This window comes from Tursiops truncatus, chromosome 17 (assembly GCF_011762595.2).
Source record: "Tursiops truncatus isolate mTurTru1 chromosome 17, mTurTru1.mat.Y, whole genome shotgun sequence".
NCBI lineage: Eukaryota > Metazoa > Chordata > Mammalia > Artiodactyla > Delphinidae > Tursiops > Tursiops truncatus.
In genome coordinates this window covers 57,324,828-58,189,388 of record NC_047050.1, presented here as the reverse complement: position 1 = coordinate 58,189,388, position 864,561 = coordinate 57,324,828, and the positions used below count along the sequence as shown (strand labels likewise).

The 864,561-nt window shown below is 41.2% G+C and overlaps 2 protein-coding genes, 3 long non-coding RNA genes, 1 other non-coding gene and 1 pseudogene across 10 annotated transcripts; 2 read left to right on the top strand and 5 right to left on the bottom strand.

Moving 5' to 3' along the window:
- Positions 1–54,683: 54,683 nt before the first annotated feature.
- LOC109549437 (uncharacterized) lies at positions 54,684–59,541 on the bottom strand. The gene is made up of 3 exons (XR_002175717.3): positions 58,278–59,541; positions 57,718–57,793; positions 54,684–57,194 (listed from the first exon to the last, which is right to left on the bottom strand). It is a non-coding gene; the product is annotated as an uncharacterized lncRNA (long non-coding RNA).
- Positions 59,542–66,580: 7,039 nt separating this feature from the next.
- EXT1 (exostosin glycosyltransferase 1) lies at positions 66,581–356,291 on the top strand. The gene is made up of 11 exons (XM_019932095.3): positions 66,581–68,309; positions 312,397–312,490; positions 313,995–314,102; positions 319,779–319,898; positions 333,728–333,860; positions 336,267–336,385; positions 337,647–337,742; positions 343,780–343,869; positions 348,975–349,135; positions 351,774–351,945; positions 355,729–356,291. The coding sequence occupies exons 1-11, from the start codon at positions 67,348–67,350 to the stop codon at positions 355,912–355,914; spliced, it is 2,241 nt and encodes a 746-aa protein (XP_019787654.2). The 5' UTR covers positions 66,581–67,347; the 3' UTR covers positions 355,915–356,291.
- On the bottom strand, positions 215,049–220,827 carry LOC109549471 (uncharacterized). Of its 2 annotated transcripts, none has more exons than XR_002175779.3 (2): positions 220,688–220,827; positions 215,049–217,251 (listed from the first exon to the last, which is right to left on the bottom strand). It is a non-coding gene; the product is annotated as an uncharacterized lncRNA (long non-coding RNA). The 2 variants fall into 2 exon arrangements; XR_012327324.1 differs by having other exon boundaries at positions 220,692–220,827.
- Positions 288,964–289,318, bottom strand: LOC117308628 (mitochondrial import inner membrane translocase subunit TIM14 pseudogene; annotated as a pseudogene).
- A 20,245-nt stretch (positions 356,292–376,536) lies between the features above and the next one.
- Positions 376,537–601,925, top strand: LOC141276932 (uncharacterized). Of its 2 annotated transcripts, XR_012327323.1 has the most exons (5): positions 376,537–376,657; positions 383,463–383,627; positions 386,906–387,083; positions 472,688–472,769; positions 590,521–601,925. It is a non-coding gene; the product is annotated as an uncharacterized lncRNA (long non-coding RNA). The 2 variants fall into 2 exon arrangements; XR_012327322.1 differs by lacking the exon at positions 376,537–376,657 and having other exon boundaries at positions 377,296–383,627.
- Positions 601,926–603,726: 1,801 nt separating this feature from the next.
- On the bottom strand, positions 603,727–622,578 carry MED30 (mediator complex subunit 30). 3 transcript variants are annotated; one of them, XM_019932097.3, is made up of 5 exons: positions 622,261–622,577; positions 615,212–615,370; positions 613,142–613,246; positions 609,464–609,484; positions 603,727–603,910 (listed from the first exon to the last, which is right to left on the bottom strand). In XM_019932097.3, the coding sequence occupies exons 1-5, from the start codon at positions 622,435–622,437 to the stop codon at positions 603,815–603,817; spliced, it is 558 nt and encodes a 185-aa protein (XP_019787656.1). In that variant the 5' UTR covers positions 622,438–622,577; the 3' UTR covers positions 603,727–603,814. The 3 variants fall into 3 exon arrangements, with proteins under 3 accessions (XP_019787656.1, XP_004323354.1, XP_019787657.1); XM_019932098.3 differs by lacking the exon at positions 603,727–603,910 and adding an exon at positions 608,578–609,294 and having other exon boundaries at positions 622,261–622,578; XM_004323306.4 differs by lacking the exon at positions 609,464–609,484 and having other exon boundaries at positions 622,261–622,573.
- Positions 622,579–793,421: 170,843 nt separating this feature from the next.
- Positions 793,422–793,550, bottom strand: LOC117308790 (small nucleolar RNA SNORA31). Its single transcript, XR_004522967.1, has one exon. It is a non-coding gene; the product is annotated as a small nucleolar RNA SNORA31 (small nucleolar RNA).
- Positions 793,551–864,561: the final 71,011 nt, after the last annotated feature.

Genomic DNA, 864,561 nt, shown 5'->3' with positions numbered 1-864,561 from the left:
CATCCCATTTTAAGAACTCTTCCCTTAAGTAATGATACAGAATTTAATTGGTGAAGAAGAGATGATAGCAGAAGAAATGGAGCCAGCAATGGCTTGGCCTTCAGTACACAAATTTCCTCTCACAGGAAGAGGGGAGATAGTCATGACTCATTCCACAAGTAGTTACTGGGTGTCTCCTGTGGGAAGTGCCATTGTAGGCCCTGGGAATCCTCCAGGAAATTGTGCAGACAAGGTCCAGTCCTCATGGAGACTGTTGTTCAGGAGGGGAGACAGGGAAATTAATAGGCGTTAGATCTGTAGCCCTCATGCTGCATTTTTGAGCTCTCAGTTCTTCTAAGGGTGTCTACAAGACTGGCTAACTTAGTTTTGGATCTATGTCCTAAAGATATGGCTATCGCACAGTTTCTGTCCCAGTGTGTGAAGTTGAAAATACAATGAGCACTTCTGTTAAAAATATTTTTCTTTATTGCCTTTGGTAAAAAGAGGAAGCAAATAGACACGCTCTTTCAAATGCTGATTCCAACATCTGTCCACCAAAATCGGTATTAATGTATTCTCTTCAAATTAGGACTTTTGATTTTCTGTGGATAACAAGAATATTAGCTATGCTGGGTTTTGTGCTGTTTCTGTTAAAATTTTAAACACCTTCTTTTTGTTCAGTGTATTGTTCAGTTCAGCTGAGATTGGGGGTAAGATGTCTATTTGTAGGAAACCAAGTATACATCCTGTGTCCTCATATGGTATCATTTCAAGCTTGTCGGGTCTTTTTTTATGTTTATATTAATGCTTTTACTTATTCATAACCCATTTATATCCACAAAGTAGTTGAGGCAATTCACAAGAAAATATACCATAAAATAGAAGGCTATAAATAAACTAAAATCAGAACCAGAGAAATGGTACAGCAGTTAGAAGATTAAGACAAGGATATAGGTTGTAGCCTATCTACTTTGGCCATCATTATTAGAGAGGAGCCATAAATTTCATGTCAACATTGGAGGCAATCACAGTAACCTGCTACAAGATTTACAACTACCATAAAGATAAACATGGATGTCTAGTGGAGAAGAATACAAAAGTCACATGAATTTTTAACATATAACAAAAGAAATTGTGCTCACTTTGCTTAGGGTTATGTCTCCAACCCCTGGGAGTATGAGTTCAGTCTTCTCTGATGATAAGAGTGAAAAAACTGGAGAAGGACAACCTTGGGGGATGTCAAGTTTTCCTTCCCACATGAGTCTGAGAAAAATTTCTTACGGCATCTTTTTAGGTAGGACCCTGAGTGAAGCCATAGAAAATGTCCCTATAACATATGCAATAAAGGTTTTCACATAGCAGCTTATCGTGTCCCTCAAAGGCAGCAAAGGGCACAGCAACTATGAGTGACCAGGTGGAAACAATTTTATGGGGCCCAAATTCATATGATCTCAGTTCATGAGTTCATCAGTTCTGCAGGCTGCCTAGAGGACCGAGAATAAGGAATAAGCAAGATAGTGTGCTCGTGACTGGAGCCCCCTAGCAACCAACCTCAGTCATGACAGCAATCATGTTTGGAGCGCTTATAATATGGCAGGCTCTTTAAGGTACTGTATATTTAATCCTTGTGATAACTCTCCAAGGTAGGGACATTGATCAGGACTCTTTCAGTTGCAAGTGACTAAAGCTCAACTCAAACTACCTTAAGGGAAAAGAGGAGAGAAAGAGATTGATTGATTGATTGATTGATTGATTGATTGACTGACTGGATGACGTATTGAAAAGTTCAGGGCTAGATGGAACTTTCTCAGTATCCACTTTCTACTCAGTATCTGCTTTCTTCTCTGAGTGGGAAAAATGGCATCTCACAGCTCCAGGCTCACACAGAAAGAGACCCTGTCTTATCCAAGCCTGTCCTCAAAGTAGACTCATTTTGGGGTCACTTGCCTACCCCTTGGCCCAGTCTGTGTATCCAAGAGAATGTAGCCCTCTAATTGGCTGGCCTGAATTGACAGTTCCACAAGACTCTCACAGAGTGGGAGGAACATTGCCCAGATGGAATGGCTGCAGGGCAGACACGTATACCAGACGGTCTCTGCAGTAGGTAATATTATCCCCACTCTACAGAGGAGAAAATGGAGGCCAAAAATAACAAATGGCAGAGCCAAGATGAGGTTGTAAGCCCTGCATTAGTCGTAAAATCTGAAATGCTAACAGCTTAGTGCACCAAAACAGTAATTTTTACTTACCCTACGTGCCTAACTCAGGTTGCTTCCTGCAGTAATCGTCACAGTCCCCAGGGACCCAGGCTCATGGTGAGGTTTCTAGTATCTGAAAGACCTGGATTCCAGGCCTATAGAGAAGAGGAAGAGGAATGCTCACAGCCATCGCTCACTAACCAGGATGAGTCCCCTGGCTCTGCCCATGGATAGGGACTGACCCGGGGGGATGGGACATGCACGTGGGTGTTTGTGAGTATTAACTATCTCTGCCGGTTAGGTCTGTGTGACTCAAAACCTTTGTCTCTCACCTTGTGTAGCTCAAGTGCCACAAAAACAAATGCAAGTAGTAAGCATTTCCAGCCAGCCTCTCCCTGCCAGCAGCCATGAGTAAGAAGGGGAGGGGTATTCCCGTTCCTCAATTGATCCTAAGAGAAAGAGCAATAGATTCAGAGCACAGCAGGCTGACGGAGCTGTCTGACACCCTGTCCAAAGGGCCATTTCAGCGCCCAGCCTCCCCACAGGAGCCACAGAGAAGGGGGCTGACATAGAGGCGGATTGCTACTGCCCAGGCTGTAAGGCTGCTCAGAGCTGAGTCCAGCTGAGGGTGGCTCCTTCAGGCTGCCACTCACCGGCCTCAACCTCCAAGGCAGCTGTGCTTTGAGCCACGAATTGTGTTTCTGAATTTAGCTCTTCACGGGGTTTGTATTCTCACCTTCAAGGACGACAGCAGGCGGTGATGGGAGATGCTGGTCTGGACTCGGCAAATGCTGCCTTGTGACTTTGCGCTGTTGCAGGAATCTGAGAGCATTGGGAATCACCCACATCGATCCATACCTTCTTTGTACCCACGGTTTTGATCCCAAATTCCTCCCTGACCCCTATCTGCATGAGCCAGACTGTGAACGAAACCCTCTCCTGCCTCTTCTGGCTTAAACCAGAACTTGACTTCAGCTATCGGCAGAAGGCCTCTTTCACCTGGCGCGACTCTAGCAAGGAGTTGGTCTTCAAAAGGTAGAGGAGGAAACCTGAGGCCGAGGGGAAGGAAAAAGAGCAGCTTTCCAGAAGGGAGTGCTAAGAAAAGACCATGCTTTTGATGTCTTTTCTTCTGTTCCAAGCACTACCCCTACTGGAGTGGCCAATCATAAATGCCAAATCTTAACTGTTTGAAAAATCATGTGGTAGGCCCTATGAGATGGTACATCTTTCCAAAAGAGCGAAAAAGTAGTATGTCATTCTTAACTGCCCTTCACTTTTTCAGGAAACAGTTCTATAATTGTGTATATGATCTTAAATTTTCTTCTCTTCCTTCTCAATGGAACATGGAATTGTTTGGCTTAAAATAAGATTGACCATTTTTGACATTATTAGTATCAATTCAGGTCTTAACTACGTTATACTGATGGAGATTACAGGTCTTAACTCTAGTCTCGGAACATTGATTGCTTCATTTTCCACTTGTTTTTATAAAATAAGGAGATAAAAAAATAAGAAAAGATTCATGGAATTGCCTGAACACACCTGGATGGTCAAACCTAGACTGCAGATTGACAGGAAGTGCTTCCGTGTGATGGTTTCAAGTTTTCACATTTATAAGAGTTTGAATTCAGAGTAGGAACAGGTGGATGAGAGGTCTTGAGAAAAGTGGATGGCAGTGTGGTTACACCAGATGGCAGCATATAAACCTGTATGCATATCTGCCACCTGGGCTTCTGAAAGGGCCTCTTCTTGCCTTGCTGTTCTCCATGCCTAGAAGGCTCACCTACCAGATCATCCCATAACTATTTCTCAACCTTCTGTTTTGTTGAGAAAACAAATGAAAAGTTAGGGGGTGCCGGCGGAGAGGAACAGTGATTGAGAAAGTTTTGAACTTCACTCCGTATTAATGTTATTGTATACGATTAAAATTTTTGAGAGTCCTAATGGCATTGTGGTGGTACAGGTAGTATCCTATTCTTGGGAAATATTTGCCGGACTATTTAGAGATAGTTTCATGATGTCTGTTACTTACCCTAAGTGGTTCAACACCAAGGACCACATATATACGTACGTGTATATGCATACATACAAAGATGTGCACACGTAAAGGAGGGAGAGAGCAAGTGTGGCATAATGTTAATAGTTGTTGCATTTAGGCAAGGAGAAAATGGGTGTTAATTGAATAGTCATTTTCAACTTTTCTGTAGATTTGAAATTGTTCAAAATAAAAAGAGAATATAGTCTCCATACCTAATTTCTATCTTTTTATCTTTATTTTATCTTCATTTTTATATTTATTTTCTCAATTCTCTGAAATTATGTATTTATTTATTTAATTGATTATTGGATCTTCTTTTTCCATTAGAATGTGAGCTCCTGGGAGCAGTTTTGTCAGTCTGGTAAACCACTTTATCCCAAGCACCTAGACCAAAGTAGCATTCAGTTGAGAGCTGTTAAATGAACAACCCTTTCAGATACCCTCAACCCATGCCGTATCTCAGGCTCCTTAGGGATGAGTCAGGCACAGGTGCCTTGACCACCTCCAACCCCCCAACCATCAAAGGCCCACAAAGAGCCAAAAAATCAGCAAATCTGACTTGAGTGTCCACAGTCATCCCTGGGGAGCTACAAAAACAAGGAGATTTCAGTCTCAGTGGGGACATTAGACAGTCCACATACCACCAAGACGACTGTGAGGGCTCTTTCCAGTTCATAAAGTCACTTTGACGAACACTGCCCCATTGAAACCCTCAGGTAAATCCTACAAGACAGGCAAAATGATGAGCCTGTCAACAGAGGAGGTCCAACACTTTTAACTGGCAGAGCTAAGATTTGAACTCCATTTCCCTGACTCAAAATAATTTACCCTTTTCACTGTACATCAAACCATCTAAAAATATTACAGTTACTAACAGGCAGCATTTTTAATTGCCAAATGAGTTATATGTTCATATGTATACATATACACATATATATATGCCAATATCACATCCCAAAATAGTCTATCACAGAAAACAGATTACTTCTCTAAAAGACAGAGCCTTGTAATGCACAATGACAACTTATTTTGTCGTTGAGATGGAGGTCCTAGGGGCACTGGTTTTGAGCTAAGCCTCTGGGTCCTTTAAGGCAAGTACTTCTGTTCCTTAATCCACCAGCTTGCCCTTCTGCACCTGCACCTGCATAAAGACAGTCGACCCGTTCCAGTGGGTGGCCCAGAGCTCTAACATTGCACCCTGACAACGCCTAACACCTTGTAAGCTGCACAGAGGCCTGTTTCAGTCAATACTTGAACAGCAAGCAAAAACTGGAAGAAAAATTTCGAGCAGTGCAAGGCGTAGTGTTGTTCGCTTAAGGAGGTTGCACTTTTCACCACGAGTCAATACTATACCACTTGTCTGGTAGGAAAAGGGAGCTGGTTGAAAAGCATCATTTCTATCTTAAATAAGGAACAGAAAGCCTAACTCCTAAGAGCTGACACTTGGTATATACCCAAGAGAAATGGAAACATATATCCACCAAAAACTTGTAATCGTATACAATAACATTAATATGTAGTGAAGTTCAAACTTTAAAAATCCAACGGTACCACTAGTTAGACTAGAATGCCTTTGGATCAAGGTTCAACTCAGGTCATTACATGCCCATCCAAATTTTCAGTGGTCTCCAACTTGTTCAAAGAGGCTTGCAGACTTGGTTGTACAATATAATGCTATGCTAAACCAATGCAATGATCAAATATACATTTTATATTTTAGAAACCTATGTTGAGGAATCTGACTAGAAAGTCTACATTCAAGATCTGTTTGGGAGCTTTTTCCTTTCTTTTTTAAAAAGCCTTATTAAGATACAAATGATATACCATAATTTACCTATTTTAAGTATACAATTCAATGTCTTAAAATATATTCACAGGGCTATGCAACCATCTACCACAACCTAATTTTAGAACATTTTCGTCACCCGAAAAAGGAACTCTGCACCCATCAGTAGTCACTCCCCTTTCACTCCAAATCTCCTCTTCCCCCAGCCCCTTACAACTACTAATCTACTTTCTATCTCTGCACATTTTCCTGTCCTGGACATTTCATATGAATAAAATTATGCACTATATGATCTTTTATAACTGACTTCTTTCACATAGGATAATGTTCTCAAAGTTCATTCACGTTGTAGCAGGTATCAGTACTCCCATTTTTATTGCCAAATATTTCATTGTGTGAATATACAACATTTTATTTACCACTCATCAGCTGGTGGACATTTGGGTTGTTTCCACTTTTGATATTATGAATAACACTGTTTGAAACATTCATCTACAAGTTTTTGGGTGGATATACGTTTCTATTTCTCTTGGGTATATACCAAGGATCGAAATTGCTGGGTCATATAGTAACTATATGTTTAACTTTTTGAGGATCTGCCAGACTGTTTTCCAAAGTGGCTGAACAACTTTACCTTCCCATTAGCAACACGTGAGAGTTTCAGTCTCTCCGTGCCTTCACCAACACTTGTTATTGTTTTTCATTATGGTCGTCCTAGTGGGTACGAAGTGGTATCTCAACTAACCAGAAATGTAAGGGTTGGGTTTATTTTTGTATTAGCATGCCTTACGTACTCCTCCAAAAGTTATAATTAATTAAATTGATCTGTTTTATTGTTTGGGAAATATCTGATGTATTTCTAGAGAAGAGAATTTGCAAAGTACACATCAACCCATAGAATATGACATCCTAAAGATCACTTTAAGTCCCCTCCATGTTTTGTAAGGAATATTAGTTTTCAAATCAAAATATTAGATTAATAATACCTGCAATAATTATAAGAAAAGTAATAGTGGGATATATTGGGCCCGGAACTGTGCTAAACTCTTTCAGCATGTGTAACATTTAATCTTCACAAGAAGATTTTAAGCTCAGTGTATACTTGTTTCCCCAGATGAGAAAACTGAGGCTTGGAGGGGTTAAATAACTTGCCTTACACAGCTAGTAAGTCACTTGACCGTTTCCAAATCTCAGATGAACTGATCACACTCTGTAAAACAGGTATAACTTGTAGATATTACCTAATAGCAGATATAAAAGTCTAAATGTTTCCTCAGGGTCTGAGAGCATGGCCAAACAGCCCAGCCCATTACAAACCTGAAATTTCGTTGAAGGCCCCATGTTTAATCTTTAAATTCATGCAAAGCTTTTAATCTCTATAATATATGTGTTTATTTTAACTAGATAATATATGTGTTTATTTAAAATGCAGCTCAGTCCTGGAGGTAACACACAGAAGTAGGGAATTCCTTTTATTGTCTTCCTCATCCTTTTAAAATTACAATTAAAATGTTTCAAGAACTGTACATACTGCCTCTTCTAAAGCCATCGAGAACTATCCCTAGGTCTCCCTGAAAGAGCCCTTGGGGTCACAGGATTCTTCTGATAACGTTGCTGTGTCTGACTAATGGACTCCACATGTTCCTGAAGCACGGCTATAAAACAATTTCCTTTAAGCAAATCTTATTTTCATACTGACTTACATTATGGGAGTGAAGATGTATTCCCACAGGAGCAAAGCAGTGTAGCCCCAACATGTAATTTGGAAACAACTGCATCTGCAGGAAAGCTTTTTCAAATCACATATTTAAAAAGAAAGTGTATCATTTTTGATAAAACAATTATAAAGCCAAACTAAGTCACAAGGAGAAGAAACAGCGTGCTGAAACTCAAAATACTGTGCCAGGATCTGCATTTCCTCCTGGAGTAGCTTCCTCGAAAGGAAGTTTGTCTACTGTGTACTCTGGGCTTTATAGTCAGACTGTTACTGGTTTCAAAAAGAAAAAACAACCCAGTCCAAAAATGGGCAGAAGACCTTAACAGACATTTCTCCAAAGAAGATATACAGACTGCCAACAAACACATGAAAGGATGCTCAACATCACTAATCATTAGAGAAGCGCAAATCAAAACTACGATGAGGTATCACTTCACACCAGTCAGAATGGCCATCATCAAAAAATCTACAAGCAATAAATGCTGGAGAGGGTGTGGAGAAGAGGGAACCCTCTTGCACTGTTGGAGGGAATGTAAATTGATACAGCCACTATGGAGAACAGTATGGAGGTTCCTTAAAAAACTAAAAATAGAACTACCATACGACCCAGCAATCCCACTACTGGGCATATACCCTGAGAAACAATGTTCATTGCAGCTCTATTTACAATAGCCAGGACATGGAAGCAACCTAAGTGTCTATTGACTGTTGAATGGATAAAGAAGATGTGGCAAATATATACAATGGAATATTACTCAGCCATAAAAATAAATGAAACTGAGTTATTTGTAGTGAGGTGGATGGACCTAGAGACTGTCATACAGAGTGAAGTAAGTCAGAAAGTGAAAAACAAATACCGTATGGTAACACATATATATGGAATCTAAAAAAAAAAAATGGTTCTGAAGAACCTAGGGACAGGACAGGAATAAAGACACACACAGAGAATGGACTTAAGGACATGGGGAGGGGGAAGGATAAGCTGGGACGAAGTGAGAGAGAGGCATGGACATATATACACTACCAAATGTAAAACAGATAGCTAGTGGGAAGCAGCTGCATAGCACAGGGAGATCAACTCAGTACTTTGTGACCACCTAGAGGGGTGGGATAGGGAGGGTGGGAGGGAGACGCAAGAGGGAGGGGATATAGGGATATATGTATACGTATAGCTGATTCACTTTGTTATACAGCAGAAACTAACACAACATTGTAAAACAATTGTACTCCAATAAAGATGTTAAGGAAAAAAAAGTGTTAAAATGCTTTAACATTTTTGAATGTGTTAATTAAGGTTGATCTCTTAGGTAATCCATGGTTGGAGCCATTGATGGGTTTGCTTAATATTCTTTGTATTTCCTTCCATAGTGAAAATGGGTTTATTCTACATATGGATGTCTTCATAATCCTAAGTTTTTTCCTCTGGGACTTGATTTTCACAACTGGTGTGCAGTTTTCTGACTTAGCAGTCAGAAAAAGAAAGGAAAGACCTGCCAGTCTGCTGATCTTGAAATTTAATAATTTCTGAAGGTCCTTCCTAAACCTATTAAATGAGCATGATGGAGCAGCAAAAAGGATAACTTCTCAGAGCATGATCCTGCCCTATCTGGGATGTACCAGGCAGACTGGTGAAGCAGGCAAGCCAGAGGCCTATTTGCAAGAGAACTAAAATGTATCTCGGGAAGAACACATCCTAAGAGAAAAGGGTCAGAGTGTAAAGAGGAGAATCCGGCAAAAAATTGACAGCACTCTCAAATTGAATAGTTGAAGAGTTTTTAATACAGATGCTCTATACAAAGGTGTGGCCAGAACTTAGGGAAACCAGCAAGATCTGGTGCAATGTCTCAGGGCGAGACTGTGTGGTCACGGGAATATGGAAAGAGAGGACTCCAGGTGAAGAGGGAGGGTATTGGGGGAATAAATACCCTAACCTCATTTTCCTCTTAACTTCCATCTTCTACTGGTTCCTCCCATTGGTCAAACCCAACCAAATGCCAAAGGGCAAGGGAGCCGGTTGTGTCCACTTGGGTGTCAATGTCCTCCAGCCAAAGACCTCCAGGAACACAGCTGTAATTGATCAATTGGGTTTATTGCTCATTGGAGTGGACAAGAATGCACACCCTAGAGAACCTTGGGGAGTCATAGTAAGGGGATGTCAGAAAGGATTTATTTCTAAAATTTGGGCTGGTGGTGGGTAATTTGCGGAAGCATTGAAGAAGGGAGAGGCTCTGCTCTGTGTTGGATGCTGTCGGGAAGTGAGGCAAAACTTCTGTATCTACAGCCTCACACCTTTGCTCCCTCATTCCAGATAAGATTTATTCAGATACTCAATCATAGACTTGCCACACTTCCTCATAGCATCCCCCTCCTCTAACTAAAATGTTTCGTGGCCGTGTTTGTGGCTCGGATGACGTTCACATTTTTGTGTGTTCCCATGTGACTGTAGATTGCTCTTGCTGTCTTGATCCCTGCGGGTCACAGCCCAGCCTGTCTGATGCTGAGGTTCTACGCTAGATTCAAAGCTCTGCCTCTCCACATCCACCCAACTGTGGAGTCAGGGAGGCTGATCCGTGGGCAAGAGAAAAGCAGTTCCTATTCTCCAGGACCTGGCCTGATTCAATCAGGCCTTTGAGCTCTATGGTTGAACATAACATTTTTTTTTTTTGCGGTACGCAGGCCTCTCACTGTTGTGGCCTCTCCCGTTGTGGAGCACAGGCTCCGGATGCGCAGGCTCAGCGGCCATGGCTCACGGGCCCAGCCGCTCTGCGGCATGTGGGATCTTCCCGGACCGGGGCACGACCCCGTGTCCCCTGCATCGGCAGGCGGACTCTCAACCACCACGCCACCAGGGAAGCCCTGAACATAACATTTTTATAGAACCTCAACATGAGACAAGACCACGGAAGATGCAAGGTTCTGAGTCCAACGTGATGTTTGTCATCAGGCCACATCTCTGAGCCCAGCTCTGCATGGGGAAAAGTAAGAAGTGATACAACTGCTTCCCTTGAAAAGCAAAGCCACTTACAAAACACTAGTGCTCCCAGTGCCCTGCCTTGGGCTGCCTCCTAACAGAACATGACACAAAGGGAAGAGGGCCTTCTTTCCCATGTCACTGAAGGTCACTGGACACTGTGCAACTCAGGCACCTAGGAGGCAGAGTTAACTCTATGAAGGTTTCTGGCAGGGCAATGGGGGAGAACTGCAGTCTGGCACCTGATTGGAAAATGATGCTCAGTGAAACAGAGGAAGCCATTGGTCCATGAGCACAGAAGGGATTCCCCCTGGGGACCCCCAGGTACACACAAGGGGATTTGCAGGAAGCTGAGATCTTGAATTATATCGAAGGAAGGAAGGACCAGAGAAATTTGGGCTTACCATTATTGTAACTTTGTTAATATCCACGGTCTGTTGAGGCATAGTGGAACCTAGTATAAATATTTTAAAACACCAAATCAACTAATTTTATATGCATTTAATTAAAAGGAGCTTCTTCCTCAGTTTGGCTATGATGCACAATGCACTTTTAACAGCTTTGTGCATCATTTCCAACCTGTAAATGTAGATAATATGCTTACTTATTTATAAGGTTCTTTGAGGTTTGGGGATGAAAGGCTCTTTTAAAGTACAAAGCATTAATTTTTTGTGACAGAGTGCTATACGAGAAATGAACATGAAGCGATATAAAAATTTTTGTCTTCTTTCTTGCTTTCGGTTTTTAGTTGCTTTCTGCACAGAGACACAAAAGCCAGTCTCCAACAAGAGATCTGGGGTTTGAGATAACAGAACTAATAAAGTACTGTAAGTATAAAATCCTACATAGGCTTGAATCGGCTACTCCTTTTGAAGATGAGAGAAATAAATTGAGAGACAAAGTATTTTGTACAAATGAACTCATTTCAGTAAGTTGCACTGATAATCCTATGAGTATGTAAATGGACCTCTATTTATAGACCCGTTATATCCATTTTTGACCAGGACGAGCCAGTGAAGCAATCGCAATAGTCAATCATTACAAGTAACTAGACCACAAGAGAAAAATGTGCCAGTTGCTAGGTGATGACTTTCAATCTATCATTTTAAGCAATAAATATAAGATGAAGTTATGAGGAGAGAAGCTATTCATAGCTAAAACTCTAGCTAAAACGGCTCTTATTTATTGCACGGAACTGAAATCGGATGAAGTTGAGAAACCCAACGTATCAACCCAGAAACCAAGATGCTACACCAGCGGACATCTTTCAAGGACAAACCCAAAGGTCAATAGAGAGCAAGGATTTAGGAGGAGGATGGAGAGGATAAAGGTTCAAAAAAAAAAAAACACCTAGACTCGACTGTGTCGCTTATTATCATGCTTCAAAACATAAAAAGAAAAAGTAATTGATTCATTATTCAGAACTTTACCATTTTTGAAAAAGACAAAAAGTCCCCCAGACCCTATCAGTTAGCTAGCAGGTGGCAATAATGTACTTGGCACAATGACATATGCGAATGCTGTGTAAGACCCTGCCCTCTGAGAGCAGGGAAGTCAGTTTGGAAATACAGGTAATGCAAGTGAAACAATCAGAGAATCACAAAAGGCATTAAAATCCATTAGGTAAAACCTATGCCTGGCCTAAAGCAAGTGCTCAGTCAATGCCAGGTTAACAATTAAAAATTATATAGTGTGTATTATTGCTGGTTCTATAAGGCAGAGACCTCAGCTGTCTAAAGCACAGCTGAGAATTCCAAAGCCCAAGGACAAGCCCCACCCCTTTCATTACCCGTTTACTTTTGCAAACCCGATAATCTAGAAGAGTGGTTCTCATACTTTAGCGTATGCATCAGAATCACCTGGAGAACTTGGTTAGACACAGATCCCTGGGTCTCACCCACAGAGTTTCAGACCCAGTAGGTCTGAGTAAGGTAATTTGCCGTTCTAATGTGTTCCCAGGTGATAGTGATATTTCTGATTTGGGGAGCACATTTTGAGAATTACTGGTCTCAAAGATTTTAAGTAAATTTCAAAACACGAAAGAGGATAATAAAAACAGCTAGTATTTAATGTACCCACGATGTCACTATGCTTCAAATCCTCCATTACGGGATAGATAGATGATAGATAAAGAGATGTTAGATAGATAGATAAATAGATGATAGAAAGTCTCTAATTTTCATATATGCACAAACACAAAAATAGGCATTATTTATTTCTAATTTTATAGATAAAGATCTAGAACTAGGCTTGGAGAAATTAAAACACTTGCCCACAGCATGTAAGAGGTAGAACACGGGCTTGAACCCTAGCCTGTCTCAGTTAAAGCCCACACCCCTTCCCCATACTGTTCTGCATCTCTGCGAGGCAGCAGTCACCTGCCAACAACAAAAAGATACCAGCTTACAGTGTTGGAAGAGCTTAAAAATCAATCAAAACCGGAAAGAACAAAAAATGCACAGTAGCCGGGGGTGTTTAAGGCAAGACAAGACAGCCTGACCCTCTGCAAGCTGGAGAGAAGGGACGAGTGTGAGCCGCACAGTTTCATTGCTTGGGGTGACCCCTGACAGTGGTGGATGGCCGGGCCTCCCTGTTGGCTCTAACTTTGTTGCAGCTGAAGCAGAAACTGGCTGGCATGACCTTCAACATCCAGAGAAAGGACAAAAGGAGATGCCTTAAAATTACACTTTCTCTTTGAAGGGCTCACATTTCCCTGCATTGAACTTGACCCCCAATAATAATTATATGTGGAAGCTGAGAGGGTAAGAGCTATAGAAAGTGTCTCCTCTCCCTCCTCCTTACATGAAGAAGAGCCCTTGGTTTCCCAGGCCAAGAGTGGCCATGTAACCCTTTCCCTTCATCGTATCTCCTAGCCATACTCTTGCTGCCTGGCCTGAGATGACTCAAGCCACTTGGGTTGTGCTCCACCCAGATATTCTGATATGACTCATCGAGGCATCAGTGTGTCTTCAGAGCTCTCCCAGGTGGTTCTGATTGTAGCCAAATACGAGAAACACTGTGTAGCATCTTGTCTTTGTTTGTATCTACAATCTCTCCTTCTGCTGCTTTCTCTAAAAACATGCTAAACTTTAAAACATGCTCACTTTATCCAAACTCTAGGAAAAAAATACTTACATTGACCCTGCATCTCCACAAATTACTTGCCATCTATATTCTTAAAAATAGTGGAGGTTATACATACTTGTTTATTTAGACCCATTCAGTATTTAACCCCTCAAAAGCAGGCTTCAGTCTCTAGTATCCCACCCACGCAGGGTTTTTCTGGTTTTCTTCTGGTTTTGTTTTTTAAACTCAGATACTGATAACCTACAACTTTTTCTCAGTCCTCATCTTCCTCAATTTTAATGATGTGGTTGATACTAGAGACCATTTAACCTTTGAATCCCTCTCAGGCCTTGAATTTGTGACCTTGCTTAATACTGCGTTTCCTACTACATTTCCTACCTTACCAACCATTGCTTTCATGTCACTTTTATTCTTTTCTCATCCTCTACCCTGTATTTGTAGAAATTCCTCAAAGTTCCATGCATTTCCATTTTCCCTTAGAAATCTTATCCATTTTCAGGAATCCAATAATCACTTTTTTAAAGGGTCTCTGCCATCCTTATCTGCTGCCCAAGACTCTCAAAAAGTCTGGACCTTGGGGCTTCCCTGGTGGTGCAGTGGTTGAGAGTCCGCCTGCCGATGCAGGGGACACGGGTTCGTGCCCCAGTCCGGGAAGATCCCACATGCCGCAGAGCAGCTGGGCCCGTGAGCCATGGCCACTGAGCCTGTGCGTCCGGAGCCTGTGCTCCGCAACGGGAGAGGCCACAACAGTGAGAGGCTTGCGTACCGGTAAAAAAAAAAGAAAAGAAAAGAAAAGAAAACGTCTAGACCTAGATTCCACCTATATAGTCCACCTGTATATCCCTATCAGGATTTCAAAGTCAACATGTCCCAAATGAAATCATTATCCTCTACCAATCTGTTTCTTCCCCACCCTTCTCTTTTATGGAGTCACCCAAGTTTGAAAGCTTGACATTTTCTGGGAGTCATCTTTGTTTTCTTCCTTTCTTTTCCTGCCAATAAGAGCACATTCCCTATAATTATGCAATGCCTTCATTGAGGTACAATAAGCTACACCTAAAGTGTCTAATTTGATAAATTTTGACATATGTATATATCAATGAAACACACAAGATAGTGAACAGAACCATAACCCTTAAAGATTGCCTCATGCTCTCCTTCCCAAATGTCTCTGTCCTCCCCATGCCAGATAACTATCTGCTTCCTATCAGTAAAGGTTATTTTGCACATTTTAGAATGATATTGATCTTTTCCTGTGATTATTTGCCATTGTGTTCTTTTGTGAAGCATCTGTTTAATCTTTGGCTAAAATGTTAATTTATTTGTTAAACAAATTTATTATTATTATTACATTTTGAGGATTCTCTATGTATAGTATCATGTCATAATAATAATATTATTATTATTGCATTTTAATAATGTAATATTATTACATTATTACAATTAATTATTATTAATACATTTTAATGTATTATTACATTTATTATTATTACATTACATATTATACTATTACATTACATATTATTATTATATTTTATTATTATTACATTTAATATTATTATTTGTAATAATATTATTACATTATAAATTTGTTAAATTTATTATTATTATTGCATTTTGTAATAATGTACATTATTACATATTATTATTATTACATTATTACATATAATAATTATTATTATTACAAATTTATTATTATTATTACATTTATATATATTCTGAATACAAGCCCTTTGTGAGCTATATGATCTGCAAATATTTTCTCCCAGTCTATGACTTGTCTTTTCATTCTCATCATGGTGTCTTTTGAAGAGAAGTTCATAATTTTGATGAAATCCAATTTACTTTTTTCTTTTATGGATCATGCTTTTGGTATTGTATCTAAGAAACTGTTGCCTAATCCAAGGTGGAAAAGATGTTCTCCTGTGTTTCCTTCCTGAAGTGGTATAGTTACAGGCTTCACATTTAAGTCTATGATCTATACTCAGTCAGTTTTTGTATATAGCTTGAGATATAGATCAAAATTCCTTTTTTTCTTTTGCATATGGATGGTATATCATTCCACACCATTTGCTGGAAACTCTAACAAAACTCTTTCTCTGCTTTATTGAAATCAATTCATCATACATGTGTGGATCTCTCTTTTTTGGTTTCTAGACCCTCTATTTTGTACCATTGATCAGTCTGTCTACAAGGATGTCAATATGATACTATCTTGATTATTGTAACTTCATAAGTCTTCAGACCAGGAAGTGTAAAGTTTGTTCATTTTGAAAGAATTGGTTATTCTAGGTCTATTGAATTTCTTTTTTTGAGGCATTTACTCCTCATTATTTTTTAAAATTTTATTTTATTTATTTTTTATACAGCAGGTTCTTATTAGTCATCCTTTTTTTTTTTTTTTTTTGCGGTACGCGGGCCTCTCACCGCTATGGCCTCGCCCGTTGCAGAGCACAGGCTCCAGACGCACAGGCCCAGCTGCCATGGCTCACAGGCCCAGCCGCTCTGCGGCATATGGGATCCTCCCGGACCGGGGCATGAACCCGTGTCCCCTGCATCGGCAGGTGGCCTCTCAACCACTGCGCCACCAGGGAAGCCCTAGTCATCCATTTTATACACATCAGTGTATACATGTCAATCCCAGTCTCCCAATTCATCACACCACCAACCCCACCCCCTGCTGCTTTCCTCCCTTGGTGTCCATACGTTTGTTCTCTGCATCTGTGTCTCAATTTCTGCCCTGCAAAGCAGTTCATCTGTACCATTTTTTTAGGTTCCACGTATATGCGTTAATATACGATATTCGTTTTTCTCTTTCTGACTTAATCCACTCTGTATGACAGTCTCTAGATCCATCCACGTCTCAACAAATGACCCAATATCATTCTTTTTTATGGCTGAGTAATATCCCATTGTATATATGTACCACCAATAGTAGCTGTATCAATTTACATTCCCACCAACAGTGCAAGAGCATTCCCTTTTCTCCACACCCTCTCCAGCATTTGTTGTTTGTAGATTTTCTGATGACGCCCATTCTAACTGGTGTGAGGTGATACCTCATGTAGTTTTGATTTGCATTTCTCTAATAATTAGTGATGTTGAGCAGCTTTTCATGTGCTTCATGGCCATCTGTATGTCTTCTTTGGAGAAATGTCTATTTAGGTCTTCTGCTCATTTTTCGATTTGGTTGTTTCTTTCTTTAATATTGAGCTGCATGAGCTGTTTATATATTTTGGAGATTAATCCTTTGTCCATTGATTTGTTTGCAAATATTTTCTCCCATTCTGAGGGTTGTCTTTTTGTCTTGTTTATGGTTTCCTTTGCTGTGCAAAAGCTTTGAAGTTTCATTCGGTCCCATTTGTTTATTTTTGTTTTTATTTCCATTACTCTAGGAGGTGGATCAAAAAAGATCTTGCTGTGATTTATATCTAAGAGTGTTCTTTCTACGTTTTCCTCTAAGAGTTTTTTTTTTTTTTTTTTGCGGTACACAGGCCTCTCACTGTTGTGGCCTCTCCCCTTGCGAAGCCCAGGCTCCGGACGCGCAGGCTCAGCGGCCATGGCTCAAGGGCCCAGCCGCTCCGCGGCATGTGGAATCTTCCCAGACTGGGGCACAAACCCACGTCCGCTGCATCAGCAGGCGGACTCTCAACCAGTGCGCCACCAGGGAAGCCCCTTCTAAGAATTTTATAGTGTCCAGTCTTACATTTCGGTCTCTAATCCATTTTGAGTTTATTTTTTTGTATCGTGTTAGGGAGTGTTCTAATTTCATTCTTTTACATGTAGCTGTCCAGTTTTCTCAGCACCGCTTATTGAAGAGACTGTCTTTTCTCCATTGTATATCCTTGCCTCCTTTGTCATAGATTAATTGACAATCCAAGTTCTTCCAATTCAAGAATATGGTATATCTCTCCATCTGTTGGTATTATCTTTAATTTCTTTCATCAATGTCTTATAGTTTTCTGCATGCAGGTCTTTTGTCTCCCTAAATAGGTTTATTCCTAGGTATTTTATTCTTTTTGTTGCAGTGGTAAATGGGAGTGTGTCCTTAATTTCTCTTTCAGATTTTTCATCATTAGTGTATAGGAATGCAAGAGATTTCTGTGTATTAATTTTGTATCCTGCTACTTTACCAAATTCATTGATTAGCTCTAGTAGTTTTCTGGTGGTATCTTTAGGATTCTCTATGTATAGTATCATATCATCTGCAAACAGTGACAGTTTTACTTCTTCTTTTCCAATTTGGATTCCTTTTATTTATTTTTCTTCTCTGATTGCCGAGGCTAGGACTTCCAAAGCTATGTTGAATAACAGTGGTGAGAGTGGACATCCTTGTCTTGTTCCTGATCTTAGAGGAAATGCTTTCAGTTTTTCACCATTGAGAATGATGTTTGCTGTGGGTTTGTCACATATGGGCTTTATTATGTTGAGGTAGATTCCCTCTATGCCCACTTTCTGGAGAGTTTTTATCATAAATCGGTGTTGAATTTTGTCGAAAGATTTTTCTGCATCTATTGAGATGATCATGTGGTTTTTATTCTTCAGTTTGTTAATATGGTGTATCACATTGATTGATTTGCGTATATTGAAGAATCCTTGCATCCCTGGGATAAACCCCACTTGATCATGGTGTATGATCCTTTTAATGTGTTGTTGGATTCTGTTTGCTAGTATTTTGTTTGGGATTTTTGCATCTATATTCATCAGTGATATTGGTCTGTAATTTTCTTTTTTTGTGCTTTCTTTGTCTGGTTTTGGTATCAGGGTGATGGTGGCCTCACAGAATGAGTTTGGGAGTGTTCCTTCCTCTGCAATTTTTGGAAGAGTTTGAGAAGCATGGGTGTTAGCGCTTCTCTACATGTTTGATAGAATTCACCTGTGAAGCCATCTGGTCCTGGACTTTTGTTTGTTGGAAGATTTTTAATCACAGTTTCAATTTCATTACTTGTGATTGGTCTGTTCACTTTTTCTATTACTTCCTGGTTCAGTCTTGGAAGGTTCTACCTTTCTAAGTATTTGTCCATTTCTTCCAGGTTGTCCATTTTATTGGCATAGAGTTGCTTGTAGTAGTCTCCTAGGATGCTTTGTATTTCTGCAGTGTCTTTTGTAACTTCTCCTTTTTCATTTCTAATTTTATTGATTTGAGTCCTCTCCCTCTTTTTCTTGATGAGTCTGGCTAATGGTTTATCAATTTTGTTTATCTTCTCAGAGAACCAGCTTTTAGTTTTATTGATCTTTGCTATTGTTTTCTTTGTTTCTATTTCATTTATTTCTGCTCTGATCTTTATGATTTCTTTCCTTATGCTAACTTTGGGGGGGGGGGTTTGTTCTTCTTTCTCTAATTGTTTTAGGTGTAAGGTTAGATTGTTTATTTGAGATTTTTCTTGTTTCTTGAAGTAGGCTTGTATTGCTATAAACTTCCCTCTTAGAACTGCTTTTGCTGCATCCCGTAGGTTTTGGCTTGTCGTGTTTTCATTGTCATTTGTCTCCAGGTATTTTTTAATTTCCTCTTGATTTCTTCAGTGATCTCTTGGTTATTTAGTAACGTATTGTTTGCCTCCATGTGTTTGTGTTTTTTACGTTTTTTTCCCTGTAATTTGTTTCTAATCTCATAGTGTTGTGGTCAGAAAAGACGCTTGATATGATTTCAGTTTTCTTAAATTTACTGAGGCTTGATTTGTGACCCAAGATGTGATCTATCCTGGAGAATGTTCTGCGTGCACTTGAGAAGAAAGTGTAATCTGCTGTTTTTGGATGGAATGTCCTATAAATATCAATTAAATCTGTCTGGTCTACTGTGTCATTCAAAGCTCCTGTTTCCTTATTTATTTTCTGTTTGGATGATCTGTCCATTGGTGTAAGTGAGGTGTTAAAGTCCCCCACTATTATTGTGTTACTGTCGATTTCCTTTTTTATAGCTGTTAGCAGTTGCCTTATGTATTGAGGTGCTCCTATGTTGGGTGCATTTATATTTATAATTGTTATATCTTCTTCTTGGATTGATTCGTTGATCATTATGTAGTGTCTCTCCTTGTCTCTTGTAACATTCTTTATTTTAAAGTCCATTTTATCTGATATGAGTATTGCTACCAAAGCTTTCTTTTGATTTCCATTTGCATGGAATATCTTTATCCATCCCCTCACTTTCAGTCTGAATGTGTCCCTAGGTCTGAAGTGGGTCTCTTGTAGACAGCATATATATGGGTCTTGGTTTTATATCCATTCAGTGAGCCTGTGTCTTTTGGTTGGAGCGTTTAATCCATTCCCGTTTAAGGTAATTATTGATATGTATGTTCCTATGACCATTTTCTTAATTGTTTTGGGTTTGTTTTTGTAGGTCCTCTTCTTCTCTTGTGTTTCCCACTTAGAGAAGTTCCTTTAGCATTTGTTGTAGAGCTGGTTTGGTGGTGCTGAATTCCCTTAGCTTTTGCTTGTCTGGAAAGCTTTTGATTTCTCCATTGAGTCTGAATGAGATCCTTGCCGGTAGAGTAATCTTGGTTGTAGGTTCTTCCCTTTCATCACTTTAAGTATATCATGCCACTCCCTTCTGGCTTGTAGAGTTTCTGCTGAGAAATCATCTGTGAACCTTATGGGAGTTCCCTTGTATGTTATTTGTCATTTTTCCCTTGCTGCTTTCAATAATTTTTCTTTGTCTTTAATTTTTGCCAATTTGATTACTATGTGCCTCAGCATGTTTCTTCTTGGGTTTATCCTGTATGGGCCTCTGTGCACTTCCTGGACTTGGGTGGCTATTTCCTTTCCCATGTTAGGGAAGTTTTCGACTATAATCTCTTCAAATATTTTCTCTGATCCTTTCTCTCTCTCTTCTCCTTCTGGGACCCGTATAATACGAATGTTGTTGTGTTTAATGTTGTCCCAGAGGTCTCTTAGGCTGTCTTCATATCTTTTCATTCTTTTTTCTTTATTCTGTTATGCAGCAATGAATTCCACCATTCTGTCTTCCAGGTCACTTATCTGTCCTTCTGCCTCAGTTTTTCTGCTATTGATTCCTTCTAGTGTATTTTTCATTTCAGTTATTGTATTGTTTATCTCTGTTTGTTCTTTAATTCTTTTAGGTCTTTGTTAAACATTTCTTGCATCTTCTTGATCTTTGCCTCCATTCTTTTCCGAGGTCCTGGATCATCTTCACTATCACTATTCTGAATTCTTTTTCTGGAAGGTTGCCTATCTCCACTTCATTTAATCATTTTTCTGGGGTTTTATCTTGTTCCTTCATCTGGTACATAGACTTCTGCCTTTTCATCTTGTCTCTCTTTCTGTGAATGTGGTTTTTGTTCCACAGGCTGCAGGATTGTAGTTCTTCTTGTTTCTGCTCAGGGCATGTTTTAATTGTTCTCTCTTTTTTTTTTTTTTTTTTTTTTTGCGGTACACGGGCCTCTCACTGTTGTGGCCTCTCCCATTGCGGAGCACAGGCTCCGGACGTGCAGGCTCAGCGCTCACGGGCCCAGCTGCTCTGTGGCATGTGGGATCTTCCCGGACCGGGGCACGAACCCCTGTCCCCTGCATCAGCAGGTGGACTCTCAACCAGTGCACCACCAGGGAAGCCCTAATTGTTCTCTTTTGACCCTGCCATCCCACTTCCAGTAATCTATCCTGGAAAAAGGGCTCCAAACTCCAGAACTCCACAGTCCAGAGGCCCTCCTTTCCACATGCTGCCTCTCCCCATCTGCACAAGCCTTAATCCAGTCCATTGAATTTCCATACAAATTTTATGGATTTTGACTGGGATTGTATTGAATCTGTAAGACCACCTTGGAGAAAATAGATGTATTGTAATGCCAAGCCTTCAGATCCATGGGCAGAGTATATCTCTTCATTTATCATGTCTGCTTAAGTGAACCACAGCAGCGTTTTATCATTTTCAGTATACAGGTATTATTCATCTTTTGTTAGATTAATCTCTAAATATTGTGCGTTTTACCTTGTTGGGTTCTGTTTATTTTTATATTCCCATAAATATTTGTGAGCTTTGTTCTGGAATACAGTTAAGTTACCTGGAAATTGGAAACGGTTTGATTCTTTTGGGTCTTGCTGTAAAGCTTTGTTAGGCAGAAAAACAGAGCAGCACTTAATCCAGGATTAATTTTTCTCCATTAGAGAAGTAAAGCCCTTCTGAGTACTCTGCTTTATGCCTTGTGAATTATGACATTCTCTGCTCTTGCTGGTGTGAGCACGCAATCTTCCTGGCCCTGTGAGAGATCCTCGGGACCGTTTCCTTTGATCCTCTTGGATTGTTCTATTCTCAGCCTTGGGTACTGATCATTACTCAGCTGAATATGCAAGAGATGTCCTCTACAGACCCGCGGGGTTCTCTCTTCTCATGTATTCTCCCATGAAAACTCTAGAGCCTTGGGGGCTTGACCGCACTGTACCCTCATCTTTGTCTCCTCAACTCAGGAAGACCACTGGGATCCTCCTGAGTTCTTTTTCTTTTCCTGTTCCAAAGCCTGGAAACTCTCTCCAACCAATATACTGGAGCCATCACAGGGTTCACCTCATTTGTTTCCCATCTTTCTGAGAACACTGCCCTTCAGTGTCTGATGTCCACTGCCTTGAAAAGCTTTGTTTCGTATATTTGTCCATTTTTTCAGTTGTTTTAAGTAGGAAGACAAGTCTAGTCCCTGTTATTCCATCTTGGCTATAAGTGGAAGTCCTCCATATGCCCCATGATTTTATTCTACAGATTTTATTCTCTTCTCTTTCATTCTATACTTTCTATTCCACCGACCTCATTATAACATTGGAAAAACAACAATAAAATAGCTTTCATTTATGAAACCTTGCTCTATGCCAGGACTTGTGTCACACACTTGATGAATATTATGTCCAGCAACCATGGCTGTAAGTTGGGCTTATTTACTTATGAAGTATTTCCAGCATTTAGAACAGTTGATAGTAATGTAAATGTTCTCAACACCTAGGACTGACAGTGCTAATCTTTTGCCGTATTTTCTTCAGCAAAAGCTAAAATTCCCTTTGTATCTTCTTCAGACCAGTTCCCTTTGTATCTTCTTCAGACCAATTTCCAACCTTCCCTTGCTTAAGGTAGCTTTACTCTGGAGTTGGCGTTCTTCAGGTCCATGGATTTGTACATTCAAGGTGGACTTATTATCACCATTTTACTAATGAATGATCTGGGACTTAGGTTAAGTAACATGCACAGAATCATTCAGTTTATAACTGGTGGAACTAATATTGGAGGCCAGGTCTCTCTGGTCCAAAGCCATGTACTTCACTCCAAGAATACATTCATCTTCCCAATGTCCTGTTCAAATCACATCTTTTACCAATTTTGATTGCTATTCCTTAATTAAATATGTTTCTCATCCTGACTTTGTAGGCCTGACGAAACATGACTTCAGTGTACCTAGCCTTGCCTGCTCTATGAAACCTCTTCCAATCATACAAAACCATGTTTTTCCCCAGTATTAAAGTGAATTTTCTTGCTGCTGTGTCATCGCCTATATTTTTTCCTCCATCTGGAATGTCCTCTTCTTCCCCTTTCTGTAGATTAAAAACCATACTGATCTTGGGCTTCCCTGGTGGCGCAGTGGTTGAGAGTCCGCCTGCCAATGCAGGGGACACGGGTTCGTGCCCCGGTCCAGGAAGATCCCACATGCCGCGGAGTGGCTGGGCCCGTGAGCCATGGCCGCTGAGCCTGCGTGTCCGGAGCCTGTGCTCTGCAACGGGAGAGGCCACAACAGTGAGAGGCCTGCGTACCGCAAAAAAAAAAAAAAACCATACTGACCTCTCATAGCTCCTCTGACAAAATATATCATTGATTCATTCATTTATTCATATCAAATATTGATGCCTGTAAAGAGCAAATGACCAATGGCTATTTGAATCTTTGTTCCTTCTCTCCACTGGGTATTCTGCCACTCTACTCAGAACTCTCTAGCAAAGCATTTTTCATCTCTTCCCCCAGCATTTTGCCGTATTTTATTGTAATTTGCATATATACTCTCCCCCTTCTGTATGGTAATTTTATCTCTGTATTTCCATGAATGTCTAGCACAGTGCCTTTGTACATGATGGGTGCCCAATAAAGTCTTCTTAAATTGAATTATACACTCAAAATCTGGATATCCTGGGGAATGTAGGAACTGATAAGTATAGTAGTATTTGTTTTTAATTTACTTTCAGCTACTTAAAAAATACTGAGTACAAGAGTTTCTCTTTCTGGTACATCCCTAGAGCCTTTTCAAAACATCCAGGGCTCTGGCCCCTGTGGAGCCTTGCTAGCCAGTGTTGCTCCAACAAACCGCTGAAACACAAAAGGGAATCTCAGCTCTGTCCTTCCACCCACAGAAAATGGCATTCACATCGTAAAGCAAGTTGGCTGACTTTTGGGTCCAAGCAAGTGATATGAGGCCAAACGTTCACACTGATACAATCCGATGTTATCTTATACCACAAACGTTTTGCTTGGGCTTGGTGTAAGTGACTGTATGTTATTATTATTGCCACATAAAGTGCCACTGCCATGAACGGAGTTGCTATCAATGGGTCTTTTTATGGTTACTGAGCTGCAGAGCGACCCTGCTTGAGCTGGAGTGACTGATACAGAGGATTCCTCAGCTAATTCCATGCCAGTTTAGTCCCATTTTGTAGCTCCCCCTGCTTCCCACTAAAACAGGATAGTGACTTTGAGATTATTCATTACATAAGGCAGAAAATAAATCATGTGTTAGCGCTATATATTATGAGGAAAAAGTATGCTATATGACACAAAAAGTATTCGGCACTGTATAGAAATGCTTCGATTTACTACTATGCTTGTGACACCTAATGTCGCTCAGCTGGGTGGATTAACTAAAGAATGCGAAGGAAAAAAATATCTAAAACCAGAATAAGTATTCCAGGCTTCTTCCCTTTATTCAGCTCTGTGTGCATGGGCATTGCTGATTCGGACACGTACCATTTCCTTTTCATTATTCATCCTCCCAGAAGCTAGACAGACTAGAATTGTGCTAAGGTATGTTATGAAAAAGTAATGAATTCTCTGCCATATGCACCCTCCCCACACCGTGCTCCATTGTAGCAATATAGCAACTCCCCAAGGCTTTGGTCCAAGGAGGAGCCTAGCATCACCCTCCTTGAAGCACATCCATTTTCATTCCAGGCCAGGGAGCATCAGTGGGCATCCTTCTGGTACCAATACAATTTAGATCAGTGAGCACTGGCTGAGTACATATGGTGTGCCAGACACCGCACTGGGGTCTACAGTGGATACAGTGTGATGCCTGGTTTTGCAGCTCTCGTAACTAAGTTGAACTATAAAGAACTTTAAGATACTGTATTAGGAACTATCATTACATGTGGCCTCCCCAACAAGAAAAACGTTGTTCAGCCACCCCTGTAATGATGTATCTGGCCTGTGTGCTCTGACCATTAGGTTCTTATTTTAATTTAGAGTTGAGTCCATTCTAACTTTGGTAAAATTCAAACTCAGTTTTCTACTCAGGACTTAATAAAAATCAATGAAAAGGATTAAATAGTCAGGTTGAACCCACAACTTAAAATAGATTCGATGTAATTTACTAAATAGGTACTAATAAATATATGCATGTTGATTATACATGTATATGCAGTATTAAAGTTTAATAACTAAGCCATAACTAGTATGCACAGCTAACTAAAATTTAATTAAAGTATGAGCAGTGTTGCTAACAGTGTCGCCCAAAGGGATGTCACCATCATGGTGGGGTCTAGTTCTTTTCAGCTTATTTCCGGGTTCTATATCTGTCTGCTCAGTCCCTTCAGTGGGTCTAAAACTGGTCCCATGCTAGACCATTTGCTTAGTTTTTTATTCCAAGGCTGACATACTGTTACAGAAAATTATTCTCCTTTTCTGTCATTGCTCTCAAGGTTCAAGTCTTAAGTCTTCACTTAAGACTTGACTATATTTCATTATATTTCACTACAATCCAAGCTTTTGTTGTTCCTAATTTGCTGTTGCTCAAACATGTGCTGTGCTGGACTGTAGGATACTCACTATTCTCCACCGTCCGCTCTGCATTACTGTCTGTTCCAGCCACATAGATTCCTTGTCAGTACTGAAATTTAGTGATGTGAGGGGTTCTGTAGAACACCCCAGGTCTCAGGAAGGGAAAGAACAGCTTCCAGGCTAAGTGCTTTCTGAAAAGTTTTCTGCATTGTGCGGGAGTTATTGATGCACTTCTTTCTTCCTGGGGTTTTTGTGAGTAATCGATACATGCACGTTTATGTGAAGTCTGTAGTGGGATGACATGATGAACAAAGCACCATGGGAACACAGAGAGGAAAACGATGACTTCTGAAATGACAGTGATGTTTGATGATAATAGTTAGAAGTTTTGGTCTGGCAGAGGATGTATGGAAGGGCATTCCAAACATAGGGACTAGCAGAGACAAATACAGTGATTTGTTGAAGTGAGTGGCATGGTTAAAGAATGTGTGGTCCCCGGGTGTGACTGGAGTACAGGTAGATTGAGATGAGATAAAGCTGGAGATGGAGCAAGATTTTCGAGGTCCTTGAATGTCATGGTAGAGATTTTGGAATTTGTCCTTTAAAAAAAAAATCTGTCCTTTGACTTTTGCCTAAGCAGGTTTTGACATGATCTAATTTCCTTTTTCCAAAGGAAATTGACTGCAATAGAGTAGGTGGACCAAGATGGTGAAGAACAGTGGCAGGTGGACCAATTAGGGTCACTGCAGTAATCCAAATGAGAGACTATGAACATCTCAGTGAGGAAGGTAGCAGAGAGAGTGGGAGAGTATTTCATTTCAGATGTAGATTAAAGGGACTTAAAACAAATTGTATGAAGGATGAAGAAAAAGGAGGATCAACGCTGAAGTTTGGGTTTCTGAATTGGATGACTGGGTAGATTGTGATTTAATTAATCCACATTAAAAATATAGGAGGTGGATGAATTTCTGCTGTGGGGGGATTTGGAGGACGGGGAAAGATAGAGATACCACTCTAGCCTAGAGTAATCCTTAGCTCATGGCGTGACATCTAGTCATCCCCCTTCTAAAGCAATATCAAGGGACAAGGTCATTTCTATTGCCAGTGTGAGGAATGAAGCTTAGTTCAGCCAATGCAAGGAGGATGTAGATAGGATTATTGGCTCTGATACTTTACTCCTTGCTATATCCGTACCCTTGATCTTGTATCTTTGCAGTGCCTCCCACAAGAGACACAATGTACTTTCATTTCTCTTGGCTTTGAGTTTGACCAATGACATGTTAGTAAATGTGATGCAAGCAAGGGTTTGAAATGTGCTTGTGCGGTGGGGCTTGCTTGCCCTTTTGTACTTCACCTATCACCATCAGGAATGCTTTCCCCCGGGTCGCTATTTGCCCTTCACGCAGGTTCTACAGAGAACATTTATGAAGCAGGGCCAATGCAGCAGCCACAGCTTGAAGCCAAGCCACCCAAACCCACACGAGGAAATAAATAATTATTTTACGCCACTGGGTTTTGGTGTATTTTGTTATGCAGTGAAAACTAACTGATACAGCCAGTAAGTGAAAAATATGGTTAAGGATGGTGATCCTCTCAGCTTCTCTTCAGCCCTCCTAAGGTTGAGGGAGGCTGGCAGAGCCCCCAGCTGATCAAATGCTGGTCTGAACAGCAGATGGTGCAACCACAGATGAGGTTAAACAGATCTAGTCACATTAGTGATGGAACCCTTCATGGGTTTTCAGCCACCCTTCGAAAAGCATCCATTTATGCTCATGAATGGCAATGTGCTTGTGTTTCACAGATCACTAGGAACAGAAATTCCACTACTAGTAGTGGATTTTTGCAAACCTTAATTACTCCCGAATCAAGAAGTTCTTGCTATGTTGAATCTCAATTTCTTAAATTATTTACACAGCAGGCTGGGGGGAGTTCATTTTCTTTTCTGCAGATGTAAACTATCTGGTCAGATACCAACTTTAAATTCTTCAAGACAAGTATTAAGTAGGCCTTTGGCCTTTCTTTCTCTGGGTAAACAATCCAAACTCATTTAACCTTTCCTCAGAGGTTCAATTTGCCAATTACTGACTGTTTCTTCGCTCTTTTCAGAACCCTTTTCTACTTTGTTATATCTCTTCTAGGTTGTAAAGACCAAAATTGGAATGATCTTTACATCTGAACTGGTGCTAAGTATAATCCCTTTATTCTTGGGTCTTTGAGAAGGTGCCAGGTCAGGCAGCTTAAGGTTGGATTGCTTCCATTGCACAGTTAGAGAGGGTCTGTGCTCTCCTTGGATTTCCCAGCCACACATGGGACTCCCCATCTTGTATCTTTGGCACTGATTCTTCATACTTCAAAGTCTTAATCTGTATTTTGTCTTTGCCATGATCACTCTAGGTTGTCAATGGTTGTTCATTGTTTATTTTATTTTATTTTTTTTTGCGGTACGCGGGCCTCTCACTGTTGTGGCCTCTCCCATTGCGGAGCACAGGCTCCGGACGCGCAGGCTCAGCGGCCATGGCTCACGGGCCCAGCCGCTACGCGGCATGTGGGATCTTCCCGGACCAGGGCACGAACCCGTGTCCCCTGCATCGGCAGGCAGACTCTCAACCACTGCGCCACCAGGGAAGCCTGTTCTTTGTTTATTTTTGTAGTCCTTATGCTGAAACCATGATTTGTGTAATCTAGATTTGAGATTTCAAAAGTTAAAGACAGACACATTAGTTAGGGTAAGGGTGAGCTGTGACAAAGCGAGAGAGAAGCATGGACATATATACACTACCAAACGTAAGGTAGATAGCTAGTGAGAAGCAGCCGCATAGCATAGGGAGATCAGCTCGGTGCTTTGTGACCACCTGGAGGGTTGGGATAGGGAGGGTGGGAGGGAGGGAGACGCAAGAGGGAAGAGATATGGGAACATATGTATATGTATAACTGATTCACTTTGTTATAAAGCAGAAACTAACACACCATTGTAAAGCAATTATACCCCAATAAAGTTGTTAAAAAAAAAGAAAAGACAGACACATTAGGTAATTAGAATGAAGACACACCACTCTTGTAATACTAATCAAAGATAGTAATACTTAGTGACTTACTAAGTATAAATATTATGCAAAGACAGTTAAATAATACCATAAAGTATTATTATTAGTAATACCATTTGGTATTTCCTGCCCAAAGGAAAACTGCAAAATGGCATAATTTCCCACTTTTGTAAAAGGGTTCCCCCAAAAAAATGAGGTGAGGAAAATTAACAATACTCATAATAGCTAACGTTTATTGAGTAATAACAATGTTCTGGGTGCTGTACTGCTTTCATGTCTTAGGTTAGGCTCCCCCCAAAAGACTCAGAGATAAGGAATTTGTGTGAATGACTTATTAAGTTGTGTTCCCCGGACAAACCAGGAAGGAAGTGGAGAGAGTAGGACAGGAAAGGGAAGAAGTCAAGCAAGAAATTTCAGGTGTGCAATTTCCCCTGGAGGAGCAAGGTCACTTCCAGTTGAGAATGACTAAGGTAAGCCACCAAAACACTGTGGTATTGGTAGCAAAATGGACACATAGACCAGTGGTATGCAACAGAGTCCAGAAATATACCTATATGGTCAATTGATTTGCAATGAAGGGGGAAAGGTGATTCCATTGAGAATGCTAGTCTTTTCAACAAGTGACGCTGGAATAATTGGCAGTCAATATGTAAAAAATAAATAAAAAATGAACTTCAGTTCATACCTCACATTATACACAAAAATATATTAACTAAAAATAGATCATGGGCCTAAATGCAAAATTTAAAACTATGAGATTTCTAAAAGAAAACATAAGAGAAAATCTTTTGAACCATGAATTAGGCAGAGATTTCTTAGATATCACAAAAAATATAATCCATAGAAGGAAAAATTGTTATATTGTACTTTATCAAAATTAAGAATGTCTGCCCTTTGAAAGACTTCCTAAGGAAAAATCAAGCCACAAACTGAGAAAATATTTGCAAATCTGATAAAGGACTTGTACCCACAAGATATACAGAACAGTCAAAATTCAACTGTAAGAAAGCAAACAACCCAATAAAAATGGGAGAGTTTTGAAGATATGTACATGGCAAATACTTACGTTAAAATGTTCAACATCGTTAGTCTTTTGGTAAATGCAAATTAAAACCACAAAGAGCTATCGCTTCAAATCTACTAGAATGGCTATAATAAAAATACAGACAATTACAAGTGTTGGTGAGGATGTGGAGAAAATGGAATCCTCTTCAGCTGATGGTGGGAATGTAAAATGGAACACCCACATTGAAAACTAGTTTGTGCTTTCTTGAAAAGTTAAATATATATTTACCATATTACACAGCAATTCCATACTGAGATATCTACTTAAAAACCAAAACAAAGGGCTTCCCTGGTGGCGCAGTGGTTGAGAGTCCGCCTGCCGATGCAGGGGACACGTGTTCGTGACCCGGTCCGGGAAGATCCCACATGCCGCGGAGCGGCTGGGCCCGTGAGCCATGGCCGCTGAGCCTGTGCGTCCGGAGCCTGTGCTCCGCAACGGGAGAGGCCACAACAGTGAGAGGCCCGTGTACCACAAAACAAAAACAAAAACAAAAGAAAGAAAAGAAACAAAACGTGTCCACACAAAGACTTGTATACAAATGTTCATAGCAACATTATTCATAATTGCCCAAGAGTAGAAACAATCTAAATGTCCACCAACTGTGGAGTGGAGAAATGAAATGTGTTATAACCATACGATGGGATACTATTCAGGACATAAAAGTAAGAAATTATCATTCGTGCTACAACATGGATAAACCTCAAAATTTTTATGCTAATTAAAAGAAGCCAGACACAATGATCATGTATTATATGATTCCATCTATATGAAACCCCCCAAAAGGTAACTCTATGAAGAAAGAAAATATATTAGAGTTGACTATGACTGAGGGTAGGAATAGGGATTAACTGAAAATAGGCATAAGAGATTTTTTTTTGTGGGAGTTTGGGGAGAGTGATGGAAACATTCTAAAACTGGATTGTAGTAATGGTTGCATAACTCTGAAGATTTTCTACAAATCATTAAATTGCACACTTAAAAATGGTAAATGTTATGACGTGTAAATTATGGCTCAGTGAAGCTGTTTTTTAAAAATAAGACCATATTGTCTTAATATATTTTTTGATGTATAGTTGATTTGCAATGTTGTGTTAATTTCTGCTGTACAGCTAAATGATTCTGTTGTACATATTTATATATTCTTTTCCATTATGGTTTATTATAGGATATTGAATATAGTTCTATGTGTTATACAGTAGGATCTTGTTTAAACATTCTATATATAAAAGCTTACATCTGCTAACATCAACCTCCCACTCCATTCCTCCCCCAAACCCCTCCCCTTTGGCAACCACCAGTCTGTTCACTACGTCTGTGATTCTGTTTCTGTTTCATAGATAGGTTCATTTTTGTCATATTTTAGATTCCACATATAAGTGATATCATATGGCATTTGTCTTTCTCTTTCTGACTTACTTCACTTAGTATGATAATCTCCAGTTGCACCCAAGGTGCTGCAAATGGCATTATTTCATTCTTTTTTATGCCTGAGTAGTATTCCACTATAAAAATGTACCACATCTTCTTTATCCATTCATCTGTCAATGGACATTTAGGTTTTTCCATGTCTTGGCTATTGTGAAGGTGCTGCTATGAACATAGGGGTGCATATACCTTTTTGACTTACAGTTTTGTCTGGATATATACCCAGGACTGGGATTGCTGGATCATATGGTAATTCTAGTTTTAGCTTTCTGAGGAATGTCCATACTGTTCCCTAGTGGCTACATCAACTTTCATTCCCACCAACAGTGTAGGAAGGCTCCCTTTTCTCCACACCCTCTCCAGCATTTGTTATTTGTAGACTTTTTAATCATGGCCATTCTGATCAGTGTGAGGTGATACCTCATTGTAGTTTTGATTTGCATTTTTCCAATAATTAGTGATGTTGAGCATCTTTTCATGTGCCTATTGGTCATGTGTATTTCTTTTGGAGAAATATTTATTTAGGTCTTCTGTCCATTTTTTGACTGGGTTGTTTGTTTTTTTGTTGTTGTTGAGTTATGTGAGCTGTTTGTATATTTTGGAAATTAAGCCTTTGTCGGTCATATCATTTGCAAATACTTTCTCCCATTCTGTAGTTTGTATTTTCATTTTGGTTTTGGTTTCCTAGGAAGATCATATTGTATGTACAATTTTGCATTCCACTTTTTTCACTAAAAACCATACCATAAATATTTGTTAATGTCATTAAAGACAATTCGAAAACATCTTTCTAATAACTACTTACTATTTCTTTCTATGCCCTTGCCCAAGATTTATTGAATAGTTTCCTGTAGATTGTCTATGATTTTTGAAAATAATGTTTTGTTTAACCTCTTTGTGCGCAGTAACTGTGTGACCTCAGACATGTTAACCTCTCTGAGCTTTAATTTTCTGATAGGAAAACGGGCATAATTAACAGTTCCTATTTCTTAGGACAATATAGCTATCCCGGGCATTATATAAAATCAAGTGTGAAACACTTAGCATGGTAACGACAAAAGCCATCTAGATGTTAGCCATCATTATTGCCATCAGCAAACATTACAAAACTTTAAATTTATGATTATTCCTCAGAATAGAATAACAACAGTGAAATCTCTGGGCTCATTTTTTAAGAAAACACTGCTCTCTAAATTAGAAGTAGGAAAACCCATTCTTGGCTCTTTTCCGCCCCCCTTCATGATACTGGGAACCCAGAATGATTCTTTGGATTCTTGCTCTGATGCTATGGACAGCTCTATGGCTCTAAGTTTCTTATTTCTCCAACCACAACCCATCAGTCCTGTGATTTCTCTCCTAGTGGGGGATGGACTAGGTGGCCTTGGATAAAAATATTGAACAAAAATGACCATGGGTGACAATGAATTATATGCTTTCTCATAGGTAACATACTTGCCTTTTCATAAGGATCACTAGAGCCTAAATCTAGAGATGGAACATGGGGTCTTCAAGTTTCTCTAGTAAAGTTGATGGGGAAAATTGTTGGTCACTGAGTGCTCACATCACAAACCACTTTGCATGTGGTTGTCCTGCCCAAATTCCTTAGTGTGGTGTGCAAGGACCTTAGTTATTTACCCACTATTTATTTCTTCAGCTTCATCTCTTCCTTCACTCTCCCTCCAATGTGATACTAAAATCATAATGTAGGTCTTGCCATTCCCCCCAATGTGCCACACTTTCTCTCCCACAAGGCTTTGTACATCATGTTTCCCTGCCTTGAACCCTCTGTACCTATCCCTACTCCCTTTATTTGACTAACTCCTACTTATAATGCTGGCATCATCTTAAAAACTACATCTTCGAGAGACCTTCAAGATGGCGGAGGAGTAAGACGTGGAGATCACCTTCCTCCCCACAAATACATCAAAAATACATCGACACGTGGAACAACTCCTACTGAACACCTACTGAACGCTGGCAGAAGACCTCAGACTTCCCAAAAGCTTTGTTTTTACCATTTGTCCTAGGGTTCTGTCTATTTATTTTTTTTAGTGTAGCTTTTAGCGCTTGTTACCATTGGTGGATTTGTTTTTAGGTTTGGTTGCTCTCTTTCTTTCTTTTTTTTATTACTTTTTTATTAAAAAAATTTTTTTATTTTAACAACTTTATGTATTTTCTTTTCTTTCTTTCTTTCTTTCTTTCTTTCTTTTTCTCTCTTTTCTTCTGAGCTGTGTGGCTGAGAGGGTCCTGATGCTCCGGCCGGGTGTCAGGCCTGAGCCACTGAGATGGTCATGAACCTAGGGGCAGGAAGGCAATAAAGATACAGACCTACTAGAGAATGGACTTGAGGACACGGGGAGGGGGAAGGGTGAGCTGGGACAAAGTGAGAGAGTGACATGGACACATATACACTACCAAATGTAAAACCGATAGCTAGTGGGAAGCAGCCGCATAGCACAGGGAGATCAGCTCGGTGCTTTGTGACCACCTAGAGGGGTGGGATAGGGAGGGTGAGAGGGAGGGAGACTCAAAAGGGAGAAGATATGGGGATATATATATATGTATGGCTGATTCACTTTGTTATAAAGCAGAAACTAACACACCATTGTAAAGCAGTTATACTGCATTAAAGATGTTAAAAAAAAAAACAACCCAAACACTACATCTTCTTGGAAGTTTTTCTGTTCCCAAGTCCAACTTTCATGCTCCATCTTTAAGCTCCCATGGCACCCTGTCATTACCCTTACTGGATTTGAATTACCTGTTTATTTGCCTTCTGCCTAATCACCTTATGTGGCAGCCATGAGGTTGCGTCACTTTGATCTCCCTTCAAGAAAGAACTTGCTGTTTAACTGGGAGGAGTGCAGCTAGCTGACAGCCTCCAGCTGTTAATGCCTTCAAGATCTGCCCCAGCTTTCAAGCTGAGACCACGACCTTTTCTGGCAGCCCCAGCCAATGACTGAGCATAATAGCAGTACTAGGGCCCACTCGGAACTCCTCTAGCGGGAAATCTTTCAGTTGGCCAACTTGGTCAGATCTGCATGGTGGTCTCAGGCGCTCTCTGCCTCATCATACTTCTTCCCTCTTTCCCTTCACAGATGTCATATCTGCTTTTTGGGCTGAAGGATTTCCCTTCCCAATCCTGTTTCCTCACCCTTGAACTTTCATGGTATTTCTCTCCAGTAAACCTCTTGCACTCCTAAATTTGCACTGCATCTGCTTTCTAGAGAACCTGACTAACACAGACTATGAGCTTTTTAAAGGGAAAGACCATATTCTTTGCAAACTGTATCTCTAGCTCCCAGGGCAAGTCACAAGAGGATCTCAAAAAAATGATCATGGAATAATTGAATGAATGACTGAACGAATGATTGCTCAAGATAATGGTTAACATTGAATGATGTCTTGATCTTATATAATTCACAGATGCCAGTCAACATTCAAGAACATTCTGATTTGAAGACTCCATTTCATCCATGAAATGCATTGTAGGAATGACATAATTGTGCATTTTGAGGTGGGTATTTTCCAGTCGTTGGATTTATGCCAAATATATAATTTACCCCTTAAGAGAATCCCATGGGCTAATGTAGTTGAGTATGAGTCATAATAGATATTTGGACTTGAAGTTACACAATAGCTATAAAATTATTGTTTACTATCAAAATAGCAAATTTTAAATATTACTGCTCATGCCTAGAAACCTTGTCTAAAGGTTGCTCTATAAAATAAAATCCGAAGGCATTAAAAGTTTTTCAAAACCTGGGCCTTCTTTATTTGGCACCTGTCACACTACCATCTGCAGGAAGGACCTAGTCCCCCAGTAGATTGTGAACTGCTTCTGGGCAAGCATGCCACGCACTTCTTTGTATCCAATCCCTCCCACCCTAACCTAACCCCTAGCATCTACTAGAGCTGCTTTGTACTGGAAAACAATGGATTTCAAATACCTCAATTGAAATGCAAGCTTCATCACTTACTATTTTTGACCTTCACCTTCTAAAACTCTTCCTTGTTTTTCTCACCTTTAACTCCGTCTCATAAGAATTAGTGAGATTTGGAGATAATATTTCCTCTCTGCTCCTTTCTCTCTCTCTGCTCTCACTCTCTCCTTCCACGCCCCCCATCTTCCTTCTTTCCTCTTTCGCTTCTTTGCTCACCCCTTCCTCTTCTGATTTTTCCTTCCTCCCTCCCTCCCTCCCTCCCTCCCTCCCTCCCTTCTTTCCTTCCTTCCTTCCTTCCTTCCTTCCTTCCTTCCTTCCTTCCTTCCTTCCTTCCTTCCCTCCCTCCTTCCTTTTATTCCCCAAACACTTATTAAATATCTACTATGCCAGGTGCTGTGGAAGCAGTGGTGAATAAAGCAGAGAAGGCTTAAGGCTTATGTCCTCCTGGACCCTCACAGTGGGGGTGGAGGTTATCAAAAATAATTAACCAGGGACTTCCCTGGTGGCGCAGTGGTTAAGAATCCGCCTGCCAGTACAGGGGACACGGGTTCGAGCCCTGGTCCGGGAAGATCCCACATGCCGCAGAGCAACTAAGCCCGTGCGCCACAGCTACTGAGCCTGCAAACCACAACTATTGAGCCCGTGTGCCTACAGCCCGTGCTCCGCAATAAGAGAAGCCACCACAATGGGAAGCCCGCTCACCACAACGAGGAGTAGCCCCCGCTTGCTGCAACTAGAGAAAGCCCATGTGCAGCAACGAAGACCCAACACAGCCAAAAATAAAAAAGTAAAATAAATAAATTTATAAAAAAGAAATAATAATAATTAACCAAGCGAAGGGGTGTGGTGGTCCACAAACTGCCTCCCTCCCCAAAGACGTCCATGTCAAATCCCTGGTGTCTGTGAATGTGACTTTATTTGGAAAAAAAAGGGTCTTTGCGGATGGGATTAGGCCGAGGATCTTGAAATGAAGAGACAACACTGGGTTATCTGGGTGGGCCCTGAATGGACACTGCCAACAGTTTGGGCATCTGGCCTCCAGAACTGTGAGAACACATTTCTATTGTTTTCAGCCAGCAAGTTTGTGATAATTTTTTATATCAGTCACAGGAAACAAACACAAGGGGATATTTATTTTTTTATTTATCTATTTTGTTTTTATTTTATTTACATCTTTATTGGAGTATAATTGCTTTACAATGGTGTGTTAGTTTCTGCTTTATAACAAAGTGAATCAGTTATACATATACATATGTTCCCATAACTCTTCCCTCTTGCGTCTCCCTCCCTCCCACCCTCCCTATCCCACCCCTCTAGGTGGTCAAAGACCACCGAGCTGATCTCCCTATGCTATGCGGCTGCTTCCCACTAGCTATCTACCTTACATTTGGTAGTGTATATATGTCCATGCCTCTCTCTCGTTTTGTCCCAGCTTACCCTTCCCGCTCCCCATATCCTCAAGTCCATTCTCTAGTAGGTCTGTGTCTTTATTCCAGTCTTACCCCTAGGTTCTTCATGACCTTTTTTTTTCTTAAATTCCATATATATGTGTTAGCATACGGTATTTGTCTTTCTCTTTCTGACTTACTTCACTCTGTATGACAGACTCTAGGTCTATCCACCTCATTACAAAAAAGGGGCTCTAATCTAGACCAGGGGAACTGGGAAATGGCTGTGCGTAGACCTTGGTCCTCCCCATGTTTCCTGTCTTCTGTCTCCTATAGCACTTCAGGATAGTGTCTCGTTTTCTAGACTCTACATCCTTTCCTCTCTGTTTGGCCCACTCTCACCTTTCCCCTGTCTGGGAAGTTGGAGATGAATTCTTATAGGTCTGATTTGGACCCTCCTTGCTATAGATTCTTTGAGGTCTGTACTCCACATTTCTAGAAGTACACCACTGACCTCCATCAGCCTGGGCATTGACAGAGAGAAGGCACACTTTGCCAGCAGGCAGTACTTCCTAACATAGGACACTGTGATATGTCGTATAAAGGGCACAGGCGAGCATCACATTTTTGTTTCTATTTTTTATTCTATTTTTTGGCCGTACTGCACAGCATGCAGGATCCTAATTCCCCAACCAGGATTGAACCCGTGCTCCCTGCAGTGGAAGCGCAGTGTCCCAACCACTGGACCTCCAGGGAAGTCCAAGTTCTACATTTTTATTCAGCTTCTGATACCAATCGATTGTTTGATCTTTGGTGAGACATTTAGGTGATTTATGCTTCAGTTTCCTTATGTGTGAAATGAGGGTTTGGGATGAGTTTAACCCTAAAGTTCTCTTCTGGCTTTAAAAATAATCTTCATCCCATAGTCAAATGTTTTTTTACTTTTGTGGAAAAAAAAATTTTATGCAACTTGACTTGGGATCCTATATAACTAATTCTGTAGATAAGAAGTTCTGAAAGAACATTATCTAAAAGGAAGAGGATTTGCAACTCTTAGGTACTGTGTGTCTGTTGGTTTTGCCCAGCCCAGGTAATTCCCCATATCAGATGTACAGGTAATCACAGGTCTTCAGCATGCTCCCAAAACATACAACTCAAGTCAATCTTTGGGAATTCGTTTTTTAAAAATGCCATGAGTTTCACAGTGTCATGTCTATGGGTAAGCTTAAACAAGTAGTATAAGGTAATTTATTCAACCAGAAGAGGTTCCCCATCATACTTCCTTAATAAGACTGGCAATAATCAGGTGCTGGTTGCCTGTGATAGATTATTCATCATTCTAACAAATCTCTGGATCTGTGCTCTAGGCAGACCAAGTTGAAACACGCCTGTTCTTCCCTCACTCTCTTCTCTCTCTGTCTCTCCTCTACAAGCTATGTGACACTGGATGATATTAGTCACTTATATACATCAATAGGTATATTCATCAAGCAGCCCACTTCTTTGCCTGGCACTGTAGGAATCAGAAATGTACAAGACAGGAATGGTCCATGCCATCGAAGAACTTACCTGTGCAAAGGTAGCCAAGAATTCATGTCCGCAGTAAGGGGCAATATAGGAGTGACTGAATTTGTTGTAGAAACAGAGAGTAGGAAGCAAACACTCTGGTCTGGAATCCAGCCCATGGATGTAAGCTATCCAACTTACCATAGGGGTCCTAGCACCTAGCACAGTTTATCCAATAAAGCAAGCACTCAATAGATATGAATTGAATGGATAAATATATGGTCTTTAGTGGGCAGGGATGGTCAGGAGAAGGTTTCTAGAAGAGAAACTTGAGTTAGGATTTAAAGGATTGAGAGGCATCAGATGATATAAGGCAAGAGGAAACTTCTAGAGGAATATAAGCAAAGCTGCTGAAATAGACTCCGCATAGAGATAAAAGTAGGATTTAGATGCAAAATTAATGCTGAGGTTGATTCTTAAAAGGTTAATGTCCTTTCAGTTCATGGATTATCCGTTGTTGAATAGTCAGAGTCTGCTTCTAGCATTTGTTAATTTTGACAGTGGGAACAAGAGGTTCAAGGACCTGGAAGAGATGCATGGCCTCCCTCTGCGGCTGACCTGCAAAAGACTTTCCTAATTGGGTGCCAACATTTTCATGTGTTTCTTAAACTTTCAAATATGTAGTGGGAATCGTTAGTTGAGGGTACCAGATTAGTGTGGCTATCAGCTGCTTAGCCTAAAGAGGTATTGTTTCATGGTAAAAGGAGCTGGAGTTGTCATCCTACGACTTACGCCATTGAGAATTGTCCCAGGGAGAGGCTATTTTCCAAAATTTTCTAGAAACTTCATAAAGGATGACCAGGACCATGTTCAGGACCGTGACTATTCCTAGCCCTCCTTTATTCTGCTCCTTGGGCTTGGTTCTCTACATCTGAATGTCCAAATCTGGTCTTTCTTTCTTGCTCACATCCTTAATAGTTTTCATGGAGTCAGGTAGCTTAGCAAAGACAAATTAACTACAAAGATGCTCCATTTACGATCCGTATGGTTTCTATTACTCACTGAATGAGAACTAACGTTCTTACTCTACATCAAAACTATCACCAGACCTTGTTTTTTTTCTTAGATTCCATATATATGTGTTAGCATACAGTATTTGTTTTTCTCTTTGTGACTTACTTCACTCTGTATGACAGACTCTAGGTCCATCCACCTCACTACAAATAACTCAATTTCGTTTCTTTTTGTGGCTGAGTAATATTCCGTTGTATATATGTGCCACATCTTCTTTATCCATTCATCTGTCGATGGACACTTAGGTTGCTTCCATGTCCTGGCTATTGTAAATAGAGCTGCAATGAACATTTTGGTACATGACTCTTTTTGAATTATGGTTTAGTGGTAAGATGGGAATAAAGACACAGACCTACTAGAGAATGGACTTGAGGATATGGGGAGGGGGAAGGGTAAGCTGGGACAAAGTGAGAGAGTGGCATGGACATATATACACTACCAAACGTAAAATAGATAGCTAGTGGGAAGCAGCCGCATAGCACAGGGAGATCAGCTCGGTGGTCTGTGACCACCTAGAGGGGTGGGATAGGGAGGGTGGGAGGGAGGGAGATGCAAGAGGGAAGAGATATGGGAACATATGTATATGTATAACTGATTCACTTTGTTATAAAGCAGAAACTAACACACCACTGTAAAACAATCATACTCCAATAAAGCTGTTTAAAAAAAAAAAGAAACTATCACCAGAGTTCTTTGGACCTCATTCCTGTCCCCTTAACCTACATCTCAGTTTCTGCACTTGTATATTTGCATAATGAAAAGTTAAATATCAGAGTGTCTATAGGGATGCAGTTTGGTCTGTAGAACATTGACTTCAAAGCTGAAGACCTTTGTTTGAGACTAGATTCTGTCACAGATGAGCTATCTGGCCCTCCCTTTTCTAAGCTTCCTTTTTCACCATGGTAAAATAGAAAGAATAATACTTAACTTGCTATCCTCACAGGATTATGGAGAAGAATCTAGTGGGATCGTGCATGGGACAGCCTTTGTAAAATGTAAGGTACGTAAAGATGTAGAGAAGTTGTTTTCATTTTTGAGTCTTCTCTCAGTATATGGCGGTCTCACATTACTAAGTATTTCTATTCCATTGTACAGATAGCTACTGAAATCCTAAGACTTTCATAAAACCTGAGTCAGGTAAGTGTTGATGACGTCTCTTGAATTTCACAATCTCAGAATTTGCTTCTATAGCTTCTTATCTTTTATGCCAATCTCTAAATGTCCTCTTGCCCCTGTGACTAACACTCTGGAGCGCTCAATTATATCTGTCGAATTAACGTATGAATGACTCAATGTCTATTAGTTAAAATAGTCTAGGCCATGCTTCGATAACAGATCAGCTCTGAAACCTCAGTAAGTTAGCCCAGTAAAACTTTATTTCTCACTCATGTTAAATCTGATACAGATCAGTGAGGCAGGGGGAGGCCTCCAGTGACTCAGAGGGTCAGAGGTTTTCTGCATTGGATCAAAACATGGTTTCCAAGATTGCGGCAGGGAAGGAAAAGAAAGATGGAGAAAGCTCAGAGGGTTTAACTGGCCTGGCCTAGACATGACAGATGTCATTTCCACTCACAGCCTATTGGCCAGAACTAATCATAGAGACCAACCAAACTGCAAAAGAGGCTACGGAATTCAGGGGAGCAAATTCTAAGTGCCAAATTATTTGCTGAGCGCTAACCTCTCTGCAGAACAATGCCCTCCATCTCAACAAGAGTCTTGCCCATTACATTTCAGATACTGTTCTGGGCACAAGGAAACAGCAGTACGTAAGACAGACAAATTCCCTGATTTCGGAGGGTAGGTTGAGGTGAAAGAGTGAAAACACTCTGGCTGCACTCTCATTTTACAGTATCATGTACTGATACTATCTATTCTTCCACTTCAATTATTGTTTATTCTTCTACTTGTGCTATTTTCAAGGGTGTCTAAGTTTTTGAAAGAATAGAACCAGGGCCGTTCTGATAGCTCTGTGCTCTTCCCTAGGGAAATGAGACTTGCTTCTCTTGCTTCTGCTGGTCATGAGGTTCAAAAGCCCCTGTGGTTTCAGCTGGGTGGAGGGAAGGGGGAAGGAAAGCTTGGGAGCAGCGCCTTCCAGCTGGACTTGTTTAGATTGGCATAGTCTCTGTAAGCAGCCATGACTCCAGAGCTGCTGGAAAATGTGCTTATCGCCCTAGGGGGTTGAGCAGGAAGGGGAAGGTCCCAGCTGATAGAGCCTGAAAGAGAGCTAATGGAAACGGGCTTCAGCCTTTCTGTGGGTAAGCAGGAGAAAGATATGGGGTCCAGCTTCAGGGAATGAGCAAGCCGTGATATCATTTTCACTATCCTAGCCAGAGAGAAAGGAAAACTATTGCTAGTTTTCATTGGATGAATGGGAGAAATATGCAATTATGTTCCTTCTCTGCTAGTTTCTTGTGACGGTCCTTTCCTTCTATCACTGGAGTTCCCTTCAGCTTAAAGGAAATATTTTTTATCTACCAAAACCCTGACACCAATCTCTGGGCTGACTTCACCCAACATGATTTGTTCCTCTAACGCAGACTAGCATTTGTTGATTCTCTGCACTGCACCACTTACACTAGATATTGTTAGCATCCCTGTCTACCACCTCTATCTCCAGTTTACCTTCTGTCACATGGGCAGAAAGCTAAAAACTACATTCCCCAGTCTCTCCTTGTTGTTAAGTCTAGTTGCAATGTAGGATCCGTCAGTGAGATGTACTCTCGTGAGATTAGAAAGTGGAAGGGAGAAGTACCATCCTCTTCAGGGCTGGCACTGGCTGATGCACACACGATCATCAAATGGGAGTTCGTGCAGGGACCAGGGAAGCTGGTCTGGGAATGAGATTTGAGGCTGTGGAGCAGCTGTGATGGTGAAAGTGCTCTCCTGCAGCTTCCTGAACTGGAGGTGGCAGCTGCAAGAGAAGCCTTGAAGCCTAGGGGTGGCCCCTGTTTTCAGTTCCTGCTGTCCTTCCTGCAATTTTGTACCCACTTATTTCCCTACTTTAAGTCCTATTCTGCTTGAAATACCTAGGGTGGTTTCTATTTCCTGCGCTTATTTCCTGACCTACGAGGTACTGCTATACACCATCTCACTTGGATATTCATTGACTATAGCCGGCCTAAGTCACTCATTTGCTATTGGGTAGTCAGGAAACACCTTCTAAGACCCATGTTGTTATCACCACTCCATGCTGCCTCCTTCCTTATCATTCAAGGCTCAACTTTCACCTCCATTCTCACCCTGTCTCTGATTCCTCCATTCCAAGAAGGTGTCTGTCCCATACCTCTTCTTGTTGATTCATTTTGCCCAATGTTGATACTTAACTTTCCTCTCTAATCTTCATTCCACAAAAAGAAAAAAAAATTATCTCCAAGGGCAAGAGAAATGCTTTCTACTACTTCTGCAACTACCCCCATGTGTATTCTTTTTTTTAACTTAAAAAAAATTTATAGAAGTATAGTCGATTTATTATGTTGTGTTAATTTCTGCTGTACAGAAAAATGTTATACATATATATATATATACATTCTTTTTCATATTCTTCTCCATTATGGTTTATCACAGGATATTGAACATAGTTCCCTGTGCTATACAGTAGGACCTTGTTTATCCATTCTCTATATAGTAGTTTGCATCTGCTAATCCCAAACTCCCAATACATCCCTCCTCCACCTCTCCTCTCCCTTCGAAACAAGTCTGTTCTCTATGTCTGTGAGTCTGTTTGTTTCGTAAGTAAGTTCATTTGTGTCAAATTTTAGATTCCACGTTTAAGTGATATCATATGGTATTTGTCTTTGTCTTTCTGACTTACTTCACTCAGTATGATAATCTCTAGTTCCATCTATGTTGCTGCAAATGGCATTATTTCATTCTTTTTATGGCTGAGTAATATTCCATTGAATATATGTAGCACATCTTGACTTATCTGTCATTGGGCATTTAGGTTGTTTCCATGTCTTGGCTATTGTAAATAGTGCTGCAATGAACACTGGGGTGCACATGTCTTTTCGAATCACAGTTTTGTCCGGATATATGCTCAGGAGTGGGATTGCTGGATCATATGGCAACTCTATTTTTAGTTTTTTTGAGGAATCTCCATACTGTTCTCCATAGTGGCTGTACCTATTTACATTCCCACTAACAGTGTAGGGGGTTCCCTTTTCCTCACACTCTCTCCAGCACTTGTTATTTGTAGACTTTTTAATGATGACCACTCTGACCAGTGTGAAGTGGTACCTCATTGTAGTTTTGATTCCCTCATGTGTATTCTTAATATTTGTCAGATGGCACTATGCTAGCTTGTAGAGCATAAGGACACAGCACAGAGGGAGAACCTCTGTTCTTCAATTTAAGCTGATACTTCTCCTACCACCTGCATAACCCAATGTCTATAGGGCAATGACAAGCATTACTGGAAGTGGGAATGCACGTTCTGGTGGAGGAAGAACGCTTATTACCAAAGAAATGGAGGAGAAGAGGAGGCAGAAAGAAACTTGTCGAGGAATTTGTTCAAACCGGAAGCCCTGGGTTTTCTTCTTTGCTGACTGACCACACTTTTACTTTACATTTCACATCTCCTCAAGTCTCCTGCCATTATTTCACAGCAGGCATCAAAGTGACTCCCCCTCCCCCAATTTACATAGCTGCAGATGGGCTAGCAGAGCCAGATTCAGGAGCAAAGACATCAGCTGTGCACACCACCAGGTTTTCTCAAAGGGAAACCTCAAATTAACTTTCAAAGGTTAAAGGAAACTTGCCAGTCTGGAAGCTGCTGGAAAACTCCAACGCATACTTGATTTCTTTCCAATCTAAGGGGAGAGCCTAAAGGATGGAGAAGCTATACCTCATTGGATCGAGAACACCAGGGAAATCAGAACTCAGTGGTGAGCATCTGGATTTGCAACTGGAAAAAGTTCTCTCGGTAGTAAAGTTCGGTCTTCCCCTTAAATTTCACCTTGTGACTTTCCCATTAGATCCATTCCATAGGTTTGGTACTGGTTCCGGCCCTTCAGTTCCTGAGAACCGATGTGAGCATCAACAGAGAAGCCAGCTTCAGATTGAAAGGACTGGGCAGGTGAACAGAGTGGGGGGGGGGGAGGGTGAGGGAAAGGAAGGAGGAGGAAGGAGGGTCCCGGGTACACATGGAGGAAGAAAGCAGAGATGAAGAACCTTCTTGCAATGGAAAGAAAGATCCTTGTCCAAGCTCCTTCAAGGCCCAACCTGACAAACTCTTATAATATTCACTGTTTAGATCTCTCACTTTGTACGGACCAGCTGGCAAGTCCTTTAGGATTGTTTGTAGTTTGTTCCTGTGTATACTTGATTTCACAATTAGACTGCCCGCTCCTCCAATCACTTCGCCAGTCGTTTCTGTTTGGTCTCTGGACCAGCAGCACCGTCACTGGGGGGCTTGTTGGAAATGCAGGATCTCAGGCCCCACTCTAACCATGCTGAATCAGAATCTGCACTTTAACAAGATCTCCATATGATTCCTGTGTCCAGTAAAGATTGAGAGGCAGGGCCCTGCGACTCCGGAAGTTAACAAGGAAATGAGAGCGACAGTGAGTGAGGGACTGAGCTTGCTCTCAGGACGTTGGTATAAAGGAATGTGCTCCATACCTTGAGACACTGATGGAGGTTAAGCAATAAATAAGCTGGTGGTGGGCTGTCACAAACTAGGAAAACCTGGTTATACTCTAAGCCAGTGGGTTTCAGTTTAGTGTGTATCAGAATCACTTGGAAAGCTTGTTAAACCGTAGATTGCTGGATCCACCCCCTTCCAGAGTTTCTGATTCAATAGGTCAAGGGTGGGCCTGGGAATCTGCACATTCCTAGGTGTTGCTGGTGGTACTGATCCAGGGACAACACTTTGAGAACCACGTCCCTAAGCAATAAAGATATTCAGATAAAATAATCACCCTTCTACAAATTATTTGGGATCATTACGATCTCAAATCCCACACTGAGTTTGCCATGGGAGACCAGACCACTTTACAGTTACTTCCAGAAAGAAGCCCTCGTGGGAAAGCCCTGATGCATTTTGACCAGCTGTGTTGGGTTGCGAGCCAATTACGAGGAAAGCTAGAATGGTCCTGCTTTCCCAGCCGTGTTATCCAGCAAACCCAAAGACAGTACGTTAGTAAAGAAAATTGTACAGATGAGACCCGGAAGCTGCCGTTTCATTGGGGAAGGTTTTGTCTTTTCATTACAAGAGAAAGCTAACATTTCCCATCTCTCCCTTCTCCAGAAGTAGGCAAGCATAAAACCAAAGTCAATTTCTTACAATTTAGTAACCTCAGTACCAACCAATTATATTCTGGGACATGAGAAACAGCTGTTGTAACATTAGAGCTCCAACAGTTTCATCTCAGCTATTTAAAGGGACAAAAGAGCCAATATTTTCATTCCCTTATGATATTATCAAGACATGATAAACAGCCAGGACTGTAGTATTAATTACATTAATTTGGAGAGGAGAGAGACCACTTTAATTGCTCCAAGCTGGAGAATAATTTTTTATGGGCAGACATTCATTCCATAAATTCACATTAGAAAGGGTACTTTGTCTTTTTCTATCAGCAGCAAAATTTCTGGAGGCAAAAAACAACGACCACCCCCTTTTAAGGTGGATTTCAATAGGAAAAAACATTCTCACTGTTGCCATGTGTCATTCATTGAACCCTGACTTGTTGAGCTATTTGAAAGAAAGAAATACAGGTATTTGTCTTGAAATAATTTGTGATCTAAAAAAGGAAGTAGGTCTGTCGCAGCTAGATTTAAATACTTTCTCATATATGGAATGGATTTAGAGTGTCACCTCCCTCTCAGGGTCAAGAAGACCAAACGAATGATGTACATCAAAATGCTTTGTAAACTATAACATCTTACAAAAGCAGCAAAGGAAAGGGAAATATCCTTTACTGAGTGCTTTCTACATGGGGCACTGAGCTAGGTGCTTGACTTCTATGACCCTATTTTAATAGTCATAAGAAATCTTAGAAAGAGAAGTAAGAACATAAAAAAGAGAGAATGTAATAAATAGGTGATGGAAATGCCAATTTTGTCAAAGTGGAAATTATTCAGATAAAATTGTACAGTTCCAATTAATTAATGTAATGTGTGCTATGCATGACAGGTAATCTCTCTCACCCCAAAATACATAATAAATAATACTGACCTGATAGGTGGTCACATTATGGAATCACCCAAACGTTAACTATAGTCTTGGTAATGAAAATATGTCTAAGTAAATCTATCCACTACAACTCCTAGGATTAAAAACTACATTTGGCTCCAATGGTTGTGATAGAAGGGGAGAATTTAGGGTGGTTCCAGAAAGTAGCCCTGAAGAGCTTTTGAATGTAGCAAGTGTTGGACTAGCCATTTGTAATTTGGGGCTCAGAGGATGCCATCCAGGTTTCTAGAAGTACCTGTTCTAGAAACTCGCTATGAGCCCTGCTAACAGTATTGCATTTTTTTTTTTTTTTTTTTTTTGCTGTACGCAGGCCTCTCACTGCTGTGGCCTCTCCCGTTGCGGAGCACAGCCTCCGGACGCGCAGGCTCAGAGGCCATGGCTCACGGGCCCAGCCGCTCCGCAGCATGTGGGATCTTCCCGGACCGCGGCGCGAACCCGTGTCCCCTGCATCGGCAGGCGGACTCTCAACCACTGCGCCACCAGGGAAGCCCAACTGTATTGCATTTTGCCAGGTTCCTCTGCCATTGCCTCAAGAGTTGGTATGGAGCAGTTGTAGGGAATGGGTCTTCAATCCTGTTAATGCTCTGGAAACTTTAGTTGAGGATAGGAGCAGTTCACACACAACTAATAATGTCACACTAAGGAAGAAAGTATTCAAAGAAATCGAAAGAACGCTCTAGAATTGTGCATTCCCAGTTGCTGGAACCAGGGGCACTGCTATAAATGGGGAGCCTTCACCAGAGTATGAGAAACTCTGAATATTGCAAAGTTCTGAGCGACAGGGTCCCTTTTTATGTAGAAATATCTTCATAAGTTAAATGTCCAATAAGGGATTGCTTATGCAAAATGTGGAACAACTATATAAGCGAAAAAAGAAAAAAATCATGCAGTACAGCTGTAGAGGTCAATATGGAAGAATGTGTGAAGTACAGTGTAGGAGAGAATTTCAATTGCAAAATAGTATTTTTCAATATGTTCTCACTTTTCTTTAAAAATGTGTTAATATGAATGGAAAAATGTTGGAAGTGTACGTAAGGAAATTTTAACACTGGTGGTCACTTGATAATGGAATATCAGTTCATTTTTATCATCTTTTTGCTTATCCACACTTTCTGAATTTTCTACAATAATATATATCTTGTTTTATGATGTCCCAGAGAGTCAGTCATACGACTGTCATCCAAACTTGTTTGGGGTTTGTGGTTAACCCACTTTTTTTTTTAATTTATTTTTGAATTTTATTGTATTTATTTTTTATACAGCAGGATCTTATTAGTTATCCATTTTATACATATTAGTGTATACATGACAGTCCCAATCTCCCAGTTCATCCCACCCCCACCCCGCCACTTCCCCCCCTTGGTGTCCATTAACCCACTTTTAAAAGTTTAATTTTCATAAGCACATAAACGACTGCAAAATAAACTATCTGTGGCCTATCCAATATCCCACCTTTCTTTCTTGTTAACACAATCCAAATTTTGTTTGTCTATTGAGCAGGGACATGCTAGGAAAAGGAGGCTCAGCTCTGTTGGATTATTCTTAGTCTAAGCTGCTGTGATGGTTACTTTTGTGTCAACTTGACTGGGCCATGGGGTGCCCAGATATTTGGTTAAACTGGGTATGTCTATAAGGGTGTTTCTGAATGAGATTTAACACTTGAATCAGTTGATTTAGTAAAGTAGATTGTCCTCCTCAGTGTGGTTGGGCCTCATCCAATCCAGTGATGGCCTGCCTAGATCAAAGGGGCGGAGTAAAAGAAAATGCTCTCTCTCTGCCTATTTTAGAGCTGGGACATTGGTCTTCCGCCTTCAGACTTAGACTTGGACTCAGACTGGATCTTATGCCATTAGCTCTCCTGGGCCTCCAGCTTGCTGACTGCAGACTCGGGATTTGTCAGCTTCCATAACCACGTGAGCCAATTCCTTACGATAAATCTCTTTATATATAAAAATATATATAATTATATACACATATATATTCTTTTTCTCTATTGATTCCATTTCTCTGGAGAACCCAGACTAATACAGCCAGCCATGGTCATTGTATTCTCTTTTGCTGGTGATTGGTAGCATTGACCCACTTCTGGTCAATGAAATGTAAAGAAAATGCTGGGGAGGGGGTGTTCTGTGTAATTTTCCTCTTTAATAAGAGAGAGAGTGGCACAGACAGAAGCTGTTGTGGCTCCTCTTTCTTTCTGCTTTTGGTTGGGTTATGTGAGAACAAAATGCCTAGGGCTGGTGTAGCCATACTGTGGCATTATTGCAGACTTTACCGACACATTAAAGATGGCAAAATGGGAAGCTGGAGAAACCCTGGCTTCGTTTTTTTTAAATTGAGTTATAACTAACATACAGGATTCTATTAGTTTCAGGTGTACAACATAGTGACTTAATATTTTTATACATTATGAAATGATCACCACAATACTGACTATATTCCCTATGTGTACATTACATCCCCATGACTTATTTATTTTATTAACTGGAAGTCTGTACCTCTTAAGCCCCTTCACCTCTTTCATCTGTCCCCCAACCTCCCTCCCCTGTGGCAACTACCAGTTTGTTCTCTGTATCTGTGATTCTATTTCTGTTTTGTTTTGTTTGCTTGTTTTGTTTTTTACATTCCACATGTAAGTGAAATCATATGGTATTTACTTTTCTCTGACGTTTTTCACTCAGCATAATACCCTACAGGTCCTCGCGTGTATATATATCTCATATATATATATATCACATCTTCTTTATCCATTCATCTATCAATAGACAAGCATTTCTTCCATAACTTGGCTATTGTAAATAGTGCTGCAATTAGCATAGGGGTACATAAATCTTTCCAAATTAGTGTTTTCATTTTCTTCAAATAAATACCCAAGAAGTGAAATTCCTGGGTCATATGTTAGTTCTATTTTCAGATATTTGAGGAACCTCTATACTGTTTTCCATAGTGGCTGCACCAATTTACATTTCAACCAACAGTGCACATGTGTTCCCTTTTCTCCACATCCTCACCAACACTTGTAGTTTCTTGTCTTTTTGATGATAGCTGTTCTGACAAGCGTGAGGTGATATTTCATTGTGGTTTTGATTTGTGTTTCCCTGATGATTAGTGGTGCTGAGCACCTTTTCAAGTGCCGTTGGTCATTTGTATGTCTTCTTGGGAAAATGTCTCCAGATCTTCTGCCTATTTTTTACTCCAGTTGTTTGTTTTTGATATTGAGTTGTATGAGTTCTTAACATATTTTGGATATCAACACCTTATCAGATATATCGTTTGCAAATATTTTCTCCCATTCAGTACATTGCCTTTTCATTTTGTTGATAGTTTCCTTCACTGGGCAAAAGCTTTTTAGTTGGAAGTAGTCCTACTTATTTTTGTTGTTGTTGCTTTTGCCCTTGCTGGAGGAGACATATTCAAAAAAAATATTGTTAACACTGATGTCAAAGAGCATACTGCCTTTGTATTCTTCCAGGGGTTTTATGGTTTCACGTCTTACATTTAAGTCTTGAATCCATCTTGAAGTTATTTTTGTATATGGTGTAAGAAAGTGGCCCAATATCATTTTTTTGCATGTACCTGTCCAGTTTTCCCACCACAACTTATTGAAGGGACTATCTTTTCCCCATAGTATATTCTTGCCTCCTTTGTCATAAATTAACTGACCACAGGGGCATGGGTTTATTTCAGGGCTCTCTCTTCTGTTCCATTGAGCTATGTGTCTGTTTTTGTGTCAGTGCTAAACTGTTTTGATTACTATAGCTTTGTAGTATAGTTTCAAGTCTGTGAGCATGATACCTCCAGTTGTTTTTCTTCTTTCTCAAGATTGCATTGGCTCTCTGGGGCCTTTTGTGGTTCTATATAAATTTTAGGATTATTTGTTCTACTTTTATGAAAAAAATTCTATTGTTATTTTGATAGGAATTGCACTGAATATGTAGATGGCTTTGAGTAGTATGGATGTTTTACCAATATCAGTTCTTCCAACCCATGAGCATGATATATCTTTCCATATATTTGTGTCATCTTCAATTTCTTTCCTCAATGTCTTATAGTTTTCAGAGTACAGGTCTTTCACTGCCTTGGTTAAATTTATTCCTAGACATCTTATTCTTTTTGATAAAATTGTAGATGGGATTGTTGTCTTCATTTCTCTTTCTGATAGTTTGTAGTTAGCATACAGAAATGCAAAAGATTTCTTTATATTTATTTTGTGTCCTGCAACTTTACTGAGTTAATTTATTAGTTTGTTTTTTGATGGAGTCTTGGGTTTTGTACATACATTTTTTATGTATCCTTTGTAGGTTTTTGGTTTGTGGTTACCTTGAGGTTCATATATATCAACTGTATATATAGTCTTCAATTTTAAGTTGGTATTTGCTTAAGTTTGAAGACATTCTAAAAGCATTATATTTTTACTACCCCCTGCAATATTTCATGTTTTGGATGTCACATTTTATATTTTTTATTTTGTGTATCCCTTAATTACTTGTAGTTATAGTTGACTGTATTACTTTTGTCTTTTAACCTTCATACTAGGTTTTTAAGAAGCTGATCCACTACTTTCACTATATATTTGCCTTTACCAGTGAGATTTTTCCCTTTTGTATATTTCCTTATTTCTAGTTGTGGCCTTTTCTTTTCTACCCTTTAACATTTCTTATAAGGCCAGTTTAGTGGTGATGAACTCCTTTAGTTTTTGCTTCTCTGGGAAACTCTTGATCTCTCTTTCAATTCTGAATGATAACCTTACCTGATAGGGGATTGTAGGTTATAAGTTTTTTCCTTTTAATACTTTAAATATATGCTGCCACTCCCTCTGGCCTGTAAAGTTTCTGCTGAAAAATCAGCTGAAACTCCTATGGGGTTTCCTTTGTATGTGATTAGTTGTTTTTCTCCCCCTTCCCCCTGGATTCTTATTGATATTGCCGACCTGCTTCACCAACCAAAGCCAATTTCTAGACCACTCATTAAGTGAGAAGCTAATGATAAGACATTTTACTTAAACCACTTCGAGTTTGAGTGTGCTGTCTCTTACATCAGAAACTAGCCAAAGAAAGAAAAAGTATAATCCCTCCCCTGCTATTATCATATTTTGTTAATCTGCTTTTTAAAGGTGGCTCTTTATAATCATTTCAGCCACAAAATTAGAAACTTTAAAAGATATATCATTTACTGTTTGCCTGTAGGTCACTGAAGTAGTCCCTGCAGGGGGACAAGAAATATATAGAAATGTAGATCCCTTCTGCCAGTGAAGTTGTGTTCACATTGTTGGTGGCTAGACACATATCCATAGTTGGAAGAGAAAGGAAGAGGAGATAAAGGCTCCCTTTTCTCCCATGGGTGATATCAATGCTGCTCAATCACTCTCAGACTTCAGAGTTGTTGGAGGAAACAATCATACCAGGTTTTAAAGGGCAAAACTGGTTTTCTTTGGCGGTGTAGTTTTATAGTAAATTTCATCTTGTCATGTCTCCGACAAAAGAAACCTTTAAGAGGTTTAAAGTGGGAGATAGTTTATTGATGATATTGGCCATGAAGCCAGGAGAAGCACACATGTACCTACAGCCTGTGCCTCGGCAGGTTGCCTCCAAGCCCCACCCCTTCAGGAGACTTGGGAAAGGGCCAAAAAGATGACTGAGTTGCAGAACTTGATGTTGGCTGCTTGGTCATGGCGCTACTTCATCACTGTAGGGACACTCATTCTGGGATAGTTAATGACCTCTCCCTAGAGCCAAATAAATTGAATACTTGGGTGAAGGGTTTAGTCTTGAAAATGAGACCTCGACAGTAGCAAACCTATTGAGAATAAGGCAAATGGGCTTACAGAAATAAGATAGCAATTCTAGACGTGTGCCTCCTTTTCCTGATTATAAGCAGCACTGAAAAGTGAATGAAAATCAACTTATTGTAACGAAAATCCCATTCTCCTATTGGCCTGTACCATTTCAAAGATGATTTATCAAGCTGACTGATTTTCAAGATGTATTTGTTTCCAGACCTTTAACTTAAATTTTTTCTTTTTTCTTCCCAAACCTCTTGGTAAATGTACATTACATTGTATTAGGGATTCACTCACTCCTTCCTTCATTCATTCCACATGAATTTTATGAGCACTTAACAGTGTGTCAGGTACTGTGCTAGGTGTCCAGGAAACAGGTAAAAAATAGATCAGTCGTGTCCTTATGAAGTTAACAGTCCTTCTGAGACTTCTACTGTCTAAATCAACAGTTGAAATAAGATGAGAGCAGCATTACTACAGGGACATGGACAGGAATGTGTGATGTCAGATGAAATGATCAACTTCACATGGAGGGGATTCAATAAACAGCCTTTCGTTCAAAACAGATTCCTTCCACAGCATTAGTAAACATTGCTGAAGTGATCCATTTTTGGTCAGATTTCAGTAAATTAGTTGGTCTTAAAGCAAGGCAGCAATAAACCATATATCTACTCCATTTTATTTTAATTAGTTTTTCTTGAGAATATGGCTTTATCCAGTTAGCCATTCGTTCAACAAAAGTTTTTTGCATTCAAGTATGTGCTGGGTATGCAGGGGAATTCTGGCTTCCAATGTGAGTAAAGGAAAGCAGAGGTAAGGACTGGTTTGAAGGGAATAGTGGGAACAATTGTGGGCCTAAGTCAACTCCATATTGGCGCCTAAGGGAATATTTAGGAGCCTGGGCCTCACATATTTGAAAATCAATTTCCCACCTCAGCTTAAAAGACCGACTGGTGCAAGTCACTTTCTTTTCAATTAAGGGGAGGATCTCAGTGCTGCATTCAAATCAGTAACTGGGCTTCCTCATAGAAGCAGCTCAATCAACATAATATTAATGCTCTGGTTCAAGGCCCTACTTCTGCTCACACACATATGCTACACACAATACGTGTAGTACATACAATACATGTATAGTTTTCTGGAAATTGATTTATGATTTGGACAGAAAGGACGGACGGCACTAACACCAAGGATAACCCGCCTCCATTTTTTTTTGTTGTTTGTTTTTGTTTTGTTTTGCGGTAGGCGGGCCTCTCACTGCTGTGGCCTCTCCTGTTGCAGAGCACAGGCTCCGGACGCGCAGACTCAGCGGCCATGGCTCACGGGCCCAGCCGTTCTGCGGCATGTGGGATCTTCCCAGACCGGGGCACGACCCCGTGTCCCCTGCATCGGCAGGCGGACTCTCAACCACTGCGCCACCAGGGAAGCCCCCGCCTCCATTTTAAAGAGACTTTTTCCCTGGCAATCTCAAGCATGTTACCCTGAGTTCCACCCTGAGAAAGACTGGTGTTGGAAAGAAGCCTGGAAGGCTAAGAGACCCAGAGACCCAAGTGGTTTGTGTAGTGGGACTGGTAGAATGTACCAGAAGCTGTCAGCATGTGACAAGGGGGCACTTATTTTAAGGGTGTGGGGAGAAAAATGAATTAGGCGGCACTTGGATTCTTCAGTCAGGGGGTGGGGACAGGAGTTAAGGGGTGCACTGTGCTCTTAAGGAGTTTTTTTTTTAAAGAACACCCAAGTGGAGAACACGGAGAGAGAATTTTTCTTGACACACCAATGTACAATGAGAACATATATTTAGTAACATTCGCCTCCCTGTACCCTGAGCAGCTGTTCAGCTAGCAAACACTCCTCCTTCCAGGCGGGGAAGGGGAAGTGTGCTGCACGAAGTTTCTGGAGTTGCCAGTGAGAGCGAGAGCTGGGGCCAGCATTCTGGAGCCGCCCCTCCCCCTCCCCCCTCCCAGGCAGCAGGGGGTCCAGCACAGCCAGTGGTTGGGAAGGGGAGGCAAGGGCAGAGAAGTAGCTCCAAGGGAAGACCAACTGGAGGGTCCTGTTTAATTTCGTCTGAGCACTTGAAGTTCACTCCTCTTTACTATACCTTCTCAAAAGCAGGAAGCTGGAAAGAGAATTTCTCAACGTTACCCCTCTTTGCTCTGTGAGGCTGGAACTCACTAGGCAGGGTTGGGGGCCATCAGGGAAATATTTTGTATCTCCTGGAGGTGAGAGTTACGGGAAGTGGAAGAAAGGATTTATCCACTTTGGGCCAAGCCATCCTTTTCCAAGGAGTGACAGAGTGGACATCTGGTTTTCTGGGTTCATAGTTACCTTCTTGACAGTTTTTGACAGGCGCCTAGGGCATACAGGTGGCAGTGAGGATGGGCCAGGGTGGAAAAAGGCCCTGTGTAACTGTAATATATGATCCAGTCAAAGATAGTGTTCGCTGGTTCCTCTGTTTCCTTCTTCCTTCCTTCCTTCCTTCCTCCCTCCCTCCCCCCTCCCTCCCTTCTTCCTTCCTTCCTTCCTTCATCTTCCCTTCCTCCCTCCCTTCTTCCTTCTTTCCTTCCTCCCTCCTTCTCTCCCTCCCTTCCTTCCACTATAGTGTACGGGTGCCACTCAAAGTGTGGTCCTCTACTGGCAGCATCAACATCACTTGAGAACTTGGTAGACATATAAATTCTTGGGTCCCACCCCATACTCCCTCTGTAGGCAATCTCTAAGACTAGGCAAAAGAATGTCACTTCCTAGATGAGGTTCCAGAAAGACCTGGCTACAGTCTTGGATGAGCTCTGTCACTCACTCACTCGCTATGAGGGGAGCCAGCTGCCATATTGTGAACACCCTTTTGGAGAGACCCGTGGGGCAAGAAACTGATGTCTCTGGTCAGTAGCCAATGAAGACCTGAGGTCCACCAACAACCACATGAGTGAGCAGGGAACTGTGTCTCCCCCAGTTAAGCCTTGAAATACCAGCCCCTCACATCTTGATTGGAGCCTATGAAATACTCTGAGCCAGAGAACCTGATTGTTACTGACTCACAGAAACTGGGAGATGATGAATGTTTGCTGCTTTAAGCCTCTAATCTTGGGTTAATTTGTTACACAGCAATAGATAACTAATAGAACTACTGAATTGGAAACTCTGCTCGTGGGGTCCTGGAATGTGTACTTTAGCATGTTTTCCAGGTGATGCTCATGCAAGGTAGTTTGAGAAGCACTGCGTGTGACTAAATTAAGAGTGAAGGCTTTGGAGCCAGGCTGCCTGGGTTCCAATCCTAGCTCAACTACATCCCAGCTGTAAGAGCTTGAGCAGGTTACTTAACCTCTCTGTGCCTTGATTTCTTCTGTAAAATGTCACTAACAGTAGTACATACCTTTAGGTAGTGCAAAGAGGATTCGTTGAGTTAATATATTTAAAGCACTTAGTGTATTGCCTGACAACATCGAGTACAATACATTTAGTGACGATTCATTCATTCGACAAACACTTATAAGGCACCAGCTAAGGATGAGGCATCGTGCCAGATCCTGGAGTTACGAAGGTGCGTAAGACGTAGTTCACTTCTCCTGGGACTGTCGTCCTAGGCGATGGGCATAGAAAAGAATAAACACGATAAAAGGTTAAAATGCTGAGCTTGGCTTCTGGAGCCCGACCATGGAGGCAGTAAGGAGAGGCTTAATAAATGGGGTAGTTGGAGGGATATGGGCTTGATTGCCCTCAGTGCCTCATCTTACTTTTTCTTAGTCTCAGTATCTTCGTTTTTATGTGGAAAACTGGCAAACCTATCACCACAAACAACCTCCTAAGACAGGAGCTGGTGTCTTGTTCTCAAGCCGCTAGCCACTCGGTCCTGTTTTCTGCTCCTAGTAAGGCAGCTTGGTTCGCTGGCGTCTGCTCTTCCTCCTGCCTGCAAGCTTCCTCCCCCACGTCCTCCTTGCAGCACAGGCTCCACCCTATCCTTCATGTCTCTGCTCACATGCCTCCCCAGGGGGGGTCTTCCTGGTCACTCTATTTAAATAGCATCTCCATTTCAATGCACTTTTCATATCCTGGACAGCACTAGATTCTGGAACGTACTTAATCAGTTCATTTACTGTGTGTCTCCCTGGGTAGCCTTCACGGTCTCTCCGGGCTGACAGTTGGTCTGTTGTATTCACATGGCACACTCCCCGTGCCCTCCCTGGGACATAGTAGGCATTCAATAAATGTTTGTTATTGATGGATAAATGGACATGTCCCTTCACAGCCACTGTAACACTTCAGCATGATTTGCTGAAATGCCAATCTTAATCACAAAGGACGTTAATTCAAATTCTGGAAGACAAAACTGCTGAAAAACAGAATGTGAAACCAAGTCACTTTAATTCTAAGGGGCTGCTGGAGAACTGGGAAGGGATGGAGAGTAGGAGGCCATTATACCAGTTAACATGTACTAAGTACCTCCTCCTAGGTCCTGGGTACTCTATTAAATGTTTTATATACGTTATTTCATATACATCTGAAGTGGCTATTATCATCCGGGAGAGCAGATGGGGAAACTGAGTCTTAGAGCCCTTGATTAACTTGCCTTAAGTCACAGGCAGTGTGGTGCAGATGAATCATGACTGAACCCAGGTGGTCAGGTTCCAAAGCTCCTGGGTTTAACCACTCTACTCTCCTGTCCCCAATGGAATGCAGCTCATTAGGTGAATATTCTGCACAAATAGAAATGTACACAGCTGAACTGCTATATGACACCATGACAACACTAGACCAGACAGGGAAATATCAGAAAGGTTTCTTAAAAGAGGATGTCCATGAAATGGGAGCTGGGCGATGGACCAGCTGTAGGTCATTCATGGGGGCCCTTCCCCCTACGCATGTTGTTCGTAAGAAAGGCGGTCAGGACTGCAGTGGCGTGTCCCACCACCTGCAATGGATGTGAGTGTTCTCACCCTCAGAAACAAGATTGGTGGTCTCTTCCTAAGCCCCCAAAGTATTAGCATTCTCTTCGTCAAGGCAGCTTGTAATTTACAGCAATTGGCAGTTCCTGTTGCAAGGGATTCCAAGATCAGAAAAGCCAAGAAGTGGGTGACAGGTCAGATCGCAGCTTAGATGGAGAAGCTGTCTGTTGGGGTGGTGGTGAGGGGCTGTAACTAGGTGGGAGGGGCAGTTTTACAAAACAGCAGGGCCGGCTGCCCTGCGCCTGGAGCAATCTTTGGCTGGGGGTTCCCATCAAGAGCAAGCCTCCACAGGCCTAAAAGAACAAGAAAGGAACCAGGTTTATCCACCCTTAAACGGGACTAAAGTCAGGGTTTTTCCTGTGTGATGAGGAATTATTGGCCCAGCAGCAAGGGGAGGCTCCTTCCCAGTAGAAGAGAACAATTAGGGAAAGTGAGAATATGCTTCTGTGGGCAATTCCCTTCTCAAGGCTTAATTAAAGCCAGAATGTATATTTTTAGTCTGCTTTTGCTTTTGTGACATTTAAATATTCAGATTTTCAAAGAGACAAAGCCTATGCTGAAATTTACATATAAATATATTGAAATATATTTAAATATGAGTCTTCTTACCTTTTTTCTTAACGTTCTTGAGCTGTCTGCACTTCTACAATGGGGTCAGTCTCTGGGAAATGAAGAATTAAAGTGTCTGAAGAGACAGAAGTAGAGGTAGAATTGCTGGGAGGTTGATATACTGGGGTGGACCTAACATTATGTACAGTGTATAATTTGAGGAATGATTTTCTTTGTTTAGATGGCAAGTTTTCAGGATGATGGTTTATCTAGGTCAGGGGGCAGTCCCCAGCCATGCAGACTTTGCTAGATGTATGTATATATTTTTACCTATTTAGAAAGGCTACAGACTCCCTGAAACTGGCTTGGAGACTTCCTCTTAAGACCTCAAGAATCCAGGATTCATAGAAACAGAGGAAATTTGACCAAAGAATGACCTTGGAACATCAATCAAATAGCTAGCTTTATAGTCCATATTATGACCATGCTAATTACAAGTTACCCCATATACTATACATGGACCACCAGCTTTAAATGATTTTGACCATCATGATATGCATTTAAATCACTGAAATAGAACTGGACATAATTTAACCTCCCTCGAGTGAGTTGGCAGTTACCTTAAGATCCTCCAGGGTCTCTCTCGGTCATCACTGCAATCATCAATAATTATGCACCATGAGTAGCACAGAAGTGTCAGAGGATACAAATTTTTCAATGGTTAGATAGAAGACAAACTTGATTCTAATGGTTATCAGAAGTTGAATTTTTTGTTGCTGTTGTGAAGAGAACGTTGCCAGACTATTGCATAACAAAGAATGTTACAGTCTAATGGGGAAAATTGGCTTGAATTGTGGGTGTCGTCCTGATTTCATCACCTTCAATAGCTGACATTTCCATTTCTCATTTTCTCTCAGTTACTCATCTATAAATGGATGTACAAATGTTAATAGGGACCCACGCAAATTTAGCAACTTCCTCCTCTAGTAAATTATGCCATGGAGCCATTTTTATTGTGATTCTTCCTTTCCGTGTCTGTTTCTCCTCCTGGAGTTTGGGCTGTGCAGCACATGAATTGTTAAAGGAATGGAAGTCTTGGGAGAAAACAGAAGCTACCAAGACAAGCCAGCAAGGTAGAGCCTCTGTGTCTTCCACCAGGGGTTAGTAAAACTCTTATAAGGCTCCTAGGATGGCATCCAGACTGAGATAAGGGCAACTCCTTTGTCACCATTTGTTCCTCAGAAAACACCAGCAAGAGGATGTCCTATCACTGAAAACAGCTGTCAGTTCCAAGTTGTGAAACACACATGGACGAAACTGCTAAATATAAATATATATGACTTGGACTATATCAAGCACTAGAGTTAAGATCGCGGAGAAAATTTTCCATTTAAATGTGCAGTTTTGATAAATACTAAGGCAGGCTATCTTGCCTAATTAGCAATCCCAGGCTAATTGTCCAGCGATTAGGCTTATTGGCTTGACTCTGATTGTCATTGTTTCTGTATCATGAAAACAGGACGTAAAGTTCCCCTTCTCTCCTGGCTTGCTATCCTGGCTTACAACAGTTGTTACCGTAAGGAATAAAGACTTTCAAAAGTATGTTATAGATATATAAACTTGACTCCCTGCTTCCACTTTTGCCCTACTATCAGCTAGAGGGAGCTGTTAAAAATGGAAATCAGATCATATCACTCCCCTGCTTAAAATCCTCCAAAGCTTAGCCACCCCTCCGAAAATAAAATCCCAATACTGTGCCTGGCCTGCAGTGCCAGGACATGCTAAAGTTCCTGCAACTTCTCTGACCTCCTTCCTGCACTCAGCACACTCCAGAAACAGTAGCCTTTCCGCGGATGCACTAACTCAGCGGTTCTCAAAGCGTGGTCCCTAGGTCCGCAGCATCAGCCTCCTCTGGGAAGTGGTTAGAGATGCAAACTCTTGGGCCACACCCTAACTCTACTGAATCAGAAACTCTGGGGATGGGCCCCAACAATCTGTGTTTGAACCAACCCATCTAGTGATTCTAAAGCCTGCTGAAAATAGACTCACTTCTGCCTCAGGACTTGGGTACTGGCCAGACACTTCGCTTGGTATACTCTTCCCAGGGCTCTTTCCTCATCAACTGAAATCAGCCAAAATGTTAGCTCCTCACCTACTGTCCTATTTAAAAGCATTTTTATTTTATTGGAGTATGGTTGATTTACAATGTTGTGTTAGTTTCAGGTGTACAGCAAAGTGATGCAGTTATATAAATATTCATTTTTTTTTTTAGATTCTTTTCTCATATAGGTTATCACAGAATATTGAGTAGAGTTCCCTGGGCTATAACACAGTAGGTCCTTGTTGGTTATCTGTCTCATATATAGTAGTGTGTGTGTGTTCATCCCAAGCTCCTGATTTACCCCTCTCGACCATCCCTTTTTTTTTTTTTTTTCTTTGCGATACATGGGCCTCTCACTGTTGTGGCCTCTCCCGTTGCGGAGCACAGGCTCCGGACGCGCAGGCTCAGCGTCCATGGCTCACGGGCCTAGCCGCTCCGCGGCATGTGGGATCTTCCCGGACCGGTGCACAAACCCGCGTCCCCTGCATCGGCAGGCGGACTCTCAACCACTGCGCCACCAGGGAAGCCCTCGACCATCCCATTTAAAGTGAGCCTCTTTGCTCTTCCTCATCTTAATCTATGCTATTAAATTATCCATTATGTTCTCCTTAGAATTAGCTCAAATTATCTTGCTTATTTATCTACTTGCTATTTTATTATCTCCCCCAGTTGAATGAGAGCAGACAGCCCACCTATTTTTTATACTGCAGATTCCAAGTGCCTAGCGTAGTGCCTTGCACATATGAAGTTCTTCATGAAAGTTTCTTAAATGACTGCCTATGAGATTTTTTGATCTGCTTGTCTTGAAGAAGGTAGATCAGTTAGATTATCTAAAGGCAGCTGCAGTGTTGGGTCCAAGCCTTGGCATGGAGTCGGAAGATGAGGCTCAAATTCTAAGTTCTCCACTTGGAGATCAGCTGAACTTGGGTAAATCATTTAATTGGGATAATGGGTCACCCAACAAGGGGTGGTTTTGTCTCAGAGAGGCATTTAGCAATGTCTGGAGATATTTTAGTGTCAACTGCCGATGCAGGTGAGAGTGGGGAGTGCTGTTAGTACCTCATGGGTAGAGGCCAGGGATGTGGCTAAATATCCTACAATGCACAGGCCATGCCCCTGCAATAAAGAAGTAATGCTCATGGGCTTCCCTGGTGGCGCAGTGGTTGAGAGTCCGCCTGCCGATGCAGGGGACGCGGGTTCGTGCCCCGGTCCGGGAAGATCCCACATGCCGCGGAGCGGCTGAGCCCGTGAGCCATGGCCGCTGAGCCTGCGCGTCCGGAGCCTGTGCTCCGCAACGGGAGGGGCCACAACGGTGAGAGGCCCGCGTACAGTAAAAAAAAAAAAAAAAAAGAATTAATGCTCAGCAAAATAGTAACAGTCCTCCAGCTGAGAGAGCCCGAACTAGAGCCTTACGTTCTCACTAGCTAAATAGGGATCATACCCTCTTCCTAACTCACAGGGTTCTGATGATGCTCAAGCAAAATTCCTCTCATGAAAGCGCTTTGTAAGTGACAAAGGACTATAGACAAATACCCTCAGTGTCTGGCACCACACCTTACACAGGGTAGCTGCCTAATAAATATTTATTCAAGGAATGAATGAATGAATGAATGAATTGCAGGGAGCCCCTTCCCAGGATTGAGTTTTCATTTCCTCATGTGCAATAGGAGATAGGGATAGTACTTGTGTCCTAGGAACCTTGGGAGGGTCGCAGAGACAATGTGTACAAAGTACCTGGCTCGGGATTTGACACATCCTCACTAGAATTGCCCTTGTTTCACCCGTGGTTAGTTTTCTGGCTTGGCTGCCCTACCGGGCAGGCGGTGGGAGGCCTGAAAAAGTTTCTCACTTCCACTCCATTTTTCCTTCCCTGCTCAGTGGAGTTCCCCATTCCTCCCTCCTAAGCGACTCCCTTCTCTCTTCTACCCCCTTGGTCTACACAGGGCAGCCTTGACTGTTTCAAGTGGAAAGGTATCACCAAGTCCTGCTCTGTGTTTTTCAGATGAAACACTTAAGACCTGGCATTCAGAAACCACCTGCTCTGGGTTTCCTTGAGTTCCAGGCAGAGAAGGAACTGGAACCCGGCCTCCCGTCCTGGCTGGGAATCTCTCCACTCCTCCACGATGCCTTAATTTTCCTTGGCTTGCTTGTCTTTTCCCACCTCCTGTAACCAATCAGCACATACCCAGCAGAGTTTCCCAACCTTTCTGGGAACCTGGAATGTTTACTGTTAGAGACCCCGCCCAGCACACATCACCAAAACATTAAAATGTGCCCACGTCAAATAAAAATTATGTATAACTTTATGACAATTAGGTTGCCTTGACAGTCAACCTGAAGTTACATTTTAGAGAATTTAAGCATTTTTTAATTTCAATATTTTAGTTTGTTTTTACATTTTGGAGTCAATTGTTTTTTCCTACAGCAGATATAATTATAGACCCTTGAAAAGCATTTGTACCTCATACATTACAAAAAAAGTCTTCTTTGCTTTTTGTCCATTGGTGTTTCCCTTTCTTCCCTTTTCCTTTTTGCTTATAATAGTCAATGACCATTCCAGAGTCTATAAAGCATCTGGAAACTGCTGAGTGTTTGGTAGGTGATATTTCATGTATGTAATGCTGTTGACTTGCAAACATGATCTCATGCACCAGTGTCCATAATTGTCCAAGAGTGTGACAATCAAATCTTACGTTTGCCATATACATTGTGGACTGCAAAGGGCTTTCTCATCCATTATCCGTTTGTACTCATTTAATTCTCACAGTAACCCAGTGAACTGAGCACAACATACATTATATTACAGTTACTATTGATTTTACCAATAAGAATCCAAAACTTAGGGCGAAGTGTCTCATTCAAGGTTATAAAGTAAGTGGCAGAGCCAAGATGAGAATCCACATCTTCTGGGTTTCATGTGTGCCATGCTGCTTTCAGGTCTTTAGTCAGCCCCGGGGAAAAATTATTCCTGAAAGAGGAAATTAAGCAAGGCTTGAATCACTGGGTTAGCTTTAGCTCTGTGTGTGTGTCTGTGATACTAGAACTCTAGCCTTGAATATTCTCCATTCGCCCTACAGACAATGGGATCAAGTAATTAATTAGCTCAACAAATACTTATTTAGTGATGGGCCCTGTCATAGTGCTGGGGATATAGCAATGAACTAAAAATCCATGTCCTTGCCTCATGGAGCTCACATTCTAGATGCAACAGGTAAATGATAAATTGACAAGTCAATATATAGTATACAGGTGTCAATTAGTGTTAAGGATAAAAAATAAAGCAATTGAGGGGCTAGGAAAACTGGGGAGGACTTGCTACTTTATTTAGGAAGGTCAAAGGTGGCCTCAGCTGTAAGGTGGTATTGAGAAGAGACTTAAAAAAAGGAACAGAGTATGTAGTGTGGATACCGGGGTGCATACTAGCCGAGATGAGCATGTGCAAAGGCCCTGAGGCAGGGGCATGTTTGGCATGTATAAGAAACAGCAAGGAAACCAGCCTAGTTGGAGAAGAGTGAGTAGATTGGGATGGAGGGAGAGCGTTATTGGCAGGAAATGAGGTGAAAGGGGTCTGGTGAATAGAGGTGGAGGCAGTTAGGGAAGATCCTGTAGGACCTCACAGGGCCTCGTGAGGGCTTTGGCTCATATTCTGAGATAGGGACCCCTTGAGGCCTTTGACGAGAGGAATTACATGATCTGACATACGTTGTTAAAGGATTTACGATGGACTGATTTGCCTTATGTTAAGATATTCCTGGTTTGTAATAGTTCTACCTTGAACAAGAGACTCAGTCCTGCTTTGAGAGACTACGATGGAGGCCTTTCTCTTCAAGCATGTTCAGGTGCTGAGGTGAAGCAGAATTTTAGTAATTCATTCATCATTCAAATCAGTGACTGAGCGCCACCTAAGTGTCAGAACTACCGTAGGCTTTGGGGATTCAGGAGTGAGAAAGACAGATAGGGTTCCTGTTCTCAGGGAGCTCCTTTTACAGTGAAGAAATATAGACAGCAAGCAAACAAACAAAGGATTTCAGCTAATGAGAAGGGCTCAGGAGAAAATAAAACTGAGGGAGATGCAATATGATGCCATCATAGGGGGCTACTTCCCCCACCCCCGCCCCAACGTTTGCAATCACATTTATTGAAGCATCTACTTTGTTCCAGGCATCAGGTTAGGTGCTCGGGACAAAAATCTGAATAAGACATACAGATCATACTTCTGTTGAGTTCCTAGTCTAGATGAGGGATAGACATATAAATAATAATTCTAATGCAATAAGGGCAGTAATAGAAGAATGAATAAATGGGCAGGGTAACAGAGAAAAGGGGCATTCATTTTGTTGAGGCATGTTGGGGATTTGTGGATAAGATGATTTTTAAAAAACATTTTTATTGGAGTATAGATGATTTACAATGTTGTGTTAGTTTCAGGTGTACAGCAAAGTGAATTAGTTATCCATATACGTATACCCACTTTTTTTTTTAAAGATTCTTTTCCATAGGGGGCTACTTAAGATTCCAGTTGGCTTTTGAAATGTGGAACTTAGGCAAAAAATGTTACACATGTAGAGCAGTTTACAGTTTCCAGATTCAGAAAAATATTATTATTATGACCTTTTAAACGAGAAGCTGAAATTCAGTGAGATTAAACCCCATGCCCAAGGCACTAGTAAATGACAGATCTGGGGTCTGAATCCAGATTTTCTCTCATTTTCAGTACCAAAGTTTTTCTCACAGTATATACCACTGTGGAATGTGACAGTAGGGCTGGGTATCCCTGGGGCGTGGGATGAGGGAATCAGTAATGGTTAGGCAAGACAAGAAAAAATGTGTCAAAGCAGAAAGAGATGCAAAAGACCAAGGGCAGTAGCTGGCTCCCACTAAGATCACACAGGACAACTGTCAGGATATAGAGGGGCTGCAATCCCTACAGCCCCATTCCATAGGGCAGAGAAAATCTGTGCCCTGATCTCAACGGAAGGATCCCTGCCTTGCATGGCTGCTCTCAGCACCCCAGGCTGTGGGGGAGCCCTGGGTCACATGTGGTTTCAATCACTGCATTTATCTGCATCATTGTCATTGCATTTGGAAGATGACTGAAGTCTCATTTCTGTCCCAGGCCTGTCCAAATTGTGCAGGGGATACAAGTCAAATCTGGAAAAGCTACCTCATCTTTGGCAGGCCAGAGATAGGGAGAGACTTCAGGAATGTACAGTGATGTCCCACCCAGGCCCCTTCTCCCCTTTATTAAAAACAAATCTGACACAACAAAAGTCTAAAATTTTCCGCTTGATCATTTCACCCTGCCTTGTTATAACCATGCCCTTTGTCCACACCCACTGGAGGTTTTTGCAGCCTGGGGAGAGCCGGGAAGTGTCTGTCCCTAGCTCTCAGTCACTCCCATAATAAACAATCACTAAACAGCTTGCTGCCCTAGGCAACTGTTTGTCCAACTTGGCCAGGCCCCTGTGACTTAGGCTGGGGAAGAGGGTGGGAGGTGTTCTCTGTAGAGCAGAATTCAGGCTCTGAGGCCAGAGAGCTTGGTTTGGACCAGAAATACTGTTTGGGAGTGAGCACATCTTTGTGGTCTTGGAAGACCTTTAGAGGGACTCCAGCTCTTATCTGACTTGTCCAGTGAGGCTCCCTGGGGGGAGCTTGGGGCTGGGGTGTGGTAGGGCAGTTGAAGGGCGGACCAACCATCTTGTAGTAATGTAAAGAAGGTCTTTTCCTGCCTCAAGTTTCTCATCTACAGCTGGGACAGCTGGCAGTTCTACTAGTCATCCATCCCTAAGAGACAGCTCCTTAAAAACCACCACCCCACCACGCCCCAAAGAGAATAACATCACTAGGTGCTGGGAAAAGCTTAAATTAACAGGGTTCTCCTCAGCTATTAGAAAATCTCTTTTCTTCCGCTGTGACTGATCTCTTGGAAGCTTTCTACAGAACAGACAAGGCGCTTCGGGAGGCGAGGGCAGGATGCGCGGAAAGTTATTGAGGATTCGGGATACGTGTCTTCTCTTAGGGCACCGACAGCCATGAAGGATTGTAATGATCCCTCTTGATTGTGATATTTCCTCTTTATTCTTGGGGCTTTAGGTGTCTCCTTGGGGAAAGAGAGAGAGAAAAAAAGGACGGGCTATGTAGGGAATAGGGGACCTGTTTTGATGCTTTGTAAAAAGGAAAAATTAGGGGCCTCAGAGAGTCGAAGGAGGGCGGGGAGAGGCATCCGTAAGGTCCGCGGTCGCTTTCTATGAAGTATTTCTTTCCTCCCGCATCCCTTGGGCTCCCCCCACTGCTCCAATTTTCTAGCATCCTTCTCCAGGAACCCGAACACTCCCAGCCGCCCGCTCGGGGAGGCGTTGCCGACAGGCAGGCGAGGAGACGGGATTCTCGAGGGCGCCCGGGGCAGCGGGGCCCTGGAAGCGCCAGCCAGTCCCCAGTTTCCCGGTTCCCCGGTTCCCCAGGCGCCGCGCGCCAGCGGGCGTCTCTGGGAGGCGCTGGTTTCCGGCGCAGCAGCAGGAGGCGGTGCGGCGCAGGCCGGGGTCCCGGCCGGGACTAGCCGAGGGGCCACGGGGCTCGCACTGGGCCGCCTCCCGCTCCGCCCGCCGGGCCCCGGCAGAGGCACCCCGAGGCCCGCGCGCCGCCCGCACCCCCAGCGCCGCGCCGGCGCCTCTGCCGGTGGCCGGGGGTTATGAATGGGCGCAGCGGAAGCACCGCCCCCCCCGGACGTGACGCTCGGCCAATGGCAGCGCGGGCTGCGTGGATGGATGAGGTCAGCGCTGTCGTGTCGGGAATGGAATGTGTAAGTGTAACATTCAGAACCGGGTAACATTCGGCGACCGAACGCGGCGGTCGGCAGCAACCGCGCGGGGGCCTGGGAAGCGCCGCTCGGGGCCGGCACTGCCCGCGGGGAGGACGCGCCGCCGCAGTCACCCAGCGCCGCCGCCTTCTGCCGGGCCGCCGCGCGTCCTGGGGGCCGGCCCCGCGAGCGCAGGAGTAAACACCGCCGGAGTCTCGGAGCCGCTGCAGAAGGGAATAAAGAGAGATGCAGGGATTTGTGAGGTTACGGCGCCGCAGCTGCAAGATGCACTAGCCGGCTGAACCCGGAGATCGGCTGACTTGTTGGAACCGGAGTGCCTGCCCCGGAGTGTGGATGAGTTGAAGTTGCTTTCCCGGGGCTCGTTTTCCACGGCGCCGAGAGGAATCCGAGAGGCAAGGAAATCACTTCGTCTTGTCATTGATTGGGCATCGGGAGCTTTTTTTCCCCCCTCTCTTTCTTTTCCTCCGTCTTGTTGCATGCAAGAGAATTACAGTCCGCTGCTCGCCCGCCCTGGGTGCGAAATATTCAGCCCCGCTCTCTCCCGTCTATTGTGCAACCCAAAGATGAAAGACCGAAGGGGAGAAAGTTAAAGAAATCGCCCACATGCGCTGGATCAGTCCACGGCTTGGGGAAAGGCATCCAGAGAAGGTGGGAGCGGAGAGTTTGAAGTCTTTACAGGCGGGAAGATGGCGGACTGGAGCTGAAAGTGTTGATTGGGAAACTTGGGTGATTCTTGTGTTTATTTACAATCCTCTTGACCCAGGCAGGACACATGCAGGCCAAAAAACGCTATTTCATCCTGCTCTCAGCTGGCTCTTGTCTCGCCCTTTTGTTTTATTTCGGAGGCTTGCAGTTTAGGGCATCGAGAAGCCACAGCCGGAGAGAAGAGCACAGCCGTCGGAATGGCTTGCACCACCCGAGTCCGGATCATTTCTGGCCCCGCTTCCCGGACGCTCTGCGCCCCTTCGTTCCTTGGGATCAATTGGAAAACGAGGATTCCAGTGTGCACATTTCCCCACGGCAGAAGCGAGACGCCAACTCGAGCATCTACAAAGGCAAGAAGTGCCGCATGGAGTCCTGCTTCGATTTCACCCTTTGCAAGAAAAACGGCTTCAAAGTCTACGTATACCCGCAGCAAAAAGGGGAGAAAATCGCCGAAAGTTACCAAAACATTCTAGCGGCCATCGAGGGCTCCAGGTTCTACACCTCGGACCCCAGCCAGGCGTGCCTCTTTGTCCTGAGTCTGGATACTTTAGACAGAGACCAGTTGTCACCTCAGTATGTGCACAACTTGAGATCCAAAGTGCAGAGTCTCCACTTGTGGAACAGCGGTAGGAATCATTTAATTTTTAATTTATATTCTGGCACTTGGCCTGACTACACCGAGGATGTGGGGTTTGACATCGGCCAGGCGATGCTGGCCAAAGCCAGCATCAGTACTGAAAACTTCCGACCCAACTTTGATGTTTCTATTCCCCTCTTTTCTAAGGATCATCCCAGGACAGGAGGGGAGAGGGGGTTTTTGAAGTTTAACACTATCCCTCCTCTCAGGAAGTACATGCTAGTCTTCAAGGGGAAGAGGTACCTGACAGGGATAGGGTCAGACACCAGGAATGCCTTATATCACGTCCATAACGGGGAAGACGTCGTGCTTCTCACCACCTGCAAGCATGGCAAAGACTGGCAAAAGCACAAGGATTCTCGCTGTGACAGAGACAACACTGAGTATGAGAAGTAAGTGGCTTAGCCGATGGGCCTCAGCGGGTCAGCCCTGGGCCCTGCCCACCTGGTCCAGGTGTGAAGTTGGGAGATGGGGGTGGGGCAGGGGACCCCCCTCGGGTCCTCTTCCTTTTGCTCTGAGCCTGGGACTGAGCAGCCTGCTTCTGGTGTGTAGCTTGGAGCTGAGGACCCAGAGTTTGAGCTCCTCGGGCTAACGGAAAATCCTGGAGCACTTTCCTGGGCCAAGCAGGTGACCATGTTCCCCTCTTGCTTGGAAAACCTTCAGGGTGATGTGTGTTCTATGAAGGGTGTGGGTTTGATCCGAGTTTGGAAACTGCACTTCACCAGTGGATCCAGGAGGGTGTTTGTGAGGGTCTAGGGACTCAAGAGGCTCTGAATCCGCCCACAGTCCGGGGACGTTACCCCAAGATTGATGCTTTATTTGCTTTTCTCACGAGCAGGGGGAGCAGCTCTCCCCGGAATTTTCCCACCCTTCAATTGTCATCTTTCCGCAAACCTTAAATTTGTGTTAGCAGTGGAAGTCCTTTAGTTTCAGCTACTAAACTTTCTGTGCCTGCCTCTTCCCTGCTCCCAGATGGCATTGACTTTTATGAAGGGAGACTGTAAACCGGTTAGGGCCTGTGATCTTGCTTGCATGCATTCATTCATGTGTGTTTGTTGGCATGTATATATCCTGCCTCCCTAGGAGAAGCTGATTTTAAAAAATCTGGGCCTTAGCCCCTCTGCTGTAAACTCCAGTTGCTAATTTAGATTTCCCTTTCCCTTTTGTCTTTATCAATTTGCATGTAAATCGGAGACTGTTACTCTCTGAATGCGCTGTGAGATGCCTCTTTACCCTCTGGAGTGAAGCAAGTTTTGTCCAGTTGCTAAGTAACTGAGTTGGAGACTTTGTAGACCTTCTCACTCTTCCTTTTCCTTCCCAGTGACAGTAACTGACACTCTGGGCTTGGGGTCAAAACTAGTTTCTAGGAATCGGCTTTAATCTGAGCTTGGAGGGTCCGTTTCCTCGTCTATGGGGCAGGAGCCCCAGACTCTCTCACTTCTGTCTGGCTGTGAAAGAGTTAGTGAGCTCCTACAGTGCATTTCCACGTTACACCAGTTAAAAACCAGAGCAGCCTTGTGCTACCCAGGCAGGAAGGGGAACCTCTCAGCTGAGTACAAGAGGAACTGGCAGAGGTTGGCGGAGTTTGCAATTGATTCATGAAATGCAGAATAGGGGAAACGCTTTGCAGAACTGATTGGAACAGGAAGGGGCATGGTGGGGAAAGGACCCTGAAATGAAAGGTTTGATTGTTGTCTGTGGATTTCCTCAGACACTCGGGCCTCTGTAGGAGTGATTGGAAGGGAAATTCAAGTCCTCCTGTACTTGATCGTAGACAGTGAAGGAGAAAGTATCAAACACTGGCATTCCCCAAACCCCAACACCTCTTGCTTTTGGAGCACAAGCAGAGCCCGAGGCTGTAGGGTCAATTATGAATCTAAATTTTCCTCTGCTTTGGGGGCAGTTATGTGTGAATGTTGGGTGCAGTTGCCATGGATTAAAATTTTCTCACAAAAGAAACAAACTGTGGTTAGTAATGGGCGCTTTGTTTACACGACATTTACATTGACCTATTCCTGTGGGTGCTTGTAAGAAAAAAATGCTCCTAGCCTTTGAGGAATTTCTTTGTCTGGTTTATGGTGGAGTAACTCGAGATGAAGTCTGACCTTTCAGTGTCTTCTAAAGCAGTCTCACCGAATTCTGTAGAAGGATCATGACGGTCTTCATTCCTCTAAAGGAGCTGGAGGGGAGATCTTAAGAAATTTGAATTATACGTTTATTTGGGAAACACCCTCAATCCGATACAACAGTCATATCTGCTTTACTCTCCTAGTCCCAAAATAAATCGTCTACATTCTCTGCAGAAGGTTTTTCTAGAGATTTTTGGCAATAAGGGAAGGAGGGGTTGGTTTCCAAGAAACTTTAATTTTTGCTAATTAAATTTCACTAATTTTTGACCTCTTTGTCGTTGCATCAGGAAATCAGACACCCACGCCCTTGTTTTGGTTTATGTTTAAAGACCACAAGGGGTCAGGCCCTCAGGACTGAGTCTCATCTGAAGAGTGGCATTTAGTGAGGAAAGCAAGTTGCCTCTTTCTCCTGAGCAGGGATTTCTTTCAGAGACACTTCTGGATTTTCTTCATTCCTCTTTTGCATACTTTCCAGCTCTAACCTTGTTTCATGGGACGGGATGGTGTTGCAGAACGTTTATATTCATCGGCCTGCTTGACCTGGAGTTTTAACTTCTTCCTCTCACTGGGTTATCTGAACCCTTTATCTCTGAGAAATGGTGCTTGCAAACATGTTTGCCTTTGCCGTTGACTTTGGAAGATATGAAGAATGAATGAGCTCTGAAATGTGGTGAGAATGCTCACATAGCAGGCAACCTGTCTTGTGCTCTGAAGTAAGCACAACTGTTGTACTTTGCTACTTATACTGATGTTTCCTGTGAGTCAGCTATGCGTGTGTCAGACGCAGAACTCCTCCAATCAAATGCTAATCTCTTCCCAGGGTTTTAGAGGAGGATATTGCAGTTGGGTTAAGTCTGACTTCTCATACTGTCTCATGGTGTGACTTTTGATTCATCGCCTTGAACCTCAGTTTATCCTTTGGTGGAATGGGTTTTCGACTGCTTTAGGGTTCTCTAAGCGTTCATTTGATAATGGCTTATAAAAACAGGATCAGTTTTCATCTACTTCTTTTCTTTATTAGCAAGTGCCTATGATTTGGACTTAGGGGGTCTGATAATTAGATTGAAAATTTATGGTATCATGGCCGAGTTAGGATACTATAGAATATGTACAAGGGTATCAACTAAAAAAAAAGTTGCTTTTAGCGAAATTTAGCCTTATGTGACAATAAATGTTTTTAGTTGAGGACTTCTGTTTCCACTTCACTTTTGTGAAAATCAGACATTTACTACCAAAGGTATAGAAGAACTGCATGGAATGAAGGAAAAGACTTTTCTCTTGTAATAGAGCAATATTTTCAACCCAGACTTCCAGGATTATATTAAAACATCCATTTTTATGACACCCATAATTAATTTTCATCAGTTACATATATTAACAGATGTAGATGACACTGGCTAAACTAAGTTGCTGCAGTGATTACATGATGTGTAATGAGGCTTTAGAGAAATTCTGTTTTGCATCTCTTGAGCTTCTTACGCACCCTTACAGAATTACTGTATTTTTGCATGAACTTCATAGTGCAGATCCCTTCAAAGGGCATTATTGTGAAACTTCAAATTTGGCTTTCTGAAATAGACGAAAAAGAGGGAAATGAGAGGTGGCTTCTATCTTGGACCCCTTTGAGGAAAGCGGTGGAGAATATTTTAAGCAGCTCTTCTGGGAACAGGCAGGATTCTGTGCAGGCCTTTTGGACACCTTCTCCTGTGTTTGTTGAAGCTGTACCTCACAATCCTTGTGTTTTTAAGGGTCTTGAAGGTAAGTGATCATTACAACTTCCAAACATCCTCATTTTATAGATGTGGAAAGTGAGGGATAGACTGTTACAGGGATTTGCTTAAGGTCAGAAAACTGTTTAGTAGCAGGGGTAGCCCTAGAAAGCAGGCCTCTGACTTTTTCTTCTTGACCTACGGTATTCCATCTTTAATTAGAGACACACCTGAAAGCTCTCCGGCCACTGGAAGGTCCTTATTGATGGTGTTTCTTATGGGATTTCTCTTGGAATCATTTGGGAAGCTGATAAAGACTTTGGACCAACTTTGTGAAAAAAGAGAGCACATACATGCATAATCTGTCATCTAGTTTTAGAGGTTGACACACAGCCGCTACTAAGGGCATCGTCAGACTTAAGAACTTTTGCTCTAGGGCTTACATTGCTTTTCATTGCCAACTAAGGTGGAGGTCCCCGGTGCTGTTTAGTCTAAGTAGGAGTTTTGGGGACTTTTCAGTTTGGCTCCAGTGAATTTTGGGAATAGGCTGTGAATTCACTGAATGATAAGCTAAATTCAAATGTATTTATAGCAAAAAGAAGATGTGCACAAGTAAATGATGATGTATTGATTCCTCATTTTTCTGAACTATATTCCCAGACACGATGAGCGAGTTCGTGATCCAACAGGGAGTCTTGGAGGAATGAAAGTTGGAAATTGTGCTTCTCAGCTTTTAAATGTAAAACATTAACACCTTTTCCCCCACAGGTGTATGATAGCACAAAAGCATTTCTAAAATAAGCCACATAAGCACAATTTTCTTTTTTTTTTTAACACACATATGTGCTCTTTTTTCTTTTTCATTTATTTATTTTTGGCTGCGTTGGGTCTTCGTGGCTGTGCATGGGCTTTCTCTAGTTGTGGCGAGCGGGGGCTACTCTTCGTTGCGGTGCGCGGGCTTCTCATTGCGGTGGCTTCTCGTTGTGCAGCACAGACTCTAGGCGCACGGGCTTCAGTAGTTGTGGCGTGTGGGCTTCAGTAGTTGTGGCACGCAGGCTTCAGTAGTTGTGGCATGCAGGCTTCAGTAGTTGTGGCTCGCAGGCTCTAGAGCGCAGGCTCAATAGTTGTGGAGCACGGGCTTAGTTGCTCCACGGCATGTGGGATCTTCCCGGACCAGGGCTCGAACCCATGTCCCCTGCACTGGCAGACGGATTCTTAACCACTGCACCAACAGGGAAGCCCAAGTGCAGTTTTAAAATAAAGGTAGGCCCAGACCTAGACGAATTTTGAAGTTAGCATTGTGTCTTCTTGCACTGAGGTTCTAATTCTTTCTGTGCCCCTCCCGTCCCCAAGTTTCTCACCTTCTCTGATCTTGCTTTCTGGAGGGCTCCTGAGAGCCTCATTTACAAGGAATCCCTAAAGGTTGAGGTTTCGTGGACTACTTCTAGGCACATTTGCAAGTTGATTGAGTCTAGTTCAAAAAATGACGGTTGAAAGTGGGATCTGTGACCTGAGCTGGGAGCCTGTAGGATTTTGTCCTTCAGAGGATGGCTTGCTATGAAGGCTCGGGCAGGCCCCACCAGTGGGAAGCCACCATTGGTCCCCCTGACTGCGACAGCAGCTTTGGGTGGCACCGACTTGGCCAAAAGGGGAGCTGTCACGCCCTCAGGTGCTGCTTGTTCTCTTTGTCCAAAGGCCTGTGGATGTGCCTCCCCAGAACCCGCTGTTAGAAACAACTGCTGACAATGACCTTGAGCACACTAAGGTCACACCAAAGGTTGTGCTTGATAGGACCCGGCTGCTCTGCTCACAGCCACCTTGCCAGGTGTCTCGTCAGGCCATTTTACAGGTTTGTAAGCCGAGGCCAGCTCGGGTGAGGTGGATTGGCAAGGCTGCACAGCTTGTAAGTAGCTGAACGGAGGCCACAGTCCAGGTTTTCTGGTTCCCATTCCTCTCCTTTCTCTGAGGCCCGCTGCTCCCTCATGACCGTCACGTTTCCACACAGCCTCTTCGGAGGGAACCCGTCAGGCTCAGTGGTCACTAGACACTGCAGTCTCCTGAGAGTGTTCGTGTTTGGATGTGAACACCATGAGCTTAATGACTGACTGGTTTTCCTTCAGAGCTCTTCCGTCTGTGCCCAGGTTCCTTTAATGCACAGGGACTCCCTCAAAACTGCAAGATATTTGTCCAGTGTCTTATCTGAAGTTGCCTTTATGAGCTCATTTAAGCCTTTCGACAGCAGTGTGTAAAGTCCCCACTTTACAGATCGGAGTGCAGGCCCCGAGAGGGTTAAGTTAGGAGCCACGGTCACACCTGGTGAGGAAATGGTGGTGTTCAAACCAGGCATCTTGGATGTCGAAGACAATGCTCTTTCCTCTAAAAAATGTTACCACCTTAAAGAATCAAACAGAATTTCTACCTGTTCACAGTTCTGTATCAGTGAGTTTAGTGTGATTTGGGTGTTTGTAAGTCATATCTTTTTTTTTTTCCCCCTACTGCTTTCCTTTATAAACGTGCTTCCCAAGGAAAAAATTTGGCTAAGAGATGTGATAAAGACGGCCCTGAGTTGACACTTAAACATCGAACTCCTTCATCTCGTCCGTTCAGGGAACGTTATAACTTTGACTATGTAGATTCTGCCTTTCATGTTCCCCTAGAGCTCTTCTCAGAAAAGTGAGGAAGTGAATCATGTGTGACCTTTGCCCTCCTGATAGCACCTTGCAGGGTTTGCCCTGTACTAGATGTCAGTGAACCCATGAGGTGGTGCAGGAGTGACCGTTGCCCCAGGTATAAGGTGTGACCCGGTAGAAATGGGAGACGCACTGGAAGATTCCATTTCTGACAGAACGGGCCAGGTTTCTGGAGTGTAGCGGCTCCCTGTAGAAAAACAGTGGTTAAAAAATTATAAAAATTGTACAGAGCCTCTGCAGAAAATGCAAAAGAGATGAATATGAAAAGAAATTTCTTCTCTAGTCCCGACAATGAGAGCTAACCACTATTATTAAACTTCAGTAGTTGGCCTGTTATAACCCACATATACACCTCTGCGATTGATTATGTCATTCTGTGTCTGCATATCCAAGTACCTTGTATAGATAGGTTAATTATTATTTAATTAATAGTAAGTAATGAATTTGACACATTTTCCTTAAGTGTCTTGTTTGTGCCAGACACACAGGTGTTGGGGCTGGGGCCGCCGGGAGTGAACAAAACAAACTCCTGGCCATTCTAGTCTGTTGGTTTTATAAAGTCCGACTTTAAATGTATTTTTGCATGTTGCTTTTTTCTTAACATTATCTCAGAGCTTCTTCCTCTCCTACTAAAAAGGAGAATCCTATTAAAATACTAAAGTAAGATTTTTTTTTTTGTGGTACGTGGGCCTCTCACTGCCGTGGCCTCTCCCGTTGCGGAGCACAGGCTCCGGACGCGCAGGCTCAGCGGCCATGGCTCACGGGCCCAGCCGCTTTGCGGCACGTGGGATCTTCCCGGACTGGGGCACGAACCCGTGTCCCCTGCATCGGCAGGTGGACTCTCAACCACTGCGCCCCCAGGGAAACCCTAAAGTAGGATTTTTAATGGCTGCACGGTTCTTTTTATTTTTTTTTTTTTTTTTTTTTTTTTTTTTTTTTTTTTTGCAGTATGCGGGCCTCTCACTGTTGTGGCCTCTCCCGTTGCAGAGCACAGGCTCCGGACGCACAGGCCCAGCGGCCATGGCTCACGGGCCCAGCCGCTCTGCAGCATGTGGGATCTTCCCGGATCGGGGCACGAACCCGTGTCCCCTGCATCGGCAGGCGGACTCTCAACCACTGCGCCACCAGGGAAGCCCTGCACGGTTCTTTTTAGTAACTCATGGCTGTTCCATAGTTGATTTGCATTTTCTTAGAGATTTGTTTCCCATCTTTTCTTTTATTATACATAAGTCTGTGATGAATTTCACTGTATTGAGGATTTGTTTTCTTCTTAACTAAGGTCTCTCTCTCAGAAAACACAGCACTTCCTCCCTCTTGACCCACCCCCCCAGTCCCTTTTGGAGGAATAGCAATTTTTGAGGTGAGTCTGAGCACCCATTTAGCAAAGTAGCCGGCATGAAATGACTGCTTAGATAAACATCTGTAGGTGTTAATTGGTCCTGCGGCTGGGGCTGGGCGGGGGAGGGGGTCTTTGAAGCTCCCACAGCTCCGTTCCCTTTGAAGTTTCATTTTTGCTGGAGCCAGAAACCTTCGTGTGTCTCTTACTGAGCAGACGCTTCCTCCGTGCCTTCTACAGCCTCTCCTGGGATCTCAGAATCTGTGGGCCTGACCTGGGTGGGTGTCAGTTTTGTAAGTTAATTGTGTCAGCTGCTCAAAGCCCTGGTCTCTTTTTGGCTGTTGAGTCTGCGGTTCTTTGGAGGTGAATTGAGACACATGGCTTTACCTCTGGGCCATCCAGTTCAGGTCTGGGATTCTAAGTGCAAATGAGGCACTATTCTAAGTGATTTAAAAACCAAGACAGAGGGAATTCCCTGGCGCTTTCACTGCCAAGGGCCCGGGTTCAATCCCTGGTCTGGGAACTAAAGTCCTGCAAGCCTTGCTGAGTGGCCAAAAGAAAAAAAAACCAAATAAACAAAAAACCAAGACAGAAAACAGAGTGAGCCAACTGTTTACGCCTAGTTAGACTTTCTTTGCCATTGTAATTGCTTTGAGCAGCAGTGAGATTTGTGGAGAAATACTTCCTTGTTTTGTGTACCCTCTTGTCTTCTGTGAAGCCCTTTAGGAGAGGGGGATGACCCTGGACCAGGGAAGTCACTGACCCACACACATTCCTGGACTAGGTGCTGAACCTTTCAGCCTCATTTTCCACATCTGTAAGTGGGGATCGTAACACCTCACAGGGTTGTTGAAAGATTGAAAGGAGGTAGAGTGGGTAACTGCTTGTAATGCAAAACCTTGTAAACGCTCATGTGCTCTACCAGGTGGTGGTGGTTATTAAAAATCATCTTCCTGCCATTTTCTAATCAACCACAGAGGTTTCCTTAGTTTCATAACTTGGCTCTTTACTAAGCCACAGAAATAAGTGCTCACCTCTTTCTTGATACTTAATCCCCAGAAAATTGTGGTAGCTGCCCTGGAAGGCTAGCCATTATTTCTGTGGGCTGTGGAAAGACCTAGATGGGGCCTTGGAGCTTGCAGGTGGCCTGGGGCAAAGGTGGGAGCAGGTGGAGGGTGGGCTCAGGCACTGCGTTGACTCTGCATCCCCCAGGTTCCCTGGATGACTGCTCTAGGAATGCAGGTTATTGCTTCTGCAAGTGACTTCTGTGCTGCATCGCTTGAGGGTGATCTTTGGAAGGCTACCTCGTATGAATGGGCTGGTTTGACAGGCCCTTAGGTTGCAAAGAGCAGAGTATCACTCAGGCCACCTTAAGTCACAGGATTTATTGTGAAGGGACATGGAACAAAAACTGCACTGGAACTGTTCCAGTAAGTTCTCAGGACCCAGCACAGTCACTTGGGTCTGCTCCTTTCTTCCCGCTCTGGACCTTCACCTCTCCCCAGACTGGCACCTCTGTCGCGGGGAGTGTCTGCCAACTACTGGCCAGTCTTTCCTGAATTCTCTCCTGCAGGCCCTGGAGGAAACCAGCCTGACTGGCTTTACTGGGGATACTTACTCCTTCGGGTGACAGCCATTCCTATCAGGCCACGTCTCTGGGTCTGGTGGTGACCTCATCAGTTGAAAGACTGCCCTGTCACATTGTCATTCTTGATTGAATTGGTGGCCATCCTTTTGCAAGGAACAGCCTAAAGTTGCTTCCTGAAACGGCACTGTGGTTAGGGGAAGTTGTCTGTGGCAGGCACTGTTGAAGCCATATCCTGTTGGCACTGACATATTGGAGCCCGGTTGATGATGATGGTGATAGCAACTAATATTTCTTGAGAGTGTACTGTGTGCTGGGTAACGGGCAGTATCTTCTTTAATCTGTATGTCCACCCTAGCAGGAAGATACTCATTTGAGATGCAGAACGAAGTTTAGAGAATCTTTAAAAGTGACTTGCCTAAGAGCACACAGCTGGGACACAAACCGAGGGCCGTCTGACTTCTGAACCTGTGTTCTTCACCATGGCATCGTACTGCTTCTGCACAGCTGGAACTGATGTCATGAAGACCACACACACATAAACAACAGTGTGATTGATTTATAGGGGATCACTTGTGTTTCTCACCTAGAATTTATTTAATCTTACTGGAGAAGAGACAGTTCTAACCAGCGTGGTAATCTGGTTTCTCAGCCCACAGTAGATTCAAAGCAGTGAATTTAAAGAGAGAGGGATTCTTGCAGGCAGAGCTGGGAAGAAGGGACAGTTGGCAACCCAAAGGGAAGGAAGCAGGCCAGAAAGTGATAAAATGTAACACCCAGAAGAAGTAAAGAAGCCCTGCAATTTAAGAGCAGCTGGCCCAGAGCCCGAGTGTGTCCTACGGACTCCCCAGAAGCGTGCCTTTGAGTCCCGCCACCTAACACCATGCCCGTCACCAACCAGAGCTTCTGTAAATATTTGATAAACTGTACCATGGTGCAGCGCTGACCGTGAGCCATCTCTTGTGTACGCTGGCCTTTGTTTAAGAAAGTAGAGGAACAAATAATGAACTTTATAACTTTTTTGAACCCTATGGTTAAAATAAAAATATTTTGGTGCCCCCTAAGATAAGCTGTCCGTTTGAAAGCTTATCTACCAAGCTTAGCAAGTTCCCCGAGGGCTCCGGATACAAGGGGTAGTTGCATCCTTGGAGTCTGCATCAGAGTTCTGGTATTTGTTGCTAACTCAGACTTCTGGGGTTTTATAATACATATCAATACTTTAATGAGAAATATAAAGTTTTCTGGTATTGTCATGTGGTCCTGTGGTGCTAGTTATTCTTGACCGACTAGTGTTCCAAATGACTTGGGCCCTGGGCTCCGGGAAAGAGTGGCGGCAGGTGTGGAATATGGAGGCTGGGAATTAGAGCAGGGGAGGCGTCCCTAAGGGGAGGAGGAGCCTCTAGTCTGTTGCTTGGAGGCTGCCCTGGTAGGTGTGTTGGGGCGCATGTCCTGCTTTTTCTGCATTTCTAGGGATGCCCCGGATGGGAACTGATGGGTAGAGATCTGGAATGGATTTCGCATGTCCTATATGTATTCCAGCACCCTGACAGATTGGTGGAAGTCATCCACAGCACCACTGATAAAAATAGGACCATGCCACTAACATAGTTGAGCTCACCCTGGAGGCTTCTCCTAATTCATTCATATGCTATGAAGGTGGGGCTGGTCCGGCTCTACCTGCCTTTGCATCCCCAGCCCCTTGGCAAAGCCTCATTCCTCCTCCTCCTCCGTTTCCCCACATGCCCTCTTCTCTCTCTCTCAGAAAACTGTCCCCCAGCTTCATTTCATTTCTTCCCGTGTCACTTCCTTGATGCCCCAGACTTGGTCACATTCTCCTGTTAATGGGCTCTTATAGAACAGTTAATACTTGCCACGGCTGTGGTTGTTTATTTTTTTGTTTGTTTTTCCGGACGCGCAGGCTCAGCGGCCATGACTCACGGGCCCAGCCGCTCCGCGACATGTGGGATCTCCCCGGACCGGGGCACGAACCCGCGTCCCCTTCATCGGCAGGCGGACTCTCAACCACTGCGCCACCAGGGAAGCCCATGGCTGTGGTTTTTTTCCATTTATTTAACTCTCTGTTTTTCTCTCTCCCCAGTAATTTTACGGGCCCTGAGGGGAGAATTCATGTTGTTTTTCATTAAATTTACTCAACAGATACTTATGAACCACCTACTCTTTCCAGGCACTGGGGATTCAACAGTGAACCAAACAGACACACATCCCTGCCCCAGGATGGTCCCAGTGTAATGACTGGAGGCTTTTACCATGTCAGTTATGGCCTGTGTTAGAAGGTGCTTGATGATGGGAAGAAAAGCAGTATATGGAAAGGGGTGAAGGCAGTGGGTTTCAACCCGGGGAGCTTCTGGAAATGGGGCATGGGCTCTACTCCTGGCCAATCAGACTCTCTGGGGATGAAGTTCAGGTTTTTAAATAGCTCACCAGGTGATGTGAGAATGGGAATGGGGGGGGGTGGTTACAGTTTAAATATGGCGGGAAGGAAAGCTCTGTGGGGAAAGTGACATTGAACTCACTCACTGCTGTGTCTTCACAGCCTAGCACCATGCCTGACCCACCCATACTGGGCACTCAGTATTTGCTGGATAAATGAAAAAAAATTACGTTTATTTAACCAATCGAAATACTGTTGACCATACAAAGCATGGGTTTTGCAGATGTCACTGTCTTTGGTTTACAGCCCAGGCCTTCCCGTGTTTCCTCCAAGTTCATCTTTTGATGATTTACCCAGAGTTTCTTTTCATTTTCAAAGGGGATGTTTCTTCCAATAACCTTTTTTCTTTTCTTTTCTTCCAAGGTAGTTTCTTTTCTTTCTTTTTCTTTTTTCCCTGTTCTGTTGGATATGATATCGGTAAAACCTAATTAAAATGAACTGACGGGCTTTACTGCATAGTGTGAATCTAAAGAATTTATTGCTACAGGAGAAACCATTACGGTCTTTTTGTCATCTAATTTTAACAGTCTGTAGATATTGGGACTTTTTGTGCCCCCTTAATTGCAATTTTTCTCCCAAATGGTAGGTCAAATATAACTTTTGGCTTACATTTCCTGCTCAGGTTACATCCCAACTCTGTTAACTGATATTAATTATATATAGTAACAGAGTAACATAGCTTAATTGAGCTATCAGGCTTCTAATGAATTCATATTGAGATTTATCATTTAATTAAAAAGCAAAGGGGAAAAAAAGCAAAGGGAAGGTGTTCAGTTGTTTCTCCCATTGGCCTCCATTTCCTGCATTTAAAATCTCCTCTCTTTAGCTTGTGGAATTGTATGGATATCACATAAACGTATTCAAGGTGTATAGATTAAAAAGGAGAATGCACTGGATCCCAATTACTTGACTTCCTAGTAGGTCTTAAAAATGGATTCAGATTTGGTGGCAATCGTATGACGCTTGATTAACTATCAATTATGTTTTATGTTTTTACAAAGCTTGGTAAGGTCATTTTCCAAAATGATTTCTAGGTCTGTATATCTGAACCAATCTGAAAATCTAATCAGAGGGGATCTAATACCGAAATACTTTAGCTTTACTGAGAGGCAGAGAATAAATTTTTCTTGTAAACACCATTTCTTATATGCTATGTGCTCCTTTGAAATTCACACTGCATTACAAAAGCTGCCTTTAAGCAACACCTTTTATGATAACTGCATTTTTAAGTATGCAAGTGTTATGTTGCAAACCTGTAAATGGAGGGCAGTCAGTCTTTTACTGATTCAGAGACTGGAAATGTATAATATTTTCTGTATTTAGATTGTAGAGTTATATTACATGTTTTTAAAAAATTGAACAGTATTTTATATGAAGATAAAATTTAAGTACCTCAATGTTTACTGCAGTTCAAAGAAAGAGTAGTATTTTCCTGCACTTATTTTATTTTTTTATAAATTTATTTATTTATTTATTTTTGGCTGCGTTGGGTCTTCGTTGCTGCCCGTGGGCTTTCTCTAGTTGCGGGGAGCCAGGCTATTCTTCGTTGTGGTGCGTAGGCTTCTCATTGCGGTGGCTTCTCTTGTTGCAGAGCATGGGCTCTAGGCCTGCAGGCTAAAGTAGTTGTGGCTCGCGGGCTCTGGAGCGCAGGCTCAGTAGTTGTGGCGCATGGGCTTAGTTGCTCCGCGGCACGTGGGATCTTCCTGGACCAGGGCTCAAACCCGTGTCCCCTGCATTGGCAGGCGGATTCTTAACCACTGCGCCACCAGGGAAGCCCCTGCACTTATTTTAGACTTAGCTATGTCTAAGGAGTAACCCAAGTAGGATAAATGAGGGCAAAAAGGATTCAGTATCAAAATAATTTTTTTTAATTGAGATATAATTGATACATAACATTGTATTAGTTTTAGGTGTACATCATAATGATTTTATATATATATATCTCATATATATTGCCAAATACGTTATATATAGATATATTGTAAAATATACATATTGCAAGTGATATGTAAATATATATTAGCAATATGTATATGTTGTGAAATGATTACCACAATAAGTTTAGTTAATGTCCACACATTTTTACAAATATTTTTCTTGTGATGAGAATTTTGAAAACTTACTCTCTTGTTAATTATAGACACCATTACATTTCTAGGACTATTAATCTCATAACTGGAAGTTTGTACCTTTTGACCACTTTCACCTGTTGACTCCCCCGACACACACACCCCCAGCCCACTTCTGGCAACCACCAATCTCTTCTCTGTGTCTTTGGGGGTTCTTTTTTGGATTCGTAAGTGGTGTTCAGATGGTGTTTGTCTTGCTCTGTCTGACTTATTTCACTTAGCATAATACCCTTAAGATCTGTGTTGTCCCAAATGGCAAGATTTCCTTCTTTCTTAAGGCCGAATAATACTCCATTGCGTATATCCCATAGTTCCTTTATCTGTTCATCCATTGATGGATATTCAGGTTGTTGCCATGTCTTGGCTACTGTAAATAACGCTGTCAGAATAAATCTTAAGTTTCTATAAAAATAAGCTCAGAGATTGAGCACTCTTAAATTCCAAGTATGAAGTAGCTATTCTAGGGGGCGTTGGTGACATTTTGAGCCTCCCTGGGCCTCAGTTTCTCTTAACTGGTTTTCCTGCACAGAGTCCTGTGAGTTCTTCACCACGTGGGGCTGTCAGGTCTGTGCACACATGTATATGTCTATGCATCTGTCCTTTGTTTGTCTGGTGTTCAATCATGCTATCATGGTGTCAGTTTTATCTGGAGGGAGGAGAAATAAGGTCATGGAAGTGACCTTAAAGGTCTAGTTTAACTCTTGTATTATATAGATAAGGAAGTAGAGATCCAGGGAAGTTGGGCAGTTTGCCCAAGGTCATGTAGCTGGTTGCGACAGAACAGGGAATGGAGCACATATCTCTTGACTTCCAGCCAAGTATGGCATGGAGGTCATGCACCCAGGCTCTGGAAACTAGGGGCTTGAACGTGGATGGTGGCTCTGCCACTAGCTGGGCACCTTACTTCTTTGCTTCCATTTCTTCACTTATAAAATGGGGATAATAATAACTCCTATTTCGTAGGGTTGTTACTGTGAAGATTAAGTGAATGATATTACGTGTAAGATGCTTAGAATGGTGCTTGGTCCATAGTAAGTACTCAGTCAATAACCATTGTTACTGTCATTAACCTTCCTGTTCCATTAAACCACGTTAGTCTTGTCCAATTTCAGATTTACCATTTGTGTCTGTTTATCATTGTTTTCATTTCATTTCTTCCATTGGACCTATCTGTTTACAGCTCATTATAACTCTAGTGTGCACTGTGATACATTAGCTTGCTAGTCACATAAAAGTTCAAGGTGGTTTGGCAAGTGCCCAGAATTCCAACCACCTGTTGTAACTGTTGCCAAAATACGATAGATTTTCATTTCCCAGAAGTTGTTCCACCGAGGGTGCAAATTATTAATATGACTTTATGTCTTTAAAACATTTTTTTTTTACCAAAGCACATACCATGTTTCCCACCTGTTCCGAGAAGCTGAGCAGTCACGTGGGTCTTCTTGTTCCTGCCTCTTGAAAAAACATTAAAACAGTGGCAGATGTGCCAGTGGCATCACCTGAGATGACTTTCTGAGCTAAACCTGCATGAGACAGAGAAGATAATACGATTTTTTTCTTCTCTCGCAATGCAAGGAGGCGAAAGAGCGATCCTATCACGATGGGGTACTTAGCAAATCGGGAAGCCGTAACAGTGAATAACTTTCTACTTTCCACAATTTGCATGGCTGTTAACGATTGATGGCTTGTTTTAGGACGGGCATTATCAGCTGCAGCGGGACCCAGACCTCTGGACCCTTTCTGCATGCTAAGTTGAAGCAGTGTGTTACCTACCCTTGAGGATAAACTTCTAACAGCAGTCTGGGTTAACGTTAGGGAGGAGATGTTAGCCTGTGTTCTGAAGATCTGGGAGGTTTCAGACACATTGTAATTTATATTTTCATTCTTGCTCTTGGGAGACACAGCTGCAGTTAGGAACAAACACCTTGTAAGAGCTGTTCTGTAATAACCGTTTCTGCCACCAAATCCAGATGTGATCTGATTCCTACTGGATTCCACACTGGAGCAAGCCTTGCTGTGATGGAGATGCACTGCAGGTCGCATCCTGTCCCTTGGCACGTTACCACATTCCCCCGACCCAAAAGCCTGTTAGAACAGGATTATATCCTTGTCGTAAATCACAGAATCATATAGAGTGTTCCCTAACAGCTTTTGCAGAAGAGACTCTAGGGAACAGTTCATTAAGTATAAGTCAAGTGAGACCTTCTACCATAATTTCAAACATGACTGCAGACAGCAAGCAGTTGTGTATTTTACGTACAATAGCGACACTAGGCCTGTATTTATTTGTAGGTGGAGGAAATATTCAAAATCCATTTTTTTTTTTTCTGGGAACATTACTGTGTCAGTGTTGGATATTGTTTTCTACCAAGAATCAGATGCTTTTTTTTTTGTCCCCGTCTCCTTGTTGTCTCATTTCTTCCTCACAAAATAAAAATTGCCCTTCCTTCTCCCCGTAAGCTGACTTGCAGATTCAGGTAGCAGTTGAGATAAAGGTACCGTATCGTATTTCCAATTAACTCATTTAATTAGATGAGGTGAATTAATTGGATTTTTTGACATGTCTCTTATTAAAGTCTAAAACATTTGCTTTTGGAATTCCCAGGTACCGTGACTTGGGAGCTTTCTCAGTTTGCTCCTTGATTCAGGACTGGTGTAAGACGTGTCATTTGAAGCCTGTCATTTGAATTCCCCTTGGGGGTATAAAAGTGGCCTAGTGATTTTTCAGATAGTGGAGCATAAATCAGCAGGCCCAGGGCATTCCCTGGTTATCACCAGGCTCACCAGCAGAAGCCTGGATTAAGCATTGCTCTGTCCACACACAGCAGATGAGATGGTAATCTAAGGGCTTGTTTCCATCACGTGTGGATGGACTCTCTGAAGTTTCTTTCCCCCCCTCTATTCTCTCACCCTGTATAATTTTAGGTGTCTGCAAGCTTTGAGGGCCCTCCTTATGTCCTGTCATTCAGGGCCTGGGGAAATTCTGGAATTTAGATTGGGGCAGTTTTAAATCGTAGATCATTCTAAGATCTTGCATTATAATTATTTAGTTTTTGTCTCTCTAGGTGTATTCCTGGGTATAGCTGGTTCATTCTCCTCTGTACCCCAGAGCTCACCCCCCACTGCAGTAGTTGGATTGATAGGTGTTTAGTTAAATCTTACTGCATTTGGTTAGCCCATTGTAGTTCTTTCTTTGGTTTAGAAATTCCAGAACCCAAACAGATGCAGGTAAGACTATGGCATATTCTGGAATTTTTCATCTTTTAAAAATTTTTTTTAGTTTTTAGTGTTTTAGTTTTAGTTTCCTTTAGTATCTGTGTTTTTCAAATATAGATCAAGGGGCCAGACCAAAAAATTTACTGGGATCAAAGTACATAACACCTCGTTTCATGGTGGAAAAATACCTGATAGGCTCTTTCTCTGCCATTTGAGTCCAAACACCTTTTTTTTTGTTTGTTTTTTGCGGTACACGGGCCTCTCACTGCTGTGGCCTCTCCTGTTGCGGAGCAGAGGCTCCAGACGCGCAGGCTCAGCGGCCATGGCTCACGGGCCTAGCCGCTCCACGGCATGTGGGATCCTCTCGGACCGGGGCACGAACCCATGTCCCCTGCATCGGCAGGCGGACTCTCAACCACTGCGCCACCAGGGAAGCCCAACTCCAAACATCTTTTGATCACAAAGTTATTTGGATGTTTCATACTTTATGTTCTACTTGGACCTAAATCCGTAAGTCTTATCTCAAGACTTGTGTATTTGTTTTTTTATCTGTTTCCCTGGTATTAGCACAACACTGAGCATTCAGTAGCCCCTCTAGAAATATTTGTTGAATGAGTGTCTTTTGGTCACGGTGGCCTGTAAGTGCAGAAAGAAGGACTTTTGGAACTTAATAGACTTCTTTCCTTTTGTTTGGAATAAGCAACCCACAGGGGATGTTGAATAGAAAAAATAAGTTTACAAGAATTTCCTTCCCCCGCCAACCACTTGAGGTTCAATATAATAGGAATGAAGTTAGAGATTCACCAAAATCAGGTGACGATTTGCAGCTTTGAAATAACTTGTGCCTTTGACTGTCACTTTAGCTATGAGTGGGTTCCCGGTCATAATTCTGTAATATCCCAAAAAGCCTGCTTTATGGACCTTGAACTGCACTCTATTGTCTAAGGCCTCAGTTCTTGGCCAGGTATAGTCTCTATTGCTTCAAAGCTCACTTCCTCCTGGAGTGCAGGCCAAGAGAGTGAAGTCCTTGTAGAGACTTGTGGTGGACCCTCCAGGCAACTCCACAAGAGAAGAACCCTCTGATCACTCCTTTGGTGTTTCGACTGCCCCCTCCAAGAAAGGGACCAACTGTCCTGGTCCCTGGGACCAGGACCAGAATCTCAGTCCCCATTGTCTGTTGATGAACGGGACACTGCATGCTGTGCTCAGCCAGCTGCTCATGGTGCCATCAGCTTTCCTGGAATCTAATCGCATCGCAGGGACCATACAGAGGAGGCCCAGGGGTACAGTTCTGTGGCCTCATCCACCAGAGGCGGCTTCCCACAGGTGGGCTGCAGCTTCCCACAGGTGGGCTGCAGCTTCCAGGGTTCATCCCTAGGCTACTTCGTTCTTTTTTACAGGTCTTCTGTTGCCACTTACGTCTCTGCAGAGCAGCTCCTGGCACCTCGCACTCCCACTTGACGAGGATGGATTTTACATACCTCTTTTTCCTGGGTACTCTCTAGCTGTTAACAAGGGACCATCAGAGGCCTTTCTTTGTGGCTGTCCACAAAAGCCCTCCCTACAGTCTCAGACACCCCGCCCTACTCTCTGCTGCTTCCTTTTAGTCAGTCTTTTTTCAGTAACCCTCCCTCCCTCCTGTGAAGGCTGTGTTCACATGTGTGCACACGCGTGCACACACTCTCTCTTCCTGTTCCCTGATTCCCTAACCCTACGTCACCCCTCCTACTGCCATTCACATCAAGCTGTTCTAGCTCTTAAGGGTTCTTATCTCAGAAGCTCGAGTTTACATTTAACTTTTAAGGGAGAGCCACCCAAGGGCACAGCGTAAACCATAATCCAATGAACGTTTGGGAAATTTTCTTTTTGTGATTGCAGATTGCAGAAGTAATATTTGAGCATTGTTCAAAGTGCAAACGTTATAGAAAGTGAAACTTACCTGTAACACTCATATATCATCTTGAATGGTTGGGTGTATATTTCTTTTTTTCTAGGCAGGTGACATATTATTTATTTTCTTGAAAATAGGATTATTTTATACACACACACATATCTCCTTCTTTGTATTTTTTTTTTGGTTGGTACGCGGGCCTCTCACTGCCGTGGCCTCTCCCGTTGCAGAGCACAGCACAGGCTCCGGGATGAGCAGGCTCCGCGGCCATGGCTCACAGGCCTAGCCGCTCTGCTGCATGTGGGATCTTCCCGGACCAGGGCACGAACCCATGTCCCCTGCATCGGCAGGCGGACTCTCAACCACTGCGCCACCAGGGAAGCCCTGTAATTTCTTTTTTTAATCACTGAATTATATATCCAGCATTGTGCCATGTCAGTACATATAAATATCTCCCTCATTTTAACAGCTATAAGGTATTCCGTTGTGAAAATAATTCTTTGATTAGGTTACAGTAGAGTATAAAATGTGGCATTTGACTCCTGATCACAGTCTGTCTTTCTGTATATTTACCCTCCATTCTTGGTCTGAGAAAAAGGAATATACTAAGTATACTTTTAGCATAGTGAGTTTTTTTGGGGGGGATAACTAGTTTAAATGTTCTGTTTTCTCAGTTGTCCATACCTGTTTAAAAATCTATTTTAAAGGTTAAAAAGCCTTAGGATTTTAATTGCTTTTTTAAATATAAAAATAATATACAGTTTAGTTTGTCAATTTAACTAAAGGACCAAAGTCCATTAACCGAAAAGACATAAGTCTCATGTAAAGGAGTAAAGCTTTCCCAGAATGAGGACTACTCTGTGATTCAGAATTGCAGACAGTGAAATTCGGGGTGTGACCCCTTAAATAAGTGTGATTTGGAAAAGGTTTCTAGCACTACTTCACATAGTGCTTTCAAAATGTCTGTTTATTTTCTCTCTTGGCACAAGTGAGTACAAATCATAACTGGTTAGATGATGTCAAAGTCTGGGACCAGGGTAGAGAGTGGGTCTTACTCTGATTTGATCAAAAGCAAACAAAGCAAAGCAAATGGAAAAAAAAGTTAAAATTTTCTCATTGTGGGACTAAAATGCTACATGCTGAATTTTCACTTTCTGATTAGAACTGACAGTTAAACAGATATGATTTATGTCTTAGGGGTCAGGAAGAAACTGTCAAATTTTAGTTTGACTGTCGTTTTCTCTGTCTTCCCCACTTTTTTTTTTTTCTTAAGCTTGGCTGTATTAATCAGATAGAAGCCACTGTTTGACATGTCCTTCTGTGGTGTTTGTAGATTAAGTCAGAACCGTGCCAAAAATCACTTGGCATTTTTCCGGTGGAGCAGAAATGAACCTGGTTCATTCCATCTCAACAGCTTTACCCAAATGGTTTAGAGTAGACCTGCCTGATTTCAAAAAGGAGGGCTAATGTGGGGTCTGGTTTAATACAGGTGCCATTTTCCCCCCTTCACCTCCAGGGTTTATGTTTCCGTGAACATTGGCTTTAATTTACCCCAAACAAGCCTATGAATGGCCTTGCTGTAGTATCTGTTGCTGATTTCAACTCCCAAGTAAGAAGCCAGGGAATGTTTTCTTTCTCAGCTCAGCAAAGAGGGGAAGGGGGCTCTTCTGCAGTTGCTTTTCGATGCATTTACTTTCTACCTGCTGGCTTCAAACAGTATTAATTTTTATGTGCTCCTTGTGCATTGTGTTTAATTAAAAGCAGTTCTATTCGCAGAGGTACTTGTATGATTTTTTTTCCCTGAAATGAATAAAACAAATAGACATCTGGTATTTGTTTTGTATAATACAATCCCCATAAAATGAAGAGTAATGAAACATAATGATCTGTAAAGGCTTGTTTTGTAAGCCTGAGAATGGGCTTGTTTCTACCAGCTTTTTAAGTTCTACTCATACAATAAAGAATCCCTTTGTACATTAATACATAACAACAATAACAAGAAAAGCTTCCCAATTAAACGCATGAATCCAACTTATCTTTTATTAAACACATTTTTTTTTCTGTTATAGTGTGGATGACAAAAGTTTGTCATGTGTTTACCTAGTTTACCTAGTTTTCTCTGTAGGTAAACACATTGGTCTGAATATTAGGAAATATTCACTTCCTGTTTGATAGTCTGTTCAATTGGTATAGCTATATTTATTATTTTTTCCCCATCATTAAAGAAACAATGTTATATCAGGTGTTGATTTTTTTTGTGTGTGTGTTCTGGTTAACTGGGTTTTATTGGTTTGTTTTTTTGTTTGTTTGTTTGTTTTGTTTTTGATTTTTTTTTCAGGTCACAGACCACTCTGTAGATTCTAAAACCTTCCTTTCAAAAAAGTGCACGTCAAACTTTTGCATACATTTTGATAGGGTTTGCATATTTTCTGATCTTTGGGTAAAGGCCCCTGCCAATGCCTGATAATTATTTTGAAAACTGTAGTTATAATCTGAAGCTAAGGGACTTCCCTTGGTGGTCCAGTGTTTAAGACTTTGCCTTCCGATGCAGGGGGTGCAGGTTCGGTCCCTGGTTGGGAGCTAAGATCCCACATACCTGGTGGCCAAAAATAAAAGAAACCCAAACATAAAACAGAAGCAATATTGTAACAAATTAAATAAAGACTTTAAAAATGGTGCACATCAAAAAAAAATATCTGAAGCTAAAGTGTTACCTTCAGTATATGAATATCTGATGAAAGGAATTTGCTCAATGGTTTTGCAGCATTGGATTTCATTTCAGGGTTGGGCTTCTTTCTAGGAATGGAGGAGTACTCCTGTCTGAGAAAAAAACCCCTCAGATTTTGGGAAGTATAAAAATTATTAATTCAGAGGTGGATTTGCTGTCACATTGGATGGTAGTGCCTATATCCCTGGGGGCTCCTGTTCCCAAGACTGTTTTGATTGTTCCTATCCACTGCTGGGCATGAGCCTTGAAGTGGTGAATTCATCCTGTGAGGTTGTGTGTCCATTGCTGCAAGAAAAAAAGAAGCAGTAACAAAATCATGCAGCGCAGTATTTCACAGTGACAGTTTTATGTGGTTGTGTGATGCTGCGGAGTATTGTGTGTGATATCGACCCTTTTCTTTTGAGTCAAAGCCCAGGGTTTTATTGGAGAAGGGAGGCTTCAGAAATAACTGAGTCTACCACAAAATTAAGCCCCTAAATAGTTATCCCATTCTGTCTATTATTAAACTAATTGCTTACAGGAAGTAGTAAAGTACATATATCTATTATATAGTACATACACTTATATCCAGCTTGAGTAATGATTTCTAATTCTAGACTTCTAACCCTTTTTTACCTTACCTTTTGGCACTGAAATTATACTGACACATTCATATTATTGTGAGTGCAGGTGAATTAAAAAGACTTAATACTTGGTTTCTCTGTTGTCATCTACTGGAGAAAGAATAGCTTAAAATAAGAGCATCAGTTCCTCATCCAGAGGGAGGCTGAATATTCCAATTCTAGATCGGCAGTTACTTTGTGTGCTTATTTGAAATACCATTTTTGAACATACTTGGCAACTTAAAGTACCCAATTAGAAAGCTCTGTGGAAAGAGGAAGTCTGCGGGTGTGCAATTAGTCCTTAGGATTCAGAGCATTTCCTTTATGTGTGGAAGGCCATAATATGAAATCACTGGACACAGTAGCTTTATGCCAGGAGCTTAGAATAGAAGGCATTTTCAGGATGGATTATTTCTGTACTCTGGCTCTTCAAATGGTTTACCTAAAGAGGCTTCCAACTCTGTAAAACTACTGATGGTGTGAAAAAAAATTTGGTTCTGTGCTTTCACAAAATTTTAGGTAATTGATAGCCATAACTAGCCATGTAATGAACAATATACAACCATTATACAAGAGTTGCTTAAGTTCCTAGACGCTTTATCTGATTGACAGCCTCACTCCTCCCACCTTGTATTTTATATTTAAAGAGATAAGGGTTAGGTGCCAGAGAATTCGCCAGATATGGTATTGTTCCTTACAAAATAATTCAGTCTCACTGGGTAGAGCCAGATGAGCTGTACATTCTGAGATTATTTATAGTGTGTATGATAGACTCCAAACACACACTAAGCATTTGATAGCTTTCCTTATTTACAAGTCAGATTCACCTAAGGGATATTATTCTTTTATTTCTCTGGTGATTGAACTGTTCCTTTAAAATAGATCATCAGGGAAGATATAGAGTGACACAAAATTTGTTGGCGGTGAAAATGCAGGACAGATAAGCCTTTTCGTTTTAAATGCTTTGCAACGGAAAAGATTCATTTTATTTAAGTAAAAACACTGCTTTTTGCCTTAGTGAAGTCACATACACACCTGAGTAACACAGTATAGCTACGTGTATGTGAGCATGTGTCTTTTATTTGCCAATTATATAATAGATGCCTTTCATTAAAGTTTGCAGGAAAGTGAATGTCTATTAAGCAAACCCTTTTTCCCTGTAACTTCTGTTGTAGAAATGGTGTTGTCTTCCACTCAGCTGTGAATGTAATGTGTTCTCAGGTAAGAATACCAAGAAGAAAGAAAGAAAGGCGGGGGGTGGGGGGAGGGGAGAAGAGAGAAAAACCCTTTCAATACCATAAATATAAAGGAAACATGAACTTTCCGATGAAGCTTCTGACTGATGCTCAAAGTATAGACTGTCATAGTGTCATAGTTAAGCTATGGTGTATGACTTTAATAATAAAATGGTGACACACAGTAGTATCCCAATTCTGAAGGTGTTGCCCTTTTTCTTCACCCTTCCTCCCATTGTTCCCTTGGGAGAGAGAACCGTCACCAAGGATTTAAGCTAATAGGTTATTTTAACAGCCTCAGCATCCGTGTCTCTGTACTGTATAAACTTGACCTCCAAGTGTTGTTTTAACTTGAAGATGTAAGTTGGATATACTCACCTCTTTCAAAAAACATTTTCTCCTAACCCTTCACCAGTTTGTTCCAAGATCTTTGCGTGAGGAGTGCTAGTGGGTGATGCATAATGCCTAGTGGTTGAAACACCCACACTGTTGGCGATAGAATCTCATCTCAGTTCCTTTCAATTAATGTCGACTGTGGTGCAATGTGGATTGTAGAAGGCCCTCCTTTGGGCCCCCAGCCTAAATACCTGACATGGATTAAACACTAAGTGTGTATCATCGGGAGGGAACTATGCTTAACACACGCCGTCTCATCTAATCCTTGCAAAGGCTCCGCGTGGTATATATTAGGCCAGTCTCTATTTTACAGGACAGGGAGGCTTAGACTTGTTAAATGATTTGCCCAGAGTCACTCAAAGAATAAGGCAGGGTCAGCATTTGACCCCAGCTCAGATTGGGCTCTGGACCCTGGACGCGTAACTAACACCACACCCCAGGTCTCAGCCTGGGCTGTGCTTTCAGAGTCATCCAGGGACTTTGCAAAATACTGATATGCAAGGATTCAGCATCTCAAGGAGCTGGACTCTGGGCGTCTGTGTCTTGAAGGTTTCACCAGTGACCCTGATGCTCTGTCAGGCCTTGACAATGGCTGAATTCTGTTTAACATGCCCAGTTTAGTTTCTTGCTTGGTTGTTGAACTGCTGAACAAAGGTCTGATCCCCACGATCTTGGAGCCTGTAGTCAGGTCAGGGAGATGGATGCAAAGTGCTTGGAGCCTGCAATGTGCCAGGCTCGTTCAGAAGTCTTTAAATTTCAAACTTGGTTCTTAGATGCCTCAAGTTCAGAGTTTAGCTAAAGGCATTGTTTTATACCACAAGGAATTTTATCAAATGATAATCTTACTGTAAGGGGGAAAGTCTTTCTCTCCATCTGCCAAATTCCACCAGTTCTACTACTGATTGGTCTTGCCAGTCAGCTCTAGGAGGTACAAAAATTTCTTGAGCCATAAGTACTGTACTCCATTGCATATCCTGGTAACACAGATTAAAACACTGATTGGAAGAGAAGTTTAATCATTAGTGCTACCCTCACTCTTCTGAGATTTCAGGTTTCCTTCCTTCACCACCAACTTAATTCTTTGTTCTCTGCTTTCAATTTCAGAAGAACTTTGGAATGTGTGAGAGAAATTAAAATGAAGTTGGGAGAACCAGCAAACATGTCACTGGTGGTGTGGATATAGGGACAACTTGTGAGAAAGTTATTTGAAGCTGGATTTTTAAAAATGTGGTCAGCTCATTATGCAGTATTGTAATTACATTTAGCTGCAAATGGGGTCTTGCACTGCATTTTCTGTAAGTTTGGAACTTTTTGGTTGAAGAGAATATTGACACCCACATTTTAAAAAATTAGCCCATCTTTTTCTTGCTAAAAGAAGCCATAGGCATCTGACAAAAGCTCCCTGTTTTAGCATACTCAGTCTTACTATGACTTTATAATGGTTTTCTTTCTGGAGAGTTTTATTCACATTGGTATGATTGAGAAACAGCAGATAGGTCTTATTGGGAAAAAATGGAGAATGTTTCAAATAATAAAGTCAGAAGATTTCTAGTTGTAATCTTAAGACGTCTTCTCATGGTGTCTAGTTTTAGAAACAGATATTTTTCTGCCAGGTGTGAAGAACAATGCTTCTTAGGACAGTGGTGAGACGTACCACATGAGATTGTCCTTTTTTGCCTTGTATTATGGTGCATGAGGTGAAGGTTTAGAAATAAACACACCTCTGGACACAACAGGATTCCGTTAAGACATTCACTATTTTTAATGCATTTTGCTATTTTGGGCCTGTCATGTTCTTTTCGCATGAGAAAAGCCACCCACTTGCCTTAGTCTGAGGTCAGATATAGCCCTCATTTCTCTATAACGGACTTGATGATGTTATGGTTTTAAAATAACTAAAAATTAACATTTCTTGTCCCCAGGATTATGATGGCAGCCCTCTATCATTTTTATGCTACTAATCACACTCCTGTTTTCAAGAACTACCCCCCTCCCCTGGAAGTTAATGACATCACTTAATACACCTAAGTAATACCTGGCTGGAATCCTGTAATGTTTTGTTTTGTTCTCAGCTTTTGTGACAGTGTTAAGAGGAAGGCAAGTAGTGTAGAGGTTGGGCTGAAAGAGGAGAAAATGGAGCAGTTGGAATCCCCCAGGGACAGAGTAAGAGCTTGTTAATACATTAGTGGTGGGAGGGCTTGTGCAGAAGATACCACTGTACAATTAAATGGGGGCTATTAAAAGCACGCCTGCGTCAATTCATTACATGACAGTTGTGATTTCTTTGTAAGCTCCTTTCCGTTTTTCTCCTCCTGGGACTCAGGAGTGCAAAGACTGTCAGGGAAGAGCCACAGTCACTCAGATGCTCGCTCCCTCACTCCCTACCTTGGCTGATTGATGAAAACACTTCATGAGGGTAAAGCCCCCCCCCCCCCCATACCTATTTTCATCTGTAGACAATGGGGATGAAGGTAGGGCATCCTCGGGGACCATCTGTTGGTGTGCTCCAAAGTGCACTAGGCTTTATAAGCAGATACCTGTGTAGAAGAAATCTGCTTGGCGATAAAACCAAGTGAGTTTTGTGGGAAATTTTGGGTTAGAACTTTTTTACTCCAAAAGAACACTGAATTTTGTATTTGTCAATCTTACGTAAAAAATTTCAAAAATGTTTCTTTCTTAGGAAAATGATGTGTTTTAAAAATCAGTTGGAATCTGATTACCTGTATCACTTAGAACTTTAAGGCTTGAGTTTAGTGGTTAAGCGTGTTGGATATCAAACGGCGTAGTAAAGATTCTGACCTGGCATCTTTTTTTCATGTCACTTAACTATCTAAGAATATCCCACCTCCCACCGCCACCCCCCGCCCTGTTTCCTTATGGGTAAAATGGGATTCTATAATAGTATGTCTTATTATCATTGCTTTGTGAGATTAAATGAGATACAGAATGGAAAGCGTTTAGCACAGTGCCTGGCACAGGATAAGTGCCCCCTAAACATTAACTACTTTTTTTTTAAAAATCTTTATTGCAGTATAATTGCTTTACAATGGTGTGTTAGTTTCTGCTTTATAACAAAGTGAATCAGTTATACATATACATATATCCCCATATCTCTTCCCTCTTGCATCTCCCACCCTCCCTATCCCACCCCTCTAGGTGCTCACAAAGCACCGAGCTGATCTCCCTGTGCTATGCGGCTGCTTCCCACTAGCTGTCTATTTTACATTTGGTAGTGTATACATGTCCATGCCACTCTCTCACTTTGTCCCAGCTTACCTTTCCCCCTCCCCATATCTTCAAGTCCATTCTCTAGTAGGTTTGCGTCTTTATTCCCGTCTTGCCCCTGGGTTCTTCATGACCCTTTTTTTTGGTTTTTAGATTCCATATATATGTGTTAGCATACGTATTTGTTTTTCTCCTTCTGACTTACTTCACTCTGTATGACAGTCTCTAGGTCCATCCACCTCACTACAAATAACTCAATTTCGTTTCTTTTTATGGCTGAGTAATATTCCATTGTATATATGTGCCACATCTTCTTTATCCATTCATCTGTCGACGGACACTTAGGTTGCTTCCATGTCCTGGCTATTGTAAATAGAGCTGCAATGAACATTGTGGTACATGACTCTTTTTGAATTATGGTTTTCTCAGGGTATATTCCTAGTAGTGGGATTGCTGGGTCATATGGTAGTTCTATTTTTAGTTTTTTTTTTTTTTTTTTGAGAAGAAGGACTCTATTTTATTTTATTTTTTTGGGGGTACGCGGGCCTCATCACTGTTGTGGCCTCTCCCGTTGCGGAGCACAGGCTCCGGACGCGCAGGCTCAGCGGCCATGGCTCACGGGCCCAGCCGCTCCGCGGCATGTGGGATCTTCCAGGACCGGGGCACGAACCCGCGTCCCCTGCATCGGCAGCGGACTCTCAACTACTGCGCCACCAGGGAAGCCCCTATTTTTAGTTTTTTAATGAATGTCCATACTGTTCTTTATAGTGGCTGTATCAATTTACATTCCCACCAACAGTGCAAGAGGGTTCCCTTTTCTCCACAGCCTCTCTGCATATATTGTTTGTAGTTTTTTTGATGATGGCCATTCTGACTGGTGTGAGATGATATCTCATTGTAGTTTTGATTTGCATTTCTCTAATGATTAATGATGTTGAACATCCTTTCATGTGTTTGTTGGCAATCTGTATAGCTTCTTTGGAGAAATGTCTATTTACGTCTTCTGCCCATTTTTCGATTGGGTTGTTTGTTTTTTTGATGTTGAGCTGCATGAGCTGCTTGTATGTTTTGGAGATTAATCCTTTGTCAGTTGCTTCATTTGCAAATATTTTCTCCCATTCTGAGGGCTGTCTTTTCATCTTGCTTATGGTTTCCTTTGCTGTGCAAAAGCTTTTAAGTTTCATTAGGTCCCAACTGTTTATTTTTGTTTTTATTTCCATTTCATTAGGAGGTGGGTCAGAAAGGGCCTTGCTGTGATTTATGTCATGGAGTGTTCTGCCTATGTTTTCCTCTAAGAGTTTTATAGTGTCTGGCCTTACATTTAGGTCTTTAATCCATTCTGAGTTTATTTTTGTGTATGGTATTAGGAAGTGTTCTAATTTCATTCTTTTACATGTAGCTGTCCAGATTTCCCAGCACCACTTATTGAAGAGGCTGTCTTTTCTCCATTGTATATTCTTGCCTCCTTTATCAAAGATAAGGTGTCCATATGTGCGTGGGTTTATCTCTGGGCTTTCTGTCCTGTTCCATTGATCTATATTTCTGTTTTTGTGCCAGTACCATACTGTCTTGATTACTGTAGCTTTGTACTAGAGTCTGAAGTCAGGGAGCCTGATTCCTCCAGCTCTGTTTTTGTTTCTCAAGATTGCTTTGGCTTTTCAGGCTCTTTTGTGTTTCCATACAAATTGTGAAATTTTTTGTTCTAGCTCCGTGAAAAATGCCATTGGTAGTTTGATAGGGATTGCATTGAATCTGTAGATTGCTTTGGGTAGTATAGTCATTTTCACAATGTTGATTCTTCCAATCTAAGAACATGGTATATCTCTCCATCTATCTGTATCATCTTTAATTTCTTTCATCAGTGTCTTATAATTTTCTGCATACAGGTCTTTTGTCTCCTTAGGTAGGTTTATTCCTAGATATTTTATTCTTTTTGTTGTGATGGTAAATGGGAGTGTTTTCTTAATTTCACTTTCAGATTTTTCATCATTAATGTACAGGAATGCAAGCGATTTCTGTGCATTAATTTTGTTTCCTGCTACTTTACCATATTCATTGATTAGCTCTAGTAGTTTTCTGGTAGCATCTTTAGGATTCCCTATGTATAGTATCATGTGATCTGCAAACAGTGACAGCTTTACTTCTTCTTTTCCGATTTGGATTCCTTTTATTACTTTTTCTTCTCTGATTGATTGCTGTGGCTAAAAATTCCAAAACTATGTTGAATAATAGTGGTTAGAGTGGACAACCTTGTCTTGTTCCTGATCTTAGAGGAAATGGTTTCAGTTTTTCACTGTTGAGAATGATGTTGGCTGTGAGTTTGTCATATATGGCCTTTATTATGTTGAGGAAAGTTCCCTCTATGCCTACTTTCTGGAGGGTTTTTATCATAAATGGGTGTTGCATTTTGTCGACAGCTTTCTCTGCATCTATTGAGATGATCATATGGTTTTTCTCTTTCAGTTTGTTAATGTGGTGTATCACATTGATTGATTTGCCTATATTGAAGAATCCTTGCATTCCTGGGATAAACCCCACTTGATCATGGTGTATGATCCTTTTAATGTGCTGTCGGATTGTGTTTGCTAGTATTTTGTTGAGGATTTTTGCATCTATGTTCATCAGTGATATTGGCCTGTAGTTTTCTTTCTTTGTGACATCTTTGGTTTTGGTATCAGGGTGATGGTGGCCTCGTAGAATGAGTTTGGCAGTGTTCCTCCCTCTGCTATATTTTGGAAGAGTTTGAGAAGGATAGGTGTTAGGTCTTCTCTAAATGTTACATAGAATTCACCTGTGAAGCCATCTGGTCCTGGGCTTTTGTTTGTTGGAAGATTTTTAATCACAGTTTCAATTTCAGTGCTTGTGATTGGTCTGCTTATATTTTCTGTTTCTTCCTGGTTTAGTCTCAGAAGGTTGTGCATTTCTAAGAATTTGTCCATTTCTTCCAGGTTATTCATTGCTTTGGCATATCGTTGCTTGTAGTAATCTCTCATGATCCTTTGTATTTCTGCAGTGTCAGTTGTTACTTTTCCTTTTTCATTTTTAATTCTGTGGATTTGAGTCTTCTCCCTTTTTTTCTTGAGTCTGGCTAATGGTTTATCAATTTTGTTTCTCTTCTCAAAGAACCAGCTTTTAGTTTTATTGATCTTTGGTGTAGTTTCCTTCATGTCTTTTTCATCTATTTCTGATCTGATCTTTATGATTTCTTTCCTTCTGCTAACTTTGGGATATTTTTGTTTTTCTTTCTCTAATTGCTTTAGGTGTAAGGTTAGGTTGTTTATTTGAGATGTTTCTTGTTTCTCAAGGCAGGATTGTATAGCTATAAACTTCCCTCTTAGAACTGCTTTTGCTGCATCCCATAGGTTTTGGGCCATAGTGTTTCCATTGTCATTTGTTTTTAGGTATTTTTTTATTTCCTCTTTGATTTCTTCAGTGATCTCTTGGTTATTAAGTAGTGTATTGTTTAGCCTCCATGTGTTTGTATTTTTTACAGAGTTTTTCCTGTAATTGATATCTAGTCTCATAACATTGTTGTCAGAAAAGATACTTGATACGATTTAATTTTCTTAAATTTACCAAGGCTTGATTTGTGACCCAAGGTATGATCTATCCTAGAGAATGTTCCGTGAGCACTTGAGAAGAAAGTGTATTCTGTTGTTTTTGGATGGAATGTCCTATAAATATCAATTAAGTCCATCTTGTTTAATGTATCATTTAAAGCTTGTGTTTCCTTATTTATTTTCATTTTAGATGATCTCTCCATTGGTGAAAGTGGGGTGTTAAAGTTCCCTACTATGATTGTGTTACTGTCGATTTCCCCTTTTATGGCTGTTAGTATTTGCCATATGTATTGAGGTGCTCTTATGTTGGGTGCATAAATGTTTTCTACTGTTATATCTTTTTTTTGGGATTGATCCCTTCATCATTATGTAGTGTCCTTCTTTGTCTCTTGTAATAGTCTTTGTTTTAAAGTGCATTTTGTCTGATATGAGAATTGCTACTCTAGCTTTCTTTTGATTTCCATTTGCATGGAATATCTTTTTCCATCCCCTTACTTTCAGTCTGTATGTGTCCCTAGGTTTGAAGTGGGTCTCTTGTAGACAGCTTATATATGGGTCTTGTTTTTGTATCCATTCAGCCAGTCTATGTCTTTTGGTTGGATCATTTATCCATTTAAATTTAAGGTAGTTATCTATATGTATGTTCCTTTCACCATTTTCTTAATTGTTTTGGGTTTGTTATTGTAGGTCTTTTCCTTCTCTTGTGTTTCCTGCCTAGAGAAGTTCCTTTATCATTTCTTGTAAAGCTGGGTTGGTGGTGCTGAATTCTCTTAGCTTTTGCTTGTCTGTAAAGGTTTTAATTTCTCTGTCAAATCTGAATGAGATCCTTGCTGGGTAGGGTAATCTTGGTTGTAGGTGTTTTCCCTTTCATCACTTTAAGTTTGTCCTGTCAGTCCCTTCTGGCTTGCAGAGTTTCTGCTAAAAGATCAGCTGTTAACCTTATGGGGATTCCCTTGTATGTTATTTGTTGTTTTTCCCTTGCTGTTTTTAATATTTTTTCTTTGTATTTAATTTTTGATAGTTTGATTAATATGTGTCTTGACATGCTTCTCCTTGGATTTATCTTGTATGGGACTCTCTGTGCTTCCCGGATTTGATTAACTATTTCCTTTCCCATATTAGGGAAGTTTTCACCTATAAGCTGTTCAAATATTTTCTCAGTCCCTTTCTTTTTCTCTTTTTCTTCTGGGACCCCTATAATTCGAATGTTGGTGCATTTAATGTTGTCCCAGATGTCGCTGAGACTGTCCTCAATTCTTTTCATTTTTTTTTTCTTTATTCTGCTCTGTGGTAATTATTTCCACTATTTTATCTTACAGGTCAGTTACCATTCTTCTGCCTCAGTTATTCTGCTATTGATCCCTTCTAGAGTATTTTTAATTTCATTTATTGAGTTGTTCATCCTTGTTTGTTTCATCTTTAGTTCTTCTAGGTCCTTGTTAAATGTTTCTTGCATTTTGTCCATTCTCTTTCCAAGATTTTGGATCATCTTCAGTATCATTACTCTGAATTCTTTTTCAGGTAGGCTACCTATTTCCTCTTCGTTTGGTCTGATAGGTTTTCACCTTGCTCCTTCATCTGCTGAGTGTTTCTCTGTCTTCTCATTTTGCTTAACGTACTGTGTTTGGGGTCTCCTTTTCGCAGGCTGCAGGTTTGTAGTTCGCATTGTTTTTGTTGTCTGTCCCCAGTGGCTAAGGTTGGTTCAGTGGGTTGTGTAGGCTTCCTGGTGGAGGGGTCTAGTGCCTGTGTTCTGGTGGATGTGGCTGGATGTTGTCTTTCTGGTGGGCAGGTCCACGTCTGGTGGTGTGTTTTGGGGTGTTTGTGGACTTATTATGATTTTAGGCAGCCCCTCTGCTAATGGATGGGGTTGTGTTCCTGTCTTGCTCATTGTTTGGCATGGGGTGTCCAGCACCTTGCTGGTCATTGAGTGGAGCTGGGTCTTGGCGTTGAGATGGAGATCTCTAGGAGATTTTTGCTGTTTGATATTACATGGAGCTGGGAGGTCTCTTGTGGACCAATGTCCTGAACTTGGCTGTCCCACCTCAGAGGCACAGCCCTGACAGCTGGCTGGAGTACCAACAGCGTATCATCCACACGGCTCAGAATAAAAAGGAGAAAAAAAGAAAGAAAGAAAGAAAGAAGAAGAAAAAATAAAATAAAGTTATTAAAAGAAAAAATAATTAAAAAAATTTTTAAGTAATAAAAAAAAAGAGAGCAACCAAACCAAGAAACAAATCCACCAACGATAACAAGCGCTAAAAACTATAGTAAAACAAACAAACAAAAAACCGGACAGAGAGAACCGTAGGACAAATGGTAAAAGCAAAGCTATACAGACAAAATCACACACAGAAGCATACACGTTCACACTCACAAAAAAGAGAAAAAGGAAAAATATATATACATCGTTGCTCCCAAAGTCCACCTCCTCAATTTGGGATGATTGGTTGTCTATTCAGGTGTTCCACAGATGCAGGTACATCAAGTTGATTGTGGAGATTTAATCCACTGCTCCTGAGCCTGCTGGGGGAGATTTCCCTTTCTCTTCTTTGTTTGCACATCTCCTGGGGTTCAGCTTTGGATTTGGCCCCGCCTCTGCGTGTAGGTCACCTGAGGGCACCTGTTCTTTGCTCAGACAGGACGGGGTTAAAGGAGCAGCTGATCTGGGGGCTCTGGCTCACTCAGGTCGGGTGGAGGGAGGGGTACAGAGTGCGGGGCGAGCCTGCGGCGACAGCGGCCGGCTGGACGTTGCACCAGCCTGAGGCGTGCTGTGCGTTCTCCCGGGTATGTTGTCCCAGGGTCACAGGACCCTGGCAGTGGCGGGCTGCACAGGCTCCCGGGAGGGGAGGTGTGGATAGTGACCTGTGTTCGCACACAGGCTTCTTGGTGGCGACAGCAGCAGCCTTAGCATCTCATGCCCGTCTCTGGGGTCTGCGCTGATAGCCGCGGCTCGCGCCCGTCTCTGGAGCTCCTTTAAGCAGCGCTCCTAATCCCCTCTCCTCACGCACCAGGAAACAAAGAGAGAAGAAAACGTCTCTTGCCTCTTCGGCAGTTCCAGACCTTTTCCCAGACTCCTTCCCGGCTAGCCGTGGCGCACTAGCCCCTTTCAGGCTGTGTTCACGCCGCCAACCCCAGTCCTCTCCCTGCGCTCCGACCGAAGCCCGAGCCTCAACTCCCCGCCCCACCCGCCCCGGCGGGTGAGCAGACAAGCCTCTCAGGCTGGTGAGTGCCGGTCGGCCCTGATCCTCTGTGCGGGAATCTCTCTGCTTTGTCCTCTGCACCCCTGTGGCTGCGCTCTCCTTCATGGCTCCGAAGCTTTCCGCCTGCGCCACTTGCAGTCTCCGCCCGCAAAGGGGCTTCTAGTGTGTGGAAACCTTTCCTCCTTCACAGCTCCCTCCCACTGGTGCAGGTCCCATACCTATCCTTTTGTCTCTGTTTTTTCTTTTTCCCTACCCGGGTAAGTGGGGAGTTTCTGGCCTTTTGGGAAGTCTGAGGTCTTCTGCCAGCGTTCAGTAGGTGTTCTGTAGGAGTTGTTCCACGTGTAGATATATTTCTGATGTATCTGTGGGGAGGAAGGTGATCATGTCTTACTCTTCCGCCATCTTGAGGCTCCTCTCCTCCCATGCACTCACTGTCATGGGCTCTTGCTCCAACTCAACTACTATTATTATCAATTTAATTTTAGGACCCCACACCCCCGAAAAAAAGACAAGTGGTCTCATCTACCTATTGAAGGGTAAGACTGTGAGGAAGCTGAGACCTAGAGATGATGTATTAGTTAGTAGAAGAGCCAGAATTAGAATCCAAATCTATGGACTTCCCTGGTGGCGCAGTGGTTAAGAATCCGCCTGCCAATGCAGGGGACATGGGTTTGATCCCTGGTCTGGAAAGATCCCACATGCTGTGGAGCAGCTAAGCCTGTGTGCCACAACTACTGAACCCGTGTGCCACAACTACTGAAGTCCGTGCACTTAGAGCCCTGGCTCCTCAGTAAGAAAAGCCACCACAATGAGAAGCCCGTGCACCGCAAAGAAGAGTTGCCCGTGCTCATGGCAACTGGAGAAAGCCCGCGTGCAGCAACGAAGACCCAATGTAGCCAAAAATAAATAAAATAAAATAAATTAAAAAGAAAAATGAATCCAAATCTATGGCTTCCCATTGGACTATAGTAGTGTCTCCCATAGTATGAGGCTGTTCTGTATTTTGTAAAGGAGGATGTATGTGCCCTATTGAATTCTGCCTCATTTTCCTGGGTATTACACAGCTCATAGGGATTGTATGAACTTCTCCATTTGGCCTCAACCCCTTTTCCAGCCCCTATTATTACATATGAGGTATGATTTTTATATATTTAAGAATATAGTTTTAAGTTTTCCATTGCTCAGGTTCTTTTGGGGGCAGAAATCCCTGCTCTTTTGAAGGTATTATCATTGAGTTTTAAAAGAAGTACCTTCAGAGAAAAACTCATCCTTTTTGATTATGCCCGAGGCCTGCAGAACACCATTTAAACAAGTGATAAAAAAAAAAAGGGCAAGTATTTGATTAAAACCAATCTCCCCTTAAAGACTAACGTTTCAGTCTCCATCAGGCCTTCCGCAAGGGAACCTCAGTGTGTTTCGCTGATGGCCAGATCCAGTTTATGGGGAGGTAAAAGAAAAGGCAATTATTTAAAAAATTCATCTGTTAACTTACAGACTTGATATATTGTATCTAAAAAGTGATGTTAGGTAATAGATGTCCCAGTGCTTAAATGGTTTTACCATACCATCTTACGGGATAACCTGAACAAACTTTTTGGCCAACCCAGTACTTCAGGGAAATAGCTATTTCATCAGGTTTCAGAATGGCGTGAAGTTCTCGTTGATAAATGGCATTGACAGGTGAGTGACATTCATCAGCTGAATAACTGAGGAAGCACAGATGATTTGAACCAGTGGTGACATCCTCCATACAGTTTTCTGCATTGCTTTGGTGACTATCTGAGGTCTCTGGCGAATAGACACTGATATTCATGTTTCCAATTCAGATCATAGCATTTGCTATTTCCTTCCACGGCCTGCTGTAGCCTCTGCCGCTCGCCTCACCCCAACCTAATTTTTTCTCACCTTTATCTCTTTCAAGACTCAGCTATAGCAGCACCCCTGAGAAAGCGCTTCTTGCCTTCCTCTGTCCATCCATACTGGGTTCGAGACCCCTCTCTTTGGGGTTCCGTAGCACCTTACTCTTGCTGCTTCTCCTGGCCCTTACCGTGCAGTATTATAATTACACTAAAATCATCTGTTTAGTCGTCTCTTTTTCCTATTAATCCTCCAGCTCTTTGGGGACAGAGACCCCTTTTATCTTTTTACGTAGTGCCTTGTGGGGTGCCTGATGGCAGTAGTGAATGTTCATTGAATAAACGAATGAATCACTGTCTGCCAAAACCTGGCTTCACTGAGTTTACGGGCCCTAGTAACCTTTTGTAAATGGAACTATTTTTATATAATTAGCCATTTCTCTTCTTCCTGTCTGCTGAAGTAATTTTTTATTTCCACGTAAATCTTGTTGTGCCCACTCCCCTCTGACTGCCCCCCAACCCCATACCCAATGTGGCTCATGCTTTATTTTACCTTTTTAATTTTTGAAAGGGTGTAAAGTACAAGAGAGAATATAATGTGGGCTAAATCCCAGGGCTATTCAACTCGACTAGACCCTTTTAGCCTTCCAGAATGTTGAGAAAGTAATTAGTGAGTGTGTGGGGGGGGAAGTGTTAGAAGAAATGGCTACGATTCTTTGTATCCGAAAGAATGTTTCTCCTTGGTGATTGTCACCCTTCTGAATAAATCCTTAAGTAAAGTACAAAAACACCAGCGGGCCAAACAATGACCAGCGGCTCTCCCTTTGGGATTGCAATCCCTTGTATGGCTAAGTTCAGAAATGGGTTTCCTGTTCAGAGTTTTGATGAGTCATAATGTTGAGTGGCAGGGTAACCTTTGAACTTTCTGCTTTTTTGACATCAAAAGGAATTCTGCGCTTTACCAAAAAAAAGTTTTATTCAAGGAATTAATACTCTTAAGGCACAGAGGGAAATTAGCATCAGACTTGTGGACATGATGGAAAAATTAGTATCTTTCATTTGCTCAATTTCTTTGGATTATAGTTTTTTGTTTTTTAAGATGGAGAGGTCAGATTTCCCTAGGTTTTCAGTATGTTGCTTTTAATACCCATAAAATTATTTTTCCTGTGTAAAATTGGATTTGATGAAAGTGGTTTTTTTTTTGAATGACTTGAGTCCCCTGATTCTTCAATACATCTAATGGTGTTCATTCTACTCACGAAAAATCTTGACTCCGAGGGACAAGTTTTTAGTAGCATTTTTATAGCATATGACAACTTTTATAGCAAAAATAGGAATCAGTAAGTGTGTGTGCTTTTAGCATAACTAAAACTTTTCGTCATGGAATTTAAAATCTTAACTCTCGTTTTGGCAGCAAATTTTTGCACATAGTAGGTTCTTAACATTGAATTGAATACATTTGGACTATTCTTTATGTTCTCAGCGTCTAAGCCATGTTTCAGTGTGTCCTTCACTTCACTCCTGAGTTGTTTTTTTCTATGCATTGGGAAATGTATCATGCTTGGCTTTCCTATTCTTAATTTTTAAAAAAGCTAAACACATCCGTCACTCAGCATTTCCTATTTATGAGAAAGAGTGATTTAAATTTTTCCAGCATGGTTTGATGTGATGTGTATTGTAACCAGAGGTCACTATTTGTTCACTTTACATTCTTCTTTACCCTCCATTTTTAGAAAAATGACTTATTTATTATGTAAAATGCCTTCCATAATGACCTTTGGGACTGATATTTTTTTTTTCTAAAATGGTCTTGACCTAGGAAGGCTTATTATGAAAATTTAAAAATTTAATCAAATGCCTCTCATCCTTCAACAGATAAATAGTAAGATCAGAAAGGGTTTGAAGGGAAACTTGTAGAGTCAACAGGACTTAAAAGATTGACAAATTTTGTTTTTAAAAATGGGCAAGACAAAATCTTCATGTCTTGGGTGATTTGGGAAGCATCCTTGGGTGATAAAACTATAAAGAAATGCAAAATATGATGACTTAAAAGTAATCTATAAATATGTTGCCAGTAGTGCATAGAATGAACACTCATGTTATGACAGAAACATTTTGGTATTCGTTCGTATTCTAATTTTTAAAGAAAACACAAGTGAAATCAGATTATAGGCTATAGGTACAGATTTTAATTGTTGCTAATGTGACAGTGCTGAGTTCTTAACAAAAATATATGGAATATTTTCTGAGGTATGGACCTAACAGAGATACTAGCTAGAAAAGTGACCCTATTATTTTTTTAAATTGTGAAGTAAATTTACTATTGCTTTGTTTGCTATTTATTACTAGAGTCTCTGTGTTAATTCTGATTTTATTGCTTTTCAGCATAACTAAGACCTAAGTCTTCTGCTGAATCCTGCTTGATTTTGTGATTTCTTTTGCTTTGGTCATTAGTTGTGTGTTATTGAGCATCTTCACAGTGCCATGCCTTGCACTAGGGCTACAGTGGTTAAATACAACAAGGTAACCCTGCTTCTAAGGCTCTCCCAGGACAGAGTCTGGAATAGTAAGTAAAAACAATGAGTAAGGATTCATTATTTTTGCTCTAAAAGTTTATAGAGCTCCATCTACAACGGCATTACTGGGGTCTATGGCTTTATGCATTTTGTCCCCATTTGGTGGGATTTTGCCCAGCGTGGGCTCAGCTGAATCTTCAACAGGGAAACCTCTGAGCTGGGCCCTAGGGGACTGTGCAGAGCCTGGTGGCAGTTGTGGACGACTTGTGAAAGCCTGAAGCTGGAAGCTTACTGCTCACGGGTGACCTTTTTCTTGTGTGGCACAACCCTTGGCATTCCTAACATATGACCTTGAAAGACAGTTTATTGCCTCTTAGGAATTCCGGACATCATCGGAATCCCTTGTTTATATTATTTTTCAAAATACAATCGAAAATGCAGTTTTTGGAAGAAAACTGAACCTGTTTATTTAACTGCGATGGCTCGGACTTTTCTAGGTGTTGTTTCTTTAATTGAAAATTCTGTCTGGAAACGGATTTTTCGTCTCCCTTCCCTTCTCTCTAGTTTTAAAAGGGGGAAAATTGGAACATTGCTTTCCAAACATTTTAATAGAAACAATCCCCAGAGTGAAATCTATATGAAGTCTTTAATTATTTTTATTATTATTATTCTATTTTTATTATCCTATTAATAATTTTGACTTCCTGCCTATAGGAAGTAAAAAACTACAGTATAATTTCCCTTTGGTTGCACACTTTTGTAATCTAATTGCAAGATAAAAATAATTTCAGGAAATAATTAATTTTTCTAAAAGAGAGGTGTCTCTAGCTCCTAAAAATTCTATCGGACCTTCATTCATCAAGACACTTCTTTATAATAATAGTAGCTCATGTTTTTTGAGCACTTACTCTGTGCCAGGGATTGGGCCTCCTGCAGGATCTACGAGGCATTCAAACTGCTCTTGGGCATGAGGGTGAATAACACAGCTTTCGGCCTCCAAATGCTCAAAGATGGAGAGTATGCTGTGGGGAGAGGGGTCGAGACAGACACATGCACAGGAGGAATAATTACTGAGTGATAACGGAAGTGCATACAAAGCCTTTGAAAGTAACAGAGAAAGAGAGGGACACGCTGAGAACTCTTGAATGTTTACATTTGTTGTTAAAATTCATCCAAAGCAGCCAATCATCTCTACCTTCTCTGGCATGAAAGTCCAAAGTGATTACAGTGGATGAGGTTCAAAACTCCACCATTGACACCATTTCCTTTCCCTTCTAGAAGGGGAATGTAAAGGAGAAAGTGAAATTTGTTCTTGAAAGCAGGATACCTAACATTTACATTTAAAAGCGACCAAGTTTGTGTTTCGTGGATTTAGGGATCTTACAATTCTTGTATTATCAACTGGTGACTTTTCTACGAGAATCTTTTGGAATGATTTTATGTTTTGTTTCAGAAATATGCTTCCCTTGACCCTGAATTATGATAGTGGGGATATATAAATCTACCCCCAACCTAAAGCATAATGCTAGTTGTATTTATTTTCTCTTTTCAGTGTATAAAATGTAAAAGAATACAGAATAACTGCCGCATACAGTACAAATACCAACTCCTTCTTCAAAGGAACTTTGTTTAAATAACGAGAAACTGGGGTCCTTAGTACCGTTACTTAGTATACAGCATCCCCTCATTATAAACATTTCCATGCCTCCCATGTACTCCTGAGGCTTCCTTAAGATGTATGGATTGGCTTCTTTTCCTTTCGTATGGCGGAAACCTGAGAGTAGAGACACAACACAACTGAGGTTCCTAAAAGTACAGACGCTTGGGTCCAGCCAAGTCTTGATTCAAGTTAGAATTCCCTGGCTCTTTCCTTTGTCAGATGCAAACACTGCACAGCCTGGTGTCTCAGAGCCTAAGACTTTGGGTGCTTTGTGAAAGATTCTTTTTCAGATGCCCCTGGAAAGGCGTTGCAGATAAAAGATGATTGGAGCTCCATTTTCTTGGTCAAGGTTAAAACAGTAACATTTGTCAAATGTTAACCATGCCATTATATTTGAGAGGAAAAAAAAAAAACTTTCAGGAGAAAAAAAAATGCCCTTTAAGAGTGTGGGGAAATTGAAACCGCACCATCCCAGTCGTGTTTTATTGTAGTCATTGGAAATGAATGGGACTGGTATACACACCTACTGGAATGGATCGAAATAAAACGCCTAGCCAGTTCTCCTCTCCCCGAGAAGCCCAACCTCCTGTGGTCCAGATTTTCATATTCCTCCCAATTTGCCCCAGAGCATGCTGTGGCCCTCATCCATCTTTTTTGCATTTAACAAAGTTGTAAAGGGATTTATATGCTTTCCATTAGTCTTAGCAAAGCTGCTGTCATGAATATTTAATAGAGAGTACAGTTTGTTTGTTTTTTTTTTCTTTCTTTCCCAGCCCCCCGCCCCGACTTGCCCGTCTCTCTCGCCAGCCAGGAGCAATGTAAATATCTCAGCCTCGCACCCCTGGCCCGATCCCAAAGTGGCACTGGGCTCTCTCAATTCAAAGCCTTGACTCCGTAAGGCAATGACTGGCTTTTCTCTTTTTCCTTTTCTGCACCGGTTCTCCCTTCCTTGTTCTCTTTCGGTCTCCTCTCCCCTCTCCCCGCTGGAATTGCTGTCCGTTTCTCGGTGGCTTGGGTGGCGCGGGGGACCGGCGTGCGTAGGGCTCTGCTTCCGCCAGGCCTCCAGCGTCCTCCTCTCCCGCTGCAGACCAGCCGCCCCCTAGTACCCCCGGCCGGTCTTTTCCTTTGAACTTCACTGAAGCACAATAGCTGCCCTGCAACTTCGCTGGGGCTCCCTTGGATGCATTCCTGACACTTGCACGGGTCGCTGGTCTTTTTCTCTTTGCAACAGCAAAAAGGATGAATGTCTGGGACAGAAAATGACTTTTGAAGACGCTAAAAGATTTACCGTGTCTAGAGCAACCTCTGAACTTTGTGGTTGTTATCTCAGAAAAATGCACTTTTCCTACTGGTGGCTTAGATCATTTCTCATCCTTCTACCCTCCTTCCCTTCCTCCCCTGATCCCAGCGTTTACTTAGGGAATTTCCCCATTTGGTTCTCACCCCATCCCACCCTCCTTCCCTTCCCTTTTTTCCTTTATGCTTTATCTCCTCCTGGGCCCGGGGAATGAGAGGCTCATAAAGGCAAGGATCTGTCGGAGGGAACTGAAGAATTAAATCCTTCTCTGCAGGGGAAGGTTAAGGGCACTGGAGCCCCTTCTCCCTCCCAGTGAAGTCAGGCCTGTCTGAATGCCCCATCTCCAGGTACCTGCCCTAAAGGGTTGCTTGAAAGATTGGACCAGGAAATCCATACAAAATGTTTAATGTAGTATTTGACTATAGTAGTTGCTCAATAAAAATCAGCTATATGTTATAATTAATGTCATTATACTCATTTTTCTGAAATTCCTCCTTGTGGTCTCAAAAATTTATATGGGTTCTAAATCTTTACCATTTAATTCATTTTAGTAGAATGGAATAATGTTAGAGGGACTGAGCTAGATTCTATTTATCCTTTACATGTACAAATATAGCTTTTTTTTTTTTTAGCATTGGTTAAAAAGCTAACGAGTATGAACGTAGAGTTTTCTTTATTGGCTTCAGACTTTCACTTTTTCTTTTGCACTTTTTCCATGTATCCTGGGCCTCTCCTCTCCTTCCTTCTACCTGCTGGATCAGACTTTAATCTTGGTTCTTTTTGATGTGATTTTACACACTAAGCACATTTTATAAAACCACAAAAGTAATCTTTCTTCCTGGCCCAGAGGGCAGAGTACTTCGCTGGTCATCATACCTCTCCCACTTCCTCTGTGTCTAACAGTAAAAACTCACTGTGCCTCCTCGTAATTTTAATTGCAGACGCTATTAAAAGATGTAACATCACAGCAAATACAGAGTTCCGAGTGATAGCTAATTTATCTTTTAGTTTCCCCAGTGAAACTTTTTGTAAATCTCATAGTGGAACCAGGCCTGTGTGTAAGTCAAATTTATTTTAGGATATCCAGGGGTTGTTTCTTACAGAGTGAGAAAAATTTGTTGCAGTTTAGAGAAGGTTACCAAGCAAATGCTTTAGGAGTCTGTGCTAGGCTGCCCTTAGGCTCTTATAGAATCATTCTGTTTGCCTTCCAGGGAGGAGACTCGTGGTAATTGTTACCTGATGAGTTCAGTGCATAAACCATACGGATGCACATGGAGGAACTGAATGGGAACTCTAGTAAGATTAATCTTCTGGAAGCTTATTCATCTACAAAAGCTAGGAACACATGACAGGCCTTGGATATGAGTGGCTCCCTCTCTCTTGAATGAATTATTTTTACTAGATCTTGGATCTTAAGTGCTTATCTATCTCTGATGAACGCCTACCACCTTGTGCTTAATTGATGGGAGTATTGCTTCTTTTCTCTTCGGGTAACCTAAAATTTGAATCAGTTAGCTTGCAGGTAACCTTAGCTCACTAATTCATAGTGTAGTTGTAATCAACTAAAATCTCTGAAAGATTTCTACAAGGACTACTAATTATCCTCTTCTTTCCTGTTTGGTGGACTTAACTACATACATTTCTAGATTAAATTCCTTCTAAATAGATAAGCCCCCAAATTCCATCTGATGAGATAATTTTGGATTCTGCCCCTGAAATCTATCAGTTTCCTCTTTCTCAGCATCAGGCTTCCCTCCAATTTAGTCAACATACCACTCAGGTCTTTGATGGCGATGTTGACAGAGCAATGGTAGGTAAGAGCCCTTCAGTTCATCTCTGTAGCCCTTCTTGCCTTGAGTTGACATAGGCCCATTAGTAGGTCCCTTTGGGTTAGTGTTCCATTAAGTGTTTTCCTCTCCGTTCCTTTATCATGCTATGAGGCTGACTGGAAAGATCTTTTCAAATGCCTTGCTGAAATCTTGACACGCTTGTGAACAGATGTTGGTATGATTAGGCTGGATGAACAGAAAACATGTATAGCCAGATCCGTCTCTAGAATAAACCAATTTCCACAATGCTTTAAATCTCTTCCCGTTCTGTTTTCTGTAATTAAGATTCTTCACTGCAAATAATAATTAATGTGATGTCAAGAACTGCTGAGGGTCTGGTCACCGGGGACCAGGGAGGAGGGAGAGAAACAAAAGGGGTCTCTTCCTTGGTGTAAGTGAGAGTCTTGCTGGATCAGACAATTAGGTAACAATATAAAGTAATATAGAATAAATGCTAAATTATGAAGAGCAGATTATAGGCATTATGGAATGGGGAAAAAATTATAGGATGTAATTTCTGATGTCTTGAACGAATTTTAGAACTGTTTCATGCAAGGGTCTCTCCTCTATTCTGAGGCTGTTCACTGCCATTGAAACTTTTCTGCTTTCTCAGAGCAATGATAACGGTTAACGTGTTCTAAGTACTTGCTGTTATGTCAGGAGATTGGTCTAAGAACTTAACGGGTCTCAACTAATTTGATCCTCTCCACACACCTTTGAGGTGGATATGCTTCTTGACTTCATTTTATGGCTGAGGAAACCAAGGCGGGGAGGCTCATACCTGCCCAAAGTGAGCTCTGATTAATTCCTTCCTCCTTTTTGTTAGGAGGGTAGGTGGTGACAGGTGGGGTTGCATTCTGGGCGCGGGTCTTAATTTTTATATATATATATATATATATATTTAAAGTATTTATTTATTTATTTATTTTTGGCAGCGTTGGGTCTTCGTTGCTGTGCAGGTTTTCTCTAGTTGCGGCGAGCGGGGGCTACTCTTCATTGCGGTGCGCGGGCTTCTCATTGCGGTGGCTTCTCGTTGTGGAGCACGGGCTCTAGGCTTGCAGGCTTCAGTAGTTGCAGCACTTGGGCTCAGTAGTTGTGGCTCATGGGCTGTAGAACGCAGGCTTAGTAGTTGTGGTGCACGGGCTTAGTTGCTCCGCGGCATGTGGGATCTTCCCGGACCAGGGCTCGCACCCGTGTCCCCTGCATTGGCAGGCGGATTCTTAACCACTGTGCCACCAGGGAAGCCCGAGACTCTGAATTTTTAATTAGTTACCTACTTAACTGTGTAGGTAGGACCTTGGGCAAGTTGCTTCACCTGTCAGAGCTTCTTAGTTGTAAAATGGGGCAGGATTGTTTTCCGGATTTAAATACCTTCTATTCAATAGATGCTCAAGGAATGGGAACTGTTGTTTATTAAGAGCAATGATAAGAATATCATTATCACACGCTCCACCCAAAGAGACCTGTTAGAATTGTAGAGAAAAGGAACATGTCTGTCTTGCTAAGTTTTTAATCCCCAGTACCAAGTACAATGTTAGTCCTTTGTGGAATATTTGTGGAATGGATGGATGGAAGGACAGAATAGGACAGGGATCAGAAGCGTTCCTGTAGCAGGCAGAGGCCGTTTCATTTTCCAATGGAGTTATTCTTAGTCTTTCTCATCATTTGTTCATCAAAACAGTCCTTTTCTTAGCCTTACCTTCCACCATTTGTGATGGTAATCGTCACCACCTGACTTATTTTTCTTGGGAAAACACAAGCAAACAAAGCTGTGTTTTTGAGATTTGTCTTGGAGATTTTAACAGTAAAAACTCACCTTATCATTAATTCCTGCCTTGTAATCCAGATGATAGTAAAGGACGTTGTACCATCACAGTGTGTGAACGCACACAAAGACCTATATAATTTTACCCCATATTAATACATTGTCTGAAGGAAGGTACTATCATCAGATGGCAATCTATAAACATGGCCCCTGAGACCAAGCGCTGGCACAGTTACTTATTCTTCAATTATTTATTCCATCCTAAAGATGGAAATGCTGACGGATACTGCAAAATGCACTACCTACTAATTTATAGGAATTGAGTGACGGGATCTTTGGCAGACTGAAGTAGCTTTTAATTGACACTACTTTTATGTGTTTGAATTTCGCACCTTAAGTATGTTTGCAACACCCACTTAGATGACTGACGTGAGAGGCAGTTTTGTTTATAAAAGCTACTTCAAAACAAATAAATTAGCATTTAGTCTGAAAGGGTCAGATTGCAAATGGAGGTTTTCAAACAGCCTCAGGAACATTCAAATCACATGCTTAATATTTTATATGGTTTTATATTTAGATTAGATATTTTACGTAAAGTCTTTTTTCCCTTTTTAGCACTTGGACCTCTTGAGATCCCTTTTCTAGCTGGTTTGGAGAGAACAGTTACACTTAGCCTCCATTTGCAGTAAGTAATTTCAGTTTAATTTACGTCAAGGGAGATTACCAGAAAGTTCCAGCCTTTGTGTCTTTTTCTCCACTTAACTGCATTGATAGGTACCATTCTTATGCTTCCAGTATATTATTTGTACATGATAAAATACGATTCCAATGAGTTTGCACTTAGCAGCCATAAAAGAGTTCGTCTGGACTTAAGTCCTGAAGTTTAAGAGATTATTTATATCTGTATTGATACTGGAATCCAAAAATGGAATCTTTCCCCGAAAGTATGGCTTTCTTCAGAGATCAGTTTCAATTTTTCTTAAATCAGTTATTTTCAGTTTTGATTTTTCAAACTCTTGGGTAATCCCCAGTTAATCTCACTTTCTAAGATTTCTAAAAGAAAAGTAATTTTAAAGTTACATTTGCTTTAAAATATCCTTATGCCAAGCACTGATTGATTTGAGGGGATTGATTACATAAACAAAAATCCTAAGAAGGAGAGAGAGAACTTCCAATATCTTAGTAGATATTTTTTGAAATAACCGTAATGCTTACTCTAGGTGTGTGTGTACGTGTACATACACACATGTTCATTTATGGCACACACAAACACACATATAGAAATTTATGATGTGTTTTACGAATCTTGGGACTATCAGAAAAAAGTCAAGTAAATAAAATTAAAAATTTCAGAACATTCCTGGAGTAAAAGTGCACCTTCAATGTTACGTTTCTGTATAAATCAAATTTACTGAAATTTGAAAACAATCCTAAGCTTTTATGATTACTTGAAACTTGAGGAGCAATCAGATACATCTACTTTTGACAAAAGTGACAATATGTAAATGATCATTTTTTCCTTTAAAGCCTCATTCTCATGGTATAACAGATATGTAAGGCTATCATCTAGTTCATAAGGTTCTTGTGAGAATTAAATTAGCTAATATAGTACAAACCTTTGTAGTGGGCCTGGATCGTAGCTAACCTGTAGGGAAAGATCATTGAATTATTACATTATCACCAGAGGTAGACTTTCATCCTGGGTCTTAATCATGAATCATTTCCAAGTCCTGTGCATGGTACAGAGAGGTAGATTAAAATAACCCTTTCAGAAATGCCCGTGACATCGCTACAAAGAATCTTTCAACCCTTCTGTGAAGTTTCTTCCTGACAGTGAACTTGGCCATAGGTTGTCCTTTCTTGGTGTCCATTTGATTTCTGCCATACCTCTTTTCCTGTCTGTCTCCACTAACTCCCAATCTGTAGTCCTTCCAAATTCTCACTCTACCACCTGGACTCTGCCGAAGTGTAATTTTCACTCCCCTTTCAGCTACACAGGAAAATTTTGATTTGCAAGTGGGAAAGGGTGCTAGATTTGCGAGATTGGCCTCCAGCAGGAGTTCTGAGATAGCCAGTCCAGAGAGGAGGAAATGGAATCAGAATAACAAAACAGGAACAGACTGGGAACTGGGCTGAAAATCACTTTAGCAGGCAGCTGTTAGGCACTGATGCTGTGGTCACAGGTGTGAGACCGCCCTTTGGTTCTGTTTGAAGAAACCTTAAGCTGAAAGTGATGATGGGTTGCTGCCTCACTTTGTGTAAAGTGTTACACGTGGGAAGTTCACCCCAGCTACAAAATCCTGACCAAGGCAAGTCATGGGCAAGCTCTCCCATGGGGAGATCTCCGTGGCTTACTTCCATCCCACTCGTGTGTCCTTTCTCATTCTCTCTTGTTTCATCACACTGTTTGCTTCTTCCAGCTACTCCAACCTGTGTTTCTCTGAGTAAGAGCTGCCATTTAGTGGATACTTGCTAGGAGCCAAATACAGTGCTGGCGGGGGCCATCCATGGGGCAGTCCTTCCCAGCAGGCTATTTGGCCTTGTTTACATGGTGGCAGTGTCCCAAGAGGGCAGGAGTGGAAGCTGCAAGCCTTCTTGTAGTTTTGGTTTGGACTGAACAAATAACAACAGCAAAACAATAATAGTAATAATGCAAACAACTCTTCTAGGAAATTTGAGACAAATCTCTTTCTTGTCCATGGAATATCAAAAATATTTACCATTCAAGATTATTTAAAAAATCATTTTATAAGCAGTGTCTGTTGGTTTTCAGGCAAATGCACCAGGAATAACATGTTTTTGGAACACATTCTGCCACCTATAAAAGAGGCACTATTTTTTTCACATACAGGTGTTATGCAAGTTTATCACTTCTAGTTTCTGTTTATCTTGAATGTTACTGCATTATCCAAACTATATAACATGTGGATAAAAACCAGTATGATCTTTCTCTAAGACAGGTACGATTTCAGAAGTGCATCTACCTTTTTGAGCTTTCTTTCAAGATGCCAGGAAGAGGCTGACCGCGTTGTTTAAGAACCCAGGCTTTGGAGTCAGCCAGACCTGGGGTCCAGCCCCATGCAACTTTGCTGAACCTATTTGCTTAGCTACAAAATGAAATTGATAGCTCCATGAAAGTCGCTATAAAGATGAAATAAGAGTGTGTTTCCACAGATGGGAATACATGGGGGGCCATGTCAGGTAGTCAGAAGGTTGTAGTCGCCATTGTTATGGTTACGGAAAGCGCTCTGGTGGCTGCTTCTTGTAGTTGGTGATTTACGCTCACCTTCCACACTGAGGAAAGACATGATTTACTTCCGTTTCCTAGTTGTCACTCGGTTGATCCAGCCCTGCAATGCTTACAGCATGGGGTCATGATAACACTGTGATCAACACAAATGTTAGCAAGCTAAAGAGAGTTTAGCAGAAGTAGCCCATGGCAGGATAAGGTCTCTGATTTAACGTGCAATTTCTGAAAACCAGCCAGCATGTAACTGGCCTTATCCCTGCTGAGATAAGATCTCCGGATAGTTGCTTTGCAATTTTAGTAATTGGGGGAGGATAATGCCCATAATTTCCAATTAGTATTGATCGGATTGCTGCTTTAGTCTGAGATGAAACCCCTTTGTCTCGGTCCTATTTCCTTAGCTGCGATGGGCATAGTTTAGTTTAAAACTAGGCTCAGTGATGTGCTGGGTCCACACTGGCCAGTTCACTGGGCAGGGAACAGCCAGTAAGGACCACAGAGCTTCCTTCCATCCTGCTAGTGTGGCCTGTTTCATTCTCTTTCTGTTCCTTGCTTCTTCCATCTAGTCTAAGCTACATCTTAAGTCAGAACTGCCATTTCATGAACACTTGCTGTGAACCAGACATTGTGCTGGTAGGAGTATACAGACTCCAGGAGGAAAGCCTCAGACTGGTCCATGTGGCAGGAATGTCCCAAGAACGCAACGAGTGGAAACTGCAAGCTTCTCACAGCTGATGCTTGAGAGTCTTACGATGTCATTTCCACTACATTCTTTGGGTCCAAGCAAGTCACCTGGCTAAACCCAGAGTCAGTGAAGGAGGAAATTTCTCAAGGTCACGCGCGGAGGGAGAGAATTCTCATGACTGTGTCGCAAAAAAGCTACCAGAGACTTAGAGGTGGTAGTTACTATTTCCCCACGTGGCTTCATCATTTATGAGCAGACAATTGTCCAACAAATATTAGATGGCAGAGCATCTACGGTATTAGGTTTTAGTTTTAAAACTTTTCCAGAAAGTTCAGCTCCATCTGCAAGTAGGTGATTAGCACATCCATAAAATTATCTAATTTTCAAACGGGTGTGGTGGAGAAAAACTTTGAAGACAGTTCAGGACAGTAACCTTATTAGAACTAGATGTAGACCTAGAGTGGTCTTTAGAATCTTTCAGTCCAGTTTCTTCTCACCTCCTTCTCATGAGCTTTCCTTCTCTCCCAATGTGACAGGTGGGACCTAGAGAGATTTCAGTCCCATGTCCAAGTTCAGGTGGATGTTTAGTGACAGAGCAAGGGCTTCAGCCCCTTTCTGCAGCTCCACCGTCCAGTTGGAAGAATTGGGACAAGAGAAGTATTAAAAAAAGGCCCACCCACCAAATTTTATCTTCCTAATTTTCTCTATACACCAATATGCTCGAATTCTTAAAAACTTATCTTCGGCTGTGCTTGGTTTGCAAAGTGTGTGTTTAAAACTACCCTTTTTATTTTAAGCAAATCCCCAAGGAGTAAGTTCAAATGTCAAGGTTCTTTTTTTTTCCCCCGCTGAATGCCTTAACACAGTGTGCAGTTTCTTTGTTTTTTTAATTAATATATATATTTTTTACGTCTTTATTGGTGTATAATTGCTTTACAATGGTGTATTAGTTTCTGCTTTATAACAAAGTGAATCAGTTATACATATACATATGTTCCCATGTCTCTTCCCTCTTGCGTCTCCCTCCCTCCCACCCTCCCTATCCCACCCCTCCATGCGGTCACAAAGCACCAGCTGATCTCCCTGTGCTATGCGGCTGCTTCCCACTAGCTATCTACCTTACGTTTGGTATGCAGTTTTATAACACGTACCAGATTCTCAGATTCATTTGGTGAAGACTGGGAATTCAAACTCTTAAAAATATTCTGACTTGAAGCTGGAGAAGAAATAGAGAATGGACACAACTTTGTGAAATCATGGTGGTCCTGGTCTTTCTGGTCTGTTTGTTGCTACCATTTAGCTCCTTGTGTCCACTTTACAGAGTCTCTGGAATCCTGGGGAATTGAGAGTCTTTTCAAAGACTCCGTCTGCAGGCATATTTTAAATCATATTTAAAAGCGTGTAGCTCGGTCTTTTTAAGGGTATGCTGTTTGTCTCCATGTAATAATAGTAACGTAAGAACTGAGAAGTAAATCCTTCAAGTAAAACCTGCAGCAAAACGGTCTCCTGAATCGGGCTTGTGGTCTCACAGGGGAGGCCAGTTGGAAACTGAAGGCCAGAATTTGTAGCAAATACTGCAGGGTTATCTGTAAGAGGGTTTTTAGTCTGTCTTGGTTAACAGCCTCCTCCATATTCCCCCAGAGAAGTCAAGCAATTTGTTTTCAAGACCCGGAAGAGCAAAACATCTATCTGCCTGTGGTGGGAACATCAGCAAATGTAGTGAACTTGGTGGTCATAGCAGTTGCCATGTTTCAAATCTGTCCAAACTGTGATGGGGTGATTAGCACTTCAGCTTAGGAAAATGCCTCATCCACTTTTGTGAGAGGTAGAAAAATAACTAAGTAGCTGCTTTCATTGAACATTGCAGGCCTTGTTGAGGTGTATACCTTCCATACAAAACCCTCCATGAACTGCAGTGGAAAATACCGGTTTGTGATCATTTTGAATGATGTGTGATTGCCTTCATTAGCACTATAGTTACTAAGCCGATAAGCACTTCTTTGTTTTAAAAGGGAACTTGATTTTTTTTTTTTTTTTTACTATAACTGCCAGTTGCTTAATCTCTACCATCTTTAGTCTGTTTCAGAGAAAAAAAAATCTACCTAATCTGTGCTTGTCAGTGATGGCAAGTTTTAAAAGTAACTCAAATTTAAAAAAAGCAAAAGAAAAGTTTTCCTTTAAGATAGAGATGAAACATTTTCTGCTTCTGTTTTCTAGATTTGCGTGCACGCTTGATGTTCCAGAAAGCTAGGCATCCGTATTATTTTGAGTTTATGAATTTATAATAACCTAGTAATAGCTATGGGGTGGTTAGGCCTGGAGGGGATGGGTGAGTAACAGAAAAATGGTAAGCAGCATAAATTGTACATTCTTATTTTTAACAGTCTAGCATACAGTTTCCCTGCTTTCTTCAATCCACATAGAGTAACTTCCTTCCTGAAAACACTGGTCCAGTTAGGCTAGCTTCTTATTTAAAAGCTTCCTGTGCCTGGCCCTTTCCTGTAGGAAAAAAAAATCAAACTTTGAGGAATGGTTCTTTCTAAATTGGCCCCATTCTTCCCAGGTCATCTTTTTTTTTTTTTTGCGATACGCGAGCCTCTCACCGTCGTGACCTCTCCTGTTGCGGAGCACAGGCTCCGGACGCGCAGGCTCAGCGGCCATGGCTCACGGGCCCAGCCGCTCCACGGCATGTGGGATCTTCCCAGACCGGGACACGAACCCTGTCCCCTGCATCGGCAGGCGGACTCTCAACCACTGCGCCACCAGGGAAGTCCCCGAGGTCACCTTTACTTCTCTTACTCATGAATGTCTACATCCCTGGGCTGGTAACATGCTATTCTTTCTGCTTTGAATGCCCTGAAAAATCGCCTCCTTCTACCAGCTGGTAACATTCTGATGATTCCTGTAGACTTAGGTCAAATGCCCTCACTTTGGTTGAGATCATGCCTCAGGTAAGGCTGACCTGGTCAGTTCCTCCTCTGCTTCCTGAGCTCTTGAGGGAGCGTTTTGTAAAGCGTGACTCACTGTGTTGGAAGTTTGTGTCTACAAGTCGGCCTCCCTCCTGCAAATACAGGTAATGTTGGAACTGTAGGCCTGCCACGGCTTGACCCACATTAGACCTCTGCCTAAATACTGAGCATGTCAGTGAATGACCTTCAGTGGAGTAGTTTAGCAAGTCCAAGTTTACTCTGTGTCAACGACGGAAGGATTGTGGAGATATAGAGACCATCATGACCAGGAAGCTAGAAAAACTTCAGTGAATGTGTGTAGACGTCTCTTCAGTTAACCTCTAAGAATGAATGAATGCTACCTGAGAATTGTTTTTTGTTGTTGTTTTTTTTTTTTTTTTTTTACGGTATGCGGGCCTCTCGCTGTTGTGGCCTCTCCCATTGCAGAGCACAGGCTCTGGACGCACAGGCTCAGTGGCCATGGCTCACGGGCCCAGCCGCTCCACAGCATGTGGGATCCTCCCGGACCAGGGCATGAACCCGTGTCCCCTGCATTGGCAGGCGGACTCTCAACCACTGCGCCACCAGGGAAGCCCTGTTGTTGTTGTTTTTTAAATGAAAAAAAAAAAATTTTTTTTTTTTAATAAAGCTCTACCATTACAAGTTATTTTTTCTTCTCTGTTTCCTGTGGAATTTTTTTTCTTTCATTATCAAGGTAATAACACTTGGGAGTTTTGAAATCTTAAAATCCAGTCGCAGCATTTTATCAGATGTTTGTCCTGTAAAATGGGGATAATGTCCTTGCTATTACTAATTTATCTTGAGGGAGACAGAATGGAAATATTATTTGATCTCCAAATCGTCTGTGTAGATGAACAACTCAGTTTATTGGACTTTTTGCTAGAAACCAGCCTGTGCTTTTAAAACCTTGGAATGTTATTCGGCCGATCAACTATAAACATATCAGTATTTTACTTAGCTTGCTCCCTCTTAGCTTTTCACACTACCCCAGAGACCTAGCCAATCCTACCCCTCACCCCACAGTGAGTTGAGGCAGTCCTGGAGAATTTACCTTATTTTATGTTTGAGCATTTGGGTAGAAAGCTTGGGGTGTTGAACCTCGTGGGTTATGAAATGGGCTTAGGTGTGTAATGAGCCATGATTCTACACAGATGGATAGTTTTATTAGCACATTTTCTAGGAGATGTATCTGCTGGTTACTCATGAACCAAACCAAACACAAACAATTTCCAAACTGCATCGCATACAGCCCCCAGCTTAAAGCTTCTTGATTTATAAATGTCTCTGTTTCACGGAGTGGCTGCCAAGGAATCCCCTGCTTCGGTTGAATGTGCTTTTGATTTTGGCATGAGTTGTCTTTGTTGATAATAATAAAACAATAACGGTAATCTGAGCCTCTATTGAATGTGTGTGCCAGCTCCTCTGACAGGTGCTTTGCAGGCAGGGTTTAATTCATTCTCACTACAGTGCTCTTATAATGACTGATTTTAGCTGAGGCAGCCAGGGCAGCGAGGAGGGAGGTAGATTACCCCCAGTTCGCCGGCCACAGTTTGCAGAAACGGCCTTTTTGTGGAGTTTCTGTGTGTGTCTACAGTACCACTGCTTTCTCCTTTCAGGCTCAGGCATCTTGCCTGCAAATCACTTTCACTTGAGAACATCTGTTGTGTAGCCATTTCTGCTTTTCCTTTCACCCTCTCATGACGTAAAGAAAGAGAAAATGATACTAGGCAGTATTTTTAATAATAACAAGCAGGTATACATATATCTTCCTCAAGTGGCTCTCCTCCGTGAAGAATAGCAGACATGCTTCACAGACTCTGACAGTGTGATTTTCACCTGGAACAGCTGAGCTGGGTGGTGGTACATCTTGTTCTTGGATGTGTTGATACAGCCCCTTAATTGCTCAAGGTATGTACCTCTTAATCACCTCTCCTTTGACATGAGGGCTATGCCGTACTAGGACCTGGAAACTGTAGGCCTTTCCAGCAACCCAAAATGTACATGGCCCTTTCTGCGGCGACTACTCAAAACCGTAAGTCACCAACTGAGAAACATCCTAGGGTGAAACAACTGAGAAAACTCAAACATCGTACCTCTTTGAGCTCCGCGGCCCATGAGTGCTGGCTTCGTAAGCATACAGGTCGGTGGCTGCAATCTGGAATGTTCTCAAGGCCCTAGCAGGTGCTGTGAGTGGAGTGCAGGGTGGGAGGTGAGATGGCAGCCCTGAAGGAAAGTGGGGCTGGGGCAGGAGGGGGACACGATCATCAGGTCTTTCAAGGAGAGGTTGGAAATGTGGAATTTTAGGGGGAATCTCCCAAGTTCCAAAAATTGGAACTAATTCAACCATTTGAAAAAGTCAGAGGGCCCAACCAAACGCGCCTGTGGGCCAGAATCAGCTTGCAGGAACCCACTTTGTGACCACTGGTTTAAGGCATGTTGATGAATGGACTTATTGGTACTTGACTAAATGGAACGTGAGAAAGATTTATCTTTTGGGTAGGAACATAACTCATAAGAAGGAGGTCACTTATGCATTATTACTCAAGAGTTGTTGAGGTGCAAAATATCAGAAACTTAGCGGTCTTGGGGCACTTGGTGCCTGGTAGAGAGCCATTGGGGACGATGATGTTATTTTGTGAAGATCTGCAGGGGTTCAGTGTGGTTCTAGTGTTTGGATGGGTCATATGTGTGGGGCTGTAGAAACATGTTTCTTAATGCATAGTTGTTTGGGCCCTGTGTCCCAGGTGCATGAGATTGCATGTGATTTCATAAGTGGATCAGTAGTTGGCACAGGGCCTGTGGGCTGAGGCCTCTTCTTTGTATTATCCTACTTATCAAACAAGTTTCAGACAAAGAAGCAGAACCATGTTAAGTGTTAGGGGATTAAGGAATTTTTTAATAGAAATTGGCCCTTTCTCAAATACGAGAGGAACTGGGGGGCAGTGAAGGCCTTGTGGTGGGTAGTCAGAGGGTTTAGAGAAAGTTCTACCTGGTCTCAAAAAGGGATCATAAGAGGGAAGCCCAAGAGCGTTCTCTGAAAGCCGTTGCCTCTGTGTCTGTGTAGTTGCCATCTCAGTGGTCTGCAGTCAGGTGCCTAGTGGTGGGCTGGGGCCACTGTTGCTCAGCAGGGCCATTAACTGGGAAGACAAGGGTGTGACAGCAGAAGCAAGGACAAGCCGGGCCCCACCAGGCACCTTCCATCTGTCCATCGACTTCCTGAGAGTCATGGACTGGACTTCATTTCTACTTTTCAAATCTCACACAAGCTCCTCATATGGCCAGCTGTAATTGGACCATAGGGGGAAGGGTATTCTATCAAATTGGAGCTCCCAGTCAACCAAGTTGACCGCAGTACTATCATCATCCTCTATGACTAAGAATGACTACATCCTTAGAACTGTGCTATTGAGAACTGCTGAGTTCTCTCCTCTGCCCTTAAAAGACTTGTGGCTCTGAAACATGGGACAGAAATACCAGGTTTAGGGATTCCCGCTTTGGCTAGGCCAAAGGAGGTATGTTTCTGTTTAGGATCCTTCCAGCATTTTATGAGCCACTTATTTGTACACGAAGGTTGTTTTATCTGATCTTTCTTCCTGGAAAATTTTAGTCTGGTGGGTTGGAGGAAAGAGGGGTATTTGGGGCCATGATGCAGAGAAGCAGAGGGGAGAAAGACAGAAACTTTGGAGGTTAGGTTGAGGCAGGCTGAATTCACTTTTGCCTTGGGCCAATACGCATAAATTTCCTACCTCTTAGTTTTGTCTACCTGCCTGTCAGTCAGTTAGTCAATCCATTCATCCATCCATCAATATCTATTCATATTGGCCCATATCCATATACTTATCTATATATTTATCTATCTGAATGTATATGCAGTATATTTATCTAATCTATATCCTGCTATAAACACATATATCAAAAGCTTTTCAATGGAAACTGTTATGGGTCTTTGACCATCTTATGTTGAAAGTATTCTGTATCAGGCAGCTATAGTAATCCTCTTTAGAGAGAAATTTTAGTTCTAGAAATTCTCACACAAAATAAACTCAAGAGTCATAGATGGCAGCCTCTTTTCAACCATTCAGTGAGGTAATTGGTTTCTCTCCGTATGAGGAGATGCGAGGAGAAATGAGAACTCCTGCTACCTGATTTGTCCACACTTTGACTACAGAGTTGTTGTTAGAGAATCACATCTTTGCAGTCAGGGGAAGCATGTGTGTAAGTTTATGGCTGAAGCTGGCGATTTTTGCCGAAATGTGGGCTGCTCTTAGGTGATACTTCAGCTTCTTATTGCGAAGTTGGCTACTTCTACTTCTCGACTGGTAGGTAGGATGACTGCTGAGCAAGATAAGATGAATTGCTTTCAAACCTTAGAACATTAATTTGGAAGTTACCTAGTGCACAGCAACAAGTTTTCCCTCCTTATTTCCTACAACTGCAGCTCGACTCTTCCTTTATCACCTACTTCCAATTTAGTAGATGCTTTTTTGTCAGTCTTGCTTGCGGCAAAAATGACCGAACTCCATCTTTCCTCCTGTTGTTGGATGTTTCTGGAGCGTGTTGATGACTGTATGTGTGTGTGTGTGTGTGGGGGGGGGGTTATGTGATGTAGAAGTGTAGAGAGAGAGATTATCTTCAAGGAATATTCTCCCAAAGCCACTGAACATTCTGGGCAGAGGTAGTGGTTTGCTCAGGGGCAGATCATTTTAGATTATTTCAAGAGAGCAGAGATGTAGTGAACTCCTCCGTGTCCTGGGCACTGACCTGGGTGCTTGGCCGTCCTAGGTACTCAGTGGGAAGAGTGCCTAATTGTCATGGTTCAGGTGCAAAACAAAAGAATGGAAGTTGTGGGGGCTTCCCTGGTGGCACAGTGGTTGAGAGTCCGCCTGCCGATGCAGGGGACGTGGGTTCGTGCCCCGGTCCTGGAGGATCCCACATGCCGTGGAGCGGCTGGGCCCGTGGGCCATGGCCGCTGAGCCTGCGCGTCCGGAGCCTGTGCTCCGCAACGGGAGAGGCCACAACAGTGAGAGGCCCGCGTACCGCAGAAAAAAAAAAGAATGGAAGTTGTGAATTCAGCCCATTACATTCATTAATTTACCACATTTTTATTGAGCATCTCTTATATACCTTAGGAACTGAGCTGAGTCCTAAAGGTTTAGTGGTGAGCAAAGCTTACAGTGCAGTTGGGAAACAGACAGTAATCACATGATTATACAAATAAATATTATACAAATAAATATATACACTTATTGCTATGATAAATGCTCTGAGGGGCCTTAGATGTTGTGATGGGAGCACGAACTGGGAACGTAGGCATGGTGTCGGGGGAGAGGTTTTTTAGAGAAGACAGGACTTTGGGGTGGAGATATACTGGGAGAAGAGACTGGTCTGTCTGCCGCATATGCATTAAGCGTTTCCTGTAGCCCTCTACACGCTGTAATCAGAAAGAAGAGCACCCTACAAAACAGAGAGTTACAGATGTAGAAAACAAACTTATGGTTACCAGGGGGTAAGGTGGGGGAACGGATAAATTGAAAGCTTAGGATTGACATACACACACTACTATATATAAAATGGATAACTAATAAGGACCTATTGTAGAGCACAGGGAACTCTACTCAATACGCTGTAATGGCCTATATGGGAAAAGAATCTAAAAAAGAGTGGATATATGTATACGTATAACTGATTCACTTTGCTGTACACCTGAAACTAACACAACATTGTAAATCATCTATACTCCAATAAAAATTAAAAAAAAAAAGACAAAAGAAAGAAAGAAAGAAGAGTGTCCTTGAAGATGTTCTTACTCCAAATCCCAGGGCTGGTTTGGGGGAAACTTAAGTCGCACCTCCAGGGCTGTTTGGTAACAGGGCATAATTGACTTTTGGTCTAAGGAGCTGTTCTCCTCCGGGCTGACCGAGTTGGCCTCCTGAGCTCTCCAGCTACACCTGCCAAGCCCACCAGGTGCTACGTTCCCAGCTGAGGTTGGAAACTCACACAACGTTCCCGTCCAGGCCCTCTTCTCTAGTAGAGCTCCTTGACAATCTGCCGTATCCTACCATATTTTTTCAGATGGCATCGATGTTGAATTAGGTGCCTGTCCTCTCTTTGTGGGAAGCTTACTGTCTGCCTGGGCCAGACCGCCCAGAGCAGGATCCCTTCCTGGCTTCCTGGCAGATGACGCCCAGGCTCAAATCACAGAACGTGTTTCTTCTTCACCTGGGGCCAACTGCCTCTCTTCCGAACACTCCTTTTTTAGACTTGCCTGCACACGTACTGGTACAGGGGGTGGATGGTAGGGGCTGGGTAGATCGGGGGAGGGGGGCAGGCTAAGTAAATAAGTAGCAAGGAGCGTTTATCACAGTCTTCCTAGGGGCTAGGTGGGTTTCGCTAAATGCATTCATTTCCTGCTCGCTGATGAGTGAATATCAGGTGACTCACAGAGAGCTACTAGTTTGAAGGTTGCAACATGTTCTCACTCGTTCTGTCCTACTAGACCTTGGAAAAAGGCTTCCATTGGATGTGTTTTTAGGCACAAAGTGTCAGTTCTTCTGAGATTTTTATTAAATATGTATTTTTTCCCCCAAAGGAGACATGGTTTATAAAAGGTTTGAGAAGCACTGTGTTAGATCATCTTTTTTTTTTTCTGTCTGCCTTGGAAGTGGTAGAGTGATCACTTAAGGTAAAATCAGTCTAGAGAAATTTGGCAGAAATAATAGGAATTCCTGTTTGAAGGTGTGATGAGGCTTAGTCATTTTTTGCGATAGATACTCATATTAACAGTAATCTTATCCCATATTTATCGAATACTTACCATACATTGGGTGCAGGGTTACGATTATATGTAATTATCATCATCATTTCCTATGAAGGAAATCCTTTTATCTCAATTTTATACATCAGGAAAGAGAAATAAGGTTAAATTATTACTAAGCGATGGGTCCAAATGACAAGAAAGGCCATCTACCTGTAAGAACAAGTTCCTAGCTATATCTGCAACATGCACTCAGTAAGAGAGCACAGTTTTGTTTCTCATCTCCATTTCTTTATGCTAGAAAAAGGGTTCAAAATTTAATACGATTTTATGATCTGGCCAAGTTTTTCTCTGGATGCAGATGAATTTAAAAGAGAATGGCGACTTGTACACAGATGTTTGTGGCAACTTTATTTGTTGTAGACCTAAACTAGTCACAGCACAGTGCCCCTCAACATTTGGATGGGGAGACTGTGGCAAATCCACACGAGGGAATACTGTCCAGCAACAGGAGAGAATGAATTATTGATACACGCTAACATGGATGCGTCTCAAAATATTATGCTGAATAAAAGAAGCCAGAGGAAAAAAAGAGTGTCTGTGCCATGTGATGCCATTTATATAAAATGCTGGGAAATGCAAATTAAGTTACAATGACAAAAAGTAGATCAGCAGTTGCCTGGGAGTGGCTGGGGGTGATGGTAAAGGGAGGATTGGGAAGAAACTTTCGAGGTGATGGATAGATCATTAACTTGATTTTGGAGTTGATTTCATGAGCAGATATATATGTCAAACTTTCCAAAGTGTACAATTTAAATATGTGCAGTTTATGGTATGTCAATTACACCTCCATAAAGCTGTTAAAAATACATGCAATAGGGGAAAGTAAAGAGAACGGCGAAGTAGAAGAAAGAAGAGCCCAAAGGAGCTCGAAAGAGCTCGAAAGAGCTCGAAAGAGCACGAAAGAGCACGAAAGCCTGCTTGCGCTTCCAGTAGAAGAGCCCATTCTACATCTTTAGGATGAAGCCTTTGAACTCCCTTAACTTCTCTTAGCTTCAGTTTCAGTTGTGGAGAAAACGGAGATAACAGTATCTTTATTTCAGGGTTATCTTATATGTATCTAAATATATATCAAATGTTTGTTCAGAGTCTGGGGCACATGGTAGGAGTGTAATGGCAACGCTCATTATTATCAACCTTATGAGCTGGTGGTGCATTGTAACTTGGAAACCGGAGGTGCAAAATCTAGGGGAAGGAAAGAGTTGCTGTGGGCTTGTCTTCTCAGGCAAAACTTCACTTGAAATAGCTTTCTTTTTTTTTTTTTTTTTGCGGTACGCAGGCCTCTCACTGTTGTGGCCTCTCCTGTTGTGGAGCACAGGCTCCGGACGCGCAGGCTCAGCGGTCATGGCTCACGGGCCCAGCTGCTCCGCGGCATGCGGGATCCTCCCGGACCGGGGCACGACCCCGTGTCCCCTGCATCGGCAGGCGGACTCTCAACCACTGCGCCACCAGGGAAGCCCTGAAATAGCTTTTGATGGAAATTCCCTGGTGGTCCAGTGGTTAGGACTCCGTGCGTACACTGCAGGGGGCCCCGAGTTTGATCCCTGGTCAGGGAACTAAGATCCCACAAGCTGGATGGAAAAGAAGTAGCTTTTGAAGCCTGTACAGGAGTTAGACCAGTGGAATGAGCGGAGAAAAAATGCAGAGATGGCCCTAGATGAATCAGTTTTGGGGGGCTGGGGTGGGAAGAGCACAAAAGCCTGCTTGCTAAGAGAGATGTTTTCCTAGATAGTTTTGGGCGCAAATAGCATACAGACTTGAAGGCTATGGTGAAGGAAAGGAATGGGGGGAAGAAAGATGTGTGTCCCAAGGGTTCTTATGTGACTGTTGCAATTATTGGCATTTTGGTCTGGGCAGTTCGTTGTTGTAGGAGCTGCCTTACGCACTGTAGGCTGTTTAGCAGCACCACCCGCAGTCCCTACCCAAGCTGCCAGTAGCCCTCCGGCCCCTACCCAGTCATGACAATCACAAATATCTCCAGGCTGTCAAGTATCCCCAGGGGCCACTGAGGACCGCTGTGCTCGTGGTTAGACCAGGCTTCATTGAAGATGATATTTTCTTTTTCACGTTGGAAGGGAGGAAGGATCGGTCGGAACTTGTACAATAATAGAATAAACCGTTGTAGCTGGTTTAGCAGAAGCAGAGTGGTTCAGAGCATTGATCAGGAGTCAGAACAGATTCAGATCCTGGCTCCATCACTTACAAGCTGCACGGCCTTTGGCAAAGAACCTATTTGTGCCTCGGTTCCCTTATCTGTAAAATGGGGGCAATTGTAGTACCTTCCAGTCGGATGGTTGTGAGAATAAATAACTTGTAACTGAAACCATGAATTATTTGCTTGAAGAAAACAGCTTAGCACTTCTTCTGTTTTTCAAAAGAGTGTGAAAGCCACCTATGGGAAGACAATGACGTCTTCCTGTCTCTAGCCGTCTTGAGCTGATTTTTAAAGTGTCCATCTCTTGAAAAGACTAGTTAAGAAATTAGTCTGAAAAGAAGGCATTGCAAGATAAATGTGGAAAACGGTACTTTGTCTCCACGCTGATTCTTCCTCCCCGAACCCATGGAGAGATCCTTGTGTTATTTTGTAAGAGCCGGGTGTCCTTCCGCAGAGCAGAAAATGATGTCTAGGGCATGATGGTTGTCCTTGAGGTGAGTGGCTGTGCCCTGGAAAGGAACTTCTGGGCGTGGCCTTGGCCTCAGGGAAATCTCCTTCTCGGAACTGAAGGAAGACCTTTGCAGATACAAAAGCAGATCACGAAAGGGCTCGGAAAGGGCCTCCATTCCAGCTTTTCAGTGACAGTGGAGACCCTGTGTGATGGCCAGATTGCCTCCTGGGACCATTTCCCAGCCAGAGCTTTCTGCTGCTTTTATAACTCTTGTGTTAGAGGCTGCTTAGGAAATGCTATTAGGGATGTGTCAGGCTTCAACAAATGAGAACTTCCTCCCCGCCATCCCAGCGACGCGAGAGAAGCGTAGAGCCTGGCAGAATGACGGATGCAGTGGCTTATCAAGGTCATGAGTGGCAGCTGGCCCCATTGTAGCCCACATTCAAAGAAGGCTCCCCCACTACTGCGGCAGTCCAGGGTTCTCTCCCAAATTCCTCAGATTCCAAACACAAAGGAGGTACCCTAGTCCTGGACTAATGTCCCCCCGGGGAAGGCAGATTATTTTTAAGCTCTTGTGTAGCCTTCACTACAGACAGACGGGCCTCCTCTGTCCTAAATAGAGACTATTTAATAACATTTGCTGCTTCTTATTAACTTTCTTTACTCACCTAATCTCATGAATCTAAACTGCTTTGGGACATCATTTAAAACGTTCCAAAACAAAGTGAGAATCTTTTGGCTCAGTACTTCCTTTGGAGAGGTGAATGTTAAACGGGGTTTAAAGATTTTTTTCTTTTAACCTCAAAGAGTTGAGGCTTGTTCTGGGGCCTAACACACAGCATTCTGTGAGTACAATGCTTACGTGAGCCCAGTTGTCTTAAAAGTATGCAAAATCCTCCCAAGAATTCAGGTTCATTTGACGTGCTTGTTGAGTTTATTGGGGTTAGGGCTGAATCGAAGGAGAAAAACTGTAGAAGTACAAGCAACCCCAAAAGAAAAAATCTGAATAGCAGATACTGAAATAAAAGCTAAATCTTTGTCCCTGTCTTGTTGTTCAGACCTATTGATTAAAAGTAAAAAGTGCAAAAATTAAAAAAATCAGAATCCGAGTATCAGGAGGGAATGTCCTCAGGATTTTTCTTGGACAGTCTTTCCCAATCATTTCAATCTGATAGACAAAGAATAAAAATTGACCATATTCCCTACTGGCTAACATTTTGTGGTACCTTAGTCTCTGGGTTCTGGGGAGTAGCCTTAATCATGTTCACTTGCAAATCCTTTTCTCCTTGTTTCTTTATTTTTTATTAAAAATTTTTTTTATTGAAGTCTAGTTGATTTACAGTGTTGTGTTAGATTCTGCTGTACAGCAAAGTGAATCAGTTATACATGTACGTATATCTGCTCTTTTTTAGATTCTTTTCCCTCTTTTCCCATTGTTAAAGGTTGGACGATGCTAAGGGTTAGTGGACATGATTCACATATGACCTTGTTCTAGAAAGACACTGAGAGCGCAAAGACTCCTCGCTTCAAAGTCTCATTTCCTCTATTTTCCTCACAATTGTTTCTGACACTTTGAAATTCTCCCACCCGCTAGCATGCATTTACGTTTCAGGAAGCATGCGGTATGGTAACCGCCTTTCCAAAGGCCAATGGCAAGGCCGTGTCTGACTTCAAATCGTGGTTACACTTTATGTTGGGAATGCATAGCAGAAAACAGCAGGCCAGCCACGTGGAGAAATAAAGCCGGAGGAGACAGTATATTTTCAGGAGCAATTTAGCGCATGATTGATCTTACGGATACTGCTAGGGTAGTGTTTATAGCTGACTAGGCTTATCTGCAGCAACTAGCCAGCAGAACTCTGTTTTTGCGAAAAATCATGGGAGACAATACATTGATTAGTTGGTAAGTTAACTCCACACTCTAAAATTAGGAAATCAGCCCGCCCTTGCTAACTTGCAAAGTTGTTAGACATAGTGTAATAGAGCTTGCTAATCTCTGGCCAGGGTCGCCTTTGGTTTCCTGCCCAGTCACATGAGCTTCTCTCTACTTTGTTTTCCCTGCTCAACCAAATCATCTCTTACTTTTGTGATTTTCAGCTGGTTTTATTCAGTCTTCTTTTCCCACCAGAATAACGATGGAGAGGCAGTTGTGCCCAGGAAGCAAACTGAATGTATAGGATGCTTCAGAGATTAAAAAAAAAAAGGATGAATTTCGAAATTGTACGCTAGTGTATGAACTGAGTTCATTTTAATTAAACATCACCAAATCTGCATGTATAGATTATCCTTTCTCTGCCAGTGTCAACGGCTGGGGTTTTTTTACATTCTCTCTGTGTGGTGTGGTGGAGAAGACACTTGACATGTCTTGAAGTGGGAATGAGGTTTTCAACAGTATTAAACAACACAGGACATCTTCCCCCGATTCTCTCATCTAATTCTTAGGGCAGTATAATCTCACTTTCTCTTTACCTTCTCTGAAATGAATCCAGATGTTATCTATGAATGCTGTAGAGCACAGCAGGCAAACTCTGGCCTGTGGCCTGAGAATGACTTGCACATTATTAAATGGTTAAAATAATCAAGAGAAGAAAAACGTTTTGTGACATGTGAAAGTTACCTGCAATTCCAATAGCGGTGTCCATACATAAAGGTTTACTGGAACCCAGGCGTGCACATTCCTTTACTTGTTTTCTCTGGCTGATCTCCCCTGACAGTGGTAGAGAGGAGTCCTTGCAACAGAGACTTCACAGTCAGCACAGCCTAGAATGTTTACTCTCTGTCTCTTCATGGAAGAGTGCCTGCCCCTGGTGTGGAGGCAGATTGAAAATTGAGAACCGTCAGTAAGAGAAAGAGCACAAGCTTTAGCGGCAGGCAGGATGAAGTCCATGCCTTGCTTTCCTCAAAGGTACTGGGTTGGCCAAAAAGTTCGTTCGCGTTTTCCGTAACATCTTATGGAAAAACCCGAACCAACTTTTTGGCCAACCCAATAAAACTACAGATTGTTCTACTTCAGAGGGTTTTGGTGAAGATGAAATGAGATAATGAGTGTAAAGTGTGTGTGTGTGTATATAAAATAATATATATTATATATGATATATATGATATAAAATAATACATACGTGATATATATAACTATATCATATATAATACTTTATGTAAACATACTATATATGTATAGGTGAAGTGGAATAATCTGTAATATTATCTATCTACATCTATTAGTATAATAGATATAATATTATGTATAATATATATAAACTACATATAGCTATATTACATATAATAATATATATAGTATTTTTGTGTGTATATATGTATGCCTCGCAGATACTCAGTCTGGTGCCTGTGCCTTTCCCTTTCAGTGTTACCAATTTTTCAAGCTCATTTTCTTACCCCAAGTCACCTGTTAACAGAACGGTAGCCGAAAATACCCTTTTCCGAGCCTGACAGCAGCTGGAGAGTTAGAAACAGCATTTCTCACTCTCACCCTCCTCCTTCTTTTATTCCGCAGCGTCTTTCTTTCCTCCACAAAACTGGTGGCGTTCAGCCCTTGAGGGCAGCGAAATGCATTTTACCTTGAAGTGAATAGGTATACAGAATTGGTCTTGACCTGGAATGAAAGGAACGCACGCCAGGCATCCTCCAGTCGGTGGAACTTGAGGGGAAGCACTGTTATAGGGGAACTTAGAGCATTGATTTCCAGAGGGGAGTTTCGCATGTGACGGTGGCATGCTGAGCCCGGAGCCCAGTGTCTCCCCTATGGACGCCAGGGAGCCCCCTTCGCGCTCACGTGGCCTCCTCCACCTACCAGCTCTGTTTTTTTCCAGTTAACACACTTCATGGTAAGCCGACGTGGCTGCCTTATAAACTGTATCTCCATGGGCCAAAAGGAAATACAGAGCAGCCCCATGTGAAGATGAAGGTTCTCTGGCAGTGTCTTCCTCTGTCCCTTAGCGAGCACAGCAAACAGAGAACTCCCTTCTTTCTGGCTTAAGTTACACGTATTTTCTCCCCCTTTTCTTTTACTCTCAAAGTTGGCAGCCTCATAAGAGCAGCATTCAAGTCGGCTGTGCCAGGGATGCAGGGCATCATTAATGGGGCACTTCTTGTCCTCCTGGCCTTCTTGCCCTCTGTGCTGTCTCTGTACAATCTATTATCAGCCACCTTGTGAAGTCAGAACGTTGCCAACCACTGGCTTCTGGATCCCGTGGGTCACTGTCTGAATCTTGCTGGTTGTCCAGGGAAAAGTTAGTTTTACTACTGTTTGTAGGAAAAAAAAATTGAATCAGATTGTATCAAACTCATTTAGGTGATTAGGATAGGTGGTAACTCACCTAAGTAAACTGGGTGTGAAGCTGATGCTGTGTGCTCATTACAGTTTGGCTTTTCATGTGAATTTTGTCCGGACTGGTGACTGATGTGCCCATTTGACCTTTTACTTTTCTTACTGTTAAAAAAAAAAATAACTTCTATCTTTCTCTTCTTTGAAAGTTATTTTCATGTGACCTACCATCCTAATTAGTTGGCTGTAAAGAGGTTAAGGAGGTATAATTTCAGACCTTTTGATACTTGCCATTTTTTGGGGGGTGTGGATAACAGAGCTTTTGTTCTTGTTATTGGCTTATGATGATGGTCTGAAGTTATTGTGTTTGGCTGCCAGCGTGGTGCTTGGGTGTGATTAATTTGTGCAGCTTGCCATTGGATAAATAATATTCATTCCTTGAATCCTTGTTCAGAAGGGATTAGCCAAGTGAACTGGAAACCATGCCTTTGCAGGAGAGCTTTCGCTATTTGTGATCATCAATGAGCAATCTAGTGGCTGATTTAATTCATTTCTTACAGAACTAGCTGACTCATTGGCGTTTAACGCTTCTTAGCTTCTTCTGTAGTATTTTAATCTTTAGTTTCTTCCACATCCACCAGTATTATAGTGGACACAGTTCAGAACTTAACATTTCCGCAGAGACTTTGCTCTGGGAATTCAAAATAAATACCTGTGAAATGGGTTTCAAGAATGTTGTTTTCTGATGGGTCTGTTTTTTCTGTTTTTTTTTTTTCTCATAGAAGAAACGTGCTTTGAAAAAGTAAAATAAACTTAGCTTTTTTAAAAGGGAGGGTTAAAACAAATAAAACATGAAACAAAACAGGTAACACATTAGAGGTCTGTGTTCCACAGAACTCTCAAAGTCTATAACGTGGCTTTGGGTTTTGATATTGCATCATTTACAGGCTAAATAATTTATAATTAAGCTTTTGCCCTGTGGGATGGTTGCAGCGCGTTCCACCAGGAGGCTAGGGTTTCTCTTCAAATCTGCAGTTCACTTGATTGATGGATAAGATAAGTGACTGCAAAATAGAGGGGGTCAAGGCTTCCCTGGTGGCTCAGTGGTTAAGAATCTGCAGGCCAATGCAGGGGACACGGGTTCGAGCCCTGGTCCGGGAAGCTCCCACATGCCGCAGAGCAAGTAAGCCCGTGCACCACAACTACTTGAGTCTGCGCTCTAGAGCCTGCGTGCCACAACTACTGAGCCTGTGTGCCACAACTACTGAGGCTGTGTGCCACAACTACCGAAGCCTGCGCTCCTAGAGCCTGTGCTGCGCAACGAGAAGCCACCGCAATGAGGAGCCCGCGCACCACAATGAAGAGTAGCCCCTGCTTGCTGCAACTAGAGAAAGCCTGCGCGCAGCAACGAAGACCCAATGCAGCCAAAAATAAATAAAAATAAAAAATTATTAAGAAAAAACAACAGAGGGGTCAGTTTGGGAAAGCTTTCTCCCTTGTGGCTGTCCTTTGCCTTTGAATGGTTTCCTCCTGCATTTTGTTCATCTGAACAATGCATTAACTTGCCTGATGTAGGGGAGCTAGCTTGTTGCTCATAAATTGTAGTAACGTGTCTTTTGGCTACTAGGGAGCGAAGCAGTAAAGGTTCAAGGTACTGATTTTTTTTGCATGTGTGTGTGTGTCCCCATGGACTAGACTCTGCTTCCGCACCTCAATTTTAGCCTGAATTTCAATAACAGGTGAATGTAGTATTTAATGAATGAAAATAGAGTGTAGCTAGGTAAATTTGAATTTCAGATAAACAGCGAATGATTTTTTAATTATACTGTATTTATTATATTTGATCATATTGAATATGCCCCTGTCTTTTATCTGGCAACCCTAGGTGAGTGCTGGGGAGCTAGGTTTCTCTGTACTGAGGGCCCCCGAGTTAGATCAGGTATTCAGAGATAATTGTGAGTGGAATTAAGAATGGGAAAAGAGAATGCCATTTATTAAGCATTTTTTAAATATCAAATCCTTTGTAGTTAGTCCTCAGCTTGTGAGATAGGTACAGTCATCCCTCAGTATCTGTGGGACTCCTTTGCATATCAAAATCTGCGGATGCTTGAGTCCTTTATATACAGTGGTGTCGTGTTTGCATATAACCTGTGCACGTCTTCCTGTATACTTTAAATCATCTCTAGATTACTTAAAATACTGAACACAATATAAATACTATGTAAGTAGTTACAAATACAAGGTAAATGCTATGAAAATAGTTGCCCGGTGCATGGCAAATTCAAGGTTTGCATTTTGGAACTTTCTGGAATTTTTAAATTTTCAGATATTTTCGATCCTCGGTTGAATCCACGGATGCAGAACCCGAGGTTATGGAGGGCCGACTGTATTGTAAACCCCTTATACCTTTGCTGATTAAAATAGCTAACACTTATTAAATGCCTTCCATGTTCTGGGCACTGTTCTGAGAAGTTTGATGTATCCTCATTCAGTGCCGACAATAACCGTACGAGGGTTAAGTACCAACCCTCATTTTACAAGGGGGGAATCTGAGCTGAGGTCCTATAGCTAGTTAAGGGATTGTTTGGGGTTGAAGAAGAAGGATGGGTGGGGAATGTTTTGTTCCAGGTCACATAATTTGTAATTATGGAGCCAGGATTCCCGTGAAACTCCCTTCACTCCAGCAGTTTTTACTTCAGCTGCACATTGGACCTCCCTGGAGAGCTTTAAAAACCACAGATAACCGGGGCCTACCCCCAGAGAGTTGGATTTGCATGGTCTGAGACTGGCCCAGCTCTCAGAACTTTCAAAACTTCCCCAGGCGATTCTAGTGTGCAACCAGGGTTGAGAGCAGTGGCTTTAGCCCATTTTGGAGTGAAATGAATTACTCTCCTTAGGACATCTAGTCGCTCTGTGTGCCTGTTCCTTTAGTTTTTCCTCCTCCACAGAAACTCACCATTCCAAATCTGGCAGCTAATTTTTCATGGTTTTTTGTTTCCTCAAAATTATTTTCAGGAAGTCCTGGTGAATATATGTCGGGGTATAAACAACCCACAAAGACCTCTTGAGGGTATTCTGTTGATGGATTTTCTAAGTGATCTTTTCTTTTTCATTCACCCATTAAACTTCCTAGAGGAGGGAATATCCCTTTGTTCCGCATTTAGCTCCAGCTGGGTACCAGGCTGGGTATGTGAGGAGGTCCACAGATTAATAAAACTAGACCACTACCTCCAGGAGTTTTCAATTTTGGAAGGGAAGTATATAAATGTAATTCTAGGTTTAATTTTTCTAAAAGTCACTTTGGAGGAGGACAAAGTATTAAGGAATTTAGAGGTGGCAGAGGCAGGGGGCAGTGGAGTGAGGGGTGACCTTTGTAGTGTGCTGCCTTGGGTTTTTTTTTTTTTTGGCCGTGCCATGTGGCATGTGATCTTAGTTCCCTGACCAGGGCTCGGACTGGTGCCCCTGCATTGGAAGTGTGGAGTCCTAACCACTGGACGGCCAGGGAAGTCCCTCTGTCGCCTTGGTTTGAATTCCTGCCCCATCACTTACCTGCTGCCCGCTCAGTCCCCCTGCCCTCGTTGACACAGTGGATATTCCAGTCCTTTGATGGGAGGCAAGAGTTAGTTTCTGCCTGTGGAGTGCACACAGCTGACCGGCCCAGGGTGAAAGCTCGGTCAGTGTGAGCTACCAGCTCTCTCTTACCTGGCTTGGCTAAAAAATAAAAGGATATTCAAGCCAGAAGGCAGCAGAAATAGAAAGAAGGGATGGCTTTTGGTACAAGGACTCAGATATGCATTACATGTGGTGGACGGGGAGAGAGGGACTGAGCTTCCAGTCCCAACGGTGACATTCACAGACGGACAGCACAGGATGAGAGGCTGATTGTTAAGGGGAAAAGGATGGTGAATGAGGTTCCTGGCAGAGTTACATTACAGCCTTCATCACAAGCAAAGCAGTGCCACGTTCCACGTTATTTTGTTCGTGCTGTGATTGCATGTTTGGGGATAATGTAGACTCTCTCTCTGTCTAACTTCTGCTGGTTTAAGATCTTGCATGAAGACAGGTTCATCCCACTACTAGCATCCCATCTGTCCTTTTTTTTTTTTTTTTGCGGTACGCGGGCCTCTCACTGTTGTGGCCTCTCCCGTTGCGGAGCACAGGCTCCAGACGCGCAGGCTCAGCGGCCATGGCTCACGGGCCCAGCCATTCCGCGGCATGTGGGATCTTCCCGGACAGGGGCACGAACTTGTGTCCCCTGCATCGGCAGGTGGACTCTCAACCACTGCGCCACGAGGGAAACCCCCCTATCTGTCCTTTATGTTGAACTTGTGCTTTCTTATCGTGGTTTGTGTAGGTCTAAGTATACTACTTTGCATAGGGAATGGATAAATCTTCTGTTGCTATTTGACCGACGGGGCAATTTCCTTGTTACCAGACAGTTCTGCAAGCAATAAATACTTCTGATATTCCGAGTATATTTATTTCTAAATGGGAGTTGGAGTCGTAAGGCATTTACTAATGCCAGGCTCAACTTATCATTCAGAAACAGAAGGCAGATGACTTGCAAAGACTGTTCCCACTCGAGATTTTTAAGGTCATTGGAAAGCTTCCGTTTTTATTGCAAGCTCTGTACTTTGTGAACTACGTGTTGAGACTTTCAGGAGATTGCTATGACTTAAACATTTTATCTTTGCCAATGTAGCCTGGACCAGGGGTTGGCAAACTTGTTCTGCAGAGTGCCAGATAGTAAATATTTTAGGCTTTGTGGGCCATCGAGCCTCTGTCGTAAGTGCTCAGCTCTGCTGTTGGTATATGAAAGCAGCCATAGACAGTATATAAACAAATGAGCTTTGCCATGTTCCAGTGAAACTTTGTTTACAAGTACATGTGGTAGGCTGGATGTGGTCCTCAGGCCAGAGTTTTCTGATGCCTGGCATAGTATGTGAGCTGTAGGGCCAGCAGTTCTTGGTTTGATTGGCCCGTTCTCAGCTGTGTGACTTAACCTCTCTGCGTCTCCATATTATCAACTGTAAAATGGGATCAGTAGAAGAAACCGCTTCATGGGGGTTATTTTGGTGTTAAATGAGATCACACAAGTAGTTTTGCAGAGTTGCCAGACATAGTAAGGACATAGAAAATGTTAGCTAAAGGCGGGGGGGAGAAATAAAAACAGTCCATTTCAGTCCGCATTATAGAGTAATCCTGAGGTTTGATTGCAATTATTTTAAGGTAAGAAGGAGAGACCAGCGAAGCACAATTTTTGAAGGGCCATGTAAGATCACAACTCCACGAGGAATAGATGTAAACTAGTGATATGTTGGCTTTTAACAGACTAGAAAAAGTTGATGAGATCGTGGAAAGCTCCACGTGGCCAATGTTGTTTATTCTTTGAATGGTTTTTCTTCTTGGAAATTTTGTCATTCCCTTTTTGGAAGTGAGTTAGAGACTTTTACCTATTTTGGGGGGTGTAGAGTTGGGCTTCCCCTCCCCCATGATAGCTGAGGTGTAAGGAATAATTTCTCAATATGAAATGTGACAAGCACTTATTGAGCACCTGCTGTATGTTCACATTGTGGGAGGTGTCGTGACTGCAGAGGGCGTTTCTGTAATCGTGGAGCTCCCAGTGGAGTTGCAAGAGACATACACCCATGTTTGAAAGAGCTGGGCACAATGCTGAGGCAGTATGTAAATAAGTGAAATAAGTAAATAAATAAGTGAAGGCTTGTGTGATGCAGCCCCCCTCCCTCCCCCCGTGTAAAGTCCCAAGGGAATTCACTGTGAGAAAAAAAGTCCTATCCGATGGTGTTAACCAGTGGAAGCTTTGAGAAGAAAAATCTGGATGGGGCCCTTGTGAGTGTAGTTCATCTCGTCTGGGAAGATCTCTTTGCTAGGAAGTAATTCTGCCCTGTTCCCTACAGGCATTGAGTTTGATTTTTGTTGAATAAAGTGTCCCCTCGTTTTAAAAACGGTACCAAATCACCAAGGCAGTGATGTAGAGGGTGGGACTTTATGGTGACAGCCCAGGGGAACAGTCATGGCTCTAGGCATTGGGTTTGCTTCACACTTCAAAGGACCTAACAGTGAGGGTGATTTATTTATTCATGAAAACATGCCACACACAACTGGTACTCGTGCCTGGAATTCTTGTTGTGGGTGGTCAGGGTGATGTGGTGAGAAGGGTGATGGGCAAAGAGGGGTGAGGAACAGTTTCTCCACTAGGATGGCAGTTCCATAGGCCAGGCAGGCATTTGGGGATATTACCATATACCCGGCGTACTGGAACCGAGTGTGCCACAGAGTCAGAGCTCAATAAATATTTTCTGAATAAGTGAGCAAAAGAAATATTTGAGGTGGGCCCTTTGCCCTAAGTTTGATATTGGGCATTTGAGCAGAGTAGTCTAATGACAGAATGGACATGAACCAAGTGAGAATAATGCAGTAGGTGGGGCTGTGATAAGTTATCAGATGGGAAGAGGTGAGAGAACCAACTGTCCGTCTTGTGGTTCAGGAAGTCTTCAGATGTGCTTGTATGAACTTGGTCTTCAAGGATGGGTGGAATTAAACCAGGTATATCAAGGCATGGAGAACAGGGAAGTGCATACCTCATAACAGGAAGAGCTGGGCAAAGCCATGGTGGCTTTAAAGAACACAGCAGATTTGGAGGACACTTACAAGCCCTTTGGGATTGGAGTGAAAGGCTCAAGAGAAGGGTCATTGATACAAATACCCGGAGCACCTTTGCAGATGGCTTTTGAATGTTGGTTGATGCAGGGACCACAATTTCTCAGAATTCCTTCGTGTGCCCTAAGTATCAAAGACCGTAGGGGGTGTCCCCACCCTTAATGGGGAAAGTGAGTTTTTTAACAGGGCAAACACTGGGGAAAGAGAGAGGACAGGCCTCATCCATGCAGCCGGCCAGATCTCCTCACCCAACCCTGGTTCAGCGGTGCCAGACGTGACATTTGGCCAATGTATCCATTTTTTTTGTTTTAATACATCCAGCATACTTCCTACAGCTTGTAGAAATTGACATTTCCTGCTTTAAATAACAGCTACTATTCACTGAGGGAGGTGATTCATGTGCCAGACCCCGTTCTAAGGGCTTCACCTGTAGTACTTGGTGTGGAATTCTTATAATAGTCCAATGAGATAGGTGCTATTTTAATCCCTACCCTATTGTTTTGAGGCGGGAACTTCATCTGTTTTGTTCCTTGCTGTATCTCCCATGCCTAGAAAGGTGCCTGGCACACAGTAGATGCTGGATTTTGAAAAGATTAATTGAGGGCAGACATAATTTGACCAAGTCATACTGGTTCTGTGTAGGAATTAAAGACCGTTACTGAATTACTTCAAAGTCTGGATTCTTCACCCTGCACAATACTACCTCCCTTCTGCCTAAAGGAGGAAATTGCAATGTTTTTCAGACTTGAGGTCTCCTTTTTAATGTTCTGGCTGTGGAATGCCTCACACAGATACTTCTGGTCATTCTTTAATTTGATGTGGATAAAGAAGTTAGAATAAATCAGGTACTGTTTAGAAATGGCTTTGTTTTTTATACATTTGCAACAACGTGTGTGTGCACTTTTCCTGATTTCCATCTACTGACAATGCTTGCTTTTGCACAAGAACGGGGTTCCCTGTAATAACCTGACTCCAAAGCTGACAGATTGGGAAACTTGTGGCTTGGAGCCTGAACCCTCGCCTAGAGTCTGGGTCAGGCCTGAGTCTGGACAGGCCCTACAGTTGGAAGAGAGAGTTGTTAAAAGGAGTAAAGACAAGCACAGGGTTCTGGGTGCAGCCCATGCTCAGTAAAAGGTCAGTGCTCTTATGAGTGTTAGGTGTCCTATGTATAGGTAAGTCCTCGATGAATACAACTTTGGAAGAAGGGGATGTGGCCGATCATAAATGAAAACTCAAACTACCGGGTTTAATTCAGCTGCTAGCAGGGGGAAGTCCTGGAGGCTGTGTTGAAATAAGAGAGTCAAACACAGAGAGGGCAGCTGGATGTGGTGACCTCTGAGTTCCACCCCTCCCCCAGCCTGACGTGCTGGTCCAGCCCCTTCTAGGGCATCATGCACAGGCCCTGGCACAGACGAAGCACTCCACAAATATGCAGATAACTGTTGACTTTTTATTAAACTGAATTTTTAAAATTAATTTTTATTGGATTATAGTTGATTTGCATGTTGTATTAGTTTCTGCTGTACAGCAAAGTGAATCAGTTATACATATATATATATATATATCCACTCTTTTTTAGATTCTTTTCCCATATAGGTCATTACAGAGTATTGAGTAGAGTTCCCTGTGCTATACAGTAGGTTCTTATTAGTTATCTATTTTTATATATAGTAGTGTGAATATGTCAGTCTCAGTCTCCCAATTTATACTCCCACCCTTGGTAACCGTAAGTTTGTTTCCCACATCTGTTATTTTAAACTGAATTTAGTTATATGTTTAAACTGAATTCATATTTAATCCATTAAGGGAACAAATAAGCCTCCAATGTAAGTCGTTCTTTTTGTAATTTGTCGTTATTCAGCAAGGTTTTTTTTTGTTTGTTTCTTTTTTTTACATATTATATGTTTTAAATACTGTTAGGATTTATCTATCCTTCTTCTTCATTAAAACAAAATGATTTTGGGACCCAGAACTCAAATTCTGCTTTTCCAGCTTATTTTTTTTTTTTTTTTACTTCCTTTAAAATCTCTTCTCAGTATAATGAGAGATCTGGAATTCTTTCAAAGGAGTGAAATTGAAAGACTAAATAAAAACGAACTCATCCAAGGGTATTTAGCCAGTTGGTTACAGAGAAGAGAATAGATTTTGGACCTTTCAGTTTTCGGTGGAGAACTCACGTTTGATTTTAACTAATGTGTAAAATTGGGTAGAGCACACTCAATAATGTGTGCGCAGGCTGCTTAGGAGCAGTCAAATCATTAAAGTGTGCGTGTGTAAGAGAAAATAAACACACATTTCCTTTTTCTGGTTTGTTGGAAGAGGGGACGCTTTTAAGCATCTTTTCAACTGAAAATCGTAAGGTGCTTGAGGGCAGACCTTTGGGTCTTGAGATGTGTGTGCACGTGTGTGTTCACGTGTGTGCCTGTGCAAGCTCATGGCCGCCTCTCATGCATTTACCTAACACACACTTGTACATCCTGAGGTCCGCGGGGGTTGTTCCTCACAGGCATTTAACTCAGGTAATTCTGGAGAAAATTCTGAAGAGAGCCATCTGCACTGATCATAAGGTTAGGAAATTTGACCTGTAAAGTGATGCTGAGAAAGGAATTTAAATTCCCTTTCCCAATTTCTCGTGAGCAGTTTTCGAGGCCATTTTTTCCTACTCTTGCTTGAATATAAGCATCACGTGGGGAGCAAAATTTGGATTGCGAGGTTTTTCCCCCAGAGATTCTAATTGACTTGGTCTGGCCATGATAAAGCAGATTTGGGACACACAGGAAGTTAAGAAGAGGGGAATAACATAAAAGTTCACTTGAAAGGTATTGCAGGAATAGGGAGCAGAGTCGGTAAAGTCTTGCAGGTTCAAAAGAGCCCTGGAGAAGCGGGTGTGTGCCTCAGGGGTGTGAGTGGTGGGGTGGGGAAGATGAACCCCAGTAGGTAATTGACAGATACATCGTTAAGGGCCTTGTGTTCAAGGCTCAAGAGTTGTTTTTTTTTAACATCTTTATTGGAGTATGATTGCTTTACAATGGTGTGTTAGTTTCTGCTTTATAGCAAAGTGAATCAGTTATACATATACATATGTTCCCATATCTCTTCTCTCTTGCATCTCCCTCCCTCCCACCCTCCGTATCCCACCCCTCTAGGTGGTCACAAAGCACCGAGCTGATCTCCCTGTGCTATGCGGCTGCTTCCCACTAGCTGTCTATTTTACATTTGGTAGTGTATATATGTCCATGCCACTCTCTCACTTTGTCCCAGCTTACCTTTCCCCCTCCCCATATCCTCAAGTCCATTCTCTAGTAGGTTTGCGTCTTTATTCCCGTCTTGCCCCTGGGTTCTTCATGACCATTTTTTTTTTTTTAGATTCCATATATATGTGTTAGCATACGTATTTGTTTTTCTCTTTCTGACTTACTTCACTCTGTATGACAGACTCCAGGTCCATCCACCTCACTACAAATAACTCAATTTCGTTTCTTTTTATGGCTGAGTAATATTCCATTGTATATATGTGCCACATCTTCTTTATCCATTCGTCTGTCGATGGACACTTAGGTTGCTTCCATGTCCTGGCTATTGTAAACAGAGCTGCAATGAACATTGTGGTACATGACTCTTTTTGAATTATGGTTTTCTCAGGGTATATGCCCAGTAGTGGGATTGCTGGGTCATATGGTAGTTCTATTTTTAGTTTTTTGAGGAACCTCCATACTATTCTCCATAGTGGCTGTATCAATTTACATTCCCACCAACAGTGCAAGAGGGTTCCCTTTTCTCCACACTCTCTCCAGCATTTATTGTTTGTAGATTTTTTGATGATGGCCATTCTGACTGGTGTGGGGTGGTAAGTAAGGCTCAAGAGTTTTAACTTCATTGTGGACCCACTCCCTTATTCAATGTGTACATTTTTTGTCCTTATTGATGATCACAAAAGTAATATTTGTCCATTAAAAATGGAAACATTTTATAATAAATTGATCCTCAAAGGAAATGTTCCCATAATTCTACCCTGTCCAACTCCAATGAAATTACTGTTGTAAAGTGTCTGGTGAATCAGATGAGTGATTTAGAGTTATATCTCTGGTGGTAGATAGGATGGAATGCAGTGGGGAAAGCCTCCAACTTAGAGATAAGATGTGATGCCATTTCAGTACCCCAGGCAGGAGATGAATGAGGCTCTAAACTAAGGCATGAGAGGATGCAGAAAAGGGGAGGCCACCAAGAGATATGTAGACAGTGGAATGGAAAGGCCGTGGAGGAGTGAAAAAGGTGGAGGGAATCAGAGGGGCCTTTGCGGTTTCTGGCTGGGTTAACTGGCTGGGCCGTGGTGTCATTAAGGACACTTAGGAATTTGGTGGCGGATCATATGGTTGGAGACATGTCAACTTCAAAGTGCCCAGGGGGGATGTGGGGATGAAAATGTCCATTAGCCTTCTGGAATTGTGAAAGTGGAATTTAGGAGTGAGTTGGGATTTAAGAATATGGATTTGGAAGCCACCGAGACATGAAAAAAAAAAAAGAGATACAGAGTGAGGGAGGCAAGAGAAACAATAGTAAAATGGGTCATAACTGCTTAAGTGCTTTTGTTTGTAAGGCTTTATGAGATAAGGGCCACACTCAGATTGCGGTGGTGGAGAGGGGTGGATAAGTTATCTCCCTAGGTCACAAAGAAGTTATAGGATCTGTTCTCATGAATTCATCAAATTTAACTTCTCATGCTGAAAAAGTAGAAAATTCCTAAAGGAGCTATCATGTCAACTTTCTTGTTTTTGTTTTTAAACTTGAACGAAATCCAAATACAGAATATTTACGAATTTAGAGAAATGTTCAGTTTAGATTCCAGCTATGGTCATTCCCATAGCTATGTGGTGAAAGAAATCATGTTTCTGATGAGGATACATTTTTAAATGTTGCACTGAAAAACTGTGACTATTATGAGTTTTGGATTTGCTGCTGGGTGTGTGTGTGTGTGTGTGTGTGTGTGTGTGTGTGTTTGAATTGAGTTCATAGAAGTTATATCCGAAATCATTCATTTGTCTCCTGGAGGGCATTTCCATTTGGAAATAATTTTTTTTTCTCTTTATTCCTCTAAATATTCTAGAGTAGGAAGAAATGACAAGCACTGTATCATCGTTTGCAAAGTTGGAGCTTAAAAAAAACGCAAATTTATTTTTAAAATTTACAATAGCTGTATTGTCAGTGGATTTGTGGCAGATTCTCAATAGTGTGGTTTTGGAAAATACACTGACTTTTCATGGCTTCAGACACAGTTTGCTTCCAAGTGCTGCCACTTACAGACTCTTGGAGGTGACTTAGGGCCTCTGGGCTCTAGCCTCCTGTTTGCAAGTGAGGATAGCAACACACATTGCACGGAGTGGTTTGAGGATTAAGTTACACTCTGCATGAACACCCAAGCCCAGTTCTAACCTGCCCAGCGTTGGTATTCAAAAAATGTCCCTTCCCTTTCTATTCTCTCCTTCCCCCCCCAAAATTCATTCTCTGTTTCAGTTAAGTTCCTTTTGTAACACTATTTTAACATGATACTAAATATATTGCCAGAAACCATGTTTCCCAAAGCATATGGTGTAGTTTATAATTTCTAACTTAGCTTTTTCATTAAAACTTGAAAGCTTTTTAGCTTTATAAACTCACTTTTTGCTGCTAAGGATTATGGCTGGGGGGCGAGGCTGGTTTCTATCTCTCCTTTTCTGGTGGCAGCTGGATCTCTGCTCTCTCAGCAGTGAGTTCCCTGTGTCCAAACAGAGCACGATGAGTGTCATGCTTTGGCCGTTGGTGCAATTATCTCTCCCGCCTCTGCGGCCCGTGGCAAGGATAGAATCACAGGGGTCCCTGGCATAGTCCCCTATGCGAATTGGTAGTTATCCTGAATGTCACAGCAGCCTGGAAATGTAGACCCCATCAGGAACCCAGCGAGAATTCTATCCAGTGCCACTCTGCTCCGTGAATCTGCATGTCATCAGGACTGCCGTGACTTTGGGAGTGTATGTGAAGCCGAGGCACTGTCACATTCATATCTGTGTGATCTAAATGCCCTTTTGCTTTTCCATCATTGTCAGGGCTGCTCTTGTTCTGTGCCTAAAAACGTAGCCCCAAACAGCCCACCATCTAGAACTCTGAGAGATGCTGTCGACCTTTATAACTCTTCTCTTTGAGGAGAAGATAGACTCTGCTCAGGTTCCAGAAATGTTGTCTTAAGATAGCTGGAAGGAAGTGTTTGAAATGGCACATATGCTTGTGATGCTGGTAACCAAGGAAACATGTCCCTGTTGCAAAGCTTCCTTTAAAAAAACGATAGTACCTTTGGGGGATTGTCTCAGAATCACCCACAGCAAGATTCCAAAGGGATTTGAAATTAAACTAGGTCACTTCCAGAAACTGTATCAAGAATTAACAAAGTACATGAAGAACTGCTGCTTTAAAAATGCGCTGTTTAGAAGAACAACCCAATACATTGTGGGTGTAATATTCTAGCATCGGAATAATCTGAGTCTTACATCCATTATAGCAGATATTGCATAAATCTTACTGGAGTAAACTTTCCTCTGCTCATGCCTTATTATTTGTATTCTTCTTCTTCTTCTTCGTTTGCCTCTTATTCCCAATTAATCTTTAGATTCTCTCCACCTCTTTTGTAAATGTCAGTGATTAAAATTATAGAGTGTTGGTTCAGTTCAGCACCTACCCAGCTTGCATATGGAGTTTGCTAATACATGCGTCTTGTGTAGAATCGTAGAAACTGGAGTTGATTTAGAAGATAATCAGATACAAACTTTTCTTTCAACAAATGAGAAACTGAATCAAGGAAGAGTTACTTAGAGGCAGAAGTCACGCCCTGAATCTGAATATACACATTTTGGTAATGTTCTTGACACAAAGACCTGAGCATTATTGGTACAGATCATGCAGTATGATCACCAATACCATTTTAACATTGCTTTTTGTTACAAAAGATTTCTGAGTACTGGACAACAGGAAAAAAAATACTGAATTTACAAACAGCAGAAGGATTGGGATAGTCCTGAATGCAAAAGTCTCAACCTCACATGTTACAGCAACCAGGCAGTCTTTACAAATACGTAAACTGGTCTGTTATAAAAGAACAAGAAGTGGGCAGGTATTTGGTAAATTGCAGTGGGTACAAATACCTGAAGTTACTTAACCTCTGGAAGGACTCTTGACAGCCAGATGGGTAGCAGCCCCTGCCTTAAACTTTCTTATAATAAGCTGAAAACTGAATTTGTGCTGTATTTTTCTGAAGTGATATGTTTAGTAATTAAAGACATTGAAGTGGAAAGAAGTGTACATAGAACTTTCACTTGAGAGCAACTTTTACACCTGATGCCTCGTTATTAATTAAATTATATACCTGGGAATGCAATTTCATCTTAGTTTAAAAGTTCAATTCTCATTGTCTATGAAAGACACTATGAAACTTTGATGGGATTTTAAAGATACTTATATTCTTAGAGTCACGAAAGTGAGCACAGACCCTGAAACAAATCTGTATTGTCCGAAAGCAGTGGTTCTCAAACTGCAGCAGGCCCCAGAATCACCTGGAGGGCTTCTTGCAACAGGGTGCTGGGCCTCGCCCTGAAATTTCTGAAATTTGTGATTCACTGGGTATCGGGTGGAGCCTGAGATTTTGCATTTCTAACAAGTTTGCAGGAGATGTTGCTGATGCTGCCCCAGAAGCTGTGCTTTGAGGACCACTGAATTAAAGGAAACCCAACGGTTTACTTTATTTAATATCAGTATTCCATTTAACTTGGTACTTTTATTTTATCCTCAACCTACTTGCTCAGCCAGTCACTTGAAGACTGTGGCCCTTAGGTAGAACATCGTAAGCAGTGGTGGCTGGTCTTTGTTGAAAAATTGGCTTTAAGGTTGAGGAGCAGCCCTAATTTGTACTGTTGCCAGTTTGAGTGGTGCAAATACTCCCATCTTGGTCAGTTTAAAGCTACCAATATCACAACAATCATCTTGTGTAAAATTTCTGAAAATTTAACAATCATCTTCAGCACAGCCCTGAATCATAAGGAAGTGTCAAAGGTCACGTTGAAATTTAACCTTAAGGAAAGGGAACCCTTGTGCGCTATTGGTGGGATATAAGTTCGTACTGCCATAATGGAAAACAGCCAGTATGGAGGTTTCTCAAAAATGAAAACTAGAACTATCCTATGACTCAGCAATCCCAGTTCTGGGTATATACCCAAAGGAAATGAAATCAGTTCCTGAAAGAGATGTCTACACTCGTATGTTCGTGGCAGCATTTTTCATAATAGCCATGGTATGGAGACAACCTTAGTGTCCATTAGCGGATGAATGGTAAAAATGTGCTATGTATATACAATGGAATATCATTCAGCCATGAAAAGGAAAGAAATCCTGTAATTTGCAACAACATAGATAAACCTCGAGGGTATTATGGTAAGTGAAATAATCTAGATGGAGAAAGACAAATACTGTATGGTATCCTTATACACAGACTCTAAGTCATACTCACAGAAGCAGTACATAGAATTGAGGTTATCAGGGGCTGGCTGGGGGGGAAATGAAGAGATACAGGTCGACAGGTAGAAGCTTTCAGTTATAAGATGAATAAGTTCTGGGGATCTCATGTGCAGCATGGTGACCATAGTTAATAGTAGTGTATCATATACTTGAGAGTTGTGAAGACAGTAGATCCCAATTCTTCTTACCGCCCCCAGCAAAAAAGGGTTCATACGTGAAAAAAGGAAAAGGAAGGAAGGGAGGAAGAAAATTAATTTAACCTTACGTGAGACAGACTTTTCACATCTCTTTGAGGGTCAGGTATGGAGAGGTATAAAAAATAAATTCTTATTTACACCCTGGGTGGTCCGATGAAGATGATTCTAGTTGGCGGGGGAGGGGGGGTAGGCACTATAGTTCAAAAGTCATAGACGGGCTGTCCACAGAGGAGTTTTATTGGCTCTAGAGCCTTTAATTTTGAATTATTTGCTGACTTACTGAGATTTTGCATATAAAAAAATCTAAATTTCTATCTTTTATTGGACGAAAAGTTAGCAATTGTGGCAACTCCAGGCCCAGATTCTTACTCATCAGCCATTAGCTGGAGCTGCTTAGCTGCTGCTTCCTCCTCTGCCTGTTCCCCATGTAGACTGGGCAGGACCTTTCCAGTCCATCCTTTCCCTAGGCTCTCAGCTATGCTACCCTTGGACCTTCCTCATCCATCGACATTCATACTGACTAGTGCTGGCTAGTTATGCCCTCTGCACCACTTGAAGATGCAAACCCAGGAGAATATACATCCTCCTTCATGGGTACAAATGCCAGTGGGCAGAAGGGGAGCGTTTGGTCACCTTGAAGGACCTTTACAAATTGAAGACGCAAACCCAGGAGAATATACATCCTCCTTCATGGGTACAAATGCCAGTGGGCAGAAGGGGAGCGTTTGGTCACCTTGAAGGACCTTTACAAATTGAAAAGTGAAAGTGGTCAGGTATCTCGTTTTTGCTCCTTCTTCTGTGTTTTCATCCCCCCGCTGTCCCTTTAGTTGGGGAGCGGGAGAGGAGGAAAGCGGAGTTATACTTTCTAGAAACAGAATCTAAGACCCAGAGAACCCTCTAATCTCTCTTTCTAAACTATAGACCTGGGATCTAGATGACGATATTCCTGATAAGAGAATACTTGCTCCTCCGTGGTTTAATTATTGTTTATATGGTATAAACACTTTTTTGAATCCTGCTAATTATTGGTCACTTCAGTGTTTCTTTTCCCATTTTCTCTCAGCATCTTGAATCTGCCCTGCCCAGGTTGGTTTTTCCATCCTTAGCTTCTGTGAGTATGGGAAAACACAGAGCAGAAGAAAATCCTTCTCACAAAATCTTTGACTTGCCTGAACCACACTGTAGTTATTTTATTTGAGGGTGATAGCGTGAGGAAGATGTTCTAAGGGTCTCAGACAGAAAAGCCCGGATTTAAATCTGATCATTATCAGATTGAGAGCTAAATACTTTGGCAACTTTCGTGAGGAAATATCCCTGGGAATTTTCTGGATAAACATCATTCTTAAGTTTTGACAGTGTGCAGAATTTAGGCCACCCACATTGTGCGGAGTCCAAAATTGTTCAGTGAAATTTAAATGATATGTTTCAAGAGTTTGGTTGAACTTGTAATTTAACCTGGGAGGGGGGAGTAAACAAATACTGGTGGGAAAATATTTGTGCTCAAAATCAATAAGGAACAGGCAGTAGGTTGCCCTGCACTCTGAGAGCCCTACTTTTCAGCTAAAGGTAGTACCGGGTGGCATTTATCAAGGGCAGGGAGAGATGTTGGGCACGTTGACTTGCTAAGGATCACTGCTACTGGCTCCTTGTCTTAGGATGTTCAAGTCAAGTTTATCCACAGATGAATAATCAGTGGGATTTATTCAGCATTCACTTTGTGCCACATGGTATAATACAGGAATTTAGCACTGTCAGGAGTCTCACTTGTGAGATGGAAAACCTGACCCTTAGAGGAATCAGTTACTCTGTGGTGGTCTCGCAACTCATGTGTGAAGGGGTGCCAGGCCTTGAATGCAGCTTTACCTGAGCCCACCTTTGCCATCACAAATTATCTGTATACGTCATTGCCCTTGGAAGAGGATTTCTTGTAGGTTGTATTTTTTATACTCATGCGTGTTGAATCTACAAATGCATCTCTATAAAAGTTTACTATTTTAAACTGGCTTCATAAAGCTTTTTAGATATTGCTTAGCACACACAGTCTATCTGACATGGCCTGAACGTATTTTGATTTTTAATGAATATTGATGTATATATTATGGTGAGTTCCTCTTACTTTATAACACATAGCTTTATGCCTTCACTTTCTTTTTCTTTTTTCCTTCTTGTAGTCGATTTATCCACCAACCAGCCATATATATAGGGAAATAAATATTTTAAGTTCTTCTCTCATTTAGGAAAATTGGAAGACCCTAGGTTTTCAGACTCCCACCTAAATAGAGTAGGCAGATTCCTATGTTCTGTAAAAAGCACAGCATCTGGTGAATGGAGCATGTTAGATTTTCCATTGAGACTTCTCTCATGCATCAGTTTTCTGGTGACTTCCTGGTACTCCCCCAGTTAACCTGGAAGTGTGCTTTTATTAAGGATTTCTTTTTCCTCGAGGCCAGATGCGACCTTGCCCTTTGTCTGAGCGGCTCTGGGCCATGAGTGGAGTATTGGTAGCTCTGGGAAGAGAGCGGCTGCTTCAGGGCCCCAGCATTGGGGCAGCCACCATCTGTCCATTTTTGTAGACTTTTCGTGCTTTAGATGTTGTCCTCGCCGCAAGGGCCTTTGAGGATTGGGGCCACAACTCTCCCTCTCATTCTCCCGTTACAGCTGTATAATTAGTTGTAAAGCTTTCACTTGTAGGTGGAAACTCACTTTGGCAACCACGAATTCCCACTATAATTCATTTAGAAAGTGCAGTGTTTCTATTAATGGAAGAGTAGGCTCCAGCATCCAACAGCCTGGCTAATGTGTGTTGTTAATTGCATATTGTTGGTAACTGTAAACTCTGAGATTGCACTAATAAAAGGTAATAATTCCCAAGACAGCCAGGAAGGGAGCTGAGGATGACTGCAGATTCGGCTCTTGCAGTTTTGCCACGTTTGGCCACGTTTAAGTGAGCGAGAACTGATCTGAGAGCTGATAATGCATTGGGAAGTCTTTTTGGACTAAGTAAGGGTGATTGGAGATTGGAGACTGTGTCAGTATGGGGACAGGGTGACTGCCGATGGGGCAGATGTTTTTTTCAGATAATTGCTAAGGGCTCAGAATGCCGTGGCAAGTGCTTCTCAGAAGGTTGCAGCCCAGCAGAAACCTTGTACGGTCAAACCTTGTATGCTTGCCTTTTGGATCCACATTTCACGTAAGCCGATACTCAAAGCAAACGCTTGTAGAAGGAGAAGAGGATGTGGATAAATCAGAAGACTTGGGCTTGAGGCTGGCTCTGTCCCTTAGCTGAATGCCCTGAACCAGAGCCATTCAATTCACTGAACTTCAGTTCTTTGACATTTGTAGAATGTAGCTCCTTTGTTAGGGCTGTTATGAGCATTCCATGAGATAATGTAGGATATGAAACACCACTTTGTAAACTCTTTAAGTGTGAGGAAACTAGATACCTGCCCTTTCTTAATTTTCTGATGAGACAAGTGGACCCAGGGGATGCATCACTGTAAATCTATTCTTTATACTCGAGGTTCTTTCAAAATACCACCCCTGAGTAGTGCTTGTAGTTTCTCTCTTTAAAAAAAATTATTAAAAAGTCAGTTTATGACCTACTGTCTGGGGCTGGAAGTGCCTTTTTTTGGTAACCCAGATTCCTGTGGCTTGCGTTGGGTCATTACTTTGGGCAATCTGATGCCTGAGAAGATCTCGTTCTCTGTGTTCCAGATAAACCCTCTTGGGCTTAGAAAAGGCACTGTCTAGAATGTGTGACTAATGGGCTGTTGAAGGTGTTAGACGTAGCCCAAGAATCCGATGAATCAATGGCTAACTGTTGTCTTTAGTAGCTCTCACCATTTTCCCCCCAAAGATAAAAGACCCTCCCCCCCCAACAATTAAGTTGACTGTAACGGCATTTATGGCAGAGCTGGAAATCAAATGAAAGTCAAGATGCTGCTACTCTTCAAGGCGTTCTTTCCTAGTGGCTTAACACGGGTTAGACCCCTCAAGATCAGGAGTAAGATGAATGTATCGTGTCCTTCAAGGAGAGATCTCAGAAGTTTATTTTACCCTTTTGAAAATTTGACAGTTTAAATGAATACTTTAAAAACCTGTAAGTAGGAGGCAGGTTTGTTATATTTAATTGCATTCAAAGAAATAAAAGTAGCAGGGTTGAAAGAGAAGAGTCTAGAAGAGATTGTTACCTTTGAAAGTCTTTATCAAGATTATACTATAGACTGAGTAAATAAAAAGTGATAGCCCAAGCTTTTCATCTTGGGGTGCTAATGAAATAAATACTGTGGATGTATTGTTTTCTCCTCCAGTCCTCATTTCAACTGAGCACTGAGGGTGTCCTGGACAGGGGAGTGGGCATCCTCTCTGAGCTGGAGGCTGAATTCTCTTAGCAGAGCCAGCGTGGATCCTGAGAAGACTGTAGGGCTTGGCTACAAGGGGTCCCTGTGCCTATTGCGCACAGGTGGAGACCTGCGTGTATTTTCATTACGGTGATGGGGACAAGTGGTAGCTCTTAGCCTCTGCATGACTGTAGCCTCTGCAGTTCACGAGACGATCCTGACCGTAACGTGTCATCCTTTCCCGTCCAGAGTGTGGCATCTCTTTTTGGCATGTGCTTTTGTCTTGCATTTTTTGTTCTCTGAAAACTTCTTCCAGCCAAAGATTGATGTGCCTGGATGATTTATGGCAGTGATTGTCAGGGACTTTTGAAGCCCGTCCAATTTCAGGATTCGGCTTCTCATTTCTTGTCCTTTATGGCACATTTGATGAATTCTCACTATCAGCTGACATGTTTCATAATTGTCAAAACTTTGATTGAAGTCATGTTTCTGCGAAAACAGCAACAATGGGAGAAAGAAAAAAACAGGGCTCCTTTATCACAGTTTTTTTTTCTGAGCCCCAAACTGCTCTGCTGGAGGTTCACAGCGCCATCATTTAGCCACTCAGTGACTTGCTGACCTTGCAAACCCATCTCCTCGCTCTCCTTTTACAGTCTTCTGCCTGCATTTACCGCGCCTCGTATTTTGCTTATTTGGGCCTTTTCTGGTCCAGAGGGTAAAAGCTGTTGAAAGTAGCACCTCAGAGAAAGTTTCTAAGCTTTTCCGTCAGACGTCTTTCAAGGCACATCTGAGTGAGGCTTGCATTGATAGTATCAAGCTCTTTCCGTTATCTTAAACCTGGTGTTGGTTTATTTTGTTTTTGTTTTTATTCCACAACATGCTTTGGCTGGAATGTCAGCTCTTCAGGTCCTTGGCTGCTTTCACAGCCTAGAAATCTGCTTCTGCACTTTGCCGTTCTTTTCATAGTTAAGGCAGCAAACATCAGTCAGTGATGGATCCGGTCCCTTCGTATATAGAGTTGATTTTGTTGGTTATTTTTTCTTTTCTTTTCTTTTCTGTTTTATTTCATTTTATTTTGTTTTATTTTTGCCCACCTCAGTCCTGTGCCTCTAATTCAGTGAAAAATATTTATAGCAACTGACTTCTTTTCCTTCCCACTCTGTCCCCAGGGTACAATGACAAAGAAGCCTTTCTTTTACCCTAGCTTATAGTTTCTGTTTCCTTCCCCAGAAGCAATCACTAATACCAGTTTCTTTTGTATCCTTTTAGAGATATTGCACTCACATACAAGGATTCATTAATACACATACATAGAAACGCACATACATATACAAACATCAAGATACAGTTTGAACTCATAAATCTGGACTTCTCATGGTACTGTTTAAAACACATTAATATCTGTCGTCTCCCTCCTGCTATTTAGATGAAAGACAGCCTCCTTATGTCCTGCAAGGACATGCCCCGTGTGACCTGGTTCCCCTCTGACTCTGCAGCTCATTAGCACCAGTCTTCCTCTTTCTCGGTTCTCCAGACACACACCCCCGTTCTTCTGTTAGTCCCTCAAACAGAAGCCTTCCCTGCTCCCTCACATTAGCCCAGTTACCCTGCTCTGTGCTGCATAGTTTCCTGGCCTGTTCATTTATAGCATGCATCAGAATTTTAAAATTCTATATTTGTATGACTATTTGAATAACATCTTTCCTCTTCTGCTAAACTCCAAGTTCCATGAAGACGGGAAGCTTTGCTTTGCTCTCCTTCCTTCCTCCCTTCCTCCCTTCCTTTTTTTCAAGTCCTTTTATCCGTGGAGACTGTGCTTTGCCTGAAACATATGTGGTAGAATCACCATAGATCACGGTTGCATGAATCCATAATGAATGACAAACAAATGGCTGGCTGGATGGACGAATGTATGAGGTGGAAGCTTCCTTTGGGTAGGAAGGAAATGCTGCCTTCCGGAAAACAGTTGCACTTTACTATCAAACACATTTTTTATCTGTAGACGCTGGGCACTTTCTTTTTTGTTTGTTTGTTTCTAACCAATTCCTAAGAAGTCAGCCATCCTAGAAAGGTTGACATAAAGCAGTCAAGAAAAACCATGGTGGTTAAATAGGGTATTTACACCCCTGTTTTTATTTGGAAAATTCTTCCACGTGGTCATTTTTTTTTTTGCGGTACGCGGGCCTCTCACTGTTGTGGCCTCTCCCGTTGCGGAGCAACAGGCTCCGGACGCGCAGGCTCAGCGGCCATGGCTCACGGGTCCAGCCGTTCCGCGGCACGTGGGATCTTCCCGGACCGGGGCACGAACCCGTGTTCCCTGCATCGGCAGGCGGACTCTCAACCACTGCGCCACCAGGGAAGCCCCTACGTGGTCATTTCTTAATGAGGCATCTAGAAAATAAGGGTAGATTAGAGAGACGAGAAGGGAAAGGAGTGACTTCCATGCTGGACCTCTGGTCCACTGAAGGTGAGACTCATGTCAGATACCTGTGTTCCTAACATCTGGCACAAGTTAAGTGCTTAGTACCTGATATGGAGCCGCAGTGGGACGATGAACAAACATGCAGGCAGAAAGGAAGAAATGGCACTGCGAACTCCGGAGCTGACATTATCATGAATGAGCCGCTCTGTTTCTTTGCTAAAGTCTTGAGTCTAATAAGCTACTGGAGATCTGTATTACTTATGCTACAGCCACTTTTTCTTTCAAATTTACCATCACTCTTTTCCTTTTTAGTGTTTTCCTCTAACTCTTGAGTTTTAAATCTTTTGTCTTGAAAATGACTGAAAATATAGGGAGTGTTTGGGGCAGAGATGGAGTGATGAATTTTTAGGTACAGCTCTGCATCTGGATTTGGTGCGCATTCATTTCTGAAGGTTGACCATCCTATTTTCCTCGTAGGCTGGGATTCAGTTTACATTTACATCAGTCCACTTCTTGCATCTCAGATGGCCAAGGGAGTCAAGGTATTCCTATCTGAAGCTCCCCTTCTGCTGACTGAACTTTCTTCTACGCCAGAGCCAGAGAAGGCTTATTTGCTGCTATCTCCCATTGTGTGGATCGTGGCAGCACCGTACTTAATCGCCAATGGTCAGGAACATTCCTTCTTAATAAGAGTTCTTGAGTTATTTATAATTTAGCCCATTGCTTGTTTGTTATCGTATTTGAAGTGCTTGAAAATCTCTCTTAAGTAAATTTCTCCTTATTTACCCTATTGCCCACAAACTTCCTTTTTCCTTAGCTAATCACAAATGCCAACCTAACCTTAACTCATCCTAAGTAGCGAAACTATTTTGCTCTTTTATGAAACATGTCGAACACTTATGTCACATTCAGTTACTTTCCAGGAAATAATGGGACCTTACCCTGAAATTTCGTGTGGCTTATGACTTGGTTTATGACACCAGATGGAAGCGACAGGCTTGAATCCCCTACCCATCTGTTCCTCTTTTCCTTCCCTTCATTCATTTGACTTTTGACTTTAGATACAATTCTCACATATCAAGATATGCCTGGGTGCCAAGCCTCATGCTATGAAAGATCCAGGGTTCAAAGTCTTTGACCCTCACTGTTTCCCACATGCGTTTACCTCCATAAATGATAGGACACTCTTTCAGCCATGAAAAGTAATTAGTTGTTTCTTTTAATCTACCCAGCTGCATTCCGGAAAGTAATAAATCTCTGAAATTATTGAAATAATGAGCAACAATTACAGACACTATTGGCTTAACCTTGGGAGCTAATCTTAAGGGAAATTAAGCATGTATCCTTTTTTCTATATTCCTCCCCCCATCCTTCTTTCTTTCTGTTTCCCCCATTGTATCAATATATTCATATATATCAGCTTCACAGATACCAAACAAGTTATTGCCCTTAGTTAACACAATCTGTACCTAATATGAAAGCCGTGACTGAGGTTTCACTGATGGTCAGTTTACCTGGAATTTTATGAGTTGGGAGACTTATGGAAATTCTTGGTTTTCAGCCAAGTGTCTATTTGATTTCAGGTGGAAAACCCAGATCTCTCTCTACATTCATTAAAATGGGTTGATCAGGGCAACTAAAGTGATCAAGAGGATGGTGTGGTTTCCAGATAAAGTAAAGAGCAAAAAGATGAGGACTTGAGAGCGGTAGGAGGAGAGTGGTAGGATAAAGGGAGATGTGTAGGGTATGGACAGGTGGAATGTGGACTTTCTTACCAAGTCCCAGGATGCTGGAACAAAAGGCCACCTCTTTAAGCTGGAAGGAGGTAGTTTTAGTTCAAATAAAGGGAAATGGAATGGCTTTGCCCACCGGGTAGCAGGCATATCGAGCTCATTACTCCCAAGTGCATGTGCTGTCTGAAATGCCAGGGCGTGTGTTCAGGGATGCTTTAGGCAAAGCCCATTGATGGCTTCTCAACATCCAGACAGCACCCCAGCCTCTGAGTCCATCATCACACGGGCAAACAATTCTGTTGTACAAGTAGGTTTTGATGCCATTGTCTGCCATTGGATGCCATACAGCCTGATAGAAACGAGACTTTTGGTCTGACCCAGGGTGACAATTTTTATGTTCTTAAAATTGGCCATCTTCCAGAAGTGTCCATTTGACTGTGCTCATATCTCAGTACCTGAACTTCTAACAGAGAAATTTTATTTGAGTCATAAATTTTTCATGTCGAAAACTTCCTGACAATTATTAGCTAAATGTTTAGTCCGAAAGAGAGATTAAATATATATATCTTATACCTTAGCTACCAAATGACTTTAACCCAATGAGGATTTTCTGATTGGAAGTACTTTCATAAGACTTCGGGGAGAGATACCTAAAGATCTCATATTTTAGTGGCCATAACAAAACCTTTGTGATACATTATTAACTGCCCGCCGTATGAAAAAGATGTTCGTAGAAGCAACCCAAAGTGTATAGTTAGGCAGTCCTTACCAATTAAAGCCTCCCTCTTTTAAAAAATTTTTTAATAAAAGTTCATATTTTCACAATAAATGATTTATAGAGAAATTTTAATGTGTAAGCTTTCCGCCGAGTCTAACTGAAATTAGAAGCTTTGAAGTGAACTCATAAATAGTGTTCTAACATACAGAAATATCCTGGAAGCTGTAAAATGTTTATCACTGAAAAGTTAGGCTACATTCAAGGGTGTAGATTTGGTTTAACTCTTTCTTCCCCACATGGCTCAGTAATAACTTTGATGCTGAACGTTTTGCAAAGTACTTTTTACATATATCGCCTTATTTGAGCTGTGGAACTACCCCCTCAAGTCAGAAGGAGGGTAGGTATTACCATCCGTGTTTTATAGGCAAGGGAGCTATGGTGCAGAGAGGCTAAGTGGCTTGGAAGGTCACCGAGACAGCAAAGTGAGGACCTAAGAACACACAGATTCTGTGACTCACGAATCCAGGTCTCTTTCCCCTCAGCCACGCTAACCCATAATATAATACTATTCGATCAGGCATGCTCCCGAAATAACCTCAGACAGTGCTTAATGCTGAAGGACATACGCTGTGTTTTAATCAAAGAAGACTGTGACAGCCAGGCTTAGCTTGCCCTCGTTCCTTTGTATGATGCTGGGTAGCTGAAAATTTGAAGATGCTCTATATTTGTATCTTTGATCAGATAATACGCCAAGCGTTGTTTTATAGAGGATTATCATAGCATCTGCAGTGTGTTTTAGATAACACAATTAAAACAGCTCTGATTTCACTCGATGCTTTTAAAACCACCTCTACCTTGGACACCTCCATCAATAACTAGGTCTGGATCAAAATGTAGCGCAAAAGTTAAAAGCAAAGGTGTATAGAGAAAAGACCTCGAGCTGTCTCTTTCTAAATCTAGCAAGGGGGGAGATTTGTAAATAGAATCTCTAATAGTGTCAGAGTAAACTCAATAGTTAGAGCGAAATGTTTCCATTTTCTGTGGCTGTAGGAACTGAGACCAGATGATTGCGTCTGTTGAATATCTCCATATAAAATTTTGTTAAGATTCTCTCCAGACAAGCGGTTTTATAAGGATTACAAATAAAGCCCCAAATAGAGATTTTAGGTTTTCTTCCTTTATAAAAACAAAATACATTTTTTTTTTTTTTCCTGAAGCTGTTGGGAGAACACTAAAATAATAAGTGCCAGTAGAGGTGGAAGAGAATCGGAGACTGTGAATAACCCCCCAAATTGATGAACTGGGTTGACTAGCTGGCGTTGCTGCAGTATCTTTTCCATGTTGGACTAGTCAGAGGTCTGAAACACGAGACTATAAAAAGCGTTCCTCAAGCATTGGATGTATGACTTTTGGTTATTTAAGCACTGTTTACTAGAAAGCAGTGTTGGTGGTGGTGAAGAGACCAGAACCTGGAACCTGGATGCGTGGGTTCCAGTCCTGGCTGTGCCGCTTACTAACCAGGGTAAGTAATTTGGGGCAGTTGTTCAACCTTTGCAAATCTAAAAAGAGGATGTTAACAATATTTCATATCCAGTACTTAAAATAGTGCCTGACACACAGAAACCTTCAGCCTGTTCAGATCACCTTGTTAAGAATGGTTGGGGATGGGGGAAAGAAAGATAAAGACTCTGGGGACCGTAAGGCCTGGGAGATGACCATTCCATCCCTATGAAGATGTAGGGAGTCCTTTTCTGGGTCGAGGGGATGCGGGATGAATAATTACGGAAATGAATCTTTCCTGCAGTAGGACCCACCATTTACTTGCGGTTCTGCTAACAATTTAATGCTGGGTTACTCGTATTAATCATTATTCCTCTTCTGACCAGCATGTCTCTGATTCACATTCTTTTTCTTCCTCTCTCTCTCTCTCTTTCTACACACACACACACACACACACACACACACACACACACACGCACACATGCTTGTTTTTTTTTGAGCATAGCAGTTCAGAGAACTCCTTGGAGTTACATGTACTCAAGACTTGGGGCCCCCTCTGTATAGACATTTGAATCTATTTCTCCCATTTCCATCTCCCTTTTTTGTTACTGCCTGACCTTACTCCTTCCTAGGTGAAAGAGAAAGGAATTAATTAAAGTTAGGGAAATCATAGGTTTCAGAAATGAAGAAACATGGATTTCTAAAGCCACTCACATTGGACTAGATTATTTTGTGTATATTTCTTTAAGTCTTTTTTTTTTCCCTCGGCCTCTGGAGCTACCAAAAGCACATTGATCACTTTTTACAGCGTTGCCATGATAGGTGCAGTACTTGCTTTTTTATTGAACCATAGATTGCAGTATTATAAAACACATTCAGAGGAGTAATGAAGGCCATTTTTAATTGCACTTGGGAAGCAGGGCACTGTTATTAAATTATACCTGCACCTGTATTGGAAAGAAGCGAGAGAATACCAGATCATGTTTGTCTTTGGGATTTGAGGTTTCCCAGAGCTGAAGTGAATTCAGGGCTGCATGACAAAATTTGGAACTTCAGCCTTTGGAAATTGTGAGTCAGAACTTCCCCAGTCCTGTGATTAACCTCATATACCCACAACTATTGCAGATCAGACAACCAAGGGGTTACTAATCTTAAGGTTATTCACTGGTGAGTAACTATATACGTGCACAGACAAATAGGACACAGGGGCACACGAAGATTTTTAGTTAAACATTTGGTAGACGTACATGGTATTAGTTTGTTAGGGCTGCCATAGCAGGATCCATAAACTTGATGGTGTGAACAACATAGACCTCACCGTTCTGGAGGCCAGATGTCCAAGATCAAGGTGTTAGCAGGGTTCCTTCTGCGGGCTGTTAGAGAGAATCAGTTTCATGTGTCTCACTTAGCTTCTGGTGGTTTGCTGGCAACCTTTGGTGTTTCTTGGCTTATTGAAGCCTTGCCCCAATCTTTGCCTTAATCTTAACATGGTGTTCTCTCTCTCTCTCTCTCTCTCTCTCTGTGTGTGTGTGTGTGTGTGTGTGTGTGTGTGTGTGTCTGTGTGTGTGTGTCTGTGTGTGTGTGTCTGTGTGTGTGTCCGTGTCCAAATTTCCTCTTCTTTATAAGGACAGTAGTCACACCGAATTAAGGGCTCACTCTGCTCCAGTATGACCTCATCCCAACCTAACTAATTACATCTACAACGACCCTATTTCCAAATAAGATCACATTCCAAGGTACTGGGGTTGAAGCGTATGTGTTTCGGGGGACATTATTCAACTGACTTGTCTTTATTGGTATATGTGTATATCATAATGTTCTGCTATAAGTTGTTGAGAATTTCCAGGAAGCGTGGGCATGAGTTGCAAGAAGGAAAAAATTCCTTGTGCAATGAACTGCACTAATTTCCTTCTTGACATTTCAGGGAAGCGTTCTGGAAGGTGAAATTGCTCTAAGCCAATGCATGGAAAATCACGTGCGAGTGATCATTCCTTCTGTTGCATTCTTCCAAAGATTCTTTTGGCAGTCCTGTGCTTAGTCCAGAGGCCTCCACCTCCGGTGGTTTAGGCATGTGTGTACACTATTGTGTGCAGGGTTGTGTGAAGCCAATTATGGTTGGAAACAGTCGCTTAGCTGGCAATTAGGTTCCTCGCGGTCTCAAATTATGTTGCTTTAAATTAAGATTGTGCAGATTTGAGTTGCTTTGGTAATTTGCAAAAGACGTTTTGGGGTTATAACTAGAAATGTAATCTTCCAATTAGGAGGTTTTCTAGCTGATACCTGTTTTGTTCGTTAAACTGCAGGCTCAGTTCAAGTATTTTTCATCTACTTTCTAAAGCAATGGTGAGGGTGTTTGCTTGCCATCCAGGTGAGCGGGGATAGAGGCAGAATCCTGAATCTTTGGCCCTGACCTCAGCTTTCTTGAGGACCCAATTTTGGCTTTATTACTGTTTACTTTAGCAACCCAGGTAAAAACAAGTATCAAATAACTCTTCCACTGCATCCAAAACCTGAGGTTTTGCAAGAGACAAAACCTTTCAAAAGTGAGATCTGTTGTTTAAATATGAAGTCATATTCTATTATTTACCCAGGCCAGCCAAGACATGCTCTTTAATTAGCCTACAAAAGAGAGGAGAATGTGTAAGGAGAGTGGAGGCCATTTTACTTAGTAATGTCTTGGAGGTTTAAAATTTATCCTAAGGTGATGAGATTTGGATTCAAGGAGACAAATGGATAGAAGTAACTTAAGTTCAAGGTGGTGGACATCTTGTCCTTATAAATAGGATCATACCAGTCCATCTGGGGGAACAGGATGCTACGTATTGCATTTTCCCTCTTTCATTGGAAATTTTATAAACATACTGTGCATACAGAGAAGTTCACAAGTCACAGGGACTCAGCTTGATGATTTTTCATGGAGTGAACTCATCTGTGGAACCAGCACGCAGATAGAGACAGAACCCTGGAAAGGCTGCTGTGTCTCTTCCAGTCACTCACTCCAGGTTTTGTGATTGTGTTGAAAGCTTGTTTTTACCAGCAGTAAATACTGATGATTTTTTTTAAATTAAAAAAATTTATTTATTTTTGGCTGCGTTGGGTCTTCATTGCTGCGCGTGGGCTTTCTCTAGTTGCGGCGAGCGGGGGCTACTCTTTGTTGAGGTGCACAGGCTTTTCATTGCGGTGGCTTCTCTTGTTGTGGAGCATGGGCTCTAGGCGTGTGGGCTTCAGTAGTTGTGGCACACGGGCTCAGTAGTTGTGGCTCATGGGCTCTAGAGCGCAGGCTCAGTAGTTGTGGCACGTGGGCTTAGTTGCTCTGCGGCATGTGGGATCTTCCCGGACCAGGGCTCGAACCCGTGTCCCCTGCACTGGCAGGCGGATTCTTAACCACTGCACCACCAGGGAAGCCCCAGTACTGATGATTTTTGAGAGCACACTTCCATCTTGGTGTTGTTTTCTAGTTGTCAGTTAATTTTTACTGGCAGCATTTTCATGCTTCTTGTACACCCTCCTGGAGGTTGGGTTTAATCCTTAGAGTGGAGCCTTCTGATTGGTGTGACACAGAGCAGAAGACGGACTTTACTGCCCCAGGCAGTGTCCTCCAGCCACTGCCTGCCTTTGCTTCCCCCCACCAAGCTGAATTCCTGTGGTGCCTTGGAACCAAGGCCATCTTCTCCTTTACCTCCATGTCTTACCTTTGTTGTTGTCCCTGCCAGGAGCCCGTCCATCCCCTTTGGCTCACTCCTATTCTATTAGTTTCCTAGGGTTGTCATAATAAAGTATCACACGCTTTAAGCAACAGACATTTGTTCTCCTATAGGTCTGGAGGCTGGAAGTCCAGAGTTACAGTGTTGGCAGGGCCATGTTCCTTCTGAAGCCTCTAGGCTTCTTTTCTTGTGTCTTTCTGGTATCTCCAGGTGTCCTTGGTTTGTATGATTTTCACATGGATATCTTCCCACTGTGTCTTGTGTCTCTTTGCCTTCACATGGCATTCTCCTCTCTGTGTCTTTTTCCTCTTCTTGAAAGGACTCCAGTCATATTGGATTAAGGGCCCAACCTACCCTAGTATGATCTCATTTTAACGAATTATATCTCTAACAGCCTTGTTTCTGAACAGATCACGTTCTGAAGTATTGGAGTTAGGACTTCAGCATCTTTCTGGGGGACTCATTTCAACCCATAACACCTACTTTTCCCTCCCTCTTGGTTTAGACGTCACCTTCCCCAGGAAATTTTCTGTGATGTTCCTTTTCTCCAGCGTCCGGCTTTGCTGTCCCTTTTGATACCACAACTCCCTCGTTTTAATACTTCTTAGCATATCTTATAATTGTTTCTTTATTTTCATTCTCTGCTCTACCCTAAGCAACCTGATGTCAGGGATAATTTAGAGTATTTTAGAACTATTTGTTTTTGAATTATTGGAAGTGTTACATTACAGTAATGTGGAAGCATTTATTCATTTTGAGATAACTTGAAATATTGGTACCTTAGTCATCTTCATCGTCTCTCTTTTGGGGGGAGGAAGCGCTAAAAGCAAAAGCTTGGGTTAAGCATCACCCCTTCTCTTGAGTTTTTGTCATTGTGGACGAACACGGTTTCTAAATCCTTTTCTTGAAAGCATACGACTGCTGAGCAGATGTGGCTTCTGATTCTCTCCAGGACCCTAAGCAGCTTACTGATCCAACAGTTTAAAGACGCTTTACTGGCCACGGTAACATTACTTCTGGTTACCTGTCTTAATTCATTTTAGATTAATCTGTCTCGTAGACCGAAGGAAAATGAATGGAGTCAGTAACTTCAAGAGTTATGTAAAATCTGTACGGTACTAAATAATTGAATAGAGTTTTATATATGGTTTTGAAATTGGAATGTCAATTTGACATAAATACTCCAAAACAGAGTGTTGGATGAGCTGATCTGTTCCTCATAAAAAAGCTTTGAAACTTCCATTCCTGTGTCATTCTAGAATGTTCCATTGCCCTCCTTCATGGAATGTTCAGGGCCTGTTAATTTTCCTTGAGCATGTAAACTTTGGGAAAGATGAATCTGCTGGTAGAGCTCCTAGGCTCAGGGTTGAGGTTTTGGGGTGATGGTGCCCAAACTTCAGTGTGTTTAACAATCACCCAAGAGGGCTGTTAGGAAGGATGCTTTTTGGGTCCATCCCAGAAACTCTGATTTGTTAGGACTGTGGTTGGGACCCAGGAAAGTCCTTCGTAACCACTGGTGGTTCTTCTACTGACGTTCTCACACCACATTTTAAAGAAATACTGGTTTAGGGGATGTGAGGGGGAGAATACAGGAACTTCTGACAAGAAACTCAAGACAATTTCCCATCAAATACATTTATCACAACCAGGTGGACCAAAAGTTACTTTTTTTGAGTGGGAAAGGGGATATTTTGTCAAGCGCCCCCAAATTAGTTATTAAGATTTCTGGAGATCTGTGGGAGGAAGGCAAAGGATCATTCTTACCAGAAAATATATATGAATTCTATTACCAATACCCTTAAGCCCATTTTATGGAGGGAAAGACTTGAGGCTCAAAGAGCAAAGAAAACTGACATTGCTTGAGCACTTAATCAGTGAAGCAGTAGCCATATTAGTAGTTATTATCATTATCTTTATTTCATGTACATTATAGAACAGCCCTGTGAGATGTTAGCATTGCCATTTACAGATATGGAATGTGAGAGTAGGGTAGTTCAAATAACTTGCCGGAATTACACATTTAGTTTGTGGTCGAGCTGGGATTCACACACAGCTCTGTTTAACTCCAAAATCCGTGACCTTTTTACTACATCAGGTAGATTCAAGATCTTTATGTGGCTAGAATTGCTAGATAAAATACAGGATGGCCAGTTAAATCTGAATTTCAGATAAACAATGAATATTTTTAGTATGGCCCATAAAGTCCTTGAGATATATTAAAAATTTAATGGGATATACTTATACTTCAAAAATTAGTGGGGGGCTTCCCCGGTGGCGCAGTGGTTGAGAGTCCACCTGCAGATGCAGGGGATGCGGGTTTGTGCCCCGGTCCGGGAGGATCCCACGTGCTGCAGAGCGGCTGGACCCGTGAGCCATGGCCGCTGAGCCTGCGCGTCCGGAGCCTGTGCTCCGCAACGGGAGAGGCCACAACAGTGAGAGGCCCACGTACGGCAAAAAAAAAAAAAAAAAAAGAATTAGTGGGTATTGTTATACTAAAAAACACGTTGTTTATCTGAGATTCACATTTAACTAGGCATCCGGTATTTTTATTTGCTAAACTGGCAACCCTGTATGTGGCTCGTGCGTTTTAGGTTGTAGGATCACACTCTCCTGACTTCTGACTCCAAGTCCATTCCCTCCTTTCTAAGTGCCATATCGTATCCTACTATCAGCTGTTCTCTGCTTTTGTCTTTGGGTCTAGCGAATGGCTTATCTACCCTAGTTCTCTCTTCCTAGGTCAGTAAGGCCTAGCTCAGGTGAGAATAGGGTCTGTCTCAAACCAGTGAACACAAAGAGATGGCTTACACTTTCTTCACCCACAGCATGGATAGCTTCATTTGCTTAATTTTAGAGACAAGAGTAAGAACCAGGGTAATTTTAGAGGCAAGAGTAAGAACCAGGGTCAGGTACCTTCTTAGCAATGATAGAAAGAATCAGGCCACCAACCTGCTACATCAGATTTAGGAAAAGCCTTTTATTTGGGGTATAATTGAAGTCAGAGCAATAAGGGTAAGTTAAAAAAAAATAGCTCCTGGGATAAAATTTTTGTGAGAAAAATAATTATTCTTTTGGTTAATGTTAGATTGAGTGCTTGTTATTTGGCAGGCAGTTTCTATACATCATTTTTACAGGCTGCCCTATGAGGTAGTAAGTATTATCTTCCCATTTTACAGATGAGGAGGCCAATAGAGAAGTGAGGTACGAAGCCCCAGGTGTAACAGTGGTGACATACAGCTGGGATTTCAGCCAGCTGTCTCTACCCTACAAGCCCTGTTCTTCATTGCCCTGTGCTGCCACTGATGCTAGAGTTTCCAGCTGGGCACAGTTCTTCCACTGCAGACTGCCTTGTCAGGTGGCCTTGCAGGAACCTGTTCTCTGGGCTCGGGAAGCCCACAGCCCTGAAGGATGCTGTGGGCCCCGCCCGATGTGCTAGCAGAGGACTCAGGACTGAACATGCAGGCACCAGCAGCTTACTCCCTCTAGCTTTAGACATAGTAGCTCCCCAGGAGCAGGGTCACTCCCGAAGTGCCTTTTGATACCTGTGGCACACTGGGAGGTCACGACTTCTTCAGGAATTAGACCTTAGCCCAGGAGAAACACTGTCATACGTCTTCTGTGTGCAGCAGAAGCTTCCAGCAAGCCTTCTTAATACGCTTGATGATTGCAGGGTTGCTTTGGAATTAAAACCAGCATCCGGCGTGCACTTCAATAATGGTTCCCTGCTTTTAGGCCAGAGTTGTTGAAAACTTACATCTATGAGTTTTCCTTTATTGGTAAATGATAACGAAGCGCTTTGAAGACAAGAAATAATGTTTGTGGGGGCAGTTGTGTGAAGGAGAAATGTGGAGACAGAGAGCGGGTCTTTGAAGCGGTCCCCTGTGCTCCTGCTTCTGCGTCCGTGAGCATCTCCCTTTGCACCAGGGCTACCAGCGGCTGATGTCCTCTTGTCCTGTCTGGTACTCTGAGGAGGACACGTGTCCTCCCTTCCAGAATCATTTATAAAAACAGACTCTTCCCATTTTCTGAAGTGATTAAAAGGGTTCCTTGAAATAGTGAGATCATAGATGCAGTTTGGAATTTATCCTTAAGTGAATATTAATTGTGTGCCTCCGGAGTATGGCAGAGGGAAACCAGATCCTTTGAAATGCAAACGAAAGCCTTCTGAGTCAGAAAAGGGGGGAAGTGGGAGGTAAGAGGTACAGGGAATTTTGGAATCACACAAGAAATGTCACCTTCCACATTTGTAATAAGTTGTCTTAGCTTCTCAGAACCTCAGTTTTCCTGATCTGCAACAGTGTTAATAATGCTTATCTCAGAGAGTCCTGGGAATTATGTGAAGTATTTCACATGAAAGGCCAGGCTGACTTGGACCCAGTATTGGCTCAGTGCTTTTTTTCCCCCTCTCCACATCATAATATGGCAGTGGGAAAATGGGTTTTGATTTATAGAAATTTCACTTTATAGGCAGCTTTATAATTTTAATTTTTAATTTTTTAAAAAACAATACAAATAGGGCTTCCCTGGTGGTGCAGTGGTTGAGAGTCCGCCTGCCGATGCAGGGGACGTGGGTTCATGCCCCGGTCCGGGAAGATCCCACATGCCGCGGAGCGGCTGGGCCCGTGAGCCATGGCCGCTGAGCCAGCGTGTCCGGAGCCTGTGCTCCGCAACGGGAGAGGCCACAGCAGTGAGAGGCCCGCATACCGCAAAAACAACAACAACAACAGCAACAAAAAAAAACAATACAAATATATTCTCTTACAGTTCTGGGGGTCAGAAATCTAATGCAAAGTGTCAGCAAGGTTGTTTCCTTCTGGAGGCTTCAGGGGAGAATCTGTTTCCTTGTATAGGTAGTTTTTTAAATGAATAAAATAGCTGTCGTCGAATTTCAGCTGTTCATTCATGAATGTTTCTGGGCGCCTCCTCTGTTCCTGGCACTCTTCAAGCCGCTGGGGATAGAGTATGAATGGGACAGGCGCGATTCATGCCCCTTTGCAGCTTCCACACTAGGCAGGGCCACGGTGAACAGGCAAGTCAGGTGGAGTGTACTTTTAATGTCAGGTAGCACGTTGAACACAAAGCAGGCGGGGAAGGGAATCCGAGGGTATTTGGCTGTGGTGGCCAGTGAGGGCCTCTCTGAGGAGGTGATACTTGAGCATCATAACACTGTCTTGTGGTGAGTGGCTGCCATGCTGAAATGACACATAGCCATGACTGGGTGGGTAAGTCTCTCCCCCACGGTGCATACACTTTCTTTCGTGCATCTTTATGGCTCTCTCTTTTCCTTACCCCTCCTCTCTCCCTTCCTCTACCTTGTCCTCCCAGCATCATATTACTGGGCAGAATTGAATTACCCCACAGAAAGCTTTCATCGACGTGGCTCTTCCATCGGGGTGTTACTGTAAGCCTTGGCACCGTGAGAGTTGGCTGTGGAAGTAACTTCTGGAAACAAGAGGAACTGAAGCCTGAGATGCGACAGGGTGAGAAAAAGTGAGATGTGAGCTGAGAGAGTTCTTAAAGCTTTCATGAGGTTCCATAGAGCCTGCAAGAACACTTGGAGGCCCCTCCGTTGTTCGTGAGGATTGATGCCTTCAGCCCAAGGCAGTGGAAGGCTCCTTGCAAGCTGACGGGCTCTGCAAATACCCTCCTGAAGGTCCTCAGTGCTACGTCAGGAGTAACTGCTCTAAAGCTCCTCCTTTTAACTAGGTGAGATGGATTTCGGGATGTCTGTGTAACACATTCAAAGCGAATTTATGTTGGTTTTCTTTGTCAGCAGCCGAAGTTGGAATTCTTCCCAGCTGGTGGTCCAAGTGCTGTTTTTCCCTTGTTATTTTGCTGAGATCTGGGGGGAGGTGAAGTAGAGGTTAGGAGCAGGGCGGGCAGGAGGTGGAGTAAAGGAAGCCAAGTCTGCAAATGTACACGGATCCTGCCCACTGGAAGCCCTGACAGCCATCTTTTTTGTTGTTGTTGCGGTAAGCGGGCCTCTCACTGTTGTGGCCTCTCCCGTTGCAGAGCACAGGTTCCGGACGCACAGGCTCAGCGGCCATGGCTCACGGGCCCAGCCGCTCCGCAGCATGTGGGATCCTCCCGGACCAGGGCACGAACCCGTGTCCCCTGCATCGGCAGGCGGACTCTCAACCACTGAGCCACCAGGGAAGCCTCTGACATCCATCTTTTGATAGGCAGATGAAAACACAATGGAGCAGAGATTGTTCTAACTTAACTCTCGTATAGCTTCTCTTGCTCAGGGGTTTGCCTTCAGTAGTTCTGAAGCCTGTTTGCAACTCCTAGAACTTGATATTCTCATCAGCCTGTCCCTCCCTTTGTTTTGGACTAAATGTGCTTTTGGTGTAGGCAGCTGTGGACCCAGTGTTGGCATAGACAGTATGCCTTGCAGTTGCTGAGCTTGCAAATGTTGGCCGGCGTCTGGCCATTACTTGCTTTGACTCTCTTTCTCCATGTCCTTTTCTCGAACTCTGTGGCCCAGAGCCACCAAACTCCTGCAGCCTCATTTTCCAGTACTGAAAATAGGGACATGTGATCTTGGCCAAGTTTTTGATGTTTCCTCTAGAATTGAGAGGTAATCTGGGGAATGTAGCTTGGCTGCCAAGGATCGGGCATTTCCAGGACACTTTGGTGGTTTATGCAAAGAATGGAGAAGAGTTTAGAATCTGAGACGTGAGGTTATTTTCCCAAAGCAGTTCAAGAGCCACTTCCCCGAGAAAGGACTTGTAGACTTCTGAAGTCCCTGTTGTAACCTCTGGCCTTTTTCTCCTCCAGCGAAGTCAGTGGACACCTCATTTCTCATGTTGATTTCCCCAATCTTCTGGGATTTTCACCATTAACATCCATTCCCCATTTCCTTTTAAATGTCCTGGTAGCTCCACTACTGGAATTTATCCTACAGATATACTTACATAGGTATGAGATGACCTATGTAATTAAGAAAAGCCACACTTGCTGAGTCCTTACCTGATTTCAGGAACGAAGGATTTTGTATATTTTCAACTCATTTCATTCTTAAAACAACTCTGTGAGGTGGGATTAATAGTGTTTCCGTTTCTAAACAAGACAGTGGAGGCAGGAAGAAATTAAGTAACTTGACTAAAACAACTTTTCTTTTAATATACTTTTGTTTTTAACAACAGAAGATTGGAAACAACCTATTCAATGTGTGTCTCAGTAAGTATATGTGCTTCATTTATACTGTGGAATACTGTGTAGTCATGGAAAAATGGTATTGAATATCATCATGTATTCATTTGTAGAAATCTCCATGATACAGTAAGTGAAAACAAGTAAGTCTGTATCTAGAGTGTAATATGCTATAATTGTCATGGGATTGGTTGGAGGGAAAATGACATATTTTTTCTAATATCCAAGAGACGATTGGTAGTGATTCCCCATGGTGGGAAGGGCCAGACTGGCAGATGAGAGACACAATTGGAAAGGAATTATTTTCCCACTAGGATAGTTTTGAACCATGTGAATACATTTTCTATTTGATTACCTAAATAAATGTAAAAATAATAATAAGAATTTCAACAGCACTATTATGGGCGAAACATAAATGAACCAGCTCAGTCTGTAGTTAAAACAACAGGAAAGTGACAACCATCACAAATGTTTTGTTTTTTTTTTTTGTTGTTGTTGGGTACGCAGGCCTCTCACTGCCGTGGCCTCTCCCATTGCGGAGCACAGGCTCCGGACGCGCAGGCTCAGCGGCCATGGCTCACGGGCCCAGCCGCTCTGCGGCACGTGGGATCTTCCCGGACCGGGGCACGAACCCGTGTCCCCTGCATCGGCAGGCGGACTCTCAACCACTGCGCCACCAGGGAAGCCCCACAAATGTTTTCTGACCCAATTACTTGCCATACATGATTTAATTCTACCAACTCTTGCATGGTAGTTATTATTAGCACCGTTCACGGGTGAGAAACTGAGGCTCATGAGAAACAGTTGTTGCCTGAAGGCCCGGCTCTGACATGCGGATTGGTTGATTCTAAAGCCCACTGAAGGTTTTTTCATTCTGTCTCTGTGGACCCTTTGCATCTATTATTAGAAAAGGAACCTGGGCAAATGAAGTTCAATTCATTGGAGCAAATTACAAAAATACACTTTACCAGGTTAATGTGAGGGCTCAGTGATGAGTTAGTGATGCTTTAAAGTGTTTAATCTTAAATTATGAGATTCTCTTGCTAGTGTTTTCTAAAATGAATGCTTCTCTGGAATTAGTCTTTAGTCCTTTGAGGCTTTATTTTTAAGAGTAAGACTAGGGAGTCCTTTAGTGTGACTTTTCTGCTCTAGATTGTTTGGGCAAGAGTCAGAACACTGGAAAAATGCTGTCCTAACCTCGGGGGATGTGGATGGGCTTTGGGGGGTTTACGCAGCTCCAGGGAACCGGGGGCAAACTTTTCTGAGTATTGATTTGCATGGGGGATGTTTTCCTTGAGTCGGGGGGGCAGTTTTAATCTAAGTTATCAAAGATGCTCAGGCTCTCCTGAGGTTGTTTGGGGCTGTTATCCTCAGAGGGTGCTGTGATTCTTCTGTAACCTGCAGACAAGTTTTCTATGTCTGTTCAATACTTTAAAAAATTGAATTAATTGCAAACTCTAATAATTGGGAGATTTCACATAAAAATCTGGATTCAGTGCTTAGGTAGAAAAATTGGAAGGCTTACCAGCACTGGGCTTGCAGTTCGCTGTGGCAGTAGTCTTCTGGGGCACCTTTACTATTTTTTTAAATTTATTTTTTATTGAAGTATAGTTGATTTACAGTGCTCTGTTAATTTCTGCTGTCTAGCAAAGTGACTCAGTTATACACATATATACATTCTTTTTCATATTCTCTTCCATATGGTTTATCCCAGGATATTGGATATAATTCCCTGTGCTCTACAGTGGGACCTTGTTTTTATCCATTCTGTATGTAATAGTTTGCATCTACTAACCCCCAAACTCCCAATCCATCCCTCCCCTCCCCAGCCCGCCCTTGGTAACCACAAGTCTGTTCTCTACATCTGTAAGTCTGTTTCTGTTTTGTAGATAAGTTCGTTTGTATGGGGCCCCTTTAATGGGGCGTGTGCTCTCTAATTTGCCTCAGACCGCAAACTTCAAGGCCAGCTGTAGTCTAAATGGCATTGGCTTGACCTGAAGAGAAGTGGGTTTTAGTCTCCTTCTTCCCAAAGCAACTCTTAAAACAATGTGCATCATTTTTTGCAGAGGATGAAACTGAGACTCGGGTTAAATGGCGTCACCGCATGTTGCACATTGATGTGGGTTAGGAGAACATGAGATTTGAACTCAGATCATCTGACTCTTTTCTAATATCTTCTTCCATTGAACCGCAATTGTCTCCCTTTTTTTTTTTTTTTTGAGACCCCTAGCACTTCTGGCAATAGGTATCGTATCCATTTTACCAACACTTGGCACAGCTCTGACAAAGGAAGGTGACATCCCACAAGGGCAGAGCTGGCATCTGGTCCCAGGTTTTCTGAATCCAGACACTACACCCTTTTAGTTGTTTTAGTTGTAGGTACTTGCAGACTACAGAGGTCTATATGAATTCTGAGGTTCTCTGCAGCCGAGATGAGATGGTAATGATTCTAACATATTTGATTCCAAACAGAAGCAGGAAAGGTGGAGGGACCCCCCTCCATTGTTGACATTGTTTCAGAACTGGTGGAAAGTTCCTGGGGTTAATCAGACCACAACTTGTAAAAGGCTCATTCCTTGCAAGACACAAACTGGTCTGGGAGTCGTAGCACATGGCTAAAAAGTAGGAGAGGTGTTAAGAGGGATAACAAATTGCTTTCCAGAGTCCTACGATCTTTAATGGGGAACCTCTCTGTACACACCTGAAAGGATTTAAAGCACCTGTACAAAGGCTACACCTCAATAAGTACCTGTTAACATTATTTTAACTGTGCTCTTACCTACAACGTAAAAGGGACGTGATGTTGTATGCTGTCAGTTAGGGATGGCTGCTTGAGGGAGATCTGTTGTAGGCCATTGTATGGTGATATCATTTGGAGAATATTCATTTGTGCTGTGTATTAGCCACGAAATCTGTAAGGTGGAGGTTCTCTGCCATGAACAAAGAAACGTAGGGTGTGCTGTTTTTCTGGATGTTTCTTTACCCATTGACGAGTTTGCACTCAGCCTACGATCTTCACCTACACGTAATATAGAAGAAAAGGTGCAGAGAGGACCAATATCTTCAAAGACAGTAGGTCTAGTGGTGAAGACCCTGGGCTCAGGACCAGCCTGCCGGATTTAAATCCTGGCTCTGTCACTTTAAGAAGATGAAAAAGGGATGTGTAGCTGTAGAGATGGTTACGTTTGCTCACAGCTTTAATCGTCTGCCAAGTGCTTGAGTATACCAGACAGTTCTCAGTTTGTCATCCCTACTCCTCGGTTTTCTCTGTGAAATAGAAGTTAGTTAACCTGGCTAAAGTTAATTAATATGAGTAGTTGGATCTATACTAGGAGCAGTAGTGACAGAGGAAGACGATTATGCAGATGCTTTTCTTTTACAAGGAAATAAGAGCAGTTTGTTTTACACCTTTGAATCTCAGGCTTCTTTGGTCTCCAGCCTTCTTTATACTTTTGGGCTTACTGGAGTCTCTGCAGAGCTTTTGTTTATGTGGGTTATAACCATCAGTGTTTACCATGTTGAAAATGTGAACCCTAAAAGTCATTAAGTACATATTTGTCAATTCCTCTAGATAGCAACGATGAACACAGTACATTTTAACAAAAATAAGGTCTGGAATATTGTGAAAATAGTTTTGACTTCACAAATTCCCTGAGGGAGAACGGCTGACCTAAAGTATTAGTTTGTCTCAGAACATGAAATAATAAAGGATAAAACTTGGACAGTGAATTTTATTTGCTTTGTTTAGAATGACTGAGTTTGTAAAAAACAAAAATAAAATACGTTAAAATCAAGAAAATTTCACTCAAAAAATATCCTGGTTCTATCATTTACCAGTTTGTGTGACCTTAGATCATTCATTTATTTGGCCACTTATTGCTTTGGTTTTCTCCTCTGTAAAACCTAGAGAATAAAAAATTCATATGCCATGGAATTACTGTGAAGTCAGGCTTATGTGTGAAAAATACTTAGGACCGAGTCTGGCCCATGCTTATTAGAGCATAGGTGCTGGCGGCTGCCGCTTTTATCATTCTTGAGATGCTTTTTCCTGCCTTGCTCTGTTGTAGCAGAAAGAGCTTGGGATCTAGAGCCAAGAAACGGGTGGGCACAGATGCTGGGACTGAGCACCCTCTGGGGCTCCCTTTCCTGAGCCTTCCTGTGAGGGCATTAGACTAATCTCCAAGAGTCTTCGGGATACCCTTCCATCACGAGAAGTATTATTCAGTGCTTGATGGTCTGTGAGGCTGGGACAGCCACTTGTACACAAACCCCTGGCTTTCAAAAGACAGCCATCCCCCCGACCTTGGGGGGGACCGTAGGCTTTGACCTTAAGCTTTGACTCCACCACTCCAGCTCTAGGATCTTATGCAAATCACATTTGTTTTAGGGCTTTGTCTCCTCCACTCTGTTTAAAAGTGGGATAATAATATCGTCTTTCAGGGTCTGTGTGGGGAGTAAACAGATAGTGTTTGGTAAAGGTCCTGCAGAGTGTGGTGGCCTAGGAGGCGCTCAGGAAGTGGCAGCAGCTCTCAGTATTGTGATGAATGAAAAATTCTGATCTCAGATCCCATAAATCAAAATACCCTAACTCCTTAGGCGAGATTGTTGCCTACAATCATCAGCATCTCTGGAGCAATAACTACTGTAGATTGCATATTACTTGGAGAATGTGGGTGAACTAATTGCATCCAGGCAAGGGGGTGACTTGCTTGAGATTAAATCAAAAGGAATTTCCTGGGTTTGTGATGTAAGGGAAGTTCACAGCCATGGTGGTGGTTAGAATAGCCAGGAACAAGGAGCCCCAGATGCAAGGACCAAGAATAGTGATTGCAAAAGTGGTGGAGGGATTGAGCAATGGGCCGAGTTTAGCTGGCTGTCTACACTGTGCTTCACATTCAGTTTCCTTCCTTTAATGGCTGAAAAATTTGGAGGTCAGCGCTCCTTCTTCCCCCAGCCAAAAACAGTTTCATTTTTTGCTTTAATTCTTCCCACCCTGTCTTTTCTTGCCTGTATTTGCCAATTCATTCAATAAATAGTTATTTCACTTCTACTGTGCACCAGGTCCTGGAGATGCAACAGTAAAACACACACGCGCACACATACATGCGTGTGCGTACACATACACACACATATGTACACACGTGCTCGCAAATCCCTCCCTTTGTGGGGTTTACATTTTAGCTGAGGAAGACAACATTTTTTTTAAAAGTGTTTAGTAAAAGATATAGTTTGTTCTTCTTGGGACTGTTGTGTGTTTCTCCACATTTTGTTTTGTTTTTGCCTCTGCTATCTGGGGGGTTGTGTGTTCTATTTCTTCTTCCTTAACCCGTCCTTTCTGATCCCCTTCTAGGATATGCTGAACTCCCAGTTTTTAGCCCGTAGACTGGGGGATTTTGCTGTGTGTGGGTCAGATCGCCTTCTTTGTGTGTATAGAATCTCAGTCAGTGTCTCCTTCTCTCCTCTCCCCGACCTTCCCCTCCTTGAAGATAATAACCTAACTCCAACATCCATGATACGATGACTTGCCAAGTGCTCTATTTCTAGTTACAGTTACTAAGGAATTGTAAGGAGGCGTTGGAAAATGGCACTTGGCCTCTGCTTAGCTTTTATTCAGATTGGCTGTTTTCCAAGGCCCCAGAAGATCAATGATGCACGTCGTGCGAAAGGCAGCTGCAGGGTCAGGGCGTATTTATTGCTTGCTGGGGCATGTTATTGACCAATCAGAAGTTAAACAGCGCCTGGCTACACCGGCTAAGACATTGCCTCTGAGCCAGGAAGACAAGAGATCACCTCGGGCCACTTCTGTTTACACAGACAGATGTGCAGACGGACGCGATGCTAGCAGCTCTAGGCATCCGTGTGTCTGCCAGAATTTCGGCTTGTTTGGTCCTGGGAGAAAGGACACGTCCATGATGATGAGCGTTTTCTGACTCAGCCATCCTCAAGGCGGACAGGAATTGTTCACTTTGAAGCCTCTGTTGGTACATCCAAATTCACTGCAAGCAAGGTTTTGCTGGGTGGGATGTAACGGTTCACGTTTCCAAAGCTGATCTACCTATTCTTTTTGTCTGTCTATCCATCTATCTATCACCTGTCTATCAGTCATCTATATATCATCTATCTATCTACATCTCTCTCTGTCACTTCTATAATATCTCTATCTCACTATCATCTATCTTTACACACACAAACCTATTTATAATTTTCTCTCTTTTGAAAATATCATTTGGCATTGAATGAGGGAAGGACAGGAGAGATTCAGATAACATTTGATGAGATACAAACACAGTTTGCATGTGCTTGGATGAGTATAGAACCGCAGAGGTGCATTATTCAGGAAAAAAATAAAACTCTGTTAAAAATATATATATATGTATATATACACGTATATATATACGTATATATGTATATATACGTATATATATACGTGTATATATACATATATATATATAAAAGAAATATGTAGTGAAAATCTCCTTTTAGCTTTACGTTGTGTTGTGAAGCTCAGCTCTGAGGTTTATGTTCTGGCTGTGAAAAATAAAAAAATTTTATGAAGTTTTTAAAGAACATTTCTTTTCCTTTTTCTTCCTAGATGTCAAAAGTACTATTTGGGTGAACTATTGACTGAGGCAGGAAGGCTGGAGCAAGGAAAACAATAGGAATGCAGATGAAAAGGCCCGAAAGCGTAAAACCTAGTGGCGCCCCCCGCCTACCGCCCCATGAAATAATCCTTTCACTTTGGTTCTTTGAATTGAAATAGCATTGAGGATTAGGCTGGTGCGAGCCTCACAACATTTGAGATGCATGTGTTTTTCTAACCACTCGCCTTAGAGTGGAAATTTTTAGCAAGTGAAGGATATGTTTTGTGTGTGGGAGGGTTGATCCGAATGGCGTTAGGCGTTCAAAAGAGGATCTAAAACGAAAGCACAGGTATAGTTTGGATTCTACTGTTTAATCACGTTTAATGAATGTGCAAGAGCGATGAATAGTGTGAGTCTGGGTTAAGAAGGCGTGCCAGGGTGGGGTTACCCAGCTCTGTGACCACCTGTACCGTCTGCAGCTCCTGTCCCTGCACAGTCCACGTGTAGGGGTTAAATTGTGGGACATCTCATATCAGTTTACCCAGCATCATCCCTCTTTAAAGTGGGAATCAAATATTGACTTGTTTGTTGGTTGGGCCTAATTTGATTACGTTTTCATCCTTTCAGGTTATGGGGACCGTTTTGTGCAGAATCTGGTTATTTTCAGCGCTAGAGTTAGGCGCTCTGTTATTTATTAATAATTCTGTGAAACGCTGAAGTAGAACAACCAACTTCATAAATGATGATACTGTTCGGTTACTGTCGGTTTTTCACATTCTCCTTCAAAATCTGTGTGGCAGTCTCTCCTTCTGGAATTTCTGAAAGGATGAGGCGGAAGCGAATGAATATTTCCCTGGGACATGCTATGTCTCGGGCATTGTTTTATTTTATTTTATATATTTTTTGAGGTACGCGGGCCTCTCACTGCCGCGGCCTCTCCCGTTGTGGAGCACAGGCTCCGGACACGCAGGCTCAGCGGCCACGGCTCACGGGCCCAGCCGCTCTGCGGCATGTGGGATCTTCCCGGACCGGGGCACGAACCCATGTCCCTGCATTGGCAGGCGGACTCTCAACCACTGCGCCACCAGGGAAGCCCTCGGGCATTGTTTTGTGCAAGACAGATGTACCCTGCTTTCTCAGAACCCTTGGGGTGTTAGTCATATTACCTTCCTTTTAACAAGTGAAGAGAGAGGTTTAGCTGATGATGGGCAAGGCCACCCTGTTAGGCAGGAGTGGAGCTGGGATCGGAATGCAGTGCTGACTTCTCTGCCTGTAATCTTTCTGCTTCGGTTTCATGAAAATGGGCTCATTCGGACTGATTTGGGGTTTCACCAGTTGGCCTTTGGTAACAAAGGCCCAGGAGCCTTCACCCATGTTCAGCTGTCTTGTATCTGTGTGAAGGGCACAGCTTTCGTGTTTATGGTTCTTATTTGCAAGATCAGCATGATTCTACCAACGGGAACAAACTCCCTCCTAAAAATGCAGAATTTACCGTCTGCATGAATGGCAGTGGGTTTCCGCTCTCAAAGAAGGTGCTTTGCAAAAACACAAGACTGCCCATCACAGAGGATGCTACAGGGAAGGGCTGCACAGGCAGGATGATATCAGTGGGGATAGGGGGTCCTGGGAGCTCCTTGGGGAGTAGAGGTGTGCCCTGGGGAAACAGAGCTTTGTATTAAACCACAGGGGGTTCAGGGCAAGGGGGTGGGAGATGGGGAGTGACAAACACCCATCCTGGCTGACAGTTGCTTATTAGCTTGTTAAGGGAATAGCTTATTATCTCTTTTTAAGAGCTATTTGTGGAATCCAAACTCAGCAGTAATGAAGAGTGGGCTTTACCAAGCCGGGCATTTCAGGCTGGCAGTGTGCGTGTGTCATTTGAACAGCCCTCTGGAATAATTCCACCTTGACAGTGTGCCAAATGGCCCGGGAAAGGCTTGGGGAGGGAAACCGAGGCGGGAGGTGAGATTCTGTGCAACCTGGGAAGACTCACTGATGCGAGTCTACATTCTGGGGAGTTCCTTGCATGGAAGGAGGAGAATCACTGCAACTGAATTTTTAAAATTTTAAGTTTGGGTCTTGAGAACAGCCATCAGTGGAGGGCATAAGCTTTACCGTGGGAAAGAGCTGGACGAGTACAGAACTATGAGCTAAACGGTGCTTCCTGTGCATTTTGTTTTGTGACTTCGGATCCTGTGTGATCACACAGGCCACTAGGATGTCCCGGAAACAGCATCAGGCTGGGATGGCTGTATTCACAGATTGGCCAGTGTGTACCTTTGGGAGAAGACCACGAGCTCAAAGTGAGGACATTGGGTTGGCCCCAGATCACTTGTCAAAGTTCTCACCTGACCCTAAGGTTTCCCTTTCTCTGGTAAAAACAGTCTGGACATTTGATTAACCTAGTAACCATCCAAACAGTTTTTCTTTTTATAGACTTGACAACCTGAGGGGAAAGGGCTTTGTAATTTTGTGGCTTCATCTGCATTGGGATATTAATGGAACAGGAATTGTGCTTATTAACTTACAAATGATAATCAGAACCATCTAATCTGAGCCAATGCTTTCAAAGGCCAGAATAGGCTGTTTACTATTCTCTGCCTCTACTGAATGATGGAAAACATGTATGTCAGTTCAGCCAGTTTGTTTGTTTTAATTTTTCTTGATCGCTTTCCCAAAGCAATTTCTGTTTGAGGGAATGGCGTTAACCCTTTGTCTTTTCGTCGGTATAAGGGGTTGGCAGACTATGGCTCAGGCCCTTAACAGGAGAAGTGTATCGACCTTGATCTATATTAATGAATATGACTTTATTGTATCTGTGCATTTATGGTAAACTGCAAATCCTTCTTGAACAAAGGTGGGCGTAGATATCTACATACAATCTATCAGTGTATCCTAGTTGGTCATGTTGGATTATCCCATCCCATGGGGCTATGCTGATTTGAAAAAAAACCCCAAAAACCGCAAATGACCACCATACACACCGGGAAGGACCAGTGCCTAAATCCAGGCTGTGGAGAGCCAGCTGAAGGCATGTCAGCATCCTAATCTCTGGGCGTGTGCAAGAGCAGGATATGACCACAGAGAAGTATGCCAGAGTGCAAGTGGTGTTCTGCAGGTCTGCAGCCAGAAGAGGTTGCAGAGGTTGCTGGAAATTTTAGCTGCTTCTCGTATAAAATGTTAACTGCTCTTCTCAGAACAGGCTGAGGGTCGGTGACAGAGACTCAGTGTTCAGTTATGTTATAATAAGTCGTTTCAACAATGACTGTTGGCTCCTTACCTGTTACTTTTCTCTTTCCCCTTTTCAGTCCTGCATTAAGAAATGCAGGAGTAATGGAGTTTTGCCAAGGGTTTCAGAAGTTCTAATAAGAAAGACTGTTTTTCCAGTAACTAGGACTGCAACACAAATTACTCCAGAATGTACTGGCATAAACAGCCGTTTATTATGTTGACGGATTCTGTGGGTCAAACATTAAGACGAGGCAGAGCAGGGATGACTTATCTCTGTTCCTTGATATATGGGGCCTCAGCTGAAGAGCTTAAATGCTGGGGCTGGAATCATCTCAAACAGTGCTGTCTCATAGAACTTTCTGCAGTGATAGAAAGATTCTATATCTGCCCTGTCCAATATGGCAGCCACTAGCCACACATGACTATTGATCACTTGAAATATGGCTAGTGCACTGTGGAACTAAAATTTTAATTTAGTTAATTTAGATGTAAATAGCCACTGGTGGCTTGTGGCTACCATATTGGACAGTACAAATCTGAAGGCTTGTTTACGTAGCTAGGTATAGATATGTACTATCCAATATGGCAGCCACTAGCCAGTAGCTGAGAATTTCGTTGGGTGGGGTTGTCTCCATTGGAATAGCTCTGTGTGATTTCTCCGTGTAGTCTCCTCTTCCTCATCACACAGTGGCTGGTTTCCAAGGCTGAGCTTCGTAAGAGGAGCCAAGGAACCTACCAGTGGAGTAGACAGTGTTGCTTCCACCATGATGTAGTCATCAAGGTGCTTACAAAGTCCCATCCAGGTTCAAGAGGAGGGGCAGTAGACTCCATTTATTGATGACAAGTGGCAAGGTTCTGGAAGAGCATTAGGACTGGAAATACTGCTATAGTTACTTCTCGTAAATGTAATCTGCCACTGGTGTTCCAGGTACCCAGTACATTCACTCATTTATTCATACAGCAGACATTGAGCACCTACTCTGTACCTGCGTTATGTTTCTTAGGGGAGACGGCAGTTGAAAGTAATGAAGCTTATAACAAAGTAGAAGGGGTGAGTGGGGCAGGCACTCACAGGTGTTTCCAAGGCAGTGTGAAATGTGCCATGATAACATGTAGGAAGTAGAGAAGATTCGCTGAGACACAGGAGTCTCCTTGAAGAAGCAACAGGGAAACTGGGTCTTAAAGTCATGCTAGACTGACTAAGGAGTTTGCCCGAGAGAGACCAGTCATTTAGGCAAAAGGACAAGCATATTGAAAATCTGAAAGGTGAAAAGCTAAGCTTTTCCTGGGGATGCCTCAACTCTACAGTGCTTGATCAAGAAAGAAGACTGTACAGTCGCCCTGCCAGCCACGTCGTTCATTTCCCTTGTGTGTGTCCCCACCCACACCATGCATATTGAGAACCAGCCACACACCCAGCAGGTCACCAGTCCAGAAAAATCCAGAAGCCCAAGGGGGTATCATTGATGAATTACCAACAAGTTGCCTGTCAGCAGGAAACATGGATTGGATTAGAGAATCCTCATACCATGCAGGCTTTTCTAAAGAAGGTCTGGCTCTGAGAGAGGAACAAAGATGCCTGAACACATGGTCAGCATTGAAAGGAAATATTGATTGGCCCCTGCTGGGGAGCCGAGCTAGAGTGGGTTAGAGTCTGATGTCAAAAAGTGCTGGGGTGTGGAAAACCATTAACTGTGCTGATTGACCAGAATAAAAGCTCCGTCTATTTTTAAGATCTCAAAAATGAGGGTGAAATATTTAAGCGGGTGGAAGGGCAAAAGGGCTGGTTAGAACCCAAGCCTGGGCTACGGCACTTTCTCCGAGCTGGCCTCTGTTACTCTGGCCACAGGTCTTAGATTGTCCTTCTCTATCTCCTGTTCTGCATAGCGCTTTTCTGGACCTGTGACTATTTCTTAACTCTGTGTGCAAAATTCACTTAATTGAATATGAATGTCCAAACAGTTGATGTTCAGTAGTGTTCAGATTTAGGATTCAGACCATTTGCTGGGTATTCTTTTTAAACTGGTAGAAAAATGCTCTGGCTGTAACTGATTGCATCTGACTGTCGACTGGGTTAGAAATATCTCCGTCACTACCAGATGTATGAAATACTGGAAAGGGAGTGTTTATCTTTAGCAAGTTAGACTAGCTAGCTCTGTGGATCTAGATTGACTAAAATAGCTTATTGCTCCAGGGATAAGGCTGGGTTGCGTTCAATCATTTCTTTTCAATGAAGTCTGATCTAGAGTCTTTTTATTGAAGATTTTTGAAACTGCTCTGTTACTTTGAAACCTGTGATTCGTTTGTCCTTCTAGAGTAGCATTCTCTGATAGAACTTTCTGCAGTGAACATGTTCTGAATGTGCATGGTAACCACTAGCTGCAGGTGGATGTGGAATACTTGAAATGTGGCTAGGGCAACCGAGGAGCTCAATTTTTAACTTGCATTTAATTTAATGTACATAGCCACATAGGGCTAGTGGCTACCCCAACGGGCAACACAGTCATAGGATCTGTTTTAAAAATGGTATTTGATGAGGTGAGCCAGAAAGCTTTCTAACTTTCTAGTTTTTGAACAGTGTCTTACCTTAGGAGTCAGGTCTTTCCTCTAGCAGCAATCCATGGAAAGAAGCAATGCTAATGGGGTGCCTTTAGCAGACTGAAGGCTTGGGATGGGAATGGAGGGATAGGGCCACCAGGCCAGTCATGACACTCATTTTCCCTATAGCTTCTCTGCAAGATAACCAGGGTATTGGTAGTAGATTCAGTAGCCAGAGAAGTTTGGGGAAAGCCAGGTTAATTGCAATTACACAGGTTCTTTCTGAAGCTTTCTCAGCCTTAAATATGCTATTATGGATTTTGAATCTCCAGATAAGGCTTCAGGGCCAAATATATTTGATCCCTGTTTCTCTTTCTAATGTATTCTGTGAAATGCTTTGGGAAATACTGCTTTAAGCCATGACACTTTCTGCCACAATAGCTGATCAATTTAAGGTCTGTTATAGGCAGTGAATCTATCCATCTTCTGGAGTTCTGCAGAGTTGAAAATCCGCTTTTGTGCTGTGAGTCTGATCGTCCAGTCTTTCCTTCTCTGTGTGTGCATTGTTCGTTAACTCTTCAAGTCCAGAAATATCTGGGCTGGCCTGGCTAGGTTGTACGCCCTACAGGCCAGAGGCACAGGGGTCTGCTTTGGACAGTCTTAGCTGCTTGAGCCCAGGGCTGTAACAGCTAGCAGGCACCTGCCCCAAAGGCCTCAATGTAGTTTTTTCTTTCCTCTCCTAGGAAAGGGTGAGACTTTATACCTCCACAGTACCGTGCCTTTGCTACTGACTTTCTGAGTGGTCAGGATTAGTTCTTGTAGTTGGAGAAATGTTGGTGTTTCCTGTATCAGTGATTATTCTCTCTTTTCTCTCTCCTTGTATAGACTTGCATGTGAGTGCATGCATACTTCTTTCTCCAAGTTTTTTTTTTTTTTTTTTTAAATAACTTAATCAGCCAGCAGGAGACAAATCGAGCAGATCACAGCACCCTGTTCATTTAATCAAGTGAGTTACTAAAGGAAGGGAAAAGCAAGAAATATGAAAATGAAAGAGAAATATTTCCTCCTCTTCCTCTTTTTCCTCCCTCTCTCTTTAAAAATTGTCCAGCGAGTTATCTGTAGAAAACATCTATCTCCCCAAGAATAAAAGTAATTCGGTTGCTGATCTTGGCATGTCCCCCTCTGGTTGGAGGGAAGAATTTTCACCACTCGTCTGAAGTGAAATCAGCAAGGTGCTGTCTGTTGTGAAGTTGAAATATTGAGCTTTATGATATGACAGTCAAGTAGCAAAAAGTGTTTTTCTGCTTGACAATGTCACCATTGTGCGATAAGAAAGAATTCCGGGAAGAAGAGACTTGCAGGCACTGGGTCTACAGTTGTCTGTCCCCACGTCCATCCAGGCTCATTGTCATGGCAGCCCCACTACCTTGGAATGAGCGCCATCTCCAATTCCTCTGCATTAGTGGTTATCTGGCTAGTACCGATTATCTTGTCAGGAGACAAAGGGTCTGCAGCGTAGGTGACGGTGAAGAGTGTCAACAGTGGCTCTGCAGGAAGCGGGATGATCCAAAGTTCTGGGGGAAAAATGCAGGGCTAGTGCATGAGTCCTGGAAGCCTCCTCTTTGTTGAAAAGATTCCTGGGTCTCTGAGGAGTGGAGTCATCAGGGCTAGGGGAAGATTTGGGGCCAAGCCTTTGTATCCTAGATCTATCTACTTAAAACAAATTTTTTGTAGTTATTCAAAAAGAGAAGGTCCCATTGAGGCTGACTTGAACAAATATTTGCTCTCCCTAATTATGTACCCAGAGCGGCTCTCCTGAATGTTTAATGCACACCTTCATATCCACAATAGCATAAGGAAAAGTCTATAATGTGTTTGGGAGGCTTCTGAAGCTGGGGCAATAATTCTTTGCACTTCTATAAGACTTTCCTTCTTGAGAGACCTCAGCCAGGTTTACCTTAGATGCTGTTGTTGGAGCGAAGTGAGGAGATGAAACTCTAGAGAAGGGAGGCGTTGCTCTGGGCAGCTGCCAACATGTATTATAGGTAAGACCCTTGTCTTTGCCAAAAGTTTTGTGCCAGCCACCATCCTTTCTTTCTGAGTAGGAATAACAGGCAAGTCAGAACTTACAACTGCTTCCTCGTAGTGGGACTTAAGTGTCACGTTGGGTGGGTGGGGGGCAGACTGGGCTGTTGACCCTGATAGTGGTCTTCTGGCTCAGTCCCTCCTCTGTGATGGGCCAAACCATGTCTTTATTAGACTCAAGATTTAGTGAGTCTTACTAAGAGAAGGCTTGAAGAACTTGTCTGTACGTTGAAGACACTGAGGTCTGGAAGAACTGAATTTGAAACCTTCATCCATCCTGTGTTTGGACCTTGGGTCAATCATTTAACTTCTTGGTGCCTCGGTTTTCCCATCTGTAAAAGAGGCATAATAAACATCACTCACACATATTTGGAGTGACATTTAGAGAAAGTGCGAGTCTAGCTCCTGACCAGGATGGACCCTTGTGTTGGAGTGGTGGTTATTAATCTGACATCACCTCTAGAGCCTTTCAACACCCGAGGGCCACCTTCACGTTGCAGGTTGGATAAAAATGGCCTCTGAAGTGATTTCCAGAATTTTTTCTCCATGCAGTTCATTGCGTCCGAACAAGTCAAATTGGGTAGTCACTCAGGAGTCACGTTATCCCATAAAATGAGAGATGAGAAAAGGGGAGGTTCCGCCTGGTGCAGGGGAGGTGATGCAGCAAATGAGAGATGAGAAAAGGGGAGGTTCCGCCTGGTGCAGGGGAGGTGATGCAGCATGTGAATGTGCCCCAGACCTCTAGGCAATCAGGCTGTGGGCAGCAAAGACACAAATGGATCCTCCATCCTCCAGGGCTGGATCTGTAGATCTAACTCAAGTTCCCCCATCTCAGTATTGCAGAACTAGCTGCTGGAATGGGTACAACAGCTACTGAGCATTTTGCTGTCAGGGGAAGCATATATTTAGGTGAATATGTATAAACACTCACTTTCTAGGAGGCTGGAATGTGTCAAGATATCTCCTCTGCTGAGGAGTCTCCTTTCCTTCTCCAGCCTTTATGGTTAAATCCGGTTCGACGGATGCTGTGTCCAGCTGTCAGGTGGTCTCAGTTCTCTGGAATTTGTTTAAAATAAAGCCAGTTGTTTCTTATCTGTTGTCTTGAAACAGAAGCGCTCTCCTCTTCTTAATTGTTACCGTCTTCAAGGGCAGGAAAATATTACTTCCTCTACAGAAAGAGAGGGAGACCCCACCTGGTTTCCAAGGGGCCCTTTGATTTTTTTGCCCATTTTTCCCTTGCGCATACGTGTTTGATTTGTAACATCATTGGTGTCACGTGAGCTGTGGAGGTGGGAAAACATCGTTCGTCTTCTGGCAGGGCCTGGCGTCTCTTGTTTTGGGCACTGCAAATGTGAGTAGGCAACTCTCATCCAGATTGATGACTCGATGCTGGTAGCTGACTTCCTGTTTGGGCTTTTCTCTTTCGAGTGGTTGAGTGGGTGACTTGGCGGTTTGTAAGTAATGCTCAACAGGGCTTCTTTAAGTGGTTCTTCCACACAAGAGGAATGGTCACCAAACAGAATGGGCTTTGGAGTTGGCCAGTTCAAAAGCACTATTGAATGATGTGTCAGGCTCTGTTCTGAGGTCTGGGGCCACACGGATGAACTGGATAGAGCCGGCTCTTTGTTCTCTGGGATTGTATAGTCTAGTGGGGGCAGATAGACAACAAACATGGAAGCCAAAATGAACCAACATAAATAAATAAGACCGGGAGAGGGGAGCGGAAGCGGGGGGACCCCTTACGAGGCTTTTGATGTTCTCCGGACCATAGTAATGCTGCTTAGAGCTAGGTGGGAGCAGGGGAGATGGGCTCTTTGTCTATAGTTTGGTGGTAGATCCAATGGAACCTGCCAGGTCTTGCTTTTGCTGTGGTTTGTTATTTAACTTCTCTTTAAAACCTTCATTTTTCTCCTCTGTAAAAGGGAGATCATGGTAAACTTACTTCACAGAGTTGTAGTGGTTAAAAATGCATGTCTTATATACTCTACCAAATGTAAAATAGATAGCCTGTGGGAAGCAGCCGCATAGCCCAGGGAGATCAGCTCGGTGCTCTGTGACCACCTAGAGGGGTGCGATAGGGAGGGAGGGAGGGAGATGCAAGAAGGAGGAGATATAGGATTATATGTATATGTATAGCTGATTCACTTTGTTACACAGCAGAAACACACACACCGTTGTAAAGCAATTATACTCCAATAAGGATGTTAAAAAAAATGCATGTCTTTTTTTCGTTGTTACTGAGGGAGTTATATGCGAGCAAGCACCTCACATTGGTTTTCACGGGGGAGCCCCTCGGATGGCCGCTTGTCCCTGCTGCCACCTCTGGAGGGACTGCTCCTGACTCTGTGGTGGGGCTGGAAGTGAGCAACAGGGAGTGGGGAGGAGGGCAGCCTCAGACCTGCACTGGTGTCCCTCTGTCTGGTCGTCCTGCCTTTTCCCAGTTCCTGGCAGCTGCCACATCTCCCTGGAGAGCAGCCGGTCTCTGTGTGGTCTGAGTATCTTTGGCGACAGAACCGCCTGGGATCCTTGTTAGACCTGCAGACTCCTGTTCCTCCGCCCCGATCTCCTGAGTCAGCACACCGGGGCTGGGCCCAGGAATCCACACTTACTGATGGCCCCTCCGCGCCTGCCTTGTATACTCTAAACTTTGAGAATCTCTCATTCAGAAAATTTGATTTTGGTTTTGGAGTCATCGTGGGAGCTACTATTTGTTGTAGGTTTATTATGTGATGCTGCTCAGTGTTTTACATGCAATAACCATGTCGGATAGATCCTAGTTATATACTTGTCTTATTGGTGAATAAACTGAGGCATAGAGGATTTAAGCAGTTTGCTCAGATACTGATGAAAGAGCCAGTATCTGATCCCAGATCCCCAGCTCTTGTCCTTCCGCTCTTTTCAGTCTCCCTTAAGTAAGTGCTATTCCAACAATGAAACTTCTTAGTTTAAAATGAGTCCTGGGGCTTCCCTCGTGGCGCAGTGGTTGAGAGTCCGCCTGCCGATGCAGGGGACACAGGTTCGTGACCCGGTCCGGGAAGATCCCACATGTCGCGGAGCGGCTGGGCCCGTGAGCCATGGCCGCTGAGCCTGCGCGTCCGGAGCCTGTGCTCTGCAATGGGAGAGGCCACGACAGTGAGAGGCCCGCGTACCGCAAAAAAACCCCACAAAAAAACAAAATAATCAATCATTCCATTCATGGTTCTTTCTTACTTCAGATTCCTATTGCTTCCAACTCCAGGGAGGAATTTGCTAAAAAAACAACCTCATACATCACTTAAGGTGGAAAGAGATTTTCAATATGTATAGACTTTAAGTTTATTAGAGACTATTATTTAGAATAGGATAGGTGGGGAGAGGTTGTGACTAACATATTATCCTTGCATCTCAGGTTCTGAAACCTTAAAAAAAGAAAGTGTTCCTTGTGCCCCAAACCCGCTCAAAATTGCATTTCTGAAAGCAGTTTTGTTGGTTTTAGCTTTACTTGAGTTGTGATCACATTGAAAATCCAAAGCCTAATCTTTATGAAAAAGTACTTTAAAAATATAGTGGTCTTGCATCCTAAACATTTGCAAGTTTGGTTTGTTTGTGGCAATTTCAAGATTTATGACTAATTGTCCCATTAACCGTTTGCCAAATGTTTCCATGTTGTTGGGATGCATTTTACCAGCTGTTGATAATAAAAATTTGTGTCCAGTTTTTCAGAAGACGAGCCTATGATCAATGTACAACTTTCTCTGAAACTAATGTCTCATCTTTCATGAGAGTTTCCTCTCCGCTGAAGTATTGGGTATCGATCGCACAACACCGGAGAGACATGGCCACGTAGAGACTATACTTCCAGTGTGGCCTGTATTCATGGACTTTGGCTTTTAGTCCTAAAGTTATTCTCCATAAAAGAAGAGGTAAAGACAGACATTTTTGAGGTGAGCCAGGGACACCAGGAAGTTTGCACTTTGTAGAAAAGTGGCACGCAGGGCACAGAGAAAGACCCATTTCTAGGCCTTGTATAAAGGGCAGAAAGAAGAGGCTTTGAGAAAAGTGTGTGTGTGTGTGTGTGTGTGTGTGTACATGTGTACATACCTACTTGTAGGGTTCGTTTTACGCATCACGGAAAGTTCTTGCTACCCTGTTATTCCTGCAGCTGGTGTGGGATATTGACTCAACTATGGATTGGTTCCTTTTTCATTTTCACTTAGAATACTTAGGGTTACGAAGAGTCCTAAAGGGTTTAGTACCACCATGAAAGGAGTAGCCTAAACTCAGGAGCCACCACTATCCTTTTTCAACAAGACAAGCCTACAGTAGTTTCTGGAAAAGAAATCCCCAGTCCAGAATCACTGAAATTAGGATATGACATCAAATTCTGTTGTTCAAGCTGAGGAAGAGTAGGCTGATTCCAATAGAACTTATTCCAACATCATAGAAAAGTGCTTTGTGAGTCGACTCGAACATTTGAGATTTGTTTCAATCATAAAAATGACAAATGTGTGTAGCCAAGGCACCAACAACTGATGTCATCTCATGTGACATAAATTTTGACTTACACAAAACAAATGTAATCAATGTGGCTACCACCCCATCGCTTCATCTTTACGTAGTTTATAAAGTTAGGAAAAGTAGCTTGTGAACAGAGTTTGTTTATTTTTTCAGCTGAAGTTCTTCTCATATTTTCCTTCAAACGATCTCAGTTTTTTCCCCATTCGCCCATTTCCCTGAAGGCCTAGGATCCCTGTGTCCTTGGAGCATTCTGAATGCATAGATGCACTTGTAATGTGTTTTCTCTTTGGACAATTTCGCCACACCAGACACACTTTCTATTCCTGGGGTCTTATTTCTAGAGATCTCCACCAATAGCGAAATCTGTGAATATTGTCCTGTGCCTGTGCTCTATGTGGGGAAGTCTCCCTAATTGAGGGACTGAATTACAGGGCATTCACAGGCAAGATCAGTGCCTGCTAGAGGCCTTCTCCCTGGTACCATGGGGCAGGCAGACAGAAAGGGCACCTGTGTGCACAGGAAAAGGGAAGCGTGGGGAGAGCACATCTAAAATAACATCTCCAGCCCCTGCTGCCACCACCCGTGCCTTTTTCCTAATTACTACTTGCTTATTGTTTTTCTTTCCCTTTAGAACATGGGCTCCATAAAAGTAGGGTAGTTCTCTCTTATGTGAATTAATCTGTCTCTACCACCGAGACCAGGGCCTGGCACATAATAGGGGCTCAGTCATTGCATGGTGACTAGTGGGTTTGTGAGTTTTCCATTTCTCAATAACATTCTCTCTGAAAATAACGGTAGGAGGGGAGCCAGAGAAGACAGACAGACACCATATATGGAATAAAGATAGATAAATTCAGAGTATGGAGAACGAGGCAGGATGTATCATCATGACTCAGAATACCTCTGCTTAAATATTATTAGCTCTGAAAAAAATAACATATCTATTTGTGTAGCCTTTTGCAGTAAACACATACATTAAATCATCAGATTCCTCTAAAAGGTCTTATTAAAATGGTGTTGATTTTTTTTAACGGCTATAATGTTGAGCTTGTTTTGTAGTAGGACTGTCTCTGGTTTTTTTGAGGGGAAGGGAGGCTGTTATAACTGCTGGGAGATGTTTAGAACATGCATGTACCATGGGGTCTGCTATTACCGAGTTTGCATGTTGACATTTGGAGTTTTCTGGTATTTTTTATTGTGATAGTTTAGGCTGATAGTCATTACTCCTTCTTCCCCATCCTGACTGGTGTTACTTATGTGGAGAAGAGAAAAGAAAGACAGGCTTTGTCAGCTGCCTTCAAAGAGACTACAAATCTTGTTTGTGGTGGGTTGATGGGTGGGAGTGGTGTCTTAAAACTATTTTATTGGCCTTGTTGAAGTGCCAAGAACATTTAAGTCAAGAGCAGGAGAATGGTGCTGACTGGGGAGCAAATTTAAGTTTGTTTTTCATCTTGTGAAAAGCATCATTACTTTTGAATAAGTGGGGTTAGGCAGAACTCTAAAATGGCCCCCAAGATTTCCACACCCTGGTATACACATATCTCATCCTAGTTATCTAATCAAACATTAATGGAGGTGCTGCTCTGAAAAGATAAGTGCAGACGCAATTAAGGTCCTAAAGAGTTGACCTTAAGACAGGGAAATTATCGGGAGTGAATCTGACCTAATCAGATGAGCTCTTAAACAGGGACTGGACATTTCTTCAAGATAGGATTCATGCCATGACAGGGATTCGACCTGAGGGAGCTCCTTCTTTGCTGGCTTTGAAGATAGGGAGTAGGTGGTGTAGGGGACAAGAAATGCCCCTCTCAGTGTGGCAAGAAATGCAGATGGCCTGGTGGCTAGTGGCTGAAAATGTCCCCTGACTGATGGCCAGCAAGGAAAGGGGGACCTCAGTCCTATAACCACAAGGAAGTGAATTCTGCCACAGCCATTTGTGCTTGGAAGCAGACCCCAGGCTCCAGATGAGAATGTAGCCCAACTGACATCTGGTGAGACCCTCAGCAGAGAAAACACAGGCCAGGGCCGAACTTCTGACCTACGGAACTACATGCTGATAGATTGGTTCTTTTAAGCCACCACATTTATGGTAATTTATTACAGTGGCAATAGAAAACTAATGCAGAGGGAACTCTCATTCAGATTAAGTCTGAAAAAAAAAAAAACGAAACGAAACTTTTAAAAATGAAATGCAGTTTGCCTTCTGAAGGAAAGTACTTCTTTTAGGTCCAAGTCACCAACATGCACAGCTGATGGGATCAAGCTCTGAGTTGATTGCCTTGCTCTGTTGGGTCCTGGCTAAATGAATAGATTGAAAGTTTTGGTAATTAGTAATCAAGTGTTTATAAATTAATGGGTAGCTCCAAAGTACAAGAGGAGGCCTAAAATAGTTTCTGCCAAGTGTTTTATTTTATTCTTGGAACAACCTTATTCATGCATTATCCTTTCTTCCTAGACAGTACAGAGATTAGTTCCAGCCCTCCTCCTGTCAGAAGACTGTAGTTTCTGAATTAGTAGAGTTGGAATTCATAGTCTTAAAAAAAATAAAGTGCTTAAAATTCCCAGTGCTGCTGGTTTCATATAAAGAGAGAGCCTTGGTTGAAGACTGTGATGTCCACAGATGTTTTTCTATAAAGGCAGATTTTAAAGTGGGTTTGCATAAATGAGGTCTCCTTCCTGAGACGTGAGTGAAGCATCTTTACGCGAGAAGCTGTATTAGTGCAGTCAATACACTCACACGAGTGACCCTTTTGAAAGGAAGCCCTGAAGGCATTCGCGGGCTGTTTGGCTTTTGCATGAATGACAGCGCAGTCATAGGAAAGTGGCCGCCTGCTCCCTCGGCCACTACCGCCACTGGTGCACACGCCGCATGGGGCTGCCCTCCCGGCAGGAGTGTGTGTTTGTCCTGCTGGCTGGGGACTGCGGTTTGGCCTTTTTGTTTACAAGAGAGAGGAGAGCAGCCTCTGTCCTCCAACTGCTGTGAAAACAGTGTTGGAAAACCAGAGCGAAGTTTCCACTCAAGAACTCACCCTGGAAAAAACCAACCTTCCTTAATGAAAGACCATCTGGGTTAAAACACAGACCAGTGGCCCAGAACCCAGATGACAGGAAAAACATAATGAGAAGAGTTGTTGTTTAGCAAAGTTTCCGAGTGGGATTTCCATGTATTAAGTTGGTAGAGGGCCCAATGGTGGAAAACAGAGGAAACAGGAAAGCAGTGTGTTCAGTTTGTAGTGAAGATTTCAGCGGTGGGATCAATGTGCGTGTTGGTTAAAGAACCCCCATCTCTGAAGGTGTTCCCCAAAGTGAAATAGGCGCTCAGTATCTGGCTTTGTATGGCCTAAAATTCGGGAAGGGCTTCACCATGTCCCAGGAACCAGGCTAGGTTCGCAGTGAAACACTGGTGGAAAATGCCACTGTCTCAGCTTCCATGGAGCTCGTGCTGTCCTGGGGGAGCTAGAAAATACCAATCATTTTAAATTGGAATTTAAACATAGTAATCGGACACTCTAACCTTCTCATTAGAAATTCAGCTGTGATACCCAAGAAACTCACCGGTGTGGTGATACGAAAAGCGCTAGCAACGGACACTGTGGGGGAAGAACAGTGACACTAAAATGTGCCTCTTAGAGGAGTGGTATTTAAGCAGAGTTGTGAATTCAGGATGAGTCGACCTATGAAGAGTTAGGGGAAGAATATTCCCAGTGGGGGAAAACATGTGCAAAGCCTGGGTTAGGAAGGAGCTTGGGGTAGTCAGAGACCTCCAGTGGAGTGGCTGGGATGGTGATCATTAGAGGGTGTCACCAGACGGGGATGGGGAGGTTAGCTGGGCTTTCTTGCATGGGATCTTCAAGGGAGTTTTACTTTAGTGTCAGGGTGCATGGGAGCCATTGAAGGTTATACAACAGGGGATGTATCCATGCTCTGTTGTGCACTAAAAAAAATCTCTCAGGGGCTTCCCTGGTGATGCAGTGGTTGAGAATCTGCCTGCCAATGCAGGGGACACGGGTTTGAGCCCTGGTCAAGGAAGATCCCACATGCCGCAGAGCAACTAGGCCCATGCACCGCAACTACTGAGCCTGCGCGTCTGGAGCCTGTGCTCCGCAACGGGAGAGGCCGTGACAGTGAGAGGCCCGCGCACCGCGATGAAGAGTGGCCCCCCCTTGCCACAACTAGAGAAAGCCCTTGCACAGAAACGAAGACCCAACACAGCAAAAATAAATAAATAAATTTATACTAAAAAAAAAAATCTCTCTGCGAACAAACGTATGGATGCCAAGGGGGGAAGGTGGCGGGAGTGGTGGTGGTGGGATGAACTGGGAGATGGGGATTGACATGTATACACTAATATGTATAAAATAGATAACTAAGAAGAACCTGCTGTATAAAAAATAAATAAAATAAAATAAAAACATTCAAAACAACCTCAATATTTAATTCAATCAAACAAAACCCTCTCTGCTTGCTTTTTTGGAGAGTGGTCGGTAGAAGGGAAGGAGCAGGTGGGAAGGCCAGTTTGACGGCTCTTTCTGCAGGACAGGAGAGCAATGACGGTGACAGGAAGTGGGAAGTGACAGCACTGGCAGATGGGGATGGATTGGAGTAGCACTTTGGAGGAAGACTCAGCAGGAGTTGTAAGTGGATTGCATCCTGAGAGTGGGGAATGGGGAGAGGTAAGGGGGAAGGACCAGGACGAACCCCAGGTCATTTCCCTCCTCCACCTTTTCTCCTTTGCCCTGCCCTTTTCCTCTTTTACCGTCGCAGGAAAAATGAGAGTAGGCTTGTGAGACAGTTGCTTTCATCAGTCAAGGCAGAATCTAGCAATCTGGAATTCTGTGAGGAGTATCTTGAGCCCTCTGGACATTGGTACGGAGTGGTGGCTCGCCATGAATTAATAACATACCCAAGCTATCTTAGATGGGAAGCCAGTCATTTACACCATGGGGGTCTCTTCCTTACAGCTTTGCTACCTTGTCCCTGGTATCTTAAAGACTTTTGTCCCAATGCACCACTGAAAACACGTGCATTAACCCATGGGGCTTTGGGGAGGGGTGGGGAGAATATTGGGACATAGACATATGTAGAATGAAACAATTTAGTTACATGGGAATTTATTTTCTGGCTTTTGTATGTCACTCACTAAAGAAAGGTACAATGGTCCAAATAAATGTTGTTTTGTATGTATGTTTCCCCATGGCACTGTTCTATTACAGAGCTTTGGAAAGGTGAAAAGAGTCCCTTTATCCATTCAAAGATAGAGATTAGGATCCAAATCTGGAACATTTTGTGGTGAAGATTATGCATTTAGTGTTCACTGTGCATTGCCTGGTCTAGTTATTAAACTGTGGAGGGGAGCTGTCTTTGTCATGTTTTTGTTATTCCTTTTTTCAGTATCTTTCTACCAGGATACTCTGGGGGCTTCCACTGGCTAGAGTACGTTTTTCTTTTTTGGCCGCGTTGGGTCTTCGTTGCTGCGCGCGGGCTTTCTCTAGTTGGGGCGAGCCGGGGGCTACTCTTCGTTGCGGTGCGCAGGCTTCTCATTGCGGTGGCTTCTCTTGTTGCGGAGCACGGGCTCTAGGTGCACGGGCTTCAGTAGTTGCAGTGCGTGGGCTCAGTAGTTGTGGCTGTAGAGGGCAGGCTCAGTAGTTGTGGCGCACAGGCTTAGTTGTTCCGGGGCATGTGGGATCTTCCTGGACCAGGGCTCGAACCCCTGCCCCCTGCATTGGCTGGCGGATTCTTAACCACTGCGCCACCCGGGAAGTCCCTGTGCTTTTTAAAATATTCTTCAAGAAGCAGACTCAGTTCTAGAACTTTTGCTACCTGCCTTACCATGACTGTTCCCCACCTCCCTCCCCCAGTTATCATAATAATATGCCATTGTTATCAATAATGAAGACAAATAAATAGTGGATGGGACTCTTGGAGACTAAATGATCCCATTTGGTTTTTAACCCAGCATAGTATAATGTCTTTCTCTTGGGCCTAAGGGCCTGGGGGACGGTTGCATGAGGGGGGGGGGGGGGAGTCATGTCTCTTGGAGTAATTAACACAGGGTTCATGCCGAGGTCTGCTGGTTACCTGCAGCAGAACTGTCAGCTCTGGTCTTCTGTTTCTTTGTGTGGAAAATGGTAATAACAACACTGATCCTGCCTCCATCACAGATTGGTGTGAAAATCAAAGGAGGGGGATAATCAGACCCGAAGTGGCTTGGTTGATTGCACAGCACGGTGTCACCATCTGTGGATGTTAGTGTTAGTTTTAGACCAGTCGTGGTTCTGTTAGGTAGATCCCAAACGAAACCGAGCCTTTCCAGAATCTCTCTTTTCTAGGGAGAATCTCTCTTTTCTAGGACGCCTACCACGTCCTCATACAGAAACCCAGTCTGGTTTACTTCCCTCATTCGTTTAGATAAATTGTGACTCTTTTTTTTAAGGAAGAAACCTCCAGATAAGAAGTACTTTTACATAGTGGAATGTGACCTCTAGATTCTTTCTTGTGTCCTAGCATTTGCATTAAAATTCCAAAGGGGTGAGGTACTGGCTGAAGGAAGCTGATAGATAGGGGATGGGAAAAAGTCATTAACTCATTACTCAGTTTTTATTTTGTAACGACTTAGAATAAGTATACATGTAAAATGCCAGCATAATGATGTGGTTTTAGTTGGAGCCAGATGTGGTCGTTCAGAAATAGGTAAGCAAGGGGTTGCCAGACATTCACACTTCACTGGGCGTCCTGTATTGTTATCAAACCTGGCAACATTCCCCTTGAAGTAAGGTACAACGTACCTACACCCTTCATCGGCAGAGAGCCTCCTAACATCTTGGGACAGAGTGGATGTTGGGTATGTGTTCTGCCTGCTTCATCCAAACAGATACTCCTTTAAAGATCCTAGATACTGAGTTTAGGCAACTTCACTATTAATTACTAATTATTGTGTCAGGAATTCTTTTCCTTGAAATGAAACCCTATCAGCTCTGCCTATGTCCTCATTAACTCTTCAGTTAAATGCCTGGGTTATATATAGCTTAAGGGGAGCTAAGTTTGCTGAAGAAAGAAAACCTAGGGACTAGCTTCACTGTTTGGGTCCTTAAATTTGTCTTCTTTGTTATGTACCTACCAGGCCTTTGGTCTTGAATGTTGAGTACAGAGGTGTTTACATAGATCTCAGACCTCTCACTTGGTCCTCCATATGACCAAGGCCAGTCAATGATTGAAAGGACCCAAAACCCAACTGAGTGTTTCATTTCAGGCAAGGACTATTCTGTCCCTTCTACCATCAATTCCTTGCCCCTTTTTTATGTGTTCTTTGTATCAGGTTTCCAGACTTAAAATGGCTTGTGGTCTACTGTGAGCCCCACATCATCTTTACCTCTCAAATTAACTAACTCATTCGAACTTCATCTCAGCGTCAAGTAATTTCTTTTCCCACTAGCACTTTCTTTTACTTCTTTGCCATACTGAAGGGGCACTTGGATATATGATCATCTGTATGAAAAATCTCAGGATGAAGGGTCCTCTGAAACCTTAATGTACCATGTAACGGTGAGTTCCATGAGTGACCAGTTCCAAAAGATTCTGCCGACGGATGCAGACACTAGAACCTCAATATCTGGGGCCACTCTTCCTTCAGAGATCAGGCCTGAGATACCAATGCCCTGACATCGCCTTTTCGGATGGCAATCCTCAGCTCATCCAAGAGGCTCGCTATCCTTCTCTCCTTACCTCCACCAGGAGCTCTTATCAACTCCCTCTTCCTGCCAGCCCTTCTCCTACTGCGTTATTTTAGGGTAAAGTTGAGTTTGTGAAACAAACTTATACTTATGTAAACCTTCACTGAAGTATAAACTTACATCAAGTGCCAAATCCTAACTTTTTACATTTCACACAGATGGAATCTTACTGTATGTATCTTCATACCTTTTCGGTCTGACTTCAGTAACTCAGCATTGTGTCTGTGGGGATTCGTCCATGAAGTTGTGTTTACCGTGGTTCATTCTTTGTACTTGTCGAGCAGTATTCCACTGTGTGAACGTCCCACAGTGTGTCTGCCCACGACTACTGTGGATGAACATTCTGGTGGTTTCCAGTTTGAGGCTGTTTATGAATAAAGTTCGTATAAGCATCCTTACACATATCTTTTGACGCAAACACTTATTTCTGTTGGCTGTACGGCCACACGAGGAATAGTAGTAGGTGATTCGCGTGAGATTCTTAATGGGAGAGATTGAATTTGATACTGAGAATTATGCTTCATAGTAAGCCTTATGGGGTATCTTTTTCCATGAGTTGAAAAATAGCTCTGATAGAGGTCTGAATATTTTTTTGCTTGATACTCTTACAGAAACTATTTCTCCAAGTTACCAATGCCATTTTGAAAATGAATTCGGGTTTGGTGTGTGTGTGTGTGTGTGTGTGTGTGTATGTGTGTGTGTGTGTGTGTGTGTGTGTGTTTTAACCCCGAGCCCACTGCTTTAAGCTCATGTTATTATTTTCTTTATTAGCCATTTTCTCTTTTCTAGCATACAGATTATTTTTGAAAAAATAGTAACATATGGGTTCAGGGGCAACACTGTCAGAGTCTTTCTTGTAAAATTACTCCTGGCTTGACATTGAACTACAGATGACAAGTTTCCCAAATTACATGAGGTGAAACTAAAACTAAAGTGAGGAGGTTAAGTTTTCAAATGGATGTATTTGGGCAGCAGGCATTTATGGGGCACCATGTGAAGCCCTCACACTGTCAGGTACCCAAAAATATAGCCATTATTTGCAAGGAGCTGACAGTTAGGTAGTGGGGGGCAGAAAAGGAAACCAGTGCTTTTAATGTCCTTTAAATATTGCTTTGCATGTTACAGGGGAGGATGGGAGGGTGGGAGGGGATGGAGGCAGAGAGGGTGGCAACATGGGAGCACGGATGTAGGGCATCTGAGTCGGACTGAGACTCGGAGAGGGCGTCCTAGAGTAGATTTTGAAGGAAGAGAAAAATTTAGATATTTTGGGGAAATAGGGTGGAGTCAAGGGCTTGTATTCCAGGCAAAGGGACCAAATAGCATGTTTAAAGGAATGGAGGCATGAAATAGTATTATCCATCTAGTAGCCAATTTAGGGGATAAAACATGTTCTATTCCATTGATGATGCTATTGCAATATACATTTCTGGAATGCCTCTTTTGGAATGACTTTCAGAGCTAATTTTCAAACCATACCAGAAAATCACTCTTGATACTTTTATAGCTTTGACCCACATGGTATTCCCCAGCTGGATACTCACCAGATTTGTCTCCTGAATGCTTTTGGCTCATTCCAAAGCAAAACAGTCTGTCTTCAGAAGGTTTAAGACTTACCACTATTGAGAACATTCAAACACTGGGTGTGCCTCAGAACTCAGAAATCAATACCAAGAGGCCAGTTGTGTGTAAAAAGCACTTATCATTGGGATACATCTATAACCTCCTACGGTTGAGGTTCACTTTCAGCTTTTAACCAAGTTTCTATTTTAGAGATTTTATGTCAAAATTGGATCACTTTGTATGATGAGAGTTAGTGGATGTGCCTTATAACAAGCCCAAGTGCTTTTGGAAGAAGAAATCTATTCTTGTAACATTATAACTAGCCCTGGATTTGGTGAAACTGGCTTGTAGACCATGGAATCAAGGGTCATCTGGGAGATAGCATCGAGAAGTGAAAGCCACATCATGGTGATGTTTGTCTGTGATGTCGGCCAAATTGGAGTAACAGAAAGGCAGATCCATGAAGCCATGGAGCAGATGGGGAAAGGTGGGGGAGGACAGCAGGACAGAGAAGAGGGTTCGGGAAGGCGGGAGGTGGCATCCAGAGAGTCAAAGTAGCTGGCCCAGCTCAGGCAACCATCAGTTAAATGTCTTGCCTCCAGCTGTATATTTTGAGTTCATTGACTCCTGTGACATGTGAGCAAAAATAAACCAAAAGCCTTCCTAGTGTCAATGTAGATCTGATCTGTTATCTCTCATGTATTTAGTTAATCAATGCCAGTTGTTTTTGAAGGTGGGAATAGTTTTGTGGCCCAATGAGTTGGGAGGGGAAAGGAAGAATGATCAGCTTTTTATCTTTAGGTAAAGACTTTATTTAATGAGGAAGTAAACAACTGGAGCTGGTCTACACTGGTCTAAAAGCTTACTTAGGGTCCTGTCGGGTGACTTATTTGTTTCCACTGTTCCAGTAGTTCATGTGAGTTATCTTTAATGTGGCTTAAATAAAACCACATATACCACGTGCCTATGGGTAATTAGGTTCCAAAATCAGTTTTTGCTTGTATCTTTTTTTCCAGATGTATTTGTAGACAGGGTGTAAAGGCCCCATATTAAACTAGCATAACCACCACTGATTTGCAGATAGCCATAAACGCATTTGGGGATGGAAATCCTGAAAGATGCCATAGTTTTCACCTATTTATCCACACACATTACATATTCTCATACAGTTTGGCTTAGAACCACGTTAGGATCAACCAGTGCCCTCCGGGCCAAGAGGGTTTCCAATATGGCAGTTGCAGTGGAAAGGGAGGGGCTTACTGGCGATTTTCACTCCCCTGTCGTTTTATCTTGTATCCTGCGTGGGCATCGGTTTCCTGAGGATGTCCACACTGACTCAAGGAGAAGTGTCCAGAGAGGTTTCACACTTCAGTACAGAAGCACCAGCACTTAATTTCTCATGGAAAGAAAATATTTTACGGTGTCCCTACAAGTTCCCCAAATGCTGCCACATAGTTTGTGTCTGAAAATACTGTTCAGGGCTTCCCTGGTGGCGCAGTGGTTGAGAGTCCAACTGCTGATGCAGCGGACACAGGTTCGTGACCCGGTACGGGAAGATCCCACAGGCCGCGGAGCGACTGAGCCCGTGAGCCACGCTTCCGGAGCCTGTGCTCCGCAGCGGGAGAGGCCACAACAGTGAGAGGCCCGCGTACAGCAAAAAAAAAAAAAAAAAAAAAAAAAAACTGTTATCGGAAAAGGTCTGTTCTTGGTTTTCAGAATCTTTCTTTGGCTTCCGGTGAAACATATGAAAACTATTGAAGAAAAGTTATCGGCATTTGATTGTACATTTGCCACTATAATATGTGTACACGTGTGTGTTGTGTGGGAGTGTGCTTCCCAGCCCAGAATGGAAAAGAGGCACTTAGACTGTAATGAGCTTGCTCTCCTGGTATGCCTTCACCTCCTCCTACCATCTGAGCGAGAGCGGTTTCATATATTCTCTTCCAGCAATTGACCTTTCCTGTGTCTACCTATTACTTACTAATTTTGTGTCCGGCACCCTTGCCACAAATTTGCTTTTCAAGTGTTAAAAAAAAAACAACAGTAAATATTCCTCTAAAATGTTTATTGCTCTGCAAAATAAACGGGCAGAGGTTATAAAACGTGCATCTGGCACAGTGGATTCTTCAGCTGCTCTCTGGAAATCCAGGAGCCTCTACCAGTGCCAAACTCGATTTCATTTTTCTGTTGTTCAAGTTGTCATAAGTTACGAATGGTCCTCTTGGTGATTCTGAACACGTTGGCACAGACCTCAAGAATGTCTTATTGGGCGAAAAAAAAATCAAGAAAGGGGGTAGCATTTGCAGAACGAGTAAACCCAGGTGATTATTAGGCATCTGTAATCTACAGGACCGCCATTCATTCAGTGGGCTTCTCTGGAGTGGAGGGCAGGGGGAGGAAGGATGCTGCACCTTCTGTAGCTCTTCATCACTGATAGTAATCGAATGGCTTCTTCACTTCCTTGCAGTTAAACCATTAATAATCATGAAAAGCTTATAAACTCTGGATTTAATCTTCATCGATACATAAAACTCAAAGAGTGATATCCTTTGAATATAAGTAGACCTTTTCTCTAATGTATCCTCAGAACTGCCTTTCTCCCTTTAGGTTTCTGTGATTCCCTTAACTCCGAGAAGGGTGAGGAGCCCTGGTATGATTTGGATCAGGAAACATGCCTCAGGAACTATTTTGTGACTTTGGACCCCTGCTATGTTTTACGGGTTGGCCAAAGTTTATCAGGTAATTTCCACTCCAGGAATGTGCCCCAGTTACTCAGGCTCTGGGGGCAGAGGAGTTGGAGTAGTGTTTGTGGGAGGGGTGGAAGAGATGCATTTCCCTTTGAATTTCTATAGTGAGTGAAGTCCTGTGGTTTGAAATAAGCGCAGGTAAGTTGCAGGCTACTCACTTTGGAAACAAGATGAATTAAGATCCTTCTGCTGTTTCTGGGAGCTGAGGGCAAGCTGGGCGAACACTTGGGGGGCTGAGACAGGCCAGGTCCCTGCAGCACAGTGCCTCTGGAGGGAGTTGGGGCAGGAGAGGACGTAACAGCATTTGAGGAGCTTCTCTTAACCCAGAACCACACTAGGTAATCCCTCAAGTTTCCTCATCCTTCCTTCCTAGAATCCTATGAGAGAAGCCTTACCACCTTTATTTTGTTTAGTTGGAAAAACTGAGATAACCCAGGATTACACTGCCTGTAAGTTACAGAGAGTGGCAGAATTGGAGCCCTTGTTCTCCAAGTATAATCCTCTGCGTGTACCCTCTCTTGTATGTGTTCTCACTTCATTTAAATCTGACTTGCAAGGAATTTTTGATCAATCTCAGCCAGGTCTGTAATTGCTAAATCATGATGTATGCACCCAGATCATGAAGAATTTCAACTAAACCAGTCCTTTTTTTTTTTTAACATCTCTATTGGAGTATAATTGCTTTACAATGGTGTGTTAGTTTCTGCTTTATAACAAAGTGAATCAGCTATACATATACATATATCCCCATGTCTCCTCCTTCTTGCATCTCCCTCCCTCCCTCCCTATCCCACCCCTCTAGGTGGTCACAGAGCACCGAGCTGATCTCCCTGTGCTATGTGGCTGCTTCCCACTAGCTATCTATTTTACATCTGGTAGTGTATATATGTCAATGCTACTCTCTCACTTCGTCCCAGCTTACCCTTCCCCCTCCCGTGTCCTCAAGTCCATTCTCTACGTCTGCGTCTTTATTCCTGTCCTGCCCCTAGGTTCTTCAGAACTATTTTTTTTTGTTTGTTTTTAGATTCCATAAATATATGTTAGCATATGGTATTTGTTTTTCTCTTTCTGACTTACTTCACTGTGTATGACAGTCTCTAGGTCCATCCACCTCACTACAAATAACTCAATTTCGTCTCTTTTAACCCACTCTTCCCCAAAGTGTGGTCCGTGGACCACACACCTTGAAATCATGTGGGGCCTTTGCTGAAATGCTGATTCCTGGGCCCTGCCTCCAACCAAGTGGATCCCAAGTTCTGAGGGTGGAGCCCAGGTATAAGCACTCTGGGAATTTCTGTTGTGCCCAAAATTTGAGAGCTCTGGGATACGACCTCTTTATAGCGCTGCAGTATAAAAAGGTCTTAGGGATAGGGATGGCTAAACCACTATGTCTGCAGGCAACTCGTATGTGAATTCTGCCTGAAGAACATCTGGCTCTATCTCCTCATTTGACACAAAAGGAAATTGTGGTTTGGGGGGTTTAAGTAATGGTTAAAATTCTCCTGGCTTGTTTGCAGTAAAGCAGAGACTAGGACCAGTTCTTCTTTCTCCACACTGTAGCTCGCTGCTTCCAGCCTTTTAAAAATCAGCTAATCAAGGAAACTTGGATCCATTTCAATCCTGTCAGTGACCCTACACTCCACATAAAAGATGAGTCCTGGGAGAACAACCGTTCTGATTCACACTCATTTGAATGTTGAAAAAAACTGTGCATTTCTTCAGAGTTCTCTGTAGGAGGTGGAAAGATTCAATAAGCTAGCTAAAAAGGTTTCCATCACACACACACACACACACACACACACACACACACCCACACCCACACACACAGAGCCGCATACAGCCTGGGTCTGTCACAACATATGAAGGGTGGGAACTGGCAAGCATGCATAATTTAGGCAAGATTTTCATGGATTTTTCAGTATTTGCAGGTGATTTCTTAAACTATATATTAAAACACTTCCATAAAGATTAAGCTGGAATTTCACCGTGGGCTCAAAAGGAAGAGAATTGGTGTTTCTGGGATTCATGTGCATATTTTAACATGAGGCATTTCACTTTTTTTTTTTTTTTGCGGTACGCAGGCCTCTCGCTATTGTGGCCTCTGCCGTTGCGGAGCACAGGCTCCGGATGCGCAGGCTCAGCGGCCACGGCTCACGGGCCCAGCCGCTCCGCGGCATGTGGGATCCTCCCGGACTGGGACACGAACCCGTGTCCCCTGCATCGGCAGGCGGACTCTCAACCACTGCGCCACCAGGGAAGCCCGCATTTCACTTTATGTCATGAGGAAGGTCTCACACGATGGCTGACATTTTGAGTTTGTAGGACTGAACACACCGATTGCCAGACAATTCTGGACGAACAAAAGGTGGAAGAGATTGCTTTGGAAAACTGTTCAATTCAGTTAAGAAACATCCCTGAGTAAAATTTACTTGTTTATTATTTATGAGTTCTCATAGAATAGTGCGAAAGATACTTCTTGGTTGGGGGTCCGTGGGGAGGAGACAAAATCCTGCTTGTTGGCAACAAAATCCTGCTTGTTTGCATTTTACTTTGGAGCCCAAATCGTGGGGCTTCTCCTAGAAGGCTTGGACCCTGCTCCAAGGCCTTCCGTAGTAAATGTGGCTGCTTTGTTTTGTTTCCTAATTGTTTCATTTGTAAGAGTCGTATCTGCTGGAGAAAGATGGTAAATATTTTTGTACCAGGTCTGCTTTTTGCATTTTGCTTCTTTCTTTATACACCATCATGGCATAGAACCTATTTTTGCTTAATAGTTTTGGGCACGAGAAGGAGTACATACTTATTCTTTCCACATAATATTATTGAGCACCTTCTGTGCTCAATATTATAATGACGCTCCATCCAGATTACTGAACACAGCTGTATACGGTAGGTAGTGTATAGTCAAATATTTATTGCTTTACATAAAGCAGAACGGGTAGTGTTTAATTAAGAGCATGTGCTTTGGGATGAGGCAGGTTGCATTTGAACCCCAGCAATGATGCTTGTTGCTCCTTGTATCATCTTGGGGAGGTTGCTTACCACCACTCTGCCTTAGTTCACTCTTCTGAGTTAATAGTAACTCTCAGTGATGTTTTGAAGATTAAATAGCAGACTGCATGAGTAGGCGCTCAGTAACTGACAAGTGCAATGGCTGTTGTTGTTATTATAATTAGCAAGAACCATAACAATAGTAGTCAGTCCGTTATTGAATTATCTAAGTGTTCATCCTACTTGACTTTTGAACTTTGGCAGGAACATCTAGGCATAATTTCTGGGTTAGGCTCCCCCCCCCCGCCGCCCCAAATTAGGTTTCTTCAGTTCCTATCTGTATTTTATGATGTTTCCATTTTGATCATATTACCCCAAGTTAACCACGTTGAAATTTTAAGCATGGAAGCCTGAAGAGGTCTCCTTTTCTGAAAGGGTCCTTTTTTGTTTGTTTGTTTTTAATTTAATAACTGATGTTTCTTAAGTTTTTGGTCTGAGGAAAGGGCAGCATTTCCTTGGCTGTTGGCCCAAAGACGTAACAATAGGAGCTGGTCCCTGAACAGAAGTGTGGAGTTTGTGAGTGAAGAGTTGGTCACTCAGACAGCCCTCCTCCCTCAGACATTCAGGTGCATTCTGGGAAAGTTAACTGAATTCAAAACACTCACCTTGGCAGTGTCACCTTTAAGTGCCAAGCACAAAACTGTAATGAGCTTCCTTTCTCATAATTCTTCTTTTCATGATTTTTCTCAGCTGGTTTCTTCAAAGGATTATTTGTAAAGACCTTTATGGTGTGTTATGATTTAATCAGATGTAGCTCGAATTTCCCAAGATGTGTTAATTATCATCGCCACACAAGTGCAGCAGAGGAAGCAAAATGTTTTTCATCTGGGCAGGTTGAGGGTTTGTTTAAAATGTACTTAGGGCCATTAGGATGAAATCAAAATGTAGTGCACGGTAATTATGCATGAAATAAAAGATTACCTGCTGTTTAAGTAGCCAGTTTCCTGATAATATTGCAATAAAGTCTTGAGAGAAAATTGGTTTCCCAATAGCAGTAGAACACCTTATTTAAGGGGACAAAGTGAACTGTATTAGGTTTAAAAATGAAAAAGAGTTAAGGAAAAGAAAAATAGATTTTATCATTAAAATTATCAGTGGATATTATCCTCAGTCTTAAAGAAAAGTTACTGTTTTAGTCTTTCCCTTGATCCAAATAGAGGATGATTTGTTTGTGTTTAAATAGCAATGGAGTTGGTATATTTCAGATTTGATTAAATACAGAAAAGAATAAATGTCTTATGTAAGAAGGGAAAGGCATATGTTAGCCTTAGTATATGAGAGTAGTCAAAAGCCTGACTTCAGAAATCAGACAGATGCCAAAGTTGAAATACAGTCCGCATACTTACTAGCTGCATGGCTTCTGCCATGTTACTTCACTTCTCTGACCCTCAGTTTCTTTATCGGCAAAATGAGGCTGTTAATATAATACACCTTGTGGTAAAGATTAAATGAGATAATGTAAGTAAAGCCCTTAGCGAGACATGTTTATTGTATAATAGTGGTAAATCAACATTAGATGTCATTATCATGTCAGTTGGGGCTATGACTGATTGAAAATAGTCTGAATAGCAAGGGGAAAATTTTTGAACTTTGGAATTCTGAACACATGTAGTATATATAAGGTAGAAATCTCATTCCATGTTGGAATTGGATGCTGCTTTGTGGAACTATGATGGTGAGGATGATATGAAGTTGACAAATGTGCTGATGTGGAGAATTCTCAGCGTCACCCACTGGATCATTACTTTTTACCTTTTGGAGAGAATTAATATGAAATAGACCTGTTCATGACGATTTGGCTAGCAAAATAGGTGATTTCTGCAAAGATTTTCCTGCCACAGACCTGTCCTTGGGGAAAAAGAAATAATTTTCTTGGTTATTCCTCCAGTAGGAAATTTGGACATTGCCCTTTTTGTTCATGGTTGAAGAAGTTTCTAGTTACTCCGTATATCTGAACTATCTGTGTGAACAGTTAACACATACTGAGGATTAAAAATTAACTAGTTACAGAAAATCCTTTTTTTTTTTTTTAATTCTAATAAAGTAACTTCTTTTGGGGTATTAGAGAAAATGTTCAAGAGATTCACTAATATTTATTGTGGTTTTTTTTTTTTTTTTTGGTTGTGTTTTTTTTGCGGTACGCGGGCCTCTCACTGTTGTGGCCTCTCCCGTTGCGGAGCACAGGCTCCGGACGCGCAGGCTCAGCGGCCATGACTCACGGGCCCAGCCGCTCAGGCTCCGGACGCGCAGGCTCAGCGGCCATGGCTCACGGGCCCAGCCGCTCCGCAGCATGTGGGATCTTCCCGGACCGGCGCACGAACCCGTGTCCCCTGCATCGGCAGGCGGACTCTCAACCACTGCGCCACCAGGGAAGCCCTGATTCAAATTTATTGATCCAGTTACATAGCTGGCAATGTGGTAGCGCTTTCACAGTTTCTATCAAACTTAAGAATAACTGGAAGGGAAGAGGAAGAAAAAGATTCTTGCTCCATATGTATTAGAAAACTATCCTTTAAGTTCCAAAGGTTGTATGTGGGCTTCTGAATTGCATGATTATCAATCTGCAAGACCTTGAGACTATTTATGTAACCAGAGGCTTCTGACCCCAAAATGCCAGCATCATTTTTGGTGGTCTTTAGAGCGAATGTCCCCTTGTTTTTCATGTATCCATTAAAGAACTGAATGGAGATATTTAGTGCTCTTCTGCCGAGGGAGTCCTCAAATTGGCCTCACCATTTGGTTCCAGGTTGTTAATTGAACAGTAGCAATCAGCCTGCATGATCTTTAATGTTCTGACGCTGCTGACTGATGCCTAGGACATCAGACATTAGGTAATGCACTACGAAATCATTCTGTACTCAAGACTGAAGAAAGCAACACATCACTTGGACCGTGTTTTTTCTTTATCCTCAAGGTCCAGAGGATGTGCCTGTTGATCTTTCCGTGGTCTAGTTAACTGTCAAACACCCCATATCTCAAGCCCGACGTGAAGGGTACTGAGAGTTAGTTAGCGTGAAATCATTTATTTTTGGTTCTTCCTTTTGCTTCATTTGTTTATCCAACAAATACTTATTAAATGTCCACTATGTGCCAGGAGACATTCTCCTAGGCACCTGGAATGTACCAGTGAGTAAAACCAAGATTTCTATTTGTGTGAAATTCACACCCTGCCTGAATGGAGGGGTTTGGGATTCTTTAAGGAGTCCTTTGCCTCCTTTCATTACATTTGGAAAGAAGGATTAAATCAGAAGGCAAAGTACAAATCCTGTTTTGGTGAACTAACATCTATTCCCTTACCCTCTACCCCCTGCCCCCCAAACTACCACACATACACACCTTTCTGGGAGGAGGAAAGGAAAGCAAGATAGAATTTGTTGTGCAGGGCAGTGTTTGTTATGATCATACTAAAGGTCTGTATAACTCAGTCTCCCAGTCTTAGTAATTGGCATTTTATAGAATCAGCTTTGACTATCTCCTTGTTGCCCCACTGGACAGTTCTTCAACTTTCTTGGCACCAAATGTTCTACCTTCTCCAAGAATGTATGATTACGGTCGTTATTTTTTTCTTTCTTTTTCACGTACAGTACTTTAGAAGCCAGTGTGATAGCTGTCCTTAGGGGATCCTTATAAAAACTTAGCAGACAAGAATTATAAGCACTTCATTGGAATTCTACTAATTCTGGATCCCTGATCAACTGGGAGGGTTGTCTAGATGGAAGCTTATCTTTGCTTTACATTGCTATCTTCAAAGATAATGTACATTAAAAGGATAGAGGGGAAATATTTAAAGTATATAAGTAAACAAATGGTAAAGAGCACTTGAATTCCCCACAGCAGGTTCTTTGAGCATGAACAGTGGTTTGTACTTAAAATTAATATTCCATGTTTAATAGCTTTCACCAGCTTTAATCAGCATAACCATTTCGTCAAAATTATTGAGACTTTCATCGAATGAACCTGACTTCGCAGGGGTGGGGAGGGGAGACGGGTTGCATATAATAAAATGAATTTATATTTGGGGGTAAACAGCCACACACCTCGTACTCTTGGGAATAAAGTAGTTAGCAGTGGCTAAATTTGATTCGCCACATTCACAGAAGCAACACAAGCAGTTTCTGCTTTTCATAGCATAGATTACTAGAAAGAAGCGTATTCCAAGTGGATAATGGCTTAGTATAGCCACTGTGTGGCCTGCAGTACCTTCTTCTACCAGGAGGTGGTAGTTCTTTCAATTCAGGAAGCTGATCCTCTGACCAAGATTACCTGGTAATTGATTGAGGGAGAAAGAAGTGACCAAAACTGACAAATAAGGACTTTGACGTGACACTATATAAATGGACAGACTCCGAGGCAACGGAAAGAAGGAAATGATTACCTTGCTAGCTTTTTTCCCCTCTGCGCTGATCATTCCTAATGAATACCTGAGATCTTGCCAAGACAGATTTTCCTAACTTCTGGATGATAGTGGGAAATTCATAGTTCACACAAAGAGTTAGGAGATTGATCGCTAAGACCCCTTTAAGGCTGAGGTAGCAGCTCAGCCTACCACATCAAGGTACTAGTCCAGGTACATCTTGCTGTAGGGAACCTGCAGCTTCTCTTGGATACACTCCTGAGAAAGTTCTAGCCATCCTTCGGGTGCAAGACTGACGCTTATTTTCTGCAACAGTATTTGTTCCCAACAGAAGATTGCTGAAGAATCTCTTTATATGGGATATTTTGCAATAAGTGCATGTAGGTTGCATGTTTGCAAGTAGCATCCAGTTTGAAAAACTCATTTTAAAAGCTTTTAGGAATTCACAGGTGTAGACTCGTAACATGTCAACTCATCTCATAATGATTCTTTTGGTACATCCAGATTTCTCTATGCTGGGTTTGCTTAAATTCACTATAAATCTTAATTGCGAAGCACATTGAAGTCAGTGATTAATATCAAAGATAACTATTTATCCTCAGGCCTGTATGCTAGGATTTTTTTTTTTTCCCCTCAACTCCATATGCTCCTTCCTTGACATCTGCTTCAAAATCAAGAAATGCTTTGGACAAGTAAACGCCCTGAAATTTGGTCAGAATTAGAGCGTCTTCAGTACCACAGAAAAGACTACTTCCCCATTAAAAAAAAAAGTTTGTGAGTGTCAGGCAGAGTCTTGCACCTTTTTTTGGTTTTTCTCACTGCTAGAATCACCAGGGCCAGGGCGGAGCATAGAACATCCCAGGCAGATTTCACCACTGTGGAATTCTTCTTCATTATTATTTGAAAAAGCAAAGAATTCGTTGCAGCCCTTTGGTGCACTAACACTTGCATAGTTTGCCCCAGGCCTCTCATAAGCAGCAGTATCTAAAATTAAATGTCTAATTTCACTGCTTCGACATCCTTTGTTGGCGCGGCATCTGGGATGCCCATTATCGCTTCTCCAAGATGGCCGCCTCGGGTAGTCCATTCAGTCGAAATCAAATTGTAATTAAACGATTTTAGTTTTACACACCCGCCTTCTCATTTTTCTCCAGTTATTATGCATGGTGAAAACTCCTCACCGCACAGATGCACATACTCATGATGGTGTACGAAAGACACAGAACCGTTTCCTAAGGTTCACTCTTTCATCTCGTTTCCTTTTCTATCTCACGTCAGCTGAGTACCTCTAAGATGAGATGGTGATGGTGGTCAGTAATTTGTGTTGGGTCTAGGTGAGTAAAAGCCGGAAGAGTCCATTAGGTTTGGAGCTTTTTGTAAGTTTTTGAAGAAAGTAAAGGCGTAGTGAGGGTAAAATGTTTGTGAGTGCGTTTAGATTACTTGTACCAAATAGCTTTAAGTTTTACCATGAAAAATGCCAGTTTTATTCAATTTGCAAATTAATCCATAAGTTACGTTTTGTATTTTATCAGGTATTTATTATGTGTACTCATTGTGCTAAATGTAGTCTTCTATCGAACGGACTGGTCCTAACAACCCTGTGAGGTCAGGTGGAAGCTTTGAGAGGTTAAGTAACCTAACCATGGTTATAGAGAAAGTAAGTAGCGAAACTGGGCTTCTGGGGCAGAGGTGGGAGAGGAACTTAGACATTCAGCCTTCTCAGTGTGGTTCCTAACCTCTAACACCAGCCTCCGGGGCCTGATGCAGGGTGGTCTGGACAACTGTATTATGAAGAAACATTGTGATTCATCCATTACGAGCTTGGGCTCTGGAATCAGACACATAGGAGTTCAACCTCATTCTTTCCCTTGCTCTCTATGACCTCTAGCATCTCACCTGTGAAATGGAGATGAAGAATCTTTGCCACGAGGGTGGTTGGAAGTTTAAGGAAGATAATGGAAGGTGTTTAAGCAGCATCGCATCCACAGGTGATGGTGATGACAGCCATGAAGATGTGAGGACGGTGTAGGTAACTGTCTCCCAAAAGCACAGAGGATGCGACATCTTTATTGGTGGGAGCCTCAAGCAGAGCGGAGTGATGGATGCTCCATGCCCAAAGCCGTGATGGGTAGAGGCGAGGCCAGGGAAGGAGGCAGGAGCCCAGGCAGGCTTGTGTACAGGCACCAGAGTTCTGTATCTCCTCCAGGAAAATGGCCTGCCCCCTGATGGCTTTCCCTAGTGAGAGCAACTTTCCCAGGCATGAGCCCCTCTTCAGCCATCATGCCCTCACTCCAGGCACAATCTGTTTCCCGGGTGCAAAGAGGTGCTAGTTGGAGGAGGTGTCAAACATTAGATGTCCTCAGCATTCGTCTGGGGCCTTGTGGCTGATAGGCCCCAGCTAATAGTATAGTTAGAACTAGACCCTTGGATAAAAGGCAGTAATGGGGGAACAGAAGACTTCAGATGAACTCATCCTGTTTCTGGTTCTTGGTGGCTTCAGAGAAGAGACTTCCACGTGGACTAAAATGAGGATGTTTAATAGAGAAGCCAGAGATAGTAAGTGCAAGACTTGTGGAGGGAAATGAATGGTGTATTTAGGAAAAAAAGTGGATCTTTGGATCTATTTTTAACTGAATAATTTAAACTCCAGTAAATTACTTATTTTTGACTGGTCAAATTTAAAAAAGGGGTTCAGTTCTACTTGCAGGGACTAAAGCTGGAGCCTGTAGGTACATAGTTAAATGCTCAGGGAATATTTGCTGACCAATGAACTCGAAGATTATTGTGTTGCTCTGATACATTATTTTTAGAGTTTATTTTTATTGTTTTAATTTGGAAAGCAGGTAAGCAGTCTGATAATTATATTAGAATTACTGATTTAAATACAAGGAAATATGAGTGTTAGTCCAGATTTGATTCAGCAACTATTTTGATGACCGAGTTTTGTTTTGGCTTATGTGGATTCGGTTTCGATGTTTCTCCACTATCTAACTCTTGGGGATGATGGGCAGTGATCTGTGTTTTTTGTTTGTTTTTTTTACTTTTTTTTCGGTACGCGGGCCTCTCACTGTTGTGGCCTCTCTCGTTGCGGAGCACAGGCTCCGGACGCGCAGGCTCAGCGGCCATGGCTCACGGGCCCAGCCGCTCCGCGGCATGTGGGATCCTCCTGGACCGGGGCACGACCCCGTGTCCCCTGCATCGGCAGGCGGACTCCCAACCACTGCACCACCAGGGAAGCCCAGTGATCTGTGTTTAATTCAAGTGTGAGACACACACTTGACACAGGTTTGGTTCCTTTTGGAAGTCAGGAGGTTGTAGGAGGTTTAGGGTCATGTAGAGAACTGTGAAGACATCTCTCTGTATTTCATTTCCTGAGCCCTATCCACACACCCCAGTACTGCTTCTCACTTTCCTCCACTCCTTCTCCTGCGTACTTGAAAATCTGGATGTGTTCCTATGAGCTTGGGCTATTGCTCACAAAGAACTTTTCACTTGAGAAAAGGCTTGAGGGATGCTTCCCCTCTGCTTTAACTTAGTCCCCATTTTAATGTCTCTAAACTTTTGAATATGAAATGCATCTATTAAGAAACTTGTTACCAGGAACTCTTGAGGTAGTGGTCGGTTTTGTTAAAGGAATTAACAAAATTCCTTCCCCTGCTCTCCAAAATCACCACTGAGCTCCACATTTACTAGTTCTTATTTTTAGAATGAGCTGACTGTAATAGTCGGTTAAGATAAGATCATTTCAGCATCTAAAGGCGTTATTCTAAGGAAGCCCATTTCAACAGAAACACAGTTAAGTATCTTGAACTGCACAGTTATGCTTTTGATGTTGAGCTGGAAATGAGTATTTTTATCTTCTTTAAAGACTGGGCAAAGGAGAAGGAAAAGAATGGACTTTTTTCACTCCCTCCACCCCATAACCTCCATTAAAAATTTTAAAAAGAAGTACAGATATTCTCACATTTGCTGAAATTCTGTAGCGCGCCATTAAAATGTCTGTGAGTATATAAGCAAAACAGGGCTTTGCTGTCTTAAAGACTTACCTGGGGGGACCTTGAGGAATCTGCATTTCTGTAACACCCTCACCCCTCATTCCTAAACACACATGCACATACCTGTCTAGGTCAAGTCCCCCATCCTTTGCAGATAAGAGTAGGACCCTGCAGGCACAATTTTACAGTAAGACACAGTCCTGATTAAGACATTGCGTGGCGGCTGTTAAGAATTGTCCCCTTTACCCTTTCAATAAAAGTCTGGATTTTTCATTCCACAACTTTGGTAATGGTCCATACCAGAGTCACAGATTGGTAAGAGTGAACCGGATCCCTCATCTCCTGGGGGAGGAAACTAAAGCCAAGTGAGTGGAAGTGACTTCCGCAGGGCAGGGCCAAGCTTGTGCCAAGGGTACTTCGTTTCCCATTTCAAGGTTCAAGGTCTGTCTACCGTGTGAGGCCCCTGCAGGGAAAGGCCTGCAGCTGAGGAAGAGCAGCCTTTCTCTTCTGGGCAGGGGGCAGGGGGCAGCGCGAACTCATTGTCATTGAAGGAGTTACTGGCTTTTTATCAGGAGGCCCTGGCGTCGATTTAATTTAGTGCCACTATGTTGTTGGTTGAAGAGTTTGTAATTTTTTCAGAAGTAATGGATTTAACCAGTTCCTCCGCTTTCATCCTGGCATCTTAGCAGTAATGAGGTGATGCAGAATACTCTTAAGACATGCACGCCTGGGATCTTCTGCTTTTCGTACTCTGTACTCTGGGTCTAAGTCTTTGTGACTGTTAACACAGTGTTGTCACCGAGACACAAAGCAGGGAGAACTGCTTTTCCAGAACTGTCAGGTGGTTGAAAGTTAAAACGCAAATTATGACTATGTTGTTACAGCCTGGGAAAAGGGAAACAGCATGCTTCAAACTTGCCACTTCCTTCGCCGGGGTGGAAATTGTGTTGGTTGTAGGGTTAAATTTGGCCAACAGTTTCCGATTCTCAGCCAATGGTGCCCACCCCAGGGAGGCAGGTATTGTGAGCCAGCTCTTCAGTGTATTTCTGCCCCCTGACCGTCTTCTTTCTCTCTTCTCTTTCTCTGTATACGTGTATATTGATGCCCATTGGTAAGGAACCCTAGCTTGGAATGCAGTTGCCTCCCACTTTAGAATCTGAAGGTGAGAAAGCAAAGGTAACCCTTTTCTCTGTCTTAAAATACTTCCTTGCAATCCCTTGTGCCCGCTCACGGGATGGTAGTTGGGGTCTTTCAGCAGTAGTAAGGAAATACTATTTTTACTCTCTGTTTTGCTATTTAAAAAAAATCCATGCTTGTCATTTTGGGACCTTTTTCTGTAGCATCATTATCTATTAATAACCACACTTAAAAGAGATGCAGGGGGGTTCAGATCATCTGTAAACAGCAGATATTCTAACATTATCATGATGTGCTTCTGAATTAGCTGCGGTATGCTATTGGTAGCACATTTGTTTTCAGTAGTTCCCAGATGCAGGGAGTGTGCAGCATGGTGATGGAGCTTTGAATTATAACCCCGATGAGCACTGTGGTGGGCTTTAAAGTAAGGCTCCAGATTCAGTCCTGCGTTTGACCCTCTGGTCTAGTCATTGTCTGTATCATTTGGCGAGGATGGATATCAATCTCCCTAACAGGAAGTCCAGTTCATTCTGTGGCTCAGGCATGTTCTAGGATTCTAGGTACTTGACATTTTTCCATGTTGCCATCTCAGCACACCTGTTTTGGTCACAAGCTGATTCTCATCAGGATGTGGCAACTTCTGGAAGTTTCCTCCTTGGTTCTCCTCTTAGGAGCAAGGAGACCATTCCTGGAGCCCCTTAAAAGACTTCCGTCACTGGAGAGCAGAAGAGCAGTGTCGTGACAGGCTAACCCAGCCGTGAGCCATCCTCTGAGGGGAATCAGAGCTGGAGCTGATTAGTCTCCCCCAAAGCAAATGGCCTGGGGATAAGAGTAGACACACAGTGGGAATTCTTCTAGAAAGGAGGATGGAGGCCCGAAATGGATGTTGGGGTGATAATGAAGATGCCAACCTCAGCCTCAGTTTCCTCAGTTGTAAAATGAGGACAACAGTGGTTCTTAATGGGATGATTATGAGACTCAAATGAGTTAATACTATAAAGCACCTAAGAGAGGTCCAGTCACAAAATAAACATACAATGAGTGGTAGTTGTTATTATTACAATAATGAAAGCATTACAGTCCATCAGTGTTGTAATACATGTTGAATTAAAAAATGGTGATAAACCAGTGCAGGGAATGACCCCCTACGTGGCTGCATAACGAGCTACAGTCTGAACTGGAAGCAAAGACATCCTTCATCTGCATCGTTTGGGGCTGGTCATTTGTCACATTGAGCCGTGAGCGTTCGGGGCTTTCAGGATCCATTGTCACCAGACGTATGGGCCACCGGATGGATTTCAGCCAGGAGGAGCTAGAGAGAGCAGGCAGCTGGGAACCCAGGGCAGTGATTAGGTTGTAAGTTTTTTGGGGGTTCACAGCACTGGAAAACACCTTTCACAGAATCATGGGAGCAGAATGACCATTTCTCCCCATAATCTGGGGACCCGGGCCCAGTTTTGCTAGTTGGACGGTTTTATATTTGTACATATATTTGTAGAGCTGGGCTAAGTGACAGCTGTAGGGCCAGCTGGGTTACAACTCAGTATAAGATCATAGTCTACAAATCCTTGGATGTCCTGGGAAACAAGAAGGAATTGTTATTTGGGACACAGTGGGAAAAGTGAGTGACAAGAAGAAAGGCAAATTAATTAAAATACACACATCCTTGCCAGAATTAAAAGCGATTACATCCTTGGTTTTCTAACTGTGTTATTCAGTCATTTACTAAATATGGCTTGTGATATGTCAGCTGAGGGATAACCTTTATATTACTGTAAAATTGATGAACCTCTTTGGTGCAGACAGATCTGTCTTTGGTGGCTTACCTCATTTCAGCCAATGCAGAATTTTTTTAAAGATTGATTTATTTTCTTTACTTTTGGCTGTGTTGGGTCTTAGTTGGAGCACGTGGGGTCTTTCGTTGTGGCGTGCAGGCTCCAGGCACGTGGGCTCTGTAGTTGTGGCCCGCGGGTTCCTAGAGCATGTGGGCTCCATCGTTTGTGGCACGTGGGCTCTAGTTGAGGCACACAAACTTAGTAGTTGTGGCGTGCAGGCTTAGTTACCCGCGGCAGGTGGGACCTTAGTTCCCTGACCAGGGATCGAACCCGCGTCCCCTGTGTTGTAAGGTGGACTCTTTACCGCTGGACCACCAAGGAAGATCTCAGCCAATGCAGAATTGAAATGAGGGAAAAGGATCCTGAGGCTTTATTGTACAGCATCTTCTCACCCACATTTTTTTTGCGTTGGCTTTGTTTTCCTGATAAATTATAAATTCCTTTAAGGAACTGTGTCAACCTCATCTTCTATCCTTACTCTTTAGCGGAGTATCTGGAATGAAGTACTTATTCTGTAAATGTTTGCTGATTAGGTGCTGCAGGTGTGAACCAACTATATTGTAAAGGTAATATGACACTAATTTTGTATTCAAATAACATTTTCGTATCTCATATTTTATAATCTATACAACTAATGCTCGTGCTACTTCACCAAGACCAAATGTGGTGATGGGTATTTTTTTTTCAAAGCGTTATTTAAGATTGACTTAGGGGGGATATTTGTTCTAGGATGGTTACCAAATACGCTCCATCGGAAGCCACTACGAGTCCCACTTTTATGAGTTCTAATAATTAAACTAATAATTTCTGATATTGATTTAATTTACTCTTATCTTAGATAAGGTCCAAACCATCCAAATCAGGGGTCAGCAAACTTTTTTCTTTAATAAACCATGTAGTAAATATGTTTGGTCTTGTGGGCCAAATGTTTTCTGTCATAACTCTTTCAATTCTGCCCTTGCTGCATGAAAATGGCCACCGAAAATACTTAAACGAAGGAGCATGGCTGTGTTCCAATAAAACTATTTCTGAACACTGAAATTTGAATTTCGTATATTCTTCTTCTTATTTTTGTTTCCCCCAACCATTTAAAAAACATGAAAATCATTCTTAGCTTGCAGGCTGTTCCAAGACAGGCCCTGGGCTGTAATTGGGAGATCTCTGATGTAGACCCTAGTCATCCACTAAGTGCACTGTCAGCAGAGGAAGTGGTCTATATAAAGAGCATAATTGAAGGAAATCAGGAGTAGGCAGAAGAATGGCTTGCGGGTTGCCATTTGCACATGTCTCTTACAGTCATCATTCCACGGGTTTTTGCTGCATGTCTTTTTTCCATAGGCAGTAGGTATCCCCCGTGAGGGCAGAGCCCTGGCCCATTCTTCTCTGTATTCCAAGGGTCTAGTGCCTATGAATGAATGAACAAAAGAATCAATCCAACGTACATGTCACAGTAGGTGCTAGGTTACTGGATCACAAAGGATGAAATTTCTTTTGAGAAAAACACAGAAACCAGAGGCCCACGGCACTGTTATCAGTTTGCCTACAGACACTAAACATTTTAAATTGGCTTTGTGTAACATATGGAAGAGTGACTGTGAGGGAGGGCTGTGTAAGGAGGGAAACATGCAAATCATTTTAGAAAGATTTCCATTCCTGTGGACTCGTGGTTGCCAAGGCATTGCGGTTCTTCCCTTAAAACGATCGGTCATTAATGATACTCTAAAATGTTACCTCTTCTGCTTTTCGCCTTTACAGAGGGACTGCTTAACCCTCAGGAAGGGTTTCCAGAGGGAAATAATTTCAAATAAGATTAGATTTTTTAAACTAGGGGTCATCTTTTTATGTGTACTGATACTATTATTTCTGATGTTGATTTAATTGACCCTTAATTAAGGTCTAAAGTTCGATTTCTCCCCCAAAATACAATTGCCCCCTTTGTTTAAAAGTTAAAAAAAACCCACATCTTTTCATCTTCCATTTTTGTTTCTCCATGGATACAGTGGAAAGAGCCAGTAAAACTCTCCTATTAAACATATGAGAAAGGCTATGCTCCTGTCTGGTTAAAAGCTCTGGGATGGTTTCTACTAAAACAGTCAAGGTGAATTTGTATGTTATCTTTGAGCACAATTCATAGGCCATCCATTTAATGTTCCAATATACTGATTTGTTGTTGTTGTTGTTGTTGTTGCCTTTTTCTGTGTCTGTCTTTTCAAACCATTTCTTAACTCCAGTGTGCTCATCCCTGGTTCTATCAGGTTAAGCTGATGTAAGCTTCAAAGGGACAATTCAGGCTTGAGACGTGCTGCTGGCACCAGCCAGTTTTGTTCCTATTGTGGCCACTTGCGTTTAGCTGTTGTGTTGTGATGTTTTGACACAGTGAAGGCTCATTGAGACAGGAGCTTAAATAAACAGGAATTGGACTCATACCCCCATTTCTGGGAAAAATGGGAACAGCAGGCATTATCTGATGTAATTAAAGTGTATTGAACCCTGAACAAAGTCCTTGGTGTAAATCCCCATTTGGCCTTTTACAACCAGTGGGCTTAGAACCAGGGATGTGAATGACCTGCTGGTTGGAAGGTCTGTGGCCTCTCCAAGGACATGTAGAGTGTATGACGAGCCTATTAGAGATATCCTTGGTAGTAATTTTAGAAGGATACTTAGGTGCCATCTGGTCTCCCTTCCCTGAACCCCAGTTACCTTGTCTACAAAATGGACATAATTTTATTTCCCATTGGGACTGTGATGTTGGTTGGACTTAAAGACGTATTTTAAGTACAGTACTTAACACAGTTTCTCAGATCAGCAGATCCTCAAGAATAAGTGACTGTTACTGCTACTTCTTCTCTTTTCTAAAATCCCCCCAAAGTCTTAATTAGTAAAGAATTCTTTCTTACCAGGTTGAAATCTTTACCATATAACCTAGCATGAATTTTATATTATTGGGCACTTTCTATGGTGTTATTACTTATGTATAAAATAGTTTAATCTCAATCCATTTATTTTGTAATTTTTTTCACAAATGACTCATAAGCAAGCCCAAGAGAATAATTTCCAAATATTCAGGTTTTTCTACCTTGATAATTCTGTCATTCATATATATATATATATATATATATATATATATATATATATATAGTGCATATATACCAAGTATATATATGTATGTATATATATATATGTATAAAATACATATACAATTTTAAAAAAACAGGTACTGACATTAGATTTACCCTCAAGTTATAAATATGTCAGCTGTCTCTTTGGGTCACTGTGATTTTTCAGGTGCTCTCAAATATTTCTAAAGCTATAAGTGTGTAGACTTATGATGGATCTGCTGACTTCAAATGGATATTTGTTATTCAACCTAAATATTGTTCAACCAGGCCCGACTAACTTCTCTTTCATCCAGATTAATTTTCTCTTTCTTCTGAGGATGGTCTTATATATAAATTGCTGACATTTAAGATAATATGAATTGGGAAATTGATTGGGAATTTGCAGAATCATCTCGTTCTGGGTGAGAATGAGAGTTTGGGATCTTTATCTCCCAAGGATACACTAACCTATCTCTTAAACACTCAACAAAGTATATTAGTGTCATTAGACAGTGTTTAAAATTCAGGCGTATCTGCTCTTCCAGTTCCAAGTTGTAGTGGTGTTGTCTTCCACTGGGGAATAATTTGTCTCTATTAATTGAGAACAAATGTGCATGGGTGTTTTAATTACACAGTAAATTAGGAGAATTTAAGATGCAGAATATGTGGGAGCCAAGAATTCAAAACCAGCAACTCAAAAACATAAGTAGATTAAACAGGAAAAACATCTCAGTATATGAGTGCAAGCAGGTCCCAAGATAGAGAAGGGGGAAAAACAAGATCAAGACCAATTATTCGGGTTTTACTAAGGCTCCTTTCAAGCAGAACGATTCTGATTTATCGTTATAAACTATTGTTGGCTAGACATGGCAGGTGGAAGAAAACATTTATCACAGGGTTACTTCAACATGTCTGGCTTCAAGGGCCCTTTTATGCATTCAGTGAAGAATAAATATTGAGCATTTCTTACGTGAATTTAAGTGTTAGAGAACTCCCATAGCAAGTATTCAGTCTATGTCCCTGGAACCCTGAGAGTATATGAAAAATCATATGATTATGAGCTTCTGTGGGGAAGGAGTCTAGAACTTTCCTTAGATTCTCACTGGAGTCCACAATCCGAAAAGGTAGGAATTCAAAGCTGCTGCTTGAGCGACGTGGACATTTGTTGACGTTGTTCTCTGTCATTTAAGGTTAACCAAAGTTGCCTCTCATAAACTGTTATAGCTTCTGTTTTTTAGGCAAGGAAGAATGGAATGATTTTTTTCCCCACCCCACTGTGGGGAAATGCTTTCAACCAAATTTGGTGCTTCCCAGAAAGACCAACGCGTTTGTCACTAGTTCAGGGCATCTTTCTCTTCTTTTTCCTCTTACCATACACATACTTAGATATCTCTTTTTATTCTTTTCTTTTTTAAAAAATGCCCTGGGCATCTGAGTTTTTGTCGTAAGCTACCTTAAATCCTTTTTGGCAGCAGGTCGGATCTGATAAAACACACGGTTCCCCAGGATCTTAGAGTGCTGGCTGATTGATTACAGGGAGGGTGTAGGTGTTCCCTCAAACATCACGGGGGACAGAGAAACAGCCTCCAATGGTTTGTTCTATTGAGGGCAGCTGGGAAAAGTCCTCTTCAAATGAGAGGCCCAGGAAGGGAGGAATGGGGACTCTGGTTACCCTCCGAAGTGAAACTAAGATAATTTCTGCCTTCCTAGCACAACTTAGGCTAATTACTCAGACGTAATTACTTGCTTTTATGGTTCCAGTAGGGGTTGTGTTCTTGCTGGTTCATCTTGTCTCTCCCAGTGGACTTTGTGCTCCTTAAGAATGGGGACGCTCACTCCTTTTCTGTTGATCATGATCTTTGGGCAGTACTTCTCACATAGAAGGCAACATGCAATTGAAGTTAATGATCAGGACACACCTACCTGGGAACCTTAACACTGCTTCGTGGAGGATCCTGAAAACATCATGTGGAGGTTTGTGGTAAACGTGTCATCACCTTCCAGAAAGTTTCAGAACTTAGTGATGATTTGTGCTTTCCTAAGACAATTGACTGTGCCAGCGCTGAAGGGAGAAGCGTTCCCTTCTAAATAGAGGTGATGGAGTTTAACTCGTAGTAGCTGATTGTTGAAAATTATAAGGCGCAGTTGTGTATTTTTCCTATAAACATTATCTCACAAGAAATCGAATGAGAGAAAAGGGTGACTCTGGAAAAATATCAAGTATAATTTATCTGTTTAAACCCTGAACTAACTGCGAGATCTTTAGGCCACTGAATGCATAACATTTTACCCCTCTATCGCTGGCATGCAAGTGTATTTACCCATTATGAGTGGCTTATTTCCTAGTTTATGTGCATTGTGTGTATAATCATGTCTGCCTTTTCCTCTCCTGCACATCCTAAGGGGAATTAATCACTTATTATGGTCCTTTTAAACAAGACAGAACAGATCTCTGCTTAAAGCTTAGGAGGTTCCTTTATAACAGTGCTTGGCTCAGGTAGCCTTGTGTGTACTTCTGAAAAATACGTCCCATAAACGTCCTGAAATTGGCTTCAGAGGCATCCACTGTGTCCTCCGTGAAAAGCAATGTGGAAGAAGGAAGCATTCTCAAGGAGGGACCAGGAGTCAATTCTTTTTTATTCCCCAATATAAGTTTCACTTTCCCCAAAGAGGAGGAGGGAAACTCCCTCAGGACCATGCCAGGTGGCCTAAGGGCCAATGGCGGAGTCCACATGGGAACACAAGACGTTAATAATTAAAAAGCCCTAGGCCTCCCATCCTCCCCTGGATCGATGCCTGTTTGCTGAGACAAGCTGCAGGCCTGCTTCTGGTCCTCGTGCCAGGGCTCGGCTGTTTTTGTTGACGAAGCTTTTCGTCTGCTTCCCTTATGATTCCAAGTTACATGCTGGCTCCTGTGGGTTCTTCGGGTTCCTGGTTGTGTCTCTGCAGGCCCTGGCCTGTCTATACCAACCTCCTGTGTGACCGGCTTCAGGCACAGGCCCCAGGGGGCAACGAGGGTGCTGGGATTGAGCACCGCACAGCACTTCTGTAAGGCATTCCTGTGTTCTTGTGTTTTGCATTCCCTTTTACTGGTTCTTGCTCAGAGCACTGATGTCAAGTAAAAAAATCATTACTTGCACTTTAATGCCAAAGGGGAAACAGAGAGAGGCGACTCAAATGTGCCTCGCTGGCTTCCCTGGTGGCGCAGTGGTTGAGAGTCCGCCTGCCGATGCAGGGGACGTGGGTTCGTGCCCCGGTCCGGGAAGATCCCACATGCCGCGGAGCGGTTGGGCCCGTGAGCCATGGCTGCTGGGCCTGCGCGTCTGGAGCCTGTGCTCCGCGGCGGGAGAGGCCACGGCAGTGAGAGGCCCGTGTACCACAAAAAAAACCATGTGCCTCGCAAACAGGTCCAGATTAAACTGGGCTCCCTCTAAACCCCAGTCACACTTTTTAATATTCGATTACAGTTTCATCAGACATGACATGGGAATCTTATACATCGACTGACACTTGCCAAATATTCTGTGATGCTGGAATCTTCTGGGGAAGTCCAACATCTAAGAGAGGAGGATGGGGTCCCCCAGATCCATTAAACGTGGCCCCCTCTGTCCAAATGGCCTCTGAGGGGAAGCCATGGAGTCCAGCTTGGGAAAATCTCCAGGGTCTCTAAGGGCTATCGGAGCTCCCAGAGGGAGGGTGATGATTTGATTGAGGAAAGGTGGAATACAGGGATTGGGACTGCTGGCATCCATGTCTCACTTTGCCAAGGTGCCTCATCGTGACCTCTCCACGCCTTGGTTTCCTTATCAATCAAGTGGGGACAATAAACGAGATAATCTGTTTTAGAGCCCTGCCCATAGGCCTGGCCCAGAGAATGGTGATATCATTGCTGGTTTTGTTATCTTTGTCATTAAAAAAATCAATAATAATTGTTGTACTTTGAATTTGGGGGAGCAGGTTTAAAAACAAAAACAGTATCAGTAATAAAAATTGCGGGTTCTTTTCATATGTGCGTTCTTCCTTGGGAGGCATTCCAACCATGATCTGAATTTTTCCAACTGAAAAGTCGTGGATCGGTTCTGTCTTAAAACCTATCCTGTGTGTCGTTTCTAAGTAGAGTCTTAGGTGCACAGTAGCTGTAGCAAGGCAAAGCTGTCATCTATTGAATTTTCACTTCTTCACCTTTATCAGGTGGGGAAGAAATACCAAATCAATAGCTCTGAAGAGTAGAAAGAGAACAGTTAAAAGTAACTCAGTGCCAGGACCACATACGGCCTTGGGGGCGTTCTATTCCCTGTACCCATTTCATTTCCTGTAGTTAAAGGTAGAATTGGGGGAAGATCAACTAATAAAAACAACGCCCCCTCCCCATCTCTCTTAGATCTATTACATCTCCCTTATACAAAAATGAAGACAGTTTCTGAGAAATGCAATTGGAACTAAAAAGCCAGTTTAATGAGACAATCAGCTAGGCAACAGACAGTGGAGGTGAGGCCATGTAGCTTGGTGAGGTTTGCTGGCTGGAGCTGCTGGAGCTTCAGCATTGGTTTCCCTGCAACCAGAGCAGGAATGACACTGGGAAAATGAGGCCTGAAGAACCAGCTGACTGTCCAAGGAGATGGGGATATCACACCCTAGCTATTCAGTTACTGGCCCATGAGAGGTTATTTCACAAGGCAAATTAGAAACCAAATGTTATTACACATGTAGTAAATATCAACAGTAAAAATAAAAATCACGTCATTTTATCACTCAGATATTCCTGTTGATTGTGACCCGTGTGCCCATATGCGGATACATACACTGTACGTGGGCTCGTGCACACGAGTACTTTCTTTTGCAAGAATCTCATCACTGCTTCCTAGCTTCTTTGACCCAACAGTCTACCATAGATATTTTTCCATTCTATTAAATATACATCTATAAGCTGTTTTTTGGTATGTGGCTATGTAGTATTCCTTGGCATAGATGAACTAGAATTTATCAGAGCACTTATTGTCAGTCATTTGGTTATTTGAGGTATGCATTGCTATAATCGATGCTGGGATTATAATAAACAGAGCCATTTTTTTATGCACCTCCTTGGCTATTTCTCCACAAATGACCTCCCGATTCACTTTCTTTCCAGCAGTTTATAAATTTCTGTTTACCCCGACCCTTGCTGGTATCAAGTAGTTTAGCTTAAGCAAAAAATTTCTTGCCTGTTCGTTAGACTGAAAAAGTTCCCTTGCTTTAATTTGTACGTCTGTGATTACTAGTGAGATTGCAAATCTTTTCCTATATTTATTGACCATATGCATTTTTTTTCTTTGGCGAAGGACCTCCTGATGTCCTTTGCCTAATTTTCTATTATTGTGGCTCTATCTTTCTTATTTTATAAGAACTCTTCTACACATTCAGTCTATTTTCCCTGTTGGTCATAAATCTTGGCAGAATTTTCTGATGACAAGGAGGTGATCTTCCAGGAAAGAGAATATTCTGGGCATAGGATGATACTCTGGAAACAGGAGAAAAAGAAAACCCAAGTACAGCAGATCCCTTGGTTCTTCAGAAATAGGAAGCCTTACTTTGGGGGCTGTTTAGGGATCGGTTGCCATAAAGAAGGTACGTTTCTAGTGAATATTTCAATGTTGTCGTTACCTGTATTCAACCAATGTAACTTGAGAGAAGACAGTTTCTACTTTAGTATTAGAACATTAAGAGCAACGGAGAATTTTCTACCTCTACCTTTAAATAAAGATGGAGTAAGAGAGCTATATCTGCAAAGCAGTTACAGTGGCATGTCGGGGTATTCGTAGTTTAAATGTGGATGGTTCAGGGCAGAATATTATGTTTGCATTAAAGGTTTAAGCAAGACCATTTTTTAAAATTGCCTGGATAAATGCTTCCTTACTCCATGAATATTTCACACATTTAAGAGAGCTGCTAGAGAATTACATATGGACTGTTTTGTTTTAACATAGATGTGTATATCGACTATAGATTGGAAAGGATCTTTGTAACTACCAGAGAGTTTCTAACCCAGTAAACTCATTTTCTAATGATCCGCGGATCTGGAGATGTTGCATATTTTCCCAGGATCACTTGACTGCTATATGCCCAGGGCTAGGAGTAGACCCCAAGCCATCTGACATTTTAGCAAATGTAAATTTTGTCACATCAGCAGAACTTGGTGGATTTTTAAGTGTAGAAGTCTTCTTATCATTTACTCATATCAGCCACCGTGCTAGGCTCTGGGGATATAAAAGACGTGGCTGGGTCTGACCCGTGCCATTACAGTCTCATAGGGAAGAGACTCAGGAGAGTTATAGTAAATGAATAAATGCCTCAAGTATACAGGTAGTACGATTATGGTCTGGACACAAGTGCACAGGGAGGATGAAGAGAAAGGTGTGATTCACTTGGGCTAAAGACTTAATAGAAGGAGTGAACCTTGAGCTGAGTTTTAAAGAGATGAGCCCTTGGGGTTTAAGGGATCAATGTGTCCTCCATGTTAAAATTAGTAAGTTGGCATAGCAGTGAGGAGGTGGAAAGTTGATGGGCTGTGGAGCAGTTTGCCCTGTGTTTGTGTCCTGACCCGCTGAACAGTCGATTTACTTTCTGTGAGCCTCAGTTGTCCCATCTGGAGCTAGGATGATAAGATGTATTGAATGTGTGGAATTGGGGTTGTAGGATCAGCACAGCACCTCGCAGAGTAAATGGCAGGCAGAGCTAGTGGGTGTGACAGGGGTGGCGTTAGCAGTGTGAGTGACAGGGCAGGGGAGGACTGAGACTCTTCAGCCGCTGTGACCTTTCTTACCTGTGTCATCCATCAGATGGCAGGAGACTTGACATTGTGATTTCTGCCCTGTGTTTTCATTATAAAATGAGGGGTCCCTTGAAGAAAGGGGACAGTGAGTTTTGTGTGTGAAGCTTTCTGAATGACCCATTCTGCAGTAAGGGAGGATTTAGTGTGAGGGTGTGAAATGGAGACAAACAGAGCCCTTCTGTGCCAGCCCTCTTAGGAGGGCTGTATGGGTTTGGGCTGAAAAAGGGTGGTTTATGATCAACCCTTTCTGCGCTGTGTGTGGTGAAGGCCTTAGCTTACTGCCACCGTAGTGACTATTTTGCAAGGCATGTTGCTGTTTCCGCAGCTGACCCTTAAGAATCCAACCTGTTTACTGGTCCCCTTGCCGCTACCCTAGATCCAGCCTTCCTGGAGTTTGCCCAGACCACCAGTTTTTTTAAATGATGAGCCCAGCCCAAGGTCTTTCTTTTCTCCCTTCCTTAGGTAATAGTGGCCAAGTCTCAGCATTCAAACTTGGCAAGTTAGACACCAATTTCCCTCTCCTTCTCTAAAACTCGACAGTGGCTTTGCATTCCGCATAATAAAAATCCAGACTTCCTACAAGGGCATTTGATATTCACCTGTATACCACCTATACAGCAGACGAGGGAGAGAGACTGTCCAGGGGTGCAGGCAGGGATGTGGACATTCATTAGCAGCCTATACTCACAGCACAGGGATGACTATACTGGCCCAACATAAAGGGGATCTGATCAGACCATCAGAAACTTCAACTGTACCTGCCAATCAAACTCCTATTGATCCTTCAAGACCCAGACAGATGCTACCTGCGTGAAGTGTTCCCCAGCCCAGAAGTCCTCATTCTGAACTAATGATGTTATCTACCATCTCTGCGTTTTCTTTATGCCTTATTAGAAGCCTTATCAAGATCCACCTTGTGTCACTGTGGGTTGGCTTAATGTGGGGCTCCCTGCTAGACTAATGGGTTTCTTCTTGAAGACACAGTATGTTTTAATTCACCTTTAAAGGGCTGCTCCCCAGACCCCGGGACTGTCCCTCCGTAGCTGTTTAGTAAAGGTCATCTGAATTGAAATGACCTGGAACATTCTTCCAGGCTGCCTTGTGCTTTGACCCCAAGGGACTATTTCTCCAGTTCTCCATTTTTTTTTTTTTTTTTTGCGGTACGCGGGCCTCTCACTGTTGTGGTTGCGGGGCACAGGCTCCGGACGCGCAGGCTGAGCAGCCATGGCTCACGGGCCCAGCCGCTCCGCGGCATATGGGATCTTCCCGGACCGGGGCACAAACCCGTGTCCCCTGCATCGGCAGGCGGACTCTCAACCACTGCGCCACCAGGGAAGCCCCTTGCTGTTCTTTTCTCCCCAAAATTCCACAGCCATTGAGGTTTTACAACCCGATCTAAGTTTTCTTTCTGGGCTCGTGTTTTCTTCCTCCTGCCCCCCCGAATGTCACCCGACTTCATCTCCCTAGTCAGCCCAGGCAGGTCGCCTGCTGTCATCTGCTCCCTGCCTGGGCCGGGCCCCCAGGGAGATGAAGTTGAAACAAGCATCATGTCTTGGGCTCGCACCCAGAATCTGGCAGTTGGTAAATCCTGGCTCGTGTCATTCATTGAACGTCATGGCTCATTGGTGCAACCGTGAAAATTGTTCAGAGGACAGCTGAGACATCTTTGGCCGACCCGAGAATCATTTCTGGCGATCGAAAAGGGATACCACTTCGTAGTTTAGAACTAGATTCTGAAAGTTGCATTCACAATCCAGTAGTCAAACGGAAACGTTCCTCCCTTCATTCACTTACTGCGCAATCTTTTCTTCCTTGTGTTCTATTTCTTGTGCGCTGGGTAGGGGAACAATGAGTAAGATGTGGTTTTTGCATTTGAGGAATTTATAATTCAGGGAAGGAGATGGGACTGAGACGGGTATGTACACAGCTTGCAATAATAAGAGGAATTTTGAGATAGGTACCACAAGGAAGGAAGCGTTTAGGGTATTGGTGAAGAATTTAGTCTCTGAAGTTCAAGTGCCCGGAGGTCATATCCCAGCTCCGTTATTATTAGCGTTGGGACTTTGGGCAAGTAGTTTAATTTTCTTGGCTTCACTTTTTTCCATCTGTCAAATGGAAATAACGATAGTACCCGCCTCACAGGGTAGTTTGTATGGATTAAATAAGATTATCCGTGTAAAGTATATAGCCTGGCAGAATTGATAAATATTATCAATATTATTATGGCTATTATTATTGATGGGCTAATTCCTGTGGAGCGGTCCATAGAATAGGTTTTGTTTTAGTGAGGCCTAGACTTTTCACAGGCAAGAGAGGCTTCCAATGGGAAGAAACAGCCTGAGAAAAGAAAAATGAGGGGATAGTTTTTTTGGGAATTAGCAAGTAGTTTGGACTTGGGTAGTACTGATGAATACCTGATGGGTTTCTCTGGGAGCTGAAGCTGTAAGATTGGCAGAGTCCAGGACTTTGCAGATGATGAGACCTCAATAAATATTTCCCAAATTTCTTTGATCTGTAGATCTTGAATTACTCTTTTGTGCTCATGCGTTAACATTCATTTAGGTTAAAGGATGCCAGTGGACAATGGGTCCAAATTTATTTTACTGTGAAATAAACATAATTCTGGGCTTCCCTGGTGGCGCAGTGGCTGAGAGTCTGCCTGCTGATGCAGGGGACACGGGTTCGTGCCCCGGTCCGGGAAGATCCCACATGCCGCGGAGCGGCTGGGCCCGTGAGCCATGGCTGCTGGGCCTGTACGTCCGGAGCCTGTGCTCTGCAATGGGAGAGGCCACAACAGTGAGAGGCCCACGTACCGCAAAAAAGAAAAAAAAAAAAAACAAATAAAAATAATTCTGAGTGTACCTCCTTGAACAGATAGAGGATTTCCAGAGACTGGCCTGCTCCCAATATCTCCAGCGCACCAGCTGTAAGTCACATGTGGCTACCCAGCACTTGATATATGGCTGGTTTGATGAAGAAACTGAGTTTTTAATTTTCTTTAATTTTAATTAATTTAATTTAAGGAGCCCCAGGTGGCCGAGGGCAACGAGACTGCACGGCACCACAGTCCAGAAATTGTTTTGGATATCCACAGAGGCAGCGTGCAAATGCCAAGCATTGGGTTTGGATTGGCATGGAGCAAGGGAGATGTTTCCTGTGGAGGTTTCTGGTACTGTCATTCCAGAAGAGAAGGACCACTAAACCAGCTGTTTATGTTGATCAGTATTGTTTCAGAGAGTCAATCTCTGAAATAGGCAGTCTCTGACTAGAGTAAGCAGTGCTGCAATAGAGAGCCTTGAAAATACGAGGCTGATTACCGAGCCCCTAGGAAGCAGTTGTCCTAATCAGGCTCTGTTAATAAACTAGACCACAAGCCATGTGTGCTTCTCTCTCTGTCTCTGTCTCTCTCTGTCTCTCTCTGCAGTGCTCAGTCTGGCACAGAGTGCATGAGAGTTATTTTTCGTCGCAGCCTCAGATTTTAAACAAATGGCAGAATGCTCTGAAGCCCGTTGAGTATGGGGGGAAACCTTACAGCCTTTCTTGTGCGGGAACAGCTAGTGAGGGAGCCGCATGACAAGAGCTGGCTTAGGGTGGGGGCTTCTGGCCTCCAGCCCATTGATTTGTGTGCTGGGACGGCTACACTCAGGCAGGCAGACTTGAGCCACGGCAAGGGGGCAGCGTGAAGAAACACAGGCTTCATAAATCAGGACGATTCAGCAAGATTGCATTTGCATTGACTCTGGGCCAGGGACCTGCACGCCACGGAGTGTCTGCCGTGGAAGTTGACATTTTAATGATTTGATTAGTTTAGGAAGAATATTTTTATGGATTGTGTCGTCGACTGTATTAAGTACTGAGTGGAGTTGTTACATTATGATGAACTTCCATTACCCTGGCTGTGTATGAGTCTGTGCAGCCCAAGACCCTAAGGGTAATCTCGTGCAATCCTCTTAAAGAGAGTGCTGTTTAATGACTAAAAGCTGTTAATCATATTAAATACACGCAGCTGCTCTAGAAAAAAAAACCGCCAAACAAGCATAAATTTTAAAAAAGCGTTTTGAATTAGCTAAACGGGGTGTTTCTGGTGGGATGTCGGGTGAGGGAGCTGCGGTGGGGGAAGGAGACACAGAAAGAGATGGAGGAAGATAGTAGTCATAACTACAGTCAAGGTGCTGTTTATTGATCTATGTGGCAGACGCTGGCTCAAGTGAGTGTATTGGAACGCTTTGGGCCACACACAAGAGAGTGTCCGACTCCAAGCAGTTTAAACAATAAAGAAAATTGACTATCTCACAGAAAAAGAATTGAGAAGGTAGACAGTTCTGAAGTGGCGTTTCTTGTTGTTGTGTCTTGTTTGCAAATCACCGTGATGTCAGGGCTCTGGGTTGCCTTTTTGGGGATGAGCTTGGTTTTCTCTAGATTTGGTCATTGTGGACCAAATGGAGGTTTGTTTCTCCATTGGAGTTTCTTCTTCATCAGTGGAGGTTTATTAGGCTAACAAGGCGGCTGGGATGTGAGGAATCCCAGGTAAATCCGTGTGGCATCTATGGCCGTGGGATTTGGAGATTCCGGATCCACTCTCCATTGGAGGCATTAGTTGAGAGGATACTCCAAGCAGAAGACAATCAGGGAAGTTCCAGTCCTGAAGGTAATCCCCTCCCCGCATCAACCAACCATCCATTTCGTTTCCTTCGCACAAGTCTCAGTGGAATTATGTTGCCGAGTCAGACTACCATTCTACTTGAACAAATATGGTGCACAGTTTTCCAAATACACGGTTTTTGTGGGGTGATGGGCTGAACTGAAGAAGGAACTAGCCCTCTCTTTCCTTAGCCCTTCTGTTGTCTGAGGCAAGAGTTGATAACAGCGGTTCATTCATTCCCCTCCGCCTGGTGTTCTGTAAACCGGAAATGGGGCTTTGAACATAGCATTGAAACGTAGAGGTTGGTTTTCATTAAATATTTAAATACCTGCCCTAAAAGTTTACAACCTCGTATTTTGACAACCCAGGTTCTCTCTGTACCTGTGATTTCCTGTGTTAAGAGACTGTTGCAGAGGTCTAAACATTAAAAAATATAAAGCTATGAGTTACCAAAATACATATTTGCATTGAGATATTCAAGAAAACAGAGTTTGGGTGCCCTGGGGTTGTAGGAGTGATAGATGACTAAACAGGATTTTGTGCAGAAAAAACACTTGGGTTTGTGTTTTTTCACAAACCCAAGGGGGGGCCTAATGGTGGCAGTGACGTGTTGGCCCCCTGCCCTTACAACTGCTGCCTTGTTTCCTGAGAGCTGCCCTGGGGGGTGGGTCTCCCTAACGCCCAGGACCATCTAATTCTCACCGCAATCCTAGGAGGTTCGCAGGTCTTCATTTTAGAGATGAAGAAACTGAGGCAGCCAGAGGTTAGTAAGCAACAAAGTGGATTTTCAAGCCCAGATCTGTTTTGATAACAAAGCTCCTAGGCTTTCACCCTAACGATGCTCTGCAGGCTGTGTTCTGCTGAATCCTCAGGAATCTCCAGGTTAGATGCATGTGTAGGATCAAGTCAGGAGGAAAGGACCGGAGTGGCTTTGCAGCTCCCAGCCTCTGCTCTTAGTCGGTTTTATATCTTGAGTTTTAACATTTTTGTGGAGGAAAAGGTTATGTGTTTTAAAAATTAATAACAAAATAAGTAAAAGCATGCAGACCACTGTCTCGTCCCTCAGTGCTTGATTCGAGTACCCTTTTACTTGCAGAGGGAGCTGTAGTGGGGAAGACCTCTGGGTTTTCTTCCTTCCTCCTTTCCTTCCCTTTCTTCCTTCCTTCCTTCCTTCCTTTCTTTCTTTCTTTCTTTCTCTCTTTTTCTTTCTTTCTTTATTTTTCTTTCTTTCAAGTACAGTTGATTTACAATGTTGTGCTAGTTTCAGGTGTACAGCAAAGTGATTCAGTTATACATATATATATATATATATTCTTTCAGATTCTTTTCCATTATAGGTTATTACAAGATATTGAATATAGTTCCCTGTGCTATACAGTAGGTCCTTGTTGTTTATCTATTTTATATGTAATAGTGTGTATATGTTAATCCCAAATTCGTTGTTTATCTCCCCCCGCACCTGCCTTGCCCCTTCGGAGCTCTGGGTTTTCTAAGCGCCCAGCTGGCTTACTCGCTGGGAATTGACTGCCTCCCAACTTTAATTCTGTAGCCAGAAGCTGAAAGGCATGAGCCCTTTGAAGAGATAGACGAAAGCAAAGAGCGTCATCAAGATGAGACGGAAGGGAAGTGGAGTGTGACATTCCTTGGAGGGAATTTCCCAAGTGAGCACTGCCTCCAGAGCTTCCCCACTGAAGCTTATGGGGCAATCGCTTCCTGGTCTCCACTGAAGCCCTGGGAACCTCTTCCTGCACCTGAGCAGCTCCCCAGGCTCTTCCATGTCTCCTTATTAGCGGCTGGGGCTTGCCTGCCTCCTTCTTCTCTTAGAAAGCCAGCTTTTTTTTTTTTTTTTTTTTTTTGCAGTACGTGGGCCTCTCACTGTTGTGGCCTCTCCCGTTGCGGAGCACAGGCTCCAGACGCGCAGGCTCAGCGGCCATGGCTCACGGGCCCAGCCGCTCAGGCTCCGGACGCGCAGGCTCAGCGGCCATGACTCACGGGCCCAGCCGCTCAGGCTCCGGACGCGCAGGCTCAGCGGCCATGACTCACGGGCCCAGCCGCTCCGCAGCATGTGGGATCTTCCCGGACCGGGGCACGAGCCCGCATCCCCTGCATTGTTCCACCCTATCCCTCTGCTTCTCTGGACCCCTTCTTCCCTGAAGGCAAGTAGAAGAGCTTTTTTTTTTTTTTTAAAAGATGTTATGCGCTTTGGGCAAACAGATGGAGGAAAACAAAACAAGGCCCCCACGATCCTGCTCTTCCTGTGTCGGGGGGCGGGCAGAGGGCTCTGAAAGGGCACAGGTGTGTCCCAGACTGAAGGGGTTGCAAGATGCTGTGCTGAAGCAATGCATGTTGGAGAAAGCACGGACTGTTCTGGATGGAAAAGATAACCTTTGTCCAGAATTCCAGTTGGGGGAGGCAGATTTGCTGGCAGGATTGTGGCAGAGGTTCTCAGAGCTGGAGCCAGGAAGGGAGGGTCCATGGCACTGGGAAGAGGGCAGCTCCAGGGGCAGCCAAGGCCAGGTGGTGGGGACCCCCCTCCCCACCGAGCCTCTGAGCGGGAGTCTGGAGTTGGTCATTTGAAAACAAAATGAGAAGTGTGATGTGACACGTTTAGCATGGGGATGTGGGCAGAGTTGAATAGAAGGTGTATGTAGGTGTATCATCTTTCTATGCCGTGTGCCATGCAGTCCTTCCTTCATTTGTTCATTTAACAAGTGTTCATTGATTACTTACAATGGGTCACACCTGGTCTAGGCACATGGGGCACAGCTGTAAATAAGACCAAGAAGGGCCCAGCTCTCATGGGGCTTATATTCTGTAGACAGAGAATAAATAAACTAGCCAATGCTTAGATTAAAATATACCTGAGTAATGACCTGCTGTATAAAATAAATAAATAAAATTCCAGAATTCAAAAAAATACCTGAGTAATGAAGGCTATACAGAAAATTAAAATAGGTTTATGATGTGCTAGAAAGTGATTAGATCTACTAAGGCCAGGAGGCCTCTCTGAGGGGGGCTTTTGATGTGGAACATGAGTGTAGAATGGTGCCACTCTTGTGAAGTTTGAGGAAGAACATACCAACTGAGGGAGGACAGCCAGTGCAAAGGCCCTGAGGCAGACAAGAGAGTAGTATAGTCAGGGAACAGCGGGAAGGCCAGTGTGGTTGGGGTTGAGTGAGCAAGGGAAGGGGAAGAGTGTTAGGAGTATTAGTTTTGTATCCCTGCAAAGTGTCCTTGAACAAACTCCTCAGCCTCTCTGTGCTGTTGCCCCAGCTCTCAGTCTCACATACTGGATTTTGGGTGTCCACATATGTGATCCCAAGTTCCTTTATTTCATTTTTTCATTTTGATCATAATCTGAGAACGGTCATAAAAGCATTTTCTGGGTCATCATGATGCTCCTAGGACTGAGCAAAGCTGTGGATTTCATAACTATTTATGTTTGTTTTGTACAGTTGAATCCAGGCAGTCAGTACCATGTATGCGTTACGAGTGGGATTCCCATTTTTACATAGCAGTTTGCCTCATTTCTTAGAAGCAGTCTTAGCTGGTGTCTGCTCTAGCTTTTTTCCCTCTGCTCCCAGACTCAGTAATTGGATTAGCTACCATTTAATGCATCTTCCAATGCCTCGAAACTAGCCTTATCTTCATCTGAACAAAACACCTCTTCAGATTTACCCAAGTTACTGCTCAGAAAAATCAGCATGATTTCTGGTCTACATTTGAGGAAGTGGACGTCTGATTATCTTGAGCCTGCCAACAAAACTTTGAAGTTCCTTTTGTTCTTTTGAAGTTTTGTCTTCAACAAAAACGTTTTGTTCAACTTGCTTATGTAAAAGGAAGTTAAAGCACCCCAAAAGCCTTAAATACAGAACCCAACCAGAGCTCTGTCTTTCTACTGTAAAACTCACCATAGACCAATCATGTTTTAGCAAAACATGATTTCAAATGAAAATAATTAAAATTTCTTTGGTTTTTAATATCTTGTATTTGTGCATAAGGAGTAACATTTCAATTAAAAGGATTTAAGGGAACGCGTTTACTTAATGCATTTTCCACGGGGGCATTGCCTTCTTCAAATGTGGTCCATATTACTTAAGTTTGAGATTCAATGCTCCGGTTTACAAACTAGCTACAGAGCATTTCAAGTGGTCAAAAATCTAGGACCCAGATGGGGTGATGTAGAGCTTTGGGATCCTGACTTCAACCCCCAAGGAAACCTTGAGGGATGAATACTATTATTCATTATTGCTGTGATGTCCCAATAAAGGAAGAGGTATGACAAAGGGATGGGATTTTGCAGCAGGTAGCCGTTCTTCACTGGTATATCCGGGGTCAGGCCCCTTTAGAAGCATATTTTTGAAAATAGATGTCTTCAGCCTCTCCATACCTTTGTTTGTTTGTTTCTGAAAGACCAGTAAACTTGGTAAAAATTCATCTTAATATCTAGCTAATAACCACTCCTGGGCGTTTGGTTTTTCTCTCTCTCCTTCCCACCCTCCCCGGCTCTTTCCCTCCCTTACACAACGCACACAACAGCCACCCCCCCACCCATGTATTTCAATGTAGCTTTAAAGATTTATCAATTCCTAATATCTCAGTCTACCCAGTTCCTAATCATGTCTCCTCTGCTGTGTGTCCAGGAAATGCATCCATATATCAGTCTGCTTGATTGTTGGAGAACACTTTGTCAACTTGTCATTTGCTTATAGAAATATATCTTTAAAACTTGATAGACTTTTTGCCATCATATTCTCGTCTCTTCTCTTCTCCCGTATCTTCTAGCCCTAATCCACTTTTGGAAGTGATTTTTGGTTGAGGGGTGGACCAGGTGTGTCTCTTCAGAGATAAGTCTACCCATTTTCCAAATGAAGATGTCTGTGTGGTCTTTGACACCTTGATTGTGTGGATAAATGTTCTACTCTTTTGAACATATGGGTAAAAGAATTAATTTGCATTCAGTTGCCCAAATCTGTCTTCGTAGCCTGGGGAGAAATGATGGTTGTCACTCCTGGTTCCCTCCTACCCCCCACCTTTCATTTGATGCTCCGTCTCTTCCTCCGGGTGTGTGAGCATCTCAAGAAAAATGTTGACTGGCCCACTGGTGGGGGTGACAATGAGTGACAGACAGTCTTGCACTTCCGGATTAAGGATAAGATCCCCCATTTGGCCAGCTTTCCACACTCCTATCAAACATGTAGCTACAGATAGGGCCCCATCTTAAAAGAAGCATACGGCTGTCCAAGCTTTGCAGTTAGGAATTGCTGGGCAGATCTTCATCTCTGGTGCACTTGCTTCAACCTCGCCCCCTCTGACCCTGATAGGAGCAGTTCTGAGGAATCTGGCATGAATCTTACCAGAAAAATCCATTAAGCCTACTTATAATTCTTTGGTCTTTTCTTTTAGTTTTGGTCATTGTTTTCCGTCAGTTCATTCATTCAGCAAATACTAAGCAAATACTCCCGCTCCATGTCTACTGACTTCTTTACTGGCTAGTCTGTGAGCATGACAGTGGGAGGACAATGTGTATGGTTTATTGCTGTGCCCCCTGGCATCTCCCACATTGCATAGCATGCAGTCGATGCTCATATTCCTATTTCGTGCATGGAGTGATCGGGGGAGATGCTCAGAGAAGGGGACGCTTCTTAGGTTTAGGTCACCTGCCTGTAGATCATCTTTTTTGAGCCTGTGTCTGATGTCTCCACTATGTGTGTGTTTCTCCACCTTCTTTGAAGCAACTCTCTCTTGAGCTCAGCATCAGAGGCACTACAATACAGAACACTACTTGGCCGGGCTTACCCCATAAACAAACAACATGTATTGAACACTTACTGTATACCCAGCACTCTTCCATGCACTGCATATGTATGAGCTCATTTCCTCCTCCCGGTGATGTACAAGGTATAGGTGTCCACGAGGACCCCAACTGATGAAGCCAAGGAACAGGAAGGATTCAGACTTTGCTCAAGTGACCTACCACGAAGGAAGCTTCTTTAATCGACCTGGGGCTCAGCTATTTCAATTTTTGAATTGGCCTTGGGCTTTTTGGGTTGTTTTAATGGGAGCGTAACTCAAAGTCCTTGGCCTTTTCACGCTCATTTTAGTCAACGTCACAAGCACTTGCTCCATAAAGAAATAGTATCACTTGTACTTTTCTCTTAAAAAAAAAATTCCTCCTCTGTAATGCATTGGTTTAATCTTTTTATTTTTGAAATATCAATCAATGTGTCAACAACACACGCTTCTCTTGTCACGTCTGGCAGACACTCAGGCCCTGGCCTGAGGTTTCACGTATTTGAGGGTTACCAGGCAAGGAGACTTACTACTAAATTCTGTTGGATGTGAGATCAGAGCCAGTTATCAGCGAGATCTCTCTGCCTCCCTCAATTGTCATGTTCTAAATAAATGTTATTACTCTTATGATCATCATTATTATTTTACAGTCCCTGTTTGGTATTCTTCCAGAGAGACATTCCTTCCTTGAAAGATTAAAAAAAAAAAAAAAGACAACAACACAAGATTTTCAAGAAAGTTTGAGTAAAGGAAACATCAGAATTTTTAGATTCTGTGCCTCCTGAGAAATAATTGATTTTCTTGCCTTTTTTGTTTGCTCCTTCCTTCATGCATGCATACATACACACATGTGTTCAACCAGATATTTACTACTTGCCAACAGTGTGCCAGGCAGTTCAACAGTTCTCATCCAGCGGCCTTGGTTTTATCCTGTCTTCCTGGAACTAGCTGCTCATTCTTTGGTGAGTCACCCCAACGTCTGGCTCTTCACCTCCAAAATGAGGCCGCTGTCCTAGAGGTTCTCTATCAACTCCAGAGGTCTACGATATTTATGATAAGGGCTAGGCCCACTCAGTTCAGACCAGCAGCATCATGCATATCAAGCCTGTTCCATAAGGAGGAAGTTGGCTTCTCCACTGGAGGCTCCACGGAACAAATAACATTTCCTCTTCTGCCCCAGACACGCCTTCTGTCATTTGACCGCGGCAGCTCCTGTGAAAGGGAGCTGTTCGTAAGAGAGAGAGACAAATGTTTGCAGGTCTCAGCCTGCAAGCGGGACCAACTACATAATGTACGGGGTCTAGCACAAAATGAAAATGCAGGCTCCTTGTTCAAAAATTCTTACGAGTTTTAAGGCACAGCAGAGCATTAAACCAAGCCCGGGACCCTTCTGAGAGCACAGGGCTTCCCGTGTCACCTCCCGGGCCACATGCTCGTGAAGCGAGCTCTCCCTGCAGATGAATCCGATGACAGAATTATCTTCCCCTTTCGTAAGCAGATTAAGAGGATACTCCACTGTTTCACAATGTATAAATTCTTTTTGTTATTATGACTATAATCATTATTTTAAATGACACTGTTCCCTCGGCCCATCTTCCCTTGTGAGAGGATAAACTCCCTGAGACAGGGATTACAGTTTACTTAATGTATGATTTCTCCCAGGTGGATACCTGGCATGATATGTTTGTTGAATGCAGTGGATGCCATGTTTACTTGTAAGAAGAAATGGTGATTTGTTTTTTCAGAGAGCACTTTTTCCAGAGAAATGGGTTTTAAAAATCCAGCTTAAAGAATTCAGAGTCACATTTAATATGGTGAACGTGGGAATTAAGATGAGCCTTTCCCTGAGCTGCTCAGAAGGAAACCCGAGCAGTAGAAGAGAGAAGACCCCTAAAACAAGAGATGGATTTGTTCTGGCTTTGTTTGAAACCTTTTGGACGCAACACACATCAGTGCTTTTGTCGCTAGTTGGGACTTCATGGAAGATGATAGCCAGGTGGGGTAGAGCTAAGAAAACCTGGGAGTGAAATTCACAGGCCTGCAGTGTTTGTAACTCTGCACTTCTTCTGTGTGATTTTATAAATGTGTCCTTATGAAGGGGATGGTGGCTATCATATCTTTATTACATCTCCCACATGGCAGAGAATCCAAAGGAGGGCTCATTGAAGGAGTTATAAATTACACATGTAAACAGCTGGAATTTTGCGTGTTGGTAGAGCCTCTGAGGTGAGATTGATGAAATACGTTATGACATTCAGGGCTTTAGTTGCTTGTGTTCTTCTAGAATTTTTGGCAGGTCTTTAACCAAGAGACATCAGCAGTGCAGTTGTTTTCAATAACCTGGACTCTGGGAAAATTTAGAAATGCATCCAAATGGAAGGTAAATAAAGATGTTTATGGGCAAAGCCTAGTCTAAGTATTTTTGTTGGGTGTAGATCTTCTAAATCTGTGGAGTTGGACTGTCCACCCCCTTGCTTTTCCTCATTCTGTTTGACCTTCTATATGGTCCCCTTGGCTTCAGTGGCCCCCCATTCTCTCCCCTGCCCCCACCCCAGTTTTTTAGAGGCCAGCTGTATGTATGAGCTGACGTATTTAGGTGTTTGAATTTACTCGGTAAGTTTGGCAATTAATGACTTTCTATGGAGTCCATGCTCAGGCACCACCACCCCATCCCTGCACCTAGCCGTGACTCTCTGCATTAGTGTTGAAGCTTGAATGATGAAATGGCATCTACAAGAAAGTAGGGGAAACTTGTCTGAAGAGCAGTCAGTTAGGTGGGCATTGAAGTGGAGGCCCTGTCTGGGGTTTTACCTGGTCCATCTTCAAAAGAACTCACCTGACTTCTCATCCCTAGGATCACAAAGCATAAAGCAGTGGTCAGTTTAGATCCATTTGGGGACCAAAAAATGTCCCTAAAATACCTTAAATAGAGAAAGAGAAGTTCTACCACGCAAGTGATCTAAAGAAAGAGATCGAAGTTTGCCCTGACAGTTGCATTGGGATTGTATCAAGATTATAAACTCTGTTCCTATGAAGAGGCTCACAGGTGCCTCTTAGAGTGAGGGCATCAACATGCTGGAGTGAAGAGAAGACGGAACCAGCAGCAGCCAGGATGGGGTCTAGTCCAGGCTCCTCTGTGAACTTGACCAAGACCTGAGGCAGATCACTTAACCTCTTGGGTCTCAGCTTCCTTAACTTTGAAATGAAGAAGCTCAAAGAAACAACGTGTGACGTGGCTATTGCAGGATACTAGGGCTGAAAGCAGCGTCTTGTTTTTAAGCTACAAAACTACCTCAGATGTATTCTCATAGACCTGGAGGAATGTTCCTTCTGTAACTGGAAAAGGCTGCAAGGTTATGGTACCGTTTGTGTTTTGGAGAAATGATACCCTTCTCTGCAAACTTCCGCTCCATCTTTGAAATACACCATCAAGTCTCCCCTTGCGATAATAAGTTGTGGGTTTGTTATGTTTTGTTTTGTTCATTGATCCATTCATTCTTTCAACACTTATGTGCCAAGCATTATATTAAATGCCGTGGAAAGAGTGACGAATAAGACAGATATAGCTCCTGTCCTCAGAACTCTTAGAGCCTTCTCCTGTCATGTGGGGAAATCTGTAGAATGTAGCTTGGGGGGAGGGGGGGAACATCGTAAAACATTTCAAAAGCATTCTCATTTCTAGTCTAAAGCTATCCACTATGGCATTGGGATGGCATTAACATAGTCCCTTCTTACCTAAAGGATTTCAAATCTATCTTCTGGGATATATTCCTCCATGGGAACATGTCTCTATATTTATAATGAAAATCATTTAAGAGTCAAAAACTAACAGAACACCTACTTGTGAGTTTATTAAGGAAATAGGTTGCTGAGATTTAGGCATCCTTTAATGAGCCCATTACATATCAAAAATTGGTTACATTTCAAGAGCCATTTACTTATATACTTTATTAATAACTCCTATCTCTGATATTAAAATCCCCTTTGAACTGGCAGACTCCAACATGCAGAATAAAGGGATGTTACTTTTGCCTAATCTTTATCAAACTTGGGTTAGGTTTTGTGTCCTTCTGAACCATACGGGACCAGATTTTTCCTTCTCCCCCTGCTTCTCTTCCCTCTAAGTCTGTTGTGTAGAAGACAGTGTATTTCTCTGGATTTCCTACTTACTCTACTGTTTTGGCCTGTAGTGATAATGATTTTTCTCTGAAGCACATGATGTGACCATGAGGCCAATGTGAGGTCAGTAGTACCCACGTGGCACCATAATTACTGACAGCTGCTGATTGTCTATGTGCTCAGAAGATTTGGAAAGGTGTTGCATGAAGGTGTAAGCAGATAATTTCCTTTTAGCTTCTGTTAATAATACAACCTAAAGGGGTTCCACTCATTTAGCATTGCTCCCATTGGTTTTTTTTGTTTTTTTGCGGTACGCGGGCCTCTCACTGTTGTGGCCTCTCCCGTTGCGGAGCACAGGCTCCGGACGCGCAGGCTCAGCAGCCATGGCTCACGGGCCTAGCCGCTCCGTGGCATGTGGGATCCTCCCGGACCGGGGCATGAACCCGTGTCTCCTGCATCAGCAGGCGGACCCCCAACCACTGCCACACCAGGGAAGCCCTCCCGTTGGTTTTTATAGCAGCCAAAAATACCTCCCACCCCTCCGCCCCAGTATAATACACTGGAGGGTAGCTGATGACATATAAAGTAAATCTCTTAATTATCTGTGAGCTATAGATCGGATCGGTCAGTTTCTTGAAGTAGCTGTAGCCCAGTGCCATGCACAGAGGGGGCATTCAATGAGTATGTCACTAATACAGTAGAAATAGAGAAAAGAATTGTGGCCAAAGCAGTCTGTATGTGAATTGCCTCGTTATTTTCTTAAAATGCACGTTGTGGTTCTGTAGATTTAAGGTAGAGTCTAAAATTCTGCATTTCTGACATGCTCCCATGGGATGTCAGTTCCTCTGATCCCAGAGCCTCCTTTGAGTACAAGTTAGGCAGTGCTGGGACCAGAATCTAGCTGTTTAAACTCCCGCTCTGGGAGTACTTTCCAGGACATCAGTGATGGCGAATGCAACTCCCAAATGTTCCTTCTTCCTCTTACATGGCCCCTACAACTGATTGACTGTCGAACTCATTCCCTCTGAACCCCCAAGATGCAACATCAGAATCTTTCTAATGGGGTGCTTCATGCCCGAACTACCAATTTAGTCAAATTTTATTTCAGATCATACTTGGGGGAGGGAGCAGAGAAGGGGTCATCCTTACACTCCCTGTTGCTTCTCTAAGTCAACTAAACATATCAATAATCCAAAGACCCATCCTCTGATATAAGTCCAGTGAAGATTCTTTGCAGCAAACCGTAGAAACTGACTGGGGCTGAATTCACCAGAAAAAGACATTATTGAGGAATACTGGACTATTCACAACATCGACAGGGTGGTGAGGACTCGGCTGGGAATACTGGTTGGAACCTTGACTGCGTCCTTCTCAGAGACACACTGGGTGCTAGGCAGTGCCATCCCTGGATCCTGAAAGCTCCATCTGATTGGCCACCTTAGGTTCTGTTTCTGGCCCTACCTGGCCAAGGAAGGCAAGGGGAGAGAGAAGCTGGCCCTCTCCTGCTTCCATAATGAAAAGCAAACCTTGCCCCCATCCCAGAGATTCTCACAGTGGAGAATTCCTTGATCATAGACAAGGGGATCCAGTTATTGGAGCAGCCAAAGAGGTAGCTGTCCACCATAACTTTCATGCTCATGGAAAGTTACTTAGCAAAAGTTTCCAAATTAAACTGAAACTTGGCGACCTACCAACTCTAGTAACAGCATCATGGCCCTCTGTTCTTTTAATTGCTATTAATTGATGTTAGAAAGGCATCTCCTTTCTTTAGGAAGGGAGACCTTGGGAATTGCAGGTAGGAGTGCTGGGCGTGGAAGTGCTAAGGGCTGTCTGGTTTAGGTCACCTGTGAGTTTCCCGAAGGCATGTCTCCTTTCCAGGAGTTGTTGCCTTTGAACCAAATGGATTATCTCCTCCAGCAGCAAATCCAATTGACAGTTGAACATTTGAAGTTCTTACAGGGATTTAAGTGAAACTCTTGAAGCTGCAATTTTTGTAACTGGGGTTAAAAAAAAAAAGAAAAGAGAAAACAGATCTGAATAAAGGGAGATAATCCTATACGGAGTTTGAGCATATAGTTCGGTTTCTTTGAACATGAATGTTTTCCAGGCAGATGAACAAACTTTTTGGAATGTTGAGTATATGCAAACATTCCAATCAAGGCTAATTGTTGTGTCTGTGTGCTCTGACTCTCATTTTGCTTTCTCTTCTTCATCTTCTGCTGTACCCTATAGGAATGTGATCACAGACTTAGAAATAGGATTTGCATTGGTATAAATAATGCCCAAGCTGTTTGGAGGAAAGGCTTCCTGTCTAGGGCACAGTGTTTGGAGATGGCATTTTCTGCCTGAAATCTAGGTTTGGTTTAGCTGATAGAAATAATGCTTTGATTTGTCCAAACATCAGGGTTCACTCGGCACCTTTACGTCTGTTCTTTCATTTGATCTTCACTCTGAGCCCATGAAGTTGGCCAAATGGGCGTTATTATTCTCATTTTACCAATGAGGGGAGTGATGCTCGGACAAAGGCATCCAGATGCGCGATTTCTAGGTAATGTTCGTAATGACATCCTCCAGTGCAATTGTTGTTACTCTGTCAAGTATATAACAACGAGTGGCTGTCCTCTCTCTTTGTGAATGGGATGCTCCTTTGTGCGTCTCATAGAGCAGCCTCGTGAGACTTAATGAGTCGTGTCTGTTAGGTGCCCCAGAATCCTCAGATAAGAGGAACAGCTCTTAGTATTTACTATGAAAGAGCAAGGCTTTTTGAGTCGCTGCTCCTGTGTAGTTAATGACACTGGCCAGAGGGGTTGCTGCTTCCTGGGCTTTGTCTTTAGTGGTCATTACCATCAGGAAATGTACCTCAACCAGGATGTTACTTCACTAGGTGTAAGTGCATTTTTTGAACAGAGAAAGGAAAATAGAAATCACCTCTGTGATGTAACACTTTAAAGGATGACCTTTACTGTTACTGTGATCCTGAGTTCCACAAATTAGAAGATACATGTTTGTTCCAAACGTTACATCTTATATGATTTAGGGATGGTGGGAGGGGGGGCCCTATAGAGCCATGCTAGAGGTGGGGGGTTGCTTAATCTTGTGGAGGGGCAAAGTGGACTCTATTCTGAACCAGCCACTTCTGGTACCCCAGGACAGCCGTGGGCAAGTCATCTTAACAGCCATAGGTCTGTTTCCTCCTCCGGCAAGTAATCCCTAAGATAATAATGCTGACCCTACTTCCTCAGGCATTTGGAAAGAGTGACTAATGTAAAGTAAAGGCGTTTGGAGTATATGAAATCATGCTGGAAACACGAACTGCAATAAGGAACAAGAAAGCAGCAGTCCCTCTTACTCCCAGGAGATTTTGTATGATGATGATTTTCCGTAGTGTTTTCTTTGTTAAGTGAAAAGCTGGCCCATGCTTGGGAGATGATGCAGGGAAAGAACACTCTAGGATTTAGGAGTGTGTTAGTAATTGGTGATTAATTCTGCTGTTAAAATCTCACTGATGCTGTTAAAAAATAGAAATTAGATTTTTCCCTCTTCTGTTTTCTCTCCCTCTCCCCTTCACCCATTCACCTCAGGGCCCCAGTGTCTTCTCCTCCCTCATCACCCCCACCATGTTAACTGTCAGCATTAGGTGGAGTGATCTTGCCTCATATTAATCTGAGAGAAATAAACCAGAATTTAAAAACACTTCTTGACACGTAGTAAATATGCAAAACCTACATTCATGGTTTATAAACGATCATATTAGCTGACCTTCTAAATAACATAGAGCGAGTCATTTTAACATGATTCAGAATTTGGATTTGAAATATATATTAAGTGGTTATTCCTCTAAAGGTCAGGTGTCATCTTAATTTTCACTTTAATGAGCATGAAAGTCAAGAGAAGTTCTCGTATTTTATTATTTTTCTATGAAGTTGAATTCTTGGTTCTCCAAGCATACGCAGGGCAAAAACAAGGGTCTTCTCCACAATAGAAGTAGCTGCACTGAATTTAGCAAACCTGCAGATTTTTTTTCCCTCAAGATTTTTAGATGGTTCACTTAAGGATGGATGTTACTCTCATATTCTGCTTCCACAGTGTACCTAAGGTATTATGTCAGTGATTATTCACATGAGTAGTAAGATGCTCCTAAAGGTAGTAGCTTGAAACAACAATTTATAACTTCCCAGAATCCTCTGCATTGGACTGGATTGTTACCTACTTCAAGGGGTGTCAGCTGGGGTCACTCATCTGTGTTTAACTGGTAGCTCAGCTGGGGCACCTTGGTTCACCTCCACGCAAGGAGCCTTTCTCTCCCGCAGGAGAACTTGGACTTCCTTACAACATGGCAGCTGAATCCCCTGAGGCAGATTCCCAGAGAGCAAAAGCAGAAGTGCCAGGCCCCCTACGGGCTACACTCAAAACAGACGGTGTCATATTTGCAGCAGTTCTGCTGGTTAGAGCAAGTCACAAGGCCACCCAGATTCAACAGGAGGGGAAATAGACTTTATTTCAGAAGGGAAAGTCAGCATATGCATTCAGGGAAGGGAGGCATTCACTGGAGACCAGCACATTCCTTATACCTGTGCAGCATGGTCGTTACTGTATACACTGGACCATATTTCTAGGTAGAGATAGATGGAGCTATTTTGGGGCAGAAACCGATAGTGTTCCTAATGTTACTTGTAGGACCTGGAACTGTGTGTGATGCAGGGCAGACGCTCACTATCGTTGAATGAAAGAACACACTGTGAAATTTTAGAAAGTTGAGTATAATATACATCCTAAGAAGTAACCTTGCTGGCAAATAGGAAATACCAACTTCACATTTAGCATAGGGAAGTCTCTTGTGTTCCACCATCTCAGGCTGTTTAAAAGCCATGTTACAGGAGGTTCTGGTGCTCAGAAAGGAAGTCGTTTGGCAGATAGCAGTGTTCACTGGTGGCTTAAGGAGCATCCTGGAAAGGGCTCAGGACTCCCACACTAACGTTCACTAGGGCAGGATCCTTGCTGCCGGACCCTCACACTGTGCTGACCAAGCTGTGGTCGTCTGTGCATGTCTGCAAGGGCTCAGAGCACGTTAGGCACTCATTGCCTGCCAAGTTAGTGAGTGACAGTGAGTGAGGAAAAGAAATGAGGGAATTTAGGTGCTGTACACCTACAGTGCCCGCGAGAGAATACCTCTGGGATGGAATGCATGATTGCTTGTCCAGGCACACCCTCATCGCCTGTTCTCTCTTTTCTGCCTACTAGAGCCCATTCTGCTGGACAGACAGAAGCGACATTGGTATTATATGCTCATGAGAATGTGCAAATATGTTAATCATGCCAGGTCCAAGGAGAGCTTTGAGTCTCTGAGGCTGTCCCATTAGCTCTGTTAAATGAGTATTAGACCATCCACCTCCAAAATTTGGGGTGAGAATTTTACGAAAGCATCTTAACAATGAAAATATTAAAGAAGCATAGGTAGGCTTTTAGATTTTTCTAGGAGTATTAGGATAAAGATAAAAAATGATGGTAGCAGTAGGAAGCTACTTATGAAAAGATGTCTTTACAGCGTGGTAGCTTATGAAAATCCTCTTTTTCTCCTTTTAGTTCCTTGCCATCAGTACAATTACTAATATTACTATTTTGGTGATGTCCAGAGAGAAAGGATTTGATTTTGATAGATGTTCTTGTATTATTTGAATACAAGTTCTTGAATACATGTTCTTGAATTATTTGTACTCCCTCTTAGCCATTATGCTCTGAAATAGTTTTCTCTTAAACAATATTGTTAATAAGACAGAAATCTGAAGTTTTGTTAAAAGTGCCGTTTCCAGTTTCCGTTCTGTCATTTTAGACTTCTCTCTACCTTGTCATGCCATTTTAACTATGTATATATCGTCATTCCAAAAGCTAAGTTGCTGGCTTCTATCCTGAGAATTATAAATCTCTTAAAGAAAAAGAAAGAAGAGGCCTAGCTGGGTTTCCTGGGTAATGGATGTACCTCTGTGTCTTTTTGTGTGTGTGTGTGTGTGTGTGTGTGTGTGTGTGTGTGTGTGCACATGTGCTGACGCTCCAGGCCCTGGAGACTGGTATCAGAATTACTCTGACCTAAAACTGCACTCTAGATTTTAACACGTCTCCAGTTGAAGAGAGGAGAAAACATTTGCAGCATGGAATTATCGGTCCCATTAGCACCCAAGTGTCAAGGAAATGAAGCTTTTCTATTACAAGATTGCCATAAATCACACAAGAGGATGACAGCCTCGTTAACTTGGGTGAAGTTACTGTAATTTATGTATAAATAAGTTTCCTGTGTCAAGATGTAGTATCATTCAGTCCATCCAGAATAACATCTTTTCCATGACAAAAGTAAAATGCCAAAAAAAGCCGTTTCTATCAAAGAAATCCACGGAAGACAGTGGTTTCTGCCTATAAAACTGGCTTTGAAACAGCCCACAGCATCTCTGCTTTAGGTTTTCCATTCAGCCAAAACGGAATATTTCAGGCCTTATCTCAAATAGTGATTTGCTATACTGTTGGCTTTGATATATCAATTGGCTGGGAACCAGTTTAGGGCCAGATTATGTAGGGATTTCTTTGGTGTCCTTCAGAAAAGGGGCTGTGTTGGGTAAAGGGTCTCCAGTATGGATTTTATACTCAACTCATGGCAACAGCCAAAAGGATCCTCCATGTGGTTTAAGAAGCGGAGATTTTGCCCAGAGTCCCTGCATGGTAGAAACATCTGAGAGAGAGATCCTGAATGTCCACCATGTGCTGAGGCCCCTGGAAGTGAGGCCAAGCTGTAGTTACCGAGGTATTCCCTCTGTTTGGTGTTAACTCCTGGTGAGGGGACAAGCAGGCAAGGGAGGCCAGGACCCTTATGTGGGCAGGCGGTCCCTTGGATGACCTGACATCTTCTAACAAATGCTGAGTTTACCAGCTTGGACTCTACCACCCACACTTATTCTTATCTGTCTTAGTTCTTTTGCTGTGGCTGTAATTATCTGGAACTTATCTCATAGTTTTCACTAGGTTATTAGCAATAGAAATACCAGCTTTGGTCTTTATATAAATTCTGGGAAGGAATTTTTCTTAAGATGGGACTTGACTTGGGACACTATATTTATATACTTTCTGGTGGCCGTGTTGTACATTAGGGGTGAGGGTCACAGGGTGCAGCATCAGCCCCTGGATTTTTCTGATTGGTTGGTAGTGAGGTAACAGGGTGATGTTTCCAGAATTTCAGTCATCAACCTTCTGATTCCAGCTGGGCTGGGGTCTCCCTGCTTGTGGTCAGTATGTGGTCACTATCCTCCACCGGCTGGGGGTCTTAGTTTCTATAGAACAACTCAAAGATATGCATGATTGGTATCTATATCCCTTCAGGAAGAACCAGGAGGCCTGTGACTCTACTGTTCTAATCAATAACTGCTTTAGTCTGTTCTTTGGAACTCCAGGGAAGGCCAAACTAGAAGCAGGGGACACAGTGGGGCTTGTACCCAGGAAGGCTCTGCAGGGTCCTACTTGGATTCAATCTGAGGGATGCTGGGTATCCTGGAACCTGACTAGATCCTGGTACTCTTTACTGAGTTCTGAAGAAGAAAGAGATGTTAAAGAGGGTGCTGTGTACAAGCTCCCCCCAAAAGTATATGAGAAATGTAAAATTTGGACCCACCATTTGCCTTCTCCCCAAGGCCAGTTTTCTCAGAAGCTTCTTTATTTGCTCTTGTCTCTTGATTGGCTTCGGGCTGTTGAGTGTTCACTGCTTTCTGTTGATGGTAGTTGTGTTACCAAGTCCAGGCTCACTCTGCTCGCCGCAGGACAGGCCAATGAATTGGAGACGAGGTGTTGAGGCAAGGAATATGACTTTATTCGGAAAGCCAGCAGACAGAGAAGATGGCAGACTAGTTCTAGGGGGAGGAGATGAGGTAGTAAAGTAAAAAGGCTGTAAGTTTTGCAAATATCCCCTGGAATGGCCAGCTTCCGGGAGGGGATGTGTTAGTTTCTTTCTTGCAGCCTTCCACAGGTGGGTGGGGTCAGATTGTCTCCCTGTGAGCTGAACAGAGACATTTAGTTTAACATTCAGGCCCAGGGGCAGGGTACCCTGAGGCAGGCCATTATGAATGATTATAATAACAGAAGCAACGGAAAAGTAAAGATTAAAGTCAAAGAAACAGATCGAACATGGAGTCCGATTTAGCTCTTCCCTCTTAGAGTTGTAGACTTGTCCTCATAAGTGCTTCATTTGTGGTCGTTAGACTCAATTACTCCTTGAATGGAGAGTCTGAACAGGCCACCCAGACTGAGCAAGTTTCATCTCTCATGTTATTGTGGGTGGATGATCATGGGTCAGAGTCTCTGCTTTCTTTGATGGTCAGTGGAACATGCTTCCTGACTGCCCCACCATATACCAGGGAATACGAAGGCTTGGCCCGCATCTAAGGCTTATTTAAGGCTTATCTATTCTCTGATCTTTTCCTGCTGTTGGTTTGATTACACAACGGGGGAAATTTAATCATGAAAGGACTTAATAATTATAAAGAACTTACCGTGTGCTACACTGTGGCCTGAGCACCCTCTTGCAACCAGAGACAAGCACTACTATGACGCCCATTGTAGAGATAAGGAAGGTGAAGTTTAGAGAGGACAAGTGACTGCCGCAGTCACTCAGCCAGTGAGTCTTGGAGTCAGAAATCAGCCTCGGGCAGTTGAACTCCAGAGTCCAAGCTCTTCCCCGGTCCCTTCCAGTACCTTCCATCCCTGTAGCCTGACTTGTCACAGATTTAGGTAAGCCTCATGAGGCTGTTGTCGTTGCATTACGTGCACCTGACAGCAAAGCTATTTCTCAAACACACACCAGAGCACTCGTGGACTGTATTGTTTCACTAGTCCAGGGTCTTGTGAATCTTGCCACGATCCTGCAGAAAGAGTTCTCAACGGAGAGTCAAAACACTTGGTCATGTAGCTAGACTTTTCTAAGCCCCAGACATCTCATCAATAAAATGAGGACAATGGCATTTGATAAGGTTGTGGTAGTGGAACTGTGTAACAGACGTGAAGCAGAGACTGGCTGGGCTCTCACGTAATTGGTTCTCCGTTCATTTTATTTCCTTTTCTTGACCTCCACCAGTTCCTCTTCCTCCCTCTCTGTATTTCCTGATTTTTCTCCCTTGCTGGCACAATCATTCAACGTTATCTATTGCCGGGCTGTAGTTCCAAGTAGCAAGAAAGCAGAAGTGGATGTGTTTATCGCCGTCTCAGGCTCTCAGAGTGAGTGTGTTGTCTTTGGAAGCTGTGGTCAGATCCCACACCAGGTGGACCGTCTTCCCTGGAGTTCTGGAGAGGAAAGAGAGCCTGTTAGTAGACAAATGGGTCACAGGAGGAGGTGGCCAACTAGTGGAATACACTCTCGTTCTGATATTTCTTTCTCCTGGGAGTGATTTTATCTTCATCAGCAGTTCATCTTGACCTCCCAAGACTTGACTTGTGAGGTCTTTCTGGGGCTTGTGAAAATGACATGAGTCTGGCAAGGCATTTAATCCACTGTGGAGACACCCTCCTTAGAGGAAATGGCATGCACATTATGCTTATCATGGGAAACCCGTATTAGGTCGTAAATAAATCCATGTTTTCACTTTCTCTAGGAGGACTTTCCAGGAAAGGGAAATGATCTCAGAAATGGTGACAATGTACGAATGATGGCAAATGAATGGAGCATACAACTGTGATATTTTTTTTCTTTCTAAATGATTAACAGACTCAAGTTATAAACATAAGAAATAAAAATAAGTTTTTGAGACGTAAGTCACCATCAAGTATAGGACTGCAGATCAGCCTTTCCTTTTTTAACTTTTTATTTTGAAATAATTTTATACTTAGAGAACAGTTCCAAAAATAGTGTATCCTTCACCCAGCATTCCCTAAAGTTAACGTATTATATAACCGTAGTGTAATTATTCAAAGAAATTAGCATTGGTACAATACTATTAATTGAGCTACAGACTATTTGGATTCCATCAGTTTTGTTGTTGTTGTTGTTGTTGTTTTGTTTTGTTTTCCTTTTTTTGGCTGCATCGGGTCTTAGCTGCGGCATGCAGGATCTTCCTTGAGGCATGCGGGCTCCTCCTTGCAGCACTTGGGCTTCTCTCTAGTTGTGGTGCCCGGGCTCCAGAGCGTGTGGGCTCTGCAGTTTGCGTCACGCGGGCTCTGTCGTTGAGGCGTGTGAGCTCAGTAGTTGTGACCACACAGGCTTAGCTGCCCTGGGGCATGTGGGATCTTAATTCCCCGACCAGGGGTCGAACCTGCATCCCCTGCACTGGAAGGTGGATTCTTTACCACTGGACCACCAGGGAAGTCCTTCCATCAGCTCCAGCCTCCTCCCCCTCCTTCTCTCTTTGTGCCTGGATCCAATCCCAGATCCCACACTGTCTTTAGTCTTAATGTATTTTTAGTCTCCGCCAATCAGTGACTGTCCTCAGTCTTTCCTTATCGCTCGTGACATTGACAGTGGTTATTCATTTTAATGCTGCTTTTCAGTCATTATCACTAACTTGTTTTATAGTCAACATTATCCAATGTAGTTAAATTTTGCATTTAGCATCCCGATATGAGACATTTTCAATGTATGGCATATTAAGTGGTTGGAATTTCTCTCTGCAGTAAACTTCAGGATTTGGCTAGTGATTCAGTTCTTAAAAGCTTAATGGTCACAGAATGAACAAGCAAAGGGACTTCTGATAGTTTTCTCTAACTACTCTTGTCTTGACCATAAAGAAACGGAGGGCAGAGGAGTAAGGGGATGTGCTAGGGACACACAGATGGTTAGGGGAGAACCCCAGTCTTACCTTGTCATGTGGTTACCTTGCTTAAAATCTCCAAAGTTTTCCCTTTGCAGTTGGAATTAAATCCAGGCACATTACTGTGTCGACAAGGCCCTCAGAGACCTGACCTCAGCCTGCCTTCCCCATCTCATCTCCACTCTTCCTGCACCACCTTCATGATTTTCTAGCCACACGGGTCCCTCTTCCTGAAACACTCCAAGCTCATTCTTCCCTCCCACATCAGGGGCCCGCTCTTGAAAATTATCGATTCCATTTTGATTTTTCCTAAAAGCTTCTCATGATAATCTGTGATTTTAATGATAAAATATTAGCTAGACAATAAGCATTGCTGTCTCTCCTAATCATAAACTGACCTTGATATGTTCAGTTTGCTTTAGTAAGTCTTCCCTGAATTGCTGTCCCCAGTAGAATGTGAGCTTCTTGGACCTCATCCTGTAAGGATACAGCTGTGTCCCTTAGGTCCAGAACTGTGCCTGGCATCTGAGAAATAGCTCAGTAAGTATCTGTGGACCGAGTGAGTACATTTTCTGAGAGCTATGGTTACAGGAAGAAGAAATCTGTCCTTCCCTTTCTTCTGGAGCCTGTGAGAAGCATCTTTCCTGGGTCACCTGGTCGACAGGAATTTATTGGAGATCTCCCTGGCCAGCACAATAGGGCTTTGTTAAATCTGCCCCCCCCCCCACCCCGTTTAACTTGAATAGTGTAAGGGACAGAGAGCAAAAAAGATGAGCATTTCAAAGACCTTTAAATCAAAGTCAGCTCTGCCACTTGGCCTTTGGTGGGTCCCGTTCAATGAGAAATCCACCGCTTCCCATAAAGGTGTTAATAAGATACCTCTTTCCCAAACATTTGGAGTAGAACTATAGAGTCTTTAAAGGATAATAAAATACCAAGGTTTAAATACATTTCTATTACTTTTCACAACTCGGTTATTACTCTATCGTCTTTGGAGGGGCCCCTGAGGGGCTGTGAAAGGGCCTTTACCAGCAGATCAAAAGAACGGAAGTGCTGACTGGTACCTCTGGGTTCACCAGCCTGAAACAAAAGGATGGCGGCTTCCTTTCTAAGACCTGTGCCGCACCCGTGGCTACGCTTTATGTTGTTAGATCTAGATGGAGACCTGTTTGATTTGAGAGCCAGGCAGGCTTTTATTAAAAATGTGTTTTGGCTTTTATGAAGTTTCCTTACCCAACTCATTTGGTACGAATTACAGAGGCTGCTGTAGATAAACCTGCTGTCGTGACTAGGAATGAACAAAACGTGTTAGCGTGACCTATCCTACACCGAGTAGGACATTAAGAAATGCCAAATCAGGCCATTCAGATGCCATTAGAAATACAAAACAAAAAGCAACAGCAACAACGGCTTCTGGCAGAGTATCCTTACAATGGTATCAATCCATTTACTGATGAGGACGCTGGAATTTAAGGAGATCAGGTAGTAGGCAATAAAAGGTGAACCGAGTCTTTAAGAAATTATAAACGTAAATGTATTTGATCCTGCTTGTGGAGCAGCAGGCACTGTACTAGTTTCATTTAGTGAAGAACTGGATGAGTGATGAATAGGTTCTAAAAAAGGCTTTTTGGCTTTTGTTCCCACTTGGTTTTATATTTATTTCAAGTTCACCAAACAACCAAATTTAGGCTGAGCAAGAGTTCCTTGAAAAGCAGGGCCAGATATGGACCCAGGAAGCCTGGGCATTGCCTGCGCCCCTTGCTGTCACCAACTAAGCTATTTGTGAATTTGGGCAGTAAATAGGTCTTTAGGCCAGTTACCTTTGCCTAACTAATTCGAAGTTATTATTCTTGTTTGACCCTATTATATAATGAATTTTTTTTTTTTTTTGCGGTACGTGGGCCTCTCACTGTTGTGGCCTCTCCCGTTGCGGAGCACAGGCTCCAGACGCACAGGCTCAGCGGCCATGGCTCACGGGCCCAGCCGCTCCGCGGCATGTGGGATCTTCCCGGACCGGGGCACGAACCCGCGTCCCTTGCATCGGCAGGCGGACTCAACCACTGCGCCACCAGGGAAGCCCTATATAATGAATTTTTTAAGAAACTGATTTGTAAGAGACGTACAGTGGCTTTAAATATCTTTTTTTTTTTTTAGTTTTGGAAAGCAGTTCTCTTAAAAGAACAAATATCATTACCCTTAATGCCATATTATTGATACCATTTATTTGCTTAAAGAGACTTTTTTGTGCACAGTATTTAGTGAATACCATATAAATGCTGCCTAAATCAGTGGAAACATTGTTTGGCTAATATTAACCAAAAAGTAATTTCTTTAAAGTTTAGACCATATTTCAGGAAAAGAAATGTAATCCATGTTGGTAAGATTGTCCTTTGATGTTACAGATGATGAGGAAGTAGGTATATACCTTCTTCCAAAATGTTTTCTAGCTAATGCTATCTTACTGTTCAAATGTAAAGAACCCATAGGCAACTGGTGTATTTTCTAGGCTTATAAATACCAGAACTTACTAACAGGTTGATCAGCAAGCTTTACAGTTTGCTTTAAAAAGTGAGAGCTTCCTAATAGTGGAGAAATACTTCCCAGTTCATGTGTTTTTAAAATGTGAATTTCATCAAGAAGACCTAGGATGGATTTTTACCAAATGAAGTGTGGTATGACAGTAAACTTCACAGCACATTTTATTAATTCATATGTAATATGGCAGAATGAGTGGCTACTGAAAACAGCAAAGCGAGAGAATATTTCTCATTCAGAGTATCTCATTTTCCATTATTAATAATTAATAGAGCTTTTCATTTTTAAGTGTCACTACTGACAGTGCCAGTGTGCTCAGCAGTAAGCAATTACAGAATGTTATTTTAAGGTAATGGTGTTCCCAGTAACAACAAAAGTCAGAGGATGGGCAGGAAACACTCTTATTATCAGATATGGGCACCATCCTGAAACAGACAGAGGCTTTGTGGATTGTTCCCCAACTATTTGCACACGACTCTAATGCAGGTACCTAGAGCAAGCATTTTATGGTGTTCAAAAGCTTGAAAAACTTGTTGACGGTGAAAATTGCTAAACCCTTACATGGACTGATTGTTTTAGCTGTTAAAATGCCAACGGTTCACTGTTACCTGCTTGTGTTGGGGCAAGAATCTGGATGTTGGTAGACTTGCCTATGGGAAAGCATTTGCTTCACTAAGCCCGCCTTGTTTGATCTGAGAATTGTTTGAGAGTGAGTGTGCGGGGTGGAGGATGTCAAGAAAGAATTCCGTGAGGAATGCTATGTCCTTTAACAGAGAATTCAGGGCTGTTATGGGGGAGTGTGCAGGGTCAGGCATGGTCTGGGTTGTCATCAGACTGAGGTATGAAGGAGATGTGCTAACACAAGCAGTCTCTCTTTCTTTCTCTGTTTCCTGCACGTGGAACTCTCCAAATTTCGGATAATAATAGTTCTGTGTTAGCCAGATAATATAGCATGGGTTTGTGGCTTCGGGTAAGACCTGTGTGACATGACCTTTGCCTTCTGATCTAATAGATCTGACACCTAACATCACCATCATTCTCCTTAAAATAGATATAAAACATATGTACACTGTTCTTTCCCAAGGAGACAAGTGTTTTCCCAGTAAAATATTTACCATTCATTAATTTTTCAGATGCTCATGTGTTTTTTTGCCTTTTCTTTTTTTTTTTTTTTTGGTTTTGAGGTATACCAGTTGTATGTATAAAATGTATTTATGAATGTTCTGGGCTCTAAAGAATTACATAGGAAATAGTGCATGTGATAGAACAGATTTTGGAAATGTGCTTTGAGGTTATAAGATCTTGGAGAGCTGTCGTTTGGGAGGATATTTATCCCTGGGGATGACTAATGGATTTCAACGGATGGCAACTCATGTTAATTGGTAGTGGCTTACTGAACGCTGTGTTGAGAAGGATTCTGAGGACTTTTGAATTCAGTGGGAAAGAAGTCTGTTTCTTATGTCCATCACAGGCATCAGTCTTGTCATTTGTTTTGCCATTCCTGGTTTATATACTCCTCTGACATGAGACTGAGCAGGGATTTAGTATAAACCACTATTTAGATGGGTTCTGAACCAACGCTTCAAAATTAAATCAAGTCCAAGAGTTAAGTCAATCAGAATTGAAACATTGTTGAGCTCTTACCATGTGCTACATGCTATGAAGAAAACAAATATGCAAAGTTAAATTGAAAGGTAAGACACTGAATGGTGGGGAAGGGTCAGATAATAATAACCGCTGCAAGAATTAGGAAGAGAGTCAGGAGCATCAGAGATAATAAAGAATGGCAAAGGGGAAGCCATCCCTGCAGGGAGAGGTGGTTTTATAAAAGCAAAGGTAGCGAGCACGGAGTGTAGCCTTTTCAGAGCAATGGAGGACTCCAGCCTATTTGGAAAGATGGTGATTTGGAGAAAATGGGAGCCACCAGCTGGTAGAGGGCCTTAGAAATGGATCGTTTTTATGGTTTTCTTCTTCTTGCTACTTTGTTCTAGACTACAGGTCCCTAGAAGATAAGCAACTGGTTACCAGTCACCTTTTCATCAGTGATTTATTAAGCGGTCCACCATATGTCAGGCACCATCTTAAGATGACAAGACTTGGTTTGGACTCTGGCCTGGAGGATTTTTCGGAGTGGAGTAGGAATAGGGAAGGAAATGTCTACCAATTCATACCTGCAGGCCTTTTTAAGGAACTCATTGTTCGCTCCATTGTACAGAAGAGAAGACAGAGGCTCAGAAATGCTAATTTGCCTAAGGTCACCCAGCAGAGCTGGATTAGCATCTAGGTCTTTTTTGCACTTGAATTCTGTTCCCCAGAGTTCTTACAAGTGCACTTTGATCAAGTGCTATATTTATGGGCCTTTTTATTTTATTTCTCCTTTGCCCAGAGCTAGGAGATAGCATGTTCTTATAGTTCTTTTTGAAAGACATTTAAAGTAAGCATTTTTAATGAAGCATAATATACATACCAAAAAAGTCCACAAATCATAAATCTTCAACCTGACTAGTTTTCACAAAGTGAACCCCTCATAACCACTACCTAGAGGAACTGAGTGCATTTCACTTATTTAAAGTGAGCGGAAACTGACCATGAGATCATTCATTTTTGCACGTTTCCTCTTTCTCCCTCCCTCCCTCCTTCTTCCTCTTCTATTCCCCATTTCTCCTAGGCCCCTCTCCTCTGCCTCTTTTTTCCCCCCATTTCCTCCAGGCTGAAATGCTCCCTTGAACTTCTTGATCACAGAACTTTGTCCCAAAGGACACCCTTGAAACCACCTGGTGGGTTGGAGGGGATGATGCCTGTCTTTTGGGAATCACATCAGCTATAGAGAAGGACCATGAGAAGTAGCAGCAGTGTCGAGTGCTGAGTTAATTCTGTTCAAGCCACTTTCTCATATACCTAGAATGTACCAGGCGCTGAGATATTTTAAAGAATATATCCATGCCAATCTTCAGAGATATGCCCATTTTGCATACAAAGACACTAAAATTCAAAGAGGTTAAGTGACTTCTGCAAAGTTACATACCACCTAGTAAATGGTAGATTTCTTTACACTCATCCATTCTTCTTTAAAATGCTTCATAGCTGCCTGCTTTTACCTTCACTCTTTGCTAAACTAAGTTCGCATGACTAAAAATAAAACTAAATTAGTGAAAAAGGGCCTAGACACACCAGGTTTGTTACAGAAACTGCTTTTTTGCCTCCCTTTCTTTTTTAGAATAAGGACTCTGATTCCAGATAATTGCAGTCCTGGAAATAGGACAGTCTCATATTTTGAGAAGCTGTTCTCACGTTTCCAGATCTCTGTAAGAGCCTGTCTCTGCAGGCTTGTTTAGTTATACTGTTGGCTTAAAGCTGATGCACCTGGTTTTCTTAGAACCAGAAGTTCCTGAAGAGATATGAACAAGATAAATCAGTTAGTTCAAAAAAACAAATTCTAAGAACCTCAGGTCAATTACTGTCCCTCGAGTAACCCATGTCCCTAGGAAGTATTTTAAATGCCCTTTGAATGACACAAATGCAGTTCAAGAGAAGGGCATTATTTAAGAATTTGTTTACAACTTCTGTGATTAGAACAACTCTTACAACTTGACTTTTTTTGAGGTGAGAGTCTCCTTTATTATTTTTAGTTCCTTCTCATGCCTTTCCAAACCCAGGAATACTTACATGTTGGGATTGAGCCTGTCTTTAGATTATTGATTAGAGGCGCCATTTAATTTGGTATTTCAACAAAGAGTGTCTTATGTCAAGTGTGTTAAGACTGACTTCTCTGTGCAAGCAAGTGTCCAACAAGGAGGAGAAGAGAGTTTCAGTACAGGTCGTTGGAGATTGAAAATAATTTTTTGCACTGTATGACTCCTTTCAAGAATGCCATTTTGATTCATGTTTAGTTGAATCCGTGATAAATCTTTGTTTCCATGTTTTCTGAGAGTCAGTTCTAACTCGGGGGTGATCTGGGAAATTTCTAAAATGCTCTAATATATTCATAATAAACACAGTTTTTAAAGTGAAAAATGAGAGTATTTGCTTTCGTCCCGTCACTCATCGGGGAGTTTGGGCTCATCAAGGGAGTGTGTTCTGTTGGTATCTGGGGAATCCTTGGAGCTAAATTAACACCGTCTCTCTTCCCCTGGTCCGTTCCTTAATCTCTTCAGGAATACTGGAGTTTTTGCCTTGACAACTTCCTGCTGCTGCTTCTCTTTAGTTTGAGCCTTCAAATATACCTGAACATAATAAAACACTCCCCAAATAGGTGAATATCGGAAGGAAAGATACATGGTTTGATGCTTTCTTTGTGCAGGGCATGGTTTCTAGACAAACACAGTGTCATGTTCATATTAAGAGCTTAAATAAATATGGATGGAATGAATGAATGACTTGTGACAGTGAAGATTGTGTATCTCAGTAGTGATGTACACTGATCCTGGATCCATCTCTCTTGTTTGTAGAGTTAAAAAATGGACTTTCCTTTATACGTTTAGAGATTTGATGGGAAAATCAAGGAACACCTAAGGGGTTAAAGAAAGAGCTCCCTTGCACCCAGATTGTGGAGTGTATCTGTAAGGTCCCTCTCCCTGTCTGGCAATAACAAGGACTCTATTTAAAGATTTGTGTGCTACATCAAGAAGCTGAGAGGCTTCTTGACCGTAATAGAGGAGAAAGGAAAACACGAGTGGGAGAAGATGCAAAATGCATTGTGTCACCCATGGGGTCTCCCCCCACCCTCTTTGCGTAGGGTGACTGGAGGCTGTAGCAGGCTATTGTAGTGTTTTCTCGATATGTTTTGCCATTTCCTTTGCTGGGGAGCTAAGTTATCACAAGAGCACATGGCCAGGTACTCTAAAAATCAACGCTCTGGTCTTGCTAAGCAGTGCCCTGGAGAATGCTGGACCCAACCCTGCTAGATCTCATTTATTGCAGATCAGAATTCTGGCTTCACTGAGACTTCTTACTGGGCCCTCTGGGCTTCCACACAGGACTGAGTCGTTGCAGAGTTTACACAGTGTCTGCCTCGGTAGGAATCAGAGGATGCTGCCAATGGCATAGGAGGCTTTGGGGTCAGACGGACTGGTGCTGGAACCGTGGATATTCTGCTCATTGGCTATATGTCCTGAATGTGCTCCTTAACCTCTGGACCTCATCAGTAAATCTGGGGAAGGTATTACCTACTTCCTAAAGCAACAATGACTTGAGGAAAAGTAACTACCAATAAATAATAGCTACTAGTTCATACTAATATAAACGTTTACTTTTCTCCTGCTTTTCCTAACCCCTTGCTCTAGGAGCCATCGAATCTGTTGCGGAAAGGAATCACACAGGGATGGTGAGAGCAGGGGGCTTGGAAACAGCAGACCGTGTCATGGAGGTTGGCGCTCCAGCTAACCTAGGCGTCTGCTGTTGAGGTCATTCACCTCGGCCGCTGCAAGTCAGCAATATATGGTGGTTTTCCCTGTTTGTCAGCAATGGGAGTGATTGCAGGGTAGAATGGATTCCTACCCCAGAATTAGACTTGCGGGGAAGACCAGCCTACAGCAATGAATTTCATGGCATCAGCCACACCGCTCAGCCCTGTATCCCGGCCATTCTGTGTCTTGAATTGGAATGAACTCAGTAAACAGCCATGCCCAGGTATTGTCTGCCAGACAATAACAACACAATGCAAGTGTTTTGAACTTGCTTTTAAAAACAAAGAGCTTCCTCATATGCTTTTTATGTGTGAGAAGTATACACCATTTATCGAATCCTGTGCCTTTGGAGAATGACAGTGCTGATGTTGCCTTAGCAAACATTGTTCTGCCTAGCTGCGTGCTTCAAAACCAGCGCCTAACTCAGGTGTCATCTCTGGCCATCTTTCTTCATCTCCAGGTGGAACTTCCTCCCCCTCATGCTCCTATAGAACACGTCTCTCAAAGCGCCCGCCACATTGTGTAGAAATGAATGGGTTTTGTGTTGGCTTATCCTGATAAGACTTGAGCCCCATGAAGGCGAGGACCTTCCTGGAGTCATCACGGTGCATCCGTCTCCTATGCCAACACCTGTCATGGAGCGGGAAACTTGATCCATTTTGCTGTGATTGACCTGAACTTCACCAGTGCATTTAAGGGCTTTCTTCTTCTTGTAGCTCCAGTTTGAATTTAGACTGTGTCTTAGGGAGTGCACCCAGAGTACAAGGTAAGATATTTTGACATAGAGTGTTCTGTGCTCAAATTGCCACGTAGAGGGGACCACTCTCCTCAGACATATGCTTTTCTGATTCTCTAACCCCAAAAGGAGGCATCAACTACAAAATCCCAACAGCTGATAAGCTTTGATTTTATGTTGGTTGCATGTATCTCGCTGCTTCTTCAAAACACGGGCCTGTGTTACCTCTGAGACATCATCTTTGGTCTCCCCAATCCGACTAGATTGGATTAATTGATTTATGTAGCTATTGAACACACGCTGCCTCAGAACACTTGTGTTTTAACCCAGTAGGAACCCCAGCTGATCCTTTCGAAAGCAACTTTTAAGAGAAACTGATGCCCTGTGAACACGTCAGCAAGCTCGTCTCAGAGCAGCTGCAGACTCATTTTGAGATTGCCTAATTATTTATGCACCCAGATCGCACTCCTTTCCAGTGATAGGCTGAGACTGAGCTGACTCTTAAATACAGGAAGATATGCTATGAATGCTTTATTATTAAAATAGGTCAATTTTCTATTACGTTTCCCCAAATCTTAAAGCAGGCATTAGAAAATTCTATTTCTGCCAGCTTCTACAGATGCAAAACTGTTCTTTCAAAAACTCGCTTTTTAGTGTTTGCAAATGTGAGCACAACATATCTCACTGTCAGTTTAAAATAAGTGTGTGTATGGGGGGTGTGTTGTGTGTTTAGACAGAGAATGTAAATTTCATCCCAGTAAGTGCTTATTCTGAAGACCATCTTCTCTCCAGTGTAAACGTGTGCTTATCAGTATGGAGTAAATGTAGTCCAAAAAAATAGGAGAGTAAATGGCCTTTTATTCAAATTGTGTGGTTTTTTTAAAATAATAGTAAAAGCTTTATTTATCAATCACTTCATTTTTCTCCACGTACAGATTTGGAGGGTAGGAAAAGAAAGCATTTGGGGGCCAGTTTCTTGAATCAAAACAAATCAGGAATTGGCAACACTGTAGTTTCCTGGCTATGTACCGACCTGATTGGTATCATTTTCTGAGCTTGGGAGAGCAGTATTCATTCATTTTTATTTTACTTCTACAGACTGAGTTTAGTAGGTAATGTGGAAACCATCTCCCATAAATAAATTGCTGCAAGATAACAAACAGAATTGGAATCCGTGCTTACATTTGCCTGGGTTTTTTTTTTTTCTTTCTTTTTCCTCCCTTCAAGCCAGCTCTGTCTGGAAAGGCCTGTAACATGTTTTTCAGGATGTTGAATGTTCTAACTTAAAAAGTTTCATGCGGCCTTCAGCCGTTCACACGTTTTACGAAACCCACAAAGCTGGCAGAGAGGGAGGGAATTCGAATTCAACTTGACATAGAGGCATAATTTAACAATAGCAGAATCAAAAAAGATGGGATTAAAATCACACCTCCCATCGTGAGGACACCAAGATTCTGCTAAACAGACTGCACTTCCGGGCCACCTCTATGGAATTCGGCATTTCCGTGGCTTTAAAGTCCCTAACCCCTTCTGTCCAACAAATTTGCAAGACTGCAACTAGAAAATAGAGCAGATGTTGAGAACATCCTCAAGATGGCTTTGTCTGGGACAGTGTGCCTGGCATCCCCTAGGGAGGCACTTCCTCCCAAGAACTGGCTCCCCACGCATTGCTTCTGAGAAGGAGATCAGAGGAGAGACTCCAGAATGGAATCACGGAAGTAGGCTTGCGTGTACTTGGCTCATCTGAAACTTTGGTTGTAAAACCTAGATACCTCCACTCTTGGTCTTTCTCCTCACGATATGGCTTCGTGGGGAGACAATAGGGTGTTGTGCTTTGGGGTCGAGACAAATTCGGGAGCCCATTCTTGGCTTAGCTCCCTGGGTAAAATGACTTTACTTTTCACCTATAAAATGGGTATATCAACAGCAATAGCCACTCAGAGACCATTTCCTTTGTGCCAAGCCCCACGCTCAATATTATTCTTACAACCACCCTAGGAGATAGCTTCTTACATTCAAAGAGTAGCGACTTGAGACTTAAAAATACCAGGCGACTGGCCAAGGTGACACTCTTGGAATGTGATGGATGTAGCACGTAAGATCACCACACCCTATTACCTGGTGACCAGCTACTTTTGAAATCAGCTGCCCTCAGGTGGGTGATGCGTGTGCCCTGTGCCCTGCTGGATACGGTTTAATCTTCTCGTTTCTCTGTTGGGGGATTTTGACAGGCTGTGGGTGACAGGCGAAAAAGCCACTTGCAGCTAGGTTTGTCTACTGTGGAGAGAACAACTAGTCCCGGCTGAACTTTTTTTAACTGGCTGCTGCTTTGGTGCCGTAGAAACACAGTCTCTTCCCCGTCGAAAAAGTATCATGTGGTAGCCCAGCAGGACTGGAAGAGCTGGCAAGTGAGGGCACTCCTGGAGCAGGGAGGAGACGGAACATCGTCCTCGAAGGTGACGGGGGCAGGAACTAGTGGGCTGAGACCAGAGGAGGGAAGAAGTAGTGCACAGAGTTCATCCTTTTCCCTTGGCATAAAAACTTTTCTTTTGGATTCCACTCTGCTGCTGTGTAAGGAGCAGCAGGCGGGGAGGGTAGAGAGGAGGGTTCCTGGAGCAGCAGAAATCCTTGTGGAAAACCTTTTTTTAATCTGGATGACGGCTTGGTAATGTAAGCGGTGAGAGTTGGCATAGGAGTGAAAACTGTAGGATTAATGGCCTTGAGCCTAATTCCCTGATACCTTTTAAAAGGCCAGCTAACCAGATGGCTTTCTCCTTTTGCTCCAGTATACTCTCTCTCATATCCCGAGGTGTTTTTGTTTGTTTGTTTTTTCTTTTCGCTTCAGCCATTTTTTAACCCCTTCTCTGAATCTGAATTTTACCATCAAATATGTGTCAAAGAGAGAGTTGTAGGTATGTGATCATACGCATCAAAGATGCTTAGATGTTAATATCCTAACGAGAAGACTGTCATAAAATATGAGATGGTTATTTGCATTACAAAGTGATCTGGGATTTTTTTGGGGGGTGCAAATTTTTAAAACTGGACTGTTACTGGCGTGGCTCTCTGTGCACGCTCACACGCACGTACATTCCTGCATATATGTGTGTGAATGTGACTTTCCATTTAAACCCTTGGAATATGCATTTTCGTATGGAAGTAAGAATAAAGCCCAACAAATGTTACCAATTCTTGTGGATGTTCCAGACACAATATAAATGCAGGACCCTCCTCATACCTTAAAATCTTACTGCTTTACCCAAGTGCCCATCTAATGTCTGGCTGAAACCCATGGGATCTGTAAGACAGGCAGCCCAGGGTAGCGTAAACAGCCGTGTCTCGGCATGTCCGTGTGAACCCCTACAGGTGTAAGTGTGGAGGCAATGAGCATTACTTCGGGTGCGAGTGGAGGCACCAGACCGGAAGCAAAAGGAGCGTGACTGACTCGAGCAAACAAGAACTTGATTAGTGTTTCCAGCATGAAACCTTTGAAGTGGGTCAGCAGGAAAAGAAGGAAAGGCAAAGCAGCCAGACGCGGGAGATTTCTTGTTGCCTCGGTTATTCCGGGGGACTCTGGAATACCAGTCCCTATTAGTGTGGTGGGTAAACATTCTCATTATTTGCTGTAATTTGCGTTATTATTGGAAGGTAGTTAACGACACTGACATTTTCATATAACACTCAGGCCTGAATGGGTCTTAAGGACATCCCTCCAGTCTTGCGTGAAGTTGTTTACTGGTTGATCGTTGAGTGCTGGAAACCACTTCTGGTTCACTCTGGCTGTGAGTGGACTCTGCTGGGCCCACTACGTTTTGTAATCTGATTGCATTGGCCATGCCGGTCAGATTGGCTTGATTCTTTCCGCCCTAGACTAATGCCTGGCCGGGGGCAGGCACTCAGTAATGATAGCGGTGATTACAATATGCGTTAACCAAAACATGGGAGCCTTTGTGTAACTCTTGTTGTCATGACTGGTTTATGTCCATAGACAACATCTGATATTTAGGGAGATTGTGGGGCGCTTTTCCCAAATCACAGATAAACCTCCACATAGGTCTCTATGAGAGCCGAGCCACGCCAGCCAGGATGTTATCAGATCGCTCCCTGTGGGACTTCCCTGGTGGTCCAGTGGTTAAGACTCCACGCTTCCACTGCAGGGGGCACGAGTTCCATCCCTGGTTGGGGAACTAAGATCCCACATGCCATGTTGCACGGCCAGAACAACACCACCACCAACAACAAATCGCTCCCTGTAACTTCACAGCCTTCCTTGGTTTACAACCATTTTGATCATGTCATCTCAGATTTCCCGTCAACAGAGGATTAGTTCACCCACCCAGAGGTTTTGCCAATTTGATACAGCAAGCCCACGAAGCTTCTAGACGTTGCGTTCACTGGTTGATGCTTGATCCAGTCTTCCTGTTTAGATTCAGTTAAACGTTCATATTTACACATTTCCATGTTTATTTTTAGCTCCCTTCTCCATCGCTTCCTGTCGTTTCCCTTGGCGTTCCCCTCCGCAGATGCAGTGCGGGGATTAAACTGGATGCCATGATAAAAGGGGCAGCATCACTTGGAGCGTTTTTCTTATAATGCATTTAATGTGCCCCAGTCAGGATCAGCCGAGGTCTCTTTAACGACAAGGGACAGAAGTGGCAGCCTTGGGGAGGAGACACATACAGTGTCCGGTCTGTGCTTTGAAACAGGGCCCTGGTCATGGCGGGAAGGATAACTAATTCAGAGTCACTTTACGTTCATTCCAGACAGGAACATATTTCTCCTGTATTACTTACAAAGGACTTGGAGGCGGGAATGAAGGCAGCAGGCAGTATTAGGAATGTAAGTACAGATAGGGCTGTCATCTTTGTGTTTGTCCCTCTGGCTGGAGGCTGTTAATTTTAACAGCATTGTGAAAAAAAGATAGAATTGGTAACCTTGTGCTGCGATCGATTGCTTTGCTCTCCTTCCTGCCAGCCTCATCCAGAACTCCAGCCCGCCCGCCATGGAGGGAGGGAGTCCGAGAGGCGTTTACTGCTCACTGTCTGCTCTCAGCAAACGTGAACCAGAAGTACAGCAACGTGGCGAGAGTTTTACGGCTTCAAAGTGTGGTTAGTTCCATGCTGAGGTGAGAGCAGAAGGCACCAGGGATTAGGGACAGGCTCAGATGTTAGGCAGCACCGTAGGGATTGATCGGCCCGCATGAGTGCCAGTCTCTTGAACTGATGTTGCTGTACCCCAGGGAGGTCAGCCTGGAAGCTTCTTGCCTCACTGCCCAAATTCCATTTGCACCCAGCAACCCTCAGAGGATCCCAGAGACCTTTTGTTTCTTCGTGCCGTTCTCCCGGTAAGCGTCCCATATGGCCCTGGCATGGAACAGGTGGACCTAACCCCGTGGTATTAACAACATGGCTTTGGTCGTTCTCAGAGACCTTTGCTTCTGTCCAAATGGCTCTTCTGTGCGGCCTCTCTCGAAAGATTAGAAAACACTAATGTTTTTCCTTTTACTTCATCATACTTCTGCTCTTACTTATTTAGCAGAAAGTTCACATAGATAAGAAAGATGGTATATCATAGACACTTTTGTTCTGAAAGAAATGACTGCCTCAACCAAAGAGGAAAGAAGAGTATGTCAACCATCCATCAATCCATGCTCATTTTTAATATAGACAGACAAATACATATACATACATATAAATATCTACACATATGTATATATGCATATGTGTGTGTGTATAAATGTGGCAATAATGTGTCAGATACTATTCCAGGAATGTCCAGAAATGAAGCAGGGAACACAGTTTCAAACATAGAAGATTATGAGACTTCCCTGGTGGCCCAGTGGTTAAGACTCGGCACTTTCACTGCCATGGGCCCGGGTTTGATCCTTAGTCAGGGAACTAAGATCCCACAAGTTGTGTGGCACAGCAAATAAAAACAACAACAACAACAGAAACAGACTCACAGACTTAGAGAACGAACTTATGCTTACCAGTAAGGAAGGGTCGGGGGTAGGGATAGATTGGGATTGACATGTACATGTACTGCTATATTTAAAATAGGTAACCAACAAGGACCTGCTGTACAGCACAGGGCACTCTGCTCAATACTCTGTAATAACCTAAATGGGAAAAGAGTTTGAAAAAGAATAGTAGCCAAATAAATAACTAACTAATAAACATAGAAGATTATATTTTGGAATAACACGGCTCCAGCCAAGCCCCTGTTCACCCTCCCAAATGTGCCACTTCTGCTGTCTTCCCATCAGTAAAAAAGCAAGTCAACTCTCTCTTAATTTGCTCAGGCCAAAAACCTTGATCTTGTTCTTGACTCCTTTCTTTCTCTCATAAACCACATCCAACTCACCAGAACATCCTGTTTGTTGTAGCTTTGGGAGACATCCAGAATCCATCCACTTCGTATCTCCACGGCTTCCTTCTGCATCTCAGCTATGGTCACCTCCCACATGACCCTTGCAGTGGCCTCTTAGCGCGTTTGGGCTGCCAGAGCAAAATACCACATACTTGGTGGCTTCTTAACAACAAACATTTATTTCTCACAGTTCCAGGGGCTGAAAGTTGGAGGTCGGGGTGCCAGCGTGGTTGGGTGAGGGCCCTCTTCTGACTCACAGGCTCCTTGCTGTGTCCTCATGTGGCAGAAGGGGCAAGGGAGCTCTTGGGCCTCTTTACAAAGGCATTCATCTCATTCATGAGGGCTCTGCCCTCTCGACCTTATTCAACTTTCAAAAACCCCACCTCCAAATACCATCACATTGAGCATTAGGATTTCAACAAAAATTCTGGGGGGACACGGACATTCAGACCACAGCAGCCGCCTACTTATCCTCCCTGCTCCTTCCACCACCTTTGGCCCACTACCAGTTCTTCTCCACCCAGCAGCCACCAGAGGAAACCTTTTAAAAGATAAGTTAGCTCTTTCCCATCCTTTGCTCACAATCCTTAATGGCTTCCCATCTCACTCACAGTAGTGTCCACATCCTCTCCCTGGCCTACAAGATGATGTCTGATGTCATCTCCTAACACTTCTTTTCCTCACTTGTCTCCCAGTTGACACGTATTCTCCGAACAGCAGTAGCAGTAGTAGAAGTGGGAGTAGTAGTAGAAGTAATTTTCTTACCGGACTTAAGCTGGCTTTTGCTGGCCAGAATCCTCCCATCAAAAGTATCCTTATAAGATCACTTACTTTGGGTTCATGGTTTTTTGACCACGAGCTACCCATACTCCTTGCTTGGCCCTGCAATAAAACTTTCTCTGCTCCACAAAAAAAAAAAACAAAAACAAAAATCACTTACTTTGGGCATTTTCCTAGGTGGGTGCATTTGAGACCTTGTTGACATGTCCTGGAGCCTCACTTAGTAGTGGGCTGTGCAGTTTTGAGGTTACTGGGATCTTCCACTGAGTGTCCAAAGCTCAGGAGATGATTAAACTGGAAACAGAAGGCACTGTCAGGGGTCAGCCTCTGCCATCAGTGACCTCGTGCCAAGAAGGCCTCCCCTGCCCCTCACTCCTGCTCAGGACAGTGCCTTCAGCCAGGGTCCCCAGGATAGGGGAAAGCCCTTCTGAATATTTTTCTATCTCTGGATTCGTGGAAAGCAAAATAGACACTGTGGCATTTGGTGCTTCTGCTACATACAAGAGTGCTCAGCGACTTCTTCTGACTTCCTATGAGAAGCATCTTTAAATATATTGAATCCAGGACCATGATGTTGATCACACCCACTCTGTCTTCCTGACTTGGATTTTTTTTTCCCTCAAGGGCATTTCCAGCAAAGGAGTATAGCTTTCAGATTTGTAAACTGCCACCTTATTATCCTATTAGTCAATTACAGCTGCTGAAGAGCAGCGTAAGTGACAGGGTGGCAGATTACAGCAATTTATTTGCCATTCTCATCATCTTGTTCAGCATATCATCAGGCTATTTAAATTTAATGATAAGACTTTTACATGTGTCTTAGAGCAGTTAAAGTTGTAATCAAAATGTTTAGGAAAACCTCTACTGACCTGCTTAAGTGCCTCCTCTTTCAGCATTGCTGGTAATGCCTTATCGTCATTTTTATTAGCAAAGCTGACTCTAATTAGGAGAACCAACCTCTTTTCAAAAGAAAGTAGGGCTTTTTGGTGTGTACAGAGCTCAAGAAAGATGGTGAGGATGGACATTTCTTTACTTCGGTTGGTGTGCAAATAAGCACCAAGTAGCTAAATCTTCCTGAGAAACTTGATGGAGTCTGGGAATAGAAGAGGTTGTGGGCGTGAGGTCAGGATGTGTGTGCAGCATGGCGCTGGGAGGAGCTTGGAGGAAGGAGAGCTGTGGGTAAGGAGGAAAAAATAACTGCCCTCTGTGATGTCTGGTTCTCTTTCAAGCTAAGGGCTATCGGTTTTCTGTAGTAGTGCCTGCAGTGAAACAAAAGGAAAATCTGTATAAAAAGAAAAAGAAGTTTAATGCTTAGATAGAATCTTTGGATCTTATGGGACAGGATAAGACAGTGGAGGACCTGTTACCTTGAACTTGTTCACACCTTCAGCTTCATTGGTGGAGGTGAGGGGCTGTTGTAATTAACTGAGTAATGGAAAGACCTAAACCTTGGGTATACCCAGCTTATTCTAAACTTCACTATACTCTCTGGTCCTCACTGATAGTTACACACTCCCTTCATTATTATGGAGCTCTCAGGATACCGTGTCAATTGTAAAGTCAACAGTACCTGGCCTCCTATGAGCTTAAGCTCAAGAGTTTAATATCCATAACCTCAGGCAAAGGTAAGGACAGGGTTTCTCAGCCTTGACACTGTTGACATATTGGGTTGGATAATTTGTTGTTATGGGGGCTGCTCTGTGCATTGTAGGATGTTTGGCAGCATCCCTGGCCTCTATCCCATGGATGCCAATAACACCCTCCCATCACCCAGTTGTGACAACCAAAAATGTGTTCAGATAGTACCAAAGGTCCTGTGGAAGGCGAAATCAGCTACTCTTGATGATTCACACTTTACGTTATCACTGGCAAATAACTCAGGCTCTTGGTGTATACTTAACAACTATGTAATGAGTCTCTACTCTGTGTAAGTCAGCACGGAAGAGACTGAAATAAGATACTTTTTGTGAATAGCATATAGTACCTGTTAGTGTGAAAGATGCATCCCAAATTTCATAGTAGATTTGGTGAGACAGTGTTTTTAATTCATATTTTAAATCATATATTCTTTGAAAGTTATTTCAAACAGTCTTCGAAGAGAAATCACTATTTTGTTATATAAAAATTGTACATCATGTGACAGAGTCTAGCTGTAGGTTTTTTCCGAGTTGGCAGAGTAATTGAAGAGTCTGGGCATTGTATGTTCTCAAGCAGCACGGTGACGTTGCTTGAACTTTCTTAGGCAGTTAGACCTAAAGATGATTTCATATTTTTGGCACATTGCATTCCTTCTATAATACAGGACCATTGAGTGCAAAGTATTCTTTGCATACATTTTTCTGGAGATGGATTGGGTCATTACTAGTGGAAAGAGGATGGGCTTAGGCAGCCTGCATTACTTAGTAGTTTAGGGAACAGAAGGTAAGCAAGTGCTAAGTGACAACAGATGGTACCAGAATTTAAGCAAAGCATGATATCAGGGTCCAAGGCAGTCAAGGAAGGCAAAGAGGAAGAGTTGGGACTTGAGCAGGCCCTGATAGAAAGACAGAGCTTGGATAAGCAGAGAAATAGGGAAACCAAACAGAGTCCACTGTAAAGAGAGACATCAGCTTCCGTCTTCCTTAGAAGCCATAGTTCAAGGGCATTTAGCTAAGACCTGAGAACAAAGAATGGCTGGGTACCTTGGGTTCCAGCAAGCATTCAGTTTTCTCTAGACCATTTACAGCACCCTTAACTAACCTATATTGCCCTTTAGAATATATAAATATGGTTGTGTGACTATACGTGGTGATGGCCTTTAGGATTTTGCAGAATGAGAAATATTATATTGGGCTGGCCAAAACGTTCGTTCGGGTTTTTCCGGAAGATGATACAGAAAAACCCAAACGAACTTTTTGGCCAACCCAATATAACCTTATTCAAACTATTTCCCAAGCTGTTAAAGCAACTAAAAACTCTGAGACTCATGCTCTCTCCATCTACAAGGATCATGAATCTATATGAATGTAATTGTGTTATTTAATCTATTATTATATCATCTATTTTTATTATCACTGTAATCTTGAGATAGTTCATTACAGCATAAAATGATAACCTCCATGAAAATGACATGTATTTCTACTAACTTAATATGTTTATCTAGGTATCACAAGTCTGCAGAATTTTTGCTTTTAGTACTCTTAAAAATAAGTATTCTGAGAAGTGGCATTATATTTGTGTAGAATAGTCTTATTGTTATCATTTTTTGACACTATCCTTCAAACTGTGGATATCTAATCAAAAAGAGAAGTCAGTTGAGCAATGAGAAAGAAATTGTTGAATGAAATGAATAAGAAAGGGATTGGAGATGTCCCTGAAAACATGTTTTGCTTGGTGGTAAGTCCTTACAATATTTCTGGAAGATTGAATGTAACATGGTCTTTCTTAGTAGAGGCAAGATAAAGAAACGTCTCTGAGTCGTATAAATATCATTCTGAATGAGCCTGTAGCTCTATCTAAAGAATTATTAGCCAATAGGTGTCTTAGAAAATTAAGGTATGCCCTGGAAAATAAACGTATCAGTATTTCTTATACATTACAAAGGTAAGACAAAGATGATCACTTTTCGTGAAAAGGAAGCTTTCTTGGTTGAACAGTTAAGCAAAGATTATATTTTTTGTGTTCTCGGTAGCGTGCTTCCAGTGATTTATTTCATTCCTATTTTATAAGTGTGTAGTGGGGGCACAGAGATTAATGAACACACTCAAAGTCACAAACTAGTAAGTTGCAAAACTGGGATTCAAACTCTGGTGAAGCAACTTCAGATCCTAAGCTTTTTTTTTTTTAACCGTCAGAGTTTTAACCTCTATCCTATATCATATGGTGTTTCTAACTAGAAATATTGAAACCCTTGAGTTAATTTTGCCCATTTAATCCAGGTGAGCATGTAAGAAGCCCACCTTCTGAAACTGGGAAGTGAGATGAACATAATTGGCTTGGTCAGCGTGAACACAGAATGAGAAGACACAGCAAAAGGCGGTGACCTAGGTGTATCTACAGGGTCTTGCCCAGTGACTGGATAAATATCTAGTTTCTGTCTCTAAGGGATAACTTTCCTTCGGAATTTGACTTTTTTGTGTGTGCTCAGCCAGTTTGCAGGTGAATCCGTCACATCCGTTGGCATGGCGCTGCCTTAGTAAATGTGCTAAGTCAGCAGCCTAGCTGCTTTGTCTCTGAGGGTAGGAATGCTTCCACTCATTCTTAGATGGAGGACACGATTGGTAGCCACCAAATATTTGTGGAATCAAATCGACTGACAAGTCACTTGGGTGGTATTTCTACTAGAGCTCACGCTGAGGTGGAAAGAAACTAACACTGAAACTCGAGTGACTGGCATTCACCAGCGAACTGAATTCAGTGCAGTATAAGGTGGTCCATTTGGTACTATAGCCAAAAGGGTTTAACTGCTGACACATCAAAGTAAGTTTATTCTGAAGCCAGCTCACTTGAAAGTTATAATTTTACATATAATGTTGCCATTTAGAAAAAAATCTCTATATTAAATGCCTAGTATTGAACAAATATAATCCTCTCATAACAACCTCATGAGGCGTATATTAGATCCATCATGTAACATAAAAACTGAGACTCAGAGGTCACAGTTGAATGTGTACGTAGTCACACAACTTTCAACTGGTATTTGAAACCAGGTCCAATGGACTCAAAATTTTAAGTTCATTCTACCATTCCCGGCACTGGATTAAGGACCAAGGGGGTCATTACATCAGCTAACTCTTCAGTCTGAAAAGTACGTTGATGCGTAGTCTATTCCTTGACACCATTTTCTGAACTTCGGGTAGCTTTCAAAATCCCCTATTTGTAGCTGTGTTTTTAGATTCATCTCTAATGTAGCACTCAAGGGAAAAAAAAACCCTCAGCAGACCCCACATTAACTGGGAAGCCCCTTCTGTGTTGCATTTCGATCTGTTTAAGCTGAAGCTGATTCGCACTTTTTTTTTTATTCTTAAATTTATTTATTTATTTATTTATTTAGGGCTGTGTTGGGTCTTCGTTTCTGTGCGGGGACTTTCTCTAGTTGTGGCGAGCAGGGGCCACTCCTCATTGCGGTGTGCGGACCTCTCACTATCGCGGCCTCTCTCGTTGTGCAGCACAGGCTCCAGACGCGCAGGCTCAGTAGTTGTGGCTCACGGGCCCAGCCGCTCCGCGGCATGTGGAATCTTCCCAGACCAGGGCCCAAACCCGTGTCCCCTGCATTAGCAGGTGGATTCTCAACCAGTGTGCTACCAGGGAAGCCCCTGATTAGCACTTTTTGAAAAGTGAATCTAAATCCTTGTGCTAATCACGGGAAATTGAGCCATGTTGTTACTGTGGAAAGCTGGAGAGAAGAATGGATGTAAGGGCAAGTTTCTTTTTTATTAATCATACAGCGTATAGCTTGGTGCCACACCTACCCCCTTCCCCAACAGACACCGCTCCTGAGTGCTTATTTAATAAAGCAACCCGGCAGGTGAATATTTAGGTGTTAGTGGAATTCAGGTCGTTTCAGTTCAGTGCAGTAGAGAGAACAGAGGAGAATTTGGGGGTGGGGCCATGTCCAGCGTGCTATTAAAGGAAAGTGTGCGGGCTGATGTACGTTAATGACACATCGTAATTTTGAAGCATGGTGTGAATTGGCTGTGTGTGTTTACTGTAATTAGCGGCTGTTCATCTTTGGGTGGTGTTTTCAGATGTAGGTTTTATTATGATTAAGGTACGGTGAGGCCCACAGGTCAGGAGATGATTGCTGTTGAAAAGATAATTTGTTATTGACAGTTCCCAAGGGGTGGGGCCATGCCTTGCCACTCAGGGCCATGTGGGGAAGCACCCGGGTCGGTTAGGAGGGAGAGGGAACAAGGGGGAAACCGGACAAGAGGTTTTTGTTGTGGTTTTGGTGGGAAGGAAAGGGTGAGTCAGAGTAAACAGGCTTAGGATTGGCTAGTTTGAATAATTTCAGCCAACTCCAGAGCATATGGGCTGTCTCTAGTTGTCTGGTACCTGGCCCTGGAGTGATTAGGGCCTGGGAATAGTGGCATAGGGTATAAGAGCCTAATAGAGGAGGGCGTTGGAGACAGATTGTTTTACTGTCTCTAGGAATTAGCTAGCTCTGGGAGGGGCAATCCCTCCAGTGTCCGCCAGGTCCCAGATGCCAAAAGTACGAGCATAAAGATGTGCTTAATACAGGTGGTACGAAGCTGACTGCGCCTTGTATCAATACATCTGGCGTTGATGACTGCATCTAAGAAGAACACTCATCTACCTCTGCCGCCTCCACGTAGGTACAAATGCCAGCAGCTGTGCAGGCTGGGGGTAGGCTTGACTTGCAGCTGATTTCATTCTTTACCAAGCAAGGACACCAGAGAGGCACTGCTGATCCCTTCCCCCCATCATTTTTCTCGGGGGGCTCTTGGGGATATGAGACTCCTCTTTGTCTTCCTGTTACCTGCTATGGAACAAGGAGTGATGCCAGGGAATGGGATGGAGAAGAGGGAGGGAGGTATATGCTAATATTTAGTTTTGTTCATTTCATGCTTAAACAGATTTAAGGAATTTTCAGAGCAGAATCTTGTGTCAAGTATATGGCCATTTTTCAATTAGAGTCACTGATTAACCTCTACTTCCATGAACAGAAGCTCCTGAGTCTCTCTGAAGACACAGAGCAAAGATTTCCTTCCTCCCTCCAACCCTCTCAAAATCCCCAATGCTACTCCTAAGCTGGCTGAGAGGCTGTAAAGCTCACAGTTGTGAAGACAGAAGCAGATATGCACCTTTATGGCATGAAAACTTTGATGTCATCTTACAGAGAAACTACCCTGTGTAATTCAAAATTTTAACATTCTAGTCTGACTGCAGTTTACCTGCTAATGCTGTGAAAGTAGCATCTGGCCCAGACTCCAGCTGGTCTGTGGTCTCTGAAAAGGCAACCACATAAAGCCCTTCACATAGCTCCCTGCCCTTCAAAAGACCTCTCCAGGGTGTGCTCCATTGAAACCATTGCTTAGGTAGGGGACTTTCCTGAGGATAGCTCTAGTTTGGGTTTGTCTAGTTGTGTACTGTCAAGGTAACAAGGGATCTCAGAAAGCTAGAAAGAGAAGTGGTATCAATAGAAATGCCTTTATTATTTTTTTAATAGATCTTTATTGGAGTATAATTGCTTCACAATACGGTGTTAGTTTCTGCTGTACAACAAAGTGAATCAGCCATAAGTATACATATATCCCCATATCCCCTCCCTCTTGAGCCTCCCTCCCCCCCCCTCCCTATCCTACCCCTTTAGGTCATCACAAGAAGAGGGACTGAATTGACTCAAGCATCAGCTCCAGCCATTCAGAATTGCCAATGGGTCTTTCATGGCTGTGATGATTTTGATGAGCTTTTATTGTTGCTTTCACCGGCAGCACCATCCAGGGGCAATGAGGATAAGCACTTGTCTGGTGAAGAGCAATTCCTGTGATTATCTGTAAGTGAGTTGTAATCTCAGGAGTTGTGGCACAAAGGCCACATAGAAGTTTATAAAGGAAGTAGAAGTTGACTACGAGCTGATGCCAAACAAATGAAACCTTGAGTTGATTTTTTTTTTTTCCAAATGCTGGGTACCCAGGACCACTTTGAAATGTTTCTAGTACTTAAAAGGAAAATTCAAAATCACATCAGTAAACACCCCTTAAAATATATATATATAGTGATTGAAGACAACATGCATGCGTTTGGAGTGGGTTAACTGGGTTAGAACCCTTCACTGAATATTCAGTGTTTTTACCTTTATTGCTTTATTTCTTGATATTTCCCAGATGGCAAAACCTCTTTAAAAATTATAATGTGTCGTGCCATATCATATTTTTATACCCAGAGCACCTAGCACACTGATAGGCACAAAGGACTGATTGAGTAACCCTGCTTTAGAGGAAATGAGTTGACTTACAGAACCTCTGAAGCTGCAGAGTAATGATCCATGTCCTTTTTTCTACTCTGGGGATTTTACTGAGGCTAATTGGGAGTTGGTGGAACTGGGTATCGATTAGGGTGGAAGGTCTTAATAGCAGTGACATTAAGACAATAGGAAATTAAAGCAGCCTGCTAGATATTGCCTTCCCCCCTGCCCCCACAGACAAACAGACAAACAAACCTGCCACTAGCCACTTAAAATAAGCTAAATAACAACAATGTAAATCCAACTCACTTGGTTTTGTCTCGTTACAGTTTCCTTTATAGGCTTAGGTCTTGAGGTAAGTGTTACCTGGCAAAAAATTCCCATTAGATTTATCAGTGTTTGATTTCTTAATAGTATATCTCATCGGAATAATGTTTGGGGAGGCTGCTTTATGCCAGGACAATACCAGGGACTCTCTGGAAGAAGACCTGTATTTTTTGCCTGCAGCAGCAACTACAGTTTGGGAGAAGCACTGGGCAGGGTTTTGTGGTTTCCCTCATTTTAGGGCTCCTCATCACTTCAACCACAAAATCACTGCCAACCTTCAGAAGGGGAAAGAAATATTGGCCAACCTACATTTTCTTTTCTTTTTTTAATGACAAGCAGTGACTTAGGTTTTTAGAGACCAGACAGCTGAGTTGTGTTTGGAGTTCCCCAATATAGTCTTTGCAGAAATGTGGGTTGGTTTCTACGTTGCTACAAACCAATCCTCTGCATTAGGGTTGGCCTCTGTCCTGGAACCACAGAAGTGGTTTGCTCTACCGGTTGACTCATCCTGCTTAACTTCCGTATCACCATTAAGAACCAGCCTCTCTTACCAGCCCATGAGGCTATGAGACAGTGAATGTTGAAATGAGTGGTAAAGACTGGCCAGCCTGCATTAAAACCCAAGTCATTCATTCATTCATTCAACTAGTATTTATGGAATTCCCCAGATTAGCCAGGCATTGCTCCAGAAGCTATGGATACAGTAATGAACTAGACCCGCAGTTGCAAACTTTTTCTTTGAAGTGCAGATAGCAAATATTTTAGGCTTTGCCTTACTATTCCTATTACAACTCTTCAACTATGCCTTTTTAAAAAAATTTATTTATTTTTGCACAGTAGTAGCCATAGCAGCATATAAATGACTATTAGCTACGTTCTAATGAAACTTGATTTATAAAAACAGGTAACATGTGACCCATAGTTCACCACCCCTAAACTAGACCATAATATTCTTGCCCTTGTTGGGTGTACGTTCTAGTAATCTGCATTTAATTTCTACTAGGTAGTTATATTTTATGCGGAAGGTGTGTTCCTAAAGGCCTCACCTAATTCAAAACAAAAAATTCAAAACTTGAAAGCTTAGGTTCATTAGGTAAAAGACTCCTAAAGAGGTTAAGATGTCAGTATAACCAGCAAACAAAAAGACTCATCATGTCTTATTTTAAAATATTTTTAAAAAATATTTTAAAAAACACATTTTTTTTACTAGTTCATTATTAATAATGGTTAGTAACTATGGAATATAATTCCTAGATATTAAACATCCACAAGAAAACTAAATCATCTGTAGCTTTTGATGAATTGACCATTCCTTTAATGCTATGAAGACAAGATGGAAATTTGTCACCGGCTTCAGAAATCTAAAGTTTGGGAGATCACCCCATCCCATCACGTCAAAACTACTGCAGGCTCCATAAATAGCTTAAAGAAACAAGTCGTTTAGAAGTCTGGTGAATGCAGAAAGTTGTTCACTGAGTATGCTGTCTTTGGTGAATTGGCCATTCACTGACTTGGTAGCTAGGCATGTTGACTTTTGGCAAAGGAACCTAGAACAGGTGAGCATGGTTCTAGGTACAAGCTGTGACTCAAAATGCTCTTTGGATGGATGGCTGCATGCATTATGAATACATGCATGGTCAGACTTGCTCGTAGAATAGTATTAATTGTTTAAGTTAGAGACTTCTCAGATTCCTGCATAGCAAGGGGATTTCATTCATGATTCTATATAGAGAATGTTGCTTTTGGAGTTCAAAAGCTGATTCAGTTCTAGGCCTACTTACAAGTTTCCCCCTAACATTTTATTTATAAATTGACATTTATAAAGTTTCAAACACATAGAAAAGTTGGAAGAATTGTCCAATGAACACCTATATGGCTTATGAATTTTTAATAAGTGATAGGCTCTCTGTTTACAAAGTAAGTAAAAGGATATCAGCTCAAATCTTATTTAGGACCACATCTTTTCAGGAGTGACCAGAGACTGAAATGAACCATTTCTAGTTCTGTTTTGTGTTTCTTAGGAAAAACCATGAAATATCCTGTAGCTCTAGGTTGTACATGCTCTTGAACTTGCTCGTTCTCACTTTCAAAGAGTTTTTTTTTTTTTAAATACAACCTTAGATTTCTTTAGTGTCATAGACTCACCATTGCCAAGCCTTACAGGAATTGAAATCAGCATCAAAAATTTTAATGCTGAGTATGAACCAGTGTGGCTGAATACCGAATACTGAAGTTTATTTCTTGTGTTGCTAAGAAACTGGAAGGCCCAGGATGCCCTTTTGAATTGCTAAGCTATGTCTTTCCAGTGTTAGAATTCCATTTAATTGCTGCAGAATGAAAATTCAAGAGGTCTGTGTTACCCCAGCCCTGTCTCCTTCCACATGTCAGTGTGAAGTATCACGTGGGTCTCAGGAAGAATTTACCAGCTGCAGAGTAAAATGCCGTCGTCCACGCTGTAATTTCTCGAGTTCCTTTTCCTTCATGTGGAAAGGAATGATTGAGGGGGAAAAGAAATTGTTTGACATCTAACCAAAGAAGGAAAAATTAGTCTCCTCTAACTTCTCCAGGGTCTGTTTTTGTTTCATTCTACAATCTGTGTGCCTCTGGTCTGGTGAGGAGTTATGATGTGAAAGGGAGTTATTTCCTCTTAGAAGATTTGGTCACCATTTAGTAGTAATCACAAGTTTGGGGAAATTGAAGGGCTGCAAATATTTTCTACGTCTTTCTGAGTCATCAGCTGCACTAATGAATGCTACAACCAACCCATCACTGATTGTTTTGTTAGCCACTCCTGCCTGTGCGATAATAATATATTCTTGCCCTGCTGACCTCTAGCTGTATTACCTGTTTTGGCCAATGAAATGTGAGCTCAAGTCACCTGTGCCACTTATGAGGAAAAGCTTTAAGAGCCATTGAATGATTCCACCGTTGTCATTGTTCCTTCTGACCTGAAGGCAGTAATGGCATCCTAGAGGCAAGCTGCCTGGGTCGCCTAGTGAAGAGCTGACGGCCCATGGCCATGTTGTTGAAAGCCATTGATCTAGGTGCTGGGGTCGTTTGTTACTGCAGCATAGCTTAGCCAAGCTGACTAGTATCCCACACTTACCACACTCTAGTGCCAGTTCATACTTCTCTGGTTCTGAAATGGATTCACTGAAAGGTTGTAAACCTTCACTTGTGTGACTGTGAGAGGAACGGAGAGCTCTGGACCAATTACCTTCAGAACGATGGATTTTTCTGTCTACAGTTATCATTGTTTTCAAAATCCTCTTTCCCCTTCCCTGATTCTCCTCAGATTTGCCCTTTGAGAGTCTTTAAACTGAATCACAAGCAGCTTGTCCATCATTAATTAGAATAAAGCCTCCTTGTGGGCCAGAGTTTGTTTTCAATGGTGTATCTCAAGTGCCTGGCACACAGTAGATGCTTACCGAATATTTGGTGAATGAATGAACAATAATGATTTCTTTCCAGTGGGTTTCTCTTTTGATTTTTTTAGTGAAGCATGTAGTCAGGATAATCACATTCCTGAACTATGTTTCTGTGCCTCTCATAGAAAATCAGATTCTGGTTAATAGGTTGAATATTTCTCTTAGTAAATTAACTGATACCACAAGATTAAATCACCAGGGGTCATGACCCCACTTTATTATAACCAAGGTGTCATCAATTACTTGAAATACTACCTTTGCCTCCTTTGGGCGGAAAAGTTAACTTGTAGTTTAAATGAAAAAGTTGGTTATGAACTAGTAGCTTCCCAAAATAGGAGATTCTGCTTGACTTCAGTATTCCGATAACTGAACTGGACCAGAAATGAAACACATCACCCTGTTGTATTCACGGCCTCTCTGAGCCCTGTCCCCATTTCAGGGTGAGGGTATTTCCGCACACTTAGCACATTCACTCATTTCCTCTGCTTTGTCGTTGTCAGGCCGGATTTAGGTAGCATTACTGTAGAATTGCCCACTGAGAAATTTCAACACGAAAAGGTTTTCTGATCTCTTTAAAATAAAACGGTTAAAAATAGACCTTGTGGGAACAGTTTTCCACTTCAAGAACAGAATCCTGCAAAAATGTTTTAATGCAGATTGGGGACCTAATTATTTTTTCTCACCTCAGCTTAGCCGTAGTTGCGCTATAGTGAGAACAAGTCTTGGTTTTATAGAATGTGGCCAGTGAGCCCTCCACATCCTGCAGACGTTCTGTGTCGACTTGGCCACGGCCTGCTTCTCCTCCCCTCCCCTCCCATCCCCCCCGTGGGGCTTTGTTTGGGACAGTGGGTCCAACTTCGCCCCTCTACATCTAGTTCCTCATTAATTCACTGACCTTCCCCTAGGAGGCCAGGAAGGTCTAGCTGGTTGAGCTACACTGGCCTCTGGTGATTGCAAACAGTGAAGTCTGCTCTGAGCAAAGGGGAAGTGACTAAAAGGAGAACAAACCACAAAAGAGGCTCTGTAATTAAGATCCAGGGTCTTCTATTCACTGGGTCATTAGGGCTGGTTAAACCCAGCCTCTGTGACGTGCCCAGGGCCTTGGTTAGTTTGTGGCACACGCAGAGCGTCTATATATAGCAAAGTAGACTACTGACTGCCGTGTAGTTTTCTTATTTCAATGTTATCCTCTTTCCCACAGCCTAGGAGCTCCCTTCTCTGTGAATGTTTGCTTGTGACATTCCTTCACAGTTTTTGTTGCTATTCTTTACTGCTATAGATCTGATACCTTAGAACAGTGCCTGGGACTTAATACATGCTCAATAAATAGTTGTTGAATGAAGAATGAATGACAGACTGATAAGAGCATCTCCAGTATACCTGGTGACCAGTAATTGTTTAATTTTGTGGCAGAGTTTAGTATTTTACTGCCTATTGGGTTCTATATCAGGGAAAAAGACCCAGAGAGAAAGTTCCAAATGTTAAAATCTTTTTGCAATTTAACATGACCCACATTCATCATTATTATTTTCATTATTATTATTTAACCCATGCCCTCACTTCTACTAGCAGATAGAAAATTCTCTTTAAGAAATTGTTACTGGACCAAACTTGAGTCTGCTCGCCTGTGCACAGTACAGGCAATCTACTGACACCGGGTTGTGGTGAAGGAAAATGCAGCCTTCATTCCAGGGCACCGAGCGAGGAGTCCAGGGCAGCTGGTGCTCAAAACACCTGAACTCCTTGATGGCTTTCAGGGAGGCATTTTTAAAGGCCAGGTGAGGGAGGGGTGGGGTCGAAGGGTGTGTGATCAGCTCGTGCACAATTCTCTGATTGGTTGATGGTGAGGTAACAGGGAGGTGTCACAGGGGTTAACATGATCAATCCTTAGGCTCCAGTAGGTCTGGGGGCTACCTGGTGGTCATCAAGCAGTTAACTTCTTCCATTTGGTGGTGAGTTTAGCATCTGTAAAACAGCTCAGTAAATGAGCATCAGATACTATTATCTAGGCCCTTCAGAGAGGAGCTAAAGCAGAGGATGGGGGGAAGGGTCTGTCCTGGGAAGGCCCCATAGGGTCCTGCTTGGTTACAAAATGGCAAACAATCTAAATTCTAGCAACAAGACAAGGAATGGAATGCATTTCTCAAAATTCCCATTGTGCCATCTGTGTAGGGCATTTTTAAAGAATCCATCCCTAGCCTAGGGGTCTAGGGTCTAGAATCTCTTAAAATGAATTTGAATGTTTCTGAGGTAAACTGCTCATTGCTTCTACCTGTTTCTGCTGCAGAGTTCTCACTTTTCTTGTGCTCTTTTTGTACTCTCCTTCCACATGCCTCCCTGCATGTGCATATTCTTCCTGCCTCTGTCCCAATAATCCTATCATTTTTTAAAGTTCAAGTGTCACTTCCGCCGGATACGGACATTCCCCCCCCCCCGGCCCCCCACCCCCGCCACTGCCATGAATTAGATGCTTCTCCTTCAAAGCACCTGATGGGCCCTGAGCACATTTCCGGCATATAGTGCTTAATCACCCTTTATTGTTACCGTCTGATTAACAGGTAGATGGTCGGACTCTTAACTCCTCTAGGACAAGGCAGGAATATCATTCCTCTCTGTTGGTGGGCCGAGACGGCACAGTGCCTGGCACCAGTAGGTGCTCAGAATATTCACTGCATGAATTTAATTGTTTTTGTTCTAAAGAAAGCTTCAGGTAGGTGCTTACAGTCTTTGACATCTTTTACACAAGCCAGTTGCCCTTCTCACTGCCTGGGAGGTTTGACTTTAAGGCTGGTTCAACCTGCTGTAGCAGAGCCCATGCCCACTGCCCACTTCTGTGTGGGAAGAAAGGCCAGAGGGCATTTGTTGAGCAGGAATCCTGGAATCCCGGGTTCTGGAATCCCGTGTTTTCTCAATGTCCTATTACATTCTTCCCTGTCCTTTTTTCTGCTCCCTTCAACTCCTCTCCCCTAAAGGCAGGACTTGGCAACTGACTGTTTTGCTCACTTAAGCATCATGGAAATGTAGCAAATAAAAGGATGACCCTGGCAAGTTACTAGAACACAGTTGGAGCATTGCCTAAAACAGTTATACATGTGGAATTAGCCATCAGGGCTCTGAAATCACAGCTGTTGCTTGAGAAGCGAGAGGCTGGAGGGGCCAGATACTGAGGCTTCTTCCTCCTCTGTTCCCTAACCCTAGCTAAACATCCGAGGCAGCTGATTCTTCCCAGCCTTAATAGCAAAGCATAGGGAAGAGTACAGCTATTCCTATTGACAGTGTCTTCAGATGTCTCATGCCTAAGAAACCTGACCAACATCTTAACAGTCTTTTTTCCACAAAGCTGCAGCTTAAAAATCTTTCCCTCTAGTAGCTTCTATATGTAGGAAAGAGAACAGCTGGCTGACCTTGCTGTCAGATCTGTACTGGACCATTGGAAAGAAGGAATTCAGGAAATAAAGCAATGTTGAAAACTGGGTAAAGTAAATTTTAATATGCAGTCACCTGAATCTGTGATGTGACACTCGGGACCGATGGAGAAGGAATGTATTGATATTTATTAGTTTCTGTGATCGTCAGTATTGGAACCCATTTGGATGAGAGACCTTTTTTTTTCTGTTCCATTATTGTTTATTTCAGGATATTGCATATAGGTCCCTCTGCTATACAATAGGACCTTGTTGTTTGCCCATTCTATATATAGTAGTTCGCATCTACTAATCCCAAACTCCCAGTCCAGCCCTCCTCCTTGGCAACCACAAGCCTGTTTTCTATGTCTGTGAGTCTGTTTCTGTTTCATAGATAGGTTCTTTTTTTTTTTTTTTTTTTTGAGGAACCCCCATACTGTTCTCCATACTGGCTGCACCAATAAACATTCCCACGAAGAGTGCACAAATTTTCCCTTTTCTCCACATCCTTGATAGATAAGTTCTTTTTAGATAAGTTCTTTAAGTCATATTTTAGATTCTACATAAAAGCGGTATCATATGATATTTGTATTTGTATTATTAATAAGTCTGTCTGACTTACTTCACTCAGTATGACAATCTCTAGGTCCATCCAAGTTGTTGCAAATGGCATTATTTCATTCTTTTTTTATGGCTGAGTCATACTCCGTTTTATACGTGTACCACATCTTCTTTATCCATTCTTCTGTCAGTGGACATTTAGGTTGTTTTCATGTCCTGGCTATTGTAAATAGTGCTGCTGTGAACATTGAGGTCCATGTATCTTTTCAAATTGTAGTTTTCTCCGGGTATATGCCCAGGAGTGGGATTGCTGGATCATATGGTAGCTCTATTTTTAGTTTTTTGAGGAACCTTCATACTGTTTTCCATAGTGGCTCCACCAATTTACATTTCCACCAACAGTGTAGGAGGGTCCCCTTTTTGGGATGAGAGACTTTTTTGAAGTTCATGTTGTCAGTGAAGAACTGCTTACATTTTTATGGACACATGAGTAAGAAAGTTAGCAGATCAGTTGGTGGGACTATATGAGAGCTCATTTAGCTAACTGCCCAGGATAATTGGGGAATAAGGATAGGGTTCTCCTTTTAAGGCTGTAGTGGAAACAGCATTGAAAAATGAAATTGTCAAACAAACTCGACAGTATATATCCATTCACATCATGCTTATTCAATAATCTATCAAAACCATTTTGTACCTCTCTGCTCATTTCTTATTTAAAAGAAGTAATTATTTAAAATTTAGGAATTTCTCACAAGCTGGACTGACTCATTATATCCAAATTTACTCACCTACTGACTTACACTTAAATTAATGCTGAGGTTGAGGTTGACAAGGGTGAAGAGGATTAAGGTGTCTCAAGCAAAGGAGATACCTGAGAAATTCTCCCAGGCCACTTGTAACCTTCTATGTGCCATGCTACCTGTCTTTCAGGGTGAAGGAAGATAGTCTAGGTGTGTTAAGTTTTGGTGGCATGCTAATAAACAAAGAAACAAACCAGATATGCAAACCAGAAATACCAAATGAATCTCTTTTGAATATTGATGAGCTGTTCTCTGTATGAGTGTCAAGAATCATTCTGATCCTATTGGCACATCTGTAAATATACCGTTAGTTTTCTCCTTACAAGTGAGAGTGAGAGAAGAGAGATCAGTATTGGTCCTAACTGTGCTTGCTATTTTTTCCAGTTCCTTAACTCCCAATTTTAGTGGAAATTATAGTTTTCCCTTCCAAAAGAGTTTTGCATTCACAGATCACTCTTGTAGGGAACTGTTTTGAACTCACCAACTGAAGTGTCTCTTCTCAGAACTCTGAAGCCCTCCCTCTAACTTCTCCCTAATTCTTGTAGAAAATTCAGAATCTATTATATAAAATTCCATCTTGGCTTCCTGATCCCTAAACTGGACATACATTTCCTTTTAGTTTTTCTCTCTTTGCCCATTATTTGATTTGCAGGTTTTTAGAGATCTTAGAAACTGCGTGCATAGAAGAATCTCTAGTATATAAATTAGATACCAGACTGCGTCGCATGATATTGCCACTTCTTTCATTTCCTTACTGCTAGTATTAAAAATAATTATCTTTTGAATCAAATCCCAATAAAAACAACAACAAACCCACCCAGCTTTTCTTTTAATGCTGCGCAATTAGCAGCTATCCAAACATCTCATGGTAAACATATTAAAATCCACATTCCATATTTTTGGGTAACAATATGTGCATCGAGATACTCTTCATTTTGTAAATTAGGTAATCCTGGTAACATTTGATAGTGTTATTCTCAGTTCTTATCTGTAGCTATACAGTCATTGAGCTGAATAAAATGTCACAAGGTAGCAATTAAGAACATCTTTTTTTTTTTTTTTTTAATCCACAAGTTCAGTAAATTACAAGTTGATTGTCTGAGTAAACCATGTTACCTGCTGTGGCTGCTTTGCTAGAGAATAGAGTTCTGCATGCAAATTACCAACAGTTAGTAATTCCCAGTATGACAGAGGGTATTTTTCTTATAACTTAAACGTCCCTTCACCCACCCCAGGAAAACAGATTAAGATAGACACGTTGTCCATATTATCCTCTTTCTCCAATTTCTCAGCCCCAGGCAACCATGCCCACCCTAGCCCTACCCCAGTGGAGACTGTGGAAGGACACCCCTCTGGCCTCACAATTGCATTTAGCAATGCTTCACCAAAGTGTCCACAAACTAATCAGGATGGAGGAAATACCAACTCATTTTCTCATTAGGGGATAGAAATTTGTGTGGACCAGACAGAGTATGCATAGTCATTCTTGCATTGGGGTAACCTGTGGTATTTCAGGGAGGTCCTGCTCTTGTGTCCTACATATGGTTCACTGTCAGATAATTTAACACCCAAGAAAATCTCCCTTGAATAAATTAGAATATATTTGCAAATTAATTGGTTAATTAGATTTTAGACATCTCTGAGGGACTGATCCAAAACAGATTTGTGCAAAAGCCCCACACAGACCTGAGGATGAGGGCTTCTTACTGAGCTTTCTGAAGGAAAGTCCTGTCCTATCCAGAGTATTCCAACATATGCATTGACACAGAAAGCAGTAGTACTACATTCCTGCCTTGGAGTTAATTGTGATAGGGGCGTACTCAGAAGTGGTCGTCTGTTCAAATAACTGTACTATAAAATAAAGCACTATTGGAATTGATGCTTTCTTGATTATGTCAGGAAACCATATGGGAATCCAGTTACAACTAAAGGAGATCAAATTAGGGAATACTTCTAAATACTTCCGTAAGACACGGGCAGTGCCTATGAAAACACCATAAAAAAGCCAGAGCTTGAGCTCAAGCCTTGGAATTCAAAAGCAGCCGATATTTGTCCTTTTCCCTTTTTTTCCCTCCGTTGCTTTACCCTTTTGTAGAATGGAAACTCAGTGGGCATTCCCGTTAATACTGCACGTAATACTAACGTGACGTTTCTAACTGGATCATTGGAGTAGATTCCATTTTGTCCCTCTGTTCATTTTTTAATGAAGCTTTTATGGTGGACCCACTGGGTCCTAAGATGGATGCTTTTTCTCTTCACAAAAGAGAATGACACTGTCCCTGCTTTCAGTGATCTATTGCTGCTTTGTGGAATGGTGAATTTGGTTTGTGTATTTCCTAGCACTTGCAGTGGGAAGAGGCAGCCCACTCTGGAGCAACTTGCAGGACAGGAGAATAAATGTCGTTAAAGGTTGGTTATGGGTGAGCCATGTGTTCATAGTTACATGAACTCATTGTCGGCAGGAGCCACTCTCTGGGAGCCGGTGTCGACCATTGGGCAATGTGTTAGAATTTGGAAACAAATAGTGTATTCAGGATGGAAATATCAGTATTAGGTCTCTCCTCCCTCTTTCTGTTTGATGCCTGCTTGTTACATCGATTGTCAGCTCCCAGAGGACACCTTTGTGTCTCCTATACCTAGAAGAGTCCCTTGCAAAGAACAGACTGACAGCAAATGTTGAATGTGAGCAGATGCGCCAATGGAGCAGTTCTCAGATGTTCAAATAAAAGAGCGACACCTGGAAAATCAGAGGGGAAGATTAGGGGTCCAAGATGGATTTTTTTTTTTTTTTTTTTTTGGCCATGCCAAGCTGCTTGTGGGATCTTAGTTCCCCAACCAGGGATCGAACCCAGACCCATGGCAGTGAAAGCACCAAGTGTTAACCACTGAACTACCAGGGAATTTCCCAAGATGGTTTTTTTTTTTTTACGGTACACGGGCCTCTCACTGTTGTGGCCTCTCCCGTTGCAGAGCACAGGCTCCGGATGCACAGGCTCAGCGGCCATGGCTCACGGGCCCAGACACTCCGCGGCATGTGGGATCTTCCCGGACCGGGGCACGAACCCGTGTCCCCTGCATCGGCAGGCGAACCCTCAGCCACTGCGCCACCAGGGAAGCCCCCAAGATGGATGTTTAATAAGACTGTGCATGCCATTTTACCCTGGAATCTGACAGATATGTTGCATTATCACAACAAATTGCTTCCCTTTTAGTTTTGCTTACATGTCAAGAAAAGTGAACCATCACAGAAATAACTTATGAATAGTTGGGTCATCTTTAAACGAAGTTTTTTCATGTCCTAAACCTGTATTTTTTTTTTTAAAAAAAGACAAAGTCTTAAAAGTACAGAAATGATAAGAAATGATATTCTCATTCGAAATTAGTACTGTTTCAAGCTTGGGGTCCATTGCTTCTTGTAATAGGGGTAGCAGTATCACTTGATAGTATTTCCTTGCTTTATATCCCATGGTAAATGGGTTTTTTCCTAAATCTTAAAAAATTAGTTCATAGTCTAAATTATTATTATATTTGATTTGATTTTCTCAGAACAACATTATTAAAAGCACTATTTGGGCTTCCCTGGTGGCGCAGTGCTTGAGAGTCTGCCTGCCGATGCAGGGGACACAGGTTCGTGCCCTGGTCTGAGAAGATCCCACATGCCGCGGAGCGGCTGGGCCCGTGAGCCATGGCCGCTGAGCCTGCGCGTCCGGAGCCTGTGCTCCGCAATGGGAGAGGCCACAACAGTGAGAGGCCCGCGTACCGCAAAAAAAAAAAAAAAAAAAAAGCACTATTCACCTACCATAACCTTATTTCAAGGAGAAAAAAAAAGAAATATATATATATGTATTTTTAGTGTGAGGGAAAATGAATCTTTATGGCAAAATAATTTAAACTCTACCTTCCTTTTCCAAACAGAATTCGTTAAAATGTAGTTTAATCAAATAGGATTATTTTTAAATCAGAAACCTATATACTGGTATTAATGTTCAACACTGAGGTCGAGATACCAGAAAGTGAAATGTTATTTTGAAAATGGACTTTGTTCTTGCTAAGCTGCCCTTCAGTAAGAGCCAATATTTCCATTACAAAAAAAAAGAAATTTACTAAGTTTGTTTTATTTTAGTTTCCAGGCATGGTTTACGAGTGGGAGGTATATGTTTTGAAGGATTTCAAAAGTTTCTGGGAATTGACTCCATCAAACATTTGACACCAGAATATCCCCATATACATCCTCTACTCCAGGACCTGAACCGCCCTTCAGCCAGCCCTGACTTGGAGGTGAGCTTATAGCTCATCCTTCCAATCCTCTGAGTTGAAGAGACAAACTGCTGTTTATGGGCAAGACCCAGCTTCTTCACCTATTCGCATTTCTATACAAACACTGTGGATTGGCAGACCGCGTTCCTTTCCTCAAGTTCTTCCCCATTCTGGGTGTGGAAGCAGGCACAGATGGGTTAACCAGGGTTCACGGAGCAGACGGAAGGATCTGGGCCTGGAGGGAAGCCTTACCCACTGGAGGGGGGTAGACGCTGGGCGGGAGCCTGCGAGTGCTGGCAAGAAGTCCAGCCCGCCAGGCAGAACTCACGCAGCAGGGAACACAGAGTTGTGCAAAAAGTGAGCTTTTCTGGCAGGTACTTGGCACTGGGGAGGTCTTGAGGGCCCCAGGGCAGGTGCAGGTGCGTGGAGCACACCTGTCGGCAGAGCTTTAATGCCGTCTGACCCCAGTATCAGGCCCTGCTTCTTGGGCTAGGATTTTGGCAGGACTCTAGAATTTGCCCTGAAACATGTTTTTATTGTAACGTACCACTTGGTAGTGAGGATGTGTGGAAGGCGATAGATAGTTTTTTTGTTGTTTTTTTTTTTTTGATAGATAGTTTTTTTTTTTTTTTTTTTTTTTTTTTTTTTTTTTTTGATAGATAGTTTTTAACTGCCTACGTCGCATAGACTATCACATTGATCAAAAGAACGTGGCCAGAGGAAGCAGCCATATTGGCTTAAGTGGTTCCCAGGCCTTAGGTAAAAAAACTGTGGCCTGGGGAATGTGCTGATGTCTTGCACTTTTTTTTTTTATCATACTGTTATAGTTTTTAATATATGGAATCTGAAACAGTTCAGATTTATCACTGACAAAGTGATAAATACATACCTAGATCAATTTCTTAGGTAAGTTGTGGCTAAATTCACTTTTAAGTTCAAGGTTCTAAGTAGCTGGGGGCATCCTCTGTACCTTGAACAGCCTTCTGTCCCAATGAGATGAGCCCCTACTATAACAGCCTGTGCTAATTCCATCATGTTTATCACACTGTATTTTAACTGTCAGTTAATGAGTCTCCCATCAGATTGGGGATTCCTTCAGGAAGAGACTATCTTGTTCACTTTGTCTTGAAATAGGTACCAAATTACTTGACAAATGAGTAATAAACAACACTGCAAGTGGCACGCATTTATCCATAATTATTGAGTATTAACCTACAAATATTCTATAATCCGATTTTAAATCCTCAAATTTATACCTAGGCTTTGATTTAGCTTATGCTAATTTTTAAAATATGTAGCTTTGAGGCATTTTATTATAAAAAGCTGATACTCATATACATCAATGAGTAAGAACTTAAAATTCATCATATATTTACTTCATTTTTTAGCTTGACCTTCTAGTAAATCTTCATTGATTTTGGCTGCTATATAAGGAGATCCTCCCTTGTCTGGGTGATTTAAAAGCATAATTCGTCGATGAGCATCTCTTATTTTTCCCTTATTGGCAGTAGGGCTTACACCTGGTATTAATGCTGCTTCCCATTTTGTCATTTTGGGTTCAAACCCACCTCTGTAATAGCCACCACTGAAGGCAGATTTTGGTAGACTTTGAAAAACTTGTTTTACTTGAGGCTTCATAATGCTTCATGGCTTGCAAAGCGTAACGACCTGCAAATCCTGCAGCAGCAATGGTCAGTCCAGCTGCTGCCGCTGTACTGGTTCCCGCTACCATGGGAACTACCGTGATTCCCGCTGGGCTCCTCTGCTTACACTTACATCACATGCTGCCTTAAGGCTGCAAGTGGGGATCAGTCCCATCCACGCCAAAGGGAGTGGGTAGCTCCCCAGAGGGGAAATGGCTGCAGGGAAGGATGCAACAATTACCCAATGTTGGAACCCAGAGATGCCACGTATGTTCGGGCTGAAATCCACCTTGGGCTCTTTTCCATGAGGCTGTTCACTGTAGTCTAGGGCCCCATTTGCCTGGAGAAGAGTGTGGGCAGAGATGCCATTGGCTAGTGATAGTCCTTGGAGCCAGGTGCCTCCGCCGGGAAGATAAAGTATGGACTTGGTGTCTGGAACAAGGGAAAAAGTCCAGTTATAAGAAGTTGAGACAAATAATTAAAAGGGCGAATGGCATCGGTCATGTGCTGAATCCCTGAATCTTGAATCCAAGCTGCTCAGGCCTTCTCTCTCAGAGGTAGACTGGTTCTAGAACCTCGGGTGGAATTAGACTTGCAAAGTGGGTGGTCATGTGTTTCACCATGGGGCTTTGAAGACCACGAGTAGAGGGGACTGACAAATTTATATAGTAGAGCATGCAAATTGCTTATTACTGGGTTGGTTGGTTAATAGGTATGTTTATGTGCAGAAGAACATACAGCCTCCCAATTAGCAAGAGGGCTTTTTAAAAAATAAAAGCTAGGAGAGGGCAAAAAAAAAAAAGAAAAACGTGTTTAGGGAAAGTGGGTAGGTTTGAAGGAATGAGTCTCTCTGAAGATTGTTACAGGTAAAACTCCAAGTCTCCAATCCAGCCAGGGTGTTAGTGGCTAGAAATCATTATCATATGACCATTTGCTGTTTGGTGGAGTGTTTGGAATGAGCTAGTTAATCCCATTCCAATTCATAATGGGCAGGTAGCCAATTCATACAAAACACCTTGACAGTCCATACTGATTGGTTTGTCTTCATGGAGCCCCAAGTTGAATTGCCCATGGAGATGGCCATTTCCCTCAACCCAGCACCCCCCCGTTTCAACTCTCCCTCCTCTCTTCTACCACCACCACCATACACACACACACACACGCACACACGCACACGCACACACGCACACACGCACACACACGCACGCACGCACGGCACTGGAATGATTTTGCTTTTAAATAACATCATTTTGTCTACCCATTTTTCTGGGCTCTAAATTTCCCCAAGCTTTCTTTTTAAAAGAAGGAGTGGATTCGAGGTAAGGAAAGTAAACTGAATGCCCTTGGGACATTTTCAGGGTCATTTGTATTTTCAGAGTAGGCTTCATTGCCAAGGGTAGTAAGAAAAAAAGTTATCTGTGGACAAAACAAAAATGCAATTCATGTTTTGGAAGGCCAGGGAAACAAATTCCCAGACAAAGATTCATACAGCCTAGAAATAGTTTTAGAAAGATCTACCGACCCACAAAAACCTACCAGCCCGCAGAATCATTTCCAAGAATGGCTAATCATGTACTATTGAGAAATACCCCCCAAAAAGGATAAAAATACGGGTGTATGCAACTTTGATTGATAGCTGGGTTTTGAATAAATAATTACCCTTTACACCTGAAAGTTGGCTTTACCAAGCAAGCACTGACCACCTCTGGGCTCAGTTGATTTTCTGGGCATTTCCAAGGGGCAGTAAGATTGATAGCAGTCCCTCCATTTGGTCAGTGTTCTGTTCCGTCAGCTAGCTGGGCAAGCAGGGGCACCTGGTAGCAGTTATGTGAACCTCACCGGCTGTGTGACCTTGAGTAATCGCTTAACGTTCCTGGGCCTCAGTTTTTTAATCAACCATCCTTACCCTAGGCTCTCTGCTTAAATGAAAAGTATATTTTATATTTAAATAACGTGTTTTTAGCTTTCAGTTTTAAATTACTTAACTTTTGGTGCATTTGGGTTTTACATAAGGAAGGGAAACTTCCATGTAATGAAATCCAGTAATACCCCTTCCTTTATTAATGTGACATTGCCCACCCCCTCATCCCCCGCCACGGAAGGTAAATTAAAGCGTATAACCCAGTGTAAACATTTGTCAGCCCAAATGCATTTATAGACATTCAGTGTGTGCAGACACCTGGTTATTTACATGATTTATACCATTAGTGCGTCATTTCTAGATAGGATGAATTTCGAATACGTGTTCCTCGTAAGCCTTGCTGTGAGTTTTGACAGTCAGAAGTAAATAATCGTACCTTTAATTAGCTCTGTCTGTAGAATGTGGTAGATAGGGAACAATGGGTATGAAATACTCATCCTCCTAGGGTGCAAGAGGGATGAAAAAAGTTTTCGTGAAGTACAAGACAGAAGGAAGTCATTTCTGAGTAAGCCCATTAGATGTTTTTCTTGCTCTCTAATCCCAAAGCCTAGACACCACTGCAAGGAAAATGATCTGATAGGCTTGTGTTTACCACTGCTTGAGGATAGAGGGAGATTTGATTTGAGCCTCTTGGCCTCCATGAAAAGTCACATAAATAGGAAGTGAAATTTACAAGGGATTCCGACAGACTCCACAAAGGTTTGCATGGGGTGGACCAGCCCATCTCAGGCACTCATGCTGGCTCTCAGATGTTCGTTTGGGCTTCCATCATGGTAATCCAGCTTCTATGCAAATGAATAATTAATGCTAGAGGCATGAAATCTGTAAAAGAAGCCCCAGCTTCTAGTCTTCTGAAAAGTCCTTGTCTCTGGAGAAGTGAGAGGAAAGTAGGGAATCTCTACAGACGGCCCTAAGAAAACCTGCAAGGCTTGGCAACCCAGCACCGTCCTCTGGGCTTTCTCATCACCCATGTGCATCAATTACTAGATAACGTCAGGGATAATTTTAATTTGGGAAGAAAGCAAAGCATGTAACCTGTTCCTTGGACTGAGAAAGAATGGAATTAAAAAAAATTTTTTCCTGGTTTTTGCGGTAGGGCTGAAACATGTTCTTAAGGATTTTTTGGGTTTTTTTAAACATTTTGGTGGAACACATTTTTCAGCATTACTCCTCTCCCTTTTGAGAGGATGGGTAGGTATGGAATCATCTTGCTATGAGGCCAGTGTAGTAAAATTCTCTGCAACTGGTTGCCTATGGAAGAGGTTGGAATAAATTGTTACAGACCCAGGCTGACTGGCCGCAGAAACTTTTTCCGCAACACCTATGACAACTTCATTCGGAAGATCGTACCCAGGTAGTAAAGGCTGGCAGTGATTTATGCTGCCTCAGGTTACGACTCCTTCTCTGCATGCATGAAATACCGCCGGGTTCTACGGGGCTTCTTAAAGAACTCCGCTAGATCCACTTCTTTCATCCTTCTTCAGCCTGCCTTACTGACATGTCTGAAGTGTGATTTGAGGGTCTGCGGGAGGAAGAAGCCAGAATCCGGAGCCATCTGGAGCCTGGGCGAGTAAGCACTGGGTGAACATCTGTTTGAAACTTTGTGGAGATATCTAGCGCCGCTGATTTACAGCCCTTTGGGGAGCCTGTGTACAGAACCCAGACTCGAGAGGAAGCTGGCATCTGGCAGGAGTCGGGGTACACAATTGTGCTGGATTATCAGGATATGATAAGTCTGTCTGGCCTTATATTCATTGCCAAATTGTAGATTTCTTATTGGGGCCATGTCAGTCCTCCCTGCCACCAAAACCAAAAAATCCCAAAAATACAAAAGGAAAAAAAAAGCCCAGTCTTGTCATACTCATAGCAAAATATATGTAGTCATACAGAAATATCACAATAAAATGATGCTTCTGAGAATCATTAGAGTTTAGAAGCTAAGAGTATGCACTTTGGAGTCAGGTGACTTGGGTTCCAATCTAGGCTCTGGCACAGAAGTAGCTGTGTGACTGTGAGCAAGTCACTTAACCTCTCTGTGCTTCTGTTTCCTCATCTCTAAAGAGGGGATGTTAGTAATAGTGCTTACTTTTTAGGGTTATTTTGAGAAGTAGATGGAGTTTATATATGTAAGGGATTTAAAATAGCACCTGGAAAATGAAGCACTATATAATTGTGTGTGTGTGTGTGTGTGTGTGTGTGTGTAGTATATGAGTATGATCACAACCGGGACCACCCGCTGCCCTGTCAGAAAAATGCCTTTGGTTGTGTCATTTACCTTCCTTCCTCTACCACCACTTGCCCCTCCACCCCACTCCACCCCACCCAGACTGGCTTGGTTTCCCTTGTTCCTTGAGTGTGTCAGGAATGTTCCACATTGGAGCTCTGCACAAATGCATCCCCCTTCCAGAACTGTTCTTCCCACACCCCCTTTTGGAAGCTGCCTTGTCTTCAGCCCTCAGGCCATGTCCATATTGCTTCTTCAGAGAGGGCTTCCCTGACCACCCAGCCTTGACTCAGTTTTGACCTCCTACCCGTAGTCACTCTAATGCTCCCTGTTCTTTAGCCCTCGTCAGGGTTTATAGCATGACCATTTGCATTTCTTCAGGGTCTGTATCCCGCTGTAGATGATGAACTCCACGGAGCACATCTCATTTCTGAGTGAGTCACCATTGTAGACCCAGCAGCCTACCCAGTGCAGGACCAGCACGATAGGCACTCAGTAAATATTGCTCCAAAATAAGTGACTGGCCGACTGATGAGCTTCTTCAGATTATATCCAAGGTGCTGTGGGCAGTGCATTTCTTCTGAGCTGGCCAACTCCAACTCCCTTCCCCTCCGCCCCCCATCTCACTAGTCACTACCCCTTTTGTTTATATTGTAATAAAAGTGAAAGAGGAGTCAGGCAAATAATCAAAGGGCTCTTTTAGAGATGAGATAGGGCCTCCTTTTCCCTCTTTGGTATCATTTTGACCATCTGGTTGGGAGCTAAGGAGGAGGAACCGGGACCTATTCTTCCTGATCAGGGGAGTTGAGTGGGGACACTTGGCATGTGGACGTGCCCCATCTACTGGTTGAATCGGGTGGCTACATCCTTAATGGGTGGTGATGCCCTGTGCAGTGAACACTTGCCTCCAGTCTCTTTAAAAGCATCTGAGACTGGGGTTTCCACCACACGTTATTATCCTGCTGGCAAGAGCATTAACGGTAAAGCATGGTTTGCTTGTGGAGCACACATTTTGCATCTCTAGTGTCTACATTTGCATCAGAATCACACACATTCTGTTGTGTGGGTTTTGCAAGTTTGAAGGGAAGGGTTTCACACTTGTGTCCAAAGGTTAAAATCTGTAGTTTAACGTCAGTGTTCACTGTTTAGTTGTTCCTTGTGAATATTATATTGACCAGATTTGCAGCATGTAGAGAATACCTCCTCTGCGAGACAACTGGAGGAGCTGTGGGCACCGCACCCATTTTTCAGTCTGCCCTTAGGGATCGTGGGTTCTTAAGATAAAAGTTTCAGGGAGAAAATAGAATCTCCTTGTGGTCCTCTCTCTTTCTCTCTCTCTCTCTCTCTCTCTCTCTCTCTCTCTCTCTCTCTCTCTCTCTCTCACACACACACACACACACACACACACACACAACTTGGGACTTACATTGCCTGTAAGGCTCAATAAGTAAATTGGGGAAGATGGAATTTGTCACTCTGCTTAAAGAAACATAATTATTTTTAAATGACAAATGGTCCCTTTGTCAATAAACGATTTATGTCTTAGCTTCCATGCCTGGATACCTTGTGTGAATTATAAATTCACTTGTAAGTAGATTTAGCAAAGGGTGCCCAGCAGGTCCCTGGGCTGAGCGCTAAATGGGTAGCACTTCTTTCATTCTGCTGCTTTTCCGCTGCTATTGTGTTGGGGATGCAGATGTCTGAACATAAATTCAGGTGGGTATAGCTGTAAGGTGCTGCTTTACAAGGATTCATCTAGCATCTCCATCCAAAAGAATCTCCCCTCACCACCCCCTCCAGATTGCAACATCAGAAGTAGCGAGAAGAAGATGAAACCATCTTAATTCGATTTAAATTTTAAGGTCAATCACTCTCAATAACAGGGTTTTTTTCTTTAAAAAAAATGAAGTAGCTGCTAATTTATTATTCCACAGAGTTTCCACTCAGCCTCCCAAGGGGAAGGTCTTGAACAGGTAGCTGGGTTTTTTTTTTTTTTTTTTTTGTGGTACGTGGGCCTCTCACCGTTGTGGCCTCTCCCATTGCGGGGCACAGGCTCCGGACGCGCAGGCTCAGCGGCCATGGCTCACGGGCCCAGCCCCTCCGCGGCATGTGGGATCCTCCCGGACCGGAGCACGAACCCGTGTCCCCTGAATTGGAAGGCGGACTCTCAACCACTGTGCCACCAGGGAAGCCCGGTAGCTGGGTTTTGTGCCTGTATGTTTGATTACTGAGTTATTTACAACTAGAGGATTTCCCAGTGACAAGTAAACTGGATGGACCTGCAGCTTAATTTGGCTTTTCTCCATTCAGGATGATTTCAGACAACTGAGCACATGTACCTAGCACCCTATCAGAACAGAAGTGAAAGGCAGACTATGAATGCATTAACTTATCTGGAATATAACAATCCGAAAAGTCTAGAAGTCAGCCATTCAAATGTCTGCATACATGTCAATTCCGTATGTTAAGGTCTAGTGGTACTTTATTTGAATTACCCATTGGAGTGAGCACCGAAAGGTCTTCAGTGCTCAATACTTTGAAAGATCTCATCTATGCCTCTTCTTAAGACATCAAGAGCTGCCACTACAAAATGCCAGTGAAGCCCGGCAGCTTCTCAGGTGCAGACAGACCATGTTTGGATTTTAATCGTCCTCCTCTGCTGGCTGTGTGGCTCTGGGCAAATTATTGGAACTCTTTCAGCTTCCGTGCTCAGTTGTGAAATGGGGATAATAGTATTAACCTCAGATTGTGACCCTGAGATGGTGAGACTGTATGTGAAGTACTTAGCACAGGGCTTAGCATACGAGTGTGCAAAAAACTGTGGCAGTTGTTATCACTATTGTTATTTCTACATGTGAAGGTACTATTTTATAAATATATTTTATGTTTTTTACTAAGAGCCTTTCCTTGGACTCTCACGTCAGCTTTCTTATTCTAGGAGAGACTATGATTTAAAGAATGGAAATGTGTTTTGTGATATTTAAATATATATACATATATAGATTTCCTCCAACTTTTTCTTCTAATTTATTTTCTGAGGAATTAGCAGCCTTCAAGATACAGGTGGCAGTGGTTTGCTCCGGTCTGGCCTCAATATACGATCTTCAGTTTGCTTTGTCGGAGGTTGTGGGCAAGCGCTGTAATCCCTAAATTAGCCTAAGAGGCAGATGGATGGAAACAGCGTCTTTGTTGGGTGAACCCAGTGGTGGCTTTTCTTTTGTTCCGGGCTCCAATCCAAACTAATGCCTTAATAACTGAAATTGCCTCGTTCGCCCCTCTCACCTTAAAAACTATTAAATTCAGCAGGAAGGACTCATCGTTGTGGCAGAGAGATGCCCTCTCAGGGTCTCTCCGGGCCAGTGGGTCCCGGGCCAGCACAGTGGTCGGCACCTGAGGACGGGCGGGAGCCAGAGCTCCTGGGTGTTCCTGAGCAGGTCGTCCCGACAGAAGCTCCAGCTTCCTTTCCTCTTGGGCCACTTCTACCGCATCCTAAGGCTGCCTCTTTCTGCAATTAAGTCATTTCATTCCTCTCTCTCAGGCTTTTCCTTCACCTTAGAGATGTTCAGTGTTAGGGCAAAACACAGGCATTCAAGCTGCTCATTGCACTTAGGGAGTTGGGGAATTTGGCTTTTAATTACTGTGAAAATATGATCATTTAGGGATTCAGCACCATCTCTACTGAGCCTGTAGGATGTTGAGACAACAGGAAAAAGGGCTCCTAAATAAGTCTAAAACAGGTGAGTTGGCAGGTCCTGGGGGTGGAGGGCAGAGCAGGTAAAATGAACTGGCATGATCCTGAGTATCTTTGCTTAGCTCTAAGCAAGGTGTCAAGCCCCTTCTGCCGCAGCTTTCCTACCTGTAACGTGGGTTAAGGTCTGCTGCAGTCAGCTACTGCTCGGCAGGTATGTGGAATCTGGGATGCTAATAATACGATCAACGTGCTCAACAGGAAGTGAGTATCTGTCCAGACATCCAGGCTTGAATACTCATTTTTTCCAGCCAGCAAGCAGCCCCAACCTGTGTTTTACACACCATCCAATGGATTTCGTCTGTGTTGCACCTGTTGGAACAGTTAGTTGTGCTGTGTGTACTTCGCTGGCTCAAAGGTATTTTCCGTTTCTTGATGGTCTTTGACAGTTTGTCATCAACACCGCTCGCGGTAATTCATCTCCACCCCGGTCCTGCTTGACGGATACTTATTCTTTAGGCCTCAGCTTAGTCCCCTTGTCCTGACTAGGTCAGATTCCTCTTTCATGTGCTCCCATAGGACAATTAGTCTCTCCCTGGAACACTCACCACAGCTGTTGATTATTATGGTTAATTATTTAATATCAGTCTCCCAAAAAAGACTGTCAATTCCATAAGGTAAAGAAACATCATCATCATCTTTATTAAAGTTATTATTCTTATTTTTGCTCACCAGTGAATTCCCCACTCCTGACAGTAGCATGCCTGGTACTTATAGGTTCACAATAAGTATTATTGTTAGATGGGTGGCTGGCTGGCTGGATGAGTACACAAGTGAATGAATGAAACGCCGGTGTCTCTGACAGGACTTCTCTCTTCCCTGTCCTATTCATGTGGCCTCAGGGACCCATACATGTAGTACAGGCTCCACTCAAGCTTCTAAGATAACTAAAAGGCATGATATAGTTCTTGGTGCCAAAGCCCCACAATGGACTGGGAAAGTGAAAATTATATAAATTCTTAGAAAGAGGGCTTAAGGTTTCTGTGTTCAAAAGTGGTCTTGTCTGGGATAAAATATAGCAAATGAACAGCAATTTTTTTTTTTTTTAATGGCATGGAGGGCTACTAATTTCATCTTTCAATCTAGTTCCCTAAGTAAATAAGTAAGTACCTTCTTGCAGACCAGATATGTGTAGCATTGTATGTTCTTGCATTTTTCAGGGTATTTGCAAATATTTTATGAACAGCAATTTGTTTCTCACCTGTTCTACCTACTCCCTAGTACCTGGGAGTAATACTTTAAATGTGGGCTGACCTTGGGGAGGTTGTCCTTTCTGATTCTGAGCTGGATAAAAGATCCGGCTCAGAGATATACCAGGCATATCTCTGGTTAGAAGATCATAAATCAGTCCAGTAGATTCCATAGTGGTTCTCATGGTGTCCCTCAAGACGGAGCTCACTGGCTAGTCCCCGGGACATCTCCGTGAAGCATTATAGAAAGGAGGCAGTGTGCATATGATAATATATAATAACTTGGGCCCTGCAGTCAGAATGCCCGAGTTCACATCCCGCCTGCCTACTAATTAAGTAAGTTTAGATAAGTTAGGTATAATCTTCAATTTCCTCTTCTATAAAGTAGGAGACATAATGTTACCTACTTCACAGGGTTGTTGGAAGAGCAAATGGCCAAACAGACGTAAAGTGCTTTGCAGAATGTCGGGCGTGCAATAAGCCCAATAAATGTTAGCTGTAATTATTATCCCCATTTTTCTTGGTTGCAGGAGTTTCCATTGCAGTCCCAAGCCAGTCCCTATGAAGGCTTTTCCATCCTATCCCTTTCACACTATTCTGGGACCCACATTTTCCCCTGCCTTTTCTGCCAGCACGCCTTTGGCTTAGGTTTTTACTAGGAGGACCGAAGTACGGTGTCCAGGAATGGAACCCGTTATACTGCATCCTGCCTTATATTGCCTTAACCTGTAAAGGCCAACTCAAATTGCCTGAAAATCCACACTGTGCAGTGAGTGATCTGGGCGGTGCACACACTCTGTACACAGGCATTAAATAAAGTAAATAATGCTGACTGTGTGTGTGCGCCCAGCCAGCTTGCCCAGCTTTCTTAAATCATTCAGGCACACTTAATCTAATGGAACGTGTTATGACTTCAACAGCTTCTGAATAAAAGTTGGAGGAAAGAAAAATCTGAAACGTGGCACCAACTAAAATCCCCATACAGTTATTTAAGGCAGCTGAAGCACTTCCACGGAAACTGGGCTCTGTTGGAGAAATAGCCACTCCTCTTACAGAATGAAACCTCACTGTTTTTTTTTTTTTTTCTTTTTTCTTTTTAAAAAATTTCCTTCTTTTATTTTTAGATTTTGGATGAGAATGGGACTCCACATCAATTTTTAGGCTATTTCTTCCTTGTTCTGCTTGCTCAGAACAGTCCTTTTTATCTTGCTTCTGCCCCTGGTGGTGTCATGTTGGGAGAGTCACTTGACTTCTCCTGGCTTTGCTTTCTTCATTTGGGTGTTTGTGCTGGCCGATCTTTGTGGTACCTTCCAGCTGTTAACATTCTTTTGATTTCATGATTTCTCTCCCTTATTATTACAGAAAGCACAAGTGTTGTGCCTTAAGCCTAAGATAGGAAAGCATTTATTGATCAAGGTGAAAATCCTCTACTTTCCACATTCCAGGGCTCTGAGTTTGGGCTCAGAGAGTTACAGTGGCTTTTAGGCAGTTTTTGTGTGAAGGGTGGTTTTGGATTTCTTTTCTGTTTTTCTGTAGACCTTATATGGATGTCTGGCCATTTGATCTTGGTAGAGAATACTGTGTCTTGACACACACCAATGCCTTAACCCTTGGCATGTTTCGGAAGCCCACAGGCAGGGTCCTGAGGTTGCCTGAGTCACCATTAATGAACCAAACTGCCTGCCATGCTCCAATGGTTGCCTTTTGGCACTTGGCAGGAAAATCCTTTTCGTGTTAGTTTCAAGGTTGTCAGATATCATTATCCCCAAGTATTAAAAATTTCAAAGAAAGGAGGCACTGTGTTTGATTTATAGAATAATTATCTAGTTTTAGGTCTAACTTGGCTTTGGCAATGGTTTTGCGAGCACTCGAAAATTAAATCCATTTTTTATGGCACTACAAGGTATTATCTCACAGCAAATGATAATTAAACACCTGTGAAATCAATTAGCCCTTTAAGCAGGGAAAAAAAGTTTTCCAATTATGTTTTCGCACGTCAAAAACTTTTATAATTCCAAAACCAGCGCTCGTGGAGAGGGGTATGGTCAATCGGCATTACTGAGTCCACTTTCCATTAAGATCATCCCTAAATTTTGCTTTGACTTAATCCTGAGGAAGGCAGTTTGTGGTACCCTCTCCCTTCCAGAGCGGATGCAGTCACCTTTGGAGCTGACTCTTAGCAGCTATCTATCTGACACACAGCTGAGCTGTCAGCTCCTCTGCAAAGGAGGTTACCACTTTGTGTTTTGATGCCAAGTTTTACTTGACAGTTTATTTAAAAGCCAAGATTCCTTAATGGAAACCAAGCAACAAGACGTTCCGTGTGACAGAATTGCTCTCTCTTTAAGGGCCCTGTAGCCAAGAGTTCTGAGCCATCTTCATTCCAAATTCATCACCTGAAAACAGAGTGGTTAATAGCTGAAAACTAACACAGTGGAAAACTGGGAATCATGGCAGGCCTTTCAGCCCCACAGGATCATGTGTGTTTCATCGCTGGCTTTGGTAACAAATTAGCTATTCCAGATGCTTCTTTTGGAAAATGATCTGCACATCTGAAGAATTGAATGGATTTGGGAGAGAGGACATAACAATTTGAGACTCAAAAAGAAGAAAAAGAAACAGGCCTTTGACATCCTCTACATTATGCCTCGTATGTACAAAGTCCATTCCAAAAATATGCTTGCTTAATCCCTATTGATACTCATATGTGCTTTAATTTGCATAATACTCTCATCTATACTGTTTCATTACATCCTCAGTAGACTTCACTATTAGGTAGGCAAGACTAGTATGTTTGTCCCATTTTATATATAAGCATGGATTCAGAACCAGAGTATAACTTGCTTAAAATCAAACAGTGACAAAGTTAAGACCAGAACCTATATTTTCTAGGTGTTACTTTATGTAGGCTTCATCCTATCACTCTACATAAACATCTCTTAAAGACATTCCATTTTTAAAAAAAAAATTTCTAAAGACATTTTTAATGGGATCTTGCTTTCATAGCAGATGGCGTTTGGAGAAGTTGATGAATCTTAATGTTAACCAGAGACATCAGGCTGATATTGCATAAAGCAGAGATGAGAGAGAACTTGTCTTATATCCTTTTAGAAACTTGTCCTACAGATTTACCCTTGTGAATGTGGCCGGCGTTTTTGGACACTTTCTGACCTCACAGGCATTATTCGCTGAGGCATAAGGAGATCTGGCATTCATTCAACAACTATTTCTTAAAAAATGACTATGGTCCAAGCACAAGTGTAGCGGCTGGGGTCACAGCAGTGAATAGGAACAGTTGGCCAGAAAGACAAATATGTGCGTGAATTCAGACAGTGGTAAATCCTAGGACAGAGACGAAATGGGGAATTGGGACAGTGAGTGCTGGGAACACAGCAGCTGCTTCTCAAGGGGAACAGTGCTGAGCAGAGCTGGCTGGAGGAGAGGCAGAGGTGACTCAGTGTCACAGACTCTTTCTCCCAGGGCACTGTTGTGCTTCTGCAAAGGAAATGGCAGAATCTAGACTTACGGGCTTTCCCAACCTCCAGTGCCCAGACCCCTCATGGAGGCTGATGTGGTCAGTAAGCCATGTGTGGCATCAGATTGTTCATCTGATGCCATGTACCTGGTACATGTCTCATGGAGGCACATATGCACCTGTACAATTATATACTCACATACCCAGGTGAGAGAGATGAAACTTTCCTTAGACAACTAGCTTCATGCAGCTTGCATATTATGTTGGCGTCCTGTAAATTTTGAGGATGGGCCATCGCTGCCCATGCAAATTTCTGAGGTCTCATTTGCTTGTTCAGTGCAGAAGCCCCAGCGGTGAGCTGGCCCTGACTGTCCAAGTCAGAAGGTGGAGCCCAGGAATGGTAAAGGTGGGAAAGGAGACGGGAAATGAGGGTAGCTGAAACCAGCATCATTTCCTTAGCTGTGTGTAATTGGATTCTCAAGGTATTTTATAATCACTTAAGTGCAAGGAGCAGATGAAGGGCTCCAGCACTGACCGAGAATGCAGGGTATGTGAGGTTCGCCACTGGACGGCCCCTACGCAGTGTCTACTCTGGTGACGAGAACAGCCCAGCAGGAATTCCAGACATCCTCCTAATCCCAGTGCTGACGGAGGCTGGCTGTGCAGGGAAGAACGTCTTGGTTCAAGAAGGGAAGGGGTCAGAACATTGGGGTGAGCCCAGTTTTCTTTGGGGAATGAGGAGTCTTCGCCTTTGCACCGATGCAGTGTTTATCATGGCAGAAGCCGGGAAGAGGTTCTCCAGTTTTATTTTCTTTGGCTCAGATGTGGAGGAAAGCCAGGAGACAGTTCAGTTTGAATAGCGCTGTGCATACATTTAACTTGATTTGCAAATAATGCTGTTTAGCAGGGCTGGTGAAACACACATTCCCCGCCCCCCCACCCTTCATCAGTGTGCAGAGAGGACAGAACTTTTAACAAGATGCCAGGCCTTTGGAAATAAAGACAGAGAAGGGATACAAAATGTACAAAAGGAAGACACTATATATAAAAGACACTCTTTTCCATTCTCTAAGTCAGTTGTGCTCAGCCTAAACACAGGAGTGAACATCATACTAGGAAGGACTGGCATAATCAAGAGTCAGACGTATTGTTATGAGCTAAGCAGAGGTGGTTGTAACGAAGGGCTCATGTCTCTTCTTTGTGTCTCTGTTGTTTCTACAGCCCCTCCCGCCCCCCTGCAAACCAGTGGATACTGAGTACTTTTCATCTATTTCATACCTATGTTTTGAGTGGCTCCTGCAGGCCAGGCCCTGGGGGTAGGTGTTGGTTCAACAGAAAGTAGGACCGTGGTCCTCCCTCCTGGAGCCCAGTGGAAGGGAAACAAGAAAATGGGCAACTGGATGCAGAGGGAGAAGTAGACAGGGAATCCTGGGTACCATGTGAGCAGCAAGAGGGCCTCTGGGTGAGACTTAGGGATCGGGGAAGGTTTCCTCCGGGGTGGAAGGGAAGAAGGGTGTGTGGGGAAGTACCCTGTCCACAGGCTGCTCCCTGGGACTCGGCCTGTCCCCGAGGAGTCACCATTGAGGCTTGACACCCCACGCTTCTGGCCCCGCAGCCTCAGTCCACACTTCCTGGCCCCGCTGCGCTTGGCTGGCTTGTCTTCGTGGCACAGAGCCTGGTGAAAGGTTAATGGTAAGATAATGACCTTGAGCTTCCCAGTTGCCCTTGGGTCTGTCCCAGACATTTAGCTCCCGCAGTCAGGACCTTGGTGTGCCTCTTGTGGACCCATTTATCGATCTGAGGTCACAGCTGCTGCTGGCTCCTTAATTGTCACTCCCTTCCCTTTCCCCCCCTGTACCCAGAGAGCCCCTTATTTAGCACTTTCAGAAATGCTTTATTTCCAACCAGAGAATTTAGACCCACACGTCCTGGAATTGCATTTATCTCCGAGCACTTTGAAATTTGGTATTGCCGAGCAGAAAAGCCGGTGCTCCAAAATCTCGCCTCCTTCCGATAGCTTCCTGAGGTTCACGGCCCCTGGCACAATATATTCAAAATCTTTCATTTTCCCCTTTTGTGGGGAAGTTACTCCTTCCTTCGAGGCAGCTCTGGGAGACAACAGAGCCCTTCTTGTACAAGCCCCACGAAGTACAACTCTGCTACTCGACTTCATCACCTGTAAAATGGGGCCATTTCATGTGTGGTTGTAGAGAGAAAGGGCAGGAGTGAACACGGATTGTTGCCCCACCCATGGGAAACATGTAATCAGTGGGGGGATGATTATTATAATTGTTATCATCAATGGCTGTCCTATTTTTGTCACTTGCTTTTACATATTAGCCATTGAGTTGCTATGTAATGGGCGGGAACCGACATGGTCTTCTCTATGGTGTACCTGGTACATGTTCAGTTCATTAATATGTGCAGGGGAAGGTTACCACCTGGTCCAGGTTTACAGTTCTTAGCTGTCAGTGGATGTTTAGGGTAGAGATGGGGTGAGGGAGTTTAGACTTGATATGGGATTATGATCCAGTGTGTTCAGATGCAGGGTTTGATTCCAAGGATTCAGCAGACTCTTTCTTCTTCCCTGTGAAAAGCAGGTATAACCATATCCACCTCCTGGGGTGGCTGTGAGGCTTAAATGAGATAATGTGTGCGAAAGAGTCAGTACCTCCCCTGGGGCCTCCCGCCCCAGCCAGAGCCCACACACTCTTCCTCCCTCCCTTCCCGATGTTGAAATGGATTTTAAATGGGCATAAAAAGAAGATGGTCTTAAGTGGAAAGCCAGGAAGTGTGAAAGGGTGGACAGCTTGGGATCGGCAGGGTCATTCAGAGGAGCACCACAAAGAAATCATTTCCTAATCCTTGGCCTGACCGGCTCCAGAGGTTCGAGCAGCCGGCGGTGCTCAGGGCAGAGTGGCCTGTGTTAGGCATCTCACCATCTCCAAATAGCGAGGGCCTTCCCGCTGGGAGCTACTGAGTCCCTGAGGCTGCAGTCACTCTGGTCACCAGCGCCACACACTAGATAATCCATCTGCATTTCCCTGACTCCGGAACATAGAGTAGCTCATTCGTGGGCACAGACGCTGTATGAGCAGGTGGCGTGAAGAAACTGAGGCTCAGTGAATCCCGTGAATTCACAGAGACCACTGGGGCCTGTACTTTTCTGTGTAGACAACAAATAGAATGGTGGCCAATGGACCCATTTTCCAGCTAAAAGATTGGCTCCCACTCATGGTTTTCTCAGTTCAAATCTGTGCCTTGGGCCAATTTCATTTTATTACATGCTATGGATTTTGGGGTTTTCTCAAAAATAATTGAACTTTTAAGCATCTAATCTGTGATAGTCCAAGAAAGGGCCTAAGGCAACATAGATATTAAATAACAGAGCACCATCTTGGACTGAGCTCCTGGTGTGACACAGGGTGGAGTTTTGAGTAGGGGAGAAAGAGTCCTTTTAAATGGTAGCCTTTTGTTGTCAATGCTTGAAAGTAGGTGAAAGGTTTAGGACTTCACCGTGTAAGAAACATAACTTTCAGACACTCCATTCGTGTGAGCTGCCGAGGAGACGGTATCGTGTAGGACAGAGCAAAGGCCCTTTAGAACCAGAAAGCCTGGAGCTGGAGCCCCGGTGGCTCCACAGCTGTGACCTACGTTGGCAAGGCTATCGGGCTGTGCAAACTTCATATCTGCCTGTGAAGTTGGCTTATATCAAGTCCTCAGCGTTCCTTTGGTGACATGTCACTCTTCTGCTTGAGCCCTTCAGGGACTCACGACCACACGCACAGGGTCATGTCTGAGGTCCAGGAGATCCTCCCAGGGGGGACCCTGCCTGTACGAGCAGCCTCATCTCTCCTCCCCGTCTGGCGCACCCCAGACTCTGGGCAGTGTGTCGCACCTTGGTGTCTCTGTTCCTGCTCTGCTACCTCTACCCCCAGAGACGCCTGTCGCCTCCTCTCAGCTCTTTGCCGGACTGATTCTTGCTCTTCCTTTAATATTAGCTCAGAATCTCCCGTCCTCCAAGAGGCATCCCTGCTTCTCACGTTCCCCACCGAAGCCAAGCTGTGCCTGCTTTTTTCTCTTCTCTACATAACTCCCAGCCCTTGCCTCCATCCTCCCATTTCCCTCAACGAATGACGATCCTTTGATAACACATCTGCCTTCTCCCTGGACCATCAGTTCCTTGAACAGTATTTGACACGTGGTACTAGGCATTACTAGGCATTAGGCATTCAACTAATGTTTGTTGAATGAATGAAAGAAAGCACAGAGGAGGTGCCAAGGAAGCTATTTTATTTCCCTTATCCCAGAGCACTTTGTGCAGCTACAACAGTCAGAAGTTGTTTTTGCGTTCTTTGTTTTTTTTTTTCAGGGATGTGATTCTAACCTGGGGGTAAGCAAAGAAGATTGAGTACTTATGAGGATGGGAGCTGAGAGGGAGCATATCAGCTGTAGATGTTCACTTTATAAATCAATACGTGAGACACACTGTAGCGGCATCAGGGGGACACTAGAATTGTGTGGCTACAGGGAGGAGGGCCTGGCTCACGTCTTCTCTATCCTCTTTGATTAGCAGAAAGCAGGCTCACGTGGAACTGAGCCTACCAGGGAATTGTGGGAAGCACAGCTGGACCTGTGGGCACACTGCACCAGCATCATTCGTGGCTATGGAGCGTTTGATAATAAGGCAAAATCTTTTCAATTAGAAACTGCTGTTGTGGTTCACAGCTTCTGTTTTCATTTTATTTTCAAGGGTCTGCTCTACACGGCTCCCTGGCTCTGTCTCGGGAATCCGTTCCTCTTCCGTTTGTTTGTTACGTTTTTGAAATGTTTGTATTCCTCTTGAACCGCTGTAGTTTATACAAAAATTTACGATCACGCAGTGCCTTGCAGTTTCTGCTGTACGCACGCGATCTGATTTAATCTTCACATCTTTGAGGCCCAGAGAAGCTAAACAGTCTGCACAGGGGCACACAGAAAGTGGTAGATCCAGAAGCCAAGTTCTTCATCCCAGGTTTTCCTACGTAAACCGGCTGTATTTTCCATTATATTCGGTCACCTCCCTTCCAATCATAGCTACCATTTATGGATTGCTTATAATGTGCCCAGGCTTAGTTAAAATGTATCATTTCATCCTCACAGTAGAAGTATTATCCCCATTTTGCCAACCAGGAAACTAAGATCTAGACAAATTAAAAACTTTGCCAAGGGCTTCCCTGGTGGCGCAGTGGTTGAGAGTCCGCCTGCCGATGCAGGGGACACGGGTTCGTGCCCCGGTCCGGGAAGATCCCACATGCCGTGGAGCGGCCGGGCCTGTGAGCCATGGCCGCTGAGCCTGCGCGTCCGGAGCCTGTGCTCCGCAGCGGGAGAGACCACAGTGGTGAGAGGCCCGCGTACTGCAAAAAAAAAAAAAAAAAACAACTTTCCCAAGAACATTCAGCTTGTGAATAGCCAAGGTGAAATTGGAACCCAGGTTTGGCTGGGTCTAAAGCTGCTTAACAACTAAGCTTTTAATCGTTAGGCTCTTAACCACCGTGCCAGTGGTTCTCAAAATTTAGGGCACATCTTAATTATCTGGAGGGCTTGTTAAAACAGAATCCTGGGCCCTTCCCGCAGGGTTTCTGATTCAGCAGGCCTTGGTGAGGCTGAGAATGTACATTTCTACCAATTTCCCAGATGATGCTACTAGTTGGAAGAGTGTACTTTGAGGACCCCAGCACTAATGCCACATCGCCCTCCACCCATATGCTGGTTGCACTGAATTGCTCCCAGCCCCCCCAAAAAAAAAGTTTCATATGAAGGGGAAGGGCTTCAATTCTGCATTATTGTATGGCCCATTTTAAATGGGGTGTATCCCAGACATTATTCACTGCAACTTTAAGGTTGTTGTAGTGAATTATTTCGGCCGTAGAACGGGTTTGGTTTCTAGGTTAAATACAGGGTCATGTTATTTTTATTGCATTTTTCATTGAAGCAGTTTATGGAAACTGTTCTGTCTTCTGTGTCATCACCTATACAGCAGGGGACTTAAGGGCCATCTGAAAAGGGCACCAAAACCGTTATTAATAAAGATGAAAGTTCTCTGAGATTAGTTGCCTCCCTCGTCTACTTACCTTCTTGCTTAGATCTCATATGTTCGTTATTTCTTGTTTTTAAGAAGTTTATGATTTTGATGTGATCTATATTTCTAAGCTTAAGTCATAGGGAAGAATTAGTCTCTAAAAAGACTGTCCCCCTCACTTGACCTGTCGTCTCCACATCTTGTTCCCCAGTCCCTATCCACTGGTTGCCACCAACCTGTTCTCCATCTCTGTAATTATGTCATTTCATGAACACTATATAAATGGACTAATTCAGAATATGTCCTTTTGGGATTGGCTTTTTCACTTAGGATAATTTTCTTGAGGTTGTTGTGTGTATCAGTAGTTCGTTTCCTTTTATTGCTAAGAAGTATTTTAAGCTATACATGCACCACAGTTGGCTGAATGATTCACCCACTGAAGGATATTTGGATGGTTTCCAGTTTGGGGCTATTAAGGAGAAAGCTGCTGTGAACATTCGTGGACAAGTTTCTGCGTGAAAACAAGTTTTCATTTCTCTGGGATAGATGCCCGAGAGTGCAATTGCTGGGTGCTAAGCCCATTTTTTAGTTCTAAAAGAAACTGCCAAAGCATTTTCCAACGCGGCCGCCCCAGTTTACCATCCCACCAGCAGCAGTACACGAGTGTTCCAGTGTCTCTGCAACCACATCTGCACCTGTTGTCATGTGTCCTCTTGATTATAGCCGTCCTACTCGCTGTAAAGTGGTATTTCCTTGTTTTGATTTGCATTTCCCTAAAGACTAATGGTTAAGTATCTTTTCATATGCTTATTGGCACTTTGTATATTTTCTTCGGAACAATGTCTATTCACATCCTTTGCCTGTTTTTATAAATTTATTTATTTATTTATTTTGACTGCATTGGGTCTTTGTTGCTGTGTGGGGACTTTTCTCTAGTCGCGGTGAGCGGGGGCTACTCTTGGTTGCAGTGCACGGGCTTCTCATTGTGGTGGCTTCTCGTTGTGGAGCATGGGCTCTAGGCACGTGGTCTCAGTAGTTGTGGCTCGTGGGCTCTAGAGCACAGGTTCAGTAATTGTGGCGCACGGGCTTAGTTGTTCCGCGGCATGTGGGATCTTCCTGGACCAGGGCTCGAACCCGTGTTCCCTGCATTGGCAGGCGGATTCTTAACCACTGTGCCACCAGGGAAGCCCCCGTTTGCCTGTTTTTAAGTTGGATTATTTGTCTTTTGATTGTTGGGTTGTAAGAGTTCTTTACCTTTTCTGGATAAAAGTCCCTTGTCAGATTTATGATTTGCAAATATTTTCTATAGGTTGTATTTTCACTTTCTCAATGGGAGCTGGGGGTAGAGGGAGACCGGTCTTCTCAGCTGTACTCACCTACGTTAGAACTTCTATTAGGCAGAGCTGATGGGGGTTGGTGATGGAGCAGATCTCGGCTCAGATGCTCCAGACGTTCTCAGTTCTTGCTGAGATTTGGTAGATTTTCTTGAATGAATGTTTTTCCATTTGTCATCATGACCTTAGGACAATTTCCAGAAACTTTCAATGATGCTCTTATAATTTGTACCAGTTAAATTGTTGTTTTGCTGGGAAGAGTGTCCTCAGAATTCCCTAGTGTGTCATTCTGGAAGGCCAGGCTTCCACAGTGTACTTGATACAAATGCCCTCAGGAGATGTTACACCTGAAGTCCTCATCAGTCTTTTCTAGTTATCCAATGAGTCTTTGGTAGATCTAGCAGCTGAAGAAGCATTTTCTCTACACAACATCTGCAAGACTAGAACAGTGCCTGGAACATAGTATTTCTTAAAAGAATGATTGAATAAATGAACAAGTTTAAGCACCTAGAAGGAGGTAGACATGGGGCATGGGAGAACATCAGAGAGCTGAGTGGGAGGGTACCAAATACATACGTGGCCCAATTAGAAAGATTGTCCCCTTTGCAGGCATCATTACTTCTTCAATTGTAGTACACAGTAATTCATAGGCTCACTGTCACTAGAGCCCAAGAATGAGGCTGGTCCATGGGTTGAGCATGATTAGAAATCCAAAAATCATTGTTTCAGGTTATGAGTGATTATGTTTCTGTACGTCTTTGTGTGTCAATATAAATACACACATTACACATTGTGTACACGAGCAGATTTCTGTAGACACATATACACACATACATACAGTGGTTATGGAAACTTTTGGAGCAGTGGGATACTCTCAAAGGGACATTCTTCTTTCTTACCTAAAAATGATAACATAAAGAATAATGGAATGTTCAAAACCATCTTTAGTCATCTTGCCCAACTGACTCATTTTGCAGATGAGGAAACTGAGGCCCAGAGAGCCCATCGTTTTGTTCTTAATCTCACAGTTTACCTAGTGGGTTCCTGATTCCAGCAGGAATGATTGTCCCTCATCTTCTGTTACCTATTATGTGAATGAACACAAGTTTCAATCATGAAGCTTTATTCACTACATCAGCAAATCTTCCTATACAACCCCTTAAAAATCAATAGCTTGAATAGCTGTCATTTGAATTTTTCCTACAAGTTTTCTGCCTTTCCTCTTGCCCACTCCTTCCCTAAAGTAAATTTTGCAACTGGCAACTTTGAAACTTGTTACAATCCAGCACATTAATAGGGTTTTACATTTTAGCAGCCTGATGATAAGGAGGTGGGGCCTTCTGTTCCAGCCCCTCAGGGGTTTCGATTCTGGGCATTTATTAAACTTTGCTGTAGCCTCAAGTATATTTGACCTTTTTATATTAAAAAAAAGTTTCAGTTTAAACTTTATACATATATATTGTGTGTATGTACATAGTTCACTCTTCTCCACTGATGAGGTAGATATTCAGACATTATCAACAGTTGAACTTGAAGATACTTGTCAATTATTTCCCTATGTTTGGTAAGGAAGAGAAGCCATTGCTATCATAATTTATTATTATTTTCATCTAGCTAGATTTGAACCCTCTTAAAAATCTTTTCTACTTGGAGGTCTATTTTGCAGTTTAATTAATGTAGCAAGGGTTTTCTTTTTTTTCTTTTTCTTTTTTTTTTTTTAAATTTTACTCTCAATGGAGATAATCCATTCACAGTGACCTTTCCTTGTGCAAATTAATTGTACACGCTTGTTTAAGTAAATGGTCCTTTGCATGACGTCTCTTCTTAATGATGGGCTTATAATCGAAAATTGGCTTATTCCCATATGCCTAGTTTGTGTGAGAATATAAAAATAGATGTGGACTTGAAAAATATAAATGTATATATCAGTATCCCCAAAAGAGGAGGGAAGAATCCAATGCCTTCAGGCTATGATTAAATTAGACTATTAGAGTCAGAAAGTGCTGGTGACATATGCTACTGTCAAAGTCACCTGTCTGCTGAGCCTGGGAGGCTCTTGAAAAAGGAGAGTGATTTCATCCTGGCTCTGAGAAACTGGGCCTTCACAGGACCTGAGCCATCTCCAGTTTCCCAAGTTTTCTTAAGCTCCAAATGAAATTTCAGCTGTGTGTTTAGGAACGTATTTGTGGAAATCATTTTTATTTTTATTTATTTATTTTTAAAAGATTTCTAGTTTAATTAATTAATTAATTTGGCCATGCTGTGTGGCCTGCGGGATCTTAGTTCCCTGACCAGGGATTGAACTCGTGTACCCTACATTGGGAGTGCAGAGTCTTAAGCACTGGACTGCCAGGGAAGTCCCTGGAAATCATTTTTAAAGTGCTAGCCCTGAATAAAATGAGAGGCTTGTTACCTTTCCTGCACTTCACCGGTATAAAGAGACAGGTGACATTCATATTACATTTTGCATTTTTTCAAGTGTAGAAACAGTGTGATACAACTAAATGGTGTTTGAGGAAGAAATCATCTCTTCTGCTGCCCAGGTTCCCACAGGCCCCACCGTTTTTTGTTTTTTTTTCCTGTTATTCCTCTTTCCCCATTTCTTGGGCTGGCTCCTTCTCTCTCACCTCCATGCCAACCATTCTTATACAGGAGTGTTTGTCTGGGGTAACAAAATGTTCTTGGTTAAAAGTAGAAACTCCAGCCTGAAGAAGAAACTAAATGTTTTGTGCTTAGAATGGAGGTTTCCTGAGTAGGTTTTAGTAGCATGGGTTTGTGCGGTAGGAAACAAGAACAGCCTTCGTTTTATTGAATGACATGGCGTTAAAAAAGAACAACTAGCGGTGAGTATTTTTTAAGCTTATGGGGGCAACCTATTTTCATCCGAGACAAAAATCTGATTTGGGAAGCAAAGGCTGGGCAAGCCAAAATTTTGCTGGGACCATCAGACTTGTCTTTTATGTACTGTTTGCAAAAGGCTGTAATTGCTTTGTCCAGTGTGATGGTTCACATTTCTTCTCCTTCATGCAACAACCCTGCCCACCTCCCGCCCTGGAAAAGTGAGGCTTGCCTGTGTATCGCCCGAGTTGCTCTGGGTAATCTCTGGTAGGTGTGCACCCACCCCAGGTGTGCTGACTCACCCCTCCCCCGACCCTCTCCCCTGCCCCATTCCTAACGCGCCTTTACTTGCTCATGGCTCTTCCTCTTTTTCTAGGTATGATTATCGGGAAATGCTGCACAATGCCACTTTCTGTCTGGTTCCTCGTGGTCGCAGGCTTGGGTCTTTCAGGTTCCTGGAGGCTCTGCAGGTAAGAGACCCTGATCCTCCCCAGAATAGGGCTGAGGACTCAACGTCAGACTGGGGCGGAGTTTAACCGTAGCACTTCTCCTGGGGTCTAAGCCGAACGTGTGGTTTGCCTTAAACACCTGAAATCTGTTTTCCCAAGAAAATCTGCAACATTTTTATGAGTTGAGGGGGGCGGGCGGAGGGAGGATTTACTCCCTGCCTTTGGACATGAGGAGATCCGATGGGACTCTCAAGGGAGGGTGGGTTCTTCAGAGACGTGTTTACAAACAGAGGGCAGATCTGCTTGCCCACCAGGCAGCCGACCTGGGCTCCACGGAGACTCAGCCCTCCTCCTGGAAGCCAGTCTCAAGAGCAATGAAAATGGCTGATGGGTGGTATTTCCCAAAAGCAAAATCGTCGGTTCTGTCCCCATCTCAGTCGTCACTCAGTTCCTCTAAATGCTGAGCGTGATACCCTGCAAGGTAGAGGCACGCACTCAGCCCAGCTCCTCCCAGGCTCTGAAGTTCAGAGGTCCTGGAGCTGCTGGGTCTCTGCTATTAATCTTCACTTTGCAGAAATGCCTTCACCTGCTGAGACAGTTCTCCACACTTCCCACCTGGAAGTTGCAACCAGCCTTGCTTGTTGGCTAGAAAGCACGCTCTCCACCTCTCTCAGCTCCTGGACGCCTTGCTACTGTGTCCTTTCTTCCTCTGTGCTCTGCCCCGGCTGAATCTGTGCTTTTGTCGCAGTGCTTCTTAATTGCCGTCATTCTGTCGTGTTCTCTGACAGGAGAGCTTCCTTCTCTTGAAAGTCTTTTCTGGCACGTTCTATGAACCATACCATTCCTGACATTCCCCTAGCCTCTTGGGATGTTGCATGGAGCAAATTGTTCTCTGCTTTGGATTCTGAGTTATTTGCAACCAGAATTTTGTCATTAGCGTGGTGTTTCTTGGCTCTTAGGTCGCTGTGTGGGTAGTAAATTGGTACGACAGTGGTTGGGATCCCTCCACACTGAAGGGAACAAAGTTCAGATGTTTACATGGCTAGGGAAAGGTGAGCACCCTGTAACAGTTTAGTCCACAAAATGCTTTATCAGGAAGGCCGAACTGTTCTTTGTTGCTCAGGACATTGGGGTGAACCACTTTGCAAGTGGGCTATGGCAGTTACACTGACAAGGCTGTTCATGTTCAAGGTGGCTTTTACGCTAGGATTTTACTGGTGAACGATTTTGTTACGTCAATAAACCTTCTTCAACGGAGGCCAGTTGCCTGCATAGAGGTAAGGTCAGCCAAACCATGTACAAGAATAGAAATGGGGTTTTCGCATTCTAGGGCAAGACTTGCAAATAGCAAAATCTCAGCTGAATACAGACAGACTTCATGTGACTTGATAATTCATAAAAGCCCACTTTTCTTCTGACCTCAGCAGTCCAGGATTCATGCAGAATTTGTACCCATTTCACCTCTGATTGGAAGGGTTCCTGCTGCCATATTCCTCACACTCATGAAGTCCCCTTCTTTGCACAGGCCGCCTGTGTCCCTGTGATGCTCAGCAATGGATGGGAGTTGCCATTCTCTGAAGTGATTAATTGGAACCAAGCTGCCGTCATAGGTGATGAGAGATTGTTACTACAGGTAAGGAAGGGGTGGTGGTGGCCTTCAACAGATCAGTGGATTATTGTTGCCCCCGTCCAGACTTTCAAAGAAGATGAATCCAAAAGATCAGCTCTGTAAAAGAAATTTTATCAGGAGAAAATTGCCTGTGTCATGGTGAATATGAAGTCATTTAACATGACATCGTTCACTTCCCAACACACAATCTGCTCAGGTCCAGGGAATATATTCAGAGAAGGAGAAGTTGCAGGTAGACCACACTGAACTCTGATACTGAGAAGAGGTGTGTATCTACCCCCCTCAATATTCAGAATGTTTAGAAATTATACCAGAGAGTTTTTGTACCATCCTGTTGCCACTTTGTACTCCTTTCCCAGTTCCGTATCTGCCTTCAGATTAATTTTCAGAAAGAGAGAGGTCTCTAGGGCTGATTCTTATACTTAGTGTTATCATTGCTCAAATGATCTAGTCTGGGTACATGAGTGAGTGTTATCTTTAAGATGTATATTTAAAAGAGCAGCCTCAAAGGAAAATGTATGTTTTTTTAAAAATGTATTTTTGGCCATTTAGATTTTTTTCCATTTAATTTTATTGTTGTAAGAACATGTAATATGAAATCTACTCGTTTAACAAATTTTGACGTGTACTCATTATGGTTGAGTGTAGGTACAGTGTGCTACAGCAGGTCTCTAAAGCTTATTCAGCTTGCTTAACTGAAGCTTTATGCCCACTTACTAGTAATTCCTCACTTCCCATCCCCCAACCCCTGGTCACCACCATTCTACTCTTTAATTCTATGAATTTAATTATTTTAGATATCTCTTATAAGTGGACTCATGAATTATTTGTCTTTCTGTGACTGGTTTATTTCACTTAGTATGATGTCCTCAAGGTTCATCCATGTTGTCTTCTATTGCAGAATTAAGACTTACTAATTATTAAAATGTCCGTATTACCCAACGTGATCCACAGATTCAAGGCAATTTCTGCCAAAATCCTAATGGCATTTGTTTTTTACAGAAATAGAAAAACAGCTCTAAAATCCATATGGAGCCAGAAAAGACCCCAAATAGCCAAATCAATCTTGAGGAAAAAGAACAAAACCAAGGAATTATAGTCCCTAATTTCAAAATATATTATAAAGCTCCGGTCATCAAAACAGTATGGTGCTGGCATAAAGACAGATATATAGACTAATGGACCAGAATACAGAGCTAAGAAATAAATCCACACATATACATCAACCAATCTTCCACAAGGATGCCTAATAAAAGTTTAAACTTCTCAAGAGCTGCCTGGGAAGGGGGATATGATACTCCTAGAAAAATCCTGGGGCAGGAATACTCAGTCACTGAGGATTTCTAAAGACCCTTTGTGCAATAATGTTTTAGCTTCAACATAAATTGCCATACTCCTTTCTCTAATACAATGGGATATTTTAATGCTTTTATTTCATGGCATTGTACTTTATCTTGAACTATCACAAATATTTGTAAAATGATATTTTTTAATGTCCTTTTTTCAATATGCAGGAAATTCAGTTTCTAACTCTCATTAATTCTACTTCTGTGCTGCTGGCCAGTCTGCTAACTGGCTGGTGAAATAACTCAGTACTCTCCCTAAAGTAACAGTGGAATATCTGTAACCAAGAGGACCATGAATTAGGCAAGCCAAGCTGAACGCAGCTCCTAAAACATGCCTTGTGTCTGGTACTCAGATCTGTGATTTCCAAGGCCCCTGGGACCTCAGAAGCAAGAGGAGGACATGTGATCTAGTATAGTTCTCCCCACACAGAGATGGTGTTGTGCCTAAAACATTCACTCACGACAGGCCAAACAAAAGTGATAGATGTGGTTCTTTTCCATGTTGCCTTTTTCCTTCCTCTTATGATTTTTTTTTTTTCTTTTTGCGGTACGCGGGCCTCTCACTGTTGTGGCCTCTCCCGTTGCGGAGCACAGGCTCCGGACATGCAGGCTCAGTGGCCATGGCTCACGGGCCTTGCCGCTCCATGGCATGTGGGATCTTCCCGGACTGGGGCACGAACCCGTGTCCCCTGCATCGGCAGGCGGACTCTCAACCACTGCACCACCAGGGAAGCCCTCTCTTATGATTTTTAAAAACTAATGCATGCTCATTAAAGGAAATTTAGGAAAGAAAGGGAATAAAAAATACCAGCCATAATTTCTCCATTTATGTACCAGTGCTCCCGTGAATTTGATGTGACTAAGTTGGGAGTCTGTCTTTGAGAACGGAGCGTGTTCCAGGATACTGAATTGTGGTTGTCTGGTCTCTACCCTTTCAGCAGAGTTGATTCCCCAGAAGCATTTCACCTTCTGAGGCAACATTTTGGCTTGATGCTGGGGATTTCGTTTTTCATTCTGCACCTACTCAAACTTGCTGGCATTTTCCTCTCTCATATGCAGTCTGTCTTTGCACAGCTGCCTCCATATTGAATGATGACTGCACTGTCATTGACAATGGTTTTAAAGAACTGGCACCCAGCCCAAATGTCTGCCCTGGGAAATGTTTTTGTTATGTTACCATTTTTCATTTCCTGTTTTAGAACAGCTCAGGTGTTTTTATTTGCATGTATTCTTGTTGTCATGTCACCAAGAGAGCTTACTGTTGCTTTCCTATATCTATCTTGGTAGATTCCATTAGTTCCGTTACCATGCATGACCTTTTATTAAGACTTCACTGAGTTCTGCAACTTTGAACAATCCGGCCAAATTGGAATTAATTTATCACTTTCCCATACCTGTCTCTCGGGACAAGCAGATTAAGAACCAGTAGCCAAATGCCATTAAAATTGGAACTCTGTCTTTTTAATCAATTGGAATTATCTTCCAGAGCACTTTGAAGAGTGCTGTCAGACACTTGTATCATATGCACAAATGGGTAGGATATATTTCACTTGATGTAGTAACATCAGGATGTGGCTAATAGAAGAGAGGGGCTGTATTGGTAGGCTCATCTGTGCTGTCCCTTTCTGCCTTCATAACCACAGCCTACTCAGTTTTCTGGAGAGCACATCGTGATGATAGCTTTTGACATTTTTCTAATGGACTGGTTCCTCATGATCATAATGAAACAGTCTACCTGTATGACTCTTAGAAAATACCACTGACATTCAGAAGAGGGCATGATTATGGAAATTGAGGAGGGTAATTTTTTTCTAGTCTTTCTTGGGCAATCTGAGTAATTTTCTCAGTAAATAAAAATAAATGTTCTTTGGCTTATGAAGCATCCATGATCTGAATGGTTTCTCTACCTCCTTCAAGGATATTTTATTTCCACTTGACCTTGAGCTCTGGTTTCAGGCTAATGTTTCTCCTTTACCTGTTGCCTCCATGCTGCTTCAGTGTTGGGAATCCAGATACACACTTTGGGGCTGCACATTGAGTATCTGCTTCTGGACATTGCCAAAGGAAGTGAACTTGTCCTCATGTAGATACTGTGAAGCAGTTCTATGGCTTCCCGTAAGTGTGGTCTTGAATCAAAACATATGCTCCAGGGCTTCCCTGGTGGCACAGTGGTTGAGAGTCTGCCTGCCGATGCAGGGGACGCGGGTTCGTGTCCCGGTCCAGGAAGATCCCACATGCCGCGGAGCGGCTGGGCCCGTCAGCCATGGCCGCTGAGCCTGCGCATCCAGAGCCTGTGCTCCGCAACGGGAGAGGCCACAGCAGTGAGAGGCCCGTGTACCGCAAAAAAATAAAATAAAAAAAACTGCTCCTACTTCCTTCGCCACCACTGGAAATTCAGATGTAGTCTTAGTCACAATGCCATGGGTAACTTTCTTACTAAAGCAGCTAGCAGAGCGTTCCTGCTTCCGTCCAGGCTCCCATGCCTGTCTGATTAATTACACATTAAGGAGGCAAGCATGCAGAAAGAGGTGAGCACAAAAGGACAGTTGCTAATCACAAGGAATCTCCCCTAAGTATAGACTCCATAAATGAAATAGCCTTTGGGCTATAGGTGAAGATAGGGAGCAAACCGAGGAGACTCACCAGATACCCAGGAAGTACATTTCAGAGCTCCAGACCCAAGCAAGTTCACATGCAGACATTAAGCAATTGGGCTGTCTTTGAATATCATCACCCTTAAGTCAATAATAATAGTAGTGGTAATAATTACTTTGTTAATAAAGCTTCCCATGTGCTAGGCATTGTGCAAAGCACTTATGTGATCTTCATAACAACCTTATGATGTTAGTACTATATCCTTATGATGTTAGTACTATATCATTTTATAAGTGAAGAAATGAAATCTTTGATAGATCATGTAACTTGTCCAGGGAAGCAGGGCTAGTAAATGGCAGAGCCAAGACTCCCACTGTGGTCTAACTCCCATGTTCCTGTGCTTAATCACTGAGTTATACTGCTAGTGAAAATGATATCCCTTTGGTGGCTTCAGATGGCCACGTTCAATTCCACTTCTATTTATTGAATAACTACAACAGGCATACCTCTCTTATGCTTCGTAGATGCTTTTTTTTTTTTTCCAACCAATTGAAGGTTTGTGTCAACCCTGTGTTGTCAGATGATGGTTAGTGGGGATGTTTTAGTAATAAGTTTTTTTTTTTTTGCGGTACGCGGGCCTCTCACCGCTGCGGCCTCACCGTCATGGAGCAACAGGCTCCAGACGCGCAGGCTCAGCGGCCATGGCTCACGGGCCCAGCCGCTCCGCGGCACGTGGGATCTTCCCGGACCAGGGCACGAACCCGCGTCCCCTGCATCGGCAGGCAGACCCTCAAACACTGCGCCACCAGGGAAGCCCCTAGTAATAAGTATTTTTAATTAAGGTAGTTACCTTGTGTTTTTAGACATTATGCTATTGCACACTTAATAGACTGTAGTGTCACGTAACTTTTATATGCACTGGGAAACCACACAAGTTTTGTGTGACTCGCTTTATTGCGATATTTGTTTTATTGTGTTGGTCTAGAGCTGAACACACAGTGTCTCTGAGGTGTACCTACACATAAAAGCCACTCTCCTAGCTATAAAAAGTGTAGCAGGATGGACAGGGCATAGATCCCCCCTTAAAAATTGTGCAGCCTGGTAGAGAGCAGTGATGGTTAAACATGTATGACAGATTGTGTTAGTTTGGTGTAAGAGCTGCAGCCACAAAGAGAAGCCTGGAGAGCAGAAAGCTCTCAGGGAGAGGCAGGAGATACATGCACATAGAAATGACTACCCCAGCTGCATATTAAATGGAGAGACTCAGAGACAGTCCCTAAAAAGCCTTTCCGTAGATCATTTGTAGTCCCTGGCGTGGTGTGCCTTAGAAGTGCTTGCGGGATGATGTCTCTCAGCCTTGCTGCAAGGCCGTAGCTCCTTCTCTGTAGTACTTGGTTGTCCATGGCAGGATCAAGGATGTGTGGGAATCTGAGAAGAGAAAACAGCAAAGACTACTGTAGGAACACCCTAAGCAACTGATAAGCTGCTACCAAATCTTAGAAGCGAGCTCTAACTCTCGTGCATTTAAGGTCCTTAAAGCTGATTCCCAGTAAGTGCTGTTTGTAGCTGACACCTCTGAAGGACCTTTCAATTTAGGGGTTGGTGATTTTTAGTAGATCTGTATGCTAGAAGCTGAAGGCTATGAAGAATAAAAGCCTAACCCAAGTGGGTTATTTTGATCAAATGGCATCTTATTGTTATCCGGTTATAGTTATTATGTGTTCACTTTGTGTTACAGATTCCTTCTACAATCAGGTCTATTCATCAGGATAAAATCCTAGCACTTAGACAGCAGACACAATTCTTGTGGGAGGCTTATTTTTCTTCAGTTGAGAAGATTGTATTAACTACACTAGAGGTAAGTGAGACCACTTGGTTCTTGGTCTTAAATAATGGTCCTTTATATGTTTCTCTCAGCCTTCTCTTTTGCTATTAGTGATGTGTAATTGGTCAAATGGGGCGAAACCGAACCTTCTGTACTTGAATGTGTCAGTTAACCCCTTTTTACCTGCTCTGCCGTGCCCAAGCAAAGACCTCCATTCTTGACAGACTCCAATGAGGAAAGCTGACATAGGAGAAATTACACTCCTTGACACAGAGATGGGCTCTGTCTTACATCATTTCAGAGACAGGTAGCTAATGACTGTCCTCCTGTCATTCACACTCAATGGCATCCTTTGAAAGCATATTTCTGGAGCCCACTTAGGAAACAGATAGTGACCAAGTAGGGGAAAATCTTCTCCCATTCTAAAAATATGAATAGTTTACTGGGTACTGTAGTCCAATGGCATTAGGATACAGCCAAATTTATTCTCAAGACATATGCAGCCCAGCTAGCATCATTGCTGCAAGGATGTGTTAAGAAGAAAATCAGGATTACACCCATCTGGTACAGAAAGTGTTAAACTTTATGAGATCAGAAACTATTCTAGACAGATGGGTGCCCATCTTCGAGTTGCCTTTTTTAAGGCAGGAGGAAAAAAGGAAAGGGAAGCATGGAGATGATTAAAACCTTTGGAAGTAGAGCAGATAGCGATGGCCTGAGGCTACACCAAAGCAGCACAAAGAGCTGAGAAAAGATTTCTGGATCTGCACACTCATGAGTTACAGGAAGGAGAGCAGAGGTCCTCAGGTGAAGCGCAGCATCAAGGTGATTCTGAGGGGTCCACCGCGAGAAGTAGGGGCATTTGTGGCCTCACTTTTGAAATATTTTCTTTGGAAAAGTTATTACTGCTCCAAAAGCTAATGTAATTGGGAGTATACACTATGCTAAGTCTGAAAAACACCAAGAAAACTGAAGTCATCCTGTTTTGTGCCATTGCTGTTGTCTTGCCATCCTGGGTACCAGAGCCAACTCTGGTCATACCCCAGGCACACTGTGGGGCTTACCTACCCTGAGCCTAGCCTGGGCCTCCTGCTTTTGCGGGGCCAGGCTCTATCCCAGTGTCCTCTTGTAAATGGGTTGTGTCGTTTTCATCCTGGAACTAAGTGAAAAGGGCTATTTAGGACCCAGGTTTCCCCATGAAAGGGGATAGGGTACAATGCCTTCCAAGGGCTTCCTTATTACAAGCAAATTTCTCTTATTCCTCCAAAAGCACTCTCCTCAATGAAAATTGATTGGGTTTTTACTTCTGTACATAGCAGCAGATTTGAATATGTAATAAATTTGAACCTTTTCTTTGATCCTGTCTTCCGTCTAAGACCCTTCCTAGGTCCTTCTTAAGGAAAGTTGAATGTCACTTGTTTTGGGTTTTGTTTGTTTGTTTGTTTGCTTTTTGGAATGAGTGCTTTTTATCAAAGAAGTGCATATTCCTTTTAGAAAATAATAGAAAATACTTATAGCACAAAAATAAAATAATCTACCCATACAAATCACTATTGACATATATACACACATATAAACATATTCATTTTTTTCTGTGCAAATGCATAAATATGTTGTCATTTTTAATTTAAAGAGGAGTTTTTCTATACTTAGTTTATAACCTGTTTTTTCTGCTTAATAATTATTCCTAGTATCTCATTAGATTTTACTACAGTTATTTTAATGGCTATATAATATTCCATTCATGATGTCACTTAATTCCGTTAATTAATCCCCAGTTTGAGGCTATTAAAATTGTTTCTGGTTTTCAATTATTATACACATCACTGAAGCTAATAGCCTCAGTGCCAAGTTGTTGTGCAGATTCAAGATTACTTCCTTAGGATAAATTCCTTGAATTCAAAGTCCTGGCTCAAACAATATGCCAAATGCTAAGATTTCGAATATGAACTGTCAATTTTCCTGCAATAGAATTCAACTAATTTATATTCCCTCCAGCTTAGATGAGAGAACCTATTTTAATTATATTTATTTTTTTCACTTTCACCATATTGGACATTATATCCTTAAAAATGATAAGTCATTATTTTCTTGAGATCTTAGTAAGAATGAATATTTCTTGTATGTTTCTTGCTCAGGCAGCTCACAAAGAAAGAAATAGAAATGGCCACAACGTTGTCCCGCTTTTCTCATTAATTTTTAAGAGCTTATTAGGTTTAAAAAGATTAACCTTTGATTCTTTTGTAGCGAATATTCCCCCCAATTTGTGGTATGCTTTCTGTTTTGTTTATCATGGGGCAATCTTTTCATCTCCAGCTTTTCCATTTGCTACTGTTTAGAAAGGACTTTTTGACCCATAATTTTATTTATGTGCAACACACGTACACATTAGTATTTTCTAGTACTTTCATGGTTAATTTTTTACATTTAACTATTTAATCCAATTTACTTTTATATATGGTCTGTGTTGAAAAAGCTAAACTTTTTTTTTTTTTTGACAAATTTTTCTGCCGTTGCTCCAATACATTTCCTTCTTTTTTTTTTTTTTTTGCCATACCACACAGCTTATGGGATCTTAGTTCCCAGACCAGGGATTGAATCCAGGCCCTCGGCAGTGAGAGCAGAGTCCTAACCACTGGACTGCCAGGGAATTCCCCTGATATATTTCTTAAGTTATTCTTTCCTCAGTGTTTTCACATGCCACTTTTATGCATTTTTGGCTATACATCCAGACCACATGTTTTCATTTTTTCACCCTATATTCCATCCCTTAGTGAACCTCTATTTATTTAACCAATCTGCTATTGCTGACTATTAATGTTATTTCTAATTATTTCTTTTTTAGAGATAGAGATATCTTTATCCAACCAATGCCCTTCTACATGTATCTTAGACTATGTCTTTATTTCTTTAGATGGAGTCCTTGAAATGAGATTACTCAACCCAAGAGTCCAGGCATGACTAAGACTCATGATAGGTATTGCCAAATTACTCTTCAAAGAGGTTGAATCAATCTAGATTCTCACAGGCCATCTGGGGGACACCCTCTCTTACTATATCCTTGTCAGCCTTCAGAATCATAATTAAAACACACACACAGCTTTGTTAATTCGCCAGATGAAAGATGGTGTCTCATTAATTACATTTCTTTTGAGTATGGTTTATTGCATAGCTCTGGTCTCTTGCCTATTAAGTTAGCAGAACTCAATTATCTTATAATAACAGTTGGATGTGTTATATTCACCAGCATAGGATCTTAAGTCAAGCTGTTTTCATCTCTGTGACTGGAAAGCCGTTTTCCCCTTCGATTTGAGCCATGCAGTTCTTTAGAGACACAGTGTTTTTGTTTTTTGTTTTTTTTCTTAATAGATCTTTATTGGAGTATAATTGCTTCACAATACTGTGTTAGTTTCTGTTGTACAACAAAGTGAATCAGCCATATGCATACGTATGTCCCCATATCCCCTCCCTCTTGAGCCTCCCTCCCACCCTCCCTATCTCACCCCTCTAGGTCATCGCAAAGCACCAAGCTGATCTCCCCGTGCTATGCGGCTGCTTGCCACTAGCTATCTATTTTACATTCGGTAGTATATATAAGTCCATGCCACTCTCTCACTTCGTCCCAGCTTACCCTTCCCCCTCCCTGTGTCCTCATGTCCATTCTCTACATCTGTGGCTTTATTCCTCTCCTGTCCCTAGATTCTTCATAACCTTTTTTTTTTTTCAGATTCCATATATACGTGTTAGCATACAGTATTTGTTTTTCTCCTTCTGACTTACTTCACTCTGTATGACAGACTCTAGGTCCATCCACCTCACTACAAATAACTCAATTTCATTTCTTTTTATGGCTGAGTAATATTCCATTGTATACATGTGCCACATCTTCTTTATCCATTCATCTGTCCACAGACACTTAGGTTGCATCCATGTCCTGGCTATTGTAAATAGTGCTGCAGTGAACATTGTGGTACATGTCTCTCTCTATTTTTTTTCTAATTTTTGAATTTTATTTTTTTTTTATACAACAGGTTCTTATTAGTTAACCACTGTATACATATTAGTGTATATATATCAATCCCACTCTCACAATTTATCCCACCACACCCCTCTGCCACTTTCCCACCTTGGTGTCCGTACGTTTGTTCTCTACATCTGTGTCTCTATTTCTGCCCTGCAAACTGGTTCATCTGTACCACTTTTCTAGGTTCCACATATATGTGTTAATATATGGTATTTGTTTTTCTCTTTCTGACTTACTTCACTCTGTATGACAGTCTCTAGATCCATCCACGTCTCTACAGATGACCCAATTTCGTTCCTTTTTATGGCCGAGTAATATTCCATTGTATATATGTACCACATCTTCTTTATCCACTCGTCTGTCAGTGGACATTTAAGTTGCTACCATGACCTGGCTGTTGTGAATAGGGCTGCAATGAACATTGGGGTGCATGTGTCTTTTTGAATTATGGTTTTCTCTGGGTATATGTCCAGGAGTGGGATTGCTGGGTCACAGGGTAATTCTATTTTTAGTTTTTTAAGGAACCTCCATACTGTTCTCCATAGTGGCTGTATCAATTTACATTCCCACCAACACTGCAGGAGGGTTCCCTTTTCTGCACACCCTCTCCAGCATTTGTTGTTTCTAGATTTTCTGATGATGCCCATTCTAACTGGTGTGAGGTGATACCTCATTGTAGTTTTGATTTGCATTTCTCTGATAATGAGTGATGTTGAGCAGCTTTTCATGTGCTTCTTGGCCATCTGCATGTCTTCTTTGGAGAAATATCTATTTAGGTCTTCAGCCCATTTATGACTGGGTTGTTTGTTTTTTTTTAATATTGAGCTGCATGAGCTGCTTATATATTTTAGAGATTAATCCTTTGTCCGTTGATTTGTTTGCAAATATTTTCTCCCATTCTGAGGGTTGTATTTTCGTCTTGTTTGTAGTTTCCTTTGCTTTGCAAAAGCTTTTAAGTTTCATTAGGTCCCATTTATTTATTTTTGTTTTTATTTCCATTATTCTAGGAGGTGGATCAAAAAAGATCTTGCTGTGATTTATGTCAAAGAGTGTTCTTCCTATATTTTCCTCTAAGAGTTTGATAGTGTCCAGTCTTACATTACGTCTCTAATCCATTTTGAGTTTATTTTTGTGTATGGTGTTAGGGAGTGTTTTAATTTCATTCTTTTACATGTAGCTGTCCAGTTTTCCCAGCAGCACTTATTGAAGAGGCTGTCTTTTTTCCATTGTATATCCTTTCCTCCTTTGTCATAGATTAGTTGACCATAGGTGTGTGGGTTTATCTCTGGGTTTCTATCCTGTTCCATTGTTCTATATTTCGGTTTTTGTTCTAGAACCATATTGTCTTGATTACTGTAGCTTTGTAGTATAGTCTGAACTCAGGGAGTCTGATTCCTCCAGCTCCATTTTTTTTCACCAACACTGCTTTGGCTATGCAGGGTCTTTTTTGTCTCCATACAAATTTTAAGATTTTTTGTTCTAATTCTGTAAAAAATTCCATTGGTAGTTTGATAGGGATTGCATTGAATCTGTAGATTGCTTTGGGTAGTATCATCATTTTCACAATACCGATTCTTCCAATCCAAGAAAATGGCATATCTCTCCATCTGTTTGTATCATCTTTAATTTCTTTCATCAGTGTCTTATAGTTTTCTGCATACAGGTCTTTCGTCTCCCTAGGTAGGTTTATTCCTAGGTATTTTATTGTTTCTGTTGCAATGGTAAATGGGAATGTTTCCTTAATTTCTTTTTCAGATTTTTTATCATTAGTGTATAGGAATGCAAGAGATTCCTGTGCATTAATTTTACATCCTGCAACTTTACCAAATTCATTGATTAGCTCTAGTATTTTTCTGGTGGCATCTTTAGGATTCTCTGTGTATAGTATCATGTCATCTGCAAACAGTGACAGTTTTACTTCTTCTTTTCTAATTTGTATTCCTTTTATTTCTTTTTCTCCTCTAATTGCCATGGCTAGGACTTCCAAAACTATGTTGAATAATAGTGGCGAGAGTGGTCATCCTTGTCTTGTTCCTGATCTTAGCAGAAATGTTTTCAGTTTTTCACCATTGGGTATGATGCTTGCTGTGGGTTTGTCATATATTGCCTTTATTATGTTGAGGTAGGTTCCCTATATGCCCGTTTTCTGGAGAGTTTTTATCATAAATGGGTGGTGAATTTTGTCAGAAGCTTTCTCTGCATCTATTGAGATGATCGTATGGTTTTTATACCTTAATTTATTAATGTGGTGTATCACATTGATTGATTTGTGTATATTGAAGAATCCTCGGGATAAATCCCACTTGATCATGGTGTATGATCCTTTTACTGTGTTGTTGGATTCTGTTTGCTGGTATTTTGTTCAGGATTTTTGCATCTATGTTAATCAGTGATATTGGTCTGTAATTTTCTTTTTTTGTTATATCTTTTTCTGGTTTTGGTATCAGGATGATGGTGGCTTCGTAGAATGAATTTGGGAGTGTTTCTCCCTCTGCAATTTTTTGGAAGAGTTTGAGAAGGATCGGTGTTAGCTCTTCTCTAAATGTTTGATAGAATTTTCCTGTGAAGCCATCTGGTCCTGGACTTTTGTTTGTTGGAAGATTTTAAATTACGGTTTCAATTTCATTACTTGTGATAGTTTTGTTTATATTTTCTGATTCTTCCTGGTTCAGTCTTGGAAAATCGTACGTTTCTAAGAATTTGTCCATTTCTTCATGGTTGTCCATTTTATTGGCATATAGTTGTTTGTAGTCTCTTATAATCCTTTGTATTTATGTGGTGTCAGTTGCAATTTCTCCTTTTTCATATCTAACTTTATTGATTTGCATCCTCTCTCGTTTTTTCTTGATGAGTCTGGCTAAGGGTTTATCAATTTTTTTTATCTTCTCAAAGAACCAGCTTTTAGTTTTATTGATCTTTGCTATTGTTTTCTTCATTGCTATTTCATTTATTTCTGCTCTGTGCTTTATAATTTCTTTCTTTATACTGACTTTGGGTTTTCTTTGTTCTTCTTTCTCTAGTTGCTTTAAGTGTAGGATTAGATTGTTTATTTGAGATTTTTTTTGTTTCTTGAGGTGAGATTGAATTGCTATAAACTTCCCTCTTAGAACTGCTTTTGCTGCATCCCATAGGTTTGGGTCGTCATATTTTCATTTGTTTCTAGGTATTTTTTAATTTCTTCTTTGATTTCTTCAGTGATCTCTTGATTATTTAGTAGTGCACTGTTTGGCCTCCATGTATTTGTGTTTTTTACAGTTTTTTTTCCTGTAATTGATTTCCAGTCTCATAGTGTTGTGGTCAGAGAAGATGCTTGATATGATTTCAATTTTCTTAAATTTTCCGAGGCTTGATGTGTGACCCAAGATGTGATGTATCCTGGAGAATGTTCCGTGTGCATTTGAGAAGAAAGTGTATTCTGCCACTCTTGGGTGGAAATTCTGTAAATATCAGTTAAATCTATCTGTTCTATTATGTCATTTAAAGTATGTGTTTCCGTATTTATTTTCTGTTTGGATGATCTGTCTATTGGTGTAAGTGGGGTGTTAAAGTCCCCTACTATTACTGTGTTACTGTTGATTTCGCCTTTCATGGTTGTTAGCATTTGCCTTATGTATTGAGGTGCTCCTATGTTGGGTGCGTAAACATTTATAATTGTTATATCTTCTTCTTGGATTGCTCCCTTGATCACTGTGTAGTGTCCCTCCTTATCTCTTGTAACAATCTTTATTTTAAAGTCTATTTTATCTGATACGAGAATTGCTACTCCAGCTTTCTTTTGGTTTCCATTTACAGGGAATATCTTTTTCCATCCCTTCACTTTCAGTCTGTATGTGTCCCTAGGTCTGAAGTGGGTCTCTTGTAGACAGCATATATATGGGTCTTGTTTTTGTATCCATTCAGTCAGTCTGTGTCTTTTGGTTAGGGCATTTAATCTATTTACATTTAAGGTTATTATCGATATGTATGTTCCTATTACCATTTTCTTAATTGTTTTGGGTTTGTTTTTGTGGGTCTTCTTCTCTTGTGTTTCCCACCTAGAGAAGTGTCTTTAGCATTTGTTGTAAAGCTGGTTTAGTGGTGCTGAATTCTCTTAGCTTTTGCTTGTCTGAAAAGCTTTTCAGTTCTCTGTCAAGTCTGAATGAGATCCTTGCTGGGTAGAGTAATCGTGGTTGTAGTTTCTTCCCTTTCATCACTTTAAGTATATCCTGCCACTCCCTTCTGGCCTGCCGAGTTTCTGCTGAAAAATCAGCTGATAACCTTATGGGGATTCCTTTGGATGTTATTGTTTGTTTTTCCCTTGCTGCTTTTAATATTTTTTCTTTAAATTTAATTTTTGTTAGTTTGATTAATATGTGTCTTGGTGTATTTTTCCTAGGGTTATCCTGTATGGGACTCTCTGTGCTTCCTGGACTTGGGTGACTATTGCCTTTCCCATGTTAGGGAAGTTTTTGACTATAATCTCTTCAAATATTTTCTCAGACCCTTTCTTTTTCTCTTCTTCTTCTGGGGCCCCTATAATTTGAATGTTGGTGCTTTTAGCATTGTCCCAGATGTCTCTGAGATTTTCTTCAATTCTTTTCATTCTTTTTTCTTTATTCTGCTCCTTGGCAGTTATTTCCACCATTTTGTCTTCCAGCTCACTTATTTGTTCTGCCTCAGTTATTCTGTTATTGTTTCCTTCTAGTGTATTTTTCATTTCAGTTATGGTGTCGTTCATCTCTGTTTGTTTGTTCTTTAGTTCTTCTATATCTTTGTTAAACATTTCTTGTATTTTCTCAATCCATGCCTCCATTCTATTTCCGAGATCCTTATCATCTTTACTATCATTACTCTGGGGTCTTTTTCAGGTAGATTGCCTATTTCCTCTTCATTTATTTGGTCTTGTAGGTTTTTACCTTGCTCCTTCATCTGTGACATAATTTTTTGCCCTCTCTCTCTCTCTCTTTATTTTTTGAGTGGGATTGTGTTCCTGTCTTATTGGTTGTTTGGCCTGTGGATTCCAACACTGGAGTTTGTAGGCTATTGGGTAGAGCTGGGTCTTGGTGCTGAGATGAGGACCTCTGTGAGACCTCAGTCCGATGAATACTCCCTGGGGTCTGAGGTTCTCTGTTAGTCCAGTGGTTCGGACTCAGAGCTCCCACCGCAGGAGTTTCGGCCCAATCCCCTTCTTGTGAACCAAGATCCCGCAAGCCATGTGGGGTGGCAAAAAAAAAAAAGAGAGAGAGAGAACATAACAAAGTAAAAAATAAAATTAGACTAGGAAACTAACAGATATGTTAGAAAGAATATGAAAATAAAAATATAGGTGAATCAACAACCGGAAGGTACAGCAGTACCATAATAGTGAAAAAGCGGAGGAGGGGGAAAAAGAGTCGGGGGAGGCCTTGGCTGTGCAGGGTGGGGCCTAAGCAAGGGTGAGGTTTGGGTGGTGGGCGGGGCCAATGCTCAGGACCCACAGGCCCTGGGGCCTGTGGGAAGTCGGGCTCAGGCTGAAGGAACAGAAGGGACCCAGCTGTGCCCCCCACCCTGGTCTCAGAGGACAGGGGACCTCACCTGGCAGCCCAGCAGGCTTCCTGGGCTTGAGTGGGCGGGGCAAATGCCCTCCTCTCCTCTCCTGCTCCTCCGGTCCCAGAGAGCCCCTCCCGCCTACCTCTCCTGATCTCCCCTGGCCTCCCCCCTATGCCCCCAGGACCAATGTGGCTGGGGGGAGGGGGGATCTTGGAGGGCAGGGGACCAGCCTGGGAGCTCAGCAGGCTCCCCAGGCCCGAGTGGGCGGGGCAAACGCCCTCCTATGCCCCCAAGGACCCATGCGGCCTGGAGCACAGTTGTTTTTAGAACGCTCTAACCATATACTTCATTCAAATTTATTGCAACTGACAAAAACTCCTCATATAGTTCCAAAATTGGATTTTAACAATTTGACCTCTCAGCTGAATTGCATGAGAGATACCATCCAGTTTCCCTTTTTAATCCAGAGCTTAGATTACCCCAGGATCCAATGTAAACAGAAAAGCAGAGAAAAATACCAGAAAATGCCATCCACATACCCAGATAAACAACCAATATGTTCATAAGAACGATTTAACTATCACAAATCAAAAATTCCTACTTGAGATAATATGTCCTTCAGTTCCTGCTGGAGTGCCTATGGTCAGGGTAATGCAGCATTACCCTTGGACAACGTACATTTGAAGATCCCTTGTTCGGGGATGCTCTACCCGGAGACTCTTTCTTCCTTACGTGCTGTATTCTGAGTCGCGGGAAGGGAATTACTTGCTCTTTGGTGATTATGAGCCTTAGAGCTGTAGGTAGTGCTTAGATACCGTTGGAAACAGGACACCTCATCTTTCTTTCCAATGCCAGGGTCAAGTTGTTAGTACGTTCAGCTGTGCTGCACTCTCTCCTGCTTGGGATTTGCCTAGTATTTCTAGTCTGCTTGAAACTTCCTAATTCTGCACCTTGGAATTAAGGAGCTATTTAATAAGAGCTAGGCTCTTCGGAGCTCATTTTTTGGTGCAAATTGAGAAGTAATGATAGAGACAATGATCAAATACTGCAAAGACAGTGTTCTTGGATTCCATTATTTGTCAGAATACTGCACAACAGTAACCTGGCACTAAGGATTGAACCTTAGGAGCTCAGTCAGAATCAGCTCAATCAGAATCATCAGCTCACAGTAGCTTGGAAACACAATTTTAAGTGCTGTTTTATGAAGGGTTGTCTGTTTCTCTCTTCACTTATCTAACCATATGCACATTCAGACCATAGTATTATTGATGCCGTTGTATAAGGAAAGTTTAAAATCAGTGAGAGAATAGAAATAGGAGATTTTGCTTTGGTTTGGAATGAGGTGGCATATGGTGGCACTGCGTGTATTAGGCAACATTGTATTGGTCAAAAGACAGAGTCAGGGCTTCCCTGGTGGGGCAGTGGTTGAGAGTCCGCCTGCCGATGCAGGGGACACGGGTTCGTGCCCCGGTCCGGGAAGATCCCACATGCCGCGGAGCGGCTGGGCCCGTGAGCCATGGCCGCTGAGCCTGCGTGTCCGGAGCCTGTGCTCCGCAAAGGGAGAGGCCACAACAGTGAGAGGCCTGCGTACTGCAAAAAAAAAAAAAAAGAGAGAGACAGAGTCAAGGCCACCTAGAATGACTGGAACCTATAATCAATTGTCCATTATTTTAAAAATAGATGGCACATAAAAATGAAAAATAAGGAGCCTGTCATTCTTCCCTTTGAATTCATGTTAATAAGAAATATCATCCTTATTGAGGGTGCCATTTGGGGCTGTAAGGAAAAAAATTCTGTGTAAACTTTTTGTGCCTGTGTTTGCGTGTATGTATGTGTTGATTTTCTTTATAGTGTCCAACGTTTCAATATGATGTCTTCATTCATAGCGTTTGAGAGTGAGTACTAAGGGCCCTAAAAGGCTCCTGGGAGCTGTCCAGTGTAGCAATAGGGAGAATTGGACATTAGGAGAGGGACAAAATAACCTTTCTATTTGGTGAAATGAGATCCATACTCTGTCAGTCTTTTGGTAAGGCAAGTTGATATCAACATTTCAGAAAGACATTTGGTAATACGTATGAACAGCCTTTAAAGTGTTCATACCCTTTGACAAAATCCTAAAGCATCAGTCCTAAATGTGGAAAGTTTTAACTCATAAATATGTTCATTGCTTTGCGTGGAAATAATTGCACTATTGTTGGACATTTAGGATAAGTAAACCATGAATGCTATGAATAATATGGAAAGATCTATAATGTATAATATCTGTGATAGTATAGCTGTGTAAAAATAGAAATGGAAAAATCCATGCCTAGAAAATGAACACAGGAATGAGATTTTTTTAAAAACTCAAGTCTTAAGTATGAAGATTTAGGCAACTTTTCCTAATAGATTCTGAAACATTGTTATAATTAATGTGATATATTACTGCTTATTACATATGAGGCTAGTTAGTCATAAAGGTGGCAAATTGCTTAACCTGAGTTAACTTCCACATTTGCTATTGCTCTTATACCTTTGCTGATATCACCCTGTTTGAAGAGAATATAAAATGCTTTTTGAAACTTCCGAGGAATACTATAACTTATATCCTTGTCTTCAAAAAGATGACAATGCTGTGATACTGAATCAAAAAGAGTCAATGACATTGAGAATCACACCACCCAGAGACCCAAAGTGAATAGGGACCCAATTTGTGACATCTCTGACTTCCATGTCACTTGTATGTAAGTCGGATTTATGACACCATCCCTTGTCAATGTTTTCTGTGTCTTGATATCCAAACTTATTTAAGCAGCCACATGCTAGAAGGGACATGAATTTGGAAAGCAAAAAAAGGGAGGATCTAAATGGAAACCTATAAAGGAAAATAAGTAGACAGTAGAATTGGAAGGTACAAATAATTAAAAACTGGAATAAATGGTGTACAAAGTGAAATTGCTAGCCATGTAAAAACCCTGCACAACCATGACAATTTTCTTACAATTAATGCGTAGACAATAGCATTTTAACACATCTCTGTTGAACCACAAAGAGCAAACATTAACGCTTGAGCAAGGTTCCTAAAATCTTCCCCAAATTAGAAACCTCTGCCAATCCATATAAAATGAGCAGTTTTGATCTGGGGAAAAGAGAAAATGCAGAAATCATTGAACTAAGATATTTGAGTTCTTCTAAATTTCCTCCTTGCTTCCTTCTCTCTCATTAAGAAATATAAACACAATCAGGTTTGCAAAGATAAATGCAGCTGATTTTATTACTTGTGTAGTCACCATGTGGGATGAGATGAGGGTGGTAATAACTTTAGCAAATAATACAACTCCGTTTAAAATGGTCTGTACTTAAAATCACATTGCATTAAATGGGGACCTGGAAAATGATGGTTTAGATCTTAAATCTCTAAAGATATATGCCAGGCTTTTTTTTTTTTTTTAAGTACAAAAAAATTGCTGAAAACATGAAATTCTGTATCAAGTTAATTATTTGCCAAATCATATCTTAATGGGTGGATGGTATAATTACAAGAGTTTGAAAGTCCACTATAAAGTGGACTAATCACATTCATCTGACAAATGATTTGGGATGGGAGAATGTTTGACTCTAAATGTAGAATTTAATGATCTGCAAGGTCTTCAAGTCCAAAGAAACTAATGAACTAGCTTGACTATCATTATTCTCCGTATGCCATGGTTCTTGTCCTGTTATGTAGGATGTTTTGAGCAATTGTTAAGTCACTACTTTTTGAGATGAAAAGTAGAAAAACTTCAGCTAACTAGTACCCCAAAGTCCTATACTTGAATTTGAAAGGACAATGAGATATGTCAAGCAAATAAATCTGCCTCCTGAATTAAAGGAACAGATCAAAACCTCAGCTGCTTCGGGATTCCATATGCTCCCAGCTCAGTCTCTATATGGACATCTCTGTGCCCTGAGAACAGATCTTCCTGATGTGGATCTGGAAGCACTGCTAGATCTCAGCCATCAGGGAAACTCTTCTACACACTCTAATTTGACATGAGCGTGGACTTATTATTATAGAAAGACAAGATAGAATTTATGGTGAAACTGCAGTTTAATTAGGAAATTGGATTAGCCATTATTCATCTCCTTCTCTCTCTCTCTCTCTCTCTCTCTCTCACTCTTTTCCATTGCTCTGTCACTCTGTGTCAGAGAATCAGTGAAGAATCAGGCTGTTTCAGTGAAGAATCAGGTTGGGGGTGGGGGAGGAGACTCACTACTTTGAGTGCCATCAGCCCTCAAATTTGGATTGACTGTGTTCCTCGTCTGATACCGTCAGTCTCCTCTCACCATGTGCCATGTTTTCATTTTCTAGATTATTCAGGACAGAATATTCAAGCACATATCCCGTAACAGTTTAATATGGAACAAACATCCTGGAGGATTGTTCGTCCTACCACAGTATTCATCTTATCTGGGAGATTTCCCTTACTACTATGCTAATTTAGGTAAGTGAGTGCCTTCCAGGGAGTTATTCTGGTTTACCTGCCAGGTGTCATTCAGAACTAAAGTCCCTTGATTTTTCGATTCCACCGCGGTGTCTTTGCAACATCCTGTGTTGGAGACTGCTTTCTAGAGCTCTGTCCTAAACGGTGTATCAAGGTCAAGAATTATAAATCCAGCAGAGCATTGCAAAGTGAGAAACTCCTTTCTTACCTGAGCTGCTGTACTTTGCATTTAGCAGGGTCATTTCTTTTTGAGAAATAGGCTTCCCAAATTACAGATCATTTTGAACATGACAAGGGGTTCACTATAATTTTAAGTCTCATCTTATATAAAATGGAGTTAGGAGAGCTCTCCCTACTTTTTGTTTTTCTCCACAATCCCAACTTCTCTGTCTCAGACCAAAGAAAAACCAAACTAATAAACGGAAAGGAAAAAGATTTAAGAATATATGATAGGGGAGAAACTTATTCACTTCATTCAACATTTATTGTGCTCATCTTCTTTGCCATGTTAATGCAGTGCTAGGTGGTAGAAATAAAAAGTCAAAGGAGATACAAGCTCTGTTCTCAAGCAGCTTTTAGTCTAGTCATAACGGGGAAAAGGGAACCGGCAGAGGGACGGAGCTTTACAAAAGGCTGTTACCGCCATAGACATATACGTATTTGGAGCCCCGTTCGCTCTAGTGTTAGTAACATCTTGGACACTTCTCCTCATTCATAGTTCCAAATTTGAGAAACCCTGGGATAATAAAGCATCTTTCAAGTCGATATGGCAAAAAGACTCCAGATTTTTGTGTGGAGTTAGCAGAGTTAGCACATTAGAAGTGTGTAATTGATGCTTCTTAAACTGTTAGAGGAGAGTCTTAGAGCACTGACTTGTCCTCACTGCTAAAAAAGGGAACCCCCTCTATCATATTTATTCTTCTTACTTGGCAAAGCCTTGAATGTGTATCTAGATAGTGGGAAAGCTAGCTTCTTTCTAACATGCAATTAAAGTACTAGTCGGATGGTATAATTTGCCCTGCAAAACGTTCGTATAATCCTTTGAGATATATATAGTCTGATTCTTGCCTTTGTCCAGTCACTACCAAAGCTTAACTTGAATGTCCCTGCACTGTCTTGTTCATATTTAAACTACTAAAATGTGAAATTAGTGTCTCTAAACTAATGAAGTTTTAGGAGCCTTTTTTTTTTTTTTTTGCGGTACGCGGGCCTCTCACTGTTGTGGCCTCTCCCGTTGCGGAGCACAGGCTCCAGACGCGCAGGCTCAGCGGCCATGGCTCACGGGCCCAGCCGCTCCACGGCAGGTGGGATCCTCCCAGACTGGGGCACGAACCCGTGTCCCCTGCATCGCAGGCGGACTCCCAACCACTGCGCCACCAGGGAAGCCCTTAAGGAGCCTTTTTAACCTGTCTCCAATTTCTTAGTGTGTTCTCATGGAAAAACTCATTTTGCGGGAGAAGCCATCTCACTGCTTTCTCTTTGGTGGAAGTTGTTATTTTGTGCATTTATCGTACCTTTCCACCTCGGGCCTTAGAGCGCACAGTTGGCAGAGGTCTGGACCACATACTTTTCCTCTCAGCTGTGTCACTGGTACGCAAAGAAGAGATTCTTGGGAGTAGAGCAGCTTCTACTCTGAAATAGTGATGATGGTGATAATGATAGCGGTAAGCTCATGCTGAGTACTTGCTGTCCGCAGGTCCTGTTCTAAGTGCTCTGTATGCATTAACTCATTTAATTTAATTCTCATAACAACTCCGTAACTTTGATACTGTGGCTATCAGCCCCATTTCACAGCTGTGGAAGCACAGAGGGTTAAGTAATTTTTCCAAGATCCCACCACCACTCAGTGGTGGAACTGAGCTTCAGACATAGACACTCATGCTCTGGACGTTGTTCTTTTAACCTTTACCACTTGCTAGTTATTATCTGAAATAGTATCAAACAGGCAAAAACCCCTTAACTACATAATTAAGAGTAAGACAGATGCACATAGCCTGGAAGAGAGAGCACTGTTTACAAAAATCCATCCTAAGACGTAAGTGACTGGAGTTAGATCCTTTCTTGGGTAGAGAGTGGTGAGTAGTGGTGTGTGTGCATCATTAGACTTTGGGTGCCTAAAAAACAGAAGGGAGATCAAAGATGCCTCCCCAAGGGAGGAAGGAAATGACTATCAAAGGAAGACTCTGGAAATGGGCATTGAACTGTAAATCATCCAGGTCCCTAGACTCAGGCGGCAGTTAACTAGCAGCTTTTCACCTTGTTTTTGTTCTGTCAGGACACAAGAGGCAGAGGAAAAATACGCTGGAAGGGAACATTAGCTCCAGGGCGAGGCAGAGCAGAGAGGACGAATTTTCTAAGTCTTGTTTTTCAGTGCTTCATTAGGCCTCTCTGCCCTTTCTGTTTCAGGTTTAAAGCCCCCCTCCAAATTCACTGCAGTCATCCACGCGGTGACCCCCCTGGTCTCTCAGTCCCAGCCAGTGTTGAAACTCCTCGTGGCTGCCGCCAAATCCCAGTACTGTGCTCAGGTGAGTGGCAGTGTTGACCACGGCGCCTGCGCCCTCCTTCTCAGTGGACCAGAGCCCCCCAGCCCTCCCTGTGCCTTCCTGGCTACACACTGTGCTCCCCACGTCGGCCCCGTTACTCCCCTTTCCTTTGTCACGCCTCGTTACGCCCTTTTCAGCAGCTTAGAGGTTCTTGGAAGTGAAATCTGGTACAGGTAAGGGGTGGGTTACAAAGAGATCTTGGCCCTGGGGTAAAGTTAAATATTGAGTTGGCCCAAAAGTTCATTCGGGTTCTTCTAACATCTTTCGGAAAGACCTGAGCGAACTTTTTGTCCAGCCTGATATATACCAATACACTCTTTAAAGAATACATAGGCACATTCTTTCATTCTTACGTGTCAGAGTGATAAAGGAACATCAGAAAGGCCACTGAGAGGACCCAGAAAACTCAGATTCCACAGCAGAAACCAATTCGTTGGTGTCAGGAGGCATCAACTTTTCTTTCACGGCCACCGTGACTAATTATAAAATTGGGAAAGGAAGATGATACCTATGGTAATCATGTTTTCCAAATTAGTATCGCTCTCGTACTCTTAACGGTGGTTTTTCTGAATTGTAAATTACACAAGAAGGTTTACACATGACAAAAGAATGGAATCACGTGGAAGTATGCATTTTGGAGCTAAACGTTCTTATTGGAAATAACAGGATCACAGGAAATCAGCAACCATCCTGGAGAATCCAGAACATGAGCTCACGCCAGTCCTATCTTGAATTCTCTTCTTTCTCCCATGTTGCCTGGTGTAGCGTGAATGCATCGCAGACGTTCAGTGTGCGTTTTTATTCAATTGGATCGGCGTTGTTATCTTACTCGTCATCATAAGACATCAGAATTCAGAAAAACACTTTGTTAAAAACCAGCAACCCTGAAATGACTTTTTTCCTCCCCAGCTTTGTCCTACCCCCTTGACACAGTTTTCCTTAGGTTACTCTTTTTGTCCCCTCTCTTTGGTTGTTAGAGTGATCGGGTTCTGAGGGTTGTGTAGGAGTGGACTCACTTTTATTTTTTTAATTTTTATCGGAGGATAGTTGATTTACAATGTTGTGTTAGTTTCGGGTGTACAGAGGGGAGTGGACTCACTTTAAATTCAGTTTTGAGGTCTGCCATCCTGCCTTGCTTATATCCCCATTTCCTCTCTCTCTGTCTGTAAGAAGAAACTTTGGGTTGGAGGCCGATGTAAATCTAGCCCTACCAAGCCATCTCACGACCCCCTGTCGCTTTCAGATCATAGTTCTATGGAATTGTGACAAGCCTCTCCCAGCCAAACACCGCTGGCCTGCCACTGCCGTGCCTGTCATCGTGATTGAAGGAGAAAGCAAGGTAGGACCAGAGGGGACTTCACTGTGGAATCAGTGTGGAATCTTCGTGTCTTCAGTGGGGCACCATGGGCGTCGGTCTTAGCCATCTTCCTCCTGGGAAGTGCTGGCCTGGACTGTTTTTCCAAAACCATACCTGTTTCTGAATGTCCTCTGCTTTGACAGCCATAGGCTTTTTTTTTTAATTTTATTGAAGTATAGTTGATTTACAGTGTTGTTTTAATTACTGCTGTACAGCAACATGACTCAACTATACATAAATATATTCTTTTTCATATTCTTTTCCATTATGGTTTATCACAGGATATTGAATATAGTTCCCTGTGCTATACAGTAGGACCTTGTTGTTTATCCATCCTATAAATAGTAGTTTGCATCTGCTAATCCCAAACTCCCATTCCTTCCCTCCTCTACGCCCCTCCCTCTTGGCAACTACAAGTCTGTTCTCTATGTCTGTGAGTCTATTTCTGTTTTGTAGATAAGTTCATTTGTGTCATTTTTTTTTAACTTTTTAAAGGATATTTATTTATTTTTGGTTGTGTTGGGTCTTCATTGCTGCGCGTGGGCTTTCTCTAGTTGTGGCGAGCGGGGGCTACACTTCGTTGCAATGTGCGGGCTTCTCACTGCGGTGGCTTCTCCCTTGTTGTGGAGCATGGGCTCTAGAGCTCAGGCTTCAGTAGTTGTGGCACACAGGCTCCGTAGTTGTGGCTCGTGGGCTCTAGAGCACAGGCTCAGTAGTTGTGGCGCATGGGCTTAGTTGCTCCGTGGCATATGGGATCTTCCGGGACCAGGGATCAAACCCGTGTCCCCTGCATTGGCAGGCGGATTCTTAACCACTGCGCCACCAGGGAAGTCCCTGTGTCATATTTTAGATCCCACTTGTAAGTGTTATCATACAGTATTTGTTTTCCTCTTTCTAACTGACTTCACTTAGTATGATAATCTCTAGGTCCATCCATATTGCTGCAAATGGCATTATTTCATTCTTTTTAATGGCTGAGTAGTATCCCATTGTGTGTGTGTGTGTGTACACACGTGTGCACACATGAATCACATCTTTATCCATTCATCTGTTGATGGACATTTAGGTGGTTTCCATGTCTTGGCTATTGTGAATAGTGCTATGAACGTAGAGATGCGTGTATCTTTTTGAATTATAGTTTCATCTGGGTATATGCCCAGGAGTGGGATTGCTGGATCATGTGGCAGCTATATTTTTAGTTTTTTAAGGAACCTCCATACTGTTTTCCATAGTGACAGCCGTAGGCTTTTGAATTGGGTCCTAATACTAACTCTTCAGGAGATGTGTGACCCTGACTATATGTTCCTTCTCTGAGCCTCAGTTTCCTCATCTACAAAATGGGAATAATAACACATACCACATGGGGTACTCTGAGGAGTAAATAAATTCAGGGCCTGGCAATGGTAACCTTTCTGGACGTGATGAAGATAATCATGAGGTTGCTGATGGTGGTGGTGGTGCATGAGGTTTGCTTAGCTGATTAATCTGAGTTAGTTGTGTCTTTGAGAGTAGTGGTTCTTCGTAACATTTATCTTAAAAAGGACATTTCCACCTTACTTTTGTTTTGAGGTGTCCATCAGAGACTCTCAGGGGTGCTGGCTGCCTAGCTGGCCCCTGCTTCCCTTCTCCAGTTCATTTTGCCTAGAACGGAATGATCTTCTTAATCATCTCATGGCCCTTAAGGGAGTCTTTTTGCTAATGCTTTCAATTAACATCAGAGGCCGTGTATAATCTGGCCTTAGCTGGCCTTCCCAATCTTCTCTCTCATTGCTTTTCCTCTACAGATTTCATCAGTCACAGTTAACAGCACTGTGTCCCTTCCTACCCCTAAGTGTTGTCTTTCCCATTTGCTGTAAGTCTTGACATCCTTCCTCAGCTGTTCGTTTCTGTTATTGAAATTCCCATATATTCTTTAAGCCCTGGTTCACATGCTCCCTCCTCTTTGAAATATCTTCCACTCTTTGCTGCCAGAGGTGAATTCTTTTTTCTCAAGCTTCTGCTGGTGGTTTTCTTATAGATCTTATCCATTGTGAGGAAATTAGTCTCTATTAAATGACACTGCAATTGTCATCTAAGAGACTTCCTCTGTCAGTCCCCAGAGAGTTAGGTCATGAGAGATTGTCTCACACTAAGTAAACCCTCTTTGAGCCAGAATAAGAACGACCAAGGTATTAGGTTGCACCGTTTGAAATCATCATTTGGGTGGCTACAAGTGGCCATTTCATATAGTTCAGCAGGATGCACTGAGAACTGTAACTGTCACGTGCGTGGACAAGGTGATCCGTGCATTATCTATTGAGTTTCGGTGTAGGCTGCCTACTGTGTGCTGGGCAACATGAGGAAACACAGTGGTGAATGTGACAGATACCGTCACAGCCTTCATAGGACTGGAGTCAAGCAGTGTGGTTATCAGAGAGCTGATTGGTAAGCACTTAATGAGAATAATCACATGCCTCTTGGCATCGGTCTTACTTACCCTTATGAATTCATCTCACCAATAGGTATGGTTTCACAAAAGGGACTGGCACAGAAAAATCTCCTGCCTATAACCCCATGTATCTGTCTCCCCAGTTCCAATGCCTGAAGCCCCGAACAGTCCTCAGATGGGTTCTCTTCACTTTGCACTTGGAAATTCTTTGTTTTTTTATGCTTCCATGGGTGACTAGATCTCCTTCTGGTAGATAAGCCTCTCTGTGAATATGTCAGGATATTCAAATAGGATCCATTCTGACTGACAGACTGGGATCCATTCTGACTCCTATGGTTAGTATTGCATTTTTATGCACAGACTCATTGAGTGATTTTATACTCTCACTCCCAGCTAGTAGTCCCAGTTTCTTTATTTCTAAGATGAAGATGATAATCATAGTACCTTTCTTGTAGGCTTTATCAGATGTGTCTTATAAGATACCTCCCATTCTCGCAGCCGTATTTATGTCTGGGCTTCTGGCCATTTGTTGAGTCCTAGACTTCACCTTGGCCACTGAATCCAGTCGGTCACGTGGTTCCTTCTCCCTCGTCGGGACCGCGCCGCCTGGTAAAGCATTTGCACTTAAGTCTTGCTTTAGACTGTATTCTAGGGCACCTGGGCTAAGACTTGGGCCCATTTTGATGATGGAATGAGATACTGCATTACAGGTGCTCAGCCCTGTACCTGGTCTACACTCAGGATTCAGTAAATGTCAGCTCCTCTTCTGGGCGGGGGGCATTGTAAAGTGATGGTTTGTATTACGGGCTTTGGGGTCAGACTTCCTCTATGTGACCTAAGACAAGTTGTTTAATTCTGTGTGCCTCCGTCCCTCCTTCAGTAAGTGGAAGAAGTCATAACACCTAACAGGTCAGCTAAAAGGATCAAAGGGTTTGCTCCTGTCCATGTAAACGTATTGCTGCTTAGGAGTGTGGACGCACATGGCAGGTGCTTGAAAAACGTCACCTCTCATGGTGCTTTGTATTATTACTTATGAACCTTTCTTATCTTCCCTACTAGACAGGGAACTTCTTGAGCCTAGGTCATTTCCTAGTTGTGTTTGTTCATTCTAGAAGGGTTTGGGCTGTTACATGGTAGCTAAGTAGCTCTTAAATGAGCTAACAAGGAAAACCCAGCTCCCTCAGGATTGACTTTGTAAGGACGTTGGCTCCTTTCATGCTAATCCACTGAACTTTTGGAACGTAGCTGAGGCAGGGTATTTGAAAGAGAGCCTCTGGTTTCTACACTAGATTTAGAAGTGGCTGACTTATGGGCTCTTAACTCTTATTGATGGAGCAAGTTCAGAAAAAGGAAATGGATCCTTTTAAACCCAGTGGTTGGGCCCATAACGGCGAAAGAAGTCATATATCCTCCTCCTCCCGCATTTTAAATTTCCATGTCTAGCCTTGAGTTTAAAATTGATGTGTTTGCTGCTTTGGTTGGAAAATTCTATTTTGAATTTATCGGCCTTGTCACTGCAGCTCTCCCCTGTAGGCTTAACAAGGGAAAGGTCAGGGCATCCCTAAGCTGGCAACTAATAACTTCTGCCTTAGTTAGTGGACATGTAAACAGTGTCAGGAGAATTGCTTCAGGCTGAGATTTCTGAGCCCTGTGTATGCGGGATTGCTGATCGCTTTTGTATTTTATTTTGGAAGACTGAGAAAGAGACAGAAACACTGGACCCAGGTGGCAGATGTGTAGGAGCAGAGCCTGGAGTGTAGGTATATCCCTTGAGCTCCCACAGATGGGTTCTAGTGGGCATTTTCCATCCTTTAATGACGTGAGCCCTCCAGTAGCTTCTGCGGCATGTAAACCAAATCTGAGATGAGGCTCGCAGATGAGCTGGCTCCCTGATGTAAATATAGCTTGGGCTTCTTTGGGGGGGTGTGGGGAGGGGTCCTTAGATTTGTGAGCCGTGGCAGCCGGGCTAAATGCCTCCCTCTTCCCTTTGTCTCTAGCATCCAACTGCTTCATTCCCTGGCCTTTGTGCCTTGAAAGTTGATGGCAAGTGTCTCCTCTCTCAGTCTCCGCGTAGGAATTGAGAGAGGATGGCACGACAGTTAACATACCTTCCAGAGGAAGTGGTGAATGTGAGATTGCCATGGGTGCCCACATTCACTTCTGAGGTCCTTTCAACCCCGAGACAGGTACAGCATAGGGCTGAGGTGCTCTATAGAAGCACACCATCTGGGATGGTACGATGGTGGGTCCGTCCTAAGCAAGACACAACCTTTCTGTACCTTAGTTTTCTCACCTATAAAACGGGTTTGTTATACAGATGAAATGAGATGATGTACATAAAGAACTTGGAACATTTCCGGGACTCCCCTGGTGGTCCAGTGGGTAGGACTCCGCGCTCCCAATACAGGGGGCCCAGGTGCGATCCCTGGTCGGGGAACTAGATCCCGCATGTCGCAAATGAAGATCCTGCGTGCTGCAACTAAGACCCGGCACAGCCTAAGTAAATAAATAAGAACTTGGAACATTCCCTGACACAGAGTAAATGTTTTACAAAATGTTAGTTATTCTTATATCATCATTCTTATTAGGTATTCTACAGAAACTTCAACACAGAAGTTCATGCTGGGACTGTCATAGGGTAGTCTCTTCGGTCTCAATTTTTCAACTGATCCCCTCACCCCCCAGACCCTCACCCCACACACACACACACACACACACACACACACACGTACACTCACCTCACCATGCCTTATCCTGGTGTTGCCCAAACTTCATACTACCTTCACAATGTTCCTAAATCCATGGACCACGTGTTCTATTGTTTAGTATTTTTCTTTAAATCAGCTTACTTTTCACTTTAATGAAACTATTTTTGAATAATTCTACTAGTACCTTTTATTGCTATAGCTACTAATATATATGTGTATATATTTTTGCTTCTCTGAGCTAAAATTAATAAAGAGTAGAATTTTTAGATGTTTGTCTCTGCACCTCCTAAAAGGACCTGGCCTTCCAGTGGTGTGTGTCGCACACTTGGAATCACTGCTCCGTCCATCCACTCTTCCCTGGCCTCAGAGTGCTGGCTCTCCCCTCTGTGCCTTTGCATCTACTGAGCCCTCTTTCTGTTGGGCCTCATTTCTGTTTATCCCTGGTGGATTCCTGGCCATCAAGGTCCTGATTCAATGTGACTCTGAGGCTTTCGTTGCTCTTCCAAGCAGCCGGTGGCTGCATCCTCTGGTCTCCCGGCATCTCTCGTATCAGGCGAGGACCAATCATTCGCGTCTTGTTCTCTTGGTCATCTTGGTCTCCCTGCAGACTATGAACTCCTCCAAGACAGAGCATGTATCTTACTCACCTCTGTACTCCCTTCGACTAGCAAGGTGTCTGTACACAGTAGGTGCCCAGTAATGGTGGGACCAAATGAATCTCCACGGATGGGAAATGGAAGCCTTCTATGTTGAGAGGTGACATGGTGGTGGAGCGTCCTTTGTGAAGTTGACGATGGGGGAAATTTTCCTGAAAACAAGACTGTCCATTCACCTCTCTTTTCCCCAATTCCTTCCCTCCTGCCTGCTCTCCCCCACCTCCCAGGTTATGAGCAGCCGTTTTCTGCCCTATGACAACATCATCACAGACGCCGTGCTCAGCCTTGACGAGGACACTGTGCTTTCAACCACGGAGGTAAGCAGCCTCACCAAGGAGGGGCGGAGTGCCTTGCGGGCAGTCGCCTCAAACCCCAAGGTGCCGGCGCCTCTTTTGCCCTTGCCTTGGCCAAGCCCAAAACGTTTTTCAAAACTTCCTGCAGAGTTGGTTTGAATCCACCCGGTTCCTGTGAGCACCTTGCCGCCACCTGGCGCCCTGATGAGGGCATTTTCCCCTTTGTTTCCTCTGCTAATCGGTTCCTCATTTGCGAGGCTGCACCTCACCTCATCCCTCCCTCCTTTTGTTTGTTTGTTTGTTTGTTTTTAAACAGTGCAGGTGCAGGCAGGTGTGCAGAGGGACCCAGGGGAGGCGGGCAGGGGCACCTGTTTAGCATTTTCTTGAAACCACGCTCCGGGAGCCCATCTTTCCTGATTCTTCTAACGCCTGTGTGGGCGTGTGTTGACTCTGTTGGGGAACACACTATTCTGGGTTCTAAAGGCAGCTTTTCCATCTGGGTTGGAAGTGTGCATTTTCTTCAACCCACACGAGAGCAAACGGTTTCACTTGAAGGCTGAGATGGAGATCCCTGCTATTTCAGATGTTCAGGTATTTGTGCCCCAAAATAAGATTGCACAGAGCAATGTGTGAGGGAGAGGGAGAGAAGAGGAAAGATAGCTATGCTGGAAAACCAATTTTTACAACTCGAATGAGTATTGATCTCTGAAACCGCACTTAAAACCGTAGAGGGGACCAAAGACAGTTACACAAAAATGTAGTAGATCGCAAATACATTATTCATGGTAGCTGCTAAAAAGCTTGGAGACTTAGCTACTTATCCTGTTCCCCTTCTTTTATTCCTTTTTATTCGTAATCATTTTCTTTTCGATTTAAATGTCGACGCTTACCAGCAGGCGTTTTCCTGGTTGGCAGTCTGATTCTAACGGCCCGCTGCCCACATAGCCAGGACTCATGGTGACTTGGGCTAGCAGTCTCTGTGTCTCTTCAAATTCCGTGGATGCTTCAAGTCTCCATCAGATGGAGTTCAGCAGACGTTCTGTGTAAGGGCAACCAAAATCACCCCAGGACAACATGTCCCGCACCTCACCTTGGTCAAAGGCTTTCTATGCAGCCAAAGCTCTATAAATACTTGGTGAATGAGTGATGTTGGAGGGATGCGTGCTGTGCAGATTAAAGTGTGAGCACACAGCCAGTTTTGTCATGTGTGAGTCGGCAGGAGAAAGCAGCGGTGGGGGGAAGGGGAGAGATGCTTAATGTTCAAAGAGAATGACTGCAATGGAATACAAGGAACGGGTCGCTCCAGCCTGCGTTTTTTCTCCTGCTTCCTGCAAGGGAGGCTGGCATCCCTGGAACAAATTCATTCAACAGGTATTTATTGAGGGATGTCTTTGTTCTGGTCTCTGCCAGGTACTTTGATTGCACAGTTCCTGCCTGTAGCCGCCAGAGTCCTGGCAGCAAACAATTCAAATCAGGTGACTCAAATGAAGGGATTTAGTACGACTTAGGGAGGTGAGTGGGGTTAAAGGACGACACAGGAGAGGGAGAGGCACCTGGGGAGTGGCACGAGCTGGAAGCAGCTCCTACTTCTAGGCCTGAAGAAGTGAAGGAAGGAAACAGTGTTTCTGGTGTCCCTGAGAGGGGGAACTAGGGAGAAGAGGCTGCCCTCCAAGAGCTATGACCATGGAGGGGTGTGGCACCTACCAGAACTCTGGGGCCAAAGCTGGGGTGGGAAGCCGGGGAGAAATACTGTCCTCTCTCTGTCCCACCTCCATTTTCCTGCCAGCAACGCGCATTGACCTAAGCCAATCAGCCACCAGCTGGCAAGGAGGACCAGGTTATGCAGTCCACAGAGTTCCGGCGTAGGGCATGGCAAGAAGAGCGGAGAGTGGATCTCGGAGAGCAAACAGAGGAAAGGCAGCACGTTGCCACGTGAGACGTATAGTCAAGACTGCAGCATAGACCTGAATCGTTACCCCATGACCTGAAGTATTGATTGATCTCTCATCTTGCGCTGGGCACAGAGCAATTGATCTCACACTCGGATTTGTTTCTCTCTGTCCCACGGTGAAATAACTTTCAGCTGCTGTGATGTAGCCACGTGCTGGTGAATTTCTTTTCAAAGAATAGCAATTCCAGCCTCTCAGTGCATGCTGGGAAGAACTTGTGCTGTATGTGGAGCAATTAGAAGTCAGCATGGGTTGAGCATGAGATGGAAATTTAAGAGGCTGGCCGTCTGGTTTGTTTACTTTTCCGGCTGAACAGTGGAGCAGTCGTGTTGCCTGACATCGTGGAGGACGAGGGTTTCTCTTTTTTTTAGGTGAATAGATGTTGGTTCATTTTATTTCCTTTCTAAGGATTCTTGGCTTGTTTAAATGCCTCTCTGTAGTATTAAGGATAGATTTTTAAACAGTGTCCTATAAAGGGTATTAGATAGAGTTGGTTTATAGTTACTTACATTTATCTGGGTTGCTTCAAATTCTCAAAAGAAAACCGATGTTAGTTTTTAACAGGCCATAAGCTGACCTTTGCCTCCTTTGATGTGTTAATGAGCTGTGTGAAAGCAGAACTATCACAAGAATCATAGTTTTATTGGAATTTACTTTTGAGTTGCTTTGAAATGACTTGAAATGGCTTTGAGATAGTAAGGAATTCATGTGATGAAAACGCCCCATCGGTGTATGCGTCTCCTTTTCAGAGGATAATGGAAAACGCCAAAGAGTGCTGACAGCCAGGCTGATTCTTTGACGCCGGGCTGCATAATGTACTATCCCATCAGTTGGCACCATTAGTATTGAACGCCAGTGATGATGTGCAGGTTATCATGACCTGCTTTCAGTTTTTTGGCAAATACTGTTCACTCCCCTGCTATCTTTTAACTTTGAGACGCCCCTTACCCCACCACGCTTCCTTAATGTGTGTCCCAACACCCTACTTTTTTTCCCCCCAGGTATTATAGCTTTGGGGAAAAACCTATATTGTTAAGGCTTTCTTATCTTGAGTCAGGGCACCAAACTAAATCTCCATAAAAATTTAAATTCATGGCTGTTTACAAAAATCATGTCTTCTAACTAAGCCCCAAGAATTCAGAGATAAAAGGACCCTTACGGATCACCCAGGCCAGTGTTTCCCAAACCTAGGATTTCACTGACATGTTTACCTAGGATGAGGCTTAAAAAAAAAAAAAAAGAGTATGCCGTTTAAAGAAAAATATTAACTAAGTTATCGAATATGTGGTGGGAATGTGGGAAAAGGAGCGATGATGGTTATGCATATGGTGAAAGCTTGGGAAATACTGATCTAGGCTTATTTGCTTTGTCTTGTAATTGAGGTAAAATTCACATAGCATAAAATGAACCATCTTCAAATGTAGGATTCAGTGGCGTTTAATACCTTCACAGTGTTGTATGCTTATTACCTCTACTTCATTCTGAAACATTTTCATTACCCTAAAAGGAAACCCTGTATCCATTCATCAGTCAGTCCCTGTCCTTTGGAACCACCAACCTGTTTTCCACGTCTGTGGATTTGTGTATTCTGCACACTTCTTGGAAGTGGAATCATACAGTATGGGGCCTTTTGTGTGTGGCTTCTTTCACTCAGCATAATGTTTTCAAGGTCTGTCCATGTCGTGGCATGCATACGCATCAGTGTTTCATTCCTTTCTATAGCTGAATAATATTCCATTGAATGGATATACCACGTTTGGTTTATTTATTGATGAGTTGATGGCGTTTGGGTTGTTTCCACCTTTGGGCTATTGTGCACAGTTATTTGCTCTGCTTTTGAACCCCTGGGAGGTCAGGAACTGGACTTGCCAACATCACTCAGCCATCCAGCCACCATCACAGTGCCAAGACTTGAAATATCTGTGGAATAAATGAAAATTCCGTATGCATTGCTTATCAAGAAGAGATAGGGCAAAGGTTGTTGGGTGCACGTGTAACCTGTATAAGATAAATTGTTTTCAACACTGTAGCCACAGAGCTAGAAGGGAAGCGCTGATAACAGTACACACCAAATCTGAAACCAGATGGCTTGGGTTCAAATCTCGGCTCTGCCACTTACTAACTCAGAAAAGTTATTTGAACCTCCATACCCTTAGCTTCCCTCTCTGTAAACTGGACACTCTAAAATTACCTACTTCACAGGGCTGCTGTGAGGATGAAATGAGTTAAAATGTGTAAGTTCTTACAACCATGCCTGTTGTATTATACGCATTACACAATTATGACCATTATATGATGGTTTGCTGTTACTGGTTTTTTTTGGGGGGGGGTTGTTTTGTTTTTACTTTCTGTATGTTGTTTTATGTGTCATTCATCAAAAAATCATAGAAGTCAAAAATGAGTTTATACATTTGAAAACAGACTATTTGTTAATTACACATGTTAGTTTGTAGCAGGTTCAGAAGTACTTGCTTTGGGTTATTTTGAGCACTAGGAGGTCATTTCACTGCCTTTCCTTTAAAAATAATCTTGGCCTGTCCCCACTTATTCCTAGTGATTCTTCAATGTGGATGTGTTTTCCGAATTTCCTCGCACTGAGCATCTTCACACCTGAGAGGCTTGAATGACTGTTCTTGATGATATCTGCTTTTTATTCCTGTTAGAACCCGTGTGCTTTTTAAACATCTTTTCTCTGGCTTTTAAGTGGATGCTTTGATGTTAGTCACTCTGGCTTTGCTGTGTGCTGGTGATGGTGTATGCTCTGTATTCATACTGTAGATGTATATAGAAAATCTGCTCCTGTTTATAAAACAGATGCGTTTCTGCCTGCCATCAATCAGTGGTCACTTATCTTTTGGAGGTTGGTGGGGGGAAGCAACTGATTTTTTGACTTTTTAGCTTGAGTAGACTGGATTTCTAAAGGACATATCCACCAATGTATTTTTTTTCCTTCTTTCATTTCCACACTAATCTGAAGTTTCTTTAACAGAAAACATTAACATGTGCATAATTACGGGGCCAAATGTCAAGCAGTCAGTTTAATTTGCTGATGAAGACATGGAATTAATGTTTCGCAACAGTCCCGGGATTTCGCATTACGAATTAGCAGGGGGAAGGGGATGTTTTGTTGACATTTGTTAACACCGTTGATTGCTTGTTTGGCTTGTGTTCTGCCTGCAGGTGGATTTCGCGTTCACCGTGTGGCAGAGCTTCCCCGAGAGGATCGTAGGGTACCCTGCACGCAGCCATTTCTGGGACAACTCGAAAGAGCGGTGGGGCTACACGTCCAAGTGGACGAACGACTACTCCATGGTGTTGACGGGAGCTGCTCTTTACCACAAGTGAGGAGTTTGGACGACTTATATTGCTTTTTATATGAGTTTCTGGCTGCTGCAGAGATGGGAACTTGGGCCAAATCTTGTTAACAACCTTAATGGAAATTAGTTTGGAAAATCCCCATTTCAATTCTGTTGATGTGGCCAACGTGTATCTTTGAAATCAGTAAAACCTCTTGGCTTATGGCATCTTTAGAAACTATGGTAGAGCAGCATCTTCAGCGACTCTGAGGTGTGGAGACGTGCTCAGGGTGTATTGAGTAACTGAATGTGTAGAAGAACAACAAAGTAAACGCTTAATTGAGCACCTCCAGCACTGTCCTAGGTGCTTAGGATTTACCGCTGAGTAAAATAGGAAAAAAATTTTCTGCCCATACAGGTTTTGTATTCTAACAAGGGGAGAGGCAATATACATAATAATTCTATAATATATTAAGAGAGAGGCTTCCCTGGTGGCGCAGTGGTTAAGAATCCGCCTGCCGGGCTTCCCTGGTGGCACAGTGGTTGAGAGTCCGCCTGCCGACACAGGGGACGCGGGTTCGTGCCCCGGCCTGGGAAGATCCCACATGCCGCGGAGCGGCTGGGCCCGTGAGCCACGGCCGCTGAGCCTGCGCATCTGGAGCCTGTGCTCCACAACGGGAGAAGCCACAACAGTGAGAGGCCCGCGTACCGAAAAAAAAAAAATCCGCCTGCCCATGCAGGGGACACGGGTTTGAGCCCTGGTCCGGGAAGATCCCACATGGAGTGGAGCAACTAAGTCCGTGCGCTGCAACTACTGAGCCTGCGCTCTAGAGCCCACGAACCACAACTACCGAAGCCCGCGTGCCACAACTACTGAAGCGTGCGTGCCTAGAGCCTGTGCTCCTCAATGAAGAGTAGCCCCCGGTCGCTGCAACTAGAGAAAGCCCGTGTGCAGCAATGAAGACGAACACAGCCAAAAATAAATAAAATAAAAATAAATAAATTAAAATATGTATCTCTTAGGAGATAAGACAAAGCAGAGCAGGGCAAAGGTGGAGAAGGGGCAGGTTGGGGGTGATCCTCACTGAACGGATGAGGAGAAAGGAAGAAGAAGTCAGCCAGGAGAACACCTGTAGGAGGAGTGCTCTGGCGTGGGGAACAGTGTGAAAGGATGCCCTGAGACAGGATGCTGGAGGAATATCCAGAAGACCTATGTGACCAGAGTGGAGTGAGGGGCAAGCAGGTGAGAGAGGTCATGGGATCCCAGATGCAGGACCCTACTTTCCATCATGAGGACTTGACAGTCTTCTAAGTTACGTGGGGAGCCGGTGCAGGGGTGTGAGCAGAGCAATCCTTCTTATATTTTAGGCATCTACTGTGAAGGCTGTGGTGAAGATAGACTATAAAGGGGCCAGGGGAGAAGCAGGGAGACTTATTAGGAGGTGACTGACATTATCTAGGCAAGAGATGATGGCGCCTGGGTCAGGAAGTGAGCAACAGACGTGGGAAGGTAGTGATCAGATTGTGGGCATATTTTGAAGATGCTCCAGCATGATGTCCTGACAGATTGGGTACAGAGTTTGATGACTCTTAGGGTTTTTGACCTGAAGAGCTAGAAGTATAGAGTAGTAAGCCATCAACAAGAGTTGGGGAAAGGCGTAGATGGAATAGGTATTAGGGAAAATACAGGAGTTCAGTCTTGGGCATGTAGGGACATTTAAAAGAGTGTGTTGAAAAAGTCAGGGATGGAGATATAAATTTGGGAGCTGTTTGCATAGATTTGGTCTTTAAAGCTAGGAGACTCAGGTAAGATGGCCAAATTCATGAGTGTAGAAGGCTGATGGTCCTGACTCAATCATTATTGAAATCCCCTCCTTAGTAAGGTGAACACACCAATCTTAACCTGGTCTTTTTTAGTAAAAAAATAGAGAATCCTGTCATCTCAAGGATGGAGTTGGAAATGCACAAGGTATAAGCATTTAGGGTGACTGAATTTTGATCTCAAGACTCCACCTCTTTCTTCCCGCCACCACCATTCAGTGAATCAAATTCATTCAAATGATTTTTCCAGTAAACATATGCTACATATTCCTCCAAAACAAATGCTAGGGTGAGAAATAATTCAGATAAATTGTGGGTTCTCCATAATGATTGACCACCAGATTGATTGGGGTTTTGCTCTAACAGTGTTGAAACACATGGCTTACAGGCCAGAAAAAATGGAACGGTTATACTGTTGAACTCAGAGTTATGGGATAGTATTGAATACAGTTCTGATTAAACCAATAATTAAAATTGTAAAGCAACTTGTAATGATATGTGGATCACATGTAAGTAACTTCTCCCGACATCTAAGTATTCAGTTTCTAACCAACCAGCCTGATGTTAAAGTTAGCCTGGGCAAGCAATAGCTCCTTCTGTGTGTTTCTCTGTACCTTGTTTCCTTATCTGTAGTAGCTACATCATAGGTTTCTTCTAAGGATTAGATGAGGCATTTCTTGTAAAGTACTTTAGAACATTACCTGGTATATAGTATATACCATATAAATGACAATTGTCATCATCATCATCAACCATGATATGTTTAGGGATTCAAAGAATGAGTATGTGGTTTCTGACAAAGAAGACCACCTGTTATTTTATAATGATGGCCCCTGCTGAAACCTGTCTTTGGTTTGTACAGATATTATCACTACCTTTACACCCATTACCTGCCAGCCAGCCTGAAGAACATGGTGGACCAGCTGGCCAACTGTGAGGACATACTCATGAATTTCCTGGTGTCTGCTGTGACAAAATTGCCTCCAATCAAAGTGACCCAGAAGAAACAGTATAAGGAGACAATGATGGGACAGGTAAGAGAAGGAGAACTCTCCCCCCTTGCTTTGCTCACTGGTGACTCAGTCTGAGGTAATGAGGACTCACTGTTCCTCTAGGAAGCATAATGAGAAGATATCAGGAAACAAACCACATGCAAAAGCTCTGAGGGAGTGTATGTTTGGGCGTGGGTAATTGGGAAGGTGTAAGTCAAGAGTATCTTTATGTCAAGAGTATAAAAGCTGTCTAAATTGGTGCAGCCACTATGGAGAAAAGTATGGAGGTTCCTTAAAAAACTAAAAATAGAGTTACCATATGATCCAGCAGTCTCATTCCTGGGCATACATCCAGAGAAAACTCTAAATCGACAATACCCATGTACCCCAATGTTCATAGCAGCACTGTTTACAAAAGCCAAGACATGCAAGCAACCTAAGTGTCCATCGACAGATGAATGGATAAAGAAGATGTGACATTTATATATATATATATATATATATATATATGCAATGTAATATTAGCCATGAAAATGAATGAAATAATGCCATTTGCAGCAACATGGATGGACCTAGGGATTATCATACTAAGTGAAGTAAGTCACACAGAGAAAGACAAATATCATATAATATTGCTTATATGTGGAATCTTAAAAAATGATACAAATGAACTTATTTACAAAACAGAAGTAGACTCACAGACATAGAAAACAAACTGTGGTTACCAAAGGGGATAGTGGGTGTGGGGAGAGATAAATCAGGAGTTTAGGATTAACAGATACACACTACTATATATAAAATAGGTAAATAACAAGGACCTACTGTCTAGCACAGTGACCAATACTCAGTATCTTGTAATAACCTATAATGGAAAAGAATCTAAAAAAGAATATATATCTGTATAACTGAATCACTTTGCTGTACACCTGAAACTAACACAACATTTTTACTTCAAAAAAGTTGAATAAAGAAATAAAAGCGCTCATGTGACCTACCAGGTGGCATAAGAAAGACGTCTGTTCTTCAGAGTTAAAGACCTAAAGAGAATTTATGCAAGTTTATTTTAGGTGTTTTATTGAGTGGCTAGTAATGCTCTCAACACAGCCTCCTAATGGCTGCTCTTGAGTCGGATGCACATTGTGGAGGCAGATGAGGAGTCATAGTACTTGGTTTTCAGTTCTAGAGCCAGCACTTCATTGCTGTAGGCAAGTCAGTTACCTTCCAAAACTCAATTGTCTCGTCTTTAAAATGGAAATGGTGAAGTCTACCTCACAGCGTTGAGGTCAGACGTATGAAAGCATTTGCCAAAGTAAAATACAGTGTTGGGTCACAAACGATTACTGCTAAAGATACTTTCAGCAAAATATAATCTTTCTCTTTTTACAAGTAAGAAAACTAGGACCCAGAGAATTTAAGCATCTTGCCAGAAGTCACCCAGGATTAGAGACAACTTGGAATTGAATCCCGGCCTCTGTTTCTTCCACTATTTATTCTTCTACACCTCAGGGTCCTTTTATTCATCTTGGACAGAGCCCAGTACTCTATGTACGAAACCAAAAACCATTAGATCATTTAGATCTACCCAAGTTAAATCATGGAGAATCCAGCAGGATTTGAGTCAGCCTAAAAGGACATACTTACGTAGTTATATCAGTTCAATCTGGGGGGTTTTCCATGTACCTTGTTCTAACAGTTATTGAAAATCACATATAAATCCAGCTTCTGCAGAGGAAAATGTAACCAGGCCTCATGTTAACACAATTGATGGTTTTTCATTCACTGAATTTAGTAAAAGCAAAAAATTTACAGGATTTTAAGTTTATAAAATTTAATAATTTAATATTTACCAAATATGTACAGGTTATCAGGCATTGGTCTAGGTACTAGGTACTGGACAAAGCAAAGAATCCAGTAGAAAATTCTATTTCCCTCTAACTACTAAAAGGACAGGCGAGAGGATTTACAAGAATTTGTCATTTTTAAGACTGAAAGACTTTGCAAATTCAAGCAAAATGTATTGAGTACCCATGCATAGTCATATTTATGATCTCATTTAAAGATACACCATTCCTTTAATGTTGTTAACTCAGAGTCCTCTGGACTCCCCTGAGGTTATACACAAATTAGGGGTGGAACTCATAGCGTATGGTTTCTTAGGGGTTGGTTTTTTACTCTTTTCATAGATTTGCCTAATTCTACCAAACCAATATTTCTAGTGACTTTACACATCTTTTGGAACAAATCTAAATTTAGGCTTAGGTCTAACTAGACGTATCTAGCTAGGTATGTGCTATATTTGCCCCCTTCTTCCCATCATATACACTAGTTTATTGAATGTTTGTGTGACTGGTGAAGTAAATGGATATCGTGCTCTAAAATTACGCCTTTATAACACAGGAAAGATATCTTCTGTAATATGTTGGTTGACCCAAAATAAATGTTAAAATCAAGAGGCAAAAAGGAGACTTGAATGATTCACTTGGACTCTTTTTTTTTTTTTTTCATTTGTAAGAGAATAAGAATGAGCTTAGGCTCTTGACAGTGTTTCCCTTTGAGGATGTGAGCACTCACCGGGATGTAGTGGGTCTAGCCCTTTGGGAATAAGCGGACCAATCAGAAATGGCCTGCAAGCTCATCCCAAATTAGGAGAAAAATGGAGGTACCTTTGGGACTTCCGGCTCTGATATGGGCTCAACTGGTCAGCTTAATTTGATGCTCTCTCTGATTTACCAAGCAGAGTTCCTCTGGTACAAAAGGTAAAGAATGAAACCTGAGTTCTGCCCCTTTCTAGCCCTGAACAAACAATTTTAACTTCCTTGAACCTGCTTCCTCATCTGTACGGCGGAGATGTTATTACCCGGGTAGATAACTCGACCAGGTTGCTGCGAAGCTCAAATGAGCTCATGAAAGCACTTTACAAAGAGTGTTTTGTTTGTTGTTCTGCTGCTCCGAGATAACTTGACATTTGTATTTACCTTCGATGCTTTCTTTCAAGCATGTTGACACTTGTGGTTTTAAAGTGACTCAGTGATTCTCACAGCAAAATGTACCTTCCTATGAAAGTATTTTCTAACAATGCATGAGGATGCAAACACATTACACACACACACACACACACACACACACACACACACACACACACACACACACACACACATACATATATATACACCATTCAACAGCGGCCTATTGACATAAATGAGTTTGTGGGTTTTTTTCGACATAATTGGGCAGCCCACCTTTTCCTTGTTTCATAAAAACACGATTTTAAAGACATTATGCTTAGTTGATCTATTTAAATTTCAGCAATCAAGTCACTTAAGGCATTCTTTTAAATCAATGTCAGTCATTTAAATGGTCTAAAAATATTTAACCAACCTTAGGGTCAACATGGAGAGCTGAAGAGACGGCAGCCATCTTTCTTCTTACCCAGAATCAACCAAATTAACAGGAGGGTTTCAGAAAATTATCTGTGAAACCATAAATACATTATTAGTCATCGCATTTGCTCCCAAGTGCGAAGAAAAGTTTTATGTTTAGTGACCACAGCAGTTTCATGGACCAGAGAATGTGTCAGTCCCTATGGATCTTTGTATGTTTGGGGCGTTGGGAAACGTGGCAGGTCTCGGGAAGATCTTCTGGCGAGGCTGAAAATCCGGACCCATGCTTGCGTCTCCACCAGGCACGTGGATGGGGCCGCGTGGTGGCCAGGCCAGACCCTGAGCCCTACTGCATGCCCGTTAAGCCTGACTTCGTTTTCGGCCGTGTGTCCATCTCACCTGGCACCTGTCTCATCGTCTTCCTTCTTTCTCTCCCTTTCCCCAGACCTCTCGGGCTTCCCGCTGGGCTGACCCTGACCACTTTGCCCAGCGACAGAGCTGCATGAATACGTTTGCCAGCTGGTTTGGCTACATGCCGCTGATCCACTCTCAGATGAGGCTCGACCCCGTCCTCTTTAAAGACCAGGTCTCTATTCTGCGGAAGAAATACCGAGACATCGAGCGACTTTGAGGAACCTGGCCGAGTCGGGGGAGGGGAGCAAGAAGGGCCAGAGGATGGGGTCAGCGGCTCTCTCTTCCCCGTGCACATCCGCTCAGCAGCGGAGCTAGATTGTGCCAAGTATCCAAATAAACTAAGATGATCAAAGTGACAAAAAAAAAAAGAATATAAAGGAAAATAAAAAGGCCAATGGAAACTCTACTCCTGACTCGTGGGACTGCACAGGACTGCCCCAGACTCACCTCACTGGCTTCTATGTCCCAAGACTAGGTTGTGTACAGTTTAATTATGGAACATTAAATAATTATTTTTGAAATGATTGCTATGCAGGTTTAAACTTTTTTAATGATCAAAACTATTAAAAACCAGAGTTCTTTCTTTAATCAAAATTGTGTTGGTTGTGGATATTTCAAAGCTGCTGCTCCTCTTTCACAGACAGCATTGCCGTCGGTCACGCGGGGTGCCCTGCAGTTTCGAAAAGCTCGGACTTCATGGAAAAAACCATAAGTCACTCTACCCCATGTCAAGAAATAGCCAAGCATAACTAAGACGAGTTCATGACTCAGCTTTGCCAGAGCAAATTGTTTTCCATTTTGAATTTGCAGATCCACTTGAACTTTTATCTCTAAAATGTTGCTGCATGAGAAGAAGTATAATGACCTCCAGGTAGACGGTTCTAACTGAAAACTTTATGTTTGAGATAAAGATGATCATCTTTTTCATTGCGGGCTTGCGGGAAGTTAGTACCAAGAAAACGCTAGTGTACTTAAGAAGTGTTCAGTTTACACAAGGAACCATGCAAACAATCTACCAGCATATTAGTGAGATGGAAGTATTGACCCATAATAGTAACCTAAGTGCTTTTCACGGGGGTGGGTTCGATTACACATTCAACCACTGACACACGTCTGCTTAGGGCTGGGGAAAGGCTTTGGTTTCAAGGCAAAGGAAGAATGAGTGTATCGTTGGCTCGGCAGGAGTCACAAGACAAGCTCTTTTCATGGTTGTGAAAACCTCGTTTCAGAAGCTTCTCTATTGAAGAAGAAGTAATAATGTTGACATTCCCACCATTGAACTTGAGGATTGCTGAGAAGTAAACGGAGGGTGTATCTCACCGTTGGGACCCTGATACCACTTTTAGCCAAACAGTGTTTTGAACGAGAATCTGGCAAACAAAATAATCAGAAACAAATGTGAATACTGTTTTCTTTCATTTTAATTTTTATATCTGTAGAATCTGTAGTTTAGTCGTGCTTCTTGTTAAAAAGAACATTTCTATCCCTGGAAATGCTGCTTTGAGCTTCTGATCATTATAAAATTGCAATTACAAACTGAAAAAAAATATATATCCCTTAACTCCGTTATAAAAGATGGAGACTTCTGAGATTAGACTGCTTCTACTTGGAAGAGGCAAGAGAGAATAAAGAAGAGAAAGACATTATTGGGTCCTCTTATGCTGAATAAACAAGAAGCACTTTAATTTTTTTTTTCTTTTTGCCCCTAAACTCTCATGCATCTCATAAATGTGTTTCCAGCATTGGGTTAGAAGAAAGTCTCATCACAGAATTATGTTCAAGTGCCTGGCTTAGGTCAGTGGAAACCGTAAATCCAGGAGACTTTAACTCATCCTTGTTTTATAGACATCTGGAAGTGAGAAAGGAACTTTCAAAGAGCATGCAAGGAGGGAGAGAGCTTTGAGCACTGGAGAGGTGACTCAATATGCTACCTAGTGACAGCAAGGACCAGAGCCCACATGTCCTGATTCTGTGTTGTGAGTGGTACACAGGCAATGAACTTCAATGAAAGACGGGCTTTTCTCTGCAGCCTGGTGACTCAGAAGAGCTCCCTAAATCTCTCTCTTATCCAATTTGACCCAGCCTTAGCCCACTCTCATACATGTGACATTTTCTGCTAAGTGGATATGACTATCTCTTAAGTATTTATTGAAAAATAATTCTTAGGTCCATGGTGCTTGCACTCGTTTCCTTCTATAAAATGCCCAAATAGGTTTCATGCTGTTTAAGTTGCAACACTCAGCAACTTAAAAGGTTAGCAGTTAATCCTTATTCATCTGGCCTTTGCAAGTTTGTATTTAATTATTTAGGTGTGCCAAATTATTCTTGTATCTTTCTCCTTTGCAAAAATGAATGTGATGTTTTTGTTAAATGACCCCCAAGCCGACTTGCGACTCATGTTGTCGTCTTGGCTTGCAGATCTGTGTCCTTCATTGTACCAGTCAGTCACATGAATGGATTCAGGGAACTGTTTTGAGATATCACAAAACTCACAGGGCATATTCTCCACAAACAATGTATGTTATGTGGAAAAAAAAAAAAAGATGGTAATTATAAATGAGAACAGGGTCTGACATACTTTTCAGCCACTTGAAATCTCCAAGGTTTTATTTTATGTCATTCTCAGAGCACATCTCTTTGGAATGCTGGCCAGTATGTTCTTTTCCCATTTTGAACCTACGTCTGGGAATAGAACAATGCTTAGCAAATCAGCAAGGCCCAACAGTAAGATGTAATTTTAATTCACTTAGGCAAGAGTTGTATTTCACTGCAGCACGTTGACAAATCATAGCCATCTCTGTAGGACGTCAGGAGTTATATCTCAGTCAACTTCAGTGATAACCAGGAGTCCCGAAGTCAGCCAACGTGAGCTGTGAAGAAGCCAAGACCAGAGAGTACAGTGCCTGCCAACCATGTAATGAATTTCATGCAGAAACTCCATAGAGGACTCGGCCACTTACGATTTCCGCACAATATCTTTTTCCAGCTCCACATTAGGATGTGTGATCTTAAAAATAATTTTTTTAAAGCTGACTTAGGTGTTCATGCAAAACGGCTTGTACAAGTCAAGTTTACATATACATGAACCATATCACCTTTGTTGAAAACAACAAAATGACCCAAAATTGAGGCTGTAGAGAAAAATCCATGAAATAATCATTGTAGTCATGTCACGAAAGATAACCTAGCTAGGTAGGCCTACCTGGACACATCATATTGGCACACTTTGCAATAGGATGCTTCAGAAGAAGTGGAATATCTGCTAGGTGGAATTTTATGTGCATTACACATTAATTTTTTCTTGTTCCAGATGGTGCTCAAAGAAGGATCAATTCAATTGCTTCCTTCAATTTTTCTTTTGGAGTGATTTTTGTTTTTCATTTGTAGTAGGCTATGTTAGCCTTTACTTTAACGATTCTGGAAACCTGGGTACTTGAAGGGATATTATGCTGGTAGCCTTTCATAAAGGTTACTGAACTTTAATTATCAGGGGTGAGCTGAATGAATGTGAATAGATCTAGATACTATTGGGGGGGAAAAAGAGCTCTTGATTTAAGAAGTAAAGAAATATTCATCAAACCTGTTTAAAGAGTGGGAGTAAGGAGAAGGCAGCCCAGCAGCTTAGAATCTGAATAAGACTTGCTGGACCAGCTGAATTATGGATGCAAAAGCCGAGGCAAACTTCCCAGACCTGAAAGTGTCTTATGTTCCCTTAGGTCTCTGAGAGCTCCAGTTTTAAAAAGGACCCGTTATTACCATGAACTCTCAAATTAAAATGTCCTGTCTTCTAATAGTTAAGGTCATTGCTGCACAGCCAGTACAGGGCTTCAGTTGCTGAATTCCTTTACCTTGTTTCCATTGGCAGTGATGATGGACAAGAACCTTTCGGGTGGCTTTGTCATTCTTGGCCAGATTTAACCAAGAAAGCTTTCACTGCTGGCCTCATTCTCTCAGGCATGATTGAGGGGCACATAGTTGTTCTGACTTGAGTTCTCAGTGAATAGGTATTAATACCAGACTGTGCCGAACTTGCCTCCTTCTGTCTTAGAACTTCAGCAAGTACACAGTCAATTACTCCTTGACTCCAATCCTACTTTAAAAGAATGGGATCGAGCATCCTAAGAACACCATCTCACCCGTCAATTCAGTAACGCTGTCCAGAAACTGTGGCTAGAAAAGCTGCTATTTACAGTATCGTCTTTTTTTTGGCCGTGCTGGGTCTTAGTTGCAGCCTGTGGGATCTGTAGTTGCAGCATGCAGGGTCTTTAGCTGTGGCATGCGAACCTTAGTTGCAGCACGTGGGATCCAGTTGCCTGACCAGGGCTCTAACCCAGGCCCCCTACATTGGGAGTGCAGAGTCTTAGCCACTGGACCACAAGGGAAGTCCCTACAATATATTCTTGATAATAAAGGTGACTCCTGAAAACCATCTCCCCTTTTCCCCCTTTCCAAAAATCAAAGGATTTTATTTCCATGATTTTTACTTAGCAGGGATTGACTGTAGTTGTCACTAATATGAAGTTCCAGGATGTTCCATATCAAGAGCTACCCAGATTTTGCCCAATTAAATAGGTGAGGGAGGCTGTAATACCCTCTGGGAAAGAAACGGGTGGGAACCATCAAGAAAGCCGGCAGATTAGCAGGGTCTCACCCTTGTTTAAAATCAAGTCAAGCTAGCCTTTCCGTCACTCTATTTTTGTAATGATTTGCCTTTTAGACCTCAAAGGCCATTTGATTTCTGCAATAGTTCGCTGTTCTCCTCTTATAGGAATACATCCCTTTCCTTTTGGTTGTAATTATTACTAAAATTAGGGCCATGCAGATGACCTGGTTACCATGTAATGAACCTTGTATATTTATTTTGAGAGAAAAATATGTATAGGATATGTTGAGGGGTGGAAGAAAGATATGGAAAACTGGAACTATTTTAGGTGGCAAGTTGTAAAGAAAAGAAAAAGTATACCTTATTTTGTATACGATGTACATTTGGGACAGTTTTCTAATATGTTGCCAATGTTTTTGTAGTATCACCACAGGTCTTTTCTGAAGTGCTTTCCCCATTTGTTACAGACAATTAATGAGTTAGTGCAATTAAGCCCTGAAGTGTGTGTGTGAGCGAGAGCCTGTGAGAAAATACAAAGCCATGGATCTTGATTTACTTCACTGACCTGTGTAACTTTATGTCTGGGTTTTACCATCCGAGATAGATTATTTTATAGAGAGTGTCACCAAAGAATTTTTCCTTCCAATTTATAGAAGAAAAAAAAAGAGAGAGACATTATTAATAAATGACATGACTTTTCATCTGCGTGGTTTTCATTTCATCTTTTCTGTTGACTACAGAAAGATGTCAGTTCTAAGGAGGATTCGATGTGCTGGGGAACACAAAGCTCGTGTGGAGATTCTGGGGGAGTTTGGAAGATGAGGTTGGACCATGTGCGCTGCGTGGAGGTCCAACTCTTGCAGCCTGGCTGCAGCCCAGCACTCAGCCTCCTGGGGAACATGGTGCTGCCAGCAGCTACCATCTCCCAGGCCACATGCAGCTGGTACTGTTGCAAGCAGGCCAGGGTGAAAAGTGGTGATATGCCCAGTTCTCAATGTTCCTCCACATGGACGCTGGGACAACGTGGCAGGGCCAGGACCCAGAGCATCTGGAGCCTGACAGCTGTGGCCATTACCCCCTTTGGTTTCAACTGCTGCATAGGGCTCATGAATTACTGGCTGGCAAAGCATTTATTAGACTGGCATTTCTCAAAAGAATTTACAAATGGCTCCAGGCGTGAATGCAGCTCCCTGATTCAGGACCGCTGTAGTAAGATTTTATGACAGTAATAAACCTCATTCCACTCTATCCTCTCTCCTTTTGGGGGCTCTCCTCCCCTTCCTTCCACCCTCTTTCTTTGGACATTTTTAGAGAAAGGATATCAGTCACCAGCTTCACGTATTTGCAGAGAAGCAAATCCCAAATTGCGCTTGGGGGTGTTGATTTGTTTTAAGACATCAATCAGGTTATATGTTCAATATTTTAGTTTGTCCATCTGAATGGTGGCTAAAATGGTGACTTCAGAATATTAATTGACAAATATTTTCTGAACAACTACTGTATATAGAACACTGTTCTATGTGCATCCGAAGGAATGACGATGAAGAAATCCTACTTCTTGTTCCCAAGCAAGAGAGAAAGAAGTCAGGCTGAGGTCAGACAAGGCATGTCTAAGGCCAGTCAGCAGAGGAGACTCAGAAAGAGGTTTGCCAAGTCCCAGGTTCCAAACTGGAACTTGGTTGTGACAGCGCTACTTTGTACAATCTGGCCTCACAACGTGACGGATGATGGTGTAAAAATCATTCCCAAGTGTGAGGACAAATGAGAAGCAGCTTTTAAATTCGGTCCAACCCAGCCTCACAGATGTTTCAACACGTGCCATAGGGTGCAAAAATACCTTGAGCAAACCTACTTGATAAATCAAAGATGGTGTTGCTTTATCATCTGAGCATTTCCACCAGGTCTACTCATGACAAGAGAAAACCAGAAGTTATTTGTGGACACCTGAGTCATTCTGCATTGGTCTCCCCTAACATTGTACTGACTCTCTGATTTGCAGGAACTCAGAACATAGGGGGAACAAATTAGGCTACGTTGCCTACTGTTTGAGGCTCAACTATGCTTTGGAGGATACAGTGAAGACACGTCCCTACTGCAGTGGATTCAAGGTTTTTATTTCCTTTTGATCTCACTTAGATGAACTGCCCAAGTGTGCTATGTAAGGTCTCAGTTTTGGAACACAGCTAACTACCTGGGTTTGAATCCTGATTCTGCCTCTTGGTAGTTCTGTGACCTTACAGAAATTACCTTTCCTCTCTGCCTTGATTTCCTCAGATTAGTACTGGTCTATACCTTATAGGGTTCTCATGAGGAGTAAGTGCGTTAATCAATAAGACGTTCTTAGAATAGCACACGGTATATAAGAAGAAGGATATAACTCTTAGCTATTATTATTAGTCAATATTTTTCCAAAATGGTTTATGTTAGGAATCTTTTCCTTAGCCTGTTAAAGAGGAAACGTTCTTAGTTTAATGTTTAGGACGTTAATACTAACAAACTTGTTTTTCTAGTGTCACAGGCACCCCTTGTTTTCGATTGCAGTCATGTTTTAATGTCTATCATCATGAAATGATCCTAGCATCCGGGAATGGGCAATCCATCAGTGCAAATTATGCAAAGTTGAGTTTTCATTTTCTGGCTGAACTTTGAGGGATCATTTTTATTCTCATTTAATGGAATATAGTTGAGGTAGCTCAGGACAAAAATGAAGTTTGGGTGCCAATTATTATCGTTTTTTTCCTGGTGGCTTCAATTATATTAAGAAAGAAAACATGCTCTTGCCAATATGTAAATTATTTGCCAAGTTTGGATTTCTGTTCCAAACTGAACTGCAAATAACCTGGTTTCCTTGGCTAAATTTACTTGTGAAACAAACTTAAAATGCATATTTAATCAGATAGGACCAGATCATTCCATCTTCGAGTAGATGAAAAAAGTTAAACTATGGAGAGGGGACTTGGAGGCTATTTTAACTGTTCCGCAAAGATCCATATATACACATTGTTTCATAACATGCTTTTAAAAATTTAATATATAGTGAACATATTTCCATGCATTAAATCATCTCAAATAATCAAATTGTAATGGATGCATAGAACGCCATTGAATGACTATTCCGTATTTTTTTTTACCTAATTCCTAACTGTTGGATATTTAGGTATTAAGTTTCTTACAATTATGTGGTAAATACTGTAAACATCATTTGATCAATGTCATCCATGCTGTGGTATATATTCTTAAAGACAAATCTTCGTTCACACCCATGACCATTATTTTAGGATAAATCATAGACATAAAATTGGCAAGTCAAATGTTATAAACATTTTAGAGATGTTTGCTGCATAGTCACAAGAAATTTCAATATATGATAATGGCTACTGAAAGCAAATTTCAATTAACCCAATAAAAACTATCTAGAAAAAAAATCATAATAATTGCAATTTGGCAGCTAAAATGTTTTTAAAAATGGGGTCCATGGAAGCAAAATAACCAAGGGTAATCTTCAGTTGTTAAAAAAAAAAATTGAATATTATTCTTCTGGAGGGACAAATTTATTGGTACTAGCCCTCTTGTTGGATGTTGGAAAAATTTGTTGTAGATGACATGTGCCTTATATCTTGTCTTTAGGTTGAAACAGGGAGTTAAAATAAAGCTTCCTTCTCAAATATTGGCTTCTTCCTTCTGGCAATATCCACATCAATTCAGTTTTAATAAAAAGCATTTTAAATATCATTCTCCCTGGCAGCTGACGAGTCTTCTCTTCCAGTATCAGCTTGCTTTTCTTTAGGGGAACGCAGCCCTCTTTCCCTCTTAGGTTCTATGATTTGTATGACGCTGATCCCACCCTTTATCCTGACTCCAGGGGAGTTATGTACCCGTCAGGTCATTGAGACCCAGTTCCAGATCGTGTATTGGCACTTTTAAGAAGGAGGTACCAGGACTTCCCCTTCAGTCCAGTGGTTAAGACTTCCTCTCCCAATGTAGGGGGTGTGGGTTCAATCCCTGGTCTGGGAGCTAAGATCCCACATGCCTCACGGCCAAAAAGCCAAAACATAAAACAGAAGCAATATTGTAACAAATTCAATAAAAAGTTTAAAATGGTCCACATCAAACAATCTTAAAAAAAAAAAAAGAAGGAGGTACCATCTTTCCTTTAGCATTATGTGCATAATATACTTCAGTAAGGATCACACTAACGATATAGCAAGGGTAGATGTGTTGGAGAGTAGTCGTTTAGCATATCTCGAGGGAGACTTCATTGAAGATGTGCATTTAAGTGAGATCTTAAGAAATAAGTAGCAATTTAACAGAAAAGAGTAGAAAGGGCACTACTTACAAAGGGACATGGACCTAAACACCTTCCATCCGAAGTATGTACAGAGGGAAAATGAGAGCCTAGATCTGTATGAAAGACATCATCGTAACACAAAGATTTGGTTGGTTCAGCTCAGGATGACTGCTTGGCTAACAGCATGTATTCCCAGCAAAAAGTAAAGTACGTAAGTAATAATAATAGTTCCCTTGAGTCGCATTTTCTTTGCTCCTAATGCAAAAGTTTCAGTGCAAAACACTGGAATTGAGGGTCATATCTGATTCTACTGCACTTACCAGAGAAAGTATGCAGAGGGTAGCGGAAAGCATGTGCTTTTCAAAATCTGTAGGAAAGATCTGGCTCTAAAGACTTTTGAAATGGAAAAATTAACTTCCATTTCTGGTTAGGACGTAGAAAGTTGCAAAAGATTGTCACACTCATCTTTGCAATGAGTACAAGTCCGATAAGTTACAATATCATGGTAATTTAAAGCCTGACAGAGAGGTGAAGATGCAAAGAAAGTTAAATGAACTAAATCTTAGGAAGAGATAATCCGTTCCTAGAAGAAGAGTATCCCATGGCTGCTTTCATTCTAGCAACACCAGAATGTTACTCCATCAGAGAGTGGGGTAAGGAGAAACCAGGTGTGCTGCTCATAAACTTTTAGTGGCCATGTGTGGGCTGGTATGAGGGGTTCAGACTCCTAGGGGACCCAGTCACGTGTTGATTTGTGCCCATCTACCAGTTCTTTACCATGAGATCCTCACCAGCTGTATGTAGCAGGAAACTGAATGCTGAATACAGAACAGAAGGATTGAGAGAAATCCCCTTAAGGTACACTGGATCTTCACTGGGTAGAAGGTAGTGGCCCACCAATACCTAAGGGAAGGGCAGGGACACCGAGAGAATCCCTTCCATCCTGAGATGTAGAGAACCGTAACAGTGCAAGGCAGTGGCCCACTGAAGGTAGGAGGGAAAAGCAGGGAGGCTGAGAGAGATCCCTCCTGAAGTACACAGAGAGCCCCCTTCAAGATCCACTGAACCTCCACCGAGTGCACGGCAGTGGCCAACCAAAGGCTAGAGGCGAGACAAGAAAGTTAAGAAAAATCTCCCTCAGGTTCATGGGACCCCCACCAAGCGCAAGGCAACTCCGCAGATCCTTGCGTAGACATAAGGTAAGTGATATTTAATATAAAATTAATATGTTAGTTTTCTTACTGCCTTATAACTTGGCTTTCAGAGAATCACCTTACTGTATAGTATGCTTCTCTCTCAAAATTGGAGAAACTACGTATCAGCCTATCATCACAGGTAAGTGTTTTTCTTTTTTTTTAAATATATATATATATATATATATATATATATACACACACACACTTCAAGTGTTGCACATATGTTCAAATGGATACTTAGGCAGTGATGATGATGACGCAGAAACACCTCATCCAGTCCTTGCCGAACATTTGTTAGATTTTCACATGAAGACATCCACACGCACACACACAAATACGTTTATTAACTGTATGGTATGATCATTATTTACCACTCGTGAAGTAGAAGTAGATCATCATAAAGGTCTTCATCCTTGTCCCTTCACCCTGGGCGGGCTGAGGAGAAGCAGGAAGAGAAGGGGTTGGTCTTGCTTTCTCAGTGGTGGCAGAGGTGGAGGAGATTCAGGAGCAGACGGGGAGAAAGGAGAGGCAGGCACACTCGGTGGAACTCTACGGAAATACGTCCTAATTTCTGTCTGACTTTTTTACTTTTTCATTTGACTAAAAATATTTCTATATGATACCAGTCCCTCTTCCACCATCTGATTTCATTTCAGTGCCGTATCATGGGAGGGTCCGTGTCATAAAAGAAGTCAGAAGCAGTCTTGAGTAACCAGAACCCTTCTGCCGGATTGTCTAAATGTCCATTTGTCTCCTCGCTTTGCTGCTTCTACATCTTCTTCCTCGTCATCTGGCACTGGTTCAGAAGTGCCCATCTCCACCAGGTTGACTTCTGTTCATTCCTCTGGTGTGGTGTCTGTTAGCTCTTGAATTTCTCCAAGATCCGTATCTTGAAAGCCTTTACACACCCCCGACCCCCCTTTGCCACATCTACAGTCTCTTTCCTGATTTCCTCCACTGGCTCTGTTGTAGATTCTGTGAAGTCATGCACAACATCTGGACACAGTTTTCTCCGGCAGGAATTTATTATTTCAGGTTTGATGGCTTTCACAGCTTTTTCTGTAGTAACTATGGTATCTTCAATGGTGTAAACCTTCCAGACCTGCATGATGTTCTCCCTATCACGGTTCTCTTTCATCATGTTGACCGTCCTTTCCATAGAGTACTGTGTGAAATGAGCCTCAAAGCTCCTTACGACCCCCGATCTAGAGGCTGAATTAGAGACCTAGTGTTTGGGGGCAAAGGAGAACTCATGTTCTGGGGTTCTGGGTGGCCAGTTGCATTGTCCAGTGTTAAAAGAACTTTAAACGTCCATCTGTGACTGGCAAGGTACTTCCTGACTTTAGGGACAACATCGATGAAACCAACCCAGAAAAAGTTTTCTCGTCCAGGCCTTGTACAACCAAAAGAGTGAAAGCTGGTGTTTACCTGTTCCCTTCAAGACTGGGGCTTTAGCAGCCTTGTAAGTAAGGGCAGTCCTGATTATAAACACAACTGCGTTTGCACAAAACAGCAGACTTCTCTTATTCCTTCCTGTCTTCAATCCTGGTGCTCACTTCTCTTCCTTACTAATCAATGTCCTTTGTGGCATTTTTTCCAGAACAGGGCACTTTCGTCTGCATTAAAAACCTGTTCAGGCAGATATCCTTTCTCCTCACTGATTTTCTTCATGGTGTCAGGGAACTGGTCTGCTACCTCTCTGTTGGCAGAAGCTGCTTCTCCTGTCTTGTTTTTTTTTTTTTTTTTAAGCCAAACCTCTTTCTAAAACCATCCTTTGCTGGCGTTAAATTCTCCAGCTTTAGATCCTTCGCCTTCCATTTTGCTTTAAGTTACCATGTAATGACTTTGTTTTTTCTCAGATTGTGTTGAGTCTATAGGTATGCCTTTCTTATAGCAATCCTGCACCTACAGAGAAGCGGCATTTTCAATACAAGATAAAAAGATATGTCATAAAAAGTGCAAGGTTTTGACACCTGCTGGCATAGCTGCAGTGATAGCTTTATGAATTTTCTTTTCTTTTTTTTACAGTGGTCCTTACACTCAATTCTTTTATCTTGAAATGGTGGGCAACTGCAGCTGCAGACCTCAATCTACAGTATAGTTCCTCAAAACATTAAAAATAGAATTACCGGGCTTCCCTGGTGGCGCAATGGTTGAGAGTCCGCCTGCCGATGCAGGGGACACGGGTTCGTGCCCCGGTCTGGGAGGATCCCACATGCCGCGGAGCAGCTGGGCCCGTGAGCCGTGGCCGCTGAGCCTGCGCCTCCGGAGCCTGTGCTCCGCAACGGGAGAGGCCACAACAGTGAGAGGCCCAAGTACCGCAAAAAAAAAAAAAAAAATAGAACTACCGTATTATCCAGCAATCTCACTTTTGAGTCTATTTCTGAAGGAAATGAAATCAACTATCATAAAGAAATATCTGCACCCCCATGTTCACTGTAGCATTAGTTACATTAGCCAAGATACGGAAACGACTGTGTCTAATAATGGATGAATGGATAAAGAAAATGAAATATATATCTACATATCTGTATCTATCTCTCTCTATATATAGATATTATATATAATGGAATATTATTCAGCCTTAGAAAAATAAGGAAATCCTGTCATTTGCAACAACATAGATGAACTTTGAGGGCATTACGTTCACTGAAATAAGTCAGAGTAAGACACATACTGTATGATCTCACTTATGTGTCGAATCTAAAGAAAAAAACAAACTCATAGAAATAGACAATAGAGAGGTGGCTGCAAGGTAGGGAAATGGGGAAAAGTAGTCAAAGGTAAAAACTTCCAGTTATAAGATAAATAGGTTCTGGAGATGTAATGTACAGCATGGGGACTATAGCTAATAATACTGTGTTTTATATTTGAAGGTTGCTAAGAAAGTAGATCTTAAAAGTTCCCATCACACACACACACACACACACACACACACACACACACACACACACACAAATTGTAACCATGTGAGGTGATGGATGTGTTAACCTTATTATGGTAATCATTTTGCAATATATTACATATATCAAATCATTATGTTGTATACCTTAAACTTACACAGTGTTATATGTCACTTATATCTCAATAAAGCTGGCGGGGGGGAAGGTCAACATATCAAAATCAACCACATTTAAGAAAAGATTGGAGAGAGAGACCTTCAAGATGGCGGAGGAGTAAGATATGGAGATCACCTTCCTCCCCACAGATACATCAGAAATACATCTACATGCGGAACAGCTCCTACAGAACACCTACTGAACGCTGGCAGAAGACCTCAGACTTCCCGAAAGGCAAGAAACTCCCCACGTACCTGGGTAGAGCAAAAGAAAAAAGAATAAACAGAGACAAGAGAATAGGGACGGGACCTGCACCAGTGGGAGGGAGCCGTGAAGGCGGAAAGGTTTCCCACACACTAGGAAGCCCCTTTGCGGGTGGAGACTGCGCGTGGTGGAGGGGGGAAGCTTTGGAGCCACAGAGGAGAGTGCAGCAACGGGGGTGCGGAGGGCAAAGCGGAGAGATCCCCGCTCAGAGGATCAGGGCTGACCGGCACTCACCAGCCCGAGAGGCTTGTCTGCTCACCCGCCGGGGCGGGTGGGGGCTGGGAGCAGACGCTTGGGCTTCGGTCGGATCCCACGGAGAGGACTGGGGTTGGCGGCGTGAACACAGCCTGAAGGGGGCTAGTGTGCCACAGCTAGCCGGGAGGGCATCTGGGGAAAAGTCTGGACCTGTTGAAGAGGCAAGAGACCATTGTTTCAGGGTGTGCGAGGGGAGGGGATTCAGAGCACCGCCTAAACAAGCTCCAGAGACGGGCACGAGCTGTGGCTATCAGCGTGGACACCAGAGACAGGCATGAAATGCTAAAGCTGCTGCTGCAGCCACCAAGAAGCCTGTGTGCGAGCACAGGTCACTATCCACACCTCCCCTCCTGGGAGCCTGTGCAGCCCGCCACTGCTGGTCCCGTGATCCAGGGACAACTTCCCCAGGATAACACACAGCCCGCATCAGGCTGTTGCAAAGTCATACTGGCCTGTGCCGCCGCAGGCTTGCCCCACATTCTGTACCCCTCCCAACCCCGGCCTGAGTGAGCCAGAGCCCCCTAATCAGCCGCTGTTTTACCCCCTTCTGTCTGTGTGGGAACAGACGCCCTCAGGTGACCTACACGCAGAGGCGGGTCCAAATCCAAAGCTGCCTGGAGCTGTGTGAGCAAAGAAGAGAAAGGGAAATCCTTCCCAGCAGTCTCAGGAGCAGTGGATTAAATCTCCACAATGAACTTGATGTACCTGCATCTGTGGAATACCTGAATACACAACGAATCATCCCAAAATTGAGGTGGTGGACTTTGGGAGCAACTGTAGACTTAGGGTTTGCTTTCTACATATAATTTGTTTCTGGTTTTATGTTTATCTTAGTTTAGTATTTAGAGTTTATTACCACTGGTAGATTTGTTTATTCATTTGGTTGCTCTCTTCCTTTTTCTCTTTTTATGAGTGTGTATGTGTATGCCCCTTTGTGTGATTTTTGTCTGTATAGCTTTGCTTTTACCATTTGTCCTAGGGTTCTCTCTGTCTGTTTTTTTTAGTATAGTTTTTAGCACTTGTTATCATTGGTGGATTTGTTTTTGGTTTGGTTGCTCTCTTCTTTTTCTTTCTTTCTTCTTTCTTTCTTTTTATTACTTTTAAATTTTTTTAATTTTAATTTTAATTTTTTTTGCGGTATGCGGGCCTCTCACTGTTGTGGCCTCTCCCGTTGTAGAGCAAAGGCTCCGGATGCGCAGGCTCGGCGGCCATGGCTCACGGGCGCAGCCGCTCTGCGGCATGTGGGATCCTCCCAGACCGGGGCATGAACCCGTATCCCCTGCATCAGCAGGCGGACTCTCAACCACTGCGCCACTAGGGAAGCCCTTGTTTTTATTTTTAATAATTCTTTTTGTTTTAATTTCTTTCTTTCTTTCTTTCTTTCTTTCTTTCTTTCTTTCTTTCTTTCTTTCTTTCTTTCTTTCTTTCTTTCTTTCTTTCTTTCCTTCCTTCCTTCCTTCCTTCCTTTCTTTCTCCCTTTCTCTCTTTTTTTCTCACTTTTTTTCTGAGCCATGTGGATGACAGGGTCTTAGTGCTGTGGCCGGTGGTCAGGCCTGTGCCTCTGAGGTAGGAGAGCCAAGTTCAGGACATTGGTCCACCAGAGACCTCCCAGCTCCACAGAATATCAAATGGTGAAAGCTCTCCCAGAGATCTCCATCTCAATGCTAAGACCCAGCTCAACTCAACGACCAGCAAGCTACAGTGCAGGACACCCTATGCCAAACAACTAGCAAGACAGGAACACAACCCCAACCGTTAGCAGAGAGGCTGCCTAAAATCATACTAAGGTCACAGACACCCCAAAACACACCACCAGACGTGGACCTGCCCACCAGAAAGACAACATCCAGCCTCATCCACCAGAGCACAGGCACCAGTCCCCTCCACCAGAAGGCCTACACAACCCACTGAACCAACCTTAGCCACTGGGGACAGACACCAAAAACAATGCGAACTACAAACCTGCAGCCTGCAAAAAGGAGACCCCAAACACAGTATGTTAAGCAAAATGAGAAGACAGAGAAACACTCAGCAGATGAAGGAGCAAGGTGAAAACCCATCAGACCAAACAAATGAAGAGGAAATAGGTAGCCTACCTGAAAAAGAATTCAGAGTAATGATACTGAAGATGATCCAAAATCTTGGAAAGAGAATGGAGAAAATACAAGAAACATTTAACAAGGACCTAGAAGAACTAAAGAGCAAACAAAAAATGATGAACAACACAATAAATGAAATTTAAAATTCTCTAGAAGGAATCAGTAGCAGAATAACTGAAGCAGAAGAACGGATAAATGACCTGGAGGATAACATGGTGGAAATAACTACCGTGGAGAAGAATAAAGAAAAAAATGAATTGAGGACAGTCTGAGAGACCTTTGGGACAACATTAAATACACCAACATTTGAATTATAGGGGTCCCAGAAGAAGAGAAAAAGAAAGGGACTGAAAAAATATTTGAAGAGATCATAGTCGAAAACTTCCCTAATATGGGAAAGGAAATAGTCAAGTACGGGAAGCACAGAGAGTCCCATACAGGATAAATCCAAGGAGAAACATGCCAAGACACATATTAATCAAACTATCAAAAATTAAATACAAAGAAAAAATATTAAAAGCAACAAAGGAAAAACAACAATTAACATACAAGGGAATCCCCATAAGGTTAACAGCTGATTTTTCTGCAGAAACTCTGCAAGCCAGAAGGGAGTGGCTGGACATATTTAAAGTGATGAAATGGAAAAACCTACAACAAAGATGACTCTACCCAGCAAGGATCTCATTCAGATTCGACAGAGAAATTAAAACCTTTACAGACAAGCAAAAGCTAAGAGAATTCAGCACTACCAAACCAGCATATAACAAATGCTAAAGGAACTTCTCTAGGCAGGAGACACAAGAGAAGGAAAAGACCTACCTACAATAACAAACCCAAAACAATTAGGAAAATGGTGATGGGAACATACATATCGATAACTACCTTAAATGTAAATGAATTAAATGCTCCAACCAAAACACATAGACTGGCTGAATGGATACAAAATCAAGATCTGTATATATGTTGTCTACAAGAGACCCACTTCAAACCTAGGGAAACATACAGACTGAAAGTGAGGGGATGGAAAAAGATATTCCATGCAAATGGAAATCAAAAGAAAGCTGGAGTACCAATTCTCATATGAGACAATAGGCTTTAAAGTAGAGACTACTACAAGAGGCAAAGAAGGACAGTACATAATGATCAAGGGATCAATCCAAGAAGAAGATATAACAATTGTCAATATTTATGCACCCAACATAGGAGCACCTCAATATATAAGGCAAATGCTAACAGCCATAAAGGGGAAATCAACAGTAACACAATCATAGTAGGGGATTTAACACCCCACTTTCACCAGTGGACAGATCATCCAAAATGAAAATAAATAAGGAAACACAAGCTTTAAATGATACATTAAACAAGATGGACTAAATTGATATATATAGGACATTCCATCCCAAAACAACAGAATGCACTTTCTTCTCAAGTGCTCATGGAACATTCTTCAGGATAGATCATATCTTGGGTCACAAATCAAGCCTCAGTAAATTTGAGAAAATTGAAATCATATCAACTGTCTTTTCCGACCACAACGCTATGAGACTAGATATCAATTACAGGGAAAAATCTGTAAAAAATATAAACACATGGAGGATAAACAATACAGTACTAAGTAACCAAGAGATCACTGAAGAAATCAAAGAGGAAATCAAGAAATACCTAGAAACAAATGACAATGAAAACATGATGACCCAAAACCTTTGGGGTGCAGCAAAAGCAGTTCTAAGAGGGAAGTTTATAGCAATACAGTCCTACCTCAAGAAATTAATTAATCTCCAAAATTTACAAGCAACTCATGCAGCTCAATGTCAAACAAACAACCCAATCGAAAAATGGGCAGAAGACCTAAATATTTCTCCAAAGAAGATATACAGATTGCCAATAAACAGATGATAAGATGCTCAACATCACTAATCATTAGAGAAATGCAAATCAAAACTACAATGAGGTGTCACCTCACACCAGTCAGAATGACCATCATCAAAAAATCTACAAACAGTAAATGCTGGAGAGGGTGTGGAGAAAAGGGAACCCTCTTGCACTGTTGGTGGGAATGTAAATTGATACAGCCACTATGGAGAATAGTATGGAGGTTCCTTAAAAAACTAAAAATAGAACTACCATACGACTCTGCAATCCCACTACTGGGCATATACCCTGTGAAAACCATAATTCAAAAAGAGTCATGTACCACAATGTTCAATGCAGCTCTGTTTACAGTAGTCAGGACATGGAAGCAACATAAGTGTCCATCGACAGATGAATGGATAAAGAAGATGTGGCAGATATATACGTTGGAATATTACTCAACCATAAAAAGAGACGAAATTGAGTTATTTGTAGTGAGGTGGATGGACCTAGAGTCTGTCATACAGAGTGAAGTAAATCAGAAAGTGAAAATCAAATACCATATGCTAACACATATATATGGAATAAAAAGAAAAGGTTTTGAAGAACCTAGGGGCAGGACAGGAATAAAGATGCAGACGGAGAGAATGGACTTGAGGACATGGGGAGTGGGACGGGTAAGCTGGGATGAAGTTAGAGAGTGGCATGGACATATATACAGTACCAAATATAAAATAGATAGCTAGTGGGAAGCAGCCACATAGTACAGTGAGATCAGCTTGGTGCTTTGTGACCACCTAGAGGGGTGGGATAGGGAGGATGGGAGGGAGACTCAAGAGGGAGGAGATATGGGGATATATGTATATGTGTAGCTGATTCACTGTGTTATAAAACAGAAACTAACACACTGTTGTAAAGCAATTATACTCCAATAAAGATGTTAAAAAAATAAAAGATTGGAGACTGTCTTTTGATCTTGGCTTTAGAATAAGCAAAAATTTCTGGGGATTAAAAAATTTACTAATTATAAAAAAAATTGGTCTTCATCAAAATTGGAAGTTTCTGTTCATGAAAAGACACCATTAGGAAAATATTTCTGTCAAGTTTGAAATAGGCAAAACTAATATATGGTGTTAAGAATAGTGGTTGCCTCTGGGTTGGGGAACAGGTGAGAAGTATCTAGAAGCATTATGAGGAAACTCCCTGGGGTAATGGAAATCTTTCTACACCTTGATTTGGGAGGTGGGTATATCAGTGTGTATACTTTTCAAAAGCCAAGGAACTATATACCTTATATTTGTTAATTTTATTGTATGTTATTTATATCTCAGTTTTAAAAAAATGTTGAGTATATGCAAATTCACTAACAATAAGAGAAACACAGTTTTGAAAATAATTTAAATAACATGCAAAGATTCCAACCCTGGCTAATGGGGACCTCAAATATTAGCCAATAAGAAGACAAAGCAGCACCTTTACAAAAAGTAGAATGAGTGCACCATAGTAAGACATTTGGGACTTAGAAATGTAGGTTTTATCCTACTATGGGATGAGAAGGCAACTGTTTTCAACTATTTTGGGTCTCAGATGCCTTTGAGATTCCATCAAAGTTATGGTCTCTGGCATATATATATATATATATATATATATATATATATATATATATACACACATACACACACATACATACACCACACATATATATATGTATATATATGTGTGTGTGTATATATATATATATATATATATATATATGCTATATGCACACAATATTTGATGTAGTATAAAAGTGTTTCATGGAGGTGGGAGTTTCATGGATTCCCTGGAGGCTATCCATGGACTCCTGGGATTCCACTGATACCAGGATGAGAAATGTTTTTCTAAGTCCTCAAAGCCATAGAAATTTAAGCACCAAGAACCTACCTTTTACTACTAAATAAGATGGTCATGTTTCTTAATAGTATTTTTCTATAACAGCTTTAGATTTATAAAAGAAAAAAGGGAGAAGGTTAGTAAGGAGAGTTCCCATACTTTCCAAATCCAGTTAACACCTTCCATTAGTATGAAACCAACATTGATACATTACCACATTACCATTAACGAAAACCCATACGTTACAGATTTCTTTATTTTTTACCTAGTGTCCCTTTCTTACCCTAGGATCACATCCAGGACACCACATTACATTTAGTTGTCCTGTTTCCTGAGGCTCTTCTTGGCTGTTCCTATTTCTGAGACTTTTCTGTTTTCGATGAATATGGTCACGTTTATTTTTTTTAATTTTTTAAAAATGTTTAATTAAGATGGTCATGTTTCTTAAGTGGTCTTTCCAAATATTGGATTACAGTTTTATAAGAACATTTCATCTTCCAGTTTATACAACATTTCCGCTACTATAGTATGTCAAATCCCACCAAACCTTCTGCTACTGTTTGCTATCCAAACTGGTGGGAGTGCCAGTGGCTGATGAAAATTATCAATTTCCTGTGGTCCTAAAACGGGGTTGAAGTCATTGGCCTGGGGAATTTAGTTGGAAAATGAACCCACCTCTGAATCCAAGCCGCTCTGTGTCAAGGGATCAGTCAGTGTGTAGACCTTACCAAGAATATGATTCATGCCATGAACCACTTGGTAGAAGTAATTGCCTGCATGTCATGGTGTGTAAAACTGCTCCTGAAGATGGGAAGAACGATCAGGGCTACAGGAGAGTAGACATTTGTATTTTTGGTAGATGTGGGGAAAAATGTGTTTTTCTTCATGATCCCAAACCATTGGCCTGGCTCTATCTTAGACTATCTATGAATGGATGTAATCTGACCTAGTTTTTCCAATAAATGAGTATGTATTCCACCCCCTGCCTTAGGTAAGGAAGAGAACATTCCAATTTTTCACTGAATATTATATCTACGACCTATGTAGATTTTTTTTTTGAAGAAAAAATCTCTTTAAGCTAAGCACATTTCAGAAGCATTACACCCTAGTTTCTTCTTTTTGCTTCCTAACTCCTTATTTATAGCTTCAAGATATTGGCAGAAACAAATTCCTTCAGCTATTTTTTGCATAACATTGTCTAAATACTTTATTTTGAGGCCCCTTTTTTTCCTCACCCATCTACTTATAGTGTCTATAAAAATACAGCCTCAAGCTGCTTCAACTAAGTGACTCTGCACTATATGCCCGAATCTTTAATTACAATAACAACTGTCCTCATGTTATTTAGGTGAACACCTTAGAAATGGATGCTTGAAACTACTTCCAGGTTGGTCACTGAAAAGCTGAGTACCCTTTGCTAATTAGCATGGGTCACAGGTCACTCAGGAGGATAACTCCATTGCATTACTCAAGGTGGGTCATGGCTCTTGCATGAAAATTATTCAATTATGTTTACTATATTGTAATCTTCAAGAGTAAGGCCACATCCTTAGGTGGAGTTAGGACCTCACTTGAGGGCTGAGGTCACTTATGATGTGACTAAGTGAAAGGAAACAGAAAATGGAAGCATGTGGTTGAGTCCTAGGTAGGTAAAAGTGAAGGTCTAGCCCTCGTAGACCTGACCAGTGGCTCTTAAACTTATCTGTCTATCAGCACTAATAAAGGAGATTTTAAAATATACATGGATTTCTAAGCCCACGTCCAGAGTCTGATTCAGAAGCATGGGGTGAGTCCTATCATCTGAATATTTTAAAATATGATCAGACATTTCTGATGCATGTTCATATTTAGTATTACTTCTTATACCAGTGTCCATAATCCTTTTGCACCATTGATGCCTTTCAGAATCTGATGAAAGCTATAGGCCAATTTCTTAGAGAAATGCATATATACCCCCCAGAAATGAATTGATATGTGGAGTGGATTATCTAAATAATATGTCTGATAACATCCCTCTGCTGCCTGCAAGCATTCAATGATTCTCGAATACTTGATTGAGGTGAGACGCCTTTACATGGCTTTCTAGGTCTCCCAAGACCCCCTTACCCCTGCAGCCTGTTGTGTCCTTTCAAGTTTCCTCTTTTTTTTTTTAAAGCAAAGTGAACTGTTTATAGCTACATTCACATGTTTTGCTGTATTTAACCTCTTTACCTTCGCTCATACTGTGCCTGTTGCCTGGGATCCTTTTCTCTTTCCTTCTCCAACCTATGTCAGGTGATTATTCATTGATGTTTGAAGATGGAACTCAGGCAATCCTTCCTCCAGAATTTCTGATCCATTCTCCCTAGTCCCATTCCCAAAGTGTATTGGGTCCTCTTCACCTGTTCTATCATAGCATCCTGTGCATATTTCTTTCGTAGCACATACCATGCTAGGCTGGACTTTTCTGTTTAGGTGCCTGTCTGGCACAAGATGGGGAGACAAGTGAGAGCAGAGAGGGTGTCTTTGTCATTTTGTCAACTAGTCATTAGATAGTGCCAACCCAGAGTTAGCATTCAATGAATGTTTGTTGACTGAATATCTGGGAAAAATTTGGAAGACTTGGGAAGATAAATTCAGGTAGGAGTGGTTAAAAATGCCCTTTATAACATGGAAGCAGAGTAGGTAGTTGGAAGCACTTTTTTGGTGAGGATCGTGTGTTAATGTTAACTTTTGAAAGCAGAGGGAACACTGTGTCTTGCCAATCAGAATACCTAATCTCATGCTTCTTTCACTTTTCTTCTGTTGTCCCCCAACTTCAGTAAAATCATTTCTAATCATACTGGCCCTTGTTTCTACTGTGCTTTGAAAAATCAAAGGCAGAATCTACAACTAGGGCAAAAGGTTCAAATGGATATTCTCCACCCTCCCACACTCCCCAACTGGACGGTCTCCTTTCCGTGCTAGTCTTGGGAGAATTGATGTTTTGTTTTGTGTTTTGATTTCCATTAAAGGGGGCATGCATAGCTCTACTAGTCATTCATTTATTCACACTCATTCATTCAAAACTTATTTGTGAGGTGTCCATTAGCACTAACCCTTGACTAACTTAAGTCTTACCCTCTTCTAGAAAAAGCCCTTAAGCTACAAAAATTAATTTAAAAATCACCAGAAAGTTCTTTCCCATCTACCAAACCACTAGTACACACACATACACACACACATGAACCAGATCTGGCTGCAGGAGGTGTCACTAAGGAAAGACTTCCTTCTCTGAGGCCCTGATGCTTTTCTGTTAATGTAGAAGAGCTCTGAGGCTGCCTCTGACATCAATCTTGGCAAACCTGGCACTCAGGGAAGAGTGCTAACAGGTGAAGCAGGAAGCTGAGGCTCCTTTGCCTCTTCTGTTTTTTACAGTTACTTTCCTTTTCATACCACCAGATGGGTAGTGGTTCATCAGTTGATATATTTAGCAACCTAGAACAAAAATGACTGTACTCTGGAGAGAGGAGGGGGTGAGTATGGATGGTATTTTTTTTAACTCAATTCGTTATTATTAGAGAGGTTAGATTTTTTTCTGTTTGGGTAGTTACGCAAAGCAGCAACCTTAAAACCATGCAGTGAATTATGAATCAGAGTATAAGAGCACAAAGCAGTCTTCTAGGTAAGTCTGGGACACGTTTCATTGTTTTCTCCCTCCATGGGTGGGACGTGAAGGACACTGACGGTGGCTTATACCCTCATCCTGCTCTCACTACCATGGTGAGCTATGAAGGAATCTCTATCTTAACTTAAGGCTGGGGACTAGATGTCTCCTAGCAAGGTATTTGTTTGGGGAGGTCAGAAGAAGCATAGACAGTGTCCGTATCATGCACAAGGGACATCATGGTCTTGGTGGACCAGAGCTATTGTGGTCCATGGCACAACTGGAGAGTGAGTGAAAGCACAAGAAGATTCCATGTTATGAAAATATGTCAGAAGGTAGGAGAATAGGATAATCAGGAACGTAACATACAGTGGTATGAGTGGTGAACCAGGACACTTCATTCAAATAAGTCTATGGACTTCCCTTCTGTCTATGGTGGTATAGCTGGTAGTGGCCCAAACCTACCGTCAAGACAACTAGAAAAGCACAAAAAATCTGTTTCAAGAAAATGGGTGAGGGGCCTAGATTGAGAGGAAAGGGGAAATTAATGAGGTAAGCACAATAATTCTGTGCCCCACTTTTCCCTGGGGAGCATTTGCCTATTCATTAAGCTTTGCAGGGTAAGGGGCTGAGAAGCTGGGTAGAGAAATGCCAGAAGAAGCAGAGATCTGGCAGAGCTCTTGGAAATCTCATGGCGTTACAGAGAAAAAAATCAGGTTTGGACCATGGAGGCAGTCATGACTTGAGACAACAAGAATCTGAAGATAAGATGCTGAAGGGAGGAGACAGTAGGTAATAAACCGAGTGAAATTCACAGGATGAAAACCAAGTTTTGGTAGCTTCCCAGTACTGAGGGGACACACATTATAATCCAGGCACAATGAAGGAAGGGGGGGGGCCTCTTAAATATCCCAGATTCTTAGTTAGGACCCCTGAAGTGCTAGACTCTAGGACTAAAGGCAAACAGAAATCGAGAAGACTATCAAAGTCTGAAATCTAGATTTGAGACTGCTAATGGGACTGAGACAATCTACTTCACCAATTTCACCACTCTTCTCTCCTTGAAACGGCTCCGTCAATTGATGCAAAGATACAAGTGACTCTCTGGGACTTTTTTTTTTAAGATTTATTTTTATTTATTTATTTATTTAGACCACGCCAGGTCTTTGTTGTAGCACATGGGATCTTCTTTGGGCCGTGTGGGATCTTTTTTTTTTTTAAGTTGAGGCATGTGGACTTCTTAGTAGCGGCATGCATGCAGGATCTAGTTCCCCTACCAGGGATCGAACCCAGGCCCTCTGCTTTGGGAGTGCAGAATCTTACCCACTGGATCACCAGGGAAGTCCCTCTCTGGGACTTCTGAGGCTAAGACAAAATAGTATTGTACCTTCCACCTGGGCCTTTTGGAATGTTCTCTACTGGCATGCCCACTCTTTGGGAAGCCAGTTGCTTCTCAAGATGTCCTACTACCTTGATACCACAATGTATGGAAAGTGATTCCAGCTACTCTCATCTGTACCAGCTATCCCAGCCCAGGGAACAAGCATGTGAGTAAAGGAGCCAGCTCCCTAGACCACATAGAGAAGAACAGAGGCCCCAGACATATGGTTCTATTTGATTATCTCAATCATTTCCAGCTATCTGAACCACCACAGCTATGACCCTAGAGAGCATGGAACAGAGGTTAAGTATCCCTGCTGGATTCTGCCTGAATTCCTGGCCCCAAGAATCATGAACATGATAAATTCTTGTTTTCTTACGCAACTTACTTTTGGAGTGGTTTTGTTTAGCAGCAATAATTAATGGAAACATGTCCTATTTGGCTACCTGCCATATGACTGGGTAACATCATCTCTGCAGGAAAATAACATCATCCAAAGTGTTTACAGTGTTTCATATGCAATATCTGGCATTCAATCAAAATTGTAAGTCCGCACTTCCCTGGTGGCGCAGTGGTTGAGAGTCCGCCTGCCGATGCAGGGGACACGGGTTCGTGCCCTGGTCCGGGAGGATCCCACATGCCGCGGAGCGGCTGGGCCCGTGAGCCATGGCCACTGGGCCTGCGCGTCTGGAGACTGTGCTCCGCAGCGGGAGAGGCCGCAGTGGTGAGAGGCCCGCGTACCGCAAAAACCAAAACAAAACAAAACAAAAAAAACAAAAATTGTAAGTCCTACCCACAATAGGACACAGAGAAAAATGAATAATAGGACAGAAATACAGGTGATCCAAAATTGGAACTAGTCAGATATAGACTTTAAAATGACTGTCATTAATGTGTTCAAGAAAATAAATGACAGTATGGAAACTTTCACCAAAATCCTGAAATCTATTTAAAAAAAAAGGATCAAATGGAAACCAAAAAACACAATAACTGAATTTAAGAATTTAAAAAATTAATTTAGCAGCTGATTGAGCATAGGTGAAGAGATTAGTAAACTGGAAAATATAAATAAATAGAAAACCTCTCATTGAGAGTGGAGAGAAACAAAAATGTAAAGTATGGGAAAGAGCATAAAAGACATGAGAGGCAATGAAAACACCAAATATATGTATAACTGCCATCTTACAAGAAAAGGAGAGGTAAAAAGTGAGCAGCACAATATCTGAAGAGAAAGTGGTTAAGGATTTCCCCAAGTAGATAATTGATATCAACCCAAAGATGCAAGAATGTATGTGAATCCCAAGCAGAACACATCTAAAGGAAAAGCACATCTAGACGCTTCAGGATAAGCTTCTGAAAGAACAAGAAAAAGAGAAAATCTGAAAAGCATCCAGAGTTGAAAGGATCAAACGTCAGCATCACTTCAATGAGGTAATCAGCTGACTTCTTCACAGAAAGTACAGAAGCCAGGATGCGATGGAAAGGAGATTTAAGTCTCTGAAAGACGATGATGGCAACATAGAATACTTAACCCTGAAAAACATATCCTTTATAAGTGACAATGAAATAGACATTTCAACACAAATAAAAAACGGAGGAAGCTGATTTCCTGTAGGCCTCCGTGAAAAGAAGTAATGAGAATTCTTAAGGAAAAAAAAAAGAGTCCATGTGTAAGTGTAAAAATGAAAAAATGAATGAAGATATTCATTAATTCAGTCAATATCATTTCATGTCTACTTTGGAGGAAGATTCTACTGTATCTCCGTCTTTTCCTTCAAACACAATCTTTGTATTCAGGGACGCTCTGTTACTCAGCCTTGATTCATTCCATTCATGTCTCATCTCTTTTCTTGGAACGTACCAGGCAAATTTCTGCTTCAAGGGCTTCGCATTTTCTGTTCCTTCTGCCTTGGGTGCTCGTCTCCCAAGATATCTGCATGGTTGGTTCCCTCACTTCTTTCAGAATTTCACTCAAGTCACCATCATAGTTGGTGCTTTCCTGACAACTATATCTAAAATGTCAAACCCTTCCTGTGAAGGGTTCTCTGCTTTATCATTCCTCTTTACCACTCACCACTATTTAATATATTACAGATTTTTCTTTTCAATATTATTATTCTCCCCTTTAATAAAATGTAACCTCTAAGCAGGGTTTTTGCCTATTCTGTGCATTCATTATTGTATCCCTAGTGTCTATAGCAACAATAATAGTCTACTCAATAAATATTTGTTGAATTAATGAATAAACAAGTTGAATACAGTGGGAAAACTACGGCTTATATTTGAAAAATAGAAGTGTGAATGCAATAAGAGAAAGGTAGCACCTTCTGGCTTTTCAGAGGATGGCAAGGTCACAACTGGTAAATGACCTCAAAGGCCATGGCATTGGAGCTGGATCTCAGAGGGTGGATGGCAGCTGGAAATGGGAATTTGAAGGGTTCCAGGTACAGGCTGATTCCTGGGTAGCGGCTGGAGACGGAAATGGGAAGCATGCTTGAGCAATCCTGACAAGCCCTGCATGAATGATTATAAACAGAGGAGGGTTCGAAGATGAAGTTGGGGATGTCAGAACACCGAGGATCTCAAATGCTAGGATAAGGGTTGAGGTTTATTTTTGTAGGAAAAGAAGACTCACTGAAGTCTTTCAAGCAGGGATATGACAGAATTGGAGCTGTGCTGTCTGAATATCAATTCAGCAATCAGGAGAGTGACTCGAATAGCAGAGAGATGGGAGGTGCATAGACCAGTTGTGAGGCCACTTCAATAATCCAAGCAAGAGTTAATGAGGGTCTGAATTAGGGTGACGGCAAATAGAATGAAGAGGAAGAGGCAGAAAGAAGAGGTGTCAGGGAGACAGAACTGACAGGTCTTGACAGCTGGTTAGGATTGGAGGACGAGAGACAGGACTCCCTCATCCTGACTGTGAGGCTTCAAGCTTGAGTGATGGGCAGATGGTGAAGCCATCCATAGAATAAAAGAACTGAGGGGAAGAAGCTGCTTTGAGGGTGGAATTTGGATTTAGGTTCTTGTCTGGATTTGGGATTGCTTGTGGCACCTTTATCTTTGGGGGGACGTTGCCCCTTCTCCTTCCTGAACCGTGTTCCTCTGCTCTACGGAAGCCCACACTTTTGAGACTAACCTGATATGATAGGTGCTCCAGTGCTGTGGGTTGTACATGGGATTCTCGCAGTGGACCCTTCTGGGCTGGGTCTCAAGGGTTGGTGAAGCCTGAGTATGGTTCTAATTTCTCCATTTGTCTCACTTGCTCTCAGCTGCTGCAAACTCTGAAGAGGATCATGATTGTCTGAGCCAAACAATCAGGCAGTTTCCTGGAGTGCTGGGCTCAGAGAAAGCAGCCTCCAGCGCCAAGACTTCTGGAGGAAGGAGCCAGAGCTTCCCCAGCACGCCCCCACCACACCCCCAGGGCTGCCCCTCAGGTCAGAGCACGAGGTTGGCAGTCATGATGGTCTCCTCCTGAGAACCCGGGCCGATAATTTACTGAGCTTTCCTTAAGTGTTCTGTATCTACTTTACTGAGCAGCAAAATACTCTTTGTAATAAAATAGTGGCTTCTCGTGTTCTAGAGTCGCCCCAATTACATTTAATGTACACAAGGTTGGGGCAAGGGAGGAGATGGTTTTTATAAGAAGAATCTTGAGTTATTCTTGAAAGCTCTAGGAGAATCAGAACTTTCTATACTGTACCCTCTTTTATTTTATTTTTTTTTTGCAGTACGAGGGCCTCTCACTGTTGTGGCCTCTCTCGTTGCGGAGCACAGGCTCCGGACGCACAGGCTCAGTGGCCATGGCTCACGGGCCCAGCCGCTCCGTGGCATGTGGGATCCTCCCGGACCGGGGCACGAACCCATGTCCCCTGCATCGGCAGGTGGACTCTCAACCACTGCGCCACCAGGGAAGCCCTGTAGCCTCTTTTAATAGTGAGAAATTCACTAAAGAAACCATGCTGCCATTCTTGTGTGAGAAAAAAGTTGTTTAACAATGGGACTAACCATTTTTTCATTTACTAGGCTAGTAAGTTTTAAAGTTTTTTCAGATAAGAAATAACATGGTAGACAGGAAAGAGCATGGCCATTGGTATGAGATAGACCTTGTTCAAACTCCAGTTGGGTCACCCTCGTGGACATTGTTGATTGCCTATCTTGCATACTTTCTACCTTCCTCCTTAAGAGAGCAGCATCTTTCTGGTTTAGGAATATGCCTGTTTGGCTTAAGACAATCCTATCCTCCTTTGCCAAGAACTGGTTGATCATGTGAACCCAAACTGGGCCACTGGGAAATGAGGTGAAGTCTGCTGGGAATTCTAAAAATGTTCTTGCGTACCCTTTAGGGACACTTTCTTAAAGTGATTCTTTTTGACTACTAAACGTGAAATAGGGAGCCACCATCTCACGACCATGAAAGGAGCTATCTTTAGGGTAACACTGAAACCATGAATGGCTGACAGAAGGAATCTGAATCCTTGAGCATACTTTGGGGCTTCTGGATAGAGTAATCCTAAATGATATATCACTCCTGGACTTGCAGTTCTGTGAACCAGTAAATTTCCTAATTGTTTACAGCTGCTTGAATCATTGCTGCTTTTATCTGCCTGTGAAAGCAGCTTAATTGATACCACCCCTAACTAATTTAGGACCTAGGCCGATTGCTTCACCGTACTAGCCTCAGGGTCCCATCCATGAAAGGGAAAATGAGAAGGAATGGAGACTTTTAGAAAAGATGGCAATCTCCCAGTTGAGCTGTGGTGCTTTTGGGAGTCATCAGAGTTGACTGCTCTCATGCTGCATTTCCATTGATGCCCATGGCTGCTTCCAAATAGTTTGAGAGGTTTCTAGTTGGACAAGACTCAGTGACATGACAATAAAATTGTCATCTTTTGCTTCCGAGATGAGAAGCAGCTGCTTCTTTTTATGTTCTTGATTCCCAAACTGCCCTGGTCCTGACGCCAGTGGATGCTAGACAAATTCTTCTGCTGGAATAATGTTGCCTTTGCCCCAGAGACTTTTTGTGCAAAGTATCTTCTGAGTCTCAGGAAGGATAGAGCTGGAAGTTGGATGAACTTCCAGACGTGCCTGTGTGGCTGTTTTCTGCTGGCTGTAAATAAATATCTAGTGTAGCTGGATGTGCTCTGGGATTAGCTTTCTTTAGAACCTGGATGTTGGCTGCCAACTGTTCCATTTATTCTTGTATTCATTTAACAAATAATTATTAAACACCTACTGTGTGCCAGACACTTTTCTAGGCCTTAGGGATTGTATTAGTCTGTTAGGGCTGTCATAACAAAAACCACAGACTGGCTAGCTTAGACAACAGATTTATTTTCACACAGTTGTGGAGGCTGGAAGTTCAAGATCAGGGGCTGGTTGGCAGAGTTGGTTTCTTCTGAGGCCTCACTCCGTGATGGCGATCTTCTTCTTCTGTCTTTATGTGGTCTTTCCTCTGTGTACGTGTCTGTGTCCAGATTTCCTCTTCTTGTAAGGACACCAGTTATATTGGGCTAGGCTCCCCCTGAAGACCTCACTTTAATTTAATTACCTCTTTAAAGACCTTATCTCCAAATATATTTACATTCTGAAATACTGGGGCTTAGGGATTCAGCATATGAATCTGGGGGGGAGGGCAGGGCTACTCAATTGAGTCCATAACAGGGGAAAAGAAAGACAAAGAGGCAGCTCCTTTTGAATGTGAGCCGTTTGCCCATGATGCTCTCTTGGTTTGTTTCCTGAGCCACCTCTCAGTGCAGTGATGGACTGAAGGTTTGCAAACAGATCAGTTTTCAGCAGCAGAAGCATTTTTCTAGATGGGGTTCTGAATCCTTCCATTTCTCTGCAAGAAACTCTGATCCTTTACAAATACATGCCATTACTCACTGACAGTACATCCTATTACTGTTTTTGCTGATTCTATGCAAAGTGATAAATTTAGCCTAACTCTTTCCGAGTTGTAGGTAACTTGCATTTAGAATTACAGAAGAAGAAATAGCAAGCTGTCTGCAAAAATGTATTCAGTGACAGGATGACTAATCCCTGGAGATTACGTTCTGCTGTAGCTATAGTACAATTGTGGATAGCCTTCATTAAGCATTTGTTCTATTACAGGTTCTGTGTTAAATGGGTTATGCACGCTACCTCATTATCCACAAAACAATGCCTTGATACCATCATTCCCATTTTTCAGATGAGAAAATTGACACTCAGAGAAGTGAGGGCACTTTGCTCAGGTTTGGGACTCTGTGTGGACCTATTAACAACCCAGCAGTACCGCTAGGAAAAGGTGGCATTGATTTTTTGTTTAGGGAGGTGTGGAGAGGGAAGTGATAGCTAGTGATGCTCTACTAATCTTTAAATTATATAACTTTAGAGCTGGAAGGGCTCCTGAGATCATCTAGTCCTTGTTCAATGACATACCTTGAGCGAGTTGAAAAGTTAGAACAGTAATTCTGGTTTTCTGATTCCAGGAGGTCCCATTGATTCTCCATTTACTGTATAATAATAATAACAACAAAACCATCATGTTGTTTTTAGAGCCTCTTTTAGTTTTGAGAATGTTTCCACATACTTGAAATTAAAACAGAACAACGGGCTTTAATTGGCTAAACAGGAAATGGCCTGGGCTCCTCCAGGTGAAGCAGCATTTAACCGTGATGAGCAGGAAATGCCTTAGCAGCCATGTTTCTCACCAACACTGGTTGTTTTTTAGCCTGGATCCCACTCGTTAAGATTGACTAGAGGAGCAGGCTGCAACGCTCTTGGTCATTGCCCTGAGGCAAAGAACAGCTTTCAGAATCAGGACACAAAGGATTCGATGTAAAAAGCGGAACTTCTGCGGGGAGAAAACACAAAGGAAGCCAGAACTTCTGCACGGAGAAAACACAAAGGTAAAGTGAGAAATTAATATATCACTGAGTATTCTGGGTAGCAGGCAACAGAATCCTATGCTGGCTAAAATCGGGAGGGGGAAAAAGAAACGCTTTGTCCTGCTATAAGGTACTTTATAGGATGGAGAAATCAGACTTAGAAGAGAGAGGAACCAGGAAACTCCAGTCCGTCATGGTTTCATTTCATTTGAGAATTAAAACTCCAGAAGAGAAAGTCCAGTTGGCCCAGCTTAGGTCATGTGCCTGCTGTAGACGGGCTGGAGTGGTTAATGAAAGCATCTGTAGAGGTAGCTTCCATGGGCAGCTTTGGCTGCCGAAGTGTGAGGGCAGGCACCTGGGTTTTCTTTCCACCCTTTCCACCAAGAATGCAAAGTGATCTCAGGACCCTCTTTTAACTCTTTCAAATTATTGAGGACCTCAAAGAGCTTTGGTTTATGTAGATATCTTATTAGAAATTACAACTGATAAATTAAAAAAATTATAAATTTATTTAAATATCACAAGAAACCTATTTCATATGAACATAAATGGTATGTTTTAAAAATGAAAATGATTGTATTCTCTGAAACCAGAAACCTTAGTGAGAAGACAGGTGTTGTTTTATATTTTTGCAAATTTCTCTTTATCTGGCTTAATTGGAGACAGCTAGATTCTCATATCTGCTTTTGCATTCACTTTGTTGTAATATGTTATTTTGGTTAAAGTAAATGAAGAAAAGATGTGAAGTAGGAAAGGGGGGAGTATTTAAAAGTCTTTCAGATAATTGTGGAAATTCTTCTTTGATATTATGCCCAAACTCAACAAGTAGTAGTTTTTTGAAATCTGAAAACTTGATCATAAATTTTCATGCTCAGATACTTTAAGATCCATTAGTATCTCTTGCACTTCGTCTCTTACCCATGCATGATTTTTGTATCGTCGTGCACTGGTCGTTTGGGAAATATTGATTTCCTGAGTGACCCAGATCTTCCAAATGTTCCCACACTTCACTGACAGTATACGAAATCAGTGATCGATATCACCACCCATCTCCAGAAAAATATTCAAGCACTGGGACACTGTTCAGCTCATGGTGGCAGACACTAAGTTTTCTATCCTAATTTTCACATGAAAACTTAAATTTTATTAGTAGCAAAAATACTGTCAGTTATTGTCTCTGAAATGACATTCTCATTTCATTCATTTTTGAGAAAGTGCCCAGTATTCAGGTCTGAATAACCACAGTTTGTCATCCTTTCAGCCAAAAGGGAATTTTGTGGGGGAAAAAACCCAGTTAATCCAGCTCACTCCAGCACTCATTGCACTCATTGCTCACTCACTTAACTGGAGTTAATCCAGCTCACTCCAGCGCTCATTGCACAAGTGCTTCTGCTCAAGACAGCTATCATGCTTCTGCACACAGCAGAAGTGCTTTATGCAGACTTCCCATTTCATCGTAGAAAATATGAAAATGACATGTACCCAGGGGCCAAGGCTTAATAAATTAATAATTTGTATTGCTTCATCAATGACATTTTAAAATGAAGCTGGCTTTTAAAAGAATTGTGAGTATGTGGTGGTGGAGAAAGTAATACAATGGCTACTAGTATCATTTGGTGGCAGTGCCTGAATTTATATCAAAGTACCAGAGATTTGACTTATTATTGCTTTTTGGGGTGGTCACTTTTTACCTGGAAGTAGTTTTAAACTTCAAAAAATTTCAAAACTGATAATCATACCAAGAACATATACTTTTTATTTTGATTCACCATTTGTTTGTCTTTTGCTCCTTTTGCCTTATCATTTGCCCTCTCCCCCACTCCTATTTGAGGGTAAGTTACATATATAATTGTCATTTATCCCTAATATTTCAGTCTGCATTTCTTAAGAAGAAGGATATTCTCTTGAATAACCACAGTACTTTTATCAACTTTATCAAGTTCCATTGATACCATATTTTTATTGCCCATATTCTGGTTTTGTCAGCTGACCTGATGAGGTCGTTTATTAAATGAGGAGTCAGATATGAAATGCAATACCTGACTCCACAAGATCCAGTGTGGAGTCAGGTATTGCATTTAATTCTCTTATCTCTTTAGCCTCATTTAATTTGGAATATACTTCCACAAATTTTTTTTTTCTTTTAAGACACTGACATTTAAAAAAAAATTTTATTGGAAGTATAGTTGATTTACAATGTTGTGCAAAGTGAATCAGTTATATATATATACATATACCATGGTGTTTTAGATTCTTTTCCTATATAGGTCCTTACGGAGTGTTGAGTAGAGTTCCCTGTGCTATACAGCAGGTTCTTATTAGTTACCTATTTTATGTATAGTAGTGTGTATATGTCAATTCCAATCTCCCAATTTATCCCTCTTCCCCTTTCCCCCGCGGTAACCATAAGTTTGTTTTCTACATCTGAAGACACAGACATTTTTTGAGAGTAAAGGCCACACTCCTCTACGCCTCCTTTAAAAAGAAAAAAAAAAAGAATGATCTTTATCTTGTGTTTGTCTAATGTTTCATTGTGATTAGATCACGGTTATGCATTCTAGGCCTGAATCCTGCATAGGTGTCCTTCTCAGGAGCCATGTCTTGGGGCTCACTGTAGCCATATGTGTTTTGCTGGTAATGTTAATTGTGATCACCAGTTAGGGTGTGGTTTCCACTGTATAATTACTGTGCTTTATTTTTCTCCTTTACCTCAATTAGTGATCTGTGGGGAGACACCTTAAGACCATGCAAATATCCTATTTCTTATCCATTGATGAGATTTTGCATCTATTGGTGATTCTTGCTTGATCTAACCTTTATTATGGTGCTTACAAAATATATATGTATATGCCTATTCTATAGATCTCCTCTATGTATCTACATTTTATTGATATAAACTCATGCATTCTTATTTTTTCCAGTTGTTTACAATACATTCCTGCACTTAATTATTTGGGTGCTAAAATTGTCCCAGCTCTTGCCAGTGGGAGCCCTCTGAGCTCCTTTCTGTGTCTTTGTGACATGTCCCAATCACTTTCTCTTTTCTTGAGCACTTTCTTACTTTCTTTTTTTTTTTTTAATTTTTAAAAGCTTATTTTATTTATTTATTTTTGGCTGTGTTGGGTCTTCATTGCTGCGCACGGGCTTTCTCTGGTTGCGGTGAGCGGGGGCTACTCTTCGTCACGGTGCGCAGGCTCCTCATTGCGGTGGCTTCTCTTGTTGTGGAGCACAGGCTCTAGGTGTACAGGCTCTAAAGCGCAGGCTCTGTAGTTGTGGCGCACAGGCTTAGTTGCTCTGCGGCATGTGGGATCTTCCTGGAGCAGGGCTCAAACCTGTGTCCCCTGCATTGGCAGGCGGATTCTTAACCACTGTGCCACCAGGGAAAACAAAAACTTTCTTACTTTCTGGCATAAGTTCTCAGCTCATCTTGTACCTACCTTGGCCCAGTCCCTGACTCAGCTATTTCTTCAAGGAAGCCTGATGCCTTTTAGATCCCATTGCTTTTGCACCATCAGTGCCAATGTCAAGTGAAAGGGGCAACTAAAGTCTTAACTTTATTATGAAAATGGTTTTGACCTCTTGGACTCCTTGAAAGTGTCTCAGGGATACCCATAAGTCTGTGGACACTTTGAGAATTGTTACTGAATATAAATTATGTTTAAGTATATGGTCAGGTGTTCATAATTTATCTCGTATAATGGTTGTTAAATTAGCTTAATTGGGGAGCTAAAGCTCCCCACTTAGCAGCTGTGAAATCCTAGTTACCTGGCCTCTCTGGGCTTCATTTTCATCATCTGGAATTAGGGATACTATTACTTCCCAGGCCTGCTGAGGATTAAATGCAATAACTCACCTAATGCTGGATGCAGGGCCTAATATAGAGTGAATGTTTACTAAACGATGTCTTTCGGGGGAAGATAACTTGTCTCTTTAGTTTACACATCATCAGATAGAGGAATGGTGCCCATAGAGGCAGCAAGGAGCTTCACTCACAGCTACACCTTTTTTAGTTGATGAGCTCCTGGAGTTGAGCAGATGCCATAATGGCATGAGACTAGGTGGTCTTAGGAGAAGGGATAAATATATTTTGTATGTGAGACAGAGGCGAAATGTGGTCAGAGAGCATATTCTGGTGGAATGTAGCTTCCAAGATGGTCACAACGAGATCTCCCATCCCACGTGCCCCTTGTACAATGTGAAAAGTGCACTCCTTTCATCGAGAAGTGAGGTCTGTATTCCCTCCCCTTGAACCTGGGCAGGCCTTTGGCTGTGGCAGAACGGATGCTCTGAGACATTGGACGCTATGTCATAGAAATCAACGCAGCCTCCACTAGGGTCTCTTGGAAGGCTCACTCTTGGAACCAGCCCCATTCTGGGGGGAAGCAAGAGTCACAGATGTTCTGGCAGACGGTCTCAGGAGAGGACTGCCCAGCTTAGCCCAGTGTGCCCTCAAAACCATGAGAGATGATAAGAAAACGTAGTTGTTGTGAGCGATTACATTTGGGGGTGTTTGCTCACACAGTGACGGATAACAGTGCCTGTACATAGGTGGGCACACTGGAAATTAACCACGAGTCATCTCCACCCCAGACATGAGCTATGGAGTAGGTCATAGGTGATGCGCAGACACTTGTCCACACTTGGCGAATGCCCCAAGAAGAGGCCTGATGAGGAAAGACTCTTAACAGACTTACGCATAATAACTCTTGCTGTTTTGGAACCAAATTGCCAAGTGTGGAGTAGGTGGTTTCTGGCATTGATGACACCCCCTGGGTTCACTTGAGGCAGATGTAGAAGTCCTTCCACTCTTTCCATCCTTCCTGTTTTCTTTTCCTTTCATCTCCTCTCCTTTCCTGAACCTCCTTCTCCTCTCCTGACTTGTCCTCACCTTCTTTCTTTCCTCTCCACCCAAAGCAGTTGGATGAAAAAAGGAAAGAACATGAATTTTGAAGGTAAGATGGCCTAGGTTAAACCCACTTATTAGTAACTTGACTTTGGGCAAGTTCTCTTTTCTCTCCTAGCCTCACTTCCTCCATCTGTAAATTATAAGTAACACTACAGAGAGTCATTGAGATGGTTAGGTGGCATTATTAAAGCATTCAGCACATTGCTAGGCACGCAGATGACCACAATCCACAATCCATGCTGATTTGCTTCTCTTTCTTTAATCACAACCGGAGTTTTCTCCTTTGCTTACTCCAAAGCTCCTTGGCCTCTTTCCCCAGATAATCCCATTTCACAGATGCTGTTTTGTTTCGGCTCTCGGTTTGCTCTGCCAGTGCGCCCAGCAGACCTACAAATTCCAGATGCTGAGAGAAAAGCCCTCGATTCAGTCTCAGTGCAGGGATGATATTCGCTAAAATGCAGATGCACGTTAGGTACCTGTGGGAAGCTTCGGTGCTGGATCGGAAACAGGCAAAAACAAAATCGCTTGGCAAAAATGGGCTCCTGGTGGAGGGTAGGCAGGAAGGCACAGAGGCAAATGGAGATTGACTGGTGGTTACTCTTCTGGGGCTGAAACGGGCAACCACAGCCCAAGTACAAGTGGAGTAGTTGCCCCCTGGGAAGAAGGGTGGTTTGTCTGAAGGATATGACAAGGAGACCTGGGATTCGGGGAGAGAATATCTTGGAGAATAGAATGGTACCCACAGGGTGTTTAATTACCCATCTTTGTTTCAAATGGTTGTGCGGGTTAAATGGACCTGATCCTGCGTTTAATGTGCAAAGTCAATGGGAATTTTGAGGGCAGATCAAATGCACCACTAGGAAAACTGTGAACTTTCCAGCCAGACACGGACAAAGGCTGAGCTGAATGATGTGACAGCGGCGTACATCTAGACATTGCTGAAGGAGAAAGAAATGGTAAAAGAGGAAACTGTGTGTATAAAGACCATTGCAGTAACCACCAGGTAGGAAATAGGACTCCAGGGTAGAGAGCAAGCGCTGTTTTGGTCCAAGGAGCCTTTCTGACAGACACTTGTATTCTTACACAAATGTTTTCCTTTTGGCACTGGTTTCTGTTTTCAAAACCCAATCCAAGGGTTCACAGATTGGACTCCCAGATTGCTAGTAATAAAGCGATCCTTAGAGATCACCTAGTTCCACCCTGTCATTTCTTGGCTAAGATTACTAAAGCCCAGAGAGATCTAATGAATTCCCCAAGAACACACAGCTAGTTTGGAGTCGGGCCAAGGCCAGAAGCTTGGCTGCATGTCTCCCAGTGCAGAGCTCTTTTCCAGTCTCTCTTTTCTCCATATCTTCTCAACAATTACAGGTTCTGCAGTTTCTTTGGTCAACCACTACTCATGAAAAATATTTATTAGATGCCACCAGCCAATTCTACATCCACATTTTTGCTCTAAGTGAAGTCACCTTCCCCTTCAGGGAGATTCCTAATAATCTGAAAGATGAATACTCTTTAAATACAGGGTATAGTTCAGTGAAGACTAGTTCAAAGTTGCTCATACATCCATTCCACAGACATTTATTAATCACCTACTGTGTGCCAGTTACTGTGTTTATGATCATGGTTATGAGCAAAACAGACAATTACAGAGAACAGAGAGACTCAACACATACATATCTGGTAGAAAAAGATCCGGCATTCAGAGTTGACCACACATTCAATACATTGTGGGGGAATAAAAGGAATATGTTCTATGAGGGCTGGGAGGTGGTTGTTTTTGCTATGAATTAGTCAGATCTTATAATGTCACATTTGGCTCATAAAAACTGTTGACGAATCAGAAAAAAAGATTATTATAGCGATTTTTTAAAATGACTCTCATATTCCTATAAGGACAAAAATAAATGGGCGTGAGGTACTCAAATTAGAATTTAGAAACTTAAGGATGACTTGAAACTAACTTGAATATGGGAAAATGTTCACTGGCCATGCTCTGTAAGAAAATGAGCTTAAGGCACAGTGGAAGAGATTGCGGCTGGACTTAAGGAACCCTTTCATAACGCTCAAGGGGGTACACCTAGACTTGAGGATCAGGGCAGAGTCTGTAAAGGAGGGGAAAGCTTTTCCTGTTGGTCAGTTCTCTCCTTCTAAGTTCTTGGTCAGAAACTGTGCCAGTTATGTTTTCATTCTTCTCCCCAAGGTTTAGGCAGGGCCGTGAAATCCTTGAGGTCCTGCAGCCCCTGAGTTCCTGCTCTGCCCATCTGGGCCTGTCCTCAGGCATCCTGTCCCATCACACTTCCTGTGGTGAGAGCTGGTCCTTCAGCTCACTGTGCCCGTGAGTCTGTGGCGGCCGCCTCCAACCACGTGCCCCTAGCACAGACATTTAAGATCTTGTTCTCCAAGTGTGGTTCTGGGCTTAGCAGAATCAGCACCACCCCAGATCAGTTGACTCAGAATCCATTTCGTACAATCCCCGGTGATCTCTATGCATATTAAAGTTTGAGAAGCTGTGTTCTAGAACACTGGCCACTGAGTCAGGCAGACTTGACTTCAAAGTTTGGTTCTGCTGTCATCCGACTCTGTGACCTCGGCTAAGTCACCTGCTCTACCGGAGATATCTGTAAAATGGGTATAAGAGTTCTTGCTTCTTAGACTCTCAGGAAGGCCCTTCCCGGCTACCTGACTTCACATGGATCTTTCCTGTGACATTCACCTCAGTTTATTATGTTTCTCCATGAGAGCAATTATTACAACTTGAAATTACTAGTGTCTATACTGTTTAAATGTAGGTTCCATGAAGGCAGGCACTGTGCCTTTCTTTGATATTTGATATTCTTGGGACTTTGCACAGTACCTGGCACCTAAAGGGTCGCTCCATATGTGTTGAATAACTGAATATGATTATGGTGAAGTTACATAACACAAGAGAAACATTAGCTCAACATCTGACTTGGGGAAAATGTTCACTAAATGGTAGCTATTGATAAAACCGGGTGCCTGATTGTGGGACCCAGTGTAAAATGCAAATGTTAGTAAAAAAATTACTAACAATTTCAAGGTGGTGACAAAAGAGTATTAAACCAAGGGCCCTTCTCAGAGCTGGACCGTTTGTGATTATACCGGTTGCATGCCTGGGAAGGCGGCCCTGGGTATTGATAGTATTACTATTATTGTGGTTATTCTGTGGTAGATGTTTTCACCACCCAGGCATGGTCGTCTCCCCCTTCTCCTTGCAGTGTGACATCAGGCCAAGAGCCCCCAGGCCACCTTGGTTTCTGAGACTCAGCTTTCTCTCCTCTATCTGCTCCGATGAAGAGACTAAGAGATACCTTGAAACTTGACAAAGTGCAAAATGGACCCTGTCAGGTGGACCAGGTCTAAAGTATTCCTCACAGCAAAGTGATGATTTACACCTGATTAGTAAACGTGGCATTCATTGAATCAGCAAAAGTTCTTCAAATGTGCGCCGAACAGAATTTCAAATGAGTTTCAGTAATGCACGCACACATGATGTATGGCTTTTAATTTACTTGATAATGTAAAAACACAGTCCGAGGTGAGGAACGAGGCGGACAGAGTCACTCAATTCTAACGTAACAACTTTTCTTTATGAGAAACTGAAAGTAGGGGCAGGGCTCAGAATATAAAACAGTCATGAGGAATTGAAGCTAAAAACGGAGAGAGATGAATCTGCTCGAAAACAGCCAGCTTGGCGCTGCTTCCAGGGTCAGTTGAATTGTGGGAGTGTGATGACCAAAAGCAAAAGCAAGGTGTTCCCAGGGCTCCCAGCCCTGCTGGGTTTAGAATGACATCCTTACTGGGCTAAGTTTTTCCTTTCAGAGCCTGGGTCCGTTTAGCTGTTAAGCAGGGAGAATCACCCACCTCCTGCCTACAACGTTGTAGGCAGAGAAAAAAGAATGTTGCTCTTGTCAAAACGCTTTGTTCAACACTATGGGATACAAAAACAAGGTGGTATGCTCCGTAGAAAGAGCACTAGCCTGGAAATCAGAAAACCCCGTTTCTGACACAAATTTTCCTATTTATTAATTACCCATCTTCAGTGCTTTGGAACCGTGCGGCTAGAGCTGGGTGAAAATTCCAAAGCTGTTACTTTCTGGCTGTGTAAACTTGGGTGGGGGGATACTTTAACCCTCTCTGAGCCTCAGTTTTCTCATCAGTAAAATGGGGTTGAACTAAATTCGAGGGAGTATTTAGCACACCCGACACATGGCAAGACCTCAGCAACTCTTTCTGAGCCATTTTCTCTACTGTTGATTGGGATATTGGAAGACTTCAGAGCACTGTCCTGCCATACAGCACTTCTGTGTGCTACATTCAAGCTGGAGACGCTTTATGGGCCCCAATTTCCCAGGAGTTTTCTGGTTCTGGTGCGGCAGGGTCTTTTTGTTCAGAGTTATTTGTCAGCGACACCTTCCAGTGGTATTAACTGGTAACTGTGGTGGCAGCCCTCTCCTAGGGGGTTGTGCTTCAATTGAAAGATTCTGAAACCAAAATGCTTTCCAGAGGCGAAAGAGCAATAGATGGATGGAGTTAATATTCAGAGACACTGGCCCTACTGGGTGTACCTTTCAAACACACAGCTTAGGCACCATACATTTGTGAGGTCCATTTGATCCAAGGTCTTAACTACATATTTGGTTAGAAAGGCAAGTATAGCTTAATATTTCTATTCAGCCTTAATGACTGTGTGATTTTGATAATGGCCTCAATGTTGCCATCTATTATTTCATTCTGCACCATTCTCAGCATTACACAGAAGTCTGCTTAGTAGCACAAATCACAGTGGCTGCACAGTTCATGATTTTCCCAGCAGCTATGTATGTGTTTCCCCAGCTTCCTCTAGCACAGACACTACCCGACTCTAGCCAGCCCTGTGCTAGGCTACCCCAACTGCCATAGCTTCCCCCACCATAGTAAATGGCTCAAGAGGTGGCCAGGTGACTCAAGGGAGGCCAATTTTGTCCTTCTTCTAGGTTTTACCAACAAACTGCTGAACACGATGAAAAAATGTGAGGCCAGAGTGTTATGCAGCCCAGTTTCCCTGTTGGCACACAGCTATGGAAGCAAGATAGATGGATAGTCATATAAATCATTGAAGATGTTCTAGCCCGTGCATTCCTGCCGTTTCCAAGGTCATGTCACTCACAAACAGAAGTCCTTACAAACCTGATACAAACATCCATACAGACGAGCAACAAGACGTCATCTGTCTCAGACTTCTGGTAACAGAGGTGATGTCACAGTGGGTAATAGAGCACAGGGTGTGATTAAGTAGAGGCTGGTGGTACAAATTACTCTTGCTAGATTGTTGGTGGGGAGAGGAAAGAAAGAGGTCAGGCAATAGCAGATGTGATGCTGTGATACGATAGGAAATACATATTTGGCTTTTTTCCCCAGTTCCTGGCGTAGAACTTCTAAAACCTTTGGAATTTCTGAGTGACAGGAGTGAGAAGAGTGTCTTTTGTTATTCTTAATAGAGTTTTAAAAATATACCTGGGTAGGGCTTCCCCGGTGGCGCAGTGGTTGAGAGTCCACCTGCCGATGCAGGGGACACAGGTTCGTGCCCCGGTCCGGGAAGATCCCACATGCCGCGGAGCGGCTGGGCCCGTGAGCCATGGCCGATGAGCCTGCGCGTCTGGAGCCTGTGCTCCGCAACAGGAGAGGCCACAACAGTGAGAGGCCCGCGTACCGCAAAAAATACATATATACCTGGGTTTGTACTAATGAGGTCACTCTTGGTGGGCTCCTCGGTAGCTTCAGGTTGGGTGCTGGTTAGCAGAGGAACCAGCCATGTGATTAAAGGGCAGGGACCTTCAGCCCCACCCTCTGACCTCTGGAGAAGAAAAAGGAGCTGGAGATTGAGTTAATCACCAATGGTCAATGATTTAATCAACCATATTTACAAAATGGAACCTCCATAAAAACTAAACAAAGGGGCTCTCAGAGCTTCTGGGATGGTGAAATGCATCCCCGTGCCAAGAGGGTGGCACACCCCAAACTCCATGGAAACAGAAGCTCCTACACTTGAGATCCTTCTGGACCTTGTACCTCTTCATCTGGCTATTTATTTGTATCATTTCTATTATCTTTTATTATAAACCACTACTAGTAAGTAAAGTGTTTCCCTGAAATCTGTGAGCTGTAGTAGCACATTACTGAGCCCAAGGAGGGTGTCATGGGAACCCCTGATTTATAGCTGGTTGGTCAGAAGTACAGGAGGCCTGGCCTTGCGATTGACATCTGAAGTGTGGGCAGTCTTGTGGCACTGGGCCCTTTAACTTGCGTGGTCTAGCTAATTCCAGGTAGTGTCAGAATTGAGTTGAATCATCGGACACCCAGTTGGTGAACTTAGAATTGGTTGTTGTTATGGAAAAAACCTACACATTTGGTGTCAGCTGTGTCCTGGTGGTGTAAAAACAGCAAATCTTATTAGTAGGGTAACAGGCTCAAAGGAAGGTAGGTTTTTCAGGCTAAAGGAGAATTTTAGCTGCCTGAGTTACCTCTCTTCTCTTTAAGACGGGGAGAGGATAACCAATGGAGTAAGGTCTCAGCAGAAATGCAGAAGAGAGCACCAGAAGGGGCAGTAGCACTGGTCAGTATGGGAGATACTTCTCCTTTGAGAGCACAGTAGAGGAAGAGAAGGTAATAATGGAGAAAATCTGAGAGATGGAGAGAAGTCATGGGAGCTCATGCTAGGGTGGCCATGATTTTCTCACTGCAAGAGAAGATTTGGGAGATTAAATTGCTGTTTGGACAGAGAGGGGTCCCTGTGGGGCTGGGGCTATGCTCCCATGCCCTCTCGAACCACCCAAGGGCCAAGGAAAGGAGAGGGTGGTGGCTGAAACAGATCTCATGGAGGACAAGGCCGCTGGGGTTGATGTCTACATTATAATTGATGGGCTGTCATTGTCTGTCATAACCCGACCTCTCCACCATGGCAAGGGCATCTGGTGAGGCTGTGGGAGCTTGCTGTGCACATGGCTGTGGAGAAAAGACAGGTTCTGTTAAATCAGTGAACCTGACAGCGCAGAGGGAATCAACGGGCTATTTGCCCATGTAATCTTTCTTTCATCTCTTAGTCAACTGCTGTAATGACATTTCCCAAGGGGAATTTTTCTGATGTCCTGGCCCCACTGGGGTTGTGGAGAGTGATTGTCCTATGTTGTCAAGACTCTTTATTCTTCTCTGGTCGCCAAGACAGCAGACTCACAGGAAGCCTTAAGAATATTCTAGGGTATACTCATTGTTTGCCAACATAGCTTTCTGTTTTTATTTTGGCTTCATATATCTAGATAAGAGAACATAAAATGTAGAGGGTAAGGGCTCTGGTCCTACAAGTAGGTGGACCTGGGTTTGAATCTCATTACCGCCTCTCATGATCTTACGTGACATTTACAGAGTTATTTAACCTCTTAATATTCCATTCTTCATCTGTAAAAAGGCATAATAAGAGTACCTACTTAATGTGCTATGAATACTAAATAGAAAAACATGTAAAATTCTTAGATTGTTGCCAGCACATAGTAGGTACTCACATAGCTGAATTCAGAGATGGGTAGAGAGAGAATCCAAGGCTCCTTATACCTTCTTATATCATGAGGTTTTTGGACTTTTGTTTGTTTGTTTGTTTTTGTTTTTTTAACCTGTCACGAGACTGCAATGTACTTTGGGCATTTCTTTATACAATTAACCAGGGAGGTCAATTTAAATCTTCTGTTATTTAGCTTTATGTTTAATTAAGTGACTTGTTGAAAGGTAGACCGCTTGGTCTCTCTGGTCAGTACGTTTTATAACATGCTAAATCTAATCCACTGGTATTGACCACCTGGGGCACGGTAGTGAGGATTTTCTAGGCCAAATGGAAAGGAGTGCTGTGATTAATTAGTGATGTCTGCCCAGGACATGGTTAGGATTGTGACTTAACCTGTTCCCCCTATGTGCTGACTCTGTATAGACCCTGAGGTCATGGGTCACAGATGCAAGTCAGAGGCCAAGGAATGTTACATAACTTGCAGAATTGCCAATGCTTATGGAGAAGGTACCTGCTAATTTGAAGAGGCTAGATGATCGAAAAAAGTGCCAATCAATCAACTGGTTGATGACGTCCGGACTTGCCTGACTTCCTGCTTCATGTCTGTTCTTCCCCAGAGCTGAAACTACTTGAGTCCCACCTGCAGCTCAGCTGGTGCCACCCCATACCTTGAGCCTATTCCTTCCTGCTGTCAGCAGAGATTTTAAGAACTCTAGTGGGCTTCTGTGTAACCTAGTACCGCCCACCATCTAAGCCAGCTCTTGTCCAAGTCTGGTCTTTTTGCCTTGAGCCTTTAAGTGCTGGGATCCACCTTACGGATGTTCTTGAATGCCCTATCGTCACCCTGTTTGTCCAGATCTCTAAAATGATTTTTCTACTGGATTTTACAAATACCTGTCAGGATGTCCTCTTACCTCTTCCTTTCACATGTCAAAAGCTTTTTTTTTTTATACAACCTGCATATCATTAATGAGGCTTTTCACTTCCACGGGGGTGGTTATGTGATGGAAACAAGGTGAGCTTTGAAATGAGCCAGACCTAGGTTCCCATTTCAGCTCAGCTTTTGCTTAACTATGTGGCATTAGACATATGGGTCAATTTTCTCATCTATAAAATGGGGATGGTAATAGCATAGCAGACTGTTACATCCTGTATTTGTCAAAATAGACAAATATGTTGGAGGACCTAGCACATAGGAGTTGCTAACACATGAACAACAACAACAAAATGACACTAACAATAGCTATGATTTATTGAGCACTTATCATGTGGGAGGCGTTGAGCCAAATACTCTCCAGGATAAATTAATACTGTGATTCGTGTTTCACAGACAAAGAGTCTGAGGTTTAGCAAGGTCAGTAACTTACCCAACATTACCCAGAGAATCAAGGGCAGAGCCTGGTTTTAGCCGAGATCTGCCTAACCAACCTAAAGCCTGACCTTCTTTCATCACACTATATGGTCAACAAATAGTGTAAGCGTCTTGCACCCATTCGGATGAATGTTCTCCTGTTCTCTGAAGCTGGGTTTGTCCCAGGCATTCACTATGCCCCTCCAGACATACATGATGACAGTTTTCCTCTTCCCACTCCCCCCAGTATGCCTCTTTCTGTCCCCATGGAACACTTTATGGCTGACCATGTCATAAGATATGACATCCTCAAGTCTATCATGCCAAACACATTTGAGTTTTAAAATATTGAACTGGTTTTAGATGCAGTCCTGGGAGTAATTTTCAAATCTGGGCTCCCAACCAACAAAGTAATTTCCATTTATTAATGGGAAAAGAAACATCTCCTGTAAATGGGTCCTTCCTTCCATGGCCCTTGTCCTCAGACATACAGGGCTGGGTGGGCATCATTCATGCCTGAGGATGTCATGTGAGACTAGGTGAGCGGGTTGTAGGCCTAGAACAGACCTTATGTAGTATGTGTCTACTTGGCCCTGCCCTGTGATAATGCTTCCTGCTCCCTCGGTTCCTAATGAATGTTGTCTTTGTCTTTTTACTAAAGGTTAGGCTGGAGTCATGGGGGGAACTCCTTTTGTAGGATGCCTGTAAGCAAGCCAGTGAATTACGAGGAAGTCTTTAAGATTTGGCCCCTGAAATACCAAATGACCTTGAGGGAGATCTGGCAGCGGAGAACAGAAAAAACTGTAATTTATTGATCCAAATATTATTCCAAGTACTTTGTGTACGTTATCTTATTTAATTATCCAATAATCCTGGATGGGAGTCATTATTATTTCCATTTTTATGACACTGTGACCCAGAAAATTAAATAACCCGTTACTAAACAGACTAAACAGTTACTAAATAGTGGTACAACCCAACACATTTTATTATGAAGACCTACCTTTTGAACCCAAGGTTCGAATAGTGAATAATGAATGTAAACTCTCAAAACTGGTGTCAGAATTTCTCACGGATTCAGTACCTATGATACCAGATGCATAATTAGAATCTACCCAAAACTGATGTGAGTTTACAGCCAGAGCCTGAAATTGAGAAATGCCATTCAGTTATTTGCATACAGATAGACTACAGTTATCATGAAGGCTAGTCCATTACAGAATTCAGTTTAGCTTGCATTTTAGCTAAAACCATAAAGTCAGCTACGAAAGAGTTAGCTTCATCAATTACATTTTTTGTAAACCCAGTTGTTGTTTTTTTTTAAGGTTTTTGAATTGATGTGCTCAAGGGAAAAAAAATACCCATGGGCTAAAATTGTATAATCAACATTGTGGGAAATGAGATTGAAGTTTTTGCAAGTTTGGGTCTCTTTCTAAGGAATGTGCCAGAAATCTCAACCATCATTTGGATATGGCTCTGATCTCAGCATTGAATGAGTGCTTGACTGTCAAGCTGTGGGACAAGCTTTAGGTCGTAGAATCTCCTGGGAGCATCAGAAGATTCCGAGATTCCAGACTCGCCACTCTGGCTGTTTCTTTTTCTTTCTGGACAGTCATGGAGACCATTCTGCCAGGAGCTACCCTAAAAGATAATGTATGGGATTTAGAGATTTAGAAAAATGTGGGTCTGAAAACTATGTCATTACTTACCTGTGTATCTGTGGAAAATTTCATTTACCTCTCTCTGTTTTATAGCCTCGTCTGAAAAATGAGAATTATAACGGCATATACCTCAAAGGGGTGCTGTAAGAATTAAGATAAGAAGATAAAGTCCTCAGTATAGTTCGAGGTACACGGTAAATCACTCTGAGTAAAAATCATTATAATTGTTAGAGGATTAACTTTTAATGCACATAACCTAATGAATTCAGTGACGCACGTGGTCTAGTCAAAGCGTTGTGTGTCATATCCAGGGTAACACAGTCCTACGTTAAAGGCAGTTAAAAGCAATAGAAATCTTCTATTTGCACTTAGTGGAGAAGATCAAAGAGTATCCCATTACTAAGCCACCTTGACATTTTGTAACAACACTTTTCCTTTTTTTCTCCCAATCGCTCACACCCTGTCGCTGCCCAAGTGTCTCTTTCTTTATAACCTCAACGCCAAAAAAACTCTTCCTGGATAACTAGGCTACAAAGTTTTTTAATCTCTCATCTCCATACCCCTCTTTCTATCACTTTATTATGTAGGTCATCTCAGCTTCTCTCTCAGTAAGCAAAAGTCCTTTCTTAGTAGGATTGGGAAGGAGTGGGAACTGAGCAGGCAATTCAGGATTATTTTTAAGGGGCTGGAGGTGGACTGGGGGTGGCTGTTAGCACTCATGGGCCAAAAACTTTAGTTACACCACACAGATATAATCTCCAGAGCAAGGAAAGTTCTGGCTTCTAAGCTGTTTACCCTATACCTGAAGCCATACTTTGGAAGAATGTTGTTACATTTAACAATGTGGAGAGGGAGAGATCCGTAAGAAAATCCTCTGTGTCAGTGTAAGGTCATTCCATATAAACTGGCAAAAGAAAAACTCAGGGATGCTATGACTTTAGATATTAAAAATATGCCTTTTTTTAAAAAAATTGTATTTATTTATGGCTGTGTTGGGTCTTCGTTTCTACTAGAGAAAGTGAGGGCTTTCTCTAGTTGCGGCGAGCGGGGGCCACTCTTCATCGCGGTGCGTGGGCCTCTCACTGTCGCAGCCTCTCTTGTTGCGGAGCACAGGCTCCAGACGCGCAGGCTCAGTAGTTGTGGCTCACGGGCTTAGTTGCTCCGCGACATGTGGGATCTTCCCAGACCAGGGCTCGAACCCATGTCCCCTGCTTTGGCAGGCAGATTCTCAACCACTGTGCCACCAGGGAAGCCCCCAAATATGCCTTTTTAATATGCCTTTAGATATTAAAAAATGGCAAAAGTAGAATCAACAGAATTGAAAGGAGTGGACTTGTAGCTCCATTGAATGAAGAATGTTCATATAGTCAAAGCTTTTGGAAGACAGAATGAGCTTCCTTAGGAGGCAACGAGTTATCCGGCACTGGAGATATTTAAAATAAGGCTGATGACTTCTAGGCAGATATATTGTAAATGATGTCAAGCATCTGAAGGGGGTTGGATGAACCATAGAGGTCTCTTTCCATGCTGAGATTCTATAATTCTATTAATCAGAACAGAGTTCAGTACATACTTCTGATATTGACAACTTGTGGCTCCTAATCTAAGGTTCATTCACTCATGGCATCTGAGAAGTAATTTATTTTTTTGGTGTGATCCTGTGCTCTAGTGCCTCCTCTGGCCCTGCCTCTTCTTTCCTTGGCTTTAGTAACGTAGTTCCCATTCTCACTCCAGTCCCAGTCTAACTCCTGTGAAATGGTTGGTGTGATTTCAAACATCATTGGTCTCTTCCTGCCAATCTAGAGGGTCAGAGGAGGCGTGAGTCCATCAGAGAAGGGTCATATAGTGTCCACATGTCCAGACCTTAGGAGCTCTGAGCTCTTGTCCAGGGTCTGACACTAATTCTGTAAGCCTCATCTCATCTCTGCGTCTCCATTTCCTTATCTTTAAATGAGGTACAACATAGCTTCTCTCTAAGGTTCCCATGGTTCTTTCAACTCATGACACTAAGGTGCTAAATGCCCCTCTGCTAGGAAGTGAAATGACTTGGGAAAATTGTGAATAAGCTGAAGCAGCATTTGGAATCTTAGTATTGTACTGTTCAACTAGTATTCATTATGCACCTACCGTATGCCGCATGCTCTGATAAGGCATAGAGGATGTAGCAGCTGACAGGGCAGATGAGGTTCCTGCCCTCACACAGCTTACATTCTGTGGGGCTATAGAACCTACAGTCAGGTAAATAAGTAGACAGCTCATTTCATATTGTGAAGAACATAAAATAGGATGTTATGTTTGAAACCGACCGTGGAAGTCAAGAATAGCTTGTCTGAGGAAGTCCATTTGAGCTGATTTTCTAATTATGACAAGGGCCAGCTATATGAAGACATGGGAGAGAGTGAAAAATAAGAACAAAGGCTTTGGTTTCTTTAAGGAGCAGAAGGAAGCCTGCTGTGTCTAGAGCATGATGGTATGGAGAAACCAAGATGCTAGAAAAAGTAGGCAACACCCAGATCATCAGAAATATGAGAAGAGTTTATATTTAATTTCATGTTTGCTGGGCTAGTGCATTTCTTGGAAACATCACAGAGAATCCCACTACTAACCACCTTGACGCTTTGTAACTGGCCAAGATGGCCGTAAGTTCAGATGAAGGGCTAGGACTGGCATGATAGTGACTGGGCTAGGTGGCAGCAGGAGAAGTAGGGAGAAGAGGGTGCATTCTGAAAACGTCACAGTGGAGCCAGTATGACTTAGGTCGGAGTAGATATGAGGTGATGAGGGGGGCGTGAGGCAAACTAGAAATCTAGAATTACTTTTTGCTTTTTCTCTCTCAGTACTTGAGAATGGATGTATCATGGGAGAGGAACAGGTATTATTAAAATTAACAGTGGCGATTATGTACTGGATATTTATTACATGAGATCTGTGGGGGAACTTTTGTCTTCTTTATGTCTCCAGCTCAATACATTTGTTGAAAGACGTTGTATGTCAGGCACAATTTTAAGAACCTTGCCTACATTATTTAATTCTTAGTCGATATTTGTTTACATAGCGACTCAGGAAGATTAAGTAACTTGCTCAAGGTAACATAGCAAATAAGCTACAAAACTAGGATTTAAACCCAAGTCAGTCTAGTTCTGAACTCTGGTGTCTTTTACATCTTTACATTTATTTCCAGGCATACCAGACACTGTAAAGGGAGCTGCTAACTAGTTCTGGGGAACTGAGTGGCCTCCCGAGAGGCCTCCTCAGATAATACCAGGACAGAAGCATGACTGCTAGGAATGACTTCAATGAAAATTGAAGAAAGATGGAAGTTAATTTGAGGATCTGAGCTAAACAAAGCTTCCATACTGTGGATCCTCCTATCCATAACAATAGCAAGACTCTAATGTTGTTTCCAAAATCTGGTTTGGAATTCACCAACATTACAGGCACACAGTGAAGCCCAAACCATCTGTAAAATAAATAATGACAAGTCTAGTCAAGGGGTATCTGGCTTTTTTAACTGACAGAAAACACTTTTTTAAAGAAGGGTGGCTGAACACTTAGTTTCAGCCATCTGATACCAAAGAAGGAGAATTGTTTTCTTATGTGCACATAATTACCGAGGTCTGTGCACACCGGGTAATGTGTTCTGATTTTCAGTAATTGTGTAGCCAGTCACATCTTCAGAGATCAAAAATAGCCTTTAAGGGGGAAACTTCCAGGCTGATTCCAGGAGCAGGAATCAATGTGAAGTTACACGTTTAGCACATTAACTCTTAATTCTAGAAAGATGTACTCTTTTCCCTCTTTTCAGATGTCTGGAATAATGACAAAAAGTGGTGAAGACATGAGAACTAAGCCAACTTCCATAGTGATAGGTTGGGTATATTGCCAGTTTCTCACTGTTTTACCGTCATTCGCTGACTGCCCTTCAAGGACTAATTAAATTTGGTGAAGCTGCCTCTCTTATGTCTTTGCCAACTCCTCCTCCTTCTGATCTGCCTTTATTTCTGGAACGTTCTTCTGCTGTACTCAACTAATAAATTGCAGTGCTATATGATTACATGTTTGTCAGTGCTAGGCTGTGAACTCTTTGAGGGTTGTTCATGTCTCATTTATCTTCAACTGTTCTATGAGTTGGAATGTGTAAGCACACAAGCAACAGAAAAAATAAAAAACCTCAACCTTAAACTTAAGGAAATGGGCTAGATTACATAACTGGAAACCCAGACATAGAGCAGAAAGCTGAGGTAATCTGGTGGTACTGACCTTGTTTCCCTATAGTTCTTTTGGCCCTCCCTTTTGTATCTTCAATCTGGTGGCGAGGTGTGAGCAGCAGTTATGAACTTCACATCCATACATGGCCATAACCAAGGGAAAAGGGAAGTGTCTTGCTGTGATGATTTCTTCAGACCAAGGAAGAGCTTTCCCAGAAGCCTCCAGACAACACTTCTTAGTCTCAATGGCCATTTAGGAATCAATCAAGATGAATGAGTTTACCATGACTGGCTTAGATGAACCAGCTCCCCTAGCCATATGGCTCTTATCCCACGGAGGACTGTAGGGAAGAAAGATCATGATGTCCTTCACCCATGTCCAAAGCCTAGTACAGAACTTGGCACTTAGATGAGGCTCAATGAGTGCTTTCTGAGTAATTAAGTGAATTACGTGACCCACTGCCTGATACGCCCTTTTCAGAACTTCTGTATTTATAATCAGCACCATTCACTTGGCTTGGAACTTAATTATATACTTGTTCTTTGATAATGTCATATGTGTTGGTCTTGTTTTAAAAATCAGATATTAACTATCTAAAGGCAGGGTCCGTGGCAAATAAATGTTAGTTGACTGAATGAGTCTTGCTTTCTTGGTGTTCTCTCAAGTGTGGAGACCAGGAATGGACATGTTAGACATACAGTGGTTTATTTGTGAGTTTAACTCTGTAGTGAGGAGCAAGGCACATGTTTCTCTGATAGGAAACCAGTTAAAAAGGAGAAAAATACCTTTTGTGTTTAATTTAACTAAGGCTCAGTGGAGCTCAGTTTAAATAAGCTGGAGCCAGCAAGAACTTAATCACTGGATTTTAGCAGTCGCTAAAATGCAGTGCTCTGCATTGGGCACAATGTGTCCACAGAACGGAAGAGCATACTCTCTTCTCTGTCTGCTGGAATGAACCCAGCGTGGGTCGTCAGATGTAAAGGTCCTGGGAGAGGAACAGCACTGAGAGGATGAACTGCACCGTTTTGACTAAAGAGTCCACATGGCCATAGAGGTGACAGAAAAATGCCTCAAAATCGCTACCGTTTAGTGAGCAATTCTACGGTGTCAGGCATTGTTCTAACTGTTTTTCATAGAAACCATTTTGTCTTCTCAACAGCTCCAGGAGGTAGGTGCCATTAGGAGCACCCCTTTGCAGTTGAGAACATTAAGGTTTAGAGAATTTAAATGGCTTGCACAGGGTCATACTCTTAGTAAATGGTGTCAGGATTTGAATTCAGGAAGGCTGACTCCAGAGCCTGTGCTCTTACCCACTGCTGAAGACGGTCTTGAGTTCAAGGCTAAATGCAAGGAGCAAGGAGAGGTCCACAACCAGGTTTAGAAGGTTAAAACCAGGAGAAATAGTTCAGGAAGAAAGACATGAGATGAGCAAGAGCAAATGGTTCAGGACTCAGTAGCGAATAATGCAAAACATTGAATGAAGGTGATCTTTTATTTGAAGCCAAATGTATGGCATATTGGAGGAAGCTGTCCTAATGGCTTAAAGTTATTACCTAGAGCTGATGGTCTTTGCCTTCATACAACTTTTGATCTAGCTGAGAAGATAAAGATTACATATATATGAAAAATATTAGTAAATTATATAAAAAAGTAGATACTCAAGGGCAATGGAATGGGCATGTGGACTGTATAGAGATTGTATGAGAGGTCTTTTCCTCTGTTGTCATCATTCTGTATTTTATACGGATTGGATTCGCAGGTAAAAGCTGGGCATTGTCTTCCCTGGAGTCAGAAGGTCCAAGTGCCAGGGTCTACCTCCCTGCAGTCTCCAATGGTGCTGCATCATGGAAGCCTTCTCAGCCCATTTAAAGTGTTACCTGACCCTGCATGTTTAATGCCCTTCATGTGGGCCTTCTGTGAGAAGGCTTATTTCCTTTACTGTATTTGGCTAAGACAGCAGTACCGTGGGTGGCTTCAGTATTAAATTTGGAACAGAGGAAGTATTGCAACACATGCCAAGAATTGAATTTTATTTTTAAAAGCTGCTTTTTACGGAATTGAATATCTTGACCCTCCCTGGTTACAGCAGACCCACACATGGGAATTGTTGTAGGGTGGGTGACTTGGGCATCCTTTAGTGACAGGTATATATTCTTTATAGGAGTAATCTCAAGGGATAATACTTCCTTTTGAGAGTCCTTATAATCTCTCAAATTCTTTCTTATGGCTCTTCTCCTTGTCCTTGTTTCTAGCACTGTGTTTTAGCATCATGACAGTCTTTGTGGCTGAGGTAGATTGCTTTGCTTCATGAAAGAGAAGGTGTATTTTGTTGTTTCACAATCAAGTGTCCTGTTCCTCTGTGTGACCACTGGGATGAAACAGTTCAGATGTAAGTCTGGGAAGTGGGGCTGGGGGAGCAAATCAAGACCACCAACAGCTTACCCTGTGGCTTCAGGAAAAGCATTCACTTATCCTCCCCTTCAGATGGTTCTTGATGACACAGGATGAGAACATCCTTGGAAGACGTGGTGAGGGAAACGATGCAGCATATAAAACACCGAAGATGTCTGCATGAAAGAGGCCTTGAAGTATCAATGGCACCATTACCCTCCTGTCCCCCTGATCCTCATTCTTAATTTCTTAGTTGCAACAATGCCCTGCTTTACAGGAGATGAGTACACTGGTGACTTAGAGGCCAGCGGGTGGGAATTCCAGATCTCAAGAATGCAAAGGCAAAGCTGACCCACTGAGTGTGAGAGGAAAAGGCATATCTGTTTTTTCAGCTGTAGCAGGGGGATCCTTATGTAGCTCTATAAAGGCTACAGGCATGATCAATGTGCTAGTGTGGGTGTGGCATTAGGGAAGTGTGACATAGTGTTTCTGCTTGTGAGTGGTCTCCCTTCCCCTTCCTCAGCTTTGTCTCCTGGACCCGGAGGCATCTCTCTACAATAAGACTGTGGACTGCCAAGCTGCCTGCTTAGAAGGACTTTGGAAGCGTTACAAAGCAGTGTCTTCACCAGACACCCGCCAGGGCAAGCTTTGCTCAGGACTGCTATCCAGTTGGCTGTGTCTTCCTTTGAAATGTGCTTTAAGAATTGATGTAGTTGATTTTTGACTTTGCTTAACGTTGGGTATTAACTCAATGCTCAGTCTTGTTGGCTCTTAGTCAGTGCTCTGGAGACAGGGCTGACGCTGCTTTGGAGAAGGGTCTTACAGTAAGGACTACTTCCCAACAATTTAAACATCAGTTTTAGACATCTGGCCTTACCCAGGTGCTTGAAATGGAGAGGGGCGTGAGGGGCAAGGAGAGGCACCTTTGCCTCTTCCCTTGAAGGCGTAAATGTTTCAAAACTTTCAAGTGATTTCAAGGATACTTTAAATTCATATAAAAAAGATCACAAAAAGGCAGAGCCCAAGAGAATAATGAGCTCTGAGTCCAAAAATCATAACTATCAACTAAAGGCAAAAGGATATGTGTAGCTTTGATGATTATTTGTATACGTGTGTATTTATTTATTGGTATCCACCCTCCAGCAAGGAAAACATGAGAAAGGAAGGTGAACATGTGAAGATTCCAGAATTCATTGGAAGAAAAGTCCAGTTTTTCCCAAGACTGGACCTAAAGAGGACACTGTATGAGGCACACACACCAAGAGTCAAGGTGAAGACTAATGGGACCAAACATGTGGTAGATAAACCAGAAATTGTAGAGCAAAAGTGCCACAGATCAAAACCAGGAAGCAGGTCTCAGGATAAGTGTAGCTTCAGAGGCACCTGGCCTCTAGGAGATGCTCACAGCACCTCTCCTACTCTAAGCCTCAAATGCTACCCTCAAGGAGAAATATTGGTAAAGGATTAAGGTCAAGATCATTTGCTGTGCCTCAAGCTAGAAGTTGAAACATCTTTTCTAACAAATAAAGGGGATGAGTCCCAGGTCCCATGTGACAGGAGTTTCTCTGGAGTCCTCTAGCATCTCCTGGAATTTTCTTTCCTCTCTTTCTTAAGACATATGCAGAAAGAAGGCCTGAATTATCTGTTCAGTGATTGCCCTGCTCTAGGAATACCCTGGAGTTGACCACTAGACCAGCTGACACGACAAATGCTGACTCTGGCTTGTGTTGGCCTTGCTGTGATTTTCTGTGGATTTGCTTTACCTCTTCATGGTTGTGGGCCCAGGGGGAGAAGAGGAGACAATCGCCTTTATCCTAGACAAGCTTCACATTGTCCAGTTTTGCTCATTGGGAACTGGAGATGGAGACTGATGTTGGAACTAAATTCTCATGTAATAAAATGTATGTGTTTTACTCTTTTTCTCTGTATATATCTTCTTGGGTTCCTTGTGGAGGGAGTTTGTAGGAGGGCAGGATTCAAGAATTTGGGATTCTGTATCTTGGCCAAATACAATTTTCTCAATGTCTTCCTGTCATGTCATGATTTATGGCCCACAGTAACTGAAGAGACAGAACAAAGAGTTTGGACACAAGGCGAGGATGCCAGCAACTAGGAGAACCATAGCAATTAAGAAAAATTGTTCATCCATTCTCACTCATTCAAAAAATATATATGTTGGCACTGAATACAATGGAGTTGCAAATTTACCTAAGATGGGATCCCTTTTGTCGAAGAGCTCACTATTTAGCAGGGCAAGTAGACTTACAAATGAATATTTACCATCAATGGGAGGAGTGCTGTATTGAAAAGGAGTATTGTAACATGTTGCAACCGTTAGGCAGAACTCCAAAGTCTCCCTCCTAAAACCCCATCCCCATTCTCCACTCCTTCCTGTCTTGCCCTCTTTTGTCTCTTTGTAGTTATAATTTTTAATATTTGTAAGTATATAACACATTTCAATGGACGTAGAAATTCGATTGCTCAAAGCATTCCCAGAGCCAACGTGGGGGTAGTAGATGATAAAGACCAGTCCCACCCTGGGCTCCATTTTCCTTTGGTCTCTTCTTCTTGGACTTCTTTTTCTTCCTTCAGAAGCACTGGTAAAACACACAGCCAGTGGTAGGTGTGGTTCTAAGGGGAAAAGAGGACACTCTAAGGGACTTTAAGGCCAACACAGGCACATTCTTGACATGTCATGTGATCTAGCCCAGCTCACCAAGAGTGAGTACTGGCACCTGAGGACCAAGCCTCAACCAGTAATAACACTGCCTTTTCCTGGCCCCGTCATCTATGAACATCAATTAGTATGGCTATGACAGGATAGGGGTGAGTGTTTCCCCCGGGGGGACACCAGCTCTCTAATGGAGCAGAAGTGGGTGGGTTGTGACTAGAGATAAACCAGGGATGAGAATGCCTATGAAATGTGATGTGTTGAAGAGAATCGGTTATTTTTCCTTTCCCTCCCAGAAAAGAGATGTTGCCTAGTACTTGGCATCTATATTTCAAAAAAAAAAAAAAGGTATGCTTGGGAGGTTGGGAAGATAATGTCTAAAGACTCTGGAAAGATTAATAGAATCCCTTTATCCCTGCTGGCAAAAAAAAAAAAAAAAAAAGTAAGGCCCAATCCATCAGCATAAAGTTTCAGTGAAGCAAGATGAATAAGCTTTAGAGAGCTGCTGTACAACATTTTACATGTAGTCAACGATAATGTTGGTACACTTAAGCATTCAGGAGGGAATATCTCATGTTAAGTGTTCTTACCACAATAAAATAAAATTTAAAATAAATAAATGCCTAAAGACAAAGGGGGAAAAAAAAAGAAATGCAAGGTCCAGTCTGTGAAGGTGGGTCAGCAATGCCTTCCTGGAGTAGAGGCAGCATGTCCTGGGTAGAAGGGATTTTAGTGGTAGAGGACTTGTCGGAAGCCTAATTCTACCACTTATTGGCTGGAACATCTTGGACAAGTGACATAACCTCTCCAAGACTCAGTTTCCTCATCTATTCTACAGAGTTATTTCTTTTCTCAAAGAGCTGTTGCATGGACAAAACGATATGCTATATACCTATGCGTGTATACCCCTGGCACAGTCTCTGGCTTAGAAAGAGCTGAATAAATGATGCTTTTGTGGTTGTGACTAAAAGATAGCCTTGTTGGGAACAGCAGGGCATGAGCCAGCCTTCTCAAACTCTCAGTGTAGAGGAAGAGGCAGGCTCTCTTCCTCTTGATATTTCAGAAAGGTGGATATTGGACTGGAAAAGCAGAGTTCACTTTGCTGGGTACTATGCCCAAACTCCTGTTTTGGTGTTCTAAAGCCACGTAACAAACTATCCCAAAACAGTGACTTAAAATGACATTTAATGATTTTCATTATTCTGCAGTTTGGACAGGATTTAGCAGAATCAGCTCATCTCTGGTCCATGTCACATTGGCTACCATGGCTCATCCCGAGAGGCTCAACTGGGGCTGGAGGATCTTCTTCCAAGGTGGTTCACTCAGCCGAGATGGCTAGTGAGTTGATGCTGGCTGTTGGTGGAGAGCTTGGCTGGGACTCTCAGTGAGGACTTCTATTTTCCTCTGTGTGGTTAATTTGGGCTTCTCAGAGCATGGTGGCTGGGTTTTGAGAATGTGTATCCCCAAAGCATGCATTCCAAGAGGATAAACCTCTCTTTACACCAAGCTTGCTGATGGCCCATTGGCCAAAGCCAGTTGCATGACCAAGGCCAGGAAAGTGAAGGGGTGGAGGAAGTAGCGAGTGACACAAGTCATGGATGCCACCATGCATGGTTTGTTAGTGGCCACCAAAGTGAGGTTCACTTAAAAAAAAAGTGAGATGTAAGAATTTACAACCCAAATTCTGTGAGTTCAGAGCAGAGTCTCTATCCACTAGCTTCTATTCTTCACTGTAACAGATTCTTATGAAGTATTCTTTGGATCAATGCACACGTGATCTTCAAATAGCCCTGGGAGGTGCCAACAGCCTTTGCTAATATGTTGCTTCCTTCACCCTTTATTTTCCAAAATATTTATAAACGTTTTAGATTAATGTACAAGGAGTCCAGAGCTGGGTGGATCAATGATTTGGGTCTAATATGTGCAGTTTTTGTGAGTCTGAGCTGAACCATCTAAAAATGTCGCTCACCTCCCCCTGTTCACCCTGCATGAACAACTTTTTTAAAAACTGTATTGAAAAGGAATGAATTCTCTGAAACCAGCAGCATTATATTTTAGTGATAGGTGCTCATTACCTGGATAAACAAATAAAAGTCTTTATGTGCAAGTGAAAAAAAATCCATTTAGTGATTGAAACAACTTGCTCTTTTATAGCTTGCAGTATTAATTAACCTCCCCCTTTCTCTCCCCTTTTAAAAAGAGCGTGTTTTAATTGTCTTTTCCCGTATCCCTTGTTTTGTGTCTGCAGTTCCCAAATTGATACAGAGACTGCTAGTAAGATCTTAAAAATAGGCTTGCATTACTTTTGAGAAAGACAATTTTCAATTAATTATAAATGATTTCATTTCAAAACTTAGAAACCTACTGTGAATCCTGAACCTAATACTTACCTTCTCGCATGAAGAGGAATGCAGAAATGTATTTGGTTGAATGTGTAATTGGCATGCTTGTATTAAGGTTACTGTTTTAGCCTATTATGCTTCCCAGGGAATGTAGTGAAGTCTCTGCTCCCACCGAAAGCTTTTGAATTTTTTGGCATCAAATGGTTTAGGAGTGGAAACATGCAGAGAGCAAGTGGGGCACCCACAGGCGGGCTGAAGGAAGGGAAGGATGGAGCAACTCTCCCTTGGGGTCCTCTCCGGATGTCTTTGTGTGGATGAAGGAGTGCTTGCAAGTGTTCCATGCCGATTTCTCCTGGAGCTAGAGGCATGAAAACAACTGTAACATTTCCACACAATCAAAATTGTGTTGCTTTCTCCTTTTTTCCTCCAGCTGAACCTCCTTCTTTGTCCTAGTCCTGCCTCAATACATGTTACTCTAAAAGATGGTATTATCGATTAAGCCTTTGTGTTACCGGAGGGGGACCCATCCCAGGACCCAAGAGTGGGCTCTTGTCTAACACTCAGAAATGAATTGTCCGAGGAGACACACTTGCTGACAAAGCAAAAGACTTCGATGGGAAGCGGCACCCTGGTGGAGAGCGGTGGGATAAGGGAACCCAGGAGAACTGCTCTGCCACATGGCTTGCAGTCTCAGGGTTTATGGTAATGGGGTTAGCTTTCCAGGTTGTCTCTGGCCAATCATCTTGCTTGTGCCCATGTTTGGTCTGATTCAAGGCCCTTCCTGGTGGTGCACGCATTTCTCAGTCAAGATGATTTCCAGCACAAGGGTTTCTGGGAGGTTGGTAGGACATATTATGGGCTGGTGTCTCCTCCTTCCTTTGGCCCCTCCTGAATTCTTTCGGCTGGTGGTGGCTTGTCAGTTCTGTGTTCCTTATTGGGACCTCCTGTTGTGAGATAACTCATGCAAGCGGTTATTATCCTGCCTGGCCAGGGTGGGCGGTTTCAGTCAGTGGGTCCCAAACACTTACGATGTGCCTGGGACTGGGCAATGCTACTTCCATGCAGTATCTCCCAATTCAAAGAAATAGATGTCATTATTTTTCTTTTACAAATGCGGAAATCAGGATGTAGAAAGGTTAATTGGTCTAAAGTCACACAGCTAGGTTCTGAGCTTAATTCTAAAGTCCATTTTTTTCAACCATTACCTTTTTGCCTTTCATGGAAGTAAGGAGAAAGTTACTGGGGCACCGAAGACTGATTTCCCTTGTGTAGGAATGTCTCCAGGGAAAGACATGCATTGCGTTGGAGGCAGTGTAGCAAGGTTTTGAGAGCAGGGTTTTGGGATCAGCAGATGCCAGATCTGTCTTTGGTTGTCTGTCTGATCTTGGACAAATTATTTCATTTCTCTAAGCCTTGGTTTTCTTGTATACAGAATAAGAATAATAATACCAGCCTCAGAGAGGAGCACAGTGTAATGGTTAAGATTGTGACCTATTTGAAAAATAAAATGAAATGAAGTAATAATACATGCTACTACGTGGGTGAACCTTGAAAACATGATCCTAAGAGAAAGAAGCCAGTCATAAAAGCCCGCCTATTATATGATCCATTTATATCAAATGCCTAGAAGGAGCAAATCTATAGAGACAGAAAGTAGATTAGTGGTTACCTAGAGCTGAGGGCAATGGGCAAGATTGGGAGGTGACAGCTAAAGGGTATGGGGTTTCTTTTTGGAGTGGTGAAAATGTTCTAAAATTGATTATGGTTATAGAACTCTGGGAATATACTATTGACCACTGAATGGTGGATTGTATGGTATATGAATTATATCTCAATAAATCTGTTATAGACAAAAGAGTGTGGTCAGGGGGCAGAAGCCTTGTTGGTTCCTATCAGACCTCTCCTAGTCAATATCCGTGCGATGGTGACGTCATTAAATAAGTCTATGCCTCAGCATCCTCACCAGCAAGATTGGGATCAAAGTGTCTACTCCATGGGGTTGTTGAGAGGATTGAATGCATTAAAGTACACAAAGAGCATGGAATAGTGCCTGGAGCCCGTAAACTCGTAATAAATGTCATAAAAGCAAGAGAGAGGCATGGACATATATACACTACCAAACGTAAGGTAGACAGCTAGTGGGAAGCAGCCGCATAGCACAGGGAGATCAGCTCGGTGCTTTGTGACCGCATGGAGGGGTGGGATAGGGAGGGTGGGAGAGAGGGAGACGCAAGAGGGAAGAGATATGAGAACATATGTATATGTATAACTGATTCACTTTGTTATAAAGCAGAAACTAACACACCATTGTAAAGCAATTATACTCCAATAAAGATGTAAAAAAAAATAATAAATGCCATAATTTCTATGATCATTATCTTACTCTTCTTATTATCATCAATTGAGTACAGCATCTGACCTATGAGACATGCTTCATAAGTGACAGCTACTGGTAATAGCAACTGGGACTATTTAAGGGAATTGTCTGAATTTTAGAAATTCTGTGATGGGACTGCTTTTGGAAATCAACCATAATGGACCTAAAGAATACACTGCTCATCGTGCCGCAAAGCCCTGAGTTTGGGGTTCTAGTCCTCCTCTCTTGGCTCCAAGCCCTCAATCACGTGATTTGGACAGACATTCGGAGGTGTTTGGCATCACCCATCATCATCAGGAAAACCCCAGGGGTGACTTCATCCTGTCACTCTCCAAGGCTTAGTGCCGGTGGACCTGCCCACTCCCAGGTTGGACGGGAGAGTCCTTTCACTGCCCGTAAAGCTCTCTCAGGAAAGAGATGCTGAAAGGCGCTTCCCAGCTTCTCAATATTTGAATTCCTCAGCACTGACTCGCACACACTTGCAATCTGTTCCTTCTTCTGGCTTAGCTTCAGGAAAACTTGAAGCCAACATTATGCCCAAGAATGATAATCAACTCAATTCAGGCTACGAATAGCACATATCCCTTCTGTTTCCTTCAGATGAACTGTCCTCTGTTTTATTCTTAAACGGTTAGCATTGTTTCTCGGATCCTATCAAGAGCAGACGGTGATAAGAACCCTAACTTAATGAAAACATAAACACTAAGAAATCCCAACATGTGGAAGTCAAGATGATGTAATGACAGTTATTTTTAAATTCCTTAACACGAAGTTCATTCAGAACCTACAGAGGACTCAAAGCCAAAGAAAGTTTAAGGAGGAGGAAAAAAGATGAGGACCCTGTTTCTCCTCTGTGTTCATGAAATTTTTGGGAGACGTGAACATCCGAGCCAAGAGAGGAAATGTACATCCTTAGCTACTTGAGAGCAGAAAGACAGAATCGCTGGAAAGCTATGCCTTTGGCGAGGCTCATCGCTTACCTTGTTATTTGCCAGGGAGAGAAGTTAAGTGCTGCACACATGATTGACAGAGCTGGGCCTTTTACTGGACTGCATTTTTTTTTTTTTTTTAATGGGGCAAAAGTTCCTGTGAAAACCTTCATTCCTCACATGGCAGCTATGCACCATCCCTGGAGCCAGATCTGTCATGGAACACCAAGAGCCTGATACAGGCTGATGTGTGCCTTGGCCAAGAAATCTGGGGAAGCAGCATTGTGATAAAGTTGCTTCTTATTTGACTGCCTTTCTTTCAAAATAGAAACTTCTGTTACTCACAGGAACGTGCCAGAGGCTGTTTGCATCTCCTTCTTCTGGGCAAAATGCTTGATTTTTAAGCAGCCTATTTTTATCATCCTTTCCCATCATTACCAGGACATCATAATGTTGTTTTGAGGACATTGGAGTAATGTCTCCTGAACTTGAATAATGTTGGTGGGCTGTGAGGCTGAGGGCAGAGGGCTGGACCATGCGGTTTGCTTGGCTTCTATCCTATTGGGAAACTGGAGAAGAAGTCACATTCGCAGTGCAAGTTAGAGTAGCTGAATGTTAAACAATTGCTGGAACCATTTCCCCTGAAACTGCATTCATTTCAAGGACTTGTATTGAGTAACTCCTAAGGGCCAGGTGCTGTACTAGGGACTTGGGAAATTCAAAATTTGATGGGGTCACTGTGCTCCAATGAGGAGCTTATGGGGAGGCTGGAAAGGACAGAGGCATGTAACTAATATGTATGTTATATTTGGTGTGCAAAGGAAAGGGTGGTCAGTTCTTCTTATAGGGTGTCAGGAAAGTCTTCATATTGGAAGTGATACTTTGGAGCTTTAAAGAGGACTAAGTGTTCTTCTCATGGACAGGCTTGGAGGGCGTTTTTGCTCCAGTGATTCATCCCAGTATGATATCAGGGAATTTCTTGTTAATGCAACAAGGATTCTCCAAAATAAACCACAAGGACAGTACTTGACGTATCATTGGCTCCCTGACATATTAGATGGGAATCAAAGATAAACACTAGGGTTTGTACATGGCAACAAGATAGGATCATGGCACTATTGACATTTGGGCTGGATAACTTCTTTGTTATGAAGGGGCTGTCCTGTGCATTGTAGGATGTTTAGCAGAAACCCTGGCCTCTACCCACTATACACCAGTGGTTCTTCACCTCCATCAGGTGTGACAACTCAAAAATGTCTCTTGACATTGCCGAATGTCCCCTAAGGAGCAAAATTACCCTCAATTAAGAAATGCTAAAAAAAAAAAAAAAAAAAGAAAGAAAGAAAAAGAAAACGAAATGCTGAGCTAGAAAGACATTTGGAACAATTCTGGAGCTGAAGAATGGTAAGGGTGGTTCGCAGAACTTTAGAAATATTAGACACGAGATGCCTACAGGGGGTTGTTTGGGAGCTATTTATATAATAGCTTGAGCTATTATATAAATAGCTCCTTGAAGCTATTCACCTGGAGAACTGCTAATCACCTGCAGAGCAATGTGGAGTATGAGAAACAGCTTGATAAGATATTAACACCTGCAATTCAGAACATCTGTCCAAATGACTCTCCATTTGGAACTCATAACTGAAACCACCTTTGGTTTCCTTAGTCTGTGGAATCTTCATACATGGAGTAGGTCTATCCCAGTTGGCAGCCAAACCCCGCTTTGCATCGCATTCCATGTGAACTTCTCTGAAATCTCCTAGCCTTTCTTTGTGAGGTGACCCCAGAGTCTCACCAAATGAATTTCACTTCTAAGTGAGACTGTCAGAAAACGTACTCACCAGAAGTGCTCCAATTCATCTGGCCATTTCTGCATGACTTGGTAAGATACAGAGAGCAGTTCCATTTTATTAAACAAAGCGCTAAGGTCGATTCAAAGCATCGAGATGGAGGCCCTTTTTTTTAGAGCCAACCCGTTATGGGGCATGCAAATATGAGGGACACACAGTCTCCATTATACAAGGGCTCTGGGAGCAAATGTTAGAAGTCTTGGTGATCTGAAAGAAGTTAATTAATCTCTCTGTGTCATTTTTTTTCCTTCGTAAAATGAGGTAATATAAATACATGTTTTCTTATGGGGTTGATGACAATTGAAAGGAAAGCGTCCGAGTAAGATATCAGCAGAGTGCATACAGTTAGCACTTTACACACGTTAACTGAAATTTATTATCACCGGTGTTTAAACGCTGTCGTAATATGCTTGGAAGCTCTGAGAGCACTGAGATGGGATCCTTAATGGAGGATGGACAGTTGGAATCAGCCAAGGCTCTCCGTAATGGGAGAGACCCCGATAGGAGTCCTGAAGGATGAAAGCTTAGAAGCTGGGCAGAGTGAGCGACACAAGGAGGACTTTCCAGCCTTGCTGTTCCCTCTGCCGGAACAACCATCCCCAAATCTCTGAGAGACTCACTGCCTTCCTCCAGTGAGATTTTGCTCAAATTTTGCTTCTCTCTCATGAAGTCCTTCCACCCATATCCTGGGTAAAATTGAACTTCTCGTTCTTTTACACCCTATCTCCTTTCTTTCTTTTTCTCCTTGGCACCCGGCACCATCTGACAATTTACTTATTGATTATGTTTACTGTCTGCTAGAAAGTAGGCTCCAGGAGAACAGAGTTTTTCTTAAGTCTGTTCACAGCTTCGTAACTACCATCTAGATTCTAGAACAGTGCCTGGCATAGGACTGGAGTTTAATAAATATCGGTAAAATAAATGAATTGCAGGCACATGGGCAGAAGCATAAGGGTGAAAGAGAACATCTATTTAGGGAAATGAAAGTAAATTGATACGGCTTACGCACAGAGTGTATGCTTTGAAGAAAGAAGAAATTAGGCTGGAGAAGTAACCAGGGACTTGATCATAGAAAGCCTTCTTTCATATTGGCCTTTAACCTGAGGAACCATTTAGAGGGTTTAAGGGGATGGTCACATTTTCATTCTATAAAGCTCACTGTAGCACCGATATGAAGAATGCAAAGAAGAGGAAGCCGACTAAGGATAAGAGGAGCAGTCACTTGACCCTTGCCTGTTAAGATGAAAATGGATGAGGGCCTGACCTGGACGTACATAATACGGATGAGGAGACATCTTTGAAACGAGGAGGTTGGTGTGGCAAGATGTTAACAGTTAATTGGATGAGGAAGGTAAATGGAGAGTGAGGAACCCAAGATTATTTCAAGATTTTAGCCTTGGGCATTTGCCCAAGCAGGCACGTGCCCAATGCTGAATCCATCTGGTACTTTATTCTGAGACTTTAAATCTGGAGTTAGGGGCACAAAGGCAATGCACCTCTGCAATGTTTCAGGACCCCTGAGTCAGCAGGAGAGGTAGCCATCCTGCTGAGATGTTTCTGATTATTATTTTTTCTGCTTTTTTGCCCTCTGGTTCTGCCTCTGTCTTGGTTTGGTTAGTCCCAGAAGCAGATGTTTAGCTTAGGATTTGAGTGCAAGTATTTTATTAGGGAGACGATGCCTGAAAACACTGGTAGGGGAATGGGAACACCTAACAGGGAAGGGAAAGAAGTCAAGAAACAGTGCACTCTTCAGCAGGTTACCATTGTGAGCATCTGGGGCTCAATTCACTGGGTACCTCTGGGAGACTGGGTAGAAGGTGGTTCTCAAAATATGGTCCTAGGAGCAGCAACATTGGCATCAGCTGCGGACAGGTTAGAAATGCAAGTTCACAGGCTCCCCTCTGACCTACCATATTAGAATCTCTGGGGAATGGAGTCCATTAAACTAGTTTAACAAATGCTCCAGGTGATTCTTACGTATATTAAATTTTTGGAACCACTGGTATAGTATATGCCTTAGAATTAGTCCCCATGGACAGCAAAAAGCTGGGTGTATTTTTCTACCAACTCTGGTTCCTTTGGGCCTTTAAAAGGAAAGAGTAAATGGGAAATGGAGGTTATACTATAACCTTGAGTGAGTTGAGTTTTAGGCACATAATAATTCTGTGCCATGAAGCGCTTTCCAGGATTACACCCAAATTTGACTTACGAGGCAATGTTTTCAAAGCACTGTGGGAAAAGTGAAATTGGTCTTATTCTGTTTCTTCCCCTGGCTGGCGCCCTACTTCACCAGCTGTCACGTATTTCTTCTCACGCTGAGACCTCTTTTCCTTCTGCTTGACCTGTGGTGAGTTGGGCATCATTTATGAGTCATAGGGGAAAAAAAAAAGAGAGAACAGGAATAAGTACATATTAAAGTTGGCATACTTGAAACAAGCTGAATGACAAAGACCCACTAGCTCTTGATGTGAAGTTTTAAGTAACCCTTGGATAGATTTCTGAAAAGTTTCTGAAAACGTCCTAGACCCAGAGGTCTTTGAAATGAAGACACCGGTTGCTGCCTAAATACCAACCTAGGGACGGGTGTGCTGTTTGGAACTTGGCTCTTCCTTTTGTGATGAACTTACTGAATTTCCATAAAGCTTCTGACTGATAGGACTTGATCGCTACTCTGGCTTCTCGCATGAAGATTTCACTTGGTTAAAGGGCTAGTGAGAGCATTAACACTACGGATTTGCAGATGGCATTCGTGGAGAGAAAAACCTAATACCCAGAAGTAAAGAACACACATCCAAGAGGGTACTTCTCTGCTCTCACTTAAGTCTTCTTATGTCCCAGTGTGCTGTGCTTTTGTGGATGAATTTTGGATTCAGGAGAGAGAGGAGATGGCAACTGCTGAGGTGGCCGGGAAAAGTCATAGGCATCCTCCCTTCTCCCACATCCTAATCCCATCATTTTAACTGAAAGAAAATCTGCCCATCATTCTTTGAGGACTCAAAGCCAAGCTCTCCCAGTGACAGTTAACAGTAGTTAATTCTGGTTGTAACCGGATCTCTCCCCTTCAATCTCTTCTCTTCTCCATTTTCACTCTCCCTACGGGATCTCCTCACTCACAGGTCTTTAAATACCACCTAAACGTTGATAAATTCCAAATTTATATCTTCATCTCAATCATCTTTTTCTCAGATATCCACCTGACTGCTGCCAGCTCCCGTAGCTGGCTCCTGAAACTCAACTTGTCAGGGGCTTCCCTGGTGGCGCAGTGGTTGAGAGTCCGCCTGCCGACGCAGGGGACACGGGTTCGCACCCCGGTCCGGGAAGATCACACATGCCGCGGAGCGGCTGGGCCCGTGAGCCATGGCCGCTGAGCCTGCGCGTCCGGAGCCTGTGCTCCGCAACGGGAGAGGCCGCAGCAGTGAGAGGCCCACGTACCGCAAAACAAACAAACAAACAAACAAACTCAACTTGTCTAGAAGAAGGCACCTGATCCTCCTCTAAGGTCCTGAATGTGCTCTTTCTGCAGAGTTTCCCATTTCTAAAAGGCACACATCCATCCACGCAATTGCTCAAGCCAGAAATTTGCGAATCATCTTTGTCAGTTTCCTTTTCCTCATTCTCTGCATCTCTTCAATTATTTAGGGCTGTTGATTCTACCTACAAATGTATCTTGAAGACGTCTGCTTTTCTCCATCTCCATTGCTCCCACACTAGGGCAAGTAGTGGCCCCACAACTAGACTCTCAGCAGCCTTTCTGCAATCCACTCATTACATGGCAGCCAAGGTGAACTTTATAAACATAGAACTTATTGCATCCCTTTCCTGCTTCAAATTCTTCAATGATTTTCCGTTGCTTTTAGGATCAAGTTCTAAAGATCTAGAAGGCCCTATGATATAAATCTCCACCCTCAACTCCTGTTTCTCTCTTACTTAAATTCTGTCCCGACTCAAGGACTTTTTCCCTACTCTCAATCTGGATAATTCATATCTCACTCTAAATGCAATTTTTCCAGAGGAAGCCTTCCCTCATTCCACTGAACGGGTTAAAATTGTCCTGCTTATGATGTCGTGCTCACTCAAATTTTCTTTCACAGAATGTATCAAAAGTGATACATTTTCCATATGATTATTTATTTACTAACAATTGCCCAGACTAGGCTATGAGTTTACAAGGACGGAGACCATATCTGTTTTGCTCCCTGCTGAATTGCTAGAACATTTTACAGAGCTAGATACTAAGTGAATACTCAGGTATCTGTTGAATGAATGGATGAATAATGTTGACAGTAGTTAAATTCCAGAATGATTAGAGGTGACAGGATAATTAAGGTGTCCAGAAAGACTCAGGAAAGAGGACTGGCCTGGTGAGCCTGTGTGAGTGGTTAGAGATGGAGAGGGAAAGACGTTTCCTTCCTCTGTTCTGTGTACTAAACTGCAGAGAAGAGATGCAAGGATCACCAGACAAATAGGACCAGAGTGTCTACTTAATGAAGCTAAGCAAGAGTCAGTCATCTCCTGTGATTCAGAGCTCCTGGTAACCCTGTTAGAGAAGCTTGCCTACCTAGAACCTTGGGCCTGATTCACACACCTGGCAACTGGCACAAGATGGGGTGGAGATGGAGAGGAAGATGGAGATGTAGGTGGAGATGGAGATAGAGAAGGGAGGGAGAGAACATAAGGAGAGTGGGAAAGAGTGATCCTATATGGTGGGGAGGCCCTTCCCACACTGAGACAAGCAGCAGAGAAGAAAGACCCTTTCTGCCTGAGAGCCCAAATGCCCAAGGGAGCAAGGGGCCTCTTTGAGGGGGCTTAATGAATGGCAACTGATTAACTAGCCTGGCTACTCCCTCTCTTTTTGGGGAATAGAATAAAGCAGCAGTTGGTGGAATAAGGGGGCTAAGTGCTCATTTTCATATACCCCCCTTATTGGAAAGAAACAGAAGCTCCTCTTCTAGAGGAAAAGAAGTGAGGTTTCTCCCCTTGAGGCCAGGAGGCTGAATGTTATCACATGCCCTATTAGCACCTGTGGAGAGGATCCTAAGAATTTCCTCCTCTGAACTATTAATATGGTGATTTCCCATTGTACCTTGTATTTACATTATTTATATCCCTTATATTACTAGACAGTTATTATCTCTTTATGACTCAGTATCCCCCAATAGTCTTTGAGCTTTTTGGAGGAAAGACCACGTTTTTTCCACTGTCATAACTTCTAGGTCTATGAAGATTTGGGGGGCACATTTTATACTCAATATTTGCTAAATAAATATGCACATAAAAGAAAAAGTGGTCAGGATCTGAAGATGATGAGATACTATTCATAATATTCCAGCTTTTAGGAGGCTCTCTGTCTTTGCTGGTACTTGTGTAGCTCCCATACTGTTCTGAATCACTAAAGTTAATCCATGATCATTACCGTTCTGTATTTCTCCAAATAATCCATGAGTATATATATATATATATATTGTTTTTTAATTTATTTATTTATTTATTTATTTTGCGGTACGCGGGTCTCTCACTGCTGTGGCCTCTCCCGCTGCGGAGCACAGGCTCTGGACGCACAGGCTCAGCGGCCATGGCTCATGGGCCCAGCCGCTCTGCAGCACGTGGGATCTTCCCAGACCGGGGCACGAACCTGCGTCCCCTGCATCGGCAGGCAGACTCTCAACCACTGTGCCACCAGGGAAGCCCCATGAGTATATATTTTAATACCTCTTTATCCCTAAATAATCCAGGAAGAGACAATAGGAAGTCATGATTCTAGATAAGCAGAGTCCACATAGGTTTGCAGAACCATCCTAAGTTTACAAAAATATCTCTGGGGGTTGTTACATTGTTTACAAATAATGAACCAAAGTGACTAACCTCTTCATGTGTATTTGAATGAGATTATCCTTTTTATTTTTTAACCCAGGTTTTGTGTGTGTGTGTGTGTGTGTTGGGAGACACTTGGAAATTAAAATAACTAGTGCCCAGCTTTTAATGAGGACCCAGAAATAATGAGATCATGGAACCAGCATGAACTTGATGCTACACAGCTAATTTAGTCCTAGAATTTCCATGCTACATAACAAGATAAAGGGCTTGAACTCCACTGAGGTCTCTCTCTTTTTCTAATGATGGATTTCCCAAAACACATGGATGTATGACACAACCGCTCATGTTTAAACTAAAAACTATGTTTTTCTCTTTGCTGTATGATCAGTGAAATGTGTCAGTCCCCAAGACATGACCAAACAGCATCAAAGCAGGAGTGAAAATGCAGACGTTGTCTGCTAACACTTCTTAAAGCCACCAGGAGACTATTAAGAGATTTGAGACAAAACACTACAGTAGTAAGAGTCCTAAGAGGGGAAGCTTAGTTGTTAAGACAGCCACATCCACATGTTTGGGGAGTAGAGAATTGCTGCATGTAGAGCAAAGAGAAAAAAAGCATATTAAGGTATTCAAAGAGGGGTTCTCAGGGATTTTTTTGAAAATTGTTTTAATTTTAGATTTTTTTAGATATTGATACATTAAAATTTTATTTATTACATACTAGATATTTTAAGATATTTAGATATTTTAGAAATTAACATAAGAAAGGATTGGGAAGACACTGGGACACTGAGTTCTATGAGCCAGGTGTCTGTACTTCCCTCTTGCGTCTCCCTCCCACCCTCCCTATCCCACCCCTCTAGGTGGTCACAGAGCACCGAGCTGATCTCCCTGTGCTATGCAGCTGCTTCCCACTAGCTATCTATTTTACATTTAGTAATGTATATATGTCTATGCCACTCTCTGACTTCATGGGGGGAAGGGTAAGCTAGACAGTTTCTTTTAAAAAGAGGTAGATGCCTCGCTCCATGGAAAGGAAGAGGATTGGGGGACATGAGGAAACATTGGAGTGTCTGAACCCAGACCCATGGATTCATATTGGTGCCCTGGGGTGGGGTGGGGTGGAGGTGGGGAGAGGGGATGCTCTGCTAGAAGTTAGAGGACCCGTTTCTACCAGTGAGACTTGAGAAGAAGGTAATCCTGTTTGGGGGAAATATGAGATAATGATATGATGGAAACTGTGAAAAAGAGGTAGCTTCCTACTTCTGAAAGACATTGCTTTGACATTTTAAAGATTTGCTTATGGATCACAAGGAATTAATCCTTGTCATGGATATCAGTGTTGATATGCCCCTGGACCACTTGTTTATGTTAGAGAAAGGAGGATCTCAGTAGAGACCAGATATTCTTAGAACACTGTGACAAATGAATGTTCTATAGTCAGAACTCCATCCTTTGGACAAGACTGTATGGACCAAGTCCACACTCAGCATGTCACCATGCTCACACTTTCTTTCATGGAAACTCTTAGGGTGTCTCATAAAACTCCAGGTTGAAAATCACCAGAATCAATACAATTTAGGATGACCATTGCTGGTGATAGTCGAGGGAAGAGGTTAGTTATCTAAGTTCAACAAGTGTTCTACACAGATTGAGAACATCACAATATCGAGAAGGACCTCAGCCTTCTTCAGCCCTGTTCTTCTTCACCATCCTCTCCAAACAGGAGGATGTTGATGTGAATAGTAAAGTGGAGGGATTGTAAGTGGGCAGTGTTGGGCACATGGTCTCTTCCTTCCTTGGGATTCTTCTCCTCTATCATGCAGTACTCCTGAGATGGGTAAACTATTTAGTCATTATTGCTGAGGACATAAGATGATAGGGAAAAAATGGGACTTAGTGGAATGGGCACTTGATGAGAAAGAAAGAATGCAGGAAGAGAAAGGATGGGACCAATCACAAATTTCACTGACATCACAAGTTGGTGTGGGGCAAGCTTTGCTCACAGTCATCCTCAGTTTTTAGTGTGTTACATCCATTTTTGGTGTTGCCATCTCAAAATGCAGTTTTGCCATCTCTGACCTTATGTATTCAGAGTAAATGTATTCCTGTGAAACTTGAAACCAGTGTATTACAACACCATGCGGATTTCCCAATATGATCAATTCTGGGGGTGTGCTGGCCATAAAGCAGGATCTTTCAACCAAGCATGACAAGGTGCTTTATACCCAGTCTGTATTTTTCTCCACCTTTTGCAATTAAAGGAGGGTAGAGAGATGGCTGGCTGGCTGGCTAGAAAACAGAGGCAGAGCCAGAAATAGAACCTAGAAGTCTAACTTCTCTTTTCTACACTCTTTCTAGAATTATGGGACCGTTTCCTTCTTCCTCCTCCTTGTCCCATGGCTCCTCCCACTTGTGACTGTTGTTCACACCAGTACATTACAGAAATGACTTCCCTGGAAGTCAAAAAGATATAATTGTGAAAGCAAAGTTCTGAATTTTCAACAGCCTATATTCTTGGAATGCCAGGATAGGATATTTCTCATCATTGAGAGAGCTGTTCAGAACTCATTATGAAAGTGTTACCAAGAGATTTATACTCATATCTGTCAGATATTATTGGACTGTGTTTCCTTATGTTAAAATTTGTTGTTATGACCCATAAAAAAGAGTAAAGTTACATCCTTGGTAGGATTTTCTGAGGATTAAGTGGGATAATTTATATTAAATGCTTAGCTACTTCTAATTTTATGGCTGTAGACGAAAGGGAAAAAAGATGCCATGTTGAAACCTTCAATTTAACACCATTCAAATAATTTGAGTTTCACAAATATTTCCTGTGTACCCACTTTGTGTGAAGCAGTGCCTTCTATTCCCGAGAAGATGAAGTGATAACTGAAATACATCACAGTTTAGTTCTATGTGGGTGGTTACGGGCGCCACTGTGGAGGAAAACAATATACCAACAATGGTATTGATACCATCTTTGTTAGACATTTCTTTAACATAATGGCTCAGAGCATGGGTTCTAGAACTAGAACTGCCTTAGATCAAATCCTGCCTCTGACTCTTTCTGGCTGTGACCTTGGCAAGTTTCTTGATCAGTGTTGCAATTTCTTCATAATAGTACTTATTTCATAAAGTTGTTGTGGAGATTTAAAAAGTTCAGTTATGTAAGACATTAAGAGTTATGCCTGGCTTGGTGGTAAGTGCATATTTACTGTTAACTCATCCTTATTCATTGCAGTGTGACCAGTCAGGGTGTACTGTCCTCTGGATGATTTGACTGGCTATCCATCACAGCTTCACTGGACGAAGCACCTTGGTGGGGCATGGTGTTCTAGAGTCTAGTCCTCCATTTACACGTTCAGACCCCCAGTTTCCTAAATGCGCTGAAACTTAAAAATCTGAAGGCTGATTTATTAATTTGCCACAAAAAAATATAACCACTGTGTAGTGTAGTGGTTAAGAGTATAAACTCCAGGGATGTGTTCTAACTTAGCTTCGGCTCAGACATAGCTGCCTGTTCTTGGGCAAGTTATTTATCCCATCTGAGCTTCATTTTCCTTTCCTGTAAGATTAGGATTCTTTCTGAGGAATGTGATGAGGATTCCATGTTATAAATCATGTAAAGCACTTAGTACATGGGGCAGAAACTAAGAAGACATGTCAATTCCTAGATTCTCCTTTCTGAGTACTCAGGAAGACATTTCTCAGCTTTCCTTGCAGTTAAATGTGATGATGTGACAGTTCCAGCCATTGGAATGTGAACACAAGTGACGTGCATCAATTCCAGACTGGCTCAACAAACCTCCATGTGCAATCTTTCCTCTTTTTCTCTATCCACCAGTTGCCTTAATAATCTCTGAAGACTTAGGGGACAAGACTGCCAATGATAGAAGAGGCCACGTTTCCTGATTAAAAGTGTAGATTGGAGCCTCCCTGTTCTTTCCAATTAAAACCCGCAATTCAGCATAAGTGAGGGAGAAATTTTAATACTTTTATTAGGTTAAGCTGTTGAGATATAGGGTTTTTGAAACAGGACTTTTAGCCTAGTGTGTGTAGTACAGTATATGGCTGATCAAAACGATCAACGAATGTCAGCTAATAACCATCGTCAGCAATCAGACCATGATGCTCATGGTCACAATTCTCTCCCCATTTGTGGCTCCACATGAGAAATTAAATAAGGCCTCTGTACATTTCTCAAAACACTTATGAGCAAAGGAATCAGAACAAAGGGACGTGGTTGTTAGACCCAAAAGCAATTGCATCTAGGCAACAGTGATACTGACAACTGACAAACAGTAATACAAACCCCACTTGTTCCTCAACAGTGAACTTGCATTGACCATCATGCTTCTACTTTCTGATCCAGTCAAGACAGGGCTAGGTAAACATTGATCCATTTGTTCCCTTTGGAGTAGCCTTTTAGAGGTGGCATGCCCATCATCCCCATGGTGCTTGCACAGCCATTCTTCAAGTGAGATCCAAAGCAGTTGATACAGTAGAAGCTCTGACCAAGTTACCAAGAATCAATTTTTTCTCTGTTACATTGATTCACCCTGATGTGCCAAATTGATGTTATGTGTATGCAGTTGGAGATATATTAGTATAAATTATGCTTCCTTGAGGCTATTCCCTAGTCACCTTGATTGGAATTTTGAGCATTTCCCCAAACTCCTTAAGAACTGATTGGTTTACATTGACAGATGGCTTGGGTCATATTTGAGGGAAAGATATTAGTAGTTAATTTTCAGAGAATAGCCTTGTTTTTAAGTTTTTTAAGTCACCTGACTTTTGCCCATACTAATTGTCTCCCTGTTTTGATTTCCAGTTATATTTTGTGCCCTTCAAACCTTTACTGAGGCCACTTGACATCATTGGACATTCTTTTACATCTCAGCATTCCCAGGTTATCTGCCAGCTCCTGGGCTTATTTGGGGTTGGTGCTTTCAGAAGCTTGACTAACTCCATGTGATAGCTGGCATGATGTATTGGCACAGCACAGTGGAAACAATGGATTTCTAGAGATTTACCATCTGGACTGCACCATCACATGAGCTTGAGTACTCCAAAAGGGAAAACACGATAAATTTATGCCCTCACATTACTGTAATTCTGTACTACTCAACAATGACATATTAAACATATACTAGGTGCCAAGAAGTAAGAGTATAATTATGAATAAGTTGCAGTTTTGTGCTGGGGGAGCCCATAAGCTTGTAGGGGAGAAATAGGCCTATTATTATTATGTGACTATTGTTTTTAACAGGTAACTTGTTTTGGTTCACTTAAAGAATGCCTGAGTAATGCACAACTTTTGTACCTTTTAACTGAGACATGATTCATATACAGTGAAGCCCACGAATCTTAGGTATAATGCTCAATAAATTTTTACATGTACACTTGTGGGACTATCACCCAGTTCAAGATATAGAACATTTCCAGCACCCCAGAAGGCTTAATCATTCCTCTTATTAGTCAATATGCACCATCATAAAGGATACCTCTGACAAGATAGATTAGTCTTGTGGTTTTGAATTTCATAGAAATGGACTTACATGAACCTGCTTGTGTTTAGCTTCTATTGCCTAATATTGTCTGTAAGATTGATGTTATTGAGTGTGGCCATAGATTCATCCATCTTACTCTTGAATGTTTTGGTTATTTCTACTTTGAGGACTTTATAATAGAGCTACAGTGAACATTCTTGTATAGGCATTTGTTGGCTATATGCACTCATTTTTGAGGGCTTATACACAGAATTGGAATCACTGGGTCATAAGGACACATATGTTTGCTTTAGTAGGTACTGGTAAATAGTTATCCAAAGTATATCAATTTGTATCCTGCCCTAGCAATGTTTGAGAATTCCAGTTTCCCGTTCTCACTAAAACTTGGTTTTGTTAGTTAGTTCTTTAGTTTTAGTCATCTTCATGTAGGTGTGATGGTGTTAATCATGGTTTTAATTTTCATTCCCTGATGACTAATAAATTTATTTGTTTATTGACATTTTTATATTCTGCGAACTGCTTTTTCAGTTCATATATTATGTGAACTGCTTTTTAAGAATTTTGCCTTTTAAAAAGTTGAATTATTATTTGTTTCTTTTATTATTTGTAGAAATTCTTTACACCTTCTGACTATGAGTATTTTACAGTATATAGTATTTATTTATACAGTATTTGATATCTATACTTATGTCTATATCTATATCTAATGTCCTTATAGTTTCTGTAGGAGCTGTAGTGATGGCTCTCTCTTTTTTCTTTTTTTTTTTTTCCTTGATCAGTATTGTTTGGAGTATATCAATTTTGTTAATCTTTTAGAAAATTTTTTTTGCTTTTGTTGATTTTTCTCAATTGCCTTTCTCTTTTCTATTTAAAGATGTCCATTTTTATCTAATTGATATCTAATTTTATTGTTATTACTTAATTGTTTCACTTACTTTGGGTTTAATTTTTCTTAATTTTTTAACTTCTTGAAAAATCAAATCTTAAAGTATTGGTTTTAAATCTTTTTCTAATACATGCATTATTTTAGCTTTATACCCCACATTTTAACATATGGTAGTCTCATTGCCATTTGGTTCAAAATAATTAATTTTCCTTATGACTTTTCTTTGACTCTTGGATATGGTTGCAGATTTACTTACTTCTCCTTTTAGTTCTGTCAATTTTGCTTTATATATTTGGATGCTGTGTTAATTGTATATAAATTTCAGAATGCTGTATCTTCCTGTTTGGTTGTCCCTTTTACTGTTATGAAATGCTCTTCTTTAATTCTTGTCTTGAAGTCTACCTTACCTAATATTAATGTAGCAACCTCAGCTTTCTTTTGATTAGGTTTGTATAGTATATATTTTAAAAATTCTTTTAATTTCAAATTTTTTGTGGACTTATATTTAAGTCTGTCTCTTATATGTAATTTTGGTTAAATTGGCTGCAAATATATGCCTTTTAATTTGACTTTTAAAAACCATTTACATTTAATGTAATTGCTGATATAGATTTTAGGCTTACCATCTTACTTATATTTTATTACATCTGTTTTTTCCTTATTTCTTTTTCCTGTCTTCTTTTAGATTAATCAAGTATGTGTTTTGTAAATACATTATATGTTATAGACTCCACAAGACATTACTATTGTTGTTAATTTAAATAGTTAATATGTATGTTTATATTAATAGTTGTTACCAGATTATTTCTGATAAAAGCTTGAGGTCTGAGTGGGGGCAGAATTACTCTGTTACTTGCAAAGTAAAGACTTCGCTTAATGCTTGATGAAGGAGGACATGAAGAAAGAGAGGGAGAGTGGGGGTGGAACAGGAGTTAGTGAGATGGCAGAAGGCCAAGAACTCTCTGATAGGATTTCTCCTTGAAACTCCTAATTGCCAGATCTTTTGTAACTACTACAGAACTATTGAAATGCTTGCTAAGTATGTATTTTTTATAGAATAATTTATTCAGCCATTTTTTCATTCATCTGTAAAACATCAACTGAGCATGTATTTAGGTACCGGGCTAATTGCTTAATATAAAATGACGAAAATAAGATAGACATAGTTCCTGGCTTCAAGGAACTCATAGTCTAGTAGGCAAAACATCTGTACAAACATATGAAGAAGTTCTCATTTTATTCAGAAAAATGTTTTGGTAGTTTGATTAGGTCACCCATGTCTCTAAAATCTCCAATAGATTTCCATTAGACTTAGAAAAAATCTAAACCTTTGACATGATCTGCCACTACCTGTCTCTCTCTTCATCTTTTATGGCCACTCTCTCACATAGCTTTGTCTCAGGACACACAAAATTCATTGCTACCTCAGAGTTTCTGCCCTCATCGTTCTTTCAGTTTACAACATTTGTCTCAAGTTCACCACAAGGCTGATTCCTTCATATCTTCAACCCTCAACTCTATGGTAATTGCATGTCCATAGACAGTCCACACCTGACCACTCTATCTTTATTCTGTCCACCCCACCAAGTAAATTTCATATTACCACAACCTGAAATCATCTCATTTATTAATTTGTTTTGTGTTCCCTCTACTAGGATGTAAATTTCATAATAGTAGAAATCTGTTTTTCTTCATTTCTATGTTCCAATTTCATTGCATATAGTGGATGTTGAATACATGAGGGGTTAGATTAGGATGTGACCGGCGGGCACCCCCCCCCCCATACTCTATTCTCATTCTCCTGTGGTCCTTTCATTCCAAGGCTTTGATAATAGTTGGTGCCAGGATTCTGGGGAAAACTGCTTTGCCATAGACTGTGTGAAGAATTCGATGCATTATTCTACTTATAAGAGAGGGGAAAAATGGTAAGGGTTGGAGTAAAGAAGATATTAGAGGCAGAGTGCTACACTACTTGACTCCTTTAGATGCCCTTCTCTCCAAATTATGAGACTCACGAGTATCAGGTATTGATTATAGAAAGCAAAGTGTTGAATTTCATCCCAGCGTGGTCTAATGCTGGACAAAAGCAATAATGGAGGAAGTTAAAGCTTGAGAGATAGAGCAGAGAAGGAGACGTTAAACTCTTGGAGTTGGGCTGCACCCCACAGGCTAGCAAGCCCTGTACTTGCCCAGCCTCAAGACTGAAGAGCCCAGAGTTAGCGACAGAGACATCAATGGTTTAAGGGATAAGGAGGATCTTACATGTCTGAAGCAAGGTCCTGGAGTGATACCCCGGCTGTGTGCGGCAGATAACAGGCAGGACATGAAGATATGGCAACAGTCTTCCCTGGGGCGGGTTGGGGAGTGGAGAGAGAGGTTACCAGTTATAGGGGAAACTGAAGTCAGGTTGGCTCATCAGTTACCAGGGAAACCAGCAGAGGAGCAAGCCTCTCACTGCCCCTTTGATAAGCTATCCTGGTGGGGGTGTTCTGATCTAAAGATTGGAAAAATCACTGGCTGGGGCTGGGGGCAAGTGTGTAGGCATTTACTGATTAGGATCTATGATTAAGAGGGAAGGTCAGTCATGTGAGTAGGGTATAGGTGAGGCAGGGACAGGTCAAGCGGGGATGTACAGAGAGCAAGAGAATAGTCATCTTTAGTGGCCTGATCATATGCTTGGGAATTAGCAGAAATATTGAGGGGGCACTTCCTGAGGCCATGCAAGTGGCAATTCAAGACAATTTTGCCTAGCTTTCACGGGGTAGGGAGATAATGATAATTAAAATCTGCGATACATAAAGGAATTGTGCCACAAAAAGATATTCTAAAATGTGGAGCAAATGACTGAGAAATGATTAAGACTGTCCACTGGATGTGGGAAGGGGACTGTTCTGTAAAGTCTTTTCATACCGTCTGTAATGACTAAAATAAGTCTTGAAGAATCAGTCGATATTTTCCAGGTAGACAGAGTAGTTGTGAGTGAAGAGTGTTTCAAAAAGAGACAAGTGCAAAAGCATAGTGGTGTGAATCAGTATTCATTAAAAAAAAAATTCATTCAGTCACCTTTAGAGAGTTCCCACTAATCGCCGGACTCTGGACCGATCGTGTAACTGCAAGGATTCAGACTGGCTGGCGTGCAGGCAGCAGAACTGGGTAGAAGTTCAGGGCATAGGTTTTGGCGTCAGACACACTTGAGTTCAAATCTCAGCTCTACTACTTTGGAGTTGTGCAGACTTGGGCAAGTTATTCAATCTCTTTGTGCCTTGGTTTCCTCATCCATCAATACTTGCTGTGATTATACAGGAGAAAATGTATGTAGAGTACTTTGCCCAGTGCCTATATGTGACCAAATGTCAGCCACTAGTACTTCTTCCATGTTGTTAATTTGGTAGAAATGAGTACAGAATACTTGCATGGGTGTACAAGATAATGAACTTTTTGTAACCACTGACAGGTCTTTTTTGTACATCATTATGGGGAAAACAAGAAGCTTTTCCAAACTCCTCTCCTGGGACCCGGGGTGGGGATTCTTGATCTCATTCCACTGGTTATGAAGAGTTTTCACACGGAGGCAAAGCATCCTTTTACTTCTCTCCTGGGGGGGTAGGGAGAGTTGCTGTGGGGGGGGGGGGATACATCTGCACCACAGCTTTTCTGGGTAAACTGATCACTCCCTACTGATTTGTTATCATGCTAAAAGCGTCTCCTCCCTTCCTTTCTGGAGCTTTTGCAGCTGTTCCTGGAGGAAGACTCAGTTGAAAGGGGTTGTTACGGACCTGGAACAGCTGGGATCTTTAATGATCTGTCAGCAGCTCACAGCAAAGTTCCAACACCCTGAGGTAATGATGAGGGTGGTGGAAGACTCAGAGGAGGAGCTGATTCTGCAGTCAGCTGAAAGCTGCTTTGAAATCTGGTGACACAGCTATTGAGAGACTAGCATGGAGAAGGCTGAGGAGAGGAGAGATTCTTCTCTATGGATGACTTGAGGGAAGACACATGAGATCCTGTGGGAGACTTCCAATATGGGCAGTGGGGGAGAACTCCTGGGGCCGAGAAATTACAGGCTCATAATTAGCTGGTCAGAGCAATCAATAGTCACATCGATTGTCATTTGCTTGCAAATTGCCCACGTGGTGTCCCTCAGAAGATCTTGGCCACAAGACTTAGATTGCTGATTCTGAAGGTTGTGAACAATAATTACTCTCTGTCCCATCACCTGTCACAGTACCAGCCCCAAGACACTTGGTCACTGGATTCCAAAACAGAGTACAAAGGACTGAGTAAGTTAGTATAGAGAGTGGTGTTTCCTCTTGCAGGCATGCATGGTCTGATGGCCCCATTTGTTTGGTTTTCAAGAAGACTAATAATAAGTTAAGAGATCCAAGGCCCTGCTATTTTTAAATTGCTTACGTACCCAGGGATTACCACCCTATGTTTTTCAGGCTTTTTTTGTTTTGTTTTGTTTTCTTTGGTTAGGGTTAATGAGAAAAGCCCAACTCAAATGAATAAATGAGAAACTGTTTGTGTCAGTGAAAATTTAAGTCAAAAGGGATTTTGTTTGTTGGTAAATTCAGAGGATGACAAGATTTGGACATGGCTCAATCCAGAGGCTCGTGATGTCTTCAGGACTTAGTATTTCTCTATCGTTATCCCTCAGTTTTACATTTTTCTATGTTATTCTTTATGCGGGAGGTTTCCCCCAGAAGGTGGCAGAGAAAGCCACTAGTGGCTCTAAGGCTTTATTCTACTAGCTTCCACAAGCCCAGCCTAAAGAGGGAACTCCTTTCTCAAAGGTTTCAGTGTAAAGGACCCTCATCAGTTAAACTGCCATGTGTACCTCTTGGAACCAATCATGGTGCCTCTTACTAGCAAAGCCTGAGTCCCAGATGAGTCTGTCCTTGAAAGGGATAATAGGGTCATTGCCATATGAGCAACATGAATGAAAGTGAATGTTGTGATGGTTCCCTAATGGCAACTTGGGGTGCAGCAAGCAGAACCTGAACGAATGTGTGCTGGGGAGGCAAAAATTCCAGATGTTCTACTCCATGCCTAAACCAGGTTTCAAGTCTGTACTGCTCTTCCAATCGTGAGTCCCCACAACAGAGGATTGAAAGTCTGGTTCAATTCAATTCCACAAACATTTACCAGGCGCTTACTACGTGCCAAGATCCATGGGAGGCCCTGGGAAAGCAAAGATGAATGAAACATAAACTCTGCTGTCAGAGATCTCACAGTTTGATGACTAAGACTAATAGTACGGATGAGGTTCTATAGTGGTGGGATGGACAAAATCCCATAAAAACACGAACATCAAACACATTGATTGATAGCTGGCTGGGGACTGAGAAGACCCCCCTCAGAGGGTCTTCAGGACTTGGAGTCTCGAAGTGTGATAGTAACTCCTCAGTACCTCCTCAGCCAGTAGCTCAGCCTGGCTGGCACCTTGATTTTGGCCTTTCAAGACCTTCAGCAGAGAGCTCAGTTGAATCTGCCCAGTTTTCTGAAATCCAGAACTGGGAGTTAATAAGTGGGTGTTGCTTTAAGCCACTAAGTTTCTGGTAATTCATTCTGCATGAATGGAAAACGAATATACATGAGAACAACGAACAATTCATCATGAGGTTGTACCTAATTGATTCTAAGACTCTCACAGAAGTGTAGGCTCCTTGGGGCTGAGATTGTGTCTTGTATTTACCACTATATAGCCAGCACCCATCACTCTGCCTGGTACACAGAAGACAAACAAGAATCAGTTGAATGAATGAATATGTGAACGATCAGTTCTAACCGCTATTAGACAAAGGGTACACTTTTCACACCCTCTAGATGCTAGTGAGCATATAGCCTATCTGTGTGTGTGCCACCCTGCCTGCAAGCCTGAATTCCCAAGATGACCCGACAGCAGCCAAATGCCCATTTCCTAAGCCAACAAATTATTTTGGAATACCAGTCCAGTGCTGTGCTAGCCTTTCTGCAGGTGCAACCCAGCAGCTGAAAGATATGCCTCCTATCTTCAGGAAGGTTGCTGACTTACTGGCAAGTGAAGATCATCAAATGGAATATAATTAGAGGCAGTGTGTTATGGGAAGAAAAGCAGTGGATTTGTTTTGTTTTGTTTGCTTATTTTACTTTATTTTTTTTCTCAATTTTATACACATCAGTGTATACATGTCAATCTGAATCTCCCAGTTCATTCCCCCCACCCCCTCCCCGCTGCTTTCCCCCCTTGGTGTCCATACGTTTGTCCTCTACATCTGTGTCTCAACTTCTGCCCTGCAAACAGGTTCATCTGTACCATTTCTCTACGTTCTGCCTACACGCGTTAATATACGATATTTGTTTTTCTCTCTCTGACCGACTTCACTCTGTATGACAGTCTCTAGATCCATCCACGTCTCAACAAATGACGCAATTTCATTCCTTTTTATGGCTGAGTAATACTCCATTGTATATATGTACCACATCCTCTTTATCCATTCGTCTGTCAATGGACATTTAGGTTGCTTCCATGACCTGGCTATTGTAAATAGTGCTACAATGAACATTGGGGTGCATGTGTCTTTTTGAATTATGGTTTTCTCTGGGTATATGCCCAGGAGTGGGATTGCTGGGTCATATGGTAATTCTATTTTTCATTTTTTAAGGAACCTGCATACTGCTCTCCATAGTGGCTGTATCAATTTACATTCCCACCAACACTGCAGGAGGGTTCCCTTTTCTGCACACCCTCTCCAGCATTTGTTGTTTGTAGATTTTCTGATGATGCCCATTCTAACTGGTGTGAGGTGATACCTCATTGTAGTTTTGATTTGCATTTCTCTAATAATGAGTGATGTTGAGCAGCTTTTCATGTGCTTCTTGGCCATCTGTATGTCTTTTTTGGACAAATGTCTATTTAGATCTTCTGCCCATTTTTCAATTGAGTTGTTTGTTTTTTCAATATTGAGCTGCATGAGCTGTTCATATATTTTAGAGATTAATCCTTTTTCCATTGATTCGTTTGCAAATATTTTTTCCCATTCTGAGGGTTGTCTTTTTGTCTTGTTTATGGTTTCCTTTGCTGTGCAAAAGCTTTGAAGTTTCACTCGGTCCCATTTGTTTATTTTTGTTTTTATTTCCATTACTCTAGGAGGTGGATCAAAAAAGATCTTGCTGTGATTTATGTCAGAGAGTGTTCTTCCTATGTTTTCCTCTAAGAGTTTTATAGTGTCCAGTCTTACATTTCGGTCTCTAATCCATTTTGAGTTTATTTTTGTGTATGGTGTTAGGGAGTGTTCTAATTTCATTCTTTTACATGTAGCTGTCCAGTTTTCCCAGCACCACTTATTGAAGAGACTGTCTTTTCTCCATTGTATATCCTTGCCCCCTTTGTCATAGGTTAGTTGACCATAGGTGCATGGGTTTATCTCTGGGATTTCTATCCTGTTCCATTGATCTGTGTTTCTGTTTTTGTGCCAGTACCATATTGTCTTGATTACTGTAGCTTTGTAGTATAGTCTGAAGTCAGGGAGCCTGATTCCTCCAGCTCCATTGTTCTTTCTCAAGATTGCTTTGGCTTTTCAGGCTCTTTTGTGTTTCCATACAAATTGTGAAATTTTTTGTTCTAGTTCTGTGAAAAATACCAGTGGTAGTTTGATAGGGATTGCATTGAATCTGTAGATTGCTTTGGGTAGTAGAGTCATTTTCACAATGTTGATTCTTCCAATCCAAGAACATGGTATATCTCTCCATCTATTTGTATCATCTTTAATTTCTTTCATCAGTGTCTTATAATTTTCTGCATACAGGTCTTTTGTCTCCTTAGGTAGGTTTATTCCTAGATATTTTACTCTTTTTGTTGCAATGGTAAATGGGAGTGTTTTCTTAATTTCACTTTCAGATTTCTCATCATTAGTGTATAGGAATGTAAGAGATTTCTGTGCATTAATTTTGTATCCTGCTACTTTACCAAATTCATTGATTCGCTCTAGTAGTTTTCTGGTAGCATCTTTAGGATTCTCTATGTATAGTATCATGTCATCTGCAAACAGTGACAGTTTTACTTCTTTTCCAATCTGGATTCCTTTTATTTCTTTTTCTCCTCTGATTGCCATGGCTAGGACTTTGAAAACTATGTTGTATAATCGTGGTGAGAGTGGATATCCTTTCAGTTTTTCACCATTGAGAATGATGTTTGCTGTGGGTTTGTCATATACGGCCTTTATTATGTTGAGGAAGGTTCTGTCTATGCCCACTTTCTGGAGGGTTTTTATCATAAATGGGTGTTGAATTTTGTCAAAAGCTTTTTCTGCATCTATTGAGATGATCATATGGTTTTTATTCTTCAGTTTGTTAATACGGTGTATCACGTTGATTGATTTGTGTATATTGAAGAATCCCTGCATCCCTGGGATAAATCCCCCTTGATCACGGTGTATGATCCTTTTAATGTGTTGTTGATTCTGTGTGCTAGTAATTTGTTGAGGATTTTTGCATCTATATTCATCAGTGATATTGGTCTGTAATTTTCTTTTTTTGTAGTGTCTTTGTCTGGTTTGGTATCAGGATGATGGTGGCCGCGTAGAATGAGTTTGGGAGTGTTCCTTCCTCTGCAATTTTTTGGAAGAGTCTGAGAAGGATTGGTGTTAGCGCTTCTCTAAATGTTTGATAGAATTCACCTGTGAAGCCACTGATAGAATTCACCTGTGAAGCCATCTGGTGCTGGACTTTTGTTCGTTGGAAGATTTTTAATAACAGTTTCAGTTTCATTACTAGTGATTCATCTGTTCATATTTTCTATTTCTTCCTGGTTCAGTGTTGGAAGGTTATACCTTTCAAAGAATTTGTCCGTTTCTTCCAGGTTGTCCATTTTATTGGCATAGAGTTGCTTGTAGTAGTCTCTTAGGATGCTTTGTATTTCTGCGGTGTCTCTTGTTCTCTTGTAACTTCTCCTTTTTCATTTCTAATTTTGTTGATTTGAGTCATCTCCCTCTTTTTCTTGATGAGTCTGTCTAATGGTTTATCAATTTTGTTAATCTTCTCAACGAACCAGCTTTTAGTTTTATTGATCTTTGCTACTGTTTTCTTCATTTCTATTTCATTTATTTCTGCTCTGATATTTATGATTTCTTTCCTTCTGCTAACTTTGGGTTTTGTTTGTTCTTCTTTCTCTAGTTCCTTTGGGTGTAAGGTTAGATTGTTTATTTGAGATTTTTCTTGTTTCTTGAGGTAGGCTTTTATAGCTATAAACTTCCCTGTTAGAACTGCTTTTGCTGAATCCCATAGGTTTTGGATTGTCGTGTTTTCATCGTCATTTGTCTCTAGGTATTTTTTGATTTTCTCTTTGATTTCTTCAGTGATCTCTTGGTTATTTAGTAATGTATTGTTTAGCCTCCATGTGTTTGTGTTTTTTACGTTTTTTTCCTGTAATTGATTTCTAATCTCATAGCGTTGTGGTCAGAAAAGATGCTTGATATGATTTCAATTTTGTTAAATTTACTGAGGCTTGATTTGTGACCCAAGATGTGATCTATTCTAGAGAATGTTCCATGTGCACTTGAGAAGAAAGTGTAATCTGCTGTTTTGGGATGGAATGTCCTATAAATATCAATTAAATCTATCTGGTCTATTGTGTCATTTAAAGCTTCTGTTTCCTTATTTATTTTCATTTTGGATGATCTGTCCATTGGTGTAAGTGAGGTGTTAAAGTCCCCCACTATTACTGTGTTACTGTCGATTTCCTCTTTTATAGCTGTTAGCTGTTAGCAGTTGCCTTGTGTATTGAGGTGCTCCTATGAAGATATAATTGTTATATCTTCTTCTTGGATTGATCCCTTGATCATTATGTAGTGTCCTTCTTTGTCTCTTGTAACATTCTTTATTTTAAAGTCTATTTTATCTGATATGAGTATTGCTACTCCAGCTTTCTTTTGATTTCCATTTGCGTGGAATATCTTTTTCCATCTCCTCACTTTCAGTCTGTATGTGTCCCTAGGTCTGAAGTGGGTCTCTTATAGACAGCATATATATGGGTCTTGGTTTTGTATCCATTCAGCAAGCCTGTGTCTTTTGGTTGGAGCATTTAATCCATTGACATTTAAGGTAATTATCGATATGTATGTTCCTGTGACCATTCTCTTAATTATTTTAGGTTTGTTTTTGTAGATCCTTTTCTTCTCTTGTGTTTCTGACTTAGAGAAGTTCCTTTATCATTTGTTGTAGAGCTGGTTTGGTGGTGCTGAATTCTCTTAGCTTTTGTTTGTCTGTAAAGCTTTTGATTTCTCCATCAAATCTGAATGAGATCCTTGCCGGGTAGAGTAATCTTGGTTGTAGGTTCTTCCCTTTCATCACTTTAAGTATATCATGCCACTCCCTTCTGACTTGTAGAGTTTCTGCTGAGAAATCAGCTGTTAACCTTATGGGAGTTCCCTTGTATTTTGTCTGTCATTTTTCCCTTGCTGCTTTCAATACTTTTTCTTTGTCTTTAATTTTTGCCAATTTGATTACTATGTGTCTCGGCATGTTTCTCCTTGGGTTTTTCCTGTATGGGACTCTCTGCACTTCCTGGACTTGGGTGGCTATTTCCTTTCCCATGTTAGGGAAATTTTCGACTATAATCTCTTCAAATATTTTCTCAGGTCCTTTCTCTCTCTCTTCTCCTTCTGGGACCCCTGTAATGCGAATATTGTTGCGTTTAATGTTGTCCCAGAGGTCTCTTAGGCTGTCTTCATTTCTTTTCATTTTTTTTCTTTATTCTGTTCCACAGCAGTGAATTCCACCATTCTGTCTTCCAGGGCACTTATCCATTCTTCTGCCTCAGTTATTCCGCTATTGATTCCTTCTAGTCTAGTTTTCATTTCAGTTATTGTATTGTTCATGTCTGTTTGTTTGTTCTTTAATTCTTCTAGGTCTTTGTTAAACATTTCTTGCATCTTCTCGATCTTTGCCTCCATTCTTTTTCCGAGGCCCTAGATCATCTTCACTATCATTATTCTGAATTCTTAAAGCAATGGATTTGTAATGAAAGGATCTGGGTTTCAGACCTGGCTCTGCCACTTACTAGCCATATGACTTTAAGCTATTAGATAATCATTTTTGAGCCTCAGTCTGCTCATCTCTTGGGGCATAATGGTAGTGTTTATCTCTCATTGCTATTATGACACTCATACAAAATGTTTGAGAAAAGCAATTTGCAAACTAAAGTTATAAGTCCATATTAGTAACAAAAGGGTTAGTTAAAGATAACCCTAGACATTGCTAGAGAGTCTGGCTTGGGTTGCGATTTCAAAGAAGCCATGGGTGTGATTTGATAAAAGGCAGCAAGGGCATGGAAAGGGGTGGGGTGGCTTTGGGGCAGAATTATATCCAGAATTCATTGTTTTTGAACAATTTAGTGCACAACCTTAAATGGCTTTTCTCCTCCTGGGAATCACCTGTGTTCAACAAGTGCTGGAAAATTTGGCAAACTAAGAACAAAGAGACCTTACTATTCTTGTATTATTCAAGGTTTCCATCTTTTCACCGTGGCTGGAGCAATCCAGTGCTTCTGAAGATTTTAGAGAATAACTGATCTCAATAAAAATGCAAATTGCTTGCTTAGGGTAATTACCAAATTTTTATTGACAGCCTGATGGGGTCAGTCATTAAGGTCAAACTAAATTTCTTTCCTGCCAGAAAGAAATGACTAGAAGCAGAGTCCCCTTGTATGGCTTTTCCAGGGACTTGCTCCAATTAGTCTAGACCCTAGGTTTGAGGCAGTCAGGAGGCAAAGCAAATTCCAAAGTCTTAGGATCCCTACTCCTTTTCTGTTTGGTAAACTCCTAACCACACTTTGATGGTGCGGGGTGGGGCTGGGGCAGGGGGAGACGCTGAGGAAATGTTTTAAGGTCACTGCAAGATAATAACAATGATAAGAAGGCATACAGAATGGTGTGAATCTCAGTCAAAAGCCTCGAGCAGGCTGAATTGAGGTTGAGGTACCAGCTGTAGGATGGTGATGGACATCTGTTGGTTTGTCTGCATTATATCCTTTCTGTCTTCTTCTGGTAATATAACTCTTCTTTTCTCTGGAGCCTGAGTAGGGCTAACCCATCTGGCCCTCTGCTCTAGCCACAGTGGTGGGCATGTGACCTAGATACATCCAGTAAAGTACCCAAACCTTTTGGCCATAGTGATTCAAGAATGGATACATGGCCCAGGCTGAACCAATCAATCAAAACATTCCCTGATCCCCTTTTGACCTAGTTAACAGGGAACATGTCTTTTTAGGCTGCTGGGGTTGCTAGGCTAGATCCTGGGCTCTTGGAAACCATCATTGAAGAGACACCATAGAAGACATACCTAAAACATGGAGAGGGAGAGACCGAGCCCTGATGCCTTATTTTGAACCTCTGGGTCCAGTAACATCTGAAGTCACTCATTTGATTTCCCTGTTATAGACACTAAAATTCTTTTTTTGCAAGTTAGTTTGTCAAACCTCTATTTGTTGCAATTGAAAGTGTTTTAACTCATATAAATACCAAGTCCAAAGATCAAAAAGCTTCCCACTTGGCAATACACACATTAACTCAGTCTAGAGCCATCTAGGCATTAAGTACAGGGCATTATTCTAGATGTTAGCAGCTACTAAGATTCATTTAACTATCCGTCAATAAGCATGACTGGGGTACATGCATCAATCAGATGCTGTGGAGGCAGAAGTTATTATGTCACATTCTTTTTTGCCCTTGAGGACGTTACAATTTAGGAAGACATATAAACAAATCACTAAAGTAAAGTCTCAAAATGTTTTGAGAGTTCAGAGCATAATGCTTCATGGTTAAAGATTACTTCCAAAATCGGATAGTGATACAAAAATCTAAAACATGGTTCTTGCTGTTACTGAGTTTGCTGTTAAGATAAGAAGGAAAGGCATTCAACAAAAATGAAAACTCATATGCTAGAAAACAGTGTGGGATTGGAACCCAGTGGATGGTGGTATAGTCAGTGGCTATGGAGCTTAGACAAGGGAGAGATCCCAGAGAACTACCATTCATCCGGGAGGACTTCGTGGAAAAGGTTAGCCTTGGAAGGGGCTTTCAGGACCAGGCTGGATTCTTACTTGTTGCATGTGATGCAGCTGGGGACTTTAAATCTGGATAGGCAAATCAGGAAGAGGGTGTACTGGTGGCCTCAACCAAGAAGATCAGTCTTTTCTGGTGGCTGGAAGCCCTTCAGGGGAGGCTGGAGATCCTAAGGTGAGGATTTGTCATTAACAAAGCCTGGATATTCAGAGATCTCCGAACACCTCCATATTAGATCAAGTTTACTTTCATCTACAAGGATGAAAAAAACAAAGACCTAAAATATCAGTGGTTTAAACAAGAGAGATGTTTATTTCTCACTCAGATGACTGCACATAAGCTTTTGGGGGCTGACGTGGTTTCTCCAGGGCTCAGGAAATTAAGCTTCTAATATTTTGTCGTCTGCTTTCTCGAGGGTAGTGCCCTTGTCCACGTTGTTCAAGATGGCTCACTACTATGTTTGAATCTCATACAGGGAGTGAGAAAGAAGAGAAAGTCCCTCTCCTATAAAGGCAGGACTTAGGAGTGCATTCATCGTTACTGCTCATATTCCACTGGCTAGAACTCAAGTCACATGGACACAGCTAGCTGCAAGAGGGGCTGGGAAATGTAGTTTTATTCTGAGCACCTGTGTGTTAAAACCCAGGGATTCTAGATTTGAGGAAAAGTGAAGCATAAATATTAGGACACAACCAGTCTCTGTTACAGCTTCCTTTTCCAGGAGGCTGTTGAGGGGTTAAAGACTAAGAAACACATGCACTGAAACCCTTAACAAGGGCTAATCCATTTTCTTCCTTTTTCCAGCCCCACCCATTAGCCTCCTTATGAAACTGGGAAAATGTAAGGAGAAGAGAGAGAATATTTGTTGAACACTGTTCCAGGAACTTTCTGCAGCAATTTAATCTCCACACCACCATTATGAAATAGGCATGCTTATCCCCACTTTAAAAACAATAATCTGAGATTCAGAAACAAGATATAGAGGTGGGGAACTAGCATTATTGACCCATTAGAAAGAATCAGACACTTTATATTCATTAAATATGCCCAACATTTAATGTTTGTTAACTCATTAAGTCCTCACAATTCAGACAGATAAATATTATTTCCTTTTGCATATGGGGAAACCAAAATTGGGAAAATAAGCCTGGAATTTGAATTTACTTCTAACACCAAAAGCCAAAGTATTTCTATGGTACAAACACGCTACATCCCACCATTGTCAGCTACAACTTTTTCGGTGTGAGTTGATTCCTTTATTTGCTTACTAATTAATTAATCGATCCATCACTTCAACAAAAGTTTTTTAAGCACCCAGGATGTGTCAGGCTCAAGTCTCTGACCTCTTATTGCTCACATTCTCGGTGGGGAAATTGAATCCCCATTGAATCCATTGAAACAAACCCTTATTGTATGCCTATTATGACTAAGACTGGTTTTATAAAGACAAGTACAATGCTTGGCATATAGCAGCACTCAATAAATATTGAATTAATTAAAGACATAACCCTCAGGGAGGGACTTCATGGTCTATTAGTTCAGATTCAGAACAATGTGAATGTGGGAAGGGATGCTACTTGCTACAGCTGTGAACTGAAAGGCTGTCTTTAGATGTGCTGGGTGTGAAGAGCTGCCAGAGTCAGGACCGTCTTCTCAACGTCTCCCATGTACACTCTGCTTCTCTGAGCTCCCTGTGAGTAGCAACTGCTCTAAAAACCAAGCACATGCAGAACCCACGCAAGAAACAGGACAGGAGCGTAGAGCCAGTGACTAGCAGTTGAGTTCATTCCTTGGCCTGTCGGGGTTGCCTTTTTGTACTAAATATCTGGCCATGATTTCAGGGTGACTAAGGGCAACTCGAGAAAGAAAAAAGAAATAAAAGAACAAGAACCCCTTAAACACATCTCTATCAAATCATCCATAGATTTGGTAATGAACACAAGACATTCCTGAATCCAACGGGCCCAACATCGGGGGAATGTTGCTGAATACATTGTTTCTTGCCTTTTCAGTTCTTCCCTCCACCTCCTACCTCCCTCCAGGGTGTACTTCTGAACCACCTATCTAAGAGTTATCCATGCTACAGCCAAGGGAGAGGATGGCTTCCTCATGGAGATTTCTTGAAAGAAGATATGAATTTTAATGTCTTGTTGGATGCCCAGGTGGAAAAAAGTATGAAAAGGAAGAGAGAGCCCTGAAATAGAACGTTTCTAGAATGGAAAATGAAGTGAGAGGGTGCAGGAATTCTCATTATTCTAGGCACCTCTATGGACCTGCTGGCTTTTTAGTGGAATGATCACTGTCTCTATTCCTATTTGATGGTTGGGCTGTTGACAGTTGACAAGAGAATCTCTGATTCTGAAAGAGGAAAAATGGAGGGTAATAGTAATTCTTGTTGAACTTCGGGGTCTTCTTTTAACCCATCTCAATGCGACTGTGTTTTGAGTTGGGGAAAGAACTAACAATGATTTCTTTAGGGATAGAAACTTTTAGTTACACTGCGAGTGCACACCTCCAGAGTGCTATCCAGTTCGGAAGATCTGTAGGGGGAGAGGAAAAAAATAAAATCCACCAAGCAAAGCAGTCAATCCAAATGTTTATATCTAAAATCAGTGGTACCAGTAACTTAGACACCTCAGAAATTTACACACCAATTCCTATGTAGCTACCACTGAAACAGGATTTTTGGAATCTTTCTTATTTTCTTCAAAATGCCTTTACAGCCATGATTTGTGCTCCTCAGTAAAATAATTCTAGTTCTTCTTTGTTTGAAAATACATTTGCATATTAGGAAGGGTGGTAAGGAAATAGAAAAAAAAGAAATACAGTTGATATCTTAGCATGACAAAATAAATTGCATTCTTTTAAATGATCAAACAACCTATGTTCATCGTAGGAAATGTCAAAAATTACAAAGAAGAAAAAAGAATTTTCCTGTAATCCCAGCCACAATGAAAAACACTTGTAACATCTTTCAGGCTTTTTAATACCTACATATGTGGCAGGTTAGATGACTCATTATCACAGCTGAGGTGGGAGAGAATAAAAAGGTAATTAATTTCCCCATCTTTCCCATTCCACCCCTTCCATTTCTATCCTCTTCTCTCAAGACGCTCATATTCTTCTGAGGAAAAAAAAAATCAAAAAACACTCTCGCCTTTGTCTTCCAAGGTTTAAGCTCATTTGTGTTTGGGTTTGTGTATGTCTTGAGTGTGCATGTGTATGTGAATTGGGTTGGAAGGATGAAGATTGAGAGTTTATTTGGTCTTAGGGGTCTTCAAAGAAATAACCAACCAAGGCTTTAATTTGGAAGATTAGGCTTGTCATGGAATTAAGACAGAAATGTGCTCCATGGGGAGGAGAGAGAGCAACTGGAGCTTAAGTATAAAGGGTAGAGTAGCCCTAGAAGAGAGCTGATGTGTCCAAAGGAGGTTGAAAGGAGAGACTGGAGGTTGAAAGGGTCAGAGATCTGCACCCCTCCCATCCACACCCTGGAGTGGCAAAACCTCTGGTGATGTGTCCCTGGGGAGAGAACACTGAACATCACTGCTTTGAGATCAGGGCCAGAAACTTCCTGTAGCCAAGCCTGTGACAAGTCCAGGCCTATGAGGGACCCCCCTCTTTCCATCTCCAGAACTGCAGCCCTTGTCAATATCAAGATGTCCTATGAGGAACTGTGGCAACAGAGGCACTTGACCATGATCTAGAGATAGGCACCTCTTCCACTTCTTAGTACCACATTAGCCCTGGCTTAGTAGGAAGGTCCAAGGGCAAGTGTGTATGTGGGTGCAGGGGAAGGGGTATGAACCAACAGTCCCTGACATGGTTCTTCCTTTCAGCCAGGTAGGGTGGGACTCTAAGCCAGATTTCATCCGATTTAGAAAAATAAAGATAAGTGGTAATTCTTGCATCTGTATGGAAGGAGCAAATTCATGCCTGATATAGATGTGTTTTTCAAACCCAGTAAGGAATGGAGTCACACTGTATAATGTATCATGATCATCCCATGCTGTTACATATTCTTTTGCAACATAATTTAAAGTAGCTGCATAATAACTCATTGTGTAGCCAAGGTATAATTTGTCTACTTCCCTATGATTAGATATTTAGGTGGTTTCTACTAGTCTTATACAAATTTCTGAGATAATGCTACTGCTATATGTCTTTACTCACATCCCTTATTTCATTAAGATAATTTCCAAAAGAATTCCTGAGTCAAAGATTTTACAGAATTCTGAAGTTCTTGAACTCTTGATACATGTTAATAAATCTTCCCACAGAGGGAGTATCTTACTTTTCAGCACCAGAAATTGCCCATTTCCTGGCACTCTGTTCAAGCCTGGGAAGTAACATTTTTTAAATGTTGGAAGTTGGATCGCTGAAGAATGGTATTGCCACCTTTTAACACTCTTTTTAAAATAAAAGGGCCATCATTTCTTTTCATCACTCCCTTAGCTTCAGACTTTTGTCTGCTTTATAGACCTGATCTTTCTTAATAGATCAGGGATTGCCCGGCTGAGGACACATGACAGGATGTGTTGTGTGCCTTCTAGTAAGATGGTTCCACCTAGATGTGAAGGAGTTGGGGGCTGGGGGCAGGACAGAAGTGTTCCTGGCTTAGGAACTGCTTCCCAGCCAAGATTCTCCATTATAGAAGAGGAGGTACGTGTCTTGGGGGGCAGGTAGCCATCTTTGTAACAACTACTTGCAAACTGTATGCACCTGGATGGGTTACTTCACCTCTCTATGTGTCCATGTTCTCATCTGTCAGATGAGAAGATAATCATTTAGAGAAGATAATCATATCTACCTCACTGGCTTGTTGGAAGACCAAATGGGACAGTTCTTATAATGCTCTGTGCAGAGTGGTGGCACATAGTAAGATCTCAGGAAGTGTCAGGTGTTCTTATAAATATCTAAGTCTTTATTTGGGGAGCCTATGTTGGGATTTCACCTTTTTTAAGATTGTAGGCATTATCTGTGGTTCATTTATCTGTATATGTATGATGACTTGTTTTCCTTAATAAAATTTTAGTTTTTCAAGAAATGTACACGACAAAAATTTAGAAGTTTAAAATAGAGAAAAAGGAAGAGAAAAAGAAATCCAAAACTGCAATTCTTTTCTGTATTCTTTCTAGTCTTTCTTTATTTGCATGTGTTCACATAGCTATAATCATCACATGTATATAATTTGAACCCTAGTTTATGCAGTTATGTTAATTTTATATTGACATTTTGTCTTTATATTTGGCCTTTCTGGTGTTTCTATAGTATTCCCTTGAGTGAATGTCCAGTAGTTTCTGTGATGATTCTTTTAACATTGAACATTTGGGGATGTTTCTAATTTTTTGCTATCATAAATAGCATGATTGTAAACATTGTTTTCACATGGTGTTTTACATATTTTGACTTATTCCTTAGGGTTTGGGACCAGAAATTAATTGCCAAATTGCATTTACCAACTGACAACGCCACCAACAAGGTGAAAATACATTTTACCGCACTCTAGGTAGCAAGGCGTTCTAGCTTTCGGTTATAAATATCATGCAGACTTGCAAAACATAACCTTTTGATTTGCATGAATGAATAGTTTTGTGATGAATAGTTTTCTCTTTTACTTTCTAGAGCTAGTTATTCTTCCTCTTATGTGATTTTTTTTTTAGAACCATTATGATAGCTTCTTGAATTATCTTAAAACTAGTTTTCTCTCTACCTCAGAACACTATTACATTGTCACCAATGGTTATTTAGTACCTATCTTGTGCACAGAACTGTCTGAGCGTTTGGTCTGTGTATAATGATGGGAGAGAGCTGGATTGGACAATAATGTGCAGAGGAGTGATGGAGAGACAAGGCTTGGGCTGTACAGCAGATGCAACCCAAGAAGAGGACATAATGAGGCTGAATATCTTCTTGGAGATTTATTGGCATTTGATTTATTCTTTTTTTTTTTTTTTTTTTTTTTTTTTTTTTGCGGTATGCGGGCCTCTCACTGTTGTGGCCTCTCCCGTTGCGGAGCACAGGCTCCGGACGCACAGGCTCAGCGGCCATGGCTCACGGGCCCAGCCGCTCTGCGGCATGTGGGATCTTCCCGGACCAGGGCACGAACCCTTGTCCCCTGCATCAGCAGGCGGACTCTTAACCACTGCGCCACCAGGGAAGCCCTGATTTATTCTTTTGTGAATTGCCCATTTAAGTCATTTGTCCATTTTTTTCTATTTTTTACTTTAATACTTATTGATACTCTTTGTACATTTTGATGATGTTTTGAAATGTTTTGTTGTATGCGTATGAGAGAGACAAAGAAATCTATATAGAGATAGGATTCAACTATTTTGTTATGGTGCTGCCATAACAAAATACCACAGATTGAGTGGCTTAAACCACAGGCATTTATTTTCTTACAGTTCTGGAGGCTCAAAGTCCAAGATCAAGGTGTCTGCAGGTTTGGTTTCTCTTGAGGCCTCTCTCCTTGGCTTGCAGACGGCTGCTGTATAATAATAGAAAAAATATATTCTTGGTCTTTGTCCCCAGTTACTGGCACAACGCTCCTAAAACCCGTGTAATTTCCTAAGTGATAAGAGTACTACAAGCATCTTTTGTTCTAATATTTGGTCTTCGACCTTGGCTGCTGACACAGAGCTCCTAAGTCCTTTGGAATTTCCTGGGTGACAGGAGTGTCTTTTGTTCTAAAGAAGCAACTCTTGGTGGCCTCCTGGATGGCTTCAGGATGGGGGCTGGTCACCAGATGGACCAAACCATGATTAGAAACTCAGAGATTTCAGCTCCATCCCCCATCTTCTGGAAAGGGGAGAGAGACTGGAGACTGAGTTAATGATTGATTATGCCTACGTGATGAAGTCTCCACAAAAAATCCCCAAGGTAGGGGGTTTGGAGAGCTTCCAGGTTGAACATATCTGTGTGCAGGGAGTGACACACAGCTCCATGGGAACAGAAGCTCCTGTACTCTGGACTTCTCCAGACTTTGCCCTATGTATCTCTTCATCTGGCTGGTCATCTTTACCCTTTTCATATCTTTTATTATATAATAAATTGTTAAGTGTAAGTGTTTCCCAGAGCTCTGTGAGCTCCTTTAGCAAATAGTCAAATCTAAGGAGGAGTCATGATAACCTCCAGTTTGTAGCCAAGTCAAACCGAAGTTGTGGGTAACCTGGAGACATATTATTAGGGATCTAAAGTCGGGGGAAGTCTTGTGGGACTGAGCCCTTAACTTGTGGGGTCTAATCTAACTCAATCTAGTGTCAGAATTGAATTGATTTGTAGGATACACAGCTAGTGTCAGAGAATTGGTTGGTATGGGAAAAAAATCCCACACGTCTGGTGTCAGAAATATTGTGTTTGAGGAAAAGGAGAAACACTGGGAGTCTTCCCTAGACAGCTGCCTCCTCGCTGTGTTTTCAGATGGTCAGCCCTCTGTGCAAATGTGCCCCTGATGTCTGTCCGTGTGTCCAATTTCCTCTTATAAGGATGTCAGTCAGATTGGACTAGGGACCATGCTAACAACCTCATTTTAACCTAATCATCTCTTTTAAGGCCTTATCTCCAAATATAGTCACATTCTTAGATACTGGGGGTTAGTACTTCAATATATGAATTTTGGGGGTGGAGTGACACAATTCCACCCATAACATACATAGATATATTTTATATATACATAGATATATAAAATATACACATACATATATGCATGTATACATAAATAAAAATATTTAAAAATATATTCATGATGTCTTTCTGCATAACACTTACTTACATGCTTATTTAGTCAAATCAGTTGTCACAGTTGAGTCTCCTAGAAACAGAGGCTGAAATGGCAATTTGTATACACGTGCTTTATTAGAGAAACACTCTCAGGAGAGAACTGCAAGTGCAGTGAGGGAATTAGGATGGGGAAGGGGAAGAAGCAACGATGTGATCTGGGGTTAGGTCTAGCCTCAACTTCAAGGGGATGGGAAGAGGAGCTCATAGCAACTTTGGATTAAGTTGACAAAGGTCAGTTAAGTCAGTTAAGTCAGTTAAGTTCTCCAGAGACTCTTGTGTAGCAGTACCTGCAGAAGCTGGACTATGGCACTCCCAAGGGAGAAAAGATCCCGGGGACCCGGACCAAGTACCAAGAGCATCTACAACATTACCTTTTGCTTCATTCTGCCTGGGACTTGGCACAGAGTTAGAAAAATGGTCTCCCACATTTGCTCCTATTTTCTTCTAATATTTTTATGGCTTAAAAAAACGACTTGGAATTTATTTTCCTATCTGGTATAAGGTAGAAATATAATATGATCTTTTCCTAATGGCTAATGAGTTTTCTCAATACCGGTCACTGAAATAGACCACCAGGGCTTACAGAGGCCAGAGTAAATGGGAAATTGCTATTTGGTACCCATCTGGGTAGAGAAGTTGAGAGAACAGGCTTTTTAATTTTTTTTTAGTATAATGCAGTATTTGTTGTGTCTCAACTAACTACTATTTGAGAACACTTACAATATTTATAATATTAATGGAACTTAACGTAAGAGAAGTTCAACTTACATTTTTTTAAAAAATATATTTTAATACTGGGTATTAATCAGAGAGATAGTCAAAATAATTATGGTCAAAAGTATTGGGTCAAAAACTTATAATAAATGTTTGATGTTAGTCTACATACAATTCAATTTTTGGTGTATAGTTCTTTGGCTGCAAGAAAGAACTTTTGCTTTACTCCATTAATAGGAATATCTCAATGTTGGAATGACCTCCTCTTGATATTTCTTCTGCTATTGATTTTTAACATAATTATTTGTGATTGTATGAATGAGTTGAGTGGGGAGGCACTCACTGTGTTTATTCCAAGTAAGAGAATATAACCGATTCCTATAGTAATGAGGAGGTAGACGGTCAGTGCAACTGCCCAATATTTTTGAGGCCAATAGATTAAGCCTAAGAGGCTCTGACTAGTTATTCTTGGTATAGGACCAAGTGTTCATCCCAGCTATGCTCCCAGAATGAACAGGTAATAGAGGCAGAAGTGATGAAACCAGCAGTAAGCAGGGGGTTTATATCCAACCTTGACGTTCATGCTTGAGGTCCTGTCATCATGTCTAAGAAGGTTTGTTCTTAGAGGGGTGTCTGGCCCCTGACCTCCTGGAATTGAGACTCAGAAGATGGAAGATTAAGTCTCTCTCCATGGCCTTTGTGCCCATCACTTCTTCTCTTCCTCTTCAGGAGAGCCAGTCTCCATGGACTTCCAGACTCTCTTCTTCCTGGAGATGTTCCTGCCCCAGTGGTTGTCACTATAGCATTTCTTTCCTTAAGGAGAGCGCTTCTGCCTTGACTCACAGTGTATTTTGCTCCCGGGTGAATGCTGAAAAGACACAGTCATCCATCTTTCCTGCAACATCCAACTCCTCTGGCAAGTGACCTTCCTTCCAATCTTGGCAAAACCCTGCTGAGGCCTTAGTTCATCTCTTATTCCTTTTACAGTAAAAAAAAAAAAAAAAAAAAAAAAAAAAAAAAAGTTCTATTATTTATCTCATAAAATCTTCATTTTATTCTCTGCTTCACTTTTTTTTTTTTTAAATCATTTTCATGCACTCCCTTCACCTTCAGTAAACTTCCCCTTCCTCCCCAGGAAGGATACCTGATGTGTATATTTTTATAACTCCTGTGGCTTTTTCTTATCTCTGATTACTTCATGTTAAATTTACTCAGTCTGGCTGGGGGCACTCACACACACAATTGCTTTAGTGCTACAGCAAACAGCCTTGCTGCAAAGATCTCCTAGTATTGCTGATGAACTATCTGAAAAAAGCTGACATCAGCTTAGTGTGTGAACTGTCCAGGATGGGAGTGGGACATATCCCTAACTTCAGACCTGTAATTTGCTTGCTCAGTTTAGTCAGAAGCTAATGTAGAAGGGAATGAGGTCTCCTAGCTATAGTAAAGGAGGAAGTAGGGTTGCTTTCCATGGTAAATTATACCATGCAACCATTAAGTAGGAAAATGGTAAGAGAGGTTGGTGAATTTCCAAATTGAAGCTTGGTTCCTTTGAATCAGCCTGCAAATGGCTTTGTCAAGGTCATAGTCAATGGACAAGACAGGATCAATGACCTTTGGGTCTAGCCGTGGGTGCCGAATACCAGCCGAGCATACACTGGGCGGCAGACGTTCTTCTTGAAGCTGCTTGTTGTGCAGCTCCAGCAGGTCAGAAACGTGTGGAACATGAAATCAGTACAACCTATTTGATCCAGTCTCTAACGACTTAGATCTGTTTTACTCATTCATTCATTCATTTTTTCATCTTTATGTAACAGGTCCAGGTTAACCCCGGACCAAATTGTGAAGTAGGTAGTTAATTATTCTTGGGCCTATCACCTCCTCTTTAGTTGAAGTGCTCTGCTTCTTCCCTCCATTCTCAGGTGCTAAGGGCCATCATATCTGCTCTCTCCTTCCTTCTAACATTGCATTGCTTCTCTTGACTCTTGCTACTTCTCCAAAACATACCCCTCCCTGTTTCTGTTCCCACAGAACGCTGATGAGTGACTCGCTGTCCAGTCTGGTTAACCATTCACCTAAAGTACTGTAATATTGCAGACTTAACAGTGAGTTACCAATATGAGAATTTCTGGCATCAGGGGAGCTGTTTGGAGAAGTTTTTTTAGAGGGTGCTCATATTAGAGGCAAATTGAGGGGGTCAGTGGAGAATGTGCAAGTGGCTGCCTACTTTCGAAGCATGATTGTTAAGAAGTTTTTAAAAAGACTTTCATATAAAATACTATGGAGGGCTTCCCTGGTGGCGCAGTGGTTGAGAATCTGCATGCTAATGCAGGGGACATGGGTTCGAGCCCTGGTCTGGGAAGATCCCACATGCCGCGGAGCAACTAGGCCCATGAGCCACAACTACTGAGCCTGCGTGTCTGGAGCCTGTGCTGTGCAACAAGAGAGGCCGCGATAGTGAGAGGCCCGCATACCACGATGAAGAGTGGCCCCCGCTTGCCACAACTAGAGAAAGCCCTTGCACGGAAACGAAGACCCAACAGAGCCAAAAAGATAAAAAATAAAAAATAAAAAAAAATACTATGGATTTGGGTTAGAAATAGACTGTTAGATAAAATAAAAAACTACATAATACTCTATAGGGCAATATAACCATAACCTTAGGGGTTATCTATACTACTGGACAGAAATCATTTGCATATGTATTATATAAAAATGTACAGGTTAGGGCTTCCCTGGTGGCGCAGTGGTTGAGAGTCCGCCTGCCGATGCAGGGGACACGGGTTCGTGCCCCGGTCCGGGAAGATCCCACATGCCGCGGAGCGGCTGGGCCCGTGAGCCATGGCCGCTGAGCCTGCGCGTCCGGAGCTTGTGCTCCACAACGGGAGAGGCCACAACAGTGAGAGAGGCCTGCCTACCGCAAAAAAAAAAAAAAAAAAAAAAATGTACAGGTTAACTTGTGAAAATGCACTCTAATCAATAGCATGAACAAGTCAAATAGAGGCATGTTCTAGGTAATTAAAAAATCTTTGAGTAGGCCTGTGAAGCAGTGTTGTAGTATGACACTGACGAGGACATACTTTCTTTTTTCCAAGTGTCGAAGATACACACACACTGATGTTTTATACCTGTGCATATGTATATATGTGTATATGTATGTACTATATATATTACATACAGTGTTATATATGCTATGTATATATACACATATATAATGATATATATAGTAAAATATACATTTATACAAATGCACACATATATTTCTCTCTCTCTCTCTCTATCTCTCTATATATATATGGCCTACCTAACCTCTTTTTTTAATTGAAGTATAATTGACTTATAATATATATATTTGTTTCAGGTGTACAACATAGTGATTTGATATTTTAATACATTACAGAATAATCACCATAATAATGCTAGTGACCATCTGTCACCGTACAGTTATTACAATATTATTGACTATATTCCCTATGTTGTAAGTTACATCACTGTGACTTATTTATTTTATAACTAGAAGTTTGTACCTCTTAATCTCCTTCACCTATTACTGCCTCCCCCTCCCCCAGCCCTCCTCCCTTCTGGGAACTACTAGTTTGTACTCTGTATCTCTGTAACTATATCTCTATCTCTATGAGTCTGTTTCTGCTTTGCCATGTTTGTTCATTTGTTTTGTCTTTCAGATTCCACATATAAAGGAAATCATATGGTATTTGTCTTTCTCTGTCTTATTTCATTTAGTATAATGCCCTCTAGGTCCATACATATTGTGGCAAATGGCAAGATTTTACTCTTTCTTATGGCTAATATGTATATACACACACACATATATCACATCTTCTTTATCCATTCACCTATCGATGGACACTTAGGTTGCTTCCAAGTCTTAGCTATTTTAAATAAAGCTGTAATGAACATTGAAGTGCATATACCTTTCCAAATTAGTGTTTTGTTTTCTTCTAATAAGCACCCAGAAGTGGAATTGCTGGATAGTATGGTAGTTCTATTTTTAATTTTTTGAGGAATCTCCATACTCTTTTCCATAATGGCTGTACCAATTTACATTCCCACCAACAGTGCCCAAGGGTTCCCTTTTTCCCACATCTTTACCAACACTTATTATCTGTTGTCTTTTGAATAATAGCCATTCTGACAGGTTTGAGGTGATATCTCATTGTGGTTTTGATTTGTATGTCTCTGATGATTAGTGATGTTGAATATCTTTTCATGTGTTTGTTATTTTTCTAGTTACTTTCGGTAAAATTCTTTTTTGTTTCTCGAGGGAGGTCTGTTTCACCATGAACTTCCCTCTTTTTCTGTGTTCCATAGATTTTGGATTACTGTGTTTCCATCTTCATTTGTCTCAAAGTTTTTAAAAAGATTTCCTCTCTGATTTCTTCATTGACCCATTGATTATTTAGTAGCATATTGTGTAGTCTTCACATGTTTTTGTTTTTTACAATTTTCTTATTGTAATTGATTTCTAGTTTCATACCATTGTGGTCAGAAAAGATACTTGATGTGATTTCAATCTTCTTAAATTTGTTGAGACTTGTTTTGTGGCCTAACATGTGATCTATCCTGGAGAATGTTCCATGCGTACTTGAAAAGAAATGTATTTTGCACTTTTGGTATGGAAAGTATTATGTATATCTATTAAGCTCATCCTGTTTAAGGTGAAGTTAAGGCCAATGTTTCCTTATTGATTTTCCATCTGAATGATCTAATCACTGATGTAAGTGTGGTATTAAAGTCCCATAGTATTATTGTATTACTTTCTCCCTTTACATCTTTTAGTATTTGCTTTTTTATATTTAGGTGCTCCTATGTTAGGTGCACAAATATTTATAAATGTTATATCCTCTTGTGATTGACCCCTTTATCATTATGTAATGACCCTCTTTTTGTTTGTTCCTGTCTTTGTTTTAAAGTATATTTTGTCTAACATTAGTATTGCTACCCCAGCTTTCTTTTTTCTCCATTTACATGGAATATCTTTTTCTTTTTCTTTTCTTTTTAAAATTTATTTATTTATTTATTTTTGGCTGTGCTGGGTCTTCATGGCTACATGCGGGCTTTCTCTAGTTGTGGTGAGTGGGGGCTACTCTTTGTTGTGGTGTGCAGGCTTCTCATTGCGGTGGCTTCTATTGTTGCAGAGCATGGGCTCTAGGTGCACAGGCTTCAGTAGTTGTGGCACGTGGGCTCTAGAGCACAGGCTCAGTAGTTGTGGTGCATTGGCTTAGTTGCTCTGTGGCATTTGGGCTCTTCCCAGACCAGGGATCGAACCCGAGTCCCCTGCATTGGCAGGCAGATTCTTAACCACTGTGTCACCAGGGAAGTCCCTGGAATATCTTTTTCTATTCCATGACTTTCAGAATGTGTGTGCCTTTTAGATCTGAAGCACATTTCTCATAGGCAGCATATATACGGGTCCTGTCTTTTTTATCCCTTCAGCCACCCTATGTCCTTTGATTGGAGCATTTAGTCCATTTACATTTAAAGTGATTATTGATAGGTATATACTTATTGCTGTTTTGTGAGTTGTTTTCTGGGTGTTTTTGTAGATCTTCTCTGTTATTTTTCCTCTCTTGGTCTTCTTGTGGTTTTATAATATTCTTTAGTATTATGTTTGTGTTTCTTTCTCTTTCATGTGTGTATCTGTTGTATTGTTTTGGTTTGTGATTACCATAAGGTTCATAGATATCAACCTATAAATATAGCAGTTTATTTTAAGCTGACGTTTACCTAAGTTTGATTGCGTTCTAAAAGCACTACATGTATCATATGTGCCCTCTCAATGTTTTATGTTTTTGACATCTTTTTATTTTGTGTATCCCTTAACTATTTATTATAGTTATAGTTAATTTTACTACTTTTGTTTTTTAACCGTCATAGTAGCTTTTTAGTGGCTGATCACTGCCTTTCCTCTATATTCGCCTTTACCAGTGAGATTTTTTTCCTTTTATTTATTTTACTGTTCCTATGTTATAGTGGAAAAGTGGCCTTTTATTTTCCACTTAAAGAAGATCCTTACCAATTTTTGTAAGACCTATTTAGTGGTGATGAACTTCTTTAGTTTTTGCTTGTCTGGGAAACATTTTATCTCTCCTTTACTTCTAAATGATAACCTTGCCAGGTAGCACATTCTTGGTTGTAAGTTTTTTCCTTTCAGCACCTTAAATATATTGTGCCACTCCCTTCTGACCTACAAAGTTTCTGCTGAAAAATCTGCTGATAGTCTTATGGGGGTTCCCTTCCATGTAACTAGTTGTTTTCTCTTGCTGCCTTTAAAATTCTCTATTTTAGCTTTTGCCATTTTAATTACAGTATGTCTTGGTGTAGATCTTTTGGGGTTCGTTTTGTTTGGGACTCTCTGTGTTTCCTCAACCTGGGTATCTTTTTCTTTTCCTAGGTTAGAGAAGTTTTCAGTCATTATTTATTCAAATAAGTTTTCTGCCCCTTTCTTTCACTCGTCTCCTTCTGAGACCCCTATAATGTGAACGTTAATATGCTTGATGTTGTCCCAAAGTCCCCTTAAACTATCCTTATTTAAAAAAAATTTTTTTTAATTTAAAAGAATTTTTTTAAATTCCTTTTCTTTTTGCTGTTCTGATTGGGTGATTTCTATTCTTTCTTCCAAGTTGCTGATATGTTCATCTTATCTGCTATTAATTTCCTCTAGTTTACTTTTTACTTTCATTTATTATATTCTTCAGCTCTGATTGGTTCTGTCTTATATTTTATAAATCTTTTTTTGTTGTTGAAGTTCTCACTGTTTTCCTTCATTCTTCTCCTGAAGTCAATGAGCATCTTTATAACCATAATTTTAACTCTTTAACAGGCATATTACTTCTTTTCTCTGTTTCTTTAGGGTTTTTATTTTCCTGGGGTTTTATCTTTTTCTTTCATTTGGGACATATTCCTCTGTCTCCTTGTTTTGTTTGACTTTCTGTGTTTGGTTCTATGAAATAGGTGAAACAGTTACCTCTCCTGATCTTGAAGACATGGCCCTGTATAGGATCATCTCCTGTGTAACTGTGTGCTGGGTGGTTTTGGCATGCTAACTGGAGCTAGAGCAGGCCCAGGCTGGGAGGCCCCTGGGATGTGTCATGTTGGACTACCTTGGCAGGATGGCTGGACCTGGAGCAGGTATAGGCTGGGGGTACTCTGGTGCTACATGCCAGTGCCACTCTGGTAGGATGGCTGGAGCTGGACCAAGCATGGGACAGGGGTCCCAGGATGTGCTGCACTGGTGCTGCCCTAGTGGGGCAGCTGGTTCCCTCCTTAACTTCTAAAGCATCAGTACTGGTTGTTGGTAGTGCACTGGTACTGGTACCTGGATACTGCCCCCAGAAATTCTGCTTTAAATGGTTTGGGATGTAACCTGGGCATCCAAAATTCCAAAGTCTGCCCGGATAATGACCTTTATCATTTCTCCTAGGGGATACTTTCTGTAAAAGTGTGGAGAGGTTGTATTTTTACTTTATGGGAAAGGAATCCTGTGCTGTGTCTGGATAGTTCACGTTTCATGCACCTGGATTCTCCTTAGTCTCATTATTCTTCATTATAAGGGGAAGACATCCAAATAGCTCCTTACCTGGCTGGCTAAAATATCAGAACTCCAAACCAGCATAGAATTAGTATTTCCTGTCAGGCATCTGGTAGCCTATTAAGATGGTTAGCCAGTTTGAAAAGGGCGTGTGGCGGTACAAGCCTCCTTAACCAGGAGAAAGATCTTCATGTGCAGCTGATAGCAGAAGGGGCAGCCTGTTGAACCTTAGGTTTCCCAGGCTCTTTGTACAGATGGTTCCACTTTGGCCCCGTTTGTGTCCTTTATGAAGAGTTGCTGCTTGCTTTCTTGTTGGGAAAGAAGCTTTAAAGCCTTAAGCCTGCCTTGATCCATTTATCCTGTAATTTCTCAGCTAAGGATGTTATTTTCACCTCCCCACCACACTTCCCTCTTTCCATCCTGTTCTTCAATCCCATATTAGGTGGCTGGCTCAGTTTTCTTCAAGGTCTTTTACCCTCTGACCTGGCTTCCAGCACTCCTGTGGCTTTTCCTCTTGACCCATCCCATAGAGGTAGAATGGGAGGAGGATGTCAAAGGAGAAAATGAGACACAAGCATTGATAGTACAGTCGAAGCAGGAGACTGTTATGAGTTGAATCATGTCTCAATTCATATGCTGAAGTTCTAATTCCCAGTGCTTCAGAATTTGATCTTATTTGGAAATTGAGTCATTGTAGGTGTAATTAGTTAAGATGAGGTCATTAGTGCAGACCCTAATCCGCATTAAAAAAGGGAAATGTAGACACAGAGATAGTCTCCTCTCTCTCTCGCTCTCTCTCATACACACACACACACACACACACACAGAACTCCATGTGAAGATGAACGCAGAGATTGGGGTGATGCTTTGACAAGCCAAGGAACACCAAAGACTGTCAAAACCACCAGAAGCTCGGAGGGAGGCAGAGAACAGATTCTCCCTCGTAACTCAGGAGGAACCGACACTGCTGACACCTTGATCTCGTACTTCCGCGAGACCATAAACTTCTACTGTTTAAGCTCCTCAGTTTGTGCACTTTCTCATGGCAGCCCTGGAAACTAATACAGGGAACCTAAGAGGATGGCCCATGGCTCCTCTTCTGTTTGTTCCTCATGCACTAGAGCAGTTTTCTCCAAAGTGTGTTGCTTGGAGATGGGAGCTTCCCTGGAGCTGCCTCAGGGGCCAGAGGAGGACAAACCAATGGGTCTACAGCCTCCCTTTTCAACAGAACAGCCCTGAATTTGTGTTTTTACACCTTAGGCCTCCATGTAAAATTTCGCTTGCAAAAACAGTTCATCTGCCAAAAAAGCTAGAAACCCCTGTAGCTACCCTAGCAGAGGGGACTCCTTTTTTCAACACTTTGTGAACCTTCCAAATGTTCTCGTGCTAAGTGTTTTCTTAGTCTGTGCTGGGCTAAGATAAATTCCCTCTCGTGATCACTGTTTTCAATGATCTGAAACAATGGATTGAACAATGGACCTGCTTCTGGAAATGTGAAGTCAGGAAAGAGGAAGTGTCCAGACACTGAAATAACTGGGCTGTTTCCCCCTGCTCCAGAAGACCAGGTTTCCACCAAGCCCTCCCCAGAGAGCAGGCTCTAGGAGCAGCATGGCTGGGGCAGGGAGGTGGGGGTGATTCCAGGCTGGAAGAGGAGAATGAGAATGGCATGACTTGTCCTGACCCTATGATGGTTTTCAAAAAGCAGTCTTAGCTGGCTTGGGTTCCTACCTAGCTCCTCTGGTCCAGGGTCGTGCTTACCACCTTTGCTATCACCTGTGGATACTGTGCTCTTCTCTCCAGAAGCAAGGACTCATTTGCTCCATTGTGTGGTGGGTACTTTGGGCCACCTCCGCTGTGGGCTGCTTTGAACTTTGAGGCATATTCTACCTTTCCTGTCAGCCTCCCAGAAATCTTCACTCTTCTCCTTGCACTATGGTCCAACTACTCTGCATCACCCACTCACGGAACAGCTGATGAGGTCTTCATGTCTAAGCGTACTTTGGTAACTATGCCTGTAACCACAGGCCATAAAAAGCTGAGAAGTAGAGTAATGAGATAAAATTTAGCCCAGTGCCATGCATGGTTCTGAGAGCCCTTGCAACAATTCTATGAGGTAGGTACTACTATCCTCATGTAACTGATGATGAAATTGAGGCTCAGAGAGGTTGAGTAAGTTGCCTAATGTCACATGGTCCATAAATGAGAGAGCAGGAATCCAGCCCAGGCAGTCTGGCTCCAGAGCCCTGCTCTGAAGCACCATGTACATCACACTTAATGGAGATTCACAGTAGAAAGCCTCAAGTATAGGCCCAGGAGCATGTGTTTTGGGTGTGTTTCTGAGGTCTAAGCCAAAGCACTGAAAATAGTGGGGAAGGTGCAGGTTAATCGTAATTCACAAGTTAACAAGGATGTTGCCTGTTAATACAAAGAGCATAATAAGGACTACAGTAAGTACTGAGCTAAATTTCCATTGTGAATTTTTTTTAACCAAACACAAACAAGTGGCAGATTATTACAGCTTCCCCTTGGGCCTGAGGCCAACCTAAAGGAAATGTTAAAGTATTGAAAGGGACCCTTTGTCTCAGCCACGGTAAGGTGGCTCTGTATCACTAAAGGTGATAAATATCCAATACATTTTGTTGCCATTTCCATGTCTAATTTCCCTGAGAAGTTGAGTCTTTGCCAAGAATTTCCTAGAAATGAATTCAAGGAAAGAATTCTTTCCTATACTTAGTACATATTTTTAATAATATGCTGGTTGTATGGTCTTTCCTCTCCAGGTTGTTGGATTGAACTACTTTGCTTGGACAGTAGCCTTTGCCGCTTGTGAGGTTAGCTGTCCCAATTCTCCTCTGGGGACAGGGTTTCAGAGTGATTTCCATGGCAGGGTCCAGGCTTGACCTGCAGCTGAAAGCCCAGGTTGCACTTGATTGATGGCCACAGCTTCCTGGCTAATCGGTGTGTGGTCCTTCCTGCCTCCTTGCCATACCGGGCTCTAGCTTTGTGGAATGCCATTCTTTGTTTGTCCTTTCACTGGTGGAAGGCGCAATTTCCATCTTCAATGTGTGGGGCTATGAGCTCCGGTTCAGCCAGGCTATGTGCCCGTGAAGTAATTGAAGCCAGAGCCTCTGTTGGACTCCCACTGCCGGGCTGACCGGAAGGTTAAAAGACACAACTGCTAATAGGCACTGAAAGCAGTGATGTCTCCCTGGAGGCATGAGGCACTCGCACAGGAGGTCAATATGGCAGAGATTATCCTGCTTCTATCATTGTCCCTTTTTACCAAGACTAGATAATAGGAGGGATGTCCCCAGAGTCCACTATTAATATTACATGGAGAATTGGAGGTGAGGCCAGAGGAGACAATAGCCCCCCTTTCAAAGTGCCTTCTGCTGTGGACTTTTGATTGTAGGACTAGTAACCAGTCTGTTCTTCTAGACAGATGATCTTCTCTTGAAAAAAATCCTCCATGAAAATTCAGTTTATGAAACACAGATGAGCAAATGTAGCCGGAGCCATTGATGCCTTGTTCCATCTTGCCTTGGCCCAGCTTGAGTTCACCAGCCAGGGTGGGCAGTTTGTGTACCTCCTTCTCTGTCCAGGATTTTTCTTCTGCAGCCTCTATAGAGGCTCTTTCAGCTGGCCCACAGGGTCACAGGGAATTGAGGGGTTTGTGATGCCCTAGGGGCCACCCTCAACCAATGAGGTTCCAGACATGGAAGAAAAATACTCCAGTTTTCTATCACTCAGTGGTAAATATTTGAGGTGAGTTCTACACAAATCTTCAGAGGGTCTTCAGATTGTTTCCCTGCTGTCCTCAGAGATAATGTACTTATGAATACACCCTTCGGTGGCTTTTCTCCCTTCCCAGTTTCTCCTTCCCCACCTGTACTTCCTGGAATCATCTTTCAATATACTGCCTGTGTCTTAATCCTTTCCTCAGAGTTTGCATCTGGGGGCACCAAATCAAGACAGCAGGGTAAGGGGCCCAGAGCTAGACCACTTGGCTTTCTCCTCTCCCCTGCTCCTGGCCCCAGCCTCCTCATGCAGCTGGGGCCTGAAACTCCTATGGAGCTCCAGGCATGCTATCCAAGGGCTATCTATCCCTTTTCACTCTGAAAATCCCCAAGGCTGAATTGATATGTTCCCCCAAGTTCTGCTCTTTTCCTTGCTCTTCTTATCTTTGAAAATGGTCCCGTCATTCCTTTAGTTCACCAGGGCCAGAAACCCTAGTCTGGTCTTATACTTCTTATGGTCCCTCAGTTAAACTCCCCTTGCTCTCCATATACAATTAGTGTATGTCCTCCCAATTCTATCATCTAAATAGTTCCTGAACACATCCCATCCTAACCACCTCCACTACCATACTTCCTTCAGACCCCAAATGTCCTGGGTAGGGTGACTGTCTGACGTTCTCTGTGGTAGATGTTTTTGGTGCCATGTTCAGAGCTCCCTGATGGCTGCTCTGGGTGAGTTCAGTGAGTGCTGCAGCTAACAGCTTACACCTGTGGACTTCTGCAAAGCATTATCCTCGGCATACAATCCAGCTGATGCAGGGATGCTGGGAGGTTAGACCCTCTTAATCCCTAGAAGCATCTGAGGACTGACGTGGAGTTCAATTATGTCCAGTTCCTCATGTCAAGGTGGGACAATTATGTGATGCAACTTGGACTCCAGCACACTCTGGATCAGGCCAAGGGTAGCCTATCTGAGACCATATCTTTGCTATGTTTCTATCCTTTTTCTTTTCTCGTTGCTCTCTTATCCGTTTTTCCTGGAGAGCAGTCCCTTTAGTAAATCACATGCACTAGAATACCCATCTCAGGCTCTGCCTCTAGGTAGCCCAGCGTAAAAAACTTCATGAACTAGGCTATAAGGACCCTTTATAAGACACTCTCCATGGCAGTCAAATGTTTGGGAAATTCTTATAGGCAGTATTATTCATTATTTGCTTCAAACCTTCTTTGGAGTGAGTTTCTCACATTTCCTTTTTGCTGCTTCTTTCTTGGATTTTCTTCTTCTCTCCACCCCCTTTGGATCAATAGCTCTATGGAACCATAAAGTTTTGTTGCTAAACTGTGTTAAGAATTTTTGTATCTATTTTCAAAATATTGATATGGGTCTATAGTTTTCTTGACATGTCCTTTTCTGGTTTTGTTATCAGAATAATGCTGGCCTCGTGGAATGAGTTGATAAACAATGTAACGTTAGTTTAAATTCTTCCTTAAATACCTGATAGAATTCACCAGTGAAACCATTTGGGCCTGGAATTTCCTTTCTTTTCTTTTTTCTTCTTACTTTTTTTCTCCCTCATGGTCCATGGGCAAGTTCTGCCCACTCTCCGCTCTCTCCAACTTAGGTCTTAGGGTATAGGATTTTCTTAGCCTCTGGATTCCAGGGAGTAATGCTTGTCCCTCTCCCAGAGGGACACGGACATTCCTTTTCCACTCCCACAGTGCTCCATACGTAAGTTCCACTCAGCTGTGTGGTTGCCAGCTGTGTGGAAAGCAAGTTATGGTAAGCACGTAGAATTTTCTGCTCTGGATTCCCAAGTCCCTCTCGCTGTTTCTGCCCTGGGGCTTCCACAGCCAGGTGTGGAGAGGACAATGGTGCACTAATGCTGCCTGCACCTGAGCGGTATCCGCCAGCTCTGGGCACTCCATGTGCAGCCACAGCTGACATGGATTTGAGACCTGGGCCCAGGAAACCCAGGGCTACTAGCACCCATGTTCACTGGAGAAACTCAGCAGAGAACAAACCACTCCATCCCTCTTCTGTCTCAGGAGATACTAAAGTCAAGTTTCCAAGACGGATTTACATGTCCCTTACATTTTTACCTATTTAAAGAGGAGGATTTTCCATTTACCCTTGGTGACCGAGAGTCCTGTTATTTCCTTGATAGATAGAATAGACTCTGCAGACACACAGCAAGTATGTCAAGATCAAACAAGTGTACATTTCTAATGAATTATTTACGTTGTGTATAAGCATTAGTGTAAGTGGTTTTGTTGAAGTGGAATTACAAGTCAAAAATCAGTGCTAGATTAAGGGAGGTGAATCATTCTCATTTCCAGTTAGTTGGAGGAAAATATTTCTGGGAAAAGCGACGTTTTAAGGACTTTTGTACCAAGGCAGAGAGAAGCCCTGAAGGCATTTTGGCAAAGAGAAAAATCTTCCAGTCACAGGATGTAGAGCAAGAGAAAAATTAAGATGAGAGAGAAAGAAATGTCTATGGAGGTCTTCCACACATTTTTTGATTGGGTTGTTTGGTTTTTTGATATTGAGCTGCATGAGCTGTTTATATATTTTAGAAACCAACCTATGGTTACCGGGGAGAAAGAGAGGGAAGGGATAAATTGGGAGATTGGGATTGACATATACACTCTACTATATATAAAATAGATAACTAATAAGGACCTACTGTATAGTACAGGGAACTCTACTCAATACTCTGTAATGACCTATATGGGAAAAGAACCTTAAAAAAAGTAGGCATACATGTATGTATAACTGATTCACTTTGCTGTATACCTGAAACTAACACAACATTGTAAATCAACTCTACTCCAATAAATAAAAAATAAATAAATAAAGGAAAAAGAAAGATAAGAGAGAAAGAAATGGTGAATTTGGTGGGCTCTGTGTCCATCCTAAGCAAAGCAAAAACCAGGGGCTCCCCCACTATAGGTCATGTTGCATTTATATTGAGGCCCAGGAGTTATTACATGCTTCATAAAGAAAGTGAACGGGAAATATTGTGGCGATAGCAGTAATAATGAACATAAGTATAGCCAATATTTACTGAGTGCTTACCATATACTAGATCTTGGGCCAAGTGCTTTGCACATATGACTTTGTTTAATCACCCCAGCGTGGAGATGCAAAAGGTAATATCATGATTTCCCATTTATCCACGAAGAGACTGAAGTGTATTGTTGCTAGCAATTTTCCGAAGGCCATGCAACTATTCATTGTTGGAGCTGGAATTCAAATTAAGGTTTGTCTAACTCTAAAATACAGTACTGAAATAAAATAAAATACTGATTCTGATGCACTAACATAAATACTGAAATAGATAAATAATATATGCATATCTAGAACAAACTTAACCCTGAGGATATTAACTGAGTTCTCTGGTTGGGGTGACCTCAGTTACATAATCTTGAGATTTTTTTCCTCTTCTGAACGTGAACTATTTAAATGCTCGGACATTCTAGAGATTCAAACTATTTTCTCAGAAATCGACTGTTCCATTTCCTTGCTGAGAATTATAATTTGGGTAACTTCATCAGTGGTAGCCGCTCTGAATTACATAAATATAAAGAAATGTTGATGTGGTTTTCTTTAATATTTTCGCCTCCCCCCTCCCTCCCTCCCTCCCTCCCTCCCTCCCTCCCTCCCTCCCTTCCTCCCTTCCTTCCTCCCTCCCTTCTTTCCTGCTATGCCAATCTGAATAAAGTCTATCATTTGCCTTTCATGTTCCAAAATAAGTCTTGCCTTGCAAAAGAAATAACACCTGCAAATTCAAATTTTTACCCTGAAATGATATTAGAAGGGCAATTTTAAATAACAAAATCTGATATCATTCCTTGTGAAATCCTTATTAATAATTGAGCTTTTTTTTTGTGTCAGACATTGTGCTTAGCACATACATTGTTTCACAACATCTTTTGGAAGTAAGCACTATTATTCTCTTGAGGTTAAGTGATAGTATTCTTTCCAGTTTAAAAAAGAATGAACTGAGGTTGATGGAGGATAAATCACTTACTCAAGGTCACACAGATAGTAAAGGGTGGAAGCAGGATTGAACCTAAGCTGCCTGATTCCAAGGACTGTGCACTTAATCATAACATCATATTGTATCTCACCAGAGGAAGAGCCATTCCTGCCAAATCCATAGGAGACATGAATAATGGTTAGACATCTATCCATCGCTTTGTCCATTCTTTCATCCATGCATCCATCTATCCAAAAAGTATCCATTATGTACAGACAATGTACGGACTTTCCAAACAAGCAGGGAAATTAGCTGCTTGGAGTTTTGTATCCCCTTAGTATCCTGTGATGTTTCTAAAAGATAGAACTAGAGGAAGGATGTTCTAGAAGAGAAAAGCCTTGCTTCTCCAAATAATTAAGACAGCATGTGACTTAAATAAGCACAAGATTAAGGGGCTGGGCAGGACATTAAAGGTGGGCTCAGAATGACGCATCTCTTACCCTCTTGGCACTTTCCTTTAATGGGGACGGGAAAACTTGTGTGACTTACTCAGTTCCGCTTTCTTCCTGCTGTAGCAGGCTCGACAGATTTTTCCTCGCAAACCCTTGCTTCTATGGAATCCTTCAACCCAGAATATACTCAACAACATTTTGTACCTGCTATGTTCCAGGTACTGAATAATACAGAGTCCCTTCTTTTCAGTAGAGCTCGGTAAATGATCGTTTTCTACATGTTTCACCTTTTCTACATGTTTCACCGTGCCTTGCTTTCCAAATGCCGGTCCAGCTGGATTCATCAGAATCACCAAGGGGGCCTTGTAGCCACCATTTTCTGTTTTTGAGAATCAATAGAGCAAAGTGACTAAAGGCAGACGCTGAAGGCTGACTGCCTGCGTTCAAATCCCAGCAGTACATGGCCTTAGTCAAGTTACTTAGCCTCTCTGGGTTTTAGTTTCCTCAACGTAAAGGGGAATAGTTCCTAATTCATAGAGTTAGGATGAGGATTTAGAGAGTTAGTATTATACATAAAACACTTAGAAGGAGTGTCTGCCAAGTAGTAAGTGTTACAGATTATTAGCCGTTGTTATTATTAAAATTATAAATCATGAAACTGCTCAGATGGACTGGATGAGAATTTTTGGAGGTGGGGCTCAGGATCCTTCTTTGTTGTTGTTCTGCTTTCCAGGTGATTCTGTTTCTAGGTCTTGTTTTGGACTCACTGACATAGAGTGAAGTATTCTTAAATGTGAGTCTGGGTCCTAAGTCTCTTTATCTCTCTTTTTAATCAATGCTTTTATTCCTTTCTGTCCTACTAGAATCTCATTTTCTCCAAACATCTTTTTCTTGTCTGGATTCTATTGAGTCTCCCTCTTAAGATATGAGTTGATCAGGGACTAATACTCAGAAACTAGCAGCTGATTAAATCTTTCCCCTACATATGATTCATCTTCCCTGGTTATTATTTGCACAGTTTGGTTGCCCTGTGAGATTATAAATCCCTTGGTATAGACCCATACCTATGGGGTTGTACACAGTCAGAGCTCAATAAGTATCAAGTTCAGTAATGATCCAGACACGTAGTTTAAGAAGGTATTCTCATTATACGTGCCACGGTCATTTAGAAAGTCTCCCTTCAACTGATAGGAGTACTTTTCTTGATATTAGCCATGACGAATCAGTAACTATTCTATTTTTATAAATCTTAAAAATATAAAACCAATGTGAAGAAAAATCACATAGTGAATAAAAATATCACGTAGTTTGGTTTACCTGCCTCATATATCTCGGACTCATTGTCTATGTAATGTTGTCCACACAGCCTAAGTAAGACAAAGAAAATCGGGAAAGTTCTATGAAAAGCAAGTAAGTTGATTAAACATGCTTGCAGACTATATGCCCAATGACTCCAGGGTGAAAAACAATAACTTTAGAAGATACAGATTGGCTTCCTGGTCAACAGTGATCCCCCTAGGGCTATGGAAAAATTGTTCCTCTCTTGCTCCAACCATTCTAAGGGGCTGCCATTCTAATTTGTCCAAAGGTGTGGACACGAGACCCATGTTGGGTGTCTTAGTTCGGGCTTCTATAACGAAGTGGCATAGATTGGCTGGTTTATAAACAGCAGAAATTTACTTCTCACGGTTCTGAAGAGTGAAAGTCCAAGATCTGTGTACCAGTGTGGCTGGTTCTAGAGCCCTCTACTAGACTGCAGAATGGCTGACTTCTCCTATCTTCACATGGCAAAAAAAAAGGATGAGAGATCTCTCTGGATACTTTTATAAGGGCACTAATCTCACTTATGAGGGCTCTACCCTCGTGACCTAATTACCTCCCAAAGGCCCCACCTTCTAATACCATCACACTGGGGGTTAGAATTTCAGCATATGAATTTGGGGGAGACATATACATTCAGTCCATTGCATTGGTCAAGTAAAGACCTCTCCTGGGAGTTTCTGAATTGAAACTTCAGATGAAGATTACCCGTATCTGTTACAGCCACGACCAGCCTCATGCAGCCGGTGGCTTAGAGAATAAGTCCAGCAGGCAGAGAGATGCCTTGATGAGAGATAGTAAAGCAGAGGGATGGAGTCAGAACAGCATTTGAGTCCCTGATCTGAGTTCTTTCAACCTCACCCCAACCCCATCTTCTCTGTAGTGTAGCATGTGCAGTCACTGCTCTCTCTTTTTCGCTTATGTTACTATGAATTGGTTTCATGTGAATGTCATGGAGTTCTGACTTGGTAGAGTGGAATTAAGTTTAGAGTTGAGACCCTATAAAACTTATTCTTCTATTAATTTCGCTGTTTTAGTATACGTTTCTGGAGTCTAAACAGTGTCACTGTTAGCTCACAGCAAAGTAGGGGTTAACTAACACCCCCAGGTACTTTTTGGATAAACTGCTCTCTAGTTCTATCTCTACCTTTCTGCAAAGGGCATTTAATTCAGTTGACTAGATGCAAGATTTTATCTTTATCTTTCTTAAATTCCATCTTGGTGATTTTAATAGCCCCGAATTCTACCTTAGGTAAAGTTCAAACATTGATTTTTGTCAACTATCATATCATCTTTCCCTTCTGAGTTTGTGTCATCTGCAAGTTTGATAAATGTGTGTTTTACATCTTCAAACATGTATATCAGTAATACAGGTTTAAATGTTTAAAAAGTTGAGTGTTTTTGACCTTGCAGTTTCCCTTCTAGGTATGTGTCTTTTCACATAAGGAGACTTGTTGAAGGCTGTCCCATGCAGCGTTGTTATAGAGAAAAGTGGGAGTAACCACAATATCCAGTAATCGATAAATAAATGTGGTACATTCAAGGAACTATGTTACTACAAAAGAAATAAAAAGTTAAAAGGGCTACCTAGAGGCAGAGCCTGAGATGGGTATACTAGTGCATGAGTACTTATGAGTACTTATCCCATTCATGAGAGTTGCATCCTTATGACCTAGTCACCTTCCGAAGGCCCCACTTCCAAATACCATCACATTGGGGGTTAGGATTTAACGTATCAAAATTGGGGGGGGGGAACACAAATATTCAGTCTAGAGCAGATGCTTTGTCATCTCATCTTTTAACTGTTGTTTCTCAGACCTGTTTGACCTTTAATGTCGCTAGGTATAAAAAACAACTATTGTCTACTTCCTGCTTTTTTCTGGGGATAAGTTTTCAAAAACATTCCCCTTACTTACTTTTTACTTCTGTATAAGTCAGTAGAGGCTAAGTTGTGCTACAGTAACAAAAACGTCGACTTCTAAGTGGCTTAGTACAAGGTTTTATTTTTCACTCATGCTATACAGCAGGTGGCTGGGGCTCTGCTTCAAGTTATTCTTACACCAGGATATAAGGTGATGGGGAAGCCACCATCTGGAAGATTCCCGGTAGAGGGAGAAAGAGGTTGGCAGATTCACACACTAATTCTTAAATTTTCCTCCCAGAAGTGGTACATATGACTTCCACTCACATTTCAATGATCAAAACAACTCACACCATCCTGCCTAATGCTAAAGGAGATGGGAAGTACATGTGCCTGGGAGAACAACCAGAAACACTCAGTAAAAACAGTAATGATGCATCCAGTATTATTTCTATTTTACTAGTTACAAAATTTTTGCAAAGGCATAATAAAATAGGGATGACATAATAATACCTAACATTTACCATGTGTCAAACATTTTCGTATTTTACATATTTATCTCACTTAATTGTCACAGTCTTCATTTTCTTCATGATGATTACCCTCATTTTATAAATGAAGCATAGAAAAAGCAAGTGTCTTGTCCAAGATTGCATGGTTAGAAAGTGGTTGAGCTAGGATTCTGATTCTAGAACATGCATGCTTAAATGCTTCCTACTTTGTGTTGTTTTTTAGATTCGGAGTGGTGGTTTTCTCCTTACTCATCTTTGAAAGGGGGAAGTTCTATGCAGACCTGCTGTCCCTAAATAATGCACAGGTAAGCTTCCTTTTGTGGTTATTTGGGTGCTACCTGGTTTCTCCCCAAAGAAACAAGCAGAAGGCTGGATGAAACAACATCATACGAACAGGTAAGTCTTTTTCAATCTAAAGAGGGAGAAAGGCCCCATGAGCCAAGGACATTGGAAACCTGGGTACTTTGCATAAGTTTTCCCTGTTGAAACTACTGCAGAAGTGGTGGCTTCACAGAGCTGGGAGAGAACCTATTTCCTTGGGGAGAATTTTTCCAGTTATGTATTGAGCTCAGGCTTAGGGCAAAGGGACACTATTAGAAATAAGTTAAGAGAAAAGAATCTTTGGCCTATAGGTTTTTTGCTTGATGTGGCTACAAATATATTCTCCCAAACAGCTGCCTTTCTTTGTCATTTATAGTTGATTAATCCCCATCTCTCTCACAGTGTGCCTTTGCTTCTAGACCTTACTCCTTCAAATTGGGAGAATTTTCCCCCTCGAGCCTATAGTCATCTGACTAGTGTCACTATGAAGTTGCCAAATACGAGATAAATGGCTAGGAATGGCACAATGATTTCTCTTTCCTTAATTGCCAGTGGAGCTGTGGCCTGGCCCAGCTATAGAGAAATTGACTCCAGGTGTGGCCATCTTCCTTCCATCTGCTCATGACCTGCTCATGAGCATTATCATAATTTCCCTCTTTTCCTTCCTGCAAGTGCCTTAGCGGAAAGGTAGTTATTGCTTTTCACAGTTGGTACTGAAGCTGGCAGGCATTCATCACTTTGTGGTTCAGATGGGGTTGGCACCATTCCCTGGTTCACAGTGGGTGACTCTATGTTCCTACCCCTGCCCCATCTCCCTCCTCCATGGTCATTTCAGTGATTTTCCCTGGGGAGGAGTGGAGACTGTGTTTATGTTGTCATCCTTCCTGTAAGTCTGTTTTCTATTTTTTCAAACTTTTTTTTTAAACTTAGCAGATGTTACAAAGTTGCTTAAATTTGCATTTCTTGATTACAAGTTAGCTTGAACATTTTCCCAGACATTTGTTTTCTATTTGTATTTTCTCTTGTGTATATTTTGTTTGTTTGAGACTTGATCATTTAGCTATTGGAGTCCTACGGGTAGTTACTAAAAATATATGTATGCATTCTGAGATCATTAAGGAATCGTTCCTTTCTGTCGTTTCTGATGGAAATATTTTCTTTTCAATTATGTTTCCTTTTCATTTTATGTACATTTTATAACGGCCTTTTGATCACAACTCACCAGAATTGTTTTCTTTCCTGATACGTTTACCTGTTTAGTGCCCGGCTCTTCTCCTTAGAATTCAGGCTCCTTGAGGGCACGGGCCCTGGGTGGCCTGCCTACCACTGACTCCCTAGTACCTACAATGTAGTGCCTGGCAGTATTAAATTAATAAATGTTTATTATATAAAAATATATTTGATTGCTTCAAATCTTTTGAAGTAACCATCTCTTCTTAATGGCATAAATCTTTATAAGCTGCTTTTTCCCAGATTATTTGATTAAATGAAAACATTTAGGTTTTTTAGTTTTACTGGAAGGTATCTTTTTTTTCCTTCATACTATTATCTTAGCCCCATATATTATGCTTTTTTCTTCTTGTTTTAGAAGTATTATAGGAAGTATTTTAATATCATATATTAAATTACTATGTTCCATGGATTAACTTTTCTAATTTTGAAATATTACCATATGGGTTCCCTTATTATTGCTTAAAATAAGTTTTAAAACAAGTCTCGTAAATTTCATCTTTTGTCATGGTTCTTTTAAGAATATTCTTTAATGACAGTACTCTTGTTCTTTCTATTTAATCTTACAACCTTTGGGGGGTTATTACTGATGGCTTCTTATAATTACTACCATCTTTTCTAAATTCCGAGAAACTAGATATTTGTTAATTTGGTTGTGGGTTGGCATCAAACTTATATGTTATTTCCAGTATCCACCTTTCCCCACTTCTAAAACTCTAAATATTTCCCCATCTCTGACTTTTGAAGCCTCTTCTATTTTTCACAATTGATTGAATCTTAATAACAGCAGCTTTGAGATTGTACCTATGAGATTCTTTAGCATCCTGTAATGTAGTTCTCTTTGTATTGTTGATTCAAATGTATTAAATGAATGAGGTGCATTTTAAATTGTCTTCGTTGATATCTTAAGTTGTAATTTCCACCCCATATGCATTTCCACCCTTGTACTCTAAAAACTTGAACCATAGTTAAATCAGAAAACTAACTCATTCCTCTTTTATATAATCTATGTAGCCATCCATTCACTTTCTCCATTCATTCAATCCAAAAAGTACTTATTTTCCAGGCTTTATCCTAGGCTCTGGGGGTTATGACCAAAATGGACATTGTCCTTGATCTTATGTGAAACATTGAAACTTTTCTTTCCTCAGTCCGAAAAATAACTAGAAGAAGGAATAAAAAGGGATAAAAGAGAGAAAACCACTAGAGTTTTCTCATCTTCAGATTTCTAACCAGGACAGTAGAATTTTTAGAGACACATTTCAGTTGTCTTTTCCCCCCCAATTTTGTCACTTATCCCACAGTTAATCTTCACAAGTTAGTAGCAATTTGTGGGCTTGATGAGCCTTTTCAGCCCCTCTGCCACATCTTGGATGTATGTTCCAAGACCACAAACCTACACTTGGGTGGTCAGGTCTGAGCACCACAGAAGGAAGGGAATTGCCAACCACCTTGATTAGTCTCTTGCTTTTCTGAGGAACTAGCTGTGTTCTCCCCCAAAGGATGAACCTTTGAATTCTTCTTAGCAGTCGGTACAGGATGGTCTTCGTCAGGAGTTTTGAAATTAATCTCCAAGAGAAAACTCTATTGTATTTTCTCCACTTATCTTTCCTTCAGTCTCTCATTCTTCTACTCTCCTAATCCTTACCATTCGTTTCTCTGTTCCTTACTGGTGGGGACTGCTTTATTGCTTTCTGTTTGCATTCTTTCTACCATTCCGTTTTAAGAATCTCTCACCCTCTCCTATAAGGGTACTGTGGAAGGGCGTTCCCCAACCCTTTCATTCATTTTCTTCTCTAACAGATTATATAAATAGCAAATGCAGTTAAGTCTTCAACATGAACTTTGAAGGTCCCTAAAACAGTTTCTTTTTCATAATTTTGCTGCTCAGATTAGTGAATTCTCCCCCTGCCCACTCCACTGTACCCGTCCCCACCACAACACACAGACACACACACACACACACACACACACACACACATACACACAGACACACATATGTTGCCACGAGCTCTTTCTGTAAAAGCTACAAACAGAATTTAGAAAAATCAAGTTGTTTATCATGGAGGTTATAAAGCTGAGAGAGACAAATACAGACTGGGCTTCTGGTATACATAGGAGTTGATAATGGAAGTTAGAAGGAGGTTTAAGCTGTATAAAAATGACACCATCTAAGGGAGAGGCCAGATGAATCTGATACGCTTAAAAGGCCAAGGAGAGATTTATTTTGATCATTGCCCCAGGGATGACTAAGCCTAAAAAATATTTGTACCAACTAAGTCACTCTGGAATCTGAGGCGGACCCACAACCAGAATAATTACCACTGGCCTGATCAACACGTCTCCTTTCTGTAGTCAAACTGTGTTCATCAATTCAACACTTTTTCATTTAGCATCTATAATGTGCCAGACACTGTGCTGGGTTCTGAGGCTAGGGGAGACCAAAGAAACACCTGACCCCTCATATAGAAATCTTAAGGAGGTATCGAAATACTGAGGAGCAGATGATAATAAACTGGATAAGAAGGGCAATGATAAAGGAAGTGCAGGATACTATACAAACCTACAAGGGAGGCATCAAATCTACATTAGGTATGTTGGAGAACGCTTTCTAGGAGGAAATGACTTCTCATCTAAAACCGGAAGGTGAAAAAGTCCTTAGCTAGTCAAAAGTGAGATGGCGATAAATTGGAGTGGCGGCCCTGGTTGAGGGAGCAGGGGGCTATGGATATCATATACCATTCAGCTGTATGATATTTGGGCCTCTATTTCATCATAAGTAAGTTGAAACTGAGATCCACTTAAAATCTATTGTTTCTATCCAGCTCCGTATTGGAATTATATTACCCTACAGACTAGAATACTCTGAGTCCAATGGCCGAGACTCTGTTCTCCCCGGACAGTGTTTGTCTGGGCACTGCCAACATTGGTCTTGATGACTTCCTTTTTTGTTTGTTTTCATAATTGGCCACCTTTCCCCCTTTCTGCATCCCCAACCCCAAGACTGACATACTCTCCAAGCTATGATAGTACATTCTAGTAGGTTACCTCAAAGTTCTAGAAGCTATCCTGCCTCCATCAAAGGTCTCTACATATGTGTGTTCTGACCAAGAGTTCTTATGTTGCAATCTGACTCTCAGAAGATCTATTTTTCTGTTGCTGGGCGTCACCTTATTGTGGCTTTCCATCTTCTTGTACTCCTAACTTATTGTTTACTGTCTTTTCAGTAGACAAAAGAGAGCACAAATTTAATTTGGAATCACAGAGATCTTCTACCCAAAGGACCACTGTCCAGTGATTTATGCTGTGCACCACTGAAAATATTCGTTCATATTCAAATATTGTGATTATCTGTAAGAAATGGTACAAATGTGATTCCAGGAGTTGAGAGGAAATTGCTTCTGTTTTATTAAGATCCTGTAAACCTTAGACTCTTGCTTAAAACTAGAAGATAAGTCATCAGAAGATAAATATAAGAGCTCATATAGTTCAATAGCACGCAGTCTCTGAAATGAAGATAAAAATGTCAAGAACAAAAGATTATAAAGGCTATTGCTCTCATTGTATGGAAGGGGGAAAACGTATCTTTATGAGACTCCTGGCTCACTAATACTGCAGAAAAATCAGGTCATGCTGCACTTTAAAATCTCTTAGATGACCTTTCTGGCCTGTCAGAATTAGTGGAGAAAATTTTAATGATACTCAGATCTATTGACGTTTTATGTGCTGAACTTCCTTGGAGAAATCAGGGGACAACATGCCATTAGAAGTTTCAGTTCTACTTCTCGCTTACTGTCATAACTTTTGATCACACCTATTTTTTTCTTTGCCCCCTTTTTTTTTTTGAAATGAAATGCTTTAGAAAATGTCATCCTGGAGAGTTTTGGTTGATGTTTTCAGGGTTTGTCATTTTTGTTAGTCATCAGTTGGCTCCGTGTCATTTATGTCAAAATATATGAAAGTAACTGAGCAAGAAATTTCATTGACTGATAATGTGGATCATTATACACGAGGGTTGAGACCTATCTGCCATAACCTTTTTTAGAAGTAAGCTTTCCCTAACTTCCTATTTGCAGTCCCTGAGAATTAACTTGCTCCTTAAGAGTTACATGACTTGGGCTTCCCTGGTGGTGCACTGGTTGAGCGTCCACCTGCCGATGCAGGGGACGCGGGTTCGTGCCCCGGTCCGGGACGATCTCACATGCCGCAGAGCGGCTGGGCCCGTGAGCCATGGCCGCTGAGCCTGCACGTCCGGAGCCTGTGCTCCGCAACGGGAGAGGCCACAGCAGTGAGAGGCCTGCATACCGCAAAAAAAACAAAACAAAAAAGTTACATGACTTTTGACCTCTCTTCTAAGGGAAACAAAGAGTGTGGGTAACCACAAAATGGTCCTTTGGTTATGAACTCCTCCAGAGTTGACTGGCCAATGTTTGTGTAATAGATACACAGGGCCTCAAACACTGTGGGTATATGGAGAGGTATCTGGGAAACGTAATGTACTTTAAATTACCAAGAAGTAATTTGATCTGAATAAGACAACTCCAAAGAGAGCTCATTATGTTTCACCAAAATGCAATTGTAATTGGATTTCTTTTTAAGATGAACAGCAAACCCAGGGAAGTGGTACATTTATCATTTTTGTCAACCCCTTTCTAGAACCTGAGCACTAGGGATGATGGTACACAGTGCCACCCCCTTAGGAACAGAGAGTATTCTCTAACTCAGGTGGGGTAGGCAGACATGGCTGTTGCTCTTCCTGTACACAATAGCCATTAATGTGTTTTGAGCAGAGGAGGAATTATTCAGTGGACATTTTCAGAAGGTTAATCTGAGAGCAGTGTTTAGAGAAAATCGGGGGTAAGAAAAGAAATTTGAACGTGGTAGAATATGAGACTGTTGTATTATCCCAAACTTGTAATGTTGGGGGTCTGGACCTGGGAAGAGGTGGTGGGATTGGAATGGAAGATGCGGGTATGAGGAATAATCCAATGTGACTGCACCCAGAGCACTTAATAACTAGTTGCATATTGGAGATAGTGTGTAATGGCAATAACCCTGGTCTAAACATCAGGAAGAATAAAGAGGTTTTCAGAGCAAGGTTGAGGCTTAGTTTTCTATTTTATGAAAGAAAGGAATTGAAGTACAACAATCTCCAATTCCTTTCCAGGCCTAACATTTTAAAATAGGAAGATTTTAAGGCATTACAACTTTGCCCCTCATCTCCATCAGGAGGCTTGACATCAGGAAGAGTAAAAGGTACAGTTGCTGTTTGGTGTATCTCTGAATACTCACTGGCACTTGCACCCCTAATAGATTCCTGGCTAAGCAAAACCCTCAGTTTTACAACCATATCACACTTTCTGATTCCTCTCCAGAGTCAAAGATCATCTGTCTTAGATGTACTGTGTTGGTAGATGGCATCTCATAAACTAATTTAGCAGTAAGGAATAAATAGCCTGTAATGGCGAAAGCATTTTTTTTTTGGTTAGAGATGATCATATTTAATCTTTGTATAGTTGGCCCAATTTTCAGAAATACATTTCATGTGGACTTCTTGGAAACACTGTGAGGCACATCGACGTTGGGGGTGTCAGTATGTCTGTTTTACAGATGAGGAAACTGAGATTTGGGACAATTAAGGAGGTTGCACACCCCCCCCCCCACGGGGGTGACACTGTGTACCATCATCCCTAGTGCTCAAGTTCTAGAAAGGGATTGACAAAGACGATTGCCCAGCTACGAAGTGGCAGAGACAGACTTTCTTACTCCAAGTCCATTGCACTTTCCGTTCTGTTAGCATATTCATGGACATTTTAAGTCCCTGGGCAAGAATATAAAGAAGTATTTTTGGTCCAGGGACATTTGAAAGCATCCAATGATCACCATTTGGTCTATTTTTTCTACTTTCAAATATAATCCCTGCAACTATCTCATCTGGAATAGTTCCAATAACATTCTATTTAGTAATCCATAGCAATAACGATCATAATCACACTTTCTCCCTGACCATCCCAAAGAACCTTTAGTGTATTAATGCTGTTAATTAATCTTCATGACATCTTAGCAAATGAAGCAGATTGCAGGTAGGATGTCCCACTTGGCTGACTGGGAAGCTGAGGTAGAAAGCAAGGTTAGAGAGTTGCCTCAAGGTGAGAATAAATCAGCAGAGATGGTGAGCCAAGAATAGCCTTTTTACAGCTGAAGCTTAACAGTCTATTGGGAAGGGGCTTTGCTGTTTATTCCTCTTAGAAGATTACTGTTCAGGCACCAGAAAAAATTGCCATTTTAAAGCCAAGCTTTGCTTTGCTTAGTTATTTTTCAGTGCTTTTGAATTCGCTGTTCTCTTCCTTTGGGGTCCCCACCTTTTTGCAACTGAGGCGACTTCATCTTTCTCTCTTCTGGGATAACATGCCTAGTTGTCCTGCAGATGACAATCTCCTTTACCCCTGCAGTGTCACCTCCCCCTTACCTTCTCTGAGACCGGAGCACTCCACTTTTCAATGGTTTCCCGGGAATTTGTCCCACGGGTCTCCCTTTCTCTCTTCAGGGACCTGGGATGGAGTCTTGTCTTTGCAGCACCCACGTCTCCATTGGGAGGAAGAGTGTTTGTTTCTGATGTTGTATTTCAATATTTTATTTTCATCGGAGAGAAGATTGAGTGACTTCGTCTCTCTGTGTTAAAAATGATGATTGTGTCCATGACCACGTGCTCCATCCAAGCTCTGTGTGGTTTCTGTAGTTACGGAAGCACTGGGGATGGGCTGGGGAGCAATGACTGATTGCCCTGTGGCAAAGCTAAGGAGGAGAGTGTTGTTTCTCCGTGGCAGGGAGCCTGGTTACACTGGGGGAAAGGGAATGGGATTCCTGTAGGCTGACAGGAAGACCACAGCTATCTGTGGGAAAAGGCATGATTATGTTGCTCTGTTGTTGGGAAATGTGGTCGCCTTTAACCTTGAGCCAAACCAGGGAATCCTGCTGTGATTTACTTTAACACTGTATTTATACTCCCCACAATAATTAACCATGTTTCAAACATCATCAGGATGTGAGTTATCAAAATAATATTACTCTGATGATAAAAGTGTCTTTAAAAGCCTAAGCCACTTAGCTCAGCAAAGATAAAAAGGCCAAACAAAGCCCACGCCAAAACATTACCAAAATGTTGGCTGTACGTCTTTTCAAAATCATTGTCTGAGACGTTTTCGTGAAAGCGTCACAAGATCCAGACAGGTAGTACAGGCATGGGAAAGAGCCGCTAAGTAGGCTTGTTAACGAAGTATTTGCTCAATACTTATCTTCTGTGACTGGAGACAAATGAAATGGTAGAGGAGAAGATTAAAATGGTGGCAGAGTTCTAGCAGCTTCAAGGCTGGGAAGGGAAATAAATGCTATACATGTTGCCACCTGCCATTCTCAAGTTCATGGCAGACATCACCAATGGATCACATCACTCTTCCCTGTTGAGTCTGTTCTCAGTTAACAGTCTTTCTCATCATGGCACTGAACATAGCCACGATTAAATTTTAGCACTTGGTTCTGCAGCTGAAAACGTTTTACCTTCTCTGTTTTAGAGCAAGCTGACTTACCCTGCTTTCCTCCAGAGTAAAACCAAAGGTACAGAGAAACTGGGCACGTGTGGTGGGCGGGGTGGATTGATATTGATATAATTAAGGTATTTTCCAAGAGAGCTAGGCTAATCTGAAGTCTGCAGCTGTGGTCAAATTATCTCCAAATTTAGGACACTTAAAATACTGCATCACTAATGAAAGAAATACAACTTAAAACACCAGCGTTTTACCTTTTGAATTAAAATTTGATAATACAAAGAATTTGGGGAAGAATTGTGGAAACATGTAACCTCATTCACCTTGGAAAGTATAGATTGATACCATAATTTGGAGGGCAATTTAGAAGTATCCGCCCCAAAATTAAATGCATATACCATTTGTCCCAGTAATTCAACATCTACAGATGTTTCCACAAGTATTTAAGAATGCGTATTTAAAGGATATGCATGATTTTGTAATACACTAATTGCAAAATAATTTAAAAATTAAAAATAAAGGTTACGATCTCTATATCTCTCAGTAGAATACTATGCAGGCGTTCAGAAGAATGGGGTAGGTACAAAGTGGTAAATGGCATTGTTTCTTTGCAATAATTCAGTTCCTTCTCTTCCTAGCTGTATTTCTTTGCCCCATTGTCTCCATGCTTGGTCAGATAACATACCTTGCCCATGGGATGTGAATGGGCATGATATTTCCTACATTCTCAAATGTGATTGCCTAGCTTGGCTGGGACTCTTCAGCTCCAACGCTCTATCACATGAGCATAATGTCACATAGGGGCTATTTTATCAGCTTGGGTGCCAAAGAGAAAATTAGTTGAACAGAACTCATTAGAGCAGAGCCAGATGAACCCAAATAAGTTAAGCCGAGCCCAAGAACCACAGCCGATCTACTGCTCTCATGTAACATAAGCAATAAATAAATATTTGTTGTAAGCCACTGAGATCTTGAGGTTCTTTGTTATGTAGCATTACTGCAGCAAAACCTGCCCGATATATCTAATGTTGAAAAAAAATGTCAGGGATATGCTAACATTTTGAAAAAATGAAAAGAGTTAATTACATAACAACATAATCAATATGATTGGCATTTAAAATTATCTATCGGGCTTCCCTGGTGGCGCAGTGGTTGAGAGTCCGCCTGCCAATGCAGGGGACACGGGTTCGTGCCCCGGTCCGGGAAGATCCCATGTGCCATGGAGCGGCTGGGCCCGTGAGCCATGGCCGCTGAGCCTGCGCGTCTGGAGCCTGTGCTGCGCAACGGGAGAGGCCACAACAGTGAGAGCCCCGCATACCGCAAAAAAAAATAATAATAAATAAATAAATAAAAATTAAATTATCTATCAGTCGATCTATCCATCCATCTTTCCTTTTATATATGTAAAAAATATCTGAAAAGATATGTAGAGAACTATTAGCCATAGGTACCTCTGGCTGCGGGCAGGAGGAATAGAGAGAAGAGGAACTTAGTATTTAATTCATGTTTTAACTATTTGAATTTTTTACCAAAATGGGTTACTTTAATAATAAAAATATCGAGAAAAGTTTTCATTTTTAGTATTTTCTATTTCAGGTATTTGCTCTAATTTTGAGCATTGCTTTTATTGTGTCATTATACCTTTAAAATACTGTGAGTTCTGGTGGAAAAAGAAAATCCACAAGAAATGCCCAAGCGCTGATAAACAAAACACAAATGTGTTCTGTATCCATTCAACAATACGTAACTAACTTGTGACCTAACCTCAGAGATTAGTCCCGAAAACTAAGGAGGTCAGTGGAGAAGCGTGGGGAAAGGTGGCAGTGATGAGTTGCTACATGGGTTTGTGTTCCTTCGTGACCAAGACAAAGGCAAATACTGAGAAATCTGAAGGCAGAGTGGAAAATGCTTTCTCTCTCTCTCTCTCTCTATCTCTCTCTCTCAAGGCTAGAATTGACTTCCCCTGTGAAAAACAAGGAATCATATTCATAGCATGTTTAACATTTTTTTCTAACTTAAAAAATTATGAAAAAGGCTGATCCTTTTTCATAATTACTTCTCTGATAAATTACTTCTCTGATAAAACTGAGAAGTAATCCTTTCCCTGTTCTATCCCAGGCCAAGAAAACCAGTCTTTCCTTTGTCCTATTCCTTTGTGATTCATTTGTGGGAAAAACAAAGATCTCTTTCCCCTTGAGGCCATTGTCCCACTGTTTCCTCTTAGAATATCCCTCCAGCACCTTTACCTTTCACCTCACTAACTCCTGGTGGCCTTCATGGCTCAGATGTCACCTCATTTAGACACCTGTTGTGTCCCCCAAGGCCAGGAGTTGCCCTCCTGTGTGTCCCAGTATTACTGTGTCTGTAACAGAAGTATGGAACTATCATGTTCTGCTGTCGGTGCCCATTTATTTGTCCTTCTCACCCATTAAGCTCTTTAAGGTCAGGCACTGTGGCTTATTTATCATCATATCCCTAGTAACCCATCCTGTGCTTGGAGTGTAATAGGTGCTCAATAAATATTTGTTGACTTGATTAAAAAAAGAGTGCTGATTCAGTAAAGTAATCTGTACCCAGATGTTAATGTCTTGCCCTTTAGGAATGTTTGCCTTTTATTAGAAAAGGGCAGGCAGGAATTTTAGATTCTTCTATTAACAGGTTGGTAGAGGACCTATTTTTCCAGAGGAGTCTTCTGATTCCTAGGGTGACCAAGTGCGTCCGCATTTGGCTGGAACTGAGGAATTTCTCAGGGTGTGGGACTTTCAGTGCTAATATGGGGATAGTCTCGGGCAAATTGGGATGACTAATCACTCCACTCTTAGATCAATCACATTAGAATTACCAGGTCTTCTTATACACAGATCAAGGCAAAGTGTACCATCCTCCTCTCAGAAAGAATACCACCATTAATATGTTATTGCCAATATTTCCATTTCTCCTACCACTCAGGGATCATTGCATCTTCATTGATAAAACTCATGTGGTTTCTCAATGGACACATAAAAGATATAGATGAAAACTTTCCATCCTTTCCTGCTGTGTCCACAGAAGGTTGTCAGTCAGCGTGAGGAATTTATTAAGAGATTAAGTACTTAGAGGGCAGGGACTATGGCTGTTTTTGTAGTGACAGGAATAGTACTGAACCAATGTTCATTTCTTATCAGAGCCTTTTCTTGCCTGTAGTGGTGATGAGAGAGCAAAGGGTCTCAAGATTATTAGGCATACCTTGAGTTACCACAAGTTATTCAGTCTGGCTAAGAGTCAAGACCCTTATGCAAACACATCTCAAGTAATCCTCCAAGGAATGTCTGTATGCTGGAGCTAAACAGACAAGCTCTTGTCTTAGTCTGCAAGTTTCTACCAGAAGTCGAACTGCTTTTGCCCCAAAAGTAGAGGGTTGGCTAAGGCAGCTGGTGGGCACAGCTGTGAAATACAGGGATTTCCAAGTCTAGACTCTTGTCAAGAAATCAGCTCTCTTACTGGCAGCTGTGCTCCAGCTGTGATGAAACACAAAGGGCTCCCCCAGAAGACAGCTGAGACCGAACCAGACCCCTGCTCCCAACTGCTCGGTCTTCTTCAGAACACTGTAGAAGCATCAGTTTACACCAAGTAGGGATGTTCTTGAAACTGTGGCTTGGCCAACCTTTGACCTCTCCACAGCCTTTCTCTCTTCTCTGTGTTTTCCTCTGGAACTTGTGTTCTGGACCAGTTAGAGACCTGGGTGAAAAGGGACAGAAAGAGCACATTAGTTCAAAAAGAGCAGTGCCTTGACCATCTACTCAGTCAGCAAATATTAGTGAGCACATACTATTAATTGTGGTTCTCTGTGGCAGTGGACACATAATAGGCAGTTCGATCTATCACTTTCCTCACTTCTATCCACTGAGTGAGGCTCTTAAGCGTCCTTGGGAAGAACACCAAGGTGGTGTGTTTCTAGGTGGAAGTACATTCTACAAAAGGGATGCATTCAAAACACTGTTTTTAAAGATAACATGTTGACAGGATGATTATTAAAACTGTGATAATAAGATGTTAGAAGAAGCAGTATAAATGGAAGATAGTAAAACAGCAGGAGGCGAAGGGAAGGACATTAAGGACTGACTGCATAGCCCATCCCTTCCTCCTTTCCCTACCTTTTAACCTGGATAAGCCTCTTATTCCAGGGATGCTTATGATGCCTGCCTTTGTTTGCTTCTCCTGTAGCTCTTGGGTAGAGATGACCCCTTAGAATGGGAGTGATAACTGACCATGAATGGGGTCATGGCAAGCAACATCTGTCCCCACAGTAAGAGAAAGAGGAATATCTCCTGTGCTAGCTACTATTGCTAAGTGACAAACCACCCCAAAACTCAGTGGCATAAGACAACTTTTCTTTTAAACTTTTTATTTTATGTTGGAGAATACCCGATTAACAATGTTGTGATAATTTCAGGGTCACAGCGAAGGGACTTAGCCATACACATGCAACAACCTTTCTTTTTGCTCACAGATTCTGTAGGTCAGGAATTAGGACCAGTCAAAGCAGGGGTGGCTTGTTTCTGCTCCATTATGTCTGGTACCTCAGTTGGGGAGACCTAAAGACTGGGAGTGATATAGATGGAGGCTGGAATCATCTGGCAGCATCTTTACTTACATCTTTAGAGGTTGTTGCTGGCTGTCGATAAGACCTCAGCTGAGCTGTTGGCTGGGGCACTTACATATGATCACTTCTCCATGTGGTCTTCTTGGCATGCAGTAGTTTGGGTCTCCTTGCCACGTGGTGTCTGGTTTCCAAGACTGAGTGTTCCAAGACAGCAGGAGTGCATGACATTTTTGATCTAGCCTTGGAGGTCACTTCTGTCCTATCCTATTGCTTGAGGCAATTACAAAGTTCTATTCAAGCTCTCAAGGTGGAGGATACTTGATGAGGGAAGTTTTAAGATCACATTGTAAGATGAGCATGTTAGATGGTAGGTATTATTGTCATCTTTGGAAAATATTATCTGCCACATCCTCCTAAGTTAAAAGTTGGAGAAAAGTGGTTAGAAGTTAGACAAGGTTGGGGGACTGGAAGTCATGATTTCTTTCTTTGAAAATTCTTCTTACTTTCTGAATATGCTCTGCTGATTAAGCCTCCATATCTCCGCCCTTGAAGATCACCCCACCATGAAGGCAATTTCCCATCTTTTTTGTCAGACATACTTTGATTTAACGTTCCAGACACAATTCTATTGGTAACTCATTGGTAAAATCTTCTCTGGTGAACAAAGATATAATTAATCACACATTTCTCTGTGCTCCAAACAATAACTAATATGTAATGAGCACTTTTCTGTGCACCAGGCACAGTTCCAAGTAACTTAACATGGTTTAAATAGCTTATTCTTCACAGCAAGCCTGTAAGGTAAAGAACATTATTATTATTTTAACTTTATGGGTGAAGAAACTGAGGCACAAAGGATTAAATAACTTGGCTTAAGGGCATACAGCTTAAAAGTGGTAGAGCCGGGGGCTTCCCTGGTGGTGCAGTGGTTGAGAGTCCGCCTGCCGATGCAGGGGACACGGGTTCGTGCCCCGGTCCGGGAGGATGCCGCATGCCACGGACCGGCTGTGCCCGTGAGCCGCTGAGCCTGTGCGTCCAGAGCCTGTGCTCCATAACGGGAGAGGCCACAACAGTGAGAGGCCCGCGTACCACAAAAAAAAAGTGGTAGAGCCAAGATTGAAGGCAGAGCCAGACAGTATGCCACATCTAGAGGGACTATTGGGAGAAAGACTTCCGAATCGTGTTTATAGAAAATATCTACTAAGTAATTTGCCCAAAGAGTGTAGGGAGGAAGTGGAACAAAATTCCTGACACTTTGGTCAACTCAGTCTTTCCGGTAACCTTAGACACCCACTCCCTCTGATGAATTTTAAAAAAAACCAATTAAGATCAGACATTGAAGTACTTACGGGAAAAATTTGCCAGCAATGTAAACCAACTTTTAAAAGAGGGGCATATAGGAAGTCTGAAAACACACAGTTTAAAAATCATTATTTCATAAATGTTTCTGTGAGGCCGGGGAAGGGGTAAGGATGTGTTTGTCTCTTTTCTCCTCGTGGAAGAGAAGCAGAATTTTAAACAGCCCCTCTTCCCCAGCTTGGCGGTGCTCTGACTTCAGAGGATGCCTCTAATTGCTCAGAAGCCCAGCCTTCCCGCCTTGAGAAACTGGGGAATGATTTAGGTGCTTTGTTGTTTCTTTGCAGCCTTCCCGACCCTCCCCACCATCCTTCTACCCCACACACATCTGTGCGTTCACTAAGCATGCACGTGGGTTTGCCTGACCTCAGGCTCCAGGCACCGTTTTTTGAAGAGTTTCTAAGCGACAGGGGCAAGGGGCGTTCCAGTGTCATTGGGCCATTCTTAATTTTTCTTGAGAGAAAACACTGTTAACTGTATAGTCTGATTACATGGGTAGTTAGCATCAAATATGCATATGTCTGGTTTGTTTGGAGAGCGTTAGTCCTCAAGGTGCCAGGGAGCGCAGAAGCCCCAGGGAGGAGAAAGTTCAAACTTCTCAGATGCACACATTTCATTCAGAAGTAATCCTAGACTTTTATTTCTTGTAAGAGGCTTTCCAAAGCCTGCCTCGTCCCATTTCTTCTGCTGTCCTTACTGGTACCACTGCCACAGTCCTGGCCTTCCGCTCCGACATATAAGTGAGGCTCTGGGAAGCCATGAATTGTATCTGACTTTGGTAACCCAACACGCACTCTCTGTCTGAGGTCTGCGAAGTGATCCAGTACCCAAGAGGCAGGTAAAATGATTACCTGCTTCCGTGCTGCAGGAAGGAATCAAGAGGACGTGCGAGCCAATTGACACTGGAGCTAGACCTGGGCAAGCAACCTGAGGTTCCTCGCCCACTCCCCTGTTCTTGGAATGTCTGTTCTGCCAGCAGTTGCCACAGTGGGAGCTGTTCCGAGGATGTAACCTTGAGAGAGTAAGGTGTTGTTGAAACCATATGGACGGTATATGTGACTGAACCCAGTTAAGGCCTCTATATAAACTTTCAAGATTTTGCTGGGCGGGCACAAACATCTATGCATCTTGTGGTGCCCAAGACAAGCCTTGTATGTGAGTTCTCTTGCTTATTAAGACTGCCACCTACCAATCCGGACTGGCCTCTTTCTTTAGTCTTTCCTTGCCCTCTGTGTATGGGGCCAGTTTATGAACCTACACTCCATGTGACCAATTTACTCTCCTTCCCCGCAAGCCCAAGGTTCCCAGCATGGTGCTCATCTGAATACCACACTAGTACCCTCCAATTCATTTTTTTATAGCTCCAATTTCTACTATTTGCCTGTGATTGAACAGTGGAAGTTTGTAGAAATCAGGCTTCTACACAACTGTGGGGTTTTGAGACATAATATGTAAGACATCAAGATTTACAGAATTTTTTGTTGTTGTTGTTGCGGTACGCGGGCCTCTCACTGTTGTGGCCTCTCCCGTTGCGGAGCACAGGCTCCGGACACGCAGGCTCAGCGGCCATGGCTCACGGGCCCAGCCGCTCCACAGCATGTAGGATCTTCCTGGACCGGGGCACAAACCTGTGTCCCCTGCATCATCAGGCGGACTCTCAACCACAGCGCCACCAGGGAAGCCCCCAGAATTTGCATTAAGTATTCCCTGAAGGAACTGTTAGCCTTCAACAGTGATGTATAGAGACCAGCATTTTCTTCTTGATGAGTTTCAGTCCAACATAGCTGTGTCTTAGCCGTTTCCGTATGCTCCCTTTCTGGGTCTTTGTGAACTGATTGATTGATTGGAAATTTGTTCTTTGGTCTAAATATCATCAATGTACTTTTGTTTCCTGTCTTAATTGTTTTTGCTATTCTTTGGAACCTCAAGAATTTCAGATATGTCACATTGGCTCTGCCTGTGGCTACTTGGTGCTCAACTCAATCCAAAGATCCGGCTTTAGAAAAGGGACACATGGCAAGAAATGTAAATTGCTGTACTCTGCTCCCCAGCCATCAAACATCCTTTGTTCACATTCTAATTTTCCACTAAATGAGCTATTGTTGCTACAAGTCAGTGGTTCCACTACAGAATTTGTAGGACAATAAACAAAGTGTAAAATATATATAATGAGGACTGCCTCTAATTTCCGCTTAATTGCACATTGAATTATAGCCAGCACGACCCTGACACCGGCATTACTTCCTCAATACACAGCCTTGATGTAGAGCAAATTTTTCTTGTATGACAGGTTTATTTCTTTGCTGAAGGACCGTTTAAGGGGTGTTTCATTGTATGTTGCAAAGATGTAATTGGGCTCAGGCTGGTTTAGTCACTCAATAGGTATGATCATAATGATATGTCACTTTTTAGTATATGGGCTGCTCATTCCTTTGCAGGCTGACTGCTTTATCTAGGAGACATCAAATGGAGTCCCGACAAAATAATACCTGTGGGGAGATGAGCTGCCGATTTATCTCTCCCTTTAAGTTCAGGGCTTTGGTATGTTCGGAGAAGAATGGCAGCTTCATATCCAATAAGGCTGAAAAAAGAAAGGTAGTGAAATCTGCAAATAAAATTTTTATCACTTCATATTTAAAGTGTATTTTTCTTGAAGGGCAGGGAAAATCTGCAGAGGTATTGACTACTCACCAACTGACCATTGGACACAAAAGCTGTGAGGTGCTTTGAGATTAAGTTCCCAGAAGAACATTTATGGCGCTAGGTGATATCACCTGCAGCATATCCATTAATCCAAAATTATTTTTTATTTTATCTTTTGTACCGCCAACCATAATCCTAACTTCTAATCCATTTTGAGTACTGTTCTTCTTATCCTATTTTCTGTGTTTCCATTTGCTTTCTTAACTGTTGTGTTGAACCCAAGCCGTATTCATCATAAAATTCAGAAATATCAACATAAGTATTGAAGATGGGTAGATTCAAGAGAAGGAAAGGTGTGGCAGGTTGGAAGGGACAGGGGATTCTGGGCATGGCACAGTAGGACTCAGCGAAGAAATCCCCAGCAGTGATCTGATCTGAGGGGACACTGGCTTAGGTGATGACAAAGTGGCATTGTTTGAACAAGCGTAGCTATAGTAACATGGGTGGTGACGGGAACATGTCTGGCTGTGGTCATCAGTGGTGGCTGCTTCAGTGACCTTGTTGCTCCCTCTATATATTCAGCGGTAGCAGCAAGAGCACAGAGCCTTTGTCAGACAAAGGCAGTTGCCGTGATGTCTTCAGGGGGTACCAGTGACATGATTGGCAGTTCTAGTGTCAGGAGCTACTGAAGATGCCACCATAGCAGCTAAGGAAAGTCGGGGAGCGGGGAGAGCTGAAACACTGCAGTCTCCAATTAAACGAGTGTTCCACGGAAGACACCTGCGGTGGATTACCAGTGGCTGAGCCTCAGGTATGGAGTGAAGGGGCTATTTTTCCAGGAGAGTTGATAGGAGGAAAGTCAGAGAAGACTAGTACGTATCTTGTAAGAATTGTTGTATTAAATGCAATAGTAAGGTGTAAAGCAGCGAACACAATGCCTGGCACATATTACAGATTAGCTAATTTTATTAATATAGTACAGTAATAATATTATTATTACAGTTCCCGCTTGTTAAGCACTTATATTAGGTCTAGGGGCTGAACGTAGGTCTTTATCTGTGTGATATAGACAGCATTTTTATGCCACAACTTTAGTTTATATGCTGTTATAGACCCATAGAACTGTATTGGGGGATGGAGCTTTTAAAGGAGGTAATTGGCTGAATGAGGTCATAAGGGTGAGACCTTAATCTGAAAGGACTGGTGTCCTTACAAGAAGAAGAAGAGACACCAGAGTTCTCTCTCTGCTCACACAGAGAAAAGCCCAGTGAGAAGGCGCCGTCTACAAGCCAAGGAGAGAGGTCTCACTAGAAACCGACCCTGTTGGTACCTTGATCTTCAAGCCTCCAGAACTGTGAGAAAACCAGCTTCTGTTGTATAAGCCACCTAGTCGATGGTATTCTGTCGTGGCAGCCTGAGCAGACATAAAAACCAACCCTTCCCCCAAATCCTTTATTTTCCATAATTCAATTGATTTTCTGTGACTTTACTTGCTTGCCTACCCTAATGATGGGAAGAACACTTGATCCTGCCAATTAAAGCATCTGGGAGCAGATGGACACTTTTTTTTTTTTAAACCTGAGGGTTTTTTTTTTTTTGAAGTAGAGTTGATTTACAATGTTGTGTTAATTACTGCTGTTCAGCAAAGTGATTCAGTTATACATATATATACATTCTTTGTTTTTAAATGTTTATTTTGATGTAATCCAGTTACTAAACTGAGTCATGTGATATGTTGTCATCTTTTTTTAAAGATTTATTATTTATTTATTTTATTCATTTTTGTCTGCATCGGGTCTTTGTTGTGGCACGCGGGATTTTTGCTGAGGTATGTGGGATCTTTCGTTGCGGCGCGCGAGGGCTTCTCTCTAGTTGTGGCGGAGGGTTTTCTCTTCTCTAGTTGTGACGTGTGGGTTCCAGCGTGCTTGGGCTTTGTAGTCTGTGTCATGTAGGCTCTCTAGTTGAGGTGCAGGAGCTCAGTAGTTGTGGCATGTGGGCTTAGTTGCCCCGCGGCACGTGGGATCTTAGTTCCCTGACCAGGGATCGAACCCGTGTCCCCTGCATTGGAAGGTGGATTCTTTACCACAGGACCACCAGGGAAGTCCCTATACATTCTTTTTTTTTAATATTATTTCCCATTATGGTTTCTCATAGGATACTAAATATAATTCTCTGTGCTATACAATAGGATCTTGTTGTTTATCCATTCTATACATAAAAATTTACTTCTGCTAGCCCCAACCTCCAACTCCATCCCCCCCACCCCCTTGGTAACCACCAGTCTGTTCTCTGTTTGTGATTCTCTTTCTGTTTCATAGATAGGTTCATTTGTGTCATATTTTAGATTCCACATATAAGTGATATAATATGGTATTTGTCTTTCTCTTTCTGACTTCACTTAGTATGATAATCTCTAGTTGCATCCATGTTGCTGCAAATGGCATTATTTCATTCTTTTTTATGGCTGAGTAGTATTCCATTGTACATATGTACCACATCTTCTTTATCCATTCATCTCTCAATGAACATTTAGCTTGTTTCCATGTCTTGCTAATTGTGAATAGTGCTGCTATGAACATAGGGCTGCATGTATCTTTTTAAATTATAGTTTTGTCTGGGTATATGCCCAGGAGTGGGATTGCTGGATCATATAGTAACTCTATTTTTAGTTTTCTGAGGAACCTCCATACTGTTTTCCACATGGCTGCACTAACTTACATTCCCACCAACAGCGACTCTTACTTCTTCTTGAGGTGTTGGGGCAAGAGGTCCTTCTGGTCTTCTCCTGGGAGGGGGTTTGTGCTGTATGCACTGCTGAAGTGTCCGCAGTGGAGTAACTTGTTTGTATGTCACAGTTAGGGCCTGGTGATTCCCTCCGTGGTGGACCTGGGTCTCACCTTAGCTATCCCTGGGGCTGCTGGTCCTTAGGGGCTGGCTGAGACTCCTGTCCCATCACTAGGTCTCCTGGGAACGTCAGATCCCCCGCCAACCTTGGGAATGAGGTGGGGGCAGGGTTTTGGGCAGAGGCTGGGAGAATCGTCTCTCAAGCACTTTCACCTGGTGCTTTCCTAGGTCATTTCTACTCCAACATCTAGACGCCATGTGGGTCTTGCTGCCGTATAAACTCAGGTCATCTGTAAAACCATGAGCTCTGGGGAGGCAGGGAATAAGAATGTTGCTTTGTATCCCTTGACTCGAACTAAAGGCTTTATATTCCCCCCAACATTAACCTCAGACGGCCAGGGAAATGAGCTCACTTATATGGGTCCTCCAACTTTTCTTCTCCTGTTCTCAGGCTCTATCTGCTCATTTTCCACTTCAACTCCAGTGACAGAAACGGCCCTTCAGTCCGGCCCTCTCCCTTTCCCACCTCAAGGCTTGCGCTAAAACCCTGGGCTCTGGTCTTTCTAGCTTTGGCTCTCGATTTATAAAGCTCAGCTTTCGGAGTCCAAAGAAAACACCTCATCAAAACCCTGGATTCTGAAAAGTAAAGGCACTTGCCTTTAGCCTATTGTCCTACAGTGAAGAACAACAAGAAATCTATATTTTAAAGCTCAAAGCCAAGTAATGACTTATTTGATCTAGGAGAGTCTGCCTTCCCCCTGAAATATTGACTATCTCAAGGATGACAGGGAAATGAGCAATAATTAAGGGTTTAAAAGAAAAGACAATACATTGATTAAATATTTTCAAAATACTCTCGCTGCTGTACTCTCCTGTTAGTAAATCTTTCCACACTCAACCCCTCCCCACAAAGTATTTTTGCCTTTATCTTGCCCCTCCCTTCAAAGAAAGTGGGAGCTAAGGTCTTTCTAGGTTCTGTTTTGATCCCCCTCTTCTCCACCGAGTTCAAACAGCAATAGCAGGCAGAACTTTTGGGGGGAAGAGATAAGCCTTGAAATGACCTTGAGTTACTAGAGGGTGTTAGGCAAGTTTTTTGGTTAAAATCTAGAGAAAGTGAAGCGTGTCACTCTGACCCCCATCTCCATCACCTCCCAGCCTCAGTTGCTGTTTTGTCTCTGGTCTCAGGAAGCCAAAAGGTGGCACTGGCTGAACAGGGGCCACCAGAGAGTGAGAGAGATCAGCCTCCACGCCATAACCTGAAACTTAACCCAAATTACGGGTTGTCTTTCCAGCCTGACTTTGGAATCCGTTTCTTTCCCTAAGACACAGCCTGTCCAGATCACTGAACTAATGATATGGCTTGCAGCTGCTAGCATCACCCTTCCCTTTCCAAGAAAGGTTTTAGTTCTTTCAAAGATTTCGATTGCAAGAAATCCACTTCAAAGTTGCCTCCCCTGCTCATCCTTTTCTGTTTTCTCTTGGTTACCTCTGTACAGTGTTCCTCAATAGGTAAAGAGAGTGGTGTAGGGTTGTGATTCGTCCAGAGTCCCTGCTTCACTGCCTGGGGAGAGATTGCAGAGACTGCCATTTTCTCAGAGAAATCCCATTATTGGCAACATCCAGTGTCCAATATGGGAGAGTAAGGGTGGAGTAGCAGTGACCAAGGGATGGGCGTGGGTGGAGAGCAGCAGGTAGCCTCCCAGGGTCTTATGTGCTCTAGTATGGTATGAATGAAGTAGCTAAGAGTTCTTCAGACTCTCAAGGGGGCTACAGAATTGAAGAAAGGACTGGTGGACAGGAAAATGTCTGGAGTCAGGAGAAAGAAGCTGAAGAAGGCAAGGATATATTTTTTTAATTAATTTATTTTATTTTTGGTTGAGTTGGGTCTTCATTGCTGCGCACGGGTTTTCTCTAGCTGCATCGAGCGGGGGCTGCTCTTCGTTGCAGTGCGTGGGCTTCTCATTGTGGTGGCTTCTGTTGTTGTGGAGCACGGGCTCTAGGCACGTGGGCTTCCGTAGTTGTGGCACGTGAACTCTAGAGCGCAGGCTCAGTAGTTGTGGCGCGGGCTTAGTTGCTCCACGGCATGTGGGATCTTCCTGGACCAGGGCTCGAACCCGTGTCCTCTGCATTGGCGGGTGGATTCTTAACCACTGCGCCACCAGGGAAGCCCGGCAAGGATCTTTTGACAGAGGCATTGGCTGAGAGTGCCAGCAAGACATCACAAAGCTCAGGCAGGACCAGCTCTATTTGAATGGACGCCAGATCAGGATGCCCAGGGCTTGGTGGATCCAACTTTGCCAGAACAGATGAGCAGGGAAACAGGACAGCCACCAAAGGTCATGCATAATGAGATGCCTCAACTGCAAACCAGCAAGGGTTAGAAGCTAGGACATGATGTAATACTCCTTTCCACAGACTTATTCACCCTCATTTAGAAGGTGAGGTGCAGTAAGGGGAAGCTTAGCAAGAATTAATTCTTACCCAAAGGGTCTACGATTTGAATGGGATAAAGACTGAGAAAGTTATACTTTAATTTGGGTTTATAAAAATCACTGAATAAGAATGGAGTGTACCAGAATGTGATAAAATATATCTTTTGCTATAGACAGACTGGCAGTTTAAACATTAAGTTGGATTTGCTGATTCAAAAAAAGGTACTTTTTTTTTTTTCAAATCTGAGTTTTTATACTCATCTACTGTACTTGTTTAATACTTTCAACAATCCTGTAAGGAAATTAGGCTCAGAGAGATCCAATTATTTGATCAAGAGATTAAATAATTTGGTCATAGTTAGCAGTTAGCAGAGCCAAGACTTTAATTTATCTGGAATCAAAGTTTGTGTTTCTCACTCCTGTGCCTAAACCTCAGAGTTATATGGCTGGTATTTTTAGCCTCTGTATTGTTTTTCATCCATAGGAGGGTGTGGCCTTAAAACATAAATCCTGACATTTTTTTTTCTTCTTAAATTCCATATATATGTGTTAGCATACGGTATTTGTCTTTTTCTTTCTGACTTACTTCACTCTGTGTGACAGACTCTAGGTCTATCCACCTCATTACAAATAGCTCAATTTCGTTTCTTTTTATGGCCGAGTAATGGGTAAGACAGGAATAAAGGCACAGACGTACTGGAGAACGGACTTGAGGATATGGGGACGGGGAAGGGTGAGCTGTGACAGGGCGAGAGAGAGTCATGAACATATACACACTAACAAACTTAAGGTAGATAGCTAGTGGGAAGTAGCCGCATGGCACAGGGATATTGGCTCGGTGTAACCGCCTGGAGGGGTGGGATAGGGAGGGTGGGAGGGCGGGAGACGCAAGAGGGAAGAGATATGGGAACATGTGTATATGTATAACCGATTCACTTTGTTATAAAGCAGAAACTAACACACCATTGTAAAGCAATTATACCCCAATAAAGATGTTAAAATAAATAAATAAATCCTGTCGTAAATGTTCTTTATTTGCCTTTGTCCTTTGTTCTCCTTTTTTCCTCCCTCTACTTCTTTAATCTCTCTGATTTTGCCCCTTTTATCTTATTAGTCCTCTATTTTGTCCTTTTTTTAATCACTCCAATGAGCCCCCATGGTTGATGATCAGTTCCTCTCAAAGCCTTATTTGCCTGCACCAAGCTGTGTGGCCCTCAGGATACAGACCCTATCACGTGGAGCCACCTGGCCTGACACCTTCCCAGACCTCAGGAAGCAGGACATGAAGACAGCATTGCCTTTGGATTGGGAAGCCTACAAATTAAGAGTTCATTGCGTTTGAGAGGTCCAGGAGGATTGAGTTTCAGATGAATGGAATAATCATCTCCCAGAGAAGTAAATTTACTTGGCAGGTTTCCACTAAAATGGATTTAAAAAAATGTCAGATGGAACTAAAACATTTAAGACATATGGTGCATTAACTAAATGTTTAAACATTTACCTTTAGCTGCGTGAACATATCACTGATGAGATGAGTTCAGTGAGCTATGCTGAACATCTTTGACGGAATCACTGTCCAGTAGAGAGCTCTATTTCTTGAATTTATTTAATATAAAACATCCCCAGATGCTTACAACAGATACCAAATGCATGTTATAATTTCACTGCTGAATGCGAATGCACATAAAGATGAAAGATCCAAACGAGAAAATCTATCTGTAATCTCAGTCATTACCTTTTATTTGAAATTGGTTCTCCATGAGAAGGGTGCAAAGAAGAGTATCATTAGTTACGAAGCAGTGAAAGTCACTGGGATGCCATCAGCCCATTCTGCTGTCTTCCAGAAAATCCCTTAATACTTTTTTGCAGGGTCAGCAAACGTGTAGCAAGTGTGGGAGAGCTCCCCCTCACCCCTTGTCTGTAGCAGACATTGTTAATCATCACAACGCTTAATTCTCCCCCTGAGCCTGCACTTGGCCTGAGACTTTTTCTGCACCCAGCACTCCAGGCAACCACTGCCCATTGATCCAAGCTGGCACTTAAAATGAAACCTATTTGCAATCTCCAGACATAGAACAATGATAGAGCAGTGGGGTGTTTCTATATCTGATGTATCTAAGAGACATGATAATTGTGGTAGTAGGCCATTGGATGCTGTTAGGATTTATTCCTTTAATTAAAAGGATGGCTGTGGGGCTCCTTGGGTTCTGGAAGAATCCACTGGGACTTGGATTAGCCTCTATCTAGTTGTTTAAAGGGCTAGTATTCTGTCTTCTAGGCAGACTAATTCCACGCATACCTATATCCTTTTCTCTTTCACCCTCTGAGTTTCAGATCCTCAAACTGAGAATTCTAAACCCATTTGAAATAGAATGAGTCAGGAACTAACAGAGACCCTGAAACTAAGGTAATCACTTAAATTCTGGATACTGCAGAGAACTTCCTGGAATAAAGGTGTGTGTATGTTGATGGCGGGGGGGAGGTGTGGAACTTGTATTTAAGATCTGATCTCATACGTGTTCACATTTCCTATGTAGGCTGTAAATAGTAACAGCTACTGTTTATCTACCTGACAAGGTGTTAAGCACCAAAGGACATGCACTTTATGTTTTTAAAATCAAAATGTGTAAATACGTCAGCCCAAGTATTTTCATGAATGCTCTTTTTTGCCTCCATTCAGAATATCTTTCTTAGAAAAATATTTTAATCAAAGTTCTTCCATTAAGTTGTCTCTATGATTCTTTTGAATGTTTCTCCAAACTCAGATGCTGCAAAATCATAGGCATTGTTACTTTCACTCCATTCCAGTTCAGAATATAAATTTATCCAATAAAAGTAAGAGGTCCATCGAGAGTCTCACCACAAGTTGAAACATTCCAAACTACATTATAGAATTTCAAATTTAAATATTATACACAGCAGGAGGATTCATCCTTTTATTTGTTCACTTCTTTCTTCGATATTTTAAAGATAAGTTTAGTGATGTTTCTTTACATAATTACTTTCTGCAAAACCTACAAAAAGTAACTGTTAGCTTTTGAAATCAATGCTGACGTTTCTCCAGTAGACTAGCACTTTACAGTTTCACATGGTCACAGATATCATTATGGCTCCCAAGTTAGATGTCAAATGCCGGCAAACATTTTGTGCAAGCTATGTGTTCATCAACTTTCTTAAGAAATTCAGTACTTAAATTTTTATTAAACATGTGATTTCTTTCCCCTAGAATTCACTGCTGCTAAAGAGTTATCTTAAAATTTTTAAAAAGTTACCAAAAACTAATATAAATAAAAAGTTGTAGATTTAGAGCATGTAATAAATGATAAAACCGCTGTAGTACAAATTATTCTCTACATACTCTATAGAAGGATTCTCAGTCTCTATTTCCCATACATATTACATACACCAAACCTACAGTCTCCCAAGTTTCCCCTGCCTCTGTGCCTTGGTACTCCGGTGGCTTCATGCATCTTGCAGCCTGTTAGCACTGGCCATGGCACCATTTGCACATGTGCTCATTAGCTTGGAAGGGGCAGTGGTATTGAACACTTCTGTCACTAACGTCACCAAAGACTGAAGGAGTTTGCTTCCCAAAGCCTAGTGTACAAGATCACTCTATTTCCTTCCAAGAGAGGTATTATTATACTGCATCTAGACAGGATCAAGAGAAGAAAGAAAGGTCACCTCTGGTTGGTTCCGAACACAACCAAGTATTAAATTGAGAAGTCCTTTTATGGCATGTGCATTTCACATATAGACTAGCTGAAACCCTGGCAGAAGCTAAAAGTAAAAGTGGAAGCCTAGAAAATTCAGAATGTTTTAATACAATTATTAATAATAATACTTTTATAAAAATGAAAAACGTGAGGTACATGGTAAAGCAGATGGAGTGCCAGGATACGAGACATAAATAAAGGCCAACCTGGATATATGCTTCCCCTACGTGGCATTTAAGAGACCAATCTTCAGATCATCCTGGACCCAATTCTGGCTGTATCAATTAACAGCTGCATGACTATAAGCAGACATCTACCTTCAACCTTCTTGTTTGCAAACTGAGAGCTAAAATGCCTACCTCTCTGGGTCTTTGTAAGGAGAAAAATGTATGGAAAGTGTCCAGAGCAAGGACCAGGTACACAAAGCAACTGCTCGCTACTAGAGACAGAGATGTTGTTATTACCACCATGCTCTTCTTACCAATGACTTACTGCGTACAGAGGCCATGGGATGCTTGCTACTCAGGCTGATTTTTCCCTTGAAAAATGAAGCAGGATCAGAAAGAATCAGGGAGAACAGAAAAGGGAAGCAAGGAAGGTGGTCAAGTGGTATAACAGCCCTGCGGTATTGGTAAGATGGTTTAGATTTGTGCTGTTATCCCTTCAACACAAGAGAACTACTATTTATCAAGCCCTGGAGCAAATATTTACTCCTTTTCATAATGGGGCTCTATCATTCACACTGGTGCTTTCCTTATAACTGCCACACGGGGCACTCTTATTATTACCTCCATTTTACAGATGAGGAAACTGAGGCTTCAAGAGGTTAGAGAACAAGAGCTAACACGGAATAGTTAGATATAAAACACATGCTCCTAAATCCATGCTTCTTATCTACATTACTTCTCAGAAGTTACAAGTGTCCCTAGTGGACCCACATCTGGAGTGTCCAAAACATACAGTTCTGTTCATCAACACTAAGTAGCATTTTATGAGAAGGTGAGGTTGTCCTTTCTTATTAAGAACCTCAAAAACTTAGAAATTCTTAAAAGATGGTTCATTTCTAAATTTACCTAAACAGTTTTCAGAGCCTATTTGTAATTTTTAGCTATTGGTGGTAGCAAGTTCTACAATGTCTTATCCAATAAGTATAAAACTAGCCTATGCTGCAGTAACAACCCCCAAATCTCAGTTGTTTAAGGTAGCATAAGATTATTTCTTGGTCATGTTACCTGTCTATTGCAAATCCTCAAGGTAGGAACTCAGGAAATCAGATTGAAAAGATAGTCACCATCACCAGCCAGAGGGAAGAGCGCTCTTGAGGCTCTCACATTGCATGATCTAGCTCAGAAGTGATACACTCGCATCCCCAGAAAATCCACTGGGCAGAACTAGCTGCATGGCCTCACCCAAGTATAAGGGAGCTAAGAAGTACAATTCTGCCCTGTGTATGGGAAAGTAAAAATGAAAATATTTGGCAAACAGCAACCATCATTGATATAAAGTTACTACAAATGTTGTAAATTTTTACTTTCTTTTAGTTTTTATAAAATGCTCTATTTGCCCTATTTCAAGTTTCTGGTGGTTCCCTCTACTCAGTATATTCTATTAGGTAAAGAAATACTTGTTCACATATTTTAACAGAATTTCCACCTTGTTTCCAATGGAAGAACATTAGATTGAAGAAGAGTCTGTCTTTTCTAAAAAGTTCTTTAAAAAAAAAAATGACATCAACTCCTAGCTAAGGGAGATTCCTTAAGGAAATGTGTCACTTTCTTGTCTAGAAGTCAATGAGCTCAAAGAAAAATAAAGGTAGGGCTGAAAGGATGTGGAATAAAAGACCCAGTTAATACCTAAAAGATGCCAAATTGGAAAGTGTTACTGTTCCTTGTATCAACCATCACTGAAAATGGCTCAGCAGGAAAAAAGACTATCTCAAGCTGTCAGTCTTGCCATAGAAATAGATCATTGTAATACGGGTGGCAGAATTGCGGAGCTCAACATGGCCAGTGACATTCTATTGACTAGTTAAGAACCAAGAAAGGTAAGAACTGAGTGAATGAAAATTCAATCAAGTCCTAATCAAATTAACATTCAATAAACTGGGAAAATTCTTGTGTTGGGTTTTGGCTTTTTTTTTTTGGTCCCTAAATATTAATCAGCTGTAAGCTACTTTCAGGTTATCTATTCAGCTTTTAAAAATGGATTGGTCTTGGGGGGCTTCCCTGGTGGCGCAGTGGTTGAGAATCTGCCTGCCAGTGCAGGGGACACGAGACCTGGTCTGGGAAGATCCCACATGCCGCGGAGCAACTAGGCCCGTGTGCCACAACTACTGAGCCTGCACGACTGGAGCCTGTGCTCCGCAACAAGAGAGGCCGCGACAGTGAGAGGCCCGCGCACCGCGATGAAGAGGGGCCCCCACTCGCCGCAACTAGAGAAAGCCCACACGCAGAAACGAAGACCCAACACAGACAAAAAAAAAAAAAAAAAAAAAGGATTGGTCTTTTCATAGAAATCTGTATTCAAAAGTAAAGATGGAATTTAATGTCCTTGGCTTAGATGTACTTCATAGAAGTGAGCAGTCTTTCATGGCTGCGTTCTTAGCACACAGTAAAGAATGAGAGTGGAGGAGACGTTTCAAGTGCATGGGGCTGGAGACATGCAATGTAGAGATGGGGAACAAACTCAGCTTTCAGGGTGTTCAATGCCACCCACAGAAAATTCTTCATTGTGTCTTTATGAAACTCCTATTTGGCAATCAGGAAGAAGTAGGACAATTCAGTTCCAAAAATAATTATTGAGCGCCTGCTAATATGCCTAAAAGTGCTTTGCATACTTCAATGAACCATATGAGAGGAGGAGTATTTTTGTTGTTATGGCACCATACTTGAAATTGCACAGACAACACAGGTCAACAAGATCAGGCAAGGAAGAGAAAAGTAACAAAATAATCAACTGTTAGATTGAAGTACTGATCAAGGTTTATATTTTGCAGAGTAAGTATAAGTCCAAAGTAAGTATTGGTTAAAAATCAGTGGCTTGCGGAGCAACTACTGAAGCCCGCGTGCCTAGAGCCCATGCTCTGCAACAAGAGAAGCCACCGCAATGAGAAGCCTGCTCACCGAAAGGAAGCATAGCCCCTGCTCACTGCAACTAGAGAAAGCCCGCACGCAACAAGGAAGACCCAACACAGCCAAAAATTTAAAGAAAAATTTTTAATAAATAAATAAAATTAAAAGATTAAAAGAAAATCAGTGGCTTAATTTGATGTCTATATCAAAGCACATGTAAAATATTACAATGAAAACATTTAAACCTAGTTTTATACCTATGTAATTCTAATTTCTAAAATACTTTATCACATCAGCTGATTAGTTAAGAAGGTTCTTTTTGTGATGTTAATTAAGTCAGCATTCATTTGCAGCAACATGGATGGGCCTAGAGATTATCATACTAAGTGAAGTAAGTCAGACAAAGACAAATATCATATGATATCACTTATATGTGGAATCTAAAATATGATACAACTGAATTTATTTACAAAACGGAAATAGACTCAAATAGAAAACAGACTTATGGTTATCAAAAGGGAAAGGGGGTGGGGAAGGGATAAATTGGGAGTTGGGATTAGCAGATACAAACTCCTATGTATAAAATAGATGAACAACAAGGTCCTACTGCATAGCACAGGGAACTATATTCAATATCTTGTAATAACCTATAATGGAAAAGACTATGAAAAAGAACATATATGAACATACATAAATGAGTCATTTCGCTGTACACCTGAAATTAACAATGTTGTAAATCAACTGTACTTCAATAAAAAAAAAGGTCAGCATATTTAGACATTCAATTTAGACATTCAAGACACGAACATGATTGTGTGTTGCTTAGCAATTCATAATTATTAGAGGTTTTTAGAGACTTCTAGCAATATCAGATGCTCTTGAATAAAATATTTTAATGAAAATTAAAAAGTTTCACCTTAAAATTTTTAAATTCCCCAAATTATTATTATTGATATAACAATGGTACATCAAGTGTAAAAGAATCTTAATAAACTTACAGTGTTGGTTGAAAATATATATGATTTCACCTAGCTGATACAATTATATTAATATCTGACAAAATACATTTTAAGAAAAAAGTATTACTGGAGATAAAGACCATTAAACAATGATAAATTATTCAATTTACCAGGATGTAATAATTCTAAACTTGTACACACCCAACAGCCTCAAATATATGCAAAAAAATCAATAGGACTATAAGAAGAAAGTGGCAATTTCACAAAGTCTGAAATTCTAATATTTTTTCTCAGTTGTCAGAACAAGCACATAAAAAAAATCAGTAAGGGTGCTGAAGACTGAATGAAACCTGATAGAACAGGTATAGAACACTGTATCCAACAACTGCAGAATATGTATTATTTCCAATTAAACATAAAAGATTGATGAAATTTTCCATGGCTAAGCCACAAAATTAGTTTCAACAGATTTCCAAGGATGGGCATCTGTGGCAAAGATTAGCTAGATGTTCGCTAAGTATGCTTCCTCTTCCTGGGTCCACAGCTAAACGACGTTTTACAGTCTCCTTGTACCTAGATGGGAATATGGAATTAACTCTGGTCAAAGAAAAGTAGGTGAAAGTGATTATGCTGTTTTCAGCCCTGACCCCTGTACATATCCTATATGACCTCTACCCACTCTCTCTTTATTCATCAGCCAGCTCAGTGTAGCAGGGTGTCCAGTGAGGCCCTGGGTGGCAAAGCTACTAGATGTTGCCTGGATCCCTGAGTTGTTACTTGGAGGAGAGCCACTCAGGAGAGTCCACTGACCAGTAGCTTGATGTGAGAAACTTTGTGTGTGTGTGTCAAGCCATTGAGATTTTAAAGCTTCTCATCCTATCAAGTAGCTGACTAAAATAGTATTGTGTAAACCGCATTCTCTGACAAAATTGCAATTAGGTTAAAAATTTAGCATAAGTAGTAATAATGAGAAAAAAGCTATAAGCTCGGAAGTTTAAAAACAACACAGGTAACAAGAATAAATAATGATGAAAATTAGAATGTACTCAAAACTGCATAATAATTAAAATACTAATTATCAAGATGTGTGCTAGCAGCTTAAAACAGTATTTATAGGAAAAAATATCACCTTAAATATTAACATTAAAAACAATGAGGGATCCAGAAATAAACCCATACAGCTATTGTCAATTAATCTAGGAGAAAGGAGGCAGGAATATACAATGGAGAAAAGGCAGTCTCTTCAACAGGTGGTGCTGGGAAAGCCAACAGCTACATGTAAATCAATGAAATTAGAACACTCCCTCACACCATGTACAAAAACTCAAAATGGTTTAAAGACCTAAATATAAAACATGACACGATAAAACTCCTAGAAGAGAACATAGGCAAGACATTCTCAGACATAAATCATATCAATATTTTCTTAGATCAGTCTCCCAAGGCAAAAGAAATAAAAGCAAAAATAAACAAATGGGACCTAATCAAACTTGAAAGCTTTTGCACAGCAAAGGAAACCATCAACAAAAATAAAAGACAACTTATGGAATTGGAGAAAATATTTGCAAATGACGTGACCAACAAGGGATTGATATCCAAAATATACAAACAGTTCATACAACTCAATATAAAAAAAAAAACCCAATCAAAAAATGGGCAGAAGACCTAAATAGACATTTCTCCAAAGAAGACATATAGGTGGCCAACAGGCACATGAAAAGATGCTCAACATCACTAATTATTAGAGAAATGCAAATCAAAACCACAGTGAGGTATTATCTCACACTGGTCAGAATGGCCAGCATCAAAAAGTCTACAAATAATACATGCTGGAAAGGGTGTGGAGAAAAAGGAACCCTCCTACACTGTGGGTGGAAATGTAAATTGGTGCAGCCACTATGGAAAACAGTATAGAGGTTACTTAAAAAACTAAAATTAGAGCTACCGTATGATCTGGCAATCCCACCCCTGGGCATATATCTGGAAAAGACAGAATCTAATTCAAAAGATACATGCACCCTCATAGCAGCACTATTTATAATAGCTGGAAATGGAAACAACCCAAGTTCCCATCCACAGATGACTGGCTTAAGAACAGCCATAAAAAAGAATGAAATATTGCCATTTGCAGCAACATGGATGGACCTAGAGAACATTATACTAAGTGAAGTATTGAGAAAGAGAAATATTATGTATCACTTATATGTGGAATCTAAAAAGTAATTCAAATGAATCTATATACACAACAGAAATAGACTCACAGACACAGAAAACAAACTTACAGTTACCAAAAGAGAAAGGGAGGGGTGAGGATAAATTTGGAGTATGGGATTAACAGATACAAACTACTATACATAAAGGAGATACGCAACAAGGATTTGCTGTGTAGCACAGGGAACTATATTCGACATCTTGTAATAAACTATAATGGAAAATAACCTGAAAAATACATATATAACTGAATCACTTTGCTGTACACTTGAAACTAACACAATATTGTAAATCAACTCTAATCCAATAAAAATGTAACTATAAATCAAATCAATAAAATGCTCTGGAAGGAAAAATAATAATGAGGGCTCAGACATAACGAACTAGGTTTCGAACTTAAGGAATTAGAAAAAAAACAGCAGAATGAAGATTGGAGTGGTAATTAATGAAATAGAAAACACACACATACTAGAGAGGATCAATGAGCCAAAGGTTGATTTTTAAAATTGAAATATAATTCACATACCACAAAGTCCACCATTTTAAAGTGGACAATTCACCTAAGTTTTCTTTAGTGTAGTCACAAATATGTGCAACCGTCATCACTAATTCCAGAACATTTTCATTACCCCAGAAAGAAACCCTGCAGCTACTGGCAGTGATGCCCCACGTTTCCCTCCCCTCAGCCCCTGGCAACCACTAACCTACTTTCTCTCACTAAGGGTTCGCCTATTCGGGACGTTACATATAAATGGAATCATACAATATGTGGCCTTTTGAGACTGGTTTTTTTCGCTTTGCATAATGTTTTCAAGCTTCATCTATGCTGTAGCAAGTATCAGTCCTTAATCTTTTTCATGTTCAAATAATATTCCATGTATGGCTATACTACCTTTTGTTTTTCATTCATCAGTTGATAGACATTTGGGTTATTTCAACCTTTTGGCTACTATGAATAGTGGTTTTATGAACATTCATAAACAAGTTTTTGTATGGACATATGCTTATATCTGTATATATCCAAGGGTGTATAAGGGTGTATATGTTTAAACTTACATATACCCAACTATCTTGGGTATGTACCTAGGAGTAGACTTGCTGGGTCTTATGTAATTCCATGTTTAACTTTTTGAGGAATTGCCAAACTGTTTTTCAAAGCAGCTCTACCATTTTACATTCCCACCAGCAATTCATGAGGGTCCCAATTTCTCTATAGTCTCACCAACACCTGTTACTTCCTGTCTTTTTTATCATAGCCAGAGTGAGTGTGAAGTGGTATCTCATTGTGGTTTTGCATTTCTCCAGTGAGTATTGTGTTGAACATCTTTTCATGTGCCTATTGGCCCATTGTATATCTTGTTATGAAAATATTCAAATCCTTTGCTCATTTTTAAATTTGGTTGTCTTTTTTTTTTTTTTTTGCGGTATGCAGGCCTCTTACTGCTGTGGCCTCTCCTGCTGCGGAGCACAGGCTCCGGACACGCAGGCTCAGCGGCCATGGCTCACGGGCCCAGCCGCTCCGCGGCATGTGGGATCCTCCCGGACCAGGGCACGAACCTGTGTCCTCTGCATCGGCAGGCGGACTCTCAACCACTGCGCCACCAGGGAAGCCCCTGGTTGTCTTTTTTATTATTAAGTTGGAAGAGTTCTTTATAATATTCGGGATACAGACCTATAATAGATATATGACTTAAAAAGTAATACCTACCATTCTATAGGTTTCCCCTTTGCATTACTGATGGTATCATTTGCAACATAAAAGTAGTTTTTAATTTTGATGAAGTTCAACTTAACATTTTTTTTTTTTGGATGTGCACACTATTTAATGTGAGTTGGTGTACCCAGCACCGCCTGCTAGGCCTCTGTCCCTCCTCACAAAGCTGTGATTCTTGGCCCCAACACCCTTAACCCAGATGTGGTATAAAGACACCGGCTGGAGACCACTTTATGCAGCTAGAGAAACCAGAAGACACTGCCCGCCCCTTCCCCAGGAAAGTACACTTTAAAACGTAAAGACGCTGAAAAAAAAAAAAAATCTGAAGAGGGAAACTATTACAAAAGGGGAAATGAGCACCCCTAAAACCAAAGTGTTGTGTATGCTTAAAATAAAGCATTAAGTAAAAATATTACATCAAAAATTCCCTTAAGCCAAAGGGTACAAATTTCAGGATGCTTCCACGTCATGGGCCATGGGGTCTCCCTGCTTGGCTCTAGTGCCTTGGGGCCTGTGTGGCAGAGAGTGGGTGCACCACTGGGCCCACCCATCGTGCCAATGGGCCTCTTCTGTCCACACTCCTCAAACACGTACTCTAGACTGGAGAGCGGGTGGGCAGTCCTTCAGTCCATCCTGGGGGTGCTCAGGGAGGGGGGGCACTGGCAGAGGCATTGCATCTCCCCTACAATGTCCCCAGCTCTCTGCCCTGTGGTCTCCCCTAAAATTTAGAGCCCCCATCTCCATCCAGTGCCAATGGACAGTCTCGGGGGTGGGGTGAGGGGAGGCCTAGTCACGGTGCACCGGCTGCCCCTCCCCGCAGGCCTTGTTGGAGGAGGGGGTCACGGCGGCAGTTCCTTCCGGAACCCGTGGGCAGCATGGCTGCGGGTGCAGCTCAGTCTCACTGATGCACAGCCCCAGGAGGCCCTTGGTGGGCTGCTCGCTCATCCTGTCCTCGGGCACGCCGAGGCTCGGGAGACAGCCTGGGAGTTCCTTTCACGTCGGGTTGGGCCTCAGCGTGAGCTTGTCGCGGCCGTGCTGGCTCTGGCACCAGAGCAACCAGAGCAGACTGACGTTGGCGATGCCACAGGTCTACATCACCGCCTCCTGCGCCGTCAGGCCTTTCACCAGCAGGCTGACCGTGGAGAACTGCAGCTCAGAGGGCGTGGCCATCAGCCGGTGCCGCCGCAGACCCAGCGTGAAGGTCACGTGCCCCAGCAAGCGCGGAGCGCGAGGAGGGCGAGGCGGGCGAGGCGGGCGAGGGCGGCTCACTGTAGATGCAGGGGAGCACGCCCGGCTTGCGCGCTAGCTGGGTGCCGGATGCCCTTCCCCAGCGTGCTGCAGGAGCGGAAGGGCAGCCCCGTGGCCCCGAAGTCGAAAGGCCTCCCAGCCCTGGCGCCAGGCCGGCGGCCGCCAGGTAAGCCGCGTCATGCAGCCATTCCTCAGGGCCTGGCAGCAGGAGTTGAGAGCGTCGCTGGTCAGCTCACCCAGCGGCTCCAGTTCCCCGCAATTCAGGTACAGGGTCGGGCCCCTCCGGTCACACACCCGCGGGATCCGGGTAATCCTGAGCTCCTTAGGGTTCTGCCTGAAGCGCTGCAGTTTGGCCAGGAGCTCGGTGTATGTGTGGTAGCGGTCCCTTGCTCCATCTGGGTGGGCGCCAGCGCTCTCGCAGTCAAGGCCGCAGCCACCCCGGGCAGGGAACATCAGGGAAGCCGGGAGGCGCCCTGCCACAGGAGCAAGAGGGATGGCGGGCCCTTTGACTCCTGAGGAACCACCAGTATGGGTGGTGGGCCCCGCCTCAGCTGGAAGATATACCCAACCCTCGCTCTCTCCACGGTCCAACCTCTTTAATTTTTATTTTGTTGCCTGTGCTTTTGGTGTCATATCTAAGAACCGTTGCCTAATCCAAATCTCAAAGATTTATACCTGTTTTTATACTACGAGTTTTAGAATTTTAGCCTTTATATTTAGGTATTTAATTTTTTTAGTTAATTTTTGTATATGGTATGACATAGTGGTCCAAGTTCATTCTTTTCATCCAGTTGCCTTAGCACCATTTATTGCAGAGACTGTTTTCCCCCACTGAATTTTCTTGGTACCTTTGTTGAAAATAAATTGACCATAAATGGGTCTATTTGTCAAAATTCGATTCCATTGTTCAGTTTGTCTTATCCTTTTGCCAGCACCAGTCTTGAGAATGGGAAGTGAGAGTCCTTTAACTTTGCTCTTCTTTTTCAAGGTTATTTTGCCTTTGCTTAGTCACTTTCAATTCTATGGGATCATTAGGGTAAGTTTGTTACTTTCTGTAGAAAAGCGTGGCTGAAATTTTGATAGTCCATTGAACTGGTGGATAATTTGGGAAGAATTGCTGTCTTAAAATATTAAGTCTTTCATGAACACAGGTGTCTTCCTCTGTATTTAGGTATTCTTTAAATTCTTTTGATGAAGTTTTGTAGTTTTTAGTATACACATCTTGTACTTATTTGTTAATTTTATTTCTAAGAATGTTATTTTCATGCTACTGTAAATGAAATTGCATTCTTAATTTCACTTTTGGCTTGTTTATTGCTAGTGTGAAGAATGCAGTTGATTTTTGTATGTTGATCTTGTATCCCGCAATCTCGCTGAACTAGTTTCATTAACTCTAATAGCTTTTTTTAGTGAATTAGGATTTTCTGCATGCAAGATGATGCCATCCTTAAAAACTTTCCTGGCTACAACCTTTAGTATTATGTTGAATAGGCATCTTTGTCTTGTTCCTGATCTTAGAGTGAAAGTAATCACTGTTTCACTGTTAAATACAATGTTAGCTGTGGGTTTTTCATGGATGCCCTTTATCTTGTTGAGGAAGTTGCTTTCTGTTACTGTTGGGTGTCTTTATCCTCGATGGTAATAATATTGGATTTTGTCAAATGCTTTTTCTACATGTATGGAGATGATTTTTTTTTTTTGGTCTTTTATTCTATTAATTTGGTGTATTCCTTTGAGTGATTTTTATTTGTTGAATCAACTATGCATTCCTGGGATAAATCCTTTTTAATGTTGCTGGATTCAGTTTGCCACTATTTTGTTGATACTTTTTGCATCTATATTCATAAGGTATGTTGATTTATAGTTTTCTTTTTTAGTGATTTCTTTGTCTGGTTTTGGCATCAGGATAATACTGGCCTCAGGTAATGACTTGAGAAGTGTTCCTTTCCTCCTATTTTTTGGAAAAATTTGTGAGGGATTGTTAATAATTCAGCTGTAAACATTTGGTAGTATTCACCAGCAAAATCATCTTGGCCCTGGGCTTTTCTTTTTGGGAATTTTTTGATTACTAATTCAATCCTTTTACTTCTTTTAGCTCTATTAGACTTTTTCTTTTGAGTCAATTTTGATAGTTTGTGTCTTTCTAGGCCTTTATTTTATCTAGGTTATCTAATTTGTTGGCACACAATTATTCACAGAATTTCCTTATAATTCTTTTAATTTTGTAAGATTGGTAGTGATGTCCTTTCTTTCTTGATTTTAGTAGTTGTAGTGTTACTTTTTTCTTTAGTCAGTCTAGCTAAAATTTTGTCAGTTTTGTGGATCTTTTCAAAGATCCAACTTTTGTTTTATTGATTTTTCTCTATTCTTTTTAATTTTTGGTTTCATTTATTTCCACTTTATTCTTTATTATTATTATCATCATCATTATTATTATTTTCCTTTTACTAACTTTGGGTTAGTTGGCTTTACTGTTTTATATTTTTAAGGTGGAAGGTTAGGTTATTAATTTGAGGTCTTTCTTTTTAAATATAGGTATTTATAGTTGTAAATTTCACTTTAATCACTGCTTTATCTGCATCCCATAAATTTTAGTATGTTTTGTTCTCACTTTTACTAATCTCTTTCTAATCTCCCTTGTGATTTGTTTTTATTTGGTCCGTTGGTTATTTAGTTTTGTACTGTATAATTTCCACATATATGTGAATTTCCCAAAATTGCTTGTTATTTATTTTTACTTTTAGTCCATTGTGTTCTAAGAACATATTGTATGGTTTTAGTACTTTTAAATTTACTGAGACTTGTTTTATGGCCTAACATATGGTCTGTCCTGGAGAATGTTCAATGTGCAGTTGATAAGAACGTATTTTGCTGTTGTTGCATTGAGTGTTCTACAGACGTCTGTAAGACCACCCAGAATGGTGGTCACTTCTGGAGGGGAGGAAGGAAAATATGACTGGGGTGGGTTCACAGGGAACTGAGGGGGTTGTAATGCTGAATGTCTCAAGTCTTTGGTGAGTACATGAGCATTTTATTATTTCTCTGTAAGATGTATGTATATATGTTTATTCATGCTTCAATATACAGATTATACTGTAAAATATATCCAGCTAGCCATGAGACTATATTGTGTCAGTCCCATGTTCTGCTTACAGAGAATACGGCTTAAGGATCAGGATAGGCTTCAGTCGTTCTGGATTTTCAAGGGTGTCAGGAAGAAAAATAAATGTTTGCAATGAGCACAAAAGTGGCTTTTGCACCTGCTTTCTCACAGCTAAATGAGATGGTGTTTTAAAAAGTTAGCTTTATGGGCTTCCCTGGTGGTGCAGTGGTTGAGAGTCCGCCTGCCGATGCAGGGGACACGGGTTCGTGCCCCGGTCCGGGAAGATCCCACATGCCGCAGAGCGGCTGGGCCCGTGAGCCATGGCCGCTGAGCCTGCGTGTCCGGAGCCTGTGCTCCGCAACGGGAGAGGCCGCAGCAGTGAGAGGCCCGTGTACCACAAAAAAAAAAAAGTTAGCTTTAAGAAAACAAGGGCATGTTAAAGGAGATACTCAGTGAATTCTTGCAGTAGGATTAGAATCTGAGCAGACCTTACTGTCCCCAGGAGGATTTGGTGTCAGGTAGCATATATAAGGCTGTGTCACTCTACAAGTCCCTCTGCAGGTGCAGAATAATAACCAATGTTTGGTGTTAGAATTTTGTATTTAGATTAGTGACCCCACTTCCCAGGTGTCTCCACACAAGTGGCATGGACACATTACAGGTTTAGAGAATGATTTCAGAAGCAACTGAAACATTATAGACAGAGGCAAGACTGTTTGCAGTGTGGCCAAGAGAGTATGGACTTTTACATCCTGGGCCAAACACGACCTTGATCCTGAGAAAATTGTAATCATAAGGAAAGATGATTTCCTGAAGTGACTTTTGCAGGGTGAAAAGAATTGAAATAACATAGGACATTAAATGAGAATTTCTGAATAAATATCTAAATGGGCCAGAGATGCCTTTGCATGTTGTTTCAAGGAGCAGTCTCCGCTCACAGTTCTTTTTGCTGCCATGATCAAAGGAACGATCCTTTGACAAGCCAAGAAAAGTTTGATGCAGGTACAGCTTAAGAAATGTTAATGAGTTACTGGACATGCAGATGTGAAAATAAAGGCTACAGCTGGGCGTCAGTCCAGAGCTGGAAATTTTGCTTACAAATTACACAGACAGACAAAAATTCTCTGTGAAAAAATTGTGAATCAGGAAAAGAGAGTAACTAATATGGAGGTTGGTTTCTAATTATGGTGCCACGAATTAAACAAGAAATCTTTATTTACAGCAGTGTCTAGGGCAAGTCAGTCAACCCTATTGGAGGGAAAGTTTGGCAAAATTAATCCTAAATGACAGAAATTTTAGTATTATATTGTATTAACATTTACATATGGATTTGCACAGACAAATCACGCGAAAACGTTTTATGTCCTCAGCACTATAGTAAGTAGTGTGACAAACCAGATGAACGATGCAATATGTTTCCTGCCCTTATGGACTTTATGTAATCTAGTTAAAGAGACACCATCAGGGTGAAATAATGAGATAAAAATATGAGGCAGAATCAAGAGTACTTGCTCTCGTGGACAGTTCTCAGCAACCTCCCTCTCTGGGTCCTGGGAAAGAAGCAGGCAGTTGGAGCATCTACTTCTTGACCACCCAGGGCTCCTCATTCATTCTGACTGATTCCTCATTGTGCCCCCTTTAGCTTATATGCAGAAATTGCAGTGACTCCTAGCAGGGCTTTGTTGTCGAGCTTTCTACAAATTCAAAACAGGAATTTAAAGGAATGAAAATTGCTTGGAGCAAGAACATTGAAAATGATAAAAGGGCAACTAATAGTGAGAAGGGAAATATAAAGCCTTTCATACACATGACTTCGAAAGCAGAACCAGCTGAGAACGTTTAACAAAGGAGCAAAAGCAAGCCTTGCCCTCCCAGGCCTCCATCTGACTGTGATGTTGCGCAGTGCGATGGCTGATAGCCATGTGCTGACTTCATCATTAACAATATGTATGTATTTGGTTGAGCCAGAAATGGTGTAATACATTTGGGAAATCTTTCCATCAAAAATTAGTTCAGACACAACCTTTTGGTGTACAGAGGGAATAAGCCTCAGTTCTCAGGACAAATCACAGTGGACTACCTCATTACCCAACCATCCTGGATAAATGAGGCAGTACTCTGTATTACAGAGTCTGCCATTGTATGGTGGAGAACGTATTTTCTATATTATTATAAAATAAAATTATAATACTATTTTTGCAATATCACCACTTTTATAGTGGTTCCTAAGGCAGCACGTTAGCCAAATTTCAGACACTGTAACGGAAGGATCTTCTGGATCAAATGGCTTATTAAATAGATACACTCAAATGAAAATAAGAATATATTTCAAGTAGGGCATCTGTTTTGATATTTGCATGTGTAGCTTTTCGGTGTTCTGGGGTGGTGTGCAGCACAGTAAAAGGCAATGGTAATGAATATCACTACGCACACATATTTGTATTATAAAAGGAAAACTGTGCACCTGGATTTGTGATCAGAACAGAATCTGAGGGATGTGTATCATGATGGCAACACTGATTTTGGAAAAACAAAAAAAGGTGGAAGGAACAGTAACCCAGGCTTAAGCAACAGCAGACTTTTCTTTTTTTGATTCTTCATTTATTTTATGGGATTTCAACAGTGAAAGAGACCCGGGGAGCCATAAAATCAGTCCCTCAAATTGAAGTTGAAAAAAGTGAATCATCTCTTGCACCCACCGATCGGTAGTAATTAACTTGAGGGCATCTCAGTTACTCTATTAAGCAGTTTTAGGGAATCAAATTTATTTTAGTTTACTTATTAGATTCATCCTAAGCACTCAAGGTGCTTTTGAAGGATACGATGCAAATTGTTAGCATCATTTAACATTTATTGAATTATAGCATCACATGCCTTAGAGCAGACACTAGACTTAATGAGAAGAGCAAGACATTCCCACTTTATAGAGAGAGTAACCGAGACAGGCGGGTAGGAGAAAGACTTGCTCAAAGTCAGACAGAAAATACTGAAAGGAGATTAGGTAGGACCCAGTTAGGTAATCCTTAGTAGATTGCCGTTTTCACCTGTACATAAGCTGAATTTGCTGCGGAAATATGTATCAGGAAGAAATAAAATGTATTGAGAAAAAGAAGAGTTAATTTTTGAAGTCTGGAATGGTAGTTGTGATGCTTAAGCATAAACACCTGGAGGGGTGGTGGTTAAACTCCTGTATTTACTTAGCTACGATTCTGTTTGCATTTCTCAGTCCGTCTCTGCCAATTGGTGTCTGTCACTAGCCAACTAGAGAAGGGAGAGACAGGAAAGGGAAGTAGTAAGCCCAGATTATCTTTTATAAGTGTATAAATTAATGGATAAATTAATAATTAATTTAATAAATTAAATATACATATTATACGTTAATAAATTAATGTATAAATTAATGGATATGGATAATTAATGTGGAAACTCAAAGTTCCGTGCCTAGTTCTATATTTTGGTTGTGTCAGTAAACCCAGAGCCAATGGGTTTATTTACAATCTTCTTTTCTGATTGGAATGAATAAAAGGGAATCCTAGATCACAGAGATTTCAGTCTCCCAGTTGGGATGCCCCACACCCCTAACATACATAGACAGAGATGACTCTGAGCTCTTTCTGTGCTGTGTCCGTGGTCATGGCTGCCCACTGCTCTGTTCCAACCCAAACTCTGCTGTGATTTCAGACCTATGTCTCTGGCTGAAGCAGGCTGCTTAGAGTTCTGGGTTGAGGTTTGTGTTTGTGGAGGGGCATACTTTCTTTCTTCAGACTTGGCCCTGCCAGTAAGTCTATAAATAGGATTCTAATCCTCTGCACTTCTTCCTGTGAAATTCCAACTTTGGCTGGAATTTTGATTTTAGAATTTTCTGTCCATGGAATTAAGTCTTTCTGGCCTCCTGTTCTCTACCCCCAACATCTTGTTTTATCCCTTTATTTCCAATAAAGTCATTTCTACTGAAGGAGAAAGAAAGTGGGAATAAGGAATGATGACTACTGGAGGTTGATTAATGTATCAAAACCCAAAATGATTATTTTTGATTCATGACTTCTGAAAATATATGTGATAGTTCTTCAACATTAGGAGAAAGATGAACAAAGAGAAAGAGAAAATCTTTGTTGTTTTATTGATCTTCCTTAATTATATTCTTTTATCTCAGGAATAAGCTTGCGCAGAAGCTTCTGCTTGTACCTGCTGGATAGGTGGATGCTTCTGAATCTACGTCATTCCTATTGCTCTTGCCATTCCCCAGCCCTTGTTAAAGGCAGCCTCTTCTAATACAAACAAAATCGTACAAAAAAAAAATCTAAATTTCTCTTGGTTTCTAAATGTATAAGAATTTGTTTCTGAACTGAAAGGAGCTTTTTTTCCCTGACAAAAATCTGAATCATTTCAGGATAAAACATATGACAGGTCGGGCTTCCCTGGTGGCGCAGTGGTTGAGAGTCCGCCTGCCGATGCAGGGCACGTGGGTTCGTGCCCCGGTCCGGGAAGATCCCACATGCCTCAGAGCGGCTGGGTCCGTGAACCATGGCCGCTGAGCCTGTGCGTCCAGAGCCTGTGCTCCGCAACGGGAGGGGCTGCAACAGTGAGAGGCCCGCGTACCGCAAAAAAATAAAAAATAAAAAGATAAAGCTCTTGAGAATCAAAAAAAAAAATATATATGACAGGTCAATATTGCTTTCCTGGTGATAGCCCAGAGTGGGGTGGCCCAGCAAAAACATCCAGAGACAAACAAATTAAAGACAAGAGTAAAAACAGTTACTGTGCTCAAGCACAGGAGGGATGAGAAACATACCGGTAGTGATTCTTTATATTCCAAGTATGATTCATATCATAACAGATTGACATGTATTTGCCTTGGAGACATGATTGAAGGAGAAAATCTGAATGTTTGGTGAATCAGGGAGACTTCATGGAAGAGACAGCTTTAGAGAAGTGTGTAAAAAGTGTCTGGGAAGGAAATAGAGGTTGGTAGTTCCAAATACAGAGGTGGTCAAGGTGAGTGTGTCTGGGAAGAACAAGTTGTCGGACTGTGGGATACATGAGAGAGTGAGAGATGAGGCCAGGAACAGAGAGCCGTATTGTGGATGTCTGAAATGTTTATACTCGAATTGGTAGGCAGTGGTTTTTAAGTATGCATGTTAATAGGTTTGACGTTTAAGAAAATTAAATGGTGGACCAGAAAGACTGGAAGGGAAGTAGAATTAGCAATCAGGAGCATTTTGTAGTAGTGAAAGTGAGAAATCTTGAGAATCTAAGCTAAAGGAAATGCTCAGATTTCATTGGCTGTGTCTTCATGAAGCTAACATATCAAGTGATTGAATAAGCCATAGATCCCTTAGTAAATTTAATAAAAATCTCTGGAAATCCTCCAGAAAAATACCATATTTGCACATACTCATAAAAATGTTGCTTATAATTCCAGGGAATTGCTTATAATTTCCTGGGAACCAGAGAGCATTTAGGAACCTATGGGCTACAAGTTAAGCATCTTTGAGTCTGACTGATGTGATTGCATTTACAAAATGAACCAATCAGTTATCTAACAAATATTGTTTACCATTTTGACATAATATAGATTGGCATTTCACACTTTTTTTTATAACTTAGTACAGAGGTTGTGGTAAAACAATTTTGGCAATTACTACATACTCTTACCATCCTCTGGAAGATGATGAATATTACCTATCGTCACGTTAAATGTTCTACAGTAAAGAACACCGGCTTAACTCTGTTTACTCCAGTGCTTCCAGCCATTAATCCAGTGGTTGTCAGAACCTGTCTCTGCAGTCTTCACCTGGAGACCCCTGCTAAATTGTTTCACAATCTTCAGATATAAATGGAACTTAGGCTCCAAGGACATCTGCCTTCACCTCTCCCAGCCCTCCTTCCTGTGGACCAGGAGGTAGATGTTCTGATCTTTACTAACCAGTAGTGTGATCTTGGAAAAATTATGGCCTCAGCATTCATTTCTGGAAAAGAAGGGTGTGAATATCTATGCCCTTTATTGGTGGTTCTCAAACTCTAGCGTTCATCAGAATCATCATGAAGCCTTCTTAAAGCCCCACACCAGAGTTTCTGAGTGTGAAGGCTGGGCTGGGGCCTGAGAGTTTGCATTACTGTGGAGTTAGTTCCCAGGTGATGCTGATGCTGATAGTCAACAGACCAAACTTTGAGAACTGCTGCTCTAGCATTTTTAAGATCCTGTAAACACTTAAGACTCTTTCCCATTTAGGTCATTTCCTGTGCCGAGCTGGCGACTCACTGCCTACCTGCTCCTGTTTGGGGTCTGCAGGGCCACAAATTCTCCATGCATTATTTTGTGTGATGGTTGCTATTGGTGTATTCTGAGCAAGACTGTATCATCATCGCTGTTGCTCTCACCATTCCCCAGCCCTTGTCAAAGGCAGCTTGTCTAGTACAAACAAAGTCGTACAGAACGTATAAATGCTTTTTAAAATTTCAAATGTGTATAGAGGGCACTAATGAAATATGTCACTATGTTGCTGACATGGCTTAAAGCAAACTTTTTTGGATACTACATATTTGATGAATCAAGCCAACATGCAGTTAGACTTGGTTGTACAAAGGACTTATTTACATGGCATTTCTTTTAGGGGAACACTGCTCTGTTTACTGTGTATGTTGGTGTAGGTGCTGCTTAAACATGGAAAGGATTCCCTCTATTCACAATGCATGGGAGCAACTTTTGCAGAGCTAGTGCTGGGACAAAATGATGACATTGATAAAATTAGACTGTGGGATCCCTTCACTCTGTGTTCAGTCATTTAATAAATATTTACCGATCATTGGCATATAAGGCATTAAGCTAGATGCTTTGGGGGATACAAAAATAAATCAGATCAAATCCTTGCCCGCAATGGAATTTATAACCTAGTGTAAGACTTAAGATGTGTACATTCATGAAGACAGTGAGCAGGGCTGCTGCTTTATTGGCTGGGCTCAAATGACAGCAAATCTATCACTAGTTATGTGACCTTGGACAGTTTGTGTAACCATTTGAGCCTCAACTTCGTAATGGTAGGTAAAGTAATGCTGCATAGGATCACTTATGGCTTCATTGTAAAAACCCATATAAAATGCTTTCTACCATGTTCAGAATATATTATGTATTCAATAAACGTAGCAGTTTTAAAAACTATCCTCATAAAAGTAGAGTGATAAATATAATAGATAATTTTGAATGCTTACTATGTGTTGGATATTGAACTAAGAGTTTTTCATGTATTACTTCATTAGCCCTACACCAACCCTTAATAAACTGATAGTATAGTTTTCTTCATTTTGTAGATGAGAAGCAGAACTCAGGAACCTTAAGTCATTTCCCTAAGTACTATAGCTTGTAAATGCCTGAGCTTCTATTTAAACAACAGCATTCTGGTTCCAGGGCTTGCACCCTTAACCACTATGTGTACTGCTACTTAATAAATGCTCCAAGAGGGATAAACAAGATACTTGAGGAAGTCAGAGGTAGGAGCGAAAACTTCTGTCTAGGAGGAAGTGCTACTATGATAAAGGCTTAAAATTTGAGCTAGGGCTTGAAAGATAGGGGGATTTTGGCTTTGCACATTCTCACCTGCCCTGTTCTTATTCAGCATATTTATTTATTGCATAAATATTTACCCAACACTTCTTTTGCACCAGGCACTGTGGTGGGTGCTAGAGATGCAGCAGGAAGTAAGAAGGGCACAGCATCACTGGTTCAGTATCCATGCCTTCATCCAACTTGTGATCCGGAGCTGGAGGTGGCAACCCAACAGGCACTTAATGAGTAATTATGAGGGAGAAGTTTAGACTGCTGTTTAATTCAGGAACTATGAGCTGAGGGCTTACTCCATCCTGGGCTGTGCTGCATGCCACGGGGGACACAGAAGTGAAGACGTGGTTCTGTTCTGCTCAGTAGTTAGACTCCCTGGGAAAAACTTTGTTTTCTTCTTCATGTTTCTTGCTGCTGTATATATTCTGTCCTGCAGTGGACATCTCTGATCTGAAATCCATTCATTCATAGTTATTTGTGATCTCTTAATTTTTTTAAAAAATTAATTAATTAATTTATGGCTGTGTTGGGTCTTCATTGCTGCAAGCAGGCTTTCTCTAGTTGTGGCGAGCGGGGGCTGCTCTTCATTGTGGTGCACGGGCTTCTCATTGCGGTGGCTTCTCTTGTTGCAGAGGCATCTCTCGTTGCAGAGCATGGGCTCTAGGCACGCGGGCTTCAGTACTTGTGGCACGTGAGCTCAGTAGTTGTGGCTCGCGGGCTCTAGAGCGCAGGCTCAGTAACTGTGGTGCATGGGCTGAGTTGCTCTGCGGCATGTGGGATCTTCCCGGACCAGGGATTGAACCCGTGTCCCCTGCATTGGCAGGCAGATTCTTAACCACTGCGCCACCAGCGAAGCCCGATCTCTTAATTTAAAAAAAAATTTTATTTTAATTTAATTTTATAGTGGAGTCTAGAGGATTTACAATGTTGTGTTAGTTTCAGGTGCACAGCAAAGGGATTCAGTTATACATAAATCCTTTCTTTTTCAGATTCTTTTCCCATATAGGTTATTATAGATTATTGAGTAGCGTTACCTGTGATATACAGTAGGTCCTTGTTGATTATTTTATATATAGTAGTATGTGTATGTTAATCCCAAACTCCTAATTTATGTGATCTCTTAATTTTTAAATAAACTAATGTGATTGGATAACATTTTTAAACTATTGACCCATTTCTGCCCCTCCCTCGCTTTTATTTTTTATCCCTCTCTTCTGCCACATACCTCCGTTCATGCAGCTAAATTTTGGTCCACACATTGCCTAAGGAGAAGGATATTACAGGGCAGAAAATTGAGGGAAGGGTCAGTCTTTCTGGCTCTAGTTTCTAAAAGCCTGTGCCCTGAAAGGAAGGAATAGGACTCCTGACATAACCCACTCCAGTCGGAAGAGGCTTCCTGGGCAGGGAATGCCTTTAGCAATGTTGGGAAATGACTGTGATTAAATTTCTGCCACCTCAGCTGTGAATGAGGAATTGAAAAAAAATTCAGTTAAATTATAGAAAAATAATTGGAATCCACTGCAGTGATTCATGCTAAGATTTATAATCCTTTCCAGATAATTTTGGATTTCAGTGGGGACTTTTAATATCATATTCACTCATTCAACAAATATTTACCGAGCATCTCTCTACCATGTGCCAGGGAAGTCAGAGGCTAGTATTAGAGTGTGGAGTAAGAACAGACACAGGTCTTGCTGAATATTACCTTCAGGCAGAAAGTCATTAATCAACTAATTACACAGATAGATGCAAAATTACAAGTGTGGAAATTGCCACTGAGGAAAAAGATATAGGGAGTATTCACAAGGGGGTCTGACCTCTTCTGGGGGCATCTGAGAAGTCTCTCTGGGAAGTGACATTTTAATTGAGACCTGAAAATGAACAGGAGCTAATTAGGTAAAGAGGAGAGGAGAGAGTCAGTGTCCCTGGCAGACAGGATTTCATCCCCTTCACGTGGTGGCAGAGCCACTAGAAAAAAAATCTTTATTGAAGGGAAGAGAGAGACTGTTGATCGCAAAATGAAGGCAGCTACTGACATGAAGTGCTTTCCTGAGTGTGAAGGCATATTCTGTGCGTGGGGGCTGCTTGTGTGTGTCTCCTATTATGTTTGTGCATGCCTCCCTGAAGCCTCAAAGCTCAGTGTCGAAGGCTAAACTCTTCATCTTTCCCAAGTCTGCCCCTGCTCCTGAGCGTCCCATCTTGACAAATGATGGCTCTGTCTTTGCATTTTGTATAAGCCAGAACCCTCAACATCATCCTTTCCTCATCTTTCTTCTTCATCCCGTGTCCGATCAATCTCCAGGTTCCGTCAATTCTGTCTCATTAATTTCTCTCACAACTAATTCACCTCACTCCACTCCCCCTGCCTTGGTGGGGGTCAACACCCTTCCCGCCAGGCTCTGTGCATACCGAGCTACTTTACGTTCTTTGAGGAAGCTGCACCTTTCCCCGTCTCCAGGTTTTTATGCATATCTTTCCTCTGTCCAGAATCCTCCTTCCCCCCTCCTCCCTGTCTTCAACTAAGGAGCTCCCGGTATGCCTGTCCTTTGACAAACCCTCCCCGGCCATCAGCCACAACCGCTATGGAGATGAGGTTGGCTTTTCCTCCTTCTTGTTAGGGATAACAAGTACTAAGTACCTCATACTTATCCCTATCAACTACCTGTTTATTCATCTCTCTAGACCTGGCTATCCAACATGGTGGTCGCTAAGTACCCATGATATGAGACACTTGAAATGTAGCTAGGATGAATTGAGACACCATGAGTGTAAAATACCATATTTTAAAGACATAGTACAAAAAATGCAAAATATTTAATTACTAATTTTTAACGCTGGTTGCATGCTGAAATGATAATATTTTGGATATATCAAGTCAGATAAATACATTAGTAAAGTGAAATTCACCTGATGCTTTTTACTTTTTAAAACGTGCTTAGTAGAAAATTTAAAAGTATATATATATGACTCATATTTGTGCCTTGCATCTTTTTCCTATTGGATGGTACTGGTCTAGACGCTATAAACAGCTAGAGCAGGGGTCAGCAGACTATGGCCCATGGGCCAAATCTGGTCTGCCACCTGTTTTTGTCAATAAAGTTTTATTGGAACACAGCCAGATTCATTCACTGAGATATTTTCAATGGCTCTTTCCCACTACAGCAGCAAAGTTGAGCAGTTTTGATAGGAACTATATGGCCCACAAGCCTAAAACATTTACTCTTGGCCCTTTTCAGGAAAAGTTTGCTGACCTCTGTTCTAGAAGGCTGATATTGTGTTTTATTCATCATTGTATCTCAAATCATTGCTCAATACCTGGCACTCAGTAAATGTCTGCTGAGTAAATAAATGTCTAACCAGTAGATATTTGTTGAATGAATACAAGTTTGAGAATTATATTGGCAGGATCATCACTAGCATCATTTTATAACCCACAGCTGTGGTGACCATATGACTACAACTAAAAATTGAAATATGACCTGATAAGTAGTTATGTAACTGGACAGAAGTCATATACAACATTTAAAATTGGAACACCCTGTAAAAGCCCAGAATACATGGTCCCCACTTGCATCATCATGAAATATCTTGATTTTGGAGTAGACAGAGATATTTTAATTATGCCTGAAATAGGATAGAGTGTTGTATAAGTGAGAAAGAGAACTGTCTCGAAGGTTGGATATTTGGGATTAAGGGTTTAGGTCATAACTACCTTTACTGTTCCATGTGTGCTCTGTTGATATTGTAGAAAGGAATCTGAAAACTAGAGGGCAGAGTGATGATGGAGGCTAAAGACCAACAAAGAAGAGACTCCCGGGAAGGCAATATTTCAGTCTTTTTGCAAGAGATCCTGATCTTCCAGAAAGGATTCCTACATTCAACTTTTCTGTAGGTTCCTCCCATACAGGCTTCCTACAGGCAGTTTTTGCCTGGAAATGTAAAGCAGTAAATCACGTGGAAATTTGAATTGGTTTGCGTACGTGGGAATTAATTCTTAGATCTTAAAAATGGCGCTGAGAATGAGTGTTGGAAGAGAGTTAAGTACATCTTCACACTTTGATCCAAATATACTCCTGTCATTTACTCTCTGCTCACAAATCTACAGCTGTTAGAAGGCACAAAATCATTTTCTTCTGCTTTTCTCTGTCAAATTGTTGATGAAAATGATTTTACCAAATTGAAACATCCAGAGTTACCATAGATGAGAATCAAATTTCAGGTCTTGGTTATGCAACATAATCTCATCTCATAAGAACCAGTCATTTTTTAAAAATCATAACATTTCTCAGTGTTGAATTGAATCTTTTCTTTTTGAGTAATTAAAGTTGTAAAAGCAACTTGATATATTCTTTGGAGCAGGTAGATTCCACAGGGCTTTTCTGAAGGGAGGCAGAGAGTTTTCTTTTATTAGAGCATATTTGGGAAGCAAACAAAAGAAGAATGAGAATAATATTCATTAGTAACATATGTGATCAGTATAGAAAGAGAATATTAAATATTTGATAATTTTTACTTTAGCTGGTCCAGAGAAATGAGAGATTATAAAGTTGATAAGATCATAGAGCTGAATCTGTCCATCCATCCATCCACCCACCCACCCACTCATTTATCAATCTACCAGCAGCTGCTTATTAAATTTATTGAATTACATTTATTAAAGTACTATTTGTCCAGCTCTGTAGTAGGTGTTATGGGAGATACAAGGGAAACAAAAGACAATTCTATGTATCTAAGAAGATTCATAGAATGCTAGGTGTGAAGATGACGTTACTGTAATTCAACACTGCCTCTTTCGCATTAAGAAACAATTGTTAGGTGATTTGTGTAATGTAATACTCAAAGAATTGTATGGTGAGCCACAGAACCCTAGTTCCTAGTCTAATAATTTTTCTACTGATACCAGTTGGGTAAGTCAGATATATATATGTGTATATATATATATATATATATATATGTGTGTGTATATATATATATATATATACCTAAAAGGCTAGAGAGTAAATAATTCCAGGTCATCATGTAAGCAAGTGTGGGATCACTGGATGAGTCTGATCTATAGGGCTTTGGAGAATATCCAACATTGATCAAGGTGAAAGGAAGGTTGAAAGGTGGAGTGGGGTGTGGAGCTGGACTTAAAGGAAATACAGAGCTTGGAATCATAAACGGTAGAGAGAAGACATTCCAGAAGACAAACAAAAGAGACAAATGCAAGGGGAGAGGAACTAAGCAGAAGAGAAGGGAAAGAGAAACAACTAGGTTAGACAAGAGTCGACAAAAGTGGTGGAGGTGGCTTTGTGTGGAGCAGAGGCCACTGTGGAGAAGCTGGTGATATGAGGTTGGGTCAGTGAGGTGAGAGCATCGATGTTAGAAGGTTGAATGCCTTCTGGAGAAAATTTTTTCTATTAGCAAGAGGCTAAAGTGTAAGCCAGGTTTTGGGAAGATTTATACACTGCACTCCCACTCTAGAGAAAGACAGAGTATTCCTCAAGGGCCCAGCAAGAAACCCAAAAGGAAAGAAAATCATTCTGGCAAATTAAATAAATATGGCAGTAAGTGTATCATGTTTCCTTTCTCATATCTTTATATTGCATACCACTTCCTGGTGTTTGATCAAAATTTACTAGTTTGGTGGGAAAATCTAAAAGAGAATATTTGGAAACTAATGACATTAAGGATATGCACACATTTACTTTCAGAAATAGTCAATTTGTACTCCACTGGGGTTGGATTTTTTTAAGGTTTTGATATACTGCTCAAATTATGGTTTAGATAGGATGAAATGCATCCTTGAACATTACATTTTCACAGTAATATCTACAAATCACTCAGAACACCATAACTGGCAGATAGTAAATATTTTATATCTTATTGAAAAATAATATTTTTTCTTGTAAAGCATTGGAATCATATTCCGTTTAGGCTCTTTCCAAAAGTTTCCCTTGAGAAGCTTAAAAAATAATCATGCCTAAATCTTAATCATACAAATTTGCCGGTAAATTTTTAGGGCAGGAGTTTTTGGTTTGGATTTTAACTGCCATGGGTTCGGCATACCAGATTCTGTTCCGTGTCATCACTGTGCGTTGCCACTGCATTTACATGTGGAATTGGTATGGAAAAACAATCTATAGCTCTTTACTTCTGTTTCTTTCTTGTTTCTTATAATGTGAGTAGAAAATTTATATATACATAAATAATGCCAACCTTCAGCTATTTATCCAACTCTTTTTATGAGTTTGCAAAAGATGACCAGTGATCAGGCTCTTTCAACTGCACAACAGTTGCTGCCTTTATCTGCATAAATAACTTGCCTTTCAGTGAAGTGGAATGATAGGAACAGAAGAAAAACATGGGCATTCATTGCCTGTTGTTACTGAGAAAGTGAAGTTGGAGAGTATAAGCATGGATGTGATTTATCCTTTATCTCCTGAAGGCTTGGCTTGAGTAATTGGCTACCTTAATACTTCCTTAAACGTTGTTCCTTGTTCTTTATCAAGGACTTGATAATCTAATGAGGGAAACAGACATGAGTAGACAACTTGTACAATGGAAGGAGTGCTATAAAGTGGACTAAAGAAAGCACATGTGAGATTTGCCCCCTTTTCCAAGTTGATAAAGAAGATTGACTACTCATTTTAGTTTCTGATGCACACTCTTCTGAAAATAAGCATATTTTTAGACCATGACATGAGGTTACTATCATTCTCCTCATCTTCAAATAGGGGCAGGACATTCTGAATAGATATTATGGATGGTAATAAGATGCTTCTATGCTCATCCTCAGTGTGGCTAAGGGTGTGGGAAAGTGGGCGCTCATACTTTGTTGGCAGTAGGATGTATCAGAGGATATCAGTTGACTCTCTCTGGAAGCAGTTGGGTAATATGATCCGTGAAGGTGCTGTGTATCTTGATTACTACTCAATCCGTAGTGCCTAAAATTCAACTTGAATAAATGGATAAATTAATAAATCCTAAAATATTTAAAATTTTGCATATGCTTTGATGCCCAAATTTTAATTATAAGAATTAAAAATCATGTGAATCTACTGTTAAGATTTAGCTATAAGAATATACATTCTGTTGTTCTTTATCATACTAAAAACTCAAAACAGTTCAGTTAAGTTTAACACTATGGGATTTAATAAAAATCACATAACATCCCTACTATGGACTATTGCACACCCACAAGTGATAATGTTGCAAAGTATGTATATAAATGATACAGAAGAATGCATGAGACTTTTATAAGTAGGTCATAAAACAGTGCCTAGAGTGTTACTCCATTGTTATAAGATGATAAACTAAGAATTTTTAAAAGGATGTCAAAGAAGGGAGTTTACCGGAGGCTTAGGTATTGCCTTATAAACTCCAAAATTTTAGTGGCTTGAAACAATAACTATGTGGCCAGTTGGCTTTTGTGAATCAGCAGGGAAGCTCTGCTCATCATAGCTGCTCAGGTTCCCAGAATGCAGCAAGCATCGCAATCAGTGCTGATTACTGTGCCATATGGAAAAGACCTCTGGAAGGTTTCACGCTGGGAAATAAATGCTGTAACATGGAAGTGAAAGATGACAGTTCTGCTCACAACTCATTGGCCAGATCTAGTCACATGTCCCACCCACCCAAAAGGGAGCAAGGAATTATAATCCTCCCATGTAATTGGGGTGAGAGAATTAGAAATGTTTGGTGAGCAGCACTAAGGATACTACTTATGGTATCAATGTTCAGCTCACTTTGTCTGTCTCTGGGGAGACAATCCAAAAGTCCTATCCAATCAGGGCATCAAAGTCCAGGCTTGTGACGTCTGGGTGGTGCCTGATGGTCTGGATACGGCTCCTTTTGATCTTCAAACCAATTGAAAAAATAGATTATCTCTTCCCCGAAACTCATAGTACAGAATGGTAGAAGAGTGGCAGGGTGTCCACAGCACTCCCATTTGGAAAGGGGAAGTCGCTGGTCCGTATCAATCCTGAAATCTAACTGCAGGTCCCAATCCCCTGGAGATAAGGAACGCTTCATGATTAGGTTTTGACTGGGCTCCTGGGAAAGGGTTTTCCAATCCATTGTTCCATGTAGCCCTTGGATCTGCCCTTTAGAGGTCTTTCTTTTTCTATTATTTGCCTTTGCTCCATCTGGAAAGTGCACTACAGAATGTGCCCCCCTTCCAGGATGAGAAGCTTAGCCTGAAAATGCTCTCAGAAGCTCACAAGCCCAACTGTTGTTAAAGTTTCTGTCTTTAGACTACAAAAAACTGTCACCAGCATTTTTGGAAGGCTCTTAGTTTTCTTTGGCTGTACAACTTTCTAAAAAATTTTATCAACTTTTTTTTTTTTATAGTTGATGTTGGTTAGTTCCTCGTGCTAATAGCCACATACGCAGCTCTTTATTGAGACGTCCCTCTCTCGTTTCATCTCTATTGCAGTTATCTTAAACCAACCAGGCTTCATTGGAAGAGCCACAGCTTCAGGCTCTTTTTGTTCGGGCTCTTTTGTCCAAATGAAAGGCTAACTGCCATCGTAACTCATTCAGAACTTTAAGAGTGGGTGTGAAAACCATACCCTTGATTTATTCTTTGACACAAGGCTGTGTTTTAATCTTCCAGCCTTTCACCAACTGCTGATAAGAAACAGTTGCCTCTTCTATGTCTGCTTTCCAAATTCTCTGGACCATCTCTGTTACCTTCCATACTTGCTTGCAAATCAGTTAATTGTGTCCTTAGCTCATTCTTTTTATTGTAGTACCTTTTCAAAGGTGGCCAACAACAGTCGACATCTGCTAGAAAAGTTCTGTTTCCCAATCACTTCCTGTAAAGCTACAAGTTCACAAAGTTTATCACCTTCCTTTCAAATTACCACAGGTGACATTTTCACAAAATAGATTATCTGTGCATAAATTGTTATCTTTCTAGCTGCAAACTAAAGGCTCTGCTGCCTGTCACCTGACCACTCATCCTATGCCACGTACCTTAGTTTACTGCTATGCTGTTACTCCTGTTCTAGGCACTTATTTTGTATTGACCAGAATAAGAGAGAGTTTGTAGGTCCCTGAAATTTTATTGTCATCAAATGATTTTGTCCCATTTTGAATGGAAAACACATTCAAATTGATAAAAGATGATGGGTAAAGTTGTTGATTTGTTAATTTAAATTTGAAAGTCTATTTAAGTAGCTAAAATATCTGTGTTCTCTAACCACAACATATTATTCTGAGTCAAGAAATTCTAGAAACCATTACTTTAATTTGAATGTTTTTTGGTTACTAAGTGTTAATGGATTGCTTGCTTGATCATGAGTGGATATCATTGTGGAATAATTCATCCAGTCTCTATAGAAGCTTGACCTCCCTTGTATCACAAGAGAGCTCAGCACTTACATAGAGAGGGACACATTCAGACAGGGATCTCATCTTGTAGCTTATATTCTAGGAGGTGGAGACAAACAACAAATGGTGAACACGAAATAATACTTAGGACATAACGCAAGTGCATTTTAAATAATAAACCTGGGTGATGGGATGTAGTGTAACTTGGAGGACTGAATGGAGGAAGATATTGCAATATTTTAGCTAAAATGGCCAGTGAAAATCATTCTAAGGCGGTGACATTAGAGCCAAGACTCAAATGAGGGGAAAGGGGTCATCATAGAAGATCTGATGAAAGAACATTCTATGTAGAAGGAACAGCATGTTCAAAAGGCCAGTGGTGTGAATGGGCTCAGCGTGTTGGGAGGATAGAAAGAAGGCCTGGGAATGAGGAGAATGGTGAGGAGGGAGGTATGTGGTCATGTCTGAAAGGTTGGCCAAGGATGTATCATGTACAGCTTTGTTAGTCATGTTGAGGAGTTGGTGTTTTCCTCTAAGCCCAGTGGAACCACTGGAGACTTTTAAGCAGTAGATCAATTTGATCTGTTTTATGCTTTAAGATCACCCGGGCTGGCTGTTTGGAGAATGAACTCTGGCGAGAAACGAGTGGAAACAGCCCACTGCAGCCAAGGTGTGAGACACTGGTCACTTGGATTGGAGCTGTAGCAATGGAGATGGTGTTAAGTGGTGGGATCTTGAACATATTTTGGAGACGAGAGTTGGTGAGATTTGCAGATAGATTGTTTGAGAAACATGAGGAAAAGTAGGAAAATGAATGTTGTTTCAAGTTTTTTGGCCTAAGAAACTTGATGGTAGTGATATCATTAACTGTGATAAGGAAGACAGCTAGGGGTAAATCAAGAATTTTATTTTGGACACACTAAATTTGAGATGTCTATTAGACAGCTAGGAGGCGATGTCAAGTAGGCAGTGGGATATATAAAACTAGAGCCCAGGGGGTGTTAAGAGCTAGGGATAGAGATTTATGAGTCATCAGTACAAAAGTGTTATTTTAAGCCATAGAAGAGGATGAGTTCACCTAGAAAAGGAATTCGAAGAGAAAAGAGGGTGGACGACAGAGTTAAGGGTTAGCAGAGGAGGAGGGACCAGAAATGGAAATTAAGAAGGAGCAAAGTTGAGGTTGGAGGAAAATCAGGAGTGAGTGGTGGTGTGAAAACCAAGCAGAGGTATTTCTGCGAGAAGCAAGTCAAGTGCTGCAAGTTGATGAAATGCCCTAATCCAGCTTCCTGGTTAATATTTCTCCCAAGCACCCACAATACCATGCCCCTCTTTCTAGCATTTGATCCTACTGGAAAGGAGGCTAATTATGGAATAGTAATTGTTTGTAATATTATTCCCTTTTGGTCAATTATATTAAGAAGTGGGTGAAGTGGTATCTTGGTTAACGAGGCGCTTGGGTCTCTGCTCCAACATTGACATCACTGGTGATAACTGCTTACTCGCTGTGGAAGGGTTACTTAACTTCCCAGAGCCTTGGTTTCCACTTGTTTTCTGGGGATGACAGTACTCATATCAGAGGCTTGCTGTGGGAATTGATTAATATAATGTGTACAAGGCACTAAGCTCAGTGCCTGGCAAAAATGTAATTAGATCACAAATGGTAGCTTTTATTATTTTTTTCCCCAGATACTGATCGGCTAATTACAGAAATGGGTCACTATTGAGTAATCCTGCGAACACGAGCTGCTGGTTGTTTTTAGGATGATGCTGGAGAGGTAGTGTCTGCGCACTGTTGCAATAGGATAGGAGCCAGTCACTCCAACTATGTATTTAATGCCTCCTGCTGCTCCAGCCCGCACTCCCACGTGCTCGTCCTTTTGAGTCAGGACGTGTAAAACTCAGATAAGTGATGTCTTAAGAGATGGAATGATAGAAACGTACCTCTGTGCTTCTCTGCGAAGAATTATCCAGGCCTGGCGGCGTGTCAAGCTGCCAGTGAGCAGATAAAGTAGGGATAGGGGCCTGTGCAGAGCCGAGAGGGGGTCATGAACTTTGTTAAAATAAGCAGGCATTTCCCCACCTTCGGGCAGCTCCCAAGCCTATCTTATCCTCTGAAGCCCAAGAGAATGGGTCAGGGATATAATGAGCAAGGGTCTCGGATTCATTTTCCAGAAAATGAGGCCGTTAGCCCTGGCTGCTCTGTGAGAGGTTTTTGTCAAACGTAACAATTCCTCTGAAACGGTTACAGTTCCCCTCATGGTCCCTCTGTGCCAGCCACTTTCATCTGTGGAGGCGGTGGGGTGGCAGTGGCCACCCTGGAGTCGGATAGGCAGTCAGCGCCGGTGGAGATGGGGCAGCGCCCTTCCTCCAAACTGACACCCCCTCGCCCCTCTGAGGGCATCTCATCTCGAGTTTTGAAATAACACCTTCACCGTACCCCTCCTTCAACACAAACACCTATTTTTCAGTTCAAATTGACCTGTTAAACTAATTTTCCCTCAGGGGGAGTCATCACTTTGGCTTAATTGTCAAAAAGATAGTAAGCCAGCTGTGGAGCTGGACTACCTCCGTTTGAATCTTGATTCCGTTGCTTAAGATCTCTGTGATCTTGATGAAACTGATTAATCTCTCTAATCCTGGATCCTCATCTACAAAATGAGACTGATTACTGTTGTGTAGCCTGTTGTGTAGATTAATGAACTAATTCACACAAAGGACTTACTTAGCATTATTTACTAACTTAGTACTATTAAGTCTTTAATAAACGTTGATGGGATATTTTGTCTCTGTTATGCAAGAACACCGAGAAGCTCGTTTTAAGAGGCTTCTTCATGTTGTTATTTTCACCAGTGGTATTTTGCACATCGTTGGTGGTTTCAACATTTTATTCCACCCTCTCTGGTGCTCTGAAGAAAGAGATACCATGGTGGAAGCGTCTAGGAAACTAGCTTTATGATATAGTAGAGGATAATGACACCTCCTCTAGTTTTATATTTATGAGAACAGCTAACCCATCCAACAAAATGTCAACGTGGAGCTGGAGTCATTTAACTGAGTATGTTTATCTTTAGGGTGTTTTCAGCTGCATGTAATAGAAAACTGACAGAAACTTGTTTAAGTAATAAGAAAATGTATCTCACAAAGCTCAGATTCCAGAGGTAGGATAAACTCAGCCACGTTCTGAAGGATCCAGTGTTTCTGCATCTATGCCATGGCATCCTCAGAGGCTTGTCCTTCCTTTCAGACTTGTCCCTCTCTGGTCACAAAAGGGCTGGTAGAGTCCCAGGCATTACATGTCTAGAGAAAGAAGGGCCATTTTTCCTCGTGTCTTTTTCTCATAGGATCCTATTGATAACTGTAAGAAATCACTAGCTTGCAACCTTTGGAACAATTCCTATGCCTTCCATTCATACAACAGCCTCCTTAGGCATGTAGATGGTCTCAAGAGTTCAGTGTAAATAGCTCAACAGCTTACCAGCCCAGCATCCCAGGTCCTCTCTTCCCTCTGCCTCTGCCCTTTCCCACATGGGCAATTGCGCATTTTAAAGTCCATTACTTGTAGAACCTCATTCCTGGTTCCAAGTGTTTTTATCAATTTGGGTTATCTGTTGCAAGCAGCAGAAAACAACTCTGGCTGATTTAGGCAGGAGGTAAATTTATTTAAAATGTACTAAATAGTTCCAGAATGATCCTGAATTTTCTTCTGCTATAAAGGACATCATGGAGACACTTGGCAAATTCTGAATAAAGTCTGCAAATTAGATAGTAGTATCGTATTTGTATTCATTTGATGATTTTGAAAATTGTGCTGTGATTATGTAAGAGAATTTCTTTTTATTAAATACACAATGACATTTTAGGGAAAAGATATCATGTCTACAATTTACTATTAAACAGTTTAGGAAAAATACACACACGCAGAAGGATAAAGCCGTGTCTAATAATATTAACATAGGGAAACTGGCTGAAGGGTATTCAGGAATGTTTTGAACTACTCTTGTGACTTTTGTGTAGGTTTTCATATCCAATTAAAAAATTGTCTTTTAATGAGGCAAAAAGATACAAGGTAAGGTTGCAGTGCTGTATCAAGTCCGGCAACTTGTTTTAATAAATCGCTCAAGACAATGGGGAAGATATTTAGTGAATAGCTCGAGAGTGGCCTAGATTGCAAGAGGTTCGGGCCAGAAGGCTTCAGAGCCAGTAACAGTGCTCCAGATCCCTCCATGGAGCTCAGCCCTTGTGGACAGAACCGCCACCTCCGTGATGTGCTGCTGGACATCGTAGTTCGCGCTGCTTCTGGGGCTGGTGCTTGACGCTCTCCCCACCATCAGCACAGTTGCTCCTGCCCCCAGATAAGCTTTTTTTTTTTTACATCTTTATTGGAGTTTAATTGCTTTACAATGGTGTGTTAGTTTCTGCTTTATAACAAGTGAATCAGTTATACATATACATATGTTCCCATATCTCTTCCCTCCTGCATCTCCCTCCCACCCTCCCTATCCCACCCCTCCAGGCGGTCACAAAGCACTGAGCTGATCTCCCTGTGCTATGCGGCTGCTTCCCACTAGCTGTCTACCTTAAGTTTGGTAGTGTGTATATGTCCATGCCTCTCTCTCGCTTTGTCACAGCTTACCCTTCCCTCTCCCGGTGTCCTCAAGTCCATTCTCTAGTAGGTCTATGTCTTTATTCCCGTCTTACCCCTAGGTTCTTCATGACCTTTTTTTCCCTTAAATTCCATATATATGTGTTAGCTTACGGTATTTGTCTTTCTCTTTCTGACTTACTTCACTCTGTATGACAGACTCCAGGTCCATCCACCTCCTTACAAGTAGCTCAATTTCGTTTCTTTTTATGGCTGAGTAATATTCGATTGTATATATGTGCCACATCTTCTTTATCCATTCATAGGCAGATAGTCTTTTTACTACGGTGACCACTGCTAGGGACTTGTCTCCAGGGCCTTTGCGTTTTAGCTTCACTTTCAATTTCAAAGTCCGGGCAGCAGGAATCAGACTGAGAGAGCCCAAGTCACAGGCTTTTACGTAGACACCAGTTAGGCTTGTAAAAATGAGTATCAGGAATTTTCAGTCTCTAGAGTGACACACAAGTCCTGCTTTGCCACAGAGGGAGGGATTCTTCAAGAAGGAGTGGGTTTCAGACACCACACAACCCACAAAAATGACAGATGTCCATTGCAAGGTGGTGTTTGCAATTCTGTCTCTTAGGATGTCAAAATACATTCTGGGTGTTGTTCTGTTGAAGGGTAGGAGCAAAAGAAAATGTATTTCTTTCAACATGGAAGGAGTAAAATACTCACAGATGTTGGGTCCTAACTCACACATACACTCATAGTGTGGGTCAATATGGAAAATTATCCTCAATGAGATTTAACCTTCTGACATTACATGGAAAAGTTGGACCCTTTGTTTTCAGTTGGATTGCTTTTATTCTCAGTAGTCTTTATTCTGAACATTGATTTGTTTTTTCGTTCTCTCTCACAGGCTTTTAAAATTTTCCCTTCTTCTGTTTCTTTTTGTAAAAGTGATTGGGTTATTTTATATAAGGTTGCCATTTTTGCTTCAGAAGATATTCAGTTCCTGTCTCTCAAGAGGAAAACCCAGTCCTCAGCCCTGGTCCCGCATCTAGTGCAAAGCGGAGACTCAACATACTTTTGTTTCTCACTCAAACCTTGTTTTAGTATGTGATATAAATGTAATTATATAACATAATAGAATATTGAGGTGTTACTTCTGCCTAGTATTGTGTTAAGTGCTGTTCGTGCATTGAATAATTTTTTTGCTCCTAATATCTAATTGGAAAAGAAAGATATGCCTCGCTTAAGGAAAAAAACAGCAGTATCATATAATTCTTAAGAGCATAATATTTTATTTTTATAAATGTCCCCCATAAAAAAATGATTAGAGGAAAGTAAAAAGATATGAGAAATTGTACTCTAAAAGTATTTGACATCTGGTTGGAATTTTTATGTTATTTGATTGTCCAAAGTTTCTTCGGAGGAGTTGAGGGAATTTTAACGTTTCATTTGGCAGTCAGATCTGGAGATGAATTTAACTGGCCTTCAGTAGTGTTGGCCTGTTCCTGAGAGAGAGGGATGATTGAGAGGGAGGGGTGGAGAGGGAGAAGAAGCCTTTACTTACACTCCTTGAGGGATGACTCGGGTGTACAGTCTGAATTATGGGACTTATTGACAGCAAGCAAGTATTGCCAGAGTGGATTACTGCAAAACGCTTCAGCTGGGGATGGTTTTGAAAACCACTCATCAATTACAGATGGTACCTGGCATAGTAGCATGAGTACCCTTGAAGGCTTTTGTCCAGGAAATTTGAAGAAGCCTGTTATCTCTGACCTCCTCAAATCACCTCTTCCTTCACGGGTGACGCTTCTTACCTATAGACCTCACCTGTTTCTCACAGACCTACAACTCAAAACTGTATATCAATTATTAAACAATGTCCAGTGCAGGACAGTGACTTTCACTAGTTTTGGAAATGATCGAGACCAACATTAGTCTTTGTTAAATCACCGAGTGATTTGGTGGTCTCTAGTCACAAGTTTAGGATTTCTAGATAGCAGAATCACACTAGGGTTAAGCAAATGTCCAGATTTTCCCAGAGTTTATTGGGTTCTAGTTGTTGCTTATTTGAGACAGGAAGTAAGATGAAATGTCCTAACATGGTTAAACTTCGTGGGCAGATGAACTCATCTGGGGCAGCAGGTTATAACTGTCCCCATTTGGGTTCACGTAGTGACCCATGGTAACTTGGGTCCATGGACAGATACCTGGAAGGTCCATGGAAAGACTTCAGAATATTCCTGAGTCTATTTAAAGTATAAGCAAAATTTTATTTGTATTTCCTTATTGCATTTATTTTTTCTGAGGAATGTTCGTGCTTTCTATTGGATTCTCAAAGGGATACAGGATATGGAAAATTTTGAATATACTGCCCCATAGTGAATGGCACAAATCTCTCTCGATCCATAACGTCTCTAGCCCTAGGCAAAGCAAGGTTAAAGGGTAGAACAGAGTCAACTTCCTGGAGTGCCCTCTACAAGGAATACTAAGACATTACTGAATTAAGTTGAAAAAATGTGAATTTATCTCACTCCTAGACATTGACCTTAAGTGAAATTAAAAGCGGAAACTTTTTAATTTGTCTTTTGAGCATTTTTGCAAAGCACCCATGCAGTCATAGCCCAAATTCTGGAATTAAATGATGTTCAGAATGCTAAACATCCTGGAGACCTAAGCGGCTGTTTCTTCCAGGAGTCAGAGTTGAGAACTCCAGCTGAGTAATCACAAATAAGAAAAAAAAATGTTTTTACTCATACGTCTCATAAAAATGAAAGAATATCCATGTCATATCTTATTTCTCGTAGCTTCCAATTCCTTCATCCCACAGCTGTTCTTTCACAGGGCAGCTCTCCATATTCTCTGTCCCAGTCCAAGCTACTTGTTTTCCTCTTTGTGGCCTCCTCCCTTTAGCCTTGCTCTTTATTGTGCAGATCAGTGTAGTTGCTTTGGCTTAATCCTTCCTCCTGCCTTCTCTTTCTGGGCCCGCCCCTCTTCAGCCAAACCCCAGATTCGGCATCACAAATGTTCTAGTACCTGGGCTGGAAAAGACACCCTTTGTGAGTGGGAGAGGTGGAACAGGGGGGAAAGCAGGAAACACACACCCCTAAAGCTTCTCGTGGTTGCACATGGCAGAGTGTTGATTACAAGAAACGAGTAATGTTTCTCATTTCTTAACTTTAAAATCATTTAATATGCCTCCCAGATAGTTTTCTGATTTGGAAAACCACAAAAGAAAAAAAAAAGTTTAATGCTTTCCAGAATTCTTTTTTTTCAGAATTCTGCTTCAATTTTGGAAATAAATTTGTCAGTGAATCTGATTCTGGATGTAGTTTTCATTAATAGAAAATCTGTTTCTTCTATCTCCACTCAGAGTTGATGGGCTCATATGAGTCTTTCCACATGTGCCAGACAGCATGCTAGACACTGGTGAAATGGAGATGAAAAGGCTCATCCCAGCTTTAAGGACTGATGGACAGACAGACAGAGGAGTGATTACAGTATGTGAAGAGCAATGTACCTGTAGGGTTGTGATGGGAAGCATCTACATTTGTCTATAGGAAGTGAGCCTTAAACTAACTCCTGAAAAATGAATAAGCTTTAGGTGAAGGTGAGAGTATAATTGCAGAGGGTACACAGTGCACACAAAAGGAAGGCACGAGAGGACACAAGAGGCTTGAAGTGGTGGAGCTGGAAGAAAAAAATTGAAACCAAATGTGACTGGTCAGGTTCCCTTTAGTCTACACAGTAAGGGATCTTGGTTTTCCTCATGGGGAGTTCAGAGCTTTTGAATCACCTCTATAGCCACCATGGCAGTGGTTCTCAGTATGGCATGGTAGCTAACTGGGTAGGCTTAGAGGTCAGACTGCCTGGGTTCCCTATTCTTGCTGGTAGAGTGCCACTGGACAGTGCACCTGGCTTCCCTGGGCATCAGTTTTCTCATCTATAAACTGAGGATGTCTCTTTCCCAGGATTGTAGTGAAGATTTAATTCATCCACGTAAGATGTTGAGAATTGTATCAATATCTAGCATAGGTGTCACAGTGCAAAAAAAAAAAAAAAAAAAAAAAAACAAAACCCATGAACTGTTTTGTGCATTCCCTTTCAAACATCAGTAAATTGAATGAATGTCCTGCAGCATTCCAAAGTTTGATCTCCTAACAAGGTTGGCCTTAGGAGTAATTAGGTGAATCAGACACCTCTCTGTATGTTGCAAGAAGGATAGTGTCACCTATTCTCTGTTCTACCATATTTCCCCTACTTGGGAAAGTCTTGATACCTAGTGATTAAACATTCCTAGTATCTGAAGATAGTTGATAATTAAACTGTTTTGAAGCACGAATATCTGGACGTAATACAGTTATCAGAGATGAGAGGATGGATCACAAACCTCGTTAGTTGAAGGCCCAGAATGAAAAATAAAGGAATAAAAATTAATTTTTGTCCGTAGCATAATATATGATTTAAACTTTGTTCTCAATATAAATAGTGTTTCTTGTTTATGAAGCACTTTAACATGTTATCTCATTGGATAGTTAAAATGATCCCAAGAGATGCACGTAGAGCATCTTTTACTATTAAGAATGTATCCAAAATAAGGAAACCAAGGCACAGGTGAATACAAGTGTGGCAACTTTTGTTCTACTGCCCCTTCTCTATATGTAGCTCTACAATGCTTTTATTGAGAAGGAAGAAAAGTCTAAAATCCACTTTGGAGAGTTGTGTGATTTCTGGTGGTGCACTTGATGTATTAATCAAGAAGTTGTAGTCACTGGTAGTATCTGCTGCCTAGGGTGGAGAACTTGCTTGGGATGTCTGTATTATTCATGGTTACTAGACTAACATGGCTCAGCTGTTATAACAAAGCTTTAGGGTTGCTATTTCATATTTATAGACACATAGCAACAAAAACGAACAAAGAAATGGACTGGGAATTTATTCCATGAATATTTTTATAGCCTATATGTAGAGTCACCAGGGAGTGACTCAAGGACCTTACAGACAGGTTGAGGAGGTGTGAACTGCATATATAAAAGGTTAAATAAAAATAAACGAAGATGAAAAGAAAAAAAACAAGTGAAAATATCTTTAGGTAACATGTTTTCTATAGCTACTATCAAATAAGTGGTAATGAGTGGCTGACAGAACATCTCATAAACTCAATTCCCACTTAAAAATATGCACCTTAGGGCTTCCCTGGTGGCGCAGTGGTTCAGAGTCCGCCTGCCGATGCAGGGGACACGAGTTTGTGCCCTGGTCCGGGAAGATCCCACATGCGGCGGAGCGGCTGGGCCCGTGAGCCATGGCCGCTGAGCCTGCACGTCTGGAGCCTGTGCTCTGAAACGGGAGAGGCCACAACAGTGAGAGACCCACGTACTGCAAAAAAAAAAACCATATGTATATATGTGTATATATATATATACACATATATACATATATATATGTTTATATATATATACACACACACACATATACATATATATATTTATATATATATATGTGTGTATATATATATATATATATACACCTTAAACTCATGAGCCTACAGATCTCTTATGACTGAACAAAACGCTTATAGAATAAGCATGTAGAGAGGAAAGAGAAAATAGAGATTTTCTCTTATGCTCTGGAGCATAAGCTCCATAAGTTCAGGGACAAAGTTTGAATTATTTGCTGAATCTCTAGGGCTTAGAATAATACATGAATAGATGTTCAAAAAGTATTTGCTCATTTAATGAATGAGTGGATACATGGATAAATGCCAGAGAAAACCATAGAACTGAAAGAATATATTTAAGGTACTCCATGGTGGGTGCAGTGTATTTTCATATTTTTATACTTGGCATGTAGCACATAATAGGTGTTCAATAAATGTAGTGGAAGGAAGGAAGAAAAGGAGGGAGGATGGGAGTTAATGGCATAGGATCATAAGACTGGAAGGAAATTTGTGAAATCATTGGTCCTTCTCTTAAACTCAAGAAGAAGTCTGAGTATAGAGCAAATCTAACCAACCAATCAAACAAAAAGCCTCGCAGAAGTGACATTTAAAGGTGTTAATCAGTCTAATAGAAAGAAGCAAAGGGTTAGAGTTTGAGAAAGAGTTCTGAATTGAAGTCAGTTTGATTCCTAACTTTGCCAGTTTCTCTGTCTGTGACCTTACACAAATTGTTATACTAACTGAGTCTCAGTTTTCTCAGCTCTTCAAGGGGAACTACTGTGCTACAGAATTATTATAAAGATTAAATAAGATAGTATATTAAAATGTGTTCAGTAGCTTAGTACATGTTTATATAAAGAAAGAAATTCCTCAAATATGTTGAACTGTTAAATGTTAATAAATGCTAAGGAAAGATTTTTCTCTGGAATCTTTTAGAAGGAGAAATGCTACCTAAAATTACAAGTATCTTTTCTTAAAATTTAATTTATGGAAAATCCTAGTTCTTTTGGTTGGTGGCGTGTCTCAGAGGATTTTGTATACTAGGGAAAGTGCTTAAAAATAATGTAACGTGATAATGTAAATTATGTCATGTTATGCCACAAAAATTCTTCAATATTTAATTAAAAACTCTAACAACTTAAAATTCAAGAAGTGTCAAGAAATTAATTGAGGGTATAGACTAGTGGTCAGAGGACTTTGGCTGTCAGCTCCAAAGCCAAACTTTCTCCCCTGGTTCAGATTACTGGGAAGACTTGGAAAGAATGGATCCAGCTGCTATAATACATGCTTATGGTTACAGCAGGAAGTGTAGATATTAGTGCCTGTTTTGATGTGCTGTCCCTGAGTTCCAGGATAGGTATTTTTGGAGAGTCAGTAATGGAAGGAAATGAGAAGCCTGTCACAGCTAACAGCCAAGGAGTCTCTAGGGGTTGTATCAAGGGTTGCCTTCAATCCTGCAAGGGTTACAGCTGTGCCAGGAGATATGTAAAGTTTTAAAAATATTAAATAAATGAAACCAGTCCTTTTAGTTTCTTATACTATACACAGTGCCAGCTCTGGGCTCAGGGACAAATCCACTGACAAGTGATTAATATCAGGGGGAACCACCCAAATCCAGAGACGTGCATAATTCTGCCTCTGTGTGTTCTTAGTCGACAGTCAATTGGATAAGACACAGTCACTTGATTTTTTTTTTTTTCCTTTTTCTCGTTTCTTGAGTGTGTATGTGTATGCTTCTTTGTGTGATTTGGTCTGTTTAGGTTTGCTTTTACCATTTGTACTAGGGCTCTGTCTGTTTTTTCTTTTTTCCTTCCTTTTCTTCTGAGCTGTGTGGCTGGCAGGGTCTTGGTGCTCCGGCTGGGTGTCGAGCCTGAGACTCCAAGGTGGGAGGGCCCAGTCCAGGACACTGGACCACCAGAAACCTCCCAGCCCCATGTAATATCAATCGAAGAGAGCTCTCCCCGAGATCTTCATCTTAGCACTAAGACCCAGCCCCACCCAACAGCCAGCAAGCTCCAGTGCTGGACGCCCCCTGCCAAACAACTAGCAAGACAGGAACACAACCCCACCCATTAGTGGAGAGGCTGCCTAGAGTCATACTAAGTTCACAGACACTCCAAAACACACCACTGGACGTAGCCCTGCCCACCAAAAGGACAAGATCCAGCCCTACCCACCAGAGCAGAGGCACCAGTTCCCTCCACCAGAGAGCCTACCCAAGCCACTGAACCAACCTCACCCACTGGGGACAGATACCAAAAATAACGGGAACTATGAACCTGAAGCCTGTGAAAAGGAGACCCCAAACACAGTAAGTTAAACAAAATGAGAAGACAGACAAATATGCAGCAGATGAAGGAGCAAGGTAAAAACCTACCCGACCAAACAAATGAAGAGGAAATAAGTAGTGTACCTGAAAAATAATTCAGAGTAATGATAGTAAAGATGATCCAAAATTTTGGAAATAGAATGGAGAAAATACAAGAAACGTTTAACAAGGACTTAGAAGAACTAAAGAGCAAACAGTGATGAACAACACAATATATGGAATTAAAAATACTGTAGAAGGAATCAATAGCAGAATAACTGAGGCAGAAGAACATAAGTTCAGGAAGATAAAATAGTGGAAATAACTGCTGCAGAGCAGAATAAAGAAAAAAGAACAAAAAGAATTGAGGACAGTCTCAGAGACCTCTGGGACAACGTTAAATGCACCAACATTTGAATTATAGGGATTCCAGAAGAAGAAGAGAAAGAGAATGGGACTGAGAAAATATTGGAAGAGATTATAGTTGAAAACTTCCCTGACATGGGAAAAGAAATAATCAATCAAGTCCAGGAAGTGCAGAGAGTCCCATACAGGATAAATCCAAGGAGAAACACCCCAAGACACACATTAATCAAAGTATCAAATACAAAGAAAAAATATTATAAGCAGCAAGGGAAAAATAATAAATAACATACAAGGGAAACCCCATAAGGTTAACAGCTGATCTTTCAGCAGAAACTCTGCAAGCCAGAAGTGAGTGGAAGGACATATTTAAAGTGATGAAAGGGAAAAAACTACAAGCAAGATTACTCTACACACCAAGGATCTCATTCAGATTCAACAGAGAAATTAAAACCTTTACAGACAAGCAAAAGTTAAGAGAATTCAGCACCACCAAACCAGCTTTACAACAAATGCTGAAGGAACTTCTCTAGGCAGGAGACACAAGAGAAGGAAAAGACCTACAATAACAAACCCAAAACAATTAAGAAAATGGTAATAGGAACATACATATCAATAATTACCTTAAATGTAAGTGGATTAAATGCTCCACCCAAAAGACATAGACTGACTGAATGGATACAAAAACAAGACCCATATATATGCTGTCTACAAGAGACCCACTTCAGACCTAGGGACACATACAGACTGAAAGTGAGGGGATGGAAAAGAATATTCAATGCAAATGGAAATCAAAAGAAAGCTGATGTAGCAATACTCATATCAGACAAAATAGACTCTAAAATAAAGAATGTTACAAGAGACAAAGAAGGACACTACATAATGATCAAGGGATCGATCCAAGATGAAGATGTAACAGTTGCAAATATTTACTCACCCAACATAGGAACACCTCAATACATAAGGCAAATGCTAAGAGCCATAAAAGGGGAAATCGACAGTAACACAATCATAGTAGGGGACTTTAACGCCCCACTCTCACCAATGGAAAGATCATCCAAAATGAAAATAAATAAGGAAACACAAGCTTTAAAAGACACACTTGACCAGGTAGACGTAATTGATATTATAGGACATTCCATCCCAAAACAGCAGAATACACTTTCTTCTCTAGTATTCATGGAACATTCTCCAGGATAGATCATATCTTGGGTCACAAATCAAGCGTTGGTAAATTTAAGAAAATTGAAATCATATCAAGTGTCTTTTCTGACCACAATGCTGTGAGACTAGATATCAATTACAGGAAAGAAACTGTAAAAAATACAAACACATGGAGGCTAGGCAATACACTACTAAATAATCAAGAGACCACTGAGGAAATCAAAGAGAAATAAAAAAATACCTAGAAACAAATGACAATGAAAACACGACGACCCAAACCTTTGGAATGCAGCAAAAGCAGTTCGAAGAGGGAAATTTATAGCAATACAGTCCTACCTCAACAAACAAGAAAAAACCTTACACCTGAAGCAGTTAGAGAAAGAAGAACAAAAAACTCCCCACAAAGTTAGCAGAAGGAAAGAAATCATAAAGATCAGATCAGAAATAAATGAAATGAAGGAAACAGTAGCAAAGATCAATAAAACTACAGGCTGGTTCTTTGAGAAGATAAAATTGATAAACCATTACAGTCATCAAGAAAAAAAGGGAGAAGACTCAAATCAACAGAATTAGAAATGAAAAAGAAGTAACAACTGAAACTGAAGAAATATAAAGGATCATGAGAGACTGCTACAAGCAACTATATGCCAATAAAATGGACAATCTGTAAGAAATGGACACATTCTTAGAAAAGTACAGCCTTCCAAGACTGAACCAGAAAGAAATAGAAAATACAAACAGACCAAACACAAGCACTGAAATTGAAACTGTGATTAAAATCTTCCAACAAACAAAACCCCAGGACCAGATGGCCTCACAGGTAAATTCTATCAGACATTTAGAGAAGAGCTAACACCTATCCTTCTCAAACTCTTCCAAAATATGGCAGAGGGAAGAACACTCCCAAACTCATTCTACGAGGCCACCATCACCCTGATACCAAAACCAAAGATGTCACAAAGAAAGAAGACTACAGGCCAATATCACTGATGAACATAAATGCAAAAATCCTCAACAAAATACTAGCAAACAGAATCCAACAGCACATTAAAAGGATCATACAGCACAATCAAGTGGGATTAAGCCCAGGAATGCAAGGTTTCTTCAATACATGCAAATCAATCAATGTGATACACCATATTAACAAACTGATGGATAAAAACCATATGATCATATCACTAGATGTAGAAAAAGCTTGCAACAAAATTCAATACCCATTTATGATAAAAACTCTCCAGAAAGTGGGCAGAGAGGGAACCTACCTCAACATAATAAAGCCTGTGTATGACAAACCCACAGCCAACATCATTCTCAGTGGTGAAAAACTGAAACCATTTCCTCTAAGATCAGGAGCAAGACAAGCTTGCCCACTCTCACCACTATTATTCAACATAGTTTTGGAAGTTTTAGCCACTGCAATCAGAGAAGTAAAAGAAATAAAAGGAATCCAAATCGAAAAGAAGAAGTAAAACTGTCACTGTTTACAGATGACATGATACTATACATAGAGAATCCTAAAGATGCTACCAGAAAACTGCTGGAGCTAATCAATGAATTTGAAAAGTAACAGGATACAAAATTAATACACAGAAATCTCTTACATCCCTATACACTAATGATGAAAAATCTGAAAGAGAAATTAAGGAAACACTCCCATTTACCACTGCAACAAAAAGATTAAAATACCTAGGAATAAACCTTCCTAAGGAGACAAAAGACCTGTATGCAGAAAACTATAAGACACTGATGAAAGAAATTAAAGACAATACAAACAGATGGAGAGATATACCATGTTTTTGGATTGGAAGAATAAATATTGTGAAAATGACTATACTACCCAAAGCAATCTACAGATTCAGTGCAATCCCTATCAAGCTGCCAATGGCATTTTTCACAGAACTAGAACAAAAAAATTTACAATTTTTATGGACACACAAAAGACCCTGAATAACCAAAGCAATCTTGAGAAAGAAAAATGGAGCTGCAGGAATCAGGCTTCCTGACTTCACTATACTATACTACAAAGCTACAGTAATCAAGACAGTGTGGTACTAGCACAAAAACAGAAATATAGATCAATGGAACAGGATAGAAAGCCCAGAGGTAAACCCACGCACATATGGTCACCTTATCTTTGATAAAGGAGGCAAGAATATACAGTCGAGAAAAGACAGTCTCTTCAATAAGTGGTGCTGGGAAAACTGGACAGCTACATGTAAAAGAATGAAATTAGAACAGTCCCTAACACCATACACAAAAATAAACTCAAAATGGGTTAAAGACCTTAATGTAAGGCCAGACACTATAAAACTCTTAGGGAAAAACATAGGCAGAACACTCTATAACATAAATCACAGCAAGATCCTTTTTGACCTACCTCCTAGAGAAATGGAAATAAAAACAAAAATAAACAAATGGGACGTAATGAAACTTAAAAGCTTTTGCACAGCAAAGGAAACCATAAACAAGATGAAAAGACAACCCTCAGTATGGGAGAAAATATTTGCAAACGAAGCAACTGACAAAGGGTTAATCTCCAAAATATAGAAGCAGCTCAATATCAAAAAAACAAACAACCCAATCCAAAAATGGGCAGAAGACCTAAATAGACGTTTCTCCAAAGAAGATATACATATTGCCAACAAACACATGAAAAGATGCTCAACATCACTAATCATTAGAGAAATGCAAATCAAAACTACAATGAGGTATCACATCACATCAGTCAGAATGGCCATCATCAAAATATCTACAAGCAATAATTGCCTGAGAGGGTGTGGAGAAAAGGGAACCCTCTTGCACTGTTGGTGGGAATGCAAATTGATACAGGCACTATGGAGAACACTATGGAGGTTCTTTAAAAAATTAAAAATAGAACTGTCATATGACCCAGCAATCCCACTACTGGGCATATACCCTGAGAAAACCATAATTCAAAAAGAGTCATGTACCACAATGTTCACTGCAGTGCTATTTACAATAGCCAGGACATGGAAGCAACCTAAGTGTCCATCGACAGATGTATGGATAAAGAAGGTGTGGCACATGTATACAATGGAATATTACTCAGCCATAAAAAGAAACGAAATTGAGTTATTTGTAGTGAGGTGGATGGACCTAGAGTCTGTCATACAGAGTGAAGTAAGTCAGAAAAACAAATACTGTATACTAACACATATATATGGAATCTAAAAAAAAAAAAAGGTTCTGATGAACCTAGGGGCAGGACAGGGATAAAGATGCAGATGTAGAGAATGGACTTGAGGACATGGGGAGGGGGAAGGGTAAGCTGGGACAAAGTGAGGAAGTGGCATGGACATATATACACTACCAAATGTAAAATAGATAGCTAGTGGGTAGCAGCTGCATAGCACAGGTATATCAGCTCGCTGCTTTGTGACCACCTAGAGGGGTGGGATAGGGAGGGTGGGAGGGAGACTCAAGAGGGAGGGGATATGGGTATATAGGTATACATATAGCTGATTCACTTTGTTATACAGCAGAAACTAACACAACATTGTAAAGCAATTATTCTCCAAAAAGATGTTAAAAAAAAAAGACACAGCTGCTTGAATAGAATACGCCAACCAGGTCAAGTGTGGCCATGGCGAACGTTGAGTTCCAGTTTATCCTTGCTACCAGTTTTCTGTCATTTAAAGGATCCCAGAGGGATGGGAGATTTGTTTTCTCAGACTCTGTCTTTGTGAGCTAGGATGACAGTTTCTCTCTCTTGACCCTTTAATGCAATTTGGTCAGGTCACACATGGAAATATCCATCTACCTTGTCCCAGGTCTTCCTCCACCTTCTCTGACCTTACATAACCCCAGCACTTAACTAAACTCAGAAAAAAAAAATATTACAGCTAGCAAGTTCCATTATGATGATCCAGTTACCTATTCACACCTCATTTTACAGATGAAAAAGATAAGGACTTCGGAGGGATGTAATCACGTAGCTGGCTTATGATCAGAACCAAACTAGAGCCCCAAACTCTTGACATCCTGGCCAAAGTATTTTCTAGCATTCCTAGCTTGAGAAGCAGGATGCTCCAAAGTTGTAGAGTCAAGCAGCAGGAGTGAAGGAAACTGGGAGAAGCCTGCAAAGTTAAAGTCTGAGCAAGATATATTTTTGTAGACTGAGGGCTTCCCTGGTGGCGCAGTGGTTGAGAGTCCGCTTGCCGATGCAGGGGACACGGGTTCGTGCCCCGGTCCGGGAAGATCCCACATGCCGTGGAGCGGCTGGGCCTGTGAGCCGTGGCCGCTGAGCCTGCGCGTCCGGAGCCTGCGCTCCGCAACGGGAGAGGCCAAAACAGTGAGAGGCCCGCGTACCGCAAAAAAAAAAAAAAAAAAAAAAAAAGAATTTGATATGCATGTGCATAAAGTAAAAATTAAAGGAGTCTGTTAATGTTTTAATGATATTAAAAGGAGTGAACACTGATGGCCTTCAAAGGAGATGAATGAACGGACCAAAGATTTCTTTGTTTTGATATTTCTTGTCTTGGAAAATCTGGTACTGAGCTAGGTGAGGTATGTAAAAGAGAGGGAGGGTAGTGAGCGTCTGTGTGGTCCTCATGGGCTTAAATCCATTAGAGATCAGACACATGGACCATTATGAGGAGCATCTGAGCTGGGTCCAGAGATGTGAGTCTGCATAGGGTTTCTCTAATGTGAAGGAAAAAAAAAATCAATGGAACTGAAAAGATAATGGAAATTTCTCTTTGTGCTTATCAATAATTGCTGAAGGTTTGAGTCATATGAGAATAGCTTTGATTTCCCTGGCATAGGCTGACCAGTGGAAACATCTCAAGCCCTCTGGTTGTCCATGAAGCCTATTCAGTCAGCCGGCCAACTAGTCAACCATTCTGTTAATGGTCAGTTCAGTCCAGATGGTTAACTGGTGGGATATGATGAATATAGCCATTGTGTTTCCTCGTTTGTAGGTTCTGGGCAATGCCAGCTTCCCCTGCTAGTCCTCTTAGGTTATGATGCTGAGATGTACTGACTCGTGTGGTACATCTGCAGAGTGACTTTTCTAGATGAAGTGGTAAAATTTGGCAGTAATCTGTATTGAATAAGGAAGAGCACGGAACTAGGCAGGCTCCAGGCTAGACGAATCATGAGAAAAGGTGCTTTAGAGCAGTGCCTAAGGTTGCAGGCTTCACACGTAGACGGACTAGTTTAAATTGTGGCATCATCCTTTACTGGGTCTTTGAACTAGTTATTTAACCTTTTGTTGTGCCAGTTTCCTTCTCTGTAAAATATAGGAATAATAATTCCCCTCTCATCAGAACACTGTAAGGATAAAATTAGGAAATATTTATGAAGGGCTCAAAAGAGGGTGTAGCACAAAATAAGTGCCCTATAAATATTAACATTATTAACCAATGCTAATGACTAAGACTAATTAATATTGTGTAAATGTAGAAAACCCTGTTGACATAAGGAAATGATGGATGGACACGCTATTATGCTTCAACACATATTCCACGATACATAAATATGACATAAGATTGTTAACGGTAATAGTAATATTACTAGAGGCAGCGATTGAAGAAATACTTGCAAGAAATCTTTTGGGTTATTTAATCTCCTTAGAACACCAGGTAACAATTAGCTGGAAACTTGGCATTATCTAGCTTTTACCTTGAGGTTGGGCAGAAGGTAGTTGACTCACTGGTTCAGTGGGCACAACAGTATAGCTACAGATATCATTGAACCTCTGCTATAAGCTCAGAGATGGAAGAAATATAGATCAAATATAGTTCCTGTCATCAAGGTCCCATATAAAATAATGAAGGAAAGAACACATAAACCACTGCCTATAATCCAAAGAATAAGAACAATATTATTTTCTCAGAGAAACCCGTCTTTGGCTTTTTAACTCCCGTGTTTATCCTCCCTTCTCTTTCTCCACCTAGTTTAGGAATCTTTATTGTACATCCCCTAACCCCACGTTTTTATCTTTTGTAGCCTTTATCATCATTGTAATTTTTTTTTTTAAGATGTTGGGGGTAAGAGTTTATTAATTAATTAATTTATTTTTGCTGTGTTGGGTCTTTGTTTCTGTGCGTGGGCTTTCTCTAGTTGCGGTGAGCGGGGGCCACTCTTTATCGCGATGCGCGGGCCTCTCACTATCGCGGCTTCTCTTGTTGCGGGGCACAGGCTCCAGACGCGCAGGCTCAGCAGCTGTGGCTCACGGGCCCAGTTGCTCCACAGCATGTGGGATCCTCCCAGACCAGAGCCCGAACCCGTGTCTCCTGCATTAGCAGGCAGATTCTCAACCACTGCGCCACCAGGGAAGCCCCATCGTTGTAATTCAAAAATATATTTTTGCAATTTACAATTTAATACCTGTCCCATCCCACTTGACAGTAACCTCCTACAACTCAAGACCATGTCTTCCCTTCTTACTGCTAAGTCTTCAATGCTTAGCACAATGCCAAGCACCAAAGTACTTTGTAACTGTTTGTTTATAGCATAAAAGAGGAGGGTCCTACCTAGTAGTACTGGGGAAAGGTCCACAGGGGAGGAACTGGGTTTGAAGGTACAGGGAGATTCAATGGAGGAAACACATATATGAACCTTTAAAACCAACTGCATGCTCCCCAAAAAACTAAACTGTCTGACTTGTTGCTACCACATGAGCCCTTGTTTACCTGAATTGTGTACTCATTTTGACATTTTGGAGAAATATTTACTAGGCAAAATAAGTGGACTGCTACAACGGGGTCAGGCATCTGAGTTCAAGTTCTGTTGCCGCCAGTCAGGAGCTCTGCACATGTAACTGCACTCGTCTGAGCCTCCGCTTCCACATCTGCATAAAGTTAGCAGCATTCATCCCCACTGTGCTGTTGTGGGGACTGAGCTGGTACATGAAGGGGAAACCTTTTGTAAACCGCAAGCGGACATGAGACCTGCTTATTAGTACACTTGGCCGTAACTGTACTGGCAAAAGTAATAACCACAGTGACACAAGCAGCTGTTTTTTTTTTTTTTTAAACATCTTCATTGGAGTATAATTGCTTTAACAAACAGCTCTTAACAACTGCCTTGCATCAAAGGAGGAGGTCTCATGGAAGCCCCAGCAAGTGGCAAGTCTCTGTGTTTTACAAACCCAGGTTCTGCATGAAAGGGAAGCAGCTTATCAGCAAGACAGGAGCTTGTCAGCTTTCCCTTCCGCTGAATCTGGGCCAGGTCCGTTGCCCGAATTTCATGTACAGTAATAAAGGCATTGACGTTGAATGTGTTGCCGGGAATCAACAGCCTATTCAGGGTAAGATATTATGGCACAGCAGGTCCCCAAACAATATGTGTTTTTAAAAATATGCTTAAAACTGCAGGTGCTTTGTGTGGCCACTTTGCAAAATCACTAGAGCTTAAGTATTTGTATTTTAATGTTTATCCCTAAACTGGCCTGCTGTGTTTAAATTGCCCAGGAAACGAAATGTCGAAAATGGAAGGAAAACAGCACAAGCTACATTTAGAAAAGCAGTGTTTGGTGAAGCAACCTGCGGGGTTCTGATACCTTAACGGCACCATAAAATGCTCGTAATTAAATAACTGTTTTTCTTAACATAGCTATTGCTATTTTTCCCCCAGCCACTTATGTAAAAGCATTGAATGTTCATTCTTTCATTGCCAAACAGAGACTCTTGTAAAGAGGTAACTGGTCCCAGAAATTGTTAAAATGTTTTAATAATGTTTTACAAAGGGGAAGAATACATTAGAAAACAAAATCAGGCTGTAGGTACTTTGTGGTTGTTTTTATTGGCAGCTGGCCCACACATAATGATTTATATGGAGGAATGTCTCGCCATGCAGCTACTGCATGAACACTGGTAAAAGCAATGACAAAATGCATTCTGCGTATCAGTGTCCCAGACACAATGGCGGAGCAAGAGGCTGCCAGCAGCTGAGAAAAGAGACAGGTTTGCTGGGGAACCATAAGATGGAGCAGCTAGGCTTCCAAATATGGATGGTCCCTTACGAAACTTATGATGTTTTGACTTATGGTTTCTCAATGTTATGATGGTGTGAAAGTGATATGCATTTGGTAGAAACCATACTTCCAGTTCTGAATGTTGATCTTTTCCCGGGCTAGCAACATGCAGCACGATACCCTCTCACGATGCTGGGCAGCATCACGATCACAACCAGTACACTGGCAACCGTTCTGTACCCACACAACCATTATGTTTTTTCACCTTCAGTACAGTAGTCAGTAAATTACATGAGATATTCAACACGTTATCATAAAATGGGCTTTGTGTTAGATGATTTTGCCCAACTGGGAAACGTAGGTGTTAGGTAACGTAAGTGTTCTGAGCAGGTCTGAGGTAGGTGAGGCTAAGCTATGATGTTTGGTTGCGCTTTTGACTTATGGTACTTTCAACTAGCGATGGGTTTATCTGGATGAGACCCCATTGTAAATTGAGGAAGATCTGTAATTAAACAGAAGGAAGGAAGGGAATGGGACCAAAAACAACTAGGATTTATAGTGCTCCTACCACGTACCAGTGTAATTCATACAGTATTTTGAAAGCCTCACACCAACTGCATGAGATGAATGTGCAGCTGAGGCCGCGAAAGCTTAAGTAACCATCTCAAGGTTGCACAGGCAGGAGTGGCAGAGCTGGGATCATGTCTTACATCTGTGTGACTCGTAATCCCATTTGTTCTCTATTATTCAGTGAACACTATTGAGAGAGCAAGTTAAGCTATCAAGGCTGAAATGAAACAGGGAAGTGTTCTGAGACTGGAAAAAACAAGGGGAGGGAAAAATCCTATACCGCGGTATTTCTCCAAATATGGTCCTGGGTCACCTGCCTCAGAATCACCTCAAAAGTTTGTTAAAAATGAAAAATCCCAGGTCTTACTACTTTCAACTACAGAAATAGAAGTTCTAGATGTGGGGCTCCAGGATATTAGGGTATTCACTTCCCCCCAAGAACCTAAAGATATTCTTATGCACTTTTAGGAACCAACCATAACCACCAGTGTGTCTTAATTTGTTCTCTGTGCTTAACGTAATGGGGGTGTTCTCCAAGGAGATATCTCTCATGGCACTGTTGTTTAGTGAAACACATTTTGAGAATTGCTGGTTTACATTTATGCAGTTTCAAACTCCTCTGGCTCATCCACTGTGTGAACAGAAATAGGAGTTTGAGGTTACTGTAAATTTCTTTTCTGAGGTATGATGGACATTTGTAAGAGCCATTCAGTAAGTGTTCATGTTCCTATACCCAAATGGGAAATCTGTTTTCAGCTCGTACTCTAATCAGGATTTAATTTTTCTCACAGGAGTGATTGTATTAGTTACCTATTGCTGTGTAACAAATTACAAACTTTAATGGCTTAAAACAGAAAACGTATGGATATGAAGGACACTGTGAGGAATGAAAAATCCAACTTGAAAAGATCATATAGTATATGATTTGAATCATACAACATTCTTGAAATAACAAAATTATAGAGATGGAGAACAGATTAGTGGTTGCCAGGCGTTAGGCATGGTGTGCAGGATGGATGTGACTGTAAAGTGATGGCATGAGGTATATCTTTGTTTTGATAGAGCAGTTCTGCATCTTGACTGCTGTGGTGGTGACACCACATACACAGTGGGTAAGATGGCATAGAACTCTACATAGCATGGAACCTGGTTTTGTTTTCGGTTTTGATGTTGTGCTATAGTTATGTAAGATATAACCATTGGGGGAAACTGGGTGAAGTGTACAGGAGACCTCTCTGTACTATTCCTGCAATTTCCTATGAATATATAATTATTTCAAATTAAAAAGTTAAAAAAAAACCGTAAACAGTTGTTATCTCATAGTCCCCATTGGTCAGAAGTAGAATGGTGGGTATGTCTAGCTCGGGGTCTCTCGTGAGTGTTCAGGGCAACTGTGGGCGGGAGCTGAAGAATCACCGGAAGCCTGGGTTGGAGGATAATCTGCTTCTAAGCTCATTCGTGTGGCTCTTGGCAGATTCAGTGCCTCATTGGTTGTTGGACTGAAGACCTCGGCTTCTCACTGGTTGTTGGCTGGAATTCCCTGTCTGTTCCTTACCACTTGGGCCTCTCCATAAATCAGCTCACTACATGGCAGCCGGCTTTTCTTAAAGCAAGTGAGAGAGAGTAGATGAACACCCAGATGGTAGCCACAGTCTTTTAAGAAACTAAACTTTTTAGAATCTAAACTCATATTCTCTTCATTAGAAGTGAGTCCAAAAGCCCAGCCAACACTTAAAGGGAGGGCATTACACAAGGGCTCGAACTTCAGGGGGTGGGGCTCATTGGGACCCGCTCTAGAGGTGTCTATCACAAAGGCATCTTAAAGTATCTTTCTTTTTGACACAGTATGGAGAAATGATAGAGAGAATACACACAGTGATCGTGTTAGAGGAAGAGTGATACGGCTCTAGCCCCGAGTAGCCATCCTGAGGTTAATAACTGAGGCAGTCAACTGGGATTTTCCAGTCTATTTGAAGAAGGAAGCCTCCACAGCAATAACAATGTCAAAGGCTATACTGGGAGGGACATCAGTAAACACATACGCAAATTCATAAGCAAATGTCAAAAATTTCTTGCAAATAGTAGTGAAGGCCCTGATGTGAAGGGTAAATATTATGGATATTTATTTCAAGATATGCTTTGCAGGCTGGGGAGGCCAGTACAAGGGTGAGGATAACCAACAAGGAGTGTATCCCCATGCTTAAGTTGCTGCAGTCATTCTCATGGGGACTGGTCTCTGCCCCAGAGGGCAGGCCAGTTGTCTGCTTCAATCAGATGAGAAACTTCTAAAGCCTGACAGTCTTACAGGCAAGATTGTCCCCTCTAGGTCCCACCGAGACATAAACCACCGTTTGCTGTGATCAGAATTGAACTTGGGCTGAGAATTGGAATAGGGCTGTCCAGCCACTGGTAGGCTAGGTGGGTCCCTGGTACTTAGGTGCTATACTCATGGGCTGCTGATAGAGTATTTGGGCTTGTCCCCAAAACTTGCCCCCAGACTTTCACTGTATCAACTCCATGGGAAAGGCTTTGTCCAACTCTTTATCCCCAAGATGCTCGATCAACAACATGGCAGCCTCACCTAACTGTTAGCTAAATGAATTCTGAACAGCCTGCTCTGGAGTATTGAGCATTGAGGAGCAGCTCGTGAATTTTCTCCAGAATTTTCCCTAGCATTGCCAGAAGTATTGGATATGCTACAGTGATCTCAGTGGGGCTCTTGAGTGAGTCTTGTCTTCAGTCAGTAGGTGCTGAATGCACTGGTGGAAGGGACTTGCTGGCCAGGGGAGCCAGAGTCATGGTGGTCATGATGACAAATGGAAGTTTGAGTGTGTGTGTGTGTGTGTGTGTGTGTGAGAGTGACATGCATGCCCCGTGTCAGCCATTGTCCACCCTCCCAGGTGGTAATAGTTGGGATGTAACTAGACACTTAGTGGTTATAGGCTCCCAACTATGTCTGGAAATGCCATGTGAGAACTGGCCCCTGCTTATCCCTCCACCCACATGAAATACCCCTTTCCCCTCACCCTTGCACATTATGCTCCAACCATACTCCTCTGGGTTTAGTTCCTCAGACATATACCAAGCTTTTCCTAGCCTCTGGGCATTTCCAAATGATGTTCCATTGTGCGTTTCTCTTATAGTCTTTATCATAACTTACAGTGCTTTCACTTGTGCGCTTAACGTTTCTGAGGGAGGGGTGTTTCTTCCCTCATAGGCTGTGAATTCTGTGATGGTAGGACTATGACCGTTTTGTTTATCATTATATTTTGGCATATGTTAGACATTCAGTAAATAAGCTGAATATATTCTTGAGAGTTTCACACACAGTTTCCATTCTTTTAACACACAAAGGCTGAAGAGTCCGGGCCAGGTAGTTAATTGGTGACTGAGCTGTCCATCCTAGTGTGGGTAGGCAATGAGATGGGTAGAAGGTATAAAACCAAATTAGAGACAGACAGAGGGGATCCAGTGAAGGAGGAGGCTGGGCATACATTGTCAGGGTATTTCCTGAGCTAGATGCAGGGTGTCAGCCTTACCTTCTGGTGATGGCAGACATGGTTATGATGGGTGTATGTAAAGGCCCGGCCAGAGAAAAAGAAATGACAGTTTAGTTAAATCAGACTGTTCTCAAGCAAAAGAAACTTATTTCATATCCAGCTGTGTTGAGCCAGAGGTGTTGAGAATAGCAGAGGTATTTTCAGTGTGACAGTTGTGAATCGTGTTTATCACTATTAACAACGACAGGCGCACCTCGGAGATATTGTGGGTCTGGTTCCAGACCCCTGCAATGAAGCGAACATCACGATAAAGCGAGTTACATGAAATTTTTTGGTTTCCCAGTACGTATAAACGTTATGTTTATACTCTGCTGTACTCTATGATGAAGTGTGCAATAGCAGTATGTCTAAAAACAATATAAATACCTTAATTAAAAAGTGCTTTATTGGGCTTCCCTGGTGGCGCAGTGGTTGGGAGTCTGCCTGCCGATGCAGGGGACACGGGTTCATGCCCTGATCCGGGAAGATCCCACATGCCGCGGAGCGGCTGGGCCCGTGAGCCATGGCCGCTGAGCCTGCGCGTCTGGAGCCTGTGCTCCGCAACGGGAGAGGCCACAACAGTGAGAGACCCACGTACCGCAAAAAAAAAAAAAAAAAGTGCTTTATTACTAAAATATGCTAACCATCATCTGATAGCGCAGGGTTGCCTCACATCTTCAATTTGTAAAAAACTCTATTTGTGAAGTGCAAAAAAGTGAAGGGCAGTAAAGTGAGGTATGCCTGTATTACGATCAAAGCACCATAAAAAGTAACGTACTGCCAAAGTTTGAGAGTCTAAATAGTTAACCGGTACTATTTTGTTTCCAGAATGGTGAGTGTTAGAAACACCTATTGCTGAGACCTGTTTGTCTCCGCTGCTTAGCACTGCCACTGGTAAAGACAGTGTGTATTTTGGAGAAGAAAGGAGAGTCAGCTTCCTTGCTACAACTGTCCATGTGAATGTGCTGGAGGCACCAAGGAGCCATGATGCCTGAGTGGAAATCTCACACTGGCAGAGGCAGCGGCACTCACCAGCATCCTTGTTTCTCCCTTTCCTTCTGACCCCAGTATTAAATGACATTTCCCGACCCTTCTCATTTAGGTGTATCCACGTGCCGTAGTGTGGGCAGAAGGGAGGGATGCCGTTTCCTGCACTGGCCCATAAAAATCTTCCACACACGATCCTCCGCCTGTGATGTGAATGGGAAACAGACTGTTATGGTGATTTGGGGATATTTGTGACAGCAGTTAGCCTTCCCTGACTAATACGGCCATTGTTCCACAAGACAGGATCTAAAATCAAATATTTTTCTAACATATCTGATGGTTCCAAGGTCGTGCTTTATTGCCTTGAATACAAGAACACACTGCAGGGTGTCCTCCAGCTTCTGTTTGCAAACAGAAGACAGTTTAACATAAGAGAGTAAAATGAGTCTGTTTGCACTTGAACACTATCAAGTAACCCATGGTTTCAATTGTGTGTGTGTGTGTGTGTGTGTGTGTGTGTCTGTACTCTTGTGATGCCAAAATATTGGTTTGATTAAAATGTAGGCATTTCACAGTATTTGCTTACAGGCTGGTCAGTCATAATATTTAGTGTGAGAGATGTTGTTCTCCTCAAAATGTCCTTTCATCATTTCATACCCTTGCTTATATGAAAAATACAAAGTTGTCTTGAATCTAAGATTCAGGTGTAGTAGGAATACTGGTAATAAACAAGCCTCTCATTTCAGTGTAAAAGGACCAGCGTTAAGGTAGAGGGAGATTCAGACACTAAGGGCACTGGAGCAAAGACTTAGCTCATTTTGTACAGGAGGGCAGGGCAACTGTGCAAAAAGTCTTAGCAATGGATGTTCATGATGAGTGGTAATAAGAACTACAGGAATTGAGAGGTGAGTAGCCTAGGTCCAATTCCCTGGAGGCCAAGTCTGAACTGGGGATTCTTGTGTAAGTGCGTTATTGAGGCTATTCTCTTAAAGAAACCTGTAAGGAAGTGGGAGAAGCGAGATAAAGCAGAGGAAGAAGCTAAGGAAAGATATGGTTTCAGGGGAAGTCTAGCCCCATCTGATCTCATGGAGAGCTCTGAAGCATGAATGGTACCACAGAATTATTCCACCTTGAGGCATCAGTCAGTCATTACTGTGGACCATCGCCCAAGGTGAGGTATATAACTTTCCAGACATTCCTGTGCAAGATGGCTCCCATTGACCAATGGCAGTCCTCCAGAGAAGGATATAGCTAGGAATTATCAACAGCCATCATTCACAGTTTCTGGGAGATGAGTACACTGCTCCTATGAAGGGGATGTAAGTGGGACCCCCATCGTCTTCACCAGTCCCCTGCTTGCATTGTTCAGATCCACTTGATTCTCACGTTATGTTTATGCCACTCATGCAAAGCTGCTCTAGGTTTCTGACTGATCATAGTTTCTAGGGAAACTAATAGACTGAGAGTTAGTGAAGGTAATATCCCAAGATCATAACTGGCACACGTCATCTCTCCTCCACTGCCCTTTCTAGATTCCCCTCCCTCTCACCTAGCATCTCTGCTGGTCAAGATGGCACCTGGTAGGGTGACCTAGATCTACATGCTTGGGGGTTCTAAGCCTTGGGTTCCCAGGCCCTTATCTAGCTATGGTTGCAGTCCTTGCCTATTTACAACTAAAATTGAGCATGGTAGTACCAAGAGGTGCCCAGTTTGTCCTCTGAGTTATAAACATATTCTTACCTGCTCTTATTATGTAGCTGCAGCTCTGTCTCTTCATGATAATCAGGGTCAGCTCTCTGTCACATAGCAAATCCTTTCTGTTTCTGTTGGTCTGTTGGAACAAGGAGCCCAAAGTGGGTGGGAGCGATAGTTTTAAGTTTAGTGAGATTCTTGATGTTTCCCTGATGGAAAACATCCCCTCTCTGGGAAGTGGGACCTCTATAACCACACAAACTAAAGTTACAGGGATGAGAAGCACAAATTCCTAACTAGCTCATTGGGAGTGATGGAGAACAAGACCATTCATGCTGCATTCCTTGGTTCCTGTACCCACGTATATTCTACTGGTTGGACACAAAGCATTGTAGCTCTTTCTGCCCTTGCCCTGGGATTTGATGTTGTTTTTCAGTTGCTCTCTTGGCTGAGAGGTTTCTGCCAACTGCTCAATGCGTCTATTCTGATTATACATTTGAGAACCAGGTAAATAGCACTGTGTGGTTCCATGTTTCCAGTGGACACATTGTGAAATTGCCCTGTACCAAGAGTTCACTTATTCTTGGTTCCCTGGGAAACCCTACACTGTTATGTGGACCATGATAGTGCTCTGGATCTCCAGGTATATCAACTTGAACTCAGACCAACAACCCTCAAAAGATATGGATATTTTCCTTTCCACAGTATATTATTACTCAAGGAAATAACTCTAGATCACATTGGGGAAGGACTGTGTACTCTTGGTGTGGTGTCATAGGGTCCTTCTTCAGTTGCTGCAGTCTAGGTTTGAGAACTGGCTGTGCTCTGGAAACTGGGCAAAGGATTTTGATTTTTCTTTGAGACAGCTGACCTCAGCCTTCTGCTTATCCATCCTTGATTTAGTTTGATTATCTATATAAAGCAACATCCTTGCTGGTTGTCCAGCTATTTTGCCATTAATAACACATGTTCTTTTAGCCATATCTCTAGATCCCTGCAGTCCTGTGAACCTCCTGGCAGGAATCAACCTGAGTGCCAATTAAGGCAGTTATGCCCATCTTCCTTCTGATGGTTAAGTGCTGCCACCTGGCCTCTGTCATTCTGTACCGATATCATCCCCATTGCTTCGAGGAAGCCCAGTTCTCTAACAGCATGTCCTACTGTCAGTCCTGATCTACAGAAGACAGATACTAATGAGCTTCTCAACAATGCTGCTCTCCCCATCATCAGAGCCTTGGAAAAAAACGAATTCTTCTCTGAGCCCTCCCAATAGTCAGCTGATAGATTCCTGGTCATACAGAGTAGATACTTTCTTGCATGCGCACTTCTCTGAGCTGTTTGATCCTTTCCTTTATACTTTGCCACTGAAATTCTGGCGTCTCTTCTGCACTTAATATATACATTACGTTTCCCAAGGTTCTGAGGGCCATCCCTGCCCTATATCAGAAACAGTGCTCAGGCTGTTACCAAGATGTTAAGTCTTGTGTCATGAGAGGTGTCCCTCTATCGATAAGTTATCCCTATCCAGCTGTGTATTTCACCTCCCAGGCTTACTCTCTGTATCAGGGTCTAACATTTCGCCTGTCAGTATCCTGACTTTGGTTTAGGACACCTTGTCAAGGCTGATACTCAATCTCCTCTGAAGTTTTCCAACTCCTACAATTAGGTTCTGGGCTCAATTTCCAGCATAATTGGCCCTCCAGAGACAGGAGATGGGGGTCTTTTTAAACACCCCCCAAGAAGCTTTCTGACATTCACACCTTGCTTTCAACAGATGATTAATCCACCTAAATCTGCATTTTCTCTCTTTACAACGCAGCTACCCAATTCTATAGTCCTTATGATTACTACTTCCTCAATACCTCTAAGATGCCAAGGATATTACCCAGAAACCTGTGCATGCCCTTCTGCCCATATCACAGCCCAGTTCATTCTAGGTGAAAAATGATAGTACACAGCTGTAGATGCCAAGACTCTCAGTAATCTATCTACCTCTGAGGATGGGGCTTTTATTACCATCCAGAGCTGAAAATGGGATTCTTGTGTAATTAATTTATTAAAGAAGTGCTCCCAGGAGAAACCTATAGAGACGTGAGGATGCAGGATAGGACAAGGGACGAAGCCAAGCAAAGATGAGGGTTCTGCTAGGATTGAGTCTAATCCTGTGTCCACAGGGAGCTGTGGTGACTGACAACACAGAATTGCTCCACCTTGAGGCAAGGGGACCAGACTTTTGTATCGTTGAATCATTGTGTCATTGGCTGTCTGCCACTCCCAGGGAGGAGTTATGTAACCTCCCAGACGTCTACAGGTGAGGCAGCTCTTGTCAGCCAAGGACAATTTTCTAGAGGACGGTACAGCTATGTGCCCTTAGAGGCTGACACTTGCAGAAGCTGGAGGACGGGTGCACCAGCCTTGTAAAGAGATCTGGGCAAGGTGCCAATGAATCTGTTGTAGTGAGAGAGGTCTCTGCAGGCTGAATGGTCAAAGGAGCTGCCATAAATATGGAGAGCCTCAGACTCTGTGCCTGAGAAGAGTGAGTATTATGACCATGATCCTTGATGTGCTAGTTAGTCTGGTGTTGCATTAATTCATTCACGTATTCACGTATGCGTTTATTCAGCAAGTCCACATTGCATGCCTGTTATATGGCAGACACTGCCCCTCTCTGCACTGAATATACAGCAGTGAAATAGGAAGATGTGGTCCCTGACCTTAAGGGGCTCACAACGTAGTAGGGGAAATCACTGCCCCACCATCTCAATGGAGTTGCACTGTGTGTGCATTAAGCAACACCGGTCAAACTATATGCACTCGGAACAAAAAAGATTTCACAATTTAGATAGGATGGGCTGTTTTGCCCAACAGCAACTCAGCGAATGCATTCCCTGAGCTTAGTAGGAGGTGGGAGGTGTGACATAGCTGTTTTCTCAGTCACAACTTAGCCTAAACAGAACCTAACTGCTGCGTTGAATATTATTCTATTGAAATTAATTAAAAAATTTTTTCAGTTTAATTTTTAAGATTAGCACATTACAACTACTGTTTCTAAAAAATGAGAACACAGATTATGAGTGCAGGGGTCCCCGTTTCTGGACTCTTCTGAATAGGTCTAATGCATGTAGCTGGATGTAAAATTTAAGCTGGATCTAGGTGTCTATAATCTAGTGTACCAAATTTTCATAGGTGCCAGCCAGGCCCACTGATCTGCATTTTTCTTTAAGTGCAGCCTATGTGGAGCAATTTGAGCCCTGGAGTGGGCAGACTTTGGGTGGGGGGAATGCTAGCTTCTTTAAGAGCCCACGTACAAATAAGCCCTCTTAGCTTTGTTCAAGCCCAGACTGATCTGCTGATTCTGAGTCCTTGGCCTCTGTTTTCACTGGAGGGAGAGAGCTCCGTCTTTATATTGATTGTTAAAGGCGAGTTGGAGTCAGCTGATGTGTGGCAGCGGCAGTATTGAGTTGTTGAGTTGTATTTGTGGCTTGCCTTGCAATGAAAGCTTTTTATTGGATTATTGTGAGGATGGGTAATGAAAGCAAGTAGTCATCGAAGTTACTGATGGCTTTGTGTTTGGAATCGGTAACTAGAGCACACAGGGTTGGTTGATTTGCTACACTTAGCCATAAAGTGTGCATGAGAATTAGTTGGTGAAATGCTTCTTAATAGATCATCATCATGCATTCTTTCCTGGTCTATTGGAGAAAATTTCAGCCCTGGAAAAGGAATTTAGAAAGATCAATATTCTGTATGAAGCATGTTTTTACAAAAAAAAAAAAAAAAAAAATCTATCAGGGTCAGAGAAACTATGGAGTTACATGACATCTACTGACGGTGGGGAGTATCACAATTCAGCCTGTGCTGAGAGGTTATCTCCCCCACCCATAAATATCTGTAACAGATCTCTGCACGTGGAAATATTGTGGCTTTGGCCTATGAAACTAGAAACCTAGAGCCGAAGTTCCCTAGTCAGCTCTTACTCTTGCCGGGAATTGGCTGGGAAGTTGTCGGGCCCAGGAGCTAGTTTTCGATTTAACTTCTTTCAGGTTGATGGATGATGGCAACAACCTGCTTCTAGCCCTGCCAAAGAGCAGCCTGCAAGAGATTTGTGGGCTGTATCGTACACAGGAGCAAAACACATCACTGTCTTTCTACCAGAGGGGTGTTGCTTGCTCTCACAAGGCAAAAACCTAGTATTACTCAGATAAAGCTCTAGACTCTGTATCTAGGCAGAGAAAATTAGAGCCCCAACATAGGAAAGGGATTACTGCTCTTGCTCTATCAGTCATCTATTGCCGTAGTAATGCTGCATTGAAGACAACTACAAACCTCAGTGGCATGGATTAATAGACATTTCGTTCTGCTCACGCATCTGCGGGTCGTGAGGTGGCAGTAAGAATCCGGGTCGAGCTTGGCTGAGCTCAGCTGGGCGCACTCAGTGCTTGTGGTCAGCTGGCAAGGTGTCTGGGGCTAGATGTCTGAGGTGGCCTTGGCTTTGCTCCATGTGGCCTCTCATCCTCCCCCAGACTAATCCACGATTGTTTGCCAGGGGAGGCAAGGTCTGAGAGAGCAAAGGGAGGCGCTCACAGCTCACAGCAGAGGCGTAGGCTTGGAACTGGCAGGTGCTTATCTTTGGTGTGTGCTCTTGGCTGAAGCATATCACAAGGGCAGCGCAGATTCAAGGGGGTGGGAAGAGCTTCAAGACCACCTGTAAAGGGCACGGAATCACAAAGGGATGGAGAGTTGGAGCCATTTTTGCAATCAATGTACCATACTCAATTGTGCATAAAAGTTCCAGGTGAAAGGATAATTGTTTACCAAGTGGTCCATGATAAGCCAGTCAAAATCAGAGTAGACCTTTGTAGGAGGGATCAATACTTCTGTGTCAGTTCTTCCTGAACTGAATTTGTAGAGTGGTCACTCTCGGACATAGGCAGAGTTTCTGTACTCTGCTCATCTGTCTTTGATCTATCTGTTAGCTATTTTTCACTTTCCAGATCTGCCCTTTAGCAGTGTTTAGCAAAGAAGCTTGTAAAAATGGGGGTAAAAATGACTGCTAAAGGCAAAATGCATGGAATCTCACTATGCGTTTTCATGGCGTGAACCAAAAGGAATGGAGTGCCAGGTGTAGAGTTTTAGGCATTGGACAATGAATTGCTGCTGGGCAGGAAGTGTCCTTCTGGAATTGCCTCCCTGTGGAGGAGCAGGGGCTCTGCTGTCTGAGATATGGGTTCTGATGGAACTAAACTGCTCAGGAGATGCGTAGGCTTTGGGAATTTACTGACCTCTCTGAGCCACCTATACCTTCATCAATAAAATAGGAGTAATAATATATACTTTAAGACAACGTAGAATCCAAGAAGGTAATGTGATGGATTCTTTGCTGCTCCTGGCAAAAAGTAGATTTATAGCAAAGTTCCTTCCTGCATCACCCCATCCCGTATGACCCCTTTGGCTGCATGTAAAAGGTTGACTCTACAGTTCTGGTTGAGAATCACTGCCAGGGTAAGAGAGAGCAGCAAATCTACATTGGCCGTCTCCCTGTTGGCGTACACCGTGGTTATCGGTCATTGAGGGTATGAATATGTCTATGGTGCAGTCCCTGCCAGAGAAGAATTTATAATTTGGTGGTGTTTAGGAGTGAGTCTGAGAACCTGAGCCTCTGGCTAAAGAGTTCAATGTCCCATCTCTCCTCAGTGACTTTTCCATGACCTTCACTAAGAGTCTGATTGTCTAGAGAACAAAAGGCCTCACGCTGAGAACTGGCTGAGTCCATTCCTGAGTTCAGCAATGGGCAGGGCCATAGAGATGGAAGAGATTTGCTGGATAAACATGAGCAAATGTTTCCTGCAGTGGCCTCATCTGAGACTCAGGAACATCAACTTTAGTCCCAATATAACTAATTAAAAGTTTTAAAATGCCCAGTCATTCAGACAACTCAACTGTGGGTTCTTTGAAGGCAAAGACTTTTATTTTTCTTCTATGTGTCTTTGGAGTTGGCTTCACATATAATTTTTTTTTGAAGTTGTATTATTCTAAAGGATAGCATGAGAACGTTCTTTTGTAGTGATAGAACAATTCTGTGTCTTGATTGTGGTGGTTGTTACACAATGTGTACATGTGATAAAATTGCATAAAACTATACATACACACACATATACAAATGAAAGCATGCAAAGATTGGTGCGATCTGAATAAATTCCATGGATGGTACTAGTGTCAATGTCATCACTTTGATATTGTACCATATTCATATAGGATGCTACCATCGGAGGGAGCTGGATGAAGGGTGCACCAGGCTTCTCTTGTACTATTTTTGAAACTTACCGTGAGACTATAATTAACTCAAAATGAAAAATATTTTTTTAAATGTATTCGTATTATCTATGTGCTCTTACAGGAACTACATTACTTCTTCAGTATGACTTAACCTACTGTTTGTGTATCTTTCCCTCTTGAGGACCAGAACCCTGTCTTGCTTACTGCTGTATCTCCAGGTAGAACCTGGCATTCAGCAAAGAGCTGTCAAATTATTGAATGTGTACTTGAATGAATGAATGAATGAATGAGCGAGTGAATCTCCCTTTTCGGGGAATCTAGGGCTTGGCTTAATTAATTAAGTCCAGTTAACTAAAATACGTTAAGGCCACTTGCCTAAGTTCACATAGTTAGTGGTGGTTTGAGGGTTTCCTGGCCCTACTGCTCTATACTGTCCAGGAAATGACTGCATTAGGAAGGCAGGTCAGTTACATGGTATCTAATGACTATGTATGAGTATGCATCCTGACTGTCCTCCATGGGACAACATTTATCTGAAATTAAAGTGAAGCAAATAAACCCTTACTCATGCTGTTGTTCTCTTCCCCAAGAATGGTCTGTGTTTATCTATAGCAACAGGCAGGACTAAATGACCTGGCCTGGGGAAAACACCACAGAAGAAATGCTTGCCTTGAAGCTCCATCACCTGCCACTACTCATGCAGGGTCATTTAAATAATATTTTCCGTTTTGCTTTCCATCCGCAAAGCACTTTGCAGCCATTAACTAATTACTCTTCTCTGATCAGAGTTGATAGCTGTTCAGCGCGTTGCCTTTAAATATTTAACTGTGTTCAGAAAAGAACAACAAAATCCCCAAATTGGCAATCACGTGACATCATCAAATGCCAGACAACACTTTCCATTTTTCTCTAACCAAGATTATGATGCTTTGAAGAGCAAAAGCTTTGATAGCATAGGAGATGCTATAGGAAGCCGGGGAAGATTACCCCATGATTATCCTACTCCCAGCTTAAAACTCTTAGTGGCGTCCCTTTGTTCTTAAGGTGTAAATTTCTTGCCAAAGCTCACAAGGTCATAAATTATCTGGTCTTTGCCTCCAGCACCAGGTTTTTCCTGTGTCAAACTCCCAGTTGTTTTCCATACACTGGACACATTGTTTTTTTCGTGTTTTTTTCCTGGCTTCCCACATTCCCCTGTCCCTTCCCACATCTGAGCCCTTTCCCTGGGATGCCCTTCTGTCTTTTCCTTTCTTCCTACCACATTCTAAGACCTCACATTCCCGGCTACAACAGTATGTTTTCAGGAAAGACTTTTCTGAGCCATCTTAGGCTAGATGAGCTTATCCCATTTTACACTCTCAGAATAATTGATATTTCTTTTGTAGCCATTATCATAATAGTATTTAAACAAAATTAATTATATAATTTAGCTGTTGGTCATCTCCCTTCTCCTTTATACTACGAGTTCCATGTAGTTCTGTGGAACTAATGTGAACAATAAGTATTTACTGAAAAAATGGATCAGTGAATGAACCAATGAATTAGTATCATGGATTAATAAGAAAGAGGGTGGGAGGAAGTGGGTAATGACCTCCAAAGTGATGTTTCACTTATCCTCTTAAGCCACTGAGTCAGCTACCCATAGAGAAGTTAAAATACTTCCCCAGTGAATGCATAAATAAACATGGTACATCCAGACAGTGACGTATGACTCAGCACTAAAAAGAAATGAGTTATCAAGCCCTGAAAAGATGGAAGAAACTGAAATGGGTATTACCAATGAAAGAAGCCAATCTGAAAAGGCTGTTTACTCCATGATTCCAATTATGTGACATTCTGGAAAAGGCGAAACTATGGAGACAGTAAAAAGATCATTGGTGGCCAGGGGGTGGAGCAGGGGGAGGGATGAACAGGTAGAGCACAGGGGATTTTTAGGGCAGTGCAGGTACTCTGTATGATGCCACAGTGGTGGATCCATGTCATTATGTTTGTCCAAATCCATAGAATGTGTGACACCAAGAGTGACCTGTAAACTATGGACTCTGGGTGATGATGATGTGTCCATGTAGGTTCACCAGTTGTAACAAAGGTACCCCTCTGGTGGGGGATGTTGATAGTGGAGGAAGCTAAGCACCTGTGGGAGCAGGGGATAGATGGGAAATTGCTATACCTTTCCTGCAGTTTTGCTGTGAACCTAAAACTGCTCCAAAAAATTGTCTTAATTAAAGAAAGCTGATTGGTGTTTGCCCCAGAGGCTCGGAGGAAGGAGGATTGGGGACTACCTGACTATCTGTTGATGGGTATAGGGTCTCCTTTGAGGGTGTTGAAAAGGTTCTGGAAACAGAGGTGATGGTTGCACAACATTGTGAATATACTAAATGCCATTAGATCATACACTTTATTTTTTTATTTTTTATTTATTTTTGGCTGCGTTGGATCTTCATTGCTGCGTGTGGGCGTTCTCTAGTTGTGGCAAGCGGGGGCTGCTCTTTGTTGCGGAGCACTGGCTCTAGGTATGTGGGCTTCAGTAGTTGTGGCGCGTGGACTCAGTAGTTGTGGCTCACGGGCTCTAGAGCGCAGGCTCAGTAGTTGTGGTGCACAGGCATGTGGGATCTTCCCGGACCAGGGTTCAAACCTGTGTCCCCTGCATTGGCAGGCGGACTCTTAACCACTGTGCCATCAGGGAAGCCCTTATAATTTTTTAAAAATTTATTTATTTATCAAATCATACATTTTATTTTTTTAAACATCTTTATTGGAGTATAATTGCATTACATTTTTGTGTTAGTTGCTCCTGTATAACAAAGTGAATCAGCTATACGTATATGTATATCCCCATATCCCCTCCCTCTTGCATCTCCCTCCTTCCCACCCTCCCTATCCCACCGTTCTAGGTGGTCACAAAGCACCGAGCTGATCTTCCTGTGCTATGTGGCTGCTTCCCACTAGCTGTCTATTTTACATTTGGTAGTGTATATATGTCCATGCCACTTCCTCACTTTGTCCCAGCTTACCCTTCCCCCTCCCCGTGTCCTCAAGTCCATTCTCTACATCTGCGTCTTTATTCCTGTCCTTCCCCTGGGTTCATCAGAACCATTTTTTTTTTAAATTCCATATATATGTGTTAGCGTATGGTATTTGTTTTTCTGACTTACTTCACTCTGTATGACAGACTCTAGGTCCATCCACCTCACTACAAATAACTCAATTTCGTTTCTTTTTATGGCTGAGTAATATTCCATTGTATATATGTGCCACACCTTCTTTATCCATTCATCTGTCGATGGACACTTAGGTTGCTTCCATGTCCTGGCTATTGTAAATAGAGCTGCAATGAACATTGGGGTACATGACTCTTTTTGAGTTATGGTTTTCTCAGGATATATGCCCAGTATATTGCCCAGGGATTGCTGGGTCATATGGTAGTTCTATTTTTAGTTTTTAAGGAACCTCCATAGTGTTCTCCATAGTGGCTGTATCAATTTACATTCCCACCGACAGTGAAGGAGAGTTCCTTTTTCTCCACACCCTCTCCAGCATTTATTGTCAAATCATACACTTTAAAATGCTTAATTATATGTTACATATGTTTTACCTCAGTAAATAATAATAATGTGCCCACCAGAATCTTTCCTAGCAAAAGTGGTGCATGAAAACAATAGTTGTCTCATGCTATTGTATATGTGGAGATGAAGTTAACCTATAATTTGAGGGGAGAATTAAGAAAAGAAAAATGCAGACTACCATCATAAGAAATTTTCTGTAGTTTCAGAGCTCTTGGCCTATTTCTCAAAGAATGAGTTAAACACGCTGACCAATATTCTCACTTATAATTTTATACTCAGTAAAATAGTCTTAGATTTAGGAATATAGTTTTTTTTAACATGAGTCTCAAAACAGTTATTTTTATTTTGAATGAGAAAATATAAAGCATATCAATCTTAACTTTTCTTGAATTGGCACTGGTACAAGAGAGGTTGTTCTCTGTAGCTTTACACACAGTTTCTTCCCGCTGGCACCTGCCTTCTTTCCAGCCTCACTTTGCATCTTAGAAGTCTTACACTGAGTTCTATCCAGGGGTCACTGTGTCACTGGAGACCTTTTCTTTAAAAAAATTTTTTTTCTATGCATTTCATCTTCTCTCTCACTTCTCAAAAATCCAGTTTTGTTCCCACCGAGGATTTTTATGACAAGAGTAGTTTTCTTCTCGTGTTTTTGCCAGCTTTCATTTCTGAATGCCCTACCTCAACTGGAAAAATAGAAATGGAAGCATGGATAATGGTATTACCATACATGGATGTCTTAGCTCAGGCTGACATAAAATACCATAGACTGGGGGGCTTAAACAACGGACGTTTATTTTCTCACAGTGCCTGAGGCTGAAAGCCCAAGATCAGGGTACCAGCATGTCTGGGTTCTGATAAGGACTCTCTCCCTAGGTTACTTCTTGCTCTGCCCTCCCATGGCTTTTCCTCAATGCATGTATATATTCTCCTTCTTGTAAGAAGAGGGAGAGAAAAAGATTATTCTCTTTCTGTTTTTATAAGGCCACCAATCCCTTTGGATTAGGACCCTGCTCTTACGGCAGCATTTAACTTTATTTACCTCCTAACAGCCCCATCTCCAAACACAGTCACCTTCGGGGTTGGGCCTTCAACATATGAATTTGAGCAGGGGACACAGTTTAATCCATACAATGGATAAGAATTTAAAGTTCCCCAGCAAAGTCTCACTCCATTCTTTATGTGGTTCTGCTTCATTAGCTATTTCCAAAGCACTCACATACATTATCTCATTTGATTAATGATTGTTTATGCATTTCAGATTTCAAAACACAGAGAACTAAGAGATAAAAGTGACTTTTCGAAGCCATCTGGCTAAGAAGTGCAGAGAGGCCCCAGGTGGCCTCATTTGTGGACCATGTTCCAGCCTCCACAAGTGGGCAGAGCTCACGCTCATTTGCCCTGTTTCAGTCTCTTGAGCTGGAAATTTCCAAAAGGGACTGAAAACCTACTCTCAAATAAGAGTTCTCTCTTTGTGAATAACGGATTGTATGCTATAAATTAAACGTTACCCATCTTACTAAATAGTTAAGTCAAGCATTATGACTGGTTGCAAACTCAGGACCTGAGTGTAATCCTGATTTGGGCGGCCAGTCTCTCCTTTCGAGGTCAGGGTCTCAGCCCAGTTTCTGTGACGTCTTGATCTTGAGTGGCTTTTCTCTTTTCTCCACATTGTGGAGAAGTGTTACAGAATACTTCCCACTTCCACAGGTTTTGCTCTCATAATCTGTCCTGAGACAGATTTGCACTCTCCTTTTGCCTGTGCTGTTTCTTGCTCCTTCAGCATTGACCTCGCCGAGCCTTCCAACTCTCCAGCCACTGCACTGGCCGTGCGTTACCTTATATGACTTAGCCTTGTCTCCCTGTTTTGGATTCCATGTGCCTCCTCATTTTCTTCTGGTTCTCTTTGTGTTGCTGGGCTCGATCCCCATGACACAGCATTTATTTTCCAGCCTTCTCTGGGGTCCTCCTTGGCACAGAGGCTGTCTCTTCAGTCTCCACTTGCCCCAGGGACAAGGCTTCGCTGTCAGATCCCACCCTGGATGACCAAGCCCCTCTGGCCATGGCTGACTTCTGTTTACTGTATCCCTTTATCTTAATGGGATGGACTTTTTCTTTGGGATGGAATGAACTAGCTTTCTGGAAACGGACCCCCAAGAAAACCCTACTGAACTGAAGCAAATACTTCATGGGAGATGCTTATGAAAGTCCTTGAAATGACTCTTTGTAAAAGGTTGACAGGAATCAAAGGACCAGGAAGGCCAAATGCAGCAATAGCATGAAACTTTGATATGTATAACCCTTTCTTATCTACTTCATATGGTTTATAAATGCATTTTGGACAGAAAAGGGAATAAGCCAGCATAGTTGTTTTGTCCACAGAGAATCATTTTTGTATGAGAGATGAGTCAGATTTTATTTTATTTTATTTTTTATTGATATGCAAAAAACTTCACATTTTTAATGTATATATTTTGATGAGTTTGGCCATATTCATAAATCCATGAGAATCATATCTGTTTGTGAAGATTGTACTTGGGGGAAGAGGGAGAAGCAGAGAAGCAGAGAAAATATTTGTAAAGAAAAATCCTCCATTTGACTCTTGGCTCAGAAATAGAATTTCTGTTTTGGAGAAAGTATCAGGGGTCCTGACTTTACAGTCTTTCGAATGGGAAAAAAATATACATTCTCCACTGAGTTGTGATAATGACTAACAATGTGTTGAGAACTTACTGTGTACCTGACAGTGTCGACTGGGCTTACCTTCTTATGGAAGTTTAAGTTTTACTTGAAAGACTGCTGTCACCCTAGCTGCAAATTCAGATCCTCTCAGTTGGCCTTGGGTAGTCAGCAAGGCTCATGGGTACTAACTCTGCGGAAATCTGATGGTGTGTCAGCAGGCAGGGCCTGTCCGTGCAGCCTTGCTTGTTCACAGTTGGGGAAGGGGCTGGCTGGGCTGACTTAACGCTATTCTCATTGTGTCTTGTCATTCTTCTTGGGTGGAGTGTCCTGCCATGCGATGCTCTGATATGGGAAGCCGAACCCGAGGCTCAAGTTTCCAATGTCATGACTGCCACATGCACTATCCCCAAGATGTGAAATCAAGGGAGAGGGACTACGTAATTGGGAGAGGCTTCTCTTTGTGGTCCCCGAGACTGACACTAATCCAAAGGCGAGCTGTAGGCAGGTATTTTGGACTTGATGCAAATGTGCATCACAGTCTGTCAGGCACTCTCTCGTTGTGATTGACATATTTACTGTTGACAATACAAGGTGAACCCTGCAGTCCTCTTAGCTATGTGGCCCTTTGCCTCAAGACAACGTTCAGGGTGAGAATAGAATGTGGGATTTTGTTCCAGGTGTGCCTCTGCCTGGGCATTTTTTTTAAAACTCTCTTGAGAATTCTCCAGGCTTCTCTTGACTGACAGCACAGAAGGCTTGTCATCTAAATATGTAAGTCTTCTGGCAACTGGCACATGTATTGTTTATAGACAGGGTTTAAGATCTCGAGTGGGAGGGCTCTTCGTAGCTGTTGGTTCCCTGTACCATCAGAGTTCTTTGTAAGTTTGGGTTCTTCACTGACCAATGAATCCTCTCTGACCAGAGCTGATGAAAGGGCACTAATTCCTGAAATCATAGTAACAAAGGATGGTCTGGAGAGGTTTTTCTCTACTTTGGCAAGGTCCAATATTCTGGCTCATCTAGAAGTTTCTAACATTGCATTCCTCAGGACACGTGGTTTGCAGAATGTTAATGGGTGCCAGGAAAGAACTCTGTAGTCAAATACGTCTGGAACACAGGAGGCCCACGATGCCTCATTCTAGGAGTTTCTTGGTGCATAATAAAAGTTCTGAGATGCTCTGCAGCCGGGATGCTTGCATAACTTCAAGCACATGACCCCAAGCAATTGCCTGTGGAATTCTTTCCAGTAGCATCTATTGTGTCCTTTAACATCTGTTAACATTGTGTAGGATGCATTTTGGAAAGTACTCATATAGGAAAAAGGCTTTCATTCCCTAAACCTGGTTTCCCAAATGTGACCCAGCAACTCTAATTATGGAACGAGAGGAAAAGAAAGACGTGGGACTCGCCTGGAAAAGGCAGGCCAGGAGCCTTGCAAGCAAGTGAGAGGACAGCTGGTGATTTAGCGGCTGGGCACTTATCTGCAAGCCCCAGCTCAGATCCTCCCTGCCCATGATGGCTTCTCTGGTGACCCCATCCCAGAGCCACATCTCTTTCCTGCTCATACCACTCATTGGCTACTTGACTACACTGAATGTTATATTCATGATGAATAAGCATTTGAAACCGTCTTGAAAAACACAAAATCCAGCCCTTTTCTTTTAAGTGACGGAGAACCAGGGTAGATATTTTAGGTTACTTTTTACATGCGTAGATCACTTCACTACATTTCTGTCTGTACTTGCAATTGCTGGGGAAAGGGGTATGAATTTTGTGAAGACTTTTGATACCTATTACCCAAATTACCTTTCAGAAAAGTTTTACCAATTTACACTTCCAGTTTACACACTTGGCTGTGTATGGAAGTGACTGTCTTGGTGGACAGGACGTACCTTAAAGTTGCTATTATTATTAACTCATTATACGATCATTAGTTTCTGGGAACAGGGAGGAAAAATAGGCTTCCAGCATGTCCTAGAGGCGGCCCCCTCCCAAGCCCTAGGTAACTCTTGGGCTTTCAGCTGTTGGTGGCTGCTTGGTGATGGTTACTTGGTGATGGCAGGCTGCCATCAGCTGGCTTAGGAATAACCCAGTGCAGCATCCTAGAGCTTCTGGCACTTCTAGAAGTGTTTTCCTGGCCAATTCCCACCTACACACTTTAACTGGGTCTGCACATGGCAGCTTGACAATAGCCTGATATTTACACGTATGATCACCTCGCCCTGCAAATCCAGGGACTACCATCACCAAGGAAGGCGTGCCCAGCAGCCAGGTGTGTCGGATTCTGTTACTGATGTGGGCAACCCATTTGTCAGTCATGCCAGCCCTTCTCATAAAATAGGGCCGAGAAAAGGATTTGTCCCGTGGATCCTGGTATTCCCTAGACCCTATAACACCAGAACTAAGAAAAATAATAAGAATAAAGCTAACATTTATTGAGGCCATCCCCTATCCAAGACCTGTCTAACCACTTTATATGCATTATCCAGTAGCCAAAGGATCATTTAAATCATAAGATTGTGTCACCTGCTTATGAAACTTTTCAAAAGCTTTCCATTAGAACAAAAGAATAAAAGCCAGAGTCCTTCTTACGAACTTCAAAGGCCCTGCATGGTTCTCCCACCCAGGCTCCTACCTACCCTACTGTAACCTACATGAACTCATCCCTCACTCTGCTCTGGACATACTGGACCACCTCATTTTTCCTCAGACATCTCAGGCACACTTTTGCCTCAGGACCTTTGCATATGCTCCCTACCCCCCACACCTAGAATGTTTTGACAACAGATATCTCTGGCTACAGACCTACTTCCTTCTGGTCTGTACTCAAAAGTGACCTTCTCAATGAAGTCTTCTCTGGACATCTTACCAATCTGTTACTCAAATCTTCCTTTCTTGATTGATTGATTTTTTTCATAGCACTTAACATGATTTACATGCTTAATTTATCTGGTGTACTGTCTGTTTTCCCCCCTTAGAATGTAAGTCCCTGAGGGGCTTTGTCTCTCTTTGTCACAGTGGTATCACCAGCACTTAGAAGAGTGTCTGGCACATGGTATAGGTGCTCAGTAAGTATTTGTGCATAATGAGTAAACTCACCTAATTCTCACATCAGCCCTAGGGGCAAGGGACTATTGTTTTCCTTAGTTTTTCGGATGAAACAACTTAGACTTTGAGAGGTTAAGCAATCATCCCCGCAAGTAGTGGCACTGGGGTTTGAGCCGCCCCCCCCGCCACCCCAGCTTAGCCACTCTCCTCCATGCCCCTCAGAGAGGTGTGAGAACTTGGAATCCTCCATGGGCACCTCATGAGGTTCAGCCTCCAAAGGCAAACATCCAAGACTCCTCGAGCCGGGGCCCCAACCTAACTTTCTAAACACGGTGTCTTATGTGCCGCACGTTTCAGCCAAACAGACCACGGTGTTGCCTCTTCTCTGATTTTGCTTACACTGTTCCCTTCCTCTCACCCAGTTCAAATCCTTTGCATACATCTAGGCTCAAGTCAAATGCCACATCTCCACGAAGCCCTCTGATGATCGTTCTCTTGTTCAAGATAGTTGCGCGTCAGGATCTTCTTCTTTCTGCAGTTCTTAAGGCAGAGGCCACATCTGTTTGACCTTTGTCTTTTCCACGATGTCGTGCGGAGACTCTCAAGCCCCCAGATCTGTTTACCAAACACACAGACGCCTCTTGCCACAATGGAATAACATATTCTGAGTGGGGAATATTTTCAAACATGGACGTCCTAGTCCATGAAAATAGAGTTTGGTGCTGAACACAAAGCTACATTTAGGAAAGAGAAGGACTAGGTGGCTCGTTGATTACATAGAAACCGCCAGTCCTCTCAATCAGCACAGTCTAGAAAATCAGTCAAGCCAGGTGTTCGGTTGTTTGACATTTGTAGACAGAACAACAAGTCGTAGATTGAATTTCCTCTGCTCTGTATGAGGGTTTTTGCTGTTACATAAAATGCCCTCAGACATTGAAGGTATCGTACAGATACGAACCTGTTACTTCTTTCAGAAACACTTGATCGCTTAAGAGTGTGGGGTGGAGAATGAGAAGCAGGAGAAAGGGAGGGCGTATTGGAAACAGATACACATCAAGTACTTCACACACTCATAAGTAAGAATGCACTTTAAAGCCACATGTGTAACTTTATTTTGCATGTAATAATAGAATTTAGCATATCGGGTCAGAAGGAGGACTTGGGAGACTCACCCTTTCTGGCGGCTCCCTTTGTAACCTTGGACTGTTGACTCAGTGAGTAAGCTTTGTGATCTCAGGGACCGAATGAGGACACTAACATTCACACCCAAATGGGACAGGCGTCTTTTAGACATAAAAGATATTTTAAAATAAAATAAATTGTATATGTGTGTGTGTGTATATATATATATATATATATATATATATATATATATATATATAACATTTATGAAAAGACCTTGAGTTTTTAGCATCAAAAATACCGTAAGGAGCCAAATATAGTCCTTCCCCCTGTGAGGTATTACTTGGCATCATTAATTAATTAATTAACTGATTGTTTAATTTAATTACCTGCCACTTTAATCCCATCTACCTACTCCTGCATTGTTCTCACTTCTCCTTCAGTGCCTTCCTTTTCTTGCCCTCCCATCTTTTGCCTGTTGCCTCCTTGCTTCTCCCTCAAAACCCAAACCACAGACTGGTGACTGTGGAGGATAAGGATGGGGATACTGGTTGAACTGGAAGGTGGGGGGCACAGTTAGACTCCGTCTTCCCAAGAAGTCCACCACAGATCCTGCCGAGAGGAACTATGAAATCAATGATAAGAACTTTTATGAACTGCATTCTTATTTGTATTGCCAGCACTGTTTTCTAAAACTGTATTTTCTAGTAAATCAAAATACGCACTTACAAATGTCTTGGCCAAGGTCTTATACTTTAGGCCAGGAAACGACGAAGGCCAGTCATTTTCAATCCTGACACACCTCTGAATCAAGTCGGTCTTAATTAAACCAAAGTAGTCTGGCCTGAAGCACAAATGCTGACATACCATTAATACACTTTTAAATTGTTTTTCCTCAGCTCTGGGCATAAAGGAAGCTTTAGCATGTGTCTCTGAATCTAGATCCAACCAAACCTGGGTCTCCAGACCGTGATCTTTGTGGACTCTTAATAAAGGTCCATGAAGGAAAATATCTATTGACAAAGTTGATTTTTGAAACACGGGGTGAGACTCAGTTAAACAGGGGCTTTTTTGTTGTTGTTGTTGTTTTCTGCTAAACTTCTCTGAGTCATTGGCATGCTATGCCAAGCGTGGAGGGGAGAGAGTAGCATGTAACGTTTCCCAAAGTTACTTGACCATGGAATCCCCACTCTTTTTTTTCAGGGCATCTGTAAGACTAGTTTCTATGGAATACATTTTGGAGAATACTGGTGAGAAGTATAAATTAATGCGAACGATTTCTGCGTGAGAAATATGAACATTAAACACGACTCTTGTGTAGGGGAAGGGGGCATCCATGAAAGAAAACTCCAGGCACCCAAGAGCCTTAGGAGGCAGATTTGAAATGAGAGCCGAGACACAGCCCAGTGAAGAGATCCTGACTTTCCCAACAGTGCAAGAGAGAAGACAGGACATCGGGTTCTGTTTATTAATTGAATCATAATTAATATGGATTTAATTATAATAAGCGTGAGGTCAGAAGGATTTTCTCATGAAGAATAGAAGACTGTAATCTGTTTTTACATTAACAGGGTGGAACCAGACCTTTTAATTCTCATCTTTCTTGCAGAAATTAACTACCGCTCACTTTCCATTGAAATTCCATGTGATGGCAGCTCTAGGATCCTCAGCTTCAGCGTCTACTTAGATACATTGCTATTGAGACAGATGCCTCATGGGCGTCTTTTTGTGTCTCCAGTTGCTACTGGTCAGAGCGACTGGTCAGGGTGACTGTTCTCGGGGCTGCTGCAGCTGCGACAGCTCAGTACGGATGGCAGAGGAGCTCTGATCTGTGGCTCCTCTCCTCCATTCCTAAACTAGTGATTTCACACCTTCCAATTCCCTGTGAGTAAAACTGAACTAACTACTTAAATGGTCCTTTTGAAAATAGGTTCATTTATTGGCTTAATGGCTTAGGGTGCATTCTTTGTAAATTCAGCCCTAAGGGCCCAATCAGAAGATGAAATATGTCTGGCTTGGCCACTGCAGGAATTGATTAAAGGAGGCTCTTGCTTCCTGGTACTCTGCCAAACAGGAATTAAAATGCAAGCAAGATGTCCTCAGCTTTAGCAATTCCACTGAGGGGTTTTCCTCCCACTAAAGTGGAAGGGACTGAGGCCAGTTCAAAAGTAGCACCTCGGCTTAAGAAACAAACAGAAAGTAATAAAGGTTTTCAAAAAGGTGTTATTTAGAAACAGACCTATGTGTTTCCAAATATGGCCACCTTGCAGGGATTAGAATAAAAATTGTGTGGTGCAAAGATTGTCTGGCCAGGTAAAGTTGGGCAAGGTTACTTGGGGTCCTTCTTTCTCTGTAAAAATTGGGAGTAGGATTTGACCATCTAGAAGGCATCCCGGCCACGAGGACTCTGTGACGGAAGCTGTAGGGAGTGAGCTTCCCTCTCTTTGTGGCTCCTGTTGAGACCAGAGGAAGTAGACATTCGCGACTCCAGCTGAAGCAGGTCTCTAAAGACCTCACCTGCCTCTTCTACCACCTATCCCATCTCCACTGTGATTATGAACTCTGCTTAGCTTCTCAGTTCAATCTAATCCACAGTGTTTGAGTGGACCCAAGCACAGAGACAGTAAAAGTTAGGACTCTGAGTTTCAAGTTCAGAAACCCTACTCAAACTGATTTTAAAAGAACAGTCATAACAAGAGCAACAGAGAGAGAAAGAGGTTGATTTTATTGTCACTTGTAACTAAAAAGTACAAGAGTAATTTTCCTTCAGGCACAGCTGTATCCAGGTGCTAATATGGCTGCAACAGCGTTTTCATATGGCTCTTTTGTCCTCTGGTTTGGATTTATTTTCAAGCAGGTTCTCCCTTCATGGGAAGAAGATGGCCACCAGTAGCTCAATACTTACATTCCAGTTTAGCAACCCCAATGGAAAGGGAGTGCTTCTTTCTTCCTCAGTCCCAAGATTCATTTAACATTGCTCAAATAAGTGGTAGGAGATGCAGCAGTGGGCAGGACAGGTGGAGCCTCTGACCTTGCTGGTTGGCACCTCACTGGAGGAACTTAGATGGAGTGTGTATCCCTGAGTCCGTTGCTTTGTTCAGAGGATTGGGATATGCTCTCTAGCCAGGTTAATCTTGAATGACTCCTGCTGCCATCCAGCAAAGCTGATATTTTGGAGGCGAGCTCTCCCTTGTCCCCAGTGTCTCACTATCTAAATGACACTTTCTGTCTTCATCATAAGGCTAGAACTGCATGGGGCAACCTCATTATCTACTCCAGTTTAGGAAGTAATGATAATGATAGTAAATGTTTATTGAATGGCTTTGCATACATTAACACGGGTAATCCTCGCCACAAACCAGAAGTTACATACTCTTTATGATGTCCACTTAAGGTGGAATAAGTGGAGGTACAGAGAGGTAGAGAATGTAACTGTGGTGCCCAGGCTATAGGGAACTGTGAGCTGGTACTTACTGAGGATAACATGGCAGTTACTACTCCTTTCCTCCCATCTGATTCCTCTCCCATAGCAAAAGGAGAAGGTGACCTAGAGAGAGTTCAAGGGAAAAAGAGGGTCATCCTTTCCTAAGCAGCAACTGCATGAAGTGTATTTCACCTCATGTAATAGGTATGTTTCTAAAATGTCTTTGAAAATCTCCCTTCTGCAAATCAATTCCTCTTTTCCCTTGATAGTTTTTGATAAAACACCCGATGAGTATCATAGACTCTTCCCTTTAATGGAATTTTCTTGAATGGATGATGACTTGAAATAATTGGACACTGTTTGGAGCTTGGGAGTCTTTTTATGAGATGGTGGTTTCTGTTACAATGGGTGCTGGTTAAAAATGGGTTCTCACCTATAAGCCATCTAGCTCACCCTAACTGATAAGTTGACTCCGTCTTTTATGACTACTGTGCTTGTGTTCTTATAGAATTGGCCACCCTCTAATTTACTCAAAAGTAATAGTATTGATTTGTACCAGTTTTGTGGATTTTTAGTATCTTTTTCCTCAGCTAGGAAACATACCAGTTTCTTCCTAGCCTATCTGTAAAGGTCACTTGTATTCTTGGGATGCTTTTACTAGAATGAACTTGAACTAAAGATCAATCAATGTAATGCTATTCCTGACTAGGTTTGGTGAACCCAGGTGACAGCATCATCTTGAAATGGCCAATTACTGAGCCTCTCAACTAGTTAACGATAGAAAAATGGGGGGAAGTAGATTGTTAGATGCCCACTGGCTTTGACTTACTCTTTGAAATATTGATTCTAACAACTGATTTTTTTATGTTATTGATACAGCAGACCATTTGGATGTGCAGTAAGCCAGCCACCAGATGTGAGGTACTAACCCAGATGAGTAATCATTTTGTAATAGATGCATTAAAAAAATTTTGTACTTCCTAAGACTTTTAGAAAAGGCAGACAGAGGTTTTCAAGAAGAACTGACGTTTGTCAGTGGATTAGGAAAATGAAAGATATATCCACTCTTCCTTTAAAAGAGTTGATGTTTCTTGGAGCTTTGGAAACAGAAGACAAAATGCCTTTGACCATCAGGTCATCAATTTTAGAGGCTGTTGTTTTCTGGGTAGAGTTCAAGATTTGTTATGTTTGACAGTCATTGGTAGCTTCCTTCTGAGTAGAATAGATTTCGAAATTACAAACCACCAGGCAAGCATCAAACTGAATGTGAAAATCAATGACCCATCACAGTTACAAGCACGTAGATGGCCGTGGCATGGTGAGTAGACCGTTGCAGAGAAGGAAATGCTTGAGGAAGAACAGACAAGGGCGGCTTTATTGACCCACTTCTTATCTCTGCCTCCTGCTCCTACCACCCTGACCTGTCATTGAAATGTGTCCGTGAATTTAAGTCAAGTGATAACCTGTGACTAATCTGTACGCAGCTCCTAAGCCGTTTCCTCTATTTCAGTTAGCAGAGGCATCTGCCTTCAACAACTGCCCTCCCTTCACAGAATCCCTCCTGTCATCCTCATTTACATACGGGCTCATCCTTCCAACAGCTTCTTGTAACCCTGAAGCTCTGTTGGCAAGAAAACTGAGTGCTATTTTTTAAGATCTTCAACTGGAAGCTTGTGGCTGCACAATAGGAAAATCCAGCCTTCTTTTATTATTATTTGTAACAACGGCTACTGTTTCTGTTATGGAACCACACTTGGGTCCGCTTGCCCATGCAGTATAGCCAACCTACTGACACGGGGACGTGGTGAAGGCAAGCGCAGCATTTATTGCAGGGCTGCAAGCAAGGAGTCCGGGATGGCTAGTGCTCAAAAAGCCCCAAATCTCTGATGGGTTTCAGCAAAGCACTTATAAAGGCCAGGTGAGGGAGCGGGGTCACAGGGTACGTGTTCAGCTCGTGCGCAGTCCTGCGGTTGGTTGATGGTGAGGTAACAGGGCCATGTCGTGGGGTTAACATTATCTATCCTTAGGCGCCAGTAGGTCTGGGGGCTATTGCTCATGATCATCAAGTAGTTAATTTCTTCCGATGGTGGCGGTTTTAGCATCAGTAAACCAACCCAGGATAAGTGCATCAGATACTGTTACCTGGGTACTTCAGACAGGAGCTACAGCAGAGGATATAGGGGAGGGGTCTGTTCTGGGAAGGCCCTGTAGGGTCCTGTGACATTTCTGTGAACACTTTCTATTTGCAGGCACTGTGGTAGCATTTTTAAACCTTGTCTCATAGATTCTCTGGAGGTGTCTGTGAGGTAGACATCGTTCCTCCCATTCTACAGATAAGGAGGAAGAGCTTCAGAGCAATTAATTTCTTCAGAGTGGTTTAAGACCAGGTGTGCACTCTCAACAACAGCACAAAAATTAAATTAGAGAGTTACAGTTTTCACCTAGAGATGAGTGTCTCTCTCAGAAGGAATTGGGAAATCCCTCTTTATGAGATCTCTTTAAAAATTTGCTTTTAAATAAGTGTTTATTTTAGAATACTTTTAAAGAAAAGTTGCAAGGATAAGACAGAGAGTTCCTTTATACCCTGACCCCAGTTTCCCCTGCTGTTTACGTCTTACATTGGTTTGATACATTTACATAGTATGATACACTTTTCACAGCTAATGAACCAATATGGCCGCATTATTATTCACTAAATCTCCGTAATTAATTTGTATTTCTTGAGTTTTTGCCTGATACCCTTTTTCTTTCTCAGCATCCCATCCAGAATACCACATTTCACTTAGTTATCATGTCTCCTTAGGCTCTTCTAGACTTTGACAGCTCCTCAGACTTTGTTTTTGATGACCTTGACAGTTTTGAGGAGTAGTGAGCAGATATTTTGCAGAATATCTATTAATATGGGTTTATCTGATGATCTTCTCTGGTATCTCAAGACTGTTACACAAACACATGAGAGCTTCACCAGGAGAACTTCTTGAACTAGCTTTAAATTGTCAGAGCCTAGGTACGCAGATGAGGACAGGAATTTAGGCAAAGTATACATATGTACAGCAAGGACAACTACATTCTATTGGGTGAATGAATGGGACACATTTCATCAGAAATCCTTCACCCCAGAAAACTCTCTCTCTCTCTCTCTGTCTCTCTCTCACACACATACACACACTGTGTGCCAGGTATTTATGAGAAAGTTAGAAATTTACAGAATAATAAGGTGGGTGAAGCCATGATTTCAGTTAATGATAAAATTGTCATTGTAAATGGCATGTATAACAGTTTGGAGCCATCCAATGCATAAAGCAATTTGTAGGTAATCTGCTAAGCAGATATAGGATCAAAATGTATTCATTGTCAATTGGACATACATCCAGGCTGCATGTCTAATTGACCGGTTAATTTCCAGTGTGTCTCAGGAGCTACTAAACATGGTTTAAAATGGAGCCCTTGGTACTTCACCTAATATTGATGAACAAAGGAAGAGATTCCTCCGCATGTTCAAAGTACAGAGAGTTCAGGGTGCTGTGTTCTGTATGTAAAATCAGGTACCTCATCAAGCTGTTGTTGACTCAGTCTGAATTGGTAACGCAATGGTGAAATAATGTATCATCCCATTTAAATGGCTGGCAACTGAAACTATTGTAAAAAAAAAAAAAGACCTCTGTCACCAAGACTGGAGACAGAGAAAAAAACCTCATCGGTAAAGCATTTTATGATGGTTTTCTATAAAACACACCTGATTTTGGCCATTTGAGCAGATGACAAGGTCCCTCCCCATCTTTCTTCCCCAGCTCCTGGCTTCCAGGAGATTCTGTCTCAACTCTTGGTGTCCAGTTGAAAGTTCTTCTCAATTTCAACACTGGACCATGTCTATTCTTTGTCTCCCACTTTGATAACTGCAAATAAAAAGAATGATTCCAATTCCTTTCTGAAAGACGAAAGAATATGCATTAGAATCAATAGACAAGATTCATTGCAAGAGGAATATGATCCTCTGAAGCAGCGGTCAAGGTGATTTTTCTAAGCACCCCACTGACAGCCGTAGGCTCCTGTTTGCAGTTCTCTGCCACTGCTCCCCAGCTGCCCTTGGCTCCAGGTGTATCCATGACCCTGGAATGCAGCCAGAGAAAGAGCTGGAAGAGGTGGGAGTGCTCTGATGGTTGAGCAATGTGAGGGCTATATCCTCCCCTCAGGGCTCTAAATATGCTTCATGGCACTTGGATTTTGAAGCGCCTCATCGTCTGGAAGCCTGCACCGCATCAGAAGTTGGAAAGCAGCCTGTTATTGATTGCAGCTGCATCCTTATTTGGCGGAGGAAGAAGGGTGTAGAAAGCAAATGTGGTCCCATTTGGCAAGGACACCTTCCAGGTGAACAACAATCAGGAAAGATGTCTAGAGGCAAGGTTACGAGCCACAGAGACAGAACTGACAGGCCCAGGGTAGATAATAAGTGCCTTGTCTTTTAAAGGGAACCTCCCTCTCAGAAGTTTGGGGAACCAAAACCAGATTTCTGTGTACCTTTTACTTATTAGGTCCTAGGACAAATGTGTGCGTGTGTGTGTGTGTGTGTGTGTGTGTGTGTGTGTGTGTGTGTGTGTGTATTATAAGCCCTTAACAAGCTTGCCTCGACTCCACACACACTGGTGTTTCAGAGGCTCAGTGTATTTCACACATGTCATCAAATGCTATCTCGCTTGTTAGAGAAAACAAGTATTCTAGTGTTTGTGCTTCTCCACATCTGAACTGGGCCTATAGGATCGCATTCGGGGCTTCGCCGTGGAGGTGTTCACCACTCACAAACCCCTGAAGATTCCTGAGGTGATGATCTGCCCTTCGGCTGAAGCACACATTTACATTTTTTCCTGCAAAGTTTGAACTACCTGCTGAGTGGACTTAACTGCCGGAGCAGCAGGCACATCACGGGGAAGTTTTGTTGTAGAAGAACAGCAGCGCTTAAGGTAGAATCATGACTTGATTTCTTTGTTGGAAACAGGAAGTCCTGAAATGTATCCATTTGCTGGATTGAAAATGGCAATGGAGAGGAAGTCAAGAGGACTTCGAGTTAAATGTGGAAGATTACATACAAAGTGTGTACCTTCTTTCCTGTTGTAAATGTCACTGAAACCGAGGAAGCCGAGGAAGGGAATTTATCAAGTGGAAACTAATAAGAACCAAGAGAACAAAAGAAGAGACAATAGGAGGCAAAGGATAACAGATTTTTGAGAAATGGGAGTGGATTAAGGAGTAGTGACTGACTGAGCAAAGCAGAGGACTGTATGTGGTGTGCGCCCGCAGATGTCTCTCTGCATGAGTTAGACACCCCGTATCTTGGGAAGCAGGAGAGAGGCATAGGACTGAAAGCAGGTGGATTGATAGAAAATGTTGTACTAGGCATCTGGATTCCCAGGTTTTTTTCCCGGTCCTTACAACCAGGTGTTTTCTCCTCCACCTGCCCCAGCATACGCGTGCGCGCGCGTGCACACACACACACACACACACACACACACACACAGACACACCCCACAAACAGAAGTTTATTCCTTGGAAAAACTTAACCATAGGAACAGAACCAAGCAAAACAGAACTGAACTACAAAGTGGAACCAAGCATAGCAGAAAAAGTAGACGTAGGTGAGGCTGACTTTGGGGCAGGGGAGCTAAGTGAACGCCTGCAGAACTGAGAGACCCAGTCCTAGATCTCCACAGACAAGCATACAGCCAAGTAAGAGATGCAAGGATTTGCCAGTAAAGAAACTGAACAGCTACAGAGAAAAGTCTTACAGATATTGGTACACAAAGACCCTGAAATGTTTTCACTCAATTCACTGCTCAATCACCCTATGGTAAAGACTGCCAGTCTACAAGCCCCACCTACTTACACAAAATTGAAGTTTTAGTGCCTCCTCCAAATATTGCCTAACATTTGAGGAAAATCTTCAACATGAAAGACTGAGGCCAGTATAACAAACAGAAGAAAGGAACTGGGATGAGAGTGATGTGAGTGGAAAAAGAAATGCTGAAGAAAATACATATACACACACACATTTACCTCAGGGAGATATAAGGATATATTGCCTCCCTGCCCTGGGAACAGGAACAATCAATTAAAAAAAAAATGATTGCTAAAATTAAAAATTCAATTCAAAGTTTTGAAAATAAAGTTGAGAAAATAGTCTAGAAGACAGAATCAAAGGACAATGAGAAGAAAATTCAAGAAAAAGATATAAGAAAATTAGAAATCCAATATTACATTTAAAAAATTCAACACATAGAAATTCCAGAAGAAAAGTGAGTAAATGAAGAAGTAATACAAAAAAATTGCCCAGAACTGAGTAACATCAGTTTCCAGATTGAAATGGCTCATGGACAATGCCCAACACAGTGAATAAAAGAAAACCCACACCAAATACAGTATGATAAAATTTCAGATACCGGATATACAGAGAAGATCCTAAAATCAGAATGAAGTTGGCTCAGAAGACAACAAAAGGACATTACAAACATTCCGAGGAAGCATGTCTTCACCTTCAAATTCCAAATCCTCCCAGGTCTTTTTTTTAAAGATTTTTTTTTTTTTTTTTATGTGGACCATTTTTAAAGTCTTTATTGAATTTGTTACAGTATTGCTTCTGTTTTCTGTTTTGGTTTTTTGGCCGCGAGGCATGTGGGATCTTAGCTCCCCAACCAGGGATTGAACTCGCACCCCCTGCATTGGAAGGTAAAGTCTTAACCCCTGGACCGCCAGGGAAGTCCCATCCTCCCAGGTCTTGATCAAGTGAGAGAGTAGCATTAAAAATATTTTCAGGGCTTCCCTGGTGGCGCAGTGGTTGGGAGTCCGCCTGCCGATGCAGCAGACACGGGTTCGTGCCCCGGTCCGGGAGGATCCCGCATGCCGCGGAGCGACTGGGCCCGTGGGCCGTGGCCGCTAAGCCTGCGCGTCTGGAGCCTGTGCTCCGAGACGGGAGCGGCCACAGCGGTGAGAGGCCCGCGTACCGCAAAAAAAAAAAAAAAAAAAAAAAATTTCAGATATGCAAGGACTCAAAAAGCTTACCTCCTAGGCCCTATTACTCAGAAAAGTACTGGAAGATGTGCTCTTGCTAAACAAGGTAGTAAACAAGAAAGCTCAAGACACGAAACCAAGAAATAGGCCACTGAGTATAAAATGAGATGAAGAGAAGTCCCAGAACAGTGAGAGACCTGGCCTAGAAGGCAAAAGCTCAGATTTGGGCAGGAAGATGAGGGCTCCAGGAAAGAGTTGCAGCTGAATGATTATCAGATGCATTTGACAACGTGGAGAATTGTGTGTGTGTGTGTGTGTGTGTGTGTGTGTGTGTGTGTGTTGGGGAAGGGGTGGTAGAGTAGATCTTTCAGAGCCATAGGGAAGAGGTACTGATCAGCACATAAGAAAATTAATCAAGTAAAAAAAAAAAAAGACAATATACACTCCAGGAAAAATAAAAAGAATGGAAAATTTGCTGAGCAGAGAACAATATTCACATAGTCATAAAATATAAACACACAGTCTGACTTAACCAAAAATGTGGATAGAAATAATTTTAAAGGACAGGCTTATGAGTGAGACTTTGTGTGTTAGTGTCTGTGAGGAGGGATGCTAGCCTTTACTGCTGGAATATAAGTAGTCAGTGCCTCAAATTGATAACATGAAAAAATAAAATCAGTGCATTATGAAATTAAGCAGGTATATTCTAGAAAAAACAGCTAAGCCAGTCAAAAGTAGCTGCTGTTGGGAAAGCGAATAGATACTTTCTCTTTAAGCCCTTTTCCACTATTTGGCTTTTAACGATGTTTATGTATTGCTTTGATAAAAATCAAAGTTCATTAAAAATAAAGAGCATGGATAAAATTTTTTTAAAAGGTATTGAATAGATCTATGCCACTGATGACTGGTTCTTATCCGCGGCATAGAAGTCCAGGATCAATTAAAAAGTGGAATATGCTGCATTTTTAAACAAACAAGCATCTGAAGATGTCAGACTATTCAGTCATACTTTGCTGAATTTTATTGGGGCAGGAAGCAGAGAATATGTTATAATGACCTTTTTGCATTTGGAAATTCTTGAAGATCTCTGATTATATCCCTATGAATGTCAAAGATTTACTGAACTAAATCCAAACTAACAAAGCAAATAAATTATGAAGAGATTTTTTGGCATTAAGGAGAATTCCTTTGTTTTTTTGAAGTGTTTGTGAGAATTCCTTTAAATAGCAGCCTCCTCTGGTACACTGAAGTTTTAGTAGATATCAACCTCTAGCAAGAATCTAGGGAAGATCAAAAGAAGAGATACTTAAATCTAAAAAGCTAGGAGTTGCTGCTGTTCCTTGATTTCTCAGGAGATAAGATAAAGCAGCTCTGGCACGCAGTGTGAGTTAACAGGAGAAGACTTTCTTCGCCAAAGTTTGACATCTGTGCCGCTTGTGAGGAGCAGACCCACGGCTTTATTAAGCAGGGGGCATATTTACAGTCGTTGAGTGCAATGACCAAACATGTGAACTCTTCCCAGCTTGACTTGGAAACTGCTGAGATTAAGAAACTTCCAAACCACTGAAAACATTTTTTTAAAGAAAGAAAAATCAGTCCCCTTGAACAGAGCTAAAGGTGAAATTTACATCACTTTGGAAAAATTTCTGGCCCTTCTTGTTGCAAAAATAATGTAACTGTGAGAGTTGCCTTCACTGGCAGGAAAGTAGCAACCTGTACTGTCTTGAGGAAGTAAACACAAAGGGTAGGTCGTCTTGAAGCCTCATTAGGCAAAGCTCGCTTAAGACTAGGTCCCCAGGGCTCTGTGAGTGGCTGGCGATAGCCAGCCCCTTTTCTGTCACCTGAGCCTGAAAATTCATCCGCAAGTGATAAGATGACGGAGCTGGTTAAAGAGCGAGGCTGAGAACAGCTCCCTCTCGGTGCATTTTCTCACCTTTGTTGACTTCTAGAAAGCTACCGCCTCTGCCATCAGTACCTCCAGCACATCCTAATGTCTACTGGAGGCATCCCCGTCCCCACCCCCAGGTGGGCCGATGCATCCAGTTCCCCCAGAGTGTTTGGGGAAAAGGAGAACAAGAAAATCGAAGCAGCAGCCTTTTTTGTTGCCATTGCAGAACAGAAGGACATTTCAGAGTCTTTAAGGCATCTCACCAGGGAGAGAAGATTCCAGTGTAGCAGGAAGGAGGCCGGCAGTGTTCTGCGGCAGATTTAGATTACACAGGGCCGGTGAGAAACAGCCGCTGGCTCTGTCGGTGCCGAAAGGACGTATGAGCCCTGAGCGGCAGCTGGGCAGCCTCTTTTTGCAGGGAACCTAGGAAGAGGCCTTCCCGCCTAGTTTCCCTGTGAACCTGGGCAGCCCCTCCTTCCCCCACCCCTTCCCTTGCTAATTTCAAAGGCCCTCACAGATGCCAAGGCCAGCAGCCAAAGCTGGCTGAGAAAGTTCAGCAAGAGAAGAGCTCGAATGATTCGGGATGACGATTCCTTCTCCTTCGTCTGCTGGGTATTAATAATAGTCACTGCTTCATGGGGTTGTTGTGAGGATTAAAGGAGTTATTAATTAAGTGGAAGGTGATGAGAAGGATGTGTGACCCAAAGAGTGTTAGCCGTCTTTAGTCATAGTAGCTGTGGCAGTATTCAAAAGATCAGCAAGAACGTGAGAGATGAAATTACACTTTATCTAAGGAGGCAGTTGGGTGACCAGATGACTCGATATTATCTGATTGAAGTGAAGTGTCACAGCTTTGAATGAGGACTTCTGTGCTGGAGGAAATGGGTCAACAGAGCCCTGCAAATGAAGCCTAGAGAGGTTACAGAAACTGAACCCATCGGAAGTTGGCTGTTGATTACAGAAGCATTGAATGTAGGAGAATAAGTGTTACTGATTTATTCATTTATGAATATTTTGGAGACTTTGGTCCAAAGCCTTCTTGAATAGTTGAGAACATTGAGGGGTCAGGTTAGATCAACTTTTCCTAAGGACATGCCCCCCAAGAAAGTAGGAGACCCTCAGAAAGCCTTCGTCTTTCATTCCACAGTGTCCTCCTATGAAAAAAAGGTTGCAGGATGGAAAGCCCACTCTTCCTCAGTTTGTAGCCAGTTTTGAGCCTTGACAGTGATACAGGTGGGACACAGTCTGGCTCCTTTAAACAAAGGTAGAGCAGGTGATTTCGTTACACATGTAAAACTTGGTCAGGTATGCTACCTACCTCTTAGAATTGTGAGGATTCAAAGGTGCTTGACCCAGAACCAGGTAACTGGTCAATAAATGTTGATTTATCCCCTTCCTGAGAGGGATTCATAGTAGTTTCTGTGGAATGCACTAGTATTGTCAGAATTGAAATTTGCACACAGTACTCTCAGACTCCAACGCCTGCTCCCAAACTCAACTATAACGTAGGCAACTGTGGTGCAAAGCAGAATCGAAGCAGAGAGAGAGATGCGAAAAAGTTGTAGCTCTGTGTCCCAAGTACTGCTCAAATGCTCACGTGAGATTCCAAACTTAAGAGAGTAAATTAAATTCTTAAGTTGGCACTGTGGTTGCAATGAGACGCTAATATATATTGCTTTTGTATCCATTCTGGACTGGTCTGAATTGCCAGTATCGTGTTCAGTGCACAGGGAGCCCAAGGGAGAAGCCCCGAGTGAGGGAGATTGGCCCAGGCGTGTTGGGAGGTAGAAAGTGGGAACTGGCTCCTGACCTTCAGCTGCGATTCCCCAGGCAGTCACTTAGCTTGTGAGAACCACAGTGCATTCAGCAAAAGTCTTCTTTTGTCAAGGATGAATGGGAAGAATCCCTCTGGAAAAAGATGGCAGCTGAAGAATAGAAGGGGGAATCAGGGCTCTTAATATAAGGAGCTGCAGAACTGGTACACTGAAGAGGTGCAAAAAAAACCTCTTATGTGCCATTAAACAATTTGCATCCTTGGAACAGGGCTGGATCCAGGAACTTCTAATATACGTTTCTGGAGATCTGGTGTCTTTCCCACAAATGCATGTGCCCCTCCCCTACCATAGCTCAGCATTCATTCATGCAACAAATACTACTACATGCCAAGTGGAGTTCTAGGTGCTAAGGAAATGATAGTGTTTCGTTGTTGTTTTCTTTTGTTTTAATGTGGACAAAGCTCATGGGTCTTATATTCTAGAGAAGACAGACAACAAACAAGGAAAGAAATACATAATAAAATACCAGGCTATGGTGTGGAGAAAAGGTAAGCAGGGTAAGACATAGGAAATGTTTGGAGATAGCTGTTATAAACTGGGCTGTCAGGGAAGGGCTTTCTGATGGATGATCTTTGATCAGAGAATGATGGGAATGAGCAAGCAGGTATCTGGGGAAAGAGAATTCCAGGAGATGGGAAGGCAAGTGCAAAAGCCCTGAGGCAGACACGTGAGGGATGTGGGCTGGGGCTGGGGTAGTCAGAGCAGAGACGGCAAGAAGGAAAATGCAGGAGAGAAGATCAGACAGAGGCAGGAAGCAGAGCAGGCGGGACTTGATGGCAGGGAAGCTTGACTTGTCTTCTGCGAGAAAAAGTCTCACTTCTCATTTATGTTTTAATAGTATCATTTCATCCAAGATGAAGGCCAGAATGTTTGATTCCTAAACATTCCAAAAGGAACAGTTCATTAGTGCAGAAAAGGAGCCAGTAAAGAGGAGGGTACCTTGTAGGAGAGGTGTGTTTACATTCCTTCAGATTTTAAGTGAACATAATTCCTACACAATAGAGGTCTGCTTTCAAGCACGATAGGATAGCTGTCCATCAACCCCTCTCTGCTGTGGGGATACAAAAGGAGGAGAAATTGTACATAGAAAGTTCAAAATAAGCAGGGGTTTGTTTGACTAATGTCTGAAAAAGTCATATAAAAATTAACTAGTGTCGATGGCAGGGCAATAGATAAAGGAGGCAGGAGCCCAGTGGTTGGCCTGGGAAAGCCACACCAGTATTAAAAACTTCCTAGAAATGGCCCACAAAGTGGGTAATCCACAGGTGAGTAACAAGCGACTGAAATACAACAGATAAGAGAGCAGTTTTGATGAACAACCTCCAAAGCTTTTTAAGCGATTTTTCAAAAGAAAACAAATTGGCTTGAGCCTCCTCCTAAAATAGGCAGGTATCTAGCAAACTATTGATATAATGATCTTGGGAGGTTAACACAAGCCTTGCTCTGGCCTTTTGCTTCTTGTTGCTCTCCTTGTAAAACCGTGGTCTCTGGAGTGTTGATTAGGAATAGCTTTGCTTTTAACGGTTCAGAATCCTCCCAATACTGTGGCCTTGATGTGGAGAAACCCTTCGTATTACGACACCTTTGGACCTTTGAATCTCCGAGCCACCAACGTGTACAGTCCTGATACCTCGACTCTTCTGCTATCGTCATTCTCAGTCCTGAAACACAGGAACTGGAGTCTACAGAGCCCAGACTCTGGAATCGAGCTGCCCGTATTTAGACCTTGGCACTGAACCCTGGCTCTGTATTTACTGGTTGGGCTTGGATGTACCTAGATTTCCTCATGCATAAAATGAGGGAAAATAATAGGGTACTTGTAGGAGCTCAGTGTAAATACAGACACACACACACAGAGTGATGTGTGATAAAAAGAGTTCCTTAATGCTAGTTATTCATATAATTAATGATATCAGCTTATAGTTTGGTTATTTTTCTTTAATTCCTTCCTTCCCCTTTTTCTTTTCTTCTTCCTTCTTCTAAGATTTCTCTCTTGTTGTTTGTTTCTTCTTTTCCCGTATTACCATCATTAATCTTCATCCTGTCATTATTGTTATTGTATCCCAAGAATAGGCTGTAGACCCACTTGATTTTGGCAAATAATATGGCAGCATGATGGTGAGTGGAATGTAGGCGGAGTCAATGCTAGTACTTTACAGATGACACAGAGGCTAATAAACACACCCTCTTACAATCCCTGGCCCAGAAGGAAGGTGGGTGGAGGAAGGGGCGAGGGAGGGGAGGCGTGAAAGGGGAGGACAGAGGGGGAAGGTGGAAAGAGAATAGGGCGAAGAAGAGCCACAGAAAATCCCGAGGGGGACAATACCCACAATGTACAGAACATAAACATGAATTATTTCCTGAAGTGCTTTACCGTCTTATCATGGGGATAATTTATCCTTGATTATAAGCACTACTGCAGTTAACACTTCAACATAAATACATGCATCAGGAAAACCTGCTTTTGTACGAATGAGGCCCTTATGGGCCACCATAAAGGTTGGGAAGATGTAAAAATGGAGTGGGAGGTGGAGACCAAGAGAACATTGGAAGCTTTAGGGAAATGGCTGAGCAGGTTCATACAATATCAGCTAATGGGGTGCATCTGAGGTAGATTTAAAAAGAGCACTGACTCACAGGAGGAAAGTCAGAAAACGCTCCATCTTTGGGCAGCAGCCGTGTCATCTTGGCCATGACGAGCTACAGTATGTCTTGCTGGCAGTACATTTTACAGTGCTGGATGGCATCGGTGAGAGTGAAGAATCCTTATTTTGGTTTTTAGGTGACGCCAGGAACTGCAGAGAGAGACGTTTTCTTCTGGAACTGGGGAGATGGACCTGAAACCCAGAAAAAACTGAGCCATTACCTAGAGATAAAGGGATAGACTCCCTGGCTGGGAGAGGGGTAGGGAAATGGACAACCAGGCTGGGACTCAGACTCACACCATCCCACTGAGCGCCAGGGTGCTTCATCCGTCTCCCGACCGGAGTGTGCGTCTTCTCGCTTGCTTACATCCTGGTCCTGGAACCTGACCTGCGGCCGAAGGAGAGGTAAGGTTCTGCCCCATCTCACCATGTGAACTTGGGCAAATTGCTTACCCCTTCAACAGCTCAGCCTCCTAATCTGCAAAACAGGCGATGGAAGAGTGCCTTCAGCTCAGGTTAGTGTTATTAAATGGTGTCCTTTGGAAGCGCTTCAAGGACAAAGGTTTTGGGACAGGGAGAGTGGGAAAAGGTTGTGTTTCAGTTTTCCTTACATCCACATTCATCCCCTGCCCCGCCGCCACCGTGGAGAACAGCTTTTTCTTGCATGAACTGTTTGTTTGCACTGCAGGGCAATGTTAGGTCTGCGAAAGGCTTTTCAAGGCTAAGATTGAAAACCCACCGGCGTCGGCCATCTCTAGGATTGCTTCTGCCTCTTATTTTCTGTTTCTGTTTTTCATGAGGTGACATGAGAGTACCGTGTGCTGAACACACGGCGGGAAAAAGGCCCAGAGAGAAGTAAATTGGAAAAATGAGTGTGTGGAGGGTACCAGGGCTTTGGCTGAGGGAACCCCCAGGGCTTGCTTAGGAAGAGGCAGAGGAAGGGTCTGCGTCTCGCTGGAAGGGGTCGTTCTCCCCTACCCCCCCACACAGTGGTCTCTCTCAAATGCAAAATTAATTCCTCCTACTTTAGATTACAGGAAGAATCCGGTTTGGAGCACCTACTTCTTACTAAGAGTGTGCTATGTAGTCTATAATTTAAGGTATATTACCAAAGACAGTATGATAAAAATAGGTGCTGCTAATTGCCGTAATTGGGATACACATTGCAGGGCTGGTTCCCTGCAGGGATGGTTGCCGTAAATGCTCAGCTTTCTTTATCGCCAGTGGGCGGCAGAGCTTCAGATATTAGCATATTGTTATAATAGGTTACCATTGAGATTACTGGTGTTCAAAATATGTGGATTCTAGAAATCTCATATTATAAAAACCCCTCTTGTAATTGCATAGAGCACTGCAGTCCAGGGAACTCAGCAGTCTGTACTCTTCACAGTGGTGCCTGAAGCTTGATTCTGAAACTGCCCTTTATCTGGCGGTGGGTCCTGCGGTAGCCTGATTCATCCTCTAAAATGAACAGAATCTCCGCTTCCAGAACACCGTCACTTTGGCGTATGCAAGGGCACGGTCAGAACAACCAGGAGGGCAAAGTTTGGGGAGTTCATCCAGTTTATAGAGCAGGTTGTACGCCTCTTTTGTTCCTTTGCAGACTTTGGTTTGAGGCCTGTTTCTGATAGAACCTGGGAGCCAAGTTTTGGGGGCAGAAACTTACATGTTTGCCACTCACAGTGGTGGATGCCACCAGCAGCGTAGTTATCACCTAGGAGTTTGTTAGAAATACAGAATCGGGCCCACGCCAGACCTACTGAATCAAAGTCAGTATTTTAATGGGATCCCAGGCGACTCATGCACATTCTGTTACAGACTTCACCTACCTCTGACTCTAGTTGTTGATACCAAAAAGAATCCAATAATTGTGAAGCATGAGATTGGTTTAGGCCAGTTTGCAACAGAAAGGAGAGTTTCCAAGGATTTTATGCTGAGAGGAGCTGGGAAGGAAGAGGGAAGGAGAAGCAGGGACGGACGTAAAGCTTAGTGAAGGTTGCAAACTCACATGCTTCCATGGACAAGGCCAGTATGGGAAACAAGGAAAGTGGGCGTGATAGGAACTACTGCGACCTGGAGAATTTGTGCCGCTTTCAAACACAGCCATCACTGCTCCGCTCTGGACGGTTGCCACACAGAAATGTGGGCCCAGCATTGTCAGACCTTCTGACTTTTTCAAGAGCCTGGAACATACATTTTAATGGGAAATTCTCTCATTTTTATTCAGTGAGGCCCAGTAGACTAAATCTAATTCTATCAGCTAATAACAGCTGAGCTTACACAGTCACTAACTGCTTAAAAGGGCTGTGGCAAGTCACTTCTCTCTATTTCTATTTGTGCATTCCTTTCATGGGTTATTATTAGAGAACATGTAATTTCCCAAATCCATGAGGATAATAATGACGTGCTTGGGAGACCTGAGCCAAAGGCTCTGAGCATACATCGCTGGTTTCAGGTGGAGATGATATCCCTTGGAAAGCTGGAAACCTGCCGTTTTCTTACGGGGTCTCGATTTTCTGATGGTGAATCCAAGGGTTTGGAAAACACGCTACTTAACCATCCATTGCTATGTGAACAGGTGGCTACTATAAGCTTTGCAATTTGGTGTTATGTAACTGAGTTCAGAGTTGAGGTGTTTGATTGATAGAACTTTATTTCTCTAGGGAGACACCAGGCATTGGGAGTGAGCAGTGGTAGAGGGTGGGAGGGCTCGGAACCCCCAGGTGAATGCAGTCAGCTGCTTCCCTGGGGATGTGCCTCAGAATTGACCATTTTCAAGGCTTTGTCTAAAGATCACCTCCATTAAAATCGCTTGGAGTGTATTTTGAAATGCAGAATCCCAGGTGTGATTACAAATCTGTTAAATAAAAATCCAGGGAATGAAGCTATGAAGAAATTTTAACAGACACTCCAGATCATTTTTATAATAATAAATATAATTTATATAATTATTTATATTTATATAATTTATAAAATTGTAGGGCAATAGCATTTCAATGAGATAATGCTAGGTGGTAGCTGATTGTTCTCCATTTCTACTGAAGATAGAGTAAAAAGAAATGCACTTAATCTGCTGCAAAAAGAATGAGACCGTGTTGGACAATAGGATTGAGATCCTTGAATGACAGTATCATGCCAGTGAGAGAGCACCCCTGACTTAGACCAGGTCCATATGTTGTCCTGTAAGCCAGTTCTCTGGGAGGAAAAATACTATGACTTGTAGTGTCTCCCTATTTCTGTGGTGCAAATACTCCCATCATGGCCAATTTCTTGCTACCAACATGTCATCACTGAATGGGAAGTTGGGAAGGGACATGAAGAATTGGCTCTCATGAGCCTGTGCCAGCTGGCTCTAGCTTACCACAGGCAGCCCCTCACAAAGCAGTCCCAGAGGAAAATGTAAGTGCATGGAACAGTTAATGCTATCAGTACATACAGGAATTAGATATAAATGTAGCTATGTATCTAAATATAATTATATATATAAATGTAAAAAAGTATATATATATATGTGTGTATATATATATATATATATATATAATTAATATAGTTTAACCACATAGACATTTATACGAAATCCCACTGCAGTGTTCCAGATAGCTAGGTTGGGCTAGGTGCAAGGTTTCTTTACCTGAAGCCAGTTTACACACCTGGGGCTGTGCTTCCCAAAATGTCCATTTGAATCACCTTTGGATCTTGTTAAAATGCAGATTCTGGTTCCATAGGCTGTGGGTCGTGGCTGGAGAGTCTGTGTTTCTAACAAGCTTCCAGGTGAGGCAGTGATGATTTGAGAATGTTTTGAGAATGTCAGCCGAGAGTCAAAGCAAGTTGACTCATTTTGCCCCTTTCCCTTGAATGCAAATCAAAGCCTCAAAACTTATATTCCAAGGGGTTGAAAAGTCATACCTTAGTTAGCACCAGCGCAAACAGAGATGGAGAGCTCCAAACATGAGAAAAATTGTCCTGGTGTTTGGTTAACCAGTTCCACAATGTTCTTCCTCAGGAAGGGAGTAATTGGAATGGGTAGAAAGATTTCTTTTGCCTAGGGACCAAAATCAAAGGGCAGTTCCCTGCCTGTCTGTGTGACTGAAAATAGGGATCATAAACAAAAGCTGACTCTGAAATCTGCTTTACTAAAGATGCCTGCAGACATGATAAATCGATTGCCTATAGAGGCCACATTGGACTTGGGAGGACCAGGGACATCCACTGTAATGAGGGGTTCTGCCTGATGTCCCTCTTTTATATGTACCACTTTAGGGTTCCTAAACAATCTTTTAAGGATTAGGACTGGCTCTTGGGGCTAAGAAAACCAAGTTTGATAGTGAGACAATAAATCTCTCTTCCGTTTGAACAAGAATAGAGTGTTTTGAGTGTTTTTGGGTGTTAAGCATTGTGCTAGTGTTTCGCCTGCTTTTTTTTTTTTTTTTCCAAGTCCTCCGCCAGTTATACAGGGAAGATATTACTGTCCTAATTCTCAAGTGAGAAATTGAGGCACAGTGATATGATTCAATGTGCCTGATGTCAAAGGGCAAGTAAGTGGTGGAGCCAGAATTTGAACCCAAATCTGCTTCTGCATTTGCTGTGTATGTTTGTCCTTTTTGCGTCTTATCTGTAAACTTTTGTGAATAAGGATTATGCCTTCTCTCTTTATTTCATCATTGAATACCCAGGTAGGATTGTGTCTGTGTGCGTCTGTTGTTTATATACACAAAAAGTCTATACACAATGCTTTGTTTCTTGGAGCTCTTGGGGACTGATAACTGTGCAAATGAAAATGTGAAATCCACATTATTTATATGCTTATATGTTCACACAGTCAATGTGTTACAAATAATTCCAAACTATTCGATAATTATTGTATATAGTTTTCAATATGCAACTGATAGAATTGGCTAATAATGTACAAGAAAGTGTGTATGTGGTATGGTATGAGCACACATGCAGACCGCTCAAGGAGAAGTTAACAGACCCAATAGCAGAATGGAGCTGGAGAAGCTCTGTACGTCGCAGTGGGCACACGAGAGAAAGACATTGAAAAGCCTGGCAAGGTCAGATCAAGATGATGGAGGAGGAGAATCCTGAGCTCACCTCCTCCTGCAGACACACCAAAACTACAACCACGTATAGAACAACTGTCTCTGAGAACAACCTGAAGACTAGCAGAGCAGATTTTCTATACCTAAGGATATAAAGAAAAGGCCCCATTGAGATGGGTAGGAGGGGCAGAGATGTGGTCTAATCAGAACCCACACCCCCGGTTTGGCAACCCACAAGCAGGAGGGATATCACAACCACAGAGGTCCCCACTGAGGGGCAAGGGGTCTGAGCTCCACGTCAGGCTCCCCAGCTTGGGAAACCTGCACTGGGAAGATGAACACTCATAATATCTGGCTTTGAAAACCAGTGGGGCTTATGTCTGGGAGAGCTGGAGGGGTGTGGGAAACTGAGACTCTGTTTTTAAGGGGGCTGCACACAAACTTACTCTCCCTGAGTCCCAGTGCAGAGGCAGCAGCTTGAAAAGCACTTGGCTCGTACAAGGAGAGTCACTGACTAATTTTAGGGCATGTGCTAGAGGGACAAGGGTCTATTGGAACTTCCTCTGGGTATGGAGACACTGGCAGGTCACATTTCTTTTTGCTCTCCTTCTACCTAGCTGGCCCAGTGCTGGTGGATATCATTTCTGACTTTGGCCATCTACCTTGCTAGCACCTGTCCTGTTGCTCACCTGGAGACTTGCCCCAGCTGACACTCCTCCAAAGTGTCCCCCTGCCACATCACACCTGATGGGCAGCCTTAGACAGCACTGGTACCCCTCCAAAGCAGCTCCCACTCTAGGGGGATCAGTGCTGCTCACCAGTGCCGCCCACAGCAGCCACAGCCAGACCTCGTAGACAGCTGGGCCAGGGACCAGCCCCGCCCAGCAGAGTGTCTGCAGCTGTTGTGGCCCAACCACAATGAAAGCATTCATGCAGCCCACACAGGGGATACCCTTAGAGCCCTTGGCTCTGTTGACCAAGGGAGATTGCACTACTGGGCCCCACAGGACACCTTCTACATGAGGCCATTCCTTCAAGACTGGGTGACTTAGCTGAAATAACTAATGCATAGAAACAAACACAGAGAGTTAGGCAAAATGAGGAGACAGGAATACCCTCTAAAGAAAAAGCAAGTCAAAACCTCAGAAAAAGAACTAAACTAAATGGAGATAAGCAACACCAGATAAAGAGTTCAAAGTAATAATCATAAACATGTTCACCAAACTCGGGAGAAGAATGAATGAACTCAGTGAAAACATCAGCAAAGAGATAGAAAATATTAAAAAAAAATTGAAGAATACAATGAAAAATGCACTAGAGGGAATCAGCAGCAGATTAGGGGATGCAGAAGAATGGATCAGTGATCTGGAAGACAGAGTAGTAGAAATTACCCAATTGGGATAGCAAAAAAAAATTTAAAAAGAATAATTTAAGGGACCTCTGAGACAACATCAAGCATACTAACACTCACATTATAGGGGTTCCAGAATGAGGAGAAAGAGAGAAAAGGACAGAAAGCCTATTTGAAGAAATAATGGCTGAAAACTTCCCTAACCTGGCAAAGAAAACATATCCAAGTCCAGGAAGCATAGATTTCCAAACAAGATGAACCCAAAGAGACCCAAACCAAGGCATATTATAATTAAAATGGAAAAAATTAAAGAGAGAATCTTAAAAGCACCAAGAGGAAAACAAAAATAGGTACATAAAAGGAAACTCCCATAAGACTATCAGCTGATTTTTCTGCAAAGTTTGCAGGCTAGAAGGTAATGGTATGATATATTGAAGGTAATGAATGGAAAAAACTTACAGCCAAGAATATTCTACCCAGCAAGGATATCATTCAGAATTGAAGGAGATATAGAGTATTTCCCAGAGAAGCAAAAGCTAAATGAGTTCATCAACACTAAGTTGGCCTCACAGGAAATCTTAAAAGGACCTTTTTTAAACAGAAAAGGCCATTACTGGAAACAAGATAATTATGAATGAAAATAATCTCACTGGTAGAGGCAAACATATAATAAAGGTAGTGGATCAACCAGCTATAAAGCTAGTACGAAATTTAAAAGACAAAAGTAATAAAATGATCTATATCTAAAATAATTGATACAAAAAATAAAAATACGTAAAATATGATACCAAAACCATAACACATTGGAGAGGGATTAAAATGTAATGCTTTTAGAATGTGCTTGAGTTGAAGTGACCATCAACTTAAAATAGACTGCTATATATAGGTTCTTATATATGAATCATGGTAACACAAACCAATACCTGTAACAGATGCACAAAAAATAAGAGAGAAAGGAATACAAACAAAACACTTAAGAAAGTCATCAAATCACAAGGGAAGAGAAGAAAAGAACAGAGAAGAACCACAAAAACAACCAGAAAACAGTTAACATAATGGCAATACATACATACCTATCAATTACTTTAAATGTAAATGGATTAAATGTTTCAATGAAGAGATACAGGGTGACCGAGTGGATGCAAGACCCATCTATATACTGTCCACAGGTTACTTCAGATCTAAAGACGCACACAGACTGAAAGTGAAGGAATGGAGAAAGATAGTCCGTGCAAATGGAATCAGAAAGTTGGGGTAGCAATAACATAGCAAATAAGTAAATAAAAATTTAAAAATAATAATAAAAATAAAAGCCTGGCAAGTGCCTTGACCTAGTGAAAAGTCTGCATCAAGCCAGATATGAGATGCCCTTCTCAGATCCCCACCCATTCTCAGACCCCAGGAGTGTGGGTTCAACTCTGGCAAGGCCTTCTCAAGCAGAGGTCTGCCTGGCTCCCTACAGACCTCAAACTCAAGGGACACTCGGGAAAGGGAGTCGGATCACCCACGCTCTGGAGAAGGAATCTCAGTTCCACAGCACCATCAGTCTTCTTGGTAGCCTTCCATTTGTTCCTTTAAGAATAGAGCACTGGTATTAAAAGTTGTGGGCTGTTCCCATCTGAGGAAGGGTTTTCCTTCCTTATGCTTCTGCATACCGTGGGATAAATGGTACATGCTTCTTGAAGTGAGAGTCAGCTCTATCAACCTCTAATCTTTGTAAGTGTGCGGACACTGTGTATGTTGGCCCAATTCTTCTTCTTCTCTGCTTCCTTCCTGGGAAAGCCAGCATCCAGTGCCAATGACTAAATGCTATATACCCACTTGCCCAGTATCCCTTATGGCTACAGGTGGTCATGCCATTCATTCCTGCCAAATTAGATTTAAGGAGAAGTGTGTTAGGGAGTTCAGGGTAAAATTTTCTTCCCTGATGAAAAAGGGTGCTGTAGCCAAAGAAGTCCCAGCTCCCCTCCATCTTGCTCGTGGTCTGGTGGTGTAAACATGTGGTGTCTGGAACTACAACAGCCATCACACAACCATGAGACACGAGGCCTAAAGACTGAAGCCAACATGCCAAAGATGGAGGAGAGGAAGGATGGATAGAGCTAAGGTCCCTGATGTCGTTGTTAATTTAATGACCCAACCCTGGGACCCAGACTTCCAGACTCCTTGTTCTGGGGGATAACTTGAAGTGTTTTTGTTTAAGCCATTGCTAGGTATTCTGTTGCTTGAGGTTCAAAGCATCCTAAGTGAGACACAAGTTATGTGATCTCTCTGAACCTAAACTTTCTCATCTAAAAAGTGAGGTCAGTACCACCTAGGAGAATTGGGGGTAATTAAATAATTTGATCTACGTAAGTCACCTGACAAAATGCCATCTCAGAATAGATACTCAGCACATTTTAGTTAAATGTAAAGAAAAATTGGAAGTGTGATGCACTGCTTTGGGCTGAATATGAATATTGCTACAGCTATTTTATGAACCTTCTAATGTATAGAGTGAACAGTACAATGATTTTTTTTTGCTTTACATTGCTTTATATTATTACTTTGTAAATATCATGTATGTGTAAATATGCATACCCACACTTACATGTTTCTTTTTTCTCCTAACATCTTTTTCACTGCTTAGTTGGGAAGCGGACTATTTCTCCCTTCTCTGGGAAGGAAGGGAGATTATCACAGTAGAGTTCAAAGGCTCAGAAAACAGTCTGAGTACTTAACAATACCTCTCCATTTAAGAACTCTTTCTACAGCTGGCTAGACTGGTTTAAGCCTCATCATATCAGATTTTCCTGGTAACATTTTCCAAGTTTGTATAAGCTTCAGCAGGCTACAGACTTGACCAGAACCTTGGACAGGATGCTCATTGATCTACTATGAAATCACTGTGAAACCCGTCTTCCTCCCAGATGGAGGAAATGCATTGGCTGGTAAAGCTTCCTCTCTTTTGTTTCTCATCTCTTTGTCATTTCAGAAGTAGCTGTTCTCACAGACTCTTTGGTGGTTGCTGAAATTGGCTTTATTTGTCTGCTTCTTAGAAAGCAATCAACTTGTCTATGAGAATCATCTTCCATTGTCAGGCCAACAATGGCTCTTGCAGCCTCCTCTGTGTCTTCAAGTGGAATTCAAAAGGCATTGGTCTCTTCCACTTCCAAAGGGCCAGAAAGCGCCCAAGGCTCGGTTCTTGAACTGCCTGACTAAAGTACCCCTGTGTCTTCCTTCCTTCTCAAGGAAGTGTACAGAACGGCCCTTCCTCACTGGAAATTTTCAAGTGCTGGAGTGGACAACTTCTTATATGCTCCTCTTATCTACTTTGTTGCAGTACACTATACTGCGAGGTGCAGAGACCCATGTCTTTGGTAAAAGTGGCTGCAGGCCCATCTGGCATAGGCTGGTGCTGAATTGGACCAGCTGCCAAGGCAGCCAGCCCTGGTCCCCACACCCACATTTACCTTGCAGGCTGAGGTCATATGGTTGTGACATCTCACCAGATTCAGAACCAAAACATTGCTCAAGATGGCCCTTTCATGAGTAGTGTGAACTGGAGGCAGATGCTCAGTACAGACGGTCCCTGACTTATGACTTTTCGACTTCATGATGGAACGTGATAGGCATTCAGGAGAAACTGTACTTTGAATTTTGATCTCTTCCCCAGGCCAGGGATATGTGGTTCGATACACTCCTGTGATGCTGGGCAGGGGCAGCGAGCCCCAGCTCCTAGTCAACCACGAGGTAAACAACCGATACACTTACCACCGTTCTGTCACTTTCCGTATTCAGTAAATCACATGAGATATTCAACACTTTGCTATAAAATAGGCTTTGTATTAGATGGTTTTGTCTAACTTTAGGCTAATGGAACGGTTCTGAGCAAGTTTAAGGTAGGCTGAGCTAAGCTCTTGATGTTCGGAAGGTTAGGTATATTAAATGCCGTTTCGACTTACAATATTTTCAACTTGTGATGGGCTTATCTGGGACATAACCCCAACAGAAGTTGAGAAAGTTCTGTATTTACATTCCAGAACATTCTGGAACATAGTCAAGCAAAGCTGCTCCTTCAAGAGTGGCAATGAAGCATGATTCTTAGGAGCATATGTTGTTGTTTTAAAAAACTAATTTAGTTAATTTATTTTTGGCTGTGTTGGGTCTTCGTTGCTGCATGCAGGCTTTCTCTAGTTGCGGCGAGCAGGGGCTACTCTTCGTTGCAGTGCACAGGCTTCTCATTGTGGTGGCTTCTCTTTTTGCGGATCATGGGCTCTAGGCACGCGGGCTTCAGCAGTTGTGGCCCGCGGGCTCTAGAGCGCAGGCTCAGTAGTTGTGGCCCACGGGCTTAGTTGCTCCGCGGCATGTGGGAGTCTTCCCAGACCAGGGCTCGAACCCATGTCCCCTGCATTGGCAGGTGGATTCTTAACCACTGCGCCACCAGGGAAGTCCCAGGAGCATATGTTTCAATCTAAGATTATCTGAATGTCTCCCGGGCAAGCTATTTCACCTTAGTTTCCTCATTTGTAAGATGAGGGTTTTAATAAAACCTACCTCATAGTAGTGTCTATAAGGATTAGGTGAGGCAGTGGTTATAAACCACAGGGCACAAAAGTTAATACCTGTTGTGTATTATTTTCATAAATTCTTTATAACCTTATGAGTCATTTATTCAAGAAATATTTATTGGGTGCCTATTATGTGCCAGGAAGATTCCCTTCTTGTTGATGTTCAGAATGATGCATTCACCTTGAATGACACGTGGCCGACAAGCCCCATCACGGGTCAGTTGTTCATGTCCTCTGAGATGCTGCTGTTTCTTCAGGAGATTCCTCCAGAAAGCACTGCCCTGGCTGAAGAAGGCAATCTACCCCCCCCGCCAGGAAGTAAACCCCCCTCTTGCCCAGCTTCTGTGCTCTGTAACAACTGTGGCTTGTAAGAGCATTTCGGACTCCGCCAAGAGCCCTTGGAGCACAGGTGGTCTTGAATTTTAGCTAACAGGCCTCAGAGTGGAGCGCTGTGCTCAGCCAAAGTACTGGTCCGATTTGCTGGATGCATTTGGATTCTCCTTATGGTGAAATGCCTGGTGGCTTCGGAACAAGTATGTAACTAGAGACAAGGAAAATAGATGAAAGAAAGTGCAAAGGATATCTGGGGCAGGAAATAAAAAGGAAGACGATGTGAACTCTGTTTTTTCAAATATTACTTTCTTTTTCCTTTCCACGACCTGCCTGTTCAAATAGTCCTTTATAACACTGCAGAAGGAGAAAATAAGATAAAGGGTGCTGCATCTCCTCCTGTGAAAGCAAGCAAGATTCCAGTCTCATGTTCTAGGAAGTCATAGTCTTGAAGTCGTGCTGGTCCTTCCACTGCCCCTGAAGGGAAAACAGTGGTGGCCATGGCAGGAGTGCCTGACATTTACCAAGCGCTTGTATGGACCAGGCCCACGCTAAGGGCTGTACTAATATCATCTCATTGTGTGTGTGTGTGTGTCTGTGAGGGGTCACCTGATTGCTAAGAGGAGCTCAAGGTCTAGATCTTCCAGGGCCATTCAGATTTGAATACCACGCGCATCTGTCTATGTTTTACCCATGTTTTTGAATCTTCTAGTCCGTGTACTGGTTAAGAATGAGGACATTGGAGCCAGACTAAGATTTGAATCCAGTTCAGCTACTTTCTAGCTGCGTGGCCTGGGGCAAGTGATTTATCCCTGGGCTTCCATTTCCTGATCTGTAAAGTGGGAGAATTAATAGTTACTATTTCACGAAGTTGTGAAGGTTAAATGAGTTATTACGTGTAGAACAGGGCATGGCACACAAAATCTATCATTTTGGTTGATCCTCTATGATTAATTCTCCAAGGAAAATATATTCTTTGCTTTCGGTCCTCACCCCCTTTCTAGCACCTGTAAAAAGGGAAGGATAATATCTTATTCATATGATTGTTTTAATGACTTAGTGACTTAATGTATAGAAAGTATCACCCTCTGTACTGTCTATTCATAGATGGCACTCCATCTGTGATGGAGTTTGAACTCCTCTTGATATTGTAGTATAGAAGCTTATTCTGAGATTTTTGGTTTATCTTTAATTTTATGGGTGCCAATCATTAATAATAATGCATTCATTAATGTATAAATTTAATCATTAATATGGAAATATTTTGACCTCAAAAGTATTGTTTCTTGCATCAAGAATAGTGAAAAGAAAAGAGAAATAACTGCTTAAGGTAACGTACAAAGTAAAAAGATCATTTCCTAATCAGTAGAAATTTACGAAGTAAAATGAATTTTGATTCAAACAAGTTTGAACACTATTAACTGAATATCTGTGATGGTTATAGCATTGTGCTGGGTGGAGGAAGAGGGAAAATTCATCTGAATCCCAGGGAGCTTTCCGTCTACCTGGGCAGACAAAGCACACACATGAAGCTGGACCATAAGAGCAGAAGGTAGGGTGTGATTGACCCAGGAGTCTGCAGAGTTCAGAGATGGTGGAAATCAGTGTGGAAAGATGTGAGGGCCAGCAGTGGGTTCACAGGAGCCTTGAAGGATTGTTAAGGATTTAACCAGACAGAAGGAAGGGAGGACAGGGCATACAGGTTGAGGAAGAGGCAAAGCCAGTGCTGGATTTGCCAGAGTGTGACACGGAAAGGCTGGGAGCAGAGCCTTCTGAAGGGCAGCCATCAGCCACCCGGGTCTGTCTCAGGCAGGTTAGAGTTTAGAATAAAACATAGCCAGAGGGCTTCCCTGGTGGCGCAGTGGTTGAGAGTCCGCCTGCCAATGCAGGGGACACGGGTTCGTGCCCCGGTCCGGGAAGATCCCACATGCCGTGGAGCGGCTGGGCCCGTGAGCCATGGCCGCTGAGCCTGCGCGTCCGGAGCCTGTGCTCCGCAACGGGAGAGGCCGCAACAGTGAGAGGCCCGCGTACCGCAAAAAAAAAAAAAAAGAAAGAAACTTTCATTCTAGTGACTAGAATAAAATAATCTTCTTTAAAGGGAAAAAATACTTGAGGGGGAAAAGATGGTATAACGTGTAATGCTGGAAATTTCAATATCAGTTTAGCTCCTCATTGCTAACATGGCATTTATATCCCAGATGAGATTTCGTAATTGATCCATAATTTGCTTCAGCTGTTGATTCTTCTGTTTGAGTTTCTGTGAAAACAAAAGAATTTATCAGAAACGTTTCATGAAATATATACCATGAAGGTAGAAGACTAAAATGTCACAAGTTAGAACTCCAGTGATCCAGACCCAAATTAAGCTAATTTCCTTAAGGCAGAAGGTCTCAATCCTTTTCTGGCAGCAAACATTCGCTGCAAGGCATGAGGAAGTCTAATTCAGCCCCCAGAGGCCTACAGCTCCATCCCCCACCTCCCTTCACTCCTCCACTTCTACCACCAAAGAAAATAAGCTAAATATTTACTTGTTATAAAACCTAAGTACATAGATTTTCCAAGAGGCAGTGTAGCATAATGGTTAAGAACACAATCTCTAGAGCCAAACTCTCTGGGTTTATACTCAGCTCCTTCACTAACTAAATATATGATGTTGGCCAAATTACTTAAGCTCTCTGTCCCTCAGTTTCCACAACAGAAAAATGGGGATAATAACTGAACCTACCTCAGAAGAGTTTTTATGAGGATCAAAAGATTTGATTCATGTCAAGTGTCAGAACTGTGCCTGGCATACAAGTAAGCATTCAGCAAATGTTACTGATAGCCACAGAACAGAAACCGTCAATATAGAATAGAAAGTATAATAAAAATGCAATGCCTGATGCAATTGGTCTTTCAAACATGTGGCAGAAGTCACTGTTCGCTGTCAGCATGAAGTGCGACCTAATGCTGAAAACTGAAGACAAGATGGCACAGCCCTGATACAAGCGTCTTCGTAACTGAGATTTGCTGGATGCCCTGAATGCACGTGGCAGGTGTCCCTGTATCTCTAGATCTGGGTTTCTACTAGACCACAGTTTGTTAACTTCTTTTTAAGCATCCTTTCTTCAAATCCTGTGTAGTAAATGTCTATGTAGATAAAACAAGACAAACATAGAGAATTTCAAAGTGCTTACTAGTTATTATAATAATCATTACTATTAAGTAACCTCTTGGAAACATTACATTTGGAAGTAATATTATTTAGTTAGATAATTTTAAAGATACTATATTAAAATACCTCCAGATCAAGTAGTACATGTTCATTATAAAGAGACCTAAAAATCTTAATCTTGATTTCATTAAAGAGCAAACTAAGATTAAATAAACTGCTTATATTCTATCTAGAGTTAGAGAGGTAACAGGAGGTAAGAAGGTAAAAGGGAAGAAGAAATTCTTATTGGAAAACAGAAAAGCAATTTAAAGAGACTTCAATATTAATTAAATTTAATTCATATTTGAAAAGAGAATTAACACAGTCAGATTAAAACATATGACCGTAGAGTACACAGGGTAAGCATACAGTATTCAGTACCATAAAGCTCACTTTAACATAGTTTTGGGGAAAGAGATACTATTAGTACTTGAGGTATTCAGTCTCCTTGTTCAGTTTCACACGCCCGATCTTCTAAGTTCTGTTGTCATAAGTATGTGGTAGCTGCCTATTAAGTCTTTGTCATCCTAGAGACCAAGAAACTTCTGCCAGCAATCAAGGGTGGCAGCAAAACAGGAATATACGAATAAAGGTGTATATTGGGAGGTCGAAAACCTCAGTTCCAGTTCTGACTCTGCCTCTAACTTGCTATTTGATCTTAGACAAATTCCTTATCTCAGTTTTCTTCCGCAAGAAATTGGATTATATAATCTATTAGGCCCTTGCCAGTTCTAATTTGTTTATACCCATACATAAGATGAAAATCAGTTACACAGACACATGTAATGAAAACCAGTAAGCTTAGTTCAGGGAACTAATTCAAGGCTTCAAAATGATTCAGTCAGCTGCCCTTTTCCACCAAGCCATCATTCCCCTAAGCTGTGAGAGACTTCAGCTACCATGATTCCCTGCTCAATTCTCATTTTTCAGGAGGAAAGTAGAGAAGAGCAACTGAATAAAAGGAAGAGAAAGGATATGAGTTGATTTTTAAAAAATTATTTGAATTAGTACCTTCTAACATATCTTGAATATGGTCACTTAAAAAAAATTCAGAACTTCTCTTTGGAATGGTATTCTTAGCCTGTAACACATTTTGTTCCATAAATATTTACTGAGGGTATATTATGTGCCCAGCTCTGGGTTAGGCACTGTAAGGGAAGAAAAATGAGTTAAGAAACGGTCCGTTGCCTTGAAGAAACTCCACATGAAGTAGGAAGAAGCTACTGCCCAAACGACTAGACCATAACCTGGTTAAGGCAGATGGCAGGGGAAAAATATCAGATGCTGTGGAACCCCAACTGGTAGGGTCAGCAAACAAGGAAAATATTTTTGTTTGGGGTCTAGAAAAGTTGGTGGTGAGCAAAGAGTGGAAGGAAGGATAAATTTGGTCTTGTTAGTAGATAATGGGGATCTATTAAAATTCTTGAAGAAGAAATATGATTTAAACTGCAATGAAAAAGGTTAACTGGGCAGATGTGTGCAATGGGTTCTCCTAAATAACTTCAATAGTGACAAATCTGTATCCATGGAAAAGGAGAAAGAGGAGGTATTTAAGTTTTTGAAACAGTTGAAGACCATTCAGAGGCCAAGTCTGGTGAATGAAGCTTAGTGATCACATTTTCAGTATAAATTAAGGAGTAACTAGAAGTAATAAAATTATATTCTTGAGTGGTCAGAAACAGACTTTCAAATCAATATCCAAACAGAGGTTACAGATCGCTCCCACAATGGTTACATCACTGGAATAAATGCTACTTTCAAGAATACTCATTTGGAAATATAAATTCTGATATACTCATTTTAAAAATTTAGCGTCATTAACTCTTAAAGTAAGAGAACTAAAAAATGTGGGAGATTTTCAAGGTAATATTCAACTCTAGGGAATAGTAAAACTTTTTTTAAGTATGATATGTCATAAGGCATTTGGACAGTTTGTCTCAAAGAGGCCACAAAGTTTTAAATTAAAAGAATTAGCATACAAGTAAAATACCTAGAGCCAAAACACATCATGAAAATATCAACAGCAAAGCTGACAGTTATGCTTATTAGTGGTTAAACTGTAAATAAATTTTCATGACATGATATAGGATTTGATATATACAATCTTGCCACTGATTGATTTTAACAGAGGTTGACAGCTGCTGTTATCAAAATCCATCATCTGTGCCTAATTTGTTACATTAACAGGTGAATGTGTAAGTAGAGTAGATACTTAAAAAAATGTTTATGCTAAGTCATACCATGTAATTTACTATTCATACAATTTACTATTCATACAGAGGCTGTGACAATTGGTCAAAAATGCTTTAACTTCTAGCTTGAACTCAATTATATGTCAACTCTGTAAAAACTACCCACATATCTCTTTCAGTTTCATTTTACCATTAACAGAATACTTTTAAGCAAAATAGAACTCATTCTGATATCCTTAAAATACAGTCTCAAACAAGTGTTCATCCTTTACTTGGGTATTAAGGCTTATGGATTCAAGCACATAGGAAAAGAAAATGAAGTATTTTAAAAAGCCAAAAATTTGACTATTAAAATTAGGCCATTCTTCATCTGATGATTTATATCAAGTACTGATTACAAATTTCATGCCCCAAAGTTTCATGCCACTATGGTAGACATCAGTGATATATATGTTGTTAGAAACCGGACTGATCATCAGTATGTTCTGTACAATCTCAAGTACACAGTGATACTCAGCTGACCCTTAAACACTGTGGGGGACTGGTTCCAGGACCTGCCGCGGTACCAAAATCTGAGGATGCTCAAGTCCCACAGTCTGCCCTCTGTATCCATGGTTCTGCTTCTGCAGATTCAGTCAACTGCATATTGTGTAGTACAGGAGTATTTTATTGAAAAAAATCTGCATATGAGTGGATCTGCACAGTTCAAACCTGTGTTGTTCAGGGGTCAACTGTAGTTGAAAAATTAACTCAGTTAATTTAAACTACTTTTAATAGCATCTGTGTGACTATGTAATTAGGCCAACATTTTACCATCTGAAGGTGGTTATTTAAAATAAACATATTTTTCACAGAAACACTCAGGTATGTGTGCCATTAAGGCAGAAAAATATATATCAATTGATCATGAGTTTACTCAGTGTTTTAAAATTTTTCAATTATATTTTAATCTTGTATTCTAGAAGGGAGGTACAAAGTTGGAAGAAGTGGGGGAAAAGAAAAAATAAAATACCTTAGTACCACTAATTATACATAAGATAACTTGGTTAACAGTCAGAATATGTATTATATTCAATTCACATTTATGATGTTTTATTTAAGGAATGAGTCAAAAATCTCTTTGGGTCAAAAAATCCACTTTGGTTTTCAGCTGTTAACTTTATTCTCTTCTGCCTTTTTTAGGGGAATTTCAATTTGAGTTAACCAAATCTTAGTCCTCTCCCTCTTTTTTTTTTTCTGGTTTCTGTTTACTGCTTAATTCTCCAGTACTGTCTCAAATTACAGTAACAATTCCCAGGAAGTAAGAGAGAGCCATGAGGCCAATCAAATGAATACTTCCTCTGCCATTCAAGAGAAGATAGTTTCTCTCTAAATTCTCTTAAAAAAAAAAAATTCCCATGGAAATACAGGGCTAAGCTTTAAATCTGTTTAATTTAAAACATGTAATGGATTCTTTCCTCTTTGTAATAATCTTCAGTTCAATACTATGTTAACTAAAACAAGTTTTATGCCAAAGTTAGAAGTATGTACAACAGCAAATTCAACAGATTCAAATGGTTTATTCAAAATCAAAACGAGTTCTCAAATGCCTGAAGTATAAATGGGAACACAGAATTTAAAATATGGGCTTTTATTCCATAAATAGATGAACGTTCAGAAATACTACTTTGTTCATTGAAGTAAGCCTGTTGCAGATAAACACTGTGGACTAAACACATGTGTTTATCTTTTCTTTTTTCTCAAACCCTAATAAAATGGCAGGAGAGGAATGAAAAAGCTATATAAATCCACGTGGAGAAAAATGATCAGAAAGGAGACAACAGTAGATGTCAGGTGGCACATGTTAAGAATGGAAAGTAGAAGGGGAGCAATAAATGACATGGGAGGAAACTACTGTACAACCCTGATGGATGCAGGAAGGATGACAGTGAGAACGTGCTGATCCGCCACGGAGACCTGGAGACAGGTGCCATCGCAAAGTCAGCACGTGAGGCCCCGGGGACAGAAACTGGAGGGAAACAGCTACAGGGACGCGCGAGAGCCCAGGTGCTCTCTCCCACTCCTCACCAACGGGGGACTGAGTACCCTCTCCCGTGTCCTGTCCCACGTTTCAGGGAGCGAGAGGTTTGTTTCCTGTGAAATTGAACCAGAACAGCTGGGGATTCAGTGCCACCAGCACAGCAGACGGCAAGAAGACATGAGACTACACTCTATTTAGGGCACTGGAAGATTCTCCTCTGAAGAAATGGAATAGCCCTAAAGAAAAAAATCCTCAGTAAATGATAGTTGGGGCTCCCCCCAAAGAGAAGAGCCAACTTGCTTCCAGATCTTGCTATGATGAAGCCAACTCACAAAGCCTGCGATAGGCTTTCCAGTGCTTCCCTCCCAAATATAAATGGCTCACGATTAAGCATCAGATGCTCACCAGATCTTTTAGAGCCTCCATCTGCAAAGACAACAAAACATAACAGGGGTTGGCAAACTATGGCATGTGATCTGTTTTTGTAAGGCCCACGAGCTAAGGATGGTTTTTACATCAGAGCAAGGACCATGGGCTTCCCTGGTGGCCCAGTGGTTAAGAATCCGCCTGCCAACGCAGGGGACACGGGTTCGAGCCCTGGTCCGGGAAGATCCCATGTGCCGCGGAGCAACTAAGCCTGTGTGCCACAACTACTGAGCCTGTGCTCTAGAGCCCATGAGCCACAACTACTGAGCCCGTGCGCCCAGAGCCCATGCTCCGCAACAAGAGAAGCCACCGCAAGAGAAGCCCATGCACCGCAAGGAAGAGTAGCCCCCGCTAGCCGCAACTAGAGAAAACCCATGCACAGCAATGAAGACCCAACGCAGCCAAAAATAAATAAATAAAATAATTAAAAAAAAAAATGAACAAGGACCACATGTCTCACAAAGCCTAAAATATTTACTATCTGGTTCTTTAAAGTTTGCCAAACCCTGTATGAGAAGATTATGGAAGAATACCTTCTAATCTCTGAGGGAACTTGATTTACAACATAGAATTTTATATCTAGCCAAACGATCAACTGGACAGATACGTGAAGGCGAAAGTCCCTGCATTCCTCCTAAAGAAGCCACTGACGCATGGACCTTACCGAGGGAGAAATAAACCAAGAAAGAGAAAGATAGGAGATTGAGGAAATAGTGAAACCAACAGAAGAGATGAAGGAAAGCCCCAGGGCAATAGATGAACAGCAGGCCCAGGGAGCATTCAACCAAGACCTGAGGAGATGGGAGGACTTGGGGTGGGGGTGGGGGGGAAACCTGTAAGTCGTCTGATAATTTGATTCTGCAAAGTTGGAAAACAGTACTGAGGAGCGGCCACAGATGCATAAAGAACTAACCAAAATTTTTCAAAATTACAGAACTATTAACTTTAGGAAAACAAAATAATTATTCAAGGAAATGTAATTCTAGTTTACTATGTGGCTTAGCAATAAGCAGTATTTACGTGCCATAATAATATGAACACAGAATATTTATTGAACCCCAATTACGACAACCGCATTGAAAGGACTGGGGGAAGGAAAGTATGTAGGTGGGTCCAGGACAGAGAGAGACTGTACAGAGAGCTACATCCTCATGTGGAGAAAGAAATACTCTTATACATCACAGTCTTGATATCAATTACATCCTTTACTTAAAATTCACAAAATTCTACGTCAATAGCTAGTAAGAGTTTTTTGATTACACACTGTCAAAGTATTACTATAGTCTGATTATATGATAGGTCTTTAAAAAAATCAATAATAGGTTATGACTAAACCATCATATTAGGAAAAAAAGAGGAACTTAGAGAAATGGAAAGTGAAATGAAACTTACCTTTAGAAAAATTACATCTTTCTGAAGTTACACAAGCTTACCCCCGCCTTCCCCCGACCCCCCCCCCCCCCCCCCCCCGCAAATATCATAATATCTTCTATGGTAGAGAACAAACTATATGTATGTCACATGTGGTACTCTGAAATCAAAGATACCATCACAATTGTGTTTTATTTATATATACATTTCATTGTATTTTATAAATAATATCCTTACTATAGAGAAAAATAATAGAACACATCCATTGTGAATTAATACATAGATTATCAACAGAAACATGTAACACTTAATAAATGAATGTCTTGTATCTCTGTACTACCAAACACCACTTATTCTTCAAGATCTAAATTAAAAGTTCCCAATCCCCTCGTAATTTCCTACTGTAAATTGTTTATGTTTATTACTGTCAAATTTGCTGGAACTATTCTTCTTAATTTATATTTCACCTCTTAAAAACTGTTTTAAATGTTATTTTAGAAAGATCTATCCATCTTTTTCTTTTTTCCTGAGTTTTGATATACATTTTTCTTTTAATTTTCCAATACTTTGTTTTGGAAGTCTTATTTTCAACTCTGAAATTCATTTTGACACATGGTGTAATGTAAAAGCTAGCTTAATTTTCCCCCAAAGTGTCTCTCTTGAAAGACTAATTTTCCACACAATCCCTCTTACGTCATATTAAATTCTCATATACAATAGGAAGACTTTTTCTGGCTATTATTTTACTAATCTATTCTGGTGCCGGTATTTCACACTTAATTATTGTTTTTACAATATACTTGATATCACGTTTTAGTTTTTGAAGCAAAGAGTTCTTTATTTTATTACTCTTATAGGAATTGTTTTATATATGTATTTTAGTATGCTCTCAAGAAAATCCAATTTGCATTTTATTGGGATTTGTTTTTTGACTGGTATTGCGCTAAAATCTTACTAGTTTTGTGCAGTTTCAAGAGAATTCATATTTGGATTTGGACTGTTACTGTTTAGAATAGTTATTGCCCATATAAGAACTTAATGTGTTCTTTCAACTATTCAAAACTTCTTTTATGTATCTTAATAAGTTTAGTTACATATATCATGGAAATAATTCCTAACTACTTAATATTTGTTGCTGCAATTGTGAATAGGATCTCACATTCTAATTTCTTTATGGCATTATAGAAAAATGGTATCAATCTTGTATTAAGCTCTTCTTTCAAACACTTATTGACTCTCATCAATGAGCTTCTTTGAACTTAAGCTTGAGTTAAAATGTTATGTACAAGCTTAAGGAACTTAACAGATTTGTACATAATATTATAACCCGTTTCCTAAAGTTTATTTCAGTTTCACTGGCTATAACTTCTAAAATAGTATCAAACACAGTGGTGTAAGGCATCCTGTTTTATGCCTATATTTCATCTCAATGAAAAATGTTGGCTACTTATCTGAAATACGTTTTTTTTAAAAAAAGACTATCTTGTTAATAGTTTTAAGCATTCTTTTTTTCAATTTAATCTACTGATATTATATGTAAACTGAGTCATCCTCCTCTACCTCAGAAAACCCTCTGTGGCTGTGGTGGATTAATTAATACCCTGATGAATTCTATTAACTAGCATTAAGAATTTCAGGAGTGGGGCAGGAGGTGGGAGCATGTATTTGTAAGTGAAGGAGCGAGATTGGTAGTTTTATTTACTGTGCTATTTGTTAGGTTTTGGTAACCATGTTTCCACCACAGAATGAACTGTTTCCACCACAGAATGAACTGACAACATTCCTTATTTCCCTATGTTTCTAGAGAACTATCTGAACATTATCTTCTGAACTTCTAAAAGTACTCAGCAATAAATTCAAGTTAGGAACTTTTGTGGGGTGGAGGGTGGGATGGGGTAGTGCTTTGATAACTCAATTTCTTATTCAGCTGTTGAGACATTCACCTCTCCTACTTGTAAATTTTTATCATTTGCTCCTCCAAATACACTCTAAGCTAGAGAGCTACAATTCTGCCTAGAAAAGAAGAAAGTAAATGGGTTGTGACTGAGTGCCTATGAGGCTTTTCTAAGAGCTTTACTGCCTGAATTCTGTGGTCTCTCTTCTGACTATTCAGATGGCATTTCTGCTTACCTTTTAGTCCTGGGTTGTACTCTAAGTAGGTTAAATTTGTCACAGAAACAACTTCAGGTAATTCTATAATTCAAATTATGTTGTTGAGTTACACAGACTCCCCTGTAATTTGTATCAATAATTCGGAAATATAAAACATACAGACTAGCAACTCACTTTATTGACTTCAGCAATTTCTCGCCTCTCTTCACTAGCAAAACGAGGTGGGCCAGCCCGGTCATCATTCTTTGAGCCATCGTCTTCCACGTATGGAATAAGTTGCTGGCAGTGACAGACAAAAGTTAAAAAAGTCAAACATATGACACACAATTTCCAATTATACTGGTATAGATAATGCATCCGATTAAGATCACTTTTTATACTTTTCTCTTAATAGTACAAAAATATATTTTAATTCAAATGACAGCCTAAAATAAAAGCCTTAGAAGTCTATCATTTCAGTGCACTCTACACATTAGCTTTTCAGATTTCTTTTGCAAAATAGTCCTTTTAGCAAAATTAGTTGTCACATGTAATTAAGTAATATCCTACTCAGTCAATCAGCAAATATTTAATTGGCAGATAGTGGCTGGGGAGACACTGCAAAAATAATGACAAATAAGACAAATGACAAATAAGTCCTACCCTTACGAAATTTATAGTTCATTGAGGTGGAACAGGCTTTCCTTCATCTATACTAAAAAGAAAGGAAGTTCATGGATGCGTATTATATAAATGTCATTTACTTACTATCTAGTATCTGTGCAGATTTCTAGATGTCTTTTAGTTGGGAGAAAGTTTTTTTGTAAGAGAAGAAAATTTATATAGCAATGAAACTTCTAGCAGGATTATAATTAAATACGTATGATTTGTGATGAAGTTTATTTGATGAAGCCTCTTGTAGATGTGACAGAGACTTCAGGAATTATCTAGTCCTTCCATCTTACATTACCAATGCAGGAACAGGACAGAGGTAAATAACTGGTACAATCAGGAGTCAATCTGCCCAAACTTCTATGAATTCTTGGGACAAATATAAACTTGCCCACATTCACAGCCACTTTCTTCCTTTCCTCTCTCCTAACGCAAGCAGAGTGGTCCTTCCTCCTGAAGACACTTTGTCTCCATTCCTGTGCCCTGATTCCTCTGCCCTCCTGTCTTCATTATTTATTTTCCCCAACCTCACCCTACCATTTTCTTCCTTTTTATCTAAACATGTTCTCCCATTTGGAGGAAAAAATCCCTAACCCTCAACTCTATCCCTCCTTCCATCTACTGCTTTCTTCTCTTGCTTTTAATCTAATCTTCTTGAAAGATGGATATCCACTTTCTGGCTTCAGTTCCTTATTTCCTGTTTAATCTTCAGCTCACTGTGATCTGACTTCTTGTTGCTACCTTTTCACAGAAGCTCTGCTCAAATATACCAACAATTAATCTGGTGGACAGTTTTCATTCTTTATTTTCCTTAACTTCTCTGCAGCATCTGTCAATGTCAACCACATTTCCCATCTTCCACATCTCTGACCCCTTCTTTTCAGGCTGTATTGCAGTTTACTCTTTCTCTGTGCACTCTTTACATGCTGATCACTCAAAAAAGAAAGCACTGATCACAGGAAACTGTTCCTTATATGTAATGAGAGAACATCCAAACCTTCCCAGCTACCTTTGGTGGCAGACATATATAACTTGTCAACAGGAAAAGGGCACCTATAAAAATATCATATACCTAATTAACTAAAATATATCTATGATCCGAGATTAAATTTAAAAAATATTTAAAAACTAGAGTGATTCCACTAAGATAATTTAAATTAATAATGATAAAAATAGTTATAACCTTTTATCTGTAAAGAACTTACATGAAAACCACTTTAAAAGGATTTTACAATACTATTAATATGCCTACTAAAACATCATGCACTGATTTAATTAAAATGAGACACTGGAAGCAATAATAAAAATTGCCACAGACAACCCTCTCCTCCCAACAACAAAAATTTACTATCAGCCTGGATGTTAAAGTCTACTAGAAATTATTAACAAGAAAAGACAGTAATAATTCTATGTATATGTATATATATATATATATATATATATATATATCACAATTTCATCTTCTCTAGTCAAAAGCAAAACCAGTATGTTTCATAATCTGGAAATATGGTGAAAACAGAAGAGAGAAAGGAAAAAATTACAAATGTCCTGAGACTATCTTAGACTCATCCTCCCTCTACCACTAAAACTTGCCTCTACTGGAATGGGATCCATCCCTCCACAGTTTTCATTGCATTTATCATAGACCAATCGCAGCTTCCTGAAGAGAATAGAGAGTTGGCGAAGATGATCCTGTAGCTTTGCTAACCGGTCTTGATATGTTCCAGTATGGTAAGTGACACCGTTTGGCAGCTTCTCAATAAAGAAAAAGAAGAAGAAAAGAAAAAAATTAAGATCAAGACTTTTCAGCAGAAGAAAAAGAAGAGTATGCTGCCACTGTTGCAAAAATAATCTCAAAATACCTTAAATATGATAAGATAATTAAGATACTCAAGGTATGCATTAAAACATAAAGCTGTCACCAAAAGTTTTACTTTAAGGGCTTCCCTGGTGGCGCAGTGGTTGAGAGTCCGCCTGCCGATGCAGGGGACACGGGTTCGTGCCCGGTCCGGGAAGATCCCACATCCTGCGGAGCGGCTAGGCCCGTGAGCCATGGCCGCTGAGCCTGCGCGTCCGGAGCCTGTGCTCCGCAACGGGAGAGGCCACAACAGTGAGAGGCCCGCGTACAGAAGTTTTACTTTAAAAGGAAATCAATAGCAGGAGATAGGTGCAAATCAATCTGTACTTGAATATCATTAATAAATTATTACAAGTAACTGCTATGATCATAACTCTGTGTTGGATGCTTATATATTTTTAATTCATGAATTTTATCAAAAGAAGCCAAAAATATATACTGAAATGACAAAAATCACAGATAAATGGAAAAACTACTACCTATTTAGAACTAAATGCACCTTTTGTGCAGTGCTGAAACTCACAAACAAAATCTTCCTTTCTCTGTACATCTTTACAGTATTTTATTCCCACAATTTGATCTGTGAAATCATCCTGAAATTAGAATTAACAAAATTTGTACCATGTTTTCTAGTATACGAGGTAATTTCATTATAAGCACTCATACATACACTTACCTTGGGGAATAAAGTGACTTAAAAACCAAAACCCAAACTACTGTCTAATAGCTAGAAGATCAGTCCAGTCTTTCTAAACCTCAGTTCATCCTTTTTTTCTTTTCTAAACAGATGAGGTAGGAATGCAAAAAAAAAAAAAAAAAAAAAAGAAGAGCCTGGTAGAGTGTTCAGAGAAGAAAGAAAACAAGACACACTATTGTCACAAGTAGATAAAACCATAAACACTAAAAAAAAAAAAAAAAGACTGTAAAGGCCTATACGTAGTTGTTAAAAGGTGTAATAGTTGATAAAAGATGTAATAGGAAGGTAGGCTTAATAATTCATTTTCTTCTTTTCTCTCATTTCCAAATATCCTGTAATGTTATGTTTATAAGTTAAGGAGACAGATCTTCTGAAATTCTTTGAAATGAGTTTTATTAGGATTTTTGGAAATTCTCAAGAATTAAAACATTCTGAGGATTATATCTCAAAGAAATACGATAAAAGTACCAAGGACTGAATTAGTCAAAACAGTTTAAAGGAGAAAAGCATTATAAGAGTTCACCCCCCAATACAACATAGGATTTCTCATGACCTTTCAATTTATGAACTTTCACAAACATTATCAAATAAGAGAAAAGTTTCAAAGGGTCACTGCTTTCTTGTTTGGGTGATAATAAGTATAATGATTACATCTTGCATACAGAAGGAGGCTCTACATTTATTATGGTACTGACTACGTTGAGTACTTTGCCCATATTTTGTACTTAATAAAGACTAGAAGCAGCTGACATTTATATCCCTGTATTTAGTATAGTGTACACACATAGAAAGTCTTGAAGTACAGTCTGGATTATTTTACTTTCATGAATTATTTTTTCCATAAATGGACACTTAAAATTCACTAAGAATTCTGTGTTATGCAAAAGAACTCTTGATAAATCCTTTCATAAAGGAAAACAAAATCCTTTGAAATACAAAGAACCACCCTCCTCAAATTCACCCTCTTAGCAAGTTTGGGTATTAGTTTTCACATAGAGCATCAGCTTCTCAAAGAAGGGAGCAATTAATTCATTCAAAAAATTTACTTTTCATGTTGTCAGGCACTGTTCTAGAAGCTGAGGTAGAGCAGTGAACATGAGAGAGATAAGTTTCCTATACCATAGAGTATAAGTTATAATAGTGCCTAGGAGCTCTTGGGATATACTATATAATGTAGATGCTTAGCTAACAAGCTCATCAGTAACCATCTCACTAATGAATACTGAATATCTGTAAATAAATATGTGATCATACCGCTAGACACTAAAAAGGCATTCAACTAAATTCAACATCCATTCTTAAAACAAATATAAAACTCCTAATAAAAATTCCCCAACACAATAAAATACATTTATCTCAGTTAAAAAGTCAGCACCACGATGAATGTTGGAAATATTACAAGCATCTGCACTAAAGTCAGGAACAGAACAGGATGTGTCTACTAAGACCACTAATACTACCAGTGAACACTGTTCCGTAGGTACCGGCCGATGCAATCAGAGAAGGAAAAAAAAGTTGAAATATTAAAAAGCTGTGGCATAACCGTCACTATTTACAAATGATATAAAGTTCTATCAATAAAGGAAGTCAAGAGAGAGATGGGTACAAAAGTAATACACAGAAAACCATAGCTCTGCTTTCATATATAAAAACAAAAGAAAATGAGAAAGGAAAAAGACCCCATTTACAACAGCAACAATAAAGATAAAATATCCAGATAAAATATTTGACTTAAAAAATGTCAAGATAAATATGAAAACTTAAAATACTTCATAGAGACACAAAAAAGGATATTTTGTGTTCTCGGTTAATAAGACTCAACATCATACCAATATAAAGTCTCTCTAGGTTAAATCAATGGAATAAAAGCACTAACAGGATTTTCTCAGAACTATTAAGGTGATTCTAAAGTATATGTGGAAAGATAAGCAAGAATGGCCAAGGCGATTTTGAAAAATAAGTGTAAATACTTTATAGAGCCTCAATAAATGTAAGAAAGTTTGCCATTACTACATAAAAGAAGGCAGCTAAGTGGAACAGAGCATCCATAAATTGATTCATTTATATGAAGTAGCATCTGAAATCAATGGAGGAGGAAAACGAATTATTCAATCAACTTTTTGGAAAAAGTAAAGCTGGGGCCATGCCTTACACTTCATACTAGGATAAATTCCATACAGATCAAAGTTTTAAGTATAAAAATTGAAACAAAACTGAATATTTCCTGATTTTGGAGTGGGGAAGGACTTCCTGACTTAGACATTGAACCTAAAATGACTGATAAATTCAGCTACCTTAAACAAATATATGTATGGCAAAAGGTAAACAACAGACTGGGGGAAAAAATTCTTGCAAGTTATATCATACAGAGCAAGTTTTTCTAATATGTAAATAGCCAAATCTTATAAGTTGGGGGAGAGGGTAAAAAAGACCAAAAAAAAAAAAGATAGAAAAATGGGCAAATAATATGAACAAGCAGTTAACGGAAAAGGAAACAGAAATGATTCATAAAAATATGAAGAGATGCTGGAACTCATTAAGACTAAGAGAAATGTAAAGTAGATTTTCACCTATCAAATGATCAAAGATCCAGAAATATAATTTGCTTGTTAGTCTCAGCCTGATTGTTGGTCAGGAAATGGTAGCATAAGCTGGTACAACTCCCATGGAGCGCAATTCATCATAATTTATCTAATTACAGAAGCACAAAGCCACTTCTAAGAATTATCCTGCAGGTATACTTGAGCATTTATGTAGGAAGGTATTCACTACAGTATAACAGTGAGAGATTAAAAGCCATCTAAATGCCCTTCACTAGAGGACTGGCTAAATAAAGCACAGTATGTCCATGCAGTGGATTACTATACTATACACCTCAAAAGGAAAAGGAAGTATTTTCTGTATAGATATGAATAAACTCCAAAATGTACCAAATGAAAAAAGCAAGGTGCAAAATGTGTATAATATACCAGTATTATCTGTGCAAAAAGGGAGGAAATGAAAGAATATACATTTGCTTAAATATGCACAGACTATGTGGAAGGATATATTAGGATAGTAATAAAAATCAATAATAATCATCACCTGTGGAGAGAAGTTAGCTAGCAGATAGTGATGGGAGGGGGAATGTTCACTGTAATGTCCTTTTTTATTTCTGAATTCTGAATATGTTCAGAATATACGAATATATTCTATTATATATTCAAAACAATTTTTTTTTTAAGATTTAAAGCATAACAAATAGAACCAAAGCAATACTTTCTTATGCAGAGAATCTTAATCTGGGATCTAGCGATCTTTAGGGAGACATCTGTTAACCCCCTGAAATTTTATTCAAAATGTTTACATGTGCATTTTTCTCAGAAGAGAGTCCATGGTTTTCATTAGATTTTCAAGAGGCTAAAGGACAACTAATAAAGAACCATTTCTCTAAAACAAATGCTCAGAAATAACCTCAGCAGTTGATATTTATGGCACTTCATCCTTCTAGATTAATAATATAGAAGATAATTTTAAAAATTTAAATACTTAAAAGAATGCATTAATAAATAGCTTATATGTCGTCTTCTTTGTACCACTTCTCTCAGCTTTTTATAAATGAAGGAGCACACTGTTGCTTCATTTCCAGCCAATTATGATATGGCCCACAGGGTCTTAGAGGAGTTAAATCACCGGATTCACAATATAAGAAGCACAAAGAAATAACTATTGTAGTCCCTTACAAATTGGTTTAGAATATATGTCCACAGGTAATCTAGTTATTAATAATACTTTTTTGAAAGAGTTCAGTTCTTTCAGTGTCAGTTATGGATGTGTATTATATTTCTGTTAATAGTACAAATTGTTTGACAGCAAGTTAGTATTATAAAGAGGTTAGTAGGACGAGCTACCAGTCATGTGTGATGTTGGGTAAAGTCTTCTCTCTTTAAGCCTCAATTTCCTTAACTGTAAAATAGAGATAAAAATACTTCTTAGAACTGTTCTTATAACAGTATACCTGACCAAGGAAAGTACTTGATAGATATTAGCTATTAGCTCTACTAGTCCAATACAGCAGGTTGAAAATAAAGAAATATTTGCTAAATTCTGAGATCATTTAACCCATACTTTAATCATCTTATATATTAATCCATTAATTTTTAAAACAATTGCCAAAGATTTCATATCTTCTCTTGGATTCCCTTTGTATTTTATTTCACGCTGGCTTTATTGACATGGTCTTAAAATATTTCCATACAACTATATTACTTCTAGAATCAATAGGAAAAAAACCCCTCAACCATTAAAAAAAAGAAAGGCAATAAAACATTCTTTAGTGCACCAACTGAAATAAGAGTTCTAAAGTTCTAAGAGTCTGAGGCCCTGGATTCAAATTTACCCTATACTGACTAGATTTGGACAAGTCACTTCACCTCTCAGAATCATAGAATCCTCATCCATAAAACAAGAATGATATCCACATCCCATAGTAGTAAAGATAAGCATTAAAAATGGGTTAGCAAGGGCTTCCCTGGTGGCACAGTGGTTGAGAGTCCGCCTGCCGATGCAGGGGACACGGGTTCGTGCCCCGGTCCGGGAAGATCCCACATGCCGCGGAGTGGCTAGGCCCGTGAGCCGTGACTGCTGAGCCTGCGCGTCCGGAGTCTGTGCTCCGCAACGGGAGAGGCCACAACAGTGAGAGGCCCACGTACCGCAAAAAAAAAAAAAAAAAAAAAAAAAGGATAAGCAAAATGGTGCTGAAATAATTGGATATCCAAATGCAAAAAAAAAAATCCATATCTATCATTATATAAAAAAATTAACTCCATGCGGATCATAGACCTCAATGTAAAATCTAGAACTATAAAACTTCCAGAAGAAAACATAGGAAATCTTTGCCACCTTGGGTTAGACAAAGATTTCTTAGATATGGAACTAAAAGCAAAATCTGTAAAAGAACAAATCAATAAATTGGATTCCATCAAAATTTAAAATATCTGTTCTTCAAAAGGCAATATGAAGAGAATGAAAAGCCACAGACTGGGAGACAAAACAAAGACATACAACACAGAAAAAAAAAGAAAAGACGTACAATAACAAGTGCTGGCAAGAATGAGGAGTAACTAGAAGGCTCAAGCACTGCTGATGAAAATGTGAAATGGTGTGGCCACTTTGGAAAAGTTTCTTAAAATGTTAAACAGACATTTCCCTTATAACCCAGCAATTTCACTCCCAGGCATCTATCTTCTTAAGAGAAATGAAACACATGTTCACACAAACATTTGTAGCTGAACACTCATAGCAGTATTATTTATAAGAGCTCCAAAGTGGATACAACCCAAATGTCCATCAACAGATGAACGGATACGCTAATTGTGTTATATTCATACGGTAGAACACTGTTCAGCAATGAAGAGGAAGGAACTACTGATACATGCTGAGTGAAAGGAGCCACACCGCCCGCCTGTACCAAAAATCATAGTGTATGTTATATGAAACTCTATAAAATGCAAATTAATTTACGGTGCCAGAAAGCAAAGCAGAGATTGGCTGTGGATGGAAGGCCAGAAGTAAAGATTTAAAAGGGGCACGAGGAAACTTTGTGGGGTGATGGATGGTTTCACACGTCCACATGTGTCAAAACTTTAAATGCATTGTACTGTACGTCAGTTATACCAAAATAAAGCTGTTTAACAAAATGCTTAGCAGAATCTGAATTCAACACCTTGGACCCTCAAAAAGTATTCTGTGGAAAAAGATGAGATTAAAATAATCCCAAGAGCATGGCGGAATGAGACTCACCTCTACCTTGAAAGATACAAGAGTTCGCCTAGAAACCTGAGAACCTGGTCGAATCTAGAAAATGTGGCTTCAATCTTCCAGAAATCCGGCCTGGAAAACATCACCTCCACATCGTGGGGACAGACACATTATTGGGGAACGCTTCTGAATGTAAATGGGGGAGACCACATACTCGAGGTTTGGCCAGGGCAGCTGCGTTGACGCCCAGGGACCCCACGTAACAATTAAACCAGCAGCCCCCTCCCTCGCAGAAACATCCCGCTTTCTCCACGCACGGCCGTGACCGGAGCCCTCCTTCCTTCCCACCTGCATGTTCCTCAGGAGCTGGAAGATCTCCATGGTGCGGTACACGATGTCCTGAACCGTCTCCTGCCCGATCCGGCAGAGCGATGCGGTGTTAACCTCCCGGGCCGCCTGCTGGGCTTGGGGCCCGGCGAAGGGCCCGGGCGCCATCCCTGACGCAGCCAACGGAGGGGTGGACATGGCGTGGCAGCGGCGTCAGGTCAGCAGTGCTGCAGAGTAGGCGTCAGGGGGTCCGCCCGACCGTCGCTGGCCTCGGCGTGAGCAGAAGCTTCTAAGACCGGGCGAACTGATTTCAACACAGCTGCCGTGACTTCCGCCACGGTGACGTAACACGTCATCAAACGTCACGGGGACGCGCCCTCGGCGGGGTCCCTGGGAACCTGTGTTAGCGCAAGGTCGGCCGGGATTGGGCTGGACGGCCGGGAGGGGCGGGACGGGCGGGTTGAGTAGCCAATCACCAGCTGTACTCTAGCCAGAGGGGGCGGTGCGCGTGGTGGAAGGCCGGTGGGCTTTCCACCGCTTGGTTTCCCAGTCTCAGCCAATGGTTAGAATTCTTGATAGAACGCTTACTTCGTCTTAATTTCCTTGCTGATCATTTTTTTTTTTAATAACAAGCGTACGAAGTGTGTAGTGGTATTGTTCTTTCACAACTAGAAGGCAGGCCCAGAGGGACTACTTTGACATGTTTAGTCGCATACAGCTTGCAACTGATAACCTGCGATTTGAGTTTTTGATCTTCATGCTTCACTGTAACCTGACACCAACTCCCCATTTGTTGTTGGTCCCTGCTGAAAAGTCGGTTTATTCGGGAAGCTTTCCCGATCACCGGAAGTATAAAATTAACACTTCTCTCTCACATACACTATCCCCCCACCCCCATCCCCTTTCTGACTTTGGCACTATGTTGTATATAATTTTCAGTTTGTTTACATTCAGACTTCTCCTCGCCTTATTCACACACACTAGAATGCAAACTTTGTAAAAACAGAGACTATGTTTTATTCGCTTACTGTATTCTCAATGCTTAGTGATTGGCACATAGAAGGTGCTCGATAAATACATGGTATGACATTATAAATGTAAGAAAAATTAGAATAAAGCCATTCTCTCTCCTACCACTTCCTGTCCATTTCCAAAGGAGGAAAGTCCAGAATGTGAAAACTGGTGATAGGCACTAAATTACTGTGTTTTAAATAGTATGTGGACACTCCATTGGTAAGGACTTCACAGGAAAATGTTATTAAAAATGACATAGGAGCCATTGTGGAGATTTTAAGCATAGTGATTTACAGCTGTTTAGTGAGCAGTTGCCATTTGACAAATATTTACTGAGCACCTACTATATGATGGGTGCTAGAAGTGGCGATAGAGTAGTGGACAAGTCAGACAAAAACTCTGCACTCCTGGGACAGACTACTAAATATTGTGATGAGTGTCTAGAAGCAAAAGTTCAAGGTCCTAATATCTAGGTGCTAACAATTTAGGGGATCAGGGACAATCTGAAGGGAATAAGTTGGGCCCTGATGGTGAATGGCAGAGGGTGCAGAACACTGGAGCCTCTTCTGTGAGAGGATAATGGGGCAAGGGGACCTCCAGATGCTTCCAGGGTCAGAAGTTTAGCATCAGGGTGGGTCAGGAAATAAGGCTGAAGAGAGGCAAACCTCAGAGGACCTTCTAAGGCATGTCAAGCAGTTTGGGCTTTATTCTGAGTGAAAGAGCAAGCCATTGAAGAGTTTCGGGAGACAGGAATAATTGCCAGAAATAGTCAACTTAGAAGGTTTATTGTGGCGGCTAAATGGAGAATGGTGAGTATGTACTGTCTCCTTGTTCCCTGCCAAAGGAAGGTGATAATGATGGTGATGGTCTGTATTAGAGAAGTAGTACAGTGGGTAACTTTGAATAAGTATTTGGTAAGTAGAATCTGGAGAACTTGTTGTTGGCTGGTTTGGGAGTGTGAGGAGAAGAAGAAGATGGCACATGTTTCTGCCTTAAACAAACAGCTGATGTTTATGCCATTTACCAAGATACGGTACACTGAAGGAAAACATGTTTCAGTGAAATTATGACTTGTATCAGTTTCCTATTGCCGCTCTAACAAATCACCACAAACATAGTGACTTAAAACAACACGAGTCAATGCAATCCCTATCAAATTACCAATGACGGGCTTCCCTGGTGGTGCAGTGGTTGAGAGTCCGCCTGCCGATGCAGGGCACATGGGTTCGTGCGCTGGGCCCGTGAGCCATAGCCGCTGAGCCTGCACGTCCGGAGCCTGTGCTCCGCAATGGGAGAGGCCACAACCGTGAGAGGCCCGCGTACCGCAAAAAAAAAAAAAAAAAAAAAAAAAATTACCAATGACATTTTTTTACAGAACTAGAACAAAAAATCTTAAAATTTGTATGGAGTCACAAAAGACTCCGAATAGCCAAAGCAATCTTGAAGGAAATAAAATGTAGCTGGAGGAATCAGGCTCCCAGACTTCAGACTGTACTACAGAGCTACGGTAATCAAGACAATATGGTACTGGCACAAAAACAGAAATATACATCAATGGCACAGCATAGAAAGCCCAGAGACAAACCCATGTACCTATGAGCAACTAATCTATGACAAAGGAGGCAAGGATATACAATGGAGAAAAGACAGTCTCTTCAATAAGTGGTGCTGGGAAAACTGGACAGCAACATTAAAAGAAAGAAATTAGAACACTCCCTAACACCATACACAAAAATAAACTCAAAATGGATGAAAGACCTAAGTTAAGACTGGACACTGTAAAATTCTTAGAGGAAAACATAGCAAGAACACTCTTTGACATAAATCACAACAAGATCTTTTTTGACCCACCTGCTAGAGTAATGAAAAAAAAAAAAGAACAAACAAATGGAACCTAATGAAATTTAAAGCTTTTGCACAGCAAAGGAAACTATAAACAGGATGAAAAGACAACCCTCAGAATGGGTGAAAATATTTGCAAATGAATCAGCAGACAAAGGATTAAGTCCAAAATATATTAACAGCTCAATATTAAAAAAAGAACCCAATCTAAAAATGGGCAGAAGACCTAAATAGACATTTCTCCAAAGAAGACATAGAGATGGCCAAGAGGCACGTGAAAAACTGCTCAACATCACTAATAATTAGAGAAATGCAAATCAAAACTACAATGAGGTATCACCTGACACCAGTTAGAATGGGCATCATCAGAAAATCTACAAACAACAAATGCTGGAGAGGGTGTGGAGAAAAGGGAACCCTCCTGCAGTGTTGGTGGGACTGTAAATTGATACAGCCACTATGGAGAACAGTATGGAGGTTCCTTAAAAAACTAAAAATAGACTTACCATATGACCCAGCAATCCCACTACTGGGCATGTACCCGGAGAAAACCATAATTCAAAAAGACACATGCTACAGTTGTTCATTGTAGCACTATGTACAATAGCCAGGTCATGGAAGCAACCTAAATGCCCATCGATAGACAAATGGATAAAGAAGATGTGGTACATATATACAATGGAATATTAGCCATAAAAAAAATGGAATTGAGTTATTTGTAGTGAGGTGGATGGACCTAGAATCTGTCATACAGAGTAAGTCAGAGAGAGAAAAACAAATACTGTATGCTAACACATATATATGGAATCTAAAAATAAAAAATGGTACTGATGAACCTAGTGGCAGGACAGGAATAAAGATGCAAACATAGAGAATGGACTTAAGGACACGGGTGTGGAGGGAAGCTGGGACAAAGTGAGAGAGTAGCATTGACAAATATACACTACCAAATGAAAAATAGATAGCTAGTGGGAAGCAGCTGCATAGCACAGGGAGATCAGCTCAGTGCTTTGTGACCACCTAGAGGGGTGGGATAGGGAGGGTGGGAGGGAGGCTCAAGAGGGAGGGGGTATGGGGGGAAAAATAAAGAAATGCATGAATTAAATCACTACTTCACACCAAAGAATGGTTCCTCCCCCAGGTTTAGAGAATTTGTATGCCCTGGTCAACTGTTTTGGGAATTTAAGTGCCTAATGTCTTTTTTCCTTAAGCGTCACAGTTATTGCCAACCAAAGTCTGCTATTCAGACACACTTAGCCAGGATCAGGAGATATTTGTAAACACCGTCAATGAGAGCATGAGGCTTGAAAGAGACAAACATGTTTTGGGATGAAAAGGCTCAAACTGTGTATGAATTTGCCTATTGTTTGTGGTTGATTGTCTCACAACCACAAGTCCTGATGATGGTTGTTCCTTTTTTGGGCTAGAAGCAAATATTCTACTCCTCCTTTTCAAGTTTTATGGTCATCAAACAAACTAGTAAAAACTAACTATAAGGGCTTTGTGATCATTGATACTTCATGGTGAGTAGTAAATGAGGCAGAGTAAAGTGAATAATTCACCTGCCAGAATTTCTTGTACCCTTGTCTACTACGACTTCTCTTGAAGTTTTTTTGTTTCAAACTTTTTCATAGAGTACTGGATGGAAAGCCTTCTGCATTGCTGTTCATGGTCTAAAGCATGGTCTTCAGATTTCTTAATATATTAGAAGATTGGATACTTGTTTAAAAATACCAGTGTTGACTACATTCACCCTGCCCCAAACTGCATAACATCTACTGCTTCAGTATCTAATGGGATGCCTGGAAAACTATTTAAAATTACACCTTTTTTTTCCCTCTCTCTCTTACTCTTTCTTCCCTTAGCCTCTCACTTCCATTTGTATTTTGATATAATTTCTTTCCCCCACCTCCCACCTTACCCTATTGAGAACTTCTGATTTAAAAAAGAGAGCCCTTTGTCAATTGCTTTAGCGAGAATCATCTTACAACCAATTTAGTTAGGATGATGATGTAAAGTGAAAAATACCTACATTTAAAAATATTTACACACATTCTGAGGGGCAAAAAAATAAAGGTATGGTAAGTCAGGGCATTTCTCTTAGGGGGACATCATGTACAGCCTGAATTTTGAGCAGATTTTTGAGAGAGGAGTAACAGGTAATGGTGCAGCAGCAGAGGAGGGAGGCATCTCGTGTATTGGCAGAGGATGAAACAGACAAATCAGGGGTGAGAAATCACAAATCTTCAGGATAGAAATAATGTTGGAAGAAAGTACTTTCTTGTCACTGGCCAAATTTTCGGAAAGGACCAATTACGAGAAACAGCTCCTACTTTGATTCACTGTTTCACAAGGTCAGAGAGGTGATTGTGTGATGAGACCGGGTCTGGGATCAATCAATCAGTCTCCCCCGCCCACCCAACCCCCCCCCCCCCCGCCCACCCCCTATCTTCTTTCTCTCCCTTAGGCTAACCCTCCCACAGTGCAGTGTCCTCACCTCCTCTCCCTCAGGCACTGCCCCTACCCTGCCTGGGACTGGCAGATGTTACAAGAGAAGGGCAAAGCGAAAGCATGTTCTATTATCTAGCTTTACCAAGAATAAGGCTGATATCTTACCTTCGTCCCTTTGATTGTTCTGTATGTATTTCTCATCACATCTGATCTGTATGGTTAAAAGAAAGGCAAATTATGGTTAAAATAAAGGCAATAGAAAGGCAATATTATGGCCTTTAAATCTCAACGTATGGTCTAATTGCAAAAGAAGTAGAGAATTAAGATAAACCCCCTGTCTTCCTGAAACTACTCTTCCATCGTGTTAGTCTCTGTCTATGTCCTTCATATGATTCCAGTCATCTCCATAAAAAGTCTCAGTTTCCCTGACTTCTGAAGGCCTCCCATTTTTCACTTCTATTCTGCTTGAGCAACCTTATTTCTCACTGTCTTGAGCAGATCAGTCATGGACCTTGCCATCCTCAGGGTCCTTTCTGAAGGAAACTGCTCTTCCTACTTAGGTGGCCATTTCTGTACCATATGACTCCTCGTCCATCCTGCTACCAGGGATGTGACCCAAGGGCAACCAGTTTATAAACTGGCCAACAGTGTATCGCTGGCTTGGTACAAAAAGCTCTGCCCAAACAAGGATGAAGGTAATAAAGTGGGATGATCAGAAAGTGTTTCTCAGGACTTTGAAGGGGAAAGAAAGAGTGAATCAGGCAATAATCAAAGGGAACAGGATGGTTGAGAGCTTTAGAAGTGAACCCAAAGATAAGTAGAGACTGAGAGAGGCTGGCGGTGTTGGGAGGGGTGATTGGAGGAAGCTTATGCTTCAGGACCATATAACCTCATGTACCATCTTTCTACTGTAATTTATTTGACCTCAGAGGGCATGCTTGTTTTACACAACTTGCTCACAAATTTGCGCATGAAATCTGGACTCCTGGACATGCCTGGTGGGGTCCTGCATATCCTGTCCATGTTCTACCTTTTCTCAGCTCTTGCCTCTCTTGCACCCATGCACCGTGCATTGTCACATTGTCCTTGAAGCTTTTCAAAGGTACCAAGTACTTTCTGTCCTCTGAGTTTTCATACAAGTTCTTCTCTCTCTGTGGATCGCTTTACCCCATCCCACTCACTCCCAACCCTTTTATTTCCCTGCTGGCTTCCCTTCATTTAAAGCCCAGGTGAAATGTCACTTTCTTGGACCCTCCCAACTGAAATATGATCCCTCTTTTATTCATAGTACTTCCCATTCCATCCTTTCATAGCACTAACCATATTTTGCAATTATATATATATATATATATATATATATATATATAAACATCTGTATTGGAGTATAATTGCTTTACAATGATGTGTTAGTTTCTGCTGTATAACAGAGTGAATCAGTTATACATATACATATATCCCCATATCCCCTCCCTCTTGTGTCTCCCTCCCTCCCACCCTCCCTATCCCATCCCTCTAGGTGGTCACAAAGCACTGAGCTGATCTCCCTGTGCATGGGGCTGCTTCCACTACTATCTGTTCCTACATTTAGTAGTGTATATATGTTCATGCCACTCTCGCACTTCATCCCAGCTTACCCTTCCCCCTCCCCATGTCTTCAAGTCCATTGTCTACGTCTTTATGCAATTATTTTTTTAATTTGCACGTTTATTTATTTGATGACTGCTCCTTCCAGTAGTCTGTAAGCAGCATATGGGGTAAGGAGTATATGCATAGCATTTAGCTCAGTGCCTAGGACATTGTAGATTTTTAATAGCCAATGCATGAAGTAAGGAAGGAAGGAAGGAATTACATTAAATGGTTCCCTTACTTCTCATTCCCATCTATCTTTCTCAAGTCCAGACATAAGATCCTTCACTCCTTTCTCTATCTCAGTGCTGCTTTTTTCTCCTATCTTTTAATTACATTTATAGTTTAACCACTACAAGCACATTTGACATTTATTATTATATCATCTGTTATTCCTTAATTGTTTTATGCATGCTTGGTTAATTTATCCACTGATGAAAGCAGGGACAGTGTCTCGTGCCATGTATCACCTCCTTCCACAAAGTGCCTAGCACAGTACCAGACACGTTATGAAATTTAATAAATAGTTGGCAACCTAAAACAAGTCCCTTTCAGTGAATGCACCATAAGATGGAGATGTGGGGTGCTCTGAAGTTCCAGAGACTTACTTTTAAGTCTCACACATTAGGAAAAGCTCTTCAGGAGAGGAACTGTACTTTCCATCGTCATTGTCCTCATGACTGAGAATTAAAGGCCCACAGATGCAGAGCTCTAGAGTAAGCACAGGGGAAGTTTTAAAGTCCATTTACAAACATAGTCCTAATATGTTTTTTAATTAAAACTTAAACAGACAACTGAGACCTGCTTTATGCTTGCGGTACACGGGCCTCTCACTGTTGTGGCCTCTCCTGTTGTGGAGCACAGGCTCCGGACGCGCAGGCTCAGCGGCCATGGCTTACGGGCCCAGCCGCTCCGCAGCATGTGGGATCTTCCCGGACCGGGGCACGAACCCGTGTCCCCTGCATCGGCAGGCGGACTCTCAACCACTGCGCCACCAGGGAAGCCCATATGCTTTGAATATTAATAATCAGATTCATTGGTTACCTTTGCATGAACAAAGTCATAGATGGTGAGAAAGCCCCGCTGATTCATCTAAAAATTAGAGTTTAACATTTACTAGCATAAAATTATTTTTTTATGTATAATGAAATTTTATTTCATTTGCACAAAGCATGTAGGAAATGTAAATGAAACAGTATGGTAAAAATAGCAGAGAACCAAAAAAATCTAAAAAAGGAAGTACACCTAAAGCATGAGAATTCAACATTCATTAAGTATTGCTTTTCGTTCTACTTTTTGGACCCAGCTACCTTAATTAGTAAAAATTTTACTGTTTCGTCTTTATCTCATCTCCATATCTAGCTTACAAAAGTCTTCGAGAGCAGGCACCATATCCTCTTTTTTTCAAGCAAGTAGTGTTTATTTAGTTTCACTTATTATTAAAATAAAACTTATATACAATAAACTGCACATATTTCAAGTGTACAATTTGATGACTTTTGACATATGTTTACACCCCAAAACTACCCCAATCAAGGTACTGAACATTTCTAACACCTCCGAAATTTCTATGTGCCCTTGTACCTCATGTCTCACTTTATTCCTTATGTTATGCAATCACTGATCTATTTCTATCGTTATAGGTAACATTTCATTTTATAGGCTTTTATAAAAATGTAAACATACAGTACATGTACTTTTTGTTGCCTGGATTCTTTTATTCAATATAATAATTTTGAAAGTCATTCCGTGTGGCTGCGAATTTTAGTAGGTGGTGCCTTTTGGCTGTTGAATACTATTCCGTTGTATAGTCATACCATATTTTGGTTATCTGTTCACGGCTGATGGCTATTTGCATTATTTCCACTTTTAGAATATTACAGATGAAGCTGCTACGATCATTTGTAAACATGTTTTCATATGGAATTGGGTAATAGTGTAATCACTGGGTTATACATGGTGTATGTTTAAATTTTTAAAAATCTGCTAAAATGTTTTCCAAAGCATCTGTACAATTTTACATTCCTACCAGCAGTTTATGAGGACGTATCACCCCCGACAGTTGGCATTACCTGTGTCTTTAATCCTAGCTCTTTTGAAAAGTGCTTAATTTAGGTATATCATTGTTTAATTTTTTTCTCTTGATGACAAATGATGAACATTTTTTTCCACGTGCTATTATGCATCTGTGTATCTTCTTTTGTGAAATGTCTGTCAAATCTTTTGCCCATTTGTAAACTGGCAAGTTGGTAGAGTTCTTTATATATTCCGGATTCAAGTCCTTTGCTTGATGTAATTTTCAGATTTTAGCTTCTTGCGGTGGGCTTTTAGGTCATTGAGAATGTGTTGTATTTTTCTGGTTCTTTGTATTTTGAGACATTTTGGATTCTATCATGGGCATTCTGAAAGTTTTGTTGTATAGACTCTGGGTTCTATTATAGTCCTCTGAGAAATTTTGTTGATGTTTCCTTTTTCACCATCAATTAACCTGGTAAGACATAAGCTATAACTCTTTTATTACTTTCTGTGGACAGTCATCTAAATTTTAGTTCAATTCTTTAAGCCATTGCTGTAGTGCTTTAAATCTGTCCTACATATGCATGGTAACAGGGTCATCCTTAACCTTTTTAAAAAGTTCTCATGCATAGAATTAGGGGATTTACTCCTCTGGCTTTCTCCCTCTGGGATTCTCTTCCCACTCTCCAGTGGTGGCTGTTGTCCAGGCTCTTTCCTTGGTCTTCCAGCAAGAAAGATGGTGGGACTTCTCTTACAGTTTTAGCTTCCTGAGTTGCAATAAACTCTGTTACTGCAGCCCAACTTTGAGGCAAAGCCATAGGAAAACACAAAACTCACCCCCATGCTTGTTGCTGCTCCAGATTTCTAGTTCCCTCCATAACCTGCCTGCTTTTGTTTACTCTTCAAAATCTTTAAGTGTTTTTTTCCAGAGTCTATAATTGTTATAAGTGGGAGGACTGGTCTGTAAGGGAGATACACCACCATATCAGAAGGGGAACTCCACCATATCTGCTGTTATCTCTTTTATTCCTTGCTGCAGTCTCTTTAGAGCCAGAGCAGGAGCTTAGAGATCAGGTCACCATTTTTCTTTCTGCTTCTACGTGAATGTGCATAGCCGAGACAACTGAAAGGGCACACAGGAGACGAACAGAAGTTGGGAGGCTGGGGACGTGGCTGAGGGAGAGATCAGAAGGGTCACAGTTTTCCTAAGCATCGCAAAATAGATATTTTGGATCATAGTTTAGAAGTAGTGGAGCACAAATCCTTTTCTTTCTGTTACCAAAGCCCTGTCGCTTTCTCTTCATCACCCTACTTCTCAAGCTTGAATTCTGTGCTAGTGTCTCTACCTCTCCCTGTTATTTTGACATGGCATCATTTTCTTTTGTTGACTTAGGGAGCTGTTGATCCCTCCCAGAGGGGTTACCATCTATGCAAGGTATGTCCAGATCTAAACAAAAATTGGGAACCAAAAGAAAATTCTGTATTTGCATTACAAAGGGAAGGCCAGTCTCATTTCCCATTTTTTTTTTTTTAATCAAAAAGTACACTCCAGGTATTTGCTCACACAAGCCTTCAATAAATGCTTGTTGAAATGAATTGAGTCCTTGGAAAAGCATTTAGGGAGATTAAGTGAATCATGGAAATAACCATGCCAGTACAAAATCATATACAACTTAAGATCTATTAGCACCTTCAACTGTGCCTTAACACATACATTGTAACAACTTGAAACTCATTAACAGCTTGTTCTCTGTCTTGTATGATCAATGGTTTGCTTTTCACTTACAAGATTTTTTTTCTTGCTCTGCTTCACAAGAGATGAGGACTAATGGATAAACATACCAAAATCAGGGAAGTTTTATGCATTCTTAAGAAGTTTCTTAACATTTCTTAACATATTTCAGAGTTAAAAACATAGGGGTTTATGTCCAGGAGTTCTTTTCTTTCCCTAACATTTTCGTTCTGTTTGTGTCTGTGAACCTGGTTATTTCTGAAAAGGCTAGGGATTTTTCTTTCTATGACTCATTCATTGTTCATTTAACAACATTTATTGAGCGCCAAATACGTGCCAGATGCTGTTCCAAGCCCTGGAGCTAAAGCAGTGAAGAAAATAGAGAAACATCCTTGCCCACACGAGCTTACCTTCTAGTGGGGGAGACAGACAATAAACTAATAAATGAATCAAATAACAAACAACAGAGGGAAATATATACTATGTCAATGGTGATAAGGGCTATGGAGAAAAACAAATCAGAGAAAGGAGATAGACAATGCTGTTTAATTAAACTCGTCAGAGAAGACATCACATAGTAGATAATCTTTGAGTCAAGACCTGAAGGAGATGAGGAATCAGGCTCTGATGTACTGAGTAAAAACATTCCAGATGGCTTGAGAGTGACAGCTTGTCATCTCTCTTACGTGACCAATGGTTTGAGGACCCTGAGCAGGGAGGCACTGGGAAGGGAGCTGCCTGGTACGTTCAAGACCCAGCAAGTAGGCCTATGGGGCCCGCACATTGCAACCGCAGGTGCGGAGCTGGTGGACAGAGGTTGCTGTATCATGTAAGGCACTTATTCTAGAAAGACACGGGGGTGGAGGGCTGGTTTGAGCAGAGGAGGGAGATGGTATGACTTTGATTTTAGCAGGACTTCTCTGAATAGAATAGACTATAGAAGACCCAGATCAGAAGGGGAAAAACAAACAAACAGTGGAGGTGATTAAAATAATTCAGAGGCAGGATCCTGAAAGGTTGGACCAGGGTAGCGACAGAGGAAGAGGTGACGAGCGGTCATATACCGGACTTGTTTTGAAGGGAGAGCTGGAAGGAACTGCTGAGTGGCATGAGAGCAAAAGAGAAGTCAGGGATGCATCCAAAATTGTGGCCAGAGCACCAGGACCAATGTAATCATCAGTAACTGAGAGAGAGGGGGCCTTGAGAAGAGTATATTATGAAAAAATAATAATATAGTTACTATATGTAAAGTGTGAATGAAATGTCCATTAGACACCCAAATACTGGGCAGTTGAACACAAGAAGGCAGAGTTTAGGGGAGAAGTTGGACTAGAGATATAATGGTGAGAGTTTTCAGAATATAGGTGATGTTTAATACCATGAGGATGGTTAAGATTGCTGCTGATTTCTGGAGTGCTGTAAAATTAAGAGATCCAGGAGATGAGGATCGATAAGGACGATAGGCTGAGAAGGTAAGGCTAGTGAGGTAGGAGGCCAACGAGGAGAGGAGAGTGTCCTAAAACCCAAATTAAGAGGGTATTTCAAGGAAGTGAGCAATCAGCATGTCAGATGCTACTCACGGGTCAAATAAGGTGAGGAACAGCAACGTGGAGGTCATTGGAGATCCTGATCATATTAAAACAGTTTAATTAGAGTGAAGACTGGTCACAAAATATTTTAGAGATGATTGGAAGAGAGGAACTGTCGCTGGTGAGTATAGAGAATGCTTTCCAGGAATTTTCCTCTAAAAGAGGGGCAGAGAAATAGTGGGTAGCTGGAGGCAACTGTAAGGTCAAGAGATTTTTTTTTTAATTTAATAAGATGAGAGAAATTACAACATGGTTGTATGCTTCTAGAAATGATCCAATAAAGAGAGAGAAATGGTGGTGCAGGAGCGAGTGGGGAAAATTACTGCCAAAAGGAGCGAGAAGGGCTGGAGTCTAGTGCACAAGTGGAGGAGTTGGCCTTGGATAAGAGGATGGGCAGTTCATCCAGAGTGAAGAGGAGGGAAGACTGAGTGCCTTGGCAGAGATCCAGGTGCATTTTGATTTTTCCTTCTAATTGCCAAAATTTTAGTTGGTTAAGAGGAAGATTAAAAAATTTAAAACCATGTTGGCACATAACATAAAGGCATAGTAAATAGTATTGTTTTTACAGGGAAAAATCAAAACTGGAAGGGGTCAGCTTCTCAGGTCTTTAATTTTTCAAGGTGAAGAGACCAAGGCCAACACGTTAACAAGCTAGTTGTTGCTAGAATTGATTTCATCTCATAATCCTGTGCTTAGCTCATTACATTGGTTCTTAAAAAGGTACCATCCCGGGGCTTCCCTGGTGGCGCAGTGGTTGAGAGTCCGCCTGCCGATGCAGGGGATGCGGGTTCGTGCCCCGGTCCGGGAAGATCCCTACATGCCACGGAGCGGCTGGGCCTGTGAGCCATGGCCGCTGAGCCTGCGCGTCCGGAGCATGTGCTCCACAACGGGAGAGGCCACGGCAGTGAGAGGCCCACGTACCACAAAAAAAAAAAAAAAAGGTACCATCCCCATTGTTAAACATAGTATATTAAATGGAGTATCTGTCTGTGAAAAAAATTTACATCAATAAGCAGTATATACAAGTAAGCATATAGTAATAGGAAATCATGAACTACAGTCTTTTATATTCTTTCACCCAAGCATCGCAACAACCATGAGTTATGAATTATTGTTACCAATTTTGCAGATAAGAAAATTGGGATCTCAGAGTATTCAATAGTTAAGTAACTTGGCTAAGGTTACACAGTCATAGGTGGCAGAACCAGATCTGAAATCCAGGTTTTCTGACTCAAATCCAATATATTCTATAATATATTTTGTTATTTCTAATAATGAAATCTCAAATCATATTCCTGAGTTATCCAAAAGTTTCTATTATTTTCAATGTCTTCTATTAAGGTAGGAAAATAAATAAGTCAAATGCAATTACAATAAATGTTTTAACACTTTAGGGAGTAGTTTCAGTTGACTGAAGATATCACTCATCCAAAACTCCCTTTTTCCCAATGATAAATGAGATGTGGAAACACAAGAGAGAACTGAAGATTAGAAGGCAACAGATGAAAATAAAACTTTGGGAGTGAATTCAGCTTAAAACAAGGTAGTTTAAATGTCATTGATCCTTTGAGGTATGGGAACATTTTTAATATTTCTTAGGCCTTGAGATCATTGGTGGGAAGAAAAGCTGGTATTTGAGAGATGTGATTTAAAAGATGGTCCTGACTCACGTTAACTTGCAACCCAATGAGCTGAAACATCCAAATATTTCACAATCCAAGTTTTTACATTAGTATTGTGCCCGATACCCCTGAACCAACTAATGTGAGCAAAAGTGATTTTGAAGCTAGTTTTCTCAGGACTGCAGAAGTAGGAAGTTGACTGGATAACACTGCCCTGCTTCCTCTCAGTTAACCTTGGGACACATGGTATTATCCCTGGGCCAGTTTATCCCAATCTGGGTGCTAGACTGTTCCTCTGGATCTCTTCGTAGAGTTTTTTGTTGTCCTCTGGGTCAGTCAGTTATGTCTCTGAAACTGAGGTTTTGTCATCTCATTGGTAGGAATGCGTCTCTTATCTACTTTCTCATCTTGGACTTCCAGCAGCTTTTCACTGTGGTGAAATGTTTTCATCAAGAAGTAATAACAGGGATTCCCTGGTGGCGCAGTGGTTGAGAGTCCGCCTGCCGATGCAGGGGACATGAGTTCGTGCCCCTGTCCGGGAAGATCCCACATGCCGCGGAGCAGCTGGGCCTGTGAGCCATGGCCGCTGAGCCTGCGCGTCCGGAGCCTGTGCTCCGCAACGGGAGAGGCCACACAGTGAAAGGCCCGTGTATTGCAAAAAAAAAAAAAAAAAAAAAGAAGTGATAACAATCATGACAATTTATGGAGTATTAACCAGATGGTAGTCATTTTACAGAACACTTTAAAAAATGTGTTTTTATTCATTTTATTCTACCAATGACTTATATTCTACCAATATAAGTACTATTTTCATCCTACTTATTATACACATGAGTAATCTGAGGTTTAGAGAAGTTAAGTAAATTGCCCAGGGTGCTATAGCTAGTAAACATTTCTTATGTAACTCTGGGCATTCTTTCACAGGTAGGAGGACTTAGGGAAAGGCTTGGAACTGTCTTGTTTTTGTGAGAGAGGCCTTGGAGAGAAAGGTGGAAAGTAAAAGGTAACAAGTTGACAATACAGTGTTTCTAGTAGTTGAGAGTCTCCTTCTAGCTCAAAATCTCTATTGTCCTCAGAAAGAGAATTGTTATGGGGCCACCAATGGGGAGATGCCCCAAGAAAGTTTCGTATGGCCTCATCTATAAGCTGAGAATCACGTTCTAATTGAGTGGATGCTTCAAACTCACGTTGGTACTGTAGTCAATACTTTAATAGAAATGAAGACTAGACAGAAATCAAAAGCCAAGTGATTTGGGTTTTATTAACATGTTACATAGTTTGCTTTCCTATCTCCTGAAAGTATCTAGTTAATTCACAGTGACATGAACAGAAATATACTGTTTTTATCCCTTTTCTGTTTCAAACTGAAAACACTGGGTTGGTTTCCCTGAGTCTGCTCACTCAGAGTGGGATCCACTGAGCCTTGCCCTTGGTTCCCATTCATATGCACTGTTACTGGCCTCCTTTGTCCTTCCTTGTTCCTTAGCACTGCAAACCCATCTTACATTTGGTATCACATCTTGGAGTTTCTTCCAAGGAATCCTGATCTTTCTGGGATTTTCAGGTTGTTTTCCCTATACTGGTACATTTCAACACTTTATCACTTCATTTTGGCCTTGCCACCCAGCTGTCCAGGGCCATAGTGGGTAGCTCTAATTTCAGTATCTATCTACTCTCCCTTCCTTGACTTGTTTTGGACACAGGATCATGTTTCATTTATGAAGCCTGATCATTCATTCATTCACTCTTCATTTATTTAAATCAACAAATGTTTTTTTGAGGGCTTTCAAGATGCCAGGCCTTTTGCTGTGTTCTAGGTGTGTATTAGTGAATAAAATAGACAAGTTTATTTCCAGTGTTGAGAAATTCCTTTACTGGTATTTCTTACTGAAAATCTCTGTCTACTATAGTGTTTCAATCAGGTTGAATCTAGATGAAAATATATCCTGGTGCATTTCAAGCATTAATAGAAAATCTTAAGGAATCAAAATTTGTTTGCAAGCACATTTCTATGAAAAGTCAACTAAATGGGAAAGTCAACTAAATAAGAATAAAAGGGAAAGGGAAAGCTAGTTAAATAAATGCACTTTTACGGTCTATTATATTATTTTTCAGGTCTAAATATAAAGAAATGTGCAAATTTTCATAATTGCTTTGGATAGAGTGTGAAACCGAGGGAATTGCTTGAATTCAGCTTCCACCACCATCCAGTGGTTATCTCGCATTACATCATTTAAAGTATTTTCTTGTTTTAGGGGCACTTATTTTTCATACGGTTGAAAACATACCCATGTTTCCCTTTTTTTCATTTGCTGGGAAGAGAAATTATGTATATGCTGAAGACAGTTTTTTAAAATTCACAGTTCCCCTTTCCTTCAGTTACCGTCATTGTTGGAACCATTGTAGGTTTGTGACAGTGTCTAACTGGACAAGCAATCAGGAGACAGCATTAATGTGTTAGGCACTTTTTAGGAATTACACATCTTTGGTTCAAACTGTGAAGTTAAAGTGGATAGACTACATTGAAACTGATGGAATATGCATAATTTTTTGTAAAATGTGTGATGTTTCGGATCTGGAGAAGGTAAGCAAGAGTCCTGTAGTGGTGCTTCTGAAGAGTGAGAAAAAGCTAATAGGAGAGCGTTTGGGGACAGAACACACAAACCTGCCACTAAAACTAAGCAGCTGTAGCTCATTCTTTTTTTTTTCAAGAACAGATTAATGAGGAAAAATGTCTTAAATATTGTGCTGTTAAAACATGCACGCACACACACACACACGCACACACACGCACACACACACACGCACACACACACACACACACGCACACACACTAAAGTCTCAGAGCCACTTTGGTAAATAATAATTTGATTTTTAAAAGACCCCCAGTCACGGCACTGTGCAATTATAATTTTAATAAGTAACTACTAACTTTAATTTCAGAATGAAACTATCCAACTTAATTCTAGTAATCAAGTTAATACATAGGAGATTCATTGAGCATTATCTTTTCCTACATTGTATTAATGGTTTGTGTCAAACTCAGCCACATAAAATGCAGAATTGCCTCAATACTTTATGAAAGTATTTCCTTTCTCTCCACAATGGATGTGATGTTGAATGTGGCTCAGCCAACACTCACCTCATTATGTCCGATGACCCAAGGAGTGTGTCATGTGGATGTATCAAATGGATTCAGAAAGGCATTCTGAGAGACTCAGCTTTGTATTATGTGTCCTGGGCTTCCATCGGTTCACCTTTGGACATCATCACTGGGATATAGACATGAGACCCAGCCACCAATGGGCTGTAGGACCAAGGATTTGAATGGGTATAGTACTCAAAGGAAGGGTGAAACTTGGATATGAATGGCTTTGCGAACGCCACCACTTCCGACTGGTCTTGATCGTCAGGACTAGGCACAGGCTGCTTGTCCTAATATGACCTTGAGGATGGCGCCAGTGACTCACTACTAAAGAATAAAAGTGTGGCACAAGGAATGGGATGACCTTTCCAAGATTTGGTGATACAAAACTTTGGTTTCTGTCTTGGGTTCTCAGCCTCTCTTGCTCTCTCACTTGCTTGCTCTGAGAGAAGCCAGCTGTCAGGTTGTGAGTTGCCTTATGGAGAGGCCCATGTGACACAGAATTGAGAACGGCCTCTGGCAAACAGTCAGTGAGAAAGTGAGGCTTTTTGGTCCAATAGCCTGTGAGGAACCGAATCCTATCATCAAGCCTGTGAGGGAGCTTGGAAGAAGGTATTTTCCCAGCAGTAGGAAACCAGCACAGTCTCTTTGATACCAGGGCATCACTGCACCACAGTGTCCTCAGAGAAAGATTTATTTGAGGTCTCCTGCCATGGGCTACCTAGGCACTGCGCTAGGCAGTAATTCAAAAATCAAAAAAGACAGGTCCTGGGGCTTCCCTGATGGCGCAGTGGTTAAGAATCCGCCTGCCAGTACAGGTGATACGGGTTCAATCCGTGGTCTGGGAAGATGCCACATGCCACGGAGCAACTAAGCCCATGTGCCACAACTACGGAGCCTGCACTCTAGGGCCTGCGAGCCACAACTACTGAAGCCCGCGTGCCTAGAGCCCATGCTCCACAACAAGAGAAGCCACCACAATGAGAAGCCCGCGCACCACAACGAAGAGTAGCCCCAGCTCACCACAACTAGAGAAAGCCTGTGCACAGCAGCGAAAACCCAACACAGCCAAAAAAAAAAAGACAGGTCCTTTCTTCTTCTCCTTCTTCTGATTGTCTTTCTCTCCAAAGCTATTTCCTGCCTGCCTATAGGCATGCTCAGTTCTTAACCCTTCCCTCAACACCCATACTTTCTTAAACTGCTATCCTCTCTCTTTTCAATGCATGATGAGTCCTTAGAACAAAAAAACTGCCAGTGTGACTTGGACACAGTAATAAATGGAATAGTACATGAGGTGGGGTCAGAGGAGAAGATTATTAAAATGCATATAGAGCATTATAGATCATGGTACAAAACTTGGTTTTATACCAAGTACAATGAGAAGACAGCATCGTTAGTGGTAACCAAATGGCAGTTTTATCCATTAGGCACTACAGCCTTAGTAGTAGTTGCCATAGACTAGTATATGAGCTTGTCAATAGCTTTTTTAAGATCTGGAAAAAAATTCATAAAAATTTTAAAAACCTTTCAAAAAATTTTTAGAGAACCTATGTTTAACACGTGACATGGGTGTATTTTTATATGTTTGAAATTATATGGGGTGGGAGCCTCTAAACTTCAGAAAGGTCTCATAGTAGCTGTGGACCTGTTTGCAAATATCTAAAAAGAGCATAGTGTCTCAGGGGACAAGAATGAATCAAAAGGTGAATAATATCCATGTATATAAGTAACTGTAAATAATACCCTCTAGACCTCTGAGATAGTAAAAATGCATGCATAGACATAATAGTGGATATTAAATATCACACATTAAATATATATTTCAGGCAGCTGTTATTTTTTAATTTCTATACACAATGTATGGAATCAAGACTTCAGCTATAATATATACATCACTAATATATAATCCTTCCCATTGAGTAAGGATCAAGTTAATTTTCAAAGTCATAACAAGATGTATCTAGCAGTTCTTAAAACTAGACCCCATAAATACTTACTTGATATTTTCCTTGACAAGTATCTGAGCATTTATTTCCTAGCTGACTTGCAGACTGGGTACTTTTTCCCTTTGTTAATTTTTCTATCATGTTTATTAGATACCTACAAAAACACACACTCATGCACAAACAAACACATACATATAAAAACACAATTAGGCATCAGGCATCTCCCATTGCCAAAGAAAATTGAAGTGAGATTTTTGCTTTTCCTTTATGTTCCAATATAACCTGGAACCCTGCCAGCCACATCAGAATTGGATACATCTGTGAAATTAATTTGAAATTCACTAAGTGTAATTTGCTTGCCTCTACATCAGCCATGGCGTCCTTCCAAATTTATTTCTCCAAGTTTAGGCTTTAATTTTATTCTGAGATCCTTCTCCTGAGTATATTTTGGTCCCTTTCACTAGAGAACTGTCCATTTTAACCATTAACCATTTATATTTCCTGTCTTCCCATTATTTGAGTTAGTAGTTTGTGTCTTAGACTGAGCCTTAATATAGATAGTAAAGAAGGAACAATGTTTTTTAGCTCAAGGAAGTAATTCCCAAGTCATAAAAAAAAACTTTAGTTGCTGGTTTTTACAAATGTTCACCCTGATTTGGAAGTTGTACATGGCAGGGAAGATGATGAAGGGTGAGAAAAAACCCAAAGCAGCCTTTTTTAGTCTTTTTACCTCAGAAGAACCTTTGAAATAATTTTCAGGTCTCAGGGAATCCCTGTATAAAATTATTATATCTACAGCTCTCAATACATTAGTGGGATCAGTGAGTTGTAGATATAGTAATCCAATAATAACCCTCAACACTCTTTTGAGTGTAGAAAGATATTTTTCTGTAGATAAGTTTATTTGACCAACTTCTGAGATATTCTTTTTGTATGGTTCTTCCTTCTCACACTCTTATACTAGTCAGTAATGAAGGTGCAGTAAACATCAGTTCTTTTGGTTTTTAAATTCTTGCTTGATTTTTTTTTTTTTTTTGCGGTACGCGGGCCTCTCACTGTTGTGGCCTCTCCTGTTGCGGAGCACAGGCTCTGGACGCGCAGGCTCAGCGGCCATGGCTCACGGGCCCAGCCGCTCCGCGGCACGTGGGATCTTCGTGGACCGGGGCACAAACCCATGTCCCCTGCATTGGCAGGCGGACTCTCAACCACCGCGCCACCAGGGAAGCCTTTGATTTTTTTTTTAAACCTCATCCCAGTAGGTTTGCAAGTCTTATCACCACCCAGTTGCTGAGGAGCTATTGTATATGGTAGATGACATGTACAAGGGTAGTTTTACTCCCTACTTAAAACTGAAAATATCTTTGTAGCCAAATTTTCTTTAAAAAAACTCTAGTAGGTAAGCTCAGCTTACCTTTTTTGAAGTTTTTTTTTCTTTCCTTTTAACAATTTTTTTAAAAACTCATATTCACTTGAATATTACATGCTGGCATTATTAGGTTCTTAACAATTGTGTTACCTTTACTTTTCTGGGCAGTTCATACTACCACTAAATAACTTGGCTCCTGAGCCTTTGCACTGGAAAAAATTATCTATATCTCTATATACCTATAGATGATTTCTTTAAACAAAAGCATTGGCATTTAATTGCAATGCCAAATGTCGTGTGTGTGTGTGTGTGTGTGTGTGTGTGTGTGCGTGTGTGTGTGTGTGTATGTTTGTTTCACTAGTGCAGTGAAATGACTCAGAAGATTATAATTCTTCATCAGTAGACATATCAGACTTGTTTATGAACCAAAGACTAGAATCCTTCTCTTCCATCTTATATCTGCCTTAAAAACTTACCACATTATATCATCAGATGTGTTTTTTTTTTTTTTCTTGCGGTACGCGGGCCTCTCACTGTTGCGGCCTCTCCCGTTGCAGAGCACAGGCTCCGGACGCGCAGGCTCAGCGGCCATGGCTCACGGGCCCAGCCGCTCCGCGGCATGTGGGATCTTCCCGGACCGGGGCACGAACCTGTGTCCCCTGCATCGGCAGGCGGACTCCCAGCCACTGCGCCACCAGGGAAGCCCATCAGATGTGTTTTTAAACACAAACATTAATAATATATAAAATATAAGGGCCTAAAAAACTAAATGAGAAAATCACCCAAAGTGTAAAAACTTCATAACAAAGTTGAGTTAGCATTTACGCAGTTCATATTTTGCAACATTCACAGCAATAGCGAAATGCAGGGTGTGGCTAAGCCATGGCATGTGAAAATTCCTTCCTTAAGATAGAAATTTCTCATAAGTCAGTTGGTGACACACGATGGGCAATTGGGCGAGGTAAGCTGACACCATCAGCCTTCTGTCCTCTTTGCACTTTTGTGCAATGAAGTGTTCACCAATTATCAATGACCTCCTTTATCCCACATCAAAAACTGAAAATTGACTCAAGCAGATGAACAGTATCCTACTGAGCCTCCTCATACAGGATTGGAAGACGTTTATCACAAACCTAATAGGGCCGTTCAGTCACTGCTTACCTCTGCCAGCACCAACATTGAGTGGCCCATTAAGTTGAAAAGATAATGTGTTCTTTTTCCAATCACAATCTGTTGTAGAACCCCTAACCACAAATCTGAAATCCCTAAGATACCACAAAGTCCTTCTGAGAAACACTGTCGTACAGTTAAACAGTCCCACGTCTCCCTCCCTACTTTGACTAAGAAGTCAAAGATTCTTTTGTGTATCTGCTGAAGACACAGTACAGCATTTATCTTGTGATCTAGAGCTTGGCCTATCACTCCTTAAGCGTTTGTGTGAGAGGACATAAGTGTGGCAGATGTGGAGATGTGCTACTCAGTTCTTTCAAGAAAGGACTCCCAGACCAGCTGCAAAGGGTGTGATTAGCTGGCAGTCTGCAGCTCTGTGCTTCTTCCTCATGCACCTCAGCCTCTGAGCCAAGGTCTTGATACTCTCAGGTCAGTCCCTGGTCAATGACCAAGTAGGGTGGTGGAATGAGGGCCTGGCCATTTCCACCTGATGCCTGGTTCCTCCAATGAGCAATCTTTGTTCCAGAGTTCTCCTTTGCTAGCAGAGACTTGTGAGATCTGTATCACAGTCTAATGGCTCCCCCTGTCCAATCCAGCTTCCTTCCTTTCCCTTCTATAGGATTTAGTCTCTAAGAAACCGCTTACATTCCAAAGTCCATCTCAGCCTTTCCCTCCTGGAGAATCCAACATAGCACAGTTGGTACCAGGAGTGGCTGAAAAAGCAGGTGTGTAAAATGGCACTTTGGAAATGGACCACTCACTGACTGGCTGGTAATGAGGATCCTATCCCTCACAGATAGCCCCTAGTACAAGGTAGTTGCCCAGTTGTTAAAATGTTCACCCATGGGGAGCTGGGATGTTAAGGTGGGATGAGACATGTACTGTCCAGGGCAGTAGATCAGGGTTTGACATGTACCAAGAAATAATAAAGATCAAGACAATGGAATTGGATGGTTATTACTAAGTTGCATTGAATATCTTTGCCAACTTATAAAGAAGCCTTCGTCTTACGCAGAAAAAGCTGGCAGTCAAGTACAAGATTTGATAGAGTGGTTGAACTCCAAAGATGAATGAATGTTCAAATGAGGCAGACCTGCTATGTCAAAGTCAAGACAAGTTGGGAAAACCTAGGACCCTGACACATAGGTTGGGGACATTTGGCCTGAAGATTTGGTTTCTCAGACTTATCTGCTCTTCCAGCCTTGAAGAAGTTACCCAACTCCTCCCCTTAAGAGCTAGCACCTGCCCCCCCAGCTCGTGCCAGACTAGAAGACTAGACAGTAAGTATTCCACTGCAGAAGCTGCTCCCACTGCTTTCCTGATTCCACGTTCTTAACCAGGGTTAAGGAGCAGTATAACTCAGCCAGGGATGAAATGCATCACATAAGGGAAAACAGGGCTACACTCCAAACGAGCTATAAGACCAGCCATGATGGACCAGCTGGGGCTGGGGTGAGTCCTTTCTTTCTTTCTTTTTTTTTTAAATAAAACTAGGAACATTTTAAAAAAAGAATTACAAACTAAATTATAAATAGTGTTAATAGCAAGAACACTCAAGGACAAAAGGTGGGAGAAGAGAGACAAAATCATAAAAGGAAAAAAATACTTATTAAAATATTCACATTACAAACCACAAGGTATGCATGGCAAACACCCACTCCCACTTAAAAACTACTATAACCTGAAATATATGTATAATTGTTCTTCCTTCTTTCAAAGAGATCTTTTTTCCCAGTGCCCCCATTCAGTCACAGCCCTGAGTATGTGCTGGAGGCTGAGGGTCTTGAACAAAGGAGTTCAAACATAAGATTGATTATTGGAGAGTTTATTGGTTTGGGGACACTTGTTTGGGGTACAGGATTGAACCCCCTGACAAGGACCCCAGGGGATGGTGCAAACTTGTGGCTAGGATGGCTCCTACAGCCTAGATAAGGCAATGGTTTATACTGAGTGAGGTTGAAATACTTAACATTGCCTAGTAAAATAACTAGAGAAAGGAATTAAAAGGCTGAGTGAAGTGGACAAGCTGGAATAGGCATATTATGTGAGGCAAGGAGAATCAGCAGAGGATTATGTTCCATAGGTGGGTCCCCAAATCAGAGTTTCACCTAGGCAGTCAGGAATTCACTGGTGAGAAGGACATCGGCATCACCATGGAGCCCAGTGTTGGCTCTCTTCTGTGGACCAGAGCTGAAGGTAGAAGAGACTGTCGTTGACATTGGCTCACTAATAGCAGTGGGGATAATTGGGATCCAGTGTAGTAGAGGCCAGGAAATAGATCTTGACACCAAATGCCAGGAGATCATTATTCCCCTGAGCACAGATAAGATCAGAGTGGCTCTCAAGGGAGTTTAACCCACAAAGAACTATGAAGATGGTTAATAAAACATTATGTTTTGCCATGGGAAAATAGATGGATTACCTACACAATCAAAAGAAAACAAGAATTAATGATCAGAAGTCTGAGGTCTGATGCCCAAATAAAGTCACATTCCCTTGTCCAGTTTCCAGTCCTGAGCCAGTTTGCAGAGTAGGTTCCACTGATTCAAGAGGTGTGGGGTCCTCACAGGGAAGGACTCTATTATATACTGTAATGGTTCCCCTGTCCTTTCCCAAAAGAGCCAACAGACTACTTGAGTGGCTAAATATTGGAGAAGGGGTAATACTCAAACATATAGAGGCCTGTTGGACATAGGATGGACACTGATATCTAGTGACCTGATGCTTCACAATGCCTCCTCCCTTAGATTGGGGCATATGGGAGGTAGGTAATAAAAAGTGTCTTGGCCCCCTGAACAGCCAAAACAATCTTGAGAAAGAAGAACAAAAGTGGAGGAATCATGCTCCCTGACTTCAGACTATACTGCAAAGCTACAGTAATCAAAACATTGTGGTACTGGCATAAAAACAGACACATAGATCAGTGGAACAGAACAGAGAGCCCAGAAGTAAACCCACGCATCTATGGTCAACTATTCTATGACAAAGGAGGCAAGAATATACTACAGAGAAAAGACAGTCTCTTCAATAAGTGGTGCTGGGAAACGTGGACAGCTACATGTAAAAGAATGAAATTAGAACATTCTCTAACACTGTATACAGAGATAAACTCAAAGTGGATTAAAGACCTAAGTGTAAGACTGGAAACTGTAAAACTTCCAGAAGAAAACATAGGCAGAGCAATGTTTGAAATAAATTATAGCAATATATTTTTTTGATCTGTCTCCAAAAGCAAAGGAATAAAAGCAAAAAAATGGACAGGAGAACTGAATAGACATTTTTCCAAAGAGGACATGCAAATGGCTGAGAGGCACATGCAAAAATGCTCAACATCACTAATCATCAGGGAAATGCAAATCAAGACCACAATGAGCGATCACCTCACACCTGTCAGAATGACTGTCATCGAAAAGAACACAAACAACAAATGTTGGCGAGGGTGGGGAGAAAAGGGAACCCTCCTACTCTGTTGGTGGGAATGTAAATTGGCGCAGCCACTGTGGAAAACAGTATGGAGGTTTCTCAAAAAACTAAGAATAGAACTACCATATGACACAGCAAGTCCACTCCTGGGTATATATCTGAAAAAAATGAAAACTCTAATTCAAAAAAATACATGTACTCCAATGTTCATAGTGGCAATATTTAAAATTGCCAGTGTATGTAAACAGCCTAAGTGTCCATCAACAGATGAAGGGATAAAGCAGATGTGATATGCATACACACACACACACACACAATGGAATACTTCTCAACCATAAAAAAGAAATTTTGCCATTTGCAACAACATGGATGGACTTGGAGGGCATTATGCTAAGTGAAATAAATCAGACAGAGAAAGATAAATACTCTATGGTATCACTCGTATGTGGAATCTAAAAAATAAAACAACTAGTGAATGTAACAAAAAAGAAACAGACTCACAGATATAGAGAACAAACTAGTGGTTACCAGTGGGGAGCAGGAAGGGGGAGGGGCAATATAGGGTAGGGGATTAAGAGGTACAACTATAGAATATTATGTATTAAATAAGCTACAGGGATATATTGTATAACATAGGGAATATAGCCAAGATTTTATAATAACCAAAAAGGGAGTATAACCTTTAAAAATTGTGAATCACTATATTGTACACCTGTAACTTACACATCAACTATAATTCAATAAAAAAGGAATATTACAACAAAAAAAGAAAAAAGGGTCTTAGCCACATGGTAGCTCTGGTTGGTCTACTAGGTCTGCAGACACACTCAGTGATCATTTCCCCATTCCCTCAATGTATTTTTGGGATTGGCACACTTGGCTTTTGGAGTAACTCCCACATTGCATCCGGGTCCTGTGAGATAAGAGCTGTGACAGTGGGGAAGATCAAGTGGAAGCTTTTGAAACTGCCCCATTATACCTTGCCTTGGTCAGGACGGTCAATCAAAAACAGTATCACATCCTGAGAGCAGACATTGGAGATTAATGCTACTCTTAAAAATCTAAATGTCTCAGTGATGTTTTTTGTCATATCTACGTTTTAATCCCATTTGCCCATGTAAAAACCAGATGGATCCTGGAAAATGACTATAGACAACCACAGAATAAACCAACTTGTAGTTTTGATCATAGCTGCTGTACATTATGTGGTTTTATTGCTACGACAAATTAATAAGGACTCTGGTGCATAATACAGAGCCGTTGATTTGGCAAATGTATTTTCTCTCGTATTTAAGTCAGGAGAGAGGATCAGAAACAGTTCCCCTTCACATGGAACAAAAAACACTATTTCATTTACTGCTTTGCTCCAAGACAAAGCTCTCTCACTCTCTTGTCATGTTATAATCAGAACTCTGGACTCCATGGACATTCTGCAGAACATGACATTGGTCCATCACATGGATGGCATCATGTTGATCAGGCAGAATGAGCAAGAGGGGGCCAGCATGCTGGAGACCTCAGAAGGAGACACGCACTCCAGAGCGTGGGAGATACTTGCGACATTGTTCTTGCGTCCTTGTTCCTCCCCATCTCACCTCAGATATGCTCATCCAAAACATTGGTCAAATTGAGGGCTTGGAAGAAGAGGAGTGAGGATAGGATTGTGTACACAACCCTTTCCATTTTGTCCTGCTAGATTCTAATATTTTCTAAGAGCTAATTTCTGAGAGCCAATTTTTTCTCACTTGTTAGTTTGCCACGGAGTGGCATCCCCTGCTCCAGAAGACTGGGAAGTCATTTCTATCAATGCCTTTGTTACTACACAGATCCAATACAGTCAAATTGCAAGTCTCTGGGAATTTATTACAATGAGCTTTTACCTGTATATTTTAAGTACTACGTTGCCTGTAAAGGACTCTTGAGTTCCTTAGAGAATAACGTTAGTATTTATTTTTTGCAGCTCTTTTAGAACCTCTTAAAATTGTTTGACTTCCAACAGACTGGAAATATTTCTAACAGGAAAGTAGTGAAATTGTTTCTAGACATAAAACAATGGAACATTTGTGGTAATCAAGATAATCAAAGCAAATGAGGTCTTTTAATACAAAATTTTGCTTCCATGATCAGGATAATGGAATTAATCCAATAGTTCACTCGCAATAATAAATATTTGTGGAATTAATATATTAGTCATATAATTCATGTTAGAAAACAGTAACACAGTTTGCAAAATATGCCTTAATTGAGGCCGAGAGAGAGAGAGAGAGAGAGAGAGAGAGAGAGAGAGAAATAAATTACACTTAGCTCTCCAAACTCTCCCTTGTCGTTTAGTGAAATCTTGTATCAAATAATATACAAATATAGGACTAGAGGTGACTTTGTAGGTTGGAGCTTCTTGCATTTTTCTTAAATGTAGGTAGAGTCAGGAATTGCCTTTCAGGCTTCAGTGTTTCTCCTGAGTAAGGTCAAGTTAGTCCTTGCATAAGAGCTCCCTCCACTGGAGTCTGAGCTTTAAATATCTTTTTGCCTACTATTTACTTTCCTTCAAGATGCTCCCCTTCCTGCACCCCACCTAGTGCTGGCAGATTGAAGCAACACAACACTGAATAATGTCGCTCAGGAAAGCTGCATGTAAGCCCATTGATCAATACAAGGAGGCTGAACTGGAGAGAAAAAGAAAACCGCATACAGCTCTCCCTGTCATTCTCGAGTCACATTGGCTGCACAGAATATGTTTGTGGAAGCCTAGAGCATAAACTGACTGTTATCACATGCCTTCAAGGTCTCAGCCCGGTTTTTCATCAAATGCACTTTTTCATGAATTATTGCTTTCAAGGAAAAGTTGGAGATTTACATCCTCAAAGCTCTACCCCAGTGTCACTCTGCTTTCTTTAAGAAAGCTGACAAATTTGGGCTGTATTTCTAAAAAATGAAAACTTACTATATTTAATATTGTTTTATGGCATTTGGGTTAATCAAATATTCTAGTTAATTCTGAGTGACCCCTTTTGTCATACTTGGATTGCATATTTTCAATGGATTGGAATAAAATAAGACCAGGCAATTAACACAAACTATATAGGTCATGTTCAACCATTCTTATGAGATCTAGGGTTCATCATTATGAATATTCATTACTAGCTGTGTAACCTTTATTGAGTTACGTAAGCATTTTGAAAATATTTCTTTATCTAAAAATGGGGCTGTTAACACTTTACCTACCTCAAACGTTTGTACCAAACAATAAATGAAATAATGAGTGTGACAGTGCTTTGTAAATCATGAAACCTATTATAGGACATAAGGCTATGAGATAGATGTTTTCAGAGTGACTGCCTGAACTTTGTAATAAAATCTGTGAATGAGTGTCGTATGTGGAATTAATATCCTTTCTATAGAAACATACTACATGCCATAGGATGTACAAATACTGTACTGGTTAATAGAGCTGGCCAACCAAATAATATTTGCAGTCTCCAATTGCAATAGTGAGCATTATCTTTTCACACAATAGACACACACTAATGATTTTTTTCAACTGATGTTATTTTTCTAAACTCAGTTCTTTTCCATTTGAAAAGAAACGGAAAAAATGAAATTTCACCTTGCAGGTTTATTGTGGTTTACTTTTTTGAGTGAGCAAATGTTTCTAATTCATCATAGTTTGATAGGGTCAGTGAAATTTGAGTATCTTTGCATAAATTACACTGTCAAAGTCAACATAAGCTAATTGATGCATACAGTCCTCCAAAAATAAATTGGATTGTGTGATCCCAGTGCTGCATGAATGTGTGTACATACTCATTTAAATTATCTACTCCCCACCATGCTTCTCCTTTCCCCATGTCACAAATCCAATCACATCAGTAGGAGCTCAATAAATCTTGGCTGTCATTATACTTACATATGATGGAAATATCAAGGTCCCTGGAAGAAGGTTGAAATTAAATATTAGAATTTTTCAAACATTGAAAAAGATCAGTCGCCTATTATGTGGGCTACCAAAGTATACTTCAGATATTTTTTTAATAGAGTGAATACTTCTTATCAACTGGAAATCATTATATAATTTGCTCAATAAATGTTTGCTGATGACTCTGATATTGAATTATTTCAGAATTTATTTCTTTTCTTATGACCAAAGAAGGTGAGAACCAAACAATCTCTCCTTAAAGGTTCAAATTTCATTATATTTATGTACTTATGACAGCTGCATCTCATTACCTCCATCTTTTCTTTCTTTCCTTGTCTTTCCTGGTAGAGTTAAGGGCTTCCTTTTCAGTGTTCAAATAATTCTTTGTATATTCCACAACACATGGATTTTTTTTTTTTACTTCTTTTTCAAGGAGAGTCTGACTCCTTGAAGATATTCTTTATATTTTTAGTACCTAGCACACTGCCCGGTATCACCACCATAAAGCATCTCAGTATACTATTGTATAATGAGAGAGTAACAAAAGAAAATACTTTGATTCTCATGCTGCCTTGTTAAGGTCCTTGAGATGTGACAAGGTGGTATCCTCGAGAAAATATTCTTAAACACAGGGGCAACTGCTTGCTTGATTTAACAATTTGCCTATAAAGTCCACTAAAAAAATCTGAACTTCCCAGAGGATAAAAGTGAATATAATTTGTTGTTGTTGTTTAGGGCTGGAACATTTGAAGTGAGCAATTGGGATGAGAACCTCCTTGCACTTTGTTCATACATAAGGAAAAGTGAAAATTCTGAAAAGACATCTGTATTGTAAATCAAAATACATTGCTGAAATCAATTCTGAGTTGACATTCTGCTTGCAAATATTCTTTTGAGATTGGTTCTTGTAAATCTCTTTCCCGTCTGGTTTTTATGTCTGCTCTGGGACTTGTATGCACAGAGTTGTCTAGGATCTGCTCAGAATGTTGAAAAAAAGTAAGTGGTTTTTAATAAAAAGTTAGCCGGGAGGGGAAGATACCTTCTTGGTCATATCTAAACTGTGTATATATCTTTTTGTTTGTTTTTTTTTGCGGTACGCGGGCCTCTCACTGTTGTGGCCTCTCCCGTTGCAGAGCACAGTCTCTGGACGCGCAGGCTCAGCAGCCATGGCCCACGGGCCCAGCCACTCCGCGGCATGTGGGATCTTCCTGACTGGGGCACGAACCTGTGTCCCCTGCATCGGTAGGTGGACTCTCAACCACTGCGCCACCAGGGAAGCCCTAAACTGCGTATATATCTTGTAGTTCTGCTTAACTTTTAGAAACTTTGGGACATGTTTTCTTAGAGAAAGAAAACTTATTTGAAGTCATGAAATAATCCTACCCTGCAACTTATATCTTTATAAAGAACATTTTCTGGAAGGATACTTTTTATTTTTAAACACAGGAAGAGTGAGCAGCAGAGAAGAGTTGGTGATTGCAATTTCATCTCTTACCATAATTGCACTATTTCCATTAAATTAATGATGGAGGAGAACAATTGTTCACAGAAAAGTTTCTTTCCTTATTGAAACTTAGCTAATTTGGGAATGTTTACTACTTCCTAAAAGACAAATTCAATGATGACAAAGAAAAACAAATCAATCTGAGATGTGTCATGATTTTAAAAAGCCAATGTTTATAATTTAACATCTAGAATTGATATTCCTCCTTGAGTTTTATGAAGGAGTGGTGTTGTGAGTGGACTATTCCAAGTGAGAACATAATCACCACCATCATCACATAACATTTACTCCACTCCAGTCTTCAATTGCAAGTTGGTGGTTAATCTTTATGCAGCAATGCATCTTGGATTTATACAAGGAAAAAGAGACATCATCCTACTCCTTAGAAGTATGAAGTTGTGTGTGTGTCAGGACATTCCAGAGGCAGTTGGGAAGAATCGAGAAAGCACTGAGGAAGCTCTACACAACCCTGAATATCCTCTCCAGTGGGGAAATAGCTAAACAAAGCTACCAGAGCTAGGAGCTTTCTCTTTGAGTATAAGGATAAGGCTACTGACATCAATTTGGTCATTTTGTGGTGGGGTTGAGGGGTGGTGCTTTTTCACTCAAGCAATACAAAGTAAGAAATCCTAGAAGAAATAAAGGGAATGAAACATTTCCCCTTATAGACCTTTGGGGACCGTTGTTGTATCCATTGGAGGTGTAAGAGAAGGATATTAAAGTGAAACTCAGCATCTTCTTTCCAATGGAGTCCCCTCATACTTGTGTTTAATGTCCAACCCCCGCTCCACTCAAATCTCATAGCAACAACAAATACTGTTATGTATTAAGACTTTAGACTTAATTTTAAAACAAAATGGGATTAAACCATTAGCAAAGTGAAATATTTTAAAATTCTCTACTGAGACCTTATTTACCATTAGGGATTTCACAGTTATCTTCAAAATAGAATGACTTTCATGCCTTGACATCTAATTTTAGAGTTCTTTCTTTAGTGTAGATCAGTCATTTTCAAACTTTGATATCAATAAGAAAGAGATTTTTCAATGGCAATTTTGTCTATATATGCTTTTTTACTTGTTGCCTTAAGGTGCTCATTGTAACTCTCCCTGTTACACTTTCCCAGGCCTCTATATTCTAGAAGCAGATTAATATCTGCTTCTGTGCTGGTCTTCAGGAGGGATTTTATGGCTATTATCCAATGTGAGACCGTGCTCCTGTGTAACTTTACAGTCCAGTCCCATTTACTTACTACCTGTGCGTAACAAATACTAGCTTGTCCCAAGCTCAGGAGTAAGCCCAGCGTGCAGTGGACACTTCCTTCATAAGCCTAAAGACAACAGTATCACTACACACATCATATTCTTTACAATAAGGGTGCAAAAATATCAGTTACACTTAGACTCTACAAAGCATACCTGTTAGATTATAAATAATTACAATGTCCTAATTTCCAACATTACACAGTATCAAACTGAATGACAATGTAGGGCTTTCATTCCTAATTTCTAACCACTTCATCTAGATATCGTGTGAAGTAAATATGTTTCTTTGTGGTTACTGCTGCATTCTAATTCCCCCTTATTCATTTGTTAGTCTGCCTTCAACTTTGGACTTTATTCACCTTGCCTTTCTCCTCTGATTCCATCCGCTATGTCATGTGGAACTTTCTTTAACTTTCTCTTGTCCATCATTAGAGCCACCTGCTCATTGCCCAATAATCTCTAAATATGGTGACACCTGCTATGAAATAGAAAAGTTTCTTGTTATTAGTCACGTTACCATTATCTGATATAGTGAGAGTGCTCGTGAATTTGTGCTACAGTGGGTGAATGATTGAATGTTTGTATGTGCGTACGTGTGGTGTGAGGACACAGTATGCAGTAGTGTTCCGCTATTGGCTTAATTAATGATGTTCTAGAACAGATTCTGTGTCTGTCTCAGGAGTTGTTTGAGATGGAGTTTGTACAAACAAGTCATTTTAATGCCAGCCACTTTCTCTTTCTATTACACCGTGACATAGCCCCATTACTATGGCTATAAAGACAATAAATGCTAACTTAATATAGATCATGTCACTTCTGAAGTGGTCCCTATCCAAGATAATTGAAACCTCTCTGGACCATTGGGAAGAACCTTCATGTAGTATAAGTGGTGTCAGTGGTTTACCACTTTTCAGAAACTGATTTATTTAAATGCATTTTATAGAACAGAAACACATCCTCAAGTAAGTTGATGTAAAGAGCTGTTTGTAAACTGGATCCTTTTTTCCTTCCTAAACACCTGAATAAATAGGTAAATATTCTGCCCTGCTGAGCCTCAAACATCTGGGTTAAATGTGTAGGTTGGTGTAGGCACTAAAGGTAAGCACCGGGGTGCTTCTTTTGTTCAACAGTCAGCTTCAAAGGATGAAGACTGGCATCCAGTGAGTGATCCAGCTATCACAGTATTTATTTTGAGACAAATGGTGTGGGAAGGAGCAAAAGGGAGAATTTACGGGTGTCTCATCAGACATATAGACAAACACCAAGAAAAACCACATAAGTACAGGGCAACTTTTTGTGCAGACTTGTTTTACCAGATGTCATTGCTTCTAACAAGATTCTATTGGTGAAGATGCAAAGGATACTTTTTCTTCCTAGATTGATCTGTATATCATGAAAAAGTAGAGCCCAGACAATCTCTGTAATGACTTCTGGAGTGACTCATTTGTCTCATGTCACAGAGCTTGGTTCCTTGTGAGAGAAACAGAGGTGAGGAAAGGAGAGGAGAAGGGAGGGGAAGAAATCCCGTGATTTTCTCCATCATCACAGCCTATCGAAGTGCTTAGGACTTTCTTTTGTGTGAAGGCTTTTAAGACATTAGTGAAATACACGTGAAAAGCTAAGGACAGACACTCAATATATAGCAATCTGAATTCTAAGAGGTCTGCATCCAGGCTGCGATGTGTGTGCACACATGTGCTCACGTGTGTGCATATGAATGACAGTGTGTGCATATAGCTACCGTCCTAGGGATTTTAAAGTGCTTAAGATGAAAGGGAAAACGTTTATATTTGCCTGTTTCATACACAAAGACAGATATACTTTGTAGATTTAGTAAATTTAGTAAGTTAGATTTTTTTAGAGCTTTAAGAATCATGTTAAGAATTTTACGTCTCTTCATTAAGAGATGTACGGTATCTTTAAATTGTTAAGTAGGGCTGTGAAATAATCAGATATTTATTTTAATACCATACCCTGGCTGCTGAGTAGAAAATAGATTGGAAAAGGATAAAAGTCAGTGAAGAAGAAGTGTTGGGAAGTTCTTTGGTGACGGTGGTCGGCTTGATCTTAGGTGATAGGATTGGGAATTTTGAGAAGGGAGCAGTTGTGAGATGTAGTTAAAAGGTGGAATGGACGGGACTCAGAGATGGGTTGGATATGGGGCTAAGGGACAGGAAGGTACCAAGCACAGTTCCCACATTTCTGGCATAAGTAACTGGATGAATGGTGTTGAGTAATGGAGAAAAGCATATTTAAAATTTGGGTGGGTGTTTAGGAAGAAAAGTTCTGACTGGAGCACATTCAATTTGCGCTACTGGTGAGATGGTCAAGTGGAGATTTAGAAGGAGTAGTTGGTTGCATTTGTCTAGAAGAGGTCTTGGAAGGAAACACGAAGTCTAAATGGTATTTGAAGTCGTAAGAATGGATGAGATGATAAATGAAAGTGAAGTAAGACACAAGTAAGAATTGACCATGAATGGAAGTGAAGACACAAAGAGGGCCAAGACTAAACCTTCATGAATGTCAACATTTAAAAGGTACAGTGAGTGTGAGAAGTTTCCAAAGGAGACTGAAATGGAGTGGGAAGGTAGGAGGCAAATCAAGAGGGCTTATAATTGTGGAATCCAAGGGAAGAGAATATTTCTAGCAGGAAGGAGCCAATGTTAAATGGTCTAAGATGAGGCTTGGAAAATGTACGTTGGGTTTAGCAACATGGAGGGAGGTGATTTGTGACCTAAGCAAGAGCAGATGTAGTTGAGTGGTGGGAACAGATGCCAGAATTACCACCTGACAGGAAATATGACGTGTGGATGTGAATGCTGCCTGCAAAGACATTCTTTGGATAAAAGTTGTTAGAAGCAAAGAGATGGTTCAGTAGCTTGAGAGGCATGGATGATTCAAGGAGTTGTTTTTTTTTTTTTCTACTGTTGTTATGCTGTTTATTGTTTGTTTTTTTAGTGGGAGAGACTGTAACACTTCTGAGTGCTAAGGCAAGTGTCCAGGAGGTAGTAAGAATTTGATGATGTTACCAAAGTGTGGAGAAAGCACAGAAGCAGTTGGGCAGAGACATAGATGCCAGAGGCAGAACAGAATCTAAGAAAAGAGTATCTGGTAAGAAGTGTCCCGCAGGACACATGGTTCATAGTAATAGTTACTGAATGGGCCCAGGCCATGCTAATTTATTTGTTTACATCAGCTCAGTCCCCACACCACATTAGAATGGAAGCTCCATGGGGCCAGGATTTTTCTACATTTTGCTCTTTCTTGTGTTTCTGGTGCCTAGAACTGTGCTTGGCACATAGCACACCCTCCATAAATATTTGTTGAATAACTGAATGAGTTAGATTTTGTTGTTCCAACTGTGTAGGTGAGAAGACTGAGCATCAGAGAGGTTAGTGTGCCCAATCACAAAGGCAGCAAGTAAGATCATCTGGATTTGTACCTAAACAAGGGTCTTGATTAACATGCGAAGTTGCCCCCCTTTTAAAAATCATATTAGATGAAGCAGATAGTTTTTTTAAATTCTTGTGTTCTCACATGCTACCTCTATCATGCCAAGAGATTTTCAAATATTAGAATCAAGCTTATCAGAGTTTTAAGAAACCATTGACATTAATGTCTGTCCAAGATTAGTTGGATTACCTATGAAGAGAAGGCATTACCAAGCTATCCAGGCTCTTATTTCAAAAGCAACCAGCAAGTATAAGCCTTGCCTCTTTTCCCTTCAAATGACGTACCATGCTACATTCAGGCATCCCTTTGATTGCCACATTCTCTCTTGTGCTCAACTGTGGATGTAATTTCTTCTTTCTCCTTTCTCATCCAGGCCTTCAAGATACCTTCGTCTACCTCTGTTAACTTGTACCTGTAATAATCATTGTCTTGCTTTTTTCTTTTCTCTTTCCACCTCTCCCTCAAGTACTAAATCCCAGCTTTCATCCAGCTTTTCAAAGAAGCTAACATCTCATAAAATTGTAAGGTCCTGGGAACTCCAGAGAACCAGATTCTGTCACACTGAGCAATAGACTTGATCATTCTACACTTAAAACATGAAATTTGAGAGGCAGAATTGAAGCCGTTCTTGATAAATGCAAATAGGCATTTCAGCAGAGGACAAAATGAGAGGAAAATAGTTCAAAATACAAAGAAGAGGGTCAGTGAGCAGTGAGACATCCTGATAAAACAAGAAGAAAAATATTCCCTTTAGATATGCTGGGCTTATTTCTAATGAGGAATATTTGGAATTCTGGGTATTATTTATAGCTTATATGATTGTATAGAGACTAATGCTATAGCAAACTATATTAGTTCTCCTTCTCAAATGTGAGTTGAATTCTCACAGTCCTTGTTCATATTGATAAAGGTGCATTAGAGATTTCTTCAGGTACTGTACCTATTGTACGTATTGTACCTATTGTACGTATTGTACCTTTAACAGGCTTCTCTCCAACTGACTCCTGAAGTCAAGACACTTATGATTAGTCCCGTGGACCATGTAAATAGTAATCTTACAAAATTCTGCATGACAAGGTCTTATTTCTACTTGGATGTACGATGGGCCTCTTTAGACTTTCGTAATCTGCTATTTCTGAGGTAGTAAAAATGGACTCTGCTTATCTCTCCCTGTTGTCTTAACTCTGCTTTTAGAACCTCTTATTATAATGGCCATACCTCCCACACCTAGGTTTTACTATTGTGATACCCATCTAATAAAGTTTTACAATGAAAGGTCTGAAATCTTCTGGAAAGGAGAAAAAACTACTTCCTTCCTCCCCGCTTAGCTTTATTGAAGTATAATCGACAAATAAAAGTTGTGTATAAAAACTGTATATATTTAAGGCATACGGTGTGATGATTTGATGTACATACACATTGTGAAGTGATTACCACAATCAAGTTAATTAACACATCCATCACCTCACATAGTTACTTTTTTTCTCCGCAGTGGTGAGAACGTTGAAGAGCTACTCTTTTAGCAAATTTTAAGTATACAATACAGTATTATTAATTGTAGTCACCATGCTGTACATTAGATCATCAGAGATTATTCATCTTATAACTGAAAGTTGGTACCCTTTGACTGAAAAATTGCTTACTTTTAAAAAGTCTTAACTCTTCATAGTTGCCAGACTACAACTTACAAATTTTATAGTTTTTGTGCTCCTGTGGTTCAGTCTTTGATCACTAAATTATCTGAGAGAAGATTCAATTGCATTTCTAATTCAGAGATTTCAAGATGGTTAAACGCCTAGAGCTGTATTAAATTCTATTATATGGCATCTTCTCCCTAGTTTCTGTTATGATCCAATGGCACTCTGTGTGTGTGTGTGTTGATTGTGAAGTAGATCATTTTCTCTAAGAGGAAACCCAAGGCTACTGGTTTTTATGACATATTTGCACAAGCTGGTGTAAATCCACCCCTGGATAATTTGGCTCATGAGAGAAAAAAAAATAACACACTTCTTCAAGTGAACAGATGTCTATGCATAGATATATTTTTGAGGCAAGGTCATGGTCAGGCATAATATGCATACCTCTGTAGGAAATACATCTATTTCATTATGAAAACTTGGCATATGAAATCCCTTAGGACATAGGACAGAAACAGAGAAGGGAAGAAACAGGGAGAAACAGAAGGGAAACAGGAGGTCTGATGTTCAAGACCTTGGAGATATTAAGATTATACTTCTAAAACAGAGAATGGATTATACAACTTTCAGGAAAAGTTTTGTAATTATGACAGACCCAAATATGAAATTTGGTAGATGGGCACTGCTGACCCCTATGGGATATACGGATGTGGTCGCAGAATGTTTTTTGCCTACCAGAGAAAAATTATATCTTCGTTTAAAGACAGAAGAAGACCTAAGTTCCTACCTGACTAGACTCTAGAGAGGTCAGTTCAGATATCGAAACAACACACATTTTCCTTGCTTTCACATCTTCCCAACATAATCGGTAGCCAGACAAAATATTGGTTCGTTTTTAGCCAGAGACAGTGGCATAAAAAAGAGATATGGACATTTCTGTTACAATGCTGGCATTTGTGCTATTGGAAAACCTTCCATTCTGCAAAACTGAACACTAAAAAGAACAGGGCCCATGGGGAAAATAAAACAAGGGGAGACGACTCAAAACTGTGAAATTTGAAGAGTAGAGCGCTAAAAAAAAACCCAAAACTTACCATCAAAAAAAATCTATATATATATATATACACACACACACACACACACACACACATACACACACATACCCATATATGTATAAGTATATATACTGGCATCATTAATCTGCTAACAACATTTGCACCTGCCTTCAAAGTAAGTTGGTTATTATCAGTCCTAAGTCCTGGAGCTCCTACTTGTTCCTCTGAGACGTATGTTTTCCAAAATGAACAGTTTTTCTCAAAATTAAAAATGTTATCTAATATGTAGACTTTTTCATTAATCCATAGTTTTCATACAGGGATTAATGTCTTTACAGCTTCTTAATCTGTCTTGGCGGCTTCACCAGTGAGTTTAACATAGTTGCACATGTCGAGATGTTCTTGAGGCACCAAAGAAAAGGGCTTTTGTAGAGTTTTAGGGGTTTTTTTCCCTGAAGATCTTCATGTATTGCTGTGATTTTTCTTTAATTGTGACAAAGCTTGCTCTGGATAACTTTAAAACATTAAACTACCAGCAAACTATATAAGAACCAACCTTACTTCTGATATCTTAAGGACATCTTTCTCTATTTACCAGTCATACATGGGGTAATTTACATCAAAGAATCAGCTGTTTTACAAAAACAGATCCTCCTAATTCATGTGATGTGTAAGTTTCCAGTATCATGTAGTGAGTGCCAGATTAGTCAGTAAAAAACTCTGTCTCATTTGCTATATTCAGAACCTGTTTCATCAGTCCATGCCAGGGTCTTACAATAATGATACAGTAAACAAGATGTTGTTTGTCAACTAGCGGTGTAGAGTTGCCATGCAGGGTGGAGGTGTGCTTTAAGGAAGAGTGAGGTGACACCTTAGGAAAGAAGAAAGAAACCAAAACCACCTCTGTAAGCCTAACAAGTAGTTCTAACTGTGTAGTTTTAATTGTGATGGTAGATTTGTTTGACATCAAATGACCATTGACTGCAGTGTTTCTTCTCCAATTAGATGCTTCTTCCTTTCTTCTTTTCCTCTTTCTTTCCTTATTTTCTCTCCTTTATTTTTTTGTTCTTTCACTGATGTTTTCTTTCATCTGTGTCTTTTTCTTCTTTATGTACTACACATTAAATATCTACCATGTGGCAGGAGCATTGCTGGGTTCTAGAGATGAAATGGCGTTTATCTCTAAACACAGAGTTTAGAGTATTGTGGGAAGATACATGTTAAACATATAATCACACAAGTAAATGTAAACTAACAGGTAATGCGTGTTACCAAGAAGAGGTGCTATACATGTATGTCAGAGTGAGAATATACCTTAGTCAGATATGTCACCTAGGCTTCCTTAAGGAAATGAACTCAAAAAAATGAGTGGGATTAACAAGGCTAAAACAGGAGAGAACATTCCTGCCAGAGGGAACTCCTTGTGCAGTGACCTTGCAGCCCTAGTGGAGACACTGCTTATGAGAAACTGAAGGAGGGCCAGAGCGGTTGGATGACAGCAGTAGGAGCGGATCTGGGGTAGAGCCAGATCATGCAGGGCCCGGCTGGCCTGGGTTGGGATGAAGATCTGCATCTTTAACCCCAGAGAAATAGGAATCGTTGAAATGTTTCAAACCATGAAATAGATGATATGATCAGATTTGCATTTTGAAAATGTGTCTCTGATTATAATATAATAAGGCCAATATATAATTTTTGTGCTCGCTGCAATTTTGCATCTTCAAAATATCTCTGTAAGGAAAGAGCAACCCTGATGTTTGCATCCTTAATTCCATTTTGTAGATCGAGAGACTGAGACACAAAGAAGAAACCATCCTTTGCTTAATTAGGCCTGCATTGTTCCTTACATTTCTTCTAAGGGATATCAGTATCATGTGGGGTGACATGATAGCTGTGAAACGAAGCACATAGGCATAATCATTTGACATTTCTTTGAACAGAAGTCCCTGAGTCCCTCCTACTTTCAATCCAGAATACAGCTTTTACTCCTGCCTAAGCTCTCATTTACAAGCTACTTATGTTTCCGTTTTACTGGAGGTGTTTGTAGGTTTTTCTGCCACATTAAACATACACATCTTTAGGGATCTATCACCAAAAGGGAAGTTTGAAAAGATCAGTAGAATTAGCAAAAGAAAAAAAGAGGTTGGAGTTTTGGCAGTAAATTATCTGTCTAAGGCCACATTGCTTCATTCCCTTGGTAACCATGCTTACTATGAACAGTTTTTATAAATAAGTCAAGCCTCCCGTTTATACCCTCCATAATCCCTCTTAGGGAGGCAACAACACAGTGTGAGTCTTTATTAAAGGGTTCTGGCTAGGAAAGTCACACTCCCGTCCCTCCACCTTTGCACAAACCATTAGGCATAGTATTAAGAGCTCCACCAATATGCTAGGTGTTGTGCAGAATCTTAGGGAAACACTGGATACTTCCCAGTAAATTTTATATCCAATTTGCCCCCTAAGTTTCTGCTCTGAGCCACCTTTAATGACACGTTCTTTCTCTTAGAAAGCAGAGTTGCTCTGAGAGGGCGCTATCTTAACAAATGGTTTCTGTACAAATAATGGTAACAGTCTACTTGGCAAGTTCTGGCTGGCAGCAAAACTGCTTGAGGTAAAAGTGTGAGAGGTGGGTCCTGGGCCGGAAGCAAGAAATTGAAGGAGAGGGCACCAGCTGTAAATTTTTCACTTGTCTAATAGACTGTATTTTTAGGGTCAAGAAGCAGAGTAGCTGGTGAGGAGGAACTGCATTTTTACAAAAGTGTTTGAAACAAGAGTTCTCAGTGTTTAGTCATGATCAAATCTTCAAAACTCCCAGATAATAGATGGGCATCATATAAACTTACCTATGGTTTAATCACTTTGAATCTGAAGTATGATCATAGATAGTCTGATGATGTAAAAACAAAAGCAAAAACCACAGTTTATCAGGTCAGAGCTCAGAGAGTTCTGCACTGCACACAAACACATTCCTGGCAACAATCTCCAGACATCGAAATGCTTACTAGGCAACGAGTAATGAACTGACCTAGGTAGAGAATGAGCAGGTCTAGGAACATTTTACAACTTTGAAAAGTTATTCCTCCTCCACTGAGATACTCAGTGACTTGGAAATAGGCACAGAGACAGAAAGAAGAAAGATAGAATAGAGGAAAAGGAATTGAATGGTGAATGGGAAGAGAAATTCCAAAAACTGAGAAACGATGAGAAGGAAAGGAAACATATCAAAGGGATACTTCTTAAAGCAGGTAAGAATGTGAGGGACTGAGACCATGGAAGACTCCAGAATAAGTTTGATTGGGGCCAACCAAGAGTGTTTATTAGTCTGAACATGCTATTTATATTTATGGTGTATTGCTTTTACAGTAAAGGTAAATAATTAAAAACATACCTAAAATGACTTATAATGTTAAACTATACCAAAAAAATAGGACAAGTAAAAATAAAAGATTCAAGAAATAATATGAAGTGAGTAGAGGCTTGGGTGAACTTCCTATTACATAACTATATATTTAGCTTTAGATTCCTGTATTATATGGCAAAGGGAGAAGTGATTTAGTACTGTTGAATTAAAACAGCAAGGGCAACCACAACAACAAAAGTAAACAGCCTAAAATTTTAGCAGAACATTAATACTTTTTTTCTGGTACTGAAAAATAATTATTTATACACCAGATAAAATAAGGGCAATGTTTTCATTATGGTTTTTACAAAATAAAGAAAAAAGAAGAGAGAAAGAAAAGAATCTTATAAAAGTATTTTATGTTTATACAGTGGCTTATACTTCATCACATACTTTAATTATTTCTCTTGATCTTCACAAATGACCCTATGACTTATGTAGGGCACTACAATGATCATTTTTACAGACAAAATTTAAAAGCTTACAAATAGAACACTCTTGGTAAAATTGATGGACAGTGTACTAAAACTCAGGTCTTCTGACACAATCCAATTCTGTCTGAATCTTTGAAAGAGCTTTGGGTTGAAGGCAAACCATTAAATCAGTGATTCTACTTGTTGGCTTGCCTCAGAATTAACTGAAATTTTTGAAAAGTAGAGCATGTTTGGACATGCCCTACACTTCCTTATATAGATTTCTGCTATTGAGGTCCAGTCATGTTCATTTATAGAAAGCTATAGGGATGATTTTCATGCACACCAAAGTTGAGATCCTTCTGAATTAAATCTTAGGTCACTAAAGACTTTGTTCATGGAATTCATATCATCCAGATGAGTTCTTTGTGATTGGACTTAATACGGATGTAAAACTTGAAGATCCAATAGAAATGTCCCTGGGACTTCCCTTGTGGTCCAGTGGTAAAAAATCTGTCTTCCAATGCAGGGATGTGGGTTTGATCCCTGGTCAGGGAACTAAGATCCCACATGCCATGGGGCAACTAAGACCGCATGCCACAACTACTGAGCTTGTGCACCTCAATGAGAGAGCCTGCGTGCCACAAACTGCAGAACCCACACGCCACAACTAGAGAGCCTATGTGCCCTGGAGCCTATGCACCACAACTAGAGGGAGAAAACCCATATGCCACAACTAGAGAGAAGCCCACACACTGCAACAAAGAGGCTTAGCACCATGGCAGAAGATCCTGCATGCCTCAGTGAAGCTCCTGTGGGCCACAGCTGAGACCTGACGCACCCAAAGAAATAAAGAAAATAAATAAATTTAAAAAAGGAGAAATGTCCCTAAATCTCTTTCTGCCCAGTCTCAGATGTCTCAAGATATCCTTTGGTAAAAATAGGAAGTAGGAGTCAGTTTATAGTTGTGTTCCTGAAATGCTGATAATGCTAAATTGAGAAATACAAATTAATATATCTGGAGTTCCTCATTTGATGTGGCCAAGCAAGCTCCGATTAAAATGATCCTTCTGCAGGTAACTATAAATTCTGTATAAAATGCCTAAAACAACTACCTGAAGACTCTAAAGAATGAATGAATGCAGGTAGGTTCTGAAGGAAAGTTGATGGTTGCAAGAAGAGATCAGTATGATTCATTTCTCATTCTAATTTTTTTTTTTTAAGCCTATGGGCAGGCTGAGCAGGATGGTTAAAATACCAATAGAAAATCTACAGTTTTCCTGTTTTGAAGAACCAGAGGACAGAGTTTAAGGCAATCATGACCATTGGAAAGTAAGACAGGAAGCTCAAAAAGAGAAAACTAGGGCAGGAGGCTGGGGGAGAGGCAGCTCAAATTCTCCATACAAACTATTTCAAAATCTCTGGCTACCCATGAACAAAGTGTATGGCAGAGCAGACCACAGTCAGTCCAGCTAAGAATAAAAGAATGAAACTGAGATTTGAATTGCTGCCCAAAAGGCAGAGTTGGCATTTGAGTCTAATCAAATTAGTCACCTGCTAAAAATATCAGCACTATTTGTAGGAAAATGATGGGATCCAGAGTCTCCTCAACATAATATTCATAATGTCCAGGATACAGCTGAACATTTTGTGGTATAAAGTGAACAAGGAAAATATGGTCTAAAAGACTATGGATGACCTAGATGTTGGAGTTAGTAGACAAGTGCTCTAAAGCAGCTATTATAACTATGCTCATACTGAATGGAAAGATTGAAATCTCAGGGGAAATATTATAAAACAAACCAAGTTCAAATTACAAAAATGAAAACTACATTATCTCACATAAAAATTCACTGGATGGCATAATGCAGAATTAAGGTGACAGAAGAAAGAGTCAGTAAACAAAGAGGTCTAGATAAAAAGACAATAGATAAATTAAAACGAAATTCTTAAAAATATTCATATAAGCCAAAATGGGCAAGTAAAGAAGAACAAAGGAAAAAAGGGGGGCAAAAAGAAAAAAAAGATAGACAAAAGTCCAACATCATCAATAAATACATTAAATATTAACAAACTAACACTCCAATTAAAAAGGCAGAGATAATTAGAATAGATTGAAAGAGCAAGACCCAACGTTATGCTTTCTGAAAGAGAAACTCTAAATATAAAAACACAATTTAAGTTAAATGAGATCAGAGTACTTTACTAATATTAGATAAATTATACTTTAAGGCAAATAATATTACCAAAGATTAAAAATAGAAATATAATTATGAGTTGATTCACTAGGAAGATATAAAAATCATAAACAAAACTTCAAAATACATGAAGCAAAATTAACAGAATTATAGGGAGAAATAGACAACTCCTCAAATCAAACTAGGAGATTTTACCATTCTTCTCTGAACAATTTATATAGAAGAAGTAAACAGCAAAGTAAAGGCATTGATGACCTGAACAACATTATAATCCACATTAACCTGATTGATATTTATAGCACACAACCTCAAAACTGAAGAATATGCATTCTTTTCAAGTGTACATTCTATGTATAAAGAGATCTATTGGGAAGTCACAAAATATATTTCAAAATTTTTAAAATATTGAAATCATAGTGTGCTCTCTGAACATAATGGAATTAAACCAGAAATTAGTACCAATAAAGATATATATGAAAATCACACATATTTGGGAATTAAATAACATGCTCTTAAGCAATTTATGGAAAATATTTTGAACTGATTGACAGTGAAAATATCACATATGGAAATTTGTGGTTTGTAGCTAAGTAGTGTTTAGAGTAGGATTTATAGGGTTTTTTTAGTTATATATATGTTTTTTCTTTTCAGATTTTTTCCATTATAGGTTATTGCAAGATACTGAGTACAGTTCCCTGTGCTATACAGTAAATCCTTGTTGTTTATACTATTTTGTGTAAATTGTTCATATCTGTTAATCCTGTACCCCTAATTTATTCCTCCTCCTCCCTTTCCCCTTTGGTAACCATAAGTTTGTCTTCTGTGTCTGTGAGTCAGTTCCTGTTATGTACGTAGATTAAACTGTGTTATTTTTTAGATTCCACGTGTAAGTGATATCATATAATAGTTGCCTCTCTCTGCCTGCCTTACTTCACTTAGTATGATATTCTCTAGGTCCATCCATGTTGCTGCAAATGGCAATATTTCATTCTTTTTTTTATGGCTGAATAATATTTCATTGTGTATATATCAATATATCACATCTTCTTAAACCAGTCATCTGTTGCTGGGCGCTTGTTGTTTCCATGACTTGGCTATTGTAAATAGTGCTGCTACGAACATTGGGATGCATGTATTTTTCAAATTAGAGTTTTTACCTTTTCCAGATATATGCCCAGGAATGGGATTTCTGGATCAGATAGTAGTTCTATTTTTAGTTTTTAAAGGACCCTCCATACTGTTTTCCATAGTGGCTGCCACAAATTTACATTGCCACCAGCAGTGTAAAAGGATTCCCTTCCCTCCACATCCTCTCCAGCATTTATTATTTGTAGACTTCTTGATGATAGCCGTAGAATTTATAGTTTTTAATACTTGTATCTAAAATTAGTTATCAAAATTTTCACTATAAGAAGCTAGATAAAAAAGAGCAGAGTTAACCAAAGTAAGAACTTGGGGGCAAAGTAACCATAAAGCTACAGTAATCAGAGACTGTAATACAGGCCTTAAGATCTACAAATAATCAGTAGAACAGAATAGATAGCTCAGGAATAGACACCCACTTGTATGGTTATGTGATTTTTTTTATGTTTTTTTTCATTATTGTGATAGTAACACTTAACATGACATTACCCTCTTAACAAAATTTTAAGTGCTCAGTACAGTATTGTTACCTATATGCACAAAAAACTAAAAATAAAACTACCATATGATGAAGAAATTCCATTCCTTGGTATATATCTGGAAAAAATGAAAACACTAATTGAAAATGATACATGCACTCCAGTGTGTGTGCGTGTGTGTGTGTGTGTGTGTGTGTGTGTGTGTGTATGGAACACTACTCAGCCATACAAAAGAATGAAATTGTGCCATTTGCAACAACATAGATGGACTTGGAGTGTATTATGCTAAGTGAAATAAGTCACACAGAGGAAGATAAATACTGTATGATATCACTTATATATAGAATCTAAAAAATACAACAAATTAGTGAATATAACAGACTCACAGAACAAACTAATGGTTACCAGTGTGGGGGTAGGGAACTAAGAGGTACAAACCATTATGTAGAAATTAAATAAACTGCAAGGATATATTGTACAGCACAGGGAATATATCCATTATTTTATAATAACGATGAATGGAGTATAACCATTAAAGTTGTGAATCACTATGTTATATACCTGTAACTTATATAATGTTGTACATTAACTATACCACCATAAAAAATATATATGTCTGTATATATATTTGTTTGACAAAGGGCTGGAATTCAAGATATACATAGAACTCATAAAACTCAGTAATAAAATAGACAACTAAACCCAGTGTAAAATGGACAAAAGATTTGAAAAGACATATCATAAAATAAGATGTATGAATGGTCTATAATTACATGAAAATATGTTCAACATCATTCACCACATAATGCAAATTAAAATCGTAAAAAAAATAACACTTCACACCCACCAGAATGGCTAAAATTTAAGACTGTAAACACCAAATGTTGGTGAGGATGTGGAACAAATGGAACTCTCTTACATTGTCGGCGGGATTCTGATAATTTACCATCACTTTGGAAAATGGCCTGGCAATTTCTTATGAAACTAATCATACACATATTCTATGACTCAGCAACTCCACTTCCAGATATTTAACCAACAGACATAAAAGTATGTTAACAAAAAGAACTTGTGCAATAATGTTCACAACAGCTTTATTCATATTAGTCCCAAACTCTCTCAAGTATCCACCTATATGAGAAGGGATAAACAAACTGTGGAAGAGTTACATAATATGTACAATAGCACTCCATGTAAAAAGGAGTGAGTTACTGGTACATGAGAAAATATAAATATATGTGAAAAAATTATGCTGTGTGAAAGGAGCCTTACACTCTATAAAACACAATGCATTATGTATACATACTGCATGATGTCATGTTTATTAAAACTGAAAAAATCTAATTTATGGTAGAAATGATATGCATACTATTCAGATATTAGAATGTTCATAATTAAATGAAGAAATAAACCTACTGCTTTGTGATTTAATGTGCAAGAAGGAGTACTGATACTCCATGGACCTTTGCCTGAGTGGAAGACACTACTGATGCTATATGTGGATAGACTCAAGAGGTGGTTTGAAACTGCACAGACTCTTGGGTTAGGACGCAACCTAGGCTTCGTGGCTCCTCACCGACATTTGGGAGCACGTGTTGCCAGTTGTTCACCCCACCTTAGAACTTGAGCCTGTGTCGGATTGTGATTTTTGAATAGTACATTCGGACTGGCCTCTTATCAGGATGAGTTTGCCACAAAATATGTCAAGCATTTGAATATTTCAAGTTAGTAGATGGGATATATCAGTTCTGTTCACGTAGATGAAGGTGTTTATCTGCTGAAGATAACAGCTTCAATTTCAAGCATACTTGGTTTATCAGTATCATACCTATGTCCTTAGTAAATGTTTTTCTTCCTCCAGGTCTGTATCCAAACATAGCCAGTGTAAAAATATTAGTTCTCTTAACTCTTCTATCTGTTTTAATATTTACTTACATAGCAATTTTTTGCTTTTTTCAGCAAACTCCTCTGTGAACCAAGGCCTGTGATCTTTGCCAGATATTTATAGTCCTGTGAGCTGGGACCTTGTCTGGATTGTACATTTCCTTAGTACCTAGAACAGTTCATGGCATATAGTACATTGTCAATAAATCCTTGTTGAATACGTTAATAATAAAACATCTATTTAAAAATATTAATTAGATGTTGTCAGTATTCCTTACCCTCTCCTTCTAGAGAAGGGTAGTTAAAACCTGTGCAACATTTTTAGATTGCGTTTGGTGAAGTTTTTAGTTTGCGTTTGGTGAAGTTTGGTGAAGTCCTCTGGGTATCATACGTAAATTAGCATTGATGAAAGGCCAAAAATTAATTCATAAACAATGTCCTTCCACTCTTGGCCATAGATGGTATTTATTACATAAAAATTCCTGTGCAATAGAACCAATGTTACCAGTTAATAGTCCAGAAAAACAGATGCTCTCTATAAATAAGTCTTTTATAACAGTCATAGATATAAAGAACAATACCTGACTTAACCAGGAGTCAGATCTCCAGCGATCTCAAAGCTGTCATAAATACTTAAAGGTAAGGAAGTAGGCTATTAATGGAGAGAAAAAGAAAAAACAGAAATCAAATGCACTTTAATCTAAGGAAGAAGCATATAGAACCTAATTGACTTAGAAGGGTGAAAACTTTGGGTTACTTATATAACAAGTCTGTATGTCTATATTATAGGAATTTTTTGTTTGATCTAGGCTAAAACACAAGAGTGGGGAAACAAACAACCATAACAACAACTGTAATTGACAGTGAAGCGGAAGGTAGAGAATCACTCTGTAAATCCCAGAGCCTGGAGGCATTTAGTAGAAGGAGAGACACCCATAGGTGAAGATGGCCTCTGAGCATCAAGGCACAGTGTAATGATTGCAGTTAATAATGAAGACCTTGAGTTACCGAGGAGTGACTGAGATTGTAGACAAATCTACATACGTGTTTCCTTTTCTTCCTGGGCTTCGAGCTACACTATCTTTCCCAGCCTTCCTATGCCCATAACACTGTGTTTTTTCCAGTCAAAAAGATGTTAACAGAAGGGAAATATATTTCCTATAGTTCTGACCCATCAAGTCTTTTACAAGACCCTCCAATGCTCTTCCCCAATCTAATGTCTGGGTATTGATGCTTAGTATGATTTGGAAAGCCACATTTTGAAGATAGCAGAGATTCTGTCAGCCTGGATTTTGAATGACTGTGATAATCAAACTTCCATTGCCTCTTATCTGGAACTCCTGTTTTGGCCTTTACTTGAGTGAGTGAAAGACAAACTTAGGTTTTGTCAAGCCACTGAATGTGCTGTGGAGTCCACTGGCCACTAGCTACATATGTCTTATAATATTTCAGATTTAGCTAGTGCAGCCAAGGAGGTGAATTTTTCTTAACTAATTAATTTTTAATTTTTGGCTGCATTGGGTCTTTGTTGCTGTGCACGGGTTTTCTCTAGTTGCGGTGAGCAGGGGCTACTCTTTGTTGCGGTGTGCAGACTTCTCATTGCGGTGCCTTCTCTTGTTGTGGTGCACGGGCTCTAGACGCGTGGGATTCAGTAGTTGTGGCACATGGCCTCAGTAATTGTGGCTCGTGGGCTTTAGAGCACAGGCTCAGTAGTTGTGGCCCACGGGCTTAGTTGCTCCGCAGCATGTGGGATCTTCCCGGACCAGGGCTCAAACTCGTGTCCCCTGCATTGGCCAGCAGATTCTTAACCACTGTGCTACCAGGGAAGTCCAAGGAGGTGAATTTTTAATTTTATTACATTTAAATTTAAATAGCCGTATGTGGTTTATGAGTACCATGTTAGCGCAGTTCTAGTAGGGCTTGGCTACATTTATTTTTCCATTTGAAGAAGGCTTGGACTAAGTAATGGCAGTTTTACCCAATAAAACAAGAGCCTGTATCTTATACGTGGCATACAATATCCTCAGTAATGTGTCCTTTGTGAACTTCCCCAGCATCCCTTTAACCGTGCTTCACCTCATACATGGTGCCACATTCACTACCAATTTATTAATACTGTTTTTATAACCCATGCCCTTCCTCTCTGCCTCTTCTGCCTGACATGCTTTTCTCCTTCATGGCCATTGGCAAATCGCCTCTCATCTTTCAAAATTTAGAGCTCACGTCACCTCTCCTATGAATACTTTTATTTTATTTTATTTGGTTGCCCTGGGTCTTCATTGCTGTGCACAGGCTTTCTCTAGTTGTGGCGAGCGGGTGCTACTCTTCGTTTTGGTGCGTGGGCTTCTCTCTGCGGTGGCTTCTCTTGTTGCGGAGCACAGGCTCTAGGCCTGCGGGGTTCAGTAGTTGCAGCACGTGGGCCCTAGAGCACGTGGGCTTCAGTAGTTGCAGCTACTGAACTGCTGTGGTTGTGGTGCATGGGCTCAGTAGTTGCAGCGCGAGGGCTCAGTAGTTGTGGTGCATGGGCTCAGTAGTTGCGGCACAGTGCTCTAGAGTACAGGCTCAGTAGTTGTGGCACGTGGGCTTAGTTGCTCTGCGGCATGTGGGATCTTCCCGGACCAGGGATCTAACCCATGTCCCCTGCATTGGCAGGTGAATTCTTAACCACTGCACCACCAGGGAAGTCCCATGAATACTATTTTGACACATTCCAGGATGAATTGCTCATTTTCTCCTTCGTGTTGTGCTGAAACTTTCTAGATTTCTATTATGTCACCTAAAACACTTCATTACATTTATTTGTTATTGCATTTCTCTCTTTTCCTATTAGGCTGGAAGCTTTTGAGAATGGCCTATGTCTATTAATATTTGTTCTTGTAGCACTTCGGACATCAATTACAATGTAAATCATCAAAAGATATGTGAATAGGACGTTTGGGAAAGAGAATTCTATAATAATCTACTATTCCCCCTTTTTTTTTTTTTACATCTTTATTGGAGTATAATTACTTTACAATGGTGTGTTAGTTTCTGCTTTATAACAAAGTGAATCAGTTATACATACACATATGTTCCCATATCTCTTCCCTCTTCTGTCTCCTTCCCTCCCACCCTCCCTATCCCACCCCTCTAGGTGGTCACAAAGCACCGAGCTGATCTCCCTGTGCTATGCGGCTGCTTCCCACTAGCTATCTATTTTACGTTTGGTAGTGTATATATGTCCATGCCACTCTCTCACTTTGTCACAGCTTACCCTTCCCCCTCCCCATATCCTCAAGTCTATTCTCTAGTAGGTCTGTGATTTTATTCCTGTCTTACCCCTAGGTTCTTCATGACATTTTTTTTCTTAAATTCCATATATATGTGTTAGCATACGGTATTTGTTTTTCTCTTTCTGACTTACTTCACTCTGTATGACAGACTCTAGGTCCATCCACCTCGTTACAAATAGCTGAATTTCTTTTCTTTTTATGTCTGAGTAATATGCCATTGTATATATGTGCCACATCTTCTTTATACATTCATCCGATGATGGACACTTAGGTTGTTTCCATCTCCTGGCTATTGTAAATAGAGCTGCAATGAACATTTTGGTACATGACTCTTTGAATTATGGTTTTCTCAGGGTATATGCCCAGTAGTGAGATTGCTGGGTCATATGGTAGTTCTATTTGAAGATTTTTAAGGAACCTCCATACTGTTCTCCATAGTGGCTGTACCAATTCACATTCCCAGCAGCAGTGCAAGAGGGTTCCCTTTTCTCCACACCCTCTCCAGCATTTATTGTTTCTAGATTTTTTGATGATGGCCATTCTGACCGGTGTGAGATGATGTCTCACTGTAGTTTTGATTTGCATTTCTCTAATGATTAATGATGTTGAGCATTCTTTCATGTGTTTGTTGGCAGTCTGTATATCTTCTTTGGAGAAATGTCTATTTAGGTCTTCTGCCCATTTTTGGATTGGGTTGTTTGTTTTTTTGTTATTGAGCTGCATGAGCTGCTTGTAAATTTTGGAGATTAATCCTTTGTCAGTTGCTTCATTTGCAAATATTTTCTCCCATTCTGAGGGTTGTCTTTTGGTCTTGTTTATGGTTTCCTTTGCTGTGCAAAAGCTTTGAAGTTTCATGAGGTCCCATTTGTTTATTTTTGTTTTTATTTCCATTTCTCTAGGAGGTGGGTCAAAAAGGATCTTGCTGTGATTTATGTCATAGAGCGTTCTGCCTATGTTTTCCTCTAAGAGTTTGATAGTTACTGGCCTTACATTTAGGTCTTTTAGCTTATTTTTGTGTATGGTGTTAGGGAGTGTTCTAATCTCATACTTTTACATGTACCTGTCCAGTTTTCCCAGCACCACTTATTGAAGAGGCTGTCCTTTCTCCACTGTACATTCCTGACTCCTTTATCAAAGATAAGGTGACCATATGTGCGTGGGTTTATCTCTGGGCTTTCTATCCTGTTCCACTGATCTATATTTCTGTTTTTGTGCCAGTACCATACTGTCTTGATTACTGTAGCTTTGTAGTAGAGTCTGAAGTCAGGGAGCCTGATTCCTCCAGCTCCGTTTTTCATTCTCAAGATTACTTTGGCTCTTCGGGGTCTTTTGTGTTTCCATACAACTTGTGAAATTTTTTGTTCTAGTTCTGTGAAAAATGCCATTGGTAGTTTGATAGGGATTGCGTTGAATCTGTAGATTGCTTTGGGTAGTATAGTCATTTTCACAATGTTGATTCTTCCAATCCAAGAACATGGTATATCTCTCCATCTGTTTGTATCATCTTTAATTACTTTCATCAGTGTCTTATAATTTTCTGCATATAGGTCTTTTGTCTCCTTAGGTAGGTTTATTCCTAGATATTTTATTCTTTTTGTTGCAGTGGTAAATGGGAGTGTCTTCTTGATTTCACTTTCAGATTTTTCTTCATTAGTGTATAGGAATGCCAGAGATTTCTGTGCATTAATTTTGTATCCTGTTACTTTTCAAATTCATTGATTAGCTCCAGCAGTTTTCTGGTAGCATCTTTAGTATTCTCTATGTATAGTAATATGTCATCTGCAAACAGTGACAGCTTTACTTCTTCTTTTCCAATTTGGATTCCTTTTATTTACTTTTCTTCTCTGATTGCTGTGGCTAAAACTTCCAAAACTATGTTGATTAAGAGTGGTGAGAGTGGGCAACCTTGTCTTGTTCCTGATCTTAGTGGAAATGGTTTCAGTTTTTCACCATTGAGGACGATGTTGGCTGTGGGTTTGTCATATATGGCCTTTATTATGTTGAGGAAAGTTCTCTCTATGCCTACTTTCTGGAAGGCTTTTATCATAAATGGGTGTTGAATTTTGTCGGAAGCTTTCTCTGCATCTATTGAGATGACCATATGGTTTTCCTCCTTCAGTTTGTTAATATGTTGTATCACATTGATTGATTTGCATATATTGAAGAATCCTTGCATTCCTGGAATAAACCCCACTTTATCATGATGTATGATCCTTTTAATGTGCTGTTGGATTCTGTTTGCTAGTATTTTGTTGAGGATTTTTGCATCTATGTTCATCAGTGATATTGGCCTGTACTTTTCTTTCTTTGTGACATCCTTGTCTGGTTTGAGTATCAGGGTGATGCTGGCCTCGTAGAATGAGTTTGAGAGTGTTCCTCCCTCTGCTATATTTTAGAAGAGTTTGAGAAGGATAGGTGTTAGCTCTTCTCTAAATGTTTGATAGAATTCGCTTGTCAAGCCATCTGGTCCTGGGCTTTTGTTTGTTGGGAGATTTTTAATCACAGTTTCAATTTCAGTGCTTGTAATTGGTCTGTTCATATTTTCTGTTTCTTCCTGATTCAGTCTTGGCAGGTTGTGTTTTTCTAAGAATTTGTCCATTTCTTCCAGGTTGTTCATTTTATTGGCATAGAGTTGCTTGTAGTAATCTCTCATGATCTTTTTTTTTTTTTTTTTTTTTTTGCGGTACGCGGGCCTCTCACTGTTGTGACCTCTCCCGCTGTGGAGCACAGGCTCCGGACTCGCAGGCTCAGTGGCCATGGCTGACGGGCCCAGCCGCTCAACGGCATGTGGGATCCCCCCGGACCGGGGCACGAACCCGCGTCCCCTGCATCGGCAGGCGGACTCTCAACCACTGCACCACTAGGGAAGCCCTCTCTCATGATATTTTGTATTTCTGCAGTGTCAGTTGTTACTTCTCCTTTTTCATTTCTAATTCTATTGATTTGAGTCTTCTCCCTTGTTTTCTTGATGAGTCTGGCTAATGGTTTATCAATTTGTTTATCTTCTCAAACAACCAGCTTTTAGTTTTATTGATCTTTGCTATCGTTTCCTTCATTTCTTTTTCATTTATTTCTAATCTGATCTTTATGATTTCTTTCCTTCTGCTAACTTTGGAGTGTTTTTTGTTCTTCTTTCTCTAATTGCTTTAGGTGCAAGGTTAGGTTGTTTATTCGAGATGTTTCCTGTTTCTTAAGGTAGGATTGTATTGCTATAGACTTCCCTCTTAGAACTGCTTTTGCTGCATCCCATCGGTTTTGGGTCGTCGTGTCTCCATTGTCATTTGTTTCTAAGTATTTTTTTATTTCCTCTTTGATTTCTTCAGTGATCACTTCGTTATTAAGTAGTGTATTGTTTAGGCTCCATGTGTTTGTATTTTTTACAGATCTTTTCCTGTAATTGATATCTAGTCTCATAGCGTTGTGGTCAGAAAAGATACTTGATACAATTTCAGTTTTCTTAAATTTACCAAGGCTTGATTTGTGACCCAAGCTATGATCTATCCTGGAGAATGTTCCATGAGCACTTGAGAAAAATGTGTATTCTGTTGTTTTTGGATGGAATGTCCTATAATATCAATTAAGTGCATCTTGTTTAATGTATCATTTAAAGCTTGTGTTTCCTTATTTATTTTCATTTTGGATGATCTTTCCATTGGTGAAAGTGGGGTGTTAAGGTCCGCTACTATGAATGTGTTACTGTCGATTTCTCCTTTTATGGCTGTTAGTATTTGCCTTATGTATTGAGGTGCTCCTATGTTGGGTGCATAAATATTTACAATTGTTATATCTTCTTCTTGGATTGATCCCTTGATCATTAGGTAGTGTCCTTCTTTGTCTCTTCTAATAGTCTTTATTTTAAAGTCTATTTTTTTTGATATGAGAATTGCTACTCCAGCTTTCTTTTGATTTCCATTTGCATGGAATATCTTTTTCCATCCCCTCACTTTCAGTCTGTATGTGTCTCTAGGTCTGAAGTGGGTCTCTTGTAGACAGCATATATATGGGTCTTGTTTTTGTATCCATTCAACCAGTCTGTGTCTTTTGGTGGGAGCATTTAATCCATTTACATTTAAGGTAATTATTGATATGTATGTTCCTATTCCCATTTTCTAATTGTTTTGGGTTTGTTTGAGAGGCCGCCAGTCCTCTCCCTGCGCACCGACCGAAGCCCGAGCCTCAGCTCCCAGACCCGCCCACCCTGGCAGGTGAGCAGACAAGCCTCTCGGGCTGGTGAGTGCTGCTCAGCACCGATCCTCTGTGCGGCAATCTCTCCGCTTTGCCCTCTGCACCCCTGTTGCTGCACTCTCCTCTGTGGCTCCAAAGCTCCCCACCTCCGCCACCCACAGGCTCCGCCCGCGAAGGGGCTTCTAGTGTGTGAAAACCTTTCCTCCTTCACGGCTCCCTCCCACTGGTGCAGGTCCCATCCCGATTCTTTTGTCTCTGTTTATTCTTTTTTCTTTTTCCCTACCCAGGTACATGGGGAGTTTCTTGCCTTTGGGGAGGTCTGAGGTCTTCTGCCAGCATTCAGTAGGTGTTCTGTAGGAGTTGTTCCACATGTAGATGTATTTCTGATGTATCTGTGGGAAGGAAGGTGATCTCCGCGTCTTACTCTTCCACCATCTTCCCCCTCTCCCCCTATTCCCCTTCTTTGATTTGCGTTATCTCCTAAGAAGTTAAGAACTGATTAAGGCTGGGCCAGTGTTTTCTGCCCTGTATTTGTATTCAGAAAGATCTACTTTTGATACTTTACCTTCAGTGAGCACACAATCTATGGTTGTGGTTTACAGAATGAAACCACAATTGCACATTGCATTTCTTTCTCTGTTAATCTCAGACTATATGTCACAAAATCTCCAAGTCTCTGATGTAACTAAAATGAATACTGGAAATTAGCAGATCAGATCGTGACATATATGGCATATGATCAATATGTTGTATGGGTCAATTTCATTGATATATTTTATCTTGTTACTAAGAAATGGTTATAATGAAAACAACACATTTTAAAGCTTACAGAAAGACTTGAATTAAAATTTCTGGTTATATTTCAATATTTCCCATCTTTTGGTGCAATGGCAAATCTTTGAAAAAATGGAGCCACTCATTGAATGCTTCACTATTTGATGAACTTGAAGGATAGCTCAAATCTTCACACTTTTCTATTATTTCCATTTATTCCCGTAGGTCTGTGTTTCCCTCTGAGATAATCTTTTATATGCAAGTCTGCTGGCAATAAATTCTTTCAGGTTTTGTCATTTGTATTTATTTTATTTTAGCTTTTGTTCATTTTTACCCTTCTTGTATTTGCCTTTATTTTTAAAGGTTATTTAATGGTATAGACTTCTAGGTTGGCAGCTCTTTTTCTTTCAGCTCCTTAAAGAAACTGACATAGTTTCTATTCAGAAGTCTACTATCACTTTTATTTTTGTTCATTTGAAGGTAATGTGTGTTTTTCCTGCTGATTTTATTTGCTCTTTTGTCAGTGAACTAAAGTAATTTGATTCTATTGTACCTATTTATTTATTTTTTAAAACTCTTACATAGGGTTTGCTGAATATCTTGCATTTGTGTGTTGTTGCTTTTTATCAGATTTGGAAAATTTTCATCCCACTTTTATTTGAACATGGGACATTTTCTTCTCCTCTTCTGAAACTCCAGTGATGTTTGTGTTAGACCTTTTGAATATGTCTCACATGTGTCTTATGCATTCTTCTGGCTCAGTTTGGTATTTTTCTATTGAATAGTTTCTTTTACTAATCCTGTGTTCCACTGTGTTCAATCTTCTCTTTAATTATCCAATGAGTTTTTAGTTTCAGATATTATATTTTTTAGATCTTAAATGTCAGTGTGAGTCATGTTTTTCTAATACACCATTAAAATATTTTAACTTTTCATTCATTTTGCCCATCTTTTCTTTTATATCATTTAATATGCTAATGATAGTTATTTTGAAGACCTCATCTGCTAAGTCTATTATCTTTCATATCCCTAAGGTCTTTCATTCATTTTTTTTTCTCTTGGTTAATATTTGCTGTTTTTTCCACCTTCACTTATCTGGTAAATTTTTATTTTACCTTCTGGACCTTGTGGTTGATATATTGTAGATGCTCTAGATTTTGTTATTAATCTCTAGAGACAGTTATATTTTGTTTTCATAAGAATTTAAGTTGTGGGAGGATTACCTGGATTCTGGGACTTGCTTTTAGGCTTCATTAGGATGGAGCTATTGCACTTTTGTTCTTACTCTTAGAGAGCAGACCTTACTTCTTTTTTAAAAACTTTACTGAGATATAATTGACATATAACATTGTGTAAGTTTAAGGTGTACAGTCTATTGATGGGATACACTTATATATTGCAAAACGATTATCACCCTAGCATTAGTTGACACATACATAAAGTCACATAATAGTTATTTCTTTTTTGTGCTGAGAACACTTAAGATTTACTCTCTTACCAACTTTTAAGTGTATGACACATTATTGTTAACTATAATAATAATCCTGTACATTAGATCCCCAGAACTTATTCATCTTATACCTGGAGGTTTATACCCTCTGATCAAAATTTCCCCATTTCTCCTACTCTGCTCCCACACTCCCTGCACCCCCCATAACCACCATTCTGCTCTCTATTTCTATGAGTTTGGCATTTTTAGATTCCACGTATAAGTGATATCCTACAGTATTTGTCCTTCTGTGTCATATTTCACTTAGCATAATGTCCTCAAGGTCCATTCTCCGTAGTTGTAAATGGCAGGATGTCCTTATTTCTCATTATTATATAATCATATTCCATTGTATAAATATACACCACATTTCCTTTATCAATTCATCTGTTGATGTACACTTAGGTTGTTCCCATATCTTGGCTATTGTGAATAATGCCACAGTGAACATGGGAGAGTAGATATCTCTTTGAGAGGCTGTTTCCATTTCTTTTGGATATGTACCCAGCAGTGGGATTGCCGGATCATATGGTATTTCTATTTTTAACTTTTGAGGAACCTCAGTACTGTTTTCCATAGCTGCTGCACCAATTTATATTCCCACCACCATGCACAAGGATTGCCTTTTCTCCACATCTTCACCAACACTGTTATATCTTGTCTTTTTGATGGTAGCAATTCTAACAGGTGTGAGGTGATATCTCGTGGTTTTGATTTGATCACTAATCATTTCTCAGATGATTAGTGATGTTCAGCACCTTTTCGTCTACATATTGGCCATTTGTATGTCTTCTATGGAAAAGTGTCTGTTTGGTTCCTCTGCCCATTCTAAAACCAGACTGGTTTTGTTTGTTTGTTGTTTTTTTGCTATTGAGCTGTATAAGTTCCTTATATATTTTGGATATTAGCCCCTTATCAGGGGTTAAATTACTAATTTTAGCTTTTGTTTCTTGTGCTTTTGGTGTCATAACCAAAAAATTGTTGCCAAGACTAATCTCAAGAGGCTTTTTCTCTATGCCTTCTTCTAGGAATGTTATGGTTTAAGGTTTTATGTTTTAAGTCTTTAATCCATTTTGAGTTGATTTTTGTGAGTGGCATCAGATAGGGTTCCAATTTCATTCTTCTGCATGTGGTTAACCAGTTTTCCCAGCACCATCTTTTGTAGAGACTGTCTTTTCTCTCATTGAGTATTCTTGGCCTCCTTGTCAAATATTAGTTGACCATACATACATGGATTTATTTCTGGGTTTCAGTTCTGTTCCTTTGGTCTTGGTGTCTATTTTTATGCCAGTACCATGTTGTTTTGATTACTATAGTTAGTAGTATAGTTTGAAATCAGGAAGTGTGATGCCTCCAGCTTTCTTCTTCTTTCTCAGGATTTGCTATTTGGAGTCTTTTGTGGTGCTATACACGTTTTAAGATTGTTTTTCCTATTTCTGTGAAAAATACCATTGGAATATCTGAAAAACAAATACAGAAAACAATCTCATTCGCGATAGAATAAAAAACAATGAAAATTTTGGAATAAATTTACCCAAGGAGGTGAAAGATCTGTACAGTGAAAACTACAAGACTATGATGAAAGAAATTGAAGAAGACACAAATAAATGGAAAGATATATTCATGTTCATGGATTGAAAGAATTAATATTGCTAAAATGTCCATACTACCCAAAGCTATCTATAAATTCAATGCTATCCCTATCAAAATTCCAATGGTAGTTTTTAGAGTAGACTTTACTCCCAGTGCATGGTCATTGCTCCTACAGCATGGTGCTTCCATGGTCCCAGCTGGAAGCCTGAGATGTTTGCAGAGATCTCTTTGCCCTGGTTGAGCCTGAAATCCAAAATTTTCTCAGCATTCTGCAGCCTCAGAAATCTGTGCAGAGCTCTCCAGCCTCCCAGTGGATTTTCTCTGCTAGATCTTTTGGAATCTTACCTTGTAAATAGGCAATTTAGGAACTAGCCAAGAATCCTAGGGGGGATGTTTTGATAGATTTTGATGCTCCTTACCTTTGGACCCTACCTATGTAATAACCTATCTGCAGACCCCAGTGTCTTGGAAGCTCCAAATTTTAATCTCTTCTTACACAACCCAGCAAGAATACCACTCTTCTTGGGCTTTATTTCTCTGTGCCATAGTTTAGGAAGTCTTCTCAGGGAGAAAACCAGGATAAATGTGGTACATTCACCTTCATGCTTCCCTTCTTTCAATGACCAGAGCCTTGTGTTGATTGTTAAAAACTGTCTGCAAATAGTTATTTAATACACTTTGTCCAGTTGCTTATGGTAGGAGGTAGATTTGATAATAGACACTCTGCCATAACCCAAACCAAAGACCCTCCCAATATCTCTTATTTCCACGGCCGTTCCTTGTCTGTGCCAAGGTCTCATATCTTCTTTCTTGTTTCTTAACATTTTCCTCATTCTTCATAAGATTTACTTGCTTTCTCTCAAGAGTAAAAGCATTCTACCCACTTTTTCTATGAATAGGTGACCTTAGACAAGTTACTTAACCTTCCTGACTCTTATTTTATTCATCTAAAACAATCGCATAATAGGCAATGCTTCTCACATTGTGTTTCATGTACCACCTACATCAGAGTTATCTAGGAAAGCCTGTTAAAAATATAAATCCCTGAGGTCTTTCAAGATTTTCCGAAACAGAATCTTGGCTAGGTGGACCCTGGGGATTTGCCTTTTTACCAAGCTGTATGGATGGTCCTTATGTAAACCAAAGCTTGAGAACACTGTGATAAGGCTACTGTGAAGAATAAATAAGCCATATTTTATGAAGCACCTGAAATATAAGTGCTTAAGAAATTCTAGTTTTCATCTCACTATATTTCAACCCATACATTTTAGAAAAATATTTTAAATAGATGTGCCAATATATGAAATATTTGGAAGCTATTCAGAGAATAGAATTATATACATTCAAATGATTGCTGCTATTAACTATAATACTCCATAATCCAGCTTTTTTTGTTATTTATTGTACTCTGCAATAAAAGAGAAGTTCAGGGCTTCCCTGGTGGCGCAGTGGTTGAGAGTCCGCCTGCCGATGCAAGGGACGCGGGTTCGTGCCCCGGTCCAGGAGGATCCCACGTGCGGCGGAGCAGCTGGGCCTTGAGCCATGGCCACTGAGCCTGTGCGTCCGGAGCCTGTGCTCCGCAACGGGAGAGGCCAAAACAGTGAGAGGCCCACGTACCGCGAAAAAAAAAAAAAAAAAAAAAAAAAGTGAAGTTAAGCTTTAAATTTGATGTAAAATATAGAACTGAAAAGTCAGTAGTCAGAATCCATCCAACTATTTCAACCTGGTGATATATATTGAAGGGTTACTATTTCTTCTCTTCCCCAGAAAATCTGAAAGGGAAACTAATATTCAACAAGAACATACACAGTGTATGAAAAAAGGGAGCCAAATACACGTTGTTCTGACTTGTGATTTATCAAAGTGAATTCTAGTAAAGGAAGAAAATAACAGAAACTGAAAGAGTGGAGTGAGGTCCAACTTCACAGTTCCACACAGAGCTAATTGTCTTAATTGTTGTAAGTGATTTAGAGGTTCTTAACATTCATTAAAGTAAAATAAAAATGAATAACCCCCTAAGTAATATCCTCCTTGGCTTAATGACATAGAGAAGCAATTGTGTGCAACATTTAACATGCGTTTTTAGAAAATTGGCTTCCTTTTTAGAAATGGCATCCAGGACATAGCTGCAAGGCAGTCACCATCAATTACCCAATTATTTCTGTTTTAGTTATAGCATAATTCTCACTGGAAATAGATTACACTGTTGGAGCTTTAAGGTGATAATGAATCGTGCATCTCCTGCCCCCAGTACAAGCTTGGAATCAAATAAGAATCTTTGCTAGGGAAAAGATGGACAGTGATCAAAATTCTAGACTTATTTTTAGTAAAAACATAGATCAAGAAAAGTTTCTTGGATCTATAGGCACAACTGGGCTTTCTACTACCTTTTTAACAATTGGAACAATATAGCTGAAGGAGAATTTGGGTCTGTCAAATAGGTTCACTTACCCAGGATTATTGCCCCACATCTGTTGAACCCTATTAGTGGCGACTGAGAGAGGCCTATAGACTTGCATCGAGAAGAAATTTCTTGGTCCTGACCTATGTGTGCTTATCTGAAGGATGTAGGCACAGAGCACAATTTGCCCCTCATGGGCAGGGGTATGAATAAACAGAATGAGGTAGCACTTGAATCAAACATGTTTGTTTCCTTTACCAAATATCATGCCATACATTTTTACTTTAGGGTCAAAGTAGGAAGTTGGGGTGTAAGGATAATAACTTATAATACTTAGGATTAAATATGCAGATTTTTTAGGACAGAGCACTGCACTTCCTTGTGCACCTCTCTACTTCCCATAGATCTGTCCACTCTACTGCCTAATAGAATTTAAAACTAAGAGAACTTAGAATAAATGGATAAAAACCAAATGGTATCATCATAATACACAAATACTCATGCCTGTACTGCATCCGTACTTGGACAGACTTAAATGTAGATATGTATGTGCGTACTACTATTTACAATAGCCAGGACGTGGAAGCAACCTAAATGTCCATCGACAGATGAATGGATAAAGAAGCCGTGGCACATATTTACAATGGAATATTACTCGTCATAAAAAGAAATGAAATCGAGTTATTTGTAGTGAGGTGGATGGACCTAGAGTCTGTCATACAGAGTGAAGTAAGTCAGAAAGAGAAAAACAAATACCGTATGCTAACACATATATATGGAATCTTAAAAAAAATGGTACTGATGAACCTAGTTGCAGGGCAGGAATAAAGACGTAGACATAGAGGATGGACTTTAGGACACGGGGAGGGGGAAGGGTAAGCTGGGACAAAGTGAGAGATTGGCATGGACATATATACACTACCAAATGTAAAATAGACAGCTAGTGGGAAGCAGCTGCATAGCACAGGGAGATGTGCTCAGTGCTTTGTGACCACCTAGAGGGGTGGGATTAGGGAGGGTGGGAGGGAGGCTCAAGAGGGAGGGGTTACGGGGATATATGTATGCATATGGCTGATTCACTTTGTTGGACAACGGAAACTAACACAGCATTATGAAGCAATTATACTCCAATAAAGATATATTTTTAAAGAAAAGATATGTATGTGCATACTATATTACTAAAGCATTCTTATGTGGACTACAGTTATATGTGTAACCCCCATATGCATTTACCTTTGAATTTCAAATGAAGTTGGCTGAAACCCCATCCAATGATCAGTGGCAGAGAACCTGCGTGTGTGTATATATGATTGGGCACCGATGTTGGGGAAGTGATGTCTGCATCATCCTGGTCATCTCTGGTGCTGAGATCTTGCTTCTGATCAATCAGTTTAGTGGCTGAATTATCCTATTCTACCAAGCATGCTGTCCCATTCCATGATATGTACACTGAATGCCACATCTTTCTCTCATTTCCACCAAAACTATAAAAATGAAAACAGTCCCATGAGGTATTTTAGTGGATTCAGTCTCGGATGCTTTTCTGAGAGTTTGTGAAGATGGAGATGGTTTATATAGTTGTAAAAGTAAACTAAAATTGAATATTTGCTTTCCTTCTTTTACAAATCTTTTTATTATCAACACTACCTTACTTTTCATTCTCCTCTCCTCCTTTTCTTTTTCTCTTTTCCAAGTGTCCTTTCCCTGAGGAATAAACTCTACTCCTCCCCAAATTATTTTTAATTTTTTCTTGACGTTTTCTCCAGCTCCCATGCTGAAACTCATGCCCAGGCCATCAAAGTCAAGGCTATGGGCTGCTTCCTTATGGTCTTATTTCTCTGAGCATCTGCAAGGATATGAGAGCAGAGGGACCACGTGAAGATTCGTTTCCCCAGTGATATGAACTATACCATAAGTAGATAGAAGCAAATTCCCCCTGTTTAGGTTTAAATGTTAATCTTTTTCAACTTTACTATATATAAGTTGGATATCTATAACTCTATTATTAAAGGGTCATTAATTTCCTCTTGCACACAATTAGCCATAGCTCTATAATTTGATAAATGTAATCACAAGCCCCTAAAGCCTCCATAGGAATATGGTTCCTTATCTAGTTTTAATTATATTCCTAGGGTAAATTGTATGATCTCAGCATATCAGGATGCCTCACCATTATGGGACAGAACAACAAAATTGCCATAGCCTGACTCATGATTCTTGATATTTCTACAACTAGAATTATTTCTTTTACATGGAAGTGGTTTTCAGACAGACATCTCTAAGGTAAATAGATTATATGATCTTTTTCTAAGAACAGGTTTTGATCAGGAAATAGCAGAGCGGACTGCAAGAACTCTGAATCCTTGGAAGGAAATGACATCTTGAAAGGGTGTCATTCAGTAAGAAGTGAGTTAAGGAAGCAGTCAGGAGCGCTGTGCCAGATTTCTCCTGCCATACAACTGGTCTGAAAGCTGCCTTCTTCCAACTTCTTAGCATTTTTGGGGTAGACTTAACTCTAGTCCCTTTACTTCTGATAATAGAAAGTTTTCAAACATAAGTCTGGGTTATATTTTCACTCAGTCACTTTTGATAAATATTTTCTTTCATCTTTGCATTTTATAGTTTGATCCAAAATCAATAATTTGGATACAGACATACCAAACCACATAACTGAGAGGGTTCCTAAAGAGATCGGCAGAGTAATTTCCTAAAGTGCCTGGTAACTGCCGAGAAAACACTTGCTGTGTCTGAGAATGCTGACGAGAGGATCCTTTTCTAATCCTATCCTAAACAGAATGGAAAAAAATGTTTCCTCTTGATGGGAGAAAAAAGGTCAGTAAATTTGTAACATTCTTTGGCAATTTTCAGCCTTCCTGTTGGTTAGTTGTATCCCTTTGTTTTTAATATTGTATATGTAGAGATTAGATGGAGAAAGAAAAGAAACAGCTTTGGTAACTTTTAACTGTCAGTGGGATTCTAGAACGAAAACTAGTATTTTTCTGTCAAATGTTGAGAAGTAGTTAAAAAGCCCCAAATTAGCAGCTAAGAAATAAGTAGCACAATTGCTTAAATTTCAAGACTAGTTTTAAAAGTTTTTCTAAAGCTCTGTTAGCATGATGCTAAGAATCACCTGGATGTTTATTAAATATACAGATAATGTGGGTCTACCCCAGACCTCCTGAATCTGACCCTCCAGTGAAAGGGCCCAGGAATCTGTGTGTTTAACGAGCATTCCAGATGATTCTTATAAGGTAAAATTTTAATACACTTTAAGAGTGAGGGATGCATAAGAATCTCTTGAGTGTGTCCCCCAGATAGATTACTCCTCAAACCAAGACACTGACACATATTCCCCCATACCTAAGCAAACCACTAGCACTAATTGGATATATTGTATCCCTCAGGTGTTTTGCTGGGTAAATCTAGGATGTCAGCTGTTATTGAATAAGATTAATACTAGAAAGAGCTCTAAAAAATCCACTAGAGGCTAGGAAGGAAAATTATTTTCCATATTTTTTATTTTTCATGATGTTTCTTCTGAAGTATCACTGTTAAATTTAGCATCCCTTCTTTGCTGCCCCTGTTACTTTCTAAACTCTCTAAGGGTAGAAATAGTTCTGTAGTCATCTTTGTATCTCCAGCCCTAACACAGGTTTGGTATATTTGTTATTGAATAAGTGAATGACTTGGCAAATACTAAAATTGCTGTGTTAAATAGTTTTAATGAAAAAAACTTTGGTGCCTAAGGATGAGATGTTCTTGGCATACGTTCATAAATAGCAAGTACATACCGAGTGAAGGCATTACAAAACTGAGGCTTTGCAAACAGCAAAGTCACAGGGTGACAGTTTTGTGACAGTGGCTATACACACTTGATTCCATTGCTTAGACAAGTGAAAATTTCCCCATCTGGGTCTTTACTTCAAATTAACCTTCATCTCCAGCAGCAGGAGCAATTATTTGGACCTGCATTTAGAGACAGGAAAAGGAAAGGGATTCTTTTATGCCTCAGTATAGGCCACAGAATAAGTAACACAATACAAATGTCCCTGAAAGGATTAATGATACAGCTCAAGACAGCTACTATTTGTTCTAATTGGAAATAAGATCATCATTTCCTCTGATCTCCGGATCTGAGGATGAGCAAGGATCGCAGCTGAACCGTAAGTGAAGAGGCAACTGGAGAGAGCTGAAATCATCCCGAAGTCGGCTGTTACCAGTTCATCTAGCACTGCTTCCCAATTTTACACTTTCCTGGAAGCAGTAGTCACAGGGCTGCATGGTACCGTTCCAATATTGAATGGTAAACTGTTGTCCTAAAGACTATGCGTACTTTGGGCTTGTTAATAGAATCATGTAAGGGGCCATTTGGGGATTCTGAGAACCTAAGCGGTTGTGTAGATATTGGGTGAAATTGTTCTTGGCTGATGTGCTCCAGTTCCTACAAGATTCTCCCTATTTAGCGATACAGATAAAAGAGAGCTTAATATATGCAAGGATGATTATTCACAAGAGAATCTGCTTAAAGCTGCAACAAAAATTTCATGGTATAAAAGGAGAAAAGTTTCCAATTGAGACTTTATTTTAAAAAAATGGAGTTATAGTAGTGAAAATAATGTCTTTCTCATAAATAAAATAATTTTGGTTATAAAGACAACTAGGGCTAATTATAGAAAATAGCAAGTTTTTCTTTTTTAAGAACCATGATTCTGCCAAAAGTGTGTGAGAGCACAATGCAACATCCTTTCATGTTTAATTAACTTTCAAAGGGTAATCTTTTTGAAGGTTACTTTTGAGAAATATTCATGGATGTATCAGTTTTCTCAGTGACTTTTATTGTTATGTTGATATTCGAATCTTTCTCCTTCAAAATGCCTGCTGTGTCATCAACCTCGCCTTTGCTCTCTTCTACAATTTTGAGCTGCCTAATGAGGCCAAGATCCTTATATGTCCGTGGCTTTGTGTGTGGTTTGCACTGTTTTGCAGTACTGCTCTTGTTCATCACTTGAAATTCTGAAACTTTTCTGAGATGTGTAGTTTGGCTTGGCAAAGGATTTGCGTTATATTTACAGACTGATGATCAAATACATTGATTTAATGGTTAGAGATAGATATGAATTTTCAGAGAGAAGGGATGTGGAGAACAGACTAGTTTTTATAAATGATCAACTCAGTACACCATTAGAGAAAATGTTCATGTTATGATGGCTTTTGCTTTCCTGTTGTGAAGACTCAGATAATACAATTGAGATAATGAAGAACTTCTGTATTATCACTGTCTTCACTTTATAGGGGATTAAAATGCAGCTCAGAGAAGTTCAGTGACTTAAGGCAACACAGTAAGTAAATACTCTCCCCTAATCCATGCTCCTTATGCAAAGGAGCAGATAGAATGGGGGCTTAAGAGTGAACCTGTTTCCCTTTGGTTGGCAGCAATTTGGATTACTGTAATAAGAAGCAGTTTCTTCGTAGGCCCCATCACTCTGTACAGATGTTAGGATTTCTGAGTCGTCTAACGTTCCAGACTCATGTATTTTCTTCTGCAGTTGATTTTGGCCTCCATAGAAAGTGACTGCTGATCCCATGTCCGAGAATTCCTCTTGAGAAGATTGAATAGATTAATGGAAAGAGCTTTGAACTGAGAATCAAGATTTATGGGGTCTAAGTTTAGCTCTGATGCTGACAAATTGTCAAAAATCAAGTATGAGGCTTCCCTGGTGGCACAGTGGTCGAGAGTCCGCCTGCCGATGCAGGGGACACGGGATTGTGCCCCGGTCTGGGAGGATCCCACATGCCGCGGAGCGGCTGGGCCCGTGAGCCATGGCCGCTGAGCCTGTGCGTCCGGAGCCTGTGCTCCGCAACGGGAGAGGCCGCAGCAGTGAGAGGCCCGCGTACCGAAAAAAAAAAAAAAAAAAAAATCAAGTATGACCTTGGGCAAGTTGCTTTCTCATTCCGAATCTTGGTTTCCTAAACTTTGAGATAAAGATCCTGAACTCATTTATCACTAAAGCCCTTTCCATGGCAGAATTCCACATGTCTGCCTATCACCTGCAATCCACCACAGGCCTGTAGTAGACAACTACTGGCTACTGGTAAGGACTTAATTTGTTGATATGTGCAAAACATTTGGTACGTAGGAGAGCTTCAGTAAACACTGGTTCCTTCTGTCCATCATATGCATCCACTTGGAAGTCCCTGAACAAAGTGCTACTGTGATTATGTCTAACTTGGCATCTTTTTACTGACCTTGGACTTTAGGCCATCACTTGGCTCTCTTGCTATTCTCAGAAAGCTTGGTGTTTGTATTTCCAGAGATAATGTAGGGGATCAGATCTACTGTTTAAAAGATATTCTTAGTATTCCACTCTCTCACTTTCAGACAGGCCAAACTGAGGAATCCCTTAGGAGGACTGGATATTGGTCCTTGTGGCTGATGTTCATGGCTTCTTCTAGACTTCCTTTAGCATCTCAGTTCCTATTATTTTTATCTATCTATCTATCTACCTATCTATCTATCTATGCATCTATCTATCCACCTACCTATCATCTGTCTATCTACTACCTACCTATCCCTATCTATGCCTGTACCTAACACTGATACCAAATATTATTTTCTTGATCTGGACCTGTGTAAAAAGCTCACAAATAGGTTTTCAGAGTGAAAGGTAAGCCAGTTACTTTAGCCATTTTGTTCAGTTATCTTTCAGAGTATCTTAATTAAATTCGATTTAATGCTGTGAGTTCCTACCATGCGCTCTTACATATGATTTCTTTTGAAGAGATGCAGACAAAATGGTTCCTGTTCTCAGAGCTCAAATTCTAATTCCTCAGAAAATGTAAAGCTGTCCAGGGATGGAATCCAAAGCCAGGTCAGTCTCCAAGTGGGCACCGCTCCGCTTCACTGTCTCTGTCACTGCCGTTCCGCGATCCTGGCAGCTGCATAGCAGAGTTCTTTAGGCAGGATTTGGGTTGAAAGGCAGGAGATATGCCTCTGGTCTGGCAGTTGAGTGGCTTAAGAATCTGCTTGTCTTCAAGGGTTGGGATAGTGACCAGTTACGAGTGACCAGAAACCTAAACGTGGTCAGGAGTAGAAGGGTGCATTGAAGCTTGGAGAAGCAGATAGACCTCAGAAGAAGAGGTCAAATTGGAGTGGGAGGTGAGTTTTAGATACATTAAGATCCAGGCACCCAGAGTACAGAGTCTGAAACTAGTATAAATAGGAAGCTGTTTTAATCTAGGTACATCAGACCACCATCCTTGCCATTACTGCCTTTGTTGCTCACATGATTAGGGAATTTAAACCTACTCCATAATCATTGTGCAAAAGAATAGATAGTAGCTCCTGAGAGTGGCCATTTTTTGTTTGTTTTATGCAGCAAATGTCAAGTGTCACCTGCGATATTTTAAATGGTCATCCGAAGACATTCATATTCCTGTTTCAAAAAAACACATCTTTGACACATACATGGACTTTAGCGTAAATCATTATTTCACTACATTGAGTGAGAGAGTCCATAGGACAAAGCTGTTTCCTTCTCCTTTGAATGCTGTGGTCCCTGGCATAGACCCATAGGCCCTGGCTCGTGACAGATTCTCTGTACAAATTTTTTTTGAACTGAGATGATTAGGTTCTGATTGTTAAGAGCAAATCAGATCAAGCCATTTCTGTTATGAAACACTGTTGTTTGCCTTAAGCCATCACTTTCCCTGAGTTGGAAGCTTTACTTGATCAATAATGACTTTTGGGGAAGCTATTAGTCCAGAACCCTGTAGAGCAACTTTTGGGGCTGCCGGGCACTGCATATCTGTCACTGCTCTTTGACAGTCTGCAAGATGAAACTACAGCATCTGTAGAGAGTGGGTTAATAACTGTCCTGCTTTGCGTGAGAATTACCAGGGCAGAACAGGAGGCTCAACACAGAGTCTGTACTTGCTTAGCATGCTGGCTGGAATTAAACACCTCATTTGAAAACCAAGACACACAAGGAAGGAAATGGAACAAATCCCTTGCTTTCAATTGCTTTGCAAATAGGACAGAGTGAGGCTTAAGTGTCGAATTCTGCCTGGATTGTTCTGAATCTAAATGGTTCATCTCTTGCAGGAGAATGGTTGAGTTATTTTGATGTTTGAGACTAGGTAGAAATGCCAACTGTATCAGCTAATTTATTCTTACATTCAACCACTCATTTGCCAAATACATATTTGACACCCATTACATGCTACAGATGAAGCAGAGAATAAGACAAAGAAATCCCCTATCCTCATGGAGCTTATATTCTGGTAGAAATGAATAAATAAATATATCCCGTAATGTCAGCAATGAATAATAACAGCTCAGAGTAATGCTGATATGGTGGTAACATAATGTCTGGTACCAGATATTATGATGACAGTGATACACAGGGGTCAAGGATGGCATTTCTGAGTAAGTGCTTTTTGGGCAGAGACATGAATGAAATGAGGGAGGGGACCATGCAGGTATATAAGGAAGAGATTCCTAGCAGCAAAAAGAGAACATTCAGAGGCTCTGAGGTGGGAATAAGCTTGGCATTCTGGGGACAGCAAGAAGATTGGTGAGACTGCATAAAATTTAGTGGGAAAGGGTGATGGGGGGTAGAATAAGAGTAGACGTGAGCAGTTCACACAAAGCACGTTTACTGGGGTAAGTGTTTTGCATCTCTAAGTGTGAATAAGAAGGCAATGGAGGACATAGAAAGGGGGAAATGAAATCTGATGTATGTGATTAAAGATCACACTGTATGGTAGGCAGAATAATGTTACCTTACATGACAAAGGGAAATTAAAGTTGCAGATGGAATTGAAGTTGCTAATCAGCAGATCTTCAAATAGGGAGATTATCTCGATTTTTCCGGGTGGTCCCAGTGTAATCTCAAGGGTCCTTAAAAGTGGAAGAAGAAGGTAGGAAAGGTCAGAGTGATGTGATGTGAGAAGGACTCAGTCCACCACTCCTGGTTTTGAAGATGGAGGACTGAGGTCACAAGCCCCAGAGTATGTGAGCAGCGTGCAGAAATTAGAAGAAGGAAGTGGATTCTCCACTAGCTCCTCCAAAAGGGATGCAGCTAAACAACACCTTGATTTTGGCCCAGTGAGACTCATGTTGGATTTCTGGCTTACAGAAGAGTAACATGATAAATTGGTATTTTAAAAATCACTAAGTTTGTGGTAATTTGTCATAGCAATGATAGAATATTAATACACTCTGGCTTCTGTATGGGGGGATGAACTGTGCAATCTAAGCATGGAAGTAAGGAGTCCAATTAGGTTGCTACTGTGATTTTATAATCTAGAGAAAATGAAGGCGTAGATTAGAGTGACAACGGTGGAGCTGGTGGGAAGTGATCAGATCTGGAATGTATTTCCAAACGGACAGAAATTGTCTTGAATTATTCCTGCGATTTTGGTCTGAGTCATTGAGTATGAACAACTGGGTGAGTAGCAGTGCTATTTGCTGACATAGAGAAGATTGGGGGAGACATGGTTTAGGGGAGAAAAGCAAGAGTTCTATTTTAGAAATTTAAGTCGGAGATCCCTTTCAGATATCTGAGTGGAGCTGTTGATTAAACAACTGGATAAATGAGTCTGAAGGTCAGGTGATAGATCAGGGCTAGAAATATACATTTGGGATGGCAAAGCTGCAAAATAGGAAAGACTTTTGTCTTAGATATTGTGATGCCACCGTATCAACCCCAACTGCGTATACTTGAAATGTTATGTGAGAGGAAAGGATGGTTCTATTTTGTTGAGACCATTATTATTTGGAATTCTATAGTAATTGAACTGATATCCTAACTAATCTCCCAAACAGTTCAATCATTTCATATTCAACATAATTTGAACTACTCACATTGCCCAAATTAAATCCAGAGAACAGGGGAATCTAGCTTATTGGGGATATAGCCATAAATCTTTCCTGATCATATGCTCTTGTCTATATTTGCCCGGGCAAACTGGGTGACCAGGACAACTGTGGCTTCAGTGGTTGGTGGGTGTAGCCTTTATCTGCACAGCTGAAAGTGGCTTGTCACAATGTTGACATTGGGAGCAGCTTGTTGAAGAAAGAGATGGGAGGATGCACCGCTTCATGTTTAGGACACGCACACATCTCTTCCACTCTTATCCCATTGCTCAGAATTAAGTATGTGGTCTCACTTATCTATAAGGAGATTTCTAGTCTGGGTGGCCATGTGTGCAGCTGAGATGGGAGGGCTCTGTTACTAGAGGATGAAAGAAGAAGTAGACGTTGGGAGACAATAGTGATTCTCATCCTGGTCTGCTTCTCTGGCCACCCTAACATTTTCATGCATCCTTCTTCCTGCTCCTAGAACACACCCGCCTCCCCTTGTGGGTTGCATCAGCTCAAAGCCTAGTATCTGCAGGTGATGCATAGTCTTTTCCACCATGACTTGGCGCTCTGCTCCTGGCCCAGTGAACTCTAACCTAAAAGACCAGTTAATTGACCCCTCACCAATATAAAATAGCAAATTGGCAGCTGTATAGCTGCAATTAAAATAAACAACCCTGCCCTCCCCACCAAATCGCCCATTTAGAAAAAGGCATAATACAGTAATCACTTTAAAACAATTATCAAATACCGCCTGTGAAGGAATACCAAAGACTCCTGTAATAGTTTGCCAGAGCTGCAATAGCAAAATACAACAGAAATTAATTTTCTCACAGTTCTGGAGGCTGGAAGTCCAAGATCAAGGTGTCAGTAGCTTTGGTTTCTTCTGAGGCCTCTCTTCACTGCCTTCTCACTGTGTCCTTTCCTCTGTGCACGTGCATCCCTGGTGTCACTTGTGTGTGTCCAAATTTCCTCTTTTTATAAGGACACCAGTCAAATTGAATTAGGGGCCCACCCTAGGGGCCTCATTTTCAAGGAGGCTTCTAATCACCTCTTTAATAGCCGTATCTCCAAATAGTCATATTCTGAGGTACTGGGGTTAGGACATCAACGTGTGAATTTTGTGGAGACACAGTTCAGCCTATGATTCCTTTCCCCGTCAGTGGGGTGAACTCCTTCTTTAGTTCATCTGGCATACCTGGTTCTGCTCTCCAGGCAGAACTTTCTGGACTAATGTTCTGTGTCTCCTCCAGGGCCCAGGTTAGAGTGAGGTGAGGGAGGAGAGGCAGACATTTGCCTCAGACGTAAAATACAAGGGGGCACACAAAATTTCAATAGTTAAGATAAAAATATTTTAATAACATTTTAAACAAATAAAAATAATGCAAAAGATCCATGATGAACAAAATATCAATTTTTAATAAAGATAAGATTAATATTACTGGTTTTTCCTTTTGCCTCAGGCTCCAGTATGGCTTCCTATAGCGCTGTTACTGATCCTGCCATCATTAAAAACTTTGATATTTTATTCAAGGATTTTTTGCACTAATTTTGATTGTCCAAAACATTGCATTAAAATATTATTTATCGGGCTTCCCTGGTGGCACAGTGGTTGAGAGTCCGCCTGCCAATGCAGGGGACACGGGTTCGTGCCCTGGTCCAGGAAGATCCCACATGCCGCGGAGCGGCTAGGCCCATGGGCCATGGCCGCTGAGCCTGCACGTCCGGAGCCTGTGCTCCGCAACGGGAGAGGCCACAACAGTGAGAGGCCCGCGTGCCGCAAAAAAAAAAAAAAAAAAAAAAAAAAATATTTATCGTGATTACTGACTTTTTTTTGCAGCCCCTTAAATTTTTTGTACCTGAGGCCAGTGCTTCTCCCTCATTCTCCTCCCCCCTCCCCCAGACCCTGGCTTTCTCTTCAGGGAACTTTGCCTTGTCCGTTGTCCTTCACTACATTCAAAGTGGACACTGGAAAGATTATCTTTCTTGGTGGCCAAACCACCTTCTGCTGGTGCAGGTGCAAAGATCTATAGATGTTTTAGTGTATAACAGGCTCAAGCTTTGGCCAGCTAGGTTTCCCTTCATTTGGTAGCATAATTCCTTCAAAAACCAAGTCAAATTTCAGTTCTAATTGCTTTCAATCAGTCGCGTAAGATAGAAGCCAGCAGTCTCGTGTAACAGATTTTTTAAGCATGAAAATTTTAGTCTTTTATTTTCTGTCCACCACTACACTGGTCTTTTTCTGCAAGGCACTGAGGCCATTAAAAAACAGACTTGGGTAGGACGGAAATATCTTTAGTCCAATTTGTGCCACTGTACCCCCTCCCATCATCTGGCAGAGGGCACTTACTGGGAAGTACTTGAGAAAAGCTTGGGCTTACCTCCTGCTAAGGCTGCTTCTTCAGAATCACCAGAGCAGAGAAACTGCTACCTTTTCAACCCTGTGTGGGTCCAAATACCTAGACCCTACCCCAAGCCAATTAAAAAGGAAAAAATTTTTAAAAAGCATCTTCCTAAACAGAGCTGAACTTCCATCTCTGCTTTCAAGTAGGCTGACTCTTCCTGGAGCTCGGCTTACTCTGTCAGGGCTTTGTTGAAAATGGCAAGAAGTAGACAGCATACACTAACATTCTGAAAAATTTCAACACTTTCCTATAGTAGGCTCAGTTAGCATGGGTTTTGATTTCCAAGTTATCACAGGAGACATTGTGGTAGGCAGAATAATGGCCCCTCAAAGATGTCCATGTCCTGGGCTTCCCTGGTGGCGCAGTTGTTGAGAGTTCGCCTGCCGATGCAGGGGACACGGGTTCATGCCCCGGTCAGGGAAGATCCCACATGCCGTGGAGCAGCTAGGCCCGTGTGCCATGGCCGCTGAGTGTGTGCGTCCAGAACCTGTGCTCCGCAACGGGAGAGGCCACAACAGTGAGAGGCCTGCGTACTGCAAAAAAAAAAAAAAAAAAAAGTCCATGTCCTAATCCCCAGAACCTGTAAATATGTACCCTTACATGACAAAAAGGAATTAAGGTAGCAGATGGAATGAAGGTTAATAATTAGCTGACCTTAAGAGAGGAAATTTATCCTGGGTCACAACAGCTCTTAAGCTCTTAAATGTAGATGAGAGGCAAGAAGAGTTTCGAAGTGACTTGACCTGCTGTTCCTGGCTTTGAAAATGGAGGAAGGGGCTAGGAGCCAAGGAATGTAAGCAGCCTCTAGAAACTGGAAAATGCAAGCAACGGAGTTTCTCCCGGAGCCTATAGAACAGAACACAACTGTGCCCACCCCTTGATTTTAGCCCAGCAATTCCCATTTCAGATTCCTGACCTCCGGAACTGTATGATAAAAAATTTGTGTTGGTTTAAGCCATTAAATACATGGTAATTTGTTATAGCAGCCATAGACAATGATGAAACATTTTTATTAAATGTTTTACTATTAGGTTTCTAGCCTCAAAGTTGTATATCCTTGTTGCCTGCTGCTTAACCGTTAAGCCAATGTAATACATGTTCAGTTGTGTCGCATCGTTACCCTACTCCTAGGTACCAAATTCTGTATTCATTAGTTCATTGCTTCATAGTGCTGACAAGACCCCAAATTACTGTGGCTTAAACAAGATACAACTTGATTTCTGTTTTACCTGAGTCTGATGAGAAGCATACCAGGGCTGTTATGGCTGCTCCGTGGATTAGTAACGCAGATTTCTCTCTTGTCCCTCTGCCATCCCTAGGCATTGCTTCCATTCACATGGATGAAGGAGATTCATCATCATATTTTAATTCCTGAGATGAAGAAACAGGAAGTAAAGGGCACACACCTTCTCTTTAGGGCCACCCATTGGAAGGCGCACACATCACTAACATTCACATGCTATTGGTCTAAAATTAGTCACATGCTGCATATAACTGTAAGGGAGGATGGCAAAAGCAATCTTTATTTTGGTGGCCGTGTGCCCAGCCAGCGTTTGAGGATTCTATCACTAAGCGTTTGAGGATTCTATCACTAAAGGGAAAAGGGGATAATGAAAATATTTCCTGCTACACACAGGAAGTGGCATGACATTGTGCAAAGGAGGGATTCATTTCAATCTGAATTATAAGTAGGAAAAAAAATAACAGAAAAGCTGGCTTTAAAACTTTTCCCATGGGCACTGGAACAGCATGAATTCACCATAGAATCAGCATTACTGCAAAGATAGTTTAACTGTAGCATGTTCAAATAAGACCCTGAGAGCTTCAAAGGTGCATGGACAAATAACTATTCAAATCAAGCAAAATTCTCACGTAAACATAAGGTCAGTAAAAAGCTTCTACACCAAGAAGTGGGCATCCCAGAGCACACCTTGTGATAGGAGAACAATGTGGAACACAGAAAGGAGGCTCCAGGGAAGACCAGCCGTCAGGCTTTTGCCTTCGTCACTGTGGTGAAGAATTATTGTCCGCCCCCCGGGAAGGAGCAACCAGAGACTGATGCCAGAACCCACTGTGTATCAGTTATAGATTAAGCTGTGGCTGGTTTTCATTTCAGAGTATAGATTTAGTCATTCTCAACAAATCCTTTTTGTGAAAATCCTATGATATTATCATACATAGATACTTTGAGTGGTTAGACCACACGTATTAGAGACCAGATTCAGTTGTCCTGAGAAGAAAAACCCAGGCAGGAAGCTCCCGCAGAGCATTCAGGTCAAATGTGTTACCCAGGGAGCTTAACTTTTCCAAATCGCTGAACAGCAGAGAGGTGTCCTGGCAGTTAAGGTCACTGTGCTTTTTAACCCATGGAAATTCTGACATTTGTGTTAAATATCATTGGTTATTTGCTCACTGTTCTATGAAACATCAACAATTCAAAGACATCTCAATGTCTTAAGAACTTTCATGATCTTCGTTGGCCAATGCCTTTGTGCTTTAGCTAAGGGAGGAAACTGGTGCCCAGAGAGAGTGAGTTTTCCTGCTAAATGGCTAGTTAGGGACAGAGTCCTGCTTGGAGTTTCAGTCTTCTGATCCTTACTCTACTGTTATATTCTTCACGTTATGGTTGCTTTTCTAGTTGATTCTTCCCCCTTCTTTCTAAAGTTTTAAATTACCCAGGTAATACACGTGTTTATTATTTTTTAAAATGTTACATTATAAAGTTAGTGCACTATTAATTTTAGTTCTTTACCCTTGTCCTCAGAAATAATCACTCTTATGAGTTGTGTATCCATGCTCTTTTTTAATATGTACACACCCATGTTTGTGTGTGCTTTTCATAGAAAACATAGAGTATTGCTTGTAGTTTTTGCTTTATTGTGTAAATTAGATCACACTATACCTGTTGTTCTTCAGTTTGCTTTTATTCACTCAACTATATATATATATATATATTTTTTTTTTTTTTTTGCAGTACGCGGGCCTCTCACTGCTGTGGCCTCTCCTGTTGCGGAGCACAGGCTCTGGACGCACAGGCTCAGTGGCCACGGTGGCCTCTCCCGTTGCGGAGCACAGGCTCCGGACGCGCAGGCTCAGTGGCCACGGCTCACAGGCCCAGCCGCTCCGTGGCATGTAGGATCTTCCCGGATCGGGGTACGAACCTGTGTCCCCTGCATCAGCAGGCGGACTCTCAACCACTGCACTACCAGGGAAGCCCTCAACAATATATTTTTATGATAAATTCATATTGATACACAGATCCAATTTTTTGTTTTTATTTGTATGGTATTCTGTCAACCAAATAGATCACATTTAATTTATGTTATTTATCCATTTCCCTTTTGGTACATATTTTTATTTGTTTCCAATATTCACTACTAAAGCTAATTAAATGTATGCATTCAATACTCAAGATTTTTCTAATCACTCAAAAAAAAAGCTCCTGAAAGGGGATTGCTATTGTCTGAATGTTTATATCCCACCCCAGTTCATATGTTGAAATTCTAACCCCCAAAGATGATGGTATTAGGAGGTAGGGGCTTTGGGAGGTGCTTAGATTCTGAGGGTGGGACCCTCATGAATGGGATTAAGTGCCCTTATACAAGAGGCTCAGACAGTTCCCTAGCCCCTCCACCAAGTGAGGACACAGCGAGAAATTGCTGGTTGTGAACCAGGAATACAAGCATGCTGGCACCTTGATCTTGAACTTTCCAGCCTCTGGACTGTGAAAAATAAATTTCTGTTGTTTATAAGCTATATTATGTTGTAGAAGACAAAACAGACTGTGGTATTTTGTATAGCAGCCCAAACAGACTAAGACAGGGATAAACTGCTATTTAGAATTGTGGCCCATAGAAGAAGATTTGGATTTTAATTACTTGATTTTACATAAAACATGTTAGGAGTCTTAGAGGCATAGGTCATTAAAATTAGAAGAAACATCAGAAATCCTCAAGTTTTCCCTCTTCCTTTTTTAAAAGCAGCAGTAGGTGTGAAGAATTTAGTGATTTCCCCCCGCCGAATTACAGAATGACAGTTGGTGGTTTGTGCCCTCTCTTCATCTCTGTTTTGTGGGCCATTTTCCTTGTCATGTTCCAGGTTAGAATTCCTTGAGTCACCCTTGGCTTTTTCCCTGTGCTTTCCCCTTTTTTACCCCTGAGAAACCTTCAGTGATCCAGAGAAGTTCTAGACTTCTGTCTTCCATCATGGCCCACTCAGGACCACTACTCTATGATGTAAATCCTTACTCTCCTAATGTAAGCTCTGTGATGGCAAAAAACAATTCTGCTTTGTCTTACTCATGACAGATGAGAGTAGTCTATGATACTGGTTTCTTCTCAGATGAATCTTCACAATCATCAATACAACCCTAGGATTTTTCTCAACATCGTTCTACCAAAAAAAAGAAAAATCAAATTAGCAAGTGTGATGGAACCAATTTTTTGTCCTTAATGTGAAACTTTGGCTCCCTCTAGGCCAGTCACTCATGGTTCCCTGCAGATGGTGGGTTATGGTTCAAGCATATCACTTAACTTCTACCTTTGCTTCATTTTCATTATCCTTATCTGGCATATCCTTCCCCATGTGCTCGAGCTATTCAAACCCTACCCATCGGATCCAGTTCAATTCCCTCCTCTCCTTGAAGCCTGCCTCAGCTATTCCTGCCCACAGTGCCCTCTTTTCTCTTCATTCCTGTATTACTTACCTTATCCTGGTGTATAAATCACTTATGCATCTCACTCTTCTCCAAGATACTCTAAAGATAAAGGCCATGACCTTCATTTTCCCTGTCTCCCACACAAATGCACTATAGTACTGAGAACCTAATAGAATCCAGTGACTTATTGCATGAGTGAATGACAATGGGGTTGAGAAGGCATTAAGTGTAATGTCTTCCATATGGAAATGTGTGCAAAGGACAGATGAAAATTTGTCAAAAATTAGTACCATGTCCTGGCAAATGAATTTGGCATTTTGAAAAATGCACTATTTTAAATAATTTCCTTCCCTCATAATAAAAGCAATGTATGTTCATTGTAGAATTTTTGGAAAGTACACAGGGAAAATAAAAGTAATTTCTAATTCCATCACCTGGAGATAACTTCTGAGGAGTACTCAGTTCTGTTTTTCCCCAAGGTTATGCATCTATATAGTTATTTGTTTTGCCTTAAGACAATCCGGAAAATTCAGCAAATAGTTTGTATGTTACTTTTTGCAATTAACATTACAGTTGAACCTTGAACAACATGGGTTTGAACTGCGTGGGTTCACACTTTTCAATAAATATGTACCACAGTTCTACACCATTTGTGGTTGGTTGAATCCCTGGATGTAGAAGCGCAAAAATGGAGGGCCAACTGTGAAGTTTTGTAGATTTTCTATTGCACAGAGGGTTGGCGCCACTAATGCTGGCATTGTTCAAGGGTCAACTGTACATCATCCTCATTGTCTCCATTTAATAGTTAATAAAAAGGGTTTTATGGCTACCTAATATTACACTACATGAGATGTTTCATAATCTCTTCAGTCACCTATTATAGAACATTGAGGTATTTCTAGTTTTTCACTACTACAAATTAATGAGCTAAGAATTATTGAGCACTCACTATGGGCCAGGTAGTCTGTTGAATCTTTTATATTTACTAACACTTAAAAGGTCCATAACAGCCTCTCATGGGAGGCACTTTTATCTTACCCATGTTTTTGGATGAGCACACTGATGACCGTAGGGTTGGGTTCCTCATCCAAGATCACATTAAGTGATAAAGCCAGAATTCTAACCCAGTTAGAATGGCTCAAGAACCTAGGCTAACCATTGTGAATATAATCATGATACATTCTAATACAGAATTGTTTGTCCATGTCTTTAATAATTTATAATGAAAAATGGCAACAGTGGAATTAATGAATCAAAGGATGTGAAGAAACTTCCTATTGTCAAATTGCTTTTCAAAAAGATTATTGTACTAAATGTATGTATGTACCAGATGTATGCAGTATATGAGCTTGCCCCCTTTCCCTGAGAGAGACATGGAATCCTTAGTCCTACGTGTCTACTTTTAAACCTTTTACTCTAAGTATACTACAGCATCTATCGCATTATATGTCTTTATTCATATTTCAGTCTGTCTTGCTATACTGTGAAATCTTTGAAAGCAAGACTATCTCATTTGTCTTTTCATTCATAGTACCTACCATTGGTGCCATATACATAGTAGATTCTCAGTATGGCTTTTGTCAAAGAAAGTGCACCATGACTTACAGTTTCAGGTGCCAGTTTGCTGTGTGCAGGTAAATGTCACTTCACTTTCCTTTCGAGTTCCCATGCTTCCTTAACATGGAGTTTCAGCTCTAGAAATTCTGGTCCTTTCACTGATCTTTTGTGGCTTCCACCTCCTTCTTTCCTGCAACCTAATTCCCAACTCTCCAAATCCATGTCAAACATCACGTCCTCCTGGAAGCCTTTGCTCTTACCATCGTCCTCTCCAGTGCTGAACTCTCCCCTTGTAGATTCCCATAAAGGATTGACTGTTTATAATCTATAATATGGTAGCAGGTTTGATTGAATTTAGCAATTAATCAGGTAATTCCTTTAATGAATCCTTAATCTTAATGTCACTTATTCCTCATGCTTCTTATTTCCTGCGCACCTTAAGCACATTTTAAGACCCTGGGCATTTGCAACCATTCTCCAACCTTTATGGAGGTGGTCTGCTGGAAGCGCTCAGAACTCCCCCAGGCATTTGGGAGTGGGCCAAGGGGCTGTCCTCCTTCCAGCCTTCTCTCTAGATGGGTTTGTGTATCTTCTGCCATCAGCGTATTTTGGAAGAAATTTCAGGAGTGTTTGATTTTTCCCATATTCTTCCCATGAAAATATTTCATCACAGTTCCAACTATACGCTCCTAGAATCCTATAGGTGAGTTCAGAACATTTTGCAACGAGAGTGGTTTGGGGAGACTTTAATTAATTGGTTTCCTTGGCAATCTGCTAGAACCTTGATTATTAACATCTTTGATCAACATAAAATCAGAGTTTCCTGTGGCTGAAAAAATACTGTCAGATAATGAAAGCTTGCTCCAGTTTCACGCTCCTGTCCCCATATGAGGCCGATGTATTTTGTTCCCCATCAGTTTCCATTGCAGTTCTTGTGAATGTTATTTTTAGAATAGTCTGCATTTCACAGATTACCATATGGTTTTTTTCCTCTTGGTATCAACACAGCTTTTAAAGTTAAAAATTATTTGGCATGTTAATATGTATGCCCTAATAAATCAAGGACATATGTCTTTAAACCACAAACACAAATACTCCATTTGCCATTAAATTTGTTGATGTATTTGATCTGATAATATTTTTCTATTTTACTGTCACTACGACTTGCCAACTTGCCTTTTGAAATCTGCACTTATGGAAAATTAATATTTAATGTGGAAACTGTAGAGCCTGGAGGTTGGTGGGTATGAAGAGACACAGAAGGGGCTATAGGATTTTAAAAGAAAAAAAGCAGAGGAAAGGAAAATCTGAAGCTAGGGTACCTTTGGGTTTTTGGCAGTTTTAACACAGTGGAGATGAAAGAGGTAAAGACACCGCAGGAAGTAAGGGGCTTTGGGTAAAAGGAGCCAAAAATGAAAAAGAAGCACTAGAGGCGATGGAAAAGTTCAGAAGAGCTGATGGAAAAAAGGGGTGATGGTGAAACAGTTGGCAAAGATGAAGGTCACAGCCAGAATGAAAACTCATTAACAGAGAAGAATAAAAATTCAGAACTTAAAGAAGAGGCTCTACACTCCTCCAGCCTCTGAATTCCACCTCTACTTTCAGTAGCGCTGAGGAGTTTAACAATAGCTTTCACAGCTAGAAAACTTTATTAGAGGGGAAGTGAGTCACGAATGAAATAGTTCACTGACAATTTCAGTAAAAATGCATTCAGATAAATGCTACGATTCCAGTAGTTATTATGGCTCCTTTAATGAGGAGATTGATTCCAGATTTTGGCAGAAAATAGTCTGGCAAAAGCAATAACAGTTCTTTGGGCTTGGCATGAAACCCCACCACTTTCTCGGCTCCGTCTGTCTATTATGTTTTTCCAGGCCAATTCCATGCTTAGAAAGAGAGGCAAGAAACTACTGCTTACGCCGGAGGGAATGTTCACGTTGGAAAAGAGAGAGGGAATCATGATTTAAACACTTATTTTTGTTGTTGTTATGTAATTCACCCATGCAACGAATTCTTACTGCACACCTTATAAGTGTTAAGCACTGAACTTGATTCTAAGAATGAAGAGCTCATTGCTACTTAAGGAATCATGGTGAATTAATTCAAGCGTTGGCAAACTTTGACCTTTGGACCACATCTACCCACTGCCTGTTTCTGTAAAGTGTATCGGCCCATTTATGTATGTATTGTCCGTGGCTCCCTTTGTGTTGTGATGGCGATGCCGAGTAATCAGAACAGGGAATGTATAGCCTGAAAGAGCAAAACATGTTTGTTTATTAGCTCGCTCTTTACAGAAGAAGTTTGCTGACTGCTGGATAAATACAGTTGTTATGATGGAGTTATATTGGAGTTCAGTAAGTTATAGGAGAAGGAACCAAAGATGTTAGTGAAAGCTTCAAAGAAGAGTTGATGTGTGACATTTGATTTCAGTTTTGAAAGAGTTTTGAAAGATTCTGGGCATGAAGGCATGAGAGTGCTGGTTTGGGAACAGCCGTGACAAAGCTAGTACTGTGACACAGTTTGTGAATTTTAGGAAGGGGGAGGATCCCACATGCCACGGAGCGGCTGGGCCCGTGAGCCATGGCCGCTGAGCCTGCGCGTCCGGAGCCTGTGCTCCGCAACGGGAGAGGCCACAGCAGTGAGAGGCCCGCGTACCACACACACACACACACACACACACACAAAAGCACAGCAGCAACTTGTAGAGGCTGGATGAATTTTCATGTCTCCGAACTGTTCATATGATAAGGTAGAGAGAAGAATGAGGGAAGAATTTATCCGTTGTTCCCTCTCTTGTACCACTGACCATTTCACACTTTGAGGCATTAAATTCCCTGCACTGTTGGGTTGTGCCAGCAGCCCTCCTAGACAGCCACTGGGGAAATGAGAGCCTTGTGTGTTCAGTCTAGCCAGGGAGCCTGCATACCTGTCTCTCCTCGCCAGTCAGGGCCACGGACAGAGCTCCTGAGTCTGTAGTGGTAGCCATAGTGGCAGCAACAGTGACCTGGCTCCATGACCTTGGGGACAGTGCAAAACATTCCTAGGGCCGTTCCAGCCGGAGAACAAGTGGGCAGATTTGGGGTGCCACAAAAACTGAGTCTGGTACAGAAAGCATCAAATGACTTGTCTGGAATATAGGATAGGGTCATGCAGGAATGTCAGAAAAGTTGGAATACCTCATGGAAAACATTGGTTGTTGGGTGGGGACCATGTAATTAATTTACTAGCAAATGAGAAGCAATGGAAAGTTTTCCAGAAGGTGATGACACGATCAAAAGTTTGTTTCGGGGGGAACTTAATCCAGAAGTGGTATGTGAAATAGATTTAGAGAGTGTAGAAATTGGAAGCAAGATTATTGGTGAGTTAGAAAGAGTCTTGGCAAACCAAACTGTTCAGTTCTATACTCCAGACGTTTAGAATGGGCCAATGGACTCCCTACAGAGGCCCTTCCCTAGCCCTGTACCATGAATCATCCCTGTTCTTAAGGGAGTTTGAATAGATACATATGTCTTGTTCCAGGAGACAGAATGACACTAAGTCATATCTATTTCTAAGCAGCATATGGGTTTTACATGCTTATACATTGAAGTGCTTTCATTTTTAAGCACACAGTAATCAGGCACTTATTATTCAGACTATACCTGTATACAGAAATACACCTAGTTCTCATTTTATGATCTAGAGCTCCTCCAGCCATGGGAGACTATTGAACTACACAGTCAGGTGGGAGAGAAGGAGGCAGTCTGGCCATTGAGCATAAATAGACCCTGCGTTTTCTTTCTCCTTCCATGGCCTTGCCTCTGACTGAAGGCCTCAAAGAAAGTATTGGTCAGTCTATCAACAAGTAAATAGTGGCATGATTTTATGTCATTCAGTCTATGTACCATGTTCCTCGTCTAAAAGCCCCAAATTTCCAAATTCTGAAACTCAGTTGCCCAAGAATTTTGGATAAGGGATTGTGCCCCTATATTACTTAGACATGTGAAATGACAGTATAAGGATTAGCACTGATATCTCCTATCCATCCTATAATAAAAGCACATTAAAATTTCTCGAGAAACTTTGAATTGCTTTCAAAACATAACCCAGTATGTAAACTTTTGAAAAATATGTGTCTATACATTTTTAACTAAAAGAGAAAATTTTTTATCATCTCCCCATCACTTTGCTCCAGTCTCATCCCATTGTAACAACCAGTGGTAACACTTTGGCATATGACTTTTTATATCTTGAAATATTTTTAAGGATATCCTGTCAAGATAAACTACTTTTGGAACATGGTTTGGACTCAAACATGGAAGACTAGTAACTTAATGATAAGCTCTTTTAAAAGATTGCATTGCATTTGAGAAAACCTCATTAAGAATTAATTCATAAAAGTTGTTCGATTTCTATCCTAAGGGGATATTTTTAGTATAAATTTTAATGACATTTCTTAAGTCTACATATATAGAGCTGAAGGCTTCTTTGAAATAGACCATTAAAACCTATATTACTTTGGTTATATAACTTCTGTTTCTTTTCAAGAAAGAACCATTTAAAATGTTGCTGAGCAAAATAGCATCTCTAAAAACCTAGTGGTCAATTTTTGGATTCCTGTACTACAGCCTGCCCTCCATAAGCCAGGGAGGGTGGTACGGATTAGTTCCAGGATCCCCCACAGATACCAAAATCCGTGGATGATCAAGTACCACAGTGGGTCCTCTGTACCCATGGATTACACCGCCGAGGATTCAACCAACCGTAATCGTGTAGTATGTGTGTATTTACTGAAGAAAAAAATCCACGTATAAGTGGAGCCCTGCAGTTCAAACACATGTTGTTCAAGGATCAACTGTATTTGCTGCTTTTTCTACCTCCAAGCTGTATTAAAGCCTCTGGATGTTACTTTTTGTCCATGTAAAGTGTAGTTTCCATGTCAGGCGCCAAATATGTGCATTTTCCAGCCTCGTCAAGGTAGATATGGGATGATTTTCACTCCAGAATGCTTTTTTTTTTTGCTGTACGCGGGCCTCTCACTGTTGTGGCCTCTCCCGTTGCGGAGCACAGGCTCCGGACGCGCAGGCTCAGCGGCCATGGCTCACGGGCCCAGCCGCTCCGCGGCATGTGGGATCTTCCCGGACCGGGGCATGAACCCGTGTCCCCTGCATCGGCAGGCGGACTCTCAACCACTGCGCCACCAGGGAAGCCCAGAATGCTTTCTTATATTTCAGCTTCCCTCCTAATCCTTCTAGTTTCTGGAATACTTAATTGATATTTAGGATTTTACCTTTCATTTTGTAAATTCTCACAGCTTTAAAAATCTGAATTTTATCTTGTAAAGAAGTTAAACACACTTTGATTATATTCTATAAATTTACATTTGGCCAAAGTCTCCAATTATTTTAGAGTTACTCTCTGATCATTCATCAGACAAGCCTTAAAGGTGTCTACCATTTAATACTTCCAGACAAGGGATGCCTTATGACTAACAAAAATGTGATATTATGAGAGGAGAGACCATAGTAGGACTACATCATTAGAAATGTAATTGTAGGTGTCCCCTGCTTTTCAAAAGTTCACTTCATGGCTGGGTAATATTCCATTGTACATATGTGCCACATCTTCTTTATCCACTCATCTGTCGATGGACACTTAGGTTGCTTCCATGTCCTGGCTATTGTAAATAGAGCTGCAGTGAACATTGTGGCACATGACTCTTTTTGAATTATGGTTTTCTCAGAGTATATGCCCAGTAGTGGGATTGCTGGGTCATATGGTAGTTCTATTTTTAGTTTTTACTCAGCCATAAAAAGAAACAAAATTGAATTATTGGTAGTGAAGTGGATGGACCTAGAATCTGTCACACAGAGTGAAGTAAGTCAGAAAGAGAAAAACAAATACCGTACGCTAACACATATATATGGAATCTAAAAAAAAGAAAAGGGTTCTGATGAACCTAGGGCCATTACAGGAATAAAGATGCAGACGTAGAGAATGGACTTGAGGACATGGGGAGGGGGAAGGGTAAGCTGGGACGAAGTCAGAGAGTGGCATGGACATATGTACACTCCCAAATGTAAAATAGCTAGTGGGAAGCAGCCTCATAGCACAGGGACATCAGCTCTGTGCTTTGTGACCACCTAGAGAGGTGGGATAGGGAGGGTGGGAGGAAGACACAAGAGGGAGGGGATATGGGGATATATGTATACGTATAGCTGATTCACTTTGTTATACAGCAGAAACTATCACAACATTGTAAAGCAGTTATACTCCAATAAAGATGTTAAAAAAAAAAGTTCGCTTTAGGTCACTTTACTGTTACAAAAGACCTACATTAGTACCTGTTTTTGCAAATCTAAAGAAATCCAAAGAGGTTTTTCATTCTTATGAAAAAAAGGCAAAATGAAAATAGCATTCAGTGTGGACCACTATAGAGGCAGTGTGCACTCAGAGCCGTGAGAGCAGCCCCGCCAAGCTCCTTCCCCGGGACGACACTCAGCATCTCAGCATCAAGCTGCCATAGCTTTGAACTGTGTCTGTGAGCATCTGTGCATTATCTTGATTTATTTTGTGCATTTGTTAGCAAGATGTGTCCTAAGGTAATTGCTTCTTTGCTTTACACCATTTCAGCTTATGAAAGGTTTCATAGGAATGCGCTGCTTTTGGATGGTGGGGGAAACCTGTATCACCCTTTAAAGCAGTATTTATGGTGCTGTTTGGGGGTTTGCTACAGGAGAGAACTTGGCAAATCTATACAATGTGAAAATTATTGATGGCATATGGTGGGGTTTTAGGCAGCCCGACAGAGTATGTTATTTTGTTTCTTGCCTGAGTTCTGTACTGAGAGAGACAAAGAATAAGGCAGGTGGAGATTAAAGTGCCTGGTTCATTACTGATGGAGATTTTGGAAAACGAGGCTTAGGCATAAGGCAACAAAGGCTTCTTAATACTTAACCCTGTTAATACAGGCATAGTCACTCAATGTCAGGTCGTGTTGGTCAACCACAGGCTTTCTACCCAAAATGTTGGGGCTACTACTGTGAAACTCATTGAATGACCTAAAACAGGGTAAAGTGTGAGTTCCTAAAATCAGGTAGATCCAAAGAAGAGAAGGAGAAAGGAGGGGACTCAGTCATACATGCCCGACTTCTCCTCCTAAATTTATAATTCAGAAAATTGAATCCTTCTCCCATGAAGAAAAGTCAATGAGGATGTAGAGGAAGTCAAGAATGTGACACTGATTGATGTCTCTCTTCATAGAAACATGAATCAAGAGTAAAGGCAGTATCATTCAATAATACATGCTCCTAATAAAATAACAGAAAGGGTATAGTCTACACTTACGTTGGCATTCCTGCCTCTGCCCTTCCCATCCAAGGACACATGTAGATGGCCTAGAATCAAGCATTTATCTTCTAGGGAAAAAATTTGAGGGACATGCTCTGAAAAACTGCACTAATTGTCAGAGAATACTAAATATATGTGCTGCAGAGTAATACTCTCCTCTTGTAGAGATTTAGCCATGTAGATCACTGGGGACATACTTTAGGATATTTAGATCTCACATTTCAGCAGCAGAATCCTAGTTTGCAGTCTATACACCACATATATTCCTTTGTCAGGATACCAAAAAGAGAGAATCTTAGCAATATTTGGCTCAGAGAGTGAGAGTGGAAGCTTACACCAGGGCCCATCAAGAAGATACATGTAGGGGCTTCCCTTGTGGCGCAGTGGTTGAGAGTCCGCCTGCCGATGCAGGGGACACGGGTTCGTACCCCAGTCCGGGAAGATCCCACGTGCCGCGGAGCGGCTGGGCCCGTGAGCCACGACCGCTGAGCCTGCGCGTCCGAAGCCTGTGCTCCACAACGGGAGAGGCCACGACAGTGAGAGGCCTGCGTACGGCAAAAAAAAAAAAAGAAGATAAATGTACTTAGTGGGAGAGGGACCCACCACCATCTAAACTACCAGATTGCATCTCATTCTCCCAGCCTGACCACAGCTGTAATGAAAAAATGGTATTGAGGAGTATGGTCTCTGCTCTTTCTCAGGAGACATTCTTTTCTCCTTTGACATCAAAACCACACCAATAAAATCCCAAAGCAGAATATCAAACCCAGTGGAAGATGGATGCACTTATATTTTCAAGGTAATACCAGCATTCTCATTTGGTTGAACCATCTCTGGCATAATCCATGGCACAAATATAAGGCTATTGCCATGGAAGGTGATTCACTCTATAAAACTGTGGAGATCTATCTCCAAGGATTGCATGCCCCCTTTTTTCTTGAAAATAGTCTTTTTTTGTACTATAGAGGGTAAAAACATGAAGGACACACAGAAAAGGGGACATGAAAAAATTTAGTAGATTCAAAATACCGGCAAAGCCAATGTGTCAGGTTTAACTGAAAATCACAAGTAACATGTCTGAGAGCAAAATGAGGTCCCAGAGAAATACCATGATCAGAGAAGAAATTATTCTCCAGGATAGTTTTATTGCTCATTCAGATAGAGTAGACACATGAAGTAACACACAACTACACATGACAGGTTTGTTCTTGTAAAGAACCTTGCTATACGTCTTGATGCCATTGTTCTCTATTCTGTTCGATTCAGAAAAATATGTGCTCTATACAACAACTGTCTATGTGGTTGCACAAACAAAATTTCCGTTCTCTTAATTAGGTGAACTTATCCTACTCTAGTAGTACCTTAAACATACTATAGCTTCGTAGTAGGTAACTTTCCAAATCTTGATTACCAGAAATGCCATAGTCTTCTACAGCTTCCCACTTGTATTTCCTGGAAAAAATGAGATAATAGATATATTTAGTCCAGTACCTGATACATAGTATATCCTCAAAAGGTAAGAGCTACTAAGCCCCATTTGCTGAACCCAGGTTTATCTCAGACCCTGAGATATTCCTGATGAAGGCAAGAGGTATTTGGGCAGCCTTGCCCTCTCTCCCCCTACACAATGGCCCTGGGCACTAAGTCTCATTTCTCAGACCACAGATCCAGTGTCTGAGCAATGATTGGGTGTCACATGCCCTCAGAGTCACCTTAATGCCAACCTGACTCCGGACCGTGTGTACCAGGAATGAGCTCTGAGCATCTGGAGAGCCCTATACTCTTTCTCCATTTTATGGTTCCTAGTCATGGGTTCTTTATTTTATCTTTCATGGTTTCTTCTTAGTTTTCTTGTCTACTACACAGTTCAGCTTAGGATATTTCTCTGAATTCCAGCCAGCATCTTGCCTGGTTCTTGGAAGCCTTCTTTCCCAAAGCTGAATTCTATTCCCCTCATATTTCTACCTGATAATGATACATCTACACGAACACAACTTAGGTCCAACAGCTGTTCACCTCTCCCAGGTATCATTCACCTCCGGGATCTCCATTCCTGCATGCAACCGGCCAGATAGGCACTGAAAATGGAATCTTCTCAGTTCTCAGTGTCTGAGATGCTCTCACGCACACCATTCTGTATCCTGGTGACACTGATGCTACTGAAATCTGGCTTCTCACCTCCCCACGAAAGATTTATCAGTGGCTTAACTTGCATCTCACCTCACCTTGTCTGTGACATCGCTAATTTCCCAGACTGGGCTGCAAGTTAACTGAGGATCTCAAAGTATGGGGGACAGAGCTAGACTAGAGGGAGAGTCATAAGGCTCATTACTCAAAGATGTTTATGAGTTGAATCCTGGCCCTCAAACCCAAACAAGCTGAGGAAGTGATTTTCCCTTTGTCCCTGGTTTCTAGAATCACTTCACTATTCCTTCAATACTTTATTCATTAGATTTATTTTCCTGATATTTTCTGAACTCAGAACTTCTGTATAAGATGGAATGAGAAAACTGCAAACCCATTCGGGCCACAGATCAGGAATGGTTTCAATTACTCCTTTTCTTGATGCAGCCCAGGATATAGGTCCTGATGACGCTATATCAGCACTTTTTTCTGTTTTCCTTACAGAACAAATTCAGAAGCGTTCCTGTTTATGAGGGTAGGAGTTGCTTATACAAATTTCCCATAAGGATTCTGACAGAGGCTTCTCTCTGGTAAGTCAAAGAGCTTCTGTATCACTGATTTGGGGCATAAAGCCAGAATAAGTCTGAGATCCTTTACGTCTACCAAGATACCCTTCCCCAAAACTGTACAATCTGATTTGCTTGAGGAACACGGTTTCTTTCTGTCATTATCTCAGAAGGGAGAAGTCTAAGTCTGCATAATCACGGTGTTCATGCCTGTTGAGGATTTTCTCGAGGTTGGATCACAGCAGGGTGCCCAAGCAAGGGCTGAATGCTGAACCGAAGTGCTAAGGCTACTAGCAGGGTGGAGTGGTGGAGGCCCCATAATGACATGTTAAAGCCCAGTTGCATACTTATTAGTGCTGCTGTGAGATACTGGGAAGAGCAGCAGCGGTTGCAAGACCAGCCATCCTGCCTAGGCTAATTCACCCTGAACAGAAGAATGAGTGAGGAGGCTTGAGGTGACAGCCAAGGTTAGGACAGTGACAGTCTGACTGAGGAAGTCTTCACACGTGGCGCACAGTATGCGTGAACAACGACAACAACGATAACCTTTTTATAAAGGATTGAATATATTGAATGTTCCGTGTACATTGCATCTGCAATATTGTTTCAAGCATCTTCTAATTGCCAGACGCTCTTTTAGACACCAGGGGTTCAGCAGCGAATAAAGTCGACAGAAAACAGATAAAGTCACTGCCCTTGTGGATCGTTTAATATTCATTAAATACCCTGAAAGTACTTCAAAGTCTGCCGAGCCGTGGCACCTCCTCATGGTTAAAAAACATTGACCCCACGTGTAAGCAATGTTACTAGTGGTGGTATTTTTCAGTTGTGAAGAGCAAGGATATATCAGCCGTCAGTTTAAAACAAAGTATTGTCCCCAAGCTGGTAACTTACTAGGTCTTCCCATCATTATATTAGTCTGGTTGCTCCTGAGTGATATGGAATATGGTAAGATTTCGCAGATCTTATGGTCAGTGGCCCACTGTTGTAACTTCTGTGCTGTATCTTCTTTAACAGAGAAAGCTGTATGGGATGCCATGCCTATAAATAGGCATTCTGCAAGCTCTTGGATGGTGGTACTGGGGGAAGCACAGCAGGCAGGGAAGGCTAAGTAAGACCTATCTGGAATAGGTGTCAATTCATTTAAGGATGAGGTGATACCCCCTCGATGGTGAAAGAGGTCTGATGCAATCAGATTCTGCAAAGTGACTGGCAGATATCTGGGGGAGATGGTGCCACATCAAGGGATGAAGTGTTGGTCTTTTGACGGCAGTTCAGGCATTCAGCAGTTTCCAAAGCTAGGTCAGCCTAGCTCAGAGGAGCCCCAAGCTTTGGGCCCATGCATGGCCTCTATCTCTGCCAACATGGCTGCTCAGTTCAGGGGCCCCTTGCACAATCGCAGGGGTGACCAAGGAGAGAGGCTGGCTGACTACCACTAGATGATGCATCGTCTTCTCTGCCCAGTTAAGCACTTCCCCTGCAATGGAGGGTCTCTGGTGGACATTAACATGGAATAACAAGGTCTTCATAGTTTCTGCCCACTTCCATTGGTGCATCTATATGTTTCTTTCTCAGGTCCCCTGGTCTCTGATCTAACCTTGCTTCCTCCAGGTCTCTGACCAAGTAGACAAGCCTTTCACCACTACTGAAAGATCTGTGTATGTACTTATTTTGGGTCACTTCTAAATTCATACGAAGTGAAGGCTCAAGTGTACTGCTACACACCTCTGTCCATTTGGAGGATTTACCTCACAACTGTCCTTTGGATCCATGCCTGAATGGGGCTGTGCAGAAGTAACAGTCTATTTTCGATTCAAACCAACATAGTGGGAGAATAAAGACACTGTGAGCCAGGTTCCAGTTCTTTTCTGCCTCCATCATTTAGTCATAGGAAACCCCCATGATGTGAGGTCTTACATGTAAACTGCGGGAGAAGCATGACTATTCTATTAAGAGACATCTTCATGTAACTTATGTGTATCTCTAGACCTCTTTGGGCTTGATCTTGAATATACAATTTCTGCTGTTCAGTGTCTAGTAGCTCGCTGCTGTGCCCCCTCAGTATTAGGATTTGGAGGATATGATAACATCCAGCTTATGCCTGACAGCTTCACTGACCTGATAACTATTGTTAGCTCAGTCTTTACTAGGACTCAGAAGCACTCCAGGGGGTGCTTTTCCAATGGTAAGTAGTTCTCTGCTGTGGAAGGAGTCTGTGTCGTGTCTTACCTATTGGGGTTTTGACTGAGGTTCCAGACAGCATCCTTATCTATCACAAATAGTTCTAGAACCATGGGCTCTGCCAGGTTTTACAGTTCAAGTAACAGGGCATGCAGCACCACAGCTTAGACCCATTACAGAGTTTTCTCTTGCTCTGGGCTCTGTTCAAAGCGATCAGTCTTTCAAGTCACCAGATAAATGCATTGGAGAAGTATTCCCAAATGCATTCAGAAATCCAAAATCCTAAGAGGCACACTAAATGCTGTACCTCCTTCTCAGTGGTAGAAGGTATAAAGTACAAAAATAGTCCTCATCCTTAGAAGGGATGTCCCAGCATGTCTTAGACCACTGGACCCCTAAAAACATCAGCTAATTCTTCGTGAGGTTCATCTCCAACCCTCTGACACGTATCTGTCTTGCTAGGGATGCAGAGTACTTACTACGTCCTGTTCACCAAGTCTTATTTGCATGATATGATCAATATTGTGGGCTAGTATGATTCTTGAGCAAAGTCAGTATGATCAAGGTTCCTGCTGACCATGTTGTGACAGAGAGCAGGAGCTTTAATAGAGCCCTGGGAAAAGAAAGTGAATGTATAATGTTGACCTTCCCACATAAAAGGAAACTGCCTTTGATCGTCCTTCCTGATAGAATTAGAGAACACATTTATAAGATCAGTAACCTCATGCCCAGTACCAAAGTCACTGTTGTCTGTTTCATAAAGATTTTACATCCATTACATCAGATGAGTTAGGATGACTATAACACTTGGTTAAATTTATGAGTCCACTGTCTTCCAGCACAACTCATAGGCTTTATTTTTTCAGGGTCTATACAGATGAATTTCATAAGGATATGTAGGGACCGTCACCCTTGCATCCTTTAAGTCTGGTGATAGAACTAATATTCAGATTTCCTCCTGGAATGCAGTATTACTTATGGTTAAGTTTCTTGGCAAGGGGGTATAGGCAATCTCAGGACTTTCCTACAGTTTTGATTCATACTCCATAGGTCAAGGAATAATTAGTGTTCTTCCAGCTAATAAGTATATCTACCCCAGTTTTACAGTTGGGAATTGGAAAATGGATCTCTGGACTCAGTGAACGCTCTGTGGGATGGAAGTGGATTGGAACTCTGTTTATCATCTTACCTCCATCAGTATCTATCTGGAGTTCCTGGATGGTATTTTGGATTCTTTCTAACAGTGTCAGCTCAGACCCTGTATTCAACTATTCTTGAAAGGTCTAGCTATTCCATTTTCCTCTTGCAGAGTTACTCTAGTAAGTCAGTTTTGGAGAATATTTATTGTGTATACATATCATGGTATTATAACATCCTTCCTCAAGAGAAACAAGCCTCCACTTCAATTAATAACCTCTGGGTCTGTGAACTAATTTAGACCTGGAATTTGGGTGAAGGACTACATTTTTTTCATTGCATTGCATCTTGATTTTTTTGTGGGGGCAAAGGGGCTTACATTCATTCAAGTTGAATAACACCTTTATCGGCTGTCCATCTGTCTTGTCTGTTGGAACCTTCTAATCTGTAAGCTATTACCATAGAACCCTTTAGGTCAAGGTACCTTGATTGCTGTCCTGGCCCTTCCCATAATGACAGTCACATCTACTTTGCCTCTGAAGGTTAATTGCTGCCCCTTTGCTTTTGGTATCCTGAGATCATTTCTGCTGATACAAAGCAGTTCAGAACCAAGATGGCATATTCTACTATTATACCAACAGATGGAAGTCTCCACTGAGCTTCTAAAATCCACCCTTCACTGGATCCTTCATTATGGCCCTAGTAAAGGAGTATCTATGGGTCCTTCCAGTGAAGAGTCAGTGGGGTTTTCTGGTCTCACATAATAAATCTACTCTAACATGCTCACGTCCCTTAGCCTTTGGCTCCTTCTTCAATTTTCTATCTAGGCAGTTCTGGCATCTCCACCTCGTTTACTGTGCACCATCATTCTGAACAACCTTCAAGGAATCTAACAGTGGGTTAGAACTGATTCCAGGTCTCTTTTCCAGAACAGTATATCCTGAATCTTTGTTCACACTGTGCTGAGACAAGATCCAAGTTATTGGTCCTGGCCAAAAAAGGTTGAGTGGTAGTGGATCTCGAAGAGAAAAAGCAATATCTTCCTCAAGGTTTCTAGGCAATGGGAAGTTGCTCTTCTCTAATAAGGGGGGAGTTCTATCTATAAGCATGGAGTGTTTAGGAGAACCGAGGGGTTTAACAGTCTCAGGTTCCTTCACTATTGGTTGAGAAATGCCCTTGGGGCATTAATTTTCCTTCACTTTCAGGCTTTACATGGGTGCAGAGCACATTTCCTCTAATACACCATGCCACTATAACATGTCAGAGAAGACTTGGAACAGCAAGTGAAAATTAAAAAATGGGTGGTATGTGCGTAAGGTAAGGTATTTCCAGTGAGTCAAAACCCATAAGAACTATATGCTATAATCATAGTTGGAGTCATAAATGAGGTCAAGAGAAGGTGAGACAGGAAACAGAGGAATCTGGAATAAATAGGAAGAAGAAGAAAATGAAAAGGGGTCTAAGTTAAGCAGATCGTCCCAGATGATACACCTAGTATCTGGTAGAGAGTTGGGACAAAGATCTAGCCTCTCGTTTCCTCCCGAGGCCATCTCAACCACCGTTACTTTTTCTGCGCACATCAGACAGAAAATACGAGAATGAGCATTTTGACCTTCAAGTAGGAAAGCAGAGATTAGCTCAGCAGTCATCTGTGAATGCTTCACCTTTAGCTCCCAAGAGTATAGCTGCCTAGAATGCTACTGATCAAAGTCTCCTCACCTTCTGGAAATTCTGATAAGCACTTCCTGTCTCTTATGGTGAAATCCCCTAAGGAGCCTCATGGTCGTCACAGCCTTCCCTAATCAAGCCTAAGTATTTGTCCTTTGAACACCAAACTTGCTACAACTCCAGAGTCTTGTTCTACTATTTACCTCTGTCAGGAACTTTCTCTCCCTGTCTCTTTGCGTGGTGTACTCCTTCTTATCCTTCAAGGATCAGCTCAAGTGCCACCTCCCAGAGAGAGTCCCTGATTACATCATCTAAAGAAGCACACGCCACCTCTCTTCTCTGTTACCCTCCACTACCTTGATCTTGTCCTTCATAGACCCAGCACGGGCTTCGACTATTTTGTATGTACTGATAAGCTTATTGTTTGATTTCCTCACTAGAATACAAACATCTTGAGGACAGGCATTACGTCTATTTGAGTCACCATTATGTCCCTTGTTCTTCAATTGTACCAGGCACATAGGAGACACTCCAGACATATTTGCTGGATGAAAGAAAGCCATTAAATAAACAAAATAAGTAATTGTTTTCTGCCTAATACCTATGTATGGCTGTCCAGGAATTACCAGATCACTTAGAGACCATGAGGACATAAAAGCGTCAGCGAACTACAGCCAATATTGCCAGCGTACTGCACAGAATGCAGAACAGACTTTATCCTCTACTACGTGCTCTTCTATCTAAACATGACACAATATTGAGCAATTATACCAATGATAATATTACCCAAATATACAGACAAAAATTCAGAAGCTTAACAAAGAATAGAAGCCTTGCAGAAGTGTGGTGCCAGCTCTCCATTTATTCCTTCCTCTGGAAAAGTGTTGTCCATTGACAGGTGACATCGTTGTCTTTGGCCCTAGGAATGAATTACAAGACTGAGTTGCATGCTAAGAGGGTCAGCGTGCTCTTCTGTCCCTTACTTTTTAAATCCATTCATACCATCTTTGACATTTCTTGCTTGAAATTTGTCCTTTTAGCTTTCTTTATTGGTTTCCTCCTCAATTCTTCCTTTGACTTGGTTTACAAATGGGCTCTAGACCATGTGCTTCATGATTGCCTTTGAAATCCCATAGAAGTCTTCAATGGAAAGTTACCCTAAACCTCATAATCTAGCTGAAATCCCAGTCTAGCTGCTGGTGCTCAGTTTCATACAGCAGAAATGCAGTTTGTCCTGATAAATAGATATGTACTTTAAAATTTTAATGCCCATGTAGTGACTGGAATACTGGGGTTCGCATTCAGAGACAACCCTTGTCCAACTGATGATAAACTTAGAAAACAGATCATGGGACTGTTGAGTAGACATCAAATCAAAAAATGGAATGTTATTGTTGTGGGAGATATTTCGTTCAGACTCAAGAGGGCCAGAATTCCAGTGTAAACTGCCACTCATTAGCTCTATGAACTTGAATATAGGACTTAACCTTTTGGGTTTTTAAAAAATATTTTAATTGTATTGGAGTATAGCTGATTGGCAATGTTGTGTTAGTTTCAGGTGGGTGTACAGCAAAGTGATTCAGTTATGCATATACATATATTCATTCTTTTTTATATTCTTTTCTCACATAGGTTATCACAGAATACTGGGTAGAGTTCCCTGTGCTATACAGTAGGTCCTTGTTGGTTATCTATCCCATATAAGTGTGCCTGCGTTCATCCCAAACTCCTGATTTATCCCTCCCCTCCACGTTTCCCCTTTCATAACCATAAGTTTGTTTTCGATATCTATAAGTCTGCTCCAGTTTTGTAAATAAGTTCATTTGTATCTTTTTTTAAAATTAGATTCCACATATGAATGATATCATATGATATTTGTCTTTGTCTGATTTATTTCATTTAGTATGATAATCTCTAGGTCCATCCATGCTGCTGCAAATGATATTATTTCATTTTTTATGGCTGAGTAATATTCCATTGTATATATATACCATATCTTCTTTACCCATTCCTCAGTTGATGGACATTTAGGTGGCTTCCATGTCTTGGCTATTATAAACAGTGCTGCAGTGAACATTGGGGTGTATATATGCTTTCAGATTATGGTTTTCTACAGATATATGCCCAGGAGTGAGATTGCTGGGTCATATGGTAGTTCTATTTTTAGTTTTTTAAGGAACCTCCATGTTGTTCTCCATAGTGGCTGTACCAACTTACATTCCCACCAACAGTGTAGGAGGGTTCCTTTTTCTCCACACCCTCTCCATTTATTGTTTGTAGATTTTTTGATGATGGCCATTATGAACAGTGTGAGGTGATATCTCACTGTAGTTTTATTTACATTTCTCTGATAATTAGAGATGTTGAGCATCTTTTCATGTTCTTTTTGGCCATCTGTATGTCTTGTTTGGAGAACTGTCTATTTAGATCTTCTGCCCAATTTTTGATTGGGTTGTTTGTTTTTTTGACATAGAGCTACATGAACTGTTTGTATATTTTGGAGATTAATCCCTTGTCAGTCACATCATTTGCAAATATTTTCTCCGATTCTGTGGGTTGTCTTCATTTTGTTGATGGTTTCCTTTGCTGAGGACTTATCCTTTTGAATTTTCAATTCCATCATGTATTAAAGGAACAGAGTAAACATAGCATCTACCTATTAGGTGATGAGGATAAATTGAACAAATGCACATAAAGCCCTTAACGCAGCATGTGGCCATTGAAAGTACTTGATAAATGTTAGCTGTTAATGATAACAATAAAAATGTGCTTAGTAAGAGGACCTTCAAGATGGCAGAGGAGTAAGATGTGGAGATCACCTTCCTCCCACAGATACATCAAAAATACATCTACATGTGGAACAACTCCTACAGAACACCTCCTGAAAACTGGCAGAAGACCTCAGACTTCCCAAAAGGCAAGAAACTCCCCACCTACCTGGGTAGAGCAAAAGAAAAAAGAAAAAGGAATAGGGATGGGACCTGCACCTCGGGGAATGAGCTGTGAAGGGGGAAAAGTTTCCACACACTAGGAAGCCCTTCACTGCTGGAGGTGAGGGGTGGGAGGGGGGAAGTATTGGAGCCATGGAGGAGAGTGCAGCAGCAGGGGTTCAGAGAGCAAAGTGGAGAGATTCCTGCACAGAGGATCGGTGCCGACCAGCACTCACCAGCCTGAGAGGCTTGTCTGCTCACCCGCCAGGACAGGCGGGGGCTGGGAGATGAGGCTCCGGCTTTGGAGCTCACAGCCCAGGGAGAGGACTGGGGTTGGCTGCGTGAACACAGCCTGAAGGGAGTTAGTGTGCCACAGCTAGCCAGGAGGGAGTGCAGGAAAAAGTCTGGAACTGCCTAAGAGGCAAGTGACCATTGTTTCGGAGTGCGCAAGGAGAGGGGATTCAGAGCACCGCCTAAATGAGCTCCAGAAACGGGCATGAGCCGTGGCAGCGTGGACACCAGAGACAGGCATGAAATGCTAAGGCTGCTGGTGCAGCCACCAAGAAGCCTGTGTGCAAGCAGAGGTCACTATGCACACCTCCCCTCCTGGGAGCCTGTTTAGCCTGCCACTGCCAGGGTCCCGTGATCCAGGGACAACTTCCCCGGAGGAACACATGGCGCACCTCAGGCTGTTGCAACGTCATGCTGGCCTCTGCCGCCGCAGGCTCGCCCCGCATTCCTTACCACTCCTTCCCCCAAGCCTGAGTGATCCAGAGCCCGTTACTCAGCTGATACTTTAACCCCATCCTCTCTGGGCGGGAAGCACACGCTAGAGGGTGAGCTACAGGCAGAGGCGGGGCCAAACCCAAAGCTGAACCCCAGGAGCTGTGCAGACAAGGAAGAGAAAAGGAAATCTCTCCGTGCAGCCTCAAGAGCAGCGGATTAAATCCCCACAATCAACTTGATGTACCCTGCATCTGTGGAATACCTGAAGAGACAACGAATCACCCCAAAATTGAGGTGGTGGACTTTGGGAGCAACTGTAGACTTGGGGTTTGCATTCTGTATCTAATTTGTTTCTGGTTTTATGTTTATATTAGTTTCGTATTTAGAGCTTATTATCACTGGTAGATTTGTTTGTTGATTTGGTTGCTCTCTTCCTTCATATATATATATATATATATATATATATGTGTGTGTGTGTGTGTGTGTGTGTATATATATATATATCTTTTCCTTTTTCTCTTTTTGTGAGAGTGTGTGTGTATGCTTCTTTGTGTGATTTTGTCTGTGTAGCTTTGCTTTTACCATTTGTCCTAGGACTCTGTCTCTCTGTTTTTCTTCTTTGTTTGTTTTTGTTTTTAGTGTAGTTTTTAGCGCTTGTTATCATTGGTGGATTTGTTTATTGGTTGGGTTGCTCCCTTCTTTCTTTCTTTCTTTTTTTATTGGAATTAAAATTTTTTTTTATTTTTAATAATTTAAAAATTTTTTTCTTTAATAATTTATTTTATTCTTTTTTATTTTTCTTTCTTTCTTTCTTTCTTTTTCTCCCTTTTCTTCTGAGCCATGTGGGTGACAGGGTCTTGGTGCTCTGGCTGGGTGTCAGGCCTAAGCCTCTTAGGTGGGAGAGCAGAGTTCAGGACGCTGGTCCAACAGAGACCTCCTGGCCCCTCATAATATCAATCAGCAAAACCTCTCCCAGAGATCTCCATCTCAATGCTAAGACCCAGCTCCACTCAACAACCAGCAAGCTCCAGTGCTGGACACCCTATGCCAAACAACTAGCAAGACAGGAACACAACCCCACTCATTAGCAGAGAGGCTGCCTAAAATCATAATAAGTTCACAGACACCCCAAAACACACCACCGGACGCAGTCCTGCCCACCAGAAAGACAAGATCCAGCCTCATACACGAGAACAGGCAACAGTCCCCTCCACCGGGAAGCCTACACAACCCACTGAACCAACCTTACCCACTGGGGGCAGACAACAAAAACAACAGGAACTAGGAACTTGCAGCCTGTGAAAAGCAGACCCCAAATGCAGTAAGTTAAGCAAAATGAGAAGACAGAGAAATACACAGCAGATGGAGGAGCAAAGTAAAAACCCACCAGACAAAACAAATGAAGAGGAAATAGGCATAGGCAGTCTACTTGAAAAATAATTCAGAGTAATGATAGTAAAGATGAACCAAACTCTTGGAAATAGAATGGAGAAAATACAAGAAACGTTCAACAAGGACCTAGAAGAACTAAAGAGCAAACAAACAATGATGAACAACATAATAAATGAAATTTAAAATTCTCTAGAAGTAATCGATAGCAGAATAACTGAGGCAGAAGAACGGATAAGGGACATGGAAGAAAAAATAGTGGAAATAATTACTACAGAGCAGAATAAAGAAAAAAGAATGAAAAGAATTGAGGACAGTCTCAAGACCTCTGAGACAACATTAAACTTGCCAACATATGAATTATAGGGGTCCCGAAGAAGAGGAAAAGAAAGGGACTGAGAAAATATTTGAAGAGCTTATACTTGAAAACTTCCCTAATATGGGAAAGGAAATAGTTAATCAAGTCCAAGAAGTGCAGAGAGTCCCATACAGATTAAATCCAAGGAGAAACATGCCAAGACACATATTAATGAAACTATCAAAAATTAAATACAAACAAAAAATATTAAAAGCAGCAAGGGAAAGACAGCAAATAACATACAAGGGGCTCCCCATAAGGTTAACAGCAGATTTCTAGCAGAAATTCTGCAAGCCAGAAGGGTGTGGCAGGACATATTTAAAGTGATGAAAGGGAAAAAACTACAACCAAGATGACTCTACCCAGCAAGGATCTCATTCAGATTCAACGGAGAAATTAAAACCTTTACAGACAAGCAAAAGCTAAGAGAATTCAGCACCAACAAACCAGCTTTACAACACACGCTAAAGGAACTTCTCTAGGAAGGAAAAACAAGAGAAGGAAAAGACCTAAGAAACCCAAAAGAATTAAGAAAATGATAATAGGAGCATACATATCAATAATTACCTTAAATGTAAATGGATTAAATGCTCCAACCAAAAGACATAGACTGGCTGAATGGATACAAAAACAAAACCCATGTATATGCAGTCTACAAGAGACCCACTTCAGAGTTAGGGACACATACAGACTGAAAGTGAGGGGATGGAAAAAGATATTCCATGCAAATGGAAATCAAAAGAAGCTGGAGTAGCAATTCTCATATCAGAGAAAATAGACTTTAAAATAAAGACTATTACAAGAGACAAAGAAGGACACTACATAATGATGAAGGGATCAATCCAAGAAGATATAACAATTGTAAATATTTATGCACCCAACATAGTAGCATCTCAGTACATAAGGCAAATGCTAACAGCCATAAAAGGGGAAATTGACAGTAACACAGTCATAGTAGGGGACCTTAATACCTCACTTTCACCAATGGACAGATCATCCAAAATGAAAATAAATAAGGAAACACAAGCTTTAAATGACACATTATCCAAGATGGACTTAATTGATATTTATAGGACATTCCATCTAAAAACAACAAAATAAACTTTTTACTCAAGTGCTCATGGAACATTCTCCAGGATAGATTTGGGTCACAAATCAAGCCTTGGTAAATTTCAGAAAATTGAAATTGTATCAAATATCTTTTCTGGCCACAATACTATAAGATGAGATATCAAGTACAGGAAAAAAACTGTAAAAAATAAAAACACATGGAGGCTAAATAATACACTACTAAATAACCAAGAGATCACTGGAGAAATCAAAGGGGAAATCAAAAAATATGTACCAACAAATGACAATGAAAACATGACAACCCAAAACCTGGGGGATGCAGCAAAGCAGTTCTAAGAGGGAAGTTTATAGCAATACAATCCTCCCTCAAGAAACAAGAGGGGCTTCCCTGGTGGCGCAGTGGTTGAGAGTCCGCCTGCCGATGCAGGGCACACGGGTTCGTGCCCCCGTCCGGGAAGATCCCACATGCCGTGGAGTGGTTGGGCCCGTGAGCCATGGCTGCTGAGCCTGCGCATCCGGAGCCTGTGCTCTGCAGCGGGGGAGGCCACAGCAGTGAGAGGCCCGCATACTGCAAAAAAAAAAAAAAAAACCAAAAGAAACACGAAAAATCTCAAATAAACAACCTAACCTTATACCTAAAGCAATTAGAGAAAGAAGAACAAACAAAACCCAAAGTTAGCAGAAGGAAAGAAATCATAAAGATCAGACCAGAAATAAATGAAAAAGAAAGGAAGGAAACGATAGCAAAGATCAATAAAAGTAAAATCTGGTTGTTTGAGAAGATAAACAAAATTGATAAACCATTAGCCAGACTCATCAAGAAAAAAAGGGAGAAGACTCAAATGAGTAGAATTAGAAATGAAAAAAAAGTAAAAACTGAAACTGCAGAAATACAAAGGATCATGAGAGATTACTACAAACAGCTATATGCCAATAAAATGAACAACCTGGAAGAAATGGACAAATTCTTAGAAGCAAAACCTTCCAAGACTGAACTAGGAAGAAATAGAAAATATAAGCAGACCAATCACAAGCACTGAAATTGAAACTGTGATGAAAAATCTTCCAACAAACAAAAGCCCAGGACCAGATGGCTTCACAGGCGAATTCTATCAAATATTTAGTGAAGAGCTAACACCTCCCCTTCTCAAACACTTCCAAAATATGTCAGAGGGAGGAACACTCCCAAACTCATTCTACAAGGCCACCATCACCCTGATACCAAAACCAGACAAAGATATCACAAAAAAAGAAAACTATAGGCCAATATCACAGGTGAACATAGATGCAAAAGTCTTCAACAAAATACTAGCAAACAGAATCCAACAGCACATTAAAAGGACCATACTGCATAATCAACTGTGGTTTATCCCAGGAATGCAAGGATTCTTCAGTATATGCAAATCAATCAATGTGATACACCATAGTAAAAACTGAAGGATAAAAGCCATATGATAATCTCAATAGATGCAGAAAAAGCTTTTGACAAAATTCAACACCCATTTATGATAAAAACCCTCCAGAAAGTAGGCATAGAGGTAACTTACTTCAACATAATAAAGGCCATATATGTCAAACCCACAGCCAACATTGTTCTCAATGGTGAACAACTGAAACCATGTCCTCTAAGATCAGGAACAAGATAAGGTTGCCCACTCTCACCACTATTTGTCAACATAGTTTTGGAAGTTTAGCGACAGCAATCAGAGGAGGAAAAGAAATAAAAGGAATCCAAATCAGAAAAGAAGTAAAACTGTCACTGTTTGCAGATGAAATGATACTCTACATAGAGAATCCTAAAGCTGCTACCAGAAAACTACCAGAGCTAATTAATGAATTTGGTAAAGTAGCAGGATACAAAATTAAGCACAGAAATCTCTTGCATGCCTATACAGTAATGATGAAAAATCTGAAAGAGAAATTAAGGAAACACTCCCATTTACCATTGCAACAAAAAATAAAATACCTAGGAATAAACCTACCTAAGGAGACAAAAGACCTGTATGCAGAGAAATATAAGACACTGATGAAAGAAATTAAAGACGATACAAACAGATGGAGAGATATACCATGTTCTTAGATTGGAAGAATCAACATAGTGAAAATGACTCTACTACCCAAAGCAATCTACAGATTCAGTGCAATCCCTATCAAACTACCACTGGCATTTTTCACAGAAGTAGAACAAAAAATTTCACAATTTGTATGGAAACACAAAAGACCCCGAAGAGCCAAAGCAATCTTGAGAAAGAAAAACAGAGCTGGAGGAATCAGCCTCCCTGACTTCAGACTCTACTACAAAGCTACAGTAATCAAGACAGTATGATACTGGCACAAGAACAGAAATGTAGATCCATGGAACAGGATAGAAATCCCAGAGGTAAACCCACGCACGTATGGTCACCTTATCTTTGATAAAGGAGTCAAGAATACACAATGGAGAAAAGACAGCCTCCTCAATAAGTGGTGCTGGGAAAACTGGACAGCTACATGTAAAAGAATGAAATTAGAACACTCCCTCACACCATACACAAAAATAAACTCAAAATGGATTAAAGATCTAAATGTAAGGCCAGAGATTATAAAACCCTTAGGGGGAAACATAGGCAGAACACTCTATGACATAAATCACAGCAAGATCCTTTTTGACCCACCTCCTAGAGAAATGGAAATAAAAACAAAAATAAACAAATGGGACCTAATGAAACTTAAAAGCTTTTGCACAGCAAAGGAAACCATAAACAAGACGAATAGACAACCCTCAGAATGGGAGAAAACATTTGCAAATGAAGCAATTGACAAAGGATTAATCTCCAAAATTTACAAGCAGCTCATGCAGCTCAATAACAAAAAAACAAACAACCCAATCCAAAAATGGGCAGAAGACCTAAATAGACATTTCTCCAAAGAAGATATACAGACTGCCAACAAACACATGAAAGAATGCTCAACATCATTAATCATTAGAGAAATGCAAATCAAAACTACAATGAGGTATCATCTCACACTGGTCAGAATGGCCATCATCAAAAAATCTGCAAACAATAAATGCTGGAGAGGGTGTGGAGAAAAGGGAACCCTCTTGCACTGTTGGTGGGAATATAAATTGATACAGCCACTATGGAGAAAAGTATGGAAGTTCCTTAGAAACCTAAAAATAGAACTACCACATGACCCAGCAATCCCACTACTGGGCATATATCCTGAGAAAACCATAATTCAAAAAGAGTCATGTAACTCAATGTTCATTGCCGCACTATTTACAATAGCCAGGACATGGAAGCAACCTAGGTGTCCATCGAGATGAATGGATAAAGAAGATGTGGCACATAAATACAATGGAATATTACTCAGCCATAAAAAGAAACAAAATTGAGTTATTTGTAGTGAGGTGGATGGATCTAGAGTCTGTCATACAGAATGAAGTAAGTCAGAAAGAGAAAAATAAATACCATATGCTAACAAATATATATGGAATTTAAGGAAAAAAACAAAAGGTTCTGAAGAACCTAGGAGCAGGACAGGAATAAAGACCCAGACCTACTAGAGAATGGACTTGAGGACACGGGAAGGGGGAAGGGTAAGCTGGGATTAAGTGAGAGAGTAGCATGGACATATATACACTACCAAATGTAAAATAGATAGCTAGTGGGAAGCAGCCCCATAGCACAGGGAGATCAGCTCGGTGCTTTGTGACCACCTAGAGGGGTGGGACAGGGAGGGTAGGAGGGAGATGCAAGAGGGAGAGGATATGGGAATGTATGTATACATATAGCTGGCTCACTTTGTTGTACATCAGTAACTAACACACCATTGTAAAGCAATTGTACTCCAATAAAATTGTTTTTAAAAAATGCTCTTGGAATATTGGAATACCTTTCCCTCTTTCTCCACCAGGAAACCTTCCTTTTATTCTTCATAATTGTTTTACTCTGTTTTCCATACCAATGGCCTTAGTCACCCTCCTTGCTGTGACACCATTGTTCATACTTCTATACCACTGATGATATTGTTTTTCATTATTGCACTATAGGGGTTAACCTGTGATAGTTGTTCAATAAAGTCTGATTGAATGATGCATACCCTCTCCACATTACCCTTGACCTCACCCGAATCTAACAGTGGCGTATTACAAAGTGAGATTTCTGAAGCTCTAACTTGTTAGAGAAATGACTGTTGGACAGAAGCCAGAAGCACACAAAAAAGCCTTCACACTTAATGCCTGGACCAACTCTGTTGGTTCTCCAGGCTTTGCATTGGTGGGAAGAGATCTGTGTTCAAGCCTGAAATCAAAGTTTTAACATTGCTAACATGTTTTGAAAAATGCTGGCCTGAGAAGTAAAGACAGGATCTTGGATCTACTCTTAGTAAATGCTTCTGTTTGGAATTTGAAAAACAATTGCAGGGAAAGTGCCAGTAACTCTAGTAGATAACTTAAGCATCTTCTAAAATACCTGCTGCTAGAGTCACCCATTAGCTCACTCATTATAATATTCATATTTAATTTAATCAATTAACCACCTGGCTAGTAAATGTTTCTGTCGTCCTAAATCTATTCTCCTGGGCTGTCACAAGTGTCTCACAGGTTCAGAAACACATAAAATTCCTCACTCCCTGCAATGCTCAGAGCAGAACAAGGACTACTCCACCTTTAGGACCCTTTAAACGCTGAAATTCTATGATTCCGTGGTTCTTTCGATCAGATAACATTTTGTTAGCTTCCACAGTTCTGGATAAGAAAGGGCCATCTTACCCACTCAGGAGTAAATTGTGATGCTGTTAAAAAATCTATTGGGTAATTCAAAAGGAGACAACACAGAACTCTTTAAATTGTTCAGCTACAGCAATTTGCCAAGAGGAAGATTCTAGAAGGCCCCAAACTCAAACCCTCAAGGATTATCGAGTACAAATGAACTTCCCCTGTATTATCTCGAGACAAATTCCCACTCAGTGTGCACAGCTAACCAACTTTGTGAACTTTGCATGTCAACATCACTTTACCTCTCTTTAGACTATATTGCCTAGAAATAGCACCAAATGAATGATCAACAGCAAATAAATCTGATGAATCACTTTGATCTCTAGCTCTCTGTTGGTCTCTCTCTCTTTTTTTCCTGAGAGATTTTATTTCTGACAGTCTCCCTAGGAGTCATCTCATGAGTCATCTTAGTTCCTTTGAGAATATCTGCTCTCAGAGGCTGCAAACCCTCCAGGGAAACTTGTATCTGGCTGAGGTACAGGCGGTGCAAATCATGAAAATGATTTAGCTTTAGCTGAGAAAGCACTGCTCAACCTGCAACACCACCTCTTTCTTGGCTGCTGTGTTCAGCCGTTGCAACTTTGCAGTCACTCATTTATTCATACCTTCATTCATTCTTTCATACACCATTTACACGCTCATTTACTCTTTCAGAGTCCAACATGAAACAACTCCAGAACCTTTCAGTTCTTACATTACTCAAATATTACTTGATTTACCATTTTGCTTAGAACTGGGTATGCAAAGTAAATGGTGCATTTCTGCCTCTTACATCTTTTTCATACATTATACTAGTAATGTGCCTTTTTAAAATATGCAATATATGTGCTTTTTATTGAGTCATTGTTGGGATCCCAACCACAAGCGTCTTACTATGTGCCAAGTACTCTGCTCAGCTTTTCTTATAGGATCTCCTTGATTTCTACAATAATCTTGTGAGAAGTCATCATTATTCTTTGTTTCCTTATTAGAAATTCTGGCAAGGGTAAGATCATGGCTTGTTTCTCATCCTATCCTAGGTGGCTGCACCCAGTGCCTAGCAAATAGTAGGTGCTCATTTAGTTATACATGCATTTATCAAAAATTATCACTAGTCCACCATAAACCAGGTACTGTTAGCCCCCAGGGATGAAGTTAAGTGCAAGGTGGATGTGGTCCCTGTCTTTATACTCTAGTAGAAGAGATAATAAATGTTTGATGAGTGAGTAAATGAACACAGAGACTAAGATTAAGAGGAGTTAAGTAACTTCTAATTAGTAACAAAATTGAGATTCACACCCAGATCGGTGGGACAAGTCCTTCCATGATGCCTCATATAGAACCATTTTAGGCAGAAGGCTTGACCTCAAGGAGCTCACAGTCTAGAGAAGAGGCAAAGTGCAAGGAGTGGGGGAGGAGGAAAGCAAGTAACCAGATATTTACAGTATTTGACATTTAGTGAATCCTTGCTATGCACCATGTCCTATTTGAATAGCTTTATGAATATTGACTCTTTTAAGTCTTATAACAATCTTTGGCACAGGTAGTATTTTATCTGCATTTACAGATGATGAAAAGAGGCACAGAGAAGTTAAATAAGTTTCCCAAGATCACCCAGCCAGTAAGTGGTAGAATTTGAATCCAGGGAGTCTGATGCAACAGTGGAGGCTCTTATCACCATTTTATACTACCCTTCTCAGTGTAACAGTGTGCTAGGAACTATTCTAGCCTCTTTGCATTCAAAGACAAAATATTCCCTTCATTCTTTATTTTTAAAAATTTTTATTGAGTATACTTAATATACAAAAAGTTTCACATATTTAATATATACATTTTGAGGAGTTTGGACATATCAATACACCTCTGATACTATCACCACACACAAGGTAATAAACATATCCATTGCTTCCAAAATATTTCTTGTGTCCTCCTGCATTTCTTTGTGGTTAAAAACACTTAACATGAGATCTGTCCTCTTAACAAAATTTTAAATGCATAGTACAATGTTGAAAACTATAGTCACTATGTTGTACAGCAGTTCAACAGACCTTATTCATCTTATATAACTGTAACCTTATACCCAAAGAATAATAACTCCCCAATTTCCGCCTCCCCTCATCCCCTGGCAACCATCATTCTCTTCTCTACTTCTATAAGTTTGACTATTTTTGATATCTCTTTTAAGTGGAATCATTGTCCTTCTGTGACTCACTTATTTCATTTAGCATAATGTCCATTGGTGTTGTCAGAAATGGCAGAATTTCTTTCTTTTTTAAAGCTAAATAATATCTGATTGTGTGTATGGATATACCACATTTTCTTTATCCATTCATCTGTCTGTGAACATTTCATTTGTTTCCAAAAATCTTTGCTATTATGAATATGCTGCAGATATCTCTTTGAGATCCTGATTTCAATTCTTTTGAATATATACCCAAGAGTGATATTTCTGGATCATATGGTAGTTCTATTTTTAATATTTTGAGGAACCTCCATACTGTTTTCCATTTACATATCTACCAACAGTGTACAAGAGTTACTTTTTTTCCCCATAACCCTTGCTCTCTTTTGTCTTTTTGATAACAGTCATCCTTACAGATATGAAGTGATATCTCATTGTGGTTTTGAATCAGATTTCTCTTATTATTAGTGATATTGAGCATCTTTAGTATATCTGTCAGCAATTACTATGTTTTCTTTGGAAAAATACCTATTCAAGTCCTTTGTCTACTTTTTAGTGAAGTTTTTTGTTTTGCTATTGAGTTGTAAGAATTCCTTATATATTAAGAATAACAAAAGACCCAGAATAACCAAAGCAATCTTGAGAAAGGTGAACAAAGCTGGAGGCATTACACTTACTAATTTCAAAATACGTTACAAAACTATAGTGTTTAAAACAGTATGGTACTGACATAAAGGCAGACATATAGACCAATGGAATAGCATAGAGAGCCCAGTATATATGGGCAACTGATATTTGAGAAGGACCCCAGGAAAACACAATGGGGAAAGGATAGTCTGTTCAGTGAATGATGTTGGGAAAATGATATTTGCATGAAAAAGGTTTCTGAGCTGTAACTGATGTACATTGACTCCCACCTATTTTTTCACTTCCATGCCTTTAAAAAGTTTCCCCATTTATTTCTTAGTTGGGTGAATTTGTTCTCCAGAAGATTCTTTATAAAGGGCACATGTTCAGTGTCCCTTGATTCTTGCATGTCTAAAAATATGTTTCTATAACCTTGATAGCTGAAGGACCACTTGATTTGCTATGAAATCTTTGACTCACACTTTCTTTCCTTGAGATTTTTGAAAATGTTTCTCTATTGTTGTCTGTCTTTGCCTGTTGCTATAGGTAAATCTCATGCCAATTTGCTTGTCTTTTCATTGTCAATGACATGTTTTTACTTATTAGTTTGTGTTGGTGGTTTTTTTTTTCTTTTAGCTGTAGACCATGAAGTCTTTGTTTGTAAAGTCTAATAGTTTTATTAGGATATGTTTCAGATATGGCTAATCTAGATTAGATCAATTTTCGCCACACAGTCCATTTGATACATGAAAATAGGCCTTCTTCTATTTCTGGAATAATTTCTTGGATTATAATCTAAAATGTTATTCTGTTATATTGTTTTGTTTTTCTTCAGAGACTCCAATTATATGTATATTAGATCTTCTTTACTTCTACCAATACTTTCTCTTGATTATTTTTATTTCTTTATTTTCATTCTCTTAATCATCTATTTGTCCTTATTAAAGTTCAATTCAATGTTTTCTTGCTCTGGCAATTTGTAATGTTGTTTTCAATTCTAAGATGAATTTGACTTTTTCTATTATTTCTTTCCTGAGTTCAGTCATTTTACATCTTTCTGGGGGTTTTTGTTCATATTGGTTAGGAGTTTTTAATTTCTCATTTGAGGTATTTATTTCACACCTGCAAATTTCTGTTTTCAGGTATTTCATTCGGGTGAGAGTATTATGTTACACTTTTCTTCTATTTCATGGTTGACATTTTGAGGATCTTTTTAAGCAGTGATATATTTCAATTCTCATTTGGTTTCTTCTGTTCTAACTTTAAATGTATATCACCTACTTTTTCTTTTTGAGTGTCTAATTTCTCAGGCCAGCAATGGCAGTTACATAGACCAAAGTGAAAGTTTTGAGAGGTTTGCTCGATTCCTTAGTTCAAGACTACCCTCTTCTGCTGGCATGGTAAAGTGCATTTCTCTAATTGATTTTTCTATTTTGGGGTGGAAAGGATTCATGTTTATTCTGATTTGTGATTCATTCTCTCTCTCTCTCTCTCTCTCTCTCTCTCTCTCTCTCTCTCTCTCTCTCTCTCTCACACACACACACACACACACACACACACACACACACACACACAAGTGTGTTCCCTTTTCCTTTCACCACGAAATACCCAGGGGCCATGTCCCCTTCTCAAGTCACTCCATTCTCCTTGCAGAAGGCTTGCTTCCCAACACTGTTGCTTTGGGTTCTGCTTACATTCAACTCCCTTCCTTTCGATTTTCTTGTAGCCAGCACTCTTATCTACCAGACTCTAAATTTGTTCTCAGTGTTTTCCAACTCTTGGCGGGGCTTTCATGGTGGAAATTACTTTAGGGCAATTGTATTTGGATTCTTCCTCCCCTGTGGTCCTTGCTCCTTTGATCTCTTTAATACCTGTGCCTGGCTCTCCCCCAAAATGGGATTTTTAAAAAATTTCCTACTTACCAATGTTTTAAGCTCATAGTGTTGTATTTTCCATTCCTTAGATGTGCAGAAAGCCTAGATTATGGTTAGTTTAATTTGCTGTTCTTATCTGTCCAGATAAGTTTTGGGAGAATGTTTAAAGAAAATCAGATTTCAGAGGCCAGCATTATTCTATGTCAAACCAGAAATACCAGATGATTAGAATTTAAGCAAAAGAGGGTCAGAAGTAGGATTTGGAACGATAAAGCTTTTGACAGGGCTCAGAAACGTGTTTGACTACCCATTTGCACCTCTCAGATAACAATAAAAAATGAGCTGCTTTCTTCTTTGTTCAGGTGCAAGCTATCCTCCAGGGCACCCACTCTTACTCACCACATCCATCTTAACCTCACCCTGGCTCAGAGGGTGAGGCAGAGAATTAATCACTGGTAGGGCTTTCATGAGTAACAGTACTTCTGTTCTTCTGCTCATGTCTGACTGTGCAGTTTCTCACCTGTGCACTTTTTCTCTTCCCAGGCTAATATTGCCCCCAATTTTCTCAGGCCGTTTCAATGAGAAAATTTCTGCTCACTTTAAGATTCTCTTTAAGTATGAGCTCTTTCTGGAAGCCTTCTGTGACTTCCTGCAAGCTGGATTATGGGTCTTTCCTCTGTGCAACTAGAGCAAACCATACACATCCCTGTCACTGAACTTGACATGTTATTCTGCTTGTGAGTATGCCTTCACCTGTAAGGTATGGATGCCTCATGATTCCTTCTTCATCTTTGCATTTCCCCAGTGTCTCTCACAGAGCCTGACATTTAGTAAATGCTCAATAAACATGGGTGGAATGAATTGATGGATAAAGAAATGAATGTACAATAAATGTTCTAGAAGTGCCTGAACTCTGCATGGTCCTAGTCAATGGGAAAGGATCTACTTAACCTTTTTTTATTATTATGGTTGAGGATCATTGGTCCCTAAAGAACAGTTTCCTATACTTGCATCTCTGGCACCAGGTCCACTTGGACATAAATGTTGACCAGACCTCCCTCAGAGCCTGGAGGCATGGAGCATTTTGCTGAGGGAGCTCTCAGGTGATCTTTCTATCCTTGTCTCCAGCCATTTCCTATTTGGGACACACAAATGATGATCTCTTCTCTATATAAAGATAAATGGGAAGAGCGAATCTATCCCCAAAGTCTGGAGAAAGAATTTTTCTCTCCAGGTAGAGGCAGAACAAAATTCATGTAAGCTAGTTTTCTGCCTTCACTCACTTGATCTTTAATTGTACTTTAGATGAGCATTTGATAGTGAAGGACTACCTGCTTTTGTCCAAGATCATTATAATTCTTCAAATTCAAAAGTCTGTGTCTTTTCTCTTCTCTAGAGGTACTGAGACTCTAAGCATCACTGAAGCATAGAATTTAGGAATCAAAGGAACATTGTGATCAGCAGGCCTTCTCATTCGACAGACAAACACTGACTTGCCCATAATTATAGAGCTGGCTAATGGCAGAATGAGTAGTAAAATCAAAGTTTCTCAACTCATAGTTTTATGTTATTTCTATATGTATTGGCTATAATTATGCAGGCAGAGTTAATAACCAATTTGGGGTCTTTTTGGAGAATTTGCCATCTCAAAATACCACCTACTCTTTTCCATCTGGGCCGTTCTCATAAAGGGGCAATTCCATTTTCCTTGAACATAGAGAATAATTCACAATCTCGGTTTTGCCACACTCCAGAGTGTCTTCAGCCATAAAGCAGTGTCAAGAGATTGTCAAAACAAAATTAATTGAAATAATAAATTCCTGCCATATAATGTCTTCAGAAGGTGAAAGACAAGGTGTGTCTCACAATAAAGCAAAAGGAGAGTGTCCTAAAGGGTGGGAATTGTGGATCCAAAGGGAAGATGAAACTTCTTTTACTGTAACATCTTCCATGTTTTTAAAACCCTGCAGGTTTTAGAAGGGGGAAAACCAGAATTGTCAAAACAAGAAACCACATCTCCTTACAAGTCAGGGCCCTCCACAGAATTTCTGACAGTTTGAACACCAACTAAAGTTGTTTTAATACCAAATTTAACATGCACAGGCATTTCAGATCTGTCACTAGGAGCAGGATGATGTCAGTGAGAAAATCTGGTGTTGTTTCTTTTTCACAAGTTTTTCAGGATCCGAGATGGAGCTGTTTGTTGAGCGTGTCACCGCAGAGAGGGGGTAATAATTAGTGATCTGAGAAACAAGGCTTGTTGCGAGGTTAACAATCAAAACCAAAAAGCTTATTAACAAGGAGAAGAACTGTCAAAGGGAGGAATAAAGTGAGAAAAACATAGTGCTTATCGCTCCTAGAAGCTCCAGTTTATTTAGAAGCTTTGGAATTCTGTTCTGCAGGCCATGCATGCCGTATGAGTAGGGTCAGAAATTCACACGTCGTGGGGATGCTGTTACAGCCATGCTTGAGAAACATGTCACGACATGGGCATCTTTTCATCCCAAACCATTTGTACCTTGCCTTTCAGACAAAGGTTGCTTCTCAACTTTAAATTTTATTGAAACATGCATGAAAGCTCTCTACTAACGAAGACACTTTTAAAATACATAAGATGATAATGAGATTTTACAGAATCTTTCATTATTCTGTGCCCATTCAATTCTCGGCTTCATGTTATGGAGCAACATTCTTCCCTATTAAATTTCCTTCCCTCTAAATTAGCATATAATTATTTTAAATTAAAATGGCTTGATGTATGTTAGTCTGGTATCCTTATGAAGAATTTGGAGTTTCACATAATTTAGCTAGTATCTTTCTGTGTAAAGGAGGAGTTGGTGGCCCCTCAATATCCATTAGCTTCTTTTCCTTAGTAACAGAATTCAAGTTGTATTTCAGTGTCAATGATTCTGGCTACAAGAAAACATTTTGCAGCCTATGACATTTTTCAGCTAAGTGTGACCATGATGTGCAAACAAAACAGTCACATGAAGGTAGAGTAAGGTTTTGAAAAGTTGTTAACTCACTTGCAAGTGTGCCCATTTAATTCACCTTTCTCCTGCCTGAAATCTGGTATTTGCTTCAGATGGCTGGAGCTCTAGCAGCCAACTTGATCCATGAGGTGGCTTTGAAGGTGGAAAGCATGCTGTAGGATAATAAAGTAGAAGACAATTTCATAGCATGACCGTACTCGTCCTGGACTACTAAACTCTGGGGCCTCAAGTTATATGAGAAAATAAGTGATTTCTTTGAACACTGTTATTTCTGCTCTTTGCATTTCTGGCAGCTAAATGCAATTCTTAATACATACTCTTGCTGCACATAAGCTCAGTGAAAGCAGAATGACCAATAGTTAAACCTGTCCTCAAAAATCAAGCCTTATACATCAAAAGATGGGCAAATGAATGTACGTTTTCACATTTATAAAATGTATCATTTTATAATTCCTCCTTTTAAATGATTTTAAAATCTCCTACCAGTTCCTTTTACCTCTGATGTGAGCCTTTCTATGTAAAATTAGTGGCTTCAACATTGGCACTTGTAATTTAGTGTTGGATTCAGATATTTACATATATAATGATGAAACAGATGCATAAGTATTTACATTAGGACCCTTTCAGTTGGAAATATAAATAACCAATCTTAGACATATTTAAGCTGAAAGGTAATTTATTAGCTCAGGGACTGGAAAGTCCAAGGTCAGGTGGGCTTCCAGCATGGTGAGATCCATGTGTTCAAACTGTGTCATCAGATATAGTGTCACCATCTTCTAGCTCTGCTTATTAATTTTTTTTTCCTTTTAAGCCTATTGGCCTCATTCTCTCTGCTGTGGAGAGACTCTCTCTGTGTGGTGGAAAAATTTTGTTTAGGCAATCCCCCAAGCGGACATCACTGTCACGCATGTTATTGAGAAGAGACAGGCAGTCTGTCCCAAATTTTATTGGTCCCGTATGGGTCCTGTGTTCTTGGACTATTCATTGTGAACAGATTTGGGTCACCAAGTCTATGCACTCTGATTACAGTCATACCAGAACCACTTGGGAAAAGGGGATGGTGGACCAGTCCCAACCTCCCCACTGTTTCAGAAGTTTGTATTCTGGGCCTTGGAAACACTGCTCTTATCCCTCTGTGATCCTCTGTTTCCTCTAAGATGCTGGGAGTATGTGAGGTTTTACTAGCCCATGTGAGAGTGAGCAGAAGGCCACTCAGCTGCACATCAGAGGACCTGTGAGAGAGTCCTGTGGCTCATTAACTGGCTTTATATCCTTAAAAGTTACTTACTCTTTCTGGATTTTAGCTTTCTGGACTACAAAATGAAGACATTGGACTTAGTAATCTTTAAAATCACTTCAAATCCTAAAAATCTACGACTACGACTCGACACATGTGCTTAAGCCATATATCCTGCTCTAGGAATATTTCTGCCTTTGCAACTTTACATATGTAAACTCTATCTTTGATAAATAGCCTGGTGCCCTGCATCAGTCTACAAAGACTCTAGGAACAGTTTTTGGTTTTCTTCCTTCGCTATTTCTACAACTTTAATCTGAGAAAAATGGTGCCCCCCTCTATAAAAAAAACTTACGTTTTCTAAGTGAATACAAGTTAAACATTAAAAAAAAGTCATTAGAGCACGAACCATTACAGGAGATGAGAACAGGAGTGTTGGCAGGTTGGGAAAGGAGCTTACATATGCTAAAGGTGTAAAGAGACTTGAACAATTATCAATCCTTCCGCTTTAGAGAGAGAGAGATTTATTCATCCAAAGACACTCAATACGAACATTGGGCTTTTTTGAAATAAGAAAAGAAAAATTAATACTTACTATTTACTTTATGCCAGGCACTGTACTAAGTTTTATGAGGTCGTTTTTCCGTTTATTTTTCATGACGACTCTATAGGTAGGTATTGTTTTTTAATTAGGATCACTCAGATGAGGAAGGGGCCTTTGGTAAGTAAGTGGTACAAGATCAATTAAGCAATAAATGGTAAAGGTGGACTCATACTCAGGGAGCCTCACTCCAGAGGCCAACCTCAACCCAGAACCACTTCATGGTTCAGAGCCTATCCATCACATTTTCTCCTCGTTCTCCTCTGCTTCCTGGTTTCCTTCTCTAGAAAACAGCCCAACTCTGTCCCATTAAAAAGAAGTCTTTGACACACACATAATTGGAAAGCTGGACTTGAAGTTCCTAAAGAAATGTGGCTGCTTCATTATAGCTGAAGAAAATGAGTGAGTTTACTACAGGGTTGTCCAGCCAAGGGCAAGAGAAAGGGGATCTTGTTGATAGCTAAGTGGTCTTTTTAGAATTTATTAATATTTATTTGGAAGCTATTTTTTGGAAAGAAGGAGGAAAGAATGTTTCCATGAGCCTTGCTCTCTCCTTTAAGGTCCATCTGGTATTGCAGGTATGCATGCCAAATCACACTCTTAAAATAACACTTACAAAGGGCTGTTCCTTTTATAAGTTGAAAAATCTGTCTGATTTTTCACACTTTCACCAAATCAATGTCTAGAGAAACATTTTATAAGTTAAAATATGTCCTCTGTTGCTGCTGCTTCAAGTTATGATTAAATTAGTCATAAATCTCATTTGGAAGTTTAAAATTCTTCCCAGATAGGATTCCACAGACATTAAGAGCTAAGTCTTCCCTAAAGGTGGACATTTAAGCCTTTTCTTCTGCAGATCAGCAAGTCGCTTCCTCTGCTATTAATCCCATAATATGCTGCTTCTTTTAAAATTCCCGTCTCAAGGTCATCTCCCATGATGCCAGCTTTTCTCCTTTCTCTGGACTTTCTCTTGTTACACGTATCACTGAGTACCATAAGGATTTGTCTTCCTACTGAGGGACTATGAGAAAAGAGGGTCTGTTTCTTGTTCATCGCTATCCTGAGTGTCTAGCACAGTGCCTGGAAAATAGAAGGTTCTCCACTAGTGTGTGTTGCATTGAAACGATTCTAAGACAGAGTTTGCCTACATGACCAGAAAGGATAGAGGAACCCATGAACAATGGTTGTGATTATGGGTCAGAATTCAAAACTAATCGTAAGAAGTGCATAAGAAGGAATGACTGTATTAATGTCAGTGAACTATCAGCTTGGTTTAGCTGAACTCTAGTCATAAAATTATTTCCCCTGATAGGAAAGCTCAGGAAGGCACTTCCTCCATTCTGTGGTTCAGGTATTTGGGAATGTGGTGGTGGGAACAGAAGAAATTAAACTTCATAAAAACATGGAGAATGGATTTTTACTGTTTTTGTTTGAAGTGATATGTTTGGCTAGTGATTACAGAATTGAAAAGATTCAAGAAAGAGAGTGACCCAAACCACAGTGATTTTGAAATTTCCATTTAAACATCTCTTTAAACATCACGTAGGGAACAATCTTAAAAACAGTGTTTGCCCCCCATGTTATTTCAGGGCTTGTCCCACATATGCAGCTTTATATCATGAAATAATATTTTAAAAATATTTTCCAGACTTCATATTGCCTCATGATGTATTTGTGGCTAATTTAAATGTCATGATAAAAGACGTTTTCTGTTCTATTTTGTTTGGTTTTATAAATGTCAAATGCTATTACAATAAATACCAAGGAACAACCAATTTTTTGTAATGTCACTTTTTAATCAAATATATTTTCTCTGATAATAACCTGTTTAATCAACTGAGTTCTGTAACTGCCATCTTCTAAGTGACTAATTCAGATATAAGTGATTTAACTTCTCCAAACCTCAGTTCCCTCTTTTGTTAAATATGGTTCTCACTATGATAACGTGGAAGAATATATGTAAAGCCCATGGCACAATACATAAAATGTATTGAAAACTCAATAAATGTTCCTTTTTTTCTCTCATAAAAGGAAAAAAATATTTGGAATGACTACTATGTCATCCCTCAGCCTTCTCCCCTTTAACTAAATAATTCCTTTTAGATATTCTTCCAGGTCTCCACCACTCTTATTATTCTGTTCTATCCTGAACCGCTTTTTTTCCTTCACTGATGTGAAATTTCATAATCAAAAAAAAATTAAGACAGAGTTTTCAGTCTTTAGACAACTGAGCTTTTTGTAGCCAAAATTGAAATTAAATAAACTGCCCAAGTGACTATATTTCAAGTAAGTTAGTGTTGGCTAAATCAGCATTTAGGAGAACTGAGCAAACCATCTTTTTTCTAAATAACAACAATAAAATGTATTGTCTGAATTTACATTCTAGTAATTTAAGTACCTTTTCATCCCTTCTCCTAAATTGGGGTCACAGAGGGTCTAGAGAACTATTATGAGGCAAGCCCCCCAAAAAGATGATATTCCTGGCCCCTGGCTCATAATGGAAAGGGGGAATGAGTGTGTGTGTGTGTGTGTGTGTGTGTGTGTGTGTGTGTGTGTGTGTGTGTGTTCTACAGTAGAGACAAAATCTATAGCCAGCCCTTTCATCCAATCAAAAACACCTGTGACAACAATAATGATTTAATGCCTTATTCTACCTCAAAAATGCTCCAGGCAGCCACCAGCTCTGTAGAGGTAGTTTATCATTATGTGTGTTAGGATGTTGCGAAATAAGAATAAAATCACTCAGAGACACAACACTTTGGTGAGCAACATTGTGTTTCAAGTCCTCATAATGGTTTCTTGCAGACCATCTTTGCTCATTTCTAGCCTTCAATGATTTCGCCGTCTTTGGCAGATTTGAGACAGCGTGATAATTTAGCGAATTGTTAGTGAACTTAACGTTTATGCTGAGGACCAACCCTTCCTGCAGGGAAATTAATATTGTGTCAGTTAATGCCGTATCCCTAACGTAGAAGAAGATAGTATGTATCATGGAATAAAAGCGATTCATAATAATTAGCATTAATTGACTGATTTTGATTACATTATTCTAGATACTGTTTCAAGCTCTTACATGTCTTATTAACTGAATCCTCAACACCCCCCTAATTAATATAACCCCCATTTTATTTTTTTAATTTATTTTTTATTTTATTATTATTATAATTTTTTAACATCTTTATTGAAGTATAATTGCTTTACAATGGTGTGTTAGTTTCTGTTTTATAACAAAGTGAATCAGCTATACATATACATATGTTCCCATATCTCTTCCCTCTTGTGTCTCCTTCCCTCCCACCCTCCCTATCCCACCCTTCTAGGTGGTCACAAAAACAGAGCTGATCACCCTGTGCTATGCGACTGCTTCCCACTAGCTGTCTATTTTACATTTGCTAGTGTATATATGTCCATGCCACTCTCTCACTTTGTCCCAGCTTACACCTCCCCCTCCCTGTGTCCTCGAGTCCATTCTATAGTAGGTCTGCGTCTTTATTCCCGTCTTGCCACTAGGTTCTTCATGACTTTTTTTTAGATTCCATATATATGTGTTAGCATACGGTATTTGTTTTTCTCTTTCTGACTTATGTCACTCTGTATGACAGACTCTAGGCCCATCCACCTCATTACAAATAACTCAATTTCGTTTCCTTTTATAGCTGAGTAATATTCCACTGTATATATGCGCCACATCCTCTTTATCCATTCAACTGTCGATGGACACTTCAGTTGCTTCCATGTCCTGACTATTGTAAATAGAGCTGCAATGAACGTTGTGGTATATGACTCCTTTTGAATCATGGTGTTCTCAGGGTATATGCCCAGTAGTGGGATTGCTGGGTCGTATGGTAGTTCGATTTTTAGTGTTTTAAGGAACCTCCATACTGTTCTCCATAGTGGCTGTAGGGTTCCCTTTTCTCCACACCCTCTCCAGCATTTATTGTTTGTAGATTTTTTGATGATGGCCATTCTGACTGGTGTGAGATGATATCTCATTGTAGTTTTGATTTGCATTTCTCTAATGATTAATGATGTTGAGCATCCTTTCATGTGTTTGTTGGCAGTCTGTATATCTTCTTTGGAGGAATGTCTATTTAGGTCTTCTGCCCATATTTGGATTGGGTTGTTTGTTTTTTTGATATTGAGCTGCATGAGCTGCTTGTATATTTTGGAGATTAGTCCTTTGTCAGTTGCTTCATTTGCAAATATTTTCTCCCATTCTGAGGGTTGTCTTTTGGTCTTGTTTATGGTTTCCTTTGCTGTGCAAAAGCTTTTAAGTTTCATTAGGTCCCATTTGTTTATTTTTGTTTTTATTTCCATTTCTCTAGGAGGTGGGTCAAAAAGGATCTTGCTGTGATTTATGTCATAGAGTGTTCTGCCTATGTTTTCCTCTAAGAGTTTGATAGTGTCTGGCTTTACATTTAGGTCTTTAATCCTTTTTGAGTTTATTTTTGTGTATGGTGTTAGGAAGTGTTCTAATTTCATTCTTTTACATGTAGCTGTCCAGTTTTCCCAGCACTACTTATTGAGGAGGCTGTCTTTTCTCCATTGTATATTCTTGCTTCCTTTATCAAAGATAAGGTGACCATATGTGCATGGGTTTACCTCTAGGATTTCTATCCTGTTCCATGGATCTATATTTCTGTTTTTGTGCCAGTACCATACTGTCTTGATTACTGTAGCTTTGTGGTATAGTCTGATGTCAGGTAGCCTGATTCCTCCAGCTCCATTTTTCTTTCTCAGGATTGCTTTGGCTCTTCGGGGTCTTTTGTGTTTCCATACAAATTGTGAAATTTTTCGTTCTAGTTCTGTGAAAAATGCCAGTGGTAGTTTGATAGGGATAGCACTGAACCTGTAGATTGCTTTGTAACCCCCATTTTAAAGGTGAGAAAATGAAGAGCAGCGAATTTAAATAATTTTCTCACAGTGATATAGTGATTAAGTGGTAGACTTATCATTCAAACCCATGTAATCTGACTCCACAGCCTAATTTCTTAATTTTCTTTGGCAACGTCAAATATTCTGTATGTTTTTCACTGCAGGGATCTAGGGCTTAATGTGCTAACTCAAGGGGTCAGTTAGATTCTCAAAGGAAAAAATTCTGAGAGACCTCTATGCCTTAGTCCCAACATAGCTTTCCAACCTTATCTTGTAAATCTTTCATGAATGGGATGGTACCAAAGTGGGTTACTGACTTTTTCTCAAATCCTTCCTAGGCCTTTCATATCCATTTTTAAATGCCTTTTGCTCTATTTTATATGTTTTTCTTTTAGAATCTCTATCAGCATGACTCCTACCCTAATCTACAAACCCACTTTACGTACAAATGCTTCTATGAACTCTCCCAGGTCTTTTTTCCCCTGATGAAGTGAATTTCTCCTCTTTGACTTTGCATGGACCTCTCTTGATTCTGTGGTCTATCCTTATTTGTGCTCCTGTCTGATCTGCTTTACTAGATTATAAATTCTTTAAAGCCAACACTGCCCCTTAGACAGAGTTGGTACCTAATGACTGTTGAATTGATGCTGAAGTTCCTGGCTCCTGTCTCAGCGAATGAGTCACAAAGGCAGTGGGAGAGCAGCTGAGAAAACAAGGCCAGGTCCTAATGTGTAATGGGCCAGAGCAGCAGGTCCTTGTTCTTGTTCAGGGGGCTTTCTCAGTCCAGGAGGGGCTGCTTCTCTTCCCTGCAGCGCACAGGGAACATAGTCTACTTTCTCCTCTTCTTTAATGCTGCCACCCTATCTATAATTCTATCCCTGGGGGTTCTTACATCACCAAGAAAGAGGTCATCTCCCTAGACATTTTCCTTTTTGTTGCACCCAAAGACAACCTCACAGTATCTTTTCCCTTTAAAGGTCATTACTTTGGAGAATACAGGGGATATAAGAGAAAAGTGAAGAAAATAAAAAGCTTAAGTAGTCTGTTGTATATTTTTTAGTGCAATCCCTGATGATGGGTTGTCTTCTCCTTGACTGAAGTTAGAGACTCAAAGTCACCTTAGACTTTTCTCAACCTTTATTCTTGGGGGAATGTTTCCTAAGAGATATAATCATGACTGAATGTAGATATCCATTCAGATTCCCATCCATATCCAAGGAGATAGAATGGTGTGGTGATTAGAAGTGTGAGTTTGGGGACTTGTGTTTGAATTTCAGCTCTACCACTTCCGTAGGTATGTGACACTGGGAAATTTGTGTAATGACTATAAGACTCAAGTTCCTTATTTGTAAAAAGAAGGTAATATGGTGTTTATATCACAAAGTTGTGAAAAGTTTACATGAGAAATGTATGTAGAAGGCTCCAGGTAGTCATGGCTACTCTTCACCATTAACTAGTTTTCTATTTCTAGGCATAGGGAAGCTTTGCACTTGCCCAGGCCTTTGAAACTAGGAGTGGTTATGTGACACAGTCAATGGAATATGAGTATAAATAATGTGGGTCACTTCTAGAGAGAGATGCTTAATTGCTGGTGCTGGTCTTTCCTGTCTGTCGTTTCCTGGGCACATATTGGTATGACGGTGCCATGAGGTTAAAGATGCCTGGAAAACTGAGAAGCCCAGAGAAGACTTTGTATGAGCAGGAAATAAAGCTTTGTTGTCTTCAGCGTCTAGAATTCTGGGCTTATCTGTTATCACAGCATAACCTAATCTGTCCTAATACAGTGCTCAATAGAGTCTACGACAGAGTAAATACTAAAAAATTGATAGTTTTTAAAGTAGGTAATTTGCATTCCCTGGACCTCTATACTGGGAAGTACCTATGTTAATGGGCCCCCAACCCAGTCCCACACAGGAGTATTTCCTCATACTTATCGTTGGCAAGCTTCCATGAAAACCTGACCAACACAGCCCGTCAGCATTGTATAGCATATTCCCTTGTAACATTCACCTGCATAGAATTTCTTTACTTCAGTAAAATGATTAGAAACCTTTTGGGGTAAACCTTCTTCTAGGAAGACACAGTAACTTTTTCCTTGCACACACAGACTAATGGCCATTAACAGTCCTCCTTACCACGTCTCTCTGGCAACATCATTCCACACACTCCCCAATTTAATCTTTTTTCTTCTTTCTTCATATGAAAAAGTCATTATGTGTCTACTCACCACAAACATCCTTAGTAAATCATGTGTTTCATTCTTCTTGTAGATGAAAGTGATTTTTAAAAATCCTATGGAGTTCAAAATTTATATAAGTTAATGGATTTCTTGACTGGAGTTGGGTCACTCTTTCAAGTGAGTGTTATGGATGGTAATTTTGTGATAAAGTATGGCTTAGAGGGAAGAGCAGTGGCCTACTTCTCGGTTTCAGGTTATAGGACTGATCCTAGCACAGTCTTGCTATGTGACTTTGATCAATTTCTTTCTTCCTTGAGCTACCTGGAGTTTTTCTCATTGAATTGTAAAATCTTTAACATCCTGTGGACTTTAACTCCTGACTCCTTATATTTCTTGCAGTCTCCCACACATATATACACCGTGTAATTTCCTTTCTAACAATGTTTATATTTTTGTAGATACAAATCTTGTTTCATATCCTAGCTCTGCCTCTGCTAACATATGTAACCCAAGACAAGCAATTTAACCTCTGAGTCTTTGTTGATCCATCTATAAAATAGGAATAATAATACTTAACTCACTAGACTGATGGTAGGGGTAGATGGAATAACATTGGAAATTACCTGGTAACATAGTCAGAAGTCAATGCATAGTAGTTTTTCTTCTCTTTACTTCATATCTCTCCTGGCATATCAAGATTCTGGACCTCCGTATTCTATATGGCCTAAAGAGGATGATTACAAAGGATTGTTCAGTTTAAAAAAAAGTCTTCGATATTTCTCATTTCAGAAAATGTAGGTAGACTTAACTGCCTCCTCCATGTATAGTTCTCACTTTCTTGTTGCCTTGCATTTTGCAGTCAGGATGTACTCCAAAGTCAGCCAGAACTTTTCCACGTCAAGATGCCAGCTCTAAGCAGTGCTATTAATAACATTACTGCTAATAAAATAGCCAATATTTATTAAGTATATACTAAGTGCCATATACTATTCTAAGTATATTATATAAAAATATGTTTATATGCGTGATATATAACATATAATCATATAGAGAATTGTTCAGAGATTTAGAGCATATAAATTTAGAGCATATGTATTTTACACACACACACACACACACACACACACACACACACACACACACACACAATTCTGTGAGACAGGTGTTATTATTGTACCCATTATCTCAGTCTGGGTCCACTCAGGAGAGTTACTTATTTTGACAGAGAAACTTTAATATAAGGTATCAAACCAAAAATGTGACACTGATGTATCGCAGTAACTGTACCTCTAAGGCTGTGGAGAAGAGGGACTGGAAGGGAAGAAGCTGAAATTATTAAAACTAGAGTTTGAAGGAAGGGCCTTGTGGATCTGAGACTCAGATCTCTGTGGAGGGGATGCTGTTTCAGGTTGTATTTGCATTCTTCTTGAGAAAGTACGTGAGGCTGATTCTAGGAACTGGGAGAACTGTGCACTGAAGGCAATGCTGCTGCCACAGGCTATTACTGAGGAACCATTGTTGCAGCGGCAGGACAGGGACAGGAAGCACAGCAGGGAGGAATAGGTGCTTCTTCCTCCCCCCATCTTCCAGTCTTCCCTCTGGAATCCCCGTGTGTAGTGACTAATGGAGATCCAGCTGGCAAAGGAGATGTGTGGCTCTCGGAGTCCCAACTCTAGCATCAGAAAGCAGCTGAGAGACAACTCTTAACAATCAACAACTATACCCCTGTAGCCATTTGCAGTCTCTATGTACACCCTTGTCCACGTAGTTAGATTTCAATACAACAATCAAACAGCTTTATGCTTCCACTTAAGAAGGTGCTGCAACTATCTCTTTGTTACAAACAAAGATGCTCTCACCCTCTCAATGGAGCTAGGAGATGCAAAGTTCCAACAATTGCTTTGTGCATCTCTGGGAGACGGTCACAGTATTCATCTCTGAAGTTTGGAAAAGCAAGCGAGGTAATTTCCATTGAGTTATGCCAAGGCAGCTGCATACAATTTCAAGAAAAGCATCCAGTGAACTGTGATGGGAAGGAAAACTCTTCTTTCCAATGATTTCCCTTGTCCATTGACTTATAGATAAGTTTAAACACTTGGTGAAGCTCTTCAGGTCATTCATTTCCAGACTTATTTTCAGCTCCATGTCATCCCAACACTGTCATTGCATCTACTTCTTTTCCTTATTCTCCTCCCCTTCCCCGCTTCCCTTCTCGTCCTCTTCTTCCTCCCCTTCATCCTCTTCTTTTTCTCCTCTTCCTTCTCCTTCTTCATGGTCCTCTTTTATTTTTTTTTTTCCTGTACGCGGTCCTCTCACTGTTGTGGCCTCTCCCGTTGCGGAGCACAGGCTCCAGACGCGCAGGCTCAGTGGCCATGGCTCACGGGCCCAGCCGCTCCGCGGCATGTGGGATCTTCCCGGACCGGGGCACGAACCCGCATCCCCTGCATTGGCAGGTGGACTCTCAACCACTGTGCCACCAGGGAAGCCCCATGGTCCTCTTTTTATATTGTATATCGTTTTAATCAACTTGAAATTATTTTCTGGAACAAGTTAATGGATGAATATACAAAAAACAAAATCTTGCTGTTTTTTTCCAGAAAGGTTCTATGTTTGCATGCACACCTAATGAGATAAAAAATGTTTATCTCACTATAATCCTGTCAATAGCATTTTTTCACATTTTTACTACTATGATGGGTAAGTAAATTGTATCTCCTAAGTTCTATTACTTTGATTATTGAGTTGTACACGTTCTTATGTAGATTTCATTTCTCTCTTTTCCTATTCTAGAATTTTTATCTTCATATTCTTTAAATACTTTTCTTCTGAGGTCCTTGTTCTTACTAATTTTTATGAGTTCCTTATATATTAGAAACACTTATCCATCATACCATAGTTGCAATTTTAATCCCAAATTTCATTTCTCTTGAAATTGTATTTCTACAGTTTCTGCTATTAGATTTGAGTCTTGGATCCATCAAGGCAGTTGAAATTTCTAAGAAGCTATTGCTGATATCAATGGAAGGATTTAGAATAGGTTAGGGATCACCAACCAGGTATTCACCTTGTCCTGAAGACTGTCAACATGATGCTGACACACATGTTACCCATTCAGATATAGTTTTCTAAGTTCTTGGTCTATCAGTGGGTGACATTTTACCATATAAAGGGAAGCTTACATATGACTCTGTGGGTCCATCTTTTAGAGTGATAACATAGCAACAGCTTTTGTTAATCTCCAGGAACCAGAAACAGATTGAATTCTTGGCAAGATGTAAGAAAAGAGCTTTCACAAACTCAGCTGGCTGTGGTGCTCCCTATGTTGTAAATGCTATTGCAGACAGACCCTGTGAGTGAGGCTTCCCACACTGTGAACAACACATCACTCAGCAACAACCATCTTCTCTCGGGTCTGGCAGGGAGAGTGAAACATTGCCAAGGTGAAGATACTAGGAAAGAGGGCAGAAACACTGGCAAATTGCTTTCTTTTCAAAATGGAACACTTAGGAGCAAGCAATAAAAAATAAACAAACTGGGCCTCCCTGGTGGCACAGTGGTTGAAAGTCTGCCTGCCGATGCAGGGGACACGGGTTCGTGCCCCGGTCCGGGAAGATCCCACATGCCGCGGAGTGGCTGGGCCCGTGAGCCACGGCCGCTGAGCCCGCGCGTCTGGAGCCTGTGCTCCGCAATGGGAGAGGCCACAACAGTGAGAGGCCCGCATACTGCAAAAAAAAAAAAAAAAAAAAAAATTAAAAACTTTGTGCATCAAAGGACATTATCAAGAAAAGTGAAAAGATAACCTATAGGATGGGAGAAAATATTTACAAATCATATATCTGATAACGATTTAATATCCTGAATATATAAATAACTCCTACAGCTCAACAATAGAAAAACAAATAACCCAGTTTTAAAACAAACAAGGGATTTGAAAAGACATTTCTCCAAAGAAGATATACAAATGACCAAAAAGCACATGAAAGATGCTTAATATCTTTAATTATTAGAGAAATGCAAATCAAAACTACAATAAAGTAACATTTCACACCCACAAGGATGGCTATTAAAAAAAAGAAAACAATAGAGAATAACAAGTGTTGGTGAGGATATGGAGAAATTGGAACCCATGTTCATTGCTGATGGGAATGTCTAATGGTGCAGCCACTGTGGAAGCATATTAAAAAGAGGTATTCCAACAAATACCTGTACATGAATGCTCATAGAAGCCCTAGTCACAATAGCCAAAAGGTAGAAATAACCCAAATGTCCACCAGTGGATACATGAATAAACAAAATGTGGTATATATACCATATAACAGAATATTATTCAGCCGTGAAAATAATGAAGTACTGGTGCATGGACAACATGAATGAACCTCAAAAACATTATGCTAAGTGAAAGAAGCCAGACAAAAAAGGTCAGTTGTTGTACAATTTCATTTATATGACATATCCATAATAAATAATCCATAGAGACAGAACCACATTAGTGGTTGTCAGGGGCTGGGTAGAGGGAAGCCTACGGGGAGGTTGCATAACGGGTACAGGATCTCCCTTGAGGTGATGAAAATATTTTGGAACTAGATAGAGGTGGTGGCTGCAAAACATTGAGAATATAGTAAATGCCATCAAAGGGTACACTTTAAAACAGTTCATGTTATGTGAGTTTTACCTTGATATAAATTTGAAGAATAGAAGGTGGACATTTTCCAAAATTTTGTCAAAAACATAAATATGGCAATTCAAGAAGTTTAGTGAACCCTTAGGAAAATAAGAAGTAAATCATGACTAAGAATCATATTCAAACTACTGAAAACCAAAGATGGAAAGAAATCTAAAAAGCAGCTAGAGAAAAACAATACACAACATTCAGGGAAGCAACAAAATTCAAAAGACTGAATTTTCATCAGAAACTAAGAAGGGAAGACATCTTTAAAGCCTGAAAAAAACCCCAGAATGGTCATTCCTGAAGTCTACATCCTTTGAAAATAACCTTGAAAAATAAAGGCAAAATAAAGACATTTTCAGGTAAGACTAAAGAGTATTCATTGCCAACAGACATAGACTACAGGGAGTGTGAAAAGACATTCTCCAAAGCTGCAGGAAAATGATACCTGAAGGAAATTCAGATCTTTTATAACAAACAAAAAGCATTAGAATGATAAATATTCTACAGTTTTTTCTTATTAGTTTTTAAAAATTACATTTGACTGTTGAAAGTAAAATTTATAACATTTTTTATCAGTTTTAAAATAGAAATATATGTAACACATATGATTATAGCAAAAAGAACAGGGTCGGGTGGTAAATAGGTCTATACAATTTGAAGCTTTTCACATTTTACATGAAGAGTACAGTAGTAACTCAATTAGTTACTCAATTAGACTGTGAAAAGTTATAGTATAATTCACAGAGCCCCAACTTAAAAAAATTACAAAGAGGCATAGCCAAAAAGCCGATAGAGAAATTGAAATGAAATTCTAATAAAATATTCAAATGGCCCCAAAGAAGTCAAGAAATGCAGAAGAGAGATTAAAACAGAGAAGAAAAAAGAAAACAAATAATAAAATGGTAGACCTAAATCAAATCACATCAATAATTATATATGCTATTATGAACTAAAAGCAACTTAAAGGCAGCAATTATCAGAATAGGAAAAAAAGAGCAGTAACATACCCTCTTTGGCTATATGCTGTATAATAAATGCTATTTATATATAAAGAGATGGACTGACAATAAATGGGTAGAAAAAATTACCTACAAAGAGCAAACATAATGAAGATTAGTAGCTATATTAATATCAAGTAAAAGAAAGATGTAAAGACAAAGGGATAAAGGAAGGGCATTTCCTAATAAGGGTCAATTTATCATGAAGACATGGCAGCTCTAAACATGTATTCACTTAATAACAGAGCCTCAAAATAGATGAAGCAAAAATTAACAAAATTAAAGGTAGAGAGAGAAGATTTCAAATAATATTTGGGAATGTTAACACCTGTGTCTTAGCAACTGGTAAACACATAAACGGCAACAAATCAGGTAGGTAATCTGACAAACACTACCAACTACCTTGACCTAATTGATATTTACAGTACAATACACTGAAGACATACAGAATACACGTTCTCTTCAAGTGCATGTGAGACATTCAACAAGACAGACCATGTATTGGGCCATAAAATGAATTTCAACAAATTTAAAATTATTGAAATTATACAGAATATGTTCTCTGATTATGGAATCAAAGCAGAAAATAACAATATAGGAAAACTCTGAATATTTTAAAATAGAACTACATACTTCTAAGTAATCTGCAGATCAATAAAGAAAGCATGAAGGAAATTAAGAATTATTTTGAACTGGATGATAAAAATACAACACATTAACCTTTTTGAGATGCTTAAGAATAAATGTATAGTGTTAAATGTGTATATTAGAAATTAAAGTTCTAGGGCTTCCCCGGTGGCGCAGTGGTTGAGAGTCCGCCTGCCGATGCAGGGGACACGGGTTCGTGCCCCGGGCCGGGAAGTTCCCACATGCCGTGGAGCGGCTGGGCCCGTGAGCCATGGCCGCTGAGCCTGCGCGTCCGGAGCCTGTGCTCCGCAACGGGAGAGGCCACAGCAGTGAGAGGCCCGCGTACTGCAAAAAAAAAAAAAAAAAAAAAAAAAAAATCAAGAAATTAAAGTTCTAAAATTACTTAAGTTTTACTTTAAGAGACAAGAAAAAGAGAAGCAAAGTAAACACAAAGAAGGAAGATTTTCTAATAACTATTACACTAAACATCCAAGAAGTGGAAAGCAGACAAAGAGGGAAAACTAACGATGTGAAACAATGGTTCTTGGAAAATATTAATGAATTGGTAAACCCCTGGCTAGACTGGTAGAGAAAAGAAGATCAGGAATGTAACATAATAATATGCTTTCAGAAATGATAGTAGGATTATCACTGCCGATTCTACAGATGTTAGGTGAACAAATAAGAGAATATTATAAACAATCTTTAGTCACAATTATGTTGAAACAAACACATTCCTTGAAAATGAAATTTACCCAAACTAACACAAGATGAAACAGAAAATATCAGTAGTCCCACATTTATTAAAGAAGCTGAGAGCTTCCCTGGTGGCACAGTGGTTGAGAGTCCGCCTGCCGATACAGGGGACACGGGTTCGTGCCCTGGTCCGGGAAGATCCCACATGCCGCAGAGCGGCTGGGCCCGTGAGCCATGGCCGCTGGGCCTGCGCTTCTGGAGCCTGTGCTCTGCAATGGGAGAGGCCACAACAGTGAGAGGCCTGCGTACTGCAAAAAAAAAAAAGAAGCTGAATTTGTTGTCTACAACTCTTTGTCACAACTTTGTAAGCCATTCTTTTCCAGTCTCTTCTGACCCTTCACATTCATCTAAATTAGACAGACGACATAGTTTTCCAAAAATTCTCTGCACTTTCCCACCTCTGCATCTTCAAGCTCACCATCTCCTTCATCTAAAATTTCTTTTCTTCCTGTGGAAACCCTAGACATGACACAAGTCCCACTTTGACTGATACTTCCTCTGTGAGGCAATGTGATGTAATAGAAAGAATGAGGTCCTTAGAGTTCAGGACTCCAACGTGGGGCTCTAGATGTTATTCTTCCCATTGTAGTGATGACTGACTATGGATAGGTTACTTAAAACATGTCTGTGCTTCAACTTCCCCACTTGTAAAATAGGGAAACTACTACATACTTCATAGGACTGCTATGTGGATTTTATGAGATGGCCATTACTTCATACTGAAAAGGCCAGCAAAAAGTTCACTCTACATCCAGGCTGCCTCTCCTCTCTTACGTTTTGCCTTATCCATTTCCTTCAGCCCAATAGAATCTATCTCTTCTTTCAACAAAATCCAATAGCATCTTCTTAAGAGTGTTTTTAGGGCAATTCTCGTGTTTAATCTGAGCAATAAACCTGGGTAGGAATTATTCAGCAGTTGCTTTCTTGCTCAGAAAGGTGCATGCTTCAGGAAAGAGAATGGTATTAGTACTTAAGCAAGGGCTTTGGGGTAAAAATCTCAGGGTTGGAGTCCCAGATTTGTTACTCGTTAACTCTGTGATTGTGAGAAATTGTCATAACCTCTCTGAGCCTCAGCTTGCTCATGTCTCAAATGGGAATAATTTTAGTCTCCTAACTTAGAGAGCTGTTGCAACAATTAAGTATGCTAATATATCTAAACCATTTAGCACAGTGTCTGATATATTATAAGAGCTCAACAACCGTAAGGCTTATAAAAGCAGAAGGAATGAATGGTATTCATACAATGGTGAGCGTTATCACCTCCCATGCCCTGTATCCCTATTCTCCATTGCAGGAATGGTTTTTCAATCTCCAGTAATCTTCAGCGTTTTCCAGAACTCTTGAGCGTTGCATGTTTTTGGATTTTCTCCTAAATTCCTAAATCTCCTTGGTCGACTGGCAGAATCAGATTTCTGTAGAGCAAATGTTTTTTGTTCTAGTAGTCTAGGTTCTTTCAGTGCTTGAGGACCTCTATTTTCTTATGCAAGTTGATTTTTTTGCCCACCACAAGGAGCACATCAGGGCTGGCATGGGGCCAGAGTCCCCAGGTGGGGCCTGGCGTATTGGCTGGGATTTGAAGACAGTCTTTAATTTTTCCAGGCCCTCTCCCTCAACTACTAACCCTGCAGCTCTGTAATTGCTTACATATTTTTATTTCAGTTCTTAAGGCAACTTTTCAGTACAGCCCAAATGGGCTTCACACATTATTAAAATGCTCATACAGAGCGATTAGCCTACATTGTCTGGTCTCACAGGACAACTGTGTGTCCCATTTCTTACCGGGGGTCTGAAGTCAAGTTGATGAACACCAGTTTAAACCCTGAAGTTCACTACCAAGTGATTCTAGGTGAAAGGCATCTTCAAAATTTACCCCTTCCTCTCAAACGTCATGTCAGACTCCTCCTGTGGCCCTTGCTCAATCCACATTCTCGATATAATGTAAAAGGATGATTGGAATTCAGCTTCAGAAGGAACCTCTTCTGTGGTGCCTAATTTCATGCTGTCAGTGTTTCGTACCTGACTTGGCTTCCTTGTTCTTCCTCTCTGTCATCTGCAGACTGTTAGATACAAGTCACCATTCAGGCGGAATGAAATAAATTCGGAAGGCTTTACTGGCAGTTTAACAGGAAGCTGCTGCAAAGCAGACCCATGAATTTCCTTGCTAAGCCTCTACTTTCCATTCTCCACTCACGCCACAGTAATAATGCTCTGTAACTATATAATGGCGCTCATCCTTCAATCTCCAGTGACACTGCCCACGGCTAATTGGCTCTTACAGCATCCCTGTAGGGTAAGCAAGTCCCCGATTTGCCAATAATTGAGATGCAGAGTGGTCAGGTGTCTCTGGTAAGGCCATAAAGAGTGTCACTCCAAGAATTTCTTGACTGTTATCCGTTTGCCCCCGTCACTAAGTTTCCCTGTAACTCGTAACTTCTGATGAAAGCCTGCTAATCAGGGAGTCTCTGGGCACACAGATCCAGGGGATGAGCATTTGAAGAAGGGATGCTCCTCCAAGCCCCTTAGTTTTTGTTGTTTTGCTTTTTAAAGTTATGGTTTCCTGTTGTTGGAAGCTTCAAAAAGGACACAATCTCTCATTCTCAACTGCTGCTTTATTGTAAAAGGAGCTACTGAAACTCATGGGAATTAGAGGTACTTATGACAGCTGGGAGAGGGAGACTCATTTTTCCAAGAACCCAGCACGAAGCCTGGCCTGTCTCCTGGCCCCTGCAGCTGTTCTCCCACCACAAGACTAGCTCTCTCATCCAACCCAGCCCAACTCGGATCCCCAGGAGCAGTTCTGCCAGCTCAAGCCGCCAGGACTCAGCCCCAGGCTTTTCTGGTTATAGTCTCTTTGTTTGGGAACCTTACCAAAATCTCAGTGATTCAGAGAGGCCAGATTTGATTCTTTCAGGACACCAAGATACAAAGACCAGTTCATGAGTTATCTATTCATTCTTAGACGTAATAAAAATCTATCAAAAATTTCTTATATGCCAGGCACTATGGAATAAGTGTGAGTAATACACACAGTGTCTGCCCTCATGAATCTTAAATTCAGTTCTTCCCTTGTTTCCTTTATTCTCTCATTCCGGCAATGCTAAGTAATATTCAGTCTTCCCAGAATTACCTTTCTGTCCTCTCTTGAACGTGGGAATTATCTCAAAATTCCAAGCACTGTAAGAAGATGGCGTGTGTAGTGGGTTGAATGGTGACTTCCAAAGAGATATGTCCATGTCCCAATCCGTGGAAACCTGTGAACATAACCTTATTTGGAAAAAGGGTCTTTGCAGATATAATTAAGGATCTTGAGATGAGATCATCCTGGATCACCCAGGTAAGCCTAAGTCCAATGACAAATGTCCTTATAAAATACAAACGAGAAGAAGACACAGAGAAGGAGGCAATGGGAAGATGGGTGAAGAGATTGGAGTAAAGCATCTATAAATCAAAGAGTTCCAGAGATTACCAGAAGCTAGGAGAAGAATGTGAAATGAATTCTCTTCCCAGAGCCTCTAGAGAGAGTGTGGCCCTGCTCACACCTTGATTTAGGATTTCTGGTTTCCAGAACTGTGAGACAATACACTTGTGGTGTTTTATACGACCTCGTTTGTGGTAATTTTTTTTTTTTTTTGTACTAGTTACAGGCAATTAATATAGCATGGCACATTGGTTTTAGAAGATGTACCCAGAAACATTTGTCTTTAATCTATGACCAGTGGGCACACTCAGGTGACTTTTTCAGAGTCAGAGTCCTGACCTTTTTAACATATGTCCTGAGGCTGACGTGATGAGCCACAGTAACATCCGATTGTAATTTTGTTCCCTCTTTTTTTTTTTTTTTTTTTTTTTTTTTTTGCGGTACGCGGGCCTCTCACTGTTGTGGCCTCTTCCGTTGGGGAGCACAGGCTCCGGACGTGCAGGCTCAGCGGCCATGGCTCACGGGACCAGCCACTCCGCGGCATGTGGGATCTTCCGGGTCCGGGGCACGAACCCGTGTCCCCTGCATTGGCAGGCGGACTCTCAACCACTGCGCCATCGGGGAAGCCCTGTTCCCTCTTTTGAGGGAAGTTCTCTCACTTTGCTCTAAGAGCAACATAAAAATAGAGAGTAAGTAAAATTTCAAACAAAGTTACTAAGTTTGCTTCAGTTTGCATAAATTGTTCTCTGAGAAAGGTGCATAAGATTACAGTACAGATTATGTAACGGTAATAGGCAACACCCACAATTTGCCAATCCCACCCGTTTGTGGTCCAAGAGAAAGGCAGAAAATAAATGTTCATGGGACAAAGTTTGGAGAGCTTCCATGTCTGTAAAGGAGAGAGTGTGTTAGCCAGTCTCCCAGAACACCCCCCTGTGGATTGAGGAGAATTGTCTGGTCTTGTTTCTCACCAAAAACTACCAAAAACTAAGTCCCAAAGGTGGAGGCATCCATGTTGCTTATCACTGTACCCCTTCCCATGCCTGGTATAGTTTCCGACTCTTGGTACTAACAATGATAACTATAGCTAACCTTTATTGAATTCTTAATACTTCAGGATTTATTCTAAGTGCATTACATGTGTTGACTAATTTGATCTTCAGAGAAATCATATGAAAGAGCTACTTATATGATCCCTATTTTGCAATGAGAACACAAAGTCAGGTTAATAAATATTTCTTTTGTTTGTGATGCAAGTTATCTCACTGATTGAATTTCTAAGCATCTCTAGCTACTAGGTTGTGTATTGCTTTTTACTGTCTCAGTTTATAGACAGAATCTCTCCTCATATTTGTTTTGCTTTTATCAATTTTGCAGTAAAATTTGTATACAAGAAAATAATCCAAATTTACTTGTACAGTTTAATGAGATTTGAGAAATATGTTTGGTTATTCTAGCACAGTAAGCATAAAAAATATTCTCATTACCCTTAATTTTTCACTCATGCCTCTTTGCAGCCAACTCCCTTCTCAAAACCCAATCCAGACCACCTTTTCTGTATCTAAAGATTAGTTTCATATAAATAGAATTGCACAATGCTGTTGTGTCTGGCTCAGTATGGTATTTTTGAGATTTATCTATGTTGTGTATATCAGTATGCTTCTTCAACTGCCTAATAGTAGTTTGTTGAATGAATATACCACTTCTTCATGCACGTGTATGTTGCTTCCAGTTTGTGGCTATTATGAATAAAGCTGTTGTGAACACTGTATACAAACCTTTGTGTAGACCAGCATTTACATTTCCCTTGGAGTGGAATTTCTGGGTCATACAGTAAGTGTATGTTTAACTATACAAGAAACTGCCAAGTTGTTTCCCAAAGCAACACAATACATTTAACACTTGCATTGACAATGTATGAAAAGTTCACGCCTTGTACATATGCAGTATTGTCTGTCTTTTAAAATTTCAGTCATTCCAGTGAGTGTGTAGTATCACTGTGATATCATTTGCATTCCTTAATGAATAGTGATGTTGAACATTTTTTTCTTGTGCTTATTGGCCCTTTCAGTATATTACTTTGTGAAGTGTCTGTTCAACCTTTTGCCAACTTTTTTTTTTTTTTTTTTCTGGTACGCGGGCCTCTCACTGCTGTGGCCTCTCCCGTTGCGGAGCGCAGGCTCCGGACGCGCAGGCTCAGCGGCCATGGCTCACGGGCCCAGCCGCTCCGCGGCATGTGAGATCTTCCCAGACCGGGGCACAAACCCGCGTCCCCTGCATCGGCAGGCGGACTCTGAACCACTGCGCCACCAGGGAAGCCCTTGCCAACTTTTTATTGGCTTGTTCATCTTATTACTGAGATGTAAATTTTCATATTTTGAAAATCCTTGTTAGATATTACAATATATGTTCCAAATATCTGTTCTCAGCCTTCAGTTTGCCTTTTCATTTTCTAGACAGTGTCTTTTAAAGAGAAGGTTTTAATTTTGATGATGCTCCAATTTATCAATCTTTTCCTTTTATGGTGAGTGATTTTTGTAATCAAAAGTCTTGCCTACCCAAAGTTTACAAAAATTTTCTCCTATGTTTTCTTCTAGAAATTATATCATTTTCATTTTTTTTTATTTAGCTGTAATCCATTTTAAGTTTTTTTGTTGTTGTCGTTGTTTGAGATAATTGTGGTCTTTTTTTTTTTTTACATTCAGTTGTTTCAGTACCGCTTGTGGAAAAGAGTATTCTTTTTCCATTGAATTAACTCATAAACTTTCTGCAAAATCAGTATTCTTTACTACTGATCTATATTGCTATGCTTACTTCCATACCACAGTTTTGTTTTGTTTTTTTGGCCATGCCCCCATGCCCCACGGCATGTGGGATCTTAGTTCCCTGACCAGGGATTGAACCCGTGGCCCCTGCATTGGAAGCGCAGAGTCTCAACCACTGGACTGCTAGGGAAGTCCCTAATACCACAGTCTTTTAACTAGTACAGCTTTGTAATGAATCTTGAACTTAGGAAGTAGAAGTCCTCCAATTTTGTCTCACTTTTTCAAAATTGTTTTAACTTTTCTATGGTTTTTTCATATGTAATCAAATTTTATAATTCACTTGTCAATTTCTAAAAAAAAGTCAGCTAGGATTTTAATTGAAATTATATTGAATTTAGACATCAATTTGGGTAGAATTGACATTTTAATATATTATATTGTCTGATCCAGGAATGTGGTCTATTTCTTCATTTATTTAAGTCTTCATTAATTTCTCTTAGGAGTGTTCAGGTCTTGCATAACATTTGTCAAATTTATCCCTAGGAGCTTCATAGAGTTCCAAGTGCCCATTGCTAGTATATGGAAATACAATTGATTTTTGTATATATAGTCACCTTTATACAATAACTCACCAAGTGGTTCTAGTAGCATTTTGTAGATTATTTGGGATTTTCTGTTGTCTGTGAATAAAGATAGCTTTACTTCTTTCTTTCTAATCTGGTTGCTTTTTATTTTTTTATTGCCTTATTAGACTGACCAGGACCACCAGTACACAATTGAATAGTGGATTCAAATTATACTCATGTTAGATCACTTGATATTGTTCTGTGGTTAGTGAGGCTGTAATAATTTTACTCTGCCTTTCGTAGTAGCTCTTTGCTTCAGTTTAGACAATTTCTGTTACTCTGACTTCAAGTTACTCTGATCTTTTCCTCTGCAGTGTCTAATCTCTTAAGTACATTCAGTGACTTTTCCAATTCAGTGTTGTATTTTTTAACTCTATAAATTTTATTCATTTATATAGTTTTGACTTTTTATTGTGTTCATGTTTCTCTTTAGATCACTGAACATATTTAAAATAGCAGTTTTAAAATCCCTAATAATTCCATAATCTCTGTCATTTCTTAAGCTCTTTTTATTGACTTTTCTCCTGTTTATGGACCCTGATTTCATGCTTCTTTACACGCCTACTAATCTTTTAATTTGAAACTGAGTATTATGATTGTTACCTGGTCGAGTACCTGCATTTTGCTTTTGTCCTGAAAAGAGTGTCATATTTTGCTCTGGGAGCCAGTTACTTTGCTCCTAGGTCAACTTGACCCTCCCAAGGCTTGTTTTTAAGCTTTATTAACGCTTGTTTAGTGAAGTGTCAACTCTTTGGCTAGTGTAACACTGTTCTTAACTCGTGGCCATTATGGCATCTCTCTACTAAATGCCCTGAGTGTTCAGTGAGGTCTCTCAACTCTTATTGGTCAAAACTCAAAATTTTCTCAGCCTTGTGCAAACCAAATAAGTTGTTTATTTTACAACTAGGGTGCACCTCATATGTTTTCCTTTGTTTGGGAATTACAGGGCTGTGCTGTTCTCTGTCTAGTGTCTGAATATTGTTGTTTCATGAATTTAGTCCAGTTTTCTAGTTATTGATGGTGGAATGAGGTAGTCCAGTCTTCTCATCATAGTCAGAAGCAAAAGTACTTAGCATAATTGCTGAATAAAGAACCTCAAGTTCTCAGTTCATGATCTAGAGTAAGCTTAACACTTTAGCCCAAACTCCCAAAGTTTTCTGGGGAGTCTGCTTATTTTCTGGGTTCCTTATCTATTTACCTTCACTCCTGAGGAATGTTTTGATCTCCCTCAATGTCATTTCTTTTGTCCACTTTCCAAAATACCACCAAGACAATATATTGTGTATGACAGTATATTCTGAGTACTGGTTAACAGAGCAACATTACACCATACCAGAGGACAAGTAGATACTTAAAGTAGAGTATTTGACATCAAGAGTTTTGAAGATACTTGGCCATCCATGGCAGGGAATTTCTTCCTGTACCTCTGCCCCACAGAGGCCTTAGTCTAAGCCATTCTTTGAGATCCACTCATTTTTCTTTTCTAATCCCTCTGGCTATATTCTTTCTTTATCCAATTCCATAATTCCTAGCCCCTCTCTCTCAAGCTATCAACCCCAAACTAAGAATTCTTATAACTTCCTTGAGTAGAGCAATTAGATTTTTCTCCTTAAATTTCTTCTTCTAAAACAGTGGTTTTCAATTCTGACTGCTCTTTAAAACTCACCAAAAGAAACTTATAAATTCTGCTTCCTAGGCCTTATCCAAGCCCGACAAGATCAGAATTTCCTGGTGAATACTGATCATCTTGTAAAGATTACCTGGTGATTCTCAGTTGAGAACCACTGTGGGATATTCTACCCATAGGGCTGTCTTTCTCAGCTGGAAAGACCTTTTCAGTTGTTTTCATCAACAAAAATCACCATGCCCCTTGTCTATCCATCCTGAAGAACACAGTGAATCATAAGAAAGCTTGAAATTTTGTTTTTAAACTTACCTTGTCCCAGATCAAATATTTAAGCTGAGTATCTTCTTCTAATGTTCTGAAAATGAGAGAAAGGGAATAGAAAGATTTACTTCTACCTACACAGAGTAAAACCCATAAGTCATCTTTTTTTCTTATCTTTACCATCCTCATGTCTTTTAATGTTTGATGCATTCTAAAATGTAAACAGATTGAATTTTAGCACTTCAAATTCGACCAGTTTCTGTCCCTCTTAGTCTATAAAAGAAGTTGATGTAATTATCGCATGGTGAAATTTTCTGAAGTTGCCTAATCCTTGGTTTTATCCAAAATCAGAGGGCATATCCACGTCTCTCTTTCAATCACCTACTTTGTGGCCACTTTCTTAATCTGAGTATATTTTAGAGGGTGGGGTGTAAAGTCCTTGAGCTGCAGATTCTAAACCTTGACCCTTAACTTTCTTTATCTAGACTTTTAAATTTATTTTTAAGAGAAGAAAGTGTGAGTCTCCAGATAACTGTCTTGTCAAATTTTTTCACTATTTCAAAGGCTCCTTGGAGATGTGTCAGTGTTGGCAACAGTAGATAGAACATTCTTAAGGATTTATACCAAGGAATGCACATTTCCTTCACTGTATTTCATCTACAAAGAGAGGCCATTTGGACTCTAGAATTCAACTGCACATTAACTAGTTCTTCACTGGAAATTAAGAGAAACATTGTTAATTGTTATCAATATCCTTCTTAAATTGGGGGTTCTTACTCTATTACCTGATGGTAATGCTTAAAAATTCTTAAAATACTGAAGAAAGCTGAGCTTCAAAGTATCTAATTAACTTTGTTCTTGGTGTCTCATGTGGGTATTGGGAAAGTTATTAGATCTTGTAGCTCCAAGATAATATTCCTTCTACTGTAAAATTGTGCTATTCATTTCACAGATATTTTTTAAAAGCTTAAAATGTGGCATAGTGGTTCTTAAACTTTGTCATCTGACCAAACTGTGGTCCTCCTTCACCAAAAGCCCACACATGCACACAGCATATGTATGCCTTCTTACAATAATTTGCACATACTTTTGGGGAGTTCTGGGGTCCTAAGACCCATTCATGGATTCCTCATTAACAGCTCCTCATCTAGATGTAGGTTCAGGGAAAGAACAGAATATCTGATATTTCAGCATTACCTTTCTGAAAATTGTGCTGGAAAGGGTTACTTTTCCAACATGGTCACTTTAAGAGCCAAGCAAATTTTCTTCCCAAGAAAGCAAAACTGATTTTTTTTTTTTTCTGTTTTAACCTCAGGTAATTCCTTAAATATTAGCCAGCCTAGAAACATCAGCCAACCAAATGCCGTCAAGATAATTCCTGGCTTAGATTGTGTACATCTTGCAGAATTTCCTTTTCACACGTTTGTTGGCCCTTCTGTGCTAGCACATTTTTTCCTTCTTTTTCCTATTTTTGTTTAAATAAAAAGTAATTCTAGTCTGTATTCCTAAATGTAGTCTATCTTCATTGGAAAAATTTCCTCAAGGACATTAGCTAATGAAAAATCCAAAAGACAAGATTAAGAGTCTGTTTCCCTCCACTGAAGGCAAGAATGATAGTATTCCCTTGGTAGATGTGTTCTGAAATGAATTTGAGCATTTATCAAGTTTTTCACACAAGATATTAAACACTATCAATGTGCCCAGAAAGGAGGTAGATTCTCACTTTAAAGGTGACTAAGATACAGGTAAAGAGCATTTTGAGGACACAGGATAGAACAACTAGCAAGATAGCCCTCCTTAGTACTTCTAGACATAGATGATTGGATAAAGAAAATGTGGTGTACACACACACACACACACACACACACACACACACACAATGGAATACTACTCAGCCATTAAAAAGATTGGGATTTGCAGCAACATGGATGGACTTGGAGGGCATTATGCTAAGTGAAATAAGTCAGACAGAGAAAGATATCAGACAGAGAAAGACAAATACTTATGTGTGGAATCTAAAAATTACAACAAACTAGTGAATATAACAACAAAGAACAGACTCACAGATATAGAGGACAAACTAATGGTTACCAGTGGGGAGAGGGAAGTGGGGAGGGGCCATACAGGGATAGGGGATTAAGAGGTACAAACTTCCTTTTTTTTTTTCAACATTTTTATTGAAGTATAATTTCTTTACAATGTTGTGTTAGTTTCTGCTGTATAACAAAGTGAATCAGCGATATGTATACATATATGCCCTCCCTCTTGCATTTCCCTCCCACCCTCCCTATCCCACCACTCTAAGTGGTCACAAAGCACTGAGCTTATCTCCTTGTGCTATGCGGCTGCTTCCCACTAGCTAGCTATTTTGCATTTGGTAGTGTATATATGTCAATGCTACACTCACTTTGTCCCAGCTTACCTTTCCCCCTCCCCGTGTCCCCAAGTACATTCCCTAGTAGGTCTGCATCTTTATTCCCGTCTTGCCACTAGGTTCTTCATGACCATTTTTTTTTTGTTTTTTAGATTCCATATATATGTGTTAGCATATGGTATTTGTTTTTCTCTTTCTGACTTATGTCACTCTGTATGACAGACTCTAGGTCCATCCACCTCACTGCAAATAACTCAATTTCGTTTCCTTTTATAGCTGAGTAATATTCCATTGTATATATGTGCCACATCCTCTTTATCCATTCATCTGTCGGTGGACACTTAGGTTGCTTCCATGTCCTGGCTATTGTAAATAGAGCTGCAATGAACATTGTGGTAAATGACTCTTTTTGAATTATGGTTTTCTCAGGGTATATTCCTAGTAGTGGGATTGCTGGGTTATATGGTAGTTCGTTTTTTAAGGACCCTGCATACTGTTCTCCATAGTGGCTGTATCAATTTACATTCCCACCAACAGTGCCAGAGGGTTCCCTTTTCTCCACACCCTCTCCAGCATTTATTGTTTGTAGATTTTTTGATGATGGCCATTCTGACCAGTGGGAGGTGATACCTCATTGTAGTTTTGATTTGCATTTCTCTAATGATTAGTGAGGTTGAGCATCCTTTCATGTGTTTGTTGGCAGTCTGTATATCTTCTTTGGAGAGCTGTCTGTTTAGGTTTTCTGCCCATTTTTGGATTGGGTTTTTTGTTGTTTTGATATTGAGTTGCATGAACTGCTTGTATGTTTTGGAGATTAATACTTTGTCAGTTGCTTCATTTGCAAATGTTTTCTCCCATTCTGAGGGTTGTCTTTTCATCTTGTTTATGGTTTCTTTTGCTGTGCAAAAGCTTTGAAGTTTCATTAGGTCCCATTTGTTTATTTTTGTTTTTATTTCCATTTCTCTAGGAGGTGGGTCAAAAAGGGTCTTGCTGTGATTTATGTCATAGTGTTCTGCCTATGTTTTCCTCTAAGAGTTTTGTAGTGTCTGGCCTTACATTTAGGTCTTTAATCCTTTTTGAGTTTATTTTTGTGTATGGTGTGAGGGAGTGTTCTAATTTCATTCTTTTACATGTAGCTGTCCAGTTTTCCCAGCACCACCTATTGAGGAGGCTGTCTTTTCTGCATTGTATATTCTTGCCTCCTTTATCAAAGATAAGGTGACCATATTTATCTCTGGACTTTCTATCATGTTCCATTGATCTATATTTCTGTTTTTGTGCCAGTACCATATTGTCTTGATTACTGAAGCTTTGTAGTAGAGTCTGAAGTCAGGGAGGCTGATTCCTCCAGCTCTGTTTTTCTTTCTCAAGATTGCTTTGGCTATTTGGGGTCTTTTGTGTTTCCATACAAATCATGAAAATTTTTGTTCTACTTCTGTGAAAAACGCCATTGGTAGTTTGATAGGGATTGCATTGAATCTGTAGATTGCTTTGGGTAGTAGAGTCATTTTCACAATGTTGATTCTTCCAATCCAAGAACATGGTATATCTCTCCATCTGTTTGTGTCATCTTTAATTTCTTTCATCAGTGTCTTATAGTTTTCTGCATACAGGTCTTTTGTCTCCTTAGGTAGGTTTATTCCTAGGTATTTTATTCTTTTTGTTGCAATGGTAAATGGGAGTGTTTCCTTAATTTCTCTTTCAGATTTTTCATCATTAGTGTATAGGAATGCCAGAGATTTCTGTGCATTAGTTTTGTATCCTACTACTCTACCAAATTCATTGGTTAGATCTAGTAGTTTTCTGGTAGCATCTTTAGGATTCTCTGTGTATAATATCATGTCATCTGCATACAGTGACAGTTTTACTCCTTTTCTGATTTGGATTCCTTTTATTTCTCTTTCTTCTCTGATTGCTGCCGCTAAAACTTCCAAAACTATGTTAAATGATAGTGGTAAGAGTGGGCAACCTTGTCTTTTTCCTGATCTTAGAGGAAATGCTTTCAGTTTTCCACTCTGTTGGCTGTCATATATGGCCTTTTTGTCATATATGGCCTTTATTATGTTGAGGTAGGTTCCCTCTATGCTCACTCTTGGGGGAGTTTTTATCTTAAATGGGTGTTGAATACTGTTGAAAGCTTTTTCTGCATTTATTAAGATTATCATATGGTTTTTATCCTTCAGTTTGTTAATATGGTGTATCATATTGATTGATTTGCCTATATTGAAGAGTCCTTGCATTCCTGGGATAAATCCCACTTGATCATGGGGTATGATCCTTTTAATGTGCTGTTGGATTCTCTTTGCTAGTATTTTGTTAAGGATTTTTGCATCTATGTTCATCAGTGATATTGGCCTGTAGGTTTTCTTACTTTGTGACATCTTTATCTGGTTTTTGTATCAGTGTGATAGTGGCCTCGTAGAATGAGTTTGGGAGTGTTCCTCTCTGCTATATTTTGGAAGAGTTTGAGAAGGATATGTGTTAGCCCGTCTCTAAATGTTTGATAGAATTCGCCTGTGAAGCCATCTGGTCCTGGGCTTTTGTTTGTTGGAATATTTTTAATCACAGTTTCAATTTCAGTGCTTGTGATTGGGTGTTTATATTTTCTACTTCTTCCTGGTTTAGTCTCAGAAGGTTGTGCTTTTCTAAGAATTTGTCCATTTCTTCCAGGTTGTCCATTTTATTGGCATATAGTTGCTTGTAGTAATCTCTCATGGTCCTTTGTATTTCTGCAGTGTCAGTTTTTACTTATTTTTCATTTCTAATTTTATTCATTTGAGTCCTCTTCCTCTTTTCCTTGATGAGTCTGGCTAATGTTTTATCAATTTTGTTTATCTTCTCAAACAAGCCAGCTTTTGGTTTTATTGATCTTTGCTATCGTTTGCTTCATTTCTTTTTCATTTTTTTCTGACCTGACCTTTATGATTTCTTTCCTTCTGCTATCTTTGGGCTTTTTTTGTTCTTCTTTCTCTAATTGCTTTAGGTGTAAGGTTAGGTTGTCTATTTGAGATGTTTCTTGTTTCTTGAGGTAGGATTGTATTGCTATAAACTTCCCTCTTAGAACTGCTTTTGCTGCATCCCGTAGGTTTTGGGTTGTCGTGTTTTCATTGTCATTTGTTTCTAGGTATTTTTTGATTTCCTCTTTGATTTCGTCAGTGATCTCTTGGTATTTAGTAACGTATTGTTTAGCCTCCATGTGTTTGTATTTTTTGCAGTTCTTTTTCCTGTAATTGATATCGTGTCTAATAGCATTGTGGTTGGAAAAGATACTTGATACGATTTCAATTTTCTTAAATTTACAAAGGCTTGATTTTTGACCCAAGATATGGTCTATCCTGGAGAATGTTCCATGAGCCCTTGAGAAGAAAGTATATTCTGCTGTTTTGGGATGGAATGTCCTATAATATCAATTAAGTCCATCTTGTTTAATGTATCATTTAAAGCTTGTGTTTCCTTCTTTATTTTGAATGATCTGTCCATTGGTGAAAGTGGGGTGTTAAAGTCCCCTACTATGAATGTGTTACTGTCGATTTCCCCTTTATGGCTGTTAGCATTTGCCTTATGTATTGAGGTGCTCCTATGTTGGGTGTATAAATATTTGCGATTGTTATATCTTCTTCTTGGATTTATCCCTTGATCATTATGTAGTGTCCTTCTTTGTCTCTTCTAATAGTCTTTATTTTAAAGTCTATTTTGTCTGATATGAGAATTGCTACTCCAGCTTTCTTTTGATTTCCATTTGCATGGAATATCTTTTTCCATCCCCTCATTTTCAGTCTGTATTTGTCCCTAGGTCTGAAGTGGGTCTCTTGCAGACAGCATGTATGCAGGTCTTGTTTTTGTATCCATTCAAGCAGTCTGTGTCTCTTGGTTGGAGCATTTAATCCATTTACATTTAAGGTAATTAGGAGGTACAAACTATTATGTATAAAATAAGCAACAAGGATATATTGTACAACAGGGAGAGCATAGCCAGTATTTTATAATAACTGTGAATGGAGTATGACCTTTAAAAATTGTGAATCACTGTATTGTACACCTGTAATTTATATAATATTTTACAGCACCTACACTTCAATTAAAAAAACAATAAAAAATAAAATGTAGGTGAAAAATATAAAAAACCAAAGAACATGGAACAGTTGCCCTGACCCTAATAGTTCTGGGATCCTGTGAGTCTGTAGTGGCAGGTGGCCAGTGAATCAGTAATGGCCACAGGAAGGGGAGCTAGTAACTCAGTTAGCTGGTGTTCCAGGGATCTGAATCTTACATATAATACACATCTTTCCAGGCAATGGTGGCTTCCCTAGCCCCCATTTTCTTTATCCCCAGCCTCAGGCTGATTGCTGGTCCTTTGCATTTCTTTCCTTATTTAAGGCAACCTTCCATGGTTTGTTTGTATCAAGCTGCACCCTGCCAATGAGGTGAAGTGCCCTTGAACTTTGGCCCTAGGTACTTGGGTTGTCTTGCCTAGTTCTGGCCCTGCCTAGCATAAAAGAGCTGGAGAGGAAGGGTGAGAAGGGACAGCCTTCTGTCTAACACCCTGTAGCTAAGGTTTACGGAGGACAAATGTGTGTTCACAGATAAAAGAACTCCTCCCCTTTTTCTTCCTACTATGCCCTCTTACTCTGCCCGAGCTCAGTTTCTCCTTGGGCATTCCTGCCACAAAGAGCATAAAAAGAGGCTGACGTGGAACGTGCCAAGAGATTTGCCAAGATGGTTGTTGCTGGCCTCTCCGTTGGCTTTGGATGTCTTGGGTTTGAAGCAGCATCTCAAAGACCCTTCTCTACCCCTTGATAGGAAGACTGAGGTTGCATCAGGTGCTACAAAGATTCTTCTTTCCACTCGAAAGAAAATTCTTTTTCCATAAATCTAAACTTGGTATGGGAAGGCCCTAGATAAGTCTTTGAAGCCTTTGGTGCCCAGGCCCCCTACACTGGATCAAGGCCATTTGACTGCCAGAGGAAATTTGCCGCCCTCATTCACACCAGGTGATGGGAGCATTGAATGTTATCATTTCCCAAGGTAATTTACAGTGCTTAGCCCAGAGGTGGGAAAGCAGATCACTGTCATCATCACTACACCTCATTATTTGTCTCCTTTTAAAGTTTGCTCTTTTACTTGCGTACTCTCGTTTTATCCTCACAATAGAGCTTGATATAAGTTATATTTATCCCTATTTTACAGATGAAAAAACTAAGGCAGAGAGAGTTAAAGCATCTTGTCCAAGGACACACAGTAAGCAGTAGTGTGGAAAGACCTTGGATGAAGTGTTCTGAGCCAAACACTTGTTCTCTTTCTGCTACTGAGCTCTGCCTCCTGTGCTGAGAAAGGGCCTTCACGATAGGAGCTTTTCTGGTGTCCTTTACCCCCCACAAATGGGAGGAGTAAGCTGACTCCAGTGACATTTACGGGATTCTTACTTTGCTTGTGATGTTACTCTGGGTGCTGAAGATGAAGTGAAGAGTGAGATCACATTCCTTGTTCTCAAGGAATTTACAGAGGAATAAACAACCACCTTTTTTTAGACTCATGAGGTTCCATGAATTTATTGATGTATATATTGGCTGGGCCAAAAAGTGCCTTTGGTTTTAAAAAATAAAAGACACATTTTTCACTTTCACTGAGAACTTTATTGAACAACGTATTCACCCTTTTGTTCCACTACCTTCTGCCATTTTTCAGGCAACTTCATAATTCCATCTTCCCAAAACTTTTTATCTTTTTGAGCAAAGAATTGTTCCAGGTGCCTTTTACAGTCTTCCAGGGACTAGAAATTTTTTCCCTTAAGAGAATTTTATAAAGACCAAAATAAATGGAAATCCGAAGGTGCAATGTCTGGTGAATACAGCGGATGAATCAGAACTTCCCAGCCAAGCTGTAACAGTTTTTTCCTGGTCATCAAGGAAATATTCGGTCTTGCATTATCCTGATGGAAGATCATGTGTTTTCTGTTGACTAATTCTGGACGATTTTTGTCGAGTGCTGCTTTCGGTTGGTCTAATAGGGAGCAGTACTTGTTGGAATTAATCGTTTGGTTTTCCGGAAGAAGCTCATAATAGAGGACTCCCTTCCAATCCCACCATATACACAACATCACCTTCTTCAGATGAAGACTGGCCTTTGGTGTGGTTGGTGGTGGTTCATTTCACTTGCCCCACGATCTCTTCCATTCCACATTATTGTACAGTATCCACGTTTCATCACGCGTCACAATCTGTTTAAAAAATGGAACGTTTTCAGTACGTTTCAGTAGAGAACTGCATGTGGAAATATGGTCAAGAAGGTTTTTTTCGCTTAACTTATGTGGAACCCAAACGTCAAGGCGATTCACATAACCAAGCTGGTGCAAATGATTTTCAGCGCTTGATTTTGATGTTTTGAGTATGTCAGCTGTCTCCCGCGTGGTATAACGTTGATTGTTCTCAATTATTGTTTCAATCTGATCGCTATCAACTTCAACTGGTTTACCCGACCGTGGAGCATCGTCCAGCGAGAAATCTCCGGCATGAAACTTTGCAAACCACTTTTAACATGTTCGATCAGTCACAGCACTTTCTTTAAAAACAGCTCTTCAGCTGTTTTTAAAAGTATGGGGTGATGCCTTTTTGTAGCAGACTGTGAGCCCCACCTACCCGCCCATTCCGGGTGGCTCTCTCCAGCCCATCAGCAGATGAATGAGCGAACAGGCCGGTTGTAATGAACTGAGCCATTATCCTTTACACTGCACAAATCTTTCTTTGCATTTCAGTTGCATTTTTACCTATTCTTTTACCTTGAAGTAATAAAGCCAAAAATGGTGCTTTTTTCCCTTCCATCTTCAATATTAAAATGGCTACACAAAAATTCACCAATTTTGATAAGTCTTTTTTTCAATGCGCACTGATAGAACAGCTGTCACATACAGTCTAACAAAGTTGTTCTGATGAAGTTAAAGACAACTAAGTGCTACTAGACCCAGCTTACAGAAAAAGCCTAATGAACCTTTTGGCCCACCCAATAGCATTTCCTCATCCATGGGACTTTGCTGTTGATGATAGATTCATCTTTACGCTGGACTTCATGCATTTTGAGTCCAAGGACTGTCTCCTGAAACCTTACTATGCCCAGCGCAGTCATGAAACAAGGCAGGTGCCCATAAATATGTATGAGTAGATCGATTGACTAAAGGACGGTACCAATAACAACAATGGTGTGTTTTTGCATATGTAATAATAGGGAAGTCCTGCTCTGGGACTTTTTAACATTCTAACCAATTTCCCTAACTCTGTTTCCTAACTCCCAACTGTAAACAAAGGCATCCTTCTTGGTTCTGGGAGACGAAGAGCCACTTTCAGCCCAGTGATGGGCGTCCAGAACACAGCCTGCTCTTGCTGGTCTGAGGCACACAGGGGTCCAGATACCTCTGCTCCGGTTCTGGTGCACCTTCGTGGTGCTCACACCCCCCATTGTACCAGCTCTTCCTCTGCCGTGCACCCTAGTTTCGGTCTTATCTGCCAGCTCCTATGCCTCATGTTTTATACATCCGTTTCTGGCATTGCCGCCTCACCCAGCACCTCTGGAAACCTAAACTAAAGGAGGTCCGCCCCAGGAGTACCGTGTCTCAGCTTCAAAGAGTTCTCAGAAAGGAAGGCTGTGAAGGGTAGGACGGCTGGGTCATTGCAGCCGTTCTTCCGTTTGATCCTCTAAAACAGATCGTAAGTGTGACTGCTGGGCGTCTTTCCCTTGAACCCCTCCCCTCCTCTTGTTTTAATGTTATGCCGGTTACTTCACAGCCTGAGCAGCTTATGTGTTTCGAGCTGGGATGGGGGAGCTGGAGGAGGGGTAGGCTGGGGGCTGGAGAGGAGGAAATGTCGAGAGAGAGAGGCCAGCCGGGCGCCGGCAGGCGCATCAGGATTCTCAAATCCTTTCCTCTGCATCCACCTCTCCCTCTGCTACCCACAGGGTGTGGAAATATCAAGGAAAATTCCTCCACTTCTAAGGAACTGCCTGCCGTCTGACAGTTCCAGAACCTCTAACCTGGGTTTCAGGTATTATTGGCACATCCTTTAATTTGTCCTCCGGGATGTGGCTAATTAAAAGTTAGGAGATTCGGGCAGCCATCCGGCGTCTTCCTTCCCGGCGCAGACAGCACGTATTAAAACGCCAGCCCGCGCTCGCCTCTCTGCCATCAGCCGCCGCGTTCCCGCTCACAGGGATCACATCCTTGAATGCCACATTTAACCGGGAATAAAAGAGCCCCTTCCTGCTCTCGTTCACCTCTCTCTGATTTTTGTACCTCCCTTTTTGGGAGGCGTGTACACGGATTCAGTCTACCGCTGTGTCAGCCCTCGCCGTCCCCTGGGTGCTGGCTGGCCTTGCTGTATCTCGTTGCCACATGAACACGTTGCCTTTGAGAGGCTGTGCGTGCAAGCAGGCCTTTCGCTTTTGTTTTAAGAAAGCTCCTCGTGTGCCCAGCGTTAGGATTTTGCTCCTGGAAAGTGGAGGCGGCTCTCAGGTCTCAGAAGTCCTGCTGCCGCTCTGCCCTGAGGCTCACTCTCCCATGTCCTCTGGCCACATCGTCGCCTGCAGGCTCTGCAGCTGTTTTTAAAAGTATGGGGTGATGCCTTTTTGTAGCAGACTGTGAGCCCCACCTACCCGCCCATTCCTGGTGGCTCTCTCCAGCCCATCAGCAGATGAATGAGAGAACAGGCCGGTTGTAATTAACTGAGTCATTATCCTTTATTAGCGGTTATTGTTTATTAAGCTAATGTTGACAAGCACTTGCATCGTTCTTCTCAACTTTCCTACTAGATAAGCATGTTTTACCTCCCTTTTACAGATGAGAAAAGGGAAACGGAGAGGAGGAATAATTTTTGCAAGATCTCACAGTAAGTGGTGGAGCTCAGAGTCAAATGCAGGTTTCCTCCACCAGCCCCGGGATGACAGAGGCAGCAGCGGGGGACGTTTCTGTATCGACCCCAGACATATATTTCTCCTTAGAATTTCATCACGGGGCTGAAATTTACTCTTCGTGTCTGATATGTACAGAAACTATAACTTTTTCTTTTAAATAACAGATCCCACCTTGCTCTGAAATTCTCATTTCTGATGATGATTGTGTGTGTGTGTGTGTGTGTGTGTGTGTATGTGTGTACTCGAAGGATGAGATATGGGAGGGAATGCTTAATAAACGTAACTTAGTCTCTCCTTTTTTAAAACTCAGTCTGTGGTGAAAAAGCATACACACACACACACACACACACACACACGCACACATATACATACATTAAATGATGTATGTAGAGTGTGCTGATCAGTGTTTAACAATCAGCTTTTGCAGGGGGAGTTTCTGATTTGTAACATTTATCACCTGTGGTGTAAATACCCCCACTGTGGCCAGTTTCAGGCTGTCAGTGTGATGTTGCTAAGTGGGTAGCTGGGAGAAGATGCTTTCAATTGGCTTTCACTAGCCAGTGCAAACTGGCTCCCTAACCACAATAAATAAACACACACACACACATATGTAGATATATCTGTATATGTACGTATATATGTATAACATCTGTAAAATATATATACTGATATTTGTACACACACATATATGAGTAGCAACAGCCCTCCATATCTGGTTGAACCAACTACAGGTTGAAAATATTCAGAAAAAATTTCCAGAAAGTTCCAAAAAGCAAAACTTGACACACCAGCAACTATTTACATAGTATTTACAACTATTTACATAGCATTTGCATTGCATCTACAACCATTTACGTTGTATTAGGTATTATGAGCAATCTAGAGATGATTTCAAGGATGGGTGATTTAGAGGAGGGTCTGTGTATGTTATATGCAAATACTGTGCCGTTTTATTTAAGGGACTTGAGCATCCTCCTATTTTGGTATCTGCCTCCTTGGATACCAAGGGACGACTGCGTATATGTATATGTAGGTAAATATATATGTGTATTTTTCCAGTCTCAAGTTGAAACTCCCTAACGGAACTGTTCACCTTTTTCAGGGGTGGTTCTTCCTCTTCCTCCTCTGAAGATATCATCTGGGTACAGACACGGGTTGAGTACGTTCAGATGAGCAGAGGGACACATGGCCTCCCATGCGGGGGTCTTCCTCTAGGAAGGCTTGCACTGAGAGGTCCAGGTCCTCCATGGTCACTGCTGTCCTGTGTTGGTGTCCCCAAAGTGCCCCTGGTTCACCCCTCTGTTGAATTTTATGCTGGTAGTCAGGCATTCTGCCATCGCCTCCAGTTATAAGGTCCTTGCTTTCTGCAGCTTTATTTTCCTGCCCTTTTGGTCCACCAACCCTTTTAGGTGCTTTCTGAACCCAACGCTGCTGGTGCTATAATCTGTGAGGCAGCCCTCAGGTCTTCCCTTAGCCGCTGCCACTCTGGGTCAAGTCACTGTGGCACCTTTCTGAACTTTAAGATGTTCTGAGGGACTTTTACCATATCTCAAGTTCAGAGATGGAACACGCACCAACCAAAACCCACCCAGATATTTCCATCCCAGCTTTTGATTTCTAGCCCCAAAGACGGGGGAGAAGAAAGTGAGGCCGTTTGTTCCTAAGGTTATGCCCAAAGCTCCTCCCCATACGACATCCAGAGCGTTAGACATGCTCTTTCATGCCTTCCTCTGAATTCTTCCCTGCTGTGTGATCTGTTCTAGTGTCAGTTCTCCAGTGTCTGGCTTGCTGCAATTCTAAAATCCTTTCATCACTCAGCAAAACTTTGTTTTTCTTTTACAACGTAAAAACACTTACTTTCTGACTACTGGCTGGCTGTAGACTTCAATCACTTCAGTTTGAAGCCCAAAGCTTAGGAAATGACGTCTTTATTCTCAGTGGTGTTACCTTCCCCCGAGTGGATAAATGCCATGTCTGTTATGGGTGTGAAATGGGAGGGCAGCAGATTTCACAGGGGTTGGAAAAAATCCATCAATGCAATATCACTAAGGATATTATGGCCTCTAAACTAATCATGATGAGAGCAGATAATTACTTGCTTTTGAGAAAACAGGGGAAGGGCTAAAGGTGAAAAGCGTCCCTAGATATTATTTAATTGTGCATGATGTATTAGAACCCCAGAGCCGACAATAGGGAGAATACTTCTGACAAGTCCAAAGTGGGTGGGTGGCAGCCATAGGCTGGTTGGATTCCCAAGAAAGAGTGTCATCCAAAACCTAAAAGCGCCGCACACATAGCGTGTTGTTATTAAATTACTAAATCATCTGGTACCGTACATCGCTATCCAGCAAACCCCTCCTCTCTTAGCCCCACTATACCCGGTTCGGCCTGTTCTCCTCTGTGAGGCTGTGAAAGTGGCCGTCAAGTCTTCTTTGTCTTTATAGTTGAGCGTCTAAGAACAGTGTTGGACACATAAGTATTTGTCAAATCAATGTCCCACACAACAAGAGAATGCTGGGATAATTCTGAATCACGTCTCACAAATCGTAAGAATTTAGAACAGAAACATCAATCCATACTAAGGCAAGAAGGGAGAGTAACAGTTCCAGGGTCAACTCAATATAGAACAGGGAAAACAGTCAAAATTTTGACCTACTCTACTATGTGGTTCCCTCCAGCTGCCAGCCTGTCACTCACAGCTGCCTCTGGACTTCTGAGGGTCTGTTGGAGACTCATTCTTTAATCTCCTAGGGTCCATTACTGCGGACATAAGACAAAGCAAATGCTTACTGTCTTGTTATGGAATGGATCAGGAAGTTTCACACACTCCATCAGAGCCAGCAGAGCTCTCTGGGTCTCAGGATCGTCTTTCCACACCCTTAAAAACACATACACAAGATCGAATTGAAAGCTGATTTTACTGTGGCATATATTTGCATAATCAATCCATTGGTGAAAATATTTTTTCAGAACGTTAAACCAAATGGTCCCTCCAAATACATTAAAGTTAAACTATAATTTTATTCATATTTGTGTGTGTGTTTAAGCAGTTTTTTACAACTTGGACTAAATTCAGGAGAAAAATCCTACTTTTAATTTGGCCAGTCTTAGGCGGGTTTGAGAGAGCCTGTCTTTCTCCCTAGCTACCAGTAGGCAGAGCTCGTGCACAGCTCGGGGACCAGCCTGCCTTCCTGCTCGAGCCCGAGCCCGGGAGCAGGGGGTGAGTCCTGAGGGGGTTAGGAGAAGAGAGATGAGATGCAAATTTGCCCGGGGGGTAGGAGGGTTGATTACAAAAAAACACCTATTTCTCTCAAATGTCACCACTTTAGTGAATGAAGCGTTTTTTGAACGAGAAAATGTGTGCTATCTACGGAATAAGCCCGTCTCTATCCATCTCCTTTCTGCTCTTTTCCACGCAGGAGAAAACTTCTTCCAGCCAAGTGTAGTTTTTGCTGTAATCACATGTTTTTCTGAACTGTGTGTTGGAAGTTTCTTTGTGACATTCACCAACGAGGTTCTAAGCGCTGCTTTGGTTATGTTCACCAAATGTGCTTAAAAACAGGAGGCTGGCACAGAAGTAGCATCAGAGCTGGCTTGGGTGAAGGTGCAGCCTTTGCCTGCGAGTAGGTTTCAGGAGACGGGTCAGGCAGGAGCCTTCTCTGCCGGGGGACGTGGAGCCCAGCTCGTCATGATTCAGGTTATCCGAAGATGAGGCCTGTGTGTACACACGTGTGTTTGTGTATGTGTGTGTTTGTAAAGAGTGAATGTATGTTTTCTGAGTCAACAATCGAGGCCCGCTAAAAATCTGTAGTAGAAACTCTGCCAACTAGTTCATCTCCCCAGCCCCCAAAGAGAAATAAATAAAATTCATCACAAGCCTGGAGAAATTTCTCAATAGAAAAAGCATCAGTTGGGCTTCCCTGGTGGTGCAGTGGTTAAGAATCCACCTGCCAATGCAGGGGACACAGGTCCGAGCCCTGGTCTGGGAAGATCCCACACGCCACGGAGCAACTAAGCCCGTGTGCCACAACTACTGAGCCTGCGCTCTCGAGCCCACGAGCCACAACTACTGAGCCCATGTGCCACAACTACTGAGCCTCCGTGCCACAACTACTGAAGCCCGTGTGCCTGGAGCCCCTGCTCCACAACAAGAGAAGCCACCGCAATGAGAAGCCTGTGCACAGCAACGAGGAGTAGCCCCCGCTCGCTGCAACTAGAGAAAGCCTGCGTGCAGCAACAAAGACCCAGTGCAGCCAAAAATAAAATAAATAAAATAAAATAAATTTTTAAAAAAAGCATCATTGCCTGCTTTTTCATTGACTCAGGGGGACAGTGTCTCAGAAACAGAGCATAAAATCTTTCTTAAAAGTGGTTTGCAGTATTATTCTTTTCAATAGTGAATGTTTCTGATGCCATGTGTTAAAGGATCTATGATTAAGTATTTACTAGAATTCAGGATGAAGTAGCTCATTATTCAAGCATTTAATTTCCTTTTGTCTGAAGCTTTAGTGTATCATTCAGCTGAGCGGGGCAGCGGGTAAGACAGGGGGACCCTCCCTGTGTCTTTAGGAAGTTTTTTGTGTGCAGTGCTTCTATGCACCTGGGGCCCTGCCCGGTGCACTGTTAACAGTTGGAGAGGAGCGCCATCTTGTGGCCCCACTAAAAACTAACAGGTGGCAAACAGTGACCAATATTTCAAGTACCTGTGACTTGTCAAGTATGCAGGCAGGATTAATGGCGTTAGATCCTTTCTTAATAGCCTTGCTAGGAGACCCTATAACTAGGGGACTTGGGCACCTCTCACCAACTCTGGGGACTAGCCTTTCACTTATGTGGATTAGTTTTGAAATTTCCCCCTTTATTAAACTTGTACTGTGAAGCTGACTCATTAGGCTTTAAAAACCACTTTCTACTTAGTGTGAGTTAAAAATCTAGTCCTGACAGTAGTTTCTGATAAAAGGAGGGGCTTCCTGCGAAGTGGGAGGAGACCCAACATATTTGAATTGGCCTAGAGACCTGAAAGCCGACCAAGAAAAGGAACATCCTCCTCAGATACTGTAGCAGGAGCTGTTGTTTCACAGTTCATTTTTCTTGGCCTATTCGTTTCCTCTTTTTTTTTAAATCTGAAAACTGAACCGCAGGATTTTTCTCTCTTAAGTGTCCTGAAAGTGGGAGGTTTGTAAACGTATATTGTAAAGTCATTCTTAATAGTTTGTATTTTTCAGATTTATTTATCTCACCCGATAATATTTGTCATCATTATCTACAGTAGTTTTCTGGGACAGGCTACCTTCCCATGGAACCAAGGAATATTTAGAAATCTTTGGAGAACACACCCTTTCTTTGTGAAAGATGTTGGTAACACATTTTCTCATTTGTTCTACTGTATTATAAGTGTCTGGTCTTGAAGTCATCAGACTTATTTTTGATCAGCAAACAATATTTTTCTTTTTCTTTTTCTTTTTTTTTTTTTTGGCTGTACATGGGCCTCTCACTGTTGTGGCCTCTCCCGTTGCGGAGCACAGGCTCCGGACGCGCAGGCTTAGCGGCCATGGCTCACGGGTCCAGCCGCTCCGCGGCATGTGGGATCTTCCCGGACCGGGGCACGAACCTGTGTCCCCTGCATCGGCAGGCGGACTCTCAACCACTGCGCCACCAGGGAAGCCCCTATTTTTCTTAATGATTGCAAATTTTAAAAATTTTGTAACTAGGTATGGTGATAGATGTTAACTAGACTTATCGTGGTGATCATTTTGCAATATATACAAATATCAAATTGTTATGTTGTACACCTGAAACTAATGTAAAGTTGTATGTCAGTTGTATCTCTAAATATTTGCAAATAAGGGGAGATAAATGAGAGCCTTTATCTTCATTTAAAATATGTTCCTATATAAACTATAGATGCACATAGGTCTCTTGGAGAGGTGAAGGACTGGTGATACAGCATTTGGATTGCGTGGAATCAGATGAAACCCATTCAGATCTCAGCTCAGCTACTGACTAGCTGCATAAGTCTGGACAAATTGTGAAAATGTCCAGAACCTCACTTTGTCAAATTAGAGCCATATTGCCAATCATGGAGGGCTTTTGTGGTGATTAAAGGAGATAACCCTGTGAGTCAAACACATAACACTTCTTTATTATACGATGGAAACAAAGTCTCATTAGTTACTGATGTGGACCATTTTGTTTCCTAAGGCTATTTCAATAGCATCTGGCCCTATAGGAACCTTAGATGTTCCTTATTCCATGTAAGAATCATCCCAAAAGACAAATGGCATTTGCAGTTTGGCTACGTTACAGTGAACACTTTTGCTTTAACCTCAGAAAGTAAGAATTTGGGCCTATGACTTATGTCTTCTACAAGGACATAGCTGTCCTTAAAAAGAATTCTAGCACCCTCAGGCCAGCACTTTTCAAACTTTTTACACACAACCCACAGTAACCCCAAACCGCCGCTGTCTCTCTCCCCTTTCATTTTGTGTATGTTAGTATACTGGGTAATGTCCCGCAGGTCTCTGAAGCTCTGATAGTATTTCTTCTTTCTTTTATCTTTCTCCTCCTTTTTCTTCTGCCTGTTCGAATGTGCTAGAGCCCCTTTAATGAATTTTTCATTTCATTTGTTTTACTTTTTAATTCCAAATTTTCTATTTTGTTCTCTTTCACAATTTCTATTTCTTCATTGATATTCTGTTTGGTGAGGCATCAATCTCATACTTTTGTTTACACATAGTTTCCTTTAGTTATTTGAAGGTATTTAAAATAGTTGATTAAAACTTTGTCTGTGTGGCAGGTTAAATTATGGCACCCAAAGACGTTAGGTCCTAATACCTGAAACCTAGAAATGTTACTTTATCTGTGGGAAAAAAAGAAAGGACTTTGCAGATTGATTAAGTTAGGGATCTTGAGATGGGAAGAGAGTCCACCTGGACGATCCAGGTTGGCCCTAAATGCAAGCACAGGTGACCTGATAAGGGAGAAAGAAGCAGAGGGAGCTTTGACACCACGCAGAGGAGAGGGCAAGGTCATGACAAAGGCAGAGACTGCTGAAGGCCCCGTAGAAGGGTGGTCTTTCTTCCAAGTGACCATGGGTAAAAATTTTACCAAATTTTTATCAAATGAATCTAACAGAAGTCTCCAGATATATAATCTGTTGTATCTTTTCCCTCACCACCCATCGCCTGACTGCTAAGACAATGCCGTATCTTCTAGTTTAGGTCGTTGTTTGTATGTACGTATGTATGTATGTATGTTTGTATGTACGTATGTATGTATGTATGTATTGTCATTGCAACATCCAAAATTAAGGAATGAACTTCTCTATTAGTTAAGATAATGCCAGCTTCTATAACAGAAAAAACTTCCAACCCTTGATTCCTTAACGAACAAGCATTTATTTTTCCTGAAACAGCCCAAAGAGGGTGAATCTAGTCACATGCTTCAGTGATCCAGGGTTTTAGGCTTAGTCCATTTTGTGGTTCTGTCATGCTCAGAATTCTCTGAAGAATCTCTGCTTAGTCAAAATGTGGTTTAAAAGACAGAGTGGATAATTATTCAGAAGGGTTTTTTTTTTTTTTTTGGCTCAAGCTGGAAGTGATACCCATGTCTTCTGCCCTATTTCATTGATTTCATTTGCAGAACTCAGTGACTTGGCTGCAGAGAGCTGCCAGGGTGGGGGTGCCGACATGCAGTATAATTGTGTATCCAGTTGGAATACAAAACGAATTTTGGTGATCGTGGTGGTTTAGACCAAGCAAACTATTTTTTTTCACGAAATACCGTTTTTTAAAAACTTGATTGAGTTATACTTGGCATAAAATAAACTGCATGTATTGAAATTATGCAAGTTTATGAGTCTGAGATATATGTATACCTGCGAAAACCATCAACACGGTCAAGAAAACAAGCGTATCTATCACCTCAGTATGTTCCTTGGGCCCCTTTGTAATCCCCTTCTTCCCCATTCCCCGTAACAGGCAACCATTGATCTGCTTTCTGTCAGTATAGATTAGTTTGCATTTTCTAGAATTTTATGTAAATGGAATAATACAGTACACTGTCTTTTTGTCCAGCATTTTTCATGCAGCATAATTATTTTGAGATTCAGCCATGCTGTTGTATGTATTCATAGTTTGTTTCCTTTTATTGCTGAGTAATATTCCATTATGTACATATATCACAATTTGATTATCCATTCATTTGTTGATGAATGTTTGGGATTTGTCCATTCTTTGCTATTACAAATATAAAGCTACTATAAACATTTGCGTACAACTCTTTGTATGGACATGTGGTCTAATTCTTTTGAGTAAATACCCAGGAATGGAACAGCTGGGTCATAAGGAAGGTGTCTGTTTAAAGAAACGGAGACACATTTCCTGACCATTTTATATTCGCGTCAGCAATGTATGAGAATTTAGTTGCTCTGTATGTATTCTCATCAGCATTTGGTATGGTCAGTCCTTTTAATTTGAGCCATTCTAAGTGGGTGTGTAGTGATGTGTCACTATGGTTTTAACTTACATTTATCTAATGAATAATGATGCTGAGCATATTTTCATGAGCTGTTTTGCCATCCGTATATTTATGTTGGTAAAATGTTCAATTTATTTGCCTCTTCTTTTTATGAGGCTGTTTCCCTCTTTCTACTGAGGTATAAGGACCTTTATATATTCTAGCTGCAAGTCCTCTGGCAGATTTGTTTGGCAAATATATTCTCCCATTATTGTCTTCTCATTTTTGTTACACAGACTCCTGAAGAGCAAACATATTTAATTTTGACGAAGTCCAATTTATTGATGCTTTACTTTTATAGTTTGTTCCTTTGATGTCCTATTTAATAAAGCTTTGCCAAATTCAGGATACCTAAGATTTCTTCCTATGATTTCTTTTGGAAGTTTTATAATTTTAGCTCTTATATTTAGGTCAATGTCTCATTTTGAGGAAATTTTAATATAGAGAGGGAAGTAAGGGTTGAGGTTTATTTATTTGCATACGGCTTCCTAATTCTCCCAACATCATATTGTTGAAAAGATTACCCTTTCCCCATTAATTAATTCAGCACCTCTTTTTTTTTTTTTTTTTTTTGTGGTATGTGGGCCTCTCACTGTTGTGGCCTCTCCCGTGGTAGAGCACAGGCTCCGGACGCGAAGGCTCAGCGGCCATGGCTCACGGGCCCAGCTGCTCCGCAGCATGTGGGATCCTCCTGGACCGGGGCATGAACCCACGTCCCCTGCATCGGCAGGTGGACTCTCAACCACTGCACCACCAAGGAAGCCCAATTTAGCACCTCTTTTGAAATTCAGTTAACCAAATGTAAAGTGGGTCTATTTCTGGACTCTATTTTGTCTTGACTAATCGAGGTCCTTTTGCACTTCCACATAAGTTTTAGAAACAGCTTGCTAGTCCACACATACAAAAGCCTGCTATAATTTTGATTGAGATTGCATTGAATCTATAAATCAATTTGGGGAGAATTGACATTTTAATAATATCGAGTTTTTTAATCCACGACTATGACATAACTCTTCATTTATTTAGGCCTTCTTTAATTTCCCTTTCCAACGTTTTGTAGTATTCAGTATATAGGTCGCACACATCTTTTGTCAGATTTATTCCAAGTATTTCATATAATCTGTTGACATGTTTAATTTCACTTTATGATTGTTTCTAGTATACAGAAATACAATTGATTTTTGTGTATCGACCTTCCATTCGAAAATCTTGCTAAGCTCATTTATTAGTACTAATAGTTTTTTGGTGAAATCCTTAGGATTTTCCACATAGATGATCATGTCATCTATGAGTAAAGACAGCTTTTACTTTCAGATCTTTTACTCGCCTTATTGAACTGTCTAAAACGCCTAGTACAGTGTTAAACAGAAATGGTGAGGACAGATATTCTACCTTGTTCTTGATCTCTGTTCTAGCCTGTATTCTTTCACCATTTCACATGATGTTACTGTGGGTCTTTTGTAGGCATCCTTTTTCAGGATGAGGAAATTTCTTTCAGTTCCTACTTTGCTGAGATTTCTTATCATGAATGAATGTTAGATTTTGTCAAACGCTTTTTTTACATTGAAATTATTTTATCAGTTTTCTAGCGTTTTTTTTTAACATCTCTATTGGAGTATTATCGCTTTACAATGGTATGTTAGTTTCTGCTTTATAACAAAGTGAATCAGCTATACATGTACATATATCCCCATATCTCCTCCCTCTTGCATCTCCCTCCCACCCTCCCTATCCCACCCCTCTAGGTGGTCACAAAGCACCGAGCTGATCTCCCTGTGCTATGCAGCTGCTTCCCACTAGCTATCTATTTTACATTTGGTAGTGTATATATAAGTCCATGCCACTCTCTCACTTCGTCCCAGTTTACCCTTCCCCCTCCCCGTGTCCTCAAGTCCATTCTCTACGTCTGCGTCTTTATTCCTGTCCCGCCACTAGGTTCTTCATAACCTTTTTTTTTTTTTTAGATTCTATATATATGTGTTAGCATACGGTATTTGTGTTTCTCTTTCTGACTTACTTCACTCTGTATGACAAACTCTAGCTTCTTAATACAGTGAATAACTTGATAAATTTTTCAAATGTTGAACCAAACTTACATTAGTATATCTTTTTACTTTCAACTTATTTGTGTCATTATATTAAAGAATATTACTTGTAGGCAGCATATTGCTGGGTGCTGAGTTTCTATCCAATCTGATAATCTCTACCTTTTAATTGGAAGGTTTAGATGATTCACATGTAATGTGATTATTGATATGGTTAATTTAAATATAACATTCTGCTATTTGTTTTCTATTTTTCTCATCTGTTTTTTGGTCCCCTTTTCCTCTTTTTACCTTCTTTTGGAATAAGTCAGTGTTTTTTAAATGATCTCATTTTATCTCCTTTGTTACTAGGTAAACTCTGCTTTCTTTTTATAATGGATGCTTTAGGGTTTATTAGATGCAACTTTATCTTACCACAGTCTATGTTCAGATAACATGATACCACTCCCTGTATAAGAAACTCACAGCGGGTTTGTTTCTGTTTCCTGTCTCGAGACCTTTGTGCTATTGTTGATATGCATTTCACTTCTACATATGTTACATATCTCACAATGCATTATAGTTGACCCTTGAATAACACAAGTTTGAACTGCACAGATCCACTTATACGCAGATTTTTTTCGATAGTAGGTACTTCAGTACTACACGATCCACTCTTGGTTGAATCCATGGACATGAAACCATGGATAGGAAGAAGTGTGAATACTGAGGAACCATGGATACGGAGGGCTGATTATAAGTTATTCTCAGATTTTTGACTCTGCGGAGGGTCAGCACCCCTAGCCCCCAGATTGTTCAAGGGGCAACTGTATTATCTTTATTAAAACAATAAACTGTCTTTTAGAGAGCTTTATACGATTAAAAATCATGTTTTATATTTACCCAATGTATTTGTACAGTATTCTGGTTTCCCTCATCTTTATGTAAATCCACATTTCCATCTGGTATCATTTTCTTCTCTCCCAAGGTCTCCCTTTAACATTTCTTATATCTGAGATCTACTGATAATGAATTCTTTCAGCTTTCATGTTATCTCATAGAGTTTTTATTTCACCTTCAGTTTTGAAAGATATTTTTCACTAGGAATAGAGCTCTAAGTTGAAAAGTTTTTTCAGGTCTTTTAAGATGTTGCTCCACTGTTGTAGGCTTGCATTCTTTCCAATGAGAAGTCTGCAGTCGTTTTTTTTCTTTATTTTTGTTTTCGTTTTGTTTTTCTATTGTGAACATGTCTAGTCTCTCCGTTTTTAAGATTTTCTCTTAATCACTGATTTTACTTATTTTCTTTTGATGTGCCTTGGAGTCGTTTTATTGTGCTTGGAGTTCATGGAGATTCTTATATCTGTAGGGTTATAGTTTTCATCAAATTTGGAAAAAATTTGGCCATTATTTCTTCAAATATTGATTTTTTTTTCTAACACTCCCACTTCAGGGATTTCAATTACATATATATTCAGCATCTTGAAGGGGTCCCACAGCTCCCACAGTGGTTTATTATTTCTTTCAGTCAGTTTTTGTGCTTTCATTTTAGATAGTTTCAATTGCTATGTATTCATGAACTTTTTCCTGCTTTGTGTATCTACCATTGACCCTCTTCTTCATTATAGACATTTTACTTTTCATCGTGAAAAGTTTACATTGGGTTCTTTTAAATACCTTCCACGTTTCTGTTTAACATTCTCATGCTGTATTTTACCTTTATGAATATCTGCAGTATCGCTATAATAGATGCTTTAATGTTGTCTATTTTTAGCATCTGTTTCACGAGTCCATTTTTATTGATGAATTTTTCTGCCTCATGATGGGTCATATTTTCCTGCTTCTTTGCTTGCCTGGTAATTTTTTATTGGATTCCAAATATTGTACATTTTATCTTGTTGGTTGTAACATTTAAATATTCTGGATTTTTTTGTTGTTGTTGTTCTGGGGCACAGGTAAGTTACTTGGGAACAGATTGTTCCTGTCAAGTTTCATATTTAAGGTGACATCAGATCAACCTTTAGTCGAGGACTAATTGTTCTTCAGTATGGAGGCAATACTCTTTGGAGTACCCTACTTGATGGCTGTTGTCCCTATAAATTTGAGCCACCTTGAGCTGCCCACATTTTCAAATCTGCCCTGTCACCTCAAGGAGACTTCTGGGCACTCTTTGGACTCCCAACCTGAAAACTTTCTCCAGACACTAAGATGGGAAATCCTAAGGATCCTCTCTTTTGTTTCTCTTTTCTCATCAATCACTCTCCTGCACTGCCTGTTGTCCAATGTTTGAAAACGGGTTATTTCGTATATTTGGTCTATTTAGTTTTTTAAGGTAACAAAGTAAATCCTCTCCCTCATACTCAATAATGGACAAATATAAAATTCCTTAAGTACTTCACGGATATTAATAGTTTGAGGAACATGATAGCCTGAAAGTAGCTCTCTAGAGAATGTCCCATAAGGTGGTGCTGCATATGTGACAATCGTATCTTATCCCTGCTTCCCATTTGCAAGTTGAGGTACGTACTCAGAAGCCAGCTTGTTCACTTCGATATCTGCCCTCTCTGGGAGGTTCTATTCTATTTGCACTCTCAATACATGCTATAATGGCTTGCACTTTTGTTCACACTTTGCAGCATGAAATCACCCTTGCTCAGCTTGAATTGGGCTGAATGCCAACCCTTTGCTTGGATCATTGCCTACTTCAATTTGGCTGTAAATATAAATAAAATACTGGTTTCACACCTGGTTATTCTGGCCACTATAACATAAGCAGATACAATCTGCTCCTGGCTAAGTATTCTGATGGTCACTATTCACTGTAAAATGTCACTATGGTCATGCTTTATAGAGATGACCTTAGGGTGCATAATTGAATTTTTCTGGCATCGTGGAACTGGAACACATCTGCAAATCACAGCTGGCAACTTCTCTGGTTAATCTAGGCATAAGAACAGCTGGGCCAGAGAATGAACATCCAAAAAGAAAAGAATCCAAAACAAACCAAAGAACCCAAAACATAACCAGAACCAAGAGCTGATATAGTTTATTAACTCACTCACTTACCCAACATCTCCTTGAGTTAATGTGCACAGAATGGTAGTATATATGAAAAACCCTTCATGACGAATGCACAAATTAATATTTAACAATATTGTTTCTTGCATTCCACGAAACAAGTACATACAGCTGTGAAGGAAAATAGTTTTGAAATATCAACTGAGGTAGGTTTGTGGTTGTTTTTCTTGGAATTGCCTGTTGCCCTTTGACTTTTTAACCAACTTAGGCCACAGTAAGGATTTTGCATACTCAGTGTTTCAAGGTAGTGATTATCCAGCAAAAGAGAGAAAAGGAAATTTTGTCAAAGCTTTTGAGTTTCAAAAGTCTAGGTCTCTCAGATGATGGAAAGGAAAACAACAAAGCTCTTCAGGTCTGATAGAAAAAGTCCCCCAGAGTCAAAGAAATGAAGAGTTAGAAAGAAAACGTTTTGAGGAGCTATTTGGGCTCCTGAGAAACGGGACATTGGACCCTGCCATACTCCATGCTCAGTCCAGGCAGAGGTCTCAGAAGAAGTCCTAGAGAATCTACATGCAGAGGGACCCATACTCCCTTTTCTGTGAGAACCTGGAGAGACAATAAGAGCCTGGAGTGGAAATGTCCATCTGGCACTTCTAGACACACTTCAAGACCAATGCAGTGTATTCCCCTTCACCCCAGTGAGCTGCAGATGCTTTAGAACAATCCTTGCATGTCTGTGAGCAGCTCCAAGGTTCCTTCAGTTGAGAATAATTATAGGCTTCCAAAAGGTTAGCCAAGAAGGAATCAGACCGTGGTTTCTTGCTGACGTCGACCAAGACATTTCAGCAGAGACCTGCAGAGATTGACAACCAGGAACTATGAGGTCTAGACTGTCCCTCCCAGTCCCGCACTCCTTCTCCTCGTGCTCTGTGGAAAACTTCCAAGACTTAAATACAGCCCTGGATGGAGAAGAAACCCAGCATTGATCTAGAGATGTTTCTGCTACCCAGCAGAATAGGGGATTTGTAATAAAAGTGTTACGAAATAGGTCTCATCATAACAAAGCTACTTTTCTTGTACATCCGAGTTTGGAAATTGAGATTTCAAAACCAATTATGCAGCAGAGGTTTCTGTGATACATTTATGATTACTATTTTCCAAGCCTAATCTGTAATATTAGCATTGCAAAAGATAGTCATTCAATAAGTCCTGGGCAGAGATGCAATTATAACTCAGAGAGGGAATTTGAGATGATACAGCTGTGAGATATTGCAGCCTAAACTAATTGACCTCAAAACTCAGTGGCTTCAAACAATCATTATCCTCACTCAGATGTCTTCATGTTGGATGGAGTTTGAACGCTCTGGGTTGAGCTTGGCTTGGTGGCTCTGCAGATGGGCTGGGACAGCCCTGCTCGAGGTCTCTTTCATCTCCTTCTTAGACCAGTGGGACAGCCAGTGTGTTGTTCTGTGGGGAAGGTGGAGGTGCAGAGGGCAAGTAGAAACGTGTAAGGCTTATTAAGGCTTAGTCTCCGAAGTCACTGTCACTTCGGCCCACATTTATTGGTCAAAGCAAGTCATGTGGTCAAGCCCAAAGCAAGGGGTGGGAAAGTGCACTCTGCCCAAGATGCAGTCATGACAGTGGTATGGATTCAGGCAGGGTGAAGAATTGGAGCCAGTTATTCCACTGACCAAAGATGGGCATGGACATTTTTTTTGAGTGCCTACTAGTAGCCAGACACTTTGCTAGGTGTTTTACATCTGTGCACCTAAATCTGTAACAGTATTATGTGTACAGTTTGCATTGTTTTACCTTTTTTGTCAGCATGTAAGGAAACTGAGGCTCAGAGAGGTCAAGTGACTTGCCTACTGTATACAGTTAATTTGAGACTGAACTGAGATTTCAACCTGTGTCTGTAAGAATGCAAATCTTGTGATTTGGAGGAAGCATGATGATGGCCAGGTCTCAGGTTTCTTGACATTCAGTCAAGTCCCTTTTTCCTGAATGACCTCGACTGTTGATGATTAGATAGCTCTGAGGTTCCTTCTTTTTCTTCTTTCATGCACAAACCTGCTTCCTTTCCTTTTTGACCTGCTAATTAATTCAATTACTTTTCCTTGATTCCTATTAGTAGGTAACACCATGATTGTTACCATCTGGAAAACATTTGCCCAAGTCTTGAGTGGAAAGTTTTACAGAACTGGAGATGTAAGAGGAGACCCTCAAGAGGAGGTCTGCCTGTGTAAGTGATAAATTACCAGCCCTTGGATTATCTGCCAGGAGCTTTCCCTCCAGGCTCAGGAGCAACACCTTTCCTGCTGCAGTGCTAGGTGTATTATTTACCACATGTTCAGTGACGCATGTGCCCTCGGAACAAAGTGGGGAGGGAGGAACCACTAAGCTTGCATAAACGAGCTTTCAACAGAATGTGTTTTCCTCCAACTGTCTCAAGTGCCTTCTCCTTGGATAATCATGCTTCATAGTTTTAGAAGCCCAGATCCCAACAGCTGGAGGTAAAACTCCTAGTGTAATGGAAGAAAACACGTTTATGCTTTTAATTGGTCCCTGAAGTGAAACCCAAGGAACAATGTATTGGTTGATGGATTTGAAGCTTTCAACTTAGCAGAGCTGAGAAGCATTTGGTAAAGATAAACACATTAGAAATTTGTGGCTCATTATTAGAAAGCTAATTTTATTTCATTCAGGATATGATAATGAAGTGAAAAATCACTTTAATTTATTGCTATTGAAGTTAATGATGCATCCACTTATACATAAGCATGAGCACCTGCATCTTGGACCACGCTGTGACTTTCCACCAGTTTTGAATCCTCTGAGGGTCCTGACATGGATCAAAATAAGCAAAGCTCCTATTCCCAGCCATACTCCATCGCTCAAGTAGGAAAGATTTGGTGAGGCTGAGGATCTCTGAGAGCACTGAGGGGCTGGCCATCAAAGATGCGTGAGAACTTCAAATACTACACACCTGTAGTGTTAGTCAACAGTTGCTGCAATAACACTGCATAAAATGAAATCTCCAGACCTCAATGGTTTATAACAACAAACATAGCAAATACTCATAAATATTTTCTTACTCGTGAATATGTAAATCAGTGTTTTGCTTACAGGACTGCAGGTCCACTGAGCCCAACTCCACTTCAGGTTAAAGGTCAGATTCGTGTCTGTTCCTTGCACCTTTCCTTACAGGATCCAGGGTCATGGGACAGCAGCTACCTGGGTATGCTCTTCCCATGGCAAAATGCAGCAAGCAACACACCAAGGCTGCAAGAAACTTGCTATGTTTTTTAAAGCCGCAGCTTGGAATAGGTACATCATCACTTTTGCTTATATTCCTTTGGACAAAGCACATAGCATGGCCTTGTATCAGTGGACCAGGAAAATATACTCCACCCCAAGGGAGAGGAAGAGTGAATATTTGCTGAAAAATAATTCAATAATATGTACCTTTATTCATTTTTATAGACTATGACCTTTGTTTTCCTCTTTTACACTATTTAGGGGAATTGAGTTTACACTAGTAGGGATATATGCATTTGAAGTAATTTAGGAAGAAATAAACAGAGTAAGAAATGTGTAAACATTGTGAAATGTCATGCTTGTAATTTTCTTTTTCTGTGGTGTCTTTGTTTGGTTTTGGTATCAGGGTAATGGTGGCCTCATAGAAAGAATTTTGGAATGTTCCCTCCTCTTCAACTTTGTGTGATAATTTGAGAAGGATAGGTATTAACTCTTATTTATGTGTTTGGTAGAATTCCCCTGTGAAGATGTCCTGTCCTGGATTTTTGTATGTGAATTTTTTGATTACTAATTCACTTTCATTACTAGTGATCAGTCTGTTAAATTGTCTATTTCTTCCTGAATCAGTCTGGGAAGATTGTGTATGTTTCTAGAGATTTATCCATTTCTTTTAGATTGTCCAATTTGTTGGAATATAGCTGAACATGGTATTTTCTTATATTTTGTATCTCTGGGATTCAGTTTTAATTTGTCCTCTTTCATTTCTTATTTTGTTTATTTTGGTCCTCTGTTTTTCTTAATGAGCCTGGCTAAAGCCTTATCAATTCTGTTTATCTTTTTTTTTTAATTGGAGTATAGTTCCTTTACAATGTTGTGTTAGTTTCTGCTGTACAGCAAAATGAATTAGTTATACATATACATATACTCCCTCTTTTTTGGATTTCCTTCCCATTTAGGTCACCACAGTGCATTAAGTAGAGTTCCCTGTGCTATACTGTAGGTTCTCATTAGTTATCTATTTTATACATAGTAGTGTATATATGTCAGTCCCAACCTCCCAGTTCGTCCCACCCCGACTTCCCACCTTGGTATCCATACATTTTTTCTCCACATCTGTGTCTCTATTTCTATTTTGCAAATAAGTTCATCTGTACCATTTTTCTAGATTCCACATATAAGCAATATTATGTGATATTTGTTTTTCTCCTTCTGACTTCACTCTGTATGACAGTCTCTAGGTCCATCCATGTCTCTGCAAATGACACAATTTCGTTCCTTTTTATGGCTGAGTAATACCCCATTGTATATATGTACCACATCTTCTTTATCCATTCCTCTGTTGATGGACATTTAGGTTGCTTCCATTTCCTGGCTACTGTAAATAGTGCTGCAAGAACATTGGGGTGCACGTATCTTTTTGAATTATGGTTTTCTCAGGGTATATGCCCAGGAGTGGGATTGCTGGGTCATATGGTAATTCTAGTTTTAGTTTTGTAAGGAACCTCCATACTGTTCTCCATAGTGGCTATACCAATTTACATTCCTACCAACAGTGTAGCAGGGTTCCCTTTTCTCTACACCCTCTTCAGCATTTATTGTTTGTAGATTTTTTGATGATGGCCATTCTGACCAGTGGGAGGTGATACCTCATTGTAGTTTTGATTTGCATTTCTCTTAATAATTAGTGATGTTGAGCATCTTTTCAAGTGTTGGTGGCCACCTGTATGTCTCCTTCGGAGAAATGTCTATTTATGTCTTCCTCCCATTTTTTGATTGGGTTGTTTTTTTGATATTGAGCTGCATGAGCTGTTTGTATGTTTTGCAGATTAATTCCTTGTCAGTTGCTTCATTTGCAAATATTTTCTCCCATTCTGAGGGTTGTCTTTTCTTCTTGTTTGTAGTTTCCTTTGCTGTGCAAAAGCTTTTAAGTTTGATTAGGTCCCATTTGTTTATTTTTGCTTTTATTTTCATTACTCTAGGAGGTGGGTCAAATAAGACCTTGCTGCAGATTATGTCAAAGAGTGTTCTGCTGATGTTTTCCTCAAAGAGTTTTATTTACATTTAGGTCTTGAATTTAGGTCTTTAATCCATTTTGAGTTTATTTTTGTGTATGGTGTTAGGGAGCATTCTAATTTCATCCTTTTATATGTAGCTGTCCAGTTTTCCCAGCACCACTTATTGAAGAGACTGTCTTTTCTCCACTGTGTACTCTTGCCTCCTTTGTTATAGATTAGTTGACCATAGGTGTGTGGGTTTATCTCTGGGCTTTCTATCCTGTTCCATTGATTTATATTTCTGTTTCTGTGCCAGTACCATACTGTCTTGATTATTGTAGATTTGTAGTAAAGTCTGAAGTCAGTGAGCCTGATTCCTCCAGCTCTGTTTTTCTCTCTCAAGATTGCTTTGGCTATTCGGTGTCTTTTGTGTTACAAATTGTAAAATTTTTTGTTCTAATTCTGTGAAAAATGCCATTGGTAATTTCATAGGGATTGCATTGAATCTGCAGATTGCTTTAGGTAGTATAGTCATTTTCACAATATTGATTCTTCTGATCCAAGAACATGGTATATATCTCCATCTGTTTGTGTCGTTTTTGATTTCTTTCATCAGTGTCTTATCGTTTTCTGAGTACAGTTCTTTTGCCTCCTTAGGTGGTTTATTCTTAGGTATTTTATTCTTTTTGTTGCAGTGGTAAACGTGTTTGTTTTCTTAATTTCTCTTTCTGATCCTTCATTGTTAGTGTCTAGGAATGCAAGAGATTTCTGTGCATTAATTTTGTATCCTGCAACTTTACCAAATTCATTGATTAGCTCTAGTAGTTTTCTGGTGGCATCATTAGGATTTTCTATGTATAGCATCATGTCATCTGCAAACAGTGACAGTTTTCTTCTTTTCCAATTTGGATTCCTTTTATTTCTTTTTCTTCTCAGATTGCTGTGGCTAGGACTTCCAAAACTATGTTGGATAATAGTGGCAGGAGTGGACATCCTTGTTGTATTCCTGATCTTAGAGGAAATGCTTTCAGTTTTTCACCATTGAGAATGATGTTTGCTGTGGGTTTGTCATATATGGCCTTTATTATGTTGAGGTAGGTTCCCTCCATGCCCACTTTCTGGAGAGTTTTTATCATAAATGGTGTTGAATTTTGTCAAAAGCTTTTCTGCATCTATTGAGGTGATCATATGGTTTTTACTTTTCAATTTGTTATATGGTGTATCACATTGATTGATTTGCATTTACAGAAGAATCCTTGCATCCCTGGGATAAATCCCACCTGATCATGGTGTTTGATCCTTTTAATGTGTTGTTGGATTCTGTTTGCTAGTATTTTGTTGAGGATCTTTGCATCTATGCTCATCAGTGATATTGGCCTGTAATTTTCTTTTTTGTGATATCTTTGTCTGGTTTTGGTATCAGGGTGATGGTGGCCTCGTAGAATGAGCTTGGGAGTGTTCCTCTCTCTGCAATTTTTGGAAGAGTTTGAGAAGGATAGGTGTTAGCTCTTCTCTAAATGTTTGATAGAATTCACCTGTGAAGCCATTTGGTCCTGGACTTTTGTTTGTTGGAAGATTTTAATCACAGTTTCAATTTTATTACTTGTGGTTGGTCTGTTCATATTTTCTATTTCTTCCTGGTTCAGTCTGGGAAGGTTGTACCTTTCTAAGAATTTGTCCATTTCTTCCAGGTTGTCCATTTTATTTGCATAGAGTTGCTTGTAGTAGTCTCTTATGATCCGTGGTATTTCTGTGGTGTCAGTTGTAACTTCTTCTTTTTCATTTCTAACTTTATTGATTTGAGTCTTCTCCCGTTTTTTCTTGATGAGTCTGGCTAAAGGTTTATCAATTTTGTTTATCTTCTCAAAGAACCAGCTTTTAGTTTCATTGATCTTTCCTATCGTTTCCTTCATTTCTATTTCATTTATTTCTGCTCTGATCTTTATCATATCTTTCCTTCTACTAACTTTGGATTTTGTTTTTCTTTCTCTGGTTGCTTTAGATGTAAGGTTAGGTTGTTTATTTGAGATTTTTCTTGTTTCTTAAGGTAGGATTGTATTGCTATAAACTTCCCTCTTAGAACTACTTTTGCTGCATCCCATAGATTTTGGGTCGTCATGTTTTCATTGTCGTTTTTTTCTAAGTATTTTTTAATATCCTCTTTGATTTCTTCAGTGATTCATTGGTTATTTAGTAGCATATTGTTTAGCTTCCATGTGTTTGTGCTTTTTACAGTTTGTTTCCTGTAACTGATTTCTACTCTCATAGTGTTATGGTTGGAAAAGATGCTTGATACGATTTCAATTTTCTGAAATTTACCAAGGCTCAATTTGTGACCCAAGATGTGATCTATCCTGGAGAATATTCCATGTGCAGTTGAGAAGAAAGTGTCTTCTGCTGCTTTCAGATGGAGCTTCTCCACAGAATAAGCAAGGACAGAGTGGGTGCTTGTCTCTGACTGGGGCGTGTGCTGGGAAGTCATGATACTGACCAGAATCCCTAGCAGTTTCAATCTGCTTCCTCTGCCTTGTTTCAGGAGTAAGCAAGTGTGTGCACACTGTTTACGAGTAGAGTCTATGTTTCTTACAGCCCTCCTGTTAGTCACACTGGTTTTAAAACCAGCTAAGGAGACTTCTCTTCCTGGAGTTGGACCCCAGGCTTGGAGCATCTGCTATGAGGCACAAACCGCTAACTCCCCAGGGAAGATCTCAGAGCCTGTGTAATTCCGCTCCTCTTCTGTGTTCCCTCCTAGGGGTTCGGGTCTCTACCTGATCAATTCTCTGCCCTTCCTACCTGACTCCATTTGTATATTTTTTTACAGCCTTGGTTGTAGGAGAGTCTTTCTGGCAGTCTCCAGTTAGTTTTCAGTCAGAATTGCTCGACATGTAGATGTATTTTTGATGTGTTCCTGGAGGGGGGTGAGCTCATGTCTTCCTACTCTGTGATCTTCATCTCTACTCCAACTCACTTTTGTTTAAACTCAATTTTTCTATTCTTTTTTGGAGGGAAAAAGGCTCTTCACTGTTTACAAGTTTATTTCTGAGTTGCAAAAATTCCCTCTCTTTGTTTTTCCCTGTGTTATCATGATTTCCCCCTTTCTTTCCCTATTCAGTCTTGGCTGCCACAGTCAGACAGAGCACAAGGACAATCTTTTTTTCTTGCATCTTAGTAGAAACTTTAGGAGAAGATAGTAACTTCTCCAGTTTGTCAAATAGATACATTTTTTTAATCAATTTTTGAATTTTCAGCATCTATAGCAGTGCCTGATCCATAGCAAGTACTCATAAATATTTGATAATAAATTTAATGAGATAACTTGGATGCCTAGTAGGCTTTGGGGATATGAAAAAACATTAGAATATATACATGTCTTGGAGTATCTTGAAATCTACTCAGGAATAGTTATATAAATAAAAAGATTATAATAACACATGAAAACATCCATAATAAAGGTAGGCAAACCGGTAAATAAAAGTATATACTATGAGAATAAATAAAAGGAGGTTAGGTGGACGGGAATCACAAGGATCAAGGAAGATTTCCTGAAGGAACATTTGCACTGGACCCTGAAAATTGGATAGGATCTTACATAAAGAAATGTAAGCTCATTTGAATGTTCAGAGGTTTTTTCCCTGTCCTATGCATGTCCTGTGACTTGCCTCGGAAAATTCTATGTGATAGGATCTAGTTGCAAACTTTCCTGACTATTTCTCAACAAATAAGTTAATTTTCAATCCAAAAGATCAGTGCCTTTAGGGACCAGCAGCTCTGCAGCATTAGTGACAGAGAAAGAGCAGCCTGGAAGGAGCCCATGGCCATGAAACAGAAATTGTCAGTGTATTCCCAAAGGTGAAAACTGCATAGTGAGTAAAAACCTAAGTAAATCAATCTGAACACAACTGGGAAAAAATTAGAGCAGTCTTCATAGGGTTCCTTTTTGCATGGGTAAGTGCAAAATTACTGTGGGAAACTATTATAGAAACTCTGGGAAATTCAAACAGTGCTGTAGCAGCCCCTGCCTCAAGAATCCCAGAACATCCTATCAGTGGGATACAGACCTATGCTGATAAAACCTACTTGGAAGCAAATTCAGGTTGCCTAAGGTGGGAACACTGTTGATCCCATTGATAACGCAGATTCAAATACTAGTGAGACAGGAAGAGATCCAAAGGGCATAGACCAGAAAAGAACTGTAAAAGCAGATACAGGTGAGGATAACACTTCGGAAAGCAAAGTCCATAGAGCTTTAGAAAAGGACAGAAATAGGAAGCTTTGCTGAATCAGGCTTAGCTCAGAGAGGCCGAGAAGTAGATTGAAAAAAACGCCACTTTTAAAATACTCCCCTGTAACCATAGAAGAGGGATCCCTTGAGCTGTGAATCTGAGAATGCTTCCCTGGCCTACCTTCAACTTCTACAAAAGAACTTCCTCCGAATAGTCTTATTTAAACAAGGAGAAAGAAAGAGTTATGCAAAGGTATTATAAGATAAAAGCTGAAAATGAGCCACAAACCTCCATGGAAATAAAAACATTGGGGAAAAACACACAGTTTTGTCTGCAGCGAAGATGAAAATTGAAAACAGATATTTCAAATTCAATAAAAAGAAATTTAGAATATGACTAAAACAGTGTAAGAATAACAAACAAGACTTAAAGCATTTCAGAAATGAGGTAGTTGGACAGCAGAAAGAGATTAAAAAAAAAGAGATGGAATAAATTAAATGTGAACTCTTTCGGAAAATAAAGACTGAATTAGAAGGAATACAAAAGCAAGTAGACATTATAGAAAGCTTAATGTGGGAAATATATGTTCAAGGGAGTACAAGTGAAAATTATGAAGTAGAAATAGAGACAAAAAGCTATTCAAATGTTCATTGCAGCTCTATTTACAATAGCCAGGACATGGAAGCAACCTAAGTGTCCATCAACAGATGAATGGATAAAGAAGACGTGGCACATATATACAATGGAATATTACTCAGCCATAAAAAGAAATGAAATTGAGTTATTTGTGGTGAGGTGGATGGACCTAGAGTCTGTCATACAGAGTGAAGTAAGTCAGAAAGAGAAAAACAAATACCGTATGCTAACACATATATATGGAATCTAAGAAAAAAAAAATGGTCATGAAGAACCTAGGGGCAAGACGGGAATAAAGACATAGACTTACTAGAGAATGGACTTGAGGATATGGGGAGGGGGAAGGGTAAGCTGTGACAAAGTGAGAGAGTGGCATGGACATATATACACTACCAAATGTAAAATAGATAGCTAGTGGGAAGCAGCCGCATAGCACAGGGAGATCAGCTCGGTGCTTTGTGACCACCTAGAGGGGTGGGATAGGGAGGGTGGCAGGGAGGGAGATGCAAGAGATATGGGAACATATGTATATGTATAACTGATTCCCTTTGTTATAAAGCAGAAACTAACACACCATTGTAAAGCAATTATCCTCCAATAAAGATGTTAAAAAAAAAGGCTATTCAAGAAAATGTGAAAAATAGGCAGAATTAGAGCCAACGTACGTGCAATTGAAGATCCCAAATGAGCAAAAAAAAAAAAAAAAAAAAAAATCATTGGTACAGAGCAAATATTTACAACAGTATGTCAAAAAAATCTTTCCTGAAATGAAATAAATCACAAATCTACTACTAAAAGAGCATTTTATGGGTGATTAGAGACTTTGTAGTTTGAGTCCAGACAAATTAATTTTTTATTAAAACAAAATACCAAACTCCTCAGAAACTCATACCAGAATTCAGAGTTGCTTTAAGGTATTCCATAAAAGATAGTTTTCAACTAAAATTAGTAACCATATAAAGAAATAGGGAAGGGTGACCCATACCTAGAAAAAAAGGCAGTCTGCAGAAATAGACTTCGACAGGGCCCTTGTTGGATGTAGTGAAGATTAAAGCACCTGTTTTAAATATGTTTGAATAATTAAAAGAAAACAGGATCAAAGAATTAAAGGAAAATATAGTCTTGATTGAAAAGGCAGGAAATTTCAACAGAGAAATAGAAACTATAAGAAGAACCAAATGGAAATTCTAGACCTGAAAAAAAATTAAATTAAATGAAAAATTCACTAGGTGGTCTCAAGAGTGGTTTGGAGATAGCAAAAAATGTCAATGAATTTGAAGATAAATCAGTAGACATTATCTGATTTGAAAAACTGAGAAAAAAAAAGGAAGAAAAATAACACAGCTTCAGAAATCTGTGGGACAATATCAGGCATTCCAACATATATGTAATTGGATTCCAGCAAGAGTGGAAAGGGGCAGAGAGATATTTGAAGAATTAATGACTCTAAACTTCTCCAAATTTTCTAAATTTACATAGCCAATAAGCTCACCACAACACAAATTATACTGAATTACTTTATCATCAAACTGCTGAAAGTAAAAGGTAAAAAGAATAGCTTGATATTACAGTTACCTACAGAGGAACAACCATGTGATTAATAGATGACTTATCAGAAACAAAGGAGGCCAGAAGACATCAGAATAACATATTCAGTGTTGAGAGACAAAAAGTGTCAGTCAGAACTCTATATACCAAACTATCCTGCAAAAATGAAAGAGAAATAGATATTTTCATATAAACAAAAACATGAGATTATTTATTGGTATAACATCTTCCCTAAAAGGAGTGTTAAAAGAAGGTTTTCAAGATGAAAGGAAATGACACCAAATGGTAAAGTAGATCTATATGAAGGGGAAAAAGTACCCTGAATGGTAAAGGCGGGTGAGAAAATAAAAGGATATATATTTTTTTCATAATTACGTTAAAAGATAAATGATTGATTAAAGCAAAAATTATAGGGGGCAAATAAAATTATTTTTTGCATGGTTCATTTATTTTATCGAAGTAATTCACTGGGGATTGAAGGGGAAAGGAAAAAGAAATGAAGAATTTCTAGAAAACAAAATTCATAGAAACCAGCTTATCAGTGCCTGTGGAATAGATACACCTACAATAAGCAGTAAGAGAAAATTTCATAGCATCAAATACCAAAATCAACAAAAAATAAAATATATTAAACATATAACCCAAAAGCCAGAAAATGAATGACAGTTAAACAAAGTAGATGGAAGAAATTTAAAATGATAAAAGGAGAAATTTATAACAAAACAGAAAAAATATATTAGGTCTAGTAATAAAACACAAAGCTAATTGTTTAGAAAATCAAGAAAATTGGTAATCCACTTGCATTTGCTAATCTATCAATAAATGGTAAGGAGGTTAGAGAGAGAATAAAAAAGAAAGAGCTAAGGGAGAAGACTCTTATTTCCTGGTAGAAGTACTGAGGGATATCCATTAGTGTAAACACTCCTAGCCTCTGCCCCATGGAGAGGAACGACTTGCCTGAGCGGTGACTTTGGAGAGAGTCAGAACTCATTTGACACCACTGGAGATGGCTACATGCTAATTATTACTATGAAATTTAATAATCAGAGGAAGAGCATCAAACAATTACCTTGCCTTTCTGGTTTGAGGTGTATTTCAGAAGTTAACACGTAGCTTTCATGGATAAAGGAAAGTTCTTCTACACAGAATAATTTCCACAAATAAATACAAACCAAAGGATAAAATTAGAAAGTCATCATTTTACAAACCCGGTGAAATGACTGATTCAGACAGTAGTAATCAGTCTTTTCACAGGTGGCATTCAAACTGTGTTCCACTGTGAGCATCACCTGAGAATTTCTCAGAAATGACAAATGTTGGTCCCTAGTCCAAACCTACTAATCAGAAACTCTGGGGGTGGGGTCTAGAAATCCTATTATAACAAGCTCTTCAGTTAATCCTGATGGACAGTAACGTTGAGAACTGCTTTATGCCACGCTGGCTCACCTGATTTCATTCTTCAGAGAATTCAAGGAGGATTTGGGCTAATCCAAGGACATCCAAGTTTCCTCTCCAAATCCTTGATTTTATTGCTTTCTGATTTTGGCCAGGGTGCAGGTTCAGAGGTGATAGAAACTTTGTATTTTGGAGGTTCAATAATGCTATTATGTCTCTTCTTCTGTTGGCTCTGACCCTTCAGGTAAGATTGTATCTCAAAAACAAGCTCAGAAAGGTGAGAGAGGTCTTTTCAATTCAAATTTACTACTTGGACTATTAAATAGTCATTTTGATTTCTGAAGCTTCCCTAAGGAACTGGGGCAAATTGAGTTAATCAAATTTTCTAGACTGCTTTGATTCCCCTACAGCCATACAGACCTGGCTCCTGTCATTTTGAATTTCTGAGCTTTTATTTTTGTCAAGAAAATGGATAATATATTCATGTGCTTAAAAGCAGCTTGCAATCCTCTTAGCAAAATGTCCTGTATGTGACAGAAATGTTGCACCAACAGTCCGTGCATTGCTTTGAGGTTTTTATTTGGCTGTTACGGTGTGTACAGGTGTTCTGAATTTGTACACACTCCTGGAGGGCTGAGGCTGAATTCTGTGGTGTTCCCTTTGTAGCAAGCCAAATGCTGTATGCCTTCGTGTATTAAATTAGTACGTTTTGATGATCAAGCTGCTATGAAGAAAATACTATTCCTCTTTTGAAATATACTTTGTGGAGATGTGTGTTTCACTGGTAGTCTTTTAGGTTGAATGTCCTTGAGTTAGTAAAATCTTCAAAACACCTGCACCCTGAATTTCTCCATCCTTATAAGATAAAGCACACGAATACAATAGCATTTCTTCTCAGCCCTCCCCAAATGCTTGGCAGAAATTCCTGAACATGACCCCAGTATTTCTCCTAGGTACTTCTGTGAGTCCCCAACTGGCGTTTCACTTGTGAGTGATTAACCTTGTTCTCTTCTGTGTCCTGTGAGGTCTGCCATTTACTTGCCTCTTGTGTCCTACTCTAGCTTCCTGTGGTGACATCTCCCAGTAGAGCCCATCCCAAAGCAGCAGCTAAGTGAAAAGGATGGAAGGTATCAAAATAGCTGCTGCTAATCTCTGCTCTTCACACCCACCCTGCCAAGGAGCCTTGCTGACCATGTTGATAAGGGTGGCATTTCCCATTGCTGCCCAGTGCCCCCAGTGCTTGATACTTGCACCGTATCTTGATTACTTTATCGAATTAGCTTTTTGTAGTTTTTACTGGATCTTCCACTGTAGCCCTCTTGCCCTTAGAAGTTGGCATGGGACCTGAGTGACAAATTCAATATTCATGGTCTTACCTCCCTTCTATTCTGACTAGTTGCCTTAGATCCAAACTCATATACTACTCAGATCTCATGCTTTGGGTTGCAATTCTCAGACCCACTTCACCAGTCCTCTAGATGTGTCCAAATGTGCCTGGATGCTAGGATAAACCCAGCTTGAGGGCAACATATTTTTATCCCTGCTTTAGATAAAATTGGTGGGTAATATGATGCATCTAAATTAAAGAACCATATTGGGTCTGACTCTTTGGACTCCATCTGAGAAAACACTAATAAATAAAAAGAAATGCAAGGGAGGAGGGGAGCAGTGAAGTGACATAATCTCTAGAAACATGACTTAACTTATTTGTGCATTCAACAAGTGTTTATTAAACACTTACAATGTTCTAGACCATTGCAGGGATTGCAAGTAGATTCCACCTTGTGCGCCAGCTCTGATCAATTGGCGGTTGCTGCCTGGAGCAGGCTGCATCTACATGTGGGCTCAGCAGGGAAGTGTCATGAGTGATTAGTGGTGTCAGCTAGGGATGAAGGAATAGCAGTAGCGGCAGCAGACATGCCAGGTATTTGCAGTCCCTTTTCCAGTCCCTGGAGATACAGCAATAAATAAGACACATGCATATTTGTAAGTAGCCAAAATGCCCTGGCAACTGAATTCACAGGATTTTCATATTATTTTTGCTTGTATTCCTTTTCCAAGAGATGTCCTCAGTGATTCAAGCCAGCTCTGTGCATCTTGGCGTGCACCTTTGTTTGTCTTCTACTGATTCCACATTTTCATCCAGATCTACAGCCTCTGCAGCCTGTCATACAGCCTCACTCCTGGTGGTTAATGCACAAGACTAGTTCATCTCCTGCCCAGAGGAATTGGAAATGACATTACAAAGAAAAATGGCCCCCCAAAACTCAAGAAACGTCTGTCCTGGAACCATCTCAAAAAGTTCAGCTCCCTGCAGTATGATACAATTTGACATCCTCATTAAAGTAACCACAAGGAGAGTCAAAGAGGGAATGAAAGGAAGAGCTTCATATTTCAAACAGGAAAGGAAAATCTTTTCATTGACTAGCATGCAGATGAAAGAGACCTCAGAGCCCAAAGCTAATTACCTACAGCATTAATTCAAGATGTGAGAGACAAAGGATGCACCTTTGTCAAAATGCCCCAAGACAGTCAATTGAAGCTGATGAGCAAAGGCAAAGCTGGTGGGGAGGGCTGGGGAGTGTGTGCAGGGAGTTGTGATTCACGATGTCTTGTCTAGTTTCCCAGAAAAATTGCCACCATGTGAGTTCTATAAAAATAGATTACTCATTTGAAGCCAGATGCATCCTTTATTGAACCTGGCTCTTCCTTATTAAATATAGTGATTAGAACCAGAAATAAGGAAATAGTACTCAGAATGATCCATCATTATCCTTATATACTTCACGGCTAAGGAGGTAAAACTTTTTTATTCAATAGGTATTGAGATAATCACATATAAAACCAAAGGGTCTCTTCAATTTCCTGTTACAATGAATGGATAAATACAAGGTTCATTTAAAAGCAAGGCTCTCCTTCACCTCCAATCAAAGTAATTAAAGCATCTGGATTACTTTCCTTTTGATTCTTAATAAGGGGGAAAAATCATCCTGGTTTTGCAGATGGCAAAGTTCCATATTATGCTTGATCTGCTTTATAAGAAAAAAAAAAGTCTTTACTGATGAGTATGTGCTGTCTGTGTTATGTCATCACACTGTTTCCTCCATGAAAATTTACTGTTTTGTTTTCCTAGCTTCCCTTTCCTTTTTTCCTGGGACAGCACCACCACTGTCCCTTTTCTTGGAGCTGTCCTTTCTCCCCGCTTCCAACCTTGCGATTTTCAGTAGGAATGCCCTATTCAGTCATGATCCTGCCCCTCTCTCATCTCCAGCATAGCTTCAGGGGCAGCAATGGACCCAGGATGGGTCAGAGTTCCTTCCCTGATATATATAGATATATTTCATGTTCTTTCCTCTAATGCTTTCTTTTTTATTTAACATCTTAATTGGAGTATAATTGCTTTACAATGGTGTGTTAGTTTCTGCTGTATAACAACGTGAATCAGCTATATGTATACATATATCCCCATATCTCCTCCCTCTTGCAACTCCCTCCCACCCTCCCTATCCCACCCCTTTAGGTGGTCACAAATCACCGAGCTGAGCTGATCTCCCCATGCGATGCAGCTGCTTCCCACTAGCTATCTATTTTACATTTGGTAGTGTATATATGTCCATGCCACTATCTCACTTTGTCCCAGCTTACCCTTCCCCCTCCCCGTGTCCTCAAGTCCATTCTCTACATCTGTGTCTTTATTCTTGTCCTGCTCCTAGGTTCATCAGAACCTTTTTTTTTTTTTTAGATTCCATATATATTTGTTAGCATACGGTATTTGTTTTTCTCTTTCTGACTTACTTCACTCTGTATGACAGACTCTAGGTCCATCCACCTCACTACAAATAACTCAATTTCGTTTCTTTTTATGGCTGAGTAATATTCCATTGTATATATGTGCCACGTCTTCTTTATCCATTCATCTGTTGATGGACGCTTAGGTTGCTTCCATGTCCTGGTTATTGTAAATAGTGCTGCAATGAACATTGTGGTACATGACTCTTTTTGAATTACGGTTTTCTCAGGTTATATGCCCAGTAGTGGGATTGCTGGGTCATATGGTAGTTCTATTTTTCGATTTTTAAGGAACCTCCATACTATTTTCCATAGTGGCTGTATCAGTTTACATTCCCACCAACAGTGCAAGAGGGTTCCTTTTCTCCACACCCTCTCCAGCATTTATTGTTTGTAGATTTTTTGATGATGGCCATTCTGACTGGTATGGTGTGATACCTCATTGTAGTTTTGATTTGCATTTCTCTAATGGTTAGTGATGTTGAGCATCCTTTCATGTGTTTGTTGGCAATCTGTATATCTTCTTTGGAGAAATGTCTATTTACATCTTCTGCCCATTTTTCGATTGGATTGTTTGTTTTTTTGATGTTGAGCTGCATGAGCTGCTTGTATGTTTTGGAGATTAATCCTTTGTCAGTTGCTTCATTTGCAAATATTTTCTCCCATTCTGAGGGCTATCTTTTCGTCTTGCTTATGGTTTCCTTTGCTGTGCAAAAGCTTTTAAGTTTCATTAGGTCCCAACTGTTTATTTTTGTTTTTATTTCCATTTCATTAGGAGGTGGGTCAGAAAGGGTCTTGCTGTGATTTATGTCATGGAATGTTCTGCCTATGTTTTCCTCTAAGAGTTTTATAGTGTCTGGCCTTACATTTAGGTCTTTAATCCATTCTGAGTTTATTTTTGTGTATGGTGTTAGGAAGTGTTCTAATTTCATTCTTTTACATGTAGCTGTCCAGTTTTCCCAGCACCACTTATTGAAGAGGCTGTCTTTTCTGCATTGTATATTCTTGCCTCCTTTATCAAAGATAAGGTGTCCATATGTGCGTGGGTTTATCTCTGGGCTTTCTATCCTGTTCCATTGATCTATGTTTCTTTTTTTGTGCCAGTACCATGTTATCTGGATTACTGTAGCTTTGTAGTAGAGTCTGAAGTCAGGGAGCCTGATTCCTCCAGCTCCATTTTTCTTTCTCAAGATTGCTTTGGCTATTCAGGGTCTTTTGTGTTTCCATACAAATTGTGAAACTTTATGTTCCAGTTCTGTGAAAAATGCCATTGGTAGTTTGATGGGGATTGCACTGAATCTGTGCATTGCTTTGGGTAGTAGAGGCATTTTCACAGAGAAAGATGTAGGCTGTCTCCTTATTGGGTGGAGTTCTTGGCAGGTGTGTTTCCTGCCGGGTGACAAGCCAAAGCAGGGGCAGCTAATGTGCAGAAGGAGAAGAACGAGAAAGCTTGACATGAAAGGCAGACAGTCTTGACTGAATCCCACTTTCTGTAGAAACCTAGCAGTATCCATTCCTGCAGCTTGAATACTAAATACTTGTATGAGATGCTCCAGTACTTTCCCTGTTAATTCTTCATTTTGATTAAGTGAATTCAATTTGAGTTTTAGTAGCAAAGAGCTCAAACTATTGAACTTCCTACTAAGCATGGTAACAATTCACCTGGTATCAGTAATACTCTGTAGTTGGGACTATTTCGTATAAACAGAGGGTAGAATTTGGTCATTAGGAAGACTCTTAGGAATGCTGAGGATTTGGGGACGTTCTCAGGGATAGCTGGGAATGGGCAGGGAAACTAGGGCAAATTGTTCTCCAAGCACAGAATGACAATTGACATTCAGATGACCGAAGCCCAGGCCCTGCCCATTTCAGGATTAGTAGGGAACCCCTAGCCCAGGACTGACACAAGCGAGAAGTCAGCCTATTCATCTCCTGCCTCCTATCCCTCCCCAGTAGCTTGTTCTCCATACCTTCCTCTGCATTTGGCATCACTTATCAGATTTGACATCCAGATTCCTCCTCAGCATCTCCTTTGATCAAACTTGACTTTTCCCTGACTTTCAGCTTCCGGGGTGTATTCCCCTCAGTTTTCATGTCCATGACACCCATCCACAGCCAGCAGACCTTTGTTCTAGAAGTGCACTCATCAATATTGTGGCCACTAGCGACATGGGTCTATCTAAATGTATGTTTTTATTAATTTTAAAAAAATTTAATTAAAAATAATCTACTCAGCTAGATTTCAAGTACTCAGTAGCCACGTGTGCCTAGTAGCTATTGTATCAGATATTTTCATCATGGCAGAAAGTTCTGTTAGACAGCCCTGTCCTATCAGGTAGCCCTTGTTTGACTAGACCACCCTTGGTTGCTCTCTAAGCAGCTACTGAGAGAAGATGCAGGGTAGAATAATGAAACAGAACAGCCAGAAATTCCTATGTCTTCCCTAGGGAGAGCAAATACAAGTGCTTCCATGCCTCACCTGTCAGCCGTTGGCAGACATCACTAGTTAATCACAGCATTATTTCCCGCTGAACCAAGACTTGGCTTTTGCAATCTTTTTGAGCACTGTGCTCCTGGAAGCTTCTAACAAAAGTGATCAGGGTGGGTATTTGAGATAAACCGTTTGGAACCTGATTCTAGTCATTAGCTAGAACTAAAGAAGAAATGAAGGTCCAGTGAAGCAAATGAGTAATAGAACCCAGGCTAGCATTTACGTCTTCTGATTAAAAGCAGTGAAGCATGTGGTAGGCAAGTAAGTTCTAGGATTAAACTGCTGGGGTTCACATCTCTGTTCTATCTTTTAATTTCTGTGTGGCCTTGAACTTACTGCTTTTGAGCTCCAGTTTTCTCATGTATGAACTGGGAATTTTAGCAACAGTACTCTCCTTATAGGATTGTTTTGGGGAGTTAATATGATAATTAGTGTAAGGTGCCTGGCATATAATAAGTACTGAAGAAATGATAGTTACTATCATTACCTGTGTGGCATTTGGAGCCTCAGTTATTGTTGCCATCCATATAGAAGAGGAAGCAGAAAATCAAAGAGATTAGACCACATGTCAAGGTCACACAGCTAGTTTGCTGCAGAGTAAGGTTCTTACCTATTTTTATTCCAAGTCTAGCGCTCTATTTACTAAAAGATGTTCTCAAAATAATTCCTGCTTATTTAGATACTCTAATTTTTTTTCACCCTTCCAGTGCAGGGTACTAAAAAATTCATGTATTTGTCTACTTCCATAGCCCTTTGACACAGCTGACAAAGATCCTGACAGATAAATTGGTTGTGAACCTGTCTTGTTGAGACCTTCTTGCCTGATTAAACTTTTTCCACAATTTGCCCATTAGCTGGCTAGAAATGGACATTAAGGTCTAGGTCACAGTCAGCTTTCTCCATTGCTTCCCGGGTCCGTGAAAGTTGTGACTTACTAGGTAGAACTAATAAACTGCTGACATTTGTTAGTTCTGGCTTACAAAAATTGCATTTTCTAACCTAATAATTATTATTTTTATCTTACAAATAAGGAAAACAGGCACAGAAAATGTCAGTATTTTGACCAAAGACAAACAGCTAATAGGTAATGGAACTGGGATTCAAATCTAAATCGGCCTAACTAGGTTAACCACGGTGAGCTGCCATGTGTGACCTGGAGCCTGGGCGCCCTATGACCGAAACCTTAAGGGTATCCGTGGGGGGAGGGGGGAGTGGCCGGTCTCAGCAGAAGAATATCATTGTTTCTTTGATGTCCACCCCCTATGGTTGCAAAAGGAATTCAGACCTCATGCCTGACAGCCTGTTAGTTGAAAACATCATGTTAATAAAACTATACTTTAAGCCACTTGTTCATTACCTGCCAGAGAAGCCTAAAGCTTTCCCAATTTGGAGTTTGTTATTTAAGCAGTATTTTGCTTCCTTCTGCATTTCCCTGAAAACCTTAATCCAGTCTTTATATTCTTACTGGAATTTCCTTTTGACTTTCCTGCTTATAGTGGCAAGTAGTACCTACTGCTCTTTAGGAGGAAGGCTGTTTGCCCCCTGAGATGAATGGTTGATTTATCTTTTGAAAAATGAAACTTTCTCTAAGGTGGTTTGTGAATATGAGTGCTTTTTAAAACTGAACATCAGCAATTATCTTTCTTTGTCCAGAAAGATAAAGTAGATAATCTGTCCTGTAATTGTATATCCTTACCTAGCTGAATGACTTTCCTAGAGAAAGGAGACCTTCAGCTTGCTCCAAAAGAGTGGTTTTTATAGGAAATGAAAGTATCATCCCTCAGGCAGTTGCCAACCTAAAGGTAGTTCTTTCTGACCTGGGCTGTGTCAACATGGTAACACAGCTTATTTAAATTTTTTTAATGAGCAAGTGAATTGAGTCTTTTATATGATATCAAACACCTGGATTAGCTGATGTTTTTCTCAGAAACATGTCTATTTCTTCAACTCAATTTACAGATTCTTGCATCTTTCAGGCAGGGCCCACCCCTCTTTGTATGTTTTACCTAAGCAAACAGCAAACTTGTTTCAACACAGAGTATAGAGGAGACAGGAATCTCCTGAAAGGACCCAGTGGGGTTTGTAAATGTGAGTCAGCTGTTAGTAAGTTGCAGCTGTAGGTCATGTTACACTATTGGAAGCTGTGATGTACATACAATGAGCGCATTGGGAAAGAGGAAAACAATTCTTAAGTCAGTTGCAGTTATCTCTCAGTAGTTCATTTATCTTTGCCCACATCACTGCTCTAGGTGTTGTTTTTTTGTTGAGGCAGGATGTAAGGTTTTGTTTTGTTTTTTTTTGTGGTACGCGGGCCTCTCACTGTTGTGGCCTCTCCCGTTGCGGAGCGCAGGCTCCGGACGCGCAGGCTCAGCGGCCATGGCTCACAAGCCCAGCCGCTCCGCGGCATGTGGGATCTTCTCGGACCGGGGCACGAACCCGCGTCCCCTGCATCGGCAGCCGGACTCTCAACCACTGCGCCACCAGGGAAGCCCCGGGATGTAAGTTTTATGTATATGTAAAAATCTATTTTCTGCCTGGGAAATTCTGTTTTTCTCCAGCTGGTGGTGAAGACTCTAGTCCCTTCTCTGTGGCTCTAGGCCGACAGCTATACTGTTGTCTTCAGAATCACTTAAGGACTGATTTTCTCTGGCATAGAGTGTGTGCAGATAAGACCTGTATCTCCCACGTGTTGATGTGCTTCTGTATAGCTGGATCTGTCCCAGTTTACTGCCCCAGAGCAAATGGAGACTACTAATATTTTAAAGAATTACCTTAAGGGCACCATGAAGGAAAAAACAGTAAGAGCTCCAGCTTCCCTCAGAGACTGAAACCAGGAGCATTTCCTCCATTGCCAGGCCTGCTCCCTGAAATGTTTTCCTTGTTAAATCTCAGCACTGTCATCTTTGGCTGTTTTGACATTTATGTGCTCAAAGTAACAGAGATATTCTTGGCTTTGTTTCTTTCAGTTTTAAAGTTCTCTAGTTCACTGTTGGGAAAAATGATTTCTAGGCAATGTTTGCAGCATGTTTAGAATCATTTGAGAGAAGGAGGAAAAAGCATATTCAGCCCATGATAGGCTAAAATCATTTCTCATTTCCCAGTGAAATAAAAGCTGGTTACAAATGTGATGTCAGTTTGACTTTGGTTGTGAAACAGCCTTCAACCTTGTATTCCGCTGAACACCGGTCAAGATGATCTCTTCTCAAAAGATCACAAAAAGACAAAGGAACAGAAATAACATTGTGGTTTTCTAGTTAGATTTTGGTGGTACTTGGTCACAGTTTTTAAGTCTGCCTTCCTGGTTCGGTTTTGCCTTTGCTGGGTTTTCAGCACTTGAAATCCATTTCTTCTAAAGGCACTTTGGAAAGTGTCAGGGAACCACTAGATGGCAGAAGTGCACTACCTAAAATCGGAAGAGCCGTTGAAGTAGCCTCCCTCTGATGCTGGCGGCGAGGGGGTGGGGAAGAAGATGCCCTGATGATTGACTGATCCGCTGACCCCGGTCTCCCCCTCCTCTCCTCCAACTCTAATTGCAGTCCTGGTGCTGTTCTGTATAGCTTCAAAAGCGCACTGCCGGGATGGGTGGCTTTGGGGCTGTCCTCTGGATTCCAGCAAGCAGATCTGTAAGATGACAGTGCTGCTTAGTTTAAGGTGGCCGAAAAGTCTTTTTAACTTTCCCCAGCATCCCCAGCAGTGTGGCTTTGGCGACTGTTTGAGGAAGGTCCGAAAGATGCCTGGGATTAGGATTCTTAGCTTCTACTGGGAGTAAGACCATGGGTCGATAAGGCTACTTCTAATAAATAACTCCTGTTCTCTGCCACACATGCGGTTGTTCATTCATTTTTCTCTTTCCTTAAATGTGTATTTAATTCCTACCATGAGCTAAGCACTAAGGATACAACCTTAAGTAAGACATATTCAGGCCACTAGTTCAATTATGAGAGACACGTGGGCAGTTAATAGACAATTAAGACAGGTGATGGTTGCTACAATAAGGGTGAATACAGAACACGTTAGCATCATAGATGAACTTTCTATCGGGAGTGAAGACTAAAGGGAGATCTCAGGGATGACTGGGAGTGAGCAAGGCAGAGCCAGGCAGAGTCAGGGCAGAAAAATCCCCGGCTGGAGTCTAAACTAGAGATAAGAAGACGCTAACCCAACTAAGATGGGAGAGAGTGCTGTCACTTGGGGGCTTAAGAAGCTGTCTGGCTGAAATTTAGAGTGGGACAATGACAATGGAAGAGTAAGGTAAGTGCGTACCAGATTAAGAAGGGCCTTGTATGCCATACCAAGGAGTTTAGCATCAGTGAGAAGCCATGAAAAGTTATATAAAAGGCAGTGTCTTTTTTTGTTTTGTTTTGTTTTGCGGTACGCGGGCCTCTCACTGTTGTGGCCTCTCCCGTTGCGGAGCGCAGGCTCCGGACGCGCAGGCTCAGCGGCTATGGCTCACAGGCCTAGCCACTCCACGGCATGTGGGATACCTCCCGGACTGGGGCACGAACCTGCGTCCCCTGCATCGGCAGGTGGACTCTCAACCACTGCGCCACCAGGGAAGCCCAAAGGCAGTGTCTTGATCATGTCTGCTCTTAGGCCATTCTGGTGGCATTTAGAGAATGGATTGGAAGGAGGCAAAGGGGAGCAAGTTAAGGTGGGCATTTTTGATAGTCACAACAAGATAGTGGCAAGGGATAGAGAGAAGCGAGTGAGTGGTAGAGTTATTAGGAGGGTAGAAAAGCTGTGTGCAGATTTACTATACATGTGGTGCAAGAGAGCGGTGGACTCAAGAGTAATCCCTTACCCTTTCTCTGGGGTAACTTCAGAGACCGTGTTACCTTTAATCAATTGTAGTACTGGGCATGAAGTTCATACTAAACCCCGACAATGTGCAAAGAACTAAATAGCGTGAAACTATAATTATTTAGTATTCATTGATCCATTCGTTTATTCAAACAACATTCATGGATCATTTGGTTTACATAAGGCAATATGCCAGATCTTGTGTATAGTATCGGTATGAACACAAGTGATGTGTTTCAATCTTCAAGAAGTTTAGAGAACATTTTTCCTTCTCACCATATTTTTCCTGTTGTGTTTATTGCTTCTATTATACATTTTGGATTTGGGCCACATACTGTCTTATTTTTTAAATTGTTATTATATAAGTCTCGTCGCTTTACCGAGACTAGAAGCTGCTTGGAGGCAGGTCAGCAACCAAAACCTTGGTGGTTTCACAAAAGGAAAAATTGAAAAGTTTTGTTGAATGAAATGAAATACAGCCCTGATTCCTAAAGTTACTTTTGACACACAGTTTGGAACACTCCTGCCATTAGTATTATCATGAAAAATATGTCATGAGAATGTTCGCCGAGCTCCTGTGTGTCAGCACTGGTGATACAAGGGTTAACAGAATAGGCACAGGCCTTCTCGGGAGCGTAGGATCTCGTGAGGACAACAGACCTTGAGAAAACACAGGGTAAATTATTTGCGTAATAACATGAACCTGTGTTAACTTACCGAGCTTTGTCTTCCTTGTGACAACACATTTGTGGAGGAAATGTGCAGTTACGCTTAGGAGACAAAACTGACTGGGTCCTGAGGACATGAATCCATTGCCTTGGTCATTATTACAGAGCTAGAGTTTGGCTGAACTCATGGTCAAACAAAATAAGCACCTAATGAGAAGAGACAGGGAGTCTCCTAGGTCCTTAGAAAGAGCCTCTGCAGCAGAGGCGGTGAACACACTAGGCTTCGTCTCGTGTATCAATTCAAACTGGTTGGAAGCGGCTGCCTGGAGGGCCCTGCGGAGCAGGATCTAGTGGGAAAGAGGGATTGTTTTCAAACGAGCGGTTGCTCAGGAAGGGAGGGAGGGTGGTGACACCTGGTACATATTGGTGCATCCTTCACTACACTATAGCTTATACAATAATATTGACATATTTAGAGAAAGAAGTCATGGAAAAATTGAAATGTACCATCTAGAAACATGGGGATCAGAGAAGGAGCTTTGGGTAGGAACAGCAGCTCATTTCTGAATCTGGGAGACCCTGACAGGTCCCTGGGCAGGTGAAGGTTATCAAGGGTCAATCATATTTGATTAGTCTTCATCATGGCATTGAGACCCTAGAGAATCTACTTTTCTTTGCTCAAATCCTGTGCTCAGGAGGGCCTTTGGATTCAACTGCCAAGCTCGCCAATACCATGAAGGAAGATTGTCGATAAGAGGTTTAGGATCATTAGAAACAGCTAAAATCTGGTTTCTGGACTTGTAAGCCTGAGGATTTAGGCCCCTGGTTATAGTAAATTTATTCTAAGGTTGTGTTCTCCTAAGGTTTGTTGGCCAACCCTCCCTGGCTACATGCCTTACCTGAAAAGTGCCTTTCTTTTGACATTGATGAAACCCACATAAAGTTTTATCAGTTAGCCAAATCAGCTAATTTGTAAAACTTATATAACCCATGTGCAGAAAACTGATAACAACAACAAATTATTCAAGAAACTCGCAGTTCTATTTTGGACCAATATACTCTTTAAAAATAAACAAATGTGACAATTAAAACATATATAAATTTAAATTTGATGAGTTTTGGCAAGAAAGTACTCTTTTCTTTTCACTGGCATCTTCCCCTGATCTACTTGCAAGTTCTGCAGAAATTTTTGTTTTTGAATGTGTTTAAATGCAAATTTTAAGTTTACCCACACATTCTGTTAATGATGTGACAGTTCTAATGTATTTTATTTCTGGCTTAAAAGATGAAGCAAAATGCAAATTTGAAGAACATTGAAGGCGTTTTCTTTCTGCCTTTTTAAATGCTTCCAACAAGGAGGCATCCTTCAGGTTGAAATACACAGGGAAAAAATGCCTAATAATAATTACTGCTTGGCCTTGACAGTTAGCATTGTATTTCTTGCAAATGAATATCCCAGGATCGAGTCACAGGAACTATTTACCACATAAAAGTGCATGTATACTAACTTCCTCCAAAGGAAAGAAAGACTTGAAAACATTGTAGACTCAGTAAAACACAGATGTTCCAATGGCTCAGCAATCTGTAAAGTTCATTTGGAGGTATTCCTAGAATAGGAAAAGAATAGGAAGAGGAAGACAGTTGAGAGGAGAAAGGCAGCTAGAGGCAGAAAAGAAAAAGAGTCATAAGCTGAACTACCGGGTGGTGATTGAGTTCGGAATTGTGGAATATTTGACAGGTGAAGATCTAAACTTTGAGCATCAGGCTAAGAGATTGAATCAAAGGGTTAATATTTTCAAAGCAGAAGCTAAGCTACTCACATAGAACATACTGTACCCCCTGTGACAGATTTGTTTAAGAGCCACAATTTCCTCCCATCCCAATATATAAGCAATGAGACCTTACCACTTTTCCCATCAAGAGGTGAAGTCAAAGTCCTTCTCACATTGACTCTGGGCTTGGCCATGTAACATGTTTTGGCAAATGGGGCTTCACACAAGGAGAACCTTGAGAAGCATGCAATGTCACTGGCTCTCTGGAAACACCGCTTGAGACCTGGTATAGCCTATAGAGGATAAGAGGCTGTATTAGTTTCCTCTTGCTACTGTAATAGATTACCACAAACTCAGTGATCTAAAAAAAACCCAGAAATCTATTGTCTTATCATTCTCAAGGTCAGAAATCTAAAATGCGTCAGCAGGGTTGAATTCCTCCTGGAGGCCCTAGGGGAGAATTCATCTCCTAGCCTTTTCCAGTTTCCAGAAGCCACCTGCATTCCTTGGCTGGTTACCCCCTCCTTGCGTCACTGTGACCACTGTATCTTTGTCACATCACCTTCTCTGATTCTGACTCTCCTGCCCCCTTCTTAAAATAACTCTTGTGATTAGACTGGGCCCACGTGCATAATCCAGGATAATCTTCCCATCTCAAGATCTTTAACTTGATCACATCTGCAAAATCCCTTTGTCCTATAAGGTAACATATTCATATTCACAGGTTTTGAGGATTAGAACATAGATGTCTTTTGGGGACCATTATTCTGTATACCACCAAGGTCAAGTACAGGAGAGCCACGGAGCCCCATCCCACAGCCAGCAGCAAGGTACCAGAAGTGTGAGTGAGGCCGTCTTGCCTCTTCTGGTCCAGTTCAGAAAGCAATCATGTCCATGATCCAGCAAAAGAATTACAAGAATTACAAATGCCATTGATTTTTAATTCAAGGTTTTGGTTGGTGGGCTATACAACCTTCAAACCCTAAGTTAAATCATTTATTTTCACAGTAATTTAAATCAACCTCCTGGAATCTAGACATTTTACATCTTTATTGGCAAGGGTGAGGTTATTTTTTTTAAGCTATTTATTTATTTTTGGCTGCATTGGGTCTTCATTGCTGCATGCGGGCTTTCTCTAGTTGTGGCGAACGGCAGCTACTCTTCGTTGTGGTGCGCAGGCTTCTCATTGCAGTGGCTTCTCGTTGCAGAGCATGGGCTCTAGGTGCACGGGTTTCAGTAGTTGTGGCATGCAGGATCAGTAGTTGTGGCCCACGGGCTCTAGAGTGCAGGCTCAGTAGTTGTGGTGCACGGGCTTAGTTGCTCTGTGGCACGTGGCATCTTCCTGGACCAGGGCTCGAACCCGTGTCCCCTGCATTGGCAGGCGGATTCTCAACCACTGTGCCACCAGGGAAGTCCTGAGGGTGAGGCTTTGAAGAGGGGAAATTGTTTCATGATTTCCACAAATAGCTCCTCTCCTCATGGTATGAGGACTCATACCTCTCTTATATTGGACTACACCCATTAGATTTTCCAACCTACCTCTGAATATCATCAGACATCAGAATTGGAGTGTTTTTTAAATTCAGCATCCTAATTGATTCCGTAATGAATATCTGATTGTTTCCTTCAATCTTTTTCTCTTTTCTTGATATAGTTTGAAATGTCAAAAGGTGTTTGTGGCCCTTATCAGTACCATTAGCAGTTGTTCCAATTTTCCAATTTCTGAAACCACAAATGCTTGAAAATATTCCCTGTTCATCTCAACTCCTGGAGTCATAGAAATCTATACTACAGGCTCCTTGGTGTTTTCATGGACTAAGACATTTATGGACTACTCTGTTCCAATTAAATCATCTCTCTGAAATTCGTTAAGCACTGACCTCCAGTTTCGGCTCTATGGAGTGTCGTACAAATCAAGTTAAAAAGACAGAGCTACCACTCTCCCGAGAAGTTTCATACAATTTAATTCAGCAGGCTCATTGGGGGATGATAAAAGGTCTCTTTTGTCTTTCATTAACTCAAATGTGAAACACTTGATTTGCAACTCCAGTTGGATATTATTATTTTGCCTTCTAGGTCATCTCCTTTTTAGAACTTTATCCCGAATGTCAATCCTGTTGTCTTGGAAACTAGGCAGAAATGAATTAATCACTCTTAATTACACTTTGTAGGGTGTTAGGATGATAAACAAATAGAGGAGCGCGTGTTCTGTTTTCCAAAGTTGCTCTGATGGGTGTAGTGACTGATCAATTTCTCTATCTTTATGTTGTATCTCCTAGCTTACCTGAGATTTCTCTCTCTGCGACCATGTGGCAGTTATAAGACATGTCTACAAATTCTTTAAAACTATTCACACCAAGAAGGGGGTTCCCTCTCCTTCCTTGTATCTAAGCAGGCCTTAGTAACACCCTTGTAATAGAAGCAGTTGAAGGAGGGTGCATTACTTTGGAGAAGTGATGTTGCGGAATTCTGAAAAGGCTTAGCACCTCCTGCCTGGATGACTCAGCACCTTTGCTCTGGGGGCAGCCAGGCACCACGGGAGAGCATTTGAGATGAGCATGAGCATGCTGGAGAGGCCACGTGCAGATCCTCTGGCCAGCAGCCCCAGCTAAGCCTCCAGAAGATCTCTGCACTAACTGACACCCGTGTGAGTGAGCCCTCTTGAAGGACGTGCCCAGTAGACCATGAGATGGCAGCCGCTCCAGCCTGTATTAGACTGCAGCTGTATGAGAGACTCCAAGTGCCATCTACTCAGATAAGCCCTTCCCAGGTTCTTGGCTGCAACACCGTGAGCAAAAGAAAATGATTGTTGTCTTATGCTATTACTTTATTGTGCGTCAGTGGTAACTACATTCATCTTAAAAAGCAAAGCTTGAATAGGTGTTCAGCTGTATCTAAATCAATTTCCCAGTCAAAGATGGCCTTGTGAGAAAACACTTAGCTCAAGTTTCAGGTTGGGGGGAACCTGTTCTCTGAAGGAGGCAGTTTATTGAGAAGAGGCACTGAAACTGGATATTAGGAATCTAGGGTTTTAGACCAAGTATTGCCACTAATTGCTGTGTGAGTCTGGTCAGATCATTATCTCTCTAGAACCTACTTTCCCCATCTCTAAAATAAAAAAATCGAGACTAAATAATATGTAGGGTTTCTTCTATACGTTAAAACTTTATATTCTAATGACTTCTGAGAACATTGAGATAGTCAAATCAATAAAATGAATTGACTTGTAATATCTCCTAAAAGAATGCAGCCAGTTTCTCGATGGAATGGTTCACCTATAAACCTGTGGGAAGTTCTGTCCAAAAGTATTGAAAAGCTTGACTCCACGTTTAGAAAATAGTGATGTTATCTCCAAGATTTTTATTGAACTGAAAACAGTGAGATTTTCAGATGATAGTAATTAGAAAAAGCTTTCCTAATTCCACTGTCATTAACTCAAGAAAGGTGCTATGTGTTATTTGAAATTAGTTCTGTGTAACATTTGCTTAAATTATTTGTCATAACTAACAGTCATTCGTTTTCTTACACATAAAATAGCTGAGGCCTCCTTTTTCCAGATTATTTCTATTTTCTTTGGAACATCATCTTCTTGTTAGGGATTGAGATAATGTGGTGTGAGCAGTGATTCATACCCCTACACGCTTAAGAATGTGAGAGCAAGTGGCCTTTTAAATTTTTTATATTAAATGTTTCTATAATATTTATAACTATGTTATAACAAGTAGCCATTGTTTTTGTAATGAAAACAATAAAGACTTAAGTATATATTCTTCAGATAAGGAGAAAAAGATGATTTTTCATGGTTTTTATTCATCCTTAGTACTGCTCGCCACTTCACGTTTAATAGAGTTTTTTGTTTTTCACCGAAGTATATTGCCTAACATTATCTTACTGTCTGCAAAGATTAATCAAAGTTTGGTACAAAATGGCTGTTTGATTTAAGGATGTTGTGTTCTGTGACAAGGGAAATACTATATTGAGATGTCCACAAAATGGCTAAGGGAACACAGAAGAGGAGATAACTAATTTTGAGTGGAGGAATCAGGTAAGGCTTCTGAGGGGAGGTGACATATGGGTTGGGCTAGTCAATGGCAGAGCTAGGATTTTAACCCAGTTCTGTCCACTCCCCCCGCCAAAAATAACACTCAGGATCTTCACCCTGCCCTGTACTGCCTCCTCAGCCAGCTACCCCACCAGATCTACTGTCTGAGCCTATCTGCAGGTTAGAACCAGCTTCATTCTTGTTGCCTTTATGACCGTGGCAGGTAGGATTACACTAATACTAATATTTTAACACTAACAGTAAAACTAATACCCAGCATTCATTAAGCACTCCCTATATGTTAGGTCCTTTATTAATAGGGAGAGCTAATAATTTATCGCCAACCAGAGACATCTTTTTTTTTAAAACAACTCTGTTGGGATATTGTTGACATACAATAAACTATATGTGTTTAAAGTATAGAATTTAATAAATTTTGACATATGTATTCACCCTTGAAGCAATTAACCACAATCAAAATAATGAACATTCTATTACCCCTGAAAGTTTCCTCATGCTTTTTTATAATCCCTACCTACCCCTCACCTCTGTCCCCAGGCAACCCCTCATCTGCTTTCTGTCACTGTGGCTTAGTTTTCATTTTCTAGAATTTTATATAGATGGAATTATGCAGTGTTCATTTTTTTGTGTCAGACTTTTGTTTATTCACTCTAAGTTGTTGTGGGTACCAATAGTTTCTCCCTTTATGTTGCTGGATAGTATTCCATTGCATGAGTATGCCACGGTTAGTTCATCCATTCACTGTTGATGAGCATTTGAGTGGTTTTTAGTTCTTGATTGTGGACAATAAGGCTACTATGGATATTCATGTAAAAAAGCCTTGGATTTTTATAGGCAGGATTTTAGGATTTTAGGATTTTTATAGGCAGGATATAGGATTTTTTTAGCCCCCTGCATCCATCATTTCCATCTTTCTCTGGGTCTTAGCAGATGCCGTTTTCCATGCCTAGAACCCTCTTCTGTAAGTGCCTCCCCAGCCCCACTGTCATGTGACATTCACCATTTCACTTTTCATGTCTCTACATAAACCTCACGTCTTTTTAGAATCACTTCCCTGTCATCAGTGAGTTGGGTACCACGGCCTATGTCCTCTCGTACATATATTTTATATCTTCCCCCATTATAGAACTTATCACGGGCTATTGTAACTGCTTCTTTACATATCAGAATTTCTCTAGAATTTAAATTGTCTGGCTAAATACATGTTAAATGATTGAATAAATAAATGAATGAATGAAGAGTAAAGAGTAGGATCAAAGATAAGCACGGAAGAGAATTAAGAAACTTCTATAATTAGATTGTGGTGGTGGTAGCACAGCTCTGTGAATATGCTAAAAATCATTGTATTGTACAAATCAAGTGAGTGAATTATGGTATGTGAACTATACCTCAATAAAGCTGTTTATAAAAGGGGAATTGACAAATAGTAAGTTATCTTGATGGAAAATATATTAAGGAGTGACAAAAAATAAGGCTGGAAAGAATTCTTAACATTTCAGCATCCATTCTAAATGTTATGGAAGACTGAATCATCAAAATTCAACTTACCATTAGGTTTTTATCCCAATATTCTTTTCTAATTTGACTCATTTACTTATTTATTCATTTTTGCTAGCAAACTTCAATGTATGTTAAGATTAGTTTTCTAACATGTTTTGTGTAATTTTTCTGCTGTGAGTAGCAATCTAATCTAGAATGGATAGCATAATAAACTAGGAGCAAAGAGGAATGCGTTCCATTCTTGGAACCATCCCTCTCCAGGAGACCTGATGCAAATCAGAACCCTTATTCCCTGTGTCATGAAGAATAAGTGAGGATTTACCATGTTGATAAAATTGAGACGTGCATTTGAGGCAGAGTATAATCTGCCAAAAAAAAAAAAAAAAAAGGCAGAAAGGCATTAATCATCAAGGTCATGATTGGAGGACTTGTCCTGTGGTGTGAACCTACAGGGTGAGGTGGGCAGGGGCAGGAGTATGACACTAGAGAGGTGGGTGGGTGTAAAATCTCTTCGTCCTGGAAAGAGTTTTCGATTTCATCCTATAGTCAGGGCAGAACCAACATTTTAAAAAATTAGGTTCGTAAGAAGGAATGAAGGACCAAATGGGTCATTGTGAGGATAAGTGCAATAATAGCTATGAAAGAATTTCGCACCCCTGGGAAGAGAATGCAATATAAATCAAAATCCCTTTTACTCATGTAATTTGACCATAGCATTGTTAGCCTCTCATTTGGGTTCAAGCTTTCTTATGCCCATCTTTGTTCTCACTTACACCTTCCCTGAAAGTCTCTGCTTCCCAGATTAGTTTCGAATGTGTGCTCTGCTTAACTCATCTCAGGGGATCTTTTTTTGTGTGTTCAGGATCAAGAAGTGAGGTGTACCTTGGGTGGTCTTTTGAGGACTATCTTTTATCACCTCAGAAATCCTACCCTGAATTGAAGCTTATCCAAAACGATCTGTCTTGGAAGGAACAGTGTTTTAACCACCCTGATTTTTATCTATTTGAGACAGTTTGATTTTTATCCATAACTATTTCTTGTTTCCAACACTTTGTGGGAAATAATTTCATACCTGTCAATAGGCTCTGTGTGAGACAGTGTATGTGTGTGAATTTATGTATGTGTGTGTGTTTGTATGGGTAGGCGGAGAATTGTATTCAGTTTTTATTGCTGCCTAACAAATGACCACAAACTTAATAACTTCAAAGGACATCCATTTATTAGCTCACAGTTCTGAAGGTCAGAAGTCCAGGCAGACACAGCTAGTTTCTCTCCTTAGGATTTCCTAAGACTGAGTTCAAAGTGTTCAAATGGGCCAGGTTCTTATCTGAAGGCTCTGGGGAGGAATCCACTTCCAAATTCATTGTTGGCAGAAATCAGAACAAGGACATTCTCTTACATAACCACAGTGTAATTATCAAAATCAGGAAATTTAGTGTTGATCAAAGTACTATTACATCATCCACAGTAATATTCAAATTATTTCTTTTCTGCCAATAGATCTATTATAGCTATTTTCTTCTCCTTCAGGATCCTACCCAGAATTAGCCATTGCATGTAGCTGTCATGTCCTTTTAGTTTCCTTTAATCTGTAATATTTCCTCAGTCTTTATCTTTCTTGACACTGACATATTTTAGAGAACAGTTATTTTTATAGTATGTTTCTCAATTTGGATTTTTCTGATTATTTTTCTTCATTAAATTCAAATTAAGTATTTTTAGCAGGAATGGCAGACATGCAGTGTGTTCTCCTCAATGCATCATATCAGAAGGCTTATGACGTCAGTTTGTCCCAGTTTGGTGATGTTTGCTTTGATCACTTGGTGACAGTGGTGTCTTCCATGTTTCTCCACTGCAGAATGTCTGTGTTCCTCTTTGTAAGTAATTTGTGGGGAATTATTTTGATCTATGTAAATATCTGTTCCTCATAACACAAATTTTAGCATCCAATGATGACTTTTTTTAACTCCTTCATTTTCTATTTATTAGTCAGCGTTCATAAATCAGTAAGAGAAACTGATTTATTTATTCATATCAATATGGACTCATAGATTCTTATTTACTCAAATAAATTGTTAATAGCCTCATTTATATTGAGGCTCAGTTTCACCCAGATTTGGCCAGTGGAATCCTTTCAAGCTCACTCGCATGTCCTGTTGATACATTCTCATCATCTTGGATTACTTCCTTGTTTTTAGGTGTAGGAAAATGTTCCAGGCTTGTCTTGCACTTGAGCCCTGGAATCAACCTTTTCTCTAAGGAGACCTGTTCCTTTTTAGAGGAGAATGTAATTTAGAAACCAGTCACTGGTATGCTTATTGCTTCTGGAATGTTATTACTTTTGTGACTTCTCAGTAGAGAAAAGCTAGGATATAATACACAAATATACATATGTATTTCTTTGTTTCAACAAATACAAACATTAGTAGCTTAGCTTGTTTAATTCTAGAAAATGGGTGGGTTTTTATTTCCACATTACAGATGGGAGAAATAATCAGAGTTGGAACCACTGTTTTTTTCTTTTTAATTTAATTTTTTTATACAGCAGGTTCTTATTATCTATTTTATACATATTAGTGTATATATGTCAATCCCAGTCTCCCAATTCATCCCACCACCACCACCCCACTTTCCCCCCTTGGTGTCCATACGTTTGTTCTCTACATCTGTGTCTATTTCTGCCTTGCAAACTGGTTCATCTGTACCATTTTTCTAGATTCCACATATATGCGTTAATGTACAATATTTGTTTTTCTCTTTCTGACTTACTTCACTCTGTGTGACAGTCTCTAGGTCCATCGACGTCTCTACAAATGGCCCGATTTCATTCCTTTTTATGGCTGAGTAATATTCCATTGTATATATGTACCACATCTTCTTTATCCATTCGTCTGTTGCTGGGCATTTAGGATGCTTCCATGACCTGGCTATTGTAAATAGTGCTGCAGTGAACATTGGGGTGCATGTGTCTTTTTGAATTATGGTTTTCTCTGAGTATATGCCCAGTAGTGGGATTGCTGGGTCATATGGTAGTTCTAGTTTTAGTTTTGTAAGGAACCTCCGTACTGTTCTCCATAGTGGCTGTGTCAATTTACATGCCCACCAACAGTGCAAGAGGGTTCCCTTTTCTCCACACCCTCTCCAGCATTTTTTCTTTGGAGATTTTCTGATGATGCCCATTCTGACTGGTGTGAGGTGATACCTCGTTGTAGTTTTGATTTGCATTTCTCTAATAATTAGTGATGTTGAGCAGCTTTGCATGTGCCTCTTCGCCATCTGTATATCTTCTTTGGAGAAATGTCTATTTAGGGCTTCTGCCCATTTTTTGATTGGATTATTTCTTTTTCTTAATATTGTGCTGTGTGAGCTGGAACCACTATTTTTTTTTTCATGTTGAAGGAGTTTTATTCAGTAATCAGTACTAAATCTATTTTTTCATAAACACTAATTTTTAGAACAGTTTTAGGTTTACAGAGAAACTTGGATTTGAGAAGATAGTACAGAGAGTTCCCTTGCCCATTTCCCCTGCTATTAACATCTTACATTACTCCAGTGCATGTTACAATTAATGAACCAATGTCTATACATCATTGCTAATTAAAATTCATAGTTTATTCAGCTTTCCTTAGCTTCACTTAATGTTCTTTTTATGTTTTAGGGTCCCATCCAAAATGCCATATTACATTTAATTGTCATGTCTTTTTAGGCTCTTCTTGACTGTGGTGATTTCTCAAACTTTCCTTATTTTTTTATGATCTTGACAGTTTTGAGGACTACTAGTCCAGTATTTCATAGGATGCTCCTCTATTAGCATTTGTCTGTTTATCTTATGAATAGTCTGGGATTGCATGTGTTTTTAGAGAATGACCTCAGAGGTCCATCTTCATTCATCACATCATGTCAAGGGTACATATTAGCAATACAGTTTTTCACTGTTGACATTGACCTCAGTCACCTTGCAGAAAAAGTGTTCATCAGGTTTCTCCACAGTAAAGGTGTCTCACCCACCCCTTCTATACTGTACTCTTTGAAAGGAAATCACTACCCAAAGCCCACACTGCTTCCCCTTCTTCACGGTGGAGTATCTACGTAAATTATTTGGAATTGTTTCATGAGAGGTGTGTTTCTTCTCCTTCATTGACTTACTTATTTAATAAGCATGGCCTCATGGATATCTATTTTGTGCTTTGAGTTATTATCCAATACTACTATATCTTGTTGCTCAGATTGTTCTAGCCTTGTTCACTGCGAGCTCCGGCAGTTGGCTCCTCTGTCCCTTTGACATACCCCTATCATTGTGGTTTTTGTTTGTCTTCGAGCCCTTCTTATTTTCTGGCGCCACCAGATGCCCCAAGCTTATTTTGTGTATTTCCTGCCCCAGCAGGCTTGTTTTGTAATGATATTTGTTGGTCATTTTGAAGCTATATTCTGTGTAGGTGTAAGCAAATGAGTAATACTTGGTGGGTAATGGGAGCCAGGTTTCTCACTCTTGGGGAAGGGAGTTAGAAATATGGAAAGGAGGAAGAAAGGAAGGTACCTGTAGATTTGGACTGAAATTTAACATTTCAGTATAAACTCATTGTTTTAAATTTACAGATATCACTGGCAATACTTCTTGTCTCAAAGTCCGTTTTGTCTAATATTAAAATGGCCAGTCCAGCTTTCTGATGCTTACTGTTTACCTAATATCTCTTTTTCTATCCTTTCATTTTTAAACCCTTTTTGTCTTTATATCCAAAGTGGATTTCTTGTAGCTGGAAATAGTTAGGTCTTATCTTTTTAGTGGAAAATCTCTGCTTTTTTTTTTTTTTTTTTTTTTTGCATTACGCGGGCCTGTCACTGTTGGGGCCTCTCCCGTTGCGGAGCACAGGCTCCGGACGCACAGGCTCAGCGGCCATGGCTCACGGGCCCAGCCGCTCCGCGGCATGTGGGATCTTCCTGGACCGGGGCACGAACCCATATCCCCTGCATCGGCAGGCGGACTCTCAACCACTGAGCCACCAGGGAAGCCCTGAAAATCTCTGCTTTTTAACTGAAGTATTTTGTGTAATTACTGAATCCTCATGCAGTCTTATTTCACCCCCACCCCCATTTCTTCGCAGCTCTCTTTTATCAGGTATCCTGCTCTATAAATTCCAGCCACTTCAGAAACTGGCAGTTCCAGTCTCTGCCTCCTTAGCTCAATGAAATCCCTACCTCACATGGGCTTCTTCTCCCTGTTCTGCAACAGGGAGAAAGTCTGGGTGATTGTGGCATAACGATGATACATATCTTATGGATTTCCCTTCTCACAAGGACTGCAATACTGTACTACTTGTTGTTCAATTCCTAAGAAAAAAAAGCAATGGTATCACATATTTTCATCTATTTTATTTATTTTTAATTTACTTATTTATAGCTATTTTTGTTGTGAGAGCAAGTCTAGTATAGTTACTCTGTCATGCCTAGAAGGAGAGATACCCAAAGAATTCACTAAAGCACATCAGTAAAAATACCGTAGACCATAATACAGTCAGTTATTCTGTAGCTTGTGTTTTCTTTTTAAAATTTTTTTCCAGCTTTCTTGAGATGTGGTTGACCAACACTGTATATGTTTAAGGTATACATTGTGACGTTTTGATATACATATGCATTGTGAAATGATTTCCCCAATCAAGTTAATTAGATAGGTTGTGTTTTGTAGATAAATTGCAAATAGGTTTCCACTGCTGAATTACCTGAGTATCCTCAAATAAGGTTTCTAATCCTTTCAGATAACTAAAATTCTGGCCAAATGTTATAATTATATAGAAATTATATAAGAACACAATGGCATTTTGTGCTTTCCAAGTTCTTTCACACACTTTTCCGTAAGGACTCTGTTGGTTACAAGTGACAGGAACCTAACTCAAAGTGAATTAAGCATAAAGGAGAATTTATTGGCTTATATAACTGACATCCCAGGGTATCTGGCTTTGGTTATACTACTGGGAATCTGTCCCTCTCCATTCCTCAGGTCCCATTTCTCCTGTTGGCTTTTTGGCTGACAATTTGACGCTAGCAGCTCCTGGCTTATATCCTGCCAGCTTAAGAGAGCTCCAGCCAAAGACAGCTCCTCCTTCAGGCAACAAATAGTTATTTAGAGCCTGATACATATGGAATAGGGGATACGCGCAGTGGTGAACTAGATAATTAGTATTCTTGCCCTCAGAGAGTTTACATTCTGGTCACATGAGAGAATAAATAAGTGAACAAATAAAATCATTTGGTCTCTGGTCATTAATTTGAAAAAATAAGACAGAGTAATGTGGTAGAACATAAATATCATGGCTCTTTTTGTTTCACTGTCCAGGGATTCCTATCAGCTTAAGGGGCATCTGACTTAAGACATGAGTTATTATGAGAAAAAGGCAACCAGGTGATCTAGGGTAAGAATATTGCACGGAGAAAGAAGAGCAGGTACGCAGCTTCTAAAATGGAAATCGGCGTAGCCTGTTCTAGGTAGAGAGAAGTGAATGTAAAGAAATAGCAGATGATAAGATACATGAGATAGGTAGGAGTTAGATCACAGGGGCCATGGTAGGAGTTTAGATGTAATCCTGGTTACAGTGAAATGAGGACAGCTAAGAAATACAATGTGACCTTTTAGAATGATCATTCTGGAGGCTATGTAGAAGATTTACCAACACTGAACCAAGATTGAGAGTGTTAGTCTGGCCTTGATGATGTGCCCATACCTAAATCAGTCGCTGTGGCCAGGGTGATGCAGTGCTTTGATTGGTCCATCTCAGGATGTCCTAACTCCTGAGGCCAGGTGGTGAGGTCAACTCCATCTGAACTACATGAACTAAAAGTAGGGTTGCGGGTGGCCCTCTCACATTGAGGTGTTACTTCCAGAAGAAGGGTTAATGGGTAGATACAAATAACAAAACACCTGTCCACTCAATTTTCCAACTTAAGCAAAGAGTGGTTGCAGTTATTAGAAAAGTGCTGAAGCCCTGCTGTGTTCTGGGAACTAGCGCTTCCCAGGTCAAAAGAGTTTTCCTCACCAGCTTCAGGGGTAGCATCTGAACTCTGGGCAGGAGTCTAAACTGAACAAGGTCATTCAGGTCCTAAAATAACATGTGAATGTAAAATATACCATTAAAAAGGTGAAGATATGTTTTCTAATATTTTATTTTTGTAAACTATGGCCAAAGATTCCAGGAGAGACCACATTTGGGGGGAAAAAGCATGTTTGGCACTATGTTCTAACACCGTGAGTAGAAGATGAAATCTTTACATTTCTATAACACAAATATCCTTTATGGAAAAGTCGAGCGTGTCTTAATCTCTAAGGATTCACTTCTTGAGTAACTTTGAGGGACTCAGATACAGTAAATCACTAGTATTCCCTGGTATTCATCTGCGAATTCTTGAAGGAAATAAACTGTGAAATAGTGGCACCACCAGTCAGGACACAATATGTCCTCTATAAACAGCAGTTCTCAAAGATTGGAGAAAAAATTGCTAATGCTTCACCCATCAGGGAAAAAGGGGGGAAAATGAAAGGAGATTCCAGAAATTTCAGATCATTGAATCTCATCTCATCATTTCAGTCCCCGGGAAAGTGATTGAGGGTTTAATTAAGTTTGGATAGTCGAATAAGTATAACCAGAAAGAGTTTCACTTGCAGAATTTCCATATAGCATTTGGATTTGTATAATAGAACCTATCTTAAGGGAAAACCTCCTTCCTGGCTGGGAACTTTTATAAAATTAATCATAAAAATGTATGGAGGAATTTCTGGTTTCTTTTATGTGGTCTCTGCTGCTGCGGCTAAAGTTAGAGCATGGATATTTCTCAACACTTTTTGTTTTCTTAATAAACAAACTGTTTGGGATGGCAGTGATTTGGGTTGTTACATTTGCTAAGCTCCTTGTCTGTTACAAGCTGGCATTATCTAATGGTCAAAACAGGTAGTTATCAATTGTCCACACATATTTATTAAGTACAGATCCATGCAAAGCATTGTGTTAGAAACAAAAGCACGAAGAAATCTGCTCCCTGTCTTTAAGAAATTTGGTGACAAAATCAGTGCATGTACAGCATCCTGAGAGGATAGAGTAGCATGGGTGTTGGCAGTTATGTGGGTGTCATTGAGAAGCTGGGATATTATTTAGGTCTTAAAGAAATGAATAACCCTTCGATCTAAAGGTAGAAGAAGTGTAGGTGACTGGTGCTCTGTCATCCTTGTTTTTTCTCCAGTTTCTACCCGCTCCTCCAGGATTACCTCTTTTATTGCTACAATTTCAAATACTCTTTATATGTTCTCATGATGCCCTACTTTATATTCCTAACCCGGGCCTCTCTCTGGAGCAGATTCACATTCTGTTTCCTAGTGTACATTGCTACCATAAAAATTTTAATGGTACGGCCATTATGGAAAACAGGGTGGAGGTTATTCAAAAAATTAAAACTAGAACCGCTGCGTGATCTAGCAATCCCTCTTCTGGGTAAATATCCATAGGAAATTAAATCAGTACTTCAAAGAGACATCGGTGCTCACATGTTCATTGCAGCATTATTCACGATAGTCAAAATATGGAAGCAACCTAAGTGTCCATTGATGGATAAACGGATAAAGAAATTGTGATAAATATTTTAAAAAGGAGATTTTGCCCTTTGCAACAACGTAGATGAACCTGGAGGACATTATGCTAAGTGAAATGAGCCAGAAACAGAAAGAAAAAAACTATATAACCTCATTTATATGTGAAATCTAAAATCTCATTTGTATGTGGAATCACAGAAGCAAGGAGTAGAATGTTGGTTACCAGGTGCGAGGAGGTAGGGGAAATGTGGAGATGTTGGTCAATGTGCGCAAAGTTGCAATTATATAGGATGAGTAAGTTCTAGAGATTTCATGTACAGCATGGTGACTCTGGTTAATAATATTGCATCGAATACTGGAAATTTGCTAAGAGAATAGATCTCAGGTGCTCTCACCACACACACACACACACACACACACACACACACACACACACACACACACACACACAGTAACTGTGTGAGGAGATTTAATGTTAATTAGCTTGACTGTAGTAATCTTTCACTATGTATATGTATATGAAAACATCATGTTGTATGCCTGAAATATCAATATATACAATTTTTATTTTAAAAGAGAAAAGAAAAGAATGAATGTGTCTTTCTCTTAGAGTTGCTTTTTCCTTCCGTATTCCATATTGTGGTTGATGGCACTACCAGTCATTACCAATTTAAGCTAACAACGTCAGAACCTCATTCTAGGTTCTTTATTCTTCCTATATTTCCTTAACGCATCACCTTCCAAATTTAGCAATTTGACTTCCATTTATTTCTGACTCCATCCTTCCTTTGCATTTGATATTTACTTGTATTGACAACACTAATCATGTGGTGTTGCATATATGCATTTATGCATGTGTGTGAGCTCTGGGTAGCGTGTGTGTGAGCTCTGGGTAGCGTGTGGCTTCTTAGTCTTTGATTCCATTTCCAGTGACTAATGCCATACCAACGCCATGCCCAGAGACATAACGCACGTGGGATGTATGCAAGAAATGTTTGTTGAAGGAATTGTGTGTTAGATATCTATTATCTATTCAATCAATTATTTAATAATTCACCCAACACACATTTATGGAAGACTTGCTATGTGATTGGGACTATGCCTACTTGATACTGAGAAGACAAAGGTGAAGGAGACACACCATCCTTGCTCTCTGGTAGCTCATAGAGGACAAGGAAGAACAAACACATTAATAAGTAATATTGAAAAATTAAAGATAGACCCAGTAATCTTAACCATCCACCATTTTCAGTCTCAACATATGTGTATATGTGTGTGTCATCTTATTATTTGATAGTGATGTTGCAGATTTTGCAGTGATATTCTCTCTCTCTCTTGCATATTAATTCAATGCATAATTAATTAAAATTTGGTAAGCTCTCAAGTTGAATTATCACTAACAAAGTACTTGGGAGAATAAAACATTTCCTCTTAAAGAAGTGTGTTTCTAAGAAGAAGAATATGACCCCTGCTAGGAAAGCAAACACATCATGGGATCCTATGATTAAAGCCAGTCCTAATAGAAATAAAAATTCACCACAGCTATCCAGGCTTGAGCATAAATCAAGATACAGTGAACTTAGGGACTGTAGCCAAGAAGCTAGTGATAAAAATCTGAGAATATTGATTATTCCAGTTAGACTGAAAAATTGACTTAAGAAAATTAAACACCTTAGAAAGGCAAAAAAAAAAAAAAAGAAAGAAAAAGCAAACCTTTCGGTTTTCCCCCGAAATCATCTTATCTCAACCACTTTCTTTTAAGCTGATGGAGAAGAGGCTGTTTCAGGAAAGTGCTCATGTTTACCCCAAAAGTTTCACTTGTTGTCTGACTGCCACCAGATCCACTTTGAAGATTTTTGAGGTCAAGTAAGGTTCTAGTAGCTCTTTTGAAGTACAAAAAAGGAAGAATGTTCTTCAGGTTGAACCAGCTTGCAGGTTATTATTAGCACTGACAAATTGAAAAGGTTCACGATGAGCTTTCAAAATGGAATTAGTCTGCACAGCTACAAAAACCAAACATTTTTTATGTTCGGAAAGGAAGAAATGCTATCCAGTGTTTTTCAAAGACATTATAGCACAAAGTAGGCAAGGTACATTAGTCAAGCAGTTAGTACAGTATTTCATTTTATTATTATTATCTTTTTTTTTTTTTTTTTGAGGTACGCGGGCCTCTCACCGTTGTGGCCTCTCCCGTTGCGGAGCACAGGCTCCGGACGCGCAGGCTCAGCGGTCATGGCTCACGGGCCCAGCTGCTCCGCTGGATGTGGGATCTTCACGGACCGGGGCACGAACCCGCGTCCCCTGCATCGGCAGGCGGACTCTCAACCGCTGCGCCACCAGGGAAGCCCAGTATTTCATTTTAGCACACCATTAAAGTGATCAGAAATCTCCTTTCTTCAAGCCCTACCACACTCAATCTCTGTGGACATTGCCTCTTACTTCATCCTAAAAGTTGAAGCCATCAAGTTTAATCTCCCTTAACTGTCCTACCTCCCTCCCCCAAACTTATCAATATCCACTTCTGTCTTTTAATCCTTTTCTTTCATTTCAGAGGCTGTGGGAAGGGAGCACCACATTGGGCACTGCTTTGACTATTTGTATAGAGTCCAAAAAAAGCAATGTATAGAGTCCAAAAAAAGCAATGACTGAAAGAAGTTAGGGCATTCTTTCCCCTCATATCACTAAGATTAGGAAGAGGCATTCTGGGGCTGATACAGAAGCTCTGTAGTGGCAACAATGACCCAGGCTCCTTTGATCTTTCTGTTCATCCTTGCTTAACACTTGACTCCCTTCCAAAGAGCTGCCTCTCAATCAAAGAATGGTCACTGTAGCTCCAGCCATCATGTCCACATGCCTGGAAGTAGGAAAGATGAAAGGGGGAGGGATGTCAGAAGGACATCTTACAGCTTAGATAGTCATCTTTCAAAGGACTTTTCCTAGACCCAACAATTTCTGCTTCTATCTCATTGCTCACCATTCTGTCATAAGGGCAGTACTATCTCCAAGGAAAGACGAGATAATTCTTCTAAAGCTTGGCACATTGCTTCCTCCAAAAAACCAGGGTTCTGTTAGAAAGGGAAAAGATGACAGTGGATTTGAATAAGCAACTCAGTCACTGTCATGGTATCTTAAATCATTTCTTCTATCTTCAATTTTTTCCCATGTTGAAATGCTACAAGAAGGATAGTGAGGAAAAGGAGCTGAAGCTTGGGCATCAGACAGATGTTCAAACCCTCAGTTTATTGCTAATTAGCTCTTGGATCTTGCGCAAGTTATTTAATATCCCCAAGCCTTAGTGTATCTATAAACTGGAGATAAAAATACCTATTGTGAACCCCTGTTCGGGGAACTAAGTAAGTGTAAAGAACTGCTATAGTGCCTGGAACACAGTAAGTGATCAATCATTTATAGATATATAGATACCATGAAACAATGCTTTGATCTTCTTTGAAACAACTATGGCTTCTTATTGTCCCTGTAGGTACCCTTTTTTTTTTTTTCTGTCTATCAAATAAGTATTGAAATACCAGATTTTGTTCTTGGCTTCCTGATACCCCTCATTCTGTGTTTCTCATCCATTATCTTGGTTTGAATTGCACTCAAATGCTGATGATTCTCAGCTTACCCAGATCCCTTCGGCAGCTTCTGACTCACCCCTGGCTATTCTCAAAGTATCTGTAATTGGTTGAATAGTAGTCCCCTAAAAGATATGTGACCTTATTTGGATTAAGGGCCTTTCCAGATGGAATTAAGGTAAGAATCTTGAGATGACATCATCCTGGATTAGGGTGGGTACTAAATTCAATAAGTGTCCTTACAATAAACAGAAAAGAAGAAGACACACAGAGACATAGGAGAGAAAGCCACGTGAAGACGGAGGCGCAGATTGGAGTTGTGTGTCTACAAGCCAAGAAACCCCAAGAGTTACTGGCAGCCACCAGAAGCTAGGAAGGAGACATAGAACACTTTCTCCCTGAGAGCCTCCCAAAAGAATTAACCCTGCCAACACCTTTATTTTGGACTTCCAGACTCCCAACTTTGAGAAAATAAATTTCTCTTGCTTTAAGCCCCCCAATTTTTAGTAATTTGTTGTGGCAGCCCTAGGAAATGATTCGTGTCCCAAACTGAACTCATTGACCTCTCTGAATGTTCCTCTGCCCATATTTTCTAACTTACAGCACCACTATTCACAGAGACAGTCCAGCTTGTCATCTTCAACTTCACCCCACCATCTCCCTCCTCATCTAGCCAATTACCAAGCCTCGTATCTGACAAATTCTAGTATCTGGCCTTCATTCTCCACATTCATTTGCCACTTTTTCGGGTTTGAGCTACTGTCATCTCTTATCTGGAGTCGTACAAGCCTCCCAGTGTGTCTTCCTGCCCCTTAGATTATCCCGTTGAAAGAGATCCGGCCAAAGTGCAGAACTAATCATGAGCCTGACTTGTTCAGAACTCTGTGATGGTGCCTGAGTCTCTGTAGGTGAAGCCCAAGAACCAGGCTGGTGATGACTGCTCATTCCCTCTTGCCTGTGTGCCTTCGTCCACGCCATCTGCACTGTTGGTGTATACCTCTGCTCACCAGCTTGTATCTATGTTGCCAACCAATGCCACTTATTATCCGCTACCATTCCATGTGTGCCCCACTCTAAGAAGCCTTCTTGATTCCTGTCCCAAGCTGGTGCCTTCTCTGAGCTCCTTTAATACCCTGAATGTTTACCATGAGCTGTTAAATTTTGCACATTGTATAAAATTTAAGCAAATTCATTATGGTGAAAATTAAAAGAAAGAGTCTAACTCCCCTACTGGTTTGATCTCCTTGAAGGCAAAGGCTGATCTCCTTCACCTCTCCAGAAACCTGCACACTGCGGGTTTATCCTCAGTAAATGGTAGACACATTTATCCTCAGTAAATGGTTGTTGAAGGACTGAAGAGCTTAAGTATTTCTCCTGTGAAACTACCAATTCCCTTTACATTGTTTTACCATCATTGGTAATCGTGTTCAATTAGTAACCTTGAAGTGATCTTAAATTCTTTTTCTTATTGGCCACTGCAGTCAATTCACCCAAGTCCCTCATTTCTTCCTTAATCACACAGGGTCTCTGCAGAGACCTAAAGGGACAGTGGTTAAATGTACAGGCTCCAGAGTCAGTGGGTTTGGGGTCAAATCCTGGCTTTGCCACTTTCTAATTATGTGACCGTGGCCGTGTTATTTAATCTCCCTGAGCTTTATCTGTGCATCTATAGAACGGGAATGATCAGAGCACCTGAATCATAGGGTCACTACCCTTTACTGGTCACTAAAAAAAATGCATGAGATAAAGGTAAAGAATATATCAGATGAACTGAGAATCACACTGCTCTCCTGACTTCAGTTCTCTAAGTTCAGCAAGGCTGTCACGTAGACATGGGCTTTGAGCTAAATGTTAGATTTTATGGGTTATTGTTTTCCAATGGTGCATAGGTGACTACTCCATGCGACATCTCTTCTTCTATATGGTCTTCTAGCCTTCTTGAGGTCAAAGCCTTTTTTCCCCCAGAGTGATTTCAGCAGACTCCAAGGTGTTCTACCTCCCCTTACTATGTTCCCTTCTCATCCTCAACAAGATTCCTGTTGCAAAGTGTCATTTCAATCAGGATGCCCCTCTTCGTGGAAGTGAACAAAAGCTTCTGGTTCTCCGTCAAAGAAAACTCAAGTGCTGCCTCACAGGCTGCAAGGTCCTCACCAGAGTGTTTTTCCTACCATATTCCTCTCACCTGCTCGTCCCTCTTAGTTTCTAGCCAAGCAAACTTACCTATGGTCCACTTCAAACAGCATGCCTGATGGTGGCCTCAAAGCCACTATACATTTTTAATCAGGATAATGTTTTGGAAGAATATTAATGTGCTTTTCTCCTTTGCATTTTCAGGTTCATGGGCCTCTCCCTAGTGAGGCTGAGGCATCCATCCACCAAGAGGAGATCACATTGTTACCGCGGGAAGGAACTGAGAAGGAACCAGGTAATGCTGAACTTCCGACATTTAAGATAGTAATTATCAGGAGGGAGATAACTTGTGACCAGGTTTTCTAAGAAAGGAGGACTTTTCAAAATTCCTCTAGTTGCTATTTATTAATAAGACAAACAAAGCCTGAAGGCTGTGTGAAGCATCTTCTGTGATGGCCAGGCCATGAGATTTGCTGCTCTGGCTAGAAAGAACATATAACAGTGAAAGACGGAAAAGCCCATCTTTTCTGGCTTTAGTGGCTCCTGGGAAATGAATGGTAGGTGGAGCTCAAGCAGTCCACTGAGGCTCTACAGTTTAGACATGGGTTGGAAGGAGGTATCTCATAAATGAGGGATATACAGCCCTGGTTCCTGGCTTCAGTTCTCTGAATCACTTTAGCAACCCTGTCACGTAGCTAGAGCTTTGGAGTTTTGTCTTTTCAATTTCATTCTCCTGCTTCTTGTAAAGCTGTAAGATCTTTTAGGGCAAAGAATAAACTTCCCACATCCCACAGTTTGGTTTCTGATTTACTGGTGGCAAAGAATGGGGAGTTCTTTCCAATAACCATGCAAATCGTCATTGAACTACTAGGTAGAGGCTTGAGATGAAAATACATCAGTAAAAACTTGAGAGAAAAAGATGCAAGGTTCTCATTTACACCTTCAGGCTAACAAATGTTCATTGCCTTCCGAAGAACTGTGGTCATGATGTGGCATGTGAGGAAGGACCATAGAATGGTTTAAATGTTACTGCAAAGCTATTTCACATGTTGCATTTAAGAGACTCAAGACTGACTAAAAATCAAAACAACTATTTATGCTAAGAGTTGCTGAAAAGATTATGGGGACTGTGGCCAGACAGATTTAGTAATACATAATTTGTGAAAAAGCAAAATGGGGAAAACATATTTTGAGTGAATTGATTGACTTTTTATTTGCTGAGTGTGAACTGTATGCCAGGAACTGTGCTCAGGGTAAGCTCACAGAGATAAATGATGTTCAGTGCCTTCACATAGCCAGTATTTATTGAATACCATTCTAAATACTTCATGCAAATGAATTTGTTAATACTAACAACAACTGTGTATGAACTGTTATTACTGCTTTTGCCAGATGTTCAAGGTCATATATTTGGTAATAAGTGAAGCCAGAATGTGAACCAAAGCAACTGGCTTTGGAGTTTGTGGCCTTTACCAATATGGTTTACAGTCTGTAATGTGGTTTTATGGCTAAATGCATAGGGTTGGCATCAGAGAGAACTGGGAAAACACCAGAAGAAAATTTAGGAGAATATTTTTTATATCTTGGAATGGGGAAGGGCTTCCTAAGCATGAACCAAACCCCAAAGCCATGAAAGAAAACACTGGCATATTTGGCTATATGACAAATAAAAGCCTTTGTATATTCAAAGAAACCATCTATAAACTTTAATGTGTAAATACCTGCCTGGGGAAAAATATTTGCTATATATTAAACATACAAGAGAATTCTATATGTTTATAGGAATCCTACAAATCAGTGAGAAAAAAACTCATCAACTAAAGAGGTAAGAAGTAGGGCTTCCCTGGTGGCACAGTGCTTAAGAATCCGCCTGCCAGTGCAGGGGACATGGGTTCAAGCCCTGGTCCAGGAAGATCCCACATGCTGCGGAGCAACTAAGCCCGCGTGCCGCAACTAGTGAGCCTGCACTCTAGAGCCCACGAGCTACAACTGCTGAGCCCATGTACCACAACTACTGAAGCCCGCATGCCTAGAGCCCATGCTTTGCAATAAAAGAAGCCACTGCAATGAGAAGCCCACACACCACAATAAAGAGTAGCCCCTGCTCGCTGCAACTAGAGAAAGCCCGCGTGCAGCAACGAAGACCAAACACAGCCAAAAATAAATAAATTAAATAAATAAATTAAAAATGAATAAAGAGGTAAGAAGTAAATTAAGAAAAGGCAAATCACAGAAGACAAAATACAATGGTCAGTAAGCAATATTAAAAGATGCTTAATATCACTAGTAATCAGAGCAATGCAAATTAAAGCTTTGAGCTACCTCCAGCTGTTTAATTGGAAGTATCCAAAAGTTTATCCAGAAGTTTGATAAGAAATAAAAGTCACATCCCTGTTTGAATTAGAGATAGCAAAGGCCCCCATTAAAATCTTAGGGATTAGGCAGATTGCAGTGATTTTGAAATTCCAGGGGTACTTGTTGAAAGAGCCATGTTACTTTTTCTCTTTCCTCCACATTTAATTGATATTTCTTCATTGATAAAACTCACAATCAAATCAGAAAGCTGAAACAAAATACAAAAATTAAAATATACTCTGAATGCTTACTCCAGAGTTTCCTGGGAACCCACTGCTTTCTGTCAATCGTGACGTGCTTCTTCCACATAGCACGCCTTCATGGAGAGAACATTTGTAACCACAGGCTGTTTTCTATTTTATTTTTATTTTTTGCTTGTTTTATGTCTCTACAAAAGACATTTGTTATCCCAAAGACCTAAATTAATCGGAAGGTTCTGGAAATCTGATGAAATGTGAGGAAAATGTGAGATTGGCACTTGTTCATGTTATTCTGAATAACACAATCTCTTGAGTTTTTGGAAGGAAGGTAAGAATGCACTTTAGGTAGGGGCCTTAGAACCATTTTCTCTAGGAAGCAGAGAAAACCAGGGAAGAGAAAAAGTTGGGCACTGCAGAGAACTTTGAAAACTGCTCCAAACAGATAAGTAATCACTACGTGATAAACACCCTGCATTTCACAGAGCAGCTCTTTAACAAGATTCACTTTCTGCTGACTCATTCAGATATACCTAGTGGTGGAACTTCAAAAATAAAAAAGTGAAGAGAATTAAGGCATGATCCCATTATTCTCCTGGGAGAACTGCTGACTTCACTGGCATCAATCCTCTAAAGACTTATGCAAATTTTCAGTTAGGTAGAATTCTTTTTTTTTTTTTTTCTGTAAGTATTACTAGGATTCTCTCTGGATAGCTTCCATCTTCTAACATTTTCTGGATGAACACCCTCAAGAAGGATCAAATGGCTTTTATTCAGTTTGACTTTCTTCAGAACTTAAAAAAAATAATAACCCTTTTCAAGATACATTAACTCTTTCCCAGCACGCAGGTATCACTTGGCAATCATAGTAACAGAAAAAACTTCTTGAGTGTAGGGTTAGAAAGATGCTAGGCTGCAGGATGACAGATCGGGTGTTTAAGACCAGTTCTGCCCTTGATTTGATGAAATGCCATGGGAAACTCAGCTACCTGCTGTGAACCTCATATTTTTTCTTCAGTAAGATAAAGAGGTCATTCTTGATGACCTTGGGGATCTCTTTATACCTGAGGTTCTGAAGACTGTGAGAAAATGAGCTCTAATGAAATATCCTTGTACTCTGAAATATGAATCTCATAGCTTCAATTAGATGTACTTTTAATTGTGTCTTTATACAGCAGCAATAACTTGTTCTATGAAACTGGTAGCATTGCCACATTTTATCCAAAGCGTTTTCTCTGTTCAAGTTTTTTTTTTTTTTCTTGTCCTTGACATTATTTCTAATTAGTTTGAGCCTGGTTAAAAAGTCAGCAATTTCATATGCCAGAAAGATAATTTTCTGGCCCCCAATTTTTGTGTTACAAGGGGCAGGGTAAGCATGGTTATGCTGCAGAAACAAATTAACTCAATAAAATCATAGCTTTTTCAAAGTCTGGTGTGAGCCTTGTAGCTCCAGGTCAGGTTTCTTCCCTGGAATGACTCAGTCTTCCTGGATGCTCCCATCCTGTGGCTCTTTTGTCTCAACTTAGGTCCTCCAGTTATTGCCACAGGGCAAGAGACAGCAAGAAAGTCACTTACTGACTCTGGCTCTTAAATACTTTGGGCCGGAAGTCACACACATCACTTCTGCTCATAGCTCATTGGCCAAAACTAGTTATACAACACTGCCCAACTGGAAAAGGGCTGAGAAATGTGGGTCTGGGAGCAGAGAGATAGTCAGTGAGCAATACATCTTTTTCTTCCATATCTTTCTTCTTTTTTATACACCATCACCTCAAGCTTTTCATTTATTACCCATCAATCCGTTCATTGTCTCATATTTCTTAAACACTAATTTTCTTCCAGGTACTTACTGGATAACTTAGGTACCATACAGATGAATAAGATCCATTACCTTCACTTAGACAAAGGAAGAAGAAATCTACCATGCACTACGCAGATACCATCTCATTTAATCTCTCCATTAATGCTAGTAAGGCATTGATATTTTCTTCATCTTTACAGATAAAAAGCTGGGACCCAAAGAAATTAAGTAGCTTGCCCCAAATCACATGGTGAATATGTGGCTAGCCTATAATTCCTACTCTGGTCTGTGTGACTCCTGTGGCTTTGCTTTTTCCATCATAACCCCTGATTTGTCAGTCTTTGGTTAATTAACAGGAAAGGCTGGCTTGACTTGGTAGTGAGATGAATAGATTGCTCTGTGTTTCTCTCACATAGGGACACAGTAGAGTGGGAGTCAGGACACTGAAGTCATTAAAAGGGTGACCTCTGAAGTCAAAATGCCCAGAGTTTTAAACTTACTAGCTTTGTTTACTTGGGCAAATGACTTAACTTCTCTAAGTTTTATTTTCTTCATCTGGAAAATGGATTATTCAGATAGTTAAATGGAAAAAATCATCGTATGTAAAATGCTTGACACACCCTGAGTACTCAGTGTTATCATCAGCATCACTATTATTTCATTATCACCATCACTGTAATTCAGACTCTTGCCTAAGGTGCAGGGCAAAGGGTCCTCTGCATGTGATTCTGTAAATCTCAGTTGTGACCCAGTTTCTTATGGGTTTTTTTTCCTGGAGCCAAGACTCAGCTTGTTATTGCACGGGGTGTTGTTAATTTATTTCAGGTCCTTAAGTTCAGGTAAAGGTCCCTACTGGTCTTTAAAGACTTTTAAAGAATTAGGATTCATCTTCTATTATCTGGTACCTCACACTGGCTTTTATTTATTTTTGGTTGATTTCTAATTCACTCTTAAATCTTTATTCTTTTAAATAGGTAGACAAGAAACACTAATATAAGAAGGCATATGGAAATCTTGACTCACAAGCCCGAGGGGGCTGGGGTCTTTTTACTCCAACAGCTTCACAAAGACTCTGAGCAGCTCTTTTAGGGACATGCTTTTGACCTCATCCTCACCAACTGCCCAATCTCTGACCCACTTTCTGACCACTTTCTCCTGTACTTCCAACACCCTTGTACCAAGACTCTAACTCTGCCAATTTCAGATCTTACTGAAATCTCTAACCACAGACCCCACCATGTGTTCCTCTAACCCTCTCATGTTTTCACACCTCTCCTTTCTAGCTTCCATTGTTCATTATTACCATCACGTCCTTGCAAATACTTTAACTCCTTGGCAGTTCTTTCCCCTTTTCCTACATTGTGCTCACTTGACAAAGTCTCAAGACTAATTAAATCAAACTATCTACCTATTTTTGCTTGCATTGTGGAACATTTGCGGAGAAAAAACAAACTTGCTGATGAGTGCTTTCATCTGAAAATCATGGTTTCAAATCACGTGTGGGCATTCAACATTACTGTTCAGTTTTACATCACTTTCCAAGGTTTTCCGATTTCCAAAATGGCTATTTCATAGCTTCTCTCACCTCAAATCCTTGCACCTCTTCTTTCCGATATCACACTCTCAGCTACTGACCTCACTTTACACATTATTGAAAAATAGAGGATCTGCCAGTGAGGAACACCATCTTTTCCCTACTCCAAAAGCGACAGTGCCACTTGCTTCTATTCCTGTGACCTCCGCCTTCTCTTTTCTGAACTCTGGATAAAATGCCTTCACTCCCATCAAAGGCCAAACCCTCCTCTTGGGCGCTGGGTCCCATTTTCTATAGGTTTTGCAAGGACAATATGTCTGAAATTTTACCCTTTCCCTCTGCATTCTCAGTTTATTCCCGTCTCCTGAATCACTTCCATCAGCATACAAACCTGTTGTAATATCACCTATATTAGCTTTTGGATGTCCTCCTGAGAATTACACATCTCGTTGACAGTTTCCTTTGATTCCTCCATGTGTGGATTTTCCAAATGCTGCATGGGGCTGTCTCTGATTTTTGATCCCAAAGCCTTTCAAAGGTTTTGGAAGCCTCTAATTCCCTGTATTAAACTCCTTTCTACTTGAAATATCTGGAACAATTTTTGGTCTCCTGTCCAAATCCTGAGTGTGACGTATATGTCAACCCTTACTGCCTTACAGCTTCACTGTGTCTCACCTTTCTCTTGAAATGTTTTGTTTCTTCCCTGATCTTTACAATAACTGGTTGCAAATGACTAAAAGTCATTTGGATTGCACCTTAAGTAGTACTGCCTCATCCAACCCCTTCACTATCACATTATCTTAATTCATGACATACTATTTATAACCATATATTTTACTTGTTTATTTGCTCACCAGAAGATAAGTGATCTAGTTTATCTGTGTATTCCCAGTAGTTAGGATAGTGTTTGGCACCCAGGAGGCACCTAGTATATATTTGTGGAGTAAGTGAATGAAAACTGACCATCTCACAGCATTTTTCCTAGGTATATCAGTGATTGAAACTTTAGGTTCTTCTGATAAATTTTAAGGGAAATCTATTAAGGACAAAAGATTATTTTAGATCCTGTGAGAGATACAAAGTTGAATTAGAACTCAGTCCTGCCTTCGAGGAGCCAGCAGGGGAAATAAGGAATATGATGCATACCTGGCCATTGTGTAACATAGACTGTGGTGTCCTTATGCACATGTAAAAGCTACGGGAGTTCAAAAAGGGATATGCTGCCTCCATTTGGGAAGACAGGGAAGGTGTTCTGAAGGAGGTGATATTTGAATTGGGCCTTGAAGGATAATTAGGATTTGTGCATGCAGAACGGGTGGGAAGAACATTCTAGAACAAGCGTTATTAATGGCTCAAAGTGGAGGTAAAGCACATTCAGAATTTAAGGCGTTGAGGATAGTTTCCCTTGGCTGGAGATTAGGGTGTGAAAAGTGGAGGAGTGTAAGATGAAGGACTATACTCAGAAAACAAAACGTCTCACATAAGTCCTCAGACAGGTGGAGGATCCACCATTTTTCATTTAAAAACTACTTACTGAGATATACATGCAGATTTTACATTTATTTAAGGTGGGTATTAAGTTTGCAGTTAGAGAATAGCTCATTTATGCTAAAAGCCTTGAGGCTGTAGGAATTCTGTTTATTACATTAGAAGCCACGCCATGTTTTACATTCTAAATTCTCTGGCTCGGATTCCACGTTGTAAATCTCTGCTCCCTCTCTGCATGCAGATGCGAGCTTTTAGCATCTCTCCCCTTCTCTGAGGGTGAAATCAGTGTACATTCTGCTCCTTAAGACACGTCAGTAATCTTCCTGGAGATAGCAGAAGGTGATTAAACTTACTCTAAATCATTATAAGCCCGTTGAAAGGCATTCTCCTCTTGAACTTCTGCTTTCCTCTAAAACAACCCAGCAAATGAATTGGAAAGTGGCTCAGGGTGAAGTCAAAAGAACATAGAAATCTTCCTTGATGTTCTTTAACATCTGATAATAAGGTGTTTTTTGCTGTATTATGGCTTTATAGTTTCTTAGACACTCTCATAGTCACCACAAGTAATCGTCCTTCAAACGTGCATTGTCCCGCCTTGTCACGTTAAACAGATTCCCTTCAGCACTTACATTACCATGCTGTCCAGTTAAAACAGTGGTTCCAAGTTGGCTATTTGTTTAGAGTTATGGAGTTAGAATAGAGCAATGTATTTTGTCTCCTGTAGGCTCTTATGTCACTGGATATGAGTAATTATATGCATATAGACAAAATTCACACCTAAGATTCACAGGTTTTAAGTTAATCACCAAAGATGAAGTACTTAAAAAAAAAAAAAACTGCTTAAAATACAGTATCACTGGGAGTGATAATACCAGTAAAAGAATACAGGTTCTGCCCTTTCTTTAGTGCAGAAAATAGGGCAGTCAATTATATATTCAAATACATGTACATTTTCTCATGTAAAGATGCATTTGGTCATAATAACCAGTGGCGGGGGGAAGGGACGATCAAGACAAGCGGGCTGGGCTTCCCTGGTGGCGCAGTGGTTGAGAGTCCGCCTGCCGATGCGGGGGACGCGGGTTCATGCCCCCGTCCGGGAAGATCTCACATGCCGCGGAGCAGCTGGGCCCGTGAGCCATGGCCGCTAAGCCTGCGCGTCCGGAGCCTGTGCTCCGCAACTGGAGAGGCCACAACAGTGAGAGGCCTGCGTACCGCAAAAAAAAAAAAAAAAAGACCAGCTGGCTATTTGCTTGTGTAATGATGAGTTTCGTAAGTCCAGGGAAGAATTCCAGGGAGTCATCAATACCACGGAATTGTAGTTTCCTCCTTGAAAGCAATGAAACATGATTCATGGTCTTAAAATGACCTTTTAGCGACATTCCATTCATCACCCTCCCTCTTAGGCTGTAGTGTAGATAGGCTATATCTTTGATGATCTCCACTGTTCAGAAACTGTAAGAATTTTTGATTCTCACAGAACACCAACAATAATAGGCAAATTGAGCTCTGTGAAAGGGAATCTATTAAAGTCATTTATTACAGACAAGGCCCGTCTCTGATGAATCCTAGAAGGAAGAAACTAAAAAGATCATCGAAAGTGGAGGCCGCTGTTTGGACCACCTTTTTAAAAATATTTGAATTAGTTGCCAACATAATATCAAACCCAGCTGGCCCCCTTGCCTCCTTAGCGTTTGGTCCCTGCAGCTATTTCAGGTTTTAATCCCTATAATAATACTTTTTAATTTTCTTGTTGAGGAACTAGATTCTCAGAGAATTCAGGTGTTTTGTTCCAAGTCACACATCCGATTGATAAATAAACAAGGAGTTTATTGAGATGGGAAACATTTAACATGTTTTATTCCATCATATTAATCCCCAAATTCACACATGTCTCTACCACTTGAATTACATAACTGTGAATTTGAATATCTGTAACTTAGCAATAGGTTAGGAAAGTTGACTGCTTTTCCAGTAATCGTCACTTGACATATTCTTTTCCCAGAGGAAAACAGAAAGCCAACTATCCTTTTCTAATTTACCATAGGTCACATTTTAAAAATATTTATTAGAGAAACATGATGGGAGATATATGAAATGGCTAAACCATGGGGAAAGAGACAAGTCAGCACAGCAAAGAGATAAACACAGATAACACACAGAGTAAATACCTGCTTAGTTCAATCTCAATTATTTAGGAAAACTGGGACAAGACTTGGCTTAAAAATGGAAAGTAACATCTTAAAAATTTTCACCAGCTGCTAGGCACTGTGAATATGTTATCTGATTCACACAACAATCTCTCAAGGGGGCGGGTATTTTGCCATCATTCCTACAAAAGAGGAATCTGAGGTTTCAGAGAGGTTAGGGAGCATCCCTGATTCCACCCAACCAGCCAGGGGTGAAGCTGGAACTGGAACCACGTGGGATTCCAAAGTGTGCCTGATTTCCAGGACAGTTTCCTTCTTCCCATACTATATTCTTAGACACAAATTTTGTGCAGTTGAAAAGTGTAAATAAGTTTGTAAAAGGAGTATTTTTAAACGATGGTGAAACAAAGCATGAGTCATTTTGTTAAAATAAATCTGAGAAAATATGTCCTATATTACTTTGAAGTTAATCTAATTTTAAGCAATCCTTTTTACCCCAAAAGCAAATTCCCTTGGGACTGTCATTAGGCACAGTTTTCTTAATCTGAATTAATTTTGTGCTGGGAAGTAACAAAGGGACATTGCTTTGGTGCTGAATGGTCCTTAATTCAAGCTCTTCTGGAATATTCAGGGACCCTTATTCAAATTTATACAAAATTATGATTCTCTTCTCTCTGAAATATTGAAGTGATGATAACACACACACACACACACACACACACACACACACACACACACACACTTGTTTCTAAGCACACACAAACACACACGCATATGGTTCTGAATTTCCCGAAACATCTCCAACTCACTCACAAAAACAAGTAAATGTGACCCATTTCTTCTGTTTTTTTCTCTTTTTTAAATTTATTTATTTATTGGCTGCATTGGATCTTCATTGGTGTGCAGGGGCTTTCTCTAGTTGCGGCGAGCAGGGGCTACTCTTTGTTGCGGTGTGCGGGCTTCTCATTGCCGTGGCTTCTCCTTGTTGTGGAGCACAAGCTCTAGGCACGTGGGCTCAATAGTTGTGGCTCACGGCTTTTGGCCCACGGGCTTCGTTGCTCCGCAGCATGTGGGATCTTCCCAGACCAGGGCTCGAACCCGTGTCGCCTGCATTGGCAGGTGGATTCTTAACCACTGCACCACCAGGGAAGTCCCCATTTCTTTATAGACAGCAAAACATCTCCCTTCCAGGACTGCTGAAAATCTTTTCTTTGAAACTCCTTTGACTGAGAGCTAAATCTCTCCAGACAGGCTGAGGAGGATTAGAGTGTATTCCTTTGAGTAGCAGCCTAGCAGGGTCAAAGGAAGATAAAGGGATTTTCAGACAAGGCTCTGATGAAGAAGGCAGTTGGAATGAGTGGTTGAGGGACATATAGCACCTCCCCTAGGAGACTTTCGACCCCAGTCAAACCCCAGAGGGGCTTCTTCTGCAGAGAGCTCCGTCCTTTCTCCGAGCCTGCTGAAATAAATCCTGTGCCTCTTTCAGAATAGATTTGAATGGTAAATTACCTTGCTTCGAGGTGGAAAAAGAGTAGGGAAGCTTTTCTTTTCCCATGAGGCAGCATCCCTATTTATAAACGGTAATGAAATTGACACAGGTAAACTGATTATGCTAAGTATGCTGGGTACACAGGACTTCTGAATACTGTTTCCTTTGCCTGCTTTTTGGGGTTTATATAGAAACTTGTGATTCTGGGGCTCAGAAGCTCAAGTCCCAATCAGTGAATAATTTATTAACCTTTAGTAAGTTGCTGATCTCTTTGTATCTTGGTCTTATTACTTATAAAGTAACAGCTTTCTTAGTAAATTGTTTTGAGATCTCTTGTTGAAAGGATAAATATGTTGTAATTATGAAGGCTTTTTAGCAACATTCTGACAAGGGATTCTAACCTAAACCCCAACGGACAGGAGCTGTTTATTTTTATCAAGCTGGAAATAAACCACTTTGAAATAATGAGGAACAAGGCATAGTTGGAGTGATATTTTCCAATAAAAAATTCTGTGGAATAGTTGAAAGCAGAATGTACAAGAAAAGCAATGTTAGTTATTGGGCACTGACCATAGGCTAGATGCTGCAGTTAAAGGTGGATAAGACACCATGCCTGACCTCAGGGAGCTCATAGTCTAGAAGGGCTGACAGGCACACCAGCAAGTAGGTGCAACAATAGGAGCTTGTACACACCCAGCACCAACATAGAGGACACAGTCACCAACTGGTAGAGCATGATGACCTGTTTTCATGCCCAAATCCAAGAATTTTAGAGCTGGCAGGGATCCTAGAAATATTTAGTCCCACCATTTCATTATCTGAAGGAGGAGCATGAGAGCTGAGAAATTAAGGGACTTGAAAAAGTAGAGAAACCCACATCTTCAGACTCCCAGCTTAGTTCTTTCTTTGTTACACAAATTGAAACCAAATCAATTAGTCAAGTCCGTGAAAACAAAATACAGTATACATATTGAAATATACTGATGTTTGTAATGTCACAAATATGTATATAAGTGTTACGAATATATATTTTAAAGGTCTCTGTAAAGTACATTTATATCAAATTATTTATAGCATATATTATATATTACATAATATACTGTGCCTTACATGTTATGTGATATATAATGGATATTAGTTTTATTTGTATATATGCATTGTACTGTGTATTATATATAAATGTTATCATTAAAATGAATAAATATGCAACAAAAATGTTGCTTGGCACCCCAGAGAAAAGTGACTAGGCACTAGCCTGGATTCCTCATTTTTTCCCCATTATTTTGGCCTGAGAAGACACCCCCTCTTTCTGTTTAAATCAGGTGCTTCCTTCTAACTCCCAGCATAAATGACAGCTCTTCAGGTAACCTCTCTTGATGACCTTAAATCACTGCTGGCTGTCAGCAGTCTGTCCTCATCCCACACCACTAGACAGGTGAATGCCTAACGAGCCCCTTAATTGAGAAGCAGTCCACACTATCACTGAGAACATGACCTTTAGAACAGATGCGGGGTGGGGGGGGGCACTCTGCCTTATTCTAGGTGTGAGAGTTAAGAGTAGTTTCCCTCAGGTCTCTAAACCTTTTCACTTCCATCTATAAAATAATAAGAATTGTACCTACTACATTGTGTCTTTGCAGAATTCAAGTGTATATGGGAACCTAGCACTCAGTGAATATATAGGCTTTTAGTCCTGCTTTGTTTTCTTGTACACTGTGACTGCTCAATAAATATTTGTTAGGCCACATCAAATTTTGTTTTTCTTCAAATATTTTTTACATTTCTCCCTCTTCAATCTTAGATTTATTCCTTTAATTTTGCCACCCAGAAACAGACAGATCATAAAAGCTTTTTAAGATTATTTACATCCCCCTTTGGGTCCTCCAGGAAGACAAAGAGCCAACTGCATCAGATTTTGCCAACAGCGTTTTCTTTCTCGGCAGCGCAGAGCAACAAAGGCAGCTCTGGAAGTTTGTAAAAGCAGTTTTTATTTCTGGTGACTCATTAGCAGAGATGAGAGAGAAGCAAACATCAAATGGTAACATGAACAATCTAAGTAAGAAACAAACTCTGGAGTTTCTGAGTCTTTCTCAGGACAGAAGCCCATCGGGTGAAGGGATGATTGGCTGCAAGGATGCCAAAATGAAAAATTTCCTTGGAAATTTCCAAGTAGCAATTTAAAAAAATGGGTTTGGGCTGTTTTAGCCTGAATTCTCTAACTGCCCTCATCCCCCTCTTGACTCTGCCCTAGAGACTTCGTTCCCTCTCAGCTCCATTTTTCACCATTATTATAAGGCTAATTCCTATTACATCCACCCTCAGCTTTATCATTGCTCCACCCACTGTCTCAGCTTCTTCATCTCATAGAATTATTGTCTGAGCAAATGAGCATGTCCTTCCAGCTGTGCCTCTACAGACATCCCCAAGCCACCCCTCTCGCCCCACGCGAGAGCTAACCACTGTCATCTCTGACCTTCTTCAGGAGCCTCCTGTCTGTACTCTTGCCTATTAACATCTGTTCTCCACTTAGCAGCCAAAGCAATGATATTTGAAATATATAGAGAGGCTCCCCATTAGTTTTAGAATAACAGCACACTCGTTACCATGGCCTCCACGGCCCTACGTGATCAGGTCCCTTTCTGTTTGACCTCATCTCTTGTTGCTTCCCCCCCCTATTGTTTCCAGAAGTTTCTCAAATGCACCAAGATCTGAGCTAGGGTTTTTGGCCTCCCTGGCTTTATGCATGACTCACATCTTTGATAATTCAATTGGGGTATAAGAAGGGGCTTTAGTTAGGATGTTCAGGGGAACACCATAAACTAAATGCCTTTCCCTGTGCCCTCATTCCCCTTACCTGAGTTTATTTCCTCATTATCATTTGTTTTCTGGAATGAATTATACATATTGATATTGTCTGTGTCTACACTAGCCCATAAGCTCTCTGAAGGGTTAGCCTAGAACCGGGGCCTAGAACAATGCCTGCCACATAGTAAGTGCGCAAAAAAATATTTTTTGAATGAATGAAGTATTTGTCAAGTTTTGTAAAGCAGTACTTGTAAAGCTACAAATATTGAAATAGCTGTAAAGTGCTTTAGTAGAGTGTTGAGTATATGCAGAGAAATAGTTCTTTAAAAATTAGGCAATTTGAAATATAACGTAAGATCAGAGAAAATCCTACCAGGGTAGGATGACTTTGAATATCAGGCTAGAAAAATCTCCAGATGCCAGGAAGTAGAAAAAAGGCCACTGATGATATCTCTGTTTATGTTCATCCCTATATGATCTGGATTCCACACAGGCTGTACTAAATTCCACCAGACAAATGCTTTTGTATCTTAGATGTCGACCGGGGGTTAAATCTGATAACAGTTTGCTCAACTGAGTCTGGCATGTATTGAGACAGCTCCTGGGCTAGACCTGACTGATGCTGCTGGTAGGAAACCAGATGCTCAGATCATCTTCAAGGCCAAAGAAAGTTCCATCCCGGCACCAGATCTTCTTGTTTTATGTAGACACTTCAGAGATCTAACATCGAAGGCATCTGGGGACAATGCACAAAGGCTCAGAGAATCAATTTCTATCACCAAAGATGCAAGAGTACATTCTTACCAATTGTGAGCCTGCGAATGACATTTCCTCTCCTGCTACCATGTTTTGAAGCTTGTTTGCCCTGACATGCAGGCAGAGGCTATTCTTTCAGTTTGCATTTCTGGAAGACAACACTGACCTAGATTTCCTTCTAGTACAGAGTCCACGTGAGGATGTGACTTTGCTGGCTGCTTCCTTAAGCCCCTGGAGATAATTAGCTACTTCTCAGCAGAGAAAAAGAACAGGTAGGGGGAGAAAAAAAGAAACTTGGCCTTGCCTCATGCTAACTGGAAATGAAATGTATTTGTTTCTTTGGAAAAAAAGGCCTCCCAAGTCCTTGGCAGAGGGCGCCAATAGACTTGTATGTATGTGCTGGGAGTTGTCTTTAGTCCAAGACCCAGGGACTGCAGTTCAGCGTGCACAAGATCCAACACAGGTGCAGCCGAGATGCTGTGCGGTGCAGCCAGTCACCCTGGGGGGAGAGCCAGGCGGAAGACTGGGGGGGAGAGCTTTTCGTATTTTAAAAGATACTGAAGTACTACTGCCTGGAGATTTGAAGTATGTAAAGGACCTCTTGGAAAATGCCTTTTCATAAAATGCTGGGGATAAGATGCAGAATAAGAATCATTCCTTCAGAAAAGTTCTGTTTTCACCTCCACTACCACCCCTGAGGTAAAAATAAACCCAACTAAAGTGTGAGATCCCACAGTGTTGTAGGGAGAGGTGGAAACTTCATTCCAGCATTCCAGCAATATAATCGCTTTTGCTTCCATGCACTTTTGTTCATTAAGTATTTATTCACTGCCTGCTATGTGCCCATATGTGGTGGGAAGCAAACATTGAATTTCCCTCATGGAGTCTACAGCCTAGTTTCAAAATGCTGAATGTGCCTTTGCCTTCTTGCCCCAGCTGTGGAGGATGACTTGATGAAATACCAGCGGGAGTCCTCTCCTGGCACGTTAGCGTCCAGGTACACATAAAGGAATGGAAGCTTAGTTCTGTTTCTCCCTGCTTCTACTATCATTTCTCTGCACCAGCTTCTTCCCTGGCACTTGCAGATGTTAAATTCAAATACTTCCTTCAGGAACCTTCCCTCCTTGCTCCAGTATACTCCCAGAGCCCCTGGCCGTACCTCAAGACACAGTAGAGAGAACGTGGACAGTGGCATTAGACAGAGCCAGGTCCAGATCTTGGAAGTCTTCAGAGGCTTCCGCTTACATGCTATGGGACTATGAATAATTTATGGATTTGAATCAATGAACCATTCTTCCAGTGTATAAACTCTGGCTGCATTTGAATCTTGTTCCCATGTATATCAGAATTATTTTTTAAAAACAAACTTTCATTGAGTCCTTACTCTACCCAGGCACTGGAAATACAAAGCTAAGTAAGACACGTCTGGCCTTGAAAGAGGTCATTATGGTCCAGTGTGGTTAGTGGAATCGACACTGACAGGAATTCACAATTTGCAGTGTGGCATGTAGGGGAGACTAACTGATTCTGTCATTATGAGGGGACAGTGGGAAGGGCTTAGGGCTAGGGAGAAGTGAAATCAGGGTAGACTGCGTAAGAGTTTATCTTATGGACAGAGTGGAGAAGGACGTTCAAGGCAGAAGGAACAAGGTGGACAGAGATGCTGGAGGTTGAACAGCCTTACATATTTGGAAAACAGCAATATTTGAGATTGGATTCAGTGTTTATGTTCATCCTCTGTTTCACAGGATTTCACCCAGTCACTATATTTATAATCGTACATATACCTACAGGTCTGCAGTTGTTAACTCCCTTTATTTATTCAGCAGATATCTTTGAGTATCTGCTATGTGTTAGGCAATGAAGCAAGTTTGGGCCTATTGGTATAGTCAGATCTCATAATTATAGTCCAATAGTTAAATGGATAATAATTGTAAAAATAATCTTTCAAAGTTTTCCATGATGTTTCTGCCTATGTAATTCTATTCTAGAGGTCAAAATCATCCTAGCACTTTCTGGGACACATTCATTCTAGCACAATAAATGTACTTTAAGCATGAGCATGTATGCATTGAGCAAAGAGTAAATTTAATAGCAGTCTTCTCCAGAGAGTTTCACAGAAGACCGATAAAATAACTATCAAGTATTTTTTTATAAGATAGAATGCTCAGTAATAGCAAAAATCTCATCCTCTTATGAGTAAAAAATCCCCTTCTGAAGTGAATATTTCTAATCAGATTGTGGCATCGTTTCAAACAAGACACTTCAAGGCCGTAAGCCAAATATGTGTCCTTTCCAGTCTCCCAATGTGGTGCAGAATTTCTGCAAACAAGGACCCAGGATATTGTTCTTGGGTCTCACTTAGAAATAAACAACCAAAGTATCACCCTCCCAGGCCTGCAGTTTTGAGACATTAATAACTTCTCAGGTTGTGTCAACCTGACATTGTGGAGATGAGGACTAATGATAAATTATTTAGTACATGCTAGAGAGACAGAAATGGTTTGTCACCACGGCAATGGTTATCATGACCTGACTTTGTTATTCATAATGGTGTGTTGCAGCCATCCCCCCACCCTTCCTTACTGCCTACCACAACCCCATATACAAGATATATACCCAGTTCCTGCTGTGAGCATCTCTGTAGAACCAGATCATTAGCTGGCTGTTCATGCCTCATGAGAATCTATATGGAAGACTCTTTATTGATGGATATTTCTTTGTAGTCATCTGGGAGTACAGAGCAGAAGATCCCTGCCCTCTGAACCTCAAGTATTAAGGGGGAAGTGAGTTGATCTGAGGGTTATTTAATAAACACTGAATGGAACTAGGAGGTAGCAATGACCCTCAGCTATGGCCCAGTCCCCGGAAATGAATTTTGTCTTTGTACGTTAAACAGCCTCTCTCATCTCTCTTGTACCCAACCAGGCATGAGATTAGTTGTAAAGAAGGAAGGGTCAGAGACATGCACTGTGTAACTCCACGGTACCAGCCAATTCTTGTTAGCAAACAAAGTCTTGATAGAGTCATCAAGGGTGCTCCATACATAGCTATTTTCCCTTCATTTGTTCACTTAATTATTCATCCACAACACTCATTTATTTATCACTTACTGTGTGTTAAGCATCATGCTAGTCTCTGAAGATGCAGTGATGGACCCTCCACATTTAAAGAGATCAAACTTTAGTATGAAAGGAAGTTATGTAAAGGTACATCCGTAATACAAGAGGATCAATGCTATAATTGGTTTCAGCAAACATCGATTTGAGCATCTACTATGTGCCAAACATATTTTAGACAATGTGGATAAACTCAAAGAGTTTAGTAGAAAATATATAAGGAAAGAAAGACATAATAGAGTATTGCAAGAAAACCAATGAAAGTACATGAACTGTAAAATAGTCTCAATGAGTAGTGAGTATCCTTATTTAGAGATGACTAGACAAGACTTACTAAGACAGGCAACACCTGTTTAAGAGATGCATAGGGATTCAATTCTGGACTACTGGGGGAGGGGTCCAGCATGTGAACAGCACAGATGCAGGAAATCGTTGCATCTTTCACTCCAGTGATGAAAGTGGAGGGAAACACCAAACCTTGCTCATGAAGGACAAAGCATCCTGAATTCTTTTCTTCAGATGAAGGAGAAGGTAAGGTCTTAAAGATGAGAAGATACAATTGTAATTATATTTTAGAATAATTTCTCTGGTGAAAAGGTAGAGGTTGGACTGCAGAGACAATCCCTTCTCTCTGGCACAGTAATTGGTCCAGAGGTCAAAGTAGGCACTTGATCCAATTAAGAACAATAAGAATCATTTCTGGGATGATTTTATTCTGAAGCTAAGGGAGGTATCTTCTCTATCCTCTTGCCTTGTTCTAAGGGAGATATCCTCTCTATCATCTTGCCTTGTTAAGTTGGGTCAACAGAGCTAGGTTCCACAATGTCCTTCTGCTCTACAGAATAAGCCTGTCTGCAGTAAAAGAGAGTAAGACCAAGAGAATGTCAAGGATGAGAGAAAGAGGGGTGGAGAGAAAGAGAGAGAGAAAGCTAGGGGAAATCATTCTAGTCTGTGAATCCTGTCTTGAGACAGCTCCATCTCTGTCCGTAAATTCCTTTCTGTTTAAATGATTCAAGTTCCGTGTCTGTCACTTGCAACTAAGGGTCCTGACTCATCTAGAAAGGTTGGACTTGATTGATGAGTAGAAATTTAGCAGCCAACTGAGAATATAAAAGGCATTCCTGTCAGAAGGGCCAGCATTTGTAAAAGGACAGTGAGTGTGATTTTATATGGCTAGAACACAGTGCTGTGAAGGGAGGGGAGTGGCAGGTGGTGAAGCTGAAGAGTTGGGCGGGATCAGGGCACATCGGACCCTGTAAATCATACAAAGAGCTGGGACTTTATCCTGTCAGTCAGCACTTCTCAAACGTTTTTGGCCAAAGACCCATTTTTATTTTTAAAAATTTTTATTCCATCACAGGCCAATCAAATATATTTGCAAAACACAGTAAAATGAATAATTAAAAAAGGACACAAAATACTAGCTGAATCTTTACTCATGAGATTAAACTGATATAAAATCACTCTTTCTACTAACTATACTTATTCTCGATTTCTGTACTGACTTGATAAATAAACAGCTTGTCATACGGAGTGAAGTCAGAGAAAGACAAATATCATATGATATGGCCGATATGTGGAATCTAAAATAGGCTACAAATGAACTTATCTACAAAACAGAAATAGAGTTACAGATGTAGAAAACAAACTTATGGTTTGTAAGGAGCAGGGGGTAAATTGAGAGAATGGGATAGACATATATACACTACCATATATAAATAGATAACTAATAAGGACCTACTGTATAGCACAGGGAACTCTACTCAATACTCTGTAATGACCTATATGGGAAAAGAATCTAAAAAAGAGGGAATATATGTATGTGTATAACATTCACTTTGCTGTACACCCAAAACTAACACAACATTGTAAACCAACTACAGTCTAATAAAAATTTTTTTAAAAAAGAAGATAAGCAGCTTGCAGTCCAACTCTAGTTCATAGACCACACTTTAGTTACATGACTGGAGATGATGAGAGCCACTGAAAAGTTCCAAGCAGAAGTGTCGAAATGTAAGTTGAGATTTTTACAATGACTATACCCATTGTATCGATTAACAAAGATGTCTTACAGATGCACTACCAGCTCCGCCCTGAGTCATATCCCATCTAAGATTTTTCTCAGGACCTTGTATGAACACGCAGAACGCATCCTGATAAAAGACTGACGATACAAGTTGTTAGATCTTGCTAAGATTTTGAATGACAGAGTTAGGATTTTATCTTTTTAACAGTTAGAGCTACCCAAGCTCTAACGGAATGAGCTGACTTGTGAAACTGCGACTTTATTCTTGACACTGACAGCAGAAAGAGAAGAAAGAGGCTGAAAGGAGAAGTGTGTATGTTGTGTGTGTGTGTGTGTGCGCGCGTGCGTGCAGGCACATGTTTCCTAAAGCTAGAGGATGGAGTCCTAGTGAAAACAAATGTAGTCTCTCTTCAGTTCTGCTTTTGGTCAGCCTGACTAGGAAGCCATTTAGTCAAGCGTGAGGGGGCGAAAGAAGGATGCTCTATCATATAAGTCTTCCATCCCTGATCTAAGTACATGTGTCCTTCTCTCAGGGCTGAGAAACACGAGCAGTTGGTCTGCGTCCCTAGTACCTGGTTATTTGAAATAGATCCTTCCTTATACCGGAACCAGTGCCTCACAATGGCCACTCTGTAGTACAGTTTCATAAAAGTTATTGTTTATTCTGTGGTCTATATTCTATGTTAAAAAATGTCTGAAGGGCAAAGAAATACCCCAAATCCCAGAGACTGAAACACAAATCTTCTTGGAGTGAATTTTGAAGATACAGTTTCAAAACTCAGCAGGTAACAAGAAGAATTCTCCACAGGGGGTTATCACATAACATCCCGCTTGTACGGGGCTCATAATTCAGAGAAAATGACCCACCTGACTCCTCCCACCCCCCAGCGCTAGCTGCTTTCCTCAGCCACAGGCTGTCAGATGTATTTTTGGAGTCGTCTTTGAGGATGATCTTGATTGAGTTAATCAGTCAATTTCCCACAGTGCTGATATTCTGACTTCCCTCTAAAGTCTTTAGCAGGAAGGCACATAATTAAACACAGGTAAACTGCATTATTGCCCTAGAATACACAATCTGCTTCTCAAAATTTTTCAGTTAGTAGAGTGTCTGGAAAGATTTTCAAATAATTTATAGTAAATATACAAAATATTAGTATTAATCACAATCTCCTTTTTATGGGGTATTTACTGTGAGCTGCTACACAATATGCTAAATATCTGAATGTGTTAGAAATATTATCTGATTAAGTTCTAACAGTAACTCTGTTAAGGAATATTTTACTCTTAACTCCTTTCTGCAGATAGGGAAATACATCTATACAGAAAGATTAGGCAACTTGCCCAAGGTGAAAACACTAAAATCTAAATAGGAATGCATTATAAAATGTGAAACTTCCAAGCCATTAGAGGAGGGAAGTAAGTGAATAAAGAAAATGGAACATTCTAACAGAGGGCAAAAGAAAAAAAGAAAAAAGTTTTATAAAAAGCCCAAAATGTGATGCAAGAAATAAACTCATATTGATTAGTAGCAATTATGAATGTGTGTAAAGAGCTATATATTCTTTTAAAGAGGCACAGTTAAATATAATGACCCCCCAATATTGAAATAAACTATTTAAAAATATACTTAGAAAACACTAACATAAAGCTGATATGACTATATTATCAAAATATTGCTTTAAGGCAAAAAGCAGTGTTAGGGATAAAGAGAATTATTATATACTAGTGAAAGGAGTAGGTCAGCCTAAATATATAGCACAAAAGAGAACATTGAAACATGGGAGGAAATAATTAAAATAGTTAAGAAAATTTCCACAACTGAAATATATCAGTTTTTAGTTAAAAGGGATCATCAAGTGTCTGACACAATGGACATAAACAGACCCACACCAAGGTACATTACAGAGAAATTTCAGAACACTGGGGACAAAGAGAATATCCTATAAATTTCGAGAAGGAAATAAAAGGTCACAGTCAAAAGATTTTATTGAAAGAAAGGCTGGTAACCAGAAGGTGATAGACATGTGCCTTCAAAGATCTAAAGGGAAATTATTTTCAACTTAAAATTTGACACTGAGCCAAATTATCAGTTTAACATCAGGACAGAATAAAAATATTTTAAGACATAAAAGTGTCGATAGACTTACCTTCCATGCAACGTTGCTCTGAAAACTATTGGGGAATAAGTTTCACGAAAGCTATAGAGAAAATCTGGGGTAAAGAACACACCAGATACAGAACACAGAAGATCAAGCATGGGGAGAGAGAGATGAAAGGAATGCCCAGGTTGGTAGCTTAGGCAGAAGCTTCATGACAAACTTACACAAAAGGGAACAGATCAAATAGGCTCTTAGATGAACTTCTTGAGGAAAGTAAGATAATAGAGTTCCTGATGTATCTGAATATCATAGGATGAGATTTTAAAACCTGGAAAAGGATTTGAGGTCAAATTATAACAAGTATATAAAAAATTATGCAAACAAAACCAAACTCATTATTCGCTGTAGGGAAAACAAAAAGTGATCATAAATGGCTGAGCTGTGAATAGCATTTACATAGTCATAATATGTAAACAGTGAATATTAATGCTAACAAAAGGATGATATAATGAGAGAATGGGAAAATGTTCATGAAAGGTAAAATATCTAGAGAGAACCAAGTCCTTACTTCTTATAGTGGTAATTCAATCGACAAGGCATACAACGAAAAATGTAAGAAATGGCAATTCAAGGATGTTATTTTGAAACATGGAGATAAATAACAAAATAATCAGATAAAAGATTAAAATTTTGTCTCTGGGAAAGGCAAAGAGAGAAGATGGACATCATCTTTTGGGCTCTAGAGAGCCACTGAAGTTTTCAGCAGGGGTATAAATGATCATATTTGTGTCTTAAAAGAGATCATTGGTGTAAAAAAGGCAATGTACAATGGTGACCTGAATTAAAATACTCAGCACAGGAATAGGCAACAATGTATGAATGCAAAAGAGGCTCAGGAACCAATCTACAGCAGCGGTTCTCAACCTGTGGTCTCCAAATTGAAGCGTCACAAATACACATTTGTTAATTGTTGGAATTTGTTACAGACACATTCTCAGGCCTTATCCCAGAAATTTTGAGGCTGGGGCCCAGTAATCTGTGCTTTAACAAGCCCACTGGGTGATTTTGATGCACAATAAAATTTGAGCCACTGAGTTGTGGGAATTGGTGCTTGATTGGCTGTTTGGGCTGAAGAAGAGGAAGGGAAAGGAGGATAATGTCCAATATCTGGCTTGAGCAACTGGGCAATAAAGAGGAAAATAAAATTCAAGATAAACAGTGCGCAAGTGCTTTGTAAGTGGAGTTACACTCACAGCCCACTGATACCCGGGCAGGGACCCATTTAGCCTTGAGCAGTCTCTGAACAATAGTCCACCTTCAAAGCCCATGGAAATGCTGGAGGTTTTACACGGTCTTCCACATTGGACTTCCCCCACGCTGACTTCTGTTGAAAGTCAGTTTTTGTTTTGTCACAAATAGCTATGAAGCCAGAATCCTTTACAGTTCCTATTCCAATGTGGGTTCTGACCTGCTGCTAAGGTGCCTCATGAGAAGGAGTTTAAAGAGGAGGGAGATTGTTAATGACGAAAGGAAGCAATGGCCATGAAATTCATCTCCTTTCTTTCAACAGTCTGTCTTGGGCCTTTAAATGTGTCACATAAATCTTTTCTGGCCCAGTTACTTTAGGGCACCAAAGAATGAAAAACGTATGAATAAATAATTTATTTGTTTTAGTGACTAACTCAGGTCTTAGATAACAAATTACTAAAATAATTATCTTTTTTTTTTTTTTTTTTTTTGCGGTATGTGGCCCTCTCACTGCTGTGGCCTCTCCCGCTGTGGAGCACAGGCTCCGGACGCGCAGGCTCAGCGGCCATGGCTCACGGGCCCAGCCGCTCCGTGGCATGTGGGATCTTCCCGGACCGGGGCACGAACCCGTGTCCCCTGCATCGGCAGGCGGACTGTCAACCACTGTGCCACCAGGGAAGCCCAATAATTATCATTTTTAAAGCCTGGTGCAATAAGCATCTCTGAGCAATTCACCTCATTCCTGGATTCCTGCAAATCCTCTTCAAACCTGGCTTCTCACCACTTCATCCGTCTTGCACACCAATGCCAGATTAATCTTCTGGAAGCCCCTGGAACACAAATAATAGTGGAGTTATTGTGGCTCTTCCCTTTTTCTGAACACATTAAAATGGGGGAGAAATGTAATATGTCCTAGTAAGTGGGGAGTAGCCCTTGAGGAAGACTCAGTGGGACAAATAAAAAGAGAGAATCTAATTCTTAGCACTTTTCTCTCTTACTTGAAAAATCTGTTGGAAAAATCTAAAGAAAGGTTGGTTATAAAAGTGCTTTGAGCTTTGTAAATTCATATGCAAGTGTAAGATGGTCTGAGACAAGGTGAGACATGTGCACCTGGAAGGCATTTCTGCCTTGGGCAAATTGGTCAAGCATGTTGCAAAAGTATGGAGTAGACAACGCTTGGGTCTGGGGTTCTGGTTGCTAAGGGGAGGAGGTGTCTATAGGGAAGGGGTAGATAGGGGCCAGGCAAAGTCTCAGAGCAGAGAGTGGAGTCATTCCTTTGGATTCCTTTGGGTGATCAAGGAGCAACACGCTGGTGCCTATCAAAGGACAGGAAATGTAGCTTTGAGGCAGCGACCATTAAGGGTTGACCATCCCAGTGGACTTCTGGTGCTGCCGCAGCTTCCCAAGGGCTTCTATCCACGGATGATGGGCAGTGCCCTCATGAGGCAAGCCTAGTGACATGCACATCTAGATCTTCTCACAACCTGGGTTCCCTTCATATCCAGCCCTCTCATCTCAGACCATCTAAACTTGTACACGTGGAGCTGGCTCTAATCCCTTTAGCTCTGTTCCTCCCCAGCCTTCTCCTGGGTCTGATGAATCTTATTTTTTCCTCCCAGCCAAGAGAGTGGTTTTTTGTTTTTGTTTTTGCTCTTGCCGAAAATGTTTTTCCCCAAGCTTTTACCTGTTCCTTAAGTTTATTTTTTTCCCTTAAAGGTTCAGCCTTTTGAGACCTAAAATTGCAGAAAATATTCTTTTTCTTGTGGTTTCTATTATCACCTTTTCGTTTGGGGGCTGAGGCAAGCAGTTAGCTCAGACCAGCATAGTTCCTTGAATGAGAGGAAGGGAAAACTGGGAAAAAACAATCTCTACAAAACGATGGTTAAGACTGAGCTGACCCATATTAAATTGCTGATATTCAGCCCTTTTTACTTACAAAATATTGATTTCAAATTGTTTAATATTTTAAAAACCACTTCCTACTACATAAAGGTGTATCCAAAAGCCTTCACTGTAGTAGCTAAAATCACTATTTTTCAAAAATGCAACCCAACGTGTGCAAAGAATTAAGAATTAGTACAAACTAAGAATTAAGAACCTCTTAGTCTAAAAGTGGGATTAATTAAGGTAGAATTAAAATTAAAAGGTAAGCTTTACAGGTCTTAAAGTTAGGGATATGGGCTAATGGGAAAAATCAGGGCACAGTAGGGGCAGGAGTGGCCTTGGTGGGGATGAGTTGCTTGAAAGGTAAATTGATCAAGTGAGAAAAGGGACTTTGCATTTATTACTATCAAAAGATGTGGTTGGGGGAATTCCCTGGTGGTCCAGTGGTTAGGACTCCACGCTCACACTGTCAGGGGCCCAAGTACGATCCCTGGTTGGGGAACTAAGATCCCACGGGCACTAGATGGAGAATCAAAAACCTGGTTTTCAACCCCGAGTCTCACACAATGAGCTGGGAAAGCTCGAAACACTCATTAGGCTTTGTAAATCTATATTACTGTAGCTGCTGAAAAACAGTGAAGGTCATAGCACCTCATCTTGCCTCTCTCACAGGGTTCTTGTCAAGGTCAAATAAAACCATGTAAAGAGCTATAAAAATACTAGTAATTTCTTTATTTACAGCAACGGCTTTTGAAGCCTAATTTAGGCATTGTGGCTTTGTGCATATTATTGATATCAAATTCAGAAAAGATGAAAATAAATTAAGCTCATCTTCAGATGCCCAAGAAATGTCAATAGCGTTTCACTTATGAATGATAAAAGAGAGACATGAGCAAAACCCCAGGCTCTGGCTTGATAAACATTCTTCTGGTGGGAGAAAAATATAGTGTGATGGTTCTGCTTGCAAACTTCTTCCTCCTCCACCTCCTCTCGCCTCGTCCTCCTCCATCTTAATTTTTTTTTTTTTGCGGTACGTGGGCCTCTCACTGCTGTGGCCTCTCCCGTTGCGGAGCACAGGCTCTGGACGCGCAGGCTCAGCGGCCATGGCGCACGGGCCCAGCCGCTCCACGGCATGTGGGATCTTCCCTGACCGGGGCACGAACCCGTGTCCCCTGCATCGGCAGGCGGACTCTCAACCACTGAGCCACCAGGGAAGCCCCATCTTAATTTGTTGAGCATCACAGGAAGCCAGAGTCTAGCTTAAGTACCTTATGTAATTCTCCACTTTTAATCATATAGTAGTCTTTTTTCTGTGCTCTGTTTCATGAGCCAGCCTGTTGTGCTACTTACTTCAAGATGTAAACTTGTGTAATATAAACTTGTGGAAATAATATACTTAATAGGAAGAAAACATCCTGTTTTAGACAATCCATCCATCTCTCCCCCCCCACCAAAACTCCACATACACCCTATGGGTTTCTCCAGTCAATGGAATTTTCAGGGCCCATAACTGTCTCAGTTCTGTTCTGCAAGCCTGACTTTCCACCCAATCAGGGGAGCGTGGCCTGAGCTCTCAGGCATCAGCCTGGCCAGCTTGGTCCGGGTCCCATCCTTCACAGCTGTCCTATGAGCCCTGTGGGCAATCCTGCTACCGTGAGGTTATCTCATAAAGCCCTGGACACAACCCTCTCCATGTTATTTCTCTTCCTACCTTATTTAACCTTTCATGTTAGGGACAGTAACACTCCCTAGGATGTGGAAGGCCATCTGTGAGGGGCTAATTGATTTCCCTCCGTCATTCCATACTTATTTTCCTTCTCCTTGCCTCCAGAGGCATGCTCTGAACCAAAGGCCATAGCAGCACCTCATGCTGGCAAAATCCTGCTTTTATTATTTCTTCCCTGGCAACAATTCTTTATCCACCTTGTCAAGTGACTGAGGACATCGTGACAACCATCTGTTTCCCTCTGCCAGAATCCTTTCATGCAGTTTCACTCGATTTTCAGGACCGTCTCACTAGTGATGCTTGCATTGTTCTCCATTTGCCCGTGCTACCTTTGGCAGGATTTCTTCACTGGGGTTGGCATTTTCACTTCACACTGTTCATCTGATTAGCATCCTTCAGTTGTGTATTAGCAGTTTAGCTTCCAGCAAGTGGTCTCTTGGTTAGCTTCCCCTTAATCCTTGAAAGGGTTGCTTTCATCTCATCTCTGCTGACACCATCTTTCTTCAGAACTGAGTGCTGTGGGTTTAACCTCCTAAGGAGCTCTCAGTTCCCCTCCTGCTCTCCTGCCGTGGCCTCAGGTCAGGCTCTCATCTCTTCCTGCGTGGAGGACTGATAACAGGTTGTTCTCCTTGCAGACATGCCTGACCCCCTGCGAACCACCACTGCCAAGCAATTTTCCCAAAGCACAAGGCTGTGTTCGTGGCACTGCTCTGTTTCAATCCCTCAAGGATTTTCCAATGAGCTCAGGCTAAGCCCATCCACTTTGGTTATGACACACGTGTCTTTTAAAATCCCTCTGCTTTTCTGTCTAGCAGCATCTTGTGTTATGTCCTCATAATTTTTTTTCCTCACTCAAAACAAACAAACAAAAAACCCCTGGCAGGCTCTTTGGTGGGGATAATGGCTGACTTTGGGAGGGCTCACGCCAAGGGGTACTTCCCAGAACTTCTGCTGCCAGTGTCCTTGTCCCTGTGGTGAGCCACAGCCACCCCCGCCTCTGCAGGAGACCCTCCAACACTAGCAGCCGTGTGGCTGACAGGGTCTTGGTGCCCCGGCCGGGTGTCAGGTCTGAGCCTCTGAGGGGGGAGAGCTGAGTTCAGGACATTGGACCACCAGAGACCTCCAGGCCCCATGTAATATCAATTGGCAAGAGCTCTCCCAGAGATCTCTGTCTCAACACTGAGACACCCAGCTCCACTCAACGACCAGCAAGCTGCAGTGCTGGACACCTCATGCCAAACAACTAGCAAGACAGGAACACAACCACACCCATTAGCAGAGAGGCTGCCTAAAATCATAAGTTCACAGAAACCCCAAAACACACCACCGGATGCAGTCCTGCCCACCAGAAAGACAAGATCCAGCCTTATCCACCAGAACACAGGCACCAGTCCCCTCCACCAGAAAGCCTACACAACCCACTGAACCAACCTTAGCCACTGGGGGCAGACACCAAAAACAACAGGAACTACGAACCTGCAGCCTGCGAAAAGGAGACCCCGAACACAGTAAGTTAAGCAAAATGGGAAGACAGAGAAATACACAGCAGATGAAGGAGCAAGGCAAAAACCCACCAGACCTAACAAATGAAGAGGAAATAGGCAGTCTACCTGAAAAAGAATTCAGAGTAATGATAGTAAAGATGATCCAAAATCTTGGAAATAGAATGGAGAAAATACAAGAAACATTTAACAAGGACCTAAAAGAACTAAAGAGCAAACAATGATGACCAACACAATAAATGAAATTAAAAATTCTCTAGAAGGAATCGATAGCAGAATAACTGAGGCAGAAGAATGAATAAGTGACCTGGAAGAAAAAATAGTGGAAATAACTACTGGAGAGCAGAATAAAGAAAAAAGAATAAAAGAATTGAGGACAGTCTTAGAGACCTCTGGGACAACATTAAACACACCAACATTCAAATTATAGGGGTCCCAGAAGAAGAAGAGAAAAGAAAGGGACTGAGGGGCTTCCGTGGTGGCGCAGTAGTTGAGAGTCCGCCTGCCGATGCAGGGGACACGGGTTTGTGCCCTGGTCTGGGAGGATCCCACATGCCACGGAGTGGCTGGGACCGTGAGCCATGGCCACTGAGGATGCGCTTCCGGAGCTTGTGCTCCACAGCGGGAGAGGCCACAACAGTGAGAGGCCCACGTACCGCAAAAAAAAAGGGACTGAGAAAATAGTTGAAGAGATTATACTTGAAAACTTCCCTAATATGGGAAAGGAAATAGTCAATCAAGTCCAGGAAGTGCAGAGAGTCACGTACAGGATAAACCAAGGAGAAACATGCCAAGACACATATTAATCAAACTATCAAAAATTAAATACAAAGAAAACATATTAAAAGCAGCAAGGGAAAAACAACAAATAACATACAAGGGAATCCCCATAAAGTCAACAGCTGATCTTTCAGCAGAAACTCTGCAAGCCAGAAAGGTGTGGCAGGACATATTTAAAGTGATAAAAGGGAAGAAACTACAACCAAGATGACTCTACACAGCAAGGATCTCATTCAGATTTGATGGAGAAATTAAAACCTTTACAGACAAGCCAAAACTAAGAGAATTCAGCATCACCAAGCCAGCTTTACAACAAATGCTAAAGGAACTTCTCTAGGCAGGAAACACAAGAGAAGGAAAAGACCTACAATAACAACCCCAAAACAGTTAAGAAAATCGTAATAGGAACATACATATCGATAATTACCTTAAATGTAAGTGGATTCAATTCTCCCACCAAAAGACATAGACCTGTTGAATGGATACAAAAACAAGACCCATATATATGCTGTGTACAAGAGACCCACTTCAGACCTAGGGACACATACAGACTGAAGGTGAGGGAATGGAAAAAGATATTCCATGCAAATGGAAATCAAAAGAAAGCTAGAGTAGCAATTCTCATATCAGACAAAATAAGACTTTAAAATAAAGACTATTATAAGAGACAAAGAAGGGCACTACATAATGATCAAGGGATCAGTCCAAAAGAAGATAAAACACTTGTAAATATTTATGCACCCAACATAGGAGCACCTCAATGCATAAGGCAAATGCTAACAACCATAAAAGGGGAAATTGACAGTAACACGATAAAAGTAGGGGACTTTCACACCCCACTTTCACCAGTGGACAGATCATTCAAAATGAAAATAAATAAGGAAACACAAGCTTTAAATGATACATTAAACAAAAAGGCCTTAATTGATATTTATAGGATATTAAATCCAAAAACAACAGAATACACTTTCTTCTCAAGTGCTCATGGAACATTCTCCAGGATAGATCATATCTTAGGTCAAAAATCAAGCCTTGGTAAATATAAGAATATTGAAATCGTGTCAAGTATCTTTTCCAACCACAATGCTATGAGACTAGATATCAATTACAGGAAAAAAACTGTAAAAAATACAAACACATGGAGGTTAAACAATACACTACTAAATAACCAAGAGATCACTGAAGAAATCAAAGAGGAAATAAAAAAATACCTAGAAACAAGTGACAATGAAAACACAATGACCCAAGACCTATGGGATACAGCAAAAGCAGTTCCAGGAGGGAAGTTTATAGCAATACACTCCTACCTCAAGAAACAAGAAACATCTCAAATAAACGACCTAACCTTACACCTAAAGCAATTAGAGAAAGAAGAACAACAAAACCCCAAAGTGAGCAGAAGGAAAGAAATCATAAAGATCAGATCAGAAATCAATGAAAAAGAAATGAAGGAAACAGTAGCAAAGATCAATAAAACTAAAAGCTGGTTCTTTGAGAAGATAAACAAAATTGATAAGCCATTAGCCAGACTCATAAAGAAAAAAAGAAAGACTCAAATCAGTAGAATTAGAAATGAAACAGGAGAAGTAACAACTGACACCACAGAAATACAAAGGATCATGAGAGACTACTATAAGCAACTATATTCCAATAAAATGGACAACCTAGAAGAAATGGACAAATACTTAGAAAAGCACAACCTTCTGAGACTGTACCAGGAAGAAATAGAAAATAAAAACAGACCAATCACAAGGACTGAAATTGAAACTGTGATTAAAATTACTCCAACAAACAAAAGTCCAGGACCAGATGGCTTCACAGGCAAATTCTATCAAACATTTAGAGAAGAGCTAACACCTATCCCTCTCGAACTCTTCCAAAATGTAGCAAAGGGAGGAACACTCCCAAACTCATTCTACGAGGATACCATCACCCTGATACAAAAACCAGACAAAGATGTCCCCCAAAAAGAAAACTACAGGCCAATATCACTGAAGAACATAGTTGCAAAAATCCTCAGCAAAATACTAGCAAACAGAATCCAACAGCACATTAAAAGGATCATACACCATGATTAAGTGGGGTTTATCCCAGGAATGCAAAGATTCTTCAATATGTGCAGATCAATGTGATAAACCATATTAACAAATTGAAAGATAAAAACCATATGATGATCTCAATAGATGCAGAAAAAGCCTTAGACAAGTTCAACATCCATTTATGATAAAAACCCTCCAGAAAGTAGGCATAGAGGGAACTTACCTCAACATAATAAAGGCCATATATGACAAACCCACAGCAAACATCATTCTCCATGGTGAAAAACTGAAACCATTTCCACTGAGATCAGGAGCAAGACAAGGTTGCCCACTCAGACCACTATTATTCACCATAGTTTTGGAAGTTTTACCCACAACAGTCAGAGAAGGAAAAGAAAAGGAATCCAATCTGGAAAAGAAGAAGTAAAACTGTCACTGTTTGCAGTTGACATGATACTATACATATAGAATCCTAAAGATGCTACCAGAAAACTACTAGAGCTAATCAATGAATTTGGTAGAGTAGCAGGGTACAAAATTAGTGCACAGAAATATCTTGCACTCCTATACACTAATGATGAAAAATCTGAAAGAGAAAATAAGGAAACATTCCCATTTACCGTGGCAACAAAAAGAATAAAATACCTAGGAATAAACCTACCTAAGAAGACAAAAGACCTGTATGCAGAAAACTATAAGACAGTGATGAAAGAAATTAAAGATGGTACAAAGAGATGGAGAGATCTACCCTGTGCTTGGATCAGAAGAATCAACATTGTGAAAATGACTATACTACCCAAAGCAATCTACAGATTCAATGCAATCCCTATCAAACTACCACTGGCATTTTTCACAGAGCTAGAACAAAAAATTTCACACTTTGTAAGGAAACACAAAAGAACCCGAATAGCCAAAGCAATCTTGAGAAAGAAAGATGGAACAGGAGGAATCAGGCTCTCTGACTTCAGACTATACTACAAACCTACAGTAATCAAGACAGTGTGGTACTGGCACAAAACCAGAAATATAGATCAACAGAACAGGATAGAAAGCCCAGAGATAAACCCAAACACATATGGTCACCTTATCTTTGATAAAGAAGGCGAGAATATACAATGGAGAAAAGACAGCCTCTTCAATAAGTGGTGCTGGGAAAACTGGATAGCTACATGTAAAAGAATGAAATTAGAACACTCCCTCACACCATACAAAAATAAACACAAAATGGATTAAAGACTTAACTGTGAGGCCAGACACTATAAAACTCTTAGAGGAAAACATAGGCAGAACACTCTATGACATAAATCACAGCAAGATCCTTTTTGACCCACCTTCTAGAGAAATGGAAATAAAAACAAAAATAAACAAACGGGACCTAATGAAACTTAAAAGCTTTTGCACAGCAAAGGAAACCATAAACAAGACGAAAAGACAACCCTCAGAATGGGAGAAAATATTTGCAAATGAAGCAGCTGACAAAGAATTAATCTCCAAAATATACAAGCAGCTCATGCAGCTCAATATCAAAAAAACAAACAACCCAATCCAAAAACGGACAGAAGACCTAAATAGACATTTCTCCAAAGAAGATATACAGATTGCCAACAAACACATGAAAGGATACTCAACATCACTAATCATCAGAGAAATGCAAATCAAAACTACAATGAGATATCACCTCACACCAGTCAGAATGGCCATCATCAAAAACTCTACAAACAATAAATGCTGGAGAGGGTGTGGAGAAAAGGGAACCCTCTTGCACTGTTGGTGGGAATGTAAATTGATACAGCCACTATGGAGAACAGTGTGGAGGTTCATTAAAAACTAAAAATAGAACTACCATATGACCCAGCAATCCCACTACTGGGCATATACCCTGAGAAAACCATAATTCAAAAGAGTTTTGTACCACAATGTTCATTGCAGCATTATTTACGATAGGACATGGAAGCAACCTAAGTGTCCATCGACAGATGAATGGATAAAGAAGATGTGGCACATATATACAATGGAATATTACTCAGCCATAAAAAATGAAATTGAGTTATTTGTAGTGAGGTGGATGGACCTAG

Coding starts and splice junctions, on each gene's coding strand:
- EXT1 (XM_019932095.3), top strand. CDS start 67,348: ATGCAGGCCAAAAAACGCTATTTCATCCTGCTCTCAGCTGGCTCTTGT. Junction 68,310..312,396: donor GACAACACTGAGTATGAGAA/GTAAGTGGCTTA, acceptor CTCTTTTTCTAG/GTATGATTATCGGGAAATGC. Junction 319,899..333,727: donor TTGTATTAACTACACTAGAG/GTAAGTGAGACC, acceptor TTCATTTTCTAG/ATTATTCAGGACAGAATATT.
- MED30 (XM_019932097.3), bottom strand. CDS start 622,437: ATGTCCACCCCTCCGTTGGCTGCGTCAGGGATGGCGCCCGGGCCCTTC. Junction 615,371..622,260: donor AGCTCCTGAGGAACATGCAG/GTGGGAAGGAAG, acceptor TTTATTGAGAAG/CTGCCAAACGGTGTCACTTA. Junction 609,485..613,141: donor AAATTGCTGAAGTCAATAAA/GTGAGTTGCTAG, acceptor TTGTCTTTGCAG/ATGGAGGCTCTAAAAGATCT.